The 1,153,433-nt window shown below is 43.5% G+C and overlaps 7 protein-coding genes, 2 long non-coding RNA genes and 2 pseudogenes across 17 annotated transcripts; 5 read left to right on the forward strand and 6 right to left on the reverse strand.

Moving 5' to 3' along the window:
* The first annotated feature begins 17,364 nt into the window (after positions 1-17,364).
* On the forward strand, positions 17,365-59,821 carry KIAA1614 (KIAA1614 ortholog). 2 transcript variants are annotated; one of them, XM_086693845.1, is made up of 10 exons: positions 17,365-18,192; positions 19,765-20,708; positions 21,421-21,484; positions 31,259-31,402; positions 39,182-40,731; positions 42,337-42,514; positions 44,051-44,309; positions 53,553-53,680; positions 54,322-54,506; positions 58,609-59,821. In XM_086693845.1, exons 1-10 carry the CDS (start codon positions 18,140-18,142, stop codon positions 58,800-58,802), a joined length of 3,699 nt encoding a protein of 1,232 aa, XP_086549971.1. In that variant the 5' UTR covers positions 17,365-18,139; the 3' UTR covers positions 58,803-59,821. The 2 variants fall into 2 exon arrangements, with proteins under 2 accessions (XP_086549971.1, XP_086549972.1); XM_086693846.1 differs by having other exon boundaries at positions 42,358-42,514.
* A 12,718-nt stretch (positions 59,822-72,539) lies between these two features.
* On the reverse strand, positions 72,540-118,889 carry STX6 (syntaxin 6). 2 transcript variants are annotated; one of them, XM_025921293.2, is made up of 8 exons: positions 118,598-118,888; positions 97,304-97,473; positions 94,415-94,509; positions 86,422-86,484; positions 82,763-82,888; positions 81,458-81,564; positions 77,038-77,132; positions 72,540-72,753 (listed from the first exon to the last, which is right to left on the reverse strand). In XM_025921293.2, the coding sequence occupies exons 1-8, from the start codon at positions 118,630-118,632 to the stop codon at positions 72,677-72,679; spliced, it is 768 nt and encodes a 255-aa protein (XP_025777078.1). In that variant the 5' UTR covers positions 118,633-118,888; the 3' UTR covers positions 72,540-72,676. The 2 variants fall into 2 exon arrangements, with proteins under 2 accessions (XP_025777078.1, XP_086549973.1); XM_086693847.1 differs by lacking the exons at positions 72,540-72,753; positions 77,038-77,132 and adding an exon at positions 77,156-77,986 and having other exon boundaries at positions 118,598-118,889.
* Positions 118,890-137,921: 19,032 nt separating this feature from the next.
* On the forward strand, positions 137,922-139,649 carry LOC112857948 (major histocompatibility complex class I-related protein 1). Its single transcript, XM_086693459.1, is given in 4 exon segments — positions 137,922-138,036; positions 138,682-138,865; positions 138,867-138,952; positions 139,534-139,649. Coding segments are annotated over 4 exon segments (501 nt in total).
* Positions 139,650-173,004: 33,355 nt separating this feature from the next.
* Positions 173,005-175,143, forward strand: IER5 (immediate early response 5). Its single transcript, XM_025921166.2, has one exon. It carries the CDS (start codon positions 173,240-173,242, stop codon positions 174,200-174,202), a length of 963 nt encoding a protein of 320 aa, XP_025776951.2. The 5' UTR covers positions 173,005-173,239; the 3' UTR covers positions 174,203-175,143.
* A 45,041-nt stretch (positions 175,144-220,184) lies between these two features.
* Positions 220,185-880,349, forward strand: CACNA1E (calcium voltage-gated channel subunit alpha1 E). Of its 5 annotated transcripts, XM_086694634.1 has the most exons (68): positions 220,185-220,505; positions 222,458-222,627; positions 239,276-239,358; positions 239,507-239,952; positions 253,301-253,388; positions 259,375-261,138; positions 261,417-262,011; positions 263,725-263,926; positions 265,070-265,160; positions 276,232-277,232; positions 277,881-278,051; positions 278,943-281,097; positions 281,564-282,029; positions 282,496-282,683; positions 284,518-284,602; positions 287,616-287,743; positions 312,122-312,355; positions 314,065-314,171; positions 314,558-315,304; positions 357,245-357,338; positions 488,499-488,952; positions 563,058-563,324; positions 590,624-590,729; positions 591,609-591,748; positions 650,193-650,296; positions 651,332-651,484; positions 652,681-652,862; positions 725,018-725,121; positions 785,664-785,779; positions 790,106-790,159; positions 791,016-791,105; positions 792,608-792,817; positions 793,555-793,667; positions 795,388-795,500; positions 795,856-795,987; positions 796,467-796,539; positions 798,579-798,696; positions 800,492-800,559; positions 801,322-801,419; positions 805,605-805,661; positions 806,788-807,435; positions 807,866-808,179; positions 810,468-810,627; positions 811,770-811,899; positions 812,596-812,655; positions 813,443-813,549; positions 826,307-826,403; positions 828,548-828,708; positions 829,217-829,354; positions 830,190-830,391; positions 831,201-831,365; positions 832,040-832,150; positions 835,786-835,869; positions 836,664-836,789; positions 840,529-840,594; positions 844,717-844,808; positions 845,402-845,567; positions 849,741-849,868; positions 855,009-855,105; positions 857,162-857,267; positions 858,132-858,239; positions 858,807-858,907; positions 859,192-859,298; positions 863,222-863,333; positions 866,632-866,760; positions 867,784-867,964; positions 868,971-869,161; positions 870,624-880,349. In XM_086694634.1, the coding sequence occupies exons 19-68, from the start codon at positions 315,206-315,208 to the stop codon at positions 871,164-871,166; spliced, it is 7,575 nt and encodes a 2,524-aa protein (XP_086550760.1). In that variant the 5' UTR covers positions 220,185-220,505; positions 222,458-222,627; positions 239,276-239,358; positions 239,507-239,952; positions 253,301-253,388; positions 259,375-261,138; positions 261,417-262,011; positions 263,725-263,926; positions 265,070-265,160; positions 276,232-277,232; positions 277,881-278,051; positions 278,943-281,097; positions 281,564-282,029; positions 282,496-282,683; positions 284,518-284,602; positions 287,616-287,743; positions 312,122-312,355; positions 314,065-314,171; positions 314,558-315,205; the 3' UTR covers positions 871,167-880,349. The 5 variants fall into 5 exon arrangements, with proteins under 5 accessions (XP_086550760.1, XP_086550758.1, XP_086550759.1 ...); XM_086694632.1 differs by lacking the exons at positions 220,185-220,505; positions 222,458-222,627; positions 239,276-239,358; ... (18 more) ...; positions 563,058-563,324; positions 855,009-855,105 and adding an exon at positions 853,030-853,126 and having other exon boundaries at positions 590,487-590,729; XM_086694633.1 differs by lacking the exons at positions 220,185-220,505; positions 222,458-222,627; positions 239,276-239,358; ... (19 more) ...; positions 855,009-855,105; positions 866,632-866,760 and adding an exon at positions 853,030-853,126 and having other exon boundaries at positions 590,487-590,729.
* On the reverse strand, positions 253,738-253,836 carry LOC147572625 (U6 spliceosomal RNA; annotated as a pseudogene).
* On the reverse strand, positions 407,597-419,889 carry LOC147572626 (uncharacterized). The gene is made up of 4 exons (XM_086694636.1): positions 419,616-419,889; positions 411,747-411,895; positions 411,054-411,104; positions 407,597-407,816 (listed from the first exon to the last, which is right to left on the reverse strand). The coding sequence occupies exons 1-4, from the start codon at positions 419,720-419,722 to the stop codon at positions 407,695-407,697; spliced, it is 429 nt and encodes a 142-aa protein (XP_086550762.1). The 5' UTR covers positions 419,723-419,889; the 3' UTR covers positions 407,597-407,694.
* Positions 433,846-455,448, reverse strand: LOC147572627 (large ribosomal subunit protein uL29-like; annotated as a pseudogene).
* A 166,155-nt stretch (positions 880,350-1,046,504) lies between the features above and the next one.
* Positions 1,046,505-1,058,030, reverse strand: LOC147572628 (uncharacterized). Its single transcript, XR_015245893.1, has 3 exons — positions 1,057,890-1,058,030; positions 1,057,490-1,057,624; positions 1,046,505-1,046,754 (listed from the first exon to the last, which is right to left on the reverse strand). It is a non-coding gene; the product is annotated as an uncharacterized LOC147572628 (long non-coding RNA).
* Positions 1,057,579-1,079,476, forward strand: LOC147572629 (uncharacterized). The gene is made up of 3 exons (XR_015245892.1): positions 1,057,579-1,057,620; positions 1,075,773-1,076,055; positions 1,079,218-1,079,476. It is a non-coding gene; the product is annotated as an uncharacterized LOC147572629 (long non-coding RNA).
* Positions 1,079,477-1,093,120: 13,644 nt separating this feature from the next.
* ZNF648 (zinc finger protein 648) lies at positions 1,093,121-1,099,841 on the reverse strand. 3 transcript variants are annotated; one of them, XM_086693956.1, is made up of 3 exons: positions 1,099,639-1,099,841; positions 1,098,994-1,099,071; positions 1,093,121-1,095,904 (listed from the first exon to the last, which is right to left on the reverse strand). In XM_086693956.1, the coding sequence occupies exon 3, from the start codon at positions 1,095,841-1,095,843 to the stop codon at positions 1,094,137-1,094,139; it is 1,707 nt and encodes a 568-aa protein (XP_086550082.1). In that variant the 5' UTR covers positions 1,095,844-1,095,904; positions 1,098,994-1,099,071; positions 1,099,639-1,099,841; the 3' UTR covers positions 1,093,121-1,094,136. The 3 variants fall into 3 exon arrangements, with proteins under 3 accessions (XP_086550082.1, XP_025777030.2, XP_086550083.1); XM_025921245.2 differs by lacking the exon at positions 1,098,994-1,099,071; XM_086693957.1 differs by lacking the exons at positions 1,098,994-1,099,071; positions 1,099,639-1,099,841 and adding an exon at positions 1,096,308-1,096,851.
* Positions 1,099,842-1,153,433: the final 53,592 nt, after the last annotated feature.

Here is a 1,153,433-nt window from a genome sequence, read left to right on the forward strand (position 1 = left end):
GTAACATGTTCAGGAGTCCAAGAATCAGGTCTAGTAACCAGGACATGTGTAAAACAAAAGTCAAATTATTACATCTTGTACCTCAGCATGAAGATGGAAACATGCCTGGTAAGCCTCTTCAAGTTCTTGAGTCAGCATATTCAATACCTAGAGATACCGTTTTGATTCACGGCACCTTGTGACATAGAAGGCAGCCAGCTTTGAGTCCCAGAGCAGAAAAGGCCTCTGCAACCAGCCCATGCTACCATGCAGGTAATCCCGCTCCTTGGGCCATATGATCTGACAGACCTCATGGGATTAGAGTGAGGAAAAACATCATGTGGAGTTTGTGACAAGCTCCAATGAGAGAATCACAATGCAAGTTCCCAAGGCTCTCAGCAAGGCCATGCCATCTGTAGTGAAGAATTGTATGCCTTTGGAAAACAACTCCAAATGTGCTAGGGGGCCCTAGTAGAAAGAGTCAACAACTAATTTTGTCCCTAAAACTGCCCATCAAATGCAGCACCCTATAAGACCCGGTGAGACTGACCCAGGGACGATCCATCATAAAGTGAAAGTGGTACCTCCAGGATTGAGCACGAGCAGGATGAGAGGGCACAAGCAGGCTGGGCTAGCAGGTAATTCAGACTCCCTGTCATCTACCATGATTGCCCAAGAGTTCCTCTTTCAGGGCACATCTATAGCAGTATGAGGGATCCTGTAAGACTGACTGAAAGGAGGGAAAAACCCGAGTTGTTTCATGGCTGGGTCAAGTCCATGTGTGAAAGCTGAAATTGGATAGCAGCTGTACTACAGGCTCACACAGGGGTAGCATTGAAAGACAGGAATGAGAGAAAATCCTCCCAATGCTCAGAGCTTTGAATATTGCACTTGGTCATCCACTTGGTGTAGAAAAGAGAAGTGCCCCAAGGTTAGAATATATAGTGGCAAATGGCTTGGCTAACTGATGAGGAAAAACAGGAAAATTAGGGATAAGGGGTCCGGGGTAGGGGTATGTGGATGGACTTGTAGAAGTGGGCTTGGGGGGGGGGGGGCACCTGGGTGGCTCAGTCGGTTAAGCATTCCACTTTGGCTCAGGTCATGATCTCACGGTTTGTGAGTTTGAGCCCTGCATCAGGCTCTGTGCTGACAGCTCAGAGCCTGGAGCCTGCCTCAGATTCTGTGTGTGTGTGTGTGTCTCTCTCTGCCCCTCCCTGCTCACGCTCTCTCTGTCTCTCTCAAAAATGAATAAACTTCAAAAAAAAAAATTTAGAAGTGGACTTAAAGTAGGAACATCTTTGTATCACATGATTACATCCCCAGAGAGCATCCACCATTGATGAGGAAGAGGACAAGCAATTAGACAGATGACTCAGCCCACCGACCTCAACCAGCCTCTCTCATCGGCCACTCCACTGTTGGCACAATGGAAATATGAACAAAGTGTCGGAGCAGAGATGAAGGCTATCCACGGGCCAATGGCACAGACTCTCACTTACCAAAGATAATTTGGCTACTGCTGCCACTGGAGATATCCCGCCTACTGCAGCGAGCAGCACCAAGTCCCCAGTATGACGCCATATTGGTTGCTCTTCCTCAAGAGACAAACTCGTCACTTGGCAACAAGTTGACCACATTGAGCCCTTTCCATCCTGGAAAGGTCAGAAGTCTGTTCTTTGTTTTCAACATATGTACATATTCAGGTCATGGATTCCTGACCACAGAGTCTCAAATAGCACCACTATGTGAAGGCTTACAGAATGTTCAATCCACTGGCATGGGATTCCGTATAATATTGCCTCAGACTAGAAGACCAACTTAACAGCATAGAAGTTATGTGAAAGAGCCCATGACCATGGGATTCACTTTATCGTAGCATACAATTCATCACCTAGAAGCTGCCAGCCTGACCTAGCTATAGTGCCATATCATAGGTAACATTCTGTGAGTATGGGTGTCACCCTCCAGGATTCAGTATATGCACTGAGTCAAAAACCTATATATGGTACCGTGCCCACAAAAAGGACACAAGGGTCTGAGTACCAAGGAGTAGCCGCACTTGCCATCCTATTTATTAATCCACTTTCTGCTTTCTTTCCCCCTAACTCTGAGCTCTGCAGGCTTTGCAGTCCCACTGAATTGTGAGCTTCCTATGTCCAAGCACTAGCAGGCAAGAGTAACCTTGTCAATAGTGTAACTGACCTGATCATCAGGAAGAGGAAGGGCTGCTATTACACGATGTGGGCAGAGAAGAATCTGTTTGGCACCCAGGTGTAGAAAAGATGTTTTTGTTTCAGTGGACGCTATGCATCATTTATAGCATACTTTTCCAGATTATCAGATTCTGGTCATGTTCCATGTCTTCAAGCTCTTTTTCAACTCTTTGTAAATTGTAGGTAATTATACGTAAATGCTGTCTCGTCTGGTAGTGATTTTGATTGACTTCCCCCTGTTGGAAAAAAAAAATTGGTCTCTACTTGCAATTCATCCCAACGTTCCTTAATGCCAAGTATGCCTGTGCTCTTTTGACTTTCTTGAATACACACATATAATAATACACATATAATTCATTCATCTTTGTGGCTGAGAGTCCTGATTTTTTTTTTCTAAAAATAAAATTATCTTTTAACATATGTGACTTGGGCACATCTGGTACTCTCTTGCCCAATAGTGGCTGTAAATAGAGAGCCGTAGAAACCTCAGCTTACAAAGGGGCTCGCGCCCCTAGAGATGAGGTATGGGTCCTATCAGACTAGCTTCTGAAGCCAGGAGGAATGGTAACTGATGATGAAAGGCATCCACAATGGATGAGCATCACTTGTGACCCAGAATCCCACTGCACCATTTGGGGCTGGCTCATCCTACTAATTTCTCTCTTCTGAGTTTCTTCTCAGGAAGAAAAGCTCACCAGAATCCTGAAAGAACTGCTGTCTGAACATGTATGGAAAAGCAAACTGAATGGCACAAAGAGTGAACTATGGTGGACACAGAAACGCACTGCCCAGACCTCTCTCCAAGAAAGGACCTGTTTCGCAGGGGTGGGCACAGGTCTGGGGGCTACGGGAACCAGTGTCTGAGCTGACAGCTCCTTCAAGGTCTGCCTCAGTGGCAGAGAGCTGCCTCACCCAAAACCATGCCCTTCCTGGGGCAACCCACACACGTTCAGTGACTAGACAAATCCACATGGAGTGAGTGTACTTTATACCGGGCACATAGAAGCACAGCCATCTTGTCCCCACACACGACACTCTGAGCTACCGCATTCGCTCCAGAGTTCCATGCTGGGTTGGCCAAGGTTTTGTCAGCCCTGCACTGCAGTTCAACTTCTCCCTGTCCCCATCCTCCTTCTCCCCCTTCATTTCACAGCTGCAGATCTCTAACAAACACCATCCACCCCCAACCCCCTCTCACTGCCTTCTTTTGGAAACCTACCCTGAAGTGCTAGTCCCTTGTTTCTAACCATCTTGCCTCTACCCTCTGGAACGTCGTTTGGTTTGTTTTTTTTAAACACTCATCCAACCGTGTCATTTCATCAGTGACTCAAAATCATCCGTTACTTATCAAACCAGGGTATTTGTTCCTCTAGGTATGCCAGGAGATACGAGAAGTCAAAAATTGTACTCTCCCGTAATTTTAAACGTTACCTACAATCAGTTCTATGCATAGTTGGACACGAGGCCCGTTGGAATCTTACCTCCGTCTGTTAGGCCACCCTCATCTCTGTTCTCAAAATGGAACCTCTAGGAAGGCATGTGTCTCTGTCTCTGTGCGTGAGGCTGATTCTCCAGAGAACCCTCCCCTCCTGCTCTTTACCTGCCCAGGCAGTGCCAGCGAGCACTACTTCTCACTTACTCCTTCAAGAAGATTAACATGCCCCCATTATTATTCCCCATTAGAACGCTTCCTTATCTTTTTTTTTTTTTACTTTTTTTAATTGAAGTACAGTCAACATACAATGTTACATGAGTTTCAAGTGCATTAACATAGTGACTGGACACCTCTCTACATTATGCTATCCTCATCACAAGTGTAGCTACCATCTGGCACCATACGACGCCATTGTCATTGACTGGATTCCTTATGCTGTACCTTTCATCGCCATGACTTATTAATGCCGTGACTGGAAGCCTATACCTCCCACTCTCCTTCACCCATTTTGCCCACCTCCCTACCCCCTTTTCTCTGGCAACTATCAGTGTGTTCTCTGTATTTATGGGTCTGTTTCTGCTTTTTTGGGGTTCATTCATTTGCTTTGTTTTTTAGATTCCACATAGAAGTAAAATTGTATGGTATTTTTCTTTCTCTGACTTTTGCACTTAGCATTTTACCCTCTAGGTCCATCCACGTTGTTGCAAATGGCAAGATCTCATCCTTTTTTATGGCTGAGTGATAGAGCACTCCTTATCTTTACTAAATCTGGTAACTTTGGGGCGCCTGGGTGGCTCAGTCGGTTGAGCGTCCAACTTTGGCTCCGGTCATGATTTTGCAGTTCGTGAGTTAGAGCCCCGCGTCGGGCTCTGTGCTGGCCGCTCAGAGCCTGGAGCCTGCTCCAGATTCTGTGTTTCCCTCTCTCTCTCTCTGCCCCTTCCTCACTCATGCTCCGTCTCTCTCTGTCTCTCAAAAATGAATAAACGTTAAAAAAATTTTTTTTAAATAAAAAAATAAATCTGGTAACTTTTCAGTCTTCCCACCACTTCAACACCACCCTCCCCCCTTCATGCTAGACTGTTCTCAAGGGCTAGAATGCTATCTATTTTTCTGTCTTTGGTGTCCAGCCGTAATGCCTAGCTTACATTAGGAAAGATTAATTGAGTAAGTTGAACAAATTCATCAAAAGATAACTTTTTGTGTATGGATGCTAATAGCTTTATTCATAATTGCCAAAAACTGAAAACAAGAAAATATCCATCTATAGGTAAATGAATAAACAAATTGGGTATATAGTCTTAGTCTGGTAAGGCTACCCCAACAAAATATTACACACTGTGTAGCTTAAACCACAGAAATTTATTTTTTATTGTTCTGGAGTCCAAGATCAAGGTATCAGCAGATTTGGTTACTCCAGAGGCCTCTCTCCTTGACTTGCTGATGACTATCTTCTCACTGTGTCCTCACATGGCCCTTTCTCTGTGGATGTGTCAAAAGATAGTTTTTAAAAGAGAGTGTAATCATGCCTCTCCTATAGCTATAAAATGGACACATGTCAGAAATTTTATTTAGTTCATTAGTTAATGAGAGAACCAGTACAATGTTACAACCTACTTAAAAGAGAATCCAAAACACGGGCAAACATATAGACATCTGGAATGTTGAGAAAAACTTATAAATAAATGCAAAATCAGCAATATTTGGCTGGTCAATATTCATGGGGCAATTTCTCTAAATGCAGCTGGCATTTCTATGGATAAAAATCATTTGTACTACTATCCATTTTTCTACAACTTATAGAATTCTAAACTAACTTAGATAATCTGGAAGGAGGCACTAGATGGTCCCCCCAATAATCTTTTTGGTCCATGTCAGCATCTTTCACGTTTTCCCCTATAGTTTAATTAATGGCTAACCCCTCCACCCCAAATTATAATTTATTTATCAAGCGTGTGACACAACTTTTTACAAGCCACACAACAAAATGCTCTAGTCTCAAAAACCCTAGAGAAAAATCCTTTTCAGCTTTAGCCAGTTAGCTAAAGCCTGCAGCCTGGTTGAGGTCCTGGGGCAAATGGAATCCCCTTCAGTTGTCCTTGTTTCCTCTAAATCTTCACAGAAATGGCCCGACACTTAGTAAGAGATATCATCTCAATATCAATATTAGTAAGGGAAAGACTTTTTGTCTTAGATGCTCCATATCAAAGAGTGAGAAAAAGCTAACCATCTTTTTGGTGATGTGTAGGGATCTACCAAACATGATTTTCTTCCTGGGGAAGAAAGAAAACTCATGGGCCCAGCTCCCAAGTCTGGTGCCGAAATGGAGCTGGATGTTGGGGGAGAAATGTCGGGGGAGGGACCCAAGGGAGAGAAGGGAGAATAGGAATCCAGAGGGGTGATTCTGAGTGAACAGCATCTTTTTTTTTTATGTTTATTTATTTTTGAGAGAGACACAGAGTATAAACAAGGGAGGGGCGGAGAGAGAGGGAGATACAGAATCCGAAGCAGGCTCCAGGCTCTGAGCCATCAGCACAGAGCTGGACATGAGACTCAAACCCACGAACAGTAGTGAGATCGTGACCTGAGCCGAAATCAATGCTTAACCGACTGAGCCACCCAGATGCCCCTTAAGTGAACAGCATCTTGAAGGGAAAAGTAAACAGCAATGAACTGTACAGACGTCTGTAGACATGGCTGCTTATGAAGAGGCGATGCGGGTCTCAATGGGAGCAGGACTTCGCCAATATAAAATCAGAGCTTTCAAGGGCTTGAAAACCCCCAGACACTGGCCCTGCCAGAAGGCTTTCTAAGAAGTTGCACAGAATCCACTTGGGCCTGATCTCCGAGCCTACTTGACTCAGAGCTCTGCTTCCCTTAGCTCACTACAGATGGTACTTGACACCCTGTCTTAGCCCACTGACACCCTTTCCCAGGATGCTCTGAAAAGGGCCACTGTGTCACAGCCGTTCCATACCTTAAACACACGCCTCCACACACAAGCTGAGACCTCTCCCAGGAGCTCCTTGAGGACACCCTAACGTCCCCGCTGTCCCACCCACCCCTTTGCTCCCTACCATAGCACTTTTAAATTGGTTTGGGGCCCCAACCTCTTGAGTCAGGAGCGCCTTACCTTTTCATTACCAGCTGATCTCTTTATTACTTTTACAGATACTAAGTTTGTTAAAAAAAAAAAAAAAATCTGTCCAACAAACCTACCATATTTATTGCATAATAATCCTTGTCCCCCTGACAACCAATGGTGCCATACTGACTTGATACAATACCAGTCAAAAGCAAAGACACTTCTCATGGTAAATGTATAATTTCCATTAGACCTCTTTAAATATTAGAAATAGCTTATGCTTTTCTCCCCATTAAGTGTCTGAGGACCCCAGGTTGGGAACTTCCGAGGGCAAATGCTGTATGGGTGCCAATCAAGTCTCCCTAGCTCTCCCTTTTCACAGATGGGCAAACTGAGGCTGTTAGTTTTAAGGTGCATTGACATAATCAAATTGACAAAGAATCAGAGTATAAATTGGGTTGTTTTTTTTTTAAAGTCTCCCCTTTTTGGTCTCTAACTCATAGTACTAGGTTTTCTAAAATAAATGAAATAAAATAAAATAAAATATAAAATAAAATAAATAAAATAAAATAAAATAAAAAATAAAATAAATAAAATAAAATAAAAAATAAAATAAAATAAAATAAATAAAATAAAATAAAATAAAATAAATAAAATAAAATAGAGCTGGGAGGGGCTGCTCCTTGGCCCTGAGGGAGGCTTCTCTGCTTGCAGAGTGGACCTTTCTGTGGGATCTTGGAACGTGCTGTACAGCAGCTGCCTGCTCCCCCCAACCCCCAGGGTGGAGAGGCCTGGTCGATCCTGGTGAGAAGAAACCTAAGAGGCCATCTGGTCAGGTGGTCCCAAAGTGGACATCCCAGGATGTCGATTGTTATTTTGAGGGAAACAGCTTCTATGGTCAATTACTTTTGAGGAAGGCAGGGTGAAACAAAGGCAAACTCATTTAGTCTGTTTCTGTTTTGTTTTGTTGTTAGTTCAAAACTTCCCTGAACCTCTGAAATGCCTTTGGGCCTAATGACCTGCCAGGAAAATGAGATAGCCTATATTATTACCCAAGCTTATGGGACCTGCTTTCTCTTTGTCATAGGAGACATACAATGACAAATAGAGACAGAGTCTTTGCCCTCATAAAGCTTACATTCTTGAAGGCGAGATGGACAATAAGAAAGAGAGTTGCTGAATGAAATCTTGCCATTTGCAATTACGTGGATGGAACTGGAGGGTATCATGCTAAGCGAAATAAGTCAGTCAGAGAAAGACAAACATCATATGACTTCACTCACATGAGGAATTTAAGATACAAAACAGATGAACATAAGGGAAAGGAAGCAAAAATAATATACAAACAGGAGGGGGACAAAACAGAAAAGACTCAAATACAGAGAACAAACAGAGGGTTGCTGGAGGGGCTGTGGGTGGGGGGATGGGCTAAATGGGCAAGGGGCATTAAGGAGGGCACTTGTTGGGATGAGCACTGGGTATTGTATGTAGGGGATGAATCACTGGAATCTACTCCTGAAATCATGATTGCACTATATGCTAACTAACTTGGATGTAAACTAAATATATATATATAATATATATATTATATATATATTTTTTAATAAAGTTACTGAATAAAATAATTATTGACTATAATATCTAACCTCCACCTAGGAATAGGGATCTGACTCAGAGGGGTGAGGTATATTTCGCTGACTCCTTATCTCTACCCCACTGTGGAGTACTGTTTACCCAGTTCTATCTCCCTGATGCCCGGGAGGCTCATCCTGTTCCCTGCAAGGGACAATACCACCAATCAGGGAAGATGCTTACTGACCCAGTAAACTTAAAACAAGAAGAGCCACTTCCTTTATTTGATGGCTTACAGAAGGAAGACAGTGATAAGTGGTCCTCTAAAATTAAATGGCAGAGAGAATGTTGATTGATACTCTCAGAGAGGAAAGTTATTCCTCTAAATGCTTTTTATAACATTATAATGACTCCTTTTCTGCCTATGTAAAAAGCCTGAAAATATCAAAAAGTATAAATTACCCAGGCCCCCAAACTCAGAGATGAATATTTTGATGTATTTTCTGTCTTATTTTGTATACAGATAGAGAAGTACAAATGTAGATTTCACATACATGTTTTATATACTTAAAATCAAACTGTAGATTGTTTCATATCCTGCTTCTTTGCTTAACGCTATTATTACATGAGCATGTTCCTTTTAAAAAATGTTTTACTTATTTTTTGCATGAGCATATTCCTATTACACACATTTCAAAATAGGGCTTACTTCTAATGGCTACATAATGCTCTACCTTTTGAAGATATCATAATTTCCATTTTAGTTGGACATTTGGGTTGTTCCAATATTTTGCTCCTATAAATAATGCCAAATGAACTTCCTTTTATCAAATCTTTGTCCTCATTTTTTAGTTCCTTAACACAGATCTTAAGAAAGACGGGGGCACCTGGGTGACCCAGTCGGTTAAGCATTCAGCTTTTGATTTTGGCTCAGGTCATGATCTCATGGTTCAGGAAATCAAACGCCTGTCTGACTCTTTGCTGACAGCACAGCAAAGATTCTCTCTCTTTCTCTCCCTCTCTCTCTGCCCCTCCCCTGCTCCTGCTGTCTCTGTCTCTCTCTCAAAAGAAATAAATAAACTTTAAAAAAAAAAAGAAAGAAAGAAAAACATTGCTTTGTCCAGAGCTGTTAGCATACTTCAGACCCCTGTTTCATAATGCCACATTGTCTTTAAAAGTGCTGTATCCCCACAAGCAGTATATGAGAAAGCTCATCTAACTGTATTCTCCCCAATGTTCAGTATTAACATTGAAACATGTTTTGCTATTTTAAAGTGTTAAAATGATAACTTTGGGATAGTTTGTTTTCATTTCTCTGTTTTCTAATGATTTTAAACATACCATTTTATGGTTATTAACTGTTTATAGTCCCTCTTCTATAAACTGTTTATGTACTTTGCTCATTTTTCTTTTCTTTATTTTGTTTTACTTTTTTTAAGTTTATTTATTTATTTTGACCGAGAGAGTGCGTGAGCAGGGAAGGGGCAGAAAGAGAGGGGGGAGAGAGAGAATCCCAAGCCGGCTCCTCACTGTCAGTGCAGAGCCCACTGTGGGGCTAGAATTCACAAACTGTGAGATCATGACCTGAGCCGAAATCAAGAGTCTGAAGCTTAACTGACTGAGCCACCCAAGAGTCCCTTTCCTCTGCTCTTTAATGTAGTGGTATCACATTGTGATTTAATTTACACTCGTCTAATGACTAATAATTTTGAGCACCTATTCACATGTTTGTTGATCATTTGCATATCCTCCTTGTGAAATGCCTGTTCAAGTCTTTGGTCCATTTTAAAAATTGGTTTCTGTCTTTCCTTGATTTTAAGAAGTTCAGGTATATAGTGGCCATATATAGATATTGCAAAATCTTCTCCAAGTCTGTGGTTTGCCTTTTCAGTATCTTAAAGATGATTTTTGACAGAGATTCTTAATTTTGACAAAGTCCAATTTATCACTTCTGTCTGAAAATTAGTATTTTTTGTGCCCCCTGAGGGAAGATTTTCCTGATCCAACACCATAAAGATATTGTCCTGTTTTCTCCTAGAAGCTTGATTGTTTTGGCTTCCGTATTTTGTTCTATAATCAATCTCAAATTACTTTTTGTGAATGGTATGAGGTAGGGGTCAAGGGCTCAAGGTTTATTTCCTTTCTGATATGGATATACAATTGACCTCGCATTGATAATTGAAAAGACTATCCTCTCTTGCAATGCACTGCTGTAAAGCCTTGGTTGTACATCAGGAGACTGTGCCTGTGTGAGTCTGTTTCTGGACACTCTATTCTATTTGTCTATACTTTTCCCAATACCACATTGTCTGAATTGGAGTCATTTTATTGTAAGTCTTGAGATCTACTAGCATAAGTCCTCCAGCACTGTTCTTTTTAAGAATTGTCTTAACAATTTTATATCCTTTACATGTCCATATAAACTTTAGGATCAGCTTGTCAATTGCTACCAGAAATAAAACCTGTTGTAATACAGATCAGAATGCATTGAGTACTGTTATGAGTTCAGCTGTGTCCCCCAAAATTTATACGTGGAAGTCTTAACTCTCAATACCTCAGAATGTGCCCCTGTTTGGAAATAGGACCGTTGCTAGATGTAATTAGTTAAGATGAGGTCATACCAGAGTAGGATGAGTCCCTAATCCAATATGACTATGTCCTTATACGAACAGGAGATTTGGACACAGACCCTCACACAGTGAGAATACCACGTGAAGACTCAAGTTGTATTGCCACAAGCCAACTACCAGAAGCTAGAAGAGAGGCCTGAACCTAGAGCCTTCAGATGGATCATGGCCCTGCTGAGACCTTGATTTTGGACTTCGGGCTTCCAGAACTGTGAGACAATACATTTTTGTTGTGTAAGCCACCCAGTTTGGGGCACTTCATTACCACAGCCCTACCGAACTATAAAACGAATACTTAGATCGATCCTGGAGGAACTGACATCTTAACGACAGTAAGTTTTCTGATCAATGAACGTGGCGTATTCCTCCACTTATTCACATTTCTTTAATTTCTCCCAGTAACATTTTGTAGTTTTCAATGTAAAGTCTTCCCAATTATCTTTGTCAGATTTTATTCCTAGGCATTTGATGATTGATGCTTTCGTTCATGGTATTTTTTATAAATCTCACTTTCTACCTGTTGCTAAGTGCATAGAAATACAATAGATTTTTATATATTGATTCTGTAGCCAGAAGCCTTGCTGAATTTACTTCTAAATTTTGAGAGTTTCTTTTGGATTGTTTTGTAATCATGTAATTGGCAAGTAATTTTGTCTCATTATTCATGCTTTCTTTTCTTTTTCTAGCTGTATTGCACCAGATAGGGATTCCATTACAGCACTGAATAGGAGTGCTGGTACTAGATGTCCTTTCCTTGTTCCCAAACTCAGGAGAAGTGTTCAACATTTCGCTACTGAGTATCATCCTGGTTATATATTTTTTGTAAATGCCCTTTATTAGATGAAGAAAGTTTAGGATCTGTTTTTATACTATGTGCATAAATATGCACCTGAGCCGAAGTCGGCCGCCTAACCGACTGAGCCACCCAGGCGCCCCATATTTAACTCTTTAGATCCAAGGAAAATTTTCATCTTCATAATATACAGTAAGTATCAGGAACATGGAGTAAATATTTCTCCATTTACCCAGGTCTTCTTTCACATAGATGGTAAAGAGGGTGTTTTTTTTTCATATATAGATTCTATATTTGTAAAAAATTATGTTGTATGTACATTATATATATTTTAAATTATGGTATGTGTTGTATGCACATTATATACATGCTACATATTACATACATTATATATATTATATGGTGCGTGTGTGTATATATATATGTGTATATATATATGCATATATATATAATGTACATTGTAAACATCCATATATTCACCACCCAACTCAAAAAAGCATTACCTCTGCCTTTGAAACCCTTCCTACCCTTCTCTCCAATTGTCATCTGACATTTTTTTCCCACACTGAGGCCATTATGTTATTATCTGTTTTAATAATTCTCTTGCTTTCCACTAGTTTGACCGCCTATGTAGGGTATGTGTCTCTAAAGAATTTTCTGCTTAATGCCATCTGTTTCTTTTTTGACTTGTTTGCTCAACAACCTGTAAGAATCAGCCACGTTGTTCTGTGTAGCTATCATGTGTTCATTTTTATTGATATCTAATATTCCATTTTACAAATATGCCAAAATTATCTTTTCTACTATTGATAAACCTTTGGATGGTCTTCAGATGTTTTGTACTGTGAACAATGTTGCCATTAACTTTCTTGTAAATGTCTTTTGGCATAAAAGTTATTTCTAAATGGGCTATTACTTTTCCAGATTATACTAATATATTCCTTCATCATCTCTCATATGTCTTAAGCAAATTATTAATAGATTTCTGGGCACTTTTCTGTCTTTTCTCAAGATGAAAAACTGTCACAAACATGACTTCAGGGCTGAGTTCATCCTCCAATATCTTTCTCTCTGAATCTGCTTTCATTTGTAGATGAGAAAATTGACTCAGCCAAGATGATAGTGGTTATTGACAGATAAGTTAAAGCCAAGTGCCCTCTCCTCATATTGATGCCCCCACCACAGAGCAGGCCATGGTAGAGTAGGAGGGAGAGCATTAAAATATTTTCCTAATCCTAGTCATTTCCCTGTGATTAGGATTATGAAATGAAAAGCTGCTGTTTGGGCTCGGGCATAGGAACAGATGCCTAGCAGAGTCAGGGCAGAGGTGGGGTGAGTGGGCATCAAAGGCAGTGATGTCCAAAGTCTTTATCTTCAGGGAAGGTCCCTGTCCTGCCCCAGTGGGCTCCCTGCTGGGGGGAGTGGTTCAGACTAACTGAGGCCAGGTAAGAACCACGCTTCTGTTCTCCCTGGGACTTGGTCCATTCAGGCAGGTGTGGCATAGGAGAGCATGGCATGTATGTGTTCCCGCACGTGTGTGTGTGTGTGTGTGTGTGTGTGTGTGTGTGTGTGTGTTGGAGTGTGCAGAGAGGCATGACAAGGTAGTTGCTCTCTGGAGGGCCCAGATGTCATGTTGCCTGACCGTATGTATTTCTGGGATCCTCTCCCACCCTGTTTGTGCTTCCCTCTCGTGATCTGCTCTCTCTCCTCCCCCATCCATTTCTTCTTCTGGGAGCTATTTTATCTCCAAATTTCCAGGCTCACTCAGAATTGGAGTCCCATACCACTGCCGGTGACAAACGGCTGTTTGGAAAAGAGGGAGGAAGGACAGAGGCAAGTAGGCCTGAACATCAGGTGAAAATCAGAGTTGGCCAGGAAGTCTGGGTGCTGGTCCTAGCCCTGCCAGTGACCTACTTTCTCACAGACCCTGGGGCAGGACTGGCCAAGTCAAGAGAATGAACCAAACCCTTTGGAAGGTGACCTTGATCCTTTGAACAAGCAGCACCCCTCTTCTCCCGTCAGGCATCCTTACCTGACAAGGATTTTTTTTCCTTCTTTTAAGCGCCTGGCATTTAGTCAATACCTTTTATGTGGCAGGCACGTTTCAGGGGCCAGGGACACAGATCCGGATCAGGAAGTGCTCTGTGAAGTGTCAGTGTGACAAATGGTCTGGAAGCAGCGGGCCCAGGGTGCTGTAACCCAGGTTAGGAGGACTGTGGCCGGCACTGGGGAAGGCTTTCCTGAGAAGGTGCCATGTGAGCTGTGTGGGAGTTCCAGGAGGAGACAGTCAAGTTGGCATGTATGCAGAGGGAAGCAGGTGGTTCAGGCTGGAGGAAAGGCTGGGCAAAGGCAAGAAGACATGACCCAGCATGCCCGTGGGGGGGTGGGGGTGGGGGCTGGAAGTAGTTCCGTGTGGCAGGCGTGCAGGATGGGCTGTTGGGCCGTGAGCTCACACCCGAGGCCCACCAGGCCATACGAAGGGGTTTGAGTTTGCACACAGGGCCCGTGCTTCTCCAAACTGAGCCTGAAAAGCACTCAGGAAGACTATTAGGAGACAGACCCCTGGGCCTTACTCCAGCCTACAGAATCAGAACCTCCACGAGTCAGACCTCGGAATCAACCCTTCGCCGTGTCTCAGGAGAGTCCGCACAGGCCCAAGGAAGTGGTGGGGGAGTTCTAAGCAGGGGAGAGGCAGGCACAAGGAAAACAAGTCCCAGTGCTCTCCTGGGCCTCTGCTGGAAAGAAAAGTCCCTGGGGCTATGAACAGCATCCCCAGAAGCTTCTTCCAGGGTCCGTTGCCTGTGTGTTGAGACCAGGTGTCTCATGACCGAGACAGGGGCAGGCACAGAATTGGGGTTTCCGGTTGGACAAGCTCCCCCAGGTAGTACAGTAGAGGGACGGGAGAGGTGTCCCTCCCACCCCATTCCCACGCCACTCACCCCTAACGGTGTCACCTTATAGGACCATCTCTCACCCATTCCTTCATCCTACATGAAACCCGATTTCCACATCCTATACGGCTCCTTATTCAAGCTGCGTGTTCAGAACGTGTTGGGGGAAGGTGAGGAGGAGGACTGAGGCCGTGTTTTCACCCAGGCTAAGGGGAAGGAGGCTTCTTGGGATGGTGGGTTTCCTTAGTTGTTCAAAGCGGTTCCCTAGTTGTACGAGCCCTAGGAAGAAGGCTATGTGATGGCTTCGTACCTCCTAGTGTGATTGTGTCCCTCCTCCTAGACTTCTCTCCAGAAAATGGTAATGACGGATTCTGATACACAAGGCGTAAATTAGTTCTCCAGTCCAGAAACGTGCTGTGCTCAAGGGAGCCCACCTCCTAGGGGTTCCCACGACACAGAACAGCACCCAAGCTCCTCACCCGGACCCCAGAGGAGTCACCCCTGCTTTGCAGCTTCAGCCCTGCCCTTGCCTTTTTTTTTTTATTTTTTTTTAACGTTTATTTATTTTTGAGACAGAGAGAGACAGAGCATGAACAGGGGAGGGGCAGAGAGAGAGGGAGACACGGAATCTGAAACAGGCTCCAGGCTCTGAGCTGTCAGCACAGAGCCCGACGCGGGGCTCGAACTCACGGACCGTGAGATCATGACCTGGGCTGAAGTCGGACGCATAACCGACCGAGCCACCCAGGCGCCCCACCCTTGCCTTTTAACCAGTGTAACTTTTGCACTTTAGAACAGTGAAACCAGGCAGTTTCACACCTGGATGCCTGTGGTTATGCTAATCTCTCTGACAGAAATGGCTCTCCCACCCCTCCCCCTCTGTCTGGCCAACTCCAAGACCCACTCTCTGCGATACCCCTCCCACCCAACACACACCTCAGTCTTGCTGTTCCTGGGAGCAGACCTGTATACCTCCACCCTGTGCTACCCTGCCTGGGGAGCACTCAAATGGAAGTTTTGTTTCCCTTCCCCTGCACCAACTTGACCAGAAATTCCTCAAGGACAGGGCTTATGGTATTACATTGTGTCTTTTCAGTGCCTGGCACGTAGTAGAAACTCAACAGATATTTGCTGAACCAGACAGAATCCAGATGAATGAGAAGCGCTCTCAGACATGTGAATGCCGTGATAATTTAATAGCTTGTGAGGATTTGCCTGTTGGTATTTTTAGATGGCTTTTAAAACCTCTATAGAGATGTGACACCCATTCCCCCTACATTAAGTGTAAAGTAACAAACGTAATGAGTCAACTGAAGGTGATTATTTGCATCTCAAAAGGCGGGGGGAGCAGGTTTCCTTTAAACAGTAAGCTTTTGCTGGAACTTTCAGAAACTTGCCTTGCAGATCATTAACTTCTGGGGGTGGGGAGCAGGAGTCCTAAAGTTACCCTTAAGAGTCTGAGCTCTGAGAGCCTCTGGAAGAAGGAAGCAAGGCAGAAGATCGTGGAGCCATACAGGACTGGATTCAGATTCTGACTATATTAGCTGTGGGCCCTCAGGCAAGTCGTGTAACCTGTCTGTACCCCAATTTCCTTATCCCTAAAGTGGAGATGTACTATACTGACGTTGTGATTGTTGTAAAGACCTAAAGGATCCTATATTGAGTACCTTAGCTCATAGAAATTCCCCAGTAACTGTAACAGTACTGTAGTTAGCCTTGACACCGCACACGGAAGAGAGGTTTGCAAGGTTTACGGGACTTTACCCTGGATCGCAGAAATAAGAATGGCAGAAGGTATCCAGACAGGGAGGGCCAGACTGTGCGGCAGCGTAACTTTGCTCTTACAGCACTTCACAAGTTTTTGATTCTTTAAACTAAATCCTTCCATGCTGAATGTGCACAAGCAGAAGGCTGGCGACAGCGCCGGGCAGTGTGGTTGAGGGGAGGGTCTCGGACTCTAGAGAGCCTACCACTCACTAGCTCTGGGATCCTGGCGAGATCACCTCACTCAGTTTCCTAAGCTGTAGAAAGGATGCTCCGTACACCCTCCATAGACGGCACATAACCGTATTATGAAGTGATCAGGATTAATCAACAGCACAAAGTGCCCTGTTGGAGGAACTGATTGCTCTGGGAATAATGGAGAGAGAGGGGATGCAAGAGCTTTGGTCCCAGGCTTTGGACACCTGACAGGAGAGAGCTGTTTGAGCTTGCGTGTGTTCTGTAACACAAAGGGTTTGCCCTAGATAATCCCTTGGGTTCCTAAAGTAGCCCAAGGCCAATCTAGCACAGTTCCCCAAACAGCTGCTCTCGGGCCTGGGGGGTTGTGCCCGGATGGCCCCACCTGCTGCAGGATAAGTCCTGCCCACTCCAGAGCCAGGCCTCCTCTGGAAACCATCCTTCCCGCGCCCCCCCCCCCCCCGTATTGTGTGGTCCTCATTGTGCCCGTGCCTGTCATCTGGATGGTGACGGTAGTAAGCAAGGTACAAACAGCAGAGCAAACCATTTTGAGTGAGAAGCTTGTCATCTGAAGCAAAGATGGATGAGCACTTTGCTTTTGTAGAGATTTCTGGAATCTCCCGGGTCCTAACTCTTTTGCTGTTTCCCGTCCTTTGTGTAGAAATGTTTGGTAACAGGTGAGATTCTGTTACCTCCCTCTGGGTGGAAAGAGAAAGAAAGCCCCGTCGGTTTGGGTCACAGCTGCAGGTAAAGGCATATAGTACAACAATGGTTTTCGGAGTAGATTCCTTAATGCCCCTTACCCACAAGCCCTTGGCTGCTACTTGCTCCCGGGTGTGGAAGAAGCGACCCGGTCTCTTCAAGAGTCCCCAGGACTCTGAGAACCGATCCCTATCCCAGGGGCTGGCAACGCAGGGACCAGGCTCTCCCCCTGACCGGGCAGGATGAGGGAGCCCGCCTCCACTCCGGGTACCCGCGAGCGTCTGCAAAGGGCACCTCGGAGAGGGCAGACCGAGACCTCGGGAAAAGTTGTCTAAACAAAGGGCATTCCTTAGCTTCCCCCGGGACAGCCGAGCTTGCTCCCCAAGCCCCGGGTGTGGAGTTGCACGCTTCCCCGGGGAGCCGGGGAGGAACGCGGGGTCTTCCTGGCCCTCGCCCGCGCGGAGCCGCGTCCCCCGCTGCGCACGCCCCGAAGCCTGGCCCGGCCCCGCGCCAAGCGGTCGGTCCCCCGGCGCCCGGGCCCCGCTCGTTCTCCCGCCCTTGGGACGCCCCGCCGCCGCGGCCGCGAGAAGGAGGCAAGCGGAGGGCGGCGGAGGCCTGGGTGGGGGCCCGGTCCCGCTCCTCCAGCCCCTTCCGCCGCCCCGCCTTTCTGCCCTCCGCGCTCCCTCTCTCCGCTCCCGGCCCGGGGCGCGCCCGGCTCGGCCTCTCTCCGCGCGGGCAGAGCCGGGACCTGGCAGCCCATGCCGCTTCCTTCCAGCCCGGGCCGCGCCCGCTTGGCCCTCGGACCCCGCAGGCAGGCGGCGGCCCGCACCCCACACCGCACGGCGGGGCCGGAGGGCAGAGGGCCGGAGCAGGGCCGCGCCGCGGGATGGAGGGGGTGCCGGAGGCGGCGGCGGCCCAGCCGGCGGGCGGCGGCCCCCAGTGAGTACGCGGGAGCGAGGCGCCGGGCGGGCCGGGGCGGAGGGGTGGGGGAGGGTGGGGGGGGGGTGCGAGCAGGGGCGCGGGGGAGGGCGCGGAGAGTCCTTCCCGCTTCAGCCTGTGGGGGCGAGAGCCGGCGCCTCCCCGGAAGGCTGCCCGCGCCCCGGGGAGCCCCCGTTGGAGGAGACGGGTTCTCCGGGGGCGCGGTGCCAGAGGCTCCCCGTCGGAAGTGCTTTTCCCCTGGCTGGGATTGCCCCGAACCCCCTGTTTTCTGAACTGAACTTTACAAGAGAGGATTCGGCGGCCGGGCTGCAGGAGAAAGTGGTTAACTTCTAGATCAACCGGTGGAGGAAATGATCTCGCCCGCCTGACGATACCCCTTTCGCTTCCCCGGCGTAAGGCTGATGTGACATTTGCACTGTGTCCTTTGCTTTATGAAGTGTGTACATTCCTGCAACGTGTTTAAGTCGATTGGTCGTAAACGACTATTTCGGGGAATTCTGTGATGAACTTTTTTTGAAGTGAAAAATTAACTCCTAATTTGTAACTTAAGTAAATACGGATTTTTCTACACAAGCCGTTTACTTCAAGTGAGACATATATAAACGTATGGTGTTTCAGCATTTTCCCAGAGAGCGGGTGGATATTAACACGTCGTGGCACGTATGTGTGCACTGAACCACTTGGTGAATAAAATCCCGTGCTCATTTTCATTCCCTGTGAAGACTATGACATCAACCATGCCACCAAGGAGTGTTGTGATTCTGGCAAGTCACTTAACCCCTCCAGTCTGGATATTCTCCTCTACAGAATGAGGGGGGTGGGGGGTAAGTGATCACTTGATCACTGAGTGCTTTGAAAAAGCCCTGGCCTTGGAAGGAGAGGCTTTGCATTGCAAACCCGGCCTCCGCCTGCGTGACCGAATCTCTGTGTGCCTCAGTTTCCCTGTCTGTGAAAATGAGGAGGATAATCCCATCCTGGCAGAGTGTGTGAGGATTATTTGAGAGTCTGAAAGCCCTTGCAGGCCTGCCTGGTACACAGCACATGTGGACAGGAGTCGGCGACTAATCGTGGCCACCCTCTGAGCGCAGCCCCATGCTGCAGTCCTGTGGCTTGTACACAGGTGGGCACCTTGAACCAGAGAGTCAGATCCTGAGGGGTATCTTCCTGAAGCCCCTCATCTGCACTGGCTTCCCTTAAAAAGGGAAGAGCGTGTCCGCTATTAGCAGAGGTTGATATCCTCTGAGGTCACTTGTCAGCAAAGCAAGAGGCCAGGGATTGGGAAATCTGGCCCCTGTTTTCACTCCGGTCCACAGTTGGCTGTTGTTTGAAGCTTCATTGTGCGCCATCTGTAAAATGGGGGTAGAAAAACTAGAACGCTCCTCAGACTTGGAAGAAAAAACTCAATAGTAACTTGTTTGTCCCATCCAATGATTTATACTTTTCAAAGCTCTGTCCCCACGTTTTTCTCATCTGGACAGGGCTCAAAACCAAGGCACTCTGGGGACCCAGGAGGGTGTTGGAGCTACTAGCCATATGCTGGGTCTCAGGAGCTTTGTCTGTTTTCTTTTCCAGAGGGACCAAAACAGGGAGCGGGACAGCCAGCTCCATGGAGATGACCTCAGGTGTGGAGAGAAGTGGCCCTGAGCCACGGCTGGATAATGGACACCTCCCAGGACCCTGGTCCTGCTCTCTGGAAGACAGAACACCCAACCTGATGGTGCCCCAGCACCCCGGTGCACTGGGGATACACCGCCAAGGTCCCTCTGTGCTGGAGTCCAAGGTGAGGGCCTTGAAGGAAAAGATGACAGCAGGCAAACAGGGGGTGAGCCCCTGCCTCACTTCTCAGGAGAGGCCATCTAAGAAATCCAAATGCAGGCGGGTCAGGGTGGGTGGAGCTGGGACTCTGTCAGAGGGGTCTTCCTTGCCGGATGCTGAGGTGGTCCTCCCTGCTCAGAACCTGACTGATGCGCAGCTGGACTGTGTTGTCAACAAGAGTGAACCTGCCAGGAAGGAGGTTCCCAGACCGCCCAGGCCGCCTACTCCTGGGCTTGAGTGCTGGAACGGGAAGAGCCCATGGCCTCCAGGAGCAGTGTGGGCACTGCCGGACAATGAGGGGAGCCTGCTTCCAGGGCCTGGCTCTTTGCCAGAGAGCCCTATCCACAGAGTCACTCCGGGCCGGCCTGGGGGCCCTGGTCCTTGTAACAAAATCACCCACGTGCCCCACCTGAGGAAAGGAAGGTCGTATGCCCTTCAAGATGGTCTAGTTACAGGTGGAGACCTGGACAGCTTGTCTCTGACCTCCGAAGAAGACTTTGTCCCCAGGCCAGCCCTGCTCGGGGGGCTCTGGCGAGCTGGAGACCTGGGGGCTCTGGGCACTGGGGGCAGGGCCTTGTCCCTGTCTGACCGGGTGGAGAGGAACCGCCTTCTGCTGCAGGAGATGCTCAGTGTTGGGGGCCAAGGCCCCGCCAAGGTGGAAATCTCAGCCTGGACTCCATCCCGGGACAGAGGTATACCAGGTGAGGCTCACTCTGTAGGTCTGGGTGGTGGGGGCAGAAGGAGGGAGTCCAGGAGGGGACAAGGGGGAAGAGGGCACCTGCGGAGGGGTGGGGCGGGAAGGGGAGAAGAGCACAGCTGCCTGTCACCTAATTCATCAAGAAGTCCTTTTATTCTGGCTCTGACATAGATTCTCTACCTGTCTGCGAAGACCCCATGACCTTCAGACCAACTGGAGGCCACCCTCTGCTTGGCGTGGAGGCTACCATGATTTCTTCCCTTTCGTTCTCTCTTGTGGCCCTTCTGGAGTGGGATTTTGCACCTCCCTCCGCTGACTTGCCCTCAGCTCCCAGGGGACCTCTTTGCCTCCTGGGGGAAACCCTACCCACAAACAGGTCAGGTGTTCTGTTAGGTGGGCCGTACTCGGGCAGCGGGATGTGAAGTGTTCAGGTCCGAGAGCGCCTTCTTTCACGTCCTTCCTCCCACCCCAAAGTCCATTCCTCACCCCACACCTGACAGGACCCACACGGTCCCCTGGGCCCATGGCAGTGCCCGCCAGCTGTCACCGTGACAGGCCGTGCCTCCACTTCTTAGGCTGAGACACAGAGTAGAGTTGAATTTATCTGGGGAGCAAACTGCTTGTGAAGAAGACTGTCTTCTCCATGTTCATTGAGTGGCCCCTGAGAGCCCAGTTTCTGGCTCTGCCCTGATCTCTGCTTCTGTTCTGCCTCCTAGAACGACCACCCGGGGACGTGGACTGGGACTCAGGCATCTCCCTGCAGGACTCAGACCAGAACAGGTAAGAGCCCAGGGTGCGCACCTCCTCTCGTGGCCTCCTTGCTGTGGTCCCCTCGCTTACCCAGCACCGGGAGAGTGGGAGACCTCGAGAAAGCAAGAGGCAGGCAGATCCCACACCAGCAGACCAGTGCACAGTGGGCCGCTGGGGATCCTCCTATGTGAGACCCCATAGAATGTGCCGGTCACCCCCAGCGTCCACTGGTGCCTGGCTGCCGCGGGTGCAGGGCACAGTGCCATGAGTATACCAGCAACCTGCTCTGCCTCCCTGGGTCATATGCCCTGTTCTGGGCTCTGTCTCTTTATCTTTAAAGTGGCCCAAATAGTATCTGTCTGGTTGACTTCCCAGGACTGTCGTGAGGCTAAAATGAGAGAAGAGTTTTGAAAATCCTTAGGGAGGGTACACAAATGCAGAGCTTTCACCCCACGGTCCCTTTCCCATCCGGGGGCGGGGGGGGCGGTGCTGGCTCCTGTAAAGGATTTCACCTCCTCCAGTCTCCTGTGACATCCCACAGACTTTACTCCAGCCCCTCCACCAGTGTCTCGGGGACCTGGCACACCAGGGTGGTTGGAGCAGTGGGGCCACTTTCTGACATGGGTAGTGTCCTGACCCGGCAGGACGTGCGCTCGGTTGGGGTGAGCGGCTCTCTCCGGCACCCACTCAGAGGTTGGCCTCCGCCTCAGTCTTTGCCGAGCTCCTGGCTCCGGAACGCCAGGCGCCGGAGAGGTTCCATTTCTCCGGCTGTGCAGTGTCGTCACTTGTTGAGGGTCTCATGGTTTCTGTGGAGGTCAGAGGTCAGAATTGTTACTTCTTCATCACCAGGCCATTCCATGCATAAATTCCACTTCATCTAACCTGCCCTCCAAAAAATGTGGAGGGGCCCCCCTTGGCCCTGCTTTTACAAATTGAGGACTCCCCAGATTCAGGCGACCCAGCTCCTGCTTGGCTACTGGCCTTTGCAGTGGCCTTGGCCAAGGGCCTGGTGGACAGGGGGCTGTCTGGCTCCTTCGTCCCTCACTATCTATGATTTGGAATCATAGTTGACTCCGCTCTGCTAGGGTTCTCTTCTTCCGCCTCCATGGCCACTGTCTTCTGCCTCTCATCAGGTCTCCCCGTAGCCCCGCCACGGCATGGAGGGTTGTGACCGCAGAAAGGACTGTGGTCCTCAGCGACACCCTGTCCTCCTCCCTCTCCCTCCTACTTCCTCGGAGAGCCCGCAGAGAAGGCAGCTGAGGCAGGCAAAGATGGTGCGTCCTCTTCCTGTGGCTGCTTCTGCCCCCCACCCCTCACACCCTTTCTTCCGGGGCTGGGAGAGAGGCCCAGCTGCAAGGTGCTACCACTGGGGGCTTTGTCCGGACCTCTCTCTTGAAGGGAGAAGCCAAAGCTCCCAACTTGCATGTTGGATAATAAGTGATGAAAATACCTGTTTTAAAGGAGGAGAACCTCAACCATAGCAAAGGAAGGTATTCTCCCCCCAGCACCGTGAGGAGATGGCATTTGTGTATAATCCTCAGGATGGCGATTTCTAGACTGTGGTTTAAACTGCCAGGACACCTGCAGCATTTTAGGGTTCAGGTCGAGTGTATGTGTGCAGGTGCAGGATACATGGATGTGTGCATATATGTGTACTGTGTGATATGTAGGTATCTGCTGGGCGGGTATGGGTGTGTGGAGAGAAGTTGTGTGAGTGAGCTTTCAGACTGTGCCCAGCATATATCTGGGCATAGAGTTGGCATGGGGAAAACTCCATCCTCTGGTTTGTTTGGAAGGTCAGAGTGCCCCACTGACCTCTATTGGCAATCTACAGTCAGGCCCCTGCTGAGTAGACCCCCACGCTGAAGGGCCAGGGAACGTGTCTAGTTCAAGGATGAGAGAGAGGTCGGCCATGTGTTGAGGCCCCCTCGGACAGGGCTCCGCATTTGGTTCTATTACTGAGTCTCCTGGCAGATATGAAGGCACGGCAGGCTCCATCTGTCCCCTGACGAGGGTGGATTTACTGATGCCATTTCTGTATAGCTAACCTCCCCAAGAGACTTCCGAAGTAAGGCATGCTACTCTCCGCTCTGCAGTCCAGGAGCACCACATGGGACCAGTGTCCTGGGGATTTCGCATCTGTACTGAGAGGCTTAGGGCCCTGGGCAGTGGGGTGTTCTGAAGCTATGGCCGGGCATTAAGATGGCCATCCTTAAGGGGTCAGGACGTGGTTGGGCAGTGAGTCCTCTCCTCTGAGGGTTGGAGGCATAAATGGTCCTGCTTCACACTCAGGTTAGCATCAGTGCCGTTCAGTATTGCATCAAGTAACCATTTGATGGAATTAACCCAAAGTGTATTTAATTATAAAATACACATTAATCCAATGTGTATTTGATTATAATTGTCTACAATTGTTACTGCTTTGCAAGGTGATAGGACAAGAAGCTCACGAAATGATGGTTACTGCAGAGCCTAAGACAGTCGTCACTGTCTGATGGTCGGGGGTGGGGATGTGTGGCCAGCCTGTTGAGGGGGGTGGTCACGGGGAGAGTCGGCCTTGGAGGTGAGGTACCTGTGATGCCGTGGGAACGTCAGAAGTGCGCTGGGACCCTGCATGCTGAGGGCCAAATGCTGACCTCCATCCCCTGACCCCAGTGTTGTCCCCAGTGTTGCCTCTTGAGGGGCAAGAGAAGGTCCTGTCCTAGAAAGCTGGAACATCCCAGTGGCCAGTCCTTCCCTCCAGAGGACCAGGCGAGGGAGGAGGACAACGTGTTGTTGAGGACCACAGCTCTTGTTGTGTGCCAGGGCCTGTGCTAAGTGCTCACCACATTCTCACTTTATCCTCATAACTAGCTATATGGATTGTTCCTGCTTCGCTCACAAAGAGGCCCCTCTGGGGAGAGATTAAATGACTTGCCCAGGGTCATACAGCTATGAAGTATGGGAATGCAGGGCTGCTTGGTGCCAAAACCTGCGCTCTAACCCTCTTCCCACACTGCCACAGCTGTCCTCTCTGCGCCCCACAGGCCACTCCTTGAGTGGGGGTCTTCTGCCTCCCCCAGCGCTGGCCAGGGATAGGCAAAGAAGGGGAGGTGATGGGCTCCACAGGCCATTCTTGTTTCTTCCAAGCCACTGTTGAGATGATTTGGGAAGTGGGAATTTGGGGAGAGGAGGGGGGCGGTAAGCACTTCAGAGAGGGCAAACAGGGGCCAGTGCTGTCAGCCACCTGTTCACGGGCCAACTGGGAACTGGGCTTGTCAGAGACAGGAGTGGGGAGGACAGTGAAGCGTGTGCTCTGCCCAGGCCTGGCCCTGCCCTCTTCCATTCTTCGCAGCCCGCGAGCATCCCATCCCCATAACGTAAGATAGCCACGACCAGCTCAGCCTTTTCCCTATCTTGAGGCTCGGAGAGAGCAGATCAGGATTACAGATTGCCTCAGGATCTCAAGTGAAGCATGGGATCCCAGGGTGTGCAAAACCTGTGTGAAGCCAGAGGTGCCAGGGTGCCAGGGCGCCCTCTTGAGGCTGCTCCGGCTCAAATCAGGACCTTCCATGTGCGCGATCAGTGCCCCAGGTCCTCAAGTGTGTCTGCAGGGCTTTAATTACCACTCTGCTGGGAGGGGGAAATGGAGAGGAGAGGGTCCCTGGGGCTGTGTTTTATTTGTGCTCTGATGATGAAGGAAACTCAGAGGATTCCCTAGGCTGTTGATTCCAACTCCCCCCCTCCCCAACCCCATCCCTGTGGTAGAATCGTGCCCACTTCAGAAGCTGAGGCTCAGGGGAAGCCCAGTCTCCAGTTCCCATGCCTCTTCATGAAAAGAGAGGGCAGAGTGCCAGCCTGCAGCAGCTCACACTCTGGTGGGTCCCAGTGTTCAGGCCCCTGTTGGGATTGCTAGAGGTCAAAACTCCCCGCCCAAAGCAGTTTGTGAGACTCCAGTTTAAAGTGAGGCAGGCAGGGAGCCCCCGAGAATTTCAGAGGCCGTGCCTGTGGCTCTAGTGGTCAGACCCACAGCTGCGAGAATATTGCCAGCTTTTTAGAAGTTAATGTATTCACTAACACTTTTGGAGAGTCTCCTGTGAACCGACCCCTGTGTATAATTTCAGAGGGAATTGCCCGTTGTTGTGCTCACTGCCTTCTCTGCCTGCCTCAGCATTGGCCATAGATGTTGCTGGTGGGTCTCCTCCTGGAGCTCCTTGGGGGCAAAAACTGTGCCGGTCTTATCTCCGGGACCCGGGACCGGCCAAGTAGCTGCACAGAACAGGCTTCTTGGCAGAAGCACATATGCATGAGTGTAGGTGGGCTTGATAGGATCTGGATGGAAACAGGAGAGGACACTCCCGGTGGGTAGGACCTACAGGAATGCTTGGGAGAAGGGTGAGGTGGAATGCGTGGGTACTATCGGGATACAGGGTGGGGAAGCTGGCTCTCCATAAGTGGAGAGCTTTGGAATTTAGATTTTAAGTAGGGCAGTAAAAAACGAGAGACATTAACCATCTTCCTCCTGCCACACCCACTCCCTCTGTGGTAAGACCACAGCGTCTTCTGACAGTGCGGGACCATTGCTGTCCCCTGTGGCCTAGTGCCCGTGCTACAGAGCTGGTGAGAGAGTTGGAGATCACTCTGGCTTACCAGTCCAGTTCTGGATCTTCTGGGCCCCTAGGATTAGGAGGTACGTGAAGAGTCCTGGGGGTGAGCATGGGAGAAGAGCCACTCTTGCACATCCCCAGGATGTTCAGGGCTATAGGTGTACCTGAGGACACCCCAGAGCAAGGGGTTAATGAAAGCTGGCAGAGCCAACCTGTCCTGCATATCCCCAGCCACCTGCCATCCTGCCTACCCAGATATACAGACACGGGGGCACCTGGGTGGCTCAGTTGATTAAGTGCCTGACTTTGGCTCAAGTCATGATCTCGTGGTTTGTGGGTTCAAGCCCTATGTTGGGCTCTGTGCTGACAGCTCAGAGCTTGAAGCCTGCTTTGGATTCTGTGTCTCCCTCTGCTCCTCCCCCATTCATACTTGGTCGGTCTGTCTGTCTCTTTCAATATTAAATAAAGATTAAAAAAATTAAAAAATAAAAGATATACAGACACGAAGGAAAACTGGACGAAAGCCCCCTTAGCAATCTCAAGCCTACCAAGAATAAAACTAAAAAGAAAAATTAAACCACCCACCAGTGTTTTCAAATGCTTACTGTGCTCCCGCTCACCTAGTGCTCTTAAGTCCTGGGTGGACAAGGAAGCACACTAACACTGAAACCCTAATGCACAGCGAGTGCCACCTGGAGCTTTCTGCCACGCCATTACCTCACTCACATACACGCCACACATGCTTATTATGGTCCCAGTCTTTGTGAAAACAGAGGCCGTAGAAAATTACTTTACCCTAGACCGTCTGTGGGGGGTGGTCTGAAATTCAACAAGAGGAAACCCTCCTTCCTGGCCTCCAGAGTTGAGCCCGCCACTCTTCCCACTATGTGGGGGTGTTTCGGACACCTGCCTCCACACGCTGAGGCCAGGCGGTGCTGACCAGAAGGGCAGCCCCATAGGGAGTTTGTTAGCCTTCTTCAAGAAGCCTTCAAGAAGAGTGGCAAAGCCAGCCACTCTACTATCCCCGGATAAGAAGTTGGCATCTTAAGAAAGCTCTGGGAGCCTCCACCCAGATCCTTTCAAAGGTGTTAAGCGAGGCAGGCGTATCCTACAGCAGCCATTCTGAAGGAGCCCGCTCCTCTTCCCTGTTGAGAATAAGCACCTGTTTATTACCTGTCAGCAGCTTCCCTCTGCTACCAGTCTCCTCTGGCTCCCATTCTATGGAAGGTGCCTCTTCTGCAAAGCCCTGTCAGATGCTGTCTGGAGCAAAACCACCAAGGCTTCTCTAGCCTCAAGATGGCTTCCCTTCCAAACATACCTTCCCCTTGCAGACCATGACGAGGTGAGCTCTTCGGCAGGGATTCCAGTTCATGTTTAGGGATTCCATCCTTTGTGCATAAGGGGGCGAGAGTAACTTAAAATAATACTACTAATAACCACAGCAGTGGTAATAGTGATTGCTGGCCTTGGTTGACTCTTACCCAGTGCCTGACTCTGTGATGAGCTCTTTTAAGGAGCTCAAGCTCACTTATCAGCTGAACCCTTAGTTAGCAGATGAGGAAACTGAGGCTTAACCCCAAAGTAACCTGCCAGGGTGACATGGCTCGTGAGGGGACAGCCCAGAATGAAAACCTGGCTAGGCTGCCCCAGAACCACACTTTAACCAGCACTGTGGCCGCAGCCTGTCAGTGTCCTGCAGCCATGGGAAGAAGGTGGCTGTGATCGTGCACCCAGGGCACCATCCTGCCCTCATGGCACATGCAGCCAGGAATCAGTTTCAGGCCCATCTTTTCTCTTCCCCTCCCTTGGGAAACTACACGGTATAACAGCAGGAGAGCTCGATCCTTGGTCATCTAGAGGCTTTATGATATACAGAGGTGGAAAAAATGGTGGGGGAAAAGACTTATATATGTTCTGTACGCTATACGTTTCCCCTCTACCCCACTGCATCCTGGAATCTGGGAAATATCAGATCTCTTTAGAGTCCAAATTATTTCCCTAATTCATGTTCTTGAGATGAAAGCGTTAGACCCAGACTTGCTGGAGCTTATTATTTTAATCCAGGATTATGATGGCTGCAGAAAGAGGCCAGTCTGTCCTGTTGACCACCCCTTCCTCCTTGGCTAGGAGAGGAATGGCGTCTGTCCTGACTTGAGACCTCGACCTGTCTGGCCCTGAGGGGACCTGAGGTTGGAGCTAAGCCTGTATCTCTCTACCAGGAAACTGGCTTAGATGAACAAGCCAGATTGGGGGGGGGGGGGTGCGGTGCATGCTGCCCGAGTCCTTGAAATCAGCTTGGGACACTGGTGGTTGGAGGGGCAGAGGGAAGGGCCAGAATCCTCATGTGGAACAACAGTCGTCCCCCCAAATTAGTTCCTGGTAGGTGTTGCTGCTCCTTGGTGGCCAAACATCTGTGGTGTGGATCCCCCCGGGGAGAGGACCTCAAAATCCCTCCCCCAGCCTTGTGGTGCACCGGACTACCTGGGCAGACCCAGACTCACAGGTAGCAGGTGTGAGTCTACTCCCGTATCCAACTCCCGCTCTTTGCAGATGGGGAGACTAAAGCCCAGGAGAGAAAAGCACTCAGCTACTTTATCCCCATACCCTGCCTGCTGAACGAATGAGTCTCAGACATGCAGGTTTTCCAGAGGGTAGCAAAAGCTGTTATTCCGAGATGGAGTTGCTTTAATCTAGCCCTGCAGTGTCTGCCCCAGCCCTTCCAGGAAATTTTCACAGTTGTGGGAGCTGAGATTGTGGGGTATAGTCCATGATGGGAAGGGGTTGGCTCGAGGGCTGTGTGCCCTTGGCAGAGGCCAGGGCCAGATTAGACTGGAAAGCCTCCCTCAGGTGGAAGAGTCTGAACCTGTGTGCCTGGCAGGGCTGGCGCCCCTTGGGCGGACCAGCAGGATGCAGTGATGGATGGGGGCAGGGGGGCGGGGGGGGGGGGTGGGCAGTCTGGCTGGGAAAGGCTCCGCATCCCACAACACCGAGGCTGCCTGCCCCCGCCTCCTGGGAGAAGACTGCTCTCCCCTCCACAGGGCTGGTCAGGGCCAGGAGTTCCTACCCTGCTGACCTTGACTGCCATCTGTGAAGGTGGCTGCCACTCCCCTCCCTGCTCAGCTTGTTACTGCATGGATGCCTTCAGGAGCCTTGCTTTTCTAATCAGTGGAGAAAGTAGCTTTGTCTGCCAGGAACCAAAGCAGGGCAGCTGATGGAAAAAAAAAAAAAAGAAAGAAAGAAAGAATTAACAGCTCCAAGTAGAGGGAGTAAAAAAGAAACAGCAAAGCTGGAAAATGGCTTAAAAACCTGGGGGCAAGGCCAATCCTGGCAGCATCTGGCCAGCTGCCTGGGGGCCCTCCTGCCTGCCCACCAGGTCTTGTGACAAATGCCCTCAGACAGCCGGGGAAGCACAGCTGTCACCGGAAGGCTCCAAGTGTGCGGGCAGACAGCCAGAGGCCCGCGGCTGCAGGGGCGTCTCTCGGGCTGGTAACCTCATTATCTCTGCTGTCGGAGCAGGAGCCCCAGGGAGCACAGCTGCTCGCAGCCGTGCGTCGGAGGAGCTGCCTGCTTGGGAAGCTGTGCACAGCAAGGCCTCTCCTGCCAAAGGAGGCTCCACAGGGCTGCGGGCCTGGAGATTCGCTTTCACGTCACTCCAGTAAACCCTCCTGGTTCCAGAACTGTGCCTGGGCCCTGCCAGGGTTCATGGGCACAGATGGTGCCTTTATTCTGGCAGCTCTTTCCCCCCCTTGAGCCCCCAAAGAAAGGTTAGGTGCAAATAATGAGCAAGAAAGAAAAGAAGGGAAGGCAAAGGGAAAGAAAAGAGAAACAGAAAGAGAAAGAAAGGACCTTAGACTGCCCAGAGCTTGTCCAAGGATGTCCCAAGGACGCCTCGGAATTATGCCATTTTCCACTCACATCTGTCCTCCGTTATCCAGGAAACTACTTGGTACCTTCCCCCTGTCAGGCCCCTTTCTCCGGGTGACATACGGGGTGGGTAAGACAAGGGATTTGGGGCGCTACAGTCTGAAATCTAGGTATGCTTGGCTAGGCCTCTACCTGCCTTTTGTGGACCCTCCCTGGTAAGGACAGCCCCTGCGTATATGACAGTGAGGACAGGGGAGGCCAAAGTCACATGAAAGAGCATGTCTGACTCCAGCTGCAAACATTCTCAAGCCTGCCCTGGGATCCAAGGAGGAGAGGAAGGAGGAGACAGAGGGTGTGGGAAGGATACTGGAAGCAGTGGGGCTGGCTATCGTCTGCTTTGCTCTCAATTGATGTTCGACCTTGAGCAACATGCCAAATGTTCTTCTCTGCTGCGGAACACCCTCATCTGTCAAGTGCAGAGCGCACCTGCCCTGGGCCAGCCTGGCTGGGGAGAGGGAGCTCTGTGGAGAGAAATGGCTTGTCAGCGGGAGGTTGTGGGGCTGCTGTTATTGCTGTAACCTGGCACTGGCTGTATGTCACTGTCTGCGAGACAGCTTTGAAAAAGGGCCACCGTCATTTTCCGCAGCTCTGGACTGGCTGGGGAGGCCGCACATCTGGTAGGTGGGGAGGGCTGGGAGAGGACCCTTATTATTATGAAAATCGAGCCATTTGCTGACTTGGTGTGGGTCCAGCTTAATTTCTCTCAGCCCTGAGCCGATGCCTAACGGGTTTGGATTGGGACTGAGGCAAGCAAGCACCAGGATTTATAGAAATGTCATTCCCCCAAAAGGAGCAGAATGTGACAGGCTGAGGCCTGACTTCTTGAGTCTGCGGTGGGGGCTTGCATGGGTACGTGTGGGTGCAGAGAGAAGCAGAAGGAGAGAAGGAGGTGATGTGTGTAAAGACCATCTGGCTGGGCACAGGCCCAGTCCAACACGCCGGGCCCTTCCCCCGTCCTCCCAGATAACTCCGGCTGCCTGCCCAGGGAAGGAACAATAGAATAATCTGGAGATTCCCCTACCCTTCTTAGATCCTCCTGGGATTTCTGTCTCCTGAAATCCTGAGCAGATAATCTGTCCAAGGTGGGTTAGCTCCCCGGCCCTGTCCAGAGACACTCAGGGCCATTGCCCAGACCCCAGGCCGGTGCCCTCTGTGTGGGAACTGGACAAGGAAGGCTGCACATGCAGGGCTTTTTCGGGCACCGCCATGCTCAGTGCTGTTAAAGCTCTTCTAATCCGTGTTATTTTCTTCTAATCCCTCCCCCGCCTGCTCTGGCCTGTGTGCCACCCTGTAGGACCTTTGGTCCCAAGCCGGAGTCCGTGCTGAGCCCCAGGCATGAGGAAGCCAAGCATCTGCTGCAGCGTGCCCGCATGAAGGCCAGGACCCGGCCCCTCCGTGCCAGCCATGATATCGTGCCTGCCATTGCCCAGGGCAGCCGGTGAGTGGGGCCCTGGCCTAGGAGGGCTGAGGCAGGGAGAAGAGGTAGGATCCAGCCAACGCACTGCTTCTCACTTCTCCCTCTGTGTGTGTGTTTCCCATGTTAGGCGCTTGAGTTAATTCATTTAGTCAGTCAACACACCTTGACTGAGGGCCTACAGTATCAAACATGGAGGATTCGAAGGTGAATGACACATAATCTGAGCTCCCTGGGGGACAGATGTCACAGTCTCCAGGGAGAAAGACCGGCAAACAGGCCAATACAGTTGTGGTGTAGGAGAGGATAGACGTGAATGCGGGGCAGGAAACCCATACCTCCACCTGGGAAGGACAGCAGAGGCTCTAGAGGACGTGGCTTCTAAGTTGGGGCTTGGAGGAGATGTATACCTTCCCTGGGCGGATGATGGAGGCCGGGGTGAGCATCCCAGGGCAGACACCATGAGCAGAAACACCGTGCTCACGGGGACGGGAGGGAGTGGCTTGAAGGCCAGAAAGCTCAGTGCAGGCTGGTCACGGAGGCCTCCAGGCTTGCTGAAAGATTTGGATGTCTCCAGTAACAGCTAGAAGCCACTACAGGATTTTAAGCAGGTAGATAGCATCATCACATTTGCATCTCCGTATAGCTGTCCTGGCTGCAGGGATGTGTTGGATCTGGGGGCCTGGGGCGGTAAGGAGGCTTCATGGTGGTCCTGGTGAGATGTGATAGGGAGGGCGGGGTGTGGAGATAAGGAATTGCCAAGAGCCAGAAGGATGCAGGTTTACTGAGGCAGCAGCAAAGTGGTTAAGATTCTGGAACCAGACCCCTGGGTTTGAATTTGGGCTCTGCCACTTGCTGGCTGTGTGCCTTTGGGGAAGTCTCTGTGCCTCAGTTTTGTCATCTGCAAAATGGGAATTGTAATGGTGCCAGTCTTACAGGGTTGTTAGGATTATATTGAGTCAGTACGTGTAAGGTGTTCAGAACTGTGCCTGGGGCATAGCGAGTACTATGTGAATGTTACCTCTTACCAGTAATCATTTAGTTAACCGGGTGTAGGAAATGTGAGAAGGGAAGGCATCCAAGGGGAAGCCCAGGGTTCTGACTGGGTGTCTGGAGGTTTGGTGGGGCCTTAGCCAAGGAATGAAGTTCAGGGTCACGCTTTAGAGGAGGTTGCCCTCCAAATGGAGGAAATGTTCATCAGGCATTTGGATACAAGATCTGCAGAGGAGGAAAAGAGGTCAGAATGGCAGAGTTGGGCATTACCCTGCTTTCCTGATGCTAGAGCTATGGGTGAGGGCAAGTTCACTGGGGGTGAAGAGGCAGGCAGAGAACAAGTTGAAGGACATTCAGACCAGCCCTTCACATATGTGGCTGTTCCTGGAGTGACATCCCATCCCCATCCCCACCTGCCATTCCGTGTGCCATGCCCCTCCTGGAACCCCCTGCACGTGGAATGCACACCCCAGGGCCAGTACACCTGGTGGACCTGACACGGGGCTGCCAGCCCATGCCAAATTGTGCCTGCCCCAAGCAGGGCACCTGTGCTTTTGTCACGATGATGGGCATGCTGGGTGTGCTGGTTTCCATCACTGTGTGATACTGGAGGAACAGAGGATTCTCAGTGGAACTGGGCCATATGCTCTTTGATGGGAGACACTGAGCCTGTGCACTGAAGGCCGTGGACTGTCATGGCACCATTGAGATGACTCCAGCATAAGCAGAGGGCTGAGGCCTGCCTCTGAGTTCAGTGTCATTATGACCCCCCTATGAGAGGGGCTCAGGAGATCCTAAATCTGGGCAAGCTGTGCCAAAAAGACTATCCTTTTCTTTCCACATTTTTGCCTTGTCTCACTCTGGTTGGAAGAGACTAGTTAGGAATGGGCATGGCTTCTCTGAAGCATCCTAACTATTCTTCTCTTCATATACATGGAGCTCAGAGCCTTAGACTTTCACAGAGCCCTCTGTTCCACCTTCTGTAGGTTACTTAGGTTGGGCTGGGTAGTCTCAAAATTGGCAGGACTATTTGCAAAACAGACGTGACTGTGTAAATGTGCTCTTGGACACTTCCTCTTCCCCAGATTAGGCGAGCAGCTCATCACAACCCCATTCGCCAACCTTAAAGTATGTTCCCTTTTGTCAGGCTGTCCCCTGGCCATAGAAATGCTATAGAAATGCAAGGTGACCCACTTTAGCAGCTGCCGTGTCCAGAAAAGAATTACTTTGACTTGGCAGCCCTGGTGAATCCTCAGAGGGTGCAGCTGAAAAATCAACGCCAGATGGCTTGCTGCAGATGCTTCTAAAGGTTATGCTTGTCAAATCACCCTGGAGAGCCATGCTGAGTTAACATGGTGATGCCACACAGGCCCCAGGCCCAAGTCAGATGCAGGAGCACCCCCACACCCTCCCCCCCCCCGCCCCGCCTCAGCCCAGGGGCATCACTCCTTCCAAAGAGCAGCTTGATAAAAGATGGATGGAAGAGTGGGGGTGGGCAGAGCAGTCTCCAGAAGGCCTTCTTTATCCTCGGCCAGGCTGGAGGTGGCCAGGCCAAGCATGGACAGACAGGCTTTTCCAGGAGGTGAAGATGTATCAGTAGCTTCATTTTCTGGAAGCAAATCAGTGTAGAAATTGAGCAGCTCCTGGAAACACAGTCTCTTGCTATTTTGGGGACAGGCACACCTAGGTTGGAATTCCTAACACCAGGAGGGCACAACACGTCAGCAAGATGCAGGACCTGGGAAGGTGACCCACGAGAGCTGTCATCCTGTGTCAGCAGCAGCCATGTTAAGACAGTAGAGCTTGTGTAGGTTGTGTTGATTGTGTGGTTGGCACAGCGTTGCTGTAGGAAGTGGGCCTCCAGAAAGGGGCCTTCCCACAGAGGCCATATCAACTCCAGGTACTGGGCCAGACGGTCCTCTCCGAGAGGGGTGATGGTTGAGGCAGCTTGAGGAGCTTCGCAGGTATGGTTTGCTACGGAAGGGTCTTTGCTGTGCAGTTGTCTCCAAAGCCCTCAGCGTACCTGTGTGGCATGTTCCCAGCACTGCTGGCAGAGGCCTCTGGTTTCAGCAGTGGAGTTGAAAGTACCTTCTGTGATCAGACTCCCCTTCATTTCTCCTTTTAGAACAAAAAATGTTATTTCTACCTTTGGCATGAATTCCAAGATGACTCAATTCACCATCTTGTATGGAAAAGTTAAGGTCACTGATGCGGCTGATGGCACCTGGACTCCCTTATTAGGTTAGAAATGTACTGCCTTTAAAGCTGGGCTTTCTTCTTCCTCCCCCAAAGTATAGCCCACACCCTGTCAGCATAGCAGGGCAGTGCCATCTGGGGCCTACAGAGGGGTCGCCGTGTGCCGGCCAGTGTACCGAGTCTCCTGGTGAGCCTCTCCCTGCATTGGGTGGGCCTGGCCACCAGGGTATCCTGCCTGTGTGTGTGTGTGTGTGTGTGTGTGTGTGTGTGTGCATGCGCGCGTATACGTGCCTGCAGATATCAGGGCGGGTGGGGGGGGATTCTGCTTAGTAGGATGCCTCTTGTTTCTGGGGGAGGAGAGGTGATGCTGTTTCTCTGGCAGAGCCTCCTGTTCCTGGGCAAGAATGCCCTGGGGAGCTGACCCAGGAACCCCACATGCACGTGACCAGAGTGATTGTCCCACTGTGCCTTCCTTAGATCCTGAGAGGCTGAAGACATACAGGTGCAGGTGGGATCCTCAGGGGCAAGAGCTTGGGGCTCCAGTGCCTCATAGTCAGCAACAGAAAACTGTCACCAGCACAGGGATCAGGGGGACCACCCTAGCCATATTGAGACAAGCAGGGAGACCCTGAACCATCCTCATCAGGGGTGATCCTAGTGAAGAACTTCACATCTCTGCTGTGAACCCCTCTCTGAATGCAGACCCACATTATGACTTTTGGGGGTGCTAGGCACTCTTGCCTTCTCTGCCTTCCTCCATAAAAAAAAAGTTAAAAATTCTAGTTTCTGACCATGCTGGTTTAAAAGGTATTATATGTTTTCTTGGACTTAAGAGTTTGTTTTCTTCTGACTTGAAGACAAATGACTTTCATGGGTCCCTGGAAGTGTCCCGACCCATAGACACTGTGGCTGCTGTGCCTAATGGATAAATTGGCCCAGCCTGAATGTGAGTTCCAGAAAACAGGATGATGGACAACTCTGCAGTATTCCTCAAAGCAGCCCTTTTAAGCACAGGCTCTGCTCCAGTCTCAAAGCAGGAAGATCAGTTGCTTAGCAGTAGTTCTTTAAAAAAGGAAATTCCTCCTGGAGCAGTGCTCATTGAGAGAAAACACTGGAGTCAGGAGTATCGGCAGATGTGCAGGCCCCCATCACCCACGGCCTCCTAGGGCAGGGTAAACATTTAGTGAACGCGTAGCCGCAGCCTCCAGGGAGGGTTCCAGGGAGTGGCACTTTAAGCTGCATGATTTAGGAAGTGCTCACTCCTCCTTAGTGTGCACTGGGAGTGGGGACACAGTGCTATGGCATGGTGGAACCTTGGCTCTAGCTTTATCCTGCCAGCTCAGCATTCACAGTTAGGTGACCACCAGCCCTGCCCCTCTGCAATCAGAGGCCTGGGGTCCAAGGTTTGAGCCTCTTGTCTGTCTGACATGGCACAGGTGAGGGAGTGCCTTAAGCCCCCAGCCATAGCTGGCTCCCATGGAGTTTTGCAGAGAATCAGTCTTGGACAGTTTAACTCTAACCTCTCAGACCACCCGTTGATTCCAAAGTGTATGCATTTTTTATACATTGTATTCCACTCCCTCAGCAATCCAGACCATTCTAATCCGTCTGGATTGTGAGGCTCGTCAGTGGCTTTGTCAAGGCACAGAGGAGGGGATGGTTAGCAATGGCCAGTGACACCCCCAGGGCGCAGGTCATGTTCACCTGAGCCAGACAGGCAATGCCATTGATCCATACACAGCTGAGAAGGGACACACTGTCTGGTCCAGTAAATGCTGTGAATAGGTTTAAATGTCAGCCGGTTCAATGGCTACTCTTCCCACTGGCTAGCATGTTTTAATAGTAATTGTTAAGCATGTATGTTTTCTTCCTGCTGTTATATGAACTGCTTTTCTTTTAATTGCGTACCATATTTGTCTTTCTGTTGGGTAGCTATAAACTTGGTGAGGGAGGAACTCGTATTAAGACAGCCTTTTTGAAAGCACTGACACCCTTCTTCCAGAATCACTGAAGCATCTCGTTAGGGGAAGGATTAGTAAATCCACTAATTGTCGACATACATTTCATTATAATCAGTTGTTGGAAATCTAGGTAAGCTTGAGCAAACAGTGCTATGTACATACAGTGTGCTATTGGAGGAGAGTTCACTTCTCTGGGGAGAGGGAGGGGAGAGGAGGAGGAAGGCAAGGATAGGAAAGGCTTCGTAGACACTTTGAGGACTAAAAACAGCAACTTAACACATGAAATATGCCAGCATAGGTAGTTGTGTATACACAACGGGTATACTTCTGGGTACTTGGAAAGAAATAGCAAGTCCCTAAAATCCAGGCTCCTCCCCAGATAAAACTTGACCACCAGCATGGTCAGTGTCTAGTTCTATTTTGCGGCTCCTTCTGAAGGAGAAAAAATATCCACAGCTTGCCTTTTCAGCTGCTCAGGTGCCGGTCAGCCTAGAAACTGGTCTTGTGTGGCCTCTCCTTTATAGGAATGAGGAGGGACCATGTGGTCATGGCAGTGCCTTCCAGCACTAACATCTTGTGAGTCTGTCATAACAAATGAGTGGTACAGGTGTTCATGGGAAGGAGATAATATCATGGTGTATTAGTCAGGTTTCTTCAGAGAAAACCATCAGAGAAAGAGCCAACAGACTGTGTGTGTGTGTGTGTGTGTGTGTGTGTGTGTGTGTGTATTTCTCCATATATATATGGGGGGAGAGAGAGAGAGAGAGATTTATTTTAAGGAATTGACTCATGTGATCATGGAGGCACGGTAAGTCCAAAATCTGCAGGGTAGGCTGGCAGGCTTCAGACTCAGGGAAGATAGCAACTCAAATCTAAAGGCAGTCTACTGGCAGAATTCTTTCTTGCTCAGGGAAGATCAGTGTTTGTGCTGTTAAGGGCTTCAACTGATTGGATGAGGTCAACCACGTCGTGGAGGGTAATCAGCTTTATTCAAAATCCACCAATTTAAATGTTAATCTTATTCAAAAATGTCTTCACAAAAACATCCAGAATAATGTCTGACGAAGTCCCTGGGCATTGTGGTACCAATGAAGTTGACACATAAAATTAACCAGCACACGTGGTGTCTATACAACAGGTAACATTTAACAAATAGGATTCAAATGCAGGCAGGTCAAGAAAAAAAGTCTGCAGGATCTGATGCAAGAGTGCTGCATGAGGTGCACGAGGCAGGAGTCTGGTGACCATACACGTGGCCGGGCGGCAGGACAGAGCTGGGGAGGAAAACAGTGAGGAATGTGGAGGGCCACTGTTTTTACCATAAAGACCTTGAACTTGATCCTGTGCCCCCTTGGGGGATGGTGTGATGAAACTGTGCTTTGGGAAGACTGACAGGAGGCAGTGGGGGCTGGATACGAGGCAGGGGTCCAGTGCGAGTGATAAACGATAAATGAGAGAAAAGGTGTGAGTCCCAAACACTTAGCAGTAGATTGGTGCGACGTCACTGTAGGGAAACGGAAGGGAAAGAAGAGCCCTACTTAGGTGGCCTTTGATAGGAAATGCGGGGAGACTCAGGTTACCTGGCTCCAGGGGGCCCCCAGGGTGAGATTTAGGCAGGTGTTTTCCAGAGTGGACAGGACTTGATGGCCAGCACAGTGTTTCCCAGAGCAAAGGTTGGTGACAGAATGCAAAGGTTCTTCCTAGCACAGTACTTGTCCTCATAGCTTTTCTCCAGCATGGAAGGGGCTGTGGGGTGGGGGGGGGGGGGGGGGGGGCGGGCGGGTACAGAAGGTGGGCACTGAAACAGACAAGACAGAGAGTCCAAGGAGAAACATGGGTGTCATTGTCTAAATTCTGTCTGACCAAGATGATTAGGAACCTAGAGTGGACACTTTTGGGAGCAAGAATGCTTAGAAAGCCTGACATCAGGTCCCACACAGTCTGTGTAGAGACTTATAATTCACTCTTCCCATTAAATCTTTAAAAAAAATTTTTTTTAATGTTTATTTTTGAGACAGAGAGAGACAGAGCATGAACAGGGGAGGGTCAGAGAGAGGGCGACACAGAATCCAAAGCAGGCTCCAGGCTCTGAGCTGTCAGCACAGAGCCCTATGGCGGGCTCGAACTCACAGACCGTGAGATCATGACCTGAGCTGAAGTCGGACGCTTAACGGACTGAGACATCCAGGCGCCCATTCCCATTAAATCTTTATAGCCAAGTACAACATTGGGAGAATTCATCACTACCAGATGCCCATGAACGCCAGGCTCACTTCCTCTTGAGTGGAGTGTGTGTATGCAGGCACGTGCACACACACACACACACACACACACACACACACACACACCATGAGGATTTTGCTATCATCCTTCCGTATATCCCATGTTCAATGTAATGTTTTATTTTGGCTCAGGCTGAGCCAGGCAACAGAAGGAAAGCCAAAAGTAAAGAAGCTCCTGTTGATTTTGTTTAGCGCCATGTCTCAGCTTCAAGATGGGCTTGGAAGCTACTCTGGTTTACTGCCTGACTCCCCAGGAACGTGGTGTGGGGTAACTGGAGTCATATTACCACGGAGCACCTTGGAAGCTCTGTACCCCGTGGTGCTGTCCTCCCCATCTTCTGTCACCTGTCTGCTCCTGTTTCCCCCCGCAGAGACGGCCGGAGAAGCCCAGCCCTGGACCCGAGGATGACCTTCGCCTGCAGAGACAACCTCCAGAACGGGAACACGAGTGACTCCTCCAGCGGGGAGTCCACCAGCGGGCAGTGGCCGAAGCGGGGCACCTCCCCGTCCCGCGTCCGCTTTGAGGACGAGTCCGCCGGCGACGCCGAGTCCCGCTACCTGGAGCGGCTGCAGCAGCGCCAGGACCAGGCGCGGAGCTGCGTGCTGCAGGCGCCGGCGGGCCAGGGCCCCCTGCGCTCCAAGCCCGACCTCGCTCACTACGTCAACGGGGGCTGCGCGCGCAGGGCCGCCGGCGAAGGGGCGCTCTGCAGGCTGGTGGGCCTACTGGACCGGAAGGCCGTCCCGGACGGCGAGAGGAAGTGCCGAGCCTGCGGCAGCCGCATCGATGACCGACGGCCCACCCAGGCGAAGGCGAGCCCGGACCCGAGGTCCCTCCAGGAACGTGACCGTGGGGCGCAGGGGGTGCTGGCGGAGCCCCTTAGCTCTTGGGGCCCGAGCCCCCCCTCCAGGCTCCTCCCTGCCAAGCAGGGGCTCCACACGGAATGGATCCGGGAAACGCACATCGGAGACTCGGTGCGGCCCGAGGAGGTGGACTCCGCCCTGGACAGCACGGACACCTCCGACAGCTGCAGGACCGACAGCGAGGAGGCTGGGACCTCGCAGCCAAGCAGGGCCCGTGGCCCAGCCCGAGGCAGCGGCCCGCGTCTGCGGGGCGCCAGGCCTCGGGGAGGCTCCAGGTGGTTCCGGAAGGCTGAATCTCAGCTGCCCAGCAGCCCTCAGACCCCTCACTACTCGCCTGGGGTTGATCACGTGGAGGTTGCAGATGAGGTGAAAGAAGGCAGAGGACACCCTGAGGGGACTCTGTTTGCCAGAGAAGATGCTTTCCCTAAGCCTCCTGTCCTGGAATCTAAAAGGCCTTCCCTGGGATCCCAGTGGCAGCCTGAAGCTGGGCTGGGAAATCACTGGGTTCCCCCGGTGGATTCCAGGGCTCTGTGCAGGACAGCCTGTGCCCCGGCATCTTCCGTGAAGCTGGGGTCCTCAGCGCCAGCCAGACAAGCCCGGGATATAGAAAATCATGAGTCTCTGGAGACTGTCTCTGCTTCCTCCCTGCAACAGAGCCATGCAGAGCCCTCTGCCCTGCACCAGGCCCAGCAGCTAACCTCTTTCTTCTCCCCTGGAGGCTGGGTGCCAACCCCTCCACCTTCAAGGAAAACCACCTCACCTGTGTCTCACAGGAAGGCAGCCCTGCCTGGGTCCAGCAGGCTGGGTGAGCAGGGAGAGCCTGTGGACACCCCTCTGCCTCCTTCAAGAAGTGCAGTTCCCAGGACCTGTGAGCTCTCACCCACGCAGACCCAGCCCTACAGCCCCCAAGTCAGTCACCCACTGCTGGCCCTGTCCACCAACAGCTGCAACAAGAGCATGCCTCTGGGGCTGCAGGGGCCCTGGGGAGGAGCCATGGGTGAGCGCAAGGTGGACAGGGGCTCCTGCAGCCAGGAGCCGCCTCTGGAGAAACGCAGCGATGGTAAGCAGAGACCCCAGGCCAAGCACTCTGAGTCATCCTTTGCCTTTCATCTTAATAGATGACATAGCTGTGCACCCTCCCAGCAGCTCTTCAGAGCAGCAGCAGGTGTTCCAGAAGCTATGGGGTCTGTGGACTGGCTGCAAGACTCAACATCAGCCTGGAGGCAGATTAGCCAACTCTTGGTGGGGGGAGGCAGAAGGCAGGGAGCAGGAAGTGGCAATAGCTCCAGATTTATTATTTGCTTAGAGCAGTAAATGCCTAATAATCACATGGTTGAGGCCCTTTCCTTCAATATCTTCATTTCATTCATTCATTCATTCATTCATTCATTCATTCAACACTGCGCACCTATTACGTGCCAGGCACCATACCAGGCACTGTAGGGAATGCATAAGTGCATTAATTCAGCAGGAGTCCTGCCCTTGAGACTTCCTGTGGCCGGACAGACGTGCTGTCTGGAGGATACAGTGACCAGTGGGCAGAGCCCTTCCAGACCCCAACTAGCCCCCCTGGGCAGGCTCGTGGTTTCAGCAGGCAGGGCTACAGAAGTGTGTCGGGCATCAGTAGCCTTAGGCTCTGATCCCTGATGCTGTGATGTGAGGTGAGCGACTTGGCCATTCACTCGTAGGCAGAGATAGCAGGTCTGCGCCACATAGCCTCTCCTTAATGTGTCCATGACTTGATGTGTCCCTGGGGCTGGGACGGTTTGGGAGGGAGCCAGAGCTTGGAAACACAGTGGAGGAGGGGAGGGCAGAGAGCTGACAGATTGTGCTGACCTTACTGAGGATGTGGATGCCAAACACCGCCACCCCCAGGTGTGTTGGCCGCCCCCTCGCTGCACAAGGGGACATAGACGTTTTCCCTCACCCTCCCTTGCTCATGTGAACCTGAAGAAAGCAGGCACTACCTTGAGCTGCCTTCTGCCCTGTTCTAAGGTGTAGTCTTCTTCCATGGGGTGGGCTCTGGGCCAGCTGCTGGCCACCTCTAACCACTCCTGAGGAGCTTCTATTCCACCAGCTGCTGGCCTTTCTGGGCAGCCTGGCCATTACCTCCCCAGACTCCTCTAGTCATTAGCCAGGAGGTCCTGGGCACGCCACATAAGCCCTCTGTGCTCCAGGCTTCTCTGTGACCCGGGGTAATAATAGAACCTATCTTCTAGGAACCCATGAAATAGTCTCTGCAGAGGGTTTCATTCATTGCCTGGCACATCAGAAATGCCCCAAAAATGGCACTTGTCACTAAAACTATTAGACGTCACATCCGGCAAGACTGTGGTTTTCATCCCAGGAATGCAAACTTTCCCTGTTCCCAACTGTCTTGATGCGTTTTCCCGTATCTCCTGATACAGGAGGGACACGACTTACCACAGCTCCATCGCTGCACAGACATTTCTGAATCATCTGTGTGCCAGGCGCTGTGCCATGGCTGATGGTTCCGGCAGTAAACAAGACCCCTCATGCCTGGCCTGCTTTGTGGGTGCTGACCACTGCCTCCACTGCTCTCCTGGGGCCCCCAACTCTCTCCAGCTTCCTCTGGCTTTCCTGCCTCTGTTTTTGGGCATGTCCCCTCCCCTGACCATGACCTGTGGTGGTGGCTCTGTGACAGGGAGGGCTGCGGCTGTTGCAGGAGGACTCCAGGGCTTTCTCGGCTCAGCAGCTGTTGGCATTGTCAGCTCCGTGGGCATCACCCTCTCCCTGGCCTCAGAGGAGTCAGAGTCCAGCCAGGAACCAGAGGGAGGCCTGCAGAGGACAGAGTTAAGTTCCAGAGGGCATGTGTCAACCCGGTGAGTAATGGGAGCAAGAGCCCTGGCTGCAGGAGGTGGGGGAGTGGGGGCACTGGGTGGGAAAAGAGACCCTCCCCCACCCCCGCTGGCATGACTAACCTCACTGCTCCCAAATCCTTAGAGGGTTCCTCAACATATTCTGGGCATGGCACCGTAACACTTCTCTCCCAGCCATTTTTCAGTCTGAGGTACTTGCTTATTCATTCACCAGGCCTCACGCTCCAGGTACTGTGCCGGGCACAGCTGAGCAGTCAGTCCCAACCCTCAGGGTGCTCCCAGGATGAGGCTGTTTGAGAGGGCTTGTTTCTGACTTGGACGCAGAGGAAACAGGCCGGCATCCACCTTTCCGTTCTGTCCTTTAGTGCGGAGGGTCTGAGTCCTGGCCCTGGGGCCCCGGAGCCTCGGTGAGCCAGTGCTCTGGCCAGGCCCTTCTTTTCTGCACTACACGCCATTCCTGGCACCCCCGAGAGCCAGCTCTCCCTCGCCAGCGCTGTGTGCTCCCCAGAACTGCAGACCCCTACCTCCGGTTTCCCGGGACGTCTCCACGAGGGTGCCTGAGAGACCCTGATGCAACCGCTTCCCAGGTCCTCTTCCCAGCAGACATGCGATCCACGCGGTGATCCTATCCACGTGCCATTATCTTGGCCCTCCCTCTTCCTTCCCTACCTCCCTGACCCACTGGCATGTCGCCTCCAGCTCCTGCGTCCTCCTTTGTCACCTTCCTCCTGGGTCTGAGCTGCATTACTTCCTTCTGACAACTGTCTGCTCTCTGCCTTCACTCTTGCCTCCACACTTCCATCTGCACACAGCCGTCAAAAGGTATCTTTTTAAAACTGCAGTGAAATAATGTCATTTCTCCTGCTTACAACCCCCAGTGATTTTTTTTTTCTCCCACTTGGGCTAGAATCCCAGCCCCTTTCCTTGGCTTAAGTGCTCAAGGTAATCTGGCACACCTGCCTTACCTCATCCGGTCCCTCTTTCCCCCTTGCTCGCTGCGTCCCAGTGCTGGTGGCCTGGCCCTGTTGTGTTCTGGAACTCTGAGAGCCTCTTCCTGCCCCAGGGCTATGGCATCGCTGTGGCCTCGACCCCGGATTTCTCACCTCCAGCCTCGGCAGGATGGCTCCTTATCATTCAGCTTCCGGCTTAAACACCATCTTCTCAGAAAGACCTTCCCCGGCCAGCCTGTTACTCTCTGCTCGACATTTCTCAACAGTCGCTGTGGTTTTTCTCCTTTGTTCAGTAGTCTCTTGTCTGTAAGCTCCTGAGAATAAGGGCCTTGTCTGTTTACCACAAGCCCCAGTGCCTAGAAGGCACAGAGGCTCTGAGGGTCTTGTCTGAGCTCTCTTCCCTAAAAGCCACCCTAGCAGAGCATCCTGCACACGCCCTCTCAGCCTCTCTTTCTGCAGCCGCTGTCTCGGCCTCCACCAGGCCTGGGTGCTGGCCTAGCCGGGGCCCACGGGGCCCTGAGGTGCTGTCTGCCCTGGCCTCTGCCCCTGCCCCCCCGCTGTCCCCTTCATGTCCACCCTTGCATTTCAGAGCACCACCGGGGGTCAGTGCAGGACCCGGCCCACCCTCCGCTACCCCTTCCGACAGGAGCAAGAAAAGCAGCAGCAGCTTGGCCTCTACCCTGGGGCTGAAAAAGCTCTTCTTGGCCCTGGGCCAGGGCACAAGGCCCAAGCTGGGCAAGGCCCGCAGCTACAGCGTGGAGCAGCTGCGGGCCCCTGCGCCTGGCCCGGCGTCACACACCAGCACCCCCAAAGTGAAGAGAGCCCCATCGTTACAGTCCCTGCATCTGGTGAGTCTGAAGGGCCCCGGCCAAAAGGTGGGCGACACCAGCTGCCCATGGAATGGAAGGTGACAGGAGGAATGAAGTGCAGAGGAGGCCACCTCAGGGAGCCCAGGTGGAGAAGGGGAGGCTACTGGGCTCCCCACAGTTGATCCATGAGACCTGGCTTCCCCTGGACACCATGGGGTGGGCAGCATCCCACGGTTCTGTTCTTCCAGCCAGCTGCCCCAGCACGGGCTCATCCTAACCTCCTCCTCCTCCTCCCCCCCTTCTCTCCCTCAACTCTGCCCCCTCTGCCAAGACCTAGAGTCTACTGCCCGATCATTTCGGAACCTTCTCCATGGTCACAGTGACTCTGTTAGTCTAGCACAAATCACTCCACACCCAGACCAACACAACAGCCTCCTGACTGACATCCCTGCCACGTCTGTCCCCACCTGGTTCCATAGGGGTCCTTCTGATGGGCACATTTGGTCATGCTGCCCCCTTGCTGATCATCTGCCTTTGGCCCCTTACCACCCACAGGATAAAGTGCAGATCACCTGACATGGGTGAAGGGCTTCTGTGATCTGCCTTCATCTCTCCTCAGTTGCCTTCTAACACCTGACCCGTTATCTTTGACCTTGCAGTTCTGTAATCAGGCCATACACTCTCTGACTTTGAACCTTCACTTGAAATGTTTCCCCCACCTTCTCTCCCTGCTAACGTCTGCTCATCCATCAACACTTCAGGAATTGCCTCCTCCATGAAGCCACTTCCAATCCTTTCTTGGGCTGAGCTAAGGGGCCTCTGCTCTGTGTTCCCATCTCATCCTGTGCTTCCCTCCTTTAGGGAACTTGCCACATAGTATTTTAATTGATTTTTGTCTGTCTCCCCTCACTGGGGTGTGAATTCTTTGAGGGAACACCACTTGATCTTTCTCTTCCTAGGACAGGTTCCCCTGCTGTCCGAAAGTAGAGCATTTCCTGTGAAAACTTCCATAAGCCGAAATGGCATACATCGAAGAAGCAATTACCATTAAGTTATATGGAGAATTTTTGAGCACCCCCTGACCCAAAAAATAACCTCTTTCAGGCTTTTCTGTGCTTCCCTCCTTTAGGGAACTCATCCTGTGCTTCCCTCCTTTAGGGAACTTACCACATAGTATTTTAATTGATTTTTGTCTGTCTCCCCTCACTGGGGTGTGAATTCTTTGAGGGAACACCACTTGATCTTTCTCTTCCTAGGACAGGTTCCCCTGCTGTCCGAAAGTAGAGCATTTCCTGTGAAAACTTCCATAAGCCGAAATGGCATACATCGAAGAAGCAATTACCATTAAGTTATATGGAGAATTTTTGAGCACCCCCTGACCCAAAAAATAACCTCTTTCAGGCTTTTCTGATACCCTAGGACACATCTTGCTAATGGATACACAAAATAAATCGAGATGAAGCACAGATGCTCACAGACGCTGTTCAAAGCTATTGTGGCTTGATTCTAAGATGCTGAGTGGAGTCCCTGGGGGAGGAGCTTGGTGGGGCCACTTTGGGTGCACTGCCCCATAATGGCTCACTGCAAAACAAATGCTGAATGCTATTTTTGCTTTTCACCTCTTTTTGTAAAAGTGAAAATCCTCCGGATTTCTTTTGGTTAGTCAAAACAGGTACTAATGTAGGTCTTTCATAAAAGCAAACTTTCAAAAAGTGGGGGATGCTCCTGTGCTGAGTACAATGGCTAATATATAAATATATGTAAGACACAGTGAATGAATAGGTGAGTCAGTGAGTGTATGAATGAATGCAGGGCGGCTAGCCGAAGGTCTCTCTCCATGTGCTAGCAGATAAACCAAGAGCAAATCAACAATGGTGTGCTAACTCCCAACTAAGTTTCTGAAAACCCTGCTCTGTTCCAGGTGTTTCCAGGTATTATGTTTGTTCTCTTGTTCCCTGCCCCTGTCCTTTTCGCAGAGCAACGGCAGGTGATTGTGGTTTGGGGCAATGGAGACTTCCATTTTTCAGGCTGCAGTGGGGGAGAGAATGCAGGCCGAATGAAAATGACATCAGTTTGTCTTGTACCGTGAGCCATACCTACTATGCGGTCGGTGCTCACTACGTATTTGCTGGATGAATCAATGGAAGGCTAAGAAACAGAAGCAAAGTGATAGTAAGCTGGGCAGAAAAGTCTAGAGTTGACGCCGTGCTCCAGGAATTCACTTTCCTCATGAAGTTAGATTTGTCCCTTGTGTGTCTGAGCCATGGCGTTCAGATGTATCACCATCAGAACTTCGATCTCTGTAAACCCTCGAGGGAAATGACCGCGCCGTTGGTGTGGCAGTGAGGTTATCAGCAATGTAAGCTGCGTGGGCAAAGATAGAAAGGAAGCTGGCCAACAAAGGGTGGGAACAAGTGCAGGGCGGACTGAGCATCACAGAGAACTGTTCAAGGAAGATAAAACAAGTCTCTGTCTCACTCAGAAATATTTGTGATGCATCTCAGGGGTAACTACCTCCTTTAGACTGTCTTTTACTTCCTTAGACTCTGGAGCTGCCAAATGTGGACAGGTGCTGGCTGGATCTGGTGTTCATGTTCATGCCCACCTCCTGGGTGGGCAGTGGCCCCGTTCTCACACCCAACCACACTGGTGGCTTCCACAACCCCCCCCCCCCCACAGCCATGGCTTTTTGACATTTGACCTTGCATCATCTGGAGTGCTGTCCTCTGTCTTCTCCTTGGGGAACTCCTCGTCTTTCAGGTCTGAGTTAAGCAGGACTTCTCCCAGGAAGCCTTCCTTAATGCTAATATAAGGCTAGGGCCCCCTCTAAACCTCTTGATAACATCACTTACTGCTTGAGAGTGTGGGTTCCAAATGTGATAAATAATATGCATTGTATTTGTTTAAAAGTCTGCTACTCCCTGCCTACGTGTCCACCACCCCCACCCCCACAGTAGCCTCCTCATTGGGTCAGTTTCTAGAACGCAGATCTAATCTTACAACCTTCTGATTAACATCACTCATTGGCTCCTTAGCAGGCCATATAAGGTCCTTCCAGTTCCGGCCTCAGGCTCCAGCCCATCTCCTATCACCTCTGCAGCCCAGCCACCCAAACCATGTTCCCGAACATATGCTTTCTGTCGTCTCTCCATGTCTTTGCACCTGCTGTTTCTTCTGCCTGGAGCACCCTTACCAGTCTTCACCCAGGGAGCTCATGCTTCAAGCCTCACTCAGGCATCAGTTTCTCTAGTGTCCCCAAACTTCCTAAACTGGAGTCTCTCTCTGCTTCCCTGCACATCCATCTTTTAGCCCAGCACTTACATGTATTTAGGGCTGTTAACTCACCTGTGCTCACCCCACCTCCACTGATGGGTGAACTCCTTAAGGTATGTTTGTCTTGTCCACCTTTTAATGTAGAATATTTTAAGGTGCATATTTTAAGGAATTTTTTTAAAAATTCCAGTATAGTTAACATACAGTGTTATATTAGATTCAGGTATAGAATATAGTGATTCAACAATTCTGTTTAATACCCAGTGCTCATCAGGATATGTGTACATGATATGTGTACTCTTAACCTCCTTCACCTATTTCGACCATCCCCCTACACACCTCCCCTCTGGTAACCACCTGTTTGCTCTCTATAGTTAAGAGTCTGTTTTTTGGTTTGTCTCTTTTTCTCTTTGTCTATTTGTTTTGTTTCTTAAATTCCACATATGATTGAAATCATGTGGTATTTATCTTTCTCTGACTGACTTGTTTTGTTTAGCATAATACTCTGTAGATCTATCCATGTCGTTGCAAATGGCAAGATTGCATTCATTTTAATGGCTGAGTAATATTCCATTATATATATAACCATTTATCTAAGTATCTATCTATATTTATATTTATCCATTCATCTATCAGTGGACACTGGGACTACTTCCATAATTTGGCTATTGTAAATAATGCTACAGTAAAATAGGGGTGCATGTATCTGTTAGGATTAGTGTTTTCATTTTCTTTGGGTAAAAACCCAGTAGTGGAATTGCTTTTCTATTCTTCCTTCGTTCTTTCCTATTCTAGTTTCTATTCTTTTCTGTTCTTCCTTTTCTATTTTTTGGGATTACTTTGAGAAAAATAGTATTAATTCTTATTTAAATGTTTGCTAGAGGGGCGTCTGAGTGGCTCAATTGGTTAAGCATTCAACCCTTGATTTTGGTTCAGGTCATGATCTCATGGTTTGTGAGCTCGATCCCCACATCAGGCTCCATGCTGACAGTATGGAGCCTGATTGGGATTCTCTCTCTCTCTCTCTCTCTCTCTCTCTCTCTCTATCTCTTTCAAAAAAATAAATACACCTAAAAAGTAAAAAATAAATAAATGGTTGGTAGAATTCACCTGTAAAGCTGTCTGGCCCTGTACTTTTATTTGGAGTTTTTTGATTACTGATTCAACTTAATTGCTGGTATTCAGTCTGTTCTAGTTTTCTATTTCTTCCTGATTTGGCTTTGGGAGGTTATATGTTTTAGGAATTTATCTGTTTCTTCTAGGTTGTCCAGTTTGTTTCATAATATTCCCTTATAATCCTTTGTATTTCTGTGGTGTCATTTGTTATTTCTCGTCTTTCGTTTCTGATTTTGTTTATTTGAATCCTGTCCTCTCCCCCTCTTTTTTTTAATTTTTTTTTATGAGTTTGGCTAAAGGTTTATTGGTTTTGTTGACCTTTTCAAAGAACCAGCTCCTGGTTTTATCGATCAGCCAATAAGGATTTTTTTTTAGTTTCTATTTTGTTTGTGCTCTAATATTTATTATATCCTTATATATTGTATCTAATACTTATTATATCCTTCCTTTTGCTTGTTTTGAGTTTTGTTTGTTGCTCTTTTTCTAGTTCCTTTAGTTGTAAGGTTAAGTTGTTTATTTAAGATTTTTCTTGCTTCTTGAGGTAAGCCTGTGTTGCTGTAAACTTCCCTCTTAGAACAGCATTTGCTGCATCCCAATGATTTTGGACCATTGTGTTTTCATTTTTATTTCTCTCCATGTATTTTTTAATTTCTTCATTGATTTCTTGGTTGACCCATTCATTTTTTCTTAGTTGCAAGTAATTTAACCTCCATGTATTTGTGTTCTTTCCAGATTTTTTTCTTGTGGTTGATTCCTAGTTTCAACTAGAAACTAGAAAAGATAAGAAAAGTGGTCAGAAAAGATACATGGTATGACTTCAATCTTTTTGAATTTGTTGAGACTTGTTTTGTGGCCTAATATGTGATCTGTTCTGTAGAATGTTCCATGTGCATTTGAAAAGAATGTGTATTTAGATGGAATACTCTGAATATATCTGTTAAGTCTGTTTGGTCCAGTGAGTCATTAAAAGCCACTGTGTCTTTGTTGATTTTCTGGTTGGACAGTCTGTCCATTGATGTTAGTGGGGTGTTAAAGTCCCCTACTATTATTGTATTACTATCGACTACTTCCTTTATATTTGTTATTAATTGCTTTAAGAATTTGGGTGTTCCATGTTGGCTACATTAATACTTATAATTGTTATATATTCTTGTTGGATTGTCCCCTTAATGGTGATATGGTGTCCTTCTTTGTCTCTTGTTACAGTCTTTGTTTTAATGTCTATTTTGTCTGATGTAAGTATTTCTACCCTGACTTTCTTTTCACATCCTTTTGCATGATAAATACTTCTCCATCCCCTCACGTTCAATCTTCAGGTGTCTTTAGGTCTAAAATGAGTCTCTTGTAGGCAGCAGGTCTTGCTTTTTTATCCGTTCCATCACCCTATGTCTTTTAACTGGAGAGTTTAGTCCACTTACATTCAAAGTAATTATTGACACATATGTACCATTTTGTTACTTCTTTTGGGGTTGTTTTTGTAGTTCTTCTCTATTCATTTCTTATGTTGCTTTTCTCTCATGGTTTGCTGGCATCCTTTAGTCATATACTTGGATTCCTTTCTCTTTATTTTTGTGTATGTGTTACTGGTTTTGATTTGTGGTTACTGTTAGGTTTGTATATAACATCTTCTGCATATAGCAGTCCATATTAAGTTGATGGTCACTTCAGTTTGAACCCATTCTTTACTCCTCTCCCCCACTCCATGTTTTAAGTATATGGTGTCATACTTTTCAGCTTTTTCTTTTGTGAATATCTGGACTGATTTTTTATAGATACACTTAATTTTACCGCCTTTGTGCTTCATAGTTTTCTTACTCCTACTTATAGTTTTTCCTTTCAACTCAAAAAACTTCCCTTCAACATTTCTTACAGGACTGATTTAGTGGTCATGAACTCCTTTATCTTTTGTTTCTGTGGGAAACTCTCTATCTCTCCTATTTTGAATGATAGTCTTGCTGTTTAGAGTATTCCTGGCTGCAGATTTTTCTTTCCAGCACTTTGAATATATCATGCCACTCCTTTCTGGCCTACAAAGTTTCTACTAAAAAACAGCTGATAGCCATATAGGGTTTCTTTTGTATGTAACTGTTTTCTCTTTACTGCTTTTAAAATTCTCTTTATCACTACTTTTTATCTTTTTAATTACTAAGTGTCTTGGTGTGGACTTCAACATTTCATTGGGTTGATTTTGTTGGGGGTTCTTGTGCTTCCTGGCTCTGGATTTCTGTTTCCTTCCCCAGATTTGGGAAGTTTTGTGCCCCCTTTTCCCTCTCTTCTCCTTTTGGGATCCCTATAATGAGAATGTTATTATACTTGATTGTGTCACTGAGTTTTCTAAGTCTGTTTTCATTTTTTTTTTAATTTTTTTTCTCTCTGCTGTTCAGCTTGATTGCTTTCTATTACTCTGTCCTCCAGGTCAGCAATCCATTAATCTGCTTCCTCTAATCTACTATTTTTTCCTTCTAGTGTGTTTTTAATTTCAGTTATTGAGCTTTTCATCTCTGATTGGTTCTTTTTTATATTTTCTATCTCTTTGTTATGGGTCTGAGGTCCTCCACTCTGTTCTCAAGTCCACTGAGTATGTTTATGACCATTATTTTAGATTCTTTATCAGGTATATTACTTATCTCCATTTTGTTTAGCTCTCTTGCTGTGATTTTGTACTGTTCTTTCACTTGGGACATATTTCTCTGTCTCCTCATTTTGTCTAATTCTCTGTGTCTGTTTCTGTGTGTTAGGAAAGTCAGCTATGTCTCCTGCTCTTGAAAGTAGTGGCCTCGGGGTGCCCGGGTCATTCAGTTGGTTAAGCATCTGACTTCAGCTCAGGTCATGATCTCACAGTTTGTGAGTTTGAGCCCCATGTCGGGCTCTGTACTGACAGCTCAGAGCCTGGAGCCTGCTTCAGATTCTGTGTCTCCCTCTCTCTCTGCTCCTCCCCCACTCATGCTCTGTCTCTCTCTCCTTTGAAAATAAATAAACATTAAAAATTTTTTGAAAAGAAAGTAGTGGCCTTGTGAAGAAGAGGTCTTGTAATGCACTGTAGTGTAGTGTCCCCTGTTCCCCAGAACCTGGTGCTTTGGGGGTGTCTCTTATGTGTGTTGCATTTACCTTTCTGTTGTGGCTGAGCTGTTTTTGCCTTTAGTCCAGTTGTCTGCAATGACTGTCTTTACCTGTTGTGGGCAGTGTTTGGCCCCTGTGGTATTAGTGGCCACTCTTGGCCTGCCTTAGGCTTGAGCTAAGTCAGAGTAGGCATTTGCCAGAGATGCAGTAGCACTGAACTACAAGGCTCTTTCTCTGCATTGTCCTCTGAGAAGCTTTTGTTGGTGGGTGGGGCCTATGTCAGACCAGATTGTGGTGCTAGGGCCACACACTGTTGTGTGTGGTTGTTTTCCCCTCTCTTCAGGGTAGGAGTCACTGTCAGGGCTTCTTTACACACTGCCAGACTTGTGGCACCACTTTTGGATGCACTCCGACTGAGGCTTATTGGAGGGGGGCAGGCCCACAGGAGAATGAGGGGATGGGTAGTGCTGTTAGCAAGTTAGGTGGAGAGTGTCAGCACTGTGCTGGTTCCCCCAGCTGTCTGTGTATCTAGACTGTGGGGCAGGGGAGGGAAATGGTTCCTATCAACTTTTTTGTTCCTAGAGAATTCTCCCAGAGATCCCTGCCCTTCTAGCACAGGCTCTGAGATTAGTAAACAAATCTCCCTCCCATATACCCCAGGCATTTTTCAAATTGCTCCTTCTCTATGCTGTACCTCAGTGGGGCTGTTTGTTGTGCTGTCTCTTTAAGGGTGGGGATTCAGTTTCCCATCATCTTCCCAAGTCTCCCAGATCCAAGCCCACTGATTTTTCCAGGTGTTAAGCCTCGCTGATTTTAAGAACTGGCAAAATTAGGGGCGCCTGGGTGGCTCGGTCAGTTGAGCGTCGACTTCGGCTCAGGTCATGATCTTGCGGTTTGTGAGTTCGAGCCCTATGGCGGGCTCTGTGCTGACAGCTCAGAGCCTGAAGCTGCTTCGGATTCTGTCTTCCTCCCTCTCTTCCCCTCCCCTGCTCATGCTCTGTCTCTGTCTCTCTCTCTCTCTCAAAAATAAATAAACATTAAAAAAATTTTAAAAAAACTGGCAAAATTAGGCCCATCTGGTTTTCAAAGCCAAATGTTATGGGGATTCATCTTCCCTGTGCAGGTTCCTCATGCCTGATGTACCTGATGTGAGGATCTGGTCCCCTTGTCTCTCTGCACCCAGCCTCCCTCCCTCCTTGGGACAGTCCTGTAGGTCCATTTAGCTCCCACGGAAATCTCTACCCCTCCTACCCTCTTGGACATGGACTCTTCTCTACATTTAGCTGTGGAGAGTCTGTTCTACCAGTCTTTGGGTCATTTTCTGGTTATCTAATATGGTGTTATATAACTATATCCATGGGACTAGATGAGTTTAGGATCTTTGAACTCTGCCATTTTCCCTGGAAGTCCTTAGATAAACATTTTTAATGTGAATAACTATAAAAGGGATACTAAACAATCACAAAATATTTAATATTTTAATTCTAAAATCATATTTATTGTTCTGTAGTTAATGTGCTTTCACTTTTTTCTTAGAGAAAATTAGATTTTCATAATCAATGAAATTATTAGTATTCTAGTAGTACTAAGTTATTTCAGCCAAAGAAAATTGAACCTGCAGATCACCTGTATGGGTCCATCTTCTTAAGTAAATCATGGTGATTCCTGACGGGCACTTTGAAGTAGTGACAAAAACTTGTATCATTACTCTCTTAAAAAACCCTCAGGTTCATGGATGGGGTAAGGTTTCTGTCAACTCCCGCTCCCCCCCCCCCCCCCACCCCGCCCTCTCCATGGCTTTTCTCACCTGCAATATTGGACCTTTACCACCAGGTGTCACCGTCTCACCATCATCGGAAAGCTGTCTCCTTTCAGAACCTCCATGCTCTGCTGAGTGGCAAGGGGGACAGGTCCAGCCTCTACGTGGTAGGAGAGCCAGGGGACCACAGTGCAGATGTCCGGTAAGAGTGGGCAAGTGGTGTAGGAGCAAACTCAGAGCATGGGCAGTGGAGCTATGGGCTTAACTCCTTCCTGCCTCGGGAGCCAGAGGAGTCTTGGAACCCACACCTCAGTGCCTTGCCGTGTGCAACTGGGCTCTGAGAAGGTGTGGAGTTGGTGGAATGGGTAGAGTTGGAAGGTTCGATTCCTCTATCCCTCTGCTGTCTAGCAACATCCTGAGATCAGAGAGCTTCCTTAGCCCAGTTAAAGATCAGGTTAGAGATCCAGAGACGGGGTCCCCCAAAGAAGCACCTGACCTGGGACCCTGCCTAGAGAAGTCCCACCCACTGATGAGATCCTCTAGCTGCTCTTACCCGGGGCCCCATGGAGGGTCTTCAGGTGGCCTGTTCACCCCTGGAATTTTTATATAACATTATAGCTTTGTTAGATTCTCAGAGAGGTCTCTGCACCTACAAAGATTTGAAATCACGTGTCCAGGCGGGGGTAGCAGGGGGCACCGCTGTGACAACCCTCCAGTCTTGAGCCTAGCAGGTTGTTTTTGCTGGTTGAGGCCAGTCAAGAGGCATGTCACCTTTAAGGTGGGGAATGGTGGGGTCCCAGTGCCCAGCCCTCCTTGCACTCACTGTCTCCGGTCCCCTGGCAGGCCAGCCAAGGCCCCACCCCAGCGTGCCCTCAGCGTGGAGGATGTGAGTGCCCCCAGCCAGGCGCGCACAGTGGGTCGTGTGGTGGAGGTGTTCCCAGATGGCACAACCCAGCTGCAGCTACAACGCTCCCCGGAGGGCACTTTTGGCTTCTGTGTGGCCTCTGGGAATGGGCGCCGGGACTCAGGTAAGCCCCCCCCCCCCCTTTCTGGGCTCCACATCCCTGGGGCCTTAGTAAACCACAGCAATGCCTTTTGGCCGTGATCATTTCCAGTCTGTGGCTGAGAAGTGGAGCTCTCAATGCAGACAGCCTCTTAGCAAAAGGACTGGAATTCTCCCTTCAGGCACTCTTCTGGAAGGGTCTGGTGTGGGGCTGCTGGAGGGGGCAGAGATAGCAAGCCTGACTCCAGTGCCCCTCTGCTCTCTGCTGACGTCTTGAAATCAGAATCTTGAAGGCCATCTTTTTGTTGTAGTGCCCAAGGGAGACTGTGCCTGCTGGTTCCCGGCGATCCCTTTGATGTGACTGATGTGTTTAATGGTTCCCTTCCTCCAGCTGCTGAGTATGTCTGGGCATGTGGAATGTGCCTGCCTGTCTGTGCGTCCAGGTCCCTCCCTCGGCGCTGGCTCCAAAGGGTGATGTTCACAGGGATCCTGCCCTGGCTGCACTCTGCTGAGGAGGGTTTAGTCCTGTGCTTTGATCTCCTAGGTCAAAGTCATTTAACCTGGGAAAAATCTGCTCACTGCCAGATATGCAGACCACAGCAAGTTCTGACATCTGATCCATCATTCATTGTTTCAACACGTTTATACTGAGCACCTACTAGGTGTTTTAGATGCTGGGTATCTGGCAGTACACAGAACAGACAGAACTCCTGTCCTCAGGGGTCCACATTCCAGTGAGGGAGGTAGACTATATCTACAAAAAGGTTTGCATTTGTATACGTTTTGCATTGTATGTGCCAGAGAGCCGAAAGTACTGAGACACAAACCCAAACAAAGCAGGGTAAGGGCCCGAGAGATGGGAGTGCCTGTGGGAGCAGGGGGCGACAGCTTTTCTGTGCAGAGGACACAACAGCACTTACAGGAGTGAAGGAGCAGCAGTATGGTGTCTGGAGAAAGAGCGTTCCAGGCAGAGGGAAGGGGCTCGAAGAGGCCCAGAGGGTGGGAATGAGCTTGGCTATCAGAAGACCTGCAAGGAGGTGGATCTGGACAGAGCGGCAAGAGGAAGAGACAGCGCTGAGCCCAGAAGGGCTTTGGCTTTCCCGCCAAGTGAGCTGGGAGCCACCAGGGGCTTGGAGCAGGGACTATTGTGCCCTGATTTGTGCTTGTAACACTGTCACTGACCAGCTGCTGGACTGCGAATGGACGTTAGTGGGTTAAAGGTGGACCAGGGAGACCGGTTTTAAAGTTATTTCAGTGGAAAAACTTGACAGTGGCGACTTGGGCTGGGGTGGGGGGGGCAGCGGAAATGGTGAGAAGTGGTTGCATTCTGGTTGACTTGAAGGCAGTTTGACTCAGTTTGCTGATGGATTTTCTATGAGCGTGAGAGGAAGAAAATGAGTTTCTCCCCACTCTAGACCTTAGGAGGGTACAATGACCTCACAGGGAGATGGCATTTGTGAACCTATACTGATCATCATACAGCAATCAGCGGACTGTTAGCTACTCCACCTTTTCCCTCAGCTTCCTCCCTCCTCAGGTGAGAGGCGGTCGGCCTCCCAGAGGGGTGGTACAGAGGCATAGAGTTAGACAACACGGCATGGTTCGTACTCCAGAGCCTCTGCTGGCTGTGTGACCTTGAGCAGGTTACTTAACCCCTCTGAATCTCAGTTCTCAAATCTGTAAAATGAAAATAATAAAACCTACCTGGAAGAGTCATAAGGAGCATCCAGTGATGTGCATAGGAAAATGCCCGGCTCTTTTCTCCCCTTCCCTCTTCAGAAAGAGAACTTGTATTTGGGGAGCAGAACTCCAACAGGGACCACCGTGATCTGTACCGCCTGTCCGTGTGAGGTCACATACAACCAGACATGGTGCTATGCGCCTCATGCTCCCCAAAAGTCCCGTTAGGCCCCTTTGCAGACCGTGGGAGCCCCTCCCCCACCTGTCATGGAGTTGATATCTGATGGGCAGGGGTCTGTAATGGCCAAGGGCTCCTTGGGCTCCGCCCTGGCCTGCCCCCCAGGGCACCCCTCCCCTGGGTTGGTATGACCTCTCCCCTGCCCTGCTCCTGCTGCAGTTGGCCATCGGATATAACACAGAGATCCGCAGGCACCCGGAGCATGACTGGTCCTAGGGCCTCCTTGCCACAGACTGGCCTCCAACAGCCACGGCTCCACTTCTGCTGGGCCTCAGGCGGGCCGTGAGCTGGGGCTGGTCTGCATTCCCCGCTAAAACATCAGGATGCTGGGGTTCACTTGCTGGCTGTCACATCCGATTGTATACAAGCATTTGAGAACAGCAGGCTTTGTCTTCTGCTTCTGAGTACCATAGAGACCATACATGCTTAACAAAGGCCATTTCCAGCAGGCAATAAATACCTACAACAGCGGTCTCTCCGTCACATTTTTGTCATGACTTTCCATTGTGAAGCCTACCTCAGAGACTCCTCGAGAACGCTGGCACGACGTCAGTGTCTGTCTGGTCCATCTCTGGCCGCTACATGCTTCTGGGGTTTCTCATCACTCTGCACCCGCCTGTCTGCTGTAGGGCAGCCATTTCTGTAGGCAGCACACTGCCTCCCCCACGCTACCAGCACACTGACGAGGCAGGCAAGCGGGTAGAGCCCCCAGACGGAAGAGGTGGAAGATGGGGCCGGGAGAAAAGCTTCACACAGCGGATGGCAGGCAGGCGGGCGGGCAGGGAGGCGACCCTGCGGCAAAGGCACCGATCGGCCAAGAAGCACCTAGAGGGAGTTCCACGACTCAGCCCCAGGAGAGGGAATGTGTCAGAAGATTGGTTTTGCTAAACTCAGAGTGATCAGCCTTCAGGTGCTTTAAAGGAGATGGTGGTGCTTCCAGACTCCCATTTCAGTGGGCAGCTTTGGACAGCTTGCTTTCTGTTAGGGCCAGAAGCTGGGCTGAGCAAAGCTCCTATGGGGCTGTGGGGAGCAGAGGGAGGACCTCCCCTGGCCCGAGTGTGTTAAATGCCTTCAGGCCAGAGTCGGAAGAACCGGGTGAGGTGCCCTATGCGGCCCTTTCTAAGGACGCTGATTCCAGGAAGAGGAGTAGAGAGCAGCGTGCAGGCCAGGCCAGCCCGGGCTGGGCAGCGATGAGGGTGTCTCCGGTGGGGCTGAGCTGCCCACTGAGTTCCACAGGTGATGTCTGCTGCACACAGTCCGCACCCCAGGCTTGTGCTCTCAGATACCTGCGTGCACTCAGCCTGTGAAGCGGGGTGGTGGCCAGCTTTCCCTGAAAGACCCTTTAATCTCTAAGTCCAAGGGGAGTTTGGAAGGTTTTCGCAGAAGTTGAGGTGAGAAGTCCCTCAGCAGGACTCCCTGCACTGTGTAGCCAGGAGAGGCAAGGGGAACTCAGCCTCACCAGCCCCAAGCCTCCACAGGGCCTGCTCCACTGACGTGGGTTTGCCAAGTCGGACCCAGGGAAAGGGGAAGAAGCAGGCTCTCTCCAGCTCGCTCTGCACCTAAGAGACCCAGGGGATGTGGTCATACTGGCCAGCAGGGCCTTCTTAGGGGCAGTGTGGGGGACAGGATGTGTGTGAATAAAGGTCAAGTGAGCCACCACATCCGAGGAAGATTGAGGCTAGTGCTAGTCCTAGACAATAATAGGAAGCAAACCAGATTTGCATTTGACCTCAGCCACGTTCATTACTCCAGTGAGCCTTCCCACCACTCCAGCTACTTGAAGACAGCAACTTGATCGTATTTATGAATCCTACCTAGCACAGTACCAGGCACATAGTAGGTCTTTTTCTTAATTTTCGAACATCAGTTTCCTCCTTATTCTACAATCAAAGCTCATCCCAGAAAAAGATAAGGTTAGCTCATTCACACTGGGGTACACACAAATAATAACAGCTTAAAGGGCATTTTAAAAGAGGAGACAGAAAAATGAAATTATACCATGAGGGCAGGCACACTGTATCTATGTAGAAAGCCTTGTGGTTATGAGGTAGAATAATGAGGGTGTGTGTGTATGTGTGTGCATGGAGAAATGCCCTGTGTGAGCACCTGCTTCCCCACCCCACGCTCACCAGCACCCACCTGGTCAGTGTTCCACAGAGCTGCGTGTCCTTGGATTTCACCTGTTAAATTGTTCTGTTTTCCTTTGCAGGGTTCTACGTGCAGGAGATAGCTGATTCGAGCATGGCCAAGCTGTACTCAGGGCTGCTGGGGGTAGGGGATGAGATCCTCGAGGTAAATGGGGCCAAAGTTGCAGGGCTGGGCTTGGCTCATATCAAGGAGCTCCTGGCCCACGCAGACAGCTTGTCAATCCGTGTGCTGAGGCAGAGGCCCGTCCCTCGGTGACCCAGCGGTGCTCCCGCCCCGCACAGTCACTCCCGCAGAAGCCCTGAACTGTCCTAGGAGGAATGGAAATGCACTGCACAAAGCTGCTTTGTGGACCAAAGACAGATGACAGTGGCATGTAACCCCTGTGGCAGGGCGTCCGTGATTGACCACCATACGTGAGGGCAGGAGCCTGCTTGTATGTTTTAAGGATGTTAATTTACGTGGAACTGGGGAAAAAAGACCTGGATCTCCTTCAATGCAAGAAGCGGGGTCAGCCTCTTTCCTTACCTTTGTTGGCAAGAGGAGAGAGAGGCGGCAGGTACTGGGGTTGGCCCCTGACCACCTCTTCACCCCCAAGTCCTGTCCCACTCTCTGTCAAGGGCTCCCCCAGCCTTCCACACTCCAGAACCAAAGAAAGTTCTTGGCCATATTGGCCTTGAGCCTGCCTTTAAAGTCTCATTCCTTCCACATCCCATTGAACACCTTTGTTCTTTTTCTGGAAATGGGCAAAGTGTCCTGGAGTGACAGCCTTACAGCCCTTGGCCATATATTCCAAGCCAAACATTGGAACATGTGGTCTGGTGTGAGAACATCTGGGAGATGTTATCTGGTAGCCAGAATATTAAGAGTTTCTGGGAAATTTTTGTGATATATAAAGTTGAAGGGAAAAAAAAACCAGACGAATTTCCAGGAAGAGCAGCCATGGCCAGTAGGACTGGCCAGCCCTGCCCCCACCAGCCTGCCCTCTGCCTCTGCCCAAGGCAACACTGGAGCTGGCGGTGAGGGCCTGTCTTCCTTCTCCTGTAGAGTGTGGGCATGGCTGTGGCTGGTGCCAGGCTGTCCCCAGCCACAAGCTCTCTGCCCAGACTCCCTGGTGGCAGCTGTGGGTGGGTCAGCAGGAAGTGCAATGACAGGGTACAGGCAGGGGGATGGGCTGTCTCACCAGGTTGCTTCCCTGCTCTAGGCCCAAAGGGTTGGGACTCTCTGGGAATGGATGGCTGTGTGTCAGTCTTAAATTATTAAAAAGCAAAGCTGAAGCTTCTCTCACTCCAAGTCGCTAAATTCTGGGCTGGATGTTCACTTGACCTTGAGTGGCCAAGAGCAGGGGCCTGAATTGGGGGCAGAGGGAGGGAGGACACAGGGACAGAAGTGAACTGTATTGAGCATGCCAGAGGGAAGGCTAGGGTAGTCCCCCAGGGTTGGGGTGACAGCCAGGGTGGATGCAGAAGCCTCCAGGGACAGTCCTCTGGCTGAGAGAGGAGCCTGGGGCAAGGTGCGTTTATGAACAGGGGAAAGAATGGAGCTAGGGGCCTCCGGTGGGTGATGCTGGGGTGAGGGGTGCAGTGAGCAGTTCAGTACTGTTTTAGAACTTGATAAAACACACAGCCTTCGTTAAAATGAGTGTTCATAGCAGCTTTCACTGGGCAAGGTCACTGAAGGGTACATGTGGCCTGAGGGAAAGGTGATGGCGGGGAGGGGACTGGCAATCCTGTGGAATGTATAGTGAATGTTCTCCTGGGTCCAGGCCTTACCTGCAGGAGCCAGTTAAAACTCCCTCTTTACTGCCCCCTGGAGGCTAGGGGGGTGAAGGGTGCTCCCAGAGCCCCAGAGCGCTGCAGGATGGGGAGACTGAGCCACCTGGGATGGGGAATGAGGAGGGGTGGCTCCAGCAGGTGAGCAGAGGGGCCAGTGGAACAAGTGTTTGGGCCTTCAGGGTGTGAAGAGGGTGCTGGAACATCTCAGAGACCAACCTGGGGCCCCCAAAGCTTGGAAATGGCCCCATGGCAGGACAGGAAGTAGTCATGGGGAAAACCCTGGCAGCTCCTGTACCCCCAATTCCTGGCCTTGAGCTCATGAAACTTGGGAAATTCATATTGAAAAAAACTTATGGGAGCAAAGGCACCTCTGTTTTCTCTGTATGGTGAGGACAACGTGCCGTCCCAGCTCCAGCTGGGAAGGAAGGGAAAGTAGAGGGCTCTGGCCAGGACAGGACTGGGAAAGGTCTCTAAGCAATAATGGGCATCTGCTTTTGTTACCTCCCAGGGCCAGGGCCATGCTCTTGACACATCTTATGTAGTCCTTAAAAACAGACCTGCCATTTATGCCCTGTGTATCATCTGCCTTTACACAGATGGAGAGCTGAGTTGAGCAACAGTGACAGGACATTCAGACCTGGCCTCTCTGACTCAAGGCCACTCTTCCAGCTGTGACATCTCCCACCTCCCCCCCCCCCTCCCGAAAAAGGCTTGACAGAGGGGAGTAGACACTCTGGACTGTGTGAACTAGACCTGCACTTCTTCCTGAGTAACGTGAGGCCAGGGGCCCTGACTCGTGTAGGTGGGTGGGGACTTTGGTTCCTCCAGACACCTGCCTGACGTCCCCATCTGCTCTGTCTGGGGAGCTGCTAACCAGGTCAGCCCTGTGTCACCCACAGGACTGTCAGAAAGCGCCTGCTTAGAACCTAGTGGAGTAACTAGGAGCTAGGCCCTTTGACAGGCAAGGATCCCCTGGAGATGAGAAAGACGGGCTCAAGCTGCCATAGTCTCAGGGAGACACAAACATGCCCACATGGCCTGGTGTGTGCGGCAGGAGGGCCTGGCACCTGGCCTCTGGGGTAGACAGCCTGAGTGATCAGCTGGGGGGAGGGAGCTTACCGACACGGGACACCCACGCAGGGTTTTGTAACATGAGTAGGAACTTACAGGAAGGATGAAGAAAAGGACGTTCAGGCACAGAAGATAACAGCCTGCGCAAAGGTGGCTTTTTCCTGTACCTAACCTATGACCTTCCCCCATCCCCCCACCCCCCAGGGCAGTTTATTGGTATTCTGTGTCCAGAGCTCTCTCCACAGAAGCCATCAGATTTGGGGACTACACAGAACAGAAAGTGGCTCCAACTTGGGCCTCAGACATGTCAATATCCTTAGGGTGACAGGTGGGGGTGGGGCGCAAGGTCAGAAGTCGCTAGCGGAAGCCGGGGGTGGGGGGATCTGGGAGGGAAGGGCTGTCCCTGGCCAACCTCCCTCCCACCGTCGCCTGCTAGAACCTTTTTTTTTCAGGGCGCCTCTTCTCGGTGGCGGAGGGGCCGGCGGGGGGGCGAGAGCTCATCTCCAAGGCGGAGTGCGGTCGGCACCAGGTTCCCTGGGAAGGGGGACCGAAATTTGTCGCGTGTCAGCGACCTGGAGGCGACTGTTCGCAGGCAACCGCCCCGCGCCCTCCCCGCCAGCCTACTCTGCTCCGACGCGCGTGTCGCCTGCAAGTCGGGACGGCCGGGCGGGGCGATCCCGCAGGTCCGGGCAGGTCGCACAGGCGGCTGGCTCCCCGCGGGTGCGCCCTCCCTGCCACTCGGCCGCCCGGGAGGTGCCCTCCGCGCCGGCCTCCCGGCCTTTGTTGCGCGCTGTCGCCCTCCCGCTGTCGTGTCCGCGCTGTCCTTCCTGGCGTCCGCGGGGGCCGGCGCGGGAGACCGGGCTCTGGCCGCACTGCCCCGCCCCGCGGCCGCCCGGCCTGGCGCGGGCTCGGTTGGAGGCGCAGGACGGCTGGAGCCGGCAGTTTTCCAGAGGCTGGGGGCGGGGTGGGGACGGGTTGCACGCTCCCAGTCCCCAACAGACACACGACGCAGGAGCCCTCGCTGGGCGCCGGAGGCCGGGAAGAGGCTGGCCCTCACTTTGCCCTGGAGGGACGCACGGCTGGGGACCGCGGGAGCGGACAACCGGGAGGACTGGCCTGAGCAGGAGGGAGGGATGGGACGGGAAGCGAGGCGACTCAGGACTGGCACGCGTGGCGGGGGGCGCAGAATGGGGGCCGGTACGCGCAGTGTTCCGAGTCTCACTCAGGATGGAGGAACCACAGGCGCAGCTCGGATTTGGGAAATGAAGGTTAATTCAAAGGCGTGCACCGTGCCGTCTCCCAGCCTGCTCTGCTCCTCCGATCTCCCAGAGCTCTGTTGGGGACGTTAAGGATTCAGTACTGAATCCTTGAGGCAATTCTGCGAGGAACGGACTACTTATCTCTGCTTGCAAACTGGCAGCCGAAGACTCAGGTTTAAATTATTTAAGGTCACATTGCAAATATTACTAGCGGAGAATGGATTTGAACCCGGCCCTCTGTGACGGCCAGCCTGTGCACGTCCTCCCTCCTGGAACCCTGTGGGGCTCACCTCATCCGGAGGCCCTCGAACACCCGGGTTGGGCCGACCCGTGCCCCCAGCACCCCCGTCCCCCATCTTCACCAGGGCGGCGTGAGGGGTTCGACTTGTTTTTCTGCAGGGAAATTGCCTTGGCGCTCCCATCTCCCCGCGGGGGGCGGGAGGAAGTGGGGACAAGATCATTTTCCAGAACAGAGTTTCCGAAAAGCAGGCGTAACCCACTCGTGGGTCATGTCTTGTGGGTCGACACCAATATTTTAAAAAGTAGCGTTTCGCACAAGGCACGTGTAGGTTTTGTTTGAGAACCAGTTTTTTTCAGAGGGGTGTGTGTGTGTGTGTGTGTCCTGAGCTGTAACTTAAAGGATCGTTCTGACCCCTGCTCTGGAGCGCGCTGAGAACACGCCCTCGGCACGGCCTGGGGGAGTGGTGGTTGGAGGGGAGACTGCCTCCGTCCTCTGTTACCTGGAGCTCCACATCCGACCTCCGCGACCTCTTCCAGCGGTGCGCTGCCTGCAGAAGGCTGCTGAACCTTCCTGGACTGGTGGCTCCTCCGTATGTGCGTGGCCCCTAGGGGAAGAGGCATCCTTGATCCTACAGCCTTGTCGCCGAGAAGTCCGTGTCCCAGGGGCAGGGTACAGTGAGGTGACTGGACTTTCTGGTCCTCCAAACCGGCCTCCGTGCAGTGGGATTCCCGCGTGGGTACTTAGGGGCAGGAGCTGTTGGATCCCTGATCTGGCCACGCCCCAGATTCCCGCATTCTCTCACCCATTTCCTGCTGCTAATTCGTATGCCCTTGCTGGAACACCCTTTCCCTTGTCCACCCGCGGACTTCTTGGCAGCCTACAAAAATACTAGAGATGCCTGTCCAGCTGTCCAGGGAAGCATTCCAGGAACACCTGCATGCTGACTTTGTTCCTCTTCCCTGTGCTCCCATATAATCGGGTGCCAGGGCTCTTTATTGTGGCTCTCTTTTCAAATAGAGTTTCTTGCTTATTCCTCCATCAAACTTACCTGGCAACACCTGGGCTTCCCTGGTCCATCTGTTCAACCCATTTCCTACCCCAAATCCCCAGGTTGGTTCTGGAGCCCTTCACAAGGCTGTCACCGGATCCCCTCTCTCCCCTCCCCCTCTCTCCCTCCCTCCCCACCATCCTCTCTGAAGTTTCCCTCCTTCCTACAGAGCCAGAGCACCTGCTTAGAAATGGCAGCAGCTTTCCTTGGCAAGAAGCTCTGCCCAGCTCTCTCAGGCTGTGGGCTTGGCCAGGTCGGAGCGCCGGGCCCTGAGGAAGGGGCTGCTGTCATTGGCTCTGAATCTCTGCCCATGGAGCCAGGCTTTAACAGCTGCCCTGCCAGGCCTGGAGGGCATCCGGGGCTCTTCTGTGGATGCCTGGGTGCCCGCTGGGCCTGCCTTTGTCTTGTCCTTCTGCAATCTGGGCTCAGGCCCCAATTCGCAGTGTGGGGCTGTCCTCAGGGGTCTGGCCAGGTGCCAGGTACTGGGGAGAGGCCTGCCCCGCCCTTGGGATGCCCACGTCCCCAGGGTGGAGACAGCTACAGCTGTGAAGAGAGACAGACCAGTGTGCCAAGGGGTACAATGGAAGCCCCAGGCAGGAGGCCCCACTCCACCTGGTGAGAAGAAAAGACTTCCCAGACGAGCCAGCCGTGGGCTCAGCAGCCTCCATCCGAGCTCTGGTGTTCTCTCAGAAGCACAGAACGCTGGCAGTGGCGGGAGCTCACAGCAGCATTCAGATGCCACAGCTCTGATCCTCACCCTGGGCTCCACAGACGTCTCCAGGCTTTTCCGAGTTCGTATCAGGAGTCTGGCTCACTTACTTTTTGCCCGTTTCCAGCCAAATAAAAGCTCCAAAACATTTTATCAGCAAGGCCAGCCTGCCTGAGGTCCTTGGCTTAGCAGATCTCTTAACTGTACAGTGGGCATATGGGATTTGAGACGCGGTCAAGCCCAGGGTACCTGGTGTCCGTGCTTTATCTTCACTTCTTAGAGCAGTGCTTTAACCCACCACCAACTCCTACTACAGCTCTTTTCTCTTTGAAGGGACGCTGGCCTCATACTGGTCCAGTCAGACCTGGGTCCTCCTCCCGACCCTACCTCTTCCTCATTTACCCTTGGGCAAACGTCTTCGATGCTCATGCCCGTTTGTGGGTGTAAACTGGGCCTCAACGGGGTTTCCCTCGTGGGGTTGTAAGAATGAAATGAAGACCAAAATTTCACTCCCCATCGTGTCCCCGATGCCCATGATCAAAGACCTGCCAGCACGTCAGATTCTTATCAAATGTTGGCCAGAAGTTTTAGCTGCTAATTAGGTATAAAATTTGAGAAATCTGTTCCTATGAGTTGACCTCTTCCCAAAGGCTGGCCAATCTTAATGTGAACTTTTGTGAACGCAGCTAGAACGCATCCGACGGTGTGGTGAGGAAGGGGATACCACTGCAGAGGTCAGAAAGGTTGGCGATTTGGCCATCCAAGCTGGGTTCTGGAACACCTCACCTACCGAGAGGTGTATTGGTGGGGATGTTCGTGCCCAGGCTCTGCCTGCATCTGCACCAAATGGAGCCGCCGCTAATGTTCCAGTTGTCAGTGTCGTCTTGGTAGAAGGGTCCCTGTTTCCAGACCAGTGACGCCCCCAAGGTGCCAAGGATCGAGGTTTATGTCCTCTTGGACGGTGCAGCATTGTGGCAGTATGGACAGGCCTTCCCTTCCTGGGAGTTTCATTTTTGCCCCAGGTCTCCTCTTGTATTTTCAGCGTGAGTTTTATGTAAGACTTGTAGCCAGTGGGGACTTTGTGAGAGACAGCAAATCACTCTTTTGCTGCGCAGCAGAGCCACGAGTGGAGTCAACGTGCTGGTGGCTCCAGAACCCTCAGCCTTGTACACGGCCGGCTTTTTCTCAACGCCACACAGTCCGCAGCTCCCCAGGCCTGGAAGAGGGGCAGATTTGCTTTTATCAGGGGGTACACACAGCCCTTCCTTCTCAAATATTAACTGTAACCCTCAAAATAAGCATTCATTCCTCTAGCAAGGCTGGTTAGTATGTTGACGTGTGTTAACCCTCCTTAGCTATTACATTTGGGGGAAGTCAAGCTGGGGACTCATGCAGCACGGATGTCCCAATTTCTGTGGTAGCACTGAGAGCCAGCAAGTGGCTCTGCCTCGTCTCAGCTGTGTGACCTTGAGAAATCACTTGTGTCCCCGTCCCCTCATCTGCACGTTTGAGATAATACTAGATGAGGTAACTTCATAGTTTCAAAACACCATTTTAAGTATCATCTGCATTAATACAGATGAAGCACCTAGAATGGTGCTGGGCACATAGAAGGTGTTCAGATAATGAGGGAAGATGATGAGGACAGATGGGATGATGAAGGTCCCTGTCCTTAAGGAGCTTATATAGCCTCGTCATCTTGTCCAACACAGAATCGAAGGAAGGCTCTTTCACCTGCCAACTGGGATGGCCAGTGTTCTTGCTGGCCAACACTTGGGTGACGGGGAAATAAAAGACTCAGTTCCTTTTGTGTTGTTTCTCTGCTCCCCACACTCCTTGTCCCAACTGAAACTGTGCCGTATGGTATTCTGAATCCATAATGTGGTTATTTTGGGGTTTAATAATTCACGTAACTTGCCCAGCCCAAGAGAGCACAATTTATAATTCAGATCTTCCAACAGCCACACACTTTCCCCACCCCAGGCATACGCATATGTCTGTGTTTACTGGTGGGGGCAGAAGGAAGGAGCTGTATGTAAGTATGAAAAGAAATAAGAGAAAAACAAAACTTAAAAAACAACAACTGACAAAGGTCATGGTCTCTCCATTTCTCTTTTAATACTGAACAGTATTCTTTGTACAGCTGTAACATGATTTCAAGAGCAGAAATAAGAAACATTACTGATAGACTTCAGGGTGTAAAAATACCACTTTGAAAGACGGCTAGTTGAGATTTTTCTTACGCAAGTATTTTTAAAAAGTTTTCAAGTTTATAGTGTCATCAGTTTGTTTAATGTCAGGATTACGATCAAAGCTATGGAAGAGGTTTTATTATGCAGGGATGGTTTACTGTAGCCTAAATTCCATGATGCAGGAGCAGTGATTCTGAAACTACAGTGGGCAGCAGAATCCCCTGGAAGGCTTGTGAAACACAGCCCACTGGCCTCACCCCCAGAGTCTGTGATTCGGCAGATCCAGGTGGGCCTGAGAACCTGCATTTCTAGCAAGCCAGGGGCCATGCCGCCGCTGCTGGTCCCACACCACACTTGGGAGACCCAGCCTGTCGAAAGAGCAAGAATGTATCTACCTGTGGAGGGGCGTGTAAACTGGCACCAGGGCTACTGGGCTCTTCTCGTGGGGAGGAAGGGGGGGTGCGCACCATCTGGAAATCACCCAGGCATTTTAAATTCGAATCCTTGATCTCATGTCTTTAGTTTGTGCCTTCTGGTTATTTAAAAATAAAACACCGTAGGTTATGTATCCTTGGAAGAAAAATACGACAATTTAGTCCTGCTGAGTGTTGCCACGTATTACACATTCGATTTTTTCATCACACTAATTTCTGATTACAAATGAGCCAGTGAGAGCCGATCTCCACTTAACACAAAACGAATCCACAATCATTTACAGCTTGCGGTCTTTGGCCCTTTCCTGGTTTCCAGGCCACCCTCACCCAGGGCATTCTCCTGGGTCAAGTTAGGACACACCCACATCAAGCTTACAGGTAAGTTCTAGTAACTTCTTAGTGGGAACACCTGGCTGGCCTCTCCCCACCCTGCAGACTCTCTCTTTTCCTGAGGACTAGGACATCTGCCTCTCCCAGAGCAGACTTACCCCCAGGGCTGCGATTCCTGTTCAGTAGCATGGTCCCGGCTAAAGCCCGCTCTCTGCAGAGTCCAGCAAGAACAACCCTGGACGTGGGGTCACCCCCGGGCTGACACACAGCCTGGCTCGTGTGGAGCGCTGGGGTACCGCCAGGGCGACAGAACAAGGCCCGAGAGCTTTGGTCAACAAACAATGAAGCCGGGTGGTCTTATGTCTAACACCCCCTGGAGGATCAAGTGGCTTCTGGGTTCAAGAATTCATAGCCTTAAAAAAAAAAAAAAAAAAAAAAAAAAGAAAGTAAAATACACTTTCTCACTGGCTGCACTTGGCAAACCAGGTCCCTACCAAGCAGTCGGGCAGGTGACTGGGACAATGACTGAAGTGCAGTTGCCGTCCACACGGCCTTGGGGAGGGGCATTTCTGGACAAAGGTCACATTGGAAGGAAAACACCAACACATTAGTCTACGTCAGAGGGAAACCAAGCTCTTTCTCCTTCCTCCCCACCTCCCCGCCCCTGCACTGGTAAAGAGACTCTAACGTAATAAGGAGCTGTCACATGCAGGTAGATGGCAGCAACACGGCCAAGGGGCCGCTGGAACTTTCGGAGCTTCAGTGTTTGTCCAAAAGCAGACGCCCAGAAGCTGGAGCGAGGGGTGAGCACGACAGGCCACCGCCGGCCTACCCTCTTGTGCCGCTGAGGTCACTGGCCGCACGCAGTGTACGAGCTCCCTGGGGCCCAGCCCAAGACGCACCCCGGCAAATGCCGCCCTGTCTGCTGGGGGAGCTGCAGTGAGTGGTCTCGTCTCTAAAACAAAAGGGCCGCACTGGGCGGCCCGCACGCTTCCGAGCGTAGGTCAGGGATGCTGGCCCCAGAAGCCAGCAGGTCTGGAGTTTCGGCCCCACGGAGCGACCTGTGCTAAGCTGTGCGGGCTTCTGTCTCAGAGGGTCACCGCAGGGCTGCCCTCGCCTGGATGGCTGTTTCCCTCTGCTCAGAATCCTCTTGATTTTCTGGACTCAATACCAGTCGGCAGCTTCCCAGTGAGCAGGACGGCAAGTAAACACGGGGAGCCTGGTGTCCGCATTCACATCTGACGGACTGCTGCACAAGCACATTCACGAGAGCTAGGACAGGGCAGCGGACAGAACAGAGAGTGGGTCTCCCCTCATCAGGCCAGCCTGGTGACGGGACTGCCCCTCCCTCAGAAGCAGAGGCCCCGGGGGGGGGGGGGGGGGGCGCTGCTGCGCCCCTGCCAGCAGCCCAGGCCCATTCCGTGGGGCGTGGTCTTCGTGAACCAACTCAGGTCAGGCGTGACGCGGTGTGACAGAGGGGCGGAAGGTCTGAGAGCTCTTTGGTTTCACCTCTCTCTGCTCTTGAGAAAGAACACGTTTTTCAAAAATGTTATTCTTCAAAAACCTGGGAGGGAAAGAAATGCCAGCGAGAGGAACACAAAGAGGGAGGTAGTGCATGCTGCGTTTTGGAACTTCTGCTTTTCAGACTGTCCCAATTTTGTTCCGCTTCCAAGTTCATCCTGCAGTACAAGGTGAAGCCAAGCGATCCGAGTCCACAGAGCTGAAAAGCAACTCCTATGTATAATTCAGTTCCTAGATCTTCAAATGCTATGAATTCTCTAGAAAGGTAATGGTCTCACTTTATAGCCAGGGAAATTACCAGAAGAAAGATCTTGGCTCTGCCACCTTCGCTTACAGAAGGTAAAACACTTAACAGAGACAGATTTCTGTTGGAGTTAGACTAGATTTCTCTTCACAGCCCTGAATCTCACGAGGTGAGAAGGAGTAGAAGTTGCCAAGTGGTTGGCTACCAGACCCATCAGTCTGTTTAACTCTGGCTAAAAGCAGAGAATAATGGGCAAGCTCCCAAGTCTCTCCCCCTTCGGCTCTGGCGTGAAGATCGTCATGTAACACACACGCAGTGACTTCCAACTGCCACCCAGCAGCGGGCACACAGAGAGCACGGGGCGTTTTCAGTCCACACAAAGGCAAGATCAAAGACGAGGATGAAAACCTAAAGGTATTTCGGTTTTCCAGCTGGATCCCCCACTCTGGCTAACTCTCTCAACGGTTCATTCCCCCAATTAACCCCCCAAATCAGCTGATTAGAAAAACGTTCTTGCAATAAACGCAAGTTGAGCTGTTTCTCTTTATCCATCACATTCTGCCACTTCCTTAGAAATGATGAGTACGTGTCGAGGTGCAGAGGCTGGAGAAAGCCCAACTGCTTCTAGGATGTGCCCCTGAGCAGCGCGGGGGGGTCGCTGGTGTCCACTGCTCTCCCCCTCCTATCGGCCGGGGAACCACTTAGGTGCCCTCTGGAGCCCGGCAGTGTCAGGATCACCGAGGAGGCAACATTTGTCCTCAAAAGTCAACCTAAGCCCCTGGGTTACTCTCTTGGACCGCCATGGTTTGCGGTCTGGGTGGAGGCTTTCAAATGAACACTCATCTGTAGCGATGCCCCGTAGGCCCAACAGGGTCAAGCCCAGGATCAAGCCCGCTGGGCCAGGAGTTATGCCTGGGGCAGAGCCTGCTCTGACGAAGATATTAAGAGGCTGCCTGTCAAAGAGCAGTTCCTCTGAGGCGAGGAGACAGGGGCCTGCAGGGAGCACGCATGCAGTGCTTGTATTTTCAAGTAAACTTTCCTCCTCATAAATAATTCCCTCTTCGGCTTCAGGAGTCTCGTCTACAATAGCCACTGTTCAGCAAACACTTGAAATTAGGTGAGGTCATCATGCCGATTCTAGATTCATCCAAACACTTAGTAATTAAGCCTTCAGATCACAAAACCTGCCGCCCCCCCCCCCAGCCCCCCTCCCCTCCGACACCAGGGAAGCATCTTACTCATTCATGACCAGGCGTGTTCCCAACAAGCCCCACTGACACATGCGACAGTTGTGTGGGGCACAGTAAATCTGGTAATAGGAGGACAACAGCGTGGCTTGTAAAGAGCATAATCCTACAGGCCATTAGGATGTCTACTGCCTCTTGTGATGTGGAGTGTGGATACAGTACTGAGACAAGGTCCTCATTTATGTTTAACAAAGACCTGTATATTTTAATGCAAATCTAAGGACCATCCCTGTTCTAAGTTTAGAGAAGACTATTTGAATGAGTCTCAAAACTTTGTAAAACAAATAACCTAGTACCCTATATCGGAAGCCCTTTGTAGTAATCTTTTTTTTTTGCTAATTTGAAAAAAATAACTTATTTATATATCAGAGTTGACTGTAAACGTGGATGTCAACCACCCTTTTAGTTTTATAAATCTGCTTTTAGCTTTCATCAACAGGCAGATTTACTTACCTACCATGATCCTAACCATGAGAAAATACCCTTCTTTAAAAAACTGTTACAAATATTTATTAAAAAGTGCAAGTCAAAAGTCAGCTGGGCAAGTACATCATTGCAAATCACAAAAAAGGGCGGCGGGGGGGGGGGGGGGGGAGCCGAAAGCAAATAAACAAGAAAGACAAACAAGAAAAAAAATTAAAAAGAAAAAAAACCAACCAGTGTGCCGAGGAGCGGACCCTAACAGATGAGGAAACAAGAAGTCCAAGCTAGAGCTCTATCCGGATGTTGGCTGTGCTTTCCAAGTGCACAAAAAGATGGTGAGGACAGCCACGGCCTCCCCTGCCAGGCTCTGGGTCAGCTGCTGCTTCAACAGTGGTGACAGCATCAGGGAGGCTATATAAATATCCTATAGACACGTGTACGTTGGAGGCATTTAAAAAGTCATCAGAAGCCTGAAATTTAGCATCTCAGCAGTTTCAGCTACTAAAACTCAATTAAAGCATCCATTATTTAAATTTGGATTGGCTCAGTTATTTGAATGGATGATTAAAAAAACCAAAAAACTGAGTTGTCATCTTAGGGGGGGGGAAAACCCTCAAGTTCACCTACCCATTCTTGCCATGACTCACAGGGTAAGAGAAGTCTGGTGCAGAACTAGCCTTTTTTGTCATTATGGTTTCTGAGTGTCGCTGTGCTAATGATGTACTAACCACTCCCAACCGTGACCTCCCTCCTCCCCCCCGCCCCCTGCCCCCCGGTGCAGAGTGCCACAGGAGTGACCTAACCGTCGAGGAGGCTGGCCAGGGACCCTAACCCGTTCAAGTGTGCTGTAGCCATACAGTTAAAGGTGGTCCTAAAAATACAAGCTGCACCAGGACAGCAACATGAATTTGGCAAGGCTCTGACCTCCAGCAACCTCACCACCGTTCCCTCAGCTGTGCAAACTGGGTCCTGCCACCCTCTCCTCCCTTCAGTTCAAGCCACCCGTTGTTAGCATCCCCAAAGCCTAGTGCTTTCCGTTATTCTCCATTAGCTATTTCTACCACAAAATAATGTGCCTGGAAAAGCAATTTTATCCCAGCACTTATCCCTGAAAAATGGATCGGTGCGTCTTCTGTCACAAACTGCTTCTTGGGCCTTCTGTTCCCATCAGCGACCGGCTGTCAGGGGCGGCGGGGAATGAAACGTGCCCGGGAGCCCGCACTCCGGACAGGGCTCATCGGGACGGGACCGCGGTGCGCCGTCGGAGCCGGGGGAAGGGTCTGGGCCGGAGAAAAGAGCTGTCCGAGATGGATGGAATGAGCAACAGCAAGCGCTAGTGGAGTCTGCGGAATTTTCTGGATTCCTCCGAGGCCGTCCTTGGGGCGTGAGGCCTGGGAGGCAAAGCAGTGGCGGGCCATCCTCAGAGCGGGCCAGGCGGGCCAGGAGCGCATGGTCGTCCACCCGGTGTTCCCCGTGGCCCTGCCAGCGCCGGGTCAGAGCAGCTGTCAGTGGTGGGGTCACGGGGAGGGGGGTCAGTGCAGGCCGCGTCTTTCAGAGAGAAGCGGGAGGGGACGGCAACGCCCGGCGCCGCTGCCCGCCTCCCCGGGTTCGAGTGCAGGAGGGGCTGCGTCGGCCGTGTCACAGCACAAGGAGGAGGACCAGCACGACCAGCAGGACCACGAAGAGGACGGCAATGGCACACCACTGGCGCCTGTCTGGAAGGCAGGACACGAGGATTAGCGATCTCGGGACTCTACGTTCCCCAAGGTACAGTCACATGCAACTCCCCGCAGCAGAAAGGGGCCAGAGTGTGCCGATGACGGGGGCTCGGAGGATCTGGAACCCGCCCGTGGGCCAGGTGTCTGCGCCTGCACCGCATGTGCACCCACAGCTCTGCTGGTCCCTCGAACACGGGCCTGTAACCAGTACGTGCTCCGCGCTTCAAGTCTTTCATTAAAACCCATGGCTCTCAGCTGGCTGCTGGTGGGTACCATGCAAGGTGCTGGCACTGGCATTACAGATCAAAGCCCATTTGCTTTAATCCTCTACCGAAGCCAAATCACTTCATTCAACAAGAATCCTGTTCTTTGCTCAACAGGCACTAGGGGAGGACGGAAAGAGGATAAAAGCTCCCGCTGGTCACTCCAGGAAATGAAGGGCTGAAAAAGCAAACTCCGGGGACCATAAGCACGATCACTGTTACGCCACACCCCTCCAGGAGAGATTACTGGGAAAGTAACTTACGCAGCTTACCACTGAATCCAAGTGGAAGGCCTTCTCTGAAACCTGCCCTACCAACACTTCAGAACAAGCACCGGAAACTAAGCGGCTAGAGTCCATCTAAACACCAAGAGCAAGGAGGCGCGGAGGAACAGAAGGGCCCACACAGACCCCAGCAGAGCCCCAGCTCCACCCACAATCCCCCGCGTGCCTGGCAGGAAACACGAATACCCTCGCTCACCCTGGGCCGGGCTGGGTGTGGAGCCCAGGGTGCCGCCATTGCCAGGATGCCTCCTGAACTTGTGGAGGTAGAAAGAACAAGCAGTCTTTCTACAAAGGGCCAGACTGACAGAACAGACTTTCACTGGCCTATGAAAACGTATTTCCGCTGCTAGAGAGGGGTCCTCCATTTAAACAGAGATATGAAGGTAAACTGATTCATAAAAAGTCTACTTGAAAGCCTGCAGATTCTAGGACACCATGGCTATGGAGGATCACAGTATAAGAAGGTCCGCATCTAGGAAAATCGATTGCAAAGCTTTCCTCAAAGCAATGCTAAGTCCACAAACCAGTACTTAAATTATCTAACTGCCACGGCTGGCAAAATTTTAGAACCGGCCAAGAGACTGCCACCAAGTGACAGTAAGCAAAGTAAGTACCTTCTTGGTGGTGATCACCTTGCTCTACTTCAGACACTCTAGAAACTCACTTAGAAACTGTGATCAGGGCAAAGACCCCACGTCTGTTGGTTCCTTGTCTGAACAGGACTAGTCCAACGGGCACGGGAGGCAGAATTGGCCTACTCAGATAATATTTTTAATCTGTTTAACTATCACTTCACTGCTCAAGAGAACTTGAGTTAATCTAGCATTCTTTCATCTATTTAAAAATGCCTATAAGAACTTCAAAACACTCATTAAAATGATTAGTTGGTATTCTTCCAGGACAAAACAGCAAGATAATTGCTTCCTAACCATCCCTGCCCCCCAACCTTACACATATCCCTGTCCCCCCAACCCCCCAACATTCTCAACCCTAGATTCCCAATATCGAACCAGTTTTCCACTTTTTGGCTTTCCATCAGCCTCTCCCCAAGCCCCTCCCACCTCCGATCACTCTCTCTTCCAGGATTGCATTAAATAGGGGTTTTCATCAAGGACAACATCCCTCATACAAGCTAGCACAACCGGGGACGCTCCTTTAAAGCCATTTCCCTTTGAAGTGCTAAGCTGCTGCTAGGAAGCCTGAACCAGGTAACCTCACCCGCTGACTTCTCCCCAGAAGGGGGGCAAAACTAACCACAAAGTCTTCTGCGCTCTCAAGGGAAAAGCCTAACCAGCTTTGTAAGCTCAAGACCTGCTTCAAAAAGTAGATGGGAACAAAGAGAGCTCCAATGGCAGGTGTTTCTCCCCTTCCAGTATATTTTCCTCCACTGGAGAGAAAAGATAAAAAAATTTTAGAAGGTGAGGGAAGACTCAAAAGAACCTTCTACTCAAAAGAATACACCGTCCTTGGGTCACTCATAAAGCGAGTGTGGCATCTCGGCTGATTTCTTCCACGAAGCAGCCAGCCACGGGGAAGGGCAGACGTTCTGATTCTCCGGAACTGTGTGGCTGGCATGTGAGCGCGGTTACTGCCTGATCAACTTCAACGTGTCTTCATATACTTTAAGTACAGATTAAAAAGCCGCGAACTTGCCCAGAAGTTATGGAGAACAGAGGCAAATACAAATTTCCTTGGTGTCAACCTGAAGCCAAGAGCACCAAGCAGGAGGCCCTGAGCAATCTTTCTCTTGGGAGCAGGCAAAGCTTAAAATGAAAAAACCATGGGCAAGCTGTCTAAACTGAAGGGCCTTTCAGGCTGAATTCTCCGTCTCCTGGCCCTTTTTCTTAGACAAATATAATTGAAGTCCCTACTTTGCTCCCCAAACTTTTCTTTCAGGATAAAGTAGCATAAAGCATAAGCAAGGCTCAGTGCTATTTATACACACTGAACGGCTTATCACAATGCAAGCACTTTTCTAAATTATTCATTCCCGGAATGCTGAGAAACAAAGACACAGTGCATCTTTGTTCTTTGCTCTTCCCCAAACAAAACTGGTGCTGAAGTAGCTACTTGACTTTGTGATGAATACACACACTAGAGAGGGCCTGGGGTTTACACTGGTTATGTAATACTTCACTAATTATTATTATTTTTTTTTAAGTAGAAGCATGAAGGTGGGAGAGAACAGAGGAATAGGGAAGAAGGCTTTGCAAACCTTTCTCTAAGTGTGTGAAAGATTAACTAAGCTGGTGCCTGCTTCAGGCAATGAAAAGCTGCTGGAGGCTTAAAGGTATTTGTCCCTGGAGAGAAAGAAGGAACTAAGTCTGGCTACGAGCTTCCCTCTGTTTTGCATAAAAAAACAAAACAAAACAAAACAAAACAGGTCCTTTGCCCTGCAGGGCCATATTCTGCCTGACTTCCTATTTTTTAAAAAAGAAACAAACATTAAGTAAGTACTAATACGTGGGAGACACTTTAAACACTTGTACATTAATTACTATTATTTAATTTAACTTCCACAATGCTCTGAAGAGGCAGGCAACAACCTATTTTTTTACAGGTCAGAAGCTGAGCCCCAGATAACTGTTCTTTAACTTGACTATGAGTTAAACTGCTGGAAAGCAAATACAGATCTGTGTTAGCCTTAGCGCAGAAGGCTGAATGAACCATTAGACCCCGTAACACATACCTGATGAGAGGAAACCCACAGAAGAATGAGGCAAGAAATGGGAAGCTCCAGCGGGGGTGCTAGTGCTCTGCTTCAACCACATTTACATCACCACAAGGAGTACCTCAGTTCCTCCCTTGACCAAGCCACCCCCTGCCGACTAAAGAAGAAAGGAGATACTGGATGTTCTTCGGCTTTAAAATACAGTATTTCTAATGTACTAGGGGAGGTGGGTTGCTACCATCAACAAATAGAGTCACTGGAACATATCTTCCTACATTGTGACCAATTTGAAAACTGTTAAAATTTCACCCCACTCTTGGCGCAAATCTGCTGGAATATTTCACTTACGACTTTAAGTGAAAGCAATTTATTTTTTATTTAAAAAGATTTTTTTTTAAGTTTATTTATTTTGAGAAAGAAAGAGAGAGAGAGAGACCGCATGCATTGAGAGTGGGGGAGGGGCAGAGAGAGAGAGAGAGAGAGAGAGAGAGAGAGAGAGAGAGAGAATCACAAGCAGGATCCCCGCTGTCAGCATGGAGCCCAATGCGGGGCTCAATCTCACAAACTAGAAGACCAATGAGATCATGACTGAGCCAAAATTAAGAGTCAGATGCTTAAATGACGGAACCACCCAGGTGCCCCTGAAAGATATTTAAATTAGATCTGTAAGGCCATCTGATTCTGAAATGGTAGGAGTTTTTCAATAAAAGAAAGTCCAGGGAAAACAATAACCGGCTTCTTCATTACTGTTCCCTATATGGGCAAGGAAATAAGAAAGTGAAATAAAAAAGGATTTTGTAATTGCAATGAGAGTTGCTCCACTAGGAGAAAAGCCACCCACCACACCAGCCTTGTGCGGTGGGGGGACACAAAGACCACTTCTCCGGTGAAGGCCATAAGTGGCAGACGAGGCCTGTGCCTACCGGTCTTCCTTCTCTGACAAGAAAGCAGACCCAAAAATGTATGACAGGAGAGAGATCTGAAGGGGCACACCTGTGAGAACGCTATTGACCATGTTTCTAGAATGAAGTAGGAATTCTTAAGCTTTAAATGCCATACATACCACTGGTCATGTGAGATACTTTTGCAAGTTTCTTCATCACATTGTCCAACCGGGACTGAGTGCTCTCCAACTCATGGGAGAAATCATCCAACATACTGGAAAGAGAAGCAGACACAGAGGGGTGGCTGGTAAGCACAAAGTCTTGGCAACACACTGGCCATGAAATTAAATCATGGTAAGGTATGATCTTACCCCACGCCTCAGTGTTAGCAAACCTAAAATAGGTAATGTGGGGGTTTGATCAATCTATTATGCAAACTCCTTAGCACAAGACATGTTTTTTTGATTTCAGAATTTTAGGAATTTAAAAAAGCAATGAACTACATATGCTGGATATTAGCCAGCACTCGCAAGCAGGGTCTGTGGCAGACCCCATAATCAAGCATGTTAATGTTTCTGCAGAGGAAACTAACAGGAATCATAGCTGCAGTGAGTTCAGGTTAGGTTTCCTGTAATATGGGCTTGCTGAAAACTTAAAAAAAATTTTTTTAGAGCTTTGTAGATTTTAGAAGTGTAGACCAGGCAGTGTGGAGCTGACTGATAGAAGAACAGAAACTCAGTGGCAACGCAGTGCTCTAGAAAGAGGCCGTGTGAGGTCAGACAACCAGGCTTTGCCACTTGCTTCCCCTGCTACCTTGACAAGGCACCCCACAACTCTTTGGCACAGTTTCCACATCTGTAAAATGGGGTAGCTTCCCTGCCGGGGGTCTTGTGAGCACCAGGTCATAACACAAAGCACTTCGTGGCGACAGGAGCCAAACATACTTTAATCTAATAATCATTGCCTGTAATGCACTCTGTGCTTTGTCATAACGCCGGGAGGCCCTGGGACTGCCATTCCTGACGGTGTGTGCTCCTCACCTACACCCGACCCGCAGAGAAGCCAGTGTTTTCCCACGGGGAGAAGCGGCTCCAGGAAGCTAACACTATTTTGCTGTCCAAGGTGCAGCTGGGAAAGAAAACACCAAAATACTCTCATCCCAACAATGTTTATTTCATAAATCACCAAACATTCCAGACTTTTCAACTCTGGGCTAACATGTGATCATCTCAAATATAGAATGCAACATACCAATTAGTCTTATTAAGACCAGAGGTCTTATTAGTAAGGCTCTAGTACTCTGACAGCATCAATGGCGGCTAGAAAGTCCTGGGCTCGGTCTGTGCCCACATGAAGCAGCCGACAACCCTTCAGGATTCAGGGCAACCGACTCCTCATTAAGTCAATTAGGAAATACAGTCCATGTTGACAACTAAATAAGCAAGTCTTTGTCCCTTACCTGAATTTTCACATTAAGACATTATTAGCTCATCTTAGATCCTGGTAGCATCTTAGCCCTGCAGCTGCAGACCTATCCAGGCAGGGCCAAACGCCGAAAACACAAGAGCCACCTTTGTATGCCGGGCATGACTTTTCCGACTGAGGACAAAAAGGCCAGTCACCCAGCCTCCAGCCCAAGGACACCCACTAACTAGGTTTCTAGCCCCGATCTATCTCCTCGGCGCTGTCCAAAAGAAACAGGCTGTGAATCCGTACGCTATTTTGTATTTCTGGTAGCCACATATTTAAAACAAAAAGGAAGAAATTAATTTTCATAATCTGCTTTATTTGGCTCCATATAGCCAAAACATTATTGTTTCAACATGTAATCAATATTTAAAAAAATCATGCACAAGCTACTTTGTGGGGTTTTTTTTTTCATAGTAAATCTTCAAAGTCTGGTGCATTTACATTTCGGCCACATCTCAGTTCAGACTGACCACATGTTACGTGGCCAACGGCACAGCTGCCAGTGGCTACACGTCCTGGGGAACACAGGTCAGAGTCCAAGACCCACGTGTTCTCCTTTGAATTTACTTATTATTTTTACCAAAGTGACACACACTTTATTATTTTTTAAATATTTTTCTTTTTTTAAAAAAATATTTATTTTTGAGAGAGAGAGAGAGAGAGAGAGAGAGAGAGAGAGAGTGCAAGCAGGGGAGGGGTGGAGAGAGAGAGGGAGACATAGAATCCGAAGCAGGTTCCGGGCTCTGAGCTGTCAGCACAGAGCCCAATGCCAGGCTCGAACCCATGAACTGTGAGATCATGACCTGAGCCGAAGTCAGACCCTTAACCAATTGAACCACCCAGGTGTCTCGACACATACTTTAAAGAGCTAAACAGCACGTTAAGAGTTTCATTAAAAACAAAAAACAAAAAACAAAACCCCAAAAAAACACAGCTGTTTCCCGCCCCCAGGACAACTGCTCCAGCCCCTCCCACTCTTCTCTCGGGCTTTCTCCACTTTTTGAAGTAAATGCTTGCACCAGAATTCTGTCCTGCTGACTCTGCACTAGAAGGGCTAGGGCTTTGCTCTGCTCCCATTTCCTTCCCCATCTCTGCATCCACCCCACACCTCCTCCTGCTTCCTTCCAACATGATTCTGTCACGGTGTGAGGAGATCGCCCTTCGGGGCTCACGCTGTCTAGAGCGAGCAAATGCTCTTCCCAGCCGGTGGCTCGTGGCCACCAGCTTGCTCCTTGGCTCTCCCCACGGCTGGCCGAGGGTTCAGCTTTCTCTGGTCGGTAGAGTCAGTAACCATCCAGGATCTAAATGTTATGCTTATTGTTTGTTATTTCATGCTCTATGTCCCCATAGGTTTTATGCCGCTAAAAAACAACATCCCTCTGCCTGCACTCTAGTGGGCTTTAGGGAGGGAGCAGAGATAAAAGGCGTATTCGGTGTGTTCAAAGTCACCATCTTTAACTGGAAGTCTACCAGGCTTCTCTGTTATCTACCGAAGCCCAAGGAGTTCAGGCAATTAGTCCTTTCCCGTCCCCCAACTGGCATTTTAGGGGAAGAATGCATTTTAGACGGAAATTAAACACGCATGCCTAGATTCCGCTCTTGTAGCTTCCCACCTAGTCTCCCTGCCTCCAGTCTTGCTCTACTATGGTTGGTCATCTAAACCGCAGCTAGACATGGCACCTGGTGGTTCAGCTGGTTAAGCATCCGACTTCAGCTCAGGTCATGATCATCCCACAGTTCATGGGTTTGAGCCCTGTGTCGGGTTCCGTGCTGATGGCTCAGAGCCTGGAGCCTGCTTCGGATTCTGTGTCTCCCTTTCTCTCTGCCCCTCCCCTGCTTGTGCTTTGTCTCTCTCTCTCTCTCTCAAAAATAAACGTTAAAAAAATTTTTTTTATGCCACGGCTAGATGGGCCTGCCTGAAATGTAAACCTGACCATGGTGTCATTCCTAACACAACCTTCATGGTTTCCCATCACCCTCAGAAGAGAAAGTCCTAACCCCATAACAGGGCTTCTAAGGCCTCCCTGTCTTGACTTCTGTACCCCTCCCCACTCCCATGCTCTATACACAGTAAACCTTTCTGCCCCATGCACTTCCTCACTCTCTGTCTCAGTCGGCCCTCCCCTCACCCCCAACCCTTCACTGGGACACCTTCTCCTCACCCTTCAGGTTCCAGTTAAACACATCTTCTCAGGGACCTGGGCTAAGTCAGGTCTGCAGCTTGTGCTAGGTGAGGGCTCCCAGGTCCCATGTCCTTCCTCCTTCCTTCTCTGTCACCTCTTAATGACTTACACCATTTGTAGAACGTCCGTTCTACACAGTAAATGGTAAACTCTCTGATGGCAGAGACGGTCTGTTCTGTTCGCTCCCCTATCAATACCCAGGACCTCCAGCAGAGCAGGTGCCATTCTGAATTTATGAAGAATGAATGTGTAACACTGAACTTAAGAGTGCAACTGGAGAGGTTCTGAAACATCCTAGTGGATGGTCTTACTTTTTCAGAAAAAAAAAATTGTGAAATGAACAGGTTTTAGAAGGATGCTTTTGGGGCCATGCTTCCAAGCACAAAAGGAGACTGTCCCGAGGGAAAAACAAAGAAACCCAATTGTTTTTTCTTGTTTGCTCTGTGTTTACTTTTTACTTTTGAGGGAAGATTTTTTTATTAATTGAGGTTAAATTTATAAACTTTTTTTCATAAAGTTAAAGTTTAAGATGCAGAGCAAGAAGTTTTATTCGATGGAGCAGGAGAGTCATGGGGTGATAAAGTGAAGCCAGCTCATGTCCTGTCCTCTTCGGGACCCAAATCCCCAGGGAGGTTACAAAAGCCAGATCTGTCTCATGCTCCCATTCGTCATAACACTCCAAGAATCTGCTCAGAGGAGACTGGATCTGTTTTTGCAAGGTGTAAAACTAACATGAGAATAACTCTGCCTAAACCCTGCTGAAAATTTTATCTGATAAATTTGCTTCTTTGGGGGAGGTCAGTCCGCAAGACAGAATGAAGACAGAGCTGTAAGTAAAACAGCTTTTGGTTTCACTGGCCATGTAACTGTCAGGCTTTTCAGGGGTCTCTGAACACGGCTCTGCCCCTCAGTTTCCCTGCAGTAAGAGGGGCATGTCGATACTCACACTGCCTGTTCCTCCAGCTCCCCTCCGATGCGCTGGGACATGTTCTTCAGCACCCCGATGCTGCCAGAGACCAGCTCCAACTGCTCATCCTGCTGCTCCACAATCAGCTGGTGCCAGAGAAACGGGAAATAAGCAATGAGAATCCATCTTACCTGGCTCCAGTCCCGGTACTCTAGCAGCTGCTCGCGTCTTTGCCAACTTGGGACAATTCTCATTCAGAAGCAAAGCCCAGAAATCCAAGGACCAGACCATCGCCTCTGAGAACACACTGCTCAAAAGGCTGGGTTGTCAGGCTACTGATACCTCCTGCTGATCCAACGTGTGAACAGTCAGCAAACCTTGAAACCACCAAGGGGGACTGATGCCGTGTGGCTCGAGTCCATTGAGGGAAAGGGCCAGGGCCAAAAGCACCTGTGCAGTAACCACTGAGCCAGGGGGGATCTGGGAAGAGGAAGCCCACACCAGGGTCAAGGTCTCAATCCACAACAGGCTGCCACAGCCTGACTACGAGAGAGAGCCTGGCAAACCTCTGAATGTGGGAAAACTGTGCACACCGAGTCCTTTCCTTCCTGCTCAAGGACAAACCAGAGGCGGCCCTGTGGCAGTGAGCTGTCTCAAGGACAACCACTGAGTGATAAATAATTACTGTTAATTGTGCTGTACCTTCCTCATTTTTTGCATATAAAAAAGTCTACTTGATTAACAGCAATTTAAGTAGACAACTGGTTAAACAGAGATGCTAATGGAAAGAGAACACACAGTCCTACATGTATACATACAACTTCGCATTTAAGAACCAGTAGTTTCAATGTGTAGAAAACCCTCAAATCCCCAGATACATTGTTCTCAGCTTCCTTTTTAAAAAACTACTACATATCAAAAGCAACAATGTGAATATAACCAACCTCGCTTTCTTTCTGCTGTATAACCTCCACCAAAGCAATTATTTTTACATATAATAGATTTTCAATGAAAAAACAAGGACTCAATTTTTCTGAAAGTGCCTTTGTTGAAATGAACAAAAAACGGAGTATAGAAGTGGAGGCGGGGAAAGACGTTGCTAGTTTTTTGTGTTTTGTTTTTTTCAATCAATGGCCTTGTCTGTCAGTTGTGGATGTCTGGTCTGCTTTTCCTGAGAGAGCTAATCAAGCTTGGATCTCTTGACAAGGTCGTGCTTCGAAGGAGGTTCACGGCACAGGTGGACGCAGGCCGCTGCAAGACAAGTCCCCACCCCACCCCCCCACCTGCTGGCAGTGGACGGAGGGAGGGCCTGGCTCCCACCGCAGCCTACAGACCCTTGGGTACCTGCTGCTGGGCCTGCTGCTCCTCGATGAAATGGGAGTTGGCTAACTGGAGCTCACGGTCGAGGCGCACGTACTTCTCCGTCGTTCCAGCACTCCAGTTCTGACCACCACTGTCCCCTAGCAGCGCCTGTGAGAGCGGGACGGGGCAGCCAGGTTGGGGGGGGGGGGGGCGGGAAACAAGCCATTACTATCTGCATAAATGCTCCACAGCAGGGACATAAAGAGTTCTCATACTGCTCACGGTGCATTTTCCACCGGGTCAGCCTTTTGTGTGGTGGTGGAGGTTGGTGCCTGCGTGGCACAATTTCAGAAATGCCGGGAAGGGCACCCGCTGCCACCAAGCTTTCCCAATGGGACTCAAAAATGGCCTTTGGTTCCATTAAAATGCAAATAAATGTCAACTTCAAACCAACAAGTGCCCATCTGTACACACTACATAATGTAAAAGCACTCGGTCTCTGTAGGTCAGCTCTTCCTACCCTGGGAAGTTCACCAGAGACTCACAGGTTCTAGTGTAATCCCACAGATCTAGAATCCTTTTTATTCAAGTGTGAGCCAGGGAAGTTTCTGGGGTTTTGTTTTGGAAGGAGGTGGGAGAGCGCCCTAGTATGATAAGAAGCTAAGTCACAGCCTCTCACACACAGAAGCCCCAAGAACCACCAATGTCTCTTCAGTTTAACCCATACATAAATCCCAGTGCTCTTCCAGTTGAACGAAAGGGCTACAGGCTTCCCAGATAGGACCTGGGGGTTGCTTCACAGGCGGACATGGCCACAAATGAGTGCCTGATCCTGATAACCCAGGCGAGTGCTGGGCCTGAAGTTAGAGCTCTTCACCAGGGTCAGGTTTCCCAATATGAATTCAAGGAAGTTTGTAGCCAGAACAGGATAAGTCTGGAAAAAGGATAAGTCTCCCTTATATGAAAAGGCCTGTCAGGAATGGGAAAGCTCATTCTCGGCTGTGGGCTCGGACTGGGAGCCCCACAATACTGTCTGACTAGTTGGTCAAAGTTACTGCTCACACCAGTCCTGCATAAAGAGCCAGAAGATGCTGCTGACTAAGATTCTTTCTCCTTGTGTGGTTGCCAGATCTTCTTACCGGGTACTTTTTATCTCCGGAACTGTTAAAAGCCTAACTGATTACTTGCTTCTCTGTCTGAAAAGCCCTTTACTAGCCCCTCGGGACTGACATGGCCCACTTCACCTGATGCTCAGAGCTGAATTCGGTCAAAGGGCCACACTTTGGGGACTGGGCTTGGCAAAGCTCCGAAGACAGAGCCTAAGTGCTGAGATGATTATGAGAAGGGGACCAGGGCACAGGAGAGCCTCCAGCAGTCCTTGGCAACCTGGCCTCTGGAGGAAGCAGACCCGAGGTCTTTTGAAGATGGCCCTGCCCTGCCCTGATTGTAGGGTTGTCAAGTTGAAGAGATCCTGCTCCTTCTGAGCTGAAGACTCTAAGAATCTCTAAGGAGGGCAGTGGGGCCTAGTGACAATTTTTTCAAGGTCAGAATAAGGCTATATATAGTGCATCATTAGGCTACCGACAGAGAACTGGGGGCTCCACCAGCCTGGTGTGCTCCTGGGGACACAATCAGGGCTATTTTTCTAGCGCATCCATGGTCTACACTCAGGTGGACATGTGTCACACCGTTAACAGTCGTCTATGCTTTACTGTGAAGCAGCTTAGATTTCACCAGTCTGACTTCCAGGACTCTGTTTTAATGGGAAAGGAGACAGCAAGGGCACAGGGCACTGGAGGACCAGCCTGTGTGCAGGTGCCAGAGCCAGAGGTCCCAGCTCAGCCAGGGTAGCACAGCACCTGATCTGGCAGGAAGCAGCGAGGCCTGCCTGCCTGAGTGCGTACAGAAAACCGGCCCTGCGATTCTTTGACAATTTGTGACCCTATGACGTTTCACGCAACACTGAAAACAAAATTCCAGTCCACACTTGGAAAGGCAATGTGTAACTACACAGTTTGTGTATGTCAGCTCAACTTCTACTATCTGGGGAATAAAACAATTCAAGTTCAGGGTAATGGAGGCCAAGAGTTCCCGATCTCACTGTCACAACTACCTTAGGTCACTCAGCTCCTGTGAGCTGAAGTGGAGACAAAAAGGGAACTTCAAAACTAGCCAGCTATGGCCAGACCCTCGGCTTCTCCCAAGAGCTAGTGCCAGATGGACCAGGTCAGTCACTGGCTTTTCCTCGTTGCACCATTAAGAGGAAGGGAGGTAGACAGGAAGAAAATAAAACACAACAATGACTTGAAAAATGAAATGCGAGAAAGGAAACAGGAAAATTAAGTTAGGTGATATCTGGAGAGCCCCCTCCCTTTCTTTGAGCTCTTACAATACTTGTTTTCAAAATTAAGTGGGTCAACAAACACGTGCAGGTATAAAGTAAGGACTTACTGATATCCAGTTAGTTAAAAATGATGAGCTGATTCTGGAGTAACAGTCTACTAAATGGACTGACTACTGGTAACTTTATGGAGTCTGAACGGAACTGAAGTTAAATCTAAATTTTAGGTGACTGGTGTGTGTGTGTGTATTATTTATTTGAGGGGGGGCGGGGAGATGGGGCAGAAGGAGAGGGAGAGAGAATCCCAAGAGAATCTCTGTGCTGACAGTGCAGAGACGTGGGGCTCGATCTCACAAATTGTGAGATCATGACTTGAGCCAAAATCCAGGGTCTGACGCTTAACTGACTGAGCCACCCAGGTGCCCCTGTTGTACATTTTTAAAACTATTTTATTTTATTTTATCAGTCAGAAAGAAATGTCTACACAAAGCATCTAACTTTAAAAAGATACTTAAAATTCAAGGACTGGTCTCTTGTAGCTTTTATTTTTGATATGTCATTATCTGTGCTTTGGTTTCTGAAATGAGATTTCATGATGTATCTGTAATAACTAATAGAAACTAGACCTCATGTCAAAAAAATATTTAAAGGGCACTTCGGTGGCTCAGTTGGTTACATGTCCGACTTTGGCTCAGGTCGGGCTCTGTGCTGACAGCTCAGAGTTTGGAGCCTGCTTCGGATTCTGTGTCTCCCTCTCTCTCCACCCCTCCCCCACTCACACTCTGTCTCTCTCAAAAATAAATAAAAAATTTTAAAAATAATAAAATAAAAATACTTAAAATGACGAAGGACTTAAATTCACACGTTACATTAATTTAACACACATTAAGTTTCCTCCAGTGTCTTTACATAAAATTTCACTCATTCGATGTCTAGTAAGTTCTATGGGCAATGTAACAGCAGCCAGAGATTTAAAAACAGCCTGTGACACAAACTGTTCCTCACTTTCAAGGAGCATGGGGTCCAGCAGAGAAAAAGACAGGAAACGGAGCAATTACAGCACTTAACAGAGCCTTGCACACGGAGCACGCGCGACACGTCCAGAAGAAATGCCGTATGGTGGGCGCTACAAGGATAAGCAGAGGGAGCTATGGGAGCCCAGACGAGAGAGCCAGAGGGTGTGAGGGAGCGGAGGGGCAGCTGACCAGACTTTCTCACACCTGCCGACCTCACTCCAGGCTCAGCGTGTACATGTCCTCTGCTTAAACACACAATACGCAGACATCAGCATTTTTTAATTACAAATATCTAACCATGCTATTTTCTTTGACTGATGTTGTGTATTCAGATGTTTACTCACCTGTCTGTTTTTTCGTTCAGCTAATGCCTGCACAGAGGAAGGTGACATGTGATCCTTCATGTCCTAATGAGGTAAGGAGAAGACCAGAAAACAAACGAATACCCTCAGATTAAACAAAATCATGGTTAATATTTTACATGCTAGCAAAATACACATACATTATTATGAAATTTTTAAAACAAAAAGACAGCATTCTTTAAAGTCTCAAAAATAAAGGAAATAAAATAGTGGGACTGGCATTCCTTTAAAAGGGCATAACCTAGATACTAAATTTAAAGAGGAAGACAGAGGAAGGGAGCTGGGATTTCCTGAGTACCAACCACGGGTCAGAAACACCACCGAACACTTATATTTATCACTGAATTTTCATAACAACTCTATGAAGCTGGTATTATTTCTGCCTTACAGGTGAGGAGTTTGAGATCTACAAAGGCTGAGATACTCTCTTAAGGTGACAAGGTCAGTAAATGGCAATCCTGGGACACAAACTCAAGAACCTGTGCTCAAGGACAGAGATCTTCAAACAGAATACATGTGAAAAATCATGCACTTTAGCATAAAGTATATCTATCATTAAACACCAGAGAATACTTCCTAGTATTCTATCTTATTTTATTTCTGGGTTGGATTCATGTGAAGTATAGACTATTCTAATCCAAGAGTGAATTTCCAGAGCAGTATCAAAAATAATTTTGTAAAGGGATGCTTGGGTGGCTCAGCCAGGTAAGTGTCCGACTTCAGCTCAGGTCATGATCTCACTGCTTGTGGGTTTGGGCCTGGTGTCAGGGTCTGTGCTGACAGCTTAGAGCCTGGAGCCTGCTTTGGATTCTGTGTGTCCCTCTCTCTCTGCCCCTCCCCTGCTCAAGCTCTGTCTCTCTCTCAAAAATAAACATTAAAAAATAATTTTGTATGGAAAGAAAAATGAATGGACCCATTACTTACTCTGAAGTAAAACACCTGATTAAATATGAGCCATTTTCCTTATCATATTTAACCACAACCCAATATCCTTTAAAATTATTTGAATTGAGTACAATTGCTGTAATACAATTTTTCTTTAAAAAAATAAATGCTGCCAAAATAACTTCATAACTTTCTGTTGGCAAGTAGGCTATTTTATAGATGCAAATGTTGAGGGATTAGGCGCTCAGAAACTTTTTCCAAGACGCATGACAAGTGAACAGCAGATGAGACAGTGCCACAGTTTTCCTAATTCCTATGGGCAGTCTGAATAATAACCACCTTGCTTCAACTTTCCCAGCACCCATTTTTACGCTCACCAAATGCTCACTAAAGCCTAATACGTGCCCACGTACAGCAGTGAGCAAATACAGGCCGGGTCCCTGCCCACATGGAGCCGACACTATGGTGGAGAAAAGGCAAACAGTAATCCCACAGATAAGTCAACAAAGTGGTTGCTGTGTTGGGAAGGAGGGGAATGAACAGGGCTGGAACTGAGTGGGTGATGAATGCCACTCTAGAGGCATAGGATAGGGGTGACAATGGAATCGAGACCTGAAGGGCAAGAATGAGTCAACCACAGAAAGAACTAAAGGCCGGGAAATCTGGGCAAAGGGAACAGCAAATACAAAAGCCTGGAGGTGGGAAACAGCTCAGTGCCTTTGGCTCTTGAGAAAGCAGGCCAGGGTTGTCCAAGGAGCCAGCTGCGTGTTTGGGGCTAGGGGACAGAAGAGAAGGTTGGCCAAACGTGCAGGCCCTTCAGGCTGCTTAGACTTTATTCTGAGGCAGGGGCTGGCAAACTTTGTTTGTAAAGGAGTAAATATTAAATATTCAGCCCATCATACACTGTTGTGTGTGTGTGTGTGTGTGTGTGTGTGTGTGTGTGTGCGCGCGCGTGCGCACAGGCACACGTTTTCTAACTATACTTTAAAAAATGTAGAACTGTTCTTAGATTTCATGGGTCATAGATTGCAGGCCCCTGTGCAAAGGCAAATGAGAAGCATTAAAGTATTTTAAGCATGGCCATGGAGTATTCTGGTTCATGTTTTAGAAGATCACTTCGGGTATTCTGTAGAAAAAAATGTTATTAATCCAGCAGAGCAAAGGTAAAGAGATCATTTTACTATAACCTGTCACTATGTCCCTCCCAGTGCTGCCCATCTAAGGGTGCATCCAGAAGGAGCAAACCCCCTCTGTTGGGGGCCTTCAACAAGAGGATATGTGAGCCCTTGGAAATGACACTGGGTAGGTAGCACATCCGAGGGGTGTTCTGTCTAGGGTCCAGTTGACCCAGAAATTCTAGAATTCTCTACCTATTTCGCTGTTCACAAACCTAAAAAAAAAAAAAAAAAAAAAAAAAAAATTAAAAAAAATGGCCACCCATAGAAACTGAGAAAAATATACTTAGTTTAAAAAAAAAAAAAAAAAAAAAGCACCCACCATGAACATACAGATATTGGCTTATTTAAAACAAAGGGAATTCAATGGTATAAGCCATGTTTCTTAAATGTGTGAGATTTACCTGAGTGAGTCACCTGGGGTGGTGTTAAATGTTCACTGGTGGGATAACAGATGCTTTAAAAATGCACTTAATGCATTTTATAATAGTTTAAAAAAAAAAACAGTGAACATTACTTGCATAAAGAAATAATGAAAATATCAACATGTATCCAAACATGTATGGAAAAAATAACTGAAGTTCAATTAAACCTTGAACTTTATCTGTAGACCGTGTTTTTGCTGTTAGAAGTCAGGACAGTGTGGGGCGCCTGGGCGGCTTAGTTGGTTAAGTGTCCAACTTCAGCTCGGGTCATGATCTCACAGTTTGTGAGTTTGAGCCCCGCGTCAGGCTCTGTGCTGACACCTCAGAGCCTGGAGCCTGCTTCGGATTCTGTGTCTCCCTCTCTCTCTGTCCCCTCCCCTGCTCGTGCTCTGTCTCTCAAAAATAAACATTAAAAAAATGAAAAGAAAAAAAAAAAAGAAGTCAGCACAGTGAACAGGGAAGTAGAGACCGTAAAGGCGCACAAGGAGGCTTCTAGGGGTGCTGGGAATGCTCTGGAATGCTTCCATGGCTGTCACCAGTTTACAAACTCTTCAAGCTGTGTACCTGGGATACATGCACTTTTCTCTATTTTTGTACTTCAATAAAAATGTAAAAAAAAAAAACAAAAAAAACTGCTGCTCTGAAACAATGGCTGGAAAGTAAACTGGACTAACTGAAAAAACTTGACATTTTGTAACAGGAGCCTTGATATTTGTGTCAAATATTCACGGCCTTGACCTAGAAATTCCACTATTAGGATTTATTTTAAGAAAACAATATAAAAGGGGCGCCTGGCTGGCTCAGTCAGTAGAGCATGCAACTCTTGATCTGAGGGTTGTGAGTTAGAGCCCCATGGTGGGTGTGGGGATTACTTAAAAATAAAATCTTAAAAAAAGAACAGTATAAAATATATACCAGAAAAAAAGCAAAGATGTACACTGCAGTGCTATTTATAATAGGAAAGAAAAGTAGAAAAAAGCAGCATGTCCCAAGAAGAGAATAGTAACTTAGAGTAAACTCAGACTAATGTGCCATTTCTTTTAAGAGTCTATTTCAGGGGTGCCTGGGTGGCTCAGTTGGTTGAGTGTCCAACTTCGGCTCGGGTCATGATCTTATGGTTTGTGAGTTCGAGCCCCATGTTGGGCTCTGTGCTGACAGCTTGCTCAGAGCCTAGAGCCTACTCGGGATTCTGTCTCTCTTTCTCTCTGCCCCTCCCCCATTCACACTTTGTCTCTGTCTCTTTCAAAAATAAACAAACATTTAAAAAAATTTTTTTTGTTTTAAAAGAATCTATTTCTATGTCATATAATGACTAGAGGAAATATGTAAAACTGTTAATAGTGATTATTTCCAGGGAGTGGAATGACAGAATGGAGGGGCATTTTTTACCTTTCTCATCCAGCAAAATTATTTGCATTTTAAAAATAGCAAGTATGAATTGCTTTTAATTTTAAAAATTAAAATACAAAATGCTTATGATGGCTTAACACTATGATCACAACTGTAAAAATACAACTATCATACACTGAGAAGAAAATCACCATGAGAAAATATAGCAAAGGTTGTGTTCATTATTTGGAGCTTAGATTTCTTTTTTTCTATTTTTTCCTCTTATAAACTTTTCTAATTTTCCTTCATGAACATGCATTACTTTAATGAAATACGTATTTATTTAAAAAAAAATTTTTTTAAACGTTTATTTATTTTTGAGACAGAGAGAGACAGAGCATGAATGGGGGAGGGTCAGAGAGAGGGAGACACAGAATCTGAAACAGGCTCCAGGCTCTGAGCTGTCAGCACAGAGCCCGACGTGGGGCTCGGACTCACGGACCTCGAGATCATGACCTGAGCCGAAGTTGGCCGCTTAACCGACTGATACACCCAGGCGCCCCTATGAAATACGTATTTAAAAGCTCCAGGTTTTTAAAGTGTCTGCTTACTAAAATATATGTGGAGGGGCCGTTAGCCCTGATGGCGAGTGACTCTTCCAATGGCTGTGCAGCGTGTGTCCTGTGTGGCCATGACAGCAGGTAAAACAGCCAGGCTTTCACTTCTAGTCGCCATTTGTTTCTACGTCTGTTAAAAGTTATCAGCCACTAGCCTCCTTATTAGGATTTGGAATTTTAAGCTAAGTCACCGAACACTGTTAAGCATTCTGTAACAACCTATCAGGCAAAAAGGTAATCAGTCATCTTCTTTCTAACCCATGAAGTTTAGAACCAGCAGTCCAGAAGCAGCTAATACCAATACAATTTGGTTCGTCTGTCAAAAAAAAACCAAAAAAACAAAAAAAAACCCACAACACAATAAATGTCCTAGTTACTTATGCTCCTGTTCCCATTTCATGGTGTCTTCCAGACTGAGTGAATGGGACACCATACATCCCAGTACTCAGCACTCAGAGGTCACACATCCCAACGTCATCTCTGTCCACATTGTACACCTCCCCTTTTTGGTTAACCATGTCTATCTTGACTTACAATGAAATGGAAACAATTCTTGGGTTGGAACAAGTTGGATTTTTTTTCGCAAGGGGTACAGTTCTCATCATCTTTGAAAGTTAGAGAGAATGTCTGTGAGGACCATTTAATTGATAAAGAAAACATAGAGCCAGAGAGGCTAAATCACTTGCCATGATGAAAATTTATTAAGGTCACAAATGAGCCTAGAACTCAGGTCTCTTCACAGTTCATTCCCTGTGCCTCTGCCATATACTTCAAAACCTTCTGCTACTAAGTTAAGACAAAGTCACTTCTGGAACATATTTCCACAACACAAAGATTTCACATGCAAGATCTCCGATGTGTAGGTGACCCCACAAATATAAAAATGATTACTTCAAAAATATCAAAGGCTATTTACACACACACAAAAATATTTTTGCTCTCTTCAATAAAAACTGCCAGCAAAACTTAGTAAAAACTACATAAACTTCAAAGACACTTGGGAAAACACACAAACAAGACTCTTGAAACCAGGGATGCTTCTAAAAGCAAAGCCAATGGACATGAATTGCAAGGAAAAATGAGGGAAAGATGTAATTCTTCAGACAGAACAACCACACACACAAATGAACAATGTGTTACCAACTCTCCTGCCTAAGAAGGAGAAAGCTGTGGATCAAAATGTACTCCTTTTGGAGCAAATAAATGAAAACGTACTGATAACAGGTTAACAGAGGACTTTATGTAAGCTTGTGATATACACATCCCAAACCTGAGCTTGGTCATAGGTTTCTTTTCCCAAATCTCCTAATTCTCTGATCCTACTCTGCCTCCTCCAACTAGAACCCGGAGATCTCAGTATATAAATACTGCTTAACTAGAGACTCAGTAGGGTAAGTGTCTCTTACTTAATCTCAGCTCAGGTCATGATCTCACGGTTCATGGGATGGAACCCTATGTCAGCGAGAAGCCTGGTTGGGATTCTCTCTCTCCCTCTCTCTCTCTGCCCCTCCCTTGCATGCATTCACTTTCTCTCTCTCTCAAAATAAATAAATAAACATAAAAAAAAAAACCTGCAAATACTGCTTAGCCAAATGCAATAATATTTTTTTAATTAAAACAATTTTTTTTACATTTATTTATTTTTGATAGACAGAGAGACACGGAGCACAAGTTGGGGAGGGGCAGAAAGAGAAGGAGACACAGAATCCGAAGCAGGCTCCATGCTCTGAGCCGTCAGCACAGAGCCTGACGTGGGGCTCGAGCTCACAAACCGCAAGATCATGACCCGAGCTGAAGTTAGATGCTTAACCGACTGAGCCACCCAGGCGCCCCCCAAATGCAATAATATTCAATCAACACATGGTGCTTTAAGAAAAAAAATTCAGGTAAGCCTCATTACTATGTCCTTCTCTTCTGAAGGATTTCAATTAGAATTTATTAAAATGAGATCAACAAAAGCTCAGTTAGGTACTATTAACCTACAACTAGCAAACAGTAACAGCTTTCCAAAAAGGAGTCACAATTAAAACAAGAATGACTAAAAACTCTACAATACTCAGTTGGATGATACAGTGGAGTATGATTTAGACCTCAACCCTAGAAGGGCTGCAGCATTATGAAGCATGGACTTGATTTTAAACAGTTCTATCAAAGAATACACTTTAAAAAGCTTTTCAAAATGAACTTCAGTTTCTACTTCCAGTTATACCAATTAACTTAACTTTCAATATACTTACCTCTGAATTTCAATTTGCAAAACTTACAAGTAGTACTATTTTGCAGAAAGAATAAATATAATGATTAAGGTCAGGGATGTATGCTTCACTGCAAGGCACCATTTAAATACTAACATCTACAGAAGTGTCTTTCAGAAAATCTATTACAAAAAATAGAAAAGCAAACCATATGTATCAAATAAGTAATTGGAGATTTACCTTATTGGAATAAAAGGCTTCCTTATTAGAACAGTGTTCTGAACCGGCTAGAAATTAAGAGTGTCTAATTCAAATGCTCAGTGTATATAGATGGGGCACCCAGGTCCAAAAATATGAGGCCCATTAAAGTATGGTCTTATTTAAAAATAATTTAGATATATGTATATAGAAAGGCAACTAATGAATAAAAGAAGAAACAAGAATAGTTAAAGTTCAGTGATAACCTACCATCTGAAATAATTTCAAAAGGAAATCACATGACATAAAGTTTTTGGCAAACACATACCAAGGTTCCTGCCTAAGATGACTCTTAAAAAGCCATATGTTAGCGCTGGTATGATCCCAAGTCTTTTTATTCAAGGAAGCTGCTTTCTAGTACATATGTTAAAGACAGCTGGTTCTCTTACATCTAGTTATGCTAATCAAACGGCTTAGCCATATAGTTTCAAATACAAACATATCTCAAGGATACAGGATTTGACTTAAATGATATTTTCTCTTAGGTTTTTTTTAACAATAGATTATTAGCTATGTAATTTGAGACTAAAGATTTGTTCAACTTGGACTGGCTTTTAATACTCTTGATGGATGCTTGCTCTGGACAGCTCCCGAAAGGCTGTCAAGCAGTTGTATATGGAAATGTCAGTAACACGGGTTGCAAAAGTTCCAGAAGCAATTCAGATGGTGGAAGAGGCCGCTATCCAAACCTGGTAAGAGTCACTCTGCACAATGCAAAGTGATTACCAATCCATCAAGGAACCAAATGGTTTCTACAATGGTAATTCTTCCTTTTGTCCAAAAACGCAGTAGAGCAAGAAATAAAGAGGAAACAAGAGAACTGGTTTGGAGGAATGAGAGCTATGGCCAAGTAGGACACCCTTAAAGTAACTTCCCCAGGGCCAGGCATCTACTCTCTCCATTTTGCTCCAAGAAATAAGCCTGACAATACTAGAAACAAATTTCTTTCTTTGAATCAGAGAAATTATGATGGAAAGCGGCATTTAATTCATACTAAAAAGTGGTTTCAGAGTCGACCTATTAGTTTACAATTAAGAAAAGCAGTTTGGCTATTTCTTGCACAAATAACACAGTAAGCTCATATTCCTTACCCTGACAACCTGCCGAGTGCTTGTGATGAAGGTTTTTCTTATACTCAATTCAGTCGCATCAAGGTTGAATTTCCTAGGGTTTGCTTCAACTATGCGTGGGTCAAAGAGTCAAGGTAAAGCAATTTCATCATCAAAAGTCTAACAAACGACATCATGTTAAACCACAGAATCTCTCACAGGCAAGCAATAAAATCTGGCTCGATGTCTCTGAACACACAGGCAGCTTGACGCACATCATTCTCAAACTCTCTTCCCACAGCTATGAGGATCTCCGTGCCTCAAAGTGGAGAAGACCCTCCGGGTTAAGACTGCTGACTGGGTTCACTATAAATCCATGGCAGTCTGACCACAGCTGAGCTGGGCTCTTCCAGAGACCTGCCAGCACTTTGTATCTATTCTTTTCTGACTCCAGATCACCTTTCCCATGACAGCTCTGAAAACCTGTTTCATCTGCTATTCCAAACCATTCCTCTTATGGCAAGAAGCTAACCCTGCTTACGAATCTAGAGAGCGAGGCTTCTTCAGTGAAGCTTCCCCTGATCTCCTCACCCCCAGCCTGGTCCTGCTGCCCCATGTCAGACACTCACATGGCTCTCTGTACTTTTCTCTTACAGTTTGCAAATAGACATTTGTGTTATTCTGATTAATGTCTGTTCCCCTGTCCCCAGAGCTCCTCACTACTCCCCACCATAAATTCCATGAGGGCCAGTACACTGTTCTGCTCATCAGTCCCATCCCAGTAACTAACAAAATACATGGCACACTCACGGATTACTTGCTGAATGCGTGATGAAAACAGCATACTTCATTTTATTGTGCTTTGTTTTACTGCACTTAGTAGACACTGTGTGTTTTACCAATTGAAGGTTTGTGGCAACCCAGTGTCAAGCAAGTCTATTGGTACCATTTTTCCAACAGCATTTGTTCCCTTTGTGTCTCTGTGTCACCTTTTGGTAATTCTAGCAATATTTCAAGCTTTTTCACTGTTATATTGGTTATGGTGATCTGTGGTTGTAACTCACTGAAAGCTCAGATGATGACTAGGATTTTTCAGCAATATTTTTATGTTAAAGATTTTATTTTTAAGTAATCTCTACACCCAACATGGGGCTCAAATTTACAATCCCGAGATCAAGAGACACGTGCTTTACCAACTGAGTCAGCCAGGCACCCCAGCAATAAAGTATTTTTAAACTAAAGTATATACACTGTTTTTAGACAACGTCCTATTGCACACTTAACAGAGTACAGTCTAGTGTCGACATCACTTCTATGCACAGAGAAACCCCAAAACTTCACTTGACTTGCTTTATTGCGATACTCACTTGACTGTGGTGATCTGGAACCGAACCCACAGTATCTCCTCTTTCTCTCGTAATTTCTGTCTCCCCAATCTTGTCTTCTTCCATCTCAAGGGAAGACGGATCTTCCTGTATCTGTGCTTCTGATCCCATCCTCTCACATATTTTGTTCCACTAATTTTAAAGAACATGCTTGTTTTGTAAAAATAATTTAAAAAGAGGACGCCTGGGTGGCTCAGTCGGTTAAGCAACCGACTCTTGACCTCAGCTCAGGTCATGATCTCATGGTTCGTGGGTTTGAGCCCCACATGGGGCTCTGCACTGACAGTGCAGAGCCTGCTTGGGATTTTCTCGTCCTCTCTCTCCCTTGCTTGTGCCCCCCTCCCTTGCTTGTGCACACACTCGCTCTCTCAAAAAATCAATAAATAAACTTAAAAAATAGTAATTTAAAAGGCACCCAGGGGGCGCCTAGGTGGCGCAGTCGGTTAAGCGTCCGACTTCAGCCAGGTCACGATCTCGTGGTCCGTGAGTTCGAGCCCCGCGTCGGGCTCTGGGCTGATGGCTCGGAGCCTGGAGCCTGTTTCCGATTCTGTGTCTCCCTCTCTCTCTGCCCCTCCCCCGTTCATGCTCTGTCTCTCTCTGTCCCAAAAATAAATAAACGTTGAAAAAAAAAAAAAAAAAAAGGCACCCAGGGTCATTATGATTAACAGAAATATATATAAATTATGCAGTCCACACATCAACTGCACATGAACCCATGCTATGGAGTGATTCTGATGAAAGCCGGTTTCCTAGGTCACACTTACTGAAAGAACAAAAGAGAACTGAGAACGTGCAGCTGGCATACCGTCAACGTTTTTGATTGGCTGGAATTTTTCCACCTGAGAAAAGGCCACATAGTTCAGCTTTTACAGTTCTCTGGTTCGCCAGTCAGGTCAGTGCACTTCTTTAACATCAACACCATGACTTAAATGTAACAGATCTGCTTTTACCAAATGCAACTGGATGGTTTAGAATGCTTCTCCGATGGACACTGGCATTCTAGCATCACCTCCTGAATTGGAAGAAGACAATCCACAAAAGGATCTTCTTTTGATTTCTAATCAACAACGTATAACACTGGCCTGTATACACCTCTACGTAATAATGACCGCTAACACAGAAGCTCACTGTGCATCAGGCACCATACTCTACCTGCTACACTTCCAACAATCCTATGAGCTAGGTACTACTATTATCCTAACTTTCTACTGAAGAGGAAACTGAAGCAGAGAACAATGCTCCAAGTCAAACAGATAGTAACTGGTATAGTTAGGGCTTGAACACACAATCTGACTCCAGGGTCTGAGCTTATAACCACTGCACTACACTGTCTCCACACTGCCTGACTTATCATGCACCGTAGAAGAACGTGGCCCCTAAACCTTAGCTCACTGGGCAACTATTTTGAGTGTATCATGGTACAAAGAAGAGCAACATCAATCAACTAGAAAAGGAAATATCTAATCTATGTACTTGAGACACCTGGACAAAAACGTGTTCATTTTTCTGTTCATCCCAGAGGCACAGGCACCATAGAGAAGGATATTGATGGTCTCGTCAAGGTCCTCCAGATCCCACTCTATGCTCCGGAGGTTGTTTCTCAGCTCATTGGTGGTCCAGTCGATTTCTTCCCTTGTTGCTGTGGAGGGGTCCTGGAGGAGCTCTGTCCATCTCTGAAACAAGCCCTGGGCAGTGTTGACTGCTTTCTGTACCTCTCTGTAATCAAGGGGAAGGGAAAGGGCAGAAATCAGAGACAACACATTCCATGAACAAGTTACTACTGCTTGACTTTAAGTTGACGCCTGTGATCATGTACCATCTTCAGCACCTACCACTCCTAAAAGTATTTTTAGCTCTTTACAGAAGGCTCCTCATGAACAAATATCAAAGTTCAAACCTTTAAAGATACCAGTCCTAGTATTATGTTCTCAGCTGATTTTGGGATAAAACAGTCATTATTTAAGTAGTTATATCAAGTTGATTAGAGAAGGACAAAATGTAATTTTTCTCTCAATGGACTATACTTAAAAATCCTGTAAGAAGCAATCCTACAAATTAACTAAAGTGCCATTAACATTCACACATGCTGCCATTTGGTGTGATATTTTATATTCATATGAACAAGTCCTAACAAAGCTTCCCTTTTCCTGCATGGAGGAAGAATGAGGGTAAAAAGGGTGGAGGAAGGGTTACTCACACAGCTATTCTTTTTGAAGGTAAGTATTTAAAAAAATTTTTTTAATCTTTATTTTTGAGAGAGAGAGAGAGAGAGAGAGAGAGCAAGTGGGGGAGGAGCAGAGAGAGAGGGAGACACAAAATCTGAAGCAGGCTCCAGGCTCTGAGCTGTCAGCACAGAGCCCAATGCGGGGCTTGAACCCACAAACCATGAGATCATGACCTCAGTGGAAGTCGGACGCTTACCCGACTGAGCCACCCAGGCACCCCTGAAGGTAAGTATTTTAATCTGAAGGTAAGTATTTTAATTTAGCCATTCTGATAGGTGTGCGGTGATATCTCATTGTAGTCTTGATTTGCATTTCCCTGATGATGAGTGATGTTGAGCATCTTTTCATGTATTTGTTGGCCATCCATATGTCTGCTTTGGAGAAATGCCTGCTCATGTCTTCTGCCCATTTTTTAAATTGGATTATTTGTTTTTTGAGTGTTGAGCTATATCAGTTCTTTATATATTTTGGATACTAACCCTGTATCAGAGATATCATCTGCAAATATCTTCTCCCATTTAGGAGCTTGTCTTTTAATCTGAGACATTTTTAAATCCAAAATCTCACTGGACTTCCTAATATTATTACCTTTAAATATATACATGTATACAATATACATATAGCAGGTGAGTGTGTTTCTTGTTTAGAGAGGGAAACCAGGTCATTAAGTGTTATGATCTAGCATGCTTTCAACTTACAGAGAGTCACAAGGTTTTAAAAAACTTCCCCCCACCTTCCATGCTCATGGGTTAGAAGAACAAATACTGTTAAAATGTCTACACCACCCAATCTACACATTTAATGCAACCCCTATCAAAATATCAACAGCCTTTTTCACAGAGCTAGAACAATCCTAAAATTTGAATGGGACTGCAAAAGATCCTGCATAGCCAAAGTAATCTTAAAAAAGAAAAAGCAAAGCTGGAAGCCTCGCAATTCCAGACTTCAAGCTGTATTACAAAGCTGTAGTCATCAAGACAGTATGGTACTGGCATAAAAACAGACACACAGATCAGTGGAATAGAACAGAAAACCCAGAAATGCACTCAACTATATGGTCAACTCATCTTTGACAAAGCAGGAAAGAATATATCCGATGGAAAAAAGACAGTCTCTTCAATAAATGGTGCTGGGAAAACCAGACAGCAACATGCAAAAGAATGAAACTGGACCACTATCTTACACCATACACAAAAATAAATTCAAAATGGATGAAAGACCTAAATGTGAGACAGGAAACCCTCAAAATCCTACAGGAGAACAGAAGCAGCAACGTCTTTGACCTTGGCTGCCGGAGCAACTTCTTACTTGTTCCAGAGGCAAGGGAAAGAAAAGCAAATACGAACTATTGGGACCTCATCAAGATAAAAAGCTTCCGCACAGTGAAGGAAACAACAAAACTAAAAAGCAACCTTCAAAATGGGAGAAGACATTTGCAAATGATGTATCTGATAAAGGGTTAGTACCCAAAATCTATGAAGAACTTATCAAATTCAACATCCAAAAAAACAAATAATCCAGTTAAGAAATGGGCAGAAGGGAGGTGCCTGGGTGGCTCAGGTGGTTAAGTGTCCAACTCTTGATTTCAGCTCAGGTCATGATCTCAAGGTATGTGAGATCCAGCCTCACATCAGGCTCTGTGCTGACAGCAGAAGACATGAATAGAAATTTTTCCAAAGAAAACATACAGATGGCTAACAGACACATGAAAAGATGCTCAACATCATGGAAATACAAATCAAAACTACAATGAGATATCACCTCACACCAATCATAATGGCTAAAATTAACAACACAGAAAAAAACAGGTGTAAGTGATGATGCCGAGAAAGGGGAGCCCTCTTATACTGTTGGTGGAAAACAATATGGAAGTTCCTGAAAAAGTTAAAAACAGAACTACCCTATCATCAGCAATGACACTAGGTATTTACCCAAAGGATATAAGAATACTAAGAATACTAACTTGAAGCAATACCTGCACCCCAATGTTTGTAGCAACATTATCAACAACAGCCAAATTATGGAAAGAGCCCAAATGTCAATCAACTGATGAATGGGTAACAAAGATGTGGTGGAATAGGGGCACCGGGGTGGCTCAGTCAGTTAAGTGTCTGACTTTGGCTCAGGTTGTTCATGAGTTCATGAGTTCGTGGTTCATGAGTTCGAGCCCCATGTCGGGCTCTGTGCTGTCGGCTCAGGCCCTGGAGCCTGCTTCAGATTCATGTCTCTCTCTCTCTCTCTCTCTCTCTCTGTTCCTCCCCAGCTTCCACTCTGTCCCTCTCTCTCTCTCTCTCTCTCTCTCTCAAAAATAAAGATTAAAAAAAAAAGAAGAGGATGTGGTGGAGTAAAAAAGAATGAAATCTTGACATTTGATGTGGATGGAGCTAAAAAGTATTATGCTATGCGAAATAAGTCAGTCAGAGAGACAAATACCATATGATTTCACTCTTATGTGGAATTTAAGAAACAAAACAAATGAACATGGCGGGAGAAAGAGAGGAAAACCAAGAAACAGACTCTTAAGTGTAGAGAACAAATTGATGGTTGTTACCAGAGGGGAGATGATGGGGTACAGTTGGAGGAGGTGGGTTGAGTAGGTGATGTTGGAATTAAGGAGGCCACTTGTTGTGATGAGCACCAGGTGTGGTATGCAAGTGTTGAATTACTAAATTCTATACCTGAAACTAATATTATATTGTATGTTAACTGAAATTTAAATAAAAACTTGGGAAAATAAATAAATAAATAAATAGATAGATAAATAAATAAATAAATAAATGTGATACACATTTAAAAAAAGACCAACCACTTTTGAGGCAGCATTCTATATTGGTGTGGTAAAAATGACACTATATAACTTTTGGGAAGTACAGATAGACCTAGAAAAGAAAAAAACAAACAAAAAATTGGGGTGCCCAGATGGCTCAGTCAGTTGAGTGTCTGACTCCGGCTCTGGTCATCATCTTGTGGTTGGGGAGTTCGAGCTCCACATCAGGGTCTCTGCTGTCAACATGGAGCCCATTTCGGATCCTCTGTCCACCCTCCCTCAAAAATAAATAAACATTAAAAAAAAAAAAGGCAAAACTTTGCCCCCTACCAATGGGCCAACACCCATAATTTATTTTTTTATGTTTATTTATTGAGAGAGAGAAAGAAAGAGAGAGAGGGAGGAAGGGAGGGCAGAGAAAGAGAATCCTAAGCAGGCTCTGCACTGTCAGCACAGAGTCCAATGTGGGGGTCGAACTCATGAAATGGGAGATCATGACCTGAGCCAAAATCAAGAGTCGGACACTTTACCAACTGAGCCACCCAGGTGCCCCCAATATCTATCTACAATTTAAATGTTGTAATTGAATACTATTGCTTATAAAAGCCAAAAAGGAATCATTTTACTATCATATGGTCTATTGCATACAAAGATTATAATCTTCATGCACCCAAACTCTGAGACCTGTTTTGATCCTTCTATGACTTCTTAACCAATTCTTCTGGGTGCACACTCAGGGTGTTTGCTACCTGTAGCTTTAAGACAGAAACTGCATGCATCCTATTCCCTCTGACATTTCAAGTACCAGAAGACAAAGCACTTACAAAATGAAGAAAGGTGCATAACAATAATATTTTGGTTTGAGACCACTCATGAGAGCTAGAACGCTGAGTGTTAAACACAGAATACAGCTATTGGGCCAGGCTGAATACACCAATGAGCTATATGGCCAACAGTGAATCTCCTCAGGTAAGTTCAGCACCCAGTTTATGAGTTAGCAGAGTTCTCTCATTGTTCCTCCCCTATCAGCCTTATGCTTGCAGTGCTAACGAGAAACTCTAACATAAAATGGGGAAGGACTAACTGACATATAAATCCACTTTTAAATTTTTAGTAAGGTTTCTGGCTGATCTGGTAGAGAAGGAGGTACACACCTTCCCATAATCCGAGGTAACTGGTTTATTTGTAAGTGTTGAGTATCATCTATGATAATAAAAGAGTTTAAAGAGGTATCTATAATGACATCTCATTTTAAAGAATATAAAATTACCACTTCTGTAAAGTAAACATAAATTCCTTTTCGAGACCTAGAAGCCTTAAACCACAGAAGCCTCAGGCCAGGGCATCCCTCATTCTCCATCACCAGAACACAACCATAATGCTTGAATTAAATTATCTTAACTAAACATTCATATACTTTTCTGATCTCAGGGTTTCTTTGCACTCTTCAAAATTACTGAAGACCCCCAAAACTTAAATTGATGTGGGTTATTTATCTACTGCCACTTACCATATTAGAAATCCAAACATGTTTAAAAAAGTATCAAGTAATCAAACATGACAATGAACTTACTACATGTTAACATAATGTTTTTACAAAAAAAATAACATCTTAAAAATCCACACTCTTTCACATGTTTGCAAATCTCTTTAATATCTGGTTTAACAGAAGACAGCTAGATTCTCATATCTGCTTCTACATTCAGTCTGTGAACATGTTTTGTTGAAGTATATGAGGAAAACCCAGCCTCATGCAGATAGACAGATGGAAAAGGGAGGAGTATTTTAACAGTCTTTTTAGATAATTGTGGATATTCCTTTTTGCCACTATACCAAAACTCAACAAAACGGCCGCTTCTTAAAGGCTAGTTGCAACGTGGAACCTGAAACTGTATCAAAGACTTTTTGAACTCTCATGTATTACAATCCATTGCCCTACCTTGTATTTTGAATGGATCTTTCACCCACCCATGTCTAATTTTTTTTTTTAATTTTTTAAACATTTATTTATTTATTTATTTATTTATTTTTAATTTTTTTTTTTCAACGTTTATTTATTTTTGGGACAGAGAGAGACAGAGCATGAACGGGGGAGGGGCAGAGAGAGAGGGAGACACAGAATCGGAAACAGGCTCCAGGCTCTGAGCCATCAGCCCAGAGCCCGACGCGGGGCTCGAACTCGCGGACCGCGAGATCGTGACCTGGCTGAAGTCGGACGCTTAACCGACTGCACCACCCAGGCGCCCCAACATTTATTTTTGAGACAGAGAGAAACAGAGCATGAACAGGGGAGGGGCAGAGAGAGAGGGAGACACAGAACCGGAAGTAGGCTCCAGGCTCTGAGCCATCAGCCCAGAGCCCGACGCGGGGCTTGAACTCACGGAACATGAGATCGTGACCTGAGCTGAAGTTGGACGCTTAACTGACTGAGCCACCCAGGCGCCCCACCCATGTCTAATTTTATCACATGTACTGGTCATCTGGAAAATACTAGTATACTGAGTATCACAGGTCTTGAAAATGCTGAGTCTTTCCATTATACACTATCCAAAATCATATAATATCACCACCAACATCATCAGAAAAACTTAATTACTGGGAATATGTAAGGTGATAGTACTTGAGAGAAGTTTTCCAAAATTCTGTTTTTAAACAAAGGCTCTAATTTTATGATCATTGAAAATACTGTCAATTGTTTTCTGTTAAGTGACAGGTTCACTTCATTCATTTCTGAGAAAATATCTCAAGTATTTTTTAATTTTGAAATTTGAGAACATATGCAAGTTCCAGTAACAAGTTTGCCAGGCATTCTTTCAAGTAAAAATGGGATCTGTGAAGGGAAAACACGAGCTATTTCAGCTTGCAACTCAATCACAAATTATTTTTCCTGGAGATAGCCATCTTATTTCATTCACAATATAGCAAAAGTGCTTTGGCACACTCTCATTTTGCCACACAGAATGTCAAAATGTGTACTAAGGGGATGCCTGGGTGGCTCAGTCAGTTAAGCAACTTCAGCTCAGGTCATAATCTCATGGTTCGTGGGTTCAAGACCCGCATCGGTCTCTGTGCTGAACAGCTCAGAGCCTGGAGCCTGCTTCAGATTTTGTGTCTCCCTCTCTCTGCCCCTCCCCTGCTCATGTTCTGTCTCTGTCTCTCTCGCAAAAAATAAACATTAAATTTTTTTAAAAATGTGTATTAAGACTGGGAGAAAACGTTCATGAATTATATATATGATCAATGTCTTTTATCTAGAATATAATTTTTAAAAAACTCTCAAAACTTAATAAGAAAACAAACCCAACTAAGAACTGGGAGTATGGTGCCTGAGTGGCTCAGTCGGTTAACTGTCCATTTTTTGGCTCAGGTCATGATCTCACGGTTTGGGGTTTGGGAGATCGAGCCCCATGTGTCGAGAGCTCTGTTTGGGATTCTCTTTTCCTCTCTCTCTGCTCCTCCTGCACATGCTCTCTCAAAATAAATAAACTTAAAAGACATTTTAAAGAAATGGAGGGAAAGAGGCACCTGGGTGGCTTAGTCAGCTGAGCATCCAACTCGATTTCAGGGTCAGGTCATGATCCCTGGGTGGTGAAATCAAGCCCCAAGCCAGGCTCCACACTGAACGTGGAGCCTTCTTTAAGATTCTCTCTTTTTCTCCCTCTGCCCCTCTCCCCCAATGGAGCTCATTCTCTCAAAAACACAAACAAACAAACAAACAACAAAACCCAGAAAGAAATGGGGGGTGGGGAATGGGCAGGGGCGACTGGGGGCGGGGGGGCTCAGTCAGTTAAACATCTGACTTCAGTTCAGGTCATGAACTCACAGCAGGTGAGCGCGAGCCCTGAATCGGGCTCTGTGCTGACAGTGTGGAGCCTGCTTGGGATTCTCTCTCTCTCCCTCTCTCTTGCCCCTCCCCACCTTATGCTTTCTCTCTCTCTCAAATAAGTAAAAACTTAAAAGAAAAAACAGCAAAAGGGAAACGGGCAAAAGATGTGAATAGTGCTTTCCCCAAAGATGACATACAGATGACAGCTTAAGAACATAAAACGTCCAATACCATTAGTCATTAGAGACATGCAAATTAAATGCACAGTGAGATACCACTACACATGGCCTAAAACAAACTGAGGATGCCCAAATGCTGACCGGGTGGCGGAGTAGCCAGGATTCTCCTGCATCTCTTAAGGGAATGCAAAATGGCACAGCGACTTCGTAAAAGAGTGTGGCTGTGTCTTAAAATTAAACATACGTTTACCATATAACCCAACAATCTCACTTCTAGGTGACATGAAAACTTACGTTCACACAACCACCTGCAAATTCTTAGAGCAGCTTTAGTCGTCACTGCCAAAAATTGAAAACACCCAAGCGACAGCAACTCAGGCAGTTGCACCTGCCCTGACAAAAGCTCCGGCCAGCCCAGAGCGCCCAGACCAGTTTGAGTGTGACCACCCCCTGACTCAAGCCTGGGGAAGATGGAGCGTGGAGTGACCTCCAGAAGGACCTACAACTCCCTTTCCCTCATTATAACGCTAAAACCTCCCCCAATCCCCCAATGAGGAGCGCAAGCCTCGTTTACATAACATACGAAGCTCACACAGGCAGGTTTTCTTATGGTGCAGGCACCTTACACCCACCTCCACATTTGATGACAAGGCTCCCCTTTTTAAATATTCATCCTAACCCTAAGTAAAAGGAACGCATCCATACTTGCTTGGGGAGTCACAGTTTTAGAAGTTATTCCCTGTGAACTCCTTCTTTGATGCAAATATTTCCTTTGTGCAACGACTCACCTGCTGTAGTTTTTTTTAAAAATGTTTTAATGTTTATTCATTTTTGAGAGACAGAGTGCGAGTGGGGGAGGGGCAGAGAGAGGGAGGGAGACAGAATCCAAAGCAGGCTCCAGGCTCTGAGCTGTCAGCACAGGGCCCGCTGTGGGGCTCAAAACCCACAAACTGTGAGATCATGACCTGAGCCGAAGTTGCATGCTTAACCTACTGAGCCACCCAAGCGCCCCTCACCTGCTGTAGTTTCTATCTGTGACTCACCAAGGAGTAAACTTGCAGAGAACTTTTTAGGCGAGATGTATCGGTCCCATACCTTATTTGTGAGACGGTGGTTATGCACAACTGTATCAGTTTGTCAAATCTTGAAGAACTGTACACTAAAAATTAGGGTCAGTTTTACTGTAGGTAAATCATAACTTTTAAAAAAGAAGGGTCTTGGGGCACCTGGGTGGCTCAGTCGGTTAAGCGTCCGACTTCAGCTCAGGTCATGATCTCACCGTCCATGGGTTCAAGCCCCACGATGGGCTCTGTGCAGACAGCTCAGAGCCCAGAACCTGCTTTGGATTCTGTGTCTCCCTCTCTCTCTGCCCCTCTCCCACTCATGCTCCGTCTCTCTCTCTCTCGCAAAAACAAACGTCAAAAAGAAAGAAAGAGAAAGAAAGAAAGAAAGAAAGAAAGAAAGAAAGAAAGAAAGAAAGAAAGAAAGGAAGGAAGGAAGGAAGGAAGGAAGGAAGGAAGAAAGAAAGGTCTTCAAGGATAAGATTTGACACAACTAACAATTTTTACTGTTTCAGGAAGGGCATTCTTAAGGGTACATGACCTCCCCCTCCACCCCCCTACTGTGAGGGAGGAACACAACGAGTACCAGACCGGTGTAGTGCCACGGCCTGGGTTTAGGTGACGGGATCAACAGTTTTATCTGCCACAGGTTTCTGCACCATTGGTGTAAATGTGAGTACAATGGAAAAAACAAACAACACCTGAGTTTTATTACGAAAAGCATTTTAAGCCAAGGGACTCTTCTGTGAGAGGGGCGGGAACCCCTTGAGATTCAAGGACCACACTTTCATAACCATAACTCTGAAGACACTGATAGACTTGAGGGGGAGGTGGGGCACATGCATGGATTCAATCCTAGCAGCACAGAGTGAAATCAGGGAGCTCTTAAGCATGTCCTGAAGAAGTAATCAAAGAAATGGCAGGAAACAGAAAAATGCCACAAAGCAATTCCAGGATAACATCCAACACCCCACAGGCCCAACTGGTCACCTGGCTTATTCCACTCTCAATCTCTTGTTTTTCAGTAAGTTTCACCTTTAGCTATCAGTTAGTGGCACAGACAAAAGAAAGGCAAAGTAGGCATTAGACTGCATTTCTAAGACACACGTTTCAAAGAATTACAAAAATGGGAACTATCGGCAATGGTTCAAATCTCGAAAAGCCAGAACCTGCCGTGTGTCAAGGAATCCCATTTTAACAGCAGCTAGAGGGGTCACTCAAAGTTTAAAACATCTCCCAACTTCATGTCAGCTTAGCATCAGCCTGGAAAAGAAGGCCTGAAAGGAGAATAGAAAACAACATGTGGCACAAATTCTTTTTTACGCCAAATATTAATGGTAACCAGAATTTTCCAAAGAACTTGGGATTTCTGAACGGTTTCAAGAGCCACAAGACACACCCAATAAATGTGCAAGACTCTAGTGACACAACTCAATTAACAACCATTTGTAAATATCTGGAGCTGAATATTTAAAATCACTAGGCATCCCCAGTAAATCAATTAACAGAACAGAGGAGAGAGAGAGAAAAAAAGGAGTATATAACAACGTCATCTGCTTCAGATCTGTGAAGGTTTTAACGAGAAAGAAGAGAGCCCACTGAGTTTTCTTCACACTCCTTTCTCAGCAAGGGCGGGGGGTGGGGCGGGGAGGAGCTGTTTCTCTAAGAATTGACTAGTTAGGTACTCCCCCCCCCACACACACACACAGAAGTCCAGCACAGCCCATGTGAACATGGCACCCTGGGAGGAGCACCACACCCCGTGAGGAGCACTTCACCCTGTGAGGAACACGGCACCCTGACCAAACAGCAGCAGCTGCTGACTTCCCAGGCAGCAGCGATCCACTTTTGTCTATGGTCTCCAAAAAGGTCAAAATCACAAAATATTGCTATCTTTTTCCTGTAAAGTCTGGTTTATCTATTTGAGGTTTTTCTTTCAACTGTGTGATGGGGACAACTGAAATCTGACACCCAGAACTTTCCATGAGGGGCCAGGTATACCTTGAATTTTTGGAGCTCTTTGGCTTAGCAAACTTCCTGGTTAATAACAATCTGCTCACCAACAGCACTGGGAATCATGTCTGGCACCGTTTCACCAAAAACTCGCTAATTATTTTCCTAGGAATTACAGGTTTAGCTCTTGACCCAGAGAAGGTCTCCACAACAGTCAGGCCGATTTTCTGCTGCCACATCTGTTGCAGATGTTTCCAAAGTCGGTTCTGTCTTACACATTTCATAGGCAATGAGAGTCACAGTGTTGGAAAATGCCAGGGATGAAGCTCTTCCCCATCGCTGTCCACCAAATGGTCAATCAAAATCATGGGACTTGTCATATCCTAGTGGATTAAATTCCAAGAACACCAGAATGAAGGTCCTTTGCTGTAATCCACCTCAATGCCCAGGGAACTAGAGGTAAATAACTGTCAAAATGAAAACACAGTCTGTATCTTTGAAGAATGTATTTTTGGGGCAAAAATGAAGTCATCAAAGCTTTCGAAACCAGAGTCTTCCATTCATTATAGATAAAAAGTTGACACCGTCAGAACTAACCTAGTTTGTTTCCGAAGCCAGGCAAACACTAACCCTGTCATTGCTAGCTGAGCCTCTCCCATACAACGTTCCAGTCTGTTCCACCATACGGAAGGGCCCACCCTCCCATCCTACCTCTAGGGTTAAAGGCAATACATCCAGATGTCCATAAAAATCACAAAGTTTTCTCATCCACATCTCACCAAGTTTATCAGTAAAGTTCGAGGAAGGAGTATCTCAGCCATTAGGGATTTTGAGTTTCGCAGAATCTTCCATTCAGCTACACCAACAAGTTGTAGGATAATTGGAGCTGCAACACCCAGCAAGCAGCCTTCTGATTTCTCCTTTCTTCTCAGATCATGCTGACAGACTCTGAATTGGCATCTGTTCCAGTTACGGTGGTTGTGTAACAACCGTCCCAAAACTTGGAGGTGTAAAACAACCAGTTATTATGCTCGTGGACTCTGTGGGTCGGGAAATCGTGCCGAACACGGAGGAGACGGCTGGTCCCTGCTCCACCATGTCTGGGGCGGCAAGAACATGTGCTCCTCGGTGTCTATGCCGTCTGTCCACATGTCTCCCTCGCGGCTTCAGTACAGCTGCACTCTTCCCATGTTAGCTCAGGACTCCCAAGCCTTGTGTCCTGGGTCAGAGAGATACAGGCAGAAGCTGTGCTGGTTGTCCTTTAGGACCTGAGCTTCAGGAGTCAAGCAGTGTCATTTCCCCCTCGCTCTGTCGGGTGAGGCAGTTACAAAGGTCTGCCCAGGTTCAAGGGAAAGGATCCCAGCTTGACAGAAGAATGCCAGCTTTGCAATCAGAGAAAAGCAAATGGGGCAGGATGTATACTGGGGTGGCCACCTTTGGACAAATACAATCTGCCCCAATACCGGTATCTGGGGCAGCCCTCGTTCTGCACAACTCTACCGACAGGTTCCTGTTTCATCAATATCCTAGGAAAGGCACATGGTTTCCACTCTAGTAATGAAACGCCTGTAACCATATCACCGGCCCGCCCCATATCCTACCAACCTCGTTCTGCCACCAATCCCTCGTGCAGGGTGAGAGAGGAGCTTCGGTTACTGCTTGACTTCCACACTCACATCTTTTGTATTTAAGGGGAAAAGCACACACTCTCCTTTCACTTGACCTCACTTCATTTCCAAATTCAACTGTACTGTGATACCTTTTGCAATTACTCTTGTGGGGGAGAAATTGCCTCTGCTTAGTCACCTGCAGTTATATACAATTTTGACCTCAATTTGCTGCTGCTTCCACAACTCCCCGGGGATACTACCAATGACACTGCAGGTCAAAGTCACCAGTGGCTTGCACTCGTGCTCACTTTCAAGGTACTTGCCACCACAGCCTGTTTTCTTGAAACTCTCACTTCCTTTGTTTTTGTGTCACTGTGCTCTTCTAGTTTCTACCAGTTTTCTCTTTTCTCTTCCTCCACTTGGTCCCAGTGTTTCTGAGCACTTTTTTTCTTTTCACAGAGGGAGACGAGAGAAAGAGAGCAAGCATGTGGGAGGAGGGGGAGGGGCCGAGGGAGAGGGAGAATCTTAAGCACGCTCAGCACAAAGCCCGACATGGGGCTCAATCCCATGACCATGAGATCACAACCTGTGCCAAAATCAAGAGTCAGAAGCTTAACTGACCGATCCCTCCAGGTGCCCCTCTCAGCACTTTTTACAGATTTTTTTACTCACAGGTTCAAAATGTCCCTTTAAGCTGATGACTCCCCAACTGCATTACCAACTTTAGCCACTCACCCAGGATTAATTCCTATATTTTTAGCTGTCCATAGGACCATTCTATTTGCCTAAAACCAAACTAATCCTATCCTGCCTACAAAAAAAAAAAAAAAAAAGCAAGTATTAAAAAGATAAAACAGAAAAAACGTCTGCATCACTTTCTAACTTCCCCTTTTCAGTCAATGGCGCCACTATCTTCCAAGACTTGAAACTTGTCTAGACGCTTTTCCTCTTAAACTTCTCACCTTGCACAGCTTCTACTGAAGCCCAATCACTGGATTTTAGATCTGGAAAGAACTTTCAAGATATCTAGTCTGCACTCGTTGAACAAATATGAGAATGGGGCTTGGGCATCTTGGCTGTTTGCCTCAAATGCTTCTGACCCTGACTATGAGGCGCCTTCCAGCACCAAGACCTATTCAATCCCATCTTAGCTAAGCCTCCAGACAATCTATTTTCTTTGTGGAATCAGAACACCTGGGTTTGAGCCCTTAACAGTTGTTTGCCCAAAGGCAAGTGAACAGTAACTGCTAGTTAACACTGCCTCCTGATTAGGAACTTATAACAGGAAACAGATTAAATTGAAACTCTTTCAGCTGGGTATTCCACACCTTCCTCCCCCAAACTGGCCGACTTTAATATCCAACCTGATTTCTCATTAAAACAAAATCTGTGCCACTTGGCAGGTCTCTTTCCCATCCTCCCCTTTCTCATTCCTGGCTCTAGACTTCTGCTTGCTGCCTCCCCAGCCAAGAGTCCCTACATCTCTGCAAATGAAAAGCAGACATTTCCTTAAGGCCCAGATTGAGACCCTATACCTGCTTCACTAAAATGTTATTGCCCAACATTCCCACTGGGGTCTTTACTTTTTTCACTCTCCACGGCATCTTAACTCTCTTCCAAAATCTTACACACAATGCATATTGTCTTTCGCCTACACTCCTCTGCGTTTCTGTATAGCATTCTCCAACAAGACTATAATTTCAGCCAAATATAGTATTAGGCATTGGATAAATTTGTAACAAATGTTTGCAAGGCTGTTTTTATAGTGAAACATCTGATTCTGATTTTTAAAAAGTAGAAAATGAGAGGTGCCTGGGTGGCTCAGTAGGTTAAGCATCCGACTTCGGCTCAGGTCATGATGTCACAGTTCGTGGGTTTGAGCCCTGCATCTGGCTCAGTGTTGACAGCTCAGAGCCTGGAGCCTGCTTCAGATTCTGTCTCCCTCTCTCTCTGCCCTTCCCCCACTCACACTCTGTCTTTCTCTGTCTCTCAAAAATAAATAAATGTTAAAAAATAGAAATTAAAAAAGTAGAAAATGAGATTTGACTTATATTCAAATTTATTAGATTAAAACTACTCTACAAACAAGTGATTTTTTTCAGTGATTATACTAATAGTTTTCTCAACATTGTGAATAAAATACACAATGCCTGCCTTCAAGGAACGCACAATCTAGCTGCAGAGACAGGTGCTGGCTAGAGAACACAACACAACATACACCATACTGCTCATCTGCTAACTTATGCCATTATTTCAACATTGATCCACAGCCAAGAACCTAGAAATTATCCTTATTCAGGTGCACAAAGCCTCCCAAACAGCAAAATATTAAGGAGCCACAACATTCGTGCCTTTTACCTATAGGAGAGGCTCACTTGGTACCAAGAGACTCTCATACCCAACGCTCAATGTTGTGGTTTTCTTGGCCTCTTCCGTTAGAAGTCACAAATTCTAAAAGGTTGCCAACAAGATAGGGGAAAAATACAGAATCCAAAACTCATCAAACAAGTACTGCATGCGTCCCTACTAAATACAAAGATGAAATAGGATTCAAATACAGTATTTTTTTTCACCTCACAATTTAGTACAGATTTCTTAAAATGAGAATCCCAGTACTATTAAGAGATTAAGGGAAATGGGTGGGGTGAGGGACAGAGTGGAGATAGGGGTGTATTCTGGAGGGCAATCCGGTAGTATGTACCAAAAACTTTAAAAACGTGCATACTCTCTGGGGTACCTGAGTGGCTCAGTCGGTTAAGCAGCCGACTTCAGCTTGGGTCATGATCTCAGGATCTGTGGGTTCAAGCCCTGCATCGGGCTCAGTGCTGACAGCTCAGAGCCTGGAGCCTGCTTTGGGATTCTGTGTCTCCCTCTCTCTCTGCCCCTCCCTGCTCCTCTCAAAAATAAATAAACATTTTTTTTTAAGTGTGCATACTCTCTGAATTAGCAATTCTACTACAGGAACGCAGGCTATGGAAATAATCAGAAGCAGCAATAAAAACCTGTCAGGCATTCTCTTTGCCACTACATTAATTGTAATAGTGAAAACATCACAACTGTCATCCTGGGTAATAAACTATATTGAATTTGTATGACAAAATACAACAGAGTCATTAAAAGCCCTCCTCACTGAAGACATTTAAAGGATATAAAAAGTACAGATTAAAAGATTTAAAAGTATGATTCCGGGGCGCCTGGGTGGCGCAGTCGGTTAAGCGGCCGACTTCAGCCAGGTCACGATCTCACGGTCTGTGAGTTCGAGCCCCGCGTCAGGCTCTGGGCTGATGGCTCAGAGCCTGGAGCCTGTTTCCGATTCTGTGTCTCCCTCTCTCTCTGCCCCTCCCCCGTTCAAGCTCTGTCTCTCTCTGTCCCAAAAAAAATAAATAAACGTTAAAAAAAAATTTAAAATAAATAAATAAATAAAACAGTATGATTCCAATTTCTAAAACAATTACTAAATAATATAATAATAATACACTTCTATATAAATCCCAGCCTTTCCACTGATAAGCTTATAAGCTTGAAGTTTTCTTTTTTGGTTTTTTTTTTTTTTTTACTCTCTAAGTTTCATTTTCTTCCTTTGCGAAATGATAATAGTACTACTACTTACTTCATAAGGATTAAAAAGATAATTCCTATTAGGTTCTTAGAACAGTGCCTGATAATATAGTAAGAGCTCAAAAACTCTATTAGTAGTATTGCCTAAAACTATTAATAGAAATAAAGATCAAAAAAGACACCAAAAGGAGTGCCTGGGTGGCTGAGTGGGTTAAGTATCTGACTCTTGATATCAGGTCAGGTCACAATTTCAGCTCAGGTTATGATCTCACTTATTCACAAGATCGAGTTGGGGGCTCTGTGCTGAAGGCTAGGGGCCTGCTTGGGATTCTCTCTTTCCCTTGCTCTCTGCCCCTCCCCATTTTCTCTCTCTCTCTCAAAATAAATAAGCATTAAAAAAAAGACACCAAAATTTTAATGAATTATTTCTGGATGGTGGCATTTCAGTAAATTTTTTAAGGTTTATTTCTTTTGTGAAAGAGAGAGAGAGTGTGTGAGAAGGGGAGGGGTACAGAGAGAGGGTGGGAGAATCCCACGCAGGCTCCACACCGTCGGTGAGAAGCCTGACACAGGGCTCGAGGTCACAACCATGAGATCATGACTTGAGCTGAAATCAAGAGTTAGATCCTTAACCGACTAAGCCACCCAGTTTCCTCAATAAATGTTTATTTTCCTTTTTATATTTTTGTTTCCTAATTTTCCAAAAGAAGCATATATTCCTCTAACATTATTTTAAATGTTACTCAAAAACCAGGGTTTTCCTCTCAGAAAGGGCAGCCAATTTGGATGGAAACATTTAAAAGAGAATGTCTGTTGGGCATTTAATATGTGCCCCCAACTGCTAGGCAAGTTACATGCATTAACTCATTTAATACCTTACAACTAATAAAGCAGGTATTGTTAAGCCAATTTTGTACCTTGCTAAGACATTTTGTACAAATAGACTCAAAGAGGAGAATTAACTTGCCAAAAGTTACACCAAATAATTAATAGGTGAGATCCCAACATTGGGTCAGCCTGATCACCAAAAACCAGTTCTTTCACCAAACTTCACTGCTTCCTGAAGTCAGATAAAGAGAAAAATTACACCCAGAATCCACTTTCCCTTTCTCTTCACCCAGCTTTATTCCCACTGAACTTACCACCACCTGACATACCACATATTTGTTCGTTTCCTGTCCTTAGAATGTAAGCTCCATAACAATGGGACGTTGTTTGTTCGCTGCTCTATACCCTCAGCTCCTGGCACACAAAACAGACCCTCAATATTTTAGAATAAAAAATTCTGAATAGAGAAATGATCTGACCGTGTCCCTGTGGACACATCTGGTAGCAGTGGGAAGCTTGCTGAAGAAGTTGCTTACACGAGTCCAGGTAGGAGAGAACAAGGACATGAACCAGGGTAGAAGAACCGTAACTAAAGAGTGAGATAAGATTCTAGAGATAGCTAAGGGATGGCACTGACAGAACACAATGCCTAGTGGACATGGGACGAAGGAGAATGCAGAGTCAGGAGCAGAGGGCTAAGAGGAGGAAGGCCTGGTCAGGCATTGGGAGCGAGGGGGGAGAGAGTGGGGTCAGACTGACCTGGATGTGCACAGAGTACCTGACATAATGGGAATAATCAATCTCACCCAGTGAGAACGCATGGAGAGGATCCACCAGAGAGGCTAGGTTAAGGGCAGGCTAGAGGTGATTCAGTAAAACCTGGAGTTTCAGGGACCGAGTCTGGTGGTGTAAATACCACTACGAATGTCTACTCCAGGTAGAGGCTGGCTTCATGTGTCCTAAGAGCTCAGCTGCCCCATTGTGGTCATTTTCTCCTCTGTGTTCTGGGATTCTCCTCTGAACAGGACGTTCGTTGATAGTGTTCAAACCCCACAAAACTAGCCTCAAACATCCAGGCGTTAAGAACTACACATTTAGATTAAAACAGCTTTCTATCTGGTCCCCTTCTTAATCTTTCCTCACATTGATGCATCCAACACTATCATCAAATTAGTATTCCTAAAAAAAACCAAAAACTAATTTTTCACCATTTCCTAGATTTAAAAATCTCCCATGGCTTCAAAACGAGACTCTCCTTGACCCTATTCTACCTATACTGTGAAATATTAACAGTGTGAGTAGAACTAGGCAGTTCAAATTTGAATCCTGGGTCTACTACTTGTTAGCTGTGTAACCCTAGGCAAATAACTTAACCCCTCTATGCTTCCTCAGGTCCTCATCTCTAAAATGTGGCTAGTACTCACATCACAGAGCTGCTCTTATCAAGTGAAAATTTTGATAGTGCTTACTTAGCACAAACTGCCTGGATAGGAGTTGCGTCCCCTAAACGTTTGTTATTATTATTACTTCCCCCAAATAAACTTCCTACACACCTGAGATGCTCTCCTTGATAATTTCTAATACACAATGCCCATCTCAGGGCCCTTGCTGGCAGCGTTCCCACCCATGAATCACTACTCCTTAAGCACCACCACCACAACCACCACCACCTTTGAGTATTTATTTAACATTTATGCTGTATATTCAAAGTGCTGGGTTGGAAGTACAGGAAAAATAAACAGCCCCAACCCTCAGAGCTCATAGTCTAATAATGAAAGACAGCCAGAGGAAGAGGGGCAATAATGTGTCACAAGGGCCAAGGGAAGCACTTCCTGGAGGCAGTGCAGATGCTTACACTGAATCTTCAAAGCTTAGTGGGTGAACCAGGCAGAGTGGGTGCGTGTGAAGTAAGAGCGCCCAGTATCGGGTCAGACTCACCGTATTGAGTCTGACGTTGCGGGAGCTCTGAGCTGAGTGGGTGGAGGGGAAAGGACGGCTGGATCATGGTGGCCATGAAGTGTTTGGACTTTGTTCTGTAGGCAACAGGCAGCCACTAAAAGATGTGAAGTAGGAAACCCCTGCTTGGGTTCTAGAAGAGCTAGAACCCAATATGGGCTCCACAAGTGACTACTGAACACTTGCAATGCACCAGTAGGATGAAGGAACTCATTTTTTTTATTTCAATCAATTTAAATTTAAAAACTGATACGCCATTCAGTTACTGGAAAAATTTTAAGTATGTTTGAAATATTTGGGTATGTGAATCTGCTTTTTCAACTATAAATTTAATGAAGTCTAAATACAGATCAAAGATTTCTGATGCAAATTTAGTGTCCAAATTGAGCTGTACTATACGTGTAAAATAGACACCAAATTTGAAGACCAGGTACAAAAAAATAAAATATCCCATTATGATCTTCTCTTTTATGTTTATTTTTGAGAGAGACAGAGTGTGAGGGGAGGAGGGGCAGACAAAGGGGGAGACACAGCATCCAAAGCAGGCTCCAGGCTCTGAGCTGTCAGCACAGAGCCTGATGCAGGGTTTGAACTCATGGACCAAGAGAGCATGACCTGAGCTGAAGCCAGACACAACCGACTGAGCTACCCAGGCACCCCCCATTATAATCTTTATAATAATCACATGCTGAAATATTTTGATTATATTAAAGATGACATTAATATTAATTTCACCTGTTTCTTTTTAGTTTTTAACATGGCTACTAGAAAATATCAAATGGCATATATGGCTCACGTTATATTTTAGACAGCCCTGATCCAATAGAACCAAAGGCAGATGACCAGAAGCAGGCAGACCAATTAAGAGACTCATTTTAGTAAGAGTCCAGATGAGACTCGGGCCTGAATTCACTAAATTCTACCCATGTTCAAAACCTAATCCAAGACCTACTACTATCTCTAAAAGCTTTTCCAATCATAACCATTTCTAATGAGTTGCTTTTCTCAGAACTACTGGGGCACTTAATCTTCTGTAGCATTTGCTTCAGCGCTTAATTTATCACCTGTCATTTCTACTTAATTTTGGGGTGAGTTGCTTCTCAGAACCATAGCTGCTAGGCTAAGAGCCATAACTTAGGCATCTAATTTTTCTACACCGTGCAATTCATTTTCAATATTAATAAATAGAGGTACATGGCTCCCCAAATATTCTCTCACAGTCTGGAAGTATTGTGAATCTCTTTCTTCAGACACCTTAAGGGCATGAGCTAACATGATATAAAGTCAACCAACAATCCAGGCCAGTGTTCCAATACAACAGTGATATCTAATCAGTAAGCAAGCATTGGTAGAATGTATTAGATACTATCAGGAAAAAAAGGCCAAGATGGCAGGGCAATCTAGCATTTTTGCAAATTCCATTAAAAATCAAACAATTTCTGATTCTCTCTGCTTTCCACTGCCAGAGACAACCTTTGCAACCTAAGCATTAAGAACATCCCTTTAAGGAAAAGACACACAGGCTTTGATATTTAAAAATGAACCCCGAAACTAATACTTCCAACAAATAACACATTTTCCAAGCAGAGAGCCACATATTACTAATCAATCTACAACTCGTCACTTTCCCATCTACCTTAAAGTAAGATGAAGAAACCCCTTTTAAGAAAACGTTAAGAAGTGTATAGATTTTACTGTATCATGGATAACAAAGTCCTTCACCTAAAGTACCATGTGAATTTTCTGAGAAGAATCCTTAAAAAACACAAACACTCAAGCAACTGGTCAGCTTTTACCACTACAGAAATAGGAAGCTAGGAGCAACTAGTTGCAAGCAAAGGGACACTTCGTGATTACTAGTACTGATCTTCTGGGAATTTAGTAGTTCTCAGATTTTTTTTTTTTTTTAATGTCTAACACTTAAAACATAGAAGTGACAAGTTACAACAACATAAGAATCCATCTTTCTTAATGGCTACAAAGATAATACAACAAAGTGCAAACCACGTTTCTACTTCCAAACAATCAAGCAATCAAAGATGGAGTCAGGACAGCTCATAGGGAAAAGTTAAGGCAGTTCTGTTCTGAAAGGCTGGATAAGAATGGGGGGAACCTGTCAAATAGCCTGGATGAAATCAGGGAGTTAAAAAGAAAGCGCTCACTTCCTTTAGCACTCTGGGAAAATCCCAGTTGCTAATATAAGGCTGAGGAAAGTTTAGTTTGGCTGATTTCATTTTGTTTTCCTTCCAACATCATCGCCGAGTTCGAACGGCTGCTTTCCTCCCCTCACATTACTCAGTAAAAACGCCCCCACTGAATTGAGTTGTCTTCCGGAGCCGTGCTCCCCCGCAGCCCAGCCTGCAAACGTGCTCAGGCGCCTCTGGGCATGTTGTGGTCTCACCAGTCTGCGGGCCAGAGCTCCAAACTCAATGGACAATGGGAACTCACCCCCATCAACGCCAACTACAAAGCTCAGGAGGGCCATTTCCCTTTTCCTGCCCAGATGCTGTTTTCCCTCCTTCGAAGTAGGGCCCCGTGCTCCACCGGAGCCCCAGTTGGGGCTAGGACGCGCGTCTCCCTCCCCACCTGCAGAGCTGCTGGTCCCCTCGAACCCCAAATAAGTTGTATCTCGGCGCACAGGCCAAAGAGGACCTCCTTCCCCAGGGGCTTGGCTGGGGACATGGTTTTCACAGTCCAGGTAGGACTGGGAAGGGATGTCTCTGGACGCTTGGTCATGGCCCTGCAGGCTAAGCCGTCCCCACTGTCCCCTCCCTAGCCTCCACTTGTCTCCCCTCCCCCTCCGGCGAGGAGAGCGGGGAGGTGCGGGCTGGCAACACGGCCACCTCCTCCTCCAGTGGAGACCGCGGGGACACTCACCCTTTCACCACAAAGAAGGGGTCCTCCATGGACATGGCGTCCCGGCCCCCGGCTGCCTCACGCCTGCTCCGTGCACCGGGCGCCCGCGCCCTCCGAGCCTCCCTCTGCCCACCACACCGGCCTGCCGCAGCCGCCGGCGCCTCGGCCTGGGGAACCCAGAGCAGCTGGCGCGCGCAGGCCGGGGAGCACGGGACCGCCGCTGGTCCAGCAATCGATCGCCCAGAAGACCGAATCCCAGTCTCCGACGCCGGCCCCCGCGCCTGCCTCCACCCCCGGCTCCTCCCGGCGCGTCTGGCAGACTTGACCCCGCCCCCGGGACCTGCGGCCTCGTCCAACCACGAACACGGGCCCGCTGCACCACTTCCGCACCCGCGCTCACGTGACCAGGGCCGGCCCCGCCTCCCGTCGGCGGAGCCTGGGCGCCGCGTCAAGCAACCCTGGAGGCGGGGCTCTGGGGAGGGTGGAGGGCCGGTGTTCCCCCGCCTCCCTACTCAGGTTTCAGGGGCGGTGAGGCTCGCTCCCCCCTTGGGGTTGGTTAGGTTTTCAAGACATACACCCCAGTACCTGATTTGCACAATCCTTTTACCTTTCCTATACTTTTAACACTTGATTTTGATAACATAGGATTTATAAATCCATCTCGTCCTCGACTTGCATTAAAACGAGCTCATATAACATTATCTGACTATGATAATGTTGCACAATTCCTTTATGTGGGTCTTAACTATGTGTCCCGCAATGTCCTAAAGGCTGTATGTGCATTATCTCAATATTCTTGGGGGGAAGGAAGTATTTCCAATTTGTAAATGACAAAGCTCAGACATTTCAAGATTTCCCATGGTCACACACCTGACAGGGCACAGCCATAGATTCTGTGCACTTTCCACCAGACTGGATGTATTTTCTAATGTGTGCATTGCGCAGGTGAACAGTAAGGTAATTTTTTCATACAGCATACAGTGCTTCCCTGGGGAGAGCACCTTTGAGGGATTAAGAAGAGACCACGTATGGCAGTTTCTTCCCAGCTATAGTTCAAGAGCTCTTCAGATAGCATTTTGGTCAGAACAATTAGCCAACTCATTCTGTGTATGCTATATAGGCTTTGTGAACTCTTAATTGCTAATTATCTCTGAGCACTTACTGTGTGTCAGGCACTGTGCTAAGTGTTATCTCAGTTGCTCTAATAATAATGTAATTACTGTCATTATCCCCATTTTACAAATGAGAAGTCTGAGACTCTTGGAGGTTAAGTGACTTGCTCAAGGTCACCAGTCTTTGGAGATGGTAGAGTCCTCAGAGCTAGACAAAATCCGTTTGAACCTGGGTTCTATTATTCAGTTTCTTATCTACAAAATGTGAATAATAATATTTGGCTTGTGGATTATTGTGAATGTTAAATAAAAATGCATGTAAACCCCAAGGCCCCCAAAGAGTGAGGCAGCACTTGTAAAGGTGTGACCAAACCAATGTGAGTTTGCTCCTAGGTAAGTCCCAAACTGCACCATGTTGAGTAGTTGCTCAAAGAAAACTTTAATTTGCAGCAAATAAGAAAGGGCTTCCAAAGTGATGGCTCCCCAAGAGAGGGTGAATGAGTTGATTTTGTTCTAAGCTAGGATGAATATTTAGATAGGGAAGCCTCATCATCGTATGTGGAGGCAGGCATAAGGTTGCCCATGCACCTTAAGGAAACATGCCCTATATGGACATTGTATGTTATGTAAATGAGTCTGAGGCTCCTCCCTGGGCAGATATTTTAGTATTATAATGTCATAAAGGTAGTTGTAGGTCATTCCAGAGGTTACTCCATGGTCCATGTTCTCAGGCACAAGGTTGGGGCGGGGGTGGGGGTGGGGCGCGTGGTTAGCTCAAAAGGGCTTGGTGGTCTGGGCCAGTGGGTGTTCTCTTCAGGGCTGTCAGGAGTGCTTTTGGGTTTCATTTGCCTGAGTTAAGAGGTAAGCCAGAAAAAAGAGCTCAAGGAAAAATGTAAGACAAAGGTTAGTGAGTACAGGCAGGTGGGCAATAAATGTCAGGTCTTGGGGTCTAGCGGGTGACAAAGGGAGAGGAAGGGGTGAATCTGATAGATGTTTTCTAGGAAAGACAAAAAAAAGGACACCTAGACATGAGAGATTAAGTGAGGCTAGGGAGCCAAGAGGTGAAAGGCTCTGTGCTTCTTAGACCCTGCAGGGTCTCCTGTAGGAGCAGTGAGGTCAGATGTGGGGAAGAGAAGCTTTTGGGAGACAACCATTTAATTTGGCTATGGACATACTGAGATGGGAAGGTGAAAAAGGATCATTTTTCATTCATTCAACAAGCACATGTAATTAAAGGGCAGATGAGAATACTGAGTAAGAGCCATATGTGGAGCCAGGTTGCTCCAGTTCAAATCCCAGTTCTGCTGCTTCCTGACTATGGTGTCTTTAACACTAAACTGTTAAATCTCTCACTGTCCTCATCTGTGAAATGGACCCCATCATAACACCTTCCTCCTAGAGTTTTACAAGGATTAAATGAATTGATGTGTAAAAAGCACTTAGAACAGTGCCTGGGACATGTTGTGTGCTTACTATGTGCTAGGCACTGAAGAACAGAGGTAAATAGGCTTGGTCCTTGCCTTCAAGGCACTCTCAGACCATTGGGACAGACAGGCTCCATGGAAAGGGAAGCTATAATTAAAATGAGGAAGAAACAAAGGAAGCTACTTTATTCTTTTCTTCTCTTTTCTTTTCTTTTCTTTTTTTTTTTTTTTTTTTTTAAGTTTAATAGGTCCAAGGTCCTGGCATAAACAACCATTCAGGAAGAATACTCAGCAAAAAGCCATCTCCTCCCATCCCCCCACCAAAAAAAAAAAAAAAGAATTAAAAATTCTCATGGAATAAAATACCAAAATAGTAGTTGCCTTGGGCTTGTTGTATTGACTGGGAAGGGAAACTTCCTGAGGTGATGGAAATGTTTTCTATCCTGATGGGAGCATGGGTTACAGTTATACGCCTTTGTTAGAACTCATCAAACTGTAACACTCAGATTCTGTTCATTCTGGTGGCAGAGGCTGCAACTCCACCTCTGAGTTTTCTGTACAGTCCTGAGAGGACATCCAGGAGAACCTCCGGTCTCTGAGTGAGTCTGCAAAGTTAGGAGAGTGAGTGACAGAGGGAGCTTGCTGGGGCCCAGGCACAGACCACTAGGCCAGGGATCCAATGAGAATGAGGATCAGAAAGTGTGGAATCACATCCTGTCATTAAGGACTCTGGGTAGACGGAAGCCATCCCTTCCCCCTAAAAGCTGTGGGAGCTCCATGACACCCCTACAAGGCAATCTCGTCTACTCCAAATGGGAGTAATAATACCCAGCCTGCTTCCTCACTAGGTTGTTCTAATGATCAACTGGGATAATGTATATGAAAGCATTTTGGAAAGAACAGGGTACTCTAAGTACCCTAAATCCTTTTTAAAAAGTAATTGAAGGGGCGCCTGGGTGGCGCAGTCGGTTAAGCGTCCGACTTCAGCCAGGTCACGATCTCGCGGTCCGTGAGTTCGAGCCCCGTGTCAGGCTCTGGGCTGATGGCTCAGAGCCTGGAGCCTGTTTCCGATTCTGTGTCTCCCTCTCTCTCTGCCCCTCCCCCGTTCATGCTCTGTCTCTCTCTGTCCCAAAAATAAATAAACGTTGAAAAAATAATTAAAAAAAAAAATTGAAAATCGCTTCATTGTGGTAAAATACGCATAACAAAACCTACCATCTTATCCATTTTTAAGTATACAGTCCAGGAGTGGTAAGTACATTGACACTGTCACTGAACCAATTTCCAGAACTCTTTTCGTCTTTGCAAAAATAAAACTGTACCAATTAAACGACTCCCTATTCCCCCTCCCCCCACCACCTGGCAACCACTATTCTGCTTTCTGTCTCTGTGAATTTGACTGCTGTAGGAACCTCATAATTGAAAGCATACAGCATTTGTCTTTTCGTGACTGGCTTATTTCACTCAGCGTAATGTCTTCAAGGTTCATTCATGTTGTAGCATGTGTCAGCATTTCCTTCCTTTTTTTAAAAATGTTTATTTATTTTTGAGAGAGAGAGAGAGAGGAAGAGAGAGAATGAGCCGGGTAGGGGCAGAGAGAGAGGTGGGTACAGAGGGTCTGCATTGGGCTTTGTGCTGACAGCAGAAACCTTGATGCGGGACTTGAACCCACAAACCATGAGATCATGACCTGAACCGATGTTGGACAATTAACCAACTGAGCCACCCAGGAGCCCCAGAATTTCCCTCCTTTTTAAGGCTGGATAATATTCAGTTGTATGTACATACCACATTTTATTTATCCATTCATCCATCCATGGTCACTCAGGTTCCTTGCACCTTTTGGCTCTCGTAAATAATAATGCATGAACATAAGCGTACAAATATCACTTCAAAACCCTGCTTTCAATTCTTTTGGGTATATATCCAGAAGTGGAATTACTGGATCATATGCTAATTCTATTTTTAATTTTTTCGGAAACCACCAGACTGTTTTGCACAGTAGCTGCACCATTTTACAATCCCACTAACAGTGCACGAGGGCTTCAATTTCTCCACATCCTTTCCAACACTTGTTATTTTGTTTGTTTGTTTGTTTTTAATAGCAGCCATCCTAACGGATACGAGGCAGTATCTCATGGTGGTTTTGATTTACATTTCTCTAACGATTATTGATGTTCAGCATCTTTTCTGTGCTTATTGGCCATTTGTGTATCTTCTTGAGCAAAATGTCTATTCAGATTTTTTTTTTTTAGATTTTATTTTTAAGTAATCCCTACGCCTAATATGGGGCTGGAACTCACAACCCCAAGATCAAGAGTCTCATGCTCTACTGACTGAGCCAGAGAGGCACCCCTCAAACACTTTGCTCATCTTTTAATTGGGTTGTTTTTTGTTGTTGAGTTCACGCTAAATCCTTTTTGAAACAGCATAGAGTAAGGGAGAAAAGTGTTACATAGATGTTAGGTATTATGCTCTTCATCATTTTCCCAATCTTCTGAAAACCCTGATATACATGTGTGTGTTCTAGAACACTCTAGGAAACATTCACTTATATTGGTTTCCATTGATCCAGCTATGGCTGTCTATGTTTCCTAGCCCCAACCACAGGAAATATCCACACAGTGGTTATGTTTTCTTTCCTCTCCTTGGATGTTACCAACACCTCCCACTCTTACCCTTTACACACTGGTGTAAAATAAACAAAGAAGAATTCTAGTCAGCTTATATATCCCAAATACTAAGAAGTGATTAAGAATTTATGGAAGATACATTTGATGGCTGTTAGAAATGTTAAAAAGTGTATAATGACATGTATGCAAAACAGCAAGACACAAAATTATATATATGATACACATTTTTGTATACACTGTCCACTTTAGATGCACATTTATACATACATATACACTCCTGTCATTTTTGCATACACATTTGTACATATATATTAACATTTTTATACATAGAAAATATTTATATTTAGAAAAAAGAAAATGTGAGTTTGGCAATTTTTACCTGGATAATCAGAAATACAAAAAGTGAAAAAAAATCAAAAAAGAGAAGAAAGCCAACTGACCACATATGCAAAAAGTACATCAAAAGTTAGCAGTTTAAAACTCTTTCTAGAATAAGGCAAGTTAGTCATGTCTGAATGAATGGATATTGGTAAGTATTAAAAGTTAAAATACGTTATTGAATTTGAACCATTGCAGGAGGGTAGGTATGACCTTTACCATTTTCTATAAATCTGTCGGTGCACAGAGAAGTAAAAACCATAATCTCTCTTGGTATACTAGTGAATAACTAGAATGGTAATAACGATGGCTAACATTTACTTACTATGTACCAGACATTGCGCTAAGTGATCATCCATGCATAATCTTCAGAAGTGGCTCCAGAATTTCTACGTTGGGCAGGTTTTAGAATGTAACCAACTTGTTTGTACACCAGGGCTAGGGGGCTTGAACTGAGATTACCAGATAGACCCACTGTCTTTTCTTAAACTACAGATTTATTTGGGATGGCTAAAGGGTGATGATGGTGATTGCACGTGTGATAATAGTGCTCTAAAGTCCCAGCAAGTGACAAGTCACAAGTCCTGGGAACCACTGGGGATCTTATTGAATCTTCACAACAACTCTGTAAGGAGTTATGACCCTCATTTTCCACATGAGAAATCTGAGGCTTAGAGAGGCTGATAATATGTTCAAGGTCTTATAGGTAGGGAAGGCAGAGCCCCATTTGGAAACAAGTTTTTCTGACTCCTAAACCTGTGTTCTTTGCAACAGGATCCTACTGCCCATTTGTATAAGGGCTAGCCTTGTCCCAAAATTAGCAAATGGATTTTACCTAAGCACAAAAATGGATCAGACTTCACACACACCACGCACATACACATGCAGGCTCACACAGGCTTGAACACATGCACACCTATTGAATTTTTAAAAATAGCCAAGGGGAGGGGCACCTGGGTGGGGGGCCCTGAGCGGGGGACTTTGGCTCAGGTCATGATCTCATGGTCCGTGAGTTCCAGCCCCACAGCGGGCTTTGTGCTGACAGCTCGCAGCCTGGAGCCTGCTTCAGATTCTGTGTCTCCCTCTCTCTCTGACCCTCCCCCATTCATGCTCTGTCTCTCTCTGTCTCAAAAATAAAAAAAATAAACATTAAAATTTTTTTTTAAATAGCCAAGAGGAAACTACTTATTGACTGTAATAAATTACATTATGTGGAAAACACCATTATTTAACAAACAAGACCCTTCTGCTAACTTGATAATTTGTCTTTGGTTTTTGAGGATGATTTGTCCCACTGGCAAATAGGTCAGATTCGTCAGAAAAGCCTTATGATACATATAATAAATTGGGTGTTAAAAGTCAAGACACACACACACACACACACACACACACACACGAAGCCAAGACATAGTTAAAGGGATCCATAGTGAACAAGATAAGCACAGGACACTGAAAAGTGCAGCCTGAGATTTAAGGCTAGACAATTCTGCAGAGGGAGACTTGCTCTTCCCAAGGACAATTCCCAGGACACTCCCTACCCCAGTGATTCCCAGCTTAGTGGGCGGGGCAGGCTTCATTGTCCTTTAGGATCTTGATTGTCATTAAATCTATTTATTTAAGAATTTAAGGACTATTAAAGCTATTCTACTTTTTAAAATGCATTGTTGGGGCGCCTGGGTGGCGCAGTCGGTTAAGCGTCCGACTTCAGCCAGGTCACGATCTTGCGGTCCGTGGGTTCGAGCCCCGCGTCAGGCTCTGGGCTGATGGCTCAGAGCCTGGAGCCTGTTTCCGATTCTGTGTCTCCCTCTCTCTCTGCCCCTCCCCCGTTCATGCTCTGTCTCTCTCTGTCCCAAAAATAAATAAAAGTTGAAAAAAAAAATTTAAAAAAAAAAAAAAAATAAAAAAAATAAATAAAATAAAATGCATTGTTGATATTGCTAAGTGAAAAACAATTTACAAAATAGTATTAGGATGTGAAACCCTTTTTTGGTAAAATGAACAGCCCCCCAAGTGTGTTTATATACATGCATATGTAGTCAGATGCATATATATATATATATATATATATATATATATATATATATATATATAAAGACATATACTAAATGTTAACAGTGGCTTTGTCTCAACGGTGACTTTTATCTTTTACTCTGATTTTTTTTTTCAAGTCTTCTGGATTGTATTTGCTAATTTGCAATTTGAAAAAATGGCTTAAACATGAAAGGCATGGTCACCATACCTGCTTTTTTAATGTAAATGCTGTAGATTATGGTATAGTATGCATTTTTGGAACAAGATATGAACGGAAAATGAAAGGAACAAATACATTGCCAGGGAGCAAATACATTGCCAAGAGACATGTAGGACTACTGGGGGCTCTAGGAGGGGCACAAAGGTGCTCCACATTTGTTAAATGAGGAGCAGAGGGAGGAAAAAAGGAGAGAAGGAAGAAGAAAAAGAAAAAAGAAATACAAAGATCTGAGAAGGGAAAGTACTAGGAGGGGCTGAGAGGTTGCCAAATATTAATTTCACTACCTGGCTTCTTTTCTCTTTGAGGAAATGGGAGACAAGTAATCTCCTATCGCTGCTGTAACGAATGACCCTAAACTTAGTGACCTAAGACAACACATGTGTTCTCGTACAGTTCCGCAGGTCAGAAGTTTGAAAGTGGCTCTCATCTCGTGAGCTAAAATCAAAGTGTTGAGACGGTGGCATTCCTTCTAGAGCCTTAGGGAAGAATCTGTTCCTTCTATTTCCAGTCCTAGAGGTTGTCTGCATTCCTTGGTGTAGGTCCCCTTTCGACAATGGCATCCCCTTTGACCTTGCTTCCTTTGTCACATCTTCTCTGAATCTGACCCCTTTGCCTTCCTTTTATAAGGACCCTTGGGATTACCTTGGGCCCACCAGATAATCCAGGGTAACTTCCTATCTCAAGATTCTTAATTTAATCATATCTGCTAAATCCCTTTTGCCAGGTAAGGTAACATAGTCACAGGTTCTGGAGATTAGGATGTGGATATCTTTGGAGTGATGGGGGTGAGAACATTATTCAGCCTCCCACAGAAGGAAACCAATATTTATAGTTCTACTACCTGCCAAAAGCATCATAAACAGAACCTCATCTGATATTTCAACAACCTTGTGCAATATATGCCAGGATTTGCTTTTAAAGTTGAAGAGACTGAGCCTTGGTGTGATTTGGGATTCTGCCCAAGGTCACACAGCTGGGATGCAGACCCAGGCCCCTCAACCCCAGTGCAAGCCATCCTGCCTCGTGGCCCTACCTCCACTCCTCTCTCCCATTCATCTCTACTTCCTCTTTCCTGTCTGGGCCTGTCCCTGGCTCCCTGAATAAGCTCAAGCTGCTGTTTCCCATCGTGGCATGCTCTTCTGATGACAGCGCAGTCCCAGCTTGATCCTGGGGATTGCTAATCAAACGAGCCAAGCAGCTGCCCCTCAGAATCTTCAGTCAGGCCTTTTCCTTGTCCTCCTTTATTCAACAAGCATTTTTTGAGCTTATTTTGCACGGTGCTAGAGCAGCAAGGAGGATAGACGTAAGCTAAAAATAACTGGACCCTCGAAGCGGTACCTGCAATAGCAGACAAAGGGGTCTAAGACTGTCAGAAGCCAGAGCAGGGAGTTCCAAGTCCTGGGAACTTTGTGTGAATCTTTTGCATTGACCTTAGGTGAAATCTAAGCTCCAGGGAAGAACCAAAGACTTCTTTTCTTTTGAGCTCCTTAAAGGACCAGGTATTCTTAGTCTTTCTGTACCTTGCACATAGCTATGCTCCAGAAATATTTAAAAGTTAGGAGTAGGGTTGAGACCAGCACACCAGAAGTGTGTGAGCATTTTTTTGCATTTCAAAAATGCTTGTTGAATAAAGGAGGGCAAGGAAAAGGCCTGACAGAAGATTCTGAGGGGCAGCCGCTTGGCTCTCTTGATTAGCAACCCCCAGGATCAAGCTGTGACTGCGCTGTCATCAGAAGAGCATGCCACATTGGGAAACAGCAGCTTGACTTTGTCCAGGGAGCTGGGGGACAGGCCCAGACAGGAAAAAGGAAGTAGAGCTGAATGGGCAGTGTGTGAGACCAATAAAGGGTTAAAAGTCACCTTAGAAGGCAGTCAACACCGTCATTTTGTCTCCCTATTCTACCTAGCAACTGATGACACTATTTCTCCCCTAGGTGTTGCTCAGTTAAGTCACTGAAGAGCAAGGGCTGGTGTTTCAATTCAAAGATTCCTAAAGAGAAGGACTTTAGGGGCTGATGGTTCTCTCATTACCTCTCATCATTGTATTAACAGTGAAGCACAGCCTGTGAGTATCACAACTTTTCTTTGCTCTGAACCCAAAGCTGAGGCAGCCTGAGGGGAACAGCTTGTCTTCCCCCTATGGTGAAATGATGAAGCCAAGGGTGGAAAAGCATATTTATGAAACCCAGGACTTGCATGAGTGATAGCCAGCTGGACAGTTTTCCAGTTCATGTGTGTAGACTTTTGAGGTCACCTACCTGCTGAGGGGCAGAAGCCATTCCGGAAAGACACTCCTGGTAACCCCCTCACTTTCCTTCTGAGCATTGCTACCCTTCTTTTTTGCTCAAATCCTTTCCTTTCCTTTTGTTTCTCTTTACTAGCTTAGTGAAGTTCATGGGGATGTGCCCAGAGTTTCAGGGGCATTGAATAGAGGAGCAGATCCATTGCTCAGGTTTACTTTGTTTGTTTGTTTGTTTTTCCTCCTTACCATAAGCCCTACCTATAACAAAAGATCATAGAACAATAAAACCATGGTTCTGGACTTGTTTACTGGGTGTAAGAAATATCAATTGAGTAGGAGGATTTTTTAATTTTTTTAGGGGATCCATGTCACTGGAAAAGCAGATGCCTTCTGTTGTCCTAAATACAGGAGAAGGCCCATGGACTGGAAGCACCAGGCTTCTCTGCCTTAAGCAACTGCTCATCCAGCGAGGGACTGGTACTCCTGAGTGGGTTGGCAAGCAATGTCTAGAACTCGGTCTGGGTCACCACCATAGGAGGTGACTCATGAACTTGACAGACAGAGCTCTTTTAAATCATCTGTGTATTAATTCCACAAATGTTGGTTGATGGGCTACTATGTGTCAAGCACTTTTGGAGATATAACAGTAAACAAGACAGACATAGTTCCTACTTCCACAGAAATTTAATCCAGTAAAGTCCCACCATTCAAGTCAGAAATGGGAAAGACTAGGGGTGAGGAGGATAAGATACAAATGATGGAAAGAGGAAGAGAGAAAGAAATGGATGATATTCTAGAAGCTCAAAGCTTATATATCACCTACATTTGATCCTCAAAGAACTCTCCAATAATATCCCCTGCACAGAATCTTTCATGTAATTGTCTCACTAACACTTGTAGGCTAAGGAAAAAAAAAAAAAAATCAAGGTGAGGAAACCCAGGCCCAGAATAGAGAGGTTGACTCAGCTCATATAATGAGCAGAGTCCGAAGCAGATACAGGTTTTCGAGCCCACAGTCTGGGGTTTACCACAATGTCACAGCACCTTTGGATGTGGATATTTGGCACTTTGATCATTGGTGTAATTTGAAATGAAACAAGTCAGCTATAAAGGGTAGGAAAGGTCATTTTGTGTTGGTTATTCTCCTGTTGACTCATTAGACTCCAAGCCTTCTCTGTCCTGCCTTGTGCCCTAGGAAGTTGACTGCTACAGATTGCATTACCTAGTGCTCTTGCAGGCTAATTTCAATTTGGGTTCACCAATGGGAGGCACTGAAAGGAGAGAGATGAGAGAGCAGGGAGGAAAGAGAGGTTGGGGGTATTTTCTTCTTCCTCCTTGCCCTCTTTCTGCAATGCCTCTGGTAGTAGCTGTGTCCCTCTGCGATATAGTTTTGCCTGAGTAGTCGCTTCTTCATGGATCTAGACCAACTGAACCTTGATAACACTATTTGCTTCTCTTATCTCTGCAACTCTAGGAGTGATAATGGCTTTCCATGATTGCTAGCTTCTATGTGCGCCATCATCCCTCATTTAGTCCCTTAACCTTGCCCATACATACACAAAGAGTCTCTTCCTTCAGGCCTCTTTATGTGACTCATTTGGAGTGAAGGCTCTGTCCTGCCAAACCCCAACTGAGCATTCTGAGGGATGTTGACAAGGAAGGGAGACAGGGTTATGAATGAGACTTGGTCTACGTGATATTTGTGCCTAATGCTGGCCTTGAGTAGGAGCTTCTAGATAGGGAAACATGGGGAAGAGATACCAGAGTGTTTGGGGTCACGACTCCAGGAAATGTCAAGATAACTCCAATGTCACTTCCAGAGTGTTGCTTTCATTGGCTCCCCAGCCTGTAGTAGACTGTTCCTCTGTAGTCCATAGTGCCTGTCTACAGTTCTATAATTTTCTATTTGCAAAACTCTTCCCTTAAAGGCAGGGAGAGATCACCTCATTCTTTTCTTCTTTATTTCCCAGGCAATACCTAGTGACCAATAGGCACTTAATACTTCCTGAGTGAATTTATATTAAAGGTATTATCTCTAAGAAGTTGAAGTTATCTGACTGTGAGCCATATAGAATTTGGGCAGCAATCATGACTACAAATTTGCAACTGTGGTTTTCTGTAGTTGTAGAATGTGTATAGAAATGTGTGTAGAATGTGTAGGGAAAAAAATGATGTTTCACACTTTACAACTCATCCTGTTCTTCACTTCAGCCTGTGTGAAACTGTGACCTGATGTGTGTGGGTGTAATTAGCGTGGGGCATATATGGGATCTCTCTTGCAAAGCCATATGTGGTTTGTGTGTTTCATCTTGAAATAATCAAGGTCAGTCTCTCGGTACTAACTCAGAATTCTATGGGTGTATCAATCTGCTATATCAATCTGTTTCACAAATGGTAGGGTCCTTCAGAGACAAGGACTGGTGATGGATAAGCCCCCTAAGTTGCCAACCAGACTAGTGTTAAAAGGCAGACTTGCAGGGGCGCCTGGGTGACGCAGTCGGTTAAGCGTCCGACTTCAGCCAGGTCACGATCTCGCGGTCCGTGAGTTCGAGCCCCGCGTCGGGCTCTGGGCTGATGGCTCAGAGCCTGGAGCCTGTTTCCGATTCTGTGTCTCCCTCTCTCTCTGCCCCTCCCCCGCTCATGCTCTGTCTCTCTCTGTCCCAAAAATAAATAAAAAGTTGAAAAAAAAATTTTTTTTTTTAAAAAAAGGCAGACTTGCAGATTATCTGCTTAGAAATGGCCTAGAGTTCAAAGAGTTAACATGAGAAAATGTGGGCCTTTGCTATAGACTTTATTAGACTTCGGTCTGTTTCCATGGAGCTGTTGCCAAGGTACGTGTAACCAAAATTTCTCTTAAGACAATGTTCCACTCCCCTAAAGCTCTCTTCTTTTTGGCTGACATGGAATCTATCTAAACTTGAGAAATTGAACTCATTTGTAGGTTTTTCTTCTGACTAGTTAAAATATCTGCCTATTCTTTCTTAAAACCCATTGACCTCAATCTTCTTACCCCAGGGCGTTGCCAAGAACTGGAGGGAAGGGGCATAAGTTAAAGATGAGGCAATGGCTCTTTACACACTTGTTTTATGAAACCCAAATTGAGACAGATGACAAAGGACATTCTTTCTGATGTCCCAATTTATATTTATTCTGGAATACCTTTCAAGAGTATGCATATCAAATTACATTTTCTTACAACTTCAGTGAATCACTTAAAAAGAGTAAGATTCATAAGTTGGAGTTCTTCTGGGAAATATGAGACCATATGGTCATCATTGTATACAGAGAGTACTAAGAAAAAAACCTACCAGAGCTCATTCATTCATTCTCTAAAGCTCTACGTGGCCCTACGGGGTTCTCCTTACTATTTATATTCCTCTGTGCACCCTCCTCAAGGACTTGGGCTTGCTGTTCTCTCTGGAAGTTTCTTCTCCTATGGCTCACTTCCTCCCTGTACCCAAATTTCTTCTCAAATGCCACCTGCTCAGAGAGGCCTTTACTGGTCCCTCTATCTAAAAGATCAGCTCTCTTCATACGGTCTCTGTCTCTGCTTTACTTTTCTTCACACGCGTTATTACCACTTGATCTTGTATTATGTATTTATCTATTGCCAGTCTTTGTCATCGAGAAGAGCTCAGAGAAAGGGACTTTGATGTATTCATTGCTGTATCCCTAGCAGCTGGGTCTGTGCCTACTGGAAATTCAGAAAAGAATAAAATTTATATGAGATAAGACATTGGTAACCTCCAAAAAGGTAGCCTTGAAAGAGGAACTTAAAAAATCAACTTGTCACATTCAGTACTTGGGGGCCTTCAATAAGTTCCTGTCTTAGGTGAGTGGTGAGGAGATTAGCAGTTCTTACTGGGCATAGAAGCACCCACGTGACTGCATGGTTTGAGGAGTGTCCAAAGATCCTTTTAACTAAAAGTATTACTGTCTGCTTCTCCCCCTCATTCCCACAATGCCTGAAATTCCAAAGAGTAGTTCCCAGGAATCATAATCATTCTGATTGTATTAAGGCATAGGGCCATTTGGGAGAACGAACAAATACTAATTGGAATTTTGTTGACCTGGTTATCCAATCAGGACCCACAGCCACTTGTAAGATCTGGAGCCTGGGCCCTTAGGGACTGGGAAATCGGGGACAATGAGTCATTGTGACACAAGGGGGCGGGAGAGAACAGGGATGACCAGGCGAGGAGGAGATTGAAATAGAGCCTGGAAAGGGGAAGTGCCCCTATGGTAGGGCCAGTTGGGTAATCTAAGGTGGAGGGAGTGCCCATGCAAGAGATCAGAGTGTGAATCCTGTCTCCTCCACTTAAGGATTCTAGGGATAATCTTAGGCAATTTTCTTGATCTCTCTGCCCCTAATTTCCATCTGCGAGATGGGAATTACAAGACCTACTTCAAAGGGTTGCTGTGAGGAATAAATGCAACTCATGTTTATCAAGGACTTAGCATGGTACCTAACACACGGCCTGTACTCAAGAGATAAATTGGAGTTCTCTGATGGCTATGATTCAAATGCTGCTGCCCTTCACGGACCATTGGAGGCCCAACTTCATGGACGGTTTGCTACCTCTGTCTTGGAGCATTTCTGGATTCCTTCATACGAGAACAGAGTCTGTCTTTGCCGAGCTACTGGAGTACTCTGTTGGTACTTCCTTCATAGCACTTACTGCTTGCTGCCCTGTGTTGCTGCCTTGTATTTATTTCTGTCCATGCTTTATGTCTGCAATAATACTATAAGTTCCTGGAGGACAGAACTGGGATCTGATTTGTTTACTGTTCCTGACATTGCCTCACCATTCCTTGTACATCACAGATACCCATAAATGTACATTGCCCCCACGGATGAATATCTGCAAACACCTCATCAATTATTGTATAATCCAGTAATTTTCACAGTCCTTTGTAAAAATGGCCCAACTAGTCAATCTACAGGTTAAAGGGAACGCAATTTAGAATGTGACCACTGCATCTGGTCTAAGGGTGGTTTAGTTGTGGTGTTCAGGCTTGTCAGCAATATCTGTCAGAGGCTGCTGGGACAGGGCAGCCAAGGTCCTTTAAGAAGCAGTTGGACCGGCCTGGATAGAAGACTAAATTCTAAATTGCAAATTTCCAGGGTGCCTGGGTGGCTCAGTGGGTTGATCTTCCCACTTTGGCTCAGGTCATGATCTCACAGTTTGTGGGTTCGGGCCCCACATTGGGCACTGTGATGACAGCTCAGAGCCTGGAGTCTGCTTCGGATTCTGTGTCTCTGTCACTGTCTGCCCTCTCCCCTCCCTCAACTTGAGCTCTGTCTCTGTCTCTCAAAAATAGACGTTAAAAAAAAATAAAATAAACTGCAAATTTCCATTCAATAAGTGAGTTGATGCTGATAATCTGTCCGTGAAAAAGGTGAGAGAAATCTAATTTCATAATTATTGGAACAAGAAGAAAGAATCAAAAGATCAGATTGAATTGTATGAAATACAAAATGGTCAGATACAGGTTTTTTTCAAATGATTCTCAACCTGCGTAATTATATTATCTGATCATCTGAGCAACGTATCTATAGGATATAAATTATCATAAGGTCTAATGCGCCAAGAGGGAAAGGGTACCATGGATCTCCCCCTATCTTTTCTGTTCTGAGTTACTGACTTAACATCTGTCCAACAACTTCCCATCACGGCTGAAGTAGCATTTCGGAAGCCCAACTAAGGAGCAAGCATGACCTGTACTTGTGGACACACCAGATGGGTAAGTGGCCTGTGGCAAAGCAAGGGGAGAGGGCTGCGATGCCCTGGAGCAGAGCCACGCCACAGCTGCGGGAGGGTAGGCGGGCAGATGACCGGCAGATGAAGGCCAGCCTTCAGGGGCAGAGTAGCCTTTGAAGTCAGGCCTGGCTGGTGGAGACAGACTGCTCGGAAAAACCAGGACCTGGCTTGAGATTGAGGTTGGCAAAAAGACATCACGCTGTACTTGGACAGCATTGTCGACGGACCATGTTTCTAATTCCGTCTTATAAACTCTGGATAATGCAGATTTTTATAAGGTTATATTTTCATAAGAAAGTGAAATTATGTGAGTTGTAAATATGTATGTAAATATGTATGGAGATGATGTCAGCGACACTCATAGCCCAGATCCTCCCGTTGCGCAGGGATGCTCCAAGTTGCTGATGCTTGTTTGTTTTGTTTTTTGCTTGTTGGCGTGGCCCAGGCATATAGACCTGATGTCATAAAAGGAACCCCAGATTCCAAGGGAAGTTCTATCTATACCAATCCAGCTTAGCTCAGAAACACAGTCTCTTTGAGGGTGGCTCAGTTGGTTAAGCGTCCAACTCTTGGTTTCAGCTCAGGTCATGAACTCATGGTTCAGGAGTTTGAGCCCCGCATAGGGCTCCATTAGCACAGACCCTGTTTAGGACTCTCTCTCCCTCTCTCTGTCCCTCCCCCTCTTCAAACTAAACTAAAAAAAAAAAAAAAAAAAAAAAAAGAAACAATCTCTTTTTAAATCCCTTTTCCTTCTCTCCCATTCTTTGCCTGGAATTTGATTTCTGTAGGTTTTTTTCCTATGAATAAGTGTGGAAGCGATTCTGACTTATTCTTCCCCCCTCTGTCCGCTCGAGCCCCAGGCCTTCTTGCTGCTCCTGGAACATGCCCTGCCTTCCCTTTCCTCCAGGTCTTTGTACAGTCCCCTGCCTGGACTGGTGTCCCCGGATACCTGCCTGGCTCCCTCACTCCCGGCAGTCACTGGTTCAGAGGTCACCTTCTGGGGGACGCCTTTCACAAGCATCGCTGTTTTAAATTGTACTGCATAGTCCCCTTTGCAACTTTATATCCATTCTACCTTTTAAGAGACATGATATATATTTCATGTATTTTGCATTGTCTGCCTTCCCCCGCTCCATCTATTAGGGTTAAGCCTTCACAAGGGCAGACATTTGTATCTGCTTTGTGTGCTGTGTGCTTAGGGCCTGGAACAGTGCCTGGCACAGAGGAAGCGCTCACATGCTTGTCGAATACACGGATGGATAGTAAGAAGATGTGAGAACTAATGTTCATGACTTGCTCTTCCTCTTGCCTCCTTCTTTAAACCGTTGCGTATCTGCAGAGTAGCCACAAAAGCCTTTCCAGATGTAGAGAAGTGGAACGGTTTCAAAATCGGTTGCAGGTTCAAGCACATACACCTTGTGCAGATTCCAGACTGGGTGTAAATTAGATTTCAGCTCTGCTCCCCATTCGCCAGCCTGCACTTTCCGAAAAGTATTTTTAAAGGTATGCATTCCAGGTTAAATAGATTCCTGTGCATCTCAGCATATTTCAAGGCAGAGAAATAAAATGCTCTGCCAACAACTTAATTCACAAATATTTATGAAGCTCCTACCATGTGCCAAGCCTCCCTGTGGTAGGCCTTGGCAGGAAACACAAAGGAAAAAAGCAAAGTCCCAGTCCTTAAGGGCTTTAGCATCGAGAAGGCGGTAGAAGGTAAGTGAAGATAAAGAGAATAGAAGGCAGAATGTGATAACTATTGATTCAGGGGTAGTGCTTGTCCTTCTGCTTCAATCTCTGGATCTTATTTTTACAAGAACCAACACTTTTTTGGGGAAAGACACTTATGCCCGACTTGAGAGTGTCTTCCACTGTTGCCTCCTCATCCCAACCCTCATCCCCCCACCCCCCCAGCCCCAGGAAGGAAACGGAGACGGTAAAAGTTCAGAGCCATGGAAAGGGGCCTTGGGGTCTTCAGTTCCGCCCAGGCCTAAGGAAGGAAGACCAGACTCCATCTTGTTCAGTGCTGCAGCTGACGTGCAGAATACCACCTCCACGGAGGGGCGCACGGGGCTGGGTGCCTACTCTGAGCCCTGCCAAGCGGCCCCCACCTCTGCTAGAGAAGCAGGGAGAAAGGAGAGAACAGTTCTGCTTTTACAGAACTGGTGCAATCAGGCGGAAGGGGCCCCGGCAGGCCTGGTTTCAGCCTTAGGGAATCCTGTGTCCCCCCATAGTTAAGGTAAAGGCATCCTGGCCTTGGGGCAGCCGGTTCTAAAAGACAGCCTACATGAATTCTTTCAGACACAGTTTTAGAAAAAAGCAAAGTGTGGACAGACTTGTATGCACCAAAGATGACCTACCCGCTTGTGAGATGATTTTGTTAAATTCTCTCTATATATTTTAAATTTTTTTAATGTTTATTTTTGAGAGAGATAGAGAGACAGAGAACAAGCAGCGGAGGGACAGAGAGAGGGAGACACAGAATTCGAAGCAGGCTCCAGGTGCTGAGCTGTCAGCACAGAGCCCGATGTGGGGCTAGAACTCATAAACAGTGAGATCATGACCTGACCCAAAGTCAGATGCTTAACCGACTGAGCCCCCCAGGTGCCCCGATATTTTTTTCTTAAATATATCTTACAAATAAAGAGGAAGGAATAAACATCATTAAGTAGTATTCAGCCTGGGGAATGGGAACCTGACACCCATCCACGATTCTCTGCAGTGGCAAGGGCCACATGGGAAGATCTGAGTTCTCAGAGAGTTCACAAAAGGACAGCAGCATCCACCTGGGTAATCTGGAAACACTCTGAGGAGGAGGTGTCTAGTACCGTCCCTAGACAACCAAGAGAAGTCCCTGGATGTGGATGTGGCCCCACATGTTAGAGGGCCTCACTCTGCTCAGCCCCCACAGCCTTCCGCACAGAGTGAGGAAAAGCACTGTGCTTTCAAAGCACTTTTTCTCAGGAGGCCTCATGTGGGTTCTCTGAGTGATCTGGGGTGTGTGTGTGGGTGTGCGTGTGTGTGTGTTTGTGTACGTACCTGCCCATGCACACACAGGGGCAAGGTGGGAGCCCTCATTTATCTACCTAGAGCCTTCATTCATAAAACAAGGGGGTGGGTTATCAGGGTTTGCAAGCCCTCTTACGGCAACCCTGGGGGATCAATGAGTGATCACGGTCCTTCCCCGAAGCCCAGAACAGGGCTCTCTGCTTCACTTCCAAGATGAGATTACCTGTAACCTGGACAGAAAAAGCCTTCAGGTCTTGGGCTGGAGCTCTAAGATCCTTTCTAGGCCCCAGTTCCTAGGGTTCTGTGATTCTGTGAAAGGAAGTGACAGCTAGGTCCCAGGATGCAGCCGAACCCAGAGCACTAACGTGGGTTGTCTGTGACTCTAAATATCTTCCTTTTATGCCTCCTTCCCGGGGACTCACTCTGACATCTTTTCACCTGGACAATTCACTGCATTTATTTATTTCACTGAATTTATTTCTCATCCTGTCATTACCTACGAGTGTCTCTTGGCAGAAAGAGCCATGGGCTCTGTAGATGGTGGAGAACCCCATGCCTGGTCACCGGGAGAGGTACACTCAGCCGCCAAGGGGCCAGCAGCAGACCTTCAAGGTGGAACGGAAGCAGCTGCAGAGTCAGCACAATCACTCAGGTGGCAGCAGAGATGGGCCCGCCCCTGCACCAGCCCCCATCCCTGCAGGTGGTTGCCCTGGGCTGACAGTGAACTGAGCAGCTGGTTGCTGAGCTGCACTCTTTTGGCAGAGCCTGATGGCGTTCAGTGCCTGCCACCTGCCCTAAGCATCTTCTGAGTTGTCTCTTCTCAGGAGCCCTCTGTCCTTTGCCCTCCATATCTCTATGCCATGCCCATTCAGGCTTCTAACCTGTATCTTCTTTCTCATTCTGAATCTGGCCATTCTGTGTCTCACTTCCTGGCAGCCAGGCTCAGTGAGCCGCTTGCTTATGTACAGTGTCTTGCTATGTTAACTTTCCCAGGATATTTTTGGCTCTTGCATATCTTTCCCTCCTTTACCACATTGTAAAGTTTATCAGTGTGGGTCATTCCCATTATCGGATAATTCCCCAAGGCAAAAATGATCATGTTCCTATGGCATGTAGGAGGTATTCTGCAAACATCTGTTGATGAGTGGGTTATCTCACAGGAACCTCCTGGAGGCATGCCTGTGGGGTGATGTATTTGGGGGCAGAGGACGCTTCCAGCCATTCCCCTAGTCATCACCTGGATGCCCACCTCCATGTCCCTGTCTAAGCCCCTTCGTGACCTGCACGTGTGTGCCAGGGTTTCACAGTTACCAGAGAATCATTGGCTCAGAGTTGTTGGAGGACAGAAGCACCATGTTTCTCCAGCAGGCCTATGATGGACAAGATTTCACGATCTTCACTAAAGATATCTTTTCCTAGATGGTTATTGATAATGTGGCTCACATTACCAAGTGGGCACAGGAGGCTAATTGGCATGAGTTAATATCAAAAGAATTGGCTAGAAGAAGAACATACTGCTTCATTAGAGAGGTTCCTGCAGTTTGGGGAAGATATCCTGCAAAGGATAGGTAACAAGAAGGGAGAACACCAGGTCCCTACATCCTCAGAACCCTTGGGTTTATATATAACTTCCTCTAATCTAGGTTATAGTCACCCCATTCTGAAATCCACCTTGTTAGTTGCACTGTGGTGATCTGTAACTCCCCGTGAAAACTTCCCTTAGTTACTTTTTATCAGCATCTGGACAAGATTCAGCAACTCCACTTGTCTTGATAGAGTGGAGTACTTCCAAGGGACACCTCCTTTTTGAGGTATCCGGTGAGACAAATCCTTCCATCTCCTGTCAGTGATAAGCTGGGAAATACTTTGGGAGGGAGCCATTCCTATAAGTGGTTTATTAAACTGAGGGCTCATACAGTACCAGTATGAGCGAAAATCTGGACTTATAAAGAAAACAAATGGAGGGTCTTTACTAGATTTATCATAAGATTCCTTTCAGTATAAAGTTCCTCTTAGACATTAAAGATATGACTCAGTTGGTCAACTTTTAGTTAATACAGACTTTTCACATAATCTTACCATTCAAAATGCATGTATGTCTGTATCATGCTATGGGTAACTCCTAGACACAACATGCCTTTTCCCCTAGGAGTGATCTTTAATGGTGAGACTTTCCAGAGCTGTGACAGGCTTTGGGGAGGCATCTGGGTCACAGTTATGAATGTGGACTATCTGCCCGAGAATATCAGCTTTGGAGGCAGATGACTAGAGTTTGAACTTCAACCCTCCCACTCACTAGCTGAATAACCATCTTAATTGCAATGGTTGCTGGTAACAGAAATCTACTCAAACTGGCTTAGACACAAAGAGGAAGCTATTTGAAAGACAAGAATCAGGGCTGTGTGAGAACCCAAGAAACTAAAACCAAGATTCTGATGGCTTTTTCCATGAGGTGGGGATGTGGCAGCCAGCATAAAGCTTATGCATATCCTCCTAGCTTCACCATTCTAGAGGAATGGGCTTCTCTCTCCCAATTCTAGCTACAAAAATACTTTTTTTCACAGGAGAACTACGGTTGGTCTGAATCGGATCGTGTGCCACTCCCCAGACTAATCACTGCAACCATCAGGACGAGTTTCTAAGATTGGCTGTGGGTAACAGAATCCCGGTAAGAAATAACTGGCACACTCAAAATGATTTCACTGAATAGAATTCAATCGCGGGATCATGCACAGAGGTACAATCAGGATTGGGGAGACCAGTAAGGCACAGTGAAGTACCCAGAGACTTGCAGCACAGGGAAACCGTTACACCCCCAAATCTGAAGGGGCGAGCAAGGGTCGGTGCCCTAGAAGAAGCGCCTTCTAGCAAGTGCTGTGCCTGTGGAGAAACACAGCAGCTGGCAGACTGCAGTGAGGTGGTTGGGGAACAGGTGTTTGTGACCCCAACCCTTCCCTCTTTTGGCTCTCTGACATTTGCTGAGGATGCTCCTCCACTGGCCAAAACTACTCAGGCCAAGGAGACCCCTGGGGCAGTCTGATGAGCATAACCTCCCAGGGCACGAAGCCAAGCACAGAAGGTCAGAGACCGGATCTGGGGGCTGGAGAGAGAGAGAGAAAGAGAGAAACCAGTACACTGTGGGCTATGTTTGGGTGGAAGGATTAAAATTGATATGTTTTAGGGATGCCGGGGTGGCTCAGTCAGTTAAATATCAGATTTCAGCTCAGGTCATGATCTCATGGTTTGTGGGTTCGATCCCCACGTTGGGCTCTGTACTGACAGCTCAGAGCCTGGAGCCTGCTTCAGATTCTGTGTCTCCCTCTCTCTCTGCCCCTCCCCTGCTTGCTGTCTCTCTCTCTCTCTCTCTCACTCAAAAGTAAATAAACATTAAAAAAAAAAAAAAAGGGGCGCCTGGGTGGCGCAGTCGGTTAAGCGTCCGACTTCAGCCAGGTCACGATCTCGCGGTCCGTGAGTTCGAGCCCCGCGTCAGGCTCTGGGCTGATGGCTCAGAGCCTGGAGCCTGTTTCCGATTCTGTGTCTCCCTCTCTCTCTGCTCCTCCCCCGTTCATGCTCTGTCTCTCTCTGTCCCAAAAATAAATAAACGTTGAAAAAAAAAATCAAAAAAAAAAAAAAAAAGATTGGTGCTTCTTAACAGAAGCACACATTAGAGTCAGGTAAACTAATTTTCTAATATGTGTTATGTGTTTGTCAGGAGCAGGGGTTCTTATTATCAGAAAAAAGCAGAGCTAATAGACGCTAAGCAAACAAAGCAATAACCTTGAGTAAAATAAAGTTGTGATAATGCCTAGACCACAGACACTGGTGTGAAAAACGTACATGGCAGCACTTTGTACACGGTGGTTCTCTGCTTACACATTAAATGTCATCATTGTTGTCAGACCGGAAAATCTCTGACAGCCTAGGATCTGGCTGAAATCTACGGCCGACTTGGGGTTGTGCTGGACCGTTGATCACGGAGACATTTTAGGGCAAGTCTGGGCAGATAGCAAGAGGGACCAGATGAATCTCCACTCCCAGATTTTGATGAGTGGCATAACCTTTGAGTGCAAACAGGGGTGCCTGGGTGGGTGGCTCAGTCAGTTAAGCATCTGACTTCAGCTCAGGTCATGATCTCGAGGTTCGTGGGTTCGAGCCCCGCATTGGTCTCTTTGCTGCCAGCTCAGAGCCTGGAGCCTGCTTCGGATTCTGTGTCTCCCTCTCTCTCTGCCTCTCTCCCGCTCATGCTCTGTCTCTCTCAAAACTAATAAACACTAAAAAAAAAGAGAGAGAGAGAGAGAACTGTTAGTTGCCTGCCCTCCTGCTCTCAGGGAAGGGAGGGAGAAGGTAGGAAAACTGGAACAAAGTTGCTGTAAGTTGGGATGTGAGGGTTAATACCAACCCTGTTGATTCTCCCTGGGATGAGGAGCTCTTGGGAAGACAGGGGAGAACCTGGACCGCTGGGTTGTGTGGGAAGAGTACTGGAAGTATGGCATGGATACCTCTGCTCCCCCTCCAAGCCTCAGGAAAAAGAGAAGGAAGATTTTGTTGAGACAAGGCTCCTCCTTTTATCAGAGTACCAGATAGCAAGGTGGGGTGTAGGGGTGAGGCCCACGGATGGGTGGGAGGCAGCCCTTCCAGGATGTTGTCCGGCTCTGCATGGCTCACATCTGGATGGGACCCAATTCAGCCGGAATGTGAAAGACAGCACCATCTGGAAAATTAGCAGAATAGTCAAGGAGAAGGAAGTCCACGTAGGGACAGGGTGTGGTGTTTTTTGTTTTTTGTTTTTGTTTTTGTTTTTTGTCTTTCACTACAGGTGCCCCTCTGTGATGCGAATCTCTGTGAATTTGAGGGCATAACCACAACACAATCTGTTTATTACCTATGTTTGTTTCTGATGGCAGGTCACTGTTTTCATTCATTTGGCTGCATAACAAAACACCACAGGCTGGGTGACTCATAAACAACAGAAATGTAGTTCTCACAGTTCTGGAAAATGGAAGGCTGAGATTAGGGTATCAGTGGGCTCAGATGAGGTCCCTGGTCTCAGTTGGAGACCGTGGACTTCTCATCACGTCCTCACATGGTAGGGCTGGGCCAGGGATCTCTCAGAACTTCTTTCTTTTTTGTTGCTTTCATGTTTATTTTTGAGAGAGAGTGAGAAAAAGACGGACCACGGGCCAGGGAGGGAATCCAAAGAAGAATCCGAAGCAGGCTCTTGAGTAAAATAAACACAGAATCTGAAGTAGGCTCCAGGCTCTGAGTTGTCAGCACAGAGCCTGATGTGGGGCTCAAACTCACAAACCATGAGATCATGACCTGAATTGAAGTCAGATGTTTAACCTGCTGAGCCACCCTGGTGCCCCTCAGAACCTCTTTTATAAAGGCACTAATCCCATTCATAAGGGTTCCACTGGCAGGATTTAAGCACCTCCCAAAGGTCCCACCTACTAATACCGTCACCCTTGCTGGTTACGGTTTCCACATGTGAATCTGGGGGGTGGGTGGGAGACACATACATTCATACCATAGCAATCACAAAAGTGCCGGCCCAAGGACACAAGGCAGTTCAGAGCCCAAGCAGAGCCAAGGTGGCTGTGGTATCTATTTGCACTAGCATGGAGTTGAAGGAAAAAAAAAAAGGAAGGCTGAGTTCTAATCTCCAGTCTTTTGCTGAATTACTCATCACAAACAGTCACACATTTTGTAATTCAGTTTTCCTTTTCTGTGACTCATAAAAGTATTTTAAAGGTTAACAGTAAATGATCCTGACATACTTTCCAAACACTCAAAGCTATGAGGCGACTCCACTCTGCCCACTTAGAGGACAGAACTTGGCTTACCTCCACATTCGTCGTTCGCCAGCACGCTGCCCTAGAGGGAGGTACACAACAAATAAGTTTGTTGTTGATGGACCCGCGCTCTGGGTCGTTCTTGGTTTTACATGTTTCCTACAATGAAGAGAATTAATTGGGAAACCCTGTTGCCAATTTCTACTATTGTAAGCTCTGTACCTATGATACCTGTACTGTATGTAACTTTATTTCTTCTTTCTAGAGCCCCATAGGTCAGAGCAAACCACAACTTTTCCAAGGATTACAACTGCTTTCTGCAGAGTTCATGGCTTTCACCCCCCCCCAGAAATTTGCATGATCTGGTTGAAAAACAGGGAATAAATTGTCTAAGAAAGAGGTTATGGAGACATTCTTCCCGACGGGGATGGAACTTATCAGACACGGGTATCAGTTGAGCTGGGTCCTCAGAGCAACTGAGGACTCCTTCCCGTGCAGATTGTGGCCTCTGCATGGCTGTTCAGGTCCCCCAGGGTAACAATGGGTTGTGGCTATCTGGAGATTGAGAGTGAGGAACAGTGGAAAGCAGGAAACACCATGTGCTTTTTAAAATCAGTGGTTCTCTCACATTTTGGCCTTAAAGTTCCTTTCTTCTTAAAAATTATTGAGGACACCAAGGAGCTTTTGTTTATGTGAGTTATATCTATTGCTATTTACTGTCTTATCAATTACAAATGTAAAAGATTTTTAAGTACAAGAAAACACAAGTACGTATCTATAAGCCATCAGAGAGAGGATGTCATCACACATCAGGTAGCCTCTAGAAAACCCCACCGTGCACATGTGAGAGATTAGGATTAAAAAAAAGGGGGGGGAATCGTGATGTAGACCTCATAGGCACCCTGAAAGGGCCTTGAGACCCCCTGGGGCATTCGGACCACATTTTGGGAACTGTTGTTCCTCTGTTTTCATTTATTACCCCACCTGAAGCTGTGAAGTGAGAGGTAACAGTAAGAAAAGTAGTGTTGGGCTGCCTGCCGATCACAGGGACAAAAGTCCCCAAAAGTTAGCATAGAAGGGGAGGGGGACTTGTGGATTTTTCCTCTCTTGCTTGTGTTCAGAACCAGACAGCTGAAAGCTGTTGTTGGGTTCACCAACCTAGGAGCTGGAATTGGTCCTAGCCTGGGGCGGAAGGCCCGAGCTGTGAGGCACCTGGAGGTAGGGGCTATAAAGTATACAGACTGTTACTCCCACCGCTCATTTTCTGCACCCGCCCCCCCAAGCTCCATTTAGGAATGGGTTGGGCCTCCCTTTGTGATCACAGGAGGGCCTGGAACACCTCTCCCATGGACGATGCTTGTGAGGACAGTGGTCTGTTTCACAGGTAGGTGATGCCTGACGCCTAAACATCAGCAAAGAAGCACAGCTTCTGTCCAGGTGAACTGTCCTCCTAGAAGGTGACTCAGAGAAGATATGGTAATCTTGATTTGTCTTTTTCCAAACTATACCTTTATTATTAACTAATACCAACTTTTGAGGGGATTTTATCCTTTGTTTCAAGACTTTAGTAAGTTTTCCCATTTTAACACTTTTCTCCCTGAAATCATGTGAAAATCCTTTTCCTTCTAAAATCATCTTTCAGGGCTGTCTGGGTGGCTCAGTCTGTTAAGCGACCGATTCTTAATTTCTACCCAGGTCATGATCTCAAAGTCATGAGATCAAGCCCCACATCGGGCTCTGTGCTGAGGGTGGAGCCTGCTTGGGATTCTGTTTCCTTCTCTCTGACCCTCCCCTCCTCATGTGTGTGCGTGCGTGCATGGGCACACTTGCTCTCTAAAAAACAAAAACAAAAACAAAAACAAACATCTTTCAACACATGAAATATTGAAGAGTATATACCTTTGGAAAATGGGGTTCAGGGTAAGGAAAAGGGAAAGGAGAAATGGGAGATATACAGGTTCTTGATACCTTGGGGAAAAATGAATTCATTCACTAACTATGTATTTAATACCTACTATGTGCTAGGCACTGTAGTGGATGCTGGGATATAGCAAAGGACAGACGTAATTCCTGTGGTCAGAGAGTTTACAGACTAGTCTTATAAGGTCATTCCCCTGCCTCTGGCTTCATTAGATGCACAAATTGATCACAGCTTAATATTAGTGACACTTGGATTATGGGTTTGAGCCCACTGTGGGCTAAGAGTTTGGCTTTGCTTCATAACCACAGACTTCAATCTCAATTCTGGTGATAGTGTACAAAGCATATTATTAGGTCAAAGTAAGACCAACCCATTTACTAGAAAATCAACTCAGAGAGTTGGTGAGTCATTAATGTTTTCTTTATAAGTATAGTAGTGATCCCAATCCAGGAAGTAATAGCTGCTGAAGAAAAAAAAATTAACAATGACACACCCCTTTCAAGAATGATACACACTGAGTCCCTTCTTGTGGAGTCTGTGAATTCGAGTTAAAATCTGTCAAGTACTAAGAGAATCTTGACAAAACAGGCTAAAAATGTCCATGCTGGCTTGTCAGATTTTGCTGAGCATTGTGTGATTTGTTTTTGAGCTACAAGGAAAATTGCATATATCTGACTAAAGACTTTTCCTTTCAAAGCAAAATGGAGTCCATCAACCTTCTTACACCAGATCTATGATTGGAGATAGCTCTTTTCCAGTTTTTCCTCTAGGAAGCATGGTCCCCCATCCCCGATGGACTCAAGTCCAGTGCACAAAAAAATCTTGACCACATCCACAATACACACATGGATATCATCGGTTTGAGTATTTATGGCAGAAATATAGGAAGTCATGAAATTTTTGTGAAATTAGAGAATCTCAGAGCTGGAGGGAACCTTCTGATCCAGGGAAGGAGATGTCTTCTACTGTGCCTCTGACTTGAGCATCCAGCCCCCACTGGAAAACCGCCAGTGCAGGGCAGCTCACTACACCATAACATGGTCTTTCTCTTCTTTCATGAGAATGTTCATTATGTAAGAGATTTGAACATCACAGATGCCTTTGCTGTGACCCTACAGACAGGATTGGACCAGCCCAGGAGATTAGTCAGTGAGTTTCTACAATGACCTGTGAGTGGCTGGATCATTTTACACATTTCCTGGCCTGAGAGAAAGTGAAAGTGCCTGTTCTTATGGCAAATCTTCCAGGTAGCTTGGAATCTTGGAAGTATGCCTGGCCCGATCTGTGGAAGTCATCTCATTCTTTCCGATTTTTGTAGGAAAATCAGAACACTAATGATCAGACATTCTATCACTTCAGTGGAACTACAGTGACCTAGACCCAATTGCAACCTTTGGTGAAAAAAAATGATAGTATATCTCTGTCTCAGAAGAGGGTTCAAGTTGTCCTCTATTGGCTTCTGGTAGATGGGCCTGACTCACCTTTATGCATATGCTCATTCTCCATATATATGCACTGGGAATAAATAAAAGCCCCACAGTGAGAACGAACATCCTCACGATCCTCCTTGCTCCCCTAAAATCCTCACCACCATTTACCTCTGGTCCTGTTGAATTGCTGATCCTAGGATCGATGTCAATTACACTCGTCTACCCACTTCCGTGGATAAAGCTCCTATGGCAAGTGTCTCTTTCCTGGTGCCAGCTGACTTGCAGAAGAGCACAACTGTGTCTGCTTATTTTGGATATATATATATATATATATATATATATATATATCCAAAAATATATATATATTATATATATTATAATATATACCCTATATATAATATATATATTATAATATATATATTATTTTGGATATTATGTATATTATATATATTAACATTTATTTACTTTTGAGAGACAGAGAGAGACAGAGCATGAGCAGGGGAGGGGCAGAGAGAGAGGGAGACACAGAATCTGAAGCAGAATCTGCTGACAGCTCAGAGCCTGACACGGGGCTCGAACCCACGAACCGTGAGATCACGACCTGAGCCAAAGTCGGATGCTTAACCGACTGAGCCACGCAGGTGCCCCGATGTCTGCTTATTTTGATTTTAGGGTCGCCGTAGGCAGTTCCTATGTTGTCTTCTCATCAGTGTTACACTGGGAAGAGAGCAGCTTTATTTTTGGAATAGTTTCTCACAATTAAAATAGTTAAGACTTAATACATTTCTGGATGGACCACTTACAGTGATACAGGTGATATATCTATGTAAATGTCTCATCCCTCCAACTGCCTGGTGCTCTCATCAGAGGTGTGAATGACCAAAACCTCTTCGTGTCACAGTTAACACAAAATTAAAATGTCCCAGTGGATGAAGAGGAGAAGGCAGAGACAAGGTCAAGGATGTGGTGCTAAGACCTTCTGTAATATGCTTGCTGCATTTCTGTTTCTCCTTTGGGGATTTTATAATTTAAGAGTTACTATATGCATGTAACATAAAGGGGTGCTTTTAAATAAGACCTAAAATTTTACAATCTTTGTTTTACTAGGGGTTCAAAATTTCATTATTTCTTAATAATTTTAACTCATGTTTGCTAAAGACAGATGCTCAACAAATGCAATCAATGAAATATTTGACAACATAATCTAAATATCAAAAACAAGCTGTGCTGTCTCTAGAATCACATTTTGACTTTGGGTTTTCACTTAATATTTGGGTTAAGAACACTGGAGGAGAAATCTTTAAACTTAGTGCTCCCCCTCCTTTTCCTCATCCTTCCTCCCTCCTCCGTCTCCTCCTCCTGTCCTTCCTTCTCTCCCTCCTCCTCCTCTTCCACCTCCTCGCCCTCCTCCTCCTCCTCCTTCTTGTCCTCCTTCTTCTCGGTCTTCTCCTTCTCCTCCTTCAACTACACTCAATTTATGTTTTCTTTTTAAGTGCATACAGACCAAGATGTAGTTCGTTTCCATGGCAGTGTAATTGGGAGGAAAGGCAAGCAGTTTGGAGAGCAGTGTGAAGGTGAGACAAGGTTTTTCTGGGCCAGACTGCCCTGCCACAGGGGTCCTGAGCTGTCCCAACAGAGGGCTGGCCTCTGTCCTCTGCCTTTCTCTTCTTGCTCGCACTATTTTTGAGCTCTTCTGAGTTTTCCCTTAATTCCGAGGAACTGCTTGGTCTTTCCTCTTCTCTCTCATTTTTAGCCAGAGATTGTTTTGCAGCTGTAACCACAAAGAATAGTCATTGACCAGGGAGGCCAGAGATTCATTTTCTGGCAGGATCCCTCAGAGTGGTCACACCTTATTCTGATCACGCATATCGGGGGTCTTTGTCTTTCACATATGAAGGTCAGGTGTCTCCACGTGCTGATCAGATGAGTGCATACCTTGGAGGGCCAGTGGATTAGTTTACTGTGAGGAACATGATTGCCAAGTGGGTCAGATATTTGTCTCAGCTGGTCAGCAAATTTTCTGGCAGCAGAGCCTACGTGAGAACAGTGAGTCAGGGTCAAAAGCGTGCTTGGTGGCCCCAGAATTGATGCAAGGGACACATTCTTGCTCTTTTGCTCCTCCTTTCACACATAGTCTGTCAGTTCACAGAGCTTTCTCTGGAGAGGAGAGGGCACGTGCCTGGAAGACGCAGGCAGCGAGCGGTGCTAGAAGGGAGTGCAGGTCTCCCAGACCAGGTGTTTTCCACTTGACTGAGGAAGAGACCCTCATGAGCCTGTCTGAAGCGCCTTCACTACCTCTCTCTCTTTTTAAAAAAAATTTTTCTTTTAATGTTGATCCATTTTTTTTTGAGACAGAGAGAGACAAACAGAGTGTGAGTGGGGAGGGGCAGAGAGAGAGGGAGACACAGAATCCAAAGCAGGCTGCAGGCCCTGAACTGCCAGCACAGAACCGGACGTGGGGCTCGAACCCACGAACTAGGAAATCATGACTGAGCTGAAGTCGGACGCTTAATCGACTGAGCCACCCAGACACCCCCATCACTTCTCTTTCTTCGGACATTTTGCCATCTTTTAGCCTTTTGTCTCTCTAGGACATCTCCGCATCTTCCTTTTATACTGCCTCCCTTTCTCCAGTGTCCTTCTGTCTTCTGGTAACAAATCCCAATACGAGCGGCTTAAAGCAGCAACAATCATTTTATTATCTTGTGTAGCCTCTGTGAGTCAGGATTTTAGGCAGGGCTTGGCTAGGCCTTTATGGCTCGGGGCTGTGGTCAGATACTGGCTGGAACTGAAACAGTGCAGGACTGGAGGAGCTGGGTGGGGGACAGGCACCTCTTGTTCCAAGTAGACTCAGGGACTCTCCATGTGGTCTCTTTGTGTAGATTACATTGGCACCGTGGCCTCAGGGTGGTGAGACTGCGTCATGGCCTCTAGATTCCCTCAGTGAGTATCCCAGAAGATCGGGGCAGAAGTGCCTAGTATTTCTATGACCTCACCCTGGAAGTCACAGAGTGTCACTTTTGCCATACTCCAGGCAAAGTCTCAGAATTCTGCTCAGTTTCAAGGGGAGGGGACATGGACCCCAATACTCAATGGAAAGATTGTCAAAGACACAATAAGAAGAACATGTGGACAGGAGATGCTTGTGGTCACCTTGGGAATGATACAATCTGTCACAACTGCCATGACCCACCATCCTCTCCCCATTCCACCCTGTATTGGCTTCTTAGGGTTGCCATGACAATGTAAGGAAGACTAGGTGGCTTCTAAAACAACAGAAATTTATTGTCTCACAATTCTGGAAGGCAGAGTCGCAAACCAAGGTGTTGGCAAGGTCATGCTTCCTCTGAAGACACCAGAGATACAGCCGTTCCAGGCTTCCCTCCTTGCTTCTAGTAATTCCTTAGCCTGTGGCTGTATAATTTCAGTCTTCACAAGGTGTTCTTTCTGTGCATATCTGTGTCTGGATTTCCCTTTTTTATAAGGACACCCATCATACTGGATTAGGAGTCCACTCCAGTATGGCCTCATCTTAAGTAATATACATCTGAAACAACTCTATTTCCAAATAAGGTCGTATGTTTAGGTACTGAGTGTTTGGACTTAAACATAAATTTTGGATGGACACAATTCAACCTACAGCACACCCCTATCAAGGCTCTGCAGGATCCAGCAAAGCTCCTTTTGCTCCAGAGAATCAGCTTGCAGTTAGGAAATCAAAATAATTAAATGGGTTCACCCTACCATGAGATTGACTAGTAGTGTACCTTTTCTTAACTTTGAATGAGAAGAGTTAACTCAAATGAATCTGGTGAAAGTATGGCTGGTTCTGGGGAAATTTGGAGAATAGCGATGCTTTCTTTAAATCATACCACTTGCTTTTCTTCCATTTTTAAGGCTCACCATGCAACCCCTCTAGGACAAGGAAGGGTGTTTGTGGCCTCTTGATGGTAAATTGAGTTGCTCATTGATCTACTTGTTCAACAGCTTCTCCTCTTGAGCCAGAGGCTTCTGATGCCTGCCATCTTTGATTCTCAGTAAGAAGGTCATGTTCTACCGGCGGGGGGGAGGCTTATGTCTTTCAGTAAGTTAAATATGAGTTCAGAACCCAGGACCCTGGACTCCCCTGGACGTAAGATTTCTGAAACAGAAGAGCATGGGAACCCCATGCTTGAGGAGGAACCCTCTCCCCAGCCCCCATGCCCCACCGCCCAAACTGTGGCTGGCTCCAGGGGAACTCATCAAAGCTTTCACTGTGGCCTCTTTCTCTAACAAGTGTCCTTCTTGCTTCCCCACAGTTGGCATGGCTGAGTAAAAAAACCACCAAATACAGGCGGTGACTTATCACATAGCAAGATAAAAACCAGCTATGTCATCAAATGTATTTTTGTTGTAAATCTCGTGTGATAAACTCTGTAAACTCAGTAAACTCTGCCCATTTCTGGCTCATGAACCAACTAAGAACACAAAGAGAGCCACAGCTAACCCATATGGGACATTTGTGAAAATTAGAAAGTTGCTCTTTTTCTCTGGTGAACACAGCCCCAGGCCAGGTCATGGCTTAGCCCTGCAGAACATAGAGTGGATTTCTACCTGATTTTCCCTCTCACTCGGGGTATTCTTGCACAGGGCTCAACCTTACATGGCAGCTCGAGTCATACCATTAGAAAATAGATGGAAATCGGCTATGGACTAAGATGAATGAATTCATTTGGAAGGGGAGAGCGATGGTGGGAAAAAATAGGTCAATTCATTCAAAACAGTAGAACTAGAAGCCCTGTTTGTATTTTCAAGTGGCTAAAATTAACTGAAAGGTTTTACATAATCCTATCTTGGAGTTTATTTATGGCAATCTATTTTTAATATTTTATGTCATATCACACAGTCTGTTTGCACGATGCCTTGTATGTATTAGCGACTCAGTAAATACTTCTTGAATGAACCAGTACAGTATTTTAATTAGCTAGTCCTCATGGACTGGTGCAAAAGAACTGTGTCATCTTACAACTGAAGTCAGAGAGGGGACATATCCCACCCTAGATGGTGTGACATTCCAGGGGCCCAGAATGAACACTGCAAAGGCTCATCTGAGTTCTTCAAAGGTTTCAGCAGCATTAACTTTATTTAATAATTCATCTTGTTATTGTCTTGTCTGTGAGATGAGGGACCCCAAACATTCTAACTATACTTTTGTCACACGTATCAGGGACAAGAACAGAATTCAGAGTTTCTTACAGGAGGCACGGTTTTTCTTGAAGGCTCTGACAAGAGGTGCCGAGAAATGAGTTCCCAGCCACCTTGTGGGCCCAAATATCTGAAACCCAACATATATCTTTTTATTCTTAAGGCCAGTAGAGTTGTTATATAATCTGAATTTCCCTTTGCATTGTTACATGGGTATTTACTTAACAAAAGTTCTTGAAATACAAATTTCATCAATTCTTATCAATGACCTGGGAAGTGTGTGAAACTGCTTGTTCTGAGCAGAACCGATCATGTATAACTTGTCCTCTCCCCCTTCCTCCCTTCAGAGTTGGCTGAACCCAGTAGGAACTTCTGCATTTGTCCTTGGTGGGGGTGGGGTGTGAGAGAATGTTTGAGACCAGAAGGTTCTGAGTCGGTTGGAGCTGGACAGTTGGAGCTGAAAGGCGGAGGGGCAGCTGGAGAGCTGAGTTGGCCTGGAGCCCTGGCAAGCCCAGACCTGGGTCTCAGGCAAGTACTGTGGCGGCAGCCAGACCTCTGAAGGAGCAAAACAGGGGCCAGAGAGTGGGAACAACCAAGGAGAAAAACAGCTTCTGAGAAAACAGTTTCTGAAATGGAAAATACATTCAGAGAACAGGAGGCTACAGACGAAATGGGAAGCCACCCGAATGGAAAGGAAGTGAAACCAAGGGAGAAATGAGACATTCAACCCCAAGCTAAAGCAGTCTTTGCTTTTTTTTTTTTTTCTTTCCCCTTTTGAGGTATCAGTAGGGATTCTAAGGTGAATCTGTTATCTGAACTGAGTTAAAGCTCTATTTTTTTTTTCTGAGCGACAGGACAGTGGCATAAATAGGGAATTCTGGGAACGCACTGAGAAGACATGAACTTTAGGTGGTGACAAGTCTGGGGAAATTTGAAGGGCTGAAACATTTGGAATCCTGTCAGTTGCTAAAATACAACCCCTTGATTCACTTTAAAAGATCTAAAAGTACATACTCTGCATGTTACTCACAAAACGGCTACAAATACGTGGTCTGTGCGTTACACACAACAGGAAGTTGCCAAACCAGATGTAACCCCCAGAGGCTGAATATTTGGGCTACCCTTTACCTTACTTTTAGAAGACAGAATTAGTCATTGATCCCTGAGGATCAAGGAGGGGGGGAAGACGAAAGCAAGCTACTCTAACCCAATGTAGTGCCTTAACTTGAGATCAAATTTCAAAGATTTGTAAGCTTGCCCAGCTTCACAGACTTGAGATCATTCTGCAGGATGACTTGTTTGTAGCCCCCGTGATGAAATTGTCAAGGATTGTCCCCTGCCAAAAGGAGTTAGCAGTTTACCTGTGTGGCAACACACACACTATATTTTCATTAAAACCACCAATTCTAGGGGCTCCCCGGGTGGCTCAGTTGGTTAAGCATCTGACTTTGGTCAGCTCATGATCTCACCATTTGTAAGTTCAAGCCCCACATCAGGCTCATGTGCTGACAGCCCAGGGCCTGCTTCAGATTCTGGGTCTCCCTTGCTCTCTGCCCCTCCCCCACTCACACTCTGTCTTTGTCTCTCAAAAATAAACATTAAAAAAAAGCCACCAATTGTATTTATTCCAATTATTAATAATCTGCCATGGAAATTGACATTCAAATTAAATTCTTTTGTCCTTCATACATTGATCAGCTTTTCATGGAATAGATGTTGTATGAGGCCTGATTCTCTAGTGCCTGGCACATAGTAGGTACTCGATACGCATGCACACTGACTAAATGAATTTCTGTAATGCCTACTATGAGCCAGGGTATATAGGCAATAAAGCTCAATGACATTTTGAAAATGAGCAAGGGTGGAAATGGCTGAGACACATGCTTCTAAGCAAATCGAGCTCACATCATGGAAAATGATTTTAGAGAAGGTAATCTAGAATGTATGTCTAAAAGACAGACCCTGGGTTTTATGTTAATAGAAGAAATACAACTCTCACAGTGACCTCTGTGGTAATGCTGAAAAACACGGGTTGGATAAAACTTCAGAGCGAAAAAGGAGGGCCTACATATCAATATTCCATTAATGAAGGGGAGGAGGGAGAGAGGGAAGGATTGGAGGAGCCAAGTGCTCTCTCCCTCCCAGAAGCAGCTGGGCTGGGCTTCCAGGACCAACAGGCAGTTGTGAGGGTGACATCTAGGAATTCAGAGATGTCTGGTGACACAGAGAAGGTTGTAATCCACTAGTTTCTTTTTGCCTTACTCCATTCCCCAACTGGCCAATCCTCAGAATTAACTCCCTCTCTCAACTCCTAAATGCTTTTTGGTTCTGCCACTCGACGGACACTTGCTACCCTGGGTTGGTATTTATCTGTTTCTGCACAGTCATCACTCCAGCTAGACCCTCTGTCAAGATTCTGGCTTAACCCCTTAAGAACCCAGTTTGCTCATTCGGAGGAAGAAAACGACAACAGCACACTGTTTGAATTCCATCTCCGTCACTTAGTATCAGGATGATTTTAAGTTGTCGAACATCTCTGAACTGCACTTTTACAAAAAAAAAAAAAAAAAAAAGAAAGAAAGAAAAAACAAACCAGGGCTATTAAATACCTGTCTCCCAGTGTTACTGGAGGAATTGAGCGAGATGTGTGTGTGGGTGTTGGTGAAGGCGTCCGTGCACAGGGCAGGGTACATGCTGGGACTTCTCTTCCTGCCCCACATCCTCAGAGCTACCATTTACTGAGTGCTGACTATGAACTGGACACTTTACAGATATCTCTATTTTTCATGGCAACTTGTTATGTTTCCTGACAAGGTCACAGTTACCAAGGGGCAGAGGCATGATTCAAAACCAAGTCCTCCTCCGTATACAGCTTAAGCTCCTTCCCAGACACCACCCTTTCTGCACACACCAGGCGCTCAAGCAATGCTTGAGGAGAATTGCAACGTATCATCTATTCAAAACCTTGTTCTATAATGAACCTTGGGAACAAAATAAAAACAACTTTACAATGAATGAATCAGAAAATAAAGTCCCTTTAAATCTGTGAAAGTGTGAATCTTTTTGCTTAGCTTTTGATAATGGGACTTAAATGCTGAATGAAGCCCATAGATAAGTCATTACTTGTCAATTCATGGCAGATGGGAGTAGCTGATGCACAAAGGGAAAATTAACAGCTCTTTGTCTTGCAAACAAACCCACCCAGGGTAAATTTAGTGGGACTTAGAATTTTAGAGCCAGAGGGTTTTATAGTTAAATTCTCTTGTTTTAGGGGTGCCAGGTGGCTCAGCCAGTCAAGCATCTGACTCTTGATTTCAGCTCCCGTCAGGATCTCCTCGGGAGATAGAGACCCACATGGGGCTCTGCGCTGTCAGCACTGTACCTGCTTGGAATTCTCTCTCTCCCTCTTTCTCTGCTCCTTCCCTCACTCATACTACCCACCCCCCCCCAAATAAATAAACTTAAAAACATTGTCTCATTTTACAGATGAGAATATTAAGGCTTGGAGAGTGTAAAATGATTTGCCCATAGAAACTCCTAAGCCGATTATAAACATCATTTCTTTACATAAACATGTTCAACATCATTAGTCATTAGGGAGATGCAAATTAAAACCACAGTGAGAGATCACTACACACCGACAAGAACAGAGAAAATAAGTTGGGACAATACCAAATGCTGGAAAGGATGTGGAGAAACTGGATCACTCACCTGTGGTTGGTGGGAACATAGTATGGTACAAGCACTCTGGAAAATAGTTCGGCTATTTCTTTAAAAACTAAAAACATACTTACCCCGCAATTGCACTCACGGCAACTTACTCCAGAAGGATGATAACTTATGTCCACACAAAAATCTGCACACAATTGTTCACAGCAGCTTTATTTATAATAGACTGAAACTGGAAACAACCCAAATGTCCTCCATGTATGATGGTGAAACAATGGTGTATTCACATTATGGAATACCAGTCAGCAATAAAAAGGAATAAACTATTTATACATGCTTGGATGAGTTGCAAGGGCATTATGCTGAGTGGAAAAAGCCAATCTCAAAAGGCCACATACTGTATCATTCATACCGTGTAATTTCCATAACATTCTCAAAATCATAAAATTATAGAGATGGACAATGGATTGGCAGTTTCCAGGGTTAGGGATGGTTGTAGGGAGAGGGGAAGCTGTGACAGTAAAGGGGTAGCATGACAGAGATCTTTGTTGGGATGGTAGCCCTGTATCTTGATTGCAGTGCTTGGGGCACGGATCCACATGTGGATAAAATGGCATAGAACAATGCACATATATTGTATTGGTATCAACTTCTTGGTTTTGATATTGTACCATAATTGTGTAAGGTATAACCATGGATAAAACTTAGTGAGGGTACATGGGATCTCTGTACCACCTTCGTACTTTCCTATGAATTGACAATTATTTCATTATACAATGTTTTTTTAATTGAAGGACAATGCAGCAACTCATTTCAGTTATGATACTTGTAATTATCTGGCTTACATGAAGCTAGTTCCATGTAGAGACTGGCCAAATAATGGGGCTGACAGTTTTAGCTTGTTAAAGTGATCTGTGCCTGTTATTATAATAACTACCCACATACTCTTTTTTAGAAAAATCCCACTTAGTTTGCAATCAGTAGATTATATATTAAGATAGGTAAGGGACCCCCATTAACAGCGGAATAATCAGAAAAGTCTGCATTACTGGTAATCTCATAGCATTAAAAGTAATCTGTTGGGGAGTATGGGGGGCATTTCAATGCAAGTATTTGGCGTCTGGACCTTGCTGCTGTCTTTCATAATTTGAAGATGCCCCTACCTAAGGTGAGCATCGTCTACCTACCTATATGACTGAAAACTCTCATCACTGGGTGGTGAACAGCTCAAGATGATTTGAACTTGAGGTCTCTTTTGGCACATTCAAGAGGACTACCACTTAAGACTGACTACCCTTCAACCATTTTGACTGTTCCGTTCTCAAGCTGGCTTCCTTGCAGTATCTGTTTTCTAGATGGGCAGAGCTGTGCCTGAATCTACAGGTAAATAGCCGATTTTCTGGGGCTCTTAGTGACCAAAGGGGTATGACTGACTAATGCTTCTCATTGTGACTATGCTGGACGACCTAATGAATGAACTTCTGTTAACTGTTTATTTCCTTAGGGGCAGTTCCTCATGGACTTCATCCACATATTTGGTTAGGCACGATGGCCAGGATCTCAACTTGCTTGGCATATATTTGTAAATGTAACTCCGGTTAGTTTTGTCTATAACAGCTATTCCAGACTCTCTTCACTCCCTCAGGCTCCCTGAGTGATCTCACCCCATTTGCCTCCAAATTCACAGAGAAAGCCAAGGTTCGTTCTTAGAAGCTCCTTAGCCCTCCAGCCACAAATGGCCCCGCAAGTCTTCTCCCCTTTACCCTCTTCCCTACAGTCTCCACAGAGGGAGAATGTATTCAAAGTATTCTACTTTGTCCTGGGCTGGCTCCCCACCAAGGCTCCAGATCCCTTCCTTTACTGATCTCCCAAGACTTTCTCCTCCAATTTCCCTCTCCCTACTATAGCTTTAGCTTCATAGACTGGTGCAGATGCATATAGAAAAGAACAGAGACATAGCCAGCTAGACAAGGTCTTGAATACCACCTCCTCCATTTACTAGTCATGCAACCCTAAGCACTTTCTTAAAACAATTGTGGTAAAATGCACGTAATATAAAGTTCACCATCTTAACCATTTTTAAATGTCCAGTTCAGTAGGGTTAAGTAATTCCCATTGTTGTGCAACCAACCTCTAGACCTCTTTTCATCTTGTGAAACTGAAGCTCTATACCCACTAAACACCACCACCCTACTCACCCCTCCCCAGCCTCTGGCCATCACCACCTGTTTTCTGTCCCTATGAGTTTGACACTTGAGGTACTTCATGTAGGTAGACTCACATGATATTTGTCTTTGTGACAGGCTTACTTCACTTAGCATGATGTCCTCAAGGTTTATCCATGTTGTAGCATGTCATAAGCAAGTTTTAAAAAACCAACTCCAGGGGCACCTGGGTGGCTCAGTCAATTAAGCATCCACCTTTGGCTCAGGTCATGATCTCATGGCTCGTGAGTTCGAGCCCCACATCAGGCTCTACGCTGACAGCTCGGAGCCTAGATCCTGCTTCAGATTCTGATTCCCTCTCTCTCTGCCCTTCCGCTGCTCATGTGCATGCGCTCTCGCTCTCTCTTTCTCTCTCAAAAATAAATAAGCACTAAAAAATTGTCTTAGAAACCAACTCCAGGGGTGCCTGGGTGGCTTAGTCAGTTGAGTATCCAACTCTTCATGTCAGCTCAATATCGTGATCTCATGGTCCTGAGATTGAGCCCCACATAGAGCTCTGCTTTAGGTGTGAAGCCTGCTTGGGATTCTCTCTCTCCTTCTGCCTCTCTCCACCTCACCAAAACAAAAAACAACCCCCATCCAACTCTAAACCCCAGTTTCCTCACCTATAAAGCCCCATATCTTCCAAAGGTTGTCAGGAGGATTACATACTATGGGAATTCAACGTTGGTTGGGTCCTTTTCCTCTTATTCCCTGTGACTCTCTCCTGGATTCAGAAACCCTCCCAAGCTCCGGGATGTCTCTTTCTACTTAAGACCTTCCCTCATCTTCACAATCTTGAGAGCAAGCTATCTGCTAGCTGTCTCCACTCCTCACTTTCTTATCACTCTTTCTGGTCTGCAGAAGGACTTGAATATGTCACTACCCCTCAAGTCACGTTGTTGCTGGGGAATTCACTGGAAACACTCAACTGTCCGATCTCTTTCTTGGTATGATTTCACTTGTCCTTTCTGCACATCATATAACATGAATTAAGCATCTCCGAATATACTTTATTTGTTGAAAGCTCCTTCCTTGGCTTCTGTGATGGCACCATATAGCGTTCTGAACTGGTCAAAAAGGTACTTAAGGATAAAGAGAACAGAGGATGTGTTTGAATATATTCTTTTTTTATTAGCAGTGAGTAAACTCTATACCCAACATGGGGCTTGAACTCATGACTCTGGGATCAAGAGTTATGTGCTCGGTTGCCTGGGAGGCTCAGTCGGTTAAGCATCTGACTTTGGCTCAGGTCATGATCTCATGGTTCGTGAACTTGAGCCCTGCTTCAGGTGAGCCAGGTCTCTCTCTCTCTCTCTCTCTGCCCCTTGCCCATTTGTGCCCTTTCTCTCTCTTAAAAAAAAAAAAAAAAGAGTTGTGTGCTCTACTGACTGAGCCAACCAGGTGCCCCTATTCTTTTTATTCATTCAGCAACTATTTTGTGAGCACACTACATGCCAGCTACTGTCCTACATGCTAGAGATACCTCGGTGAACAACACAGACAAATGTGGTGCCCTGGCATGCTTGGGGCAATCATTAAGGAGTGGATGGTGGCTAGAGCTCCCCCACCCACCTCCATTTTTCTGTACATTATTCACTTTTGCAACTAGAAGAAAAGGTAGCTCAAGCCTCTTTCTCTGACACCATGAGCCTTGGCGCCCAGCTCTCCCCTTACCTCCATGACTTTCATTGCAGGAGAGTTACCTGTGCCCTCTTTGACCTCACCCTTGTCCTTGCACATAGTCGTATTGTAAGACTAATTCTCAGTGGCATTCTATTATTGATGATGATGACTCTTTATCATGATGACTATTTCTGTTATAGATGACTTTCTATTCTTACCTGCCTGTCTCCCCTATAAGGAGGTGAGCTGCATAAAGTCACCGCTGGATGGGCCATACTCATCCTGGTGTCCCCAGGGCCTGCTATAGTGCCTACCATATAGTAGACAACCAAGGAATGTTCACCGGCGGAGGCTGAATAATTTTATTTTCTAAAAAATGCTAATAATTATTTCAGGGCTCCTGGGTGGCTCAGTCGGTTGAGCATCTGACTCAATTTCAGCTCAGGTCATGATCCTACAGTTCGTGGGTTCAAGCCCCAAGTTGGACTCCATGTTGAGCATGGAGCCTGCTTGGGATTCTCTCTCTCTCCTCTCTGCCCCTGTCCTCATGCTCTCTTGAGAGAGAGCAAGAGAGGGGCAGAGAGAGAGGGAGACACAGAATCCAAAGCAGGCTACAGGTTTTCATCACAGTGCCCGAGGCAGGGCTCAAACGCATGAATCACAAGATGAGCCAAAGTCAGATGCTTAACTGGCTAAGCCACCCAGGTGCCCCAATAAATAAACATTTTTAAAAAAATAGAATATTGTGATGGCTCTTCTGCCCTGTTATATTTTGTTGGTTTGGTACCTGAAGTGCAGGGATTTTAATAAACCCAGAAACATTTAGGAAACATCTCGACTCCTGTTTCCTTTATTCTCCCACTGCCCCCACAATTTGGCAAACAAATTGGGCTCCTCAAAGTCTTTTTCAGTCTTCTTTTTCTAGAGTGTTGGAACTGGAAGGACCCTTAGAGGAGCCTCATCATTTCATAGATTAAGATCCCGAGGGCTCTGAAATGCCACGTCTTACACAGGGTCACCTGACTGGCTAGTGGCAGGGGTAAAGGTAGTGTCCTTTGGAGAGTGGATATGGGTGTGTGGAGATGGGAGCATCGAATCCTTCACTGGGCCCAGAGACCACTTCCAGCCCAGCTGCTCACCTCTCACTATGTGCTTGCTTTACACGAACAGCAAGGAACCATGACGATGCCCAGACCAACCACAGGTTTTCTGAGCAGAGAAGAAAGAACCAGGCTCAGTATTTCAGGCACATAATTACAACCTTATCTTTTCTTACTCTGAAATGTTCCTGAATAAGAGCTTTTGAGCCAAGAGTCTTAGTTTGCAATTCTAGTCAATACAACTTGATTTTGTAAAACAACCTCCAGAAATGCCCAGGATATTAAGTGATACAGGACTACAGAGAATAGTCAGTAGAATTAGTGTGCTAATGAGGTAGTAACACAGCTTTGCTCAGGATTAACACATTCAGGAGCCAACCAATTAACTACCCTTTTTAATATCTCCCAGGCATATTCTGTGTTCAGAATTTGGTAAAGCTCCTGGCCTCTGTAAATCAGCTCTCCTATGCTTTTTTTTTTTTTTTTTTTTTTTTTGGTGGGTGGGGGGAGGCATCTGGAGGGCTTGGGGAGAGGGAGGGGATTTGGATAAATGAAAGGCCTTAAAGCTAGCTGAGTGACAAACATGAGTGAGACATCTTGTTATTATATACCTGCATCATCATGCACTTGCTTAGTATCACCCTGGCCCTTCCCACACCCCATTTTGGGACAGAGCAGAAGTCATGCTCTCTGAGCTGCTTTGGCATTGACCTTGCTCCGAACTGATATCCTTCTATCATGCAGAGTCCTTGCCAAAGTAAAAAGAATGTAAGCATCTCTGGATCCAAATGTTTAACATTTGAGTCAGCCACAAATACCTTTGAAGGTGGGCCCTTTGGAAATATCATACCACATATATACTCCCATTCCTCTCTCTTTACTGTAGAAGCCCTTCTGTAGTCTCCAAAATACCCCTTCTCATCATGAGGTTGTTTCTTCTTTAACATATTTCACAGAACTCGGGTTGGGAAGATATGCCTAAAATGCTCCATATTTGAGGGGCACCAAGGTGGCTCAGTCAATTGAGCATATGACTCTTGATCTCGGGTTTCAAGCCCCGTGTTGGGCCCCGCACTAGGCATGGAGCCTACTTAAAAATAAATAACTAAATAAAATGCTTTATATTTGAATCACTATATACTGCTCCTCCACTCTCTTTCCTGGAAACCTCTTCCTCAAGAAAGAATAGCTATATTTCTCCTCTCCTAATCATTAATTCAACAAACATGTAACCCTGTTCCCTGTTCATGCCACGTATAGCGTTCAGTGATGAAAAGGCTATTTGAGGAGAAGTCTTGTTGGAACATCAAAGTCAATCACGTTACTTCTCTATTTTGCCTGTCAGAAGAAAGTCTGCCGACTGTATATTCCCCTTTCTGGAATATCAGGAGAAAAAGAGAAAATTTAGGAGTATTCCAGGGGTCTTGCTCTACTATCTATTCTCCTATCCATCCATCCATCCATCCATCCATCCATCCATCCATCCACTCACCCCAACACTGTAAGAGTCCTTCCAACATGGGACTGCCTCCTCTAGACCAAGTGCTATGCTACCCACTGAAGATCCACACAGGAGACCTGCCTGATGCCCTCAGGGAAGGGCCAGTTCAGAGGGACATGGTCCTATGATCAGACCATGAACCAGAACCTCTCTGTTAAAGTGGAAGCATATATACAGTGCAAAAGGAACCAAGCCCATAGTTACTAGCAGCTGAGGTTGATTGTAAGTTAATTCATGAACAGGTTTCTGTTTTTGATAGCTGCTTTTATTCCCTTTGGGTATATTTTCAAGGAAATTTTAAAACCGCAAAATCGAGAATCCAATTTGATATGTACAATTCTTTGGGGGTATATTTCTCTGCCTTCCTCTTTTATCTTCAAGCTCCTGACCTTCTTGAAGGCGTGTTGCTGGTCTGTTCCCTTTGTTTAGTGCATCGTTCGCTTTCCCTTCCCATCCACATCCCCACTCGTGACAGGAGACATTTCAGGGCCCCAGAGAGCCTGGGCTGGCAGAACAAATTAACATGTGGGAGTGTGAGAGGCAGTCTTTCAGAGAAAAGGAAGAGGAAGAGGTAAAACATGGCAGGCTCAGAGGACAGAAAAGGGGGAAAAGAAACAAGACTGGAAGAGGACAAGACAGAGAAGGAAGAAAGAAGGAAAAGGGAGGAAAAAGCAACACAACCCTAATCAGATCTCCCCAGACCTGGGGTTGAGCAATTTCTGCAACAGGGAGTCGGGCTTTAGAGACAGGCTGGCTGAAACAGTCCTTCCAAATATGGGGGCGAGGTGGGGCAGAATTGCAGGAATACCAGAAGACCTGACTCATTCACCAAACTGCATCTTAAAGGGCGATTTTCCTTTAATTATGGAATTGGGGTAAATTGTGAAATTATGAAGTTGGGGGGGGGGCGATAATCTTCCCAGCATCCATCATGTCTTGCTTTTGAAAATTATTATTTTGGAGCACAAGCTGTTTCCTGTCTTAAAAGCCTATTATCTATCTCCCTTCCAGGTGGAGCCTAGGCTGCCTGCTAATTTAATCCCCTGGGTTTCCCCCTGTGCCTTCAAGATCTCACAGAGATGCAGGCTTTAAAAAAGAGGGCACCTTTGTGTCTTCCTCCCCTTAAGGCCTCCATCCACCCTGGCAGCTAAGGAGATGCTATTTTGGGAAACAGCAGCTGAGTGGGGAGGATTGTTAATTGTTTGTCAAACCCTCTAGTCTAGTTAGATCTCCCGGAAAAAAAAGAGAGAGAAAAGTCATACCCTTTCCCTTCATTCTATTTTACTCTCGCATCTGCTAGAGGAGAGGAGGATAAAGAACTCCTCTTCCTCTCAAGCACAGGCACAAAAACGAATTTTTAAAAAATAAATCTAATTCATCTACCCAGTTGGAAACCAAGAACCATAACAATGGCTCGAGAACCAATCAAAGTAGTTTAAAAATCATTTGTAAGCCTCAAAACAAACAAACAAACAAACCCTAAACCCAAACAAACAAAAATTCCCACCGTGACCGAAATGACTTGAGGGGTTCTGCCATTCATTCGGACCCGACCTGAGCGCAGCCTTGCTACAAACCACTGCGGCCGAAGCGACTTAGCAGATCCCCTCCCCCGCCAGCCCCCACTGACACACTGGAAAACAATCCTACCCAGGGACACTAATCGTAACACCCACGGTCACACGCACTCATTCCATCACGGCGCGAACAAATTCAAAATCAAACAGAAAAAGACCCAGACTGGGGAAAGGCTCCTCGGGACTCTGACCTCAGGGGCCCCCACGTGACTCTGAAACTTCCTAAGCATTACGTCAGCCTGCGAGGAAACACGGATAAAAAGACTGGGAACCAAATGCTTACGCTTCTTAAAAGGGCAATGCCACGAGGTATTTTGTAACTAGTTTTTCTTTGACCAATTCTCACATGGAAAGATCCTAGTCCTACTGGACTTTTAAAGGACACCTTTTATCCCCCACCCCCCCACCCCGCCGCAATGATCTTTTTGGTATTTTCAGGGAATGCCATAAGGAATTATCGTTTATTAAGAAAGAAGTTGGACTCAGAGAACTTTGTAAGTGATTATGATGCAGGGAAGGATATGAGCGTGCTGCCTATTTTAAAATCATTTTCCTCAAAAGAGCTCAGACTGCTTTATAAACATAAATCTGCTAATCCACACACCAGCTCCTGGTTAGACAGCAGATCTGAAACTTCTTTTTTACATTGCAGGATGTGTCTGTATAAATACTTACTCAGAATTTGCTTAGTCAAAATGAACATGAGACGGGTTAGTGATTTGGGGTTTTCAAACTGAATGAGCATTCATATTAGAATTTAGATCAGCTGTGTTGATCCAAAATGGACTTGACTGACAAATTAGAATTTGCTCTATTAGCTACAGCAATTAGAATGGGAGTGGGGAGAAGAGGCAAGACTTTCTTATTGGCTGGAGATGTATAGGTTACCCCTAAAGCAGGTGCTGATACCCAGTGGAGTTTTCAGTACATCATGAATCCATAATAAATGTTTAATCAGAACAGAGTAGGCAAGCAATTATTTTTTCAGTAACAGAATCACACATTTGTAAATAGCATGGCAGTAAAAAGCAAGCTATCAAAAATCAACTTATTTTATGTGAAAAATAGCTTTTCTAGGGAAATGGTGGAGCTTAGGGTCATGAATAATAATAAGCTAGGATAAAATAAAATGTATTTGATGTGATAGTTTGGTTAATATGCCATTAGAGCAATATATGTGGAGTTCTCTTCCCCCCCCCCCCCCCGACAGTTGGCTGCTTTTGAGTAGTTTAACCTCAGATTTGGGGAACCCATTACTAATTTGTTTATCAACCAGTTATTGATCCCTTGATATGTACATAACAATATTCAGGCTTCTTGGTGTAGAGGAGGCATGATGCAAAGAAAGTATAATGTAGCATCTCCCAGTACTTGAATATTATTGGTAAATGAGAAATAGAGCTACATAAAAGTTAAATAATTACTATGCAAGTAAATAAAATGCAAAACAAAAATACAAAAGTTACCATAGATAACAAGCGGTATTGTGGTTTTAAGTAGCAAATGACTATTAGAGTGTGTGCCCAGGTGAGCAAACTGTAAACACCAGTGGGCATGGAAGACTTCCTGGAGGAAGTGGTTGTGCAGAATTTGGGCAGGAGAGGGAGAGCCCATTCTGTTGAGGAAGTAGAAGACAGATGTACACTTTTTTCGAAAGAGAGAGAGCATGAGGGGCGGGGGAGGGACAGGAGGGAGGGAGAGAATCTTAAACAGGCTCCATGCTCATCAGGGAGCCCGACACAGGCCTTGATCCCACGGACCCTGAAGTCATGACCTGAGCTGAAATCAAGAGTTGGACGCTTAAGCGACTGAGCCACCCAAGTGCCCCTAGACGTATGCTTTTGATTAGATCTGTCTAGCTGGGAAAGAAATGGGGTGTTAATGTTGCTCAGGGTACTAGAAAGGTTGAAAAGGTTTGCCTGGATTAATAGAATCACAGAATTCTAGACCTGAAATGATCCTAAAACAATCAGCTAGTCCACTAGTTCTCAAACGTGACTGCACATTGTAATCACCTATGGAGTTTAAAAACAATTCCAGTGCCTGGGTCTCACCCCAGAGTTTCTGATTTAAATCATCTGGGGTCAGGTCTGGGCAGCTCCATATTTAAAGTCTCCCCAGGTGATTCTAATGTGTGGCCATAGTTTGAGGGCCACTGATTTAGTTCAACTCCCCAATTTTATAAGATAAAGACCACGCACAGCTGGTGAGGAGCCAGGCTCTATTCACCATTCCAGGCTGTTTGTCTTTGACAATGTATTGTGTAGTACTCCGGAGACCAGGCCAGAGGGTTGGATTTTTGCCATAAAGGTCATGGGGAACCATTGAAGGTTTTTGTGCGGGGGGGGGGGGGGGGGGGGGGGGGGGGGGAATGGCATATTGAAAACAAATGGTCCCTGCAGCTTCCAGGTGGACATCAGAATTTGAAAAGAATAAATGCACTCTAATGGCTCCCGAGATTGATGCTATCCAAGTGAGTTTCTGAAATTTGTTTGCATGTGTGTATTTTGAATTTTAAAACAATGCTGCGATAATGTCTGCGTTCTCATAATCAGAATAGTAGAATTGTGCTTCTCTACCTTTGTGGCTACTTCTCAGTTCTAGAAAGAAATTTGGCCAATTGGCTCTGTGTTATACATTTTTCTTAGATTTTCTTCTCAACTCTACAACTAAGTGTTTTATGGCTTACTTCCTTTTTACTTTATCTTTCTTCTCCTTTCTCTCTTCTCCAATCAAGGACATTTGTTAATTGCTCACAGTATGCTCATGCATATTTATATGTCCACACCACCTTATCTCTTTATTACCATTAGGGCACTGTTGTCCAATAGAAATATAATTTGAGCCACATATGTAAAAAGAAATCGGTTACATTAAGTTTAATGATATATCTTATTTAAACCAATATATCCAAAATGTTATCTTTTCAGCATGTAGCCATTCTAAAAATATGAATGAGACCTTTTATGTTCTCTTTTTGATACTAAATCTTTAAATCTGCTATGTATTTTACAGTTGCAGCATTAATTTAGATGCTAAATTTGCAAACTTTCATGGGAAGTCTGCTTCTGACAAATATTACATAATAAAGCTGGGTTGCAGGAAAAGGATTTTATCCTGTTTCAGTTTTTAGATCTGAGGTAAACAAAATTTAAAATTCTGTTCCTCAATCATCCTAGATCTATTGGCTTCGTGGCTACTGTACTGAATAGTGCAGCACCTAGGGTTTTATATGGTGGTAGTTTCTCATTCTGTGGCTTGAGAGGGCTGTAGGCTCATTTTCATGAGTTTCAGTACTCTATTTATTGAGGAATTTGTTCTTTAGGAGTACCAAAGGAAGCAAGATGTGACAAAAAAGGTTATAAAAACAACCTAAGTTTCTCTGAACCAAATATAAAATTTAGGACAAGAAGGAGGGCTGGTTTAGGGGAAAAGAAATGAGGAGAAAGGAAAAAAGACAACGTTTGGTGCCCACTCCTAGTCAAATATTATTTGAAAAGAAATTCTCTAGTAGCCAAGCAGCCAAAAGAAAAAAAAAAAAAGATGTAAAATATGCTACAACAGTGAGAGAGAAAAAGTTGCATTAAAAAATGGCTTTGTTGGGGCGCCTGGGTGGCTCAGTCGGTTAAGCGGCCGACTTCGGCTCAGGTCCTGATCTCGCCGTCTGTGAGTTCGAGCCCTGAGTCGGGCTCTGTGCTGACAGCTCAGAGCCTGGAGCCTGTTTCAGGTTCTGTGTTTCCCTCTCTCTCTGACCCTCCCCCATTCATGCTCTGTCTCTCCCTGTCTCAAAAATAAATAAACGTTAAAAAAAAAAAACTTAAAAAAAATGGCTTTGTTCTCACAAGAGCAAGAGCAGGATTGTCTACATAAAGTGCTAATAACGTATTTTTGTAGCGCTTTTCCCCTAAAGCACTCAGGATTTCATACAAATGATTATTCACTTACATAAGCACCTTTGACCCCCTGAAAATTTCCAAGTGTCCTAACATTGCAAGGTAGGTTTGGTGCAGATAACTTACTTCACCCACTCCTTCCTACTCCTGGTGCCTTCTCACAGAGCTACTGAGTGCATAATCCATGGTCGGTTTGCATTGTTCTTGTACAGACTAGACTTAAGGCAGTATAAGGTCTGTAATCACCTAATAATAATACTCAGCCTTCCATTTGTCATGCAAGAAATAAAGAACAACACGAAATAAAGGCAACAGCAGTGGGCACACAAGCCCCATGCTTAGAGGAATCCTCTGGTCAGAGCGCCTGAGTGGGAACAGGTGTGGCCACCTCTCAGCGTGCTAACCTGCTCCTGTGTGTCCAGAGGAGAGTTTGGGGGGGGGTGGAGGGACGGACCAGACTTGATGAACATGTCCTGGCCACTTCCTCCGGAGCAGTTTCTTCCTTGTCCTTGTCCTTGTCCTACCCCTAGTGTTTCTCATCCTGCCTTAACTTAGAAAGTCTCAAAGATTGATAATGGCAAATTTTTTTTAAGTTCATTTACTGGGGTGCCTGGGTGGTTCAGTCGGTTAAGCGTCTGACTTCAGCTCAGTTCATGATCTCAAGGTTTGTGGTTCGAGCCCCACGTTGGGCTCTGCCTGGAGCCTGCCTTGGATCCTGTCTCTCTCTCTCTCTCTCTCTCTCTCTCTCTCTCTCTCTCTCTGCTTCTCCCCCACTCGTGCTGTCTCTCTCTCTCAAAGTTTATTTTGAAGTTTATTTATTTATTTTGAGAGAGACAGAGATAGCACAAGTGGGAGAGAGAGGGAGAATCCCAAACAGGCTCTGCACTGTCAGTGCAGAGGCTCTAATCCACCAACTGTGAATCACCTGCTTTCTAAAGCTTAGGAAATATTCTATATCTCTCGATAGGTGGAGATAAAGCTTGCAGAACATAAGAGCCCATGCCCTCCAGACATGAGTTCTCAATGTTCCATTTTGTTGTCTCAGGATTAGAGGAAGTCCTGATGATAGTAGTGGTCATGCTGTTTCAAGTCAGTAGATATTTACTAAGCACCTATTATGCGGTGTTGTAGAAAAAGTGTTTAAAATTCAACAAGTGCTAACTATGTGCTGGGTACTGAACTAGGCACTTGTACAGTACTAACAATAACCGTAAGTAGACTGACTTAGTGCCTGTATGGTGCTGGGGGCTATAGTAAGCACCTTAGGTATTGTTATTATTTCCATTTTACATAATAGGGGACTGAGGCACAGAAAGGTTGAATAACTTGCACATGTTACAAAACTAGGGCATGATTTTCTCATTTTACTCAGATGTGAAATAACTTTCCAAAGGTCACACAGCAAGTAATAGGTAGAATGAGGTCACCTAGTCCCAGAGCCCTGCACTCTAGGTTTAGAGTTATGTAGAGTTATATAGGTTCTCCACCTATAGCTGTGTGACGACGAGATCTTTCAGAGTCCTAGTTCCCTTATCTGTAAAGAGAGATAATGAGATGTACTTTCTGAACTTTATAAAGATCATAAATAATGTCTCTAAAGTGACTAGCACAGTGCCTGGTAGACAACATCATTATTAGAAATTCGATCATCAAGTGCGTAATCAATCACTCAGTATACACAGGTGTGGCCACCCCAGTTGTTAAAATATTGAAATGGTTCCATGCCGGTTGGCAGAATCTCTGCCCCAGGCTCCTGAGTACACCCCTTCCTAGCCACTCAGCGCCTCCTGCAGGAGCCCCCCTAACCCCCGGCACTGTAAAGGCCTCCAGGATTCTGTTCTGGTGGTTAGTGCCTGTGTCGTCCATTTGTTAAATTTTCTCACTATCTTCTGGCTACACACATGAGATGGACTCCTGCCTCCGATGACAGCACAATTTGACAGGGGCCCTGAGCATGACAGGAGCAAGTGATGAGAGCAACGCTGAAGGAAAAGAAGTGCAGTGGCAGATGGCGAAACTCCCAGCTCATGTGGATCAGGATGGCTTCACCTAATGCTTTCTCTATCAGTGACTTGGGTGGGTGTGGGGGGGGGGGGCATCCCAAATCTTGACTACAGTTCCGATCTTGTGTTTTTGTGTTTTTCATTCTTCCTACCTCCACCTAGTTCAGGCCTTCAGGACCCTTGCCTAAACTCTCACAAGAGCTTTATAATTAAGTGATCCTCTTTATAGCTCAGTTGTAATTAAAAGCACTGACTGTTCTAGAATCTATCTGTGGTTTTCTTACTCAACTACCTTAGGTAAGCTCCCTGTGGCCCCATCTCTTCATTGAGGCGTTCATGACCCACTGTCCTGAAGTTCTAGCCTCTGTTCCTAGCTGTTGCCGCTTACTATAGGCGTCTGACACACCTACAAAATGATATGTTCCCTATACCAGACTATTTCTCTGCTGCTTACAACTTGTGGATCCTACCTCAGGCTTTTTCAACACCCTCTTCAAGTACAACTTCTTTCTCTTGTCTCTTTCTTCCCTCCCTGGCCTCTTTGCCCACTCTAAGGTCTCATGGGGGGTGGTATTTTCTAACATATGTTGATAATTTCTTATATGCCAGGCTATTCTAAGAGCTTCACGTGTGTTACCTTGTTTTGTCCTCACAAAAACTCTAAGAGGTGAAAACTATTATTATCTCTAGTTTAAGATGGAAAAGACCAGGGGCGCCTGGGTGGCTCAGGCGGTTAAATGTTTGACTTCGGCTCAGGTCATGATCTCATGGTTTGTGGGTTTGAGCCCCACATCAGGCTCTGGAGGCTGCTTGGGATTATCAGTCTCCCTCTCTCTCTGCCCCTCCCCCACTCACGCTTTGTCTCTCTCTGTCTCTCTCAAAAATAAACATTAAAAGAAAAAAAAAAATCAAAAGATGGGAAAGACCAAAGCACAGAGAGGCAAAATAACTTTCCAAAGGTCACACAGCAAGTGAAAAGTGGAGTTGGGATTCCAACTCAGGAAGCTTCCCTTCAAAGCCTGCACTCAAGCGTTTTAAAGTGACTCATAGCTCCCTAAGCCCCTGGGTGGTTCAGTTCGTTAAGCTTCCACCTCCGGCTCAGGTCATGATTTTGTGGTTCCTGAGTTAAGTGCGCATCAGGTTCTGTGCTGATAGCTCAGAGCCCAGAACCTGCTTTGGATTCTGTGTCTCCCTCTCTCTGTCCCTCTCTCTCTCTCTCAAAAATTAAACATTTTTTGGGGCGCCTGGGTGGCTCAGTCGGTTGAGCATCCGACTTCGGCTCAGGTCAGGATCTCGCAGTTTGTGAGTTCGAGCCCCGCAACGGGCTCTGTGCTGACAGCCCAGAGCCTGGAGCCTGTTTCAGATTCTGTGTCTCCCTCTCTCTGTCCCTTCCCTGCTCTGTCTCTCTCTGTCTCTCAAAAATGAATAAACGTTAAAAAAATAAACATTTTTTAAAAAGTGACTAATAGCTCTCAAAGGAAAATAGAAGAAAAAAAATTTCACATTCTTACTCAAAATATACGACATGCTTTTGTAATTATTCATGTTACTATTTTATCTCCTTTATGCAAGCTGAGAATTCCTAGAGGGGAGGAGCTCTGGGTCTCATGGACTGGTTCCTCAGTTACCATTAATAAGTTGTGGCATAGGTAATGTTACTGAGCCATCACGTCCTTTGGAAGACTCTTGATTGTGAATTGACCATTATCAATCCTACCTTTTACTATTTCTCCTAATTAAATATCCCACTTGGCCAAACCCTGGGGCAGGATCAGGCCAACTATTCCAGGTGGATTCCAAGAAAGCTGTGCTCAGTTTTAGGATTCAGATTGTGGCTGAGAGTTGCCATTTTTTTTTACATTTTATTTTAATTCCAGTAGAGTTACCATAACAGTGTTATATTAGTTTCAGTGTGTAATACAGTGATTCAACAATTCCCTATATCACCCAGTGCTCATCGCACACATGCACTCCTTAATCCTCATCACCTATTTCACCCATCACTCCCCACCCCCACCCCACCTCTCCTCTGGTAACCATCAGTTTGTTCTGTATAGTTAAGGGTCTATTTCTTGGGGCACCTGGGTGGCTTAGTTGGTTGGGCGTCCGACTTCAGCTCAGGTCATGATCTCACAGTTCATGAGTTGGAGCCCCGATTTGGGCTCTGTGCTGACAGCTCAGAGCCTGGAGCCTGCTTCAGATTCTCTGTCTCCCTCTATCTGCCCTTCCCCCACTCACAGTCTGTCTGTCTCTTTCTCAAAAATAAATAAACGTTAAAAAAAAATTATAGGAGCACCTGGGTGGCTCCATCAGTTAAGCATCCGACTTTGGCTCAGGTTATGATCTTGAGGTTCATGAGTTCGAGCCCTGTGTCAGACTCTGTCCCAACAGCTCAGAGCCTAGAGCCTGCTTTGTATTCTGTATCTCCCTCTCTCTCTCTGTCCTTCCCTTGCTTGTGCTCTATCTCTTTCAAAATAATAAATATTAAAAAAAATTAAGAAAATAATTATAGAATAAAGACAGTCTGTTTCTTGGTTTCTTTTTCCTTTGCTTATTTATTTCTTAAATTCCACTTATTAATGAAATCATATGGTATTTGTCTTTCTCTGACTGACTTACTTAGCATTATACTCTCTAGCTTCATGCATGTGGTTGCAAATGGCAAGATTTCATTCTTTTTTATGGGTGAATATTTTAGTTATCTTCTGCATAATAGAACAGATGTGTATGTGATTTCTCCCTCTCAGAGGTGGAGAAACTAAAGCTCCCGAGGTTCTTTATCAGAATCATCAGGCAGGTCTGTGGAGCTTAGATCGACTAAATCAAACTGACTCTCCAGGAATCCAGGAACTGAACTCCAGTCCTGGACAATCCTGTGGTGATTCTGCCCTAAGGCCACATACTAAGGATTGGTAGATGGACTAAGTTGTTGACTTACCAGAAAAGTCTGGAACACTCTTCCCCTATATTTTTACCTTGACACAAAATAAAATTATGACATCATGATGGGAACACAAGACTTCTCTATTTGTATTTTTAGAACTTGCTAGATTCTTCCAAGGTGGACTAGTCAGTTCTTGTGTTGAAAAATCACTGTGGAGAACCTGTACCACCTTTCACTGTAACCTGTGACAAGTGTGTTTGTTTCATAGAGAACAAAGTGATAGATGACTGCTTTAGTAGAGAACCAATAACTTGGTATCTAGTCACAATTCCTTGATAAGCAGCTAAAAACTTAGTAACTTTTAGAACTCTCTTTTTCTTTCTTAGATTTAACAGATGCTAAGAGTGTTTGTGACTCCAGGACGGCAAGGCACTCATCCAAAATCAGTATCTGCTAAATACCTTGTGGTAATACTATTTGTTACGGGGGCGGGGGCGGGGGGGATACTCAGATGAAAGTTCCAGTGGTTTAGTTCCCTCTGGTTCTGGCAAGCCAGCGCACAAGCCAGAATCTTTAACTACAAACCACACTGTGGCTAAGCCTCCGCTCAGTGACCCGCAGGCGGAGAACAAGCCCCGACCCGTCCCGTGCGGCCACCGCCGCACGTCGTCGCCCCCTTTAAGAGACTGCTCCGCGGGACTAACGTTCGAATGGCACTGGCGCCCCTCCTCGGCCTCCGATTGGTCGCGCGCGGCGCACGAGGGCGCGCCGCCCAGCCCCGGAACGGTTGGCGGCCCTTCGCGATTGGCGGGCGAGGGGCCTATATAAGGCGCCGGGAGTGCGGGCCGCCCTCAGTTAGCGACCGGACCTGGGAGCGGGCTGTTGTCTGTTGTGAGTAGGAGCGGGAGTCAGTGAGCGCGTCACGGGAGTCGTTTCTTTTCAGAGTCTTCAGGTGTCGAAGGTCCACCCCCGGACCGGACTTGTCGACGCCTCTCGTCCCCTCCCTGTTTCCGAACGTGAGCCGGGCTCTCTCCCGTCACCTCCGAGGCAGCCCTGCGAAAAGGAGGCAGGATGGAGTTCAAGCTGGAGGCTCATCGTATTGTCAGCATCTCCCTGGGCAAGATCTACAACTCGCGGGTCCAGCGCGGCGGCATCAAACTGCACAAGAACCTGCTGGTCTCGCTGGTACTGCGCAGCGCCCGCCAGGTCTACCTGAGTGACCCGTGCCCGGGCCTCTACTTGGCCGGTCCCGCGGGGAGCCCGGCGGCGCCGCCGCAGCAGCCCGGGGAGCCGGCGGCCGGGCCGCCCGCGGGCTGGGGGGAGCCGCCACCGCCGGCCGCTTGTGCCGCCTGGCCGGAGACCGAGCCGCAGCCGGAGCGCCCGGCCGACCCGGCCCCGCCGCGGGTGGGCGCCGCGGAGCCCGCGGCCCCGGTGACGGGCGCCGGGGACGCTCTTCGGGCCGGCGAGGTGGAGGAGGCGGAAGCTGCCTGGCGCCGCGTGGAGGGACCGCGCGAGGCGGCGGAGGGAGGAGCCGGGGTCTTCGCGGCAGCTGAGGGGCCCCGTGGGGCGCGCCGCCACTGCGGCTGCCCCCCAGGAGGGGAGGACAGGCCGGGGGCGCTGGGCGCTTGCCCCCGAGTTGACTGCCGCTGTGCGCCGCGGCCGGCCGAGGACGAGCCCCCGGCACCGCCCGCCGTCGGCCCCCGGAAGCGCGGCGCGGCGGGCGTGGGTGGCGGCCCCGCGGGCGGTCCGGCGCCCGGCTCCAGCCCGCTCAAGAAGCCCCGCCGGAACTCGGAGGAGCAGCCGGGCGGGGCGGAGGAGGAGGAGGAGGAGATGGAGACCGGGAACGTGGCTAACCTCATTAGCATCTTCGGTTCCAGCTTCTCGGGACTCTTGCGGAAAAGCCCCGGGGGCGGCCGGGAGGAAGCCGAGGGAGAGGAGAGCGGTCCGGAAGCCGCCGAGCCCGGGCAGATCTGCTGCGATAAGCCGGTGCTGAGAGACATTAACCCTTGGAGCACAGCCATCGTGGCCTTCTGAGCCCCCGGGTCCCGTTCGGAAGGAGGTTGAGCGGCGGGTGGCCCCGACGTGAGGCTGCGAGGACGGCCCAGAGACCGCAGGGCGCTGGACGCGTTGCGGGGACCGTGGGTGCCGCCGGGCAGCACCGACTGCCCTCGGGCTCGGCGGCCTCCCCCCTGGAGGCTTGTCGGAAGAGGACGATCGTTAACTTTTGTGTAGTGTTCTGTCTGTGTACGTACGTCTGTCTTGTTGAATTCAGACCATTTTGTCCTTCTGGAATGCACCACCCCTTTCCCAGGGCTGAGGAGATCGGGGGCAGACGGGGACTTTCCTTTGCCGGCAGCCCCGAGAAGGAAGCGGCGGAGAGGGCCGGGCCTGGGGAGTTCCCCTTTCGTGCTCGGGGGAGGAAGGGACTTTACACACACCCCTCACATGAAAGCTAGCCCCGCACCAGGGCCGGGAGTGGCATTTCCTCACAGGATTTCCTAAGACTAGAGGGATTTAGTCTGGAGCAGAGACCTGTATCATTTCGCTCTCCCCACTTTTCTGTCTCTGAAGAAACTTCTGTACCCTGTGATTACTCTGGGAAAGGGAATCTGAGCGGCTCTTGTCTTCCCCACGGGGGGGAGGGGGGGAAAGAAAAAAGCTTGATGAACTTCACAGAAGAGTTCAAGCTTGGAAATATGGAGTTTATAGAGAATAGATATATTTTTAAAAGCTCTAGATCGGAACTACTACAAGTGCTTTTAAAAAGTGTTTAATGAAACAGAGTTTACAGACAGAAGCCCTAAGTGGAAAGACCTTATGGTTTTGTAGATACGGTGACTCCAGTCTTTGTTGTATAAAGGTTGGGGGAGCCGACAAGGTTTTTGTACAGTATTTTCTCCTTCGTTGTATTGATTTTGGTATAAAAATGTAACTTTACGTGTCTAACACGTATTAAATATTTTGAAGCAACTTAATCGCCTCCTTGTCTGTAATCATCTGTCTGGGTTGGAAGGGAAGAGGGAGAAGGGTGACTATGGTCCTGGCTGGAAAAGTGGTTCTTAATATCAGTCATGCACAGACTGGGGACATTGTTTTCTGACTTCACTAAGTATGGAGAGAGATGTTGAAGGTGCCTCCCCTAGATCAACGGAGGACTGCTATTAGGTACTGATACCAGTGGTCAGCCAATTTCTTAACCTGTCACTACAACTGCCTTCTCTGAAGTCCGTTTAGCCCAGTTTGATTTTCTGCAGCTCAATCTGATAGTGTCTAATATTAATTAACTTTAGTGCCAACTTTTGAAGCCCTTCCCGTATGCAAATATGTTTTAACAAAAACTTCTTTTTAGTATCCTGTTAAACTATATAATATGGGTCACGTTTCAGCTTTGTTATTGAAAAAAACACACATGAGGGCAGCTAATGAGACTGACCCGCCCAGTTGGTTGATCCTCCTCTGTATTCCAGTGGATGGAGTTTTCAGTGTTTTTTTTTTTTTTTTCCTCTTATTGTCTTATCTGTAGAAAGTGAAAGGAAATTGCCTGTGTCAAACTAGGTAAGGAAGGAGGGCTAGGCAAATTCAGCTTAGCAAAACTTCCTAATTTGCTCAGTGTTTGGGTCATGGTAAACACTTAGGTGATGACAGCTATGTCATCAGTTGGTTTTACAATAATTACTGCATTTTAAGAGAGCTTTTTGTCGGGCAAGTATTCGATATGTGAAAGGGATTCACTAATCTAGTTCAGAAGCAAATCAATTAGAACGCTATTTTAAAATATTGTTGCTAGTACTTTAAAAGCTGTTATTGGTCTATAACAGCTTATAAATGAGTATTTAAGAGATGGAACAAATTGAGGAAAGATTAGACAAAGCTTTTAAGTAAAGGTTATGGCCTTTGAACAGAGGGAGCAAATGAATGGTGCTTTGGTATTCCTAAAGTCTTGATTATGTGAACTTCTGTCGTAGCTCAGTAGGCCAGTGCTTTGATTTTTTGCAACTCTATTAGTGATTCATTAAGCATAAGGAACTTTTGGCCTTCTGCTCCATCACCATAACAATATATTCATAGAATTAAACCTTGTCTAATCAGGGTCTTATTAAAATTGACATGTTTTTCTTTCAGAGATTAGCTATTTAAGTTCAGTTCTAGCCACAAGAGATCCATTGAGTGCTAACTGCTTAAACTGAATAAATGGTCCAGGGCCTTACTTTTGCAAACATTTCCTGTTGCTAGAAAGTAATTATGCTTGAACAGCTATCTCAGTGCATCTTTATTTTTGAAAGGGGGTAACATTTGATGTGTTTAAGAGAGTTGGTATGTTTTGGGTAAGATTGAAGTTCCTGTTGATTGTTTTCACATTTAAGAGAAAACATGGGACCATGTTTCTACTTAATTTAGAGAACGTAAGTGGATATATTTGATAGGGAGATCTAGCTTTGTAGGAAATCTGAAAAGATCATGATTGGTTTTGCAGAATTGTTGCAGAAGCTGTATAGTGTAATGGTTAAAGCTTGGGCTCTTGAGTGAGACTTCTGATTTTGTATTTTGGGTCTGCCACTTAATTAGGTGAGGAACTCTAGACAGATGACTTCATCTCTTTCTGCCTCAGTTTTTCCAAATGTGAAATTGAGATAATTGTATCAATCTCGTAGGGTTGTGGAAGTTAATGAGCTAATGCCTCAAAAGTTCTTAGAAAAGTGAGCATGCATAGCACTCAGTTTTTAGTTATTGTTAACTTAGAAGTGAATTTTGTGTGTAAATCAGATATATTACTGTCAAAGAATTGTGTATATTTGTAAGAAAGGCAAGTAAGGGGGAATCTATTTTAAACTTAGCCTATCTGAATGCTGGGTTTGTTTATTCTCTGGACACTTGGCAGTTACAAAGCTTAGTTGCATCAGCATGGTTTTGCTGTTCTGTATGTCTCACACCAACTCTGTGACTTTTCTGATTGTATCAAGCAACTCTATTTTCAGGGAAGAGTAAGCAGGAGTGAAAACACTCAAGGAGCAAAGATCTTGTTGACATGCAAACGCTTTCTGTGAGTAAAGAAAATATAGCCCACAGAGTTATTTTTAGCCTGAATTGCTTGGGCATAGAATGTTTCTTAAGCCATGTTAATTGATAGGTCTTGGAAAAGAGCCTTCCCAGTGGCAGGATAAGGTTATCACACACAACTAAATCAGATTCACTGTGACTACAAATGAAGCCAATAGTTTTTAATACCTAACCACTTGTTGACCACTCTGGGAGGGACTCTTCTTTTGATTAAAGAAACCTTAGCTGTGGTCTAGGGGGAAAATTTTTTTTTTTTTTTACTGTCCCATGAAAACTAGTTGTTTAAAAAGTGCTTTTTGATGAGTACTTCAAGATCACATTAATAGTGAATAAAGGTGATAAGTTTTAGTACAACACTTCTTAACCAGGTTACTTTAAACCTGTCTTCCCTCTCAGAAACTGTTGATTGTATTTGGGGAAAGGAACTTAAGATGGAAAGCTTGAACTGCACAGTGACTAGATTTTCCCTAAGGCACCTGGTAGAGTAATAATAACCTTTCTATCCCTATCATTTATCACTGATTGGATTTGGGGATGAGAAGTGGGAGGGAATGGACTATTTAGCAACATTGGTAAACATCTTCTCAGACTACAGACATAGTAAATATTGGGAATGGAATTAATGATGACAAAACTGCTCTTTTTTATCACTGAATTAGTCTGAATCTCTTACCTCAACTTGCTAGGCAGGTAACTCCCCTTAGAGCCTGTGAGGTGGAGTCAAAAGGCTAATACCTACTGCGATACAGAGTTCGATGGACATTTATTTCCTTGTGCTTTTTTTTTTAAGTAGAGTTAGTTCAGTTCACTGAATAACCAAAGAAATTCTGATCTCTTGCCCTAAATATTCTTGTCCTGTTTGTGAATTTTTTATTCTTCTAAGCTCGCTTTAATCCCAGCAGTTCCTGAAAGAAGAAGAGAATGAAAAGAAACAGCGATCCAACCCTCCCGTGACTATGAAAGAAGCCATTACTATTAGGTGCCGAACTCCGGTGGCAGTGAGGTCTGCTTCCCAGGATTCCTGGCACTCTTTCCAGTAATGAGCAGTTTGTTTCTCAGCCTTTGAACCATTATTCACATTTAAAATTCTACTCAGCGGAAAGCCTTGGGAGGAAAAATCTAGTAGAAGTAGAACCGATGTTAGGAATCATGGTAATCTTAGTGCATGTCCTTGGAGTTTTTCAGTAACAGATCTTGAGGGTATAATAGAGAAGAGGGTGTGTGAGAGCAGAAAGTGTAAAAGGATACACACATCTAGTAGAATGCCTCCTTCCTGATCCAAACACGGTTTTTCCCCGTGCCTGCCACCACCCCTTCCCCCGGCAGGAATGAGGGTTTTAAAAATAAAACCCTTCTCTAGCTCTCTCAGAGAACATAGCCCAAAGCATCTTTGCTGGACTATATCCTGGGGTTTATCTCAGACCTTTGGAATCTCACAAGCAGGGAGGGAGAAGCCTCCTGGGACTGCATTCCTACATGTGCCTCTCCCTCTCCCCTACTCTCCTGATCCGCAGTACCCCCCCCCCAACTGGATACTGCCCACTTATGGGCAGGTGAGACATTGTCAGCTATGAGCTTTTGAAAGTTGCAGGAAGAAGGGCTGATGCCCTGTCACTACCACCAAGCATCTTCCACAGGTAAATCTCTTAAGGGTCTAGCCTACAGTAGGCCTGTGACATTTCTTGATAAATCTTTTTTATATAATAAAGTTTTCTGGGACCTGGTCACAAGAGGCCCCCAGGCCTATGTGATAAGCCACATCGCTAACTTACACAATGAAGGTAAGACTCAGCTTCCCCCTTTCTACCCATTTAGCACCAAGGCAGGCCTGGTCGCCCTCTGCTTTCTCCCTATGACCTGGGCCCCTGCCAGGCTGCCCCAGCTCATCATTGCACTAGATGCCAAGGCAAGGCTCCTTTCAGCTTTTCTAGAACTCGGGGATTTGCCAAACACCATGTGTTCCCACCTGCTTGTTCTATCTATTCAATGTCTCAAGTCTTGGGGCAGGACAGCTGCTGGAAGCTTGCTTTCTCTGAGGTAAAAGAAAACTACTCTGTTCTCCCTGCTCAAAGCACTGAGGTTTTCTCTGAGGGGCAGAATTTTCTTTGGCTACTCCTCATACTTGATCCCTTTCCTGGGTCCCATTCGAGTTTTTATTCAGGCTGATCCACATCTGCGTGGCTGTTTCTTTCTAGCCAGTCACAGCGTCACCCTGCCCTTTGTGGCCTACATACCTCCTTCAGTGCTGTAGTTATGTCTTTCCTATCTGTCTGTCTGGGTGCTAGTCTTCCGTCCCTCTACCCTCTCCTGAGGATGCTCACATTCATTGTTTACCTGTGGGGAAGAGTCTGAGTGCTCAGGGAAGAGCTGTGATTGGGAGTGCTACCTCCTGCAAGATGGAGCAGAGTTGGATTTCTTGACCTTGAACCCTGCAGAATCTGGAGACTCTACGCCCTGGAGATCAAGCCACAGCTGTAGTAGTGGGTCGTTCAATCCTGGTGCCTCGCCAGACCCCCAATTCCATCATAATAGCAGGGGGTGGGTATGGGAGTATCCATCTAGAAACCGGAGCAGCTGCCGAAAAACAGCCTGGCTTTTGGCCAGATGGAGGGAAGAAGAGGCAAAGCCAGGGGAGCCCAAACTTGGGCTACACAGCATTTCCGCTCCCCCTTTCCTGGAACTGCAAGTGCCGCGTTTTAGAACAGATAATGAATCACAGAGCTGCTCTGATGAAGAAATCCAAAAGTGCCTCTTTGCCTTGTCTCTCCCCATGTCCCCTCTTTAGGCTTTGACTGATTAATATAAACTTTTTACAGTGAGTTACTGGAAATGGGAGTAGAGGAATAGTCAAAACCCGCTGGAATCCCGCAACTGAGGTGACCAGTAGGAAGTGAGCTAGACGGTGTGAAGAGATACTGCGTGGGTGGAGGTGGGGGGCCGTCATTGGGAGGAATTGCCATGGAGTCAAGTTCTCCTGCTCAGAAGGTCTGCTGTGGGTCAAGTGAATCCAGGGCAGGAGCACCGCACCCACTTTTTTCTCCCCAGCTTTTCTCAAGCTGCACCCATTTTCTTCAGACAATCTCCAAGTTCTATTTTTGGTTTGGAAAAGGGTGAAAGTGCCTTGGCATCTGCATTTATCATCTTGTTCTCTCTCTGTGTGACCTACTTTAGAGACTGGAGTTGCTTTTCTTTTTATGGCTATGGGAGAAATCCCTGAAAGCAAAAATTCAGTTTCAGAAGCTGAACTTAAGGTTCACGGGATACTATGTTGAGGTTGTTATTACTCTATGATTTCTGTGGTTTTCTCCCCCACCACCCCACTTCCTCTTTAAAATATCTTTTTAAAAGGCACTCCTTCCCTGCACTGCTAAGAGCAGTTGTAAAGATGTGGTGTGGGGGTGATTTTGGCATGTGAGCTGGCCCAGCTGTCAACTTCCCAAACTTTAAGTCACCTCAGCATCAGGCATCTGGCCTCCTAACATGGAGCTTGCAGCTCCTTAAGGCTCCTGAACTTGCCTATGAGACAAGGAGACACAGAGGGGAGAGTCTCCTACTTATCAGTCAGGAAAGAGTAGATGAGGTCCAGAAAGTGAGTAGGTCCTCTCGAACAGTCAAGTGAGGACCCAAGCAGAGGCAGTGTTAGAATTCACCCTGGACCAGTCCTTGGGACCCCTCTGAACCAGGAACTTAGGGACCAGAATCTGAAATGTGGCTTACTACTGGGAGAATCACTTTTCTTGGTTTCTGTTTATAGTCCAAAAAAAAAAAAAAAAAAAATTATCCACTTGCCTCACAATTGTTATTTAAAGGGGCGCCTGGGTGGCGCAGTCGGTTAAGCGTCCGACTTCAGCCAGGTCACGATCTCGCGGTCCGTGAGTTCGAGCCCCGCGTCGGGCTCTGGGCTGATGGCTCAGAGCCTGGAGCCTGTTTCCTATTCTGTGTCTCCCTCTCTCTCTGCCCCTCCCCCGTTCATGCTCTGTCTCTCTCTGTCCCAAAAATAAATAAAAAACGTTGAAAAAAAAATTTTAAAAATAAAGATAAATCAGTGTTTGTAAAGCATAGCTAGAAGATAACAACTCAGCCCTAGGTCCTATCAATTAAGTATTTACTGGAACACCCAGAAGGAAATCATCAATGGGGAACACAGAGATGCAAACAATAGCGTCCTGGTTCTCAAGTTGGATTTCATTCCAGATGAGTTACAAAAACAACACAGACACCGCCCTCCCCTGCCCCCCCCCCACCAAAACCTGACAGTATGAAGTGTGATCTAGCCCCTTGCTTCTCAAAGTATGGTCCATGGACCAGCAACATGGGTATCATCTGGGAGTTTACCAGAAATGTGGATCTCAGGCCCTACCCCAGACTACTAAATCTGCATTTTCACAAGGTTCTGAGGTGATTTGTACATTAAAGTTTAAAAAGCAGATATTTCCACTGATCTCAGGGTCAAGTGTAAACTTCTCAGCTTGAGATCACTCAAGGCCTAGCTCCCCCACGCTATTCCTTCCTTCATGATGCCTTAGGGTACTGCCTGCAGGCATGTGTGTGTGTGTGTGTGTGTGTGTGTGTGTGTGTGTGTGTGTTGCTTTTCATATGCTGCTCTCCAGGGCATAGCAAAGTTTAGAGATGGTCCTTAAACCTGAGAGCATAAAGAAACTCTCCAAGCAAGAGAGAAGGGCAGTAGCTAAGGATGTAATAAAGGGGAAGCCTGGAGGTAAGGGCTGGAGTAGGAAGAGGACATTGGTAGCAGGGACAGTGTGTGGCAAAGGTGGGAGTAGAGCCAAGGAAGATGGGCAACAGAACAGTCAAGGAGAGCAAGAACAAAGAAAAAGGTCACCAAACTGAGGATAGTTACTGGCGAATTTTGAGAAAGTTTCTGGTAGAAGACAGGAGGAAAAAATCCAATTATAAAGTGTGGAGGGAAGGATGTGGAGGCTCCAGCTTCCTCCAAGAAATCTGGCATAAAAGGCAAAAGAGAACGAGAAGGATAGCTAGAGAGGATGTTAGGTCAATTGAAAGGGCCTGTACATTTCTTAAGACAGAACCAACCAGAGACAACTGAACTGAGGTGAATGGGGTTTGAATATATAAACTGCTAAGTATGCATCTCTTATCAGAAGGAAGAAACACTTTCTTTTTCTTCTCCTGTCAAATAAAAGGAGACTGGAGACACTAATAAATCACTCCAGGGACCTTGTTAGTATCAGCAGCCTGCATTGTCTTCCTCATTCCCAGCCCGCAAAGACTTGCAGCTTAAACTCCTGCATACCAGTTGGCAAGGTGACAAACTGAGAGAGGATCCTGGAGGGTAAAGGATCACTCTCCCAAACCCTAGTGCTGCCAGCTACTCATCTAAAGATCTACGTTTCTGATGCTTCATCCTCTTTACATATCAGGAGTCCAAAACATCAGAACATGCGGGCATGTGCTATGAGGAAAGCAGAATCTGGGGTTCTTGTCAGCAGAAACACACACACACACACACACACACACACACACACACACCCTTCTAGTCTGTTCTCATTTGGAAAGCCAGTTATGAATGAGTGTGGTTTTCCTGGGTAAGAAATTTTCTCTTCCTTCCCTCCCAAGCAAAGTCTGACCTCATCTGTCATTTTCAGTATTATGGAGGATTAGTCTGAGGCTGAGAACGGGTTGAGACTTGCCCAACAAAGAGGCTCCGGATACTGAGAGAAGAAGGAGGAAAGCCGAGCAGTTTTGGGTCTCTTCAGGCAATGATGAGAATAGGAGTGGGAGAGGAGAGGGGTGGACGCATGGGGAAGGCAAGAGAGACAGATGTCTGTGGTGATTTCAAAAGAAACACAAGACTAAAATAAACGCAGAGTCAGAAAACAGGAAGAATGTGAGAAGGAGGAGAAGGTAATGGACTGAGAAGTGCAGTGTGTTTGGTAAAACATAGCCCTGTCCAGATGGAGAAACAGCATTATCCCCCAGCAAAGTCTTCTGGAACGGGGGTGGGGAAGAATGCAAAAGAATTAATAGCTCTACTTGGTAGTGGCATCGTTTTATGCTAAAGCGAAAATAGCCACAAAGCAACATCATGGTTGGACCTTCACCCCAATTTTCTGAAAGGTTAAGATGAGGCCCTAACTTGTTAGTCTTTGTCTGCCTAGACCACCCAGAGATAAAATTCAACCCAGAGCTCAAAATTTCTTCAGTCCGGTTGCTTTCTGTCCTAATTAGCTGAAGCTATTTCTTTCTTTCTTTTTTTTTTTTTTTAATGTTTATTTATTTCTGAGAGAGACAGAGACAGAATGCGAGTGGGTTAGGGGCAGAGAGAGAGGGAGACACAGAAGCCGAAGCTTCAGGCTCCAGGCTCCGAGCCGTCAGCACAGAGCCCAACTCGGGGCTTGAACTCACGAGCCGTGAGATCATGACCCGAGCCAAAGTCAGACGCTCAACCGGCTGAGCCACCCAGGTGCCCCTGAAGCTATTTCTAAAAACAAACGGATCATCTTCTCTCACAGATTCCCTGGTGGCCCTTTCCCCACAGCTACCTGCATCCAGAGCCTTCTCCTGACTTCTCTGTGCTTCTCAAGTTCCCTCGGACACCAGGGCTGCAGACCTTAGACTCATCTCCCTCTTTTGCCAACACATTGAAACACTTGCTAACGCTTCTAGCATTACTTCCTGTAAAGCTCATTTCCATTCCTGCTCCTCACTGTCACCTTCTTTATTCTTTACATCAAGCCCTTATTACTTCGGTCTATTCTCCCCTAACCTTCAACAACCTCCCCCCACCCACCAACCTGGTAACTAAGAGACTACTCATCTTACAATATGGTTTTGGCGATGTTCTCAGTCTCTGAATCAAAAGCCTCTAATGACTTTCCACATTCTCTATGAACTCCTCTGTCTGCCATTCAGCTTTTCATTCAGCCATCAGTTATTGTCTGCTCTGCACCTGGCACTGGGTACAAAGTTGAGTTAAGGAATTTGATGTCTAGGGGAAAGAGCAATGGAAGACTCATTACAATTTGGCTTAATACTATGGTGATGCAGGAATATTGATGAGGGATGCTTAACCCAGACAGTGTCAAGGAAGGAGTCCTGGGAAGAGGAAGTTATTTCTGTGCCGAGTCCCAAAAGACAAACTGGGAGTTAGCCAAATGGAAAGTAAGAGAAAAAAACAGTTCAGGCAGATGGAGCTGCATGTGCAACGGCCCTGAGGCCAAAGAGCTGGTAGAATCTGAATATTGCAAATGCTTTATTCTGGTTGGAACATGGGTATAGAGTGGGATGTCGTGCCAAGGATTAGGAGAGGTCAGATTACAAAAGGCTAGGCATGCCACAGGAGGGGTTTGGTTTCATCTGGAAAGATGTGGGAGAGTCAAGAGAGTCCCACCAGGGGTGGGACCCACTCAGATTTACATGTAGATCCATCATTGGCTATAGTGTGGAGCCAGGACTGGGAGTGGAAGAAGAGGAAGGATGAGGCAGGCTGAGGCAGGGGCCACATAGAGGGCTCCTCAGTCATCCAGGTGAGAAATCCCTGGGGCTAATAGCCACAGTGGCAATTCTCCAAATGTACATCTATTGTACATTGCCTCATATTGCTATTTATGTACATGTTTTTTAGTTGCATGAAATTCCTTACCTCCCCAGATTGTAAGTTCTTTGCAGATAAGTGCTAGACCTTAATCTTATATTATGTAGAGGCCTTTCGGTGAGGATTTGCACTGATATCAGTTGAACCAGAGAATGTTAAAAAAAAAAAAAAAAAAAAAAAGAAAGAGGGGTTGGTGGGGACTAGCCTAGAGGCAGCAGGTAGGAGGGAGCTCACAGCCAAAAGAGAGAAAGGAATGTGAGGCTTCTTTTGCTCTGACCCCACACTTCCTGCAGCCCAGCTGGGTTCCCACTCCAGTTTCTAAGAAGCAAATTCTGAATCACCTCTTTCTTCCTAAATTCTCTTCCCCCAAAGGATTCAAAGGCTTTAAGGGGTGTTGGAGTGGGGAGGGTAGAAATGCCATCTGATTCTTTCCCCTTCTCACAACATAGATGAAATGCAGTGATGTTGACAATGGCCAAGCTGGGAAGAATGTAGCCAGAATAGAGCCTTCTGTCTCTCAGCCCTGGAATCTCGCTTCCAGTGAGGGCGGAATCTCACTTGGAAAGTAGGCAGAGGGCGGTGAAATTAGTCTTGAGAAGCTGGGTGGGAGCAGGGCTTGAACGAAGGCAGCCATCCTCACAGGCAGTGAGTAGAATCACATCATTTCAGCCACTTCTCTGGTTACTGGCTGTCCTATAGGTAATTGGTTGTTTACTCACTCCCAGTTCTCAGAGGCTGTCGGACTCCCGCTGCTCTGGGAGCTGTGGGCTTCCCGACCCCCCTTTACCCTCACCTTCTCCACCACATTGAACCCACTGGGAAGGAACAAAGACCAGAGTTCAAGTTCTAATGAGGTCTCCAGTGAGGTAGAGGTGATAGTCTTCATTTGGTCCCAGGCAGACAGAGGTATTGAAATCCCAGAACCAGCCCTTAAATTGGCTGTTGGCCTGGTGCTCAGAACCTGTACCCCAGGGAGGGGGGCAGGCCTGGTTACCTGCTTTCTGGGAGAGAGGCTTGAAGTGCAAGTAGTTCTGCTGGGCTCGTTTCTTCCCCAACCGACAGTCCCTCCCCCAGGGAGGGCATTTGAGTGCTATGATTTAATAAATCCCCCAAATCTGAGTGGACTAAAGACATGACAAACACAAATATGCAACTTGTGCTCAGGAAGAAAACAGCAGAAGAGAAGTGAATCCTTGTATCTGACTATAACTGGCAAGAATTTAAACTAATATTCCCGGAAGGGGACAGAGGGCTGTTAGTCCCTTCATTCACTAGAGTCCTCATCTGCATTTCCACTGCAAGGGATGATTATAAATTGACCGAAGTTAAGATTTTGTGCCTCTGGGGACCTGTGAATTCGTGGACACCTTGCTAATAAAAGCCATAGGTATGCAATTCATATCTTCTCCTAATTAAAGCACATTATCACTCATTTACAAATGGTTAAGGCTACAATAAACTAACCCTTGGGAGACCTCAGGTCAAACAAACACACAAACAAAGATAATTTACTATAGAATGGCAATATAAACCTAACCTAGTTTACTGTTGCTTCTCCTTAGGGTTATTAGGTCCTTAAGGACTCTTCACCTTGATCTCTGTTCCAGTTTGTTCTCCCCTTTGGCCAAGGCCCTGGGGAGATAACCAGAGTCCTTAGGTAGGAGGAACAGTGTCTCCAGTGGCATCTGGGGCATCTCTGCCCCTTCCTTCCCTCCACCATACCCTGCTGTCAGCAATACTTGTGGCTTCCCCAACAGACAGTGTTTAGCCAAGAGTCCTCTGCCTGGACCACTTTCCCCATATACCTGTGGTGGCAATTAATCCTTGCAGACCCTTCTCCTTGCTGTAATTATTTGTTCACATGTGCCCTCCCCACTGCAAAAACAACCTTCATCTTTCCATCTCCATGATCTAGATCAGAACCTAGCATGCAGTAAGTACTTAGCATTAGTTGACTAGATGCTGTCTGGGGAGACTCAAGTCCTGGTTCGGCCATTCACATTCTGTATGACTTGCAGCGAGTCATTTAATCATTCTGAGTTTCAGCTTCTCACTTGAAAATAAATCCTGCCAATTCCAACTCACACGGTTACGAATTAAAAAGGAGACAACCGTGGAAGTGCTGAACAAAACGCCAGGTGGTGGGGGTGGTTGGAGGGGTGCTCAGCTCCAAGCGAACACATATCTGTCTTAGTCTGCTCAGACTGCCATAACAAAATACCACAGGCTGGGTGGCTTCAACAAAAGAAATGTATTTGCTCACAGTTTCGGGGAATGGAAGTCTGAGACCAGGGTGCCGGCACGGTTGGTTCCAGTGAGGGCTCTCTTCCTGGCTCGCAGATGGCAGCTTTCTCATTGTGTCCTTGCATGGTAGTGGTGGTTGAAGATCTCTCTTTTCCTCTTTTTTTTTTTTTTTATGCTTATTTATTTTTGAGAGAGAGTGAGAGCACAAGTAGGGATGGGCAGAGAGAGATTGGGATAGTGAATCTGGAGTGGGCTCTTTGCTGACAGCAGCAAGCCCCATGTGGGGCTCGAACTCCCAAACTCCCAAACCGCGAGATCATGAGCTGAGTAGAAGTAGGACTCTCAACTGACTGAGCCCCCCAGGGTGCCCCTCTCTTTTCCTCTTCGTATAGGACTACAGTTCTTACGAACCCACTTAACTTGAATTACCTCCTAAAGACCGTATCTCCAGATATAGTCACACTGTGAGTTAGGGCTTCAACATACACAAGGGGAAATGCTAGTGGGGATGCAATTCAGTCCATAGTGACATTAAAGGAGATTCAATAGCATATAGAACCCTTCAGCCCTGCTCCCCATGTCTCCCAACTGGCACCCTCCTGAGTCCAGGCACCCTGTTTGTTGTTTTGCTCTATGGACAATAGATTGTCTTTTTGGTCCGGTATCAACATTTACTCTTTTATAATCCCTTGTCTCTTATTGGTGCTGCTCTTCTGGGTTTGGGTTTTGGTGCCTACGCTTGGAGTATATAGTACCTGGAGCTGTCTTTTAGGCTAAGAAGTAAAAAGGAAGTCCTCTGGTGTTTGCCAAATTAAGTCAAGGGTATAGGAGTGGTCCTGCAAAAACAACTGAATTTCTCTCGGACTGAATTGTCCCATTCAGAGGAGACTGGAAGGGGGTAGTCTGTATCTTAGAATTATTTGCAGAAATAACCAGCTAAAGCTTGGGAAAGCACTTTGCAAGCTACACTTGCAAGCTAAAGATCTTGCAAGCTTGGGAAAGCACTTTGCGTGAACCATGGCTTGTATACCGATTTGTAGATGTCCCAATAACTAAAGCACTTGTTTGGCATATCCTATAGCTTATGAAGAATATCTCATACATTAACTCAACCCATCTTCACAACAACCATTTCACAGATGAGGAAACTTAGGCCTAACGGGTGCAGCAAATCTCATGCCTAGGTCCTCTGCTGTTTACTCCCAAACTCCACCATGCAATGTAATCGCCATACCACTTCAAAGAAAACACAGGGCTCTAAGGACCACAGTCTACCTCTTTAGCTCCTCTTCTAGGACCATAGATAGTCCAGACTCTAGATTTATTTGCTCCTTATGAATCTTTCCTTCTGGCTCTAAATTTTATGGAGTTTGGAGTAGAATATATGGAATGAGGTGACGTTCCTAGAGGAAAGGACTTTACAAATGCAAAGTTATTATTTTATTATGTTTGTTTGATTTGAGGCCAAATTTTAAGGAACCCTGAATACTTTCTTGGTGTATTTCCTTGAGATGCCCTGCCTACCTAGAGCAACTGAATGAGGGGAGGCACGATCTGGTTTTAACCGGATCCATTCACTAAACCTTAATTTAGTTCAGAACCTTCTATGTGCCAGGGGCTCTACCCTGCAGGAGTCACATTCCAAGGAAGCCGGGGGTAGACTCTGCCCCTTAAGGAAGACGGGATAAATGGAACTTTCTCTGGTCTGCCCCTTTCCTCCTGCCGCTGTTTGATCGGTCAGAAAGTCTCAATTCTGACCCAGTCACCCTGGAAGCTGAAGACACTCTTTCGGGATCTGCAACACTTCCTTCTCATCACACCGACAAACAAAATGAGCGAGGGTCCTGCACGGTCGAAACCTTGGGGTGGGGGGAGCGGTAATTCTAGCACTGAGCAACTGGCAGTTTCCCGCGCCCCCCTCCCCCCCCCCCCCCCCCCCCGCCGGCACGGGATGCAGTACATTTGGGGTGGGGACTGTCTGGAAAGCACGACCCCGACCCCCGACAGCGATTCCCATTTCGGCCCTTCCCCTCCAGCCGAGAGCCCTCTTGACCCACACTTCCCGGTTTCTCCGACCCCGGCCCTCGGGCACGAGAGGGCCTTATTTTCCGGCCCCCTCTTTAATCTGGCCGAGCAGGCCGAGGAACCTCCGCCAAGGTCTCCTTCCGTCCCAGGAAGACCGGCGGGGAGATCTGGGGAGGATTTTGAGGGGCCGGGAGGTCAGGCGGGGCCGAGGGAAGCTCCGGGGGAGACTGTACGGCCCGCACGGACGCTCCCGCAGCCTCCGCCGCCGCGGAGCTTCCTCCCCTGCTCCCGCCTTTCCGGGCCGGGCCGCCCGAGAGGAGGAGAGGCTTCCTGCGTCGGTTCCCGCGGCGCCTGCGGCCGGGCCCCTCCCTCGCGAGAGCCGGCCGGGGCGGGGGCGGAGCGCGGGGCGCCGCGGGCGGTGAGGGCGGAGGCGGGGCCGGGCCGCGTTTGGAGGGGCCTCCCGCGCGCCGCGGCCACCGTTGCCTGGGTTACCGGGGGGGGGGGCGCTCAGGTGAAGGGGAGGCCGCCGCCGCAGGGGCCGGAGGGGCTGCGCAGCGGGCGGGGCGGGGCGGGCAGGGCCCCGGGAGGACGAACGGGCGGGGGCGGAGTCGCTGCCTCGTCGCCATGGGAACGGCGCAGCTATTTCCAACCCCGGGCGGTGCCAGTGGCGCGGTGCCAGGGTGCGAGGGTATTGCAGGACAGCGGCAATCTGCTGCGGCCTGGGACCTAACAATGCACTCCTTCTGTAGCGCGGGGCCCGCAGGCAAGAGGCCCGGCTAATCGGAGGGCCCGGGCCGCCGCCCCCACCCCCCCATCCCCCTGCGCGTCGCGCCTCCTCCCAGACCCTCCTAGGCTGGGAGCCTGGCTGCCTTAGGCGCTCCGGGCTGCACGTGCTGCCCCCGCCGCCGCCCTCGCTAGACGAAGCCGGGCTCTCCCTTCACTCGATGGACACTTTGATTTCTTTCCATTCTCGCCTTCATCTCTCACCCTTCCATCCCTCACAACTGCCTTCTGGAAAGCCTTCTCTCTTGTGCTCGCCACCTTAAGTTTGGCCCTCACTCCAAAGCTTTGCCCTAAACAACCGACTCTGTTTGACCTTGACCCTCTTCCATTATGTCATCAAATTTGGTAGCTTAATACATTTGTTAAAAGGGCGACTGACTCCAACCCCCTCGTATTTTTCAGCTTCGCATTACCTTTTCTATTGTCCACTCCCCTTCCTATCAGAACCTACTTTCTGTCCTCAGCCTCTTCAAGATTTCCAGAAATCCTCTTGACATCTGCCCCTTTCCCAGTTTCTTTTCCACTTTTCTCACAGCAGAAGAGAGATTGGGAATGGCTACCTAGGTTGAGTCCCCTTTGTATTTCTCTGACACCACCCTTTTTTTGTGACCCTGAAATCACATTATTTGGGTCCCGTGGGTGTGGCTGTAGTTGGGAGTGTGGGAGTTCTATTGCTACTGCCCTTAGCAGTCTCTTTGCTTGGAAGCTCAAGTAAAGGAAACTTCTGGGAACTGGCCAGAGACCCTTGAAATGCAACTTGAGTAAACATCTCAGTCCACCTCTGCTTGGTCACTCTTTAGTTCATACACCATCTGCCTCTTCCCACCTCTGGACTCTCTTCACCCCTGTCCCTGCCCCCCCTCGACATCACATTGTTCATCCCTTTGGCACCAGCCCTAGAAGAGGAAAGGGCAGGTCCTCCTCCCCAGGAAGGAAGGTGGGGCAGAGTAGCTCCAGCAGGAAGGGAAGGAAAAAGGAGGGAAGGAAGGAAGTGGCCAACAGAAGAAATGGAATCCGGTGGGAGGGCTTTGCATTGTTTTAACTTCTTTCCTTTTTAGCTCGGTGAAGCCATGCCCAAGGCCATCCCAGAGCCAAGGTTATGCTGCCATCTCTGAGAAACCGGCTGGGACTGCCTGCCTTAGCCTGGAGGGGACGGTCAGAGGATTTGGTGGACATATTTAAGAGAGGTGGGCAGAGTTCAATATGCTGCGGATACATTTTTAATGTATCCGTTTTCTTTTGTCTTTTTGTTGTCCAACAAAGTCAGCTTTTATTTTTTTTAATGTATTTTCATAAAAAATGTATTTCCCAGGGTAAAACTATGCCGCAGGTAAGGAATATGTATCTAACACTTCAGGAGGAACTCGTAGGTGTGAATTTGCTCTTATAGTCTATAATACTTCATATTTATATAGGGCTTTATAGTTTGTAAAGATCTGCCACTTAACACTACCTCATCTCAACCATTATTACTATCCCTACTTGGTCCTTTTTATCATTAAAACTCAGTTGTCTCTTAGGAAAGAAATACTCATCAGTATTGCTCTCCATTTCCTCCACTCTTTTTCTGAGCTTGGCCCAAATCTTAGGCCCCAGGAACACAGGCAAGGTGCTTAGTTATAGACTGAAAGAGGTTTGTCCTGTGACTATTATTTGCATAGTGTGTCTTTGTATCCCCATTCACTTAATATCCAAATGCCTACAAAACTGCCAACCAGGTTTCTGGCTGTACATGTGGCATCTTTTTCTGGGAAAGCCTCAGAATGAAAAAAAAAAAAATGGATTTGTGCTTTGGAAGAGCTTGTCTGAAACGTAGTCCAAAGTTAACCTGCAATTTGTGTTCCCATTTTCTGGATTAGTTAACAGAGTCCTGAACACTGAGCAGGGGCCAGAGGGAGTGGGTTTTCATTTGCTCATTCTGGGGAAGCTTATCCTTGCCCTGTCTGTTAAGTGTGTCCTTCTAGTGGGAAAGTGTTATCAACAGCACTCTGATGGCCCCGGGTGAGGGTCAGGAAGGGGGGTTCAAGAACTAGGATCCTTTCGTGTTTCTTTTGGTTTTAAGCTGCTATCTCATTGGTGGAGGAAGATTCGAAGGAGTAGAGACCTGGCTACATGGAGTTGGGACGAGTGTGGGCAGAGCTGTGGGGCTTGGCTTCCTTTCCTCCTGTCTTACTCATCTGGCGTTCTAGAGGGAATTTGCTACCACCATCAATTAGCAAACCAATCTGCAAGCCAATTTTCCCTGGGCACTTCACTGGGGGCCCCGAGTTAGTGCCTCAGGGAACTTACACTCTCCCAGGAAATAAGCCCTACTAACAGTTTTGTGGTCATTGTGTGGAGGTGTATGGGATGCAGCAGTGGGGAGGGGAGATTTCTGGCAAATAGTAGAAAGGATTTTCTCATAACCAGAGACCTCAACTATGACGGGGCTGGGCTTCCTTAGGCAGTCATGGTCCTGGAGATGATCAAAGAGTCTATGCTAGATGTCCGTCTGTCAGAAACCCTGTAGCACCTGCTGGGGGGGGGGGGGGTGCTGGGGTGGGGGATGAACTAATGACTCCCATGGTCCCTTCTAACTCCAGGAGCTTGCAATTTTGGAATATACTAATAATCCTAGGCAGTGTTCAATGAATGAGTTCAAACTTTATAGGGATTCTTTTCAATTATTTACGAGTGTGTACTTCGTCCTGCTGCTCTGCTTGATGCTGTGGGAGATTCAGAGATGTGAATGGTGGGGTTGAAAATCTTTGCAGAGGCCACCAACACTCAAAGCAAACCGAGGCTCGAAGAGGTCCAGGCCAGAGTGAGAGGTCCTGTCCCCCATTAGTTCTCAGTCAAAGCCTGGCGGTCAGCATCCTCTTACACCGTTGCCCTGTGGTTTGTTTCTTGCTGAAATGCTGGATTGAAAGATTTCCAGGGCTTGATCTGAAGGAGAGGGGCAGAAAAGAGAAACCTTATTAATCCAGAGAGAAGTGCCGAGGGAGTGGGGCAGTGTCTGTGAGGGTGAAAGCTGAGTGAGGATTGAGCCCGCCTGTCAGGATATGCTAGGCTGGGGACACGAATGAGAACCGGGAGGAAAATGAGGTGGAAATGAATGGGCCCCTGTAGGAGGAGGTAATGAGGTGAATCAGAAAAATCTGTCACTGAGATCCAAGAAAAGACTGGGAGGTTTAATCTCTCTTGGTCTTTTTAAAAGATGAGACGTGTCAGTTAGAGGGCCCAGGCCTTATAGAGACAGATCTGTTTTGTTGGCTCCCATCAGGAGCCTGAGGACGGAGCAGGTGGGGGCTTGCCATGGCTGTGGTGAAAGATGATATCCCAGCCCTTGGGCGGCCTGGAATCAGCTCTGGGGCCCATTCTTCTTTTCCCATCTTTGGCAAGAGGAGTTCTGCTAAGACCTAGGAGCTCCTTCCCTGGCTGGGGGGAGGGGGGCGGGGGGCGGTGGGCTCAGTAGCATCCCCACCCCCCACCCCCTGCCGCAGAGTCTCTGCATCTGTAAGACTCTCAGGACCTCCAGTAGCAGGGTGGGGTGCACACGACACTGACACTGCTGGATGGTGAATGGAGGAAGGGAGGGGTCGCAAGGATTCTAATTTGCTTCTCTGTTCAAGAGAGCAACTCAGGAGTCCGTTTCATTAGAGTTCTTGGCATCCTTGGGGATGGCAAGCTCTGCCTTGTTGGCTTAGGTTTGTGTGAGCCCTGGAGAGCCTCCTCCTTCTACGCCCTTCTGAGCCATGGACGTGTTCAGCATCTTGTGGACAGAATATCCTTGAGGGAGTCGTGTCCTGTAGCTGTGGAAGGACCTGACTTGCAGAGAGAGAGGAGGGGCACCCACTCTCCCCTAACCATGACTCCTCTTAGCCTGCATCTTTGGGTGGGACAAATACTCTCTCTGTGGGGATGATGAAGCTGTGGATCACCATCTGCTGTAAGGAATAGATGCAGGCACAGGAAAGGGCCACCCAGTGCAGACCAAGGGCCTGAAGGAGCAGGATCAGGGAGCAGGGGATTTTGCCGGGGGGAGGGTCAAGTCAAAGGAGAAAAATCCAAACACCAGGGCTAGGGTTAGGAGCTGGTTTTGCTGTCTTCACGCCGTCCCCTGTTGCTGAAGGACTCTGAGGCTGAGCCTGGGTCCTGTCAGAGCCTCTCTTGGATGGGAGGATGCTGGAATGGGATTTCATTTTTTCTGTCCTGAATTTGAGGACAGGAAGGCTGCTGCTGGGAGTTTCGCTCGTGTCTGCATTCGGATCATCACAGGGTTCTTTGCTTTGAAGAATGAACGGAAGCCAGGGGCTCAGTTTGACAAGGGCTCTGCAGGGGAGTTGTGGGATGCCACTGTGGGCTGCAGGAAGCTCTTCTCCTGCCCAGATGATGGATGTGATGGGCCTCTGCGAGGGATGCGGCCAGATGCTGGTTGCTTTTCTGGTTTTAGCTCTCAGTGGTGGGGTTCAGCTGCAAAGCCCCGGTAGGTATTTCACGCAAACCAAAGGAGAGCCAGAGGCACCTCATCTAAACTCACGGTCCTCAATGTCACAGTGTCCCTGAGCAACAGCCCTTGGAATTCTGCCCGCAAGAGGCAAGGCTGAGGAGGGGAGGGGCTGAGCTGGAAGCTGAAAGAGGTGGGGTAGAGGTGGACTCTGCAGCCTTAGAAGAACTTTGAGGCTGGGGCACTGGGCAGAATGATCAGGAGTGAGCCCACTGTGCCTCATCAAGTGTGGAGAGCTAAGCTGTTGCCATGTAACCCAGGCAGCTCAGATCCAGCCATTCTCGGGCCCTCCAAGGCCATTGTGGCCTGTCTCTTTGCTGACTGGTTTTTACCTCCAGTCTTGACTGAGACCTTCAAGAGCTAATTGGGCTTAGGGCACCAACAGAGGCTTGCCTTCACTTTCAGAGTTAAATCCAAACACTTCAGTGGTAGGTACTCAAGTCTTTGTGGTCTGTTTCCTGCCTACCTCTCCTCATTCACCATTTGACACCATCCTGTACACGGCACCCTCCAGTCGCCCTCAGTGACTTGTGGTTTTCCAGAGCATGGCATACTCTCATTCCTCTCTGTCTTCACCTGGGCTGTTCTGTCTTCCTGGAGTGCACCCATCCCTTCCCCCACTCCAGAGAGGCCTTCAGAGGAACTTGTGTCTCATCTTTTCCAGAGGACCTTTCCTAATGTCCCCCCCCCCCCCCCCCCCCCGTCTGGAGTAAGATGCCCTTTCTCTGTGTTCTAGATGAGAGTATGCATACCCTAATCATAGAGGCTACCAAATTAGATGATGGTACTTTGCTCCTCTGACTCCCTGACAAGAAACCAATTTCTTCTGGGATTTCCCAGTGCTCAGCACAGTGCCTGATATACAATCAGCACTTGTTTATTTGTTTAGTTGCTAACCGTCTGTGTCCTCAGAATTTACGCCCCATAAGCACAAGGATCTTGCCTTTCTTGTTCCTGCCGAACCCCAGGGTCTGGCACATTGGGGGCCTGTAATAAATATTTGTTGAATGAAGAGTTGGAAGTCACGCACTGTGATTCACATTTTGGCTCTCCCCTGGGTGCCCTGGTGACCCTGTGTAAGTTACTCATCATACGTAGGATGATGTGGTGCTGTGGTGGGGCTTGTCTCCAGAACCATCACCCTTAGGTACCGCTTCAAGCCTGCGCTGTGAAGAATCTACTTCCAGCCTCTGCTGCTGGGACTAGTTCTGTGCACGACTCCCAGGCTTGTGTATGTACAGTATACAGAGGAGCTGGGGCACCTGGCTGGCGCGGATGCTAGAGTGTGTGACCCTTGATTTCAGGTTTGTGAGTGTGGAGCCCGCTTAAAAAAGAGAATACAGAGGAGCTAATGTTGTGGGGCAACTCTCGGTCAATGGAGAACGGTGGACAATGGATAAATGCTCTCCCCCACTTTTCCTCTTGAATGATTTTGAGATGTGTTTCCAAGTATTCTCAGATGGCCCCCATAGGACTGGCAACCAGCCAGCCCTTAGGAACAGCTTCTCCTGTATTGGCTCTCTCTCCTTCCCTGTTTCTGCCTTCTTGGGTCACATACCCAAATGCACTACTTGCATATAAGCCTTTGTCTCAGGCTCTGCCTTTTGTAATTAAAACAAAACAAAACAAAACAAAAACCACTTTTTTAAAGTAAAGTCTATCACCAACGTCAGACTAGAACTCATGACTCTGAGATCAGGGGTCTCACACTCTACTGACTCAGCCAGCCAGGTGCCCCTCAGGCTCTGCTTTTGGGGAGACCTAGGTAAAGACAACTGGGTTCCACTCCTGGCTCTGCTGCTCACTAGCTCTGTCTTTGGGTCAAACCACTTAACCTCTCTGCTTCTGTTGCCTCAGCTGGGAAATGAGTATCACAGAGCCTCACACGTTCTGTGACATTTGATAACGTAATATATGCAAGAGTGTCTGCTCCAATGGCTTGTATATTAGGGACTCACTAAAGGTTTCTTTCTCTTCCTACCACCTGTCTTTGTACAAAGGCAGGTCTAGGAAGCCTGCTTGGCCTCCTGGTTGGTGAGGCCCTGTGAAAAATGTTGCTGAGTGTAATCTCCACTCTGGTGGGAGGGCCAGACCAGATAAGCAAAGGGTGACTAGGCCAGATGACTCAGGTGTTTGGCAACTGGGTCATTCTTTGGAGCATTATGTAAACATTGGTCAAGGGAGTCTTGCAACGTGCCTGACAGGTGGGAGGTGGAAAGAGTCAAGGGTGTGGAGGCAGGGAGGTGGCCAAACATATTGCTCATGGGGCCAGGGGCGGCATGTCTGAGATGCTCCTCTGGTACAAGTATTAGGCCACATGTGCAGGGCCTCCTCATGGTGGGGCAGGGCAGGGTAGGGACTTCTCAAGTTCTCTTTCTGCCCTCACTTGCTTTCTTATCAACCCCATACTCTCTCCCAGATGGCATTCTTTTGCCTCAAAGAAGAATCTGGGTTTTTATGTTCCCACCCCCACCCCCCTCATTCTTCGCCTCCGAAATAACTTAAGTCCCAAAGCAATGAACACTAATTTCTGGCCTACTGTTGGTGATGGGAGAGAGACCTGGGGGGAGACCTGGGGGAGGTAATCTGCCTGTCTCGCCCTTAGATTATACACTATATGCCTCCTCAGCCTATAGGTAAAGCAGGCTCTGGGCACAGTAGGCCCATTGGCTACTGGGAAGCTCTTTGGGAAATGACTCAGGAGGGCTGGGTCAGCTTTCTTGGCATTTAGTCACTACTTTGAGCTGTAAGGCCCCTGCTTCCCGCCCTCTTTGGCATCTCGTGCTCTGAGAATCCACGCTCACCCATTTGCAGAGAGATTATCTTTCTCTCTTCTCCCAGGCTTCCTGACCCCAAGGGAGCAGGGGAGACAGGAGGTTGGGGCCAGGATGAATGTCTGAACTCCACCACAGAGGTGGCCCCTTCTCCCAGAGCCACCCTGCCCCCTTCCACCTCCCAAGGGGGTAGATTCCTGCCCTTTTAGAAATCTGGCAGACATCTGGCCTTGGCGGGGCCTTCTGAAGGAGCCCAGAAGGGGAGAGGGGCAGTCACCAGCAGATGACAGCAGTGGATGGGCTGGGCTGCCCCCGCCTTCTCTCTGTTCCTACCAGGCATCTCCCTCTTCAGCCATCCATCTGGGTCCTGTTCCCATCTGGCCAGTAAATCACCAGTCATTGCTCTCTGAGCTCCTCAGTGCACCCCGCCCTGAGGTCTCTATGCTGTGTAGACAGGTGCACTTAGACACCTGTGGCTTTGCACCCTTCCCCCCTGCCCCATGCTGCCTGTGAGGCACCAGGGGGTCAGAGCTCAGGGGACCTTCTCTGGAGCTAAGCAGCTGAGCGTGCAGGAGAGAAGGGGGAGAGAAAGCAGTGAGAGAATCATCATCTGAGTTGCCAGGGCCTTTCATCTCAGGCTCCCATCCCAAATTGCTACATTCATCTGGGGATGAGCATTTAAATAGTCACACATGCGAACACCACTTGCACATGCTGAATTTCAATGCAGGTGGCTGGTCCTCAGTCAGACTCCTTCCCAGTCCCGACCCTTCTTTCCATGCTCTCTGATCTTCCCTACACTCCAGACCCGTGTAGTTGACGGCAGATTGTATGGGTCATGTCCTTTATCTCAGTGGTTCTCAAAGTGTGACTTCTGCGTCAGCAGCAGCAGAATCCCTTGGGAACTTGAAATGCAGATTCACAGGCTCACCCCAGACCTACTGAATCAGAAACTCTCAGGATGGGGCTCAGCACTCTGTGCTTATCCAGCCTCCCCCAGTGATTTTGATGCTTTCTGAAGTTTGAGAACCACTGCCTTATCACAGTGTCTACAAGAGTCTGAGCAGAGAAACTCTTGTCCAGAGCAGGGAGGCCAACGCAGGGGCAGGTCACTGCCCTAACCAGCTGGGCTTCCTGGTAAGCATCCCACAGCTTGCAAAAGGCACCGGAGGCCACCACCCACTGACAGCAGCACCAGAGGCATCCAGCAGTGCTGAACGGGCACTTCTCACTGCCGGTTTGGTTCTCGGTTCTCATTTCTCAACGAGGAATGGGAATCAGGTGGAAGTGCTCTTTCCCGAGGGCTTGGAGAAATGGGGAGAGAGGGAAAAATGGCTCCACCTCAAGAAGGAGGTTCAGGGAACCAGTGACTTGCATGAGGAACCATGTTAGCTCAGCATTAAAATGCCATGGCTGTTCCAGCTGTGTGGCCAGTCTTCTCTGGAAGGGGCCCCATGACAGTTTCATTTGGTTAGTTTGGTTATTTGGGTGACAATGCTAAATTTACGGAGCCATGGAGTACAATGGAAGGAGCACTGGATAGAGTCAGGAAACACGAGCACTTCTTCCCACAACACATCTTTGTTGTGACTTAGGGCGACTCTTTCTGGCCTCAATTTCCCAATCTATACAATGAGAGTAATATCATCAACTTCATTTACCTGAAAATAATGCTTTGAGGATAGGATAAGGCCCGTATAAATGTTTTTATTTTTTTAAGTTCAAAGTGTTTGGTATATATAATCCTACAATGCTAGGTTTTTGTTTGCTTGTTTAAAATTTATGTTTCTGTGATCTGAACCCCAAGTGCAAACAGAATTGAGGGGCAGGTTGGAAAGAACAATTGCATAGAAGTCTGGAAGTTTGGACTCCAGTTTCGATATTGCCACTAACCGGCAGTGTGATCATGGGACAGCCACTTTCCCTTTCTGGGCCTCAGTTTCCTCACCTATAAAATGGGACTATTAAATTAGGTTAGATTTAATGCCATGCCAAAATTTAACAGTCTAAGATTCCAGGACTTTGATTTGTTGGTCCTCATGGTCTTCCTTCCCAGGTAGGCTCTAGGATGTTCTGGTCTTTGCCTCATGGGGGAAAGAAACCAAAGGAAAGGGGTGGGACCCACCAGGATATGATTGCTAGAGCCAGGATGGACGACCAAGGGCATGGAGGGTGCACTCACACAGAAGGCAGACTTGGAGGTCCTTCTGGAAGGGTGACACGTCATTCTCAGAAAATTTGCTGCAAGTCAGGGTGTTTTTTTCCCAGCAGTGAAGCTTAGGTTGGTGGATCATAAATAGGGGGGTGCCCAAGAGAGAAGCAAGTGGGCTGGCTGTACAGACCTCTGTACTGCTTCCTCGTTGGGATCATGACATTGGACGGAATTCTCTCTTACTCTTCCCCACCACAGGTAACAAAGCTGGAGAAGAGACAAGAAGCGTTAGGGAATAAGGGGTGGAGGGCAGGCTTCACATTCCCAACTGCACGTCTCTTCCTCATCCTTAGCTGGCCTTGAGTGGACCACTCAGAAAGGAGGGCAGACAGCAGGCCACTGGCTTCTGGAAGGAAAAAGAGAGCCCAGCATTCCCTTAACAAGACCAGCCTCCCTGGATCCCAAACATCATCTCTGGTTCTCTCAGCTCTGGACGCTCCCTGCCCCCACGCAGGTCAAGGGTGTGTGCCCAGAACCTCACTCACATCCTTCCTCTGGCTTCTTTGGGGGCCACTCATAGCTTTGGGGAGCAGCTTAAGTGGTAGAACCGGTGTCAGAACACCCTGGGGCACTTTGAGGCTGTGGCTTCTACTCCTGGGAACAGCCTGGGGCTATTTCTACTCCCTTAGTCAGCACTGGGCGGGAAGGGTGAGGGCCTGGGAAAGGCCAGTGGTGTGAGCTTCTGTAGCAATTGCTCCTTGGTAAACACAGTAATAATAGCAGGTCTGGGATTATGGTTGTTACCCCTGATAATTATCAGCTGCAGCACATTCCCTCCCCTAGGTGGGCCACACCGAGCTCATCACGGCACAGGGGGCTGTGGAGTCAGCTCCAGATTTCCCAGATCTCATTCTCCAGTTGCTAGGCAACCAGGAGTCTGTGCTGGAAGTGGGGGGTGGGGGGTGGGAGTGGATTTCATTTAGGAAAATGTCCCCAGGCCTCCAAAACCTCTGCAATCTAAATGGACTGTTCTCCAAGTGGAGACCTTGGATCACTGACTGCTCAACCTGCGGGATAGCGGGGGGCGGGTGGGTGGTGGATCAGAGGCTGGTCCAAATGCAAAGATAGACGGGGCTGGTCACTGAATGAGGTTGCCCAGCCAGCCCTGGGGGACCACAGGGGAGGGGAGGCTAGTCTTGGAGCAGCCCTTTTGCTGAAACACCAGAACTGCTGTTATGGGGCTCAGCATGTGTTATGGCCATAGGTAGTTGGGGAATCAGCCCATAGTTGTCTGCTTTATACTGGCTACAGAGGATACAAGGGTGACCCAGCAAGGAGAAGACACAGGGGAGGAAGGTGGGTTTGTGTTCATTGGCTTGTTTCTAGTGCCAAGCCCCCATGGGAGTGTCAGGTAGCAGGCCCTATGTCTTGTGCTCTACTCCAGTGCTCCAAAGACCCGTGTTTGAGACCAGGGAGGAGGAGAAAGTTCTTGGAGCTGCCTCAATTTCCTGCTCAAGGTGGTATCATTTGGTGGCTGGTGAACTGAATTTATCTACTGAAGGCCCTAATGCATTGTCGCAGGCATGACTTGGGAATCTACTCCGGAGCCCCTCAGCACCATAGGCTGGGGCAAGAGGAAACAGCAGGAACTGTTGGCCCTGGACCCTGTTAACCTTGACTCTGCATGAATGACATTTTTCTGCTGAGTTTTGAGGAGCGCGTCTGCTCACTTTAAGCGGAAGACCCTGGCTCCGAAGCAGAAACCAAACACAAAGGAATTGAAATTCAAGAAACCTCCCTTGGCCATGAACTCAGGTGGACATGATGCTTAGGTGCTAGGAGGAAATGGGGACCCGAGGGACCCAGTTCCTACCTTCAAGGAGCTCACAGTCCAACCAGGGAGGTGTCGCATGCACCTACTGCAGCTGGAGGTCATTTTTCTTCCTGGGAATGAGCCTCTTACAGCAGCCAGAGGTTGAGGCTTTGTCCTAAGGTGGAGGTAATAAAAACCTGTTTATCTTCCCACAGCAAGACTTGCCTCAGGGCCTGCGTGTCAGAAACCAGCACTCTGTTTGCCTGAGTCAGGCTGGAGAGTACCTCCTTTTCTCTGGAATCCCGTTGGGGCAGCGAGGCTGGGGAGGAGTGGGAAGACGCAAGGCATATCCCTCGTGTGGGTGGGAGCTGAGGAGGTGGGCATGCTCCCAGTTCAGTGGCTGGTCGCCTGGCAACCTTGACCACAGTCCTTTCCCCCTAGCCTAAGGTGCCCTGAAGAGACCATGATGAAAAGAACAAGTTGCCCACACATTCATGGTGATGGTATTCCAACAAAGAAACATCGATGGTCATGATCACTTCCAGGTTCAATAAATATTCGTGGAATTCATGGCACTATGTGCCAGCTATGGGGCTGGGTGCTTTCCCAAGGCTATCTTATTTAGTGTATATTCGCTCAGTAGTTCTATGATGTAGGCATCAGCCTCATTTGACAGATGAGGAACAGAGCCTTGAAGGAGAGGGAGTACATAGGATCTACTCACTGGCCTCAGCACTGAACCCTGTGCTGCTTGCAAGTGCTACCTTCAAGTATTTCAAACTATGTTATTTTATTTTATTTTATTTTATTTTTTTCATTATCATTTTGAAAATTTATTTATTTTGAGAGAGTGAGACAGAGAGAGAACAAGCAGGGGAGGGGCAGAGAGAGGGAGAGACAGAATCCCAATCAGGCTCTGTGCTGTCAGTGTAGAGCCCGACGAGGGGCTTGAACTCACAAACCATGAGATCGTGACTTAAGCCGAGATCAAGAGTTGGGCACTTAACTGACTGAGCCACCGAGGTGCCCCTTTCAAGTTCATTTTATATAAAGCCAAGTTCACTATAATTGACTCCTTCTGGGTTCCCTGTGTAGGTAAATGGCCATTGGTCTAGCCACCTGAAATGTGGAGTTATCTTAGATGCCTCCCTTTCTCTCATCCATACTTTCTATATTTGTTGTTCTTACCAACCAAATATCACTTGAATCCATTTCCTCTTTTCTTTTTAAAAAAAATTTTTTTTTAATGTTTATTTATTTTTGAGACAGAGACAGAGCATGAACGGGGGAGGGTCAGAGAGAGAGGGAGACACAGAACCCGAAGCAGGCTCCAGGCTCTGAGCTGTCAGCACAGAGCCCGACGTGGGGCTCGAACTCACGGACCGCGAGATCACAACCTGAGCCGAAGTCGGATGCTTAACCGACTGAGCCACCCAGGTGCCCCCATTTCCTCTTTTCTATTCCTGACCATGGTATGGTCCTAATGCAGGCTCTAAGAATTGATCAGCCTGGTCACCACAGTGGCCTTGCCTGGAGCCTTCTCCACCATCTCCCACCTGACCTTTTGCTGGAGGGTGCCTCTCTTTGACCTCCAGGATAAACAAAAACCCATTATTTTGAATAAAAGGTCCTTTTGGGGGCACCTGGGTGGCTTAGTGCGTTGAGCGTCAGACTCTGAATTTCAGCTCAGGTCATGATCTCACGGTTCTTGGGTTCGGGCTCCGCGGTGGACTCTGCACTGACAGCATGGAGCCTGCTTGGGATTCTGTCTCCCTCGCTCTCTGCCCCTCCCCTGCTCACTCTCTCCCTCAAAAGTAAATACATAAATAAACTTTAAAAAAAAGACCCTTTTGTACTGGACCTTGATTATTTTTTTTTAATTAACTTTTTTGAGAGACAGAGTGCGAGCAGGGGAGGGGCAGAAAGAGAGGGAGGCACAGAATCCGAAGCAGGCTGTGGGCTCTGAGCTGTCAGCACAGAGCCTGACGTGGGACTTGAACTCACAAACCACGAGATCATGACCTGAGCTGAAGTTGGAAGCTTAACCAACTGAGCCCCCCAGGTGCCCCTGGGCCTTGATTATTGTAGTTGCCACATGTCTTAACTCTTCACCCTTGCTGATGGCCCCCAGGGTGCCACATGCTTCCCACCACAGATCTCACTCAAGCTGGTCTTTCGTGGACTGGCCTTCACCTCAGCCATCTCCATTCACCTTCCTGCTCGCATTTATGTCTTTCAACCTAACCCAGGCCTCCCCCCTTTTTGTTAGCATTTCCGGACACCCCAGGTACGGGTAGTTACCCCTCCCTTGTGCCACCTGTCCCCAGAATGGAACTTGGGTCTGTGCTGAGCAGAAGTGGAATGATCCGGTGCTTGATGATTCTGATAATTATTGACAAATGGACAGCCTTAGAAAATCGTTTGTTTTTTTTTTAAGTGGGCAAGACACTGCAACATACGAATTACGAAAAGAAATTTTACGAAGCTATATGGAAAAATTATATAGTTCATTATTCAAGGGAAGAGAGTCAGCATTTGTTGAAGCCCACTGTGGACTGTGTCATAGCATGTCATCGACAATGCCAGGACTGGGGCACAAGAGATTCCAAACAGTACAACCATAGTCACTCAGCACTTACCTGCCACACTGGCAGTTCAAACCCAGACAAATTCTCTGCTATTTCGATGCCTCCTGTGTCCCCTCCATTTTGGAGGCAGGTTTTCCAGTGTGGGGATTCTCTTTGGGCCATTTTGGGGCCTCTCAGGACTTTACAAGGGAGGGAACAGGGGATAGGGGACCAGGGATGCGAGGATCAGCGGTACCCAAAGTGCCTTAACTCAACCTCCTGGTCTTTTTTGTCTGTTTTCATTGCCCCTCACTGTGCCTCTCCTGAAGCACAAGCCCTACAGTGAGATCACTGTGACTCAGTATGCCAGCATCAGCCACATGGGGCCCATGCCTGGGGGCCCTGTGATCAGCATGGTGAGAAGCACAAACAGCTGGGCCCATGGTGGCCTTCTGGGAGACTTGGAGGAGGGCATGCCCATCCACCTGTGTCTCTCACCTTGGGTGGAATGCTTGGGTGTTCTGTACGGGATTGATTGCTGCACGGATGAAGGAATGAGTTCTAGAATACCGTGCTATGTTTTGTCAGGAAGGAGGAAAAGGAAGCACTTTGCTCTTTCTTGGGTGTGTGTCCCTCGGGTCAAGGGCATTTCTACCATAAGCCATCCAAGTGCTCCCTCCCCTCTCCCCTTCGCCCTTCCTTCCCTCCTCACTTCTTTTTCCGTCTCATCACCCCACCTGGGTGATTAGCACAGGCTGCTGGGTCTCCTGTAGAATGAGTCATTCAACATTTATTCACCAAACATTTTTTGGGCTCCTTCCCTGTTCTCAGCAAAGCATGAGGCTCTACAGGAGGAAAATGGATGATGTGCCCTGGACTTTCTGGAGTTTATGCCCAGTGGAGAGCCAGACAGGTCAACAGGCAGTTACAATGAAGTTTGACTGGAGGTAAGAGCCATCAGGGACGTCCAAGAAGACTTGGATGGATGATGGGGCGCCTGGGTGGCTCAGTCAGTTAAGTGTCTGGCTTCGGCTCAGGTCATGATCTCACAGTTTGTGAGTTTGAGCCCCACGTTGGGCTCTGTGCTGACAGCTCAGAGCTTGGAGCCTGCTTCAGATTCTGTGTCTCCCTCTCTCTCTGCCCCACCCCACTCATGCTCTCTCTCTCTCTCTCTGTCTCAAAAATAAATAAACATTAAAAATTTTTTTGAAAAAAAAAAAGAGACTTGGACGGATGAGTTTCAGGGAGGGCTTCTTGGAGGAGGAGATGTTTGAACTGAGCCCTGACCACTTGCACAACTCTGAGAGTGAGAGCCTCCTTAAATTTTGTGCCCTGAACATCTACTTTGCTTTCCATTAGTCCCAGCCTTGGCCCTGAGGATATGCAGGAGTTGGTGAGAAAGGGGAAGATAGTGATGGTAAGTAGCCAGGAAGCTCCGTCCAGGTAAGGGATGTCTGTAGAGTTGGCAGAGCCCTGAGGGGGGATCTCCACAGAGCCTTCATTCCCACCTCCCTGGAGGGGGCTGGGAGAAAGCTGCAGGTGCCTGTATCTCATGAGTCATGCCTGAGAGCCAGACACTGTTACCAGTGCTCTTGTTGGGGAGAGAAGGTAGCTCAAGGTGGCGTGGATCTGATGGTCGAGGGCTGTGACATCTGTCATGGCACTTCTTGGCTTTCCCACTGGGAACAATAAAATAGCCAACACTTTCCTAGTGCTTATTAGGTGTCCCTTATGCATGTGTTCTATGAGGCAAGTACTATTAATACTGGCTCATTATCACAGATGGGGAAACTGAGGCACAGAGCAGTTGAATAACTTGTTCAGGGTCATACAGGCAGAGTCTGGACTCAAATTCAGGGAGTCAGGCGCCAGAGCCCTCACATATACCCATTACACTATCCTAGTGGTACCTGTGAACAACGGGAGACGGTAAATGCCTCTTGGGCTGTTGGTAAAGACAACTGCAGGTGCAAAATCTCTGAAATACTCCCATTTCATCTTAAAAATCCACATACATCTTGCATCTATTAAAAGTCCCTATATGTTTAATCAAGACAATGCCTCCCACCAAGTAACCAAGTAAAAGTGATGCTTCAGAGAGATATGCCACATCATCCCGAGGCACCGAAGAGCCCCAGAGACACGGTCTGTGGCGGGAGCTGTGCCACCAGGCCCAGGTTTCAGAGCAGGAAGAGCTCGGGCTCTCTGGGGAGCTGGACAGGGAGGGACTGGAGCATTTCGTGGTGGAGCTGCCTTGCTGTTTCCCTTCTGCCTCTTCCCCTGACTACACTGGCCACCCTCTCAAGTCAGGGTGCTGTGACTTCCCCACGTGACCTTCGCTGTGAAGGTCACCTGGAAACTGGCTACTCCTGCTTCGTGGTCACTAGGCTGCCTTGTTTGTGATTGCTGTTCCTCCTTCTCCTTCCGCTACTCCTCTTTCTTTCCCTCCTCCCCTCTTCCTCCTCCTCTTCCTCCTCCCCTCTTCTTCCTCCTCCTCCCTTCTTCCTCCTCCTCCCCTCTTCCCCTTCCTCCCCCTTCTTCTTCCCATTCCTCCTCCCCTTCTCCTCCCTTCCTCCTCCTCATCCTTTTCATCCTCCTCCCTCTTCTCTGAATCCTTCACTGCCTCCTCCTCCCCCTCCTCCCCTCTTCCTCCTCATCTTTCTCTCATCCCCCTCCCCTTCTCATCCTCCCCCTTCCTCTACTCCTCCCCCCCCTTTCTTCCTCTCCCTCCCCCTCCTCCCCTTGCCCCTCCTGCTCCCCCTCCTTTTTCTTTTGTTTTCTTCTGGAGGAAGCCTCTCTGTGGATCATGTGAGCTCACACATGTGTGGTCAAGCTCTGGGAGCCTCTTCGTTTTAGCCCACAACATTTAGTTCTCTCCTTCACCAAGTTCCTCTATTTTCTAGAAGTTTCATGTTTGCTTATGTTGATCCACTGCAGAAACCCCCTTGAGTGGCCTTAAAAAATCACAGCAACCAGCACAAAACTAGCATTTCTATTCTCCTTTCTTTATGTCCTAGTTTCCAAATAGTCCTGCTTCCTTGGCCAGACAATTGGCTGGCTTTATGTGATGTCTTTATGTCTTTAAGTTTCAGACTCGATGTGCGTTCTCACCTGGCTGCCTGGAATTCTGCAGGGCCATTTCTCTATTGCAGGGGCAACTGTCCCGACTGCCCTGTCAGCCCCACATCTCTGAGGTCTCCTTAGCATTTGTCTATTTGCCTAACCAGTGATGATTGAGCACCTACTTTTGGCCAGGTGCTATTCCAGGCATGAGGCACGCAGTCGGGTACATGACTAAATTATCTTGTGAAGCTCACGTTGTGGGAAGGGATTGCAGTGGAGGCAGACAGCCTGCCCCTCCCCGCCCCCCGCCAAACCAAAAAACCCCCAAAACACGACAAAACAAAGCACCAAGAAGCAGATAAATAATATAGTTTCAGATAGTTGTAAGTGCTATGAGGCTAATAAAACAGGATGCCACGCAGAGTGAAAACTGGAGAGAAGAAACGTGCAAAGACCTCAGGAGAACCTTTAGGAGTGGAAAGGAGGCCAGCAAGGCTGGAATGCTGTCACTGAGGGGGAGTGAGTTGCCAGGTGAGGAGGGAGAGGGAGGCAGAGGGCCACATCACCTGACACCTTATATGCCATAGTAAGGAGTTAGGTTTTAGTTTACACGCAGTACGGGAATAACACGATCACTTCTTGAAAAGGACTCTGGCTGTTGGGGAAAACAGACTTTAGGCACCAAGAATGGGAACAAGGAAACCCACTGGGAGGCTATTATAGTGACCCAGGTGAGTCCATTGGGCACAGGAAAGAGGGAGAGGAAGAAATACATTCAAGATAGAGTGTAGGGAGGTGGACGAGTGTAGAGTAGAAAATGCTCTGATCTGGGACTCAGAATTGAATCTCAGGCCACCACCCACCAACTGTGGGAGCTTGTATGAGTCGCCTAACTTCTCAGTCGGCGCATCTGTAAGATGAAGACAATGGCACCTGCGTCGGCGTTTCTCAGGTGGGGAGAGGAAGAAGATGAGTGTGCCCGACAGGGTGCCTGTGTGATGGAGCCTCCACCCAGGTTCTGACAATGGTCAGGGCTTTCCTGGAACCCACATCTTCTCCACTACAAGGGTGAAAAGGCAAGATTATCATCCAGGTTCAGAGGGCTGCCTCACCCTTAAGGTAAGTCAAAGCTCACTCTGTGTTGGCAGTGAAGGGTGCATTTGGGGCTCATTCCTTTCCAAAATGGAGGAGTGGGTTTTGGGTGGGGTTAGAAGGCACCCTGGGCTGGTTGAGGGGCTGATGGCAGCTGGACAAGGCAGAAGGGCTTGGGCCTGGGGGCAAGCCTGTCACTGTCCCCAGGGGCAGCTGGTAAAGGCGATTCTGGACATACATCCCTTGGTGCATGAAGGAAGGTAGCCTAGGGGAAGGTTTGATGGATTGACAGGTTTCTAGAAAGTCTAAACAAGGCTGGGTTTTGATCTTTCATGGGTGGAGTAGGTCAGTTTCGAGCACTTTCCAGGGAAGTTCTGAGAGCCGATGTCCCACCCCTGGAAATCACCTATCCCATGTTGGCTTGTGGTCGAGTCTGTCCTGCAGCTCTGTGGGAGCCGGCTGACCCTGGGTCAGGGTGCATGGACTTTTACTCAGGCATGAATCTTCAAAGGTCAGCGTAACAGGAGCAGTATTTGTGGGCTACGCCCCTTTCTCTTTAGCCTTCTGAAGTCTGGACTCTGGAACCTCAGGTTTCTATAGGGAAGTGGAAGGGAGCTGACATTAACTGTTCACTTACGGTATGCCTGGCATCTTGCCAAGCACCATACGCTACTCATAACACGGTGAAATAAACATTATTATCTCCATTTTTTTTTTCAATACTAGGAAACTCAGGCTCTGAGAGATAAAAGCATCATTTCCCAAAGTCATGTGACTGGTAATGGGAGCCTGAGTTCACGGACGCCACAGCTCCTGCTCTTACACAAGTGTCACCTGGAGAGGGTAGGTATATGTGAGAACCTTCAGAGGAGGGGTTTGGGGATCTTGATATTTTAAAAAGTCCCTCAGGCTCTTGCAGTGGCCAGCCAGCATTGGGAGCTTCTGCCTCGCACCGTGTGGCTTCCCTAAAGCCCTTCAAGGGACATTTGGAGCAACAAGAGAGAGTAGATACCCACCTTTGGAACGTGACCTTAGCAAGCTTTAAGGAATCTGACTTAGAAGCTTTAATCTGTGTTAAATGCCTTTCTGGCTGTGATGCAAGTCATTGAACTCTGCGCCTCAGTTTCCTTGTCTGTAAAATGGGGATTCAAATACTTACCTGCAGGACTATTAAAGGATTACGGATAGTACAGTAAATGACCTAACATAGTGCCTGGCTCACCTAGCCACTGAATAAAGGGTGGCCATTAACACTATTCACCGCATTATCAAACCTTTTTTGAGCGGGGAGTTGAGGGACAGTTAGTTTCTCTGTGGCCCACTCACCCATTGCTGAGGCCCCTCCTTGGCACAGCCTGTCCCCTAGAAAGAGCAGACTGCCAGGCACTCTTCCTCCAGAGAAAGCCAGTGTCCGCACAGGCCACTGGTCCTGGCCCCTGGTGCTTGAAGCTCTGACACGCGGTGACAGTTTCTGCTTTTCAGCTGGTGAGCATGCCCCCCTCCCCTCGGACTGGCCCAGGGGCAGACTGGGCAGGGGGAGTTGGCAGGGGGAGCTGGCCGTGTACTGAGGAGGCTGGCCCAATGCCCCACTCCTCTACCAGCTGGGCGGCTGGGCCGGGCAGCAGCTTGGACTAGCTCGAAGGCCCAGCAGGGGCCTCTGTGGGGTGGCAGCCTCCCTGAGCCCCTCAGCTAGCACCAGGCCATCTGGTGCCTCTGTCCTCTTTTGTGTGCGGGGGGGGGGGGGGGGGGGGTGGAGGAGGGGCAAAGGCAGAGGAGACAGATTTCTCTGGCCAGCTCTCTTCTAAACTGAGGAGAAGCTGGAGGTAGAGGACATGGGGCCTGGGAATGAGGCGGAGGGCACTCTGGGCTTGGGACTCAGGAAGAAGGGACAGAGGGGTCTGGGGCGTGAAAGGGGGCAGGCTCACAAGGGAAGGAAGAAAGCTGAGAACAGGTGTGGTGTGCAAGGGTCTTGGTAGGTAAGCTAAAAGGGGAAGAGGTGAGAGACAGAGAGAGAGGGTGAGAGTGAGCTGTGTGGAGAGAAAAACGTGAGTGGCGCAGAAGAGGGTATAAAGTATACAGAGAAGAACGAAGTCCAGGAGTAGGAAAAGGTGTATAAAAATCTCTCCACGTCAGATGTGTGAAGTTGCTGCCCTATTTCTGTTCTAGGAAAGAGGAAGTGAGAGCGTGTGGGCTGGCGGCCCTTCCCTGGCCAGCTGTAGGTGAGGGGGGGCGGCTGACAGAGCAGCCTGGCTCTCGGGTCAGAGTAGCCCCGGGGTCCAGCCCAGCCCTGCCCAGCAGCTGCCAAGGCTGGGTCCCCGTCAGAACTGCCACCAGCAGAAGGCTTTCAGAAAGGAATGTGATGGTTGGTCTCTAGGGCTGGGAAGAAAACTTGTGTTGAATGCCCTTTGATGTGGTTCACTTGGGGAGTAAAAGTGTGCGTTTCTGAGGCCATTCGGGAATGGACTTTAAAGAATTTCACAGATGGGAATTTATAGTGGCTTGGAGGGAGTTGGCCCCGGGCAGGTGGCAGAATATCCCTTCTCCTCCATGCAGGCCACCAGGCATGAGTAAAACAGACACAAATAGTGGTAAGTGTGCTTTGTGCTTTTTGGGGCCTGCATCTGGGAAGTCAGGAAGGACACAGAAGGTGGTCTGTGTTCTCTGCTGGGGGCAGGACAAATTGGCCTTGGGTTGGAAGCATCCTTCCCCCTGGCACTTCTCCCGTCAGCCTCCATTCCTGGACCTCTCTCAGAACTCAGCTTGTTGGCTCTCCTGGGGTTCTTCACGGCAGTGCTGCCCCCCTCCCTGGCCCCTGGCCCTGAGATGTGTGTTCACCCTCTTGCTCTCCTGGAAATCTGCCTTGTTCTCTGCATCAGGCCTTGTCAGCGTCTGTCTTCTGGTCCCATCTGGAAAGTAGGACTAAGTCACTGTTACCTTCTTTGAAGCAGGAAAGCCACACCGAATGAAATCATGACCAAGGGCCGGGAGAACGCATACCGCTAATGTGGTTGATTTAGTGCACATTGGTCCATTTAACACCAATCAACATGGGATTTTCCCCTCTATTAAAGTCACTTGAAGATCATGGGTTGGTTGGAGGCTCTGGGAAGCACTTTGCAGCTCTCGTGGTGGGGGGTACCCCCAAGTGGACGTGCACGTCATGGCACTGGTGCTGCTGGGCCCTCAAGGGCTCATTGAGGAGCCTTGAGGAGCAGGGTGGGCAATGGGGGATGTGCTCACGGCCAGAGGGGCTCCTGTGCCTTGAAGAAGGTCAGGCTGTAGCTTAGCAAGGAGGGCACCAGATGCAGCTGATGGACAGCTGGAAACAAGCAGGGCTTGACTGGAGATGTCCGTTCACATTCAGGTGTGTCTGCACGGGGGCTCTCGGCTGGCTCAGCGGAGCCACCTGAAGAAGGAACAGAGGCAACTTTGTATCAACTGTGATTTATCCAGCACTGGTAAAGTGCTGCCCAGTTAGTCCTCACAGGCAACCAGGAAGGCGAGGAAATCATGGCCCAGGTAGACTGTCCCACCATCATCCAGCTAGTAGAGGGCAAAGCTACCGTTCAAACTGGGCCACAGAGGCCTGGGGTTCTCCACTGAGCTGTGCTGCTGGCCAGGCCTGATGGGAGTACAGTGCAAGGTAGGGTCAGGGTTGGCTTCGTGGAGGGCCTTTGAAATGGCCTTGAAAACTGAGCAGCACTTTGACATTTGGAAGGGTGATGCTTCTTCTGAATGGAAAAAATAGCAGGCACCGATGCACAGGGCCCGTGTGGGGATTGGTGCGGATTGTGGAACGTGGCCAGGCGACTGGAAGGAGATCCAGCCCGGGTCTTGAAGGCACCATGGGGGTTGTGGTTCCTTCTCTAGGGGGTGGAGTCCGGTAAAAGTTTTGATGAAGGGAATCACATGGTCAGGGCTATGCTGGCAGTGGTCGGAGGGGAGCTGAGCAGGAAGGGACAGTGGTGGGGCCACGGTGGGAGGCCACGCTGTGAGGCCACCCTGTGAGCAGTGGGGAGGGCACGGGTGGAGAGGTGTACGGGCGGCCTGGAGGAATCAATCATACACGGAGCGGAATGCAGCTCTGGCTGGGGGGATGGCGTGGTTGTTTATAGAAATGGGGAAGTCACAGAGCAGGGGTGTTTTTCGGTGGGGGAGGGGACAGAAAGGAGATCTGAATTCGAACCTGGTGAGGTCAGTTGTTGGCTCGACTTCCAGGTGGCCACAGGGAATAGCAGGGGCTCCCTGAGAATCAACCCCAAAACCTCATCTTGAATGTCTGTCTGCTTCATTCTCCCCTGAGGTGCTGAGCTCATTGATTGGGATTGCCTTTACATTTTGTATCTCCTAGTGGCATCAGGATGTTAGATGCTCTGGGAGCTGTGGGGCCCAGTTACCAGCTGGTGCTGAGGGTCAAAGATAACTATACAGTCCCTGCCCCCAGATGTGGGTCCCTCAGACCTTCAGGGAAGTTATAGATGAAGGATTTCCCTAGAAGGCTCGTCTTGCAAGACCTACTCCTCTGGTTTTCTCAAGGAAGACCTTGTCCACCCTTCCACAGGGACACGAAGGCCAGCAGTGGGGCAGGGGTGGCACTTTGGCTCAAGGGGTATGCCAATGGCCCTGCCTGACCTGGAGAAAAGAGACAGCTTCCTTCTCCTGGCTTTACTTCTGCATGAGAGGGGAAAGAGACAGTCATCCAGGCTGTTCACTACTCCTGGTCCCTCATTTCACCAATTCTTGACCTCTGTTCAAACACTCTACCCAGATCTGAACCCAGATCTTGGATTTGGGTTAGTCTCCATCCTTAATGAGGAGGTAGAGGTCTAGGAAGAGGCAGCTTATCAAAAAGATACACTCATTCCCTTTTTTCATCCAATAAGTGTGTATCTAGTGTCTACTCTGGGTCAGATAAAGGATACATAAGCCAAAGTCTCACCCCTGAGGGACTGAGAGTTGGGGGCACAGAGGCATCCACAGGCAAGAATAGCATAGGGCCAGGGGGAGTCTGAACGTCCTTGCACAGGAAGCAGGTTTCAGCTAAGTCGACAGGTAGGTAGGAAACTGTCCAGTGAAGGGGGATGAGAAACTGTTCTGGGAGAACAGAAGCACCCCCAGAAATTCTGATTTCATGGGTCTGGAGACTGGCTCAGGCACTGGCATTTTAAAAGCTCCCTAGACGATTCTATCTTGCAGTCAGGGCACCACTGACCCACCGAGGGGTTGTTTGCAGAGTTTTGCTAGTCACAGGCTGGTCTTGTTCAAGGAAGCAAGGTGTGGAAGCCACCAGGTGCGGTGGGAAGAAGGAGACCCGCGGGTCTGTCAAATTGCTCCTCACTGCAGCCTGACCTCCCTGCGGGACCTGAGCCGGTGGCTTCTCTCCATTTCCCCTCTCATCTCTTTCTGTCGTAGCTGCCTTGCTCTGGCCCCTGTTCTCTGCAGACTTACGCGGTGGTCTCCCAACCAGTCCCTGCCACCTGGTTCCATTCCCTGCAGGGACATCAGTGTGGCCTGTGTCCTGAAGCACATGAGGCTTGTTGTTCCTGGCCTGGACAGGGTACTCCCTAGTCCCATGGGCTCCAGCCAGAGCTCCCTTCCCACTCACACCAGGCCCTCTGGCTTCTCGCCTCTCCACTCACTTCACAACTCCTTCCCGCAAGAGAAACCCTGCATTTATAGCTCCCTTCCCGCCTCCGGTTCCCTTCCTGGAAGGTCTTTTATCTTCTACGCCTGCACTCCCAGCTTGTCCTTCAAGGAGGTCAGGTGTCCCTCCCAGGAGGTCCCCTCTTCCTCTTCCTGAGTTAAGGGCCTACCTATGCTCTGGGCTTCCCCTGTGGTCCTGGCCTGCATTACAAGTGCACACCCCTGGGAGCGATGAAGCCTCTTCTTCCCTCAAGAGCGACACTTCTCCGGCCACCACCAGCTTTGCTTTTGTAGTGGGGGCGGAATTATTCTTTTTCTTCTGCGCGCCATAGGTGCATTGACTGGGGCCCTGCAAATTAGCTTGACGAAGGACAGATTAACAAAAGAAAAGACGCATGGTTATCACACATTTCACATGCACATGGGAGCACTCAGTGATGAGTAACCCGAAGGGGTGCGCAGAACCTGGGCTTCTAGAGCATCTTAACAAAAGAACAATACACTTGTAGAAAAGTGATGAGACAAAGGAAAAGGGTTGTAGCCTTCCAAGAGTGGGGAACTTGGGAAGGCAAATATCTCGGGGAAATTAATGGAAGAAGATAAGGGCTGGTTGGTGAAGTTTGTGCAGCTTCCTCTGGTGCCTTCTCTGGGCTGATAAGGGATCTCTTGTAAATGTATGCGCTGATTCTGGGCAAATAGCAGGAGTGCAGAGAGCTCAGTTGCTTTCACCTGAAAATCCTTACTCCAAGTGGCCTATTTTGGGGTGGTGTATTCTGCCCCCCTTCACTCTCCAGGCCTGACAGCCCCCAGCGCGCACAGCAAGTGCACAGGGAAGACGAAGAGGACTGTGCCACTGAGCAGAGTCAAGGTGAAGGTGACGGCAGTGGCCTCCTTGCAGGTGGGTGTGCAGCGTGGGCTGCTCTCCTGGCTTTAAATGAGGAAATTGTGCTTCCCCAGAAGGTGAAAGACTTGTCAAAGGTCACTCTACAAATGACAGAGTTGGCATTTGAGGGGATGCTGCCTCAAGTGCTTTTCTTTTTTGGCTTCGTGTTGGCAGCACTGGGCTTTCGCGGGGGAAGAGTTGAGGGGAGCTGATGTGTTACCCCTACCTCTCCTCTGTCTTCCGCACCACGTGTCCTTGTGCCCCCAGCTGTTTTCTCCCAATTGCCGGGTTTTATTGTAGGTGATTTATTTTTGGCTCTCACCTTTGACCCCTCTGAGGGCCTAGTAACAATTTCAGAGACTCTCAGGAAGGCTCATGCCTCCATTTACCATCCCTGACAGGAGCCAGTTTCTTTAGGGCTGGTGGTCTCCTGACCTGGGGGCCTGGGAGGCAGCATGCCTTGTGGGAGGGGGCAGCCAGTGGCAGGGAGTGGCAGGACTGCTAGTGCTGTGTCTCTGCCTATGTGTTCCTGGACCTCTGAGTTGGTCTGTCGGCCGTCCGGCCTGAGGTTGAGAGTGAGGGAGACAAGCCTGGGCATGTCTGGCGGGGCTGGCTGGCCAGGAGCCCACTTGTGTGAAGACTGCAGAGATCCTTGGGAGCTGCTACTGGATTCTGAGGCATGGTAATCTGGAGCTGGGCCTGGAAAGAATGCCTTGGTCAGGGGAGGGGGGAGAGATCTGCTGTGGGGGAGTAGTGTGGGTATTGATGATCATGTGATGTGATGGCTGCGGTAGTGGTGGGTATTCCTTATTGAATGGTTCCTGGACGCTGGACACCATGCTCTGATCCTTTGTGGGTATTAGATCGTTTTGTCCCTAGAACAGCCCCTTGAGGTGAGATTTATCCCTACGTTCGTATTTTACATTTTGCGTTTTATGGATGAGAAAACTGAGGCTCATACCCCTGGTCATCAGTGGAGTGCCATCTGTCTCAGCTCCTGACCACTGTCCTTTCTGGAGACTTTGAGCGTCCTCCTGGAGACACCCAGAGATACTGGGTGGGGAGTCTCAGGGGGGACCTAGAACAAATGTGGTTCAGAACCAGCCAAATATGCATTCCTATTGTTCTTGTGTCTCAGATTGGCAGGTCTGGGAAATCTTGGGTTACATTTATAGGTCTTTAAAAACGGAATTGTTTTCACCCTTGACTCTAAAATAATTTACTTTCTTTAGCCTTTGCTTATAAGGAGGTATGGCTCTCTTTAAAGGGCTCTTAAAAATGTTTCCTGCTATGACTCCTCTGGGCCATTCTACTATGAATTGGCACAAACACTAACAGCTTAAACCCTTCTGGGCAACACTACAGAAGAAAATAAATCCTAGAGTGTCATAATTGGCCACAAGCTGAACATGAGTAAGCAGCAGAAATACTGATTTGTAAGAAAAAGCAGATTTGTGGCAAGTGTGAAGTGTGAAAAGGGAATTAGCCCCCCCTGCCTCAGTGGGGTAAGGCAGAGTAACTTCCCTACAAGCTGTGCTCCAAGGGTTTATTTATAGGTCACTTCTTAGGAACTTGGAATTCTTTCCTTCGCAGAATCATTGTTACAAATACAGGCAAGTTCTGGAGCTGGTCTAGAAATGTGTGCGTATGGCTCCCATCCTCGTGTTTACACTGAAACAATTGGAGAGAGCAACAGTCCTGTGTCATATCAGGAAATGCCCCATCAGACACTTTACGAGTTATGACACTGTGCAAGAAGCACAGCTTCTTTCAAAGTTCAGGTTGTAGTATTTGGCACACCTCTGCCTCTTCTTACCCCCACCCCTACTGATCCTTCTAGAAGGCTTTCAGCTCTTCACTCAAATCATTTGTGCACAGCAGGACACCTCTCCCAGGCCCCAGTCTCTGACTCCTGTCCCGACTCCTCGCCTGTCTCTCTGACTCCCAGTGTGAATACTCCTTCACGCACTTGCCTAAAGTCTGACAACGACAATATGACGGAAGTCAGTCCTATCTCTAAAATCTACCTCCCTCTAAACTGTACCTCCGTCTTTCCATCTTTCCGCTGCCTTCCATCGCCATTACCCGCACCGTGGTCATTATTTCTTGTGGAGATAAGGGCGATAGCCTGGATGGCTTCTTTCCTCCCCACTCCCTCCCCTGCTCCAGTCCCTAGTTCTAACACACAGTGGCCAGAGGGACCTTTGACCATTTTTATCAGTTTACGTCGCCTCCCAGCAGGTAGTATGAAATCCAGCTCTTACCCTGACCTTGCCAGGCCTGGGGGTGTCTCCCTGCCTCCAGGCTCCTCCCTGGTGCTGGGCTTTTGCTCTTGACTACCCTTTAGTCTGGACCACTTTTCCTCTGTGCTGCCCTGCTGCCTCTTCTCATGTGGCTGGTGTCTATTTTTATTTTTATGTTTTTTATTTTAAAGTTTGTTTGTTTATTGAGACAGGGACAGCACAAATTGGGGAGGGGGGGAGAGAGAGGGAAAGGAAGAGAGAGAGAGAGAGAGAGAGAGAGAATCCCAAGCAGGCTCCATGCTGCCAGCACAGAGCCCAACGAGGGGCTTGAACTCATGAAACCATGAAATCATGACCTGAGCCAAAACCAAGAGCCAGATGCTTAAATGACTGAGCCACCCAGGTGCCCCTAGCAGGTGTCAGTTTAAATATTAGCCTCCTCCTCAGACAAATCTTCCTTGATCTTCCTTTCTTAAGGGCCATCTTCTGTGCTCTTTTACAAAGATTCTGTTTCTTTCCTTCGAAGAATGCAGTCACAATCTACGGTGCTCTTGTGTGTTCACTGTGTCCTTGTGTGTTCGGCATCTCCTCCACCAGAATGGAATTTTAAAAGCCTGGATTGGGGCACCTGGGTGGCGCAGTCGGTTAAGTGTCCGACTTCAGCCAGGTCACGATCTCACGGTCCGTGAGTTCGAGCCCCGCGTCAGGGTCTGGGCTGATGGCTCGGAGCCTGGAGCCTGTTTCCGATTCTGTGTCTCCCTCTCTCTCTGCCCCTCCCCCGTTCATGCTCTGTCTCTCTCTGTCCCAAAAATAAAATAAAAACGTTGAAAAAAAAAATTTAAAAGCCTGGCTTTGTGCAGCCTGCTAATCACTGTAGCTGCAGGGCCCAGAACAGTGCCTGATGATGAAGGTGTTCATAAATGTTAGCAGAATGAATGAACGAATCTGAAATGCCTTAGAGAAAGCAAATGAAAATGTGCTTCTGTGATTGGGAAATTTTATGGAGTGGGAAGAGATTGGGGGGGGGAGGGTGGAGGCTGCATAAGCCCACAGAATCCTGCTGATTGAGGACTGGCTCCAAGTTGAGGCCAAGGCAGTTGTGTGAGGCCTTGGTGGTTGGAGGGAACTGATGGGTTGAATGAGAATGAAGCTTAGAAGTCCAGGTGCTGGAGTTAGTATCTGATGGGAGTGGTATAGGGGCTGATGTTTCCAGGAGAGTGGCAGGGAGGTATGGTCACCATTGGTTTAGACCTTGTTGCATCTATGCTTATAATTGCTTATAATAAATCGGGCCATGTCATTTATACAGCAAGCCCCACTTTCCCATCCATATTAAGTACATTGAGAGTAATACAGCTGGGGTGAAAATAATCACAGTTCAATTGGTTTTAAATATGCTAATGCCGGGGCACCTGGGTGACTCAGTTGGTTCAGGGTCTGGACTCTTTGTTTTGGCTCAGGTCATGACCTCATGGTTTCCAATATTGAGCCCTGAGTCAGGCTCTATGCTGGCAGCATGGAGCTTGCTTGAGATTCTCTCTCTCCCTCTCTCTGCCCCTCCCCTGCTCCTGCTCTCTCTTTCTCAAAACAAATAATTAAACATTAAAAAATATTTTTTAATATGCTAATACCTGTGTTGAAAGCCCAGTGAGATGAGCAGATGGGAACACACCTTTGGAGGATGTGAACATGATGTTACAAGGCGGGATGATGAGTGAGCGAAACAGACCCTCAAAAGATCACTAATAGAAGTAGTTATGAAGAGTCCAGTAGGAGGGCACCTGGGTAGCTCAGTCAGTTAAGTGTCCGACTTCGGCTCAGGTCACGATCTCATGGTTGGTGGGTTTGAGCCCAGTATTGGGCTCTGTGCTGACAGCCCAGAGCCTAGAGCCTGCTTCAGATTCTGTCTCCCTCTCTCTCTGCCCTTCCCCTGCTCATGCTCTGTTTCTCTGTCTCTCTCTCAAAAATAAACAAACATTAAGAGTCAAGTGGAGATCTAGGAGAAACGGAATTTGGGACACATGAAGGATTTGGTGGCAAGGACAGAAGACTGTAAGGAGAATGGGATGCAAAAGAGGGAAGTTCTTTCAGATGTTTGTCTTGTCTTGGGCATAAAGAAGAAACAAGATATTATTTTTCAGATTGGAATACTGGATTTTTGCTCTCAGGAACCAAGAGTTTCCTACTCGTTGAATAAATGGGTTTGTGGTTTCAGGGGAGCCCCATCCGGGAACAAAGAAGTCTTGCTCGGCTTCATGTTTTAAGTTGGGTTTAAAAAAAATCCATACCACGCTAATAATCAATAATCTTGAGAGCCTGGTTCTTGAGAAGGAAAAGGTTTTCTACTTTTCAAGAAGATTCCCTTTCTGTATCTAGAGCAAGGCTTGGGGGTCTGAGCATAGAGCAATGCGTTAAGCCATCATGCTGAGAATAGAGTCGTTGACACAAAGGAAGTACCTGTCCTGTAGAAATATTCATCTGGTGCCTAGAGGAGCTTAGAGCAAGACTCAGAAGGGATGAGAAGGGGGTGAGGCACTGTGTGCCCTGCCCACCAGCCACAGATGGGGGTGGGGGGGCAAGGTGGTGGAAACAGCTGAGATGGGGTGACAGGAAGTAGAAAGCAGATTTGGATCAGTGGGAGGAGAACCCCTTGTAGGTGTCTATACAGGGTATGCATGGCAGTGGAAATGCTGGCAGATTGTGTTTCAGCAGAGGGAGGGCCCGACACCATAGCCCTTGCTTCTTCTCCAGAACTTCCCAGGTGACGCCTGGGGGTGCATAAGTTGGCAGACAATTAAAAGCTAGCATGCCTGTTGAGGGGTGACTGGGTCAGGGGGACCCCTTGGCAGGGTCTCAGAGTAGACAGAGCTGGCGCCAGAGGGAAGGTGAGGCTGAACCCTGGTGGGGCAGGGGTACCAGGGCAGAGGGATGGCCAGACTGCCAGGAGTACTTGTTAGGCATGGTCTACATGGAGAGAGCAGGTCGTGAACATCAGAAACCCAGCTGGACAAGGGGTGGGAGAGGATGTGGCTTAGGGGTCAGCACAGGGGAAAGGCACTTAAAGGTTTTCATTCATAACAAGAGCAAAATGAGTCTCCAAAATATTAAGACCTGTGAAATAAGGCCGCCTGGGTGGCTCACTCAATCAAGCATCCAACTTCAGCTCAGGTCATGATCTCACGGTTCGTGGGTTTGAGCCCTGCATCGGGCTCTGCACTGACAGCTTGGAGCCTGCTTCAGATTCAGTGTCTCTCTCTGCCCCTTCCCCGTTTGTGCTCTGTCTCTGTCTCGCAAAAATCAATAAACATTAAAAAAAAAAAGATCTGTGGGGGTGCCTGGGTGGCTCAGTTGGTTAAGCAACTGACTGGCTCAGGTCACGATCTCGCAGTTTGCCATTCGTGGGTTTGAGCCCCGCGTCGGGCTCTGTGCTGACAGCTCAGAGCCTGGAGCTGCTTCAGATTCTGTGTCTCCCTCTCTCTCTGCCCCTTCCCTGCTCATGCTCTGTCTCAAAAACAAATAAACACTTAAAAGAAAACAACAACAAAAAGTTCTGTGAGATAAAATGAAGGGGTTGTAGTCTGGTCCCATTCTTCTCTGGGCTGGTCAGCTCCCTTCCGGAGCACTGGAGTCGTGCTGGGGTCTCACTGTGAGACTGACCTGTCGAACCAGACCCCGTTCAGACAGAAACTGCCACATGAGAGTAGGTAAGAAGAATCTAGAGCATGTAGTCTAGAGAAAAACAATTCAGGAGTGACACACTACTCAAGGTCCTCCACATTCCTGAGGGCAGACTCAGTGTGTGGACATTACAGGGAGAGAGATTTCAGCTTCAAACCCAAAAGAAATGTTTAATAATTCTGAGCGGGCGCTGGCTGAATCAGGACACAATGCATTCTCTGGAGCTGGTGTCTCCACGCAGAAGCCAGGACATTACTCAGGTAATTCAGGACATCTGCCTGGACAACCTTTAAAATGTCTTCCAACCTTAAGATTTTGTGACTTGGTGAGTGAAATTCTAATTTTATAATTTATGACTCAGGAGAGGCTCTTATTTTGAGTCAGAGTATCTGAGTAGTAAGGCCCCAGCTCCTTAGCGTCAGATAGCCCTGGCTTCTGAGACTGGCTTTGTCACCCACTAGCTGGGTGACCCTGGAAAATTTCTTCCACCTTTCTGAATCTCAGTTTTCTTGTCTATGAAATGGCAATACTTACCTGGTAGGCTTTTGTTGGCATTAAGTGAAAGAATACGATAAAAGATCAAAACAGCAGGTTGTGTGTGTGTGTGTATGGGGTGGGGGGAGGCAGAGAGAGAGAGAGAGAGAGAGAGAGAGAGAGAGAGAGAGAGGAAGAAAGTACAGGACCTTCGCCATGCTATAAAATCTCATTACTGCCTACTGGTTAATTTTTATCTTCATAAGACTAGCTTACAGAGCACTGGGTTTAAGGAAAAGGCGAAATAGACTCTGACATAGTATGCACAGATTCTGGCTTCAATCCTCTAACAGGGAAGGGGAGGGTCTGACCTGGGGAGGAAGGGGCAAGAGAAAGTCATCACCGGAGGGCTACAAATAGCCCTGGCCCTGTTCCTGGGTTTCCGGCCACTGGATGAGTATGGCCGTCTAGTTGCCCACCTTACAAGAGAGCGGTGGGCCCGGACAAGCCCCCTGCTTCCCCACGCTGACTGAGGTATGACACTGTATCTGGAACAACCCTCGTTTGTGAAGTGGGCAAGGTTTTGTTTTTTTTTTTAAAGCCTTCCCCACCTCTGTTCTGATACTTCTTCCCCCAGCCCCAACTTCCCCTTACTTTCTCCTGCCTAATTCCTCCTTCACAACTTAGTTCCTTAGAAACACCTCAGTTTGTCAGGGGGCCTGGGTGGCTCCGTCGGGTAAGTGTCCAACTCTTGATCTCGGCTCAGGTCATGACCTTATGGTTCATGAGAGCATGCCCCATGTGGGGCTCTGTGCTGAAGTGTGGCACCTGCTTGGGATTCTCCCTTCCTGTCTCTCAGCCCCTCCCCCTGCTCACGTGCCTGCTTTCTCTTTCTCTCTCTCTCTCAAAATAAATAAACTTAAAAAAGAAAGAAAGAAAGAAAGAAAGAAAGACCTCAGTTTGTTCACAAGGAGGTACAAGTGACTGAAAAGCTGAAACGGCCACCTCTCCTCAGGGACCTCTCTCCTCAGCGGACCCTACAGCATGGGTCGCCGTGGGAGTGAGTGCCGCTGGCACCACGCCAGTGTGTCCCTGCCCAGCTGACGGACTCTGGGCCAGGCCCTCACTGTCTTGAGCACTGGTGGATGGTGGTGAAAACCCAGGCTCAAAGCCTCGCCGGGGGTGGGGAGTGGCCCCCGCTGTTGGAGGAAGTGAGTGGGTCCTGCCTGCGGCCTCAAGCTGACTCAGTGATTCCTGGAAGGTGGTGATGTCATGGTGACATCGCAGTTCCCCACCCCAGCTCAAGTCAACAGGAGAGTTAGTGATGACCGTCTCTCATTGGCTCTGAGCTCTGAGGCCCCCAGTGACCAAGTCCCCCAGATCTTGCAGGCCGCTTAATGCCGCCTGCATTAATAAATCCCTTCTCCCAATTTCCACAGCTCAGGTCATCTGTCCCTACTGTGATCCCACATTCTGGGCAGCCTTGGGTGGTTTTAATCAGTTTGTCCCTTTCTTTTTCCATGTAAATAAATTCACAAATCATAAAAATCACTCCGGGCCAGGCCATGTGCCCTGGGGCTGGGGGAACAAGGAGACTCCGGCCGTGCCCGCCCAGAAACAGCAGTGAGGACGCGTACCCTTGTGTCTTTCTCCGGTTTCACATCTGCCCGTCTTCAACAATGTTGATAGCTCCGAAGGGTCAGGAGCTGTGTGCCTTGATTCCTTTTGTCTCCTCCAGGACTCCCGAATGGGGCTGAGCACGTGAGCCGCTAAAACTGCGTGTGGGGGAGCTAGCTCCCCATCTCATCCCGTCACATCGTGGAGGAAGGGGCGTCTGCAACAGGGGCCCTAAGGCTGGGGAAAGAGGAGATGCCTTTTGCTTCTGGAGGACGGGTGCCATGCTCAGAGGTAACTAAGTCCAGGTGTGGGTGTGGGAAAAACCTCGCTGGACTTGCCGGGGCCCGGGGTGCTTTCACGAAACCACTCCCTCCTCCCCTGTTCCCCAAAGACCCGACTCCTTGGGAGGCCGAGTGTCAGAGCCGCGTGCGTAAACTGGGTTCTTTGTCACCTGGAGTCTGAATTCCAGCGCCTCCTCGGCGGTTCCTCCCAGCCGGGTTCCAGCGGTTTTCAGGAGGCGGCCCGGCTGGCCTCACGCTGCCCGATGCTGCCTCCTGCAGGCGGTTCTGGGGCACAGCCCTCACGGCCGGGCTCTGAGCGCCTGCGGCCCAAGCCCGAACGGTGGCTTTTCATCACCTGAAGTTGTCAGGGCAGCTAATAGCCCATGAACGTGTAGAGAATGAGGCTTCTCCAAGTGAATTGGGTGTTGAAAGATACTGTGATAAATGGTGGAGGTAGCGAGGGTGACTGATGAAGATTCAAATCTGAAATGAGATGGTGGGGGTAGGGGTGAGGTGGCACAAGAAGGCACTAATGTGGACTGCGACCTTGCCATTTACATCGAGGCTCACGCCAATCTGAGAGGCAGGTGTTCTGAGCCCCTGCTTAATGAATGACGGAATCGAGTCTTAGAAAGGTTAAGTAACATGACCACGGTTACACAACAAGTAAATGGCGGGGCCAGGGCCTGAACTCAGTGACCCCATAGCTCTGTGACATCTGCTGTCCCATCACCCCATGCTAAGAGAGCAGAAGCCTGCCCAGGAGGAAGATCTCTTTATCTATGGTGTGAACGGGGTTCTTTGGAATGAAGATGAAATGTTAACAGCGTTCTCTTCACTAAGAGTTTTAGCCATAGCCTCTGTGATGGGATTTTAGGGATGCTGGGGAGATCTCCCCACCTGAAAACATCCCCCAACTTGCCCGTCACGTTGCCCAGAATTTCACTATAGGAGAGTCATTCCCTTGATTAGCATTGGCTGCACGGTACTCTCTTATTAACTGAAAACGTGATTCCTGGTGGCGGGGGGGGGGGGGGGGGGGGGGGGGGGGCTGGGGGGGAGGGGGTGGTGGCGGTGGAGGGTGTCACATGTTAAGCCCTTACATCTTACCTCAGTGGGGATTAGCTTGTCATTGTTTTATCCCTGTGATAGAGAATTGAAGGTGTGGGGAAAGTGGAGGACAAGAATATCTTTGTCCCCAACTACGTGCTTCATCTTCTCCCCCCATTATGCTTCTTTCTTTGACATCACATGGGCCCAGCCATCTTCAAGGTGTCTGTCACTCCTCCATCTAATTGGTCATGCAGTCGAACCTGGCTTACCTCTTAAGTGGTGCTTGACTCTTTTCCTGTGCACACCCCCCAAGTTGATCTCTGGTCAGATTGTTTCTGGCTTGTTCCTGGCTCTGGGCCTTTAATTGAACCTGGGGCAGCAGTAGAAGAGAGCTTTCCAGAATGCAAATCTGATAATGCTGCACCTCCTCTTAAGACCTTCCTCATTGCTTAAGGAGTGCAGACTCCTTAGTATTTTCTACCAGCCCCTCAGGACCTCAGTGCTACCCCTCTCTCTAGCACCAGTTCTGTCTCATCTCTGTACATTCCTCCTCCATCCCATTTCTGCTTCATTATCAAACACTTTTCCTTTGTTACCTCGAATGTTCATTCACATCTTCATGCCTTTGTCCATGCTTTGTTTTTGTCCGGAAAGCCTTTCCTCTTCGGTGGTCTCAGCTGGCCACTTCCTGGTGAAGCCATCCCTGATTCTCACCCCCAACCCCCCAGGAGGAGGTGTTTTTATGTCTGTGTCTCCTCCGTGAAGCCTGGATACATAAATGAACGAGTGAATGAGTAAATGGAGTCAGCTGATGAGTGGCCTGTCCGTTTCAAAGGATTTTTGAAACGAATACAAACCGTGGCTGCATTTGTGAATGTTGCCGTGATGCATGGAACGTGTATGTGTGTGCATTGGTGGGCTACAATGGCTCTGTTATGATAAGTGATTTGATGGGCCTTGAACTTACACAAGCAGAATAGTTTCAGAACATTGCCATGGAGACAGATGAGGCCTCAAGCAGCAGGGTACCACTTAGGCAGTGACAGATTTTACAGAAAATGGACTTAGATACACCTTTCTTGTCAAAAAAAATCCCCCAGCTAATGGGAAGAGTGCTTCAAGGCAGAATGAAACCTTGCACCCCAACGAATAAAAAGCCCCTGAAGTTAGGAAAACAGGAAGTAACAGGGTAGGAAGAAGGTAAATTCTTAACGATAGACCTAGAGCAAAGGACCAAAAAAAGAGAGTGAGGAGGCTGAAGCCCTACCATGATGTTGGAGTTCCAGATGTTATCAGAAAATGAACAGAGGAAGAAGATGTTTCAAATATATAATTGCGTTAAAGAATATAAGGAAGGAATCCTGTTGTGCGGTGTGATGAGATATCACAGAGAATATTCAGGACTGGAGAAAACTTGTCCCTGGGGCTTTGGCAAGTTATTAATCATTTATGACATAACTAGAAATAACATCTTCCAATTCTCCCTAATCTGTAGAGAATGACCTTTCCTGCCCGGTCGAAATGTGTTCATTCAAGGACTAGTTCAAATGACGCCTCTGCGAGTAAAGCCTTTCCTGAGTCTCCAGGCAGGGCTAACAACTTTCTCGATGTGGCTCCTTGGGGCTGCTCTTCTCTCTGTTTATTGCACCCACCACTCTGACAGTTGCCAAATGATTGTTTTCTATTTCCATCATTCCTTCTCCTTCTGTTAATTGGCAGGTTACTCTAATAAGGAGCTTTCCCATTTTCTGTGTTTGTTTATAGATTTATTTTAGTAAGGGCTCTCATTTTATTCAGTAGATTGTATTCCATTGCCAACCTTGTTTATCTTGATACTCTGACCGTCTCAGACACGGCCAGTGTTCCTTCCAGGATGCTCCCACATCCTTCTGACACGCCCCCATCATCTCAGCACTTGTTGGCAGTCTGATACAACAACATGACTCAGATTCATCTTGTACTTTTCCTGCTGCAGCCTGGATTACCCCTTTCCCCAGGGAGAACTGCTTCCTTTCAGTGGAGGATGGTGTTTAGGAATCAAGATCTGGCCACCTAGTGTGTTTATTGTTAGTGGGGTGTCATTGCTTCTAGACCCTTTTGGTGGAGGGAGCTAGGAAATACATGTATGTGTATGCACAAATATGTATATACACATACTGGAACCTGTAGCTATTTCTATATATCCCTGTATTTATATACTTAAAAAAATAAGCTGATGTTTATACATCCAATTCCATTCCATGTTCATGGTTCTTTATTGTTCTCTCCCTCTTTATGTTTGCAATTCCTTTCTCAACCTGGCTCTCATTATCCTCAATGTGTACCTGTTTGCTCAATACGATTACTTATTTGCTTAATACAATCAATCTCCCAATCATACCAGCTGTATCTTTTACCTCCACTCCCTGCCCCCACCCTCCAGCATCCTGTGTCCTTGGGCACCAGTAGGTATGCCATCCAAGGGCCTCCACAGGGAAGCCCTCTCCTGCTGTCAGTACCTGGTGGGGCCATGGTGCCGACTATTCCATGCCAGAAAGGGAAGAGGAAAGGAAGGAAAAGGAAGAAAAAGTCTGTGCTGATTGCTTTAACTGAAAGCTAAAAGGAGGGAAAAAGAGATGCCATTTCACCTAATCAGCAAGTGCTTTATCAAGTATTGATTAGTAAGAAAGCACGGATGGATGCATATGGCATGTATGAACTGGTAATAAATTTTGCTTTAATAAATCATCCAATTATTTATGTTTAAACACATTGTTGTTGTCCCTGTCTTCACAAATGCCATATAACCTTGTAGATGGAGTGGAAAACATAAAATAGCACTGATAGGTCAAAGAAACGTCCAAAGGGCAATTCACAGTTGGTACAGACCTCAAGATAGGGACTTCTCTTAGAATTCTGTAGACAAAGTTAAAAAAAAATTATCCTCTAAAGTTGAAACCCACAACAATCAACTTCAAATGAAATAAGATTAACAACCTTTGGGCGGAATCATCTTGGAAGATAACTTGTAATTGTCTACTGGATACAACCAGGGTGCTTTCCAAATCTCCGCCAAAGAGACTGGAGACCCTTCCAAAACCCATCTGTGTAGTTACTCATTTACCACCTGTCATGTTGATGTCTACTGGGTTTCTTCTCTGCAAAGGTATCATTTCTCTCTTTGGAATTCTGTGTTAGTCTGCTAACTACTGGGGGATATAACAGGGAAGAAAACACAGTCCTCATGCTCGGCAAGTTCATGGTCTGATTGGAGAGACAGACCAGTAACCAGGCCATTTCAGTACATGGGCTAAGTCCCTTGAGAGGAGTGAGCACCCAGCTCTGACTTCGTGGAAGATATATGGAAAGGTTTCTCAGAAGAAGTGCCATCTAAGCTGAGATTTGAAGGACTGCTAGGAGTTAGCTAAGAGAAGGGTGTGGGAGAAAGGCAGAAAGGAGAGAATATTATAGGATGAGGGGCCACATGTTCTAAGATCTGAAAAAATGAGAGAGCATGGAAGGCTTAGGGAGTGGCAAGTGGCTCAGTGTGGCTGGAATACCAAATTTGCAGGGGAATGGGGGATATGAGGGATATGAGACTGAGGAGCTATGTAGGGCCAGAATCATCAGAGGTCTTGGGACCCGTATTTTGGCATTGGACTTCATCCTGGAGAAAAGGAGACATCCCTCAAAGGTTTTAGGCAGGTATGTGATGTGATCATAGTCCCATTTTAGAAAACCCCTCTGGCTGTGTGCAGTGAGTTAGTCAACTTGAGGTTAAGGGCACAGTCCCCACAAGTCTGCCCTCACTTCAGACACCAGCCCCAGGTTCAGGGTCCCCAGGATCACCTTTTCTTCATAGCATCTGGCTGCAAATTCAAGGGTTCTCATGACTACCCTCACAGTTGATAATCTGATATTTAGGAAAGTGTTATACTTAGGAGTACACTTTTATTATAATAAACAGATATAAATTGGACTTAGTCAAGGATATAATTAATTGGAATCAGGAGGGTTCCAAACATGAAGCTTCTAGGCCCTCAGGATGCATTACTTCCCAGCATCTCTACATGCATAGGCACAAGTATTGCCAACCATGTTAGTTCATGCAAGCTTTAGTAAGGGAGCACTGTCAGGGTGGAGCCCAGCGTGGGACTCGATCCTATGAACGAGCCCTAATGACTGTAGGATCATGACCTAAGCTGAAATCCAAGAGTCAGACGCTTAACTGACTTAACCGACTGAGCCACCCAGACACCCCTAGAGTTTTAATTGAGGCTTCATTACCTAGTCATGGTTGATTGCATAATAACTTACATGGTTGAACTTAAGCTCCAGGCTACTTCCCCTCCCTGAAGGTCAGGCTGTCACATGGCCCAAAGCCCCACCCACAATCACTTGGTTGGTCTTTCAGACTCAGCCAGCCCCACTCTGACTCATCTCATGAGCATAAATGAGGGCCCAACGTTGAATAACAAAGACACTCCTCTTGCTGTGAAAATTGCAAGTTTAGGGATTTCCTCCTAGGAACCCAGACAAAGGGTAGATCTTTAGGTGACGCCAAATTTCTTACTGTGCACTGTGGTGTGGCAGTTAGATCGGATGAAAGTCTGAAAACAGGAAAACCAGTTAAGTGGTTGCTGCAGAAATCCAAGAAAGAGAACATGATGGCCTAGGCCCAGGAAGAACAGAGAGGATGGAAAAAAGTAAAGCGGTTTTGATACATTAAGAATAGAATGTCAATACTTGGTGTTTGACTGGGTAAGGAGGTTGAGGGCTGGGGAGGAGACAAGGACTATGGCACAGGTGTCCTGGGCAAATAGCTGGTTTAGGGCTGCTGTTTGCCAATATCTCTTGGCTTCTTGTTTTCCGGATCAATCAGCCTAGCACGATGCTTGGCACATAATAAACATTTAGCAAATATCTGTTGAGTTAAAAAAAAAAAATGAATGAATGGTCCCATCTTCCAGCAAAAGAGGAAGAGACTGCTGTAAGGGTGCAAGCCATGTTCAACACATGTTTATTGTGCCCTTCTGAACTAGGGCCACAAATTAGCTCACCCAGTTTCTGCAACTGGACATTTCCACCTTCCATGTGGGATGTGTCCTAGGATTGCTTAAGTATGTGTGTGTGTATGTGTGTAATAAGGGGAGTTTCTTTGCAAGTTGTGAATCTTATTGTTTATTTGAAAGCTGGACACACGTTGTACTGTATTGGAGAGCCTTGAAGAGGGGTATGTGTTTGCCTGGAACAGAACTAGGATGAGTGTTGAGAGGAACGTTCTTTCCCCTCTCTTCATGTTTCCATACAGAGGGAGTTTGATTAGGATAATACTCTTGGCTTCTCTCTGTCCCTTCCTCTCTTCTCCCTAGTGGTTTAACAATTTAATGAGCTTGGGAAAAGGCACTGAGGGTACCTGGCTCAGTTTCTCCCTGACTCTCAGAATCTGTCTGCCTCCAGAGAGTATAGGTTATCATCAGCTTTCCGCTGGGCACTCGGCTTTGTGGAGCAGGCTCCACAGTGACTCATCCTGGAGGCAGGGTTCGGAAGCCACTCTTACTGTGTACCTAAGTCACACTTCCTGGACCAGGTTTAGTATTACTAAATTCATGGAAGAGGAATGGTATTTGTTTCACACTCTCTCCAACACTGTGCTCCCAGCAAAAGAGCGGAAGTCGCTTCCATGACCTGTACCCCGTCCCCTGCCCTGATTCCCTGGGTATTGGTTTTATGGCTCCCTTACAGCCTGAGTTCCTGTTTGCATTAGCTTGGGCCGCCATAACAAAATACTGGGGAGCGTAACAACAGAAATGCATTTTCTCACAGCTCTGGAGTCATTGGGCTTGGTTTCTGGTAAGGCCTCTCTTCCCGGCTTGCAGACAGCCATCTTCTTGCTGGGTCCTCCGGACATGGCCTGTTTTCTGTGCACAGTCAGACAGACAGAAAGGTCACCAGGAGCTCTCCCTTTTCTTATTGGACCCCAGTTCTATGGAATCAGGGCCCCACCCTTATGACTTCACTTAACCTTAATTAATTCCTGAAAGTCTGTATCTCCAAATATAGTCATATTGGGGGTTAGGATTTCAATATATGGATTTTGGTGGTGGTGGTGGTGGGAAATGTAACAGTCCATAACACTGTTCTTTTAAAGGGCTTTCCCATCTTCTTTCATGATTAGGACATAGTTATATAGACTATATATAAATGTGAGAATTACTGGATTGTAATTTCAAACTGGTTTTAAGAACCATGAGCCCGGCGCTCAATAATTGCTGTTTGATGCCTTCAGGAATGTGATGCTTAGGTTTTGTGTAATATTGGTGTCAGTTGACTTTGGGCATAACACCAAGGGTCATGGATGATATATCGGCCCTTTGGATGATAGTATCGGCTGCACCCAGGTGCATCTGAGGAATTTTCCGCTGCTGACTGGCGGGTGCTGTTTGTTATGTCACAAAAGTCCTCCAAGACTGAATGGTTTAAAGCTGGGGACAAAAATCACCTTTAGAAGATTGTTCCTGTCTTATTCCCATGTCATTCCTGAAAAGTTCATGCGGCTCATTATGGGTTGTTGTGGTGTTAAAAGGGATGAGTTTCTGAATTGGGAAAAATACTAGTATGTGGAAGGAAGGGCTTAAATATTTAAAACTATAAAATGTCATCAAAGTTATTCTGATCTGGGCTTTAGAAGTCACCCCGTCTTCTCTCATGATATTGGCAGGCAATGCAATGTTGATATAGCTCCAAAGAATTTGCTAGCCTCTCTGGGCAGCATCCTCTCTGTTGGAAGGCCACAGCCTTGGAATGAGAGCTCCAATGCTGGTCACAGACAGCCCATGTCTTGGGACACAGCTTTAAGGGAGGTCTCAGTGGTGCCAGGTGACAGAAGCGAGAGCAGAGGCTGTGGAGCAGGCAGAACTTAGTTCCAATTCTGCCTCTGCTGTTGAAACTTTCAGCACATAACTTTACCTCTCCAAGCTTCTCTGAGCTGCTGTTTTCTGTTCTGTAAAATGGGAATAACACCACAGAATACCGTTATCAGGATCAAACAAGATGGTGTACTTAGGTGTGCACCATGCCTTGTTGACATTAACGTGTGAGATCCTTTCTCTCAGACCAATCTGATTGCGTTGGGAACTACATGTCTTGGTGCCCACTTGTTAATGATGTTCATTTTCTCCACAAGACCTGCTCTGACCTCCAGAACCCTGTGGAAGGTCTCTTCCAGACTCTCCACCTTATCACCTGCCAGGCTCATATCCTGTTTGCTGAGTGAGCTTTCTGTCTGAATCTGCATTGTACTTCCTCAGCTAGACTGGCCTCTCTTTCACAGCCTCTCTTTCATATCTGGTTTATGTTTCATTTTCGAATCCTAGCACAATGCCTCTTTGCACATAGCACTGCTCAAAAAATAGGGATTGGCTGATATTTCGCCTACTTTTGTCTCCTCAACATTGCCCCAGGGTCATGAGCTGAACTCAGACTACTACATAAGGCGTTACTACAAAGTAACAACATGTTTATTCCTTTATCTGTTTATCTAGCAGCCCAACCATGACTCACACATCCAAATGAGGCTGCTGCCTTATAAGGAGGCACTTTGAAGGCTATTATTCCAAGGAGCCTGCCACCTCCCGAAGCATTTTTAGAACTCCTGCTTTGAATCACTACCAGTGTCAAGATGGTGAATCCTCACACCTCCTGGGAGCAGTTATTTTTGGAAACAATGAAAGTCAGGTTGGCCAAGTTTGGTAAGTATGGTCCTTCAGGGGGTGGGTGGGTGTGGAGAAGGAGGCAACCTGGGCATTTCTAATGTGTCAAGCACTTTGCATTCACTCTTATTTTATTCTTAATAACATTTCTGTGAGGCAGGTGTTATTATTACCTCCATTTTACAGACAAGGAGTCTGAGGCATAAAGTGCACATTCTCTATACAGGAATATCGTGGCTTCCCCCCTCCCTGCCCCCATTACTAAGCTAGCATTAGGAGGCCAGGAAGCAGGCAGGACAGACATACTTAAGTGACCTTTCTATACCCAGGCAGAGACGAGGAACAGGGGCGTCTTATCTAAAGACAACAAAGCCAAGAACAGTGACATTTGAACTGGTGGGGGCGGGGAAGTTAAGGGCAATGCAGAAACCCTGGAGGAGAGGGGAAATGGGTCCATGCAAGCACCTGTAGGGCATCTCTAGGAGAGATCAGACAAGAGGGGACAGGACTGACTGGTCCAGGACTGGGGACTCATGAGCAGGAGAAGGATGGTCACCAGAATTCCTAGCTCAAGGAATTCCCTTTGTGCCTCTCTTTTTCACTTTTTAAACATGGTGTTCATGGGGCGCCTGGGTGGCTCAGTCGGTTAAGCGTCCGACTTCAGCTCAGGTCATGATCTCTCTGCTGGGGAGTTCAAGCCCCACTTCAGGCTCTGAGCTGTCAGCACAGCTAACAAGCTGAAGCCTGCTTCCGATTCTGTGTCTCCCTCTCTCTCTGCCCCTCCCCCGTTCATGCTCTGTCTCTCTCTGTCTCAAAAATAAATAAATGTTAAAAAAAATTAAAAAAAAAAAATTAAAAATAAACATGGTGTTCATGTTTGCTGACTGAAAGAAGGGCTCGAGTTCATTGTGGAAAACTTGGAAAATACAGAGGAGTATAAAGAAGATAAAAACGATCTGTAGGTGACCCCTCCTCCCCAAGATCTCAGGCTTTGGTAAGACACAGCCACTGAGCCCATCAGCGCACACGAGGTTATTTATAAGCTCCTGGCTTCTCACCCACCCACTCCCCTCTCTGCTTGGGCTTGGGAGGCCTGGGGCCAGGACATTCCCTTGCAGCCTACACAGGCTGCTATATAAAGTCCTGCTCTTCTAGGGGCTGGATCAGGACGTTCCTTATCTCTTTGCAGCAGGGTTCTGATAATGCGCCCAGTTGGCTGGCACTCTGAGCCGAGCCTGGGCTCTGGCTGCTGCTACTGGGGCCTCCAGCCCCCCCATGGTTGTCTGTGCTGGTTCCCGCTGAGACTTGGCCAAAGACACTAACTGAAACCTTCAATGTAGCAAGTTGTTTGCTCGTTGCATTAAAGGGCAGTTGCCAGACAGCTGAGTTGAACTGGATGGGTTTGGCATGAGTGACGGGTGTGTCCAGCACATGCAAGATCCATGGTCAGTGTCCCCCTCCTGAAGCAGCTGTGCCTAACCCCCACTCTCCCAGCCCCCGCCCTGATTTCCCTCTCCTTCCTCTTCATTAGTGCTTGGCTCAGAATTTTCTTCTTCCATATGGCTTCTGCAGGCAAAGGCCTTCCATGGCTGGTGGCCTGCCTGTCTCTGTTCCAGAATTCCGGGCTGGACTTCTCCCTAATCGATGGTGGACCATAGCAAACGTCCTCTCTCTGCCTGGAAAATAAGTTTTGCCAAAGGAAGTAGAACCATCTTATTGCTACAAGTTGGGGCAGAGGGGAGTCAAGAGAGACATCCTGAAAAAATGCATAGGCTTTTGCATTTGCATTTGCATAGAAGGTGGAGGAGGGACTGCAAAGTATTCCCTAAACTGAGAAGGCACTTTGAGACTGAAAACACGAAAGGAGGCCACGCCATACAGTTGATATAGACTTTTATTCAGGGTAACTTACTGATGGGGGTGGGGGGGCCGGGGAATCAGGCAGATGGTGATCCGGCTGCAGAGTTATTCTCTGCGAAATCTGGACCTTAATCTACAGATTTTATAGAACGAGGGAATGTGCCGAAGGACACTATAGTGAGACCAAAGGGTTTGCATGCACCTAATTGACATCTAACATTTAATTAGATCTCACGGCACCACCTGTGTATCAAGAAAGGGAGAGATACGTTACCTTGAGCAGACTTACAGAGGGCCAAAGCTAGCCTCCCTCCATCTCAGCCTTGGTAGGCATTTTAAGGCATGTATATTAATCTCCTAGGGGCCCTGGAACACATGGAGGGGGGGTGGGGTCAGTGAACAAGATAGAGGGTAAAGATGGGCTCAGTAGTGTTTGCTTTCCTATAGTGTTAAATCAGACACAACCAGTGTGAAATCCTAGCTCCTTCGCTTAAAAGGATGTGTGATCTTAAGCAAGTTATGTATCTCCTTTGAGGCTGAGTTTTCTCATCTTTAAGATGTAGAGTATGATATCTCTAAGAACTCCTGCAAAAATGAAATAAGAGGTCATGTATAAAACACGGGAAACATATTTTAGGTGGTATTATGATAGTTATTACAATTTTTGTTAATATTTTTATTTATGATCATTTGGATAAGAGAGAAGTGATGGCTTCTGTTTTCCCCTTTTAGATTCAACAGAGAAATTCTTGACCTTGGTTCTTAAGAAACCTGTTTAAGCAAAAAAGATACATGTTTCCATTGATATTTAAATGAGGTTTTTCAAGTTCTGAGAGAATCCTCTCTATTTTTTTACACTTTTTTTTGAGAGAGAGGGAGAATGTGTGAGTGGGAGGGAGGCGGGGGGGTGGGGGGAGAAAGAGAAAGAGAGAGAGAGAGAGAGAGAGAGAGAGAGAGAGAGAGAGTCTTAACCAGGCTCCACGCTCAGCCTAGAGCCCAACATGGGGCTCGATCCCACAACCATGAGATCATGACCTGAGCCAAAACCAACAGTCAGCCACTTAACCGAGTCATCCAGGTGCCCCCTTAGAGAATCCTTTCAAAGCAACATCTGGGCCCTGAGGAGGTCCTGGTTCACCTTTGTATTGGCCTGTGAGAATCAGTCAACTTTATACAAAAGGGAAAGTCATTGTACTTATGGCTTAGTCTAAATTTAGTAGCAAAACATTCCTGCTATAGGGGTGCCTGGGTGGCTCAGTTGGTTAAGCGTCCGACTTCAGCTCAGGTCATGATCTCTCTGCTGGGGAGTTCAAGCCCCACTTCAGGCTCTGAGCTGTCAGCACAGCTAACAAGCTGAAGCCTGCTTCCGATTCTGTGTCTCCCTCTCTCTCTGCCCCTCTCCTGTTCATACTGTGTCTCTTTCTCCCAGAAATAAGTAAATGTTAAAAAAATAAAAATAAAAAAACCCACATCCCTGCTGTAAGCTACAAGGGACATCACAATGGAATGATTACATATGAAATATCAATAGTGAAAATATAACTTATGAGAACATAAAAGATACAATTAAAGCAGTGTCCAGAGAAGAATGCATAGTGAGACTCTTTGTGTCAACCTGACCTGGCCATAGGATCAGGGCCCACATAGGACCCAGCTATTCTGTCAGACATTATTCTGAGTGTTTCTGTAGGGTGTTTGTGGGTGAGATTAACATATGCATTGGCAAACTGAGCAAAGCAGATTGTTCTCCCCAGTATGGGTGGGCCCCATCCAATCTGTTGAAGGCTTGACTAGAATAAAAGGTGAAGAAAGAATTCTTTCTCTCTGACTGCCTGTCTTTGAGCTGGGACATCATCCTCTTCTGCCTTTGGACTTGTACTTGTACTAGAACTCACACCTCCAGTGCTCCTGGGGCTCCAGCTTGCTGTCTGCCAATCTTGGGACTTCTCAGTCTCTGTAATTGCGTGTGCCAAGTCCTTAGAATAAATTTCTTTTATATATTTCTTTTTAATTTTTTTAAATATTTATTTATTTTTGAGAGTCAGAGAGAGACAGAGCATGAGCAGGGGAGGGGCAGAGAGAGAGGGAGACACAGAATCCAAAGCAGGCTCCAGGCTCCAAGCTATCAGCACAGAACCCAATGTGGGGCTCGAACTCACATACTGCGAGATCATGACCTGAGGGGAAGTCGGATGCTTAACTGACTGAGCCACCCAGGTGCCCATAAATTTGTTTTATATTGATATAAATCAGTATCCTATTGATTCTGTTTCTCTGGAGAACCCTGACTAATACACATAGTCTAATAATAAATTAATAAAAAATTAAACAGGAATGAAAAATGAAATACGCATCCCACTGAAGTAGTTAGAAAAAAGGCCATAAACCTAAGGAAAGCAGAAGGAAGAAATTAATAAATGTTAAAGCAGAAATGAATAAATTATAAAACAACATTTTTATAATTAATAAATTATAACAAGTCGCTAATAACTAAATTTAAAGCTAATTCTTTTTTTTTTTTTTAGTTTATTTATTTATTTTGCCAGAGAGAGAGAGAGAGAGAGAAGACACATGCACATGCTTGAGCAGGTAAGGGACGGGCGGAGGAGAGGGAGAGAATCCCAAGCAGGCTCCACGCCCAGCCCAGAGCTCCACTCGGGACTCGATGTCATGACTGTGAGATCATGACCTGAACCAAATCAAGAGCTGGTCGCTTAACTGACTGAGCCACCCAGGCGCCCTAAAGCTAATTCTTTTAAAAAGCAATAAGATTTATAAGATTTATAAAATGTCGGCTAGGGGTGCCTGGGTGACTCAGTCAATTGAGTGTCCAACTCTTGATCTCAGCTCAGGTCTTGATCTTAGGGTTATGAGTTCAAGCCCCGCAGTGGGCTTCATGCTGGGTGTGAAGCCTGTATAAAAAAGGAAAAAGAAGAGAATTATAAATTGTCAGATAACTTTGTCAAGAGAAAAGAAGGAAATAGCCACAAAAAAAGAAATGCTAAGGGGATAACAACCACAGAGGAATAGAATTAAAAGAAACCTTAGAGACTATATTACTCAACTCCATGTAAATACATTTAAAAACTTGTGTTGTAAAAAAAACCTGACGTTACTCAAAGAGAGCTCTGGCCTTTCTCCTTGGCTCCTGGGAGATAAGCTCCAGGACCTTGGAATGTCCTGCCTGATAAGAATGTCTTTCTTTACTGGGATGGGGGGGGGGGCCCTCAGGCCACACGAAACAGTTTAACAATGTGATTCAGGACAGGAGCTTTGGGTTACATGCTATTCACTCTATCCCTGCTCTGCTGTAAACGTCAGCTCCATGGGCAGTCAGTCCCATCTTGTGGTTGAGCTCCAGGAGAAACTCTGGACACTCAGGTGAGCTTCCCTAGCTGTCACTACTCTGTATGGTTGCATGTGCCCGCTGGGGAGAGCAGTGCTGTCCGTGGGTCCATCAGGAAGGCTGGAGGCTCAGTGCTCAGAAGTTCCCTGGACTCTGCCTGGCGCATCTTGCACCTCTTTCCTTGGCTGGCGTTAATCCTTTCACTGTAATGAACTGTAACGACGAGTACAACAGCTTCCAGTGAGTTCTGTGGGTCCTTCTAGCAAACTGTCAAACCTGAGGGTGGTCTTCGGAAACCCCTAAGTTTGTAAAGCCTGATATATTGGATAGTTTTCTGAAAAAATATAATTCTCCTCAATCTGAATCAACATCATAGTCAATGACATATTCAATGTTAGTTTTGCCTTAGTTAACCTACAAATTAAAAGAAATCGCAATAAAACAAGTAGTTCATATGGAAAAAGAAGGTGAAAAGTGAATGGGAAACTAGCCCTAGATGCTATAATGCATATTATAAAGCTACAGTAATTAAAATAGTGTAGGACATCTTGCAGTTGGAACAAAATAGGAAATCCAGAAATAGACCAAAACCTATTGGGAATTTAGTTTATGATAATGGTAGCATTTCAAATCATTGGGAAAAAAGATGAATTATTCAATAAATAGTGTGGAGACAACTGAGTAGCCATCTGGAAAAAAATTAAGTTGGATCTATACCTCACTTCTTATATCAGGAAACATACCAGGAAAGTTCAGTGATTTAAATTTTTTCAAGTGCAATAAGAAACTGTGGGAGATTATGAAGCAATCTAGGCCTGAGCCTGGGTGGCTCAGACGGTTAAGTGTCCGACTTCAACTCAGGTCATGATCTCATGGTTCGTGGGTTCGAGCCCCACATCGGTCTCTGTGCTGACAGCTTGGAGCCTGGGGCCCGCTTCAGATTCTGTGTCTCCCTCTCTCTCTGCCCCTCCCCCACTCACACTCCCTCTCTCCCAAAAATAAATAAACATTAAAAAAAGAAGTAATCTAATAACTATTTTGGAATGGGGAAGAAGTTTCAAAGTATGACATAAGATACAAAAGTCATAAGGAAAAAAATGGATAACTTCTGCATTAAAAATTATGTATGGAAAGCCAGCAAGCAAATTCTACAGAGGAATGCTAAACCAGGAAAAATATGGTGATACATAATAATACATATAAAGACCTTTCACTAGTCAATAAGAAAAATGACCATATAATAAGAAAATAGGCAAAAGATACGAACAGAGAGTTCACGGAAAAGGAAACAAATGATTTTATAAAAGGATGCTTCATATTACGTGTAATAAGAGATATTATAAAATAAAACTACAGAGAAATAGCATTTACTGTTTTCCACGTACCAAATTGACAAAGATAAAAAAATTTATACATTCTGCTGGTACAGGCCTGGGGAACAGAAAGTCTTATATGTTGCTTATGGGATGTTGAATCTGTGCAACATTTATGGATGGCAAAAAGTCACAAACATATATACCAGTTGGCTAATGTTCTGCTTCTAGGAATTTATCCTAATCACTTTTGGACAAAATAAAGTATGTACAAAGTTATTCATTGCAGCATTGTTTGTAAGAGTAAAATATTCGAAACCACCAAAATGTCCATCCAAGAAGGATCATCTGAATAAATTATGGTGCACTGAGCCAATGGAATACTATGCAACCCTGAAATAGACCAAGGAAACTCTTTATGTACTAAGAGGGGAATGAGCTACAGATCCACTAGGAAGTGAAAACGATAAGGTGTAGAACTATTATGTGCAAAGCAGTGCATATCGTTTCCGTAAAAGAGGAAAGAAAAGAACATCCATTACAGTGAGAGCTCCTATGTGTTGTTTAAGCTCACCCCCATCCTATGAAGAAGGTACTATGATTGTGTCATGCTCTGCAGATGGGGGTAACTGGGGTACAGAGAGGCTGCCCAAGGTCATGTATCAGTTGGTATTGGGCAGTGCTGGGTCTCAAACTCAGGCAGTCTGGCTCCAAGGTTTGTCCTCTTCCCACGTGCCATGTTTCTTTATATGGATGCATGTGCATATTTGCATATTCATAAGCGATCTCTGGTGGCTAAGGGAAAGATATGAGAGTATATAGTGTATTTCACTGTATTCCCTTTTGTGCATTTGGCTATTGGACCATGTGGAGTATTATCTACTAATACATTTAAAACAATTACATTTCTGATTGGGAACAGAGTTCAGGGGAGGGGATATATCGCACAGGACCCAGGTTCCCTGAGGCAGATATAAAGTTCCATCCCGGGTACCAAGAACTGAGTGTCTCTGCCTGCCATGCTGGGGAAACCACATAGCCTCAGTATGACTCGAATCCCTCATGGGGCCTTCGTAACAGTGGTGGGTGGAGGTGAGCAAGGAGATGCCCAGGTCTTGCCTAGTGGAGGGCTGAACCAGCCTGCCCTGCCTCATGCTGAGTTTGGGTCCAAGATCACAGAGGTGGGCATCAGATGGGCATCAGGCTGGGCCCTCTACTTGGGTCTCTACTGTGATCTGAGGTGAGACATGTCTTCCCATATGCCCCCTACGACAGAAGTTTGCTTGATTTTTGCCTGAGGGCTATCAGCACTGTCTGGCCAGGCTTGCTTGACAACCTCAGGGCAGGGGGGATGGGGCAAGGTCTATTTTTGGTGGTGCAGATGTTTCTGCACAGGAAAGTATCCTTGGGAACAGAGGTGGTGCTGTGCAGAGGCGAGCCTTCAGGGTTTCAAGTGCTTGGACCTCGCCCAGCTCTGGGTAAGTGGCCTGCATAACTGTGCTGGGGCATCACCAGCAGCCAAAGAAGGAGGGGCTGTGGGGCTGGAGAGGCTCTTGCTTCCAACATCCGCTCACCCGGAGAAGATTTCCTTTCTCTGCCTGTTCCTTTCCTTTTGCCTGGGCTCAGCCGGGTGCCGGGAATTGAGATGGTGTCAGGTGACAAGAGGCCACCTTCCCCGCAGCTGGCCTCCTCCTCAGGCTGTGATGAAGTGGTCAGAATACCTGCAACGTCCACACAACCACGATGAACGCAGACTCCCCAGCAACCACAATTGCAGCCACCACACTGTAGGGCCGTATGACCAACATCAGCAATCGCTACGGTAAACTGCAGCAAGCACACAAGCACACAACAGCAGTCGCAACCACACCATCTGCGCGACCACACAACACCCACACAAGCACCGCGACCTGCAGCAACCACTGCGTCAGTGGCCATTTATCAACTCTGTCTCATGTTCCGACTTGAGACCCGGAAAGGGGGTCTGCCATGCCTCCCGAGACAGATCAGCAGAGACCTGGGAGGCTTCTCGGACCTTTGGGTGGGAATGAGCCGGTGGGAACTTGGATCAGGTGAGTGGGGTTTATGATGTGGCCTCCTCTGTCTCTGAGGGGAGGTGTGGCCCCTTGAGGACTTCCAAGTCAACTTGGCTCTAAGCCCTAGAGGAGGGGGCATCTTTCTCACTCCCTTTCCTGAAAGACGGGGGCACCTGTCTTATTTTCCTTCCTGGGGACCCCCTGTGATGCTCAGTGCTGAACTCTGAGCATAAATGGTACTTTCTGATTGGAGGGGATGGGACCGAGCAGCCACCTTTCCTCTCATTACGGAGTCCTATTTCCCGTGCATCACTGGAAGGAGTGGGCCTCTGGTCATTTGAAAACCAGTCTCCGCGAGGGGGATGGAGGCAGCAAGTTCTTGACCAGAACCTGCCACGTACCATCAGCACAATCCCATAGAAAGCCTCTTTTTTTTTTAAGTTTAATTTTGAGAGAGAGAGAGAGAGAGACAGAAAGAGAGAGAGAGAGAGACAGAGACAGAGCATGAGCTGGGAAGCAGCCAGAGAGAGGGAGACAGAATCTGAAGCAGGCTCCAGGATCCGAGCTGTCAGCACAGAGCCCCATGAGGGGCTCGAACTCATGAGAGGTGAGATCATGACCTGAGCTGAAGCCAGATGCTTAACTGACTGAGCCACCCAGGCTCCCGAGAGTCTCTGTTCTATACAGCCCAGCACTGGTGCTGGCTGTCCAGCTCAGTGAAAGGCATGGTCGAGATAGGACTGTGCACAGAGAAACTATTCAGACTCTCAAGGCAGCTGGTGCCCTGATGGAGGGAGTGCCACTGACAGCCACGGCCACAGTGCCTGGGGAGGGGCACGCTGATGCTTGGGGCTCTGAGGAAGGCTTCCCAGAGAAGGTAGAGCTTGATCCTGCTGTAAAGGAAGGATTTCACTCACCCAATAGAGAGAAAGAGAAGGCATTCCAGGAAGAAGAACAACATGAGCAAAAGCCCAGAGGCCTTATGAAATTTGGTGGAGTCACTGAGTGGTGGGAGGTAGGAGGGCAGGAAGGAGGACGTAGGAAGGCGGAGGAGGTCAGAGGCTGAAGGGGGAGCATCTTGGGATGCGTAGTCCTGTGGGCAATGGAGACACTGAAGGTTTTTCTGAGAGATGGGCAGCAACATATACCAGGCAGCATCCCAGGATGACTTTTTAGCGGCCCTGTGTGGGCGGCTAGCGTGTTGTGCTTAAGGGTGTTCTGGGAGAAACAGGTTAGGTGCAGTGAGAGGCTGGGACTTGGACTCAGTATCCCCAGTGGGAGTGGAAGGTAGGGTAGGAGTGGGCAGGAAGGACACGAGAGAATAGACAGGGTCTCACAGCAGCCTGGGTTCGGGCAGGGTGAGTCAAGGATGATGGCTCCAAGGGATGGTGTTTGGGCTACTGAATGGGGGGTACTCAGTTCATGGGGAGAGACGCTGTGCTTGTGCAGTGCTGGAGGTAGGGCTGTGACCGTGGGGGGAAGTCCAGGAGGCGGCTGGCTATGCAGCCCAGAAGAAAGGAGTGATGTGGGGTGCAGTTAGGTGGCGACAGCTGGAAGAGAAGGGACCAGGGGTGAAAGAGTGCCAGAGAGAGAAAAGCAGAGGGGCGGGTAGAGAACCGGGACCCAGCTGCAGGCACAGGAAAGAGTGTGAGAGTCTGAGGCCGAGGGGAGGTGAGGGGGAACCATGGCCAGAAGCCTCAGTCTGGAGAGTGAGGCTCCAGCTGCCTGGGTGCCACAGAGGCTCCCTCTCGCTTCAGTGCCTTCCCCCCGACTGCCTTCTGCTTCATGGCAAATGTCCGCTCCCTATGTGGTCACACTTGTTTACCTGTCTGTGCGGCCCACTTCCCCAGGAGCCCTGAGAAGGCTGTACCTCTGTGTCCAGTGAAGGAAAGAACTTACCTGGCAGGTGGGACAGGCCCCGAGGTCTGGGTGATATGTGTGCCCCTGGGGATGTCTGAGTGGCAGACACTTGTCAGGAAGCAGGCCGTCCCTCTTGGCCAGAATGCTCTTTCTCTCCTGGGCTGCTCGGACAGCAGCTTCCTTTTCCTAGGTACCTGCTAGGTACTGGGTGGGCACGGTGGGGCGAGTCCAGTGACAAACTGGGCACAGCCACCTCATGGTTCTTTTCGGTTTCTGCTTCCTGCTAGGGGCCCAAGATGAAATCAAGGGGGAAGAGAGAGGAAGGCGGGCAAGGCAGAGAGTTCACGTGCTAGGAGAGCCCTGAGGACCTAGATATGGCCACAGAGGGGGAGCAGGGGTGGGAGGAAGAAGGAATTTTCAGAAGAAGAGAGCAGGAAGTAGGTTTGAGTCAGTTTGAAGTTTGAAGTCAGTCCCGAGAGGAAGCGGGGGGACGGCAGCCTCGTGTGTGGGGTGGACAGCCCAAGCCCAGGCAGATAGGTGACAGGGAGGGACAGGGCGGGGCCAACGGAAGACCTGCAGCGTCTGCTGAGGAGGTGGGGTTTGTACAATCAGCGGACTGGGAGTCACAAACCTGAGAAGGTGCTTCAGTCAACACCTGGCAGGTGACTTAGGACGAATTCCTTCTGTGAGACAGGCAGGTGGTCGACAGAGGTCCCACCGAAAACTCAGGCATTCCCCTGGGTAGTGGCTAAGGACCTGAGCTCCCAGGACCCTGAGCTGGCAGGGATGGCATGGATGAGGGTGTATGTGGGCGGCAAGGAGCGGAGCAATGGCCAGAGGCCTGGGGCTGCTGGGGGCCTGCCTAATGAGGTGCGAGTTGGGGGAGTTGGGGACGTGTGAAGAAGGGCCAGCTCAGGATTTAGAGAACCCTGGGACAGAAGTGGGGGTGGGGAGAGGGAGAGAGGGAGCAAAGAGAGAGGGAGGGGGCAGAGGAGAGGAGGGGAAGTGCTTTCTAGACCCCAGGGGATGAGGTTTCACAGATCGTATGTCGTCTGGGTCATTTCCTTGGGAGGCGGTGCACAGGAGGAACCGAACTGTTTCCCCACACCACCCTTATTCTAGGCTGCTGTCCTTAACTCTGTCCATGCCAAGGGAAGAGACAACTCCCCTCCTCCACTCGGGGAGATTGTTAGTTTTGCTGACAAATGCTCTATGCTTCCTCTTTTCTGATTTCAGAGAAGAGGACACTTTTCCTTAAAGGAAAGGGGAACCAGTTCCTGAAGGTGTCAGAACAGTAGCCAGTGAGGTTTGCCAAAGCACTGGTCCTGGCGGTTGAAGAGGCTGATAAGTCCCTGTCACCACATTCAGCAAGAACATTTTCCTTCGTCTTACCCACCTCTAGGCCATTGGTTCTCAGCTCTGGTTGAACGACAGTACTTTTTTTTTTTTTTTTTTTAATCTTATTGCCCAGGTAGCACCTGAGATCAATGGAATGCAAATCTTGGGGGGAAGACATTGGTATCTTTGAAAGCTCCTCAGGAGATTTCTGGGTGCAGCCAGGCTTGGGGGCCTCAGTCCGAGTGTGTGGTTGTTTCCTGTAAATGCCTCTTTGTTTACAGCTTGAATACCCAGTCCAGGGGTGCCTGGGTGGCTCAGTCGGTTGAGCATCTGACTTCGGCTCAGGTCATAATCTCACGGTTTGTGAGTTCGAGCCCCGCACGGGGCTTGCCGCTGCACGCACGGAGCCCACTTTGGATCCTCTATCCCCCTCGCTCTCTGCCCCTTCCCCACTTGTGCTCTCTTTCAAAAATAAATAAAACATCAAACAACAACAACAACAAAAAACCCACACACACAAAAAGAAATCCAGTCCAGGCTAAAAGCTGGGCAGGTCTTCCTGATATTGTAGTGTTTAAAATGGAGCAAACTCAGGGGGCCTAGAACGAAGGAGAGTAGGGCAAAGGGGCATCGCCAGCATGAAATACTTGAGGGGGCGCCTGGGTGGCGCAGTCGGTTAAGCGTCCAACTTCAGCCAGGTCACGATCTCGCGGTCCGTGAGTTTGAGCCCCGTGTCAGGCTCTGGGCTGATGGCTCAGAGCCTGGAGCCTGTTTCCGATTCTGTGTCTCCCTCTCTCTCTGCCCCTCCCCCGTTCATGCTCTGTCTCTCTCTGTCCCAAAAATAAATAAACGTTTAAAAAAAAAAAAAAAAGAAGTACTTGAGAATTAAATTGCCTCCCCCTCCTGCCTGTCAAACATCTGTTTGTTTCTGGCACAGGCCCCCTATTCTTATTCCTAAGGGTCAGTAAAACCCATCCATACCTGCCTTCTTGCTTCTTTGGCTGCCTCCCTATCTTTGTACAGACCCAGACTGTTATGCATGTGTCTTAGTCAGCTTGAGCTGCTATAACAAAATACCATAGAGGAGGTGGCTTGAACAGTGGACATTTATTTCTGACAGCTCTGGAGTCTGAGGCCAGGGTGCCAGCATGTTTGGATTCTGGTGAGAGCCCTCTTCCTGGTTTGCAGATGGTTACCTTCTTACTATATCCTCACATGGCAGAGAGAGGAAGCACTGGGGTCTCTTCCTCTTTTGATCAGGTCACACTACTCCCATCATGGGGGCTCCAGCCTCATAACTTCATCTAAACCTAATTATCCTTCCAAGGTCCCACCTCTAATACCATTGTACTGGGGATTAGGGCTTCAACATATGAATTTAGGGGGGACACAAACATTTAGTCCATAGCAACATGATTATTTTGTTCTACCAGAAAGTTTTCTCATCCTTACACAGGAGTTATTAATACCCAGTTCATTTCCTGACTTTGAGGGCTTAGAGATATACTACTTGGGAAATTTCTAAAGTAATTCTTGGCGCAAAGCCAGAAGCAACATATCATAGCCATTATTGTTACTGTTGTTCAGATATGTTGTGATTTTGTTGTTCTGTTCCAAATTTTTGTAATTTCCATTGTGATTTCATTCCTTACTAATTCTTTTACCTGCGACCTATGGGCCATTATTTCTTTTAATTATTGAGTGCCTGAAAAAAAAATCTATATTTTAGCTGGGTATAGAATCCTATGTTGATTGGCAATTTTCAGCACTTTGCAAGAGTTCCATGTTTTTTGGCAACTGTTGCTGATGATGTTGCTACCATCAGATTTTCTTTCTTTTGTAGACAGTCTTATTTTTCTCAAGTATGACTTTTTCCTTTATCCTTACATGTTTTGTAGTTTCAGTATGATGTGTGGGCACCTAAATACATCATAATGAAGATACAAGTTCCTATATATCCATATCTAGAATTCTTACTGAATTCTAATGTTAATACTGGAAAACTTCAGGTATTATCTGTGTAGGTATCACTTCTCTCACATTTCTTCTATTCTTTTCTTTTAATTAATATTAGCTGTATGTTGGTGCTTGCCAGTCTACATTCTATGCCTCTTAACTACTATAATTCTACATTCCATATATCTTAACTATATATATATATATATATATATATATATATATATATATATATAAAACGTTCTCTTTTTGTGCTGCATTATGTGTGATTTCTTTAGTACTGCCTTCTGATAAATGACTCTGTATTTCATTATGACTTCTTAGTGTTTATCCAACACTACTGAGTTTACATATTTCAAAATCTATAATTTTTCATTTCAATTGTCTCCTTTTTATTACTTGCTTTTTAAAATTTTGCATATTTGTTGTTTCATAATTTGTTTTTACATATAGTTGTTAATCATTCTGTTCTATCTTTGAGGATTCTCAACAGTTCTTCATAACACTTGTTACTACTTGGCATATTATATAATTTTTAGTAATTGTCATTTCCACTAGAATGTAAGTTTCATGTAGGCAGTCAACTTTTTTTGTTGCAATTTTTTATTTAAATTCTAGTTAATTAACACATAGTGTAATATTAGTTTCAGGAGTAGAATTTACATATAACTTACATATAATACCCAGTGCTTATCACAAGTGCCCTCTTTAATATTTATCACCCATTTAGCCCATCCCCCATGCACCTCCCTTCCGACAACCCTCAGTTTGTTCTCTATAGTTAAGAGTCTGTTTTATGGTTTGTCTCTCTTGTTTTTTCCCACACTATGTTCACCTGTTTCATTTCTTAAATATCACAAATGAGTAAAATCATATGGTATTTGTCTTTCTCTGACTGACTTATTTCACTTAGCATAGTACACTCCAGCTCCATCCATGTCATTGTAAATGGCAAGATTTCATTCTTCTTGATGGCTGAGTAAGACTCCATTGTATATATATATATATATCACATCTTTTATATTCATTCATCAGTCAATGGACAGTTGGGCTCTTTCCATGGTTTGGCTATTGTTGATAATGCTGCTATAAAAACATCATGGTGCATGTGTCCCTTCAAATCAATATTTTTGTATTCTTTGGATAAATACCTAGTAGTGCAATTGCCAGGTCATAGGGTAGGTCTATTTTCAACTTTTTGAGGAACCTCTGTACTGTTTTCCAGAGTGGCTATACCAGTTTGCATTCCTACCAACAGTTTAAGGGGGCTCCCCTTTCTCTGCATCCCTGCCGACAGCTGTTGTTTCCTGTGTTGTTAATGTTAGCCATTCTGACGGGTGTGAGGTGGTATCTCATCATGGTTTTGATTTGTATTTCCTTGAAAATGAGTGATATTGAGCATTTTTCATGTGCCTGTTAGCTATCTGTAGGTCTTCTTTGGAAAAATGTCTATTTGTGTCTTCTGCCCATTTCTTAACTGGATTATTTGCTTTTTGGGTGTTGGCTGCCTTTCTTAGTCTTTCTCTTGGGGGAGTTATTATCTGTTATTTTGATCTCTGTCATGCTCATCCCCCCAAACTGTGGTTTTACAGTTACTTCCTCTTGGTCTTCATAGTCCCCAGCTTAGAACCAGATTTCCTAGTGTCCGCTCTGGTGTCAATGCTGTCATAATGTGGGAGTGCTGCTGATCCTGTCACTGGGCCAGGGAACCAGTTCTTCTTCATGTGGGGCTAAGAAGTTTGGTGTAAGTCTCAGGTCTGGAAGCAGTTATGCATTTTATGCACCTGGTTCTTGGGTGTGGGATCCCCGTACGGTCCCTGGTTTGGGAACACCTCCTCATGTGGTATTCCCCATCTCACCATAACAGAAAAGCTCCTCACCACCTCTGCCTGCTTCTTGCCCTGGAGACTCATGATCCCACAGCATCATCCAGCTTACAGTGCCATGTCCCTGCTGTTCTGATCTTTGGAGATGTGCATCCTTTTGAGTAAGTCTTTGACTTAAAATTTTTTGTATTTTATCGGTTATTGTTAAGTGTTTGGAGCACAGGGGGCCTCCAGGTGTGAATCTATAGTACCATTGTCCCTGCAAGTCTTTGAATTACTGCTCACTTTGACTTCCCATTAAATCTACAATAACATCAGGCCTGCAGAGTTTACTCTTGAAAGTAAGGAAGGTGAAGTTGGAGGGTGCATTAAAGCTCATCTCACTCCACCTCATGTCACAGAGGAAACCGAGACCCAGTGACTTGCTTTTGGCCACACACTTTCTTAGTAGCACAGCCAGGAAGGTAAATCTGACTCTACTCCCTGGGGTTTTGAACATCTGTCTCTGAATATGAAATCTCTCACATGGAATGGCTTTCCTGCTTTGCTGCTTTGTCTGAGCCTCATAGTTTAAGGGCCTTCCAGTGCTCTGTGGTCTCTTCCTCTTCCCAGGGCAGATGGCACTTAAGAGGGGGGGAAAGGATCAGCTCTAATAATTACTGAATGCTTGCCTTGTAATGGTTCTGCCTGTGGGGTTTTCACAGTTAATAGTTGGGTAAAAGCTCACATTTTTATATACGCTACTGCCCTCTTGTGGCCACAATGGGCATTAAATGTATAGTCTGGAACAGCAAGTAAAATCGCCCGAGGACCAGTCTGTCTTGAACATATTAATGTTCTCATAGTCATAACTTCCCTGCCCTGTGTAGAAATATCAATCCAAGTCCTATTTATTTGGTGCTTTAATGCCAAATATATAAGATATATATACATACACTCAGAAGCTGTAATCGACCTCCATGGCATAGAATATTCTCCAAATGAGGCTGACCATCTAGGCAGCACTGTTCAATAGAAATATAATGTAAGCCACACAGTAATTTAAAATTTTCTAGTAGGCTCATTTTTAATAAAGTAAAAAACATGTTTAATTCACTTTAATGATGTATTAATATAGCCAAAATATTATTGATGAGGGAGCATAAGGTAAGCTGATACACTGCAAATGCTCCCCCCCCCCCCACCATTGGATAAGTATGATATTCCTCAGGCACTCCTGGCTGTTCAAGAACAAAGGAAAGGGGAAAAACCAATGGTTAACTGATAGAGATCACAGTCACACAGGACAAGAGTCTCCATCAGTTTACAAATGTCTTAGTAAATTACAAGAAAAAGGCAATCTTAACAGTGGCCTAATCTCCAAAAACCTATAGACTTAGTTTCCTGGAGCCCCAACATCACCCTCCCCTCCACAGTGATGTGGGGAACAAAGGCGAGAAGAAAATGGTAGGTAAAATTAAATTTCCTTATAACCTGCAGCCCATTGACAAATACCGGAGGTACACAGAGTATCACATTTCTCTAGGAACCCCCTACTGTCTTAATGTTAATGACTTACCAGAAAGAAAACAACCGCTGGACTACAGCCAGGCCCCAGGTATCTTATGGGTCCCTTTAGCATATGAAAGTCCTTCTGGAGGCCTCTCTTTTGCCTTTACCTCCCCCCAGCTCCATAGTATATAACCAGGCACTCTTCACAACCCTAGTGCAGCTCTTTCGGCCCATGGGTCCTGTCCCTATCCATGGTTTAATAAAATCACCTTTTGGCCCCAAAGATGTCTCAAGAATTCTTTCTTGGCTGTCAGCTCTAGACCCCCACCGCTCTGAAACCCCATCAATGATCATTTCAACATGTAATCAATATAAAAAGACATACATTTCTTTGTACTATGTTTTTGAAATCTGGTGTGAATTTTACAATGACATCCCACCTCAGTTCAGACCAGCCACAATGCAGGTGCTCAATAGCCCCATGTGACTAGTGGCCACTGAATTGGACAGCAAAGGTCTGGGGAATGGTTTCCAAACTCTGTCACTCTGTCTGTCCCTGTTATTGCACTGATGTTTGTAGTTTCCCAAGGAACATTTTCACCAATCTGCAGCAAAATGAGAAAAATGTGAATCATATATTTTAATATATAAGGTGAATGTAATGCTTGTCTTGTGGGAGGGAATGCATGGAGATTCTCCTTCTGACTTTGTCGGTGTTAATATGTTGGTCTTAGCAGATGACAGATTATTGATCAAGTGTTCTTATTTTGCAAATAAAACATTTGCAATTCTCTCCAGCGCCCCACGCTTCATGTGCACATTTTACTGGTGGTGTGTGTGCATTAAATCCTGGGAGCCAGCAGGCCAGGTGGCTTTTTCTTCTGGCTTAGACAACTGATGGCCACAAATGGAACTATGCTTGTGTGGGGAGACTACTGGGCACGGCTCACCACGTCATTGCTACACCTTTCTGTCTGCCTCACAGAAGCATCAGGAAATGCAAGCGAGCGAGCGTGCAGCCAATAGAGGGGGTAGCCGTGGATTTACTCTAAAAACCACAACTCAAAGAGTAATCGTTAGCAAAACCCATTTCTTAGCAATCCTTAGTCACAAGTTACTACTCGACTGAGCCTACAGACTTTGTTGCCACACACCTGCAAGATGGCATATTGCAATTTCATGTGGTTGGTTTTTAATGCAGAGCCATGGAAGCCGATGGAATCCTGAAAGAGAAGCCACTGTTTTATCGGCAAAGTCTTTAATGTTCCCCCGAGCTTTACATCAGGCCGTGTCTGAAGGGGTGCTGGGTAGGTTTGTCTCATCGTGTACGGCTAGGGAATGGCGGTAACCAGGGCTTTCCCCTCTGTACACACGGGAGGCAGGTCTATCTGTAGTAGCTCCAGATTGCAGTCTGGCCTCTCCACCTGCTCTTCTCTGACTGGTGACCCCCGTGGCTCCCCTATCTGCCTTGCATGTCCGGGCAGGTCAACAGCCCTATCCCGGGCTTTGAGGCTGATCTTCAAGGTGCCCTTAAAATATGCCTTCTGGCCACCTTGCTTATAAATGCGAGCCTTTAGCTCTCTCGTGCAGCAGTCACTAGGGTGCTTAGTAGCAGTCATGTTTCTTTCTCACATATACACATAAACCCCCTTTGTGCTCGGGTTGGAAGATGGAAAATAACCCTAGCAAACTGAAATTTTGTAAATCAAACAGTTTTGATTGCTCTGGGAGCTCACTATTTAGGAAATCCTATGGCAAATTCTTTTGTAAGTGGAGCCATCGGACTTTTGTCTGTTTTAAAAATTCAAGTTTTAATACATTATCTTGCCTGAGGGGGGTGATTGCACTTGTATTTATTAAAAAGATGCAAAGAAAAGATAGAGTCTCTGGTGCTCGCCCTCCGTATTTAAGTATTTAAATAGTGGTGTGTAATCACAATTATCCAGCTCGCAAGTGAGCAATTACACGAAGTATTAATGAAAGGACCCTAGTCAAAAACTGTGCCCAAGGGAAGCTTTTTCCTGCAAGTCAGGGTTAATGGCCCAGCCATTGTTTTAATGGATTTTCAATGAGGTGTGAGGATGACAGGCCAATGAGGGTAAAGTTTTATGATACTGCTAAACAAGCACAATTAGCGACTTGCCTTTAGTATCCTGACCTTTCTGTTTATATTTCTTTGCAACCCTGAGTGTTTACTTATTAATTGCTGTTTAACACAATTCAGAGAGCCTTTGTGAACTCAGTACAGGTGCCCCATCTTTGGCTGCTTTTGTGGGGAGGGTATTTCTAAAGCCCCTTCCCCAAACAAGTTTCAGTGGCGAGCCTGACATTATGGACTCTGTTTCTGCTCTCCACAATCTCTGTCCAGGCTTTCTGGCCCTCGAGATGCCCAGCCCCCATAGTCTTGTCTTCCGGAGCCAGACCCCCGGCCTGGGAGGTGTGTAAGCTCGTGATTACAAACTCCGCCTCAGTGAGATCACCTGTGTTTGTTTTCCGGCCTCCACTACCCCCGGATCTTGGCAAAGCCATTCAGTCTTTCTGTAGGATCAGTGCCTAGTACCTGTGAGGGGTCCAGCCTGCTCTGTCTTCTCTCATTTTGAACACACGTGCCTGAGCCTAGACCCTGGGCTTAGACCTGCCTTGACTTCACCCCTAATACTTCTGGGGACTCAAATTTTGCTCCTGACCTCTGTTTCTCTGGCTGAATCCCCTCTCTCAGAAAGGCTATCTACACTCATTTTTTCTTGTTTTGAAAATTTGTCTCTATCAAGGGGTTGGTAGAGTATGGCCTGTGAGCCATGTATGGCTCACTGCCTGTTTCTGCAAATAAAGTTTTATTGCAACACAACCATGCTCATTTAGTTACATATTGTCTTTGGCTGCTTTCCTGCTACAACAGCGACTGAATAGTTGTGACAGAGGAATTATGGCCCCCCATCCTAAAACATTCACTATCAGGCCCTTTACTGAAAAAGCTTACTGTTCCTCATCTGTGTGGTTGAATTAAGTCCTGTAAAAAAGATATGTTGAACTCTCCAATACCTCAGAAAGTGGTCTTATTTGGAAATAGGGTCTTTATAGAGGTAACCAAGTTAAACTGAGGTCATTAGGGTGAGCCCTACTTCAATATGACTGTTGCCCTTATAAAAAAGGAAATTTGGACACAGAGTATATTTAAAACTTTCTTTTTAATGTTTATTTACTTTTGAGAGAGAGAGAGAGAGAACATGAGCCAGGGAGAGGCAGAGAGAGAAGGAGACACAGAATCTGAAGCAGGCTCCAGGCTCCGAGCTGTCAGCACAGAGCCCGACGCGGGGCTTGAACCCATGAACCACGAGATCATTACCTGAGCCGAAATCGGACGCTCAACTGACTGAGCCACCCAGGTGCCCCTGGACACAGAGTGTATTAATTGTATTTTCTTATTTTCTGGATTCTTGATGCTCTGACATCTGAAGCTTCAGTGACTGGGGTGAAGCTGCCCTCCCATGATTGGCCAATTCCCAGAGATAGCAAGGGACTTACACAGAGACCTGGCTTGCAAACTAAGCATTCCAGAGCCCACACTTCACCTCCTCCATCTGGCTCTCACATCCCAGGAGGGAATATTCCTAGTCACCTTGAGGCCAAGTACTAGCCATCTAGAGACCATCCCCACGGCCCAGAGCTTGCCGAAATTATTCTAACTGTCCAATCCTAAGCCTCCTCAGCTTGCTCACCTTGCCTTCCTCCTCCCTTCCCACGAAAACCATAATGAGTACTCTTTTTTTTAAACCTTCTTTATCTATTTTGAGAGAGAGAGAACAAGCGGGGGAGGAGCAGAGACAGGGAGAGACTGAATCCCAAGCAGGCTCTTCGTTGTCAGTGCAGAGCCCCATGTGGGGCTTGAACTCACGAAATGTGAGATCATACTCTGAGCCAGAATCAAGAGTTGGGCACTCAACCAACTGAGACACCCAGGTGCCCCACAGACCATGTTTTCAATGGCAATCATCCCCTGATCTGTTGGCTCACCATACTCGAATAAAACCAAAATCCCAGGTGCATTTTATCTGCACCCCCCACCCCCACCTTTTTTTAAAGTCGTCTCCACACTAGGCATGGGCTCGAACTCACAACCCTGAGGTCAAGACCTGAGCTGAGATCAAGGTGGAATGCTTAACTGAGTCACCCAGACGCCTCCCCAGGTGCATTTTAGAAATGGACGGACACACCTGGAGGGAAAATAATGTGAAGACATAGGGAAGAGCCATGTGAACATGGAACATTGGGGTGATGTAGTTACAAGCCAAAGAATACCTGAGGCCACCAGAAGATGAGAAAGGCATGGGGCAGTTCCTTCCCTAGCACCTTCAGGGGGAGCAGGACTCTGCCAACACCTTGATCTTAGCCTTCCAGACTCTAGAACCAGAGACAATAAATGTCCGTTGTTTTAAGTCGTTCAGTTTGCGGTACTTTGTTATGCTGGCCTAGGACGCTAATATACCACCTGACAAACGATTTTGTTTTGTTTTCTTTATTCTGTCTTGTTCTTTTACATAAAACATCTCTATGGTGTCCTATCCTTTCATGCGCGTTACTGCATCTGGGTATCATGAGGTGGTCGGGTCAGCGGGTTAACTCAGGACTGAGGCTCAATGACCTCAGGGGACCATACAAGGTCACCCCACAGGCAGCAAGTGCGGACAGAACTGGTCTTTAGTCTCATTATGTGCTTTCCTTACATTATTTTAGGCCCCACCCCCACAATTAACCTGAGGACCAGGTGCTGAGCAATTATGCTAATAATCGGATAGCTATGAACTTAGAAAGGATACTTTCTTCTCGCCTCAGCCTCGCTTTCCGGTCTCTACTTGGCTTGTAAAGGCAGAACTACATTAGGACGTCAGACACCTGCAGCGTTGTACTTTCAGGTGCAGTACGAGGGACGTACAAGCCTGCACCCACTGCGGAAGTTCTTCAAAGGACGATGCTGACCTTACCAGCGTGTGGTAAAACAAGGTAAAAGAGCCCCAAAGTCCCCTTCTGTGGCCCCTGTGGGTTGTGGTGGGGGTCCGAGGAGTGGAGAATGGAGAGGGGTCTGGGGCTGCTCCAGTGTGCAACACTGTTGTGAAAGCTGGGGCTGATTCTGGTCAAGGCTTGGTCTGGATGCTGTGGGTTCCCCCGACCTCTGATGCCGTGTGCCCATCCATCACCTGAGATTCTTTTTATTTTTTTAATTTCATTAAAAAAATTTCTTTCTAGCGAAATATCACAATTTCATCATTCAGTGTGGCATGTTGTGTTTTGACTCCTATTGTTTCCTCTGAGTTAATCGGCAAAGGGTAGCAGTTTGCTGGGGGAATGACGCAAATATATGGAAGCTTCATGAATTTGCACGAATTGTACGGGGCCAGGCTAATCTTCTCTGTATTGTTCCAATTTTATTTATTTATTTATTTTTTTAAATTTTTTTTTTCAACGTTTATTTATTTTTAGGACAGAGAGAGACAGAGCATGAACGGGCGAGGGGCAGAGAGAGAGGGAGACACAGAATCAGAAACAGGCTCCAGGCTCTGAGCCATCAGCCCAGAGCCCGACGCGGGGCTCGAACTCACGGACCGAGAGATCGTGACCTGGCTGAAGTCGGACGCTTAACCGACTGCGCCACCCAGGCGCCCCAGTATTGTTCCAATTTTAGTATATGGGCTGCCAAAGCGAGCACTAATTTCATTTTATGTTTTTCAGCATGTTAAGTGTACTCTTTAATCCCCATCCCCAGTCCCCGCCCCCATCTCCCCTCTGGTAACCAACAGAGTGTTCTCTATTAAGAGTCTGTTTCCTGGTTTGCTTTTTTCCCCTTTGCTTGTTTATTTCGTTTTTTAAATTCCACATATGAGTGAAATCATATGGTATTTGTCTTTCTCTGACTTCACTCAGCATTATACTCTTTAGCTCCATCTATGTTGTTGCAAATGGCAAGATTTCATTTATTTTGATAGCCGAATAATATTCCATTGACTATGTACCATATCTTTATCCATTCTTTAGTTGGTGGACACTTGGGCTACTTCCATAGTTTGGCTATTGGAAACAACGCTGCTGTAAACATAGGGGTGCAGGTATCCCTCTGAGTTACTGTGTTTGTGTTTTTTGGGTAAACACCCAGTAGTGTGATTCCTGGATCATAGGGTAGCTCTATTTTTAATTTTTTGAAGAAACTCCATATTGTGTTCCACAGCGGCTGCACCAACTTTCATTCCCACCAACAGTGCAAGAGTGTTCCCTTTTTTTCCACATCCTCACCAACACTTGTTTCTTGTGTTTTTGATTTTAGCCATTCTGTCAGGTGTGAGGGGATATCTCATTAGAGTTTTGATTTGCATTTTCCTGATGACAGTGATGTGTGGGGAATAAGCTTAGGAATTCCCTGAGTTAACAAGGCACATAGGAATGAATAGGAAGCCTCAGGATGAAAGCATAAGAATCGTTTATCAAGATCTAGGTCGTCAGGGCAGAAGCACCCCTCACCTCCCCACTCCTCCAGCCCCTTAGTATAATAGCAGAAAGCTGCTTTCACAGGAGGAAAGGACCAAAATAGGTAAACGAGTAAACGGGCTATAGACCACAGGAGGGAGAAGTTGCCCAGAGCAGAGCTAATTAGCAAAAGAAAGGTGCCTTGTTGACCCTGAGGTAGCAGGCACTATCAAGTCTATCCCCTAGGCAAGCTAAGATAAACAGATGAGGTGCCTCCTGCCTTCCATAAACAACCATATCCTTGGTGCCTGGATTTTGTTTTGTACTGACCCAAACCCCTAACACCCCATATCTTCAAAATCCCCTTTCTCCCACCCACATGAGTTAATGTTCACGGTTTCATTGTCTCTTTCTGCACGTTCATCACATTTGTAAGCCTTCTGATCCTAATAAAAACTGAGCAAGGACACTTACTCAGGGCTCTTGTCTCCTCCAGGACATTAGCCTCTCTCGCATTTTAATCCTGCCTCCCCTCTCTTGCTGGACAAGAGAGAACTCCAGACCCAGAGTCTACGATGATGTTGAACATCTTTTCATGTGTCTGTTGGCTCTCTGTATGTCTTCTTTTGAGAAATGTCTGTTCATATCTTCTGCCCATTTTTTAATTGGATTATTTGTTTGTTTTGTTCTTTTTTTGGTGTTGAGTTGTATCAATTCTTTGTATGCTTTGGATACTAACCTTTTATTGAATATGCCAGTATCCTCTCCCAAGCAGGAGGTTGCCTTTTAGTTTTGTTGATTGTTTCCTTTGCTGCACAGAAGCTGTTTGTCTTGATGAAGTCCCAATACTTTATTTTTGTTTTTATTTCCCTTGACTCAGGAGACATATCTAGAAAAATGTTGCTTTGGCTGATGTCAGGGAAATTACTGCCTATGTACTCTTCAAGGATTTTTATGGTTTTGGTATCACATTTAGGTCTTTGATCCATTTTGAGTTTATTTTGGTGTATGGTGTAAGAAAGTGGTCCAGTTTCATTCTTTTGTACGTTGCTGTCCAGTTTTCCCATCACCATTTGTTGAAGAGACTGTCTTTTTCCCATTGTATATTCATTCCTCATTTGCCAAAGATTAGTTGACTATATAATTTTGGGGTTTATTTCTGGGTTTTCTGTTCTATTCATTTGATCTATTTGTCTTTTTTTATGCCAGTACCATACTGTTTTAATTACTATTGCTTTGTAATATAACTTGAAATCTGGAATTGTGATACCTTCAGTTTTGTTTTCAAGATTGCTTTGGCTATTTTGAGGTCTTTTGTGGCTCTATACAAATGTTAGGATCATTTGTTATAGTTCTGTGAAAAATGCTATTGGTATTTTGATAGGGATTACATTAAATCTGTAGATTGCTTTGGGCAGTATGGACATTTGAACAATATTAGTTCTTCACATCTATGAACATGGAATGTCTTTCCATTTCTCTGAGTCGTATTGAGTTTCTTTCATCAGTGTTTTGTGGTTTTCAGACACCTCTTTGGTTAAGTTTATTCCTAGGTATTTTGTTGTTTTTGGTACAATTGTAAATGGAACTGTTTTCTTAATTTCACTTTCTGCTGCTTCATTACTCATGTATAGACCTGCAACAGATTTCTGTACACTGATTTGTATCCTGAGACTTTGCTGAATTCATTTATCAGTTCTAGTAGTTTTTTGGTGGAGCCTTTAGGGTTTCTTATATATGATATGTCATCTGCAAATAATGAGAATTTGACTTCTTCCTTACCAGTTTGGATGCTTTTTTTTTTTTTTTTTTTTTAATGTTGTCTGATTGCTGTGGCTAGGACTTCCGGTACTATGTTGAATAAAAGTGGTGAAAATGGACATCCTTTCTTTTTCCTGACCTTAGGGGAAAAGCTCTCAGGTTTTCACCGTTGAGTATGATGTTGGCTGTGGGTTTTTCATAAAAGGCCTTTATTACATTGAGGTATGTTCCCTCTAGACCTACTTTGCAGAGAGTTTTTATCATGAATGGATGGTGTACTTTGTTGAGTGCTTTTTCTGCATTTATTGAAATGATCATATGGTTTTTATCATTTCTCTTATTGATGTGACATTATCATGTTGATTGTTTTGTGAATACTAAACCACCCTTGCATCCTGGGAATAATCCCACTTGATTGTGGTGTATGGTTTTTAAAAATATATTGTTGGATTCAGTTTGCTAATATTTTGTTGAGGATTTTTGCATCTATATTCATGAGAGATATTGGCCTGTAGTTCTCTTTTTTTGTGATGTGTCTTTATCTGTTTTTGGTATCAGGCTGATACTCACCTCACAGAATGAATTTGGAAGTCTTCCTTCCTCTTGTATTTTTTTGAATAGTTTGAGAAGAATGGTTATTAACTCTTCTTTAAATGTTTGATAGAATTTGCCCGTGAGGCCAGCAGGTCCTGGGCTTTTGTTTGTTGGGAGTTTTTTTGATTACTGATTCAATTTCATTGCTGGTGATTAGTCTGTTCAAATTTTCTTTTTCTTCCTGCTTTAGTTTTGGTAGGTTATATGTTTCTGGGAACTTATACATTTCTTGTAAGTTGTTCAATTTGTTGGCATGCAGGTTACAATTCTGTTACAATTGTTTTATTTCTATGGTATTGGTTGTTATCTCCTTTTTTTATTAGTAATTTTGTTTATTTGGGTCCTCTCTCTTTCTCTCTCTCTCATCGATTTTGTTGGTGTTTTCAAAGAAACAGATCCTGATTTCACTGATCTGTTCTATTGGTTTTTTTAGTTTCTGTATCATTTATTTCTGTTCTAGTCTTTATTATTTACTTCTTTCTCCGGGTTTTGGGTTTTGTTTGTTCTTTTTCTAGCTTCTTTAGGTGTCAGGTTAGGTGGTTTGATATTTGTCTTGCTTCTTGAGGTATGCCTGCATTGCCCCCGCTGCTTTCATTTCGCTTCACCCTTTTGTTCTCCTGCCATTGCCTCCTCACCTTCCAAGCTTGGCTTGGGATGTGAGCAACCTTCCCAACAGCCCCAGGAAGAGCTGGCTACTCCCCCACTGCTCTGCCCCAGCCCCTGGTACACAGAGTTCTGTTAGCACATATCACACTGCATTATAATGACCTGTTTATAGGTGTACCTCCCTTACTAGACAGCCCAAGGAAAGGGATCCTGTTTTTACATTTACATTAATATCATGTTTTACATTTAAATGTCTCTTCCCTTGCATAGCAGAACTTGGTTATTACCAGCTATCCCAATTCTTGATGAATAAATGATTCAACCAGTTAGCCAAACTAGAATTCCTCTGAAGTTCATTAGTCTTTGCTAATGGCGTCCCCCCCGTCTGAACCAATTATGACTCTTGGATAGCCACAAAATTGTCACAGGTGTTAAAAGAGATTCTTGCATCCATGATCTCTGTTTCTTCCTTGTGCAGTTGTTACAAAGATTCTTCTACATCAAGAGTATTTTGTAAAGTTATGCCAAGATTCTGGGGACCACAAATTGGGGAAGCCATTCCATTTGGGATATTATCCTCATTTTATAGATGAGAACATCGAGTGTCTGCAGGTCAGGTCTCACGGCCAGTCAGGGATGATGATGGCATTGGGGGCTGACCCTTCTGGCTCCGTAGCTCTTATCATCACACAGGGCTGGGCTGGGGTGGGGTCCATGACCTCGGCCTCTTTTGCTGGCAAACATTGTTCAGAATATGACTCAGCATATGATTCCTCTGTGTGTGTGCATGTGTGTGTATGTGCACGAGGGAGAGAAGTAGCAAAGGCTCAGCGAACTTCCTCTCCTTTGTGCACTGAGTGTGGAAAGTGCTCACTGCCACTGGGTGTTGCTAGCTGAGGTGGAGGAGGATAGAAAACAAGAGAAGAAAATCAGAGTGTGTCCAGCGTGAGAGAAGAAGCAGGGGGTGAAAGATGAGAAGGAAAAGTACAGAAGAGGCCTAGGGACACCCATCTATACCCCTGCATCCCTCTCTTGCCTCCACATTCCCCCTGAAACAAGCTGAAGGACGTGGCACTGTCCTGGCTGCTGTGACAATGGTTCTAAGCCTGCCCAGCTTGGTTCAGCCTTAGCAGGAAGAAGCAGGTGTAAGCCGGGGCCTGCAGCTACCTGGGGCTGTGGGAAAGCCTGGGGTGAAGGGGTACCACTTGGTCAGGAGCCCCTGAAGCTGGGGTTGGGGAGAGGCTCAGGAGGGTGGGTAGGAGGCCTCTATTACAGACCCAGCAGCGGACAGATGTCAATGCAAAAGGGCTGAGGAGCAGGTCTGCCCTTCCTGCCTGCGGTAGGCTGAATAATGGTCCCCCAAAACGCCCACGTCCTAACCCCCGGAACCTGTGAAGGTTACCGCACATGGCAAAGGAGACTTTACAGATGGCATTTAGTTAAGAATCTTGAGATGGGGAGATTAGCCTGGAGGATCCACGTGGGCCCCTAAGTAGCTGCAAGGTTCTCGAAGCACATGGTGGGGCAGAAGCAGCTTCCTTCATCTGATGCAAATGTACTGAACACCTAGTACATGAGGCAGCTCTGGGGGCCTGGGATGCAGCAGTGAAAACACAACACAAGGTTCCTGCCCTCGTGGTGTTCACAGTCCAGTGGAGGAAGACCGGGAGACAAGAGGCAAGTACCTGTATATCAGAGGTTGTAAGTGCTGGGGAGACAGTTAGCAAGGTGAGGGCGAGGGAAGTGCTGGGGAAGGGATAAGGTGGTCAGGGAAGGCCTGAGAAGATACAGTTCGGGCCACAGAGATCTCTGAAGGAAGTAGAACATTCCAGGCAGGAAGAATAGCAGGACACAGGCTTGGGGCAGGACACTTTCCAGGACAGCAAGGAGCCCAGTGAGGCTGGCGTGGGCTGAGTGGTGGGGCAGTGATAGGAGTTGAGTGTGTGTGGAGGCAGAGGGTAGATGGCGTGAGGCCTCGTGGACTTTAGGCCACTTGCCAAGGGAGCCCTGGGAGGGTTTTGAGAGGAGGAGTGAACTGGTCTGAGTGTTAAAAGGATCTCTCTAGGAGACCCGAGATACCCCCTTTATCTGTTTGGCAGCTGCACCTGCTAAACTGTAGTCCCTCAGCTAAATCAGGGGAAAGACAAAGAAACCAGTCTTTGTGGCTCCATCCTTGGTCCTCTTACCCCACTTCTCATTAGTGGAACCACCTGTCTGTGCATGGCATATGCATGGTCCTCTCCCCTCTTCTTTTGCAGGGCGGTTCCCTGCCCACCTCCTACCTCATCAGTCATTTACACTTTAGTGAGGCCAAGGATGTGTATCCCATTACTGTCTCTAAGGTTATGAGTTGAATTGTGGCACCCAAAAGATATATTGAAGGCCTAATTTTCCAGTACCTCAGAATGTGACCTTATTTGGAAATAAAGTCACTGCAGATGTAATTTAGTTCAGATAAGGTCATACTAGAGTAGGGAGCACTCTTGTTGCAATATGATTGGTGTCCTTGTAAGAGAGGGACGCCGAGGATTGCTGGAAACCCCTCACAGCTAGGAAGAGGCAAGGGAAGATCCTCCCCTAGAGAACTCAGAGGGAGTATGACCCTGCCAGCACCCTGATTTCAGACGTCCAGGCTCCGGAACTGTGAGAGAACAAATTTCTGTTGCTTTAAGCCACCCAGGCTGTGGCACTTAGTTATGGCAACCTGAGGAAGCCAATGCCAGGGATATTATCTTTTTTAGAGACATTCTTCTAATTGCGATGCTCTGTTTTGGGGGCATCCTGGAGCTGCATGAGAATTCAGAAGGGCCTATTTCTCTCCACGGCCGGGGTATGCTTACTTCCGGGGAGTTGGGCAGCAGGGGAAGAGCCCAGCTGGACCTCCGCCCCACTGCTGGGTGGGGTTTGGCTGCGGACCCCGAGTGTGGGTTTGGGAAGAGGAAGATGCAGGGGTGTCAGTCCCGGGCTGTGGCAGAGAGGGCAGATGAGGGGGACCTAAAGCTTGAGGACATCAGATGCCCAAACCTTGCCTTTTATTTATCTGAAGATACAACTGTCCATAGCTTTTAATTATTGAGCCTTTCTCTGTGCAGGTCTGTTCACAGGTCAGGGACACAGAGTGATCAAAACAGAGTGCCCTTCAAACAAACATTGCATGCAAATATTCATTGCAACATCACTTAAAATAGTGGAAGTTACAAACGACCCAAATGTCCATCAGCTGACCAATGGCTAAAGAAAACGCGGCATATCCATACGTGGAGTAGTATCCAGCCATAAAAGAAACAGAATAGTGCTTTGATCTACAACACGCATGGGCCTCGAAAACATTATGGTAAGTGAAAGAAGTCAGACACAAAAAGCCACATGTGGTATGATCCCATTTATATGAAATGTCCACAGTCCACAGAGACAGAAAGCACATTAGTGATTGCCAGGGGCTGTGTGTGGGAGGAACGGACAGTGACTGGTTAATGGGTCCAGAGTTTCCTCTCGAGGTGATGAGAATGTTCTGAAACTCGGTGGTGGTGATGGTTGTACAATCTTGTAAAAGTATGAAATGTCATGGAATTGTACACCTTAAATGGTAGATTTTATGTTATTTTACCACAGGTATACATGAAACCCAGAGTTCCTGCCCCTGCATTCAAGTGAGAGGAGACAGATGATTAACAAATAAATATATATTTAAGATAAGTGCTGTGAAGACAAAGCAGACAGGCTAAGGTACAGAGAGTGACAGGGAGGTGCTATTTTAGCCAGCGGTTGGCCTTTCTGAGCAGGGTGCCGGTGGGAAAGCTGAGGAAATGGCCAAGAGGAGACCCTTCAGCCCATGGAAGCAGAAAGGGCAAAGACCCTGAGGCAGAATCAGGCCAAGGGTATTGGGAACCGAGCTGCAGAAAGAGGGGCATGCAAGTGATGAGATAAGGGGAGAAGAGGCAGGAGGCCCGAGTGGGGGTTGGGGGGCTGGAAGGGCCTGTTGTCCGGAGTGCCCCGGGACCCTGAGGAACCCAGGCAGGATAGTGAAGGGAGCAAGCGTAGACGTCAGGAGGCTGTTGCATGGGCATTCATGTCTGCAGAATGAACAGGCCCAGGAGACTGTAAGGCTTGCTTTGGATGTCAAGCAATCTAATGAGAGCTCTACCAGGGGCATCTCCTGTCTGGGTGACCATGCAGCACAATCTCGACTAAGGTGATATATAACCGGGTGAGGAGTTTTTGCTTTCTGAGTGAATTGCCTAGGTGTGTTTATTTTTCATTCAGGTTCATATTGAGCAACATAGTGTATTTCACATAGTGGGTCTCCTGCCATCCCTCTGCCTGGGGCTCCCTGACCCCATCACCCTGCTTTCTCCTTCCCCGTTGCACTTATCACTGCCCCACACGGGTATATATGTAGCTGTCATGGTTAATTTCCATGTCGGCTTGGCTGTTGTACCTGGTTATTCCATCAAACACTAACCTACTGCTGTTGTGAAGGCATTTTATGCATGTGGGAACGTGTACAATCCGTTAACTTTAAGGAAGGAGATGCTCGTTCTAGCTTGGGTGGGCCTCATCTAATCAGTTGAAAGGTCTTAACTGCAAAACTGAAATTTCCCAGTGGAAGAAGAAATTCTGCCTCAAGACTGCAGCCTCAGCACCAGCCTGAGTTTCCAGCCTGCCAGCCTGCCCTACAGATTTCACTTGCCAGTCCCCACAATCACACGAACCAATTCCTTGAAATAAGTCTCTCTATACCCATACGTATACATGCACACATACGTATTTCCTACTGGTTCCATTTGTCTGGAGAACCCTGACCGAGGTGTTATCTCACTATTTACCACCCCCCCCCCCCAGATGCAAGTGCAAGGACTTGCCTGTTTTCTTCCTAGCTGTGTCCCCCAGAACAGTGCATGGCAATAGGTCAGTTGTTAGTGTCTAATGGATAGTTCTTCATAATTCTTGTTTATTTGTGTGGTTGTTGGATCCGTTTGAAAATCAACAGAGAAAGAAAAAAAAAGAGGGGGGAAGAAAAGAGGCACATGAGTCTTTTTTTTTTTTTTTAATTTTTTTTTTTTTCCAACGTTTATTTATTTTTAGGACAGAGAGAGACAGAGCATGAACGGGGGAGGGGCAGAGAGAGAGGGAGACACAGAATCGGAAACAGGCTCCAGGCTCCGAGCCATCAGCCCAGGGCCTGACGCGGGGCTCGAACTCCCGGACCGCGAGATCGTGACCTGAGCCGAAGTCGGACGCTCAACCGACTGCGCCACCCAGGCGCCCCAAGAGGCACATGAGTCTTATCTGAGCTGGGGATTTCCTTGTGGGGCCCAGGGCTGTGGGTCCTGCTGTTGAGTGGGTGTCTGTTTGCAGCTGAGGAAAAGGTGCGCCTGGGAAGAGAGGTTGCAAATTTAAACTCAAGTTCAGATTCTCCTAGCAACGGTGCACGCCCTCCGGCTGCTGGCTGGGGTAACCCAAGCACCAAACAGTGCAGCTGGGGCAGGTCCTGTTGCTAGGAGAACAATGACTGCTGCTCGGATGGGAGGGGCGAACAGAGTAGGTGTTGCCCTTTGTTTCCCAAGTAATTGTTTTAAAGCAAGGTGTGCCAGGAGCCAGCAGTGGGGGAATGAGGAACAAGGCTTGAGCCCTGATTTTTGTTTTTTTGTTTGTTTAGGAACTAGTGGTTAGTGCAAAGCCTCTTGTTTGAGAATATATCCCAAATGGGTTTGCAATTAGGGACAGAATCTGTAGGAGCTGAGGAAGCAACCAATTCCCCATACTGTTTGGTTCTCAGCCTCCACAGGCCATCTGCGTCAGAGCAACAAGTGTGGGATTGGGGGTGGGGTGGAGGAATGAAAAGGATCAAGCTGGCTTTGGTTGGGGCGGGGAGGGATTTGGGTTTCCAGATTTTGTGTTTATTTAAATACATTCACAGACCATCCTGATCTCAATCCTGTACGGTGCCACGAGGTTGGGGCATGGGAGAAGAGGAGGAGGGGGGCCGTGTTCCCTTCATGATCTCCTTTTACATGTGTTCCCTCCAACTGGTCACCACCCTGTGTCACCACTTGCACTTTGCAAAAGAGGAAGCTGATGCAGAAGGCGTGAGAAGTCTGAGGAAGAGACAAAGCTGAGAGGTGGGTCCAGCTCTGTCCCATTCCCAAACCACCTTCTTTCTCCTCGGCTGCCGAGGTGCAATGGGTCATCATCTGATGTAGGCTTGGAGGGGGACACCTGGGGCCCTGTTTTGGGGCTATTTTCTGAGAGCATGTCCTTCAGAAAATACATTCAAGTTCCCTTCTAGAGAAGCCTCTGCTTCAGGAGTAGGTCACACAGTAGGCTGTGTTCATCGAACTGATTTTATTTTCCTCTTGGACATTTGGAAAGACTATTCCTGAGCTTCCAGGGTAGTAAGGTGGTGTTATGGGACTGAGCTTCTGGCCAACCCTAGAGGCTAAACAGACACACACCCCTGCCCAGCATAGTCCTAAAGCCTGTCTTCCTAAAACTTCCGTGTGCTTTCTTCCCACCTTCTGGGTGGGTGCAGAGGACCCGGGTGGGACCCCAAGGCCCAGGAAGATGGTGGAGCCACTAGGAAGGAGCCCGGTTTTCTGAATGATTTCATGAAGCAGAATATCCCTCCCCCTGACATATAGGATTACGAATGAGAAACAAGCCTGTGTTGTATTGAGCCCTTGGCTTGGGAGACTGTATGTTACAGCAGTCAGGCTATGGTGATTCCTATATAGCGTATAGGAGGGTGTGGGATGACACCATTTTTGTTGAGGTCACCTTGCTGGCTCGGTAGGAAGAGCATGTGAGTCTTGATCTCAGAGTTGTGAGTTTGAGCCCCACGTTGGGTATGCAGATTACTTAAAAATAAAATCTTAAAAAAAATCATTTTTGTTGGAGGAGGGGAGAGCGTGATATTTGGCAGAGGTGTTTCCATAAGTAGGTGGGGAGGGGGCCTCCTGCTGGCAGAGGGCTCTGGTTTAATTAGCCACCCTAGACTGGGAAGAGGGAGCCAGTGTGTGTGAGCGTGCCTGTGTGTGTGTGTGTGTGTGTGTGTGTACTGAAGTAAGCACCTTCTGATGAGGCCCTTTCTAACTAAAGAAAATAATTATAATAGTTAACAATAATAATAGCACCTAAAGGTAATAATTATAATAAAAGTTAATCTTGTATCACATACTCACTTTTCCAAGTGCTTTATGTGGATTATTTTGTTTAATCTTCATCCCAATGAAGTAGGAACTATTAATATCATCCCCATTTTATAGGTGAGGAAACTGAGGCCAACAAAGATGCAGAACTTTCCCAGTGTCACCAGAAAGTAAGTGGCGGAGCCAGGACTGGAGGACTGGAGGAAAGGTATGCTGGCGATCGAGCCGGCTGTCTGTCTTTCTAGAATGTGCTCTAACCCTTCTTGAGGGTGAGGAATTCTTCCCCACCTCATTGTCTAGAACAAAGGCAGAAGTAATTTGGGAGGCTTAGGTGTCCCAGGTTGGTAAGGAAGCCATGCCATTTATCTTGTCTGAGAAGATGCCCTCTGGAATGTTTCCAGGAATGTTTGGCAAAGGGGCTCTGGGGGGAGGGGAGCAGGACAGCTGGGGAGGGGAGGGGCCGGCATGTGTTCATTGCAGGTTTAAAGAGAGGGTGTTGGCTAGACCCACGCTCAGGCAGAGGGAGGCCGAGGGAGCCGAAGGCGCTGGACACGGACTCCTCGGAGCCCAATACTTCCCAGGATGCTCCAGGTCGCCTGCAGAGCAGGCTCTCGGTAGGAGGACCCCTGGCTGTCCTTTCTGCGCAGTGTCCTAGGAAGGACAGGTCCAGCAGGCAGAAAACCCAACGGGCACATCTTTATAGCTTATACGAGAGGTGCTCAGAGTTTGTTGACTGCACGTCACAAATACTTGTAAAAGGCCTTCCGTGCACCAGGAGATGTACTAGATGCTGGGGATGCCACAGTGAGCAAAACGACACGGCCCTTGCCTTCACGAGGCCTTCAGTCTGGATTCCAGATGCTGAATGTGGTGCTGGAGGGTGAGCCGGAGGTCATGGGCACCACAGAGGTGGGCTGCGGTGGGGAGGGGGCTCAGAGGAGGAGAGTCTGGAATCCTCTCCAACGCCAAGCCCTGCCATCTGACTGGGGAGGCTCTGTTTCCCTGCAAGTGTTTTCAGACAGCTGGAGACTGTGGGTAGCTGTAGTCTGGCTTTAAGCACTGATAAGTGCATTTCAGAGGTGGGTGAGGCAGAGGGAAGGGGGCCTCAGTGGGCTGGCTTCCCCGAGAGGGAGCCACAAGGGGAGTTCTTGACTGGGAATGTGGATAATTCTTTTTTAGGACCAGCAGAAACTATGCCCAAAACAGGCCCTTTCCATATTTGATGTCACTTTGGGATCTCCATTAGATTTGCTTAGTGCCACAGGCATTCCGATGGACCCGAAGTCTTGCATTAAACTAGGAAAAACATTATCACTGGTTGGTCTGGAGCCCAGAGATAGGATTTGCTGTCTGGGGCACTGCATGGAGGCAGCCTCCCTCAGCCACGGACTCTAGGGCTTTCTTGAGCAGGAACATTCCATAGTGTAAGGGTTTTCTCTTTGACTGATGTGTTCAGAGAGGGAGCAGCCCAGCTGGGCTTGTGGCTGTGTCCCCCGTTAATTTAAGCCAGCTCAGGAATGCAGAATCTCCCTCATTTTCATGTTCCCTGTAAGCTCTGGGACTCCCACACACTCTACCTGTTAAGTTTAGCACGACCTGTATAACTCACAGGTGAGTGGGCCAACTTCTGAAAATATCCCTTCGGCTCTCCTCTCTCCTGAGCTCCAGCCCTCTGTTCCTGGCTGCTTTCTGGATGTCCCGCCACACTTCAAAATCAGCGTGTCCTTCCTTCACTCAACCATCATTTATAAAGAGTCTTCTCTGGACCAGGGCCTGCTAGGGGTGGGAGATAGAGTCAAAGAAGAGATGCCCCCCCCTATGGTGTGGAGAGTCTGTTTAACTGGTCACCTGCTTCCTCCACTAGACCCAGCATGCCATGTGAGCAGGGGCCGCACTCACTCCCCAGTATGTTCTCAGGCACTAGAACATAATAAGTGCCCAATAAACGTTGTTGCCTCCATGTTAAATAAACACCTGTCCTCAAAAGGCTTCGGGGTGATGGGGAAACAGAGCAGTGAACCAGCAATTGTAGTTCACGCAGCACCAGTGTTAGGGAGGAGGTAAGCAAGAGGGGATTTAGCTAAGCCCTTGAGGTGGGGCTCAGGGGTGGCTTCCTGGAGGAGGCAGTGCTTGAGCTGAGACTGGAAGTGGAAGCGAGAGACACTCTGGATATTGATGGAAAGCCGTGCCGGCATGGACTGGAGGCGGGTCCTGGGGCAGCGGTAGGAGGTGAGGTAGAGAGGCCCAGGGGCAGGTGGCCAAGCTTACGTTCGGCAAACCAGCCCCACCTTCCCTGACCTCCTGTTTTTGGTGGAGGGCACCCCTGTCCTCCTGGAGACCTTCTGGCAACCCTCCACAGTCTGTCTTCTCTCTTCCTTCGGGTTCTAGTCCTTTGGGTTCTGTGCTTGCCCTCCCCCCTGGCACCCCTGCTCTGGTTCCACTGCCCCGCCCTTACCTTCTGCTTGTCTGGGTCACTATGCAGGCCACCTGACTGGTCCTCCTGCCCTTGTCTGGTTTGGCTCCAATCTATCCCATGCACTTCTGCCAGATTCTTCTTTCTAGAGCTCAGTCCTGACCACAGCCCTCTTTGCTCCGTAGCTTTCAGTGGCTCCAGGTGCCTTAGTAAATTAGGGGGAAATGTCTTGTCCCAGCATTTCAGGACTCCAGCCTGTAGCATCTACCTAACTTTCCAGAATCTTCTTCCATTGTTCACATTCATGCAGCCAGCACCAAACTGGACTCTTGACGCTTCTCCAACCACAGCCAAGTTCCTTCTGCCTGGAATGCCTATTCCCATGTCCCCAAATGTCTGTGGGGTCCTATATACCTTTCAAGGCCAATCTTAAACTCTGCTCTCTCTGTGAGGCCTTTCCCAACTTTCTAATATTCTAGCTCTTACCTTGAATTGTAGCACAGTCTAACTCTAACCTACCTGCTGAACTGCTTCTTCCGGAGCATGGGGTATTATTATTAAAGGTATTGGCAGTAGGAGGGGGCTAATAATGTGTTATGGCCAGAGGACCCAGGCAGACCTAAAAACCCAGCAAGCACTGCCCACAAAGTCTCAGATGGTGACCTAGAGTAAGAGGAGTGAAGAAAGAAGAGTCACACCTGATAGCACACCCCACTTGGCAAACTGGGATGAGCCTGGGGGGCCTTGTTCTCTCCAAATTTCTGCTCTTTCTGTGCTCTGGCCAGTCACATAGAAGAACAAGGGAGAGAGCCTGGGCCACCGAACTGTACCAACTGAATGGAAGGGCAGGCCAGGCCAGCCACTCCCCAGTCCACATTTTAGGAATAGTCACCACACCCACTGGCAAATATGGGCCAATCACTGCCCTTGTATGTGACTGGTCAGATGAGCATTGCCTTTCCTTAGGACAGAATGACAGGGGAGGCGTGCAGGGAGGGAGTCCTGAGAGAGCATCTCGTCTTGCCTAGGAAGTCTCCCAATACCCAGCACAGCACAGGGTGCAAGTGATGGGGACTTGTTGAATTAATGAGAAACGAGTACTGCCAGCATGAGCTGGGGGATGGTCTGGATCTGCCTCTGCTTCAGGGTCCAGACCTGGAACCTCTGGACAGGGTGGAAACTGACATCAGAGGGAGCCCTCTCCCTGCCTCCATGCAAGTACACACACACACACAGCAATACTCAACAAATGCTGATGACCCACTGGGCTTGGAAGCTTCAGGGGCAATGTTTATCAAGGTTCACATCCAAAAATTCTGGAAGATTCTCTGTAAGATCATCAAGAAGAAAGAGATGTTGCACGGCAGCATATGAGCTAAGGGGAAGAGAAGCCTGAGAAGCAGACTCAATCAGGACAAAATCCCTGGGAAGTGGAAACACACGGGCTGTGAGGACAATGAGTGTGACCTCTCTGGCTAGGGAGAGAGGACAAGAGGGGAAGGGAGAAGGGGACCAGTAAGACCTGCATAGGGTCCTGTAGCAAAGGGGACTTTTTTTTTTTTTTTTAATTTTTTTTTTTTCAACATTTATTTATTTTTGGGACAGAGAGAGACAGAGCATGAACGGGGGAGGGGCAGAGAGAGAGGGAGACACAGAATCGGAAACAGGCTCCAGGCTCTGAGCCATCAGCCGCAAAGGGGACTTTTAAGAGGTGTCTTTACCAGAGCATCTGAAATGCCAAACTCATGTGTGCCCTGACAGGTGCTGGGCCTCTGGTCAGCCTGCCCCAATCCTACCTCCTAAAGCAGATCTTCTTACCCTGCCCATAGTATAGAGGCTGTGGATAAATGTGGTTGGCTCACTACTCCACTTTGGGGTGGAGTCTGGGGCCAGGCTGCTTCTGATTTCTCTCCCTGACTCTGATGTCAACTCTTATCCTGCCTAGAGGTTCCAGGTGCTGGACTCTGAAGTGGGGACAGCTTTGTTTCTGTGACACTGAACCAATGGTCAGGAGGCCTGGACTCCACCTCTGAGATCCGAATGGGACCAGCGGGTAGATTTGTTCTTATACAGGGGATATGGCTCTGCAGGTAGACTAGGGAAGGTGTTCCTGCAATCTGGATGGCCACCGCTGCCAGGGACATCACTGGCCAAGGTCAGGTCCCGTGATTCTGTGATTCTACCTTTGAAGTGGTTCTGAGTAGGATCCTAGACAACTCTTTTGGCTCCTCCTTCATCTTCCAAATGTTTTAGGGGATCATAACGCCTATTCCACTGGTTTCCTAAAGAGCGAGCTGCCTTCTATATAGTTAAATCATCAAGACATTCTTGATCATTTAAATTTCCCATATGGAACCTTGCAATTTTGGATCTCAACTCTGTGTTCCTTTCTTTCCCCTCCAAAAAGAAATGTCTCATCTGAGGAGTTTTTGATCGTCAGGACTTGAGGAACCTTAAGCAAGTGTATTTGTAAAGGCCTGTTGTCACATGGTTACTTAGTAAAGTCCTATGGATCAGACACTTTGAATGATGATGGTTTTGTCCTTCCAAATGCTTTCCTCAGCATTCTGTCCTTTGAGTGTCACACACGCTACGTGGGGGGAGTTAGGAGGTGTTTATTTTGATCATCCTTTTTCTCTGGTGTGGAAATGCAGGCACAGGCTGGTGGAATGGAGGTGGGAGGAGCTGGGATAGGAATCTGGACTCTCCAAGCACCACTGATCTGGAGGGAAGCTGCTCCTGGCCTCAGCGCCACGACAGCCCTCTGTCTTGGTCTCCTCACCAGCCCAGGGCCCAGGGGAGGCAGGGATGTCAGGGAGCCTCAGTTTCCAGCCAAGTATTCTCTGGTGGGAGAAGCCTGAGGTAGGGTGGGGGGATGTGAAAGCGCCCCTGCAGACAGCCCTGACAAGGGATCACTGCTTTCCCGCCCGAATTAATTACTCCCTGTGATCTAGAGCCTACCAGTAGGCTTTTTGGTGCTATTCTTTCCACCCGCCCTGTTTCCCTTTCTTTTGCATTCTTTCCCTTTGCCCCTGCAGAGGCCTCCTCTGGACCTCCAGGCTCTGCAGACCTGCTCTGCCGTCGATTCTGCAATTCGCCACTGGGAGGCGCAGCGGGCCGCGGTGTGTGGGTTCGGGTCACAGCTCAAAGCTCCAGGCGCACGTCCCGCCTACTGCCTGCCCAGGCCCCCAGCAGGCAGTGGAGCTCCTGGGGGCGCTGGGGAGAGGAGGTGAAGCGAAGGGAGCATTTTTCGGAACCTTGCGGGGGGGGGGGGGGGGGGGGCGGCTCCCGGTTTGTGGGGGCCTGGCGGGGCAGAACAAGGCTCGGGGTCGCTTAAAGAGAGACAAAGAGAAGTGGGTGGCTTGGGATATTGGGAGGTGGGGCAGGGTAGGGTAGGGAGGGGTGAGAAGGAAGAGGCTCAACTCTGTTTCCCCCCGGGGTTTCTCCCCTCTCTGGAATAGAACGGGCTGGAAAATTGCATTTGAACAGAGGAGAAAACGTCTTTGCCTACTGGAGGAGCGACCTGGAGGTGGGGTTGGGGGAGGCGGGGAGGGAAGGGAGTAGTGGAGGGGGGTGACTTCCCTATCTGTTTAACAAACACACAGCACTCACTATGTGCCAGACACTTCGCATACACTCCAACAACATTTTCTTTTCTCTACCTTACTGTATTGTAAAAACACATATATATCACATATAAGGTATAAAATTTGTTAATTTCCTGTGTATGTTACTGGTGAAGTTTCCAGTCAACAGTAGGTTATTAGTAGTTAAGTTTGGGGGGAGTCAGAAGTTATATGTGGATTTCAACTGCATGGGGGTTGATGCCTGAACCCTTTGTGTTGTTCAAGGATCAACTGGATTGAAAATGCCTCACTGGCTGGGAAACTGTGTTAGCTAATCACAAATGGTGCTTGACCTTGGGCTGGTTGCTTATCCTTTATAGTTGTTCTGGGAACCAAATGAGACCATTCACGTAAACAGCTTAGAACAGTGAGTGCTGAGCAAACGTTGATGAGATACAAACTCTTTAAAAAAAATTTTTTTTTAACATTTATTTATTTTTGAGAGAGAGAGAGAGAGAGAGACAGAGTGTGAGTTGGGGAGGGGCAGAGAGAGACAGAGGGAGACACAGAATCCAAAGCAGGCTCCAGGCTCTGAGCTGTCAGCACAGAGCCTAACGTGGGGCTTGAACCCACAAACTGCGAGATTATGTCCTGAGCTGAAGTCAGACACTGAACCAACTGAACACCCCAGGTGCCCGGGTACAAACTGTTCATAGCAGCCTGGACAAGGGGGAAACATAGCTCATCGTTCATTCCAGGTCCACCATTCCTTGTCTGCCTTTCTGGTGTCCAAAAAGCTCTGAAAGCCCAAAGCTTTTCTATTTGTTTGCAAAACTGATTTAGTGGCAAAACCTAACCTAAGCTTATGCTGACCTGCTTGTAGTCTTTATATATCCCACTCAGTGTCAGTGTTCACTTCACTGCAGGGGCGCCTGGGCGGCTCAGTTAGTTGAGCCTCTGACTTCAGCTCGGGTCGTGATCTCACGGTTTGTGAGTTCGAGCCCGTCGTAGGGCTTTATGCTGATAGTGTGGAGCCTGCTTGGGATTCTCTGTCTCTCTCCCGCTCTCTCTCTTTCTCTCTCTCTCTCTAAATAAATATAAGTAGGGGCGCCTGGGTGGCTCAGTTGGTTAAGTGTCCAACTTCAGCTCAGGTCACGATCTCGCGGTCTGTGAGTTCGAGCCCCGCGTCGGGCTCTGGGCTGATGGCTCAGAGCCTGGAGCCTGCTTCCGATTCTGTGTCTCCCTCTCTATCTGCCCCTCTCCTGTTCATGCTCTGTCTCTCTCTGTCTCAAAAATAAATAAAATGTTAAGAAAAATAAATAAATATAAGTAAATAAATACATAAATATTAAAAAATATACATAGGTCCTCACTGCAACTGAGGATTGTTTGGCTAGAATTGACTCGAGATGTTCTTGTAGCACCATGACTGGATAAAGGGTTGCCAACAATCAATATAGAAAGTGGTATTATTGGAGTAATTGCAAAATAAGCATCATCTTCCTCCCTGGGCTTCCGTTTCTTCCTGAGAAATGTGGATAACAACAGCAACACTCACGGAGCACCCTCTAGGTGCTAGACAAAGTTCCAAATACTCTACATACTATTTTACATTACTCATGCAATTCTCACAATAACATAAGTTATAACATCCCCATTTTACAGATGAGGACACTGAGGTGCAGAGAAAAATAATTAGCCCAAGGGTATCCAGCTAGTCGATGGTGGATCTGAGGTTTGAGGTTTGAACCTGGGCAGTCTGGGTCCAGAGCACAGGTTCTAATAACAGTAGTTCCTCCACTTCCTGCTTCCCTTTTTCTCAGCTGTGGAAATGCTAATTACTAATCAATCGAATTCATTCCTTTAAGTAGCATACTATTAGTATATTGGGAAGTAATGTGGTCTAGTTGCCTTTTCTTCTGTTACTAATCTGCCCATCCATCCATTCATCTGCCTTCCCTTCCTTCCTTCCTTCCTTCCATCCATCCATCCATCCATCCATCCATCCATCCATCCATCCATCCATCCATCTGAGATTAATGCTGTGTAAATAGTTACAAGAATACCTCCTATCCACTGTGAGCCTCTAGCCTCAATGAACATGACTTATCTCATCAGTATAAAATGACATCATAATATTTACCTTGCAGGCTGCTTATATTAAATGAGCTGTTTTATGTGTGATGTCTAGCCTGGAGTTCATATTACTCTATGTAGTTGAAAGAGACATAATTACATTGAAGAAATCCTACAACTGGTAGAACTACACATTTCACGAGTGCTCCCACCTTCACATTTATTGTAAATCAGTTATATTTTAGTCTTTAAAAATTTAATCCTGCTGCACCCTGGGAGAAGATACTCCTCCAAATGTTGAACTGACTAAGGGGCCCACATCCACCTTGGCCACCCACCCCCTTCCTGTGATAGAGGGAGCCATCTGCCTGTCGGCTGGCAGGGATTTGGGCACGATAGAGTGGCCTAGTCTCCTTCCCTTCCTGATCTCCCTGTTGACAAGTCTGAGTAGCTTTTTCCTGGAAGAAGAAGGTAGAAGCCTTTGGGAGGGGGCTGGCCCTTCCTTCTCCAAGGAGGCAGTGGAGAGCATCAGGGAGGGAAGTTGGACTGGCTCTGGTGGTAGCTGAAATACGTATTCGTTTTGAGAGAGTGTTCCAACAGCAAGGCCAGGGGCAGCATTTAGAAATTTTTAGTCTTCTGTACTTCTGATCCTGGGTATGGTGGGAGAGTGGAGGCAGGCAGCCTTTGCCAGAGAGAGCTTGGCACTCAGGCTCCTGCCATCTGGGTTGTGAATGTTGTGCGTGTGTGTGTATGTGTGTGTCTCTATGTGTGTCTCTTTGTATGTGTGTTCTTTCCATAGACAGACTCTCTGGCCAGATGTCAGAAGCTCTCAAACCAGGGACAAAGGAGTCCCTGATCCACTGTCTCCCCATCCATACCCCCAATCCCACCACTTCCCTCAAGTTAATTGTAGAACAGATTACAATTCAAAAGAGGTCGAACTTTTATACATTTGTTGCCTTGCCTCTATTATCCAGGTAATAAGGTTTTATTTATTTATTTATTTATTTATTTATTTATTTATTTATTTAATTTTTTTTTCAACGTTTATTTTTTATTTTTGGGACAGAGAGAGACAGAGCATGAACGGGCGAGGGGCAGAGAGAGAGGGAGACACAGAATCGGAAACAGGCTCCAGGCTCTGAGCCATCAGCCCAGAGCCCGACGCGGGGCTTGAACTCACGGACCGCGAGATCGTGACCTGGCTGAAGTCAGACGCTTAACCGACTGCGCCACCCAGGCGCCCCGGTAATAAGGTTTTAAAAGATAGTCCATGGGCCACCTGGGTGGTTCAGTCGGTTGAACATCTGACTTTGGCTCAGGTCATGATCTCATGGTTTGTGAGTTTGAGCCCCATGTTGGGCTCGCTGCTGTCAGCCTGTCAGTGAGGAGCCTGCTTCTGATCCTCTGTCCCCTTCTCTCTCTGCCCCTCCCCTGCGTCCATTCTCTCTCAAAAAATAAAGCATTAAAAAATTAAAAGATAGTCCATATTACATAATAATAATTAATGGTCAAACAAAGACACAAGCCATAACATAAGACAAACCAACCACGAACAGGTTCAAGTTATCTGTTGCAGTCACCTCCCCTGTGCCCTAGGAAGGAGGCTGATGTTTCTGGATTCCCCTCTGCAGTCAGGGACGGGGTGGGATGTAGGGAGCTGCAGTGTTGGTCAAGAGTTCAGGATGACCATTGGCTTGCTGCTGGCTGGTGGGTCCTACACAAAGTTGAGCTGGAAGACTGGCTGGCTTTCACCGAAAGACACAGAAGCCATGTCTATGCGAAGGCATGGGAGGGAGGGGCTCGATGAAGGGACGCTGATGGGGAAGCCCACTGGAGACACTTTGAAGGACTCAGAGGCAGGGGTACCCCAGGTTCCCCATGTGGAGCCCATCTTGGATCATCTGAGCTATTAACTCAGCCGGAGAGGAGTGACCTGTGGCTTCCGGAGTCTGTGGAGCAGAGGGCGTACCCTAGGAATAAAAAGTCATTTGCCTACTCTTGTGAACAGCAAGGCTCATGGAACCATTTGACCTTGCAAGTGTAGCTGTAGGAGGAACTTGCGGTCACTGAACAAGCCCTCGTTGATTATCTAGGCCCCCTGCTTCACCCTGGAGATCCCGTGAGTCACGCATTTAACAAATACTGAGCACGTACCTGTGGCAGTGCTTTCTGGGTGCTGAAGGTACAGCAGTGCACAAACAGAATCAGATTATAACCCTGTTGTCACCGAGTCTGCCTCCTGGTGGGGCGACGCAGATCATAAATGAGTAAAATCTATGTATGGCATGTTGGCTGGAGAAAGGTGTCTGGAGAAGGAATGTTGGGGGAAGATTGTACAATTTTAAATGGAGTGGCAAATAAAGTCCTTACGGAGAAGGTGATGCTAAGATGAAGATCAGAAGGAGGTGAGAGAAGGAGCCTTGTAAGTACCTAGTGAAAGAGTGGGTCAGGCAGGGGACATGATAGGTGCAAAGACCCTGTGGCAAAGGAGACCAGTAATGCCAGAGCAGAGGGTGCACAGGCAGAATGGCAGGAGATGACACTTAGGGAGAGGTGGATCGTGCAGGACCTTGTGGGTTATTTCCAGGCCTTTGTTATGATCTTGACGAGAGATGGAAAGCTGTTGGGCCATTTCTAGCACTGAAGTGACTTAGGGTTTTGTAGGATCACTTTTCCTGGGTTGTTGAACAGAGACTGAAATAGTTTTGGTCTCAGCGATGGCAGTCTGGCGGGATGGTCCAGGAGCAGGAGACCAGGTCCTTCACGGCAGATATGAGCATGGGGACTTGCTCCTGTCCGAGCCTGTCTGATACAACAGGCTGTTGAGAGTAGGTGCCTGGGGAGGGGCCGTCGGGTGAAGAGACAGCAAGGCAACCTCACGAACACTCTGTAACACAAGGAAAGAAACCTGCAGCATCTGTAATATCATTCCATTTATTTAAAATTGCACATGTCTGTGTGCAAGAAGCATGAGGGATGTGAAAGCTGGTCATCAAAAGCAGGCAGTGGTTATGTCTGGGTGGCAGGCGATCCTGACTTTCTCCCCCCTCCCAATACCTTCCTGTAGAGTTAAAATTTTTTTTTAGTAATAAGCAGCTATTATTTATATAACCATGAAAAAAACCCAACAGAGCTATTTTCATCGTGGGAGAATAAAAGAAAATCAGTGTGATTACTGAAGATTTTGTGGATTGTTCTGTTAATATATTTTGTGTTCCCAGGCCCTCAAGTAACCAGCCTCAAAAGCAGGATGCAGCTAATTGAATGGGATGGTGATGATTCCTTCTTCAGTTGGTCAAACAGCTAAATCCGCCTTCGAACCTGCGGCCGCGCAGCTCCCGTGACGTCCGTTTCTGCCTGTTTCAGGTTTGGGGGATGTGCAGCCACACACCTTCCCTGTCTGTGCTCCAAGCCCACTAACAGCCCGTTCACACCACTCCAAGTTCATTACTGCAGAGAGGTGGGAGCACGTAAGGGGAGTGAACCGGAGACTTAGGACTCAACTGCACCAGGCACCTGATGAAAAGTGAAGAAGCAGGACGCCCGACCGGCTCAGTTAAGTGCCAGATCCTTGATTTCTGCTTGGGTCATGATGCCAGAGTTGTGGGATTGAGCCGTGCGTCAGGCTTCGGGCTGAGCATGGAGCCTGCTTAAGATTCTCTCCCTCTGCCCCCTCCCCCGCTTGCATGCTCTCTCTTTAAAATAAAATTAAGGAAAAAGTGAAGAAGCAATAAAAGAAGGAGTGAGTGCCACTGCCTAGTAATTGTGGGACTCAAAGCAACAACTGGCTCCGGCCCCCACCCCCTTTCAAGGAGAAAGTCTTCAAATAGCAGAGGGAGGAGGGGGGAGGAGGAGGAAGGGAAGAGAGGAGGAGGGGAGCAGGGCCTACTTCTCTGACCCCTGTTTCCCCGCAGAGTCACCTCACGTGAATAATTAAGCCCCGAACAAGCTGAGGAAACAGTTTTCTGCAAGCAGGGATTCTGGGAAAATGTGAAGACCCGAGCCGAATTAGCCCTACGTGTTGTTCTAATGCGTTTTTAACTGTGTGTGGTTTTTGCACGTTTAACGCGTTAAGTGTGTGTGTAAATATCTTTGAAAGCCCAAAGTCCCAGGGTCTCCCACGGAGGCCACTGTGAGGACTGCACAGGTTTCCTGCATTCCTGAGTCTTTGAGGCCCCGCTCCCTGGGGACTCTGCACAGAGAAGGAGGCCAGAGCCTGCAGGTGAGGGCCCCCTGGGTCCCTCTGCCAGATACCTGGGGGTGAGTTACAGGTGTCCCCAGAGCAGCAGATCCACACCAAGGGTTACCAAGGCAACACCTGCTCCTCCTGGGACAAGAGAGGAAGGGAGTGCTGACAGAGTAGGATTGCATGAGCTGCCTTTCCAGAGGGATCTGGGCTAAAAATACCCATGCAGTTGGCACTTGCTGGGTTTCGGGAGCCTCTGCCTCATGTCTGGCTCCTGGTGTTCTGACCCTTCAGTGCAGGGTGCAGGACCACGGGGGTGTGGAGGGCAGGCGCTTGAGAAAACCCCTGATGGCCTTACCGTGGGGTGGGGGCCTGAGTCAGAGCTGGGGTGAAGAAGAGGAGGGACATTGTCTTCCTGGCAGACGCAGGGCCTGTCTTGTTTGCCTGCACCGGAAGTCAATAGGTTGGTCACTCCCGGGCAGCCCACCTAGGGTAATCAAACCGCTGGCAGCTCCTGAGGGCACTGGAGACCGGTACAGAATGCTCTTGAACTTGCCCGCCCTTCCTGAGAGGTCCCTGCCAGCCTGGGATTTGCGGGCCCGGGGCTTCCCGGCTCCTTGGGTCCCACGCTGCAGGGGCACGCACTGAAGCAGAGAAATGAGCTCAGACCCCTGCTCTTCCCAGGCTTCCAGTCCGTGCTTCTGAAGGCAGCCTTCATGCTGGGCCTATGTACACAGACCGGGATTGCTGAGGTCTGCGCTCAGCTTCAGTGTGTCCTGGGATTCGGACATCCGGGAATCTCTGGGCATCAAGGACCTCTGAGGCTGGCTATTGAACAACCTGTGTGCCCTGCAGGTGGGTGAGGTGAGACTTGAGGCCCCCCGGGCAGTGCTCAGATAGGCGACTATGCAGCCATCAGAGAGCCCACCTAGGTCATGCAGAGTCCCCCCACCCCCACCCGCCTCTAGAGTGATGCTCCTCAAACTTCATGTGCCAGAGAATCACTGTGTGCTTGTTAAAATGCAGGTTCTGACTCAGCAGGTCTTTGTGGGGCCTGAACTCTGTATTTCTTTTTCTTTTTTTTAGTTTATTTATTTTGAGAGAGAAAGAGCAAATAGGGCGGGGGGGGGGGAGGGAGGGAGGGAGGGAGGGAGGAGGAGGAGAGAGAGAGAGAGAGAGAGAGAGAGAGAGAGAATCCCAAGCAGGCTCCACACTGTCAACACAGAGCTCAATATGGGGCTCGAACCCCACAAACCTGGAGATCATGACCTGAGCTGAGATCAAGAGTCCCACGCCTGACTGACTGAGCCACCCGGGTGCCCCTGAGACTCTGTATTTCTAATAACGTCCTAGGTGGTGCCCATTTTGCATTTCTGAACATGAGGAAGGCTTAAGGGCAGTGGTTTTTAAACAGAGGAGCAAATTCGTGGAGGCGTTTTAAAACTTCAGATTCCTGGGCCCCGTCTGTGACTTCCTGAACTGGTCATCACATGGCAAGATGTCAGAAAAGCTAACCGGTGATTTGAATCAGGACTTTTGATTTGCAACCACTGCCCTCGAGCCTTCAGTGGATGGCTACACATGGGAGAATGCCTCCTCAAAACAATGTGGTCCAAACATTTCTCTATTTTTAGTAAGATTTGCCCTTTGCAAGCCTGGCCTACCATCACTCACTCCTCAGCAAATATTTATTAAGTCTCTTCTGTGTTACCATAAAGGTTTATTCTTTCTTTTCTTGCTGGACAGATAGACGGCAGATGACAGACTCTGTTTCATGCCTCCAAGGCTGCAGAGCTGAATCAGAGAAACCTCCAGTGGCTTAAGGTTCACTAGGTTGGTTTCCTTACATGGTTACAGAGCTACTAATGTGTTCTTAATGAGCTGCCATTTACTTATGCAAATAGCGGGGCACAGATGCCAGGCGGATTAGGGCTCAGCAGAGAGGCATGCCTCTGCATATTGCTTATGTGTTAACACAGGAGTCCCTGTCCTTTCGGATCGACTGTGCTTTTTGTCTTTAATGCTGCTGTGTGGGCAGTGTGTGTGTGCATACGTGCATATGTGTGCGTGTTAGGGGGTCTCACCAAGCCGCCCTGGCATGAAGACATCTCTACCAGCCAGAGTTCCTGGTGGGAGTCACAGACCTCCCCCTGCCCACATCTGCCTCGAGCCTGGTGGAAGACCACTGCCAAAGACCTGTGAGGGAGGAGGGGCAGCGGCCGTTGAGCCACGTGGCATAATGGGCTCGCTGGATCCAAGCAGTGCTGTGAATTTCACTTCTGGTCATCATGAACAACTTTTAGCAAAGGTTCTCTTGTATCTTGTCAAAGGACCCCTCTCCCCCCACGAAAAAAGACCCAAAACCAAAACACAAAAACAGCAACCCCCCCTCGCTCCCAAAACAAAAACCATGAAACAAAGCACTGTGTTTATTACTCTTCTGTTCTCGCGAGAGACCTCCCCGTCACATGAGAGCAGGCGCTGCTCGGACGTGATGGTGTGCGGTCTCTGAGCGTGTAGCTGTGGCCTTGGCACTGTTATCTTCGCTGGCACAAGGGAGCAGCTTGCAGGGGCTGCTGACATTTGGTACCACACCAGGCACTGTCCAAACAGAACCGAATAGGCCTCTCCTCATTTCTCAGAGCTTTTGGAACATGTATCAGAAAGCAAAAATCTGTCCAAACAGGCATGGCGTTCTGGGGCGAGTCAGTGCCACGTTTCTGATGAAGGCCTGTCTGCCCTGGCATCTTATTGGCATTGTTTTGCTGGCACTCCTTTTCTCCAGCAATAACTGCTTTGCTTGGATACCTTTGTGCTCACTGCAGACTCTCCCCGCCTGGCTGGCCTGCTCCTTAACCTGGTGGGAAATGCCCGCTGCTGAAGACTCACTGATGTTGCCACGTGAGGCTCTTTGTATTCCCTCCTGAGACATCACACTCGTAGCTTACCCTCCCTGTCCCCACATCCCATGCCTCCGCAGGTCCTTACCCGTCCCTTTCCCTCTCTGTGGCTGAGACTTCTCTGCATGAGCCTGTGCAGCTCCTTCCTGGGAACCTCGCCTGGCAGGGACCGTTGGCCCCCATGGCAGCCGGGAGGATGAAAGCATTTTTTGGTCTGTGCCTGTTCCCTCCAGCCCGGGAGTCCCCTCTTTGAGGAGAGCTGTGACTCCCGAGTGGGGTGAGTGTTCTGTCACCTGCTACTCCCGGGAGGGAAGGCTGTGTGGTGTGGTGGGTGGCAGGAGGGCAGCCTGGCAGAGGGCAGTGTGGGTTTCAGCCTTGGCACTCACTTGAGTTGTAGACATAAATCACCTTGTCGCTTGGGTCTCAGTTTCTCACCTGCAAAATGGGGGAGGTTGGTCTGGTCTTATCTGGCCCATACTGATTCAAAAAAAGCAAAAAACAAGAACAAAGCAAACAAACCCACTTGGCTTGACATTTGAAAATCCGAGGTTTCATATAAAAGTAGGGATTTTTCCCTTATCTAGAAAAATCGGCATATTTGGCCACATCACCGCCTCCTGGCAACAATTGGCTGCCCCTTTTGTAGGCTGTGCTCTGCAGTTGGGTCCGCTTTGGGGCTCCCTCCTGACAACAGCCCTCCTCAGTCCATTGCTTTATGTATTTGGTCTTCTAGGCACATCTATTAATTTTTCAGGGCTGCCGTAACAAATTACCACAAACTGAGCGGCTTCTAACTACAGAAATGTATCCTTTTATAGTTCTGGAGGCCAGAAGTGTGAACTCAAGGTGCGGGCAGAGCCACGTTCCCTCAGAAGGCTCTAGGAGAATCTTCCTCGCCTCTTCCTTGCTTCCGGTGGTTGCTGGCAGTCCTTGGCACTCCTTGACTTATTATAGATGTGTTACTCCCACCTCTGCCTCTGTTGTCACGTGGCCTTCTCTCCGTGTGTCCATGTGTTTCTTTATTTTTTAAATTTTTTTTAACGTTTATTTATGTTTGAGACAGAGACAGAGCATGAACGGGGGAGGGTCAGAGAGAGAGGGAGACACAGAATCTGAAACAGGCTCCAGGCTCTGAGCGGTCAGCACAGAGCCCGACGCGGGGCTCAAACTCACGGACCGCGAAATCGTGACCTGAGCCAAAGTCGGACACTTAACCGACTGAGCTACCCAGGTGCCCCATCCATGTGTTTCTTTATAAGGGCTTTAGTCACTGGATTAGAGACCAGCTTAATACAGTATGATCACATCTGAACTGGATTACATTTGCAAACCCTATTTCCAAATAAGGTCACATTCTGAGGGGGCCGGGGGACATGAATTTTGGGGGACGTCATCCAACCCAGTGTAGCCTGTGGGCTGGCAATGTTTGGTCTAGCTGTGTCACCGTCCTCCGACTTCTGTCCTCAGGTTCCTTCCTCCGGGCGGCATTTTCAGGGCTCCTTCACCTCTCTGGATGTGAACAGGAGGCACCACAACCTTCTGGTCTTGGTTTGGCTGCTTCAAGGGCCGCCTTGTGGACAGTCACTGCTCTTCTGGATATTTCGTTCGTGTGCGTCCTGGCAGGACAACAGAAGCGCGCTGGGCTGTGGTGGGAGCGTTCTGAGAACGGGATGCACTCTCTGTGCCTGGTCAGATGCAGCTCTCCGTGGTGCTGTCTCTGCACAGCCCCTTCCTTGACTTGTATTTTATTTTAGCACTTCCTCCTAAATTGCAGTGAAGTGTGAACTCACCTGTTTCCTCTCTGGACTCTGAGCTCCATGAGGTCAAAGGCTGCGCTTTTACTCCAGAGATTCAGCCAGGAGAATGGTAGACCCTTAGTAGATGTTTGCTGAGCAGAGGATACTTCAGGGAGCTCACCAAGTCCATACTCACGGTGGGTCCCGGCCCCTCCGGACAACTTGCCCCCTCTTTCATGTCACTCTTGGCCCAAAGCTGCTGTTTTACTTTCCTGAATGCCCCAGTTTCTGACTCTTCCATGGTCTACCCAGCCTCGATGGGTGGACAGTTGAGAAGAGATGAGGATCTGGGTTTTTCCTTGCTAGTCCTTCTCACCGCCAAGTCTGGTATTGTATGTGTTTTGGAGTTTCCTTCTCCAAACCTTCAATCCTGTTGAATAGAAACATTTTACTTAATTTCAGGAGGGCATTTTCCCTCAGATCTGTCTTCAGAGGTGGGATGATACCCATGGTCTGCCTAACCCCGGCAGATTTCATGTCCTTTGTTAAGGAGACTCAGTTTCCCCATCTTCTTCTGTGTACAAGTTGTCTTAAGGTTTTTTTTTCCCCCAATAAACACCTATTGAGTTCTGATCATGGGCCACGTTATGTTCCTGTTCCTAGGAATAAAGTAGTGAATGAACGAATATGGGCCATTGTCACAGAGTATTACTTGACTTAGACAATGACAGCTGCTGTAAAAAGCTCAACACATGGACCTATGACAGTATCTGTCAGGAGGACCTGATTAGCCCTGAGAGCTAAGTAAGGTTGGCTTCCTTGGAACATGGCATTCAAACTATGCTTTGAAGGTAACTAGAAATTGGGTTGTTGGTGGTAGGTGGGGACAGGGAATGGTGGGAACAGGACACACGGAGACCTTGAGGTGGGAGGATGTGACCCCGACCAGGAGCAGAGAGAAGGCCAGTGTTTCTAGGTTGGAGAGTGAAGGGGTGAGGTAGCCATGGAGAGGCCAGGAAGGAAGGCAGGCAGGCCAGACCATACCCTGCCTTGTGTGCAATGGGAGGTAAGGAAGCATTTAAGCAGGTGAGACCATTTTCAAGTGCTCACTCTGGCTGCAGGGTGGGGACAGATGGGGAGGAGCAAGAGGGAGAATGAGGATAGCAGTAGGCAGCTATTGGAATGTTTTAAATTAATTTTTTTTTTTTTTTTTTTTTTTTTAAATTTTTTTTTCAACGTTTATTTATTTTTGGGACAGAGAGAGACAGAGCATGAACGGGGGAGGGGCAGAGAGAGAGGGAGACACAGAATCGGAAACAGGCTCCAGGCTCTGAGCCATCAGCCCAGAGCCTGACGCGGGGCTCGAACTCCCGGACCGCGAGATCGTGACCTGGCTGAAGTCGGACGCTTAACCGACTGCGCCACCCAGGCGCCCCTAAATTAATTTTTTAAATGTTTATTTTTTCTTGAGAGAGAGAGAGAGAGCATGAGCAGGGGAGGGGCAGAGAGAGGGGGGACACAGAATCCAAAGCTGGATCCAGGCTCTGAACCTTCAGCAAAGAGCCTGACATGGGGCTCAAAACCACAAACCATGCAATCTTGACCTGAGCCGAAGTTGGACACTTAACTGACTGAGTCACCCAGGTGCCCTGCTACTGGAATCTTTTAAAGTAAAGCTTGATGATCTCTTGGACTGTGATGGAAGGAGTGGGGGTGGGACAAAGAGGTGGGTCTGGAGAATACCAGGCAGTGTGTGTGGGGGTGGGGGGGAGGGAGGGGGTCAGATAGACCTGGTAATAGACTGGGTGAGGGAAAGGGAGGCATCAAGGATGACTCAAGGTTTCTGGTTTGTAAAATTGGGGGGTGGCATCCGTCATGGTGAAGAGCAAAGGGTGGGAGCCAGGTTTGGGGACGAACATCAGGAGTTCCGTTTGAGATATGACTGTACCTATTTACCTGGTCCCTGGGACTGATGGGAACAACATTGCTCATGAAAATCCTTGGGCTCTTTAGGGGAACTTCTGTGCTTAGATTCAGAGATGGGCCCCTGCACTCTCTTTCCCCATTAACTTGAGTCTACTCTGATCCTTGTAAGAAATGGTCACTCAGTAGGGGGACTGACTGACCTATCAGGGTAACAGTGCCATGTGGGCATTAAAAAATATGGTGCCCGTGTGTCCTGAAAGTTAAATGTCCTTCCCAGGATGAGCCACTCCCTTGATTTTTATACAACTACAAGTGGGTGGGAATCACTGGACCTTAGTGCTGGGCTTCAGCTGCTGAAATGCCCCATGAACTTGGGAGGTCATCGAACTTTTCTGAGCCTGTACTTCTGATGATGAGGATCAGATAAGAGATGGTGTGGGTGAAAGGGCTCTATAAAATTAGCTGTTATATAGAAATAGACGGTGTCTCGGTGTCATTGTGGCTGCAGCTTCCCTGGTGCCATCTGCTGTCCCCTGTGGATCAGATGGAGGATAAGATTTGTGTCAATGACCACATCACTTGGTGGGTGTCACCACTGTGGTCCTGCAGCCAGATTTTTATTACATGTGACACTGTTCTTACGCAAGAATTCTGCAAATTCAGTTCCTTGAGACATTGTGCCAAATCCTTCAGCAAAATTGAAATCTTCCACATCTGCTCTGTTCCTCTCAGTCACTAATTTTGGTAATTTGATTACAGAGACAGCCCTCTCTGTTGGAGCTTTTCTGCGCTGGCTGAGGAAACTGGTTCTGCGTGATGTGTTATTGCCCCTCCTTCTGAACAGGTTGTTTCTCCTTCATGTTTTGTTCTTGAGTTTGGAAAATACAGCACTGACAGGAGCTGCAGTGGGCAAACTGCCTCCGGTTCTTTTTAGAGCAGGGTAGGGAATAAACAAACAAATACATTCATCTATACATAAATACACCTCAGGCAGCTGCTTCTGGAAAGGATCAATACCTGCCTGTGTTTTCCTCTATAAAAAGGGGACAGGCGGAGTGTTTTTTATAGACGACTTTGCTCATTGGCACTGGGAATCCAGCCCGCTGTTTGAGCTGTGAAACTGAGGGCTGGTCTTTGGTTTCTCTGGAGCTCTGTTTCTCCACCTGTAAAATGAAGGCATCTAAATTGCTCTTTCTGGCTCAGAAGGTCAATTCTTTCATTCGTTCAGCAAATATCTGTTCTAGGCAGGTAGCTGTGAACACATCAGACACGCACTCCTGGCTTTGAAATACCTAAGTCCTGGGCGCCTGGGTGGCTCAGTCGGTTAAGTGTCCGACTTCAGCTCAGGTCATGATCTCACTGTCTGTGAGTTCGAGCCCCGAGTCCAGCTCTGTGCTGGCAGCTCAGAGCCTGGAGCCTGTTTCAGATTCTGTGTCTCCCTTTCTCTCTGCCCCTCGGCCACTCACGCTGTCTCTCTCTGTCTCTCAAAAATGAATAAACGTTAAAAAAGTTTTATTAACAAAAATAAAGGGTCCTTATTGTATTATGGTGGGGTGAAGAACAGGTGGGTAGGTATCCTGGAGTGGGGGATGCTTCCCTGTCTGGCTGTCAGGGAAGGTCTCCTGAGAGAAGAAGGCTGAGCTGAGAGGAAGGAGGAGGAAGAGGAGAAGGTGGGATCATCTGGGCCAAGGAAAAGCCTTTAAGAGGCTGTGAGGAACTGGGCGAAGTCTGGGATGGCTGCAGCTCGGAAAGCAGGGGGCAGCTGGGTGGGAGGAAGCTGGAAATCTGGGCAGGGGATGGTTTGCCAGAGCTTGGTGGGCCTTGAAATCTGGAAGGGGGCAGAGAGACCCAGGGCCTTTGAACCACTCAGAGACTGAGGTGCCCCCAGTGGCAGGCTGGGGGTGGTACTCCCAAATTCAGCGTTCTCTTCAGCCAGCCCAGTCCCTCCTGTCTTCTGGGCCATTGGAATAGCCCTTCTATTTGGCTTCTCCTGATAAACCGCTCACCCTGATTTCTTTCTTTTAACTATTTTTTCCCCTGAAGAGATGTTTATGGGATTTGAGGCATCTGAGGCAGTTGGCAGGGTGAAGGAGGGCTTTCTTAACTGTTCAGTCTTCTTTTCCCAGTACTTTTTGTCTTTTTCCTGCATATTTTCTTTGGAAGCCCTGCCGAGGGCTTGTTTGGGACTTAAATTTTAGTAAGAAGGCCATGTGGGAGTTAGGAGGGGTGAGCAGAAGATGAGCCATCTAGTGTCAATACCAAGAAGGACCCACAGACTTCCCCTCCCCGCCACTTTTGAATAAAGAGCCAATGCCAAACTCTAACCACTTTATACTTAAGCAAATTTAACAAAAATCTCATTTAAAAATAGCCACCTTGAAGCTCCTCAAACACTCCATGTTCCCTCCCTCCCCAGGGCCTTTGCACATGCTGTCCCTTCTTCTTGGAGCGCTTTTCCCTTCACCTCATACCCCTTTGCCTACTTTCCCCTACTCCTCCTTCTTAGCTCAGCTTAAACATCACTTCTTCAGAGAAATTGTCATTGCCCCACCCCGGTGAGATTGGGTCCTCTTATATTCTACCATGGCTCCCTATTCTCTTCCTGCATACCACTCACTTTTGCTTGTAGTTAAGTATTTGTGAAGTAGTTTGATGATTCCCCACTAGACTCTAAGCTCTCTGAGAGAGACTGTTTGAGTCATTGTTGTATCTTCAGCATGGAGCACAATGCCTGGCACACAGTGAGCATCCCATAAACATTTATTAGGTGGATAAATTTTCATGAACCACAATTTCTTAGGCTTTTGGGATATGCTGTTGCCATGACAGAACTTAAGAAAGCAGAAGTCACATTACAGCTCTTTGGCCTGGGCCTCTGTGAAACCCAGGCTGACATAAATCTGTCAGGACATGTGTTTCAGTTCATGTTTGACAACAGCTCTGGCCAAAAGGAAAATGAACGGAATGTTTGGGGATAGGGAGCTCAATACTTTATGAGAAAGGTCAGACATTTGGGCAGGGAGCTGGGAGTTTAATGTGGCCGAGATATTGATCATCGACCATCCACGTGCTCTGACATATGCTGGCTTCTCTTGTAATTACATTGCCATGTGCCTGGTTCTTTCCAATGGATTGAGAGTGGAAGTAATGGGAGCCATTTCCACCTGGAGGTGGTTCAAATGCATGTGCCTTTTTTCACCTCTCTTTTCGCTTATGTTGAAGGCCATGTGTCCATAGGACAGAGTTGAAGATGGAGAAAAACCTCCTAATGTATGAAGCCCTTCTGTGAATAAAAAGTAAATCTTTGTTCCATAAAACCTTTAGGATTAAGATTAATCTTAAAATTTTTTTTTCTTTTAATGTGTATTTTATTTTTGAGAGAGAGAGAGAGAGAGAGAGACAGAGAGTGCAAGCAGGGAAGGGGCAGAGACAGAGGGAGACATAGAATCTGAAGTAGGTTCCAGGCTCTGAGCTGTCAGCACAGAGCCCGTGCAGGACTCGAACTCACAAACTGTGAGCCCATGACTTCAGCCGAAGTTGGATGTTTAACAGAGCCACCCAGACGCCCCAGGATTAAGATTAATCTTATCAAAATTTCAGGATTTATCTGTTACTGTGGCATATCATAGACTGTCCTGACTGATACTCTCTTACCACACGAAACTTGCTCATGCTTTTTCTAAAAAACCAAATATTTATTTCCTTTTAAATTCTTACCTGTTAACCAGATGGCTTCTGACTTTCTGGAACTTGTATAAAGAATTCCAGGCATCCCACTAGTGATTTTCAGACAATATGACTCCTGCCAACATTTGGTTGTATTGGTCTTTTAACATGGTTTCCTTCCCATCCCCCAGGAACAATGTTTCATATGAAGCAAATGTCTTTCAGTTCCTGGTGGCATTTCTGACAGCTTCTGGAAGAGGGGTTCTGCTTGGCAGATTCCTGGAGTGTCTTCTACATGCTTCAACCTGTTCTCTCCCAGGTGAGCTGGACCTCAGAGTATGTCCCTTTCAGGTTCTGATCTTCTCCAATTATTCAGCAGGCTCAGAATTGAAAGACTCAGACTGTGAGTAGACAAACCTCCCATTCCCCCCCCACCCCCCAAAAAAAACCCAGACAGTCATTTTTAGGGTAAAGGAGCCTGTGCTCTGTGGTACCTGCTGAGGAACAGCTTCTGAGTCCTGCTGCTTCTTACACTTTACTCCTTCGAGAGCTGCTGGGGAGGGGTCAGGGACTTGCTGAGGAGGAAGGAGCTTCTGCTGGCAAATGGGAGCTGGTGTCAGCTGACAGATCCTCTCCACACTGAAAGCGGCCTCTTGCCGGCTGTGGGGTCTCACTAGCTGGCAGACTGTGAGCAGACCACTCCAGCGACCTCATCTGTAAAACAAAGTGTGTGACTGGGGGTGGGGCTGTGTAGCACTCAGTTGTCAAACCACTGACCCTCAGGGATCAGAAGGATGGGTGATGGGCACATAGGGCACTGGCCTTCTATGCCAGAAAAGCTCTGCTTTTATTTATTTCATTTAGGTGGTAGGATAATCGTTGATGTATTAACTAATCAATTAATTAATGCTTTGTTCTGGCTGTCATGAGAGGTTACAGAGAAGGAGGTGAGTTTTATTTTCTCCCATCACCTTGAATTCTGGCCTCCTTGCCCTAGGGGTCTGCTTTTGAGATTAAGGACAAAAAAGTCATTCACAGGGAGAACTGCTCTCCCCAACCTAAGTTTTGTTTGAAGATGAGAGGAGAGGAAAGAGAGTATGGGGCTCAGAGTGGTTCTTCTTGGGAGAGAGGGGCTGGCAAGGGCCAGTGAGGGGTGGAGGACTGTGTCTTGCCTGTTGACATAATGCTAGTTGTGGGTGGTTGGCTGCTGTGTCTTCAGATGCCAGTTCTGTGTCCTCAAGAATAGCCTTGGGTGGATCTCTGTGCTCAAGAATGTCTTGGTGAATAAGTCAAGAAGGATCTTGGAGATAGAAGAGGGTTGGGGAGAGTGATATTCTCTTTTCAAGGAGCAATGGTAGATGAGGGAACAAAGGGAAGTGTCTTCTACCCATTGACCCAAGGGATGGGATAGAAGAGAGGGTCTCCAATGACTGGCTGTTATTGATACTGGACTCCTTGGCTATTATGATGAGTAGAGACTTAGTGCCAGATTTAGTGTACCTTGGAAGAACATGGAATACGAGTGATATGGAGAGAATCCTAGGCTCTGTGCATTTGGCCTTGTAGATAAGAGTGCTACCAAACATTTGCAATGCACTCTACTGAATGACCTCTGAGGTTCTTTCTGGAGCAATCTATAATACTGTAGTTTTAAATGGTGATTTATGGGTGGTAAGTGTCTTAAACTGTAATCCTCTACATCCTGCCCCACCTCTGCTCTGTATCAGGGGGCATACACATGGAAACTCTAGAGTTTCAGCCATGGTGGGTGGGGGCGTGGGGTCAAAAATCATCCTCTTAGAAATTTGGAGCCAAGTTTACAAAGCACAAATGAGACTTTGCAGAGCCTGATGCTTGGTTGGAGAACCTGGATCAGACCATGCTTGAACCAGCCAGATCTACTGATAACTAGAAATGCTCATTTGAATTCATGTGGCAGGTCTGCTGGGCCAGCTGAGCTCCCCAGTTTTCTCACCAAAGGCATGGCTCCTGCACATGAGATGAGCCACTAGCTTCACTGGAGGCTCAGCTGGTGTTCATGTGAGGGATATAGCCACAACATAAAAGCACAGATACATTGGAGATGTTCATGTGCTGGTAGCATGAGTAACGGTCCTCTGTGTTTCACTGGCCAGCAGGGCATGAGGACCTTCCCCAGGGCCTGCTCCACAGACTGGTCGGCTTCTTCTGTTCTCTGGAACTTAAATCCAAGTCAATCACTAGTTTGCTTGTGCTCAGGGGCAGATTTACATGGAATTTATGAGGCTGAGGCTCCAGGCCCTGGGAGGTACCAGGGGTTGAAGAATGTTCTAAGTGGAGAGAGTAATTTCTATACAAGCATTCTGGTAATTGCTTAAAGAGATCTTGGTAGCAAAGGTCTGGAAAAAATTTCAAGTAACTTGTTATTATTTATTCTTTTATTCAAAATAAGTGTGCTCTTTTGTACCTGATTTTATATTAGTTATTTTGTATTCTTTTTCCAGCAGAGGGAACAAAAATGGCTTCAGGTGTTGCAAAACCCAGATCTGGGACTGCTTACCTTAGTACACACGTGCCTGGGATGTTTCTGACAATCAGTGAGCAGACAGGAGTGTGTCTAGAACTCCTCCAAATACCCCTGTACTTTCTCCTGTTGGTGTTTGGGTCCAACCCATCCCCCCCAGGAGTGTCTTTCCAATCCTGCCTGAGCCAGCCACTCCTGAAGCTCTTCTGTCCAGGTGTGGCCAGGTGTGGCCAGGTGTGACTTCTTCCACTTCCAACCAGTGGTGGACATTTCTTTAAAATCTAGTTAGTGAGTTCTCATGTACAACTTTATATTTTCTTCTGTTGTTTGTCTTGAATTGAAATTTGAGTACCAGATTGTTACTTAACTTTTTATGTCCTTTTGTCCTATTTCCCCGAATTAGAGCATAAGCTTCTTGAAGTGGGGGCTGCTTTCACAAAAAAGAACTTTGTGTTTCTGACAGAGCATGTCTCACACTGAACTTCTCAACACATAGCTATTGCTTTAGTTGAATAACGATGCCTACAATATTTTTGAAGTTTTAAAAATTTACTCTCTTATTCAATTAAAAAAAGGCAGAGCAGGTAGATATTTTCTCTGCTTTATGCAATTGAAAAACTCAGCTGAGATACAGCTCACGTAGGGACCAGAATTAGACTATTGTTCCAAGGTAAGACAATTATAAAGCATTTTAGATAGATGGTTCCATCTTATTTTTAAGTTCTAGCACAAACGTAGAAATTTCTAGCAAATCCCTCTCCAGCTGGTCCTGTTTATCAGAAAGCCTTCTCTTCTGCCAACCCTGAACCTCCTGTGCTCTGATTTAAAGTTTGCTTGCATTTTTCCTTACATCACCAGAGAGATCTATTCAAAACACTGACAATGTCAGCCCCTTGCTTAAAATCCTCCGATGCGTTAAAAGAAACGTGGCATCTTCTGTGACTTCCCACCCTGAGTGAGCTGGCCCTGCCTGCCTCTCCAGCTCTTCCCACCCTCTTCTTCTTTTGCTCTGCTTTAGTCACATGGCTCTTCTTACACTTCCTAGCCTACCAAGTTCTTCCTGCCTCAGGGCCTTTGCTTGTGCAGCCCTTCTGCCTGCGATTCCTTCTGCTCCTTATCCTTTGGCTCCCTGCTTACTATCCCTTCCTAGAAAGGGCCTTTTTGATCACCCATCACAAAGAGGCCTCAGCTGTGCCAGACTTCATCACAGCACGGTGTTTATTTCCTGGACAGAATTTTTCACAGTCTGAAATAATTTTAACTATTGCTTGCTTTAGTGGTTTCTGTTTTGTCTTCTCCAGGGACCCTGTCCATTTTACTCACTGCTGCATTATCCTCAGTCCCATTTTTACTTGTCACATGGCAGGGGTTCAATATGTATTTATCAACTGGAGGAAAAAGTATTTAATTTTTTGGTCTTGGGGCAAAAGAAGAGGCTCAGGACCCACCTCTCAGAGTCTGGTTATAAGAGGTTCACCTGAGTCTGAGAGACCACCTGGTGACAGGTGCTCACTTTTGGATCAGGTCAGTGGCTCCTTTCTCACTGCTCTGGCCCCTGTCCAGACACTCACTCCAGGCATTCCCCTCTCCCTAGCTCTTCCAGCAGGCCTGAGAAGGCCAGTAGGGAGCTAGTGAGCACCAGATGCTGCTTGTATGGCTGGGAAAATACCATGTGGGAGGTCCCCTACTGCTCGTCACTGTCCCATCTCTTCCTGAGGCCCCAAGTGTGAGCATCTGACACTTAGCAAGGCCAACAGCATTGTCATCTCAAGGGAGGTGGGGATCATTCAGGGAGAGGAGTTCACATGAGATTTTAAAAGACACTGTTGTTTGAGGTGACAGAATGGCCCATTTTAGGGCCCAGGGTCTCACTTGGGAGTCAGTGGATAAAAGAATGACTTAGTGGCTAGAGAAACGGAAATCAGCTTCTGAGGCTCTTTCCAGCTGCTCAGCCATAATACCGTCCAAGAGCCGACCTTTAATGTGGGCGTGTGCGGCCAACCTGCTGGGACAGACCAGAAGAATCAAGCCAAGAGACACTGATGGCAAATCTAAACCAGCTAAGGGTGGAGCAACCAGGGGCACAGCCTTGCAGGGAGGGCAGCCAGAGACCTGGGAGATTGAAAACAGCAATCAAATGTTTGAAGCGGGCCCAGTGAGTGTAGAGGGCTTTTGTGGAGGCTTGAAACAGAGGGCAGACTAGGCTGAGAGCTGTGGGGCAACAGGACCAGCAGTGTGTGGGGAGAGGATGGAAACTGTCACTCCCAGCCCAGGGCAAGGGGACAGAGGTGCCTGGCCCACAGAGTGCTGGGCGCCATGAAACTGCAGACAATACTTAGTTGCACTCAGCAAAGCCCATTTCATATAAATGGCCTAAATTGGGCCTCTGAAGAGTATACCATCATCTCTACTTCCTAGATATGGAAACAGGTGCAAGAGAGGTTGGATGAGTTAGTCACCGGGGCCCCTGGTTAGTTAGTGGCAGAACCAGGATTGGAAGTCGGGTTTTCTTATGCTGGGGTCAAGCCACAGCGGTGTTTTGCGAGCTAGTGAGGTTGCACCACCCCTGGAGATGATGTCCACTCTTTCTTTCTGGATCCTCCTCCTCCTCAAAATCAAATCCACCATCCTCAGTCCCAGTTAAATCAGGTACTGAGAGCCTTCAAAGGCCCTGAGCCAGTGCAGATTCTGCTGCCTTACTCCACCAGCCCATGAGGACCAGGTGCTTCTCATCTGGGACTCAGTCCCCCAGGAGGCCTCCAGACCCTAGAATTTGGAGCAGAGCAAGATGACGACTCTGTAGTCAAGCGTTCTCTCCCAGGCTATACCATGAGGGGGTTGAAGAGCCTATATGTTTGTAGAAAACAGCTGATTCTACTGAAACCTACTTCATGTTCATTGGCCTGACTTGGATGGTGTTTCTTTGTGCCAGAGAGGCTGTGGTAGATCACATTAATGACCCCTATTCTTCCCTCTTTCTTTATTCATGCCCTTTGCCATGTGACTTTGTGGATTTTGTTTCCTTCTTTCTTGCATCTGGGACTAGTCATGTGACTTGCTTTGGCCAATAGAATACGGTAGAAGCGACTGTAGTTTCCAGCTTGAACCTCAAGATACCTTGTTTTTGCTTGTCCTCTTGTTCTCTCCCTGGAAGGAACATGGCTGGGCTGGCCTGCTGGTTGATGACAGGAAAAGAATGAGGGACATTTGGAGCAGAGCTGCCCCCTAAGCAGCATGGAGAGCCCCCGACAGATCCACAGATGCCTGGAGAGGCAGCCTACACCAGCCACTCCACAGAGCCGTGGAGGCTATAATTATTGAATTTTTGAATAATTTTTGAATTATTGAATTATTGAATTTTGTATGCCACTGGGACTTTGTGGCTGGTAAGCAGCAGTCTGCTGGTGGTAGCTCACAGATAGAGGGACACTTTAAGAGTTAGTAAAGTACCAGAACTCTGACAAGCTAACTCAGTATATTATATAGAAAGAGAAAAAAAAAAAGTAAGAAAGTTGATTGACCAAAGCTTAGCTCAAGAAGGGACCTAGGGATCCTGAGTCCCACTCTTCACCTTGCCTGTAAAGAATTGGAGTCCCGGAGATGTGAAGTGACTCATTCCAGGCCACACATGTGTGTGTTGAGAAAAGAAGTCCAGTTTCCCCATCCAGGTCTGCCTCCTTGTACAGTTCAGATGGGCAAACTGAGCTGGTGGCAGTCCCACCATGTGGGTGAAAGTCAAGGGTAGGATGTGCTTCATAACCACACTTTTAAACTCTGAACCCTGAAGCCTCTTGGACTTGGGGATCTGAGACTAAGTAAATAGCCTTAAAGCAGGAAGCCAATACCAGAGTGCCTACTTCCCCTTTCAGTAATGGTCTTCTGGCTCCAAATGGCAGCCAGTTGCAACTTTCAGCTGCTAAGCCCCAGTGGTCGCTTTTGAGCTGTACAAGGCCAAGTGGGTCCTGTTCCCAGAAAACTGTGATGTGGCCTCAGGACTGTTCAGGCAGTTGGATTACACTCTAGGCTCTGACATTGCCCTGCCCTTGGGCCTGAGAAATGCTCCTTTGAATACTGGGCATGGTATAGAATCATTGGCAGGTGTCTTCCTGTGTTGACAACTGCATCTCTTGCACATCTGTTCTCTCAGAGGTGAGACCGGAGTGGGGCAGTTACAGGTTGTATATACTCAGAGATCTGTGAAACGTTCTTTTCCTGAATAGAACATGATGGGTTTAACAATCGTGCTTTTCTAATTTTTTTAATGTTTATTTTTGAGAGAGCGAGAGAGACAGAGTGTGAGCAGGGGAAGGGGCAGAGAGAGGGAGACACAGAATCTGAAGCAGACTCCAGGCTCTGAGCTGTCAGCAGAGAGCCTGACATGGGACTTGAACTCACAAACCACGAGGTCATGACCTGAGCTGAAGTTGGTGCTAACCAATGCCCCAACAATTGTGCTTTTCAATAATTCCTCTATTCCAGGGTTTTCTGTTGGCCCTGTCTCCTTTTTGTTCCCTTCTTACTGGAAGAACATGAATTAGATCTCTGTTGGGAGGAGGGGAAGGTAGGGGGTTCTAGGCAGCCAGATTGGAAAAGACTGGAAAAGGACAAACACTACTGAGCCCTTCTGCTTGGCTCCCTCTTGTCCTACTATCAGCCTAGACTCTATCCAGGCTTCAGAATTCCTGGGATTCCTGGGTCTGTTGACCAGTAAGGACTAAGAGGCTGAGCTTGGGCTGCTGAAAGGAGACCTGGGGCCCCCTCCTGGTGCCCCAAGACACTTTGTGCTGCAGTTCTCCTATCTGGTTGCACATTAGAATCATTTGGGGGTTCTAAATGACCCAGTCTCAGCCACCTCAGGCAATAGGATCAGAATCTTGGGGGGGAGGTGGTGGTGAGAGCTTAAGCAAGGTATTTTTTTAGTATAATTTATTTAAATCATGTTTAAAAAAAATTATTTATTTTGAGAGAGTGAGAGAGAGAGAGCATATGCTTGCATGCCTTTAAGCACAAGCAGGAGAGGCAGAGAGAGAATCTGAAGCAGGCTCCATGCTGTCAGTGCAGAGCCTGACACAGGGCTTACTCCCACAAACTGTGAGATCATGACCTGAGCCAAAATCCAGAATTGGATGCTTAATGGACTGAGCCACCTGGACACCCCTATTTAAATCATGTTTATACAATTTTATTTTTAAATAATAGCTGTGGTTAGCAATGGGCTTACAGAATTCATGAAAAATTAACAATCACCTCTCCCAAACCTGCATAACATGCAGGTTTCTTATATTCCATTCCATCCATAACATGCAGAGTTCTTATATTCCAATGAGCCCCAAATTTCTATTTCCAACCAAGAACTCTATCTCAGTCCCAGGCTTATGTAGCTAACCTCCTACTTCTCCATTTCTATGACTCACAGACATCTCAAACTTAACATATCCAAAACCAAAATCTATATCTTTTCCCCTGATGCTGCTTTCCTTTGGGGCTCCCTATATCACCATTCAGATGTCGAGCCAGAACCTTGGGTCATCCTTGTCATTTTTGCTTCCTCAGTGATACCTCTGCCCATTGCCCCCGTTGCATCTGTCACCAAGTGTGAATCCGTTCTACCTCCAAATATATCTTGAATCCATCTACTTCTCTCCATCTCCTGTAACACCTCCCTGTCCCAAACTACTAGCATCTCTCCCTGGAACTATCACAGCAGCCTCTGACATAGTCTTCCTGATTCTGGTCTTTCTTTCATCCAGCCATGTTCCATGAAAAGCCACAGTAAGCTTTTTAAAATATAAGGAGTACCCTCTGTTTAAATCCCCTTAGGCTTTTCCTAGTGCTCTTAGAATAAAATGCTTACTCATCACCGTGGCCTAATAAACAAAGCCCAGTGAGGTCTGCCATGACCTTTGCTATTGGACTCAAGCCACACTTGTGCAACATAGCCCTTTTAATTCTCTTCCAATCAAGCTCACTCCTTTAGAGCTTTCACATGTACTCTTTTCTTCTGTGTGGAGCTCTTGTGTCTCTCCTTTTTAATTAAAACATAACTGACATACAATATTATATTAGTTTCAGGTGTATTAATATATTAATTTGACATTTATATACATTGCAAAATGATCTCCGTAATAAGGCAAGTAAACGTCTGTCATCTTACAATGTTAATGCAATATTATTGAGTATATTCCCTATGCTGGACATCGTGTCCCATGGTTTGTTTATTTAATAACTGGAAGTTTGTACTTCTTGATCCCCTCCACCCATTTTGCACTCCCCCCCCAACCCCTTCTCCTTTGACAACCTCCAATCTCTTCATTGTATCTATGAATCTGGGTTTTGTTTGTTTATTTGTTTTGCAAATACCACATGTAAGTGAAATCACATGGTATTTGTTTTTCTCTGACTTATTTCACTTAGCATAATACCATCTAGATCCATGTTGTTGCAAATGGCAAGATCTCATTATTTTTTAATGCCTGAGTAATATTCCATTGTGTATATATACCACATCTTTATCCATTCCTCTATGGATGGACACTTAGCTTGCTTCCATATCTTGGCTACTTGTAAATAATGTTGCAATAAACACAGGGGTACATGTATCTTTTTGATTATTGTTTTCATTTTCTTCAGCTAGATACCCAGCAGTAGAATTGCTGGATCATATGATAGTTCTGTTTTTATTTTTTTGAGGAAAACTCTATACTGTTTTCCAGAGTGGCTGTACCAATTTTCATTCCCACCAGCAGTGCACAAGGGTTCCCCTTTCTTCACGCTCTTGCCAACACTTGTTATTTCTTGTGTTTTGGATTTTAACCATTCTAAGGTATAAGGTGATATTTCATTGTGGTTTGATTTGCATTTCCCTGATTGAGTGATGTTGAACATCTTTTCATATTCCTGTTGGCCATCTATCTTCTTTGGAGAAATGTCAATTCAGATTCTCTGCCCATTTTTAGTTGGCTTTTACTATTGTTTTATTGAGTTGTATGAGTTCTTTATATATTTTGGATATTAACCCCTTATTAGATACATGATTTTTAAATATCTTCTCCCATTCAGTAGGTTGCCTTTTTGTTTTGTTGATGGCTTCCTTTGCTGTGCAGAAACTTAGCTTGATATAATTTGAGCAAGGCATTTTTATAAAGTCCTCAGTTCTCATATGCAGCCAGAGTTGGATCCACTGCTTCCAGAGATGAATCTGTAAGAGCCACCTGTAGGTACTTTCACCAAATGCTGTTTGGAGGAATACATTGATGAAGAAGTTCTGTGGGTTAAGATACTGTCTGTAGTAGGCTGAATCATGCCACCCAAAGATATCAGGTTCTAATCCCTGGAACTTACAAATATCATCTTATTTGGAAAAAGCGACTTTGCAGATGTGATTAAATTAATAATCTTAAAATGGGAAGATTATCCTGGATATTTTTAGTGAGCCCTAAATACAATCATGAATATCCTTATAAGAGGGGGCAGAGGGAGATTATGCAGACACAGAGGAGAAAGTGATGGGAAGATGGAATGGAGAGATTTAAAGATGCAAGCCTTGATGATTGCATAATATGACCACAAGTCAAGGGATACTGGAAGCCACCAGGAGCCAGAAGAAACAAGGAAAAGGTTCTTTTCAGAGCCTCCACAGGGAGCACAGCCCTGCCAACACCTTGATTTTGGTCCCATGAAACTGATTTCTGACTTCTGGCCTCTAGAGTGGTGAGAGAGTAAATGTGTGTTGTTTTGAGCCACGCAGTTTATGGTAATTTGTTATAGCAGCCACAGGAAACTAATACACTGCCTACCTGGAGAGGTCCTTCAAGCTGTCAAGTCAGTGTTACCCTTTATGGGTAACATCCCCTAGTTCGATGTATAACTCATATGAATCCAATCAATCAACCAACTGGCCAACAACTCTTAAGGAGGGGACCAGCCCCATACTAGATAAAATGGCCATTACAGAACAGGGTGGGCAGCAGCATGGGGAACAGTTAGGACTGGAATTGTGTCAGCAGACAGGACTGGCATCCTTTGTGGTTTTCTACCTACTGGTCATATGTTAGAGGAACTATATATAGACATGGAAGAGCTTATATAGGCAAGAGAGGGGGCTGGGGGAAAAGGGGCAGAATCCCTGGAAAGGAAAGAATAGTTTGAAGATAGGACTATGCTAAAGATTTTGTGGAAACAAACACACAGACAAGGCATGGCTGGAGCCAAGGTTTGAAGCAAGGAGGTTGTTCTTAAACATCAGTGTGCTAAGTTATTGAGTGGCATTGTCTAGGAATTTGTACTTAATAGAAGCTCCCAGGTTATTCTCATTTAGATGATTTACTGATTAAATTTTTAGAAACACTGAGTTCAGGTCATTGAGATAGAAAGTTGAAAAATTGATTATAGTCAGGCTTATTGACTCTTCAAAATTAGCAAAACCTTAAATATTGTTTGTTTTACTATGCAGCATTTCTTTTGCAGCTATACCATATCTTAAACCAGCTATAAGGATTATAATGAACATCATCAGCTCTCATTCTACCTTTTCCTATCTCAGATTCCCAGAGGCAACTTATTTTAACTCTTTTAGCTATTTATTCTGGTGTGTAGCCTCCATATTTCCAAATGACGTGTGTGTACTGCCTCGTCTTGATTTTTCAATTTGAAGCATTGTCTATTGACTTCCCACCAAGGTTAACGATTAACTTTTCTATCCATTTCCCTGACCCTTTCAATAGATCAAATTCTCTCCCTCCATTTTCTCCTGCTAGCTATCTTATAATGTTTGGTTAAGTAAAACACAGCATGTCAATTTCTAGGCAAAATTGTTTGCAGCCAAGCCATATGGTGATGATGACTACATTTGCTTTATTATATCACTTAGATGTCTCTTGGAATAAGAAGTTGCTTAGTTTTAGTTTTCCAGGTACCTGTGGCAGAGACAGCCAGCTGGGCCCTGACATCCATTCTCTCCTTGTTCTGGAGTAAGAGAGTTGTAAGTGTACATTCAGCCACCCAGCTAACGCTATAGTTCCTTGCCTCCCTTGTAGCTGGGTATGGGCATTGTGACTGAGTTGGATCAATAAGAAGTGAGCCGATAAGGCAGCACCTGGGTCATGCCCTTAAAGGTAGGAATGTAACTTCCTCTTTCTCTTTCCTCCTTTCTGTTGGAGAAATGCAGATGTAGTGACAAAAGCAAGATCAGACAACTTAGACTCTAGGGTGGAAGTCAAACCTTGAGGAGTGAAGGACAACATGATTGAAGACGACAGCATTACCATGAGAAAGAAATAGACTGCCATCTTGTTTGAGTTTCTGCCCCATTGGGTCAATTTGCGGCCTGTGTTAACAGCTGCTGTAATGTCTAGGGGCAGATTTTCCATGAAGCGAGAGGATCTTAAGCTTCTGGGTTTTTTTTATTTGCACAGATCTCTTTCAAAGACCCTGGTATGGACTCTAGACCTTTTGTATTTGTGGTTGTGTATTCTTTTCATTAAGGAAGCCCCTCTGCCCCCAATTATGTAAGCTTTAGTCCCCCCAAAGTGGGTCCTACCCCTCTCTGTACCTAAAGTAGAAAATGCTAGCTCTCCACCAAAATCCATTCTGTCCTTCTTTGGACCTCAGTTAGGCTGCCTTTCCCCCCAGTCTATCTTCTGGTTAAGTATGGCCCTGCCAGTGGGAATGATGTGTGCTGCCTCCAGGCCTGGCTCATAGAAACCTCCTCTGGTTTCCTGCATGCTCCATTTTGGCTGTCTGGAAAGGTGACAATTAGGGTGTCCTTGGAAGGTATGTTTTAAAGATGGCAGAGCATCCATCAACAGTGTCACTGATGAATACATAGTGAGAACAATTCACCAACTTTAATGTCTGCCCAGGACTGTTATACCAAAAAGAAATAAACCTGTCTTTAAGCCACTGAATTTTGGGAATATACTTGTTTCTTCAGATCAGCTTACTCTAATACAGTACCTATCATTAATCAATTCCCATCCTACAGAACTCTAAATCTCATTGCAGCAAGCATCATGTCAGGAAATATATTAGTTCCAATTATTTCTTTTGTAAAGTTTTCTGGAGATTGCTGAGCACCTTCTCTAATCGGTTTTCTTACTAGTTCTACTGTATAGCTGTTAACATTTATCATCGTTTTAGAAAATTCCTTTTGCTTCTCTCTTGTATTGGAGCCTATTTTCTGGATCCTATGTTTTTATTTTTTTTTCTTATTTATTCTTTTGTCCTGCTGTGACATATCTTCTAGTAGTTCTAGGAAAGAATGCATAAGATGTAAAATTGTAGTTTTGAATGCATGATTTATATTCTTGTTTTATATCTAATGTTGACTCTTAATTTATACTTTGGGTGAGTATAGCATTCTAAGTTGGTTAGTTTTTCCTTCCAAATTTTTAAGGCATTGCTCCATTGTCTTACCAAGTTGTTGCACACAAGTTCAGTGCTACTCTTACTTCTTTTCTTAGTATGTGATTTGATTTTCCCTCTGAAAGATTTCAGAATACTGTCTTTGTTCTCAATGTTCTTATGTTTGAGTGATATCTTTCTGTGGGTCATTTTTCACACCATCAGATAAGGATATAGTGACTGTTCTAAAGTTAGAAATTTAAACCTTTTAGTTCTGGAAAAGTTTTTTTGTGTGGGGTGTGTGTGTGTGTGTGTGTGTGTGTGTGTGTGTGTGTGTTTAATAAAATTTTCCTATTCTCTCTCTCTGGAAGTTCCCATTATTCAGATTTTGGCCTTTCTGGAATGATCTCCTCATTTTTTCTGGGAGATTTTCCCAGTGTTAACTTCTAACACTTTCATTGAAATTTTAATTCCTTGACCGTGTGTGTGTTTTTAAGTTTATTTATTTATTTATTTATTTATTTATTTTTGAATTTTTTTTTCAACGTTTATTTATTTTTGGGACAGAGAGAGACAGAGCATGAACGGGGGAGGGGCAGAGAGAGAGGGAGACACAGAATCGGAAACAGGCTTCAGGCTCTGAGCCATCAGCTCAGAGCCTGACGCGGGGCTCGAACTCCCGGACCGCGAGATCGTGACCTGGCTGAAGTCGGACGCTTAACCGACTGCGCCACCCAGGCGCCCCTATTTATTTATTTTGAGAAAGAGGGAGAAAGAGCATGAACTGGGGAGGGGAAATAGAGGGAGAGAGAGAGGATCCCAAGCAGGCTCTGCACTGTCAACACAGAGCCCAACACAGGGCACGAACCCACAAATGTGAGATCATGACCTGAGCCGAAATCAAGGGTTGGAGGCTTAACCGACTGAGCCACCAGGCGCCCCTTCCCTGATTGTGTTTTTAAAAGTTCTGTCTTTTCCCTGAATCAATCAATCTTACTTTTTTTCCTAGTGTTGTATTCTTGTTTCATGAATGTAATATATTTTATCTCCCTGAGGACACAATTATCGTTTTTAAAAAATGTTTTCTTCTTCTTCTTGTAGTGTCTCTTTTACCTCTGAATATCTTTTAAAATTCCTATTTGGTTTGGATTTTCTCTGCCATGTTTAAGGATTCTTCAGATGTCTGGTAATTCTTGGCTAACTTTTCATATATAGGAGAAAGATACTCAATCTTTTTGGAACGTCTGAGAGATTTGTTGATTGGTGGGCCTCCCTATATAGCCCATTTCCTTGCAGACCCTGAGATGTCAGTATCTCTAGGACTTTACTATGGCTCACTTTTCTTATAGAGAAATCCTCCTATCTCTTGACTTATAAGCCACTAAGACTGGTTGCTTAAAAGGGAAAGGGGCCTGTGGTGGACATGGAACTCCACCTTCAAAGAAGGCCTTGTTGGATCAGCTTCTGGGAGTGTGGTTAGTAGGTAGTTTTCAGCTGCCATTTCCTTCATGGATAGTCTCAGTTGCAGAGAGCCCCTTCCAGATCATGCCCATCCAGAGTGGCCCATTTCCAATAATTGATCAAGGTAGTGATATAAGGGCCTGACATTTTTTGGTCCACTGTGGGACAACTCTCTTGAACCATTTCAGCTTTAGAGCTCCCCATGGAAATGGCTGAGGCTGTCAGACTGTTTTTCCCTCTGCCCCATCTCTTTCCTTTCCACAGGCATTGATCCTAAGAGCACTCCCTAATAAATTTCCTGAACAGTAAACTCTTTCTCACAGTCTGTTTTCCAGATGACCCAACTTGCAATAGATTCTTAAGGAGCATTGCATAAAAGTAGGTACTAAGAGAGGGCTTTGGAGCTGGATCATTCACCTCCCATTTGATAATCAGAATCTCATCATTGGTTATAGGTAGGCACAGACAGTCCCTGGTGCAAGTTCAATGGTTAAAACTTTCACCAGTGGTAAGGGGCACCTGGGTGGCTCTGTTGGTTGTGTCTGACTCTTGATTTCAGGTCAGGTGATGATCTCAAGGTTGTGGGATTGAGCTCTGTGTTGGGCTCTGCACTGGGTATGGAGCCTGCTTGGAATTCTTTCTCTTCCTCTGCCCCTCCTGCTCTCCTTTCTCTCTCTCAAATAAAAAAAAAAAAAACTTTCACTAATGGTGAATTGGATGGTGTATCAGTAGAAGAAAATGTACTAGTTGGTGCTATATGTCAGGTATTTGAAAAATATGAGGGAAATAATGCTATAAACACAACTGGATTATATATTAGTTTTCTATTGCTGCTGTGACAAATTACCACAACCTTAGTGGCTTATACACTTTACATTTATTATCTTAAAATTCTATAGGTCAGAAATCAGACCAGGTCTCACTGATCTACCTACATGTCAAATTTTGGCAGGATTACATTCCTTTCTGAAGTCTCTAGGGAAGAATCTGCTTCCTTGCTTTTTATAGCTCTTAGTGGCTGACTATATTCCTTGGTTCATGGTTCCCTCCTTCATCTTCAAAGTCAGTAATGGTAGGAGGAGTCCCTCTCATTCTGTCATCTCTAGTTTTCTACAACCTGAAAAGTTTTCTGCTTTTAAGGACTCACACGATTAGATTGGGTCCACCTAGGTAATCCAGGATAATTTCCCCATCTCAAGGTACTTAATCTTATTCATGTTTTTAAGTCCTTTTTACCATGTAAGTTCACATATTCATGAGTTCTGAGAAATAGGGCACAGAAATCTTTGTGGGGGGGCCATCATCTGCTTCCACAGATGGCTATTGCTAAGCTTTATGACATGTTAGAAAAAGAAAAGAGACTAAGAGCAGCTAACAGCCAATTCAAACCATGTGAAAGCTTCCTTGTTTTGTGTTAAGAGGCTGTTGTGCTACAGAGGAAGCACAGAGAAAGTGGAGGCCAAGACCCAGTACCTAATGATTGGAGTGGGTGATCTCCAAAGAAGGCTAAATTCCCAAACATAGCAGGTCTGCTATGCCAAGGTCAAGATCCTGGTTGGGAAAGGATGGGACCTTGCCACATGGATATCTGGGTCAATGTCCTCCAAACTCAACTTCTCAGATTCCTTTGAATTCTCTGAACCTGTAGAATTTGGCCACTCTCCCTATTAAAATCTAGCACTCCCACACTTGCTTAAAGACCATGCAGAGGCCTCTTATCTGCAGGACAAAATGTGTTGCCTATCCCTCAGGGTTTGTCTCTGATTCCTCCTGGCCCCTGGGCCTATAACTAGAGTTAAGTCACAGAACAACCCAGTCAGGGACATGCTAGCTTGAAAGGGGAGGAAACGGACTATCTCCCAAATCTAGCCAGTATGTACTGGAAGGAGCCAGAGGAGTACACTACCCCAGATTCTGAGAGTGCTTGATCACGAATGCCAGAATGTAAGATCGAATAGGGGAAAACATTGATTTGGAAATATATAATATAATCAGATGGTGTAAACTTGCTGCTGTAATGGCTCTTAGAGGCATACAAAAAGTGATGGCCTACCTTCATGGGGTCAAAATTCCAGAATGGTCATCATAAATAGTAGAGAAGGAATTAAAAGACTCAGGGATACAGACATGCCGCATGGATATACCAAGTGAACCTTGGAAACCCACTAGATGAGGATATCATTTAAAGTATGCACTGACAGAGAGGCACCAACATCACTGTTTGATGTTGGTTCACCTCTGTGGGCCAGAACTGGTGGTAGGAGGGACTATTACAGAACTAGACTCACTGATAGCAGAGGAAATAGGACCCCAACACAGCAGAGGCCGAGTGGCAGTACTTACCACTTCAGAAGCTATTTGTGGATGCAATAATTGTAATGAACAGCAGAACCATTATTGTGGATACAATTATTATAGTGAGTGGCAAGTTTGGAGTGGTAGCCAAGGGGATCTGACCCACAAAGTGTTGTGAACATGGTTAATACAGCAGTGTGCCCTTAGGGGCAAAATATACGAGCAGCAAACAAGGGTACTACTCAACTTGTGTCAGCAAAAGAAACCAAGGATAGATGATCAGGACAGCTACCCAACAAAAAGTAAGGGTCCCTTGGTTTCTGGATCTGAGGTAGTTTTCAGATTCACAGCCCATTCATTGAAGGAGAGGCCATGTCATCAGGAAGAAGGACCCTGTAACATCTCTGCAAGTATACATGGTAATGATTCCACCAGTCCTTCCCCCTAAAAGGATCTATAACAATTTACTCTGATAATTATACTCTGGGGAAAGGAAAATACCAAATATTTAATGGATAGTTAGACACAGAGTTTGAGTGGACATTGATACTCAGAGGCTTGAAATACCACTAAGGTCCTCCAGTTAAAGTAGGCATAGGAAGAGCACTTAATAAATAAAGTTCTGGCCAAGATCTAGCTCTCAGTGCTTCTACTGAGTCTTGTGGACCCACCTGTTGTCATTTTCCCAGTCCCAAAATGTCTAATTGGGATGGATATAGTTCATTGTAAGGTGGAAGTGGTGCATCAGATTGAATATGAACAGAACCAGAGAACACATGTAAGCTGCATGAGCCGGTAGCTCAGATTTCATATCATCTACCACTATTTCACCATGGTCACCCTCTTAGGTCACACTTATGGCCATATGAGAGAATCCTTTATGACTAGCTGACAGAGAAGGAAAAGTCCAATCTTGGATTATAGATGTATCAGCTTGGTATCTGGGCTCAAGTCAAAATAGGTACAGTAGGTGTACCACAGCCTCCCTCAGAGGTAGCCTGGAAAGACAGAGGTGAGGGAAAATCCTCCCAATGGATGGAGCTTCCACTGTTACATCTGGTTATCCACTCTGTGTGGAAAGAGAAGTAGCTCCAGGATATATATGGACTTACAGGTAGTGGCAAATAATCTAACTGATCAGTGACCTAAAAGGGGAAAGATTGCAATGTTGAGAACAAGGATTTCTGGGGTAGAGGCATATTGATGGACATGTGGGAACACATAACAAGTGTAAATATCTTTGTATCACATGTTCACACCCATAAGAGTGCTTTTACCATGGGAGAGATGCTAAGCAAGCTAGTAGATAAAATGACCCAGAGAGTTGATGTCAGTCAGCTCCTATCATTGGCCACCATAGTGCTGTATGATAAGAAGAATGAGGTGGCCGTGGTGGCAGATGCTGTGGCTAACCTGGGCTCAAAATCCTGGGGTCCCATTTGCGAAAGCTAATCTAGCTACTATTGCTATGAAATATCCAACTTTATGGCAAGGGAAACCAATGCTGGCTCTCAACTTAGCACCATTCCTTGAGGGAGCAAGTTGACTACATTGGGTCTCTTTCACTGTGAAAGGACTAGCAATTTGTTCTGAAATGAATAGATACACATTCTGAGCATGGGTTTGCATATCCTGCCAAGCCACTATCTGAGGATATACATGAGATCCCATGTAACGTCACATCAGATCAGGATATCCACTTTACAGAAACGGAGGTACAAGAGTAGATCCATCACCATGGAATATATTGGTTATAGTACATGCTGGACAGGATGTAGAAGCTGACAGGATGGTAGAGCTTTTGGGTGACTTGTTGAAGAAACAGCTGAAGCTCCAGGTCAGAGGTGATACTTTCAAGGATGAGGTGTCATATTCTAGGATGCAATAGACACCTTGAATCAAAGACCTTTATATGATGCTATGTCCCAAACTGGAAGAATTCATGGGTCTATGGACTAAGAAGGATGGAGGGGTAACCCTGCTTATGATCACTCCCAATGGCTCACATAAAAATTTTGTGCTTTTTGTGCCTGCATCTCTGGGTTTTGCAAGGATAAAAGTCCCCATCTCCAAAGTGGGAACATTTCTCTCTACCAGGGGACTCAGCAAAAAACTCTTTGAACTATAACTTTAGCTGCCACCTGACACTTCAGGCTCCTTGTGTTTAGGGATCAGCAGGCGAGAAGTCACCATCTTGACAAGGATGATTGATCCTGATTATTCTGGGAGGTAGAGCTGCTCTTACACAATGGAGACAGGGAGGCAGGTAATACCTTGGGCACTTCTTTTGTATTCCCTTCCTTAACTATAATGGTAAATGGACAAGTGCAGCAATCCCAAACTGAAAGGGCAAGGTGAATAGAGATCAGACCCTCAGGCTTGAGGGTCCAATTTATGCCAACAGCATGAAACCAGCAAAGATGAGAGGACATCTCAACAGCCACAAAAGATAGTGGTGGAAAGAGACAATGGATAGAGGATGAGGCTCCGAGAGCAGCTGCAGCAGTGGGAACTGTAATTTGTTCCATTAATTTTCCTTCTGAACTATAATTTGTCTCATTAATCTTCCACTTGTAAGTTTCCCCCAGGGATAGAGGCCCATGAGAACCATGGCAAATTTAGCAGCATGTGCCAACAAAATACTTCCCTGAAGTCCTCACCACATTCTGGTGACATGGGTGGGGATCTCAGAATGAATTAGGATATAGAGAGCTTTATCATTTCATCATCTTGGATATGGCTACTTCTTGGAATTTCATGTAACATGTAGAAGACATGAGCTTCTCGTTAATGTTGTGATGGTCAGTTTTATGTGTCACCTTGACTGGATTAAGGGATGCCCAGAATGCTTGGTGTTTCTGGAAGAGATTAGCACTTGAATCCATACACTGAATAAAGAAGATTGCTCTCACTCTTGTGGTGGGCATCATCTAATCCTTTGAGGACTGAATAGAACAAAAAGGTGGAGGAAGGGTGAATTTTCTCTCTGCTCCAGTGGGGACATCCATCTTCTCCTGCCCTTGGGCATCAGTGCTTCCAGTTCTTGGGTCTTTGAACTCAGATTGGGACTTAAACCATTGTCTCAGGTCTTTAAGTTGGACTAGAATTGCACCATGACTTTCTTGGGCCTCCAACTTGCAGACAGCAGATCATGGGATTTCTGAGCTTTCATAATGGCATAAGTCAATTCCTTATGATTAATATTTCACACACTTTCTATATATGTCCTATTGGTTCTGCTTCTCTGGAGAATGCTGACTAATATATTATCCATTCCCCATTGCCCTCTCAACTCTCACCACCCCTTCCATTCCCATTCCACCAAGAGATACAAAGATCTCAACCACTTTCAAACAATCAGTCAGCCAATCAACAGGTACTTTATGAACAACTTTGCTCAGCTCTGCACCTTGGCCTTATGGAACCCACTACAACAGTGTACTTCTTCCACCCTCTCCCTCCCTGCTAGACTGCAAATTCCACAGGATCATGGACTGTGTCTAGCATCCCCAGTCCTGAGATCAAAACCTGGCACTTTCTAGGTGTTCTATACATTATTTTTTTAAATAAATGAAGGACATTTATTTTATTTTTTTATTTTTATTATTAATTAATTTATTTATTTATTTATTTATTTATTTATTATTATTTTTTTCAATATATGAAGTTTATTGTCAAATTGGTTTCCATACAACACCCAGTGCTCATCCCAAAAGGTGCCCTCCTCAATACCCATCACCCACCCTCCCCTCCCTCCCACTCCCCATCAACCCTCAGTTTGTTCTCAGTTTTTAAGAGTCTCTTATGCTTTGGCTCTCTTCCACTCTAACCTCTTTTTTTTTTCCTTCCCCTCCCCCATAGGTTTCTGTTAAGTTTCTCAGGATCCACGTAAGAGTGAAACATTTTGGTATCTTTCTTTCTCTGTATGGCTTATTTCACGTAGCATAACACTCTCCAGTTCCATCCATGTTGCAACAAAGGGCCATATTTCATTCTTTCTCATTGCCACGTAAGTACTCCATTGTGTATATAAACCACAATTTCTTTATCCATTCATCAGTTGATGGACATTTAGGCTCTTTCCATAATTTGGTTATTGTTGAGAGTGCTGCTGTAAACATTGGGGTACAAGTTGCCCCTATGCATCAGTACTCCTGTATCCCTTGGGTAAATTCCTAGCAGTGCTATTGCTGGGTCATAGGGTAGGTCTATTTTTAATTTTTTGAGGAACCTCCACACTGTTTTCCAGAGTGGCTGCACCAATTTGCATTCCCACCAACAGTGCAAGAGGGTTCCCGTTTCTCCACATCCTCTCCAGCATCTATAGTCTCCTGATTTGTTCATGTTGGCCACTCTGACTGGCGTGAGGTGATATCTGAGTGTGGTTTTGATTTGTATTTCCCTGATGAGGAGCGACATTGAGCATCTTTTCATGTGCCTGTTGGCCATCTGGATGAGGACATTTATTTTTTAAATAAATAAATGGCCCTCAAGAAGCCCACTGCTTAGTGCACGGTGGGACTGGGGGAAAGAAATGAGGAAGACAAGAGACTTAAATCTGGAAAATAATTATTCAGCTCCATAAAAACTTCTGGGTATAATTGGCTGCTAAATGAGTACTGTGGCACTCACTTGAGATTTTAGGAGGTTGGAGAAAGGAAGGCTCCATAAAAAAAGTAGGACTTCTCGGCCTTGAAAAAGTACATAATGTCTATACAACTGAGAATGTTTGGGACTAATGGAGACTTATTCATTCAGCACATAAGTAATGGGTATCTACTTGGTGCTTGGGATGCAGCAGTGAACAGAAGAGATGAAAACAATCCCTCCCTCATGGAGCTTCTATTCTTATAGGCAGAGACAAACAATAAGTAAATAAGTGAGTTTATGGTATATTAGCAGGTGTAGGAAGCTTTGGGGAAGAAAAAAAATCAAAGAAGAATGATACAGAGGGTCAACATGGGTGCATCTAGTCACACAGTGGGTGCAATGACTGGTTCCCAAGAAGTAAGATAGGGAACCATGTAGATCTTTTGGGAAGAACATGCAGGCAGAAGTAACAGAAGGTACAAAGGTTCTGAGGTATGTGTATGCCTGGTCTATGTGGTTGGCTCAGAGTGAACTAGAGCAAAAATAATAGTGGTTGGGTTCAAACTTTTTCTTTTATTTTGAGTGAAGGGGAGAAGCATTGGAAGGTGTATTAATTTTCTTTTGCTGTGTAACAAATTAACCACAAACTTAGTGGCTTAAAACAGCATACATTTATTATCTCATCATTTCCAAAGGTCAGGATTCTGGCATGTTTTCAGTGGGTCCTCTACTCAGGATCTCACTAGGGTGAATCAAGGTGTCAGCTGGAGTTGCAACCTCATATGAGGTTTTGGGATCCTTTTTCAAGTTCACTGATTATTGGCAGAATAATAGTTGTGTCATTGTTGAGTAATAGTTGAATTATAGTTGTAGGACTGAGATCCCCACTTTCTTGTTCCCTTTTAGCCTGAAGTCATTCTCAACTCCCAGAGGCAACTTGCTATTCCCTGCCACATGGCCCTCTCCATAGCATGGCTGTTTTTGAGGGCATCTCTGCTGCTTTGACTTCCTCGGTCTCTGACCTCTGGACCTTCTTTTAAAAGGGCCCACCTGATTAAACCAGGTCCACCTACAGCAGGGGCAGGAATGTTGGGACCGTTTTAGAATCCTGTTTACCCCAGAGGGCTGGAGCATGGTCTGACTTCTGTTTCAGCAGGATTGCACTGGTGCTACATTGAGAATAGATGGCAGGGGGGAGGGGGGAGCATAAATAGAAACTGGGTGACCAGTTAGGAGGCCATAATGGGATATTGGGATGGAGAGGGCTGAGAGTGTGTTGAGACTGTTGCATGGCCAGGGAATGCCTGGAAGTCTAGAAGGAGATTCTAGACTTTATTTTGATGACAAAAGTCACCATGGTAGATTTGAGTTGGGGACAAATGTAACTATAGATTCACCCATGCATGATTGCTCAGAGGCTCCTTTGCCTCATCCTATAGAAGGATTTGTTTATAGTAAAAGCACAGTGGTTACCAAGAAGCAAGAGGTGGAGCAGAGGTGAGTAAACATGCCTGGGTTTGCTGAGGATGCTGCAGCCAGGTGTCACTTGGGATCCCCAAGAAATCTTCAGGCTCTGACTCAGGTCAGCATCTCCATTGCCCTCTTGTCTTAGGACCTCCCATTACCCCTTCTTTCCTCCTATCAAGGAAGATGTCTCAAAGGATCCCACAAGGCGGAAAGCAGAAGCAGTCTGAAAAGTGTGGCAGTGATGTGCCTGCGAATATCTACTAGTCTGAGACTTGTCACCTCTCCAGGAGGGAGAAGGAAAGAGAATGAGGCATGTTTGAGGCAGGGTTGTTGAGGGCCAGTGTGGAAATCAATGTGAAAATATCTACCTCAGAGCCTGGCATAGAGCAGGTCCTCGATCCAGTGATGTTTACTGTGCTTCGAGTGACTAATATGCCAGCCTTGTCTCGAGGAGTTTTGGTGAACACAAGTTTTCAAATAGCCTGTGTGCAACAAACGTGTGTGTGTGTGTGTGTGTGTGTGTGTGTGTGTGTGTATTCTAAACTCAGGCTGTCTGGGTTGAGACCCTGGCTCCAGCACTTAATTGCACGATGTTATGCAAATCACTGACCCCTGTGTGCCTCGCTTCCCTCTTTGTAAATGAGGTGATAATAGGGGCCCCTGGGTGGCGCAGTCGGTTAAGCGTCCGACTTCAGCCAGGTCACGATCTCGCGGTCCGTGAGTTCGAGCCCCGCGTCAGGCTCTGGGCTGATGGCTCAGAGCCTGGAGCCTGTTTCCGATTCTGTGTCTTCCTCTTTCTCTGCCCCTCCCCCGTTCATGCTCTGTCTCTCTCTGTCCCAAAAATAAATAAACGTTGAAAAAAAAAATTAAAAAAAAAAAAAATAAATAAATGAGGTGATAATAATAGCACCTGCCCCAGAGAATTGGTGTAAGGGTTGCATTAATGACACGTATTAACATTTGTAAAGTGTTTAGAACAGCACCTGGAATACAGGTATGCTACATAAGTGCTTGATACATAAAACGTGTAAATCTTGAAATCTCAAATGAGGTCTCCTCATCTTGTGGTGTTCTTTCTCAATTCTTGCAACCACCTGCACTGGATGTGAATGGAGCTGAAGGACTCACCTTTATGTGATTGAAGGAGACAGGGTTCCCAGGTGAGCCTTGCTGGGGGGATTTTTGTGGTTACCTGAGCTCAGCCCAGAGCCAGGCTGACTGGCCTGCACGTGGCTTCCAAGCTCCACCCCACACTACAGAGGCCCAGTTTCTGGGGACTGGAACTGGGAATAAGCTTTAAAAACATTCTCTGGAGATTTTAATATCTAACTAGCCATGGTACTTACTGATAGTATTGATTTGTCTTTTTTGCCTGTGTTAATTTTTACTTTTGTCTGTGGAGAGTGAGCAAGTATGTGTGTGAGGTAATCCTTTGTCATCCACCTGCTCTGACGGAGTTATGGTAACAACCGGTTTGGATGTGGGCTTTTGTACCAAAGCTCATTCCATTGTCAGGTTGGTGAATAAAGCTCATTATTTGTTTCTGCGCTGCTGTTAAGACACAGAGAGCTTTCTTGTTCCCTCATTCTCTCTCTCTCTCTCTCTCTCTCCAATGTAGGCATGAACACTTTATGACCATTTCCTACATCTCCTTCTGAGTCAGATAGAAATATTTGATGGCCAGCAGTGCTGATAATAACTGATCCAGAGGTTAGAGCAGGGAGTAGAAAGACAAGGCCTTGGCTTGGTTTGAGGAGAGCAGGAGAGCTTCTGAGAAGTGGAGAAAGAAAAGCTCTTCCTCAGATCAACCCCCCCCCCCCCCCCCCGGCCTTCTGGCACTGCTAAGGGGACAGTCAAGTTGAATAATTTAGAATTGCATCTTTAGTGGGCTGTTAATCTCCACCCCCACCCCCCTCAGAACAGAATAGCTCAAAACAGAGCTATCTTTCTGACCCTCCCCGATTGTTTTGTTATGGCTAATGGACTGATTTCTAGTTATATAACCTCTTCTCAGTTAGATGAAATCTCATTATTCCACAGTGTGGTGCACTTCAGGTCTGGGTTCACATTGAGCCACCTGAGAGGAGCTGGGAACGTGCTGTTTCTCATCATTTCCACCCAGCAAGAGAATTGGAGAGAAAGAGCTACACCCAAGCCAATTATGGCAGGGTCCTTGGGGGCTGTTATGTAATCTTCCAGAGACAGTGGAATGGAGTGGGCCTTGAGTTCCAGTGGGCACACTGGCTGAAGTCTTTTCTGTACTCCAGGTCTTGGGTAAGTTCTCTTTTAAACTCAGAGGATTTTGATGTATTTGTATGTGACTGGGTGAGGCAGGAGTCTTTTAATTTGACTTTAGATTTTCTTGCCTACAAATAAACAAAATGAGAAAATGAACAAAAATAAAGAGGTCTTTCTTCCAGGCCTGGTAATTGCTGTGTTTTAGGTCCTAAGTGAGCCCTGATCCAGGCAAATCGGGTCAGCGACACAATAATCTTTAAATCCAAATATGAAAACTCTGACTCCCAGGACAGGTACACAGTTCCACTGGGACACAGAAGCTTTGGTGAGATGTCTAGGTCTGGTGTCCTCTGAAACAATTAGGGTGGCAGTATAGCATGGTGGGGGACAGTATGGAGGGCTTTGGGGTCAGCAAAACTGGTTTGATTCTGCTCTGCCACTTACCAGTCATGTGATCTTGGACAAGTCACTTTATCAGGAAAACAGAAGCCACTCTTAGTTTTTAAACAGAGGGTATTTGGGGCGCCTGGGTGGCGCAGTCGGTTAAGCGTCCGACTTCAGCCAGGTCACGATCTCGCGGTCTGTGAGTTCGAGCCCCGCGTCAGGCTCTGGGCTAATGGCTCGGAGCCTGGAGCCTGTTTCCGATTCTGTGTCTCCCTCTCTCTCTGCCCCTCCCCCGTTCATGCTCTGTCTCTCTCTGTCCCCAAAATAAATAAACGTTGAAAAAAAAAATTTAAAAAAAAAAAATAAATAAACAGAGGGTATTTAATTTTACAGGCAATTGAAGAGCTAAAGTGACAAACGGCATGTGGGAGCTGGGACCCAGGTAGGGGGGACATGTTATCAGAGTTCAGAAGCCAGGGCTTTCCCTGGGAGCTGGGACCATGGAGGGAGGAATGTCAGTGGGGAGCTAGAGTCATGGGGAGACAAAGAATGGCTGGAGATGCCATTCACAGAAGAGAGAGAAGAGGAGAAATACCTGGGGTTTTCCTTTCTTCTCACCCTACAATGCTGTACCAGTGCCCCCATTGGCTGAGACTGCTAGAAGGCAAAGGAGCCTGGGAAATGGGTCTTCTGTGATACAAAACAAAGCAGGGAAAGGGAAGGGAATGGATCAAATAACTAATAGGTACATGGCTTGCATAGCCAGTAATGTCTTTAAATAAATTGTATCTAATGATTAATCACTAACTACTGCTATTGCTGAGGCTCAGGCATGGAGGAGCCAATGGACACTCTCAGTTGTCTGGGAGAAGAAGGGAATGCAGTGTTTGCCCACATAGGTACTTCCTGTGCATATAGCACCTCCACCCTCTGTCCATTTAGCAGAAGGAAGAGCCCTAAGTGACTGGGGGTGGACTCAGCTTCCAGTTGAATGTATCTCAGACTGTGTTCTCTACAGGAAGCCTTGCTCCAAATGTACTCTCTTAGTCTGGTTTCCTCCAAAACCAACCTTGGGACAGGGACCTGGGTGCAAGTAGTTTATTTCAAAGGTGATCTCAGAAAACAGGAGTGAGGGCATGGAGAAGGGACACAAGGAAGGGAGAAAAGCCAATAAAGGGTGAATTAATGAGCAGATTACTATGGGTCATTGGGTTTGGTCCTACTGGAGACTTTCTGACAAATTATGTGGAATACATTTAAGCATCATCATCCTACCAATGAACAGGGAGACTGGGGCTTTACTTCTGTCCCCCACTGGCAGAGGGTTTCCATCTGGAGAGTAACTTTTCCTTGTCTTCTAGGCCATCTGTGGTGGAGCAAGCTCCCTCAATGCTGGAGAAAGTCCTTTGGCAGAGAAGAAGCTTACAGCATGCTGGGACCTGCCTGCTGCACCTGTGGGGGGATTTAGGTAGGCCAAGGGAAGCATGGCATGAGCACCATTTGTCATAGTCACTGAACCAAAGGAAGTAAAAAAAAAATCCCTAAAGTGTGGTATTAGGTAGTAAGAGGGGTCATCCTCACCTTTGCCTCTTGGCTCTGGGACCTGGCTTATCTGACTTTAGGGGAAATAATACCATATATTGGCCACTTCATCCTATAGGATAGCATCCCAACCGTACAGGGTGCAGGGCCCAGCAAGCACAATGGAAAAGAGATTGTCCAATTAAATCTTCAGTCATAGATGAATGCAGCCACTGCAAAACCTTGGTTAGGTAGGAAGTGTAGGGTTAGGGGGTATGGAAAGAAATACCCTGACCTCTTTCCTCCATTCTTCCCTTTCCAATCTCCTACTAGTGCCTTTCATTGGCTGAGCTCAACTGGAAGCAGAAGGAAACGTTGCCTGGATAATGCAGTCCACAGGGGTCTGTCTTCTGAAGGACAGCATGGGGCAAAGAGAGCCAGAGGATGGGGCAGAGAAGTGGCAATGAGAACACAGTCTGACTGATTGCTTCCAGAATGCCTCCCCCCTTTCCATCCAATCTCACAGTCGTCATCTTTGTTACAGCATCATCATTCTACCCGTGGACTATTGGGACAACCTCCTAACACATCTCCCTGTCTCCAATCCACCAATACTAATGCCCGTGACACAGACTGAGTCCTACCACTTCCCTTTCAGAGAACTCTGGTGTTTCTCATTCTCTAATCCTTACTGAATATGGCCAGATGAAAGGCAATTTAGGGGATAAAAAGACAATTCTGAGACTTCACATCTTATTTCTAAAAGGGAGAATCAGTATTAAGTAGCTGGAAATGGGTAATTTCACCATAAAAAAGGTGTGGTTAAAAAGAGTGTAAATTTGACGCTTTAATGTCTTAGCATCATAGCCAAGTCTCTTCTCAGTTAAAATTTTCCTTCCAGACTTGTTTTCCAGGACTTGTGTTCTGCATTCTCCCATGTGCCTTGGGTACCAGCCCTGACATCACTGGACTGCACCATCCATGCTGAGAATTCTATACCTTTGCTCTTGCTGTTCCTCCAGCCCAGAAAGCCCCTCCCCAGCTGGCCTCCTTGGTGGATGGTTTGATCAACAGTTCATGGTCAGTTGAGTCAGTACACCAGGCTTCTAGGGCCTCATACTCAGAGTGTGGTACTTAGACCAGCAGCATAGCAGTACCTGGGAGATTGTTAGATATGTAACTCTCAGGGTCACCATATCTAGAATAGAATCAGAACCTGCATCTGCACCAGATCTCCAGGTGATTCCCAGGTACTTCACAGTCTGAGAAGCAGCAAATGTTACATGAGCAACCTAAGTAGGGCTTGTAGCTTGAGCAAGGCAGCTTGGTTCCTTATCTGGTCTTCTTAGAATAAAGGTTAGGGGACTCAGTTTTTAGTTAGTTGTAAACCACTTGTATTATTAGCTCTGAAGTTATAAGGGGGATAACAAAATGGTTAAGAGAATGAGCTTTTGCATGATACAGCCATGGGTTCAAACCTCAGTTGTCTCACTTACTAGCTTGGAACTTAATAAAGGCAGTTAATGTCTCTCTGCCTCCACTTCCCAAAGTGTAACGTATTAATGACATCAGAGCATAGGAGCAAGGATTAAATGAAATCAGATGTGTCCATTGTTTAATAAATGTTAACTGTATTTGTTATTGCAAACCCGTGAAGCAAAGTTACTAGGCAAGAAGCCCTTGTGTGGGAAGGTCTTGGCCATTTAACTAGTGGTGGGAGGGGTAGGCCTTTGGTGATATAATAGGAACCTAGGGGCCTCAGAGTGACAAATCAGAGAAAACAAAGGTGCATCCAAGATAAGTTTAGTCTACCTGGCTGAACAGATGATCCCCCAGCAGAACAATGTCTGTAGGCACTATCGGGAAGGTAAGATGTATCCTGGTGGGCTCCTTGGAGGTAGGGTTATGGGGATTGGTGACCCCTCCTTTTAAGATATAAACTCAGCTGTATGTGATTAGACTGGACTAAAAAGGAGATATGCCACCATCCTCCTGAACAGCTCATGTGAAATAACCCTTATCATCTAATATCTTACTAGCACTCCATTACTTAAAAAACACTAATTTCCATCATCTCTTTTAATTTGTTATGAGACAGGGTTAGCATGCTATTCAAGTCTCCCATGACTGCCCACTTCTGCTGATTCACACAGGAAAAATAATCTAGTCCAGGGTAAAAAACAAACCTTGAGCTTGTCTCCCCAGACTTTGACATTTTGAGTAAGAAATAGAAGGGATTGAGGGCTCATGAGGTGTCTTCCTCCCTCCTCCCTGTTGAAGGTTGTGACTTTGGAAAAGAGAGGAAGCCATGGGACAGGAGCAGCTGGCTTTGGAGAGGTTTTTCAGGCTATAGAATTGATGGATTTAACATATCAGAGTGATGAGTTACTGGCATGGATATAGTGAAATCTCAGGAAGTGTGGGGTTAGGGCCTGGATGTTTGCAAAACCATCTTGAAGACTTTAAAGGGGCATTTGAGACTGTGGAGAAAAATGCCCAGAGAAAAATAGAAAGCCCAATATGATCAATGGCACATGGAAGCAATTGACTAATTTTCAAATGAAAACAAGAAGCAAGAGGCTAGGAACATTGTTATAGACTCTAGAACCAATTGCACAGGGTGTGGGCCACAAACTGAACTTGAATGTTAATGTAAGAAGGGAAATATGTACGTAGATTTATTTTCTTCATTTGGTAGGTTTATGTCAAACTGAGGACTGTCACTATTGCTGAGAGGATTCAGCCCGGTGGGTATGCTATATGTCCTGTTCCTGTCCAGCAGCACTGCACAGTGGGTAAATCTTGGCCTCAGGAGTTCAAATCCTGGCTCTATTCCTTACTGTCTATGTGACTTTGGACCACTTCTCTAAGTTTTTGGTTTTTTTTTTTTTTTTTTAGTGATAATTTTCTCATCTGTGAAGCAGGAGAAGTCTATCTCATAAGATTATTCAGAAAATTCAGTTAAATAGTATAAGGAAAGAATACAGTTCAACACAGTGAATGGTCTATTATTATCAGTGGAACCTTTTCTATTCTGGTGACCTGAACTGGCTCTTCCAAGTATTCACTCTAGCATCCACCCTGGCCTGACCTAGCTTTCCAGAGGCAAAAGGAATTCCAAGGTTACTTGAAAGCCACAGAAAATACCACATGGGTACAGAAGAAGCTGCCCAGACAGGAGATGGAGGGAGATGACAGAGAGGCGGGAGGAAAATAAGGGGCAAATGACATCTTGAAAGCTCAAGGAGTATGAGTGATTACTCATTGATTGATGAGTGATCACTAATGTTACAGTCTAGAGAAAGGGGACACGTGCTGTCCAGGGGAGAGCACGAGGAGACCTCTGAACCTGGGGGAAGGGCGTGGTATGATAGGAGGTGGGAGACCTGGGTGCTAGTCCCACCTGTTGTGACATCTTGGGAAATCCATTGGCCTCTCTGTCTTGCCCTTCCTGTTATGGTTAATGATTTATTCTTTTCTATGTATTTTAGTTTTAAAGGAGTCTATGATTAAAGAATTGAGTTTAGGGGCAGCTGGGTAGCTCAGTCGGTTGACTTCAGCTTAGGTCATGATCTCAATGTTTGTGGGTTTGGGTCCTGAGTTGGGCTCCGTGCTGAATGCTTGTTCAGAGCCTGGAGGCTGCTTCGAATTCTGTGTCTCCTTCTCTCTCTGCCCCTCCCTTGCTAGCGCTCTCTCTCACTCTGTCTCTCAAAAATATATAAATGTAAAAAAAAATTTTTTTTAATGATTTACTTTAAATTGGAAATTCAGTCGTTTTTTTTTTTTTTTTTTTTTTTAAAGGAGATAGAAATTTATTGAATACACCACAGGGAATCAGCAGGTAGGACATCGAGGGAGGGACTATATGCCAAGAGGCAGTGATTGGCCTAGTTAAAGGGGGAAGGTGAGGAGGTATGGGAACATATGAAATTTCCCAGAAATTCAGTCTTAATTCAACAAGTGTTTAATGAGCACCTAGAAAGCTCAATGTTCTTACTGTGTTCAAAGCACCCTGGGGATCACATCCCTGGTTTGGAATTCTGGATTTGTCATCCATTATAGTTTGTCTTGGATGAATCATTCATCTTTCTCCATCTTTCATTTCCCCATGTGTTTAATGGTAATTGAGCACTGACTGACCCATCAAGGTACCAGGATGAGGAATAGGACTTAGAGAAGTTGTGTAATTTGTTCAAGATCTCATGTCTGCAAGCTGTAGAGCTGGGAGGTGAGCATAAGTCTGCTTTTCCCCCCACATACTTCCTGTCCATGCCTGTTTGCCACCTTCTCTATCAACAGAAGAAGCATTGCCAGGCTATTTGTCTCTATCATAGAGCAAACCTAGTGAATTATACTTAGTTATTCATCTGTCTTTACGGCTAGGTGTAAGATTCTTAAAAACGGGATGATTCTGAATTACCTTTCTGTGTTCCTAAAGTCTAATAGAATGAGACTATAGATCTTCCTTCCTTTCTTCCTTCCTTCCTTCCTTCCTCACTTCCTTTCTTACTGGTAACAACATAGGTTTCTACTAAACACATTATTCTACTAAACACATGTTTTGTTCCACTTAATCTGTGCTCATTTGTTGAATGAATGGCTAATACTTGCCATTCAGCTTGTGTTTTGTAAAAGTAAGAGGTTAGGTCAGGCCCTATGCCTCTCACCAGAGCAATGTCCTCTTGGCCCTTACACTGGTAAGAGAAGGTCCCAAGAGAAGCAGATGGGGAGGAGGCAGGAATGCTCAAGTGAGCTATGTAGGAACACTGGGCTTTGGAGCATAAGGGCCCTTAACAGTCATGTGGAAGAGCAGCTCTCCACAGACAGGGGTATCTTCAAATTGGAGTTAGGTTACAAGAATTTTTTTCAAATAATAACTGATAGAAGTTGTAGAATTTTTTTGTTCAAAGTTATCCCTGGAGCAACATCATTTTTCAGGTAACCCAGGTCATCCATGGGCCGAGTTACATATCCCATACATCTGAAAACATGAGCTCAACCCATTTCCCACTTCTTCCATTACCTTTGTATTAGTTAGGATGCAGATTTTGCTATTCTAACAAAGACCCAAAGCTGGAGCTGGCACAAATCTTCAGAAATTTTGAGAGCTGGCTGTTAAATACAGTCCTCATTAAAACTTAAATTATATAAACTTGAAAGGGGATAAAGTATATTAAAAACAAAAGTAATGAATACTCAAAACCACTTCCTAAGAATTTTACCACATTTTACTATTTTCTGTGCTCTCACGGTGATTTACATCTATTGCACGTGCATGGTGGTGTTGCTCTACGGTGGTACGATTCTGCAACCCCACGGTTCTGACCATCTAGGCTCCGTTGATTTTGCTGTTCTGGCATTTCAATACTTGCATTCCATCCTGGGTCCAAGGAAGCTTGCCAAAGCTTTAACATCCTGCCTGTACCCCAGGCAGAGGAAAGAGGAGAAATAGGAGGAGAGGTTCATTTCTTCTCTCTTTAGTGCATGGTCTTGAATTTGAATATATCACTTCTGCTGACTTCCTACTGGCCACACCTAGCTGTAAAGGAGCCTGGCAATAAGGCTTTCATCTGGGATGCCCATGTGCCTGGCTAGAACTCTGTCCCTTTCAAAGGAAAGTATGGATACTGGGGAATGGCTGGCACTTTCTATTATAACATTGCAATGGTTCTTCTCAGCTAGCTCTAGGCCACTAAGTGCTGTCTCCCACCCTCACCTCGCCTTTTCTGAAAGCCTATTACAGGGTTTTAGGAAATGCTTGTGCCACTGTTTGTAGCTGGTATAGACATGGCATCTTCTAGCCAATCTTACATCTTCAGCCTCCAGACAGTGAGAAGAGACTAAGACACATGAGCCAGGACTGTCTCTTCTAGAGAGAGAGCACCAGCAGATGAACACTGGCATGGAAGCCACCCCACCACCCATTCAGGGCTGAGCTGGGCTCCAGGTGGGGAAGGGATAATGATACCATGAAAAATAAGATAGCGGGCACCTGGGTGGCTCAGTCAGTTGAGCATCTGACTTCAGCTCAGGTCATGATCTCATGGGTTTGTGGGTTTGAGCTCTGTGTTGGGCTCTGTGCTGACAGCTCAGAGCCTGGAACCTGCTTCGGATTCTGTGTCTCCAATCTCACTGTCCCTCCCCCACTCATGTTCTGTCTCTCTCTCTCTCTCTCTCTCTCTCTCTCTCTCTCTCTCTCTCTCTTTCTCTCAAAAAAAAAATTAGGTAGTACCTGCCTCAAGGAGCTTCTAGTCCAGATGAAGCACGTATTCCTGGAAGATCACTAAATAGTACAGATAATAACCACTAAGGACTGGGTAGCTTCTTTTTAATTTTAAATTCTGGGCAGAGAATTAGTCCTCATGAACAACCAATTCATTGTTGGATTAAACTCTTGTTTTTAGCTTTTACAGTTATAATCAAATAAAACTTACAACAAAGTTGCGTTGACATTAGTTAAAGATCTATCTAATTGTTGTGCTGCCTGGTAATTAGGCAGAAATGGTAAGCAATTCACATAAATGACTGTAATTAGTATTATTTTTACATAGCCAAGCAAAGTTTCTAATTTTCCCTGTTATCCTGTGTAGTTTATTCGTTGTCACTCTCAGCTCCAGCCATAGCTAATACTTATGTAGGTTCCCTGGCTCTCTCTAGCCTCTGGCCTGTGCTTGGATGGCCTCTCCTGTATTTCCCTACTAAGCCCCCTTAATACTGGGAAGTGGCATGGCAGAGTGGTCAAGTGCTTGGGGTTGGAGTCAAAATGCCTTCACAACTTACCTCATGACTTAAGCTGGGTGAACTTGGTGAATTGTTTTATCTTTCACTTCCTCAGAATTGCCCGTACACAATTCCTGAGAATGTGCCTAGGTCCTGTTGGTTGTTATGAGCTCATTTATTCATTCATCTTTTCAATAAAGAATTTTAGCATCTGCTATTAACCAGGTGCTGCTCTAGGTGCTGAGAATTAGTAGTCAACCAAACAAAGTCCTATGGTTTACATTTTAGAGGAGGGAGACAGACAGATAATAACTAGTGAAGTTTATCAGGTGGTGATTAGTCTGATGAAGAAAACAAAGCCTACTAAGGTATTAGTGTGAGGGAGGTTGCTATTTTAGCAGAGGAAGTGTATCAGTTGACTACACTAGGTGAAACCGCAGTAACAAACAACCCCAATATCTCAGGGCTTTTTTGTTTTGTTTTGTTTTTGCTACATGTCCACTGTGGGACAATAAGGGATTCTTCTCCACATGCTTATCACTATGGGACCTGGGCTGCTGAGTCTGTATGTTCTAGACTGTCCATGGTCATTATAGCAGGCTGAAGGGAGAATGTGAGGAATATGATCACTTATGTCTGGAAGTGAAATTGACTTGACTTCAAGGACTTGGCAGAGAATGTGGGACCCCTGGAAGGAGAGGAACCAGAAATATTGATGTGTGGAGTCATCTCCATTTACTCCAGATATGTTGTCTGTCTTTTGCTGCCATGATGGGTGCTCTTGAGCCTGAACTCAATGGACTATATCATTAAGGCTCCCTTGCCCTCTAACTCCTGGTTGTATTTGGCCAAAAGTATGCAGCTGCAGAGGACCTGAGGATGGGTAGGGGGTAGGTACTTGTTCTTTCTGCTCCCTGTTTGGCCATAATTCCAGCAACACCTCCACCAAGCACTGCCATGCCCATGGCTGCAGCTCTCAGATGGGCTCTGGTAACACCATTTCCTTGCCTTGTCCTTCAGGACTAGGGATAAAGTGGTGTCAGCCTCCTAGCATTGCCAATCCTTAGGACCTCAAAATATCTTCTTGATTTCTTCTGTGAACAGTACCTTCAGGAAAAAGCTCTTCAAAGATCATACCTGAGATGACATTTGGAGTGAAGGAGAAAGTCAAGCAGGTATCTGGGGAAGATGGTTGAGTAGATAGGACAGACCTGGAGGAGGAGGTAAGGGTGTGGTGCTGAGCACATTCAAGGACCAGAAACCAGGCAGTGTGGCTGGAGCCAGTGAGAGTGGTGGGGTGAGTGGAGGTGAGGAAGCAGCAGAAGTGGAGAACAGAGAGTTAGGGACCTCTCCGATTACATCGGGTTCTTCTGGGGGATGAGAGGGATTTGGGATTTTACTCTGAGTGACATAGGAAACCACCGGGGGTTTTTAAGCAGGTGAGTGACACGATCTGACTTACAATTTCAAAGGGTCACTCTGATTTTTAGGGACAAAATGGAGGTGAGGAGATCTGTTAGGAGATTAATGCAGCAGTCTCAGAGAGAGATATGGTGGCTTGGCCCAAGGTGAGAACAGTGGAGGTGGTGACAAGGGGCCAAATTGGGGTAACATATTTAAGGAGAGATAGCACAAGATGTGCTGACCAATTGGATGCTGGCATGAGAGAAGTAGAGAACTCTTCGGAGAGGAAACACTGAAGGGGATGCAGTTTTGTGGGAGGTGAGGGTAGAAATTGAGTGTCCATTTCCATTCATGTTAAGTTAAAGATACCCATTGGACCTTGCAGAGGAGCTGTTCAGTTAGTGGTTAGAGGGGAGATGTCAGAGCTAGAAATAAAAATGTGGTGGTTTCTAGTGGCAGGTGGTACTTAAAGCCAAGATATGACTGAACTCTCCTAAGGAGTGAGAGCAATAGAGAAGAGGTCCAAGAATCAAGTGCTGGGCATTCTAGAATTTAAAAATTCAGAAGATAAGGAGTTCCAGCAAAGGGGATTAGGAAGGAGTGGCTGAAGGAAAATTAAGTGAGGAAAGTATTTCAAGGAGGTGGTGTATTAACTGCATCAAATGCTGCTGACAGACTGAGTTAGATGAACACACTCTTTCAGGTCTTAGGTCAACTGCCCCCTCCTCTAAGAAGTCTGTTCTACCCCCTGAGTGGATTCAATAGCTTTCCAAGGTTGTGCTCCCACACACCCACTGCTTCCTTTCTGTGTTGTAATTACCTTTTGTCATATCCATATTCCCCACTGAACCCAGAGTTCCTTGAGGTAGGGATGGTGTCTTACTCATTAGCAACACTGAACTTGATGCCATGCACTTAGTAATGTTAATATTAGTTCACAAAACACATGAATCAATCAAGGTACTCTACACACCAATTCCACCACTGCAACCAACATATATTCACTGTCCAGGGCTCCAAATTTTATTCCCAAGAGTTGGAAGTTCCATATTTTTTTCACCTTGAAGGGGCCTGAATATTTGTGGACTCTTTTAAAACATTCCCATTATAGTATTTGATGCCCTGGCAATGTTCCTCCTTGTTTTCATGCTGAGAGGTTCTGGGACTATTTTCACTGGTTGAGCAACTTAGGTACCACAGGATGGTGCTGTAGAAATATGGAGATATAGATTTATGGATTGTCTGCCTTGGTGGCGACTCACTGAATTCTGAGGGAGAGACAATGGGTGGGGAGGGAGTGGGGAAAGGAAGAGAGAGAGGGGGAGGGAGGCAGGGATGGAGAAGAATAGGGAAGAAGAGAAGCAAAATGGGAGGGAGGGAAGGATAGAGAAAGAGAGAGACCCAGGGCAAGGGTAGTGGCATGGTAAGTATAGAAGAGATGGTCTTGGGGAAATGAGCTTTTTCTCCTTTGGCATCTTGGAAAAGGTCTAGTCTAAACTTTTCTTTTGATAAAAGGGAAACTGAGGTCAAGAAGTGAATGACTTATCTAAGACTTTAGAGTTGACAGTAAGAGCTGGCCTAGACCATATTCCTTATGTCTCTCAATTTGGTGTATGTTCTGTAACATGCTGGTGACTTTGGATGTGGGAAGAGTTGTCTCCTGCCCCAGGCAAATATCTTCTACTTATTCAATGATACCTGAAACTGCTTTAAGAGACAACCTTCTTGTTCCACAAATGAGAGAAGGAAGGTTAACATTGCAAATGATAGGGAGTGAACAGTGATAGGGATGCATCTCTGCTGAGGATAAATGATGGTAGTTTCTTAGGGGAAAGCCAGGGGGTTGGAGATACCCTAGTGTCTGGCTGGAAAGAGGGCAATAAAGGATAAAAATAAAGACTATAAATGTGCAATTTAAGCTGAAATTGGGTGAGTGAGGGAGAGGGAAGCAAATGTTGCTATCTAACCCTGAGCATGAACAGAACCATCTTATGATGAAGTGACTTGACTGAGCACACTTAAGAAGATAGAAGAAAGACAGAGACTCCGTTCTCATCTGCCTAGTGAGAAAGTGAGGTCTGAATCTTGATTCAACTCCTACTAAGACAAATGGTCTCCCAAGTTAGGTTCAGGTTAGTGGAGCTTAAATATGATGAACTAGGATCTGAGTTGGGACATTTTCCCTCTGGTCACTGCTTCAGTGTTCTCCCGAGCAGCGTCCATCCTGCCCTCTTAGCTACTGGGCTGTGTGTGTGTGTGTGTGTGTGTGTTTGTGTGTGGGGGTGTTCCAGGCCTTATTCAGATCTGGAGAGCTGGGTGATCCTGGGGTTCAGCAGTGGGCTTGGTCCTTAGGCCCATGAGCTGAGTGTTCTAGGGTTTGCACGAGTCTGGGGGCTTTGCCAGACTCTGTCTCACCTACCTCTTTCTAACAGTGCTAATTTCTAAGCCCAATCATTTCTACAAAGAGCCTGGCAGCCTCACCTCCCTTCTCAGTGAAGGTTTAATAGCAGAGTGCTGAAACAGGTCTCATTGCTAAGCCTTCATTATTTCCACAATGTATACTACAGGACTCCTACTAACATACCATGAAGCATTGTCCTAATTAAAACTAAATGACTCATGTCAAATTAAATGAGCAGAGTACATTGGGTTAGCCAAGGCTCTGGCTTGCAATTGCATGTTTGTTTACTTGTTAATTGGCCAAGTTCAATCATCTACAGCAGCCTTTTCTTCTCATCAATGTAAATTACTGATGCTTCAGATTTGATCTGCTGGGGAGCCCTGGCCTGGGAGATAGGATACCTGACAATCGGTCCCACTGTGTTATCTTGTAAAGCTGTTAAACCATCTTGTGCTTAGTTTCTCCTGGCGCAAAGGAAGCATGCTCTTCACCACCTATCTGCTTTTTATGGATGCTGTAAAGCCACTGTAAATTGGAGACATCCAAAGAGTTCCTACGTGTGCTCCTCTCTGGAAGAGCTTTGGTCCAAAGTTAAGGAGCTTCTAAGTTCAGGGGTCTAGCAGGGCTTTGAAGGCTAATATATATAAGTGAAAATTCTATCAGAGAAACAGAACTGATAGAATATATGATACTGTTGTATGTATAGTATATGTATATAGTAGTGTATATATGTGTATATACGTGTGTGTGTGTGTGTGAAGAATTTAGTGCAAAGAACTGGCTTATACAATTGTAAGGGCTGGTTAGGCCAATCTGAAATCCATAGGGCAGGCCATGAGGAAGGGCAGACTGAAAACTCTCCGTAGGAGCTAAAGTTGTAGTCCACAGGAAGGATTTCTTCTTCCTTAGGGAAACCTCTGTTCTACTTGAAAGGTCTTTCAGCTGATTGGTTCAGACCCACTTAGATCATTGAGGATATTCTCCTTAAAGTCAACTGGTTGTAGATGTTAATCACACCTACAAAATACCTTCACAGAAACACCTAGATTAGTGTTTGCTTGAATAACTAGCTACTGTAGCCTAGTGAAGTTGACACATAAAGCTGACCATTGCAGCTATAATCTAGAAGTGGACATCCAATTTAGCAATATTGCTTTTGCTTGGCTCAGTTGGATAGAAAATACTATCATGTCCATGGGTTCAGTTCAATTTTTAGAGAGATTCTCTTCCAAATATTTCATTCATTCACACTTCCATCAGACATTATTTGGAGCCTTTGCACTGAGGTAGGAGCTAGACACACATGTATAGCTCCAATGAGTGGTGGTTAGTCTGTGCCACAGTGGAGTTTACTGTGGGTGAAATGAGCATATACACAGAGGACAACATGGTGAATATGACAAGAGACATATGCATGTGGCTTTAAGAAGCTCACCCAGGGAAATCATAGGGGCTTCCAGGAGGAGGTAATGCCATGAATGAGGAAGATGGCGAAGGGAGAAGAAAGAGGGACATATGTGTAGAGGGGCCATCCCAAGCAGAGAGGACACAAAGCTAAGCAAAGCACAAAGGTGAGGGGCGCCATAGATTTGTTAGGGACTATAAGCAGGTCTGTGGTTCAGGGATGAGGATAATGAAGTGGTGGAAATTAGTGAGGCTGGGAAGATGGCGAGAGTTGCATTCTGAACACCCTCATAGAGGAGTTTGGACTTATATGGCAGGGACAACATTATCCCCTCTGCATTTTATTTTATTTTATTTTTTTTTTCAACGTTTATTTATTTTTGGGACAGAGACAGAGCATGAACGGGGGAGGGGCAGAGAGAGAGAGGGAGACACAGAATCAGAAACAGGCTCCAGGCTCTGAGCCATCAGCCATCAGCCCAGAGCCTGACGCGGGGCTCGAACTCCCGGACCGCGAGATCGTGACCTGGTTGAAGTCGGACGCTTAACCGACTGCGCCACCCAGGCGCCCCTCCCCTCTGCATTTTAAAGGGCCCCCTGGAGTCTGTGGGAAGGATGGGATTAGTGTGGACAAAACTAGGGAGAGGAAAGCCCATTAGAGGCTAGCAATACTGACGGTCAGGATCAGGGAAATTCTTTAAGATTTGGAAAGAAGGCATCCAGAAGTACTTGGGAGGTGAACTCCGTAGAACTAGGTAGTTGGTCGGTCCTGTGGGTGTGTAAGGAGAAGTGAGAAGTAGAAGACAGAGCTACTGTTTCACGTGGAGAACACAGGGGGAGTGAAGATTTATGGGGGAAGATGATGAGCTCAGTTGGGGCTATGTTGAGTTTGAGGTGTCAGGGTGACATACAGCTGCCAGTTATTAGCTTGATCTGTGGCTGTGGGGTTCAAGGAAGTGTTCTGGGCTTGGTACTTGGGATATGAGGTGTTTGGGAGCCATTGGAAATAGGTACTAGTACAAAGCATGCAGTAGATAAGATTATCCAGAAACAGATCCATGAGACAGACATTGTCTCCAACTCACAGACAGAAAACTGGGTTAAGACTCCTATTTTGTAAAAAAAAAAAAAAAAAAGGCAAATACCAGTGGGAAGTACATTTGCCACATCATTTTCCCTTACTTGTGAATGAATCCTATTAGGTTAGGATTTTCTACAGAGATGCAGCCCTCTCTCATATGGGAAGGGACTAAGACTCAGGGGCTAAGATTCAGGGGACTAGGACACAGCTCCTGGGTGTCAGAGTGGAGCCAGAACACATGCCTTTTAAATTCTAGCCAGGTCTTTCCTTGTCTGTGTGAGGCATAGAGGGACAATTTTGACTGGGTGGATGAGGGAGGACACCTGTGGTACTGGGTATGCAGGGCTAGGAGGGTTGTGGCAGACTATTGGGCAGGAACTCTTGGGCAAGGAGGGGAGAGGTCCCTGGGAAAGGGGCCTGGGCTGTTTCCACTACACAGCACACAGGGCATGCCCCAGGGCTTTCTCTTTCACACCAAGGCTTGTTATGGTCCAAGTGAATACCCTACCCTCCTACCACCAGTAGTGTTCAGAAAATAATCTAACCTGTCATTAATCAGTTAGTATAATTTATAATCAGCATGAAAAAGAGGGAAAGAAATGGTGAGTAAGACAGAGAGTCACCCAGGAGCCAGACGGTGCAGCCTCTGCATGGTTCCCCCTGAGGCTGCGTTAGCATCCAGGTTTACCTGAAACTGTGGGCTGCAGCCAATGTTTTGGTAGCTAAGGAGCCCCACATGTGTAAACTGGCCCTGACCTGACCACAATGGTCAGTTTGCCCTGCTCTGCATATACCATTCAGGGAGAGTTGGCTATCATCCAGTGTACTTTGCACAAAGGCAGAAAGATGTGTATGGGATCCTGGAACGTTAGTTGCTATAGCAACATCTGCCTTTATTATCACCTAAACCCATTCACTGTATAAATATAGTAACTATTTGACTTCCCCACCCCCAGTCCACTTGGTATGATTTAAAAAAAATTGCAACAACCAAAAAAATAAAAATAAAAACAACCCACCAACAAACTGCAGTATCATGGGTGTATGGGTAGAGGGGGAGATGGCTACTTTTTACAACCAATACAGGAAGGGTACATTCCTATAAGTAATGGGACAAAGTTGCATGGAAAGTTGAAAGAACAGGAACGAAGTAGGAGAGGTGTAGAAGAAGGAAATATTACAGTGGAAAGAAGTCTAATTTGTAATCAGACCTGAGCTCAAATCTTGGCATCACTGCTTATACCTGAGTAATATTGGGACACTCAATCCCCTGAGCCTGTTTCCTTATCTGCAAAATGGGAGAACCATATCCCACAGCCTACTTCAGCAACATGGTCTCCTTCTATGAGGCCTGAAGACCCCATCTCTAATGTTGGGCCAGAGATGGAGATATGCTCTTCACCAGCAGTTACCAGCTCACTTCTCTGCAGTGAATGATGAAAAGGGACAGGCCCAGCCGGGGCTGGTGAGAGTGGCCATCATGCTAGTCTGGATAAGAAGCCAGGCCAACCAGATGGGGCAGGGCAGAGCAAGGCAGGGCAATATAGGGAGTGGGAAAGGGATGTCTCCTGCCAATGGATGTTCCACAGATTGTTTTTCCTTCTGAAGACCGAGTTTGTATATGTGGAGCTATTAAACAGGATTGGGAGGGGGTGGGGAAGGAAGCTATAGACAGAAATCCAACATCTAACAGCCATTTTTGGAGAGCCTGCTGTGAGCCAGGCACTGTGCTGAGGCCAGAAGGACCACTGCTGGAGAAAGGACAGAAACTCTTCTCTCACATCCATCCTGAACCCGCACCCCCCATGGCTTGCCAGGCTCCTTGATCCCTGAGATGAAGGATTTTTTTCTTGAACTCTAAATAAAAAAAGCAAACACTTGATACTTGCCAGGCACTATGTTAAGTGCTTCAAAAATATTAGTTCATTCAATCCTCACAATAATTCCATAATGTAGAAACAAATATTGTCCCACTTTGCAGATGAGCAAATTGAGACAGGGAGAGGAATATGCACGGGAGCAGTGTGATCTCAAAATACTGGCTCCAAGGGTGAGATCCAACCTGAGAGCTCCTCCTCCTCCATTGTCTTTGTCTCCTCCTCCTCTTCCTCCTCCTCCTCCTCCTCCTCCTCCTCCTCCTCCTTCTTCTTTTTCTTGCAAATCTTATGAGAGAACACATATAAGCATTTCATCTGAACCTGGTTGCAGTAAGTGCTCAATAAATGTTGGCTATTATTGCTATGATTGTTATTTTCTGGTAGAACTGCCATCAGGCCCATGAAGTTCAACCATTTTTTCTATTTTTGGAAATGGCTCTCCTTGCTCCCCACACCAAATCTTGGCTTGAGAGAACCTCTTCCCTTTGTGGCTGGAAGTCTCTAGAAACAAGTCAATCCTATTAGGAAGGAAGGGGAGGGGTCAAGAAAGAAGCCAGGCAGAAGGACTAGGTCTCTGAAGCTAGAGTCATTGCCTTAGTTATACTCAGACAGACCTGGGTTCAAATCCTACCTCATGCATTATTAGCTGCATCCTTAGGCAGGGCACTTAAACTTCTGAACATTGCTCATAGTGCTGTTGTGATGGTTAAATGGCCTAAGTCATAGAAGCCTCACAGTGCTAATGCCTGCTACATAGGAAGTGCTTGGTAAATGTAGCCCCTGTGATGATTGGGACAGTGATGTTGATGGCAAGTAGGGTGAGGATGAAGATGATGATTTGAACCCTCTGCTTCTATTTTCTTGCTCTCTCTGTTCTTCATTAGGTTGTTGAAGAGAGGAGTGAAAAGCAGTGAGTGTCTTGTGCAGGCTCTAAGAAGTCTTGCAGTAAAAGCATCTGTTCAGTTATGTTGAACCTAGATTTCCCAAAGCTTATTTGAGCACAGAGTTTTTTAGGCAGAGAACCCTGGGCTAGGAGACAGAGGCTCTTGTACCCAGAACACCATTATCATAGTCTACAGTGGAGTTGGGCACTCCCACTGGGTCAGGTGGGTGTTTGGGCAGTGGCTGTGTCTCTTTCCTCCCCTTTCTCCTGCCCTGGAGGAGGTGACCTATGAGGTGGTGGTGGTAGGATTGTGCCCTCTGGAGATTTTAGTAGTAGAATGACCCTGCTTTGCCTAAGACTTTCCAGGTTTTAGCTCTGAAAATCCTGCATTTTTGGAACCCCTTAATCCTGGGCAAATTTTGTTGGTTGGACACCCTTGTTACTCCCTTTCTCGTCCTCCTCCATCATATTCATGAGATAATACAGCTTTACCTGTCTGAGAGTGCAAATGTAGTAAGTAGGGATGCAGATGAGAATATAAATATGTGGATAATTCAGAATATGATAACTCTGGATCCAGATGAAAACCTAAATGTTATAACTGGGTATACAAATAAGAATGCAAACTCTGCAATAAGAAAACAGTTTCTATGATCCCCCCAAAGACCTCATTCCCCAGTACTGTGGCCAGGAGCTATTCCTTTTTCTATCTAACAGTCAAGCCTCCAATCCCTTTCTTGTGCTGAGAGCCAGGCTAGTTTGCTGAGCTCAGCAGGGGAGGAAGGGAGGGATCCTCCTGGGTGTGTTTCAGGAAGGTGCCAGCCTGGGGAGAAAAGGCTGAGATGAGTGCAAGCTAGAGGGGCTCAAGACCCTCATACTGGCCAGCTGGACACTGTGGTTAGTCACAAGGTACTGATGGGGACATTTTTTGTCATGTCAACAGGCATAAACCAAGGACCTTTGATGCCCCAGCCCATTTCCCTGCCAAGCACTAGGTTTATCCTCCTTACAGGTATCATGGGGACATCTCTTTAAAACTAGAAGGAATAGAGCATCTATTTAAGCCTTTCCCACTCACCTGTGGAGCTGACTTTTCTTCATATCTTCCTTCCCTCAATGTGCTTTGTTAAAATTGTGATGAGGTTCCATATGTCTTTACAACTTGTTTTAGATTGTGTTTTGGTTATTTACTGGTGCATAATAAGCCACCCCAAAATTATTATGCTCACAAATTCTATAGATAAGGAATTCTAACAGAGCACAGTGGGGATGGCTTGTCTGTTACAGGATGTCTGGGGGTTGCAGCTGGGAATATTTGAACAACTGAGGATAACTTTAAAGAGCAGAACAGAGAGAGCAGGCTCTCATGTCTCTTCTTACAAGGGCACTAGCCCTGTTCATAAGGAATCTATTCTCGTGACCTATTTACCTCCCAAGGGCCCCACCTCCTAATAGGATCACATTAGGGGTTAGGATTTTAACATATGAATTGGGAGGGGGACATGTTCAGTCTATAACATACGTGGTGGCTTAGAGCTCTAAGAGCAAATATTCCAGAAAACAAGGCTAAAGCTGCATGGATCTTTATAATTCGCCTCCATAATCCTCTAGGCTGATAGAGTCACAAACTCACTTACATTCAAGGAGGGGGGGCATAGACTCCACATTTCAGTGGGAAGTATATCAGTGGATATGTCTGATTATCCAATATTCAGTAGGTCTGTTCACTATGTAGAGAAGTGAAATCTTAAAGATTAAGCCAAAGATATGGTTAATAATGTGGATAATTTGCTTTTTAAATAATGAATTAAAAATATTTTTGTAATTGCTCAACAAAAAGAATGCCATAAATGATGGGTAGTATTTCTCAACCTGTATTTCTTTTTAAAGATTTTTTTTTCAACGTTTATTTATTTTTGAGACAGAGAGAGACAGAGCATGAACAGGGGAGGGGCAGAGATCGGAAACAGGCTCCAGGCTCTGAGCCATCAGCCCAGAGCCTGACGCGGGGCTCGAACTCACGGACTGCGAGATCGTGACCTGGCTGAAGTTGGACGCTTAACTGACTGTGCCACCCAGGCGCCCCTCAACCTGTATTTCTTGTATAGAGATCTAGAGCCATCTTACAAAATAAACAAAAATTCTTATTTCCAAGTAAGTTTGGAAAATGTTTCACATTATATATGGCCTTTTGGAGAGATGCTATGCATACTGACACATCAAAGTCCCTGAGAAATCCTGCAGCAAAGAAATATTTATTTTCTTTTGGAGTTTAGATGTTTCTAAAACCTACTTGAACATGGAACCTTTAAAATTTTCTTTTTAGGTTGCCATACCTGTTGAAATCTTGCCAAACTAATATTCCTTGAGCTCTGTTCAAAAAAGACTGCCTAAGTCTGTCTAAGTAATATTTTGGGGTGTGTGTGTGTGTGTGTGTGTGTGTGTGTGTGTGTGTGTGTGTAGTGCTTCTTCTTTATCCATTCATCTATGGATAGACACTGGGTTGGTTCCATATCTTGGCTATTATAAATCATACTGCAATAAACAGAGGCATACATGTAAGCCTTTGAATTTGCATTTTTGTTTTCTTTGGATAGATACCCAGTTGTGGAATTACTGGATCATATGGTATTTCTATTTTTAATTTTTTGAGGACCTTCCATACTGTTTTCTGAAAAGGCGGGCCTACGCTGGCCGACTCCATCTTGTTCTGTGTTCTTCACCTTAACCATGCTTCCTCCCCTTGAGTAACCTCCGGCTCACCTGCCTAACAGGACTCGACCCTTCCCCAGCCAATCGGCTGAGGCCACAGCCATTACCTCACCAACTGCCCCTAGGCCCCAATAAAACCTTTGCCCTTTTGAAACTGGCTCTCTCTCCCCAGTAGGGATTGAGCTCGAGCTAGCTCGAATAGTCTCTTTTGCTTTTACATCGGACTTGGCTCCCTGGCAGTCTTTGAGGATTACGAAGTCTGGGCATAACATTTTCCACAGTGTCTGCACCAGCTTGTATTCCCACCAATAGCATATGAGCAGTCTTTTTTCTCCACATCCATGTCAACACTTGTTATTTCCTATGTTTTGAATTTTAGCTATTCTGACAGGTGTGAGGAGGTATCTCATTATAGTTTTGATTTACATTCCCTGTTGAATAGTGATGTTGAACATCTTTTCATGTGTCTGTTGACCTTCTGATGTCTTCTTTAGAGAAGTGTCTGTTCATGTCTTCTGTCCATTTTAAAAATTGGATTGTTTGGTTTTTGGTGTTGAGTTGTATAAATTATTTATATATTTTAGATACTAACCTTTTATTGGTTGCCAAAGAGGAGGTGGGTGGGGGAATGGGTGAAATAAGTGAAAGGGATTAAGAGAGCACTTATCATGATGAGCACTGAGAAATGTATAGAATTGTTGAATCATTATATTGTACACCTGAAACTAATATAACATTATATGTTAATTATACTTGAGTTAAAAAAATAAATATATTATAATCAATTAAAGATATTATGACCAAAAATGATGTATTCAAACACTTGGGTCTCACGAAGTAAAATCCAAAGTTTGAATAAATTTAAAAACAAAAGAAAGAGAGAGAGAGAGAGAGAAAGAAAGAAAGAAAGAAAGAAAGAAAGAAAGAAAGAAAGAAAGAAAAGCAGACTAGCTAGACTCTGAATTCCAGAGCAAGCAAGCTTTAGAAGAATAAATCTTGAAATATTATTCGATAACTTTTTCAATAATTGTAGCATAATTTTCAGTGCTTGATTTGAGTATTTGCACCAGACCAATTAAAGCAAAGTCTTTGGAGGCGAGGACTTAAGAATTGGAATTTTTGAAAATCACCTCAGGGAATTCAGGTTGAGGTCAGGTTGAGAGCCTTGAATTAAACTATTATCTCAGAAAAAAAAAGTGTTTATTCTTAGGAGGTTATTCACTGGGAAATTGGAAGAACAAAGAGGCACATTTGCAATTCTTAATGAAGGGGGAATCACAAAAGAGACAGACCGGATGCTGAGTATCTATACTTAATCTGCTTTGCTTCTTGGGTCTTGGATTGCTACTCCCCACACACCCCACCCCTGCCTTTGCCCATCCCTTCCAGATTGCATTGTCATAACCATTATTGACTCTCCTACTAAAGTTTTGCCTCCTTCTCACCCCCCCCCACCCCAAATAGGACTTTATTCTAGAATGGATAATTCAAATTGGAGGACACGCACCACTGGGGGTGGAGAGATTAACTTTTACAGATTGGAAGAGGGGTTTCCATAACCTGTGGGGAGATTCAATAGGAAGAAGTTAGAAAAGAGGGCAGATATGAGGATAGAGGAGAAGAGGGAGGAAATGTAATATCTCTGTGAAAGGAATCTTCCTCCCATCCATGGAGGACTTAAGTATTAAAGTGCTTATCCCATAGACTGGAGAAAATTCATATCACATAGAGCTTTAGGTTCTTTGTTCCTATTGTATAATTATCTCTAATTCAACAGTTTGGAAAATCTGCTATACTCAGAGCTTTATGGTATGATGTTTGAGGAATAAAGTAAAAGGTCAGTAAAGGGGTGAGTGACTCAGTGGATTAAGCATCCAACTCTTGATTTTGGCTCAGGTCATGATCTCACAGTTCACGGGATCAAGCTCATCGATGGGATCTGAGCTGATGGTGTGGAGCCTGCTTGAGATTCTCTCTCTCCCCCTCTCTCTGCCCCTCCCCTGCTTGTGCACTCTCTCTCTCTCAAAATAAATGAATGAGCATTAAAAAAAAAGGTCAGTAAAGGGAAGTGTGGCCAGGTCCAAGTCCAACCTCCATGGTGTCCTTGGAGGTGGTGGCATCTAGCAGTTCTATATGGAGACCATCTGTGAAGTGAATGACAGTCCAAGGTGGAGCTGGAAATGGCAAGACAACACCTTGAGTACCCTTAACATAAAACATTCTCCTTCCCTCATATAATAGAGAAAGGTGGCCTTGAAAACAAAAGATAGAAAGGGGGCAGGGAGGAGGTAGACCAACACATGAACTACTGATGGATGTACTTTTATTTATTTATTTATTTATTTATTTATTTATTTATTTATTTATTTAACCACTTCTCCTTTGTTAACCATTTGGCTTGTTTCAAAGTCTTTCTATTATATTGCACTGCATGAACTTTACTACACATAAATCCTAGCCTGCATCTTGGATTATTTCCTTAGGATAAATTCCCAGGAATGGAATTACCAGACCAAAAAATAACAGGTATTTTGGGGGCTCTTGATATATATTACTACCCAGCCCCCTTAGAAGATTTGTATCAATTTAAACTATCATTAGCAGTGTACAAGAGTGCTTATTTTCCTAATACCGGGCATTTTAACTTACAAATATTCCTTGGTGCTCTTGTTATTTTTGTTTTGATTGTTTTCTTTCTGGATTACTCTTAAAAAGAAAATTTTCCCCAGCTTTGAGATATAATTGACATATAGCATTGTGTAAGTTTAAGGTACACAACATGTTGATTGGATACACAGGTATTGTGAAATGACTATAGCATTAGTTAACACCTCCACCACCTCACATAATTACCATTTCCTTTTTGTGATGAGAACATTTTAAGATATACCCTCTTAGCAATGTTCAAGTGTATAATACAGTATTGTTAACTATAAACACCATGCTGTATATTAGATCCCCAGAACTTATTCATCATATATATAACTGGAAGTTTGTATACTTTGACCAACATTTCCACATTGCCCCACCCTCTAGCCCCTGGCAGCCACCATTCTATTCTGTTCATCTTTTTTTAGATTCCACATTTAAGTGATATCATACATATCTGTCTTGCTTATTTCACTTAGCATAATGTCGTCAGGGTCCATCCATGTTGTTGCAAATGGCAGGATTTCTTTTCTTCTCATAGCTGAATAGTATTCCATTGTATATATATCTACCATAACTTTATTCATTCATCCATAGGTGCACACTTAGGTTGTTTCCATATCTGGGCTGTTGTCAATAATGTTGCAATGAACATGGAGTTACAGATTTCTCTTTGAGATTCTGTTCTCATTTCCTTTGAATATATACCAAGAAATGGGAATACTGGATCATATGGTAGTTTTATTTTTAATATTTTGGGGAACCTCCATACTCTTTTCCATAGTGGCTGCACCTATTTACATTCCTACCAACAGTGCACGAGATTTCCCTTTTCTCCATATCTTTGTCAACACTTTTTATCTCTTGTCTTTTTGAAGACATGATGACTTCTTAGCCATTCTAACAGGTATGAGGTGATAGCTCATTGTGGTTTTGATTTGCATTTCCCTGGTGTTTAATGATGTTGAACATCTTCTCATGTGTCTGTTGGCCATCTGGATGTCTTCTTTGGAAAAATGTCTATTCAGTCTCTCTGTCCATTTTTTAAATAGAATTGTTTATTTTTTCTATTGAATTGTATGATTTCCTTATATATTTTGGTTATTAACCCCTTGTCAGACATGATTTGCAAATATTTTATCCCATTCTCTAGGTTGCCTTCTTATTTTGCTAATTAAAAATTTTTTTAAATGTTTATTTATATTTGAGAGAGGGAGAGAGACAGAGCATGAACTGGTAGGGTGAGGGGGGAGCAGAGAGAGAGGGAGACACAGAATCTGAGTCAGGTTTCAGGCTCTGGGCTTCAGCACAGAGCCTTACACGGGGCTTGAACTCAAGAGCTGTGAGATCATGACCTGAGCTGAAGTTGGATGCTTAACCAACTGAGCCACCCAGGTGCCTGTTAATTATTTTGCTGTGCAGAAGCTTTTTTATTTTGATGAGATCCCACTTATTTATTTTGGCTATGGGGCTCCCTTGTCAAATATTGTCTCCCTTGTCAAATATTAGTTGGTCATATATGTGAGGGTTTGTTTCTGGGCTTATTCTTTTTTATTAACATTTTTTAATGTTTATTTATTTTTTATATTAAATATAATTTATTGTCAAACTGGTTTCCATACAACACCCAGTGCTCATCCCAACAGGTGCCCTCCTCAATGCCCGTCACCCACTTTCCCCTCTCCTCCACCCCCATCAACCCTCAGTTTGTTCTCAGTCTCTTATGGTTTGCCTCCTTCCCTCTCTGTAACTTTTTCCCCCTTCCCCTCCCCCATGGTCTTATATTAAGTTTCTCAGGATCCACATATGAGTGAAAACATATGTCTTTCTCTGCCTGACTTATTTCACTTAGCAGTTCCATCCACGTTGCTACAAATGGCCAGATTTCATTCTTTCTTATTGCCAAGTAGTATTCCATTGTATATATAAACCATATCTTCTTTATCCATTTGTCAGAAATACAACTGATTCTTAAAAAATAATTTTTAATGGGGTAAATTAAATTATGTGTGTTGTCTCTCTAGTCTATTTTCTTCTCAAAAAGTATGACATATTTCCCTTTGCTTTAGAAACATGGCAATCATTTTTTTTTCTTTTACTAATTCTCCCCAATCAGAAACAGATAACTTTCAGGTTGCTGGTAAACAAGTTCCTTCTCTTTAATGGATATTGCAAATAGTAGATGGTCTTTTGAGATTTTCTTCTCAGCCTTTCTTTAGCAATGGCCTCTAATTTGCCTATGTAAGTATCTCAAAAACTTACTTTGGAGAACTTGTCTTCTAGCCTGAACATGCCTCCTAAAATGAGTATTAAACCAGGGTTCTTGATGGAGATTTAAGTGAAGTCATGAGTTAATTCCTTCTTTTGTCCTTCCAATTGTTATCCAATTATTGGAAATTATTGAATGCTTACTAAGTGTCTTATACTATATAATACATTGCAAAGTGCAGGTGATATTGATTATTCATGAATTCCACATTTATGATTCTGCTTGGTTGGTGAAATTTACTGTAACCCCAAATCAGTGCTCATGGCTCTTTCATGGTCATTTGTGGACATGTGTAGTACAGGGAAAATTTGACTTACTCAACATGCACATTCCCAGCTGAGGTAAAACAAGGCATCCTTGTTTTACCAAGCAGGCTCCGAAGCAGGCTCCAGGCTCCAGGCTCCAGGCTCCAGGCTCCAGGCTCCAAGCTGTCATGAACCATGACAAGCTGGAGCCAAGCAGGCTCCAGACTCTGAGCTGTCAGCACAGAGCCTGATGCGGGGCTCAAACACACAAACTGTGAGATTATGACCTGGGCCGAAGTCAGACGCTTAACTGACTGAGCCACCCAGGCGCCCCCAGATAAGTTTTATTAAGGCATAAGTTATAGCGCTGTTGACCATGAATTTGATAGATCAACAATATATAGTAAATAAGGTGTCTTTAAACAAAAACACACACAAAAGAGGTTATGTATTGATTGATTGATGAAAATGCTGTGACCAGAATTTCACAGGAATCTAACCCTGTATTTTCCCTAGGAGCAAAGCCTCAGTATTCACTAATTCAGTGTTCACAGCAACTGTATAAAACATAATTCCCAGGAAAACTAGAATTGACTGTATATTAGAAGGTGACAGTTTACCTTGGGAAATGAGAGGAACACACATGAAAGAAATAATGAGCAACCTGAACAGTAAAATTGATACAAATAACAAAGGATAGAAAAATCAGAGTGATCTAGAGGAAGGTTTTGTGAAAGGACTGGTCATAAATCTGGGCTCTGCAGAATGAAGAGGGTTTATGTAAGCTCAGGAAGCTATGAGTGGGAGTGATGAATAGTCAGGCTATAAGCCAATTTGTTTGAATTTAAGGATTATTTTAAATTTGGGGCATATGAAAAATAAGGCTGAAAAAATAGTGTGGGAAGAGGTTACAGAGGTCCTGAATGTAAGTCTGAAAGAGCTTGGGTTCTTCAGACTAGTTTTTGTTGTTGTTGTTGTTGTTTAATCACCTTTATAATTTGCATAAAATAAATTGCACTCATTTTAAGTGTACACTTTGATGAACATTGATAACTATATACTCCCAAGTAAACACCACCATAATCTAGAAATAAAAGATTTGTATGACCCCAAAATGTTTTCTCTTATTCCCTTGCAACCAATACCCCACCAATCATAAGAGTAGGCAAAACATATAGCATAAATTTTCCTCTTATAGAATTTCTTATAAATGAAACAAAATAGCAAGTACTCTTATGAGACTGGCTTCTTTTGCTTAGCATGTTTTTGAGATTCACCCATTTTATATATAGTATATAGTTTTTAAGAAAATGCTGAATAATATTGCATTTTATGGAGATGTACTGAAACTTGCTTATCCATTTACCAGTTGTTAGATATTTAGGTTGTTTCCAGTTTCAAGCTATTACAAGTAAAATTGCTATGGCCATTTGTGTACAACTCTTTTTGCGGGAGTATGTTCTCATTTTTCTTGGATGAATACTTAAGAGCGGAACTACTGGGTTGTATGATAGGTGTATGTTTAACTTTTTACGAAACTGCCAAGCTATTTCCAAAGTGATTAAAACTTTATATATAACCTCGGAGCCACATATGAAACTTCTAGTTGCTCCATATCCTTATACCTGTATCGTCAGTCTTCTAAATATTTGCCATTCTAGTGGGTGGTGCCATTCTAGATGGCACAATGGGTGTCATCTCATTGTGGTTTTAACTTAGATTTTATGTATGACTAATGATAATAAACATATTTTCATGTGTTTGAGATTTGTATATCTTATTTTGTAGAGTGTTAAAATATATCGTCATTTAAAAAATTGGTTGCCTTGTCATTGGGTTGAAGACATTCTTTAAATACTCTGGATAGTGATCCTTTGTCACACATATGTGTTGTGAATATTTTCTTCTATGTCCTGCCTTTTCATTTTTGTAATGGTGGCTTTTGAAGAGCAGTTTTTATTTTGTTGAAGGCCAATTTACCATATTTTTCTTTCATGGTTCCTGCTTTTTGTATACTCTCTAAGAAATCTTTGCCTATCCTAAGGTTACAAAAATTTTCCTCCATGTTTCCTTCTAGAAGTTTTATAGTTTTAGCTTTTACATTTAAGTCTATGATCCATATCAAGTTAGTGTTTGTTTGTTTGTTTGTTTTTGTATGATGTGAGGGAAGGGTTGAGGTTCATTCTTTCCTGTATAGAAATCCAACTGTTCTAGCAGCATTTGTTAAAACAATGATCTTTTCCCCATTGGATTCCCTTAACACTTCTGTCAAAAATGATTATTGACTCATACATGTGTAGATTTACTTCTGGACGCTCAATTCATTTCCACTGATTTATATGTCTATCATTTTACTCATACCACATAGTCTTGATTACTGTAGCTTTATAGTAAGTCTTGAAATCAGGTAGTGTCAGTTTTCCAAGTTCATTCTTTTTCAAAATTGTTTTCGATAGTCTAGGTACTTTGAACTTCCCTAAAAATTTTAAAGTCAACTTGTCAAGTTCTACAAGAAAACCTGCTAACATTTTCACTGAAATCCAAATCTGAATCTATAGATCATTTTAGGGAGAATTAACGTGTTAAAAACAGAAAGTATTCCAGTCCATGAACATGGTATAGCTCTCCAATTATTTAGGTCTACTTTAATTTATCCAACAATGTTTTATACTTTTTAGTGTACAGGTTTTGCACATATTTGGTTTAATTTTTCCCCAAATTTTTCACATTTTTTGATGCTACTGCTAATGATCTTTTCAAACAGCCAGATGTTTTAATCAAATTTTCTATATTTTATGTATTTTTTTATGCACTGGTTTCTGCTTTTATTTATATTATTTTGTTTTTCTTCTTAATTTGGGTTTAATTTGCTCTTTTCTCTAGTTTAAGATAGGAGCCTATATAATTTATTTTAGAACTTTCTTCTCCAACGTAAGTGTGAAAAGTTATGAATTTTCCAGTAAGCTCTGCTTTAGTTGCATGCCACATATTTTGATATTTGTGTTTTCATTGTCATTTAGTTTAAAATATTAAATTTTTTTCTTTTTTAATTTATTTTTTATTAAATAGAGAGAGAGGGAGAGGGAGAGAGCATGTGTAAGCAGGGGCAGGAGAGAGAGAGAGAGAGAGAGAGAGAGAGAGAGAGAGAGAAAGAATCCCAAGCAGGCTCCACACTGTAAGTGCAGAGCCTGACATGGGGCTTGATCTCATGAACCATGACATGAGATTATGACCTGAGCCAAAATCAGAGGTGGATGCTTAACTGAATGAGCCACTCAGGTGCCCTGAGATATTTAAATTCTTTTCTTATGATTTTTTATTTTAGCTATGGATTATTTAGAAGAATTTTGTTTAATTTGAATATACTTTAGAATTTACCAAATAATTTTCTGTTGTTGATTTCTTCATTCTGTTGTGGTCAGAGAAAATTAGAAGTTCTCTGAGTACATGCTGCTGAATAGAGTGGAGTGTTCTATAAATGTCAATTAACTGAAGTTGATTAAGTGTTGTTTCAATCTTATGTATTTTTGTTGACTTTTTAGTCTACTTGTTCTATCAATTACTGAGAGAGGCATGTTTAAGTCTCCAACTATAATTACGTGTTTATTTTTCCTTTCATTTCAATGTATTTTGCTTTCTCTATTATAAAGCCCTGTTGTTAGGTGCATATCATTTAGGATTATTATGTCTTTGAGAAATTGAGTCTTTTATCATTATGCAATGTATCTTTTTATCCTTCGTTATTTTTTTGTTGTTGTTGTGGTATTAAAATAGGCATCCCAGTTTTCTTCTGGTTAGTGTTTCCATCATATACCTTTTAAATATCTTTTTAGATTTAGCTTAATCTTTGGTTTTATATTTAATGCTGGTTTCTTCTGTTGGGGTATGGTTTTTAAAATTTTTTATTTTCTTAACTAATTTTGAGATAGAAAATGTGAATTAACCAAGGGCAAAGAGAGAGAGAGAGAGAGAGAGAGAGAGAGAGAGAGAGAGAGAGAATCCCATGAGGTGCAGAGAGAGGGGAGAGAGTGCAGAGCCTGGAGCAGGGCTCAAGCTCACCCAAAGTGGTACTTGAGCTCACCCCTAGTGGGGCTCACCTATGCGGAGCTCACCCTATGCGGGGCTCAAACTCATGAACCATGAGATCATGACCTGAGCCAAAGTCGGATGCTTAACAGATTGAGCTACCCAGGCACCCCTGGAATATGCTTTTTTATTCAGTCTGACATCTCTCTGACTTTTAATTAGACTATGTATTTTTTAAAAAAAATAATTGGACTATGTATATTTAGGTCATTTGCATTTAATGTAATTTTTGATGTAGCTGGGTTTAAATCTAGATCTATTTGTTTTCTCATTCAATTTTTTAAATCTGTTCTTTGTTCATATTTTCCTCTTTCTCTACCTTGTTTTTGGATTGAATATTTTGTAGTATTCTTTTTTCTTTTCACTTTTGGCTTACTAGCTATACCTCTTTGTGTGTGTGTGTGTGTGTGTGTGTGTGTGTGTGTATGTGTGTGGTGGGGAAGGTGTTTGCTCTAGGATTTATACTATAAATTTTAACTTAACATAGTCTACCTTTAAATAATATTGTGCCACTTATTATGTAATACAAGAACTTTGCTTTTAAATTTTTTTTGTTTATTTAATTTTGAGAGAGAGAGAGAGAGAGAGAGAAAGAACAGGGGAGGGACAGATAGAGAGGGAGATACAGAATTTGAAGCAGTCTCCAGGCTCTGAGCTGTCAGCACAGACCGGATGAGGGGCTCCAACTCATGGACCCTGAGATCATGATCTGAGCTGAAGTCAGATGCTTAACTGACAGAGCTACCCAGGTGCCCCGTAATACAAGAACTTTAAAATAATATACTTCTGTGTTTCCTTTTTCTGTCCACTGTGTTATTATAGTATACATTTTACTTCCACAAGTGTTATAGACTCCACAATACATTGTGTAGTTCTTTTAAACAGTTATTTTTTAAAAAGTTAAAGTATGACAAAAAAAGATTTTTACATTTATTCTTATACTTATTATTTTAACTTTCTTCATTTCCTTTGGATAACTCTAAGTTTCCATCTGGCATTATTTTCCTTCTTCCTAAATAATTGGATTTACATTGTCTTGGATTGAAGATCTTCTGGCAACAAATTTTCTCAGCCTTTGTCTGAAAAATACTTATTTTGATTTCATTTTTAATTTAACTTTGATATTTTCACTGGATTTAAAATTCTAGGTTGACAGATTTTTTTCCTGCCTTTTAACACCTTAAAGATATCATTTTATTGTCCTCTGTCTTGTTTCTGATTGTTTCTGATAAGAAGTTTACATAGTGTTACCTCTATTCCCCTGTATGATATGTCTTTTTTTTCTCTCTGGATTTTTAAAAAGATTATCCTTGTCATGGTTTTGAGAAATTTGAGTTTTTCTGTGTGTTTAAATTTCTTTTTTTTCTTTTAACGTTTATTTATTTTTGAGAGACAGAGACAGCATGAGTGGAGGAAGGGCAGAGAGGGAGACAGAATCTGAAGCAGGCTCCAGGCTCTAAGCTGTCAGTGCAGATCTGGCCTGATGCTGGGCTCGAACACATGAACCATAAGATCATGACCTGAGCTGTGGTTGGACATTTAACCAGCTAAGCCACCAGGTGCCCCTAGATTTCTTAAAGTATATGCTTAGACACTTTGTTCAGTAATTTTGATTTGTGAATTTATTATAATTTCTATCAAATTTGGGAAAATTTCAGCCATAAAGTCTTTAAATTTGATTTTGTTCTCCTCTCCTCTTTTCTGGAGCTCCAAGTACACATATGCTAAAGAGTTCAATATTGTTCTACTAGTTATTGAGATGTTAGTATTTTGTTTTAGCCTTTTTCTCTTCTTCCTACCCTCTGTACTTCATTAGGATGGTTACTACTGTTACGTCTTCCAAGTTTATTCATCTTTTTTTCTGCAGTGTTTATTCTTCTCATTCAATGAGCTTTTCATTTCAAATAATGAATTTTAATCTCTAGATGATCTATGTTGTTTTTGTTTCTATTTTCTGTTTCTCTTTTCATATGTTCACATTTTCTTTTAAGTACTTATACATAGTTATGACATTTATAATTGTTTTATGTCTTTGAAAATTCCCTATCAAATCTATCATTTCTAAATCTATGCCTATTGACTGACTTTCCTTGTGGTTTTGAGTCACATTTTGCATATCTAATAATTATTTTTATTGGAAAATGAACATTGTGAATTTTCTTTGTTGGGTACTTGATTTTATTACCTTTCTTTAAAGCATGATTAGTTTTGTTTTGGCAGACAGTTAAGTTACTTGGAGATCAGATTGGTCCTCTTGAGGTTTATTTTATTTTATTTTATTTTATTTTATTTTATTTTATTATTTTTAATTTTATTTACTTAGAGAGAGAGAGAGAGAGAGAGAGAATGAATATCCCAAGCAGGCTCCGTAGTTTCAATGCAGAGCCCAATGTGTGGCTTGAACTCATGAACTGTGAGATCATGACCTGGGCTGAAATCAGGAATCGGACGCTTAACTGACTGAGCCACCCAGGCACCCCTTGAGGTTTATTTTAATTTTTTTTTCAGGGCAAGTCTTGAGGATACCTTAGCATTCCAGTATACTAGGGCTTCTTTGCTACATTACTAAACCATAACTCTTCTGATGACTCCTCTGAATGCTTAATGAATTCAGTGAGGTCTACCTAGTCTGGCTGATGAAAATTTAAATGATTTTTCAGATCTGTTTGGGCTCTGAGAATTTCTTGACTAACAGCATTCTGCTAAATCTTTCATAGCATTATGGAGCTTCACCCTATGCATGTACAAATATTATTCAGGCAATGACTTGAGGGAGACACTATGTGGATTTCTGAAGCTCTTTCTTCATATAGCTTCAGCATTTTCACATAGCTTCATATTTTTAGTGTTCTGCCTATCTTGGGCTTCTCAGACCTCAAATTTGGCAAGGCTTTGTTTGGATTACTCCTCCTTGCAACTACAGTTTGGAAGTTGCATCCAGGTGAACAGTGAGGGCAAACACATAATGATTTAATTTATTTCCCTTTTCTAAGGGAACATAATCTTGCATAGCTTGTAGTCCAATGTCTGAAAATAGCTGCTTAATATGTTTTGTCTATATTTTCATTTGTTTAAGTCAGTTATGCAATTTCCATAGCAGTTACTTGTTCATAGGTGTAAGAAGTCTAGAACAGTATTTATCACTGTGTGTGTTTGAGTTTGTGTGATCAGTTATATGTATATATTGTGTGCCTTCATATGGTTAATATGCCCCACAGACATTGCCTTAGTTGGCTTGGGCAGCCATAACAAAATATCATAGACTGGTGCTTAAGCAATAAAACTTTATTTTCTCATAGGTCTAGAGGCTAGAAATTTAATATCAGGGTGTTATCATGGTGGGGTTCTATTGAGAGTTCTCTTCTTGGCTTGAAGATGGCTGCCTTTTCACTAGGTCCTCACCTGGAAGGGGTAGAGGGGGAGTGTATGTGCTAGCTCTCTCGTGTCTTTTCTCGTAAGGGCACTAATCTCATCAAGAGGGTCCTACCCTCACGATGTCATCTAAATGTAATTACCTCCCAAAGGTTTCATTTCCAAATACCATCACATCGGGGCAGGGGTGGGGGGGGATAGAGTGTCAACATATGAATTTGAGGGGGGATACAATTCAGTCCTTAGCACACATTTCTCAGAAATATCTCTCATTACTCACAGGAATTATTTTTCAACTTATGTGGTAGCCACTCTTCTAAGATGTATTTTAGAATCTAAATGACAAAACTCCCACCTTCTATTCTATTAGTGCTACACAGTTTGAGAATTACTGCAGGCAATAGGGAACTCTTACATACAGATTTTTGAGCAGGAACTTGACCAAATGAAATGATGATATAGGTGTTTTTTTATAGTGCAAAGTTTTTAATTAGCTTCTGATTAGCTGTAAGATTTTTTTTTTTTTAATATTTATTGTCAAGTTAGCTAACATACAGTGTATACAGTGTGCTTTTGGTTTCAGGGGTAGATTCCTATGATCCATTGCTTACATACAACACCCAGTGCTCATCCCAACAAGTGCTTTCCTTAATGCTCATCACCCATTTTCCCCTCTCCCCCACCCCCCCCCCACCAACTCTCAATTTGTTCTCTGTATTTAAGAGTCTCTTATGGTTTGTCTCCATCTCTTTTTGAAACTATTTTTTCCCCTTCCCTTCTCCCATGGTCTTTTGTTAAGTTTCTCAATTTCCACATGAGTGAAAACAGATGATATCTGTCTTTCTCTAACTTATTTCACTTAATGTAATACCCTCCAGTTCCATCCATGTTGTTGCAAATGGCAGGATTTCATTCTTTCTCATTACCAAGTAGTATTCCATTGTATATATAAACCACATCTTCTTTATCCATTCATCAGTTGATGGACATTTGGGCTCTTTCCATAATTGGGCTATAGTTGAAAGTGATGCTATAAACATTGGGGTACATGTGCCCCTATGATATAGGTGTTTGAGGTAAGGGGGACTAAATGTGGGAGGGTGACAGTGACAGCAGGTTATTTAATGATCATTATGATAACCAGCTGAGGAGTTCTCTCAGGGTTCAGGTTCAGCAGAATTTGTCACTAGTCATTTTCTTAGCTGGTTGTACCCAAGCTTATCATTATCCTCAGCAACCAAAGCCTCAAACAGCTTCAGCACTGAGGAAATCTTCAGACTCATATGCTGAAATGCATTATCCATTCATGTATTCATCCAGAGTATATTTTATTTAATTGTTGTATCTGGCATTTCTAAGGAATATAAAATAAAGACTACTGCTCTTGCCCTTAAGAGGCTTATGGACTGTTTAGGGAGGCAAGATAAATATATTAGTTAAAATATAACCTAATAGTTTGTTATTTTGGTAATATTATACTGCTTTTATTTTTTAAAGTTTATTTATTTTAAGAGAGGAGAGTACAAGCAAGCAGGGGAGGGGCAAAGAGAGGGAGAGAGAGAATCCCCAGCAGGTTCTATGCTGACAGTGCAGAGCTCAATGTGGGGCTTAATCTAAGGAACTGTGAGATCATGACCTGAGCTTAAATCAGGAGTCAGACACTCAATCGACTAAGCCACCCAAGCACCCCAATACCTTACTGCTTTTAAAGTGAATTCTCATACCGTCTTTGGTCAAAAAGATAACCAATATATGGTCTTACAGACTGTCCATAAGCTATTGAGAAAGAAAAAGAATAGTCAGTGTGGGATGATATTAGCCAGAGAAGACTTTTCAGGAGAGATTTTTGAGTGTTTTCTTGAAAGATATGCTGAAGAAAAGGTGGAAGATCCTTTGGGCTACTAGAATCTCCTGGCAAATATCATAGGTGTTCAGGCTGACCCAGGCAGGGTAGAATTTGGACTTGAGGAGATATGACTGGTTAAAAGGAGGACCCCAGATAGTAGAAACCTTGAAGTTGAGGCTGAGGCATGTGGACTTGATGCAATAATTGAAGAGAGAACTGTGGGAGGCTCTTCTGTAATAAAGCGATGGAAGTTTTTGCCCTATGTTTTCTGTTTCCTTCTTTTTCTTCCACTTTCATGTAAGCCTATTTTTAAATTCACTTTTAACATGAATAAGGTTTTAAAATAAGTTTTATCCTTGCATTTTATTTTTTAAACCAGCCATAAATAGTTCTTCACCACAAAAATCTGTAATAAAATTTTAGGACCATAACCATTGAATTAATGTGTTAAACTAGTAACTGACTATCTTTTCTCTCACAGACATAATGCTAGACACTGAGAGGGGTACAAAGCTTCAGCATTTGTTTATTCACTCATTTAGTCTATCTATATCTTACGGTAGTTAAGAAGCATTGTCTATGTCTTCAGTGTCTTACAGTCTAGTGGTCAGAAGGGACTGAAATAAATGGCTGGTTGAATGCAGGTCACCTTTCTTCTCCTTGAGTTGTCACTCATTCATCCCTCAGGGCCTCTCTCTAGGGCTTTCTGATTGGCTTATGGACATGGGAAGGGAGGGCTTTCAATGGAAATCAGGAACAGTTTTGGGGTCTTGTAGGGCTGCTGAAGCCTCTATTCTCCTATCATAGAACTCCATGTTGACATATTTCCATGGAGATTTCTTGGTCATGCACGGTGTTTCTTTTCCTGGATTGTTGAGATTGTCATCTGAATCTATAATTGAGGTTCATGTAGAAAGGATGGAAAGAACATGAAAGATGTCACTTTCTTACATAGTTTTAGGGATAATGTCTAACTGTGTGAGGGAGGCATATTAAGTGAAAATCAATTATTTCACCAGCAGGTGGGAAGTACTTGCAGCTAAAGGATTTTAGTCTACAGTAAGCACATGCCATGCCATGTGACTACAGCTTAGAGTCAAATGCAGTTTTAGATTGTATTCGTAAAAGTATAGTATGCAAGATATTTGAAACAAAGAGTTTTGTTTTACTTTACATTGGCCAGTTTAAGTCTAAGGTGTTTTATTCATTTGTAGGTATCTGGTTTTAAGAGAAATATAGCAAACTGATTGATTGAAGCATTAAGGAATCAAATGTGAAAGTGAAAGGTTTTGAAACCAAATGCTATCTGGAATGGTTAAAGGAGGCCTATGTGTTGTTCTTGCAGAAGAAAGGACTAAAGCCACTTGAGAACCTTCATATTTCCAGCAGGCTGTCTCATGAACCAGGAATTAAGCTGGATCTGGGTAGATATGACAGATGGCATTAGGAGTAACTCATGGAAGTATCAGGGGAACACAATTTAGGTAGGGGAACACAATCAAAACTGTTCTTGGATGGACTAGTTTGTCCATTGGGGTAGTAAGTGCCTCATCACTGGATAGATTTGATGAACATCTGGAGAAAATGTGGAAGGCTCCAATATTGTTTGATTCAATGATTTTGTACCGTATGATGAGTCCTGTCACACCTCAGTGCCCTCTGGGTGATGATATGTAGATCTCATAGGAACCAGAGGAACTTGGATGAGTGGATACAGAAGATTACTGCCAGAGGCCCCAATTCTGAGTCATTTGAGCTACCCTTAGAAGCAGGCTAGAGAGAGGAAAAGAAAAAATTCCAAGAGGAAAAACACCTTCTGTTGCTCTTGGCAAACATTTGAAACAGCACCACCAGCCTTATGCAGCCCTACAGGGAGGAGGATGGCCCTTGGTGCATTGGCCCCTCTATCTGTCTGTATTTCCCAGGGCAGGAGGCTGTTCTTAGACAACCCCTACTCTATATCTGGGAGGTAATTAGGCCCTGGGGTGGTGGGTGAGTGAGTGGAGGTCTGTTGTCAGCAATAGGAGACAGAGGTTACACCAGCTCTGAAGCTGTGTCTGGTATTTCCTGGCAGCGGGATTGTCTCAGTTGTTCTTTCTCCCTTTGGCTTATGGGGGCTTTCTTGATCTCTAGAATGTATGAAACTCATCACCAGTACATGTGAGTATTCTAGAGTTTGCTGCTGATGTCTTCCCACACTCAGTATTAATGCATCCCTCGTTTACTGCCTTTGGTGGTTCTTTTTTCACATGTACTTGTCTTCTATCTCCAATAAACTGTAAAAATTCTGAGGTAAGGATTGGCTTATACTTTTTTAAATTAAGTTTTTAAAAATCTCCTTTCTTTTTTTAAAGTTTTGATTTTAATTCTAATGTAGTTAACATACATTGTTATATTAGTTTCAGATGTACAATATAGTGATTCAGCAATTCTATATATCAGCCTATGATCATCACAGCAAGTGTACTCCTTAATCCCTATCACCTATTTAACCCATCCATGCCCCTACCTCCCCTTTGGTAGCCATCAGTTTGTTCTCTATAGTAAAACTCTGTATGGATTTCTCTTTCTCTCTTTCCCTTTTTGCTCATTTGTTTTGTTTATTAAATTACATGTATAAGTGAATTCATATGGTATTTGTGTTTCTCTGACTGACTTATTTCACTTAGCATTATATTCTCTAGCTCCATTCATGTTATTGCAAATGGCAATATTTCATTCTTTTAGTGACTAAATAATATTCCTTTGTGTGTGTGTGTGTGTGTATACATATATACATACATTTACCTATAAACGGACATTTGAGCTGCTTCCATAGTTTGGCTATTGTAAATAATGCTGCAATAAACATAGGGGTACATGCATCCCTTTAATTTAGTTTTTGTATTTTTTTTTCACATAAATACCCAGTAGTGTAATTACTGGATCATAGGATAGTTCTATATTTAACTTTAAAAAAAAGTCTATTTATTTTGAGAGAGAGAGAGAGAGAGTGCGCGCGCAAGTGTGGAAGCAAGCAGGGGAGGGACAGAGAGAGAGAGGGGGAGAGAGCATCCCTAGGAGGCTGCACACTGTCAGTGCAGAGCCCAGCACGGGGCTTGATCCCACAAGCTGTAAGATCATGACTTGAGCTGAGATCTAGAGTTGGACAGTTAAGTGACTGAGCCACCCACTTGCCCCATTTTAACTTTTTCGGGAATCTCCATACTGTTTTTCCAGAGTGGCTGCACCAGTTTGCATTCCCACTAAGAGTACACAGGGTTCCTTTTTCTCCACAACCTTGCCAACACTTGTTTCTTGGTTTTGATTTTAGGGATTGGCTTATACTTTTGTGTGTCCTCCAGAACACTTATCTCAGTCCTCTTGCATAATAAATGTGCTTATTCAAGTATCAAGGATAAATGCCAATTTGTTAAAGTAGGTCTTTTTGTAGAGGGGATGATGTTGGCTAGTTTTTATGTAGAGAAGTTATGGACTCCTCACAATGAACATGAATCATTGAACACAAGAACTTTAAAAAAAACTCTTCAGTTGTTCAGACTGGCTTATAGGGTAGGTATTGAACAGCTGGAGGTCTTTCCTTTTCCAGCATTTGGAGATCATCTTTGAGGTGTGTTTGAGTCTGTTACAGTGAGTTTTAGGGACTGTGCTTCTGATGACGTGAGTTTACCCCAAGTCAATAATATACTACCTGCTCCCCATGATTTGGGCTGTTACTCCTCCTAGCAGAACAAATAGAAAGTTCTTCAAGAAGCCACGCATACCTATTAAGTCCCTAAGTGTCCAAGAGGAAGATAAGCCAAGAGGAGGGCTGCTAGAGTCATTACCAAGTGCAGTGTATGCGTGGGTTGCAGTGTAATGGTGACCTTGCACACCACATCTTTTTGGTCCTTTTATTTTTCCCTCTGAGGAAGGTTTTGGGGAAAGGAGAGGCAGCCTTGCACCCTTTAAAGGAGAGTCTTTTCAGGCAAAAGCAAGACATTGCAAAGCAAGCTTGTTTTTACTGCCTGGCTGCAGAGGTTCATTTAACGGGGAAACCAAGGAAACCACCTTTGAAAGGCTGCATGTGGACCAAATAATAGAATCTGAAGCCGTGTTGTTGTATTTTAAAAATAACAAAACTTGGCAGGTAATGGGAACACACCATGATTTAATTGCTTTGGGTATTAATTAAAAAAGGTAGAACAGGCTGTCAGGCAAGGATTCTCATGACTGTAGGAGTATTTGAATACTATCTTTGTGTGCGTGTGTGCGTGTGTGCGCGCGCGTGTGTGTGTGTGTGTGTGTCCATCCTATAAATCATCACAAAAACTGGAGAAGATGAAGAAACATGGCAAATTGATTTTACTGTCCAAACACTGTTGTCTGTAATAAGGTACCCCATGTCCCTGTGGGTCAGTGCTGGGCAGCATTCTCATACATTCAGCCTTATTTTTTCTTTTCTTGCTTCAGTGTCTTCATTCCTATTGTACAATTACCTTCCCTTGTGTCACTCAAACTATTTTTCCTCCTTGATATTTAACAACTGTGAAACACCAAACCATTGTCTGTCCCATTCTTTGAAACCATTCCTGACAGACCTAACCTACCTAGCTAGGTATTTGATCCTGTCTTCAGCCAGCCCTTGTATTCATCTAATCAGAATGGTTACTCATCTCTGGGAGACTTGCAAACTTTATGGCAAAAGCTAAGCTAATGAAGAAATGTCCAGTTGCCCTCAGTTCTATCTCTGTCAGGAGTGCTGAGCAGCCTTGGCTTACTTTTCCTCTGTTTTTCAGATGAGAGGAAATTAAAAAAAAAAAAAAAATGGCCATTGCTGTTCTTAACTAGCTGTGACCTTGAGAAAGTCATTTCTCAGTGTCATAATTTCTCATCTTTGAAATGAAGGGATGGATAGGATTATCTCTAAAGGTTCTTTTGGCTCTACCATCTGTGATTCTCCTCCAGCTTAGCATTCTCTGCCCATCCTCCATACCACACGGCACCATGGGTGAGCAATAGGCAAGAAATGGTTGTATTTCAAGGGAGGGAGAGGTCAGCCCAAGGAAGTGAAATGGCATTTGCAAAGTCCTGAGAAGCTGAGCTCTGCAGCACTGAAGAAATAATATGTTAATTCACTAAAATTTCCCAGTACAATGCCCTAAGCATTTTTGAGGAAAGAAGCTGTATGAATCTAATATGTAAGTGATTCTTTCATTCTAATTCATATACTTTCTACAGGTTACAAGGATGTCTCACTGGTATTCAAACTTGGGGTGTAGATTTTTTCACACTCTTGGTTTTTGTGTTTTTCAAGGCCCATTTTGATTGAACTGCAACAAGAAGGAGCAAGTGAGGGCCAGAGCTGATGTAGAGATGTGGGCTATGGGGCCATGGGTGGGACAATAGCCTGGCCTCGAACACAGGCTGAAGATGGATGGAGCCTGTTTCCTTCACTAGGCACCAGAGTTGTCTGAGGGGCATAGTATTCCTCAGCCTCTCTCCTAACAATTCAGAAGCCTGAAAAGCTGAAGGAAACTTCACGTAAGCCCAGTTAGGCCATGACTAAATACATGGTACTGTATGATGTGGGACACATGACTGGGGAAACAAAGAATACTAAGCACCTTTAACCTGGAAAGAGGAAGACTTGGGAATGGCATTGGAACACATTCCAACATTCAAGGACTATCATGTGGAAGAATTAGACTTGTTTTTGTGCTTTCACAGCACATTGTTGATGGACATCAGACAGATACTGGTTCAATGTCAATAAAAATGTTCTGATGGTGTGTCAGAAATTGAATAAGAATATTTGACACCTTTATAGTGTTTTACATCTGCAAAAGTGCTTTTCCTATCTAATTTAATAGGACTGTGATGTAGGTAGGATGATTATTATTATTATTATGATTCCTAACTTCACAGCACTATAGGCAGATAGAACTAAAGTTATTATTATTAGGATTATCATTATTATCACCAATACCATTGTTTTACTTTATTTTTTATTTTTTTAAGTTTATTTATTTATTTTGAGAGAGAGAGAGAGAGAGAGAGAGAACATGTGTGCACATGAGTTGGGGAGGGGCAGAGAGAGAGGGAGAGAGAAAGAATCCCAAGCAGGCTCCACACTGAACACAGAGTCCAATGTGGATCTTGATCTTACAAACAGTGAGATCATGACCTAAGCCCTGACCAAGAGCTGGTCACTTAACCAACTGAGCCACTCAGGCACCCCCAATACAACTGTTTTAGATCAGATACAAAAACAGAGACATAGTAAATAACTTCTTTAAAAACATGAAACTACTAAGTGGGTAAGTCTAAACCTATATTGTAAGCTTTTTATTAAATTTACACACTCCTCAAACTACAAAATAAGTGAAGAAACAAGATGCATGCTTTCAAATCTTTTATAATGGTCAGTCAGACCAGACCATGCTCTTGTTTAAACCCTTCCTGAATTTCTTTTCTGGTATATTAACTTCTGATTGCTAACTCCAAGGTCTCTCTGTCATTCTCATGGGCTTAGAATGGTCTTTTCCTAACCTTGGCTGTGTTCATCTGGGAAGCATCAGCAGGTGGGACTGGAACCTGGGGCACTAAGTGGCTAATTCAGGGTCTAATTTGTGGGGCCCCACAGAGCAGCTGAGTGCATCCCAGGGTGCACAGCTGGTTTCTCATAGTGCTGCTATTATAGTATTATTGGAAATGGCAAATGGGCATCAAGAAGTGGAGCCTCTTTGTGTAAGCTATAAGGAAAACTCAGCAGCAATAGTCCATACCCTTGGTAATTTTTGGCCTCAGGAAAGAGGTAAGGAATGGACAGTGGAGGGTGATACTGAACTCATTTTAGCTCATTTTAGTGAGGAGAAAACAATCCTAGGTTTTTTGTTCTTTGTTTTTAGATCTCTGGGGAATAATTCCTTATTTTGCCCCAGTTCTTAGCCAATTTCTGAAGTTTTTCATTTTGCCAAACCCAAATATCTCTTGCTGACATTTAGTGAGTTGGTAACATTTACTGAGCACTTGCTATATGGAGTGTGGATAGGGAAATGCAGAAAAACATATGTACATGCTCCCTGGACTCAATTTACCAAAAGAACAAAGAATTACAATAGTTGGCATTCTGATGGAAGTGTCAAAAATGCACAAAAAGAGCCATAAAAACTGGGGCACACATTGATTTGCTATACAATAATGTTTTTTATTTTTATTTTTTATTTTTGGGAGAGAGAGAGAGAGAGAAGGGGAAAGGCAGAGGAAGAGACAGAGATAATCTTAATCAGGCTCCATGCTTAGCACAGAGCCTGATGTGAGGCTTGATCCCACAACCCTGGGATCAAGACCTGAGCTGAAATCAAGAGTGGGGTGTTCAACCGACTGAGCTACTCAGGTGCCCCTATTTTTAAAAAATTATATATTTTTAAATGTCAAGAGCATGTGAGAGGCTAGATAGGAGTAGGTTTGGAACAAAAGGCCAAGGACAGCCTTCCATGTCTTGGGTTTTTTCTTCTTTTTAAACTCTTTGTCCCCACTGCTAGTTGGCATAGTCTAGCTCTCTCCTCCCTTGTTTCTTACATCATCTTGCGATTGTTATGTTCTGAGAGCCTGTCAGTCCAAAGTTTTTTCTATTTCTCTCAGCTGGCCTAGGGGCCTGCAGGCAAGCAGGTCACCTTGCAACCCCCTCCCCCCCCCCCCCAAATGCACAGAGGCATGAGATGGTTTTGCAGAGAAGCTGTTTGGACATCTGATCCAGATACGAAGAGCTGCAGGCCAGTTGCCTGTGGTGAGGGCTGGTGATGTGAAAGCGTGACTGGGAAGGACTATAGTCAGGGAAGGCACCTTGGCAGAGATGGGCTGTCAGCCACATTCTGAAGTTAGTGAATGTCTGGCTTAGGGAGACAGGGGGATAGAGACAGAAACTTGGAGAGAGCAGGATGGAGCCAAACTTGAGCATGAGAAGGAAGAAGGCCAAAGGTGTTATAGTGAAGATCATAATAATTCAGATATTTAGAATTTGAGTCCCTGTTCCTATCCCCACACTCTTTTCTTGTCCCTCACAATCAGAATACCCTGACATCTTTTTATTGCACTGCTCTTAGGGGCAGATGGATGGAGGTGGGAAAAAGAAGTCCATTGGATTTCTGATTGATTCTTCTGAACTTGCCTAGCAAAAACAATAATCTTAAAAGCTGAGGCTTTACATTTTTGTTTAAATCTCAAGTGCTTGGCTTTAAATATCAAGAGCCAAAGTCTAGAGAGCTGAAATTTTAGAAGGTAGGATGACACAACTTATTCCCTACTCAAAAGGAGATAAAAATGTGACCAGTTGGGGGAAGGATAACCAAAACAGATAATGCTGGAACTTTGGAGTTTCTGTGAAGAAGTTCAACATCCCTATACTCTGGGCTGAATTATGGGAGTGGGTAGGACTGGGTAACTGAAATTGTAAATGGATTGAAAGGAGTTCCAACAGTAATAGACACCTGTGCCTCTCTCTCCCTGGACTGTGGCCCAAAGCCCAAGTTATACCTGTTCCCAACAGGGCCCTGGGCTGTAGAGTAGTGATGGTTGGGGAAAGTCTAATTAGCAGATCTGAGGACAGCTTCATGGAATACCACACAATCCTATGCTCTCCAAAGTGGTAGCAGCGGAGGGCATCCAAAGAGTTTCCATGATGCCCACAATGACAGCAAAAGTGACTGGGAATAAGCTGGTAGATTCTAAGGAGACTGGGCTTGGATTCTGCAAAGAAGATGCAGGATGCATGTACCTCTTGGTAAGATGCTATAGCAGGATGATGAATGGTGAGGACCAGAGGAAATAAGGTATGCCTCACTGGAGGCAGCCAGGACAGGGGACAGCTCAAAGATCAGATGTCTTTCCCCAGAATCCAGGAATATGCCTGACCTTTACCAAAATAGAAACAAATTTATACATTTATAAATTTATTTATTTATTTATTTATTTATGTTAATGTTTATTTATTTTTTGAGAGAGAGACAGTGTGTGAGCAGGGGAGGGGCAAAGAGAGAGGGAACCACAGAATCTGAAGCAGGCTTCAGGCTCTGAGCTGTCAGCACACAGCCCGATGTGGGGCTTGAACCCACGAACTGTGAAATCATGACCTGAAGTGAGACACTTAACAGACTGAGCCATCCAGGCACCCCAGAAATGTATTCTTTAAAAAATTTTTAAAGTCTATTTATTTAATTTTGAGAGAGAAAGAGAGAGAGAAAGAGAGCCCACAAGAGGGGGAGGGGCAGAAAGAGAGAGGGACAGAAGATCTGAAGTGGGCTCTGTGCTGACAGAAGCAGGCTCTGTGCTGACAGCAGAGAGCTGGGTGCAGGACTTGAACTCATGAACCATGAGTTGAAGTTGGAAGCTTAACCAAATGAGCCACCAGGTGCCCCCCAAAATAGAAGTTTAGTACATTCCCAGCAGGAAGGAAAGAGAAGGGGTTGGAGGTGGGTGGGAGAGTGTATATCTCAAAGTAATCCTAATTAAATCCTAAAAAGGCTGAGTAATCTTGAATAAGAAAGATTAAGATTTCTGTGACAGAGAAAGAAATAAGAACTCCTGCGCTAAATTCTGTTATAGACAATAAAAATCTTTCTTTCTTTCTTTCTTTCTTTAAATACACAATCATGGACTGCAAAAGAAAGAAAGAAAGAAAGAAAGAAAGAAAGAAAGAAAGAAAGAAAGAAAGAAAGAAAGAGAGAGAGAGAGAAAGAAAGAAAGAAAAGAAAGAAGAGAGAAAGAGAGAGAGAGGTGGTACTGTGCACTTCCATTAGAAGTGATGTGATATTTGTCTTTGTGTAATATTAGTAGCCCTTAATGATCAGTATTCATATTTAATTCATTAGAACTTGCAAATTTAAGATATCCTAAAATTTCTCTCTCTTCCTTCCTTCCTTCCTTCCTTCCTTCCTTCCTTCCTTCCTTCCTTCCTTCCTTCCTTCCTTCCTTCCTTCCTTCCTTCCTTTCTTTCTTTCTTTCTTTCTTTCTTTCTTTCTTTCTTTCTTTCTTTCTTTCTTTCTTTCTTTCTTTCTCAGTCTATGATTGTGTATTTAACTTTCCACACAGGTTTGTCTAGATGGAGTGAAGATACCAAAATGGAGTAGGAGACAGATCAGAAACCTCAAGAGGGGAAACTCAAGGCATATAGGAGCGAATTATGGTGAGAACTTGCCTAGTTTCCAAGAGGTGGATAGGAATGGGAGAAGGCATGCTAATGTTGCACAGAGAGGGCTACATGGGGACTCCAGTTAGTTTCCCTACACATTGATCTGTTCAGTTGAAAGCTCTTGTCATGCCCTCAAATAGCTCTTCCCATGGAATCATTATGAACCCAAAGATGGCTTTGGCCTCTTGCCCACCCTCCCAGCAATGAACACACACAGCCTGTTGGTCAGTGTTGTGAGAGAGACTCCCATACTTGAGACCTGGACTCAGTGTGTGGGTTGTGCTTCTCCAGGCACTGCCTGTGACCAGATAGCACCAGACCTAGACATTGGGCATCTGCTCCTGCTGGGTCTGCAGATAAGGATAGGGCAGTAGAAGGTGAGATGTACCCTGCTCTGAATCAGAGTACAATGACAGGCAGATAAGCACATGTAAAATGAAACCACCAAACCCACTTCTACTTCTGATCACTGAGCAGCCACCTCAGAAATGTAATAGGAAAATTATTTGGAAGCTATTTCTCTGTATCAAGACAGATTTGTATGAGGAGAATGGAGTTAGGGTGTCATCTCCTGGTTCTGTGGTCTCCCTGTATTTCCTTGGCCAACAACACTTTTAGCCTTTGCTTCTTCACTTCCTCTTTCTTTTGGTTTGCCTTTCATCCCCCAATGCTTGATCTCCAGTTGGGGTTCTCTGAGTTTCAGTTTTGCATCCCAGTAAAAAATGGGATTCTCCTTCCAGAGGAGGACCTAGGTTTTTCTTTGTAATTTACTATATCTTTATAAAGTTCAGAGAACATCCTCAGATCCTAGACTGTTTATAACTTCTGAGTTTCACTTTCTCTCAGCAGGTTTTCTTATGGAGCAGGTTTGTTAGAATAGAATGAGCTGCTGCTGGATGAGTGAAATATGCAGAAGGATTTCACATATTAACAGGATTGATTAATCCATGTGTAGACACCATGACATCAGGGTTCTGAGGGAACAGTATGAAGTTTGGAAAAGTTTTTATGGGGCTTAGCCTCTAATAGGTGATAATAGGACCCAGGAGGCTCTCAGATAAACTAATTATAATTACAATGCTAATGAACATGTTACATATAACTTCCTGAATTACTTTTTGAATGGATAGCCATGATCTTTTATTTTTATACATGTATTTTATTTCTGTAATTTGGGGGAGAGGGCTTCAGGTTTAGAGAGTTGCATTAATTACCCTCCTCTGTTTGTGGAATATAATTATCATCACTCATTGCATTTACTTTCTTATATTATTATTTTTTTATTACATATTATTTATAACATATTATGTTGTATTACACAACATTGACATTTGTGCTGAAATGCTCAATCTATGACCATAAGAATGCACATATCTATGAGGAATAGGATGTTTTATGTTTCTTTAAAAAATTATTATGGAGAATTTAAAACATTTACTGGAAAAGACAGATGGCCTAATGAATCCCCTACTCTTATCCTTATCCTACCTATCACTCAGCTTGAATGTTTATAAATGCATGGCTCCTATTTTCCCCTACTATATTGTTCCTTTCCATCTCCTCATTTTTTTAAGGCAATCCCAGGTGTACAATTTAATCTATATATTTCAGTATCTCTTTCTGAAAGACAAAGACTTCCCTTTTTAAACATGACCATAATGCCATTGTCGGACCTCAAAAATCATCAATAACCTGTAATAGTACCAAGTATCCCGTCATTGTCCACAATTGCCTGATTGTACTATAAATGTTCTTTTTTTTTGTTTATTTTTATTTGTTTATACTATGTTTGAATCAAGATCCAAACAAGGTCTATGTATGATAATTGGTGACTATGTTTCTTAAATTTCTTTTAAGCTATAGTTTCCATTCCATTTCTTTTTGTCCTTGGCAGTTTTTGTTGTTGATGAGATGCAGTGGTTTCCTAGTAAGAGTTTCCCACCATTTGTTGTTGTTGTTGTTGTTGTTGATTGCATCCTTTGATAGTGTTTATTTAACATGTTCCTCTGTCTCTGGTATTTCTACAAATTATATATTAGATCTAGAGGTTTGATCAGATTCAAGTTTGATTTTGGAGAAGGACTGACTACTTCATAGGTGGTACTGTGCACTTCCATTAGAAGTGATGTGATATTTAATTGTCTTTGTGTAATATTAGTAGCCCTTAATGATCAGTACTCATATTAATTCATTAGAACTTGCAAATTTAAGATATCCTAATTCTATGATTTCTTTTTCAACATTACTTTGGCTATTCGGGGTCTTTTCTGGTTCCATACAAATTTTAGAATTGTTTGTTTTAGCTCTGTGAAGAATGCTGGTGTTATTTTGATAAGGATTACATTAAATTCATTAGAACTTGCAAATTTAAGATATCCTAATTCTATGATTTCTTTTTCAACATTACTTTGGCTATTCGGGGTCTTTTCTGGTTCCATACAAATTTTAGAATTGTTTGTTTTAGCTCTGTGAAGAATGCTGGTGTTATTTTGATAAGGATTGCATTAAATGTGTAGATTGCTTTGGTTAGTATAGACATTTTAACAATATTTGTTCTTCCAATCCATGAGCATGGAATGTTTTTCCATTTCTTTGTGTCTTCTTCAATTTCTTTCATAAGCATTCCATAGTTTTCAGTGTACAGATCTTTTACCTTTTTGATTAGGTTTATTCCTATGTATCTCATGTTTGTTTGTGTGCGTGTGTGTGTGTGCAATTGTACATGGGATCAATTCCTTGATTTCTCTTTCTGCTGCTTCATTATTGGTGTGTAGAAATGCAACAGATTTCTACAGGCAACACAATGGCACTAAATTCATATCTTTCAATAATCACTCTAAATGTAAATGGACCAAATGTTCCAATCAGAAGACATAGGGTATCAGAATGGATAAAAAACAAGATCCATCTATATGCTGCCTACAAGAGACTCAGTTTAGACCTAAAGACACCTGCAGATTGAAAGTGAGGGGATGGGGAACAATCTTTCATGCTAATAGATGTCAAAAGAAAGCAAGAGTAGCCATACTTATATCAGACAAACTAGATTTTAAAACAAAGACTGTAACAAGAAATGAAGAAGGGCATTGTATCATAATTAGGGGGTCTATCCACCAAGATCTAACAATTGTAAATATTTATGACCCCAATTTGAAAGCATCCAAATATTTAAATCAATTAATAACAAAAATAAAGAAGTTCAGTGATAATAATATAATTAAAGTAGGGGACTTTAACATCCCACTTACAACAATGGACAGATCATCTAAGCAGAAAATTAACAAGGAAACAATGGCTTTGAATGACACACTGGACCAGATGGACTTAACAGATATATTCAGAACATTTCATCCTAAAGCAGCAGAATACACATTCTTCTCGAGTACACATGGAACATTCTCCAGAATAGACTACATACTGGGTCACAAATCAGCCCTCAACAAGTACAAAAACGCTGAGATCATACAGTGTGTATTTTCAGACCACAACTCTATGAAACTTGAAATCAACAAGAAGAAAAAATTTGGAAAGACCACAAATACTTGGAGGTTAAAGAACATCTCACTAAAAAATGAATGGGTTAACCAAGAAATTGAAGAGGAAATTAAAAAGTACATGGGAGCCAATGAAAATGATAACACCACAGCCCCAAACCTCTGGGACGCAGCAAAGGTGGTCATAAGAGGGAAGTATATAGCGCTCCAGGCCTTCCTAAAGAAGGAAGAAATGTCTCAAATACACAACCTAACCTTATAGCTAAAGGAGCTGGAAAAAGAACAGTAAATAAAGCCTAAAGCCAGAAGAAGAAGGGAAATAATAAGGATTAGAGCAGAAATCAATCAAAATAATAATAAAAAATACCAGAACAGATCAATGAAACTAGGAGCTGGTTCTTTGAAAGACTTCACAAAATTGATAAACCCTTAGCTAAACCTATGAAAAAGAAAAGGACCCAAATAAATAAAGTCATGAATGAAAGAGGAGAGATCACAACCCGCACTGCAGAAATACAAACAATAATACAAGAATATTATAAGCAATTATATGCCATCAAATTGGGTAATCTGGAAGAAATGGATAAATTCCTAGAAACATATAAACTACCAAACTGAAACAAGAAGAAATAGAAACTTTGAACAGACCCATGATCAGTAAAGAAATTGAATCAGTAATCAAAAATCTCCCAATAAACAAGAGTCCAGGGCCAGATGGCATCCCAGGAGAATTCTATAAACCATTAAAGAAGAGTTAATACTTATTATTTTGAAACTGTTCCAAAAAATAGAAGTGGAAAGGAAACTTCCAAACTCATTCTGTGAGGCCTGCATTACCTTGATTCCAAAACTAGACAGAGACCCCACTAAAAAGGCAAACTACAGACCAATTTCCCTGATGAACATGGATGCAAAAAGCCTTAAAAAGATACTAGCAAACAGAATCCAACAGTATATTAAAAGAATTATTCACTATGATTGAGAGGGATTTCTTCCTCAGCTGCAAGGGTGGTTCAATCTCTGCAAATCAATCAATGTGACACACCACATTAATAAATGAAATAATAAGAACTACATGATCCTCTCGATAGATGCAGAAAAGGCATTTGACAAAATACAGCATCTTTTCTTGATAAAGACCCTCAAGAAAGTAGGCATAGAAGGAACACACTTCAACATCGTAAAGGTCATATATGGAAGACCCACAGCTAATATCATCCTCAGTGGGGAAAAACTGAGTTTCCCCCTAGGGTCAGGAACACGACAGGGATGTCTACTCTCACCACTCTTGTTTAACATAGTACTGGAAGTCCTAGCCTCAGCAATAAGACAACAAAAAGAAAGAAAAGGCATCCAAATTGACAAGGAAGAAGTCAAACTTTCACTCTTCACAGACATGATACTTCACGTGGAAAATCCAAAAGACTCCACCAAAAAACTGTTAGAACTGATACGTGAATGCAAATGAAGTCAAGTAAGTCACAGATCCATTTGAAATTTATTCTGGAATGCAGTATGAGCAATAGATTTGATCTTATCTTTTCCTATATTACTATATAGTTATACTAAGTTTTCCACTGATTTGAGATGCTGTCATTACCATATACTAAATGCTTGTGTCATATATGTTAATATCTAGGTCATTTTCCAGGTTTTATTTTATGTTCATATAACAATACCAAACATATGTAAAAAAAATATATATATATATAAATTTGTGATACATATATATTTGTTTTTTGTAACTAACATGCAGTGTTATATTAGCATCATGTGTACAATATAATGATTCAACAATTCTATACATTGCTCATTGCTCAAGATATTTTATTAGAGAGGTTTATTGTAGAGTTGAATTCCGACAGGACTATTCCCCTTACTCTGACATAGTTATTTCTCCTCATTTTAAGGCTTTTTTCCTGGTAATTCTTGCTTGTTTGTTCTTCTAAATGAACTTCATAATCAATGTGTCTGACTCAAAAGAGAATTAGCTGATGGCATTTTTATTGAGATTGCATTACACTTAGAAAATATCTTATAAAAAACTGACATCTTTGGGGGCACCTGGGTGGGTCAATCAGTTAAGCATCCAACTCTTGGTTTGGGGTAGGCCATGATCTCATGATTTGTGAGTTCAAGCCCCACACTGGGCTCAGCACTGACAGCATGGAGCCTGCTTGGGAATCTCTCTTTCTCCCTCTCTCTCTGCTCCTCCTACTCTTCCTCTCTCAAAATAAATAAAAATTTAAAAAGTATATAGAAAATAAAACCCTGACATCTTTGAGATGCTGATCCTTCCTATCCCCACACATGGTATTTCATTTCATTTGTTCAAATCTATGTTTGTTTTTTTCTGAATGTTTTATGGTTTTCCTTGTACAGATTTTGGGCATTTCTTGTAGGTTTATGGCTAGGTATTTTATTTTATTTTTGCTACAATGAAAGGGGTTTTTAAGAGAAAAACCTCTTCCTTTAGCCTTCTAACTGGGTCTCTTGGTTTATGATAATTTTAATGCCTGCTATTTTACTAAGTTTTCTTATTATTTGTAGTAGTTTTCTCAGGGATGCTTTTCAAATTTTTAGATAATATTATATACAGGTGAAGAGTTTTTACCTCTTTTGTTCCAATTCTTTTTCCTCTAGATGCTTTCTCTCATCTAATTAAATTAGTTCTAAGACAGTGTGAAATATAGGAAGAGATAGTGCTTGTGTTGTTCCTGAATTTAGCAGAGAAGCTTTTGGTGTTTCCTTATTTGTAAGACGTTGGATTTGGGACTTTTTGTTTTTTGGTTTCTTTTTATGTCTATTGGGTCAGCATTGATATTAGCTAATAATCTCTTCTTTCCCCTCCCTTTCCTTCCACTCAATCTATTTTGAAATAGCCTCCTTTTAGTCCTAATTAATTCCCAATCAGTGAGCTTATTTTACTCTTCACATATTCTTTCCAGCCTCCCTCTGTTTTTTCATGGTTATACTGCACAGGAGTTGTCAAAACATATAGCTCTAACATATCACCTTATGTATCTTATATACCCTCCTTTGTAACTATAACTTAGTCTTAGATTTACCAATTAATATACACTTAATGTTAAAAAATTCATTTTTAGTTGTTTGTCCCTAGTGTATAAAAGTGGAATTAATTTTTGTAAATTGACCTTGTAACCTGCAACCTTGCTATAATTTATTTATTAGTTCTAGGGAGTATTTGTGGCTTCCTGGGGACTTTTTTACATACACAATCATGTCTATTTCATTGTAGATATTTCCTACCTTTTAATTCATTGCAAGTCTATTTCCTTTACCTCCCTCAGCATATTTATACTAGTTGCTTTAAAGTCTTTGAGAATTCTAACATCTGGGTCATCTCAGGGTTGGCATATATTGATTATCTTTTTCTTTGAGAGTGGGTCACATTTTCCTGAGTCTTCCTTTGTTGCATAACTTGGGATTGTATACTGGACATTGTGAATGTTATATTGCAGAAACTCTGCATTCTGTTATATTTCTCTGAGGAGAGTTGGTGTTTTGTTTTGTTTTAGCAGATGATTAATTCAGTTTAGACTCAGATCGCCAGCTGTCATGCCTGTGCTGCATGGTAGTTCAGATCTTACCTCAGTTCTTCACAATTTACTTTCAGTTTGTTCCACATATGCATGGTTCAAGTGTCAGCCAGAGACTTGGGCTGGGTTTATATATAGAGTTTGAGATTCTCCTTTTCTTAATCTTTCTCTTTTCTGGGGTTCCCCCTTACTTTCTGGCAGCCCTGGTGGTCCTGGCTTCTTTGCATGGGTCCCATGGTCAGAAAGATGGTGGACCTGCTACCAGAATGTCAGCTAGCTCACACCAGCATTGCTGCAACTGTGTTTTCCCTCAGGGAAAAGCCACCATAGGCAGAGAACTCATTCTGTACTGGTCACTTGCTTCAATTTTTATTCTTCTCCAAATAGGCCTGCCTTCGTTCAGTCTTCAGAGTTCCCTGAATTTTTTGTTGTACGTTTTCTCAGGGTTTATAGCTGTTATTTGGTAAGGTAAGTGTTTACTCCTCCTCACCAGAAGCAGCACTTTTTAGTACTTGAAAAGGCTTTGAAAGGGAATCTAGCCTGGGGCAGGCCCAGTGGGGATTATTTTTGGTCATAAGAGTCTTTCAACAATGATTTCTCCACTCCATCTATGGCAAAGCCTGCCTTCTCTGGATTGAGGCTGTTCACTGTTTTAACAAGTCTCCAAAGGAGTATTTCCTGCCTCTTATGTTCTGAGCCTCACAGTGACCTTTGCCAGCCGTGGAGCATGATGAAATCAGGACAGTATCAGGTGTCATATCTCCCACCTCTGAGCTTACAGGCTTAGCAAGCATCCCAGTTTTCAGAGCGGGTGTAGAGTCAATATGAACAATATCTCTTTAACTCTTCCATGTATGACAGTGAGAGGATCACCTTGCCTCTATAGGGGAATGACGTGTGCAAAAGCACAGAGAAAGGGAATCAGGAGTAGGGCTCCATTTCTTAAATCTTGAGAAATGCAGTCACTGGATTGGCATATTTGTTGTTGTTGTTGTTGTTGTATTTTTGTATGATGTTCCTGCTATATTATGGCCTCTTTCACATCCCACTTTTTTTTCATAAAGCCTTTTTAAATCATCACTAACCTCATTCTTTTCAAGTCTCTTAAAGAAAGGAGTGTCGGGGCGCCTGGGTGGCGCAGTCGGTTAAGCGTCCGACTTCAACCAGGTCACGATCTCACGGTCCGTGAGTTCGAGCCCCGCGTCGGGCTCTGGGCTGATGGCTCAGAGCCTGGAGCCTGTTTCCGATTCTGTGTCTCCCTCTCTCTCTGCCCCTCGCCCGTTCATGCTCTGTCTCTCTCTGTCCCAAAAATAAATAAACGTTGAAAAAAAAATTAAAAAAAAAAAAAAAAAAGAAAGGAGTGTCTGTGGACTAGATTGCCTTTGCATTGTCTTCTAATAATTTCACATGTACAAGTCCTGGTTTTTCTACCAGTCTGTAATAATTTTGAGGGCTGGGTCACATTTCTTAAACAACTGATCCACCTAGCAGTGCCTAGCCTAAGACATGTTGTCCATGTGGAGTTGAACTGAGTCTGAAACCAGGAACCAATTTGACAGCTCAGAGCTCTGGGCTTGTGGCAGAAAATAATGTCAGTAAATTTCAAAGTAAGTGGCCTTAAAACTGTGTTGAGAATGCAGCATGAAGGACAGGCCAATTTTGCCAGTTGGGTACTGAGCATGCAGTGCAGGATATTAGAAACGGAGCTTTAAAATATAAGTAAATAATGGTTTCGTGTATCTGAAGATTTCAAGTTAAAAGGCTTAAAGCCAAGATGAGAATTATCAAGGAAGTAAACATGGCTATTTCAACAGTTTAGGGATTTAACAAAATTAAATCTTGGGCCATGATCCTGACACTTTAATTGAAATTAAAATTTAACATCAATAAAATAATCACAGCACTGAAAAAGAGCAACACTTTATTGTCATTCTGAACACTGTCAACTTGACTTTTTTTTATCCAAAAGATTTGGTGAGTCCAAGGAATTCTCCAAGCAGGCCACCTCAAGATCAGCAATTATAGTTACATTATTGTTATTCTCACCATAGTGGTTTTTGGACATTCTGTCTGACTTATTGCTTCCTGACCCAATGGGATATACCCTTTAAATTGTTTTGCCAAGAGTGTTATTGGCTTTGTTTTATTCCATATGTTTTTTTCTCCTGATCCATCTTATGAATAAACCTCACTGATTTCTCCCTCCTCTGAAATCCCAACACTTATTGTCCATTCTGCCCATAGACTCAAGTCATTTTGTCCTTGATACTCAACTTGCTCAACTCAGTCACATTATGCATGAGAAAACCAATGTCCAGAGTGCCATAGTTAGTTTCCCAATGTCACATAGTAATTTGATGGCAAAACTGTGATGAGAATCTAAGCCTTTGATGAATAAAGAAGATGTGTTATATACATGTACATATATGTATATATCATGCATATTAGTCATCAAGATGAATGAAATCTTGCCATTTGCAATGACATGGATGGAACTACAGTGTATTATGCTAAGCAAAATGTCAGCCATTTGCAATGACATGGATGGAACTACAGTGTATTATGCTAAGCAAAATGTCAGAGAAAGACAAATACCATATGATTTCACTCATTTGTGGAATTTAAGAAACAAAACAGATGAACATATGAGGGGGGTGGAACAAAAAAGAGAGAGAGGGAAACAAATCACAAGAGACTCTTAGAGAACAAACTGAGGATTGATGGTGGGGTGTGGGTGGGTGATGGGTATTAAGGAGTGCACTTGTTGGGATGAGCACTGGGTGTTGTATATAAGGGATAAACCACTGAATTCTATTCCTGAAGCCAATATTGCACTGTGTGTTAACTAACTGGAATTTAAATAAAAATTTGGAAAGAAAAAAAGAATCTAAGTCTTTACAGATGACTTAGTATGCTTCACCTGTACGGCACTACCCACACTTGTTGTTACAAACATTTAATAATAATAACAACAATAATAATGTGATACTTCTGTAAAAAGCATTATGCTTTATTTCTGTTTTATTTAAGGCTGAATAATATTCCATTGTATGGGTATACCACATTTTCTTTATCCATTCATAACTTGGAGGATTTTAAGCAAGTGTGTAACACAGTCTGTGATTTAGGACAATCACTCTGAGGATGCAGGGTGCATTGTGGTTCTAGAATGAGGTGGAGGGGATAGAAGAGCAGCAGGGAGACCAGAGAGGGGCTGGTGGAGTTGTCCAGGCAAGATGATGGTGGTCTGACCTCAGGCATGATAGAAGACTTGGATTCCAGAGACATTTAAGAGGTAGAATTGGTGGGATTTGTAAAAGTGACAAGATATTTGTCCTAGCTTTAGAACTCCCGAGGTATCTTTGTGCTTAAAGTTTATGCTTTATTTCTTAAACTAAAATTTAAAAATTTTTTATTAAGATAATTTGGTTAGAGTGCTAGCCCCTAAGATGGCTAACACTATACCAATATTTGGTACTAGAATCAAGCTCTGTTTTTGGATGGGGATACTTATTAGGATATTCCATGGCCTGGATAAAATGTACCTACCCTGTCCTTGTTTCTTTGCTATGATTCTGTGCTCACCAAATAGCTTATGATGACTAATTTGGTCTTGCAGATACACTGATAACAAGAAGGAGGTATGCTGGCTACAGAATTTGTGTATATTACTCCAGGCCCCAGGCAGGACAACCTCCTGTATAAATTGATAAACTGGCATTCTGGTTTTTCAGTCTCCAGAGCTTTGGCTTATGTGACACCCCACACCCTGAAACTGGTTAATTTTGAGGGAAATAACAAAACTGAGTTACTGAAACTGCCCAGCTGAGGTCAGATTCTAAATGGAGGTGATTCTGCTGAGCTGTGAGTGCCTCGTGGGGTCCATCTCAGGCAGTAGCCAGCCTCCCTCTGCCATTTATAAAGATGTGTTGAACTGTAGCAGCCAAGAATCACAGCCTTCCAAAGAGTTACTTAGTTGATGTTTTCTGTTCAGAATGTTCTATTTTATGCCTAGCTAAGATTCTTTCACAGGCTGGGTTTGGTACTAACAAGGCCTGAGGACAGGGTCAGATAGAGAACAGACTCAGAGGGCCTGGCCAATATCCTAGAGAGCTGGGAGATAGGGAGATGCCTGGTTTTTAATTCTGATTAGGGTGTATTTAAAAATTTTTTTAATGTTTATTTATTTTTGACAGAGAGAGAGAGAGAGAGACAGAGCATGAGTGGGGGAGGGGCAGAGAGAGAGAGGAAAACGGAATCTGAAGCAGGCTCCAGGCTCTGGGCTGGCAGCACAGAGTCCGACACAGGGCTAGAACTCACAGACTGCAAGATCATGACCTGAGCCGAAGTCGGATGTTCAACCGACTGAGCCACCCAGGCGCCCCACAGATTAGGGCGTATTAAAAAAAAAAATCTTGGAGCCATGAGATTCCTATACTGATTACCAACTCTCCAGAAATTTCATTCTCACTGACATTTAGGATAAGGAAGAGATGGGCCTGTACTTATACTGGCAACTTTGCCATAATAACACTCTGTCCTAAGCCACCCTCCAAATCAGAATAGTTTCTTTTCAAAGAGCAGCAGATCAGCTGAGCCAGCTTTGCTTCAGTTTGCAGTAACTGGGCTAGAGCTGCATCCAGGGTTTCTTCTGTTCCTCCTGGGACCAGTGGGCCACGCAAGGCATGTTCTCTTCACAGTGGTAGTAGAGAGGCAGCCTAATGCGAGCACATTTCAAGCTTCTGCTTGTATCACAACTGCTGGCATCCCATTGGCGAAAGCAAGTCACATGTCTGAGCCAATTTCATTGGGCAGGGCGGGGAGTTCCCTGCCTTCTTGTGGGAGGGGCCACCAAGCTACCGAGCAAGCTACAGCAAAGGGTATGGATATGGGAGGGGCGAAGAACTGAGGACATTAAGGCAGTCGACCCCAGACCCAGTTTGGTATTCTCGGAAACGTGATGTTGTTTATGTCCCTGGGAGAGATTTTTCTGCAGATTAGAACCTTTTAAAAGAGACTGTGGTAACAATTAGGTAGGGCCTCGAAAAGTTAAACATAGAATTACCATTTGATCCAGCAATTTCACTCCTAGGTATAGATCCAAAAGACTTAAAAGCAGGGTCTCAAATCAGTGTTCATAGCAGCATCATTCACAATAGCCCAAAGGGGGAATAATCCAAATGTCCATCAATACAGATGAATGGGAAAATAAAATATGGTATATATGTACATTGGAATGTTAGTGATAAAAAGAAATGACATTTGACACGTGCTACAAATGGATGAACCTTGAGGACATTATATTAAGTGAAATAAGCCAGATACAAAGGACAAATATTATATGACTCCACTTATATGAAGCACTGAGAGTAGGTAAATCCATCAAGGTGAATATTTGATGGAAAGATGCCCAAACCTTCCTATTGTGATGATTAGGCTATTAATATGTTTCCTGGGAAGAAACAGTGAATGGGTGTCTCAGTAACTACCAGTGGACAGGGAACTAGATTCACCCATCAAAATATTTGTGTATTCCTTTTTTTCCTTCCCATAAAAGCTCTTTGAAAATATGCCAATATCATTGATATCAGTGTGGTGAGAAAAGCAAAGTGGTATTTGTCTTGTTCATTAACAACCGAGGAGGTCTTCCCTTGTACAAAGATATCATGCCTTTTTCATTTTCTCTTTCTTCCTCTCTCTCCGGCCCCTCACCTCCATGGACTTGGAAAGCCATAGGTTCTAAATTGTCCTCTTTGCATGTAACAACATTTTAAGAGTGTCCACCTGGAAAGACAGGGTTGGCACATCCCAGGGAAGCAGTGCACCGTCTGATTAGCTATATCTGCTGTCAGGCTCCAGGGAAGCATGCACTATGGGCCTAGGAAAACATTTTTAACTCTCCCTCTGATAACTCATTAGCTCTTTGTTCAAGGATCCCAGGCCTTGGTAACTTGGATACTGCTGAGTTCTCTGAATGGACAAATTGCCGTTTTTGGACATTCCCTGAAGATGTGAAACTAAATGTTGTCTCTTTAGCCTTGGACTCTTCCTTAGGCAGATATGGTGCATAGAAGTCTGGGTATTACCAGAATCCCAAGGACTGTAAGTCTGGGTTTCCTGCCATGTTTCCTAAGTGCAACAGAGGCTAAAGAAATTGTAGAACAGAACCAGCAGCAACTAAATCAAAATTCCCAAAGTGGATAATTAACTGGGTGGCCTGTGGTCCAGGTGATGGAAAGAGAGGAGACATTTGGTGAGTTATTGTCAGAGTGTGATGCTCAAGCAGAGGCTGTTGGGAGCACACCACCTGCTCTTTTTAGGACCCTTTAACCACCATCCATACCTGGTCCATGGAAATGAACCCGCTTGTGCTACTCTAGTGTCATTAAGTGAAATGCCCAGTCCCAGTCCCCCTTCCTGCCCCCCAACCTCTAAACATCCCACAGGGACAGAGTGGAGAATAAATCAGATCAGTTGTCCTTGGAGTGGAGAGATCTGGAGGGATCTGTAAGGGATAATATGTTCACAGGGAGGGAAAATGAAAATCTGAGAAGCCTTGAGTGGGCTATAGGGGAGGAATGAGTGCATCTGTGGGGAATAGTTTACAGACTGTGATGTTTTGAAAAATTATGGCTAATTCTGGTTTAGTGATCCTTTCTAAAGTAATCTATATGTGTAGGATTTAGGGATTAAGATCTGCAGCCTTCCCTGAAAGGTAGCAAGTGGTTCTCAGACTTCTGTGTGATTTCAGAGCTAGGAGGGTGCCTGATAAGTTATGTTACCCATTTCCTTGTCCTCAGGCAGGACCAACCCAGATACGTGACTCAATTCCAGCTTTTTGAAGAAAAAAAAAAAGACCCATCCCCCTTCCCCCCAAAAAACCTTCAATTAAAACATTACTTGGCTGTCTCTGTAATAATGAATATAATATTTATTGAGTATAGGTAAATAATATTTATTGCATATTTTCTTTTTAAAACTTTTAAAAATTTTTAAATTTATATCCAAGTTACTTAGCATATAGTGCAATCTTGATTTCAGGAATAGATTCCAGTGACTCATACGCTATGTATAACACCCAGTGCTCATCCCAACAAGTGTCTTCCTTAATGCCCCTTACCCATAAGCCCATCCCCCCAAACAACCCCTCCAGCATCCTTCAGTTTGTTCTCTGTATTTAAGAGTCTTATTGAGTATTTTCTATGTTTCAGGCAGTGTTCTAAGTACTTGACAGACAATATCTCCTAGAATCCTCACGATCACCCTCACTATCACGTATGAAGGTTACATAGATGAGGAACCCAGATACACCCTATTATCCAGTTACGTAGATGAGGAAACTGAGGCATAGAGAGGTCACATGTTATTTAGTTAGTAGGCAGTGAGTGGGGAGTGAACCGCAGGTTCTGACTCCAGAGCCCGCGGTCTGGATCACTGTTTGGGAGACATTCCTCACGGTCTCATTTCAGCGCACCTGGTCTTAGCTTGTATTAATTTGCTTCGGCTACTATAACAGAGTACCATAGACTGTGTGGCTTACACAACAGAAATTTATTTTCTCCCATCTCTGGGAGCTAGAAGTCTGAGATCAAGGTATTGGTGGGGTTGGTTTCTTCTGAGGCCTGTGTCCCTGGCTTGTAGAGGGCCATCTTCTCCTTCTGTCTTCAGTGGTCTTCTCTCTGTGTATGTCTGTGTCCTAGTCTCTTTTTTATAAGGACATCAGTCATATTAGATTAGGGTCCACCCTAATTACTTCATGTAACCTTAATTACCTCTTTACAGATCCTATGTCCAAAAATACAGTCATATTCTGAGGTACTATGGGTTATGACTCCAATATGTGAATTTTGGGAGGGGATACAATTCAGCCCATAACACAGGAGGATGGACAGTGTGGGTCCCATTGAGGTCCACAATGATTAAATTGTTTCTTGCCCTTCTCTTCTGTATGGGGGAATAGTTCCTACCTCTGCTGTTTGCTTTCTCTTTCCAACTGGTTAATTATGTACACGGTTCTTTTCTCCACTGAGTGCATCAAGTTTCATGTCCTGCTTCATAAGTACTTGGATTCAAATTGAAAGCATGCTATACCATTTAAACTTAATTTTCCTCTTCCCTCCTACTGATTCATAGAGAATGCCCATTCTGAGTTGGAGGAGAAAATTCAGGGTGGAGATGCAGGAGATAGGCGAGTATAAAAGAATGTGGGCTTTCAGAAAAGTGTTCTTTTCTACCTTTACTTATAATTCAGGTGCCCCCTTAACTGGGTCCTTTCTGCCCTATATCACATGTTGAATTACCAAGCCAAAGGGTTTGTCCCATATGTGGCAAACTGTTTAGGACCTCTAGAAACCAGGAATCATAGGCACACAAGATGCTGAGACTGAGGGAAGTTAAGAGGATTGCTTGGGGGCCTCCAGGCTGGCAATGGATGAACTGAGACAGGAAATTAGGCTCCCATACTACTAAATGATTTTCCCTCTTCTTGTCTATCACTTGAGCCTTACTGTATTACTGTGTTGATTAAATGAAATTATGTTTTTTCTTTACTCCTTTAGGTAATCAAAGTCTGAAGAAGAGTCTGGCAATTACTTCCCAATAGGTTTTGTTTGTCTTTTTAGACTCATTGGAGGAAATGAGACATTAGCATATGAATTGTGTTGAAGTATTTTATCTGACAATCCAATTTGGGCAGTTTCATGTATATATATATATATATATATATATATATATACACACACACACACACATATACGTATATGTATATATATATATGTATACACACATGTATGTATATATACATACATATGTATATATATGTATGTATATATATATATGTATGTATATATATATCTATACATATCTATGGATAGATAAATAGGACCATGTCTGAGGCTAATACTATCCTGAGAAGTTATTTTGCCTCAAATTGATATAACCATTTTATTTTATTTTTTTGAGGGAGAGAGCATGTGAGAGTGTGAATGGGGGAAGAGCAGAGGAGGAGGGAGAGAGAATCTTAAGCAGGCTCCACACCCAGCATGAAATCCGGCTTGAGACTTGATCTCATGACAGTGAGATCATGACCTGAGCCAAAATCAAGAGTCAGATATTTAACAGATTGGGCCACCCAGGAACCCCTATAATATAACTATTTTAGAGGGGCCTCCTGGAAAGGGCTGTGGAAAGGAGAGAAAACACCAGTGTTGGAGCCCTGACCCCATTCCTGTGGTTAATGCTGGCCCTTAGAGTTTATTCTCTTAGAGCTTTTTATTAATTAGTAAATATGGTTTTTTTCACCCATGCTGGAATGGTTATCTTTCCTGTATGATAAGAAAGGGTGGGTGTGACCCACCTTGGCTTGACCTTGGCTGCCCCTAGACCCTAGTTAGTCTGAGACATTTTGAGGGTAACCTATATACTGCAGTCAGAGTTTTCAATGCTCTCCTTCCAAGGTAAAGCCAGAGCCTCAGCAAGGTTTGACTCTGTTACAGTGTACTTGACTTGAAACTGTAACTAAACACTGATGGTGCTGGAATGCAGACAAAGCATGCCAGTGAGCGAGTGAGTGAGCGTGTGAGTGAGTGTGCAGGACTGAGCAAGCCGCATCTGTTGAATGGTGAACCCCAAGAGTTCAATTACCCCAGTTCCCTCCACAGAAGGTAACCATGGAAACCTCATAATCCAAAGCATCACCAGTCTCCAAGCATCATACACACACACTCACACCCCGGGAGGGCAGTGTGTGTATATATATATATATATATATATATATATATATATATGTGCATGACTATGTCTGCATGTGCTCATGTTTTCCTTATTCTGTATGTGGGGTGTGTTTGTGTGATGGCTTGGCAGTTTGTGTGTGTGTGTGTATCAAATGGAATTAGCATGGGCGTTTGCTGCCACATGCTTTCCGGTTCTGCTCTCAGGGGTGGTGAGAGAGCGTAGGTTTGTCCTAATGTTTGGGTGGTGCACTCGGAGCCGGTTAGAAGACACGCATTTTCAATTTAGTGGAGGGTGATGTAGTGGCATGATTGAGGCATACAGGAAGGTTTTTAACTTATTTTTCCCATATCAGATTTCTATTGCACAAAAGTGTACAGGAGGTGGATTTTTCACCAGCTGGGAGGTATTATTCCCCCAGGATGGGAAAACTCAGCTTGGATCCATATTAAGCTGCTCAAACAATCTAGTGTGGATGCAGATTCAGGTTTGGGAAACAGTGTCTCCCCCCCCCCCCCCCCCCCAGGGTATGTGTTGGCCTTTTATTTATTCTCTTCTAGCTTCCTGCTATAAACCTTTCCCTTTTTCTGAAGCTTGGGCTAGCCTGATTATGGCAACAGGAGTATGAGAATGTGGCACTTGGGGAGCGGGTGGTGAGGACAACTCACGGAAGTCTGCTAATGAAATGTGTCATTCAGTATGTGCATGATATCGAGAAAATTGTGTGTCACTTGGCAGATCTTTGAGGGTAAGGCAGTTCCATCTGGATTAAGGATTATTTGGGGGAAAAGCTATATGAAGCCTGGGGCTTCAGAGAGGCATGCCTGGGTCTCCGAGCTATGATTGAGGTCTTCATACTGCGTGAAGCCTGACCCCGGGCTTGAGGCTGTCCTGACTTCATTGAGCTCTGGGCACTCAAGTGTGAGAGCCTGCACGTCTGTGTGCTTATCAGCTCTATCCCTTCTTTATGTAATGTATAAACAACGAGAATTCTCCAGGGAGTGTTGAGGAGAAACCCTTGTCTTCTGAATTTTTGCCTTTCTTTCACATTTGCAGCTAAGGTTTCCCAAATGGAGAGGTCTTGTTTGTCTATTAAAAAACGCCTATCAAAAGAATATTTTCTTTTCTCCTTTGAAAATAGCCACTTCCTGGATGACAGAAATCCACACTGGCGTCTCCCAGCAGGGGCCTGAAACACTGCCCATGTCCTCTGACTCCTCAGCCCATGGCCCGTGTGCTTCTGGCATCACCATCTCAGCCTCCGTCTGCTTTCCCCATGGCTCTGCTCCCAGAAGGAAGGAGTCAGGCTAAAAGGCTACGAGATGTTTGATGTCAGGCAGTTGCCTGAAGCACTGACACCTTGGACAGAACTTCTTATTACTGCGTGGGCAGAGTTCCTTGTTGACTTTGCTCAAACGGTGGCATAGCGCCCTCAGAGATGAGCTGAAGGGAACCACCCACTTGGTGCTGTTCACTTTCCCCACTCCTGCTGGAGCCCATTTCAGGCCCCCTGGGAGCTACTGCCATAATGGATCATCCCCACCAACGTGGCTGAAAGATCCCATCGCTGTTGGCTCACCACCTCACCAAAACTGTTTAGGAAGGAGGTCTCCTTCACCCCATCTGTGGTAGTAGAGGGGAGGCTGCAACTTGAATGGGTTCCCCCTCTGGCTTCCTCACCCTGTGCCCTTTTTGGGGGGTATGTTGAGTTTCTCACAAGCAGTGATTCAGAAACCTGTGGTTTGAGGTTTTTTCATCCTGTCATCCAACCACTACTTGTTAAATGCCACTGGGCATATGGCAGTGAAGGAGACACTATTTTGGCCCTTAGCAAGCTCACTGGTGGAGAGGTATCAGCCTCCCTGCAATGAGATAAGACACAACAGGGGCTAACCCAGAGCACAGATAAAGGGGACGGGGCAGGAGGCTTCTTAGAGAAACTGATATCTGATCTGCAACCTGAAGGATGAGGGAAAGCTAGCTAGGTAAAGCGGGGTGATGACACCCCTTCAGGCAAGAGGGAATGAAATATTTGTTAAAAAATAACTGCTTCACCAGTGAAACCTCATGGAAAGTGATATTCATGAGAGAGAAAAAATGGAGGGGGTGGAGAGAGAGAGAGAGAGAGGCAGGCATAGGAAACAAAGAGACAAAGAGAAGGAGAAACAGAGACAGCTGGACAGAGACAAAAGGCTGAAAGGTGGACAGGTGCCAGAGACAGAGGGATGACCATAGACTCATGGATTGTTAGAGCTGGAAGGAACCATAGTGAACGGACAAGGAATAATTTCACAGATACAGAAACTGAGGCAAAGAAAGTCGTTTGCCAGAGTCACAAAGATATTTCATCTGAGTGCTGAGTCAGGAAGCTAGATCTTGGCTTCCAGGAGGTTGGAGAGAAGAGCTGGGGAAGGAGAAGATGGGGAGAGTGGGAAGTCAGAGATGGAGGTCAGGGAGCTTGGGAGAGGCACAGAGAGATGATATTCACTGATACCACATAGTCAGGTTCACCGGAGTGAATGCAGGGAAAGTTTAGATGAAATCTGAGCTGGCTTTCTTTTTCCTCTCTCCTTTACCTTCCTATTTCTCTCCCTCTCTTTTTCCTTCCAACCATATCCTGCCTACAACCAGATATCAGAGAACTGGTTGCCATGGCTACTAAATGGCATTCAAGCAGGCTGAATTATTAAACCAGGGTCTTTTCTTTGAAGCCAAGGCCCCAGTGTGAAGTACCGTTAGGGGGCGCAGTATGGGGTACAGGTTGGCATCTGGGCTGTCCTAGGTGCTCCCTTGCTGGTCTGGCTCAGAGAGGATGGCAGTGCGTCTTGAGCACTGAACCTTTTCCCCACCGCTGGGTATTATAGAGGCTCGGGAGTGGGGAGGAGGTGCGTCTGCTGGGGAGGGGGACAGCCCTGTGTGCCCAACTGAATCCCTACATCCAAGAGTACTTCCCCCACCTGCTCTGCCTAGAGCAAAAGGCGCTGGGCAACAGCCACAACTCATTCAAATGGGATAAGAACCAAAGCCAATATTTTTGTTATGTCTGCAACGACAGCATATTGTTCTAATTAGTTGTTACTGGTAGCCAGAGAGGCAAGAAATAAAATGGCAGGTATGTCCAAGGGGTCATACTTGGGCATCTGGACTTATGATGCCTCCTTGGACAGGTTAAGGAAATCTGTCGTGGAACATTCCAGTTGGTAGGCATGGCCTTATCCCAATAGTATGAGTGGGCTATCAAGGAGAATCTTGTTTGTGGGCACAATTGTTGTTTGTTTTGATGATGGCTTCCAAGCCAGGAAAACCATCAGCCTTCTGGTATCCTAGCTCTTTAAACTTTTTCATTATAAAAAGAAAACCAAACGTTGTCCTGTCGATGCTCCTGCCTATGGAGTAGCTGGTAACTGTCCTCTATGTATGCATATGCTGGGGTGGGGTGGGGGGCATGAAGGGCACATTTTGGAGTTAATGGAGTCATTCTCCTTTCCTCTAACAGATTCAATAGGTTCTGAGGTTAATTTCCCAGAGTGGGAAAATTTCTCCCTCTTCCTCTCCACTTGGTGGTTTTTCTCCCTTGAGAGGAGGGCTGCTGATTCCCCAGGCCTAGGATTCTGACCTCCCTTAGACCAGGGCCCAAGATCTCCTTCTCAAGAGAGGCTCCCACTGCACTCTGATGCTTGCACTGAAAAAGAAAAAGAATTCTTAATGGGGGAAACTAGACTTATGTAAGACTTTCTCAAAATCTATCGGCCTCAGAAAAACCGATGTGTAGCCCTGATTCCCCCCTCCCCTTCCCCCAATGCCCTGCGTGAGCAGTTTTTAACATCAGGCCTAAAGTCCTGGCTTTCTGAAAGTCTAGTTCATAGAGACCAGACTCACTTCTTTTCAATGTTGGTGATAATTTTCACGACTTACCTGACTCTGGGGTTGAAGTTGGGTCCTCACAGAGTGACCCTCCTGAATAGACCTTCAGAGGGGGGGAGGGGGGAGTGAGAAAAAGTCAAGGAGGCCGCAAAGCCCTTGGTCTTCACTTCCTTTCCCTGCCCTAAACTAAAGGGAGAGGGACAGGAGTCATTAGCCTTGTGGCTATTTTGTTCCCTTCAGTGAATGTTTTCTAAGAAGTGCCAGGTCCTTGGGTGGGTGGGGTGTATAGGGTGCAAAGTTGACTAAGTAGAATCCCTGCTCTTGGCCATGGGACACTCCTAGCTAAGTAGGAATGGCCGACTGTCCTCATTCAACGATGGAAACACCCAAAGCAAGCCTCAGAGGACTTGCTGCATCTGTGCCAAGGACAGGCCTAAGGAACAAGAGCAGTGAGGGAGAGAACCCTCCCCTTTCTCCTCCTCCTCCCCCCCCTACTTCCTCAATCCTACTGCCTTTTTGGGGGGGGGGGCGGGTGCCCTTCTGTGCTCTGATTCTGAGCTTTTGGTGGAGGGTGGGCATTTGCTTATAGCTAGTCAGCAAAGCCCCCCTGGGGACCTACTTGGACTGAAGAGATGAGCTGCCGGAGCCCAACGTCGTCACCAGCAATGGCTCTGGGAGGCATTTCTGTTAATTCTTGAGGAAACATAACGCAGAGCGCCGGAGAAATAGGGGAAGAAGGAGCCCTCCGAGAGATTCAGATCTAGAAAATCTTCCAAATGACAGTTCGACTGGCTTTTCGGGCTGTTTGTGTGTTCCTTAACTCCCTCAGGGGGCAGGGTCTTCCTTGGGGCCCTCACCTGGACCCTGGCAGCACTCGCAGAGGACCTGTAGGCCCCTCCAGGGGCAGCGAGAGACTTCCCCCCGCGGCCGGGGCCCCCTGTCCTTGGGCAGCTTCTGGCTCAGGAACTGGCCCCTCCACACTTTCCCCTCTCCCTTACTCCATAAGGCCCTCGATTCGCTTCTGTTTCTTTTGGGATATAATCCTACTCTCGCATCACCGTTCCCCCAAGCCTGGCAACGGAGACTCCTGCCCACAAACCCGGAGGGTGTTCTTGGAGTGGAATCGCCTGGGGGAAAGTTCGAGGTCCCTGAACTTTTCCGCAGGAACCCTGACCTGGATTTCTCGCCCCCAAGCCGTTTACTACCCCGAGCGCCGCGTCACCAACCTGCTCCCCGCTGCCCCCCCTGCCCCGCCCCATAGGCCCCGCCGCCCCGCCCCGCCCGCAGCCCCCGGAGTGCGCGCGCCCGCCGGCGCGCCGTCGCCGCGCCTCCCCGCCCGCTCCCTCGCAGACCTGCGCGCGCTGCCCGAGCCGGACCGCCGCCGCTTCCCCGGGAGCCGGCTCCGGGCCGCCCTGCTCCTTTGTTTCCCCCCGTCTGTCCTCTCTGGGGGGCATGTGTGCGAGTTGTCTCGCTGTCAGAAATTTCCTTTCCACGGTGTGGGCAGGAGGCAGATTTTTTCCCCCCTGTTAACTGCTTCCCTTCTGTTTTATCGATTTTATTTTCCGTTTCTCCCCCTTACCTCCTCCTGCCTTCCTTCCCCCTTCTTTCTTTGGGTTGCTCCTTCGGCCCCCTTCCATTTCACCGTCTTTCCTCCCCGCCCCCCTCTCTCGGGGCCCCTCCCCCCACCCGTTTGCTCTTTTAAAATAATTCAGGGATGCCTCGGGAATACTAGCACGCCCTGCCCATTCAGCCGAGCGCGGGACCCTGCGTGAATTCCAGGTAAGCCCGGGGTCCGGCCGCCGCGGGAACAGTGGTCCGCGCCGGTGCCCGCTGCTGCCTGCCGCGCTGCCCGCTCCTCCCCGGCGGCGGGGGCGCCGCGCCTCGCTCCCGGCGCTGCTACCTGTTGGGGGATGATGGACCGCGGGGATTCCTAGTTTGCTCAGACCTTCTCGGAATCTGGCTCTCCGCCGGCTTTGCCTCTCTACGCGCTACCCTTTCCTGGCAACTTCGGTGGCGACTTCCTGGGCGTGAGAAAGCCCGTGCCGTCCCGCGTTTCGGGGTGTGAGTGGTGTGCCCCTGCCAGGCGCCCGGCCGGCGTCTCGCTGGCCCAGCCCGCAGCCAGGGAGGCTCGCGCGCCCCGGGAGCGCCGCCAGGCTCGGTGCAGGTGCCGGGCGCGGGGTCTTAGCGAGCCTCCCCGGACCCTGCCGCGCGTTCGCCAGCCACCCCGCCCCACCCCGTACCGGGCATTTTTGTGCGCGGGAGACCCCCCTCGATGGGAGGGGCTTGCCGAGCAGGGACGGAGCTTCCAGCGAAGTTTCTGTGAAGGAAGCTGCGTGCACCCTTGGAGGCGTCCCGGGAAGGGTAGGCTGGGTGCCCGGGCCGCGGGTCGAGCGGGTGGCCGGCAGACCCACTCCTGGGAGAGGGCTGACAGTTGGGCTCAGAGGAGGGAGGGGAGTGCGGAGAAGAAGCCAGACTACTTAGAGTGACTTGCTTTTTGACAGAATTTGGGTCTCCCGGTGTGAGAGTGGCTGTGAGTTCTTTTCCTGGGATGGAGCTCCCAGTTCTCTGCGCCTCTTTGTTTTGAGTCCTTGCCTGGGAGAGAATGATGGGAAACACTACCCCCTCTGGTTTCTCTGAGATTGAGGCATCCACCTCACCCTGGGGGTCAGGGTGGCAGTTTGGCCACTTGCCCCAGGAGGGGATCCTCCCTCACGCTGGGTCTGTGACTCCGGCGGCTCAGAGCGCGAGATTCAGGCTGAGTGGGTGGGCTGGTGACCAAAATCTGGGGGCTTGTAATGATTCACCAGCTCTTCCCTTTGGAGGCCATGGTGGTGGATTCTTACTCTTGGGCGCCCAGAGCTGCACATGTCACAGAGGCATCATGGTTAGAAGAAAAGCTGGAGGAGTCAGGATGGCTTAGTCCAGAGAAGTGTCTTCCTGGAAGGATAGGATGTTTGTGATGCTTAAATAAAGGCATGACTTTATCTTCACCAACATCAGAGCCGGAGAAAAGGGGCTCTCTTTACTGGGCTGGGAATGAGGGTAGATGCCAGGGGAAAACTTCCAGTTGACAGTTCCAAGAGGAATTACCAACGGAAAATATAGAAGCTCCTTTCTGCAAATGTATAGATCTCGTAGGATTGTGCGGCTGTCTCGAGAGCCTAGAAGAAGGCAATCTTTTCTTGGTTGATTCCATTCTAGAGTTTTCTTCACACGCCGAGTCTCTGGCCTGGTAAGAGGTCTTCTTTTGTTTTTGTTTATTTACTTGTTTTTTAATACCACTTGGTAGTAATGGGTGATCATGTAATTTATTGTTCAAGCCAGGGCACTTTTGAAAGTGGACAGAGACATTAGGAATGGTTATGTAGGGACAATAGAGGCTGTCCAGACAGGGATGAATGATTGCCCTACGAGTGACTATATGGTCAGAGGTAGGGACAGTTGATGACATAATATATGTTACTTTCATGTCATTTGGATCTTGCATGTTCCCTCCTGGCATGGTTCTTTCTGACTCAGACCTCAGATGGACTTTATTTCATTTCCATCTAAGAGTCCAGCTCTGAATACGAATCTCTTGCCCTTGATGAGCTTTTTCCCCCCAGCTCCATCAGTCCCTCTGAAAATCCCATTCCCAGCATGGGACTTCATGCTCTGACTTCAGGGATTGCAAGCAGAGGGTGATTTACATGGAGCTGTTTCTATCCCCCTGTCTGCTTCTCTGTGGTATTTATGAGCATGGGGATCCAAGGAGGTGATCCATCTGCCAGGAATTCAAGTGTTGTGTTGACGGCAATGTGATATACAGTGACCCTCAGAGTCACACAGTTGAGTTATTGGATTACTGCCGTCATACCTCCTTGGCTCTCCTGCAACTGGGAATGAGGTGTGTGTGCTTTGGTTTCAAACTGAGAAACTCGTGTTCAGGAAATGTCCTGTTACAGGGTAATACCTGGCTTTGACTTCTCTCGCTTGTGTGCAGGAGTGATGGGGATTCTTAGGGGGTGTGTTTATCAGTGATACCTTCATTCCTCTGGGGGCCCTTGGGTCTTTCAGGCAGCCAAGTCCTTGCAGGGCTTCAAAAACTTGGCTACCGCTTATTAAGTGCTTATTATTTTCCAAGCAATTTCTAGACTTTATCATAATTAATCCTTATTCAACCTTGTTCAGAAGGTATCTCCATTTTATAGATGAGGAAACTGAAGCTCAGAAAAGTTAGTAACTTGCTCAAGTTCACCCAGATAGTAGGGGGCAAAGCTGGGATTCAAACCCAAAGCTAGCTGACTCCCTCCATGCAGTGGTGCTTTTTTGTGACTTTGATGTGGTCAGTGTTTGGCTCACAGAAATAATCCCACCTATTTGGGGTTTGGGGGGTGAGGGGCAATTCTAGAGTGGGGTGGATAGGGCAGTGCATTTGTCCATCCTGCCTGGTTCTTGACTCATGTTGCCCCTGTCCTTTCTGTCAGCGTTGTCCTTTCTTGGTCTCCATGAAGTTTGTGTCTCTCATTACCTGCGTTGCTGCTTAGACCATCACTGGAGGGGTCTCTTTCCTGGATCCTACTGCAGTGAACTCATGATTACCTGGGATGGTAGGATTGTTTCTTGGAAAGATAGAACATGTCACCATCTGGTTTTTAGGGTCTGTCTACACCTTAGTTATTAAAGCCTAAGGTCTCTCACTGTCACAGTTCACTGAGTCCAGTTTTTTTCAGAGATTGACCATGACCTGGGCTTGGAGAGATCATCACTACTCAGAAGTACTTCTACAGATTAGCAAAGGAATGGTTGCCCAGAAGTAATTTTATAGATCAGCAAGGAAAGCTGACCATACCCGCTGGCAGTGTCTTGGCCAGGTCCCTCAGATTCTTTCTCTATCATATGGGTGAAAATATACCATTAAATAGATAGTCCCAGACATTGTTTATGCCTAGTCATCATTCTTATTGACCTTGTAGCACCACAGTCAGCCAGACCAAGAACAGCATGCTTAGGGGGAAGGAGGGCATTATCAGGTGGGGGGAGGGGTAGATAAAAAAAGCACTGCTCTGGAAGACTTGATTTCTAGCCCTGGCTCAGCCCCATTAAGTAGCCATGTGACCTTGGGCAAATCATTCACCTCCCTGGGCCTCTTTTACCTTGCCTGAAAATGGAGGTTGGGCAGATGCTCCCCAGGTATGTCCTTGTTCAACCATCTAAGATCTCACAGTTCAGGAGGGCTTTGTGCTCTGTGCTCGCTCTGTAAATCCTAGGCAGAGCCCTCCTCCCTTCTCCTCACTTGGTGAGGCTAGGGGTGGGTGGGTGGGGTTGATGGATAGGTGTTAGATGGAGGGGCTATGAAAGAGGCATCCTGGGGAGGAACAGAACAGTGACTGCCCTTGGCCTCTTGTGGGCAGGCCTGAGGCCAGTTTGTGGCTGGAGAAATGAGGTGGTTTATCTGTCCAGGGGAGACTCTTTGCTCCCGCCTTGTGTTACCTTGGCATCCCGAATAAGTTATATTACCTTGCATCCTCAATAAGTGGCAGAGAATTGAGAAGAGCAGGAAATACAACACTTTGCTAACCAACATCTACAATATGCCCTGAATGATGAGCTAAGCACTGAAGGAGGAGTGGGTTAGGGAGAAGGACAGTAGGAGATGGTCTACCAAAAAAAGGAGGGGGCACAGTTTTTGTTCTCATGGCACTTATAGTGTGGTGGGGAGCCTGCATCTAGGCCATTGGATGAAGTATACATGTGACAAATTATAAAGCCATGTGGAACCAAAAGTCTCATTTAAAACTATTTGTTACAGTAGACAGTTGGTTATGTGCATGTCAGGTATCTTCCTGGTGGAAGCAAAGGTATGTGGTACCTTTCTCACTGTCACCTGGAAAATATATACCAGGCTACAATCCTCATCTCTGACAGGAGGATTCTAAAGGGTTCTGTTGTCTGCTTACATGCATGGACATGGAGGAACCACAGTGAATGAGATTCTAGAACAGAATTGGGCTTTACCAAGGAAAGGCCTTCCCATTTACATTCCCATGGTACCCAATATACCATTTATATTCCCATGGTATTATTGGAAAGATTCATCCTGTGGAATCACAGAGCCTCTGTAACTACTTTGATCACACTTGAAAAAAACATTTTCTTCCTATAAATGCTAGCCTGGGACTGGAGTAAAGAGAGAATTCTCTAGATTATTAATATGGAGTTAGTGTTGGCAGCAGCTCCTAAATGGGTTTTCCGGAAGGGCATAGAACTGGGGAGCACCAGGAAGAAGGCGTGATGCTGTCTTGGGCACAGTCCAGGCACCACGGCCTGTGGCAGGGCAGTGAATCTATCCCTGTGACTTTTTACATAATTTCTAACCTGGGTAACAAAGTCTAGGGCTATACTCACGGACACATCTGTCAGCGATGGAAGTATCACTGTTGTTGCAAAAATCCAACTTGATGCCAAAGTAGTTCTTTGTGTCTTCTGTACTACAGAGGCTATATTTATTCTCTCGTATATCTTTTGGGGTTTTCCCCCTTTCTCATGAACCACATGTGTACATGGCCTTTTTCTAGGAGGAGTGGGAAAAGATGAAAATGACATGGTTCTCACTTTCAAATAATTGGTTTCTAGCTCTCAGTACAGTACTTTGAAGAAGTCTTTTTTCTCTTACTAAATTATATGTTATCTGGCCATGATGTAGGGGATCTGGTCTTGCTCCAGCCCTTACTGGCTGTAGACCACAGACAAATCACTTAACCCCTTGGGCCTCAGCTATGTTATCACTACACAGGCCCAGTACCTCACCTTACAGAGAAGGGGCCTGGAGCCTGTGGTTGCTTGAGATTCCTGCCCATTTTAAGAGTAATGACTGTTCTATGAATTTGTCTCCCATCCCTTTTCTCCCCCTCTCTTTGTTCTTTGTCTCTCCCTCTTACCCTGACATATAATAGAATTTTTTTTTGTTTGCTCTATTTACTGAGTAGGAATTTTATTCTTTTTCCTTAATTTAAAAAGTGACGAAGAACATTTTATATTTCTGCCTCTTAAAAGAAGGTAAATTGAATCTCTCTTGACTTATTTGGTTCTTGATTGATGTTTTCTTGAGTATAATGAACCTAGATACAAAGTTTCATGCCTTCCTTAGTGAAGGGATTTGTAATGACAGGTGAACACGTATCCAACAACCTGCTTCTCTTTTTGTCGCATCTCAGACTCGGGGTTAATGAGCTGTTCAGCGCTGATGTCTGAGTCCTGGGTACATCTGCCTCTGTACCCAGGCAAGGAAAGTCAGCCTGCCAACCTCAGAACCTGGGCACTGGCCCAGAGTGGTGCCCAAGGTGTGTGGAGGGGAAGGAGTCTGGGCTGGGGAGGGGATAAACCCCCAGATGTAAGCCTCATCTCTGTTATTCTCTACTGTTAAGCAGCCTCTCTCTGCTTGCCCCCTCCCTCCCTTCTCTTTTCCCACCCTCTCTCCCCACCCTCTTTCCTTTTGCAAATATATCCCGAGTGCCTGTTCTGGGCCAGGCAGTGATTTGGGTACTGGGAATATAGCAGTGCGCGAGGCAGAAAAATCTCCTACTTTTGTGAAATTTATATTCTGTTGCAGGGAGAGAGAGGGGAGGGGGAGGGAGGGAGGGAGAGAGAGAGAGAGGGAGAGAGAGAGAGAGAGAGGGAGAAAATAGACAAGTAAATTAAAAAAAATGTGGTAAATGTCACCCAGAAAATTAGTATAGGGTGACGTGGCAGTGACTGAGTAGCTCTTTAGATTGGAATGTCAGGGAAGGCTTCCGAGGACGTAATATTTAAGTTGAAGATCAGAATGACAAAAAACGAGATAGGATCCATATCACCGATTCTCTGTGGCCATTATGAGGAATAACTACCACTGCACAAGAAAGTGTTCTGTAGACTATAAAATAAATGCAGCACATTTTATATCTCATTAGGCAAAATTCCTTAAGGGCAAGCATTGTGATTAATTAATATTTGCAATCTCAGTACCTAGCATGGTAGTAAATGTGAGTTGAAAAAATTTAGGCTTATAAAATTGGGAGTTCAGAGGGGATTTTTAAGAAATAAAATAAGGTGGTGTCTGTGGCAGGCCTTTGTTAAAAGAAAATTCCTTCCGCTCTTGCAACTCCTGGGATTTCCTGGAGATTTCTATACACAGTGCTCTGGGGAGAATGGAGAATTTCTCAGAGGAGGGCATCCCCAGGGCAGAGAGGGATGGGCAATACTGAGGAAGTAGACTGCTTGAGGAGATTCCATGTTGCTTTTCTTGCTTTTCGTGGTCTTCTTGACCCAGAACTGAGGTTAATTTATTTGAAATTGGGAAAAGATGCCATTGGCTCACTCTTGCCCTCCATGTCTGGGAGGAAGACTTCCTTTCCCACACGTCTGCATCCTTTGTCTTCCTCCAGTCCTGGAGCCTGGCTTGTTAGGTGCCCAGAAGACCTCAGGCCATTCTGCTGATTGTTGGCTGTGACTCTATAGACCTGCTCCCCTCTCTGCCACCCTCTCTGAGACTTGAGTCAATGTAGCCCACCTACTGTATCCAGTGAGTCATGGCTTTTCAAACACCCAGGTATGAATCACTCAACTTGTAGCCTTTGAGATGTCTTGGGTGACAGCTGAGAGAGAAGACTGTGTGCCTGCCCCTGTTCCTCACCTTGCTGTTGCTTTATCACACTTCCTGTACTTAGAACCTAGAGCTCTAATCCCACAGCCCAACTCAACGAGACCAGTTGTTGGGGTATGTGGGCTATTCACTGCATGGTAGAGGTCCTTCAGGGAGACCATCTTGTCCCAAAGTATGGTTCCTAGACTAGCAGGATCAGTATCAGCCCGGACATCCTGAATCAGAAACTTGGGTTGAGACAAACCTTCCAGGTGAGTCTGACTCATGTTAAAGTTTGAGAACCACAGTTAGAGGTATTGGTGAAGGGATGTACCAGAAACATGACATATCTTACACCTGTCTGAGATATAGGAATTGTTGTTCTCATTTAATAGGAGCAAAACCCTCCAGAATCCAAGATCACCAGAGGTGGTAGAGCCCAAATTTGACTAAAGTCTTGGTTCCAAAGCCATAATTACTATGAGGTTTAGATGATAATATTTCTAGAGACTTCTGTTACTAACCATTAAACACTTTAGTGCTGATTGCTTTATTATCCATTTACTATAGGCTTCTAAGAAGAGATCTGGAGCAACCCAGGTATCATTGGTATTTCCTGGGTGCTTTAACTGCTTGGTAATTTCACCTCTGATTAGCTCTGGCTGGGTTCCTCTTCCAGATGGGAACTGAGAGACTGCTTCTTAAAGGTAGGTCCTCCTGGTCCCAACCTGGGTCCTTTCCACTTCTTATGGTACACACTCTTCCAGAGGGATTTTCTCCCCTCCCTTTGCTTGAGCCATCACCCATATACTGATGACTTTCCAACTCAGGATTGTCTTTTGAGTTTCAGAATTTCCCTCTAACTGACTACTGGACATTTCTACTTCAACACTCCATAGTATCTCAAGCTTACCTTGCCCCAAACTGAACCCATTATTATTTACAATATCTTGTCTTCTGCTTGTGTCACATTTGCTGTCGTTTCATTGGCTAAAGCAAGTCACAGGGCCAAACTCAGTTTCAGTGTGCAAAGCTCCTCCAAGAAGCAGACACCAAGATGGGATTCAATGTACAAGGACTTTATTAGGGGAAATACCTACGAAAGGTAATGGGCAAGGCTGGAAGAGCTATCAGGGCACCAAATGAATCTGACCCTGAGTGATGAGTAGAGGGAAGGAAGATTAAGTGCAAGGATCCCAGCCTGCTGTAAATCTAAGAAGGCTCAGCAAGGCTTCTGGGAAGCCCTTGGACCAAAGTCAGTCATTAGATGGGTTTCATGTCTCCTAGGAGTGGCCTGCCTTAGTGTGCTTGCCCTGTTCCTCTGTGCAAATGCAGTGATGGATTTCAGAGCCCAGAAGCTGGGGCTCTTGGTTAATTAAGTGTCCTATAGTTACACGTCTGCCAGGCACATTCTTATGTCCTGCTGCACAGCCATTAGTCAAATGGTTTCTCATATGTCCCATATTTACACTTGTAGCTCAGACCTCTGTGATAAGCTCCAGACATCCTTATCCAACAACTCTCCTTATTTTTAATACTTATTTATTTTTGGGGAGGGAGGGGCAGAGAGAGGAGGACAGAGGATCCAAAGTGGGCTCTGAGCTGTCAGCGCAGAGCCCAATGCTAGGCTTGAACTCATGAATCATGAGATTGTGACCTGAGCCGAAGTTTGACGCTTAACCAACTGAGCCACCCAGGCGTCCATCCAAAAGCTTTGTTAATGTCTCCACTTGGCTGTCTTAGGGGCATCTCAAACTTATGATAAGACTCAATTCTTGATCTCTACCACCAAATGCTTCTCCTCCAGCTTTCTTTGTCTTGGTGAATGGTGTCTTCACCCACCTAACAGTTCAGGAGGCACTGTTGATACTTGCACCTCTCTATACCCTTAGGCAATCCATTATGAAATCCTTCCAGTCTAACTACCTGAATACTGTTTGACCCTGTACTCTCTTCTCCACTCCTACTGCCACAACCTAGACCAAGCCCTCATCATCTTGTACTTAGATGACCATAAGAGCCTCCTAACTGATCTCTCCACTTCCTGTCTTGTCCCTGTTGCAGCTCTCTGCTCCACCTGGTAGCTCATATAATGTTGGATAATAAACATGATCATGCCACTTCTCGGCTAGAAATCCAAGATCTTAGTGATGGCCCATGTGCCATGCATGTTTTAGATCTCTACTTTCTTCAGCTTGAACTCCTACATCTTTCTCCTTCACCTACCACTCTGTAGCCATATTGGACTCCTTTGGAATATGCCAAGCTCTTTCTCAGGGCCTTCGTACATGCTGTTCCCTCTCTTTGTAACTCTTCCAACCTCTAACTCTCCAGTTACCTGGTGAATGCCTGTTCATCATTCCGTTCATCATTCATACCTACTCATCATTCTGTTCTCAATTTGATGTCATTTCTTCAGTGAGATCTTCCCAGACAACTGTCCTCCCCCACAGACTAATTTAGACTCTTCCACTGCACACTTTTATAGCATCCTACACTTTTATAGAACTCATCCCAATTTATGTGTGTACACTTAATATCTGTGTCCCCAAGGCAGAAAGTTTCTTGAGGATTGGGACCATGTCCCTGTTGTCCGCTGCTGTGTCCCAGAGCTCAGCACAGTGCTGGCACATAGCAGTAGCTTAGTAACCCTAACTCTTGGTTGAATGGATACAGGTCCAAGAGAGGGAAGGAGGTAGGGGAGACTGGGTCTTATGGTGGTTCACCCCTCCTAGTCCCTGGCTCAGGGTTGGGAAGGACCTGGGTTGCCCAGGAAGAATTGAATGCTCTGATTCTAGACTGTGAGTTCCTTAAGGGGAAATTGTGTTTCTCCTTGCATACTGCTTCCCTTCCTTCTTCATCCTCTCCTCTCCCTCACCCCCGCTTTCGCCACTGGACTGAGGATGCTTCCGTGCTGAACAACCAGCTTCCAAAAAGATAGTGTTGATCAGCTGCTCTGGGATGACCCAGTGAAGCTGCGGCCTCTTTCTTAGCCTACCCTCTGACCTGTGAGGGTCTCCTGGTGTTAGGTCTGCATTATGCCTTCAGCTTCCTCTGGCTTTTGCCCATCATCTCTCCCTGCTATGGCCACCACTTCCCAGCCCTCTATCTTTCCCTCTTCTCTGCCTGCTTCCAGTTCATTATGGCTGAAACTAAAGGCCAAAGCACCTCCAAAATGTCAAAACAGGTGTTAGTCATCTTGGTGAGAGGCTGGCTGCCCTGGGAGTGAGCAGAGCAGAGGGCCACCTGGTCAGGTGAACTTGGAGGAAGGTGCCTGGGGAACCAGGCAAACACAGCCTGCGTGTAATATGTGGCTGCAGTAGCTCTGTCCCCAGCTGCTGTCATGTTTTCTTCCTTATGCGGTGGGGCAAGGATTGCTGGCATCCTGGAGTTATTGAGACTGTGTTGCTGGAACATAAAGCTGCCCAGGCCCCTGTGGGTTTTCCTTGTGGGTGGGTGAGTCCAAGGAGGTGCCAGATAAGTAATAACCAAGCAGATGGGGGACCCACTTCTGTGGGAGAGGGCTTAGAGCACCAGCCACAGGGTCACGCAGCTGTCAGGGTCCTGGCTCTCCCATTCCTAAGTGGCTTTGCATAGGTGACTTGTTTTCTCTGAATCTCAGCTTCCTTGGATATGTGTAGGAGTAGTCCCTCCCTCACAGGATTTGTGTGAAGTTTGAACCACTATAAGCAATGAACAGATATTAGCTACAGATTATTGAGACTTGTTTTGGGTCAGAGGGGGTGGTGATGAGCTCTCTGGAGGGGACAGAAGGCACAATGGCAGGAAGATCTGTCTGGGCACTGCTATAGTGCACTTGGGCCGCCCTCTTAATGTGCCATCTTATAGCATCTCAGAACCTCAAGCCTGTAGGTATCCAGTAAACACTGACTAAATGAGCATATAAAGTATTTGAGGGAGAGAGTCAGAGCGTGTTAATCTCACATCCTGTTAGGCATGGCTTTTGTAGGCGTGTATAGTTTTGAGGGTTTGGGGATGCTTATTTGTAGAGGCCATTCAAACCATTAAGACAAACACAATTCAATTAAAAAAATACAGATTGCACCCGCATTTTATTCCTTCATTCTGCTTTTTAAAGTTTTCATAGCAAAATTCTCAAAGCCCAAATATGAAACGCCGGTGAAATTATTTGCCTTGTAAACTGTAGGGCTTGAAAAATAGGTATAATTGTAGTGGTTATGTGGGAAATGGCTCCTCGTAGTTTTGCTATTTTGTTCTGCCTATAAAGGTAGAGGTTGCTTGAGGTTTCCATTGCTGTTAGCCTGCCATTGAGGAATTGCAATTGAAAATTGAAGAATTTTAACTTTTGTTTTCACTGATCTTGATTTCTATTTTGAGGGGTGGGAGGACCTTGGAGGGAGCCCTAGCAGATGTAATTAGACCCCAGACATTACCCAAAATCTAATACATCAAAAAATTGTTAAACTCCTACTACAGTGATTCTTAGGCTTTGCCATCATAGAATCCTTGGAACATTTGATGAAGGCTGTGGACTCAACTTGGTGAAATGCACATCTCAAATATTCATACAATATCAGGGGACCCCAGAACCTCATGAAGCACTTCCTACTTACCCCAGGTTGAGAATATTCTTAGCATCGTGAATCAGTCACAAGAGGACTGGGAAGAGCTCAGAGGACAGAGATGCCAGGTGGAGAGGCAGGTCTGGGCCTTGCCCTCACTGGAGCTTCTGGTGTACAGGACTCATGCAGAGAAGTTTCCATCCTCAGAGTGCAAACTTGCCCTCCCTGAGGATGCCTCCTGCACCTCACCCGGACAGAGGCTCCCTTCTGCAGTTGTGAGCCCTGACGCTGTCTAGAAGGCTGGCTGTGGGTCAGCTTGGCCCACAGGAAATGATCCATAGTGACACAGCAAAGGGTGGCCTGGAGGGTGGATGACAACATTTCTCAGCCCCTTCCAACATGAGCTCTGTAAATAGGCTGTGGAAGAGGTTTCCCTTGGGACTTAGCCTTAGCTTGAATTCCTTTCCTTCCTAAAATGCCCTGCTCTCTCCTCTTTGCCTATCTTCCAGAGGCTCATCTCCTCTGGGAAACATTTGGCATCTCTCCCAGGTGGCCCCTGTCCATCGCTGCTGTGAACCCCAATATAATTATGGTCCTCCCATCCTCTGTGCTATGTGTTCCCATATTCCTTGCCTTTTTTGGTTAACCTTTCAGCTGTAGGACTTGACTATGCAGTTAGAGGGCAGTTTCTCAAGGTCAGAGACCATACCTTCTGCCTGGCTACCTGGAGGCTCAGAGTGGGAAGTTTAAGAAGAAACCAAATATGTTATTTAGGAGAGCAGCCGGGAGAAGCAATAGAGCTCCAGTGACAGCTGCAGGGGCTGTGAAGGGCGAGTCTGCTGGAAATGACTGTGTTTTTAAAACTCCTCCTTCCTCCCCCAGAAATGGCTTCATTTCTCTTCTCAATGCAGTACGATTCCTCCAAAGAGTTACCTGTCCTTGTTGGGTCTAAATTCTCTCCCTTTATTTTCTCCTTTTCCTTTCCTCTTCCTCGTTTCCTCCTCTTTTCCTCTTTCTTTTTCTTTAGTTTTTTTTTTAATTGAAGTATAATTAATATACAACATATATATTGATTCAATATAATGATTCAACAGTTTTATACATTACTCAGTGTTCATTACAATAAGTATATCCTCTTCTTATTGATTAGCTAATTCTATTGAATTAGCTTCTTATTGTGGAAAATTTCAAACATATACTGGAGAGAATAGTATAATAATCCCTCAAATACCCACCACTCAGCTTCAGTAATTATTGACTCATTTGTTTTCACCTGAATCTCCCCACTGGATTATTTTGAAGCGAATTCCAGTCCTCCCATAATTTGATAAATATTTAGGTGCCAATCTCCAAAAGATAATGGACTAGAAGAATAACCAGCATTATCACACTCCTCCAAGTTAATAATAATTTCTTCCAGGTATTTGGTTGGTATTCAAATTTCTCCAATTGTGTCTTCTTCTTGTTATTATGTATATATATATATATATTTTTTTTGTTTGAATCAGAATTCAGGGGCGCCTGGGTGGCTCAGTCGGTTAAAGTGTCCGACTTTGGCTCAGGTCATGATCTCACAGTTTGTGGGTTTGAGCCCTGCATTGGGCTCTATGCTGACAGCTCGGAGCCTGGAGCCTGCTTCTGATTCTGTGTCTCCCTCTCTCTCTGCTCCTCCCCTGCTCACGCTGTCTCTCTCTGTCTCTCAAAAATAAATAAATGTGAAAAAAAAAAAAGAATTCAAAGAAGGGTCACACATATTTGATTTAAAGGTTCCTTGGGGCGCCTGGGTGGCTCAGTCGGTTGAGTGTCCGACTTCAGCTCAGGTCACGATCTCGCGGTCCGTGAGTTCGAGCCCCGCATCTGGCTCTGTGCTGATGGCTCAGAGCCCAGAGCCTGCTTCCGGAGCCTGCTTCCAATTCTGTGTCTCCCTCTCTCTCTGCCCCTCCCCCGTTCATGCTCTGTCTCTCTCTGTCTCAAAAATAAATAGACGTTAAAAAAAAAAATAAAGGTTCCTTAAGTCAAAATCTGTATGTTTCCTCCCCCACTTTGTTTTTGGCTTTATAGTTGATTTGTTGACAAAACTTGGTTGCTTTTCTATAGATCTTTCCATTCTTGCATCTCCATTGTGTTGTTGAATGTTTTTGTTTCCTGTATTTCCTATAAACTGGCGCTGATTTAGATTTGATTTTTTACTGTTTTGTAAGTAGACTTCCTAGGGAGTAGTACATACTTCCATCAGAGGTTGTTTCTCTTCTTATGACATTAGCAACCACCGAGGATCATTATCTAGATCAGGGTTGGAAAACCTTTTCTATGAAGGTCAGAAAATATTTTAGTCCGGGGGCCATGCAGTCTCTATCACAGTTTTTTAACACTGCCACTATAGTGCATCGGCAGCCATGGCCAATATGTAGACGAATGAGCATACGTGAGTTCCGATAAAACTTTGTATACAAAACCAAGCAGGCCACAGATAGCCCAAGGTCCATGGTTTGCTGACCCCTGCCTAGATTGTTTATTTCATTAGGGGCTTGCAAAATGTTATTATAATCCTGTTACTCCTTCTTCATTTATTAGTTGGAATAACTTATTTTTTTTTTTTTGAGATTTAAAAAAAATTTAAATCCAAGTTAGCATTTAGTATAATAATGATTTCAGAAATAGGATTTAGTGATTCGTCACTTACATATAACACCCAGTGCTCATTCCAACAAGTGCCCTCCTTAAAGACCCTTGCCCATTTAGCTGATTCCCCTACCCAGACCCCTCCAGCAACCCTGTTTGTTCTCTATATTTAAGAGTCTCTTCTGGTTTGTCTCCCTCTCTGTTTTTATATTATTTTTGCTTCCCTTCCCTTATGTTCATCTGTTTTGCATCTTAAATTCCACTTATGAGTGAAATTATATATTTGTCTTTCTCTGATTGACTTATTTCGCTTAGCATTATACACTCTAGTTCCATCCACGTTGTTGCAAATGGCAAGATTTCATTTTTATCACTGAGTAATATTCCATTGTATATATACACCACATCTTTTTAAAAAAAATTATTATTATTTTTTTAGTTTTGAGAGAGAGAGAGTGCAAGCAGGGGAAGGACAGAGAGAGATGGAGACAGAATCCAAAGCAGGCTCCAGGCTCTGACTGTCAGCACAGAGCCCAATGTGGGGCTTGAACTCATGAGCCGTGAGATCATGATCTGAGCTGAAGTTGGATGCTTAATTGACTGAGCCATCCAGGTACCCCTACCACATCTTCTTTATCCATTCATCAGTTAATGGATATTTGGGCTCTTTTCATACTTTGGCTATTGGTGATAGTGCTTCTATGAACATTGGGGTACATGTGCTCCTTCGAAACAGCAGGCCTGTATCCTTTGGATACATACCTAGTAGTGCAGTTGCTGGGTCATAGGGTAGTTCTATTTTAAATTTTTTGAGGAACCTCCATACAGTTGTCTAGAGTGGCTGCACCAGTTTGCATTTCCAGCAGCAGTGTAAAAGCATTCCTCTTTCTCTTCATTCTCACCAACATCTGTTGTTTCCTGAATTGTTAATTTTAGCCATTCTGACAGGTGTTGGGTAATATCTCATTGTGGTTTTGATTTGTATTTCCCTGATAATGAATGATGTTGAGCATTTTTTTTCATGTGTCTTTAGCCATCTGAATGTCTTCTTTGGAGAAGTGTCTTTTCATGTGTTTTGCCCATTTCTTCACTGGAGTATTTTTTGAGTGTTGAGTTTGATAAATTCTTTATAGATTTTGGATACTAACCCTTTATCTGATATGTCATTTGCAAATATCTTCTCCCATTCCATTCGTTACCTTTTAGTTTTGATGATTGTTTCCTTCACTGTGCAGAAGCTTTTTGTCTTGATAAAGTCCCAGTAGTTCATTTTTGCATTTGTTTTCCTTGCTTCTGGAGACATGTCAAGTAAGAAGTTGCTAGTGCTGAGGCCAAAGAGGTTGTTGCCTGTTTTCTCCTTTAGTATTTTGATGGCTTCCTGTCTTACATTGAGGTCTTTCATCCATTTTGAGTTTATTTTTGTGTGTGGTGTAAGAAAGTGGTCCAGGTTCATTCTTCTGCATGTTGCCGTCCAGTTTTCCCAACACCATTTGCTGAAGAGACTGTCTTATTCCACTGGATATTCTTTCCTGCTTTGTCAAAGATTAGTTGGCCATAGTTTTGTGGGGACATTTCTGGGTTCTCTATTCTGTTCCATTGATCTATGTGTCTGTTTTTGTGCCAGTACCATACTGTCTTGATGATTATAGCTTTGTAATACATCTTGAAGTCTGGAATTATGATGCCTTCAGCTTTGGTTTTCTTTTTCAAGATCGCTTTTGCTATTCAGGGTCTTTTCTGGTTCCATACAAATTTTATGATTGTTCTAGCTCTGTGAAGAATACTGCTGTCATTTTGATAGAGATTGCATTGAATATGTAGATTGCTTTGAGTAGTATTGACATTTTAAGAACAATATTTGTTTTTGCAATCCACAAGCATGGAATGTTTTTCCATTTTTTTTTTTTTTTGAGTCATCTTCACTTTCTTTCATAAACTTTCTGTGGTTTTCAGTGTATATATTTTTCACCTCTTTGGTTAGGTTTATTCCTAGGTATTTTCTATTTTTTTGGTGCAATTGTGAATGGGATGATTCCTTGATTTCTCTTTCTGCTGCTTCATTGTTGGTGTATAGAAATGCAACTGATTTCTGTGCATTGATTTTATATCCTGCGACTTTGCTGAATTCATATATCAGTTCTAGCAGTTTTTTGGTGGAGTCTTTTGTGTTTTCCACATAGAGTATCATGTCGTCTGTAAAGAGTGAAAGTTTGACTTCCTCCTTGCTGATCTGGATGCCTTTTATTTCTTTCTGTTGTCTGATTGTTGAGGCTAGGACTTCCAAGACTATGTTGAATAACAGTGGTGAGAGTGGACATTAGTTGGAATAACTTATAAAGAGAGATTTTCTCTGCATTATTTGGCTCCCTCCATTCTTTTTGAATCTTCTTTAATGAGGCTCTCCCTTGCCCTCACTCTACCAAAATTGTTCCAAGATCATCAATGGCTATCCTGTTGCTACATCCAGTGGTTAATTTTCAGTTCTCATCTGGACATACTTGAACTAACAGCAGTGTCTGACAAAGCTATTACTCCTTCTTCCTTGAAATGCTTCACTTGGCTTTCAGGATGTACATCCTTTCCCAGTATTCTTTCCATGTTATTGGTAACTCCTTCTCGGTGGCTTTGTTAATTTTTCCTCATTAGCCAACCTGTAAGTGTTGGATATCCTAGGTTTAGTTCTCAGGCCTCTTCTTTATGCACATTCTTTTATCCAGGACCATATATGCAGAGGACTTCTAAACATATAAACGTATAGCTACATGTAGATACATATTAAGCATCATATTAATAGTATATTAAATATATAGCTTTAGCCTGGCCTTCTCTCTGAACACTACATCCAGTTGCACGAGACATTTCCACATGGATGTCTAATGAGACACGCCAAACGTTACTCGTTCAAATATTAAGTTGATCTTCATAAAACCTTTTCCTTCTTCAGTCTTCTCTGTCTTGGTGAATGACTCCACCCTTTTTGCTGCTTAGGCCAAAAAAATATGAGCATCATCGTTGATACCTCTCTTTCTTTCACTCCCCACATCCAATCTGTCAGCAGTTCCTCTTGGCTGAATCGTCAAATATATCCACTTCTCACCAAGCTGTCAGCCTGGTTCAAGCTATTGTCACCCCTCTCCAGGATTGTTGCAGTAGGCTACTACTAACTGAGGGTGGTCAGGTGGTCATGCTTCCCTACTTGGAGTAAATTCTGAACCTGGCAGCTTTTGAGGGATCTTTTGAAATCTGTGTCAGCATATCTCATTCTTTTGCTCAAAACCCTCCAGTGGCTTCCCATCTCATTAAAAGTAGAAGCCAGCATCCTTAAAATGGCCTATAGAACCCTACAAGGTCTGAAAGTCACCCCCATCCCTTACCTCTCTGACTTCCTGTCTTGTAACTCTTCCCATACCTCTCTGCTCCAATCACACGAACTCCTGATAAACCAGGCACACTCTTTGTCTCTGGCTCTTTGCACTTACTGTTTCCTCTGCTTAGAATTCTCTTCTGCAGGTATTAGCATGGCTTGCCCCTTACCACCTTCAGGTTTTTGCTCAAATGTCACCTGGTCAAGGAGGCCTTTCCTAGGTTATTCCCCTGACCCCTGCACTCCAGGGAAGAAGAAAGTCAGGATCTCCAGCAAAGAGAAGCTGGGCTATTTTTCTCTGGGACCCTTAGGGAACTGACTGGCTGAGATCATGTAGCAGTTTCTTCCTGCCCATTCTTTTCATCAGCCCTGAGTTGGCCCTGCAACTGATGTGTGGACTGCAGATGAAGCCTCAAGACTGAAAGGGGAGTCCTGCCTTTCTTTCTCTCTCTCCATGCAGGACACCCTGAAACACCTCAGAAAGAGAACTTTTGCCCTTTATTTAAAAACCTGACTCTCAGAATCCTCTGGGTTGCTGGACTAGCTGTGGTTCCCAGAGCTTGGGGCTTGTGTAGAGGTACCATCTTTGGATTCACAGACAACCTTGGGGTGTTTTCTTCTTGATCTTCACTCATGAATTCTGTTGCAATGTTTTATTCCTAGACCTGGATCCTGCAGCTTGTGCTGGCCCAGAAAAAAGCTGTGGTGGCCTTCTCTTAGGGCCTTTCTGCCCTTCTCTCTGTCTTCTGGGGATGATTGTGCTTTGGTTCCTCTCCATTCATCTATGAGAAAATCGTGTCTGTCATTTTGACTTTGAGTCCACGCCAGACATATGGACACTTCTGGCCCCTGCTGGGGGGAATTTGGATGATGTCATGAAGCAGATATGTCTGCAAGGCTGAAACCCTGGAGCCTTTCCCCAGCCAAGCTGCTCATAGTCTAGTCCTTGGCCCTCACCTTATAGCATCACAGACTCTCTGAACCAGATGGGGTCATAGTGATCACCTAGTCTAACCCTCTGAATCTCTTCTGCAACATATCTGATAAGTAGTTATCCAGACTACTTACTACTTTTAAAGATAGCCCATTCTGTTTTCAGACAGGTCTAATGGTTAGAAAGCAATTTAGACTTTCACCCTAATTGAGTCTTTTATGTATCTTCTTGAGGAATACTTCCATAATGGCTTTTTAAACACTTATTCCTAAAGTGAGGGCTTGAGTGAAGATGGAATCAGTTAAGGTCTCATTTACTTAGTGGTGAGGCTTTTAAAGGCAGGAACCCATTCTGTTGATCTCTGTATTCCCAGCACTTGGCATAGTGCCTGAATATAGTAGGTACTCAATAAATATTTGTTAAAAATAATAATAACTGAGGAACCACTACTTATGAAGCACATACAGTGTGGCAGTTACTACTCTAAAGGGCTTTATGTTCCTCAGACCAGCCCAGTGTAGTAGGCAGTGCTATTATTTTCATTTTATGGATGAGGAAACTGATGTGTAGAAAGGCTAAGTACCTTACCAAGTATGTTAAACGAAGGTGACATAGCTCTGAAAAGGAGAGTATGTGTATCAATATATATACAATATACATATTGTATATATATCAATATATATCAATATATATACTTATATATGTCAGTATATTCCACCTTTTGGCTATTGTGAATGATATTGCTATCAATATGAGTGTACAAATATCTGTTCTAGTCTCTGCTTTAATTCTTTTGGTATGTACCCAGAAACGGAATTGCTGTATTATATGGTAATTCTATGTTTAATTGTTTCGAGGAACTCTTTTACAATTTTCCGCAGTGGCTATACCATTTTACATTACTACTGGCAATGTACAAGGGTTCCAATTTCTCCACATCCTCACCTATTTATGTATTTATTTGTTTGTTTATTGGCCATCTTAATGGGTATAAAATGGTATCTCATTGTGGCTTTGATTTGCATTTCCCTAATGATTAGTGATATTGAGAATCTTTTTATGAGTTTATTGGTTATTTGCATATCTTCTTTGGAGAAATGTCTATTCAAGTTTTTTGCCCATCAAAAAAATTTATTTATTTAAAAGATGTTTATTTTTAGAGAGAGAGAGAGCAAGGGAGGGGCAGAGAGAGAGGGAGAGAGAGAATCTCCAACATGCTCTGTGCTGCCAGTGCAGAGCCTGATGCAGGGCTCCATCTCATGAACTATGAGATCATGCCCTGAGCTGAAATCAAGAGTTGGACGCTTAACCCACTGAGCCACACAAGCGCCCCTCTTTGTCCATTTTTAAATTGTGCTGTTTGAGTTTTTTGTTGTTGAGTCATAGGGGTGCTTTAGATATTTTGGGTATTAACCCCATATCAGATATATGATTTGCAAATATTTTCTCCCATTCCATAGATTGCTTTTTCACTCTGTTGATACCGTCCCTCGGTGTCCAACAGTTTTAAATTTTGATGAAGTTGACTTTTCCTATTTTTTCATTTATTGCTTGTGCTTTTGGTGTCCTATCCAAGAAATCATTGTAAAATCCAATGTCATGAAGTTTTTCTCTTATGTTTTCTTCTAAGAGTGTTATGATTTTAGCTCCTACTTTTAGGTCCCTTTTTTTTTTTTGAGTTAATTTTTATATGGTGTAAGATAAGGGTCCAGATTTATTCTCTTACATGTGAATTTCTAGTTTTTCTAATACCATTTGAAGAGACTGTTCTTTCCCCATTGAATGGTCTTGGGACCCTTGTGAAAATCATTTGATCATATACATGAGGGTTTATTTCTGGGCTCTTTAAGATATTCCATTGAGCTATATGTCTGTTTTTAAGTTGTACCACATTTGCAATAAATTTTGAAATTAGAAAGTGTGAGACCTCTAACTTTGTTCTTTTTAAAGATTGTTTTGGCTGTTTCAGGTCTCTTAAGTTTCCGTGTGAAGTTTAGGCCTGAATTTTCTATTTCTGCAAAAACTGTAGTTGGGATTTTGATAGGGATTTCATTGAATTTGTAGGTTATTTTATTTTATTTTATTTAAAAAAAAATTTTTTTTTCAACGTTTATTTATTTTTGGGACAGAGAGAGACAGAGCATGAGCGGGGGAGGGGCAGAGAGAGAGGGAGACACAGAATCGGAAACAGGCTCCAGGTTCTGAGCCATCAGCCCAGAGCCTGATGCGGGGCTCGAACTCACGGACTGCGAGATCGTGACCTGGCTGAAGTCAGACGCTTAACCGACTGCGCCACCCAGGCGCCCCTGTATGTTATTTTAGATAGCATCAACATCTTAAGAATGTTATGTCAGGGTGCCTGGGGGCCTCAGTCGGCTAAGTGCCTAACCCTTGGTTTCTGCTCAGGTCATGATCTCATGGTTCATGGGATGGAGCCCCATGTCAGGATCTGTGCTGATAGCATGGAGCCTGCTTGGGATTCTCTCTCTCCTGTTCTCTCTGCCCCTCCACTGTGCTCGTGCATGCACTCTCTCTCTCTCTCTCAAAATAAATAAATAAAGAAACACTAAATAAAGAATATCAAGTCTTTGAGTTTCTGAACACAGGATGTGTTTCCATTTTTTACTATCTTCTTTAATTTCTTTAAGCAGTGTTTTGCAGTTTTCAGGGTCTATTCTTAAAATTTCTCTTTATTTTGAAAATTTCCCCTAGTTACCTAGCTTCCCTCCTAGAAGACAAGTACTATTACCATTTCTTGTGTATCCTTCCATTTCTAGATACATAAATAAAAGTATAATGTTTAGCGTTTTCAAAACCAAATAGTAACATACATAATTTAACTGTTATGCGCTTAGATATTTTTCCACTTAATAATTAATCTTGCAGATCCTCCCAAATCAGGGCACTTAGATTTGTCTCAATCTTTTTAAAGGCTGTATATATTTTATAATTTATTTAGTGGATCCCTGCTTAATGAATATGTAATGTTTCTTTTTTTATAATATTTCACTATTAATGCTTCAATAGATAAACATATAAATGAATAAACATATATGTGCACCTATAAAAACATATATTTGCATACATGCAAATATATGTGATGGAAAATTTCCTACAAGTAGAATTGTGGAGCCAAAGAGTGAATTTAGAATTTTGCAGTATAGTCCCAAATTACCTCTCATGGAAGTACCGGTTTATCAATCTAGTAGTACAGTGCCTGTTTCCTTGCATTTTTGCCAACACAGTGTGTATTAGGCCATTGACTATCTAAGGGATTAAAGTGGTATCTCCTAGTTTCAGTGTATCTTTCTCTTATTATGAGATTAAACATCTTTCAAATAAATTACAGTCATTGATATTTCCCTTTCTGTCAATTGATTGTTCATATCCTTTATATATTTTCTTATTGATTTGTACATGTTCTTTATATATTAAGAAAATTAGCCTTTTGTCTATAGTATAGATGCAGAAAATATTTTCCTAATTTGTAATTTGCCTTTTGAAGTTATGCTTTTATGGTAGTATTTACATTTTTATGTAATTAAATGCATCAGTCTTTTTAATTTTATTACTGTGTTTTGGTTTTATATTATACTAACAAAGACCTTCACAACTACAAAATTTATACTTTTTTTACTTTTAGAATTTTTAGGGTTTCATGTAGATCTTTGATTCATTGATAATTTTTTTAAATATAATTCATTGTCAGATTGCTTACATACAACACCCAGTGCTCATCCCAACAAGTGCCCTCCTCAATGCCCATCACCCATTTTCCCTCTCCCCCACCCCCCGTCCGCCTACAGTATGTTCTCTGTATTTAAGAGTCTCTTGTGGTTTGCCTCCCTTCCTCTCCATTTGTATCTGTTTTTTCCCCCTCTCCTCTCTCCTGGTCTTCTGTTAAGTTTCTCAAGATCCACATATGAGTGAAAAACATATGATATCTGTCCTTCTCTGACTGACTTATTTCACTACAAAGGCAAGGGAATTAAAAGCAAAAATGAACTATTGGGACCTCATCAAGATAAAAGCTTCTGCACTGCAAAGGATTCATTGATAATTTATTTTAGTGTAAGACTTGTGGGAAGGATCCTACTTAATTTTTTCCTGTATGTTTATGCAGTTGTCCCAATATCATTTTTTCAATATTCATCTTTTCCTCAATGATCTTTATTCTTCCTCCATTGTTCTCAAAAGTATTCACTGCTCTCTCTTCTGCTTCCTCCCTGTAACTACCACTAGATTGGTTATGCTGACATCTTTCCTGGTGCATTCATTCATCATTCATTCATTCGTTCATTCATCCAACAAGCTTTTATTGAATGCCCCCTCTATGTCAGACATGGTTCCAGGTGCAGGCAATACAGAAGTGAACAAGACAGTGTCCCTGAGCTCAGGGGGGTTGGAGGAGACAAAGAGTAAGCAACTAACCAGACGTTTAGATAAGATGGCTTTCCATAGTAAAGGGTACCATTAGAAAACAAAACAAAGGGATGTGTGAGAGAGTGCATTGAGGGTGTCTTCCAAAGTAGGTGGTCAAAGGAGTTGTCTGAAGAGTTGATATTTGACTCAAAACTTGAAAGACAGAAGCCGGCTATACAAGATCTGCATTGTAGGCGAAGGGAAGAGTTAAGTGTGAGGGCCCTGAGGTAGATGCTAGTATAGTGTGTTCCAGCAGTACAAAGACTGATGAGGTGGGAACATTGTGAGTAAGGGTGAGAGAGAGAGAAGAGGATGTCAGAGAAGGAAGGCCTAATAAGCCATGATAAGGAATTTGGATTTGAAGTATGGCAGGAAGCTTTTGGAGAGTTTTAAACAGAGGAGTGATGTCTGATTTGTGAGTTAAGACTATTGTGGCATCAAGAGACAAATAATCAAACTGTTCATAGCAACCTTACTCATATTATCTGAAAAACTAGAAGCATTCCAATGAGTGAAGGGAGTAGGAGGCATAGGTTCCCAGTTATGGAATGAATGAGCCACAGGAATAAAAGGTACAGCAAGGGGAATATGGTCACTGGTATTGTAATGGTGTTGTATGGTGACAGATGGTAGCTACCCTTGTGGTGAGCAGAGCATAACATATAGAGATACGGAATCACTCTGTTGTACACCTAAAGCTGATGTAACATTGTGTGTCAACTGTACTTCAATTGAAAAAACCAGAAGCAATCCAAATGCCCATCAACAGTAGAATGGATAAATAATGGGCTGCCATAAAACAATAAAAATAAACAAACTAGAGCTACCCACACAACATGAATGAATCTCATAAACATAATGCTGAATGAAAGAAGTCCCGTACAAAATAACAAATGCAGTAGGATTCCATTTATATAGAGCGAAAACAGTAGCCAAAACCTAAACTATTGCTTTTAGAGATTCGTGCTTAGTAAACTTTAAGGAAAGTCAGAAGGGATCACCTTAAAAGGCAGGATAGTGAGAAGGAGGAACAGTGATAGGGAGAGAGGACAAGGAGGGCTTCAGGGGTAGAACTGCTAATGCTTTATTCCTTGACCTTGGGGATGAGAACATGTACATTTACTTTGTGATAAACCATTGATTTATACACTTGGTTTTTGTACTTTACTGCATATGTGTTATATTTCACAATAAAAATGTATAAAAGCGTCCTTTGGCTGCCATGTGGCAAGTGTGTTGAGGGGAATGAAGAGTGGAGGGAGGACCATTACTTAGGTGACTGCATACATCTAGGTGAATGGTGAGACATCCAGAGTCTGGAACTGTGTTAGTTTTGATGGATTGGATTTGGGATGTGTTTTGGAGAGAAAGTCTGCAGGGCTTGTTGATAGATTGGTTATAGTTAGAGTTCGTGATGAGGGAAACAGCAATCAGGATGCCTCCGGGATATTTGGCTTGAGCGTCTAGTACCATTTACTGAGAAAGAGAAGACTTTGGAGGGGCAGTCTTGAAGGGGAGATAAAGAATTCTGCTTCAGTTCTATCAAGTTTGAGATGCTTATGTGCATTTAAGTGGAGAAATCAAGTAGACACCAGCTTCCTACCTGGCTAGTTGGCCTCCAGGAGGCTGGCTTCATTGTATTCTTGCCCCCATGGTTCAAGTAGTATATCCAAAAAGTAAATATGGAATGCTGCTTCTCTTCTCAAAAATTCCCCAGTGACTGTTGCTCAGTGGCTACAGGCTGAATTCATCATTGTTGTTCCAAACCTGTGCCTGGCTGGGTCCTGCCTTTCCAGCTTTGTTTCTCCCAGCCGCTCCTCTGTCACTCAGGTCGTATAAAAGATGGCATGCTTTTCCTTGGGCTGTTTTCTTTCTCTTCAGCTTCTTCCCTCACCCTTCATCTATCACCTAGGTGACTGCAGACAACCGGGTGAATGATGAGGGGACTGGGGCTCATTCTTCAAGTCTCACCTGGAATACTTGTTCCTCCAGGAAGCCTTTCAGCACTTCTGAGCCCCCAGGACTGGGTGAGGTGCCTGCCTATGTGCTCCCAACCCCGACTTCACCTCGCTCTTCTGTTAGCGGTCATTCCATTGTCCTGCAGGTATCCCTTCTTTTTCTTTTTTGTTCAACTGCAAGCTATTTGAGGGCAGTGACTGGGCCCTGTTCACAGTTACGTCCCAAGCAGTTGCACCACACCTGTTGAGGCAAACTCTGAACAAACACCTCTTGATATTAGTATTTAATACACACCCTGCCCCGCACACATTCCAGGCACGTGCTCTTTCTCTTCTACCACCAAACTTCCTTTTGGACTGTCTCCATGCCGAGGCACACTTCATTCTCCTCCTTTCACAAGAGTCCTGTCTTGGGATAAACCACTGAGGCTCTAAGGCAGACCTTCAAGGAGAGAGAACACTGGGAGCTTGGTGTGATCCCCTGAAGTCTTCTGAGAGTGCAGATGCTTTTCTGCCTAAGGGCTTGGAAGGTCCCTAAGGAGGAGGCAAGGATGTTATCGGAGCAGCTGCAAAGAAGAGAAGGGAGAACAGAACTCAGCTTTTCTGGTGTCCTCCCAAACAAAATGACTGAAAAATTGCCTCTGGGGGAAAACCTGGGTCTAAGTGGTTGAAAATGCTGTTTGTCCTAGGAAGAGATCTGGCAAGGGCAGTTGAATTATATTATGTGTATCTACCCTGCTTAACACCCCCACTTCCGTTTAGCTTGAATTCTGCAGGAGTCGTTAAGTGGAAGAAGAGCCACACAGAGTGCACAATACAGGTTGGCCTTTTGTGGGCTGATAGTGATAAGGTTTCTGGGTTGCTGTTTGTCTGGGAACCTGAAGTATTTTTTTTAAAGAACCTGTTGGCAGAGCCCTGGTTGCCCCTGCAATTCATACTGACCAAGTCAGCCTAGGGATTTCGCCAGATCTGAGGTCATTCTTGCAATTATACTATGTCCCTCCTCTGGCTCCACTGCTACCTGCCATCCATAGGTGGCCCAGGTATGATAAACTGAGAAAAAGGTGAGCCACCCCAAACCCTAGAGTGAACGACAGTGGAGTAGGGCTGTCTCAGTGTCAGCTAGCTCCCCATTACCCACTTCAATGGAGGTGCCTGGGCAGGGAGCCCCTGCCTCAGCCTAGATGCACAGACTGCAGACTCAGCTGCTCAGCTCTCTGTGCACGGAGCTGTGGCAGAGCTGCCTTGCAGGGTGAGCAGTCACCTGCCGTGCTGATTGACGATGACTGCCTTGGAGTGCTGGTGGCTCATTTCCTTGTAAAACCTTTTCATGAGAGTCCGCAGACCCTGGGATTGGAGGCTCTCACAGTCGGTGTGAGCCTTGGCAATGAAAACGCTGGCTGATGAAGGGTCTCTCTACATGGAATCGCTTCATTACTCCTCATTGTTTGGTGTGGCCACATACTAAGGGGCTGGTCTGGGTGGCTGTGCCTGTGGTGTGAGGGGCCACTGAGAAGGTCATGGGCTTAAAACAAAAGCACCCTGGCCTGCTGGCTTCAGAGTCTCCCTTGGGCACCTGGCCATGTGACTTAGGGCCACTGTTAGCATGTCGGCTCGTGTCCTGAGAGGAGACACAGATGAACACACTGGCAAGGAGGGGTTTATCGGCACAGGGTAGGGCTCACCAAGGGCTAGAAGAGGTATTAGAGGTAAGGGACGCAATGTTCTCATTTTACAGTGAACAAGCTGAGGCTGGGAAGGTCTGATGGCTTGCTGAGCCCAGATCTTCTACCTAGCCAAGGACCTTCTTGACACTTTTGGGCTCTGACAGAGGGAAGAGTGGGCTCCTGGGCACTGAGTGCTACTGGAGGAGGGGCTGGAGGCACTGAGGGCAAGCTTCACCCGCCCCACGGCTGTGAGAGGCTGCACTCCTCATCACACCTCTCGCTCACGTAGGGCAAGGTGTTCCCAACATTTCACACGGGCAATTGGGTGTGGAAGGCTAAGCCCAAGACTTTCCCAAAGTAGGTGAGCCCTGGAAGGGTAGGTAATTGAGACCCCTGCATGGCTGGGGTGGGCAGCAGGACGTCAGGAGAACCGGGAGGAGGGTCACTGAAGGTCAGTGGGGGCCATGAGCCTGTCTTCCCTCACCCCGTCACTTAGCTCTCCCTGACCTTCCCTCTGCTCCAGCCAGCAGCCTCCTCCTGTCTCTCACCTCTCTCCTAGGTCTGCTTTCTCAGGGTACCTGCATAGCTCTTCCCTTTGTCTGGAATGTACTTCCTCAGATATTTCCATGGTTCCATCCTCTACACCCTTCAGATCTTTACTCAGAAGTAACCTTCTCTAGAAGAGCTTCCTTGGTTATCTTTTCTAAAAATGTAGGCCAGTGTATCTGCCTACTTTATTTTTACTCCTTAACTCTTACCACCATCTAAAATGCCATTTGTTGTGCTTGAAACAAAATCTTGGATATTGTCTGTTTACCTCATTCAAAGCAGGCGATAGGAAGACAGGGATCTTGGTAGGGTTTGTTGCTTGCTATCAGCCAGGATGCCAGGCAGCCCCCTGTTAGAGGGAGGGGGCCACTGTGGGGTCACCAACCATAGCTGCTGTAGGGTGCTCTTGTAGGTCCCTGTTATCCCTAATTAGTGCAGGTTACTTTAACCTTCCCTAAATCCCTCCTCACAGCTCTCTGGGCAGGGATCCATTTTCCTCAGGACACTTCCCGACAGAGAGTCAGACAGTCTGAGGTGTGGGTTATTGCCTTTACCTTCTGTTGGCTTTTAACGGAAGGCTCTTGGGACCACATTTCCTTTATGCAAAGGGCATTCCAAGCATGCTAACAGGAACAGGGCCCTCTTGACCCCAGGCCTCCAGGGGTTGCCTCTCATACCGGGGCAAGTGCTGGTTGTCCCCACCTGTCACAGGACCACTGTTTGGACCTTCAGGGAAGTCCTTTTATGGAAACAAACCCTGGGCAGGGCACTCTGAGGGCAGCCTGCCCTACGCCTGGCGTATAGAGTTCCTTATAGACTTGCTGAGAATGGAGCCAGGCACACAAGAAATACTTGTTGCTTGAATGTCCTGGGCTAATCAGGGAGGACCACAGCACTTAATAGGAAAATCCTAGCATTGCTTTATTAGGAATAAGGAAATTGCTTAGTTAGGAATAAGGAAATCTTTGTTCTCGCACATTCCTTTATTCGGATCCCTTGTCTTTGAAGAATGGCCACCACCTTCCTGCACATTCACCAAGGTCACAGAAGTGAAGCATCCCATAGGCTTATTTCACCTCTCACCTGATTTCTATTAGGACTGGTCTCCTTATCTGTAAAGCATGATTTTTCATGAAGCCAGAAGGTCCCAGAATCTTCCCAAGCTGAAGAGATACAAAATGAGGAGTAAACAATAAAATAAGAATATATTTGCAATTCTTCTCTTCTTTGTTTTTTCTTCATTCCTCCCATCCCCAGATGGTCGTTTGGTGTTTTTGCCATGAATAATGTGTGGCTTGCTTTTGCATGGTAAGGCAGACAGGCTTCCTCTTCAAGAAGGCTCCCATCCAAATTCAGAGCCCTTCCTTCATCTCCAACCCCATACTAAAAACTCACAGGTTCAGGGATGGTAGGTAATAGGATCTGTACCTACTTCTGCACCTGATTCTCCTCCATTTGTGACTCCGGGGCTTCCCAGGCTCAGGCCTTAATTCATTTTGCTTCAGTCATTTGTGGGGCCAGTGGCAATCTGAACTCAATGATGGTGTCTGCTTTCCCTGGTGACAGAGTTACAGACAGCAAAAGGGCCTCCGCCTGTTAGGTGGGGCTGGGAGTGGCCCCTTCCACAAAGGGCTTTTCCCCTTATTGTGCTCTGTGGGGATTCCAGTCAGAGTGTTTTAAGATCATAAATATTTTCCCTTCTTGTCAAGAAATAATATCCCAGCTGGAAACATAAAAGGCACTTGACACTGCATGACATTTCACCTTAGGGTGCTAGTGCAGAGGTGGCTGCCCCCCTTACAGTCAGGAGCACAAAAGCAATCCCTGGGAGAGCCCATCCGGGGCCAACCTGGGCTAGGATGTGAGCTGAGCTCTGTACCCTCACCTGCTCAGGTGACTGGTAGGGGACATTTGGGCACTATTGAGGTGGGCCGACTTTCTGCTGGATCACGCCTTTGTTTTGTTTTGTTTTGTTTTGTTTTTAAAGTGTATTTATTTATTTTGAGGGATGGGAGGGGCTGAGAGAGAGAGGGAGAGAGAGAATCCCAAGTAGGTTCCATGCTGTCAGCCCAGAGCCCAACTCGGGGCTTGATTGCACAAACCGTGAGATCACAACCTGAACCGAGATCAAGGGTTGGATGCTTAACTGACTGAGCCACCCAGGCACCCCTGGATCATACCTTGGGATTGCCACAGTCTGGTCATTGATATGGACGTCTGTGGGGGTTGGAGTATGGGAAGGAGATGGGCAGGGTCATCTTCTCCAGATGCCTTCTACCTGGTGACTTGTAGTTTTAAAGTGACCAGTTGGCATGACAGTTGTAGCAATGGACTCAACCCTGTTCCTTGAAGTCATTTGTTTTGGGGGTGGGGGTGTTAATGTGCCCCAGCACTAAGCTATCGTCTGGGGTCTAGGCAGATAGGATGGCCTTTAGTGGAGATGAAGGGTCATATTTGGGCACAGTTAATCACCAGAGGAAAGCAAGGGTCATATATAATGTGGGACTTCCAAACCTAAAGTCTGTGAGGGTTCCCCGCATCTGAGCCTCCTGTGAGGTTCCCCACATCTAGTTCATTCCTCCTCATCCCTCCTTTTACAGTCAAAGAAAACATCTGTTACCTGAGGAGCTGACTTAGAGGGCCAGTGTGGTTTGTTTAATAGCAGTTCTGCTTGTTACTGTCTTAGTGATGAGCCTTGATACAAGTTGCTGGGCCACAGATCTAATTAACCATTGCCACGCTCCTGGGAAGCTGTGTGCGGTGGTGATCGAGTGTGTGTGTATCAGGTGGGTGTATTGTTGCCTCAGAGGTTTCCGTGCCTTCTAGTGTTTACTGCACATTCTCTTCTGGGAAAAGCAAGCCAGATTTCCAGGAAAAGGGCTTATTTTCCTCCTGCTCTTCTTCCATACCTCAGACTTTTAAAGCTACGTTGTGCTCTCAGCTGCTCTGCTTGTCATTTGTGCACAGAGACATTGCTGTCTAATTAAGACTTTAAAAAGTATAGGGCAGTGAACCTTTAGGGAGCAGCAGTGACCTGTAACACCCTCATTTAACAGACAAGAACCCACAGTGAGTGAACAAGGGCATGTGGCACTGGTCCCCTTTGTTCCACTCCGCACCCCTGTCAGGCAGGCAGGAGTGGGGAGTGGAACAAAACCCGGGACCCAGCCCAGAGCTCCCCATCCAGTGCTCTTCACACCAGCCACACTGCTCCTTTTCATCTCTAGGGCAGATCCAGAGAGAACACAGAATATGGGCAGGGAAGCAAGGCAGTTGTTGAATGTGCTGTAATGGAGTTCCTTAGACAGCAGTATCCTGGGGGTGCTTTGGGGGACATGCAGAGAAAGCAAGGATGTGGCAGGACTGGGCTGGCTGTTAGAAGGTGCAGAGAGACATCATAATGTGGAATAAAGTTGGTCCTTGGTTGAGTACATGTCCATTGTTTGGGTGGGGGTGGAGACACAGGTCTACTATGGGGCTTATCCAAGGCTGCAGAAGGCAACAAAACCTGGACTGGCCTTGAATCCCTGATTTTCAAGGAGCAGACAGTGATGGTGCTCTCAATGTGTGCTGGGCTGCGGGTGGGGAGGTTGGGTAGGGGGCTGCTGAGAGAAAATCTGCATGAAATTTGCTGTCTTGGTTCAGAATACGAGGTGAAACAGCTCTGCACCATATGAAACAGGGTAGAATTCAGGGCTAACGTCCAAGTGCTAGAGTTGTTCAAAGAAGGGAATGAAGGATATTAAAAGGGAAGACAGTGGAGAAGAGTGGTCTTGAACTAAGGCCTCAAGGATGGGTGAAATTGGGATGGCAGTGAAGGTGTAAGGGCTCCAAGGTCAGGGAGCATCTTGAACAAAAGCATGTAGTTATTGAGTGACATTGGGGAGACAGCTTGTGTAGAAAGGATTCACACATGTGCGGGCTTGTGGGTGCGTGTATGTGTGTGTGTGTGTGTGTGTGTGTGTGTGTGTGTGTGTATGCGTGCATGTGTGTGGGGGTTTTATTGATGAAGCTCCAAGAAGTGTGTGATGTAACAAGGTTGGAATAGGTATTATCCTGATAGCAAGACATTTGAATACTGGTCTCCACTCTTTCTTTCTTTCTTTCTCTCTTTCTTTCTTTCTTTCTTTCTTTCTTTCTTTTTTAACGTTTTATTTATTTTTGAGACAGGGAGAGACAGAGAGAGACAGAGACAGGGGAGGGTCAGAGAGAGGGAGACACAGAATCTGAAACAGGCTCCAGGCTCTGAGCTGTCAGCACAGAGCCCGACGTGGGGCTCGAACTCATGGACCGTGAGATCATGATCTGAGCTGAAGTTGGCCGCTTAACCGACTGAGCCACCCAGGCGCCCCTCCACTCTTTCTTACCAACAGCTGTGTGACCTTAAGCAAGTCACTTACCTTTTTCCACCTTGGTTTCCTGGTGCATAGTTCTTTCCAGACCTTCCAGCCCTAACTTTGAAGAGGGACATTTTGAGTGAAGACCCTCAACTCCCTGACTTTATCACCTCTGGATATTTCCTCAAGGATGACAGGTAGAGACAGGGAGGGAAGGTGTCTTTTATGACTCTGCACCCTGGCCGGAAGACCGCCTCAGAGCCATCAGTATTTATTGGGAGAGATTTAATGGAGCTCTCAGAAGCCTGTTGCTCTCAGGCAAACCAGAGGCTGAATTAATGCTTTAATTATCCAGACAGCCTTCCCAAAGGCCCTATTCTCCATTTTAATTTTGGAAAACTCATGTATGTGATATTCTTCTTCTCTTGATCTTCCATCAGTCAGGCTGAAAACACTCCTTGGTTCCTGAGTGGAAGTGATCAACATTTCACATCAGTGCCCAAAGGGGTTCTGAACTGGGCCCAAGAGCATCTGATGAGTGGGGATATTACAGCAAGAGTTTCTAGATGGTGCCATGCTTATCAGGTAGAGGTGAGTATGTACAGATGCCGTGGGTCCTGTGGTTGGACAGCTATCTGGATTGGAGCAGGACAGGGGCTAACAGGCAAATCAGGAAGTGGACGCAGCCTTAGGAATTATACAAATCTAGCTAGGGAAGAGGGTAGTCTGCCAGTCCAGAGAGCCTGTGAGGCCAACCTTGAGCATGTAAGTCCTTGTTCTCACGGTGGCCCCATTCTGCACGGGATGAAGTTGCTGGGGTCTTTGCAGGCATGGCTGAGGCTGTAGGAGACAGGCTGAAGGTGCTGGAAGAGGACCTTGGGGGGACCCCTTGGGGACTGATGGACCTTGAAGGATGGTGGAAAGGGGAGAGAGGAAGTATAGAAAGGCACAGTCAGAACAAGCAAGGGTCAGTGAGCACACACACTGTTAGCCATTCAGACTGGGCTTCTTTCTCAACAGGGCCATCCCCCATGACTCATACTTGGAAATGGTTGGATATGCCCTCCTACCTCCTTTGCCTCATATATCCCCATTTTTTTCATCCCTAACGTCTGCAGTTAAGGGATTAACTAAGTAATTTGACAAGTATTTATTAGGTGCCTACCATTTACCAGGCACTGTGTTGGTGCTGAGGATATAGGAGGGAACAGGACAAATGCAAACCCCTGCATTGTGGGAGGGAGGTAACCCCAAATTAAAAAAAAAAAGCAAATAAATAATTATAAAAGGTGGTAAATCCTGTGAAGAAAGCAAACAGGAGGATGGCAGAGAAAAACCAGGAGGAGAACTCTTTTTGATGCTGTGTTAGGAAAGGATTCTCTAAGAATCATTTTAGTTTAGATCTGAGGAAGGAGCCAGCCACTTGGAGAGCAGGAGGAGCAGAATTCCAGCTAGAGGGAGTGGCAGGGAACTTCAGAATAATTGAAGGAGGATTGATGTGTCTGGATTCCTCACTCATGAACAGTGATGGAGTTAAGGTTGAAGGGGTGGTGGTTTATACAGGGGTGAGCAAAGCATGGGGTTTCAGCCTGGGCAACTCCCAGTGCTAAGGTCCCAAGGTCCACAAAAAGTGTTCAGGGTCCATGTGTATGTCATGGAACATGGCGGGTACCCTGGACTCTTCAAGATTGAGGAATATGGCTTCAAGTTCCTGGGAATTGCAGAACTTTGGGTTTCTACTATGGAGAAAGACTGATTTGGATGTTGTATCTGTCTTTTTTTTTTTTTTTTTTTTTTTTTTTTTTATGGTGGCAGTTGTATCCAATTACCATGCACTCAGTGTATGGTAAGAAACAGAAATTTATTCTCTTATAATTTTGGAAGAAGTCATAAATCAGTATCATGGAGCCAAAATCAAGGTGCTGTCAGGGCCAAGCTCCTTCTGGAAGCTCTAGAGAAGAATCTGTTCCTTGCCTCTTCTGGCTTTGGTGGCTACTGGCATTCCTTAGCCGTGGTTGCATCACCCTGATTTCTATTTCTGTGGTCACATTGCTTTCTTCTTTCTTGCCTTCTGGGTCCAGTATCCCTTTGCCTCTTTTTTATAAGGATGCTTGTCATTGCATGGGGGCCTACCCAGATAATTCTGGATATCTACCCATCTCAAGATCCGTAATCACATCTGCAAAGTCCCTTTTGCCATATAAGGCAACATCCACAGGCCCTGGGAATATTAGAGTGTGGACATATTTGGGGCCTATTATTCCGCCTACCACAGATGTGCTTGTAAAGGAGTTGGGGGGAGGAGTGAGGCAGGATCCACATACCAGCTTCTGGAGTAGATGATTGTTGGGGCTTGGTTGAAGCCCCAGTAAGCACTGGTAAAAATACTTGAGGCCATCTGCAGCTATGATATTTTAATTTTTCATTACATCTTAATCCTGTTATTCCCAGAGAGAATTTGACCAGCAGGATGGAGGGATGAGCAGTTTGTGGTGGCAGAAACCCTGGGCCTTTCAGCTTTATCAACTCTTTGTGTTTTTATTTTTTATTTTTTTTTATTTTTTTTTAAATTTTTTTTTTCAACGTTTATTTATTTTGGGGACAGAGAGAGACAGAGCATGAATGGGGGGGGGGGCAGAGAGAGAGGGAGACACAGAATCAGAAGCAGGCTCCAGGCTCTGAGCCATCAGCCCAGAGCCCGACGCGGGGCTCGAACTCACGGACCGCGAGATCGTGACCTGGCTGAAGTCGGACGCTTAACCGACTGCGCCACCCAGGCGCCCCAACTCTTTGTGTTTTTAACAGAAAGCCTCCTGACACAGGGTAAAAGGACACAGGGTAAAAGGGCACAGAGCAGTGGGAAATGATGGTGTCCATGTGAGTGGGGGTGGCAGAGGGTGGCAGAGGGTTGGGACTTCCATTGGCATTAACAGGGTCCTTTGCTGACTTCAGTTCTGAGTTACTTATGGTTAGATTTTAAGAATTTATGGACTTAAATAATTATATGAGACAAGATTAAGTAAATAAGAGAATACTGTATTTCCTAGATCTGTCAAAGAAACGTTAAGGTCTCCTACCTAGACAGTCTTTTCAGAAATATTGAATTTCTTTTTATTATTCCTGAAGTTAAACAAGAATAAATTTGAATAATTAATGCATTGGTCTCCCTCTTCACCGCCTCCTCTGCCACTTGTTAGCATCTATCTCATCTTAAGGTGCTGAAAGGAAAGAAATAGATCAAAGATGTGGCAGTGCAATTTGTAGGCATCAGCTAAATTGCTCACTGGGCTGTGGGTGGAGGTGGTGGTTATGATTAGAGGGTGAGGGGTCTTGGCTGCAAGCTCCTGGGGGACTGTGCCAAGGTCTGCTGTCACTGATCTGTCTCAATATAGGACTTGGGTTGGTAAGCCTGTTAAAATAAGACTTTCTGGGGTGCCTGGGTGGCTCCAGTCAGGTGAGCATCCAGCTTTGGCTCAAGTCATGATCTTGCGGTTTGTGAGTTCGAGCCCTGTGTCAGGCTCTGTGCTGACAGCTCAGAGCCTGGAACCTGCTTTGGATTCTGTGTCTCCCTCTCTCTCTGCCCCCCCACTGCTCATGCTCTGTCTCTTAAAAATAAATAAATCTTAAAAAAAATAAAAAAAAAAAGACTTTCTCTTTAATTGTTTTTTATTTTTGGGAGAGAGAGCGAGTGAGCGAGTGCATGAGCCAGGGAGGGAGTCAGAGGGAGAGAGAGAGAATCCCAAGCAGGCTCCACACATGCTCAGTGTGGAGCCCGACACAGGGCTTGATGCAGGCTTGATGTCATGACCCTGGGATCATGACTTGAGCCAAAATCAAAAGTCGAACACTCAACCAACTGAGCCACTCAGGCACCCCAAGACTTTCTTTCTGATTGGGTTGGGGAATGGAGCTAAGTGTGGGCCAGGGAAGATGAACAGATGGGTTGGTGCCACCCAGGATCTGAGGGAGGGCAGGACAGGGTCTTGGATTGACCCTGAATGTCCCCTTCAAGGGGGGCTTCTATCATTCTGCCTTGGCTTCTGGACAACTGCTGATTATTGGCTGTGCCAATGCCTGCTCTATCTAATGCAGGTCATTGCCAGCTATACATATTGGGAATTAATGAGATGGCCACTGTTTGGCTTTTGATGAACTGATGGCTTCCTCCACTAACCTAGAAGGGCATGTGGTATATCATTTCTCTGGGGTCCTGCAATAGGCCTTTATTTATATATCCCACAAGCATTTAATGGGAGTCTACTATGGGTCAGGCTGTGGGTATACCACAAGCCTTGGTACAAGCTTGGTCATACCACAAGCTTGGCCCTAAGTAGCTTTTGTGTAGTGGGATTAACAGTTAAGAATGGCAATCATAGTAGAGTGGCCTGTAGGCTACTACAGGCCTGAGTGCTGGGTAATCTGAGAGCACAAAACCTGGTATTGAGAGAGTCAAGGGTGGCTTTCTGGAGGAAGTCATGCCTATTCTAAAGTCTGAAAGACTAATTTGGCATTAGTCAAGTAAAACGGAGAGGAGAACATTCCAGATAGAGGGAAAAACATATGAATAAACTCTGCAGAGAGAGAGAAAGCATGATGTGTTTGGGAAATCAGAAGCAGTCTGGCAAGAATGTAGTGGTAGGAGAGGGATGGGGGTGGAAAGAGATGGGGGTGAACCAAGCATAGGTCCTTTGGATGGAGCATTAGGGCAATGGGTCATGAACAGGTTTAAACATGGGAGTGACAAGATTAGATTTTCAGTTACTATTATTTTAGAAAAATCACTCTGGCTCTAGTGTGGGGGATGATTTGGGGAGGGGTTAAGATTTGTTAGTAGGGACTCCAGTTTAGGGGCTATTGTAGTCATCTGGACAACAGACATTGGTGGGATAGACTAAGGTCTCAGCAGTGGGGATGGAGAGGAGAGAAGATATTTGAAATGTTAAAAGAGTAGAAGTGATAGGACTTGGAAGATGTGGAGAATGAAGAAGGAGGAATAGAGGTTGATACCTGGGCTTCATTTATGGGCAAGAAAATGGCCTTATTTGCTTATATAGGAAACATAAGAGGTGCAGCCCACTTTTCAGGAAAGATTCTGAGATACTGGTGGGATATTCCAGAAGGGATTACACTGGTCTCAACACATGCAACAGAGCAGGGCAGTATATGCAGAATTGGATCCTCAGCCCATGTATGATAACTGAAACCAAGGGAGAGGTGAGAGCTTCTAGAAATAGCACTGAGTGAGGAAAGATGAGATCCATCATGTTATGGTCGCGTATTGTTGCATGACAAATGACCTTCAAACTTAGTAGCTTAAAACAACAAATATTTCACTGTTTCGTTGGTCATAAATTTGGCCAGGGCTTAGCTGGGCAGTTCTTCTGTTCTGTGTAGGGTTGACTCAGGTGACTAGTTGTATTTGTTTGCAGAGGGGCTTCCCTGGAGAACCCAAGGAGGCTTCACTCACACATCTGTCACCTTGGTGGAGATGGCTGGAAGTCCAGGCTCAGCTCAGACTCTCCAAGAAAGCTGTCTAAAGGTGGCTGAGCTTCCAGCGTGGAAGCTCAGGATTTCCAGATTGAATATTCCATGAGAGAAGAATTAGAAATTGTCAATGTCTCAAGGCAGGGGCTCAGAAACTAGCACTGTATTATTTCCAGTGCATTCTGTTGATGAAAGCAGTCACAAAACCATTCATCCAGATTCAAGGCTAGGGGTGGAGACTATGTTTTGATAGAGGAGTGTCCTATTTGTCAAATTTGTGGCCACCATACTAAGGAAGGAAGGCATTGGAAGGCTGTAGGAAAAAAGGCTATCCTTATTTATAGGCAAGAAGTTGGAAGAGATTCCTTGACTATTAGTTGATAATTTGTATGCACCAGTACTGCTATATTGAGTTGTCAACAATGAAATATTATTATACATATTTGATAAATAGCCACTGCCCTGAGCTCCTGAGTGTTGTCTAACTGCCCTGGAGGACTTGGTCCTTCTGCTACACAGAAATTGGAATTTTACTTAATTTTTTATTATTTACATTTAATATTTATCTCCATATCAGACTGTAAGATGAGTAAGTAAAGAAGAGTAATCTTTTCTTTTTTTAAACCAATGTCCACTGTAATGTGCTTGCCACATAGTAGGCACTCAATCAGTGTTTACTCAATGAATAAGTGAGTGAAATGTGTATTGAATATCTGCTCTGTCCCAGGCATGTTCTGGGCATAGAGACAGACAGAACATAAACAAAATAAATAGGTTAAATCCATAGTATCTATGTTGATAAGTGCTGTGGAGAAACCCAGGCAGCAGTACAGGGAGCACAAGGGAGGAGTTGCTATTTAAATTAGGCTCTCAGGGAAGCCCTTAATGAGAAGGTAAATTTTGAGAGAAGATCTGAAGGAATGAATGAACAGGTTTTGGGGCCCTGGGAATCGACCTCATCAAAATCCAGACCTTCCTGGGTCAGAAAGGTTATAAGTAGAGATCCCTTCCTGTGGTTTGGGTTGTCTGTATTTCAGTCTTTCTTTCTTTCTTTCTTTCTTTCTTTCTTTCTTTCTTTCTTTCTTTCTTTCTTTCTTTCTTTCCTTCTTTCTTTCTTTCTTTCTTTCTTTCTTTCTTTCTTTCTTTCTTTCTTTCTTTCTTTCTTTCTTTCTTTTCTATGTTTATTTTTGAGAGAGACAGAGTGTGAATGGGGAAGGGGCAAAGAGGGAGAGAGGGCAGATTCAGAGAGAATCTGAAACAGGCTCCAGGCTCTGAGCTGTCAGCACAGAGCCGGATGCAGGGCTCGAACTCGGGGAACGGGGAGATTATGCCGTAGGCTGAAGTCAGATGCTTAAGCACCTGAGCCGCCCAGGTGCCCCTCAGCCTGTTTCTTTAGAGGGATGCTGTGCCGCAGGTATAGTTAGAGCTTTGCTGTGGAAGATGTGGCTGAAGCCACCCCAAGAGTAGGTTTTCATAGAGTGAGACGGAAAGAGCTGTAAGGCGCTGGCTGCCTCACAGGGTTCTGGGGAGGAGAGGGTCTAATCGATAGGGTGTAGGAGGACAGGGCAGCTCACATTCCTTTCTGGAAAGAGGAAGAGGGAAGAGGGGAAAAGGAAGATTTGTCCATGAAGAACCCCAAACAGAAAAATAAATATGGCTAACCTAAAGCCTAGTGAATGGTATTAACAAATGAGGTTCTGGATCTTACAACCTTCTGTGCAAGACTCCCAGGAAGTGTGTTCAGTTGTGTGAAGAAAGATGACCAGGGTCTCATGGCGCCCTGCTCCATGAGGAGAGAGAAGTCTCACTGGGAGAAAAACCACAGAGGAAGGGGTGCACTTGACAAAGTAGACTAGTCCTTAGGGGAAAGAGCCCAATGGGGTGGTTAAGCTGGACCAGGCCCTGACTGCTTGGGTTCGAATCCGGACCCTGCCACACACCAGCTGGTGACCTTAGGCAAGATTATTCTCCTTTCCCTATCAGTTTCCTCATCTGAAAAGTGTGGAAAAATAATGAGACCTACCTCACAGGGTGGAGGTGGGGGTTACATGAGGCATGGTGTGGGGACTTGGAGCCCTGGACATCCTATGATGCTTATTTTACTAATGATTAGAAATTAAATCCACCTTGAAGGCTTCCTTTAAAAGAGAGCTCCCAACCACAATGCTTGTTTACAGACCAGTAACTGCTTGACAGTTGCTGGAGGACAGAGGAGGTTAAAGCTAAATTGACAGAAGGCATTGCCAAGTATGAAGACATCAGGGATGGGGGACTGTGAGGCAAGCCATCAGGGCACTGAGAACCCACTTTATAAGACAATGTCCACACTACTTTGTGATCCAAAATTTCATGCCGTGTTGTTTTAGTGGCTTATTTCCCCCTCTCCTTTTCTGCAGAACCCCTCTTGTACCTTATGTTGACGGGGCATCTCTTCCCACGTCCACAACCAGATGTACCTCGGATGGGGTCCTATTACATAATCCATATTGTGGGGAGAGCTCTCAGGTGTTTCTGGTGAGATGTGGACTGATAACCTGAGCTAACCCTACTGTGCTGTGGTTAAGATAATGCTTTTAGGACAACCTGCCAACCTGTGAGCCCTACAAAAGGAGGTACAGGTAGATATGTTGAGAAGCTAGAGCTGGTGTGAATTAAGAATATGCATATTATGACCTGCTGTGTGAGAAGGCACAAGTTACCCACCCAGGGTAGGTAGGTAGCTCTCTTCGCATCCAAGGTCTCACTTGGGGGAAGTGAACCATCCCTCCCACCAGGATTGTATTGGTTAAAGGTGCAGTTTCAATACACCCACATAAAGGAATTCATGTCACAAGATTTATTACTTCCAGATCCCAGAAACCAGGGGGTTAGGGGCTGCAATGAGCCCTCTGTCCTGGGTCACCAGTGAGCAGGAGATAGAGAGCAGGCTAGCAAGCATTTGTTACTTATAACAAAGTTGGGGTGGAAGTCACTAACTTCTCTCAACTCTACGTGGTTATTTTAAAAGGTGCCCTGGGGGAAAAGCAAAGTGAGGATTTGGGGCAGGAATCCTAAGCTTAGGTCTTTATCTAAGTATGCGTACTTTGGATGTGAGCAGGGTTGCTATGCTGTAAAATGCCAAGGCTGTGAAAGTCTTCTCACCTTTGCATCCCCAGGCCTGTGTGGTGCCTGGTGCCAGTGGGAGCGGGCACGTTGAAAATGCTTGGTTGGTCTTGGTACATGGCCAACATGTGACTTCCTTGACTCATGTGGTTGCTCCTGTGGGCGGATGTATAGGGAATGTCCTAGATGGCTTGGAGGTGTGATGGCTGAGTTACTTTCCTTGAACTGTTGAGAAGTGGAGCATGAGGACATAGGGATGGAGAAGGGTGGTGGGACTCTCTCTAGCCACCTATTCCCTGGCTGTTGCTTTCCAGTTGTGTATGTGTGCGTATGCGTGTGTCTAGGTTGATTGTGACCTCATAGAAGGTGGCTCCTATATCATCTATTTGCTCTCTATCTAATCCACACCATCTCCTCTTTCCCTAGTTTAACCTATGGCTTTGTGCCTAGTGCTTGGGACACAATGATGCTTGATGGACTCCTGGTCTGACCTTGTCCCTTAGTGGCTGGACCCACCCCAGCACCGTGCCCTCCCTAGAAAACATGCATGCCCTGGCCTCTGCACCATCTGTCACCAGGCCTTGCTACCAGAAGAGACTTGGAGCCTGCAGGCCTCAGCCTTATTTAGACCCCTCTGCCACCAGCTTCAGAGCCAGAGCCATCTCTGAGGCTGTTCCAGGCTCCTCTGCTGTACTCTGTTCCTGCCAGGGTGGGCTCCTGCTGTACCCTGGGAGTTTCCTCATCCTGGGGCTTGAAGTGGGGGAAGGCTAACTTCTTTACACCCTTGTCCCTTCCTCCTCCCTCCTCCCAAGCCCTGGTAGGAGCCCTTAGAATATTCTTTGGCTCCAGTAGACAAAATAAGTGGTTGCTTAAATAGGTTCTAAATATAACCAGTGCAGCAAAGAAGCTCAGTTAGAGGGTATGGAGAAGTTGTACTTGGGTAAATGACTATTTATTTCTGATTATTTTACCAGTAATTGGACCTGCCCTCTCCCAGGCATCCTCTTTGCCTGTTTTAGCAGCAAATGTATTTGTTTCCATTGAAGCTGTTCCCCTCCTCCCTTTCCACCTGCTGCTTCCTCACCCACCCACTGTTAGAAAGGAGTCTTTACTCTTGTTCTTGTTCTTGGATGAACCCCAACAGCTCAATGAGCAGAAAGATGGGCTGGGGAAAGTCTCTGGGAGCCGTGGCTGATGGAGCTAAGCCCACTCTTGCGTGGCTCACAGCCCTCGGGAATGGGCGTGACCTCACATTGCTATGCTCAGAAGTCCTCTATCAGGCACTTTGGGGACTTCTAAACATCAAAGCCACTACTTCTTCCCACCTCCATATGAGAAAACTGAAGTAGATGCATAATTCTGACTCTTTTTGGGTTCCCTGGTGAGTCGAACTGGTGCCTGCATCCTTGTCCTGGGCCACTAGCCTCTGTAGTGGGGACAGACTTCTGTTCATGTTTCCCTACTTTTATTTTTCTTGTTTGGAAGTAAGGGATGCTGCCAGGCACCCTGTGTGAGCTCAGTAGGAGTAGGCCAATGATGGTAATTCATGGATAGGATTGCCTGGGTATTGCCCAAAGGAAACCTCCGCCTGCTCTACAGGGAAATTCAGCCCTGCCTAACCCATCACTGTTCAATTTGAGGCCAATAAAAGAGTATCTGGTTTTTCCTAGATTTCAAAGCTATATGGGTTAACCCCCAAACATCTGAATGACATTTGGTATTGAGATGCTGTGGATATTTGGTGTTTAGATGCCCAGCCCCTGAGGGAGCCTGGGGGGCCCACACTGGTTTGACACCAAACCTGGAATCTCTGCCTCTTGGAGTTATGAATGAGGGCCGCAGGGAGATCATGTCTGCTCCCTGAGGGATTTTTTTCCTGCTGCTCTTTCATTGTGGGCAGAGGAAATGGTGGTGGGCTACTGACATTTGCCATGCAAGGGAGTAAGAGATTTGCTACTGGAGGGTTCTGTTGGTGAGAAAGCAAAGGTCTGGTCATCTGATGAGTATACGGGGAGGGGAGGCAGAGTAGAGAGACCTGACATGCCTTTCACGAGAACAGGAGAGTGCTGGCTATAGAAACAGACCGGACTGTGTCTGATGGAGGCTCGCTGTCTGTGTGGAGGATGCCATGTCTTCTTCAGAGCAGTGTTAACACTCCTCAGATTTTGAGGGGGACTAGGTGGAAGTAGCCTTTTTTTTGTTTGGAGTGGGTTTTACCAACTACTCCTGTTCGGTGGTCAGGAGCTATTTCTGACTTAGCTAAGACCTTGGAAGCGTGCAGAAACAACTCAGTTTTGTTTTGCTGCAAGATGTAACAATGGGGTTTGTAATGATTTCTCTTCCAGTGTATAAAGGAACATTTTAAAGAGTATCTGGTGAAATCGTATTCAATGTGTAATCTTATGAGAGTTTACAAGGCTGCAGAGGGACTTATTTTGGATAGTAGAAAGAGCTTTGTTATTGTAGGCTGGTGATCCAATGAACTAAGGAACATTCAGGCTTGTCCTTCCATGGAGATTACTCAGAAAAGCCTGGACAGCTGCTTTCTTGCAATGGGTTAAATGTGAATATTCTGTTTTGCAGGAGGAGTGTTGCTGAGTGGGGAATCTGGCTATTGCAGAGCTGTGTGTTACGGCTGATTTATTCATCATGAACTATCATTTCACATCAATGTAAAGCAGACTTCTAGAAACTGTCCTCCCTCAGAAGTACACCCAGCACACTACATAATGTCCTTGTAACATTTCCCCCATATGTCTCTTCCTCAAATGCCAGTCTAATGCATATGCCAGCAATGTTCCCCACTTGTAACGCTCTTTACTTCTATCATTTTATCAGAAACTCAGGAAAGCAGTTGTGGGATCAACAGGAATTTTGGATGACACCAAAACTGAATGAGAAAGTATTCATTTGGATGCAACTTCATTTGGAAAGCACCCTGGATGTGCTGGGTTCGAGCACTGGCTCAGCCATACGTTAACTGTCAGAATCTTTGATAAGTCCCTTACCTTTCTTGGCCTTGGGCCCCTATTTATATAATAGAGGGTTGGCCTGATTAATTCACTTAATAGGTATTTATGGAACACCAGCTCTGTGCTAAAAAGCATGGGATGTGTAGTCCAATAAGATACAGCTCTTTAGCTGGAGGGACTCAGAGGGGCTTTGGACAGAAGACAGAGACAGATAAACAAATTACAATGCCAAGTGTGTAACATGCTGAGAGGCATAAATGAGAGATGGATTAATTCTGCCTGAGAGGTCAGGAAACAACTCATTGAAGGAAGAGACATTTGCACTTGGCCTTGACAGGGGAAGACAGAAAGAACGGCATGGGCATAGATATAGAGGTTCGAACATGCACCATGGATGTGGGGAAGAGCAAGCAGTCCATTGTGGCAGAAGGGGAGGTGATGCTGGAAAGGAACTTGGACACCAGCTAAAATGGGTCCAGTTGGCCATTCTAAGGAACACAGGCTTGCACTCCCACTAACGGCCTTCTAGTTCTGATATTCTGGAGATGTGTGCATTTTAAAATGGTGCATATTATGTGATGTGAATTTTATCTCTACTTTGAAGATTGCAGAGAGAGAGAGAGAGAGAGAGAGAGAGAGAGAGAGAGAAACCCACTATCTCCATAGACACACCACACAATTATTTCTTCTCTGAGATCTTGTTGTCTCTCTAGGGCTCTACTGGGTAAAGGGGGCAAGGACCCTTAGCGCTCAGATCTCCTAAATCTGTGAGGAGGGTGGTTCTAGTGTCCTCCATGGGTGGGGGGACAGGACATAACATTCCCCTTTCTTAGAGGCTCACTACACCTCTCCACTCCTTGCTTCAGTACTGATGGCTCCCCGTTCCCCGGGGGTGAGAACCTCTGAACTTCTTCGTGTTGTCTCCTGGGTCTGCCGTCTGGGCACTGAATCTTCTCTGCTTCTTCCTGAGGGCTGAACTCTGGAAACCACAAGCTAGGAACTGACTCTTTTTCTTCCTCCGCGATTTTTCTGTGTTGTCCTTCCTGAGGCCACGCCCACAGACTGTCTTGGCAGACCCAGTGCGGGAAGGACAGAAACATGGAGGTGGGTTTGAAAAGTTGGGTTTGGAAATTTCAGAATATTATCCTACCACATGCATCCCAACCTTTTGCTTCATACAGGGCCTCTCCCCCAAGTAGCAGAGAAGGTCTCAGAAGTTTTGTGGGCCAGGAGATTTGCCTGCTTCACTCCTTTTCCCAGGACCCTCTGGGAACACTGGAGGACTGCCATTAGAAGTGAGGGGCTGACTCCGGAGAGAGGCAGCATGAAAAGGGGCTTTTCAATACCCTTGAAACCGCCCACGGAGGCAGCTGTTTGCTGTCCTGCTCTGTAACCTGCAAATGTATCTTCCCCAGCTGCCTGTCCCCTCCTGCAGGTGCATGCCTTGGTGCCCGCCAGTCAGCCTCTGGCCAACCACTGCTCCACTGTGGATCTGAGGATGTTATAGGGAAGGAGACTCAGCTTGATCTTGAAACCCTCAAGATGGCTCCGTGACCCAAAGACCACACGGCCTTGAGCAAATTGATGAGACCCAGTATCCACATCTGTGAACAGTGACATGATTACTTAATGCATTCGGCCTTCAGTCTATGAATTAAGGATCATTAGGATTATTAAGTGCGTATGTTACTCAGCACAGTGCCTGGCATGAGGCGGGAGCTCTGTAAATGGCTGAGACTGTATTGACTGTTACCACTGGATGTGTGATCTTGATCGTCACTTACCCTCTCTGAGCTTGTTTTCTCATCTGTCAAGTGGGGCCATTGTTACCTTCTTTACAGGGCTGTTTGGAAGACTAGTTACATGTGGCATTCAGTAGGTAGGTGTTAGACAATCCTTAATCTGCCCCCACATGTTTTCTCCAGCAGCTCTGTCCCTTCCTCTTCAGAGACCAAAAGGGGAGGTGCTTTGTCCCCATCATGACCTCACAACTCTGGGTCTGTTTTACTGACTCTGTTTTTCCCAGAGGCCTAGACCTGCATGTATTTTCCCAGTGGGTACAGAGATAAAAGGATAGACTCATTTGTGTGCCTGTCTGCCGTGGCTGACAGCAAGACTTCCTCATTATGGGAATGAGCCTTCGCCTTTGTTGCTGTTGCTGACATGGTACCCTCCTTATCTAGCCTTGTCTTTGCTGCTTAGTAGGTATGTGGTCTTGGACGAGGTACTCTCCCTCTTTAGACCTCAGTTTCCTTGTCTGTAGGATGGGGATAATGGTACTATTTGCCTCACCCATCTTATAGGATTACTGGCACCTCATGGAATGTGAACGTGATAAGTATTTTGTAAAGTGTTGGGCAGTTGTAGGGGATTAGTGTTCTGGACTCCCTGATGACCTAAAGTGTTGCCATCCCTCTTGAAACACAAGTATCTCCCAGAAGTGGCTCATAGCAGTGCTTATAGCAGTAGGATTGAGAGCAAAGCCTGGGAGTAAGATTTAGACATGCACATCAAGGAAGGGAAATGGGTGGGGGCGTTGGGGAGAAATGTGAAAGATAGATCTTTTGACCTTATACTTTGTCTCTGGCTGACCTAGCGCCTTTGCTGGAACCTTCACCCTGGGGCATCCTCAGGAGCACCATTATGGGTTAACTGAAGAGGCTGAAGGGGAGACTGACAGGGTATAAACATCCCAGCCCAGCTCTGACATCCTGCCTCTTACAGGTCCCCAAAGGCCTTAGGGGCACAGTCTCCTGAGGGTCAAAGCTGCGTGCTGTGGATGGTCACCTGTCATTGCCTTCTTTGAAGCCCCTGTTCCAGGTTGCTGTGCTACATACAGGACACAGATAAGCATGCATTCATTTCAAGTTTCATTCTGTAGGTCTTGAAAACATATTTTGTGCCTAGTCTGGTGCAGAAGGTTATAAAGAAGCCAAAAGATCCATCGCTGTTCTCAGGGTAGCCTGATCTCATTAGGAATGTAAGAAATACATCTATGAAAACCATGAGCAAACCCAAACCCAAACCAACCCCTTTGTGAACACTTGCCAAAATGTGTGTGAGATGTCTATTGCTATAATTCAGAGAGTGCTGCCAGAGTGGCTGAGGGAGGAAGGAGGGAATCTGTGTTTGGCAGTGGTAGAAGCTAAATTTGGACAGTGTCTTAGGTCATTTTTCTGGAAGCAGATCCTGCAATAAAGACTGGTATGCAAGTGATTTGTCAAGGAAGTGCTTCCAGGAGAAACGAGTGAGGGGCCAGGGGGAGCAGGACAGGGCAGGGAAGACACCAAGCAAGGCTGACACTCCAGGTGATGTTGCAGCCTCCGCCTGCTCCCTCTGGGAATTCTGGGTCATAAATGACATGGCCGACTTTGTCCAACCTCTAGGCAAGGCTTTTATAGTCCTGCTCATTGTCTGCAGGGTGGGAGACACAGACCCTGAGCATTTCTGGCTCTCTGCATAGCAGTGGCAGGGCTCACAGGTGCCAGGGGTTGGAAAAAAGGCACGCAGAACGGAGGGCGGTGCACAGAAGCGGGGAGAGAAATTCCGGTATGGCTGCCAGCAGTGCTCACTATGTAGACAGAGGGGTTGGGGCTAGGGTTAGAAGTCAGTACCAGGGTTAGAAGTCTAGACTGGGTCCTCTGTTAACTATAAGCCCTCATAAATTCCTGAGTAGGTGATTGGCACAAGGAAAGCATAGATTAATCCAGTGGCAAAGTTCAAGGGGATGGGGGGCGTGGGGCAGAGCCTAGAGGCTGGGCAGGTCAGGCATGCACTTTCCTTTGGGGCCTTTGCACTGGCTTTTCCCCAGTGCCTGGATCCTTCACTTCCCGTGGACGTGACTGGTGAACTCCCTCACTTCCTTCAGGTTTTTGTTCAGAGCACCTCTCACCATCGCCCATCCTGCGCCTTCCCCTGAATCCTGCGCCCTGCTCTCCCTGCAGCTCACACTCCTAATTCCCTTTCTCCTGCTCTGCATTTTCCCTTTTCAGTAACACGGACCAGTTTCCAACGTACTTTATAACCTGTCTAATTATTACAACTTTTGCTGCTGGTCTCCCCTTCTTAGAAAATGTGAGCTCCATGTGGGCAGGGCTCTCTGTTTTGCTCACTGATTCATCTTGAGTGGGCGAGTGGCGGCTGGCCCACGGCACGTATGCAACACACATTTCATATAATGGATTGCTGTGAGCCAGAGGTGGGTGGAGGCTGGCAGGGAAAGAGCTAGGTGGAGAGGCCTGGACCTCAGTGATACTTGGGGGGATGATGCAGTAGGGTGGGTCGACATGGGGGTCGAGTGGAAGGAGGGAGCAGGCATGCTCATGAAGATTTGGACCAGGGAAAGCAGGATGATGCTGTGTCATTGGTGAATCGCTGTACCCTAGGACAGAGTTCTGGCTGGAGCAGCATTGTTGGAGCAACAGGCACAGTGAGGTTCCAGGGGGAAGATTTTCCCTGGAGGGGGCTGTGGGGTGTGGGAGGGGGAAGTATCTGTTCTCAGATTCATTTGGGCCTGAGTCTGACGCCTGTGGTGGGGAAAGCCAGGTGCCACAGTGGGGGCAGACGGGAGACCTTTCCTGCTCTCCTGCCTGTGGCCTCCTTCCTGCTGACAGGGCTGCTAGGATAATGAGTGGTTCCCCAGGCCTTCCCTCTGCACAAAGGCCTTGGCATATGTTTATCAGCCAAGCTTTGCCACTCCCACTGAGTGGCCCTGGGTGGGTTTCATTTACTGCTGGCATGGTTGAGTAGCAGTGTTGAGCTTGCACTTTGGTGAGGTCAAGCTGTTTAATAGTGCATGTGTGAGCGTGGAGGCAGGTGGGGACAGCCCTACTGTGATGGGGATCCCAGACTATAGAGCTACCTGGAGTTCAGAAGCACCAGGGTCAATCTGAGGAGCTGGGGTGGGGTGGCCGCAGCCTGTGGGTATGATTTGTTGTTGTTGCACTGAAAAGTCAGCAAGGGAAGAGCTGGGCTGGGACAGCCGCTTCTCCCTTCCCACCCCAAACGCAGGGACACGTGATCTGGGCAGCACTGGGAAGGGAGCCTTGGCAGGAGCTTGAGGACTTGAATTTGCCTTGGTGGGCAGGAAAGGGCCTTCCCCTTGTGGACCCCCTCGCGCCCTGACATTTAGCAGAAAATGCCTCACCAGCCTGTTTGCGAGCACCCCCTTGTGAGGAAGTGGGTGAGGGGGGCAGAGTGGGAGAGCAAGACCGGGGCAGATGCTCTGTGGAAACTGGCTGGTGAGCGCATGTGACTTGCTCCTTGGAGATTGTCCCCTGTGACTGGGGATGGCTTGCCAGAGTCTGTGAACTTGGGGTTACTACCTTGTCCCTCCGCCTCCACACCCCCAGGCTGGTGAGAGCTGGAGACAGGCTGTCAAAAGGAACTAGGATCAGAGCCCCCAGAGGATCTGGTTGTCACATGATGATCCAGCCATCCTCTGGATGGCTGTTCCCACCTTACTCCTTCTGTTTCAGGGTTGGAGGAAAAGATTGGCACACCTTGCACATATTACATCCTCCCTCTCCAGCGTAATCTGGTCATTTGCCTATGCTTTCCCCATCTGTCCCTTTTGTCCCTGGCCACACGAGAGGTGAGCTGCCAGCCTGTCAAGTCCAAGCCTGCTGGGATGGCATTCATAGGAGCTGCTGCAGAAGGAGAGAGCACCCCTGCATATGGGTGCACTAAGTCGCAGACTGCAAATGCAAGGAGCAGCAGTGTGAACCCTGACCCCACCACCCGTTTGCTGTGTGACCCCAGGCAACGTGTATCACTTCTCTGAATTTTAGACTTTTCTTCAAAGATGGGAGAGGAAACCTGTGCCTTTATGTCAGCCAACTAAAGAGATGATCGATCATTATTAATAATAATAGTAGCAACTGTCCCTTGAGGTCTGTTTTGTGCCAGGTGCTTACTTATATGATCTGTAATCTTCTCAACTGGCATCTGTGTTTTATAAGTGGAAGGACAATGTCCTGGAGGCTTGCTTGTTTTAAAACTTGCTCCTCCGGGCGCCGGGTGGCTCATTTGGCTAAGCGTCCGACTTCGGCTCAGGTCACGATCTCACAGCCCGTGAGTTCGAGCCCCGCGTCAGGCTCTGGGCTGATGGCTCAGAGCCTGGAGCCTGCTTCCGATTCTGTGTCTCCCTCTCTCTCTGCCCCTCCCCCGTTCATGCTCTGTCTCTCTCTGTCTCAAAAATAAATAAACGTTAAAAACAAAAAAACAAACAAACAAACAAACAAAAAAAAACAAACTTGCTCCTCTTTCCATCATGTGATCCTGTGTCTGTATTGAAGGAGGTGTTCCCTCCCCCCAGCCTAACATATCCTATTAGCTCCCTTTGGGGCTACCACAGGTATGGGCCCCAATTGGGCCCTGGACACCCCAGCTTCCTGGGACAGCACTGCACCTCCTGCTCCCCCATCCTGGAAGAGTTGCCATTCAAAAGAGTATTGTCATAGCACCTTTTACATTTGGGAACACTACTGCTCCTTGGGATCAAGGCAATTTTTAGCACAATTCATAATTTGTCAAAGATCTTTGGCCTGGTGGCTGATCCAAAGTGCTGCTTAAGAAGCTCTTTTTTGAATTGAATTGGCACCTTCTCATCTCTCCTTTTAAATTTTCTTTTTCCCATCTCAGGCCTCAGGAGTTACTTTCTTAGTTTGCCCCAGGGTCACCTGGACATTCATGTTTGTTGTGCACCACAATCTTGAAAAACATTTAGGATGCTTGCCATATTGAATTCACGGTTGTAGAAAAAAATAATAAAATACCCCGAAGCTTGAAGCTTTCCAGGTGAAGTTGATTTGGGTTAATAATTATGTTATAATTTAGTTATAAGTGAAAAAAGCAAAGGGTAACTAGTAGACTACTTAAAAGATTATTTCATAAGGGATGAGTAAGATATGGTAAATTTGCTTTTATCTTTTCATTATTTTCCAATGTAACATATATAATTCTGTTCTAGAACCATGAGAAATATGCCAGCTTATTTGTTTTATATATATGTGTGTGTGTGTGTATACACACACACACATATATGTATATATATACACACACACACACACACACATATATATACACACACACACATATATATATATACATATATATATATATACACACACATATATATATATATATACATATATATATATATATATACACACACACATATATATATATATATATATATATATATATATATATATATATATAAAAGTCAAGTTAGCTAACATACAGTGTATACAGTGTGCTCTTGGTTTTGGGGGTAGATTCCTGTGGTTCATAGCTTGTATACAACATCCAGTGCTCATCCCAACAAGTGCCCTCCTCAATGCCCATCACCCATTTTCCCCTCCTGCCCACCCCCCCATCAACCCTCAGTTTGTTCTCTGTATTGAAGAGTCTCTTATGGTTTGCCTCCCTCTCTGTTTGAAACTAATTTTTCCCCTTCTCTCCCCCCATGGTCTTCTGTTAAGTTTCTCAAGTTCCACATATGAATATGCCAGCTTCTTTGTAATTTACTCTGCTTTCCTTGAACATGATGCCTTATTTCTCATATAGCATTTCGAATAACCTTACCAGTCCTTTTGATAGATAGCCATGTGAAGTGGTTGGCAAAGAGAAAATGCATCACAGATCTACCAGAATAACCGAAATGAAGATATTTATAACTAGGTGACAAATGAAAACTGTCTCCACAGAGAACCTGTGGTACAAATTTTGTTATCAAAAGGATCTCTAAAAAATTGTTAAAGATACCTGAATTAGAAATAATAAAAGCAGTTGAAAATCAAAATTAGCCAGAAATAAGAATATCAGTTTTAATGGGAAAAAAAGGTTGTTTGGTTGTGTGACAGAAACTATTCAGACATCCTTATGGGGCTTTAGTAAAATTGCTTTTCAAAATGTACATCTGACATTTCCCCTCTTTTGTGAGGACAGAGAAAAGCAGATAGCAGTGGAGGATAGGCAGTGAGGAGCGTAGCGGCATTTGCCCCACACTCAGCATTAAGACAAGTGGCCGTGGAACTAATTTTGAAAAAAAGATTTGTATAAAGAAAGCAAGAAAAAAAGGAAAACCTTAAAAAAATTCTATTTACACTGAATTTGTTTCCAACTTTCCAAAGGGAGAAAGGAAATATGTTAGAGGCAGTCAGTGTGAATGCACATGGGTTTTGGAATCAGATTGCTCAGTCCCACAGCTATAGAATTGATCTCATAATACCCTCCCTGTGGATTCTTAAAGGAGTGGAGAACATGTGTGTAAGCACTCAGGATACAGTAGGCTCATTTTAAATTACCACCAGGATTTGTATTGATGCTGACTTATCAAGATGATGACTCCGCTAAAAGAAGCGTAATCAAGAAGCACATGCTGTAGAAGAGAGCGGATTCTTTTGTCTAAGTGACTCCACTAGTTCAGGTTGGGATATTTCCTCACTTAATTATGCAGGAGGACAAGCACACCAGTGAATAGTTTCATGTCAACATTTCAAAGCTAGTTGACTTTAAGGTATTTCTAGCTTGGAAATTTCCACTAATTCAAGCCTTGCACAAAATGCAGTGTGGAGGCTGAAAACTGGAGAAATTACCTGGCTCGCTCCCAAGTCTTTTTAATGGCAGCATTCTTCAGTCTCTGTTTCCCAGTCTGACTGGGCCACAGGAGAAAATGAATACCTGTTGTGTCATAAACCTTGCTATGACTATCAATCAAAGTTCCCCTCAGAGGGAGTGTAATTCTCTACCCATTAACTAAAGTGTTCTGGGACATGCCACAGTCACAGAACTTTCTCTCAAATGAATTTCTGAAAGTCATCCTATAGTTCCAGTACATTGACCTCAAAGATGGGGACCTCATGCCTGGAGGTAGTTCCTTAGCAATTGGTGCCAGCATGAAATATGACAGCCAGAAGAGCCAAGGAGTTTCAGGTCCCTGGGGCCCGGCTGGACCAGTCACACTGCACTGAAGATCTGGGAAAATCTTGGTCCCTTCTGCAATGCCATCAACATGCCTGAGTGTCTCCTGAGACTCTAACATCACTTAATTAGTAGAAACAGTCTTGGTAGGAAATTCAACTCTGAATTGATTCAATTTTTGCCCCTAGAAGCCTGAGATAATCTAAAAGAAACTCTTTTAGGTCAATAGAGTCTAAAATAACTTGAAACAGCAAGCTTACATTCCCCACTACTACTCAAGGAATCAGGGCTCAAAAATAAAAATGTATTTGGCTTTAAAAAGAAAGGTATGTTTTTACATATCTGAGTTGTGAATATAATTTTTGCACCTCTATGTATATCAAGTAATAAAGATAAAAGACACCAAAGGATGACTACAGTGAAGGGAAAGTAATACAACATAGTTCAGGTCAAACAAAAAGCTGGCACACTGTGCACTATAAATGCCTTCATAGGACTATAAAAGTCCATCAAATGGACTTTAGATTTGGCTCTGAGCTCCTCTGCAGCCAGAATAAGAAGAAAAGCACAATTAGTCCCAGGTGTCACATTTTCATAAGGTCAGAGAAAAAGTTACTTTGGAGAAGATTTCCAGACACCAAAGATGGAGAGACCAGAGGTGTTGAGTTATATAGGGGATGCATAACAATACAATGGACATTTGTTACTTCATTCAACCAATAGTTATAGAATGTGTACAGTTTGCTTACCATGTCAGGTGCTGGGGATGGAACAATATGTAAGACTCAGGCATTGCCCTCATACAACATACAGCGTAGTGGATTTCCAGGTAGTTGTTTCCTGTAGGTTTGTCACGCAGACTGGGAGCATAAACCTGAAAAGCCATTCTGGCAGAAGAGGTTTCGTTAGGGGTCATATTCATCTCAGTTGGGTTTGTAGCTATTATTAGTCTTGTCTGTGTATTTATATTTTAATAGGCTTCTCTTTAAAACTTAAATGGAATTCATTTGTTCCTTAAATATTAGCACTTATTTGTGGCAGTTACCAGGAGAGGCACTGAGATCACAAAGATGAATATCAGATGTTGTCAAGGCTTCCTAGAACCTCAAATGACAGTGAGGGTAACACACACAGGCAAGCAAATCAGAGTGGAGCATGGCAGATGCTGTTATAGATATGTGAACTGAGATTTCTGGAGATGTCTGACTCTTCCAAAGGGAGTCAAGGAGGGTCTTCCAATAGGAGGAACTTGAGCTCCTTCCTGAAGGATCAAGAACAACCACAAGGACAATAGCAAACACGTGGTACTTATCTTTTTCAGGAACTATTCTAAACCCTTTGTACATATAATATGTGTTGAATTAACTCATTTTAATCTTCACAACAGCTCTGTGAAGTAGGCACAAAGAACTTAAGCATCATGCCCTGGCTCACCTTGCTGGTAAATGATGGAGCCTCAAGCATGGAGCCTCTCATTCTTCTTGCCTCCTCTGAGTGACCTCTCCTGAAACCCAAATGAAGCCGGGTTTCCTGGTTGCATGCTGCAATGACACTGTGTATTTTCTTTCTTAGAACTTACTATGTTGTGTAATTACATGCTTATCTGTGCCATTATTCATTTAATGTCTACTTCGTGTAGACTACTATCTCCACTGGGGCTAGAAACTGTGTGAGCATTTTCTTTCTATTTAATCACCAGAGCAAGAATTTGGCACATAGAGGGCACTCAGCAAATACTCATTGAGTGAGTGCAGCCAGGAAAGGACAATGTGAAGAATGTACAGTGGAAACCTAGGTGGCAGAGAAGTGGGAGTGGGGTTTAGAGATGTTTGGGGCAAACTTCCTACAAATGAGGTCATCTGTGTAGATACCATTGTTCTTGTTTTTGTTCTTGTTGCTGTTTGCTTTAGAATAAACCTTGACTGGGGTGCCTGGGTGGCTCAGTCAGTAGAGTATCTGACTCTTGATCTCAGCTCAGGTCTTGATCTCAGGGTTGTGAGTTTGGGCCTTACATTGGGCTCTGTGCTGGGCATAAAGCCTACTTAAAAAATAAAAATAAAAAACAAATAAAACAAATCTTGACTAGGATTGCTCATCTGGGAAGGGTAAGCCATTTACTTTCCTGGAGCAGAGACAAGAAATAGGGAAGGAGGTTGGGCAGTGCCAGTTTGCATTCTTTGACGGCATTGACCTACCTGATGCTTCTTGAGCTAGGTAGGGGCACAGAACCTGCAAGGATGGGTTTTTATATCCTAATTCTCTGTTCCTCCCTCACTCTCTGAGAGACAGAGGCAGAGAACACCTCATGGTGGGAGGTAGCCTGTGACATGCCTTATTTGTTCTCTCTTTTCCCAACCTTTTGGGAAGGCCCCTCAGAGCTTGGGAAGTGGGAAGTGGTTCCCATCCATGGTTTCTCTCTTGCTCACTGCAGGGCTGGCAGGAATAGGCTGGTTCCCACCCTGTGACATCATGTCAATCTTCCTTTGCATCTTGAGCTTCTGCTGCCTCCCAGTTTCTATTTCCAGGGGAACATGGCGGCTGAGTCTATATTTGGTGGGATGTTCTGCTTCCCTTTGGCACATTTGACTCAGGCTGTGTTAATTAGACAAATTCAAGAGCCTGGAAACTGGAAACTGGAGTTCTGTGGCCTTTGCTACTTGTGTACCCCTGAGGCTGCCAGGGATAATGTGGCTGTTTTGGGCATAGTTCTTCCTGCCATTTGCATGATGAGGAATTCATCTTCTTCCAGGAAAAACTGTCTTAGTAAAGAATTTATTGTATGGTCTTTTGCCTTGAATGGCCTCATGAGTCTTCTGAGTCAAATTTATTTGTTCACTGAGTAGATATTTATTGAGTACCTACTGGGTACACAGGTCTCTGATAACAAGTACTAATAAAGGAATTAAATAAGAGTCATGTGAAAACCATAGATAGTTGTTTCCAAGGGTGTTGAGAGGATATAGAGATTATATTTTGAAAGTGATCAGTATGGGCTTTATAAGAAGGTGGAGTTTGAGTTGGACTCTCAAGGGTAGGATTTTGATTGGGGGCAGACTTGGGTGGAGGGGGGCTATAAAATGGAATTCCAGGTGGAGGAGATTGTGTGAGCAAAGGTGGGAGAAGGATGTATATGGGATCTGGCAAATGGATCAATATTATTTGAGCAAAGGATTTGTGTGGTGATGTGGTGGTAAGATGAATTCAGAAATGAAGGCTGGGGCTAGACAGTGGGAGCACTTTGGGGGTTACATGGGGCATCACAGAAGGTTTTACACCAGGGATGTAGTAGATGAAATTTGGATTTTAGGAAGCATCTTCCAAAAGAGCTATCTCCTGGAGGATAAATTAAAGGGAGGAGAAACTGAAAGCAAGGAGACCAGTTCAGCTCAAGTCAATAATATATGCTAATATTTATTTCACATAGGTTAAATCATTTAATTTGCACAGCAATCCTCTGAGGTTGATACTATTATTATCTCTCTGTTTTAGCCAAGAAAATGAATGCACAGTGAGATTAGATGACTTATCCAACGTTATATAGCTGGTGAACCATGTCACTAGGATTTGCACTGAGGCAGTCTGGCTCTAGCATTTACATTCTCTTTACACTGCATGATACATTTTTCTGTATGTTTTGAACCCAAACCATGTGGAAGGAGCCACTAGCAACACAGACATGTAAATAAAACACAGTAAAACACATATAGTTTTGTCTTTCATCACTTAGTTGAGAGGTAATTATTTGGATAGTTCAAATGATAATTAAGTCTTGAACTATGGTGATAGTAACAGAAAAAGGGGAATGATTGACAGAATATGGTGCATCTCTGTGAGATGCATCTCTTAAAGATTACTTACTGTCCTTTTTTTTTTGCCTGATGTCCTGTGTCTTACAAACCATTATTTCATATATTGTGTCTAATTTATGGCATTTCAAATGGTAGTTTAAATATGCTCCCTTTTGTTTCATCTTGGCCAGAAGCCAAATCTCTGTCATTTTTATTACACCTATATTTCAAATGAGTAAATTGAATAAAGAGCCAGCCCAAGATTCCAAATTGTAAGTGTCCTTAAACCTCACAGCAAGCAGTCTTTAAGCACGTTCTGGTAGTTATTCTGCTTTTCTATTACCATCACTGTAGTTCAAAATTTAATTATCATCTGAACTGTCCAAATAATGGCTTAATTATTAAGAAGGACAAAACTATGTGTATTTTGTTTACACTTACGTGTTTACATGAAGTGAACTCTATGCTTGTCCCAGTTTATTATCTTGAAAATTTCCAGGCCACACTGCAGAGAAGGGAAAATCAAATAGATGTCAGGCTCCCTGAAATGAGGGGACAAAGCTGAGAGTCTGGTCAGTTGTAGTTCTCAGGACAGAGTAGCAGAGAGGGGAGAGTTGCATATAGATCTCCAGAGATTTTTAGGTCCCTTTTGAGGATTCAGCTGAGTACTTATGAGTGCCTGTCTGTGAGAAAACTACCTAAGCCTGGATAAAGAACTGCCTGAAAGGATTAGAGGTAACAGCCCTTACACAGAGTCAGAAATAGTGCCTATTCTCAATAGCCACACTAGAAACCTCAAGGTTCAAGGACATTGAGTGGAGTACACAAAAGAGTTTTCTTCAGCACTTGGGATTAATGAGCTCTAGATTAGATACTACTCTAGTTCTGCATAACAAATGTTAAAAGCAGGACACAAAAGGACTGAATTGTTTCCAAGAAACTGCATCAAAAACAAAGATCACAAATACTTGTGGGTAAAAATTTAGCATACAGTAAGATAAAATTTACAGTGTCAGCTATCCAATCAAAAATGATCAGCCATGCAAAGAAGATACAGTCTGTAATGAGATGAGTCAGTCAACTGACATTGAATCAGAATTGACCCAGATGTTAGAATTAGCAGACAAGGCCATTAAAAATAATTACAACAGTATGCCATATGTTAAAAAAGTTAAGACATGGGAGATATAAAAGGCCAGATTCAACTTTTAAAAATGAGAATTACAATGTGTGGATAATACACTGGATGAGACTAGTGGTAGGTAAGACTTTGTAGAAGGAAAGTTTGGTGAACTTAAAGTCATAGCAACAGAAAATATCCAGAAAGAAAGAAAAAGAAAGAAAGAAAGAAAGAAAGAAAGAAAGAAAGAAAGAAAGAAAGAAAGAAAAGAAAGGAAGAAGGGAGGGAGGGAGGAAAAGAAACAAAGAAAAAGAAAGAAAGAATAAAAGAAAGAAAAAAGAAAGAAAGGAAGAAAGGAAGAAGGGAGGGAGGGAGGAAAAGAAAGAAAAAGAAAGAATGAAAGAAAAAAAAGAAAAAGAAAAAAGGAAGGGAGAATTTTAAGAATGAATAGAGCATTAGTAAGCTGTGGAACAACGTTAAGTGACCTAATATGCATGTAATTGGAGTTTACAAAGGAAAAGAGAGAGAGAGAGAGAGAGAGAGAGAGAGAAAGAGAGTGTGAGAGAGAGAGAGAGAGAGAGAGAGAGAGAGAGGACAGAAAAAATTATTTGGAGAAATAATGGGTGAAATTTCTAAATTTGTTGAAAACTATAAACTCTCAGCTCCAAGAAGCTCACAAACTCCAAGCACAAGGAACCTGAAGAAAACTACACCAAGTCACATGACAAGCAAGTTGCTCAAAACCATCAGTAAAGAGAAAATCTGAAAAGCAGCCAGAGGAAGGAGACACTATATGTACAGAGTTGGGACAAAGATAAGGATGAGAGCAGATTTCTTTTGGAAAAACAAGCAAATTAAAGGAAGAAGTACTGAAAGACAAATACCCCTGTCAACCTAAATTTTATGTCCAAAGAACATATCTTTCAAATATGAAGGAAAAATGAAGATTTTTCAGACATGGAAAAGACATACTTATTATTAAAAACTCTTTAAATTCTTTAAGAGAAAGTAAACTGTTTAAACAAAAGCAGTAACAGTGTAGTGTAGTGTGGGATTTGTAGTATATATAAAAATGATAGGTAGGGTAGCAGCAAAACAAGGGTTAGGAAGAGAAAATAGAAATGCACAATTATAACGTTCTTACACTATATGAAGTAGTATGCCCTCACTTTACTGCATAAGGTAAATATGCATACTATAAACCCTAAAGCAACCATGAAAATAACAAAGCAGAGAGTTATAGAGTAAACTATGTATAAAGTGGAAATAAAATAGAATCATACAGATATTCAACTTATCCAAAATAAGGCAGAAAAAGAAGAGGGAAAGAACTACTAGAATGGACAAATAGAAAGATAAAAAGATAATAGATTAATACAACCATATCCATAAATACCCCAATTAAATAACAGAGATTGTCAGGTTGGAAAAAAACTATATATACTGCCTATAGGAAATACACTGAATATAAAGACACAAACTTTATAGCACTAAAAACCTATATTAGAAAAAAAAAAGTCTCAGGTCAGTGACTCAGATTCTGTCCTAAGAAACTAGAAAGAGCAAAGTAAACCCCAAGGAAGTAGGAAGGAAAGAATAAGAGCAGAAATAAATTAGAAAACAGAAAAATAGAAAAAAATTAATGAAACCAAAAGCTAGTTCTTTGAGAAGGCCAATAAAATTGATAAACTTCTAGCCAGACTGATCAGGGAAAAAATGAAGGAACATACAATTACCAGTGTCAGGAGAGGTGACATCACTGTAGATTTTACAGGTGTTAAAAAAAGAATAAGGATAATGTTATGAACAATTTTTTACCAGTAAATTCTACAATTTAGATCAAATTGACAAATTCCTTGAAAGATAGAAGCTAACAAAGCTAGCTTAGAAAGAGACAAATAACCTGAATAGCTGCATTATGTATTTAATTTTTGGCTGAAAACGTTTCTACAAAGACAATTCTAGGGCCAGATAATGTCACCAGTGAATTCTACCAAACATTTAAATAGGAAACTTACACAAACTCTTCCCAGAAAATTGAAGAGGAAGGAATACTTCCTAACTCATTTTATAAGGCCAGCATTGCAATGATAACCGAAAACAGACAAAAACACCGGAAGGAAAGAACATTACAAACCATTATCCCTCATGGACATAATTGCAAAAATTCTGAACAAAATTTTAACAAACTGAATTCAAAAAGGTGGTAGATAAACCATGAAAATATGCTCAGCGTCATCAGTCATTTGAGAAAGACAAATTAAAACTTCAGTGGGGGCACCACTATATGTCTACCAGAATGACTAAAATTAAAAATGCTGATGATATGAAGTATTGGGAGGTGTGTGGAAGAATTGGAGCTCTTAAATGTTGGTGGTAGGAATGCAAAATGGCACACCACACTGAAAGACAGTTTAGCAATTTTTTAAAAAAGCTAAACATATCTGCAATATGATACTGGCATTTCACCCGTTACTCACCCAAGAACAATAAAAGCATATGCTTATACAATGACTTGTACACAAATGTTCACTGAGGCTTTTTTTTGGAATAGCCCCAAACTGGAAACAACCCAAATACCCATCAACTAAAGAATGGACAAACTGGTACATCAGTACAATGGAATACTACACAGTAATAAAAAGGAACAAACTATTGATAAAAGCTATAACATGGGGTGAATCTCAAAATAATTATGCTGAGTAGAAAAACAGACAAAAATGAGTATATAATGTGTGATTCTATAGATCTCCATTCTAGGAGATACACACTGATGTATAGTGGCAGGAAACAGTGCTTTCCAGGAGAGAATGGAGAAGTGGGGAAGGATGAGGGGGAGATTACCAAGGGGCACAAGAAAACCATTTGGGTCAATGAATATGTTCATTATCTTGATTTTGGTAATAGTTTGATATCTTATTCAATTATACTTCAGTAGAGCTCTTAAAAAATAATAATGACAACCTCAATGATTAAGAAGATATTGTGTGAAAACTATATACTACACAGTGCTCCAGAAAAGTTAGTCATTAATTATATATAAGGGATTAAAGATGACTATGTGATTGTAAGATTAGGAAATTGTAAGGATGGTGGTAGAAGTAATAGAAATAAAGGATAGGAAATGATTTGCAAAAGATGGTGATTCTGTTTTCCCAACTGTGACATATAGGTGGAATACCCAGAAGCTAGTTGGGAATGTGGAACCACAACTGCAGAGACGTGAGTGTGGCCACAAATATGTGCAAATGTTCACAGAGTTGAGGCTGGAGGCAGGAGGGTAGAGGAGATATTTGCAAGGACAGCATAGGGCAAGGGGAGAGTAGAAGTCTGTGGACACTCCTAGCAGATTGTATAGCAGTAATTGGGGGTACTGTTTGGGATAGAGTAATTAGAGGTTATCTGAAATGATGACACTGGAGTTGAGCCAGCCATGTAGAGATAAAAAAGAAAAGTGTTCCAGGCTGAGGAACAACTGGAGAGACCTAGAGATGGGAAAGACTTTGATGTGTTTTAGCAACTGTTTAGGAGGCCAGTGTGGCTAGAGTTGGTAAAGGAGGAAGAAGGTAGTTTAAGCCTTGGTTAGGTTGATAGGATGTAATGAGTTTAGATTTTATCTTCAGGGTAAAATCTATGATGTGTTTTTAGAAAGGTCATTATGGATAAGTTGCAGGTGGATAAGTACTTGTGGAGGAGGCAAGTGAGAAGTTTCTTTCAGTAGTTCAGATGGGGAATGGTAGTGACTTGGACTAGGATCACCATGGAGTGGATAGATTAAAGGTAGAAAGATCAGGGCTTGATAAAAACCAAGGTCAGGAATCTTGCCAGTGACAAAACCATTGGGCCTTAAAATATTAGAGTGGGAAGTGGTATTAAGGATTGCTCGGTAGAACTCCTTAACCAACTACCATGTTTCCCATTTTGCTCTGGACACATACCTTAGCACATAGCAATAATTATCTTTCAAATTAGTGTGGTCCTTCAAAGTTTCCAATGTGTGTTCATATATGGTGTTTCCTTCAAGGGCATGGTCCTACCCTCCCTTTATCTCAGCTTGTTGCTCTGGTGTTCTGCTCCAGCCTATTTGGTCATAGCTTGGTACTCAGGTGCAGGGAATGGTGGTTCCTGTGTTATAAAGTGGGACCTGGGGAAGGGTAGGAGATACAGATGATGGAAGAGAAGCTGAGGGAAGCAATTCCTCTCGAGACTGACTTCCAAGTACACAACCAGCCATCTTGTCTTCAGAGAAAGGCTAGCACTGCCTCCCTCTCTTCTTCGAAGCTTCTCCTTACATCCCAACCTATTGAAATCAGGCTCAGCATTTCAGAAAGCATGCTATACTGTCTTCTCTTCTAGGGAGTCTTTCCCTGCTTCCCTTATCTGTTGTCATCTCACATTGTTTTGAACTCTCACTTTTGTTTCTCTCTGGGCATTTGTCTCAGCTCAACATATTATTAATTATTTCAAACTTTCCCTGAGTGATTGTGTCTTTCACCTTTTTTTATGCCCTATGATCCTTACTGCATATAACTCATGCATATAGCAGGGACCTGGTGAAGGTTGTTGAATTGAACCCATTCAAGTTCAAATACAAGCTTCAGACATGGTAGGTACAGAGAAAAGTTAGAAGGGAACTAAGATTCCTATGTGAATGTTTGTTGATTCGAGAGAGAAAGAGTGCAAGCAGGAGGGAGGGAGGGAGGAAGGGAGAGGGGGAGGGAGGGAGGGGGAGAGAGAGAGAGAGAGAGAGAGAGAGAGAGAGAGAGAGAGAGAATGAATCCCAAGCAGCCTCCATACTCAGCATAGAACCTGACATGGGGCTTGATCCCATGACCCTGGGATCATGACCTGAGCCAAAATTAAGAGTCAGATGCTCAACCAACTGAGCAACCCAGGTGCTTCTGAATGTTTATTTTTTTAATTAAAGTTTTTCTGGCTGAGATATAATTGACACATAACATTGTATTAGTTTTAGGTGTGCAACATAATGATTTGATATATCGATATACTGCAAAATGATTATCACAGTAAGTTTATTACTATCTGTCACCACATATAGTTACAATTTTTTTTTCTGGAGATGAGACTTTTAAGATAGATCTATTCTTTTAACAACTTTCAAATATACAATACGGTATTGGTAATTATAGTCTTCATGTTGTCCATCGCATTCCCAAGGCTTATTTATCTTATAACTGGAAGTTTGTGCTTTTACACCACCTTCCTCCATTTCACCCACCCCCCACTCCCTGCCTCTGGAAACCAAGAGTCTGTTCTCTGTAGCTATGAGTTTGTTTTGTTTTAGATTCTACATATAAGTGAAATCATATGATATTTATCTTTCTCTGTTTGACTTATTTCACTTAGCATAACATCCTGTAGTTCCATTCGTTGTTGCAAATGGCAAGATCTCATTCCAATGTGTATGGAATATTGGAATGTTCCAATGTGTACACACACACACACACACACACACACACACACACACAAACGCACCGTATCTTCTTTATCCATTCATCTACTGATGGACACTGGGGTGGCTTCCATATCTTGACTATTGTAAATGATGCTACAATAAACCTATATCTTTTCAAGTTAGTGTTTTCATTTCTTTGGGTAAATAACCCAGTAGTGGCAGTAGTAGAATTACTGGGTCATACGGTATTTCTATTTTTAATTTTTGAGGACCCTCCATTCTATTTTCCACAGTGGCTGCACCAGTTTATGTTCCCACCAACAATGCACAAGGATTCCCTTTTCTCCACATTCTCACCAACACCTGTTATTTCTTGTCATTTGATGATGGACATTCTAACTGGTGTGAGGTGATATCTCATTGTGGTTTTGATTTTCATTTCCCTGTTGATTAGTGATGTTCAGCATCTTTTTCATGTATCCGTTGACCATCTGTATGTCATTTTTGAAAAAATGTCTATTTAGATCCTCTGCTCATTTTTAAATCATATATATGTGTGTATATACATATGTGTGTGTCTGTGCGTGTGTGCGTGTGCACGCATGTGCGCACACACACATATTTTTGGTGTTGAGTTGTATTAGTTCTTTATATATTTTGGATATTAATCCAGTATCAGATATATCATTAGCAGATATCATCTCCCATTTAGTAGGTTGCTCTTTCAATTTGTTGATGGTTTCCCTCCCTGTGCAAAAGCTTTTATTTTGGTGTAGTATTTCCCTTGCCTAGAAGACATATCTAGAAAAATGTTGCTAAGGCTAATGTTAAAGACATTACTGCCTATGTTTTCTTCTAGGAGTTTTGTGTTTTCATGTCTAACAATTAGGGGTTTAATCCATTTTGAGTTCATTTTTGTGTATGGTATATAAAAATGATCTAGTCTCATTCTTTTGCATGTAGCTATCCAGTTTTCCCAGCACCATTTATTGAAGAGACTGTCTTTTCCCCATTGTATATTCTTGCCTCTTTTATTATGGATTAGTTGACCAAATAGGTTTATTTCTGGGTTCTGTATTCTGTCCCATTCATCTATATGTCTATTTTTGTCAGCACCATACTTTTCTTTATTACTATAGCTTTGTAGTATATACTGAAATCTGGGATTGTGATACCTTAAGTTTCATTCTTCTTTCTCAAGATTGTTTTGATAATTTGTGGTCTTTTGTGGTTCCATAGAAATTTTAGGATTATTTTTTCTAGTTCTATGAAAACTGTTGTTGGTGTTTTGATAGGGAACGCATTGAATCTGTAGATTTCTTTGGGTAGTATGGACATTTTAACAATATTGATTATTCCAATCCATGGACATGGTAGGTCTTTCCATTTGTTTATATTATCTTCAGTGTCTTTCATAGTTTTAAGAGTACAGGTCTTTCACCTCCTTGGTTAACTTATTCCTAGGTATTTTATTCCTTTTGATGCAATTTTAAATGGAATTGTTTTCTTAATTTCTCTTCCTGATAGTTTGTTATTAGTGTATGGAAAAGCAACAAATTTCTGTATATTAGTTTTATATCCTGCAGCTTGGCTAAATTAATTACTTCTAATAGTTTTTTTTTGGTAGTCTTTAGGGTTTCCTATGTGTAGAATCATGTCATCTGCAAATAGTGACAAATAAGGACAGTCTAACTTATCCTTTCCCAGCTTGGATTCCTTTTATTTCTTTTTCTTGTGTGATGGTTGTGGCCAGGACTTCCAGGACCATGTTGAATAAAAGTGGTGAGAATGGACATCCATATCTTGTTCTAATCTCAGAGGAAAAGCTCTCAGTTTCTCACCACTGAATATGATGTTAGCTGTGAGTTTCTCATTTATGGCCTTTATTATGTTAAAGTATGTTCCCTCTAAACCCATTTTGTTGAGAGTTCTTACCATGAACAGATATTGCTTTTCTCAAATACTTTCTCTGTATCTATATGATCACATGATTTTTATCTTTCATTTTGTTAATGTGTATCGTATTGATTGATTTATGGATATTGAATCATTTTGCATCCCTGAAATAAATCTCACTTGATTGTGGTGAATGGTCCTTTTAATTTATTGTTGAATGTGGTTTGCTAATATTTTGTTGAGGATTTTTGCATATGTGCTCATCAGAGATATTGGCCTGTAGTGTTCTATCTCTCTCTCTCTCTCTCTCTCTCTCTCTCTCTCTCTTTCTCTCTTTCTTTCTTTTTTTCTTTCTTTCTTTTCCTATAAGGGTAATGCTGGCCTCATAGAATGCATTTATTTGGAAGCTTTTTTTTACCTCTGCTATATTTTGGAATAGTTTGAGGAGAATAGGTATTAACTCTTCTTGAAATGTTTGGTAGAATTTATCTATGAATCCCTCTGGTCCTGAACTGTTGTTTGTTGGGAGAGTTTTGATTACGAGTTCAATTTTGTTACTAGGCCAATTGGCCTGTTCATATTTTTTATTTCTCTTGATTGAGTTTTGGAAGATTGTATGCTTCTAGGATTTTATCCATTTCTTCTAGGTTGTTCAATTTGTTGGCATATAATTTTTCATTGTAGTCTCCTATAGCCTTTTATGTTTCTGTGGTGTTGGTTATTTCTCGTCTTTGATTTCTGATTTTATTTATTTGGGTTCTCTCTCTTTTTTTCTTGATGAGTCTGGTAAAAGATTTATCAATTTTATCTTTTCAAAGAACCAGCTCTTGGTTTCATTGATTTTTTTCTATTGTTTTTTTAAATCTCCATTTCATTTATTTCTGCTCTTACATTTATTATTTGCTTCCTTCTGCTAACTTTGGGTTTTGTTTGTTCTTTTCTAGTTCCTTGAAGTGTAGGGTTAGCTTGTTTATTTGAGATTTTTCTTGTTTCTTGAGGCAGGCCTATATCACTACACATTTTTCTCTTAGAACTACTTTTGCTGTGTCCCAAAGATGTTGGACTATACTGTTTTCATTTTCATTTGTCTCCATGTATTTTTTCTTTCCTCTTTGATTTCTTCATTGCCTCACTGGTTGCTTAGTAGCATGTTGTTTAACTTGCATGTGCTTTTGTTTTTTTCCAGTTTTTTTTTCTTGTTTCCACCTACCTTTGTAGTTGGAAAAAATGTGTGATATGATTTCAGTTTTCTTAAATTTAGTGAGATTTATTTTGCGGCCTAACATATGATTTATCCTGGTGACTGTTTCATGTACGCTTGAAATGAAATAGTATTATGTTGTTTTGGGATATATACTCATATATACCTGTTAAGTTCACCTTGTCTAATGTGATATTCACAGACTGTTCCCTTATTGATTTTTTTGTCTGAATGATGTATCCATTGATGTGAGTTAAAGTTTCCTTCTATTATTGTAATACTGTCAATTTTCTCCTTTATGTCTATTAGTATTTGCTTTATGTGTTTAAGTTCTCCAGTATTGGGTACATAGATATTTACAACTGTTATATCCTCTTGTTGTGTAATAATTTTATTATTCCTAATTATAGGCTTTTCTTTTCCACTTAAGGAAGTCTCTTTCACACTTCCTATAAGGCCAGTTTAGTGGTGATAAACTCCTTTAACTTTTGTTTGGGAAACTCTTTACTTCTCCTTCAATTGTCATAGATAACCTTGTCAGGTGGAGTATTCTTAGTTGTAGGTTTTTTTTTTTCCTTTCAGCACTTTGATATATCATGCCATTCCCTTCTGGCCTGCAAAGTTTCTGCTGAAAACCTAACTGATAGCCTTATGGGGTTTTCCTTGTGGTTTACTAGTTGCTTCTTTCTTGATGCTTTAAAAATTCTCTTTATCTTTAACTTTGACATTTTCATTAATATGCGTTGTGATGTGGACCTGCTTGGGTTCATATTGTTTGGAACTCTCTGTACTTCCAGAATCTGGATGTTTGTTCTTCCAGAATCTGGATGTTTGTTTCCCTTCCCCAGGTTAGGGAGGTTTTTAGCTATTATTTTTTCAAAGAACTTTTTTTTTTTTTTTGCCACTTTTTCTTTTTCTTTTTCCTCTGGGACACCTATAATGCAATGTTTGTTTGCTTGATGTTCAAGAAATCTATTCTTATTTTGTTTTATTCTTTTTTCTTTTTGCTGTTAAGCTTGGGTGATTCTTATTACCCTGTTTTCCAGATCACTGATCTGTTTCTGCATCCTCTAATCTACTGTTGAGTCCCTTTAGTGTATTTTTCATTTCAGTTTTTGTATCCTTCAACTACTATTGGTTCTTTTTTTTTATATGTTTTTTGTCTTTTTTGAAGTACTCACTATGTTCATCTACTCTTCCCTCCACTCCAGTGAGCATCTTTATGACCATTATTTTGAAATCTTTATCAGGTAAGTTGGTTATCTCCATTTCATTTAGCTTATTTTCCGAGGTTTTGTCTTGTTTTTTTTTTTTTTTTTTCCATTTGGTATGTATTCTTCTGTCTCATTTTGCTTGACTTTCTGTGTTTGTTTCTATTAATTAGACAGAAGAGCTACTTCTCCTAAACTTGAAGAAATTGTCTGGTGTATGGTCACCCCTGTGCAGACTGTGTGTGCCTGGTAATTTTGGCTGGCTGGATGGAGTAGTGGCTGACTTGGGTTGTGGATTCTGGGGCACTTCATGCTGTGGTTGCCCTGGTAGGATGACTAGAGTTGAAGTGGGCATGGACCAGGGTGGCCCGAGGGTTCCCTGGCAGGATAGCTGAACTTGAAGTGGGTACATGCTGGTGGAGTGCTGGGGCTCTCCATGAAGAAGATATCCTGGGAGGACAGTTGAAGCTGACATAGGTACAGGCTAGGGTGTTGTGTGGCACTCTGTGCATGGGGTGTCCTGGTGGGGTAGCTGGAGGTGAAGTAGGGTGTGGGTTGAGGGGTCCTGGCACTCTGTATTGAAGATGTCCTTGTTACTTGTCTGGAGCTGAAGTGGTATGAGCTAGGAGTGGTTCTGGAATGCTTTGTGCCTGGGTCATCTTGGTGATCTGGCTGGAGCTGTAGAGAGCACTGACCAGGGGTTTCCTGCACTGGGGCCACTGTGATAGGAGGATTGGGTTAGTGTGGCCTAGAGGCCTGTGGCTCACTGAGGTGCTAGGCTGGCTGGTCTCTGCTCCCATCCATACTGTCAAAGTAGAGGGGAAATGTAAACTGTGGCTCCCACCAACTTCTTCAACCTGAAGAGAGTTCTAGCAGCTACCCCACATTTGGCAGAGTTCTAGGGCTGGTTCCTTTATATTTTAGTTGCCCTTTTATTTTCTTTTATTCCCCCCCCCCCATATTTATATTTAAATTCCAGTTAGTTTCAGGTGTAGAATTAATGATTCATCACTTACATACAATACCCAGTGCTCATCACAAGTACCCTTCTTAATACCCATCGCCTATTTAACCGGTCTCCCTGACCACCTCCTCTCCAACAACCCTCAGTTTGTTCTCTATAGTTAAGAGTCTATTTCCTGATTTGCATCTTTTGTTTCCCCCTCACTATGTTCATCTGTTTTGTTTCTTAAATTCACACTGCGGCATTTTTTTTTCTGTGCCCTGGGGCAAGTGAATCTACTCACAGTCTCTTAGTACTATTCCTCCCCACTGCAGTTTGCAATGTTGGGGATGAAGGTTTCCTTTGTTACCTGGGTCTCTTTTGCCATTCTCTCTGTAGTCTGTCTGTCTTTTTTTTTTTTTTTAATTTTTTTTTTCAACGTGTATTTATTTTTGGGACAGAGAGAGACAGAGCATGAACGGGGGAGGGGCAGAGAGAAAGGGAGACACAGAATCGGAAACAGGCTCCAGGCTCTGAACCATCAGCCCAGAGCCTGACGCGGGGCTCGAACTCACGGACCGCGAGATCGTGACCTGACTGAAGTTGGACGCTTAACCGACTGCGCCACCCAGGCGCCCCTGTAGTCTGTCTTTCATTGTACAGAAGCTATTAAGTCAGCCCTCTGTTCTTCAGGAGGAACTGTTCTATATATAGGTGTGGATTTGGTGTGTCTATGGAGAAGGTGAGTTCAGGGTTTTCTTATGTCACCATCTTGGCTCAGAAGTCCATATTTTGTTTATTTATTCATCTGTTGATGGACACTTGGGTTATTTCCATGTTTGGTTATTGTAAATAATGCTGCAGTGAACATGAAGGTGTAGATATCTTTTCAAAAGAGTGATTTCATTCCATTGGGATAAATACCCAGTAGTGTAGTTGCTGGATCATATGGTAATTATATTTTTAATATTTTGAGGAACCTCCATTCTATTTTCCATGGTGGCTACTCCAATTTACATTCCCACCAACTTCATACAAAGGTTACCTTTTCTCCACATGCTTGCCAAGGCTTATTATTTCTTGTTATTTTAATGATAACCATTTTAACAGGTGTGAGGTGATAGCTCATTGTGGTTTTGATTTGCATTTCCCAAATGATTAGTGAGGTTGAGCACCTTTTCATTTACCTGTTGGCCATTTTGTGTATCTCCTTTGGAAAAATTCCTGTTTAGATCCTCTGCTCATTTTTTGGTTAGAGTGGTTTCTTTTTTCCTTTTGAGTTGTATGAGTTTTTTTTTTTATATTAACCCCTTATCAGATATATGATTTATAAATATTTTCTCCTGTTCAGTGTGTTGCCTTTTCATTTTGTTGGTGGTTTTCTTTAATGTGCAGAAGCTTTTTAGTGTGATGTAGTATTACTTGTTTATCTTTTCTTTGTTGCCTCCCCTGTGAATTTTGATTATAGTATCTCTACGCCAGGTATAAATGATGGAGTAGGAGTGGAGGTGGGGACAGAAAGGAAATAAAGGGAATAAATGGAGCACTTGGGGGTGCTAGAATTAGGAAAGTATGTCTGTGGCAAAATGCCCTTAGAGAACTACAATTCTGAGTATGAGCCTGACCACCATCCTAACTCTTCCTTGTTTAAAATTTAAAATAGTCTATGGGGAGATATTCTCTTTTTAGGATCATTATTCTGATTTTATTACAGAGCTCAGTTGGGAAATTAATTTTTTATTTTAGGAATTTGCTAGAATATATCTGTGGCAGAAACTGGTAAATACTCAATAAAGTCATTTCCTCCTCTTCCTGGGCATATAGCTTGACTACATTTCTCTGTCTTTCTTCTCCCTTGTAGTTAGGTATTGATGTAAAATGGAGCCCTGGGCAGTGGAATATGGGCAAAAGTAATGACTGACTAGGTCTGGCCCTTCCTGCATTATCATCTATGCTTTTTCTCTTCTTGTGTGCTGGCTGAATGCCAGAGATCCAGTCTAGAGGAGCACTATCCAGTAGAACTTTGGTGGTGATGAAATGTTCTAGAGCTCTGCTATCCAATATGGTAGCCATGCATTTACTGTGCACGTCAAATACAGCTAACAGGACCGGGGTACTGAATTTTTAATTTTATTTAATTTTAGTTAATTTAAATGGCTACAAGTGGCTAGTAGCTACCATGCTGGATAGCACAGCTTTTAATGGAAGGAGTCTGGTCTCTGAGTGACTGGATTGAGCAGAGTTCTTGGCCTACCTGCACAACATGGTAAAGTGCATGAGAAATACATATTTACTGTGTTAAGACACTGAGATATAATATCTGTTCCATAAAATGAGGGATACCTGCTGATATACCTACACTAAAAATTCATATGGTATGCATCTTCAACTGGAAAGCAATGTGTCTGGACAAACCCAATATCTAATATCAAACCTAATTATCTAGTGTCATTCCTAAATAGACAATTTAATCTTATTTCACCTCCCTTAAGCTCCCAGTTTTGCCCCCCATCCTATTTTCTCGGAGGGAAGTGATGAACAAAAGGCCATGAGGCAAACACTACCTCCTTTTCCTACTCAGGGTAGAAGAAACTGCTCAGGGTTCTGATTTCCTCTCCATCCTAGCTCACTGTGTAGGCTTGGGCAAATCACTTGTTATTATCTCTTGTTATTGACTTCTTTACCTATAAAATTATGATTTCTGGATTTGCTTTTTTTTTTGTAAATATATGCTCTCTTCAGCATCCTGTTTCTTCTTCTTTGCTTGGGTGATCCTCACTCCAAGTGCTTCTGGCTCAGGGCCCTTCCAGGCCTTTCTAAGTTCTATTCTGTGCCTCTGTCTTCACACCTTCATGTCTTTCCTCTTTATCATTGATTATGCCCATACCTGTTAATACTGCCTCACACCTCATCGCTTTCAGCCTCTCCAGCCTCATTTCCATGTCAAACTCTGCTCAGATGGCTTTTAGGAATATCACTATAATGCCCTTCTGTTCATCTTCAAAAGGGTGGGATCTGGGAACAGATGAGTCTCCCCTGTCTGAGTACTTAATCCTGTGACATGGTTTTTCTCCCATATCTATAAATTCTAGGCTTTTACTTCCTCCACTCCCAGAGTGTCTGAAGAATTAAAAGTTTGTAAATTGCCTTGAATTCCTTGGGGATAACTAGCAAGTGTAAAGAATAAAAATCATTTCATATAAAGCTGTTGAAAAACAGGCAGTGAATTGATTCACAGTCTCCCCCATTGGGCTATGATTATGAGTGTCTCAGATGAAATATCACATTTCAGCAAGACAGGTGATGCCTGTGTTAGGCTGCTAATTGTAATAAAAAGCTTAATTTGCACTTCTGTTTCTCATTCCAGTGGGTTGGGGAGTGGGGGTGGCAAGGATGGGGCTATTCAGGGAGTCTTTATAAGCTTGTCCTTGAGTTGGTGATGGGAAAATGATTGTTCCAGCATTGTACAGTCAAAGCTTGACTGCTGTGTGCCATTAGCTCCCCAGCTATTCTGTTTCTCAATAACATTATCATTTTTTCTGTCTCCTAAGGTATAAGCTTTGCATTCATCACTTACTCACCTACCTCTTCCTTTTATTTTCCTTACGCTTGTCCTCCCCTCCTTTCTCCTTTTCTTGTACCCCCATTTCTCTTTTCTTCCCTTCCTTTCTTTTACCATAATTCCTTAATAATTTTGATTATCTATTATATTGAAGAGACTGAAATAAGGTGATGAATGAGATTAAAAAAGTTCCCTGCCATTGTGTAATTGCAAACTATGATGGTTGACAAACAATGATACAAGGAATTCTGACAAAGAGTTATTTAGTTGTTCATTCAACAAATAATTAAATAGAGCTTACTGTGAGCCAGGCAGTGTTCTACAGACTTAGGATACACCAGTGAACAACTGATAGTGGGGATATGATGGGTAAAGCACAGCCTTCTCTGAGATTGCAAAGCAGGTAATCTTGTCTCACCTAAAGGGTCTAGAGGGACCCCAGAGAAGAGGTGCTTTGATTGAACCCAGCAGGATGAGAAGAAATTAGTTTGGCCAAAAGGGTCAGGGGAAATGGTTCAGCTAGCTGTTGCAGGGGAGGAGCTTGTGAGAAAGAAGGAAAAGTTTATTCACTGCTAGTGCATATGGTGTATGGGTCCAGAGTGGCAAAAATGAGTCCTGAGACCCAGGCAGGGACCAATCCATAACGGCCATCTAAGCCACCGCAGTGAGTCCAGAATTCATTCAGGGCATTTGAAGACCACTGAAGGTAAGGACAATTTGTATTGGAACTGTCCAACAGAACTTTCTGTGATGGTGGAGATTCTGCGATGGCCAGTATGGTAGCAACTAAGCATGGTAACTTTTGCATACTTGAAATATGGACTATTGTGCCTAAGGAACTGAATTTTATTTATTTTATTTTATTTTATTTTATTTTATTTTATTTTATTTTATTTTATTTTATTTTATTTTATTTAAATTTAAATGGCCACACGTGGCTAAAAGCTACCTTATTGGACAGTGCATATCTGAATCATCTTTTCAAATCATATCCAGAATTACAACCACGTGTTTTCTGCACTGCACCGCCGTGTGGCCTTCTGCTCCTGTGAAGCCTTTCCCAACCACTGAGGCCCGAGGTACCAATCAAATCTCCCAGTTAATTGGATAGCAACTTCCTACAGGTTCTTATGTGTGTCTGCCTTCTTCCTTCACACTCTCAGACTGAGGACTACTCTTGGCTTTTGTTTTTATCCTATGGCAGGGCACATAGCCTCTGTTCACTGAGTAATTTTTGTTTCGGGATTGACTCTTGTTTTCCTTCCTGGGCTGATTATGGGTAAAAAGCTCAAGGATGCAGACACTAGCTTGGTCTATGGGCTGCCCCATTAGATTTGTATATCCCAGCCCCCTGAATGTGCATGGGGGACATCTGCCTGAGAAGCCAACCTGCATGGCCTCTCAGAGTCCTGCCAGAATCTCTCACTTGTCCACCCCTTGGACACTTCAATTCTGTGAATGAAGTGAGGTAGAGGGATTCTCTGCTTCTTCATGGAAAGGCAAGATGTCACTTCATGGCGCCTTGTTGCCACCCAGAAGAACTGTTGGGTTGCTCTTCTAAAAGCCTTATGGTGACAGGGGGCTTGCTTTCCATTCCTGTATTTTCTCTTGACAGTCAAATCACTTTCCCACTGGGGTTTACAGCTTAAAACTGATTGGGAAAGGGTCTTATTTCCACGCTTATGTTTTCAGCTTGAAGCATAAAAGAAAATGTTCTTATGCTTTTAATTGATTTGGGGATAATCAATGATCCACCACTTTTCTTGCTTCCCTCAGTCACCAGAGCCAAAGATGTGTGAAGCTCCCACCTGAGTTCTCTCATGTGATTAGCCCAGGGCTAGTTCTTCTCTCTCTGGAAGTACAGATAGTGTTGCCCCATTTTCAGAGTACATAGAAGATAAGGGACATGGTAATTTTAGTGATGGAATGAAGATTTTGCCCTGGCAGAGTCTCAGTTCCCACTTGGAGAATGTATTTTCATAGAATTAACGACAGACTGTCGCAAATATCATTTAGTCAGTGCTTATATTTTCTCAGTGTCCCTTCGGTTGTTGTGACCTGCAGTGACAGGGGCCTCATTGCCACTTGAGGCTGTCCTCCTGTCCTCAGGCCCTTCTGACTATTGGAACATACTTCACTGGGCTGAACTAAAATCTGCCCATGGGAGCTTTCACTCCTGGCTTCTGGCCTTCCTCTGGGGACCTGATAAGCCCAGCCTCATCATCCCTCCTTCACATGAATACCCCTGAGTATTTGATGATAGCCCAGTCTTCTCTTCTCTACTAGGCTCCCAGAGTTCTTTTAATGATTTCTTGGCGGATGGGATATCAAGCCCCAGTCCTCTTGGCTGGCCGTTTTTAGTTTCTCCTCAGAGCAAGCACCCAGAAAAAAACAGATCAGCTTTATGTAGAGATGTGGAGAATTAGCATCCTGGGCAGAAATGGCATGAAATCTTGTGTAGTTGTGTATCACAGGGAGGCCCAAAGTAGTGGTCCTGCCTGCATAGTGAGGGAATCTTACTTTTTGTCCTGTGTCCTCAGACAGACTCAGCTGTGGGAGGATATGTCTCTCATTTGCATCAACACTGTCTGGCACAGTGTCTCATCCAGAGTGGGTACTTGGTGAATATTTGCTGTTGGGCTGTGGGGATGATATCAGTCCTGCTTTAGAGCAGAGGGCGTCCAGAGAGAGAATGAAATGAGATGGGATGCATGTAGGATCTAAAGAGCACTTCAAGTGAGGGCACAGAGCTTACAATTAATTCAAAAAATAAATGAAGAGGCAGTGGAAGGAACTGAAGGAAGAGACTGAAGTGGCTGCAGCCACAAGAAAGATGATATTAGGAGAGGCAGACTCTGTATTGGGATGGGAGAGGTGAGAAGCAGAACACTTGTTGTTTTCCATTTCTCCAGGAGACTCCTTCTTGAGGCCTCCCCCTCTGCATAAATGATGGCCACTCCTTACAATGGCTCTCAGAAGCAGGAGACAGGGCAGGACTGTTGTGTTCTTTGTTCAGATGAGCAAAGGGCCCAGGGGATTTGCCTCACCTTCCCAAGGGAAGAGGATCAGTTATGGACCCAGCGTTCCTGCGGCCATTCATGTCACTGTGGGGATTGGCTTCAGTGAATTCAGGGATGGCCAGAAATGAGAGGTTAGGAAACTGGAGAAAGTTGAGAGAGCTTTTAAAAGAAGCCATGCTGTTCGTGGTGTTTGGTGGTGCCAGTTTGATTCAGTTCAGTAGCTATTTGTTGAGTCTCTGTGTGTCCTTCCTGCTGGAAAGAATAGTCATGTGCTCTATTCCTTCAGAAAAGCAATATGGGCATGAAGGTCAGTGACAGCTACCCTTCAACAGGGGAATGCGTTTAATTTATGAGTTGGGGAAAGATATAACGGGCTCAAAGTGGTTGCTGAAAGCCATACCCTTTTGTATAATAAGAGATTAGAACTTGGTGTCTCTGGCTTAGAGGTGATTCTCTTAGGCTGCCAGCTCAGTGCTTGGCCCTGTGGCTCCATGTCTGAGAGCCCTAGGTCCTGTGGAAGTCACAAAGATGAACAAGATATGGTGAGCCACAACAAATTACAATCTAGCAAGGGAAGTAAGTCAGATGGACATGTAGCTATATAATTATATTATTCCACTATGCTGTTTTTACAAGGGAGGGAGAAATTGCTTCCTACTGAGAGGATAACTAGAAGCTTCATGAAGCAGGAGATAATTTGACATGCTGTTTGACCTCCAAACTTCCCCTGCCCTTATCTTTCCATCTCTATGCTTTCCACCCAGGTGGTCAAACCAAAATTCCAGAGGAGTCATTACTGATGCTTCTCTTTTTCCTCTTCTCTGACATCCAATCTGTTGCTGGTTTGCTTAGCATCTGTCTCCAGCATAGAACTTTATTCTATCCATTTCACTGTATTCACTGTCACCACTGAAACCCTGGACACAACCACCTGTTGCTGGGACTGTTGAAAGAACTTTCTAGGTGGCTTAAAATTCTGCTCATTTTCCTAGCCTATCAACAGTTTTTTTGCAGCAGCCAGAGTAATCTCCCCAAAAGGTAATTCAAGATCCTGGCACTCCTCTGCTCACAAAACCTATGTGGCTTCTTATATTAGTCAGTGAAATATTTTTTCACAGGTTTGTTTTTTTCCAGTTTGCATTTTATTGATGTCAGTGTTCAGACCTTGACCACATATTCCTGCAGTGGGAACAGCCTCTCCTCCTACTGCTGCTTCTTGGTCTTCAGGTTCTCTTTGTGCTTGGTCAGCTGGCAGCACCTGGCATATGTCTTCCTGGGCTGCAGATCCAGGGGCTTTCTTCTTCTTCTTCTTCTTCTTCTTCTTCTTCTTCTTCTTCTTCTTCTTCTTCTAATGTTTCTTTTGAGAGAGGGAGGGAGGGAGGGAGGGAGAGAGAGAGAGAGAGAGAAAGTGTGGGGGGGGGGGAACAGAGAGAGAGGGAGACAGATCCCAAGCAGGTCCCTTGCTGTCAGTGCAGATCCTGATGTGGGTCTCAAACCTGAGCCAAACTGTGAGATCATGACCTGAGCCAAAACCAAGAATTGGATGCTTAACTGACTGAACTAGCCAGGTGCCCCAGGGGCTTGTACTTCTTTCCCTTGTACAATTTCCTGAGGTTCCCTTTCTGAGTCTGGTTAATGACAGTGAGAACATGGGCAATAGATTTGCTAACAACTCAGATCTTGGAGAGTTTGGAAGGAAGCTGTGTGGCCTGTCACTTTGGTGACACACAGCTGGGACAGTTCCATCTTCAGGTTTTCTAGCTGTTTAGACAGCTCCCTCTTCTTGCTATGAAGGTATTGAGCCTTAATCCTGGCCATGGCTACACAAGCTGCTGCCACCTCCTCCTTGGGGAAGAGAACAATTTTAGATATTTCAAACAAGGAATATTAATATAAGATTTTGTTGCATAGATGAAATAGAGGATGGGAGGCAACCAGAGCAGGAAACCGCTTCTAACTCTAGATTGGTAGGACCCAAACCCCAGAACCTAGAAGCTGCTCAACCATGATGCATCCTGCCTGCTGGGAGCTGTGACCTTAGAGGAAGGGGATGTCTTGTGGGAAGCTGCAAGGACAAAGGAGATGCCACCATTGTTGTAAAATGCCAATTGAAACCAAGAAGAGGGGAATACTCCGGCCTCTCTCTTCTTCCTGTATACTAGTCTTCCATTATCAAGACACCTTGAGAAAGGCTGAATGGTAGAAATAGATTGACAGAAAGTAGGTGAAGACTGGCATACTCCCAGCTCTCTGCCATTGCCTGCAGGGCCTCACCTGATCTGCTCCTGACCACCTGTCCATCCTTGCCTTGTACCAACCTGTTTTCCTCCTAGCAGGTCTGCTCTGCCAGTCTCCTTTCTGGTCCTGGAGTACCCCAGGCTCTTCTTTCCGTACTCCTTTGGATAATGTTCTCTCTTTCTGGAATAGGCATACCTTGGTCACTTTCATGGTTGGCTCCTTCTTTGCATCCTTCAGTCTTAGCTCAAATGGTATCTCCCCAGAGGGCCTTACCTGACCACTTTATTTATTTATTTATTTAAAGTTTATTTATTTTTTAGAGAGAGAGAGAACAGGGGAGGGGAGAGAGAGAGGGAGACAGAGAATCCGAAACAGGCTCCAGGCTCTGAGCTGTCAGCACAGAGCCTGACGCGGGGCTTGAACCCATGACTCATGAGATGATGACCTGAACCAAAGTCAGATGCTCAACCAACTGAGCCACCCAGGTGCCACCCCATTTAAAGTAGCTGCACCTCACCTACTCTGTGATATCACCCTGGCATTTTGTTGTGGTGCTTATCATAATCAAACTTATTTATTTGTTTGCTATTTATTAGTTGTCTTTCCTGAGTTCATTCAGGTCTGTGCTCAAATATCACCTCCACAGGAAGGCCCTCTATGACCACCCAAGCTGAGGAGTGCCCCTTTCCTATCACATTCTATTTCACTACACAGCTTAATCAATATTCTTTTTTATATAGTTAGTCATTGCTTGGCAAACACACCCACTCCTCTCAGCCCCACCCCCAACCCATACATTTTTCTTCCCCACTAGATTATAAACTCTGTGAAAGCAGTGTGTAGATATTCACTTGAAAGGAAAGCCCCATGAAGGAAGGGGACTTATGTGTCCCATTCAGCTGCATGAACTGTTATAAATGTCTCCAGCAGAATAATGCCAGATGCAGTACACACTTAGTGAATACCTGTGGCATGAACGAATAAATAGTGTTGAAGTTGAGTAGAATCTCAAAAGCAGTGATGGGAGAGAAGAAAGAAGATTCTCAACCAATGGAAAAGCAGAGATATTGGAAAGTGTACATTTTGGGAAAGACGAGAACTTTGGTTTGTTGGAATGTAAAGACCGTGATGGGTGTTAGGTAGGGGTTAAGTCAAAAAAAGGCAGGTTGAGGCCAGATTATGGAAGACCTTAAAGGCTGTTCATGAGTTTATTCAGTTAGGTATGAGGGAGCTGTGAAATACTCATACTAAGCCCTGAAATACACATAGAAAGTGTCTGAAGATTTACTTCACTTTTAACACCAGTGACAATTCTGTGGCTTTCTGAGAGTCATAATTGGTTTAGACAGAGGGATGCCATTAGCAAAGATTGGTGAACTTAAGAGGAATTCTAGTTTGGTTAATTGGTTGAATCATTTATTCATCAAGGATTGAGATACCTGGTAATAACCAAGTTCTGTGCAAGGGAAGAGACATTTAAATGTAAAGCAGGATATTAATGTAAATGTAAAAGTGGGATCCCTTCCCTTGGGCTCACTGTCTAATAAGGGAGGTAAACCTGTAAACAGGTCATTATAATGCAGTGTGATATGTGCCATTAGAACTCTGTGTACCATGGGTGGGGGCAGAGCAGGGGGTAGCAGCCAGCTCTTCCTGGGGCTGTTAGGAAGGCTGTTCACATCCCAGGCCAAGCTTGGAAGGTGAGCAGGCAATGGCAGGAGAACAAAAGTGTGAAGGGAAATGAAAACAGAGGGAGCAGTATAAAATGTAGAGGGGTACAAGAGCCTGGCTGTCTGGGAAACAGGAAGCAGCAGTTTTGTGTGCAGAGTGTATGGGGGCTGGGCAAGTGACCAGGGCACCATGGATTGGATGTGATGAAATGTGTGCGGTCAGAAATATGGGAGGGGCCAGGTAATGAAGACCTTTATCACCTAAAGGTAAGGAGTTTGAAGAAGAGGTCTGTTTCCTCCCACTCCCTGACTTCTTTTTTTTTTTTTTTTTAATTTTTTTTTTTTCAACGTTTATTTATTTTTGGGACAGAGAGAGACAGAGCATGAATGGGGGAGGGGCAGAGAGAGAGGGAGACACAGAATCGGAAACAGGCTCCAGGCTCTGAGCCATCAGCCCAGAGCCCGACGCGGGGCTCGAACTCACGGACCGCGAGATCGTGACCTGGCTGAAGTCGGACGCTTAACCGACTGCGCCACCCAGGCGCCCCTCTGACTTCTTCTTATAGCACAAATGCTCTCTTTGTGGCCCCGTCATACCCAATTTACACTCATTCGTGTTCATTTTTTTGCTAAAAGTATTGAATAAGTTTCTATTATATGCCAGACACTATTGTATACATTGAAGATTCGATGGTGAATAAGGTAAACACGTTGCCCTCATGGAGTTTATAGTCTAATGGGGAAGGTACATACATCTATATGTGTGTATGTACATATTGTGTATATTTATTTGTTACCAAGTAATGATCCATTTTGTGAAAATAACATTTATGTGTGTATATGTGTATACATTATTTTGCCAAGTTAATTATTCTTGGAAAAATAAAACACTGTAAAGAAATAAAACACAATGAAAGAGGGTGTTTAAGTTTTAGAAGGTATTTCTGTTCTGTGGAAGTGACATGAAAAAGATCTGAATAGAGGAGCAAGCCAGGTATCATGGGGAAGAGTGTTTTAGTCAGAGAAGACAGCAAGTGCAAAGGCCCTGAGGCAGGAGATGTTCCAGGAAGAGCAAGGAGGACAGTGTAGCTAAAGTACAGTGAATAAAGGAAGAGGGATAGCAATAAAGGAAGCAATTAGCAACCAATCATGGTGGGCTTGCAGGTGATGGCTGAAGTTACAGATTTTATTCTAAATGTGATGAGAAGTCATTGGAAAGTTTTGAACAATACAGTATGAAAGAATCATGCTAATTGTTTGTAAGTAATAGCCTTTAGTGGGACAGGGGTGGAAGCCAAGAGGTGGGTTGGGAGGCTGTTGCAGTAGTGTAGGTGAGAGATGATGGTGGCTTGTTGCAGCTTAGCATTGATGCTGTTGTTGAGAAATGGTCAAGATTCTAGATATATTTGAAGATGGAGCCAGTAAGTTTGCTGATGGATTGAATGTGGGGTGTTAAGGAAAGAAAGAGGGAAATCAAGGATGATTCCCAAGGTTTTTGACTTGAGCACCTGGGTGAACAGCGGTGCCATTTACTGAGGCAAGAGACAATGATGGAAAAGCAGATTTGTAAGAATGTAAAGAGCAGGGAAGTCAAAAGTGTTAATTTGGAGACACCTATCAGGCATCCAAGTGGAGATGCCGTGTGGGTAGCTGGATGCACAAATCAGAAGTTAAGGGGCAAAGTCAGAGGTGGAGGTAGAGTCTTGGGAGCATGCACATGCTGGGGTTAAATGCTGTCCCTGTGGTCCTGACCATTTTTCCAGGACAGAGCAGTGCTGCCCCTTCCATGAAGCCTTCCTTGCCTGTCCTGGGCCTTTCCTTTGCCTTTCTGTTATTTCCTTTAAGCTGAAGACTTTCATTTGGGCAAGCTGTGCCTTCACCTTTGATTTACATCTCTTGAAGCTTCACAGGACCTTGACTGGGGTGCTTAGGCTGAGGGGTGCCAACCTTCTATGTCTAGAGGCAGGTGGGCCATGTTTCCCAAGGTTGTCTAAGGCTGACATTTGGGTCTATCAGACACGCATAAAGACAGATTCAAAACATCATCATAGAAACTAAAGGCAAAAGGACACATACTGTATGATTCTGTTTATATGAAACACCCAAAATAGGCAAATCTGTAGAGACCGAAAGCAGATTAGTGGTTGCAGGAGCTGGGGCAGGGGGATTGGCAAAAGCCTGCTTAATGAGTAGAGTTTCCTCTGAAGTAATGAGAAAGTTCTGTAACTTGGTGATGGTTGCACAACATTGTGAATATGCTTAATGCTGTTGAATTGTATACTTTTAAGTGGTGAATTTTATGTATGTCAATGTTACCAAAATGAAAAAAAAAATACCCCAACTATGTCATCAGGGATGGTTTCCATAAGACTCCCCATTGTCTTCTCTTTGAGGCAGCTTCCCCACTCACCCTGACTCCCTGTGCTTAGGTAGGGATGGAGGCTAGGGGCTAGGCACTGGGGATGGGGGAGGTTGGATGTGTGTGGCTGGGGGCTGGCACTGATCTGCTTCAAAGGGCAATCTGTCTATTTATAGAGAGAAGTGGAGGAAGGCAAGGTCAGGATTACAGAGCAGGGTCAATTTATTCCTACCCAATCTGAGGTCTGGTATGCACATGGGGTGGGGTAAGGGCTGGCCACAGGGGCTAACAAGCTGGCAGCTGTGATGGCCAGTCATTTGTGGCCCACCAGTACATATCAGGGTGGTTACTGACACCCTTTCTTGCTCAGTCCTTGCTGCCAGAGGTATCTGGGAAACTCTGGGTGACTTGTGTTGCTGTTTGTAAAGTCTGGCCTTTCTCTTTCCAAGCTGGGGAAGGAGCCCACTAGAGAACCCCATGAGAGAAGCTGGAAAAACCAAGACATTCCTAATGATCTGATTGCCCATCCCCCTATTGGGTGATCACCTTTAGATTTTTAGGGCAAGGTTCTGTGGGCTGTGCTTTGGGGTTTCCTAAGGAACCATTAGCTTGTCAAGCACCTGAAATTACCAGGTAAAATGTAAGATGTTTTTATTTTCAGGCATATATAGTGTTGCCTTTGGTAGACTCTTAGCATCCCCTTACTTGGGTGGAAGAACTTACTAGCTATTGCATTAGCACGGGTGAGTGAATCAGTCCAGGGACAGTCACAGGGGGCACCAACGGATTTGAATGAGGAGGGTGGTGATATTTCCAGAGGTAGAGGTGGAGGACAGAGATGGAGATCCAGAAAAGTTTGAGACATGTGGAGTCTTCAATGAAAATAAGCAAAAGGGAAATTGTATAAAGATATCTGTATGCTGCTATTTCCAGCATTACTATATTAGGACTGGGTGTTTGCAGCCCCAGGTCTGTAACTTGGGTGTGACTCTGGAAATAGGAGTTGTCTTAGTCAGCTTGGGCTGCCATGACAAAACACCTTAGGCTGGGTGGCTTAAACAACATACATGTACTTCTCACAGTTCTGGAGCTGGAAGTCTAAGACGAAAGTGCTGGCAGAATTGGTGTCTGGTGAGAGCTCTCTTCCTGGCTTGCAGACAGCCACCTTCTTGCTGTGGCCTCACATGGCAGAAAGAGAGGGGGAGAGAGAAAGAGAGCAAGAGCTCTCTGGTGTCTTTTCTTAAAAGGTAACTAATCCTATCAGACCAGCACTCCACTTTATGATCTCATCCTTTCTGACACCTTAATTACTTCCAAATGACCCTATCTCCCAGTGTAGTCACATTGAGAGATAGGACTTCATCATATGAACCAGAGCGGGACAAACTCAGCCCATGGCAGGAGTCATAACCACACAGCCCCAGGAATGCTCTCTGGCAGGGTCCAGAAGTCTAGAGATGAGGCCCAGTGGCCTGGGTTCAGAAACCCACTCTAGGGATTGTGAGTTGTATCCTGGGGTGTTCTTTGTGAGAACCAGCTCAGCTTAGGACTCACCATGTAGATGAAAACTGAGGAGACCCCGGACCTGGAGACCCTGTGTCTCAGGGATGAGTCACAGGTGGACCAAGCTCCCCCTGGTATTCTGAAACACCTTGTAGGGGTCGGGACACATGTGGGGCTAGGGGCCAAGGCAGTCCTGTAGTGAACTGTGTCTGGAAAATAGAGTGCAGTAAATTCTTGGCTTATGGAATGTCTTCAAGGCTCTGGTTGAATAATAATAATATGCAGACTGGGTTTGACTCCTAGGTGGAACAGAAAGTTGCTGAAATTGTCTGCCAGAAAGTGCCATAGCCCAGGAATTTGGTTAATGATTACAGGTGTGTGTGTATGTGTGTGTGTGTGTGTGTGTGTGTGTGTGTGTGTGTGTGTGGTGGAGAGACAGATCTATCCTGGGCCAAGTGCTGGGTAAATGAAGGAGAGCCTCTTGTTGACCCTAGGATGATAGGCACAGAATATTATTCATAAGAAAATTACATGGCAGGTCAGCACAGAAGGTGTAAAGCCCAGGCAGTTTGGTGCTTCCAGAATACAATCTCAGTGTCTTTTCATTCGACATTAAGATGATCTGATCTTCTGATCTTACCTCCCATTTTTCTTTACAGGGAAAATCTTTTAAAATGTTTATTTATTTATTTGAGAGAGAGAGAGAGAAAGGGAGAGAGAGAGAAAGCAGGCGAGTGTGGGGAGGGGCAGAGAGAGAGGGCGAGAGTCCCAAGCAAGCTCTGTGCTGTCAGTACTGAGCCCCACGTGGGGCTCAATCTCATGAGCCCGTGAGATCATGACCGGAGCTGAAATTAAGAGCCAGGCGCTTAACTGACTGAGCCACCCTGGTGCCTTGCCACTGGAAATCTGTTTTCTGATACTTGACTAAGCCTTACTAACTTCAACCTTCTTACCTTTGCATATAAGCTTCCTTTTGGCCAAATACGACCTTCCTATTCTTTCTTTTCTTTAAGAACATCTCAATCCTCACCTCCTCCATCCTTCTGATTCCTCTAGTCCACAGGGATCACTCTCTCTTTAGACATCTTAAAAGGTTTAAAATTGCTTTCACTTCTTGGTAAAATCATAGCTTTTCCAAAAAGAGAGATTTCAGAGATGTCACCACTATAGTCAGCGACAGAGTGGATGACCGACCAACATCCAATGAATGGCAATTTATGCAATCCTAAAACTCAAGCAGTCAGTGTTTAAAAAAGAAGGAAAAGCTAGGCAGGTGGAAATATGTGTGATCAATGATTAATGAGCCTCCTGAAAAGGAGTGCTTTAGGAATAAGACAGAGCAGTACCATCACTGGAAGCAAATATGAAATTGTGGCTCTTGGAGCAAAAGAAAGCTTCCCTTAATTAATGGGTAGCTGGCAGAAAACAAAACCGGTCATGAGAGGGACTGAAATGGGGAGCAGACTGAGAAAGGATAGCTTGAAGATATAGGTAGGTGATGGTGGCAATTTTGAAATGTCATGTTTATCAATGAATAGTAAATGACTGATGTAGTGGAAGATGGAGGGCTGGTTCTTTAGAAAGGTAAGGATGGGGTTTGTGAAATGATAAGGGAGTTAAATGTAGATAGCTCTATTAGAAGATATGTCAGTTTGCTTCTATTCTAGGTGTTGTCTGTGAGCATGAATGGATTTGCTCTGTGGAGTGCTGGAGGCTTCAACAGCTGCAGGTGTTGTTTACATGTTCCGTTCGCTTTCATGCTGAAGTGTGGTGTATCTGTTAAATACGGGCTGTGGGGGTAGGCTGTTTGGGCTCAAATTCTGGCTCTATTACTTACTAATTATGGTTCCTTAGGAATGTTACCAAACCTCCCCATGCCTCAGTTTTTCTCGTCTATAAAATGGGGTTAATAATAGTAACCCCCTTATAGCGTTTTTGTGAAGATTATAAGAAGCGTAATGTATGTAAGCATTCAGGAAGGTCTGGCATGTTGAAAGAGCCAGTACAGCGTTAATTCTTATTACCATTGGTTGTGAGTGACTTCACTGATTTTATGCTGTCTTCACGTCTTTGAGGATTGGACTGATAAAGGGCTAGTGCTCTTTTTTGGTGGAGGCATTAAGAAGTTGTGGGCCAGTGTGTACTCATCTGGCCTTAAAGGCTTTGAAAGCCCTGATATTTCAAATGTTTGAAAAAAATGTTTACAGCTTTTGGAAAGTGAATACCAAGAACCTCTTCCCAGGTTTGTGGGTTTGAGGGGCTGGAGCTGTTTGTGTCTCTGTCAGTCACCATGTGTTACAGGTGGGACTGGTGCCTGAACCTGGGGACAAAAAGTAAGGTAGAGATTGACTGTTGGCCTTCAGACAGGACCCTTAAGGGATGCCATGGACTGTGATATGGTGGATTCTCTGGGCCAAAGACAGTTGTTTCATGTGACTTTTGATCCCTGACCAGTCTAGGGTATGGGGAGTGTTTACTGAAAGAATGGTATCCTCAGGGGCTTGAATTCACATCAGGAATTGACTCCTCACCACTTGTGTGACTTTAAACAGCTACCTAACTTCTCTGGGCCTTGAAAAATAGGCAGAATAAATAAGATAATGTATGTATAGTGTCTGGCACATAGTAAGACTGAGAAATGTTAATTCCCTTTTCCTCAGTGTCCTCATCTCTAAAATGTGGGTAATAAAAAATTCTGAGGCTTTAATAATAATTATAGATAGTAGGTATAAATTCATTCATTCAACAAGGTTTTTTTTTGTGTGTGTGTCATCTGTATGTCAGGCACCATCTTAAGGGCTTAGGACATAACAGTGAATTAAAGATACGTGCCCTTTGTAGTTTAAATTTTAGAGGGGCGCCTGGGTGGCGCAGTCGGTTAAGCGTCCGACTTCAGCCAGGTCACGATCTCGCGGTCCGTGAGTTCGAGCCCCGCGTCGGGCTCTGGGCTGATGGCTCAGAGCCTGGAGCCTGTTTCCGATGCTGTGTCTCCCTCTCTCTCTGCCCCTCCCCCGTTCATGCTCTGTCTCTCTCTGTCGCAAAAATAAATAAATGTTGAAAAAAAAATTTTTAATTTTAGAAAGGGAAGATAGACAATAATATAAATGAATAAAGTTTCTAGTGTGTTAAAAGATGCTAAGTGCTGTGGAAAAAATAAAGGTAGGATAAGGAGGCTTGGGGCCGCTAGGGGTGGGAGCAGTGTGCAGTATTAAATAGGACGGCCAAGACAGGCTTCATTGACAAGGTGGTATTTGTGCAAAGACTTAAGATGAGGAAGTGAATCATAATGATATTTAGGGGAAGAGCACTCCATGCAGAAGAAAGAGCAGTGCAGATGCTGTGGGAGTGTGTGTGGCATATTCCAAGAACAGCATGGAGGTCAGTGTGGCTGGAGCAGAGTAAGGGGAGAATAGAAGGAGACCAATTCAGGGGAGTAAGAGAGAGCCAGACCATGTAGGGCTTTGCTGGCTGTTGGGGGGGCTTTGGCTTTTACTCTAAATAAAAAGAGGATATGTCGCAGGATTTTGAGTAGAGAGGAATGATTATATCTGCCTATTTAAGGGAATCACACTGCACACTGGCTACTGTATCCAAAACTGACTGCAGAAAGGCTTGGGTGGAAACAGGGAGACCAGTTAGAAGGCTATTGCTGTGTCCAGGTGAGAGATGATGGTGGCTTGAACCAAAATGGTAGCAATGGTAGGTGAGAAGCAACTGGATCTCATATTCTTGAAGGTGGAATCAATAGGATTCATTGATGATTGGATATGGGGTGTGAGAGAAAGATAGGAATCAAGGATAGTCTGAATAACTAGGAGAATGCCATCAATAAAGAAGAATATTGGAATCAGTTTGGGTGGGGAAAATTAGGAGTTTACTTTTGATCAGGTTGAATTTGTGCTAATATTAAATATCTAAGTGGAAAAGTCATGCAGATAATTGGTTATATGAGTCAGAAATTTGGGAGCGAGAAATGGGCCGAAATACAAATTTTGGAATTGACAGCATATAATTGGTGATAATTAAAGTCATGAAGCTGGATGAGGTCACCAAGAAAGTGAGTGTAGACATAGAAGAAAAGGTACCCAGGGCTAGCTCTGGGCCTCCTTAACTTAAAAAAGTTGGGCAGAAGTACAAGAATCAGCGAAGGAAGTTGAGGGGAAGTGATCCTTGAGGTAGAAGGAAAACCAAGGGTGGTTTAATGGAAGCTGAACTTAAGAAAGTGTTTCAAGGAGGGAGGAGTGATCAACTGTGTCAAATGATGGGACAAGTCAAGTATATTAGTAACCTATTGTGTAATAAATCACTACAAAACTTAGTAGCTTAAAATAATAAACATTTACTGTATCACAGAGTTTCTGAGGGTCAGGCATCTGGGAGTGGCTAAATTGGGTGCCTCTGACTCAAGATCTCTTACAAGGTTGTGGTCAAGCTCTCATCTGAGGCTTCTGTCATCTCAAGTCTAGACTGGGGCTGGAGAATCCTACTCCAAATTCTTGTAGTTTTTGGAAGTCCTCAGTTCCTCATTGGCTGTTGTCCAGATATCTCAGTTCCTCACCATGTGGGCTCTTCCATAGGCTGTCTGAGTGGCCTCATGACATAGTAGCAGCTTCTTCTCATGTGATCCAAGAGAAATAGAGAGAGTGTAAAAGAGCACCTGAGAGGGTAGTAATGGTCTTCTGTAACCTAACTTTAGAAGTGTTATACCATCACCTCTGGATGTTCTTGGGAAGAGATGACACAAGGGCATGAGTACCAGAGGGTGGGAGTCATTTTGGAAGTTGATTACCACACCAAGTATGACAAGAAGAATTGATCATTGGGTTTAGCAATGTGGAGATTATTGGTGACCTTAACAAAATCTGTGAAGAGAAATGTTTGATTGAAGTTGATGTGAGAAATATTGGGAAGAGGAGTACTGGGGCAATGAGTATAAACAACTCTTTTGAAGAGTTTTCTGCAGAGAGGAGCAAAGAAATGGGGTAATAGCTGGAGAAGGAAGCGTTTTTTCCTAGGATGAGAGAATAACACTATGCTTGTATGTTGATGGGAATAGTCCAATAGAGAGTGGAAAATTGATTATATAGAAGAGAAAGTACTGTCCTTGAGTGGGAGAGATAAGAACTTGTGTCAAGAAGGAGGGGTTGACTTTAATGTATTTTTAAGTGTTTATTTGTTTTTGAGAGAGTGCAAGCAAGAGAGGGGCAGAGAGAGGGGGACAGAGCGTTAGAAGTGGGCTGTGCACTGACAGGCTGACAGCAGCGAGCCTGATGTGGGGCTCAAACTCATGAATTGTAAGGTCATGACCTGAACTGAAGTCAGTCGCTCAACCTACTGAGCCACCCAGGTGCCCCTAGGAGGGGTTGACTTTAGATGGAGGCAGGCTGGATTTTATCCATAGCATTATTTGGGAAGATAACTATGTGGTATGTGGGCAGATATGGTTATGAGAGTTTGTGGAATTATCTTCTGATTGCTCCATGTTTCTCAGTGAAGTATCATCAGTTGGGCTTGTTAGATAGTGTGTGTGTGTGTGTGTGTGTGTGTGTATACATATATTATTTTTGAGAGAGAGAGTGGCGAAAGAGAGAGAGAGAGAGAGAGAGAGAGAGAGAGAGAGAGAGAGAGAGGAGGAGGGATAGACAGAAAGGGAGAAAGAGAGTCTTAGACAGGCTTCATGCCCAGCACAGAGCCCCATGTGCATTGACTGTGAGATCATGACCTGAGCCAAAATCGAGAGTCAGACGCTTAACCGACTGAGCCATCCAGGTCCCCCAGATGGTATATGTTTTAAAAAATCATGGCTTTGATAGCTTTGGTAACTTTGATGATGATGAGTAACTGTGGCCACAGTAAAAGCACCTTCTGGATGATTCCTTTTGCTTTAAGTTAAAAGTAGAATTTTTGTTCTCATAACTTGTCCAGATAGTGGGACATCTACTCTTCATAGAGTAACATGGAAACAAAGATCTATTTAACCTAAAATAAATAACTTATGCTAAGAAAGTATAATAGACAAAATTACAGGTCAATATTCTTGATGAACATAGATGCAAAAAAATTCAACAAAATATTAATAAGCTGGATTCAACAATACATTAAAAAGATCATACACCATGATCAAGTGGGATTAATTCCAGGGATGTGAGGATAGTTCAATATCCATAAATCAATTAATGTGATATGCTACATTAACACAATGAAGGATAAAAATCATACAATCATATCAATAGATGCACAAAAAGCATTTGACAGAATTCAACAACCATGTATGATAAAACTCTCAACAGAGTGTATATAGAAGGAGTGTACCTCAACATGATAAAGGTCATATATGACAAACCCACCATTAATGTTACACTTAATGGTGAAAAGCTGAAAACTTTTCTTCTAAGATTAGAAACAAGACAAGGATGTCCACTTTTGTCACCTTTATTCAACATAATTTTGGAAATCCTAGCCACAGAAATTAGGCAAGAAAAAGAAATAAAAGTCATTTAAATTGGAAAGGTAGAAGCAAAACTCACTATTTGCAGATGACATGATATTATACATAGAAAATCCTAAAGCTGACAACCAAAAGCTATTAGAACAAATAAATGAACTCAGTAAAGTTGCAGGATACAAAATGAATATATAGAAATCTGTTGCATTTCTATCACCATAATAATGAACTATCAAAAAGGTAAATTAAGAAAACAAGACCAATTACAATTGCATCAAAAAGAAGATACCTAGGAATAAATTTAAGGAGGTGAAAACCTGCACTCTGAAAGCACGAAGATGTTGATGAAAGAAACTGAAGATGAAACAAACAAATAGAAAGATATATTCTGGTGATGGATTGGAAAAGTCAGTCTTGTTAAAATGTCTATACTACTCTCCAAAATCTACAGATTCAATGTACCCCTATGAAAATATCAATGACATTTTTCATGGAACTAGAACAAATAATCCTAAAATTTTTATGGAACTACAAAAGACCCTAAATATTCAAAGCAATCTTGAGCAAGAAGAACAGAGCTGGAGATATGCTCTCAGATTTCAAACTATACTACAAAACTGTAGTAACCAAAGCAGTATGGTACTGGCACTAAAATAGACATGTAGATAAATGGGACATAATTGAGAGCTCAGAAATAAACCCATACTTTTATGATCAATTAGTCTACAGCAAAGGAAGCAAGAATATACAATGGGAGAAAGACAGTGTCTTCAATAAGTGGTGTTAGGAAAACAGGACAGCTACATGAAAAAGAATGAAACTAGAGTACTTTCTTGTACCATATACAAAAATAAACTCAAAATGGATTAAAGACTTATTGTAAGACCTAAAACCATAACATGCCTAAAAGAAAACATAGATAGTAAACTCTTTAACATTGGTCTTAGTGATTTTTTCAGGGGTGGGGATCTGTCACCTGAAATGAAGACAAAAGCAAAAGTAAACAAGTGGAACCACATAAAGCTAAAAAAAGAAATCACACAATGACAGAAACCATCAACAAAATGAGAAGGCAGTGTAGCAAATGAGAGAAGATATTTGAAAATGATGTATCTAAGAAAGGGTTAACATTCAAAATATATAAAGAACAAAAAACCCCAAAATATATAAAGAACTCATACAACTCAATATAAAAAAATCCAATAAAAATGGGTAGAGGATCTGCATAGACATTTTTCAAAAGAAGACATAGAGATAGCCAATAGACATGTGAAAAGATGTTCAACATAATTATCCATCAAGAAAGTGCAAATCAAAACCACAATGAACTATTACCTTACTCCTGTTAGAATGGCTATTACCAACAAGACAAGAAATAGCAAGCACTGGAAAGGATGCAGAGAAAAGGAAACACTTGTGCACTGTTTGGTGGGAATGTAAATTGGCACAGCCACGGTGGAAAACAATATGGAGGTTCCTTAAAAAATTAAAAATAGAAATACCATACAATCCAGCAAGTCCACATCTAGGTATTTATGTGAAGAAAACAAAAACACTAATTTGAAAAGACTTATGTACCCCTATGTTCATTGCAGCATCATATTTACAACAGTCAAGATATGGAAGCAAGTTGGGTGTCCATTGATAGATGAATGACTAAAGATGATGCCAGACACACACACACACACACACACACACACACACACACACACACACACACGAATACTACTCAATCATAAAACCAAGAATTCTTGCCATGTGTGGCAACATAGGTGGACATAGAAGGTAGTATACTAAGCAAAATAAGTCAGAGAAAGGCAAATACCATATGATTTCGCTTATATATAGAATCTAAAAAATCAAACAAATGAATAAACTCATATGAAAAACAAATGAGATAGACTCATAGATACAGAGAACAAACTGATGGTTGCCAGAAGGAAGGGGAGTGGGGGAAGGGGTGAAGGTGAAGGGGATCAAGAGATACAGTGTTCCAGTTATAAAATAAATAGGACATGCAATGCAATGTTCAGCCATAGGGAATATAGTTAATAATATTGTAACAACTTTGTATGGTATCATATGATAACTAGACTTACTGTGTTGACCATTTCAAAATGTATATAAGTATTAAATCTCTATGTTGTGTACCTGAAACTAATATAATATTATGTCAATTATTCTTCATCAAGAAACAATTTTTATTTTTTAATTATTTACTTTTTAAAAGTTTTATTTATTTATTTTGAGAGAGGGAGAGGGAGGGAGGGTCAGAGAGAGATGAAAAGAGAGAGACCCAAGCAGGTTTTGTGCTGACAGTGCAGAGCCTGATGTGGGGCTTGATCTCATGAACTGTGAGATTGTGATCTGAGCCAAAGTCAAGAGTCAGATGCTTAACAAACTGAGTAACCCAGGTGCCCCAAGAAGAAGAAACAATTTTTAAAAATAGTTTATGATAAAACAGACAAAATCACTCACCACATTCTTATGTAGACAAGGAGTGACATCTCAAGAATTTAAGAAAAAAATTGCAGAAGAGAAATCTTAATATTGACAAGATTCGTTCCATTAACTAATTTTTCCTCTGGGAATTGGGAGAAGACTGGACTCTTTATTTCAGGAGTATAACATACCTGTTCATCCTGGTTTGAAAACCTCTGTAAATGGAAAAACCTTGCGAGCAGAATGGCTGGGACTTTTAGGGTAGTTCAGAGCTCTGAAGATAGGCTTTCTGTCTTCGGATGAGGGAATTGAAGAGCTGACCAGAATACACAGTCAAAAAGGGCAGGGGCCTGTGGGAGCTCTCAGAATGTTTCTGGAAGAGGCAGGAGCATCAGCCCCACCTCAGCACCTCCTGTGCTCCCTTTCTGCTCACTGGATCTCACTAAAATAAATAGCAGTTAGGACTCTTCCCTGGACCCCTCAGCTGCCCAGCATCCTGCCTGGACCAGGTGACTTAATCTCCTCTTGAGCCCACTGGGAAGGCTCCAGAGAAGGAGGAGAGTGAGAGAAGCTTTTGAATGGGTCACATTAATGATGCTTAGAATCCATTTTCAGAACTGGCATCCCTCCCCTTCTGCCTTCTTGTCCTCCCTATCTCCTGCCCAGCTCCTCAGCTCTAGAATCTCCAGGTGCAGGCCTGACTATGGGGTCAACCCTTGCCCCTCTTGTCCTGCAGGCAGTTCCCATGGGCACTCTCCTGGTTCTCAAAAAGCCCTTGCCCCATTGGCTGGGACAAAGTAACCCTGGAGATCCTGGATGCTCTCCTAGCAACCATGACAGAGCTGGTGGCCACCTCATTTTTGCAGAAACAGGTGCTCCTGTAACAGGAACAAAATCAATTAGCCAGCCTGTTGCTAGTGTGCTAATGTTGCCCTATAAATGGCACTTGGCTCAGGAGAGTGACCTCTTCCTCCTAGGCCTCCTGTCCCTGTTTTGGTGCTCAGTTTTCCATTGTTGCTTCAACCCCAGACTTCTATGGGGCTGCACAGGCCACAGGGGTCCTGCAGAGGGCTAACTCTTGACTTCTCTTTATTCTGAAGTCAGTTGTAAAATCAAACGGCTGCCATCTCCACACCTATGAAGACCACAGGCTCTGCCCAGATGCTTCAGCTGAGGGGAGGGTCAGCTTAATTCCCATTTCTCATAAGGTCTCAGGAGTATGAGGAACAACTATTCTTTTCCTCCTTAAAAACAGGAAAAAGATACAATAAAACTTTAAATTAGGTGATAACACTTTCCTCCTTAAAACATGCTTTGTCACGTTTATCTTATTTGATCCTTATAATCTGTTGGAGGCAAGGGCAATATCCCCATTTTGCAGATGAGGGAACTGAGGCCCAGAGAGGGGGCTAACTTACTTACTGACATTAAGCTGGTAAATGGCAAAGCTAGGGATGCAGGAAAGGGCAGAAGGGCCAGGAGGACGATCTCTTTTTGTGACTTCTGGAGGGAAATCCTCCTGGCAGCTGGACCTGGGCTGTGTGTGGGGAGTGCTCTCCCTCCTTGGGCCTCATTGAAGGAGACTGGGGTTCTATGGAGCACTAACACCTCTCTGCCCCCCCCCACACCCAACCTGGGTCACCTTTCACTGTGACAACCTGGGTCACCTCTCACTGTGACAACTTTCCATTTGGTCTCATTTTCTTTTTTTTAAATTTTTTTTTTCAACGTTTATTTATTTTTGGGACAGAGAGAGACAGAGCATGAACGGGGGAGGGGCAGAGAGAGAAGGAGACACAGAATCGGAAACAGGCTCCAGGCTCTGAGCCATCACCCCAGAGCCTGACGCGGGGCTCAAACTCACGGACCGCGAGATCGTGACCTGGCTGAAGTCGGACGCTTAACCGACTACGCCACCCAGGCGCCCCACCATTCGGTCTCATTTTCAAGAAAGATGTCTGAACAGCACGGCTGGACCTACTCTTGTATTAGTTTCCAAGGACTTTCACTTTGTCAAGCAAAACGAGGTACCTCTTTTACATCTGTACCCCATCCCTACAGATCAGCTTTTCAGCTAGATCAAAGGGCAAACAGCAACAGAGAGAGAACTAGAAACAGAACTCTCTTCCTTCCAGGTGGTCTTGCTGTGCAGAATATCACTTCAGAAATTCTGTCTACACTATGAGGGCATGACTGTGAGGGAGCATCTCCTCTATGGATTTTAGGTGAACCTTGATCTTTCAGTGAGTCCCCTCAGGCCACCTTCTGAATCCCTTAAACATTCATCCTCATATTGTGCCCTTTGTGCCCTTCTTCTGAAGTTGTGGGAGTCGATTCTTCCCAAAATAACCTGAATCAAAAAGTAATGGCTTGCAGGAAAGTTACAATTAGCTTTTCATTGGGAAAAAAAAGCTCAAAGATTTTTTTTTAAAGGAAGAGGTGGAGGAAGGAAAAGAAGCCACTGAAAAATCTGTGGTCTTCTGAGTCAATTGAGAAAACACTGAATTATTTCAGTGGAGAGCTATTTCGACAGGAGACGCATTGATTTTTGGCTTCTCTTCATTGTTTTTATTGTTGATTACATCCTCTTTTTCTAGAGTGTCAGCAGTGGGCAGAGGTGAATGAATTACTTTTCCTCACAGTCCATTGATTTCTGTGTTGACACACATTGATTTCAACTCAGAATAAGAAAGCACATCCTAATAGAGCTATCTAAAGTTGGAATAGTTGCCTTGGGGGTTGTGAGATCCCTGTCAATGGAGGTGTTCACACATAGGCTGAATGCCTGTGCTGGGAACATTTAGAGCTGATTTGAGCAGTGACTGGGAGGATAGCTTAGGTAATCTTTAATGTCCTCTATTTCATGTTCAGCATTAAAACCTTGGATGACTTACTCACTTTAGGTAGAGCCTGCCTGTCAACAAGGACAATGTTTCCCACATGGTGGTATGCTAGATGATTTTCATTGGTGAGGATTTATTATTAAAAACAGGAAAAATGTAAAACAATGAGATATCATTATATACCTATTATAATGGTAAAAATCCAAAACACTGACAACACCAAATGCTAGCAAGAATTGGTCCAACAGGAACATTCATTCATTGCGGGTGGGAATGCAAAATGGTACGGCTACTTTGGAAGATAGTTTTGCAATTCCTTACAAAAATAAATATAGTCTTACCATGTGATCCAACAATCAAGGTTGTTGGTATTTAACCAAAGGAGCTGGAACTTATGTCCCTACAAAAACCTGTACACCGAAGTTTTTAGCTTTATTCGTAATTGCCAAAACTTGGAAGCAAGACATTTTTCAGTAAGTGAATGGATAAACTATGGTAATCAGACAATGGAGTATTATTCAGGGCTAAGAAGAAATGAACTGTGAAGTCATGAAAAGACAGGAAGCGCCTTAAGTGCATATTACTAAGTGATAGAAGTCAATCCCAAAAGGCTAAATCCTGCATTATTCCAACTATATGACATTCTTGAAAAGGCAAAACTATAGGAACAGTAAAAAGACAAGTGGTTGCCAGGGGTTGTGGGGGTTAGGAGTGGATGAATAGGCAGAACAATACTTTTTTTAAGGCAGTAAAAAATACTCTGTATGATGCTATAGTGGTTGATACATGTTATTATACGTTTGTCCAAACCTACAGAATGCAGGCCACCTAGAGTGAACCATAATGTAAATTCTTAAAAAAATTTTTTTAATGTTTATTTATTTTGAGAGAGAGAGGGAGAGAGAGAGAGAGACAGAGACAGAGACAGACATGGAGTGTGAATGGGGGAGGGGCAGAGATAGAGGGAGACACAATCTGAAGCAGGCTCCAGCCTCTGAGCTGTCAGCACAGAGCCCGACGTGGGGCTCAAACTCATGGACTGCAAGATCATGACCTGAGCTGAAGTGGGATGCTTAACCAACTGAGCCACCCAGGTGCCCCAACCCTAATGTAAATTCTTTACTATGGGTGATTGTAACGTGTCAATGCAGGTTCATCAATTATAACAAATGTACTGCTCTGGTGGGGAGTGTTGACAATGGGGGAAGACTGTGTATGTGTGAGGCAGGAGGTATATTGGAACTCTCTGGCCTTCCTCTCGATTTTTCTTTGAACCTAAAATTGGTATAAAATATAAAGTCTTAAAAAAACTGAAAAAAAGAGTAAAAATATAATTAGCATATCAGATCATGATTTTATATATATCATTGCCAAGAATGGAGCTAAGACAATCAATGCCATGGTAACCCACATTAAGACTGTACAAATTACAGGTGGAGTCCTAAAACTTGACCTTGAATATTCAAAACCTTCATTGCTGAATTTCTGCCCTGATCGTTCCGAAGAATGGATAGTACAGATGATCCAGATAAATCATATGGAGTTAGATCTACTGTATCTCTATGCTCTATCTCAGTGCTCTTTTCAGTGATACATTGGAAGCAGATTTGAATTTGCACAGCCACAGAACTCAGGTTATAAAAATGTAGCTTTCATTAGTTCTAGAAACCTGTTTGATTTCTGAGTCCCTAGCTACATTAATGGAAAACAACTTCATTTCCTGTTTTTGTTAGTTCTGGCCAGAGGTTTTCAGGTTAATTCGCAATTTATCATTCTTTTTAAAAGAATTTTTGTAAGCAATCTCTACACCCAGTGTGGGGCTAAAACACAACTCTGAGATCAAGAGTCACATGCTCTACCGACTGAGCCATCCAGGTGCAATTAACTAATATTTTGCCCCCCACCTTTTCCTTCTTGGAGCTTACATGCCCTTGTATTGGGGTGGGGCATCAGGCCTATGTACCTGCAGGAGCTGGCTGCAGACTGGCCATGGCCTACATGTAGGTGTCCTCCCTGTGAATGGGCATTGGCGTCTTGGCTGCTACAGCAGCTGCACACCCCGCCATGCTGCTGGTCCTTATCTGAACCTTGAGCCCCTTCAGGACAGTTGCAAGATCCCCCTGCTCCTCTCGGTGGGCAGGAGTGTGTGTAACAGATAGGAAATCTTCAGACATTCTTCACCACTCAGGGGACACGGGAGCTTTAGGGAGTAGGCCCAGGCTATCTCAAGACCTCTCTCCCTGCCTCTGCCCAGGCCTGCCCTCCCTCCGTTTTTCCTTGCGGTGTGTTGAACTCCTACTTATCATAACACATTGAATGGCTGTCTCTGCCCAGGATTCCAGAGAGGAAGCAGGCACACTTACTGGATTATTATTGTAATAGCTGCCAACTGATCTCCTGGCCTCTTACCTTGATCCCTGACTATTCTCAGTAGTAGCTAGGGTCATGTCATAACTCTGCTTCAAGCCTTCCAGTGGCTTCCCATTTCACTCAGAGCAAAAGGCAAAGGGCCTCTGTGTATCAGCCCTTCCCAGTATGTCTCTGACTCTGTCTCTTGCTTCTCCTGTTGGAGCCACACGGTCTCCTGGCTGCTCCTGGAACATGCTAGGCATGTTCCTTCAATACTGTCTTGGCACCTCCTTTTCTGTCTTCCTGAATGTCTGAATTGCTCATGCCTTCTCTTTCTTCAAGTTTACTCAAGTCACTTTCTCACTGAGGCCTACCCTGACTGCAACCCACCCCAACTCCCAGCCTCTCTGCCAGGCCCATTCTTACATAATGTACATTCTAAGCTTAAATATCCTATCTTTCAAGCAAACTCTGCAACTCCCCAGTGCCCTTTGTGGACTCTGAAATCACTTATTCTTTGTTCCCATTTGAGCCCTTACCACAGTGGCCTGTCAGGATTGGTTTACTGGTCTGTTTTTGGCCCTAATGCTAGCACAATGCTTGGCATGTAATAGGTGCTCGTCATAAGTGTGTTGTATAAATAAGGGATCAGATGAATGAGTGTGTGATTTCAGTTCATTTAAAAAAAATTGAGGACTGTTGAGAAGATTAGCTAGAAGGCTTATAAAGCCTACAGCATGGTGCTTGGCTCAAAAGGAGTTAATTCATATTTATAATTTATATGCTAAGGAAGGTCTTCTTGCCACAGAGATTCCATATCGTCTAGAGTTCAACTAGTTCCAGTGAAAATGACACCGGTTTTATATAGAAATCAGACTAAAATGCATGGAAAACATGTGTTGGATGGAATGGGCAGTCCTATATTTTTATGGTATCAAGACTAGCAGAGGCCCCTCTTCTTGCCTCACGTCCTTTTATCACTGCCTGGTTGTCAAAGAGCCCACTCTCCTTGGGGCACTGGCACCTTCGATTGTGCTAAGGTATTTCAATGATTTTGATTTCACCTCTGAGAGCCTGGTGTTGGGGAACTCAAGTTCGAGGTGGGAAAAAAAGGTAGAAGAAAGACAGGGTAAACTACTTTGGAGCATGTGTGTGGTGATTACATGGTCCAGTCTTTCTGGTGCTTCCCAATTTCATATAATTCTATTTTTTTTCCAACACAGGTAATTATATGAGACGTTCTATATTTGTTAAAACTTTGAAAATCAGAAAAACATCTTGTTTTCAGACCAGTTTTAATTTTTGGATAAAATTTTCTGTAGTAATGGGGAATTTTTTTTTTTTTTTTTTGTAAAACATTATGGTGAAGACATGCAGGAATTTGGCAACAGCCAGGCGGCAATACCAGGGTCCTGGCAGCTAAAGGGTGGAGGTGTAGTGGCGAGAAAGAGCTCAGGGACTAAGGAAGGAGTTGGAAAGACCCCAAGCTCGTTTTGTCCATTTCTTTCTTGTTTCATCCCAGAGCAGAGCAGTTCCTTGATTCTTGTCACGTGATGCCATGATCTCAAGTGTCACTTCCCCTTTTCCACACATCTGGGCAGTCCTGTGATCATCCTGCATGGTGCTGCCTGGGGATGCCTGGGACTCTGTGCCATGCCAAGAGCATGTTCTGCTCCCACGAAGTGCTGTGCTTATTTAGAGTGTCCCATTGACCATGGCTCTACATCTTCTACACAGACCTGTATAAAGCACAGAGCCAAGCCTGTGGGAGGACTGGGTAGAATCTGTCATAAACGTGTAGGACTTGTTACCTCCTATACATACATGTACACGTACATACAACCACTGAAACATGCAGAGGCTCAAAGAAAGAAGAAAAGGAAGGAAGGAAGGAAGGAAGGAAGGAAGGAAGGAAGGAAGGAAGGAAGGAAGGAAGAAAAGACAAGACGCAGATGGTCTTGTACTGAAGAGATAGGACCATTCAAAATCCCATTCACTTATTTTTTTTTAATGTTTATTTATTTTTGAGACAGAGAGAGACAGAGCATGAACGGGGGAGGGTCAGAGAGAGAGGGAGACACAGAATCTGAAGCAGGCTCCAGGCTCTGAGATGTCAGCACAGAGTCCGACATGGGGCTCGAACTCACGGACTGTGAGATCATGACCTGAGCCGAAGTCGGATGCTTAACCGACTGAGCCACCCAGGTGCCCCAATCCCATTCACTTTCAAGTGAAGAGACATTGGATGAGGAATCAGATATTGAAGTCCAGATTCAGTGTTTACTAGCTAGGTGACCTTAGGTAAGTTTCTGTTATTAAATGAGAATAGTAATAATATTTATCTTATAGGTGGTTAATAAACATGAATTTCTAGTCCTGAATATGAGTCCAATTAAGTGAAAGTTATCATTACCATTGTTCTTGTCTTAGTACTACCATTATTAAAGCCCAGTTGGTACAGTGGGTGACAGAATGGCATTTGGGGTCAAACATGGATCAGATGCTCTACCATTTAACCACAGTATGAACCTAACATTGGGGATATTAATTAGCCCTTTTAAGTCTTAGTTTTCTCATTCATAAAACTGGGTTAATAATAATTGTTTCATAAGACTTTTTCAAGAATTAAATGAATTCTTTAAATGATTTATTCCATGAAAGTCCCTTGCTGGAATATCTAGCATAAAATAAAAATTCAATAAATATTAGCCATTATATTTATTGATGATAATGATGATGGTGGTAGTGCCTACTATGACCACTAAATCCTTTTATACTGTATTTAATTGCAACAAGTCCTTTTCCATACAATCCAATGCAGTGTTTCCTTTCCTACCTAAAACATACTGCTTGCTCGATTGGATTTAACTTTATTCTATTTGGGTTAAGTCATTTTCCCATTATACCAAGGATTCTTAGAATTAAAATCCTAGTCTCGAGAATTTTATGCAAGACTTAAGTCCCAATGTCTATGTATAAAAGATGAATTACAACCAAACCATATATGGAGGAGTGTGAGGAGACTTTCCCCCTACTGTGATCAAAACAATTAAGTGGTTTTGTGGGCTTGTGGAGTAGTAAATCTTATCATTGTGTAGAGCATGTGGGGGCCCCTTCAGTTAGTATATTTGGGGTAGAAGTAACAGGAAATGTAACTCCAACAAATGGGCTTTAACCATCAGGATCTGTATTGCCTCATATTGCTAGTGGTGTAGAGGAGGGGTGGCTTCCAGGTTGACTGAATCTGGTGGCTTTATTTCCATTGCTTGTGATCGTCTTGGCCCTGCTTTTCTGCAGGTGGCAGCTTCATTCTTAGGTTGGTGGAGAGGTAAATAGCTCCACTGTTTACATCTGTGCGGGACGACAGGGCACTTCCCCCAAAATCTTTCCTTACAAGTTGGGAGAATTTTCCTAAAAGCCCCAGTAAGCTTTACTTCATATTTCATTGGCCTTAAATGGGTCATGTACCCTCCTCTTACTTCATCACTGGCGAAAGGATGGGATTCTCCAGACTGGCTTAATCTAACCAGAATCCACCCTGGAGCCCGTTGCCCACACTGTACAGATTCTTCACAAGGGTGGGGAATGGCAGGGTCTTGAAGAGGTAACCATAATGCTTGCTACGAGTTTTCTTTTTAAGGGTTTTTTTTTTTTATTTTTTATTTTAGAGAGAGAGAGAGAGCATAAGTGGGGGACAGAGGGAGGGAGGGAGGGAGGGAGAGAGAGAGAGAGAGAGAGAGAAAGAGAGAGAGAAAGAGAGAGAATCTTAAGCAGTCTCCATGCTGAGCAGAACTCAATCCCACGACTCTGGCATCATAACCTGAGCTGAAATTAAGAGTCAGACACTCAGGTGACTGAGCCACCCAGGCGCCCCACTATGAGTTTTCTTTTTAGTTTATTGGAGGTATGCAGGCGCTTTCGATTTGGTTGTAATTGTTGGTCTAATCTTACAAGTGCTCTGTGTCATATTGCACAACTCCAAGGGGCACCAGTCTGAGTTGCACACCTGCGATTGCCCACACTGTACTCTGTTGTGTATTTATTGAGCAAAAAATCCTTCAGGTCATGTTATCCCTGGAAATGCAAATTTTGTTCTCAATGAATTCTTTGGCTTAAAAAACAGGTTAATTATAATATCATTATTAGTAGTTATGTGGTGAAATACACAATAAATGACCAGAAAGAAAATGCACAAAATTGAACACAGAGTACAGAGATTTTGGTACAATGAAGAAGAGAGTATAAAAGCTTTCAGAAACCAGATGGGCTCTGGAGTCATCGGTGTGTCCTTCTTCCATTTCCACTGGTGTCTGAATGTCCAGCTCGTAACCTGTCATCTTTCTACGTGTTGGCGGGCTTCTTTGTATCTTCCATATCTTTGATCACAGCTGAGGAGGTGGCTGGACAGAGGCTGGGCTCTGACACAGGTCTGACATCTGGACTTGACCCCTAGGAGGAGCCAGCCCCAGCAGACAGATGCGGCAGAGCTCAGGATCTGGAATGGACAGCCACCACCATAGGGGCTCATGCCTGGCTAACATGCAAAGCCCTTAGGGGTATAGGCTTTTCCTTCTTCCTGAGGCCACACTATGGAGACCTTGAATGCCGGGCTCAGAGCTTTGCACTTGTTTCTGTATGTGGCATTTCAGACTGGCTCTCCCAGTACAGAGTTCCCTGCTTCCAGCTGAAGAGTGAGGGACTGCTGCTGAGCTGGTGTCTTTGCAAGCACGCACTGGTATTGGGACTCTGATCAGAGAAGAGATTCTATCTGGCTGCACCAACGCTGCTATCTCCCACCCATAACTTTACCGCGGCAGTAACTTACTCTTCTTTAAAAGAGGGCTTCTTAGGAAATCAATTCAAGTAATCTGGGTCTGCGTGGGTGGGAAGGATATTATCAGACTCTAGTTGAAGACTCCTGGTGCTCCTGAGACTGATACTTGAGAAGTGTTTTGATGGAAATGAGGCTAGTGGAGAAGTTTCTGCAGCATTGCGGATTGAGTTATCTGAGCCTGATGCTGCAGTGGTTTGGACAGATATCTTTCAGAGACCTGTGTTCTCTTAGATGTTTGCCCACCAGGCCTTCTTTGTCCCAGGTCAGGCAGTTGTGGACCCTGACTCTGTTTCTGCAAGTCCAGGGGGGTGGAAATACTTGTTTTTCTCTGGCTGTAACCATTACTGACTCCTGGTGGGTGTTTTTTCTAGACACTATCTGAGGAGTGGTATCCTTTTCTTTGTTTTCTACTCCCTTTCAGGTCCTCAGAAAAAGGACTTGTTTTGTCTTTGTCTATCTGTCTGTCTGTTTTATCTGTGTGCTTTAGGGAAGTAGAAGGAGTAAGAGAAGTAATAAATTCCAGAAAAGTCACAAATGCTCAAGGAATCTCAAGATAGTCTTGCAGAAGTAATTCTTACTTTATATTAAAAAATAACTGTGCTAAAACATTTTTTTTAATTGTGCTGGGTCTAACCTCTTGGGTTTCCTCCTGGACTTCTGTTGTGATATCATAAAGAGTTTCCAGTGCCTTTCTCAGTTCCCAGTACATAGTAGGTGCTCAATAAATATTTGTTGAATGAATCTGTTGTCTTTTTCTGATGGTTTCTGCACATCACATATTAAGTCCCCTTTCCTTATTAAAGAGTTTTCCTTCCCTCTTTAAGTCGGGCAGATCCTGTGGAGGTTTGAAGCAGCTTCTAAAGCAGAATAGTAAAGATGAATATTTAAGCAAATTGGAAAGTTGCAGGTAAAAGCCCCTTAAAACCACTTCTATCCACTCAGTGTAGTTGTAAGGTTTTTTGCAGAAGGTAACTCTTAAAGAGGACTAATGTGCCACATAGCAAAATTGTAGTATGGGAGACTGCATAGCGTCTTTTCTCTCTACTTCCTGCGCCTGCCCTCTCTTTCCCATGCATTCCTTCCTTTTATAACTATTTACTGAATGCCTATAAGGGCTAGGTGCTAGGGGTACAGTGCTGAATAAAGCAAGTGTGGTTTCTGTCTTCATGTAGCTAAAAGGCTAGTGTGGGAAGGCGTGCTATTAATCAAATGACTGTAGAGATAGATATGTCTATGATGTGAGCTTGCTCTGTAATTTATTAGGACTCACCCACAGTTTACATTTTTGAGGTCTTGTTTTCCAAATCATCAAGATCCTTTGGTGAATCAATCATTTGTCACAATGTTTAGGGTTTCTCCTTTTACATAAAATATATCTGTTTACCTGTGTCTGTATATATTATGATGTTGCTAATTTCCAGCAGTTAATTAATACCCCACGAAATTGGCCAATATTCAGTGTATTTGATATATTTGTTTCCAGAGACTATCTGGAATATATGGCTTTGTGTTACTTTTGGGGTTCTATCACAATACAGATATTATAGTGTAATGGAGATTGCTAGTGCTTGTTAGTACTAGTTTTCTCCTCTTCTTACTTGGCATGTAAGTAAACTCACAGTCTCCAAGTTCTTTCCCAGATGCTATCTTATTTGATTCCCACCACAGACAGATTATATTATTATATAATATATATAATATATATTATTATATAATATTATTATATAATATTATTATATAATATTATTATATAATATTATATAATATTATATTATTAAAAAATTTTTTTTAACGTTTATTTATTTTTGACACAGAGAGAGACAGAGCATGAACGGGGGAGGGTCAGAGAGAGAGGGAGACACAGAATCTGAAACAGGCTCCAGGCTCTGAGCGGTCAGCACAGAGCCCGACGCGGGGCTCGAACTCACGGAGTGTGAGATCGTGACCTGAGCCGAAGTCGGCCGCTTAACCGACTGAGCCACCCAGGCGCCCCTATAATATTATATTATTATCCTCATGGAAGAAACTGACCTAGAGAAGAGAAGAGAGTTGCCAAAGGTTACTTGACTAGCAAGTGGAAGAACTGTACCCTGAACCCTGAGATTCTGACACCAGATCATGGGCTCTTCTGACTCCTCCATAGGGACTCTGGCAGACTTAGTGATCATTCCATATTTGAAGCAGAGTCTCTTCCTTGGTCTTGGTTTACATTCAAGATGAACCAGCCTGTCAAATTGCAGTTGGACATTAGCCCGTCCTTGAACAGTCACCATAACAACATAGACATATGGAGAAGAATGTGGGATGGGCAAAACCGATGCCAGTCTAGGCAAGGATAGAGTTTTGCAGGGAGTGGGGGTGGGTCAAGGAACTCCTGGATATGTAGATATAGACTGAAGATGGGTGAGAGGGACACTGTCCCAGGGGCATTTAATATCCTAATTCATCCAGGACAACACCTCTTACCAACTTAGCACAACCTCTCATAACTACTTAGTGCTTTTAGGACAGTGTTTCTTAAGACATGATTAGTAGAGGAGATGTTTATTAAAACTACAGATTCCTGGGGCGCCTGGGTGGCGCAGTCGGTTAAGCGTCCGACTTCAGCCAGGTCACGATCTCGCGGTCCGTGAGTTCGAGCCCCGCATCAGGCTCTGGGCTGATGGCTCAGAGCCTGGAGCCTGTTTCCGATTCTGTGTCTCCCTCTCTCTCTGCCCCTCCCCCGTTCATGCTCTGTCTCTCTCTGTCCCAAAAATAAATAAACGTTGAAAAAAAAAAAAATTTAAAAAAAAAAAAAAACTACAGATTCCTGAGTGCACCAAAGAACTATTGCATGAGAATCTCTGCAGGGAGGTCCCAGGAATCTGCATTTAAAAACCAGCAGTGAAGATGTTTCTGGGGTACACTAAGGCTTGAGCACCACAGTCTTGGGAGGTCACAGCGAATGAAAATAACATATAGCTTTTGTTCCTCCCTTGTGGTTGGGTAGCAAGCTGACTCAGAAAAGAAAAATCCCTGGATGAATATTTCTGCACCAGGAATGTCTCCTCTCTGAACAGGTGGGTGAGGATGATGAATAGGGTCATTCTCTGCCTTCCCTTTTGCTTTACAGAAAACCCATGAACCCTATCGGTTCTCATCTCTAGAGAATCATTTTTAGAGAGGAACTCAACGTGGCATCTCAGTAGTGTAGTGTCACATTTTAAAAAAATGTTTCCTCCTTGTGATTTTTCACTTCTAATATTTAGGGAATGGGATCCTTCTGCCCTCTTCTTGTGCAGGGCAGACAGAAGGAGCAAAGCCAGGAGAGCTTCAGGGCCACCACTCACCTTTTAGTACCACCAGTCTTATTTCTGCCCACTGTCTCCCAGCCTGTGCTAGGTAGTGTATGCAGTGGAGACTTCCTCCTCATTGTAGGACTCAAGATTTCAGGGTATGAAGACAGTACATTCACAAGAACATAGGCTTTGTTGACTTACTGGTGTATCTATTTTTCAGAAGGTGGCTTGAGGATGCACATGTTCTGGAGGAATGAGAAAGTGAGCAGTGGAGGGGTGGGAGTGGGATGGACATGAACCCAATGAGAGAAGGATGCATGTCCTCAACGTGGTAGACTCCCCTGCTGGGCCTGGGAGGCACGGACAAGCCAATGGGATGCATAGGCCATTATTTCTGAAGTAATCAAAAGTAGACAAATAAAAATTAAAACTGATACTGTATAAAGGGAAGGATGGTGCAAATGACATAATATTTCTCCATGGAGGAAGATCTCGACTCCAACACTGGAAGGCAGAGAGGAGTGAAGATTTTGGAGGCAGGCAGGAGTGGCTCAAGTGGCTTTGGCAGTGCTACATGCTTGGGGTGGGGGTGGGAAGGAGATCCCTTACCCTGCTACTCTGTGTGGACTGACAAGCAAGGGAACAGTTTTTAATGGGGCTACTGGGTTTCAGATATGTCATTTTTCCTCCTTAGGACCGCTGTAATTAAAAATCCCATCCCTAGAGTGCTTGGGTGGCTCTTAGGCATCTGACTCTTGATTTTGGCTCAGGTCGTGAAGTCATGGTTTGTGGGTTTGAGCCCCATGGTTAGTGCAGAGCCTGCTTGGGATTCTCTGTCTCCCTCTCTCTATGCTTCTCTCTCTTTCCTTCTCTCTCTCTCAAAATAAACAAATAAAAAAAAATTCTATCCTCTGCCCATTAGCCAAACAAAGCAATAAAGAATAAGAAGAGGGGCGCCTGGGTGGCTTGGTCAGTTGAGAGTCCATCTCTTGATTTCTGCTGGGTCACGTAATCATGGTTCCTGGGACCAAACCCCACATCAGTCCCAGGGCCTGATTGGGATTCTGTCTCTCCCTCTCTTTCTGCCCCTCCCTTGCTCACTTGAATGCACAGGTACATTCTCTCAAAATAAATAAAGAAAAAAAAAAAGAAAAAGAAGAGAGGTGGATAGAAAGCAAGGGTTAGAGGAATAAGATGGGTGCCCTTGGAGATTTCATTAGCTTATTCTTGGGCTAGTATCTCAGAACAGCAAGTCCTGTTTTCTTTCCATTAGGGGCTGGGGCTGGGGGCCACAGGACACCAACTTTGCCCTCAGGAAGCTTCTCACTTAGTAAGTCCACCCGTGATTCTGTTTTATGGGTCTCCATTCCCTCTTTTTGCCCGCTGCTGTAGAACCTGCCCCATGGACATAGACTGAGTAACAATGATGGAGTCCAAGAGATGCAATTGAAAGAGCAAAGTTTACAAAAGTTTATAAATAAAGTTCTATGAGAATACAGTCACACACATTTGTTTACATATTATCTGTGTTCATGCTATAAGAACAGAGTTTGAGTAGTTGAACAAAAATTACATGGCCTGCAATATGTGAACTATTTATTATCTGGTCTTTAATTTTTTTTTTTTAAACGTTTTTTATTCATTTTTGGGACAGAGAGAGACAGAGCATGAACGGGGGAGGGGCAGAGAGAGAGGGAGACACAGAATCGGAAACAGGCTCCAGGCTCTGAGCCATCAGCCCAGAGCCCGACGCGGGGCTCGAACTCACGGACCGCGAGATCGTGACCTGGCTGAAGTCGGACGCTTAACCGACTGCGCCACCCAGGTGCCCCTTATCTGGTCTTTATAGAAACAGTCTGCCAGCCCCTCTAGATCTAGAGATCTCACACTGTATTTAAATGCTTAGCCTTGAAGTGACGTACGTCACTCTACTCACAACTCATTGGCCAAAATGGTCACATGACCCCACTCAACCACAGGGGCCAGGAAGTGCATGCTACTATGTGCCCAGGTTGGAGGATGAGCAGAATATTTGGCAAACAGTTCTAATGGCCACCACAACAGCCTACTATGTGTTGAACTCAATACTAGGTTCTGGATATAGAAAGATAAGACTCGAGGAACTCCAGGGATGCCAGAACTTGGGGGCTGGGTGGGGGGAAGACTAAGTATAGAGTAGACTCGAATGCCCTTCCCTGGAATATGTAGACTCCAACTCACCTAAATTGCCTGAGATAGTAAATGTTTTCTCAGTTTGATGATAGCCAGAGCAGGAGACTGGCCGGCTTGTCAGGCAGTGGGGGTGACAGATTCCCTTGATGAACATTTATATCAATAATAGAAGGGTTGTTTAACAGGAATTCTTAAAGGAAAGATGAGATAATTTCATGTTTTGATATTCGTAAAATTGATTCCGTTGAAGCGGAGCTCTGTAGTGCATATTATTGCTGCTGTAATTTTGGCAAAGATGTGATTCAGATTGGCAAAGTGTCTGGGAAAGGGAAATCCAGTAAGGAGACAGAGAGGGTGGGGTGGGCCAGGAAGCAGATGCCAGGAGCCAGGTCCCGGTGGCCTGGCGAGAGCTGGGAGGGTGGCCCAGGAATCTCAGCCATGTAGGACCATGAGGGAGAGGAGGCTCCTGGTGGCAGAACCGAGGTTGCTTGAGTTTCTGGTAGTGCTGAAGCCTGGCAGAGGGAGTGGGAGCACCCCAGGGAGGGGTGCGTGCATGTGTGTGGTGAGGGAGAGACATTTAAACATCGTAGGAATGAAGGATAAATTTAAAATCCATCAAGCAGAGTTGAGACAGAATGACAATGTGAAGAACATGAATCACTCTTTCTAGGGACCCACCCAACTGTTTGCAGATTCTGAAATGTATTTTTCCCGTCATTTCTCTTTCCTACCGAGCTTATCCTGGACCCTTACCTTCCTTTCCTTTTGCTCCTTTGACCCAGACTTGGTGGCCGAGTATCTAGCACTGACCGGCACGTTCCCAGAACCTCCAGCCCGGCATCACCGAAGCCTTGGGGTATGGTGCTGGCAGGGCTGGGAAGAGCAGGCCAGGTGCTAGAGATACTGGCAGGGACAGAAGAGGAGGATATCGTAGGGTCCTCTCTCCAGGGAAGTCAGGTCTATTCAGTGTTCACATCAGGCTTTATCACACAGGCAGGAAGATCATCCCGGCTTCTTCTTGTCTACCTGCTACTTTAGTGTGATGTGGGGGTGGCTGGGAGAGGCATCTATTTATTCTGCTTCATGTGGTAGAGCAGTGTGGTCAATATAGTGAGAAAAACTATGAGCCAGGACTTGAAACCTGAGCTCTCTCCCAGCTCTGACTTTGAGTGGTGATGTGACCTGGGGCAAGTCTCTACCTCTCTGCACATCAGCGTCCTCACTGACAAAATGGTATGGCTACACCATAAAGATTCCACTTTAGTATTCGCTATTTTTGAGACTTTCAGTTCAGACCAGGGGAGGTGGTGGGGGTTCTGGAGGGTAGCATTCTGGAAAGATGCCTCCCTAGGGGGCCTAGCACAGTCCCCAGTGCACACTAAGCACGGTTGAGTGATCTGGATACCAGGCCTTTTCTGAGGATGTAGAGCATGTGGCACTGCTTAGTGCCAAGGGGCGTGTGTGTGTGTGTGTGTGTGTGTGTGTGTGACTTGTGGTCACTAGTGGTGTGGCTTGGAATGTGGGTGGGGAGGAGGCCAAGAATTCAGGTGTTGGGCTCTTGGCTGGGAAGGAGATAGTAAGAAGATATCTCAAAAAGGTCCTCTTGCATCAGAAGGTCTGTCTCCCAGACCTCAGACTTATCATGGGAGCTCTCTATCCTTGAGTTCCCTGAATCCTCTTTGCACATGCTCTTCCTTTTGTCTGTAATCTGGTCCCATTTCTCACCTGGCAAGCTCTGTTCAAATGCAGAATGAGGGCCATTTCCTCCACATAGCCCTTCCGGCCACCTCCAAGTGGGTTTCCATGTCCCTACTGTGAGCTCCTACAGCAATCAGGCCTGCCTCAATCATAGCACATCATGTTGTGTGGTCAAAATCGACGTTCTTCCCGTTTCTCCCACGAGGAGGATGTGGACTAAATCCAGCTCATGTCAGTGTGCCCAGTCCCTGGCACAGTGCCTGGCACATGGTAAGCCCTGTCAGTGTGGACTGGATGAGTACATCTTTCAGAGGCAAATCTGGCCACATCCTCCTTGGCATGGAAAAGGGAAAGGAGGCTCAAAGATGCTAGCAGAGGCATCTGATTCTACACCTGCTCCCCAGATCTTGCGGTGGATGTGCATTAGGAAAGGAGGAAGGAACCTGTACATGGGATCCAGTTCTCAATGTTAGGTTGCCTGTGTCTTGTCCTGGGGAGAGAGTGTTAGAATCAGGGCAGCAGGTGGTGGGTGGGGTTTCCCCAGAGGACGTGGGGCACTAGGGAAAGGGTTAGAGAGATTCTTTCACTACAAATGGGAGAGAACAGCCAGCTAGCTTGTCTGAAGTTGGGGCGAGGACAGCCTTTGGTGTTCTCTCCTTGTAGCAGTATCCTGAGACATTCATCACTATTGCACATGACTGTTGCTGTAACTTCCGTCTTCTACACTAGCCTGTGAAGTTCTTGGGGCAAAAATCAAGTGTACTTTGTTTAACTCTGGGTAACTCAGCACCTGGCACCCAGCCTGGTCCACAGTGGATTCTCCTGAGTTCAGTGATCATTTACAGAGTTCCTACTGTGTGCTAGTTTCTGGACCAGGCCTGGGCCATAGCACCGGGTCAGCCCAAAGCCTTGCTGTGAAGGACGACTTCATTAACCTCTTTCTCTTCTCTATTTCCCTCTTGCCCGCCTCTCCCTCCCCCCCCCCCCTTCCCTGCCCATCCCATCTCCCTTCTGTCTCCCCCGCCTCCCCTGCGCAGAGCAATGTTCTGGGATGGTGCCGGAGATGCGTGGACCGAGCCCAGGCCGCAGGCTGCCCGAGCCCGCCCCCTGCCCCGCCGCAGGCGGGAACCCTGAGCCCTGGGCCTTGGGCCGCCGCCACCGCCACGTCCTAGCCCTGCCTGAGGAGGAGGCATGGCGGCCCCAGCAGTGCGCCCTGCTCGAGGCCGACGCCTCGGACGAGGTGGGCATGCTGCCCGCCTCCCCGCGTGCCGTCGCCGCGGGCTTCGACAACTTCTTCCCGGTGCAGGAGGGCGAGGGCCCCGGCTGGGAGGGCGGCGCGGCCCTGGAAGCTGGCTCCAGCCCGTTCCTCCCGGTGAGCCCCGAGGTGATGAAGCGGCGGCGCGGGGGGCTCATCGAGCAGCGCGACATCATCAAGGCCCACGAGGCGCACAAGATGCAGAGCACCCCGCAGGCCCGGCGCAAGGAGTGGGAGTGAGTACGGGAAGGTGGGCGCGGGTGGCGGGGGCACGGGAGCTGGCCCAGTGCGGTGGCGGGGAGGATGGGGTGCGCGTGGCCCTGCCGGGGCGTCCAGTGGGAAAGGGTGGGCCCAGGGAGGCAGGTGCCTTTGTTCCTGCTGCCGCTCAAGAGGGATTTGACCCAGGGAGAGAGGTCTCTGGGGTCAGCCACAATCTCACTAACCAGCTGTAGGCTGCATTCACCCTCACTGAGGTCTACAGCCGTCAGGTGGGGGCAGTCACGCCTGCCCTCTAAAGCATACCTGTTTACTGAGATCTGGAGAAAGAGCTGGGGTCTGTGTCACACTCTGAGCTTCCCTGAAAAGAGGAGCTCTATAAAGCCAGGGAGAAGCCACCAAAGCATGAATGAATCATCCGTCACCTTTCCTTCTGGAATGTAGCCAACCCTGCTCTAAGGTCAGCTTTGGGTGAATGATTACATTTTGGGGCACGTCTTCAGTGGTGGAAGAGATTGTGGCCTCCGTGACTTTATCACTGATCTTTTTGGGGAAAGCAAAAGGATTTATGTTCTTAGACTGCCTTTAACCCAGTTCATACCTGTTGGAAACTTAGGCTTCATTCCAAGGAATCCTACATTAAAGGGAGATAGGATTTCATTTGATTCTCAATTGGTGCTCCAGGTTTACACCCCACCTAGGGACTTTGTTTTGTCCTTTGGATGCCAGTGTATATTTTGCACGTTTGCATGTCTTGTGGTTTGTATGTCTTTAGCTCCTCTTCCTTAGACTGTTGAGTTGTTAAATGTCATCAGGTGCAAAAAGGCAAATAATCAATGTGTTTTGATGGTGATGGTCATGGTAGGCTTTATCTAACTGGTTTCAGTGGACATTCTAGGTGGTGCAAAGGGGTGTAGATTAGCTGATCTCTGGATGTCTTTTCGTATGGATGTTAAAATATTTATTGGCTCATTCATTCATTCATTCATTCATTCAGTGAGCCCTGATATGTGCCAGGCTCCTGGGATTTAGAGAGGAGTCGGGCATCCAGCATTCAACTTCTCTCCTGTTGTTCACCTCCAAGTACTGCTAGTCTTTAAAACCCTACATAGCTCTAAGAGCCAGGCAACATCCTAAGCACCTATATTAATTTATCTTAATCCTCACCATTACTGTGAGATAGGTACAGTTATTATCCATGTTTAATCAGTGAGGCACAGAAAAGTTAGGTGACTTTCCCAAAGTCACTCCAATAATAACTATGTTGTTACTGTGATTTGCTATTGATTCATGATTTGGACCCTGACAGTCTGGTTCTCGAATTCATGCTTTCCACAATGGCACAGGACCTTTCCTTCCAGTTCCCACAGTATTTAACTTCTATCTCAACCACCAATTGAGATGCCACAAGAGCACCGACTTGGGGGTTAAGAGACTTGGGTCTAGGGGCGCCTGGGTGGCGCAGTTGGTTAAGCGTCCGACTTCAGCCAGGTCACGATCTCGCGGTCCGTGAGTTCGAGCCCCGCGTCGGGCTCTGGGCTGATGGCTCAGAGCCTGGAGCCTGTTTCTGATTCTGTGTCTTCCTCTCTCTCTGCCCCTCCCCCGTTCATGCTCTGTCTCTCTCTGTCCCAAAAAAATAAATAAACGTTAAAAAAAAAAAATTAAAAAAAAAAAAAAAGAGACTTGGGTCTAATTCCCAGGGTGACCAAACTAGTGGTATGATGTCAAGTCAGTTACCTCATGGCTTTGAAAAATGAGGAGGAGAAAGTAGACTGTGGAAATACTGTGCAGCTCTGATAGTTGGTATTTGTTCATATTCAGAAGTATTATATTTTTCTGCACCTCTGTCTTGTTTTCCTAAGAGGGTCTGAACAATTCGAGGGCAGAGACTCTCTTACACATTTTTCATGTCACTCAGTGCCTGTCATATGGCCTAACTCAAGAATGTCTATAATACTCACTGAAAAACTAGCTTCACCATGACTAGCAATGCATGAGTAACTCTTATGTCTTTCTTAAAGTTAAACTTTTGCTAGTTGGGGGATATCAAGGTCTAGTAGCAGCCAACTACTTGGAGTGGTGGTGGGGATGGTTGGGAGACTGCTTTCACCTGGACAGGTGCATAAGGAAGTGAAACAGGGCAGACACATCAATGGCCTGGGGGCATGTCAACCTTCCTGAGTGTGGCTGTGGAGGAATTGAGAAGGAGGGGTCAGGGAAATAGGAGGAAAGACAGAGAGTAAAGGGACAAGGAAGTGAAGAGAGGCATGTGTTCAGAAGGAAGGAGTCATCATCTGTGTAGGAGGTTGCTGAAAGGGCAAATAAAATGAGGATGGAGAAGGGATTACTGCTTTCAGCAATATGGAGGTGACCTTAGTGGGAGCAGTTTCAGTAGGGTTATGAACCCAGGGTCCAGGTGGAATGGGTTGAGGAGAAAGCGAGAGATGATGGAGATGGTGATGTTACCCGACTCTCTGCCCTGCAACACTCACAGCCTCATCGCTGCAGCCCATATGGAGGCCTCCATGGTTAATATCATCATGCCTTTTTTCCTTACCATCCAAACTCCATCCTCATATGGCTCTCCATGCCTTAATCTGACCCACTTCCTGCTCCTCACCAGCTCCCCAGACCCTAATATTACATTGTCTGGAACTCATATTCCATCATCAGAAAACTCTTCTACATTCTCCCACCTTCTCTGGACATTCCCGTTACCTCCTTGTTCTAATTGGTACCTGCCTCTCCCCCCACAAGAACATGGCTTGATCAGCAGCTGCCTCATGTGGTGGTTGCCTTTCCTCCCACACTTCCTCATACTCTTGAGCCTGGAGGTGGGGTAGGTGGCTCCTTCCTCCCTATTATTGCTTCCAGACTTATTCCTCATGCCTGTCCTAAAATGCCAGCTCTGGAGCTCCTGTCATCATACAATAGCACCTGCTACCCTTTCTTGAAGCCATCTACAGACTCCCAGGTCACTCCCCTTCATTCCAGAAAGATTTTAGCTCTCGGTTTACCACCTGTCTCCCATCCCCTCTCTTGTCATCAGTCTTGGTGATTTTTGTATCCACTTAAATGATCTCTGTGGGACCCTGGCCTCTTGGATCCTTAATCTCTTTGCCTGATGATTTTCCCTCCATGTTTGCTGCCAAGACCTCACTTCCATGGCCTGCCTGGACCTTGTAACGGGCATGGCTCCCTAATCTCAGTTTCAACCATCCTGTTGTCTGGCCACCACCTCTTTTATGTCCAGTTCACTCCCTCTAATGCTTGATTCCTAGGGTTCTTTAACCTCGCTGGCATCCACAAGAGATCGATTGTATTACGTTTCTGCTGCTCCCCTTCTCAATCATATCCTTACTTCTCATAAAATAAAATAGAATAAAATAAAATAAAATAAAATAAAATAAAATAAAATAAAATAAAATAAAATAATCACATTAAATCCCATTGTAAGAACCAAAAAATACTTTCTGAGCAAAATGGTGATGTTGCCCTTGAAGTCTCCTCCTACCCTCTCAACCCTTTCTCCTGCCAGCTTCTCATACAGAGCCAGTCATCAGCCAAGGGCAAGGATGCTGGATGCCTCCCAAACGGCTCTAGTCTACTTCATGCTTCATCATCCTTGTTTTCACCCTCAACTTCTTTGCCCCTCTGTTGCTCCACTCTACTGGTCTGGCAAGACTCCACCTCTGCTTAAATCCCAGTTGCCACCTATTCCTCCCCTGCCCTTGGGCAGTAGAGCTTGCTGTAGAAAGCTGTAGAAATCTCTACAGGGCTTGCTGTAAATTCATGTAAATTCTTGACCCCCCTACCACAAGTCGGCCCTTGATCTTGCCCAGAAATCCTGCTACTTTTCCCCTTTCCATTTTACCCTCACACTCTTTTAGAGATTATTTCACATACTTACCCTTTCATGCTCAGACCCCAACGTCTCCTGCCAAGCCCATTTCTAGCTTATAACTGCAACTGCCTTCCTACTTCATTGGGAAAAGAGCAGCAAAGAGGCTTGGAGGAGCTCTTTGACCACATTGACCACCTGCACCTGGACCCCTGTTACAGGCCTTTCCTCCTGTTTCTGTGACTGTCTACTCTGGATGCTCCATGCGGAGGTCTAGATGTAGAGCATGATGAGCCCTTTTGCAGTTCCCTCTAGAGCCCCTTGCAGTCAGGCCTTTGTCCCAGTCAAGCCCACAGCTCTGGCATACTCACACCATCCTCCATGTTGCTGAGTACAGTTGGCAGGTCTCTGTGTCCATCTTCTTTGATCTGGTGGCAGCAGCAGTACCATCTGTCCACTATCACACTGTCTTTCTTGGAACTCTTTTCTCACATGGCCTTTAGGACCCCACTCTAGGTTTTCTTCCTACCTTGACAGTCTTCCCTCTACCTCTTTTGCTGGTTTCCTCTTCCTTTTTCCAATCCCTAAACACCAGGGAACCCGGGGCTCAGTCCTCTACCTGTTTTCTTCTCACCAACCCTTACTTCCTGGTGACCTCACCCAGGCCTGGACCTCTAGTGACCATCACAGACTGCTGACTCTCAAATTTGTATCTTTGGTCAAGACCTCTTCCCTGAATTTTACATGCTGCTCACTTAATCAGCACCTTTACTTGTACATCCATAGGCATCTCAAGCAAAACCTGTCCAACAGCAAAATATAAATTTTTCTCCAAATCTTCTTCTCTTCTAGTCTTTTCTTTCTCAGAAAATGGAACCTGATTCATTCTTTCTTTCTTTTTTAAGTTTTTAATATTATTTATTTATTTTTGAGAGAGAAAGAGAGCACGAGTAGGGGAAAGGCAGAGAGAGAGGGAGACACAGAACCCAAAGCAGGCTCCAGGCTCCGAGCTGTCAGCAGAGAGCCCAACGCAGGGCTTGAACCCAAGAACTGCGGGATCATGACCTAAGCTGAAGGTGGATGCTTGATCAACTGAGCCACCCAGGCACCCCTACATTCATTCTTTCTGTTGCTGGAGCCAGAAGCATCGGAGTCATCTTGATTTCTCTCACACTGGCTCCCTATTCTTGCCAGTCCCCATCAGTTTTCCCTTTGAAATGTATCAGATCACATTTTACCATTTCTGCTACTATCTCCCTGGTGCAAATCACCTTTTATTTTTATTTTTATTCTGTAGACACTTATATAGTACTTCCTAGATACTCAGCACTATTCTTAATACTTTACACTTGATCTTAGCCAAAAGGCCGAGAAGTGATTATTCTTAATACTTTAATTCCTTTAATCCTTCTAACAGTTGGATGAGACTGGTACTATTATTATCCCCATATATGCAGTTGAGGCACAGAGTTTGAGTAACTTGTGTAAGAGGGTTACTACAGCCATTCTTAACTAACCAGCCTCCCTGTGTCCATGCATCCCTGGTAGAGTCTCTTTCCCCTACTGGAGCTAAGGATTCTTCTTTGCCTTTTTTTCCTTAAGATTTGCAGAGGAATTGGAAAGACAGTACGTGGAGTTTCCATCAGAGAGTCTTCAGAATTTATCACACTAGTCCTCTGCTGAAACCCTCTAGTGGCTGGCTCCCCATGTCCCGCAGAACAAAGTCCTTAGCACGGTCTTTAAGGCTCTACATGATCTCCCTCCTCTACCACTTGGACCTCTCTCCCACATCCCTAAACACACACAGGCATCGTTGGCTGCATCCCTTAATCTCTTCCCATTCATTCTGCTCACCTACACTGGCCCCATGCCATTCCTTGAATATGTTCAGACAATTCCCACCTCAGGGAATTTTGCTTTTGCTGTTCCCTCCACCTGGAAAGCTCTTTCCCCATAGACTTTCATGACTCTCATTCACTTCATTTAGGTCTTTGCTCAGAGAGACCTTCCTGATCACCCTATGTAGCATAGCATTCCTCCGTTGTCACTCTCTTTCTCTCTTTATTTTGCTTTTTCCCCATTGCAGCCCTTGTTGCTACTCACACACACACACACACACACACACACACACACAGGCACGTAAAGACTCTCTCTCTCTCTCTCTCTCTCTTTCTATATATGTCTGTCTCCCTCCACTGGAGTGTAAGCTTTTTTAAAAAAATTTTTTTAACATTTATTTATTTTTGAGAGAGAGACAGAGTACAAGCAGGGGAGGGGCAGAGAGAGAGGGAGACACAGAATCCGAAGCAGGCTGCAGGCTCCGAGCTGTCAGCACAGAGCCCAATGTGGGGCTCGAACTCACGAACAGTGAGACCATGACCTGAGGTGAAGTTGGACGCTCAACCCACTGAGCCACCCAGCTGCCCCTGAAGTGTAAGCTTCTTAAAAGGAGGGACTTGGTCTTATCTTCAGAGTATAGGACAGTACCTTGTATGTAGTTGGCTCACAATAAGTATCAGTTGAAGGAATGATGAAGTAAATGCACTGAGAGGAATTGATACCCATTCCAGTCAGCTAGCTTCCAGGGAAAGAGGAGTGTGGTTGTTCAGGTTGCTGACCGCCTAAGGCCCTCCAGTTAAGTAATCAGCAGAAGAAGTGGGGAGTCTGTTCTCTGCCCTCCTTCAAGGTTGCTCAGGACCCTGTGTCTACTAAGTGCACCTTGGAGAGATGGAGTCTTCTGCTCCCTCCTGCCTCCTGCCTCCTGGCTTCTCCTGACTTATATTCTATAGTCAGGATCTTCCTGGCACTAGGACAGGGGCAGCCTGGTCCTTTCTCAAGAAATGGATTTGCTGCAGTAGGAAGTCAGGAAGGATTCTCTGTCGGTGGCCCTGCCAGCTTCCTGTACCTCCCTCAGCTCCAGCCCCTCCCATGGCCCTGTCCACCGCCCACACAGCTGACAGCCCATGGCACACATGCCAGCCTTACAAATCCTGCCTCCTTGGCACTGACTCAGGACTCTAGTGATGCACGAAGCAGACTAGAAACCAGCCTGGGAGGTTTCCAGCTTTTTTTTGCCTTTGGCTGGGTGAGCCCAATGTGGTAGGGGAATGAATTAAGAGGATAGGAGGAGCCCTCAAGTAAAGGGTCTTTGTTTTTCTGTGGACAGAGTATAGGTGATTCAGATGAAGCAGAATTTCTTGTGCAGAAGGCTATTTCCCAAAGAACCTGTTAAAAGGTTTCCTCAGGCCCACTGTATGGGCTACGAGGACCTCTTGGGTAACACTATTCCTCATGGACTGAGTTTTGTAGCTTTAGTGACTGGCCATGAAAACATGTTTTACTCATACTTTAATAGAATTTCCCCCCAGCTTACCAAATATTTTCATGTATCTCATCTTTCTCTCACAAGGACCCTGTGGACTAGCTATTATTATCGTAATTTACAAAGGAGAAAAATGAGCCCAAAAGTCAGAGGTGGTGCTAGTCCAAAAAACCGTGTCTTAATAAAGACTGTCACCATTTATTGAGCACTGGCTATGGGCTGGGTGCTTTGCATGTATTATTTATTCTAATGAAAATCATAGGTACTATTATAAAGAGTAGAAACATTTCATATGGGACTATTATTGCATATGGATTTGGAAGAAAGAAAATTATGTGTAACTTTCAAGTCTGCGTAGGTTGGTACAACATACTCTAAAAAGAGGGAAGCAGTATTTCCATAATCATAGTACTTATCACACTACATTCTAATTGCCTATTTACATGTCTGTATCCCCCACTACACTGTATAGCAGAGCAGTCTGTCTGCTCCCCACGGGTCTCCATCCCTCGGTATAGTGTCCGGCACGCAAGAGACACTTAACAGGTATTTGCAGAATGAAAAAAAAAAAAAAAACCAACTCATGATTTTATACACCCGAAAACTCAGGCTCAATGAGGTTATGTTTGTTGTCCAGTATCACATAGCTACTGAGGGTTCACTCCAGGCTTTCTGACTTCATTGTGTATCTTGTTCCACTGAGGCCTTATGCCCATATTAGTATCCACCTGCAGTGATTATATAGTGGTAAGCAAGTGACAGGAACCCAGTCATACTATTTAGGGTTAATTCTTGCCATGCTGCTTGTAAACTATGGGACCTGGGGCAAGGTGTAACCTGTCTGCACTTTTAGAGCAAAGATGAATAATAATACTCACCTTGTAGGCCTGTTGTGAATTTGGACCATGTTTACTAGGTCACATATGCCGGTGTGGGTCCTCAAGACGTTGATGAGCCCCACTGTTATTCAGGGACTCTACTCTGCCTACACAGTCTCTGACCTCAATCAGGCCCACACATCTGCAGATGACTCCCGAATGTGGATTTCCCAAGAACCCCAGACTCTTGTAGCCAAATGCGAGGCTGGCATCTCCACACGGTGGTCTACCATAATCGAAAGCTTAGCAGGGCTAAAGGAAAACTCTAGATCCTCTCCTGACCCAACCCAGACTCCTCCCATCTCAGTAGGCAGCACCACATCTACCCGGTTGCTCAAGCCAAAGATTCCCATTGTCTTTTATTACTCTCTTTCCCTTTTCTTCCACTTCCAATCAGTTGGCAAGCCTTGTCAACACATCTCCCGAACATATTCCAAGTCTGAACACTTCTGCTGCCAAGTCCCCAGTGCTACCAATCTCTTCCAAGCCACTGTCACTTAGACCAGTGCAGTGGTCTCCTAATTGGCCTCTCTCCTTATGGCTTTGTTTTTCTGTAACCAGGAATGTGTCTGTTCATACAACAGACGGGGCATTTAAAAAAGATGTAAATTAAATCATGCTTTTGTGATGTAACTTCTCTTTGCACCTAGCCTTCCTTGGGTGACTCCCGACCTCAGCCCTACAATTCACTCCCTTGCTCCCTACACTCCTGCCCACTTTCAGGCCAGACCCCTGCCTGCTATGTCTCTGCCTCGTCCTTCTGCCTGGAATGTTCTTTCTCCAGATCTTTATAAGGTTGGCTCATTCTTGTCATTTAGACCTCAGCTTAAGTGATACCTCCTCAGTGATGTTAGTCTTCACCAAACAGTCTAAAATAGACATCTGGTAACTCTAGGTCACATCACCCTGTGCTGCTGCCTCCCCCCCAAGAAGAGTGGAAATGACACACAACCCTGTCCACTCCATAGCCTCAGTGCTGGGAGCACTGCCTTACATCTAGGCTCTCAGTGAATATTTGTGAGTGCATGAATGAATGAATGCCCAAGGAATGGTTGGTGTGGTAATAATTATGATCTGGATGCTCACTAGCCCCTGCCAGCACCCAGACATACTGTCAAGTCTAGGGAGCTCAGGACATCAGGGGCTCTACGTCTAGACCAGGTCAGCCCCTGGGGTGTGAAGCTTCATGGGCTGTGGAAACCCAGGTTGGATAGGTTGCGGGTTGTTGGGGCACTGTCTCCCTTCTCACCGCTGATCATTACTGAGCCGTGTGTTATTCCACCTTGGGAAAAAGATTCAACCTTTCTGAACCTCAATATTCAACCTCATTTTTGTCTATTTGCTGGACTGTGGTTGAGGACAGTCACCTTTCTGAACTGCAATGAGCATATAGAGTACTTAGTCCAGTGTTTGGTTGCCCCCCCATCCCCCAATGTCTGGTTCCCCATCTCGGGCGTCCGTCACATGCTATCTACAGCAGGGCACCAGAGGTTTGCTAAAGCCTGTGGTACAGAGGCTGCAGTCAGGGTTGCGATCAGCTGTGTACATCAGTGGACCCCCTCAGGCCATGAAATGAGGAAATGCACAGTGCCCAACACACAGCACAGAGTCCATGCATATCAGCCATTATTGTTATTATTATTATTATCACCACCACTACCACCATCATCATCTAGTCCAGCTGCCTCATTTACAGATGAGGAAACTAGGGTCCTGAGGGCTGGGTGACTGCTGGTGCTTTACGCAAACTGTTCTTCTGATTGCAAGGCCAGCAGGCTACAGTGAGTGACAGGCTCTGAGGAACCAGCCTTGTAAGTCCCATCCGCTTTTCCCTGCTGCTACCCTGCTGACCAGGAGGGATGAAAACTCAAATGTCCAGCCACATTCTCACCAGCTTTCACACCACACCCAGCATTGCAGACAAATTCTGTCAGGAAACAAGTGTGCCAACCTTGAAGCTTTCCCATTGAATTAAAAAAATTTTTAATGTTTATTTTTGAAAGAGAGAGAGACAGAGTGCGATGGGGGTGGGGCAGAGAGGGGGGCACAGAATCTGAAGCAGGCTCCAGGCTCTGAGCTGTCAGCACAGAGCCTGATGCATGCAGGGCTTGAACTCACAAACTGTGAGATCACGACCTGAGCTTAACCGACTGAGCCACCCAGACATGCCTCAGGCCATTGAATTTTAAAAGCCAGTGGGCCAATATATGAAAGACCCATAGCTAATATCATCTTCAATGGGGAAAAAATGAAAGCCTTTCCCCTATGGTCAGGAAGAAGACAAGGATGTCCACTCTCACCATTACTATTTAATATCGTACTGGAAGTGTTAGCCTTAGCGATCAGACAGCACAAAGAAATAAAAGGCATCCAAATTGGCAAGGAGGAGATCAAATTCTCACCCTTCACAGATGACATGATACTCTATGGAGAAAATCCAAAAGACACCAACAAACTGCTAGAAGTGATATATGAATTCAGCAAGGTTGCAGGATATAAAAACATGCAGAAATTGGTTGCATTTCCATATACCAATAACAAAGCAGCAGAAAAAGAAACTAAGGAATCGATCCCATTTACAACTGTACCAAGAACAAAAAGAAACCTAGGAATAAACCTAACTAAAGAGGTGAAAGATCTGTACTCTGAAAACTATAGAAAACTTAGGAAAGAAATTGAAAACGACACAAAGAAATGGAAAAGCATTTCATGCTCATGGATTGGAAGAACAAACATTGTTAAAATGTCTATACTACCCCAAGCAATCTGCACATTAACACAATCCCTATCAAAATACCACCAGCATTTTTTTTTGCAGAGCTAGAACAAACAATCCTAAAATTTGTATGGAACCACAAAAGACCCCAAGTAGCCAAAGCAATCCTGAAGAAGAAAAACAAAACTGGAGGCATCACAATTCTGGAATTCAAGCTGTATTAACAAAGCTATAGCCATCAAGATAGTATGGTACTGGCACAAAAACAGACACATAGATCAATGGGACAGAATACAAAACCCAGAGATGGACCCATAACTATATGGTCAACTAATCTTCAACAAAGCAGGAAAGAATATTCAATGGGAAGATCGTCTCTTCAACAAATGGTGCTGGGAAAACTGGACAGCGACATGCAGAAGAATGAACATGGACCACTTTCTTACACCATACACAAAAATAAATTCAAAATGGATGAAGGACCTGAATGTGAGACCAGAAACCATCAAATCCTTAGAGGAAAACATAGGCAGGAACCTGTTTGACTTCAGCTGGAGCAGCTTCTTACTAAACATATTGCCAAAGGCAAGGGAAACAAAAGCAAACATAACTATTGTGACTTCATCAAAATAAAAAGCTTCTGCACAGTGAAGAAAACAATCAACAAAACTAAACATCAGCCTACAGAATGGGAGAAGATATTCACAAATGACATATCTGATAAAGGGTTAGTATCCTAAATCTATAAAGAACTTATCAAACTCAACACCCAAAAAACAAACAAACAAAAAAAACCCAGTTCAGAAATGGGTAAAAGACATGAATAGACATTTTTCCAAAGAAGACATCCAGATGGCTAACAGACACATGAAAAGATGCTCAGCATCACTCACCCTCAGGGAAATACAAATCAAAACCATGATGAGATACCACCTCACACCTGTTAGAATGGCAAACATTAACAACTCAGGCAACAGCAGATGCTGGTGAGGATGTGGAGAAAGGGGAATCCTCTTGCACTGTTGGTGGAATGCAAATTGGTCAGCCACTCTGGAGAACAGTATGGAGGTTCCTCCAAAAAACTAAAAATAGAACTACCCTATGATCCAGCAATTGTAGTATTAGGCATTTACCCAAAGGACATGAAAATATAGATTCAAAGGGGTGCATGCACCCAATGTTTATAGCAACATTATCAACAATAGCCAAACTATGAGAGAGCCCAAATGTCCACTGACTGATAAACGGATACAGAAGATTATGTATATAAATATATAGAATGGAATATTACTCAGCCATCAAAAAGAATGAAATCTTGCCATTTGCAACAATATGGATGGAGCTAGAATGTATTATACTAAGTGAAGTAAGTCAATCAGAGAAAGACAAATACCATATGGTTTCACTCATATGTGGAATTTAAGAAACAAAACAGATGAACATATGGGAAGGGGAGGGAGAGAAGAGAGGGAAACGAACCACAAGAGACTCTTAATGATAGAGAACACACTGAAAGCTGATGGAGGGAAGTGGATGGGAGATGGGCTAGAAGAGTGATGGGTATTAAGGAGCGCACTTGTGATGAGCACTGGGTGTTACATGTAAGTGATGAATCACTGAGATATCCTGAAACCAATATTGCGCTGTATGTTAACTATGTAAAATTTAAATTAAAAAAAAAAAAAAGCCTGTGGGTCAGTTTTTTTCTGAGCTCTTGAAAGGCAGCTAATGTCATGCAGATCTAGTTTGATTGAGTGGGACATCATTCCACATGCTGCCACTTGCTGGTAAAAGCAGGCATCATTTGGTTTCCTTGAATGCTAGTGTCTATAGAAATGTCATTACCAGAAAGGTGCATGGGCAGAATTTGTTCAGTTAAATAGAAATGCCTTGTTGACTGATCTGGTAATTTTAATGCAATTTATTTGTATACTCTTAGGAGGGGTGGGAATTCTTGAGGTCACTGCAGTCCCCACCCCTCCCCACTGCCTTAGATAGGGTTGATTCACTCATTAGAGGACTGGCTTGGCCCTGAGGATGCCTGAGTCTGTAACCCTGCTGGATTTCACCTCCTTGCTCAAAGATGAGGCATTTCAGGCTTATAGGGTTATAGTATAACAGACTTGCAGAAACCAGAACATATGCCAATGGAATACAAAAATCAGGAGACTTCAACACACTGTGCTATCACTAGTCAACAACACGTTTGAAAACCACAAACCAAGTAGGGCCCTGTAGCATATGCCCTGCCTTTTTGGAATTCTGAGCAGAATAGGAAGTCACTGAGAATCCAGAGAACCGGGCTCCTCCTGGGAACTGACACAATTTGGGTGACTCCTTAGAGATTTAAGATGGGCCTTTTGAGGAAATGTCAGCATACATTGTTGAATTTTTTTTTTTTTTTTTTTCTTCCAGGGATTTGAAAATAAGGGTCTCTTTCTAGGTCTGGTCTCTAGTGACTCTCCTTTTCCCACATTTTTTTCCCTCTACAGTTCTATAAATGCTTCTTGTAGGGAATAGGCTATGGGGATATGCAGGGTGGTAAGCATGCGCAGTGGGGTTCCTGTGCAGGTGCCCAGCCCCTCACTCAGTGCCTGGTGACGATCACTTCTCAAAGTAAATGAAAGCATTACCTCTCTGCTCCTTTGGCGAAGCCATCGCTTGCCCTAAACGAAAGCAGAATCCTTTCTCCTTCTCCAGAGCATGGTCGCAGGAGCCAAGGTTTAGTGGGGTCAAATGTTTCTCTGCTGTCCTGGCTGTACCCTTCCAGGCCATGCCAGGAAGGAGGAGGCAAGGGAGAAGACTCTGTGACTCTGCAGCCCTGCTCTCTGTCCTGATAGGTCTCCTGGGGTCCATTTGATGTCTGTGCCTCCTTTTCCACCACCATCAGAGTTAGGTCCCCGTTTTAGGGGGCAGGTGAGCTAATCTCCCCTCCACCACCCTAAACTCGGCAACCTCTACTCTCCTGGCTTGGGCCATGCCTCAGTATCTTCAAAAGGAGACTGTTCAACCTCCGGACTGTCAAGATCTGAACCAATTCTGCACCCTTCCGGAGTCACCCTTTTGAACAAAATGGGACAAACAGCGCCCTCTAGTGTCAGATGCACAATTTGTCACACTCCCTTTTTCTTGAGATTATTTTTCCTGTTTTACGATGCCTCCGAGTGGTCACTTTTGTGTACTGCATCCACCGTCTCTGACTTGGAAGCTTCACAGAATGCTGTGCCGCTGGAACCAGCTGAGGCGACTCGTGACCACCCAGCATATCACAGCTGAGGACACCGCAGCAGAGTGAGAGCCCTGAGGGTTCTGGTTCCAGTCCAGCGCTACCATCTTCCTCACCTCCATTCAAGAACTTAACCTGGATGAGTTGCTGCAGATGAGTCAAGGGGGTTTTTCTTTTGGATGCGAAGGGATGGATGAAGACACTTGTAGAAAAGGAAATACTCGGTGCTGAAGCGTTGAAGTGTGAGCGCGTGCGCGCACACACACACACACACACACACACACACACACACACTCTACAGTATTCCAGGCACTGCGATAAACAAGACCTTTAGAAACATCATCTCACATAATTTCACATGTAATGTTCAGGTGAGAAAGCGGAGGCGCGCAGAATGAAGCGCATCGCCCTGGGCCAAGCAGCCGGTCTGTCTGACCTTTAGACGCTGCTGTTTTCAGTGCAGCTCCTGCTTTCCGTCTCCGGGGACTGCTCCCTAGCCTGCTCCTACCCCACCGCCCCCTCTTCCTCCTCTGCTCTGCTCTTGGCCCCTCTCACCACCTGTCTTCCTCGTTTGCTCTCCAAAGCCCAGAGTGAAGAAGGAATGGATAAATACAGGGTTGGAGTCTTTTTGTGCCTCTTTTCCTTCCTTCCACTCCTACCTAGGAACCTCCGTGTGGACTCTATGGCGGTGCACCACCCCTCCCCCCCCCACCTCAGCGCACTGCTCTGGTCAGAATGCAGCCCGTTCCCTACTGGTTTCTTTGATGGCAAAGCCACATCCCTTCCCAGATTTATGAAGAAAACAGGGAGGAGTAGGCAAATTCCCTCTGTGTTCTTAGAGTGGAGAAATAATATACAGAAAGGCTTACTTGGGGACCATGCTCTTCCGGGCGGGGCAGTGCTGGCCAGGCACCCTTGGCTTGGGTATACCGGGGTCTAGCCCATCTTCAACCCCCTCCGCCTCATCTCAACCTTTCTCCAGCCACCATCCATTGTGCTGTCTCCCCTCATCCCTGTGCTTTAGCTGAGAGAAACTTGTCCCTCACTTTCTGTTGTGAAAATGGAGTCACAGTACACATATAGGTCTACATTTTGCATTTATTTATTTATTTATTTATTTGCTTTTTAAAGATTAACACTGTATCAGGGGCATCTTCTGTGGCAGTTTCTAGAAAGATGTCCATAATGTCTCTTCAATGCTGCGTAGTATTCCCTAGCATGGGAGTCTCCAGTTACGAGCAGTGCTATAGTGACCCTCAGCATTTGTGCCTTTATGATGTGCATTTTCATTTCTCCCACAGAGAGGCCTAGAAGCCGGTCTGTGGAGCAGGCTTTCCCACACTGCACTCTTGCCTCTTGAGGACGGATGCTTTTCCCCAGCACCCTTCCTCTCATCTCAGTTTCAAATTGAAATGTGAACTTTTGCAGTCTGAGTTATCTCTCTGGCCCCACGGGAGAAGCCCCATAAATTAATAACAGACCAGCAGGAAACAGAGAGATGGAGTCATTAATAGTCAGTGTGCCCAACCTCTCCCGGTTGCTAATTAGCACACCGACAGCTAGGGTTTTATCCAGAGCCAGGGAAATACTTTGGAAGGCTTGTGGCTCAGCTTGTGGCATCCGGCACCGAGAGGGAACCCTGGAACCTTCCTGGGTGGGGTGGGGGCGACCTTGCAAGAGACTGGCTGAATTCAGAAGTTCCTTCAGAGAGCCCTGTGTGCCTCCTGGTGGGGGAAAGGAGACAGACATGGGGGTTAACGTCCAGGTGTGTGTTATTCTCAGGGCCCACGTGGCAGGTTTGTGACTCTGGTGCTGGTAAAGGTGAGTGACACTTGCTGAGCTGTGTTGAGCGTAGTTGTCTCAGGAAGGATCCTGCCTCCAAAACATAGGCTGTCTTGAGGGGGAGGAGGCCCATAAAGATTGCTTCGGCATAAAGACTATTGTAACCATCTCCCACCCCTTCATCTTTCACAACAGATACACTCTTACGTGGTCTCACATTAAATCCTGCACTGCCACAGTGCCAGGCTCCTATAGGGTTGCTCAAGAAATGTTTCTGTAATGGAAGCTGCCACCAAGAAGCTACGAGACCCTGGCCAAGCCTGTTTACCTCTCTGGCCCTTTGTAATGTGGCTTAGAGGTAGCCTTCCTTTGCTGTCTGAGGTAGTGGGGACCAATGGTTAAGAGCACAAATTTTAGGACAGACTGCCTGTTTTTAATCCTGGCTGTAGCCCCTGGAAGCTGGGTGGCCTTAGGTAAGTTCCTTCACCTCTCTGGGCTTTTGTTCCCTCATCCCTTTAACATACAGCTAATTTCAGTTTGATACTGAGGTGAATTCGAATCTGATGAAGATAAGAGTTTGTTTGTAAGGTGTTTGACAGATGGACTCCAGCTGAAGTATTTTAGGCCACCTGGTAGGGCCTCAGCCCTCTTCCTTCCCAATGCCCCTCACTCCCCTTTTTCCCAAGCAGGCTGTGGAGCCACTTTGGGACCATGGAACTGAAGACAGAACCACAACCCCCAGGCTGGGACGTGGGCCTGGCCTCGTCTTCCACTCGGCCCTGCTTGCTGAGGGCCAGGCTCTGTCAAGCCCACCATCTGGCTTCCCATGCCAGGACACCTGCCCTCCCAGCTCTGCTCCCGTGCTGCTACAGGGAGGATGAGGCTGCTTGTGGCGGACTGCATTCCGGGAAACAGACTCTGAGATTTGGATCGATGTGCAGGGGGTTTAGGGGGCTCTTGGGATCCACACTTGGGGAAAGGAAGGGAGGGACGCAGGATTGAATGGAAAGAGAAGTCAGGCTGTGATGTGTCTCAATAAAGATCTCAGGGGACCTCCTGGGGTGGGGGTTGGGGGGTCTTCTAGAGTTGTCTCGAGTTGGGACAGAGGCCAGGCCTTTCTTTCCCTCACTGATCAGTTATTGGATGCAGACTTCCTCAGGAAGGTGTCATGACCTTGGTCCAGGTGGCTAGCTTTAGCTAAGGCAGTTCCTGTGGTGGGCTGACAGCCACAAGGGACGGGCTCGCAGTCTTGAAGGGAGATGGGCACATCACAGCATCCACTGAGCTGGTCTAAGGGCTGCTGGCCCGGAAACTTCTGTACCACATAGAAGGATGCCTTTGTGTCCCACCATCCCCACAGCCCAGACTTGCCTGTGAGCAGACACACAGTATCTAGCCAGAACCTTCTGGAACACCAGCCAGGCCCTGCTGTTCTGAGGGCACTCCTCTGTTGTGAGTGCTTGCCTCTTTGCTCTCACCCCTCCTCATACCTGTGGAGATGGTTGGAACCTCTCGGACTCAGAGGACCTGAGTCTTCTCACTTTCGCCAGCGAGGATCATGTGCCCCAGCATCCATGCCTGGCTTTGCATCTCAGGCTCCTCTGAGATGTTTCTGGAAGCAGAGCTTAGTAGAAGCTGAAAGCCTTTGGAATTAGGTAGACCTGGTTTGTTGTTCACTAGCCTGGCATGTCTCTTAATCTTTCTGGGATAGAGGACAGCGACGTCTCAGGGTTGCTTTTGTCTGTGTATTTACCTTTACCGATGAGTCTCATACATTCTTACACCCTTGTGATGTGCTTAATATCATTTTCACTAGTGTTTGTTATTAGTCTTTGTCTTCCTTCGTTTGGGCTGCTATGACGAAGTACCACAGACTGGGTAGCTTATAAACAACAGAAATTTATTGCTCATAGTTCTGGAGGCTGGAAGTCTGAGGTCAGGGTGCCAGCGCAGTCAGGTTCTGGTGGGGACTTACTTTGGGTTGTAGATGGCTGACTTCTTGCTGTGTCCTCAGAGGGTGGGTAGAGTTCTCTGGGTTCTTCCTAGACGGGCACTAAAACCATTCACAGAGGATCTACCCTCATGACCTAATTACCTTCCAAAGTCCTTACCAAAAACCATCATGTTAGGATTAGGATTTCAACATAGTAATTTCAGGGACACACAAACATTCAGTTCATGGTAGTCTTTTTGTCCTGCTTCCCTCAGGCTGTGCCTGGGAAGCAGAACAAGTATTTACACAGTGAACTGCCCAGTGGCCCTACCTTCCTCCCTTCTCAGTTTGCTTTAAAAAATGCAGGTGTCTAGATTCCAACTCTGAGAGAGTCATATTCAGGTATGTGTGGTTGGAGTTTTGGCATTGATAGATCTATGTGTATACATATATATGTATATTGATAAATATACTTTTATGGTTCTTCAGGTGATTCTAAGGTGCAGTCATGGTTGAGAACTATTGATCTTTACAGGGTGGACAGGCACCTTTGCCTAGCCTTTGTCAGGAGTGAGTCCCACTGTTGTCTTTCCTGGGATACAGCAGGTTGTCCGAGACTATCTCCTGGTGACCTCCACATATTCTGTTCTGAGACTGGGATGTTCATCTGGGTCTTTTGGAAGGCAATTAGAACTTCTCTGAGAGGTTCTGGGTCTCTGTACATGTAAAATAAGGGGACAGGGCTCACTAGATGATATCTTATGTCCCTTAGGCTGAGTCTTGGGCTTAATGGGGTGCAGGAGTCTTATCTGGATTTGAGTCCAGTTTTAATCCAGCAATTCTGAGTTAGCTGTCTGATCTTGGGTAATTACTGAGCCTTCTTGAAACTCATTTTCCTCATCTACAGGAAAATATGTGCCTTACAGCAGTAATATTACATTTCTGGAACATTGTATAGTTGACAAAGCACATTCACTACCTTATCTAATTTAGGTTGGTAATGATGCAATTGAAGTTGTAATGGATAAAGAAAAGGCTCAGAGAGATTAAATATCTTACCCAAGATCACACAGCTAGAACTAGGATTGAACCCACATTTTCATTTACCTTACAATTATGCTGACCTTGCCATTCCGTATGATAGTAAATAAGTAGAATCACAGACAGTTCAAAGACTAAGAGACCGTAATAAAGGAACAAGGCTACTTAGCACTTTTTGTAGGCTCAGTAGTTATGAGTTAGTCCTGGAACTGTAATGACCTCATCAGGGTTTTGGAATCCTCCAAGTACCCAGGAAAGCTGTGGAACTCTCCCCACCCCAGAAACACATATACATATACACCATCATGAACAATTTGCCCATAATTAATTTTATTAATTTATTTTACATACAATAAAATACTTTATTTTACATACATAAAAAACTCGGTTAAGCATCTGACTTCAGGTCAGGTCATGATCTCACGGTTCATGGGTTCAGGCCCTGTGTTGGGCTCTGTGCTGACAACTCAGAGCCTGGAGCCCGCTGTAGATTCTGTGTCTTCCTCTCTCTGTGCACCTCCCTTGCTTGCACGCTCTCAAAAAATAAATAAATATTTAAAAAATTAAACTAAAAAATTGTTTAAGTAAAACAAAAGATATATTGAAGCTCTGCCTAAAAGTAACTTTCAATAGAAGATTATTGTCATTTGCTTGCATAAGGAGCCAAAATTGTGGAGTAATTTTAGACATGTCAGGGTGTAAAACATCTTTGCTCTCTAGCTGCTTTTGACTTGGTTTTGATGGCAAACAAATATTGACCCTGAAACTCAGAGGTATGTAATCATCATTTTGAAGACATCATGACTCTTAAAGTTTCCCAAAGGCGCTCCCCAAATAAACAATTCTTTTGAGGTGGCATTGACATGTTCCACACCACTGAAACTCAGGGATTGACCGCCTGGCTAGAACTGGCAGTTTCAGATAGTTTAAGTTGAAGAAAACTGGCAGAGGTAATCCCTTCGTGACCTGCTTCAGGAATCTGACAAAAATACCAATGACCCTGGGTACTTACTAGATGTTACTGGACAGCAACATCACTTTCATTTTTTTCCCCCTCTGCACCAAACCACAAAGCAGTTCAGTTTCCAGGGCACGTGGCTTCGGTGGGAGGTGGGGGGATTGGGTGGGGTATCTGCAGCTGCATTTGTCCTCTCTTGTTTGGCAGTCCATAGGATTTCTCAGGGCAAAGCTTTTGCCTTAGGGCACCTGAGATTAGGCCATGTTCTGCTTTTTAAATTTTTTTTTCCACGTTTTTATTTATTTTTGGGACAGAGAGAGACAGAGCATGAACGGGGGAGGGGCAGAGAGAGAGGGAGACACAGAATCGGAAACAGGCTCCAGGCTCTGAGCCATCAGCCCAGAGCCTGACGCGGGGCTCGAACTCACGGACCGCGAAATTGTGACCTGGCTGAAGTCGGACGCTTAACCGACTGTGCCACCCAGGCGCCCCATGTTCTGCTTTTTAAAAGAGTGTTCTCATAAAAGCATTTCATGATTTCATGTGATGGATACATGTAAGGTGTATTTGTGGTCTGTTGTTTTGGAAATTGAGTTTGGACTTTTGAGTACAGTGACCTGAAGAACAAATTGGGGTCTTATTTTTTTCATTACAGTAAGTGGCAGTTCTGTGATGTTATCAGGGTCTTTCCACCCAGCCATCTTTAGTGTGGGCTTGTTGCCTCATGGTCCCAAGCAGTAGATCTATGTCCAGCACTGTGGGGAATATGGGAAGAAAGAAAAGGAAGGGCAAAGGGAAGCATGGTATTGGAGTCAGCCTCTTCCTGAAGAACTTCCCCGACAGCATCTATCTAGTAACTTGTCGTTATATCTCCTTGGCCTCATCTGTATCACATGACTTCCTTTAGGAGACAAAGGGGGATGGGAAGTATAGTTTTACTAGTGGGGCACCCAGCTGTTCCTTATAGAATCAGGTTTCTGTTAGGAAGAAAGGAGTAAAAGGCTATTGGGTAGGCAGTTCTCAGCTATAGAACCTTGTAAAGCAAGAAACAGTGCAGCATCACCTATGTTTGGGAATGAAAGTAAAATCAAAACCTATGTAAGCTTTGTCTTACTGTCATTTTCCAACTTAAACTAGACCTAGTGTTAAATAAAGAATATTTCCCTAAACAAAATGGCAGGATCTAGTTTAATTTTTATCAATGGAAAACTCTTCCAGACCTCATTCCAGGGTGATAGTTTGGACTGGACTCTATCTGATGGTTTATAGAACGTCCCACACAACCCTACATTTGCTTGGGTTGAAACAATACATGAATGAAAGCATTTTTAAAATGTTGTCACAAAGACAGTTTTTGAAATAACGAAAGGACATTGGGGAAAAAAATCCTTAGTTGTTCCAAGTTGCCCAAACCTCAGATGACAATAACCTCAGTTGTCTGTAGGAACAAAGTACACCGTTTATATGTCCCTAAAGTCAAACACGTGATGTGTATGTTGGGTCAAGAGGCAAGAGCACTGGATTGGGTGTTAAGAAATGTGAGATTTGGTCTCATCTCTTTCAGTAACTAGCTGTGTGGCAGTCACTAAATAGCTCTAGCCACTTACCTTCTCTAACTTCAAGTTGGTCATCTTTAAGTGAAAGGGTTGGTCTAGATCACATCAAGTTGAAATTTTATTTGAGTCACAAATGCAGGCCATATATATAATTTTAAGATTTTTAGTAGCTATATTAAAAAGGTAAAAAGAAACACGTGAAATTCATGATCTATTTTATTAATCCTACACATCAGAAATAGTCATTTAAACATGTAGCCAATAAAAAATTGAGGTATTTTACATTTTATTCCTACTAAGTCTTTGAAATCAATGTATAGCTACCAATTGATGAAACAGCCACATTTCAAATGCTCATAGTGCATATGGCCACTGGCTACTGGCTACTGTTTTGGACTCTGCACTGTTCTGAATGAGCTTCAGTGTCTTTCATTCTGACCCTTGGGGATTTTACACTTGGGTACTCAAATTTAGAGTATCCTTTCTACCCTAGAATATCTTTACTGTCCTTTCTGACTCAGTCTCTGAGTGTCATAGCTCCTTCTTCCAGATGGCTATCCTGCCTGGGATATTGTGATTTATAAGAAAAACATATATTTGGTCATTTGATGACCAAAATCTATTACTCATATATATTTGGTCTTTGTCTAGTTCCCAACTCACAGCTCCCCAAATCCTTGGAATTTCCTATATGATGAGAGTGATAAAGATGTCACCGGTTGTTAATGAAGTGACTTTTGGAAAGCACTTAAGGTTGGGGGTTGGTTGCTAGGAGAACCAACCATGTGATTAGAGGGTTGGGACTTTCAGTCCCATTGCAACCTCCTTTTAGGAGAGGCGAGGGGCTAGAGATTGAATCAATCATCAATGGCCAACGAGTTTAACTGCATCTATGGAATAGACCCAAATGAGGAGAAAACTTCTGGTTTGCTGAACACTTGGAGATTGGGGAGAGTTGGTGTTCCTGGAGAGGACATAGAAGCTTCCTGCCTTTCCCCCCATTCCTTGCCCCATGCACCTCTTCCATCTAGCTGTTCCTGAATTATATCCTTTTATAATCAACTAGTAATCTAGTAAGTAATTTTTTTCTGTGAGCTTGTGAGCTGCTCTAGAAAATTAATTGAATCCAAGGGGTAGGTCCTGGGAACCTGTGATTTATAACCAGCAGGTCAGAAATACAGGTAACAACCTGGGTTTGCAGTTGGCATCTGAAGTGTGTCCCAGGGAGGCAGTCTTACAAGACTGAGCCCTTAACCTGTGGAATCTGTTATTTTCTGTGGGTACATAATGTCAGAATTGAATTGGATAGTAGGATACCCAGCTGATATCCAGAGGATTGTTGTTGGTGGAGGAACCCCCCCTCCCCCACCCTTTGACACACATGTTGGAATTGTGTCCAGGAACCTAGAAGACTACCCTGACATGGAACTCACTTCCCTTCTGATGTTGGGGGAGTGGGGACCAACTCTTGAAATATAACCTGTCGTCTTTCTTCACCTTCACCTCTCTGTCCTGTGCTTACCTCATTTGTAACTACTTCCCTTGCTGCTTTTTCTCAGGTTAAGTGGATGAGACCTCTCCCCACACATCTGGTCTTAGCCTGGCCCTGGAGAAACCCTATTTATAGCCCCCCATCCCTGCTTTATCTGGGCTGTTTAACATCTCTCAATTTTGCTTTCCGTTACCTTTAAAATCTTCACCCATTAAAAAAAATGCACTGATAGAGATTTTTTTTTCTCTCTCATTACAAAAGACATGCTTATTGGGAAACAATTGGAAAATAGGGAAAAGTATAAAGAGGAATATAAAAATCATTCACAATCCAATCACTTTAATCCAAACACTGCTAGCACTTGGTGTATTTTTCCCTCTGGTATTTTTCTAAGTATTGTATATACATACAAATGTGTTTTAAATTTCTTTGTTTTCCCCAGAATTGAGCTCTTACAGAACACATAGTTTTCTATTCTGGGTCTTTCACTTTTTATTATATTGTGAGCATTATAACAATATTGTGAAATATTGTTTGAAAACCTGATTTTTAATGGCTAATGGTCGAAGTTCAGAGAGAGATTTTGGTGCTATCATGCTGCTGTTAAGCTAGCAACTCATATAAACTTAGTTCCTGCCCTGCTTCTTAATTCTTCCTCCCCAAAGAGCTCTTGACCAAGGGAACCACCCATATAAAGAGAAGAAGCCAACTGTGAAATAAGGAACTACTTTACTAATAGCTCAGTGAACACCTGAAGCCAGCACTTCCACATTTCTGTGCTTACTGGTCTAAGTGAAGCTTAATCCCCATCCCTGGAATCTTAGATGGTCTATCTAGGTAGGCCTGTGGAACTGACTTGGAATTTACTTCCTTGGCTCCCTGTGGCTTCGGACAGATAACCTCTTTGGATATGTGCTTATATGTAAAATGAGCATCACAAGAGTGCTTTTGCCCCATAGAGTGTTGTGCAGATTAGGTGAGGTGAACATATCCTGTGCTTATCACAGTACCTGGAAGATGGTAAATGATCAGCAAATGTTAGTTTTATCATTTCCCTCTCATTGGACATTTATGGGGTTTAAACATTCTCGCTATTGTAAACTAATCAATGTGTCAGTATTCAACAAATATGTATCAAGTATTTACCGTGTGCCGAGTATTTCCTAAATGTTGGGAGTTACAGGTGTCTGACCTTACGGAGTTTAAATTTTAGTGGAGAAGCATGATAAATAAGCAAGGTAAGTTCAGGTGGTGACAGGGACTGTACAAGGTAATGTAGTGAACTAGGGGGTGGCAACTTCAGGTAGGGTGGTCAGGGGGGACCTTTCAGAATATGTGACTTGAATGACAGAAAGAAAATCTGGGAAAGGTCAAGTTGAAAGACTCTGAAGTGGAGGTGAACGTGGGAAGTTTAGTCAAATTCAGGAGCAGTGAGTGAGCAAAGAGGGGATGGGGGGGCACCTTGTCATGGAGAGCTTTGGAGGACAAGGTAAGCAGGGTGGACTTGATTGCAAATGTGCTCCACCTGGCTCACATGGGCTTGTGAGAGCCAATTACACCTATCTCTTCCCAACTCCTTGTGTGGTGACATCACATGTTGATACTTTGAAACGGCCACAGTAAGAATATTTATACCACGGAAATCTGTAGCAGATGTTACGAATCAGGGCTTTATCCTTCAGAGAGCCAGTTGTTAAACCTTTACAAGCACACCCCTGGAGCGAGCTGATCTAGGTTTTAAAAACACTTTCGTTATCTGCCCTGTGGAAAATGAATTGTATGGAAGTGATACAGCAGTGATCATTCTTCAACGTATGGTTTTGAATGCAGGTCCGAATATTTCCTTAGGAGAAATTATTAGAAGTGAAATGACTGCATGAAATGATCTAACTGCTCCCTACTGGAAGTTTTCACCAATTTGTTTGATTTTTTTTTTAACGTTTATTTATTTTTGAGACAGAGAGAGACAGAGCATGAACAGGGGAGGGGCAGAGAGAGAGAGGGAGATACAGAATCTGAAACAGGCTCCAGGCTCTGAGCTGTCGGCACAGAGCCCGACGCGGGGCTTGAAATCACAGACTGTGAGATCATGACCTGAGCCGAAGTTGGACGCTTAACCGACTGAGCCACCCAGGTGCCCCTAGTTTTCACCAATTTGTATATCCACCAGCTAGGAGAGACAATTTTCCTGTGCCCTTATTGATTACTGATCACTAGCAAGGGAGAAAAAAGAAAGAAAAAGAAAAAACTAAATGTGTTAGATGAAAAATGGTATTCTATTTGGTCATTAGTGATTAGATGTTTATTGATCATTTGTCTATCTTCTTTTTTTATTATTTTTTAATGTTTATTTATTTTTGACAGAGAGAGCGAGCGAGAGAGAGCAAAAATGAGTGGGGGAGGGGCAGAGAGAGAGAGGGAGACACAGAATCTGAAGCAGACTCCAGGCTCCGAGCTGTCTGCATCTAGCCCGACGCGGGGCTCGAACTTCGGACCACGAGATCATGACCTGAGCTGAAGTCAGACGGTCAACCCACTGAGCCACCCAGGCACCCCTCATTTGTCTGTCTTCTTTATGGAATTATTTATTCATGTTCCATTATGAGAACATTGGGTGTTTGTGTTTTTCTTATTGATTTGTCAGAACTCTTCATAAGTTAAAAGTACTACTTTTTGTTTGCATTATGTTACAAATATTTTCCTTAGTTCACTTTTTTTTTTTTAAGTATATAAAAGCTTAGCATTTGTATGGAATGGGATCTATATTGTTTCTGCCAGTGCTTTCATGTTTGAAAAACTCTTCTCTAGTGGTCTGAGGAATGTTCATTTATGTTTATGTATATTTTCATAAAAAATACATCTTTAACCAATTTGGAATTGATTTTGGTTTAAGATCTTAGGTAATAATTCAATTTCATTTTATTCTAAATGGTTTACCAATTTTCCCAGCACTAGTTACTGAACATGTATTTCTTTTCCCACTGAATTTTAATGTTACCTCTATCATCATCTACAATTTCATGTATAGTAAGGTCTGTTTCTGTTTCTATTTAGTTCCACTGATCTTTTTATTATTTCCTCATTAGCATGCTGTTTTAATTTTTAGCTTTATATTAGAATATTTGATAAGGCCACATCCGGTTTAGTACACTTTAGAATCACTTCGCAGTAATATAAAAAAAAATAGAACTTGTCTGGGAATTGCAACAGCCTTTTATTGGTTTAGTCAGAAAGGACATTTATAGAAAGGACATCTTGGAACTTGGTGTTTATTAAAGGCTTCTCTTACCTTTTGCAGTCAAATATTATTTCCAATTTCCTTCCTTGAGGCAAATTCTGTTTCTATGTATCTTGTTAAGGTTTTTTTTTTTTCTCTAGATACAGTTTTTATTGCTATATGAGCAGGATACTTCTTCTGATGTGTCTGGCAAGCTATAATTTTTTTTGTTTGTTTCTGTATATTGATCATTTACATTGGTGTCCCAGTGAAATCTAAACTTCCAGGACCTATAAACAGCTGTCTGATCTGGCACCATCTGTCCTCCAGTTCCATCTCCTGCTTCTTCTGTGTTTTCTATACCCTAGGCCCCCTGACTTTCTCCAACTTCCTCCAACACCCTAAGGTCTTTGTTTTACTACTTTGTGTGATCTGTTCCTTGTATCTCAGACTTCCCAGTCTCTTCTCTGTGCAGATAATCCCTTTTTGTTCTTCAGGTCTGGGCTTATGTGTCCTCTCCTCCCAGAGGGCTTTACTGACCACGCTATCAATCCATAATTACTTATTTGCAAGAATCTTGGCTATTTATTTAATTATTTATTTGTTCCTACTGCCCAGGACAGTATCTGTCAGTGAGTAGGCTCTCAGTTTATGTTCTTGGAGTAAATAAATGCATCTGGCTACCTTTCTGTACTCTCTAATTAGTTCTTATATAGACAAAGGAGTTCTTTTACTTGAAATGTCCAGAATTGGCTTATTCCAGCTTCATGATTATTTCTGGAGTTGCGGTAGATTGCAGTGATTGATAAAAAAAATATTATGCAGTAAAATGCAGCTAAACTTCGGTTATCCACGAACACATGATCAACTAAGAAATGGTGCTAACTGCATGATTGAGAGAGACTGCCAGGTCTTCCCTGTGTGCTCGCCAGTGGCCCCTCTAACCAGCAGACCACCTCATCACCATGGGTCACATGTGGGCCTTCCCATTTCTCTAAGTGGCTGGGGGTGTAATCTCACTTCTGCCGGTTATGTTTCCACATCTACTCTCAGTCACAGCCATTCATTTTCTTGTGTTTTCAGTTTCTTTCTAAGAGATTACTTCCACCAGTGTAAATTCATGCTATTGAATCTCACATAAAAAAAGCAACCTTCCCTTCACTTCATACCCCTCTCTATCCTCTGTCCCATTTCTCTGCTCTTCTCTGCAGAGTTCTCTTATCAAGAGTTGTCAGTAGCTGTCTCCATTTTCTCATCTGCTGTTACCCTCCTCAAGCTACTCTGAAAGGCTTCAGTTTGCTAAAACTGCTCTTGTGAAGGTCCTCAGGGGTACCATGGTTCCCCTGCATTTTCAGGTTCCTTCTCTGACTTGATTTTATTTGACTTCTTGTTTGGTACAGCTGACTATTCTCTCATTCTGGAAACATTTACTTCTCTCTGCTTTGGGGATAGCATGCTCTTCTGTAGGGTTTCCCTCCCAGCTCTGTGGCTGTTCCTGATAGTCTCTGTTGCTGGCTCCTCCTCTCTGCTATACCCCTAAGAAAGGTGTGCCCCAGGGCTGGGTTCTGGCCGCCTCTTGTCTGCCTATACTCATCCCTAGGAGCTCATCCATTCTTGTAGGTTTATGCAAATTCGTATGTAGATGACTTCTCCATTTGTAGATCTAGCCTTCGCCTCTCCTCTGAGCTGTAAGTCCAACTGCCCCCTTGACATCTTAACTCAGGTGTCTCGTAGGCATCTTCACCTTAATGTGTCCAAACCAGAACTTTCAGCTTATCCCATCTTCCAATCTGTTCCTCCACTGTGTCTTCCCTGTTCCACAAATGACACCACCATCTATAGTGTGGCTCCAATCCCAGCTTGTGTCAAAGAGTTAAGGAAGGCGTGTGGTGGGAGTAATAGCTCTGTTCTCCAGGGGTGCTCTTACCAGGACGTGTCCTTTCTCCCATGTGACTCTCCTCATTTTGTAGTGGATGTCTCAGAACGCAGGGTGTACAGCCAGTTCTACCCACCCACCCCTCCTACTTTCTCTCCCTTCTTAGGAGTTTTGGACTCATAATGGCTCTAGAAGCAGAGGCACTGAAGGCTGGAGTGGGCAATGGTATTCGGTCTACTTGAAAGTTATACTCATGCAAGAAAAGGTTGGCCTCTTGCTTTTCTGGGTAGTGCAGCCTCTGGGTTCCTGTGATGTGAATAGGAATTGTGGGTGATGGATGGAACATTTATGGAAATTCTTTCAGGCTGGTAGGTTTGTTCTGTTCCAATTCCATTCTCAGTTGTTGTTGTTTTTTAAATGCTATTTGTTTTTGTGTGTGTGTGTTTTTTTTTTCTTTATCATCATATGCATTTTGGTGGGGAATGGGTGAGTGTAAATCAAAGACTGTCAGTCAGATGGTATTTTAAGGTAGAAATCCCCAGGGAACTGCAAATATAAACAATCATGAGAAACGTCTTCATACTCGTCAGACTGGCAGAATTCAGAAATGTGGATAATTCTCTTATTGGCACTGATGTGGGGAGATGGGAACTTTCATGTATTGCTGGTGAAGACACAATTGATACAATGATTCTGGAAAGTAATTTGGTGGAATCTAGTGAAATGAAACACGTGTATGACCTACAATCTAGAAACCCCACTCAGGTATACGTATCCTAGAGAAATTCTTTGTATGGGCCATGTACAGAGATTTCATTATTGTATTGCTTGTAAAAATAGCAGGGAGTTAATGGCAACCTAAGTGCCCATTACAAAGGGCACCCAGGTGTCTCAGTCAGTAAGAATCTGACTCTTGATTTCAGCTCAGGTCTTGATCTCAGGGTCTTGATGTCAGGGTTGTGAGTTCAAGCCCCGTGTTGGACTCCATGTTGGGCATGGAGCCTACTTAAAAAAAAAAAAAAGAAAAAAAAAAACAACCAACAACAAAGGGAATAGGTAAGTAAAGTGTGGTGGGAACAGCTGTGGGACATGCAGTAGAGAACCAAGATCCTACATGCAGCAAGAGGGATAGGATTTAAAAACATTGTTGAGTGAACAAAAATAGAAACTGAATGAAATTGGTAACATAATGTGACTTACATAACTGAAAAACATCCCAGCATCTTATGTTTTATAAAGACAAATGGATACTTAAGATTATGTGTTAAATATATCAGAGAGGGTGCCCATGCTGGGGGAGGGGCTTAAAAGTGTTTTTTAGGGATGAAGAGGGAAAAGCCCTGTTGCCCTCTGAGTCATTTTAGGAACAGGGAATAACAACATGTCTAAAATCACTCACAGAAAGTTCAGATTTGAAATATTTCCCCTGTAAATTTCAGAAAGCTAGATTTATATTTCGCAAATGTGGTATCTTTTCTTCACAGTCATCTTTAAAACCCTGGTCCAGGACTAGTGTGAGTAAGACATGCCTTAGGTAATGGAAGTTTGGGGTGGGCTTTGTCTCTTTTCTGCCCCCAACCTGCTCCAAGTTGCAGAAGGTGTGAAACCACTCTGTGTAGTCACCCTATTGTCTAGGAAATGAGCACTTACAGACAGAGACTGTACCCATTCACTTCGGTGTCCCCGGCACCGTGCTACTGATTGGCAGGGAATAGTCTGTCAGCACTTCTTGCCAGTTTTAGTTGCATCACCTCATTGGCAACTTTCCTAGTATATATGCTTGCCTTGAAAGAAGCTTATCAAAGTGTAATCTCCCTACCTTCCACCCGAAAAGGCAGGTCTCGCACCAAGAGACAGTATGGCACTGTCTACCCAGAGCAAAACATGTCATCTGGTCACAGGTGAAAAGCATAAAAATAGGCTTTACTGAATGATAGACAGATCTATCCCCACAAGGAGACAGCATCTTTTCCATTTAAGAAATATCTTTGTGGAATTCTGCTCAAGTTCATTCAATATCGCAAATATATGTGAATGCCTACTAAGTGCAAGGGAACAGAAACCTAGGGAGCAGTTTCAGTGAGATGACCAGAATGCTCTAGAGTGAGCAGTATACAGAGTGGTACATTGAGTACAATCTTTTATGCAACGGTAGGAATAATAGGAAATAATAAGGCCTTACATTTATAGAATGCTTTATACCTTTCAAAAGTACTTGCATGTCAATTATCTCAGCATGGATTGGCGACCACAATCTCAAGCAGTACCTGTGATCAGGTAGATATTTTCTTTGGAAAATGGTCTCCAGCATTGGACATCCTACTTTTTTGGGGTTGTGTGAGTGTGCGGGGGAAAGAGTCAATTGTCGTGTGCTTCCATAGAAGGATATGGAGGAGCCAAGACTGAAAAGTTTCCCATCCCTAGGAGTGAGACCTTGCATCACTGACTCCCAGCCCTGCTTATTGATTCCCCAGGGGTGTCTTAAAATTCTTCAAAGGAAATTAATTGTAATTCACTTCAATTTTTAAAATACACATAGAGACTGCATAGCACAAAGCTTCTGGGCAGGGGTGGACCAAGGGAGGTGGACTTGAAGTTGTATGTGTGTCAAAGAAACTGTCAACCAGGCAAAGAACAATAGGAATCTGAAACTCCCCCAAACTTGGGGGAGTGATTGGTCTGTGTTCACACCTGCAGGGTAGGCAGAGGCAAAAGTGGGTGGTGTTGGTTACTGAAAAAGTTGACATAACTTGTTGGATAACTGCAGTGACTCCAAACTCTCAATAGAAGATGCCCTGCTGTTCCCAGAGTCTGGAAAAGCAGTCTTCCTGGCCCCAGGAAATATATTAAATCTATGTTCTACAGTGGGTGGCAGGGCCTCGTTTTGCCATTATTATTTTTAATTGGCTAATTTAATTGTTCAGTGTTTTTATTTTTTTAAGTTTATTTACTTATTTTTGAGAGAGAGACAGCATGAGCAGGGGAGGGGCAGAGAGAGAGGGAGACAGAGAGAGAATCCCAAGCAGCCTCTGCACTGTCTGTTGTGGGGCTTGAACCCACGAAATTGTGAGATCTGATCTGAGCCGAAAACAAGAGTCAGATGCTTAACTGACTGAGCCACCCAAGTGCCCCAATGATCCAATGATTTTAACATTTGTTTGTTGAAACCAAGAAAATGCTGTTGGGTGGCTTGGTTTAAGAACACAGCCATGGTGTTGGTCATTCTTTTCCTTTCCTATCCAAATTAGAAATGCTAGGTTTGCTCTGTTGTGGCATCTGGTTAATGCAGACACATGGATCACTGTGTGTTTTGGTGCTCAGAACTTAAGAGGCATCCTACCAGATGGGGAGGAACTCACTGATGACTGGGTCTCAAAGGACTGTATCAAATGCTGCCCCTGCTTTTCTCCTCTTGCCTTGCTGGGTTTGCATGGGAAGTGGGATTTGAGGGCAGCCAAAAGTATGTTTGGGCTATGTGTTCTTAGCCTGGTTCTGCCCAGGAAGGGGGGCAAAGAGGCTAGCAGTAGGGGAGCCTCTGCTTTGGGAACATGAAGCAGTCTGGGAGAGGAAGAAGGAAGTTAAGGCAGGGAGTGTTAGGGAAGCCTTAATTCATTTCATCCAATAGCTCAGAAACGGAAGTTGCAATGTCTCCTCATCTGCAGGTAGTGCCATGAATGGCGTCACAGCATTTTGGAGCCCTCACGGACCTTGGACTATGGCATGTGCATTAATTGGCTGTAAGAAGAGCAGTTGTTCTTCCCATTTCCCTGGGGCACAGTGTTCTGGGTTTTGGGAAGAAGAGCACAGGTGTGAAGGGCACAGGACTTCATCTTTGCTCCTCATTTTGTTCCTGGGCCTTTTCTTTCCAGCTGCTCTAAAAGAACTTCTCAGTGGCCTGTCTCTCCACTTCCTCTGTTGGAAGCAGGCCAACTGCCTAGCACCCAGATGGCAGGAGGCATCAAAGGCCTCATATAGCTTCAGAATGTCCTGGTTCTATAATATCCCAGAAGGAGTGTGAGGATATGATGATGTCTTGTTTCTTAGTCTTCAGATAAATTCAAACTCCCTTCATTTTCAATTTTTCCATACCCTGCTGTGCTCTTTCTTTCTACCACTCCCCAGAAGGTGGTGAACGTGGTGGGCCAGTGGGCTCAATGAGGGATGTTTCTCCCTTTTGAGAGAAGGCATCTCAGTCTGCTATACCCAGCTACCCCATTCTTGGGCCACTCCCTCAGTGGAGGATCTGTTTCTGCAGACCTGCCCTACCCCTACGACTGCCTTGCTCACCCTAACTTCTCTGGCTCATTGTGACTTTTGTCCTCTCCCTCGGCATAGAGGGGGCAGAACAGAATGCTCAAAAGCCAAGGAAAAGAAAAGCACCAACACAGATGAGCTGGCCAAGAGCAAAGGGCAGCTAACATGACAGGAAACATGATAGGTGGGTTCTAGTCCTGCCTGGCTTTGCAAACTATGGAAGTTTGCATGAGTCACTTCACTTTTTGGACTCAGTTTCTTCCTCTACAAAATGCCTCTGCTTCCTCTGCCTTCTGCCTCACAGAATCCATATATAAAGTATGCAAAAGCACTTTGGAGAATATTAAATACTAGATGAAGGTAAGGTACTGGACAGGATTGTACACCTCCGGCTTCTCAACCAGGGTTCTAGGTGCAGTCCTCAGTCTGCCATGAGTAGATGTGCACTGTCCATTCCCATTGTTCCAATCTTTTTAAATTTTTTAGTTAAAATCCACTTAGTTAACATACTGTGTAATATTAGTTTCAGGTGTACATTGTAGTGATTCAGCACTTCCATACATCACCTAATGCTCATCACAAGTGCACTGCTTAATCCCCATCACATATTTAACCCATCCCCCTTCCCACCTCCCTTCTGGTAACCATCAGTTTGTTCTACATAGTTAAAAGTCTGTTTCTTGGTTTGCCTCTCTCTCCTCCCCCCCCCCTTTGCTCATTTGTTTTGTTTCTTGAATGAAATATGAATGAAATCATATGGTATTTGTCTTTCTCTGACTGACTTATTTTGCTTCATATAATACTCTCTAGCTCCATCCATGTCATTGCAAATGGCATGGCTTTATTCTTTTAAGGCTGAGTAATATTCCATTGTGTGTGTGTGTGTATCTCCATTATATATATGTATCTATCTATCTATGCCATGTCTTATTTATCCATTCAGCAATCGATGCAAACTTGTGCTGTTTCCATAATTTGGCTATTGTTGATAATGCTGCTATAAACATTGGGGTGCATGTATCCCTTTGAATTAGTATTTTTGTATTCACTGGGTAAATACTTAGTAGTATGATTGCTGGATCATAGGGTAGTTCTACTTTTAGCTTTTTGAGGAACCTCCATACTGTTCTCCAGAGTGGCTGCACCGGTTTGCATTCCCACCAGCAGTGCAAGAGGGTTCCCTTTTCTCCACATCCTCGCCAACACCTATTGTTTCTTGTGTTGTTGATTTTAGCCATTAAGTGTGAGATGATAGCTCACCATAGTTTTGATTTGCATTTCCCTGGTAATAAGTGATATTGAGCATCTTTTCATGTGTCTGTTGGCCATCTGGGTGTCTTCTTTGGAAAAATGTCTATTCATGTCTTCTGCCCATTTTGTAAATTGGATTACTTGTTTTTCAGGTGTTGAGTTTTATAAGTTCTTTATATATTTTAGATATTAACCCTTTATCAGATATGTCATTTGCAAGTATCTTCTCCCATTCCACAGATTGCCTTTTAGTTTTGTTGATTGTTTTTTCTTTGCTGTGCAGAAGCTTTTTATTTTGAAGTAGTCCCAATAGTTTATTTTTGATTTTGTTTCCTTTGCTTCAGGAGACATATCTAGAAAAAAGTTGGTATGGCCAATGTCAAAGAGGTTATTATTGCCTATCTGCCTGTGTTCTCTTCTAGAATTTCTATGGTTTCAGGTCTCATATTTAGGTCTTTAATCCATTTTGAGTTTATTTTTGTGTATGGTGTAAGAAAATGGCTCAGTTTCATTCTTCTGCATGTTGCTGCCCAGTTTTCCAAACACCATTTGTTGAAGAGACTTTATTTTTCCGTTGGATATTCTTTCCTGCTTTGTCAAAGATTGACCATATAACTGTGGGTTCATTTTTGGGTTTTCTATTCTGTTCCTTTGATCTGCATGTCTGTTTTTGTGCCAGTACCATACTGTTTTGATTACTGCAGCTTTGTAATATAACTTGAAGTCTGGAATTTTGATGCCTCAGCTTTGTTTTCCTTTTTCAAGGTCTTTGGCTATTTGGGATATTTTGTGCTTCCACATAAATTTTAGTATTGTTTCTTCTAGCTTTGTGAAAAATTCTGTTGGTATTTTGATAGGGGTTGCATTAAATATGTAGGTTGATTTGGGTAGGATAGACTTTTTAATGATTTTTTTTTCAATCTATGAACATGAAATGTCTTTCCGTTTCTTTATGTCATCTTCAATTTCTTTCATCAGAGTTTTCAAAGCACAGGTCTTTCACCTCTTCCTCATTGCCCCAATCTTGACCTTACACTTCATGGCTGTCTCTTCCCTGGATTTCCCTCCCTGACAGAAGAGAGATCAGAAAATGTGCTTATTTTGTCTCTGAGATATTGAAATTGACTAAGAAAATGCCTTAAACACATTTTTCAGTCTTGGCACTTTAAAACAAAGTCAATTGCTGAGAAAAAGTACGAGGGGTGTTTGTTGCAGGTTTAAAAAGAGGCAGGTAAGCTTTGCAGGCCGGACCACCAGTCTTATCACCTCACTACACTCTTGAGGACAACAGGTTCTGAGATGGGGTGTCCCATAGCAATTGTGTAAGGCAGGGATTCTTACTCCTCTTTTACGGATAAGAAAACTGAGCCTGTGTGAGCAGACAGAGCTCATCCCAGTGGTAAGTGGTGAAGACAGGATTTGATCCTAAGCCTGTTAAGCTCCAGAATTCATCTTCTTCCCACTGCAGCATAACGCTGACTGTGCATATGATGTAGATAGGACAGCTCTCATCCTGCTGCTCCAAAATAGTTCAAAGCAGGACTTAGAACTTTGATGAATCTGCAAGATAAATCTAACTTCAAAGCACACAGATGAAAAATAGAGCTTTTACTGAATATTTTCTTGGCCAGATGAGGAAGACATTTTGCATTGTATATCATCTAGAAAAACTTTCTTGAATTCCTTGAATTCATTTTTAACACCTCTATTCTCCCTAATGCTTTTCTCTCAGCTCCACTTTTAGGGTTGCTTCATCTATTTTCTCTCCCTCTTTTCCTTTGACTCCTCGGTACTCCCTCCATTGTTCTAAGAGATTCACCGCCCACCCAGGCCAACATGCACAAGGCGGCCAAGCAGAATCTCTGCAGTTAGTTGAGCTGACTTCCTTTGATAGCAATCCAGCGAGCATCTGCAGTTACTTCAGCATGTCCCCAAGTGGCTTAACAAAGTATTCACCCAAAAGAGCTGGTGTCTTCCAGGGGTAGGGAGGACTATGCTGTTAAAAATATAGGATTTTTCTCTGTGCTGTTTCACGTGGGAGAGCATGAAGAAGGAGAGACAGTTCAAAGATGAGAATTAAGCTACAGGGAGGCCAGTGGGGATGGAGAGGAGGAGACTGCCATGAGACACTGAAAGGTAGAATTATAGGACTTGGAGATTATCTGGAGAGGCAGAGAAAGGGAAGAATTTTTACTACAGCAAAGAGTAGGATGAGCTGGAGAATTCCAGAAGAGAAACAGATTTGAGATGGAGTGAGAGGAAAATAGTTTAGGGAAGATAATATATTTTCAGAACATAGGGCTTCCTTGCTATCAACTTGGGACACTGCTCCACCTGTCCAGCCCTAGCAGATGCACTCCCTGCTTTAGCCTTGGATCATCTGCTGGGGAGCTCAGCACCAGTGGGGGAGATGGGAATGGCTGGGTCAGGAGACCAGAATGCAGTTCTGCAGTTCCCCACTGTGAGTGCTCCTTAGACTGAGGACTCTGCTTGGAGTCCCCTGGATCTGCTCCCTCTGGTAACCTCTGGGGTTACCATTTTTTTCTGGGCATGGTTCCTCAGTCTTCTCTGTCAATTTGTACTCATTGGCTTTTGATCTTTTAGAGATTTCTTGATGATGGCATTTTTGTTTTCTATTTCTAGTTATAGACTAATTCTTAAACAAAACAAAGCAACTGAAGGGAAAGAAAGGGAGACATGCACTTAGACTGCTCTCTTGATCAACTCTCCTACAGTTGTTTTCCTGGCTCATTCCCTTCCTGACTGAATTCCTTGAGGTCAGGAAAGATGGCTTATTCATCTTTTTGTTCCCAAGCACTGGCTGATTCTTTTTTTACATGCACTGGGGAACTTAGTATTTAAGGAATTGTATGTTTACTTCTTTTATAAACTAGAAAAAAAAAGATAAAAATATAACACATCATCTCCAACTCAAGATATACCCCCATCCCCGTATTTTCAATTCAACACTATTTCTGAGTGCCTCTTCTGTCTTTAGCATGAGTTAATCACAAATGTGAGAAGAATATGAATACTTCAGAAGACTTAAAGCCTTGAAGCTGTTTCGCCTGTTCCTGCCTCTCGATTTGAGGGATAGAGAGGATGAAGGATGGGTGATCAGGATGAAGGATGGCAGTGAGGATGAAGAGTGGTGGCAATTCTCTGACTAAAGGAAGTTCTTTGCGTGGCTGTCTGGTGGGGGAGCTTTTCTCAGTCCACCCATGTGTCTTTGTTGCATACCTGCCCTGTGATCAGGATGTGGTAGAGATAGGTGGTACAATGCATGATGCACCACACAGGGTCCTGGCCCTCCTGGAGCCAAAGGGATAAGCCTGACACACAGGTAGCAATTGAAAAACATTCAGAATCAGAGAGTTAAAAAATCATGGCATTTGTAAATTTTGTCTCAGCCTTACTGTACTTGCTAAATTAGTAGCTCATGCAGCAAGAATCATTCAGGTTTCAAAAAGGGAGCTATCAGAGTAGGGAAAGCATCTTTGTATCTTTGCATATGGTTCCTGAATTCCCATTGGCTCCAAGAGAATCCTCAGCAACCCTAATTTTGTGAGGTGATTGCTCTCACAGCCCACCATATTGAGCACCCCCAATATACATGGGGGAAACATACATGGGGGAAGAAGAATATAAGGATGCATTCACATTTTTTTTTTCTGCAAATGACTGTCACTGAGTCATCTTGGAGCCTACCTGGCAGTCTGTTCTCAAGGTAAAATAGTATCCTGTTTCTAGAATGACTCCTTTTATGCTCACCAGCAGTTCTGACCTCAGAGTTTGGGGAATGGGTCAGTCTTAATTACCTTGCTGAACTGTGGCATTCTTTGGGGGGACTTCCAGGACTGGGAGAAACGTGTGACAAGGACCATTCTGGGGTCTTCCCCCATCTGCGAGGTTACCACATAGGTGTCACTGGACTTGTAGCACAGCCTACATTCTGCTTCTGCCTGTGATAGGGAATGCAGTGAATCTTAGCCGAATGGCTCAGGATTGCTTGATGCCAAGTATTGCATTCTGAGCACGTCAGAATACAGTGGGCCTAATGGATAAAGCTATTATAAATGATCTAATTAATACAGCAGACCGCTGTTTTATTATGGGGGCTGTGGGCTCCCATCAGCGCACGCCGCTTAGAGTTACTGCCATCAGCTTCTTCTTGTTCTTGGCGTTCGGGTGGCTAATGCACTATATAGAGATTCAGAGGCATTTAATAAGATGATAAAATGCCATGCTGAATTAATGTTTAGAGCTTCTTGGCTCAGGCTCTCTAAATCTAGAAGTACTCAGGACTGAAAACTAAGAATTTGTCTTGGTCCCAATGTTCTCTCTGCTCACCCCCATTATTCTTTTGCAGCATGTCCCTCGAAGACTCTTGCATTCTGTCATCCAGTTGGAGAACACCTTCTAACATGATGGGACATATCATGAAATGTGCCATACGTGTTACCAGGGAAGCTCTACTGGTAACTCACGGGGCTGTGGCACCTCCTGAATCATTCTTATTTCCAGATACCCATGTTTGGTACAAATGGCATCTAGTTTGTTTCCTCTCTCCAAACCACACCATTCCTAAAGTGTTGTTCTTTGGAACTGTACCTGTTGGAGCCTTTCTTAATCCCAGAAGAATCTGGTCCATTGCATTTTGAGCTTGTGATGTTATCTTGGATTATAGGGTGATTTGGTAAGGCTATTGTCCCAAGGCTGTCAAATTCTTTCTAGGCGTTGTGCTACATTTCGCTAGTGGACATCAAGAGGGAGTGGCCTGTATTAGAGCCTCAGGGTTCAAATATCCAGAATATCCTGGCTTCTCTAGGAGGGGTTAACTGAGTGAAAAATAAAACAAACCTGATCATTTTTCTATTTGGGTATTTTTTTTTTATCAAAATAGAACTCTATTAAAAAGTTAAATCACTATATACATAGTGTAGTGTATTAATTTTTCTATTGCTGCTGTAACAAATTCCTGTGAGGTTAACACCTTAAAAAAACCCACAGATTTATTACCTTCCAGTTCTATGCAGCAGAAGTCTGGTATGGGTATCACTGGATTAAACTCAAGGTGTCAGCAGAATGTTCCCTTCTAGAGGCTCTGGGGGAGAATTTGTTTCCTGGTCTTTCTGGTTGTTGGCAGAATTCATTTCTTTGGAGCTATAGGATTACATTCTCCATTCTCTTGCTGGCTGTAACCAGAGGGCGTCTCCTTCTGGAGGCTGCTTTATTCTCTGGCTTGTGACCCTCTTCCTCCTTCTTCAAAGCCAACAAGAGCAGGTGGACTTTTCTCATGCTACATCTTTGGCCCAATTTTTTGACTTCCTCATCTACTTTTAAGAGCTCATACGATTGGATTAGAGATTGTGTAAATAGGTAGATGAGACCTTGATAACCCAGGATAATCTCTCCACTTTAAGGTCAGCTGAGTAGCCACTTTAATTCCACCTCCAATCTTAATTCTCTTAATTTATAGGTCCTGGAGATAAGGATGTGGACATCTCTGGGAGGGGTATTATTCTGCCTGCCACATATAGTTTCTTTGCAAAGCCTACATTATATTTAATTTAAATTCTAGAAGTTTACAATAAGGAGGAGGGAAATTGATGCTTATTGAGCACCTGCTGTATGCCAAGCATCATGCTAGACCTGCACATGCATTATGTGCATTAGGTAAGTACTGTCCTCACTCTGTTGATGAGTTAACTAAGATTTGTAGAAATTAAGGTACGTGCCTAAGATCCAAAAGGTAGTAATGACAGAGTCAGGATTTGAGCCCAGGAGGGTAACACTCCAACATCTGAATCCTGCTCTTTCTAACACATCGTATTGTTCTCTCTTGGGATTTCAACCAAGAGCCTCAGAATTAATGTCTTATTTAAACATACATGTTTTCTTTAGATTGGAGTTAGTATGTTTGAGGCCTGGGCTTCAGGTGGAGTGTAGATCTCTAATTTCCCCCTACTTCAGTCTCTCATAAGAGCAGGACTAATTTTATGTTACTCAGGTCTGGGGAAGGACAATGTAGGAAGTGAGGAAACTGTCCTGGAGCCTCTGGCTGGGCCAAGCTCAAAGTCACTTGAGTGCTTAAAGTGGAACCAGGCATCTTGTCCTTGTAGTGCCCAAACTTAGGTGTTGGAAAGCCGCTTGAAGCTCCTCCTCTGTTCTGCTCATCTCAGCTTGCCTGGGACTCTGCAGGAGGCTGGTCTTGGGTAAGTGGCACCTGCTTTCTCAGTAGACTGCAACCCATACACCCATGGTCATCTTGCCACACGTGTCAGAAATGCAGGAGCTCTGCAGGGAAAAACCTTCCAGGAATTGCAGGAACAAAGGAGACGGTACGGCAGAAGGAGGTGACAGATTTGGGACAGCTGTTGGCAGGGTCACATCTGGACACCTCCAGGTCTGTAAAACACCCCAGTGATGTGATCATTGATGTCCTACAGATACACTTGGTTTGGATATGGGTAGACTGTTGATACTGTGATATTTTGGAGGCTCACAGTTCAAGTCAGAGTTATTTGGCTTCTGCATCAATTAGAAAGATCCTCAGAGATGTGCAGCCCCATCCCTGAGATAATCACCAGAGTAATGACTCGGGGGGGGGGGGGGCTGCAGCTATTTCAGTCTTCAGTACATACATGTGTACACTCATGTACATAGTTTAAATAATGTGATCATTTTATGTCCTGCCTCAGTATTCTTGTTTTTCTCTTCCAATTTTGGTACTGCTCTGACAGGCTGGCAGGGCACCATGATTCTGTCTTTGCATGTTGATTAAAGCAACTGACAGATCAGGATTACAAGTTGCTAACTCGCTTTTGGGCCCTGGCTGCTGAGGAATTTATAATGTCTATCTGAATCTCTTCTCCCTCTTAGCTTCTGTGCTGAGAGTCAGCAGTGTTGCATGAACTGATGTCAGCGTCTTCTGTTTGCATCCAGGAGGGCAGAAGCCTGGGTGAGCAGACACTGGGGACCTCTTTCTATTGATGACCAATTCCTACCCACAAATCACCTGAGTGTGAAGGTGCTGGGCTGTGGGCTCCTTTGTTTCATTTCAGCAAATACTGATTAAATCTCTACTTTGGATATTCAATGACAAACCTCTCCCTTAATTAAAAAGGCAAATACAATAGAGTGTTATAAATGTTATGGGAGGTAGGGAAGTATAGGGTATTATGGGGCCACATAGGCAGGTACCCAGCCCAGTCTTGGCAGTGGATGGGCAGGAAAGGCTTTTCTTAAGGAACTGGCATACAAACTAGACCTGAAGACAAATTTGAGACATCCAGGTAAGGGAGGAATGTGTGTGTGTGTGTGTGTGTGTGTGTGTGTGTGTGTGTGTGTGTGTTTAGAGGGGTCAAGAAGAAGTGAAGAGCACTGAGCAGAATAAAGTCATGAGTAAAAGCCCAGAGGCCAGAGAGAGGTAGGGAAGTGAAGGAAGTAGAAGCAGAGATTCGAGGTGTGACCTAGCACACAGTAGGACAATGGATGGGAGGTAGAGAGAGATTAGATTAGCAGGAACTGAAACACCAGGTAATGACACATGGGCCATGGGAAGAAACTTGTGCTTTAACCTCAGAGAAATGGGTAATGATAGAAGAGTAGTTACATGAACAAATCATCCTTAAAGAAGATTATTTTAGCTGGGATGTGGCGAGTGGCTAGGAGGAGGCAGCACCAGTCAGGGAGACTCACTGAAATAGTCTTAAGTGAAAAAAGCAGTGGTCAGACTTAAGGATTGGGCTGGAGAAAGTATTTGTATTTGAGAACTATTTAGGAATAGCAAAGAACAGGACTTGCTGATTGATTCAGTGGGGTTCATGGAGAGGAGGTGGCCATAAGAATACCCAAATTTCTGCCTTAGGCAACTAAATATACTACAGCCATTAATTGCTCCAGGGACATAAAAGGCAGAGCAGGTGTGGGAGGCTGGGGTGGAAAAGATGAACATAGTAGGGACATGTTGAGTGTGAGGAGCTGTGGGATAGCCAGGATGGAGTTTGAGTTGGTCCTGATTGATGTGGCTGGTTGGTTATTGAAATAACAAAATACTTCTGTACTGTTGATAAAGAACTGGTACCCTGAGAAGCTCCTCATCCATGTTCCCCTGTCACTGTCTTGTCTGCCCTAACTTACCCAGTCACTAAGATCTTCCCAAGATCTGGAAACTAAATGTATAATGAGGATAATGTGTGGCATAGTAGGACATGTATTCTGACTGGTTAGTGCCCTTGCCATTCCAGTTCAATAATTTTAACATCTCTCCTTGGAGACAGCTAAGTGTCCTGCAGGCAGTTGGTTTTAAAAAGTCAAGAGCTGAGGAGAAAGAGAGGTCATGGCTACAAATACTCTATTTCAAGCCACCAGCCTGAAGGTTGAAGCCTTGAAGTGGCCGAGAGTCTTCAGAAAGAGTGTATAGAGTAAGAAGAGAGGGTCTAGGGCTAATGAATTTGGACTTGACCCTACAGGAAGTGAGGAGCCAATAAAGTATTTTAGGCAGGGGAACAAAGCAACTAGGGAACCCTCAGGACTAAGAAGAATGCCAAAGAAGTCTGACAAGGTTGCTGTCCTCAAGGACCTGCTGCTCCAGTTGGGGAAGGTGAGATAAGTTGTGGTAGGCGAGATAAATACTGCCCCTTGGAAAGGAACCAGCTCACCACATGTGACGACTGAGTAGCAGGTGAGTAGCACTGTCCCACAGTAAGTAGTTCTGTCCCACAATGTGGTCCAGAGCCGTCGGTGGTAAGGATCTTCCTCAACCTGATGGTTAATCTATCAATTTTCCTTTGTTAGAATCTTCAATAAAGTTGTTCCTTGGGACTAACTGACTTCTGAGTTCCCCGCCAAAGCCTAGATTCTTGAATAAGTAGGAAGGGTTCTGAATAAAAAGAAATGCTTTGGCACTTTGGAGTTTACCAAACCCTTTGATGTATATTACCTCATTTTATCATTTCAGCAGGTAAGTTATAGAGGATATTGCAGAGAAGGAGCTAAGATGTACAGAAGTTTGAAGGTAATTCATAGGTAATGGAGCCAGCTTTTAAATCTTAGTCACTGGGTCCAAAAGTAGGTACTTTCATGCTTCTCCAGTGGTTTGCACACCATATTCCTTGAAACACTTAAGGGACTATGTTAGGTTGCGGGTGTTGGGAAGCATCTAGAAAGCAGCGCTCAACTCCTAGCCTACCTCAGCCAGGGCTGTCAGGTATTTGTCAGTTTTCTGTATCAGCCTTCTTGGGAAGTTTTCTTTCAGGAAAGCATTTCACAGTGTGGGAAACCTCTCCTGTCTTCAAGACTTTTCTAGTTAGACCCGACTAAACCATCCTCTAAAGTTGTTGTTGGTTCCTTTATCATCTACAAGACTTAGAAGCCATGCCTATTGTTCTTACCCTAACCCTTTGGCTCCAGCTCCAGCCTCTTCCATCTGGACCATTTTCCCTGGTGCTGGTTCTTCTCAGCAGGATGGCTGCCTTGTTTCTGTCCCTCCACCCCTCCTGTGGATTCCTGGCACCCCAGACACTCTAAGAATGAATATAAAATTTTACCACTTGGAGTCTTTCCTGGACGTGCATTGATGCTGAGCTTGTGATCACCAGCAGTCCACTTTTAGTATCTTTAAATCCTGATGGACTTGTATTGGACCTTTCGTGGCAGTGTTTTCCTGAAACCATTGCATCTCAAACATTTCAATGTACCAATTTCTTTGTTCTCAGAAATTGTACCTTCATTAAAACAATCCCTTTTCCATTAAACAATCCCTTTTAAAGTTCTTTAAAAGGCTGAAGTTTGCCTTGATGCACCAGTAGTTATGAGTTAGAGGGTAAAGAGGAAGGACCCAGAGGGAAAGGAAATAATTTTATTTCCTAATTATACAGCAAAATTAAGAGTTCATATTTCTCCGGTTTCCATTTCTGAGAACTGCCTAGAATTTAATGGCAACTTTATAACTCACAATTTGTAAAATACAGGCCTAAGCCTTTCTCCTTTTCTCAGATACTTATTGAGCAACTATAGTGTAAGTGCAAAACTAAGGCTCTCAGTAAGTGTAGTGTAAGTGCAAGTTTTAGTCTCCATAGAGGATGCAAAGATTTTAAGAAATGGTTTCTGCCCTCAAAGGAGTTTATAATCCCAGCATGCACTTAACTAATACAAAGAGGAGGCAGGGAGGGAGGAGTAGATGGGGTAAGTGCTGAGGGTAGCCTGAACATGGAAGTAAACAGACTATCTCTAGGTTCCAAATTAGAACGTTGGTGATATGACAGGTGACCCTTTTATATCCTACTCCAGAAGTGTGGGGGTTGATGGCAGAGTTTCACTGCAGACAGAGTGGGAAAGATCCCGCCAAGGATTGTTGACACTGGTAAACCAATTTCAAAAGCTGGTGGGGTTGATGGTGGGGAGTTCTGGACTCAAGTGGAATTTTTACACGAAGGCAAACTCAAGAGATTTCAATCGTATGTTTTTGAAGATCCACATGAACACTAATAGTTCTTGACTTCTTAGCCTCTGACAGACTGAAGTGTGGGAGCACCACCCTCTGGAGCAGCTCACCCAGCAGATCCACTGCTAGGAGAACACAGGCTCTGGAATTGGATACCTGGGTTCAAGTCCCTGCTGTCCTTTTCCACTCTGTTGGTTGCTTAACTTCTCTTGCCTCAGTTTTCTTATGGTGCAAAAGGGGACTAATTCCTACCTTGCTGCGTTGTTGAGAGGGTGCAAAATAGTGCAGGGAAAGTACTTGGCATATGGTAGGCCCTCAGTAAATAGTACCTCATTACTTTTACTGTGAATCCAGCAGTTTCATAGTGGAAACAAGGCACACAAGGCTGAGGTGACCTAGCACGGTTGTTACCCTTTACTCTTACAAGTGGATTGAGGGTCTAGAGATCAGGCTCCTCTCCAGAGTTTCTGGGGGAACTTAGATAAGCCTGTTAACCTTCTCTGTGTGTTTTTCATGTTCATATACTGATAAAATGGGAGTGAAAGAAAGTCACAGCATTCTGAGTTGGAAGAGAACTTCCAGAACAAGTGTAAAATAAGGGCATTTAACAGGAGAGGCAGCTGAGGCTAGAAGAGATAAAATGACACCCTGAAGACAAAGCAAGAATGTAACCCTGTCTTGCCTCTCAATATAATACTCCTCCTCTACATAGTTGCTCCTAAAATTGGTGACAGCTCAGGGGTTTGGGAGGTAGTTCATGCATCATGAACTAATGAACTAATGATCCCTTGGGATGGACCAGCCAAATTTGTCAGATTTATTATATACGAATCTGTTTTCATCAGCATAATTCAAGGATTCAAAGCATAAATGTAGTATAAAATGGTAGTGGAAATGTGCTGTCTTTCCCATCTTCTATTTTTATTTTTATTTTTATTTTTATTTTTTTATTGCTTGACTCCCTCCTTACCTTTGGTTTCTTAAGTATTTCCCTGCTCTAATCTGGAATTCACTTACTTGGTATTTATTCCATGTACTGTGTATACTATGAGGGATACAAAGAAATATACGACAGACCTTGACCTGAAGGGTCTTACTATCTAGCATGTAGGAAAGATGTGCGCAGTTGAAAAGTTGGGTAAACAATATGAGAGCAAGTAAAAGGAAACAAAACATGCAAGGCACTATATGATTAAGTGTCAAATGAGACATTGAGATCTGTGGTTCCCAAATGCTAATTTATGGGTTGGTGCTTGTTGATGACAACATTTTCATCAGTTTGCTGTGAAATGAGGAAAATAGGGCAAGTAGTGATTATCTCATAGGTCTAAATTTATTTGTTTTATAGGATTTTCTGAGAGTATATCCTTCCAACATTTTAGTGCTAAAATGCCCTTTCTTTTTTAAAATGGTGGGGTATAAATAGTGATGGCTTTTTTTGAAAGCCCATACTTAGAAAATAAAAAGTTGGCCACGTTATATTTATTCCCTTTGAAATTTCGCTCATCCTTGAAAGCCAAAAGCAAGGAACCACTGATGTGCACAAATGTCTGGAGTCAAGGAGAGGAACAAATGTGGAGTAGTGGAGTGTTCAGGGAAAGCTCCCAGGGCAAAGACAAACATTGATAAGGAGTTGGAAGGATGGAAGGATTTGATACAGTGGAGAGGTATGAGGAGCCTCCCTGTTGAGGAATAATGTGAGAAGAGCTTTGGGAATAAGACTGGAGGGTTTATTTAGGGTGGTAGGGAGAAAGTTTTGGAAGCCTTATCCATTCACCTTCTATGGCCATAAAAAATTTGCTCTGCTGTTATCACAATAAAAACAGATCTTGGACTCCTTTGAAATAACCAAAGTCCGTATCTTGAACCACTTACCCCAGTCAATGAGTCAATGACCCAGTCCATCTTGTATTCCAGTTCTGGCCTGCTCTCTAACATGCCAAATTTGACCTTGCTTTAATACTCACATGCAGTGAGAAGTATCTCATTTTCAGTTCTGACCTCATTTTCAGTTTCAGGACCCATCCTAGACCATAATGCAGACTCATTATTGGGTTAGACTGACCTCGCTCATTCTGGGTTTGTTCTGAGATGTGCACCATAGGCCATGCCCTTGAGGATGGCACACACACTGAGTTAGTCCCAGCTCCTGAGGAGGGCACAGTGCAGGGTGCATTGTAGGAGAGACTGAGAGAAGGAAGGAAGCCTCAATAGGACATGTATCTAGGTGGAAAGGGAGGAACCGCTGGCCTAAGCTAGGGGGTCTGAGGCTGGAATGTTCACCATTTACTACAATGGGAAGACAGCCTGTTCAGAGGAGCAAAAGTATTTGTTTCAGGGTTATTGAGCCCAGTAATGGGAAGGGAGATAAACTGAGACTGGAGGAAAAAGATGAGGTCCATTTGGAGCCAAGACGTATTCATGATCGAGAACTTCTGTAGGGAGAATGCAATGCTGCTGCAGCTCCAAGTGAGCATAGGGGAGAAGGAGACCGAAAGGAGTATAGCTTCACATGAAGGCTGGAAAGTAGTGTAGGAGGGACTGGGCAGATGGGCAGGAGGGACTGGGTACATGGGCAGGAGCCTGGGGAGCTCATGGGGGACATGATGAGGGGCAGGATGGATTGGGCACATGGGCAGGAGGCTGGAAAGCCCATAGGGGACAAGATGAGGGCAGGATGGATTGGGCACATGGGCAGGAGACTGAAAAGCCCATGGGGGACAAGATGAGGGAAACCACCAATTTAGAGACCATAAACTTGGATCTTGGCAAGGACCCATACTTTCTGGACTGGAAGGCATGTTTCTTTTTTTTTTTATTTTTTTTTCAACGTTTTTATTTATTTTTGGGACAGAGAGAGACAGAGCATGAACGGGGGAGGGGCAGAGAGAGAGGGAGACACAGAATCGGAAACAGGCTCCAGGCCCCGAGCCACCAGCCCAGAGCCCGACGCGGGGCTCGAACTCACGGACCGCGAGATCGTGACCTGGCTGAAGTCGGACGCTTAACCGACTGCGCCACCCAGGCGCCCCAAGGCATGTTTCACTATAGATGAGCAGCCTGAAGATGAGAGAGAAGTGTGCTTATTTCATGGGCCCAAGTGTGATCTGTGGTATTCCCTTGGCACAAACCTCTACCTTCTTTGCTTGCTGTCTTCACACCTTTCCCTGCCTCCTATTCCTCAAGGTAAAGAAGTCCTTGCTTCTAGGAACTGAGTGGCTATAGGACACAGAGAGGGTAGGAGCCTAAGGGGCCATCCTTCTTTGGGCCTCCCTCATGGGGTGCTAGAAGCAGTGGATCTGTTTGAGCTTATTTATGTGCCTGGAGCTGAGAGCCCATGTTTGCTTATTCAACCAGCTTCCCACGCTGCCAGAAAGGTGCTAAGCAGCAGAAATTCATATTCACCCTCTCCCCTCTCCCTCTCTCTCACACTTTCTCTGGTATTCTTCAACTCCAATGGGAGCTAATATTTACCTGCAGCATTGGCTGTGGGGCCGTGGGATGTGACAGCTGGAGGTGGAGACAAATTTTTTCTCCCTTCCTCCTCCACCTGTCTTTCTCTAGAGGTTTGAAAATGAAAAAAAAATTGTAATTGTAATCTTCAAGACTGCCTGGTTGAGAATTCAGAGATTGCAGGGGAGAGTCAGGGGGTCTTGAGTTAGCTTCTCTACTAAAAGGCAAGGAACGAATATGAATTTGGTGGGCAAGGGGCTTTTGGGAGATGCTCTGAAGATTCACCCAGCTACTGGGCAGCCCGGGAGGGGGAGTAGCTGCCAGCCAAGGGACACTGTTACTTACCAGGTGAAGGACTCAAGTATTGGGTACTAGAGAGTATGGATGACACTCTCAGGTATTTCTGTGACTGGTCTCACTTGGTGCTGGCCACACAGGCAACCTCTACAGGGGAGGCTTAGCAGGCTTCACATGACTAGGTGCATAACTACCTCCTATGCCCTGGGAATATGCATAAAGGGCAAGTTCCCTCCAAGCCCACTGCCTGGTGCTGACTCAGCCTTAGTATTTACCTGCTCACCTATCAGGAGTCAAGCATATATAGTAAGTGGAACAAATGTCTGAGGCCAGGAATAGGAGAAATGCCTCAGCTCAACATGATTTGTGAATGACAGAAAGATGAATAACTGATGATGTTCTAAGACTTGTTATGTTCCTGCAGTGGGAAAAGAGGTTTCCCAGGAATGCCGGAGGAAGGGACATGCAGGGAGATGGGGGTAGGGATGAAAAAAGGAGTCTCAAAGTTGAGAGTGGGTAGGGATGTCACCCCACGTAGGTTCTGGACATGGTGTGGGTCCATCTGTGTCTGTGAGCTGGCTCCCCACAGTGGGCCAGATGCCCTCCTCCACTCACTCCTCTAGCTGCCTTTTCCTGCCTTTTTAGCCATTTACCAGAAAGCCTGTTTCTGTTCTTTAAACTGCTCTTTTAAGCTGTGTGTCATAATTCTCTCTGCTTCAATTTGTCCTCTCGTTGCCATGGTAGCTGGCTAGGGGTCTCCAGCTGGCCGGGGGTGTCCTGCTGGCAGAGCATGGAGGCAGAAGACACAGGTGATCCTGGGCTGGCACTTCTGGAACTCCTTGTGCTACAAGTCCCCTCCTTGTCTCTCTGCCCCTGCCCCCACATCCATGAAGTTCCCACAACCTATGCCTACCAAAAGGCAAAAGCAGGGGAGGAAACAGTAGTAACATTTGTTGTTGTTTTTCTGGCCATTTCACAAATAGCCTGACAAGACATGGACAGCCTCTTTCAGGGTAGAGCTATAGGAGACCTGAGATGGGATGGCTGTTTGGGGGAAGAACCCTAAGGGATCATGATAGGCTGACTTGTCCCATCCATGGCTAGGAAGAGAAAAGGAGGCAGTGGAGAGAGAGCCAGGATTTAGCCTATGAAAAGCAATTTCTAAGAAGCATGCATAATCTGATGTGCAGTGGGCTCTTGACATCTGAGCTGAGCAGCCCTAGCTGGGGCTTTCCAAGCCCATGTATACAGACATTTTCATATGGACTTGTGACTTTACTTTTGAAGGTCATGTGTTTTTGGTGCCTTGTGTCACATGTTAGCCTTTTTAGCTTTCACCCTGGCTTTTTATCATACTTCATGGCTATTTTTCATAAGACAAGATACATTGTAAATAACTTATTTACACATCTGTTAATTTATCCATCTATATCCATCTATCCATTTTTCCATCCATCTATCCATTTATTCAATAAATAGTCAAGAAATAATTATCAACTACCCACAACTATGTACTGATCCAACTATGGAGATACAGCAGTGAACGATATTGACAGTCTTTGCTCTCAAGTAGTTTACATTAATTTGAGACAGATCAACAAAAAATAAACAAGAAATTACCAGATAGTAAAAAGTGGAAGATTAATAAAGGGTGATGTCATAAAGGGTATCTGGGTGCATGGTCCAGAAAGGCCACTGACAAGGTAGCATGTTAACTTGAGATCAGAGCACTGGGAAGTAGCCATTATAAGAAGAGGAGGGAAGAACATTTCCAGCACAGGAAACAACTAACTTAGATGCCCTAAGGCAGAATATAGCTTGTGACATTTATCAATGTCAGTATGAGTGGAATGAGTGAGGGAGAGGGAGGTAGGTGATATGGTCAAGATAACAAGGTCATTGGGTCATACATGGGCCACGTCAGAGCCTCTTGGCTTTACCTGTCCCTGGGACCTTTGGCCTTTTGCTCTAGCCCAGCCACCACTGCAGTGACTGACCAATTCCATGTATGTAAAACCTGACAGCCCCTCACTTCATGCTTTGCATCTCCTACCTCTTACCCTGGAACTTCCCTGTTGACACAGACTCATGAGATACTCAGAACTCTCTTGGGCACCTGCAAGTTGGAGAAGGAAATTAACTCCCTGAATGATGAACTTTTGACCAATAGGAGAATCAGCAGATAAATTTCTTTGGTTTCCTCTTATGGACTGTCCCAAGATGCAGTTACTTGGGTTTTTAGTTCAGCCAGCTTGGTAATACATACTTGTATTGGCTCTAGCTTTTTCTGGCCTTACTACCCTTTCCCCTCACTCCTGCTTTCGTGTGATTGCATGCCTTAATAAAAGGCATCTAAGCCCCTGCCTCAGGCTCTGCTTCTTGGGAAGCTGGGATAAGACCGGCAGCCTTTAGCTGAAGTAGGGTTTTGTAGGACATAGTAAGGCATTTGCATTTCATTCTGAGAATTAGGGCCACCGTCCTCGTTACTTTGGTGGTGAGTATCCCCGCCTGTCATTCTGAGAATTAGAGGAGGTGGTTAGAGAGCATTAAACAGAGGATTATTGATCTGACTTACTTTTTAAGAAGATGACTCTGGTTGCAGTTGGTAGAGTAATTTGAAGGGAGGCAAGAGTGGATTACTACACTGTAGTTCAGGTGAGAGATGAATGATAGCTCAAATGAGTGGGAGCAGTGGAAGTCATAAGCATGTGTGTCTGTGACAAGGGCAATCATAAGGCAATGCAACATTGACATTGGTGCTGGGTGGTAGGCCAGGTTGCTCTCAGTAATGGACTCACCTCTGCACAGCCTCCTTTATGCTTGGAATTCCAATATGTGCTTCAGCAAAATGACAAATTGCAACCTGCCATGGACCTTCATCTTTGTTGAAATAGAGAGGCTCCCCCTTGAACCCTGCCAGGGCAAACCAAAGACCTTTACAACAACCTCAGGCCAGCATTATTCAAACTGTTGCTTGCTCAGGGAAAAGGGGCTTGTGTTTCACACTCTCAGCTGAATCAGAGTAGTCCTCTGCCTTTATCTGTTTAATTAATTTATACTTAGAGTAGTATTTCTTTTGCAGAAAAATCTCCATGGCTCAAAATTTAAGGAGATATTGCTTCCATTGATGAGAAGTAATTTAGCTTAATAAAACAAGACTGAATCTTGGATTCAGATAGCTCTGTGTTTCAATGTCAGCTTGACCAGTTCCTAGCTATATAGCCTAAGTCCATCTGCACTGTCAAGATTAATGACACCAACTGCCTAGAGTTGTGAGAATTGAATGGTTTAGATGTGTAAAGTGCTTGATAAATGCCTTTTCTATCCCCTTACTGCACTCATCATAAATAAATCCCATGGAAGGTGAAGTTCAGTGGGGTTAACTTGAGGTGGGCTCAGCCTCCTTCCATGGTTGAGCCTGGAGATTCTGGAGTTTGTACCATTAAGCAGGGTAATAGATCCTTACCAACCATTCCCCTGGAGATATTCAGGATGCTGGAATCTAGCCCTTTCTTTTGAGAGGCTCAGAGCAGCATCCATCTATGAATTACTGTGATGGTGCCCGTGTGAGATCGTTTATTGAGACAAGTGTTGTTCAATCCATTTTATAGATGGAAGATTCTAATACTTCAGGCAGTTGTGCCTTTGCAGTCAAATGCTGAGGAATTTCTCCCTTGAAGCTGTATTCTTCACTTGCTCAACCAAAAATAATGGCAGCTCTTGCAGAGTAAATTATCAGATGTTAACAGTGGCTGATGTGAACAACTCTTATGAACCTTAGACCCATCTTAGATATAGTAATGTGGTTATTTTGACATTACAAAAGTATTTTGTGTTTATTTTATAAAACAAGAAAAAGCACACAGAAAAAAATCTAAGTTATCTATAATCCTGTCATCTAAATTTAATCACTAACATTGGGTAACTATTTCTTTTAGGGTTTCTCTCCCCCTCCCATACATACATATGTACAATTGTGTGTGTGTGTGTGTGTGTGTGTGTGTATACACACACACACACACACACCTATATACAATTTTATTATATTAAATGGGGATTATGGTCTGTACATACTGCTTTTGTAATCTGCTTTACTAATAGTATACTGTGAACAATTTCCTGTCCTTAAATATTATGTTACCATATGGTTTATTTTAGCATATGATTTTTAATAATTGTAAAATATTCCATTATATAACCACATTATAATATGTTAACCAGTTCCTTATTGTTGTTTATTTGGGTTATAGTTTTTAATATTCAAATTAACAACCCAATGGGCAATTTTACAAATGCATCTTTGTGTACAAGTTCAATGATCTCATAAGGACCGACTTTTACAATTGGAATTACTGGGGCAAAGGCTATGCATATATTTATGACTCTTTAGAAGCATTGCCCAGTCTCCCTCAGGAGAGTTTGTACTAATTACATCCCTTGCCAGTAGTGGATGAGATTGCCCACATCTTTGCCAACTCTATGTGCTTTTTTTTTTTTAAAATTTTTTTTTTTTTCAACGTTTATTTATTTTTGGGACAGAGAGAGACAGCGCATGAACGGGGGAGGGGCAGAGAGAGAGGGAGACACAGAATCGGAAACAGGCTCCAGGCTCTGAGCCATCAGCCCAGAGCCTGACGCGGGGCTCGAACTCACGGACCGCGAGATCGTGACCTGGCTGAAGTCGGACGCTTAACCGACTGCGCCACCCAGGCGCCCCAGCCAACTCTATGTGCTTTAATTAGTAAGAATATCTCCTGAATCTCTCTTAAACATTTATTTGAATTGTGATATATTTCAAACACTTAGTATAAAAAACAGTTAAGAAACACCCATACACCACCATTAAGATTAAATAGATCATAACATTTGTCATATTTGCTTCATCTAGTCCCATTTTTAAAGGAATAAAATGTTATAGATGTATTTATGCACCCTCATCCCTTATCCCTCTCTCCAGAAGTCACCACTTCTCTGAAATTAAAATTTCATTACCATGTGCATTTTTGTAATTTTACTACATATATATGCATTAATAAAGTATGTGTGTGATTTTGTGTGAGTTTTAAAATTTTATATAAATGATATATTAAATCTGTCCCATTGCAGCAAAGTGAACATTAATTTTTAAGATTAACCAGTGTTATTACATGCACACTTAGTTCATTATTTCACTTTCTGCATAGAACTGCATTGTATGAATAAATTGCAGGTTGGTCATTTACTTCCCTTCTGATGAGAGCCAGGTTGTTCCAGTTCTTTTGCCTATTATAAACAGTGTTAAAACGATCATCCTTTCCCGTGTCTCCTTGGGTGCCGGTGTGAGATTTTCTCTAGGATAGATGCTTAAAAGTGGAATTGCTGAGTTTTGGAATGCACATGTCCAACTTTATTAAGTATCACCACATTGCTTTCCAGAGTGACTGCCATCTACATACTCCTGCTGTCATAGACTCTGGGTCTAAAGTTCTTTCTTGTCTAGCAAGAGAATGGGACACAGGATGAAAAGTGAGAGATGGCTAATGTCTGGGAAAAGACAAGGGCCCTGAATAAGTGTCCTTGCCTTGTTTTTATTAGGATCAGAAGGCTTACAAACATGGTGATGGATGTGCACAAAGAGACAATCTGTGAACATTAACTTGCAGATGTGAGGGAAAGGGGTCTTGAAGATATTTGGGGTTAGGGGTTTGGGTTAATACAAAGCAAAATCCTGATGCCGGGAAGTTGGGCAGAAGGTTGTTTACAGAGGACATGAGGCACCACCTCTGTTTATCTTAGCTAGCCTAGGGGATGAGACAGGTAGGACAAATAACCTCAGAGTTAACAAGGCACCTTTTCTTTTGTTAATCATCTTCACTCTGGGCTGCTTCACCTGCAGCGCAGTGGTCTATGGCCCAATTTACCTGTTTACCTAACTTGGTCTTTTCTTCCCATAAAAGCAGCTTTCTGCTATAGTACTAAATTAGGGGTGCATCCATCCTGAATATCTAATCTTGTTTGTTTCATATATCTATGTATTGGGCGCCTTTGCCCCTCCCTCTCTATTCTAGGGGCTCTGCACCCCCTCTATATTCTGGGGTGCCTTTGCACCTCCTTATTCTTGGTTGCCTTGTCTTGTTTACCCAAACTTGGGTGTGAGCATCCTGTGGCTTTGTAATTCTTTATGACTTGTTAATCCATTGGTGTAAGCCCAGGGAATTTCTAAACTTATTCCCCACACCTGGCATATGCAGAGTCCCCATTTCTGTGTGTCTTCCACAACACTTGATGAGAATTAGTAAAGTTTGACAATCTGATGGGTGTGAAATGAAATCCAATCATTACATTAATTGCCTTTTCCCTGATTACTAATGAAGTTGCGCATTTATTATTATTTTTTAAATGTTTATTCAGTTTTGAGAGAGAGAGGGGGGGGGAGGGGCAGAGAGAGGGAGACACAGAATCCAAAGCAGGCTCTGGGCTCTGAGCCATCAGCACAGAGCCTGACGTGGGGCTCGAACCCACGAACCGCGAGATCATGACCTGAGCCGAAGTCGGATGCTTAACCGACTGAGCCACCCAGGCGCCCCTGAAGATGAGCATTTAACATATGTTTATTGGCCATTTGGATTTTTTTCATATGTGAATCATAGTTTCATATCCCTTTCCCATATTTTTATTAGGTAGTCTGTGTTTTTTTCTTTTGACGTGTTAGGGTTCTTGTATGTACTCTAGATATGATTTGTGGGTTGTAAATATCTTCTCCCTCACATAGCTTGTCTTTTTCACTTTGTTTATGGTGCTTTTTGTCACACAGAGTTATTAATTTTAGTGTGATAAAACTTATCTGCTTTTTTTTATAACTTTAGTTGATTTTGTCTTGTTCAAAAATTCTTTCCATATACTGAGATAAAAAAGAAGTTATTTGTATTGTATTAAACTTTTTTTTCAGTTTTTCTTATTGTATTTGACTCTTTCAATCCACCCATAATTAATTTTTGTGTATAGTGTGAGGTAGGCTCTAATTTCATCTTTTATCCTATGATTAGTCCTTTGTCCCAACACCATTTAGTGACTAGTCAATTGGTTTCCACTGTTTCTGGGCACCTTATTTTATTGCACTGGTCTAATTGTATATTCCCTGTAGCTGTGTCTCACTAATTTAGTTTTTATGGCTGTGTAGTTTTGCTGCATTAGGGTAATTCTCTCCATACCTCTGCCAGATTGTCTTGGATATTGGCCCTTTATTCATCCATATAACTTTTAGGATCAGCTTGTCACATTTCATTTTAAAAAATGGGATTTTGATTGTAACTGAACTTATGGATTTATTTGGGGGAGGATTGTTATCTTTAAGCTCTTTTGTTTCTCCATCTCCCAATAGGACATGTTTCTTCCTATGCTTAGCTCTATCTTAAAATACCTCAAGAGAGTTAAAATTTTTTTCTCTACATTTTTATTACATATCTTTTATCATTAAATTTGTTTTTATATGCCATATAGTTTTGATGCTATTGCATGGTATCTTTTTATCATTGTATTTTCTGGTTCTTTGCTGTAGTTATAATAGAACTTGTATATTTATATATTGATTTCATATCCAGCATCCTTGTAGAACTCTTCTGTTACTTTGAATTTTTCTTTCTGTTTGTTCTCTTTTATGTATATACAGCATTAACCATGAATAATGACAGCTTTGTGTTTTCCTTAACAGTCTATATACCTTTTCTTTCCTTTTTTTTTCTCTTTGTTGATTACATGGACTAGTATTTCATGTACAGTATTGAATAGAAACAGTTTTTTTAGTAAGTGTCCTGGTCACATACCTTCCTTCACTTGCTTAATTGCAAGTCTGTCCTTCTGAATAATACTTTACCTCTGATCACCCTTCCCACCTTACATGCCCTGTTGTCTAGTGGTATAGCTCTATCTTGTGTGTTTGTGTGTGTGTTCAAAATTAAACTATCTACCTAACCATCTATCTAATCATTTATCTTTATTGTAGATTTGTCCTTAAATTTAGCATTATCTTTTGCTCATCATGCCATTTTCTTGCAAGCCATTCTTTTCTTCCATCTAAATTTCCTGCTTGAGGAATACTGTATAGTACTTTTCTCTTTTAAACCTGAGTAGTAAGCCTTTCATTTTTCTGAGAAAGTCTTTATTCTAACCTCAATTTTGAGAAGTAATTTAGCTGAGTGTTTTTAATACTTGAAGGTATTATTCCATTTTTTTCTGGTCTCTGTTATTATAGCTGATAATCAAATTGCTGTTTCATGTAGATAATCTGTCTCTTTTCTCAGGATGCTTTTAGGAATTTCTCTTCATAATTTTAGATCTTTTGATATTTCACTGGAATGTGTATAAGTTGGGTTTATTTTTGTTCATCCTGCTTAGAACTCATTGATGGATTTATATCTTTCATTAATACTGGAAAATTTATCCTTTGTCTTAAAATACTGTCTCTACTTTCTCTCCATTCTCTCCTTCTAGAACTTCCATGAGACATATTTCGGATTTTTCATTCTGTTCTCTCTGCCTCTTAACTTGATATTTTCCATCTCTTTATCTCTCTGGCTATATTCTAGGGAGCTTTCTTCATATGTGTCTACCTGTTCACTAACACTCTCCTTAGCTGTGTCTAACCTAATAGTGAACTTGCCTATTGCCTTTAATTTCAATAATTGCATTTTTCATGACAAGAAATTATATTTGCCACTTAATATTTTTTCATTGTATCCTATTTCTTTCTTTATATACGTTTTCTATTGTTTCGAGCTCTAGTGCTCTAATTCTCTTATTTATTGTACCAACTAACTTTTCCTTATAGTGAATTGTTTCCTTGCATGATTTAAAAGTTTTGATTGTAAGCTCATGTCTAGTGGTACTTGTGTTCCCTATGGAAATGCAGGAGAGTAAGAGTTGTGAGAGTAGCCTCATAGAATGGTTCGTTTGTTCTCTTACTTGATCGAGGGGAGTTACTAGGACTAATTTTTACATTTATTATTATTGGCTTCAGGGGTTCTGAATCCTCCTAAACATGTAGTGTGAATTCAGTCACCCATGTAACATGCAGTCTTGGGTTTTGATTTCTCAGAGTTTTGCTTTTCATTCACTCAGAGACAGGAGCTTCATCATTATCTCCTCTTGCTTGTACAGTTGATTTTTTTGCAGTTGATTGTTTAACTCAGGGTGTAGGCTTTCAAGGGTTCCTGCTTAACACAGAGTTTTATTTTCAAATTCTGTTCACATATGCTGTTAAGACCTCATCTCTTGCTCTTAAATGGGCATTAAATCCATCCATTAAGTCCTCGAGATTACCAGGACTAATCACTGCCCATGGGATAGCTGCAGTGTTGGTTCACATTCTTAGTTTTATGTTTTTCGTTTCTTCCTGGGAGTTTCCTTTCATATTTTACAAGTTCACCAATATATATTTTAAAATATATTTTTGAAAATGCATTTATTTTTTAATTTTTTAAATGTTTTATTTTTGAGAGAGAAAGAGCGCAAGTGGGGAAGGGGCAAAGAGAGAGGGAAACACAGAATCCGAAGCAGGTTCCAGACTCTGAGCTGTTGGCACAGAGCCTGATGTGGGGCTTGAACTCATGAACTGTAAGATCATGACCTGAGCTGAGGTCGAATGCTTAACCAACTGAGCCAACCAGGTGCCCCTGAACATGCATTTCTGTACTTTACCTAGTTTTCTAGAAATTTATAGCAAGTAGTTTCTCTTATTCTACCATTTTTCCAGTTCTAGATCCTTGAATGTCTTTTATAAAGAGAATACTCTAAAATAGGAGAACAGAAGATATTTCTTGGGGGATACACAAAGTCCTCCAGGACTTATAAGTATGATATTCCTAATGGAGAGGTTAGTCAGAGTGCTGGGCTGAGCATAAGGGAAGGTTTGAGGAAGGAAGTTGGGGAGAAAGAGCAGCGCATTAACGGACAGTCATTTTCTGCCTCCCTCAGATGGTACACAGGTGCTTAGCTAAGCAATTCACTTAGGAAAGTGATAATTGATTAGTCTTTACCAGCAGCTCCTAAAAATAGCTTGCCGGAAGTGATTGAGACTTTTTAGGAAATGAAAGATCAGTATCTGGAAGCAGGGAGATGGCTTTCAAATTCTAGTGAAGACAAATTCTAGAAGCAAAGTGGGGCCACAGAGGGTGTTGGTGAAAGGAGAAGCTTTACAACTTAGAAGGGGAAGCAAATAGAAGGAGAAGCATGGGATGAGGGTGTAAAGCAAGGATTGAATTGAAAACATGAGTGTAGTAGTTTTCCCTGAAGACAAAGCTGATTTGAGGGGGAGAACCTATTTTCAATGGGGGCCTTGTGACCACATTTCTTAGTATGCAAAGCATCAGGAAAAATGCTACTTGTCTGAGATCCAGTTGCTAAGACTTAAGCAGATAATGTTGGGTTGTGATCACCCTTATATTTTTGCCCTGAGTTTTTCCTTCAGCCACTGCTAAGAATATGTCTTTTTTATATTGAGTTGTGGAACCCCATGTAGGGCTATGAGGCATTAGAAAACCAGAGGTCCTGTTCTGAGTTCACTCCAGCTCCCAAAGGTTGTGTCTTACTAAATATGAGGGATAGCAAAGAAGGCAGTGTGTGGTATGGCCAGAGCATTCCACTGGGAGTTACTGCATTCCTGGTCAGATTACTGATGAATTGCATGATCTAGAGCAACTCAATTAGTTATTCTGCACCAGTGGTCTCAACCTGGGGCATTTTTGTCCCCCCAAAGGACATTAGGAAATCTGGAAACATTTTTATTTATTTATTTTTATTTTTTTAATATAAAACTTATTGTCAAATTGGTTTCATACAACACCCAGTGCTCATCCCAACAGGTGCCCTCCTCAATGCCCATCACCCACTTTCCCCTCCCTCCCACCCCCCATCAACTCTCAGTTTGTTCTCGGTTTTTAAGAGTCTCTTATGGTTTGCCTCCTTCCCTCTCTGTAACATTTTTTTTTCCCTTCCCCTCCCCCGTGGTCTTCTGTTAAGTTTCTCAGGATCCACATAAGAGTGAAAACATATGGTATCTGTCTTTCTCTGTATGACTTATTTCACTTAGCATAACACTCTCCAGTTCCATCCATGTTGCTACAAAAGGCCATATTTCATTCTTTCTCATTGCCAAGTAGTATTCCATTGTATATATAAACCACAACTTCTTTATCCATTCATCAGTTGATGGACATTTAGGCTCTTTTCATAATTTGGCTGTTGTTGAAAGTGCTGCTGTAAACATTGGGGTACAAGTGCCCCTATGCATCAGTACTCCTATATCCCTTGGGTAAATTCCTAGCAGTGCTATTGCTGGATCATAGGGTAGATGTATTTTTAATTTTTTGAGGAACCTCCACAATGTTTTGGGCAGCTGCACTAGTTTGCATTCCCACCAACGGTCCAAGAAGGTTCCTGTTTCTCCACATCATGTCCAGCATCTATAGTATCCTGATTTGTTCATTTTAGCTACCCTGACTGGCATGAGGTGATACCTCAGTGTGGTTTTGATTTGTATTTCCCTGATGAGGAATGACGTTGAGCATTTTTTTCATGTGCCTGTTGGGTATCTGGATCTCTTCTTTAGAGAAGTGTCTATTCATGTCTTTTGCCCATTTTTTCACTGGATTATTTGTTTTTCGGGTGTGGAGTTTGCTGAGTTCTTTATAGATTTTGGATACTAGCCCTTTGTCCGATATGTCATTTGCAAATATCTTTTCCCATTCTGTCGGTTGCCTTTTAGTTTTGTTGATTGTTTCCTTTGCAGTGCAGAAGCTTTTTATCTTGATGAGGTCCCAATAGTTCATTTTTGCTTTTAATTCCCTTGCCTTTGGAGATGTGTCAAGTAAGAAATTGCTGCGGCTGAGGTCAGAGAGGTTTTTTCCTGCTTCCTGGAAACATTTTTAATTGTCACAAGTTGGGGGTGCATCTGGCATCTAGTGGTAAGAGGCCGGGGATGCTGCTAAACATCCTGCAATACATAGGACGGCCCCCAACCACCTTTGCAAAGAATGATCTGACTTAAAAATTTCAATAGTGCTGGGTCTGACAAACCCTGGTCTAGATGTCTTTTTTCATCTATAAAGTGGAGGGGTTAGAAGAGGAGGTTGATAATGTGTCTAGCTAGATTAGGTAAACACTATATTCAAATTACCTGTCTACCCGACACAGAATACTTCTGCCCACATCACATCCATAGAAATATGAATCAAATGAAATGAGTTAAAAAAACATCCCTCCCTTTTCTAGCAAACAACAAAATCTAAAACTCAAAATGCTATGAGCTTTTCATGCTCATATTGACCACTGTGTTTGCTTCCATGCCCTAGGTCATTCATCTTAACATGTTACGTTTGCAGATTGCACTTATACCTGTGAGGTAAGGGTTGAGGGTCATCTTCCTTAAGCTGAACTGATTGTTTCTAGAACAGGTTTATCACTTCTAGATTTTCCCATACAAACTTCCCGGTTTGGTGCAGGTCCTAAGATGTCCATGTCCTATTTGTATCCACTTGGCTTTGCATATAATTATCACTCATTCATTCATTCATTCATTCATTTTGTAAATATGCAGTTAGTACCCACAGTGTACAGGCATTGGTTGCTGTGGGGAACCGAAGGGTATGTAAATATAAGTCAAGCCCCTTACAGTGTAATGGGGGAGAAGAGATACATACACCACAGTATCTGATGCAGGGGGACATAAAGTGCCAGAGGTGGTCAGAGGAGAGATCATGTTTGTTGTATGATCACAAAATGCTTCATGAAGGAGGTATAGTATGAACTGGGCTTTTAAGTCTGTCCTGTTTTTTAACAGGTGGATAGGAAAGGAGGAGAGGGAAGGGAGAAAGAATGAGAAATGAAATGCAGGAGGATTATTTCAAGGTGTGCTTGTGGAATGATAAGCAGTCCTGCTTCACTGGAGCAGGCAGTGAGCACTGCAGAGTGGTAGGAGATATTGCTGGGAGCACAGACAGGGTGGGGGCGGAACATTTTGTTCAGTCCTGGTCCTTAAAATAAGGACTTGGATTGGATGACATTTAAGTTTCCTTTTAACCCTAAGATTGTAAGATCTCATCATTCCGTCGTGATATTTGATAGGCGTTAGAAACTCATTTATTTATCCAATAAATACATTTGTTTAGTGACCTCGTACCAGATGCTGTACTAGACACAGGCAATGCAACACTGAACACGCTCTTAAATTTTATTACACTGAAGGGTGGGACCAGGGTCAGAGTTGAGTTATGCAGTGAACCTCTGAACCAGGTAGAATGTGGAGGAGAAGGAAGCCTCAGAAGGCTCTTTTCCTCCTCTGAGGAGGTTTAAAGTCCTGAGCCTGAGAGGTGGTGGTGCAAACAGAAAAGAAAGGAAGATTATGAGCGTGGAATAAAGAACAAAGAGTGACAGGGCTTGGGGGATGGTTGCTGTGGGAAATGTGCAGGAGAAGAATCAAAGATGCACCTGAAGTTTTCTGCCTGAGTTAGGGGGAGTCTGTGATGTTGCAAACAAAATGAGAGACCTGGGAAGGAGCTGGTTTGGAGGGAAAGAGGATGAGTGTTTTTAAATCAGTGTATTGATTCACGGTGCCATCAGGTTATCCAGGTGGGGGAGCCCATTTGAGCGGTTGTAAATGTGGCACCCAACTTTAAAAAGAATAGGGCTAAAGATAAAGATTTGGGCATCTTTTGGGTATTAGCTTTAGTTGCAGCCAGCCAGATGGATGAGATCACCGAGAGAGTGTATATACTTAGAGAAAAGGTAGGAAACAGGCTCTGAAGAATGCACACGTTTAGGAGATGGAAGAAGAAAAGGTGGAGAAGAAGATGAAGGGGCAGTTAGGGAGGTGGGATTAGAATATAGATGGGAAATGCTCCTGAGGGGGAAGCAGGGAGGCAGAGAAGCCAATTCCTGCTGAGTCCCGGATGCAGCAGAATGTGTATACACCCTAATAGCCTCCAGGGAAACAGACTCTGGTTTTAAAAATCCCTTGGATGCATTTAGCTGTAAAAGTGTTGAGCCACCTGATCATTTTATCACTTCTGGGTGCCTCAGCCAGAGGGTGAGGAGGGAGAGGGAAAGGAGGAGGCTCTCCAGTGACTCATCCCTCGTGTGTGTTAAGAGTTTTGGTTAAAAGGTTTGCTGCAAGAGAAAGCTGCTTGACTTATTTTATAATAGGTTCCTGGAGCACTGTGGCAACAGTAGGAAGCTATAGCTTCTGCCCCTGAGAGGGATGCCACCGAAGGGAAGACATTTGGGGACTGTTTGTGATCGATTATGTTTGTGCCATCTTGGAGGGTTGAGTGGTGTGGCAGGGTTTGTAGGTCATTCAAAGCCTATGGTTTCCAGGTAAAGGGACTTTTCATCTTGTAACTTTGGCTGTGGAGGAGGCTCTGTGCCCAGGGCTTGACCCTCACTGACTCCCGAGTGACTCTACACTTTTCTACCATGGTGTCTTGCAGCCATTCCTGTCTGGCCTCAGGGTTCAGGCCACACTCACTCCTGCAGCTTGTCTCTTGCAGTGATGTGTAGTGGTGGGATGTAAACTCTGGCATCAGGCAGAACCAGGTTCCAGGTCTAGCTCTGCCACTTACTAGCTGTGTGATCTTAGTTTAGAGACTTGGTTTCTCTGATCTCAGTTGCCCCACCTGAAAAATGGTTGAAGCTAAACATAACCTACCTCCTAGGATTCTTGTGCAGAGCAAATGAGGTAACATGTACACAGTGCTTTCTTAGACCTTCCACAAATGTTACTTATTGTTGCTGCTTTGGAATTTTTTCTTTTTTCTGTTGAATTGTTTTCAGAATTCCTTTCCCTTTCTCCCAGTGTTTTCCACTTTTTTTTTTTAAAGTACTATATTGAAGAAAATTGATACCTAACACCCATTAGCCAGCTTCTGTCTGGATCCCTATGGAGGGCCTTGAATGCTTTGATTGTTCAGATATAATTCTCTTTTGGAAATAGGGAGCTGTCTTTTGACATCACCTGTAATGCCTGGTGTCTGTCCCTGTAAATATAACAATGATACCACCTACAGTGGTGTGACAATGTAAGTTTACAAAGCATTTTCACACACCCAGTCTTAACAATCTTAGCATCATTTGGGAAGCTGGGTCTTTCACCCCATTAAGCTGGTGACTGTCTTCAGTTTTTAGATGCTGGCGCATGCCTGTGTGTGTGTGTGTGTGTATGTGTGTGCGTGTGCACGCGCATGCGTGCGCACACATGCACACACGTGCAATCTTGAAGGATTGTTTCTTTTCTTTTAACACAAAAAGCTAAAGTTTCAAAGCAGGTGGGGTGTGGGTTAAACACTGTTCTAAATGGCAGGCCTGCTGTTCGTGGGGAGGGAAAGTGGCCTGAAAGTTTAAAAATAACCCGAACATTATAGACTCCTGTGAATTCTACAGCCCGGAGCACTGTGAGTCTGTGGGTGTCTTACCTGCTGGAGTGCAGGCAGGAAAACAACAAGTTGAGAGGCAGGAGGATTTAAATTTGCTGAATCCTTTAGTGGCACGCGTTGGCAGCAGAAGTTTTCATTAAAAAAATGAAAGCCATACCTAATAATCAGGATCGATATTCCTGAATGGTAGGAATAGTGCTACCCGTGGATTTGTTGAACACCGAACACTGGCTAATATTTGGGGCTGCAGTAAAGCAGACCCTCCTTTCCTACTGCTGAACACCATCTCTCCATCTGTTCCTTACCTTCCTTACTGACCCCTCCAGAGTTTGTCTGATAGCATTTCTGGGAAGCTGCCTAAGACTGACCCACCAGGGAGCTCAGGGGGTAGGGCATTTTGGGTAGAGTTGGCCATTCATTGAAAAAACAGGTAAATGGCATGTAAAACCATATTCATCATGAGTAAATTGTGCACAATAATATACCCTTTGGATTTTAAGAAGTTTTGAAGAGTGTAAACAGGTTTTGAAGTAAGACTTGGTTCCCCTTGGCGTGCCCGTGCTGCTCTGGGACATTGAAATGCAGAACCGCAGCAGCAGGTCGGGCTAATTACACCAGCACATATTGGAATACGATGCACTTGGGCATGTGTTGTCCCAGTTGGTCTATCAATAGTCTCCTGAGATTTAGAGGGCAGGCATTACTGTTGTCATTTTTGCACATGTGGTAATAAGCCAAACAAAGATTGAGGTGCAAGTCTCCTGTCTTGTCTCACACTCATTACTTGCTTATGCTAAGACCCTTCAACACCTGCTGTAGTCTCTGGACATTTTCTTGCATCTTGGAATTATAGGATGGTCATGAAATGAAGTGACTAGCCCATGTCTCTATTAATGGTATCAGTGAGAAGCCTACATTATGGTGGTTAAGAAAATGGATTTTGGAGTCAAATAGACCTAGGGTTGACCTTCTGCTATGTCCTTTACCACCCATCTGACCTTGAGGGAAATTATTTCATTTCTCTCAGTTTTGCTTTTCTTATCTGTAAAATGCTTATTATAATAGTACATACCATACAGGATTATTCTGAGAAATAAGGAAAGCAAAGAGCTTAGTGTAGTGCCTTTTTATTAAATAATAAGTGTTTAATACCCATTATAATTAATATCATTAACCAAATTGCCTATACTCTTCTTTGTAATTATTCTTTGTTTGATGCATGTCCATTTTTCTCTTGGATTTTTATAGTCTTGGAATTTGCACTATGAAATCAGGACCTATTAGAGAATAGAGATTATTTTAACAAGAAAAACTAGCATAATAGGAAACTTTGGGTTATTATATTAATAATACTTGACCACTTCACATCCAGCAGAAGTTTTTTGTTTTTTTTTTTTTTTAATTTTTTTTTCAACGTTTATTTATTTTTGGGACAGAGAGAGACAGAGCATGAACGGGGGAGGGGCAGAGAGAGAGGGAGACACAGAATCGGAAACAGGCTCCAGGCTCTGAGCCATCAGCCCAGAGCCCGACGCGGGGCTCGAACTCACGGACCGCAAGATCGTGACCTGGCTGAAGTCGGACGCTTAACCGACTGCGCCACCCAGGCGCCCCCAGCAGAAGTTTTTTGAAGAATGTGACTAAGGGATCGAGTGATTATGTGAAAAAAAACAAGAAAAGTCTCTAAGGGAGAAGACTGTAGTAGGAGCACATCCGTGTGTGTGTTGGGGTTGGTTTGTTAAGGGTCTTAGAGAGGAGTATTTCAGAAATTCTCCCTTTTGATTGAGAATTACATTTTCATCTTTCCCATTTTTAAGTGGCTCATTAGGAATATTTAAAAATCTTCAAAAGAACTTGTGATTCTTCCCATTTAAATATAATGGGTTACATTTATGTATAGGTCTGTCTGATAGCTCCCAACAGCATAGGAAGATCAGTTTATATATTTATACAGTTGGCTGGCAGAATGAGATCAGACCAGAATGGAATGTGTGTCTTTGCATATAGGCAAAAGTGTGTGTGTCTCTTCCACATATAATTCTTCATAAGGGACAGAGGTCTGATGATAACATTTGCCTTTTTGTAGAGAGAAGAGATAGAACTAGTTTAAGATGATGATTGATTTCGAAGCAGAATTTTATTCTTCTGTGTTTTGTATTCTGTGGAAAGAGACCTGAAAATGTTCTTTATATGAGGGTCTGAATGTCTTTTTAAAATACGTGATTCCCTAAATCTTATTTCAACCATATTTTTAAAGAGCGGGAGATATTCCTCATATGAAAATGAACCCTATAATTTGATGATTGATCAAATGAGGGTGAGGCTGTTATTGTGCTGGAAAAGTTCCTGAGTTAGAATATCTGATCTCCTACAGGAGAGGTAGGCATCCTTTCATGCTGTAAGGGGGAGGATGAACACTAAACCCAGGATGAACAGCTGGAAACAGCTGACAACAGAGCAGAGATTCAGTCTAGTCTAGCTAGACTAGCAGGTTCACAGTCTAGTCAGAGCTAGACTGTGTTAGGGGAAGGGCAGCCCCTCAGACAGGCACCAGCTAACAAGCTGATGCTAAGATCTTTTTCACCAAAAAGAGTTGCAGGAGACTCAATGATTCATTCATTGGCGATGTATTTAATAAAGGCCTGCTATGAGTATAACATAATGCAGGCACTCTAGGTAATAAAATGAAGGGGAAGATATGTCCTTTGTACTTGAAAAGCTTATACCATAGTGAAGAAGACAAGGCACACATAATTGAAAAATTAAATAGGAATTTAGTGGTGAAGTTATACCCATGACAACAATGACAGTTAGTAAACAGGTACTATATGAATGACACAGAAGTTCTGTGAATTTAGAGGAGGTAGAGATCACAGATAGAGTTGGAGAGGTTACGGAAGGCTTCATGGAAGAGGCAGAATTGAACTGAACCATACTTTCAAGGATATCTAGGAGTTAGAGAAGCAGAAAAGATGAAAGATGTTCTTGGGTCAGTCTGAAGCAGGTGCTCTGAGCAAGAGTTTTGAGGCAGGAGTGGGCATGACATGTTATAGCTATGTTGATACTATGGCACATGGGGAGATGGTGTTAGAAAGGTAGGTTGAATTCATATTTTCTTGAGTTGTCAGGCTTAGGAGTTTGGCCATTTTTTAGGCAGGAAGGAACCACAGAAGTTAAGTGATTGACAGGGAGAATGACGTCACCCCAGTAGAAACTGGAATTTTTGGAGGGGAGCTTGCTTTGAAGGAATTACAATGAATTCACTTTTTAACACATTGAGTTTGAGATGACGAAGGACAGTCCGTGTAGAGATACTCATTCCTTAGTTGGGCATTTGGATCTGGAAAGAAGGTGGAAAGGTAAGGATGAGACTAGATGTGGAAGCAGAGGGGATAGTAGAAAGTGTGAGTAAGGATATGACCCTGAAAGGAAAGATGTCAGAGAAGATGCAGGGGTTGAGAACAGCCCCTTGGGGGTACTCCCACAATAAAGAGAGGAATAAAAGGAGCAAAAGAAGGAAACAGATATTGAGAAACTGGGAGGTGGGGTGCTAAGATAGGGGAACTCTGGGAAGTAGGGACAGTCAGTGGTGCCAGATGCTACAGAGGAGTCAAGGGGGGGGGGGAATGGGGGAAACAGGACCACAGGAGGTCAGTGGGGGTCTCAGTGCAGTTTCAGGGGCGTGGAAGGGGCAGAACCAGCACATGGCCTGCCCAGGTGCACATTTCAAAACTGGCCTTAAGTCCATATCATATGGGAATGCCTTATTCACTCTGATTATTTTATACCAGGTGGGTGTAACCAGCTGCTCAGCGTAGGAGAGAGTGGGAGAGAAAGGGTGTGGTGATGGACAGGTGGTGGCTTAATCTGCTGATGATTCCAACCCAAAGAGTCCTGTAAGAGGCAAGACTGGTGGGTGTGGTAGAAATGAGTTCCCTTCTCTGGGCCTTTAGGGTCCTCTAGGCTCTGTTTCAGCTGTGAGCTGCTTTTCCTGCTAATCGGGACACTGTCTTCAAGAGTGAAGTGTGGGGAATGGATTAAGATCAGCAAGTTCAGGTTATAACTCAGGTACCTTCTCGTCCTGGGCACTGCCTCCTTTGCTCTAGCACCTGACATCATGCCTGACACATGGAAGGTGCTCATTTTATGTTTGCTGAATGAATGAATCAGACTAAACCCACCCAGGCTGAGCAAGCTTTGCAATGTGTGGGCTGTATTTTGTTTTCTGAGTCAAGAGGCCAAGGGGGCGGATGGATGGGCGTGCTTCCGTCGGTTGTTCTCACCCTTAGATACTGAAGCATCCTCCGCTCACCCCTACCAGTCAGAGCTAGAGCTCTGCAGAGTCCTCCTGCTGCACTTTGCCTTGACCAGGAAGCAAGGCTGGACCCTGAGGATAGGTGCTGAGGTGAAGTAATGGGGCAGGGATCCTTTGACATCTGGGAATAAACATTGAAGCTCCAAAGGGACCTTCTCAGTAAGGGTTAATGTTTGTTTGATTGAATATATTTGACTTTTGTTCAGATTGAAAAGTCAGCTCGTCTTAGGGAAAAGAAAGGATCGAAGTGGTAATAGATTTTTTGTGATCCTAGTTACACTGAAACACAGTAAACATGCTGACTGGTTAATTAGTCCCGTGCATCTAGCATTCGCTCCACAGCCTGGGCATTCATGTTCCATGCTGCTGTTCCATGCTGCTGTTCCATGCTGCTTCTCCCCACCTCCGGTGCCATCTCTTTCAAAGGGATCTCCCTAGTTCTTCCCTTTTCCTGGCTGCTCCCAGCTGGAGGGGATGTCTCCCTTCTCTGTTCTCCCCCTCATGGGGTACACTATTATGATGCACACTACATTCTGCTTTGTATCAGAGCCCTTCATGGGTATGTTTCACCCTTCCTCTCTCTAAAAATGTAAGCTGTCAGAGGCTGTGACTATGTCTGATTTATCCTTGAACCTCAGAATTCCTGAGAAAAATGCCTGGCACATGAGAATGCTTTCATGAGTATTCATTAAGGGGACTTATGTATTAATGAATAAGTAAATTAATGAATACCTCTCCCAGGTACCAAGGCCTTTGGGCTCTTTGGACTCCGATCTCTAATGTTTTTCTTTCTTTTCTCTTTTTCTCCATTTGTCCTTCTGACCAAGTCTCAGACACTTCTATTTCTCTGCCCCTCCGTCCACTCCACACACACCAAAGTCATCTCTGATCTGCACTTCTGAAATCTGCTTTCGGAAACGAAAGCTGCCAGATATGTGGTTTGCTATGTGTTACTGTGGTCACAGCTACCATTGCTGAAATGTATTTAACAAACACATATATAGCGCTTGTGTGCCAGGTAGGTAGTGTTCTAAGAGCTTTACACATACTAACTAACTTCATCTTCATAACGGTCCTGAGACAGGTGGCATGCTTTCCTCAAATTTAACCCTTTGGGAGGCTTTCTGGCTCAGGGTCATGCTTCACCTTACAAGATCAGGCCTGTGATGGACTCTGAAGCAAGGAAACCATTATTTTGACATGCAGAATGTTAATGGCGGCCACCGATTGTGAAGAGTCCTGACCTTATTATCAGGAGATCCAACTCTGCTATTTCCTAGCTCTGTGCACTTGAACAAATACCTGACCCTTTGGGCCGCAGATAACAGAATGTGCCTTACAGTCCTGCAGCAAAGATGCAGTGAGATGACATTATCACAGTTGGCACTCAGGAAATATTGAGTTGTCATAAATGAATGGTTTTAAAAACATTTTTAAGCAAAATTTGCACATCTATAGTTAGCTGGTGGAGTGTTAGAGCTGTGGAGTTTCTCAAGCATGGGTTTGAGAAATGCTGCTTCTAGGGATGGACATTACATAAGGATGTAAAGTTATGTTTTCACCCAAGTGAGGGCTGTAAGGTATTGTGGAAGCCACCAGATTCAAGATGTCTGCATTGCCATAATGCTCCTCTGCTCTGCAATGAATTTGCACATGGTCTCCTGCCAACTTTTTTCTTAAGAACCCACTCCCAAATCCTCTCTGCATTATGTTCCTTAGAGCACTGCTTTGCATAAGAGTCTATTTCTTGGAAAAGCTCAACAGGGGGAAAAATAGAACAAAAGGGGCTCTGATAGCTTAAGCATAAGTTATCTGAGTGTAATTGTTGGAGGAGCGGGGTTGGGGGTGGGGTATGAGGAAGCCGGGCTGGTGGGAGGGGCACACGCATTTTGGATGAGGTTAGATTTACAGACTCCGCAGTGACGGGCTAAAATCTCATTCGAAGATGGCCCAAGGCCTGACAGATCTGGGAAGAGCTTTATGAATGAGGGGAATAGGCTAAGTGCCTCTCCAATCGCGATGCTCATTCTATCCATCTTAGTACAACCTCCCATGGCCTTCCTGGTCTGCGGGAGTGCAGCCAACTGGTTTCATCCCTTTTCCAAAGGTAACTGGAGGGACCCTCTACCAGTAGCCTTCCCTCCTGCTTGCATTTTGGATGGTACACTGGAATTGAGGGGCTACAGGGTGAAAGCTTTGAGATTAAACCATCTATATGGGGTTAATAATCTAGTGAAGTTTTTCACTTGCTTCCTCAGACCCTGTTGGGTTTCTAGTTTGCAGGTGACTGCTTGCCGAAAAACATGCAGGTGGAAAAACATTTGCTTGCACCATCTTAACTGTGTGCGTATTGTCCATATGTGTGCATGTACACATGTGCATATGCATGCAGTGTGTCGACTTTGTGCCCAGTGTGTGGGGCTGTACTTTCTAAATACTGTGAGATGGGCTGGTTGTATTATAGTGAATTTTGGGGCTTGGACCTCAGCAAAGTCCCACATGGGAGTAGAGGGCTGGTGACAAGAGGTCACTTCTTTAGGCATTACCTAGGCTCTGGAATATCTGGGGGGTGCTGGGCTGCCAAGTACCTGAGCTCACAGTGATGTGCTCACAAGTGACCAGTAGATGGTGCTCTAACAACAGGGAACTATGGCCTCTGTTCCTCATGGGCTGGAAAGCGATTTTAGGAAACCGGTTTCCAATCAGTTATGACCAAATGCTGATTTTCTGCATTTCCATATGTGGGTCTTTAATACATTGGAAAGAGGGACACTGTAAGGAGAATTCCCACCAAGTTCCCTTATGAAGAGCATCATGGCAATGACCTGTTTTTTTCTAAGGATCCTCCTGGATCTTGAGGGCAATAGATGTGTTTAGTTTAGCATCTTCCCAGCATGGTCCCAGGAACGTGTGGCCACTGATCAAATCCAAATTGAGGATGGCAAGCATAGAATTCCCATGGGCTTAGTGTGAGTGTAGAGTTTCTTCTCTTGACAGTGAAAAATTTGGAATTACACTCTTACCATCCACAAGAGATTAGACTGGGTGTTAGAAAGAGCCATAAAGTGCAAGTCAGAAGATCTGTTAGAAGCCCAGGGAAAATTACTTAATGTTTCTGAAACTGCTAATTTGTCCACCAAATCAGGGTCGTAATACATGGGTTAGCTGGCTGATCTCAGAGATTTGTTGTGAGGATTCTGTAAGCTGAAAACTATTAAACACACATAAAATGTAATTCGGCCATTAAAATTCTAGCCCTCTGGGGGCTGGAAGAATGGGGGCATTAGAGAGTCACAGATCTCAAAGGTCTGAAGAGCTGTGACTGTAGGGTGGGGGATGGTAGATGTGGTGAAATATGAGTGTATGCCTCCCTCTCAACATTACTGCCCTCAGACCAAGTCCATTACCAAAGACTTTTATACCGTCATGCTTGCCTCTTTCCTCTGGGGCTGCACCCTCCAGGAATTCCCCATTTATAACCTCGCTACAGAGGAGCTCGTACTCGCTGGCATAGTCTACATTATCCCCAACACATGTGCTTGTGACTGCTGTCTCAGAATGCAAGGAAGGCAGGCCTCAATTCCACTGGGGCTACACATCTCCAAGTCTAATATCCTGTCTTGGGGATCCTAGGTCTCTAAAGAATTACAGCAGCCACAGAGAACACAGAACATTGTAGAGAGAGGAAGCAGAATTAGTACTGCCTCTCTGCTGAGTGGGTGACATTGAAGACCCAAGTCTGGGTGTTCCAAATCTTCCAGGAACCTCTTCCAGGAGGTAAAGCTCAGAGAACCCTGCTTCCTCTGAGCATTAACAAATGGGCACACCACCCTGAAGCCTGCTAAGGCCCAGACACAGAGGACAGGGGTGAAGTCGTACTCTGAGAATGAGGTCTTTCAGGCACTCTGGTCGGTAAGGTTATAGAATCTAATTTAATCCAGGAAGAGGACACGTTTTTGGGGGTCATCATTTATTTTGTTCATTATTATGTCCTCAGTGCCAACAGTGTCTGGTGCTCAAAAATATTTATCAGATGATTGATTTGAATGAATTTTGTACTATGGATTATGGTTCTGCCTGAAAGCACGGGTTTGCTCACTTCTGAAAGCCCTTTCTAATCTACACAGTTTGCAGGGTTACTGAGACGACCACTTGTGACCATTGTGAGTGACGAACAGGGACCTCATGGTTCATAGCAACATCTTCCCTTTTACTTCTGACTAGGTATCTGACTGAAAAGGACCCTCCAATTAAGGTAGGTAGAATGACAGAGTAAGGCAGTAATGTGAAATCAAAATAATAATTAGAGCTGACACACCTTGTGTAGTAATTTGGCCTGAAACAGGCTACCCTGACTCAAAAGGTCAACATGCCATCCCAAAGGCAGCAGTGACATCATTCCTTTGGGTTTCCAGTACCCAGAGAATTTCCCTTCACACATGTTCTCATATGTTCTCACACAGTAGACCTTGCGTCAGTGCTCACGTGGCCTTGCCCACAGACACATACACATACACATAGGAACACACGTGCCTCTCACTCAGATGTCCCTTCCCTTCCCCTCAGTTAATCTCACACACAGGGACACACTGCCTTTCAGACACGAAGCTGCATTCACCCAACCTCTTGGCCTTGGTCAGACTCTGTTTCTTTCCTCAGCCACCCGCCCCTTCCTTTTCTCTAACATTGCTCATGTGGGGAGGATTTGGATAGAGCTGTGTGTTGAGGCTGAGATTGGAAAAAAGCAGAGGCAAGTGTGTTCCAGCTACTGGAGACATGGGAGGGGGCGGCTGGTACCTGTGTTCCGTTCAAACCACTGAGTCACCTGTGGACAAGGGCGTGGTTGCTAAACCCTCTTTCTCAGGGCCTTGGAGTCCACCTTTCCCACTTAACGCAGCTCAGATACTAATTGGTTTTTTCTTCATTAACAGGGTGGGTTTGAGGAAGTCAGTGGAGCGGACTTAAGAGTAAAAGGGGTGGGTGGGAGGATCTCCTGATAAGACTTTGAGAAGGGTAGTGTTAGCCCCAAACTACCATCGCCGGCCCCAGTATCTGGGCCACTCTTCCAGAAATGGATGCGCAGGGCTCCTCCGGAGCTGAACCCAAGAAGCCGCCCCAGATCGCATTTGCCTAGGGAGGGCAGAAGCTCCCGCGGGGAGCTGGCACCAACAGCAGGGTGCGGAGCCGCCAGTGGTCCCAGCGTGCCTCACGGGGCCTGCGGGTTGCTAAGTGGGGAGACAGGGAGAGGGTGCTGCCTTCTCCGCGGAAATCCCTGGGCAGCGTTCCTTGGAGACTGGGAGGTGTGGAGAAGCAGCGACCCGGCCCTGGAGCGCGGCGCGCACGGCGCAAAGGCTTCGACTACCCCGCCTGGGCGGGCACTGCGCGGGGCACAGCACCGGCCGGCGCCTCGGCGGGGACGGAAGGCGCGAGTGCGTGCGCGCGTGCGTGTGCGCCCCCGCCGGGCCTGGGCTCGGCTCTCTTGCGGGGACCGTGCCGCGCCGCCAGCTGCGCCTGCCTCTCTCCTCTGGCGTTACTTGCGGGAGAGGCGACTCTTGCTGGACCTCTGCGGAGGTGGCCCGCTACCTTCTGGCTAAATAAATCTATGAGCCAAACCAACCTCACTTCCCAGGCCCCTGCAGCTGCGGTCGGCCGGGGTCCTTCCGGCTCCATCCCCGCCCCTCCTGTCCTCACCGGCCCCGCCCCCGCTTCTCCAGGCGCTCCAACGCGCGCCTCGCTGCGCCTCTGCGCTCCGCTCGCCCCCCCTCCCACCCCCAACTCCTCGCCTTCTCCTTTCCTTCCCCACCTCTCCTCTGCTTCCCGGAGTGGGGCTGTCGGTGGCAGAAGACGCCGAGCCGTTCGGCAGGAAGTTCGGTCCTTGGACAACTCCCGTGCCAGGCCACGGCTAGGCTCGCCTGCAACCTGTTCCTCCCTCGCCCAAGTGCTCGCCGCCCGCCCGCTCCCGCCCTCGCCCCGGCGCAGCCGCGGATCGCTGTTGCATGCTGATCCGGGGAGGCGGCGGCGACGGCGGCGGCGGCGAGCGCTCCGGCAGGATGCTGGCACTCGGGCTCCGCTGCTCTCCGGAGGCTGCTCAACTTCTATCCCAAGCGCAGGAGCTTTGAAGTCGTTTGTCCCTCTCCGGTTGGATTGACTTCTTCTTTTGATATTTTGGGCGTTGCGGTTTGCGCAGGAACCTCAGTATCGCTCCCCCCTCCCTCTCTGTCAACCTTTGGATGCGTCTGTGCTGGCAGATTTAAAGACCCAAGTCTTGGCTGTGGAATTTCTTAGATGGACTTGCCGGGGCTGGCGTTATAAAGCATGTCACCATAACCCCGTCCTTGTCTTTTTTTTTTTTTTTTTTTAAGTTATTTTGTTTTCATTTTTCCCTTCCTCCCCAACCCCCACCCCCAATAAATCACCAAACTGTTACCTAGCGGGCCGGTGCCTGCCTCTCTTCCAGAACTAGGTGGTGCGTCTGCCAGAAGAGGAGCTATGTTTGAAGAGCAGCCTACTCCACCCCTCTCTTCTTCAGTCCCCGAATGCCACCACACACTGGCATTTTGAAAAAAAAAATTGCCTCCAGAAACTGAGCACCCCCAAGCCCTACCCCCGTTGTTTTTTTTTTTGTTTTTTTTTTTTTTTCCTCCTTGAGGAATGGAGCTTCGCAGAGGTTGCATTTAGATTCAACAGTTCAGAGCAGCGGGGCTGCTGCTGCCGCCGCCTCTCTCAAGAGCTCGCGAGGCTCCCCGGAGGCGGTGGTCCCCGTGCTCGTCTGGATGCGGCTCTGAGTCTCCGTGTCTCTCTGCTTGTTGCTGTGTGCAGGTGTCCGGCCGCGATCACCTTTGTGTGTCTTCTGTCTGTTTAAACTTCAGGATGGCTCGCTTCGGGGAGGCGGTGGTCGGCAGGCCGGGGTCGGGCGATGGAGACTCGGACCAGAGCAGGAACCGGCAAGGAACCCCGGTGCCGGCCTCGGGGCCAGCGGCCGCCTACAAGCAGTCGAAAGCGCAGAGGGCGCGGACTATGGCTTTGTACAACCCCATTCCCGTCCGGCAGAACTGTTTCACCGTCAACAGATCCCTGTTCATCTTCGGAGAAGATAATATTGTCAGGAAATACGCCAAGAAGCTCATCGATTGGCCATATCCTTTCTTGCCCACCATAACTCCCCTCTCTCCCTTTGCATTTCTTCCGGTAAGGGGGGAAATCTAGCATGGAATTTATCCCCCATCCCCTTCCTGGTGCCAATTTGCCCCTTTGCTGGAGTGCACTCTACTTCGGTGCACCTGAGGGGCAAGCTTGGTGTCTGTAGAGACCAGTGTGGGCACTAGTGCTTTTCAAGGTAAGACTTGGTTTTTGATTTTTCCTATGTGGAAATCTCTGGTGTCCCTGGGTGCATGGTGTTGCTGTGTCTGCCCCTTTCTGGGCTGGGCTTTGTCTGATTTTCAGGCCCCCTCAGGCCCTTCACATAGAATGGATTGCCCCAAATCTCAGGGTTTTCTTTCATACTCACTCCCCTTTCCTCCCTCAAAGACACCCCCTCTGTCTGCATCCCCACCCTCTGGAAAGACACCTGCACTGTCTGCTTGTGGGGAAGTCAAGGCTCCCTGAGGGGATTTATCAGTTCAGAAGCTTCAAGAGTCTGGGCCAAAACCCTGTAGACAAATAGACAAATGGACAAATAAAACAGCCATTTGGCTGGGGATTCAGCTAACTCTGGGGACTGAGTTTAAGTTCCACTGAGAGTGGAGTGAATGAACGTGTCAGCAGAGGCAATCTCTAATGATACAGCCCAGACCGCTCAGAGTGGAGTTTTCTTTTCAGCCAAAGAACAGCTCATCGGAGTCCATCCTTTTCTTAGTCCTGGGTTGGGTACTCCTGCCTCTGAATGTTTGACTCAGCTGAGTGCTCTCCTTGTGCCCAAGATTCAGGTTGATCTGCTGAGCTTGAATTCATCAGCTGTGCCCAGAGATGTGCAAGCCGTCTGTCTCTCCCTACCTCCAAAGGAACTGCTCTCCACAAAGAGCTGGTGGGGGTGTCTCTGATGGTGGCAGTTTCAGGGTGAACAGGCATAGAAGGAGCTTCTTTGCAGGTTTAATCAAGTGCACCAAATACAGGCTGCTGATTAGGCATCTCACCGCCTTGTTCTTCACTAAGAATTTGGGCACCTGGCAAGGTCTTTAGGAATTGGGGTTGGTGGGGAGGGTGCTTAGTAGGAAGCAAGCCAGTGGCATGGCTTTAAATAGGGGAGTAGGTTTGGAGACATGGGACTTTGATGCTTGTGGAAAGAAATTTCTTGGGAAGGATGTACCTGCAGAGGAGGCCCCTAGTCGTCTTCTCTAGCCTCCTCTCTCCCCACCCCCACCCTCCAGGTGTGCAGCAGTGAGACAGCTGGAGCTGCATTGGGTCTCTAGTATCAGTGAGGCACGTGGCTCGCTTCCTCCAGGGCCTGGGCATCTCCCTACTACCCCCACCCCAGTCTCTGGCCTTCCCCTCCTTCTTCCCTAGTTCTCTGCCTCAGCAGCACTGCGATTGGCTGGCGCATGGTGCTTCTAGGCAGCACCCCTCATTAGAAACGAAGGAGCATCTCGAAGCAGATATTCTTCCTGCTGCTGCTCAAATCCTCCCACAACCACCCCTGGCTGGGCTTCCTCTCTCCTCCTCTCTGTGCTCCCCTTCTCCTCCCACCCCCACAGAGTGCTTCGGGGCCATTCCGTGCTGAGTTAAACGTATCTAGGGGTGGGGATACTGGGGAGGAGGAAGGGTCCTGTCCCTGCAGTCCCGCCTGCCCGGTGCGCAGCACAAAGCGGACAGATCTCATTGTGTTGCGTGCTGCGGCAGCAAACACTCCTCTAGTCAGGTTTCTACGGATTCCTCCCGCGGGGCTCCGTTCCCCTGTCCGCCTCTACAGTTCTCTAAAATTCCCCACACTCCAGGTGCTGCTTTACTGTGCCCCTCTCTTAGGGTCGTGTTTACCGAGGCGCCCCTCGGTTTCCTGGCGGTAGACAAAGCCGCCCATCCACCCCGCGGGTGGCAAAGGGTGCCAGCAGCCATCGTTGGCACCTAGGACAGCGCCACCGAAACTCCCCAGGCGTGCGCGCGGCGGTGGGATCAGCCCGGTTCAGCACCTCGGGCACTTCCGGCTGGGCCCAGACTGTCGGGGGGGGGGGGGGGGGGCGGGGGTTGGGAAATGAAGCACGGGGTCCATACTACGCGGTTGGCGCTTTTCACGTTTTCTCTTCCGCTGCAAAGACACCGCCTTTCTGCCAGGCGTTGCGAGCGCAAGGTGCGACAGTGGGTTTTTACTCCGCCCTTTCCTTGTCTTTGGCCAGGATGGACCAAAGAGAGTCAAAGGAGAGAATGGGGAGTTGATTTCAGCATCGTACTCTGCCTTGGCCCAGAGCCTGGTCCCAGTGGCCTCTTCTATCCCCATAGCTGGAAGTTTCTCAGTGGTTCTTCAGCGTGCAGGCTGTTGTAACAGTGTTCAGAGAACATCTGCTAAGGTGTGTAGAGGAGCCTGGTTGGAAAATTTAAAATACACCATGTTTGCTTTTTTTCCCCCTCCTGGCTGTACAGCGAGACTGTCTAATATATATTCCCTCTGGTGGTGACCGTGTGGAAACATTGCGCTTCTTTGGGTTCTGCGTTTTCTCCAGTACTGCATCTGAGATGCTAGTCTCGCTTTCCTTCCTACCTGGACACCCAGCTTCCTGAAATCGCTCCCTTTTTCTTACTGGGTGGCACTGTGAGCCGTGGTTAACCAGTAAAACTTTGGAGCCAGGCTGTCTGCATTCAAATTCCCCGTTCCTTCACCAGCTCTGTGACCTTGAAAAGTTACTTAATTACTTCGTGACTCAGTTTCCTTATCTGTAAAATGAGGGTGATAGTAATGAGTTACTGGGAGAACTAAATGAGGTAGTAAAAGTCCAGTTTGTAGAACATTGCCTAATTACCCAGTAAACACCAGCTGTTATTTTAATGGGGTCCTTCAGAAATTTCAGCATCCCTGAAGAGAGGGGTCTCAGTTCTAAATGAAGCGTGCCTTCTAGATTTTGCTTCTCAAAAAAGCAAAGAGCCAACAACCAAATCATCTGGGGGCCTGTTCCTGTTAAAAATTCAGGACCTTGAGCCCCACTTCAGATTTACTGAATCAGAATCTGCATTTTAATAAAATCCCCAGGTGGTTAGTACGCACATTAAAGTCTGGGAAGCACTTCTTGACTGTTTGTAAGGGCCAGATTTTTGGAAAAAAGAAAGATTGTTCAGAAAATGTGTTAAGACCTCCTGCTTTGAACTGACATAGGAACATGTAACATGCTTTTGGACTTTGATTATTTGTGCACTATGTCTCTGAGACTTACACATCTTTTATGGGCTGCAGAAAGTCACCGTGGGTCTAGGAGGGAAGGAACACTTCTGTGTGCTGTGTTAGCCTCTCTTCATGCTGCCTATTACTTGTCTTTAACAAATTGGCCTGAAAAGATCAGTTAAGTGAAAGGAATTATTTAATTTATACTTGTAGCATTCTCTGGCTTGCGTGGGTGGGTGGGGTAATCTTTTCCAGTTATTTAATAGGGGAAGTCTAGTTCTTATGGAAAGAAATGCCCACAATAACCCTGATTTGTCATGAAAGATGGTGGTAAGTTACAGCCCACTCTGAATGTGTTTCATTTTTCTTGGAAGCTACATCTGCATAGGGAGATAATTTTATTTTCTTATGGCACTCTTTTCTGCAGTGGATACCGTAACCTTTTTGAAAATGCTAATCTGATTTAAAATGTGATATTACATTCTATATGATTCTTCCATTTATTTCTTGCTCATCTAATAGATGTAACAAAAGGATTTTCTTTTCCTCACGGAATTGGCTGCTCCGAGCGTCATCCCGCATTCACTGCCATATGCTAACCAGCTCTAACCCTTCCATTCCCAGACCCAGTTATTCTATGGACACATACAATGTCTCCCTCATGGTTTGTGAGATGCCTCACACTTGTTCGTACTTTTTTAGGTCAGAGGATGAGAGGAGGAAATATATCTGACTTGGGGACTCTGTGCCATTGATGGGCAGTAGGAGATTTCCTCCCCACTGATGATGTGGGTCATCTCAGCAGGGGAACACATGTTTCATGCAGAAATGTACAGGGCCTAAAGTAGGAAGATCAAATGTGTTTGCAGCCGCTGAGATGTTGAAGCTCATTATAATGAACTTGTAGATATTCATCCATGATTTCTTGTTGCAGAGAATTTCATTGTAGTCTCAAAAGACTCTGGCTCTGGGTCAGAGGTTATGTGCTGTATTATGGTAAATTTCCCATTGAAAAATGTGCATTTATTTTGGAGGATTTTGGTGAGGATTACTAAAAGCTTTATTGTCCACATCTCCCATTTTGACATAAACTTTTCTGCTGTTCTGGTTGTCTATAAATATACAGCACCTTGCAGGATAGTAGACTGTAATCTTGGCAAGAATTTCAGGTTTGATGTAACGCTAATGGATCATGAGTCAGAGTGCCTTGATTAGGGCAGAGGGTGGCAGCTAACAAGGACAGAGTCTGTAATTATATCCTATGATCACATAATGCAGAAGGGTTTCGCATCTTCTGTGTACCTGGGCACAGATGCAGACAGTGAAGCAGACAGTGATTGTCACTGGCCCTGCGGCTGCTAGAGAAAGGTCTTCATTTCCTCTGGAAACCAGGCTATGCCTTGTCGTGGGGACCAGTTGCCATTGGGATGCAGCCTGGAAAGCGAGCTGGAGCGAAGGAGTTTGACAGAAATGAAATGACGGGAGGCTGGAGATGAAAATATCTTGGACGCGATAGTTTTGTCTGTTGGCTTGCGTGTCACCATGTCTCCTCTTCCCTCCACTTGCTTTCCCTGTAACAGGCGGGATGCACACTATGAATTAAAGGAGGAGGAGGGAAATAATGAGCACAGGTCTTTTTTATCTTCTGAAAGATTCAGACTTTGGAGTTTATTAGCTCCATCCAGAATTGCTGATCTCTTTTTAGCTGCTGCTGTATAAAATGTAGGGTTCCCCCCCCCAATCTCTGCAGCTTCCCCCCTCTTCATAGGAACATCTGGTTTCCTCCTATCTTCATGTTCTTAGTTAAAATAAAACGGAGTCAAGATTCGCTAAGCTGTCAGAACTCCTGCAAACCCTTGACTCCTTGGTTTCCACCCGCAGCCCAGCAGCCTCCCTTTTGTCGTTCGCAAGGCTGCACAGGAAGCTGCGGGTCTCCAAAAGCCCAGCCATGCAAGCCAGCTATCAGAGGCCACTCTGTTTCTCACTGACCACACAGACAGGAAAGAGGGAACCTAGACGTGACTGTAATGAATACCCTTTTATTCAAAGAGAGAGACTTTCTCTTTCTGCTGTCTTCTGTCCCTTTTCCATCTTTCTGTATTTCTCCCTCACTCATTTTTAGGTTCAGCCTTTGTGAATAATTCATTATATGTGTGGGTTTTCTCTAGGATTTTCAGAAAAGGAAGGTTATTTGTCTACTTGGATACAAGCAAGGTCTCTTGCCGAGGACCGGCTTCACAGATGGACTTTTTCGTCTACATCCTCTGTTTTTTGCAGTGGGACTAGGACACAAAGAAAGGTAGTGGGGGAGCTGGCTGGGGAGGGGGGTAGAGATCTCTTTTAACATGCTTTTTCTTGCTGCTTTTATAATGACTGCCTCCTACCCAGTCCTGTTACATTTGGGTGCCCCATAAATATGCAGCTACTCCCCTCCTCTATTCAGAGAAATGGTTAACTAGGAGATATTTATGTCCCCCAAGTACTTGTCACTCTGAACGCTCTTGTCATCCCAGGTCTTACGCTAATAAATGCTGAACCATAGAGCTCAGGAGGCTTCTGTAATTGTTTCTTTTCAAATTTGAGTGGGACTTCACATAGGAATTTGGAAGGGTGAGCAGGTACTGAAATTAATGTGTACCACTCCCCATCCGCTCTGTCATCTGCACCGCTACGTGGCTTTTAAAGCAGTCCCTTTTGGGGGTGCCTGGGTGGCTCAGTCCATTGAGCATCTGATTCAGCTCAGGTCATGATGTCACAGTTCATGAGTTCAAGCCCCACATTGGGCTCTGTGCTGACAGATCAGAACCTGGAACCGGCTTCAGATTCTGTGTCTCCCTCTCTGCCCCTCCCCTGCTTGTACTCTGTCTCTCTCTCAAAAATAAATAAACATTAAAAAAATCTGAAAAAGGGGTGCCTGGGTGGCTCAGTCGGTTAAGCGTCTGACTTTGGCTCATGTCACGATCTCACAGTTCATGAGTTCGAGCCCCATGTCAGGCTCTGTGCTAATAGCTCAGAGCCTGGTGCCTGCTTCAGATTCTGTGTCTCCCTCTCTCTCTCACTCTCTCTCTCTCCCCCCACTCAAAAAATAAATAAACATCAAAAAAAAAATTTTTTAAGCAGTTCCTGTCGAGGAGGGATAGAAATGCCAGTGACGTGTGGCAACACTTCCCCTCCCAAGCATTCTGGACCTGCACAGAGAGGACTTGTGTATGGGCTCACTAGCTCGTTTCCAGCATCACTCTTACTTAAGGGCAGAAAGTACAGCACCGAGTTTTTAGGCTCCTCCAACCTGATGGTCTCTTATGTGTCAGTCCTACTTTCGGGGGATGGCTGTGGTTACTTTTGCTCACTGAATAGCCCAGGTATGTTTACTTAATCTTCCATTCCCTGTATCTTTGGCCAGTCTTTGGCTATAAACTCTCATGAGCCCCCCATATCACTGTTTCTGGAAAGCAAGGAGCAGCCAGGAGGTGTGTACTTAAGAAGGAAAAATGGGCCAGATTAAGGAGAATGGCACTGAATGACTAAAACGTGTCAGTTATCCACGATACTTCCCACCCTGCCCCTGGCAGAGCGGTGGGTACTTCTTAGGAGTGCCTTTTTTTTTTTTAATTGCATGTTGAGTTCCAAATTTGTAGGACTAGGCAGTTCCACTCTTAGTCCTTTAGAATATTAAAAAAAAAAAAAAAGGTTCTTTTTTAAAGTGGTAGTTCATCCCTGACGCAGGTGGGCAGGGCTTGGGAATGTGACTCCAGGCTAGGCTCCAGCTACGGGCTCCTATGGTCCAGCCAGTGCAGGGCTTCAGGGAGAGGCTGTGCATGGCACCTGTGCCAAGTGTGGTCTTTTTGCCTGTGGGTGGTTGATTTGAATTGCTGTTGCAACTCTGCATAATTTTGAGGCTACATTTTTTTTTTTTTTTTGCTGCATTTGTTCATGCTGCATTTGTGGTGCCTCTGTTCTCCCCATCCCTGGAGAATTTGGAAAGCCTGTGTCAGATGTATGCTTTAGCTTTCTAAAGGCTTCTGTCAGTAGAGCCGGGAGTGGGGTGTCTATATAGCTGTCCCCTTTAAAGAAGGGATGAAGAGGATGTGGCTGATTGGTGGGTAACAGATTAGAGGGGAAAGGAAGAAATTCTCTACTCAATGTCAAGAACTGAGGCTTATAGTAATTCGATTCTGGTGTAATTTCTGTGGCTGAGATGCCAGACACTGTGTGTGCCTTGTGGACCCAGAGAAGAGGCTCTGAAAACCAATGCAGGGAGGGAGATTAGTTTTCATAAGCCTTTCTCAACCTTCAACTTAGTGTAGGTTTGAAGTGTTTCAAACTTTCTGTGCCTCTTTCTCAATTTCCACACCATTGTCTCATGGGGCTGGTCAGAGTCAAAAAGCATGAAATGGATTTTCAACAGTCACTCACCAGCATCCTGGCAATTTCCAGCTGTGTGTTGTTGGGAACTCTTTTGCTACTATTCTGTCAGAGACTGTTCCTTCCAGCAGGTGACTTCCATCAGCATCAAGGCTAATTCCTCATCTTGTTTCTTTGTGTCAAAGTCATACATATGCACTGCCCATTTTATCTATGTCACTGGTTCTCTAGCTTAGTGGCACTCAGGATCTACTGAAGGCATCGTAAAATACAGATTTCTGGGCCCTATGGCCAGAGTTTCAGATTCACTTATAAAGTGAAGTAGGTCCTGGGAATATGCATTTGTCACAAGTCCCCAGTTCACACTGATGCTGCTGACCGTACTTTGAGAACTGCTGTTTGACACGGTTTCATTATCTGCCCTGCATTGCCTTTAGAGAAGGCCAGTTTTATAAATCACTGAGGAGAGTCTTCGTCCCAAATTTCTCTCTCATATTCCAGCCTGAAGCCTTGCTGCTACCTTTAGGTTCAGATAGTGACGCTTCAGGACTTCTCTGTCAAAATACAGATGATCTTGGGAGCAGTGATATAGTAGCTAATACGTGGCATTAACACCTTATAAGTGAAGGCAGGCTCTTCTGAGAACTGACACTGGACATTCCCCCTTTAATTTCAGCATCTAATGCAAGACTGGCTCATGTTGAGCATTTGGTAAAATTATGTTGGGTGAATTAATTAATTGGTTACTCTTGGTTAACAACAAACATCAATGTACCCAGTGTTGCAAACATTATGTGCCTAGTGTTGCAGTGACCTGGACCTGTAGGAACAGGTGTGGCCCTAGTGTGGGGAGAGGAGGTTGCTAGGAGGTAGTGAGGGCACAGGATGGCTGGTGGGGTCATTACAATGGGAATTTGGAGGTTGGAAAGACGAACTTCAGCTACCTCACGATCTTGGTATCAACCACTTCAGTTTCTATGTTACCCAATAATGACTGTGAAAAAACTACACAGTATTTGTTATCTGGCATTTTATTATATAGAGCTCTTTATTAATGGGTACAGAGGTCTGTAGTATAATAACAATTGAGATTTGTTCCAGTGGCCCCCGGGCACCACAAAATGTCATAGTGCTTTCTGGATTTTACCAATGAAGCATTCGTTACATTGTGATCAGCTTGGTTTGAATGGTGTGTGCACTTTGTTATGTTCAGAGATTTTGCAATTTATAATCCATTTTGATTATTTAAAGTAGCTCTTTATCACTTTTTTTGTTAAATTGACCAAAGTGTCCTTCTCTAGCTACGCCAGATAACAGAGGAATCCCTGCATTGTTCTAGAAATCAGTCCTTTCAGCTCTATAAATACTCTAGGACCTGGAGATGAATCCTGGTACAATTGTCATATTGTCAGGTGGTCATTAGAACAAAAGTCCTAATTTTTGAAATGGATTGATAGTTCAGCAAGATTTGGATTCACTGGGCAAGTTCTCCAGCTGGTAAACTGGTATTCCATCCGACTGGGTGTGCTTGTTTCTGTAGGCTGTCATTGAAAATGACCAATCAAGATTTCTGAGAGAGCTTCCAATGGGCATCTCCAGAAGAGGTTGACAGATTCTCTTCTTTCTTCCTACCCCGACTTGACTGAATTATCCAACTTTAGTGCCTTGGGTTATTTCCATGTCCTTTTATACTCATCTCATCTCTTTTCTCCTTGAACAAGGTCAGGGGATGTTTGACTCGAAATTGCTCAGTTGCAGGGTGATGGTCTTTAGATGCTCAGGTTATAGAACCTTAGAGTCAGGAATGACCTGAGTCTTTTTGGACTCAGTTGGATGATTCTGCCAAGTTGCAATTCTCAGTTGCAATTCTGCCAACTGCCAAGTCCCTCAAGTACAGCATTTATTTGCTTTCTGTACTGGGGTCACAACTTTGATTGAAATCTGATTGGTGCTATGTACCTCTCTTTCCTGAAAGAAATACACATACAATTTGCATTCAGTTTCAGGGGGTTCATGGATCACAGCTTAAAAATGCTGAGGATGTTAAAAAATTCCCACATTCTGGGATGTTAGGATGCTGGACCATCAGGGATAGTGACTTCCAAACTATCATCATATTCTTTAGATTCAAGTGTGACAGGAACTCCATGTGAAGGATCTACAGAGATACGTTTGCACTAGTGAATCAGCTGTACTGCCACGGTCAAACACAAGCATTCTCACCAAAGAGCGTTAAGTCAATACAGGAATCACTGTAATAGTTGGCCACCAAGCTTCTAGTGATGAGATGCTCTTCTGTCACTGAGGTGTAGGACGTTGAAATATTCTTCCTTATAGCTTCCACCTGCTTATTTTGTTTTCTGTTTCTATTCTGTAAAGCAATACAAACCCAGTCTACTTCTCATTCACTTAATGGTCCTATGGTGCTGTAGACTACGACTTTCTGTGATGATGGATATGTTTTTATCTGTGCTTCTACAGTAGCAGTAGCCACATGTGGCTCTTGAGCACTTGACGTGTGGCTATTATGTTTGAGTACTAAATTTTCAATTGCATTTAACTTTAATTAATTTAAATTAAATAGCTACCTATGGCTAGTGCTACAGTATATGACAGCAGAGGTGGAGAGAATAGATAGATAATGAGTCGGAAAGTCTAAGTTCCTATCTGGGTTCTGTCATTTGTTTGCTTTGTATCGGGCAAGATATTTCCCTACCTTGGTGTGCAGGGCTCTACTCTACACATGGTGGCAATGTGCCTGAACCACCATAATCACCTTCTTTTCAACTGTTCCAATGGGCTGCTAACGTCTCATGGCACCAGCCTCCCCCAGGCCTCCATGCCTGTGCACTTACTGCTTGCAGTGCCTGAAACGTCTTTCTCCCCCCTTGACTTCCTGGCTTTAAGACTATACTCAGTCACTTCCTACGTGAAGCCTTCCTTCATTTCTCTTGGCAGAGTAAGACCAACTCCCTCCTCTGGGCTCCCATATGGCACCCGGTTTATTGCTTTATTGTAACAGTTACCACAAAGCTTTAGTACTGGTTTATTAAAATCCTTGGAAAGAACATTGTTTATTAGTATTTAAATTACTAGAACACAGAGCATTGCTTATTAACATTGACATGTAATACATTTGTTTAAATTAAAATTTTTAGTTGTTTTGTTTTGTTTTAGAAATGGCATTGTGCTTCTGACTTGATTTGATGTCGCAATCAGCTATAAACCCTGGATCTTTTATATGAATTGATGACAGAGTTAGTTTTCTCTCACTCTCTTCTCAATTTAATTTTTGAGTCTAAATTCAGGACTCCATGTTTATTTCAAGTACATTTTATCTCCTTTTGGTGCAACAGCTCTTCCTGTAGAGATTCTTTGTAAGTGGGGACAGGGAATTAACATTCATTGAGTATCCACCAAATTTGAGACTCTCTGCATTTATACAAAACAGCAATCCAGTGAGAGAAATATTATTTATATTTTAACTATAGAAGATTAAGTCACTTGCCCAAGGTCACCACCAGTGATCTTGAACCCCAGTGGTCTAAGATTTAAGTGATTTCCACTACACATGGTCTTCAGACCCTGCTGTTTAATGAGTGAGCTCTCTACCCGGAGCTCCACATCATCTGACTGGATGAACATATGCTTTATGCTTTCATTCGAGTAACTGATAAGAATATCATTAGAATTGGGGGGCCTCCCTTCTGCTTATGATTAGTGCATTGGTCAGTGCCCATCAACTGTTCAGCTTTTCTCAAATTTCCCGTACTCTTCTTTAGCCAGCTTATATTTCTTTATTTAGTAAGAATTTTGTGCAAGATATTCTTGTCACATGCCTTGCTGAATCAATACATACTTTTATGACTATTTCATGTCTATTTTAGGCTAGGATATAGCATTCTACTTTCTCCAAAGTCCACGCTAAATATCATTTCCAGAGACTCGCTTATCTCTTTACTATTTTATCTCTTTACTAGCAAATAGAAGTGTCAAAGCCTAGAACCTCGGCATTTGAAGGGATTAGACATCATCTAATCCAGTGCCCAGTAAGGTGAAAGCATCACCTTACTATTAGGATATGGCAGTCCCTGCTTGGAAGCATTAGAGTGTCAACATTAACAACATGGCCTCTGGATTCAAATCTTGGTACCATCTCCACAGCTTCCTAGCTGTGTGCCTTGGGGAAGCTACTCAACCTTGCTGTGCTTCAGATGCCTCAAACACAAAATGGAAATAGGACTTTTAACCTATAAGGTGTATTGTATAGAGTTTTTCAGAAGATCAGGTGGGATAATACATATAAAATGTTAGAACGATGTTTGGCACGTAGCTGTGACTACAGCTTAATCGATAGTCTCTGGTTAACTCTGGGTAAATCGACATTAAACTTAAGTGTTCTTCTAACAATACCATCTCCTTTCTTCTGACTTTTGTCAGGTTTCAACCTGAGCACTGCCATTACCCAACATTTTTGTGACCTCACGGTGGTTTTGCAACCTCTTTGAGCCTCAGTGATTTCAGGTGTGAGGGGGAAATAGCTATCTCTACTTTGTCTACCTTTCAAGGCTGATATGTACGAAAGCCTTTTGTAAACATGATCTGTATTAGTGGCAGCGCTAATGTTGATAGAGTTAACAAATATCTAACATTTATTGAGTATTTATGAGGTGCCAGATTACTGTGCTAAGTTTGTCCCACAGACTATTACATTGATTCCTTGTGGCAATTCTGTAGAGATACCCATTCTTGTTTTCCACATCCCACAGTTGGGGGATTAAGGTGTGGAGAGGTTAACTCACTTGCCCACTTACACAGCAAGCGAGAGCCAGAAGCCTGGGGCCCGGACCCTCAACAACTGCAGATAGAGGGTCTTTCCATGAGCCTTTTTTTCTTTTCAAAGTTACTGAGTTTACTTTTTCTTTTTTCAGATGAGTTTTTTAAAAACCTACATCAAAGCCTATATTTCTTTGCATGTGTCTCATACCGATTTTATATTGATATTGCCCCTAAGGGCACATTAGGATTTACAGCCAAGAAAAAATATCTTCAGGAGCAATACGATGTGGAATTTTCCCAGCAAGCTTTTTATAAAAGCAGATCAGATATTCAGAACCCTCAGCTTTAAACAAACACAGATTTTGTTTTTGTTTGTACCAAGATGGTAGCCACAGTTTTCAGATAGCTTGATTGATGGCAAGTGGAAGGATCCATCCTAGAATCCAAGCTTGGCCTCTGAGCAGATTTCCTTCTAAGGGGTTGTTGGCCTTCTGGTGAACTACTCCTTATCTGTTTGGGTTTCTGTGTATTCTGGGTCTCCACCTCTGTTCTGTCAGAAGAGGGAGTCAGGATTGGACTCCCTGAACTGTGGAGGAAGCTTCTGAGAGGATTAGAGGGATGTGGGGAGGGGGAACCTCCATGGGTTAGAGCCCTTGGAAATTTGCCTAATGAGCTTGGTGAAGGCATCCAACTGGGATACCAGAGGACATTTTACCTGAGGGCACTGGATACTGGTGTGGATGTGAATGGAGAAGTAGGATGTACCACTTGGCTTCTGGAAACCAGGTGGAAGATTTAAAAGAAATTGAGGAATATTAAAGAATTTTCTCTTCTTTCTGTTAACTTTGGATTGTATTTGCATGGGAATTTGTATTTATGAAATAACTGAGCCATATGGAGGCACAAGGATGCATGTGTTCTCCTGATCTGTTGATATGAGGAGCAGTTGAAGGGCGTGGGCTTGTCTGGAGGTGGGGTGGGTGGGTAGAAGTGGTAACACAAGGAGGAGGCAGGGCTGGGGAATATGGGCCCATGTAAATTCAGAGCCTTTTGGCAAAATAGCATTCCTTCTCAAAGAGAGTTATGTATGTATATATTTATTTATTTTTGAGATCACCATCTGCCCCCCCCACCCAAGTTCTATGGATAAGGATGTTATATAATCTCTGGGTAACCTCTTTCCCTGGTGATGATTAGAGAGTACCAGATGCCCACCCCTGAATATACAGGCTCATAAAGACTGAGCTCATTTCTGCTGCAAATATCAGTAGACAGGCTCAAAAGAGCAAAACAAAGGAATAGATTGTAGGAAATGAGAACTGTCCCAATAGCTATCCACACTTCTACTGTGAAAGAGGCTGGGTTCACAACAATCTTGGACAGTCATAAGAGTTATCATCTCTCCTTTTCTCTTACTTTCATATATTTTTGTCATATAATTTTACTGACATTCCATATGAACCATGATCCAGGCCTAGAGAGTCATCCACTCCTCAGTATGCCTTTAATAAATGCCTATTGTGTGACACTCTAAGTGTGTTTTAGAGACATGTATCATTTAACCTAACCTCATGTGAAGTGGACATTGTTGTTCTCCTATTACTGACGATTAGCACAAGGTCACAGGTAAATGTGATCTGACCAATTCCATTGGCTGCTCTCTTTCCATTGTAGCACACTGCCTCTGGTCAGAGTAGAGACTGGCACTCTTCCCTAACAGTGCATTTTTTCAGGATGACTGTGAACTGCTTACCTGTATCTGTAGCACCCGCTGGTTATGGAAGAGTAAAGGATCACTAGATGGTAGAAGAACAAAGATCTTTTATCCATCATCATGACCATCATTAAACGGATCTGAGACATCTTGCTCTGTGTCATTGGAATGTGAGCTTGGGTTGGAATTGGGGCATTTTGCCATTTTGTTTTCCCTTTACCAAAAGTTTCATTGCCACACTTCCTTCATTGCAAAGGACCTTTGTTTTGGACATGCCATTTCTCACTCTCTTTTTAACATTAACATGTGAAGTCCCACTTCTTTTTTCCAGCCCTCAAAGAAGTCTACTCTTTTCTGGGATGCCCATAGTTGTAAGTTACGGTGTGGAGGAGTCAACTTTAATGACTTTTTCTTGAATTTTCATCTTACTGAATGCTTTTGCCTTTGCATATTTTTAAAGAAATGGGAGTTTGGGGGACAGAAAAGACTCTTAGACTCTAATAGAGAGTGTAGAAAAGGCTTACAGTAAATTTATGGAGAAGCAGCTCTGTGTTCACCCCCAGGCCACCATTGCGAACATTCTACCTTTTTATTAACTATCTTTTAGTCAAGTTTTTGGCCAATTCAGCTGTTCTTCTCAGGCCAATGGAGCTCCTGTTCTTGAAAATTTAGAAACATTTCCATTGACTTTGGACACTTTCAAAGTATTCCTAGGTGTGCCAGGATTTCCATTTTGGATGTTATTGTTGGATGTCCTCATTACTAGCTTCATCAAAAATGGCTTCTCTCAGTTGTAACAATAGATACTCCTCCTTTATCCTCTACTCTCCTCCCATCATATTGCCTATTAGCACTACAGAATAATAGTGTATTAGAGTAACAGTGACCTAAGAGAAACTTTTAGTGAATGACAATGAACCCAGGGCTCCTGACTCTACATCCAGGGATTCTTTGATCACATTTCCTCTTTTCTTCCCTCAGTACCCTCTCTCTGCTCAGTCATCTTCCTTTTAGCCCTTTCATCCTTTTCTGGGGCTTCTCATCCTTTTATTAGCTAGCAAGTATGTGTTTTGTTGTTCATCTTGGTTTGGGGCATAGAAGGCTGGATGTAGGGATTGTGATTGATAAGAAAGGGTTTAATTAAGGAGCAGGAATGGATAAGAGAAAGTTGAAGAGAGGCCAATCAGCACTGATCCAACAAGAATAGGAAGCAATGATTCAGAACAATGGTTAATGTTCTCCTTTCCCAGAAATGTTGCTAGAGAGTATCCCTTGTGAGTTGCTGGAGAACTTTATGAATTGATAGTACTGTACTCAGTAGGCACTGGGCTTCTCCCAAGTGTAAAACCAAGACTGTGTTTCAGCATATGGGAGAATGGATGCTCAGGCAAACACACGTCTCAGAAATGTTTTCTGGACTCTTAAGTGGCCTTAGGAAAGGTAAACCATCCAGACCCTACCTTAAGAAATACACTCTTGAGAACAATTGAGTATTCTGGGGATGGAGTCAGTAAATGCAAATCAAAAGATCCTTTTTCTTTTAGAATCCTCAATTCAAGCCAAGAAACCAGGCAGTTTTATTTGATTGTTCTGATAATAAGTTCCTAAGCTTTTCAGGGTAGGGGGCTGTGAATCCAGAGAGGTTTCTAGTTCTGGCTCTGGAAAAGTCTCCTTCCACCTTGGGTCTCAATATCTACATCTGTAAAATGAATATAATGGAGTAGTAAGTAGAACTCTAAGGCACCTTTCAGTTCTTACCTTTGTGCCCCTGAAAATCTAGTTTCTTAGTTTCTTCAGTTGTTATGCCACCTGAGTTGAGGACACCATTACCTTTCATGGCCTCCAGAATCTACAGAAGTGTTCTTTAGCCTGGCTGTACATTAGAATCAGCTTGGAGGGGCGCCTGGGTGGCGCAGTCGGTTAAGCGTCCGACTTCAGCCAGGTCACGATCTCGCGGTCTGTGAGTTCGAGCCCCGCGTCAGGCTCTGGGCTGATGGCTCGGAGCCTGGAGCCTGTTTCCGATTCTGTGTCTCCCTCTCTCTCTGCCCCTCCCCCGTTCATGCTCTGTCTCTCTCTGTCCCAAAAATAAATAAACGTTGAAAAAAAAAATTAAAAAAAAAAAGAATCAGCTTGGAAACTTCTAGAAATGCTGATGCCCATATGGCAGCTGAGGCAAATCAGAATTTCTAGAGATAGGATACCTGTATCCTTGATTTTTTCTTTTGTAAATGTTTATTTTTGAGAAAGAGAACATGAGCAGGGAAGGGGCAGGGAGAGGAAGACAGAGGGTCTGAAGCAGGCTCTGCACTGACAGCAGCTAGCCTGATGTGGGGCTCGAACTCATGAACTGTGAGATCATAACCTGAGCTGAAGTCTGACACTCAGCTAACTGAACCACCCAGGCACCCCTGGTATCCTTGATTTTTAAAAGCTTCCCAAGTCTGAGGCGCCTGGGTGGCTCAGTCAGTTGAGCGTCTGACTTCTGCTCAGGTCATGATCTCGCAGTTTGTGAGTCTGAGCCCCTCGTCGAGTTCTGTGCTGACAGCTCAGAGCCTGGAGCCTGCTTCAGATTCTGTGTGTGTGTGTGTGTGTGTGTGTGTGTGTGTGTGTGTGTGTGTCTCTCTCTGCCCGTCCTTCACTCATGCTCTCTCTCCCCTTCAGAAATAAATAAATATTAAAAAAAAAATTAAAAGCTTCCCAGGTGATTCTGTATGCAGCCAAGGCTGAGATCTACCAGTCTTCTAGAAGGAGAGATGAGCCTTTTACCTGATGTATTTCTTTTATAAATTTTTTTTCAACGTTTATTTATTTTTGGGACAGAGAGAGACAGAGCATGAACGGGGGAGGGGCAGAGAGAGAGGGAGACACAGAATCGGAAACAGGCTCCAGGCTCCGAGCCATCAGCCCAGAGCCTGACGCGGGGCTCGAACTCACGGACCGCGAGATCGTGACCTGGCTGAAGTCGGACGCCCAACCGACTGCGCCACCCAGGCGCCCCTACCTGATGTATTTCTATCTCTTGGGATTGTGCTTTCTTCAGGTGTGTTGTCAGATTCCTCTCTATTCTTTTGTAGGCTGTGGTGAAATAGCAGGAGCCCCTGGGTATCCCAGAATTCAGCATGAGAGAGTGGGGTGACTAATTAATTGTTATGTCTATGGCACTGGCAAACCATTCACCTGTGCTGCTTCTGGCACACATCCAGCTGCACAGGTACCAGCCTTCTGTGATAAGGGTGATTTTCCAAACTTCATGAATGCAGGACTAGCTAATTGGGCAAGTAGAAGCTCATGGACAGAGTGAGTCATCTGACCCAGGAGGCCCTTGAGCAAGTAACTGAAGACTCATTGATCTTGCTTCCTACCCATTTGTTAACCCCTTGTTAGCAACAAGGGTTGATCCAGCTTGACTACTATCAAATACAGGAACCTCCTTCTCAATAGCCTTGATGGTCTCCCAGAGTCATTGAACTTAACAGTGAATGATGTATTCAAACTGGCGGGCCCCAACTCTTGGGTGTTTATTGTATCTTTGTACCTCCGTGTGCATTGATGTCAAATTGGTAGCTTGAAATTGTTATGGAGAGAATATTTATACTAGAAATTGGCAAATGCTATACTTAGAGAGACTGGTTGTTAAACATTTATTAGTATAACATTCAGTTTACTACTTAACGAAATAATCTATTCACATGTGGAAAAGTGATGTTGCTTCTCTGTATTCCCTGAGATCTGCCTTTGGATGGGTATTCTACCCTTTGGCCTTGGTCTTACCTTCTGGAATAACTTACACAATGTTTAAGTCCCCATTATAAGTCAGCCCTTCGGATATTTGAAAACAGCTATGACGTCTCTCTCAAGTCTTCCTCTCCCAAGCTGTATACCCTTAGTACCTTTAACATTTTCTCATGTGATTTGGAGGCCCAGTGTGTGTCTTTGAACTCTGGGGTACAGTTGCTGGGTTTTCAAAGAAAAACAAGTGTTCTCTCACAGATGATCTTTGGACCCTTTCATAAAAGACTTTTCATTTTCTTTATACATTCAAGTACTGCCTATCACCCCATGAAGCAAGTGTAGATGTGAAGGAGGGTACAGTCTTGGGTGTGGTTCCTGGCTGCAGCCCACATTCTTCTCCCCTTGATGCACGCTGCTGCCAGAACTCTTGATGGGCTCGAATGTGTCAGAGTGTCATCAAAACACAGATTCTGGTTTCTGAAACAGGTAATCTTCCCACTGCTGTTTTGTTTTCTTCCAGAGGCTTTTAATACTCCCCTTTTGTTTCTTCCCTTTTCTGTAGTGTTCAATCATCTGTCCCCTAATCACCAAAACTGTGTGTTGAATGACAGCATTTTGAGTCCAGGATTCAGTCAGATACATAAAAAGTGAATTGTGAAGATATATCCACCTGACTGAAACTGAGGCAAAAGGAGGAGGAAAGCGGGTGCTGTCTTAATTCCTCAGAAATTCCACTCCCCATTCTCTTGGAATTGGGGCCCAGATGAGTCTGGAACAGAGCTCAGTATTGGTTAACCAAATTAGCAATAATGTGAACTTCTTTTCACTCATTATGTATAGAGGCAGGGATACAGGAGTCAGATGAGAATTCTTTGGTCTAAAAGCAATGGAAGGTTGAATGTGGCTTCCTTCACAGCCAACATTGAAAGGTTAGCGCTAGGGATCTTTTTTGTTGAGTAACTGAGTCCACTGACCTTCTCCATAAGAGAGCAGTGGGACTGTGCCAGCAAGAGAGAGCCTTTTGGGGGAGGGGGTCTCTGCCTCTTTGCTGTGTTGTCAACATTGCTTTCTTTGTCTTTCATTCATTAGGATTTAAGTCTTTCAGAGTAGGTGTAATGGCATCTCCATGTTCTTGACAGAGAGAGAGAGAGAGAGAGAGAGAGAGAGAGAGAGAGAGAGAGAATGGGAGAGGTGTGTATGTGTGTTCAGGACTGCCTGTCAGATGGTGAATTTGAACAGAAGCAGCTGTTGTCATGGTGATGGCAGGTTGCATCCCACCACCATGGAAACCAAAGTTAAAAAACTGATGTTAAGGCTGGAAGTCACATGATACATTTTTGTTTTGTTTTGTTTTAAAAAAAGAAAAGGGGTTTGGTTTTTCAATCTGATCTTTTTTTTTTTTTTTTTTAAGACAAAGTTGGGTGGTGAGAAAAACTGCAATAAGGAAAGCAATGAGATAATGAAATCGGACGACATGAAGTACACAGAGCCTTCCACCTCATTTTTCTGTTTGTTAACAGTGCATTTCTCCTGACATGGGGGTAGGAAAGGAGGAGGGAATACAGTGTGATTTTCCAAATTTGCACCCTGTGCACTGCTAACTGTCACATGGAGAAGCCCAGGGGGGTTAGCTCTCCTGCCCTTTGGTGGCAATGTGTGGTCTGCCCTCTTTTGATCAGCCCAGGAAGGGAAACCTAAAATTAAGAACTGAGAAAAGAGATGGAAATGGAATTGAAGGTGTGACTTGCTCCATAGATGAGGGTGGTTTATACATTGATAAGTTTAGATGATTAAAAATTGAAAAATTCATCTGTAGCCGTCAGAACCCCAAGGAATACAATCCCTCTGTCTATTTCCTTTTCTGGATTGGTTTTTGGGCTACACTGTCCTGCTAGGTCAGCCACAGGAGGAAGTGCAAGTAAGTCTGGAAGGAGCTGAGCCAGGAGCACAGTAGCCTCTGAGCCAGGTTCCTTGGACTTCAGCTTACCTCTTAACCTGGCCTTTCCCCTGTGTGGTAAGAGGTAAGGTGGAGAAAGCTTGCTGAGAGGCCTCAGGGGGCCCTCTTGGATCTCCATCTTTTTGTCTCATACTCGCTCCTACTTCCTACCATGATCTGGACAAAAAGCGAGGCATCCTTCCACAAAGGGAGATGGCCTCAGGCCTGTTTTAACAGGGTGGGATTTAATTTTCTTTTCAATCTGAAAGGTTGAAGACCTGTATGCATGGCATATTCCTATGAGATATCAGCCTCTAGAAGGGCTGAAGAATATGAGGGGTGCAGACACCCTCTGTGGAAATAATTATGGTGGCTCTAGCCATGTCTGGGTTTGAGACATGAAATCTGTCTCTTCAATATTACTGGTCCCTCCAGGACAGATGTATCGTTCTCAGCAGCCCAGGCAAGGGGGATGTGATCTCACCAGCATGATCTCACTGTATTTCCATCAGGGTCTGTAGGAGCTGGAGCCGAACTTCTGTGATGGTTCAATCCCTCCTGTTCTTAGCGCTGGCCTTGGGTGTGATTAATGCCCCTTCTAATCACTGGGAGAGATTGCATCAGAGCCATCAGCTTCATAAATCCTGCTCTGGGGACTGGTGTTTGGATATGCTTTCCATATTCCCAGGAGGTTCTGGGCCAAATGTCTTTGCTCTCTTCCCGGAGGCCCATCACCATATTTTTTTTTTTTTTTTAAATCCTTTATTGCGGTCGGTCTTTTCAGTGTCAGCTCCTGGCTGCAGCCAGCCAGCCTACTCCCTGAGGCTGTGACCACTAACAGTTGCTTATCCCAAAGCTTTAGAACCACAGCAGATGCTTAAAGAGTGATTTAGTAGGATAATAAAAATGTGCATTTGTGTAGCACCTTATGGTTTTCAAAGGATTTTGTATTCATGGATGGTTTTAGACTTTGATCCTTTTGTATTTCATGTTTGGTTCCTTGGGAATGGATGGTGGTGATTTTCCCTGCTGTGAGTACCATGTTGGGGCAGATTTTACAGTGGGAACCCTGGCTCTGGTTTCCTATTACCAAGCTACGTTTCTCCATTGCATTGTAGGTCTCAAGGAAGATTCTGATTTTGGTCATAGAAAGAAAGTAGTGGGAAAGCCTTGGATAGCTGCATTTCATTATTGTTCATGTTTAAAATGTCTCTTTGGTGTAGTTCTTGAGGGAATCACAGAATATGCAGTAACCCTTCCCTATGACTGTCTTTGAGTCAACATCCAACTTGTTTAGAATGGCCCAGGTCATCTTATGAGACTCTTTCATTTCTTAGAATTATACTTCCAAAAAATAGGCAGCTGGGATGGGAGGGAGGGAAAAGAAATAGATCTTTCAGGGAGAGTGTTCTGGCCTGGGGTGAGAGGTGGAAATGGGTAAAGGAGGTTGAGACAAGCCTTCTCTGAGTCTGTGGGCTATTCTAGACTCCCCCAGGAGTTTACAGGAAGTGCATGAGTGGCCACAGACTGCTCCCCACAAAAGTGCAATCTTCATTAGGCCTGGAGTTGGGGAGAGAGCACAGCAGTCTGTCCCTGGTGGCCTCTTAGCCTCTCTGAGTATATTCAGTCTCCTTAGTGTGCTTTGATGCCATAGCTCTGAGAGGACACAGCTGAGAGCGGAGGGGATCTAGGGTCAGTATCCTGATGGTAGTGGAGATGCATGTTTCCCCTGGGATTCCCCAGGTGTGCTCCTTGAGCCTAAGTCTCTCCCAGTCTTGTCTACAAGACCCTCCCAGTCTATAGACCTACCCCTGAGAGGGGCTGACAGGGGAAGCTCTGCTGCTCTGGGCAGAAGGTGGCTCATCTCCCAGGCCAGGTCCCCAGGGCTCTGTTGATGAGCAGGGCCAGCACCACAACTGTGGCCTATAGGGCAGCCCTCTTCCTTGCCCTGGCTTTTTGTGCCTTCAGGAAGGAAATGAACAAATGGTAGGTGTGCAGGCCAAGTAGCGCTGCTCAAATTAGCTGTGTTGCTAAGGAAACAAGTCAACCATTGGAAGGAAGGAGCATTGGGTAAAGGAGATAAATCAATAAGCAAACCTATTTTTATCATTTCCCTAATGATTGTCTTGTAGCTGCTAGACGGGAAAGGGAGAGATGGAACGGCACAGGTCCTCATTAAGGGGCTCAGAGGGAGAGACGAGTGAAGGGGTGTTTGGGGAGATTGCCAGAGAAGTTGATGAAATGAGGCCCATAGTGAGCAGATAGCGAGACAGGTAAGGGAGAGGAGGTATCTTGGCAGGGCTCAAGGTACTTCCATGGCCATTTCCTCATTGGATCCGGTCCCTTTGTCCTCCTGCATTAGATCCTCTCGGAAATCTTGCATTGATTTCCATGACCCTCAGGTTGGAATGGTGTTTTTGTGTTGTTTTGGTTTTTTTTCAAAATACCTATAGCTTTGATTGATTTTATAATTCTAAATTAATACATACTCATAGCCCTCAAGACAGTACATAAAGGAGTAAAGAAGAAAGTGGAAATACCCCTTGTACCCCAAGAAAGCTCATTATCCTTCTAGTATGACAGATTTTTTTCTTTGCTTCTTTTTCAAAACTCTTGTTACATTCAAGGGATCTTCTATGCATGCTGATTTCTATTTTTGAATAGTTAATGTGTATACATAATACATAGTACAGAAAGTTCAAATGGGTACACGGTGTGGAGAAAGTGTGAGATACCTTTTGCAAGGATACCTCTGGCTCTGGTTTCTCTGTGCAATTCACTAATCAACTGATTGGTTAATTTATCAATTAATTAGAAAGCAGTTATTGGGTGCTTACCATGTGGTGGACACCAGGGTTCCAGAGGTGAATAATACAGGCAAACTCCTGCCCTAAGGCTCCCACACCTCACTGCCCTGGTAGTTCCATTTATTCAGGATCTCTGTCTATAGCTGGGCACCAGGGAGAGATACTGTTCTGCAAAATGTGTTTGGTGTCAAGCACAGAATGTAATGGGAGCCACTGAGTTCCTGGGCAGAAGGAATCAAGAGTCCTGGACCGACTTCCATTACTGTCTCACGAAGGGCCTTGTTCTTTGAGGCCTTGGCAACATGGAGCTTCCTTTGACCTTTCCCGGTCACGTCTTTGTCTAGCCTGAGGTGCATTCCCTTGGCCTATGGGCTGTTATTTGCCATCCAGGCTCTTCCCTTTGGAGATGTAGCAGAGCCTCAAGCCTTAGAGCCACGCTTATTTGGCTTGAAGTTATGATGGTAAAGGAGAAGCCATGGGAGCGGCAGCTCTGAGTCAGCTCCCAAGGGTGGGGGTAAGCTGGAGCCCGGGCCTGAGCCAGAGTGAGTGACTACCCTGCAGTCTCTGTGATGGCTCCTCAATGGAGCTGCCGCTCTAGGGGCTGGCTCCCGTTCATTCATGCCTGCGTTTAACACGGAGTCTGCTCCTACTGTGTACCAGGGGCTCTGGTAAGCACTGCCCCGTGGAGAGGTAAACAAGAGCACGCCCTTGCTTTCAATGTGCAGTTTCTGGGGGAAGGGAAATATGAGGAGAGATGATAAAGTCATAGAGTGTAAAGGAGTAGTGGGGCACAGAGGGAAACCTTCACAAACAAGGTGATATTTTAGCTTGCTCTTGACATATGACCAGAAAAGAGGAGAAAGGCCATTGCAGGTGGAGGCAAAAGCACCAAGATATAGGTGCCCATTCTTCATGCTTTCTTCAGAAAGAGGGGGACACAAGGGGGGAAAGGAAAGAGCTGGAAGGGAGAGTGACTGGGCCTCAGATGGAACTGGATGTCCTCTCCTGTTCTTCTCTCCCCAAATTTCCCAGTCACCATCCTTTCTGTCATGTAGTCCACAGATACACAGGATTCCCATAGTCTCACCTCTTCTGCAGCAAAATCTCACCTCAGATTCTTAATCACCCCAAACATGAATTCATCCTGAGGTTGAGATGATCTGTAACGCCTAAAGGGATATCACTTCTGAGGATATGTGCATTTAAATAGTTTTCAAAATTTCTTTCTTTAAAAATTTTTTTTAAATGTTTATTGTTAAGAGAGAGAGAACGTGTGTGTAAGCTACACGTCAGGGAGGGGCAGGGAGACAGGGAGACAGAGAATCCAAAGCAGGCTCTGCACTGTCAGCACAGAGTCCATTGTGGGGCTTGAACCCAAGAACTGTGAGATCATGATCTGAGCCGAAGTCAGATGCTCAACTGACTGAGCCACCCAGATGGCCTTCAAAATTTCAAGCCAAAGGATTGCTGCTCTGCATGCGTCCTTAGACATCAGACTGTAGGCAGAGGATTTGGATGGGGGAGGGCGTGGCAGTGGGGTGTTCTCAGAAGCAATGCATTACCAAACCTTCCTGCTTTGATTGTAGCCTCCAGGGCTTTAGGCAGTGCTATTAGTTGAAACCTTATGAATTCCCAGCCATCCAGATATCTGGCCAGTCACAGGAAGTTTGGTTCCTTAGCACCTGGAGCCAAGAGCCTTTCTCCTGCCCCAAACACCCTGGGGCGTTCTGGGGTGTGATGGCCACACCTTCCTGTGTTTCTCAGAAGCCTCCTATATCTGCCACTGGGCATTCTGGACTAGGTGAGCTTAAAGGTCCTTGCAGGGAGTTGTATGCTTAGGTGATCTGGCTAGAGAAACGCAGGTGTGGAAGCAGGGAACAAGGAGTGGGGGCCACAGAGGGGCTGCGACAGTCCAAGCAAGTATTGTGGGGTAGAGAGGCCTGGGGGCACATAGCCGCCATGACCTGCTGTGCCTGCAAGTCAGCAACTACAGGCTCATGCACTTTTAAGTCTGTGGTTATCACTTTAAGGTTTTCAGGGGAAGAAGCCCGAATCCCAGAAAGCAATCCTCGAACCCAAGCAGACGGAGGAGAGCTCCTGATGTGGGCTGCTTGAGTGAGAGCATCGTGGTCCCCAGCCCTGCTTCCCAGGTCACTTGCTGGGCTCCTTGGACCTTTTGGGCAGCTTTTGTGAACTTGCTCAGGGCACTTCCGGCCATGGTGAAGGGCAGCTGAGCCTCACACTTTATGAACAGTTTTGCTGGGAACAAGGATGAGGTGAGAGGTGGCAGAGGCACTAGTGTCACTCCTGCCGGAGCACCGGCCCTCCTCCTCACACTTGGGGACCGGCAGTGAGATATGCCCTTTGTGTCTGAGCTCCCCAAATACGTTCCTCCGACACCATTCCCAGGAGAGATGTTCTGATAGAAGGATGATACAGTGGAACGAGTCAGGGAATGCTGTGTACCATTCTCACCCCCTTTGGGGGAGGCGGTGCACACTGTTTACAATAGTACAGTCGTGCGAAAGGCTCCAGGAAGTCCTGCTGGGAGGACACCTGCTCGCTTTCCTGAATTCCGGCTTTCCCTCATTGATGTGATTGCAAGTTCCTGTAGTGCTCGTATCCCGTGGGCTGCATTTTAGGAACACTGCCCTAAATGCCCTCAACTTCTGTTGACGTGTGTCGTGACTGGTAGGCATGACGTGTGTCCGTGACTGGTAGGCATGTTCTCAGGAAAAGACCTGGGTGCCTCAGCAACCACTTCTGGCACTCCCATCTTCATTCTGCCACTTGGTTCTGGGGGATCTTGGGTGGCCCAGGACCAGCCAGCCTCTTCAGAGGGCTTATGGGACAGCAGGTCCCACACTGTCTCTGGGCAGTGTGATCCCTGGTCGCTCTACACTTGGTTGGAGCTCTGGGCCAGAGCCCGTGATGGGAGTGAAGAGAACCCCCTTTGTGATCAGTGGATACTGGGGGCCCTAGGTAGGTTGTGGGTGGGGCTTGTCCCAAGAAAGTGGGCATGCACACTAGCCGGGCATCTGTGGAGTGTGTCTGCTGGCACGTTTAGCTCTCAGGGGCCTACTTTGGTTCCCAGAGAGACTGCGTGAGGAGGAATGGCTGGGTGTGCTGAGGGACGATCCCTGAGGTTAGATTCCCCTCTGACTGGGAGGGTTAAACAGACACAGTGGCATGTGGGAGGCAGGGTGCTGGCTCTGAGGTCCTCTGAGCCCATCCAGTTTTCAGATCTGGGGGCAGAGCCACAGAGCAGCCAAAGCCAGCAGAGCTGTCCCTAGAGTACCGGTCTTGGATGAACTGGGAGTGTGTGGGAAGGAAGGATGGCCAGCTGCAGAAGAGTGGGCGGTGACTCGGGTGCATAGTCTTGGGGAGGAGAAGGCCCTAGACACTGCTGAGTACGATGAAAATGTCTGGAGGCTCAGATGCAGCTGGCTGCCTCACCTACTGCAGTCTCCCATTCCTGCACCAGGGCAGCTCACAGCTCCTCGCACAGCACACGCACCCCTGCCTGTAGGTGCCCTGTGCCCTGCCCTTCCTCACAGACACCCTGAATGTCCACCTACCACTGATGGGCACTAACATATCATGGCAGGGATGAGGACGCATCCGGGGCATATTTATGACTTGTATTCCGTAGGGAAGGTTGAGGCCCTACATGCTACACTGGAGGCCTGGATATGTGGGGAGACAAGGAGCATGGTCCCTTGCCTTGTCCCCACTTGGCCAGATCTACTCTTTTCTTCTGCCTGGATGCTAGAATCTGCCAGAGCATAGGTTGCTTGGTAAGACCAGTGGCAACAGCTCACTTGTGTTTGTTACAACAACAGTTATGGAATGAAATCCAATGTTTAGAATCACTTGACTCCGGAAACTGGTGATTCCCTCTGTCTCTGGTAACAGTCCCCCCTCTAACTCTCCCAGGGCTTGTGACACAACCTTTCTTCAGGATAGGCAGGATGCAGGCTCTTGAATCATAGTCCTGTCTTTCAGAGAGGCCCAGGGAGCCCCCTCATCGGTCTTCAGAACAATGGAACACAAAAAAGCCTGAATCCATTAGCCATTCATTTGTACTTTGGTTTTTAGATGCCTTGACTTCGCTGTCTTGGATTCAGACTCATGATGTGTCTCTCTGTTTGCTATCCATGTAGAAACTTAGGAGAAAATAAGGTGGGACAAGGCAAGCTTCTCCTGACCCCATTAAATATTTTTTTGGATTGGATATTGAAATAGAAGAGAGCTCACATGGAGAGAATTGTTCTTCTTCCAAGGGCTCTTCCACTCAGTTGAGCAGAGGTTCTAGAGGAGGAGACCCCAGACGTGATGCCCAGAGGCAGCAACGGACAGCCACAGCTGGATCCTTGCTGAAGCATCATCGTACAGTGCGGTGGTTTGAAGCCTGGGAAGAACAGCCTGCCACAACATCAGTGTTTCTTCTTCCCTTCTTTCTGTGTCCATTTTCAGCCCTGCTTAATTCCCGGATATGTCATTGAATTCACGAAGTATCTGAAGTATCAACCGTATGTCTAACTGTATTATTTATTGGCTACATTCTTCCTTTTCTTGGACAAGATGCTTTGTGTTTAGAGCCCAGTCAGAAATGGTTATGGGTTCCCATGCTAAGGACCATCCACTGCCTTGCCTGCCTGTTTGCTGATATAGATCTTGCAGACTGTGCAGACATAACATGGATTTTGATGAATTTTGTGTATTTATGTGCACAGCCGTCTTGGAGGCTGCATCCCTGTCTCTTTGGTGAATCTGTTCCTTAACTTCACCTTTCCTACGCCGTTTGAGTACATGATTTTGGCCACCATCATTGCCAACTGCATTGTCTTGGCCCTGGAACAGCATCTTCCTGAGGATGACAAGACCCCGATGTCCCGCAGACTGGTATGTGCCTCCTTCCTTCTTGTCTTTCCCCCTGTCCTTCCCTTCCCTGGTTTCTTCTCCTTTGCTTCATCTCCTGGCCCCCTCCCACCTACAGTTCTGTGAACCTACAGTTCTGTGAGGAGTTTGTTCTTTGCCGAGGGACAAGCTCGTGACAGATCCCATTGGGCTGTATAAGGACAAGAGGACTGACCTTTATAACTCCTGCTCCCAGGAAATTCTCAGGGCATCACAAACACTTGTGTATACGCTGCATGGAAGCCAGACAAGATGGAAGCGGGGGGGCACAAGGGCCATTCAGTTCGCTCCCCTTTCTAAGGGACTTTTGAAGTGAGAGGGAGAAGGGAGGGTAGAGAAGAGAGGCTGAGGGATCTGAAAGCCTATGTGCTTTCACGGTGGTGAACTTCCCAGATCTTATGTCCATATTCACCTTAAAGCAATGATTCATATGTCTGATGTATTCCCCCTAGAGAGGGCAAATTAATTGCTTAAACTCCAAATGTGTGGATAAGTGGCTCCAGCCTGATTACCAGCAGATGAGAACCCTTGAGCTTCCAATGTAAGTGAAGATCAGCGATGGAAAAGCCACCCCCTTCAAGGCAAAGCTAGAAGCATCAGTTATGCCCCTGGGAAGAAGCCTGGCCTTGGTGTTACCCCTACATCCGTCCATTTCTGCAGCTGGCTTTCCTGAGGCTTCCCTTGCTCCTGTGCACTCCCTAAGCCCTTCCCACCTGTACATGGGGCTGGCCCAGGGCATATGTCCAGCCGTCCTGTAGGAGACAGGACTGGTCAGAGTGGAGGGGGTGGCCAGGATGTGCCTTTGTCTGAATCTGATGAAGTATATTCCCTGCCTTACCGGCACCTCTGCTCTTCATTCCACAGGAAAAGACAGAACCATATTTCATTGGGATCTTTTGCTTTGAAGCTGGTATCAAAATTGTGGCCCTGGGGTTCATCTTCCATAAGGGCTCATACCTCCGCAATGGCTGGAATGTCATGGATTTCATCGTGGTCCTCAGTGGGTGAGTCTTCTTCCTGTCTTTCCTTTTTTGGGTGTGAAGATGCACCTATGTTGTCATGAAGTGTCTGGTGCAAGGAACTCAAGGGTGGGAAGGCAGCAGCCCATGGAATAGGGACAGAGGAAAAAAGTTCAAGGACAAGATTCCCCATGGGGCTAGACCATAGGTAACCCACCTGCAGGGGAGTATGGGTACTCTGCGGAGATGCATGTGGTATTCTACAGAGGTTATAGAACCAAGGTGTGGCTGCTACCGCTTCCGGTCTTCCATTCTGTGCTTGGCTAGTGCTGGACACATATATCCCAGTGAGCCTTTTCACTAAAGCAAGCAGCTTGCCATAGCCTGAGGGGCACCCCCAAAAGCTGGGCCCAAAGTGCAGTTTTTCTTTGAACACTGGAGAAGAACCCCAAGGATATTTACTTAACTGAGAATTGAGACTTGTGTCCTGAAAACAGAATTTTTTTATGATTTGCAGATTTATTAACGTGAGGAGGTATAAAATCGAATCACATTAAAATGTTTGATACGCAGTACTAAATTGTTGCCCATGCAGTGTCATAGGCAGCGTGCATTTATTGGCAGTAGATTTATTTGAATACTTGATAAATCGTTTTTTTGAAAATGAGTATAGTATACCTCTATTGGGGCCTGTCCAGCACCGTCAGCAGCATACGTGATGGACCTTAGGACTGGTGATAGTAGGTATGTCTCACCGGGCTTTGTGTCAGGTGGTTTTCGGTTCCTGTATGAAAGGGGAGTGGTCCAGGCCTGACGGGGGTGCCCATGTCCTGTGTGGGTATGACAGCAAGGGGTGTGGAAATCACCACACCCAGATGCTTGTCAGACAGTAGCTCAAATCTGTGTGGGAAAGAAGAGAATGTAGTAGAAAAGTAAGGAGGGAGGCACTAGGAGCCACCATTATGATTGACCAAAAGGAGCGGGAGCAAAGAGGAAATTATTTTCCACAGAACAGAGGAGTGGAAGTCAATAAAGTCTGAGGAGAACAAGAGCTTGAGAATGTTCGCGTTTACTCATTGTCTTGTGGAATAGACATAACACTTATACTTTTAACCTTCACACCAATTGTGAGCACGAGAAAGAGAAAAAAGTCAAAGGTGTAAAGGACTGGAATGTTCGAATGGAGCTCATAAGCAGCCAACCCCTCAATATAGGGAACAGATAAATAAGTAGAGACAACGACAACGATGTTTAAAAACATCTGTTGCCTTACAAAAGGATTTTCTGAAGGTTACTCTTCTAAAAGAAAATTCTACTGAATTTTAAGTATGATTTAGTGTATAAAGATAATCTGTACATAGTGTTTCAGAAGTGCATGGTCATAGGCAATGCAGCACACCTGGGCAATGTGTTTTATGTTTTATTTTTTTCAGCTTTATTGAGGTATGATTGACAAAAATTGTGTGTATTTAAGGTGTGCAATGTGATGTTTTGATATACATTGCACAGTGATTACCACAATCAGGCTAATTAACATCTCCATCATCTCTCATAGTTACCTGATATGTGTGTGTGTTGAGAGTACTTGAGTTCTACTCTCTCAGCAGATTTCAGGTGTATAATACATTATTATCAACTATAGTCACCATGATGCACATTGGGTCTCCAGGACTTATTCATCAATAGATGACAGTTTGTACTCTTTGACCAATGTCTTCCTCACCCCCAATACCTAGTAACCACCATTCATTCCTCTGTTACTGTGAGTCTGATTTTTTTCTTTAAGACTCTACATGTAAGTGAAATCATGCACTATGTATCTTTCTTTTTAGTACTTAAATTATTTCACTTAGCATAATGCCCTCCAGGTTTATCTATGTCATTACAAATGGCAGGGTTTCCTTCCTTCCTTTTTTTTTTTTTTTTTTTTGAGGCTACATAACATTCCATTGTGCGTGTGTGTGCGCGCGCGTGTGTGTGTATTTCTTTATCCATTCATCCATCAGTGGACATTTAGGATGTTGTCATATCTTGGCTATTGTGAATAATGCTGCAATGAATGTGGGGGTGTAAGTATCTCTTCAAGATAGTGATTTTATTTCCTTTGGATATATACTCAGAAGTGGGATTGCTGCATTCATGGTATTTCTATTTTTAATTTTTTGAGGAACCTCTGTACTGTTTTCTATCGTGGCTGTACCAATTTGTATTCCCATTCACAGTGCACAGGGGCTGCCTTTTTTCCACATCTTCAGCAACGCTTGTTATCTTTTGACTTTTTGATAATAGCTTGGCGATATTTTTAATGTCCCTAAAATAAGTAATACATACTATATAGTGAAAGGTATAAAAGAGAATCTGAGTCATTTAGAAATGTGATTCTGTCTGGAAGAAAAATACTATTACGCATGTGTATTATATGTTAGGATTGTGTGAATTCTTGTTCCTGCTGAATTTTATATTCAGAGGCCATTTGAAATTTCTCATCTAGTCCGTTTATTTTTATTTTAAGCTATTAAGTGTCCATTAAAGAAAATAGGTAAAATACTGGAAAGTCAAAAGAAAAAAGCAGTTCACGGATTAAGAAAAGTTCTTACTGTTTTGTGGTATTTCCTTCCAACCCTTTTAATGCTAAGGCAGCTTTCTTTTCAGTGTTTGTAATTTTGCTGCCTTTTCTGAACATAGTATGGGCATAGTACATGTTACTCCATATTTTGGTAAAAAAGCAATTTATTAAATGGATATACATAGAAGACGTGCATTTCTCCGTTTTTACAATTATTTGACACCTAGATTGCTTTCTGGTTTGGGCTATTGTGATTAATTATTAGAAGTGCTCCAATGTACATCTTTCGGCTGTCACATTTTAAGAGGCATTGTGACAGGTTGAAGTGCTTCTAAAGGAGAATCCGCCATTCTGGTGTGGGGTCTGGGAGCGAGAATGTGTGGGGAGGAGAAGGAGTGGACCCTGACAGGAGGAGAGAAGACTGAGACTGATGGAAGCTGTAAGCACTGCCTTCCCGTTAGGGTTGCCATGTGGCCCGAGGAACAGATCTGTAGGAGTCAGCGGGGTCCTTCTGTTGTAACATGGCCAGGAAGGACCTCTGTGTCCTCTCCTGCATGTGTGGGGGTGCACATGAGTGGGCACAGGTGGTGAACTCTAAGCCAAGTTACTTGTCCTCTTTGTTCTCTCCCTACTCAGCCCTCCAATATCCCATTCTTAGCGGCTCTTCAGACTTTGCCAAAAGGCCACTGCTGTCCATCTGAACCAATAAGACTGTGCATCTTCTTTCTACACCTACTGATTTCCTTCTCCCTTTAATTCGCATGTGAATGTGCTCCATGGGAGGGGCTTGACACTCTTGAGATTTGTGCTGAGGGTACTGAGGGTTGTGGTTCTATCCCACAGGGATGGATCATCAGATTTAGTCTTATGCTCACACAGCGCTCTCATGTACCACATTGCATGGCTTCTGCAATGCACATTTCTCAAGCTGGAGCATCTTCAACATCAGCCTATATCTTATAATAATGACATCATATAGTTCCATCGACAGCATTTTTCTTTCTTTCTTCACTAAGAAGGAAATCATGGGGCATCTTACAACTGTTAGGGTCTTAGAAGCAGTGAAATACCAATAAATACCAGTTGTTATAATACCAACCCAGGGAGGCAGGCAGATCAGGCTTTAGATGTGAATTGTCTAGCATGCAGGTTAAGTGCTCAGTGTAAGATCAGCTGCTTCTTGATGGCAGATCCAGGAGTTGGAACTGTGCCCTTTGACCCAGGGCTGGTGCTTTGCCTGGCACAGCTCCCTCTCCACACTTCTTGACATCCACTTCTGTAGTAGTCCCTGCAGGCAGCTCCTGCTTCCCACCTCAGCTCCAGGTGTCACCTCTCATTCTCCTCCTGTGTACAGGGTGGATGACAAGTGCTGGAGCATGACACAGCACCTCGGGCTGAGGCTGCACAACTTCTCAGCTCTCAGTGTGTGACTAGAGGGGAGGGAGCAAGGGAGGGGGTGCTGAGGTGTCAGACAGCTGGGTCAGTGAAAGACCTTCTATCACCGACTTTTGCCAAGGAATGGGTAGCTGAGGACCTGAGCCACTACATTTTGCCTGTCCTCTGACCTTCTAACCTTCTGTATTCTTAGGTCTGTAAATTGAGAGAGTTCATGGTCTAGAAAGTATATATATGTGCATTCTTCGTCTAATCCTCACAATCCGCCAAATGAGATCTTGTTATCCTCATTTTAGATGGAGAAACTGAGGTTCAGAGAGGGTAGGTGATGTACTAGGAGGTATTTGATCCAAGACTTGAGCCCACATCTTCTCACACCACGTTCCTTGTTCAGCACTCGTTTTCTCACACCATCAGCCACCACCCAACCTCACAGCCTCCGTGGTTCTGCAGCTGCATGATTGCATGTTCCTTCAGTTCCACTGAAGCAGTGTGGGCTGGGCAGAGAGGGGCATAATTTGGCAGATGTCCCCGACCCAGAGGTACGGCTTCACGTGTGACTTGAGGAGGACCAGAGTCCCATCTGTCCATCCTAGGACTTCTCTCTGTGGGCTTGGAATAAAACCCCTAGCTCTGTGGTTAAGAAGGCATGTTACTTAACTCCTGTGGGTTTAATGTACAAAAACTGAATCACCAGTTCATTAATTGCCTTGTTCATTCATTCATTCATTCATTCACTTATCCATTTATTAAACAGACTCGTATTGTTGAATATGCAAGCAAATGTTGTAACTAAGGAACACCAAAGTTAATGTATTCTCATTTTTTCTAAAAGACAGTGGAATTTGCCATTCCTTTAACAAACTATTACCTTACATAACTTGGGATCTCTTGTATTGGTAACAATTCGGGACATGCTGTTTCTAAACATTTGTTAGGCCACCCGGAGGATTTTAAATTATTTGAAGTCATTATTGTATATTGGTTTTTGTAATAAATCAGAGTACCAGCAATATGGGCAAATTATAGAGGGGATGGAACACTCAAAGATGCTCCTAAACCCTGGCTAAGAACAGGGAAGTGAAGGCGAGGACTGCCTTTCAACCCTGTTCATGTCTGTGGCCCCAGTGCCTGGATTGTAGTAGGTACTTAGTAAATGCTAATTGAGTCAAATCACTGGCTTCCTCTCAGATTCTCTTGTCACCTATAGGATACAAAAGAGAGTGCTGAGGGAAGCCTGGGACTAAAAGTAGGGAATGATTGTCTATTCTCAGTTCTTCCCCTAGGTCTACAGCATCTCTCTCTCTCTCTCTCTCTCTCTCTCTTTCTCTTTCTCTCTCTCGACTCCTGCGAGCTTGCTCACATTCTGATCACTCTGTTAGAGAAAAGAAAACTGGGAACTCAATCTGTAGGTTATTAAGAAGTATGGGGATTTTAGTCATTTGGGCCTATTTACAGGGTTCTCAGGGTTACCTTCTGGGGATTGCTCCCTGGGTGATGGGGGTGGGGGCAGGGCCAGGGCTGAATATTGAAGACACAGCCTTCCAGAACTGACTATAGGGGGGTGGTAAGGAGGAAGCAGCAGTATCGGATCACCTGACATTTGCTATAGAGAGAAAGCTGGCATTTGTTAAGCTATATGCCAAAGACTGTAATACACACACACACACACACACACACACACACACACACACACACACGTTTGTATGTATGTATGTTACTGCTCAGAATATGCCATGCCGTCAACGTGGCCAGCCTTGCTGTGGGAGATGACCTGTTATGACTATTCCCTTAACTGTGAGTACATGTGTGCAGACTCTGGATTATGGGCAGGTGTATCTGAGCCTGGGGCTTTTCTCCTTTTTTCTACCAAGGCCCTCATTCCAGGGCCTGAGTGATCACCTGTCCCTACCCTACTGTCTTCCTTCAAGAGACATGGCTGAGTACCCACAGTGTGCCAGGCCCTGTACGGAGTGTGGGTGGGATGGGGTTGAGCGTCCCCTACTGGGAACCACATGTCATGAAAACCCAGAAGAAGGGCACCCACCCTAGCTCTTGCAGGGGGGTGGTTGGGGAAAGACACATTTAAATTGGGATTGAGGATGGGCAGGTGGGGCTTAGACGAGGAAAGAGAAGAGCTTTCTTTTCTGGGGAAAGAATACCATGTCCAAATCCTTGAAGGTGAGAGAGTGAGAGCAGGCAGGACAGCTCTGGGGAGTTGGCTGGCAGAGTCTGAGAGCTGAGCCCGCAAAGGTCAGCAGGGGCCAGGGCCGGCCGTGCTCCGGAGCTTGTTCGTTAGCCAGAGGGCAGTGGGGAACCGATGAAGGCTTTGAGCAGGGCTGGGATGACTCATTCTAGCTCTGTTCTGGATGCCGCACAGGTCTTTTTTCTCCTGGACTCAGTCCACTCCCAGGAAGGGGCATGGAGAGGGGAAGGGAGCCTTTGCCGAGTCTTTAGCTGTAGTTTGGGGAGGACTTGCATAACCAAGCAGAGGGAGGAAAGACAAAAGAAGAGGGAACAGGGGAGAGAAAAGCCTGAGGAAATGCAGCAGAAGAAATGCTGGGGGCTGTCAGTGCATGTCCCCAGTTTCTTTCCAGTGGCACACGCACAGCGGTTCAGCCTGAAGCCTGTTGGCAGGAGGATGGTATCTGGAGCTAAATATACATTGATAAGTATTTTTAGAGGGTTTCTGTGAGAAGGCCACCCTAATACACGAGTTTCCCGAGCAGCTAAAGATCGAGGAAAGCACAGTTTTCCCATTGGAGCACTGTCTCTCCGGTGCTGCGAATGTGGAGGAGGTATTGTGAACGCAGTCCCGGGGCCCCCAGCCCAATTTAAATCTCTGTGGTAATAGGACGATAACACTTGGTATTTATATAGCATCTTCCTGCCAGTGAGCCTGGCAGGATTTTACAGACCTGTCTTGTACTCATCCTCTCTGCTCTGAGTGGGCGAAGCGGGGAGGTGGGGAGCAAGCAAGGGCTGGCTGGAGGGAGGGGGCATTGGAGCTTATCATTCCGGAGATGGGGCAGCAGGCTGAGTGAGGTGCAGGGCTCGGCTTCGGAGGAGCCTAGTCAGGAGAAGGGGCCGAGGTCTCCGGTGCTTTAATGCTGGTGGCAGGGTGCTCTGCTGGACTGCTTCTCGACGTCTTGCTCCCAGCGCAGTTGGTGGCTGCTCACCCGAAGACCTCCACCTCCTCACGGGCTCCGTTTTCACTTCTAGCTCCGCACCAGGGGGGACACAGCTCTGCTTGCCGCACCTCCTTTCATCAGGACCTTAGTGTGTTTTTCTAATGCATTCTCCTCCAGATGGGGGAATGGTGGGAATGCCGGAGTTAGAATTAGGAGTTTTGGTTTGGGGCAGAGGGGGCCAGAAGGCAAAAAGTGGAGCTTAGAGGGCTCTTCTCAGCTCTGCGCTGATGACGAGCCCAGTTCCTCCAGGGAGGCCCTGAATGAGAATCCCAGTTGGTAGTTGACAAGCTTGAGTTGGGATTCCTCCTGGGGTGGTGGGTAATTTTGTTCTCATGTATGAACTCTGTCTTTTTTCTATCTTTAGAGCCATCATTGATTCACTCAGCAGATATTTATTGAGTAGCTACTAGGTTCTGTGAGTAAACCACTGATATTGGCACGGTTTCTCTTTCCTGAAAGACTGCTTCTTGCCTCCCCCACTGAGTGACAGAAGCTCAAACTGGAGAGAACTAACTGAGGCCTGTATTGGCCTCCGTGTCAATAAGGAGGAGGTGGGAAAGGGACTAGAAGAGCCTTCAGAATCCACAGGGAGATTGGTTTCGGGCTATTTTTCTGGATTTACATCCACTTAGAGTCGCGTAAGGAAAACAATTATGGCAAGTTGCTTTCTAAGTCAGACCAAGGCACTGAAATGCAAACGCTCTTAGTTATGTGCATGAGTGTGTGTGGAAGAGGGTGGCAGGGGTGAAAATTCCGAAGCATGTTTGCAAAGCAGAGATGGATATGGCATAAATGTTCATTCTATAGATTTACAAGGTAGAGTTGAGAATTAAAGGGAGTGTTTACGTTTCCATCTTGTGGATGATACATGTCTCCTCACTTGGGCAGAGATCTGTGCACTGGTGTCTATGTTGTAAATATAGTCCACAGTTAAGTACAAATGCGTCAGTGTGAAATGTGAAATTCAACAGCACGGTTTAATGTATGTTTCACTGAAGTCAGGAAATAGCAGATGTGATGAGTGCAGAGTGGTTGCCAACAGGAAGGGGTGAGGTGGAGCAGTGCAGATGTTGAAAGGAAAAAGGGGGTGTACTGGTCTTAAAGAGAACATATAAAGGAAAGTCAAGTCTACGGTCACTAAGACTTAATCACTGAACTTTAGGTTTACGAGGATGCTCAATTCATCCAGCTTCCCCTTATTTACTGTTTGTCACAGAAGAAAAAAACTGAGACCCGGTGGCTAAGCAACTTGTGGAGGGTCTCGTAGCTGGAATGTGGTGAGCGGGGGCCGGCTGCTGGTTTGCTAACTCCAGATCTGGGGCGTGGTTGTAGTTAAGCTTCGCTGTCGCTGACAGTGAGAAGCTACTGTTGCTTGATCGCACTCAGGCCATCAAGCTGGGGGTTAGGAAACAAATATGATTTTTTATTAGGTAGCTGGAATATATATGTGAATTTATATGAAAACAGTTTAATCTAGTGGATTAAATTATTCGGGTATCCTGCGTTCTGGTCCTGACTGTAATATGCCTTCTCTCCGTGATGCCGGGTGATACGTAGATGATCTTAGCTTCCGTTTCCTTTACGGAGTGAAGACAACACCTGGCCTAGCTTCTTCACCACCTCTGGTGACAAGCACAATAATGTAATGATGATGCTGATGGTGATGGCTCCCATTTTACCAGGAGCTTACGTTGTCCTATTTTAAATGGGAAAGGCTTCACATACCAGCTCAGCCCTTGCACAGATCATTTTAAATATAGAAACAAAGCAAGGCAGATTCCATCTCCATTTTGCAGGTGAGGAAACCAAAACTCAAAGAGGCTAAGTCACATGCTCATGCCAGATATTTACTAAGGGGAGGAATGCTATTTTAATTCTATTAGCAACAATTCCAAAGCCCGTGCTGTATCCACTGTATGCACAGCTGCCTCAGCATAATGTTTTGGAAGGTAAGAAGTGAAATACCAAATCAGTGAGTGGTAATACCTCCCCCCAGGACAGTGATATTATGAAGATAAATGTTTAAATACACATGAAGTACCTTTTGGACCTTTAAAAAAAAGGGTGTGTAAACAAGGAAAGCATTCAAAATACTATGGTTCTGTTGAGCTCATTCAGAATAGTCATTTATCTCCATATAACTTGCAGCCACAGAGACCAGTTTCACTACAATCTATTGCAGTTTCCAAAACTGTGGCTAATTAACAAATTTCCATTAGTTGTCATTTTGTTTCAAGACAGAAGTTTAGCACAACTTGAACACACTGTATTTCTTACTTCCTGTTAGTAGTGTATCTAATTGCATCAGAACTAGTCAAATCCTGGGGTGCCTGGGTGACTCACTTGGCTAAGCCTCTGACTTCAGCTCAGGTCATGATCGCATGGTTCATGAATTTGAGCCCTCCATTGGGCTCTGTGCTGACAGCTTGGAGCCTGGAGCCTGCTTCAGATTCTGTGTCACCCTCTCTCTCTGCCCCTCCCCGGCTTGCATTCTGTCTCTGTCTCTCAAAAATAAATAAACATTTAAAAAAAAACACTAGTCAAATCTTTCTACAGTTATTATCAACAGCAACAAAGAAATTCCCAGAGTAAAAGCTGAAACAAAGCCCTTTATTTTTAATCTTATCAATAGTGAAAATATTATATTACCCAGATCCCCTCCCCCTTTTTTATTTATTTTTCTTGGCTTTGACTTCAGGTCCTCCATACTTCTTCCTACTTTGCACAGACACACACACATCAGAGGGGTCTGATTGTTACAAAGAAAGGCTGAAGAGATTACCCCTCTTCCTTCAGGAGGAATGTCCCATTGGAGAACTCTAGTTATCTCGGAGGAGAGCTGACAGGAAAGTCTGAGCTCCTACATCCTCCCACCCTTGTCTTTCATTTCCTTCTGTCTCGGCTGCCACTCTTCTGTCAGGAGCCTGGCCCTTGGTGACACAGTGGTTAGGAGAGGAGCTCAAGGCCATGGCTCTTCTCCCTGGCCTCTCACTCTGGGACTGTGACTGAGAGGTTGAATGACAGGTGTGGCTGCTTCACGCTTGAGATGGCATTTGCATTGAAGTCTCATGACTTATGTCACTATGGGAGTCCCATGCATCTTACCTCCTTCTCCCACCCCTATGGAGCCAAGCTGGTCTTACTTTAGGGGGTAAAGCTGGTCTTAGGGAGTTGTTCCTTAGCCCAAGGCCACATGACTGGCCATGGGGAGGCTGAAACTAAAATGGACTGGTCTAGTGAGTCTTTGCTGTTGAGTCTGAGTAAAAAATCTGGTGGGTGGAGGGGATGACTAGGATGATGTCTCTCCCAGCCTGGGCCACTCAGGGCTGAGCATGCCCAGTACCCACATCTGAAACTCTGAATTACGGGGTGGGGAAGACACCGGAGGGGTCAGTAGAAGACAGGGAAGAAGGAATGGTGAAGGCAGCCAGTATTAGTTGAGCACCTTCCATGTTCCAGACATTGTGCTGGCTATGAGGGATATGACCGCAGAGGGAGATGTCATTTCTATTATCTTAGAGCTTGCTTCCTAGCAGGGAAGACAGACACTAAATATGCTTAACTTTAATGGTGTCTAAAGTGCTGCAAAAGAGAAATTTTAGGGGCCTGGGAGGGTGGTTAAATTGAGAACCTAACCTCATCTGAGAGAGAATGCTCAAGAAGTTGCTGTTGATGTGGCCACCTGGAGACTGAGTAGCATTTGGCTGGAAAAAGAAGAGAAGAGGGAAGGGGCCAGGATGAGGAGAATATAGGCAGAGGGTAGGGTGGGTGGGAGAGGCCATGGCAGGTCTGGGAAACAGACAGAAGACCAGCGGTCCTGTTGTATAGTGATTGAGGTGATGGTAAGCAAGGGTGGCTGGGGAGTGGGAGAGGGGCCACATCATTCATCCAGTGCCTTGTTGGCATCACCAGGGTTGTTCCATGGGGGGCCACTGCATGGTTTGAAGCAGGGAAGTGGACAGGTTTACAGTAAATGAATGGAGATGGGGTAATGCTTGCCGAGAAGACAGAACAACTTCCCTGATTGGTTCTGTGTCTGCTCAAAATTAGGTACATAGAATTAGTGTCCTCAAAGAGTCCCTCTCTTCTATCTTGCCTCCTCCTTCCAACACTGGCCCTCAACTATAATTTTGTTTAACTTATTGGAGTTGTACCAAAACCCAGTCTGTAGACCTTATAATGTAGCCCATTATATGCTAAAGATCTGTTAACCCTGCCCAGAGCAGAGACATAGTCTTGCCTCCCGGGTTCACAGTCTGAGCATCTCCTACTGATTCAAATAATGGGTAAGAATTGATGAATGTGTGGGCTTTTATTTTTGATATTCAGCAGAGAGATTATTTTAAAAACGCTTTGCTGAGAACATTGCTATATGATTATGACGACTTTTATTTTTCTGATAGAACAATAGTCAAAAGATCAAGCCAACCCACATGCTTGTTTATGGGATGTTTCTCTGTTTCCTGCTTTCATAGCCTGTGACACATCATGATGCTGGATCTGGATCCTAATTGAACTCTGGTTAATAACCACCATAAACATAACCCTTTGTGGTTTAGGGGCCCCATCTGGTGAGAGTTCACAGTGCTGTCTTGTTTATTCTCCACTCACTCCTCATTTGGAAAAGGGAAATACAGGCCTCCTCCTGGTTCCCTTTCTGGGTAAGTGTTATATCCTTTGTTATAGAGAGACAGGTCACCCACATGGATGCTTCACATCTAGGCTCTGGTGCTGGAGATGGGGAGGGGCTTACTGCCTACTCCAGTCTTTCCCAATGACTACTTGAATTCCACATACCCTCTTCAGATGAGTGCAGCCAGCTCCTTAATGTTCTGGCTTCCTCCTCCCTGCTTTTCCCTTGTCCTCTCCTGACTCTCCCTACCTCTTCTCTGTTTTCATTTTTCACCCTCATTCAAAATAAAAGACTGGGTAAGGTGGAGGCAGGTGCCATGGAGGGTGGTTGTGTGTGTGTGTGTGTGTGTGTGTGTGTGTGTGTGTGTGTGTGATATATGTGTGTATGTATGATGACAGTTCTCACTGACTCATGTTTTTAAATGTTTATTCAATTTTGAGAGAGACAGTTAGAGGCAGAGAGAGAGAGGGGGACAGAGGATCCAAAGCAGGCTCTCCGCTGATAGCAGTGAGCCCAATGTGGGGCTCGAATTCATGAACCATGAGATCATGAGCTGAGCTGAAGTTGGATACTCAATGGACTAGGCTACCCATACACCCCAGAAAGTGGCTCCTTCTTAAAGTTCTATTAAAGTGAATTTGACATCCAGCTCCTCTTCTCCAACAAACAACTTCAAGTTTGGGGTGGATCCCCCCTATTTCTAATAGGATGACTCAAAGGTTTGATCAGATACTACTGCAAATAAAGAAGGAACTTCCTTGACTTTAACTCCCCTGAGCTGTGCCTGACTGGAAGCCAGGCTGAAGTTACACACTAAGAAGTCACCCAGAAATTCAGATTTTAGAACCACAGATAGAAAGTTAAAGAAGCAGTGTATGTAATGTGTCAGCTAGCTATTCCAGTGGTTTTCTGTCTGTGGGCTATGGGACTCTGGAGACCTCTGGGATTATTGCAGTGGGTGTGCAGATCCATGGCCACACTCAGCATTGGCTTTTTTCTGAACAATGTCTCCCACAGATATGTACCACGGTATCATTTTTCTAAAGTGTGTAAGTGCCATTGTGATTTATAAAATATAAATATATTTAAGGCACTGTTAATAAGTAGTGTTTTTTTTCCCTCCCATTTAGTCAGTATAGCATAGTGGTTATCAATTTGAGCTTTGTGGACAACCAAAGCTGAATTCAAATTTCTGCTCTGTTGTTTAGTAGCTCAGTGATTGTAGGCAAGTGACCCAGCTTTTGTAAGCTTCAATGTCTAGAGGACATTATCTAGAGGGTCTCTATAAAAAAGGAGGTGGTAGTAAAGGTGGATAATGACATCTATTTAACAAAATTGTTAGGGGGCTCTATTAATGAAATAACTCCTCCAGGGGGCAAAGTAGGTCTTGGATTTTTGACATTAAAAAAGAGAGTCTCACACTTGAAAGATATGAGCTGATCCAGTCTGATCCATTGTTACAGATGAAGGGGTTGAGGCCCAGAGAGGGCCAATGTATGCCTGGTACCCTTGTCTCTGGTTGTCAGTTACTTGCCTGAAGCTAAAGCCTGCTTTTAATCAAGCTTATAGATTTCTGGTATTTAGTCTGGAGTAGGTGTGTTGGGGGAAGTAGAAGTAGAAGTTAGACACAGTGCTCTCACTCATGAATGGAATTGTCTGGTTGGAGTAGAATATGTATATGGATATAAGGCAGCTAAGTACAATGTGGTCAAGACATAGCCTCGTTCTGGCTTGGGTGGTCCAGTATCTAGGAGTGGCTAGAAGGGAAGGGTGTAGTTTGGGCCAGAGACACCCAGATCCCTCTCCAGAGTTAGGTATTCCATGGCCAGCCTTTGGGATCTTTGTCTTTTATCATTGATGAGAAATGGCTTCTTGGATGATTAAGTCTCTTTCAGTGGTTACATGCCCATCTTTCCTTCACCCTGTGTGTGTATATATCTTGTTTTACTGTCCTAAAAGAGAAAAGCATATTTTTCTCAAGATTTTTCAGTTTGAATATAGATCTTGATTTGATTACTGCTTGATAGTGGAGAGCAATATTAGATCTTTAAAGGTACAGCTTTTTTCCCTGGAATGCAGGGCAAGAAGGTATAATAGAGAGTCTGCAAAGACTCTCAGCATCCTTGGCCCTTGCTTCAGGAGGATGTGGGGTAGGGGAAGAGGTGGTTGGCCCCCTTTCATCACATGTATCCTAGTATAATATTTATCCAAGTGATACTCCTTTCTCACATGCCTACCTATCCACCTATCCATCTCTGCACCTAACCATCAACCCACCCATCTAAAAAAAGATCATATGTTATTTAAGTGTGTACAGAATTCCAAGCACTATATAGGATACTGAATATATCAGTAATGTAACTGCTGTATTCCCTGCCCACCTGGAGCTTACCGTCAATTCAGGCTTAGGGAAGAATGAGAAAGTTTAGTCTGATGTTGCCTGGATTGTACCTGGTAGTGGGGTAAGTAGTGGTTTCATAAGTGTGTATCCATCCATTACCAACATCAAATCATCTTAATAGTACTCTGTGGTGGAAAGACTGAGGATTTTAGTGTTAGGCAGAGCTTGAACTTTAGTGAAGTTGAGCTTGAACTTCAGCTTTGCCATTGCAATGTTACTTTGGGCAAGTTATTTAACCTATCTGAACCTTTTTTTTTTTTTTAATCTAAAATATCCCATTTGCAAGATTTTATGTACTATATTGAGTAGCACTTGATGCTCTCAGAAACAACCCCTCCTCCCCCAAGACTGCAGTGGTTAGGTTTATGTCTTTCCCCTTAAATAGGCCAGTGCATTCTTGGCTTTCCTTTACTTTCTGTTCCCTTCTATCTGGTGGCACTGCCATCTTTTAGGTTCCCATGGTTTACATCCCTTGATGGGAGTAGAGAGTATGAAGAAGATATACTCATCTTTTACATTTTTTGGCATAGAAGTGACATACATAACTTCTACTAACATCCCATTGGCAAGGACCAGCTTCATGACTCAACCTAGTTGCAAAGGAGACTGAGAGATCTCATCTCTAATTGTGTGGCTGCTTCCCAACAACAACCCTACACGATGGGAAAGAGACCATCAATTTTAGAGGAAGGTAGTGACCTTTTCATCATCTATATGAGAGTTAAATAAGAAAATGCACGTAAATTGTCTGATGTATAGCAGATTTACAATAAATGTCTTCTTCTAATTACTAGTAATACTTATTGATTCAAGGAATATTTGCCATGCATGTACAGAACATTTTACCAAGTATTGGGTCTAAAATGATACGTAGTAAGATATCAACCCTCAAAGAGCTTTCAGTCTGATATAGAGATAGTGGATAGATAGATTAGATAGATAGATAGATAGATAGATAGATAGATAGATAGATAATGTTGATTTGGACTCAACACCATTTGATCAGGAGGAAAGACTGTGCACATAAATTTGTTCTGTCCATTTAGCTTTCTCTTTGTCCCATCTATCCACCTTTATTAAGTGCTTAACATGTAAAAGGCCTACTTGTGAGTAGTAGGAGGCACAACAGCAGAGTTAAATGAGAAGGAAATGGGAAGCCACTGGGAATTTGGTTTCATTTTGCTCTGTTGACACGTTAACTAGATGCCAGTATAAGCAGTCCCTGAACTCTTTTTGCTACCTCTTCTGATCACACTTTGAAGATAAGATTGAGAAGCGAGTAGTTTATTTTATTTCATTTAATTTTTGTATTTTTTTCCTCTTTAAGATGACAAAGCCCAGAGGTAGTCAGCCCGGTAAGCTGTTTCTAAAATATGCATGTTGGCCTGGATATCACTGCTAGTTAACATCTGTCAAGCTCGAAACTCTGTGGCCACTAGGACAGGGTATCAGAAGCAAGTTTCAGAGGGAAAACCAGCATTTCATTTCACTAACATTTTTTTCTGTACAAGATTAAGAAGTCAGAAGTTTACTTCATGTACATCTACAACAAATAAATTGGGGAGTCAGTAACAAGTAAATGGTTGTGGCAGGTCTTTGGAGAAAGATTTATTATTGTGGCCAGAGTATTGGAAGAGTCCTTGAGGATGTTAATTATATTGCTCCTTGCTGCAGTGTATAACATGCCTTTTATAAGGGGATTATGTAACTGATCTAGGAGAGCTGTCTTTTTCCAAGACAAGAGGCCAGTTTGGTCCCAAGTTCATGAACTTAAGGAAAGGAGTTGCCTTGATACTTCCTATGTCTAACTCTGGAAGAGGGCTTTTTCATTCACCAGTTGGCCCTTGTCAGTGATGCCAGGTCAGGAGGCAGGGAGGAGAAGAATGGATAGAGAGCTGGGATTACCTAGTTATTCAAGACTGCTGACTTAGTTAAAAGCTGATCGTCAGTGCTAAGCACTGCATTAAACGTTGTAAAGCGTTTTCTCATTTAATTCTCACAACAGCCCTATGAGGTAGATAGTATTGTTACCACCGTTGGATTAGGAAACCAGGGGCCTCAGTGGGTTGGGCAATTTCCCCCTTATCACACTGCTAGTAGTTGGTGGAATTAGGATTCAAATGAGGTAGTCTGATTCCAAAGCCCTTATCATTAGCCATGATGCTATCCTGTCTTCCTAATGCATATATCGTGGTGGTTGCCTACTCTGTAGTGTTTGATCTTGATGCATCGTAACTAACAAAAGTAAAGGGATGTATCTATTGGTATGTCAGAATCCATCCAGGAGAATGTGAAACTCACTATTTGGTTTCAGTTACTGGGAAAACATCTTTTATTGAAAGGGATTAAAAAAACAATATATTATTGGATTTTCTAGAATACTTTGACCTTGAAATCATTTTAGACAGGTTTTCCATTTAGTTCTTAAAAATAGGTTAGTGTTACAATGCAGGATGGGAAGAACAAAGGCTATGGAATTACATAGTTCTGCATTTGAAGTCTGCATCTGGCTCTGTGACTGACCACGTTATTTAACCTCTTAGCCTCACTTTCCTCATTAGGAAATTAAGGATTCAGGGTATTTCTGGGTATTTTATGAGCATCATAATACAGAGCACTTGGCACAGCACCTTGCGCATAGTAGGTTTTTAATAAATGGCTTCTGTTACTATTCTCTAGTTTATTGATGCTGAAAGGGAAGCACAAAATGAAGCAAATATATTCCCTGAGTTACTCTAAGCCCCACAGAAATGCTTGGTATAGCTGAGATGGAGTTGATGTCCCTGTATTTCTAGTCTGTTGTTACTTGCCCTGGGTCATACTAGCTTCTACAATGTTCTGAATCTTGGGCTTCACGGTCCCAGAATCACTTCAATTTGATCTGTATTTACAACTCTTAGTTTACCTAGTAGAATAACTATATTCACCTAACAATAATAAAGCAAGTCTGTATCAAATAAGGGATACTATCAGTTGGCTATGAGCAATAGCAATGCTAGGGTGATGTGTGTGGTTTTCTTTTTCTCTCCTTACCCCCCCCCCTTTTTTTTTAATTCCCTTTTCAGTTCTGGTTTTAAATTTATTTACTCCAAGAAACCGATCCATCTTATTTCTTCTCTACTTCCTTGTTTGCTTCCCAACCCTTCATACTTAAATAATCAAAATCCTGTGATAGCTCAGTTTTTTGTGTTGCTTTCCAGTGACATGCTTGAATCTTCCTCTTTTGAGAGAATATATACATTAGTATTTATTGTAATAGGTTGTTTTCATTTCTTTCATCTATATTCTTGCTATTCTTAGATTTTTTTCATTTTTCTTAATCTATATTGATCAGAATGTTGTAAATCTGTTTCTTATAATTATCAGCCAAATTATTAAGTTCTTATGATGGAGAATCTACGTTTTATCTTTTTTGTTTTAGCTCCCATCCCCTTCCCCACTCCTTTGTGGGCTGTAAGCATACATACATATACAGAACTAAGCTTGATCCTGCATTTGTAGAGTTTTAATACTAACTGTATAACTTGGGGCACCTGGGTGGCTGAGTCGGTTGAGTGTCAGACTTCAGCTCAGGTCATGATCTCATGGTTCATGGGTTTGGGCCCCGCGTTGGGCTCTGTGCTGACAACTCAGAGCCTGGAGCCCGCTTCAGATTCTGTGTCTCCTGCTCTCTCTGCCCCTCCCTATGTGCATTCTGTCTTTCTTTGTCTCTCTGTCTCTCAAAAATGAATGAATATTAAAAAAAAATACTAACTGTATAACTGACAGTTTGGCAGTCAGACTTAGTCAATTGCAGTGAGAGACCGTGTTTTGGGGTAGAACGCCCATCCAGGTCAAAACTGATCAAATACTGCTACTGGGCCTTATTGGTGATATGACTGTAGGCTAATTGCTTCACCTTTCTGAGTCTTAATTTTCTGCTCTACAAAAAGAAACAGAAATACTAGTCTTCTAGAAGAGTTGAGATGAAATGGAATGGCATATCTGAGAGTGTCTGGTACCTGCCCTGCCGCTAGTACTTTTCTTTGTCTGCCTTTTTGCATGCCAATCACCCGTCGGTAGGTAGAAGGAGTCATGGAGACACCTTATGCAGTTCTCTGTATTCAGGCCATGGTGCTGCAGAGAAGGGAGTCCATTAAAGTTTGATGGTGCTCCCAGCAGCTGCCAGGCTGGAGAGGTGAGGTAGAATAAAAAGAATAAGAAGTAAGAATAAGAACTCTTGCAGCTCTTAAAGAAGATCGGCACAGGCTTATAGTTTAATATCTGTCCATATGTGTACTTGCTGATCTGTCACGTAGTTTCCTGCCTGAAGTTGCAGCAAAGTACAGCCACATCTATACTCGCATCTGTATCCTCCTCACCATGCATTACAGTAAGGAGAAGCCTAAATGCAAACAGCATGGCAGTGTGTTCCCTTAGCAACTTGCTTCCTTTATCAGTGGTTATTTTGTTAAAAGGATTTAAAAGCCTTTTCCTTCCTTTGGAGAGACCATAGCTTATTTCTATGAACTATTCTAGGGCTGGATTCCCCTGCCTTTCTGTGATCTGCTCTCTTCTTCTCCCCGCCTTAGCATCCCTAGTCCCTGACCCTGACCACTTTGGTCTTTTGCCAGGACCCAATGCTAAGAATTTACTGGGAATAAACTCTCCCAGGTCACCAGTTCTGGAATGCAAGTCGTAGGTCTGGGTGGACATTTGGAAATGAATTTGCCACAGCAAGGACAGCAATTCAGCCCTAATTTTATTCATGACCCTGGCCTGCTGTTTGAAGGCAGACCCATTTCCCAACAGAGCACACTGAGATTGTCTTCTCTTTACTTATGTGAAGGGAGGGAGAATGGAAAACCTGCCTGATGATTTTTGAAAGACAAACCCCTTCCAAAATTAATTGTATATTAAAAACAAAAGCAAAAACAGAAAGTCAAGAGTTTATAAAAAAAGGACTTTTTTTGAGTAAGTGCAAACAGAGATTCCAGAAAGAGTAATGACTTCTCTCACTACAATTTTTTATTTCGTTTTTTTTACCTCCTTGATTTTTCTCATTGAACAGGAAATCCTTTCCTACAAAATGACACTCTTTCCACCATCACTGTTTCTATCAGTAATGTCACTAGTCTGTGTGGTTATGAGGAAAAGACCTTTAGGTGTGTCAGAAATACTGGGATCTGTTCCAGGCACTGCCTGTCCCTTCTAAGGAAAACCCCGTCTACAATTTACTCACCTGCAGCCTGGAAGCTTTGGATGGATGGACTTTAGGGAACCTTGAGTCACTTGAAATGCTATTAAAGGCTAGTATATGTGAGCATTTCCCCCCAGGGAAAGGGTTCATAGATTTTATCAAAGGAGCCTGTGAGCCACATTTCAGGACTATTCTGTTAAATGATCTCGAAGGAACCTACAAGCTTGAGAATTTATTTGGGTTTTATTACCCTTCCTGTCATGTAGACTTTTCTGTTATGTTTGATGTCTTCATCAATCCAAGACTTTGTTTTTCTCTCTGGCTATTTCCATCTCTGTCCTTGTCAGGATTGTCATCAGTGGATCTATTCCCTGCAAGAGCATCACAACTTGACTTCCAGCCTCAGGTTTGCCACTGCCCTGGTCTGTCATGGGAGGTGCAACTGAATCATTTCTTTATTCATATCTCTGTCATGATCAGAACCTTTGGAAAAACTTTTCTTCTTTTATGTGGAAAAGGAACACTTTAGCGTGACATCTCAGATGTGCGTCAGCTGAATGTCCTGCTCCCTGTCCTCGTGTCCGTTGCCTGACTTGTGTCATTACTGCCACGGGCCAGACTCAATGCCTTTCTCATCTCAAAGCTTCTCCCCATGCTCTTTTACTTGCTGTCACCCTACCTTGTTTATATCCTGTCTGCCTTTTGCCAATCCATGCCATGATGTTTTGTCTGTGGGAACCAGCTCAAGACCCAACTCCTCAGGAAGGTAGCCTTCCTTTCCTGGACTTGCTCAACACTTACCTGTGTTTGCCCTTTATTAGCAAACACTGTGCCCCTTCTCTGGTTATTCGGGTGACCCTCTTGTTACTCCATTGAAATTGAGTGTCATACTCTTCTTTCCCTCTTCTAGGGTGACTTGGGTTTTCTCAGACTTGTAATAGATGCCCAACAAATGTGGGATGAATGAGGAGGTGAAAAGCAAGGGTCAGTGTGCTTGCCCACGGAGCTGAGGAGTAAGGTGGGTGTGGGAATCACACAGCATAGCCTTGTACTCTAGTTTCACTTGTAGTCTTTCCAGGTGTGTTTCCCAGCCCTAAGCCCATGTAGCAGGAATAAAAATGTGGGCCATGAACCTACCTGAGGCCCAGTAGCCATGTGTGTATGGATATTGACCTCCCAGTCAAGTTAAGGGTGGTGAGGCTAAAAGTAGAGAATGAGGTGCCATGGGGTTGAATGCTTTGATTAGGGCTCTGGGGGAAGGCAGTATGTTTCTCCCCTCCTGTTTCAGAGGCAGCCTGTATCCCATATTAGTTATCCAATTAATGTAGAAGAGGCTATTTTCTTTCTCGTTGTGCTTTTTTTTAAATTGTTGTTTTTGTTTAAAATGAATGATGTATTAATACTGCCAATTGTCAAATTGGCACAGATTCCATTTCCTTCGATCAGTCTCTTTTCCCCCTTCACCCCTCCTTCCTGGACAATTAGCAAAACGTTTGGTCTTTGGTTTAGATGAATAATTGATTCAGAAGCTTTCTGAATGATTCATGGCCCATATGGTGGGACAACAGGATGTGTGTGTGTGTGTGTGTGTGTGTGTGTGTGTGTGTGTGTGTCCAGCACTTCATACAAAAGGTCGGAGGTTTCTCCCTTGCTCACTAGAGGGCCGGTGCAGACCACTCCCCAGGGGCAGAGAAGGTTGCACATGGTCTTTCTCTCTGTATTCTATCAAAGGTAAGACTATTGGAGCTTCTTCTAGGAAAGCAAGATTCTCCATGAGTGTATGCATTTCAGTTCTTCATCAGTGGTTCTTTTTTTGTTTGTTTGTTTGATTAGTCAATGAATTGGAGTTTATCCTCTTTAAACCAGCTTGTCACCTTCCCCAAGACGAATGGCTAATTTGATTTTCAAAGCAATTGAGGAAAGGGGGTACATTACCTTTATTCCTTTGCATTACAATATTTCAAACCTTCCTGGTTAGGGGACATTTTTTCTTAACCTAGAGTCTTAACCTAGACACTCCCTGCTACTACATTAATTTGGTTTCCTTGTGTGTCTCCTTCACTAGAGATGGAGAACATCTGGTTACCATTCATTTTGTAGCTTTTCCTTATCTTTAAAAACTGTTATGAAATACTTGTGTGCATGGGAAAAATGGGACGGATGCCTAGCTTATATTATAAAAGAGTGACATTCCCTACTTACAAACCCTTTCAGTTTTAGTCATTTTGTAGGAAAATTGGGAGTCCTGAGTATGTCCTGGTCTTCGGAAGTCTGCTAAGAAAATATAATTTTGTTACCTGAACAGAGTTCATTGCCTCCTAGGCAGTCAGACTCCATCCACATTTTATAATAGGAAGTTGGTACAGGTACAGTATATGAGTAAGATGCAAGATTATGATGAAGATATGGCATGTTTATTGGTCATTCAGTTTTTTTTTTTTTTTCAGGGAGGCTATAAAGATTATTTCTGTATATTTTCTAGTATAATTTAAGAACTATGCTTTTCCTATGTAGGTCCTCATCCTTGTCAAATTTATTTTTGTGTGTTATGTGAGGTCTGAATATGCCTGTGTATTTCCCCATAGGTTCCCAACTCCATTTAGAGAATAGTACATCTTTTGTCCACTGACTTGTAATGCCACTTCTGTTCATATACAAAGTTCCCACAGGTGAATGGTTTGGCTTTAGGCTCTCAGTTCTATCCCACTGATTATTATTTGTCTATCCTATTAATGAATATATTTTATAATGGTTTTTGATAACCAGGAATGCTAATCATCCCCTTTCCATTTGTCTTTAAAATTGGCTAACCTAGGGGCGCCTGGGTGGCTCAGTCCTTTGAGCAATGGACTTTGGCTCAGGTCATGATCTCATGGTTTGTGAGTTCGAGGCCCATGTCGGGCTCTGTGCTGACAGCTCAGAGCCTGGAGCCTGCTTCTGATTCTGTGTCTCCCTCTCTCTCTGCCCCTCCCCCACTCATGCTCTGTCTCTGTCTCAGAAATAAATAGAAACATTAAAAAAAATTAAAATTAGCTAACCTTGGGCCTTATAGTCTCATATGAATTTAGAATTAATTTGTTCAAATCTTGAGATTTTCTTAGGAAATACAGCAATAATGAAGTCATAGAAAAATTAAGAAAACAACCCCATTTGCAATTGTGCCAAAAATAATAAAATACCTAGGAGTAAACTTAACAAAAGTAATGAAAGACCTGTACTCTAAAAACTATAAAACACTGATGAAATAAATTCAAGATGACACACAAATGTAAAGATATTCCATGCTCATGGATTGGAAGAATCAATATTGTTAAAATGCTCATACTACCCAAAGTTATCTACAGATTTAATGCAATCCCTATCAAAATACCAACAACATTTTTCACAGAACTAGAGAGAATAATCCTAAAGTTTGTATGAAACCACAAAATATCCCCATAGCAAAAACAATCTTAAGAAAGAACAAAGCTAGAGGTGTTACAATCCCAGATTTCAAGGTATACCACAAAATTGTAATAATCAAAACAGCATGGTACTGGCACAAAAATAGACACATAGATCAATGGAATGAAATAAAGAATTCAGAAATAAACCCACACTTTTATGGTCATTTAATCTTCAACAAAAGAGGCAAGAATATATCATGGGAAAAAGACCATGTCTTCAACAAATGGTGTTGGGAAAACTGGACAGCTACACAAAAGAATGAAATTATATTACCTTCTACACCATACACAAAAATAAACCCAAAATGGAAATGCAGTGTGTTTACTGACTAATATGGGGAGAATTGACATTTTCACAATGTTAAGTCTTGCCAGTATCTCTTCATTTATTTGGGATATATTTGATGTCTTATTAGAATCTGGGAGATTTCTCCACTTAGGATTTGTACATCTTTTATAAGGGTTATTGATTGATTGGTTGATTGCAGAAGTGCATGTATGCAAGCTGGGGAAAGGGAGAAGGGGAGAAAGAATCTTAAGTAGGCTTCATGCCCAGCATAGAACCCAACATGGGGCTGAATCTCATGACTGTGAGATCATGACCTGAGCCGAAATCAAGAGTCGGCTGCTTCAGTGACTGAGCCACCCATTTGCCTCTTATTAAGGTTATTTCTAAGTGTCTTTATAATTTTATTGCTCTTGCAAAGGAATTGGTATTTTTTTTGCATTTCTAATTAAACATTGCTAATGTGTAAAAATGTTACTGTTTTTGTTTATTGATGTTATATCCAGTAATCATGTCAAAACCTTTCATTAATTGAAATCATTTATTTGTGGATTGTCTTGGGTTATCTATGTAGAAAATTGCATCAACTGCAAATAACTGTCATTGTATTTCGTTCTTTCCAATTTACTCACTATATATATTCTTTTCTTATTGCATTAACTAGAACTTCTAGTACAATGCTGAGTAACAGCAGCATAGAGGCTTTCATATCTTTGTTTTTGATATTAAAGGAAATGTTTTTAAAGCATCTGCATTAAGACAGATGTTATGGTGGGTACCTTTTCTAAAGTAATTAAAGGGTGACAGTTAAATTAGTTTTATTAATATCTTAATGTTTTCATTTAACTTCTAAATTCAAAGTTTATAGAATTCATTCTCTAGAAGATAAGACATTGAAATTATTGTGAATGCCATTGAAAATTCTGTTTAAAGGTTTAAAAATAAGCTTACTTATTTTTGGAGTTATAATATGCATACAATTTTGATGCTATGTGGTGTTAGTGTATAAACAAATTTTTTTCTAAATTAAGAAACCTATGGAATGCAAATCTATGGGGTAGTGACAGGCATAATTCTCAGTCATAGTAAACAAGGCTTGGTATTCTATAAGTTGAGATAGAAGCTGTAGACAAATACAACCTATAAAGAAAAAAAGATAACAAAATTCAGAAAGTCCACTGAAAAGTGAGAAACAAGGGAAAAGAAACAGTTGGTAAGACAAATAAAGAATATGAATGTACAAGTAAGTCCTAACTTAATAACAGAACAAATGTAAATCAATTAAACTTAAAAACTAGAGACCCTGTGATTTTATTTAATTTTAACCTCATACTGGAAAGATTTAGCTAAATATAAATGATACTAGAAAATGGAAAATAGAGATGGTAAAAGATATGCTAGACAAATGCCAACCAAAAGAAAGCAGATATGACAGGTGGTAAAAACATTAAGATGAAAGCATTAAAGGGGACAATGGTGACTATTTTCTATAAAAAGAAAATCATTCAAGAAGATGTAAAAGTTATGAGTCCTTATGTGTCATCAGCATAAATGTCTGATAAATATTGAAGGGTAACTACTAAAGAGGCTTCCAACTGGTTTTGAACAAAATGCAAGCAAAATTTCTTCTTCATAAAAAACTTTCATACCATTTCAATACACACACACACACACACACACACACACACACACACACACACACGATTATCTTTACTACTTACTGTCTTTTATCTTCTGTGATTGACAGCCATTCTAATATCCACCTGGTTATTTCTTTACAGAAAACTGACATTTTCCTCTTATCTTTGGTGTAAAATTTCACTAATATGTCTTATCTGATGGTTTTTATTTTATTTTTTTATTTTTTCATGCCACCTTGGGGGCCTCTTTCAAACTAAAGATTCATATTTTATTCAGTTCATTTATGGGATGTGCTTTTTGAATTGTTTTTCCCTACCTTCAAATTGCTCCCTCCTGTCTTTCATTAAATATTGGTCTCTCTCCCTTTTTTCTGTTCTTTATTTCTAGCATTTATTATATGTGATGCTGAGACATTTCTGTATATCCTCTGTCTTTTAAGTCTGCTTTTTTTCAGCTTTTTATTGCTCTATGTTGATTTCTGGGAACATTGCTGAGTTTCACTTTCCAGGTCTCTAAGTCAGTCATCTCTTTGGCCATGTAATCTGTTTTATCGTTTTTTAAAATTTCAGTTACCGAAATTTTTATTTGCACCATCTATAGCTAACTTTTAAAAATGTTTGCAATGTTCTCACACTTTTCCTAAGTTAGTAATTATATGTATTCATTCTTGTTGATTAGAAGTTCTTTGGTGGTTCAGTTTCTTCTCTTTGTGTTATTCAATTTCCTCAAGCATTGGGTGACTCTTGATTGTAATGTCATCAGTCATATCTGTTTGTACTAGCTGCTTAAAGGGACTTTAGACTAGCAGTCTAGTGAGAATTTGGGTGGGGTGAGACCTGCTGTTGGGTGGGTCACTTTGGTGGCCAGTCACCTGTTGCTTTCGGGAATAGAAAGACACAAAGGTGCTGGCTACTTCTTACCCAACTTCCACACCCATTGCTCTGGCTTATGGGTAGATATCCCTCTATTGCTGCTTTGATCTGAGGAGGGGAAGGAGGAGAGAGTGAAGTGCTTGCTTGATCTCTCTGCTACTATACCTAGACTGTCACCACATTGGTCATCCCTGGATCAAACCAGACCCCAGTGTTCACCATCTGCAAGCAGGGGTACTCATGAAGCCAGACTGTATTTATGGCAGTCTCATCCTCCTCTGGGAGCTGGAGGCTGTGGTGTCCTTTTAAACATCAGATTGCATCTACTTTCTGTCCTAAGGGTATTCATCACAGTCTCTAGTCTACCAAGGGTTTGTTTCCCTTCGTGCTTTTCAGTGTGGTTTGTATTTGTAAAACGATTTCTAGGAATTTCAGGGAAGAAGAGGTCACAGTGCGTGCTCATGCTGCCTGTCTGAGAGAACTTGGGGAAACTTCTCCTAACCTCACTGAGCCTCAGTTTTCTTGTGTCCCAAGTGAGGGTGGCGGTAGTGCGGTGATACTTAGCCAATATTTAAAAGTAGAGTATATGTCAGGCATTATTCACACTGCACATGTGCGAACTCATCTGATTCCTCAACAACACTCTGTTATATATTATTGGCATTTTATAAGATGAAGCAGCTACCTACTTAATAGGGCTAGTTTGAGGATTATTGAATTAATACATATGAAGCACTTAACAGGGTGCTTGAAACATATTAAAATCACAAAAGTGGCAGTTGTTATTTTTCTCAGAGCCAACCTGAGCTGGTTGAAACAGAGCTGGCTGAAAATAGGCACTAATAAAATAATATGGTGAGTGAAAAGACACCAAAAAGCTACAGTCTACTTGGTCTGCAGACCCCAAACTCTGAGTGTTTTCTTACATAATAAAAATAAACTGGGTTTCTGGACTTTGGCTGCTTGGTTCCAGCCCTACCAGCTGAAAAAATTTTAGATTTTTACGTATTGAGTTCTTGGTTCTTGAAACCGTTTTAACTTTTTCTGCTTTTGTCATGTGATATGACCTAACTTATAACTTAGTTCATAAGTTTTTAAAAATCACTAGCTTTTCATTTCTCATGTTCAGAATACTGGGGAAAAAAACTGACTTTTGCTTTAAGGGAATTTACACTTCAGTTTCTATATACATATGTATTATATACACATTTACATATACTGCATGAGAACAGTGTCTTTCATCTGGTACTGTCGTATTGAAAATCAGCGTCTAGCACAATGTCTGGTAGAGAGCAGGTGTTCGATAAACTACTGCGGAGTAAATGAGCATGTATATGTAAATTAGAAGGCAAGTCTCTGCCTTCATGGGATCCATAGTGTAATAGAAGGGAGAGACTTGTAAAAAGTAATTAGAACGTATCACCGCAGTTACGTTCTGTAGCATGTATCCTGAGAGCTTGGAGGAAGAAGAAGGTGACTATGTTTGAGGGGAAAAAGAAGTCACAGGGGAGGTGTTGTTTGTTTTAACTGCGCTTTGAAGATGGGCGAGGGGTTGCCATGGAGAATGTGGTGACGGGCACTCAATCAGGGCAAGTGGAGGATATCATCTGATATAAAAGCAAAGTGAATTGTAAAATCCTGAGAATCTACAAAGTGAATCTGTTCAATGATATCCTGTTAATTTAAAAGGCTTCTGTTGAATTTTGGGAAAAAAAATCTTGCAGAAGATGATAACCAAAATGAGATATGATCATGTAATCCTTTGCCTAAAGGCCTTCAGTGATTTGTTGTTGTGTGTGGCCAAGCACAGGAGCTGTTCAGGATCCTTCCTGACCTGACCACATGCGACCTGCTCTTTAGTTATACTGGATTACTTGTAGTTCCTTGAATTTTGTGCTATTTTATGCCTCTTTCCTTTTGAATATGCTCTTTTGCCTGCTGTTACACCATCCTTGCCATTCCCTTAGCCAATTCCTCATTTCCCTCCACCTCCCCTTCCTTCCTGGCCAGGTTCTCTCTGAACTTTACTCCCACAGCTGACTTTGGTGTCTCATCCACTAGATGGGTTGCTTGCTGGAGGCTTGAGGGCAGGGTTATATCTTACTCTTATTTGAATTCCTTGTGTGCCTGGCATTTATTCAGCAAATACTACTGAAAAACAGATGAATGAACAAGCTAATGCATAAATTAAGGAACGGCAGATATGAAAGGAAGAAAAATTCAAGAAAGCAGGCAAAATGTTTCAAGGACATTCTTAAGGCCAAACAAAGAAATGCCAGATTGATCCAATCTATGTCCAAGGACTACCTGCATGGGAGGAAGAATGTTATCATTTCTAGTCATCTATGCCTTCCCCCTTCTCTAAAGGTCCTTTTTAATATTACTAATGCTGCATGTGAGCCCTTCAGTCCCACATGTTCTACATTGTCTGAGTCCCACTAAAGCCTTTCTTAGCTGAGTAAAAGCAACCTGAAAAAAACTGATAAGCTTTTTTCTTAGTTAATAGAAATCCTTCCTCAGAGCAATGATCTCTGAATGTGAGATACAATGAGACCATTACAGTATTTAATGGGTGAAACTCCTGTTAAAATTCACTTTTTCTCCATAGAAGACAGGCAGAGTCTAGGTTTTGCTGACAATCTCAATGTATACAAAATGGTGTGTCGTGAAGTTGTGCTGTTTGACCGGGAGGTCTTCAGTTAAAATAGGACATGGGTGAAATCAGAAACCAGGATGTCCGATTTAAGGTCCTCAGTCTTATAACAAATGCTTCCTACAAAAAAATGTTTCTTATTTGTCCTTCTTTGGTTTCCATCCTCATTTCCACCGTCAGTAGATACCAAACAAACACCTACTATTTGGGTATGATGTCCTGTTGTATCCTGGTGATGCCATGTTGTACTTAGAATCTGTTTATAATGAGGGAAATGGAAGATCTTCACAAAATCCACTTTAATGTAACCACATTTCCAACATGCTTTGTGGAGTCCGTCTTAATTACATGCGTAGACACAACAAACATCAGAGGTCTTTGATTAGATGTCTCATCATCAGGGGTTTCTTGTATCCTCATCCCTTATGTACACTGCTGTAGTCTTCATACCCTAAGGTAAATGGTGTATTATGTGAATTTATATTGGTAATTTTTATTCCCTGTGTGCCTGTATTTAGTAGTCATTCAGCAATATCTAATGAATACTAAACGAGCTAATGAATGAGTGGCAGATATGAAAAAGAGGAGAATTTAACAAAGCAGGCAGGCAAGTATTTCAAGAATCCTTGTTTGTTTGTTTGTTTGTTTAAAGTTTATTTATGTATCCTGAGAGTGACAGAGACAGCACGAATGGGGGAAGCACAGAGAGAGAGAGGGAGACAGAATCTCAGGCAGGCTCCATGCTGCCAGCACAGCATCCAACGTGGGGCTCAAACTCACAAAACCACGAGATCATGACCTGAGCTGAAACCAAGAGTCAGACACTCAATCAACTGAGCCACCCAGGTGCCCCTCAAGAATGTTTTTAAAGTCCTAATAATTTTAGGATTTAACATGGTTTTAGGCAAAAATGTTGTAATTTACATCTGGAAAGAAACTGAGGCTTTATATCAATGGTCTACCGCCATGATAATAGTGGTTAAAGCTTCACCCAAAAAAGAACAGAGGCAATTTCTAAGGAATGGGATTTTAGGAGCTAGATGTATTAGGAGTTATGAGTTTACCAATTAGATAGGTGGACAATGAAAGAAAAAAGAGGGGGGGGGTATGATTTATAGTTTACTAGTAGCCGGATTCTTGAGAGCACAAACAGAAGTGAATTGATACTTATCTCCCAGATTAGTTAAGAACAGCCCAATTAGCTAATGAACAGTTCCAGCCCTATGTTCTAAAAAGTTTGGTTTCTGGGCAAGCTGTAATGCTCAGCAGCAGCTGTAAGTATATAAACATGCTAACACCAAGCAGAAGAACACATTCTGAATTCTGACCTATAAAGCCTGGCCTTTTTGAAGTATCCATTCTTAAAGGAGTATCAGAGAGTGTGGTTAGTAAGAATAACAGTCACAGGCACAGTGGCCTGGACTCTGGAGCCAGACTGCCTCAGGTCAAGTTGCAGCCTCGTCAGTTACTAGCAGAGCAATGCTCACCTCCTGATCCTTGTGGCCTTGTGTAGTTCCTTCCCACATTGTGTCAGGGCTGGTCCATGTGACCAGGAGAACATGGCGGACATAAGGGTGTGACTTTTGAGACTCAGTCACAAAAGACATTGTCACTTCTGCCTTGGATCCCTTGCTCTGGGGGAAGCCAGCTGCCATCTCGTAAGGGCACTCAGTGAGCTCTACAGAAGGTCACGCTGTGAGGAACTGGGCACTCCAGCCAATGCCATGTGAGTGAGCCATCTTAGAAATCTGGTACAGAGTCAAACGTTCAGATAACTGCAGCCCGTGGTTACATCTTGACAGCGAGATCATGAAACATCCCGAGCAAGAACCATGTAGCTAAGCCTCTCTCAGATTCCTGTTCCCCTATGTGAGATAATAAATGCTTATTGCTCTGTTAAGACGCTATTGCTCTGCTGCAATAGACAACTTAAGCAAAAGCCTTTGTAAAGCACTAGTTTAAAGGATATTGTTAACAATAGACTTGATTTGATAAATAGTAGCATACCCTTTTAATTTCTTTAACAGAAGACCTTTGAAGGAGTGTTTCTCAAAGGAACCTCTAGCGAACCTCTAGGCCTATAAGATGTTCCATGTAAAAGAGGTTTCATGCTTATATAGTATTGGGAAATGCTGCACATTAGATCTCCATCTTGGAGATCCACCTGTGCATACACATTAAAGAAGCTGAGAAGTCCTGAGTAAAGGGTTTTTTGATTAGCCTAATGTTTCCCAAATTTTTGTCACTAAAACATTTCTTTTTCAAATATCACCTGGTAAAATACTGTGGAGCACCCTATAAGAGACGCTATTCTACAGCACTGATTTTCGGACTGAAACCTATATCAGAATCACTTGGAGAGCTTTTAAACACACATCGCTGGGCCCCACCCCAGAATTTCTGATTCAGGAGATTTGAGGTAGGGCCTGGAAATTTGCATTTCTTTCTCTTTTATTTTTAACATTTATTCATTATTAAGAGACAGAGACAGAGAGAGACAGAGCATGAGCAGGGGAGGGGCAGAGAGAGAGGTAGACACAGAATCCAAAGCAGGCTCCAGGCTCTGAGCTGTCAGCACAGAGCCTGACGTGGGGCTCAGACCCATGACCCGTGAGATCATGACCTGAGCCAAAGTCAGACACTTAACTGACTGAGCCACCCAGGCACCCCAGGAATTTGCATTTCTAATAAGATTTATGGTCGTGACGATGCTGCTGGTGTGTGTGTGTGTGTGTGTGTGTGTGTGTGTGTGTGTGTGGACTGCACTTTGAAACCCACTATTTAATATGGTTCCAGGTTCTTTGGTAAAAGCTTTAAAGAATAAGTATGCAAATGGACAATAAGCACTGGAAAGGGTGCTCAACATTATTAGCCATTAAAGAAATGCAAAGCTAAACCTCAAGGGGATACCTCTTCACATCCACTAGAATGATTATGATAAAAAAAGACGGACAATAGTAAGTGTTGGGCAGGACTGTGGAGAAATTAGCACCCGTAGACATTGCTGGTGGGAATGTAAAATTGTACAGCCACTTTGCAGAACAGTTTGTCAGCTTCTCAAAATATTAACCACAGAGTTACCATAAGCCGCAGCGATTTCACTTTTAGGCATATCCTTAAGAAAAATGAAAACATGTGCCTATCAAAAACTTGTACCTGAATGCCCTTAACAGCATTATTCATAGTAGCAAAAAACTGCTAAGCACCCAGGTGTCCATTAGCTGATGAATGGACAAACAAAATATGATTTATTATATAATGGAATACTATTTGATGATGAAAAGGAAGGAAGTACTGATTTCATGCTACAACATGAATGAACCTGAAAACTGCAAAGTGGAAGTCCTTCAAAAAGGCGACATACTATATGATTCCATTTATATGAGAAGTTCAGGATAGACAAATTCATAGGAACAGAAAGTAGAATAGTGGTTACCAAAGGGTGGGGGGAGGCTGGATGGGGAGTGACTGCTAATGGGTATGGGATTTGTTTTTGGAGTGATTAAAATGTCCTGGAATTATATAGCGGTGATGGTTGGACAACTCTTTGAATATATTAAAAACCACTGGATGGGAGAAAACCACTTTAAATGGGAGAATTTTATGATTGTAAACAAACTTAATAAAGCTGGTATATAAAGCTGCTAAATTAAGAGAGCAACAAAAATACAAATATCCAATTACAGCGTATACTGTTACTCTGTTACAATCTATAAGGTGCCAGAGATGTGCTACACGTGGTGGCAGCGGTGGGATGATGGGAACGGGACACTTAGATACAGGGGGCCTTTTAGCTCTGTTCTCTCCCTGTCTCCCTTTCTGAAGATAATAACTATCATTCTTGTTTTATTGTGGCTCTAAGTGAGCCATGGAAGTGACAAGGAAGCAGCAAGCTGACCCATTGGACAGAATAGAAGGCCTGCTTCTGATCTGTCATTTACATGGAGTAGTAAGTGACAGCAGTTTAAAGGGTCACCCTTCCCAGGGTTAGTTGGTTTGTTTTGGTCAATGTTTTTTTTGTTTTGTTTTGTTTTTGTTTTTGTTTTTGTTTTTTTTTTTTTTTTTTTTTGGCATTTTAAGAAGGCTTAAAGACCTAAGCTAGAACAGTGGCCCTTAAAGCTTTAGTGTGCATTAAAAACATCTGGAGTGCTTATTTAAAAAGCACAATTTTGGCCTTACTCCAAGAAGGTCAGGAATCTGCATGTTAAGCAAGTACCCAGATAACTCTGATGCAGGTGGTTCTTGGACTGTGTTGAAAACAACTGAGCTAGAAAACACCTAGCTCTACTGGGAAGGTACATAAATCTGTATACAACTGGTACAACCAATTCCACAACAGTGATTACTCTGGATCTAACACCTTCATATCTTTTAAAAAATGATTCGAAGCAGATACCAAAATGGTAAACCCTTGTTGTTGTTGTTTTTAATTTTTTTTTTCAACGTTTATTTATTTTTGGGACAGAGAGAGACAGAGCATGAACGGGGGAGGGGCAGAGAGAGAGGGAGACACAGAATCGGAAGCAGGCTCCAGACTCCGAGCCATCAGCCCAGAGCCTGACGCTGGGCTCGAACTCACGGACCGCGAGATCGTGACCTGGCTGAAGTCGGACGCTTAACCGACTGCGCCACCCAGGCGCCCCGGTAAACCCTTGTTAAATAGGAGACTGTAGGACTGTGTACGTTGTGGTGTATGTTTTATTTTCTGAATTTCTGAAATATCTCATCGGAAATATAGTATTTTATAGTCTTCGGAATTTTAGGTTTTAGGGCCCTTTCAGGGACTCTCACATTGGGCTCCATGTTTCCGGTAGGGCTGCAGGTGATGGTAGTTCTCAGCTGGAAAGCCCACTGGTGGGCCTGGCCCTGCCCCTCTTCTCCCCACTCTGCCTGCTGCATTGAGGGCACCCTTACAACTACTCCTGGCTCCACACAGGCTCCATCAGGGCAGGACACAGGAACTCTAGGAGCCTGAGGAGAGAATTTCTCCTGATACAACGGGAAAGAGAAGAGAAGCCAGGAAACCACAGCCTGCCTGCTTGGTCCTAGGAGCTCTCTGTTGCTGGAGTTCTGGACAATTCCTCATGTAGATCTCTATAGTTATGGATTTCCTTCCTTTTCCCTCTTGGGTTTCAAGGCCTCTGCCTTTTGCCCCTGTTTCTAGGAGAGAGGAGTTTTTATTTCTTGCTCAAAAGCTATCACTGGGACCCCCTCAACCCCCCATCCCCCAGTCTAACCTCTTTCTTTGCTGTTTTCCTAAAGTATATTCTTTCCTTGGTCTTTACATGGCAGTATACTGATGTGCAGATGAGGTAACCAGATGCTACTCCAGGGTGGCTGCTTTGTGGGGGTGGGGCTCTGAACCTCAAACAGTCATCTTGGGGTATAGGGAGAGGGTGGGCAGAGGCTGTGGAGCTCTGGGCTAGTCAGCCACTATGAGAGGAAAGCCCGTGCCGGTGGTGGGAAGGCGGCAGGCTGGCCTTTGACAGTTTGGTAGCTGGAGAGTTTGCATCCAGCAGACACAAAGCTTGGCTTGAAGGCAGATGTATGCCAAGTCATCAAGTTCTGAAGCGGTCCCAGGCCAGTTGGGAAGCCTGCCAGTGTGTGCCATCCCTGAGGAGCACGGAGGCCTGGCAGAGAGCTCTCTGGCCTGAGTATTGAGACTCAGGTTCTTGCCAGCTTCTTCTTTCCCTGAACCTCTGCCCTCCTGTCTGAAAGCAGGCAGTGCCCTCCTCCTGCCTTGTGGAGGTGATGACACTAAGGTAGGGCATTTGGAAGCCTGCTGATTTATAATCCTATAGTTGCTGCAAGGCCTTACCTCGATCACCTTTCCTTCCCTCTTCCTGTTGCCCTCAGTGTCTTCACATGAGCCCCTGCTGAGGCTGTGCCCTCTGTTTTCTACCTCAGATTGTCCCCTTTCCCTTCTCAGACTTGCTCTCTTCTATGTTTGACGCCTCTTAAGGTTTCTAAAGTTAAATGAGGGATTACTTAAGATTCAGAGTAGGAAGCTCTCAGTTAAGCAACTGCTGATCATCCATTCTGTGCCAAGCACCGTGCTAGCTGCTGTCGGAGACACAATGTTAAGTAGTCCCTCTTCTCCATACAAAAGTGTCTGTGGGGTCAGTGCACACTCGTCGGTTGCTATCCTGCCTCTCTATGTCAGCTGCCCATCACACAGAGCACAGACATTGGTGTTGGGCTATTTCAAACTCTGGGGATTTAGAGTCCGGTGTCAGCCTGGGGTCAGGAGTGATAAGATAGGTATTAGACTCCTCACTTTTCTGCATTCTTCATACCTATACGTTCCAAGTCCCAAGTCTTGTCTTTTAAAAAAATTTTTTTTCAACGTTTATTTATTTGTGGGACAGAGAGAGACAGAGCATGAACGGGGGAGGGGCAGAGAGAGAGGGAGACACAGAATCGGAAACAGGCTCCAGGCTCTGAGCCATCAGCCCAGAGCCTGACGCGGGGCTCGAACCCACGGACCGCGAGATCGTGACCTGGCTGAAGTCGGATGCTTAACCGCCTGTGCCACCCAGGCGCCCCATGTCTTGTCTTTTAGAATAAGCCCTTTGTTCTTTCCTTCAGTGTCCTCCTCCCAGCCACCAGCCTGCACCCTTATCACCTCAGTAATACAGGTGATTTAATGGCTCATTGGTTGGCTTCTTGCCTTCATTTCCTCCACGATTTCAGTCTGTTGACGGTCATATCTCCTTAATGCCCCTTCTGTGGCAAGACATGACCCTGAGTGGGAACCTAGAATGGCTGGCTATTTCCTGTTGCCTCGGGTCTGACCTCTTCTGAAGGTCTGAAGCCTTTCTCAGTTGGTGATGTTGTCTCCACACTGCCTCGAACACTGTAGCCACGAGCTCAGCTCAGTTCTCTTAATCATGCTTCCTTTCTGACCTTCACATCCCTGCTCAGGATCCACCCTCACCTGGAACCCCTTCTGTCATCCCTCCTTCCTCCTCCTGTGCATCCTTTGTCCTTCTCAAAGCTTTGCACCACGATGTCTGGTTCTTCTGCATTCAGAACCACATTTGAATTGGAAGGGACCTCAGAGATACTTGAGTCCTGCTTCTCTCTAGAGGCCCCAACAGAGGAAGTAACCTGCTCATGAGTATATACCAGGTAATTGATTCCTGGACCAGGCCCCCCAGTCCCAGGCCAGCACTCCTTTCATCACATGTGGCCTGAAGCCAAAGAGGAAGTGTTGTCATCCACAGCTAGTGAGGATGTTGCCGTTAACAGCAACGGGGATGTGGCAGAAGTAAATAACCATATTTGTGGAGGATTTCTTATTCATCGCCTTTGCCATGCAATTAGCACCTTATTCTAGGCTGATCTCATTCTTATTGTCAGTTCCACACATTGAGTCCTTTTATATCAGAATATAACATTACCTTGTTCACTAATTACTTTATGCACAGAAGTCAAAACTGTCTTAAATATCTTTTGTAGCCCAAAGCATCTTCCATGGTTCCAGGCATGGAATAGAACTCACTGTCTATTTGTTGTTTCACTGGGTTTCAAGGACAGTTCCAGGCAAAGCTCGCATTTAAGCTATTAGCTGTGATGGGGACCTGTCCACCCACACCATTGTTGCCTCTGCAACTTCTCAGAACCACCTGGTTAGAATTAGGTACCCCCTCTCTGTTCTCATAGCACTTCATTAGCACCTTGATTGTTGCTCAGATCGTGTGGATAATTTATGAACAAACCCCTGCTTCTTTCTGGATTCTGAGTTTCCAGGGACAATAAGAAGTCTTTCTCTGTATGGCCTGGAGGTTTCTTTGGCCACACAATTTCTTGCACATGGTTGTGCTCCATACATTGTTGTTGAATTGAATGTTATGAATGATGACACAGTCAACACCATCTTATCCACATGTGGTCTATCTGCACAGCCCAGGACCTCTTTCCACACTGTGGCCAAACCCCAGGCTGGGATGAAGGCCAGGTTGGGAGGGTTTGGGATGGTTTCCAGATGGGCAGAGATAGTTGTATGTCTCTGAGTGTGTCTCTAACTGCCTCTCAAAGTCAAATGCACAATAAATGACTTTGGTTTTATCCATTATGGTTAGTTGGCTAGGTTTCTTCCTACTTTTATCAGCCCAGATAATGAAGAGATGACATTTTATTGTTTACTTTGTGGTACAGAGAATAGAGCAAGTTCCCAGGTAACAGGAGACAGGCAGCATTTTCCAAGCACCTCAACCAATATGGTCTGGGAAGGAAAGGTATGTCTAGAGGAAAAGGAAAGGAAATGCTAGACAGAAAGAGGAGTTGTTCTTCTTTGATTCCAATTCAGAGGTGGAAAGTGTGACCTCATTTTGTGAATAAGGAAATGGAGGTCCAAATAAGGAAAGCCAGCCTAAAGTCACCGGTGGTAAAGGTGTGGGTTATGACTAGCAGAAGGAGCAAGGACTTCTGAGTTATCAGCCTGGTAGCGTGGTTTTAGTTTCCTTAACCCCAAAGCTCCATCAGGTGGTTAGGAGAAATGTCACATGACTGGATTGTCAAGCCATGCTTTGAGGGTATTAAGAAAAGAACAGAAGCGGGGTGCCTGGGTGGCTCGGTCAGTTAAACATCCAACTCTTGATTTTGGCTCAGGTCGTGATCTCATGGTTTGTGAGTTTGAGCCCCACATTGGGCTCTGCACTAGCAATGCACAGCCTGCTTGGGATTCTCTTTTTTCCTCTCTCTGCCCCTCCCCTGATTGTTCTCTATCTCTCTCTCCCAAATAAATAAACATTAAAAACATTTTTTTAAAGAAAAGGACAGAAGTGAATGGATTAGGATAGGACTGCAGGGAATGACTGAAGGGCTAGAGAGAGAAGGGAGGAAGAAAGGCTGAAGAGAAAGGGGCCACAGCTGTGTTTGCTTTTAATTCAGCCTACTTCCCCTCTCTGGAAAGAGGAATAAATAAGGGAATAAGAGAAGGCCACATTCATGTCACTTATCTTCAGAGGTAGGGAGGTGTAGATATAACAGCTCACCTTCAGGCTGCTTCCAGATTCACTTAGCTCTCCTTTACAATGATACTGCCTCAATTTTAGAACTTTTTGAAAACTTATGGGGTGTGAATCTGTCCAAAACAGAAGGATGGAAGAGGGGTGTTGCCCTTGGGGCCCCAAAATACTTGCTGGAGGAGCTATAAATAAGTGGAACCCCATGGGGCTTAGATATGTGTCTTCTGGTAGGGGAAGGGAGTGGATAACAATGATTAGATGTCCCCAGATCTCTAGTTAAGTAGATCCATAGTCCTAAATAAGTAATAAAATGAAAGGGGGAAATTGTAAAGAGCTGAGTTAGGATTTTATAATTGAATAACTTAAGAACCAGATAGCAGAGCTATGCCTTTCCAGCAATTCACATAAGATTTGTGTTTTTATGGTTTAATATTGTCTTAGTTTGTATTGGTAGCAATGTAGGGTCCAGATAAAAGATAGTAGGAATACATGTCTTCTATTAACTTCACTCCCCATATAAGTGATGTGCTAATTCAAGGGTCATGCTGTATAAGAGATGCTAACCATCTGGAATGCCCTCAGAGGAGGGCAGTGGGACAGTGTGGGTCTCTGGAAACTGGAGCACCTTTTTGACAGGTGTAAGTGCTTATAAAGGGGTAAACCTTCTGATAAGTTCAGGAGACACAAAGATGGTAGATAGCCCTTCCTGCAGGATTCAGAATATCTTAGAAAATTAGACCTTGAATCCAACCATTACAATAAGGGTGATAGGGCTATGAGAAAGGAAAGTCCAAGGTGCTCAGGGAGTGTGAAGGATGAACTATCTAGCTCTTCTGGGAGGAGACAGGGAAAGAAACCATGCAGAGGAGGTGTTGCTTGAATGGAGACTTATTCAGAGGGGCTTCCTCAACAGTGTGACTGGGAAATAAAGCCACAGAGAGGGAACACAGGCAAAGGCACAGAAGCGAGAGCAGACATGCCGCATTGGAGAATGGCCTGCATATGTAGTGTGCAGGGCTGGAGTGTTGGGAGCATGAGGGAGGGTGGTTCCAGATACAGCTGAGCAGCCAGGTAGGAAGAGTGGGATCTTGTGTACCATGATAACATGTTTGGATTTTATTGTGAAGGCAATAGAGGGTCATTAAAGGGTTTAAAGCAGGAGAGTAGTAGAATCCCTGGATGGGTAGACCTTCCAACCTTCAGAGGCTGGTGCATGTGTGTGATTAGGAAGAAAGGGGTCAGACTGGAACCCTGAGGACCAGTTAGGGGCTATCCTTTATATTCTTTATTGTCTAGAGAAAAAATGAAGATATGAACCTGGATTGTGTCAGTGAGACCAGACTGAAGGGGACAGATACAATGTTGGGATCTTTAAATTTATGTGATGAGGGAGAGGGAAAAAGCAAAGATGAATCCAGGTTTGGTGGATGGAATCCCTTCCCTGAGAGATAATACACTGGATGAGGAGTAGTCTGGAGGTGTGAGGTATTTCTGTCTTTGTTGGTTTGGATATGCCTTCTGGACTACTGGGAGTGGAGCTCAGCACAGGCATCTGTGTGGACATCTGTGGTTCATCAGTGTGTGGCTGGCAGGTGAGACCATAGACATTGGTCAGATTGCCCCAGAGGAGGGGAGAGACAGAGAGAGAAGAGGCCAAGGATAGACTCCAGGGGAAAATACGGGGGACCTAAGAGGGAGCCCCAGGTGCAGCAGGAAAAGGAAGGGGAGGCAGATTGGTGGAGACCATTAGCAGGGAAATGAAAGAGGAGTTTCTACAAGAAAAGAATTGTTAACAGGGTCAAATGTAAGGAAAGAATCCACTGTTGGCATTTGTCTGAGAAACGCTGCCCTTTTTATTCTTCCTTGCTAGAAATAAGAGCTTTCTCTTAATGGCAGACAGTGATATACAGGGGCCCTGTCTCTGTGGGATGGAATTATTATTGCTTGGGGTGTTCAGTTCCATGCATAAAGTCCATTCTGGTTCTAGGCTTTTGTCAAAGAGCAGAGAACTTTTGCAGTTTGCAGTGAGAGGCAAGGGAGCTGGGTGTGAAGGATGAGCACCTCAATTTTAGCAAGACAGTCTGAGCTCCTTGGAAGGCAAGCTTTATTTCTGTGTAAATAGAAAGCATTATTATTATTATTATATCCTTACACTGTATCAGAGCCAAACACTAGAGTCCTTAATACTGCATTTATTTCTCTAGGCTTTTGGAGGGGTGGGGAAGAATGGGACATTTAGGTTGCTAAGTGATTTTGCTTCTAAAAATAATGAAATTCCCCAGTGGCACTCTCTCTCTCCCTCTCTCTCTCTCCCTCTCTCCCTCTCTCTCTCCCTCTCTCTTTTGGTTAGAGTAAGAGAGTGAGAAGGTCAAGCTATGGATTTATGGATTTATGGATGACAGTCTGTGTCTTGAGGTAGCCTCAGGGCAGCCTGTTGGGGAAGGACAGGAGAAACTTCCCCTCTTCAGTCCTCCTACCTGCATCCCCTTAGGGCTCACTACTTTGGGAAATGACAGGAAAAACTGGGCCTCCCTCTGCCTGAATTGAAATGCCTTGCGAGGTAGTCAGCCCCAGTGGTTGCTATGGTGATGGTGGGCGGTTGGGGGTGGGGAGCTGGTGATGCAGCATTTGGCCTGTGTGGCTGAGGTCCCCAATGCAGGCTGCTTGGAGCCAAGGCTGCTGATGCTCTCTCGACAATTCATTGGGATTCCAGAGGGTCACTTGCTGCGGTGTTGAAATCTTCAGACAGGCCAACCAGTTCAGCCAGCTGAATCCTTCACTGTTGAATAGACATTTCACAGGCCAAATTTTGGCAGGTGTTCATGGGATTGGGAGCTCCACAGTGACCTTGATGGGGGAAGGGGTATGTGGAAGAAAGTTATGAGGAGGGCAGAGGGTGGGGATCATAGCCTCTGAGAATTGAAAATGGCCTTTAAGGTCATTTCGTTCATCAGTCTCCTCAACAATATTCCTGACAGCTGGTCACCAAGCCCCTGCTTGGACTTTTCTTATGATGGAGAGCTCACTACTGGGCAAGCCACACCATTCCATTGTTGTTGGATAGCTCCTAGATTTCTTTCCTCCCTCCCTGTCTGTCTTTGTCTTTTTTTGCAAAATCTGGCCCTTTCTAATTTGATCTACTGGCTTACATTATGCCAAGAAGAAAAGCAGTGTAAGTCTTCATCCAAATGACAACCACTTGGTGCCAAACAGAACATTCATACCTTTCTCAACTATTTCTCACCTGACATCACCTCAAGACCCCCTGTGCTAACCTCTTCCCCCACATTTCTCCATTTGGTTCTTAAAATATGCCATCCAGAACTGAACCTAGTATTCTAATGGTCTGAGTCACATAGAGTGCTTTTGGATGATACCATACATCTACAAACACAGTCTGAGCTTACTGTCTATCCCTTTCATCACACCGTTGGCTGATATGAAGCTTGTGATTGTCATTCTCAAATCTTTCATATATGAACAGTTGTCACTCCCCTCTAGTTTTCTACATTTTTCTACATTTTTGCTGTTTTCATCTAAGCTGTTGATAACTATGTTGAAATGGATAGAAGTGGTGATAAAACTCAGTAGCGTACCTCTAGGAACCTCCTAAAGGATATAATTACATCAACAGCTAACATTTGCTGTGTGTCTGTCTGTCTAATCACTGGTCTTTTGAGATGGTGGTTGTTGTTGTTGTTGTTGTTATTATTATTATTATTATTATTATTATTATTATTATTATTATTTCTGATGAGGAAATGGAACTATAGAGAGGTTAGATAAGTTACCCAAGCTCTCACAGGCTCTAAATAGCAAACTCGATACTTATCTCCATCTTTTATTCAGTGATCAGTATAATTTGAGCAAGACTTTTCAAATGTCAGCAACTCTGATCCAATGGTACTCTCTACCATTCTAAAAGTGTAAGAGATTTCGTCAAGGGCTGGTGAAACATAGGAATACCAGATCTTTAGCATTTATTTGATCTATTCTTCCAATAACCCTATTAAAAAAGAAGCAAGGTTAGCTTGGATGGGTTTGTTCCAAGCAATGTCTTGCTAATTCCAGATAATAAGAAACAGTGATAATAGTGACAGTAATAGCCCTTAACATTTACTGAGCCCTCCTCACCTGTACAAGGCACTGAGTGAAGCTTTCCCAGTCAGTGTTTGACCAGCTTGCTTTCTCATTGCTCATAAACAATTTAGCCATCTATTGTGGAGTTCTTCTGGGATTGACAATGGACTCACTGGTTATTTTTATTATTTACTTACTATATTTATATATTATGTTATTTATTATTATTCTCAATTTTTTTAAATCAAGATATTTGTTTGGGTTTGGGTTGTTTTGGGTTTCTACAATCTTTGATTTTATCTTCACTTTCTTACAAATTCTCTTTCAATTTTCTATATTTTTGTTGTGTTTTCAGTGCTGAGTCTAAATGAGCATTCGACTTGGGAGCTAAAGACTGGATTCAAGTCTAGTTCTACTATGGCTTTTTATCTGTGAGACTAACAGCAAATCACTCAACCATCTTGGGTTTTGGTCCTTTCATTTTTTTTAAATGGGGACACTAATCCCTGCAAAGAATATTTCTAAGGATGTCGAGATGTTCTTGTAAGAGAATGTTTATGTAAAAGTGCTTCTCAGGTTTTAAAGTTTCAGACATATTTGGGCCATTGTTATTATTGAAAATGATTAGGTAGTCTTTCTTATATCCTATTTGGTTTTTACTTTTCTCATAATAGAATTTGTTTTACTTTTTTTTTTTTTTTTAATTTTTTTTTTTTTTTTCAACGTTTATTTATTTTTGGGACAGAGAGAGACAGAGCATGCGCGGGGGAGGGGCAGAGAGAGAGGGAGACACAGAATCGGAAACAGGCTCCAGGCTCTGAGCCATCAGCCCAGAGCCTGACGCGGGGCTCGAACTCACGGACCACGAGATCGTGACCTGGCTGAAGTCGGACGCTTAACCGACTGCGCCACCCAGGCGCCCCATGTTTTACTTTTTTAAAGTTACTTTATATATTTATAAGACACACAGTGGTATATGGCCAAATATTGGTCATCAGGCACAGGAAGATATACTCACCAGCCATCTCCCCACTGATTAGTGCTTGAAGTGGAAGAAATGGAGTTGCAGACTCAAGGAGGGAGAGGGTGTAGTTTTAGAATTCTTTTGTCCACAAAAAAAGCTTCTCTGTATTCCACTAAATAGCAGAAGTCCTCAAAGAAGCAAGCCACATTGATCCTGGAAGAAAAGTGCCATAGGCATTGATTTTCATGTTCTTGTTTTTCCTTTTACCCACCCCCCAACCGTGTCCACAGGATAATCTGGTGCCCCCTGAAATTTCTTCTGGTGTTACTGTGGGAGGGATGGCTGCATACAGAAGCAAGCAGCTTTTTAACCCTGAAGCATTAGCAGCCCCATTTTCTCACTGGGAAAACTAAGGCACAAAAAACCAGGCAGGAACTTCCATGGTGTCCTGCTACCAGCAGAGCTAGGAGCTGCCCTGGTCGCTCCTTGGTCTTGGTTTGCTGGATTGTCAGCTCTATGAGGGCAGGACCATGACCGTCTTGCTTAGCTCCTCACATTGTCTGGTACCTCATACACGTGAAATGAAAACGTACAGGCTTGCAGGAATGAAGGAATGAATAAGTGAGGGGAGAATTCATTTCCATGGGAACTGTGGCTCCTGTGGGTCTGAGCACCATGCAGACTTTAAGCTCTGTGAAGAGGGAGCCCAGAAAGAAATTCACCAGAAAGTCTCCACCAAACTTTATTCCTTAAACCCTGTCAGAAAGAATGGAAATGTTCTGAGATTATTGGAAACACGGCCCTAGACTAGCAAATGATTTTTGAGTGATGTAGGTATGCTTGATTGTCCAGCTGCTGTCACCAGTGAAGGACACTGCAGAAGTAAGGATGTAGGATGGGCTTTCTGCTTCAGATATGGTTCTGTACCACAGTAGCTCAGGCATCTTCTTACTGCTTTCGCAGCATGACACTGACACGACTTCTTCCTCTGGGATGGGAGGGGCGTAGGATACCTCCATGCAGGTTTACACTAAATACTGCTGATCCCAGAATAGTGAATTCTCATGAATTTTCATTCCACAAAACCCTTGAGAGGTACTCTTAGCTCTTTGTGTCCCCATAATAGCCACCTCTAAAGCAAGAATAGAAATAAGATGCAAAAGTTCAGGCTCCCTTCACGATCACAGGAGATCTGAACTACTGGAAGGGACAGAGATGGGGGGTATGTGTGGGTGGGGAGGTATGGGAAGGCTTGGAGCAGCCTGTCTCATTGTCTCTGGATAGCTCAGCCCCAGAAAACCTCTGTGGGCACTGGTCTTTTGAGCACACCCCTTCCCACAATAGTACCAGGTGTTCGGCCTCAGGCCACATTTTGGGGCTGGTGGGAAGAATTTGAGGAGGTATGAGGAGGCGCTGTGGTCATATTGAGGTAACGAAATGCTAAAGCTTCCAGTTCTGAGGGGCTCAGGTTCCTAATTACCTGAACAGTGACCTGAATGTGTGCAGTACCACTGCCACCGAGACGTGTAAAACCAGAGTTTGGAGGGAGAACTAGAGAATCTGCTAGTTCGTGACTTTTCTCATGGTTTGCACAGAATTTTTAGTCCCCCACCTATTTCTTTCAAATATGTCAGAAGCAGTGAGATGAGCAGGCACGCAGCCTTACAAGGTGCAAGAACAGGGTGCTGAGTGAGCCCCTCCTTGGCTCTGGGAGAAGACGCGTTGGCGGGGGCCCGTGGAGTGTTAGAGAATCTGCTCAGGTGGGGTCATCATTCCCTCTGCTCTCCCTCCTGTGGCCCTGGTTGCTGCCTCATGGAAAGCCCAGCCTGTGGGCCTTCAGCAGGGCTTTTCTGACAGTGCCATCCAGGGTACCCTAAGCATGAGGTTCTGAGAGGAACAAATGGCCAATGCAGTGGGATCCATGGAGGGGACGGCTTGGGAGGCTCTCCTGAGCACCGCCTAATTTTTCTGTCTAGCCTTTGTTTTCCCCTCTGGAAAATTACACCAGCAACTCTCACCTTACTGTAGTCACCCTTTGCCATATAGTGGCTGCCTTGATTCTTTTTGACAGCTTCAGACATTTTAATAGTCCTGCTGACAACCATGTGGAGCAGGCACGTCCTGTCGGCAAGCTGAGTATTCGGAGAAGTCGGGGATAATGGACTTCTTTTTCATCCCAGTTACTGCCCCAAGTTCAGAGCCTCCCAGCAAGACTGTGGCAGAACTTCTCCCAGCGACTGTGCCCCTGCAGCTGTCCTCTCTCTGGCCACTCCGTCAACCACCACTGGATGACCTTCTAAAAGCATAGCTTTGCTCACATTGTTCTCCTAGTCCAGAACCATCCATGCTTCCCCATACCGAAAAGAGGAGGAAACAGAACCGTCTTAGCAGCATTTTGTGAGGAAAGGATTCACAGTACATTAAAGCAGAATGGCTGCTAGAAGGGATAATGCTATGTGGACCTGCTGTAAACGGAGTTTAGGGTCCCAAACAAGATTCAGACTGGTCACACTTTTCAACTCAGTCCTGGTTTTTGAATTGGGTGCTACCTTTGAAGAGGCAGAAAACTTTGTCCTAATTTTGGAGCATGGACTTAAAATAATTTCCTACACCTACTGGATCAGAGAAAGTGAACATCTTCAATGCCTGCATACACATTGTCCGATACCTTTGCAAAATAGTTGTACCAATATGCTTTCTTTCTAGTCATGGCAATTTGACAGCAGAACAGCCTATTGTGTTGCTTTAATTTGAATTTCTTTGACTATAATGCTATGGAATTCTTTTATATAATCCTTAAATATTCTATCTTTCTTCTTTTGTGAATTGTATATAGCTTGCTTTTTTTTGATGCTAGATTGGTACAGAAATTTGCCATTGTTCTATCTATACAGGATAGTTATAGAGTATGTGAAGATCAGGGCCAGGATCAGTGGCTTGCAGTATTTTCATTTTTTCATAAAATATTAACCTGGTCTCAGCCTGGTTTCTTTCATGCTCTGAGGCCATGAGCTAATTTGCATAGCTGGCAAGGTAAAAATAACTTCAGAGCTGAAAAGAAAGTTCATTGCCATTGAGTTAAACTTGGACCCTGGGTGCCAGCTCTTCTACAGGGGGCAGCAGTCCCTTGGTCTAGACTCCATTATTAATAAACACACTCCATTGTTCCTTAGAAAAAGAAAAAGGTCCTTTTTAAAATTCCTGTCTGAGAAAATAGCCATGCCTCTTAGCTCTTCTGCTGGGAGAGTAACCTCTTGATTCTTCCAACAATTCAGCATTTTATTTATTCACAATGAAAGTACAATTAAAACCACTCACTTTGTGCTTACATATCTGTATCAAGTAGATTTGGGTAACAATTAAAGAGTTCCTGTATATAGGCACAATTCTTTTTAATTATTAAAATTGCTTGTATTTTATTGTATTCCAAATAGGTGGTATGGGATGTGATATGACTCAGAAGTACTAGAATGAATTTTGGTTTAATCAATCTGAAACGTAAAAAGCACTTTGTTTTCTCTAACAAACAACTCTAGTTCATTTGGGGGCTCTGCAGACAGTTGATATTTTATAACAACTTAAAGCTGTCTCTTCATCATGCACTATAATTGTGGGTTTGTCTGCTGTGCAAGTGTGGGAAATTATCTGGTATTTTTTTTTTAATACTTGTCATCCTAGAATACAGATGGCATATGCCTGTCATGCAAATCAATCTCTTCGGCATTATAGGCAGAACGAGGAGAGTGGAACAATGGACAAAAATGTTTTATCTAAAATTTATGGATCCATGATTTTTCTGAAAGAGTCACTGATTTGAAAAGGTTTTATAACCTCAGATTCTTTCAGCTAGATATTCCTCATACATCCAAAAAAAAAAAAAAAAAACTCCCTACCCCAATACATTATGAGAAGGTAGAATTTTATTACTTAGATTTTTCTTTTCCTCCTATTTTGAAGTATCCCTTCACTCAGTCCACCATCAAATGTTAACCTCCACTCATCCACATTTGACTTCTTGGCAACAGGACTCTGGCTCTCCCCAGAATCATGAACATATATAATTTTTCAGTCTTTCCAAAGCTGAAGAGGGAGCAGAGCAGTGTTTCAGTATCTTAGGAGTTAAGTGACTTGCTAAGATGACATCAAGAAAAAGCTTGCACATTCTCTAATTGGTGTATTGGCTCCATGCCAGGGGCATGGTTCTGAGTTTTTCCTTGTTTTTCATGTATCTTACTTAGCTCTTGTCTGGCCAGGCCAGTTATATCAACTTTCTCTTTGGTTTCTTATCCAGATAGTATTATCTGGATATAATAGGTGAGTGGGTCATTGTGAGTGCCAGAAACCAAAGGTGGAGTCATTTAAGTGAGGAGGACTTTTCAAGGAAGATGTGTCTCACCAAACCATCAAGTTACAGAAATACCAGGAAGTAGTTGGGTCTCAGGAATTTCAGGATCAAGGTGCTAGCTCCTATCTCCAGAGTCAGCTTTATTCTTCTCTCACACTACAGCCAGCTTTATTCTCTGAGAGAAAACATGAACAGTGACATCTCCTGAAGCCTTTTATTTTAGGGCTTTACCTGCTTCAGGAGAGCTCAGCCAAACTCTAGTCCCAAGTCCAAACATCCCAGGGGAGGAACTGTTCACTGGCCAGCAGTGGCATGTAAGAGCATTACAGTTTTTAAAAAGAACTGTAGGGGGCGAAATGGATGATGGGCATTGAAGAGGGCACTTGTTGGGATAAGCACTGTTCGTTGTATGTAAGTGATAAATCACAGGAATCTACCCCCAAAACCAAGAGCACGCTGTACACACTGTATGTTAGCCAACTTGACAGTAAATGCTATTTAAAAATAAAATAAGATAAAATAAAAATAAATAAAAAGTCTGTTATCTTTATAAGAAACAAAAAAATAAAATAAATGCAGAAAAAAATACAAAGAACTGTAGGGGTAGAGTATTATTGCTGGAGGAAAAGGAGGTACTGGCTGTTCAAACAATCGGTGGCCGCTGTGTGTGGGCAGTGTTGGATTATACAGCTGGTCTCTGTCATGTGATACTGGAGGTCACTAGTGCATCCTTCTAATGTGGCCTGCATTAAGAGCTTGGCCCCTACATGGATAATTAGCTGGGTTCTGTGTCTTCCCTGGCTTCTGCTCTATCCCAGGCTAGCCATCTCACAAATGCTTGTCCCTGGACCTAAGGGAGACCTGGTGAGAGAAAGTGTGTGGGTGGTGGATCAATAGAAATCCCTCACCGCTACTAGAAAAACAACTGAAAGAACATGTATTTATGTTAGCGAGTTCTTATAATATGGGATTTCCCTCTCCAGCAATTCTCCGTCTTTGCCAGCTCTCTGTTTTGGTAACATTCATATGATCCTGCAATCACAGGACACCATAAGGCTCTACAGAGAGGTAGCTCTGTGGTTGTCCTAGAGAAGACATTTGTCAAATATATCTGCCTTTGGGATGTATTTCTAGCTATTAGCCATTATCTTTTGTAGCTACTGAAAGCACTCCAAATTTGGAATCTAAATTTCTGGGCTTGAGTCTCAGTTTGACCATTTACTCTCTCAGTGATCTTGGGCCAGCCAGTTTCTCTCTCTGAGCCTTAATTCTCAAACTTACAAAATGGAGGATAATGGTACCTTTATGAGACAGGGTTATGTAAACTATGAAACAACAAGGTATTTATGTTTTTATCATGATCATCATCACCTGGACCTGAATGACACTCATAGAGTTTCTACCCATTGCTTGGCATTTCTCCTTGTGGTATCTGAGTGAATAACCAGGGACTTTCTCATAAAAAAGGGAAGAAACCTAGGGCTATTGGTAGGAACTAGACCTTTGTTTCCATTACACTGAAGCTGAGTAGACAAAACTCTCCTTTGTACGTTATTGTGTTCTTTACCTTGCATGATTTGGGGAAACTTTTAGATTACAGCTTCCTTGGTAGATATACTGGGGTTAAGCTTCATGTAACTAGTAGGAGATGTTTAAAGAAGAAGGCAGAGGGTATTTTTATCAATGTTGGCATCATTGCATTTTCATCAAAATTATGACTTTGTGGCTTGGGGTCACCCTGGCAACATCTTCCTCTCTGCCTGAGGGGCTATGTGTGCTTCTCCCAGAGTGGATGAGGACTGGTTGTGAAACACACACGTTGCATTTAATCAGGCTATTGCTCAGTTAAAAAAAATTTTTAGTGTTTACTTATTTCTGAGACAGAGAGAGACAGAGCATGAGTGGGGGAGGGGCAGAGAGAGAGGGAGACACAGAATCTGAAGCAGGCTCCAGGCTCCGAGCTGTAGGCACAGAGTCCAACGCGGGGCTCGAACCCACAGACCATGAGATCATGACCTGACCAGATGCTCAACGGACTGAGCCACCCAAGAGCCCCAGGCTATTGCTCAGTCTAAAGCTATGACTATCTAAGAGGTTCTCCTTTAGCAGTAGTTTCCAACCAGGGATGTCCCCCCAAAGGACATGTAACAATGTCTAGAGACATTTTTGGTTGTTACAACCTGGAGGTGGGAGGGATTGGAGGAGGGGTTGCTATTGGCATCTAGTGGCTAGAGGTGGAGGATGCTATTAAACATCCTACAATGCACAGAACAGCTTCCTACAACAAAGAATTATCTGGTCTCAAATGTCAATACAAACTCTTCTTGGTGTGACATGCTTTGATTGTTGAACTCTCTTTTGGTGGGAAAGGAATGGGAGAATTTTTAGGCCATGACTTTTCTGTTCATCAAAAGACATATTTGTGGACCACTTCATATCCACTAAGATTCTTAGGAAATGTAATTAGGAGCCCCATTTTAAATTCCAGAAAGCGGGGGGGGGGGCTTTATTAAATACAGAACCACTTATCTCTTCTGGAAATAGCATAGACTTTTCTCTTTTGGAAAGGGGAAATTTGACCCTATTGTCCTTCTCATTCTCCCAAGAAATACTATGACTTCTTGCTTAGAATCTTAGAAGGAAGTTCATGTTCCACTTTGGTCATAAATCTACTTGGGCCCAAGCCTTAATAAATAAATAATAGCCAACCAACCAACCAAACCCTAGAAATAGCTGTCTCGTGACAGTTTTGGAGTTAGTGGTCTCTCTTTGAGATTATCCATTCTGAAGGGTAGCAAGACGCTGTTGCTATTTCTGGTAACAGAGGAGGGAGCAGTTATTAGAAAAGTACAGTAAAACTTTTCAAGGCAAACTGTTATATCATTTCTAGGAAAACACCAAGATGCTACATGGTGCTATTAAAGCAACAGTTCATGTTGGTCCATCTTGTCCTCTTTAGAACAGTCTCCTTAGAATGAGCATGTGTAATGCACCCCAATGTTTACAGCAGCACTATCAACAATAGCCAAAGTATGGAAAGAGCCCAAATGTCCATTGATGGATGAACGGATAAAGAAGATGTGGGAAGTATATACAATGGAGTATTACTCAGCAACCAAAAAGAATGAAATCTTCCCATTTACAACTACGTGGATGGAACTGGAGGGTATTATGCTAAGTGAAATTAGTCAGAGAAAGACAAATATCATATGACTTCACTCATATGAGGACTTTAGGAGACAAAACAGATGAACATAAGGGAAGGGAAACAAAAATAATATAAAAACAGGGAGGGGGACAAAACATAAGAGACTCACAAATATGGAGAACCAACTGAGGGATACTGGAGGGGTTGTGGATGGAAGGATGGGCTAAATGAGTAAAGGGCACTAAGGAATCTACTCCTGAAATCATTGTTGCACTATATGCTAACTAATTTGGATGTAAATTATTAAAAAAAATTAAAAGAAAAAAATTATTGAATTCAACATGTACTCTCAACAGTAATTCAGTAAATTTTAATATTTAGATCCTTAAAAAAAAGAATGAGCATATGTATTAGCTAGTCTCTACATTTGGGTTTTTCAAAATGTAGGTCAACCCCATTAGAGAGTCATGACATCAATTTAATTGGTTGCAACCAGAGTGAAACAAAAGATAGCTAGGAAGAATTGAAGAGGAAATATGAATATATCATACACAGAAAGAGTATTTTTTTATGAAGCATTATGTAATTTTACATACAATAACATATATATATTACATATTATATATACATGTAATACATACATATTGCATACATACATACAAACATACATACATATATTCACCCTGGCTTGTGATGTAAAATGTATTTTGTACTGCAGGCTGTGTTCAAAAGAAGTTTGAAAATCATTGCTCTGTACACTTTTATTTTTGTTCTAAGAACATGGGTGAATTGAAGCAACACAGCATATTTTCCCTTAAAGGCCTTTCATTCCTAAATCAGTCACTATTCAGAACAATGGATGATTTGCTTGTGATAATCTAGATTCAGTCTCTGGGCTAGAGAGGGACCTAGTCTTTCTAGCAGGTGTGACTATAGGATATTTCTGTTATTAGGAAAGATTACTGTAGAGGAGGTAGGCAGCAGCAGCTGTTCCAGGAGGGGCCTATAGGAATAGAAGTTGGCATTAATTCCGGCACAGTGACCAAGGTAGACAGTCATTCATAGCAACTGGAGCTCGAGCTTGGGGATAGGGTAAGAGACCATTTGTTCAATCAGGGGACTTCTGTGGAGCTCAGAGTAACAGGGTGGGTAACCTGATGTTCCATTACCAAATGTAACCTGGAGCTTTTAAGCGCTGCCAGGCTTGGTCCAATTTCTAACATAGGCTATGAAGTTTCCTTTATTTTACATTTTTCATACTCTCCTGCCTCTCTGGTCTCCATTCTTTCCTGGATCACTAAGTTCCAGCCACACCGGCCCTTGTTTGAATTTCTCAAGTATGCCAATCTCCTTTGTGCCTCTGTCCCTTCTACGTATGCCTTTTCATATACCTTGGATGCTCTTCCCACGTTGTTTCCTCTGGCCTACTCATACTTCACCTTTGAGTTCATATGTCATTTCCATAGTGAATCCTTCCTTTCCTGACCTTCCACTTACTAAACTTGTGATCTATTTAATGTCTTTTTCATTAAGTTTCATGAGGACAGCCACCATCTCCATTTTGTTCTCTGTAATAATGCCAATGCCTACTGCATGGCATACATTCAGTAAATATCAGTTGATTGTAGATGGGCTCTGGGTTCTAGGATTGAGCTAAGCCTGAATGGGATCCAAGAGCCCGAGCACAGGGTCTGGGGAGGAACAGGGGGCAGCTTGCAGAGACTATGTACTGTGTAAGACCTGTCACCTGTTTTCCCTTTCGCAGCCTCATCCTCTTCCCTCAAATGTATTTTAGTCAAGTTGAATTTTGGGGGGAGCTTGTCTCCATTGAACAGTTTAACACACAGGGGCTTTTTTGTTTTTGATAAAATGAGTAAAATCTTTAGAAATTGATTCCAAAATCAAATTACACTTTCAGTAATTTATTTAAAAGAAATGGAGAGCCAAACATTGGGGGTAATTTAGATTTTTGATAGATCATCATTATTTGCACACGTAGTTAAATCTCCTTCAGTTTGGATATCTAATTATAGAGTTGCCTGTGGGCTCATTCACAGCTCCAGACAAGTCCATCCAATGTGCCCCAGTGAGGATGTATTAACACTCATTTATCCCTGAGTCAAGGGTACTTCTTGGGCACCGCTGTTGAATATTGTTAGAGAAGAGACCATAGTAGATGGAAATGTGAAAGGTACTTTCTTCCATCAAGGAGATGGCTTTGAACTGAGTTATGAGAATCCAGCTAATTATCATTAATAATCAGGCTTTCGTTCTAAGACCTAAGAACAGTATGCAGTCAGGTGTTAAATGTTGTACTGCTTTCAAGATTGTCAGAGAAAGGGGAGATTGCATGGGCTGGAGAAGTGTAGCAGCATCTGGACAGGTTTTGGGTCAGAGTCTTAGAGCCAGGAGGGATCTGAGAGGTCCCTCTAGTTGATTCCTTCATTTTAGAGATTAAAAAACAAACAAAACCCCAGATATGTTCTTTCTCGTCTTCCTTCGTGACACCTGTTTATTAAGTACTTTCTATGAGTTAGACTTAGTAAACACTGTTGTTGTTTTAGCTTTCCCATGTCCAACTTCCCCAGTGGCCTCCAGTCTTCCTTTTGGGGGGATCTTTCATTGTGTGTGCTCTTGGTGGGTGTCTTGCCCACTTTGGAAGTAGTAGAAGACTGTCCCATTGCAGCCAGATGGGATATAAAGGGACATGTGACTTAAGCTCGACCACATGGTTTTCCCCCTATGACTTTTAAGCTGTTGATGTTATGATATTGGTACGGTTGGTGATGATGTGTCTAGCAATATCCACAGTGGCCTAAGAATCAGACTTCCTGGAGTCTCTGACCTTTGCCAAGTGTATAAGTTTTTTATTCCTGCTGTAACAAATTGCCACAAACTTGGTGGCTTAAAGCAGATGTATTCTCTTACAGTTCTAGAGGTCAGAACTCTAAAATCAGTTTACCTGGGCTGCATCAGGTATCAGTAGGACTGTACTCTCACCTGAGCCTTTAGGAAGAAAGACATTTCTTTACCTTCCCTGGCTTCTAGGGCTGGGTTCCTTTCATGTTTCCTCCATCTCCAAAGCCAGCAGCATAGCACCATGCTTCAGTCACTACATTGCAACCTTCTTTCTAGCCAGATCTTCCTGTGCCTGCCTCTTATAAGGGCACTTGTGATTGCATTTAGGGCCTACGCAGATAATCCAGAAAAATCTTCCCATCTCAAGATTCTTAATCACCTCTGCAACATCACTTTTGCCATATTAGGTAACATTCACAGCTTCCAGGGTTTAGGATATGGATATCTTTGAATCTGTTTTTCAGCCTACTACACCAAGATTTCTGTTTTCCTATTTTTCCCGCCTGGTCTTCCAGTATCCCTTCAATTCTGTGGGCTCCTGATATCTTTTTAAGTCGGTGCTATGTGAAGAAGTTTATAAGCATCTTATCTTTTTTTTTTTTTATTTTTTTTTTATTTTTTTTTTTCAACGTTTATTTATTTTTGGGACAGAGAGAGACAGAGCATGAACGGGGGAGGGGCAGAGAGAGAGGGAGACACAGAATCGGAAACAGGCTCCAGGCTCTGAGCCATCAGCCCAGAGCCTGACGCGGGGCTCGAACTCACGGACCGCGAGATCGTGACCTGGCTGAAGTCGGACGCCTAACCGACTGCGCCACCCAGGCGCCCCAGCATCTTATCTTTTTTAATCCTTACATCAACCCTCTTAGGAAAATATTGTCCCCATTTTACAGATAATAACACTATAGCTCAGAGAGGCAGTTGCATAAGGCAAGACAGCTGTGTGAGGGAACAGGCATTTGAAACCAGCCAGTATGACTGGAGAGCATGTGCTTTACCACTTCCTCATCATCCTAGTTCAACTCTCTTTTGCCTGTAGATCTTTTCCAAGGAGGAGTTAGGATGCCATCTGGCTCTGAAGTCTGGATCATATTATTTAGGCAGGGAGACAAGGCAAGGGGGTGGGCATTCCAGGCAAGAAAGAGGTGGGAGAATAAGAGGTGAATCCAAGAGATGTGTTAAAGGAAGGATATGTTAGACTTTGGTGCCTCGTTGGAGGTAAAATTGTAGAAGAGAAGAAGGAGCCAATCACCTCTGAAACACTTCTAAGTGGACACAACAACTCATTTTGGTGGATTACCCATGGAAATGATATCCTGGCTCAAACTGTGTTGGGAATCCAACTTGAATTAGGTCCCTCCCTGTCTCCTCTTGGTTTCTTATAATGTGGGCTGATTAAGCACCTAATACCTTTTGCTAGTATTAATCAGCCTTTTTGCACAGATGCTGATGAACAATTTGCCTTTCGAAGGCTAATGAACTTCTCCCTTGGGATTTATATGGGCGGAAGCAAAGAAGTAATTTTGGGAGTTCAGGAGGAACTTTTGGGCCTAAGGGTAGGAGACCCCTGGTTTGTATCTCCTCTTCAAAAGAGAACTTACACACTTGTTTAAGGCTAGTGCAACAACTGGGAGGGAAGCTATTTACCTGGTCATCCCTTGAATAGAGTTGCCAGATTTAGCAAATAAAAATACAGGATGCCCAGTTAAATTTGAATTGCAGATAAGCAACGGATAATTTTTTAGTGTAATATTTGCATAATGCTTCAGGGAATTTTTAGCCATGGAAGTGTGAAAAGAGACTGTTAGACCTGGGTTGATGAAGAGGCTAAGGCAGAACCCAAGGTCAAAGGGACTCCAGGGTGGGAGAATTCTTTGCGTAATTGACTCGGGGAGAGGTCATTTGGTTGGGATTGCTCAGAGCATTTGTTCCATCTTCTGCCCCTGCTGTAATGGGCACACAAGACCCTCAGGATCATATCAGGCTCTAGACTCTTCTTACTTGCTGACAGCTAAGAGCGAAAGCATTAGAGGTAGGTCTGAACCATGACATCCGCTAGGAAACAGTTTTTGAACATTTATAGTGTGCAGAATCCTGCATCTGTCCTGGTCATAGTCAGAGGTTTGTGTCTGTCCTCTGCTTTGGGGGTAGTCACTAAGCACCCCTCTATGTACAGAGCTCTCCACCCAGACCCTGTGCTCATAGTGACAAAAGAAATGGAAAACACAGCCGCTGTTTCTGAAGAGTACTCACATATGCTGCATAGGATTGCAGAGCTTAGGCTTTTATTAACTCAGAATTAGAGTTTTGCGCAGCGGCCTCACTCTGATTCTGTGGCATAACTGTCTCTTCATGTGTGTATATGTGGATATTATAGCCGTTGTCACCTCAGGTGCAAGGAGCCTCTATCTGACCTGCTCGTCCGGAGAGGTGTCAGTGACAAGTCTGTGGGAGTTAGTAATTTGTGGTTTGGGGATAAAGGGAACCGAGCTCACTGGCTTGTTGGGAGACTACGTATTGTGACCTTGGTATTTTTAGCAATGTACTGGACTAAAGAACAGTGGAGCTGTGCAGTACTGAGGAGACATTGCATGGCATAATGGCAGAGTGGGGAAAGGCTTGGCTTTGATATCAGAAGGGAAAGGACCTTAATGCCTAGTCTTGCCATTTATTAGCATAATTTTTTCGAAGTCCCAATTTCCTCTTCTATGAAGTGCAAACAGTAGTAATATCAGGATATGTTTGAGAATTTAATGAGATAACGTATGTGAAAGATGCTAGTAGATAGTGAGCCCTATGTGTGTTCCTGCAGTGTTCCCATTCTTGAAACACTTTGTAAACATCTCTGTTGACACCCTTCATGGTGAATTATAATTATTTCATTTCTGTGTCTGTCCACTTCCACCAGACTGAGGACCTGGGCCGTTTCCTACTGTGGACTTGCCCTGAACCTCCTGCGTACATCTGAGGCCCAGAGTTTTGCCGAGCGTATGGACTTTAGCACTGAGGCTTTGCTGAAGGGCAGGTCTTTACATTTTGAGTCTTCTTCCTTCCCTCTCTAACTCTCTTCCTGAGCAGATCCTGTCCTGTGGGATCTCCTTGAGAGCAGGAGTCCTAAACTATATTGGAAGATCCTTATTAGACTCTAAAATGCTCAGGGACAGATTTCTGGTACATGTGCTCCAACAGGCATGTGTTGGAACAGCATCCTGGCTTGCCACCTGCCTTTATCATTGGTAAACTCTAGGGTTTCTCTGGTACTTCTTTCCTTTTGGTTTCTGCTTCAACACATTTACTACCTTCATCAGTGCAGTTCAATCCATCAAGTATTCATTGAGCACCTTTTAACTTTCCAGACCCTGGGCTAGGTGTGGGGATTGAGATGGGGAGGACAGTGCCTCCACTTGAGGTGTTTTGGATCTTGTGGGAGAGACAGATGAGAAACCAGAGAAAACAGAATTTCTCTAAGATGTGGTAAGGGCAGTGATGGCAGTGGACACAATTCTATGGGGACTTTTTCCTCAATTATCTTTACCCCCTAAGAATTCCATTGCCCCTACTTCTAGCAGGTGGACAGGAACTCCTACCCTCTAACATGATGTGAACAATAGGAAGCAGCCATTGGCCAATGGGCATGAGCTAAAGACCTAGTTTATGAGGAGGCTAAGACAGAACCCAAGGTCAAAGGGTAGGATGAAGGAAAAGAAAATTCCAAGGGCTGGGGGAGCATGGGCCCCAGGCAGCACAGTCCTGGCTAAAGTTTGGGGCAGCTTAGATGACTTGGGGGGCAGGTTGGTTCAGCTGAGGGCCACACATGGTGAAAAGAGCATGGATGTGTCTTATGGGTCACTACCCAAGCCTCTGGCAACAAATGCCATATTTTTGCCTCTCTCTCTTTCAAATTAGCTTCACTGTTATTTTTTTTCCCACATGAGAATTCTTATTTCTCTGACATTTGCTTCTCCACAAGCTCTTATTTCTTCTTATTTCCTTCCTGGTTTCATGTCCCTGTTTCCTTTCACCATTCACTTCCCTGTCCTCTTATCCTCCCTCCCCTCTACCAGTTTTATTTCTCTCTACACTTGTGCCTTCTTGCTTTTTAATTTTGTCTTTTGGACTCTACCTCCATGTTCTGAAATATGCCTCCTTCAGCTCAGGGTTGGGGAGGAAATTTTCCTTTTCAGTAGCTCTTTCTTATGATATGAAAGAGCATCTCGTGTGTATCTGGGTATCCTTGGAAACAAAACTCTGGTTTCTGAACAGGGCGGATTCTCCCCACCGCGTTTGTAAGACAGAGCAAACCATAGGGAGAGCTGTCTCCCATGTGCAATGCACCTCAGAAGACTCAGAGTATGGTGCTTCTTCCTCTGTTAGTGGATTCAGCAGAACAATGACCCCGTTTTCCTGGGGTTCTGGTTCTCTATCACTATGCTTAGCCTTGAGGTTTGTCTGTCTCCTCTTCCCTTTATTTGCTTCTTTGCCTGTTTTATTTTTCAGTCCCATTTTCCACATTTCTTCTGCTCTCTTTTCTCTTCAGGTTTTCCCTACTTATTGGAAATAATATCACTTCCCTCCCTAATTTCTCTCTTTGGCATTGGCAGTTAGAGTCAAAAGCCCCATCAGAGATGTGGCTCCTCTAAATCCCTTTTTTTTCAGAGGGCAGTATGGAAGTTTGGGTCAGGAGAGGTAGAGAAGACCTGAGAAGCTTGCCTAGCTCCTGAGATCTTTTATGCGAGTAGAGTTTCTTTCTGGTTCTTATCTTGAGGTTGGGTTAATGTAGGATTATAGTCTTAAAGTTGAGAGAAATCTCTACTGGTTTTTAGATAACCTTCAACCAATGTTGGAACATTTTTAACTTCCTAATAGAAAGTTGCAGTCTGTGTTTGAGTACGTTTAATGTTGGGAAGTGTATTACCACATGAACAGTCCCCCTGTTCTTGGGCAGCATGGCTTGTTTCAAAGTTATTGCTCACAGTTGTAGAGTCTTGGATCTGTGTCATTTGTACCCATCGATACTCTAGCTGCTTTCTAGAGGTGTACAGCATAAACCTTTCATTCAAGTTAGATTTCAAGTATTGAAGGAAATATTTCATCCAAAGATAATTAAATGACATAAACTCTTCCTGCCACCCTTTGACTATGTAGAAAACTCAGTTTTCTGAGTGACTTATTTGCCCATGGCTCCAGACAGCTGAAATTGTCGTGGAGAGGTTGGGAGGGAAGACAGGTACTATTCCACAGAAAGAAGACTAAAATTAGACAAAGTTGCAAAAATAGTATTATTAATATTTGTGTTGGACGTAATATCCAGTTTGCACATTATAGCTATAGAACACTCATAGTTATAGCATCAGTGTGATTGATTTGTTTGGTAAAAACTCTTGATTGCCAAAGTGAACAAGAGTGAGTTACTCCTTTACTGCAGCTGATCCAGGGAAATTCCCTGAAGTAGCCAGGAGACGGGAACCTACGAATTCTGATATAAAAAATCCAGGGGCCTCAGTAGTTTGGAAAGGGAGAAAGGAGGTTGGTAAGGGATAGAGAGGAGAGGAGGGGGCAAAGTTTGGAGGCAGGAATGGGATAGATGCTAGAGAGCTTGTATTTTACTCATGATTGGGAACCAGGATTCTGATGTAATGACGAGTTTTCCCTCTTTGCAAAGTAAAACCCAGATGTGGCTAAATATAATTTCAGTCGGAACCACTGATGATTCACGCCAGTTCAGGTGCACCCACACACAGCTGGCATCAGCTCTGTGTACTTTCCAGGCTGATCCTTCTTCAACCCAGCTTCCCCCATGGAACAGGAGGAGAAAGCCAGACGGTGATAACCTTGACCTTCTTTGTTTCCATCTGCAGCATCCTGGCTACAGCAGGAACCCACTTCAACACACATGTGGACCTGAGGACCCTTCGGGCTGTGCGTGTCCTGAGGCCCCTGAAGCTCGTGTCAGGGATACCTAGTGAGCACTTGCCTTTCTTCCTTCTCTTCTGTTAATGGCTTTCCTGAAATGATAAACAGGAAGCTATTTCTCCAGTGGTAAAAAAGAATGGGGATGCAGCAATCTGGGAAAACATTTCACTCTAAAACTTAGCAACTTTTTTTCCAGAATTTAAAGATAGTGGAAGATCTTTGGAGAAAATTTTCAAAGTACAAAAATATACGTAAAATGAAAAGGAAACACCCTCATTATCCTATTTTTTAATTCATTTTTTCCTGTGCATTTTAACATAGTTGTGATCATACTGTGTGTATACTTTTGGATCCTATCATATAAGCATTTGATTTTCCTGACACTAAAAATTCCTCAAAAATATATTTTAAAAAGTCTGTACTATAGCCCATCTTATACAAGATGACTTATTTAGTCACTTCTACTGGACATTAGATTATTTTCATTCTCCCCCCACTAGAAATAGCGCAGCGACATACATCTCTTTTCTTAAATCTTATTCAAATTATTATTTGAGGTATTATTTTCTTAGGCTAGGATCTTAGAAGTACAACTTCTGGGTCAAAGTATATGGTATTTTGTGAATAGTGATTGTACTAATTGTTATCCTAAAACAGTGGATGGAAAGCCAGGTTTCAGGTAGAGTAGTGGGGGAGGTAAACTTTGTCTTTGCTCTCATAAGATTTAGAGCCTAGCAAGGCCAGGCTTAATTTCCTTTAGGAAAGAATCACATTCTAATAAGTTTATAAGAGATAAGCAGAAAGCAACATGGGCGAAACAAATAAGGGAGGAGTAATAGGCATGTAAAGGATCAGGGAATGGTGAGAAGGAACATGGAATTGATTCCAGGGGAAGTAGTGATGGCAGTCTTCAGCTCAACTTGCTCTGGTTGTCCCTTTGCAAATTGTCTTCATTGTCTTAGGACCAGTGGTTCTTTTCCCTCAAAGACTTGCCCCTCTCCTCCTAGAAGAGAGTAAAGGGAGCCTCCTATATCACATGGTGCTCGAGGAGGCTCCATTTGTCATTCTCTTCCTTTCCTTCTAGGCCTACAGATTGTGTTGAAGTCCATCATGAAGGCCATGGTGCCTCTTCTGCAAATTGGCCTTCTGCTCTTCTTTGCCATCTTGATGTTCGCCATCATTGGCTTGGAGTTCTACAGTGGGAAGTTGCACCGGGCATGTTTCACGAACAGTTCAGGTAGGATTGTTGTTCCCTGCCTTCTCCTTCTTTCCTTCCTCTCCCCTCTGGTCATTGGAGTAATTTCAGGTCATTGGGGGACTGAGTGGAAAAGTATATTCTATCCCAGCCCTGGGATTAGAATCACAAACTTCCTAGTCAGCAGCTTTTTGAGGCACAAGCAGCCTAGACTAAGGATCCCCAGGGGACACTGATACTGCACAGAAAATGACCTCTTAAGTTTGCAGTCAGAGGATTTCAAACAGGAGGTTTCAGTTCCCCCATCCCATGGTAGAAGGCTATCAGACTGATTGTCAAAAACCACCTGTCTGAAGAAATACCCTTTGTACAATAGCCTCTTTGGCCCACAGGCCAGGCGGGCCTTGGAGCCCAGAGTCAGACTTGGGTCTCTCTAGGTCTGTGGAGACATTTTCCCTCCATGATCCACCTCATGACCTTCCTCCTTCCCTGCTGTGACCCACACACAGTGTGGAAAAGCTGAGAGAGCTCTGAGCGTGACTTGCCAGGGGTGCTTGTGAAATTTGCAGGGTTCACAGACCTCAAATCCGTACCTCTTTGTATCTTATTTGTTCTTTTCAAGTCCAGTAGAATACCCTAGCAGGAAAGGGGGTCAGGGAGAGGTTGAAGAAGCCCAATTTAGTATCATGTGGGTTTTTTTGTTTGTTTGGTTGGTTTTGGTTTTTGGTTTTTGTTTTGTTTTGTTTTGTTTTGTTTTTAAATCGTCAAAGGACACCTTCTACCTTGGGAGTTTTGTTTCGTTTTGTTTTTTTCTTATTCAAGACCAGGAACTTAGGCCAGAAAAACAAGGAGTTGAGACCCACTGAAGGGACTTAGTTTATAATTGTCCCCAAGAAACCCGAGAAGAACTCAGGGTCTGTACTGAGTCTGAAGTTGGAAAATCAGGAAGATTCTGCCTTCACCTCAGATTGCTCTATGCGATCCAGTCTGTCCATGCCTGTGGTACTCAGGCAAGGGTAGAAGATGTAGCCTGAAGAAAGTGAAGGCCATGTGGCCTCAGAGGAAGCTGGGAAGCACTGGGATGAACACAGTATGTAAGCTGTGAGGTATAAAGAAGCCAGAGGTGGGAGCCCGAGACAAAGAAATAGAATTGAGTGTTTGTGGCTTCCTGAGGGTCATTTCCAGGTCATGCTAAAATATCATGTGGTTTATCCCCTACCCTCTGAATGTGTCTGCAGGTATTCTAGAAGGATTTGACCCTCCTCACCCATGTGGTGTGCAGGGCTGCCCAGCTGGTTATGAATGCAAGGACTGGATTGGCCCCAACGATGGGATCACCCAGTTTGATAACATCCTTTTTGCTGTGCTGACTGTCTTCCAATGCATCACCATGGAAGGATGGACCACCGTGCTGTACAATGTGAGTAGAGCTGGCAGGGGGCTGGATCCAGAGGGAAGAGCCCTAGAATGAGGCTTCTGGCATTGTTTGGACTGGTTAGTCTGGGGAAAGGGAAGGCTGGGGATATGTCTGTGTATATGTCAGTTTGTGTGCATGGGGGCGGTGGGGACGGTGGGGCTGGACTCAACTGTGAGAAGTCATAGCACTTCGTATGCTATTGTCTGGCCTCTTGCTGAGTGGAAGTATACAGTTTCTCAGCAGAGTTAGGAAGCTACATCCCATTGGATGGGTGAACAAAGCTAGTTATATCAGATCAACTTAGTAGTGATAGAGTATGTTTTACTACAGGTTCAACATGGTGGTGGGGTTCAGTGAGGAGTACCAAAAGGTATAGATTTCTTGGTTGCTTCAAAGAGTTTACCATCAGGTTGGAAAGATATTACGGTAGTTCTCAACCCTGGCTGCAGATTAGAATCAGCTAGGAGCTTTAAAAATTTATACCTTCTGGGCTTCACTCCAGACAAATTAAGTAGGAATGGCTAGGGGTAAAGGCCCATCATTGATTTTTTTTTTAAACTTCCTAGCTGATTGTAATATGCAGCTACTGTCAAGAACCACTGCATTATATGCACATAAGAAACATGCTTAATTGTAAGACTAACTGGGGATGCTTGTTAAAAATTCAGGTTTACGGGCCCTTTTATGCAGGTGTTGATCTTGTGTAGTTTTGAATCGTTAGTGGGCTATACTTTTTACAAGTGCTTCTGGTGATTCATATGATCGGGTATGTTTGGAAGGTTCTGAGTTAGTGCATAAGACAAAGCTGCCTAACTGCCTGTCAGGGATGGCAAGGGACTCCTGCATGGGACACAAGTTAGACAGGGTGACCACTGAAGCATCTTCTGCCTCTCAGAGTCCTATTTTAACAAGTTATGAAAGGCATGGGCAAAGTTCAAGTTCTAAAATGACAGGGGTCGGGGAGGTGTGTGCTTCGATGCAAAGGGAACCTAAGTGGGCAAAACAGTTTGGGTAGGTTGCCTTTGTACAGGTGCTTACAAGGTCTGTACTCTCATATGAATCCAGCCAGCCCACCCTGAAGCAGGTACTTTGGAATGATCATGCCTCTTATCTCTACTTTCACAGGCTGCCTTTACCCTAAGGTGCCCTCTGTTTCCTTTTAACCTGATTCCATCTGTATAAAACTTACTGGGTGGGGCACGGTATAGTTTACACAAAACACCCTTTGCTTTTGTTTTTGTGCTTTGTCTTTGGTTTCGTTTTTGTGGATCTCTAGATATAATCCACACTGGAGGGAAAGGAAGTGCTATGTCCCAGGAGAGACTCAACCAGATTGTAATGCCTGAAGAGCCAGGATTTGTGTAAGGCCTGTAGTGGGTGTTTAGTAAATGTTTACCAACCTAGATCCATTTCCATGCAGGTGAGCAATTCAGGCCTGAGGTTTACAGAATAGAGCCACAGGCTGTTATGCTAAAGCTCTAAAGGGCAGTGAAGAAGTCCCAAAGACAAGCTTATGCCCAGCAAGCCTAAGGGTTATTTGTGACCTAGAAACACCTTGAGGACATTCTGAAATTCTCACCAGTTGTGGGGGGTAGCAGGAGGGAGGGAAGGGAGAAGAGACTGATGAGTATAGTTGTTCCCTATTTGAGATATGAAGGATGTCTTTAGGCCATGTCACTCAGATTAGCCAGGCATCTCTGCACTGGCCCCACAGTGGCTGGTGTCATTTTGGGGCTCTGGGAGTGATGCATTTCAATTATATGTGTAGACTCACCTAAGTGATGTGATAAATGCATTGAAAGCCTAGAAGGAGAAGCGTTGCATTTGAACATACAGGTGTGATCCGTTGGTCCTCCTGAGCCAGGGCTCAAATAGTGCTGAGACAAGTATGAACACAGCTGAAGAATGACCAGTCATTTGCATTAGATCCTTTGTTCATTCATTCATTCAACAAATAATTAAGTGAGCGTCTGCTATATGCCAAGCACTGTACTAGGTACTAGGGAAATGTGGAGGGAAATAGGGTGCTATGATGCTTGCTTTCATGGTGCTCTCTTTAAATTCCCATTTGTCTCCAGTTACCTGTATAACACAGGTATGGAGGTCACACAGAGACAATGATCTTGCCCTCTTCTCTAGTTTTGGTCCAGTGAGGAAGCAGGGAGGAAAAGAGGTCAAGATGCTAATTCCCTGAAACCTTTCATTACACGGGCTCCCAGGACCACAGACTCACACTCCCTCTGACTTCCAGTTTGTCGCCACCGAATTTCAGTTTACTGACCTCCTGCTACCCCCTGTGGCTGAAAAACAAGGGTTGAGGGAATTAGTTGAGTTGTGGGGCTGGTTTCCAAAAGTAGCTTGCTGCTCATGGGGCAGAATGAACGTATGTCCACTTTGAAATGAAGTTACTTTCCAAAACATTATACTTAGGGGCAGGGAGCCAGGAATCCACAGGAAGAGGTGATAGTCATAGGTGGGTAACTATACCTTGATTCAGGAGAAACTGGATTAAAAAGACACCCATTTTTCAGCCAGTGGAACGAGGACAAGGTCTGGCTCCTTAGGAAGAAAGAGCCAGCAAAGGCTGGGCGTCAGTTGAGCAGGGAACTGGGGCATGAAGAATGACCCAGGCAGAACTCTGTTACAGAAGCTGGATGCTCATCCTGGCGTTAGCACTGTCTGCTGCTGGAAGAGCAGGTTCAGAGTAGTCCATTCTTCATGGTGCTGGGGAGAGGTAGAGTTACATCATACACAGTGGAGTTACATCACACATGCTTTTTTTTTTTTTTTTTTTAATTTTTTTTTTTTTCCAAACGTTTTTTATTTATTTTTGGAACAGAGAGAGACAGAGCATGAACGGGGGAGGGGCAGAGAGAGAGGGAGACACAGAATCGGAAACAGGCTCCAGGCTCTGAGCCATCAGCCCAGAGCCCGACACGGGGCTCGAACTCACGGACCGCGAGATCGTGACCTGGCTGAAGTCGGACGCTTAACCGACTGCGCCACCCAGGCGCCCCACACATGCTTTTAATTTATCCCAATCCAACCATTCAGCTTGGAGAGGAGATCAGGGGGTCAGGGAGAGAGGAAGATAAATGGTACAGCCTAATTCATTTATCATTCATTTCAGTGTTCCTGTACATTGTAAGTGTGAGATGAGAGATGCCCAAGAAAGATGTTGGCTGAAAAAATTGCAAGAAATAGCCAACTCAGCATTTCCTGAGTATTTGTCCTCTTTTTATTTTAACTCAAGACTTGGTAATGACAGAATTTTACATAGCTATTAGCAGTGGTTGAACACAATGGAATTAACCATGCACAACTAATAAACTCAGTATTATAAATATAGGTAATACATATACATAGGTTTCTGTGTGTAGAAAATCTCTCTCTGCCATTATCACCGCCACCACCAATAAGATGCAAATGTAACTGTTGGTTGCCCTTCCTGCCACTCATTCTGGGAAGGTTCAATTCACCCCATTGGTGGATTTTCTCACTTAGGCCACAAGGAACAGTGGGGCTCCTATTTCCCTGTCCAGCACCTCTTCTATTCCATGATGGCAACAAATATGTAAGATATACTGGCACCAGTTATGCTCAAACCAGTTATTAGAACCTTCAGATTTACACGGTACACAGAAGTTCTCTCAAGCATATGGACCTAGGTTAGCCGTTTTAGATACAATTTAAGTGTTTCATCCTGTTTGCATCCCTTTTCTGCTACACAGACTCTTCCCCAATGCCTCCTATGACCTTGTGTACTCTGTGTTACTTTTAACTTCATTTGCATATAGCTTTTCTCATGATAATACATTTTTGTAAGGGGCTGGGAGGGTTCTTATTGTCAGGGCAACTTGGTGTCATGCTTGCTCAATTTAGTCTACCAAAATTTCAACTCTGCTTGGTCAAACTCCAACTGTATTCTTGGCTTCCCTCCCTCTTGTGGTAGAAAGAATGCAAAGCAGTCTACAATCCTGCTGGCTGCTTCTTCCTGTTTTGACTGTCTCTGTGAAGGTCTCCTCAACTTGCAAATCCTCCCCTATTCTTACTAGTTTAATTCATTTTATTTCTCCTAACCTGGATAGGTATTCTTCAGTACAGTATATTTTCTCTCTGATCAGTGGAGTTCATTCTATAAATGCTACTGTGGCTCTCATATTAACTTCCAACATTGGTCACCTGGGTTGGATGTGGCCCTGAGAACTGGTTGTCTACGGATCTGGTCTGAGTCTTATTTCTGTGTTGTATATCTGGTTTTGTTTTGTCTGCTGTTTGTGTTACCAGGACTAATATACATATTGCAGAGGTCCCCAGTCTCTGTCTGCAGTTACTGAAACCTCTGTTCTTAAAGTCCATTATTTTTCATCTATATTTCCATAGCTTGAGCTATTTCTCTTCTCACTGGGTGTTGATAAACTCATGCAGGTGTGCAAATTTCTTGGAGACATGCCCTTTCTCCTGGTATGCCAGCTGTATCTGTTATGACTGAATAGGATGCTCTGTGCTGCTGTGGGAGAAGAGATTTTTACAGACTTTACTGGTTTTTTGTAAGAAGAGGGAACTTGTAGTCTGGATGCTTTCTGAGTCTTCCTCGTGTCTCAGTTCTTTGGTCTATAACAGCCTATGGCTCTGTTTTAAGTTGCCTGCTTCCAGATGCACATAGTCAATATTTGTTAAATAGTTAACAGTTATTCACTTTTTGCCTGTAGATTTTGTTCAAGTGTGTTATGCCCAATGCTAAAAAATAAAATTCAGCTGAGTAAATTTGAAGATCAAGTTGGCTTTATTCAATGATTCATGAATCAGGCAGCATCCCATCTAGCAAATAGAAAGGAACTCCCAGGAGCTGTACAAAACGGAAGGCTTTTATAAGCAGACGAGAGCTGAAAACAGAAGTTTCTAAAAAGAGTGGAACGTTTCAAACAAGGTCACCTTCCTTTGGGGGCAGGGTGGGACTCTGTCAGGCAGATTACCTCACTAGTGCTGATCAGGTAATTCTAGATACACTGGTTAAAAATTACATTCCTGGGAGAGGCTGAAACTATATAATGAACCTTATTTCCTGATGTGGGGCTCAGCACAAGTGACTCCACTTGAAGTCCGTCCTTCCTTCCTTCCTTCCTTCCTTCCTTCCTTCCTTCCTCCCTCCCTCCCTCCCTCCCTTCCTTTCCTTCCTTCCTTCCTTCCTTCCTTCCTTCCTTCCTTCCTTCCTTCCTTCCTTCCTTCTCTTCCTCCTCCTCCTCCTCCTCTCTCTTTTTCTTTAACAATTCCCCCTTTTTGATCAGAATTGTGATTCAGAATTAACTGAAAGGTGTGATGAAAATTTAAAGCATTAGTGCCACTTGCAGCTACTGCCCTGAAGTTCTTATAGCTTTTACTGGTCCTCTATATGATATTCACAGGTCCTGATTTTTTTTCCCTGAATCTCAATGGTATTTATAGGCCAAAACTTCAGTTTTGACTTCAGTCATTTTCTTTGTTCCTTTTCTGGCATTTCTGGTCTTAGGGAGATTATTTGCTTGGTGGTTCATGGCTGTGAATTTGCATTTAAAGCTTTTGAGAGAATATAGTGTGCCAGGGAGACTACTACTACTACTAATATAAGCAGGATAGTTACCAATGTCTAGAGTGTACTTTAGAGCCATGGTCCCCAAGATTCAAACCAATCAAAATCCAATAAATCAAAGAAATACCCTGTTGAAGGAGTCACTTTCTTAAGCCAAGTTCAGTGATCTTATATAGCTAAGTTCCAACTTTCCTAGAAGTGTTAGTCTAGTTCAGCAAGTGGTATTGTCCACAGCACAGACACCTTCTTGCTCAGCTAAGACAATCTAGGGCTGCCCTATTATCAAGAAAAACTTTGGCTAGAGAGTCTAAGGACCTGTGTTGGGCAGCTGTTGCTTTACCAGCAGAATCTTAACTTTCAAGAGTTAAGGAGAGTTTCTTGACCAGAGCCTCATTGTACTTGCTCCTAACCAGGGAAGTAGAAAGCTGACAAAAGAAGCAAATCCTGAGTCATAAAATACCTCCTGGTAGGTCTTTTCTAACTCAGTCTTGTCTATTCAGGGGAATTGACCAATGAAGTAGCACAGTCTATTAGTGAAAAAGTAGGGGCACAGTTAGATAGCCTAAAAGGTATTGCCCAGTTATATACCAGCTATCTAGGCATTCTTAGGCTGTGAATGATAACCACTACAGACAAAGATAAATTCTCTTGGGGCACAAACTATTCCCACTAAGGAGGCACTGTTAATGGACAAATTAGAGTTTTCAATGACAATTCTAGCCGGCTGAAAGATCACTTTTCTTAGCAATGGCCTAGGAGATACAGATGATGGCATTATCTTTCAAGACCAATGCCAGAACTAAGGAAAGAAAGAAAAGAAGAGTTTCATGTTTAGTTAAAGTATGAAGTCTTGATCCAGTGTCTTGGGTGGTCTCTTCCTCATCAATTTGATTTTGAGGTCTCTAACTGGTGTACAGGACCAGATGTTAGGTGGACCTTCTTCAGCTGTGAGGTGTATATTCAAGGTTTAAATCCCTGAAGTTTGATGTAAGCGATGAACCCCAGGAATCTACCCCAAAAACCAAGAGCACACTTTACCCGCTGTATGTTCGCCAATTTGACAATAAATTATATTAAAAAAAAATAAATTCCTGAAGGTTGGCTGGGTAGTAAGGACGATCTAGTATAATGCCTTTCAAGGACATTCAAGGACAGTCTCTGTTTATAGTGATTCCAAATCAGAAGGGAACTAATTGGAAACATTAGTTTGGAGAGTTGTAACCAGATATTTGAGGAAACTAGAACAATTCAGGATCCAGTCCAGTTTATAGGTATATAATAAAACCTCAAAGACAATTAACAAGACTAGAATCTCATACCTACAAAGGTGCAGACTAATTTTTCTCTCTACAATTACCCCTAGTTTTCTAACCAAAGATAATCGTAGTAATACTACTTTGTTTGCATTAAACATGGCCTGATTATTTACATAAGTGCAGCAAGAATAGTTATTGACTATATAAGCTTTTTAAAAGACTGCTATGCTGGAACTTTTCATAGGAAATCTCAGACTGAATTCTTAAAATTCTCTGAGGCCAGGAAGCTAAGCCAAGGGCTTGCCATAGATTTTGCCTGTAATACCTATAGTTTGGGTAAATTCTTCTCTTCTCAAGGTCCCTCAAAGGATCTTGATGTTCCTGGGTCTACCAGGCAGTGACATTCCTTAATTAACCTGGTAAAGCTGCCAGGAACCTTATAAGCAAAGTATCAGGATGATTTTTCCAAGTAGTTACTTAAGGTCTGTGGTCACATCTGAGTCTGTACATCTCTCTCAAATATGACATTCTAATCAAAACCTTGGGAATACTACCAGTGTTTCCATTGTGTCCTTTTACAAAGAGAATGGATTCTTGTTGAACTTGTGCACATAACTAATTATATTGCCATGGAAAAAATAATGAAGAGTTTCCAATTTCTGGACAAATTGGGTAGGGAGAAAAAGTAAATGTTTCATCTTTTTTTACAAAGATATACTTTACCAAATTGTGTAAGCCATAGATAGCTTAAGAAAAGGTTTTCTTATATCTAGAAAAACAAAACATTAAAGAACCAGCAATGTTTCAAACAAAAAGTCATAAAGAATCATAACTATTATAATTAAACTATTATAACTAAAGCATAAAAAGTATCCTTGGTTTATTCAGTCCCATGTACTTAATACTTATTCTGCTTGAATACAGTTTTTCCATTAGTTATAGAAATTCTTACCTAGTTAAGTTTTATTATCTTAAAGTTATCAGAACCTGTGCTTGCCAAATCAAAGTCCTTCCAATGGATCTCTTTGAAGATGAAACACCTTTGTGGAACATTTTTGCAAAAGCATCTAAGTAAAACAATAAATGCTTATTATAAATGACAAAAGTGTCCATTGTTAAAGGTCTGATAAGAGTTTGTCATGATGAAATTAAGAAGGAAATTTGGTTATTTCTATCACACACAGCATTTTAACATTTAACATTATGACTGATAACGTTATATACCAGGACATATCAGATTTCTAGGAATTTCATACAATTTCTAGAACACTTATAAGATTTCCCTATACAAATACAGCATAAGGACTTAGTATTACTTCTTTTTGACAGTGCTTCCTATGTAATTTAGCATATCAAATAAGCCTAATTAGTTTAACATCTCATTTTTATAAGAAAACAATCTTTTCAGATGTTCTAGGGACCTTCTAAAAAATCCCAAAGATAGTTCTAAGTAAAAAACAAAACAAAACAAAAAAAACAAACAAATTTCATTTAGGATTTAATTTTGTGAAGTTTGTCAAAAATATCAAAGGTTTTAAAACAGTCAAATTGGATTATAAATCATTGTGAAACAATACTTAGTTACACATTTAATCATAGTGACACTTAAAGACTTTATAGGCAATTACAGAAAATTAAGTAGTTGGGGGGAAAAAACTTAGCTTTTAAATAGAGAAGACTCAGTTTTCTTAGGTAATCAATGACCTGACATATTGTAAAGATAACATGAAGCATGGCAAATTATTTTGGTAAGACACAAAATCTTTGCTGTTCAGGCAGATTACTTAAAAAGAGAAACTTTTCACAGTATGTTATCAAGAGCGGGCCCATAGTCCAATAAAACTTTGTTCTTTTAAGACAGAGAAAACCAAATTCTAATTTCGTACCAGCTTACTTTTGATATTAAAACACATTCACTTAATTAAATTCATTCCAATCTTAGCCAGTCCTGACCATGCATAAAATTCCTTTCCAAAGATTCCTATTCTACCAACCTTAGTGGCTTTAATTACATATATTAGAATTTTTAACCCTCAAAAATCTTACCTTGTAGAGGCGCCTGGGTGGCTCAGTAAGTTGGACGTTTGACTTCAGCTCACGTCATGATCTCATGGTTCATGGGTTCAAGCCCCACATGGGTCTGTGTGCTGACAGCTGAGAACCTGGAGCCTGCTTCAGATTCTGTGTCTCCTTCTCTCTCTGCCCCTCCCCAGTTTGTGCTCTCTTGCTCTCTCTCTCTCTCTCTCTCTCAAAAATAAATAAACATTAAAAAAAATCTTACCTTTTAGTAAGAATAAAGAAGTAAACAATTATGAGGTGTTTCTTACCCTAGCATTTTGTGGATTAGCAGACATACTTTTTTTATAATTTCTAGAAACACAGGCATTCTCATAGTAAATTTTTCAGCACGGCACAAAACTAATAGAACCAAATATCTTTAGTTCATCTGTAAAAGGAAGTCAAAAGTGGATAAACTTATATTCAGTAATTAATATTTCAGTATTTTATCTTATTTGGAAATGATCCAGATATTTAATGACTATCCATAATTTAATTTAACTTGGCTAAATCTTAAGGTTTCAGGTTACCAAAAAAGATTTGTGGAAACTATTAAAAACATCTTAAGACTTTTATCCCACTTACATCTATTTAATTCACTTCTTCTTAATGAATATGTTTAGACCACTTATGAAAATTTCATCATACCAAGTTATTTTTCTTGCTGACAAGTTTTGTAACAGAAATCATATGAATTTGCTTGACTAGTAAACCCAGGTAGAATAAAAGTTGTATATCTGCATTATTTTTAATGTTGGTAACTTTAAAGACATGTCTATTTAATTAAACAAACAAACTAGCGTTTAATTACTAAAGATTAGGGGCGCCTGGGTGGCGCAGTCCGTTAAGCGTCCGACTTCAGCCAGGTCACGATCTCGCGGTTCGTGGGTTCGAGCCCCGCGTCAGGCTCTGGGCTGATGGCTCGGAGCCTGGAGCCTGTTTCCGATTCTGTGTCTCCCTCTCTCTCTGCCCCTCCCCCGTTCATGCTCTGTCTCTCTCTGTCCCAAAAATAAATTAAAAAAAAAAAAAAAAAAACGTTGAATTACTAAAGATTATTTGAGATCATGGGAACCTGAAAAACATTTGGTTAGTTTTCATTATAATTCTGAGAATTTTATGAATATGGGATTCATATAAGCACTTAATTTTCTTTAGGCCAATCAAATAGAGCTCTTTTACAAATTGTTTTTGGTAATACCATCCCAAGATAGAAAATCATCATACGTGTAATATGTATGTGTAACACATATATGTAGATACACATAAATGGAGGGATGCAAAAAGACCTTATATCTTCCATTTAAAATTTTAGACATGAGTCAAGTAGTTATAGAAGAGGTTGGATCCAAAATACCTTTCTAGTAGATGGAATAATTTAAGATTACCTGCTCAGATGGCTAATGCTTTTTATTAGTATTTATTGAGAAGACACTTAAGATTTTTATTTGCCTAAATTTTAAAATAACATTTCCCCTTTCTGTTCTTCTTTTGGTAAGAATTACCTTCCTGATGTTTGCATTTCAAAGAGATGGCCTAGCTAAGAGTTCTTGAAGAAGACCAGGTAGGACACTTGTACCTCAAAGGTACAGGGAAAAAATTAAGTTCCTCCAAAGATTTTTGTTTCTCAAGGCCAGAATTGTACAATGTCTACAAGCCTTTTGAAATGAATAGGTGAGGTTGGTTGCTTATCAGAGGACTGACATACCCATTCACTTGTGTTGGAATGTTTTTTCCTTTCGTCTGGGTACATATAACTTAGGGGACAAGGTCTAAAAATATTGCTATTAGGCTCTGAGTATTAGCTTCCAACTGGGCCAGATTTCTGATCATAGTTACTAATTTATTTCAAATATCTTACAGATTTCAGCAGACAGTAAAACTTCTGGCAGTATTAAACAACCTCATAGACCCAAGAGGTGTCCTCAAAGACAGTACAAACGATAATATCTTCGCAAGATGTAGAGTTACTCCAAAGATAGCCAAAAGAAGGAACTGACAGCCTGCATGTTTCAGGTAGGCAGATAGCCAAGCCAAATTCTTAGAGCACAGAATAAGACAAGGAGGCAGTCATCCTTGGGAGAGAAAGGATCAATAACCAATAAGTCTAGATTTGGAAAGAAAGAGACAAAGTGAAATTTTATCCTCCTTTTTCAACTGGGCCCTACAAACAGAGATCTGAGAGAGCTGACTCTGGCAAGAATTTTTACACTTAGCTGGCTTCTGCCAGTTTCCCTAGGATGTCCTCTGTAGCCTTCATATCTAGCAGAATTTGGCAAGATTTTTCATTAACTTTAATTTAGATTCTCTTGCTATTTAAGAGAATAACAGCAGTTTACCAGAAAATTCCTCAGAGTCCCATCAATCCCGGGAGGGAGCCATATGGGGGCTCTCCTTCAAGAGTAGATGAGGATATCTATAAGCCTACTAACTTGACAGACTTTGTTTACAGTTTTGTAGCCTCTTCAGAGTGGAAAGGTAATTTGGTTGGGGGATTAGACTGTGAGTACTCAGGTAAAGAAGGATAGAGGGGAGCATGTCTCATTTTAGGTACCTCCTGTCTCTAATTTTTCATTAGCCTTTGCAACAAATTTTTTTAATGTTTATTTATTTTTGAGAGAGAGAGAAAGAGACAGAGCATGAGCAGGGGAGGGGCAGAGAGAGCTGGAGACACAGAATCTGAAGCAGGCTCCAGGCTCTGAGCTGTCAGCACAGAGCCCCACATGGGGGCTTGAACTCACAAGTGGTAAGATCATGACCCGAGCTGAAGTCCAATGCTTAACCAACTGAGTCACCTAGGAGGCCATACAACAAATTTTTTTTTTTTTAATGAAGCCATTTTAGAATCTAGAAGCCTTTGGAATCTTTTGCATAGCAATTAAAATACGTCTACAGTCTGTTTAATTCAGGAACCCTTACTTTCAAGTGTACTTCTGAAATGAATGATCTTGTCTGATTGGAATATTCCCCATAATGGCCATTGTAATTCTAGGTGGTCTTTAGTAAGATTTTGCCATTTTTGTAGATATTTATATTCTGGAACCATAGTTTGTAGACATAAAATAAGCTAGTGTGCTGGAAAGTGACACACTCAACTCTTTGGAATTTAAGGATACTATTTGTATTATTTGTTTATTTTTTAGCTAAGCCTTTGGTTGTATTGGAGACAAATTAATCCCTAAATGGGATATACTGCTGGATTGGGGATTGTGCCATGTTTCACAGTGTACCTCATTGCACAGAAATTTTCTTGAGGTTGGCAGGTTGGCTTGTGCCTATCTAACCTGTCCTATGACCAGCTTATCCTAACAGGAGTTTGGGGTTATGTGGTAAGTACTCCAACAGCTTTTAAATGCTCTATGTATGCCCACCAATTTTGCAGTTGCTTCTAAGATTCCCATTAGCAATAGCGTTGGCCTACACAAAATAAGACAAACGAACATGTGCACCTTAACATAGTGGCCGTAACCAAGAGATGTTACTGCATCTTGGCTAGGAGAAGGCCTTGTGCATACCACCAGCAATTCCTACCATGAAAGGACTGGGGAAGGGACAGAACCAGCAGACTTCAACAAATAGGGTCTGTGGGCTAGGGCTCCACATAAGTGGGGAGTTGTGACCTGCCACTAACAATTCCCATGTAGATCTTGGGACAAAATCAAGGGCTGCGAGTTTCCACCAGTTAAATGAGTACTGCAGTCTGAACTACCAGTAGTTCCCAACATGGAAATGACTCAAAGCCAATTAGGTCTGGAGCTTGATGCAAAGCTATCAGAGCTCAGAACCAAGGGGCATTTAGCAACAGCACTCAGAAATGGTGAGAAAGACAAAGAGCTCAAATAGGTTTGCAGGCATCATACCTGTGTCTCTTCTTGTCCCCAAAGCCCTCAGAAGTGCCTATAACTGCCACCAAATCTGTTAAAGAACAAAATTCAGCTGAGTAAATTTGAAGATCAAATTGGCTTTATTTAATGATTCATGAATCAGGCAGCATCCCATCTAATAAACAGAAAGAAGTTCTGGTTAAAGGTTACATTGCTGGGAGAGGTTGAAACTACAATTAGATTAGACGTTAAGCCTTGTTTGCTGATGTGGGACTTAGCACAAGTGACTCCATTTGGGGCCTGTGGTCCCTCTCCCCTCCCCTCCCCTCCCCTCCCCTCCCCTTTCCTTCCACCCTTTCTTCCCCAAGCAATAACATTGAAAGAATAACACCATATCCAAGGTTGATGAAAAACTGCCATTCTCTAGCTTCCTAAAGTTTCTCTGATTTTATGGGATCTATAGAGAATGTTTTTGGTTCTATAATCCATGAGACTAGGGAATGTGTCTACTCATCTTTGCTTTAGTCTTCTCTCACTACCTCCTCTACGTGTCCTGGGAGCAGAACATAGTCAAAACTCATTTGACAAAGAGCAGGCAGGAAGGACCCTGCCATCATTGGGTGGTGCTAGAATGGTAAGGTTCACTAGCTGACCTAGGATTACAGATATAGTTGATAAAATTTGTAGACTCCTGTATCCAGGATCAGGCATGCTCTGGAATATATTGTTTGTTTATTTGTCCCCCCCACCCCATCTGCACTGTCCTCTTCCTGTGTTCTTGCAGGTGTCTGGGACCCATAATACAGATGACACTTGGAATCTGATACTAGTGTTTGTTCACCTGTGACTTGTCTTACCCACAGAGGGATTGATAAATGGATGTTAGAAGTTAGTCTGTCTCCTTTTCTGTTAAGGTTGAGAGGCAAGGTGTGTGTGCTTATAAAGAACTATGATACTTTCCCCTAATTCCTCCCAAGTGCTGGGCAAGACACATTGCTTGCCAGACTCTTCAAGGAGGGGAAAGAGCAGAGGCAGGAGAAAGCTATTTTCTAAATTTAAAGCAAATTCTTCTAAATCTCCACCTTTTCTCTATTTACATTTTCTCTATTTACATAGATTCATTCATTAACTCATTTATTTAATAAATATCTATTGTTACATGCTAGGAGCTGTCTTGATGTTGGGGATGCAGTAGAGAATAAAATAGAAAAAAGTCCCTGCCCTCATGGAGCTTACATTCTATTGGGAAATACATGCAGGATAAATAACTAAAGCATGCAGTATATCTGTTGTGGTAGGTGTTGTGGAGAAAAATAAAGTGGAGAAGGAGGAAGTTGGTTGCAATTTTAAACTGAGATGTCAAGGAAGACTGTGCTGAGAAGGTGGCATTTGAGCAAAGACCTGGAGCCGATGAAGTATTGAATTGGGGAAAAGTGTCCCAGGTAGATGGAACAGCCACTGCAGAGATGCTGAGATGGACACGTTCCGGGTCTATTTGAAGAACAACAAAGAGGCCAGTGGGTTGGAGTGTAGAGTGAGAGGTAAAGTAGGAGACCATCAGGTCAGGAGGAGACAGAACAGCCAGCCAGATGGTGTGGAGCCTTCTAGGCCACTGTAAATGCTCTGGTTGGTACTCTGCATCCAATGGAAACAATGGGAGGGTTTGGGGAAGAAGAGTGACATGACCTGAGTTATGTTTCAAAAGGATCCTTCTAGCTGCTTTGCTGAGTATAGACCATAAAGGAGCAAGGCCAGAAGCATGGAGACAAGTTAAGCGGTATTACAGTGATTTAAGACAGGGATGATGAGACTTGGGCCAGGGAGGTAGCAGTGGGGGAGGTGAAAGTGGCTAGATTCTGATATTTTTTAAGGTTAAGCCTGTGATATTCTCTAGCGAATTGGATGCATGGGGAAAGACAACCAGAAAGAAAGGTAGAGTTGATATTAACTAACTTGGGGGAAGACTGTAGGTGAAGTAGGTTGGGAGGAAAGTTAAGAACTTGAATTTGCAAATGAACTCAGACTTTGTGATGCTTATTTGACATGGTGGTGTAAGAGGAAGTTGATTAAATGAGTTCAGGGTAGAGCCTAGGGTGGAGATGTCAAGTTGGGAGTTTTCCGTGTATAGATGGTATTTAAAGTCACAAGACTGGATAAACCATCAAGGATGTGAATCTCTAACTATAGAGAAGAGGTTCCAGAACTGAGTTCCAATTGTGATGAATTGAGAAGGTAGCAGTAAAAAGACTAATCAGGAGCAGTAGGGAGGAAAGATGGAAATCAGGGGGTGTGGTGTCTTGGAGGCCAAGTTGAGAGAATGCAAGAAAGAGAAAGTGACCAGTTGAGTCAAATACTGCTCCCGGATCAATCCGAGAGCTGGGGCAGTTTGAGTGGAGTAGGAACAGGGAAAGCTTGATTGGAGAAGGGTGAAGATTGGAAACAGTAAGTACAGACGGTTGTGTTGAGGTACTCAGCAAAATTGTACAGACCATTTTGTTTGAAAGGGAAGCAGAGATGATGGGGCAAGTGGAAGAAATCCCATTTCTTGACTGATCAGAATGATCTAGTTGAGATAAAAAATCATTGCTGTTGTAGGAGAGGGAGGACCGTGAGTGGAGCATCGTACTGCAGCTGAGAGAATGGGGTTGGAGCACAGGTGGGGAGGGTTCTGCTTGGCTCATGCTCCGATGGTTCATCCACAGTCCTAGAGGGAAAGACTGCAGAGGCTGCCATGTGGGTAGATGAGGTAATGGAAACTTGTGGAAATTCTCCTCCTGTTGCTTCTGTTTTCTCAATGAAATAAGTAGTAAGGTCATCAGCAGAGGCTGGGAGGAGGAAGAGGTTGGGGTTGGAAGAGAGAGTGTAACATAGTTTTTGAGGAGAGTGGGGGGTGAATGGAGTGGGGATCTGATCAGGGGCAGCATCCAGGACCCACTTGGGGTTAGCGTCGGTGAGGGTGAGGTGAGACCAGTGAACGTGTGTATTTTCCTCTGGTCACATTCCATTACTGAGCTTCAGGCAGGGAGTAGCTAGAGAGCTGGCTTTTTTTTTTTTTTTTACCTGGGCAGTTTTGCCAGGTGAATAAAATAAAATGAGAGGGTCAAGAGAGGGGTCTTAGCATGGTAGTGGAATTTGAGCAAGGTAGGGAGGAAAAGAGGTGGGGGAGAGACTGAAAGGGGAGTAGAATAAAGGATTCTGGAATAATGGAATATATATAGAATACATATTATATTCAAACATGATTTGAAATGTTACTCTTAAATCTGCTGGACATATTCAGTCTGTGGAATAAGTTGCGAAACCTGTCTCATTGCATATAGGAAGTAGGAAGTGAGTTTTGAAACCAAATGTTCTGATTTCTAATTTGGTGCTCTAACTGCCCCCAGTAGAGAGAGAATGAGTGTGTGTGTGCCTGTGTGAGTGAGGTATGTGTGTGCCCATGTGCAGGGCAAGCTGTGACTAGAAGTTTCGGCACACCTCCTGTGCCCTCTGACTTAACTCCTGGCCTTGCTTCTGCCTGATTCAGAACACTGATTTGGGGAACATTTGGGCGCCCCAAACCACAGGCCCTCCCACCTTCCTCACTAGCACTGTACTCTGTGATCTTGTTTTCTTCCTCAGAGTGTGTGTCTAACTGTTTTTTAAAATGCATTATGTTTGCTGCTTCTGCTGATGCCTTTGGCAGCCTGTTCTCTACATTAATTGCTTGTCCTCTCACTAAACCCTGAAATGCCTTCCTCCTGCACCCTGCCGGCTGGGCTGGAGCCTGGGGTCTACAGTGCTCCCTGCCCTGGCTCCCTCCACGGGAAGATGCTGTGATTTTCTTTCTTTCTCCCTCATGCTCACATATTCCCATCCATAGTTGCCTCCATCCTGAAATTATCCCTACTCTTTCATATCCATCTTGCTTTCTTAATAATTTATCAAACTAGAGATGCCATAGTGTTTGGGGTTTATTCCAAATATGCTAAGTTTGCCTCTTGATCGGGTGCCTGAATTTCACACCATGCACCAGGCCATTCTCCAGATCTTTTGTTTGCACAGAGCAATTAGGCTGGCTCATGGTTTCTTTCCTTTCTTTTAGCCTGCTCTAATATACAGCTTAATTTCTGATCCAAGGCCAGAGGCCTCAGGTGCCTGATGTGTCATGCAGCCTTAGGCTATGATCTCTCTAGTTTGAGGCAACACTAAGCCTTAGGACTAAGGGGCAGAAATTAACTGGGGATGGCGCATTGGTGGCTCAGCAGCTGTTTCAGGTGCTTTCCACTGGATCATTCTGGAGCCCAAAATCCTTATGAAATCTCAGCCAAACAAGGATGGTACAAGGCCATTCTCTGGTACACTGGACAAGCCAAGAGGTCTCTATTATTTTTTCCCTTAATTTATCATTCACTGGAAAAGTATTTATTGAGTACTTACTTTCAGTGCCCCTCAGAGTTTGGTCCACCTTAGAATCACCTGGGGGTAATTATTAGAACTGCAGTTTATGGAGCCCTGCCCCAATCTAATGAACCAGAAGCTCCAGAGGTAGGAGGAAGGAATCTGTATTTCTAACAGTTCCCTCATGTTTGTCAGGCCACACTAAAGTTGGAGAACCAGCCAGTGTTGTACATGACTGTAACTGCTAGGCATGAGGAGGGTAGTGTGGGGTGCAAAGTAGGAGACAGTGAACAAAAAGCCTTCAGCCTGTCTCTCCCACTAGATGGATTTCCGTGAGGTCATGCTTTATTCAATATTTGTCTAATATAACGTGGTTGACACACAGTGGACTCTCAGGAAAAGAGTTAATTTATTGATTTGAGTCTGAAAGGGGTGATCAGTGACCTGCATGGAAACACATTCTTGTAACAAGGCAAAACAATTGGGACATACATAAGCAAAGGTCTTTTGGGAGGATTGAGGAGGGAATGGCTCATTTATAGGGAGCTTCGAGGAGCCTGTGTAGACTGAGCCTGTTTTCAGTGAGGGCCTGTGAACTCAAGGAGGGTTAGTGATATTGAATTGCAGCCATTGGACAGGCTGCTGGACAAAGAAGTCAGAGCAACTGAAAGTAGATAAGGGACATCATTTGCCTACTGTGCACTTAGAAGCTATTTTACATTTTTGCTTTCTTTCAGAGCTAACATTCAGAAACTGACTTTAAAGTTGCAGGGTATTGGGAGAGAACTAACTCTCTTAAGGACCCTCTCCTTGTCCCTTCCTTGCTTCATGGCTGTTCAAAACAGTACATCTAGATTTACATATCTTTGCTTTCTTCGAGTTTTACATTTTGCAGATGTCAACTTTTTCTGTGTTGAAGTTCCAGCCAATGCTTTTATGCTTTTCCTCTTGACCTACACTCCTACCCTCAATTATACCTCGGTTCCCTCCCAAAGAAAGGGAAGGCCTGAACAGGAGCCTCTTTCCTCCAAGGTGCTAGGCATCATGAGGCCCCCTTTTACGTTTTGGGAACCCTTTTTAAAGGGACTCCTGAGAAAGCCCACTTTCCACCGCCTTCCTCCCCCTGCTACCGGCTCCCATTATCTGTCTACAAGAGAAAACGAAGTATCCCCTGTACTCATGGAGAGACAGAGTAGTGGAATTAGTCACAAGAAATAGATTTTATATTTGACTAGTAAGTTAGTTTTGGTTTATCATCTGCGTATGACTATCTCTGATCTTGTGGGAAATCACAACACTTGCAATAAAACAAAGAAGCCACAGTGTTGAGACCAGTCCCTAGGGCACCTGGGATGACCTTTTGATTTTTATCCCTACCAGCTTCTCTTCATTTCCTCCTTTTTTTTTTTTAAGTTTTTATTTATTTATTTTGGGAGACAGTGCAAGCAGGGTAGGGGCAGATAGAGGGGAGAGAGAGAATCCCAAGCAGGCTCTGAACTGTCAGCGCAGAGCCTGATGCGGGGCTCAAACTCATGAACCGTGAGATCATGACCTGAGTGGAAACCAGGAGTCAGACGCTTAACCAACTGAGCCACCCAGGTGCCCCTCTTAGTTTCCTTCCTCTTGAGGAGCAGCAGCCTAAGGCTAAGCCCTTCACCCTTAGGAGCAGACCAATCACAGCAGCCAGCGATGGTCAGAGAACTGTTGGCATTTCCATCCCCTTGAGGGTGCTTTGTCAGGTGCCTCTTTCCCCTGCCCTCTGGACATTTTGCCCTAGACTGGGAACTTGTCAACTGACATCCATAGACAGGCTTTGGAGGCTTCTACAAAAATGGATTCAAATTTTGTTTTTAAAATACATCTTTTAACTGCGACATTTCCTTAAATCCAAGACACCATTGATTATCAGATTTACTAAAAACATAATAACACCATTTCATGGTGGAGGTGAGGGAGGCCTTACTACACTCTATATGTTATATATTCATATATTTTGAGTTCTAAAACTTTCAGCTATGAAGAAAGGTATATTGGAGTTGAGGACGTTGGAAATTATGAAAAGAAAAAAAAAACAATTAAAAAGTCACACATAGTCAATGAGTTATAGACCACATTTTCATACTTGGAGACCACCTGTGGTCATACCGGAATAATTCCATTTTCTGCAGACCTCAGAGTAAAGCTCGCTATTCCATCTTCTGCATTCATTTGAACTTTGTGTAAATGTGCTGTTGATTAGAAAGCGTGTATTCTGTGTTAGCCTTTTAAAAAATTCAGGCTTGAGCTTGTTTGCTCATGTAAAGTGATACCAGCAAGTGCGCCATTACTTTGCTGTGTGATTCAGGATTTTCTCAATACTGTGAAACTAAAACAAAATACAGAAATAAACTGGATGCCAATGCTGATTCAAGACTGCAACTGTCATCTGTAGCCCTGACTTCACATTTGCATCTTTCTAAAAATCATCCCATTTTTTGAGTGAACAATTCCTTATTGAATAAATGCTTTGTATTATAAACCTGTTTACAGGTTTACAGTAGATAAAATGCTTTCATGTCAGAAGGTGTCCTTTTCCAGCAAGTTTTCTGCACTAATGTTCTAATAAGGTCTTTTTTGAAAAACTGTTTTATGATGCTAGCGGTGGTTTAACAGTGGTTAGGAAGCCTGGTCCCACCTTTATACTGTCTGTGGGATTTGGACAACTTACTTAACCTCTGTGTTTTAGTTTCCTTATCTGTGAAGTGAGGGTAATTATGGGACCCACCTCATGGCATGGTGGGTTTTTAAGTGAGATCACATGGATAAAGCCCTTGGCACCTGCCTGGCACATAGGAAGCACTATGGTGATATGATTCTTACTTGTAACATCTTGTGCCAACCATTCACCCAGAGTACACAGGCAGAACATCTCTGCTGCCGACCCACCATATGGATCTGCTCCTTCCCGTCCCTCTGCTACCTTCCATTTGCATCTTTGCCGATCTTGCACCCATGTTTTCCCCCCCAAGATTTTGGTGCTGTCTCTTCTAGTGAACCTTCTCTGACTATCCCTGAGAAATTCAAAGGAGAGGGGATCTTTCTGCTGACCTGTCTCCCCCAGACCTAAATGCGAGTGGCATTTATTTGGTGCTTTTCTCCCCAGATTCTCCTACTTTGACTTGTCTTTTAGGTGTCTCTGTCCCTTTTCCATATGGGAATATCCTTCTGTCTTCTGGCATCAGTCACAGTTCCCCACACATGATGAAATATTCAGCAAATATCCACTGATGGACTGATTTCACAGAGTGTTTGTGTGAACCCACTGAAGGTGCCATGGCTTCCAGACTGCACAGGGTACGTGATACAGGTTCTGTGTTTGGGTGAGTGAGCCACTGTCAGGAGACACAATGCTGAGGCACCACAGTGGGCTGGCACCTCTCTTACAGTCTGCTTTTCCTGCTTCACCCCAGCTCAGCTCCCTGCTCCCTTTTTCCAGTGGCAGGTAGAGGGAAAAAAATAGTGAAAAGTAGGGGGACGGTAATTATTGTGTTTACAGAGCATTTGCATGTAATTAGCAGTTTATTTCCATGACACAGTTGGCGGCCAGGCTTGGAACCTGGCTCTGAAATGCTCTTAAAGAGACCCACACCTAAGCAATCTGAGAGGTAGTTAAGGTTTTGGAACATAACAAAGAAAAAGCATGCTCTGCCTTTTGTGATGAAATGTGACCAAGAACAGCCCCCAAATTGAAGACTACACACACACACACACACACACACACACACCAGTTTTGTTTCTTGAATCAGTTTCTATAACTGAATCCACCTTTGACTTGAACCTTTTACAATCTTCATTTTTTTGTTTTTGTTAACATCAGCTTGGGATTTGATACTCAACTGAGGGTAGGGGCATGGCCATTGGATCCACTCCTGCCAGGAGCCCTGTGATTGCTGTTAAAACACTTACCTCTCTTTTTAAGTGTTGAGTGGATGAATAAATGAATGTGCATCAGTCTGCTCATTAGTAATATGGGGGTAATACCACCTAATGTTCCTACCTTAGAAGAGTCTTGCAGTAATAACGTGAGATAAAACATGCAAAAGTACTTTGAAAAATACACTTATCACTTACCCTATGAATGTTCTTTTCTTGACTTTTTGCTTGAATGAGCTGTGCACTTGTAAACTCAGTTTTGCTAAGTGAGCAAATTTTATTTTATTTTATTTTATTTTATTTTATTTTATTTTATTTTATTTTATTTATTTTATTTTATTTTATTTTATTTTATTTTATTTTTTTGCTTATTCAAAGAAAGTGTCTGGTGGTTTCAAGGGCATGCAAGGTGAATTCTCCCATCACATTTTCTGTTCCTTTGCATCTGTTTGCTGTTTAAGTCTCTGCTCCGTGTACTGGATTCTCTAGTGTCTTGTGTTTTGGTTTAGAAATGTAGTGTTTATATTATGTGCGTATTGAAAACCATACCTGTATTTGTTGAAAAATGGTTTCTGAATGCATTTGAAGACAGTTGTGTTCTTGCCAACTTGTATAACCTCTGAGTAACTGGCAAAATGCTGATACTGCGCCGGTACCAAATTCTAACATGCTGCAGGACTTTTGCACTTAAACTTTATTTACAGCCATATTTCTGAATGGTCCGGGGCTGAGCTCTTGGTAAACTTCTTACCGGTCTGGTACAATTACACAATAATGGCAGTATAGTTTTTCATGAAACTGAACTCATTCAACTTGATCTTGAATTAAAAAATTTTAAATATTAATGGCTTTTCTTGGCAAAATAAAATGTTGACCCTATTGCAAGGCCATATTCTTTTGTTTTTGTTTTGTGAAAATTCTCTGATCTGTGAACGGTAAAAAACATGGGTAATATAGATTTTATCTGCATCATAGATCGATCTGTTAATATAATCACGTTGATGGAAATCATTTACTGTAAATGCACAATATTACTATTAGCAGCTTGGTACTTAGGTTTTCTTTTCCATTCTAGTGACACTGAGTTTTTTACATTAATTTTAACAGAACTTAGTAGTTGCTTATGTGATGTCATTGAAGAATGAATATCTTAGAAAACCAATGATGCTGGTATAGTGACTGCCATAAGGAATAAAGTAGTATTAGACATTGGATTGTGCTCAGAAGGCTTGTGTTCAATTCAAGGTTTTGTTTCTTATCAACTCCCTGGCTCCCACTGGTCATGAGTTAGACAAGTCACTTGACCTCAGTGAGACTCATTTTACTCTTCTGCTAAATTGTAATACCAATTCAGTCCTTAGTTCATATATGGATGTAAGAATTAAGGAAGAATGTATGTGTGAAAGTACTTTGTGCACCGAGATATGCTTTATAAATGTAAGGTATTATTAAAATACTTTAAGGTTATGAAGAGTTATGTTAGGAGGATTTCTACTATTGAGCTTAACCATGCAGATTTTTCATGTAGCATCTTTAAATGTGTTTTGACAGATATGGTCAATGGGATCCCTTGGAATAAAGGTAGAATATATATTCAAAATATCGTTAGCATCTTTCTCTTTCCTTGGTGCACAACACATCGTACTACCGTGACCTTTTTCAACCGTTTCCTTGATGATGTAAAACAAAGCCGCCACCCCCCAAGTAATTTGTATAAAAGCAGCAGATTTCTAGATGAAGCAGAAAAGAAAGGGAGTGTGGGAACTGGAGTCCTTCCCCAGGAGCCTCCATCTGTATCTGAATGGTTGTGGTATGTCCCCCGCCTGCCTTCTTGGGCGCTGCTGGTTGTAACTGTCCTATTGGATCAGAGAGCCTGCCAATAATGATTTGGCAGGAGAGGCAGGACTCAAAGGGCAGCAGGCACATGCATACCCACCCAGGTGATCACGCTTCCTGCATCACCAGTCACAGTCACATTCAAGTTCTTGGTAGTACATGCCCCCCTGCACCCCCCCAAACACAGATGGGGCTGGGGTAGTCAATCAGACTGGCACATCTCTGTCACAAGCTTCCCATTCTCCCTGGGTTTTCATCCAGGGCTCTCTCTCTTCACCTTCCTCCCCTTTCCCAGATCTCCCACTTCTTCTCTCTGTGAAGGGTTCCTGTTAGCAGGTTGCACTGGAGTGGCATAACATGCCCTCATGGGGGATGCCACCTGAGCGAGTTGGGAAGGAATAGCAGAGAGGCACCCGTGGCTGGCCGAGTCACTGGGATCATGCTCCCAAAAGAGGTAGGCATCCATGGCTCCAGTCCTCCTGGGATTACAAACTCCATTGCCTCATTGAGCCAGTCATTTTGGTCTACCATCTAGGACCTTAGTCTACCTGGGAACATGAAATCTGGCCTGCCATCCTGTGCTACTGGAAGCAGCTGAGACTCTCAGCAGGCTGTGCCCAGGAAGGGTTACCACGGAGAGTAATTGCCCGTGTTTAGTCTGTATGTGCATGTGTGTGACGGAGTGAGAGGGAGGGTACGTGCCTCTCTTTTGTGCCCAAGTTATTTATTGCATTTGTCTTACGACTTCCATTTAGAGCTAAATAAACTGCGAAGTAGGTTATTTAAACTGGATCTTGGGTGCCTTTAGGAAGTGGGTAAGTGGGCGGTGAGGAGGGAGAAAGACAGGAGGTTGGGCAGAGGAGATTCAGAGGGGCCAAAGAAACATAATGTGGCTTTTCCCCTCCTTTCAGTAGGGCAAGCCATGTGTGCTGCAGCTTGCTACACACAGAGCCCCTGTGCTGGAGGGTCTTGAAGACTATCTGTCTCAGGCATTTGGGAAGCAGTCTCCTGTGGACTTATCTTGATTACAATTTATAAATAAAGCTAAGGCACTGCCTAGTGCTGCAGATTGCATGAAGTCTGCAGTGAGCTTCCCCACCCGGAAAGGTAGGTTCCACCTGACGCGATCCCCTATGTGCCACGGCTTTAAGCAGCCTGCCATGGGCAGATGTGTAGGGGAGAAAGAATGTCCTTCGAATATCTTATAGTCACTGGATCCAAACAAGGATTTGGGGGTCTCATCCAGGGTACCACATCTCCCTCCCACCCCTCCCACCCTGCAGGTGGCTGTATATGTACATATTCAAGCTCGAACTCCCTGCAGGCCTGGGTAGCCCTTTGTCTTTTCAAGAGGCTCTTGGTGGATCCAAATCACTCATGAATTCTCTCTTGTACAGATTTGATAAAGGGTCTTTCTTGAGTACCAGAAGTACCGTACATAATTCATAACATGAAGCAAGATGAAGTAGAAAGAGCAAGAAAAGATAATAACTGGGGAATTAAAAGTTTAAGCTTTGTTACAAGCTGGGAGAATGAGTCAGCAGCACATATGTCTTGAGGGAGAGCTTTGCACAAGGCTGGTTTTGGGGTAGGGGCCTAGGTGTCCAAAAAAGGAGGAAGAGGGATGCCAAGGAGGAGTCAGAAGTAGAGGGTGGGAGGAGATGGGTTGAGGGGCAGAGGGAGAAGAGGGGGGTGAACTCTAGCTCTGACCTGCCTTCTCCCCTCCCCTCCAAGGAAGGAAATATCCTGGGGCCTTCATCATCTCCTCATCTCTCATTTCTCTCTTGGTTTAATTAAATTCCTGTTCTAATTTAGAAGAGCCTGCATATCCCTTTCTGCTGTGGCAACCAGTCTCTTTTATGAGGCCCACCCTGGCACTCAGAAGAGCTATGACCACCATGGGGATGTGGATCCTCCGTGGCTTTTGCAGTCACGGTCACTTCAGTAAGCAGGGGATGGCTCAAGGGGAGAAAGGGAATATTTTGCTATTGTCAGTCATCTTGCTTCCCATGACTTCACTCTGCCAATTCTTCTTCCGTCATCTGGAGTGAAGCCTCTCCTCCCATCCATATGCCTTTGCATCTTTCTCATTGTGTTACCTCTTTTGTCTCAGGACAAAACGCATTCTGTCGGGATCTCTTTCAACATTAGGGAGTTCTGGAAAGAGAGATGAAAGACAAGAAACGTAGATGATCATACTAATCACCATTTATCTTATACCTACTGTGTTCCAGGCACTGTGCTGGGCACTTTACGTGTATGACCTCTAATTCTTACAGTAGCCTTGAAGTTGACTCTCGTCATACCTTGTTTTACAAATGAGGCAGTTGAAGCCCAGAGAGGGTAAGTGATCTGCCCAAGGTTGTACAGCTATTAAGGTGGAAAGGTTGGGTTGGAACCTAGTTTTGCCTAACTAGAGAAGCCTGGATTCTTTCCACTACTCCCTGCTGCCATTTGTTAGTGCAGAAGGGGAGAGAGAATTGTGGATGATCAGGCAATTTAGTTCAACTTAATTTATACACCAAACGTTAGAGGACCTACTGATTTCCAGGAAAAGAGATTTTGTTCCTGGCCTCAGGGAGGGAAGACAGACTATGTTCAATGAATGCCATGATAAAGTGTTTAATCACTTTTAGCATTAGGGATGGAGTGCTATGGGCACATAAAAATGACGGCCATATTCTATCTAAAGTGGTGAAGAAAGGCTTTGTAGAGAAACCTTACAGTGCCTTGCTTGGCAGAATGGTTGCTTGATAGGTTCAAAGAACAGCAGGAATGTCAGAACACTCCAAGGGCAGCAGAGAAAGAGAGTTGGGGACAGATCACATTGGGCCCGTTTGGATTTTGTTTCTCATGTAATGGGAAGTCTTTGAAGTATTTTGAGCAGATGAGTGTTATGATCTGATAGATGTCAAAAGTTCACCCTGATTACTGTGTGGAGGACTGGTCGTGGTGGAGGCAAGAGTAGAGGTGGTTAGAAGGCAATGGTGGTGAAGTTTGGGGAGGTTGTGCTGGTGGTGATGAGCAGTAGTCAGATTAGGATGTATTCTGAAGGTAGAGCTGGTAGGACTTGCTGATGGGCTCATGGTAGACTGTGAGAGAAAGGCAGGGACCAATGATGGCTCCTCAGCAACATTAATGAATCAACAGCAGTGCCATTTACCAAGACAGGGAAACCTAGAGAAGGACCCTGGTTGGGCAGGGTCAGGAGTTCAGTCAGGGGCATGTTAAATTGGAGATGCCTATTGGATATACAAGTTAGAGATGTCATGATGAGTGAGTGGTTGAATAGATGAGTCTGGAGTTCAGAGGAGAGGTCAAGGCAGAGCATACACATTTAAGAAGCATCAATTTATTAATCATTTTAGAGTTGTGAGATTGACAGGCTGATGTCCCATAGCGGGAAGGTGTACATAAAGAAGAGGGCCAAGGACTGAGCTCTGAGAAGCTACAACTTACTGTGTATTAGAATGGCAGTAGGCCTGTTACTAAGCCTCTGAGAGCTTGGGGGTTTTCTCTTGGAGCTATTTCTTCTGGAATTTAACCCAAATTTAGCATTATTACTCCTGTTAGGAAGTTATCAGGATACTAACATGCTCTAGGTCCAGTTTCTTCATTATGAAGGACTGCTTGGCCCTAGCAAATGAAAATAGGAGTTTCCATTACCAGCCAATGAGCCAGCTGCAGGTGTAGGGCAGATAGAATCTCAGGTGTGGAGAATGTTCTTCAATTTGAGTTTGTTCTGGTCTGGTTCATCTTCCTTTTGTTTGCGCCTCTTCTCCTGTAGAAGTTATATTTTCCCTCGAGATGATGTTGTTTGTACGGCTTGGTTTTTAGTCTGTAACTGTACCTCTTTTCCTTCCACAAACTTGCACTGGAGGTTCACGGCATGCTGGACACTGTGCTCCCTTTTCAAACACATGGTTCTTCTCCTGATTCCTGTATTGCCCTCAGGGTCCTCTGCTGTCTCTCAGCTCCTCTTGATTTCTTTACATTTGTTGCATCATTCACATACCTGTCATATCATTCATTAGTAGACACTGTAGCTACCCAAACTGGAAACCACTCTTGACCTCTTTTCTTCTCATACCCCACAGTTAATTAATCAATAATTCCTGTTGGCCCCACATTTTGTACTTGTCCAGAATCTGACCACCCCCAGTTCTTACCTCCAGCACTACACCCTGCTCCAAGCCTGAGTTGCTGCAGTGCCTCCCTGATTGCATCATTGTCCCATGTCAGTCTGTCCCTATAACCCTTCAGGGTTATAGTTTAAGTCAGAACTTGTCACTCCTTCAGGGAATCCTCTGGTGGCTCCTTCTCCCTTGCTGAGAAATAACCAAAGCTCTCACCAAGTTCCACAGGACTCTATGTGATCTGTTCCCCTCACCCACCTGTTCATCTCCTACTCCTCCCACCCCCTTCATGTATGTGCTCCACCCACAGTGGTTTTCTTGTGCAGACACATCAGGCATGCTTCTGCCTTGAAACCTTGGTGTTATGCTGTCTTACTGAAGTGTTCTTCCCCAGTTACCACAGTGGGCTCACTCTTTCCCCTCCTCAGGTCTTTACCCAGTGAGCCCTTTCATGACTACTCCATTTAAAATTCAATATCCCCCTTCCCATTTTCTCTTTCCAGAGAATTTACCACAGTGTGTATTTTACCCATTTATTTTGTCTATAGGTTCATTCGTCTCACTAGAATATAAGCCCCATGAGGGTCGGAATTTTGTCTCACTATTCATAGCACATTGGCACAAGGTAAGTTCTTAATAAATATTTGCTGAATAATTAAATGACAGACTGTGAGTTCGTGGCAGGTGGGTTGGTCAGTGCATTGTCTGTTACCCTCTGGTGACCTTTAGAGTGCCTTTTTGAATTGGCTGGCTGCTATAAGGGATGTGATCTGTGCTCTCAGAACAGCATTCCCATGTGAGAAGTCAGCTGGCCTCCACAGAGTTGAGCTGTTCACCTAGATATACTTAGTATTATTAGCAAACTGCCCATCCCATTTCTGAGCTTAGATGAATCCACAGAGGGGCTTATTGAGATCATATTAACCAAAGAAATAGTGATTTATTTGAGGGTCCACAAGAGTCGTATTTATGCACGAAGATAACTGTGGGGTCTCTGGATGGGGGATGGGGAAGAGATCAGAATTCCCAAGGGATCTGTCATGAAGCCTTCATCTAGACTCACAGCTGGTGCCATAGTGAGCTTTCAACACCACTGGCTAGAGTTTGAATCTGTGAACGAACTGGAGATATTTGAACCTTAAAACCAGAAAGGGAAACCTACTGGCCTTAAGAATTGGAAAACCTCTTGTTTATATCCTTGGGGATATTTAGTGTTGGGAAAGGTCCAGGGTGAGGAATCACCCTCGTACGGCACATATTGTGTGCCAGGCAATGTTCTAAGCATATTAGAAATATACATTCACTTAATTTTCTCAGCAACCATTTCAGGTAGGACTTTTAGGTCCCCACTTTACAGTTGAGAAAACCAAGGCAGTCTGTGCCCAGAGTCTATGCTCTTAACCATTATGCTACAACTGTTTTAAAATAAGTGTTGCCGAAGGGCCGTTTAGGAGAACAGACAACTTGTTTAATATGCTTACTTCTTATATTTTTATTTGTGATATTGTTGTAGGGAGTAGCTGTGTGTAAAAACTGACTTTTTAATGAGGTATGCATGTGTGAACACTGTAATTAGTATTTCTAAGAGAGAACAGGGGCGCCTGGGTGGCGCAGTCGGTTAAGCGTCCGACTTCAGCCAGGTCACGATCTCGCGGTTCGTGAGTTCGAGCCCCGCGTCAGGCTCTGTCTGGGCTGATGGCTCAGAGCCTGGAGCCTGTTTCCGATTCTGTGTCTCCCCCTCTCTCTGCCCCTCCCCCGTTCATGCTCTGTCTCTCTCTGTCCCAAAAATAAATAAAAAACGTTGAAAAAAAAATAAAAAAATAAAAAAAATAAAAAAATAAGAGAGAACAGGTTTTTTTTTCCCCCCCACTGTGCCTAGCTGGAGACTTTGCTCATGACACATCTTTTTTCTTTTCCTGCTTTCTTTTATTTTTTTTAGCATTTTCATAAGAGAGAATGTTAAAGTAGGGCTGTCCTTTTGATGAAAGTCCTGGAAGGTCTGGGACACTTAAAGACTGGTCAGATGCTAGTAAGCATTTTTCACTTTTGATCCTTGGTAGTAAGGAATTCTTGATTACCAGGAAGGGTTCCATAGTTTTTAGAGGGGACTATTTTTTATCCTCTCCTGTTTTTGCCTCTGCCTGCCTGCCTTTCCATCTCTGGTGATGTGTTCTGGCTCACCATCAGGTGTCTGGGGCAAGAGGACAGTCAGGTTTGCAGCAGCCCACCTTCTAGACCTCTGAAGGCAGCTCAGGTGGAGAGTGATGGTCAAAGATGTGCAACACTTAGCTGAATTGAAGCTTGAAAATGGCCCTCTGATCCATTCCCCTCTGCACTTTGCTCTCCCCCATGGAAGACAGAGCTGGGCAACTATTCTCATTCTGGAAGCACTGATTTTCAGAGAAGAGTCAAGGGTCTTGACTCCCATGAATGGTGCACACGTATCTAAACTTCCAAGTGTCATTGCACTTTGAGGCCGGTAGTAGGTGAGTATTTCCACCCTCACCCTGTCTCAGACAGAGGTCCCATCTAATTCCAGAGTGGGAGCATTAGGGAACTTGCCTCACCTTGGTCAGCCTTCCTTTCGGAGAAATAATCAGGACCCTTAGACCCTACTGCTATCTTCACAACACATTCTTTTCATGGAAAGAGGCTGGCATAGAGTTGTTTAGGAATAGGAGCTGAGGTTGGCTATACTTCCCTTGGATAAAGCTGGAAAGTGGGAAGAGATGGAGTGGTTATGCTTGGAGGCAGTGTTTACATCAGGGCTGGTGGGTTCTCTCTGCACAGTGCCAGGCCTCACACTCATGTAATTAGGCTCCTAACGCCACTTTCTACTGACAAGGGTGAGGCTGCTGCCGAGTCACTTGAGATGAAATTAGGTCACCTGTCATAATTCCTGTGGGACTGAGGTAGAAAGGTGCTTACTATACACCTTACCCTACTTTAACCTCCAACTGGATCTGATCCCACATCCCAGCTGGAGGGAGGAGAGGAAGCCTCTCTGGGCCACTCTCATCTCCTTGGGGTGGGGATCTGCCCAAAGATGCCTCCCTTAACCTAGCACAGAGTTTCTTAATGGAGGTCAAAGTGAGTCTTTCACCATTTTTGTAGTCCAATTTGTAGAACGAGGGGGAGACAGTGACCCTAAAACCCTCCTAGTGTGGGAGAGATGAGAGAGGCCCCATTTGTCATTCTGAACGTGGAGGAAGGAATAGATGATTGTTTGTCTTCTCTTAGAGAGTCATGATCTCTGGTTGATGGCTCTTCTCTGAGAAGGGAAATAAGGAGAGCTGTCCAGAGACTGAGTGAGCAAGGGAGGAGAGGGAGAGAAAAGAAAGTTATCTTGAGTGAGTGCATGCCCATACACTCAAGTGTTTAACTTAGGATGCAATTGAGGAGGAAATGGAAAGAGAGGAATTAGAGCAAGTGGGAAGATGTCCCAAGGGGGGGTGGTGAGGGAGGCAGAATGTGGACAAAAGGCTGCCTGAAGAGGTAGTGAAAAACTGCTGTAAGAGAAAAGAAAGAGAGAAGCAGGGGATGGAGGGAGGAACAGGGGCAGCGGGGGATGGGGGGCGTTGGGCTGGGGACTGGGAGGAAGTGTCTGCCCGCTGTGTCCCAGATGCTGGGACACCACTCATCCTGTGAGCCAGCACTTAAACCTGGAGCCAATACATGTGCAAGAAAAGAATTCCTTTTGTTGCGCTTTCCTTATGTTTTTGAAACAGGAATAACAACCGAGAAAGAAACACAGAAAAAAGAAAAGAGAGACAGGCAAAAAAGTCTGTCATGGAGGTATGAAAATTCAGTCAACACCCAGCATTCCTAGCAGTTCAGGAGCAAGCACAGATCTTATTATCTATGTGGCTATTTCGGTCACCTTGAGGGGGCCTCAGAGCTGTGTCCACCACTGCCCAGGCTCTGGGACACAGCCAGCACATGGGATCCACTGGCCTGGCCCTGCAGTGGGTAGGGGAAGACAGGGTGACCGTGGGAAGTTTCAGCACAGGGAGGTTTCAGGCTTTACCCAGTAGGTTTTTATGCTTCATAGACTGATATCCTGAGGTGCTGGATATAATAATAAATAAACTTGTGATTTGAGCATTTAAACTCAACCATGTTCCCTTCAGTATGTGGATATGGATCAGTCTACCTCTCAGTGACATTCAACATAGCTCCTTCCCTCCCTCTTGAAGCTCCTGGCTTCAGGGCCATCACATCATCCTGTTTCTTTCCATTTTTCTGGTTGCTTCTTCTCCTTCGAGCCCTCATTTCTTCTCATACACTCTTTCCCTTGGGAATGCTGTTGAAAGTCCCTTGACTATATGCTGATGATTCTATTTTATATTTCTAGCCCAGAACTCTCTTCTGAGCTCCAGGCATGTATAGCTAATTACCTACCACCAGCACGGTTGCTAAATACCTCAGATTAACAAGCCTTAAACAGAAGTATTGATCTTCCTGCTGTCCTGTTTTCTAGCCCCCCATCCTAGTACAAGAGCCCCACCAACTATTTAGTTGTGGGGCGGGAGCCAAAAACCTCCTTTTCATCCTTGTTTCCTCCTACTCCTTCACCATGTATGGCTATCACCATGTATGCCAAGTCCCGTGGATGCTCCCTGCAAAATGGGTCCCAGTCCCCAGGTCTCTGTCTATGCTACAGTGACTTTGGTCCAGTAACTGTCTCCTTTCCCGGCTTACAGCAGGGACCTCCTGACTGCCAGTCCAGTTTTCTCTCTTGTGCCTCTTCAGTCCACTGTCTACTCTGCAGCCAGAATGATATTTAACAATGCACATCTCCCGTGTCACTTCCCTTTTCAAATGCTGTATTGGGTTCCTTTGCACTTGAAATATAGACAAAATTCTGTAATGGCACATGATCTGCAAGGCATATGGCCTCTGCTAGCATTTCTAGCCCTGCTGGCACTTGCTTTGTGTGCTGTGGCCATGCTGGTCTTTGTTAGAATCACAGACTTCCCACATCACCATCCTCAGAAAGTTTGATATGGAATTTCTTCCTTCAGTAGCCTCCTTGCTTTTTGGTTAAACTTCTACTTATCTTTTAGATCCTACTTTACTTTATTTATTTTTTTAAGTTTGTTTATTTTGAGAGAGAGAGAGTGGAGGAGGGGCAGAGAGGGAGACGGAGACAGAGAACCTCAAGCTGGCTCTGCACTGTCAGTGCAAAACAGAGCTCAAACTCACAAACCGCGAGATCACGACCTGAGCCGAAATCAAGAGTCAGACGCTTAACCAACTGAGCCACCCAGGTGCCCCTAGACCCCAGTTTAAAGGGCATACCGTGAGGAAAATCTTTTCTGAACATTAGCCCTAAACAAAGTCAGCTCTCCCAGGAAATCATATTCATGGCTCTATTTTCCTTTGGAGCACTTATACCATCATTATATTATTCCAGTTATTTGTGTAATGTTTTTTTTTAGCATTTGTTTATTTTTGAGAGAGAGAAGGAGAGACAGAAAGAGAGAGTGCGGGGAAGGGGCAGAGAGAAAGAGGGAGACAGAGGATCCCAATCTGGCTGTGTGCTGACAGCAGAAAGCTGGATGCCGGGCTTAAACTCATGAACCATGAGATCATGACCTAAGCCTAGGTTGGAGGCTTAACTGACTGAGCCACTCAGGCACCCCTGTGTAATGTTTTATGTAATACCATCCCTGCTACTAATCGTAAGCCCCATTACAGCTGGCTGTGTCTGTCCTGTTCACTGTGGTGTCTGGGATATGCCACTCCATTGTAGAAACTGAACACGTGAATGAATTTGTCTTGAATACCTCTGTTCAAGGTGCTTTGATTCAAGTGCCTTGGGGGCACTTTCCTTGATTCAAGTGCCTCCCACAGGGTTGGGGAGGAGTAGGACATTCAGAAAGGTGTAACAAAGAGCCCTTGGCCTTAAGGCCCCTTCCTACCTAGTCCTATTCTGTTTTGTGTTATATTATCAGCTTGTGTTCACATGCATGTTTTCTCCCAAATAGACCTTATATACTTCTTGAGTACTCTGTCTTCCACTTGGTGGGCACACATACAGTGGGTTTTATTTTCTTGAATCTCGAGTATACATAGATACCTCCCAGCCCCTGTCTTGCTGGATGCATCTTCCTCCCCTTCAACACTGGCCTGTATCTGTGGGATTTCAGTTCATCCTGTAGCCCAAACTGCCTGCATTATGACAACCTAATAGCTGCGTGTTCTCTGCCATGGCTCTTATTCTCTAGAAGCTTCAGCTCTCTGCAAAATGCGAATGAGATTATTAATGGTAATAATACCTTGTCTATCTTTCAGGGTTGTTGTGAGGAAAAGATGAGTTCATTTATGTCAAATACTTTGAAAACCGTAAAGCTCCATAAGAGTGTTGGAATTAAGTAAGAATGTTGGGGAGTGACGAGAGATGAGCAATCACTCTTAACTGCAGCGCAAAAGAAAGTTTCTTGGAGGAGGTGGGATTTGGAATGAGGCTGGAAAGATGGTGTTTCAGGCAGATCCTGATGGGGAACAGAAAACAGCTTCGGCTGGGATTTGAAGAGTATTTACCAGAGGGAGTATTTAAGATATGTGGACAGGGCCAACAAGGAGTGTTTAGATCCCAGGGACCAGCTACCGTGGGACATAATTTCCATTCCTTCCTGAGTCTGAAGGAGCCAGGGAGGACAGGGGGTTGTCAGAGCCCCAGTGAGATCTGGGAGCAGGAAGATGGACTGCCAGACTGTGATCACAGAGGGAGCTTGCTTCAGGCAACAGAATTGTTGCCCTGAAGCTGGGGGGAGCTGGGAAAGACCTAAATCCAACCTTCTCCTGCTGCAGGTGCCTCCTGTGAGAAGCAACAGGGCCAAGGAGCCAGGTGAGGAAGTTTGAAGGGGCTACCCTCTCAGGGCACAGGGAAGGGCTGAACATAGGTGGGGGAGGGGCAGCACAGATGGGTATAGTTGGTGAAGATAGGAACAAAGAACAGTGAGGATGTCCAGGTGAGGATAATGATGTGAGAAAAGCCAAAAGGCTGGAAGTTATTTAGGGGGCAGCTGAAGAAACCAATGGAAAATAGGGTCTAAGAAGTAGGTAACCTCCGCCAAGCCATGAAAAGCTGTTGTCAGACTTGGAAGTTTGGGTTTTATCCTACTGACAACAGAAGTTATGGAAGATGTTTCAACAGAGAAGATCCATTATGAAAACTGTGTGTGGAGAAATGTTTCAGGCAGAGGTATGTGGGTCAGGTTGAGGGAAGCAAGGAATGTCTGGAAGGTTGTTGTATTAGGTGCTGTCGTAAGGAGACAGGGGACCCAGACTGAATGGTGGCCGCGTGAGGATGGAAAGTGCTACATGGACATGAGGAACCATTGGGAACGGGTGAGATTTGGATGTGGAGGCTGTCAACCAGTGGGTGTGTCCATAGGACACCCCGGGGCACAGAGAGGCCCCCAATCCTGGCATTTCTGGGTAGGATCCCTTTGCTTGCCCCTTTATGTTCCTCCCATCTCTTCCACTCCCATACCAGGGGTCTTTGTGACCAGAGCTTTTCTCTTCTTTTCCTTGGGGCATCGCTGCTACAGCTGCCTGCCATCTTGTTTCTGGGGGCTCCTTCCACATCCCTGATCACACTTTATTACCATAAGACTCAGGACTCATGGTCCGAGGCTTCTGAGCCTGCGGGGCTGAGGCAGTCGTGTCTCCTGACTGTATTCCAAAACTTCTGCAGCAGCCTGGACCAGGCCTGCGATTTGGGATTCCAAGGAGACAGCCACACCCAGAGGTGGGCCCCCAGGGTGTGGGAAGCTCAGGAAGAAGAAATGAAGAGGGAATATTTTCCCCTGGCTTTTTCCTTAGCACCTGAAAGGCTGCTTTACCAAGCAGGGCCACTTCCTGCCCATCTATCTGGCGCCATTCCTTTATTTTAATGCTAGTTCTTATTTAACATCCACTAAGCACAAAAGGCACATCAGGGCCACATGGAAACAAAGTGAAATACTGGAGGTGCTCCTTGGGTTTAGGCCTGAAATAAGACAAACAAGAAAGTAAAACATAACCCCAGGAGATGAGGGCCCCGGAGAAAGAAGGGCAGTGGGGCTTGCTTTCTTGTTTTCAGGCTGGCAGTGTCCTTCTATTCTCCTTTCCTTAAAACCTCTTATTTGAGAAATGTTTGTATTTTATTTGTTTCTTTTGTTTTTGTCAATGGTAACTGGAGACAAGATGTTTGGAAGTGATGAATTTTGAGAGGGGTTGTCAAACAGAAAACAGGCAGGTGTGATGGGGAAGCATTAGGAATGATAGCCCCACATGGGACAGAAAAGAGAGAAACAGAGTGGGCAAATGAACAGGGCACACCAGACACAGTGTGGTAGAAGGGGCTCTGGGACAGGATGGGGAGTCAGTGAGGCCTTTGCCTAAGAACTTGTGTGCAAGTTATAAGAAAATTGCTAAATGATCCAAAAGAAATCATAATCATGTATTCATTATGTCATTAAGCACTATGGTTTAGTTCCTTTGTGTATTATCTCCTTTAATTCTCACCGCAGTTTTGTGAGATAGAACTACTATTAGCTTTAGGTTGTAGATAACAAAACTGAGTCTGAAAGTGAGTATCTTGCCTAAGGTCACACAGCTGGTAAGTGGCATAAATGGATCTCAAACTCAAGTGGGCGAAGCCAGCATTGTCGAGGGATTGTTCCACCTGGATGTGGTTCCTTAGCGAGAACTCCTAATTGGTCTTAGATGGAGTTAAAGAAGAGTTAGTAGGACAGAGCACATCTCCGCCCTTATCACAACCACCTCCCATGTGCTTGGAGCTGGCCCAGAGATTCCAGCACAAGTGTTCATTAGATGGATGGTCAGGAAAAGTTGGGAAAAGCCCCATCAGTTTGGTGGGTAGAAAGCATCTTCCTGACCTGTAACAGATCTTTTTACTCTAAAATCCCTGATAGTCTACTCCCCATATTGTACAAGAAAAGGGGAGCAAGCCTTTAGCGCCAGGGCTACATAGAGGGTCTGTGGCTTGAGCAGACTTCCTGAAGACCAGCCCATTCACAGGGGGGCCTGGGTGGCTCAGTCGGTTAAGCATCTGACTTGGGCTCAGGTCATGATCTCACGGTTTCTGAGTTCGAGCCCCATGTCAGGCTCTGTGCAGACAGCTCTGAGCCTGGAGCCTCCTTCAGATTCTGTGTCTCCTTCGCTCTCTCTGCCCCTCCCCCACTAGTGCTCTTTCTCTCTCAGAAATAAAATAAATATTTTTAAAAAAAGACCATCCCTTTCACAGTACCTACACATAATTTTTCCAGCCATTCCTCTCACTCCTATCCCAAATCATAGATAAGTGACCTAAGCAAATAAAGTTGAGAGGTCTCCTTCCAAACGTGTCTTTAGGTAATTAAGGTTGTACCGAATATATATGAGGATTTGTTGGGAAATCCCAAGAACATTTCTTTCTCTATAGCACTTTCTACTTTGCCTATTTTAAAAAAGACAGCCAGCCTCAGAGTAGAGTATTGTGTACCTTTGGATTTTAAGCTTGATGTGCCAAATATCCTTAATCATTTTTGGAATAGAGCAAAACATTCTGGTGCAAACATTGTTTCTCACACTCAAATCACTGAAAGAGTTGAAGGCAGTCCTTGTGAACTTGATCATCTAAAGGTCTTATTTGCAAAGACACATCCTTAGGTAACTCTGTCAACACTGGTGTTCTGAGGCTCAAGAAAGCCCTGTTTTGTGGTGAGCTATGGAAAATGGCTATTGAACTTTTACGATACACTAGGCACTGTGTTGACGTCTTTAAATCTATTATTTCCAACTCTTAAAACAACTACAATGTAACATCATTACCATTTTTTAGATGAGGGAGCTGAAATTTAGAAAAATTAATAACTTACCAAGGTCACATAGTAGTAAGTCTATCTGAGGATTCTTTGGTCCATGCCCTTAACCTCCACCCCAGTATGAAAGACCTGCCTCCTGCTGCATAGTAGTTCCTGGGGAATAGTTCACATGCTAAATCCATTTCCACGGTCATGAGCATCAGAGCCAGACCTTGAAAGAATGGTAAAGTGTGTCTTCTAGCTGCGAACCTTCCTCTCCTTTCCCATATAGACCTTTTGTAAAACTCCCCACTCCCCTCACCATGGTCAGCACAGTTTTGTCACTCAGTGCCTCTCCTATCAAATTTTATTCATTCATTCATTCATTCATTCATTCCATCAAGTGATACTTGTTAAATGCTCACTGTACTGGGTACCATTGTGGGCATTGCTCTAAGGAAACGTACTCATTGGGGCGCCTGGGTGGCGCAGTCGGTTAAGTGTCCGACTTCAGCCAGGTCACGATCTCGCGGTCCGTGAGTTCGAGCCCCGCGTCAGGCTCTGGGCTGATGGCTCGGAGCCTGGAGCCTGTTTCCGATTCTGTGTCTCCCTCTCTCTCTGCCCCTCCCCCGTTCATGCTCTGTCTCTCTCTGTCCCAAAAATAAATAAACGTTGAAAAAAAAAAATTTAGGAAACGTACTCATTTTAGTTGCTTACACTTTTGCTTGATTTTAAGTCCATCTTCTCTCTTGGAAAAAAGTTCATACTAAGCACTTACTTCTAATCAGAGAATGGAAGACCTGGTCAGTTATCAGCAGGCACATGGTGAGGTGTTCTGGGCAGGTGCACCTCTGCTGTCAAGCCAGACAGCAGCCTTCATTCCTCAAGGATAAGATGAGGAGGGCACCTGTTGGGAGGAGCACTGGGTCTTGTATGGAAACCAATTTGACAATAAATTTCATATTAAAAAAGATAGGTTTGAGGTACACAGAGGTTTCAAGCATGATTTGGATGTACCTGCAGAGGCTCTATCTCACTTGGTGATTTGTAGATTCAATCAGCAATCATCACCCCCCCCCACCCCGCCCCATCCCAGTATTGGCAGCTGGGGAGAACCAGTGGTGTCATGTTTACTGCCATGATTATTCTAATGTATTAAAAGCCACAACATTGTGGTTGTGCAACTGTGTCATTAGTAGGTTTTTCATTGCCAGTTGGCTCATGTTACAATTCTTAAGTGAGGACCACCATATCTAGTCATTCTGGAATGCACCCAACTCTCTCTGTTACCCTTGGTAAAATTTTAGCTATGGAAAAACTGTTCTTTATTGCATACAGGAGGTAAAATAAGGTATCCTCTAAAAACACAAAAATAAGAGACGATCTCCTTCTGAACATCAGTGTGCAAAGCTAAGAGTAGAAATTGCTAAATCATGTTCCAGTCTCCCGCCCAGGACAAATCACAATACTGTTGGTCAATTAACATACCTGAACAAAATGTGGCCCTCAGAGGTGTGCTGGCCACCTGCAGAAGCAAGGGAAAGAAGCAGCCTGGAGAGAAGCATAAGTAGGACCCATCCCAGCATCTGTAAGGCAGGAGATGCTCTGCCTAAGGAATAGATTTCCAGATCTATCTGGGGCTTCTACTCTCCTGGAGGGAAGTGGTTAATGCCACGAACCTTTCTAATCATGTGACTCAACTTGTTCTGAGAAATATTTCGATTAGAAATTGAAATTAGAAAAATTTCAATTAGAAATTAGCTTCACAGGTAGCTTCTCTGTAGGAGAGTGATGGGTTAACCTGAGTTCATGTGGGCCATGGTTCTTTTATAGTTCTGTCATTGTAAAGTTTGCTGATGCTGAGTCTGACCTGAGAAATCAATTCTTGAGGTGAATGAATCATGTTTGTAAGTAACCCATGCTCAGGTCCAGACTCTGGAGTATATGGAGTTTCCTCGGGGAAGTTTACCACTGGGGGCCTCCTAAAAGTCTGTCTGACTCCCAAGCAATATCCCTTGGCACTGTCCCTTTCTGGTTTGATGCCACCAGCTTCTAGACCTTCTTTAGTAGTAGTTATTTGGGACACTCCCATGGAGTGTAGACATGTGCACACACATGCACGCACACACGCAAATTACATTTAAAATGGTCTTTCCTTCTTAGCTACTATGATCTACAATGCCAAGCAAGATACACCCCTCCATTCACTTGTTGAGTATACACAAAAGTGTCAGGTTGATTGAGGAACTTTTCCCACCTCAAGGTCAAGAAGGCCTTATTTCCTAGAAGTTTTACTTAAGGTTTATTTTTCACATTTAGTTTTCAATGCACTCAGAATTGATTTTTATGTATGTTGCACATGGGAGTTAAGATTCATTATTTTCCAGGGGTGCCTGGGTGGCTTAGTCAGTTAAGTGTCTGACTCTCGATTTTAGCTCAGGTCATGATCTCATAGCTCGTGAGTTTGAGCCCTGCATCAGACTCCATGCTACTGACATTATAGAGCCTGCTTGGGATTCTCTCTCTCTCTCTCTCTCTCTCTCTCTCTCTCTCTCTCTCTCTCCTCCCTCCCTCCCTCCCTCCCCCCCCTTCCTCTCTCCCTCTCTCTCTCTCTTCCCCTTCCCTGCTCATGTGCTCTGTCTCTCAAAATAAATAAATAAACTTAAAAAAATCATTTTTTTATATGAACAGCCAATTGACCCAACACTATTTATTGAAAACGCTATTTATCATACCACTTTTATCATAAATGGAGTGACTATATGTGTATGAGTCTGTTTCTGGATAATCTGTCCTGTTGTATTGTGTCTCTTTGCACCAAACACCACCATTTCATAATATAGCTTTATAATGTATTTTGATGTGGGATAATGTAATTCCTCTAAATTTGTTCTTTTTCAGATTTGTCTTGGCTATTAATTTTTCTTCTAATATTTCCATGTATATATTTGAGAATTAACTTGTCAATTTCCATCACAAAAATTCCTGCTAGAACTGTTTTGAATCTGTAGATTTTGGAGGAGAATCAACATCTTTATAATACAGGGCCGTCCCATTCATGCACTAGTATATCCCTCTATATATTATATCTACTTTTTCTCAGTAATGTTTTATAGTATGCTATGTAGAAGTCTGATGTATCTTTTCTTAATCAATGTTTTTAATGTTATAATTGCATTATTTTTAATAATAACAATAAAAGCTTTCTATCACTTATGTATTATAATAGTATATCTGAAACCCTTTTGGATTTTCTACATATGTAATCATGCCAGGTGCAAATAATGATAGTTTTATTTCTTCCTTTCCAATCCTTATACCATTATTTTTCTTGTCTTATTGCAGTGGCTAGGACCTCTACTACAAATTAAATCAGTGGTAAAAATGAATGTTCCTATTTACAGTCTCATTGAAAAAGCTTTCAATATTTTCTCATTCAATATGTTGTAGGTTTTTCACATATATTGTTTTTTACGCTAAGAAAGTTTTCTTCTGTTCCTAAATTGATAAATTTTTTTTAATCATGAATAGAGATTAAACTTTCTTAAATTCATTTTCTCATATTTATTGCATTGATCATATTATTTTTTGCCCATATTTTAATATAATGAATTACACTGATTTTGCTAGTGTTAAACTTTCAATGCTTGATTAATACCAACTTTATTGTGCTATGCTTTTTCCAGATCACTGGGTTTGATTTGTTATATTCTGGTTTCGAATTGTATTCTTTATGTTTATAATAGAATTGGCCTGTAATTTTCCTTTTCTTGAAATGTCCTAGTTAGATTTTGATATCAAGTTTTGGTTTCTCTCCTGAAACAAGATATGTTCCTTCTTTATTCTTTGAAAGAATTTGTAAGATTGAAGGATTAGGGTTATTTCCCCCCTTAGTATTCACCCATGAAGTCATCTGGGCTTGGTGGGTTTTTTTAAGCTTTATTTTGTTTTTATCCAACTTAAAAGTTTATTTAACAATGGAAAATTAATTAATGGAATTCACTGTATTGAAAGAATGAAGGAGAAAAATTGTGATCAATGCCAACATCAATATAGAAAAAATTTAATAAGGTTCAAGTTTTGTTTTTGTGTTTTTTTTAAGTACAGATTTAATTTCTTTTCTAGACATCAAACTTTTGAGTTTTCCTGCTTCTTGTGTTGGTTATTTTAAGTTGTAGTTAAAAAATTATTTATGCATTGCATCTTAATTTTAAAATTTAGTTGCATAAAGTTGTTAATTATTATCTTATTTGATGCTCATAGGATCTGCAGTAATGTCCTCTTGTTTTCATTCCTGATATTAGTAATCTCTGCCTTTTCTTCTCTTTTATTTTTTATCAGTCTTGATAGAGTTTTGTGAAACTTATTATCCTTCTCAGAGAACCAATTCTTGATTTTGTTGATTTTATGCATTGCAGATTTATTTTTAAGTTTATTATTTTGTTCTTATTTTGGAGGTTTTAATATGCTATTGTATTCCCAACCTTTCTATGTATCTCTATGTCTAAGGGGTGTTTTTTAAAGCGATTTTTGTCTTTTTTTTTTTTCCAACGTTTATTTATTTTTGGGACAGAGAGAGACAGAGCATGAATGGGGGAGGGGCAGAGAGAGAGGGAGACACAGAATCGGAAGCAGGCTCCAGGCTCCGAGCCATCAGCCCAGAGCCTGACGCGGGGCTCGAACTCAAGGACCGCGAGATCATGATCTGGCTGAAGTCGGACGCTTAACCGACTGCACCACCCAGGCGCCCCCGATTTTTGTCTTTTAATTGGCACTTTTAGTGTCTGTTTTGTTCATGGTGGTAAGTTGTACCTGGAATAGTACTTAGCATATCCTAAGTGTTTCGCCAGAAAATACTGAGCGAATGAGCACCTAGGTCTTTGTGAAGAGCATGCGTTGGGACAGAGATAGTCAGGGATCTGAGTTTGTCCAACCACAAATGAATTGGTGGAATTCCTTTGGGCACCTTTGTTCTGTGTTTAGTTGCTTCTCTGACTCTCTGACTGTGATTTAGCCAGCTTTCATGCTTATCTGCTTTATACCAGTGCCCCCATCAAGGACTTGTGTTTCCCTTCCTCCCCACCCCATCACTCACAATTATAACAGTTAGAGGTGCTGCCGGCTTAAGTATATAACATATTCTTTGCCAACATTCTCATCAGCCCCTCCTTGTCAGTGTTCTTCCGAGGAAAGATTGCCTCCCACACCTCTCTCCATTACAAAAGAGCCCAAATGACTCTGGGTATTTTAAGGGGCACAACGTTGTGACAGTGACAGAGTGATGTGGTATTAGCACAGTGACTCCATTGGAAGTACCATTAGGACTTTTCATGTCATCTGGGTGACTGCTGCTTTGTCCACATTTAGCTGGGTGAGCCCCAGAGCTGAGGGAGTTTATTTTCAGTGTGGGAAGAAAAGCTTCTTGGATCTGCATGGCAGCTCCTTTTTTTTTTTAAGACTCTAAACTCAGCATGGCTTTTCCTCCCTGCCTTGTCTCTGAAGCCTAAAGCTGCAGACAATGAGTCCCCGTATGACATTTAATTTGCCTACAATGTTGTTTTGAATGTTAAAGATAAACTAAGTATGAATTGGCTATATGTCTATGTTTATGTGGTTATGTGAGACAGGGGAACTCTGTGAACCAGAAACATTATTAGGAAAGGTAGGAAGATGCCAGAGAGGGGATGACAGTGGGCATGTCAGATGAGATTCATGGTGGTAGAAGGGACATCAGAAGATCATCTGGTTGAGTCCTCTGTCTTTGGGTAGGTAAAGCATCCTTGTTCATATTTTATAGATAACACAACTGATATCCAGAGACATTCCATTACTTGATAAAAAAATGAAAATTGGATTCTGCTAGATTGCAAATTTCAGGGGTCAAAGACTATTTGCCATGATCAATGTTGTATCCCCACACCTATTTCAGTAACTAGCACATAAGTGCTCAACAAATGTTTGTTGAATGAACACCAAATACATAGCTACTGCTAGTAAAAATTGCTTCAAGGTTACTCTTTAACATGTTCTTCAGAGTACTTGCCTAATCTGGTTCTGAAGTCCTTACTGCAAGATTATGAAATTTTTTGATTCAATAGATAAACAGTTATAACAGGTAAAATAAGTGGATTTCAGTTTATTCAGTTAGGTTTATTCATATAACAAATTTTTAGCAAGCATCTATTATGTACTATGCACTGATCTAGGCAATGGGGGTACAGCAGGGAGCAAAACAATCCAAATACCTGCATTCATGGAACTTATATTCTAAATAATGTAAAAGCTAAATAAATAAATGATATACATAGTATTATAGAAAGGGATATAATCCTTTGGGATATGGGCAGGTTTGGTAGAAGGGTCTGGTAATGTGGTTTTCTAAAAGGCCTCAGAGAGAAGTTGACTTTTGGATAAGGCCTGAAGAAAGTAGAGATTGAGACCTATGCATACCTAGGTAAACAAGCATTTTGAGAAGGAATAGCACATGTGAAAGCCCTGAGGTAGAAGTAGATCTAGAGAGGTCAAGGAAGAGCTAAGGGGAAAGTGTGGGTGGAACTTATCAACAGGAGGCAGTAATAGAAGATGAGGTCAGCTATGGGAGTCAGAACATGTGGGATCCTATAGGTCATGATGAGGCTTTGAGGGGTGAGACAGGAAGGCTTTGGAGAAGGCAGTGGTGTGATTCACCTTCTACTTTAACAGAGTCAGTCTCGCTGCCGTGTTGAGAGTAGACTGGAAGAGGACAGTGGTGAAAGCAGGAAGACCCAGGTAGGAGGCTATTGCGATAGTCCAAGTAAGAGATGATGGCGACTTGGACCAGGATTGAAGCAGTATGGGTGATGAGGAGCAAAATCCTGAAGGTTCTGAAGGAAAGTTTGATAGATTTATTGACGGGCAGAAATTGGATATGAGAGATAAAGAGAAGTCAAGAATGATTTGAAGGTTTTTGGCTTGAACAACTAGTAGGATTGTATTGTAAGGGGAATATCAGGAACTCAGATTTAGATACATTAAGTTTGAGATAGATATTGGTCATCCACAGAGGAACTTGACTAGGTAGCTGGATATCTGACTGTGAACTTCAGAGAAAAGATTTGTGATAAACATAATATTTCTGGGCTATTATAACATATAAATGACTTTATTATTTTGTATTTTATTTATATTATGTTATGATTATATCATCATTGTAGCGTATACATGGCCATTAAAGTTAGATGGGAGCAAAGCTGTTATGCATTCCATTTGGATATGGCCCAGATAGGTTTTATTTTTTTTCTTTTTTATAAATTTGTTTAATGTTTGTTTATTTTGAGGGAGTGAGAGACAGAATGTGAGCAGGGGAGGGGCAGAGAAAGAGGGAGATACAGAATCCAAAGGCTCCAGGCTCCGAGCTGTCAGCACAGAGCCCAATGAGGGGCCCGAACTCACGAAACGTGAGATCATGACCTGAGCCGAAGTCAGACGCCTAACCGACTGAGCCACCCAGGCGCCCCTAGATAGGTTTTCTTGTTTGAAGGCGAGGGCACTGAATTGTTTCAGGGCCACGAGCCAGGCTAGCTGTATAGTATAGTACAAGTATGTGTTAACCTTACAGGTTAGCCTCATGAGAGTAGGGGAATAGATCAGCATAAGCCAGCCTCGCTACTGGGAAAGCAGCCTCATGTGGTGAGTCAGCCGTCATCGACGTCCTTTCTGTGAAGGGGAGCACATCCTGATTGCTGTGACAGATATGCAGATACAACTCACCTGGATAATGTCATTTCACCATGCTGACACCCCCTCATCCACATGTTGAGACATGGGCTGACATGTGCAATTGAATTCATTTCTTATTTTTCTTAGGGTTCATTCATCTCAAGGTGAGACTTTGAAATAGAGCTGACAAATGGGCCAGAGTAAACACAGATCAAAGCATACTAGGACTGGTGAACACTGCCTGTTAAACTGGGAAGACAGCTTCTCCCAGTTTATTGTCAGAAGGCATTTCCTTCAAAGGAGTCCCACATGGGTTGCACTGCAGTCAGCAATGTGGTGGGCACTGGGGGTGCAAAGAGGTAAAAGGCTTAGAGGGCCCTCTTAAGGGACTTATTATCTAATGGACTTATATGAAAGTTCAAATAATAAATAATGCAAGATGGAGGGTGCTAGACGGCAAGGGCACAGCAAAGGCAGTGTGTGCCATGAGGAACACAGATAAGAGAGAGGCTCCTGAGTGCCATGGAGTCAGAAAAGTCTTATTTCCACAGGATATGAGGCTTGAGCTGGTCTTTGAGGAGTGGAGGCTCTTAAGTAAGAGAAGGAGGAGAAAGCCTCCCATATGTGGTTGTGCAGGCAGTACATAACAACTCTAAATAGCACCATATATATACTAATCATGTGCATAGTCAGTGACCCCAAGACAGAGAGACACTCCAGGAGGTAAGAAGCAGCATGAACAAAAACAAAAAGGCAGAATTGGGTATGATCTGGTGATTTTTTTGATGGTTATCAAACACCCATCTACTTATTCAGCAAGTACTTATTGTCTGGCATCAACGAGCAGGCCACATTGACCATAGCAGAAGTAGCAGAAGATCTGTGTAGGAAGGTAGTGACAAATAATGTGTGCTTGGTGTGCTATATTATGTGAAGCCTTGAATGTCAAACTAAGGAGTTAAGTACTTTATGCTATGGGCAGTTAGCTGACAAAATCTTTTTGCACAAGAGATTGAATGTTTTAAAAATAATGTGCTAGAAAGCTGTCTTGGTAGCACCGTGCTCTCTGGCTTGGGTTATGAGGTAACTCACGGTAGAGAAGTGAAGGAAGGCCATAGGCTAGGAGAAGAGTTGAGAGTCCTAGTATGCTAGTTACGGTTAATGGAAAGACATGGAACCATGGGGTTGATTGTGTATTAGCCAAAGAGGTGCTTGTTAAGTGTTTACACTGCTTGAGTCCACAGTTCTCTAATACATATAAAGGGGAGACTGGAAAAAATTGAACATATGGGTCTCTCTCTCAGTTGCTCAAAGTCTAATTGAATATAAAATGCATGTCCACGTTGCAAGTCAATCTGTCAGTAAGAGAGGACAGAACTTAGATAAGCAGAAGTTGTAGTAAGTAAATTTAATAATTGCCAGAGCAACTAGTATTTATGGAGCTCCTTAATGGCTTAAAACATGACCATATATTATTACACTTGATTCTCACTACAACCTTACGAGATTGGTATCATCATCCCCATCTTACAGTAAGGAAAGCAGAATGCTGAGAGGCTGAAGAACCAATTTTGTCACCCAGCTTGTGAGTGGCAGGGCATATCTCAAGCTCTTAACTGATAGTTCCAGAAATTATGCTTTCCTACTCTTATGTTGTCTTGTGCTGCATTTTGTGTATCTCTTCTGTAGCCATGGGAGACCCTGGAGCAAGTGTTGGTAGTGTGAGAAGGGGAAGGGGACATTTTCCACTACTAGCTCTATGGGGTGGGGTGGTCCCTGACCCTTGCCAGAGCCTTTGCCTGTGCCAAGTGGTCTCATCTACTCACAGAGACAGCTTTGTCAGCTGTGGTGAGGATCATGCTCAGGCCCACCATGAGTATATGCTTTTCTCAAGATGCATACAGGACCCTGCTGATCTAAGACAGTCAGTACAGGACCTCTCACTGCTCAGAATTCCCTTAGACTAATTATATAGTGTCCTTGAGTCACAGAGCCACTACTCCTTTCTCCTGGGTATGTTTGGTTGACAAGGACTCCACCAACTCTCCTTGGCACAGATCCATCAGAACTGTCTCATGTCTGTTTCCATTCTCAAGTTATGCTTGGCATATCCAAGGTAAGACCCTCTGTTTCCTTCCCCCCAAGAGTCTTCTTCCACAGTGTCTTGGAAAGCCAGCTCTTGGCTCAGTAGAGGGCTATTCTCTTTCAAGGAGTCAAGGCTCTTTCATTATTGAGCCATCCTTGATTATGAGGGCAATGTTAGAGTAACTGATAGCTGTGTTCGTTTGCTAGAGAAGCCAAAAATTACCACAGGCTGTGTGGCTTAAACAACAGAAAATTTATTTTCTCACCCTTCTAAAAGCTAAAAGTCCAAGATGAAGGTGTTGGCAGATTTGGTTTCTCCTGAGACTTCCGTCCTTGGCTTGCAGACGGCCACCTTCTTGTTGCATCCTCAGTGTGTATGTACATACCTGGTGTCCCTTCATGTGTCCTTAGGAAGGTTGAATTAGGGCCCATCCTAATGGCCTTATTTTAATATAATCACCTGTCTAAATACATCCTATCTCCAAATATAGTCACATGTGGTCATACTGGGAGTATGAATTTTGGAGGGACACAATTCAGACCGTAAGAGTGGGGAAACTCTCCACACTTCATCTTTCTGTTGTCTCCACTTCCCCCAACACCTTTTCTGGAAGTTCATTTGGGCTGGATCCAGAGGATAAAGGGTGAAATCTGGAGTGGTTGCTTAAAAACTACACAGTAAGTTCCTTAAGGACAAGGACTACACCTTAAATGATTTTTTCTGCCACAGTTTAACAAAGAGTAGACACAGAGTAGGTTCCCAAATGTTTGCTGAATGATTAAATGATTAGGGGATTTGTCTGAAGCAGGAGTATAAATTTATAAATTTCTGTTTAATCAAATACAGTGCTTAAGACTTGTATAGATTTTGTAGATTATAAATTAAAACATATCAAAATGCAATAAAATACCTTTTAAATTCAAATAATACAAAACGAATCTCATCTTTCTTAGATGTGTGGTATAAAGCAAATGATGCAAAGCTAGAAAGTTTTGCTTCCTGCTCTACTCCTCATGGGCTTTTGGATATTGGGGGATTAGTCTCTCTCAGGATCTTTTATCATCAACAAAACCAGGGATGGAATCTCAGATGACAACTAGGCTTCACATTGCATGCAGTTTTTAGTCAGTGGACACAGTTGTCTGGAAAAAGATTCTGAGGTCATGTGTAAACTCATCTTTGAAGAGTAGCTTGAATGATTAGCCTTATCTACCAAATGCACAGGAGAGAAAAGAGGTGGCATTGATAGAGATGTTCTCTGAGGTCACTCTGAGAAATAAAGTTCTATGAATTTATGATTCAGAGAAGGCCCTTCAGAAACTTGCTGGGCCCAAAGTCATCACCAAGAACATCTGCTTGCATTGTACTGTTGATATGTAGGAGTGCTCATTGGCAGCGATTTCTGGTCAACCAAATGCTGGGTGAGTACAGAGTATGTGACTTGATCTAAATTCAGGAAAACATGCACAGGGCGTGGGACTTCCATATGTAAATTTATTTAATTGCATTGATGTAAAATGTGCAATTAAGAGGGTAATGAGAGTGGTTATCTCTAGGTGATGATTGTGGGTAATTTTTGTTTTTCTGTTTATGCTTTTCTTTTCATATGTTCATGTATTACTTTTATGACTAGCAGAACAAAATCTTATAAAAATAATTAACATTCTAGCTCTATGGTGAAAGAACAATGAAAAATTTCAAAATTCAGTTCAGTTCTTTCCAACAAACATTATCCGTTTCATTCAGTAAACATTTATTTAGCATTTACAGTGTTACAATAGTACTGTGAGGGTTATAAGTAATTATCATTCAAGATGGATAGCACAGGATAAGATGTTTTACAGAAGAGAAAGCTATTGAACTAGGTCTTATGGGAAGAGTGAGCAATGGATAGAATGTGTAAGGTGGAAATCTCAGTTGAAGGAAATAACACTTGTATCTAAAAAATGTATGTTATCAAGGGACTGTAAAAGGTCAGGTTTAGGTGTATGGCAGGGATCCTATCAGGGAGTAGGGAGAGGTAAGGTTTGACATGCACGTCAAGCCCAGATGGTTGTGCTCATGGTCTCCAGTTGGTGAGCAGGGTGTAGCTTCTGCAGAGCTGTGAGCAGAAGAAGGCCATAACAGAGCTGTAGATTGGAAGAATTGACTGTGGTCACAGAGTAGGTTAGAGGGGACTCATCAGTCCAGCACAGTTGTTCAGGTATGGGGGAATGTTGTCTAGGCATTCCAGAGTTTAGAAAAATGTCTTTCAAGGTGGTAGATACATCTGGGGACATCAAACTTCTTCCACAGTGTTCATAGTTATTACAAATTAGGGAAAATGAGGTTTAAGCTGTGTCACTAACATGCTTATCCAGTGGGTGAGGCTAAAGGTTGCTAAACTTTTTGGAATCGTGATACAATAATTTCATTGTTTTAGTGTCGTGTCTTGTCAACCCACCTCTGCTTTCTCTGTCTAGCCTTTTTCCACCCCGTTATTGACATTTAGTTCATATTCATTTTAGTACTAAAGTGAACTAAATTATTTCTGTATTATGAAATTCACATTTGAGATCATTTAGACATATTCTGTAATTCTGGAAGCCAGAATCATAAGACTAGTTAAATCATATTCTTTAAAAAAAAAAAATCACACCAAGAAGCTAGATGGAGTGATGAAGTGCTGAGATCTGTGTCCCTTAGATGACTGGCCAAGGTCAATAACCTGCCCCAGGTGAACCTGCTCTAGGTGAAGAGCTCAGCTGTTCTACTGCAAAAGCATGTGTCCAGTTATGATCTTTGAGGGTATTTCAAGAAGCTTTCCTTTTCTTAGATTCTTCAGCAACCCCCAGGAATGGAAACACTTTCAGGGAAAACATGAGACTAATTCAGGAAGTAAATGTCCACAGCAATTACAGAGAAGAAGCAGGGGCTGTATTCCTAAAGAAGGACTCTGTGCAACAAGATTATCTTTCTTCTATTAAAAATTGGAAATCCTTTCTCCTAGGAGTTCATTGGCAGACTTCTTTGTAGTCTTATAGTCAATTTAAAAATATATCGCTTCTGAAAGATGTGAGCTTGAAGTGAATGCTATCACATGAATCATTTTTTTTTTATCATAGAAAAGTCTTTTAGGTGGGGTGTTGATGTCAAGATTAACTCAGAGAAAATTGGCTGCAGTTAGGGCTAAATGATAGTGATCATTCCAAAACTCATTAAGAGTCTGAAAAATGAATATTTAGACTTTATCCTTGACCAAAAACCATTTGTCCCAGAGTGAAACATGGTAGCTGGAGAATGGCAGTTCAACAACCTGAAGTGTAGGCGGGCCTTTCTTTATGAACTAGGCATGTTCTTGACATTTTGTGTGTCAATCAGCTTTTTGTAAATGGAATCTTTTTTTTTTCATTAACTTACCCTGTAATTTCAGCAATGTTTAACATTCTTTCCTGATTGATGTTGAGTTGGCAGTTAACTGTGAACATTCAGCTTTGGAGTTTAGTGCTTCTTTCTCAATTTCTTGCTCTTTTGCTCTGCTCTCTTTCTTTTAATGACTGCTTGAGGAACAAATACTCTGTCAGGTGTAGTCATAGGTGTTGGGGATATAAATATGCATGACAGGTAAATAATTACCAAACGATAGGTAAGTGCAATACTGGGAAATGCAGGGAGCCCATGATAGCACAGTGTTCCTCTGTCTAAGGAGGTGAGGGAAGTGTAGGTGTCTGAGCTGAGTGCTGAAGGAGATGAAGATTAAGAGGAGGAGCTTGCTTGGGTGACGCCCACCCCAAAATGACCAGGATCAGAGGCCTGGCTGAGATCAATTGGCTGGAAGGACTTTGATGTTGAGTAGTTTCGGCATTGGGACAGGCACTTAGCAGTGGATGGTTTTTGCTTAGCCTTCTACATGGAGTGAATATCGGTGGAAATTTGTTCCCAATCTTTGTTTCTCTAATGGTTGGGAGGAGTTGTTTTACTGTTATTTCCTCCTAACTTTTCTGTCAAATACACTTGTGGAGTTTCTATAATATGGATTGTGTTGCTTCAAGCTGTAATTCAACCTGTAAGACCAAATCTTAATATTCGTGAAACAGAGCCACCCCAAATAAGATGAAAGGGAAAAGAATATCAATCTTTTCATTTCCAGTAGGAATTTGATTCTGCAACTTTAAGAAATGGTTATATAGAAATTACAATTTTTTCAGTGGCAGAGGACACCCACCATAAGTAATGTCAAAAGACAATTGATAGACTGAGAAAAATGACACAAAATAAGCTTCTAACATAACTGATACACAAAGAGTTTCTACAAATTCATAAGAAAAAGACAGTCACCTAGAAAAAAGGACAAAGGATGTGAACAAGAAATTCAAAGAAAAGGAAATCTATATGGCTAATAAACACCTGAAATGATACCAATACTCAGAAAATGCAAATTTCATAGGGTGCATTTTTGTCCATCTGATTGGCCGACATTTAAGGGTCATAACATCCAGTACCTGTGAGCATGTGGAGGAAAAGGCATTGATGAATTTATGGTGGGGAGTATTTGATGGATTGCTACAACCTTTGAGGGAATTAATACTAAAAACAAGTATTTTCTTTGATTGCGTAAGCCCATTGTTGAGACATCCACCTACTGAAATAAAAAGCTGGTTGATAAGGACATAATAGGTAAGAGAGAATATTTCAGCCTTATTTTATAGCACCAAAAACAAAAGCAAATGCCCCTGTGGTGTGTGTATTTTAACGAATTCAATCTATATGTTTGTCCTGGAGGGATATTCCTAATGTGTTTTAAATAAGAAAAGCAAGTTAGAGTAATGTGTATAGTAGGATTCCATTAAAAAATAGCAAAACACTATACATAAGTTTGAATGTGCATGGAGGTGGGTGGGGAAAGTGTGCACATCAGGCCATAAACACATGTGTAAACACAGCAGGATGGGAAGGGAGATGAGGGGAAGCTAAACTTTTTCTTTTCTTTTTTTTTTAATGTTTATTTATTTTTGAGAGAGAGTGTGAGCGGGACAGGGGCAGAGAGAAAGGGAGACAGAATCCGGAGCAGGCTCCAGGCTCTGAGCAAGCTGTCAGCACCCAGGCTGACGTGGGGGTTCGAACTCACAAACTGCGAGATCACGACCTGAGCCGAAGTCAGACGCTCAACCGACTGAGCCACCCAGTCGCCCCTAAACTTTTTCTCTACACATCTTTGTAGTGTTTGACTATCAGTTATTCCTAATACACATTGCTTTTGCAATTTAAAATATCACAAGTACAACTGAAGTAATTGCTTAAAAATTCAGAACTGATTAGGACACCTTTGTTACTACTGTTGTTCAAACCAGCTAAAAAACAGTTACATGATGCCAGGTGAGGTGAACTCCTTGGCTTACCATCCCATGGAACAGAGTATAATTGACACTACCCACTGCACCTGTTTTAGCCTCTCTGCTTTTAGGACCTAACATTTATTCATTAATCCATTCTTCAATTTCTTACTTTAGTTATAATTTTAATAAATACGTAAACAAATATATATGTATGCATGTACACACACACACACACACACATATGTTTATCTATATGTAGATAGGTAGGTAGATAGGTAGGTAGGTACATTGCCTACTATGTGCTAGGCTTTCCACACGTACTTGCTTTGAGTCCTGCACACTTCCCAAGCGGTAGTGTTGTGTTTTTCTAACTCTGACCTAATTCTTCCTAGGCCAGACAGGCTAGCACCTGCTGGAATTGCCCTCAAGTAGCTGAAAGGCCCTACTGGAAGGAGCTTGGTTTTTGTCACCCTCAGCTGGGTGTTGCTCCTTGGAGGCCTGCTCTCCAAGAACAAACCAACCAGGCCTGACACTGCATAATAGGGGCATTTTCACAAGCTTGGTGCCCACAGGTGGTGGTGGTGGTGGGGTGCCAGCCAGGTGCAGGGTCCTTGGTTAATTAGGCGATTATGGTGGTCCTGCAGTCCGGCTGTGTGCTAATGAGTCTGGGAAGCCTCAGGCTGTGAATGGACTTCTCTACAAAGAGCTTGAATATTTCAGGTCCCAGGGTGACTTTTCTTTCGGGATAGTTTCATAGGACCATTCACACCCTTAGACCCTATCCTCCCCTCTCTGAATGCCTTTTTTTGGGGGTATATCCATTGTAATGCCATCAATTATTGCACTTTCCAGTCTCCTTGGCTGGATCTTGGGCAGTCTGAGGTCAGGAATTTTCTCTAGGCATTTGCTCCCCCCCAGCACTGTGCTTTGGGCATAGTTGGTGCTTAGTCAGATGACAGATGCCTCAAACAGGTGTTTGAGGATCCTGGGGCAGGCCTGGGGCTGTATCCCAGAGGCGGGGGCTTGTCCCAGTAGGCTTAGTGGAGATAGTGAGGATGGGCCTTTCAGCCCAGGAACTCCTGTTAGCCCCTCAGAGGGAAGTAAACCCTGGAGAAGGTGAGGAGAGGGAGAAGCTGAGTCCTCGACTTCCAGGGAGAATGCTGAAAGCTCACCTATTAAAATGCCCACTTTATTCCCACTCGCTGAAGCTGAAAGGAGAGAGTTGAGGAACCTTCCATGTGCCCACTTGTCCTGATTCATGGTGGCTGGGCCCCCAGGAGAGACATCTGACCCACACAGCCTTTCCCGGGGCCCTTGACTGACCACAAGTCCAGAGAGATGAGGTGTGGTGTGTGTGTGTGTGTGTGTGTGTGTGTGTGTGTGTGTGTGTGTGTGCGCGCGCGCATATATATATATACAGACACTACATACACATACACACAGAGCTCAGATTTCACGTAGCAATAGGAATACTGCTCAGTGGATCTCAAGGCCCCACAAAAACTCAGTATTTTGGGGAATCTCAGAGTACACGAAGCAAGAGACGGGTATAAGTAACAGCAAGTTGGTCTTGGAGTCCTGAGGTAGAGTTCACCCTAGTGTGGCCCCAAGGACTTTAGACTGAACCAGAGTCACCTTGGACTGAATGAGCTGATGCAGTATTGACAGCTACACATTCTCTATGGAACATCTTTTCTCACTCTCTCTCCACCTTGTAGCCAATGCAGGGATGCCACTGAGGGAGATCAACAGGGATTTGTTGATCCCTGGCTCAGAAGGAACGATGGGTATGCATTTTCCCTTTTATACCGACATTCCAGAGGAGCTAGTTATAAAGGCATAGTGTAACCCAAGAATGCAGGTTTCAAAATAAGAGAGCTCACTTCTATTCCAAGCACTGTCAGCAGCTTTCTGTGTCACCTTGGTAGGAGGTGGGGCAGAGGGAGAATTCTGGGATCAGCTATCCTCCAAGGAGCTTATGCCATTCTCACCGGGATGCTGGAGGATCAGGTCAGCAACACCTGTCTTTACATAAGTGAGTTTTGTTTAATATTTAACTCTTAAAGAACCAATGATAATAATAGCCTGTATAACCTACTCCCCTGCTTGATTTGTGTGGCCCATTTTTACAAAGCTAATCTGTCAGAGGAACTTCATTTATAAAGTTCCTTACTGCTGAGGCTGTGTGTCCCGACTGTGGGCCATGTATGTGGATACTGTGGAAATGAAATTTGTACCTTCTGAACCCATGCCGGGTGATTTGATTCTGAGCTGAATAGAAATATAGCCTGTACAAATCAAATATGCTTCTAGAGGATCTGTTGTCTTGAAGGTGCTTGGAGGAAAGATAAAGACATTCAAGACACAGTCCTTCTCCTCAAAGAATATGCAGCCCAGCCAATAATTTTATAAAGCTTCTAGGGGTTGCATATGCAATATCATAGTCTTTTGAGTTTGAAGACTATTATGATTACTGTTATCGATTATTCTTTATTGAATACTCCCTAAGATACAGATATTCCCTTAGATTGAGGTCCATGGAAGTCAGTTCTGCACTGGAGAATTGCGTGCATAATGTGTATTGGGTGTACCTTGGGAAATGTACCTGAGGAAGCCTGGAGGCCAAAGTTGGACAGAGGGAGGACTGACCCACACCAACAGAGCTAGCTAGATGTGAGGTACAAAGGCAATTCCACTGAGGGGTGCAGCTGTGAGCTGTCAGAAGCAGATGTTCCCAGCAGCAGGAAGATGGGAGTGTGTCCTCTCTGAGGAAAAGAATTGGCTAGAACACATAGTGTCCACCTGCAGAATGCTTTCTGCCTGCCATACCTTGAGTTGGGTGTTTTAGCTACATTATTTTTAGTTCATATTTTTTTAAAGGTGAGGCAATTGTTGGGCAGAAAAGCCAAGTAACTTACCTAAGAATGCACAGCTAATACATGATGGGCTGTTAACTATCAGACTGTACTCCTCATTTGGTCTTCACAGCACTGTTCCATGATAGAGATTATCATCCCATTATACAGATTGAGAAATTGAGGCATGGAGAGTTTAAATGATTTGCCCAGTGTCACGTAACTAATAAGAGATGAAGCCATTGTTTTCTCATTGTCCTATAGTGTCTCACAGAGGTAGCCTGTCCAGTGAAAGACATCAGTTTGGGCTGGAATAAACATCACAGCCCTTGGGTAATATATGGACCACCAGTTGTCTCCCCTCTCCATTACTGTAGACAGAATCATGTCCTCTGTTGTGGACAAATGAGCATGGTCTTTGAAGTCAGGCAGACATGGGTTTGAATCCTGGCTCTTTGTTCTACTACTTCTCTGAGTTCAGTTTCATCATCCATAAAATGGGAGTAATAATGACCACTTTATTGGGTCATTATGAGGATTAAAAGAAATCAAATACGAGAAATCTCTCAGCACATCCTTTCCCATCCTCCTTGCCCCCCAAAGAGGGATCAAAGCTCCGCAAGGATTTTCTGAGGGCAGATACTTTGAACATGATGGTGGTTTATTAATTTATCTTTTCCAAATTTGCTTTCTTCTCTCACACCAAGGGATAGCAAGACTAAGTCTTCCATGCAGTTTGCTCAGAATTCTAACACTAGCCTGTTAGTCTAATCATAACAGAGTTCTTGGAAACAAACATAGCAACAGCAATTATATTTTACTTTTAATGTCTGATTGGCTGAAATTTGCTTTTACTAAGTTATTTCCATCAAATGTATGGAGCATTGTGCATTTGGCTTATCTCTGTGTCCTCCTCTTGCACCCCCATCTAGCCTCATCTAAGGCCTCATCTAGCCTTTATTGTGGAAGCTGATTTGATATGTGTTTGCCTTGTGGGTGCCCTCGAAGCTCCAGCCATTCCCAGCAAAGGGCTGGGATGATCTTGTGAGTCTTCTGTTTCTCGTTATCCCTCTGCTCTCCCACCAGAATCTCTGGCCTTGAATCTTCATGTGAGTTCTGCTCCTGTGCCCCTTCCCCACTGGGTCTCCTCCCCTGGCTTCTAGACTAATCCTTCCCCAGTCTCTGAGCCCTGCCTCATTGACCTCTTCTGCTTCCGGCCCTGCAGGAAGGTGGGCTCCATTCCTTTCCTCTTGAGTTACTCCTCTTTTCTCACAGTGTGTCCCACAGGGTACCTGAGCCATCCGCCCAAGCCAGGCTGTGTTAGGGTATGAGCCTAGAGCAAACCCAAGTGCCTCTACATTGCTGGGTCTTCACTCCCTGTCAGGACCTATAACTATTCTGCCCTTACAAAGAAATGGTCTTTGCAGGTGGCCCAGCTGGGGGCCAGACCCCATGTGGGGAGCTTTTCCCTTGAGTTTTTCCCTCACTATGTCCTTCCTACTCAAGCTTAGATCCTTCTGCAGAGCTCAGGCCTCAGCGTAGGTGTGTCTAGTGCCTGCCTATCTTGGGGGGCAGAGCAGGGGTGGTGAGAGGAGCTGTACCTGTTGCTATGGCAGCGCCCAGCTGAGATCATGAACCCATTTCATTCCCAGGAGATTTCAAGGTGAATCAGTCTCTCCTCACCCACTCCCTTTCTCTTCCCTCTCCACCTCTCACCACATCCCTCGGTTATCTTCCCTCCCCTTCACTCAACCTCAGGCTTTCTCCTTCCTCAGATTTCTCTTCCTTTTGCTCCACGATACATCTGCGGAGCAACTGAGGCTATGCATGGCAGACTTGTTTTGTTTATTTTCCTAGACCAGTGTTTCTCAAACTTTAGCAGGCATCCCCTAAAGAGCTTGTTAGAACACAGTTTCTGAGTGTTGAGTTTTATCCCTAGAGTTCTGATCTGAAGGGCTTCGTTGGGACCCAAGAATGTGCATTTCCAATAAGGTCCCAAAAGATGCTGATGTTGTAGGGCCAAGGACCATCCTTTAAGAATCACTATTCTGGACTAGGTTTGCCCATGTTGAACTAGTTATGGCTGGAATATTCCTTTGTGCTTTGATTCTACATGGTTTGATTAGCTCATTCATCCATTCATACAACATGTTTATTGAGCACCTTTTCAGAGTACTGTGGCAGCTACTCTCTATACAAAGAAACAAAAAACCTTGTCCTCCAAGAGTTCACAGATTTGTACAGCGGACAGACAAGTAAATAATTATTATATGGTGTGATAAATATTATAATAACCTGCAAATAATGAAAAAGGTTTATAAGTAGGAACTGATCTTGTACAAGGAATGTAAAATATTTAAATCAGATGAACATAAATTCATTCATATAAAGTGATTCATTCTTTTTTTCTTTCCCTCCTTTTCCAGGGTTAGGGGAATCAGAGCTTAACCTACTTAAATAACATTAACATCTAGTGTGTGTGGAGCATTTACTATGTTTCAATTACTGAACCACGTACAGAATATATTGATTAAAACTGCTGGGGTCAGACTTCTAGCTGTAACCTGGTCACTTACTCTCTGTGCGGTTTGAGACAGGTTACTCAACCACTCTGTGCCTCAGTTTCCTCATCAGAGAAAAATGCTATGGAACTAGGATCTGCTTCAAAAGATCTTGAGAAGATTATAGGTGCAAAAAGGGGCAAGATGAACATAGTAATTGCTCTAATAAAAAGTTGCCTCTTACTATCAATATTTTGTAACCTCATGCTGAATATCAAACAGTTTGCTTAAAGAAATGTATACCCTCCAGACTAAATAAATCACCAGGATTTAGCCAAGAGAATGGTTTGGGGCTAGGTCTGAATGTGGGGATTGGAGGAACTCAGAGCAAGCCTGAAAAGTGCCTGGGGCTCTACCCCTACCGGGAAGCAGCCTTAGCTGGGGCAACCAGGGACTCACTTTATCCAGATGAGGCATAAGAAAGGCCTTGAAAAGGGGCACCTGGGTGGCTCAGTAGGTTAAGCCTCCCATTTAGGCTTAGGTCATTATCTCCCCATTCATGAGTTCGAGCCCTGTGTAGGGCTCTGTGCTGACAGCTCAGAGCCTGGAGCCCACTTCAGATTCTGTGTTCCCCCCCCCCTCCCCCTTCCCCGCTTGTGATGCCTCTCTGTCTTTCTCAAAAATAAACAAACAAACAAACAAAAGGCCTGGAAGGATGGCCAGGATTTTCACTGTGCTTTTTTTCTTTTTTCTTTTTCTCTTTCTCAGGGTTAATTGTCAGGATTGATTCTTAAAAGCATTTTTAGCAGAGACAACATCCCTACCCAACAAATCTTAAGAGGGAAGAATCCTCAGGCTGGGATGTAGAATTTCAAACTTAGCTTTGCCATTGAGACAGCCAGGTTCACCTTCCTTGAGAGATGGTTTCTCCCCCATCCCCCTTCACCTTCATGCCCAAATGCCATATGGTTGGTGCTGTCAGCATTAACTGGGTATTTCCTAGCAATGCCCTCCAGAGAGGCTATGTTTTCTATTGCTTCCCCTGAAGCATAGTCCTCTCCCCTCCTAGATACCCTCCCCAGCTCCAAGGGATGTGATTCTCCGTTGTGTTTTTATTCCAAGATCAGGGAGTGTTCCCTTAATCTTTGGGGCCCTCTACGGACTGCAGTCCACATTGATGCTGTGTGTCAAATCTGAATTTTCTGCCTCCCTCAGACCTAACTTTCCAGCTGAAACTGTAGCTGGATGGGAAGGCAGAATCATAGCAGTTTTGTTTTAATCCTTTCCTGACCTCCTCAGAAATAAGGGTGATACAGCCTTTCTCCTTCCAGAGAGGATTAGAAGCTAAAGTCCTTCCTGGAAGATACACCTGGGAAGGGCTTATTAAGTGATAATCCCTGATCAACCCCCTCACATCATCTACTAACTCTTCCCTCTTAGTAATGAAATAGACTTCTAGGCATCTAATTAGCTCTTTGAGAAATTTTCTTTCTCATCACCTTTTCTTTCTTTTCTCCTTTCTGCTTCCCTTGGATTTAATCAGAGCCATGCATTCGGCTTATTAACTTATTTATTCATTCATTCATTCATTCATTCATTCAACAAGCACTTGCTGAGCACCTACTGAGAGCTAATTTGGGTTCTGGGGCAGATGCATGGACAAATAACACCTATTACTTGTTCTTAAGGGGTATCAAGTCTTGGAGAGGAAGATGACATTCAAGCAGTAATTACAGTACAAAGTTAAGTGGTATGACAGCACCAAGTGCAGGGAGTAATGAGGGTGAATGACTCTGGGAAGGTTTCCCAGCATAGGTAACATTTATGCAGGGTATGTGTAGAGGCTTTCCAGGTGGGAAAAGTGGAGGTTTTCCAGGCGGTGGGGACAACATGAGCAAAAGCACAGAGGTATGAAAGAACATGAAATATGAGGGCATTGCAAGAAGCAGGGTGTGGTCATGTGACTTGGTCTAGGGAGAGGCAGCAGCTGTGAAGTCAACTGGAGAGTTTAGGCTGGGGTCAGTCCTGGGAGGGGATTTGGCAAGGGTGACCATTCGAGGGTGTTAAGCACAGGAGAGACAGAGTGAGATATGTTGGTTACAAAGAACACCTTTCCCCTGCTCTGAAGACTGAAGCCGACTGTGACTGGGAATCACTTGTCCCACTTTACAGGGTTACCCTGGCAACAGAGTGGCATTTGGCCTACTAGCCAAGGAACTAGCTGTGACAGTCTTCCTACCTTATGAAATGTCCATGGCTCAAAATAATCCCATGAGTTAAGATGTGCACACCAAATGACTTGAAGCAATATGCCATTGGATGGGATTACCATATGCAGTTGGTCAGAAAGTATTTACCCTGCTAGCATTGCTGTTGTAAATACTTGCATTCATAACTCTGTTCTCAAGAATGTTCCAAATTAAAACAACATTGTTATTTTTGTCTCCCACCCCTAATACAAGAAGCAACACAATATAATATCTTGAGAAGAGGCCAAATAAGAGTTTGGATATTGGTTCTATAATATACTGACTGTATAGCCTTTCTGAGCTTGGATTTTGTTGCTGTTGTTTGTTTTTAACATGTAAACTTAAAATTTTACCTCTCTTGTACATAGTTGTGAAGATTAGATTTAATGTATATTATGCACCTGGTTCAGTGTCTAGCATAGAGTAGATACGTAACAAGTGGAAGCCATGATTATTTTTCCTCCTAAGCTACACTGGAGTCTTAGGCTATAAGTCACAGGAAAATATTTAGGTAAAGATGTTTTAATCAGGTCCTCTTCATACTTCTAGAAATAGGTTTGACTGGGCCCATGTTGGAGCTGTCATTCAATAGCTTATATAGATTCTTGTGTTAGTCACCTATCATCATTAATCGTGGTGCATTCCACCTTACTGAGCAACAAAGATAGTTCTGCAGAGAATGGTAAAGGCAAAAACTGATTCTTTCCAGTGACTCCTAGATTGGACAATGAACATCATTGTTCTGTTATCTGTATTGTTTCAACCTTGTTATACCCCCAAACCAATGGGAATGCTCAATTGCAATGAACTTTGTGTGTCTTATGGGAGTGAGGAAGAACAAGAAGAATTTCTAGCAGCGGAGTGAAGAAGACAGTACAAAATCAAGAGATGAGAAAAGAGAAGGGTTTGGGAGAGTGGTAGACTTGGAACCTAGGAATGAAAGTCCATGAGGGAAAGGAGAAGCAAAGTGAGGAATATGGTCTGAGTGGGAAGGGATCTCACATCTGTTGTCTGATGTAGGCACCTACTCAACTGAGGAACTCCCTCCTCAGTGTCCCTAACAGATGGTAATCTTGCACAGTTATTCCCATTTTTTTTTTCACATCATGGCACACATAGAAAATAATATTTGTATAACACTGAGGTAAATGGATGAGGCTGCTTACAAGTGGAGGTGACCAACCTGGGGACTCTGACAGGTGAGTAGAGCAATACCTTGAGTACACCTGTAACCCAGTGTGCTTTGAGAAACTCAAACCCAGCAGGACCAGAGTGGAGAACCTCACCCATGCACTCTCAGGACAGCACCTCAGGTGCTAAATAGGCACATTGGACTGGGTATTTCATTATAATCATTCATACAAATGCAAATTTACTGAGCATGTTTTCCAGAGATATGTCTTGGATTCTGAAGTTGGAGAATCCACGGTTTCTTAAAAGCCATGGTTTCTTGCTTTCACAGTGTTCTCACTAGGGAGTAAGAGTGTTTCCTCTGGCCACCAAACTTGCCTGTAGCTTCTTCAGGGAACCAACTGGGCTTACCAGCCTTGTGTAGTGTTTGACACACAGTCATTAATTAAGATAGGGATGTTCAATGATACATTAATTCACCTGCTCAGAAGCCAACGTGGAGGGGAAAATGAAAGCCAAGAAAAATTATTTGAAGCTTTTTTTTCTTGAATGCTCTTCTGTGCTGTGCTAAATATTTGTTAGCTAAGTGTACTTGCTATACGTCAACAGAGATGCCATTTTACAGGTGATGTATTTATTTCCAGAGAATGAAACTCTTCCAGGCCTGTGACGCAGAAGAATGCTAGGGGTGTTATAATCTCCTATGAGACAGCAACATTATTGAGAATCTCTTATTTGAAGAATAATATTCTAGGCATTAGCAGAGTGAACAGAGAAATAAAAGTTGCAGTTCTGTTCTTGAGAAACATTTAACCCTAATGGGAACGTAGGACCAATATATGAAAGAGACAGAATATATATATCTTTACGTATATATATCTTTATATATCTATATGGATAGATAGATAGATAAAGATGGTCTGTAAATAAGCACACATAAAAAACTCAAGTGCAGCACTTAATGTTCTCTTTTCCACTGTAGGTGTTTCTACTCATGACTTAGCCTAGCCTTCCTGCAGATACCAAGGCCCCTGAGGACTGTTTTACATTCTTATTCCTCTTGTGCAGAGTACACACTCAAAAGTGTTAAATGTATATGCTATGTGGGGTGTGCCTAAGTGCTGGGGCAATTCCAGAGTGAAGTAGAGTGGTGTGCTTAAGGCAAGCCTTATAAAGGCCAAGCAGTGTTTTCCAGTATGAGAAAGCTCATGGTTTGGCAGAGGGAGGGGATAGGGAGTGAGCAGATCTAAATAAACACTTAGACCACCATTCAGGGTCGTCCATGACCGGCTGCTTCTTGTCTTGCTGTCCTAACTACTGCCAACAGCAACTATTTGTGGTCTTATTATTCCCACCCCTTTCTTTCTCCTTAGATTTTGTTCTTCCATTGATTGACCAATCTAAATCCTCCTCCTGCTTTGAGTCCAGGTACAGCCCCAGGAAGCCTTCCATGACACTTTTGCTCTCACTCCTTTCTTCATTAAATCAGATGAGAGTATTCACAGGTCTGAGCTGTGTTCTTAATGTTCAGAAAAAGTGGGAGACAGCATCAAATGTCTTCAACATTTGTCTTCAAATGTCTTGGTGTAGCTTCCAAATGAGATCATGAGGCTAGGTTAATTACATAAAAAATAGCCAGAGGGAATGGCGCCATGGATACATAGTTTGAGTACTGAACTAAGTGGTATAGAAGTGCTGTGCAGAGTGGGCTGCAGGACAGAAGTCCTGCATCTCAATTATACTTTTTTTTTAAGTGTATTTGTTTTGAAAGAGAGGGAGAGAGAGAGAGAGAGAGAGAACATGAATGGGGGAGTGGCTGATGGAGGAGAGAGAATCCTAAGGGCTCGATTTCACAAAACCATGAGATCATGACCTGAGTCGAAATCCAGAGTTGGATCCTTAACTGACTGAACCATCCCCCCCCCCCCCCCCCGCCCAGTTCTTCTATAGCCAAGTAGTGGAGTATCTTTCAGCATTCACTCAGCTTTCGATCCTCAGTTCTTCACCTGTGAAATGAGGGGTGTGTGCTATCTCTGTAATCTGCAAGATGATGAAGATTTGAGTTTTTATACTGAATGGAAAGCAGTCATTAGTTAGCTGGAGGGGACAGGGGACCAATGGAAATGCAACAAATGGTTATAATTAGAAGGATTGATCCCTGAGGACCATAAGATAGAGAAGAGAACCAGCTACGAACTGGTGAAAGACCTGTTGCCCTGGTGTCATCAGCACAGTTTTCTGGAATACAAAGGACCCTCCACAAAGCTCCGCCAGTGTACAGATTCGATCAAGCCTCATGTACCCTTTGTCCCTGAGCCTCAAAGGAATAGTCTTCTGAGACTCTTCCTTCAATCTCTGAGCACTTTTTGCTTCCCGACTTTCTGGAAACAGTACATCAAGTCTCTCATCAGCAAGCCCTGTAGAACGGGTCAAAGGGTGATGTGTTTTAGCTAATCATCATAGGATGCATCCTCATTAATTTCCTCTTTCAGTCATGTACTTTGGCCAGGCAGCATATGGTGCTTTCAGAACAACACACTCACCTTTTCCCAGAGCAAAGCAGCATCCCAGTCTGGATGGCTTCGCATAGGATCAACTGTCCCTGGCCTGGTTTCCAGTGACTCCAAAAATGCCTGCCTGCCTGCCTAGTATCTGGGGCTGCAGTTGCAGGGAGGACCTCTCCCCCCAGCTCTCTCTTTCTCACCCCACCCCCTCCTTTCCTCACACTCTCTCTCTCCCGCCCTCCCTCTTTTTTTCCCCCAATAGTCTTTGTTTTCTTTCATTATTAAAAAAAAGTTACTGCAGGTAAGTTTCAAAGTATAGAAAGGTATAAAAACTTTTATTTTAATCGCTCGTTTCTACTCCCACCCTCGTTATCATCACTGTTAACATTTTTCACTATTTTGACTAAAACAGAACTTACTGTTAAAATTTGTACATGACCCTGAACTACTTAAGTAAATTGTTCAATTTAATTTTGGAAAAATTGAAAACATTTTATTATAGAAATTTGCAAACATACACAAAGCTAGAGAGAAGAAAATATTGAGCCCCTCCTGTAACCCAAGCCCAGTCTCATAGATACAAGAAGATCTTCCTCCGTGTTGGGCTTCTGGCCTAGAGCTCCAAAAGGGAGATGACAGGATAAACATCACATAACCATGATATTGGAATTATTAGGATTTATCCAAAGAGATTTTAAGGATTTCAGGGCCCTGGGCCATGTGGGTTTTTAAGGCCCTTGCTTATACGGACACACACAGTCATGGCTGCCTTCCTGGTCTGTTGTGGCACCACTTACACTCTCTAAGTTTGATGGCAATTACTTGAGTCCTCTTCCCAGCTGTATGGATGGGTTTTCACTGACGCATCAATGCTTGTCTCCCCAGTGCCAATGGTGATCACCACCCATGCCCAGGATGGGGCACTGCTTGCCCATGATGCTGAGCAGAGCTCCCTGGTATGCAGCTCCTGACCCTGGTCTCATTCACATCATACTGCTGCCTGTGGATGAGGGTAGAAGTGCTGTTTTTTTTCCTGGCTTTTGTTGCCAAACTGGTTCTGCTGTTTTCCCACTGGCAAGAGTAGGAGAGGAATACGTGGTGAAATATCCAATAGGAAGTTACTCCCCGAGGTGCTTTTGCATTGGACTAAGGCACTGCTGCATCCTTGGTGACAGTCACTGACAATCCAGGCAAGCAAGAGAAAGTGGCTCCTGGCCATCAAGTTCAGGGACCTGGAACAACCAGAATGTGTGCTGAGTCTTGATTACTTGTAACCGGCCCCTAGCTAAGCCAGATGCTGCCTTTGGAGCTTGTTTGTATGGGGAAGCTTACAGTGTTGATTAAATATGCTCAGGAATCTGAGACATAATAAAATGCTTTGCCTTCAGGACTGACAGGTTCAGCCTCCTTGCCGGGTAGCAGCAGGTGGTTGTGTTTTACTTGGAGCTCTCTGTCCTCACTCTTTCCACCTGCTCCTCTACGCTTATTTCTTGCCTGAGGACTGGAAAGACAGCTCTTACTTTCTGGCTGCCAGATCCTAGTTTTTGGCTTTCCTATTTATTTTTGTTCTCCCCCGGAAAGTGGTAACAGTATGGCTAGGATTGCATTTAAGAGACCTGGGAGTAGGGGCGCCTGGGTGGCTCAGTCGGTTAAGCGTCTGACTTCAGCTCAGGTCATGATCTCACAGTTCATGGGTTCGAGCCCCGCATTGGGCTCTGTGCTGACAGCTCAGAGCCTGGAGCCTGCTTCAGATTCTGTGTCTCCCTCTCTCTCTGCCCCTCCCCCACTGGTACTCTGTCTCCCTCTGTCTCAAAAATAAATAAACATTGTTAAAAAAAATTTAAAAAGAGAGACCTGGGACTACATGAGATATGGAGAGTGAAGAGTTCTAAAGCAGTTGACCAACTGTGGTTCTACATTGTGACTCCAGGTCACTTTGCTCATTTGGGCCTCAGTTTCCTCTTCCACCAAATGATGGGTTGGATAGCATGTTCTCATAATCTTCCAAGACCATTGCTGGAATTCTTGGTATGCAGGGAACCAGGTTGGATAATCCATATGCCTTTAATTGCCCAGTGGTTGTAGAGTTGGCATTTTGTGTCCTTTTCCTGGAATGTGAGCGTGGTCAGAGGAGTATAAATGGCTCTTCCCTGGGGCGCCTGGGTGGCGCAGTCGGTTAAGCGTCCGACTTCAGCCAGGTCACGATCTCGCGGTCCGTGAGTTCGAGCCCCGCGTCGGGCTCTGGGCTGATGGCTCAGAGCCTGGAGCCTGTTTCTGATTCTGTGTCTCCCTCTCTCTCTGCCCCTCGCCCGTTCATGCTCTGTCTCTCTCTGTCCTAAAAATAAATAAACGTTGAAAAAAAAAAATTTTAAATGGCTCTTCCCTTAGAAACACCATCCAACTCTTGACTCAGGGGTGGGGTGTTGCCTCTTTGTAAAGTTGGTCAAAACACTGATGAGAGAGGCGCCTGGGTGGCTCTGTTGGTTAAGCATCTGACTTTGGCTTAGGTCATGATCTTGCAGTCAGTGGGTTCGAGCCTGTGTTGGGCTCTGTGCAGACAGCTCAGAGCCTGGAGCCTGCTTCAGATCCTGTGTCTTCTTCTCTCTGCCCCTCCTCGCTCCTGCCCTGTCTTTTCAAAAATGAATAAATGTTACAACAACAACAACAACAACAACCTGATGAGAAAGGGTATAATGTATTAAGTCAGATTCCCTGTAAACAGGTACTGGGACAGATTCCTGGGGCAATGATTTCTTGAGTGACTGCTTTCCAGGAAAGCAGTAAAGATATGAGGGAACCAGGATAGGTCAGGCGAAAATATTATACAGACGTGATTTCAGAAGTTTTAACCTCAGCCATATCCCACAGGCAGGTCAGGAGTGTGAATTGCAACCCAGAGTTGAATTCCCACCCAGAGGAAGAGGGGCTGTGCCATTGATACCCTTATGTCAGTTAGTCATTGGATATAGGTCCCCCCACTCCAAGGGCAGGTATAGACTCCCAGGTGAGGCAGTTTTGTCATCCAAGGCCAAACTTCTGAGAAGGGTCCAGGTGTGAGCCAACACATATGGCTGCTGGAGGATGGGTGCACCTGCAGGTGAAGGGTACCTAATGGGAGCAGCACAGAACTTATGGCATCCAGGTTGGTGAGAGCCAGGCAGGGATCAGGGTAGGAGGCAGGGTGGGAGAGGGCTATTCTGAATGTAAATTCCTGAGCAAGCTAAAGTCCTAAGCAAAGATGGCTCAATGGATGGCTCAGCATATGCAGGAAAGTGCTTAGATATGTCTTTCCAATTAGACTGACATAATTGATGATAATAGAAGTCAGGCTAATGTTATATTTGAGGAAAGGGAGATGGTGTCTAGGATGGGGCATGAGGGAAGCACTGGGCTTATCTGGATGCTGGTCAGACAATTACGTACACTTTGAAAAAATCCATCAAGGGGTGCCCTTATGGTGCATAGATGTTTCAGTATAACATCCATAAAGGAGCAAGGAGGCTGCTGTTACAGGGTGGTAGGAGTTCATTCTGAGAGGGCATCCCTATCCTCCTTTTTCTCTTACGTGCCCCCTCCTTCTTGGCACTTCTTAATCACCTTTTTCTCCTCTTTGTTTCCCTTCCATAATAAACCCTTTATCTGCCTTTCTGACCTCTGCTGTCTCAGCCAGGGGTTGTGTGTTAGACTATCATGTGATTCTTTTCTCTCAAAGCTTCATTGAAAGTTCCAGGGAATCCTTGCCTGACCACCTAGACCAGATCAAATGCCCCTTTGCATCCCTGCCCAGGGTGGTCCCTTAATAGCAAACAGCTGAAGGTTGTATGTGTATATGTGTTCCTCATCTATTTAATGCAGGTCCCTTGTTGTGCTGTGTTTCACAACAGCCAGCACCTGATGTTGTTTTGCTCATCATTTATCCCCAACACCTAGGAGACTATCTGTCACAAAGTACATGGTCCACAAATTTGTTGAACAAAATATGGCATTCTGGCTCCAAAACATGAACCCCAGGTCCCTTGAGGGTGGAAAAGGAGCTGTCACACTTGGTGCTGGAATTAAGCAGAGGCCAGGGAAGGCCATCCACTGGGGGATTCCCGGTATGCTGCCCTTCGAGGAAGGTGGTACTTGGTGGAGCCAGCCTTTGGCTTCTGTCCCTTTCATTCCCATGCTTGCCTTTCCTGAACTTTCTCTCCCTGGGGTGTCAGCAGAGGCCTTGGACAGATGCTTTTGCTGAGATGGATGGGCTGGCCTTTTTGGAAGCCTACAGTGGACATCCCAACCATGTCTTGACCTGAGATTAGTTGGTGATTCTAAAGATCTCTCCTTGGGACAAAGCCTCTCAGCCTGTCATTCTCCCCTGGAAACTGTTTTTATTCCTCAGGACATTTGGCAATTCCAGAGACACCTTTGGTTGTCACAGTGGGGGAGTGCTACTGGCATCTAGTGGGCAGAAGCCAGGGATCCTGCAAATGCACCACATGAGACAGAATTAACCAGAATTACCCTCCAACAAAGAATTATCCAGTCCAAAATGCCAACAATGCCCTGGCTGAGAAACCCTTCTGTAGGCCAGCCCGGGCTCGCCAACAGATGCTGTCTCCAGCCTAGGAAGCCGGTGTGTCCCAGAGACCCTCTCTTTTCCTGAAATGACCCTGGAATCCATATCCCCCATTTCCCCAGTCCCAGCTCACTCAGTCTCTTGGTGAGACTTGCTCTATGAGAGGCATGTACATAGAAGAGGCCCTCCTCTATGAAAGGCATGTACATAGAAGGAAAACAGTATATTCTCCAGAGCCCTGTGGAACCCTGATAGAGACCTGAGTTCAAGGGTGGGGGCTTGGCTCTGCATATACAGCTTCAGCCTGGGAGAACCATTGGACCTCCTCCCTTCATCTTGCTGTCTCCATCCTCCTCTTTCTCCTCAATCCTGCTCCTCCCACCCCACCTTCTACCATTACCCCCAGTCCTCCAGAGATTAATGTGATAATTGCCATGTGTGCCTGTTTACACAGGGAGTGGGTGCACTCACCACCCCCAATCAGGCAGGTTCCCAAAGGAGCACATTTCACAGTGTCAGGACTGGTACCCGCTGAGCACACCCTGTGCAGGCGGGCTGCCACCCCCGACTGCTTTCTCTGTCTGTCATTACCCCCATCATGCGCACGTGTACATGTGTGTGTCACTTGGGGAATCAGCAGGTGAGAAAGACAGCAGTCGGCCTGCCAGTCTAGGGGCTTGGCTGGGTTGGGTGGGAGGAGAATGAGTGCCTTAAGTAAGAGGACATTGCCCCAAAGAAAAACACTGTTCTGTAATGGCTGACAGAGTAGGTGTTCCATGAATGGTGGGGAATGAAGAGGCTGGCACTCCTTGTGCAGCCTTCTTTGCAGGGAGGAGCCTGGTTTATACTTACTTAGCTGCTCCACAGCAGCGGTCTGGGCAGGGAAGGTTCTACTGTGAGACTCTTGGGCCAGAATCTAGTGGAACATGTTCAGAAGGCTGTGGGTCTCCTTCCCCAGCATCTTGCTCAGAACATTTAGCGTGGCCGTCGTCCTCTGTTCCTGAAGGAAGAGTCACCAGGGTAAGTAGAGTGTGATGATCCCGCATGCAAGCAGCTTGTCAGAGTCACAGAAGCAGAGGAGTTTGGAGAGAGGATGAGAGAGAGAGAGCTTCTCACCTAGGCAGCCTTCCTCTCTTCCCCCTCCTACTGTGACACAGGCACAGGGACACCTGAGAGAAAACACACTCATAGCTCTGAGATTATTACACTGGCAACTTTCTCCTTGGTGTTCCTGACTCCCGCCTCACATGGTTTCGGGGCTTTTGCTCACTTGAGAGTTGTCGATTACTTTCTTCTTTTTCAATCTCAAAAGACACTTTAGTAGTTGTCTCTCCTCCACTGGATAATTTTAAGGTTTTAATAATGAATCAGAAGGAGATTGGAGTTCTAATTAGCATCAGAAAGAACCATGTCATTGTGGGGGAGGAAAATGGGAAGTCCTTTGCCCACTTCCTGCTGAGCTATGTCCCCTTGTCCTGCTGGATTTGTCATTGATCCGCTGAAGGGCATGTGAGATGAGGGTGAGGCCTCCTGGTGGGGAAAGATGGGAGGGGAAGAAATGGGAGGAAACCCAAGGGAGAGGAGAAAGGTGTAGAGAGGGTGCGGAAAGTCTATTAAAAGGTTTGTGAATAATCTCAGGGCGCTGTCAAGCTGCTTTCTCCAGAAGAACCTTTTAAGCTGTCAGTCATCTGTAATAATTCCCTCAGGGGATAGTGCCCCTGGCCTTGGTGTCCTCCTAGTCTTTCTCTTTCTCTTCCCCTTCCTCCTCTTCTCATCAGACAGGTCCCAATGCCATAGTGGAGGACAGTTTTTCTTAAAAAAACAATTCAGACAAAGCTTGAAAGGAGACCATCAGAATGAAAGTTTTGTGGGTTTTTTTTTTTTTTTTGATTCATTTTAAACACGAGAATTCTCTTATTCAAATTGTGGTTGTTTATTGAGTAGTTGAACCACACACACTCCATGTGCCAAACACTTCATTAGGTGCCAGGTATAGAAATGAACAGACAGTTAAGATTCTTGCCTTAAGGTGGGTTAAACCCAAACCAAAATATTCTCACAACACGTGGATAAAGAGACACTGTCCTTGTCATTGTTTTTTTCTGGGAGAACTGGGAAGTGTGTTCTAGACTTTGGGCTCATGAGAAGAGTCTTCTTATCCCTGCATTTCACAGGCTGTATTTCCTCATTTGTTAATAGATTTTCTTCAAAAAGAGGGGTTTCATAATAAGGAAGTGTATGAAATGATATTGAAGTTAGTAATGTGCCTTTCATGAGTCTTCCCACAGGCTAAGGGGAAAGTATAATCTGTTGTGTTTCCTAAGTCTCTTTGGTCACAGAAGCTCATTTTCCACAGAACACATTAACATCTTGCAGATCACTAGCAGTAAGAACGCTTTTTGGGAAATGTTATTCACTCTACAGTGTCTCTGGCAAATCATCACCCAACTGAAATTGCTCTAGCCATCCTCAAACAGTAGCTCAGTCACTCCTGGGACCAAAGACACCTTAACAGTCACAATTTCATCCTTTCCATTGCTGGTACCAACTAATGTTTATTGGCAGCTGAGCCCTGATCTGGGTGCTGGGAGCAGACTTAGTCCTTGTTGCCAAAGAATGCTGGGCGGGGGGGCGGGGGGGGGAGCACTCTGGCTAAACCGTATAGTCAATACAACTTCTGGTGCACCACTGGTGAGCCCTCTGAGCTAACCAGTCTTTACAAAAATGTTGCATTTGTAATCATGAATAAAGGTAGAGCTATTTATACATGGATCCTGTGATCCTATCCTTCAGCTCACAGGAAGGACCATGTCTCAATGGTCCCGGAAAAAAAAAAAAAAAACAGCTTCTTATGTTCTTTAAAATCCCTTGTGGCCCTTGATAACTAGTTCTTCTGCATTTTCTTTCTGATAATCAGGAGCAGTTTTCTTTGAGGTCTGGCCCACATGTTCCCTGCTTGCATTTAACTGATCAGACCTGTTTGAACCAAAGAGTTAGAACTTACAGACTGAAACTGGCAGATCCCCACTTTTGTCCCATACAATTCAGAGGGTGTTTGTTTTTCACTTATATTCTGCTTCATTTGCAATCATCCGTCTCTGAACAGTGTGGGGGCAAGACAAAAGATACAAGTTTGGTGAAAGAGGTTGTCTTAAAAGCTATTTTTAATGGAAAATTCTACTGTGCAGTGATAGCTTCCATGATCAGTGGGAAGCTATATTCTGTGGACTGACATATTTCAATAGGAGGCAGAAAGAAAATTAGATAATTTGAAAGAAAAGAAAGAATGTCCTCAGAGACCACCAGAAGCATGAGGGCAATGAATCAAACATATGTTTGTAAAGCTTAGCAGTGAGAAGAGGAAAAGGTAAATCACAGGGATAAGAAGCATTTTGTCATAGAAATTCTGAGTTCAGATCTTAATTTTAGTAATTTAGCCTGTGAATTTTAGCCATGGCATTTGACTTTCATGGCATTGTTTCTCCAGTGAATTAAGAATAAAATATCTTTTAATTGTTTCAAATGGGTATTACAGTTTGCATGTGAGGGGCTGGTGTGGGGTTGGAGGGGGATTTCCAAAGCCTGCATATATAAAATGCAATTCAAGGAGACTGTTTAGAAAGATTTGGGATTGATATTATGGGGAGGAAGGGTCAAGGTGAAGTTTAGTTGAGAGGCTGAAGTGTTAGAGAAGACTTTTCAAAACGCTCCCAAACGGTTCCTAGGTCCTAATAAGACATCCTGCCAAGGGTTGCTTCTTTTGGCTAAGCCATGTGGTGTAATCCTCCCTCAGCCTCTAAGTATTCAGGGGCCATGAATCTCACTTGTAGTATAAGAATCCAGAATATGGATTTCCAAGCATTTTTCACTTCACTGTGTGTTCGGATTAGAGAGAGAGGAAAGGATTGATCTTTAAATCTAGATTTATTCCTTATTCTGTCCAGAGCCTTGTTGGGCCCAAGCCTGAGCCTGCTCTGTACTATTGGACTGTGATAGAAGAAAGAAAGAGTGCAGGGTCAAGGACTGAGCAGGATGTGGATGACAATAATGTGTCCCAAGCAGTCCTGTCCAGGCTTTTGCCAGCATCCATGGAGTAGATGGACACAGCTTGCCTCTGATTTTTGAGAATTTGCCCAATTTAGACTGCAAAAGCTTAGAACCCACTTCGTTAAACACTATAAAAACCAGCAATTGTTTGTATGATCTTGGAAAAGTACTTGACCTCTCTGGGTTCAGTTATCTTAGCTGTTAAGTAAGGGTGTTGGACCGCTCCTACTCAGGGTGTTGTGTGAGGCTAATGCAGTGTCCTGTACTGTGTACATGGGAGAATATGAGTTAACCCACAATAACACCAAACTGGGAATAAAGCAGGCAGTGTTTAACTGTATTGCTCTGTGCTTGTTATATCACCCTATATGTGAAACTTCAGGAATGGAAGCCTTCTTCTGGCACATGGTTTTGGTAAAATATTAAGGAAGCGTTATTCTTTCTTTCAGACCAATGATGCCTTAGGAGCCACCTGGAATTGGCTGTACTTCATCCCCCTCATCATCATTGGATCCTTCTTTGTTCTCAACCTCGTTCTGGGAGTGCTTTCCGGGTAAGCCAGATGTTCCTCTCTCCTCTTAACTTCTTTCCAACTATAAACTAATGCTCTGGACTACTGGCCAGTTCATTCATTTAACCTCCCTTTAGGGCAGCCCCTGTGTGAGGTGCTATTCGAGATGCTGGAAATGCAGTAGTGCACATTGTTTAATCGTCTTTATTTTTCTTATGAGTTAAAAAAATATTTAAGCCAGGTACAACGTTGAATATAGTATCCAGTGAGAGTTCATTGATTCATATACATCCTTCCATTCAGTCATTCAGCAGTCATAGATCTTCTTTGTCCAACACCAAGCTAGTTGTGAGGGATGTGAGGTTGAATAAGATAGAGGTTTTACCCTCAAAGATTCCTACTCTATCATTTATTGAACATCAAATTCCATATTTGTAGCTTGGATTAGTGTACATCAGTCAGCAAGTACTCAGTGTCTAAAGCCATGGTAAGCATAGCAAAGAGCACATAAAGTCTAAGGCATGGTTCCTATCCAACGTGGATAGAACTGGAGAGTGTTATGCTAAGTGAAATAAGTCAGGCAGAGAAAGATACCATATGTTTCAGTCATATGTGGATCCTGAGAAACTTAACAGAAGACCAGTGGGGAGGGGAAGGGGACAAAAATGTTAGAGACGGAAGGAGGCAAACCATAAGAGACTCTTAAATACTGAGAACAAATTGAGGGTTGATGGGGGGTGGGGGAGAGGGGAAAGTGAGTGTGGGCAATGAGGAGGGCACCTGTTGGGATGAGCACTGGGTGTTGTATGGAAACCAATTTTACAATAAATTTTTATATATAATAAAAAATTATATATATACATATATATGTATATACATATATATATACACACATATATATGTGTATATATATGTATATACATATATATGTATATATATAATTTTTTATTATATATAAAAATTTATTGTATATTGTATATTATATATAAAAATTTATTGTATATTGTATATATATGTGTGTATATATATATGTATATACATATATATATATATAACTGTGTTTTGGGGACAGGGCACAAACATTTAGACAGGGAATGGAGTTCTTTTACTGACTAATATGAGATACAGATAATTTGGGGCAAGGAACAAATCTATTATATAGTCTGAGATTATTAGGAATTGCTTCATGAAGGACTGAGATTTTGCTTGGGACACACAATATGTAATAGGATAAAATAGGATATATGTGAGTGAACATTCCATGAATGAGAGCACCACACCATAAGAAAAATTGAAGAAATGGGACTCATCTTGCAATAGGAAAGGATTATAATGAGCCTAATTTACCTAGAGCATTTGGGAAATGTAAAGTGTAAAATAGAGCTACAACAGGGGTTGATTTTAGAAGGTCTTACATTTTTCTAAGCAAAAATGAATTTAATTTCTTCTCTGAGTAGCATAAGTTCTTCAAATGGAAATTACAAGGTGGTGCTTCTGTTAAACATAGAAGGTTGAATGAAATTCACCATGTCTTGTAATTCTACTAACACAGGAAAAAATAATTTAAGAAGGGCACAGTGACAGAACAGGAGAGGAAATGACAACAGATGAGAGAGGTCAACAAAATTTTTGAAGACAGAGAGTAAATGGTAACTGATCTAGTGGTGGGAAAGCTGAGGTTTAAATGCCTTTGGTGAGGAATGCCAATAAAAAGGCAAAATGATTTTCCTTCCGAACCTTCCACAGTCCTGGAAAGCCTCCAGAATTCAAGACACCACATATGTCTGAGAGATGAAATATGGATGGCACTAAAAACAAGAGGATTGGTCAAAAGTCCTCATAAGGAACACTTAGAGGACATCTATCCAACACCCTAGATCTCTATCCCCATCTATCTAACACCCTAGATATCTAGCCCCAAACAAGTCTCACAGGTGACTGCCCTGTCCAACCCCCACCCCAGCCAAAGTCAGAAGACTTACTATCTCTGTAGAGGCTGAATCAAAAATTTGCAATGGTAACATCAGGTGCTTCTGAGGGTAGGGTTGATATGTTGGAATGAAAGTCCACAAACTGAATGTCATGCTTCCAGCCCACATCTGCCTACTCTTAACTCTCAGAAGTGGATCAATCTGGTATGGTAAGGGTTAGTAGGGTTCCTCTGTGGGGAAACCATCCATCTTAAGAGAAGAATATTATGTACTGATACCTGAGGATGGCCAGAGAAACGGTTCCCACCCATTGCCCTCAGTGAGGCTCATATTAGTTTCCTGTGGCTGCCACAACAAATGAACACAACTAAGTGGCTTCACACTGTGAATAAAATTAATTCTCTCACAGTTCTGGATGCTAGAGGTCCAAAATATGGCAGGGTCTTACTTCCTCTAAGGGCTCTAGGGGTGAATTTATTTCCTTCCTTTTCCAGTCACTGGTGACTCCCAAGTATTCCTTGGCTAGTGGCTACATCACCCTGGTCTCTGCCTCTGTGGTCACATTGCCTCCTTGTCTTTTGTCTAAAATGTCCCTGGGCCTCTTTCTTATGAGGACATTTGTCATTGGATTTAGGGTCTTAAGACCCTTAACTTAATTACAACTGCAAGGACTTTTTTCCCAAATAAGGTAACACTCATAGGATACAGGAATTAGGATGTGGACATACATTTTTTTGCAGGGTCATTCAACCCATTACACTTATCATTCTACAAGCTACAGCCATCCACACAAGAGTTTCTAATAAGCTTTTTTGACAGTGCTCTTAAATATTAAGGCAGAGTAGGGATCATCAGCATTGGAAAAAGATATCCAAAACAAAAGACAAAAACAAAATAATATACAGAAAAAAGGAACTTGAGGGGGCGCCTGGTTAGTCAGTTGAGCATCTGACTCTTGATTTCAGCTTCAGTCATGATCCCAAGGTCATGAAATTGAGTACAGTGTTGGGCTCTGTGCTGAGCATGGAGCCTGCTTAAGATTCTCTCTCTCTCCCCCCCCCCACTCCCTCTACCCCTCTCCCTGGCATGCACTCCCTCTCTCTTAAAAAAAAAAAAAAGGACTTGAGGGAATATGAATGATGGAGGGTACAAAAGATAACTCTTAAAAAGTGTAATTGATATTAGCAGAGGTCGAAGAGAAATAATTTTAATCACAAAATAAAAAATAAAAAAAGGAGAACATTTAGCAGTTAAGAAGAGCCCTTGGAAATTAATGTAAAATAAATAATGTAAAATTTCATTAATGCAACATGAATTAATGTAAAAAAATATAAATATGTAATGAAAATAATGAGGAGTAAATGGTTGGAATACAAGATTAATGAAATCACCTAGAAAGTAGAACAAAAATTTTTAAAAAATCAGAGGGTTAGTCCAACATTCAATTTATAAGAGTCCATAAAGAGAACAGGGAAGAGGGCAGGGAGAAACTTACAAGTAAAAATACTAAAAATGTTTCCAGAATCAGTAAACACACATTGCCAGAGTAAAAGTCTGTTGAAACATGCGCAAGGATATTCTTTCCAGCATTAGTTTTTGGTGATGGGAAGTTGGAGAGAACCTGGGCATCCACAGTTGGTAAAGTACATGGGTCAACTGTGGGATGCATCCCATGACATACTATGCAGCAGTTAGGAGCAACAAATACTATGTACACACGACAACATAGAGTATCTTAAAAGCATAAAATTTAGTGAAAACAAGAAATAGTATAGTATAATGCGTGTAAAAATACATACACACAAAATACATAGATTGTAAGAATGAATTCAATAAAAAGTATACATTCAGTACAAGTTTCTCTTGAAAGTAGAGCATTCTTTGTTTTGTTTTTTTTTAAGTTTATTTAATTTTGGAGGAGAGAGAGACAGAGTGTGAGCAGGGGAGGGGCAGAGAGAGAGGGAGACACAGAATCCTAAGTGGGCTCCAGGCTCTGGGCTGTCAGCACAGAGCCCGACACAGAGCTCGAACCCACAAGCTATGAGATAATGACCTGAGCCGAAGTCGGACACTTAACTGACTGAGCCACCCAGATGCCCCCTTTAACATAAAATTTTAAAATAGTTTCAGATGTACAGTCTATTGATTCAACAATTCTATACATTACTTGGCACTTACTATGATAAGTGTAGTCACCATACAACATTATTACAATATAATTGATTATATTCCCTTTGCTGTACTATTTGGCTTCATGACTTACTTGTTTTATAACTGAAAATGTGTAACTCTTAATCTTTTTATCTGTTTTGCACCCCCCACCCCACTTACTTCCCCTCTCTGACAACCACGAGTAGTCTATATTTAAGAATCTGGTTTTTTGTTTGTTTTTTCATTTGTTTTGTTTTTTTATATTTCACATGTAAGTGAAATCATGTGGCGTTTTTCTTTCTCTGACTTATTTCACTTCACATAATATACCCTATGTCCATCCATGTTGTCACAAGTGGCAAGACCCCATTCTTTTTTATAACTTAGTAATATTCCATTGTCTATGTATGCCACATATTCTTTATCCATTTCTCTGTGGATGGACACTTGAGTTACTTCCATATCCTGGCTGTTGTAAATAGTGCTGCAATAACATAGGGGTGCTTATATCTTTTCAAATTAGTGTTTTCATTTTTTGGGGGTAAATATCTGGTAGTGGAATTAATGGATCATATGGTGTTTCTGTTTTTAAATTTTTGAGGAAACTCCATATTATTTACCACAGTGGTTGAACCAACTTACATTCCTACCAACAGTGCACAAGGGTTCACTTTTCTCCTTGCTAACACTTCTTATCCTTTTTGCTACTAGCCATTCTGACTGGTGTGGTATGATACCTAATTATGGTTTTGACTTTCATTTCTTTGATTAGTGATGTTGAGCATCTTTGTGACTGTTGGCCATCTGTACATTGTCTCTGGAAAAAATGTCTATTCAGATCTTCTCGATTTTTTAATCAGATTTTTTTTGGTGTTTATTTGAAAGTAGAGCATTCTTGTGAAAACTTTCATATACCAATGTGGTGTAAAACAGAGAAACAATTACCATTTTGTAAAAGCAAAATGCTCTTTGGATTTTTTTCAGTTATCAAAAATATGTACTAATGTGGGTTTTTCATGAAAGTGAAGTGGTGTAAAGTAAACTTTCAGATAGCAGAGGAAACCTGTCTATTGTAAGGGCAGTTTGTATAGCAGAAATATGGGAAGAGGGTATGGATATAAAAGGGAACAAATTAATTTAATTAATTAATAATAAAAATGCCCACTGAGCATTTGACACAACTAATGAAAAGAGACCACACACCAAGATAAATCATCATAAAATTTCAGAACATCTGAATAAAGATAATATTCCAAAAGCTTCTGGTTATTGGGAAGGCAATATATTTTAACAACAAAGAATCAGGAGTTAGGGTGGCTTTGGGCTTCTCAATGATACTTAAAGTTAGAATTGAACAGAGAAGTTCCTAAATATTTCTGAAGGAAAAAAATTTCCAAGATAGAAATCTATACCCAGCCAAAATAGCAATAATTTCTGAGAATAGAATGGCAGTATTTTGAGACTGTCTTTCTGAAGAAGTTACTGGAGAATGTGAATCTCTAAAAATAAGGAATTAATTGAAGAAAGAGAAGGACATGATATTCATGCAAACAAGGGATTCAATAGAGAAAACAGGCAAAGGGGATTCCAGGATGATTATGAAGGGAAGTCTACAATGATAACTGTCAGAAGACCTAGAGAGCAGCAAATTCAGATTTGGATAGGATGACAGAGAGCTTAAGAATGATATCTTTAGGGAAAGAATTAAGCAAGTTATTCCCTGATGTACATTGTATTCAGAAAAGTTCAAAGGTTTTGTGAAGATTATATATATGAATGTATAATTTATATATATGTGTATATATATAAATGTTTGAATTGTGTATAAACATATTCATATATGTATTTATATGCACACACCTCCATATGAGCAACTCCACAAAATACAAAAGGGTTACCACTAGAGACATGTAAGCATAGTAAGTTAGTTTTGTGTGTAGCTGAGCCTTAACGGATTGTGAAATGACCCCGTATGGTGTTATAATTGCCTTGAGAGGATGGGGGAAGATAAATAAGGGGAGGGGAAGGGAATGTCAAAGACTAAAATCTTAGGTTCCATAGTGAGAAAGTCTTTAAGCAGTATCCTAAATTGAAAAATAGGGGTGCCGGGGCCCCTGGGTGGCTCAGTCGGTTAAGCGTCCGACTTCGGCTCAGGTCATGATCTCGCGGTCCGTGCGGTCCATGAGTTCGAGCCCCGCGTCGGGCTCTGTGCTGACATCTCAGAGCCTGGAGCCTCTTTCGGATTCTGTGTCTCCCCCTCTCTCTCTCTCTGACCCTCCCCCATTCATGCTCTGTCTCTCTCTGTCTCAAAAATAAATAAACGTTAAAAAAAAAAAATTTTAAAAAAAAAAGAAAAATAGAGGTGCCTGCGTGGCTCAGTCGGTTAAGCGACCAACTTTGCCTCAGGTCATAATCTTGCAGTTTGTGGGTTCAAGCCCCACACTGGGCTCTGTTCTGACAGATCAGAGCCTGGATCCTTCTTCAGATTCTGTCTGTCTGTCTCTCTCTCTCTCTCTGCCCCTCCCCCACTCTTCCTCTGTCTCTCTCTCAAAAGTAAACAAACATTAAAATTTTTAACGATAAAGAAATATCAATTATGGAGGTATAATATTAAAAAATTAAAAAAGGATACTAGAAAAAATACAGGTACAATTTACAAATGATGGTTTCTGGGAAGTGAGAGTCAGGGGTGGGGAGAGGTGTGGCAGTAGATGGCTATCTCTTCATGATAAGTTTTTAAAAAATATTTGAGTTTAAAAGTCAATGTGCATACCTTGAGAAAAAATGTGCATACCTGTATATGCAGTAATTTTACTGCATATACAGAAAAGTGTGGGGTGAAAGGAATATATAAGACCATTCATCTAGCATCAGTGGGGGAAGCATTGACATGGAGAGAGACCAGATTCACTAGGATTAAGAAGGAAATGACCATACTAGTCCAAGTATGTGGTATTGAGAGCCTGTGGTGACTTGTGAAATGGTTATGAAATAAAAGCAGGAAGCACTGTGAAGACATTCTTAATACTGTGCATCTTGAGTGGAAAGTCATAAGATGTAATGGGACTTCTTATATATTTACTCATTCAGTGAGCATTTATTGACATCCTTTATGTCCAAGCACTGCTCTAGGTCATTTGCTCCATATTGCCTGTACCTACAACTCAGATACTATCTCTCAGTGACTACGTATGGAAGGAGCTTGACCATAGACTTCATTTGTCATGTATTTATGCAGAGGGGATAATCTCTTATTTATGAAATCTTACTTGATGTTCTTTATCCCTACTTGTTTCCAAAGTGTGTCCATGGTTAATTTAGAAAATTCAAGCCCTGTTCTTACTATTTGAAGAGGGAGGGAAATAGATGCTATGTGAACAAATCAACCATATTCCAAATAAGGCTTCTATATGGGTTCAAGACATACTTTAACAGAGCTAGAACTAGGACAGAGCACTGCCCTCCAGGACAATTTCTATGTCTAACTGTATCCAATCTATAGACCATCTCTGGTTTGGAGTTGTTTCTTTTAGTTCTCCTACGTCCTTCTCTGGATGGGAAAGAGTGGCACATTGGTGGAAGCGTGATCTTTTGGCATGTGACAGTCATGAGTGAGACCCTAATCTTGCCACTTACCAGCATTGTGCATTTGGATAAATTACTCTGAGCTCACCTCCTTCTCTGTAAAATGGGATAGTAATGTCTTTCATTGACAGAGACCTAGCCCAGGGTCTGGCATCGAGTAGCCATTAGCTCTTATGTCCTTTGATAATACTGACATTCATTTTCTCCACCTGTTAGGTCTAGGTGACTATCATCTGAGTAGCAACCTGTGATATTTTGTGTGAACAGGCTGTGAGATCATCAGCTCCCCTCTGATGGGGAGACAGCCTCCTCAGGTTGGGAGATGAAACAGACCCGGGATGGCATATGTCTCCTTAGCACTTCTGGAGTAGCCTAGGAAGTGAAAACAGCAGCTGGGAACAGCTGGTGTAAATAAATTCTGACATTTAAAAGAGTGTTAACAATAGGGGCCTTACAGGCTGGGAGTGAAATATTTCTGTCCCTGTTTTCTTTTTCACATTCTGATGCTCAACACATATGGAGTTTTACCAGTGTCTGCAGAGGGTTTAGCAGTAGCTAGTTCTGTGTACAGAGGGCCAAGGATGCTCTCTTCTGCTTGGTCTGGTTCTCACATGCCTCTGGAGGGGATGTAGATTTTCTCTTTTGAGTAAGCAGTTGGTTGGGAGTTGCACTTGAAAGCTAGAGGAAAGCTCTGGAGATTTTATTTCCAGGGGACATGTTCCCAGTGACCTGAAGGTAGTTTGAATGTTATATGAGAAGGCTTTCCTAAAGCAGAGAAAGAAGACAGTGGAAGGAAGAGCCCCTATGTTGGGCAAGTGACGAGATGAGTCTGAGCGAGAGGGGGCAGGCAGCCTATGCCAGTGCTCATGACTCACTGGATACGAAGTGTGCAAGTAACTGAGCCACCCATCTCAGAGGCTTGGGACTCAGTGAAAGGAGGGCTGTGAGGTAAGTTGGTCACCCTCGATGTATTTAAAGAGGAAGTATAGATAGAAGCATTGCAGTGTTTTTACTTGTCTCAGAGGAAATGGGATTTGATGAAAACCATTAGCTTAGGCTTGAAGAGAAGCAGAGCTTCCTGTCTCCATGGAAACAAACCAGAACTGCATAAGCACAGGACTACAGGGCAGAAGGCGCACACAAACAGAAAATGGCCCTAAGCTAGCCCATTGGCTCTATCCACTGCTCCCAGGGCTTCTGGAGGGAGGAAGGTAGGCTTGGGGGAGCAGTTGTGCTGTCTCCAAACTGGGACAGGGACAGCCAAGCCAGAGATGCTTACAAATGCACACCGGAAGCAATTGGAAACTTCATGTATGTAAAGCGTGTCATAGTTTTCAAAGCATCTTTGCTTCCATGTGTTTTTAAACGTATCATGTGGCCTCCATCCAGGAATATTGACAACATGGCACAACTAGAGAAAGGCTGCTGAGGGTTAGCCTAGAGTATCCTGTCCATACAGACTTCAGTGTGAGTTTTAATCTGCACATGCATTCATGCACACACTTATTCACATACACTAGTCTTCACGTACACAGGGGTACATACAGGGTATAAAATGCCAAGACCCACTGTCCAGATCCTCCTGCCCTAAGGACTAATGGGGAGTGGTGAACTTTCCCTATTAGAGGAGGAATTCTTCTGGTTCCATCTCTTGAGTGAGTGGAATGGCTCCCATAACAAGCATGGTCACAGCTGTCTGTCTGTCCTGCCACCAACTCATTTGCTGAGTGTGTTTGAGAATTAAGTGCAATTCAGCAAATGCTTATTGAGTATTTACTATACACAAGACACTTTGCTAGACTGAGATCACAAAGATAAAATAAGGAGATTGTAGATTGATTAAGGAAATAATTTAAAATATATGTAATGGAATCTAAATTCAAACAGATCCAGGGTTTTAGCCCTATCCAAAGCAATTCATTTAATATATATACCATATATTTTTTTAAGATTTGTAGATGTCACATATTTTGAGCACCTACTATCTTGCAAGGCATAACTGAGGATACAAAATTGAATAGGACCTAGGTCCTGTCCAGAAGGAAGAGACCAACAAGTGTATCTTCAATATTAAACTTTGGATCTCCTGAATCACCTGTCATTGCTTCTCTTTGGATATTAGAAGATGGCACCTCAGTATCTCCCAGACCTGACTTGTGTGTAGGTGAACTATACGGTAATTTTCCTGCCGGGATTCAGACACTGGAATCAACCATAGAAATTCATTTATTCATGCAGCTAATGTTACTGAGTTCTTGCTGTACATCACCTGCCTCTAGGGGCGGAGGATCTATCAAACAAGGACAGAGAGCTGTTACCCTCAAGGAGCTTGTAGTCTAAGTAGAGAGACAGCACAGGGAAAGCATTTAGATTAGAAGAGGCAAAGATCAGTCAAGGCCAAGTGAAGAAATTGCCATTGAGACGTAGTTTATTTATTTTTTTAAATATATGAAATTTATTGTCAAATTGGTTTCCATACAACACCCAGTGCTCATCCCAAAAGGTGCCCTCCTCAATACCCATCACCCACCCTCCCCTCCCTCCCACCCCCCATCAACCCTCAGTTTGTTCTCAGTTTTTAACAGTCTCTTATGCTTTGGCTCTCTCCCACTCTAACCTCTTTTTTTTTTTTTTTCCTTCCCCTCCCCCATGGGTTCCTGTTAAGTTTCTCAGGATCCACATAAGAGTGAAACCATATGGTATCTGTCTTTCTCTGTATGGCTTATTTCACTTAGCATCACACTCTCCAGTTCCATCCACGTTGCTACAAAAGGCCATATTTCATTTTTCCTCATTGCCACGTAGTATTCCATTGTGTATATAAACCACAATTTCTTTATCCATTCATCAGTTGATGGACATTTAGGTTCTTTCCATAGTTTGGCTATTGTTGAGAGTGCTGCTATGAACATTGGGGTACAAGTGCCCCTATGCATCAGTACTCCTGTGTCCCTTGGATAAATTCCTAGCAGTGCTATTGCTGGGTCATAGGGTAGGTCTATTTTTAATTTTCTGAGGAACCTCCACACTGCTTTCCAGAGCGGCTGCACCAATTTGCATTCCCACCAACAGTGCAAGAGGGTTCCCGTTTCTCCACATCCTCTCCAGCATCTGTAGTCTCCTGATTTGTTCATTTTGGCCACTCTGACTGGTGTGAGGTGATATCTGAGTGTGGTTTTGATTTGTATTTCCCTGATAAGGAGCGACGTTGAACATCTTTTCATGTGCCTGTTGGCCATCCGGATGTCTTCTTTAGAGAAGTGTCTATTCATGTTTTCTGCCCATTTCTTCACGGGGTTATTTGTTTTTCGGGTGTGGAGTTTGGTGAGCTCTTTGTAGATTTTGGATACTAGCCCTTTGTCCGATATGTCATTTGCAAATATCTTTTCCCATTCCGTTGGTTGCCTTTTAGTTTTGTTGGTTGTTTACTTTGCTCTGCAGAAGCTTTTTATCTTCATAAGGTCCCAGTAATTCACTTTTGCTTTTAATTCCCTTGCCTTTGGGGATGTGTTGAGTAAGAGATTGCTACGGCTGAGGCCAGAGAGGTCTTTTCCTGCTTTCTCCTCTAAGGTTTTGATGGTTTCCTGTCTCACATTCAGGTCCTTTATCCATTTTGAGTTAATTTTTGTGAATGGTGTGAGAAAGTGGTCTAGTTTCAACCTTCTGCATGTTGCTGTCCAGTTCTCCCAGCACCATTTGTTAAAGAGACTGTCTTTTTTCCATCGGATGTTCTTTCCTGCTTTGTCAAAGATGAGTTGGCCATACGTTTGTGGAAAGAATGAGTAATGGTTGACTAGAAGCAAAAGGGAGGACATCCCAGCAGGTTAGTAGTCAAGAAGGTATAAAAGGTATATTCTGAGTAACTTGAATGAATCAAGTCAGGAAAAGTAGTGAACATGAAACTAGAGGCAAAGGCAGAGGCTCATCATGAAGGGCTCATTATATGGGCTAAGCTAATGAGTTTAAATCTGATTCCGGAAGCTCTTGGGAGGTTCTCAAGTTTTAAGCAGGGAAGATGACCAGTTTACAATCAAAGATGATCATCCTGAACATAAGGGAAGGGAAGCAAAAATAATGTAAAAACAGAGAGGGGGACAAAACACAAGAGACTCTTAAATACGGAGAACAAACAAAGGGTTACTGGAGGGGTTGTGGGAGCGGGGATGGGCTAAATGGGTAAGGGGCTTTAAGGAATCTACTCCTGAAATCATTGTACTGTTTGCTAACTAACTTAGATGTAAATTAAAAAAAAATAAGTTAAAAAAAAAAAAAAAGATGATCATCCTGAAGAAATTATTTAGAGAAACAAGACTGAAGACAGGGAGACACTTTAGGAGCAAAGCAGAAGAAGCAGTGAGGCCCAAAGCAACCCAGTGGTGTGGCTATGGACAGGATGGGCCAGATCCAAGAGGTGTTGGTTAGATAGCATGTGCATGTCTTGGTGACTGTTTGGGTGTGTCTGAGTGTGGACTGGGGGTAAAAATAAGAGGGAAGTCTCTTGGACTGCTTCTAGATTTCTGAATTGAGCCACTTTGTGGCTAGGGGAGAACACAGGACAAAGAGGTTTTGAGGGAAGGAGGATAGGTTTTAGATCTGTTGAGTTGGAGAAAGCATAACACACTTTACACCTGTTGGCTAGTTTACAGCAGTAATATAGGGCTTGTTTCAGGTTGATTTTTTTTAAGCTGTAATTTTTTGAGATTGTGCTATACATTGAAAATTACACCAATGCCATGACACACATTGTTTCATTTAATCCTCACATGACCCTATAAGGTATTACTATCTTCTTTTATGAATAGGGTAACCAAGAGGGAAGTTTGGTAATTTGCCTAAGCTCACAAAGCTGTTAGGCAGCAGGTTCAGAATTTGGAAATGAGAGCTGCCATGGCCAAACACCTATGCTGTTAAACACATCCTGCATATGGTAAATGTCCTTTTTGGAAGGAAATTAGCTGGCATACAGAACAGCACATCTTGATGGAAATGAAGGGGTCTTTGGTGGCTGGCAAGACATGTAGAATTTTCTGGCCCTGCAGACAGAGATTTTATGTTCAACACCAGTAATCAGAGTAGTGTTCGAAGTCCCTCCCTTGACTACAAGGACCCTTTCTTGGATGAGTTGTGTGACCATGAAGGTCACATATAAAGCTATGAGAGCTTGTTGGGAGCATCTGCATTTCCCCAAGACACTGTTTCGTATATCAGTTGTCAGAGTTGTATCTTAGATTGGGATAAAAATTATTTGAGGTAGAACGGACTGTAAGAGACTATAAGTGGCCTCTGTGTTACAATCGAGGAAACCTGAATAGAAAGTGAAGCAACTTGCCCAAGTTATAGTCAGCTATTTAGTGGAGGATCTTGACTGGAACCTAGGTTCTCTGGCTCTCTGTCCAGAGTGCTTTCTTCCTCTGTACAATAGGTGTAGTTTAGTAGTAAAATATGGACACTGTAAACAGTATATCTGGGTTTGAATCCCATCTCTATTACTTGTCATCTTTGTGAACTTAGACAAGTCACTTCATATTTTCATACCCTTAATTACCCAACTGCAAACAAGGATACTAGTATCCACCATGTAGGATGGTTGAGAAAACTAAATCAGATCATGCATGTGAAGTGTTTAGTACCTGGGAGAGAGTTAATACTTAATCAGTGTTAGCTATTAATAGCAGATTTCTTCTCTCCAGAACCTAGTCTACACCTCAGAAGGTAGAGCTGGGAAAGAGTCATTCTTCTTACCTACCAAGTAACCCCTCTGAGTCAGTTACAGGAGCTGAGATGTTTTGGGATACCACTGGTAGGGCTAATTGACTATGGCACCCTTCAGGGAATAGTAATAACATACCAGTAGACCACATGCTTGTGCCCCACATGTGGCCATCACCTTAGACATTCCTCTTCTTGCAGTTTCTTGGAAATGCCCTGGACTTTCTGCCTTCTGCTCCTGTGGTCTAGAGTAGGCCCCTGCCCCTTTAGTTTTCCTTGTTGAATTCTTGCCCTCACAGCCTGTTTCAACTTTGACCTCTTTCATGAGATATTTCCAGATCCATACCCCTCCTCCCATTCTTCAATTAGGATTAAAATCTTCCTCCCATATACTCTCATAATACTATGCATCTGTCTATTATAGAATCTATTACTCATAATAACATGCAATTTTGTTATAGAACTTAATAATATTCAAGACAAGAGCTAACATTTATTGAAAGCTCGTCATCTGCCAGATGCTATGCTAAATACTTTATATACATTATTTCAGTTAATTTTTATAACAGCCTCATGAGTAAGGTACTGTTGTTAACCCCAGTTTATAAATGAGAAAATGGAGACTGAGAGACTCTGAGCCATGCCTAAGGCTGCACATTTAAGTGAGTGGAGTGTATTGGAGCCATAAATGTTCCTGTCACCTGTTAGTTTTTGTTTCTTGTGCTAGAGATGGCTTTCCCTGTAATTGGATCTCTCCTAAGATCTTAGTGCCTGGTTCTTGGCTCAATAAATAATTGCTGAATTGAAGGGAGATCCAGTAACACCAGGCCCCTCTTAGAGGATGCCATACACCCTGTGACTTTCTGGAGAATAATATTGCAGAGATGAAGGAAGATGCTGGTATCTTAAAAGTAAGGAGCATAGTCACTGGCACTGGAGATCCAGATGGCAGCCTCAGAGAGACTGTTTATTGTGCACAGTGATGGCCCCTACCTGCATCTTCCAGATAAGTAATTGTCTCACATTGAGCAGTTTTTTCATGTGGCTATTGCTAGTAATATTTTTTTTTAGTTATTGATCATGTTCCTTGCCACTTTCTTATTGACATGTTTATCTTTTTCATATGAACTTAAAAGACCCATTTGTTTAGCAAAGATATTAACCTTTTTTATCATATGTAGCAATATTTAGGGAATAAATAATTGCTTTTCAAGGATAGTTAAAGTTGTTATCATATCAGGAGTTGTGGGCAACTAAGTCTGTTGGAAGCAGAAAAAGACTATAAAATGGTTATTCTTTTTAAATTTAGAGCACTTCATTTAGAAAGCATTCCATATGTGTTCTTTTGTTTGATTCTCACAGTGGTCCTAGGAATTGTGTTACCATTATTTTAGAAATAAGGATATTAAAGCTCAAAGTGATCAAGTATTATGCCCTAAGTCATAAATCTGAAAGTGTGGTATTCTGGTGTGGTGGAAGCCAACCATCGTATCCAGAAAGGTCACCTTCCAGGGGCTGGGTCGAAGTGTTCAGGGAAAATAAACAGAGAAATCAGTAAGTAGGACAATCAAGATAAATTATCAAGATGAGGGACTGTTCTATCCGTACTCACCATTTTATAGAGACATTTGAACTATTATATTGGGACTTCATTAGGTGCCTATTTGGTGATGTTGAGACAGTAGCCAAATATAAAAAGGCCTGATTGTCTTTTGAAGAATTTTTTACACATGGAATTTCTGGTTGGCTAAGTTCTTAAATTTTTTTTTTAACGTTTATTTATTTTTGAGACAGAGAGAGACAGAGCATGAACGGGGGAGGGTCAGAGAGAGAGGGAGACACAGAATCTGAAACAGGCTCCAGGCTCTGAGCTGTCAGCACAGAGCCCGACACGGGGCTCGAACTCACGGACCACGAGATCATGACCTGAGCCGAAGCCGGACGCTTAACTGACTGAGCCACCCAGGCGCCCCTAGTTGGCTAAGTTCTTAAATGGCTGAAACAATCGTGTCATCTCTTCTGCCACACCCTAACTAACTTCGTACAGATTCATCCTTTAATACTCTGATACCTTTATTTAATGTGTGTATATGTGCAGTGTGTATATACACACACTGCACATATGCACACATATTTATATACATACTTAATACATACACATATTTTCACATGTTTGTGATGCTTTGTATTCATGCTGCAACTCTAATGCACACACATACTGTTCTTCAGTTTGTCCTTCCATGAAGTACTTAAGGACCCAGCAGAAGACTGTACCATTCTGAATTCACCTTGAACAGCATACACTATATTGTATACTTGTACAGTATATTTAAGCCTATTCCAAGAATGTTTCCACTAAAAATCCCATTTTTCTTATCTGTTTTTCAGAAGAGGAGTTAATGTTTACTTAATAGAATAATATAATATGAAATAATGTTTAAGAAGATGGCTTTGCTAACATACAGACCTGGATTTAATTTCCTGTCTGCCACTGAGCTCCAAAGAGTACCTCTTTTCTTAGCTATCCCTTAGGCATCTCACATTCAGGATGCTCTAAAGTGAATTCATTGTCTCATTCTTATACCCTAAACTCAGCACTCTCCCTTTGTTACCTTTTACCACATTTATTACACAAGATAGCAACCTTAGTTAATGCCTTCTTTTCACTTATTCTCTGCATCTAATTGCTCATCAAGACCTGCTGATTCCACCCTTGAAAGGTTTCATGAACTGTATCCTGGATTGTAGCAATTGTCTCTTTAAGTACTCTCCTTACTGGAATCTGGCCTGTTGTCCATCACCAAAGCAGTCTTTCCAAAGTAGACATTTAATTACATGATTTGTATATCTTAACTATTTATAATGGCTTCCTATTGCCTAAGTAATGGACTCATTCATGTTTTCACTTGTTCAGGTTTTCAACAAATAGATATTGAACTTCTGCTATGTGCCAGCTAGTGTTCTAGATGCTGCCTGCACAGCAGAGAACAAAACAAAAAGTCCTGTACTCATGAAGCTTGAATTCTAATATGAGCATATCCAATTGTTGCATATTTTCATTTAGGTAAATGAAAAGGCAAACCCTGTTCTTGAAAAGGAATATTTTTTTTTTTTTCAACGTTTATTTATTTTTGGGACAGAGAGAGACAGAGCATGAACGGGGGAGGGGCAGAGAGAGAGGGAGACACAGAATCGGAAACAGGCTCCAGGCTCTGAGCCATCAGCCCAGAGCCCGACGCGGGGCTCGAACTCACGGACCGCAAGATCGTGACCTGGCTGAAGTCGGACGCTCAACCGACTGCGCCACCCAGGCGCCCCGAAAAGGAATATTTTAAATCACAAAGATGTTTCTTTCCTCTAACTTTAATATTAATAAACACAAATAAGACTTTCCTTTTTTAAATGTTTATTTATTTTTGAGAGAGAGAGCATGCATGCAATGGAGGGGCAGAGGATCTGAAGTGAGCTCTGAGCTGGCAGCAGTGAGCCCGACATGGGACTCAATCTCATGAAGCATGAGATCATGACCTGAGCTGAAGTCAGACACTCAACCGATTGAGCCACCCAGGGGTCCCCAAATAAGATTTTCACTTTACTAAATTGAAACTTACTTGAACACTTATATATCTAAGAATAACCAGGGTATTGCTTATTACTTAGAACATGAGGAACAGAGACTTTTTCTACAAGTAGTAAATTGTATTCTAAAGCTATAGTAATTGAAACAATGTGGTAGGATGTAGAAATAGGAGGACCAAAAAGATGTGTGTGTGTGTGTGTGTGTGTATGCATGTCTGTGTGTGTATATATATATATATATATATATATATATATATATATATATGGGTGTATATATCAACACACACACATATATATGAATTTACAATAGTATATATGTCATTTCAAATTAGTGAAAATGACCTATTCAATAAAAGGTGTTAATCTATGGCCAGCACTTAAAAAGAAAAAATTGAATTAGATCCCTAACTCTCATATCTTATACCATAATAAACTGCAGGTGGAGCTAGTACATATGTATATTTTTTAAGTAAATCATAAAAGTATTCAAAGAGATTATGCACAATTTAAAATTCTTCAAGGGGAAGGCTTTTATAAGGATGATACAAATTAATAAGCCATTAAGGAAATAATTAATACATTTGAATTTGAAAAAATAAAAATATACTACCATAATTCATTAATAAAATGAAAAGACAAAATGAGTTAGTTTTGAATTTTATTTTAATTTTTTATTTTAGAGAAAAAGAGAGTGTGAGGGTGAGTAGGGGAGGGCAGAGGAAGAAAGAGAACATCTTAAGCAGGCGCTGCTCTTAGCATGGAGCCTGTGTGGGGCTGGATCCCACAACCCTGGGACCATGACCCGAGCTGAAATCAAAAGTGGGACGCTCAACCAACTGAGCCACCCAAACGCCCCTAGTTTTGAATTTTAGATTGAGTCTGTAGTGGATTAGATGTAAATTTTTTTTAAAGGTGATTGGCTAGTAATAAGACTATAAAAAGATCTGTTTGTGAACAGAAGATGAGGATATCAAGCACTGATGACTGAAATATAAAGAGAAAACTCGTGAAGATTTTAGGTGGTAAAATTGTCAGGATATGGTAAATGAGAGACTGTATTGGGTGAGGAAAGATCATGGAGGATATCCCAAGATTCAGTTGTAAATGTCTTGGAGAACTTTGTTGCCATTTACTGAGATGAATAATAGAGGAGAAAAGAAAAAAAGAAAAAAAAAGCTCTTGTTCTGGGAGAAAGATGCTTTTGATTTCAGACAGAGTTTGAGGTCGGCGAGGGCCAAATAAGTAGATAAGATTAACCAATATCTGTGTTTTAAGAACAGAGAGAGAAAAGATGTGACATGCTATCAGGACATGGTAGAGCAAATGGTAAAAATAGACAAGTTTATCCATGGAGGACATATAGGAAAGAAAAAAAACAGAGATAGAGATTTATCAGAAATACTAACCATTAAAGAGTTGGAATATCAAGATTGGTCAAAAGGAGATCATGAAAACACCACATCATGAAAGATGAAGAAGTACACAGTTTCAAAAAGGAAGAAGAAAATCCCAAATGTTGAATGAGTCCTAGAGTCATTTTCAGTCAGTCATCTTCAGTCAGTACAAACATGACTGAAAAATAGCTGTTGAAGTGGGCAATGTGAGGACCTGGCTGGTTTTTAAAAATTTTTTTTTTAATTTTGAAATAATAGAGAACCCAGGAAATTGCAAGAAAAAAAGTACAGAGAACTCTTCATGTACCTTTTACCTGGTTTCCCTCAGTGATAACCTCATGCATAACACCATAGAACAATACCAAAGCCCGGAAGTTGGCATTGGTACAGTCCAAAGAACTAATTCTGACTTTGCAGGTTTTACATGCGTGTGTGTGTGTGTGTGTGTGTGTGTGTGTGTGTGTGTGTGTGTGTGCATGCGCGCACGTGTGTATAGTCTCATGCAGTTTTATCAGGTGTAGAACCTGAATTGTGCAACCACCCCCACAATCAAGATGCAGACATGTTTCATCACCACAAGACTTGCTCATGCTCTCCCTTTATAACACACCATTGTCCCTTAGCCATTCCCCACAACCCCTGGTGACCACTAATGTGTTCTCCATTTCTAATTCTGTCATTTTAAGAATGCCATATAAATAGAATTATATAGTAGGTAACCTTTTGAAATGGGCAGTTTTTTTCACTAGGTAGAATTTCCTTAAATTCTCCCCAGATTGTTCCATGTAATAATAGCCCATGCCTTTTTACTTCTGAATAGTATTCCATGGTGTGGATGTACCACTGTTTGTTTAACCATAAACCCGTTGGAGGACATTGGGTTGTTTTTAGTTTGGGGCTATTACAGATAAAGTTAGGATGAATATTTCTGCATAGATTTTTGTGCAAACAAGTTTTCTTTCCTCTGAGATAAATGCTCAAGAATACAATTGCTGGGTCATATGGTAAGTGCATGTTTAGTTTTATCAATCTTTCTAGCATGGCTGTACCATTTGATATTCCTGCTAGCAATATATGAGAGTCCTATGTTTTCCAGGTCCTCACCGGCCTAGCTTAAAAATAAATAATAGACCATGAACATTAATATCACAACTTTATGTTGATATTGTAAGACAATATAAGTAATGTTGGCTAACGATGATTAAATATGTGACTTTTTAAACAATATTATGAAACAGTAAATTCTTAGAAAAAGAGAATAAACAAAAACAGAAGGCTAACATTGAGTGTGTAGAACAGATGAATAACTTTTAATTTTAACAATTAAGGGCTTTAAAGCAAACAGATTAATCAGCACAGCTTCCACTGCTAACTTCCCTCTTCATCTGTTTATTAAAGAATCCAAATTAATGTTCCTTATCTTGCATGACCTCTCAAAGTTTAGCGGAACCTACTTTTCCACCCTTGATCCTACATTCCTCTCCTTTAGCCCTGCCACACACCTGCTGCTACTGGATTTCCCAGGTACACATACCTCCATTTTTTGCTTTGCTTAGAAGAAGCCACCTCTCATAACCCCCTCCACTTGCGTGCTTTATTTGATTGGGGATTCATCTTGTAAGGTGAAATTCCTCATTAAGTTTCCTCATCTGTTTCCATCGCACTATGTATAATCCTCTATTAGAACCCTTGTCTTATAGTTATTTGTGGATGTCTTTGTCCCTTTCATAAAATTATGAAGGCAGGCACCATGGTGAGTTCGTCTTTCTTTCCCTAGCACTTAGCAAGCATAATTAGTATGCACACAGTAGGCTCCCAGTAAATGCCCTCCTGTAAACAAATCAAAGGCCATCTTCCGTGTTTGTGGGGTGTCTGTATTTGTCAGAAATTTTCCTGAGATCTTGGGCATTGTTTTCAATGGGTATAATGCCCTTGAAGCCCAAGTTTAATATTGGCTGAAGAGCTGGGCACAGATTAGTGTAATAGAACTCCCATTATTTTGCTATTATCAAGGGACAACTCTAAGAGCTGTGTAGACCTTCTCCATTACAGGGAGAAAGAGGGAACATTTGTCATTATCAGTATGGTGGACATGACCCAGTGTAATCAAATCGTTGCTATTTGAGAGGCTTTTAAATGGCTTTCTTTGCTGTCATAATTTGTCCCACATGCTCATTTCACTGTAGCATTTGTGTCAAAATCTTATGCTTTTCAAGATTAGAAAAGAATTTTATGCTTGAACCTAGGTCTCTTTTTCTGGTCTGTGGAATCTCATAGTAATTGCTTTCACCACATGGAAATTTGTAATAGTGTTAGAACCTCACTTCATTCTGAGCTTATGGCCCATAGTCAAGCCCCTATAATTAGACATGTTTTCTGTGCACTTGCAGACATGGGCACACTGAGGTGGCTGAAATAATACCTCCCAATTTCCCCAGTTGATAATCACAGTCTTTACAACTTGGTTATATACTGGGTACTTGGCATTTCTAGCTGTTAAGTTCTGATTCTGTTAGAGTTGTGGTTGAATTAAAAGTTCTTTATTTTCCCCTTGGTGTTAAGTGAGCCACGACATTTTCAACACTTAATTATCATTGCATCCTAAAATATTCCTCATTTAGCAAAAATATTGAAATTACTTTTTCCCAGTTGAAGAAGCAAACTCAGATATGTAGGGAGAACACTGAAATGTGTTCCACAGAGAACCCAGGAAATGGACAGCAACTGAGAGCATTTGGAAGAATAAGAGGGACCCCAAAGCCAGTTTAGGGGTTCGCGTTACTATTACCCATATTAAACTAAACTTGATAATCAGTCTGTTTAGCCAGAGGGCACATCCATAAGCTGAAGTTCACCAGTCCAGAGGAGTTCCCCTAACCCTCACCAGAGTTGACTGAAATGGCAATAAAATAGGTTATGATCTTCCTCCCTTCTCCTCCCATGACCTTCTGTGCTATACACAGGGCAGTGTCTCCTCTATCACCTTGCCACTACATTTTCACATTACACTATTCCCTTAGATCAAGGTTGCCAGGGGTCAAATATAATACGAGGGAGGGGTGACCTTATTTGCAAATGTTAATATCTCAGTCAGCAAGTGTCTCTGGCCAAGAACTGAGGGAAGAAGATACAGATAATTTAAGTGGAGGTAGACAAGGAGATGAAACATTTATTTGCTCCTTTATCAAAATACATTTTCAGCAAACATTTATCAAGCACATGTGTGTTGGGCACTCTGGGTTTGATAGTGAACGAGAAGATGAGGCCCAACCCCCTCATGAGCTTTATATTCTAATGGCAAAGACAGAAAACAAGTGAGTAAACATACAAATACCATGATATTAATGGTAAATGTCATGAAGAAAATGAGCAGGCTTTTGGAATAGCAGCTCTAACTCTCATCTTAGAATGGGGAAGAAAATCAGACTTAAGAGAATAGCTACCATTCCTGGACAGTCTGCATGGGTCTGACCTCTATGTCAGATCTGTGGATAATGCTTTTCTCAGCTGACACAGCCTCTTCCTCACAGTTCCCTACAGGAGAACTGTGTGCTTTTCTCTAAGGGATGGTGCATTTACTCTGAAAATGTCATTTTCCAGCCAACTTGGCTACAAAAAATAACCAAGCAATAGTATCTTGAATGTACTAATTAACCTGTGTGGAGCTCAGTGTCCTTTGCTCAGTGGTGTTCAAAAGGATGCCTCTGTGTTAACTAGTGGTGAAAGATACCCGAGTGGATAAAACAACTTAATATTCTTTCCAGAGATAAGGAGCCAGAATCCAGGACTGTGCTGTTATTGGCATACCCACCCTCTACATTCCCTGTGCATACACCTATGAATAGAAAAAAAAAAAAGTCTAAAACGGTCAGAGGGAACCTCAAGGCCAAGTTGTGTCCCAGATTGGGTACCCCCCAGAGAGGAGGTGTGTTATTCATTCAGTCACACGTTTCTGGCCTCTTTCCTCAGCACTGTCCTCAGAAGTGGTAGCAAATCACTGTCCCTAGGTTGGGCTGTGCTGGTCATTTTCACAGAAGAATTAAGCATAAGTTATCCCTTCTTTCTAGGAATTCTTGTCCATCTAGTCTTTCAACCTTGGTCAAGATTTGCTCCTGGCTAAATTTGAGAAGTAGGTGGTATTTATATTTGAAATCATGCACACTTGCTCTCCCCCAGTTTACTGTCACTCCTTCCTTTTCCCCATGCTTTTGTCAGCAAGGAAAATGATTTGATAGACTAACTAGTTCACATGCGGTGTTTTGGTCTGGGTTTTTCTGAAAGAAGACCCTAAGAAAAGGATTGGGTATTCGTGGTTTATTTGGGAGGTGCTCCCTAACTGCAAAAGGGAGAAAGTGGGAGAAACCGAGGAAAAGCCAAAGAATACACATTAATTGAGAGGGTTACTAGTATGGACTGCTGAGGCTTAATCTACTGGGAACCTTCTAAAGAACCATATAGAATGTACCTCAGAATTGCTCTACCAGGGCTTGAGAAATTAGGATATATATTTATATATAATCTCCAATTCCTGTTCCTCCTTGAGTGATGATACTTTTGGGTTGCCCTGTTTGTGAGCTGAGCAAGCTCCTGGGGCACTGGAGAAATCCCTTAGGCAGAGAAACAGAAAGATGTGAGCATCTGAGGTGAGAGCTGTCACATCTGTCAAGTACACAGGATCTGTCAACTGCAGCTTTAGGACAACTCAGAGGTGGTCTGAGAGGATATGAGGTGGGGCATCCAGGGCATATGCTGTATGTGGTCCATTCAAGGAGTATTTCACTTGTTCAACATTTGTTGAGTACCTATTGTGTGCCAGGAATAGTTTTTCTGAGGTTAGTGTCCAGGAGAATTAAAAGAAGCAGGGTGAGAACAGATCTGAGGCATGGAGAGTCTGGGAGAGCAGGTGTTTCGCTGCCCCGAATGATGAGATCCCTCAAAGGGTCGGAAAGATAGGTGCCCTGGGAATAGGTATGTGCTTAGAAGCCATGGGCTGGGTAAGACACATCTGTCACATCCTGCAAGGCCAATCAGAGACCTGAACGTTTAGGTCAACATGACCCTACCCCTCCCCTATAACCTTATTCCTCTTCCCAGGCCCACTTGATGGTCCATGCCCTGACACCTGCCATGCCAGCTTGAAGTCACTACCCTTTCCTCTTCTTCCTTCCCTCACCAGCACACCCACGATTGCATTTAATCCCAGTCTGTACTTTTCCTGCTCAGCCTTCCTGCCCTTTTCACCCTCCTCCTCACCGTGAAGTACAGTATTCCCATTATCATTACTTAGTTCCCCATCTACACAGCTAATCCTGTTAAGGACCAATTTAAGCAATGCTAGAGTCTGGAGCTTTTATGACTTAAGCAATTGAGGATCTCCTTATGTTACCAATGATGAATGCTATAATAAATAAGCAGAGTCTCAATTAAAATACTCATTCATCATGTTTGATGTCACAGAAGTCTAATATCGAACTCAATAGGTCTGTAAATTAAAAATATTGCATTTCAGTAGCCAGATGGTCATTCCTTCTTAGAACTTCTGGATGCTGTCCCCTAATCTGTGTCTGGCCCCATATATCAGTTTCATGCCCCCAGCCTGTGTCTTCTAGCCCCAGTCCACTTCTGTTTCCCGGGGGTAAGAGAGCAGAGGAGGGCTATCAGGAAGGAGGGACTCTACTACAGTCCACAGCACTGTGCTCGTCCTACCCACCTGTCTTGGGTCACCTGGAACGCAGTCCAGACAGCCAGAGCAGAGATCCTCAGAGTACCAACCCTTTGGCAGCTGTACAAACCAAACAACCATTTCACCTGTAATACCCCCTCAGCTCCTTGTGGGTGAATGAAGCAGATGGGAGCAAGCGCTAGCCTTTCTCAGGTGGCTTCCATGCAGAGTGGAAGTTCGGGCTCTTTCTGCCCTATTTTGGTTCCTTTTCCCTCTCTGTCTCCACCTGGCTTTTGATAGTTAAGGTTAACATTATAATTAAACAATCAATTTAGCAGATTTTCTTTGGGGATTTCCTTTCTTTTCCTTTTGGCAACTGTAGCTTCTCTTATCTCCAGAGATTCCCTGTGAAGTATGTCTGAGGTGTTTGCACTTTCCTTCATCTACCATTGTTATGTTCATATTCTTAAAAAATTTTTTAAGATTATTTATTTATTGAGAGAGAGAGCGAGAGAGAGAGAGAGAGAATGCATGAGCAGGGGGAGGGGCAGAGAGAGAGAGGGAGACAGAGAATCCCAAGCAGGCTCCATGCTGTCAGTGCAGAGCCTGACATGGGGCTGGATCCCACGAACCATGAGATCATGACCTGAGCCAAAATTAAGAGCCAGATGCTCAACCAACTAAGCCACCCAGGTGCCCCCATTGTTGTTTTTTTTAATGCTGTTTTCCAGGACTAACAAATGGTAAATAAGAAGTAGCATATGCATGATTTATATAAGCAGGAAGGAATATATTTACTTCTCTCTGCAGGAGAAGAGACGGAGGCAAGCTAATGGCTGTTACCCAAGGCCTTGCTCCCAAACATCATGGGGATTTGGGAGTCTAAGAATATTAATTGGATATAGCGAGAACAGTGGCAATTTCAGGTACCCAGTAGGAACATGCTGTGCTGAAATAGAGTGTAAGAAAAATTTACCTGGTGGTGATTTGGTCTTAATTTCTTCCATGTTTTGTTTCTTGTACAAAACATATATGTGGCAAGAGATGGGAACAGGAAAAGAGAGTTCATGGAGGGGAGAAGAGAAGAAATAAACTTTGAAAATTCTAGTTGCCATGGTAACATAATGAGCTCCAAAAGTGGTATCTCTGAACTAGTTTCGCATGGAAAGGCAGGGGAGCCCAGAAGGAAGGAATTAAAATAATACAAATAATAAAACTGATCATGGAGCAAAAAGCACCTCAGAAGAGCCACTGCTTGCCACTCTCTGGGGGCCTGGACTGCTGAAGCTGCTTGCTCCTGGTTGACCACAGCAGAGCCGGTGGGATTATGCTTCGGGGCTAGAATGCTTTTCACAACCTCCTGGGCTTTGGGCGAGGCGCAGCTCAGAGACTCTGACAAAAGAAATTGTCAGAATTGTGTGTGAAGGTTAGCATGCTGAGAGCCCCCTTAAAGCCAGTCTGTCCTCCTGCCCTGTTCTCCTGCCTTTCCTCCCTCCCACCTGTCATCCTTTATAGCCCAGCATTAGACCTTCCAGTGGATTTCACTGCAGCCCAAGTGACAATGTGTGCTGTATCACTTTTACTGCAGCAGTTTGGAGCAGAGCCCCCATTGCTGAGCATTCATTGTAACTGTAAGGCTCTTCTCCCCAGCCAAGTGCCCCAGAGCTGTGTGAGCTTTAGAAAAGAGCAGGCAGCATTTAGAAGCATAAAATTAGAAGGTTGAGAAGGAGTTGTAAGTAATGGTTTATTGACTACCCTTAAATTGGAAATGCACCCAAAGCATCTTAGAAATGTTTACACTGAAAAAAAAGGTATTTTAATAAATCCCTCAAAACCCCCTTATTTCATTCAAATGTTGTTCCATTTTTTTCCTCATTAGATTAGCTATGGACATTGCAATACATATTCTTTTCTCATATAATCAGCATTTATTTTACAGCATTTTGAACAAATCTGTGAGTTAACTCACTTGGGCTTAGAACTGGGTGAATTTGGGGATCCTGCTGCCACCTTGTGCTTGCTTGATACTGGTCCTCACTAGTCTCGAACGTTATTAAATCTCTACCACCAAGCACAGTAGCTGGCACACAATAATTACTTAATATATGTTTGTTGAGTGAATAGAACGAGTGCTTGATTCTGGTTGAAGTATCAGGCCCTCTTTATTATATGTGCTCTGGCTAGACTCCAACAAAGAACTCTCTGGCAATGATCCACATCAAGTTCAACAGATGACGTATAGATGTATATATACATGAACTAATACCCCCGAGGAGGGCAGCACCTCTATGGAAATAAGCAAATCATTGAGTGAGTTCTTTGGATCAGCAAATACTAATCAACTAAATTTCCAGCCCCTTTCACATATTATTGTGTGCCTAATACTTCTTATGCTTTAGAACCATTTGTTAGCGAGGGGAACCTCCTTTTCCCTGACTTCATGTTTCCATATGGTGGAACTTCCTCTAGAAAAGTCTAGACTTCTTTCCTCACCCTTCATTCATTCCTCCTGACTTGTAATTGATGAGCTTAGAAGAACTGGCTATGCTTTTGTCAGCCTGTCTCTTTTTAGAACTGATCTGCCCTCCAGGTGTATGTATTCTCTCTTCTGCTTTGTTCTGAGCTTATGGGGCCAGCACCCTGGAACAGGGCAGGCCTGGGATCATGTGGTTGTGCCTATGACAAGGTGGCTCAAAATGTTGGGGTAAACATTAGTGATAGAACTAAAGCCACATTATCCAATGGGCTTTATCAAAATATTGCTGATATCTTTGTCTTTATTTATCTGACTCCTGCATATCCTTTTTCTCTCAGTTATATTTAAGAGAATAAATATATTGATCCCCATAGTACTGTTGTGTTTGATTAGAAAGGCTTTTTTTTTCCCTTTAAACGTGCAATTTTCAATAATATAGTGTAGTCTCCAATGTGATTTTCATCACATCCAAGGAATCTAGAAATTCCAGTGCACATACCTTAGGATGTTTATTTTGAAGGTCAGTTGGGAAAGAGTAGAGAATAGAAATTATCTTTATTGCACACTTGATTAGTGTGTGACCTTCTGGTCAATGAAAATAGGAGAATGTAAAAGAAGTATGGGAACTGGTTCTTTCTCTTGGGGGCTTATATCCTCCCCAGGAAGCTGAAACCCACTGTTCTGTCATATTGGGGGCATCACCGCAGTAGGTATTGTGTGGCTTTTATCATAACAGCAGCTTTGCAGAAGATGTGGAATTTGAGCTGGGCTTTGAAGGGTGCCTAAAGTTTACATAAGCCAGGGATGGTGTGGAGTTCAGGGAAGGAGCATTAGGTGTGGGAGTATTAGGTGGGCACCAGCTTTGAGGCAGGCCCTAATCTATTTGTGGGATAGAGAGGGCACTGCATTTGGGAGTGGGGCAGACAAGGTTGGATCAGTTGATTCTGGCCAGATTTGGGAGAGTCTCACAAAAGAGGGGATTAAGCTTGATCCTGCAGGTGGGTGAGTTATTGTGGGTACCAGATAAAGGATACAGGATGGCCATGTGGGTCATAGAATTTTCGTAAAATTATCTTGCAGACCTGTCCTATGCAAGGACATCTGCTTATCTAGTTCCCCAGCTTCTTAATCCTCCAGAGACCTCTGAGCTGCTATGGCATGAGGACCATGGCTGGGTCTCTCAGTCAGCCACTCTGAACTGTTGGCTAGATGTGCCTGGCGCAGAAGTTAGGTTAGGCTGCTTCTATAAAGACAGAGCACTTATTTTGCCCAGACCATGGCTTTGAGATTTGAGATTAGACATCAGGATGTGCATTGTTTCAAATGAAAGGTGTTTGCTTTTTGTTTAGATAAATGAAAAATCTGAAATAATAGCCTTCACCTGTAAACACACCACTATCTGGGAGCCATAGCAAAGGGCTGTATGCAATAACAATAATGGTAATAATACCTTCTCTCTGTAAAGTGTTTCCTGCTTGCTAGGCCTTACATTTTACTGTATTTTGCTGCATCTCTAATATGTAGGTCTCTGACAAGGACATGCCAAACTGGTGTTAGGATTTTAATGTGCTGGAAATAAATACAGACAAAAAGGCAACCCCTGATGGGAAGGTTTTGGAAGGGACCCTTACCAAAAGTGGGAGGTAGTCCAGCATGGTGGTTTCGGAATTAGAGGGCTCAAACTTGACTCCTGACTCTTCATTTTACTAGTTTTACGGCCATGGGTGGATTTCTCCACCTCTGTAATATAGTTTCAGTTTCCCAGTCTGTAAAATGGGGGTCATAATACGTCATAGTTTTGGTTTTGTTGTTGTTGTTGTTGTTGCAAGTAAGATAATTAATGCAACGAACTTAGCACAGTGCCTGGCACGTAATAAATGTTCAGTAATTATTATTAAGGGTCTCCTTAACTAGCCTCCTGTGAATCACAATTTTTCTGTCATCCATTGTATCTTTGAGTTGAGGCTTTGAAAAAGCCTCTAAATAACTAAAAATATGATATATCATCAAAGTTACACATTTTCTCCTTCATGTTCCTTGAACATCTTTGTGCAATTCGTTTATTAGCACCTTAGAATAACAGAGCCTCGAGAAAAAGGTACCCAGGAAGGACAAAATCATTTTGATAGCTAAGGACTGGAGTTGTAAAAGGTAGAGAAATCTGGGGGGGGAAAGAGGCAGGTTAACAAAATGTACTGAATAACCACAGTATGGTAGGAAAAAGTCATGTATTATCTATTTAATCCTCATAACAACTCAGTAAGATAGGCTAGGTTCTCCTCACAGTACAGATAGGGAAATATGAACCACTGAGATTAAGTAACTTGCCCAAGAATCCCCAGATATTGAGTGGGGGATCAGGATCTGAACTCAGAACTCTCTTCATCCAAAGCCTGTGTGCTTTGTCTTATATTATGCTGGCCCTTGGGGGAATGCACAGAACAGCAATGCCTATTGTAAGAAGTTAAGCATCCTGGGGAAGCCAAGGGGAGGCTAAGAACATGGTGCCATGGAGCCCAACGTAAATGTGTAAAAGAGGCAAACATTTCCCATTAACAGGTAAGTGGGGGAAGGGTGACGAAAGATATATTTTCACCGTTTCTCCTTCCAGTGTCCCTTAGGACTCATGTGGTCTGAGGAAGACAGAGAGACCAAGTCCCTGATCACACTCCCAAGTCACACAGGACAGTGCTTCAGGGACTGGGGTTCTGAGAGGGCTATTCAACATCCTTCCCCTGTCAGTGGCTGGGCATGAGCAGGCCTGACTGGGCAGGGGCCTAGGGAACTTCCAATAAGGCAGGCCACCTGTTACTTGCCACAGCAGTGTAAAGAATTGACATATCCATGTTCAGAAGGGTACCAAAGTCAGAGTGAAGGCTGATGTTCTAAAGCTGGGTCCCTAATCTGAAGAGCTAGACAAAGAACAGGAGTCAAGATACAGGCTGGGGGAGCCAGTGGGTAGGAAGGGGGACGTGAGTGAGGAGAAGCAACATGGGAATTGGGACTTGGTGTTGGAGGTATCCTCTGGGCAGGGAGTGGGCTTTCAGTGTGGTTCCTATGTCCTTGTGAAGGTGGGCTGGACACTTTTGAAGGAGCCAGGTCTGATGTGCTGTGATGTATGGATCTCCAACCACTGGGATAAGGGGTACGTTTTGGGGTGAGAGTACAAGCCAAAGATATGACACCCAAATGGGCTTGAGTGAGCGAAAACTGCCACAATGAGAAATGTGTAGGCTTCCAACCAACAGGGCCAAAGAGAGTCAAGGAACCATGTGTTCCACCAGTGCATGTTCTCTAATTCACATGCAAACCAGTGCCAGCCCAGCCGACCCTGCTTTTCATACTCCCTGCTTCCAGAAATGAAGAGCCAAAGAAAGAAACCTCAAGAGAATGATCTATGCTTTTTCCAGATATAAGTCCTCTCAACAGCAAATTTCACCACACTCCTCTACCTGCCCTCAGTTATCCCCAGTGAAGCCACATCACCAAGTCACATCTTCTGGCATGAAGCCCTTTCACTTCCTTGAGGTGTTTAAATACACTGAGGATCTCACTGAGACCTTTCTCTTAAGTTTCTCTTTCACTGCCTGCATTTCTGATCACCCCCTCTCAGCATTAGTCAGTGTAGATTAGGCTATGTTGCTGGAACAACCCCCAAATCTCAGTAGCTTAAAACAACAGAGGTTTATTTTTTGCTCAGGCTTCAAGGTTGAAGTTGCATATCATAGATGCCTCTAGAGATTTCGGCTGACAGTTAAGTGTTTTGGCACAGAAGTGCCACCCAACAATCCTTCTCCCATTTCATTGGTCAGAACTAGTCACATGGTCTTACTAACATCAAGAGGGAAGAAGAACTGTCTTCCGTGTGCCTGGAAGTCAAGGAGAATGGGTATGAGCGGATATCAGTAATGTCCAACTCACTGTCTTTGCTGATTTTTTTTTTCTCTAAGTCCTGGTGAAACATTGGTTCTCCACAAGGTACCATTCTGAGCCATACTGCCCTGCTCTTCCTGGGAGATCCAATGTACTTCCATTGCTATAAGCTATTCATGCCCTATGACCCTTGGATCCATATCACCAACTTCTGCCTCTCTCCAGGGCTACAAAGCCGTATTTTCTACTGTGTGATTACTTCAAGTTCATCATGCTGCAAAACAAATTAACTTTCTATACCAAAATCCCCACCTCCTCTCTCTACTAACACACCCACTTAGCCATCGTGGGGGCCTTGGGAATTTCTGGCTCTTCTAATCTGGTCTACAGGTTCCTTTTTTTAATCTTTTATATGTCTGTTGATCTGTCCATCCTCCTTTCCATTTTCAGTGCCCTTGACCATGTGAGGCCCAGGTTCCTGTCATAATTTGTCAAATAGTGACCCCCTCATCTTTAGTCTATGGCACAAACATAGCTATTTTCCTAAAAATAGATTTAATCATGTTACTCCCTTTTGAAAAAACCTTTGAGAATTTCCTGCGACCCACAGAATAAATTAAATCACATAAAGTCCTTGGGGAACAGGGTTATATTTGAACAGAGCCAGACAAGGATTTGAATCCTGGTCTACCACCTACTAGCTATGAGTAAGTTATTTAATCTTATTGATTCTAAGTTTTTCAATCTATAAAAAAGAAGACAATAAAACCTACCTCTCTTTATTTTTGTTCATGTTACATGTCCATCATCCAGTTGGCTGGGGACTCCATACCAAGTTGTTGTTGTATTTCCTCTAGAACTTGGGCTCATGGAGTACCCACTCTCTGACTCACCTCCTGCTCTGTACTGGCCCACTGCACTTCAGCCATACTTTCTCACACTGGGGTAAGGAAAAAGAGAGCTCTGAAGGTTCTAACTCTGGCAGTGAAGTATTTGGCCTCAAATTTATTTGCCAGAGTTGTTCATATGTTCATATCCAAGCTTAGGGGCTAAGAAGGCAGCAAAAGAATTATGTGAGCAGCATTAATCACTACCCCATAATCCCATAGAAGTTATCTCAGATCATTGCCCTTTGGATTGCCTCCTGACCTGATCAAGCTCTGACACAGGGACTCCATGTGACCATTAGTTAGTCAATTGGTTTCAAAGGAGGATGGATGGGATACTTTAAATATGTCAAGGACTTGAGTATAAAAACTGACCCTCAAAGATACTCTAACTAGAAGGGAGAGAAACCATTTTTTAGTCAGTTCTACTCATCACAGATGAGGAAGCTAAAGGACCAAGAAGAGTAAGACATCTCCACCTAGTGCTCCCTGGCATCTTAGACTCTGCATGTCCATCTCTGAACCCCCATTATCACTTCCAACAAGCCCCACAACCCAGCCTGTATTTTCTCTGTGGCTGGTGTCATCACTGATTGTGTGTTTATCCTTTGGAACACAATATCTTCTTTCCTAGACACCTTTCCTAGTTCCTCCCATAGAGTCACAGCTTCTCCTCCTTATGTCATCCATGTTCCATTTATAGCATATGCCATTTTGCATTGATTTCTTTGTCTGTATCCTGGGAATATTGGATTTACTTGAATAAGGAATAATATCTTACACATCTCTGTATTTTTCAGTCTAGCAAGTAGTATTTTATCCAGTGACATTGACTAAGAGTCTGTGTCTGAATGATGGGGTTGGGGGGAAGATTTCCTACAGCCACCCAGGCAGTAGCAGAGTTGGTACCAAAACCCAATACTTTTGATGTTTGTCTGCAATAATTTTCTACTGAATTTTATTCAGCTTGTAATTTTTCAGTCTCTTACAGAATTGTGTCCTGTGCTCTTCTGCTTGGGTGTAAGAGACTGTTTCTTACCAGACTTTTTTTCTTTCTATTCTTCATTAGATTTGCTAACTTGTTTTTTTGTTTGTTTGTTTCTTATTTGGTGATAATATCACATTCCCATTCAAGATGGATATCATCCATAAACAAAAGATGTCTTGTTTTCATTTTTTGCCTTTTCAGTATCATGCTACAAGATATACCCAAGTTAGTTGTAATTTGCAATCTGGCAGACTTTGAATTCAAGGGGTCTATATAGGTTTGGGGGCTTTAATGTATTGAAAATACTGAGTTACTCTTGAGATACTCTGTATGAAAGTTTTTTTACAAACTGTAAAGTGGCATACTGTTAAAAGTGTTATATTTAACATTATACTTAACGCCCAGCATCACGTCTGGCGGGTGGTAGATGCCGAATGAGAATTTGGTGAACAAATGAAGAATTTTTTCCCCCAGATCTATTATTTCATGTTGTCCTCATGATAAGTTGTTTGCATCCATAGACTGCACCCCTCAGGTCAGTCAGTACTGTGTTCTAAAGGCCTTGTACAGGTCTCCAGGGGAACCATGCTGGACACTGTAGATAACTAACCCAGTACAGTTTATTTTCTACTGACAGTAGGTTCACTGCACCTGCTTCTTCCTTCTTGGAGGTCAGTCTTCTTACCCGCCCCCCCCCCCCACCAACTCACTCTTTTGGGATGCCTCTTTATCACCCAGATATTTCTCCTGATGTTCCAAATTGTCATGTTTTGGGCATGTGTTTCCATTTGTAAAAACCATATCAGAAACCCTTCTTTAGCAGATGTTCTCAGTCCTGGCCTCATTGATTCAGTAAACATATATAGTTCCTCCTCTGAGCCAGGTGCTGTGTTCTGTAGGAAAAGCACAAATAGACCTACTTTTAAGAGACCCTCTCAAACTTTGTCTACAAGACTTTTTAGAATAATTCACCTATATCCCATTGTTTTATTACCCCTCACTTCCCAAATCTTCCTCATTTTATACACTGATTGTTTTGCATTTTATATAACATGGCCCTTTCCTTCATATACTTCACACCCTGCATTTTTGTTCTCTACATTTTACTCCCTGAGAGCAATCAGATGTCACTAACATTGGGCTTCATTTGAGTTATAACCATAAAGTGCTCAAGCTAGCAAGGCTCTGAGAGAAAGGACATTTCACAGCTGAGGTAAAGCCCCCTGGACCCCATGTTTTGTCTTGACAAAGACCTAGAAGTGGTGAGTGGCAGAGTAGGGCTAGAATCCTAGCCCCCTGGCTGTTATTCAGTACTCTGACTGCCTATCCTTATCAGATGAACATTTTGATACTTGACTTCCATCCTTGTTGTCCCTTTCTCTTGATTTGGTGCCAAGACCATGGTTTCCATCCCTCATTAGATTGATTACAGAACCTTAGAGGCCAATAAGAACCCAGGTTTCCAAGTGATGGCTTCATGTCTCTGTGTGTCAGTCTTTGAGGCTGATGTACTATGGTTGGTAGCAAGATGATAAGCCTTTTTAAAGTCTTACTGCTATCTAGATGATGCAGCTTGGATTGCCACTGGTAGTAAATATAAGGCCCTTCTAATCTGGTGAGGACACGTTCAGAGGACAAGGTAGGGATGCTAGCAGGACTTTCATGTAAAGAGTTCTCATTGTACAGAATTGTTTGGGAAGCAGGCTCATTGGTGAGGGGTAAAGAGAATTCTAAAAAGACTCTACATCATATTTCCTCTAGCTCACCTCAAAGACAGGTGTAGATCCTGAGTGACTTGTGATGCTAATTTTTATTTTTATGCATACTGGAACTATGTGTGTGTCTTTTGTTGTCTCTTTGGCAAGATAATGTGATTGGCTTGATTGGGAATATGAGAGGTTGAGGTTCAAGAGTCTTCCTCTAATTCACAGATTTCAAGAGAGATGGTTGATGGGGGTACAGAAGGGTTCCCACTGAAGGGAGAAGAGCATCACCTAACCTCCATTTGCCAAAGGGGAACTGGGATGCTGGAGTTATTAGGGCAGCAGGTGTGGAGGCGGGGAGAAGAACACATGACCACCAATCTTCACAGTCTTCTATTGGGATTTTTCTATTTTCTGTCATGCCCTTTAGTTTTCCCTTAATGGTGTCTGGAATCTGTGGCTCCTTATGCTCTGGAGAGTGACGAGGGCAAAATATACTGAGATGTCAAGTTTGTTATGTACAGATTTAAATGTCCTGAGTGGATGTGCGTGTGTGTGTCGGGGGGGGGGGGAGGTTCCTCACCACAATTCTTGTCAGACTCACCCCTCAGGTGGCTGGGCCTTAGTCCTTTGAGAGGGTGTGTGCAGGAGGGGACAGTGGACCAAGGTTCTATTCAAGTGAATACAAAGCATCAAGGTTTGAGAACCTCAGAGGTTTGCTCCTGTACTTGGTGAGGGTAAAAATTAAGATGACTTCTAACTGCATTTTTATATTTTTGAAAGAAGGGGCATTGGGGCAGATGTAAAAGAGCTGACCATTTCTTGAGCTGGGAGGAAAATGTACCTTCTCTTTGTGTTTTTAGCGTTTCTGTATTCATCTATGATAATATATGGTTTATTACAATTTCTAGATCACCTTTGTATATATTTTATTCTTTATCCCCACAATAACCTCAAAAGAAATTATCATCCATTTTGTAAGAAATAGGCCATTTGGTGACTTACCTAGAATCTCCTAACTAGATTATGTTAAACTTGGGACCAAAAACCAGCTCTTCTTCCAGTCTGGTCCTTTTCTTCTTATTATTCAAGACAACTCAACTGCCTCATAACCATGAAGCAGTGTGTTTCCATGACTCATGGTTCATTGAGAAAAACCTTCTGCCTGAAATACTTCATTTATATCCCCCCAATATTTGATAAAGTTTTATATATGCTTTCCACCATATATGTGATATAAACATAAATAAAATATCCAGGTACTCACAATGATGCTTAAGAGAGAAAATATTACCAATAGTGGGAAACCCAGTGGCCTTTCTCCAACTTAATCTCTCCACCTCCCTCTTAATGGTAGTGCTTATTATGCCTTTGCTTTTCATTAGTTTTACTACACACAAACACACACACATATATTTCCGTACACAATAAATAATAGAATGTTGGAAAATGTCGGGGGGAAGATGGCGGCGTAGGAGGACGCTGGGCTCACCGCGTCCTGCTGATCACTTAGATTCCACCTACACCTGCCTAAATAACCCAGAAAACCGCCAGAAGACTAGCAGAATGGAGTCTCTGGAGCCAAGCGAAGATGAGAGGCCCACGGAAGAGGGTAGGAAGGGCAGCGAGGTGCGCGTTACACCAACTGGCGGGAGGGAGCCGGGGTGGAGAGGCAGCCCACCAGCAAAGCAGAGCCCCCAGTCTGGCTGGCAAAAGCGGAGGGGCCAGACGGAGTGTGTTGAGACAGCAAGCGGAACTTAACATCTGGAAGGTTATAAGCTAACAGCTCTGCTCGGAGAGCGGGAAGGCTGGAGGACAACGGGCGAGTTGTTGAGCCCCGGACGACAGAGCGCAGCTTGGCGGGGAACAAAAGCGCTCGCCAGCGCCATCTCCCTTGCCCATCCCCCAGCCAAAATCCCAAAGGGAACCGGTTCCTGCCGGGGAACTTGCTTGCACCGCACAAACACCCAATGCTGTGTTTCTGCAGATCCATCCCAGCGGGTCTGACTCCCTCCCGGTGCCACAGGGCCCCTCCCAAAGCAGATCTCGGAAGGAAAAACGAGCTTAGCCTGCCCCTCCCGCCCCTGTGTACCTTGCTGATCCACCTCAGCTAATACGCCAGATCCCCAGCACCACAAGCCTGGCAGGGTGCAAGTAGCCCAGATGGGCCACACCACCCCACAGTAAATCCCGCCCCTAGGAGAGGGGAAGAGAAGGCACTAACCAGTCTGACTGTGGCCCCAACGTTGGGCTGGGGGCAGACATCAGGTCTGACTGCGGCCCCGCCCACCAACGCAAGTTATTCAGGACAGCACAGGGGAAGTGCCCCGCAGTTCTGCACCACTCCAGGGACTATCCAAAATGACGAAACGGAAGAATTCCCCTCAAAGAAACGTCCAGGAAATAACGACAGCTAACGAACTGATCAAAAACGATTTAAACGATATAAGAGAAAGTGAATTAAGAATAATAGTCATAAAATTTATCGCTGGGCTTGAAAACAGTATAAAGGACAGCAGAGAATCTATTGCTACAGAGATCAAGGGACTAAGGAACAGCCAGGAGGAGCTAAAAAATGCTATTAATGAGCTGCAAAATAAAATGGAGACAAACACGGCTCGGATTGAAGAGGCAGCAGAGAGAATAAGTGAACTAGAAGATAAAATTATGGAAAAAGAAGGAGCTGAGAAAAACAGAGATAAAAAAAATCCAGGAGTATGAGGGGAAAATTAGAGAATTAAGTGATGCACTAAAGAGAAATAATATACGCATAATTGGTATTCCAGAGGAGGAAGAGAGAGGGAAAGGTGCTGAAGGTGTACTTGAAGAAATCATAGCTGAGAACTTCCCTGATCTGGGGAAGGAAAAAGGCATTGAAATCCAAGAGGCACAGAGAACTCCCTTCAGACGTAACTTGAATCGATCTTCTGCACAGCATATCATAGTGAAACTGGCAAAATACAAGGATAAAGAGAAAATTCTGAAAGCAGCTAGAGATAAACGTGCTCTAACATATAAAGGGAGACCTATAAGACTCATGACTGATCTCTCTACTGAAACTTGGCAGGCTAGAAAGGAATGGCAGGAGATCTTTAATGTGATGAACAGAGAAAAAATATGCAGGCGAGAATCCTTTATCCAGCCAGTCTGTCATTTAGAATAGAAGGAGAGATAAAGGTCTTCCCAAACAAACAAAAACTGAAGGAATTTGTCACGACTAAACCAGCCCTACAAGAGATCCTAAGGGGGATCCTGTGAGACAAAGTACCAGAGACATCGCTACAGGCATGAAACCTACGGACATCACAATGACTCTAAATCCATATCTTTCTATAATAACACTGAATGTAAATGGACTAAATGCACCAACCAAAAGACATAGGGTATCAGAATGGATAAAAAAACAAGACCCATCTATTTGCTGTCGACAAGAGACTCATTTTAGACCTGAGAACACCTTCAGATTGAGAGTGAGGGGATGGAGAACTATTTATCATGCCACTGGAAGTCAGGAAAAGCTGGAGTAGCCATACTTATATCAGACAAACTAGACTTTAAATTAAAGGCTGTAACAAGAGATGAAGAAGGGCATTATGTAATAATCACAGGGTCTATCCATCAGGAAGAGCTAACAATTATAAATGTCTATGCGCCGAATACGGGAGCCCCCAAATATATAAAACAATCACAAACATAAGCAACCTTATTGATAAGAATGTAGTAATTGCAGGGGACTTTAACACCCCACTTACAGAAATAGATAGATCATCTAGACACACGGTCAATAAAGAAACAAGGGCCATGAATGAGACATTGGATCAGATGGACTTGACAGATATATTTAGAACTCTGCATCCCAAAGGAACAGAATATACTTTCTTCTCGAGTGCACATGGAACATTCTCCAAGATAGATCACATACTGGGTCACAAAACAGCCCTTCATAAGTATACAAGAATTGAAATCATACCATGCATACTTTCAGACCACAGTGCTATGAAACTTGAAATCAACCACAGGAAAAAGTCTGGAAAACCTCCAAAAGCATGGAGGTTAAAGAACACCCTACTAACGAATGAGTGGGTCAACCAGGCAATTAGAGAAGAAATTAAAAAATATATGGAAACAAACGAAAATGAAAATACAACAATCCAAACGCTTTGGGATGCAGTGAAGGCAGTCCTGAGAGGAAAATACATTGCAATCCAGGCCTATCTCAAGAAACAAGAAAAATCCCAAATATAAAATCTAACAGCACACCTAAAGGAAATAGAAGCAGAACAGCAAAGGCAGCCTAAACCCAGCAGAAGAAGAGAAATGATAAATATCAGAGCAGAAATAAACAATATAGAATCTAAAAAAACTGTGGAGCAGATCAACAAAACCAAGAGTTGGTTTTTTGAAAAAATAAACAAAATTGATAAACGTCTAGCCAGGCTTCTCAAAAAGAAAAGGGAGATGACCCAAATAGATAAAATCATGAATGAAAATGGAATTATTACAACCAATCCCTCAGAGATACAAGCAATTATCGGGGAATACTATGAAAAACTATATGCCAACAAACTGGACAACCTGGAAGAAATGGACAAATTCCTAAACACCCACACGCTTCCAAAACTCAATCAGGAGGAAATAGAAAGCTTGAACATACCCATAACCAGTGAAGAAAATGAATCAGTCATCAAATATCTCCCAACAAATAAGAGTCCAGGACCAGATGGCTTCCCAGGGGAGTTCTACCAGACATTTAAAGCGGAGATAATACCTATCCTTCTCAAGCTATTCCAAAAAATAGAAAGGGAAGGAAAACTTCCAGACTCATTCTATGAAGCCAGTATTACTTTGATTCCTAGACCAGAGACCCAGTAAAAAAAGAGAACTACAGGCCAATATCCCTGATGAATATGGATGCAAAAATTCTCAACAAGATACTAGCAAATCGAATTCAACAGCATATAAAAAGAATTATTCACCATGATCAACTGGGATTCATTCCTGGGATGCAGGGCTGGTTCAATATTTGCAAATCAATCAACGTGATACATCACATTAATAAAAGAAAAGATAAGAACCATATGATCCTGTCAATCGATGCAGAAAAGGCATTTGACAAAATTCAGCAAACTTTCTTAATAAAAACCCTCGAGAAAGTTGGGATAGAAGGAACATACTTAAAGATCGTAAAAGCCATTTATGAAAAGCCCACAGCTACCATCATCCTCAATGGGGAAAAACTGAGAACTTTTCCCCTGAGATCAGGAACACGACAGGGATGTCCACTCTCACCACTGTTGTTTAACATAATGTTGGAAGTTCTAGCATCAGCAATCAGACAACAAAAGGAAATCAAAGGCATCAAAATTGGCAAAGATGAAGTTAAGCTTTCACTTTTTCCAGATGACATGATATTATACATGGAAAATCCGATAGACTCCACCAAAAGTCTGCTAGAACTGATACATGAATTCAGCAAAGTTGCAGGATACAAACTCAATGTACAGAAATCAGTTGCATTCTTATACACTAACAATGAAGCAACAGAAAGACAAATAAAGAAACTGATCCCATTCACAATTGCACCAAGAAGCATAAAATACCTAGGAATAAATCTAACCAAAGATGTAAAAGATCTGTATGCTGAAAAGTATAGAAAGCTTATGAAGGAAATTGAAGAAGATATAAAGAAATGGAAAAACATTCCGTGCTCATGGGTTGGAAGAATAAATACTGTCAAAACGTCAATACTACCCAAAGCTGTCTACACATTCAATGCAATCCCAATCAAAATTGCACCAGCATTCTTCTCAAAACTAGAACAAGCAATCCTAAAATTCACATGGAACCACAAAAGGCCCCGAATAGCCAAAGTAATTTTGAAGAAGAAGACCAAAGCAGGAGGCATCACAATCCCAGACTTTAGCCTCTCCTACAAAGCTGTCATCATCAAGCCAGCATGGTATTGGCACAAAAACAGACACATAGACCAATGGAATAGAATAGAAACCCCAGAACTAGACCCACAAACGTATGGCCAACTAATCTTTGACAAAGCAGGAAAGAACATCCAATGGAAAAAAGACAGTCTCTTTAACAAATGGTGCTGGGAGAACTGGACAGCAACATGCAGAAGATTGAAGCTAGACCACTTTCTCACACCATTCACAAAAATAAACTCAAAATGGATAAAGGACCTGAATGTGAGACAGGAAACCATCAAAACACTAGAGGAGAAAGCAGGAAAAGACCTCTCTGACCTCAGCCATAGCAATTTCTTACTTGACACATCCCCAAAGGCAAAGGAATTAAAAGCAAAAATGAACTACTGGGACCTTATGAAGATAAAAAGCTTCTGCACAGCAAAGGAAACAACCAACAAAACTAAAAGGCAACCAATGGAATGGGAAAAGATATTTGCAAATGACATATCAGACAAAGGGCTAGTATCCAAAATCTACAAAGAGCTCACCAAACTCCACACCCGAAAAACAAATAACCCAGTGAAGAAATGGGCAGAAAACATGAATAGACACTTCTCTAAAGACATTCGGATGGCCAACAGGCACATGAAAAGATGCTCAACGTTGCTCCTCATCAGGGAAATACAAATCAAAACCACACTCAGATGTCACCTCACGCCAGTCAGAGTGGCCAAAATGAACAAATCAGGAGACTATAGATGCTGGAGAGGATGTGGAGAAACGGGAACCCTCTTCCACTGTTGGTGGGAATGCAAATTGGTGCAGCTGCTCTGGAAAACAGTGTGGAGGTTCCTCAGAAAATGAAAAATAGACCTACCCTATGACCCAGCAGTAGCACTGCTAGGTATTTACCCAAGGGATACAGGAGTACTGATGCATAGGGGCACTTGTACCCCAATGTTTGTAGCAGCACTCTCAACAATAGCCAAATTATGGAAAGAGCCTAAATGTCCATCAAGTGATGAACGGATAGAGAAATTGTGGTTTATATACACAATGGAGTACTACGTGGCAATGAGAAAGAATGAAATATGGCCCTTTGTAGCAACGTGGATGGAACTGGAGAGTGTGATGCTAAGTGAAATAAGCCATACAGAGAAAGACAGATACCATATGTTTTCACTATGTGGATCCTGAGAAACTTAACAGGAACCCATGGGGGAGGGGAAGGAAAAAAAAAAAAAAGAGGTTAGAGTGGGAGAGAGCCAAAGCATAAGAGACTCTTAAAAACTGAGAAGAGACTAAGGGTTGATGGGGGGTGGGAGGGAGGGGAGGGTGGGTGATGCGTATTGAGGAGGGTACCTTTTGGGATGAGCACTGGGTGTTGTATGGAAACCAATTTGACAATAAATTTCATATATTGAAAAAAAAAATTCAAAATCTAAATAAACCCATATCTATTTAAAAATTAAATTGACCAAAAACCTTCACACCAAAAAAAAAAAAAACAAAACAAAACATAAGCCCAGGTCACATGTCAATTCTATCAAACATAATACCATTTCTCATGAACTCCTTTAGAATATAGAGGGGTATAGAACACTTCCCAACTCATTTGGTGTGGCAAGCATAACCCCAGTATGCAAACCTGACAAATATGTTAAAAGAAAATTACAGAAGAGCAGCCATCATGAACATAGATGCAAAATTTCTTAATAAAATATTATTGGTCAAATCTGGCAGAATATAAAGATAATACATAATTAATAACTAATATTTAATCCATGAATGCAAGATGGCTTAGCATTTGAAAATCAATCAATATAATATGCCATCGTAACAGTATGAAAGGGAAAAAACAGAACATCTTGATAGATGCACAAAAAGAATTTAACAAAATTCAATACTTCTTTATGATAAAAACTCACAGTAAGCTTATGATAGGAGAGAACTTTCTCAATTTGATAAAAGATCATCTAAAAAACCTACAAGCTAGTACCATACTTAATGGTAAAATATTAATACCTTTTCCCCTATGATCTGGAAATAGGCAAATAATTTGCACTTTTAGCACGTCTTAACACTATTCTGTAGATCTGAGCCTTTTAATAAGGCAGGAAAAGGAAATAAAAGGTAATATTGGAAAGAAAGAAAGAAAATTGTAATTTTTTCACAATATGATCATATATTTTTAAACTAACAATGCAATGTACCAACTACTAGAGCTAATAAACAAATTTAGCAAGATTACAGGACATAAGGTCAATATAAAAAATTAATTGGGTTTCATATGCTTGCAATGATCAGTTTCAACTTGAATGAAAAATGAATTTAAATTTTTTTTAAAGTAACATAAAATCAAATACCTAGGAATAAATCTAACAAAAGATGTGCAAAACCTTTATACTGAAAAGTACAGAACATTGCTGAAATAAATTTAAGTCCTTTAAGAAATGGAGACATAATATCTTTATAGATTGACAGACTGAATATCATTACGGTATCCATTATCCCTAAATCAATATGTAGATTCAGTATATTCCCCATCAAAATTCCAACAGGCTAATTTGAAAAAATAGGCAAGGTGTTTCAAAAATTAAGATGTCAGTGCAAAAGCCTTAGAGAGGCCAGTTTTGTAAAAGGAAAATAAATTTGTGGGACTTGCATTACTTGATTTTAAGATTTACGATAATGCTACTGTATCAAGACAATATGATATTGGTACAAGGATAGAGAAACAGATTAGTGGAACAGAATAGAGAGCCCTCATATATGTGGTTGGTTGATTTTTGACAAAAGTCAGTTTAATAAGAAAAGGAAAGTTTTTAATACATGATTAATAAGTGATTTAATCAATGATTTATTTTTATTAAATACTAGATATTGGCATGTGGGGGGAGGGTGGGGTTGTGAATCCAGACCCGTCTCTCTCTCAGAGAGAATGTCTATGAGAATTTGGGGTAGGCAAATATTTCTTGGACGGAATGCAAAGAGCACAAACAATGAAATAAAAACATTGGTAAGTTGTGCTTTTTCCACATTAAAAATTCTGTTCATCCAATAGGCAACATTAAGAAAAGGAAATTAGACAAGCCACAGACTGGGAGAAAATATTTTTATAGCATGTATCTATTTTTGATTTTTTGAACATGGTGATTTCTGTTACTTTCAGCTTAGAAATGCATCAATTGCCATGCTCATTGCCACTTTACCCAGCATCTGGGAATTTGGGGTAAAAGGTATTTCAGAACACCAATGGATCATTCTGCCAAAAGTAGAATCCAGTTTTTTGACTTTTCAGATTCTCTGTAAAATGCAATCATTTTCTGAGTAGCATTAGGTAGAAATACAATTATAGCATCATAGTTACTACCTTATTTCACATTTAAGCAGATTTAGCCAATTCTATCTAGTTTTTTAGAAGTAAAGCCTATGCTTACTAGCTTCCCAGGTAGGAGGCATATCTACAAAGAAGTAGGTGAACCTCTGGAAAAAAACATTGGCATGGTATATCTTTTCAGGTGCCAACCTTCCTGTAAGTGGGATCTGGCAATATATGTGTGTAACCACATGGGTACATGTACTTTTTCATAACTGTGGAGCCATATGTATGCACAGATAATGTTTTCAAATAAGACGTATTTTCAGGTAAGAATGAAGATTTGGAAAGAAGTAATAGTTAAACTTAGAATTCGTTGTAATATTTGAATGTAGGATAGCTAAAAAATGATCAATGTTTATTAACAGATCATGCTTACTTGCAAAAGGATATCGCTATTATTTATGCTATTGAAAATTGGTGCTTTTAATGAGAATCAACTTCTCTTAACTGCTGTTGGATGATAAAAGGGCAATATACATTCCTTGTTTCCTGTATATAATAAGAATGTGAATTTAATGCCTCCGTATGATTCCATCCCCTCAACTGTACAGGGCAGGGTAGAACAGAAATATTCTGTAGCAAAGTTCAGGGGCTTTTGTGACTTCAGGTCCTATCCTTTCAACTGAGTCCATCCTCAGGGATGAGAGACAGAAGAGAAGACAGAAAATAATAAGGTAGGAAAAAAAAGAGTAACAAAAAGCAAAGGAGGGGGTCACACAGAAGGAAAGAAGAAAAAGGTACGTTGAAAAGATGTGGTCAAATACTTCCTGGATAATCTTAAGGACCTCAAGTGGCACATGCCTCCTGCCTTCTAGATCTATTTGTGGTCAGGAGAATATTGGTTCTGTCACTGCTTCATAATGATCTTGAAGCAGGTTTTGTTTTTGTTTTTGTTTTTCGACATCCTTTGGCCTCTTTTTGAAAATAAGATGACATCCTGTATTTTGGATATTTGTGAAAATTAGACGGTGCTTAGGAAACATTTAGCAGACTTTCTGGTACAGCATAAACACAAAATAAATCATAATTAGTATGATGATCTTAATATCACATGTTCTAGCCACAAAGAAATGGTTTTACTCTAGGAAGCACTTCTCCAACTCTCTGTGGTGAAGAATCACTTTTTAACATTCACCTGTCTAGTGTGTATGGATAGTTTTGTGAAATGCAATTGTAACAAAAATGATTACCATACAAATGAAAAGATACAAAGAGATATAAAATATAAGCCCCAATTTTTACTCTTATATTCCATAGATTAAAAAAATCTATCAAATTGTTATAGAAGTTACTAACCACTTTCAATTTCTGAATGCATTTCATCATGAACTAGTAACCGTATGCATATGGGCATCAGTCCATGGACCACACTTAGAGTAACACTGCTCCATGAGGGGCAGATATGCCAATGGCATTAAATCCATAATGGCAGACTTCAGTAAAAGAAGGACCTTGGAAATTCTTAGAAGTCTGTGCTGGGGTGGGGGTTATAGTCCAGGCTGGCAGCTCCTTCCTTAATGCATTCATTTATACATATATCCCTGATTGGCGCAAACCCTGGGAAATCTTCTCTGATGGAAATCTTCGTCAAAAAGCCCTATTAAAAATTTTTATCTCTTTTGAATATGGCAGTGTTTAATTTTTTTTTTTCAACGTTTATTTATTTTTGGGACAGAGAGAGACAGAGCATGAACGGGGGAGGGGCAGAGAGAGAGGGAGACACAGAATCGGAAACAGGCTCCAGGCTCTGAGCCATCAGCCCAGAGCCCGACGCGGGGCTCGAACTCACGGACCGCGAGATCGTGACCTGGCTGAAGTCGGACGCTTAACCGACTGCGCCACCCAGGCGCCCCTGAATATGGCAGTGTTTAAAAAAAGTCTGTGAGGTGGGGCCCCTGAGTGGCTTAGTCAGTTGAGCATCTGACTATTGATTTCGACTTGGATCATGATCCCAGGGTCCTGGGATTGAACCCCGCATCAGGCTCCTTGCTGAGCATGGAACTCACTTAAGACTCATATTTCTCTCTCTCTCTCTCTCTCTCTCTGTAGTCCTTCCTTTCTGGTGTTATTTATATTATCCTTTACTCAAATGTCTATTTTAAGTTAACATCCAAAGGTGATAAAATAGCAGGAGGCATCCACTCATAGTGCTTTGGACTTTAAGAGTACCAGCTACTTTGAGCTTCAGATTCAACTCAAATATATTTAAGATCTACCATACTAGCCTGGTATTTTTATCAACGCAGTATATTAGGAAATTGAACCTCAGAAAGGTTAAATGATTTGCCTGTGGTCTGTGATTCAAAGCTAGGCATACCTAGCTTTTTTTTTTTTTTTTTTTTTTACTACGTGTTTAATTATCTTTTATGACATACAGTTCTTTTTTTTTTACAACGTGTTTAATTATCTTTTATGACATCTTGTTACTTTCCTTGTGTATTTATTGTGACAGAGTCCTCATTGGAAAGTGCATAGCCTACAATAGCCCTAAGCATGAAGGTCCACCACATACATGCTAGCCTTTCAGAAGGAGAACATCTTTGCTGGTACATCACCTGCTTTTGTAGCATTTGTCTCTAATAGATGTTGGAATTCAATGAAATACTAATTAATTACGTTTTATCAAAGTACTTACGCTAACTGTAAGATAAGTTAAAGAAGTTGATGATTTATTAAATATCTCCAATTTAATGAAGACCTCTAAATAAAAGATAATAACCATCAACTTAAGTGAGTCGACAGAGGGATGAGTTGTCAATTGCAGCAAAAAAATTGAATTCCCTGCAGTGTTGACACTTCGCAGCTTTGGCATGGTTTTGAAAGTTCACATAAAGTGTCAAAGATGTACAGCTTGCTTTCAGAGTGGCTTAGTTGAGAATTAATTCTTAGAGGTAGAAGGATTGATCACACCACCAATAGATGGGATCCACAGTGGTCATGACTCATAAAGGTAACTTGCCATCAGAGAAAAGAATGCATAATTCTGAATGTTATGTTCTGTTACCTTTATTCATTCATTCAACAAGTATTTGTTGCATTCCTTCTAAGGAACTGGGCACCGAGGACATAATGTTGAACATTGTAGAAGAGACACTTTCCTCAGATAGGTTATATTCTTCTGGAAAGAAAAGTAAAAGGTGAAAAAGATCATCTTTTCATGACAGATGTTATTAATGAAATTAAACAGGCTGAACATGACAACTAATGGGACTATTAACTTAGATTCTGTGATCGGGGAAGGCCCCTGGAAATCAGGGAAATAGACAAGGATCCAACCATCCGACCCATTTAGGGTCTCACAGACTATAGTAAAGAGTTCGGATTTTACCAGTGAGATGCCAGGGGGAGCGAGTGTGAAGCAGAGGGTAACATGACTATTTTGTATCTCAAAAGTCACCCCCCAGTTTTCCTTCCATGAGGGAAATAGGGGACCAGGATAAAGATGGAAATAAGAAGTCACTTAGTGAGATTATTGTAGGTTACTGATGGTAGGAAGCATCCAGGAAAGAGACCAGAGTAGCCTGGGTTCAGGTGGTAGCAATGAGTTGGAGAGAAGGCAGTAGGTAGGACAGCAAGGAATTGCTTATAGATTGGATTGGGCATGCAGTGGGCATTAAAAATGACTATTAGCCTGGGTGGTAGTATTTATTTATTGAGATGGGAAAGACTAGAAGAGGAACAGTTTGGGGGAGAAATCAAAAGTTCTGCTTTGGCCATGTTAAGTTTGAGATGCCAGCTTGACATTCATGAAGCAAATATCAGGTAGACAGTTGCATAAATGGCTTTGGAGTTCACTGGTGAGTTGGGGCTGGAGATATATGTAAATTTGGTCGTTAGTATAGGATGGTGTTGACTCCATGGGGCTTTCTGAGATCACCTAGAGGCAGAATGCTCAAGGAGAAAACCCAGGTCTGGATCCTGGGACACACCAGTGGTTGAAGGAGATGCAAAGGAGACTGAGAAGAAGCATCTCCTGGGAAAAATAAGGGCGAGTCACTGATCCCCCTGCACCACCCCCCTCCTGTTGACTCTGCATATCCTGGAGCCACACATCTTCAGGACTGAGACCCAGGGTGTATGCCACTAGACCCGCTCTCTCCTCTTGTTCCAAAATATGAAACTTCTCTTTGCCCAGTGGTTGCGTGTGGTGTGGGGTACAGTTCATTCACTTAGCAAACGTTTCCTGAGCAGTCAGTCAGTGCTAAGTGTGACTATGAATGTGACATTGAACAAGAGCATTTTTTTTTTAATATATGAAATTTATTGTCAGATTGGTTTCTATACAACACCCAGTGCTCATCCCAACAGGTGCCCTCCTCAATGCCCATCACCCACCCTCCTCTCCCTCCCATCCCCCATCAGCCCTCAGTTTGTCCTCAGTTTTTTTTCCCCTGAAAATATTTTTATTTATTTATTTATTTATTTATTTATTTATTTATTTATTTATTTATTAAGTTTCTTTTTTTAGATATATGAAATTTATTGTCAAATTGGTTTCTTTCTTTCTTTCTTTCTTTCTTTCTTTCTTTCTTTCTTTTTCAATATATGAAATTTATTGTCAGATTGGTTTCCATACAACACCCAGTGCTTATCCCAACAGATGCCCTCCTCAATGCCTATCACCCACCCTCCCCTCCCTCTCACCCCCATCAACCCTCAGTTTGTTCTCAGTTTTTAAGAGTCTCTTATGCTTTGGCTCTCTCCCACTTTAACCTCTTTTTTTTTTTCCTTCCCCTCCCCCATGGGTTCCTGTTAAGTTTCTCAGGATCCACATAAGAGTGAAAACATATGGTATCTGTCTTTCTCTGTATGGCTTATTTCACTTAGCATCACACTCTCCAGTTCCATCCACGTTGCTACAAGGGGCCATATTTCATTCTTTCTCATTGCCATGTAGTACTCTATTGTGTATATAAACCACAATTTCTTTATCCGTTCATCAGTTGATGGACATTTAGGCGAACAAGAGCATTTTGACACAGTCCCTACCCTCAGACAGTGGACAACATGATAGGGCCACCAACGAGTAAGTGGACAGTTATAAGGAACAGAAAGGTTTGAGGTACGGCTGTTGCTAGTACAGACTGTGATTTGGGCAAGTTTAGTCGTTGTTCTGAGCCTAGATTTTTCTGTCTGAAAAATGGAACTGAGTTTGAGGGGCTCTTTAATAAACCCTGAAGATGCGAATGTATACATGTGAATAAAGACTCCTATATAGCCCATCATGGAGATGTTTAAAAGGATAGTGACTGGAAAAGCCTGGTCAACCTTTCTGGGTGGTAAGCTCACATTTGGTGCATCAGCCAATACCAAGTCTGCAAACCTTGTTCCCCTCCCTCGGGACTCTCCCCTTATCAGGTTCTCTCCAGCCCAGGTTTTCCTTCAGATTTCTGCTCTGTATCTCACCTCCACCACTCCCGTTCTCTCATCTGGGCCTTCTCTTTCTTCCACTTGTCCATTCTAAAGCAGAAGAAAGAATTTGTTGTAACAGGGAAGAATCTTTTGATGCTGAACCAGAAGGATTTTACCTCCCTGACAGGAATCTTTAATGTTTAAATTATCTGGGGCTGTTGAACAAAGGATTCTGGGAAATTCAAAGCTTTTTACAAAGAAACAGGGGGAAAAAGCCCACACATTGTTAAGTGTATAATGACTCAACTTGGTAATAAACTCTCAGTCACTCCCCTGAAGGCAGCCACACCTGTTCCTCAGAAGCCTCCAAACCTTTGGGGGTTGGGGGGGAGGCACTGATTGCTGCAGCTTCTCAGAAGAGTGCAAAAAGTGTCTCTTAAAAGAACAGCCATTTGTTCTCTGTCAAGATGCCTCTTAACTGCTGTAATTAGAGTGCTGGCAGGGGGAGGGGAAGAGGTGGAAATGAGGGAAAAAGAATATGAAATCCCTTACTCCCCCTGGCTCACTCTTCCTGCACCACAGGGCTTTGAACCCACTGAAATATTGTGACTGAAACATACACTGTTCTGTACAGAGAGAGAAAGCGGCTTGTGTGCCCCTGAGTTCGTGCCTTGATAGTATCCATGTGCTACAGTGGGGTGGTGCAGACTGTAGGTAATTATACAGAGCAGGGAGATCTGAATTCCACTATGTAACTCTGTGTCTTTCATTAAGTCACACTGATCCTTGAGGCTTTTAATTTTGTGATCTGTCAAATAGGGAGAGAAGTATGATGCCCTAGTTCCCATCTTAAAAGCTGGTGAGGACAAGCATGTGAGACCTTGTCACTTTCACACGTCCACAGTCCATGCTATCCCTTGATCATCCCTGCTAATGGCAGGAGATGTGAAGTAGTTGGAGTAGAATAATGCAGGATTCAAGAATATTTGTGGAGTTGTGTTCTCTTTTGAATTTTATTTGCAGCAATAGCAACAATAATTTCTTGATTATATTTTGCTGAAAAATCAGTCACCATCTTTCTAGCCCATGGCAGCAGGGGAGAAGGAGGAGGGGTGGTAGGGAGACAGTCTAATGTGGCTCCACAACAGATACTCCTTGAAGCAGCTGGCACATACCATGTGGATAACAGAATCGGTGCTATGGGGTAATGATTTTGATGTGAATATGTCTGGATATCCAGCTGACTTATATACACAGCTGAACTTTTGATTCCCAGCCCCCCGGAAACCTGCTCCTCTCTGTGTCTTTTCCATTGCAGTTCATTTAACTCCATCCTTTGCCTTGCTCAAGCTAAAAATCCTTGGGGGTCATCTTTGACGCAGATCTCTCTCTCTCTCTCTCTGTCTCAATGTTTGTTTATTTTTGAGAGAAAAAGCCAAGCAGGAGAAGGACAGAGAGAGGGAGACGTAGAATCTGAAGCAGGCTCCAGGCTCTGAGTTGTCAGCACAGAGCCCAATGTGGGGCTTGAACACACAAACTATGAGATTATGGCCTGAGCCAAAGTCGGATGCTTAACCAACTGAGCCACCCAGGCGCCCCTGACACAGATCTCTCTTATACTCCGCAAAGTGTCAGCAAGTCCTCTTAGTCCTGCCTTCACAGTATGCCCAGAACCCTGGTGTTTCTCAACATCCACACACCTACAACTCTGTCCAAGGAAACCATGATCTGTATATAACCTGTAGGGTCTCCCTGCTTCCACCCTTAGCCCTCATCTGCCTGTTGTCAACAGGGTGACAAGAGACATTCTATGAAAACTTAGGTCATTGACTTCTCTGCGGCAACCCCACCAATGGCTTCCAGATCATATCTAGTAAAAGTCAAATCATTAAGGGTCTCTAAAGCCCTACGTCCTCTAGCCCTCCACCTCCCTGCAGCCCGTTAACCACTCTGACCTCATCTCATTATTGTTCTGTTTATTCAGTCCACTTCAAGCCATATTGGCCCCTTTCTGTTTTTGGAACTGTCCTCCAGGATGTTCCCTACCTCACAGCTTTGCCCTGGCTATTGCCTCTCCTGGAATGCTCTCCCTTGGATACCTGCTTGGCTCACTCCCTCATGCCTCTGAAGTCATTTCTCAGGCCTGGGCTTCCCTGACCACTCTACCCCAAATCCCAGACCTCCTCCCCATATTTACTATTTGTCTTCCATGCCTTATCTTCCCCCTTAGCACTTAGAAGTTTATAACATACTTTATATTGCTTATTTATGTTGTTTATTGTGTGTCTCCTCCACTAGAATGTAAGTTCCACGAAGGCAAAGATTTCTGCTTTTATGGTTGCTGTAGTATCCCATATTCTAAAATAATGCCAACCACACGGCAGGCACTCATTCATATTTTGGAGGCAGAAAGAATATGTGTAGATGGTTGGATGGATGGATGGATGGATGGATGGATGGATGGGTAGATGGATGAAGGCCTTGATGTAATACGTTATATGTATTATGATACTTTCTCAGGAGTGTCAGTGATACTTCAAATAGGCACTTGAAAACACCTACTCTGTACTAGATACTATACTTTGCGTTTTCCCTCTATTATTTAATTTAATACTCACAATGCTTTGAGACAGGTATGGTATTTATTCCTATTTTACAAATGAATAAACTGAAGATTCAGATGTTAACTTGCCCCAGATCACACCCCGATGTAGGCAGGATTCAAATCCAGTTTGGTTCAGTTTCAGAGCTTTTAATTATTATGCTCCAATGGTCTGCACTATACCAACTTCAAGGTTAAAAAGCAAAGCAGAAAACATATCCCAGCTTCTTCATTATCCCCTTTGTGTTCATTGCCAGGCCTTCCCCCACCTCTACTCAAACAAATAAATGAAATTTCAATATAGAGAAGAGCAAGGAAAAAAGTAAAAAGACCACACATTCCCCAAGATCCTAAAAGAATATGCCTCTTTGATTTCTCATGACTGAAATGTCATGAAGATGTGGTATGCACTGGCTTTGGAATCCAGAGATCCAAGTGTCCAGATGAGCTATCACGTGCTGTAGGCCTTGGACTGGCAAGCCATCTGACCCATCTGTACCTCGGTCTCCTTGCATGTCAAAGGCAAGACTTGGAGAATTAATTTGTTGGGCATACCCCACCTGATATTCTGTTCTGTGAGACCCATGGCCTTTGTTTCATTGCTGTGGGTGTAGGGTGGAGGAGTAGGGGTGGGATGCCGCATTCTGTGTAAGGCAATGTATTTGCCTGAAAGAAGGACTTCTTCTCATTGGAGGAGCCCTCCCAAAGCTCCTGATCTCTGAGGAAGAGTGACATGGTATGAGACAGCACCTGAGTTAAGCATCCCTTACCCTTCTGGACGCACATCCATCCTGCTTATTGGAGTCAACATTGGATGGCATTTAGAGAATTGGGCACTGCTCTGGCCTTTATTTATTAGCAATGTAAGGCTCCTTAAATCCTTTCTGGAATAAGTCAAGGGATAAGGCATAAATAACTAAAATATAGCTGAACTGTGTGACCTTCAGTAAGGTGTTTACCTTCTCTGGGCTGTGTTTGCTTCTCTCAAAAATGGGAGAAAAACTTCCCCAGAGTCTTAAGAACAACCAAAAGCTGTTTTACCCTCCATCTTCTAGCCCTCGTTCCAATGAGACTGAAATTAAACCACAGCCAACACACAATTGCCTATCTGACTTCCCCCAATTTCTCTTAGTTTCAGAATATATAGGGTCGAAGAGGTTTTTCTTGGTGTCTAACCCAAATTCCTCCTCCTGAAGCAAACGTCTTGCAGAAGACTGGCCAAGTTCCTTTGGGAGCAGTGAAGCATTTTGAAAATGTGGTCTCTGAAGAGTAATAGGAATATGACCATGTGGCCATTAGTGTGCTTGGCAAAGTGTCTGCATATACTTCTCCGTGCTGGTGTGAGCATGCGTGTATTTGTGCCAGTGTGTGTGTGATGAAGTGTACAAGTGTGTACAGGAGTGTGGGTAAACAGATCTTTGAGTCACACAGGCCAGCCCATCCTGGAGGGCTTTGTCTTCCTTTTGGTTGCCATGACAGCAGCAAAAGGCCTCAGCATCAGTAAACAAAGCTCCCTGTGTGTACTGAATCAGGAGGAGGGGTCTGGAGCTAGAGGCTAAAACAGAAGCCAGAGTCCTCCAACAGAGTGTTTCTTGTCACAGCTTCTTGTCACCAGAATGTTTTCCTCACTAGGTAAACAGATATCTGTCCAGGTGCCCTGTGACTCTGAGGTGACCCAACACGGGCAGGAATTTCAGGCTGCAGCAAGGCTTCACTGAACCTCCCCAGAGTTAGTCCCCATGAGTTAGTCAGTCACCTCATGATAAATTCTAGCAATGTGAACGACCAGGCATCCTCCCAACACCCCATGGATCAAAACCAGCCACTTTAATGTATCAATATACAGATTAGCACTTTGTGAATTATCTGAGGCAGTGGCTCCTTTATAGATGTGTGACTTCATAACAGGGAAATCATTTTAATATTAACCTAAATATGATTTAAAAGACAACTCTGCTTTCTTCCTATACACCACCCACCAGTCACACATGACAAATATTTTAGGTGTTATACCTTGTCTGAGATTATCTATATAATCCTTCTACTTCAACTAATTGTGAATAATTTGTAAATAATTGGCTATATAGGAATCGTTGATTTTTACAAATTATGCCTCTCATATAAAGTGCTAGAAAACAAAAGCAGTCACAAATGCAAATTCACTGACTAGACTGAAAATAGTATTTAACCAAGCAGAACAAGGAGATCAGCTTTCTTCTTAGTTCCCATAACTGAAATTTAGAAACTCAAACCTTGCATACCTAGCTGACAAATAGAATAGAGGCTCATCCATGCTTAGCTTCAACTCACTTTCATCTAGGTGAGAGCTATCATAGGGGGGAACTGCAAGTTATTGTCTTGCACAAGGGGGGGGGTGGTAATAACTAAAAACTATGGATAGCAGAATTGGGTAGAAGTATCTCTAACGAAACAGATTTTGGATTTTTACTATTATATAGTCTCTTACAAGAACCCAGTCAGGACTACCAGAGTAACCAGATTTATTCCTGTTCTTGGTCACGAGCAGAGGGTTTTTTGTGACTTTCTAATGATTGACAGGGAAATTGAAGCAGAGAGGTTACTGCCCAGTTTATTAGCACAGAAGTTACCTAGAAACCTATCTCTGAGGATAGACCTGATAGTATTTCTGCTATATCACATGGGACTTATTTTTGTTCCCCCTGTTTGGGATTCTGGAGTCTAGATGCATCCTGTCTTAAGTTCTGTGACATCTGTGGGTGCTGCTGCCAGATGGAGCAAATGAAGAGGAGTAATTTACCCATCCTCTTACCTTAAGCCACAGGCCAATACAAAAAGGGCTGAGGGGTCATGAGCACTCTTTTATAAGCCATATTTCCTCCTTTTAAACTTCCTGTTGCTTGATTCAAAGGAATTAAATAAAATGAGATATTTGGAGGGTCACTCTTTGGCAGTGGTCATCTGGATGGCTAAGTAAGGTAGCAGCCATATACTTTATCTTTGCAAAAGTATCATCATCCAAATAATTCCAGGATCCTCTGTGAAAAGGAGAGAGAGAGTACTCAGGTCTTCAGGGAAGAGAGGAGATCAGTGGAGGGGCATGCTTCCCTTCCCTTGGGGCCAGCCACATATATATGCAATGAGAATGGTGGACACATTGGATCTAAGGTCAGAATAGATACCTATTTTTGGCAGGTAATGGAACTGAATCTTGTCTGTCCCTGTTCTCTCTAGAATGTAATATGCATAAATAAATGATGGCTATATTATGGACACAAGATCAAGCAGTACATCACTAGCTTGACTAATGCTATGAGTTTTATACTGGGTCTTTATTAACCCAACACAGAGCAATGGATTTTTGTGCTGTTCTCTCAATTAAAAAGATAGTCCTTTTAGAAAAAGCAAAACAAAACAAAACAACAAAAAAACTGTTTTTATGTCCTTATTTTCTTTGACCTTAAGCTGAAACTAAATCTCTTTTGTAGACTTTTAATGTTGAGTTCTAGATAGCATGGAAGACAGCTGAGGCATTGTGGAAACAGCCTAGCTTGAATTCCGACCCTGCCTTCTGCTAATTAGGTGATCTTGGGCAAGAACCTTTCTGAATCTCCCAGAGTTTTTACATATATAAATGAAATGGTTTACATGCAAGTGATTTGTAAATTAAAATTTTCACAAATGTGTTAATGTGAATATTAGCTGTTCTTTATATTTAACTTCCATAATCTGTGGAACCTACTGTAATGCCAAGCCTCGGATCCAGCTTCATAGGGCCTTGTTGGAATGTGATATGATGTAGGTTCTGCTTGGCCTTGTGAAGCCTGTAGACTAGTCAGAGAGATAAGCCAGGGCACAAGTATGACAGCAAAGGAGGGGTGAGAGATTTTATGAAAGACACTGGTGCCATACTCTCTGCTCTAGGCTCCCAGTGGAAAGAGAAAACAGAAAAGTCCCCTTGATAAACATAGTACAGAACCCTCCCCCTACCCAACCCTTCTTTGTCCACTGACACAGGGGCTGCTCAGGAAGTATCCCCACTGGTGCAGATTCTTTGCTTTACTGCTTTTAGCCAAGAGGCTTCTTTAAAAGACCAGGGCAGTTTTATTGGGCTCTGGACCCTTGAGCACTGCCAAGGGGCTAGGTGGAAGGGTGAGAGGACACAGGGACCTGCAGTGACAGTAGAGGAGAGCAGGAAAGCCGGCTGAAGAGACCCGGAGCCAGGAAACTGCCAAACATGCAAGGAGGCTAGACTGGGGTTTGTTGGTCTCCTTCACGGAAAATCAAGGTATGTGGTCATTATGGGGGCCAGGTAGAAGTGACACACTGTGTACTTCGTACACTAATTCTACGGAGATCTTCGTGGAGATGAACAAAGGAACAGTGGTGGCAGCATCCAGGAGTTACCTGGCAACTGCTGCTCTCTGGCTTGTTCACCTGCCTCCCTTTGAGTCAGTGCAGAGACGGAACGTTTCTTCATTTGAGCCTTTGGGAACCAGGGTAGAGCTATCAGTATGCTCTCCAAGTCAGCCTGGATATTTTTAATTAAAAAAAAAATCTATTGGACATATACCATGTGCCAGGCCTAGTCTAGTCTGGGAGGATACAGAGTTGAGTAAGACATGGAATATTTTCACAAGAGGCTCGCATAGAGGGAGAGGCAGTCACATGTACAGCTTACCACAGTGAAGCCTGTCTGTGAGATGAACTGTAAAGGCACAGAGGAAAGAAAGAATGGAGGCTGGAGACTGGGAAAGGGAGAGAGGGAGAGGAGAGGAAAGCTGAACAGAAGAAGTGACATTTCACACTGGCCTTGGAGAAGGATTTTGACAGAATTGGGCAGATAAGAAGAGAAACAGTGTGGACCAAGCCTTGATAGCCATACTGCATTCTCCAGAACAGGGAGACGGGTGCTGCCGCTGGAGCGTGGCCGTGGTGACTGCAGGCAGGTGGGCGGGTGGGAATGTTGGGAGGTGAGGTTTGGAGGAAAGGTTAGGATCAGGCTGTGAAAAACCGTGAAGGTCATGTTAAGTGTTTGTACTTCATTTAGCAGAGGGTGGAGGAGGCTGTGGAGGAGCAGGGGAAGAATAGAAAGAAAATGGAATGTATAGGATCTGAGGGTCATGGTTCCTCTTAGTGACTCTGTGTCCTTGGATGCTTGCTCTCTCACAGGGCCACTTAACTCTCCTTAGATTTAGTGCTCTGAGCTAGAAAATGGTGATGTTGGTAATAATGCTTATCCTCGATGCTAAAGGATTATTGTGTTCCTCTGCTCATAGCCTGCTTAAATCCTCCTTTTTTCAAGGTCTTCCTCAAAATATTACCTCCTTGTTAAACCTTCCCGGATCCCTAGAGTGTATTTGAAAAATCAAGACACATACATCTGAAACAATAAAGAAAACAGCATATAAATATGCCATTGGACTAGGGAGACATGTGTGCCGCATGAAGAGCTTGGGCTCTTAGAGCAGACAGGCTTAGGGTCCAATCCTGGATCTGCTTCTTACTTAAATTATCACAAGTTGTTTAACTTTTCTTTTCTTTTTTCTTTTCTTTTTTTCTTTTTTTTTTTTTTTTTTTTGAGAGAGCACGAGAGTGAGAGAGTGAGCAGGTGGGGGAGGGGCAGAGAGAGAGGGAGACATAGAATCTGAAGCAGGCTCCAAGCTCCAGCTGTCAGCACAGAGCCCGACGTGGGGCTCAAACCCGTGAACCATGAGATCATGACCTGAGCCAAAGTCAGATGCTCAACTGACTAAGCCACTCAGGCGCCCCGTTTAACTTTTAAATTGAGGACAAAAATACCTGTTCCACCTTCTTCTCAGAATGATTATAAAAAAATATTAGCAAAATGTATGAAGGTGCTCAGAAACTAGAAAGGGCCTCACAAATGCTACTCACTGTGATTATTGTTTTAGGTTTAGAAGTGATCAGATCTAATGTGTGTTTTAGAAAGAGTGAGTGAGATGGATAAAATGAAGAGAAGAGAAACAGGTGGTTGAGAGACCATGTAAGTGCTATTGCAATAATCCAGGCATAAAATGATGAGGTCCTGGACAAAGGCAGTTAGGACAAAGAGGAAAGGTTGATCCAAGTGCTGTTTTGAAGATAGAACCAACAGAACATGGCACACTAATTGGACAGGAAGGATAGAAAGAAAACAAAGAGCCAAAGGTAAAAACCTTGATAGATGGTGTTACCATGAACCAATCCAACCCCTTGTTTCTTTCTAATTGTTGACATCCAGGGAAGAAGGCAAGGAAAGGCGGTGCCCCACGGCTTGTATTCTGTTATTCTGACTCTCAATGGCCCTGGACTCTTCATTTTGACTGTCTCCCTCTCCATTCCCCCAAAACAGTGTTGATAGAACCATCTGAACCTGAAGACAAGCTCACAATTTCTCCTTTTAATATGCCTTATTCCCATGCCCCCAGCCTGACCATGACCATGATAAGGTGTCTGTGCCAAGGAATCCATCTATCTTGGTAGGAGAGGGTGAATGAGGTGCCTCCTCTTCCTCTGCCCTGGGGCTGTGACACATCCCTCAACCCCTGGCTGGTTTCTTCCTCCCTGGATATGAACAATGTTTTATTTTGGAAGAAAAATTACGCTCAGAGACTGAGTTTGACTTTTCCAGCAATTTATTTAACGAAAGTTCACTGCAGGAATTTGACAAGCCAGTAGTACACAGGATAATTTCTGTTAATAAACCAATAAAGAAATAACATACTCACCGGGGCGCCTGTGTGGCTTAGTCGGTTGAGCATCCAACTTCAGCTCAAGTCATGATCTCGTGGTTTGTGGGTTCAAGCCCTGCATCCGGCTCTGTGCTGACAGCTTAGAGCCCGGAGCCTGCTTCAGATTCTGTGTCTCCTCCTCTCTCTGCCCCTCCCATGCTCATGCTTTGTCTCTCTCTGTCTCTCAATAATAAATACACGCTAAGAAAAAAAATTTTTTTAGAGAAATAACATAATCGAAATCAATGATAGATCAATCACACTGTTGTTCCAGGCAAGAGGAGGTGAAAGAAATAAAGTGCAAATTTAGTTGAGGTGTACCTTTATACAAGTTGGTACTGGGGAGAGACAGCTTAGCCAAACTGGGAGCTGATGTCCAGGTACTACTGCAAAAGTAAAAGCCCCGTGTGGCTGGAGCATGTTGCTATGGAATGGGGCCTGGTGTTGATGGGCAAGATGATCTTCATGGGGCCTCTGCACGACTCATCACTGCCTGTAAGTGACACCTTTACAGATGTAAAGTTTTATTCAACTTACTACTGGAAGCCCTAGCCACAGAAGTCAGACAAGAACAAGAAATCAAAGTCATGGAAATTGGTAAGGAAGAAGTAAAACTTTCACTATTTGCAGATGACATGATGCTATATACAGAACACCCTCAAGACTCCCTCAAGAAACTACTAGAACTGATCAGTGAATTCATTAAAGTCCCAGGATACAAAACCAATATACCAATATCCATTGCATTTCTATACATTAATAATGAAATAACAGAAAGAGAAAGTAAGAGAACAATCCCATATACAATTGCACCGAAAATAATACCATACCTAGGAATAAACTTAACAAATGAGGTGAAAGACCTGGCCTCTGAAAACTATGAAACATTGATGCAAGAAGTTGAAGAGGACAAAAAGAAATAGACATTCCATGCTCACGGATTGGGAGAACAAATACTGTTAAAATGTCTATACTACCCAAAGTAATCTACAGATTTAATGAAATCCCTATCAAAATACCAACAGCATTTTTCACAGAGACAGAACAAACAATTCTAACATTTGTATGGAAACACCAGAAACTAATATGACACTGTATACTAGTTGGAATTAAAATAAACTTCAAAACAAAAGTGTCACTGTTACCAAGACTGGAGCTGATTGCCCAAGATCTTCAAGAAGCTATCTTAGATCAGCAAAGTATAGCCTTGCTCAGACCAAGCACTCTTGGGTCATCCTCACAAATTCTGCATTCATAGTCTAATGTGCCCTTGCCATAGTTGTTTCTTCATATGCTTTTATTGTTAAGCCCCCAGTGTGGCCCCTCAGCAGCTGAGCGGCTGAGTTCTGGTACGTGAGAACAGAGAAGATGATGACACCTGGAGACAGCTTACTTCATTCTTAAAGCAAAGCAACTTTCCTTCGAAATACAACTTTTTACAGTGGGTGCTGGGCTCCCTCATTGTCAGGCTGAAGCTCTCTAGTTGTGGGGAGCACCTTGGCTAAGGGCAACAGCTTCCAGGTAGTAGGGAGCATGCCTGAGCTGAGGCTGGAGAGGCACTACACTACTAAGGGCATTGTAGCCTGGAGGGGTGTTTGATGAGAAGGGCGTTGGTAGAGGTGTTTGCTAGAGAGGCCTATTAACAAATGAATATTTCTTTAACCCCATTTGCTCAGCCATTGAATTTGCTCATCTTCCTCTCTACCAGGAAGCCCTGTGTCTCTTTTCCCTTTCCACGCCACCCACCCTCTCCTCCCCCCCCCCCCCCCCGCCCCCGCCACCCAGGGGTTTAGGCTTTTCTTCATCTTGTGCCACAGAGTGGCTCTGGTCCCTTGCACCTGTCAGTGGACTGTGTCTTCTCCCTGACCCTGACCTTGGCTTTCCATCTATCTCATTATCTCCTCTCATATCCCTCACATCTTCCTACTCTCTTTCTTTTGGAGCCAGGTGCCCTTCCCGTGTCCTTCCCTTTCCTATTTAACCTCCACTAGCCATCTTCACACAGCACTCAGTCCTTCAAGGCATTGGTGTCAATGGTCTTCAGTGGCAGCCCTTATAGAGTGTCACAGGATGCAGGATGCCAGAGGAAGCACGGCACTATGGTTAGACTTTAGATCCCAGCAAGTTACTTCCCTTCTCTAATCCTTGGTTTCCCCATCAGTTAAGTAGGAATTTTAATAGTACTTATTACTTCACATGGTGACTGTAATGGATTAAATTAGAGTCCATGGGTATGAAAAACTTCATACAGGGCTGGCACATAATTGGTCCATATAGATTAATCACTGTTGTTATTAAAAGCATAAAGGGTAGGTGTGCCCCTCAGGAGGGTTAATGGCCTTATGTTGTAGCTGGGGAAACAGAACATAGCATTTTGAACCCTAGTTTGTCACCTGACTAAGAAAGTACCTTTTAAAATAGAGCAAGCAGAGGGTGTTAGTGATGACTGGGATGAAACTGATCTGGGAAAGCTTCTTGAGTGAGGCCGAAGAAAGTATGTTTCTGAACAGCATTTTAAGGAGGTGATAGTTGCAGCCTGGAACAAAGGAAAGGGGAAATGGGGCATAGAGAGTCACCTGCTCAAACACTCTCTTGCTCCTACTTGCTTCACCCTTCCTTTTAGTCACGGCACTACCCCAGTTCACTGCTTATGAATCTCATCCTTCTCATCCACAGGGAATTTGCCAAAGAGAGAGAGAGAGTGGAGAACCGGAGAGCTTTCATGAAATTGCGGCGGCAGCAGCAGATTGAGCGTGAGCTGAATGGGTACCGCGCCTGGATAGACAAAGCAGGTGAGGCCTGGCGGGCTGCACAGACATCAGTGTAGACGTCCCCCTGAGCACCCCCGGTGCCTCCATTCACAGAAGCAGCCTTGGCCAGAGCAGAGAGTAGCTCTGGATGCCTCACCGGCTTTGTGGGCTCCATGCTGGTCCCTCTTTCTTCCTCAGGACTAACTGTTCCTATTCTTCTACCGAACACCTTCACGAGGCTCACAGTTTAGCAAGGTGAACTGAGTGAAAGGTAACATAGCTAGCTCCTGGAGCTGGGTTGGGTGGGTGACATTGTACACTACTGCTGATAATTATAATGACCACCAGCAGCAGCAACAACAGTCCATTCATTCCACAAATATTTGAGCACTTGTTTTGTGCCAGCCGCTGTCCTAGGTACTCGAGATACAGCAATGAACCAAACAGACCACCAGCTCACCAAAGCCCCTTTCATGTGAAGCCCATTCCCCTCTATTGGAGAAGGCAGGGATAAACAAAATAATAAATGAATAACTTGTAAGAAGATGACAAGTACCATGGAAAACAGATCAAGGTAGGGTTATGAGGTGTAGGGTAGGTTGTGTTTTGAAATAGGGAGATCAGGGAGACCCTTTTGGGGAGAGACTTGGAGTTGAGGTGGTAAGTCATGGGAAGGTCTGAGGGGGATATCTCAGTGCTAAGACTCTAGTGTGGAAGCAAGCCAGGAATGTTCCAGGAATAGAAGGAAGAATGAGTAAAGGGAGAGGGGCAGGAAGACAGGGTGGAGCCAGTGATGAGAGGAGTGGGCAGAACTTATGGGCCATTGTAAGGGTTCGGGGCTGTGCTGTTAGTGATGCAAGAACCATTGGAGGGTTTGGAGCTGAGGTGGGACATGGTCTGATTGAAGATTTTGAGGGGTCCCTTTGGCTGCTGCATTGAGAGTACACTGTAGGAGGGCAAGGTCAGAAGCAGGGGACCGATGGCGAGGCCACTGCGGTGAGCCGGGTAATACCTGATGGTGAGAACTGGTGATTCCTATTTCCTGAGCTATGAGGCTCCGCCTTGAGGATAGGTCCAAACCTATCATGATTTTGTTAACCCACAGAACCACCAGCTTCAAGTTTGACTGTGGCTCAGCTGCTCATGAAGGGGTATCGATCACCCCATATCTGTCAGTAAAATGGATGCATTTGCTTTCCTTATTATTTTAAAGATTACATTGCATTGGTGTTATATATCTTTATTTTCATCCTGAGCAAAGAGGAATTTATTTTAATAAAAAGATACACATGACAGCATTTTTTCCCCTCTATTCTTGGTAGAAAGCATAGCACAGATGTGAGATCTCTCCAGAAAAATTTGGAATATGATTTGATGCTTAGCTGCCTGAGACTTATTCTTCCATAGCAGCTTAGGAATGACACCATGGCACTCCTCTTCTACCCACCAAGACAAAAAAGCTGTCTCAGCTCTGGAGTCAACTTTTGATCATCTGTCAGGGATGAGAGAGTACGTATGATTAAAAGTGCCATTTCAAAGCCAGACAATAAGCACCTCCCATTTAGGACCACCTGCATTTCTTCGCTGCTTCTAGAAGCATGTACCCTACCCACTGACTATACTTTCAATTTGCCCTTTCTCCTCCGAGGTTCTCGGGTAGGGGTGAATGTGAACCTCTCCTCCTTTCCAGAATGTTAACTCAGCCTTACTGAGCAGATTTGTCTCCAGGTCTGGCAGGCAGCTTGAAGTTCCCCACTGTCCTTGGCTTCCTGGGTGGAAGAGCCATCTGACAGACCACCCCAGGGAGCAGTCTGGCAGCAGAACTGGAAAAGAACGTTGCCCGCCCTGTCCATGACCCGACTCGTGGTCAGGCAGCACAGGACGCTGTTCTTTGTGGCTCTGCTTTTCAGATACATGCAGAATTCCAAGGCTCCACTTTCTTCCAGTTGGCAAAGCCAGCTCTCTCCTTCTAAGAAAAAAGACGCACTGCAACGTCAGATTGGGCTTCCTGGCCCTTCCCTTTGCAAATGGGGTGTGAGTGAATCAGAGACATATGGGTTACATTTCCCTGGAAAGAGACTCTCAAGTTCGAGAGAGAACTTGGCAAAAGGCTATGGGGGAAGGTGGGGGCAGCTTCCGCACATCCAGAGCCCTCAAGCACTTCCCAGAGATACTCAGCAGCACCATGTGCCCTCCTTCTGCCTTGGGAGTCCTCAGATTAGCCCACCCAGCACCCAGGCACAGTACAGAGCAGATGTGCCTCCCTGGCTGAGGTCATTCATGTTGCTATGAGGTATTTTAACGAGTACCTAATCTTTAAATGATGTCCTCTGAACAACGTGTGCTGTAAATGACTTTAAAACCTCTATGTCTGCATAAAGGAGCATCTCACCAATAACATTTAACCTGTTAACTTAAAGTTTTGCCAGAGGCTGTACTAAAAAGGAAAGCTAAACATTTATGCCTTGGTATAATAGCTATCCTGAGTGGTACCCTCCGAGCTTCAAAATGTTCCCCTCCCTGGGAAATACATTATATGCTCTCAGTTTTATATGCAGGTGGAATTATGGTAATGACTTTACCCTCTTCTGCTTGTCCTTTTACTTGTTACAATTGCTTAAATGAAACCATCATTTAATAGAGCCTGCTGCAAGCTTTTCCCCAGCAGCTGGGATCTTAAGGACTGATGGCTTCCAGCTTCCAGCTTCCTACCTATGGCTGAGGTTGGGGTGAGGATTAAACTCATCCACATCACTCCCAATGGAGACACAGAATCCTGTCAGATATGGGACAGAAGGGCTAGTTTGTAAGTTTGGAGGAATGCTAGTGAGGTTTATCCTAACAAGTCTTACTAGAAAATAGCCCACTAGTGATGATACCTCCCTGGAATACAGGACTGTTCCTGGGGAGGTCAAGAGGAAAATCCAAGGAACCGCTTGATTCTTTTCCAAATACTGACAACCAGACACCGCATTCCAACACTGGCCAGTCCTGCAGTTCTCCAATTGGGTATCCAAAAATTCAATTCAATTCTGACACTAAACACCACCAGAAGTTAGTGCAGATCCCACAGATTAGGGACTCAGTCCCACAAGCCTGCCATCATTTCACACACCAGCCACAAGTGGAGTCCCGAAGTGACTTGCATTTTTACCCACTCAGTTGCCAATTTAGAGGGTTCCAGGTTGATCATTCCTTGAATGATTTCCAGAACTCAGGAAAGCTATACTTCCTATCACCAGTTTATTACAAAGGATCCAACTCAGGAATAACCAAATGGAAGAGATTCCTCGGGTAAGGTGGAGGGTAGAGGGGGACACAGACCCTCCATGCCCCTTTCAGGCACGTTACTCTCCCAGCACCTTGACATATTCACGAACTCCGAAGCTCCTTGAGCCCCCTCATGGAGGGTTTGTTGTTGTTGTTGTTGTTGTTGTTGTTGTTGTTGTTGTTGTTGTTTTTCCTGAAGATTCCATTATGTAGACATACTTGATTAAATCATTGGGCATTGGTGATTGTGCATTCTCCAGCCTCTCTCCCATCATGGGAACCGGGAGGGGGAATGAGGCTGAAAGTTATAACCTAATCATATGGTTGGTTTTTCTGGTAACCAATGCAGATCCTTAAGTAATGTAGGCGTCTTCGACACTGAGTTGTCTAGTTAGCATACAAAAGACAGTAAATTCCAAGGGTTTTTGGAGCTCTGTGCCAGGAAGGTGGACAAAAACCAGATATTTACTTTTCGTTCTATCAGAGGGCCAAATTCACGGCAGACCTGAGCCTCTTTTGCCCAAGCAAGGCAGACTGTAGTGTGGGGGTAAGAGGAAGCAAGCCCACAAGATGCCATTAGCATCTTCCGCTGCTCCTCCTCAAAGAAGTAGACTGGCTGGAGCTCAAAACATGGTTTTATCGCCTGAACGAGGCAGTAGATGTTGCCCTGGTATGCCTTATATGTGCTGCCGACAAGAAAAACCAAGGAAGCGCCTACTGCTAGAAAAAGTTTAAAGAACCTGGATAGAAGGAAAAAAATAGAAATGGAAAATTTTCATTGCTATCAGTTTAGGAGATTTTGGTTAGAAAGAGGTAAGTTCTTTCTCTCAACAAATATTACCCGACACAGGGCTGAATTTTAACAGTCAACCTCCAAGTGCCCCCTTACTACAAGAACTTCCTTTCTGTTCTCATCTGCACTTGGGAGCCTCCTCTGTGACCCTTGATGTCTTTCTGAAGCTGGTGCTTGCATGGAGCTATGAACTCTTTGCTCTCTCTCTGTTGCCCTGGGGCCACAGCTGTCCCTAGAGGATTTTTCATCTTGTGAAATAATTTGACATTTACAGATAATTTACTAAACCATTTATTTCCATATAGAGGAAGTCATGCTTGCTGAAGAAAATAAAAACGCTGGAACATCAGCCTTAGAAGGTAAGGAAGTGCTCCAACGCTTTACTGCATTTGCGCCCTCTTACGCTGTGGCAATCTCTTGATCAAAAGAGAAAGAAATAAAAAGAGTGGTGCTCTGGGATTTGAAATGAAAGTCTCTCTGTCATAAAATCCCTCATGCTTTAAAATGAAGGGAATTGAGTCATGGATTTAAATGCTTTTTGAAGTGATGAAAATGAACTCCAATAGCTGCTTTGTTCTAGGGCGTGTGATTGCTACTGTGCAATGAAAAGACCATCATACAACCAGTGGCATGGAAAGGGATCTTCTTTGAAAATTTGCAGGGATCATCTTGGGACCACTTTCATTAGCAGGAAGTGGCATTATTTTGTTTTTTATTTTTTTAACATTTATTTATTATTGAGAGACAGACAGAGATAGAGCATGAGCTAGGGAGGGGCAGAGGGAGAGGGAGATACAGAATCTGAAGCAGGCTCCAGGCTTTGAGCTGTCAGCACAGAGCCCAAAGCAGGGCTTGAACTCATGAACTGTGAGATCATGACCTGAGCCGAAGTCAGACGCTTAACCAACTGAGCCACCCAGGCGCCCCAGGAAGTGGTATTGTTTATGAAGAACCAGAACAAATAGATATGGAGTGCCTGTTTACGACTGCGTGTAGATAGGGTCTGGCAAGGACTCTGGAGCACATGTGTTTCAAGGTGCTGCTGAGCACACGAGTCATGTTTCTATAGACATTCGTGATTTCTGTAACCATGGCTCAGCTGTTTCAAGGCAGTCGCCTGTGTCAAGAGGCCTCTGGCACACAGTCCTCAGCTTTGACCTGAATGATCTGATTGTTCTTGTGTTCTTTCACTGGACTTCCCCTTCCCTGGTACAGTGCTTCGAAGGGCAACCATCAAAAGGAGCCGGACAGAGGCCATGACTCGAGACTCCAGCGATGAGCACTGTGTTGATATCTCCTCTGTGGGTGAGTGGAACCAGTTAGATCTTCTTTTATTGGTCTGAATCTTATATGTAAAGAAAGATCATGTCTTTTGAGAAGCGCCACAAAGAGGAACAGAATCCAAAGAATCCAGAAAAAGAGAAAGTCTTGGAAATCTAATAGATGACAGTGAGTTGCAGAGAAAAATGGACCATGGGGTTGAGGGCTAAGAATCCAACCAGATTCTTCAAGTGTGTCAGATGTATCCCTTTTACATATATATATACTTTCTGTCCTAAATGTGATAATGAGGACCCACTTTGGGATATTGTTCAAAAGATCCTGAGGACCTGATGCTTCTAGTGACCCCCATTTGAGACCCTGGAATCATTTGCTTAGCCACAGTGGCACCTACCTACTTCCATGTGATGTTTAAACAGATTGTTACTGACAACCCTTAAAAACCCTCTTCTATCCCAGGTTCCCAGACATTCTGGTCAATGCAGATTTTACCTCCCCAGAAAAAGGGAAGGGTCTCACTTCAACCTTTTTAAAAATATATATATACTATCAAATTGGCTTCCATACAACACCCAGTGCTCATCCCAACAAGTGTCCTCCTCATCGCCCATCACCCACTTTCCCCTCTCCCTCACCTCCCCCATCAACCCTCAGTTTGTTTTCTGTATTTAAGAGTCTCTAATGGTTTGCCTCCCTCCCTATCTGTTAGTAACTTTTTCTCCCCTTCCCTTCCCCCTGGTCTTCTGTTAAGTTGCTCAAGATCCACATATGAGTGAAAACATATAGTATCTGTCTTTATCTGACTGACTTGTTTCACTTAGCATGATACCCTCCAGTTCCATCCACGTTGCTGCAAATGGCAGGATTTCATTCTTTCTCATTGCCAAGTAACATTCCATTACACACACACACACACACACACACACATACATACACACACACCCCACATCTTTATCCATTCGTCAGTTGATGGACATTTAGGCTCTTTCTATAATTTGGCTATCGTTGAAAGCATCGCTGTAAATATTGGGGTATGTATGCCTCTATGCTTCAGCATTTCTGTATTCCTTGGGTAAATTCCTAGCAGTGCTATTGCTGGGTCATAGGGTAAAAGCAGAAGAGTTGTACATAGCTCATTGCTGCTTTAGGCTGCCAGTGGTAGAAATACCACAAATGCAGCCAATTGACTCCAATGCCTGAAGCATATTTAAAAGGAAAGGCCAGAAAGAAGCTTAATCTATGAAAAACATAAACATCATCCTGTTAGGATTCAGAACACTGGATGTATGTTTCATGTCATGCCCAGGGAATCTTTTGGTTTCCTAAAACTTAGAGTGTCCAGTGAGGATAACCAGGGATCTCTGCTATGGAAACACTTAGCCCATATCAAGGGGATTCCTTGGGCCTGCAACATGGTGGTCACTGAGCCAACTGAAGCTGTCCGTCTCCCCCTTTGAAGGCCCCCTTGCCATGGAGGGTGATCTGTTGTGCAGCCTCATTCTTCTTCTGTACTTGTCTCCCCTTAGGCACACCTCTTGCCCGAGCCAGCATCAAAAGTGCAAAGGTGGATGGGGCCTCCTATTTCCGGCACAAAGAAAGGCTTCTGCGCATCTCTATCCGCCACATGGTCAAATCCCAGGTGTTTTACTGGATTGTGTTGAGCCTTGTGGCTCTCAACACTGCCTGTGTGGCCATCGTCCATCACAACCAGCCCCAGTGGCTCACCCATCTCCTCTGTAAGTGAATAGTGACTACTGGCTGTCACAGGTGCTGCCGAATTGGAATGTGAATGTAAGAGAGCAGGCATCCTACTGGACCTGGCAGTGTTCTGTGAGGGAGGCTAGAGTTGTCCTCAAGGGGTTGGGATATCACATGACCATTCCCCTTGTCATTCATCATTGAACCACTAACTTATTGAGAAGTCAATAAGATAGTGTTAGCCTTGGGTACTTTAAAGCCTTCACTTAGGCTCAATGGTGTAGGCTCAGTGGTGTAGAGAGTTTGGTCACCTAAGTCCTGGGGAGAAAGTTCTTAGGGCAATGGTTACTTCCAGTAGACCAATAAGGGAACTTATAGGTCAGCTCTGAGCAAGGCTGCCACTGGGTGTCAATGAAGATCCAGGATGCTGTCACAGCTGGGTGTGTATAGGTCGAATCTGGCTGTTGCATCAAAGCCATGGTAAAGCTCTTTCTTTCTCTCCTGAGAGCTGTATACCATTTAAAGGATAGTGACAAATCCACCTGTTGAAAAAGAGCAAAGCTAATATGCGGAGTGTGCTTGGGACTCCCAGATCAGAGTGTACGCAGATATCATCAGGTTTTGCCTGGCTTTGACCTGACACGGTCAGTGAATGTCTTTGCGTTATGGGTCCTGCTGGTGTTGAGGGCTCCTCTGTAGGTGAGAGTGTCGGGCTGGGGCATGCAGGAGCCCATGCCATCTATGGAACAAAGGCTTCTTCTTTTGATGCTTTCAGACTATGCAGAATTTCTGTTTCTGGGACTGTTCCTCTTGGAGATGTCCTTGAAGATGTATGGCATGGGGCCTCGACTTTACTTTCACTCTTCATTCAACTGTTTTGATTTTGGGGTAAGTGCTTTGGAGCCCGCCTGTCCTCCTGCTTCGTGTTGATATGCCATGGTTTGAGATAAGCAGCTTGCTCCATTGCTCAGCATGAAGCACTGAAATCAGAATTTATAAAAGGGGAAATAAGTAAGTTAGCTACAGGGAGGTCAGGAATGAGTGAATCCTTCCCACTGTAGGGTTGGTTTGTTTGTTTTTTTAAAGCTCTTTTACTTTTAATGTTTTTATTGAAGTATAACACGTATACCATGGTGCACACTTAAGTGGATAGCTGTATGAATTTGACAGATCTACCCATAGTAAGTTTTGAACCACTTATTGTCTTGGGGGAAGCCTGAGAGAGAACAAAGGAACTGATTCCAGAAGGTGGTTCAGTAAAAAAAAAAAAAAAAAAAAAAAAAAAGAAAAAAAAAAGAAAAAAAAGAGAGAGAGAGAGAAGCTTATATATTTGTGTATTTTTTAGTTCAGTTTAAAATTGGGAAAGTTACCTAGATATACCATCATGCAAACGTGCACACACACACACACACACACACACACGCGCGCACATACACACACACACACACACACACACACTTGTATTAGCAAGTTCCCACATAGACTATTTCATCCAGTGTTCACTTCCTAAATACTGTTGATATATAAATGTGTTGATATATAAATGTGTGCCTTCAAGATGTTTTGACATACATTTTTGTCCTCCACTGCTTTTGGGACTCCTAACCACTCTATTACATATCAGGAATTATCTTTCTCATTTGAAAATGAGTAAATAGAGAACATCGTGTGCAAGTTCACATAGCCAGTTAGCAGCAGAACTAGGTTGCAAAACTTTGGGTTCCTGAACCACTTCTCTTTCTGCCAAGCCCACTTCTGTTCCTGCCAAATCTTCAGTTATGTGCTAACGATTTTGAGCACTTGCCAATCTGCATTTTAACTTGGAACATATGCTTCTGGGTACGGGCAATTTTCAGGCATAACAGCTAGTGAAAGACCATTCCCTCTCTACATACTTCTCAGCATTGCAGTGAGGATTAATTTTTGTTATTTTTCCTAGAGCACTGTGTAGAATATAGTAGACATTCAGTGAAAATATAATGAAAACAAAGCCAAAATGTTAATTTGACACTACTCCTTCCCACGGCAATCAGATTCTGTGCCACCAAGTAGTACTGTCACATTGGGGTACATGGGACCTGTGTGGCTAAAAGATGCTTCACATACAGGTGAATGAACCTTGTTAGTGCTTCTTGTTAGTGCTTCTTGTTAGTGCTAAATTCTCGGACGGTGAGAGAATGTGGACGTTCTCTGAGGTTTTTACATTGGGATGCAATCTGCATTAACTCAAATTTGTTTCTTTGCTTTGAGTATCTTTTGTCTGTCTGTTCAAGGAGTTACTGTGTAAGAACGCTTGTGGCTATCAAATTTGTGCAGAGGCACACTGGCTCTTGTAGTTTTCACCAAGGACAAAACAGCAGTCAGTGAACCAATCTCCAGCATGAAGGATTGAAGTCAGGAAGAGGAGTGGAGAGAAGTGGGGAGGGAGGCAGTAGAGTCTCATTTTCCTTTGGCAGCCTTCACAAATAGGTAGTCCTGTTGGAGCTGTGCCGGGTGGGGTGGGGAGAGTTTCAATTTCACCGTAGCCCAATGAAAAGTGCTGACTGCTGAATGCCAGAAGGCTCTGCTCTTCTCCTCCTCCTCACTGTGGCTGGGTTTGGCTCTTTAGGTCACAGTGGGCAGTATCTTTGAAGTGGTCTGGGCAATCTTCAGACCTGGTACATCTTTTGGAATCAGTGTCTTGCGAGCTCTCCGGCTTCTAAGAATATTTAAAATAACCAAGTAAGTGATCATAAACTGGACTCTTCCCAACCACCTGTGAGAGCGGAAGCTTCTCTCTCCCTTATTATATTATATTTCCTTCCATCCCCTGTTCTCCCTCGCCATATGTTCCCCTTCCCTACCATGTCCCCGCTCCATTCTTCAGTTCCTCCTTCCCCAAATATCAAACCAGAAAAGTGTCTATGACGCCAGATCCCATGTCACATTCCCAAGGGGAGCCTCATTGTTGCTGACATCTCTCCTTCACACAAATACACAAATGCAGCATATTTCATACACTACCAGGCAGATTCCCAGCTGGATTGGGGATAAGTTTATATTCAGTGTTCACTGCTACAGTGTTTGGGTTTTGTAGGTATTGGGCATCTCTGCGAAATCTGGTGGTCTCCTTGATGAGTTCTATGAAGTCTATCATCAGTTTGCTCTTCCTCCTCTTCCTCTTCATCGTTGTCTTTGCTCTCCTAGGAATGCAGCTGTTTGGGGGCAGGTAAGCACCAATGAACTTTCCATCCAAAGGAGCCTCAAAACCCAGTCTTCAGCCTGTGAGCACTCGGGTTTCTAATTTGATCACCATGATATCATCTTGTTTGCTTTTTTCCATGGCCCATCAACCACTGAGTGTGTGTGGTGGTCTCTGTTTTTAACCTTTTCACACTGTACAGGATTCTGGTTATGGAAAAGACCCCTCTCTTGGGAACTGTCCCTGAAATGTACAGCATGGGGCCTTATAACTCAGGGTCAGCCCAAACCCTATCTCATTATCCATGCCCTTCAAAGTGAACAGTGCATCAGTAATAGCCACTAATAATGCCATCTTCATAAGTTACATTGAATAGGGAGAAATGAAGGAAGAAGAGGATGTGGAGAAAGAGTAAAAGAAGTGATAAAAAGGGAACAATCTCAGGAAGGGAAAAACTTGGTATGTGAGATTTTCATTTTATTCTTCTCTCTGAACTTCTTTCTCAGGTTTAACTTTAATGATGGGACTCCTTCAGCAAACTTTGACACCTTTCCGGCAGCCATCATGACTGTATTCCAGGTATGAGGCCAACTGGCAGGTAAAAATGTTAAGTAAGATCTTTTGGAGCTCACACTGAAAAATGGTGATATGTTAATAGAATCCTACTTTTCCTTTCCAGGCTCATCCCAGGCAACTGGGATTCTTGTTAAATAATTATCAACACAATAATTCCTAGAATTTCTGTAGCTACGTTCTTACCAATAATGGAAGAGCTCTATTATAACTACCTGATTGGCCTTTTCCGTTTGCAAGAGATATTAAGGCAAAGACATTCAGTAACTTATGGTATTTATGACCACCATCAAGTGGGCTTTATTCCAGGAATGCAAGGATGGTTTGATATCCATACATCAATTGATGTGATATACCACATTAACAAAATAAAGGATAAAAGTCATATGATTATTTTAATAGATGCAGAAAAAGAATGTAACAAAATTTAACATTCATTCATGATAAAACTCTCAACAAAGTGTATATAGGAGGAACATACCTCAACATAATAAAGGCCATATATGACAAACCCACAGCCAAATCATACTCAGTGGTGAAAAGCTAAAACCTTTTTCTCTAAGACTAGGAACAAGACAAAGATGTCTACTTGCACCACTTTTTTTAATGTTTACTGTTATTTTATTTATTTTATTTTATCTTATTTTTTTTTTAATTTTTTTTTCAACGTTTATTTATTTTTGGGACAGAGAGAGACAGAGCATGAACGGGGGAGGGGCAGAGAGAGAGGGAGACACAGAATCGGAAACAGGCTCCAGGCTCTGAGCCATCAGCCCAGAGCCCGACGCGGGGCTCGAACTCACGGACCGCGAGATCGTGACCTGGCTGAAGTCGGACGCTTAACCGACTGCGCCACCCAGGCGCCCCTATTTTATCTTATTTTTAAATTTTAGTTAGCCAACATACAGCGCAATATTGGTTTTAGAAGGAAAATTCAGTGATTCATCACTTAACATACAACACCCAGTGCTCATCACAAGTGCCCTCCCTAATACCCATCACCATCTAGCCCATCCCCCACCCACCTCCCTCCATCAACCCTCAGTTTGTTCTCTATTGTTAAGAGTCTCTTGTGGTTTGTTTCCCTCTCTCCTCTTTTTCCTCCCCCTACCATATGTTCATCTGTTTTGTTGATGAGTGAAATCATATGGTATTTGTCATTCTCTGATGTGTCTTACTTAGCATAATACCTTCTAGCTCCATCCACATCATTGCAAAATCAAGATTTTCTTTTTTTGATGGTTGAGTAATATTCCATTATATATATGTAGCACATCTTCTTTATCCATTCATCAATCGATGGACATGTGGGCTCTCTCCATAGCTTAGCAATTGTTGATAATGCCTACTTGCACCACTTTTATCCTACATAGTACTGGAAGTCCTAGCCACCGCAGTCAGACAAGAAAAAGAGGTAAAAGTCATCCAAATTGGTAAGGAAGAAGTAAAACTGTCATATCACATTTATGGTTTTCTAAAATTGGAAGCATCTTCTAACCCACGTGTCCATTTAATGAATTATGTTTTCCACCCACCCCCACTATCCCCCCCCCACAAAAAATATTTTTAAATCATGGGGGCAAACTCAAAAATAAATAATGCCGAGTGCTATAGAAAACACTGTTTAGCTGGAATCTGAGGCTGAACCAGAACCCAGGTTTCCATAACTGGAGCCCATGAGGCTCTTTCTAATAATGCTGCTATCTCAAGAACTATACACTTGGCTCCCCTGGCATAGTCTGGTAGTGACCAGACCACTTGATCTGTGTGATTACCATAGACTTGGCAAAGCTGGAGATGGAGGGAGTCTGTAGTCTGAGGAATAGAATCTTTCCTTTTGATGCTTTCTTTCTATTTTCAATGCCTTTCTTCCTTATCAGAAGAAAGTTTAGAATTGCTCATAAAAATGACTATTTTTCTCCCTGGAAGAATAGCCAAGCAAGAGGTAGATGAAAAAAACCTAGGCGAGAATTTTCCTTTTTGCATTAGCCCCATTTTTTCAACCAACCCAGGTCTCTGACTTGCCTATTGTTTGCTTTGCCTAGATCCTAACAGGTGAGGACTGGAATGAGGTTATGTACAATGGGATCCGCTCCCAGGGTGGAGTTAGCTCAGGCATGTGGTCAGCTATCTATTTCATTGTGCTCACCTTGTTTGGAAACTGTATCCTTTTTAAGATGCTCCTCTTTGTGCTCCTTGCCTGCCTGGACCAGCATTTGAGGAGGGTGGTGATGGTGGTAGAGGTGGGTGGGGTTTTTTTAGGGCATCAGGGTAGCATTGGGGTGGATATAGTTCAGTGTACTAAGAGAAATAAGGATTCTGATTTTAAGGAAATTGTACAGTAGCTGGGTCAAGAAGACAAATATAAACAAGAAGATAAAGTATTATCTATATCTACAACATACACAAATAATAACTTATGAGGCTCTTACATTGAACAGTTGGAGATGCTATCAGCTGGGGAAAATAAGAGTTGACAAAGATAACTGTAGGCTGAAATAGTGACCACACTGTAATACTAATAAATTAATTACATGTTAATATAGAATAGGACTGGTCACATAGTAAGCTTTCAAAAATATTAGTACTATGACTAATACTAATACTCCTAAGCATAGCCAACATTTATTGTATTTGTGCTATTCATGAGACCCTGTACTAAGTGTTTTACAGGTACCATTTCATCTAATCCTTACCTTACCATCTAATCCTTAAGACTTAGATGAACTAACTTGACCAAAGTCAAACAATTATTAAATTATAAAGGGAGACTGGAAATTGAGTCCATTTAATTCCCAAACCTATGTCTGGTCATAATATATAGACTAGGAAGATTTATGTTTTAATCCCAACAATTCTGTTTACCAGCTGTGTGGCCTTGGGAAAGTCCCTTAATCTCTCTGAACTTCTAGTTTTCACATCTGTGGGGAGGATGACAGCATTTACCCCTTTGTTGTGCATAGTAAGTGATATAATTTCTTTGGATGCACCTTATAAACTGTGAACTTCTACACAATCATTAAATGTTTTGGGGGAATGAGATTTGCCTTAAAATGGGATTGGTGGAGTGAAAAAGGAGAGCCATGTGATATAGCTGGACTTTGGCTTTTCCCATAGTCTCACAGAGAGAAGATACTCCTTTAAGTTATCTGCTGTGAAAATTTCTAGGGGTCAGAGCAGACTATGAACCAAACATGAGAAACCCATAAAAAGAAAGTTAATGCAGTGCATCACAGAAACAGAAGGTCAGTTTGTCACAATGGCACCTTGATTTTCCTATTACTCTGAGGGTAGTTAGACCTGGACTTTTATGCTGGAACCACTTCTGTGTTCCACAACACATGGACCCCAAAAAGAGTTGGAAAATTGGGACTTCAGAGGTTAGAGCTTGGAATAGAAATAGGTTCTATAATGACCTTGTGTGCTCTGTAACATTTTTGTTAAATGAAATATGGAAGACTTCCAGGATAAGAAGAATGAGAGAAATAAGTTAGCATCCCATTATTGAGAACCAAGCAGTGATGGAGCTGTGGAATCTCATTTCTTTTCATTTTTAAGAACAGAGTAGTAGGATTGGTCTAGGTGGGCTTCAGTTCCAGCCTCTCAGAAAGGAGACATGAGCTCCTGCATTGAGCTCCCTGTTGTCATGATGTTCAGCCGATCTCTATTCAGTAAGCCGTGAGGAGAGGCCATAGCTATCTAAAGGCCTCCTTACTCCACCTTGGCCCCTGAGTGGTTGGATTTAGCTATTTATTTGTCCTATGCAAAGAGAAGATAAGTGGAAGAGGGAATATATATTCCCCTTCAGACAGGGCTGCATAACCCCTGCTTAATCAATGCTTTGGGGTAACTTCTGTTCCTGCTGGTATCCCAGGCAGGAAAGACCTAGAGATGCCGTCTCAGTCTTGCTGAAGCCTTTTGTTTTTCTTACTCGCCCGTCCTTAACTCATCACCCCAGACACACTGCTGAATGTGTTCTTGGCCATTGCTGTAGACAATCTGGCCAATGCCCAAGAGCTGACCAAGGTAAGCATTCTCTGGGGATCTGATGGTTCTCTAATGCCATTGGGCACTTCATCAACTGGGTAGATGATGAAATGGGAATGATATATCTGTTTTGCATACCTCACAGGATTATTGTTAGGATCAAGTGAAATAATGTATAGTATGTGAAAAACAGAGCAGGCTAAGTAAGATGTGTGTTCTTAGTAGCTGTAGTCATTTCACCTGAACTGGCTTTCCCCAGTGTCATCACAAAGAGGAGACATTTACAACAGGAATATAGGTGAGGGGATGGGGTCCCTGCCTGATCACTTGGGATGATGCCACTCAGCTTGGCAGAGGAGAGGGCATGAGTAGAGGCACAGTCTCAGCATTTTACTTCACGGGGTTCTGCCTAGAAGGGCCCTGCTCCATCACTTCCAGATACTGCAGAACATCTGAGAGGTGTTGGCTCTAGCTTCTGACCTCCATAGCTGTGGGTAGCTCCACTGAGGGCTAGGAGCTTGGGGTAGAATTCCATGGATTTCCTGAAGAATTGTGAGGAAACCTTTGGGGCAAGGTGGAAACCAGAAACTGGCCATGCCAGGGCTGAAAGGGTTCTGTTTCCAAAAGGGCCTGGCGCCTGGCCTCCTGAAGTCTCTGAGCCAACCCACCCTCAAACTGCCTTGGTTAACCTCTTCTCCTGCCTTCCTCATTTCACCTGGTCTCCAGAACTTGGGGGGAGAGCCAAGGCAGCTATTCTCCTTCACGGGGATACCAGCAAACCCATCCCTGCTCTGTGTCTAGGATGAACAAGAAGAAGAGGAGGCCTTCAACCAGAAACATGCATTGCAGAAGGCCAAGGAGGTCAGCCCGATGTCTGCACCCAACATGCCTTCTATCGAGTGAGTTGGCTGTCCCCACTTCAGTGACCCCTGGGCTCCTGTGCTAACAGCCAATTAATTCATCAACTCAGAATGGTGTATTATCAGAGGATGCCTACTCCATACCAGGAGATGTCCTGTGAATATAGCAGTGAGCAAGATGAAGTCTCTGTTCTCCCAGAGCTTTTATTTCAGTGAGCTAGATAAGAAACATACGTAAATAATTTTAGACAGTGATAATTGCGGTAAGGTAAATAAAACAGGGTAATAATGCAGAGGAATAAGAATTGGGCGGAGTACTTATAGGCAGTCTGGGAGGGATTCCTTGAAGAGGTGATATTCAAGCAGAGATCTAAATATGGAGAAGGCAGTCATGTAAAATTATGAAGGAAGAGTGTTCTCCAGCAAGGTGCAGTGAAGCTGATATGCAGAGAGCAAAGAAGACTAGGAGACAAGGCCAGGGAGATCCTGAAGAACCAGGTAAAGGATTTTAGCTTTTATTCTAATGGCAACCATGGAAGGTCTAAAGTGGAAGGATGGGTATGACATGATTTACACTGATAGTAGGTCACTCTTCCCTGTAGAGAATGGATTTGTCGGGGCCAAGAGTGGAGATGGGGAGACAGATTTGGCCATTACAGTAAAGTAGGTGACATATGATGGTAGTTGAGACCATCGTAGCCATGGAGGAGATGAGAAGCAATCACATTCAGTCTATGCTTTGGAAAGAGAACCAACGGGAAGAGGTGATAGATTAAATGTCATGGGGGTGGGGATAAAAAAAATATTTCTCTCAAGTTTTAAGGTTTGATGCCTAAGCAACTGGGTAGATGGTGGTGGTATTTACTGATAGTCTAGAGAACAGTGCAAGATTCATTTTGGCCACATTAAATTTGAGATACTTAGAGGACATCCAAGTGAGGATGTTGAATAGGCCATTGGTTACATGAGTCTGAAGCTTAGAAGAGAAGTCGGGGTTAGAAATAAAGATTTGGGGGGAGCCATTTGAGTTTGGATGGCATTAAACTCTCAGCATGAGTGAGCTGGCATGGAGTGAATCGTAGTGGAGACAGAGCTGCTAAGGACAGAAACCCAGAGCACTCCTGTGCCTCGAGGTCCAGCAGACAAGAAACCTGCAGAGGAGACTGATGGGGGCAATTAGGAGTAGGAAGAAAGAACAAGGAAGGGTCATGTCCTGGAGACCTGGAGAAGAAAACTCTTCAGGAAGTAGCGACTGGACAGTACAGCTAACTACTGTTGAGAGATCACATGAGATGAGGACAGAGAAGGGACCATTTCTTTTGGCAAAATGAAAGTTGTTGCGGACCTTCAGTTTCAGTGGCCCGGTGGGAACAGAATCCAGATGGAATGAATTAGGGGGAGGATGAGAGATTAGAGAGTGGAGCAGCAAGTATAGACTTTGAGGATCCAACCTGAACCTGTGGTTGCTGGTAGAACTAGCAGGAACTAGCAGGGTGTGGGCCCTGTGTGGAGCTGGAAGAAGGTGTTGGAGGAAGGGCTGAGAATCCCTGTTGTGACTTCTGAGCCTGTGCAAGGCCTATGTGGGCATCCCTGGGGATCGATGGGGAGACTTTGAGACCCCTGGTAGGTATAACTCTATCCTGACACCAGACCCCGTTATCTATTCCCTGAAGCTGGTAAAGGAGGAGCCTTTCTTTGCCAAGTGCTCATGGGAAGGTCTCTGAATGTCTGCTGCCTTTCCCTGTAGAGGCATTCTTGGTTTTATGTGGGGGTCTCCTTCCCCTGGATGATCCTCATCTTGCCCTCACCTTTCAGAACTGAAGGTTTGGCCTCTCAGCCCCTTCTTTGTGCGTGAGAAAATACTGCCCTGAAAATTTGTTAAAGATTGATGGAGAAAGGCAGAACAACTCCTTCCTCTCTGGAATAATCTCTGGGCCTTGAGTAGTTCTTTCCCCACCTTCCTTGCACTCGTGAGTTTGGGTTAAAAATACACACACACACACACACACACACACACACACACACAGGTATGCAAACATGCTGGTGGGTAGGGCTGGCTGTCACTTAGGAGTGGGTGGTTCTATTTACTGAGATGAGGAAGCCTGAGGAAGAGTGGGTTTGGAGACGTGAGTTGGGAAGATGCTTGGCCCAGAGTAGAAACTCACTATTTATAGAATGAAAGAATGAATGAAATGCTGGTAGGGCATAGGGCTGTAGGCAGTGAGCTGTGTGTGTATCTGGGCCTGGAGAGGTGGAGGAAGGTGCTGTAACTCTCCACGATGAACAGAGATACGGCTCTGGTTGCAGTACGTTGCTGTAGGGTATGTGCTGCTGCTAGGAACTATGTCAGAGTGGGTGTGTGCTGCTGGGGAGGGCAAACGAGACCCCTGATTTCTGGGCTGCTGTATAACCAAGGTGTGGCTGTCTATAAAGAAACATGAAAAGCGTGTTGTTACAAATCAGAAGGTCTGAGGGCTGGTTCTGTAACTCACATGCTCAGTATACTTGGAGAGAGAGCCACTTAGGATTCTAGAATGTCTGTTTCCCCATCTTTGAAATGGAAAGAACACCAGCTGCCCTTCCTGATCCACAAGGTTCATGTAAGGTGTATGTGAGGTCACATATGCATGAGTTGGGAGATATGTCGATGCTTCTCTGTATGATTTTGAGAATGAAGGTATATTCATGATGGGGTGTGAATTTGGATCTTCGTACGTGTGAATGGAGAAGTGAAGAGGAGTTTGAAGTGTATCTGATTTGTGTGGGAATTAAAAGTTGGGTCTCTCTTTGACTGGTCTGTGTGTGTGTGTGTGTGTGTGTGTGTGTGTGTGTGTGCGCGCGCACGCGCGCGCGCGCACCTGTGTGCATTCACAAGAAAGAGAATTCTTCCATGTACTTAAACTCTTACACATGTGCTTCTGGAGAATGGCTATTTGAGTATTTGAGAATTTGCAAATAGACGGCAGAATCTGCCTTCCCTAGTGGGTGTGCATGCTGCCTGGCTAGTGTGTGTGCTTCTATTTCTATATGCTACCCATGCTCCTTGGCACCACCAGCCCACGTGTGCCTTATTGCATTGCAGCTGCCTGTGCTGAAGGGTGCATGCAGACAGGGGCTCACAGGCATCTCCACTCTGTGGATGCGTGTACACATTGTGCCTCTTCCAGATGCCAAGCGAGGCTCCAACCAGCTGCCTCTACTCCCTCCACCCACCCACATGTCATGCTCCCCTGCGCATGTGAGACATGGCAGTTGAGCAGTGCCGCTTTACCTAGCATGTTCTCCATTGGTCAGGGAGGGCGCAGCACTTGCCAGCCTCCTAGGTCTAATCAGGGTCCCACTGGGCCAAACTGGGGCTGTCAGCCGGGGACTTGGGGCGAGCTCACTCCACAGGTGTCCCAGATGTGTTGTCCTCTACCTGAGCATTGATCTTGCAGTGACGGCTTTGTTTGTACGAGTCCTTTTTGCCTTTGTGGGTGATTCCCACACCCTGCTTGTCTGACCTTCTATCGAGCTTGTAAACAAAAGGAAACAGCATGTGTATGTCTGTAGAAAGATTTTTTTTTCCCCTGTGCATGACTAAGAAGGTTATTACTGTGTTTTACCTGGATGAACAGATGGAACCTGGAAGGCCTCTGGCCAGGGTCACTGTGTTGCACAATTGCAGGGGACATGGCACATATCTTGAAGTACATGGACAGCAGCTCATGGAGTGGTGACCCTGCCTCTGGCCATGGGCTACTGTGTGGCTTTGATGGTGTGCATGGCAAAGCATTTGTTCTTGCATATTTTACAGTGATTGGAGTGATGAGTTGTGAAGTCACACCCCTGTGAATATCCTGGAAATGATGGAGGGAAATACAACTTTCATGCAAGTTTATGCGGTTTCCAGAATAGCTCTCTTGAAGGGTATTTAGGTACAGGTGTGAGTGCCGGGCATGATGATCGAGCACCTGAAGCTACGTACTCTACGAAATGACATATCCATTGTGTCCCTGCATGTACGCTTCAAAAACTAGATCCGCGTGTTTGCACAGAGTAAGAAGCAAAGGTCACTCCCTTGGCAAATTGAAGGTCGGGAGTCTACGGAGGGCAGCAGGCATGTGGAGAACGTACGGGCACGTAGAGGACTCTGTGCCTCTTCCTGAAAATTGGCTGGTGGCTGTGGGGCTTGTGGTTCCAGGAGGTTGGGGTGAACTGAACCTGTTCGTTTTTCTTTCCCAGAAGAGACAGAAGGAGAAGACACCACATGTCGATGTGGGAGCCACGCAGCAGCCACCTGTATGTGTGTACCGGTCTGCGTGTTTGTGAGTGGTTATGTGTGTGTGTAGGGACACCGTGTCTTTGTTCTCACCACACAGTGGGCAGAGTGGCGCTGGGTGTGTATGTCAGTGTGCGTTGTGGTGTGTGCGTGTGTTCCGTGCACATGGTTTGTGGACACTATCCTCTGCACCTTCCGACATGTGCTTATATCAGTGTGTGTCTAAGGTATGTGACCCTGTGTGTTGTTCACTCCTCTGCGCGGCCTGTGAGTGGGCACGCGTTGGTGTGGGTAATTGGTGTTGGTGGGTGTGCCTTGCACGTGGGCAGTTGTGTACAGCCAGGTGTGGGCCTCAGTGAGGATGCGTGTGGGCACATGTGAGTGAAAGAGTAGGTGACTACCCTTCCGCCCGTGTGAGCCCACTCCCGCGTGCTCTCCTGCGTGCATATGTCTGCGTGTTCCTGCCGCCACATGAGATGTTCAGCAGCGGCTTGGAGAATGAGCTGCTGGTGGGCTCTACACGTGCAGCCTGTGGCTTTTATCGGCTGTTGTGGAAGAGATCCACGGCACTCTTATTTTTTGAGGGGGATGACTCCGTGGGTCTGCCTGTCACTGCCGTCCGTCATCCTCCAAGAGTAGCCCACCATTGCGCCTTTCAGCCTGTGCTATCCCAGGCTGTCATCTGAGGGACCAAAGACAGGGAGAGTAGGAGGAAGAAAGATCTCTGACCTTGAATTAAGGGCCAGTGGCGAGCAGAGGGGGGGTACAGGTTGGTGCGCTGAGAGCAAAGGAGAACAGGGGAGTGAAAACCTGGCAAGCCTTCTACTCCTCTCCTGCAGGCCCTGGGGGCTCAGTCCTAGGCTGATCCCTGCCCGCCCTTCGACTACTGCAGAGCAGGGATTAGGGTGGGAAGCCCCACACACCAGGAGGCGCTGGTCCAACCACCTACTCGTGCGTGGCCCACTCGGCTCCTTGCATCTCTCTGTGCTTCCTGTCTGCAGGTCCTAGGCTCTCCCGTTTGCTGCCCCCCATGTGTCCCACCCCTTTCCCGTGGCTACTGAGGGCTGGTCTACACCCTTGTGGCTCCCTCCCTGGCCTTCAGCGGTCAGCTCCTGACCGTGGTCCTCACCCTTTCCTCTTTGGCAGGAGGGAGCGGAGGCGCCGGCACCACATGTCAGTGTGGGAGCAGCGCACCAGCCAGCTGAGAAGGCACATGCAGATGTCCAGCCAGGAGGCCCTCAACAAAGAGGAGGCCCCACCAATGAACCCCCTCAACCCCCTCAACCCGCTGAGCCCCCTCAACCCACTCAACGCCCACCCGAGCCTCTACCGGAGACCCAGACCCATTGAGGGCCTGGGCCTGGGCCTGGAGAAATGTGAGGAGGAGCGCATTAGCCGCGGGGGGTCCCTCAAGGGGGACGGAGGGGACCTGCCGAGTGCCTTGGACAACCAGAGGAGCCCCTTGTCCTTGGGCAAACGGGAGCCACCATGGCTGGCCAGGCCGTGTCATGGGAACTGTGATTCGACCCAGCAGGAGGCTGGGGGAGGGGAGACTGTGGTGACCTTCGAGGACCGAGCCAGGCACAGGCAGAGCCAGCGGCGCAGCAGGCACCATCGTGTCAGGACCGAAGGCAAGGAACCCTCCTCCACCTCCCGGAGCAGGTCTGCCAGCCAGGAGCGGAGTCTGGATGAAGGGGGGCCCACCGAGGGGGAGAAGGACCGAGAGCCCAGGGCCAGCCACGGGGGCAAGGAACCCACAATCCAGGAAGAGGAAAGAGGCCAAGACTTAAGGAGGTAAGTTAGCTGCAGGAGTGCCCTGGAGGCATAGAGCCCTCCTGGTGTTAAGGATGCTTCAATACAATCCCGCCTGGCGCTCACTTTTCCCTTTTATAAAATGGAAATGATACTGATGCACCCTTTATAAGGCATGTGTAAATATGACACACAGTGGGCTCTGTCCCCCTGAAACCCAGAGACTGGTCTTCTAGGGCATCTCCTGTTGGGTGTGGGTCATAGGTGGATGGATGGGAACAAGGCACGGACAGCGCCTGTGGGTCTTAGCTCCTCTCTGCCTGGGTGGGTGGGGGTGAGAGGCAGCAGATGCCATGCTCTGAGCGAGGCTCCTTGCGCTTCCCCCCACTTTCCCTCTTGCCTGGCTCACCAGCCACTTTAGAACATCTTCTTCTGATCTGAGCACCAGCCGTCTCCTCCTCTGTCTCCGCAGGACCAACAGTCTGATGGTGCCCAGAGGCTCTGGGCTGGCAGGAGCCCTCGACGAGGCCAACACACCCTTAGTCCAGCCGCAGCCAGAGTTGGAAATGGGGAAGGACACGGCTCTGACAGAGCAGGAGCCGGAGGGCAGCAGTGAGCAAGCTCTGCTGGGGGATGTGCAGTTGGACATGGGCCGGGCCATCAGTCAGAGTGAGCCCGACCTCTCCTGTGTCACGGCCAACACGGACAAGGCCACCACTGAGAGTACCAGCGTCACCGTCGCCATCCCCGACGTGGGCCCCTTGGTGGACTCAACTGTGGTTCACAGTGAGAACACAAGTCCCTGTCCCCCTTCACCCTCACCACCCATCCCACCCAGGGCTGGGGACAGTTATGGCTCCGGAGTCGTTCAGTAAAGCAACGTGAAAAGCCCCACCAGCAGGACGAAATCATTCTTCAGCAAGGAAACAATAGGAGCAGTTTTATCTAGGTTTGCAGGAAAAAATAAGTTAGAATTTTCTCCATCTTTAGTTTTATCTGTAAAATTTGCTTACGCCTTGGCCCCTGTGACCATCATAGAGACGTCAGAGAGATCACATGTGGTTTTGTAGCCAGATGTATATATGTGGCTATTTGATGTATCATGTGAACACTCGATGGCACTCTCCAGGACCTCCGAGGGGCCATGTCACCCGGACAAGTTAGGGAACCCGTGTGGAGCAGGAGATGGTCCAGACCGCTTAGTGTATGGCTTCCAAACCTGTTTCTCCTGAGGCCTCAGTTTGTCAACCCTAAAGTGAAGCACTGAACTGGGTGATCACTGAGGTCTTCCTCAGCACTAACATTTTATGAATTTATTACTCTTATTTACTCTTTTCTCCTAGGAGCTTTTACTCAGTTTCTCTGATAGATTCCTCAGGCAATGGGTGTTAATCTCCAGACCTCAAAAGGAAACAGCAGAAAGCCCTCCATCTACCCCCATCCCTGCCCTGGCCTAACCTCACCCCTATCCTCACTTCAGCCCCACCCCCTTTCCTGCCCTAACCCTGCCTCTATCCCCATACTAAACCCACCCCCACCCCAACTTCACCCCCACCCCTCACCCCACTTCCATTCCTGCATTAATTTTGGCTGCCGCCTCATGCTCACTGAATTATGACCAGAGGGCTCTACCCTTGCTTTTTTTTCCTTCTGATTTTTCCCATATATTTCTATTTTCATAGGACAGTCTCCTCTTCCTGTTTTTCTTTCTTCTGCTCCCTCTCCATTGCTTTACTTTCTGTACATTCAAAATGCCAGTACTGCTTTAAAAAGTGAAGTCTCCCATGTTCACTGCTCCTGGGGTTGGTTGACTTGGGCATGTCTCAGGATGTCAGACTCACAACCTCTTGTGGTGTGTGTTTAATTTTATGCTCTAATAAGTAAATCTTTTGGACCCTCTCTTATAAGAAACATCAACAAAGTTTGGCCTTCCTCTGCTCCTGTCCTGGGGCTAGTCTATGGCCTTGGTCATAGGTAAGGGCATAATGTCAGAGGGATCTGGGATCATTTACCTTTTGGAAGGACCCAGAAGGAGCCAGAGCTTCAGAGCTCTGCTGCTTGCACAAGGCTCCAGGGTAGAGTTGGTCACTGAGAGAGAACAGTGGGAGAGTTTGACTGAATCCCTTGCCCACTCAACTTTAGCCTCCCTGCCACTTAACCCACACTGTAAGTTGCATGTGGAAACTGAGGGTGGCGGCCCAAAAGCTCCACTCAGTCTCTGACTCCTTCATCTTCCTAGCCCTGGAAGGCCGTCATGGTCCCATATTTGCATGAATATTGCATTCCCGTTTCAACATTAATCACGACTGGAAAAAGCACAGCCAGAGAGTCAGCTGCAAACAGAGTAATGGTTTCTTAAAATCTTCCATTGCAGTGTGATATCATTGAAAGGATATAGGATTTTGAGTTGGGAACTAGCTGTATGAATTGAAGATAGATAACTTGAATTCCCTGAACTTCACTTTTCCCATCTGTATAATGGACATAATATATGCCGCTCAAGGTGTATTGTTGTGAAAATTCAATAAGTAAATGTAGACAAAGAATCTAGATTTTTAGATATAACTTTGTAAGCCTTACAACAGAAATAATCGTTCTGTTACCCTGGGAAACATGATTATTATTATTTTTTTAATGTTTATTTATTTTTGAAAGAGTGAGACAGAGTGCAAGTGAGGGAGGGGCAGAGAGAAAGGGAGACCCAGAATCTGAAGCAGGTTCCAGGCTCCGAGCTCTCAGCACAGAGCTCGACACGGGGCTTGAACTCATGAACCATAAGATCGTGACTTGAGCTGAAGTCGGACACTCAACCTACTGAGCCACCCAGGTGCCCCACATGATTATTATTTATATGCCCAAAAAGGCTGTCATGTAAAATTAGGGTGAGGGTCAGGCTAGGAGGAGAGTAAGGGCTTCACAGTGTAATCTAACAAACCCAGTGCTTGCAGGGTGCCTGGCTAGATGCATTCCTGTAACCCCTTCCCCTCGTCTCTATCCCATCCCTGTGGAAAACAAAAGGTGGTATTCTCACATGCAGCGAGGTTTCTGATGATTTCAACATGTGCCTTTCACAGTTAGCAACAAGACTGATGGAGAAGCCAGTCCTTTGAAGGAGGCAGAGATCAAAGAGGAGGAGGAAGAGGTAGAGAAGAAGCAGCAAAAGAAGGAGAAGCGTGAGACGGGCAAAGCCATGGTTCCCCACAGCTCTATGTTCATCTTCAGCACCACCAACCCGTAAGGCACCTTCCTATCGCTCGCCCTTTGGCCCATGGTAGACGACCAGGGTTAGAGCCAGAGTTGGGGTGATGAGGAGGAGAGACGAGGGTCCACTCGCCCCCCTGATCCTTCTCAGTGAACTGTGGCCAGACATCTGAAACATGTGGGGTGCTCCCTGGTAGAAGTGTGTCATGAGGTTGAATCACCGCTGAGCTCTGTGCTGCATCTGAAGAATAATTTAAGACGGAGAAGCATGAGCAATGTCATGAGAAAAGGACCCTTTACCTCAAATTGTTCAGTAGGTTGTGTCGAGGGCTGGGGTGGGAGCAAGGAAATCTACTTGGGATGTGTCACCAAATATTTCAGTGGTGGACAGAACTGAGAATATGGAGCCTGGAATAAATAGACCACCCACTGGAGTTTAAGAGGATTGGTCCCACTTCCCTATATGTGGATTTTGAAATGGGCATGTTCCTCAAAGCAGAGGTAGGGCTATGAGATGGAGGTGGCAGAGAAGATTCTGGAAGGTTAGACTGAGCTGCCTTTGCCCTGGAAATGAGCAAGATGTACACATAGACCAGCTTCTGAGGCTAGGAAGACAGAAAGGTTTTCAGTGACCACACGGGCAGTATTCAGACAAGCCTCTGGGAGGGAAGGAACTCGGGCTAAGGTATATCGGATCACCTGAGTCCAGAATACAATCTATAGATATGATCACTTTAATCAGAATACCTGGGGCTCATGAAAACCTGTTGTTCCTCTCATCAGGAATCTTAGAATCAAGGTCTATTTTTACATTTCTGGCTTCTTATGATTTCCTTGCTATGCCCCAGTTTCTGTACAGTGGGGGAGGTGACACTGAGATACAATGGAGGGTCCCATGTAGCTATGCTGAGTGCGTGTAATCTGATGCTGGCTGCTCCCGTGCCTGCAGATAATGTATTTGGCTTGCGTACCGTAACCTCTAACCGATCTGATTACCTTCTCCCACTGGAGCTTTAAATCAAGGGTGGTGCCTGAGAAATTAAATTGCTCTCCCCATGGCTTCCTCTGGCCAGGGCCTGGCTGTCTGGAAGAGGCTGATGAGCACGAGGGTGGGGAGTAAGAGATGGGGATGGGAGGGAAGCAGAGGCAGCTCAGAAGGCCCTTCCACCCCACAGGATTCGCAGGGCCTGCCACTACATTGTGAACCTGCGCTACTTTGAGATGTGCATTCTCCTGGTGATCGCAGCCAGCAGCATTGCCCTGGCAGCCGAGGACCCTGTCCTGACCAACTCGGAGCGCAACAAAGTGGGTGCACGGGAGCCGTTTGCAACCTCCGTAATACCCTGGTACCCACCCCATCCCAGCTCCCCATCCCAGCATTAAAAGTGAATTAAGGCAGGTTCCTGGGGAGTGAAGAAGGGTTAAGAAATGGTCCATTCCAGTCCCTCAGGGCAAAGTAGGGACCATTTCAAGACCAGCCCCTTTTCTCCAGTCCCCACTCCCCAGCCACACTGTGTGCTGTTATGTTTCAGCAGTGGGCCTTCTCCCCCGAGCCAGCCAGGTCTTACAGGGTCATGTAGGGTCATGAGGGATGTGCATGAAGTTGGGGAGCTGAAGCTCTACCCCAGGCTGCTGAGACATCTCCCGGAGGTCCTAAGGGTGTATGTTGGGAAGTATGAGGGAGGTCAGGAGGATTGGAACTGACAAGGATTCTAGGTCCTGAGGGAGATATTTGTGGGGCCATTCAGACCCAAGAAGTGAAGTTCTGCCCAAGGGGAGGGAAGAGCCAAGGACTGACCGCTAAGTCCTGCGGTTCCAGCAGTAACGCCTGGCCCCCCTCCTCCTGTGTCCAACTAGCAGGCTCAATCCCAAGCTTCTGTCCTGAGGTAGAAACGAGTTGGGGTGGGGGTGCAGGACTGCATGCATACAGGCAGTCAGGCATGTGTATAGCCGGGTGGCCACACGTGATGCTCTTCCCCTTCACGGATATGTGTCTTACAGGTCCTGAGGTATTTTGACTATGTTTTCACTGGCGTGTTCACCTTTGAGATGGTTATAAAGGTAAAAGCCTCTAGAGAAAAGCTGGGCTACGGGGTTTAGATGGGTCATGTGTCTGCTCCTTTAGTTTGGTGCCCTTCCCCAGTGCTGCCACCTACCAGCCAATGACAGAACCTCAGTAGGGCCTCCAGCCACGCCTCCTCTGGCCTCAGAATTCTGATGAAGTCTGTCATGATAAGATGTTGTGGTACAGCACGTCTGCGTGGATCTGTTTAGACTGGGGCAGACCTGTGGGTATGGCCCAAGGGGAGCCAGGCCCACTCTCAGGCAGGCAGTGGGAGTGCAGACAGGGGTGGGGATTGTACTCACCTCCCCAGTGTGCTCCCTGGTCTGAGCCTGGGCATGTGCCAAGGCAAAGGGTCAGCTAGGGATGGGTCTTCCTGGACACCATGTAGTTCCAGCTGCCCTCACTGCCCCCCATTCTGTTTCCCACCATCCTAACACCCCACATTTCTGTTCTTCTCATAGTCTCCCTTATGTGGGGTTCCCTCCTCTGTGCATATGTGGCGACGCCTGGTGCTCTGAGCCACTAATGGAGGAAGGAATGTGGCAGAGTTCTGTGAGAGCCAAGGAGTCTAGTTGAACCCTGGTGGCTATGACAAGGGGCCTCAGGCTTCAGAGTGAGGTGAAGAGAGACTGTGAGACATGTCCTCTTGCTCTTCAGGTCCTTGTACAGGGTTGATTATAGAGACAATGGCAGTAGGGGCATTGTCATGGGGAGCCCCGAGCTCAGGGTGCATTGCCGACACCAGTGGGCTCATCCCTGGCTGTTCACATCTTTCTCCTTCAGATGATAGACCAGGGCTTGATCCTGCAGGATGGGTCCTACTTCCGAGACCTATGGAACATCCTGGACTTTGTGGTGGTGGTTGGCGCATTGGTGGCCTTTGCTTTGGCGTAAGTGTAACTCTTTCTTCTTGTTCAATTCCCTGTTGTCTCTTCTTCCTGAGACCTTGATTTTGAGGCCTCTCCAAGGCCAGCCTGAGAAACAGTTCACTCAGAGTGGTGCCAAAGAGAGCTGCCCTTGAAATCTGCTTCCCGCTTGCCCTCTGTGGTACTTCTAGGAGCCTTATATCTTCAGCTCACATGCCCGAAATGGTAGCACTGGTGAAGGAGGAGCCGGGAAAGTCCTTAGGGAGAAGTCAGAGGCCCTGGGGTTCCTTTCTTGGAGATGAGGAAGCATGGGCAGGTGCTCACCCATGTGGGCAGTGCCTCCAGGGGCTCAGGAAGGGACCCAGGGACAGCTTACGTATCTCTCGTTTCTTGATTCTCTCAAACAAGGAATCAGCTTGAAAGAAGAATGTAGAGCGTAGAACAAAGTTGGGGATCACAGAATCTTGAGCATGAGGAAACTCTCTGCTCATGAGCAGAGATACCCCAGAGAGATTTCAGGGACATCAGAACCAAGTTAATACGTTTAACTCCAGAACGTAAGATTTAGGAACTTCCTTGATAACACACTGAGGAAGACAGTCTTAAACCATTTAGGTAACTAAACCGTGTTCATTACATTTGGGGATTTTTTTTCCCCCAAACATTGACCCAGCTGTAGCAGGTTTTCAACCACATTCCGACATTTCCTGTGGAATCCGGTGAAGGAAGGGGCTCTCTTAACCCTCCAGGGTATAGCTGGGAAATACACATGGTGTCAGGGCCTTTTCCCTAAGCTGGTATGTCGAGTACCCTCAGATGAATGACAGCCTTTTGGGCTCTGTCTCTACCTTGTTCCACCACCAGAGCAGCCTCCCCCCTTTCCTAGGTGGTGCAGCCGGCTTCCCTCCAGACTCTTCAAGTATAAGAGCTGAATCTTCTAAGCAAGTCTGGCTTCAGTGTGATGAGGCTGAAGGGAAACATTTGGGAGTTGTTGTCAGTGATAGCAACTGGAAGAGGGAAGGGGCAAAATACCTGCATAGGTTTGACCTTCCCAGGTCCAAGAAAGGGGTCATCCATCCCCCCGCCCCTGCTCCCCAAATACCATAAGCTTCCATTTCTGTCTACCCTGGCAGAGAAAGAGGTGGGGTGAGATTTAAGAAGAAACATTCCCCAAGTGGCTAAGGGTAGGGAGCTCTCTGTGGGAGAGATGAAAGGTCTCCAGCTGTCCTAAGAATCTAAGATCTCCCAGAACCTAGAGGTGGGCTATTTGAATTGCTGTCCCACCCATGAGGGACCCCCCCAAAGGAGAGCCAGGGTGAATGTGGCTTATGACCCTGAGCTGACCTTGCAGATCAATTTCAGTGTCCCTTGTCCCCCATGTACACCAGTATATTACTCCTATTAGAGTCGCATGGAATCACCTGTGTCTCTCACAACAGGAAAGACTCCCGTTAGACATGACTGAGCTATTTCCAAGGAAATTTCACAAAAGTATGGCATTTTTCCAAACATCTCTACCTCGTATGAATTCTCACCTCAAGACAAAAATCAAGGCAGCTCTGGCTATACCAAGGGGACTCCCAGCTCCTCTTCCTCCTTCTTAGAAAGAAGCATTAGAGTCTTTTTCCTAAGGAGGCCTATTTATTTGGTAAGGGATAAATATCACCTTTGAGTTTCTAAAAGGTCAAGTTCCCTTTTCATTTTGTCAATTCATTTGCTTACATTATTCACCATATTGTTCTTCTTTCTTATTTTGATCTCAATAAAGTAGTTTGTGTCTTTTTGAAGAAATGAAAGACAAGGAGAGAAGTATATCAAAGAATCCACCCCATCTTTAGGAATCTCATTGGGGTGACAGGACATAGTGGGAGGAAGGTGTGGGCTGTGGACTTAGGCAGGCCCTGTTTTGAATCCCAGCCCCTCTATTTACCTGCATCATGTGCTAGAGCAACATAGCAAGACAGTTACCCTTTTATCCTCAATTTCTCATCTCTGAAATAGAGTCAAAATAATGTGTATAGAGTGCTTAGCATAGGGCCTGGCACAGTGTAAGTGATCAATAGATGTTAATTTCCTTCCTTATGCTTCCATTCTCTCACCAAGGCTAAACATGGAAGACAAGTATGTGTTGATATATAATGTGTGAAAATAGTTGAAGATGAACACAGAGTGGTTTCCAAGACTTGTTTTACACACGCGCACACACACACACACACACACACACACACACACACACCACCTTGTGCCTACATGCCAGGTATGTAGGTGCCCATGGGAAAAAGTTGCATCTTAGAGGAAGCCTTTGCATGCCTGCCCCATGTCCACAGTCCAGCTGTCTCTCCTCAGATCCAGAGCAAGGACGATGGGCTGGAGGGTTGTCACCTGTCTTGTTCTCTTTTTGTACCCTTTGAAAACATGGCGGTGGTGGCTTTGGTGCTGGTGGCAGGGAAGCCTTAACAGCCCCGGAACCGAAGCCTGTCTGTTGGTCCTCAGACCAGGTACAGTGCAGGGAACCCCAAGAACCCCTGGGTTCTGGGGTCCACACTTATGTGATGGATTGAGAGTTATGATCCATCACTTGCTTTTAGTGATGTCACTTTCTGAACTTTTTCTTAATTTCCCTGGAAATGTAAATGGTACCTGCTCACCCTTCTCCATCCACTGTCTTTTGTTACCATCCTTCCAAGCTGGCCATGCACATTTCCTCTCCCCTTCCTCCTGCTCATGGAACAGGCTCACATCCCTCTTCTCTGGCCTTCGTCACATTTGCTGAGGTCCAGGTAATGCTTTCTCTCGCTCATGTGCCATGCTTCCTAACTCTCTTCTCTCCCTTTCCTCATTAAGGGCACCGGAGAATTCAGCTCTTCCATCACTTTGGTAGGGTTGGCCAGGATCTACCCTGCCAGCAGAGTGAGGGCCTGGCCTGGGGCAGACAGCGGAAGGAAGCCTGTGTTGTACTCTGCCGGGCCATGGCAGGAGGCTCAAGCCAACAGGAAGCCAAATGTGGGGTTTTCTGCACACTTTTCAAGGACCTCCCTCCTTGTGGTTACAACTTCCATTGTTATAACCCATATGTTTGCCTCTGGGAATGTCCACCGTTCAGATGACCTTACTCTAGCCCTCTCTCTCTCTCCTCCTTGCAATTGAACCTTGCCCTGCTGAGGTTTCTACTCAGGCTGTTGCTCAGTCTGAGTAGAACTGATGATGATTGCCATGGTAACACCTTTATGTGATGCCTCAGAAGTCATAGGTGACTTGGCATCCCTTCCAACACTACCAGCCAGGGCCCTCTCAGAACCCAGCCCAAGTCCCAAGAGCAATACCCCTAGCCAAGGGGAGGGAATGGCCTGTAGCTGAATTCTCAAAGAAAGCTGCGTGGTCCCCTGAGCCCTCCTGCAGAGGTCTGCACCTGCCATCATGTATGTTTTCTATAAGCATATATGCTGTTTGTGTAGTGGCTGAAGAGAACTCTCTCTTCTCTATAGCTGCGTACTTCAAGTGAAGGGATTCTTTATAATGTAAACCTGACAAATTCTGTTTGGGAACTTTTATTATTGACTTTTGAGGAGGAGGGAAGGGGATTTATTTTCTAAGTGTGGGCATACCAGGAGATGAGAAAATAAACGGAAAGATACTCACATGGCCCCTTTCCTGTTCTTCCCGGTACACTTTTACATTATAAAGCATTTATAAGAACACTCAGGTCTCCTGCCTTCAGCCAGATACCTGTGTAGGGAAGTGGGCAGAGTTTTGGCAGAGGTTGGATATGTTTCTCCTCATTCCACTGCCCTCACAACACCCCACTTTCTGGGCCATATGGAGACACAGAGTGTTTGCCAACTATAAATGTACTGACTGTGCCTTTTCCTCTGTGAGGTTTCAAGAAAAGTCTGGTGAGTGACTGGATCTATGAAACCTTTCTCTTTGATCTTTTTCTATCTGAAAAAGAGGGATTCTTCTGTTTGATTTGATAATTACTTTACACCGAAGGGCCAGAAACTGCTTTTCCCAGTGTCCTCACACCCTGTTGCCATCGTTTCTGCTTCCCAGCCTCCTGGGTGGGAAAACAAAGATGGCTCCAGCCTTGGCATTTCTGGGTATCTGCACATCAGGTACATTCTGTCACTTTGGGGTGTCTTGCCGGAGTCAGCTGCCTTGTAGGGAAGTCATGTGGCCAACATGTCAGGGTGAGTTCATGAGCTTTATGGGATCCTGCACAGTCATGGTGATGCCCCCCGGCCCTCAGGTTTCATACCTTAAATGTTGAGTGAAGGGATTTGGACAGGCAGGTGGGCAGGGACAGCGTCATAGGAAGAAAGGTGAGGGACATATGTATGTGTGATCTTGCACTCCAACCCAAGCTCCTCACCTTCCTCATTCTCATTGTTCTACAACATGTTACTTGACTAGCTCAAGTCAGGTCACCAGGTGAGCTATCCTAGATTGGATTGTAAACAGTAAACTCACAGCTGATAACGGTTTGTCAACACAAACAATTAAAAAAAAATAGCAATTCTGCTCCCACCTCCTCCCCCCATCTGGGGCCTGTGAATCAGTCAGAATCATGCAGGCTCTATGGCAGCTGAGGCCAAAGCTTCCCCTTGCTGTTTGCCATCTTAGCAGGGCACAAGGTAAGGTCAGGGCTCCCTGGCACACAGGGGACCTGGATCATAGCCACACTTGGCCTTTAATTATTCCATGCTTAGCCAGGAAGGAAAAACATGAGTCAATCTGCCTCTCGATGCCAGAAGGAACCAGAATTCCCACATTAGATTTTATTGCATTCTTTTCATTGAAGTGTGTTGCTTTTCTGACATTTGACACTCTGCCCTAGTCTTTAAGATGGATAAGGCCTTCTGAATGCAGCCACAGTGGCTGAGCCAGTTCTGAATTCATTCAGTGAAATATGCAGATACAATTTTAGGTTCGGGAGGGTCCTCAGGAGCCACAGAATATGGTACCCCAGTTCTACTTCTGTATTTATAAAGGTGTGAATGCGTGCTCTGAGAAAGGAGTGGCTATTCAGAACTGAGATACTAGTGTGCACTTACACTCAGCACAGTAATAGTCGTACAGACATTTTACCCTATATCTGGCTCCTTCCTCCTCTTCCTCACTGTGCGCCTGTGTCTGAGGCAGTCCCCTCAGACCTCAAGCTTTGCTGTGCAACTTCTTTCTTGACAACCCCTATTTTTCTAGAACTGAGAGGTGTCTCCCAAAGGAAGCTGTGCCTACACATTCATCTTGTGGGGGAAGAAAAGGAGTGGACACAGTCCTGCTTCATGCAGAGAAGACCCATTTACCATTGAGCCAGACAGGTCATCCAGTCCCACTGTTCTGTGGAAGAAAATGAAGGATTAAAATTAAATTTAGTCATCAGGTAGCCAATTAACTGTGGATTTAGGATGCTGGCCGAGCTGGAGTTGGAAATTTCCAGCAGCGAGCAGAGAGAAGGATGTTGTTTCTCGAGACTCCAGCCTTAAGAGTCACCTCGAGAGTGACTTACCATGACTTTCTGCCCAGGCAGGAACACTAAAGGTGATAAATGGCCGTGAAGTCTTGGGGTGCCTACTGCTGGATTGTATCTGAGCTACCTTGAAAAACAGGTTTTGGGGGTGCCTGTGTGGCTCAGTCAGTTGAGTGTCCAACTCTTCATTTTGGCTCAGGTCATGATCTCATCATTGATGAGATTGAGCCCTGCGTTGGCCTCTGTGCTATCAGCATAGAGCCTGCTTGGGATTCTCTCTCCCTCTCTTGTTGACCCTTGCCCACTTGTTCATTCTCTCTCACTCTCTCACTCTCTGTCTCTCTCTCAAAATAAATAAACATGTAAGAAGACATAGAAAATGGGTTTTGGCATGAATTAGGGGTGACAGAGTAGGAGCCACATGGAGGGGATGCCTAAAAGAGATAAGTTCTCAGTCTACCTGCTCTTAGCATTAAGCCCCAGCATGCATGTTTTTTTTTTGTTTGTTTGTTTTGTTTTGGGTTTTTTTTGACGAACACTGAAAAACGCGTTGTCTGTTATATACACCACTGGTGCTGCTGGGGAATGTGCATTTGGAGACCTTTATCATATGTAGGCAATGGGTGTGAATGCCCAAGCAATTCTCATTATTAACAAGCACAAATTTGGGAGATGGTTGATTATAAATGGACCTCAGCCTGTGGCCACATAACCAAGCAAAATGAGATGGTCCAGTCAGGGAACACATCCCCATTCACATAGTAGCCAACAATTTGGCTAACCAGCCTCAGATGCAAGAAACACCCTGCACGTGAGGCAAGCCTTCACAGATGGAGGAACAGCGCAGTCCTGCAGGATGAGTAGAAATCCACCACAGTGCCCTCCGGATTTAAAAGTAAGTTTTAGAATAGCCCAGAGCAGATGTCATGATGGGACTAGGGAAGGATCCGCTCAGATCGTGTGACCTGCAAGCCATCTGCTTTATCCACACTCACAGAGCCACAGCATAGGGGAGTGTATTGGCTGGACTTTTCCAGCACCAAGGCCTTCTCGGGAAGATCAGCACATGAGGGATCTAGGGTATGTACAGAATGTGAACTAAGAAGCAAAATCACCATTCCCCAGACCAAATAACAAAACTGCTAGGAGAGGCTTTGCTGTCTCCTGCTCCTCAGTGCTTAGACCTTCCAGTTACAGCATGGTGCAGCGTTTGCAAAGGAGAAAGTTTTCAGGAGCAATGCTGAATGTGTACAGGGAGCTCACTGAGATGCATTTGCAAGAAGGAAAGTACTATGCACTAACCACTTAGCATAGAGTTAGTGCCCTGGTCACAGAGCAAAGAAAGTTGGCAGAGTCACAAAGGATTTAGGGCTCATGGGAGACCCCAAGCAATGCTGAGGTATGGGTGAGGAAGAAGAATACACAAATAGATGACCTAGCCTTACCTTACAGGTTCTAGACTTTTCTCTGGAGACTAGAATTGCCAACGCAAAGAGGTAAACTATCATTTCCATGGGTCTTTAGAATTTTTAAAGTGCTTTCTCACTAGTTGATTTATCACTCAAAAGTTTTATAGTTGAGAAGCAGATTGCTGGAGACTTTAACTACTTTGACTCATTGGACTAGTTGCAAAACCGGTTTTAAACAACTGGTGCTTTTTATTTCAAGTTTAGGGGCTTTCTCTGTCACATTAAACTTCCTTCTACCTCTGTTGTTGTAGTTATTTCTAAGCCATTAACCCTTGTAAACTCAACTTGGGGGCCTGGCGTGGATCTCTCCTCAGCCTACAGGTCCATCTGTCTCTGCTTAGAGACAGACAAAACATATGGACCAGATTAAGAAGGGCGTCCCTGACCCTGTCCATCTTGCTATTCCATCTGTACCTTTTTCTTTCCATGAACCCTTGCAGACCCTAGACTGATTAAGGTTAACAGAGGATAGATAGGTCAATATTTGAGCTCAGGAACTGCTTTCTTTTGCTGTTCCTTCTTTGGTTAAAACCCCCTGTGATTCCCATCTGAAAAAGCACTGTAACATCACAAGTAAGGACGTAGATTTCAGAGCCTGACTTAGTTCTGAATCCCAGCATGACGAATTACTCGCTGCCTTAACTGTCTCTATTTCCTCATCCACAGCGGGAATTAAAAATAACTGTGTTTTGGTCTTGTGAGAGACAAGATAAAATATATTCAGTGTCTGATATAGTGCTAAATACTTAGCAAGTGCATATTAAATTTTAGTTATTATTGCCTACCAAATAATAGTCCCAGACACTTTAGCAAGGCTCAAGGCTCCTCACAGTGTGACCTCCTCTCCCCGCCTTACACTCCAGCAAGCCTGGAGGCTCCTTCTTCTCATGCAAGAGATTCCCTCAAATCCCTGTGCTGTTCTCTCTGGGACTCATGGGGGAGGGCAGAAGGCTATTCCACTTAAGGAGGAAGAGCTCTTCAGACCCTGACTCTGCCCCCCATGGAAAGAGTGGTTCCTTGCAGAAATCACTTTGAGAACATGTCCTTTGAGAAAGGGTTGGAAGGGAGGGCGCTGGAAACTGAAGAGTGAAATTACAGTGAATGATGGGTGATTATACATGAAAGATCTGGAGGGCAACTTGACAATTGAGCTGGAAAAGTCTCATCTTTTACTGATGAGACATAAGAGAAATGTGACTTTTTTTTTTTCCTGGAGAGCAGCCAGTAACTTACCAAATAAGTAGGAAAGGCGTGGGGAAAATGGGAGGCCCAAATGAGTCCCAATTAAGGTGGGACCAGTACATCCTACCATGTGAAATTATTCTCAAGTTTTAACATTAGAGTTAATTTTTAGACCTGATAAATTTCAGTAATTAGCTAGGCAATATAAAAAAAAAAATTCTGATTATACATGGAGTAGCAAAGACTAACAAAGTGTTATCAAATGATTATATTTAAATGATTTGTAAAAAGAGCACAGGAATTATTTCAAAAATAATGTGCCTCAGTTTAAAGTGCTTTAAGAGTTTGTCCCCTGGTTTGATAAAACATTTCCTTTACAATCTTGTTAGCTTTGATAATGGCTTAAATAACTTGTATGCATGACTTTGGTAAAGGTACTTTAGCCTAGTGTATGTGTAAATTATGATATGTTTTAATTAATGTTAAAATTAATATTGGTGCTAAGTTGTTGAGACCTTTCTGGATTCTGTGGCTTTGTTATCCAGTATTCTTTTCATTTCAAATGGCAGTTTTCAAATCAGTGCTGAACATATGTTAACAAAACTGAGAAGCGAGTGTGCTTTTCTTCAACCACTCAAAATCAGAGCTTTTCAGTGGCTCCTCCTGTTTGAACAATGTGCAGAGCAATGACTAATCTTTATTTTGCTTTGGGCCTCTGTCTTATTACTATCCCTGGCTCAACTCTGTGGGAGTCAGGAGGGGACAAATCTCTCTCCCAACCCCTGCTGTATATTGGCAGCTACAATCAGTTGTTGAGATCAGAGTGTGCTGTTAAGGAACCCCATTGTCCAAAACAAGAGACACACACATCATACGAGCAATGGGTCAGAGATGCTCTTTGTTCCATAGCAGAATATTTTACTAGGATCCTGGAGCAAAATTAATTATAGAGAACAAATTCTGTCCTTTATCCAGGTGTGTGGGAAGAGCAAGAAATTTGGGGCCTTCCTTCATAAAATGGGCATCTGTGAGTATGAACCTCTGAGAACCCGTTCAGATGCTACTGGACATAAAGGTCTCAGAGTTGAGGACCTGGGCTAAGCAACAGGTAAAAGCCTGGAGTGTGTGACCCTAAATCACCTGCCCATCCATTGATCCTACTCTGTTCTCTCATTTTAGGGATATGGAAGAGTCTCCCTAAGCTTTTCCTTAAGATGAATGTAGCCTGGGGAAAGGAACGTGACCTATGTAGTTGTTTTGGTGAAATTTTCAATCAAGTGATTACATGTTCCCATGGCACGTAGCTTGCAATTATACTTTTATTTGTTTGCTTGTTTACTTGAGGTCTGTTCTCCCTACTAGACTTGGTAACTTTCAAGAAGCTAGGGACCTCAATTGCTTTATTTACGGTGGTAAACCCACACCTAGAAGAGTACCTGACATATGCTAAGGACTCCATCAGTGCTGTTATATGAGTGGATACAGGTGTGTTGGACCAAACCACCGTGAGTCCAGGCTCGTGTATGAGAAGACACTGTGATAGCTCAGGGGAAGATATTATCTTTGCCTTCTGAACACTCAGAGGGCATCACATGAGCAATGTAAGATTTATAAAACCTTGGGTTTAATTCCCAAATAAACATTAGTTTGGCAATTATAGTGAAAATTAATGTAATTTTGAATATGACATCATTTACTGAGTAAAATAATGATTAGAAGTCTTTGCTCGTGACATATAGTGATGTAACCTAGGTTTGTGACACATCAAAAAAAATTAAGAAAGGAGAGAAAGTATCGTTTAGAGCAACCAGCAACTAAGAACTGCAGCCTGAATTCTAGACAGTTCTACATGGCTGCAGACAGGTTCACCAGTGGCAATGTGGCTCACTTATTTAGTGATCTTATGCAAGGCACATCTTCCTGGGTATGCAGTTTCCTTTGCAATTAAGTGTATCTTAGGGGCCTTTTCCAGGTCTAGAAATTTGGTGAGCTGTTTGACAGAGCTTGGAACCAAAACCTGCTGCAGAGGTTTACTGGTTCAGAGCAAGAGCTCCAACCATCATATAGTCTTGGGGATAGTCATTCCTATGTCCTAAAGTTATTAGAAAGTCTAAATAAAGAGTCACACTAAAAGTTCTTAGCATAGAGTCTAGCCAAGAATTAATATTCAGAAAGTTGGCTCTCATTATTTCTATCTTAAATATTACATATTTATGCTCTCACCCTTTTTGTTATTGGAAAGCCTCAAAATAGAGCTGGGATGATTTTTCTTCAAGCTGCACAGCAAAAACTCATGATAGACAGTTGGTCATTTAATTTATCAAAGCCATCCTCTGTGTGACATCAGGACCTTGAAGACTATGCCTTCCCCTATATTTTGAATGGTTTTAGGGTGTTGCTCATCTGTGCTTTTGAGAGAGGTCATGCTATCCCTGACAGAGTGACTGTGTGCCCCACTGCAAATGAACTCCTTCATAAGCATAGATACACCACTATGGCATGATATGCCTTTCCCAATAGAGTTTCTGGCCCAGAGCAGAGGAGTAATTCCTCTCTCCTGGTTTCTTATAAATTCCCTGGAAATTGAGTTTGTCTGAAGACTACTAAGGAAGTAAAAGGCTATATTTAGAAAACATCAATAGACTGGGCTCCATGAAAGAAAGCACATTGTGGGGAATGCCATCTGGTTAGAGACAGCTTCACTAGTGCTTGCAAAGGGCCTTTGCCTTTCCAGGTTGGAGAGGGGGGTGTGGAGCAAATGGTGCGCTGGCCCTTCCTTTCACAAAGTGTGTGGATTCTGCAAGTGCCAAGGCTGTAAGCGGGATCTCCTGGGCCTGTGCTTGTCCAATTCCCTGTCGCTGTAAGGTTCCCTGTCCTCCCTGAAGTTTTCTAACTGTTTCCTTCTCTCCACCCCTCCTCCTTTTTTTTTTTTTTTTTTTTTTTTTTAAAAACTGCTTTCTGCTTGGATCCTCCATAGGAACGCCCTGGGGTAAATATTGTTTTCTCTTTTCTTTGAAGTAAAGAATACGGGAAGTGGGCTTGGAGGAGGGTGCAAGTACAGTTGGGAGGGAAGGAGCCTGCTCGTTGAGAAAGGAGCGGTGAGTTTATACGAGTGGTAAGTTCTCACTGACAACCAAGAGAACAAAAGTGAGGAGTCACCAAGCCTTCTTGGACAGTGATCATTTTTATTGGTTGAGGTATGTATTTGGCTTAGAAGTTGCCTTTTTTAGGTAGGTAGCTATATGAATGTAACACAGTAAAAGAGTTTATAAAATATACAAAACCCCTGGATGCAAAAGACCTGATAATGCAATATTTTTGGATTATCTGTATTAAGAGTTCAAATGGAATAAAAGTGGCTTACAGGCCATGGCCTACAGCCATTAAGAGGGTCTTTAAATTCACATTCTGAGCAAAGCCAACATTCCTTGAATTCTATTAAATGTCTTCTTCCTACCTTGCCTTCGGTGGAAGAAAATGATCTTTTATCTCCCTGTCAGAGGGGATGCCGTGTACGGCGGAAGGACAGGGTAAAAGGCAGGCAGAAGCCCTTGTAGTTCCCATCTGATGCTCTGGATCCCATTTCCCCGGACTGTTGGTGTAATGGTACTCTGGGCCAACATGAGGAAAGAACCAGAGCCTGAGCTCAGTCTTTAGAGTCTCATTTCCTACCATCTGTGTCTTTTACAAATTGCAATTGTGTGAATTGAATGCAAAGATCTCAGGGGATAAGAAGGGTGGAGGGAGAAATGCAGGTTGATTTATTCATTTCATTCCTAAAACTAAAAAGGGAAGCATATTTTATCTATTAGGAGCAAACATTTCCAAGTGGCTGAATAGGGAAGCTCATTAGCTGTAGGGCAAGGATAAAGGTGGGCAGGGACTGGAGTTTGGGCCTTCTCCAACTGTATGGCTCTCTGCAGCTTGTGCTAGGTATAGGGCACCTCCGATGAGAAGGGACCGCGGAAGGAGCCAGCCATGCGCAGGTAGTGTGAGCCAGCGTCCTGGCAGGAAGCCTATGTGACATGCTTTCTCTGGAAGCGGCAGCCAACACAGCAGGGGTGTCCTGTCCCTACTGCCCTTCCCCACCCTGTTCTCCCCTGAACTAATGAGTTCTGCCAAGGTGGCAAATGTAGAGTCAAGGAAAGGACTAGCTTAAGTCCTCTGATGAGACTTGCTTTCAACCAGGGGTTCCCAGTCCATTCAACGAATATCATTTGAGAGCCTGCTACTCAAGAAGCACCAGACCAGGCACCATGGGGATCCAGAATGGATTGCCAGTCATGTTCCATAGTCGATCTCTCTTCCATTCCCATTCTGCTAATGTGTTAATAACCAGCATTACTCTAGGCATTGGGGAGAGGAAGTGTTTATTAAAATACTTATTACATGGATGCCTTTGTGCGTGCTCACGTGTTCTTCTGTGTGAATATACATGAGTGTGCGTGTGTGTGTGCACGCACACTCACATAAGAGTGTGTTCAAAATAGGGAGTGAATTGAATTTTTTGTGGGGTCTTCCTGAAGGGGGTCTACTCTGACCCAATATCTGGCCTCTTGCCTCACTATCCCCCCTTTTACTTTGTTGTTGTTAATGCGGTAGTGTGAATGCCACTTTCATTTCTCCCCCTGTCTTCTGATCCGTGGGGGCCTCTCCCCTGCAGAACTAACAAGGGGCGGGACATCAAGACCATCAAATCTCTGAGGGTGCTCCGAGTTCTGAGACCGCTGAAGACCATCAAGCGCTTGCCCAAGCTCAAGGTAAGGTTTTCCGAGTCCCCTTCTCCCATCTTGTCTTTAGCCGTGGTCAGCCTGCTTTCAGAGAATTATTTCTGAGAATAGTCCTTTGGCACACACAGGGACTGGGGTCCTTTCATCGGCCTGAGTGAAAGGTCTTTGTTTAAAAGAAAAATAACCAACATGCCAAGAAATCCATGAGGGGGCTTTGGCCTCTTGGGTCCAGACCCAGGTAGTATTTTATACATACTCTGGCTGTGGCATGTCACCCAGAAAGCACCCTGTGTCATTAAGGTGGACCCAGAACACCAAAATGGAAGTAGAAGTCTTCTAACTGTGTTGTGGCCAAACAGCAGGTCATGCTGAATAACCAGGGGTGGATAATTCTAGAGAAGGAAAGGATTTACTAGCCCTGCCCCTTCATATTTTTAAGGCACAGATAGGTCAGCAACTTGCCCAAGAACATAGTCATTTTTGGCAGAAGCAGAGAATGGGGAGGAGCTAACATGGATTAAGTTCTTCCTGTTTCCAGGGCCTGCACTTCCATAGGTATATTACCTTGATTCTCCTCCTTTCTAACCAGTGTCTCCCTGCTCAACCCTCCTGGGGCTTCTTCCCTGGCTGAGCCTTCCTGCCCTCAGGGTGTGCTTTACCATTCAAGTCCAGTTGGTTAACACATTGAACCCTCCTCCCCCCACACATATACTGCTGTGAACAGAAGCTGAAGCCTCACTGGGGAAAAAGTTTTTCCTCCTGAATTCCTGTGAGTGAGAGTTAGCATTCACAGCCCTGAGGTCCACTCCCTAATGCCCAGGCCACACGGCCAGCCAGAGTGAGCCACAGCACCAGGCCTGAGCATGGTCTTCAGGGGCTACGCACACTGTTCACTACAACCTTGTACCTGGTAATAGACCCAGCATTGTTCCAGGCCTCGGTCCATGTCCATAAATATTCATTCCTTTCTGCTCCACCCCAACAATACCGCCAGGGGGCTGAGGCCTTAACCAATGTTGTTAGCTGCAGCCCAGGCTCCAACGGTCTCTTCTTTTCTGAGCTATGTTGGGGTCCTAAGGAGATTGCAGACCACATAATGAGATTAGTTAATAGGCTGGAGAATGCGACCCCAGCCTTGGCTAATTCCACTTAATTAGGAAGCGCTGGCTTCTTGCTTTCTCTGCAGCTCCATCACCTGGGGGAAGTGTAGGTGGCTCTGATGATTCTACAAGGCTGCGTGCCACTCACATACCCTGCAGTGTTGAACTAATTAAACCAGCGATAGTCACCCAGCGCTGTGAAGAAACAACTGTACCAATGTGGCAACTGCACAAATGCAGTCCCACCATGGGGCTCAACTCTCCAGTGAACTAAACCTAAAAACCTAGAAAATAACCTAAAAATGGCTTGAAATGTGTCGAATTCCTGTGTAACTCCAGCTCAGGGCCTAGAATGGATTCTGCAGAGTGACATCCAGGCTTGTGACCGAAGCACCAGTCTGATTCTGTCCACCCAGTCCTCCCTTCTCTATGGGAAGGCTGGTCTCCATCCCTTCCTACATCACCTGTTGACTCTTCATCCCCAATACAGCTGGCTTTAAGCTAGAGAACATTTACATGTGAAGTATTGAACATATTTTGATCGAATGTATGGATTAATTCAAATTATCACTAAAATAAAGGTGTAATTTACTGCGCTCTCTGATCCATTTAGAAAGGTAAAGAGAAGACCATATGCATGCAATATATAAACCGAATCTAAGAAGGCCACCAAATAGATGTAAGGTTAGGGACAAGCCATGTAATGGCTAAAATGGGCTAAATGCTCTCAGAGATCCTTTCTGCGATAGATTTCTGTGCCTCCCACTAGCTGGAGTACACCTATTGGGATCCCACAAAGGACTTCCACCACTGCCTGGTGCCTTTTGGCCTCTACTGCTTTGGGGTTTACTTTCAGTTTCAGAGCACATGTGCCCTTCCAGGTGGTAGGTCCTGGCAGTCATGACCAGTTTGGAAGCCACCTCTGAATCCCATGAGGTTACTTCTTAGTAAGGTGATATCTCCTGAGGCACCTTCTCAGTGGGGCTGGCTGGTGGTGATGTGGCCCTAGCTCCGCTCTAGGCAAATGCACAGGCCATTCCAGGGACATACAGTGCTCTTTACTTCTCTTCGCAGGCTGTCTTTGATTGCGTGGTGACTTCCTTGAAGAATGTCTTCAACATACTCATTGTCTACAAGCTCTTCATGTTCATCTTCGCTGTCATCGCAGTTCAGCTCTTCAAGGGAAAGTTCTTTTATTGCACGGACAGTTCCAAGGACACAGAGAAGGAGTGCATGTACGTGCAGCCAGCACAAGCCACTCACTTTCTGCTAAAGCATGTTCCAGTGATGCCCACTTAACCCTCCATAGATAGGTCTTCTCTTTCTCTCTTACCCATCTCTCATTTCTTCTTTTAGGAAAAAAGGCATAATAGGAAACTTTTTGTGTCACACACAGTACATGGCATTTTACATACTGTTTTTCATTATCAATCTTTACAGTGACCTTTTGAGATAGGTTTCATTTACGTACTCTAGATGTGAAAGCTGAGGCTCAGGAAGTTTAAACTGCTCAAGGTTGCACGGTGACTAGTAAAAGGATTAGGATTTCATCTTCCATGTCTACTGGGCACCTAATACCACTTTTATTCTGCAATGATAGACTGCCTTTAATAATACACTGCTTTCTTCCTTGCATTTGTATCCTGATTATGACTTAGCCACATGATTGAAGTTTGTAGAATTTCCTTACTCTCCCACGAGCTGTAGTGAAGAGGCCCTGTTTCATTTGTACTCTGGTTTTAGAGGCAACTATGTAGATCATGAAAAAAACAAGATGGAGGTGAAAGGCCGGGAATGGAAGCGCCATGAATTCCACTACGACAACATTATCTGGGCCCTGCTGACCCTCTTCACTGTCTCCACAGGGGAAGGATGGCCTCAGTGAGTGATGGGTTTGAGTTGGCATGCTTGTCTGTGAGCTGGGATAGGGCCACATGGTTGCCTTGAGAAGCTTATTCAAGATGAATGAGGCTAACCCTTTGTTATTATACCAGGGAAAGTAAGTGGTTATGAGTGGGTGAGAGCTGGAAGAGAGGAGGAATGAAAAAACTTAAAGCAAAAATCAAGAGGGAGATAACAAAGTCAGAGATGTTTGAAACTCTTCTTGTTTTAGCCAATTGCGTTAAGTGGAGTCATCTGACTCTTGTACAGCAAATGAGTTTTGAATGGCTCTCCACCCCTTAGAAGAATTCCCTGGGGACTGTTTTGAATACATTTATCCTCCAGGTTGGCCCTTCACCTTGGGATTGAGGGTTAAGAATGAGTTGGAAGACTCAGAGACACTTTCTGTGGTCACACCTCTATGAAGAAGACAACAGAATGCAGTTTCTTAGGCTGCTAATGTCTGATTTTTCAGAGACTTGGCAATTATTAAGACCCCACTTTCTGGTGGCAGCATACTCTAGTTGGCAGTATGCCAGGAAGTCCAGGGGGTCTCCTGGTATTGAATATGACAACCTAAGCTATAAACTAATGTCACTCTGTTGTTTAGCAGTTGGATGCATGATGGAACAGGGCATAGAAAAAGCAGTGGATCTGGGGTCACTGGATCTTCACCACCTTGATTATGGACCCTAAAAATTATGGTGGATCTGCAAAGTCAAAGAAGTCATATAAGAAAATATAATAGGTGGCACATCTCCTAATGAAGCCTTGAGTCAGAGCCACTGCCAAGATTTCCATCCACCATCCAAGCCCCCTCATTCTGTCCCTACAGAGTCTTACAGCATTCTGTCGATGTGACAGAGGAAGACCGAGGACCAAGCCGCAGCAACCGCATGGAGATGTCCATCTTTTACGTGGTCTACTTTGTGGTCTTCCCTTTCTTCTTTGTCAATATCTTTGTGGCTCTCATCATCATCACCTTCCAGGAGCAAGGAGACAAGATGATGGAGGAGTGCAGCCTGGAGAAGAACGAGGTAAAAATAAGTGGTCTAGAGCATGGGACAGCAGGGGCTCCAGAAAGGGCTCTTGGACAGCAGTGGTAGGAAGGAAGACTGAATTTTCTTGACTTTATGAAAAAGGACAAAGAAATGGGAAAGATTAGTTATTCAGTCATTAAGTAAACATTTTTTTAAGAATCAGCTCTTTTAAGACTTAGGCATGAGGCACAGAGAACTGGAAGGTTTAAGATGTAGTCCCTACCCTTATGCCGTGAGTAGTGTAGAGGTGGTAGTAAAAGATGTGTGCCAAATTTACATTAAGACATTTGCGTACCTGGCTCTGTCCCTCTGTGGCATGTATTTGCTATAAGGATAGGGAATATGACTTGCTTATTGCTGCTTTTCCAGTAACAAGCATAGTTCTGGCACATTGTCGAGCTCATTATTTTTGTAATGGAAAGGAACCAGAGACTGTTAGAGACTATGAGAGAAATACAAATAAAGTGCTCTGGGAATGCCTAGGGAGATAGAGTTTTACTTCTGACTGAGAGCATCAGGTAAGGCTTCCTGCCTAATCATCTCAGCCACAGGCTGTGTAAAAGGACATTACTAGGAACCATAAAGTCCATATCCCATATGATATCCCAGTGCTGTGTACAGTTAAAGTGACCATGCACCTGTAGTTTTGTCTACATAATCCCTGTTGCCATCTTTCCTTTTGCTTGTCTAGCCCTATCTTTGTTTTCATACACTGTCCTGTTTTTCTAGCCACCTAACAGAGAGCCCACCAATGTGCAAGGTTTAGGGGACTTGAGCTTGAGCTAATAGCTGTGACTTTCCTTCAGAGGGCGTGCATCGACTTCGCCATCAGTGCCAAACCTCTCACCCGCTACATGCCGCAGAACAGGCATACCTTCCAGTACCGCGTCTGGCACTTCGTGGTGTCGCCGTCCTTTGAGTACACCATTATGGCCATGATCGCCTTGAACACCGTCGTGCTGATGATGAAGGTGAGGGGGTGGTGGCTTGCAGGCATTCAGGAGACTGAGCCTTGGGGCCCGTTCCCTCACAGAGCAATTACATGTGCCCTCGAGACACTGGGCAGACACTCCAGCATTCAAGTCTGTTGCCTCCTTACCTCCTTTAACACTGTGGAATCTCTTTTTGATCTTGTCCCATTCAACAGCCCAGCTTCTGGATCTTTGGAGCAAAATGCAGTGAGATACATTGTAGCAAAGAAGTACAGTAGCTCCCACGACCAGAGATGCTGATGGCAGTCAGATTCAGTCAGATTTAGACAAGAGTGGAAATGTATGATCTAGGTGATCATGGGGTTCTAAAGGAGTATTGGAAGAGGTTTGATCTTATTTAATAAAAACTGGTAAAGTAATTAACTCCAGAAAATGTTTCTGTCCTGCCCACCTTCATCTCTAGGAAGACTGGCTATTTTGCTAATAAGTAGCCACAGCTAGGCATGGTCTGTGCTCTCCTCTGTTTTGTTTTGTTCTGCTACATGGGATCCATCGTCCTTCTCTCCAGCACTCGATGCACGTCTCTCCTCTGACACCACACACCAGAGTGTCCCCCAAGGGCAGGGATGAGAGATGGCCAGCCTCAGTGACAAAGAATAACCCCCTCACCTTAAGGGTTTGATTCTTTTTCTCCTCTTTTCTCTTCTTGGCAGTACTACTCTGCTCCCTGTACCTATGAACTGGCCCTGAAGTACCTGAATATTGCCTTCACCATGGTGTTTTCTCTGGAATGTGTCCTAAAGATCATCGCGTTTGGCTTCTTGGTATGTCATGGCATTTATCCCAGCATCACACTTGTCTTCCCTTCCTTTTGGATGCATTCCCAGCCTTTGTTGGAAGGGGGGTGGTTACCGCTATTCCAAAAATGGTTCACCTGACCTAATTATGGGCCTGTTTCAATAAACTGCCATAAAGACAAGAGGATGTGTGAGGGTGTTAGGAGAAAGGGCAAAGGATCCCCAGCTCCAAACTCATCTAGCCATCAGTTCTGGTCCTTTCAGGTTCTGTCAGTGGTTTAGGGATGACAGTCATTGGGTCTTGCTAAAACTACAATTTATTTGTTGATAGGAACCAAACAAAGATTGGACTAATAAGCCTTGAGTGTTTGTTTATTGGTAAAAGGTATGAGATTTTATAATTCATATGGGAAAATACCTGTCTCTCTTAGCCTCAAACATAGCAGATACTAGATTTTACCTAATTGTCCTCCTCCCGTTAGTTACATGAAGCGTAATTTCTGCCTACAAAAATAAATGTTTATTGCTTAAGTTTACAAAGACTAATGACCTTTAAAGTGCGTGCGTGTGTGTGTGTGTGTGTGTGTGTGTGTGTGTGTGTGAAAGAGGGGGGGTGGAGGGAGAGAGAGGGAGGGAGAGAGAGGTTGATAGGTAGATATACTGGAATTAGGTTTGAGGGGGATTGGGATGAGTTTTTCTTGTATGAGTCTTACTTTTCTTCAACTATTAATTATAATTGCTTGGCACATTCTTGCATCTGCTCTCAACAGTGTTAAGCAAACCTAGCCCTTTGCTTTCAGTGTCCTATAAACAAAATAATTCTCTCTGCACCCCCCCCTCCTTGCTTCAGCGTTTACAGTGAGATCAGTGGGATGCAGGTAAACCCACTTGACAGCTGTTTCACACTTATTTAGTGTGTGAGCTACCATTTCAAATTGTGTGTGTATGTGGCTTTCCCTGCAAGAAAAGAAACTTTGCTTATTATCTGAAAAAGGGCTTGTCTGGTAGCGGTTTTAGCAGGGACTCTGGGCTGGGCCTGATAATTGTGAGTGTTGATTGTAGGGGCTGCTTTTGGTCTCCTGATGGGTCTTTGAAAAGTCATTAACTTGATGGTTTGGGGAGGGGAGTTGAAGAGAACCCATTGCAGGTGGCTCTATTGTTGTTTGCTTGACTCCCCTTTGAGTATTTTGAGACTTGAGGAAATAAAAAAGTAAAAAGAAACTGCCACCAACAAAGATGCCTTTATAATACAGTCTAGCCGTGAGCAGGGTGAGCAGAGTGAGGGAGAAGCTGGTGCCACAACAGGGAAAGTTTTTCTATGCATCTTGATTACTTGCATGTACCATTGACATTGTCTGTGACTTAAGTCCCCAACTGTGTGTTAATTATGGTGAATGCTGAATACATACTTACAGGCTTAACTAGACTGGCCCCAGAGTCTGCCTCCTTCCCACCCTCACCTCCATATTTTTATTCAAGGTCTAGAGGCATTTTCACCCGTTAAAAGGCACATTAGGTCCAAACAAGTCTTTACACTGATATAGTACTCTAGGTTTCCAGAATATCCTAATGTATACTATTTTGTTAGATCTTCTCAGTGACTCTGAAATACACATGGCAGATGCCATCATTATCATTGTCGATGTTGTTCATTTAAATGAGGAAATTGAAGTTCAGAAAAATGGTATAGCTTTTTTAAAGATGACACAATAGGGGCACCTGGGTGGCTCAGTCATGTAAGCATCTGACTCTTGATTTTGGCTCAGGTCATGATCTCATGGTCTGTGGGTTTGAGTCCCATGTTTGGCTCAAAGCAGTGCAGAGCCTGCTTGGGATTCTCTCTCCCTTTCTCTCTGTCCCCTGTGCCTCTCATTCTCATATTCTCTCTCTCTGTCTCTCTCTCTCTCTCTCTCTCAAAATGAAAAATAAATAAACTTAAAAAGAAGATGACCCAATAAAAGGCAGTAGAATTGGAAAGTAGGATGGGAATAAAAAAGGAAGAAGAAAAAAGAGGGAGAGAATGAACATATATTGTTTGCCATATTAAGTATTCATTTTAGCCTTATAACAACTCTTTTAGATAGGTGATACAGTTTCTTATATGGATGGGTCAGGGCTCATGAAGATTCAGTACTTTGCCCAAGGTTACTAAAAGGCAGAGCCAGCATTCAGATTCTGGTCTAATCTGACTTGAAAGCCCATGATCTGTCCACAAGAATCTACTAGTCTACACTACACTAAAGCTCCTTCACCTGGAATCCAGAGCTTCTGTCCTCTAAGACCTAGAGTCGTATTCTCTCTCTACTGTATGAGGGCCTAAGATCAAGAAGCTCACTCCAGGTTGGGAATAGTAGAGCCCTGAGAAATTATGAACTCGGAGACTCAACTTAGTTCAATTCCTGAGGAAGTAGGTACTCTTCATGGAAAGTGAGTTTGGGAGGCTGTGTAGCCTGTTTCTCTACATGCCCAGCAGATGAGCCTCCCTAAGCCTTAGTTTTGTCTTTCAAAACGAGGATCACAATAGCTATCTTAGAGGTTTATATACTTTGTTGTGTATACCCAGTTAGGCAATGTACCCAAGGTCCTTAGGTTCTAGTCCTGAGAAGGTGCTCAATAAAGGTAGCTTTGCTCTTACCACACTCCTTTGCTCTCCCAACTGCATGTCTCTGCTGATTCTTCTTGCCACTCCTACCACTGAGTGTTTTATGAACATAGGATATTGATCTTGACGTACCTGTAGGATCTGTGGGGGACACAAATGAACTGAAAGAATGCCAAGGGACTACCCCATATCTGGCACATGTCATAAAATTCACTAATGCTCATTGTGAGGGTAGGGGAGTTAACTTTAGCTGTGCTCTGAGAGTCTCCTATGGGAGGTGCTGCCCAAGGACAAGCCAGTGACTTTGGAAACCCAAGTATTCTGTTTCTTTTAAGGAATGTAGTCCAAGGTATGTGTTCACCTGAGCACTGGAGATAGGAGGAAAGCCTCCTCTCTCTGTTAAGCAGAGTGTTACATGGCTGGTGCATCTTCCAGGTCCTTTATTTCTCCTCCATTTCCTTCAATACACTCATTTTATTACTCAAAAGTTGTAATAAACTAGAGAAAGAGGGGAAAGATGAAGTCTTGTTTGTCCTATTGCCCCGTGGAGTTAGGAGGAGATTTTTGGCACATCTTTGACCTTTAATCACTTAGAACATCTCTGTGATTTTTATTAATAGTTGAAAGTCAGAACTGTATATTTATAGAATCACATGGTATAATATAGATGACTTAAAGTTGTAGAAAGCCTTAGAGTGATATTGTAAATAATTTTATTGCCTTATGGGTGACAATGATCTTGCCTTTTTTTGGACTTTATAATGTTCTTGGCCACAAATCTCTTTCTTACATATTTTTATGCAGCTTTTTAGTGACAGATTCAAAAACAAGGTCTTCAAGTAGTGATGAGACTGCTTCCCAAATGAGAAATGCCCAAATCAGTAAAGGAGAAATAGCATTTCCGATTAGACATAGGAAACTGAAGTCAAAGTTAGGATGACCTTGTACATGAACTGACAAGTTTTAATTCCAAGTTACAAACTTATGTAATGAAAGGTGTCTCTTCACCATTTCTTTTCCTCCTTTTTCTGATGCTCCCATGACCGAATTCACATGGCAGAACTATTTTCGAGATACCTGGAATATCTTTGACTTTATCACCGTGATTGGCAGTATCACAGAAATCATTCTGACAGACAGCAAGGTGAGTGGCTCATACATCCTTGTCTTTAAGCTTGGCCCTGGAATAGCAAAAAAAAAAAAAAAAAAAAAAAAAAAATCCTTCTGTGCGTACAGCCCATTTTTAACTCGTCCAGCCAAATGTGTAGCCCTCTTGGTGTTGGGAGTTCATTTCCTCATTCCTGAGCATCCACCAGAAAATGCAAACATTGGAGGGCACTGACTGGATCTCATGGAAGGTTCTGTTTCATTTGCGTGACTCAAAAAGCAGCTACCTAATGGGGTGAGTGCAATAGACCATACCAGAAGAGGGCTCGTGTACACAGTGTCCTGCTAGATTCTTTAGGAGGCACAAGAGAGGCATAGTATCTTTGCCATCAAGGTTGTTAGACCTGAATTGTTACCCTAAAACTGTTTATCCTAAAGAAGACTTGGAGGGTTCATCATAACTCTCTTTGAATATTGACATGGCCACCATATGTCCTGGAGGGGTTATTAGGTATGTTCTTGGGCATCTAAGTGCAGTTAGGACCACTAGGCCTGCTTAGAAGACTAGGGAGGTTAGTTTTGTATGATATATGCAGGGCACTCTTCTGGGGTCCTACCCATACCCTTCTACCTGGGAATAGAGTGCAGGCCTGGGAAGGCTTAGAGAGATGGTCCTCACTGGCCCATCAGTTGACGATGGGGTTGAAAACAAGACAGAATCTGTGTCCAATTCCATGATCTGAATGAGGGATACATATGCAAATACTAGTGCTTAGTTTTTGCTAAATGACCATAATGTCACTAATTATATGCTTCCTTTTGGTCCACCAGCTGGTGAACACCAGTGGCTTCAATATGAGCTTTCTGAAGCTCTTCCGAGCTGCTCGTCTCATCAAGCTTCTACGCCAGGGCTACACCATCCGTATTTTACTTTGGACTTTTGTACAGTCCTTTAAGGTAAGCAGCACCAGATCCTCCTCTCTTTCTTATCAGACAGCACAGCTGGGCCACACAGTGTCATTACACTGGTCCCTTCACCTCGAGGAATGAGTGTTTGTCAGAAGCATTAAATAGATACAGCAGTTCTTAGTTATAATGCAGCTCAGCCAGGCAGCAGGCAGCTTGTGTTTAACTGGAGAGAATCTCATTCTAGAAAAACACCTCCACATTATAACTCAGTTCCCTTCTTTGTTCGCTGAGGCCTGTTTTATCAGGTGTGCTCCCTCTCGAGGTATTCCAAAGCTCCTCCAGCGATCCTGTCCAAGTAGAGAGCCAGACACCTGTAGTAATGCATCTTCTGCATTTTGAGGGACTTGCCAATGGCTGTAGGTCACGTTAAAAGTTTTTCAACGTGGGGCGCCTGGGCGGCTCAGTCGGTTAAGCGTCTGACTTCAGCTCAGGTCACGATCTTGTGGCTTGTGAGTTCGAGCCCTGTGTCAGGCTCTGCACTGACCGCTCGGAGCCAGGAGCCTGCTTCTGATTCTGTCTCCCTATCTCTTTACGCCTCCCCTGTTCACGCTCTGTCTCTCCCTCTCCCTCAAAAATAAATAAACATTAAAAAAAATTAAAGATAAAAAGTTCTGCAAGTGGGGCGCCTGGGTGGCGCAGTCGGTTAAGCGTCCGACTTCAGCCAGGTCACGATCTCGCGGTCCGTGAGTTCGAGCCCCGCGTCGGGCTCTGGGCTGATGGCTCAGAGCCTGGAGCCTGTTTCCGATTCTGTGTCTCCCTCTCTCTCTGCCCCTCCCCCGTTCATGCTCTGTCTCTCTCTGTCCCAAAAATAAATAAAACGTTGAAAAAAAAAATTAAAAAAAAAAAAAAAAAAAAAAAAAAAAGTTCTGCAAGATAATTCATAAGTCCCATCCATGTCTTCATCAGTGTGTGTTTCCTGAACCCCTGAATGTATGGTATGCTAATGGTCACCTTTGTGTCTTACTATCTAATAGGATGCTTGGGCAAGGTTAATGTGGTGAGCTTCTTTGAATGGTCTCATGGGGCTACACAGAGGTGTATGTGTGATAAATGTAAGTTTTAAAGATACCTGAAACCCACTTTAATGACAGAAACTTCCTATAAAAGAAGTTTTCCAAACATATTTAAATGTTTTCAGGCTGTAGCAGATATCATAGTCTGTTTTTAAAGCTTTGGGAGTCTAAGTGCTGCCCAAATGCCTACTATTTCCTCTTAAAGCTTTTGGGAGCACCTGGGTGGCTCAGCTGGTTAAGTGTCCGACTCTTGATTTTGGCTGAGGTTGTGATCTTATGGTCATGAGATTAAGCCCCAGGTTGGGCCCCGAGTCAGGCTCCATGCTGGCCATGAAGCCTGCTTAAGATTCTTTCTTTCCCTCTCCCTCTGCCCTTCCTCTCCTCACACATGCTCGTTCACTTTCTCTCTCTCTCTCAAAAAAAAAGCTTTTCAATGAATGTGCTTTAAAAATAAATTTGATGAAATTGATTCAAAGATGAGAAATCATGAATTTACTAAATTGCCTCCTTTAATTGTTTATGTATTTTAATTGAACTAAAGAGGTTAAGCCAGTGAATTCAGTGATTTCTTCTTCACATTTGGAAAAGTGTGCACCCTACACCATCATTACTGACTTATTCTCCATTGAGATCCTGCGGGTTTGATATATGAGAAGAGTTGTAAGGATGTTCAGGCTCCTACCAGCAACCTTGACATTTTTATCATATCCATAGTAATTGCTTGGTGTCATAACCCTCTCAATGGGGTATCTCATCTATTCTCACCTCAGTGGAAAGAATTTTTCCAAAGCCACATGACAGAGGAGAAATCTAAAACCTTAGCAAGAATTTACCGAGTCTCAGGTCAATTTGGATTTAGAATCTGATACACACACCACTCTTTAAAACCTTTTTGTTAGAGACCTTTCGAATAAGTTACAGTTAGTGAGTCTCTCAAGAAATATGTGTCAGCCTGTCACATTATCATGCTCGCCAGTTCTCTGTAAAACTGCATACTGTTGAGGGCAAAGAAAAGCATGTCAAAAATTGATGGTCAAATGGTTGGCTTATTGCAGTGAATATAGAACAGTGAAGACAAGGTGAATCAGCCTCTAGGTGACACTGTGATGGATAGGTGTTTCCTTTTTGGAACAGTCCCAGGACACAGTATAGAAATTGTTTTCTGAAAGTCGGCTTAACAAAGGTTCCCTCTGCAAATACACAGCAAGGAGCCACACAATATAAACTGCCCCCCAGGGGCCATGGCGTAGCCACGCCCTCCCCCCCCCCCCCCCACCAGCCGTGACCATAGCTCAGTTCTCCAACCAATGACTCCTACTTTGTTCTTCCCTCTTTATCCTTATTTTGAGTTAGAATTTATAACATGATAAGAAAGGAGATCAGAATAAATCTTTGATCTTTTCCCAAAAGCTGGCGGGGTGTGGTAGGGAGAGATGAGCTAGGGACTGGAGACCTTGGAGTGTAGAAGGTAGAATAAGGGCAGAAAGTAAGCAGAAGGTGATAGAAGGTAGCGGCACCTCAAGTGGTAAGAAACCTGCCTCCCAGCCCTCTCCTTTCAGCAGACGGAGTCTTCACACGGCCCCTTGAAAGGCAGCCATTTCCCTTATAGATCCTGGGAGTCAGCACCTCACTGGAGAGGGGATTCTGTAGGCAACTTGGTCGCATTTTAATTTTATCCTTTATTCTAAAGTCTATTCTAAAAGTCTCCCAAGGCTCTTCATTTAGTTAGCTCTGTTCATAAGCCCTGCCCTGCCCCTGCAGTCTGAAAGCCTTCAACTAGTCTCCTGGGAGGCGCATTGCACACACTCAGGATAGAATGGAGACTGCAAGCTGCAGGGTCCTCCAGGAGGCTTCCTGAATGGTAAAGGAGAGAGGCTTCCATGTCAGCATGGAGATCACCCCCAAATCATAGAGCCCTCCCTGGCCCCCAAAGGAAATTGCCCTACATCCTCCCCCAGCCAGTTCTCTGTAGGTAGGCAGTTCCCTACCTCACATCTCTTTCACTTGCCCCCTTCACCCCTACAATTGAAATGTTATCATCCCACAGTGGCAGTTAGCTTACATGATATGGAATTTTGTGCCGCATGGCTTCATGGCAGGGTTTTGCAATGGCTAACACTTAAAGGGCTTTTTGGAATTTTGCATGATATGTAATGAAGTGCCAGGAGGCTTAAACATTGGAAAAAGAGTTTCATCGGAAGATGAAGGGGTCTTCTAGGAACTGACAAACAACTGAGACCCCTAGCCGGCTTCTTTGCTTCCAGATTCTCTATTATGGGCTTGGCATTGAGTGAGGGAGTGGGAAGGGGTAACATAGGTATTTGAGGACCCAATCTAGGTGCTTTCTGTGTAATTTGCATCACAATTGCCCCGGTTATTAATATTCTGCATGCAAAGTGGGATGAATCTCAAGCCCAGGAAGTTTCCCTAGCTCTCCTTAGAGATCTGGGCCACACTTCTGGGTGAATGAACATTCTTGACAGAAAGTAAATGACAAGTCTGTCTATGGACAATAGCTTACATATTTGTCAGAGGACATGGACATCTGCAGAAGTGTGGCACTCCAAATCAGAATAGCCCCAGGGAATAGGGAGTTCCAGCCTTCCTTTAAAATCAGCTTCAGGGCAAGAGTTCTAGTACTGCCTGTAACTGGGTGTGGAGCCTGTGAGCTGCCTCCCTTTGAATTCATGGTCCTATCTCTGCTTTCTCTCCAGGCCCTCCCCTACGTCTGCCTTTTGATTGCCATGCTTTTCTTCATCTATGCCATCATCGGGATGCAGGTGAGCTGGTATATTGGGGCCTGGTTGGGGACAGTGACAGATTGTCACTGGCTCACCAGCCTTAGCATCCAAGGTGGAGGGTGCTTCGAACCCCTTTTTGCCTATGGGCATGCTCCCAAGATCTTATTGCAATGTCACCTTGGGAATTTTACATATGCACGGTTCCCCACTCAGGTTACCAAGGTATTTGCAGTACAAATCTGGTACAGGGGTTTCATCTGAGGTTATCAGATCATGGTGCTGACTTACAAGTAGTGGGACTTCTGTGAACACAACAGTAGGGCTAAAGCAAAAGTGACACCACTGTTCTTAGCCAGAGAGGTCTCACATAAGACCAAGGAGGAGGTGAGGCTCATGATGATCCATTTCTCAGCATCTCCCATATTTGAGCTAGACCTAAAAGAAGGTCAGATGGTCGTTCCCTCATACACAACAGCACAAAATATATCTGAGTTAAGTCTTGAATGGCTGAGATTTACACCCTAAGACCTACGACTGGGAACAACTCAAAGGGATCCTAGCAGCCTGCCTAATCCTAGGGACACCCAAGGGCCATGTTTCCATCCTGGATATTTATGCAGGTAGCCAGAGGTCCACTGAGCAGAAGATGTCATAAGATCTTCCTAAAGTGACTGTCATTTGTGGCAGGTGGACTCCTACTATAAACAGTCAGTGACACATCCCATGAACATATCCAGTTAGATACACTGGACTGTCTGCTTGTTTCAGGGGGGCTAACTTTCTAACTTGGAGATGTTGAGACTAAACCCTAGCATGGAAATTCAGCCAAGTGGCAGTCTCCTGCAGTCAGGCAGTCTGGCTGCCTTTGGACTGCCAGCTGCCTTCTCAACAGTGCCTGCCATCTGGAGCCACTGCACACATCTCCCATGCTTGCTGTGTCAGCAGCCTTTTGGCAAAGCATCTCTGAAATGTCTCTTCTTTATGCTCCTCTCTCTTGCATGCACTTCTTAATTTTGTTCATCTCCTAACTGTATTACTGGAGAGATTTTTGTTCTCCCAAAATACAATAGAATGTCAAGTATCAAAAAGCGTGAGACTTGGTTGAGAAGTAGTGAGTTCTCCTTTAATGAAGATATTTCAGGAGAAATGCCATGATGGCGTCAGAGCTGTGCTGTAAGCAGAATCCCTATGGAAATTTACGATCAGCTTGATGATGTCTATTAAGTCCCTTCTAACTCTCAAATATTTGATTCTAGAATTTAAATGTTCTTGAACAGCCAAATGAAACTTAAATTTTTGTCCATGATTAAAATAGGTCTTACTTCCTTTCATTTTCAGTCAAAATAAACTAGAATAACACCATCTCTAGTACTAAACTATTAGCATTATTGCTGATAATGATGATAATGCCGTTTACCAATACTTGAATTCCTGGGTGTGCCAAACACTCTCCAAAATGTTCTAACCCCATTCTTCCTCCCTGTCTGCAGGCACACGCACAATACGTGACTAACGTATTTGAAAGTGATGTGAAAATGTTTATGGGTGGGTTTCATTGTCTCCATTGACGCTTAACATGGTTAAGTAACTTATAACATACTCAAGGTCCCAGTAAGTGGGAGAGCTGAGTTTAATTAAATCTCAGCTCTGTCTGCTGTACAACCCATATTCTTAGTGTACTACATGTTCTCTCTCCTCCCACCAACAAGCAAATACAAGTATTTATTTGACCCGTTGGTGGGAGGTGGGAGCTGTTCAGTCATGAAATTGTGATATTTACAATAACTGCGATGTCTAATATCTTATTGCCCTTAGACTTCTTCCCCCAAAATAGGAACACTGTTTCCATTACACAGGGACACAAATGGCTTTCCCACTGTGACTTGCCTTTAGAGAGCCATCCTCCTCCTGGTGCATGATAGAAACCCCACACTGTGCACAATGCAGATACATCGCTTGTGGCTAGAGAAATTGTATCTGGTATAGTCACAACAAAGTAGAGGGATCCATCCAAACGGAAAGACATAAAGGCAGGAGACCAGTATTGGAAAAATAAATAGGAACAGGATGAATCTGTGAGAAGAACCAGTATTCTGAACTTTCACAGTCATCTTGGAAGAAGAGAATTTTGCAGAGGAATCTGAAGAGGGAAGGAAGGAGTAACTTGCTGGGTATGGGAAACAGTCCAGGGGCACAGATCATTAGGAGGTGAGGCTTTCCACCTCAGCTCCTCCACTGACCAGCTCTACAAACTTGGTCAAGTCACTGAACCTCTCTGGGCCTTAACACCCTCACTGGAACCATAGACGAGTTGGATAGATGTCTTCACAGGTCATTTTATGTTCTAAAGTTCTGTGATTCCAAGTGAAAGTAGATTTAAGCTTGTACTTCTGTTAAGCGTTCTGGTGGGTCTCAGTATCTCTTCTTTTTCTTTCATGCCCTTTTGGTGTAGGAAATTTGGTCTGGGACAAGGACTAAGTGAAAAGCTAAAAAATAAACAATGGATAAATAAATAGAAGGTGGGATTTTAAAAACTGCCTTCACAATAAATATGTATTTATACATTTTTGGCTTGAGAACTATAGTCGATTCAAAACAGCTTCAGTTTCTTTGACTGTTACACACATACCTCATGCAAAATCACAGCATGCCCTCCCACTAGTTGATAGCTGGATAAGGTGTTTGAGAAAATCATAGTGAGGACAATTAATGGTGGTTTCAGGACTGTCAGAGGTAGAAAAAAACATTGTAAGTTGTGTGGATGTGATGTGATAAATTGCAGATGTTGGGCCAAGAGAGTGAAAAGGAGAGAAGGTGATGTGAACACAGGTATAAGGATGTATGACAGTTTCCTCCCGGGGTGCCTGGAACTAAATGTGGTTGTTGGGGATTTTTTTCAGTTCTACTGTCTGTCTGTCTGTGGGCCCTCCACCCTCTTATCTTCCTCCTTCCTTTCTTCCCCTGTGCTGCCTACCTTGCCACTTCCGTTCTCCCTGAGAGACAAGTAGTATTTGGGTTTTGAAAAACAGTGTGGAGAACAAATCCCCAAAGCAGGTGTCAGTGGGAGTGACTTGAGTAAAATAGCTGGGGGCAGAGATCGTTCCTCAACTGCACATTCTAAAAACTGTCCGGGGGGAAAATGTGTTCCATTTAGCATATATTAGATAAACTGAAGTATGTTAAATATAGTCTGGAAAGTGTCTCAAAGGGCTGGAAAAGTGACCTGTAAGCCTTCGGTTGTACCATCATTGACTTGTAGGAATAGATCCTGATACCTGAAACATGGTTGGGAGGAAAGTCCATGTGGAAGGGTACCCCTCTCATCCGAAGAGACTTAGGGTCTCAGAGTTCAACATTATTCACTGTCTGTGGATAAAGATCTCTGAGTTTTCCCTTCTTTTTTTTCTTTCATGTGAATTTGCATGGTGACCACATTCTGGGCTCAAAGACCGAAAGCAGATGAGCAAATTCATTCTATAGCCAGGTCTGCCCATTCTTTCTCCTTTTCTAAGTATCCAGTTTTTCTGACTTTCTTCATCCTATTGGTCTGGACTTTGCTTTGTGTGCATTCATTGTCATGGACTCTAAATTATAGATGTTTTGACTTTCTGAAATTGGACTCTCTGGATGGAAACATATCCAAGGAAGATAGAGGTGCCCCTCTGTGACCCAAACCACTTGCAAATTCCAGGGCCGCACCTGCCCAAGCTGTCAATCACATGTTCTACAAATACACATATTCCCATCATTACTACCTGAGACAGAAAGACAGGGGTAGCTCCTTCCCTGCACTTCTGTTATGGGGTATGTCTTTGATAGACTGCTTGAGTACCATGGTGACAGGTACCATGGAAATAAAAAGACCAAATTAGGTGTGGGAGGAACTACGTATAGGCAGAATGACTTCAAAAAGATCTTGCCTTCTATGGTCTTTGGTCCTCTCTGCTGCAGAAGAATATAATTACTTGTTCATGTCAGGCCAGGAGCATGGGATCCATCAGCCTATCTGGGTTTGAGTTGTCTGCTTCAGGATTGGGCCATTGGGAAAGGCCATGCATATAGATTTGCCAACCCCATTAGATGAGGTGCATCTAATATTCATATGCAGGACACATCACACAGCTCAAGTCATGCTCTTTGTTTTTTGTTTTTCTCTTCAAGGTATTCGGAAACATAAAATTAGATGAGGAGAGTCACATCAACCGACACAACAACTTCCGGAGTTTCTTCGGGTCCCTCATGTTACTCTTCAGGTATCTGGATGCAAAACTCTTATACTGCGGCTGTCTTGTCAAGGGAGACAGAGTTACTCTGCCTCCTCCTCCTATTTGTCTCCTTGTTCTGCGTGTTCTGATCCTATCAGGATGTACAGTAGACTAGAGGCAGGGGTGGGGAGGTCAGTGCCTCTGAAAAAATGCTCTGATGACAAGAGAAAGTTTCCTTGACATCTTTGACTCAGAGGTTAGTTTGTAAATTGCAAGTTCAGAACACGCATGCCAGGACTCTGAGTAGGGAGGGTGGAGACAGTTTCCTGTGGACCAAATTCCATTTAAGGGCCGAAACCCTGGATGGCCAGGTTTATGTGGCCCTAGAGAGTCCCATCACTATCTCTACCACTGTCAGCAGAGACTCCTGAAAAGACAGAGAAGCAGTGGGTGAGGTGACAGAGCCCAAGAGAGACCTCCTGGGCCCTCTTCTCTGGATAGAAAGTACTGGAGGGACACTAACTGGTCACAAAAGGAACCTGCAGAGAAGAGAAAGGGGTGGGTGAGTTGGGGAAGAGGGCCAAGGAGAGGATGAGACACGCAGACCTGATACTACTAACCAAAATCTCTTTTGGGCTCAGGAGTGCCACAGGTGAGGCCTGGCAGGAGATAATGCTGTCGTGCCTCGGGGAGAAAGGCTGTGAACCCGACACCACTGCGCCATCAGGGCAGAATGAGAATGAGCGCTGTGGCACCGATCTGGCCTATGTTTACTTTGTCTCCTTCATCTTCTTCTGCTCCTTCTTGGTGAGCAAACCCTGTGCTCTTGGCTTGAGATGTGGCCTACTCTACCCTATCCCGCCCCATCCTCCAAGAAACTCTTATTTATTTTGAAAGAGAGAGAGAGCAGGGAGGAGCAGAGAGAGAGAGAGGAGAGAGAGAGAATCCCAAGCAGGCTCCACACCATCAAGTACAGAGCCCGATGCGTGGCTCGAACTCATGAACCATGAGATCATCACCTGAGCCAAGATCAAGAGTCGCATGATCAACCAACCGAGCCACCCAGGTCCCCTCCCAAGGAACTTTTAAAGGCCAGGTTCCTTAGCCAACTCCTGGGTGGGTGACTTCCCATGGCTGACACTGGACAGTTCTTGCTGCTTCTAGGGAAGGATTACTGTGAGAAGGAACAACAAGTGGAGTGGAGTTTAGGGAATAGAGTATTGAGCTTCATGTTGAATCTGTTGTGACCTGGAGTAAATCTGTCTTCTCTATACTTCAGGTATAGTATCTTACAGGGAGGACTAAGAATATCTTATCTCTCTTTTGGAGACTTTCAAAAGAGAAAAGGTACCTTGGAAGTACAAAGTGGTAGCATTAATAAGGTAGAGTGATGACAATATACGATGTAATAGATGTGATCTCTCTTCTGTCATTTTGTTTGATGACAGTTGGCCAGCTTGAGAGGCATGAAAGGAAATGGACTGTTTTGGGCATTAGTAAATATTAAGTGATATAGGTGAAGCATACCCACTTTGAAAATGGTGAGAAGCCCTAGATGGCCTTCTTAATTCTTTTTGGGAGAAAGCATGAGTTAGCACACCAGCATCCAGACATCCCTGCCCTGCACAGTCATGGACAAGGTGCTACCAGATAGGTTAAAGGGTCGGTCTGATGTTTCTGGCCACCCTGACACCCCTCAGCTTGGCTTCGCTGCTAATGTCACTCGCCGAACAAGTCTAAAACTAAGGCAATACCACTGAAAAGTGGTTAATTTCCCAGCCGTGCAGCAAGTGAATTATCTCATGGCCAAGCGTTTCTACTTCCCTAAAGTGATCATGAGGAGATTTGCCACATGTCTAGCTCTCTGGTGTGGAAAAGCAGCTTGCAGGCAGACTTTGGAGGGTGGTCAGCAGGTTAACGTAGCAGAGAGTGAGCCAGCTAGAGACTTGGGTAGCCTGCCTTGTGTCTTGGCTTTGTTGCTGTTCTAGAATGGCCAAGACACTTTCCCTTTTGTAGCTTCTGTAAATGGGAGGGAAAATGAGTCGATATAAGGGTATTATTTTCATGGTGAGCGGGGATTTGTTTGAATACACTCTCTTCTTGGGGGTGTGAAAGGTTTTCAATGAAAAAGAACACAAAACAGTGTCTTAGAGGCCCTGGGGAGAAACTGTGAGTGGGTTATAGTCACTTTGTCGGCTGGAGTCCAAGGGAGAAAGGCATATGGGGGTATGAGTGCTTGTTGACGGGGCTGCTGTAGGGGTGATACGGAGCAGGTAGAAGGGCATGTGGACAGCTCAGCTTTATCCTACATGGTGTAAGTGTTTAATAATAAATATTTAAAAGAAACCAAGATATAACTGGAAAATTAATTAGAGACTATAAAGGTACTCAGAATTTTGAGATGGAGGGTGCTGCATAATTCACATTAATGTTATTTTTAAAGAGGCTATATTCAGGATGAGATGATCTGCTTTCAAATCTCAGCCCTGCATGAGACCGACTTTGTGACCTGGGGCAAGTCACACAGCTTCTTAACTCAAACCAACCACTCTAGACTTACTGATCTGCTGTGATGAGCCAGGCTGTGTGCTTAGAGGTGAGAATACAAATGTGTCCTTGGAGGCATATGTGCCCTCGAAGGGCTGATGATAATTAAGCCTGCCTCACAAGGTGAGAGGAGCATTAAAGCAAATAATAGGTGTGAGTGTGCACACCATGCTATAAAAGACTACACAAATATGAAGCGAAGATAATACTGTTTTATTAACATTAATAATAAGTACCTTGAAAGGAGTGTAAAACAAACGTGTGGCTATGTGGAAACCCCTTTAGAACCCAGGCGGTGATTGAATATATGTATTCACGGCGGCTCCAATCTCAGTGACAGAAAGAAAGGCCCAGCCCATGATTAGGTTCAGGTTTCATGAGACAGAACTCCCCGAATAACAGTGACTTAACCAAAAGAGATGTTTGTTTCTCTTGCACACCAGTGAAGTCTGGAGGAAGGCAGTACAGGCTTGTTTCGGTCGTTCCACAGAGTGGTGAGCACCCCAGACATCACCTCCAGGGGCTACACGGCTAGGCATCTGCTTGTATTCTAGGCAGTGGGACAGAGGAAAACAGAGGAAGGCAAGCAGGAATGAGACTGGTTGTTAGGAAACAGCCAGCAGTCTGTCTGTATTGCGGAGAAGACTCCAACCACGTCCTGTCTCCAGACTTTCTCCTTATCTTATATGCCGTCTGCATATCTGGCACCTCCATCCACCTGGCCATTTTGCCTGGGAATCAACAGAGATCCAATCCTCTTGTCCCCTCAGGCAGTTCTGTCTCTCAGGCAGGACTCTTTCACTGTGAAAGACAGGACACGAGGCTACATCTGGCCTAAGCAAAAAGGGATTTTACAGGCATATGTAAATGAAGAGTCTTGGGGCAGGAGAGGCATTAGCAGGCTTGATCTGGCCCTCAGATGACATCACCAGGACCAAGTTTCTTTATTTATGGATCTCTTCCTCCAGACTCCTCCCTGTGAACTCTTTTCCAAACACCCCCAGCCTCTGGCTCCAAGATGGCTGTAGCAGCAGCTCTAGACCCCAGTCCTCACATATTCAAGACTCACAGGGAAGAACAAGTCTATTGCCCAGAAGGTTCAATACCATTTTATTGGCCTTGATTGGATCACCAATCACTGTGGCCCAGGAAAATGGGGTTCAGTGTCTGATTGAGACCTGGGTCATAGGTGGTACCCCACTGAACCATATTAACTGGGTATAGGCGGCGGGGGGGATGCAGGGGGGGTGGTCCTCAAGAGACCAGATGTATAGTAAATGAGTTCTAGGCAGCCAAGAAACAATAAAACAGTGCTATTCAGGTGGTCTAATTCTGTCAATACCATGTCCTTCGATTCTCCTATCTATACTACTCTCCTGCTACTGCCTTGGTTCAGAAGCACCACAAAACTCTCCCCTGCTTCCAGGGGCTCCTTCTGGATAAAATATATCTAGGTCTTTATCCTAGTTCAAACCCCTTTAGTGGATTCTGTTGCCTACTGCAAAATTGAGACCAGAAATGGGGGGAACTATAGCCCGTGGATCATATCTGGCTTGCCACCTCTTTCTGTATGGCCCATGAGCTAGTGGTTTTTACATTCTTAAATGGTTAAGGAAAAAATAAAAGATGGATAATATTTCATGAACTGGAAATGATACGAAATTCACATTCATACCCCTTTCTGGTCCCGTTGTAACCTGTCTGTGTATGCTTCTTAAATGGCTCATAAAAAATTTTACACCATTTGTGTGTTCCTCATACATCACAGTCTGTGCTAAATACTAAGTCTTTAAGAATATTCAAGGAACAGGTGAAGGTCTGCTCTGTTTTAAGCAATGTGCTAGGCATAGGAATGTATCTCTGGACAAAACTGTCTTACTTCCCATCCTTAGCACCTGGATCTCTGCAGCACAGTGGGTGCACAATAAATGCTGTGCAAATGTTGTGCAAATCAGTGAGACAACGGGGTCTTGGAAGCCACTTCAGGTCGTGAATGGCTTCCAGGTCTTCACACAGTAAGCCACGCAGTCAGCTCTAAGGCATCTTACCAGTTCTTCTGTTGGCTCCTTTTGTGGAGCAGGGTTGGGGGTGGGGGAGGCTAGAAGGGAGGATTGGTGTCAGGCCTTGACTTCGAGAATGTTGTCGCTCTTACTGCTCCCTCTGCTGCAATAACAAATTAATTGAACAGATAATGAAGTGACTCTTTTTGTGGGGTTCTTTCCAAATATAAAGTGGCATTGAAGAGTGAAATAATACACAGTGAAATGTGTGGAAATTCTGATGAAAACACGTGGCATTCAACAAGATGAATAGGGCTTTAGTTAGGAACTTCGGCCTCACACACTTTTGAATTCTTTATTGGCCTTGAAACCTGTTTTACTGTGTTAGGTTTGTTTGCACTACCTAATTCCTCTTCTCCCCCATGCCCTCCAGATGCTCAACCTGTTTGTGGCCGTCATCATGGACAACTTTGAGTACCTGACTCGGGACTCATCCATCCTAGGGCCTCACCACTTGGACGAGTTTGTCCGCGTCTGGGCAGAATATGACAGAGCTGCATGGTGCGTAGGCCTCTCGACCATCCCAGTGGGGCCCATAGCAAGGGCCTGTGGGGTTCCCAAGGAAGGGGTTGGAACCAGAGCCACCTAAAGGTCTGCCTGTTACAGAAGGAGAGGAGATTCCTCTCAGTCCTGGCCTGGGGAAGAGCTCAGGCCCTCAGATTGGCTCTGGCATCCAGCCAGCCAACAAAAACATAGCTTCTTTATCGTCCTTTTCCCTCTCATTCCTCCTGTGATAGGCCTTCCTTTTCTTTGCCAATCTCATCACACAGTCTGCACCTCAGAGTGCTTGGTTTCAATCACCAGAGGGGCTTCCAGTAATCTTTTTCTTTTCCTTCCCTACCAGTGGTTAGTGGACTCCTTTGAGTCATTGGGGCGGGGAGAGGGGTGGGTTGACAGGGGTCTTCGGGGCCAGAACATCTGGCCATCACAGTAAGTGACATTAGCATTTTATCTCCCTCATCCCTCTCGAAAGACATGGTTTGAGATTGACTAAAATTATGTAGAAAACTGAGCAGGCTGTTCTTCCAACTGATCCCCTAAACACTTAAGGATTTTTATATACAGAATTGAATTAAATGGCAGGAATTTGCATGAATCACCTCCCCCGATTTCTTTCACCGTCCAGTATTTCTCAGATGATGTGCCTCCTGGGCTTCCGAGCAGGGGTTGGCAAACTTCAGCTTCAAGGCTAAACATGGTCCACTGCCTGTTTGTGTGAGTAAAGCTTATTAGAACACAGCCATCCACTCATTTATGTATAGTCTGTGGCAGCTTTCACACCATAAGGAAGAGTTGTGTAGTTGTGACAAAGACAGTGTGACCCTCAAAATACAAAGCATTACCTGATCCTTTACCAAATAAGTTTGCCGATCCCTGCTTTAGAGGACAGAAACAGCATTTTGGCCCCTCACGGTTGAGGACAGGGTGACTGTTCTATAAGCACTTCCTTCACAGGAACTTTTCTGTCCCATGTCATTTTAGTTCTAGGATCTTATCTCACCAATCTTCCCATTCTGGTCCCCCTCTGAAAATACTACAAGAAATGCCATCCTTCACAGGAATGGCCCACGTTGCTTCCACCTGGAGCCCCTTCATAATCTGAGACTCATCCTAAAATCTTCCCTCCTGTGAGGCTGTTGAACTTGGGTCAAATGTCAGAAGAGTGAATCAGAATTCCTCTTCCCCTCAGTAATTATTAATGACTTAGGGCACAGAGTTCTCTAAATCCATTCCTATTACGATGGCTGAGCAACAGCTTTTCCTCTCTGGATCTACTTTCTGGTAGATGTGCTGCTTAGAAAGCCATGGGTGCTGTGCTAGAGGGAATGTAGCCAGGGCTTGCATCAAATCAGCCCTGTGGCCTTGGACAAGTCACTTAACTACTCTGAGCTTCCTCATCTGTAAATGGTGTTGATACCTGCCTGCTTTGAAGGGTGGTAGTAGGATGATATGAAATCATGTATGTAACTGTTGTTATAACTGACAATAACTATACAGGAAAACAACCAGAAACTATGGAAAATTGGTTTGGAAAGCATGGATGGCCATGGGATTGGGAGCCTGAGAAGGGATGTCTTCACTCAACCTGAGAGGAGAACTGCTAGCAGAGAAGTTCATTGCTCACCTGGCCTCACTCAGGTGTCTTTAGCTCTCTGAAACCACAGCTTCCTGTGCTTTCATATTATCTTGGGACCCAAATACTATGTGCATTAAATGTGTTCCTCCCGACTCATTCTGGCTGCTGGGAAGAAATGATTCCATGAGGACTAAAACAAACAAACAAACAAACAAAAAAACCATGAGACTCAAATATAGGAGCTGTGAGAGAGCAAAAATAGAATGGAGAATCTCTTCTGCTTTGAAATTCACAGTGTCATGTTCTGGTTAGAGTTTCATTGGCCTTCTTTTTGAGGTGCAGGGGAAAGAACTAACAGGGATAACGTGAGCCAATGTGTTCAAAAAGAAGACTCATACAGGATGCAGGGAACACCAGCCTATAGGCAGTACCAACCCACCCGCATCCCAATCTCAGTAAGAAACAAAGAGCAAATGGTTAAATGAACTTCCTCTCAAGAATCAAGAGACTTGAAGTACCGATGAGCTGTTATTTAGAAAAAGAGGAGGAATTAACACCAAAATCAAAAAAAGGCTGGAAAGAGTAAAGCTGGGGCAAAGCCTCACGTGGCAGCTGGCAAGGACTGGATGCTCAGAGGTGGACATGTGTGTTTATAATTTCCAGTGGAAACCGTGGTCCATACTGGGATGTTGCTTCCTTGTTCTGGTCTCTGAAAGAGCAGATGCTTTAGCTGCTGAAAAGGAATCAGTTGTTGATTCTGTCCTTCTCACGGAAAGCCAGGACTCTCTAGCAGGCCCTTGTGAAAGAAGGTTGGTGAGATAGGTCACCTTGTTCCTGGAATTCTGGCTGGATCTGACCAGGCTGCCTGTGGGCTGGCCGGCAGGAGCAGAGCCGGAAGGAGAGTGTCCACGGCTCCCTGCCAGGCTGCTCTCCCAGCACAGATCCAGGCGGGCTCCCACCGAGGGAGCAGAGCTCGCCCAAGCTGAACTCGGGAACAATCTGCCACCAAGAGAAGCAAAGCCCTTTGCAAATTCCCTTGTGCCAACTGAGCTTCTTGCTAATTAGCCTAATGGGAAATTTGTCTCTCACAGTCTGCGGAAAGATGCTGACTTCCCACTGCCCCTGACAAGCGGGTCTGAGTAACCGACTGTAATCAATGTCTGCGAAAAGCAAACAGTTGGGCAGTCCACTTCACGGCAGCCTGGCATCTGCTCTTGACAGCTGTCAGAGGCATTTGTGTGAACTCTCAGGCTGTGCTCTTCAAGGCCTGGCTCGAGCCAGAGTCCATTTTCTGCATCTGACGAAGTGTGGGCCAGATAGGTGTCTTGGGGTGCTCTTGGTCATGCAGCAGCCCCTCTGGGCACTGGACGGGTTCTGATTTCCTTAGAAAATTGGGGGCAGTGCAGTTCAGCAAGGTGATGGTTCTCTGAGGCTCACTGCTCTCAGCCTCTCCTGGTTGGGTTTTACCAGGCCGGAGGGAAAAAGCTGCTCTCCCTCTTCCAGCCCTCAACATCATGGCTAAACTGTCCTGTCTTCCCCACCCTTCTCTGAGTGTCCTATTAACCCACCTGTGCTTCCTTTACAGCGGCAGGATCCCGTATAAGGATATGTACAAATTAGTGCGGGTGATCTCGCCGCCTCTGGGCCTGGGAGAGAACTGCCCCTACAGGGTGGCTTGCAAGGTTTGCCTCCCAGTCCCCAGCCATGACCGGCGGTGGGGTGCCACTTCGAACCCACCTCTCCGTTCTGCTCCACCACCGCTGCGCCACATGAGGGAACCTTCATGTTGCTTTCCTTTGAGTTTAAAGAGGTCCAAACACTCCCAGAACCAGCAGCTGTTACAGAAGGAAGAAGGGCACATTTTGGGGGGAAGGCAGAAGAAAGGACTTGATATGGAAGGCCGATTTGACCTCTCTCACTTTTCTGCACATGCACACACTCAGTCATGTGTACGCACACACAAACGCACACACACACACACACACACACACACACACACACACTGTCTCTCTCCCTCTCCCCACTCCATCTTAATCTGTAGATTTCACCAGAAGGACCTCCCCGTCCTCCAGAGAATGCAGACGTCTTCACTGGAGAACAGAGAACCTCCTTTTGGTGAAAAGCAGCAGCATCCTCCCATGTGCAATGTAGCAAAATGTGATGCTCGTTGTCCCTACCTCCGCCCATTCTCCAGCCCCTGGATAGTTTGGTCAGAAAGGACTGTAAAAGCCTGAGGACAGAAAGGAGGGGAGAAACCATAATGAATCAGGGCAGGAGGTGAGAGTGGTAAGAGAGGGTAGACTTGGGGTGTGTAGAAGAATGCAGTAGCTCAGGGGGTCTGCGAAGGTCTCTGTAGGGCAGCGGAGGCTCCTGAGCAGATTGCTTGCCTTAGGGGTCTTATGTGTAGCGTTGAGGGGATCGAGGGGGCCTGTCATAACTGCGACATCACTGCTTGTTTGTGAGACCAAGGACATTGCTCAGGGGCACATAGGACCCCCTCTTCAACTCTGCCAGACCCTGGGAACTGGAACAGGAGCGGCTCTGCCAAGCCACCGTCCGAGGCCAAACCCGCTGGCTAAGGAAGCATCTCCTGGTGCCGCAGGAGAGAAGGGTGGGCTCTCTGGGCGTAGCTCGGTCCGGCAGCTGGCAGAAGACTTAGGCCCAGGAAGATGCCAGCCGGGGCAATGGGAAGGAGCTGGCGTGGGGTGGTGACACAGTGATTCCTGTACTCAGGAGGCCAAACAGCTGCCTCTGCTGAGACTCTTTAAACTCCGCCCCGGTGAAACCTGCAGCCGCATGTGGGGAGAGCCGGGAGGGCAGCATGGCATGCGAGATGCTCTTCCTCCTCCTGGTTTGGTCTCTTCTGTCCCCAGCATGCCATCGCCCTGGGGCATGCCCGGAGTAGAGAGCACTCTTCCCCGCAGAGCCAGGTGGAAGCAACCGGCCGGCTCCGAAAAGTAGCGCGCCACTTTCAGTGCAAGTTGCCGCCTCCTTTCGCACACACACCACAGAGGGGGATACACGATGTTCCGCCTGTGGGTTCAGAGGAGGAGAAGGGCCTGACATGCAGGTCGGGGCCCCGTCCCAGCCGGGGCCAGAAATCCTAACCCGTGGCTGGAGCACCGTCTATCCGTTTTATACCGCTCGCACACAGCCCTGGGAATTGAAAACAGGCTTGTGTTGTTTGGAGGATGGATAGAGTGAGTAGCGAAGTAGGTAACAATCGACCACGAGGAGAAAACGCGTCCCCATGACTGCGCAGCAGAGTCAGGGGGACCAGAGGTTGCCACCAACGTTCCCGGGTCTGTGTGGGGCGTGATATAAATCCGCACCAGGATGGAGTCCCGTGTACGATTTGCCTCGATTAACAGGTTTCCTATTCTTTTTCTGTTTGTCCATTTTGTTTTGTTTCTCTTCTCCTGTTCTCTGTATTATTTTGTTTGTTTTGTTTTGGCTCTCTGGGAATGCCTGTTCTCCTTTCCTCCTGGTCTGCATCCTTCTCCTCACTTCCTTCCCTGCCCTGCCCACCCACCCCGTCTCCACTTACCACCCCTCCATGAGCAGTGGCCGCATCCATTACACTGAGATGTATGAAATGCTGACTCTCATGTCACCACCGCTAGGCCTCGGCAAGAGATGTCCCTCCAAAGTGGCATATAAGGTAGACCACCCCTTCCTTTGTTCTGGGCTAGAGACCAACAGGAGGGAGGCCAGAACATGGGGAGGAAGCTGGGCCGGGGAGGTGGAGGAGGGAACCAAGGGGAAAAGGAATGATGAGGTCAAAGGGCAAGGAAGGTTCCTGGAAGTATGGAGTCCCGAAACAATATGAGGAATGATTGGCAAGAGTCTTCACCGTGGGGCTTGTTATGTGTTCTTCTGCGTGTCTCCAAGCGTGTGGCTTCTTGTGAGCAGATGACTAGAAAGGAAGTGTTAAGTAGCGTGTTTGCTCAGGGGAGGCAGAGTGGTGGCCTGCAGGATAGCATATATGGGCAAGAAGGAAGCGAACAGCAAAACTGCTATCAGAGCCTAGAAAAAACCTCCAATCAGATAAGCTGAGGAAATGATGCAGAAATTTGTCTAAACATGGTTCAAATTTTTAGGAGAGAGGCAAACACTTAATGAATGTCTTCTTCTTTGATATAGGAAGGAACTGTGTCATGGTTCCTTCTAGGTATTAGAAAAAAAGAAGAACGCGACTTCTAGGATACATGATGAAGGATCCAGGCCCCTTCCCCCACCAGCCCAGCTGCCCGGTTCTCTTGTCAGTACAAGGGAAAAGGTGACATTGGGCACAAGTTGCACTCAGCATTAGATTTGCATTATTGGCATGACTGATTTGGGGGCTGGCCCTGGAGTTATGGGTGGATTCCCCATGGCTTGCTCAGAGCAGCAGCATACATTGGAAGTCACCCGCCATTAGGGTACTCAGAGCTTTGGGGCCTGATTTTTTTTTCTCCACCCATTAGTAATAGTTACTGTTTGGTGTTTAGACTGACCCAGAACTCTGGAGCTCTTTCATCTGGGAACATACCACAGCAATGTGGCCACTTCTCTAGAAGCTTAAGGAAGTGGGAGAGAGATGGAACTCAGATACAAACAAGAAACTGACTTTACACTCTAAGACACCATGTCTGTAGAATCACATTAGGCCAGATGTTCCACTGGAGCATTAGAGATCCTGCCTTGGGAAGAGACATGTCCCTCCCTGCTAGGCTGGTGGTTCTGCCAGAGGACCTGCTGCTGCTGCTGCCTCCAACTTGTACAGCTCCAGAGAGCATCTCCTTGGAACAGGGCCCTTGAGGGCCCAGTACATGGCTCTTCATGTGCAGCTTATGGGCTGGCATCCTTTTTGCTCATGATGGCCACATCCCAAAGTACCAGGTGGTAGAATGTGGCCTTGAGTTTTTTGAATGTCGGGGATGAAGCTTGGAGGGTTGAAGGGGCGTGGGGACTGGAGGAAAAGTTAAAGGATTCCAAAAGCAGTATACTCTCTGGAAAGTGGATTTGGCCATTTCAGTTTGATCCCTTCTTTTGGGTGAGGGGAACAAGGCCTGCCCACTCTGCTCCTGCCTTGGTCACCCTTCTCTCATTCTCTCTCCTCTGCTGTTCCCAGCTTTCTTCCCCTGTACCCTGTTTGCACTCTCCTCCTTTTCCATCCTGCTCCACCTCATCCACCTTTGGATAAGTTGGACTTATGCATGTTCAATCACGTGCTGGCAAATTTCACCTTTTAAAGACTCAAAAAGGGGGGCATCAGGATGCATATTTCAACAGATAAGCAAAGCAAAATCTCTCCCATCACTACCTTTCCATGTGAGTTTTGGGGGTATCCATGGGACAAGGGGAAAGAGAGAGCAGCCTTGCATCAGGGAATGGAGCCACCTCCCAGAGCTGACTCCTTTCTCTGAGCCACTTCTTTCAGAAATCACTTTCCATCCCTATTAAAGACATTCTTAGGACCATGGAGGAGTCCTCAAGAATGATTAGTCCTCCTTCTTTTGGAATTTGGCAACATTCTCTAGTGGGGGGGGGAGGGACTAAACAGCAGCAAATGAGCCATAAGTGAGAAGCAGGGAGAGGAGGTGGGACCGGGGATGGGGAATCCTTGCCCTTCTTTTTTGTCTCAGCATTGACCTCCACACTTTTCTTCTCTTCTCACCAAGGTTTCTTTCGATATTTTTTTCCCTCCTGCTCTTTCTTTTCTCTCTTTCACACAGAGGTTGGTCCTGATGAATATGCCAGTAGCTGAGGACATGACAGTCCACTTCACCTCCACACTCATGGCTCTGATACGGACAGCACTGGACATCAAAATCGCCAAAGGTAAGCCAGGAAAGGAAAATGGGACTCTGGAACGACTCACCCAAGGTGGCACAGGACAGAGCTGTTTGAACATAACATCCGTCTGACAATGTCGTGATCTGAAAATCAACTATCAGGGTCCTAGTTTCACCTCTGACCCAATCACTATAATGTCTGCCATTTCTTCCTGGAAAATAAATGACTGGTCTGACAATCTCTAAGCCTCCTTTCAGCTTTACCAGGATGTGGTCTTCAGTGGATGGCACATAGTAGGCATCTTAGAAATATTTGTTTATTGAACAAATGAGTTTTAATTTTGTTCTTTTTGTTTCTTATGTGGTATCTCTAATGCTCTGGAAGGTTTGTGGCAGATACCATCAGGGCCGTTCTTTGCTCTTCTTGATTTCCAGTTCAGTGGTTTAGGAGAAAAAAGGTTTATTACTTCCAGATGGGCATCCAGCCTTCCTGCTCTTGCCTGATCCAAATCCTTCTTAAAATCAGGTCACTCAGACTATGGAGTCAGAGTTGCCGGAAGAATTGATGTATGTATAATGAGTCAGGGGAGGCTCCTTGTGGCTCTTTTCATCTTTCCCTCTGATATATTAAGCACCTGGGAGGTATTTCAAATGAATGAGGAAGCTGATCTTGGTCTTGGGGCCTCAGATCTTGTGGCAGGATATCCCTGAGTCACTAAAAATGGGAGCCAAAATGTGTTCTGCTTCTTCAGCAGAAAGACGTGGTATTACAAGATCCACTGTCACGAAGTGCCAAGATCTCCTCTGAGACTATGAGGTGCCATGCTGATTCAGCTCCTCCCCCCACCTGCTCCCTGGGTACTGGTTATTTGTATGTCTTTTTTATTTATTGAAGTTTATTTTATTCTAGGTGGTGCAGACAGACAGCAGCTAGACTCAGAACTACAAAAGGAGACCCTGGCCATCTGGCCTCACCTATCCCAGAAGATGCTAGATCTGCTCGTGCCCATGCCCAAAGGTGTGGGTCTCCTCCTGGGTATCGTTGTCACCTTGAGCTCAGCATACCAAGGCCACATCTTTTAGAACACTGAGGGATCAAGGAGATAAGGGAAGGTTGCTCTTTTATTCTTAGGAAACCCAAATCTCCCACTCCTTAATCCCTTTGGCATGAATTGAAAACATTTTCTCAAGATAGGTCACTGTAGTCGTGGGTGAAACTTCTTGGGTGCACAGCTCTCTCCCTACCCATAATACTGTTCAGCAAACCCTCATGCAGGTGGGAATAGGGTGCCATTACTTAGACATGGAAATCTAGACCAGTGGAGGTGATGCTTACTCACATGTGGTTTCTCATCAGTACGCCTACTCTCACTGGGTGGCTATGGAAGCTCCCAAAGATAGATATGCAACCTAGTCACTTTGTATCCTCAGGGTCTGGTGCATGTGGAGCTCTCAATAAATACTGGCTAGGTGGATGGCTGAGGGAGCAAACCTGGTTCAAAGAATGGGGAAGCTTGTGAGGTATCCTCACTCTCTGCCACCTGTCTTCTCCCTGTTCCCTTCCATGCCACATTTGTGTTTTTAGCCTCTGACCTGACTGTGGGCAAAATCTATGCAGCAATGATGATCATGGACTACTATAAACAGAGTAAGGTGAAGAAGCAGAGGCAGCAGCTGGAGGAACAGGTGAGGGTCACTGACAGTATGGGAGGTGGGTGGGCCGTGAGGAGTCACATGACTCCCTATAGGGACGGGCCTGTGCATAGCTGGGGCACAGTGCCCTGCAAGTGCTTAGAAGCAGAGGTAGGGGTGCAGCGTCCAGGAACTTTCTAGTTGTGGGGATTAGAAACCCAGTGGATCAGAGTATCAGGCATGTTCCTATATTACCCAAGTAAATTGTATTCCCCACTCCACCAACACACCCCAGGGTCATATGAGTTCCTTTTTCCTCCTTCCTACTTTTAACACAGAAAAACGCACCCATGTTCCAGCGCATGGAGCCTTCATCTCTGCCTCAGGAGATCATTGCTAATGCCAAAGCCCTGCCTTATCTCCAGCAGGACCCTGTCTCAGGCTTGTGAGTATAACCAATGGGTCCACAGCTGCCCTGTTTGCATCCTGTCGCCCATGCCATTGTGCAGGCCCAGAAATGCCCCAGAAATTATAGTCTGAGCCAAATGACCCTTTCTCTGAGGTGAAGACATTTTTTATTTTTATTTATGTATTTAATTTAATGTTTATTTTTGATAGAAAGAGACAGAGTGCAAGTGGGGGAGGGGCAGAGAGGGAGACACAGAATCTGAAGCAGGATCCAAGCTGTCAGCGCTGAGCCCGATGTGGGGCCCAAACTCACAAAGGAAGTTGGACACCTGACCGACTGAGCCACCCAGGTGCCCCATTACAATTTTTATTTTAAAATGGTTATTCAGCAGGGGTAATAAAAGGCAGACAATGCATATTTGGTATTGTGGCCAGCTTAAGAGACAGCACTGGGAATGGACAAAGGATAAAGGGCATAAGTTAGTGTCATCAAACAAATAAGAAATTGGCCATTAAATTAGTTGCCGAAGCTGAACTGGAATTTAAGTTTGTTATTCCTAACCTCTAGAGTATTCCCACTACGGTGCTATCTGTAATGAACAAAAGCAACCTTAGATCAGGCACAAAAAAAAAAAAAAAAAAAAAGATGTGTATATTGGAAGCAGAAACAAAACCTCAATTAAGGAATTTGTCAACTCTTCTGAGTTGCAAGCCTTAGCCCCTACTTGTTAGTCATAAATGCTTTATTATACCATCCCTATTTCATTATAACATGGTTTTTCTCTCCTCAACAAGCATGTACGAGTATCCAAAGGGCAGAAATTCCTCTACCCCATGTAAATGAGGTTTTGTTGTTGGGTTTAACCCAGTCCTGGTTCTCATGGAACCAATAGTCACTAAATATCACAACTTTAGGAATCATCAGGGGAATGAAAGCCACTTGGAGTCTCTCACCATGAGTTCCTTTCTGCCTGTGGTGTTGGACACCTGTTTTTGAAAAACATTGATTTCAGAGGTCATAATCCAACACATTTACAAGAGAAGCAAAGGACCAACACCATGACCAAGGCAATTGCTCATTTTTACAAATATTTGATGTGATGAGGTAGCAAGGTATGGATTCTCCTGTCTACACAAAACCGGCAGATGTTTATCTTTGATCTGTGCGGGAAGGAGGTATGCCTGGAGCAGTGGAACCTTCCCAGTGGAAGGGTGTGCAGCATTTTTCAAGAGTCCTTGGCTTAGAAAGGAGGCCACCCCTCTACCTAGACCTCTCTCACCGAAACATTTTGCTCTACTTAACTCCCACATGGCATCAGTCCAACTTCTCTCTGTGTTTATTGATTCATTTACTCATTGATTTGACCAATATTTATTAAAACCCAATATGATGGAAAAGCTGGCTCAGGCACTAAGTATTTAGCAGTCAACATTATCACGGTCCCCATGGAGACAAATCCTGAAAAAGAAATTTACAAAAGTGATGAAAGTTCAAATGGAGAAGGGTCGCCTATTGGAATACCACAGGAGGGAAGCAGCACACCTGGTCGGGGGGTCAGGGAAGTCTCTCTGCGGAAGTAATGTTTAAGTGAGACTCAGAGGCATGTTCTTCAAGAGAAGGGAGAAGGTGATAAGCTTCAGGAGCCTGATGGCTGGCTGGAGCACAGAGAGCTCAGTGAGGCAGCAGGTGACGAACTCCACTGGGGCCAGCACGTGGGAGCATTATAAATGGGATACGGGAGTGGGGTTTTACTCATCAGTGTGACATGATCAGACTTGAACTTTTCAAAGATCATTCTTGAATCCAGTGTGGGCTTGGATCAGAGGGGAGGAGTTTGAGAGACAGTACTGCTTTTGGTATGTGACTGCAATTGTGTAAATTATTAATGACTGTTCCTTAGACTAACAAGAGGGAGATGGGGAAAGATGCAAAGACTTGAAATATTATCAGTAGGGAGACTGGATGGGAGTTGGTGATTGATTTGCCTCAGGGAGTAAAGGAGAGGGGAAAAATAAAAGATGACCCCCAAGTTTCTGGCATGAGCCTTTGGGATCGATGTTGGCACATGTCCTGAGAGGGGGACATTGGTCCCTCCGTAACTTCTGCCCTTACTGAGCTTACACCTGGTGGGAAGCCAGTCATGAAACACAATTATTGGAAAGAAGAAAAGCTGTCATTTTCAGTCATTTGTATAGGAAGAAAACAGTGTGGCAAAATCTGAGTCCATGTGAAAAGGGGACCTGCCAGTTCTGGCAGAGGGAGAGATCAGAGAGCATTTACTTAACAAAGTGAATTTTGAAGGATGAACTCAAAGTAACATGAACAGAGTTTGTGGAGGGCAGAGGAGTTGGAGAGAAGCATTCTGTTCTCTGGGAACAGCCTGTATTAACATCTTGAGGCAGAAAGAAGCTGGGTGGGCACATTCAGTGAACTTAAGAGAATGAAATTCAAGAGCGGGGGGTGAAGGGCAAGAGGAAGCTGGAAAAATAGGAACTAGATCATGAGCAGCCATGTTCCAGACTTTATCCTAACGATGAGAAGACAGACAAGGTTTTTAAAGTAGGAAGCCAACTCTCAGTTGAAGTTAATCAACTCTGAGGTTGTTCAGTGATTCCAAGGGTCCTCTCTACCTATTAGAGATTCTGTGATTCCTCATACAGCAGTGCCTATCCTACTCCTAGTGGTTCTCAGGAGAAGACACACTGAGTAAGATGAGTAACATGTAAGCAGGTCATTTAAATATCAGATCACTCTGTATCAGTTGTGAAAATTCAGCAAACCTCCTCCCGGCAGCAAGGGGCCAGACCGGGGGGGGGGGGGGGGTGACTCTCTGCTCTTCAGATCTCTCCTTGTGATCCAAGTCAAGGTAAGATTGTGCCTATGGATTATTTTTAAGTAACTGGAACCCCTTGTTTATGCCTCAAATTTTCCAGTGGATGCATTCATGAGTACAGTAGACTCAACCATGAAAAGGCTGTTCCTCGAGCGTAAGATGGTAGACCCGTCTCCCCCTGCCAGCTCCACCATTACTGAGAGCTGCGGCCCAGACCCTGACCTTCTTCCCACGATCAGGAAGCCCACTCTGCATCCTTGAGTAGGTCAGAGGGCACCTGTTATTTTATAGCAGCTATCTTCTCAGGAAAGACTGGCTATCTCTTTTTCTCCTAACCTGCCCCGTGGATCCCATTGGCTAAGAGTGTCCACAGGTACCCAACAGTGGTTTAATATCAGGCACACAGGGACAGCTGTCCATACCTTTCATTCAGAGGCCTCTTACCTCATCACCACTCAAGCATCCCCCTACATAGCCATCAACCCAGAACTTACCACCTCCTCACCAGCACCTCTGAGATCACTCCACATGTTCATAAACCAACAGATACTATGTCTGGCACAGTCGTCCTTCAATAAATGTTCATAGCATTGAATTGTTTAGTTTGGCCAGGGATGTTGGCACAATAAAACCATATTTCTACTGAAACTGGAGGAAATTTTTTAAAAGACCATGACTGCTTAATATTTAAACAAATTGTTCTCTGTTTAAACTATGGCATTTTTTTCTGCTGAAGGGAGAAACTGAGCAGAAACAGGTTTGCAATCCAGCATTGGTCTTCCATATGGCTGAGTGTGACAAATAATGTCATTTGTCACAGATACACCAGTCACCAGCAGAATACTGAATGGTTCCCAACACAGGTTGAAAACAGTGGTTTCTCCTTTCCAATGCTTTTGCTGTTTTTTTTTTGTTTGTTTGGTTTTGTTTTTTTTTTTAGTTTTTAATTCTAGGGTCCAGCTGCCTGTCAGTTACCAGGCTTACAAGCCAGCCAGTACTAAAGGGTGGTACCTTGGTGGGAAGGAAGTCTTGTCTGGGGTGGGAATTAATAGTGGTGCCTATGACATGGCTTTCTCTCTTTTTCTCTCATGTACACATTACCTCCTACTTTGCCATTGCTTTTCAGGAGTGGCCGTAGTGGATACCCTTCGATGAGTCCGCTCTCCCCCCAGGAAATATTCCAGTTGGCTTGTATGGACCCAGCCGATGATGGACAGTTTCAGGAACAGCAGTCTCTGGTGAATGAATGAGTTACATGACCTCAAAAATCTTTCCTTGGTTTCCTGATCCCTCCCATCCTCATTTCAAAATTTTATTTCATAGCTATGGTTTATCAGGAAAACCCTTTCCAGTAGTCCTGCCAGTTAGTTTCCCCAGGAGTTTCCAGAAATTCATAGCTGAATTTCTGATGTTCTGTGACAAATGCTTCCTCTGCAGATTTTTACAATCCCAGAGGCCCCTTACCTACTGCAGGAACTTACACTGCTTCAGGCCAAACCTTCTTAACTTATGCCTGTAAGCAGCAAATGTAGAAGCAAGAGTCAAAATCTTGCCTTAGATATGGGGCCTTAGGATGGACCGTCAGAATGAGTGGCACCAAATGGACAGCTTAGTGTAGCCAGGTACTGCTTCTGGGAACACAGGAATACCCTATGCCAGCCCTTGGGAGACGCCCTGCTCCTGGATCACTCAGGGGAGCACGTGTGAGTGACTGGCTGTCAGCCAAGAGTTACAGAACAATCTCTTACCTCTTTTCTGTGTGTCCCTTTGGGTCACAATTCTACCAGCCAAGTACATTCTAAGAGGTCCCTAAAATCCTTCCCATAAGCCTAGAGTTTTGTTTTTGTTTTAATGTTTGAGAGACAGAGTGAAAACGGGGTAAAGACAAGAGAGATGGAGACACAGAATCCAAAGCAGGCTTCAGGCTCTGAGCTGTCAGCACAGAGCCCGATGCGGGGCTCAAACCTTCATGTGTGAGGTCATGACCTGAGCCAAAGTCGGACGCTTAACCACATGAGCCACCCAGGTGCCCCAAGCCTATAGTTTTTTATTAGCATAAATGATAAAATTCCTGAGAAACCTCGAGTCAAGTTTAAGCTTGGAGAAGAGGCACACTGACCTTTAGATTTTGCTAATACAAAGCTAACATGTGATTTCCAATGATAATAGACTTTACCATTATCCTTAGTTCAGGAGTCATCAGATCAGGTTCCTTCCTGAGCTTAGAATTAAACCCCAAGTGTTCATTGGCCTGGGAAGAAAAAGACAAAACCCAACATTTGCAAAAATCCATATAGACAGCTTATAGTAAGTTCTATGCCATTTTGATTATAATTCATCTGTTTTTTCTCTCCCGTTCTCTCCTGACCACTCTCCACTGCTACCGTGCACCTCAGAGCCATCCTAGATGGATGATGTGGGTGAAATGTGGGACTGATCTGTTTATGGAGTGCATGTCTGCTGGCATGAGTACCCTCAGAGCAGGGCAAAACCCTTTGGTAGCTCAAATGGGTGATTCCGTCTCCAGTGACTGCAGAGACAGGGAATTCTGCGTCGCTGTGTTTGGGAGACAGCTAGACCAGACCCTCGCATGGTATGAGTGCCTTAGGTGTTCTTGGTAAGGTAGGCAAGAAGCCTTGAACGAATTTCCTGCCTTTCTTTGTGAGGAATTTAGTACCATGGACTAATTGGTACAGATAGTTTGATTCTTAAAAGTGCCTCTCAGCATTTTACAGCTTGTCTGCCTCATGATGCGTCTGGCTGGGAAAATCTCAATAATGTGTCCTTTCTTTCACAGGGAGGCTTTCTTTATTACATCATTATTTCTGTGGGTTCCCCAGGGCTGAGCCGTAGTGCCAGGACTTTTTGGATATGTGTTCATCTCATTGTCAGTACTGGTGTCTGTAATTCAGTTCAGGTGTCAGCCCATGCTATACTCTCACCACTGTGTACTCCTGCCCATCCCTTGGGGCCCCCTGCTCCACGTCCAGAGGCGTGGCCATGATTTGTGCGTGTGTCTTACACTACCTCTCACACCCCACAGCCTGTAGTGTTGTTACCACGTCTGTTTCAAGTTGGACCTGTGTGCTTTATAAAGCATGTACTACAAACACTATAATTCCCTCAAGTGCACGTATCACATGTCCTAGGAAGGCAGTCCTCCCATTCACCCCAGTAACCGCCCAGCCACAGGGTCTTGGGCATGCTTCCTTCAGCAGTGCCCTATTCAGACAACTAGGTTGTTAAGGTATAATTTCCTAAATATAAAATAGCTTTTTTTTTCTGGTTTATAATCTCCAGATGTCCAGGATATTTCTAGGTCTCTTTGGTGGCCATGTAAACATTTTCAAGGCAGCCCTACCCTTTATGCAATGACAGTAGCTATCTGTATAGATCACGTACATTTGCCAAACTAACATTCTTTAGCCAGGAAAATAAAAAAAGTTGCACAGAGACTTAGAAGGGTGGATTGGAAATCTCTAATTCTGTAGAGTGGCACAGCCCAGTATAACAGCTACTACCCACATGTGGCAGTTGAACATTTGAAATGTACTAGTTCAGACTGAGATGTGCGATAGGTAGACTTGGTGCAAAAAAAAAAAAATGTGAAATATCTTCATTTTTTAGATTGATTACATGTTGACAGAATATTTGGATATATTGGATTAAATAAAACACAGTTTGATAAAACTACTCTTTTAAATGTAGTTACTAGGAAATTTAAAATTACATAGTAGTTTGGATTATATTGGACTCTGCTAGTTTAGAGCATCCCTGACAGCATCACCTACCACATTTTTCAAATGGTTTCAATCTTAGGAAAGCTCTCAGCTCACAAAATCATGTCTTAAGGTTTGAGATGATATATTTGACACCAGAAATTGGTGACTTTCCTTAGAGTAGGAATTTCTATTTGTTTATTTTTCTTAATTTTATCTATTTATTTTGAGAGAGAAAGAGAGTACAAGCAGGGGAGGGCCCGAGAGAGAGGGAATCTGAAGCAGGCTCCCTACCAACAGCTCAGAGCCTGAAGCGGGGCTCAAACTCACGAACCATGAGATCATGACCTGAGCCAAAACCAAGAGTTGGACGCTTAACTGACTGAGCCACCCAGGCGCCCCAGTAGTTTCTATTTAGTTGATAAATAGACTTATTCTTTTAATCTGAGGAAACCAACGCTACCAACTCTCAAAAAGTAGACTTCACATACCTAAGAAGTATTATGACTCATAATACTTTACAGAGCTATACAATCTGAAACATTGCTTAGTAGTAAATAAAAGTGATAAATACTAGACTAGGAAAGGTAATCTTTACCTTTTAATCCCAGGTAGAGCTTTCTGTTTGGGACATCTGGTATACCACATGTGCATACATAAATGGACACATATATACACATACAACTGAGATCATAAAGATGCAAGTCTGTCTTCTAAAAGCCATTTTTGTTATGGAGGAGGCAGAATCATCCACTGGAGGTGAGAAGCAATGAGATGGAACCAAGTCCCACAAGCGTGGCTGTGTGTTTATTTCCAGGAGCCAGAGGTTAGTGAATTAAAAAGCGTGCAGTCCTCTAACCATGGCATCTACCTTCCTTCGGACACCCAGGAGCATACGGGATCTGGGAGGGCATCCTCTATGCCACGCCTGACTGTGGATCCCCAGGTAAAAAGCTATCACCACCTACCCTATGCAGTGGCATCCTGGGCTGTATTGAATTGGTGGGTTATGAAAAAACATCTGATATTATCAGGTGAGCTCTTGACTTGCCCCCATCCCTTCCCTACAAGAAAAATCTGGCTCATGGGCCATCTTTAGTAGAGCCTACTCCTCCACAGTGTGTTTTCAAGGAAGCCCTAACCATAACAGTCTAGCCAGCAAAATGGTATAACTCCTTCCGGATGGGATCAACATTCTCAAGACTCAACCAGCCATGCAAGAAATATTTTACAGGATTTTCCCTGCGTATTTTTCCTTTTCTCCTTTCCTGGTTCCCCCAGCACATATGCAATTACATACACACACAGCTCTGTGTCAGGACCGTCTGTCCTAACCAGTGCAGGCCACGCCTCATTTGTCTGTTTTCCTGGCTTCTTTTTTTCTGTCTGTCTGTCTCACATCAAGTTTTGACAGAGACAAGAAGTTTTTGTGGATCTGTTTTAACATCTGTGGCAAATCAAAAATGCCAGAGTTTAAGGTGGGACTAGGATGGAACCCATGATAGAGAGCAGTTCAATCTTAGATGCTGCCCAGTGACAGGCTCTCCTAAGCTCCCAGGCTACATGGCAGGGCCTTCTCTGGCGAGGGGAAACAATAAAAGGCAAAGCTGTGCTTCTTGTGTGGTGCAGACCTTTTTTGACAATTGCCTTCACATATTCCAAGGTTCACTGCAGGTCCTGGCTGAGTTCTTCTGGTAAATGGCTGTATGGGAAGCTTACCCTGTATACTCAGCTGCTTGCTTTCCTGAGCACGAAGAAAAGACCCTAGTTAAGTCTCATATCTGTGTTAATATAGCATAAGACACTTTCTGGAACAGCCTCCTTCAGCTCAGGTCTGAGCAAGAGGGATTCAAGGGAAGTTATGCTTTGCAATGTTCAATAATTTCTATCTCACTTCTTCCCTAATTTTAGAACCTTCCAGTAATTAATCCGGATTTCGTGTTCCTCTGGGGGGGGTTCACGTTTCCAGGTGGTGACAGACCCTAGCTCCATGAGACGCTCATTTTCCACCATTCGGGATAAGCGTTCAAATTCCTCATGGTTGGAGGAATTCTCTATGGAGAGAAGCAGTGAAAACACCTACAAGTCACGTCGCCGGAGTTACCACTCCTCCCTGAGACTGTCAGCTCATCGCCTGAATTCTGACTCAGGTGAAGGGGTCTTCACTGTTCACCTCTTTTCAGGCTCCCGCCCTGACGACCAATTCTGGCAAGAACTGAAAATCACTGGAACAGGATTCAGATAAGAATGCAGGTTGAGGAGAGTGAGGGAAGGAAGAACACTCATGACCAGAAGTGGCTTCCCTTTGTGACTTATCCCAAAATGAAGTCCTCTATATTCATCCTAAAGGCTGCAATTTCTTTCTTTCAGAGTAGGGCTATAGAAATCATTAAAATGTATAGCGTTATTGAAGCAATTATGTTGTATACCTGGAACTAATTTAACCTTGTATTTCAGTTATATTTCAATAATAAAAAAAACTGAGATTTTCAAATGGCCTTCTGCAAAACCCCTGGGGTTTGCTAGGGGGCCTCTGATATATTCCTGGCAGGGTCTGGGCTCTCACCTCCAACTCCGCTTCAACTTCGATAGTGTTACCTGGAATTGTTTTAGGTATTTGAGTTTCATTTTTTTTTGTTTTGTTTTAAGGAAAAGGGTCATACTGATAACAATCATTAGCAAATCATTAGTCTACTTCAAACGCTGTTTTGGTAGATGAGGAAACAGATATTAAAAAGCAGTGACATGCCTGTAGCATAGGGCCAGTAATTCACAGAAATGGGACTAGAAGCCCTCAGTGGGACTGAAACCCTTTGACCTCCATCCCTTCTACTGGTGCCATCTTGCCCCCCAAAAGTTACACACCCATGTTTAGGACATAGAGAATTCCTGGGCCAGGGTGTTGGCAAAGATTCTATCTTAATTGTGTCTAGGGTTAACAGAAGCAGAAGAGAACCAATTGCAACCTTTGGCCTATGTGTCTGCACACTTACCTCTTCACAAAGGGTAGTTTTCCGACCTTTCCCTCCTGCCTCTGACATGCCTGGAGAAGCTGGGGTTCTTTAGGGGCTCAGTCCCAGGCTATATGACATCTCTTTATGTTCAGAGGCCAGTATGGGTAGAGTTGTGATCAGATGCTTTTGTCTTCTCTCCCAGGCCACAAGTCTGACACCCACCGCTCAGGGGGCAGAGAGCGGGGACGGTCAAAAGAGCGAAAGCATCTTCTCTCTCCCGATGTCTCCCGCTGCAACTCAGAGGAGCGAGGGACCCAGGCTGACTGGGAGTCCCCCGAGCGCCATGAGTCCAGGTCTCCCAGCGAGGGCAGGTCACAGACCCCCAACAGACAGGTGAGCATGGAGAGGAAGTGGAGCCTCTAGAAAGATAGGGAGGAGTGGTCTGTTAACATTAGGTGCAAAATATGGGCACCCACACAGACCTTGGTTTCACAGGAAACTATATCCATTGTGTGCAGAAGTTAGCTACTCATGCTTGTGTACTTACAAAGGATAGGAATTCACAGAAAACCAGATAGTTCCCCCAAGAAAGACAATGGTATTGAGAAGTCATTCCATCTCAGTCCTCAGAACCCAGAGGTACAAAGTCCCAACAAATACGTGCAAGAATGTCTCAGCCAGATTTAGGAGGAAAAGATCACCTTTAGCCAGAAAAATTTCTTTGACCAGTTACATGATCCTAAGTATTAGTTAGAATGGTGATTCATCCCTCAGCACAGGATTTATAAGTTGGATCAGTTCAACCTTACTGACCTAGCTTCCAGCCATCGCAAGACCACCTTCTTCTTCCAGACTATTGTTGAAACACCATCCTTTGCCTAAAAAACAACTACCCGATCTATGTGAAAACATGCTCTAGCCCTGCTCTCCTCCTCCCAGCCCTACCATGGGTGTCAGAGCCCAGATGGGAGATCCAGTCAACAGCAGTGAGCAGAGGGGAGGAGGAGGGGCTAATAGAGACTTTTAGAGGCAGTGGAGAACTTTCTTCTAGAGTAGTGGCTTTCAAATTTCAGTGCAGAACATAATCACCAAAGCATAGCCTTGGGGCCTAAAGCATTCTACTTCAGTAGTGAGACCAGCTAGAAAGGGAAACCCAGAAGTCTGCAGTTGAAAGGACCCCTTCTTCCCCAAGAGTTTCTGAGCAGGTGGTTCATGGGTCACACATACCTTGAGAAACACCTTCCAGAAGGTCCATTTACTGGCACTGGGCTCAGGGACCCTTGGGAATAAATAGGTGAGCAGGTCATGTAAGGTCTGAGGAAGCAGCTGGTCATGTGGGTGAGTTAACATCAGCAAGCCACTGAAGACGCAAAGGCAAAAGTGAAGAGGAGGGAAGGTGTTTGCCATTCCTTCAGATCCACTTCCCAAGAAGGATTTCCCAGACACCAGCCCTAGAGCATTCATTCACCTTTCCTGTAAGTGGTCTTTCTGAAAAGTCCCAAGGCTTTCTTTGGTGAGCCACTTGTAACATATATAGAGCTTCCAGATCTTCACTACTTGAAGTGTTTGTCGCATGGTCCGGCACCTGGGAGCTTGTTAGAAGTGCAGAGTCTCAGGCCTCAGCTGCAGTTTAAATGGACCTGCCCTGGCCTATGTGGCAGAGACTCCTCAGTCTCAGTTAATCCCTGCATTCCTAGGGGAGGGGACTTGCAGATGGGACCCCAACTCAGCCCTCCCTCCCCCAGAGCCCAGACTCCACAAGCTCTCTGTCAGAAGGGTTAGGGGCTGTAACAGGGCCGCGAGTAGGGATCAGGCCCAGCCCCGTCTAACATGCCATGTCTGTCCCACTGCACAGGGCACGGGTTCCCTGAGTGAGAGCTCCATCCCCTCCATCTCTGACACCAGCACTCCGAGACGAAGTCGCCGGCAGCTCCCGCCCGTGCCACCAAAGCCTCGTCCCCTCCTTTCCTACAGCTCCCTGATTCGACACACCGGGAGCATGTCTCCACCGGCTGATGGAAGCGAGGGTGGCTCTCCGCTGGCCTCCCAAGCCCTGGAGAGCCCTGAGGCCAGCCTGGCGGAGTCTTCCAGCTCCCGGCACGTACAGCAGGGTCAGCACGCCTCCCCACAGCGCTACATCTCCGAGCCCTACCTGGCCCTGCACGAAGACTCCCACGCCTCGGACTGTGGCGAGGAGGAGACACTCACCTTCGAAGCAGCTGTGGCCACCAGCCTGGGCCGCTCCAACACCATCGGCTCGGCCCCACCGCTGCGGCACAGCTGGCAGATGCCCAATGGGCACTATCGACGGCGGAGGCGTGGGGGGCCCGGGCCAGGTGTGATGTGTGGGGCTGTCAGCGACCTCCTGAGTGACACGGAAGAGGACGACAAGTGCTAGAGGCTGCTCCCCCCTCCGATGCATGCTCTTCTCTCACATGGAGAAAACCAGGACCGAATTGGGAAGCCAGTGCTGCCCGGGGGGGAGGAAGAGGGAGGAGGAAGAGAGAAGGACACCATGCATTATTGGACAAGAGGAAGGAAAGGACCCAAGGAAAACCAGTCGAACGCGCCCGATTGCTTTACTTCCCTTTGCAAGATGGGCACTGCCATAGTTTTGCCTCTTTGCTGGGGAAAGGAAATACAAGAACACAGAGGGTTATTCCCACGGCAGAAGGGACGTGAGGATGGCTTTGCTTCCCCTTGCCCCTTCCCACTTTTCTCTAAGCCGTGGAGGGATGGAGCTGGCCTGTGTCTACGCCCCTTGCCCTGAAAAGCCTGGAAGATTTTTCTGGCTCTTAACTGGGGAGTCGTGGAGGCCACAGGAGAGGAACCTCCTCCCTCACCAACTCTTGCTCCCTGGCCAGCACCACTGCCATCAGGGCAACCGCAACGGCATCTCATGCATTACCCTCTGGCTTGCTTCCCCCAAAGAAGCACAGGCTAAGTTTAGGAGCCTTGGATGCCAAGGATAGGAGGCAAGGAGGGAGGGAAAAGCTGAAGTGGAACAAGGGGTCAGGGTGCCGTGGCAGCAGCAGCAAGGGCTGGTCTGGGTGAGCAAAGCCATAGTCCAGCAGCCCAGACCACAGGGGAGAGGCTCAGAGAGATGATGAATGGGTGGTGTTGGGGGCAACAGTCCTGTCTCTTGGAAGCCTGTCACCCACTCAGCAGGTGCTGCATTAGGGTAGGCCAGGGAGGTCCCTCAGGCTCCACAGAGGTCCCTGACGCTCCAGGAAGGGTGATATTTTAAAAGCATTTGACCCCTCTGGCCAGCGCACCAGCTGTTGTGAGCAGAGGTTCAGCCTTCCTGCTGGCGCCCTGTGCTCTGCCAGGCCTTAGCCCTGCAAATGCTGGTCATAAGGGATCCCTGAGGGGGGTGGGGGCCATTTAAGGCACAGTCTGTTTTCCAACCAGTGTAGAAGAACGTGGAACAGTCCTACAGTTGTATCAGCACATACAGGCAAATGTCAACCTAGACTCTGGCCCGGGAGCCCGCGGGCCTCTCTGCCAGTCCCTGACCAGGCAGCGCACATAAACCCAAGGTGGGCCCTACATCACCTGGTAGAGACTTCTAGAGAGAGAGGAAAGGCAGACAGATTGAAATGAGAAGCTTCCATGGGAGCATCAGTGTGAGTTTGCTGAGGACCTCCTGGGAGGAGGGGCCCTTGGTCTGGCAGCTTCCTCAGCCAGCTTGTGCTTAAGGGTCAGTTTGGCATGATACTTGGAAGGTGATCAGTAAATATACCTCAGCTTAGACCTGGGCTGCTCCTCCTAGCAAAGCAGGTTCTGACGGGGCCTCATCACATCATGTGATGAGACTGGGCTTTACCCCTTCCCAGAGTAAGAGCTGGGCAGAAGACAGCCTCAGGCCACTGTGTCCTTCTTAACTCCCCAATCTCAGAAGCGTTATGAAAAAGAGAGCCTTTCTTGGCTAATCCATGCTCCTCTTGTTTCGACTGTCCATTCAGGGAAGCACATCACTCTCTTTATCTGGTGGAATGCACCGTCCCCTTCACTTCCTCCATGGGCTCATCACAGTAAGGAGAAGGATCCCCGGAGAAGGGCGCCAGGCAGGGCTTTCCCTGCGCCACCAGGAGCAGATGGGGCTTTCCTCGCAGGACCCTCCCCTGGCCTGACATCACAGTGGATAAACACTCTTTTTTATCCTCCTCCAGCCAAAACAGACTCCACCTCTTGGGTAGGAGAAGTTAGGCGCTGTTGTTTTTCTTAGAAGGAGCCTCTTTATACTTATGAAGCTTTGTGTTTGTTTTGGTTGAAATGGAACTAAGGAGTAGTTGCATCAACCCCGAAAAGCCAAATACAATCACGTGGCTGCAGGATCATTTGTCATGGCTCTGCCTCTAGGTGTTGATGCAGCTTCATGACCCATGGTCAGCCCCTCCGATCAAAGGACTCCCAGGGCAGGAGACCAGTGAGGCAGAACATAAGCTGCCTCCCCTCAGACCTTCCGCTCACTTTCATTTTCGTCTCCCGCTGAGCACTTGTGTACTCGGGAGTAGCTAGCAATGTGAACATGACCGTGGAACGCCCCGATCCTAACAGGCGTGTGCTTTACACAAGACTCAGGCGCTGGGCCTCATAGTGTGGTAAAGGTTTCCTCTGCTCAGCATCATTTCATGCCAAAGTGCTGCTGTGGGCTGCTTTCTGTGCACAAAATTGCTTTCTTCCACCTCAGAAATGCAGCTTTCCCTGGGGACAGGCCCACAACAGGACAGCCGTTCTGAGTCAACAAGTCTATTGCATTGTGTTTTGAGAAAAGGAATTGAAGCGATATCTTAAGCCATTTCAACAGCAGGAGAAATTTGGGCTGGCAGAGCAATTACCAGAAATGGAATTTGCCTGTAAACCACATTACGAACACTAAATTTACCATGTCAGGAAACCTTCCTGGACACCTGAACTCCTTAAACCCCTATATACACAAGAATTTGAGTCTTAAACGAAGTGCTGTAAAGCCCTGCAGACGCAGTCTCCCGACCAACCACCTGTGTTTTTCTAGATCAGTTTCCCCTGACCAAGAAATTGGGTTTCTTCTCCCTTAGCCTGCATTTATCTTTCCATTAAGACCAGAAAATAAAAGACAGTCTTCAGTTAGGTCACAGAACTCATTATCATAATCTTCTAACCATTTCCTTCTGCCTGTTGATAAGTATGAACTCTCACCTTCCCTCTAATAGTTGACCAGGACATCCCTTCCTACTTATCAGATTCTGCCTCTTCTCTTTCCCTTGTAAAGCAGCCCCTTGAGATCTCAAAACATGTGCTTCTCTTTGGATTAAAAAAGTATGGCAGCATCTCAAGAAATGCCAAGCAAACTGGGAACACTCAGTGTTTCAGACACTCAGTGTTATCAGACTTAGTACTGCAGGTCCCCTCAGAAGAATCTTTATATATCCAGTTTCCCTTGCTAATATTAGTCTTCAGCATCCTCTCAAAACAAGGAATGAGGGAGAGAGGAAGGGGGAAAAAAAGAAGGAAAAGAAACCAAGGTGGAGAGATAGTCTATGTCTGTGTTTAGATACTCCTCTCTTCACTCACAGCTCCAGGCAGACTTCTAGTAACTCACGTGTCTCCCTCTCTCAATCCCCATGAGGTCAGAATGCCAGCCAGCCTTCAGACATAGGAGTAGCACTCTAGGTCAAGAGGCTCTGTGAATCAGGGTCAGGATAGAATTACCTCCACTATAAAGAGGGTGTACCCTTGAATGTCCCCCCCAGGGTCAACATAAGCCATGAACACAACTGCCCAATGTGGATCTGTCCCTTCTAGCTGAGGAATTAATTTTTATTCTGGGCTTCACTTCTGCTCACTACTCACTGTCCCTACAGGGTACTGAAATCACAGACATTTCTCTGAAGCTGAAATCCAGATGTTCTGGATTTTGCACTCTCTTGACTCTGGGACCACAAAAAGACAACCCCGTATCCCACCATTCAGCCGGCATCTTCTTTCCATACACACATCCACCTCTCCTACAACCTTTGTGATGAGCCTGAGTGTCTCCTGCCTTCTATTCTCCTATCCCAGCCCTTGCTCTGCTGCATGTTAGCATTGACCCAACTTCTGAGATGGTTAAATTCACCTAGTCCAGGCTTGTTTGTTGACGTGCCTGCCTCTGCTGTGGGGGAATGCTTTGATCTCATGAAAATGGTTGGGGACTCACCAGGTGATACTCACAAGGTGATCTGAAACAGTATAAGGTGCAGTACTATTGGGGCATGATGGGGATATGAAATGTCTGCATACTCAATGAAAGCCTACTGCAGGCAAATTAGGTCTCTCCTGGCATAATAGAACAAAATTTAGTAATTTTGATTTTTTTTAAAGAAAGTTCTCAATTTTTCATTACATCCTATTTCTAAAGCCTGTTCTGGATGTCTCATTTTTGGACAGAGTTTGTCTTTAGTAGGTTGAGCCAAGGATACATGGAGATTCATTTCTCAGCTAAGCTATAATAAATATTATGAGGTCATGTAAAGAAAAGGTATATGTGTAACAGGTAGGGAGCAGATAGTCCTCTACCTTGGAGGAACTTTGTGAAACTGGAAGGTTAAGGAATTTTCACCCTTTTTTTTTTTTAATCAGTTTCATGTTTGTTATGATGTGAGACCTTCAAAGGCATGGTGCCAGTGTGCACAAAGATCATGGTGAGGAGAGGCATTTCCATGCCTTGGGGTAGCCTCTTCCTCACCAGATTCTCCCTTCCTGTCCATTCTTCCTTCCTAGATTCCCAGGCCTTGAGCATTGTCTGAGAGGTTTAGGTGAGGTCATTGTAAGGCAAGATAAAAGAGAGAAGTGGTCCCCCTGCAAGTGGCCAGTTGGAGTGTCATGTTTTAATTCCAGACAAGAGCCCCACAAGGAATCAGGTCTAGGTTTGGATAAATCTATCTCCATACTGAGACTCTTAATTTAATAAAAGCCAAACAGAATTAACTCAGGACTTAGGACCTAACCTTTGCATGACAGGATCAGAAGAGACGCCACATTAATGAGTGCTGCCTGTATTTGCAGCTCTTTCTGTCTTTAGTTTTCTCTTCGGCGAACCACCCAGTATATTGTAGCCATTTATCCCAACGGAGCCCCAGCTGATGGCTTCTCTGCTGGTTGCAGTAGCAGGCTTAGCTAATGACAGCTGAGGTGATCTGTCAGCCATCATGTGCTGACTGACCCTCATTCAGTCAGAAGAACACAGACGTACCACATGGGGGATTGGATAAAAAACTGAACTATCTTTGGTTTCTGATGGCCATCTTTTTCTTCCCTTAAATCCTTCCTGCTTTGACCCTCTGATGCTTAGGCATCCTGGAGAAATCACTCCAAGCCAAAGATAACAGATCCATAGATTGTCCCAGCCTACCCAAAGGGCCTGGAAAGCTTCGCTTAACAAAACTCAAGCCAGTTGGTGGAGAAATATGAATGAGACTCACACAGAGTCTAATGGAGAGCTGGGGTGCCTCCAAACTGCCCTTCTATTTTTGTAGACTTCTTCCTTCTGCTCCCTTCCCTCGTGTTAAAAATGGGGAGAAAGGGACACTAGTATCTTGACCTAAATGCAAACGATTTTATAATAAGCCATGCTACTATGTAAATACATTATTGAGGCTTGAATTCTTATTTCTGGGGGTATGAAAGAGTTGAGCAAATCTGATTTTAAAAATGGTAAGGGGATCTATGTTTATTTTTATTTGGTATCTTTTTGTTTGGATTTTTTGTAACCTGCTCTAGAATAACAATGAAGGATAAATATGTGCTCTGCAGTGTTTCTGAATCAGCTTCTAATTAATTTCCATCAAACTTAATATATTTAAACCAAAAGTCTGAGGTTATATAGTACCAGTTCCCTCTTCTCTGTTTCTTTTGTCTTTCTTCTCCAAGTCAGTCTCTGTCTCTTGTTTCTAGGGACATAAAATGTAACCTACATTAATGTAAAGTTTCCTGAAAACTTCAGTGAGAGCCAAGGAAAGAATAGAATGCATATAGATTTTTTTTTCCCCAGTACATCTTTAATCAATAAGTAGGAAATTTAGGTCTTGAGAAGATAAAATGTTTAGGAGTATGGTAATCTGGAAATGAAAATTATTGGGGGTCAAAAATAATTCTATTTCAGCCTTCCGTACTAGTGCCTTCAGCAAGGGTATTGCGTCTACATGCTTTATTTCCCTCACTAGGAAAATTGAAATACTAAAGCTTGGCTAATTAATGGGTGTGTCATAGTGTTTGTAAGTAAATTACTATCACATCATTTAAAGTTCTTAGTCTCCACAAATCAACTTAGAAAAATCTTCTGTCCTTTTATCCCACTAAGGACCTATGAAATTCTTGGCATTGCTATAAGCATTCAATTTTTTGGAAGAAACTTCATGTTTACTGGAACCTGAATCCCAGATTTGCTTTATTTTCACCATCTCTTCTTCCCATTTTCCTTCCTCTTTTTTTTTTTTTTTTTTTTTTAGCTAAGAAAAAAAAAGTTGACTTTTGTTTTTGTTTTTAACGCAGGAAAGAAGTTGAGTTTTCATGGTCAGACCTTCCTGGTACCTTCTTTTTGTGGACACTTAAGCCAGTCCTAGATCAAATAACCATTCTCTAATGCTTAGGATCCTCACAAAGTCCTCTTCTCTAACCCAACATTGACACAGGAGTCTTTTCTCTCTCTCTTTGTTCTGCCAGTTTGTCAGAGGTAAGGGATTCTCTCTGTATTCTGGAAACAGATCAGTAGCATCTATACCAACTACTACTGTTTCCTCTTCGGTTCACTCAGAGGTGGGCCCCAAAACTGAAAGGACACTAAAACAAAGCTGCCAAATCCAAATTTGACCTTATTTGGTGACTCAGTTTCCTTTCCAGTACTCTGATTTCTTTTAGCACTGGTCTGTACCACATAGGAAACCCACTGCTCAAAGCAAGTCTGTTAGAATTCTGTATAAGGGATGAGCAGGAAAAACACACTCCAGAATCTCAAGGTGCCATTAATCAATTTAAAAAATAAAGGTAAAATGAAATGAGGGCTAAACAATGTAATCTAACTGCCAATTAAAGTATACAGTAGTTCTGGTCTTAGCTACATTTGATATGGTGTTCTACCACATTAAGCAGATCCCAGCAGATATAGTAAAAACATAGGCATTGAATTTTAATGCCTACCAATGGGGATATATACTTAGCCTGCAGGCCAAACTTCAACCAGTGTTTTTCTATCCTGGTGTTTTGTGAACAAGCCAAAATTTATACAAAGCCACCGTAAGTGCTGCACTTGCAGAAGAACCTCCCACTCGGTGATATTAGAGAACAGTCCAACTCCACTCAAATTGAGTCCCAAATTTGAAACTCGTCCAGAAAAACCCAATGGAGGAGAAAAATCTAATGCATCAAGTATAGTTGGCATTTTGTAGCTGGGGCAATGTGGGCAGAGGCTAGGAAGACAAGCTATAGAACAAAGAGAAGGTTGAGATGGAAAATACCAGCTAGTCCCAGGAACAGAAGTGTGTGACCTGAGATCGTCTCTTATACTAGATCACTGGTAAACTTGTTAGCACGATACTGGATTCAGAGAAGTTCTCTCTGCTAAACTCACCAAAGGTAGTGGATTTGAAGCCCTCAAAGGATTAATAGAGAACTTTTCCAGAACTGGAGATGGAGAGAAAAGAGGTTCTTGCTTTAAAGCAGCCCGAAGACCATCTCTGTGACTTTAGCAACTCTTCTTTATAGTAGTGCCAATAGTGGAGAGATTTTACTGATCTTCCTAGTGGTACAAGTGCCACGGGAGGGGAGAGGGATGGTGAGTGGGACAGGGGATGAGCTTTATCAGGAACAGATTTCAAACTGCGAAGGGTGCACCGGTACCAGCCTCAAAGGATAGCATTACAAAAAAGTAGACAACCGGGTGTCCAGGCCATGCCCTCTGTCCTTTGGGACTTAAGATCAGGCCATTCCCGCCTTGATTTGCTCTTAGAAGATGAGCATGTAAGACAGGATCAAGAGAAAAATTGGGTGCTTTGTCTTAGGCTGTTAAAACGCTGCCACCTGCATTACAAAACATACGTGAGTCAAGACACTAGAGACACTTCCTTATGGGCAGCATCCACTGCGGTGTGCCAGCCTGACACCCCTTCAGTAATGGTGGGTGAATGGCAGCCAGTGCTGGCCCGCCTAGAGTATCGGTGCATCTTTCCTAAAGCCAGAGTTCAGCACTGCATGTTGACCAGGTGGATATCCTGTAATATAAATGCTCGTTTGGATCCAAAAGGAAAATTATTAAAAATAAAAGAAAGATGAACAAATTTAATGTTTTTGGGGGGGTCAAAGAAAAGAATAAATAAAACCTTGTTGTAAAGAATTAATCGGCCTGATTGCCCTCACTCTTGTTTCTTTGCTCCCTAAAAAGGGAGGTCACAGGAGTGAAACCTCGCCAGAACTCTCGGGGTAAGTGGCAGCAGGTTCTGCAGTGCAGTTGGCTGACATCTGGTCAGCCCAGCTAATGAGGAGGAATTCTAGAATTTCTCAAAGTTTTACCCTGGCCCTGAAAGATTTTCTTTTGTTAAAAGTATTGTCTTGGAGGAAACAAACAACAACAACAAAAATAGGTGACAAACTGGTTCCCTGAACACGTTATTTTCTGGCCAGAAAAATACTATCTCTAGGTAAGTAGTTTTAAATTAGACAGGGAATCTATGGAACACAAGGCTTTGTAAGTAAAAGAGCTACAACCAGCCTCCTCTCCAAGAGAGGACACTCACTTAGCTGCCAGGTTCAGGAAGGAGAAGACACCCCAAGACTTGGAGGAGATACTGCCTATTCTTTCCCTCTGCCTGTATTACTCCTCATTTAGTCATAATAGCTCCTGAGTAAGGGAAAGCAGCAGTCCTCAGGTCCCTAGGGAAGCATCATCTTCTAATCCTAGTGTTGGGTTTATTGTTTGAATAAATTCTTCTATCAATTTAATGGAAACCAACTTCTAGAATGAGTCCTCTATCTCTGCAGTTCTATCAAAGATGACTTCTCAAGTCCTAACGTACATGATTTTTTAAAGAGTTTTCTTATGATTAAAACCATCAAAAAATATGTTGGGTGGCCAAGTAGTCAGACCCTTGGAGTCTGGATTGGAAATCTCAAAGATCTTGTTCAACTCTCAGAGTTTATTTTCCAGTCATAATTTCTTTCCCATGGCTTCTACCTCCACTGAAGTTGGAAAGACAGAATTTGAAGAACAATTTTACCTAATTACACACTTCTATGGGATGACTAGTTGGTTTGGGCAAAGGCTGGTTTGTAAGAAATTTTTACATTGATTGATGAGGGGTTTGTTTTTGGTTTCTTTCTAATCCATAGTATCCATAGGTCCATAGTATTTCCCAGGCTAATGGCACTAGGAAACACATATAAAGGAAAATAGACCCTACTCTGAACTTCTCTCTGGTGTTCCTGTATTATGCCTCTGAGCATCTATTGGTTACCCTAACACAACTTGTCCCTTAACCTAAGTTTTGCCTCTGGGATATTATAAAACTTGCCTTTACTTGTATACCATGTTCTTTTGCTAATAAACTAGGAAAGTTTGCAAACCAGAGACCAAGATTTCAGTTCCTTAGATACTTAAAACACAAAATGTTGGGACTAGTCACAAGTGCATATAGCTTTAGAACACCATAAACATAATAGGCAACAAAGAGCAGGAAGACAAATGCAAGTTCTGGGGTCAGATCCACCCGAATTCCAATCTGTGTACCACCATTCCTGAACTGTGTGCCCTTGAGCAAGCCATTTAACCTTAAAGTCACTTTCTTCATCTTTACAATGGGAACAATTATCACAAGACCTGAAAGGGTTATAGTACACAGTGAATGTGTTTTCGCATATAAAGAGAACAATCAGTGTGTTCCCATAAGAGGCACTGGTACAAGTCAGGTACTACCATCATAGTCATCACTGTTGTCACTTACAAGTACATTCCCCAAACCCAAGAAACTGAATGCTTCAGAGACACAGTCCAAAAGGGAATAAATTAGCTTTGAAAAGCAAGCAAGTCATTATTATATATATATTTTTAAATAATGCCTCCTCTCTTTTCTCAGCAACAAGCTCTAATTTGCTTATTCTTCACTTCTAATTTCCATATTCATTTAATAACAAAATGGGGGAAACATTAGTGGGAGATACTAATTGTAAAAGTAGCAATAAAGTTAATGGCACATTAAAATACTGTACACATATAAACATAGCAATATTCAAGACAATTTGAAATATCAAGCAACTCCCAAATTAACAGCACATGGAAGGGAATCATATATTCAGCATCAGTGGCCTGATTATGACTCCACGGGGGTGCCTGGCTGGCTCAGTTGGTAGAACATGGGACTCTTGATCTCAAGGTCGTGAGTTCGAGCCCCACGTTGAACACAGAGATTAAAATACATAAAAAGTCCAAACTTAATCTGTAAACAGTAGTATACCTCCCTGAAGACTACATTACTTGGAAATCAAAAAATAACTATACAAAAGATAAACATGCTGAGGTTTATGGAGAAGATAAAATAAACTTCTAAACTACAGCATTTTTTTTTAAAAAAAAAAAGGAAAAAAATAAGATCAATCCTTTTAAAAGACCATTCCTATGTGATCAGTAAAGAACCATTAGTTCATAAGTCATCAGCTCGGGACATAAATAAATTGCACAATACTGTGAAGGTGATTCCTGGGGGAGTATTCAGGATACCAGGCAGCACAGCAGAAGACTGAAGCCAACCATTATGAGTCCATCCAGGATGGCAACTCCCAAGCCTCAGGGCACTGTTTCCAGATCTCTGGCCTCAGCTTCTGCATACAAGACTACATGTGCTCATAAAAAATAATAACTATAGTCTCCATCTGCTGGTATTTAAATGATCCTGTAACATACAGGGACCATAGAACCCAGAATGTTAGAGCAGGAAAGGGCCTCTGTATCAATTCTGTCCTAGTCTATTTCATATGTGAGGGATTTAAGACTTAGAAAAACTCTAATATGTGTTTTCCAGAGGACAAGGATGTCTCCTATGAATCTAGTCAGCCACAGAAAGCTCCTGAGGTAGCCTCCAGAAACCCTAGCACAACCTTTTAAAAAACAAGAGGAGAAGAAAATAACAGAGAAATACCCCAGGAGGCCCTTTGCTCGTGTGTCTAGAATTAATAGACACTATGAACCCTCTCCCTTGTAAAGGGTACAAAGAAATCTGAGTCTTCACATCCCCCAGACCCACCCCAGAGCCTTTTTACAAACCCTGAAACAGTCCCAGGAGATATTAATGAAATACCAGGCACAAGAAAAGCTACTTGCACCAAAGAAAATCAAAGGAAGAGCTGTGACAGATCAAACTATCAGGCCTGAAAATAACAGTGTGGAATCCAGGCCCAGTCCCAAGGCATGTTAGAAACACTGCTTTCCTCTGCCTCCAGATCAGATGGCTTGACTTGGATAGAAATATAGTGTGGATGGTTGGGAGGGTGGTGAGAGGGGAAAAGGTTGTCTCACAAAATACAACTTGGTAAATGCATACATAAAGTATTAGGTAGACCTGGGTCCACATTCCAGTTGTGCACTGAATAGTGTGATCCCAGCCATGGCCATGTTACTTGGCTTCTCACCCTTGGATTTTTGTGTTTTTTTTTTGTTTTTTTTTTCAAATGTAGAATTAGGATAACGAGACCAACTGCATGTAGTTGTATTTAGGATAAGAGATTACACACACACACTGAGTACTTAGCATGGTACCTATCATATTGTAGACATTCAATGAACCCATTGTTATTATGAATGTATTTACTCATCCATTAAGTGTATTTATTAATCACATACTATGGCGCCAAGTACTAGGGTTTCAATAATGAACAAGCCAGGTGAAATAGTGATCTTGAGTTGTCCACAGCCTAATGGAAGTTCTATCAACAAACAAACCATTACATCATTGTGTGATTTTTGTTAGGGTGGGGAACTTTGATGGTACTATGACAGCCCCGAGGAATGACTTGGGGAGTCACAAAAGGCTTCCTAAGAGAACTGGTATTTGAGCTGAGGCCTAAAGAATGACTGGGGTTAGCTGGGCCACAAGGAGGGAAAAGGGAATGTCAGGTAGAGATGTGAGAGAAAATAGCTTGCTGCATTTCAAGGGTGAAGTTTGAGAGGACGTACTAAGGGATAAGGCTGGAACATAATGGGGGAGCTCATAAACCATGTTCAGAGTTTAACCTTCAGGCATCCACTGTGTTGGCAAATGGTAATGACAAGTATCACATCATGAAAAGACTAGAGGCAGACATAACATGGGTAAGCCAAAACAGCTTTGTTTACCTAAAGGATAAAGAAGAATGTCATAGTCCATATACACCACAGAGAAATAATATTCTGAGGCATCCAACAATATAAGCTTCTGGCCACGGTACCCTACCTGCCCCAATAGCAATGCAGGTGCACGGCTGAAAATGATAATGTGAGGGAAGGAGGGTCACTTCAGACTCAATGGAGGCTGAACTATCTCCTCCAGGTTCTACTCACAGACATGACAACAAAGCTGTTCTCAGTGTAGGTTAATCTGGAGAAGTGTCAGGGTGCGTCTCGGCTGGCTTGCCTCATCAATCTTGAAGTCTTACCATGGTGACAGAGCTTGTGAAGAGCAGAACCCTCAGGCCGGGAGAACAATTCACATTTATCACTCTCAACCTCAGCCCCCCCAAGCCTAAGTAAATCCCGAGTCTAGTGCCACAGAACCCAACAGTGCCCAGACTCCTGGTTGCCACTATGCCACAAAGTAGGGAGCCCTCTGACCTGTGCCCTGTGTATCACCCAAGCTTTATCCTGACAGCAGTGAGCAGCCCCAGAGGTAAAAGAAGCAGAGGAATAACATGGTCTGATTTGTAAAAACAAAACAAAAACACTTTAGCTGAAATGAGCAGACTGGTACTCAAAGGGGAAAAATCCATTGTAGTAGAGCAGGTAAGAGGGGCCTGGGATAGAATAGTGACAGCAGAGATGGAAAAAGGTGGACACAATTGAGAAGTCTATTTACGGGAGGAATAGACAGGATTTGATGATTGGTTGGTGTATCACACTGACATATAAATCTGTGATTTCCAATAAATGAGGGAGCCAGTTAGTTGAGATGGCATATTAAGTCCTTTTGCTCCTGCAACAAATTATTAAAAAAAAAAAAAAAAAAACCAACGAGTGGATTAAAACAATTCTTATTACTTTCTTATAGTTCTGGAGGTCAGAAATCCAAAGTCCCTTTCAGTAGGCTTAGGTCAAAGTGTTGACCTGGCTGGTTCCTTCTGGAGTCTCTGAAGGAGATTTCCTTTCCCTGCCTTTTTCAGCTTCTAATGGTCATCTCTATCCCCTGGCTCTTGGCCCCTTCCTCCATTTTCAAAATGCATCACTCCAACCTCTGCTTCTAGAATCTCATTGCCTTCTCTGAGAGACTCAGAAATATTGTTAAATATTGTGAAATATAAGAAATATTGTGATTACATCAGCTCCCTCAGATCATCCAGGTCAGATTTCTCCATCTCAAGATTATTTAATCACATCCACAAAGTCCCTTTTGCCATGAAAGGTGATATTCACAAGTTCCAGGGGTTAGGATGTAGACATTTGGGGGGGGGGGCATTTTTCAGCCACAGAGGGTTATCCTTCATCTATTTGAGCAGCGGCGGCTCCACATATCTGTACCTCCTCATGGAAGGTGGTGGCCTTGACCAGCACCGTGGAGTCTTCTGGTCCTCCCATCTAGTCCGCTGCTCAAAGAGACCCAAGGGACTCTCAGTAGGATAATTTCCATGTTTCTCTTAACAGCACATGCAGCTGTGTCACTCATATATTCACCTTCTTTAGAATATTTCTTATAGAGCAAGATAAGGACCAAAAGAAGTCATACCAGCATCTCATTTTCCAATAAGAAATTCTGTCAGAATTCTGATTCTGTCTGATTCTGTCAGAATCACAACTAGTGGTCAAGATAAATTAAGCTTGTTTTGTCGTCAAATCATTCTTTGCTTCATTAAATCCCAATAGTTGTCCCTTTGTGTGTTTTAAAAATATGACTGAGTTTTACAATAAATTGATTCATAACTTCCAGGAGTACATCTTAAGCAAAAAGTGAAATGCACCTCAAATGTTTGTCTCTGGAGAAGCAAACCTGTTGCAGAGGTCCCCGTCTTGCTCACTTTATAATTGAAAACCTCACTTTCAGGATTAAATCCCTCTGTCAGGGACTCTTTATTTCCCTGTTATATTTCTGCCCCAGACCTATTCACCCTTCTTATTTTCCAGGTATTTGGAATCTATGTTTTTTTTTCTTAATCACTTGTATAAATATAGACCTTTTCCTTTGGTTTGCACTGTGGGATTTTTAGTACAAATGGAAGACAGGGTCTTCATAAATAGATTGTACTGGGAATAGTCCATGAAGTTTTAAATAATTTCTTACTTCTTAGATTGAATTCAAAACAAGTCACCTTGGAGGGGTCAAAGTATTTCTTGGGGGGATCGGTAAGCCCTTCCCAGATAGGTACTAAGGGGAGGCAGATGACCTAACAAGGGGTCCCAGGAACTGGGTGGGCCACTTGGCTCCCCACTGAGACACACTGTGCTGTAGCCTTTGCACCCTGAGCCAGACTCCATGAAACACAAGCAGCTACTGCTCAGATCTGAGCTGAGAGGTGGTGGCTTTAACCTTGGCCAGTAATCAGAGTTCCAAATGGCAGCTGCTTTGCCAGAAAGATGGATGAAGAGAGGGTTTTCAGGCACCATGACTGGTCACCAGCGGCAGAAATTTCTTAGAGACAAAGGACAGATAGAAGACGGAGGAAGAGAAAGAAGATTAAGGAGAAGTATTAACACAACCAAAGTGTAAATTTATTATTACCAAGCACCACAATCTAATCATCAAACATGGCAGAAAGGTTCTTTTGCAATTAGAAAAATCAGCAGGTTAGTCACACACTAATCGAGACCTATTTTTGCTTGAATTAGGTCAGTCTTCGTTAAATGCCTCTCTAGAAATAGGCGGAGGTCGAACTCCCCATGGGTGGTGTGCACTGATGAAGCAGAGATGACTCACGTTTGTTCATCTTTAAGCTGTACAGATGGCTGATGGAATTCTTCCTGCCAACTCCCCTGAGAATGAAGAACCCCTCCCCCATCTTAACTGGAAGCCCAGCCAATGGACTACAGAGTAGGCAGTGGTTTCTAAACAGATTTTCAGACCAATGGGGCACAAAGTTTCCTTTGACCACTTGCTAACAGAGTGCCAGGAAATTATACTAGCAGCTAGGTGTGTACTTGTGGCTGGCACAGAGAGGTTCCTGATATCTTTGCAGACTGGTGGGTTGCTGCAGTGAAATAAATAACCATTATAGCTGGGTCCTCATGGGGTGACCAACTTGTTCAATTTGCCTGAAAGGCTTGCATTCTGGGAATCCCCCGAGTCCTTGGAAAACCAGCCCTTGGTCACCATAGGCCTCTTCATAAAGGGTAAGATCTCTACCAAATCTTAACTTGACAGATACTTCGGGTTCTTCACAGAGGATACAAATTATTACATGAGAAAATGCAAGACTGAAGGACTATTAGTGACTATCTAATCCAGTGTGCATCCAAATCCACTGGGTTAGTTTTTGAAAATACAGATTCCTGAGTTCTACCTCCACAAATACTAATTCAGTAGGTCTGGAGTAGAGTTCCATGTTTTGCAAGTTTATATTCACTCTGGATGATTCAGACTACAAGTGGTCCAAGAAGCCATGTTTGAGAAACAGGGATTTAATTCCAGCCCCTCATTTTATTGATAAGAAATCTGTGCTGTGTGAGGCTACACAATATGGTAGTTACAGCCTGATCTAAAATAAAACCTCAAAAAACACACTCCCTACCTAGTTGAAGGCTATTTTCATTTAAAGCATTGGGGGGCTCTATGGTTCTTTTTTCTTGCAAAAGTCTGTTTACATTGTCCTTCTAGAATATATCATCTGAGAAAATATTTGACAAAAAGGAAAACTGAGACTCACTAGATATAGCCATATTTACAGTGGTTGGCATTTCTTCTCTGTGAGTAGCTGATGTCAGCTTCAAAGAAAAGAGGTATGTTTTGTTTTCCTTCTTGAGGAATTTCTTAGAAGCATTAGCTGCTTTGAACCAGCCTGCTCTTATATACAACGTTCTCAGACCTCACACTGACTCAGCCAGGATAAAGGATGTTAATTATAAATATTCCTGGGATTAGACACATGCAAAAAACATCTTAATTCAGGCTCCCAAATTTATACCTTGTGGAATTGGACCCCGAGTATTTTGTGTCAGTGTGCCTCATCTCTGGTTTGCCCATACCATGTAGAACCAGTCTTTAAATATAAAAGTGTAAGATTTTGAAAGTAGTATTTTAAGGTTGTTCTGGCTAAAAAGATGGCAATTTGGTATGGGCCCCATTTTGTGCTGTTTCATTCCCTCTGGGTGTCACTTTCATCTATTGCAACAGACCTGTCCTCTGGAGCTACTGAAGTCTAATTTCTCTTCCAAAAGACAGTTTTTTAGATATTTGAAGATAGTAATAAGGACTTACTCAGGCTAAATATCTCGAATTTATTTAGGTGTCCCTTTTCCAAACTCTTTGTTCTCCTCCAGGTATGATGTATGTCATGCAGAACTGAACCCACTTCCTGAGTCCCACCCCCCTCCCACACACCAGCATCCATCACTAGAACTGGATGGAAAAGGTTAAGGGAAGGGACACTTCTCACTTGGAAACTTGATTTCCAAGACTGAAAAAGCATTTGTAAAAATAGACCCATCCAAGGAACAGAGAAAGACTTCCACACCGCAACCAAAAACAAAAATTTTAAATATTATTCTAATCAATTTATTTTCTAATTATTGTTGCTCATTTATAAGACATCCACCATATGCAGTGATACTTGACATTCCAGTGAGGTACTAGATACTATAAGAACTCAGTAGGAAGAAATGATGAAAAAAAGAGCAATGCACTTCTTAGACAATAAGTGACCCTATTGTACAATGTTAATATGCCACGTATTTCACAGTTTTGTATACAGGCTAATAACAAGGACTTAGAGCCAAATTAGTTGAGTTCAGATACTGGATCCACCATTTACTGACCTTGGAAGAGTCAGTTCCATCTGTAAAATTAGGACAATAATTGTTCATACCTCATATGATTCTTATAATAATTAGATTAATATACAAAGTGTTTGGATGTAGAACCTGGTTCTACAGGAGTGCTTGCTAACCTGATTATTGTATATAAGTTAATCACACACACACACACACACACACACACACACACACACACACTGACTTTCTACAAGGGTAACGCTTTATGATTGTATGGGTTGTGAGATTTTGTATTTAAACATCTAATCTGCTAGCAGTTTAGTATGTATTGAAAGTCTGTGGTTAGAATTAAATCTATGATATTATTGGTTATTGGATATTTTATTTGGAGGAAAAAATTAGATGGTCTAGTCTTACCTAATGAACACATAGACAAAAAAGAAGGAGGGGTCAAAGATGGTGGCATAGGAAATCCCTGACTTCATTTACTCCCACAGACACACTGAATCTACACCACATACATATACAGCAATTCCTCCTGAAGGTGAACTGATTGAGTAGCTTCTGCACAATAAAGGATAGAGGGACCATATAGAGAATGTTGGGAGAGAAGGAGACACAGTCACAATGGGAACCCCACCAATGATGCTATGAAATGCAGTAGAGAGGATAGCACTGAGGAGCCCATGATCAGATTTCCTGACCTGGGGTACAACAAACAAAAACAAGCAAAAAATCCAGTGATTTAAAGGGCACCTTGACTGTAACTGAAGAAAATCCATTTACTAACCCTAAAGCATATGCCAAATAGTGGCGGAACTGCCAGAACTCTCTCTGGCTTGGGAGATGCTGGCAAGCACCACTGTTTATGTTCCCTCCCAACCATCAATATAGGTAGCTCAGATAACAGCAGGGTCCAGGTGCTCTAACAGGTCTCCAGAAAAACCAGGAGCTCTAACAGGGCTCCTAGACCACACCACTCCAGCTGTACACCCATAGAAGTTCACCTCCCCACTTTACCTGCTATAGTTTCAGCTGTCCAACCAAGGCTACTCCTGGCCTGGCACACACTAGGAAACCCCTTAGCCCATATTGCTCCAGCAAGCCAGCAAAGCTGCCAGAAACATTCAGTCTACACAGCAGACATTCCTACACAAGGACACTCCTTCAAGACTTGGAGAGGTAGTTGTTTTGCCTAATTCATAGAAACAACACAGAAGTCAAACAATGTGAGGGGAAGAAGGAATATGTTCCAAAGGAAAGAACAAGACAAAAGTTCAGAAAAAAAAAAGAACTAAGTTAAGTGGGGATAAGCAACCTACCTGGAAAAGAGTTTAAAGTAATGGTTATAAGGGCACCTGGGTGGCTCAGTCAGTTAAGCATCTGACTTCAGCTCAGGTCATGATCTCACGGTTCCTGAGTTCAAGCCCTGCGTCGGGCTCTGTGCTGACAGCTCGGAGCCTGGTGCCTGCTTCGGATTCTGGGTCTCTTTCTGTCCCTCCCCTGCTCATGCACTGCCTCTCTCTCTCTCCTCTCTCTCTCAAAAATGAATAAATATTAAAAAAATAAAGTAATGGTTATAAAGATGTTCAACAGAGTTAAGAGTATATGAACTTAGTGAAACTTCAACGAAGAGATAGGAATTATAAAAAAAGAACCAATCAGAGTTGAAGAGTGAAATAAATGAATAAGTGAAATAAAAGTACACTAGAGGGAATCAACAGCAGATTAGGGGATGCAAAAGAATGAATCCATGATCTGGAAGACTTGGTATGAGAAAGCACCCAAGGTGAACAGCAGAAACTGAAAAGAATGGTAAAAATATGAGGACAGGATAGGAGACCTCTGCAACAATGTCAAGCATAATAGCATTCACATTATAGAGGTCCCAGAAGAAGAGGAGAGAGAGGAAAGGACAGAAAACTTATTTGAAGAAATAATAGCTGAAAACTTCCCTACCCTGGGAAAGGAAACAGACATCCAAGTTCAGGAAACACAGAGAGTTGTACACAAGGTGAACTAAAGGAGGTCTACACCAAGACACATAATAATTAATATATCAAAAAATAAAGATAAAATGTTAAAAGCAGCAAGAGAAAAGCAACTTGTTATATAGAAGGGAAATCACAGGAGACTAATAGCTGATTTTTCAGAACAAACTTTGCAGGCTAGAAGGGAGTGGCATGATATATTCAAAGTGCTGAGAGGAAAAAAGAAACCCTACAGCCAAGAAAACTACCCAGCAAGCCTATAATTTTGAAAAAAAGGATAGATTAAAGAATTTCCTAGAAAACAAAAGTTTAAAAAGTTCATAACCATTAAACTGGCCTTACAAGAAATGTTAAAGGAACTTTTTTAAGTGGGAAAGGAAAGGAATTAACTAGAAGAAAATTATGAAAGGAATAAACTTCATTCATAAAAGCAAACATACTACATAAAAATATGTAAAACATGACATTACATATAGAAAATGTGGAGAGGAAGGAGTAAAAATGTAGAGCTTTCAGAATGTGTTTGAATTTAAACAACCATTAACTTAATATAGAGTGCTATATACCTAGGATGTTATAAATTAATTTTATGGCAACCAAAAGCCTAAGTAGATATCCAATAAAATAAAGAGAAAGGAACTAAGAATAAAACTAAAGAAAGCCATCAATTACAAAGAGAGTAAAAGAAAGAAACAGAAGAACTATAAAAAAATTTTTAATGACATACCCACCAATAATTACTTTATATTTAAAAGGTCTACATGCTCCAATCAAAAGATATTGGGTGACCAAATGGATAAAAATAAAGTCCATTTATATGCTGTCTATGAGAGACTCACTTCAGACCTAGAGACACATACAGACTGAAAGTAAAGAAATGGAAAAAGATTTTTCATGTAAATGGAAGTGAAAAAAAAAAACACCCTGGGGTACCAATACTTCTATCAAACAAAATAGACCTTAAAACAAAGACTGTAACAAAGAAGAGGACTACATAGTGATAAAGGGATCAATTCAACAAAAGGATAGAAGACTGTAAATATCTATGTATCCAATATAGGAGCACCTAATAGATAAAGCAAATATTAATAGACATAAAGGGAGAATTGACAATAATACAATAATAATAGGGGACATTAACACCCCACTTACATCAATAGATATATTACCAAGACAGAAAATCAATAAAGAAGCAATGGTTTTGAATGATATATTAGACCATATGGACTTAACAGATACATACAAAACATTCCATCCACACACACCAGAATACATATCCTTTTCAAGTGCACATGGAATATTCTCCAGGATAGATCACATGTTAGACCATAAGACAAATCTCAACAAATTCAAGAAGACTTAAATCATATCAAGCATCTTTTCTGACCTCAATGGTAAGATACTAGAAGTCAATTACAAGGGGGAGAAAAAACTGGAAAAAACACAAACACATGGAGACTGAACTACATGCTACCAAATAGAAAATAAAAAAATACCTGAAGACACATGAAAATGGGGGAAAATGGTTCAAAATCTTTGGGACACAGCAAAAACAGTTCAAAAAGAGAAGTTTATAATGATATAGGCCTCTCAAGAAACAAGAAAAAATCTCAAATAAATAATCTAACCTTACACCTAAATTAACTAGAAAAAAAGGCAAAACAAAGCTCAAAGTTAGAAGGAAGGAAATAAAAATCAGAGCAGAAATAAGTTAAATTGAGACAAAGGAGTAGAAAATATCAATGAAACTAAAGCTGGTTTTGGAAAAATAAACAAAACTGATAAAACTTTAGCCAGACCCATCAGGTTAAAAAAGAGGAGACTCAAACACATAAAATTAGAAATGAAACAGGATGAATGGATAAAGAAGTTGTGGTTTATATACACAATGGGATACTACTTGGCAATGAGAAAGAATAAAATATGGCCTTTTGTAGCAACATGGATGGAACTGGAGAGTGTTATGCTAAGTGAGATAAGTCATACAGAGAAAGACATACCATATGTTTTCACTCTTATGTGGATCCTGAGAAACTTAACAGAAGACCATGGGGGAGGGGAAGGAAAAAAAAAGGTTAGAGCGGGAGGGAGCCAAAACATAAGGGACTCTTAAAAACTGAGAACAAACTGAGGGTTGATGGGGGGTGGGAGGGAGGGGAGGGTGGGTGAGGGGTATTGAGGAGGCCACCTGTTGGGATGAGCACTGGGTGTTGTATGGAAACCAATTTGACAATAAATTTCATATTTAAAAAAATAAAATGAAACAGGAGAAGTTAAAACTTATACTACAGAAACACAAAGAGACTACTCTTTGTATTATAAGAGACTACTACTGCAATGAATTATATACCAACAGATTGGACAACTTAGAATAAATGGATAAATTCCTAGAAACATACAATCTTCCAAAATTGAATTGGGAGGAAATAGAAAACTTGATCAGATCAGTTACTAGTAATTAAATTGAATCAATAATAATTATAATACTCTTAAGAAACAAAAATCCAGGACCAGAAGACTTCACAGGTGAATTCTACAAAACCTTTCAAGAAAAGTTAATACCTATTCTTCTCAAACTATTCCAAAAAATAGAGAAAGGAAAACTTCCAAAATCATTCTATGCAGCCAGCATTACTCTGATACCAAAACCAAATAAAGACATTAAAAAAATGAAAACTACAGCCAATATCTCTGATGAAGATAAATGCAAAAATTCTTTATAAAATGTTAGTAAATCAAATTCAACAATACTATAAATGGTCATTCATCACGAAAAAGGAGATTTATTCCAGGGATACAGGGATGGTTTGACATCAGCAAATCAATTAAGGTAATGCACCATATTAGCAAAATGAAGAATAGAAACCATATGATCATCCCAATAGATGCAGAAAAAGCATTTTACAAAATTCAATCTTTGTTTATAATAAACTCTCAAGAAAGTGGGTTTAGAGAGAACATAACTTAATAAAGGCCATATACAACAAACCCACAGCTAAGATCACACTCAATGTTAAAAAACAGAAAGCTCTTCCTCTAAAATCAGGAAGACCAAGATGTTCCTCTCATCATTTTTATTCAACATAGAACTGGAAGTCCTAGCCAGAGCAATCAGATGGAGAGAGAAAGAGAGGCGGGGGGGGGGGGGGGGGGCGGGGGGGGGGGAGAAGAGGAAGAAAGGAAAGGAGGGAGGGAGGAAGGGAGGAGACTGGTAAACAAGACGTAAAACTCACTATTTACAGATGACATGATCTTCTATAAGAAAACCCTAAATACTCCACCAAAAAAGCTATTAATATAAATGAATTCAATAAAGTTGCAGAATACACAATCAATATACAGATGTCTTGCATTTCAATACACTAATAATAAACTATCAGAAAGAGAAATTAAGAAAACAATCCTATTTACAATTGCATAAAAGAATAAAATATCCAGGAATAATTTTAACCAAGGAGGTATAAGACCTGTATTCTGAAAACTATAAGACATCAATGAAAGAAATTAAAGATAACACAAATAAATGGGAGAATATACCACACTCACGGTTTGGAACAATTAACATTGTTAAAATGTTCATATTACCCAAAGCAATACACAGAGTCAATGCAATCCCTATCAAAATACCAGTAGTATTTTTTTACAGAACAAAACAATAATCCTAAAATGTGTATGGAACCACAAAAGTTTTCAAATATTCAAAGCAATCTTGGGAAAGAACAAAGCTGGAAAAACAAACAAAATTCCAGATTTCAAGATAAGTCCAAAATTACAGTACTCAAAAGAGTATGGTACTGGCACAAAAATGACACATAAGTCAATGGAACAGAATAGAGAAGCCAGAAATAAACCCATACTTACATGGTCAATCTACAACAAAAGAGGCAAGAATATACAATGGGAAGATAGTGTCTCCAACAAATGGTGTTAGGAAAACTGGACAGCTACATACAAAAGAATGAAACTGGACCACTTTCTTCTTACACCATATACAAAAATAAACTCAAAATAGATTTAAGACCTAAATGTAAGATCTAAGGCCATAAAAGTTTTTTTTTTTCTCCTTACACTTTGGTTTAAAAACTACATGCTAGTTATGGGGTGCCTGGGTGACTCAGTTAAGCATCTGATTTTGGTTCATGTCATGGTCTCACTGTTGGTGGGTTCAGGCCCCGTGTTGGACTCTGTGCTGACAGCTCAGAGTCTGAAGCCTGTTTCGGATTCTGTGTCTGCCTCTCTCTCTCTCTCTGCCCTTCCCCTGCTCATGTGCATGCTCGCTCTCTCTGTCACTCAAAAATAAACAAACATAAAAAAAAATTAATTACATGCTAGTTAATTAACATACAGTACAATATTGGCTTCAGAAGTAGGATTCAATGATTCATCACTTACATACAACACACAGTGCTCGTCACAAGTGCCCTCCTTAATACCCATCACTCATCTAGCCCATCCCCCACCCACCTTCCTCCTTCAACCTTAAGTTTATTCTCTATCTTTAAAAACCTCTCATGGTTTGTTTCCTTCTTTTTTCCCCACTCCCATATGTTTGTTCACCTGTCATGTTTCTTAAATTCCATATATGAGTGAAATCATGTAGTATTTGTCTTTCTCTGGCTTATTTTACTTAATATACTCTAGCTCCATCCTGGTCATTGCAAATGGCAAAATTTCATTCTTTTTGATGTCTGAGTAATATTTCATTGTGTGTATAGATATAGATATAAATATAGACACATGTATAGATACGGACTACGTCTTTTTTATCCATTCATCAGTCAATGGACATTTTAGCTCTTTCCATAATTTGGCTATCGTTGATAATGCTGCTATAAACATCGGGTGCATGTGTTTCTTTGAATTAGTATTTTTTTAATGTTTATTAATTTTTGAGAGAGAGAGAGAGAGAGAGAGAGAGAGCATGAGCAGGGGAGGAGCACATAAAGGAGGACAGAGGATCCAAAGCAAGCTCTGCGCTGACAGCATTCAGCCAGATGTGGGGCTCGAACACATGAATTGTGAGATCATGACCTGAACTAAAGTTAGACACTCAACCGACTGAACTACCCAGGTGCCCCTTGAATTAGTATTTTTGTATCCTTTGGGTAAATACCTGGTAGTGCAATTGGTGGGTCATAGGGTAGTTCTATTCTTAACTTTATGAGGAACCTTCATACTATTTTCCAGAGTGGCTGCACCAGTTTGCATTCCCACCAACAGTGTAAGAGGGTTCCCCTTTTCTACATCCTCATCAACACCTATTATTTCCTGTATTGTTAATTTTAGCCATTCTAACAGTTGTGAAGTGGTATCTCATTATAATTTTGATTTGTATTCCCTTGATGATGAGTGATGTTGAGCATCTCTTCAGGTGTCTGTTAGACATTTGTAGGTCTTCTTTGGAAAAATGTCTCTTCATGTCTTCTGCCCATTTCTTAACTGGACTATTTGTGTCTTGGGTGTTGAGATTGATAAATTCTTTACATATTTTGTATACTGAACCTTTATCAGATATGACATTTGCAAATATCTTCTCCCATTCTTTAGACTGCCTTTAAGTTCTGTTGATTGTTTCCTTTGCTGTGCAGAAGGTTTTATCTTGATGAAGTCCCAATAGTTCGTTTTTGCTTTTGTTTCCCTGTCTCTGGAGATATGTCTAGTAAGAAGTTGCTACAGTGGAGGGCAAAGAGTTTGCTGTGTTCTCCTCTAGGATTTTGATAATTTCCTGTCTCACATTTAGGTATTTCATCCATTTTTAATTTATTTTTGTGTATGGTGTAAAAAAAGTGGTCGAGTTTCATTCTTTTGCATGTTGCTGTCCAGTTTTCCCAACACCATTTGTTGAAGAGACTGTCTTTTTTCCATTGGATATTCTTTGCTGCTTTGCAAAACATTAGTGACCATATAGTTGTGGGCCCATTTCTGGGTTTTCTATTCTGTTCCACTGATCTATGTGTGTCTGTTTTTGTGCAAGTACCATATTGTCTTGATGACTATGGCTTTATAATATAGATTGAAATCCAGAATTGTTGATGCGTCCAGTTTTGTTTTTCTTTTTCAGGATTACTTTGGCTATTCAGGGTCTTTTGTGGTTCCATACAAATTTTAGGATTGTTTGTTCTACCTCTGTGAAAAATGTTGTTGGTATTTTGATGGGGATTGCATTAAATGTGTAGATTGCTTTGGGTAATATAGATATTTTAACAATGTGTGTTCTTCCCATTCATGAGCATGGAATCCTTTTCCATTTCCTTGTGTCCTCTTCAAGTTCTTTCATAAGTATTCTACAGTTTTCAGAGTACAGATCTTTTACCTCTTTGGTTAGGTTTATTCCTAAGTATCTATTTTTGGTGTAATTGCAAATGGGATTGATTCTTTGATTTCTCTTTCTGATGCCTCATTATTGGTGTATAGAAATGCAACAGATTTCTGCACGTTGATTTTTTTTAGCCTGAAACTTTGTTGAATTCATGTATTAGTTCTAGTAATTTTTTGTTACAGTCTTTCAGGTTTTCTACATAGAGTATCATGTTGTCTACAAATAGTGAAGTTTGACTTTTTCCTTGACGATTTGGATGCCTTTTATTTCTCTTTGTTGTCTGATTACTGAGGCTAAGACTTCCAGTACTATGTTAATAACAGTGGTGAGAGTGGACATCCTTGGAATTTTCCTGACTTTGGGGAAAAGCTCTCAGTTTTTCAGCATATTAGCTGTGGGTCTTTCACATATGTCCTTTATGATGTTGAGCTATCTTCCATATATCCCTACTTTGTTGAGGGTTTTTATCAAGAATGAATGCTGTATTTTGTCAAATGCTTTTTCTGCATCTATTGACAGGGTCATATGGTTCTTAGCCTTTATTCTTCTTAATGTGGTGTATCATATTGATTGATTTGCAAATATTAAACTACTCCTGCTGCCCAGGAATAAATCCCAATTGATCATGGTGAATAATTCCTTTAATGTACTTTTGGGTTCAATTTGTTAGGATCTTGTTGAGAATTTTTTCATTCATCCTCATCAGGAATATTGACCTGTAATTCTCCTTTTTAGTGGGGTCTTTGTTTGGTTTTGGAATCAGGATAATGCTGGCCTCATACAAGGAGTTTGGAAGTTTTCCTTCCACTTCCATTCTTTGGAACTGTTTGAGAAGAATTGGTATTAACTCTCTTTTAAGTGTCTGGTAGAATTCCACTGGGAAACCATATGGCCCTGGACTTTTGTTTGTTGGGAGATTTTTGATTACTGCTTCAATTTCTTTGCTGGTTATGGGTCTGTTCAAATTTTGTATATCTTTCTGTTTCAGTTTTGGTAGTTCATATGTTTCTAGGAATTTATCAATTTCTTCCAGATTGCCTAGTATTTTGGTATATAACTTTTCATAATATTTCCTTATAATTATTTGTATTTCTGTGGTGTTGGTTGTGAACTCTCATTTCTCATTCAGGATTTTATTTATCTGTGTTATTTATCTTTTCTTTTTGATAATTCTGGCTAAGGGACTTATCAGTTTTATTAAATCTTTCAAAGAGCCACTCCTGGTTTCATTGACCTGTTCTATTGTTCTTTTTGTTTGTTTCTATATCATTTATTTCTGCTCTAATATTTATTATTTCCCTTCTTTTGTTGGCTGTAGGCTTCATTTATTGTTCTTTTTTAGCTCCTTGAGGTGCCTGAATAATCAAAGCAATTTTGAAAAAGAAAAGCAAAGCTGGAGGCATCACTATTCTGGACTTCAAGTTATATTACAAAGCCATAGGAATCAAAATGATATGGTACTGGCACAAAAGAGACACATAGATCAATGGAATAGAATAGGATAGAAAACCCAGCAATAAACCCACAATTATACTGCCAATTAATCTTCAACAAAGGAGGCAAGGATGTGCCCATGGTGTTGGGAAATCTGGATAGCAACATGCAAAAGAATGAAATTGGACCACTTTCTTACACCATACACAAAGATAAACTCAATATGGATTAAAGAACTAGATATTAGACATGAAAGTATAAAAATTCTGGAAGAGATCACAGGTGATAACTTCTCTGACATTGGCCATAGCAATTTTTTTCTAGTTATGTCTCCTGAGGCAAGGGAAACAAAATATTGGGACTACATCAAAATAAAAAGCTTGTACACAGAGAAGGAAACCATCAACAAAACTAAAAGACAACCTACAGAATGGGAGAAGATATTTGCAAGTGACATATCTGATAAAGGGTGTATCCAAAATATATAAAGAATTTGTACAACTCAATACCAAAAACCCAAGAATCCAATTAAAATAACCCAAATAATCCAATTTAAAAATGGGCAGAAGATATGAACAGACATTTTCCTAAAGAAGACAGATGGTTAATAGACACATGAAAGGATACTCAATATCACTCATCATCAGGGAAAATCACATCAAAACTATAATGAGATTATCTCCTCACACCTGTTAGGAAATGACTAAAAGCAACAACATAAGAAACAACGGATGCTGGCAAGGACTGGAGAAAAAGGGACCCTCTTGCACTGTTGGTGGGAAAGCAAGCCACTGTAGAAAACAGTATGGAGGTTTCTCAAGAAATTGAAAATAGAACTACCTTATTATCCAGGAATCACACTACTGGTGTTTACCCAAAGAATACAAAACACTAATTCAAAAGGATCATGCACCACTATGTTTATAGCAGCATTATTTATAACAGTAAAGATATGGAAGCAGCCCAAGTGTCTATCGGTCAATGAATTGGTAAATAAGTGGTGTGTGTATGTGTATGTATGCATGTATATATACGTAATGTATGTAATATATGCATATATATAATGTAAGTATGTATATGTGTATGGATCATATATATGTAATAATGTATGCGTATATATAATGTAAGTACATATGTAATATATATAATGGATTACTCATCCATAAAAAATGAAATTATACCATTTGTAATACATAGATGGAACTAGACCATATTATGCTAAGCAAAGTAAGTCAGTCAGAGAAAGACAAATACCATATGATTTCACTCATATATGGAATTTAAGAAACAAAACAAATATTTAAAGGGGAAAAAAGAGGGAGACAAATCAAGAAACAGGCTCTTAACTATAGAAAACAAACTGATGGTTACCAAGGGGAGGTGGGGGGAATGGATGAAATAGGTGGTGGGGATGAAGGAGGTCACTTGTGATGAGCACCAGATGTTGTATGGAAGTGTTGAATCACAGTGAAACTAACAACACTGCATGTTAATTATATGGGAATTTTCTGCCTTTGGGGATTAAGTACATTTATATTCTGTTTAACTTCTATTCTTGGTATATTAGCTATAAGTTTTAAGTTTTTAGTGGTTGCTCTAAAATTGACAAAATACATCTTTAACTTTCACAATCCATCTCTAATTATATTCTATGTTATATGTAGTATAAAGTCTATTCAATAGTATAAACCTATTTTTCTTTCCCAATCTTATGCTATTTTTTCCACTTATTTTACTTCTACATACATATGTGATAACCTCCACAAAATATCCTAATTGATTTTAAGCAAGTATATTTTTTTTTGAGAGAGAGAGAGAGAGAGAGAATGAATAAATGAATGAGTGGGAGTGGGAGAGGAACAGAAGGAGAGGGAGGGAGAGAATCTTAAGCAGGCTCCACACTCTGTGTGGAGGCCTACATGGGGCTCAATCCCATGATCCTAGGATCGTGACCTGTGCCGAAATCAAGTTAACAGGATGAGCTACCCAGATGTCCCAGCAGTCAATTATGTTTCAAAGAATGTTGAAAATGAAAACAAAGCATTTCATATCTACCCCCATGTTTACTCTTCCTGGGCCTGTTGTTCTTTTGTACCAAATGTGCTTCAATCTATTGTTTTCCTTCTGCCTGAAGGACTTCCTAGAGCAATTCCTGTAGCACAGGTCTGCTATTAATCAAGTCTCTTAGGTTTTGTTTATCTAAAATTTTTTTAAATTTTACCTTGATGTTTTAAAGATATATTCACTGGGTATAGAATAATAGGTTGTTTTCTTTTTCTTTCATACCCTTGAAACTGCTATTTTATTGTCTTCTGGAATATATAGTTTTCAGTGAGAAGACTGTAGAAATCCTTCTCTGTCTCCCTCTGTACATAATGTCTTTTTTTTCCCCTTTGGCTCTTGTTAGGCCTCACTTTGTACCATTAGTTTTTATAAACTGTGCTTATACTATGCCTCAGTGTGGTGTGTGTACATACCTGTGTGTATGGGTATGTGTATTTATCTTACCTGGAGTTAATTGATTTTTTTATCTGTGGGTTTAAAAAATTTTCATCAAATTTGGAAAATATTTACTATTTTTTCAAATATTTTTCTACACTTCCTCCACTCCTACTCCTCTCCCATTTGTACCTATGTTAGACTACTTGTTTTTTTTTTATGTTTTTTTTTTAATTTTTTTTTCAACGTTTATTTATTTTTGGGATAGAGAGAGACAGAGCATGAACGGGGGAGGGGCAGAGAGAGAGGGAGACACAGAATCGGAAACAGGCTCCAGGCTCTGAGCCATCAGCCCAGAGCCCGACACGGGGCTCGAACTCACGGACCGCGAGATCGTGACCTGGCTGAAGTCGGACGCTCAACCGACTGCGCCACCCAGGCGCCCCTAGACTACTTGTTAATATCTATAAGTCACTAAGGCTCTGACTTACACCTTAGTATTTTTTCCTCCTCTGTGCTTCATTTTATGAATAGGTTACCTTCCTATATCTTTGGGATCATTGATCTTTTCCTCACTGTGTCTAACCTGTTGTTAATCCTATTCAGTGAGACTTTAATTTCAAATATTTTAGTTTTTCATCTGAAGCTCCATTTGGTTATTTTTATATCACCATTGATTGCCTCATTATGTTCATCGTTTACTTTAAATATTTGAACATAGTTACAGTAACTATTTTAACATCCTTGTTTCTAATTCTATCATTTCTGCCATTTCTGCATCTGTTCCTATTGACTGATTTTTGCACTAATTATGAGTCATATTTTCCTTTTTCTTGGAATGCCTAGTAATTTTTATTGAATGATGGCCTTTGTGAATATTATGTTGCTGAGTGTCTACATTGCATGGTCTTTCTTTAAAGAGTGTTGGGCAGGCAGTTAAGTAATTTGCAGATGTTTGATCCTTTTGAGACCTGTCTGAACTTTTTAAGAGCAGGTCTAGAGTGCTCACCCTGTGATAGCACAGCCCTACGGTAGGGGTGTAACAGCTTGACTTTACCCTCTGTGGTACAGCCCAGTGCTGAGCTGTGGGGTCTCTGATGAATGGCCTGGTATGATAACTAATGGCTCTCCTATCTAACTAGTCATAATTTGAATACCTCTTCACAGCTTAAACATCACACTAACCTGTGTAAGCTTCTAGGGATTATTTTGATTACAGTTCTCCGGGTAATCTGTGCCTGGCATTGTAAAGTTTTCCTTTATGAATGTGCAGCCTAGTACTAAGCAAAGACTCACAAGGATCCTTTTTTTCAGGTTTCTGGAGGGTTTTTCCCCCCAACTCACATCACGTATTTTTGAAATTCTACACTAAACATCCAACAACCTTAACTTCCTTGAACTTTAATTTTCTAGGTCAGAAGTCTATCTGAAATGAGAACATTTCTAGATAAGAAATTTCCATCTTCTGAATTCGCTAAGATCACTGGGCCCTGCTTAGGTTGACCCCACCTCTGCTTATGCACACCATCCAGAAATTGCCTATAGGCAGAAATCCAAGGTGATTATGGGGTTCACAAACCCCGAGGTGATTAGGAGGCACAAACATATGCTGCCCATTTTACAATGACTGAAAATAGTTGTTTCATATTGCTATTGACTATTTGTATCCCACCACTGCCACCCTCCCCTCCAATTCATATGTTGAAATATAATGCACAATGTGATAGTATTTGGAGGTGGAGCCTTTGGGAGGTGATTAGGTCATGAGAGTTGATTCTCATAAATAGAATTAATGCCCTAATAAAAGAACTTCTTGGCCCCTTCTACCATGTGAGGACACAGTGAAAAGATGGCCATCAGTGAACCGGGAAGTGGGCTCTCTCCAGACACCAAATCTGCAGGCGCCTTGATCTTGAACTTTGAAGACTCTAGAATGATGAGAAATAAACTCCTATTGTTTATAAGCCACACAGTCTATGGCAATTTGTTATAACAACCTGGATGTGCTAAGACACATATTTAATGATGGGACGTTTGCCCTAGTCCTTTTTAGTTCATCATGGCTTTAAAGAGAAGCCCAGAGACCTTTTACTTAACCAGTTTCTAGATATAAGCTAAATTTTTCATCTTGACTCATTCATGTAAATAGAAACTTCATATAAAGTGTAAATAGAGAAAGAATAGGCAAAGAGGAGGTGAAAAAGTGAGTTTTCAAAGTGTGAGTTTAGGTCCCTCATCTTTTAACCCAAATCTGACTTTGATCATCTTCAGTATTGTTTTCAAAGTATAAAAAGGGAATATTGAATTTCCTTTCATTGGCTTCTAGATAAATATTGCAGATCCTAAAAGTAATTAGGCTGAACTAGTAAGCAAAGGGGGTTTCATGCCTTGAGGAAGGTTTTGATATAGGCCTATAACTCCATAGATTCAGGATTAGTTACAAGCGATAAACCTATTCGGGTGTTATCCAAAGTTCTTTCATCCTGAAGACTGATTAGCCTTCCCCATAAGCCTGAAAGATTAGGAGAACAAAGATCCATTGATACAACCCTGAATGTCTGCAGAATAGTATATAAAGACAGATCCCAAAAGTTAATTCCCAGTCCTGGTAAAATTTATAAAATAACAAAATAGATACATCAATAGCGTCTAAATAAAGCTGAAAATAACCTCTGCTGCAAACTTTCCTTTACAAGCCTTCATTTGTGAGGTGGGTGGGAGATGGGCTAGATGGATGATGGGTATTAAGGAGGGCACTTGTTTTGATGAGCACTGGGTGTTGTATGTAGGTGATAAATCACAGAATTCTACTCCTGAAACCAATATTGCACTGTATGTTAACTAATTAGACTATAAATTTTTAAAAATTATAAAATAAAAGCCCTCATTTGTTACCATTTAGACTGAGCTGAAAGCTAGTGGGAGAAAGAGATACTATCTGTATATTTCTGGATCACCCTTTCTATTTCTCAGAAGCTGAAACCATAGTACATCCACAGGAAGGATTATGTCCAGTAGATATAAATTATTAGCATCATCACTCCCAGCATTTTCCTCTTATAAGTATTCATATTCATGGGAAACAAAACACTTTCCTTCCCAATTCAACAACCAGGGCCTCTTGGGGAGCTCTTCCCTTGATCACACTTGCAGAGTAGCAGCTGTTACAGCTGTGAAAGGATGAGTTTTAGAAAGCACTATGTTGTCTCCTCAAAACTGTTTTCTCTGTGAAAGCTGCAAGGTGGTAAGGAACACACATACAGGGTATAAGTCTATATACTCAAAAACACAAATGCATGTGTGTATTGAAAAGTTCCTTTCCAAATGGAAAACTTTAATTGAGAATTTTCTAGACTCCAGAAACTGTGGTAAGTGCCGTGAGGGATATGTAGATGTTACATAAGGCAGGGACTTTTTAAAAATATTTATTTATTTATTTATTTATTTATTTATTTATTTATTTATTTCTGAAAGAGAGAGAGAGAATGAACACGAGACGGGGAGAGGCAGAGAGAGAGAGGAACAGAGGATCTGAAGTGGGCTCTGTGCTGACCGCAGAAAGCCGATGTGGGCTCAAACTCAAGAACCGTGAGGTCGTGACCTGAGACAAAGTTGGATGCTTAACCAACTGAGCCACCCAGGCACCCCTCTAGGACAAGGACTTTAAATTTTAAAAGCTCACAAATCAGATGAGATATGGACATTAAATACATAATTCTAAGACACAGCAAAAAGTAACAAGGTATAAAATGCCAAAGAGAGACACAAACCCAAGAGAGTGAAAGTGCCAACTAGTATCTGACACATAATAGATTCTCAATAAATATTTAGTGGATGAATTGATGATGAATAAATTTCTCTCCCCTTCCCTTCAATGTAAAATAATTCTACTCTCAAAAATGAGGCCATAGGGACTTTTGCTTCAATCCAACATGGAATAATAGGGACCATATTTAACCTCTTATCCGAAACAATTTTTAAAAATTCAAATATATGAAACAATGGTCTGAAGACACTGAATATCAGCCAATAAAGGAGAGTGATTATAGAAATGCTGACAACACTAATTCTACCTTTGGCCCTCCATTGTGTGCTCCCCTCTGGACCACAGATGGCGCCACTTTAGATAACTACCCTGGGGCCTCACTACCATGCCCCTCACTTTATAAAAGCTGGGAATTAAATCTGGAGAGGGGTGGGGAGTACCTGCATAGTACCCTGAATCAGCCGCAAGTGCCCTGACAGTAGGTTACTCTGAATGAAACTCTGTATAAACGATATGCAGTGTCTTGCTTTGTTTTCTGTTTGTTTTGTATTTAAGTGCCTCCTCATTCTGGAGGATACATTATTGACCCTCTTCCAACTTCCAACATTGATCCTGAGAGGTAGTGAACAGTGATTCCTGTGAGAGAAAAAAAGGACTAAACCTAAGGCATATCAAAGTCAAATTGCTCAAAACCAGTGATATAAGAAAATCTTAAAAGCATCCAGAGAAAAAAGACATGATATCTGCAGAGTGTGGAAGGTAGAACAACAGCCTCCCAAATATGTCCATGTAGTCATCCTTGGAATCTATAAATATGTAAGGTCACATAGCAAAAGGAATTAATGTAAAAGATGTAATACAGTTTACTAATCAGGCAATCTGAAGGCAGGAAGATTATCCTGGATTATGTGAATGGGCCCAGTGTAATCACAAAAGTCCTTGAAAGAGGGAAAGGGAGACAGAAGAGGGAACCAGAGAGATGAGGGTGTGAGAAGGACTTGTTCTGATTTTGCTGTCTTTAAACGTGGGGGAAACGGGCCACGAGCCAAGGAATGCTAGAGGTCTCTAGAAGCTGGAAAAGGCAAGAAAATGCATTATCTCCTGTAGCCTCTAGAAAGGAATGCAGTCTTGCCAACATCTTGATTTTAGCCCAGTGAGACCTATTTCAGACTTCAAGGTTTTTCCAGAACGATGAGATAATTCCACCACTTAATTTATTATTAAGATAATAAATTTGTGCTGTTTTAAGTCACCAAGGTTATCGTAAGTGAAAATATTGTAAGTGCACAGAAGCAAATAAAAACCAATACACAGAAGAACAAAAAAAGGATAAAAGTTGATTTCTTATCAGAAGCAATGCAAGAAAGAAAATATTTGAACAACATTTTTAAGTACTAAACTTAAAAATTCAACCTAGAATTCTATACCCAGGAAAATACCTCTTAAAAATAAACGTGAAATAAAGTTTCTTTTAAATACAAAAGCTGAAGAGACCTTCAAAAAGAAATTTTAAGGAGGAAAAGGACACCAGATGGAAATATGAATCTACACAAAGTAATAAGGAGCAATGTAAATAACTACATGAGTAAATACCAAATATTTTTATTACTTAAATACTTTTAAATATAATGTTTAAATAATGTATTCTGTGGTTTACAACATCTGTGAAAGTACAATATGTGACACCAATAGGGCAAATATCAGAAGAGGGGAAGTCAAAGTATGCCACTGGAAGTCTCTTGTATTTTATGAAAAGTGGTATAATATCACTTGAAAATAGGCAACTGATAAGTCATAAGTTAAATATGTATACTATAAACTCTAAAGAAATCCCCAAAATGGTAAAACAAAGAGTTCCATTGGATAGGACAAAAAATGAGATAAAATGGAATTATAAAAAGTGCTCACTAAATCCAAAAGAAGCTAAGAAAAAAGGAGAAGGGAATGAAAGCTACATTGGACAAACAAAAAACAATTACAAGATGATAAACAGTCTATCAATATCCCAGTTAAAAGGCAAAAAATGTCAAATTGACCTAAAAAAAGCAAGACTCAATTCTTTGCTACCTATAAGAAACACAATTCAAATACAAAGGCACAAATAGATTAAAAGTGTGAAAAATACACAATGCTAACAATAGTAAAAGGTGAAAAAGTCATACAGTTTGAAGAGAAACCAGAGTATTACAACGCTAACAATAGTAAAAAAATAAAAAGCTGAAGTGGCTGTACTATTATTAAACAAAATAGGTTGCAGAGAAAACATTATTATGTATAAAGATAGTTATTTCATAATAATAAAGGAGTCAATTAATGCAGTAGAAATAACTATCATAGAAATTTAGGCACTATATAACAGAGTTGCAAAGAAACATGAGGCAAAAACTGACAACTAGAAGTATAAATAAACATTCACAGTTACTGTTGGACATTTCATTACCCTTCTCACAATACTTGATAAACAACTAAACAGGAAATAAGTAATGATATAGCATACTTGAATAACACTCTCATTTAATTTGATCTAGTTAAGACCATAGAGAATTCTATGCAATAAAATACACATTATTTTCAAATGCACAAACAATATTGGTAAACCATATTGTCGACCATAAAACATATCTCAAGAAATTGAAAAGTATTCAAGTTATACAGAGTGTGTTATCTGATTACTATGGATTTTAAGTGTATTTATTTATTTGGAGAGAGAGAGAAAGAGAGGGTGAGCATGAGTGGAGGAGGGGCAAAGAGAGAGGGAGAGAGAAACCCAAGCAGGCTCCACACTACCAGCGTAGAGTCCGACATGGGGTTCAAAGTCACGAACCATGAGATCATGACCTGCGAGGAAATCAAGAGTCGGAAGTTTAACCGACTGAACCACCTAGGCACCCCTGATTAATATGGATTTAAATTAAAATTTGATTTTAAATATCCCTATAAATTTCCAAAGTAATTGGAAACTAACACACATCTAAATTACACATAGGTCAAAGAATAAATCAAAAAGGAAATTTAAAAATATTTCAAGCTTAATGAAAATGAAAACACTACATATAAAAATTTATGGGATGTCACAATTTTATAGAATTAATGCCAATATTAGAAGAGAAGACAGTACTCATATAAATGACCTCAGCTTCCACTTTAGGCAACTAGTGGAAGAAGAGCCAGTTAAACTCAAAGGAAGTAGAATAAAGGGAATAATAAGTGTCAGAGTATAAATCAACGAAATAGAGAACAGGAAAATAGAGAAAAATCAACACAACCAAAAGCTGATTCTTTGAGATCAAGTGATAAATATCTAGCTAGAGTGGGGATTAATATGAATTATAAATATTAAAAGGGTAATAAGTAAATATTATAAATAAATTTATGCCAATACATTTGACAGCTTAGATACAATTTGTAGTTAAGGGGCATCTGGGTAGCTCAGTCGGTTAAGCATTTGACTTCGGCTCAGTTCATGATCCAGAGCAGAGCCTGCTTTGGATCCTCGGTCTCCCTCTCTCTCCCTCTCTGCCCTTCCCTCACCCATGGTCTCTGTCTCTGTCAAAAATAAACATTACAAAAACTTATATGGGTGCCTGGGTGCCTCAGTCAGTTAGCATCTGACTTCAGCTCAGGTCATGATCTCACGGTTCATGAGTTCAAGCCCCAACTCAGGCTCTGTGCTGACTGTTCAGAGCCTGGAGCCTGCTTCAGATTCTGTGTCCCTCTCTCTCTGCCCCTCCCCCACTTATGCGTGTGCGCTCTCTCTCTCTCTCTGTCTCAAAAATTCTCTCTCTCTCTCTCTCTCTCTCAAAAAAAATTTAATTCCTAAAAAACCTTCAGAATACTCCCAAGGTACTATGGGTTCATCTATGAGTTCATCATTAAACTGATACCAAAACGAGATAAAAAACATTATAAGAAGTAAATTACCAATCAATATCCCTCATAAACATAGTTGCAAATGTCCTAAACAAAATTTTAACAAATCAAATTTGATAAAATATAAAACAATAATATCAGATGACCAAATAGGGGTTTTCCAGAAATGCAAGGTTGGCCTGACATGCAAAATTCAATCAATGGAGGATTCTGAGAAAATGGCACAGTAGGAAGCACCAGAAATAGTCTTCACACCTAGACAACAATTACACTGGTAGAATCTGTGTGATGTAACTACTTAATAACTCTGCAGTATAGAATGAAGGCTTGTAACTTCCAGGAAAGACTCTGATAAATTGCAGCTAATTCAGTCAACTTCAGCTCTTAGCACAGAAGTAGCTATGCATTCCCACCCCCGCAGTCCCATTATGGCAAGTAGCTATGCATGTTTTCCTGCTGCAGCTTACACGGGAAAAGGCAGGTAAGAAGAACCCTGTCCTCCAAATATTAGGGATCTGTGCTCTGACTGCAGATTCTGATCACAGAGGTGCAAATAAAGAAGTAGCAGCTAATGTCGTATCTCCTCCAATTTCTGCAAGCCCATGCCCCTCTGACTAAAGTGGCGTCTATGGCATTTAAAGAGCCAGCATAATTTGTAAAGAGTCAGAACCACTGTATTTCATTATTCACTTTTTGGGAGCTAGAAATTGAAGACTAGGACATTCACAAGCAACCACATATATGGAGGAAATTAGAAAGTCACTGTACATGCTCAGGGAAATGTACAGCTTCAGAAAAGACCTAGGAAGAAGTTAAATTTACACCTAAGGTGATCCTTAGCACAGAGATAGCCTACAATAATAAAAAAAGAGAAGAAAACCAAAACAATCTAAAAACAAACCAACAAAAACCAGGAAACCCTGAGGAAGGGTGAAAATCAAATTTTCAGATACCATATTACCACATTATTAGATTCAAGTGCCCAGTTTCCAACTAAAAATCCAGGCATACAATGAAACAGGAAAACATGGCTCATTTAAAGGAAAAAGTAAATGACCAAAAAGTGTCCCTGAAAAAGAACTGATGATAGATCTACTAGACAAAGACTTCAAAATAGTGGTCTTAAAGATGCTCAAAGAATTAAATGAAGACAAGGATAAAAATCAAGAAAGCGATGAACAAAATGTAAATATCAAGAAAAAGAAAACCTTAAAAAATTAAACCTAAGAAGTTTTGGAACTGAGAAGTACAGTAACTCAAAAAATTTACTAGAGGGATTCAAAGGCAGATATGAACAGACAGTAAAAAGAACCAGCAAATTTGATAATAGAATAATGAAATTATTGAGCCTGAGGAACAGAAAGAAAACAGATTGGAGAAAAAAAGTATTCAGAGCGTAAGGAACCTGTGGGATACCAAGAGGACCAACATACACATTGTGGGAGTCCCAGATGAAGAGAGAGAGAAATGAGCACAGAGAATATTTGAAAAAGTAGTGGCTGAAAACTTCCCAAATTTGATGAAAGACATGAATGTAAACATCAAGAAGCTCAACAAACTCCAACTAGGATGAACTCAGACTCATGCTGAGCTTATTTATTTATATAATACTGAGACATATTATAATCAAAATGTCAAAAGTCAAAGACAGAATTTTGAAAACAGCAAGAAAGAAACAACTTGTGACATATAAGGGATCCTCAATAAGATTATTAGCACAGTTCCCATCTGAAACTTTGGAGGCCAGAAGACAGTGGAGTGGGCTGATAGAATATGCTAAAAGGAAAAAATATCAACCAAGAATCCTATTATCTGGCAAAACTGTCCTTCAAAAGCAAGGGGAAATTTAAGCTATTTCAGATAAACAAAAGACGAAGGAGTTTATTATAATATCCTTTCTTACTAAAAATTCTAAATAGGATCCTATGGTTTGAAATGAACAGATACTAAGAATATACATAAAAGAAGATCAGAAAGGAATTCAAATGTTTCACTACTAAAGGGGGAAAAAAAAGTCGACACAAAGGATCACAGTAATGCCATAAACAAAAGACCAAAAAGCTACAGGCATATAGAAAAAAAAAAAATCAAAATGACAGAAGTCAATCACTCCTTAGCAGTAATTACTTTGTTTTTTTTAATATATGAAATTTATTGTCAAATTGGTTTCCATACAACACCCAGTGCTCATCCCAAAAGATGCCCTCTTCAATACCCATCACCCACCCTCCCCTCCCTCCCACCCCCCATCAACCCTCAGTTTGTTCTGTTTTTAAGAGTCTCTTATGCTTTGGCTCTCTCTCCCACTCTAACCTCTTTTTTTTTCTTTTTTTTCCTTCCCCTCCCCCATGGGTTTCTGTTAAGTTTCTCAGGATCCACATAAGAGTGAAAACATACGGTATCTGTCTCTCTCTGTATGGCTTATTTCACTTAGCATCACACTCTCCAGTTCCATCCACGTTGCTACAAAGGGCCATATTTCATTCTTTCTCATTGCCACATAGTACTCCATTGTGTATATAAACCACAATTTCTTTATCCATTCATCAGTTGATGGACATTTAGGCTCTTTCCACAATTTGTCTATTGTTGAGAGCGCTGCTATAAACATTGGGGTACAGGTGCCCCTATGCATCAGTACTCCTGTATCCCTTGGGTAAATTCCTAGCAGTGCTATTGCTGGGTCATAGGGTAGGTCTATTTTTAATTTTTTGAGGAACCTCCACACTGTTTTCCAGAGTGGCTGCACCAATTTGCATTCCCACCAACAGTGCAAGAGGGTTCCCGTTTCTCCACATCCTCTCCAGCATCTATAGTCTCCTGATTTGTTCATTTTGGCCACTCTGACTGGCGTGAGGTGATATCTGAGTGTGGTTTTGATTTGTATTTCCCTGATGAGGAGCGACGTTGAGCATCTTTTCATGTGCCTGTTGGCCATCCGAATGTCTTCTTTAGAGAAGTGTCTGTTCATGTTTTCTGCCCATTTCTTCACTGGATTATTTGTTTTTCAGGTGTGGAGTTTGGTGAGCTCTTTATAGATTTTTGGATACTAGCCCTTTGTCCGATATGTCATTTGCAAATATCTTTTCCCATTCAGTTGGTTGCCTTTTAGTTTTGTTGGTTGTTTCCTTTGCTGTGCAGAAGCTTTTTATCTTCATGAAGTCCCAATAGTTCATTTTTGCTTTTAATTCCCTTGCCTTTGGGGATGTGTCAAGTAAGAAATTGCTATGGCTGAGGTCAGAAAGGTCTTTTCCTGCTTTCTCCTCTAGGCTTATGATGGCTTCCCGTCTCACATTTAAGTCCTTTATCCATTTTGAGTTAATTTTTGTGAATGATGTGAGAAAGTGGTCTAGTTTCATTCTTCTGCATGTTGCTGTCCAGTTCTCCCAGCACCATTTGTTAAAGAGACTGTCTTTTTTCCATTGGATGTTCTTTCCTACTTTGTCAAAGATTAGTTGGCCATACGTTTGTGGGTCTAGTTCTGGGGTTTCTATTCTATTCCATTGGTCTATGTGTCTGTTTTTGTGCCAATACCATGCTGTCTTGATGATGACAGCTTTGTAGTAGAGGCTAAAGTCTGGGATTGTGATGCCTCCTGCTTTGGTCTTCTTCTTCAAAATTACTTTGGCTATTCGGGGCCTTTTGTGGTTCCATATGAATTTTAGGATTGCTTGTTCTAGCTTCGAGAAGAATGCTGGTGCAATTTTGATTGGGATTGCATTGAATGTGTAGATAGCTTTGGGTAGTATTGACATTTTGACAATATTTATTCTTCCAACCCATGAGCATGGAATGTTTTTCCATTTCTTTGTATCTTCTTCAATTTCCTTCACAAGCTTTCTATAGTTTTCAGCATACAGATCTTGTACATCTTTGGTTAGATTTATTCCTAGGTATTTTATGCTTCTTGGTGCAGTTGTGAATGAGATCAGTTTCTTTATTTGTCTTTCTGTTTCTTCATTATTAGTGTAGAAGAATGCAACTGATTTCTGCACACTGATTTGTATCAGCAGTGGTAACTTTGAATGTAAGTGAATTAAACTCTCATATCAAAAGACAGATATTGGAAGAATGGATTAAACAACAACAACAACAACAACAACAACATGACTCAAGTATGTGTTGTCTGGAAGAGACTTGCTTTAGATCCAAAGATACAAAGATTGAAAGTGAAAAGCTAGGAAAATAATTTCATGTTAATAATAACTAAAAGAGAGGAGCTGCTCTATGAATATCATATAAAATAGACTCTAAACTTAAAAACTATATAAAAGATAAAGAAAGATATTATATATTAATAAAAAATTCAAGGCTGCAAAAAGATATGATTATAAACACTTACTTATCCAATAACAGATTATCAAACCATATAATGAAAAAATTAGCAGGATGAAAGGGAAAAATAGTTATATAGTAATAGTTGACAAGTTCAATACCCTGGTCTCAATAATGTGTAGAACAACAAGACAGAGATAAGTAAGGAAAGAGAGGAGTTGACAACACAATAAATTAACTAGATCTAATAGACACACACAAAACACTCTACCCAACAGAATACTCCTTCTTCTCAAGTACATATGGGATATTTTCCAGGATAGACCATAGGTTAGGCCACAAATTAAGTCTCAATAGATTTTAAAGGATATCATACAAAATATGTTCTCTGACCACAACAGGATGAAGTTAGAAATCAATAACAAGAAAAAACTAGAAAAGTCACATATTTGTGAAAATTAACAATACATTCTTAAACAACCAATGAGTGAAAGAAGAAATCACAAGAGAAATTAGAAAGTACTTAGAGATGAATAGAAACAAAGGCATAGCATACCCAAATTTACACAACATAGTGAAAGCAGTGTTAAAGGGGAAATTTATATCTATAATACTTGCATTAGAAAATAATAAAGATTTCAAACAACTAATTTCACAACCTAAGGAACTTGAAAAAGAAAAAAACTAAACCCTCAGCTAGCAGAAGGCAGACATAATAAACATTAGGAGAGAAACTAATAGAAAAATAGTAGAGAAAAATTAATGGAACCAAAAGTTGGCTCTTCAAAAAGAGCAACAAAATTAACAAACATTAGCTAGATGTAAGAAAAAAAAAACTCAAATTACTAAAAGCAGAAATTAACGTGGTATATTACCACAATTCTGTAATAATAAAAAGAATTATAAGACAGTATACTGTGAGCAAATATATGCCAACAAATTGGACAACTACATGAAATGGAAAAATTCATAGAAACACAAAATCTACCAAGAATAGACCATGAAGAAATAGAAAATATAAATAGACTTATAACTACTAAGGGTATTGGCTCAGTAATAAAAATCTCCCAACAACAATGAAAGAATTCTGGACTAATGGATTCATTGGTGAATTCTACCAAGTAATTAAAGAAAAGTTAACACCAATCCTTCTCAAACACCCATTCCCCCAAATTGAAGAGGATGGAACACTAACTCATCCTCTGAGGCAAGAATTAACCTAGTAGCAAAATCAGACACACATTATAAGGAAAACAAAAACAAAAACAAAACTACAGACCAATATTTATTATGAAAATTGATGTAAAAGTCCTCAATAAAATACTAAGCAAACCAAATTCAGCAGCATGTTAAAAATATTGTATATCACGACCAAGTGGGATTTATTCCTAAAACGCAAGGATGGTTCAAACATAAGAAAATTTATCAGTAGTAGCGCCTGGGTACCTCAGTTAAGCATCTAACTCTTGATTTCAGCTCAGGTCATGATCTCATTATCATAAGATCAAGGCTGGAGTTGCACTGAGTGCTTTGTGTGGAGTTTGTTTGAGATTGTCTCCCTCTCGCTCTGCCCCTTCCCCATTCATGTGCGTGAACACACCCCCCCCCCACACACACACACTTTCGCTCTCTCTCTCCCCCTCCAAAAAAAAAAAAAGAAAATTTATCAGTATACTATACCACATTAACATAATGAAGGGGGAAAAGACTACATGATCATTTCAATTGATGCAGAAAAAGCATTTAGCAAAATCCAATACTCTTTCACGATTAAAAAAGAAAAACATTAAAAAAAAAAAAAAAGAAAAACACTCAACATACTTGGAACAGAAGAAAACTATCTCAATATAATAAAAGCTATGTATAAAAAGCCCACAGCAAATATATTTGACGGTAAAAAAAAAAAAAAAAAAGCCTGAAAGCTTTTTTTGTAAGATCAAACAAGGCAAAGATGCCCACTTTCCCCACTTCCGTTCAATACAATACTGGAAATTCTAGCCAGAATAATTAGGTGAAGAAAGGAAGTTAAATGCACTAAAATTGGAAAGTAAAATGATCTCTGTTGGCAGATTATATGATCTTATATGTAAAAAGCTAAAAATTCCACACACAAAAAAAACATGTTAGAATTAATAAACAAATTCAGCAAAGTAGCAGGACACAAAGTCAATAAACAAAAATCAGTTGCATTTCTACACACTAACAATGAACAACCTGGAAAAAGAAATTAGGAAAACAATTCCATTTACAATAGCTTCCAAAAAGATCCTTGGGAATTAACTAAGGTGGCAAAAGACTTGTATGATGAAAACGACATTTCCGAAAGAAAATAAAGACGACATAAATAAATGTACAGACATTCTATGTTCATAGATTAGAAAACTTAGTATTGTTAAGATGCCAATATGACCCAAAATGACCTAAACATGTAATGTAATCCTCAATTCCCTTTTTTTTTCTTCTGCATAAATAGAAAAATCTGTCCTAAAATTTATATATAAATTAAAGTGATCTCAAATCACTAAAACAAGCCGGGAAAAGAACAAAGATAAAGATTCACACTTCCTGCTTCAAAACTTACTACAAAGCTACAGTAAGCAAAACTGTGGTACTTGCATGAATTCAGGCATATAGATCAATGGAATAAAGAGTCAGGAAATCAATCCTTGCATATACAGTCAAATGATTTTCAACAAGGGTGCCAAGACCATTCAATGGGGAAAAGGCCATCTTTTCAACAAATGGTTCTGGAAGAAGTGGATATCCACAATCAAAATAATGGAACTGAATCTTGAACTAAGATCATATACAAAAGTTAACTTAAAGTGGATTCATGACCAAAATATAGACCCTAAACTGTCAAACTCTTAGAATAATCTGTAGGACAAAAGATTCATGACATTAGATTTGGCAATGAGTTTTGTATATGGCAACAAAGGCACAGGCAACAAAAGAAAAAAATAGACAAATTGAACTTGATAAGAATTTTTAAAATTTGTACATCAAAAGACACTATCAATAGAGTAAACAGGCAATCCATAAAATGGGAAAAATATTTGCAAATTATGTATCTGATAAGAGATTAATATCCAGAATAGATAATTTCTAAACCCCAAGGACAAAAATCAAACAACCCAATTAAAAAATAAGCAAAGAACTTGAATAGACATTTATCTAAAAAAGGTATACAAAAAGACAATAAGCATAATTAAGGATGCTAAATATCACTAATCATTAGGGAAATGCAAATCAAAACTACAATGAGGTAGCATCTCATACCCATTAGGATGACTAATATATATTAGAAGAAACAGGGAGCTAAGATGGCAGAGAAGTAGAAGGACCCTGGGCTTGCCCTTGAATACAGCTAGATAAATATCAAATCATTCTGAACACCCAAGAAATCAATCTGAGGACAGAAAGCACAAATGGCACAACTAGAAGGAGAGAAGAGGCCACATCATGGAAGATAGGAGGTGAGGAGACATGATTTGGGGGAGAAAAGGATCATGGGGTGCTGCAAAAGGGAAGGAGCCCTGATCATGGAGAGGAGAGGAGAGGAGAGAGAGGGCACACAGGGGATCACACAAAGAAAACATTTCCCCAATGTCATTGACTGGGAAAACAGGAAGGGCTGATTGTCATGAGTTTTTACAACCAGTGTAGCTCAAAGACTTCTAAGTTTTGGAGGTCCACATTGTGGCCTGTGTGGAGGCTGACAGGTGCTACAGAGCTCCTGTGGAGAAGGAGAACAGACAGTGGAAGGTGAGATCTGAAGGTCCCCTGTTGTACTGGAAGGGATCGTTCCCCCTTCTTGGAGCACATCTGGGAGATATGGCATTGCCTCTCTGGGGACAAAAGAGCTGGCAGGTGCCATTACTCTCCCCTGCCCCTCAGCATAGGCACAGGGACACCTGCTGAAGGTGGCTAAACTGGACACCGCTTTTTGCTGCACTTTGTTTCAAACTCCAAGTTCCTGCATTCTGGTGAGACTGCCCTTCTGGGACGAACCTGCATCAGCCCCATGTGGCAAGACTCTCCCCCAGAGGACCAGCATAGGTCCACACCATGCCAGGTCCCTAAAGTTGGAGGTTTTATTATTTTTTTAATGTTCATTTATTTGAGAAGGAGAGGAGGGGCAGAGAGAGAGAGAGGGAGAGAGAAAATCCTAAGCAGGCTCTTGTTGTCAGCACAGAGTCCAATGCAGGGCTAGATCCCACAAAACATGAGATCATGACCTGAGCCAAAACCAAGAGTCAGATGCTCCACTGACTGAGCCCCCCAGGTGCCCCACGTTTGAAGTTTTAAAACTCAGTCAGCCTGCCTGGGAAAAAACACAGGTACACTGCATTCACCAGGTGGGCACACAGCCCAGACGCAGGGTGAAGGCAGGGATCTGAGGGATGGAGCAGAGATTGTTCACTGTTCTGTGAGGGCTATCCAGACAGTGACAGGCACAAACTCCTCTCTCTGGGGATGAAAGAGAACTCTGGTGCCACTTCTCTCCCATGCCCCTCAGCATAAACTAACTTCAGTAAGCAGAGCAATGCCAACAGTGGTGGCCTAAACCACGTATAACAAGCCCCGCCACCCCCTTTGTGCCGCAGGTGCTGTTTTACTAGCGCAAGTGCGCCTAAGAACCTGAGCAGCAGGCCCACCCTCCCAGAGGACCAGCACAAACCGCCCCCACACACCAAGTCTACTGACTATAGAGCACTGCAAAGTTTCAGCTCTGGTGAAAATACCATGAGGTCTCTTTTAACAGACTGGAGCACAGCTAGTTAAAACTTGCCAAACTCTGGCCAAGGTCCAAACATTCCCCACTGCAGGCATGGAGAAACTCTGCAGAGGACTGACCTGAGGGAAAGAGCAGCCAAAATGCGGCAGCACAGTGCACACAGCATGCACCAGAAACATTTTCTGAAGCTCTGAGCCCTGGACAGTATATGACCTCTTCTTAATAAAGCCATTACTCTAGGAGCAGAAAACATAACAGGCTTTCCTAACACAGAGGAGACAGAGACCTAGACAAAATGCCAAGACACAGGAATTTCACCCTAAAAGAGAACAAGAAAAGGTCACGGCCAGGGATCTAGGTGAAACAGATGTAAATAATATGCCTGATCCCAAATTAAAACAACAGCCATAAAGATACAAGCTGGGTTTGAGAAAAGCATAGAAGCAGGGAATCCCTTATTGCAGAGATAAAAGACCTAAAAACTAGTCAGGTGGAGATAAAAAAAAAATATTATAACTGAGATGCAAAACTTAACTGAATGTAATGACCACAGGATTGGAAGACACGGAGGAAGGATTAAGTGACATAGAGAATAAAATTATGGAAAATAATGAAGCTGAAAAGAAGAGGGAAAAAATATTAGGTTATAGAGGTAGACTTGGGGAACTTAGTGATACAAAAGCATAATAACATTTGTATCAAAACAATCCCAGAAAAAGAGAAGGGAGAAGAAAGTTTACTTGAAGAAATTATAGCTGAAAACTTCCCTAATCTAGGAAAGGAAATAGACAGCCAAATCCAGGACCAGAGAAATCCCATTAAAAAAAAGGGGGGGGGGGCGTCAAGCCAACACCAAAGTAGATCATAATTAAATTTGCAAAATACAGAGATAAGGGAAAAAATTCTAAAAGCAGCAAGAGAAAAGAAGTCCCTAATTTACAAGGGAAGACAAGTCAGGTTAGCAGCAGATCTCCCCGCAGAAAGTTGGCAGGCCAGAAGGGAGTGGCATGATAATATTCAATGTGCTGAATGGGAAAAATATGCAGCCAACATACTCTATCCAGCAAGGCTCTCATTCAGAATAGAAGGAGAGATAAAGAGTTTCCCGGACAAACAAAAACTAAAGGAGTTCATGGCCACTAAACCAGCCCTGCAAGAAATATTAAAGAGGACTCTTTGGGTGCAAAAAAAGACCAAAAGTGACAATGACTAGAAAAGAACAGAGAAAACCTCCAGAAACGACTTACTAAGCAATACGATGGCACTAAATTCCTATCTATCAATGATCCCTCTGAATGTAAATGGTCTAACTGCTCCGATCAAAAAACATAGGGTGTCCGAATGCATAAAAAAAACAAGACCCATCTATATGCAGGCTACAAGAGACCCATTTTAGACCTAAAGACACCTGCAGATTGAAAGGGAGGGGATAGAGAACCATTTATCACGCTAATGGACATCAAAGAAAGCCAGAGGAGCCATACTTATATCAGACAAAGCAGACTTTTAAACCACAGACTGTAACCAAAGATGAAGAAGGGTACTGTATCATAATAAAGGGGCCTATTCAACAAGAAAATCCAATAATTGTAAATATTTAGGCCCTCAACTTGAAGCACCCAAACATATAAAACAATAACAAAAAATTTTATTGATAATAATACAGTAATAGTAGGGGAATTTAACACCCCACTTGCAGCAATGGATAGATCATCTAAGCAGAAAATCAAACAAAGAAATATATTTTTTATTAAAAATTTTTTCATGTTTATTTATTTTGAAAGAGAGAGAGAGGGAGAACATAAGTGGGGGAGGGGAAGAGAGAGGAGAGAGAGAATCCTAAGCAGGCTCTGCACTGTTAACACTGAGCCCAACATGGGGCCCAACAGTCCCACAACTGTGAGATCATGATCTAAGCTGAAATCAAGAGTTAGCTTCCTAACCAACAGAGTCTCCCAGGCACCCCCCTTCCCCCCAGCACACACTCTTTTTGAGGGCACATAGGACATTCTCCAGAAGAGATTGCATACTGGGTCACAAATCAGGTCTCAACAAGTACAAAAAGACTGAAATCATACCATGCACATTTTCAGACCACAACTCTATGAAACTTAAAGTCAATCACAAGAAAAAAATTTGGAAAAACCACAAATACACGGAAGTTAAAAAACATCTGACTAAAGAATGAACGGGTCAGTCAGGAAAATAAAAGAATTTAAAAAGTACATGGAAATAAAAATGAAAACACAATGGTCCCAAACCTTTGAGATGTAGAACAAGCAGTCATAAGGGGAAGTATATAGAAATATAACCTATAGAAATATAAACCTTATAGAAATACAAACCTCAAGGAACAAGAGGAATTTCAAATACACAACCTAACCTTACACCTCAAGAAGCTAGAAAAGAACAATAATTGAAGCCTACACTCAGCAGAAGAAAGGAAATAATAAAGATTAGAGCAGAAATAAATGATATAGAAACAAACAAAAAAGAACAGAGCAGATCGATGAAACCAGGAGCTGGTTCTTTGAAAGAATTAATAAAACTGATAAATCCCTAGGCAGACTTATCAAAAAGAAAAGAGAAAGGACACAAATAAATAAAATCATGAATGGGAAAGGTAAGATCACAACCAACACCACAGAAATACAAATAATTACAAGAGAATATTACCAAAAATTATATGCCAACAAATTGGGGAATCCAGAAGAAATGAATAAATCCCTTGAAATATATGAACTACCAAAACTGAAATAGGAATAAATAGAAAACTCAAACAGACTGATAGCCAGCAAAGAAATCAAATCATTAATCAAATATCTCCCAACAAACACAAGTCCAGGGCCAAATGGCTTCCCAGGGGAATTCTACCAAACATTTAAAGAGGAGTTAATAACTATTATTCTCAAACTGTTCCAAAAAATTGAAATGGAAAGAAAACTTCCAAACTCACTCTATGAAGCCAGTGTTACCTTGATTCGAAAACCAGACTCCTCTAAAAAAGAAAATTACAGGCCAATATTCCTTATGAACATAAATGCAAAAATTCTCAAGAAGATCTTAGAAAAGCAAATTCAACAGTACATTAAAAGAATTATTCACCATGATCAAGTGGGATTTATGCCTGGGCTATAGAGGTGCTTCAATGTTCACAAATCAATCAACATGATATACCACATTAATAAAAGAAAGGATAAGAATCATACGATCCTCTCAATAGATGCAGAATAAATATTTGACCCAAGTACAGCATCCATTCTTGATAAAGACCTTCAACAAAGTAGGGATAGAGGGAACATACCACAACATCACAAAGACCATATAAAAAAGACCCACAGGTAATATCATCCTTAATGGGGAAAAACTGAGAGCTTTTCCTCTATGATCAGGAATAATATGGAGATGTCTACTCTCACCACTGTTATTTAACATAGTACTGTAAGTCCTAACCACAGTAATAAGGCAACAAAAAGAAATAAAAGGCATCCAAAACATCAAGGAAGAAGTTAAACTTTTACTATTCACAGAAAATATGATACTGTATGTAGGAAACCCAAAAGACTTCACAAGAAATTTTCTAGAACTGGTACACAAGTTCAGTAAAGTCACAGGATAAAAAAATCAACATATAGAAATCTGTTACATTTCAATACACCAAATGATAAAGCAGCAGAAAGAGAAGTCAAGGAATTGATCCCATTTACCATTGCACCAAAAACAATTAGACCTAAGGAATAAACCTAACCAAGAGGTAAAAAGATCTGTTCTCTGATAACTATAGAACACTTATAAAAGAAATTGAAGATGTCACCAAGAAATGGAAAACCATTCTATTCTCATGGATTGGAAGAAACCTATTGTTAAAATGTCAATACTACCCAAAAAAATCGACACATTTAATGCAATCCCTATCAAAATACTACCACGTTTTTTACAGAGCTATAAAAAACAATATTAAAACTCACACGGAACCACAAAAGACCCCAAATAGCCAAAGCAATCCTGAAAAAGAAAGCCAAAGCTGGAGGCATTACAATTCTGGACTTCAAGTTATATTACAACCCTGTAGTCATCAAGAGAGTATGGTACTGGTACAAAAATAGACCCATAGATCAATGGAACAGAATAGAAAACCCAGAAATTGACCCACAACTATATGGTCAAAGCAGAAAAGAATATCCAGGGGAAAAAAAGACAGTCTCTTCAACAAATGGTGGTGCGTAAACTGAACAGCAACATGCAGAAGAATGAACCTGGACCACTTTCTTACACCATACACAAAAATAAATTCAAAATGGATGAAAGACCTAAATGTGAGAGAGGAAACCATCAAAATCCTAGAGCAGGACATAGGGCCTAACCTCTTTGACATTGGCCACAGCAATTTCTTTCTAGACATGTCTCTGGAGGCAAGGGAAATAAAAGCAAAAATGAACTATTGGGACCTCATCAAGATAAAAATCTTCTGCACAGCAAAGGAAACAATCACCAAAAATAAAAGGTAACCTTCAGAATGGGAGAAGATATTTGCAAATGACGTATCTGATAAATGCTCAGTATCCAAAATATATAAAGAACCTATCAATCTCAGTACCTCCCCCCGCCCCAAAAATAATCCAGTTAAGAAATGAGCAGAAGACATGAATAGACATTTTTCCAAAGACGACATCTAGATGGCTAATAGACACATGAGAAGATGCTCAACATCACTCATCATTAGGGAAACACAAATCAAAACCACAATGAGATATTATCTCATATCTGTCAGAATGGCTACAATTGACAATGAAGGAAACAACAGATGTTGGTGAGGATGCAGAGAACGGGGAACCCTCTTGCACTGATGGTGGGAATGAAGACTGGTGCAGCCACTCTGGAAAACAGTATGGAGGTTCCTCAAAAAGTTAAAAATAGAACTACCCTATGACTTAGCAATTGCACTACTAGGTATTTACCCAAAGGATACAAAAATACTGATTTGAAGGGACACATGCACCCTGATGTTTATAGCACCATTATCAGTAATAGCCAAACTATGGAAAGAGCCCAAATGGCCACCAACTGATGAATGGATAAAGAAGTTGTGGTATGTATGTGCGTACACACGCACACACACAAGGGAAGATTAGTTATAAAAAAGAATTAAATCTTGCCATTTGCAGTGATGTTGATGGAGCCAGATTATATTATGCTAAGTGTAATCAGTCAGAGAAAGAAATATACCTATGGTTTCACTCATTTGTGGAATTTAAGAAACAAAATAGATGGGGCACCTGGGTGGCTCAGTCTGTTAAGCATCCAACTTTGACTGAGGTCAAAGTGGCTTGTGGCTTGTGAGTTCGAGCCCCGTGTCGGGCTCTGCGTTGACAGCTCAGAGCCTGGATCCTGCTTCGAATTCTCTATCTCCCTCTCTCTCTGCCCCTCCCCTGCTCGTGCTCTGTCTCTGTGTCTCTGTCTCTGTCTCAAAGATAAACAAACAATAAAAAAATATAGTACATGGAACTGGGAGGGGGGGAAGGGAAAAGAGGTAAACCATACTTATAATTACAGAAAACAAACAGGATTGTTAGAGAGGAAGTGGGTGGGGAGATGGTTTAAATGGGTGATGGGTGTTAAGAAGGGCACTTGTGATGAGCACTGGGTGTCATATGTAATTGGTGAATTACTAAGTTCTTTTTTTTTTATTTTTTTTAACATTTATTTATTGTTGAGAGACAGAGAGAGACAGAGTGTGAGCAGGAGAGGGGGCAGATAGAGAGGGAGACACAGAATCCAAAGCAGGCTCCAGGCTCCAGGCTCCGGGCTGTCAGCACAGAGCCCGATGTGGGGCTCAAAACCACAAATCGTGAGATCATGACCTGAGCCAAAGTTGGACACTCAACCGACTGAGCCACCCAGGTGCCCTATGAATCACCAAATTCTACTCCTGAAACTAATCTGACACTATATGTTAACTAACTGGATTGACTGATGAGAAAGAGAGCACAGGGGAGAGGGGCAAAGGGAGAGAGAGAGAATCTTAAGCAGGTTCCATGGTCAGCATGGAGTCCGACGTGGGCTCAATCCCATGACTCTGGGATCATGACCTTAGCTGAAACCAAGAGTCAGACGCTTAACTGACTGAGCCACCCAAGCACCCCAAGTAATTGTAATTTAAATAAAAACCTGAAACAAAAAAAATGGAATAAAAAACCAGAAAGAAGTGATAGCAAGGTTGTGGAAAAACTGGAACCCTGGGTGAACTGTTCATTGAAATGTAAAATGGTACAGTCACTGTGGAAAACGGTATAGTGGACACTCAAAAAATTAAAAATAGAATTACCATATGATCCAGCAATCCTAATTTTGGGTATTTACTCAAAAGAATTAAAATCAGGGTCTCAAAGAGATATTTGTGTACTATGTTCACAGCAGTACTCACAATAGCTAAAAATTGGAAGCAAGTGTCCACGGACAGATGAATGGATAAGCAAAATGGGGGGGGGGGGAAATATCTACATATATCTATGTAGATATATGTAGATATCTCCAGCCTTACAAAGGAAATAAATTCTGACATATAATACCACATGAATGAACCTTGAGTACATTATCCTAAGTGAAATAAGCCAGTCACAAAAAAATAAGTACTGTATGATTCCACTTACATGAGGTACTTAGAGTCATCATAATCAGAGACAGGAAGTAGAATGGTGGTTGCTGAGGCTGGGGGCAGGGGGAAGAGGTAATCAGGAGTTCTTGTTTAATGCAAATAGAATTTCAATTTTGCAGGGTAAGAAGAGTTCTGGATTGATGATGTTGATGTTTGCACAATAATAAGAATGTACTTAATCCCACTGACTGTATACTTAAAAAGTGGCTAACATTGTAAATTTTGTTCTATGTATTTTACCAGCAAACTGTGAAAGATTTTCTTCTGCTTTTCTCCTCAGCTTCATTGAAATTAAAAACTTACCTGACAGTTTCAACAGCAGACTGGACAGAGGAGAAGACAGAATTGGTGAAGCAAAGAAATATCAGGAGAAAATACTCAAGAAAAAGCATAATAAGGAAGAAGTTTTTAAAAACAGAGAAGAGAGTAATTGATGTATAGAATACAGTTTAAAAATAAACTTACAACATGTCTATAAATCCCAGAAGGAGAGGGAGAGATTGGGGCAGAAATAATAACTGAGGAGATCATGGTCGAGAATCAAACTCCTAACAGGATAAATGCAAAGGCAGTTTTCCCCAGTATCCAGCCTCTGCCTGGGCCCAAGCTAATATTCAGTCCTTTTCCTGATTTGTAAACTACCCTCAGGCAACAAAATGATGCCATTATCAGCTCACATAGGAATAGGTCTTCCCTTCTCAAGAATCTTTTATCTAGTTTGTCTGGTCCTATTGCTTCCACATTTCTCTGTCTTAAAAAATAATTTTTGCAATTTTTCCATTATTTCTTAATTGTTGCAGATGTAGTCTCCAATTCTCTAATGAAAATTGGAGTGCCAATCTTCTGCTAACAATCAATGGATATCAACTTTGGTACAGAAGCTCCCTTGTATTACATTTTATTTAGAGAAAAAAGCAATTAAAAGCATCATTTCAGAAATTTGAGAAGCCTAAACATCCATTAGTCTTAATGACATTTTATTTGAATGAATGTCCATGAAAAATAAAGAAGTTTCATAAATTCCTTAATCAGTGTTAAAAGCCCATAAAATCTCAAACATTAAAATTTTTTAAAAACATAGGTCATAGGAATATGGAAAGATGATATATAAGTGTTGTATTTAGACCTTGCTTCTATTCACAATATGATTATTATTATACACTTATAACACAACAGGCTTGAATTAAGAAGCTCTTTTCAGTTTTCTGTGAAATATACAGGTGACTAGATCCCTATTTCAGTATCCTTTGACCTCATTGAGCTAACACATTGCTATGACCATAACTTTGGACAATAGTTTGCTGCTAAATGTCTAGCAACTGACACTTCAAGAAAAAAAAAACAAACTTTAATTTGTAGCATTTGCCAATTTCCATGGTACAAATACTCCCATTATGTCTGTTTTTAACCTACCAATATAAAGTTACTGAATATGGGGCTTGGGAAGAGATACGAACAATTGGTTTGTCATTTGTGACAACATGGAGAGACCTCAAGGGTAAATAAGTCAGACTGACAAAGACAAATACCATATGATTTCACTCATATATGGAATCTGAAAAAACAAATGAATAAACAAAAAGCAGAATTAGACCTATAAATACAGAGAACTGATGGTTACCAGAAAGAAGGGGGGGGGGGGACGGGGAGGAGATGGGCAAATGGGTAAAGGGGAGTGGGAGATTCAGGCTTCCAGGTATGGAATGGAGTAAGTCATGGGAATAAAAGATAGAGCATAGGGAATATAGTCAGCAATATTGTATGCATGGTGACAGGTGGTAGCCCCCCTTGTGGTGAGCACAGCACAACATATAGAGAGGCTGAATCACTACCTTATACACCTGAAACTAATGCAACATTGTGTGTCAACTACACTCAAAACCAAAGAAGCAAACAATTGGCTTGCATAAGCCAATGCCAACCAGCCTCCCTATGCCCCTGAGTTCCCAGGATTGGCTAAGCACAGGGCAGTGAGAGGGAATGCTTTAACAAAGCCCATTCAGGCTCCCTTGAGGCCTTATCACAGCCATTCTTATGTGGTCTAAGTGAACAGAAGATGGCCTTGAATGATAACCCTCCTTATCCCTTGGCCCATTATTCATTTTACACAGGCAACTCAGAAACCTAGCATCTCCTATGGAAGCACTAAGAGAATAACAATAAAATGAAAAAAAAATCCTAAAATCCAGGGTGCTGTTCCACCTGGGACATTTATTAAGATGCTATACACAGATTTCAATTGAGAGCTAGTTCTCAATGGGAAAGGAATTTCAGTGGAAGGTGGGGAGAGGCCAGTGGCAAAAACATAGTCTGGAGCAGCTACTAGACATACAGTTACTCCAAGAATAAGTAGCTGAGGAGCCTAAGAAGAGCCATTAAGCTCCAAAATGTCAGGGTTGGAAGAGCTCTTGAGGATCACATAAGTTTTACTTTCCACCCAGGACACTGGTGTCCCCCACAGAGCAATCTCAACATCCCCTGGAATTCAGAGATTTCTTTTTCACTCTTTACTCAGTTTCTCTATATTTTAATCAAGTAATATCCAAACAAAATTATGACTCTGATAGTCTTAAAATATGTCGAGAATTTATGTCTTCACCAGTGACAAAACTTAAAAAGGGATAGGAATGTTTCATGTCGGTTACAAAGTTCAGATGACTAACTCAGCCAAGATCCAGAACTGACACTGGCCACAGACACAGGAGAGGCAAGTGACTATGCTAACACCACAAATCTGTCATCCTTCCCTTAAAAGAGTCTATTCCTCTTGGGTCTTTCTAAGTCTGATAATTGATTAATACAGCATTAAGGGAGAAGAAATAAGGAGAAACCTCAAAGCAGAAGGAAGTTGTTTACTTCTTCTATGCCATACTTTTTTTTTTTTTTTTATAATTTACAGTGGATACTTAGAGGCAAAAATAAGACACTATCCAGAATTTAGGAAGGCAGTAGATTTGCCTTACAGAATTATGACTCAGCACATAATAGGTTACAAGAGAGATATGCAAAAGCATCTTAAAAGACAGTAAACTTTGACTGTAACCCAAATGAATATATGAGTACAACTCAAGAAAGCATGTAATAGGGTGGGGTTGATTAGCAAAGGAAACTTAGAAAAAGGTAATTCAGAGGGATTAAACTTAAACTACATAAAAAGTATACAGCAGAAAGTATACAGCAAGAGGCCAATGTTGGCAGAACTTTTAAGTCCTTACTGGTAAGGTCCTCTCTATAGTGCACTAAAGGATTTTAAGCCTTCTTATCTGGCGAGCAGAACCTCATCTAAATAAATGCCTTTATTCTGTTTGCCTATTCCCGGAGCATTTACCTTTCCAGAGAGCTCTGCTTCTTTATGGTGGATGTGGTTCAAGAGGAGAGAGTGGAAGATAGGGTGGTTATCTGAGAATCACCTAGTGTACTTTCTACAGGTTTTGGGGACACCACAATGGAGAAGGCAAGTAGGCATGTATGGGCTGAAATGCCCTTCAGGTGACTCCTGATATCCCACCCCTTTCATCCATCCCTGAATATCACCAGACTTTTAAAAAAGAGTATATTGGGATACCTGGGTGGCTCAGTCAATTAAGTGGCCAACTCTTGGTTTTAGGTCAGGTCATTATCCCCTGGCTCATGAGTTCAAGCCCCACATCAGTCTCTGCACTGACAGTGTGGAGCCTGCTTGGGATTCTCTCTCTCTCCCCCTTCTCTCTGCCCCTTCCATACCTGTGCTCTCTCAAAATAAAGAAAAAAAAAACTTTTTTACAGAGTACATCACACCTACATGAAATTCTAGCCAACATGACAATTATTATTTCTTTTCATAAGTTAGTAAATTATTAAAGTGACATACACAGCAATTCCTGTGAGTTTAGCTAATGTAAAGCTACTTTGAGTAACTAATTCACTCTCAGCAAGCCAAAATCACTTTCTGGTGCTCAGAATTGATGACTGAAATCTGGACTGAAGTGAGATCACCTGGTTAAATGGTAGCCAGTTGTTCAACTTCCTTGATGCTACCTCGTGAAGAGAACTCAATTTTGGGTAACACGATGTGGAGTGACTAAGAGTGTAAACTCTTTCCAGTCTCTGTCTATAAGATGGGGATAATGATACCTTCCACATAGGGTGGCTGTGAGGAATGAGATAACAATGATAAAGAACCTGGAACATCCTGGGGCGCCTGGGTGGCTCAGTTGGTTGAGTATCCAACTTTGGCTCAGGTTATGATCTCACAGTTTGTGGGTTCGAGCCCCGCATCAGGCTCTGTGCTGACAGCTCAGAGCCTGGAGCCTGCTTCAGATTCTGTGTCTCCTTCTATGTCTGTCCTTCCCCCACTTGTTCTCTGTCTCTCAAAAATAAATAAATGTAAACACACATACACGCATGCACGCACAAACCTGGAACATCCTTAGTGTGGCAGAAGGAGGCTAGATGCTCGTCAATCCAATTTCTTGTGCACAAAGAAATGCTACATTTCTCAGTCTCCTTTGAAATCAGATTGAGACCACCACATTCTGCCTACTGGGATGTGGGGTAGAAGTGATACACATCACTTTCAGTACTGACCATAAAAATTTTCTGCACAATTACCCCTTCTCTCTCTTCCTTTTTAATGGTGCTTTTGGAAGCCACATGTTGTATGTATGTATGTATGTATGTATGTATGTATGTATGTATGTATGTATGTATGTATTTTGAGAGAATGCATGAGCAGGGGAAATGGGGCAGAGGGAAAGAGAATCCCAACTAGGCTCCACACTCTGCATGGAGCCTTACATGGGGCTCAAACTCAAGAACCATGAGATCATGACCTGAGTTGAAATCAAGAGTTGGATGATTCACCAACTGAGCCACCAGGCACCCCAGAAGCCACATATTTAAATGACAATTTCACAGGTTACAAAAAAAACTGAGATCTGGAGTCACTGCCAAGCAGACAGCCCCAAGCAAAGCCTTTAACCAGCACTGGATAAGGTGTAAGCAAGAAATGAACCTTTGTGGTGCTAAGCCACTGAGCCTTGCGAGCTGTGGTTAGAGCAGCGAGTATAAATTCCTCCAACATAGAAATTGGTATCCTGAATTGAGATGCTGCTGAAAGCAAAAGCCTAGAATTTGTGCCAGTGCCTAAAAAATCAGCACTGAGTGGCAAGCAAACCAATGTTGGAGGCTAAAAAAAAGAAAATCAAAATACATGTTAAGCAGTTCCATACATTTGGTGAAACATTAGAACTTGAAATACCATATTGTGACCTGGATGTCAGATCACATGTCTAATGACCTTGGAGCTTTAGGGGAAGAATTCAGAAGGCAGGATGCTACTAGCATGTGTTGCCTACTATTGGCTGCATTTGACAAGGTATTAAAAGAAAGAGATGAATTCCTAAGAGAATCAGCTTGCTTGTAAGCAGAAATGAAACGAATAGAGAGTCCAGGAATTTTTCAGGATTGTAAAATCGGACTGCTTCTAACTCTAAAGTGTTAGAAGAAAGTGGGTATGGTTACTGGCATATGAAATAGACTGAAAATAGATTAGAAGCCCACTACATTTTTGAGGGGATTAGATTGCCTAAGAAACCATGAATCTGGACTAAAAAAAGGCTTTGACTGTTCAAAACTTAGAACAATTCTTAAAATTTCCATGAGCCAGGCAAGCTTCAAAATCTGCACAATTCCCCCAAAGAGCATTTTATATGTGGTTAAGAAAAATTATGCACTGAGGGGTAGGGGGTGGGGTGGCTCCTGGTTCCTCCAGGAGGAGCCACCCCTGGAGGAACCAGGAGCCACAAAGAACAATGAACAAGAGAACTGTTCCCAGAATCAGGGTATAATCAAAGAATCACCCACCTCATGCATGGATGCATTTATAACACCTGCCTAAACTGAATTCCAGAATTGCTCCAGACAAGTAGTTGTACAGCGTCTCTACTCTTCCTGTTTCTGATGGAGTATTTACTATAGTTATCCCAGCCCTGTTCCATCGGTTTATATTGGTGTAAGGGGGACAGACAAAGAGAAGCATATAAATTTCTATTTATTTTATCAGTTGCCAAGCTAATAAAAGCTGCATCTGGACTTGAGGAAGACGACTGCATGACACCAGGGTTCCTGAACTTTAAGCAAGGTGCAGGTACTAAGTGTACCCTTGAGTGGTGAGTATGTGTTATGTGTGAAACAAGAGTAAAAAAAGACCTTTATGACCAGATGGACAATCTATGAAACAGGCTTGCTAGATGTTCACCAATTCTATTTTCCTCATCTTGAGCCCATGGAAGACTACATTTCCCAGTACAGTTTGCAATTAGGTTGAAACAATAAGAATGGGTTCTGGCCAGTGGGATGTCAATAGAAGTGATCCTGCATAGCCTCTGTGCTGTCTGATAATAGGACCACTAAACTTAAATTAAAAAAGACGGGGCGCCTGGGTGGCTCAGTTGGTTAAGCGTCCGACTTCAGCTCAGGTCATGATCTCACAGTTTGTGGGTTCGAGCCCCGCATCGGGCTCTGTGCTGACAGCTCAGAGCCTGGAGCCTGCTTCACATTCTGTGTCTCCCTCTCCCTCTGCCCCTTCCCTGCTCATGCTGTGTCTCTCTGTCTCAAAAATAAATAAAACATTAAAAAAAAATGAAAAAAAAAAAGAATTCAGCTTCTCAGTCACATTATATTTCAAGTGCGCAATAGTCCTATACTTGGTGGCTACCATACTGAATAGAACAGATATGAAATATTTCTTTCATCGAAGAAGATTCTATTCAACAGTGCTGGTCTAGCCCTTCTGCAGTGAACTTGACAGTCATTCCCTAAATGAGATCAAGGCTCTGGAGGCCCAAATAGTGATTCTAAGGATTAGGACAAATTTCATAGGTTCAAGTGTCAATTGAAATAATAGATTCCTGAAAGTAATCAATTAAGTGGCCAATGGGTAGAACAGTCCTACTTATGTCTATAGCAGAAAGTTGGGGACAATGGGAGTCTTTGCTACTTTAATAACAATGCTATCTTCCTCAACACTGAAAAATGTTTGTATCATTTACCTGATTATGGATTTGCAAAGTGCTATGAAAATAAGCCAACAGATTATCCTGACTTCTACATTGATATCCCTTCAGAAATCTTATGAGCACTCTTGAATTATGCTCTCTATGAAGGGAGAGTTTGTAAATCAAAGGTAAACCTCAGGGCTTGTTGAAACAAATTCCTAATCAATGTAGTCCTAGGATGCCTGTAAAAATGCTTTTGGAACTATTGAATATTGTCCAAATTATTATTAGGGCCAATGACTGCCAGTGTGACTGAAAGATTCCCTGTGGGAGTCATAAAACTCCAACCTAGCAGAATCAGGTTAACCAGAGCATTTTGTGAAAATTTTCAGAAGGAAATGAAGTGGATTGTTTTTCCTAAAGAAAACAGAATCCACCATAATTTCCAACCTGAACTGGTTATCTGTCTTGATTTGGTTACTTGAACATTTCTCCAAAAGAACCTAATGGGTAACAAAGCATCATTTAGCACACTAGCGTTTTCTCTGATGATTCTGACAAGGTCAAATGGCCCATGTTATTCTGGAGCCACAGATGTTGTCTATTTGTTTTTCATGTATGAGTATGTGTCTATATGTATCTAAATGTTATAGTCCCTTTTTAAGATTTTGCCCTTCTGCACATTCCTACACACAAACACATCATACTGGTAGCATTTTGAGGCTAAAGACAAACAGCATGATTCGACCACTATGTGGCCATATGCAAAGTCTCTTAATTATTCAGGACCTTGGTTCACTCTACTTTAAAAATGCATACATAAAAAATAAATAAAATGCCTGCATGAACAAAATAATCCCCAAGATACATTCTTATTAACTTACATTATTTATGACTTTAATATAAAGGAGAACCAAATAGAAAAATATATTAATAAATCTGCTACTTAAAATTTCATTGTCCAGTTTAACCATTTGTTAGTGTTAGGTAAGAATATTTGACTTATTTATTATGCCCATAAATAAATTAAACTTTGTTTGAATTTCCCTATGTATTCTTGAATTCACAAGAACCCCTGGCTATAACGGCAAACTATCACGCCATTGAATGCCATCTCACATTTGCCATGATACAGAATTTGACCAAACCAAACGTATATTTTTGTCCTATTAACTGAAAAATTGCCCTGCTGACATCGTTATCACATGTGAGGTTGCATCTATCTAACTTTGGGTCACTCTAATCTTTCAGATATCCCTTGTTCATCAGGTACTTTTGAAATACCACAAGTAATCATTGGTGCCTGGGTGACTCAGTCGGTTAAGTGTCCAACTTCGGCTCAGGTCATGATCTTGCAGTTTGTGGATTCAAGCCCCAGATCGGGCTCTGTGCTGACAGCTCGGAGCCTGGAGCCTGCTTCCCATTCTGTGTCTCCCTCTCTGTCTGCCCCTCCCCCCGCCCACACTCTGTCATTCTCTCTCTCTCAAAAATAAATAAACATCAAAAAAATTTTAATATAAACACCACAAGTAATCAGATGATACTTAGAGAAAATACTTTATCTTTGTCAATATCCACTAACACCTTCATAGGAAAATAATGTTCAACCAGGACGCAAGACCATAGTGTGAAATAGTGCCAGACCAGGAACCAGAAAAACTAAATTTGGGTCCTGGTTTCCATTTAACCTAATAAATATATAGAGAGCAACCACTGCATCCAAAAATGATTGGCTGGCATTTGGAGCTATAGTAGGAAATAAGACAAAAATATCTTACTAATTTATTGGGGAATATAAGCATTAAACAGGTAATTGCAAGTGTGATGAGCATTTCCAAGGGTGATAAAAAGGGTTCCATGGGAACATAGAAGGCTTTTACTCACTCAAGGGGATAAGCTCAGAAAGAAAATTAAGTGAGAGTTCTCCAGACAAAGATAACGGAGAATTAATCCAAACAGTGGGAAAAGCATGTGCAAAGGCTTAGATGTAAAAGAGAGTATCATACCTATGAGGAATTAAAGGAAGTTCAGACCAGCTAGAGTATAGAGAATAGGGGAAATAGTCTGAGATAAAGATAAGGTACACAGGAACAACAGTGTAGAAGACCCCAAAAGAAAGTTAACCGTCTGCAGTTTTGGGAAGTCCTCCTAACCTCTCTAAGTCATTGTAGTATAGGAGATTAGGTAGATGGACTCTAAGGACCCTTCCAGCTCTGAGGTTCAAAGGATCCATGATGTCCAATTATTCCATGTCCCAGAAGTCCACTAGCTTAAAATCAAGGCTTCAAAGAAAAGCAGATATTTAGGGTAAACCTTAGCCTGACATCTCAAGCAATTTTTCAGTATTCCATGAATTTCATGGATATCTCTGTATGTTGTTATGGCAAAAAAAAGCACAAAGATGCCAAATATCCATGCTGTGTGGTCTAGTCATTGAGTGAAGATTCTGAGATTGTTAGGTCTTTGGACCTGCTTTTGACCTTTGCTGACTCACCAAGTCTCTATTTGTCCCTCTGAAATCATCATGGGGTACTGAAATGCTTCTCATAGGACAGTCATGATGATTACACTGTATAAAATGTTTTAAGAATCTGAAATGAAAGGCATGGGCAGTATAATTTGTTCAGTTCAGCCTGGCCAAATAAGTTGCTTGAATTTCAGAGAGATGACATTTCCTGATATTCTTAGGTGCGAGGTAGAATAATTTGGCTCAGAACAAAGTTCCAGTAAGCACAGTCACAGCTGGCAAGTAACAACTGCCAGGACTGTGTGCCTTATAAAATCAGAAAAATATCTTTTTCGTTCTGCTATATTTGGGACAACTAGACGGTGTCAGGGCCAAAGCTCAATAAATATTTACAGAACATGCAAATTAATAACGGTATCTATTGATACAGTTTATGTTGACTCAATTTACCTTGAACATGCAGTAAGAACTCATAAAAATCATCAAGGATACTAACCCACATTTTCAAAACTGGCCCAGCCCCTCTTTTGTTGACCCATTCTGATTAACTTTGTGTAAATCTTGCTGACTTCCTTGGTTTTCCAAACTTAGTTTGGCTCAGTCACTCCATGTTAAATTTCCTTTAATGCACTCCTGTCTTGGAAAATCCATTTTTGATTCTCTACTCCAGCTTAACTTAGCATCTCACTTTTTTACCAAATGCTAATATTAGACTTTTGGAATAACACACACCATGACTAGAACCTTTAACCTTCTAGTGATACAGAATAAGCCACTTAGGAAACCAAAGTCCATGCATCACTAGGAAGACCTTTGTTGCATTAATGGCAAAAATTGCTTCCTTTAAAATTTTTTTAATGTTTTATTTATTTTTGAGAGAGAGAGAGAGAGAGAGAGAACACGAGCAGGGGAGGGGCCGAGAGAGAGGGAGACACAGAATCCAAAGCAGGCTCCAGGCTTTGAGCTGTCAGCACAGAGCTTGATGCGGGACTCGAACCCACTAACTGTGAGATCATTACCTGAGCCAAAGTTGGCCGCTTAACTGACCAAGCCACCCATGCGCCCCTGTTGCTTCCTTTAAATTCAAGTCATTTAACCGAATTCTTTACCTTAGAGAAACACTAAATAAGTCTACCCCTCTTTCACACAATAGTCATTCAAATGTATAAAAATTAGTGATCATATTCTATCTTAAGCCCTTTACTGGAAACTCAACCATCTTATAGGACATAGTTTTTAAATCATCTATCTTTCTGATAAATTTGAGTACAAAAAAATAGAAACTGTAGGCAAGAGCCACCATACCCTAAGTTATGGAAACTGGTAAACCAGGAGAAAATGTTTACAAGACATATCACAAACAAAAGCTAATATCCCTAATATGTAAACAATTCATAATAATTAAGAATAGAGGCCCCAAAATCTGATAAAAAAGACAGGCCAGGTAAAATTAGACAATTCACAAAAACATATTTAAAATGGCCCTTAAGCATATGAAAAGACATTCAATCTCAATTAGATTTTATCAAAATAAGTTAATGCAAATTAAACTATACTGAGATACTATCTCTTATCCATTAGAAGGGTAAAAGATAAAAAATAAACAAAAATCAAATAAACAACACAAAACCCCACATTTTGTTAGTTGATGCTATGTAGAAACAGGTACTCTCATACACTGTTGATGGGAATATACACTAGTATAATTTTTTTTAGAGGGGAATTTAGGCTTATGTAATAAAAATATATATGTGCTTACTTATCGACCCAGCAAAAGAGTCAAGACAATTATTAGAAGCAGTTGGAGGAGTTTATACCAAAGATACACTCCACAGTGTAAAAATACACATACAGAATTATAATTGCACAGTATTAGAAACAATTTAGATCTAGCAAAGTGATTGAATAAACTATGGTACATCCACACAATGCAATACTATGTAGCTATAAAAAGAATGAAGAAGTTATCTATGAACTGATACAGACTCATTTTTAGGGTATAATGTTAGGAGAATAGAAGCAGCCTTCATAAGAGTGTCTGTACTATGCTTAGAGTGTAAGAGGGAAAATACAAAAATATATATAAATGTGCTCATTTATGAAAAAAAGAAAATAGAATAAACCCTAAACTACTAAGATTTGAGATAGTAGGTTGAAACAGGGTAAAAAATGGAAATGTGGTACAAGAGACAGGAGAGTGACACTTCTTGATTAAAAAAGAAATTACAGTTTTGTCTTAGAATAAGGATAGTATCTCACATACTTAAAGGATAGGTGTATGATTAAAATGGATGGTGGGGAAGACGACCCCAAATGGGACATAAAATCAAATTCTATTATCAATAACATAACCACACTGAAGAGGTAGTGGTGGTGAATAACTCATCAAAGTAACTTTGGAAAACTTTGACTACATACTCTAAGGATAAAAATAAAGAAAGAAAAACTGTATATAAACATTGTACTTTCATTACTAGGTTTATTTCCCACAGGTTATGGGTTAGTTATTCTGAAACTCCTTTATGTGTATTCTGTGAGACAACAAATATATTGCGGATAATGAGAGTTAGGTTGCTCTTTGTCAGAAAGGGGTTGTGAATCAGGAAAGGAAGAAGGCTAGAGTAAGTCTTGTGGGCTTGGATTTATATGGGAAGCATCAGTATAAGCTCAAGGATTAAAAAATGTATACAGATAGATATACAAATACCTCTAGGTGTGTGTATACATTCATACATACAGTTCATAGCTCTACTGAGAATGCCTAAAAAGCAATTATACTCTTAGATCAATGAGCACAACTAGTGCCCATTCTCTCTAGAAAAAGTAACTGTCTTAATAAAATACATTCTCAAAAAAAGAACCAGGGCTCCTCAAAGAAAGGGCACATTTCAGGCTAGGGTAGGAAAAGTACAAGATGAGCTTGGAACATCTTGTGAGGTTAGGATTTATAAAATGCTCAAAGCATAAAAGGAGAAAAATACTCATATCAAAAGGACACTTTTGCAGCCAACAAAATGAGCTCCCAATGACCAAATCCTGAACAATTTGAGCATAAAAATAATTGATTATAATGTTGGGTTATAAGTCATAGATAAAAAATAAAATTCAGAGTCCACACAGATATAAATAAATAATTGAGGGGTGCTTGGGTGGCTCAGTCGGTTGGGCGTCCGACTTCAGCTCAGGTCATGATCTCACAGTCCGTGAGTGTGAGCCCCACGTCGGGCTCTGTGCTGACAGCTTGGAGCCTGGAGCCTACTTCAGATTCTGTGTCTCCCTCTTTCTCTACCCCTCCCCTGCTCATGTTCTCTCTGTCTCAAAAATAAAAACATTTTTAAAATAAATAAATAATTGAACAGTTACACAAAGGTGGGGGGAAGGAAATCTCTTCCTTGAATTAGACTAGAATTAATAAATGGAGAAGGAATATTAGAAATAGAAAATCATCATTTAACAAACACCAAAGTCATAGTTGTTAGGCAAGAATCATCAATGGAAGCTAAAATTAGACAAAAGTATGAGAAAAAAGATACACTGTCTCAAAGTATCTCCTGATAAGATACTTATTTATTACAAAGGAAAAAATACAGTGGAGAGCCTGACAGATACCGCCCTCACCAAAGATAACATCACCAGCAATGGGACAAATAAAAATTGTATGCCTCTTGATATGATGCACCGAGAGGGACAAAACATCATGTCTATGTCATTCTTAAAAATATGAATAAACTGAATTTAACCACAGGGAAACATCCTACAAGTTTAGGGACATTGTCTAAAGTAACTGAACAGTACTCTTCAAATATTAAGGTCATGAAAGACAGAAAAATGGAAGAACTGTTCCAGACTAAGAGACAAGATAACTAAATGCAATGTGTGATCCTGGATTGGATCTTCAATCGGATCCAATCGGGAGATGACATACCTGTGATAACTGGCAACACGTGAACAAGGTATATAGAATACCAAATAAAATTGTATCATTATTAACTTCCTGATTTTTATAACTGTACCATGGGTGTTATGGGCTGAATTGTGCCCCACCACCCAAAAGTCATGTGTTGAATCCTAACCCCCTACTACCTCAGAATGTGACTACATGGAGACAGGGCCTTTAAAGAGGTGATTAAGGTAAACTGAGGTCATATGGATAGGACCTAATCCCATATAACTGATGCTCTTATGAAAAGAGATTAGCGCCATGACAACACTGATGGAGGGATGACCATATGAGGATACAATGAGACTATATGAGGACACAATGACTATACGAGGCCATCTACAAGCCAAGGAGATGGGCTTTGAGAAGACTCCAAACCTGCTGACACTTTAATCTTAGATTTCTGACTTCCAAATCCATGAGAAGATAAATTTCTGTTGTCTAAGCCACCTAGTCTGTACTATTTTATAACGGCAGCCCCAGAAAACTAATACAACATACAATGGAATGTTATTTAGCCTTGAAAAGGAAGGAGATTTTGACACATGCTCTAACATGGATAAGCTTTGAAGATATCATAGCAAGTGAAATAAGCCAGTGACAAAAGGGCAAGTACTGTATGATTCCACTCTTATGAGACAGCTAGAGTGGTCACGTTCCTACAGACAGAAGGAAGAATGGTAGGAATGGAATGTCCTACAGACAGAAGGTAGAATGATGGCTGCCAGGGGCTGAGGGAGGAGGGGGATGGGGAGTTAGTATTTAATGGGTACAGAGTTTCAGCGATGCAAGATGGAAAGAGCTCTGGCAATTAATGTGGTGATGGTTGTACAACAGTGTGAATGCACTTAATGCCACTGAATCATATGCTTAAAAAATGGTTAAAGTGATAAATTTCATGTTTTATATATTTTACCAGAATTAAAAATAAAAATAGAGAAGAGGAGAATTTGGTTACATAGGGTGAAGACCAATGGGGAACAAAAACATGATGATAGAGGGAGAGACGAGGTGGTGCAGTATGAGCTAAGGAGCACCATGGATTTCTGGGAGGCCCCAAAAGCTAGAAAAGGCAAGAAAGGATTCTCCCCTACAGTCCTAGGAGGGAGCATGGCCCCGCTGACACACCTGGTTTCCAGCCTTCAGAACCGTAAAACTATTTAGTTTTGTTGTTTTAAGCAAAGTAAAGAAGGGAGGGAAGGAGGGAAGGAAAGTGAGAGAAATAGGGAAAGAAAAGAAAAAGGGGAAAAAAAAGGAAATCATGAGACTGAGAGCCCGTCTGAAGTTCTGTTATACATAACACCATGTTATATATCTAGCCAGCTTGGAATGGGTTCAAGAGAGTGAACTATCATTATTTCATGTGGATTAAGTGCTTGAAATGTGCAGGTCTGAAGCATCTATAAGTGCATCTGCCCAAACAACAGCCAAGGATCATTCTTTTCCCTGGAGAATACACTTGTCTTTGTAAATCATTGCCTAAACACAGAATTACCCAGAAGAAAGGGTGAAGTAGATAAACTTTGTCTCCTGTGACCCCACTTCGACTTCTCCCATGCTTGCTTTTCACCAGAGCAATAATGGTGGTGGGCAAATTGTAAAACAGTTAGGAAACTTGCTTCTATTTGTTTTATGTTCACTTATCCTTTTACTCGCTCATATTCAACAAACAACTATTAAGTAACTTATATGTTCTAAGGAGCAATTCATTTAGTTGACAAACATTTATTGAGCATCTGCCATATGCTAGACATTGGCCTAGGTGTCAGAGATATGGTAGTGAACAAAACAATATCCCTGTGGCCACCATGAAAATGCACATCACAGAGCTCCTACTGAGGGAATGCCATTAACTGCCAGCACCATCTGCTGTGCTCTGAAATCTATCACCATATTCCTGCCCGGGCTATACTTCCCACAGGCTGTTCCCAGATAATGACTAAACTTAGCAGAGGCACTAGAGCAAACCAGGTCCTAGAAGACATAAGACTCCTCTGACAGATGATTCTGACTGAGCTTCATGAAATTTTCTTCAAACTGTGCTGCCATCTATGGTCTTCCTTCTTTCCTTACTTCCTCCTTTTTTCCATCTCTCCTTCACAAGAGTCAAAACTGCATCATAGTCTAACCTCTTTTCCAGCTTCCTCTGGTTCCGTTCCCATACTCCTTTACTAGTGTTTCCCCAATAAACCTCTTGCAAGTGTAATCCCATCTTGGTGTCAGCTTTTGGAGGACCTTGACTAACACAGTCCCCACCTCCCGGCTGGAGGGGCCATAGGGAGCAGTTAAGAACATGCATTCTGGAATCAGACTGCCTGGGTTTGAAGCCCTACACTGCCACTTACCAACAGTTTATTTCATCTCTCTCCCTGCCTCAATTTCATTGCAGACTCTGACTCAGTTTCATCACCTGTAAAATGAAGGTAATAACAGTAAACTAAACTTGCAGGGTCATTGTTAGGACCAAACATATTATATGTAAGTTGCCTTGATTGGAGCAAGGGTGAATGGTCTGTGTACATGCTAATCATTAAAATAGGTTGCACTTTAGTGAAGGAGCTAGACAAAAGCACACAAATACCAGTTGATGATAATTATAAGGTGAATATAAGGAGAGTAATAAGATAGGGTGACTAATTAGATTAGGAAGCCAGGAAAAGTCAATAAGAAAGAGTCCACCATGTTGAAATCTGGAGAAGGGCTGATCAGGCAAAGGAAACACCTTGTGCAAAGACCTTGAGGCAAGAATGTGCAGTCATGGGGCGCCTGGGTGGCGCAGTCGGTTAAGCGTCCGACTTCAGCCAGGTCACGATCTCGCGGTCCGTGAGTTCGAGCCCCGCGTCAGGCCGTCAGGCTCTGGGCTGATGGCTCAGAGCCTGGAGCCTGTTTCCGATTCTGTGTCTCCCTCTCTCTCTGCCCCTCCCCTGTTCATGCTCTGTCTCTCTCTGTCCCAAAAATAAATAAACGTTGGAAAAAAAAAAAATTAAAAAAAAAAAAAAGAATGTGCAGTCATGCTTTAGAAAGATCAAGAGGGTCAGAGAAACTAGACAGTAGTGAACAACAAGAAGGATGACAGGTAGGAAAACAAGAAGGTAGGCGGAGGCCAGATCAAGGAGGGCTGAGTAGGCTAGAAGGAGTTTCATTTCAAGCATGAATAGACACTTCTCTAAAGAAGACATCCAGATGGCCAACAGGCACATGAAAAGATGCTCAACGTCGCTCCTCATCAGGGAAATACAAATCAAAACCACACTCAGATGTCACCTCACGCCAGTCAGAGTGGCCAAAATGAACAAATCAGGAGACTATAGATGCTGGAGAGGATGTGGAGAAACGGGAACCCTCTTGCACTGTTGGTGGGAATGCAAATTGGTGCAGCCACTCTGGAAAACAGTGTGGAGGTTCCTCAAAAAATAAAAAATAGACCTACCCTATGACCCAGCAGTAGCACTGCTAGGAATTTATCCAAGGGATACAGGAGTACTGATGCATAGGGGCACTTGTACCCCAATGTTTATAGCAGCACTCTCAACAATAGCCAAATTGTGGAAAGAGCCTAAATGTCCATCAACTGATGAATGGATAAAGAAATTGTGGTTTATATACACAATGGAGTACTACGGGGCAATGAGAAAGAATCAAATATGGCCCTTTGTAGCAACGTGGATGGAACTGGAGAGTGTGATGCTAAGTGAAATAAGCCATACAGAGAAAGACAGATACCATATGTTTTCACTCTTATGTGGATCCTGAGAAACTTAACAGAAACCCATGGGGGAGGGGCAGGAAAAAAAAAAGAGGTTAGAGTGGGAGAGAGCCAAAACATAAGAGACTCTTAAAAACCGAGAACTGAGGGTTGATGGGGGGTGGGAGGGAGGGGAGGGTGGGGGATGGGTAGTGAGGAGGGCACCTTTTGGGATGAGCACTGGGTGTTGTATGGAAACCAATCTGACAATAAATTTCATATATTGAATAAATAAATAAATAAATAAAAATTAAAAAAAATAAAAAAATAGAAGGGGATTCATTTCTTCTTTCATTTACTCAATGTGTATTTGTCAGCCACCCAACTAAGTAGCAAGAACCCCAGCAATTCCGTTTCTACATTTTCTAGTTACATGAGTATTGGCAACAAGCAGCAGTAGCTAAATAGTGGTAGTAAAGCCCAGGCAGTACTCAGTCATACAAGAGGCAAAACCATCTTCTGAAAACATTCCTTCTTTGTATTTTAACTTGACTCAAATTTTCTGCCCTTGGCACATTTTTTTTCCCTACTCATAGACATTTTTGATTTTTCACATATAATTATATTATTTACATACATTTACATAATGACCTATATGTTTTTTACATATGGAATTATATATAAAACAACTAGATTCAGTTTAACTGTCAAAGTTCTGATGGCTTGAAAACAACAACACATCCAGCAACTCTGTGATTGGCTATTATTCTAAGCATTGCTATGTTCTATTTGCCTCAACTTGACTGTACTGCAAGTGCTCTGGTGGGTCAGTGAGTACCTTTCATTAGGTGGCAAAGTTTGGCAACCACTCTAGCAGTTACACTATAGTCCTGAGATGCCCAGGAAGGGGTGTTTGTTTTACCTCGTTGTGTACTCTATTGTGAAGCCAGAGACAAAAGTTTTGTGTCTTCGAGGTCCTGAGCACTCACTTAGTTCTTAACATAGAGCTATATCTGCACAGGCCCACAGTCACTGAATTCATCAGCGACTTCATTTCCTTGTTTATAAAGTGGGGATAATGTACCTTTTCTACTTGCCTTTGCAACCTGAGTGAGTGAAGTTTTCTCCAGTGGATGCCCCTGAATCTGGAGCCATGAGGCAAGGAGAGGATTTCAAAGTTATTTTTGTTTAGCCCTTTTCCCCACAAGTTCAGTGAAGCTGAAAAAAAATCTTTAGCTGAAATTCTAGGTGGGGAAGTGATAACTAGAGTGTTGAGATAGACAAGCTGTTGTGTTTTCATCCCAAATTAGAGTCCTGAGGACAAGAATAGCATTTGCAGTAGCACTTGCCTGGGAAAAATTACAAGGGAATTCAGTCTCCAGGTTTCAAGCTGCAGGTTGGTAGTTTTGAGTCCTTCCCCAAGGGTTGCCTTTCTCTCTGTTAAAATCTATGGACTCTGCAGGGAACACAGAGGTTTCCCTGTTAGCTACCTCTGGTTGAGGGGAGGCCCTATGCCTTTTACTGGCCCGTGGGCTTCAACTTTTCAGTCTGCAAAATAAAACGTATAATCAACCTATCTTCCTCCAAAGGTTATTGGTGAGGTTTACTAGTAACTATGTATGAGGGAGAGAGAGGGAAATTTAGAGTTAGAGACAGAACAGTTACAGAAAGCATTTCCTGGAATCTTAACCTTGAAGAAGAATATATGATTGGCTGTACTCTAGGCTAAATAAAGGACCATAGCATCAGGAAGGAAATATTCCCTAATTTTGGGTTATGAAGGATTATGGAGGAAAGAAAACAAGACTTCCCTAAGGACATCATTTTTCCTGAGGTTATCCTTTAGTCTAGAGCAGTGGCTCTCAAGCTTCTCAGAGTCATTTGTTGAGCCCAATCCAATACTTTCTGAGAGAATCGCTGGGACTTCTACTTCTGGCTAAGAGGGAATAACATAAACTATGTTTATTTTCCCACTGAAAACTGCCAAAAAATGGGCAAAACATATAAAACAATGGTTTCTAAGACACTGGACATAAGAAAACAAAGGACAGTGAACTCTGAGTCACAGGAAAGAAAAAAAAGTCTTATGATTACCCCAGCTTGCAAGCCTTGAGAAAATTGCTAGGTTTGTGCAAGGCAGAGCCTAGCTGACTACTTGAGCTGGAAGGAGGAAGGTGAGACTGTGGCAAAATTAAGTCGGTAGAATTCTCAGGACAGAGTAACAGAGAAAAAAGCTACAGAGAGAGAGAGCACACTTTAGATTTCTGCAGATCTCCAGTATTCATATGAGTATTGATCAATGCAAATGTGTAAGAAAATGAAGACTGGTGGGAACCATCTGAAAGGATTGAAGATAATAATGTCCAGCAGTCACACAGGGTCAATAACAGTGTCTATTCTCAACACTTTGAATGGAAAACCTCAAGATTCAAGAGGCAATGTGTAGATTCAACAAAAGGTTTTTGCTTCAGTGGTGGGAATAAGTACCCCTAAACTGATAACTGTTCAGTCCTGCCTAACTAATCTTAAAACAGCAAAGAATTAGTGTTTCCAAATAATTTAACTTGGTCCCAGAACTAAGCTCAAGAATATTTGTAAGAACACAAAAATATTTAGCTTTCAAAAAATATATATATTTAGCTTTCAACATGGTAAAATTCACAATGTTGAATGTTTACAAAAAAAAATTACTGGCCATAAAAGAAGAAATTGCAACCCATAATGAGAAGGTAAATAAAATCACTGAAAATAACCCAGAACTAATATGGCCAATGATATTGTAATATTGTTGCATGACAGATGCTAGGTACACTTGGAGTGAGCATAGCATAATATATAGAGAAGTTGAATCACTATGTTATATACCTGAAATTAATGTAACATTATGTGTCAGCTAGAGGCAAATTAAAAAAAAGAAAAAAGTAAAAAGAAATCACTTTTGTTAATATGATGAGCTTGATTCAGGAGGGAAAAAAAGAAAGAAAGAAAATAACCCTGAACTGATACTAGAATTACCAAAGACATTGAAACAGTTTTATGCTGTATTCTATATAATTTAAAAGTAAGTAGAGACATGGAATATCTAAAAAAGACCTAAGACAAACTTATAGAAATAAAAACTACAATGTCTGAGACAAAAATTCACTGGTTGGGAATAATAGATTAGACATGGCAAACCAAAGATTTGCAAACTATGAAAACAAAGCAATAAAAACTATTCAAAATGAAACAAGAAAAGAAAAGGATAATTTTTAAAAAATGAACAAAACAGGGGCGCCTGGGTGGCTCAATCGGTTGAGCGGCCGACTTCAGCTCAGGTCATGATCTCGCGGTCCCTGAGTTCGAGCCCCGCGTCGGGCTCTGTGCTGACAGCTCAGAGCCTGGAGCCTGTTTCAGATTCTGTGTCTCCCTCTCGCTGACCCTCCCCTGTTCATGCTCTGTCTCTCTCTGTCTCAAAAATAAATAAAACGTTAAAAAAATTTTTTTTTAAAAAATGAACAAAACACCAGTGAGCTGTGGGATACTTTCAAGTAATCTAATATAAGTTTAATTAAAGAACCCAGAGTGCAGAAGAGTATTAGAATAAATATTTGAAGAAATAATGACTGAAATGTTCCCAAATTTGATGAATATAATAAAAACAGATCTAAAAAATTCAACAAACCCTATGCATAAGAAACATTGATAGAATTACACCAAGGCACATCATAATAAAATTTCAAACCAGTCATAGAGAGAAAACCTGTTGTATATAAGTGATGAAGCATGGAATATACCCCAAAAACCAAAGGCACACCTTACACACTATATGTTAGCCAATTTGATAATAAATTATATATATTTTTTAAAAAGCGAAATTAATAAAAGACACATGATCTACAGCAGAAATCTTGAAGGCCAGGATAGAGTGACAAACTTACAGAAATAACTACTCTATTTAGAGTACTGAAAGAAAAAAAAAAAACCCTCCTAGTCAAGAATACTATACTCAGTGGGGCACCTGGGTGGCTCAGTTGGTTAAGCATCTGACTTCAGCTCAGGTTATAATCACACTTTGTGAGTTCAAGCCCCATGTCAGGCTCTGTGCTGACAGCTTGGAACCTACAGCCTGCTTCAGATTCTTTCTCCCTCACTTTCTGCCGCTCCTCCCCTGATCCCACTGTATCTCTGTCTCTCTCTCAAAAATACACATTACAAATTTTTAAAATAAAAAAAGAATACTATACTTGGCAAAATTATCCTTCAAAAATGAAGAAGAGATAAAGTCTTTCCCAAACAAAAACTAAGGGAATTTCTTATCTACTAAACCTGTCTTACAAAAGCTGCTTAAGAAAATTCTTCAATCTAAAAAGCAACACAAAAACATATGAAAGCATACATTTCATTGGTAAAGGTAAATATTTAAACAAACAGGATAATATAACACTATAATGGTGATATATAAACTACTTTTAGCCAGGCACTCAGGAAAGATGGCAGAGTAGGAGAATTCTAAGTGCACCTTGCCCCACAGACACATCAAGGTAACAGCTACATCTATGCATCTATCTAACTCTGAAAATGACCCAAAGACTGGCAGAACAGACCTTACACAGCTCATCATAGAGAGGCGGCCACATAGAAAGGAGAAGGAGGGCTGGAGATGTGTTTCGGAGCCAAACTTCCAGCATGACCCACCACAAATGGGAGAGACAGGACAAGAATGGAGAAGTGGGAGGATCAGACCCTATGTGGGGCACCCCTGGCACTGGGGATCCACACTGGGAAGATGAGTCCCCATAACATTTGGATTTGAAAGCCAGCAGGGCTTAACACTGGAAGTTTTAAAAATCTACAGTTTTAGCCCCATTAGATCTGGAGAACAATAGGAAACTGAGTTCTGGCCCTGAAGGAGCCAAAATACTAAATAACTTGCTTGGAGACATAGAACAGGGGCAGCACTTTGAAAAGCATCTGGGGTATATGTAAAGAAGAGCTATTGACCTACCTTAGAATTAATCAAAGAGTCAGGAATCTACAGGAGATTTCTCCAGGAATAAAAGTGCTGGTGGATGCCATTTGTCTTTCCTCCCCCAGCCTATATAGTCAGATGCTTGTGGGAGCCAGTGCTAACACTTTCCATCTATTCTGCAAACACTGAATGTCCTGTCCTGGCATTCTCCTGAAGACCTGCCACATCCAACCAGCTCACTTCAGCATATGTCCTTCCAAAGCAACTTCTGCCCTACCACACCCATCAGGTAGCCCGAGCCGGAAACAGTGCCACTCCAAAGTGACTACTGCCCTGGGGAAGGGGGAAATAACCCCACATGTCATCTCACCTGCAGATCCTACAGCCAGACTTCTTAGCTGGCTGTGCAGGGAACAAACTCTGCCATGTGCCAGCAGCTACAGCAGAGAGGGTAATTGCAGACAGCTAAGATGAGTGACAGCCCATTCACCAACAAGCTTATGGTGGCCATAGACAGGCTTCTCGACAGTACAGGAGGAGCCCCTGCCCAGTGCAACCACAGCAGGCAAAGTGGGTCATTAGAGCTAGCTTGGCTGAAGACAATTGCAGCTTAGTCAAAACAGGAGGGTGCACACAGTCCACACAGGGGACATCCTGTAACACCTGGTTCTGGTGACCAGGGGAGACTGCACTATAGGGCACCATAGGACTTCTTCTACACAAGACCATTACTTTCAAGACCAGAAGACATAGCTGATTTACCTAATATGTAAAAACAAACACAGAGAGTTAGACAAAGAGAAGAAACAGGGATGTGCTCCACCCAAGTAAAAGAACAAGACAAAATCACAGTAAAAAAAGCTAAATTAAATGGAGATAAGCAATATACATGATAAAGAATTCAAAGTACTGCTCATAAAGATACTCAGTGGACATGAGAAAACAGTGGATAAACTCAGTGAGAACTTCAACAGAGATTTTAAAAAAATACAAAAAAGAACTAGTCAGAGCTGAAGACTCATTAACTGAAATAAAATATACACTAGAGGGTATCAGTAGCAGAGTAGAGGATGCAGAAGAACAGATCAGAATTCTGGAAGACAGGCTAATGGAAAGCAACCAATCTAAACAGCAAAAAGAAAAAAATTATTAAAAAAATGAGAATAGATTAAGAGAACTTGTGACATCAACAAGCATAATAATTTTCATATTACAGGGATTCCGGAATAAGAAGAGATAGGGGTGCCTGGGTGGTTCAGTCAGTTAAGCATCCAACTTCGGCTCAGGTCATGATCTCACAGTTCAAGGATTTGAGCTCTGCATTGGGCTCCACACTGAGTGTGAAGCCTGCTTGAGATTCTCTACCTCTCTCTCTGCCCTTTCCCTACTCATGCTTTCTCTAAACAAACAAACAAACAAACAAACAAACAAACCTAAAAAAACAAACAAACCAGAGACAGAGAAGGGGACAGAAAACTTATTTGAAAGAATAGTAGCTAAAAATCTTCCCTAACCTGGGGAAGGAAACAGACATCCAGGTCCAGGAAACAAACAGAGTCCCTAACAAGATAAACACAAGGAGGTCCACACCAAGGCATATAATAATTAAAATGGCAAAAATTAATGTTAAAGACAGAATTTTAAAAGCAGAAAAACAACACAGTTTCATATAAGGAAAACCCCATAGGCTATCAGCCGATTTTTCAGCAGAAACTTTGTGCACCAGAAGGGATTAACATAGTATCTTCAAAGTGATGAGAAGAAAAAACCTACAACCAAGAATACTCTGCCTGGCAAGGTTATCATTCAGAATAGAAAGGGAAATCGTTTCCCAGACAAACAAAAGTTAAAAAGTTAACACCACTAAACCAGCCTTTTAAGAAATGTTAAAGGGAATTATCTAGGTGTTTAAAAAAAAAAAAGCCATGACTAGAAGAAAATTATAAAAGGAAAAAATTCCACAGGCAAAAGTAACCATATAGTAAATACAGTAGATTAATCAGTTATAAAGCCAGTTTGGAAGTCAGAATACAAATGTTGTAAAATCAGTTACATCTACAAAAATTAGTAAAAGTATTAAAAGATGTAAAATGTAAGATCATGTAAAATATGAAAAGGGGAGTAAAAATTTAGTGCTTTTGGAATGTGTTCAAACTTAAGTGACCATTAATATAGACTGCTATACAAATAAGATGTTATAAACCATGAATCAAAAATCTATAATGGATACCAAAAAATAAAATAAAGAGAAAGGAATCCAAGCATAACACTTAAAGTCATCAAACCACAAAGGAAGAGAGCAAATAAAAGAGAAAGAAACAGAGGGGAACTACAAAAACCACCAGAAAACAATTAACAAAATGGCAATAAGTACATACTTGTCAATTTTTACTTTAAGTGTAAATGGTCTACGTGCTCCAATCAAAAGGATAGGGTGACTGAATGGATTAAAAAAAGACCCATCTACATGTTGCATTCAACAGACTCACTTCAGACCACACACATATACAGACTAAAAGTGAAGGAATGGAAAACATATACCAGGCAAATGCAAACAAAAACAAAAACAAAAAAAACTGGGGTACCAATACTTATGTCAAACAAAATAGATTTTAAAAGAAACACTGTAGCAAGAGACAAAGAAGGGACCTACATAATAACCAAGGCAATAATACAACAAGAGGACATAACAACTGTAAGGATCTATGCATCCAGCATGGTAACACCTAAAAGATAAAGTAAATATTAACATACATAAAGGGAGAAATTGACAGTAATACAATAATAGCATGAGACTTTAATACCCCATTTACATTAATGGAGATTTCATCCATACAGAAAATCAACAAGAAAACAATGGCTTGGATGACACACTAGAACTGAGGGACTTAACAGATACATACAGAAGATCCCATCCAAAAACAGCAGAATAAGTGCACAGGGAACATTCTCCAGGACAGATCACATGTTAGGCCACAAAACAAGTCTCAATAAACTAAAGAAAACTGAAATCATATTAAGCATCTTTTCCAACCACAAGAGTTCAAAACTAGAACTCAGTTACAAGAAAAAAACTGGTAGAAAAAAAAAAAGCCACAAATACAAGAAGGTTAAAACAACATGCAACTAAACAATCAATGCATCAAAGAAATCAAAGAGGAAATAAAACATTCATGGAAACAAATTAAACTGGAAACACAGTGGGTAAAAATCTTTAGGATGGAGAAAAGCAGTTCTAAGAAGTTTGTATGATACAGTCCTACCTCATAGAAGCAATAAAAATCTCATATAAACAAACCCAACCTTACTTCTAAAGGAGCTAGAAAAAGGAAAAAAAAAAGTCCAAATTTAGTAGAGGAAAGGAAATAATAAAGGTTAGAGTGAAAATAAATGAAATAGAGACAAAGAAAACAGTAGTTGGTTCTTCAAAAAGAGAAAACAAAATTGATAAACCTTTAACTAAACTCATCAGGAAAAAAAGACTCCATGAAATCAGAAATGAAGGAGAAATAACTGACACCACAGAAATACAAAGAATTATAAGAGAATATTGTGAAAATTAAATACCAATAAATTGGACAATGCAGAAGAAATAGATAAAATCCCAGAAACATACAGTATTCCAAAATTGAATCAGGAAGAAATAAGAAAATTTAAATGGACAAATTACTAGTAATGAAATTGAATCAGTAATACACAGAAATCTGTTGTGTTCCTATACACTAATAATGAAGTAGTAGAAAGATAAATTAAGAATTCCATTTACAACTGCACCAAAAAGAATAAAACACCTAGGGATAAGTTAGATCAAGGAAGTGGACAAACTATACTCTGAAAACTATAAAACATTTATGAAAAAAACACTACACAAACAAATGGAAAGATATACCATGATCATGGTTTGAGAATTAATATTGTTATGTCTGTACTATCTAAAGCAATCTACAGATTCAATTCAATACCTATCAAAATACCAATGGTATTTTTCACATAACTAGAATAATCCTCAAATTTGTATGGAACCACAAAAGATCTAAAATAGCCAAAGCACCATTGAGAAAAAACAACAAGCCCGGAGGTATCACAACTCTAGATTTCAAGATATACCACTAAGCTATAGTAATCAAGACAGTATTGTATTGGCTCAAAAATAGACATACAGATGAATAGAATAGGATAGAAAGACCAGAAATACCCACACTTATATGATAAATTAATCTATGACAAAAGGAGTCAAGAATATACAGTGAGGAAGAGACAATCTCTTCAATAAATGATGCTGGGAAAACTGGACAGTTGCATGCAAAGAATGAAACTGGGCCACTTTCTTACACCAGAAACAAAAATTAACTAAAAAATGTACTAAAGACCTAAAAGTGAGGCCTGAAACCATAAAACTCCTAAAAGAAAACATAAGCAGTAATTTCTTGCATAACAGCTTTAGCAATTTATTTATGGATATGTCTCCTCAGGAAAGGGAAACAAAAGCAAAAACAAACTATTGGAGCTACACCAAAATAAAAACCTTTTGCACAGTAAAGGAAACCATCAACCAAACAAAAAGGCAACCTCATGAGTGCAAGAAGTTATTTATAAATGGTATATGATAAGAGGTTAAAATACAAACTATATAAAGAATTTATACACCACCAAAAAAAAAAAAAAAACAACACAGACAATCTGATTTAAAAACTGACAGAAGAGGGGCGCCTGGGTGGCGCAGTCGGTTAAGCGTCCGACTTCAGCCAGGTCACGATCTCACGGTCCGTGAGTTCGAGCCCCGCGTCGGGCTCTGGGCTGATGGCTCGGAGCCTGGAGCCTGTTTCCGATTCTGTGTCTCCCTCTCTCTCTGCCCCTCCCCCGTTCATGCTCTGTCTCTCTCTGTCCCAAAAATAAATAAACGTTGAAAAAAAAAATTAAAAAAAAATAAATAAATAAAAACTGACAGAAGAACTGAATATAGGAAAAATGGACAAAGGAATTTTATTTTTCCAAAGAAGACATATAGATGTCAAACATACACATAAAATGATGCTCAGCATCACTAATCATCAGGGAAATGCAAATGAATCTCACAGTGAGATTTTGCCTTAAACCAAAGACAAGAAGGATCAAGTGTTGGTGAAGATGTGGAGTAAATATACCTTTGTGCACTGTTGATGAAAATGCAAATTGGTGCAACCACTGTGGAAAACAATATGGGGTGTTCGCTCAAGCAATTAAAAATAGAAATACAATACCATTCAGTAATTCCAATATTGGATATTGACCCAAGGAAAATGAAAATGTGAATTCAAAAAGAGATATGCATCCCTATGTTTACTGCAGCACTATTTACAGTATCCCAGATATGGAAGCAACCCAAGTGTTTATCCAGAAATGAATGGATTAAGAGGATGTGGTGTATATATACAATAGAATATTCCTCAGCCATAAAAAAATAAAATTAGTTCTTACCATTTAGAGAAACGTGGATGGACCTAGAGGGTATTATGCTAAGTGAAATAAGTCAAAGACAAATACCATAGGATTTCACTTACATGTGGAATCTAAAAACAAAAACAAAACAAAACAAAGCAAAAAGACCGAACAGACTCTTAAATACAAAGAACAAACTGGTGTTTGCCAGAGGGGAGGTGGGTGGGTCAGTGGATATGGGAGATTAAGAGATACAAACTTTTAGCTATAAAATAAATAAGTCATGGAGATGAAAAGTACAGCATAGGGAATATAGTCAGTAATATTATAATAACAATGTATGGTGATAGATGGTGACTACACTTGTTATGGTGAGCATTAAGTAACATAGAACTGTTGAGTCAATATGTTGTAAACCTGAAAGTAGTCTAAAGTTGTATGTCATTTATACTTCAATAAGAAAAATTACTTTAAGTCTGATATGAAGGTTAAGAGATAAAACTTTGTTAATGGATACCTAATATAAAAAGAACAAAACTTTAACTATGAGGACACAAAGCATAAAGGAGGGAATAAAAATTGTAAAATATTTATTATGATTGAAGTCAAGTTGTTATCTTTAAATAGGTTATAACTACAAGATATTTTATGCAAGACTTCAGTTAACCACAAAGAAAAAAAAGATGTAATAAGTATGAAAAAAAGATAAAAAGAATCAAATCACTACAAAAATTTATCAAATAACAATAAAAGACAGCAAGAGAAGAGAGGGACAAAACAACTACAAAACAAAAAACAATAAAATGACAATAGTAAGTCCTTACCTGTCAACAATTACTCTAAATGTAAATGGATTAAACTTACAAATTAAGAGGAATAGAGGGTCAAATGGATAATAAAAAGCGAGATCTAGCAATATGCTTCCTACATGAGTCTCAATTTAGACTTACAGACACACATAGGCTGAAAGTAAAGTGACAGAAAAAGACATTTCATGCAAGTGGTAACCAAAACAAAACAGGGATGGTTGTACTTATATCAGGCAAAATACAGTTTAAGTCTAAATGTTAATTCTTTGTCTAATGCTAAGAGGATCAATTCAACAGGAATAAATAACAATTTTAAATATATAAGCACCCATCAGAGAAAACAACATAACTATATAAAGCAAACAAATATATAAAACAAATATTGACATATCTGAAGGGAGATAATGATAGCAATACAATAAGAGTATGGAACTTCAATATCCCACTTAAAATAACAGACAGAACAACCAGACAAAAGATTCCATAAAGGAACAACTGATCTGAACAACACTATAGACCAAATGGATCTAACAGATAAATACAGAACTTTCTACCCAACAATAGAAGAATACACATTCTTCCTAAGCATACATGGAATACTCTCCAGGATATATCACATATTAGGTCACAAAACAAGTCTTAACAAACTTTTTAAAAGATTGAAATCATTCCAAGTATCTTTTCCAACCACAATGGAAAGAATAGGAATCAATAATAAGAAAATTGGGAAATTCACAAATAAATGAAAACTAAACAACACACTCTTGAACAACCATTGAGCCAAAGAGAAAGTCAAAAGAGAATTTTAAAGTATCTCAAAACAGAAGAAAATGAAAGTATAACACATGAAAACTTACAGGAATACAGAAAAAGCAGTACTAAGAGGGAAGTTTAGTGATAAATGTCTAATTTAAAAATGTCTCAAATAAACAACCTATACACCTCAAGAAACGAGAAACAGAAGAATAACCCCAATATTTGAAAAAAAGAAAATAATAAAAACTAAAGTTGAACTAAGTCAAATTGAGGAAAAATAGAATTGACAGTCGCTTTTTTGAAAAAATAAAATTGATAAACTCTTAGGCAAAAAAAAAAAAATAGAAGATTCAAATAAGTATAATCAGAAATGAGAGAGGAGACATTACACTAGACATACCAAAAGTAAAAAGAATCATAAAGGCTATTATGAGTAATTATACTTCAACAACTTGGATAACCTAGAAGAAATGGATAAATTCCTAGAAACTCACAACCTACCAAAACTAAATCAAGAAGAGATAGAAAGCCTTAAAGATCTATATCAAATAAAAAGATTGAATCAGTAATCAACAACTTACCAACAAAGAATCACCCAGGACCACAAAGCTTCACAGGTGAATTCTACCAAATATTCAAAGAAGGACTAATACCAATTCTTCTTTAATTCTTCCAAAAACTAGAAAAAGAGAAAGCACTTCCAAATTCATGTTATGAGGCCAGAATCATCCTAATACTAAAACCAGACAAAGACACTACAAGAAAAGAAATAGGCCAATATCCCTAAGGATCACAGAGGCAAAAATCCTTAATAAAATACCAGAAAACCAAACTGGACAAACACATTAAAAGAATCATACACCATGAGCAAGAGGGATTTATCCCTGAGATGCCAGAATGGTTCAACATATGCAAATCAATGTGATACATCATGTTAGCAAAATAGTTCAACACCCACTTATGATTAAAACTCTCAACAAACATAACTGTATAGAAGAAATTTAACCCAACATAATAAAAGCCATATCTAATGAGCCCAAGCTAACATCATAATGGAAAAAGAGTAAATGCTTTCCTTTCAAGATTGAGTGCAAGGCAAAGACCCTCTCACCACTTCTTTTTATCATAGTACTGGAAATCCTAGCCACAGCAATTAAATAAGAAAAAGAAATGAAAGTCATCCAAATTGGAAAGAAAGTAGTAAAGTGATCACATACATAGAAAACTATAAAGATTCAATAACAGTAATAAAAACTGTTAGAAAATAATCCATGAATTCAATAAAGTTTCAGGATATAAAATCAACAAATATCAATCATATTTCTGTATACAAACAATGAACTCTCACAAAAGAAAATAACTCCATTTACAATAGCAATATAAAGAATAAAATACTTTGGGTTAAACTTTGCCAAAAGTTGAAAGACATGTACCTTGAAAATTATAAAACATTGATGAAGGAAATTAAAGATGACACTGATAAATGGAAAAGCACCCTGTGTTTGTGGGTGAAGGAATTAATATTGTTTAAATGTCCATACTACCCAAAATGATCTATAGATTCAACATAATCCCTATCAAAGTACCAATAACTTTATTCACAGATATAGAAAAACAATCCTAAAAAATCCCTTGGAATTATAAAAGAAAAACAAATCGACAAAGCTCCTTTGAGCAAGAAGAACAAAGTGGGAGGTGTAACACTTCCAATTTTGTAATATATCACAAAGTTGCAGTAATCAGAACACTGAGGTACTGGCATAAAAACAGGCATGTACACTCTAGAAAACAGTGTGGAGTTTCCTCAAAAAATTAAAAATAGACCTACCCTATGACCCAGCAGTAGCACTGCTAGGAATTTACCCAAGGGATACAGGAGTACTGATGCATAGGGGCACTTGTACCCCAATGTTTATAGCAGCGCTCTCAACAATAGCCAAATTATGGAAAGAGCCTAAATGTCCATCAACTGATGAATGGATAAAGAAATTGTGGTTTATATACACAATGGAGTACTACGTGGCAATGAGAAAGAATGAAATCTGGCCTTTTGTAGCAACGTGGATGGAACTGGAGAGTGTGATGCTAAGTGAAATAAGCCATACAGAGAAAGACAGATACCATATGTTTTCACTCTTATGTGGATCCTGAGAAACGTAACAGAAACCCATGGGGGAGGGGAAGAAAAAAAAAAGAGGTTAGAGTGGTTGAGAGCCAAAGCATAAGAGACTGTTAAAAACTGAGAACAAACTGAGGGTTGATGGGGGGTGGGAGGGAGGGGAGGGTGGGTGATGGGTATTGAGGAGGGCACCTTTTGGGATGAGCACTGGGTGTTGTATGGAAACCAATTTGACAATAAACTTCATATATTGAAAAAAAAAAAAAACAGGCATGTAAACCAATGGGAAAAAAATAGAGTCCATAAATAAATTCATGCATCTACAGTCCACTGATCTTTGACAAGTGTGCCAAAACACACAATGGGGGAAAGGATAGTTTCTTCAATTAGTGATATTGAGAAAACTGGATATCCACATGCAGAATGAAATTGGACACTAGTTTTACACATATGTAAAAAACAATTTAAAGTGATGTAAAGATTTACATAAAACCTTAAAGCATAAAACTAGTAGAAGAAAACATAGGGGAAAAGCTTCTTGATATTGGGATAAACAATTATTATTTTTCTGATATAATACCATAAGCACAGGCAACAAAGGCAAAAATAGATAAATGGGGTTGGGATTTCATCAAACTAAAAAGCTTCTGTACAGCAAAGCAAATAATAAACAGAATGAAAAGCCAACCCACAGAATGGTAGAAAATAGTCATAAACCATGTAGCTGATAAGGGATTAATATCCAAAATCCAAAATATATAAGGAACTCCTATAACTTACTAGCCAAAACCAAATAATCCAATTTAAAATGGGCAAAGAACACAAGTAGACCTCTCAAAAGAAGAAATACAAATGGTCAACAGGAATATAGAAAGGTGTTCAACTCACTAATCATCAGGGAAAGGCAGATCAGAACCACAATGAGGTATCACTTCACACCTGTTAGAATGTCTATCATGTAACAATTGTTGGTGTAGATATAGACAAAAAGGCAACCCTTATACACTGTAAATTGGGATAGGATTATAAACTGGTATAGCCATTATAGAAAACAGGATGGACATTTTTGAGAAATTTCCAAAAAATTAAAAATAGAACTATCTTATGATCCAATAACCCCACCACCTCTGGGTATGTATCCAAGGAAATGAAATGAGAATCTTGAAGCAATATCTGTACTCCCATATTGATTTCAGCATTATTCACAATAGCCAAGATATGCAAACAACCTAAATGTTCCTCAATGGATAAATGGATTAAAAAAATGTATCTATCTATCTATCTATCTATCTATCTATCTATCTATCTATCATCTACCCACCTACCTAACACACACACACACACACACACACACACACACACACACACCCCACATGCAGTATTCAGCCTTTAATAAATCATGCCATTTGTGATAACATGATGAACCTGGAGGACATTATGCTAAGTGAAATAAGTCAGAAACAAATTTGCATTGTATCTTTCTTATATATGGAACCTAAAATACTTGAACTCATAGAAGTAGAGAGTAGAATGGTGGTTTCCAGGAACTGCAAGGAGGTGAAAATGGGAAGATGTTGATCAAAAGTTACAGTTTCACTTATACAAGATGAATAAGCTCTGGAGACCTAATGTATACAATGTGACTATAGTTAATAATACTGTATTGTAGGGGCACCTGGGTGACGCAGTCGGTTAAGCATCCGACTTCAGCCAGGTCACGATCTCGCGGTCCAGGAGTTCGAGCCCCGCGTCAGGCTCTGGGCTGATGGCTCAGAGCCTGGAGCCTGTTTCCGATTCTGTGTCTCCCTCTCTTTCTGCCCCTCCCCCGTTCATGCTCTGTCTCTCTCTGTCCCAAAAATAAATAAACGTTGAAAAAAAAATTAAAAAAAATAATAAAAAAAATAAAAAAATAAAAAAAATAATACTGTATTGTATACTTGATAGTTGCTAAGAGGGTAGATCTTAAGTGTTCTCATCACAAGAAAAAAAAGAAAATAACTATGTGAGGTGATGGATATGAAATTAGATTGTGATTATTATTTATTATATATGTATGTATATCAAATCATTAACTTATGTGCCTTAAATATATATAATTTTTATTTGTCAATCATACCTCAATAAAGGTGGTAGGGGGAGAAAGCTCTAAGGACAAATGGCTTCACTTATGAGTTGTATTAAACATTTAAGGAAGAAATAATACTAATGATACACAAACTCAGAAAATTGCAAAGAGGGAATATTTCTCAATTCATTCTACAAGACCATCAATATCTTGATTAAAACCAGATAAAGATAATACAAGAAGAGAAAACTACAAATCAATATGCTTTGTAAACATAAATGCAAAAATTCTAAACTGAATTTTAGCAAATAAAATCCTACAAAATACAAAAATACATCATAAAATCAGTTGGGGTTTCCCAAGGATGGAATGTTGTTTTAACATTTCAAAATTAGTCGGTATATTTCACTGTCTGTCATATTAAAGAACTAAAAAGAGAACCTGTATGATTTTTTTCAATAAATGCAGAAAAATTATTGATAAAATCCACTATTCATTTTTCATAAAAACAATCAGCAAACAAGGAAGAAAACTATTTCTTAAATCAATAAAAGGCATCTACAAAAAATCTACACCTGATAGTGAAATAATAAATGTTTACTCCCCAAGACAATGATGTCTGCTATCATCATTTCTAGTCAACCTTGTACTGGAGGTTCAAACTAGTTTAGGAAGGTAATAAAAACAAATTGAAGGTATCCAGGTTAGAAAAGAAGAGTAAAACTCTTCCTGTTCAGAGACAACATGACCATCTATGTAAAAAGACCCATGAAATTTATGAAATATTAAGAATTAATATCAAGAATATTAAGAATATTAATATTAAGAATAAATATTAATATTAATATTAAGAATTAATAATTCTTGCTAGAATTAATAAGCAAATTTAGCAATGTGGTAGGACAGAAATCAATATGTAAAAATGAACTTTATTTCTATATACCATCACCCAACAATTGAAAACTGAAATTTAAAAAAACATGGCAATAGTACAAAAATATAACATGCTAACAGATAACTTTTGTTACAAAACATGTGCAATATTAAAAAATAGAAAACATTACTCATTGAGAAATTAGAGACCTAACTAAATGGAGATTTACCATGTTCATGAGTGCAAACACTCAATTTTATTTCCAAATTACAGAAAGACAGTACTTTGTCATTTCAGTCTTCTTGAACATTTTATTCTGCTTTAGCCACAGTCTTTGTCTGTTTTATTACTTGCTATAGCCACAGGACCCATAAGCATATCTCGCATATATAGGGAGTCAATAAGTATTTGTTTGAATGAATTTAATGTAGTGACATACTCACTGAAGTTTGGGTAACAATTATAATGAAAGAAATTCATTGGATGACCTCAGCAGCATTTTATACAATTGATAACTCCCTCCTTTTTTTGGGGGGGGGGAGTTGATTTTGCTTTTTGTTTATTCTTTTTGTTGTTGTTGTTTCACTTATAAATGGAATCATAGGATATTTGATATTCTCAGTCTTACTTATTTCATTTAGCATAATACCCTCTAAGTCCATCCATATTGTATCAAATACCATGATCTCATGCTTTTTATGGCTGTGTAATACTACACTACATATGTGTGTGTATACATATATACTACATTTTCTTTATCCATTCACCAATCAAAGGATATTTGGACTTAGGCTACTTCCATATCTTAGCTATTATAGGTAATACTGCAATAAACATAGGGATGCATAGATCTTTTTGAATTATTTTCATTTTATTTGGGTAAATACCCAATAGTGGAATTACTGGATCATATGGAATTTCTATTTTTAACTTTTAAGGAATCTCCATACTGTTTTGCACAATGGCTGTATCAATTTACATTCCCACCAACAGTGTATAATAGTTACAGTAATTCTCTCCTCCTTGAAACTTCTTTGCTAACTCTGGGAATTCCCTTTCTTTTTCCACTGTGGAGTTCTCTTCCTCTTGCAAAAGTTAAATGGTTGCATTTCTTATATCCTCTTCTTGTCTTACTCCTGAATCTCTTGCCCCCTCCCCGTTAGTATTCACTTCCCATCACCACATTGATGATTCCCAAATCTTTGACTCCAGCTGGGATCTGCCATTCACACTGACATTCACATATTCAACTGCATATTTGACATCTCTATTATCAACCCAAACTCATCAGGTGCAAAACAGAACTTATTACATACCCTGTTCCCAAGCAAACAAACAAAAACTAAAAAGCACCTGCTCTTCTATGTAGATTCTCTCAGTGAATATGACAGGTGTTCATCCAGGAATCAAAGCAAAATCCCAGGTATCATTCTTACCACCTCCCTCATCGCCCCCTAGGGCTAATCTTGCAATAGGTTCTGTCCTTTCTACCTGTAACTAACTCTTGCATCAATCCACTTCTTTCTAGATACACTGCTGCTACCCTGGTTCAGAGAACTATCACCACTTACCCAGAATACTGCAACAACCTAACTGTTCTCCCTGCCTTCAATATTGTGTCTCTCTTCAGTCCATTCCTCAATTTGTAACCAGAGTGTTCTTTCTAGAGTAAAGGTCTGATTCCACTTCTCTCCTTATATCATTTAAGAGCTCCTTATTTCTTTTAGGATTAAGTTCAAGTTCCAACTTGGCTTACCACTACTGACTTATTATTCTCCATTGCTTCTTCCTGATCCTACAATCTTAACCTGATCCAATGCTTCAAAATCTTCATGTAGCTACGCTCTTCTTTGCTCAAGCTCTTTTCTTTGGGAGATTATTCTTCCTCTCTTTTTATTTGACCAACTCCTACATATCGGTCACTCTTCAGCTAACATGATTTCCTCATGAAATCATTCTTGATACCCCAAACCTAGGTTAGAGATTCTTCCATAGGATCCTATATTTCCTGTTAGATAACATTTCTCACCCAATTGTACCCATTGCATTGTTTCTGTTCCTTATCGGAATAAAATATTTGTGAGGCCAAGGACTGTGTCCACCATATTCACAATTTATATTCCCAGGAGATCAGGAGCTCATAAAAATTGTTTGAATGAATCAACAATACAGCGTCTACACTCAAGAACACCCATCTAAGGGCTCGAGTTGGTTCTTAGTTCCAAAACAAACAACATATCTACATAAGCAAGGATTGAGGAGGAGCTTAGCAATAGCACATGGACAGAGTTTCAGAATCATGTGACAGGAAGCTAAGGATGAGTCAGTAGTCTGAGCTGCACTGATCGTAGCACAACTTCTGCACTGTGATAGCTTCTAGACACCGGGCTTAGATAAGTTGGAGTCAGTCACCCACAGGTGACTAGAAAGATAGAACTTGAACAATGTGAAGGAATCAGAACATACTACCCCAAAATATGTCACTCTGGTATACTGATTATTGTGAGCTGAAGGCAATTGAGAAACAGTAAATGCATAAAGAGCTCTCTGACATCCTCCTTTCTCCTAAAAGCAGGTAATAAGTTCCTCAGTAGAAAGGTACCCTTCCTGTGCCAGGAAGAAAAGAATATTCTTATCTCCAGATATGGGAAGTCGACACCAAGATTAGTCTACCAACAAACCTTATTAAGATAACCCCTATCTTCTATTAGTTTCCCCCATATATTTCCTATCACATTCTCATAGTTTATCACCACTAGCCCAAACACCACTTTCCTTTGTCTTATTGTTTTCATAATTTATCACTCTTTGTTAAAATGGTACATAACACCCCAGGGGTAACTGCTCCAGTCCTAAATGCTTTTCTTTCTTTTCATGAAGTCCTCATGCCACATAAAAATATTAACAAATAAAATTTGTACACTTTTTCTCCTTTTAATCTATCTTTTGTTAGTTTAATTCACAGGCTTCAGGGACATTACATAAGAGGGTAGAGGAAGAGTCTACCTCTACACATGTGAAGTGAGGAGTTTATTATAGGCTCAGCATAGCATGAACATTGTCTTCAAACAGATGATTCCTTCTAATTCTGAGTTTCTCTACAGTTGGGTACTTCAGTGTCTTAACCTAAAATACGGAATACCTAAGAGAGTGATGGAAAGCAGCAGACCTCAAATACATTTGCTGATTGATCAAGGACTTTAGCAATTGACTGAGGCTTCTATTTAATAAAAACCTTAGTAATTTTCTTAGTCCTGTTAATGTCACATAGTTTTGAAATAATTAACTACTGATGTTCAATTTTTCCCAATTTCTTAGAATCCTATGGTGGCACAGTGAGAAGGATTTTTCCACCTTGAGCAATTTTTCTTCTCCATTTTCCTTTGGGAAAGTAGATTAGGTACAAGGGTATTTAATTACCTCCCAGACTCTCTAAATAGGTGTGAGACTACCAAGTTTTATGATCCTTGATAGCTGTAAACCAGCTTATGTAAAGCTGCTTGAAGAGGCTCCTATGGCCTATTTCTTCTTTCTTTTCTTTTCTGAATGCTTCTAAGATTCAATGTTTGCATGCACCATGGGTATTAAAAAGGATCCAGAATATGCCACCCATATTATCCCACTTTGGCATAAGGAATATTTTGAGCTGAGGACCACTGAAATTCACCAGATGCAGGAGGAGTTTTCTGTCCTCCCCTTAACTTCTTAAAAGCAGGACATGAATTTCTCTCTGAGGACAGTGTCCCCAGCCTCCTGGGAAGACAAGGGTACTTACTATCAGAGATGGAGAGCTGTCATTTAGATGAATTTGCATAAACAATCTCTTCCATTTGTTCTCCCATTTATTTCCTAGTCACCTCCTCATGATTTATCATTACTTAGAGCCCAAATCCCTTTCCTTTGTAAAAATGGTATGTGATGGGAATGTAAGCTGCTGCAGCCACTCTGGAAAACAGTATGGAGGTTCCTCAAAAAATTAAAAATAGAACTACCCTACGACCCAGCAATTGCACTACTAGGCATTTATCCACGGGATATATGTGTGCTGTTTCGAAGGGACACATGCACCCCCATGTTTATAGCAGCACTATCAGCAATAGCCAACTTATGGAAAGAGCCCAAATGTCCATCAATGGATGAATGGATAAAGAATATGTGGTATAGGGAGGAGGGAAGATGGCGGCGTAGGAGGACGCTGGGCTCACCGCGCGTCCTGCTGATCACTTAGATTCCACCTACACCTGCCTAAATAACCCAGAAAACTGCCAGAGGATTAGCAGAACAGAGTCGCCGGAGCCAAGCGCAGACGAGAGGCCCACGGAAGAGGGTAGGAAGGGCGGCGAGGCGGTGCGCGCTCCACGGACTGGCGGGAGGGAGCCGGGGCGGAGGGGCGGCTCGCCGGCCAAGCAGAGCCCCCGAGTCTGGCTTGCAAAAAGCGGAGGGGCCTGACGGACTGTGTTCCGACAGCAAGCGCGACTTAGCGTCTGGGAGGTCATAAGTTAATAGCTCTGCTCAGAAAGCGGGAAGGCTGGAGGACAAAGGGAAGGAGAGCTGCTGAGCCCCCTGACAACAGAGCTCAGTTTGGTGGGGAACAAAGGCGCTCGCCAGCGCCATCTCCCCCGCCTATCCCCCAGCCAAAATCCCAAGGAGAACCAGTTCCTGCCAGGGAACTTGCTCGCTCCGCGCAAACACCCAACTCTGCGCTTCTGCAGAGCCAAACCTCTGGCAGCGGATCTGACTCCCTCCTGCTGCCACAGGGCCCCTCCTGAAGTGGATCACCTAAGGAGAAGCAAGCTAAGCCTGCCCCTCCTGCCCCTGTGCACCTTGCCTACCCACCCCAGCTAAGACGCCAGATCCCCAGCATCACAAGCCTGGCAGTGTGCAAGTAGCCCAGACAGGCCACCCCACCCCACAGTGAATCCCGCCCCTAGGAGAGGGGAAGAGAAGGCACACACCAGTCTGACTGTGGACACAGCGGTGGGCTGGGGGCAGACATCAGGTCTGACTGCGGCTCCGCCCACCAACTCCAGTTATACACCACAGCACAGGGGAAGTGCCCTGCAGGTCCTCACCACGCCAGGGACTATCCAAAATGACCAAGCGGAAGAATTCCCCTCAGAAGAATCTCCAGGAAATAACAACAGCTAATGAGCTGATCAAAAAGGATTTAAATAATATAACAGAAAGTGAATTTAGAATAATAGTCATAAAATTAATCGCTGGGCTTGAAAACAGTACAGCTGACAGCAGAGAATCTCTTGCTACAGAGATCAAGGGACTAAGGAACAGTCACGAGGAGCTGAAAAACGCTTTAAACGAAATGCATAACAAGATGGAAACCACCACGGCTCGGATTGAAGAGGCAGAGGAGAGAATAGGTGAACTAGAAGATAAAGTTATGGAAAAAGAGGAAGCTGAGAAAAAGAGAGATAAAAAAATCCAGGAGTATGAGGGGAAAATTAGAGAACTAAGTGATACACTAAAAAGAAATAATATACGCATAATTGGTATCCCAGAGGAGGAAGAGAGAGGGAAAGGTGCTGAAGGGGTACTTGAAGAAATAATAGCTGAGAACTTCCCTGAACTGGGGAAGGAAAAAGGCATTGAAATCCAAGAGGCACAGAGAACTCCCCTCAGACGTAACTTGAATCGATCTTCTGCACTATATATCATAGTGAAACTGGCAAAATACAAGGATAAAGAGAAAATTCTGAAAGCAGCAAGGGGTAAACGTGCCCTCACATATAAAGGGAGACCTATAAGACTCGTGACTGATCTCTCTTTTGAAACTTGGCAGGCCAGAAAGAATTGGCACGAGATTTTCAGTGTGCTAGACAGAAAAAATATGCAGCCGAGAATCCTTTATCCAGCAAGTCTGTCATTTAGAATAGAAGGAGAGATAAAGGTCTTCCCAAACAAACAAAAACTGAAGGAATTTGTCACCACTAAACCAGCCCTACAAGAGATCCTAAGGGGGACCCTGTGAGACAAAGTACCAGAGACATCACTACAAGCATAAAACATACAGACATCACAATGACTCTAAACCCATATCTTTCTATAATAACACTGAATGTAAATGGATTAAATGCGCCAACCAAAAGACATAGGGTATCAGAATGGATAAAAAAACAAGACCCATCTATTTGCTGTCTACAAGAGACTCATTTTAGACCTGAGGACACCTTTAGATTGAGAGTGAGGGGATGGAGAACTATTTATCACGCTACTGGAAGCCAAAAGCAAGCTGGAGTAGCCATACTTATATCAGACAAACTAGACTTTAAATTAAAGGCTGTAACAAGAGATGAAGAAGGACATTATATAATAGTGACAGGGTCTATCCATCAGGAAGAGCTAACAATTATAAATGTCTATGCGCCGAATACCGGAGCGCCCAAATATATAAAACAATTACTCATAAACATAAGCAACCTTATTGATAAGAATGTGGTAATTGCAGGGGACTTTAACACCCCACTTACAGAAATGGATAGATCATCTAGACACACGGTCAATAAAGAAACAAGGGCCCTGAATGAGACATTGGATCAGATGGACTTGACAGATATATTTAGAACTCTGCATCCCAAAGCAACAGAATATACTTTCTTCTCGAGTGCACATGGAACATTCTCCAAGATAGATCACATACTGGGTCACAAAACAGCCCTTCATAAGTTTCCAAGAATTGAAATCATACCATGCATACTTTCAGACCACAATGCTATGAAGCTTGAAATCAACCACAGAAAAAAGTCTGGAAAACCTCCAAAAGCATGGAGGTTAAAGAACACTCTACTGAAGAATGAGTGGGTCAACCAGGCAATTCGAGAAGAAATTAAAAAATATATGGAAACAAACGAAAATGAAAATACAACAATCCAAACGCTTTGGGACTCAGCGAAGGCAGTCCTGAGAGGAAAATACATTGCAATCCAGGCCTATCTCAAGAAACAAGAAAAATCCCAAATACAAAATCTAACAGCACACCTAAAGGAAATAGAAGCAGAACAGCAAAGGCAGCCTAAACCCAGCAGAAGAAGAGAAATAATAAAGATCAGAACAGAAATAAACAATATAGAATCTAAAAAAACTGTAGAGCAGATCAACGAAACCAAGAGTTGGTTTTTTGAAAAAATAAACAAAATTGATAAACCTCTAGCCAGGCTTCTCAAAAAGAAAAGGGAGATGACCCAAATAGATAAAATCATGAATGAAAATGGAATTATTACAACCAATCCCTCAGAGATACAAACAATTATCAGGGAATACTATGAAAAATTATATGCCAACAAATTGGACAACCTGGAAGAAATGGACAAATTCCTGAACACCCACACTCTTCCAAAACTCAATCAGGAGGAAATAGAAAGCTTGAACAGACCCATAACCAGCGAAGAAATTGAATTGGTTATCAAAAATCTCCCAACAAATAAGAGTCCAGGACCAGATGGCTTCCCAGGGGAGTTCTACCAGACGTTTAAAGCAGAGATAGTACCTATCCTTCTCAAGCTATTCCAAGAAATAGAAAGGGAAGGAAAACTTCCAGACTCATTCTATGAAGCCAGTATTACTTTGATTCCTAAACCAGACAGAGACCCAGTAAAAAAAAGAGAACTACAGGCCAATATCCCTGATGAATATGGATGCAAAAATTCTCAATAAGATATTAGCAAATCGAATTCAACGGCATATAAAAAGAATTATTCACCATGATCAAGTGGGATTCATTCCTGGGATGCAGGGCTGGTTCAACATTCGCAAATCAATCAACGTGATACATCACATTAACAAAAAAAAAGAGAAAAACCATATGATCCTGTCAATCGATGCAGAAAAGGCCTTTGACAAAATCCAGCACCCTTTCTTAATAAAAACCCTTGAGAAAGTCGGGATAGAAGGAACATACTTAAAGATCATAAAAGCCATTTATGAAAAGCCCACAGCTAACATCATCCTCAACGGGGAAAAACTGAGAGCTTTTTCCCTGAGATCAGGAACACGACAGGGATGCCCACTCTCACCGCTGTTGTTTAACATAGTGCTGGAAGTTCTAGCATCAGCAATCAGACAACAAAAGGAAATCAAAGGCATCAAAATTGGCAAAGATGAAGTCAAGCTTTCGCTTTTTGCAGATGACATGATATTATACATGGAAAATCCGATAGACTCCACCAAAAGTCTGCTAGAACTGATACATGAATTCAGCAAAGTTGCAGGATACAAACTCAATGTACAGAAATCAGTTGCATTCTTATACACTAACAATGAAGCAACAGAAAGACAAATAAAGAAACTGATCCCATTCACAATTGCACCAAGAAGCATAAAATACCTAGGAATAAATCTAACCAAAGATGTACAAGATCTGTATGCTGAAAACTATAGAAAGCTTATGAAGGTAATTGAAGAAGATTTAAAGAAATGGAAAGACATTCCCTGCTCATGGATTGGAAGAATAAATATTGTCAAAATGTCAATACTACCCAAAGCTATCTACACATTCAATGCAATCCCAATCAAAATTGCACCAGCATTCTTCTCGAAACTAGAACAAGCAATCCTAAAATTCATATGGAACCACAAAAGGCCCCGAATAGCCAAAGTAATTTTGAAGAAGAAGACCAAAGCAGGAGGCATCACAATCCCAGACTTTAGCCTCTACTACAAAGCTGTCATCATCAAGACAGCATGGTATTGGCACAAAAACAGACACATAGACCAATGGAATAGAATAGAAGCCCCAGAACTAGACCCACAAATGTATGGCCAACTAATCTTTGACAAAGCAGGAAAGAACATCCAATGGAAAAAAGACAGTCTCTTTAACAAATGGTGCTGGGAGAACTGGACAGCAACATGCAGAAGGTTGAAACTAGACTACTTTCTCACACCATTCACAAAAATAAACTCAAAATGGATAAAGGACCTGAATGTGAGACAGGAAACCATCAAAACCTTAGAGGAGAAAGCAGGAAAAGACCTCTCTGACCTCAGCCGTAGCAATCTCTTACTCGACACATCCCCAAAGGCAAGGGAATTAAAAGCAAAAGTGAATTACTGGGACCTTATGAAGATAAAAAGCTTCTGCACAGCAAAGGAAACAACCAACAAAACTAAAAGGCAACCAACGGAATGGGAAAAGATATTTGCAAATGACATATCGGACAAAGGGCTAGTATCCAAAATCTATAAAGAGCTCACCAAACTCCACACCCGAAAAGCAAATAACCCAGTGAAGAAATGGGCAGAAAACATGAATAGACACTTCTGTAAAGAAGACATCCGGATGGCCAACAGGCACATGAAAAGATGTTCAGCGTCGCTCCTTATCAGGGAAATACAAATCAAAACCACACTCAGGTATCACCTCATGCCAGTCAGAGTGGCCAAAATGAAGAAATCAGGAGACTATAGATGCTGGAGAGGATGTGGAGAAACGGGAACCCTCTTGCACTGTTGGTGGGAATGCAAATTGGTGCAGCCGCTCTGGAAAGCAGTGTGGAGGTTCCTCAGAAAATTAAAAATAGACCTACCCTATGACCCAGCAATAGCACTACTAGGAATTTATCCAAGGGACACAGGAGTACTGATGCATAGGGGCACTTGTACCCCAATGTTCATAGCAGCACTCTCAACAATAGCCAAATTATGGAAAGAACCTAAATGTCCATCAACTGATGAATGGATAAAGAAATTGTGGTTTATATACACAATGGAATACTACATGGCAATGAGAAAAAATGAAATATGGCCTTTTGTAGCAACGTGGATGGAACTGGAGAGTGTGATGCTAAGTGAAACAAGCCATACAGAGAAAGACAGATACCATATGGTTTCACTCTTATGTGGATCCTGAGAAACTTAACAGGAACCCATGGGGGAGGGGAAGGAAAAAAAAAAAAAAGAGGTTAGAGTGGGATAGAGCCAAAGCATAAGAGACTGTTGAGAACTGAGAACAAACTAAGGGTTGATGGGGGGTGGGAGGGAGGAGAGGGTGGGTGATGGGTATTGAGGAGGGCAACTTTTGGGATGAGCACTGGGTGTTGTATGGAAACCAATTTGACAATAAATTTCATATATATATTAAAAAAAAGAATATGTGGTATATATATACAATGGAGTATTACTCAGCAATCAAAAAGAATGAAATCTTGCCATTTGCAACTACGTGGATGGAAGTGGAGGGTATTACGCTAAGTGAAATTAGTCAGAGAAAAACCAAAATCATATGACTTCACTCATAGAGGACTTTAAGAGACAAAACAGATGAACATAAGGGAAGGGAAACAAAAATAATATAAAAACAGGGAGGGGGACAAAACAGAAGAGACTCATAAATATGGAGAACTGAGGGTTATGGGAGGGGTTGTGGGAGGGAGGATGGGCTAAATGGGTAAGGGACACTAAGGCATCTACTCCTGACATCATTGTTGCACTACATGCTAACTAATTTGGATGTAAATTTTAAAAAATAAAAAATAAAATTAAACAAAAAAACAACAAAACAAAACAAAAATGGTATGTGAGCCTCTGAGTCTATCACTTCTCTGAGCTTCACTTTTCTATGAACCCCTGTACACAAAAATATTAATGAAAACTGTGTGCCTTTCCTCCTATTAACCTATTTTCTGTTAGTTTAACTCACATACCTAAACCTAAGAGGGTAGAGGAAAAGTTTTTCCTCCCGGATAGTATGTTCATCCCTTTAACTGTGCTGAGTGTGAAACAGTTCACTCAAAGCATGATCTTGGTCCTTAGAGTAAGTTAAATGATGCCAGATGGTAGAATACTGCACTGATTAAGTGTTCCATAATATTTTAGTGTGAATTTAAAAAAAAAAAATAGGGGCGCCTGGGTAGCTCAGTTGGTTAAGAGTCTGACTTGATTCTGGCTAAGGTCCTGATCTCATGGTTTGTGAGTTCAAGCCCTTTATCAGGCTCCAGGCTGACGGTGCCCAAAACGCTTTACAGGCCTTTGTTATTCTCTAGAGAAGAAAGCATCACAAAGAATGGGTATAGTCCCAGGGTGCCTGGGTAGCATAGTAGGTTGAGCTTCCAACTTTAGCTCAGGTCATGATCTCACAGTTCATTTCCTGAGTTTGAGCCCCACATTGGGTTTGCTGTTGTCCGTGCAGAGCCCGCTTCAGATCCTCTGTCCGCCCCCCCTCTGTCCCTCCCCCACTCATGCATTCTCTCTCAAAAATAAATAAAATTAAAAAAAAAAAGAAAAGAGAATAGGCATTAAAAAAAGAAAATAATGGGTATAGCCCAAATGTAGTAAACTCATAGACCTCATTCACAGGGCATTTTGAGGTGAGCAGTCTGTCACATCTAATGCACAATAGACTTGGAAATGGACACCCTTACTCAACACTGTTAACAACAAAGCAGATAATACATTTGCTCACTATGGAAATGTATTCCATGAAGACCGCAAAAGCCAGACTGGTCAGTGTGATTCTGTGGACCTGACTGGCTGGTTGGCAGACTGTTCTGAAAAGAGTGTTCCTGAAAGGTTTCAGGTGTTCCTCATATAACTTAGAACAAATTAAGGCCACTCAATAAGAATTGATAGCATTGGTATTGAAACTACTTGAATGTTATATACTCTTTTAATGTTAATAAGGGCAAAACTCACAGAATTGGTGATTACCTGCAAAGTTCCTGTCATGGATTCTCAATATTGTAGAACATGACTCTATAGTTTCTGGCATCCTAGCAATCAATAACAACAGATTATATTTGTTGAGTGCTCACTATGTGTAAGGCATGGTGCTGAGTTTATATGATCTTATTTAATTATCATAAGAACCACATGGGATAAAAAACCTTAATTTTCCCCATTTTACAAGTAATCATGAAAACACCTAACATTCACTGAACGCTTACAGGCACCATTACAAGGGCTTTATGAGCCTTAGTGCCTTTAAACCCTTTAAGTAAACGAATCTACAACTTGAACATAAGGCAGAAAGACCACACCAGGACTTTTCAAAGTCTACATAGTAATGTCTAACTTGTCTAAAGGTCCTAGGATTCTCAAGGGGAAGTAACTTTGACTTCCTATTTACTATTGTTCAGGTCCCAGGTGCTTTCAGCTGTCAGAAAATTGACATGATGGGGGCACCTGGGTGGTTCAGTAGGTTAAGCGTCTGACTTCGGCTCAGGTCATAATCTCGCCATCGTGGGTTTGAGGCCCCACGTCAGGCTCTGTGCTGACAGATCAGAGCCCAGAGTCTGCTTTGGATTCTGTCTGTCTGTCTCTCTCTTTCTGCCCCTCCCCCACTCATGCTTTATTTCTGTCTCTGAAAAATAAACATTTTTTAAAATTAGAAAATTGACATGATGGAAATTATTTTTGCCATATAGAAAAGATGATACCACAAATCATCGTTCTTTCACTTGTAGGACATTAACCAGTTTTACATCAAATGTTGCAATTTTAATGTAGCATCTTTTCCAGTGAATATATATTTGTATCTTTTATCTTCCTTTAAGCCAGTTTTGTGATTCTCCTGGTTCCATCATTAACAAGTCAAATAAACCTTTGATACAATCCTTACTGTATATATATCTATGGAGAATTATACATAAGAATTATATTAACTTTTTGAAAATTACTTTGAAAACATTCCCAATGAATCTATGAAGCAGTTGCTGTAGTCATTATCCTTATATAAAAGTTGAGAAAACTGAGACATAGAGAAGTTACTTACTTACTCAAGGACACACAGCAATAGAGCCAGGATGCAAATCTAGGCAGTATGATATCACAGTTTACACATTTAACTTCTGAGTTTTCTCTTAAGAAGGCTGAGACATTATAAGAGTTTAATAACTTCCAAAATGAGACCCTAGCTTTCATGTAAGAACTTGATTATTCTAGTTCTGACCCTGCGCACATAACACTTATGTTTTATCTTATATCGTGTGTAGATAGACATTGCAGTCTAAAGGAGGTAATTCATTAGTGAGATGAAGGGGATTTCAGTAAAAAAATATATTCTCATCCTTTTTTCTAACTCCATCAGGTTTACATCACAAGAAACCAAAACCAAAATAAGGCAATGAAACAAAAGGACAATCCAGACACCATAAAAGTGACAAAGTATTTTTTTCTTCTACATCAGCATTCTTTCCTTTGCCAAGCCAACAAATGAGCTTGCTAATTGCCAGAGTTCCAAGCTCTTGGTTTTGCACTCTGATTTGTACTTCAATGTTGCACTGGAAGAGAGTTTAAAGGATGAGTCCACTGATGGTGTATATGCCAGTAAGAAAGCCAAGTTTCTCCTTATCAAGGGAAACAGCGTAAAAAGTAACTTATTAGTACGTACCAAGTAGAGATTTCTAATAGTCAGGAAAGAAATATACGCCTTTTAAAAATCGTTTTGCTAGCCCCTGAATTGGGGGGTTCTTTGGGAAAGCAGTGGAGTAGAATCCTTCCACTTTCTGTATGTGCTGTTCCCATGCCCTATCTGACCTGAGAGAGATACCACATCTCAAACCAGAGGTTGCTAATGCAAGCACACACAGGAAGGTAACTATAGTGAGGGAACAGGTGAGGACTATGGGTCTTGTTCTGACCAAAGGGGACAGTCATTGCTTCATACAGCTGATTACTGCCACATGCTGACATTGGCCCAGTGTTACCACACTACCCATTTTTTTTAATATATGAAATTTATTGTCAAATTGGTTTCCATACAACACCCAGTGCTTATCCCAAAAGATGCCCTCTTCAATACCCATCATCCACCCCCCATCATCCCTGAGTTTGTTCTCATTTTTTGAGTCTCTTATGCTTTGGCTCTCATCCACTCTAACCTCTTTTTTTTTTTTCCTTCCCCTCCCCCATGGGTTCCTGTTAAGTTTCTCAGGATCCACATAAGAGTGAAAACATATGGTATCTGTCTTTCTCTGTATGGCTTATTTCACTTAGCATCACACTCTCCAGTTCCATCCACGTTGCTACAAAGGGCCAGATTTCATTCTTTCTCATTGCCACATAGTACTCCATTGTGTATATAAACCACAATTTCTTTATCCATTCATCAGTTGATGGACATTTAGGCTCTTTCCGCAATTTGGCTATTGTTGAGAGTGCTGCTATAAACATTGGGGTACAAGTGCCCCTATGCATCAGTATTCCTGTATCCCTTGGGTAAATTCCTAGCAGTGTTACTGCTGGGTCATAGGGTAGGTCTATTTTTTATTTTTTGAGGAACCTCCACACTGTTTTCCAGAGTGGCTGCACCAGTTTGCATTCCCACCAACAGTGCAAGAGGGTTCCCGTTTCTCCACATCCTCTCCAGCATCTATAGTCTCCTGATTTGTTCATTTTGGCCACTCTGACTGGCATGAGGTGATATCTGAGTGTGGTTTTGATTTGTATTTCCCTGATGAGGAGCGACATTGAGCATCGTTTCATGTGCCTGTTGGCCATCCGAATGTCTTCTTTAGAGAAATGTCTATTCATGTTTTCTGCCCATTTCTTCACTGGATTATTTGTTTTTCAGGTGTGGAGTTTGGTGAGCTCTTTATAGATTTTGGATACTAGCCCTTTGTCTGATATGTCATTTGCAAATATCTTTTCCCATTCAGTTGGTTGCCTTTTAGTTTTGTTGGTTGTTTCCTTTGCTGTGCAGAAGCTTTTTATCTTGATGAGGTCCCAATAGTTCATTTTTGCTTTTAATTCCCTTGCCTTTGGGGATGTGTCAAGTAAGAAATTGCTACAGCTGAGGTCAGAGAGGTCTTTTCCTGTTTTCTCCTCTAGGGTTTTGATGGTTTCCTGTCTCACATTCAGGTCCTTTATCCATTTTGAGTTTATTTTTGTGAATGGTGTGAGAAAGTAGTCTAGCTTCAACCTTCTGCATGTTGCTGTCCAGTTCTCCCAGCACCATTTGTTAAAGAGACTGTCTTTTTTCCATTGGATATTCTTTCCTGCTTTGTCAAAGATTAGTTGGCCATACGTTTGTGGGTCTAGTTCTGGGGTTTCTATTCTATTCCATTGGTCTATGTGTCTGTTTTTGTGCCAATACCATGCTGGCTTGATGATGACAGCTTTGTAGGAAAGGCTAAAGTCTGGGATTGTGATGCCTCTTGCTTTGGTCTTCTTCTTCAAACTTACTTTGGCTATTTAGGGCCTTTTGTGGTTCCATATGAATTTTAGGATTTCGAGAAGAATGCTGGTGCAATTTTGATTGGGATTGCATTGAATGTGTAGATGGCTTTGGGTAGTATTGACATTTTGACAATATTTATTCTTCCAACCCATGAGCATGGAATGTTTTTCTATTTCTTTATATCTTCTTCAATTTCCTTCATAAGCTTTCTATAGTTTTCAGCATACAGATCTTGTACATCTTTGGTTAGATTTATTCCGAGGTATTTTATGTTTCTTGGTGCAATTGTGAATGGGATCAGTTTCTTTATTTGTCTTTCTGTTTCTTCATTATTAGTCACACTACCCATTTTAAAAAACACTCCCAAACTACAAATTTTTACATAAATACTCCTGCTTATAAGTGTTGGCAATTATTTCAATTTCTGAACACTGTTCCAACTAAACAAAACAGATCTGAAGTCCAAATTTAGCCCAGAGGCTACTGGTCCACTACTCTCACTTTAAATAAACCTATTATGGGAAAGTTTAGATTTACACAGATGTTTAAAAAGGGAACATGATTATTGTTTAAAAACATCTGTAATAGGTTTCTTTAGGGAACAAGTTCTCTGTATTTAAAATATTACTAGGTTCTGGGAAACTTAATTTTAGATTAATTTTGAGTAATACATCAATAATGTAAAATATCTTATTTGCAGAGACTACCAAGCCTTGCTTGGTCCTATCCTTGTTCTTTGAATTCAGAACTATTCTAATGAAACTTAACACTTTACTCATTCAACAGATATATAGAAGATGGCCATTAGGTGATAAGAAATTTTCAAGGTGCTGAAAAATACCAGGAAAAATAATATTTGGTCTGGAAGAGCTTGGTTTACAGGAGGGTGATATGTATAGTGGGAAAGGGGTGGATGTCTTTGGAATTGACAGACTTGAGTCTTGAACCACATTGTTATTAGCCCTATTACCTGTTACTGGCTCTATTAACCATTCTCAGTTTGTTTCCTGATCTTCAAAATGAGAGAAATGATTCCACCATTCTAAGATTTCATTAGATTTATGTGAAGGCAGTAGGCAAATAGTAGACTCAGTAAATAGCTAACTGAATCTTCAAAATCCATATTCTCTTTCTCTTTTTTAATTAGGTAGAGAAATTTGTTGCAAGTGACATAAATTCAATTCAAACTGGCTAGGAGAGTGATTTAAAAAAAAAAGAATATAAAAATAAATCTGAAGGCAAAAGAAGAGTTGAATAACCAAACCAGAGCAGGGGCAGGGATGCATCAGCCAGGCAGGTCCAGGAATGCCATTAGGCGCGCGCGCACGCACGCTCTCTCTCTCTCTCTCTCCTCTTTTACTGCAGCTCAGCTTCCTCCACATGACAGTACCGATGCCACACAGTGCACTAATCCTTGTAGCTTTTAACTCTAGAAAAGGTCTGCCTTATTTTAGTGCTAGTTCAAAGAAGGCCAGGGAAGGACCCTGATAGGCTTGGCTTGAGCCAACACCACTTATAAAACTATCACCAAAGACTGTGGAGGTGATTATTTCCTATAACCACATGCATATCTGAAGAAGGACCAGTTCCAAGGAGAAAGTGAGATGCTGGTCTCATGATAAATGAAGGCTGTTGGAAAGAAACAATGGTCAACAAGTTCAGCCCCTTAGGATTGAGTTCAAGATGCAGGTGACGGGATTCCTTTCCACCAAGAATATCTGTCAATTAGAAGGGAGAACTAGTTCCCCTAAAGAAAATGCAAGTACTTCAGGAAGAGGGGATGGCTTCTGCACAGTCAAGTGACAAATCTACTATTATTTGATCTCAAATGATTATGTTCCATAGTGATAAGTTGGGCCCAGATTTTCTGCTGTTAGCTAGTATAATTTTCCAGATAATGTGCTTTCTGGAGCTTTTTTCTCCTTCTATGTTCCCTAATTCTTCAAGGAGGCTCTAAGCTCACCAATCCCTAATCATACAAATCTTCACCTTATGCTTCTCCTTGTGTGCATCTAACAACATCTGACATTGGAATAGTTATCAAACATTTTCTCACAATCATCCAGTTAGTTGCTTATAGCCCCTCCACAAGGGGCAGAGTAAGTATTATCATCCCCTTTGATAGTAATAAAGTAATTCAAAATCAGATCACATATTTGAACTGAGATATAAGCCTACTATATAATTTTCATGTAGAATCATTATATGCTGAAGCTGACTTACTTTTTCCACTAGACTCAAGTTCCTCTCTAGGGACAAGAATCTTCTTGACTTTAACCTTGAGCCCATGTGCACTTAGCAAAGAACTACACTGGATGTATGGCAAGATAACCTCGGCAGTCAATTGATGATTCCACAGATGTCTCTTTCACCTCAAAAACAACCCCAAGCTAAAGGTTCAGAATGCAGGTGATATCCCCACATGAAGCTCCATAAATCCCGAACCCCATGAGCCTATATACAGTGATAATATACTGACCATCACAATTTCTAATTATGCATAGACAAAGTATACCATGGGATGCGACTCCCAGCCAATTGTAACAGCTTTATTGAGGTATAATTAACACACTACAAAGTGCATATCTGGAAATTTACATGCCTTTATAGCGTGAAATTTGATGTTCTAACATTTTAAACACTATCACTAACTACCATCAAGCCATCACTACCATCAAGATGGTGAACATAGGATTCACTCCTAAAAGTTTCCTCCTACCTCTTTGCAATCCCTCCCTTATGCCCTTCTCCCCATCTTTATCTCCAAGAAAGCATGGATCTGCTTCTGTCACTACACATTATTTCACGTTTTGTAGAGCTTTACACAAAAAGAATTACACAGTATGTACTACTTTTTTCTTGGCTTCTACAGCTCAGCATAGTTATTTTGATATTCATCCATATTGCTAAGTGTATTAGTGGTTCATTTATTTTTATTGCTGGGTAGCAGTCCTTTGTCCAGATATGCTACAGTTTGTTCATCCCATCACCTGTTGATTGGCATTTGGGTTGTTTCTAGTTTGGGGATACTGTAAGTTAATCACACATGAACAGTGAACTAGTTTTAGGATTGGCATAGGCTTTTATTTCTGGGACAAATACCTAGGAGTAGACTAGCAGGATCATATGGTAGGTATATGTTTAACTTTTTCAGAAGCTGCTATACTGTTTTACAAGATTATATCATTCTACATTCCCACCAACAGTATACCAGAGTTCTAGTTCCTCCACCATATCTTTGCCAACATGTGGTATGCTCATTCTTTTTCTGAGTCTTTTAGCCATTCTGAAATATGTTTAGTGGCATTTCATTTGTTTTAATGTGCATTTTACTAATGACTAATGATATTGAACATTTTTCATGGGCTTAAGTTCCAGCTGTATATCTTCTCTGGTGAAGTGTCTGTACAAGTACTTTGCTCTTTTTTAGTATTTGGTGTTTTAAAAATTGTTTTGAGATTTTTTTTTTACATATCCTAAGTACAAATCCTTTATCAGGTATGTACCTTGTAAATATATTTTCCCCATGTGTGGCTTTTTTATTGCCTAACAGTGTCTTTCAAGGAGCATTTAAAAAATATGTTGGTGAACTTCAATCTATTATTTTATGGGTCAGGCTTTTGGAGGCCATTTTTGAACCTTTAGAAATATGTAAGTAGCAAACTTAGGAGAATAAGGAGAAGGGAGAAATAAGGGAGGAGAAAGGATTTACTAAAATTAACCAGTGATTTGGCTATAGCTAGCAAACCTGCTCTAAAGGGGTTATTACAATGCTTTTATTCTGTGGGTGACACATATACACACACACAGAGCTATTTAAGCACTTTCCAGAGAAGATAAAAATGTTTCTAAACAACATTTCTGGCTAGTGTTGTCACACCCAGTTGGCTCTATTATTTTTTAGTTGGTTCTTCTGTTTTCTTCTTGACAATAGTTTGGATTCACAATACTTACTTCCAAAATATGGCCCTTTTGGTATTCCCAAAAGCATTCAGCCAAAGTTGACTTAAACTCTGTGTTGATGACTGTAAATGACCCCGAGAAGTCCATCTCAGGGACACTGGGCAGTGTTAGGAGTAGGGTATGTTGGGTTCCTGGAGTAGCAGATGCTCTACTGCCTTTGTAGAACCAAGGAAGTTAGGTGATATTAGCACATGTTACTGAACACATGCTGGACAATCAGGAGCTGTGTGCTGCACCTGCAACATGGGATCATTGGATGTCATTTTCACTGGACTCCTGGCAACATGACCAGCTGGCAGCAAGCCCCCACTTGGGTGCACCCAGATGCTTGGCAGGTGCCTGGGTTGCCTGGCTGTATTACAATCAATCGTCTGACCTTCTCTGGAGCCCAGAGGCAAACTCAAAAGCTGGGGGCACACTCAGTGTCTTGCAGCACCTTATAGTACACACTGCAGCCTCCTATCTGCGGTACAGCTGCAAATCAGCAATACCATCTGTGACCTGCTGTTAGCCCGCATGAAACTGCAGTCAGAGCACTTCTCCAGCTGTGGTCTCCGGGCATGGAGGTTGAGGCCTTGGATTTCCCCAAAGGTCATAGTGTAGCAGTCCATAAAGGGATCATACATTCCTTTTCGGAGTCATCTGATTGTCCTTGATTTCCAAAAATGCTCAGGGGCATAGTTGTGTCAATTTTTTCCCCCACAGAACACCATCTGTCACACGAACCTATTTTTCTTCCTGGGGTGAAAGGATGTCTGACTGAGAAGAATTACCCACAGCCAGGATTTATATACCCTCTGTCTTATCGGATTACGGGTGGCCAGGTTGAATAGATCATAGAAATTATCTGATCAGAAAAGGTAGGTGGTAAAGGAAAAGGATAATACCCATATTTCTGACAGACTAAAATAGCTACAGTGAGGTTTCCACCAAAATATTTAACTGAATTTGGGGAGGCAGTCTGGGGACTCAGCTTTTTGGAAGAGATGATTTTTTAGGCCCTGAGAGAATCCCTGTCAAGAAACCACAAGACAAATTTCCATGTAATAATTCTGGAGAATGTGCAGCTACAGTCTCAGAAAGATGCCCTGGGTGAAAGAAGGCAAGTCTTTGCAGACTTAGAAGACTGATGGAAAGATGCCAGGTTGGGTTTCTGGTCACTGAACTGCAGACTTCCCAAGCTGAGCAGCTTCCAAGGTGCCCTGAAAGGAAGACTTTGATACCCTCATCAGAAAGTCACTTCCATGGAGTCCTGAGAGTAGGAAAGAAATAAAAATTGATTGAAGGCTTACATGTGTAGACGATGAGCACTGGGAGGAATCTGAGCTATGATAACCTGCACAAATTATAGGTAGCATCTCATCTCATCCAAACAAACAATAATGCTGTGAAGTATGCATCCATTCACCTACTTTTAAATTGATACTTAAAGGAATATCCTTAATTTCCTCAGTTACCCTAACAATTACTGAGCAGCTTCTATATGTTAGCACCCTGATGGTCACTGGGGACAAAGATGAATGAGACACAGTCTGCTGACTTTGAGGCGCTCATGATCAAAGTGGTCCAATCCATGGGGACAGACATGTGAACAGCACAATTACAATACCTCGCTTTATTTCAACTGTCTCATTCAATCTGGTTGGCAGTGCAATACTATAATAGAAGACTAAAGAAAGGAGAGTGAATTTGGCCTGAACCAGCTGTAGAGGGTTTCTCATAGGGAGTGACCTTGAATCAGATTCTGAAGGGTAAAGAAGTTAACCAGGCAAAAGAAGGAAAAACACTTTCCAGATAAAATCCTGAGTTACTACATCTCAGAATGGATTTTGAGCCTGGTTCTGTCTGATAAAGAAGTCTTTGTCTTTCTGTTCTACCAGTTGCTAGGGTCACAGCCTTGGAGATTCCTGAGCTTCCAGAACCTGGCTCCCTCTGAAAGAGTGGGAACAGTCTCTAGGCAGGGTGGAGGCCCAGGTTTCTAGGAGGCAAGATAAGCTCGAATGATGTCATTTTTTCTATGCTCCTAAACTGGTAGATTATTTACTCCTTAGTACCTCTACAATTAAATACCACTGACCACTTCCACCTTTCACAGGAGGATCAAGATAGTTTGCTCCTCGCAAAATCAAATGAGTTACATCTCAGCAACTTGTGATTTTCTTAGTGGTTAGCAGGAGCTAATATTTATTGAGTGCTTACTAAGTACCAAGCAGTATTGTTAGTCTTTATGTATAAACTCATATGTATATGTATAAACTCATTGAATGAATATAAACTCATTCAATATATGTAGGTAAATATATTCACTATTTAATGGATGATGAAAATGAGGTACAGAGAAGTCAAGTTGATCTCAATAGGAACCCAGGTACTGAAGCTAGGGTGGCCCAGCGTTTGAGACCCAGAACCAGACTTGTTAAGTTAGGAGAAGATCTAGAAGTCAAGATGGGAAACCTCTCAGCACATCATTTGAATCACGGCTATGATCAAATTGGACCAAGACCCTCATTTTTTCAACTCTAGTATGTGTGAAACCACAACTGCAGGTATCAAGTGGCTAGAGGTGGCAATCCAGAGACACAGTGAGCAAAGAACAGGGTAGCATTTCCACATGACTCCAATGCTAGGGTATTACATCTGATCAGCCCTTAAGCCACTCTAACCTTCTGTTGACCCCAAAGAGAACCTGAGAAGACTCCTAGTAGTATAACCCAATTCTCCTGTCCCATATACCCCACCAGGTGGATGTTAGTCCTTTTGATGTGTAATAAATGGAGGAGAGTATCCCAAAGTTTCTCTTAATGGTCAGTAAAATTAGCAAAGAAAATTTGCTCCAGGTGCCACAAACTCATCTAAGGAGGGCTTTTCTATGGCTAGTGTTCTGTACTTATTGGACATCTTGTCCTGGCACACTGCCTTTAGCATGAATAGTTGGCTCCTTGACCCATGAGATTGCACCACTGACTTACTTCAACCCAAAGGGAGCAGCTGAGGCTTCTGTAAGAAAAGGCAGCTTTCTGGTAGATAAACATTCACAGATTAATTTCTGACTGTCGGAATGCTTTTCAGGCTTTTAAACTCATGCACACTCAAAGCAAGTTTCAACATTTGCTGCCCCTTCCCCAGATAGAGACAAGGAAGTCAATTCCTTCCTAGTTGCCCATAGCTGGACTCCTGGTTTTCTTCTTTCTGCAAACCCAGGAAGGTGTTTTAAAATGTAGATTTTAGGGGCGCCTGGGTGGATCAGTCGGTTGAGCATCCAACTTTGGCTCAGGTCATGATCTCGCGGTTTGTGAGTTTGAGCCCTGCGTCAGGGTCTGTGCTGACAGCTCAGAGCCTGGAGCCTGCTTCAAATTCTGTGTCTCCCTCTCTCTGACCCTCCCATGCTCATGCTTAAGCTCTCTCAATAATAAATAAAGGGTTAAAAAACTTTTTAATGTAGGTTTTATTATTATTCAGGTATGCCAAGGACAACAGACTGCAGACAATTGCCATTACAAAGACAGTCCCTTAATACTAATGAATCCCAAGAGGAGAGGGCATGCTGAACCATAGAGAAGGACCAAGGTCAGTGAAGAGGCAAATGTAGCAAGAAACACATGAGCAATAGCCTTTATTGTGATTTCCATGGGGGGAAATGGGTTAGTCAAGGAAAGCAGACTTAGCATTAGCTAGTTTGGATAATTTCAGCAGGCTCTGGAGCATAGGCTGTCCTTAGTTGTCTGGCACCTGGCCCTGTGGTGATTGTCGCAGGGGAATAATGGCCCAGAGAGTGAAAGACACACAGAAGATGTGCGTTGGAGGCATGGCCTCTGATTGGTGTATTTCCTGATGAAACCCATGCTTGTAGGCCAGTGCTTCACTGTCTCTGAGAATTGGCTAACCCTGGGAAGGGCAGTCCTTCCAGGGTCAGAAAGGCCCCAAGATGTCAAAGCATGAAATACAGAAATTAGAAAATGTGGTTATTAAGGAAGGGAGCTGATGGGATGCCTGGGTGGCTCAGTCGGTTACTTCGGCTCAGGTCATGATCCCATAGTTCGTGGGTTTGAGCCCCACTTCGGGCTCTGTGCTGACAGCTCAGAGCCTAGAGCCTGCTTTGGATTCTTTGTCTCCCTCTCTCTCTGCCCCTCCCCCATTCTCTCTCTCTCTCAAAAATAAATAAACACTAAAAGAAAGAAATAAAACTATAAAGAAGAGAGCTGCTGGGTTCTTTTCTGACAGGGTCCTGATTTAAGTGGCTTTTGCCAGACTGAGATGCTCTGAATCATCCTGGGAGTGATCCATTTTGTCTGATTTGCATCTAGAAATTAAAGTATCCCAATTCAGCAGTGGATTTTGAACTCACACATCTTTGAGTGTGAGGTTGGTTTCCCTGGATCAAACAATCTCCTCTTTGAAGAAAGAATTTTACATTTCTAAACTGTCAAAAATGGGGTTATGGATCCCTAGGGTCATGTGTGAATAGCCAATTGGCTCAACCAGTTGTAGCTCAACAGCTGAGAAATCAATCAAACCTAAGAGCAGCCAGTCTATGCCAGTCACCTTAATAGTTACAATGAGGCTCAGGCCAGGTATTCCCAGCTGAAAATTAAAATCACCAAGGGGAGCTTTTAAAACATACCAATATTTGGACCCTGCAGCAAACCAATTAAATCAGAATCTTTGAAGGTGTGGCCTGGTTAGCAATATTTTTCAAAAACTCTCTATGTGGTTCTAATGTTCAGCCAGGATTGAAAAACACTCTCCTATAATTAACTCAATTATTAAACAACTTGACAATTGGTCATTATAATAGCTGGTTAATACCCAACGGATGATGTAAATTAAAATTCTGGGTTGGGGCACCTGGGTGGCTCAGTCAGTTAAGCGTCTGACTTTGGCTCAGGTCATGATCTCACAGTTCATGAGTTTGAGCCCCTTGTCAGGCTCTTTGCTCACATCTCAGAGCCTGAAGCCTGCTTCAGATTCTGTGTCTCCCTCTCTCTCTGCCTCTCTCCTGGCTCGTGCACTGTCTGTCTGTCTGTCTCTCTCTCTCTCTCTCCCCACCCCCAAACAAACATTAAAAAAAATTCTGAGTTTAGAACCATCTTGATTTTGCAACATAGAGTTCTCACCCTCAAAGAGCTTGGTCTGAAGCACAAGGTGTCTGCTCTTTCCTGCTCCCAGAGACTCCAACACTGTCTGCCTTCCCCTATATGCTGCCCTGACAGGCTAACCAGACTGGATATGAAAGAATATCCAATTACTCCCTTCATCCTGTGAAAACAAAAGATTGTTTGAGGCTCTGGCAGATACTAAGAGGCATGTTTTCACTTCTAGTTGCCATCCTGGTAGAAAACTAGAGACCTACCTTCCAGTCATGAGTCATGTCTTACCTTCTGATAGAGTTCAAGTGCAACACCAGGAGGGAATTGAGGCATCTGACTTGGGCCAGGATGCCTGTTCTTTGTGAGTTTTCCAGATCCCTAATCAAGCTCTTTACACTCCAATTACTGAGAAGCAGCCACGGAGCTATTCACCCAAATCAGCTCAGTTCTGCTGCAGTTCATGTTTCCATAGGCACCAGGGAGAGAAGCCAATGTTCCTCAAGAATCCTCAAGGTTTCCATAAAATCCTTGGAAAGGGAGGATAGTCTCCAAGGAACTCCACACCTGACTGTAAGGTACCTCAGCAAACCTTTCTTCCAGAATGTTTTGTTCCAGAGAGCTCATCATTAAAGAGTTTGAAACCTTATCTTGGCTGGATGCTCAAAAACTGTTTATGGTAAATCTTTCCTGGCTACCACAGCTTTCTCTTGTCTTGATCAAGCATCTGAAATTATTGCTTTATTGGAGAAACAGAAGTATCCAGGCACAATTTAAATGGGCTTTCTCAAAGTCACTGAGAGAGCATCTTCAGATTCTCTGACATAAGATGTCCCATGTATTACTAAGTTACCTCAATTATCATGGAATCAAAAAATATATTTGAGAAACTGTAAAATAATACTGGTAGTAGCAGTAATCCTTTAGCATATTATGACTTATAAAGCTTTTTTTTTACAGTATTATCAACAAGGGTTAAAATTTAATGAGAGCTTAAATGAGCTTACTATGTACCAAATGTTGAGCCACTTACATGCATTTTCACCTTTAATGTTCATAAAACCTTATAGAAGATTGTCCCTACTTTACAAAGAAAGAAAGAAAGAAAGAAAGAAAGAAAGAAAGAAAGAGAAGAAAGAAAAAGAGAAAGAAAGAAAGAAAAGAAAGAAAAAGAGAAAGAAAGAAAGAAAGAAATAAAGAAAGAAAGAAAAGAAAGAAAGAAAGAAAGAAAGAAAGAAAGAAAGAAAGAAAGAAAGAAAGAAAAAGAAAGAAGGAAAATTGAAGAGAGGCTAATAAATTGCCAAAGAGTTCACGCTGATTAATGATGGAGTGGGCTCTCTAACATAGGTATGTCTAACTCCAGAGCTCGTACCACCCAAATGCCTATAGGGGTCAGACAGGTGATGTTAAAAGGAAGAGGTCAGGTGTTAACACACTTCTACTGGTTCCTTCTAGTTTTCCAGATTTCTATATCTGAAGAAGAGCTCTTGTCCTTGGATCTCTTTTCTACCTACCCTTACTTCCTAAGTGATTTCATCCAGTCCCAACTACATACCAAGGACTCCCAAGTGTTTAGGTTGGTCCCCAGTGTCTCCCAAACATCTAGACCTGTATACCCAATGACTATTGTTCCTTTCCACGGATGTCTAATAGGCATCTCAAATTTAACATGTTCAAACCCGAACTCTTGAGTCTCTTCCCTAGAGGTCAATCCTCCCTAGATGGAACCCCAGGGTTCCCTGTCCCAATAAATAGCCCCACCATTCATGCATGCGCTTACACCAAAATCATTGGGGTCATTCTTGCTGCACCTTTTGCTTTCATACCCCATAACCAATCCTCTAGCAAATCTTACAGTCTACTCCAAAGAATATTCCAGATCTCTCTATCCTGCCTTCACTGCTATTATCATAGTTCAAGCCACCATCATGTCTGGCCTGGACCAACGCACATTCCTCCTAATATTCCTCCCTGTGTCCTCTTTGTCCCCAGACCAATTTATGCTGAGGGTAAACATCATTTGGGTAAGAAACTATCAGCATGCGGGAGGACTGACTGCTTAAACACTGTCAGTTTTACCTACATCCTCCATCTGGCTTAAAGGCTATCACCATTCATGACATTGCTCCCAAATGACCACAATCACCGAGCTTTTGCTTTGAGTCCCAAATCACCTGTTTAGCAACCTTGGCATAGAATCAGTGCTCACCACAGGGCCACTGGGTGTTCCTTCTGTACCAGCTCCCTTTCCATCCCTGGATTTCCTGTGCCAAGTTCCTGAGGCCAACTGTATCTTGTCCCAACTTCTATTCAGCGGGCCTCAGTTTGGATGACTGGGTTTATGCTGGTTCTGTGCTTTTATATATGATGGTTGTCAGAGGAAGCCACAAGAGAAAGACACTGGAGAGGCCCAGGAAAAGAAAGATTACTATACTCATAAGTCCTAGAAAGGGGGTTACTGCATACCATGCAGGATCACAGGGGAAGTCAGGTTTTTGGTCAGGTGGCAGAAGACATGAGTGAGGGGAAAACTTAGGCCACAGTCTTTGTTGAGGTTTCTGTAGGAAAGGTAAGACTGAACAGAGTAAACAGTTTAGGGTTGGCTAGTCTGAATAATTTTGGCAGGCTCTAAACTATGGGGGTAGTCCCTAGTTGCCAGGCACCTGGCCCTGGGAGGATTAAGGTAGAGAAATATTACTTTTTTTGGGTGAACAGACCTAGTGCTTCTCTCCAATCTGACCCTTGAGCCTAGGTACAGAGTGGTGCTGAAACAGATTTCTGGAGGGTTCTGGAGGCAAGGTAATCACTACGCTGGTTTACAGAGGGCCCGTCTACTCCCCGAGTGTGGCATGCTATATATAATAAGAAAACTTAATCGGCCCAGGGGATGGAGGCAGCCAGGTTCTCTTCCACCTCAGACCAAAGTGCTCAGACGGGCACAGCTTCGCAGCCAGGAAATAAAAATGATACAAACTCAATAAATTTAACTTAGGCTCAAGAGCCAGAAATGGACTATGTAAGAAACATCCCGAAGAAGTAAACTGATGGATTAGAATCTGCACCTGTGACCTGGGCCTCTTAAGACCCTTTGATGAGTAGGGTTTACTCAAGATAGTACCAGAGGCCCAGCTGGGCAAGATTTTCCCTGTGAGCCAGTGGAGTCTCAGATGGTGGGTCACCTCAGGCTGAGGACAGGCTCCCTTCAATCTGAGGAATGAGCCAGCCTATCAGACAATGCTGGATTCACAACTCTGCCCTTCCACCCGCAGATCTGTGACCCAGAACTTTCGCAGAGCTTCACCAAGCACCTCGACAGACACTGTCTCATTTGACCTTCTCAAAACCCTGGTGGGTTAGGTCAGGCGGCGTGTTAGTTTCTCAGGATGCCGTAACAAGTTACCAAACTGTCTGCAAACCACAGAAATTGATTCTCTCACGGTTCTAGAAGTCTGAAATCAAGTGGTCAGCAGGGTTGGTTCCTTCTGGATACTGTCAGGGGGAATCTATTCCTTGCTTTTCTCCTCACTCCTGGTGGCTGCCCGTAATCCCTGGCATTTCCTGGCTGATACACATATCACTTAATCTCTGCCTCTGTCTTCACATGGCCTGTCTGCATCTCTCTTCCGTGTATCCATTTCTATCTCTTTCTTATAGGATAACCACCACTGCATTTAGGGCCCATCTTAATCCAGGATGATCTCAAGACCCTGGCCTTAATTACATCTGCAAAGACCCTTGTCAAATAAAGTCACATGGTGAGATTCCAAGCATGGATTCTAGCACTTGGTTAGATCCAAGTAGACACATTTTTTGGAGGTCACTATTCAGCTCAGGCAGATAGGCAGATAGTATTCCTATCCAGAGATAGGGACATTGAGGCTCCGGGAGGTTAAATTACTCAAATCACAAAGCTATTGATGAAAGTTCCTAAACAGGAAGAGAGAGGATGTGCTATAGCATACCTCTGGGGACCTTCTGAGGCATTAGGAGTCCCAACTACCTGTTTGGCTCTAAGTACGTATTCCAAGTTGCAATACGCTGGATGTTAATTTTAGATAAAGGAAACATCTTTGACTAAAAATTAAGAGGCACTATCAAGATCAAATCACCTTTATATACTTTTATGCCCAGCTGCTTTCAACAGGATTTCCTTTCCAATTTCTAGGTGGTTACTTTAAAAGCTACCATCTCTGAGAACACACCTCTTTTAGGTTGTTTATTTATATTTATGTGACAAGCATTTGTCCATTGCTTTATCAGTGTCAGACACTGTTCTGGGAAGCACAGCTATGAAGTGTAAGACACAGCCTTTGTCTGTAGGATGTCCCCTGTCTGGTGATGCACACAGGTGTCAGACTATTGCAGTCCAAAACAAAGACATGAGGGTAACGAAGGATGTTCCAAGTACCAAGGAAAGATGGAACCAGTAATTGTGCCTGAGAACCACAGGGAAGGGTTCAGAAGATGAGCTTTTATGGAGTGTGGAAAGAAAAGTAGTGTTTCCTCAGGGAGATATGTAGGGATAGGATACATGGGGAATAACATGTGCAAAGGTAATTACAAATAAGTAAATAGGGCTTTTAAAGGGGAGGAAGAATTAGTGTCTTGTAAAGGATTAGAAAAGTTAAGCAGGAACCATTTTTACTAGACTTGTATGCCATATCTGAAGTTTGGGTTTTATCATAAACCACAGCAAACCACTGATGAGCCGTGAAGTGTGTATGTAAATGGATCTGCGTTTCCAGTAGAATGGGAATATACAATCAGAGAGCTAGTTTGGAGACAAGGAGACCATTGGGAAGTTTTTTTTTGCGAAGGTCCAGACGTCAAATGCTTACTCTGATGGGACATGTGGCACTTACTCTGATGGGACGGAGGGGAGGCATTAACTAGAAAACTGTTTGCTTGTGTCCACTCTGAACCCCCACCAGGCTGAGTCCCTACCCTCTTTTATGCTCCCACAGTGCTCATAGCATATTTGTGTGTATCACATTACATCATGTTTTTGCTTTACAAGTCTGCTTCCATCATTAATCATGGATTTCCCGAGATTGTGCCTTATTCATCTTTGTTTCCCAGAACTTAACAGAGATGTCCAATAAATACGTATTGACCAAATTTTTAATGAGGCAGAACCAACAAGAATTGGTGATCAATAAGATGTGGGGAGTGAGGAGGAAGAGAGGAGTCAAGAATGACTCCAAAGCCTTGCTTTTATGGCTGGGGAAAGGTGATGCCATTACTAGTAGGGGAAAGACGGTGAAGCTTTAGCTGGCCTGGACTTACTGTTGCTCTTGTTAGTTCTTTGAGGAAAGATAACTCGTTGGACTGAGCCTGGTACTGCGTGTCAAATACTTCATAAATTTTGTTAGGTTAAATTGCCTGATGGAAGAAAACCTACCACCTAATGGCTAACATCACTGGAGTGAGATTCAGAACTGAGGTCTACCACTGATCCTACTCTGCTACTCACTCACCCTGAGCTGAGGGAAGAGGTCTAGCCTCTCTACCTGATGGCCATGCTTACAAACCCAAATGCTCCAAATGCCACCTCTTCCTGGAAGCCCTCCCTGACTTCCCAATTTGACATAATCTCCACTTCTTCCAATATTCATTGCCTTTTTCCCCTCTCCTGCATGTCTCATGGTACTTTCATTACTCTCCACTTTTTGCTATAGTTCAGGATGTGCATGTCCTCTCTTCATAGATTAAAACTACCAAGAGCAGGATTCACAGCAAATTTATTTACTAACAGTAAGGAGCATAACACCATTTTTTATACTTTTACTGAAGAAATGAATGAAACTCATTAAAAGGCGTGGAAATGGCTCCCAAAGACTCCTCCTAGGTTTTGTATTTATTTGAGAATCATAACCTGGTCTAGGGGTCGGTCGGGGAGCAGGGGAGAGGAAAGGGAGATTTCTAGGGAAAAAGGACTCCACCTTTCTGGTGAGGCAGGGTATCCCACAAGAAATTGCAACCACTTCCCTGATGCTGCCCTGGCTTAGAGAATAACAGGATGAGAATCTGGCCCATTGAGTCTGGAAAAAAATTGAAGACGACATTCAGGATGGGCCGGTGGTTGGTTCCCTTAAAGCCTCTGAAAATGTTCTCTAGCTATGCCCCTTCTCGTCACTGAAAATGCTTCCAATTTATTGCCTACACAAGCTTCTACTTTGGCTGGGCTGCTTATTTCAGTGTCCAATTATCCTAACAGGCTCTGACAAGGATTAGGTTAGGGTCACACACACGCACACACCCCCTGCCCACGCCCACACCCTTGCAGAGTCCTGGCTGGAGCCTGCCTGGTCAATGAGAGACGCCCCCTAGCGCGGCTCCTAAATCAGCGCCTGTGGGGGCGGCTGACAGTGCCGCCGAGTCCTCCTTGCTGTGAGGGCTCCCATTTGTAATCGACTAAAATACTTTGGGCTGCTGTGACTCATGCCCGCCTGACATTTGCCTAATTAATTCTGGCTCTTAAATTCCCGCTCTCTCTTCCGTGAAGGGGCGGCCGGGAGCTTGGGGAAGTGGGATACGCCAGGAGCTCCAGGTGAATATACAGTAGAGCCAGCAAAAGGACAGGCTCCCCCTGCAGAGGGATGGGCAGCAGGAGCCCTCACAGCTCTCCAGGGATCCTGCTGGGGCCAGTTGAGGGTTCTGCAGCCTGTTGGGGAGGCCTGGTAAGGCAGGGGTCCAGAGGGGCCTGGCCTCTTGCTATTGATCTGATATCGACACAGATGCACTCCTGGCGTCTGGGCAGTGCTAGGAGAAGTGGAGGGTCTGACTTGTGTACATTGTAGACAGGACACAAATGAGGTGGCTTGCCCTCTGCAGCATGATCTGTTGCCAAACTATTTCTCCATTTGGGGGTGTTTTGATGGGGCTTGCGATGCTGACAGGGGATTGTAGGACTCAGGAAGCAGTGCTTTTTAAACTTTTGCATCCATTAAAGTTATCCAGGAAGCTTGTGAAAATGCAAATTCTTCGGCCCTGTCCCTCAGAGATTCATTACAGGCATTTCTTCCAGGAACAGTCCTTCCAGAAGCATTGATAACCTCCTTTGATAGTGCTAATTTTCTCTCCCTTCTTTCTAAACTCATAGGGAAGAATCCCAGCACCAGATCTATCCAATTCCCTCCTTCTTGGACACTAAGTACTGTTGGATAAGCACACATGCCTGGGCAGACTAGGGGTCCTCAAACCACTAGCTATGACCCAACCACCACATGGTGGTCCTGTCACCTCACTAACCCATTTCCAAGGACATTTTACATCCCTTTGCCACTTTCCCCAACTCTGCCTACACCACCTGCCCACCCCAGTCTTTGCAAACCAGCTTTAAGTTCCACTTCACAGAAGAATAATAGTTGTTAGGCTGGAAATCCATTCTCTCTCAAACCTACCAAGAAGCTTATCCACACAAGCACCTTTCTTCTTCTAGTCGCAGGGGAAAAGATCTCAGTCAGCCTCTTTCGGCAATGTCTTAATTACTCCCTTGCCCTATCCTCTCTTTATTGGCTCTTTCTTCCTAACACATATACATATCCAAGTCTCTCAATCTTAAAAATCATCCCTGGGGCACCTGGGTAGCTCAGTGGATTAAGTGTCTGACTTGGGCTCAGGTCGTGATCTTGTGGTTCATGAGTCCAAGCCCCATGTCTTTGGATTCTGTGTCTCCCTCTGTCTCTGCCTCCCCCCCCCCCCCCAACTCACGCTCTGTCTCTCTTTCAAAAATAAATAAACATGTAAAAAAGTTATAAAAATCACCCCGCAACCCTAACCCTTCATTCACCATTCTAGGACCTTTCTTCCCTTGACCAACCTTTTGAATGAATGGTTTTACCTCAACTATCTCCACTTTTCACCTCCTCCATTTATTATACTCACCCTGTCCCCATTCCACTATTCTCTGAAATTGCTCTCAGTATAGAAAATGATCTTCCATTGTCAAATACAATTAATACATTTCTGACCCTATTTCACTTGACATCTGGGCAGCTTGTGAACCTGTCTGGATCTCCTTCCTTGAAACTGTCTTCTTCCCTGGCTCTACTGCCCGTAGGACTATTCCCATTCATTTTCCTTCCCAGACTCCCTTCTTTACCTGCTTTAAAAGAAGGTTTTTCCCTGGGTTCCATTTTCATTCCACACACTCTCATGGCTCCAACCACCATCCATTACCTGATGTCTCCCAAATCTGTATCCTGAGCCCAGATCTGTTCCATGATCTCTGATATATTAGTGGCTTATTGCATAGCTCCATTCCATTGGATAGCCTAACACAGAGTTTTAACTCATGTCCAAAACAGAATTGCCATTCCTTAATCTCTGCCAATTTTACTTTACCTCTTTTTCTATATTTTGTAACTCAGTGTTTCTCTACATTTTTCACTTATTTTTATGTTCTGGCCAAAATGTCACCTTTTCAGAGAAGGTTCTCCAACTACCTTAACTAAAATAGCAATCCTATCCCCACCTTCGCTTAAATGCCATCCCCTTATCCTGTGTTTTCTTCATAGACTATATAGCTAAACATTGCTAATTTTATTTTTTGGTCTCTCCCACTTAAAGGCTCGACAAAGACAGGAAATTTGTCTCATCTACTTCAGCATCTCCAGTGCCTAGAATGATGCCTGGCAAGAATAATTATTAGTCAAGGGAATGAATAAAAGCTTGGTTCAATAGAATCCCATGGAGTGCTTTGAAAATGTAGATGTATGGGCCCAACTCCACCTACTAAATCAGGATATCCAAGGATCAAGTCCAGGAATTTGCATTTTAAAAAGCTCTCCAAGTTAGTTCTTGGAAGAACTAGCTCCTAACTAGAGGGATGTCACTACCATTGACCCAAGATCCTGCACATCCTCCCTAACTCACCCTTCCCCTTACTTTATAGATCCATCACAACTATGCCCTGTTTTTTTCTCCCCTTGTCATCTTGTCCCATCCATTCTAATGTTTTTGACATTATTTAAATATGTACCCTTCTTTCTATTTGCCAATGTCACTACCTTCACTCCATTATCAATTTTTGTCAGTGACCCAGGGAGGTTTCTAATTGATATCTCTACCTCCAGTCTTGACCTAATGCAATCCATTTCTCTATCCTTTCCACAAATGGAACTTTCTAAGATGCAAATATAATTACATCACTCCTCTGTTAAAAACCTTCCATCTATTCCTTATTGCCTTCGAAATTAGGCTAAAATCCATTATCGTGTTCTGACTGCCACATATCTCCAGTGTCAGCCTTCCTGAGTGAAACTTATCCTCTAAAATACCTAGGAATAAATTTAACTAAGAAGGTGAAAGACCTGTAGTCAGAAAACTATAAAATATTCACAAAATAAATTTGAACACTACACCAACAAAAAGATATACCATGCTCATGGTTTGAAAGAATTAACATTGTTAACATGTCCATACTACTCAAAACAATGTGTAGATTCAATACAATCCTTATCAAAAGGATTTGTTCATAGGGCTTGAACAAATAATCCTAATATTTGTATAGAACCACAAAAGACCCCAAATAGCCAAACAATCTCAAGAAAGAAGAACAAAGCTGGAGGTATCACAGTCCCAGATTTCAAGTTATACTATAAAATATCAAACCAATATGGTACTGGGCCAAAAAATAGACACATAGATCAATAGCATAGGATAGGATAGAGCACCAGAAATAAACCTATGCTTATATGGTGAGTTAATCTAGGACAAAGGAGGCAAGAATAGACTATTGGTAAAAGATAGTTTTATCAATAAATGCTATGGGGGGGGGGTGTGGGAGTGCAACTGGGTGGGTCAGTCGGTTGAGCGTCTGACTCTTGGTTTCAGCTCAGGTCACAATCCCAGGCTTATGGGATCAAGCCTTAGGTCAGGATCCATGCTGGGTGTGGAGCCTGCTTGAGATTCTTTCTCCTTCTCTCTCTCTTTCTCTCTCTGTCTCTCCCTTTCTCTTTCTCTCTGCACCCCTCTTTTTCCCCCTGTGCACCTCTCCCCTGCTCCTGTGATCTCTCACTCTTGCTCTCTAATAAAAACAAATTAAATTTAAAATTTAAAAACAATGCTTTTGGGAAAACTGGAGAGCAAAAAAATAAAAGAGGACCACTTTCTTACACTATACACAAAGATTAACTCAAAATGTATTAAAGAACTAGACGTGAGACCTGAAACCATAAAACTCCTGGAAGAAAACAGAAGCAGTAATCTCTTAGACTTCGGCCTTAGCAACATTTTTCTAAATATGTCTTATCAGGCAAGAGAAACAAAAACAAAAATAAGCTATTGGGACTATCCCAAAATAGAAAGCTTCTGCACAGTGAAGGAAACCATCAACAAAACAAAAAGGCAACCTATGCAATGGGAGAAGGTATTTACAAATGATATACATGGTATAGGGTTAATGTCCAAAATATATAAAGAACTTATACAAATCAACACCAAAAAAACCCCCCAAATGATCCACGTAAGTAATGGGAGGACAAGAATAGACTTTTTTTCCAAAGAAAACATACAGATAGCCAATAAACACATGAAAATATACTTGACATCACTAATTACCAGAGAAATCCAAATCAAAACCCCAATGAGATCATGTCACACCTGTCAGAAAGACAAGCATTAAAAAGACATGAAATAAGTGTTGGCAAGGATGCAGAGAAAAGGGAACCTCATGCACTGTTAATGGGAACGTAAACTGGTGCAAACACTCAATAATTAAAAACAAATACCATACGATCCAGCAATTCCACTATGGGCTATTTACTCAAAGAAAATAAAAACACTACTGGAAAAGATACGCACCCTTGATTTATTTCAGCATTATTTATGATAGCCAAGATATGGGATCAGCTCAAGTGTCCACCAATAGATGAGTGGATAAAGAAGATAGTGTGTGTGTGTGTAAACACACACACACACACACACAATGGAATATTACCCAGCCATAAAAAAGAATGAGATCTTGCCATTTGTAACAACACGGATGGAGCTAGAATGTATTATGCCAAGTGAAATACCTCAAAGATAAATATTACATAATTTCACTTACATATGGAATCTAAACAGCAAAACAGAATTTAAAAAAACCAGAAATAGAGTCAAAATACAGAGACATAAACTAGTGGTTGCCAGAGGAAGGGGCTGGGGGATGGACTAAATAGGTGAAGAGGTTTAAGAGGTATAAACTTCCAGTTATAAAATAAATAAGTCACAGAGATGGAAAGTACAACATAGGGAGTATAGTCAATAACATTGTAATAATTTCATATGGTGACAGACGGTGACTACACTTACCATGGTGAGCATAGGATTGTTGAATCTCTATGTTGTACACCTGAAACTAATATAACATTGTATTTCAACTATACTTCAATTAAAGAATGATAATTGGGGCGCCTGAGTGGCTCAGTTGGTTAAGCATCCAACTCTTGATCTCAGCTCAGGTCCTGATCTCATGGTTCAATGGTTTGAGCCCAGCATCAGGACTTGCACTGTCAACGCAGAGCCTGCTCGGGAGTCTCTCCCCGCCCCCTTTCTTTCTGCCCCATCTCCTCTCCCCCAAGCACTCTTTCTCTCTCTCTCTCTCTCAAAATAAATAAACTTTAAAAAAAGGATAACAAAACAAAAATGAAAATTAGGGGTGCCTGGGTGGCTCAGTTGGTTAAGCCTCTGACTTTGGCTTGGGTCATTATCTTGTAGTTTGTGAGTTTGAGCCCCACGTCAGAGTCTGTGCTGACAGCTTGGAGCCTGGATTCTGCTTTGGATTCTGTGTCTCCCTCTCTCTCTGCCCCTCCTAGCTTGTGCTCTGTGTGTGTCTCTCTCTCAAAAATAAATAAACATTAAAAAAAAATAGACCACTTTGTACAACTTCGTGTTTATCATCTCCCCTCAGAGTCTGCTTGTTTGTAGCTGCTGTTCCTTTGGTCAGCACTTCCCTTGGCTCCCCCCCCCACCCCCACCCCCCGCCACCAGCCAACACAATTAATCACCTCCTCCAAGTCAGGTTTGGGACCTCTTTCAAAACCAGGTGCACTTCAAGGTCAAAGCTGAATTGGAGTGGTTTCTTCCAACTGTAGATCTCTTAAATGCAGGCCTGTGCATTTGAACTTTGTATCCTCGGAACATATAGTAGGCATGTGCTGAAGCCAGCTTGCCCCAGTGAGAGATAGCCAACTGAGCACATGTCTTCCCAATTCCACATTTATGCTGATAACTCGTAATCAGCCATGGTGGAAGTTATCCATACCACAGAGGTTGGCAGATGCTATAAATGAGGATTTTTTTTTTCTGGAGGGCTGGTTGTTAAACATGTATCAGCATACCACTACCTACAAGAAAACATGTCTAACATTCAGTGCACAGTCAGTTCAATGTTTGTTGGATAAGTGAATTAATGCATGAAAAAAAAATTTAGGAGTCAAAGTCATCTCCTTAAAACTTCCAACTTTATGTTTTCTGTTATGACACAATGCCAATCCACGTTCTCTTTCATAAAACTATCTTTAAACTGAATAAAGAAATCGCTGTCACGTTTCTCCATAGTCTTCTATTTTTCTTAATGCAGTTCCCCGACCTGACTCCTTGAGCCACTCCCCAGGGCACTCACCCCTCTGGCAATGTCCCTGGAGAGGCTCTCGTGTGTCAGGGTTCCTTTTTAAGAAGCGTGGCTCCCAAATGGGGCACAATGCTCTAGGGATGGTCTAACCAGAGCTGGCCACAATGCAACTATGGATTTCAGTAACAGGTACATGGTGCTTCAGTCACTGAAGCCTGAACTGTGCTCACACAGACACCCTTATGTGCATACACACACATGCATAGACACACAATTCCATCATACACTTTTGTACTAAGTGGATATTGAAACAAAATGCCAGCTTTAGGGAAGCCTGGGTGGCTCACCTGGTTGAGCATCTGACCCTTGATTTCGGCTCAGGTCATGATTGCGCAGTTTGTGAGTTTGAGCCCCAGGTTGGGCTCCCTGCTGACAGCATGGAGCCTGCTTGGGATGCTCTCTCCCTCTCTCTGCCCCTCACCCACTTGCACACGCACACACACACTCTCTCTCAAAATAAATAAAATAAAACTTTTCAAAAATGCCAGTTTTTACATAAATCCTTGTTAATTTTAGCTTAATGTTTCAGCCTCAGTGTTCCAAACTATTGAGATGTTATTTAATCTTGATTCTGTCATCTCAATGTTTTTTTCTGCCCTGGCATCTGGGTTCTGAATTATGCATCATAGATTCTTGAATAGGCAATAGAAGAGGAACTACAGGAAGGAAAGAAGCTAAAATTCATCGAGGAATGCCTTCTATGCACAGGGCGTTGGCAAGACATTTTCATATAATTTGCTACCTTTAATCCTGGCAACAACCTGCAAGGTAAGTATTAATGGTACCATTTTAACAGATGGAGACGACCTCCCCGGTGCCTCAAGGAGTCAAAGAAGGTGTCCAAAGTCAAATAGAACTGGAATTGGTACCCATGTTTGTCTGAGCCTGAAGTCTATGTTCTGTGTATAACATTGCACTACTTCCCAGAAAATATTACTAGTAACTAGTATTAGCATTCAGGAAATGCTTTCACAGAGCTATTTTCTCTTGAGATGCTTACAATTTTACGAGGCAGTTCTTACTCCCCCGTGGTCTTTGAGGAGACTTATTTCTTGGCCAAATTTAGATAATCTCCTCCGAGTAACCAAGGAATGCTCCATGCTGACTGACCATGAGGTAGATTGCACATGGACAGCCCATGGCTGCCCTCTAGTCATGAGTGGTAATAAAACCAACATTCTTTGTAGATGCGTTGGCCACTTATATGCCAGGTTCCGTGTGGACCTTGATATTCACATGTTCTTGAGTAACATTCATTGCCAGCCTATGAGATAATAATTCCTATTTTTCCTATTTTCTAGGTGTGTTAACTAAAGCCTCAAGAGGTTTAGCTGCCCAAGATCACAGTTAAGAGGAGGCAGAGTTGGGGCTTGAGTCTAATATGCCTGACTTTTGCACTCATGTTCTCATCCACAACCTTTGGGAGGCGTTCTTCACAAAAAGGAGTATAAAAGCTCAGACTGTATCCTAGGCCACTTGGAAAATTCAGGGTCTCATCTGAACTTTTCTCTAAGATTCTCCAGGTTTTATAAGGGCGGCTCATGTATTTGCGATTCAGTAACATCCAGATCCATGTCCAAATTTCATTTATTGCTTAAATCTATCATAAGAAGAAAAATAAGCAAAGAAAGAGGGAGGATTTGTACCTGTCTGTTCCAGAGCTGCAATTTTTTTTCCTCCCAGTGTTGCTGTTCTGGCTGTGAGAGTCTAGTTCCTTCCAGCATGTGCATATCTGATGGTGTCAAAACAGTCAATCATTCAGGCTCACAAAGCTGCCCGATCCTGTGTCAGCACTTCCCATCATGTCAATGACCCAAATAGGCCAACAGATTCCTGGCAGGTTCATTTCTCCAGACGGATGTATAATCCCCAACCCACTCTGAAGAGAATGGTATCTTTTTTTTTTTCCTTCACTTGTTCTCTCGCACATTCTCTCTCCTGCCCTGGACAGGTTCTGCCTAAACATTGTCACCACGCTGAGTGGTGAGTTGTCATGCAGAGTGAAGTGTCATACTGAAGGAGGCATAAGCTGCTAACCGGAGCCTAAAATCTAAAGAAACAATACTTCTGAAGCCAGAATAGCTGAGCAGAGAGAACTACTGCAAGGCTTGGGGGTTTGGTTCAGACCAGCTCCTTTAAACTCCATCTCATCCCATCTGCATCTCATCCCATCTGCATTTCACCTATCAGGTTAGATGCACATAACTGGCCCCGTGAGGGACTGTGGTACCTCATAGCTCTGATTCTGCTGCAGAGCCCGGCACTGTCTGCTCCCATTGCCTGAATGCATGCCACTCCCAGCCTCACTTGCTTGACCTCCCTAACTTAGTGGACCTTCTAGTGGTTCAGGCCTCTATCCCAAGCCTTTCCACAATCTAGATTCTCCAACCCAAAGATCACAGCTCCAATTCATTAATGCAGCTTCTTGGTTGCCAGTAAGAGTTATGTTTCTTAATCTCTGCCCTAGTAGGAAAGCAGCAGACTGAATGACTAACTCAGTACGAGAAGAGTGTCTTACACTATCACAATTAGCTAGATTCCCCGCAGGGAGACCTGAACCCAAGAACTTTGTCATGAAAGTCTCTCTATGCCACTGGAGGGTCCTCAACCCAGCCCAGCTTTGGGTGGCATTGCCTTCATTAGAATAAGCTATATGAGGATGTTCTAGGGCCAAAGAACATTCAAGGAGGTTTGAAAGGATGCAACACTCAGCTTCTTTCAGACATCATCCCCCTTATACAAGAGAAGGGATCATAAACACTCACCTTTCAAGAACCATGATACCATGTTTACCCTGACTTGTTGACAAAACCAATCAAATTTATCCCATCCCAAGGCCACCCTTAGTTCCAGATTCTGCTGCCCTGTTCTTGAGGTGACCAAGCCCACTGCATGTCCCAGATTTGAAGGAAATTCTTTAGGAAAGGTTAGGTCTGCCATTCTATTGCTCACCATTCCCAGGAATGATGGAATAGGATTTAGGAAAATACTCTCATTTAGGGGATTTCTGCTGTCAGGATGGCGGGGCTATTTCTGTCTCTGCAGGGGAATTCACTTATTAAAAAACACCATCTAATTTCTGTTCATGAATTCAACATGCATTCATTGAGCATTGAGGTACCTGGTTCTGTGTTACAACCTGAGGATGTAAAAATAGATAATAGGACTCCTTCACTCAAGCAGTTTCTAATCCAGTAAGAAGATCCAAACTTCTCATGTATCATGTTATATATACAAGAAAATAAGTGTCTACAAGCTTCAGATACAGAAGGAAGCTATTAGTTCTGTCGGTATGGGGGCAGTTAGTTAGGGAATATCCTAACAGGAGGTCATGTTGTACAAGGATTTGAAAGATGCTTGTGTGTTTCCTTCAAAACTGGTAGACTGAACACACATTATCTCCACTATTTCCTGAAACCATACGACAAGGAATTTTTTATGGAATAATCCTTAAGGACAAAGAGAATAGGAAAAGAAATAACACCAAACATATTATTCTGATGTGAAAAAGCAGATGGGAATTTGATAACAGACTCAGCAGATTGGCTGAGAAGGCTCAAATCTTAAGGTACGAGATACCACTAACAATGAAGGTGAAGCTTAAGGTGAAGCCAAAAGCAGAAGTTCTGAAAGTTGGTCTAAGAAGCGTTAAGATCCCAAGGTGCCTTCCTCCCACCTTCACCCTCTCCCTTCCATACGCAGATGGCTCCCCCACTCCACCAGGGCAGGAGACTGAAGAAGGTGAACTGGAGGGATGCTGGATTGTAGACATCAGGTGCAACTGAGGGGAGATGTGCTATCCAGAAAACAGGGGATTCAGTGGAAGTCTGCTCACAGAACCATAAGAGACTTCTGCATCCTGCAAATAAGAACATCAGCACCAGGCCCATTCCCCCTAGTTAGAGAGTGAAAGCATTTATTCTGAAAACAAAACAAAACAAAACAAAACAAAACAAAACAACTGAGTAGTCCAAGAGACAAGACTTGAAAGCCTTCCACAGTGGGAGAGATTAGCCAGGTCACCTAATAGTGAAGCTGTTTTTAGTCAACAGACCCCCACCCACAAGCATGGATTTTTCAGGCCACCATTCTTAAACTAGAGGGGACAGCCCAAAATTTCCAGAAGTTTGAGAAAAGCCTCTCATATCAAAGGCAAAAACAAACAGGAAAATAAAAGGAACTTAGAAGAAAGCCAAGATAATTCAGGGAAAAGAAACCTATAAAAATATAACATATAATATATAAAATATGGAATAAGTACTATCATACATACATATATACATATTTCAATATGCTTAGAAGAGAAAGAATTTTTTACTGGTGAAAAAAACAGGATGCTCTCAAGAGGGGTGCCATCAGAAGACCAATAAAGTCCTTTTAGATATAAAAAGCATGAAAACTCAACAAATATTTGGAAGATAAGTTTTAAAAATCTCCCAGAGAATGAAACAAAAATACAGAGAGATATAATATAGGGGTGAAAAAATAATGAAATTAGAAAAGCAGTCCAGAAATACTAAGGAATTCCAAAAATAGAAAATGGCAAAAACAGAAGTTATCAGAAAGCTAAGCAAGAAAAGAAAATTGCCCAAACCTGAAGGACATTAACTTCTAGATTGTAAGAGTACTCCAGTGGCCAGTACAATGGAAGCAAACAGACTCACAACAAAGCACATCGCTGTAAAATTTCAGAATCCCAGGGACACAGAAGATCCTAAATGCTTTTAGGAGGTCACAAAGGATCAAGAACCAGAATGGCATCAGGCTTGCCTAGTTTTCTTACCTCCACGTACCACTAATCCATTGGCAATAGCAGTGGAAGCTAGAAAACGAGGGGCCTTCAAAATTCTTAAGGAAAATAATTTCTAACCCAGAATTCTATGCATGGCCAAACTATCAATCAAATGCAAGAATCAATACATTCATGTGCACGCATGCTTTGAAAAACTTCATTTCCCATGCATACTTTCTTAAGAAGCTACTTCAGGATGTGGTCTGGCAAAGAGAAGGAGTAATTAGAACAAGACAACATGGTTTCCAGGAAACAAGAGGTCCAGCACAGGAGAGAAGGAAAGAATTCTAGGATGATGAGGAAGAGAATTTAGGAAGACAGCTACTCGGCAGGGTAGAGATGGGGGAGGAAACATTCAAGATGAACTTGACAAAATATGTGATGTGAGCAAACACATGGAGAGGAAACTTACACATAGGGAAGATGTCTAGGTAGGAATTAGTGGTAGGTGAACAGAGAACTATGCAAATGAAGAAGACAATTATTAGCTCGAGGGAAAATGAAAAGTTGTACAAGAAAGGAAATGAAATCATGCTTTCCTACACGGGCATGCTGTGGATACAGTCATAATTACGTAAACACTGAATACTGATCTAACTAAAAATGCTGATATAAATCTATCGGGAGACTGAGGAGAGGAAAATCACAGAGGTGGGCGAAGGAGGTGCTAAGGAGAGCTAAACCTCATCTTCCATAGTGAGAATTCAACAGGTAATTCCTGAAACTGAACATCAAGAAGTTAGTATTAGAAAGGTGCTATTTAGCAATATAGAAGTAAATGCCCAAAGAGCACCCGAAAACAGTTGCATCCAGGAAGAATAAAGCAGGGAAAAGGACAAGTTCAGGGAACTGTATTTTTCATGAAGTTTACAACTGACTTGTTAGAATATGTATAACTTAGAAGAAATTTAAAAATATATATATTTCCCTGGGTGGAGAGAAGGATGAAACGGTTTCTAAGGTAGAGGAAACAATATGTATAAATACACAGGTGTGTGACACAATGTGTTATATACTGAGAATTTCCCTGGAGCACAGGTGTGTCATAGAAGACAGGGGAGAGGTAAGCAAAACCCAGGTCATGAAGGACCTTGTATGACTTGAGACCAGACAGATCACTTCCCCAGGTGCTGGGAGAAATCTGAAATTAGATGGCTGAACCATGGACAGTGACAGAGCTGCTGAGGCCCTTGAAATGGACAAATGTTGGTCTGCCCTCCAGAAAGAAGAAAGAGTTTGGTGCTATTGAGTAATGGCTTATAGGCTAGGCTAAATTCTAGAATGGACTTTCAAATGAATGGTTTTACAGAAGAAAAGGATAATAATGAAGAAATCTATAGGAGTTCATGAAGGAGTCAGACTACAATGATCTCTCATTTTTATCCAGCATGGTTATGAGAAGGAGATACCAAGAAAAAGCTGAGCACACAGAGTTCTCTTAATTTCCATTAAATATTTGTCTCCCTGCTACCCCTGTGCACGAGATGAAGATATACAGGCTAGGTGACAGAACAGTAGGACTACTAGATAACTGTTTTGACCACACGCGGTGATGTATGTCATTTGCTCAAGGACTCAGCCCAAAGTGATTTCCGTCCCAATATTTTTAACCATGAATTGAATGGTGGCATTTTCATTAAGTTCTTGCATGTCAGAACCTGAGAAGCTTGATGGGGAGTTGGGATGGAAATTCAGTCTCCTAAATGACTTTGGCATATTTGAATAATGAACTGAATCGTACCATCTAAGCTTAATAGGAACAAGTATCAAGTCTTCCACATAGGTATATGGTCCCATTATTACCTACCCACCAGTTACCTGTCCAGCTTTACTTGTGGCCACAGGCTCTTCAGCCTCTGGACAAAGGCTACTCCCTGCAGTTCTGACACAGATTTCCTCCATATCTTTGCAGATACGGCCTTGCTGCTTCTGTTTGCTCTGCCCACCCTTTTTCCCTGCCCCCCCCTCATATGCTCCTTCAACATAAACTCAACAGTCACATGCAGTTCAAGTCCTCTATAAATTTCCCACCACATTTTCCCCCTTCTACTCTAATCCTGGTAGAATTTAACAACCCACCCCACTTTGGGCTGCCACTGTACCCAGCTGATGTCTATCAGAGTAGTTGTAGCATTTTGGGGCCATTTTTTTTTTCCTTTTATTGGTGAGAAAGTATAATGCAAACAGCATCTGGAACTACATTAACCAGGTTCAAATACTCACTCTGCCACTTAGCGACTATGTGCTATTGGGTAAATCCCTTAACCTCTATGTGCCTTACTTTTGCCCCCCTCTATAGAGAAAGGGTGATAATACTTTGTACCTTTAGGGTAGTGAAGAGGCTTGAGTGAGTATTAATGACTAGCATATAGTAAGTGCTAGATGTATCTTGTCCCTTTTATATATCTTGTCCCTTTAATAGCCACTGACCACCTTGTCATTTGCCTCTCTGTCTTATAGCACCCCCATGCAGTATATTACACACAGTAGGGCACCTACTTAAAACACCTCAATAGCTCCCCACTTCCCCCCTCAAAAAAAATCCAAATTCCTCAACTTTCCTACTACCGACCTCACCAGCCTTCACTCTCCCCTCAACACCCCACAGATCCTACATTATAGCCTTGCTAAATGAACTTCTGGTGGCCAAAATGTCTCAAGCACTGAGCTTCGTCAAACCTTCACACTGGGACATTCTGTTCCCTCAGAATGTTGAGGTTCTGGCCCCAGCCACATTCACAGCTAGGCAGCTTAGTGACAGAACCAAGAGGGATAGAGTCAGGCTCACTCTGTGCAGGTACGCTGCCATGGACCACGACACACATTTTTCCTAAACTGCCATCTGGCTATTCTTTCATTTGCACAAATCCCTACTGACAGTTATGGACCCCCTCACCCCATGGAGCCACTGTCCCCTCAGGACGATCGCTTTTGCAACATATCCCTCCCTCCTCACTGCAGACATACCCAGCTAGTCCCATTAACTTTGAACTATTATAAAACTGAATCAGCATTAGCCAGACCTGGGGATATTGGCTGAGGACACTTTGGTTTCTATCACCTTTCCTTACATACTAAGTGGGATCTCTGAGGCAAGGACTCTCATCTGCACATTCTGAACCCACCAGATTTCCAGATTTTGAGCTGCTTCCAAAACCTCACTGTTCATTTTGGTAAATTGTAAGCCCCTAGTTTGGGGAAGTGAAAAATGTCCCTTGAACTAAGAACAGCTGGGTTTATATTGTGGCAACTGTTAATCACTACGTTATTAAAAGCAATTTTTTTTTAAGCAAAGAGAAAGTACTGTGTAATTCCTCCAGCTTTCCAGGGAATTTAGGCTTCCACAAGCTAGGGGCCATTTCCTAATGCAGAAGCTCAGGTCACCTGTGAGTGGAACAGCAGTGCCATCCAGTGGCCATCTCATGTAATGCAACAGTCCTCTATACTCCCGTGCCCATTTTTCCCACTAACCCTGAACATGAAGTCTCAGAAGCCCTGTACTGTAGAAACATTTTTCCCAAAGCCATTTGGAAAAAAATATATATTGTTTCTACATCTGTCAAGCTTTTGAAGTGTTACTATTCTATGGAATTTCTTGAATATCAATTTTCTTGAGTAGTATTCAAAATGTGGTCCAGGGACCCCCCTACCCCCCACCCCGTGGGGGTTCACAAGAGCCTTTCTGCTTGGGGTTCTGCAATGTCAAATTTTTGTAATACTGAAACAGTATCTGTCATTTTATTCTCATTCTTTCAAGTGTATACTAGGCATTTTCAGGATTTACACAACCCATGACAAAGCAACAGACTGAAGGAAAGGCAGATAGGAGAAATGAGTCATTAAGCCAGATATTAGCGATTCACAAAATTACAAAAATGTCATTTTTTAGAAAATGTTTATTTTTCTTAAAATAATGTTTTTATGTTAACACGTAATGGGTTTACTGTTAGTTTAAATGAATACATTTGTTTAATTTGTTTTAATTTTGAATATTATAAATATTAAAAGAATATTACACACCCACATGAACAAAAGCATTTTGGGGTCCTCTATATTTTATGAGCGAATGGGGCACTAAGACTAAAAAAGTGTGAGAACCACTGCTTTTGAGGCTTAGTTGCACTGTTAAACTGTCACTGTCATCATTTCTGCACTGAATGGTACTCAGTGGACATTCATGACTCACTGACACAGGACATCAAGGGAGCTGGGTATTTTTTTTCCCCCCTGGGGAGGAGGTACTTAGCTTTCATTAGGTTTTCAGAGACATCTGTGACTCTGTTCACCCTGACAGTGGTTAGAACCACTTGAATGTGAACGTAGCCTAGGAGCTAGAAGGCTTTGGGCTCTCATCCTCATCTAAGAGAAAAGAAAGATCTTTCCAGTGTTTCTCTTCATGCAGAACCCCTGCTGGAACTACGGAGAAATCAATTATGTCTCTATTTTCATTACTTTACAATTAAAGAAGCAAACTTTCATAACCCTTTATATTTTGAAAGTGGGGGAGGGGCAGCGACAGAGGGAGAGACAGAACCCTTAGCAGGCTCCACACTCAGCACAGAGTTCCACACCGGGCTTGATCCCACAAGCCGTGAGACCATGACCTGAGCCAAAATCTAGTCAGATGCTCAACCGACTTAGCCACCCAGATGCCCCTATTTTTTTTCATGACCTTTTAAAGTGTGATTTATACATGTCTCATTTATATCATGTCTCACTTAACCAATATAAAAAGTGTGGTCTCCCTCCTGGGGTAACCATAGGAGACTAGCCTGGAATTAAAATGCTTTTCAAAATGTTTGTCAATGCTACTGACCTTCCAAAGATCTGATTATTGGATTTATCAATTCCACTGCTTTTTGTTTTCTAGTTCATTAATTTTTGTTTTCTTTGAATTATTGTAAAAAACAAAAGTTAAAGATAATTTCACATTATAAATGTTACCTTTAAGTACAGCTTTAGCTATATCCAGTAGATTTTATAGGTAATGTTTTATTTTTAGGGAAACTCTAAATCTATGATTGGAGCTTTAATCTTTTCTGTGATCCAAAAGTTAAGAGCTTTTAAAGCTTTTTAAGTACTTCATTGTTAATTTCTAGTTTCATTGCATTTTTAAAACCACTTTACTGAAATATAATTCACATACCATAAAATTCACCTTTTTAAAATCTACAATTCAAAAAAAATCCACAGTTCAGTGAATTTGGTGTATTCAAAGTTGTATAATTATCACCCCTAATTTTAGAACATTTTTATCACCCCCCAAAAAGTTATATCTATTAGCCCTCACTTCCCAGCACCCCACCCCCACCCCTGCCTCCTGGCCTCTAATCCTAACAACCTCTAGTCTGCTTTGTCTCTATAGACTCTTATTCAGGACACGAATCCTATCACCTGTGGCCTTGTGTGTCTGGTTTCTTTCCCTTAGCATAATACTCTCAAGGTTTATCCATGGTGTAGTACGGATCAGTATTTTATTCCTTTTTATGGCTAATATTCCACTGTCTGGATACACATTTTACCTATTCATTAGCTGATGGACATTTGGGTTGTTTCCACTTTGTTTATTATTAAGACTCCTGCTATGAACCTTTGTGTCCAAGTTTTTATGTGGATAGGGTTTTTTATTCTTCTTTGGTAAATACTTAGGAGTGGAATTTCTGGGATATATGGTAATTCTATGTTTAACATTTTACCTGCCAAACTGTGTGTTCTAAAGTGGTTGAATCATTTTATAATCCTACCAACAATTTTTCCATGTCCTTGCCAATATCCTTTTTTTTTTTTCTTAATTTTAGTAATCCTAGTAGGTGTGAAGGGTATCTCATTGTGGTTTTGACTAGCATTTCCCTAATGACTAATGATGTGGAGCCCACTGCATTTTAAATAGTGGCCAAATTTTAGAATTTATGATTTCTTTGCAGCTTTTAGTATGTGATCAATGAAATATTCTATGAATTAAAGAAAAAAATATGTTCTTTTCTAAGACATGATGGTTAGTTTTCTCTAGAGATCTCTGATACATAATGTATATATTTTTATTTAATTATATCCCTGCTATTATTTACTTGTTTGGCCTTTAAAAATTCAAAATATATTAAAATCTTTTAATACTATTGTGTTCGTTTCTTCTTGTATTTCTAACAAATTTCCCTTAATTATATTGAGGTAGTATTACGTGGTACTTAAAGGTTTATGATAGTTTCAGCTTTACTGAACATTACATCCTTGTTAATAAAATGGTTCTCTTTGTAAAAAGGTTTGTAAAAAAATAAGTTTATCTGATAATGTTCATCAACATACTATCACTGATATGGACATTGTTTTTGTATTTGCAAAAATATTTTTGTCATGTTTGCTTATACATTTTATTGCCCCTTTCTAAATAGCATACATTTAGGTTTTGAAAAATTCAACCTGAATGTTTTTAACATAGAAATTAACCTAATTGACCTTTCTATAAATTGAAAATATGGTTAATTAAATTTGATTAAAAGAACTCATTTTTAGAAATTAGTTTTGGGTGGTGTTCTATACTTTTAAAAATGTTTTTTTGTTATTTCTTGGTTTTTATCTCTTTGATAAACCATTTTTTCTGCATTTATGATTTAGAGTTTTTGAAGCATGTCATTGGGTTCCTTAAACATTTGTCAAAAGCATTCTGTTAATTTATATTTCTTTAGAGCTAGAGTGAAGAATTCAACAATATTTTTAAACTCCCCTTGCTTGACACCATTTTTCTCTACTTCTCACTCACCACAAATTCTGGATCTTGGTGACAATAATCTGGGCTTTTTTTTTTTTTTTTACCTATAGTGTTATTATTTTCTATTTTAATATTTTTATAATCATTTTAAATATTCATAAATTGTTTTTTGATCAAAGTATTTAGACAGCTCTATTTTAACTGGATTAAGCAGTCATCGCTGTTGCATTCATGTACTGACATCCCTTATCTTTAACTTTGTTCCCTCATTCATTTGGGTCAAATCTTTATGAATCTATTAAAAGAAATATACATTAGTAGGACGTTTTCTGGATCCCTAATGAAAGAATATATTTGTATTGCTAACATACACGGAAAGAAAGCATCACTGTGTACAGAATTCTTAGGTCACACAATTTTCTAGATTGTGTTCCACTGCTTTCTGGAATTTACTATTACAAAGGAAAAATGTGATAGTTAGCCTGTTTTATTAGGCAAAGCAAAATAAAAGAACACATAAATACTGACCAGCAATAAACGTACCTGTTTTGATATTAATAATTTCTGATTATTTTATGTCTATGATATTGTTTTCCATTTCTAAGATAACATCGACCTTGACATGTACAGATTTCAGGGGAAAAAACATTCAATGTTATAAAAGTTATTTGTTTTTATTTGTTCATTTTAACTAGCAGACAATAAAATACTTGTCTATATAATGTTTTATTAAAATTAAAAAAGTTTTAATCTAAGTCTTTTCATCTATGGTTTGAAGATTAAACATTTTGTCCATTAGCAATCATACATAAAATTCTAATTTTGCGTTTTTTTTTAATTTTTTTTTCAACATTTATTTTTGGGACAGAGAGAGACAGAGCATGAACGGGGGAGGGGCAGAGAGAGGGAGACACAGAATCAGAAACAGGCTCCAGGCTCTGAGCCATCAGCCCAGAGCCTGACGCGGGGCTCGAACTCACGGACCGCGAGATCGTGACCTGGCTGAAGTCGGACGCTTAACCGACTGCGCCACCCAGGCGCCCCTAATTTTGCGTTTTTAAAAAAGTGTTCATAACACTGATATTTTTGGCATCGTTAAAATTAATAGCATAATTTCAAAGCACAAGAAATGCCAGAGTTGTACGTACATTTCCCACTTGGAAATTTTTATTGTTTTGAAAAATTATTTGACAGACCCTCAGTGATAGTTCTTCTAGACACATAAAATGGCTGATACCTAACTCTTCTGGTTTTAAACATTCTGTTTAGTTCGAGGGATTTGGCAGTATCTATTTTTATTGCATTGCCTACCATACGATATGCAATCTTCTATTTACAAGACAGCTTTTTATTTCAATGCTGTAATTATGTAGATATCTTTTTAGGACATTCTATGTAACTACAGAGGAGGAAAAATATTTTTTCTCTACCCTTCTAAGTTCTTGGCTAGGGTCCCTGTAACAAAAGTCAGATTAACAAGTCAAAAAGCACACAAATTGATTTAGTATTAGTTTTACATGACACAGGAGCTTTCATAAGGAAATAAAACTCAAAGTGGTTAAACTGTTTTTATGCTAGGTTGTTTTAGCTTTTGTGGTGTTTTTTTTTTAATTTTTTAAATGTTTGTTTATTTTTGAGAGAGAGAGAGAGAGAGAGAGACATAGCATGAGCAGGGGATGGGTAGAGAGAGAGGGAGACAGAATCTGAAGCAGGCTCTGGCAGCTGTCAGCTCAGAACCTGATGCGGGGCTTGAATTCACAAACCGGGAGATCATGGCCTGAGCCAAAGTTGGACACTTAACCACCTGAGCGACGCAGGCGCCCATGTTTTTGTCTTTTTTTTAATGCTAGGTATGATGAAGACTAGAAAGTCATGGAAAAACATGGTTGGACAAAAGAAAAAAAAAGGTATGAACTAAGTGTGGTAAAGGGGGGGAAACAGTAAGGCCTCACTGTTTGTTCATTCTTCTCTGTATCCCTGTGTCTTGGAAAGTAAAGATCTTCCTTTCCTCCAGGTATAGGGAGGGCACCTCAAATGGGGGTCTTGTGACCTGTTTCAGAGGAAGTCCCTTCTGCACTTGCCCAACTTCCTTCAGTTTGAAATATTCAAGAGGACAGATTTTCGGTAGTGTGTTCCAAACCCTGCCTCAATAAAGTGGCATTTCGAATAAATGAAAAGTACAAGGGATTTGTCAGTGTTACACCAATGCAACGGTGAGTGTTGTACCAGTGCAAATAAGTAAAATAACAAATCGGTATGAAGTTATTAGAATCTGTAGTTCAGTCTGCATATACAAAAAAGCAGTGACAACCATCTCCTAACTTACTCTTCTGACAGCTATAGGCAGTCTTTGAAAAAAAAATTTTTTTCATGTTTATATTTGAAGAAGAGAGAGAGACAGCGCATGAGCGGGGGAGGGGCAGAGTGAGAGGGAGACAGAGAATCTGAAGCAGGCTCCAGGCTCTCAGCCGTCAGCACAGAGCCTGATGTGGGGCTTGAACCCACGAACCGTGAGATCATGACCTGCGCCAAAGTCGGACGCCTAACTGACTGAGCCACCCAGGCACCCCAATATAGGTAGTCTTTTAATATCAACTGCAGCACGTATTTAATTTGGAAAAGTAAGAATGTCTTAACATTTAGGAAATATGTCATAAACAACCAGTTGGATATTGACGTTTATAATTTGGGATATCTTTTTTTAAGGTTTCATTTGGGAGCTGGTATATACTTTCTTAGACTTATATAAACATTTTCTTCAAATAGAAAACTCCTTTAGGATTGGTGACCAAAGAGTTAAATATTTAAAGCTCTCAATACACGTTGCCAAATTGCCATCTAGAAGACTTGTCTGAATTTATAGTCCTGACCAGAAACGACAGTGTATATTTCCCCTATGTCCTTGCCAAAATTGGTTTTAACATTTTTGATATTGTAGTTGTGATGGGCGAAAATGAAATCTTATTGTTTTAATTTGCATTTTTGATACCTAGTAAGTTTGGACATGTTTCATAAATTCCCTATTTTCTGATTTGAAATGCTATTTTCTATGTAATGACTAGTACTTTATCACATGTTTAAAATATTCCAACCTTCCATTTACAATGATTTACTCATGATGTTCTAGTCACACTACAGTTTTCCATCTTTGTGTAAAAAATAAAGATCTACTGCTCCTTCCCTTGCTTTTCCTTTGCTGTGATCCAGCCTGCATTTTCCCCAAACTGGTTCCTTGCATGATTTTTTCTTTCTTAATCAACTTCCTGGGTGTGATTTTCTTTGTATTTACCTAGCTTCAAGTTCACAATACTTTTTCAATGTATTGCTCAAGATCTTTCCTCAGTTTTAGAAAATGACCAGCCATTATCTCTGCAAATATTGCTTCTATCCCCATTCTCCCTCTCTTCTCCTTGGATTAAAATTTCAAGGATGTTAGAGCTTTTCACCCGATGTGCCTCCTATTTTTTTTTTCCGGTGATTTTATTATTTTCTTTTTTATTGTTTCTGACCTTGTTTTCTTCTTATTTTACTTATCTTCCATTTCATTTGTATCTAAACCCCCCTCATCATTTTAATTACAGTTGTTTTGTTTTTCAACTCTAGAATTTCCATTTGATTTTTTAAGTAGTTTCTAATTTTCTGCCAAAATTCTTCCTGTTGTATTCCTTCAGTATAGTCATAAAACCTGTTTTAAAATTTATCATAACTTCCATTTTAATTCCTTTAGCTCAGTTTCACATGGATTGGTTTCAATGGTCTGTTTTTATTTCCTCTTGACTTCAGTCAGATCTTGTGTCTTTACATAGTTGGTTATATTTGAGTGCTAGACATGGTTATTGAAAAAAATTGCATAGATAGTTGAAGCTATCGAGGGTATTAGATTATCTTCCTTCAGAGACAGTTTGTGTTTTCATCTCCTAGGCCTCTAGGCTAGGAGCACTAGCAACCCTAATGTCACCAGATACTTAGATGATTCATATCTAGCTTTCTGTCCCTGTGGAAGATCTATTCCTAATTCCTACTTATTCTCAGGAGATAACCCTTCAGAGCTTAGCTAAACACCTGGACGCTTCCTGCTTGAGCTCCTAATGCCAGTGTTTCTTCCTTTACCTATGGGTCTAGGGTCTAAAGCTCTGCCCAGCTTTATATTCCCTTAGCAGCTGCCTCTAAGCTCTGCTGTTGTTTTGTCACCTGAGAAGTTGGACTTAACCCCTTTGCTTCCTCTTTGTCCCAGGATCTTAGCCTCACAAATTCTCACTGCTTTGGAAGCTCTCCAATGCTTTCAAACAGATGAAATTTCTAGATTTACTGGTTTTTAATCAAGAGAGAAAACAACCTAGTCTATCATTGCTGAAAATGTAACTCTGGTCTGATTTAAAAAAATTATTTGCTGTTAGTCTGCTTTTTGATGCCTGCGGAATTAACTTTAATTTTAAAAATGTTGATTAGGTTATAACTAGGTATGGGTTTCCTCTTATAGTTATTAATTTTTCCTAAAGGCTGCACGTAAGCAAGTTTATTTTTTCCTCAGATAATGGAAAAGACTTTCTCCAATTTCTTGGACAATTGCACTAGTTTTGGGTTTTTTTGTTTTTTGGGTTTTTTTTTACTCTGATCTTTCATTTCAAGAATACATACTATATCCGTATACTCTCCATTTTCTACCATCCATATAGATCATCTGCTTGGTCAGCAATTTTCCTTTATTTGTTCTTTTTTTTTTTTAATTTTTTAACGTTTATTTATTTTTGAGACAGAGAGAGACAGAGCATGAATGGGGGAGGGTCAGAGAGAGAGGAAGACACAGAATCTGAAACAGGCTCCAGGCTCTGAGCAGTCAGCACAGAGCCTGACACGGGGCTTGAACTCACGGACCGCGAGATCATGACCTGAGCCAAAGTCAGATGCTTAACCAACTGAGCCACCCAGGCGCCCCTTTATTTGTTCTTTTAATCTGAATTCAGAAGATCCTCCCAATTTTTCCCCACTGTTTCAATTTTCTACAATTTCAATGCTGCTCTTTAGATCAGTCATGGTAAATTTTAATTTGTGATATTTGTATTGCAGCTTCTTTGCAAGCATTCTTTTATCTGTTTTTAATCTCATTTTGGGATTCATATCTCAGCATAATCTCCCTTTGTGAATTTTTCCCCTTCATTCATATAGTTCATAGTGCCCAACATTGAGACCGTTGAATCATTTGAAATAATCAAAATCCTACAATACCTCATTCTCAAATGTATGTTCATCCTTTGAGTCTCCCAGAGGCTGTTAGGTATCTTTTCTTTGTAATGATTTGTTAATTTACATACCTGCAAATTCTACCTGAGAAGCCATTTTAAGTGTTTATACATAGGAAACAACTATTTTGAGGCTTGGAATCTTAAAATAATTCTTAGGGTCACCATAAAAAAATTTGGAGCTAATATAACAAGAATAAAATCGGGTGATTACATTGCTCAAATATTTATAATACTCAAAACTACCTTAAATGCCAGTAGCACAGTTTAGTTTCTATTACTTGTTCAGCAGACATTTACAGATCTCCTGCAGTAATAAAGAGAACAGAGTATGAAAGGACATGTATCCTAATTTCACATAATATTAGGGGAGAAAAAAATCATTGATGGATAAAAGTATATTAGTGGAGAAAAGTATAACCTATTTGAAAGAGGTTTGAAGAGAGAATTGAGAATTACCTGACCTATTTCATCCAGAGAAACTATGTAGAATGTTAAGTAAGTCAGTTGATTTATTTGAACCTAATCTCATCTGTAAAAACACTAATTGTTTCAGCTTCTAACTTGCGTACATTTTATGTGAACATTAATGTGAAGATATATGAGGAACATCTGGCATTTGATATGAGAAAGTGATAAATTCAAGGTGGATTATCCATGCGATTATTTTTACTGTAATTATTATTCTCTTCTATGCTCCTCTAGGTCAATAGTCTATTAACTTCAGAGGGCTGGTGAGAAAAATTCAGAGAGGAATCTATTAGGAAGGATGCATCTTCAGAATATAATTTATACATAAAGAGGTATTTTCCTTCTACTTCTTGACATTCTCTTAAATAAGAAAAGCAAAAGCCAAGCTGATATCTAACACTTAAAACATTTTTCTTATGAATAAAATCTCCAAATTAAAGAAACCTGTTATTTCTTTATGTTTACATTTTTATCTTGCTGTCTTTTTAATCCTACAAAGTTTTTCTGTACAATTCTCTGCTATCCCCATCATTAAATATTATTTTGTCCATTTTAGCAGACATGAATGCCTAAGATTGCCTGTGACAATATATGAGGTAAATAGATGCTTGAGGGGGTATCTATTGGTCTTAAGCATGGCCAGAAATATACATGCACATGTATACACACACATATCAGGATTGTAGAGATGATGTGTTCCCTTAGAATCTTAGAAGTTTCCAATCGTTAGGTTCTATTTTGTCAACTCATGGGTAAATAGCAATGAAAATCACTGTGACAACTGTTCTATATATTTTTCTTGTTTAGATGACATGAGTTTGACAGGATAGTAAAGATCATGAATCTTGCAGTTTGCACTTTAGTTTTAGAGTAATGGAGATTAAGTGGAATTTTTTTTTAAATTTCAAATCCTGACCCCTCTACCTTCTTGTAAAGGTATACAACTCCCCCAACCCCATCCCAAGGGCACAAAGAACCCACGGACCACTAGCACTGAGTTGTATGGTTCAATTTTCTGAAGTAAATGGTCTTCCATAATTTTGTGTTTGGGACATTTTAACATAGAAAACAGTCTTTAGTTCAAAGACTTGAAATAATTTCCCTTCTGATCCATGACCAAGTGTTAACTAAATTGCATAAATTGATTAAACAGGACTGCTAAAACACAAACAGGGGCATTACAGTAACTCAAAAATATGTCAGAGTAAAGGATCTTCCAGGAGATGAGGCTTACTCATTTCACCACATCCTCTTCTCTGACTCCCCTCTAAACTTGGGAGTAGAGAACAGAGTTTGTCTTTTAGGTTTAAGCTACTGGTTTCCTAAATTTCTGCGGAGCCATGGAAATCTTTGCTAACAAAGGAATTATTCTGAGAAAGCATGATGAGTGTTAACAAAATTTATCATGACTGGACCATCATTTCAGCAAACATCTACTGCACAAACCAAGTCTTGAACATCCTGCCAGACAGTGCAGGACTCAAGGAATGAGAAAAACATGGTCCTTGCACCAATAGTTCTTCCTCAGTTACCACATTTTATTCAGAAGAAGGGATTCAAAGTCTAGAAGACAACTAACAAAGCCAAGATGTTAAGGACTCTAGGTTCTCAGAGAAACAAGGCTCTAAATATTTATATGACAGCACTGGGGCCCATGTGCTCAAGAGCATGTAGCCATAATTATAGTTGGTATTGGGTAGCCCTCTACAACCTTTAAAGTTTTTCTTGCAATATTATATTTTGTCCACACAGTGCTCCCCAGCTACATGACCTTGATCAAGCCACTTAACCTCTATGAGACTTAGTTCCTTTCTCTTTATGACTACAGATTGGAATAGTGCCAATCTCAGAGTTGTTCAGAAGATTAACTATAGCACTTAAAATACTGACACTGGAAACTGTAAGACATTGCTGATAGAAATTAATACCTAAATAGAATTAAATAGCTAAATATCTATATATGGTATACCCATATATACCCACCATAAATATACCATGGATTGGAACAGCTGACATTGTTAAGATGTCAATTTGCCCCCAGGTGATCTATGTATTAAAAATTGTCAGGTTTTTTTTGGTAGAAACTGATAATTTTATAATTTGTACGGAAATATAAAGGTCCTGGAGTAACGAAGAAAATCCTGAAGAAGACTGAAGCCTAAGGACCTATTTTAAAGTTACAGTAATATAAGCACTACATGGTATTGATGAAAGAACAAGCAGAACAATGAAACATAATAGAGTACAGGAACAGGCCCACATAAGTACTATCACTTGATTTATGACAAAGATGCCATTACAAGTTAGTGGGGAAAGGGTGGTCCTTTTAATAAATGTCATGAAATCGATTGGATTTCAGTACGAAAAAAAAAAATGAAAATGTCTTGCTGCATACCTTGCACCATACATAAAAGTTTTTTAAATGTAAGACAATAAAATTTCTAGAAGAAAGCATAGGAAGACAGTATCTTGGGGTAGATAAATACTTTTAGGACACAAATTAATAGCCATGAAAGAAAGGATATATTAATTGGACTTCTTTAAAATTAAGAACTGTTAGGGGGCACCTGGGTGGCTCAGTCAGTTGGGAGTCTGACTTTGGCTCAGGTCATGGTCTCATGGTTCGTGAGTTCGAGCCCCACGTCAGACTCTATGCTGACAGCTCAAAGCCTGGAGCCTGCTTCGGATTCTGTCTCCTCTCTCTGCCCCTCTCTCTCATGTTTGCTCTCTCTCTCTCTTAAGAATAAGTACACACTAAAAAAAAATTTTTTTTAATTAAGAACTGTTAGAAGTTCTTGGCTTAGTTGGTTAAGTGTCCAACACTTGATTTTGACTAAGGTCATGATCTCAGTTCATGAGTTTGAGCCCCTCATCGGGCTCTCTGCTGTCAGTGCAGAGCCCACTTCAGATCCTCTGTCCCCTTCTCTCTCTGCCCCTCCCCTGCTTCCTCGCTCACTCTCTCTCTCTCAAAAATAAATTAAAAAATTAAAAAATAACTGTTAGAATAAAAAGTCAAAACACAGGAAGATATTTATAAAATATATATCTGACAACAGACTCATATCTAATATAAAGAAGTCCTATAAACTAACAGAACAATAAAGGCAAGAAAATTTAAGAAGCAAAAGACCTGAACTTCAAAGAGCTGTTATCCAATTAGCCAATAAACATGTGAAAAGTTGTTCAGTGTTATACATAAGGGAAATGTAAATTAAAGCCACAATAAAATGCCACTGTATCCTCATAAGAATGGCTAAGATTAAAAAGACTAACAATGCCAAGTGTTGGTGAGAATACAAAGCAACTGGCACTCTCGTATATTGCTGGTGGGAGTGCAAGTTGGTATAATTATGTTGGAAAACCATTCAGCAGTCTCTGCTAAAGGTAAACATGATAAATCCAAGATCCAGCACCTTTCATCCTAGATGTATACCCAAAAGAAATGGAAATATATTCATCAAAACACCTGAGCAAGAATCATAGCAACTCTATACATGATAGCAGAAGCTGGAAACAATCCAAATGTCCTTCAATAACTAAATAGAAAAATTTCATTCATATAATGGAATAGTATACAGGAATAAAAGCACAAATTACTGCTACATGTGACATGGGTAAATCTCAGATATAAGGTTTCATGAAGAGAGCCAAAAAATGCATTGTATAGAATTCTATTTATAAAAGGTCAGAATAGGTATAACTAATCTATTGCAGAAAAGGTCAAATAAGCATTTACTTTTGGAGGTTATTAATTGGGAAGAAGAATATTGATATTGCTTTATTTTTGTACATATGTTTATATATATATTTATATGTGAACATAAATCTACAAACTTTTAGCAGTGTCTGGTATATTGTAAGCGCTCAATAAATGTTAACTGTTTTTGTTATTATGAGTAAAGAATGAGCAATACTGTCTTACTGAAGAGATAAAGGAGGTAAAGCTTGACCATATATTCAAGCACACTCCTAAACTTACAGAACTGACAAGGAGGAAGAGTCTGGGTTTGAGCCATGTCTTGTGACTCTGGATCTAAGGCATGAATGCCATCTGTCTTGTCTCACTGGTGTTCTTACAGTGGCGGCTGGAGCTCCCTTTCTGTGTTTTGTAGCTCTCAGGACATACTTCTACCTTCTCTAAATGGCACTGGAAGACTTCTCAAGTTCAGTTCAGCTGATTAGGGGAAGCAGGCCGGCAATCAGAGCAAGCACATCTAAGCTTTGGACAGAATGCCTCATAATAATTGGTGACAAATTAAATCTGGATTTACAACTATGTACAAATTGCATAGAACTGTGTATTACTAGAACTGCTCACAATTACCAACTTGATACATTATGAGCCTAGGACACAAAGATTGAGAAATAATGGGGTTTTATACAACGCACGCAAGAAATGTCCCTACTTCCTGTATTCCCAGCCCTGCAGATGGCTGTACTCCAGGCAGAGGACAGAAACAAGCATAGAGGAAAAGTCATTATACTATACAACTGCTTAACAATTCCTCATCTGTGATTCCATAATTCACTTTCTAAAAGTACAAGTATGCCTACCATTATTCAGTGTAATCCGAGCTGAACAAATCTTTGGTAGCACAGATGCTACCAAAGTTACCTGGGCAGCTGTGGGTCTTGGAGAAGAGCCTCAGGGAGAGCAGAGGGAACAGCCAGTGCAAAGGGCCTATAGCAGGAGCATGGCCAAGGTCTTTGAGGAATAGCAGGGAAGCAGCGGTATTGGAGCAGGTGACGTGGGGGAGCCTGGGAGGAGCCAAGGTCATATCAGAGCCATAACACATACCACCTATTTTCAAAGCATGAAAGAAAGACCTTCTGAAAACTCTCTACTATTTTCTGTATTCAGAGCCCTGTAATTAAAAGGCTTGGGGAGGAAGAGGAACCAGGGCTGGGTAGATTCCTTGCCCTGGTGTATACCATTGTCAAGAACAGAGCACCATGTTGGGAAAGGCTTGATGAGTTCTGAACGAAACTATAGATTTTTAAGAATTCTATTACTGCCCATTATCCTGCCCAAGATTCCTGGGCCTCGGAGCAGCATTGCTGGTTGGTCAAGTATCTGTTCTTACCTAGCTTCAGCCAGAATGTATTCTCTCATATTCATTCATTCTCTTTCTCTTTCTTTCTCTCTCTCTCTCCCTCTCTCCACCCCCCCCTCCTCTTTCTTCCTCCCAGAATCAGGCAGAGAAGGTACAGAATTTATTTTTGCACTTTTGTGGCAAGGCTGAGTTATTTTTATCTTTATAAATTATTTCCCATTAAAAAAAAAATCTCATTTAATGAGATATATTTCTAAGTGACTAGTGTTATACATAATTCAGCAGGCACCCTTGGGGCCATCTGAGAACCTAGTTTGGCAGAATGTTTCCAACCCCTTCTCGGTCCTATTCTTTCTGGGTGTGGCCCCAGAAGCCAGGTGGGAACTGTGAGTGTGAAGACAGAGCATGCATACGTAATTGGGGAGGATGGACCCTGCCCTCCCAGTCCCCTTCTAGATTGCCTTTGCCAACAAGTAACTTTGTAATAGCGGGGGTCAAATCTCCACGTAGTCTGGGGTAAAAGAGAACAAGAGGCCTCTTAGCCCTCGGGCAACAATTTTTACTTGAAGCTGCTATGTATAGATCTCGTACTAGGATAAGTTGAAAACAAAGTGTCAGGTCCTCCCAGGCAAAATAAACATGATGACATCTCTGTCTTTAGCATAGATATTTCCACCTACGGGTTGAAAGAATTTTGATATAGGAGCAAATTTCTGGACTTTTATAAAGGGGGCTTACTTAAATAGAAAATCTGAGAAAACTAAAAAATGGCTTTCAGAGGTGGGGGGGGGTGGGAAGAAACAGGGAGAATAGGAAAAATGAATTTAAAAAATGGAAACAATAACATCAATGGCTAAATATAGCATCTAGTAATCATGTTCTCATTATGATCTGAGCTATAATCCTTACCTATATTATCTCATTTAGCCTTGAAATTACCACAAAGCAACTTATCATCATCCTCATTTTCCAGAAGAGAAAATTGAATTTTAGAGAGATCGGGTAACAAGTCCAAATATAAACAGCTCAGGTGCATCAGAGAAGGTCTGTCTGCCCCAAGTCTTTGGAGAAAAATTAGAAAGTATGGAGAAGCAGAGGGACTTTACTGGTAGGAATGTAGAAAGGAAGTTCTGCATGGATGATAAAAGGGAAAAAAATATTTGGGCTTATAAAATGAAGGTCATATTAGTAACCTCTGTGAGGTGTGTTTTTATACAGAAATGTTCTTTTCTTAACTAGTTGACAGGGGTTACATTTGTCTACCTTTTTAAGCAGTAGCAAGACCATGAAAAGTCACAACTGTTCCTGGGGTGTCACTCATCTGGTAGGAGGGATTAGTCTCTCAGAAAGTCAACTACTACTTCTTGTTACACTTATTATCCACTTTAGGAATATGGTGTAATAAGTCCACTACTCATTACCACACTGTCAGAGCGGAACTAGGTTCCAGTGCCCTGACAGTTCATGAGAGCTTGTTAGGCCCACTCAAATCTTCAGCATCAGAGATGTGTGACTGTAAATAACATCTAAGGTTCCTTCCTACCCTAAGGTGTCATGGTTTCCTTTCCTTTCAGGTTTCATTTACTCTCTCCCATCCTGTCATTTATCTCCATCTCTGTAGATGGTACCCAAACTTGGATCATTGCAACTCAGAAGCAGACATCCATGAAGCTTTAAAAAGGTGTGGTCAAAAATAGATGAACAGAGGGAAGGGAAACAAAAATAATATAAAAACAGAGAGGGAGGAAAGCCATAAGAGACTCTTATTAAATTCAGAGAATAAACTGAGGAATGCTGGAGGGGTGTTGGGTGGGGGCCTGGGCTAAATGGGTGATGTGCATTAAGGACAGCACTTGTTTAAGATGAGCACTGGGTGTTCTATGTAAGTAATGAATCACTATATTCCTGAAATATTTATTACACTCTATGTTAACTAACTTGAACTTAAATAATAATAAAAATAAAAAGTTATAATCAAGTAGAACACCAGAATATAAACTAATGTATATTATACGAATACTGATAGAATATTTAATAGTAATCCCTGGATTGAACACACAAACAAGCAGATCTTTCATGGTTTTATTTGGTCTGCCACATACGAAGTTTACTACAGGTCCAGGTAGTAGACTTTTAGAGGCTACTTTTCCAGAGATGGTCACAGGCTAGTGACTCCTCCTCGTGATATGGCAGGTAGGAGGAGGTAGCAATGGTATTATAGCTCTAAGACATACCCTCCCAGCTTTCAGCTTTCTATCTTTGACCAGGTTGGGGAGCACATTGAGGTGGGGGTATATTTTTATTAGCAGCTTTTGAAGACCTTCTGATATTCTGACTTGGGTTGAAATTCTCAAGAACTACAGGATTAAGTCTTAGATTTGTCTAATACTGAGGGGGAGAAATGGAAGTTATTTGCATTGGAAGCACTGTACAGATGTCTGTGGATTAATGGCTTCTCTTTTTGCCCTTTCTATTCCTCTTCTGCCATTTCTTCATCTTCTACCCATTCCTCCAAGTATTGTAATTCTTGTGGACAAGAACATGTGATTTATCTTTGTATCTAACAAGGCACCTAGTTCCATGCCTGTAACATATAGATGTTCAGTATTTGCTTGTAGGATGGATGGATGGATGCCCTGAGACTGGACAAAGAAGTGGGGAGATTAAAAATCTCCTAACTACGTCTCTTACTAGCTCTGTGAATTAGGCAATTTGTCATCTTTAAGCCAGAATTCCATATTTTCCTAATTACATCCACCTTATGGTTTGTTATGGGGAGCCAATGAGATAACCTTCAAATACTTTGCTAAAGTTCTTAGTGTTATTAACTTGCTCAATATATTTACCTAGCTGAGGGAAGATGTGAATAAATGTTAAGATTGAGAATAAGGAAACTCAGGGAGCTTATATTGGATAATGGCCGGATTCAAGTTAGGACTTAGAACTCTGAATTCTATAGGGTTGGGTCGATAATAACCCCAAATTCAGTGCCTAGTGAAGACAAGGTGAATAAGGAAAAAGTTGAGAAGATTGAATCTGATCATCGGTGAGAAGGTTTGGACAAATACTTAATTCTTGCCAAAAACAAACACACAAAACAACCAAAAGAAAATACAATCAGGAACAAAGGATAAAGCTCCTTACAATATAATTGGAAACAAGCCTTGTATTTTTAGGGGAACAGGCTTTGACTCAGCAAGTACTTGATGAATATATTGGATTACTATGTCATTATAAAGGGCTTCAAAGATAAATAAGAAGTCCATAGTTGCCAGTCTAACATATAAACAGCTTGGAAGTTGTCATTCTTGTCCCCATAAGAAGAAAATAACTGAACTGAAAATCAATCACTCTTTTTAGATTGAGGACAGAATAGAGGTCACAAGGCAAACTGCTACCCTGAAAACTGGAGATGCCAGTAAATACAAAGAGCCACAATTTGCCTGGAACAGAGGCTGCTGCAGGAACCAGCTAGGAACACTTAAGAATAATTGCCTAGTTGATGGAGACAGAATACGGACTATCTTGAAAGATGAATCTTCTGGGGGTCCAGCCTTAAGGGGAGAGTCTCATACTTTCATGAGTATTACAGTCAGGAGTCCCACCAGGTTTTCGAGATGAAGACTCAAGAAAAATTCCCCTAGGCTTCTGGCATGAAGACATAAAGCAGGCATCAAAACTAGACTCCATTATGGCAAAGACTTTGAAATTATCAGACTAGGAATTTAAAATAACTATCATCAGGGCACCTGGGTGGCTCAGTCGGTTGAACGTCCAACTTCAGCTCAGGTCATGATCTCATGGTTTGTGGGTTTGAGCCCCGCGTTGGGCTTTGTGCTGACAACTCAGAGCCTGGAGTCTGCTTCAGATTCTGTGTCTCCCTCTCTCTCTCTGTTCCTCCCCGACTCATGTTCTCTCTCAAAAAATAAAGAAAATAACTATTATGTTAAGAGCTCTAATGGAAAAAATAGACAACATGCAAGATGGATACTGTAAGCAGAGAGATGGAAACTCTAAAGAATAATCAAAAGGAAATGCTACAAACAATTAGCATTGTAAAATAATGAAGAATGCCTTTGGTGATCTCATCAATAGACTGGACATGGCCAAAGAAAGAAGCAATGATTCTGACGACAAGTCAATAGAAACTTCCCAAACTGAAAAGCAGGGAAGAAAAGAAAAAGAAAGAAAGGAAGGAAGGAAGGAAGGAAGGAAGGAAGGAAGGAAGGAAGGAAGGAAGAAAGAAACAGGATTTCCAAGAACTGTGTAAAAACTATAAAAGACATCAACACATACGTAATAGTAATAAACCAGAAGACAAGAGAAAGGAAGAATTAGAATAGTTGAAATAATCAGGCAGATAATTTCCCAAAATTAATGACTGATACTAAACTATAATTCCAAGCAGCTCAGAGAACATCAAGCAGGAAAAATACCAAAATTCTATACAAAATACCTAGTTGTATTCAGATTGCATAAAAGTCAAAGACAAAGGTAAGTCTTGAAGGAAGTTAGAGGGGGAAATACATCTTAACTATGGAAGAAAAATGCTAGCAATTATATCATACTTCTCTTCAGAAACTATGCAAGCAAGAAAAGAGTAGAGTGAAGTATTTTTAGTGTTGAAAGAAGCCCATAATCTAGAAAGGGAGAAGACATGTGAACAAAGGATTACAGTGTTTATTCAATGACAGGACAAAGAGACAACTGTTTATTCGTTGAAGTCAGTCATATGAGAGGATGACTGTAATAATAAAGGAGAAGAAAAGGAAATATAGGCAAAAAAACATAAGCTTGTAAAATGAATATAGCCATATAAGAGTGAGATGTTCTAATTCTTATTTTCTCCAGTCTTATTACTTTTTCCCCCATGAGGACCACCTCTATGAGACAACACAAAAGCCAGCATTCTACAGAGCTGTGGATACTTATGGAAGAGACTGTGACGAGCGGAGTGGGGTTCAATGTTAACCAGACAAAGGCCACAGGGTTGACCCTTTTACAGTCAATCTGTTGTTGTCTGGGTTTTGTAATGCTAGTAGTTCTGGGGAATTCAGGGAGATACTATGTTTGAGAACTGATAAAGTAGAAGGTCAAAGGCAAAGGGATCTTGGCAAACTCATGGTATACAGTGAGAAGATAGAGGAGTGGGCTGATGGAATTAGGGAGATCAGGAGACTGACATCATGGTAGGGCACAGAATAAAGGAGGATATAAGAGAGGTTAAAAAATGAAGAGGTTACAGAGGGGATTTTAAGATTAGAAATGGAATAAATGCAATGCAGAGAGAATTTAGTTTGTACACACTAGGCCAGGTATCAAAGGGCACAGGACAATAAGGATGTGTATATTCAAATGCATCTGTTCTACTGAATGTATGAGTCAAACGGATCTTAGGGGGTAGAGGGCAAGTCTTGCTCTCTTTGTACATTTGCCTTTCATTGTAATAATTTTTTAAATGATATTTTGATTATTTTTATTATTTTTTTTGAGAGAGAGGACAAGTGGGGGACTGGGGTAGAGGGGGAGAGACAGAATCTCAAGTAGGCTCCATGCCGAGTGAGGAGCCTGACTCGGGGCTCGATTTTACAACTGTGAGATCATGATCTGAACCAAAATCAAGAGTCACTTAACTGACTGAGCCACCCAGGCACCCCCTGTAGTACAGTAATTTTTGATCCTCTGGTATAGATACTTCCAGTCTCCATGTTTTATCTATTCATCAGAGTATGGCTATTGCTTTTTTATTTTATAGAGATTTATTTTGGAGTATGGAAAAAAGGAAAGGACTCCATAAATCATCGTGGTAAATTGTCTCGTCACTTGGCTTAAAATCTCAATTTGCCAACTAGAAAGCTAGAACTCTCTGAAGCACCACCAGTTAGGCTGGGAAGGCCACTTCAGGAAGGAGTTGACCACTCAAGTGGCAGAGGAGGATGACAGGAGACCCAGTGTGTCTGGGAAATTTACATGGCTGGCAGCAGGATGGACAAGATGACAACATTTGATTATTTAGGACGAGGTTTGATTCTTGGCAAATGTGAAATAATAGGCCACACTAATCATTACCTCCTAGATTGGTACTGCCCTTGCATTTAGTTAGAATAGACCATTGCCTGTGTGGTATGGATGGAGGGGCATAAAGAGGAAATGTCATCAAATCTTAAAATAGTATAACTGAGGGACCTTCAAGATCATCTAGTCTAGAAACTCCCCTCCCTTGTGTCATGAGGGTGCTTCAGCTCTCGGGGCAGCCTTGCAGGTCCCCATTTGTTTCTAGGTGTGCTGCACAGCTATCATGTTCTATATGAGTTATGACGTGAAAAGATGTGGGAGGACTAATTTGTCCAACCTCATCATTTTCTATGTGAAAAACCTGAAGGTAATAAACTGAAGTAGCTTGATCAGCTGTTCTGGGCAGAGTCAGAACCACAGTCCAGACTTCCCAAATCTAGTTCTCAACTCACCATGTCTTAGTTCTTCATGAGCTTGAAAGTTTCTCTGCATGTACAGTCGTTCTATTAAAGTAGGACATGGTCTTTTAAGACTTACATTAGATCATGTCCATTTCCTTCTTAAAACCCTCCAAAGGTATCCAACTGCCATTACATAAAATCCAAACTTATTATGGGCTACAAAGAGGTCCCGACCCCAGCATACTTCTCCAGATTTATCTTCTCCTTTGTCACCACACCGCAGCCACACTGGCTGGAGCACCCTTCTCCAGACCTCGCTGCTTCTCTTCCTTCAAGGGAAGACTCAAATGTCCTCTTTTCAGCGAAGACTTCCCTGCTCGCTGCAGCTCACCAAGAACTTTCATGTCACCTCGGTTTCTTTTCTTCATAGAACTTAGCACTACACTAGTGGTCTTGCTGGATTGTTTACTTCTTGTCTCTCTCTCCCACTAGCGTGTAAGCAGAAACCTTGCCTGAACTCATCCCTAGAATAAGGCTTGGCACACGGTGGGAATTTCAGTAACTTTATGAATTCATGAGCTCTCTCCCATTAAGATGTGAAGCACCCTAAGGGAGTAATGTGTGAAGTCATTATCAGTTATCAACAGTCTGTTGTGAATTTGTTTATCAGCTTCTTCCCAGAGCACCAGCCATCAGGCATTCATGACCATCTCCAGCAGCCCAGTGGGGAAACAAAAGAGGGTTCAATAGGACTACAGATTTGTAAAGAGGTTTTGTTATGGGGAGGTGAGGAAGAGAGGCTCAGGTGGGAGGCATGGTCTGAGAGAGGGTGCAGGCAAGTAGAGGACACCTGACAGGCTCCTGGAGCATTTACCATCATGATCACTTTCATGCTCCTGATGCTCAAAGCTGACCCCAAACAGGGAACTCAGAGAGGCAGGCAGAGGGGGGCTGGAGGACATCAGGGCATTTGTTCCAACTTTCATGTGACCTGCTTTTAATGTCATTACCTGTGCAGCATACAGCACAACCCTGCCTCAACCATCAGGACGCTTGTCCCTCTGTACCACTTGCTAAGAGGAAATTCAGAGAAACCACATAAGCAATTACTAGCTGTAAACTGGAAGAGGAATCAAAACCAATGGATTCCTACAAGTTCTGGAGGCCTGACTTGCTGGAGCCATTCATAGGGTGAAGCTAGAGATAGAAAAAAATGGGAAGGGAGAGTGAAAGGCCAGGAGAGAATGAGGGAGGGTGGCAGAGATGCTCCCTCGGGAATTAAAGAACCGTGATAAAGGCTTTGGGAAACAACAGCAGCAATGACAGCCTTACTCAGGCGGGAGAAATTCATAAATCTTAGAATCACCCCACAACACCTAGGTAGGAACTACTTAACAGGCAAGACTCTGAATAGATGGCACCACTCACAGCTGCACCCACGGAAAAGGCAAAGGTTGGATTTATCCGGAGTTTCTTAGCTCTCAAATTCTCTGCTGGATTTCTCTTAGTGGTTCTTTCGAAATAAGGCTGTGCCCTTCCCATCTAATTATTCTGCAGGCCTGTGGCACAGACTTACGTAAGACATATGCAAAGAAATAACAAGATTTCTGGGAAGCAGATCTTAAAGGCTTATTTTTTTAAACTGCATTGCTAAATTTAGGGAAATGATTCAGATGACACCCCCCTGCATCACATGCATACCTCTCTGTCTAGTGTTCTGTGCACGTTCCGCTGTTCTTCTTGGCATTTTATTTTTTATCCAGTTTCAGCAAAGGGCCTTGCATTTGTCTGTAAAGGTTCTTTCCATAAGGATAGTTTGCCTTTTTTTTTTTCTTTAGTGAAGTAATCAGTTGGACTAACACGAATAAAATATAAAGCCAGGCATGACATCTCTCTACACAGATCGGAAATTAGGGAACTGCATGGTTCATGAGGGAAAAATGTGTTCCTCCTCCCAGGAACTGGGGAGATTTGGGGTCTTGACTGTCACAGAGCATCCATCTTCGAAATGTCAAGCTGAAAACAAGCACTTGACATCAGATTCATGCTATTGTCTCATTTATTTGGGTTTTTTTTTCCCCTACTGCCTAGACACAGGGGACTATGTGGTGACCCCCCCCCCCCCCCCACACACACACACACACTCCGTGAAAAACCCAGAATAAAAAGAGGTCTATGTCCTAATCCCATGTGACAAATGATAAAGCAAATGTTTCCAAGCATGTCATTTCCTCCTTCGGCCTCGTCTTTCTCATCTACACAATTAATGGGTTGGGACGGCTCAGCCTTTCCCAAACTGATAACACAGCACCCTAGTGGGAATACACAACCTCGCTTATATTCCTTCTTTTTGTCTTTCACAAGGCTCAGAAGCACTTTAAAGACTTAGCATGTCCTGTAATAAAAAAACAACTTTACTAGGGCACCTGGGTGGCTCAGTCGGTTAAATGTCCAACTCTTGATCTCAGGTCATGATCTCCCAGTTCATGAGATCGGGCTCTGCGCTGACAGTGTGGAGCCTGCTTGGAATTCTCTCTCCCTGTCCCTCCTCCACTCGTGCTCACACGTGCGCATGTGCCCTCTCTCTCTAATAAGTAAACTAAAAACAGAACTTTATTGATCACATTATTTTCCAAACTACTTTGACCCTGGAACAGCCCTAGTACCTCTCTCTTCTCATGTTCCTTCTCCCCCTCCCTCAACCCTTTTAACCTCTATCTCACTGAGCCCTAAGGAACCCATCTGGAGGCATCCTGAACTACAGGACTCTGTGGGTGACCTTGTAGGCTCCTTCCAGTTCCAGATGCAGTTTATTTCCGCCATGAGGGCCTACTTCTTGCCAAACATATGCTAGGTGCAATAGGAGATCTGAGTCCTGTCTACAATCTGCTTATAGTCATGGTTTATTTTAATCCATATGATACAGAAACAGGCTGCCTAATTAGCTGATGACATCACTTTGGAGGCTGAGCAGGATGTCCCACAAACAAAGGATTATTTATAGTTTATTGGCTGATAAACAACAAAGGAGTTAAGACAAGATCTAACTTGTGAGTTCAGAAAGATGTAGTTCACAATGAAATATCGACGGGAAACTACCACTGGTTTTCCAACTAATCCCCTAAACACTGGGCTAAGGGAGCTCTCTCCTGGTTCTGGGGAGAACCATGGTCAAGTGTTGTCAAATGTCATGCAGGTCTTGTTAGGAACTGCTGCATATCACAGTCATGCCTGAAATCATCTGAGAGAAATAAACTTGAATTGAGAACAGGAAGACTCTTGTTTAATGGTAGAACAGCTTAAAATCTGTTCCAGTATATTTTATCAAAACATTTCTCCGATTTGGGATTCTCTCTTCTGGGCAAGGCAACTTTAAATCTGCCTCAAGCTTTACAGCTAATGGTACCACCCACCTAGTCTCCATATGGCCCCATGACTAAGGACATTTATTGTAACTTTAAGGTGGCCCCTGACCATGCACTATAGGCACAATAGTGCTGGAAATCACGTTATTAGTGATACAGGTTAGAGCAGAAGCTACGAAGGGAAAAAAAGCTGGCAGAAAAGCTGCTGCTTCAGGACACATGGATGACAGATGGCTCACCTATGCTTGTGGAACATTTCTTGAACAACAAACAGCTCCCCTTTAATGAGCACTAAGACAGACCATTTCTGCTTCTTCTGATACAGCATTAACCCAGATGACATCTGGTTGGGAGATCAGTAAATGAAAATGCAAAGAAGGACACAAAGATGTGGGGAAACTGTGGGAGGGGAGGAAGGTGAGGAGGATCACTTATGAGCGATAGGCTCAGATGATAAAACTGAGCAAATGTAAACTGGAGAGAATCTCAGGAGTATTGATGTGTCAGTTTCAAGGCAAGGGAGGGAAACAAAATGCCCACACACATATGCCCTTCCCCCCCATATGTGTAGCAGCAGGCAAGAGAACATTGTTCTCTACAAAGAGTGGGTGGGTAGAGAAGGAGAGAGAGAGAAATAGCAGTGACTGTGCCACTGGGTATCTTTTTTCATCCAAGACTGGACAATCACCTGAAGTCAAGGGCGGCAGGGAGCCCTGCTAAATCCACCTGCCCAGGGGATTCCATTTTCTACTGAGTCTTTCTCATCCATTTCTGTGAGGCAGGTGGGGTGGGCTGCTCTATGCCATGGGGAACTGGACAGGCGCTGCCCAGAGGTAGCACCAACACACTGGGTGTGTAAGTCCTAGGTCACAGAGTGCCAGGAAGGACAACCAGCTGCTAAGTTGTAACTCCAAAGCCCCCTTTCTAACTCCCTCCCCCAGACCCACAGCCCCTCTCATCTGGGACGGTCTGTCAGCACTTTACACAACTTTGTCTTTGACTTTATGCTGTGATCGCTCTGCAAACTTCCTACCCCAAGGACCTCCAGCCATTTGTCACCTTTTTTCTGCTTGGATGGTCAAGTACTAGAGAAAAAGCCAAGGATCTCTGCTTGGGCTGAGTCCTTGGGTATCCCTGGCATTCTTTTCCTGCAGAGGCTACTTGACATTGTCACCCCCTTCCTAATCCTTTCTTACTCACACTCTCCCCCACCCAGCTCCCCCTTCTGGGAGATGGCCTAACTTCCATCTGCAAAGAGGGCATATAAAAATTAAAACCAGGCAGCTGGATTTTGTCACATGTTAATCAGAATGCATACCTTGTTGAACCTGGATTTACAAAGGAAGGCTTAGACCAGCACAGGGGAGTAGGGGCTTGGAACAGTTGCTTGGCAGAACAGAAGGAGAAAAAAAATCAGCATTCCCAAGGGTAACACAGGAGAGTGGGAATGAAGAGGAAAGGTAAAAGAGGAAGAAAAAGGAAGTAGGCAACAAGGTAGCTAAAGTGGGCTGACATCCTTGGGTGAAGAAGCCAGTGAAAAATCCCTGTGTGCAAAACTAAAAGGCTTTTAAGAAGAGTGAGCTGTGTTCAACTGGAAGTTGTCTGTGTTGCCAGGATAAATACCCCTCCCCCTTTGCTCCCCATCAAAAGCCTCTATAAAGTCTACCACAAATACAAGTGTTTTGTAGAATTTGAGGCATAGACTAAGCAGAGTGTCCACAGGACACAAGAGGATCTCAATTGAACCAATTCGGTGAAAGCCAGGAGAGAGGCTCAGAGGAGCCTGTGAAAATTCCAGTCCCTGAGAATCTGTAGAAATCAGTGACAGACTTTAAGACCTTCACAAAGTTTGGAATGATATTAAGCCAATCTTATCTCAGTTTAGAGGGGCAGAGAGGATCTCAGTGAATGGATGTCAAGATTAAACGGGGGGGGGGGGGGGGGGTGGTGCTTCAAGTGTAAATTTCTTCAGGTTTGCCTCCAGTCTACAAACATATCTGTGGCTCTACCTGTTTTACCTCAATCTCATTCATCTCAAAGATGTAGAGATGGTGTGATGTGGTAAAAAAATGAGGAATTTAGGTGACAGATTGGTTTTTGAATTTTGACTCTAATTTCATTGGCTGTGTGGCTTTGAACAAGTTGCTTAACCTCTCTGAGCCAAGGTCAACTTCCTCATCTGTAAACTGAGGCATAAATACAACTCTTGTAAGGTTGCTGGGTTTACATGACCCAGTGCATATAAAAATAATACCACATTTCCTTATTTTCTCTGAGGCTGTTTCACCAATCCTCATTTTTGGTTCTTCTTATTCTCTCCTTATCATTGAATAAATATGTTTAAAACTTACTTTCATAGGACTTGTGTTTCCTACTGCTCTATTTTTTCTTTTCCAAGGTAAACGTCTTGATATAATTATCTGAATTTCGTCCACTGCCTCAATGCCCAACCAGTCCCCAGGTCCCTTCCCACTGGCTCTGCCGCAGACCTCCATGAAAGTTCCCTTGCTTGGATCACTAAGGACCTTCAGAATGGTCAGATCCAGAGAACTCTGTTCAGCCTCTTTTTACTCTCTCAGTGACATTGCCACTAAGATCACTCCCTCTTCTCTTTGAGACAGGGATCACTTCCAACTCCAGCTGCTACACTACTATTCCAGAGTCTTTATTTTATGGCCTTTTAAAAAAGGTTGTGTCCCCCTCTCCCACCCAGAGTTCCATTGCACCCTTTAAAAATTCATATTCCATATTATCATCCTGGGATATATTAATCACCACCCAAATGCTGATGACTTTAAAATAATTATTTTTCTGAGCAAGCACTTTCCTAAGCACTACATCCATTTTTTTCTGGCCACCTACCTCCTCAGGTCTGCAAGCATTTCTTAGAGTACTTACTATAAGCCAGGATCTTCACCAGGCATATAAAATGGAATGGAACACACCTCCCTTGGACATCAAGGGGATATTGCATGCTTGAACTCATTCCCAGTTTCCCCAGATATTCCCCCCTCCATTAATAGGGTAAGAGAGGAAACCTCACACTTTTGAAGCAGGGCCATCTCTCCTTAAGAAGGATAAGATTTATCTCTGCACTAGCACTAGGACTTTGGATGTCCTAATGGCCACAGATGAGGACCAAGATAGAGCCCCAGATACTCATGCCTCCATATATCCAAATGCTCACAGACTGACATTCACAACCTCTCACCAACATCTGTCTTGAGAGATCCATACCCAAAATATATAGGGAACTCACACCACTCATAGCAGAAAACCAAATAACCTGATTTTTAAAAATAGGCAAAGGATCTGAATAGACATTTCTCAAAAGAAGACCAATGGCCAACAGTACATGAAAAGGTGCTCAACATCACCAACGGTCAGAGAAATGCAAATCAAAACCACAATGAGATATCACCTCACACACGTCAGGAGGTCTATTACCAAAAATACAAGGGTTGGTGAGAATGTGAAGAAAGGGAAACTTGTGTACTACTGGTGGGAAAATAAATTGATATGGCCATGATGGAAAAACAGTATAGAGGTTCCTCAAAATTAAAAATAGAAGTAACACATGATCCAGCAATCCCATTTGTCAGCACATATCCAAAGGAAATGAAATCCAGATCTCAAAGAGATATATGTACCCCTGTGTTCATTGCAGTATTATTCACAATAGCCAGATATGGAAACAACCTAAATGTCTACGAACAGATGAATAAAGATGTAGTACAGATGTACAATGGAATATTATTCAGCCACGAGAAAAAAAGGAGATCCCGTCATTTGTGACAACATGGACGGAACGCGCAGGCATTATACTAAATGAAATAATCTAGGCCCAGAAATACTGCATGATCTCACTTATATACAGAATCTAAAATAATTAAAATTATAGCAGCAGAGAGTAGAATACTGGTTGGCAGAGAGTGGGGGTGGGAGGAGGAGAGAAAATGAGGAGACAGTCAAAGAGTACAAAGTTTCAGTTATGCAAGTTGAATGAGTTCTGGAGAGCTACTGCACAGCGTGGGGCAGATAGTCAACAAAACTGAATTGTGTGCTTGAAATCTATTGAGAGATCTTAGATTAAGTCTTTGGACTACACACGCACACACAAAATGATAACTATGAAGAAGTGATGGGTAAGTTACTTACCTTGATCGTGGTGATCTTTTCACAAGGTTTATATATGTCAAAACATTATGGGTGAGGGAAATGAGGAGACCTTGGACAAACGGTACAAACCTCCAATAATAAAACAAGTTCTGGGGATTGAATGTACAGCATGGTGACTGTAGTTAATTTGAAAGTTGCTAAGAGAATAGATCTTAAATGTCCTCACTGTCAAAAAGAAATGGCAATTATGGGAGGTGATGGAGGTGTTAGCTAACACGATGGTGGTAATCATTTTGCAATATATAAGTGCATCAAATCAACACATTGCTCCCCTTACACTCAGAAAACTACAGGTCAATCCTATCTGAATAAAACTGGGGTAAATGTACATTTTAAATATACGGTTTTTAATAGGTCAAAGATCTCACTGAAGTTTTTAAAAAAATTGAACAACTGCTTTTGGTCCACCCAAACCAGTCTCCTTATGGCATCAATCCCCCTGGTGTCAGTCATCACAAGAAGCCTCAGACTCCCAGGTCACCTCTCATTTCCCATCTTTCATCCCTGTATGACTCTGTAACTCCAGTTCTTTCCCCAGATCCCACTCTTTCCAAATTCCCCAAACTATCTGCTGTGCACTCTTAAACTCATGGCCTATCATCAGCGAAAAACCCCTATGTCCCCATCCTCTTCTCTAAGCAGTCCTGTCACATGCTTCCTCTAAAGAAAGCTTGGTTCCCCCCCCCACCCCGCCCAACAAGGACAAACAAGTCCAGGAAAGGAGGGGCTGTGTTTCCTCCCACAGCCCTCAGACATCTGGACTTGAATGCGGGATAAGGTCCTCCTTGTTCTTCACTGCTACTTTCAGACCATTCTCCCTCTCTCCTCCCAAAATATTCCAGCGTGGAATCACATGTCATCAGACTAGATCACCCACTACCCCTCACGATAGCTATAACTTAATGACGTTGGGCTCCTTGTCATTTTCTACAGCGTTACTTTGGTCTTAATTTTTGCTGAGTTTAACATGCAAGAAAATGAAACTTCATGCATCCTGGCCACTCAGTTCACTAAATGCTTCTATTTTGATCATCTTGTCCTCCACCCTCCCTCAAGATCTCACTCCCATGTTATATGTCAGTCACATAGCCTTGTCATAACAAATCATTGCAACAATTCCACCATACCAACCCCATGCCACCCTCTCCTTCAGCTAGCTCCCTCTAGAGCCCCAAATGCAAAAGCTCCTCTGATCCCACCTGGACCTGTAATCCGTGATTCTGCTATCTTTTAACTGCCCTCGTCCCTTCATGTCCCCACCCCCTTTCCTCCTTAGCCAGCTAGCATTCTATAGTCAATCCTTAGTAATTTCTGTGTGTGTGTGTGTGTGTGTGTGTGTGTGTGTGTGTGTGTGTGTGTGACTTCCTATACCCGTCATCTCATTGTACTTACTTGGCTAAACTCAAATTTGATTATTTTGAAATCCCACACTGGCCTATGAACTCAGTGCAGCTGGAAGTGGCTAGAAACACACACACAAGGGTGTTGATTTATCTACATTAGATTTGTGCCCCTAACCTCAAGGGGGTCCTTCAGGCTTCCCAGCAGCCACCCTGGATTCCCCCAATATGTTCCCCCTCCCACCCTATGAGAGGATTCAGTTCATACCTTCTCCTTTCTCCTCACATGTCCAACACCTCTGCCCCCATACTCACTCTCAAGAGAGGACCTTGCTTCTTACTTTCCTGACAAAATTTGGAGCAAATTAGAAGAGTTTCCACAAACTCACACTACCTCATCTACCCACCTTCAACCATCTGTACCCATACATGCTGCCTTCTTCCTGTTATGAAAGATGAACTCTCTGTGCTCTTCTCTACAGCTGGCCTCTTCCTTGTGTCTTGAAGAGTATCTGACTGGGGAAGGTGTGGGGGGAGGAGCTGTGCATGGGTGGGTGTGGGTGTATTGTGGGGGGAGGCAGGGGCTATTTTCATTTTCTTGTTGTTACAAATAAGACTGTCATGCAGCTCTTAATGATTCTTAAATTTTGGATTTTTCCTGAGGATGGATTCTCAAGAAGTGTAAGATAGAGAGAGACTTTATATTTTTACAGTGATATACTATAGGGGGAAGGGAGGGAGGATGAATCAGGGAAATAAGCAGCTGATAGCTCACTGTTGGAAATGAGGAGGAAAACTAACCTGATGAAACAGGAACTTTAAAAGAACCAACAAAACATACAATAAAAACATGAGCAACACTTATGAAATATGTCTGAGGTTATACAGTCAATCCAAATAACTTTTATATCCATTTCTTTCTCCAAAAAAAAGTCCATTTTTTCATGTTTGCAGTTTTGCTTAGAGAAATAAGCAAAGGATAAAGCAATAAAAAGCTAAAATATTAATTTCTGCTTGTACTATTTGTGCCAATTTCCAGGAAACACTTCTGGAAAAAGGTTTCAGTGTAGTTTTTTTCATCAATAAATTTTTGTGAAATTGAATTATGAAACCTTAACATTCCAAGAACTGCACAAGCACCTACATAACCCTGAGATCTTGGAAGATATTGGAGGGAGGGAGGGAGGAAGGGAGGGAGTGTTGGCATTTCCCTTTCATTATTTCAGATTCTTCTGTTATAAAAGCAATATATCTCCATCTACTTAAACAAAAACTCTTCTGTCCCTTAACACAATAAAGTCATAGTGAAGGAATAAAAATATATAAATCCACAAGGAACAAGAGAACTTAGAAGGAAACTATAGATAATATGATTTGGCAGTTTTGGAAGAGATCATTTCTCCTGAGTCCAAATACCAGATGGAGTTGCAGCGACAGACTTTGCAGAGTGGAGTAAGTGCCAGCCCACATGCCTGCAGAGCAAAAGGTAACCTGCCTAGTAGGTTCCTAGAAAGGCTTAGCATTTGGAGACCCAGGCGTTACTAAAGATGAAGGTGAGGCAGAGGACTGAAAATAAGGGGCTGGGTTGGAAGCTATAGAAGGAGCAGTTGGATCCTCCCAGGTCCCCTTTCCAAAACTAGATAGCCAGATAACCAACCTCTGAGAGAGATCAGAAGTTGATGCTCTAGCAAAACTGAATAGGAGGGATTCCAAACATGGAAACCCCAGTCACTGAAAACAGGAAAATTTAGAGAAAGTTTGCATTTGAACAACGGGAGTCTCAATTTTCTTTCCTGGTCTTGCTTATAGAACACACACATGTGTATCATCCCACTTTCCAGACAAAATACTGGAAGATACTTCCATTGGCATATTGAATAGTCCCAAAGATTTTCATATATGGACACATGTGGTTCTCTCAATACAGAGCTCCTAATTCTATCATGGTGAAATCCAACAGCCTATAAGACCCATACATGCATATAAAACTTCTTACCAAATTTTTAGTACCTTGTTTTAATTAATTTGTTTTTTAAAATTTACATCCAAGTTAGTTAGCATATAGGGCAACAATGATTTCAGGAGTAGATTCCTTAATGCTTCTTACCCATTTAGCCCATCGCCCCTCCCGTAACCCCTCCAGCACCCCTCTGTTTGAATGGTCAAAAAATGATAAGGCATTTAAGAGAACTTCTAACATCAAAAAGAGGAACAACAAATGAGAAAAATGAGTCAGAAAAGGAAAAAACACTACAAAGAACAGAAGAATTATTTACAGTATCGTGAGAGAGGAGAAAACAAGAGCACCCCTGCATTCATGAAACAAGACAGAGTACTGTGGGAAGGGAACTATACTCGTTAAAATGCAGTAAGCTCTACTGTAGCAACACATGCTCAGTTTTCAAGGACTTAGGACAACCAAGTTTATCACTCACTTATTATACCAAGTCCAAAGCACTTAGAAGTTGTTGTTCTTTATCTGCAACTCAGAGATCCAGTCTCCCTTCATTTTATGGCACCACCATCATCGCATGTAGCTTATAAGAACACCACATCAGGAGGAGAGGGATGGACTGAGGCACAGTAGCTTTTAACTGCCTCAGTCTCGGAATGACCTATGACACCCTGCTCACACACCATTAGCCAGAACACTAGTTCAAGTCTAAGTGAAGCTGGGAAAGAGAAGCACGTGGAATATTTGTTGAGCCTAATATCCCTGCAACAGGAACTATCAAGAAAGAGCTTTTCAGAATAGGGTAGCTGAAATGAAAAATTCTAGATAATTTAGAGGATAAAGTTGAGGAACTCTATCATGAAATTATTTTTTTAAAGACCTAGATAAGCAGCACTTTCAACAATAGCCAAATTATGGAAAGATCCTAAATGTCTATCCACGGACAAATGGATAAAGAAGATGTGGTTTATATATACAATGGAATACAACTTGGCAATGAGAAAGAATGAAATCTGGCCATTTGTAGCAACATGGATGGAACTGGAGAGTATTATGCTAAGTGAAATAAGTCAGGCAGAGAAAGACAGATACCATATGTTTTCACTCATATGTGGATCCTGAGAAACTTAGCAGAAGACCATGGGGGAGGGGAAGGGGGAAAAAATTACAGACAGGGAAGGAGGCAAACCATAAGAGACTCTTAAATACTGAGAACAAACAGCGTTGATGGGGGTGGGGGAGAGGGGAAAGTGGGTGATGGGCATTGAGGAGGGCACCTGTTGGGATGAATTTAGAGAAAGTTGGGTGTTGTATGGAAATCAATTTGACAATAAATTATATATAATAAATACATACATACATACATAATAAAAGACATAGATAAAAAGTTTAAAATGTCCAAAACACTTATCCAATTATTATCCAACATACATCCAATTATTAGGAATGCCTTAAAAAGTACAAAGAAAAGCAATGGAATTTTTCTGTGAAGTAATAACAGAAATCATCCACAAACTAAAACCTGCTACTTTCCAGATTAAAAGAGCCCACTGACATGGGCATTTATCCTTTGTGCAAAAAGTTGTGGTCAGGAGTGCTGTAATATTCAACAATTTGCGGGCAAAATAAAAGCCCAAGGAGGCATGGCTGGCATTTGGTTTGACAGAAAGGAACAATATGACTGGCAAGCACCTCACAGAGCCTGCTTGGTTCATTATGCAATAACTCTATTTCCATGACACTGGATTATCTTCACAGCTACTACACTGAATGGTTACAAATATTCTACAGAACAGATACCATATCTTACTTAACTCTTTTACTATTGACTTTAATGTTGTTTCCAATCTTGTTATAAGACTCTTGTGAATATCTTAATGTCTAAATTTTAATTTAAATTTTGGATTATTTTCATAGGATGGATGTTTCCTTAAAATTTTTTCCAAAACTGTAAAAATGGACCAAACCTTAATTTATATGTTCAGGACTCTTAGTAGATTTTACAAAAACCGACTTCCACAATTACACCAATTTATATAATGCATCCAGATATACATGCCCATACTTGTCTAGCCATAGTTCACTAGCATTACAGATTCCCATGGGAATTTTATTTTGCTAACTTAGAGGAAGTAAATGCCTTTGTATATATCTTTCCATATATTTGTTTACAATGATTTCATTTTAGTGAATTATCACTCCAAAAACCACTTATTTATCTAATGCTTAGTTCTTAATACTTTGCAGGACTTCTCTATATTAACCCTTTGATACTTGCCTTTTAGTTTATTTTTTAATATATCAAAGTTTAAAAAATCTTTATGCAATCAAATCTATTGATCTTTTCCTTATTAATCATAAGCACATCTTGATACAGAAAGTTGATAACCACCTAACTTCATGTTGTTTTACTATGATTAATTTTTAGTAAGTCCATAATATAATATGTTCAATATTTATTTAACTAGTGCCTGTGTTGCACCACTGGAGGGTCAAGATGTATAGAAGAGATCCCTGCCCTCCAACAGTTTAGTTGCTAATTCATCTCAGCACCCCTACCAATTGTTAGCCCATCTCAACACCACCACTATACAGAATGTGGTCTGCATATGGTCCACCAATGTCTCATATTTCACAAATTCTTATATGTAAATCTATCCTATCAAAATTCCAATGGAATTAGAAATAGTACATTCCTAAAATTAGTATTGAACCCCAAAAGACCCCAAATAGATAAAGAAATCTTGAGAAAATAAAACAAAGCTGCAAGCATCATACTTTCTGATTTCAAGCTATATTACAAAACAACAGTAACCAAAACACTATGGTATTGTTAGCATAAAAACAGACACAGATCAATGGAATAAGGAACCCAGAAATAAACCCACACTTTTATGGTCAGTTAATTTACAACAAAGGAGCCAAGGATATACAAAGGGGTAATTAAAGACTCTTCAATAAAAGGTGATGAGAAAACTGGACAGCTACATGCACCACCATCTTACACTATACACAAAAATTAACTCAAAACAAAGACTTGAATGTAAGATCTAGAACCATAAAACTCCCAGAAGAAAACATAGGCAGTAAGTTCCTTGACCTCAGTCTTGCTGATGATTTTTTGGATTTGACACCCAAAGCAAAGGCAACAAAAGCAAAAATAGACAAGTGGGACTACAAAGTCAAAAGCTTCCGTACTGCAAAGGAAGCCATCAGCAAAATGAAAAGGCAACCTACAGAACTGGGGAAAATATTTGCAAATCACATAAAATATAAGAGGTTAATATAAAAACATGTATAAATAGTTTATATAATTCATAGCACAAGCAAAAAACAAAACTGAACAATCCAATTTTAAAAAATGGACAGAGAATATGTTTTCACTCATATGTGGATCCTGAAAAACTTAACAGAAGTCCATGGGGGAGGGGAAGGGGGAAAAAGAAGTTACACAGAGGGAGGGAGGCAAACCATAAGAGACTCTTAAATACTGAGAATAAACGGAGGGTTGATGGGGGTGGGGGAGAGGGGAAAGTAGGTGATGGGCACTGAGGAGGGCACCTGTTGGGATGAGCATGGGTGTTGTATGGAAACCAATTTGACAATATATTTAATTAAAAAATGGGCAGAGGATCTCAATAGACATTTTTCTCATAAGGACATATAAATGGCCAACAGGTACATAGAAAGGTGCGCAACATCACTATTCATCAGGGAAATGCAAATCAAAATCACAATGAGATACCACCTCCCATCTGTTAGAATGGCTATCATCAAAAAGACAGAAGATAACAAGTGATGTTGAGGATGTAGAGAAAAAAGAATCCTTGTATACAGCAGATAAGAATGTATACTGGTGTGGCCACTATGATAAACAACAAAAGTTTCCTCAAAAATTAAAAATAAAACGCCATCTTGATTCACCAATCCCTCTTCTGGATATATATTCAAAAGAAATGAAAGCAGGATATGAAAGATATTTGTACCCATGTTCATTTCAGCATTATTCACAATAGTCAAGGTATGGAAACAACCCAAGCATCCATTGGTAGATAAATTAATACAGAAGATTCAGTGTGTGTATGTACACACAACATACATACACAATGGAATATTATTCAGCCATGAGAAAGAAGGAAATCCTGCCACTTGAAACAATTATGTTTCCAACATAAATAGAACTTGAGGGTATTATACTAAGTGAAATAAGGCAGAGAAAAAATGTCCAGTGGTATCAGTTAGGTATGGAGCAAAAAAAAAAAAAAAAAAAAAAAAGCAAACTCATTAAAACAGAGTAGAAAAGTTGTGGCTAGAAACTGGGGGGAAATAGGGAAAGGTTGGTAAAAGGGCACAAAATTTTAGCTAGAAGACAAAGTCTAAGGATCTAATGTAAAACATGGTGACTATAGTTAATACCACTCTATTGCACAATTGGAAGGTGCAATTGTTTTATCTTCTTGATGAGTTGACCCCTTTATCATTATATAATGACCTTCTTTGCTTATTAGCATTTTTTACTTAAATTCTATTTTTTCTGAAGTAAGTACAGCCACCCCTTCTTTCTCTTAGTTTATACCTGCATGGAATATATTTTTCCATCCCTTCACTTTGAGCCTGCCTGTGTCCTTAAATCTGAAGTGAGTCTCTTATAGTCTCTGGCTACCATTCTGACCTTATGCTTATTATAGTCACCCTGGCTTCCAACAGTTAAGGGCTGCCATCTGGCCTCTGCTTTTTCCAGAATCCGATCCCATTGCTATGAGGGAGTCCAGATATGTGACCATCAGTTCTAACCTACAAAAGACAGCTACTACTGAGATTCTCAAATTTATTGACGTCCCCCTCACCAGTATATTCCTTATTGCCTCACTAAATGGAGTGACCTCTGGTCCCTCCTGAGAATTTGGGCAGCTAGTGGGTATTCTGATCTTATATAGCAGATCCAAATCAACATACCCCCTTCTCTGAGCTTTGCAGTTTTTCCTCCATCATTTGCTACAGCAGTTCTTATATTTTTACTACCCTTTGTGGAGGTCATTGCTTTTTCCAATCTTCTGAAAGATAACGCAACAATTTGGAGTCAACTTCTAGGCTCTTGATAGGGTATTGATTTATGGCTGTGATGAAGTGCTCCCATATCCACAAACTTTCCCTTAAGCAATTTTATATTCTGTTCCCCCTCGGTCAAGCATCCTCAGGGTCCTCTCTTAGACACACTCTCCCAGCTTCTGCCAATAAATTTTCATTAGGTCCTGAGGCCCTTTCAATATATAATATCATCTCTCCCTTGGCTAGCCCAGCACTTTTCTGACCAAGCTATGCTGAGATTTGATGTTAGTTAGGAGTCTGATGTCCAGGAGGGTAATTGGGAGCATATCCTGAAAAGGACCCTGCACCATTTTATAAGGCCTTATTTGAAGTCTCTTTGTAGTCTTCAAGCAAAGTGGGGGTAGGAGGCTCTATCTTTGATAATGAGAAATAGGCCACTTCTGCAGAATCAAAGTGTTTAGAAGAATCAAAGTTCAAAATGCATCTACGAGGACATCTCCCTCCCAAGTCTCAGGATTACACTGTCTCCCCATTAAGTCCCCATTGTTGGCTTAAAAAACTTGCCAAGGCTGAAAACTCAGTCTTTTCAAAGTTTGCACTATTGCAATTAGGTCCTGTGCCCAATCTTCAGCTTTTTTTTGCCCCAACTCCATCCCAACTACAGGAATTAAGGCCTTCTAACTCATGTTTTACTTTAAATTTTTGACCAATAAATCTGAGTGTGTAATTTCCTTTCTTCAACTACCCATCCAGTTCCAGAGACCTTATGGTCATTATTTTCTCATGCCTCTCAAGGAGAGACATTGCACCAATTAGCACATCTCCTTCCACCTGAATCCCATCCCAGCTCATTACAGATGAAAATCTTAGCAATCATACTGTGTAGCATAACAGGGAAGATCAATTCTTCACCTACCTTCAGCTGTGGGGTGCTCATTGCCCTCCAGCCAGCAAGGGAGCCAACCCCAGAATTCCATTCCTGGGGTTGGCTTCCTAAAACCATTTCTGATGTCAGTTGTCTTCAGTTGGGTTCCTGAGTAGCCAGGACTGAGATTAAGTTTCTTTTAAGTGACTGGGAAAATGCTCTCAGGATAAGAGGTGTAAAAGCATAGTAGGACAGAGGTAGAAAGCTTAAACAAGAGACTGGTACCTCTTGTTTGCTGAAGACTAGTTTCAGTTTAATTCTACAGAGGGACTGAAATTGCACCACAAAGTAATCCCACCTTGAGGCAAAGAGGCCAGCCTTTTATGCCATGAAGCCTGTTGTCATTGGCTGAGACCTGCCCTGGGCAGTAGGGGGTGTTGCCTCCTGGGCAAGAAGACTGCTGTTTGGCTGAGGAGGGCTATTTTCAGGAGTGGGGGCAGCTGTGAATTATTATCAGTCAACACAGGCGGCAGCTAGGGGGTGGGCACATTGTCTGTAAAGAGGATCCAGGTGGGGCACTAAAAGAATACATTATGCTGACATTTAATGAGTGTATATGGTATGCTAAGTCCTTTTTCATTTACAGTCTCATTTAAACTTCAGAATAACTGTAGAAAGGAGGTATTAAGATTGTTTCCATTTTACAGTTCAGAGAAATTCATCTTGAAAGGTTAAATGATTTTCTCATGGCCACAAAATGAGGGTCTGTGTTTTCAGGTGTAATAAACTTGTAGATAAAAAGGAATGCCACGGCTTACGTATTTCTAAAATGGGTGCACACAGAAGCCATTTATGTCCATATCTTTGGAAGTTTAAAGTAGGGTCTCTGGAGTTAGCCGATTGAATTCAAATTCTGCATTTTAAGTGCTTTGCAATAATGTTGCCTCTTGCATACAATTATGAATCTTATTCCCTAAATATTCTAGGTCTTGTATGTTGAGTGTGTGTGTGTGTGTGTGTGTGTGTGTGTGTGTGTGTGCATCAACTCAGTTACTCATAATATTCAATCGCTTGAAACACCCCATTTTCCAACTCATTTGAATAATAGGTGTTAAAAATTACGAAGAAATTCTCTGTTAAGTAATGGAAAAGCCAGAAAACAGTCTAGATATGTGATTGATAATCACATATTTAGCTTTTGGCTGTATGTTAAGCACTTTATAACCAATTTCTCATTATGAAGCAAGTACTGGTATCATATCCCATAATAAAGAAAGATAAGAAAACCGAGAATCTGGGAGATTAACTTGCTTCAAATTATAGAAGTAGGAAGGGGTGGGTCTAGAACTGAACCAAAACCATCATCTGACTTCAAAACCACTATAGGATGTCAATGCGAAAATGGCACATCATAGATTCACATATAGAAAGACAATCAGTGACACAGACCTCAGTATGAGTAAAGGGAATTTTCCACCTTCTCAACTCTTTCACAAGAGCCAAATCTGAAAGCTATGAAGGAGACGGAAAATTTCAAAAAGCACTCATTCACCCAGCATATCACTGAGAAGAACACTTCTGAGACCAGAAAGAATAATCATTAATAATGACCTGCTAAAATAAAAAGTATTTTTCTAGAGGCAGTGCCCCGAGCTGACACAGGATTGAGTGGCTGACTCCACAGCTTGAGTGAAATCATCAAATCAGTTTCTCTGGCCAAGAGGAGATTGAGGTTTTGTGGCAGGGTGGGTACCTGTTACCATGGAAACCATGCCAGCCACTTGCCCTGCAAAGTGGCCTCTGCAGAATGCTTCTGAAGCTTTCTTTGTTTCCTCTCCCTATTCACACCTCCCACTTCCAATGAATAAATCACTTGCTGAGTCCCTCTATGCTCTGTTCCCTGGGATCACTCTAAAAAAAAAAAAAAAACAGGGGCGCCTGGGTGGCGCAGTCGGTTAAGCGTCCGACTTCAGCCAGGTCACGATCTCGTGGTCCGTGAGTTCGAGCCCCGCGTCAGGCTCTGGGCTGATGGCTCAGAGCCTGGAGCCTGTTTCCGATTCTGTGTCTCCCTCTCTCTCTGACCCTCCCCCGTTCATGCTCTGTCTCTCTCTGTCCCAAAAATAAATAAACGTTGAAAAAAAAAAATTTAAAAAAAAAAACAAAAAACAAAAAAACAAAAAACAAAAAAAAAAAAAAACAAAAAAAACAAAAACAAAAAACAAGAAAAACAAAGTTGTCCCACTGTGGGCAGAAGGCCATTTCTGTGGTCCTCTCACAAGTTACTTAGCTTTTCTAAGCATCAATTTCCTCATTTGTGAGATTAGAATGACCCCCTTCCTTGGATTGTTGTGGGGGGAAATATTCATTTTATAAATAAATACATTGTATGTGCACATGTATGGGGGTGGGGTGGGGATGTGTACCCATCAGCCTAGGATAAAAACATTTCTGAATAAGTTCAGGTACCTTCCCCACACCTCACCCTATTAAAATGATAAAGAACTGGGGTAAGTGAATATTACTTCCCTGTTCAAAACTCACACTGGCTTTCTAGGACCTGTGAGATGAAGAACAAACCCTGCCTTTTATTCAAAACCTTCCACAGTATGGCCCCAAAGTCCCTCTCAGCCACCTTTCCCATGATACTTCACCTCTCACTTGTCACTGAACATGATGTGTATTTGCTCACTTTTATGCTTTTCTCATGCTTCTGTCTCTATTCCTCCTGCTCCCTCTCAATTTTGCCAAAATCTCATCCATCACTTTAGTCTCAGAGAGCGTGCAAATTCTATGCAAAATAAATCTCAGGAAGTTACAGAAATTGTGTGTATTCCATTCCTTCAGTGTATCTTATCATTTGTTGTGGGTGGAACTCCAACTTAAAAATGTTCCTTAATGTTACAAACTATTTTAAGTATACAACTTGATGGATTTTCATGAAGTACACACACCCATGTAACTACTTCCCCAATCAAGAAATAGAGTATTCTAGGAGTACCTGGGTGGCTCAGTTGGTTAAGTGTCACTTTGTTTCAGCTCATGTCATGAGCTCATGGTTTGTGGGTTCAAGCCCCACATCAGCTTCTGCACTGAAAGTGCAGAGCCTGGTTGGGATTCTCTCTCTCTCTCTCTCTCTCTCTCTCTCTCTCTCTCTCCACCCCCCCTCGGTCCCTCCCCTGCTCATGTGCATTCTCTCCTCTCTCTCTCTCAAAACAAATAAACAACAAAAAAGATCTTTAAAAAGAAAGAAATAGAATATTATAAATACTTAAGTAGCCTCCCTCACTCCCCCTCCTAATCTCTACCCTCTTCTTCAAAAGTAACTACTATCCTAATATCTAATATCATAAATGAAGATTTTCCTTTTTCAAAACTTTATGAATGGAATCATACAGTATATATTCTTTTATATATATTCTTTTTGTATATGACTTCTGATCAATACCATGTTTGTAATGTTTATTCATATTGTCACATGCACAGTAGTTCATTCTTTGTCGTTAATAGAATTTAATCATGTATAGTTCACTATTTGTTTATCTACTCTATCCTTGATAGGTAGTTGGGTAGTCTCTAGTGGGCTACACAGGATACATGCTGGAAAGGTATTCATCTGAGTCACATTCATCTCATCAATCTTTGGCCCAGACACCATGCAAGGTGACTGCAGAGTTGGGTACAGTGTACTGAGATGTGGGCATATACTCGTTTTTCTCCTTCACCCCCACTTTTCAATGTTAACACAGCACAGTCTGAGAACTTTCTTGAACTTGGAGCTGCAGAATTATGAGAGTCAGTAACAAAATGTCTTATGAAGTTATGTTAATGGGCCCTTAAAATAGCCAGATGGGCCCGTTAGGTTTTTTCCCCTCTAATCTTTAATAAGATGTTCAGAAATTATGAGTGCATCCCACAAGGAGGAGAGACCTATTTCCTTATGGTTTTCCTAAACCATTGTGATTCACAAATTACATAATTCTAGAATGTTAGACCTGAAAGGGACTTTGAGCTTATCTATTTTAATGCCCAATTTTCAAATGATTAAAAAAGAAAGAAAGAAAGAAAGAAAGAAAGAAAGAAAGAAAGAAAGAAAGAAAGAAAAGGCAGCGAGTTATCAGTGTGTTTTCTAAGGTAAAGTATTTTAGGGTCAGAATGAGGTCTAACACCCAACTAGAAGAGTCCTGTTCTCCACAAGATACCATCCCGATCCACTCAGAAGATTTTATAACAATAACATGCCAACCTCATTTCCCTAGAAACATGCAAGTCTCCCCCACTGATCAGTGGACGAGTATCTACTTTCCTTCTAGGCTGAGGCAGGAGTTCCACTTTGGGTTCACTTCACATATCCCTTCACCAAACACCAGTGCCTCTTTACAGAAAAGCCACCAATAGAAAATCTGAATGTACTATGCTCCAAAACCTCAGTAGAGGATATCTCATGGGGATGTGGGAGCAGACACCATCCACCACTTTCTTGAGAAGTGTTGACAGGAAAAGGGCCTGTGCAGTTTACCCTGAAGGAGCAGGGCAACAACAACTAACCTAGACTGAGTGCTCATTATGTGCCAGCTACATCCTAACCTTTGTACGTCCATTAGGTCACTTAATTCTCACAGTTCTCAAGTAGGTACTCTTATCTCCATTATACTGATGAAGAATCTATGGCTTAGGGAGGCTAAGTCACTTAGGTATGTTCCCACTAACTCTTATGAGGAAGACAACTTAATTTTCCCAGGGGAAAGTTGAGGGTACAAGAAACCTTCTGGAAGCTCACATGCTGTAGTTGTGAAGGGCAACAGCCACAGCTTCAGAAAGTAAGTATGTCCTCTGGTAGGGACAAAGGCTCTTGGCATAAACACTGTATGTAGCTTTGCTATGTGTATATATATATATATAATATATGTGTAGGTATATAATATACATATGTATATATGTATATAATATATGTAAGTGTATAATACATATAATAAATTTTATAAATATATGTATTTTCTGCATGTCAAGTAGCTTTTCCATATATATACATATATATACATATATATTTTTTTTAGAAATATACTTTTTTTCTTTTTTGTCTGTGTGGCAAGTCTTCCATTGCCCAGACCAACTTCCTAAGAAGTGGCACACTTATTTGGTACACCCAGAGAGAAAGTGGCATGGTAAGTAAAAGTCCATGAAGCTTATAGGTAATGTTAACATTCCTTCATATCTTTTGGTAATTGAACCAATGGTGTGGGGTGTTGCTTCTGAAATACTCTGTTTTTTCATAGTATCCTATTTTCTGTAAACTGAAAGTAGGACATATGAATGGCTAAGTTCATCTTGCTATAGAACCAGGGAGAGTCCCTCATAGGTATAGATTTTAGACAAAATGTTGGCTTTCTCACCCCAGCTCCTGAATGTCAGTATAGCCAACTGAATGGCTGTGGCCAGATGAGATTCCTCAAGACTGAGCCTAGAGTGGGCATTTCCTGTGGGAGGCAAAGGGGGAAGCCGGGAGCCAAAGGGATGAACTAGAAATTCAGAGTCAAGCTAGGACCAAATTATAAGATAGGATATATATACAGACAGGCCTACAGAGATAAAATAGAGGTCAAGGTGATTAAGTTGGGGTTGGACCTGGTGAAGAGTGCCAGAGGTCAGGAAATGCAAGGGCTGAGAATTCTCAGGCAATTCTCTTGAATTCAGGCTGGAATCTGCGGCTGACCCATATAAACTGACACGTGCATACTTAGGGTATGTGCTGCAGCCTTCTAAGTGTTGACAATTACTACCCCACACTGCACCTGAGCATACTTCACACATTCCTCAAGCCTTGAAAGAGCCACAGAGATCCACCCTAATTCTTTACTTTCTGTCAGTGAAGAAGAACCAGTTAGGGGAAGGAGTCTATTCCTGGGAAGTCTCTTCTGTTCCCTGTGCTTCCTTAAGTAATGTAATGGGCGATCACATAAGACATTCCAGCTCTGGTCCCCCTTCCATCAAGCAGAATAATAATAAGAGCTTGAATAGATAAAATTGTTATATGCCAGGCTCATTCTGGGTGAACAAAAACATCTTCCTAGAAGCCTTCTGGACTCAGATCTTCAAACGTATCTATAACTTCTGTGCTTGGGCATTGATTGAATTGATCATTCTACATCTTAGCTTCTAAGCCCTAATTTCCTGTTCATTTATTTCAGCAGTGACTGACCCTTGGGCTTTGTATTTACCTTGCTCTGTTGGGATCTCTCTCCTAGTGGTATTTGGTATTTATGACAGCTCTCCACCCCATTGCTTGCTTCATGAAATACAGTTTCAGCCATTTCTTTAAGATCTCCTTTGTCCCCCACTCTCTCTTCTCTTTTTCCTCAGAATTCTTCCTGATATTTTACCTTTGTATTTCTATCTTGGTGCCAACAGAAGTAATCAGTGCAGAAAGAGCACAATTACAGTACCTGTAAGTGTTTGGCACTGTGGTGAACTCAGAAGCAAATATAGATGCCTCAAAGAACTGGCACCTAATGGAAGACGTAAGAAATGTGAAGTATATTATATCCCTGTGGTTGAAAAAATACAATCTAAGATGAGTGGTCATTGCTGGTAATGTTCTAAAACTCCACAAGATGAGGGGCACTGGGAGGCTTAGTCAGTTGAGTGTCTGATTCTTGATTTCAGCTCCGGTCATGATCCCAGGGTCATGGGATCAAGCCTGGTGTTGGGCTCCACACTGAGCATGGAGCCTGCTTAAGATTCTCTCTACTCCCTCTGCCCCTCTCCCCTGCTCATGCTCTCTTCTCTCTCTCTCTAAAATAAAAAAATAATAAATATTAACATCCACAAGATGAAAGTAGCTTCTCAGAAAGTAGTGTCTCATTCCAAATTAAATTAAATTTAGCAAGCACATTTATTGATTATTTACTACATGAAAAGTATTCTTTCATATAATACCTTTACATCAAAGTAATGTACAGGAAGCAAATGATCAGCAATCTGTGGTTTCCATCCTCCAAGAGCTAGCCAACCATGGAAGGAACAGTCATCCATCCACACGCTTCACATTCTAGACCAGTGCTTCCAGTAGGAGTTTAATGCAATCCACATATGAAACTTTAAATTTTCTAGTAGTCAGATCAAAAAAAGTAAAAAGAGGTATAAATTAATTTCAATAATGCTTTATTTATCTAATATATTTCTAATGTTATCATTTCAATATGCAATCAATATGAAATTATTGAGTATTTTCCATTCCTTTTGTCATACTAAGTTTTTGAAATCTGATGTGTATTCTGCAGGTATACCACATCTCAATGCAGATGCAAAATTTTCCTCAGAAATAACTTGATCTGTGGTTGAGTTTCATAATGGAAAAAGCAGATTTATATACCCAAGTTGTTCTATCCAGACATGTTGAAGAGTTTTGCAATAACTGAGTCAACTGTCAAAATATCAATCCCTTTAATATCTCCATTCACATTTCTAAAACCGGTTCATCTTTTATAGAAGAATTTCTTTGACTTTAAAACAAATATATTTCAGGTTCAAAATCATGTTTGTCCAAGTTAAATAAACTCACTAACTCTTGTACGATTAGTATCAAATTCCAAAGGATTTTATATAAATTGAAAGTAACTCTAAATTTATAAATATTAAACTGTTATTCAAAATTTTCTTGCAGTTTATCCAGCTAATTTGTGTAATGCTGCCAATCATGAATAAAACCTTATACATTTTGGTCCATATTAGAGAAAGTATACAAGTTATTAGGATTGATTTATATCACGAAAATGTTCAATTTCAACATAAATGCTTGCAGATTTATAGGTCTCATATAACTTTTCTCCCCCCTTAGAGCTTCAAATGTAGGTGTTCCTTGAGAAACATGATAGTGAGAAATCATAAGTCAGTAACACACTGACATTTTCATCTTTGATCACTAAATATTTAGCAAGCATTACTTCTGTTTCCAAAAAATTTAGTTAATCGCACAACAAATCTTTATAAAACTCTTCTACTATTCAACCAAAATGAAAAGAACACAAAGTTATTAAATTTATTGTCTCCTACTTCTTTCACCATTTCATAAACCAACAATGATTCATGTTCATTTGCACATATATACTGAAAAATTTTAACTGTATCCATGATACTTCATACTGTGCTTCTGAAAACTAGGCACAAGTATTTTCAATATATATTAAAAAGGAACAAAAAAATGAGTTTCTCATTAGCAATTTTTAAAATTTGAATCAGTTGATCTTTGACGTTGTTAGAAAGTTCTCGTATGCTATGAAAAATTATTTGGTGGCTTTAACTAGAGATATTTCGCTTTTTGGAAAACATATGTTTTAGTCTTTTCTTCATAATTTTCTAACAAGATTTCTAAAACACATAACTTTTTATACCATCTCTCCATCTAAAAGTGTTCATGTGTGCAGGTGCACACAAGAATTCAAGTTGTTTTATAGCTGAACAATGTTACAAACTCAGATCTTGCTAAAAATCATTTAAGAATGTTTTGTTGGTCATTTAATCATGGTTTTCAGGCAATTAACTTCATTGATCTTCTTTTGACTATTGATCAAATTTACTATTTATTTGTTGACCATGTCCATTTTCTTATCTTTAAAATGCTTTTTATGTGACAAAGTTTTTTGGTTTTTTTGGTTTTTGTAACAGCAAATTGCAATTCAGTGTGAAATTTGCAGCTTTCCTTCTTTCGATCTATCTTTTTTCTTTACTTTTCTGGGCATAGCACTAGCGTTTGCATTTTCATTTGATTCTACATCAGTATTACGCCCTTGTTTTAAATTTAAAAATCCATCCATCCTTATTTTTTTAATCTGGAAAAATAATTGAATTGTATTATAATTACAATAATGTGTTTCAATTTAGTTACCAGTTATAATTTACATAGGTACCACTATAACCCAAACTGCCTGCATAAAATATTCAGATAAATGCATTACATTACATTGGTGCCTAGAAAAAATATCATTCAGGGGCGCCTGGGTGGCTCCGTCAGTTAATCATCTGACTTCGGCTCAGGTCACGATCTCGCGGTTCGTGGGTTCCAGCCTCGTGTCGGGCTCTGTGCTGACAGCTAGCTCAGAGCCTGGAACCTATCTTTGGATTCTGTGTCTCCCTCTCTCTCTCTCTGTCCCTCCTGTGCTCTCTCTCTCTCTCTTTTTCTCTCTTTCTCAAAAATAAATAAAACATTAAAAAAATTAGAAAAAAATATCATTCAAATGGAATCAGTAGGTTGACACTGATTAGATCAGTGATGTGTTTATGTGTAATACTAGAAATGACACACAGGCCTAACACACACACTATACTATGGTAATAAAATCTGAGACAACACAGTGGTTAAAGTGAAATATGATCCTACCAAAACAATAAAGCTGTGCTTAATGGAGAAATATTTTACACTACTGCAGTTTTAAAATTAAAATTAAGCAAGTTTAAAAATTCAATTCCTCAGTTGTATTAGCCACATCTCAAGTGCTTAACAGCCACATGACTAGGTGGAAGGCAACCTCCATCAGATTCTCTACCTTTGTCTCCTCTCTTCTATCACTTTTTTTTTCCTTTCTCCCTTTCCCAGAGGAGAAAGAATTGTTAATCCAGTTGGGTTCCAAGTCATTGACTGAACCATATTTCCTAGTTGTTGTTTCTTCCATTTATTAGTGCCATGTAGATGGTTGGGTAAATTAAACCACAGTCAGCCTTCTGGTATCTCTAGTTCCTTCTTTATAGCTAAGAATCTGCCTCTTCACAGCTGACTGGTCTTAACCTCTCTCTCTGTCTCTCTCTCTCCCCCTCCCTCCCTCCCACTCCTTCTATTCAACTAAGTGGGCACATTGACTGAGGGCTTCCCTATTGGAAATATGTCCTGTCATGTTGCATTATCTTCTGTCTTTGTCATTCATACTGATATAGACTGAATGTTCATGCTCCCTCCCCAAATACATATGTTGAAATCTAATCCCCAATGTAAGGGTATTTGGAAGTGAGGCCATTGGAAAGATCATGAGGGTGGACCCCTCATGAATGGGATTAGTGCTCTTAGAGACAACAGAGAGCTCCCTCGTGACAAGGGAGGACACAGTGAAAAAAGGCCATCTATAATCCAGGAAGCAGGTCTTCACCAGACATCAGATCTGCTGGCACCTTGATATTAGAACTTCCAACCTTCCCAAACTGTGAGAAATAAGTTTCTGCTGTCATTCAGTCTAGAGTATTCTGTTATAGCAGCCCCAAAACACTAAGACAGACATATTCCTAAGTGCATATCCTTGGCTTGGTGGCTTTGTCTCCAGCAACATGCCATTGACTAGAAGTTGGCAAGTCCCAAGATTTGGATTTAGGGAAAGGACAGATCTACAGTGGCCTTTAGGCTTGGCCACAGGACCCTACCTAGGTCATTAGGGCATGGCACTGGAGATAATTTTAGTCAGGACTCTCTGATGCAAATGAGTAAATCCAGTGGAAAGTAGCTTAGGGGAAGAAAAAGAATTTATTGCCTTATACAATCAAACTATGGAAGGGCAGGAATGTAGCTATTTTATCCTTGGGGGTGACTATAACTGGATAAATATGCCTTCTGGACTGTCTTTTGCCCCTGCTTTCCTCAGCAAATTGGCTTCTTTCTCTCAGACCAGCATCTTCTGTAAGCTAGAATCTGAACACCTGCATCTTTCAGCTTTCCCTCTGGAGAAAAAAAAAAAAAAAAAAAGAATCTCTTTCCTTAATTTGTATTCAAAAAAATCCCAAAAGGGCCCCAATGGCCTAATTTAGATAATCTGATCCCCTGGGAGAGTTGGAAGGGGAAGTAGTTCCCAAAAAAACAGTAAGAGATGCTGTTAGGAGGAGAAGTGTGCCAGAGAGACAAAGAGATGTCTATTGCCAGGAATTACAAACACTAGCCCAATTTCTAATAAGTCCATTTGTATTTCTTCCCTCTGTTTAAATACTTTAGTAACTTTAGGAGGGCAATGTGATTGGGCAAAGTCAAGATCTTTTTTCTGGAATCTTGAAATTAATATCAATATTTCATCCATGCTTCTAGTACAGCTCAATAAATGAATTCAAACTTCAGAATGCTTATTTAGAATGCTTCAGGAATGTGTATTGATGCATATGATTTTTTAAAAAACACATTTTTTAAACACAATTTAAAAAAGGGGGGGGGGGGGCGCCTGGATGGCTCAGTTGGTTAGGTGACCAACTTCGGCCCAGGTCATGATCTCGTGGTCTGTGAGTTCGAGCCCCGCGTTGGGCTCTGTGCTGACAGCTCAGAGCCTGGAGCCTGCTTCAGATTCTGTGTCTCCCCCTCTCTCTACCCCTCCCCTGTTCACACTCTGTGTCTTTCTCTCAATAATAAATAAACATCAAAAAAAATTAATAAAAAAAACATAAAATGAGTATGATCTGATTATTAGTGATTGAAGGCTCTTTCTGTTGTAAACTAAAAGACAAAAAAATAAATCTGGCTTACAAAAAAAAGAAAAATTGTGAGCTCGTGTAATTGAAAAGTCCAGGAGTAGTTTTACATTAGACATGACTACCTCCAGAGGCTCAAACAATGTTCCCAGGCTTCAGTCTCCTTCCATCTCATCTCTGCTTTGCTCTGTCTTGGCTCTTTTCACAGATGGATTCTACCCCCATGATGACAATAGTGCTGCCTGAAGCTCCAGACTTATATCCTATCTTCTTAGCAAGTCACAGTGGAAAGAACCTGCATCATTTCCTAAAGTTCCAATAAACTTCCTAGAATTGGCTCTAATTGCCTCTAATGAGCCTGGCAGGGGTGGCATCAACCTCACTAAAACCACCTGAACTCAGAGAAGGAACTATCAATTCCCTAGGGAAAGTCAGGGCACTTTTACCAGAAAAGGGGCCAGTGGTTTCTGGAAAAACAAAAATGATCAATCTCTGATACATAGATAATTTGAAAACTAAAAATAATAATCCTTAATTTCCCCATTCAAATATAACTATTGTTGGTATTTTGGCAAATTTACTCCCATTATTTTTCATATATATATATATACATATATATATATATATATGTATATATAATTGTAATTATAATCTACTTAAAAATTTTTCTGCTTTTTCTCTTATCATTCTATAATACACATTTTCCATATCTTTCTATAATTTTCCTAACCATAATTTTAATGAATACATATAGATGAACTTGGATGTCAAGATTGCTTCCTTTGCTTCAAAAAATAAAAATAAACTTGCGATAAACATCATCATGCATATAGCTTTTTTCATTGCTTGGATTATTTAGAACAGTTGAATTTCCAGAAGTTGGTTATTGGATCAAAAAGTATACATATATTTAAGTTCTTTGTATATTTTTCCCGTTTCCCAAAAAGGAATGTAAGTATTCATAAAGCTATCAACAATGAATAAGTATTATATATATATAAAATGTTGTAAATTCAAAGTACACTCCTAAAGATGGTGAAGGTAGCAGTTCCTTCAGGGGTAATAAAAATGCTTATGAAGAGGATTTTTTAACCTTTTATTCTATGTCAGTTTTTCATAAACCAGTCATATACTACTCAATTATGCAGTTGCACACTTGTTCTTTTTGGAAAAAAAATTATGCTAATTGTACAAGAACACAAATTTAAAGGATATTATTTAAGAAAGTAATATCAGTAACATGGTATCGGATTATTAGACATTTGAACTAGTTCTCATTTCAATAATACCTTCTGCACAATATAGTTAATTGAACATCTGGGCAAAAATTTGCCCACAAGAACATATATCACAATGTTGTGAATAACACCAACACAATGCAGAGTTTTAGGTGTCTTTTAGGTGCCTCTTCTGAGTTTTAGGTGCCTTTCTCTACGAGTTTGCTAAACATCTCAAACCTGAATATTTTAAGGCATCTCAAACTTGTGCCCAACATAGAAATCATTCAGGAAATATCTGTTTGGTGAGTGAATGAATGAATGTTGACCAGTAAATCTACTTCACTTCCTATCATCCATTATGCTGAATAGCTTTTCATCTACCTAGTTACCCGAACTAGAAACCCCATCATCCTAGAGTCCATCTTCTTATGTACACTTTTACTTGATTAATCACGAAATTCTCTTGATTCTCTTCATCCTGTTGTCCCCACTCTCCAAGCCATTTCTATTGTCCTAGTTCACTCCATCATCATCTGTCACCTAGATTATTGATACAACCTCATTGGTCTCCTTCCTCTAGTCTCAGCCTTTCTTCACCCTCCTAACGTAGTGAACTTTCTAGAATTCAGAGCCATCATGGTAGTCACTTTCCATGTCAAATTCCACAGTGGTGCACCATGCATACACAGGCTAAAATCTAATATCATCTGACCCCTGACTATCTGCCTTTGGCCCACCACTTGCACTTCACACTGTAGCTCAACTACACTGATTACATCCCTCTCAATCTGCACTAATCTTTCATATCTTTTTATTTTTGCATATGATTTGCATCTGCCTGCTCAGAATACTCTCTCTCTCTACTTTGTGAGTCTGATAGCAAATTTTTACTTTTTCTTCAAAACTCATGGTAAGAAAAAGTCCTTTGAAAATATTGAAGGGGAGGTCGGGTGAGGACAGGATCAGCTATATAATTCGGATGAACAGCTCTGAGTAAAGGTGTTGGTTGAAGCTATCGGAGTGGAAGGATTCTCAGGAAAGCATGAAATGAGAGACAAACAGTGCGGGCCGTGTTAGAAGGCAGAGGAAGAAGAAAATCAAGAGGAGCATAGGTGGATGCAATCTTCCATAAACCAAAAGAGGGAAGAGTTTTAAGCAGAATGAGATAGTAAAAACTTTAAATGCAGCAGAAAAATGGAGTAGGATAATGGCCTCAAAGCATGCAGTGGCTTTGATATTTAAGAGGCTTTCATGTAGTCTTAGAGCACCTTCAGTGGAAGATGGGGGCAAAATATGACCAATGTAGGCTAGTTGAAGAAGAAATGGAGTCGAAACTGTAGACTACACATTCCTTTTAAGGGCTGGAAGAAATAGATTGAAAGAGAGCCATTTGGTGGTGACTTGAGGAGTGGACAGAATAAAGGAAGGACTTTTTTTTTTTAAGAATGACTATTAGTAAGCAGAGAGAAAGCAGTAGGGGAGGAGGGGGTGATTAAGATACAGATCTGAGACCCAGGAATATCCCTAAAGAGACTAAATGGGATGGGACCAATGGACCAGAGGGTGGGCCTCTCATATAGGAGAAAAGCACCTTAGTCTCTAAGAATGTAAGAGAAGAGAAAATGCTGGGTGTGTTTGTCAACTTCCAAGATACTGAACAAGGCCTTGCTAACGTTTGCCAAACAATCAAAAGATAAGGAGATCCCTGAGAGGACTTCTACATATTTCACAATATTAGTCCTGGCCAATTTAAGCAAGGAGCGACAAGGGTTTAGTGATATAAGTGAATATGGAAAATGAATCTTTGTGAAGGAAATGGGGAAAGGTAGTGTTAGTTTGGAAATAGTGTCATGAAGATGGCGAGGGAAAGAGGGGAGAATAATACATGTGGCTAACATAAACTGAGGACAGTGTGGTCTTTGCAGCCTGCCAGACAGACCTGGGTGGAATGTTGGCTCTGCCACATACTAGCTTTGATCTGAAACTAGTTTCTTAACCTTCTCTGAGCCTGAATTTCTTCTTCCAAAAATAGAGTTAAAAACGCTTGCCTCGGGGCGCCTGGGTGGCGCAGTCGGTTGAGCGTCCAACTTCAGCCAGGTCACGATCTTGCGGTCCGTGAGTTCGAGCCCCGCGTCAGGCTCTGGGCTGATGGCTCAGAGCCTGGAGCCTGTTTCTGATTCTGTGTCTCCCTCTCTCTCTGCCCCTCCCCCGTTCATGCTCTCTCTCTGTCCCAAAAATAAATAAAAACGTTGAAAAAAAAATTAAAAAAAAAAAAACAAAACGCTTGCCTCTTGGGATTGCAATGGGGATTGGAGATAATATATTTTAAAAGGTGCAAAATATTTACTTTTTCTCACCTTCCATTTCCTCATTTCCTGGAAATATCACCTAGAGATATTTATTAACTATATAATAAAAATCTTCATTAAGGTATGTGCTGGAGAAGCTTTTTTAAAAGACATATGCATAGATAAATTTTTTAAATGCACAAATAGATTAAGATGGTTTACTTAAACATAGCACAAAAAATTAATAGGGTGAGGCAAGAAGGGAGTGAAAAGTAGAATTTATAGCTTGTGATTATAAAAGTATTAGAAACATTCTTTTTAAAGATAGTGTTGGTAGAGAAATCAATCAGTAGTTAGATGATGATGATAGATAGATAGATAGATAGATAGATAATGACAGACAGATTTATCCTACTTTATAAGTAGGATCAAAGATTGATTCATCTCAGTATAAGCAAAAGAACATGGATTTGGGAAAAAGGCAACCATAGGTTTGAATATTCACTCTGTCTCAGACTATCTGGGTGATCTTGGACAAGTGAAAACTTCCTTAAAAGTCTCAGTATATTAGTTTCCTAGGCCATAAGAACGTACCAAAAATTGGGTGGCATAAAAAGAACAGAAATTTATTGTCTCACAATTCTGGAGGCTAGAAGTTCAAAACTAAGTTTTCAGCAGGGTCAAGCTTTCCTGAAGGCCCCAAGGAAAGATCTGTTCCAAGCCTTCTTCTAACTTCTAGTAGCCCCAGGTGTCCCTTGGCTTGTAGAAGCATCATTCCAATTGTCTGTCTTCATGTGGCATTATCCTTGTCTCTGTGTCTTCACATAGTTGTCTTCTTATAAAGACATCAGTCATGTTGCATTAGGAGCCCACTCTACTCCAGTATGGCTTCAGCTTAACTTAAATCATTACAGCTGCAATAACCCTATTTCCAAATATAAAATTATATTCTAAGGTAACAAGGGTTAAGACTTCAACATATCATTGGGGGGGGGGAGGGAGCATAATGCAAAGCATAGCATTTATTATCTTCATTCTTTAGGTGGGAATAAAAGTACCCTCCTTTCAAGGTTGTTATGAGAATCCTGTGTGAATATATATATTAAAAAAACCTAGCACAATATCTAACACACAGTATATGAGAAAAGTAAAGAAGAATAAAAGCCAGATATCAAAATGATAACTTTGGTTGTTACCATTTGATTCCTTGTTATTTGCCAAGAGCTTTTGGTGGAGAGATCTTACCAGGTTCTGTGATTCTTTAATATTGCATTTGCAGGTGACCTTGATTCAATATTTACTAGACACTTACTATATATTTGGCATTGTACCAGGCACAAAGATACTTAGGGGGAGGGGACTTGAGGCCACTTCTGTGATTTTCTAAGGTTGTTTGTACTACAAAGCCAACTCCTTATCCCAAAACAGCACTCAAATCTACAAATTATGATCTAGAAAAGGGGTCAGCAAACTATGAGCCATGGGCCCCAAATTTGATCACATGTGTTTGTAAATAAAGTCTTATTGAAAGACAGCCATGTCTATTTGTTTATGTATGGTCAATGGCTACTTTTGTGTTACTTTAGAGAGTTGAGTAGCTGTGACAGAGTTAGGCCCACAAAGCCTAAAATATTTAGTAATCTAATCCTTTATGTAAATGGTATATTTCTCAAAGTTCAGGCCTTGGCTGATACTCTTCTTGGTCCACAAGCCTATTAATTTTCAGAGCTTCAAGTTCATCTATAGTTTGGGCCCTGGCAACATTGATTTTTCTGGTTTTGAGGCTCAAAACCTTGAGTTCATTCATTCATTTGATCATTCAAATGGATCCTTTGTGATGCAGTCTAAGCAAAAGAAAACCTGAAAAAGATGGTGTCCATATCTTCAAGGAATTTATAATCTGGGAAGGCAATCAAGTCTCTACACAAATGAGAATCACTAAAGGGAGTAGATAATAGCTATAGATAATGGCTTTAAAAGTGGTGAAGGCATGGAGAAGAGAGAAAGAGATAACTTTTATGATCACTATCCATCTAGTTGCTGATGCCAGAAATCAGTCATCCTTGACTCTTCATCTTCAATTACCTGCCACTCCATCCAAGTTTTGTTAATTCTATGTCCAAAGTATCTCTCAAATCCATCTGTATCTCTTCATCCCCACTGCTACCATCCTAGTTCACATTACTGGATCAACACCAACCTACTAACTGATTTTCTTCCTTTAGTCTTGCCTTTCAATACATTCTCCACACCATCATCAGAGTGATCTTCGTAAATTTTAGATCTAATCATGACACCTTGCTACTTCAAAAACCTTTGATAGCTTTTTGTTAGGATAAAGTGTAGTCCGTGTCTTACAGAGTTCTCCAGAAACTGATTTCTGGTTTCCTGTCCACCTCCATTTTTTTCTTGCTGGACTATCCCATGTTCCACCCAAACTGGTGTTTGAGTGTTTGGAACTTATTGTGATCTCTCTCAACAGAAGCATTCCCTCATACTGTTTCTCTTACTGGAGCTCTGTCCCCTCTTCTCTCTCCTCAGTTCCTTACCTCCTTTTGCCCAGCTAGCTCCTTCATTCTTCAGGTCTCACATCAAATGATGGTTCCTACAGGAACCTTCCCTAACTTACTAGTCTAGCAAGATTGTAGTAGTCCCTCCTTATCTCTGCAGGATACGTTCCAAAACTCCTGGTGGATTCCTGAAGCCATAGGTAGTACTGGACCCTGTATATAATGTTTTTTTCCCCCCGATACATGCATACCTATTGTAAAGTTCAATTTATAAATTAGTCACAGTAAGAACTTAACAACTCATAATAAATTAGAATAATTATAATAATACACCGTAATAAAATATATGAATATTATTCTCACTCTCAAAATATTTTTTTGCACTCTACTCACCCTTCTTCCTGTGGTGATGCACAAAGTGAGGTGAATGAGGTAGGCATTGTGACCTAGCATTAAGCTACTATGCCTTTCTGATGATAGGTCAGAAAGTGGATCATCTGCCTCTGGACTGTGGTTGAGAGCAGGTAACTGAAACCAAAAGTAAGGGGGGACTATTGTACTTGATATTTACTGAGAGCCTCCAGCACTTTCCTTATGTAACAGCTACTCCCTTGTTTACTTCTCTCCTCTTGCTCTAAGTACTGAAGTTGGGAAAAACATGTTCCCTCTACTCCTCATCCCATCTCCCCACACCCAACTCACACCCAGCCCCCTCCCCACTCAGACTTGGCATCAACAGGCGCTCAATAAATGTTCCTTGGATGAAAGGGCAGGTAACTTTCCACTAGCTCACTTTTCTCTGTTGCAGACTGTAGGTGGGTCTCAGTGCTGGGGAAAGAAGGGGAACGAGAGAGTGGGCGTGCCTTGGAGGAAGAAGATTCGAAGCCTGGTTGGCTGGGAGGCTTATCTGTCAGGACCAGGGGCGGGGCCAAGAACACTGTTTATTGGCTCCGTGGGGATGGGCGGAGTAGAAATGGCTGTCCTTGCTGGGCAGAGAGAGCCAGTGAGCTGGAATGAGAGAGTCACAGCCTGCGGGGGCGGGCAGGGGCTGCACCTGGAGCGTAGCTAAGTGACATCCTCCTTGGGTGGCTCAGGCGGCAGGTGCAGAATAAGTTGTTAATTGGGAAGCCGAATTCGTGGAGTCAACGCAGGGACAGGAGGGAAGATAATTCTTCATGAGCAGGGAGAAAGAAACCTTTCAGAAGCCAGGACTCCATTATTACACTTAACTTTTCTTTCTCTGTTCCCTCATCCCACCCTGCCACATCATCTAGTCCTTGATTTATTCAGGAAACCTCCTAAACAACTTAGAAGCAGTCCACTGATGCGAAAGAATGATACAGCACAGCTTGGATGTTAATGCTACCAGTTAGAGATGTATAGTTGATTATAATTTTTTCAAGTATTAGTTCGAACTAGGGTGATTTTTTTCACCCTTGCAGATGCACGAATACTGTTACTAATAAATGCAAAGTATATAGAAGCAAAAGTTGTGGGAGAGGAAGAATTAGATGAGTAACAATTACCCAGCATTTTATTTTCTTTGAAAGAACTAATGATACCTGCCTCCTCTTGCATTAGTTAGGTTGCTGTTTAAGATGCTTTTAAAATTGTCAAAATATATCTGAGATGAGGTCTCCACATCCTCAGTTGAAAATTGGGGAAACTAGAATAGTGTACCTTTGAAAAAAAGTACACCTAACCAAGATAATAAAATATGTAGGTGGACAGAAATCCAGCAGCTTTCTTCATAAGATTTTAAACCAGAACTGAAGAAAGACCATCTGCCATCTCATCTGTGTCCACCTTTTTAGAGTCGTCTCTGATTTATTCATTCTACATTCTAGCCAGGCCAAACTATACAGTTTCTCCAGACTCATCTCATTTTCTTCTATTTCCTATACTGCTCCTTCACTATTTTTGCCTCAAAATTCAGCAAATATATCACCTCACCTAGAAAATTCCAGTATCTCTTTTCTCCAAGTACAGGAGTTTCCTCTACCACCACAGTGCTCTGTGATACTTATCTCTGATGGTGCTTGTCCCATTGTGATGTAATTTTTCTTACCAGTTTCTGTACCGGATTGCTAGGGCAGTATCTTTATCTTGGTATTCCTATGTCTGGCTCAGTAGCAGTGGATATTGTGTAGATATTGGATGGACGAATGGATGGACAGATGATGGATGGATGTACAGGTGAAGGGATAGCTGGAAGGATGGACATACATGTGGGAGTGAAGGGATAGATAAACAAATGAATAGATTGATGTTTGTACTAAGAGATATATAGGTGAGTAGATAGAAATAAAACTGATTTAGAGACTGAATCTTGATGGATGCTCTGGTTGGGAAACACTGAAAGGATCTTGATACCAGCTCAAGTAGATTGATGAAAAGGAAAGGGGAGGTAGTTGAGAATGGTTCAGTGAAATCATTCTTTCTATTGGAAAAAATATTGATAAAACATGTACTAAAGTTAATAAATGCCACATTGTAAGGAGCAGATAATACCAGTTTGATATCCTTAGTGTTTAAAATGCAAAATTCTAACATTTCCCTTCCCCTTTTGTCTTCATTTCTTTTTTAATCTCTAGTGTAAATATTATTAAACAGTCAATTGGAATATCCAGTAAGGAAACCCACATTAGTGTGATTATTTTTGAAAGATATCTAAAGTCTTTTTTTGTTGTTGCTGTTGTTAACTAAACCAATTGACTTCTGTGCCTCTAATCCCTGAAAGCAATCATTTTAATAGCAACAACCCTTTTTCTCTAATAATGCCTGACATGCGTAGAGCTTTATAAAATTTAGAAATATTTGTATGTACAATGTCATATCAATAACTCTGTGTGGTTACTTGAAATTGTTCATATTTTATAGATGAAGAAACTGAGACTCAAAGAAATTAGGTCTTATAGCCACATGGGCTAGTGTAATAGATGGAACTAATGTTCACAATTCTTTACTCCCTTCTGATTTTCCACTACAAAGTAACTTTGCAGTGTCTCCCAGCAAAATCAGTACAGTATTCATCTCTGACATACTGGCTTTGGTCTTGGCCATGTATTTGTTAGCCAATGGATTGTTAATGATCATGACATGAGCAGAGACCTTAAGTCCGTGTGGCTTACCTTGACCTCTTATGTTTCCGCTGTTGCCATGATAACATGTTCTGGATAGCTGTTAATCCCAGAAAGAGATATCTGGAGGGGACCAATCCTATCCTAGCTTGGACCCAAACCTAACTGGACCCAGGAGAGTCCAGCTTGGCCCAGCCACATACATGTAAGATCAACTAAACCCAAGCCAACTTGAAGATTTATGAGAAAAGAAAATAAATACTTAAACACAATCTTACCATATGATCCAGCGATCATTCTCATAGGTATTTACCCAAATGAGTTGAAAACTCATGTCTACAGAAATGTTTATAGCAGATTTATTCATAATTACCCCCAAACCAGCATCAAGCAAAATGTCCTTCAGTAAGTTAATTGATTAACAAACTCTGGTAATCAAAACAATGGAATATTATTCAGTGATAAAAGGAAATGAGCTATCAAGCCAAGAAAAGACATGGAGGAGCCTTAAAGACATACTGCTAGGGGCGCCTGGGTGGCTAGGTCGGTTAAGTGTCCGACTTCAGCTCAGGTCATGATGTCGAGGCTCCTGAGTTCCAGCCCCGCCTTGGGCTCTGTGCTCACAGCTCAGAGCCTGGAGCCGGATTTGGATTCTGTGTCTCCGTCTCTCTCTGTCCCTCCCCAGTTCGCGCTCTGTCTCTTTCTCTCTCTCAAAAATAAATAAACATTTTAAAAAATAAAAAAAATGCATATTGCTAAGTGGAAGAAGCCAATTTGAAAAAGCTACATACATACTGTATGATTCCAACTGTATGATGTCTAGAAAAGGCAAAACTATAGAGACAGTAAAAATATTAGTGGTTGCCAGAGATTCAGGGGGAGGCATCAGGGATGAATATATTGAGCCTGAGATTTTCAAGTCAATGAAACTATTCTGTATGATACTAAAGCACTGGATATACTATGACATTATGCATTTGTTAAAACCCATGAGACTGTACAACACAAAAAAAATGAATGCTAATGTAACTATGGACCTCAGTTAATAATAATGTATCAATATTAGCTCAACACTTGTAACCAATGTGCCATGCTAGAATGCAAGATGATAATAATAATAAAGCATGTACTCCAGGCCCTGCTATCTTAGTCATTTACATTTTTTTCCTGGACCCTATAGAATAATTTGTGATTCTTTCATAAATTTTGAAAGACACAATACAGAAAAATTCATTCCTCAGCAAACATTTTTTGAACATGTCTCCTTAATCATAGAAGTACTAGGACACAGAAGTTCAATAAATTTCTGCTGAAACTTTAAACTTCTATTACTTTGCAATAGACTGTAATTTTGCTCAAAATATTCATTGCCTCTTCCATGGGTCCCTGCCTATGGGAGGATGAAATGTCTCTGCTCCTTGTAGCAGGTATGGTCATGTGACTTTCTTTGATCATTGAAATATAACTGGAAATGATAGTCCTGCTTCTGAATGGAAACTTTAATAGCCATTCCATAGTCAGTCACCACCAGTTTCTTTTTCCTTCTGACATGAGACTATTATGTTTCAAATGAGGGCTGCTTTTTCATCATGGGTTCTACAGTGAAGAAGATATTGAATCAATCCTGACCCCACTATAGATGAAAAACAAACTTTTGTTATAAGCCACTAAGATTTTGAGATCATTATTGCCACATAGTCCGAACCAAGGGAAGAACCACTAATTATAGTTTCTTCACATTTTTTAGATTAAAAAACACTTAAAAGTTATTTTTCCTTTTTTTAATGTTTTTTATTTTTGAGACAGAGAGATAGAGTGTGAGCAGGGGAGGGGAAGAGGGAGAGGGAGACAATCCTAAGCAGGCTCCAGGCTCTGAGCTGTCAGCACAGAGCCCGATGTGGGGCTCGAACCCACAAACCGCGAGATCATGACCTGAGCCAAAGTTGGACGCTCAACCAACTAAGCCACCCAGGCACCTCTTAAAAGTTATTTTTCTAACTTTCATATTATGGGCAACATTTTACAAGTTAAGAGATAATCAAAATAGGGTCTATAAATAAATGTCATTTGTGCACTAAACAGTAAAGAAGTGTCCAAACTTCTAGTTGACAACTTAATATGTATCGTGTGGTTAATAAAATACTATTTGATTTAAACTGATGTGTACTATATGTTTTAACATTTTACAATACTTGCTTTTTAAAATTTTTTTAAATGTTTATTTTTGAGAAAGAGAGAGAGAGACAGAGCATGAGCAAGGGGAAGGAGAGGCAGAAAGAGAGGAATACACAGAATCTGAAGTAGCTCCAGGCTCTGAACTGTCAGCACAGAGCTTGACACAGGGCTCAAACCTACAGACTGTGAGATCATGACCTGAGCTGAAGTCGGACACTCAACCTATGAGCCACCCAGACACCCCTACAATACTTGCTTTATTCAATGGAAGCAAGCAACCATGTATTCACCCAACAATCCACATGACTTTTTAAAGTATTTTAAAGTAAGCTGCAGGCATCAGTGCACTTCACCCCTAAACACTACAGCATGTATATCACTAACTGGGGTTATATTTTCTTATGATTTTTTTCTTTTGAAGTAAAATTTATATGTAATGTATAAATTGAAGTGTATCACTCAGTGATTTTTGTGAAACAAATATTCCTATGCAATCCAAATATCAATCAAGACATAGAGCATGGCCATCACCCAACAAAGGTTTCACTGTTAATTTTCAGCCCACAGATTTGGTGTGTGTATGTGCTTTTGAATGTTGCATATATTTTTATTCTCAAGTATATGAACTTTATATATTTCAGGAGAGATTTAAATATATTCCTAGAACTCAAACTGATATGTCATGTTTACATACCTCTTTAGGTCTTAGGAATGATATACTTTAAAAGGAACTGGGTTCTAAAACATAAAACTTTAAGCATCTGATAACTTGAGGATTTTTTTCTGGGCCCTTATTCTTTCTCTGCCTTTGCTTTCTGGATAATTTTGTTTTTGTAATGATCATCCAACAGAGGGAATGTCCCTACCACATCAAGTAGTATCATCATCATTTGTACACAATTGAAACTTTGGCAATCTATGTTCTACAAAAGACATTGGTGGTGCTGGGATATATTTTTCTGATGCTAATCACAACACAGTTATGTGGGTTTAGAGTGGCCAGGACTGAGACTGGTTAGTAAAAGAAGGATAACCACAAATAAGAGAGAAATATAATGGTTTATACTATATGTTTGTGGCTGTACACATGTGACAGACTAAAATAATGAGCAGAGGGGCGCCTGGGTGGCGCAGTCGGTTAAGCGTCCGACTTCCGCCAGGTCACGATCTCGTGGTCCGTGAGTTCGAGCCCAGCGTCGGGCTCTGGGCTGATGGCTCGGAGCCTGGAGCCTGTTTCCGGTTCTGTGTCTCCCTCTCTCTCTGCCCCTCCCCCGTTCATGCTCTGTCTCTCTCTGTTCCCAAAAAAATAAATAAACGTTGAAAAAAAAATTTTTTTTAAATAATGAGCAGAAACAGCATCAGTAGATAAGCTGAGTCAGCATCAAAAGACAAGGGAAATATAAGGAAAAATATAGGGTTATTTTTTTTATTAAAAAAAATTATTCTTGGGGGGGGAGAGGAGCATAGGGAGAGAGAGAATCCTTTTTTTATTAAAAAAAGTTTTTAATGTTTATTTATTTTTGAGAGACAGAGAGATAGAGCACGAGCAGGTGAGGAGCAGAGAGGGAGACACAGAATCCGAAGCAGGCTCCAGGCCCCGAGCTGTCAGCACAGAGCCTGACGTGGGGCTAGAACTCATGGACTGCGAGATCATGACACGAGCTGAAGTCGGATGCTTAACCAACTGAGCCATCCAGGCATCCCAGAGAATCTCTCTTTTTTCTTTTTTTAATGTTCACTTATTTTTAAGAGAGAGGGAGCACAGAGCTCAAACTCATGAACCATGAGATCATGACCTGAGCTGAAGTCAGATGCTTAACCCCCTGAGCCACCCAGGCACCCCAAGAGAGAAAAATCTTAGGCAGGCTCCACACTCAGCAGGGAGCCCAACTTGGAGTTTTATCCCATGACTCTGGATCATGACCTGAGCCAAAACCAAGAGTCGGTCACTAAACTGATTGAGCCACCCAGGCGTCCCAAATATAGGGTTATTTTTATGTGACCTGAAATGTGGCCTTAATTTCCTTCTACTGTTTCCCTGTCCCCATCCTTTATGTGGCCTTAGTAGCCTAAGATAACATATGCCTACGATGCAAAAATAAACATAGTGGAATAGTAGTCTGTTTATATCTTTATTATATAATATGGATGTAAAATGTTCATTCCTAAAATCTGGAGATTTGAGAGATTAATACTGTGTGCATACAAAGAGAGGTTGCTATTAATGGTAATTAGAACAGTGAAAAATGATTTCTACTTATTAAATTCACATAGAAATATCATTCCAGTTATCATTGTCAAGGTATTTATCTTTCAGGAATAGGCACCAAAATTTAAAATATTGAAATATTATTTTATAGAAATTATTAATTAATTGAACTAATATACATCCTTTTATCCAGGGGATTCTTTTAAAAGAATTTTTTTTCTTACTGTTTTTATTTATTTTTGAAACAGAGAGAGACAGAGCATGAGCAGGGGAGGGGCAGAGAGAGAGGGAGACACAGAATCTGAAGTAGGCTCCAGGCTCTGAGCCATCAGCACAGAGCCCGATGCGGGGCTCGAACTCACAGAGTGTGAGATCATGACCTGAGCCAAAGTCGGACACTCAACCGACTGAGCCACCCAGGCACCCCATCCAGGGGATTCTTAATAAAACCAAGTTTGGGTAGAATGGAATTGATAGGCAATGTATAAATCCTGCTTACCACAGAGAGAAGGAATTCATGACTGAATGAAGGTATCTCACCACATTTTATTCTTAATTACTTAATAACGATCTTCCTTAACTATAATTTAAAAGGTCAGAAATAGAAGAATTATGAACAAGGTTACAGGCAACATGAACAATTTATAAAATCATCTAATGGAGATTTAATGTATAGCATAGTGAATGTAGTTAATACTGTATTGTATGCTTGAAAGTTGCTAAGAGAACAAATGTTAAAAGTTCTTACCACACACACCAAAAAAGGTAACTATTTGAGGTAAGAGGTGGGTTAATTAACCTTATTGTGGCAATAATTTGGCAATATATACATATATCAAATCATCACATGTACACCGTAAACTTACTCAAAGTTATATGTCAACTATTTCTCAAATCTTGAAAATAATATGAAGAAGAATAAAAAAACAGAATCTGGGAAAACAAAGAAACAAATTATCTAAGACCTTTTTACTATATGTTCTCTGAAGCTTCCTTTCATCCCAACTGACTCTCTGTGTGCCTTGTTGCTGAAATATTCCTTGGACTTGGCATGTGAAGCTTAGCTTAGACACAAGTTACTAGAGGTTATAACTATAATAAAATTATTCTCTCCAGCCCCTACTTATCTCCAACCCCATCACTGAAAATTAACTGTATCCCTGGCATTTATTGAAATATAGAAGTATGTTTGTTTTATAATTAGAAATAGATTTAGTGGAAACATGATTGTTCTCTTTAGATATCTGAAGAGTTGTCATTTCTAAGATGAATTTCTTATATCTCCTTGAGACAAAATTAAGAGTAGACATAACTGTAGGCCAATTTGGGGCTCACTCTAGGGAAAGCATTTCTAATAACTAGAACAATCAGATGGTAGGATAGACTATCTAATGAATATGTGATATTTCTATCACTCAAACTATTTGAAATGTCTAGGAAGAAATTAGGTGAGCATGTATATGAGTTTCCTTCATTAAGTTGATTAAAGATGACTTCCAAGAGTTTTTTCTTTCATTTCTAAGAATCTATAAACTAAAAAACAGTAGAATGACCCTTCATTAAAATTTTGACTTGAAAATACTTAAACCTAAGTACTTTAAATCATATTTCATTGATCTAGCCAATTATCTACATACCTATTATATCAGGTTGGGTATCATCATCAAGAGTTTGCAGATGGTAGGTATATTTCTTACTGTGAATAAGCTTGCTCTGGGTTTATGAGATCAGATAATAATGGAATGAAATTACACTGTTTATCTCATTTATCAGTTGAATATCCATCAATGTATATCCCAGGCACTGATCTGAACATATGAGACAAGAGCCTCAAAATACTCACAATATCAGAGCAGGGTGCTTTTGAGAATTAGAGAGACCACCACATTGCTAACAAGAAAACTTGTGTATGTGATGGCAAAATTCTACAAGTGGCCTTTAAGAAGTTCTCTCTTGGGCCATATTCATATTCTATGCTTTATTCAGTTTCATATTTCCTCTCTAGCAGGGTACTATAAAGAGCTTGTAGGAAGACATTGTTATCCTTGCTGATATTATCTTAGGACAGCCAAGGGCATACATTATCACACCCCTCTCTTTTCAATAATAAATAACGTCAAAAATAACATGGCTTAAGATCTCTGTTAAGAAAATTAAACTTTAAACTTTGAATTTCAGGAAAGTTTAATATACCTGCACTATATTTGTAATTCATGATGTTCCTAAGTTGAATTTGTGATTATTCCACTGAGTCTATATTACAATAATTCCCTGGTTGAATCTATTACGCTCATGAGATTTGGTGGCTTATTATTAAACCTGTTAGAGTTAATTATATTTATTGCACTGATCTTCCCTGAAGGAAACTTGAGAATTGTCTTTCTCATCCTTAATTAGGAAATCATAAAATGCAATTCTGAGGACAGGGGAATTGTTTTCTTTGGCTCAATAAGACTGACCTACCAAAATCTCTCTTGATATCAGGTAAAAAAATTAACTTTACTACTAAGCTACAAAAGGATATTCTATTAAATAAAAGATTAGTTTCTTCATTTTACCTTTTTAAGGGAAGAAAGGTTTTCATCCTCTGCTTAAATCATACCTTTCATTTTAAATAACAAAATTGCCTTGTAAGTTATAATGTTCCATTAGTTTGCTAGGGCTGCCATAAGAAAATACCACAAATTGAGTGACTTAAATAACAGAAATTTATTTACCTAAAGTTCTGGAAGCTAGAAATCTATGATCAAAGTATCTGCAAGGTTCATCCTTCTGAGGAATGTGAAAGAGAATCTGTTCCGGGTCTCTCTCAGTGGCTTGTAGATGGCCACCTTCTCCCTATACATGTATGACTCTGTGTTCAGATTTCCCCTTTTTATAAGGACAAATTTGTGTCCAAATTTCCCCTTTTTATAAGGACAGCAATAATATTGTATTAGGACCCATCCTAATAACTTCATTTTAATTTGGTTGACTATGTAAAGACCCTATCTCCAAGTAAGTCTATATTCTGCAGTACAGGGGATAGGAATCCAACATTATCTCTTTTGGGGAGACAAAACACAACCCATAACAAATGTCATCAAGTAAAATGTCCTACAATGTGAATTATTTTTCCAGCAACATTTCTGATTTATTAAAAAGAACTGGAGTTACCTTTGCAGCAATTTTTCTTCTTTTATCCCCCCACCACATTTTAACTGGAGAAGATAATGTGGTCTAAAAATATATAAAGTAAAAATGGGCAAAACCACAGAGAGGTAGACAAGTTCATAATTGTAGTGAGAGCTTTTTATATATACCTCTTTTAGTAATTTATAGAATAAGAAAACAAATACTTAATGAGGATATAATACCAGAAAAGTATACTCAAGATATTTGACCAAATGAATAAATATAGGACACTCTACTCAAGCACTTAAGAATATACTTTCTTTTCAAGCACACATAAAATATCTACAAAAATTGACTACAAGCTGGACCAACAAAGCAATTCTCATCAAAGTTCAAATGAATGAAATTATACAGACTAGATAGAATACATTATTGACCCCAATATAGTTAAGCTATAAATCAGTAATAAAAGATAACCCGAAAATTCTCATATATTTGTAAATTTACTACATATCCTCATAACCCATAATCAAAGAAGAAATCCTAACAGAATTAGAAAATATTTGGAGTTGAACCATATGAAAATGTTAATTTCAAAATTTATACAATTTAGCCAAAGAAATCCTTACAATTTATAGCCTTAAAGGCATATAGTAGAAAAGAAGAAAGACCAAATATTAAATGAGAAAGCATTCCATTCATCTAGAGAAATTAGAAAAGGACTAGAAAGAAAGAAAGACTGAATATTAGTGAGCAAGCATTCTATTCATCTAGAGAAATTAGAAGAGGACTAGAAAATACAAGAAAAGTAGAGGAAATAAAATAACAAAAATAAGAGCAGAAACTAGTGAGAAAACACAAATCAACCAAACAAAAAAAATTAAGGACTAGTAAAACTGAGAAGACACTAGTGAGAGTTTTTAAAGAAAAAAAAGAGAGAGAGAGAGAAAACAAATGTCCAGTATAAGAAATGAAAAAAGAGACAACACTACAGATCCAGCATGCATTAAAAATATGGTAAAAGGAGAACCTAAGCAACTCCTTCAGACAGAAATTCTTAATGCCTTACTCTCTACACTCTAGCTTTTAGAGACTGCCAAAATTACTGCTTAAAATAAGTGGATCATTGGGTAGACCTTGGACACTGTTATCCTACAGACTTTTTGGCAGTAATAATATGGTAGCTATCTCCTTGTTATTAATGCAGATGAAGGCCACAGGAAGTTCCTACAATTAAATTTGGGGGGTAACCTCAAGTGCCTTTTAAATCAATAGTGCTAGGGGCGCCTGGGTGGCTCAGTCAGTTAGGTATCTGACTTTGGCTCAGGTCATGATCTCGCTGGTGGGTTTGAGCCCCGCATCGGGCTCTGTGCTGACAGCTCAGAGCCTGGACCCTGCTTCGGATTCTGTGTCTCCTCCTCTCTCTGCCCCTCCCATGCTCATGCTTTGTCTCTCTCTGTCTCTTAATAATAAATAAACGTTAAAAAAGATTTTAAAAATTAAAAAATTTAAATCAATAGTGCCAGTTTTTTTCTCAAATATAACTAATGACCCAGACAAATAGTAAAATTTAAGACCAATTTTAAGCTTTATCATCTTTCTCTCTAGTGAAGGTGAAGCAGCATACAAAGTGCCAAACAAAAATGCCATTAGGAAGCCAAATGTTAGAGAAATCTGAATCAGTAAGTTCCTGAATAATTAAAGTTCTTTTATTATCTAGACACAACTTAAAATATTAAACTAAGGGAGCCATTAGCAAGAACTTGGTAATTTTATGTAGAAGTTGTAATGGACTTTAACGTATGTAACTCAGCAATATGCAAATTTTGTGTTGTTAAAATACTTTTTAAACTTTGAGAGAATCTTCAGTTTTATCTCTGCATAAATCAAGATAATAACCGATGACTTATCACTGCAGAATATTTGGGTTCAAGAAGACATCACTTGTAGTTCTACATGCTCCTTACCATACTGGCATTTCCATAAAATTAAGAGCATATATTATGAAAATAGGAAACATGAGTTTTCCATTGAGAAGTATTTCATTTAAGGGGCTCCAATTTAGAGTTGCTTTGGCATGAGTTGAAGAAATGAGTCTCATCTGTCAAAATCTTCATGTATGAGAATTGTAATCCACCAGAAAAATTAAAAACTTCAGGTTTGTTTTGCTTCTTTGAAAAAACAAAAGATACAGATTAAATTTTAACTCCATATAATCTCTTTTCTGATGCTGATGTCCTCTATTCTTTATTCCTCCCCAGAGGTAAGCGCTACCCTGAGTTTGTTGTCTGGTCAGTGCTTTTGTTTTTCAAGGATAGATTTAAATACCTACCAACAGTACATAGTGTTTACAGTGTTACTTCCTTATTGCTCTGCAACTTGCTATTTTCACCCAACATTTTCTAAACTTATCCATGTTAATATTTAAAACTCTATTTCATTTATTTTTATCTGCTATTTAGTATCCCATCATATTATTAAACACAATTCATCTATCTTTTTTCTTACTGATGGGTATTTAGGATGTTTCCATATTTTTGCTATTACAAATCATGTAGCAGTTAATATTCCTTTTTAAAAAATATAGTTGTTTTGTTTTTATTTAGAGAGAGTGAGAGCAGGGAAGAGGGGCAGAGAGAGAGAAAGAAAATCTAAAGCAGGCTCTACGCTCAGTGCAGAGCCCAACCTGGGGCTGAATCCCATGACCCTGGGCTCATGACCTGAGCAGAAATCAACAGTCAGACACTCAACCAACTGAGCAACTGAGCCACCCAGGTGCCCCAATATTCATACATATACACATATATATGTATATACATACACACACATATATATGTGTATATATACATGTGTATATATACATATGTACGTATATATATGTGTGTGTGTATATGCATATATATCCTCATTTATGTTAGAATTTCTTGAATGCAGTGGTCTCCCACTTTGCTGACCAGACTGCCCTACCAATAAGAACTTAACTGCCTAACCCCAGTATTTCTATATTATTTATAAATTATATAAATGCTCTATTACACGAATATATAACATCCATTATCAAATGTAAAATTTTTCTTACAAGATGAAATGAATAAATACAAACTTCTATTATTTTCTTCCCACATTCCATTTGAATTGCTAGATTATAGGATATAGATATGTACAGTTTACTTACACTACTATCATATTATCATCATATTATATTATCATATATCAATATAATGCCACATTATTATTGGTAGTAGTAGTATCCAAACAACTATACTAATTTGCATTTCTTCAGAATATGAAAATTTCCATTTTCCTACATCCTTACTAACACTTGATATAAACATATGTTTCAAACATTTTATTTTGATAAGATTTCAAACCAGCAGATAAGTTGCTAGAATGGTTTAACGACCTCCTATGTAAATTCCACATAGATTCACCAACTATTAATACTTTTGCTACATTTGCTTTCTTTCTCCATCCTTCTCTGCTTTCCTCTTTCCTTTCCTTTCCTTCGTATATATTTGTATTTTATTTACATATTTTTTTCCTGAACCGTTTGAATATTGTAGATATTATGACTTGTCAGTCTTAAGTATTCCCATATGTAACTCCCCAAAACAAAGGCATTTTCTTTGTAACCATGGTACAATTATCAAATTCAGGAAACTTAACATTGGTATAGAATTATAAAATTTCACCAATTTTCCCATCAAATCCTTTCTAGCAATTTTTCCTGATCCAGGACACGTGTTGAACTTAGTTGTCTTGTCTAAGTCTCCTTTAATCTGAAAAAGCTTCTGAGACTTTTTTTTCTTTTTCATGACATTGACGAATTTGAAGAGTATAGGCCAGTTATTTTATTTCCTGTTCTAAATTTAGATTTGCCTAATGGTTTGTGCATGTGAAATTCGGTTATACATTTTTGGCGAGAATATGACATAAGTGAAGCTGTGTCCTCAGTGAATCACATCAGGAGATTGTCAATTCTTTTAAGTTTTCCTATCTAATGGACGTGAAATGGAATTGCATTTTATTTTGCATTTTCTTGATGGATCATGACACTGAGCATCTTTTCCTATGTTTACTGGCCATTTGAGTTTCTTCTTTTAGAATTGGTTTTTCATAATCTTTTGTCTATTTTTCTTTGATTCAGATGTTATTTGAGAGTAATGTGTCATAGATGTCCTTCCAAACTGTCACTTGTCTTTTATATTTAGTTATGCTTTGCTTTGCAGATCTTTAAAATTTTAATGTAGTCTAATTCTACCATGTTTTCCTTTACGATTCCTTTGGTGTCTTGTTAAAATAAATTCTCTCCTATGCTGTAAAGATCTCTTATGGTTACTTCTTATAGTTTTCAACATTTTATTAACATTTATGTTAAATATAACACAATATAATATAATAAATATATAATGACTTTATTACTCCAAAATTACTTATTGTATCACATGTCTTACTAACTAGTTAGGCTGCCCTCTCTGTTTTTTTGTCCACCCCCCCAAAATTATTTTGATTGTTTGTGGGCCTTTAAAGTCCATAACATTCATATTGGGGTTTTAACTGGGAACCCATTGACTTTGTGAATTAAATTACAGATAATTTAATCTTTATGATATTGAGTTCTTCCAACTATGAACATGAATCTGATATATCTTGTTTTCAGTCAGGTTCTACATTATGTTGTTTGATAACATTTTATAATTTTCCCCATGAGTCCTGCTAAGCTTTTATTGGATTTTATTCCCAGAGATCACAGTGGTTTTATTGCTAATGTGAATGTTACCTATTTTTTGTTACATTTTAAATTGATTCTTGCTGGTGTATAAAAATCTATTGATTTTGGAGGCACCTGAGTGGTGCAACTGGGTAAGTGTCCAAATTCAGCTCAGGTTATGATCTCACGGTTTATGAATTCAAACCCCTCCTTTGGGCTCTCTGCTCTCAGTGCAGATCCCATTTTGAATTTTCTGTCTCCCTTTTTCTCTGCCCCTCCCCCACTCATTCACACACACTCTGTCTCTAAAATAAATAAGCATTTTTTTAAAAAATTATCGATTTTTATAGGTTAATCTTGTGTTTAGTTCCAATGGTTTGTCAATTTTTTAGACTTTTTTGTAGGCAGATATATCATCTACAAATAAAGACAATTTGTCCCTTCTTTTCAAATTTTTGTACTTCTTTTTTTCTTTTTCTTTGACAGGATCAGATAGGATCCTTTGAAAGGATCAGATAGAGTGTTTGAAAGGATCAGATAGGTCCTAAGTACAGTGTTAAATAGTAGTAGTCATAGGAAGAGGCCTCCTTGTCTTGTTCCTGACTTTAGAGAGTTTCACCATTGTGATGTCAGTTGTAGGTTTTTGTTAGGTAGCTGTAGCAGACATTTTTGGTCTAGTATCACATCCCCTCCATCTCTAATTTTAGCTGCATCTATAATGAACATAGTTGACTTATTCTAACAACATCTTACTTCAAGTGTATGCCGTGTATCTCTAGTGACTTTTTTCCCCTTTATGGCCTCTCTGTGGGCCTTTCCAGAAACCACAGGAGCCCACTCAGTCCTTGTGGGCTGTACATTCTAAAAGTGCTGGGCTAGGAGTGTTAATGCTCCTGGGGTCGCCCCTCAGTCAGTTGTGAATGGGAGCTCATAGATAGATGCCCCAGCTCCTAGGCTTTCCTTTGTCTGATGGACCACTCCTTTCATGCTCCTCGGGGCCTCAGTGATATAAATATTGAGACCTTGCTGCTTATAACAGCAGTCTTTAAAACACACCCTTATATTGACTTACTTTCCTTGCTTGTGTCATTCTCCTGAAACCTCACCGCTGCTTCCTGGGGTCATCTCCCAAATAAAGCACTTAGTACTTTGGTCCTTGTCTTAAGCTATTTTCAAGGAATTTCAAAGTATCTTTTTACTTCATAGTTTCTAAGAGCTTCTATCATGAATTTCTAGTGTATTTTATTGAATATGCTTTCCATCATATCTGTTAAGATGATCCTACATTTCTTTCAGTTTAATCAGTTAATGTGGCTAATTACTTCAATAAAATGTCTTGATGTTGAAACATCTTTTTTGGGGGAGGGGTGGGTTAAGCCCTTCTCGGTCATGATGTGTCTTTTTATTTTTTGGGTTTGGTTTCTGTGTGTGTGCGTGTGTGATTTTGTTGTGTTTTTTTTAAGTTTTATTTTAATTCCAGTTAGTTAACATACAGTGTTATACTAGTTTCGGGTGCACAATATAGTGATGTCACACTTCCATTCAACACTCTGAGCTGGTCACAACAAGTGCATCATCACTTGTCATCAGGGAAATACAAATCAAAACTACAATGAGATACCACCTAATACCTGTCAGAATGGCTAAAATCAAAAACACAAGAAACAACAGGCGTTGGCAAGGATGTGGAGAAAAAGGAAACTACATGAACTATTGGTGGAAATGCAAACAGGTGCAGTCATTCTGGAAAACAGTGTGGAGATTCCTCAAAAAGCTAGAAATAGAACTACCCTGTGACCTAGCAATTGCACTATTTGGCATTTACCTAGAGAATACAAAAACACTCATTCAAAGGGATAAGTTGACCCCTATGTATACAGCAGCATTATTTACAATAGCCACGGTACAGAAGCATCTCAGGTGTCCATCAACTGATGAATGGATAAAGAAGATATATAGATAGATAGATAGATAGATAGATAGATATAATGAAATATTTTCAGCCATAAAAAATAATGAAGTCATGCCACTTGCATGATGTATTTGGTTTTGTTTGTTCATTTGTTGACTTTTGGATTTTCATTTTTCATGCTGGATTTGATATGCTAATATTTACTTAGGATTTTTGTATTTACATTTATAAGTGAGATATGGCCATAATTTTCTTTTTGTTGTCCTAATCCAGTCTTGTTATAAAGTTCCCTTCTCTCTTTGTTCTTCTCTAGGGTGGCTTATATTAGAAAAGGATTGTGTTCTTTGAAGATTCAGTGAATTTCGTTTATTTTTAAATTTTTTAAAATATAATTTATTGTCAAGCTGGCTAACATACAGTGTATACAGTTTGCTCTTGGTTTTGGGGGTAGATTCCCGTGATTCATCGCTTACATACAACACCCAGTGCTCATCCCAACAAGTGCCCTCCTTAATGCCCATCAGTGAATTTAGTTTAAAACCACATAAGCCTAAGGTTTGTGGTTTTTTGTTTTTTGTTTTTTTTAGGTTTAGAGGAAAAGAAGATTTTCAACAATAGATTTTTTTTTTTACTGGTTATTGCCTTATTTAAATTTTTAGCTTTTTGATGCCACTTTGATGATGTATATATAGTCTTATGGAAAGTTTTCCATTTCATTTAAGTTTTTAAACTTGTGGGCAAATTTAATTTATTGAAACGTTTATTCTATTCTAGTTTTCAAGTTTTCTACTGTAAATACAATTTTGTCCTTTTAATTTCTAGTATTTTTGTGTTCTCCCTCCTTTTCCCTTTATCAGTTACTAGTGTTTTCTCTTTTTGATTAGTGTATTCAAAGGACCAGCTTCTGGTTGTGATTCTTTAGTCATTTGTTTTCTATATTATTTATTTATTTCTATCTTGACTACATCCTTGTTGAGAGGCTGTATCTGGTTCTATCTGCTATTCTAGGTACGAAGCTTTAGATAAGCCATCTCACAGGTTGGGATCACATTTTCTTCCAGCCCGGCTCCACTATTTACTTCACTTACACATAAGTTGAGAATTAGACTCCCAGCCACATCAGCCAATTCTCTGACCCAGAACCCAACAGGTGTACATTATTAGCCCCAATTGCTGCATTGTTTCTATTCAGTTATGGTCCATGAGGATTTTAATCTAGCTTCTGAGCACAGCTGTATTTTAATTGTTCTTCCTTTCTTATATTTTATTTATCATTGTATTGCCATGTATTTTGGGAGTGGTGGTTAAATTGTAAATTCACAGAACCATCTTGACTGAGAGTCAGGCAATCATTTTTCTAATTCTTTGTAGAATTAGAAACTATTTAACTGTTTAGAAAAACAGAAATAATTTTATAGTTCCAAGAGTAAATTTTAACTATTTCTGTGAATAAAAATTATCCTTTTTTGCCTTAGAATTTTTAAAAGATAAAATGAAGCTGTATCAAATCTGTTCAGAAAGTATGTAAGACCAGAGGACCAGAACTTCAATAAAAAGCCAAGAATAGCTGCCCAGTGGCCCCAGGATGGGTATGGAGGTAGCATGGCAGTTAAGAGATGCCCAGGACACAGAGAAATCATATTCAGAGGAATACCTCCTGAGCCAGCAGAAGATGCACCAAAAATCCAGCCTCCATCTGGAAGTTCAAGCAGTCTTTGCCACTTTCCAAGACTGGCTGTCTCTCTGCGGATCCCTCAGGTAGGCAAGTGCTTCCGGTGGAACTCAGGAAACTGATGAAACTGACTACCACTCACAAAAGGGAAACCACTGTAGGAGCCTCTGTCACTTGTGGTTCCCAGTCTGACTTATAGCATGGGGACTTAGAACCACCATCCTCTGGGCACTCGGAAGAACTTCAGAAAATCCTGCGGAGGATGATGAAAATATTATCCATATTGATTCATCTGATGAAAACCTAGAACCAATCTCTGGAAAATATTGCTCTTAGCAACATAAGAACTGCAGGAAATCTTTTCAGGACTTTGGGAGCACATAAAGAATCATGTAGTGGAACATTCCTATTGCTGCCCCCTCTTGGAGCCAGGAACTCTCGCGGGCTGCCAACCTACACCTGCACAAGTTGATTCATTCTAGGGACCAGCCTATAAGTGCCCTGAATGTGATAAAGGTTTCATCTTCACAGATGTGTGGAGGCAATGGTGTAATGTACACAACATGGCGTGTGCTAATATTGCCGTGGGAAATGGTGTCTTGAAAAAGTCCTGCTACACTGCATCAGAACCATCACAGTTCAGATGGGTGAAATACAGGAAAAGAGGACTCCAAATTATACATTTGTCCTGTTTGTTGCAGTGATTTTGCAAACCAAACCCTCTATCTAAACATATCTAAACCCTCTATCCAAACATGATCCATCAACAGGTCAAGCCATACAAGTGCCAAGAATGGCCTTTGTTCATTTGGTCAGGTTAAAAAGTCACCAACAGGAGCACCTGGTCAGCTCAGTCAGTTAAGTGTCCAACTCTTGATTTTGGTTCAGGTCATAATCTGACAGTTGAGATCAAGCCCCACATCAGGCTCTGCACCGACAGTGTGGAGTCTGCTTGGGATTCTCTCTCTCCCTCTCTCTCTCTCTCTCTCTCCCCAAATCAATGAATAAACATTAAAAAAAAAAAAAGACACCAGCAAACACACTCTGGAGAGCACTCCCTCTACTGTGATGAGTGTGGAGGGACCTTCACGAGGCTGGCATACCTTCGGCCCCATCAGCGGATTCCTAGTGGAGAGAAACCATATTCCTGTGCTTGTTGTGGCCATTCTTTCACTGAGTCAGTGCTCTGAGGAGGCAGGAACAGCTTCCCAAGGTGGAGGAATCCTGGTGGCAGGGACAGATAAGTTTATTATCACCTTTTGTTTTTATCTCCATTAAGATCTATTAACTAAATCAAGGTTTCTAATATGGTCGCTAACTTAGGCCAGATTTTTTTCCCAGACTCTGTCCCTTCATGGATGGCTCAAAATAAATCTAAGAATGCGGTTTATTTTCCCCTTGGAAATGCTATGGTCATTTCTAGCAGGAGTAAAGTAGGTATTTTCAGGTGCAGAGAACACTGTTATTAATGACTGAGAATTGAGTTTTTACAGTTAGCAGACTCCTTATCAAGAAGCCTGGCCCTTTTCATAATTTGGTGTCTTGCTTGGTACTTTCAGGACTAGTCTTTAACTGGAGTTTTCCATTATAGTAATCTCTCTGCTGTTTGCATGCTGTTTGGGATGCAAATGTAGTCTCTTTCCTTGAGTATCTTGGTAATTTGGTTTATTTTTGCCATTAATTGTTGCATTTTTTTTCCAAAATAAAATATTTTCTTAAAATTTTTGACAGAATTTATTTGGATGAACTTCAAACTACAGGTACAAATTTTATGTATTCCAGGAGTAATGTAACCTTTTGAGAGAGAATATGACCCATATTAGTAGTGAACTTCCCATATTAGTAAGTAGTGAATTCACTTATGTATTTTAAGAAATCCACTCACCCCTTAGGAGTATGTGTTGTCTTAGTCATCTTCTGTTTTTTTTTCCTTTTTAAAAATCATCAAAAAGAGAATATTTGGTTGAGCTTACTTTGTAAGTCTGTTATGGTCCTTTCCTATTGTAACTGACTTAAGCTCCTGGGTTAGGGTGCTGGACACACATTTGGAAATGGAATCAATCTAATACAGATTCTTAAATTCAAGCCAAGCCAATTGTTGGGCTTTACAAAGTCTATGGTCTCCTGAAGTCCAAAGGAAAACATCAGTGATGTGGATTATTTTGATAGGATTCATATCTTATTGGATTCTCAAGGAGCCTGTGATTCAAGAAAAGGTTCAGAACTACTTTACAAAATTTATGGAGTGACTTTCAGCCTCATTCACTCTGATTTCATCGTTGTCTTTTGTTCTTTATGAATTCTCTCAGAACTGATGTATCATTATGAAAGCATCATCTTTAATATACCTCTAATGAATGTCTTCTTTTACATTTATGATTGTATTGGCATTAACTTCTTTTGCATGATGTATGTTTTAAGATTTTTTGAAATTTTGATGAAACTTGCATGCTAAAATTGCAAACTTGTTTTTGCTTTACATCTTTACGCAGTTAATAACTGGTGATGGTAGAAAACAAGCTAAAATAAGCAATATGGTGATGGAACAACTTGAAAGCATAGGTAAATAGTTTCATTGAAATGGAAAGGGGAATTATGAATGGCTTAGAAGACAGAAATGGCTCTGAGTTGAGAATTTTAAATGTACTCTTAAAGCCATTTTATCAGGATAAAAAGAAAATATAAACATTTCCATTGTAATATCTGTTCTAAGCATTATTTAAGTCTACCATAATTTCTGAAATTAATAGATCCCATTAAAGTGATGATCTTTAGCAAGTGTAACAGATAGAAATCAAATCACATAAAAATGAAAAAGAAGATCTAGTAGAATGGAAAGAGCTCTGGGCTGCCATTAGGGGCTGTGCAATTTCCAGCTTCCTCGCTTGCAAAATAGTGATTTCTAAGGTCCAGTGCAGTTCCAAAATTTCTTTGCTTAAGTGACAGGATGAATTCTATTTCCACTGTGCTTTCAGCTACCTGAAGTGACATAAGTGATTATTATTTAATATTCATGGTTGCAAGAGGGTCCGAATACTATTTGTTTCGCAGTAGTATGGTAAACTGAACAACAGCCACCAGCAGTGTCTGGAGATAGTACTTGCAGATGCTAATCCTTGGAACCTGTAAATGTTACCTCTTAAAAAAAGGGGGCAGGTGGGTTGGCAGATGCAATAAAGGATTTTGAGATGGAGAGATTTCCTGGATTGTGTGGGTGAACTCTAAATGCCATCATAGTGTCCTTACAGGAGACAGGCACAGAGAGATTTGACACAGACAGAAAAGAAGACAGTACGAACATGGAGACAAGAGACTGGAATGATACAGCCACAAGACAAGGGATGCTGGCAGCCACCAGAAGCCGGAAGAGAGAAGGAACCGAGTCTCCCCTAGAGCTTCTGGAGGGAGCTTGGCCCTGCCCACATCTTGATTTTAGCCCAGTGATACTGATTGCAGACTTCTGGCTTCCAAAACACTGAGAAAATAAATTTCTATTGTTGTGAGATACTTAGGTTATGGTACTTTGTTACATAGCCAGAGGAAACTAATACAAGTGGCTCACACACACATATGCAGACATCCAGGCGTTATGATTGTGGACCTAATTATATGGGGGAAGATAGATGCATACCGACTGCATTTCTGTGTTGTCTGTTTAGAGTTATACAAATCCCAGGCTGATGGAGAATTATTAAACATATGTTTCCAGATGTACGTCTTATGATTGCAGAGGTATCAGGGAGGTGCCTCTCCCAACTATCCCCCTCCATTGATGCCTAAAGTCCCTTTTTTTAGGATACACCTTTTGCAGTCTCAAAATGGAAAAACTAGGTATCTATGTATTTATTTCCTACCACTTTCCTTTCAGGAATGTGAATTGAGGAGGACCAAATAGGGGCTTCAGTTGCCTCACATATGCATCTACATTACCCTCTCATTCAACTCCTCTCCCTCATTGGCCCCCTTGGTCCTTAAAGACAGGAATTCAAAGGTGAGAGTGAAAAGGAGAAATGGGGAACTGCCAACTGCAGAAGGCTGAGGGCAGGGCAGTGGGAACAAATGGGGTTTAGGCGAAGAGACAGTATTTATAGCAGAAGGAGCACTAACTTCCCAGTGAGCCAAGGGAGGAAGCTGGGTTTGGCCTTAGTTCCACACTCTGCCCCCACTTTGAGGTGGAGGCAGTACAGCTAGGCAGATCTGAACAGATGTTCTGCTTCTATGCTTACTAGCTAGGGAATCTTGGATACATTGCTTATGCTTTCCACAACTTTGTTTTCTTATCTGAAAAGTGGGGATAACAACACTACTTTCCTAGGACTGTGTTGTAGATGCTACAGAATTAGAGATTTCTCCACTTACTAGGGAAGACCATGTTTTAGTTCATTTTTCTCCATGGATTAGGAATTGCAGTATTCCCCCAAAAAAGGTAATCAAAAGGGTTTCATTGTTTTGTGTGTCTCGCATCCATGAAATACAGCCAGACCAACACTAAACCATCCTACACACCTAGAAAACTGATTGGAGGATTAACACAACAATCTGCACAACCTGAACCACAGAATTCAGCAGGTAAACGGTGCGGAGAGGTGAACTTGGGGAACGAAAAGGAGCAGGAAGGGAGGTGTTTTTGCGAGCGGAGAGAGGACAGAGACTGGGGGCAGGGGAGAATACGGGAAAAGCGCCCCTCCCCAAAAGCAACTGGAGAGAAAGTGGAAAATTGGAAACAGCCGCAGGGACTAAGCTAAAAAGGGAGAAAGAAGAAAGGAGAGGGTTTAAATTCCAATAAGACTGTAAACAAGGGGAGCACAAAGTCTGCAGCTCGATACCTGGCGGTGCTCTGGTGGGAAGGGCAAATCCCCAGAAGCAGAGTGGCGTCCGGGAGGTTCTCAGGCCACACGGGGAAAAGCGGTTCCACTGCTGGAAGGACATTTGGTAGAGACTGTTGAAGCCACCTGGTCCCAGCAGACCCCAGAAAATGGCCACGTTCACTGGTGCTGGAACAAGGTCATTAAGAGTGAACTCTGATACCAGATGTGTGTTGTGATTTTCCATAATCCCTGAAACGCTGCTGCTACACTATCTTGTGAACGTTTTCTGGGGCGGGTGGCACCCGGCCGCAGTCTTGAGGCAGCAGCAGCAGCAGGGTCCAGCAAGCATTCCTGGGTGGAGCCAGCATTTGGCCATTGCTCCGTGAGACCCTCCCGCAGAGGGGCGGAAGGGGTCAAAGCCGCAGTCCTTCAGAAGTAAGGGGCCGGGGAAAACAGCCGCATCTGAGACAGAACTCGGAAGAGAGGTGCTGCCTGGGGCCTGGTCACGGAGAGTGAAGAAGCGGGGAGTGGACAAGAGCTGAAGACCGAGGACGGGTGCGTGACTGCTGATTCGGGAGAACAGCCTGGGTAACTGGCTGGTGCCATTTTCACCACTCCTGCACAGGTGCATATGCACTTATGAGTGCCACAACGATCCACCCCAGTAGGCTAGTAGTGCCATCTAGTGGGGAGCTGAGCTGTTACACTGAGCCCCGCCCAACTGGGCCAACCTCGATCTTCAAAAACACAAGTCTCACCGCCTGCTTAGTTTATGGACCAAAAAGCGTTTCATAGTCTGACTTCTAGGGGAAAATGAAGTAATTTCAGTCCTACTTCAATCTGTTAGCAGGTCCATCTATTCAATTTTCTTTCTTTTTTTCCTTTTACACTTCTTTTCTTTTTCTTGAATACAGAAGGAGAAAAAATTCATTTTTATTTTCAATTTTTATTAAAAATATTTTCTTTAATTTGTATTACTATATTCTTTACTTTTGTGTAAATTTTTTAAAATTCTATTTTACTTCCATCATTTTATTTTAGCCTACTTCAGTGTATTCCCCTTTTCAAATTTTCAAATGATTTCCTTTTTTTCTTTTTCTCTCTTTTTTGTTTCTTTTCTTTTTCTTGAATGCATAAAGAGAAAAACTTCACTTTTACTTTCAACTATTAAAAACATTTTTCTTTACTTTTTTAGTTTTTTTTTTGCTTTCATGTAAATTTTTTTCATGTAAATTTTTTCAAATTCTATTTTACTTACATCATTTTATTTTAGTCTACTACAGTGTATTCACTTTTTAAAATTTTCAAACGATTTCCTTTTTTTTCTTTTTTCTTTTTCTTTTTTCTCTTTTTCATTTCTTTTTTTTCTTGAATACATAAAGAGAAAAAATTCATTTTTATTTTTAATTTTTATTAAAGATATTTTTCTTTAATTGTTTTCTACTATATTCTTTACTTTTGTGTATATTTTTTCAAATTCTATTTTACTCCCATCATCTCATTTGAGTCTGCTTCAGTGTATTCATTTTTTCAAATTCTCAAATGATTTCCTTTTTTTTTTCTTTTCTTCCCCCCCTTTTTTTCTCTACTCTGTCAAACCACTTTCAATGACCAGACCAAAACACACCTAGGATTTAGCATCATTTATTCGATTTGTGTGTGTGTGTGTTTAATTTTTTAATTTTAATATTTTTTAATTTTAATTTTTCTGCCTCATTAATTCCTTTTCTCCCTTCAAAATAACAAAATGAAGGAATTCACCCCAAAAGAAAGAGCACGAAGAAATGACAGCCAGGGATTTAACCGACACAGATACAGCAAGATGTCTGAACCAGAATTTAGAACCACGATAATATGAATACTAGCTGGAGTCAAAAATAGATTAGAATCCCTTTCTGCAGAGATAAAAGAAGTAAAAAAGAATAAAATTTTAAATGCCATAACTGAGCTGCAATCACGGATGGATGCAGCAGCGGCAAGGATGGATGAGGCAGAACAGAGAATCAGTGATACAGAGAACAAACTTATAGAGAATAACGAAGCAGAGAAAAAGAGGGAGATTAAGGCAAAAGAGTACAATTTAAGAATTAGAGAAATCAGTGACTCATTAAAAAGGAAGAACATCAGAATCATAGGAGTCCCATAAGAGGAAGAGAGATAAATAGGGGTAGAAGGGTTATATGAGCAAATCATAGCACAAAACTTTCCTAACCTGGGAAAGACACAGACATCAAAATCCAAGAAGCACAGAGGACCCCATTTGATTCAACAAAAACCAACTGTCAACAAGGTATATCATAGTCAAGTTCACAAAATACTCAGGCAAGGAGAGAATCATGAAAGCAGCAAGGGAAAAAAAAGTCCCTAACCTACAAGGGAAGACAGATCAGGTTTGCAGCAGACCTATCCACAGAAACTTGGCAGGCCAGAAAGGAGTGGCAGGATATATTCAATGTGCTGAATCAGAAAAGTATGCAGCCAAGAATTCTTTATCCAGCAAGGCTGTCCTTCAAAATAGAAGGAGAAATAAAAAGCTTCCCAGACAGGGGCGCCTGGGTGGCGCAGTCGGTTAAGCGTCCGACTTCAGCCAGGTCACGATCTCGCGGTCCGTGAGTTCGAGCCCCGCGTCAGACTCTGGGCTGATGGCTCAGAGCCTGGAGCCTGTTTCCGATTCTGTGTCTCCCTCTCTCTCTGCCCCTCCCCCGTTCATGCTCTGTCTCTCTCTGTCCCAAAAATAAATAAACGTTGAAAAAAAAATTTTTTTTAAATAAATAAATAAATAAATTTAAAAAAAAAAAAAAAGCTTCCCAGACAAACAAAAATTAAAGGAGTTTGTGACCACTAAACCAGCCCTGCAAGAAATTTTAAGGGGGACTCTCTGAGGGGAGAAAAGATGGAAAATATATATATATATTATATAAATTATATATATAAGTTATATATTATAAATGATATATATATATCAAAAGCAACAAAGATTAGAAAGGACCAGAGAACACCACCAGAAACTCCAACTCTACAAGCATCATAATGGCAATAAATTCATATCTTTCAGTACTCACTCTAAATGTCAATGGATTCAATGCTCCAATCAAAAGACACAGGGTAACTGAATGGATAAGAAAACAAGATACATCTATATGCTGTTTACAAGAGACCCACTTTAGACCTAAAGACACCTTCAGATTGAAAATAAGGGGATGGGGAACCATCTATCGTGCTAATGGTCAACAAAAGAAAGCCGGAGTAGCCATACTTATATCAGACAATTTAGACTTTAAAATAAAGACTGTATCAAGAGATGCAGAAGGGCATTATATCATAATCAAGGGGTCTATCCACCAAGAAGACCTAACAATTGTAAACATTCATGCACCAAATGTAGCAGCACCCAAATATATAAATCAATTAATCAAAAGCATAAAGAAACTCATCGATAGTAATACCATAATAGTAGGAGACTTCAACACCCCACTCACAGCAATGGACAGATCATCTAATCAAAAAATCAACAAGGAAACAATGGCTCTGAATGACACACTGGACCAGATGGACTTAACAGATATATTCAGAACATTTTATCCTAAAGCAGCAGAATATACATTCTTCTCCAGTGCACATGGAACGTTCTCCAGAATAGACCATATACTGGGACACAAATCAGCCCTAAATAAGTACAAAAGGATTGAGATCATACCATGCATATTTTCAGACCACAATGCTACGAAACTCGAAATCAACCCCAAGAAAAAATTTGGAAAGGTAACAAACACTTGGAGACTGAAGAACATCCTACCAAGGAATGAATGGGATAACCAAGCAGTTAAAGAGGAAATTAAAAAGTGTGTGGAAATCAGTGAAAATGATAACACCACAACCCAAAACCTCTGGGATGCAGCAAAGGCAGTCATAAGAGAAAAGTACATAGCAATCCAGGCCTTCCTAAAGAAGAAAAATCTCAGATACACAACCTAACCTCATGCCTTAAGGAGCTGGAAAAAGAACAGCAAATAAAACCCCAAACCAGCAGAAGACAGGAAATAATAAAGATTAGAGCAGAAATTAATGCTATCAAAACCAAAAAAAAGTAGAACAGATCAATGAAACCAGAAGCTGGTTCTTTGAAATAATTAACAAAATTGATAAGCCACTAGCCAGTTTGATCAAAAAGAAAAAGTAAAGGACCCACCTAAATAAAATCAAGAATGACAGAGGAGAGATCACAGCCAACACAGCAGAAATAAAAACAACAATAAGAGATTATTATGAGCAATTAGCAATTATATGCCAATAAGATGGGCAATCTGGAAGAAATGGACAAATTCCTAGAAACATATACACTACCAAAACTGAAATAGGAAGGAATAGAAAGTTTGAACAGACCGATAACCAGTAAGGAAAACGAATTAGTAATCAAAAATCTGCCAAAAAAAACAAGAGTCCAGAGCTAGATGGCTTTCCAGGGGAATTCTACCAAACATTTAAGGAAGAGTTAACACCTATTCTCTTGAAGCTGTCCCAAAAATTAGAAATGGAAGGAAAACTTCCAAACTCTTTCTATGAAGCCAGCATTACCTTGATTCCAAAACCAGACAGAGACCACATTAAAAGGAGAACTATAGACCAATTTCCCTGATGAACATGGATGCAAAAATCCTCAACAAGATATTAGCCAACTGGCTCCAACAATACATTAAAAAAATTATTCACCACGACCAAGTGGGATTTATACCTGGGATGCGGAGCTGGTTCAATATCCGCAAAACAATTAACATGATCCATCACATCAATAAAAGAAAGGACAAGAACCACATGATCCTCTCAATAGATGCAGAGAAAGCATTTGACAAAATACAGCATCCTTTCTTAATAAAAACCCTCAAGAAAGTAGGGATAGAAGGAGCATACCTTGAGATCATAAAAGCCATATATAAACGACCCAACACTAATATCATCCTCAACGGGGAAAAACTGAGAGCTTTCCCCCTAGGGTCAGGAAAAAGACAGGGATGTCCACTCTCACCACTGTTATTCAACATAGTATTGGAAGTCTTAGCCTCTGCAATCAGTCAACGCAAAAAAATAAAAGGCATCCAAATCAGCCAGGAGGAGGTCAAACGTTCACTCTTCACAGATGACACGATACTCTATATGGAAAACCTAAAAGATTCCACCAAAAAACTTCTACAATTGATTCATGAATTCAGCAAAGTTGCAGGATATAAAATCAACGCACAGAAATCGGTTGCCTTCCTATACACCAACAATGAAGCAACAGAAAGAGAAATCAAGGAATGGATCCCATTTACAGTTGCACAAAAAAACATAAAATACCTAGGAATAAATCTAACCAAAGAAGGGAAAATCTGTATGCTGAAAACTATAGAAAGCTTATGAAAGAAATGGAAGAAACAAAAAAATGGAAAAAGATTCCATGCTGCTGGATAGGAAGAACAAATATTGTTAAAATGTCAATACTACCCAAAGCAATCTACATATTCAATGCAATCCCTATCAAAATAACACCAGGGTTCTTCACAGAGCTAGAACAATAATCTGAAAATTTGTATGGAATCAGAAAAGACCCTGAATAGCCAAAGCAATCTTGAAAAAGAAAACCAAAGCAGGAGGCATCACAATCCCAGACTTCAAGTTATACTACAAAGCTGTAATCATCAAGACAGTATGGTACCGGCACAAGAACAGACACTCAGATCAATGCAACAGAATAGAGAACCCAGAAATGGACCCAAAAATGTATGGCCAACTAATCTTTGACAAAGCAGGAAAGATATACAATGGAGTAAAGACAGTCTCTTCAGCAAGTGGTGCTGGGGAAACTGGACAGCGACATTCAGAAGAATGAACCTGGACAACTTTCTTACACCATACACAAAAATAAACTCAAAATGGATGAAAGACCTCAATGTAAGACAGGAAACCATCAAAATCCTCGAGGAGAAAGCAGGCAAAAGCCTCTTTGATCTTGGCCACAGCAACTTCTTACTCAACACGTCTCCAGAGGCAAGGGAAACAAAAGCAAAAATGAACTACTGGGATCTCATCAAAATAAAAAGCTTCTGCACAGCGAAGGAAACAATCAGCAAAACTAAAAGGCAACCGACAGAATGGGAGAAGTTATTTGCAAATGACATATCAGATAAAGGGTTAGTATCCAAAATCTGTAAAGAACTTGTCAAACTCAACACCCAAAAAACAAATAATCCAGTGAAGACATGGGCAAAAGACATGAATAGACACTTCTCCAAAGAAGATATCCAGATGGCCAACCAACACCATGAAAAAATGCTCCACATCACTCATCATCAGGGAAATCCAAATCAAAACCACAATGAGATACCACCTTACACCTGTCAGAGTGGCTAACATTAACAACTACTCAGGCAACAACAGATGTTGGCGAGGATGTGGAGAAAGAGGAAGCGGAGAAAGAAGCATTGTTGGTAGGAATGCAAGCTAGTGCAGCCACTCTGGCCAACAGTATGGAGGTTCCTCAAAAAGCTAAAAATAGAACTAAAAACACCTACAACCCAGCAATTGCACTACTAGGCATTTATCCACGGGACACAAGGGTACTGTTTCAAAGGGACACATGCACCCCCATATTTATAGCAGCACTATCAACAGTAGCCAAAATATGGAAAGAGCCCAAATGTCCATCAATGGATGAATGGATAAATAAGATGTGGTATATATATATATATATATATATATATATATATATATATATATAATGGAGTATTACTCAGAAATCCAAAAGAATGAAATCTTGCCATTTGCAATTACATGGTTGGAACTGGAGGGTATTATGCTAAGTGAAATTAGTCAGTCAGAGAAAGACAAAAATCATATGACTTCACTCATATGAGGACTTTAAGAAACAAAACAGATGAACATAAGGGAAGGGAAACAAAAATAATATAAAAACAGGGAGGGGGACAAAACAGAAGAGACTCATAAATATGGAGAACAAACTGAGGGTTACTGGAGGGGTTGTGAGAGGGGAGATGGGCTAAATGGATAAGGGGCACTAAGGAATCTACTCCTGAAATCATTGTTGCAGTATATGCTAAGTAATTTGGATGTAAATTTTAAAAAATAAGAAATAATTTTTAAAAAAGGGTTTGATTCTTATCATTCCATATCAAATGTGGTGCTGGTGTCTAGATATTACCTGCAGTGTTTCTGCCCGTTTCCCAGAGTTTCCCTTTTGCTGGGTCCTAGAGTTAGGATGGCTCATTTGGCAATGGGGCAGATGACACAGGGGTTTCCTGAATACCAGCTGGGCCTCTGCCAGCCTCAGTAGTAACCACCGACTAGGGGTGGGCATGGGGAATGTGGTGACAGGAAGTGGAAAAGTGTTCCAACCCATCTGTCAATTTTTCTAGGGCAGAAATCAGGCCTCATGATGACATCTAGTGACTGCTCTCTTACTCATTAGGAGTGAATTATTCTCTATATTATGGTTTGTTAGTTATTGCTGCATTAACAAATTACCAACCAAACTTAGCAGCTTAAAATAACAAGCACTTATTATTTCTCAGTGTTTCCAAGGGTCAGGAATTTGGGAGCCGCTTAGATAAATAGTTCTGGCTTCAGGTCTCTTAGGAGGTCTCAGTCAAGTAGTCAGCCAGGTCTGTAGTCATCTGAACTCTTGACTGGGGCTAAACGGTCCCCTCTAGGCTCACTAATGTGGCTGCTCCAGATTTCTTTACCACCAAGCCCTCTTTATAAGGCTGCTCATGACATGGTAGCTGGCTTCCCTCAGAGCAAGTAATAGTGGGGGCAGAGGGCAAGGGGGGGGGAGAGAGAGAGAGAGAGAGCGAGCTATGGAAGCCACAATGCTTTTTATGATCTAGCCTCAGAAGTTGTGCACCAACACTTCCACCTTATTCCATTGATTAGAACCAAGTCACTGAGTTCAGCCCACACAAAAAAGAAGAGAGATTAAGCTCACTTCTTAAAAGGAAGGGTATCAAAGAATTTGTGGGTATATTTTTTATTTTTATTTAAGTTTTTAATTCTTTGGGTTTTTTATTTCAGCTTTATTGAAGTATGTTGACATATAAAACTCTAAGATAAAGTATGCCTTGTGGTGATTTGATATACATATACACTGTGAAAGGGTTCTCTCTAGTTAACACATCCATCATGTCACATATTCATCTTTTCTTAATTTTGATGAAAATACTTAAGTTCTACTCTCTTAAAATATTTCAGTTATATGGTACAATGTTATCAACTACAGTCACCATGTTTTACATTAGATCCTCACGCCTCGTTCATCTTATAGCTGAAAGCATGTACCCTTTGACCAACATCTCCTCAATTCCCCCACCCCCAGCATCTGGAAACCACTATTCTATCTGTTTCTATATGTTTGACTTTTTTAGATTCCACATATAAGTGATATCATATAGCATTTGTCTTTCTCTCTGACTTATCTCACTTAGCACATATAATGTCCATGTCTACCTGTATTGTCACAAATAGGAGACGTCCTTCTTTCTCATGGCTAAATAGTTTTCCATTGTGTGTGTGTATGTGTCCACCATATCTTCTTTACCCAATCATTCCGTGATGGACACTTATGTGGGTACATTTTTTAAGCCACCACAATGGTAGAAAATAAAAATGTAAGCAAGCATGTTTCTAAAGCAAAAACGGGGGATTTGCAGCACATTCTCCTGGTGGCAGATATGCAACCTATTTCTGAGAAGGAGCACATAAACCTTAGTGACCCTTGCTTAACCATACTGATAGACAATAGCCAAGACCTATTAGTCTTACCTGCTATCTTAGAAAAGAACAGTTATTTACCTCATGTGGGAATATTTTCAAGGTTCTCACATAACAGATTGTTGTAAGGGCTAATTGGGATAATGGGTGTAGTGTCAGACCTCTAAAAAATGTCACTGAATGGTAGCTGTTATTTTCCTGTCACCAAACCTTATTGATTCCATCTCTGAAATCTTGGGCATCTCTTCATCTTATTTACTAGCCCCCACTTGTCCTAACTTCACCTAAACTACCACAGAAGATCCTTGCTTCCCTCCTTGTCCTCAGCCTCCTCTACATCCTCTTTCCTTTACAGAAGAAATGTTTTACTTTACATCTTAATTATAGCTTGGGTTTTACAGAGGCTCCATTTATTCACTGAACCATTCTACTGAGTGCCTGACACTCCTAAGACATTGAAACTCTGAGCCAACTCTGACTGAGGATGAGGGAATTGGCTAAGAAGAAAACATAGGAAATTATTATTGTACCATGGTGGGAAATTTTTAACTGTTCTGGCAAAATTTTATGCAAAATGGAGAGAGGGCAACTTATGTTAAAGATGAGCTTCCCTCTCAACTTTAAAAAGATACCATTTTTCTGGCTTGATGAAACATTGCTGTTCCATCTTTGGCAATATTTTCATGGATCCTTGAATTTGTGGTTCACAGCCTATTTCTGGGTTTAACAGTGACATCTGCTCAAGTATTCTATCAATTAAACAATGATTTTCTTCCCTGCAAGAATTGTCAAGGCCTAGCTGGAACTCCCGTGTGATCTGTTGGCTTCATATCAGAGATAATATAGCTTTTTGATGTGTATGCATTTAGGTTATAAAATTTTGAGTAAATGCTGTGTCAAGATTCATTGCTGGTGTATTTTTCTGTGAATGGCATAGACACAGAATGTTTTGTTAGTCAGTGAGGTAAAACATTGGTGGGCCTTCCAGGAACCATCACTCCTTTAACTCAAATTCCTTTCTCCTGACCAGGTTATTGACACCTTTTCTAAGGAAATAATGATTACTAGCTGCCAACCCAGGTTCTCCCAAATCCATTCTTTTTTTTTTTTTTTTTTTAATTTTTTTTTTTCAACGTTTATTTATTTTTGGGACAGAGAGAGACAGAGCATGAACGGGGGAGGGGCAGAGAGAGAGGGAGACACAGAATCGGAAACAGGCTCCAGGCTCTGAGCCATCAGCCCAGAGCCTGACGCGGGGCTCGAACTCACGGACCGTGAGATCGTGACCTGGCTGAAGTCGGACGCTTAACCGACTGCGCCACCCAGGCGCCCCTCCCAAATCCATTCTTAAGTAAACCATAGGTCTTCCTTCTTCCAACTGCCTCCAGTTTGGAAGGACAGACTCTAGTGGGAAGAATTTGTGCCAAGCCACTTTGCATCTGGTTGGCCTCTCTTCTGTACTGGCTTCTCCACTGCCTGTATCGCTGCCTTCCACTTGAGTGCCACTGCCCAGCCCAGTGACCTGTGGCTACAGTAGTGGGCCTGCTTTCCCCTGCAATCCCTATTCAGCATGACCCTTGCAGCTGGTGCGAGAAAACACTGGTTGGGAGACTTTTCCTTAAATTGTGACTTGATTATATGATAGCACTGAAGGATTAGTGAACTTCTCTTCAGTCTGTTCAGTATATTATATTCCCTTATATTCCAGAAACACAGGATGTAGCTCTAAAGATACCCAGCACAAGCTAATCTAGCTTTTCTCTGCATATTAACAAAAAAGGATGTTCACCATCTCCCCAAAGATGTGCCCATCCAGAAGCCTATACCTAGATACTGCCTCTCATCTGCAGAAATGAGATTAGGGGACCATATCAAAACCTGCTTGCTAATTTGAGTTTTCCATATCCAAGTCAGGAGGAGTTCTAGCAGTTGGAACCTATTTTTAGTTTTGTTCTGTTGTGATCTCATCCTGATTGCCTGTTTATTTTCATATTGTCTGCTTACTAGATGATAAAACTTAATTATTACCAACACATTAATTATACCAGTGGTCCCAACTTGGCTGTGCATCAGGACACACAGGAAGCTTAAAAGATTAGAATCCGGGGCGCCTGGGTGGCGCAGTCGGTTAAGCGTCCGACTTCAGCCAGGTCACGATCTTGCGGTCCGTGAGTTCGAGCCCCGCGTCGGGCTCTGGGCTGATGGCTCAGAGCCTGGAGCCTGTTTCCGATTCTGTGTCTCCCTCTCTCTCTGACCCTCCCCCGTTCATGCTCTGTCTCTCTCTGTCCCAAAAAATAAATAAACGTTGAAAAAAAAAAATTAAAAAAAAAAAAAAAAGATTAGAATCCAAGATGCGCTACAGACCTGTTCCAATATTCCAAGCTAGGATTTAGGAAGTTCTATGGTTAACAAACAGCCCAGGTGATTTCTATACAACCATTCTATGAACTGGTCTGGGGAACAATGCCTTAAAAATTTATAGAAGCAAACTAAAAACTTTTAACTATTAAAACTGTACTGACAATTATCTTTAAAAAAAAATACAAAGAAAAGCAATAACTTCAATCTTCAAAGATTTCATTGATTACCCAGGAAAAATATACTAGCCTTTACTTTGTTCATAATCACGAGGTTATGGTTGATTTTTATGACTTATCTACCAATTTAATACCTGTGACTTCAACCTAATTTCCTTTCCTGGCAGGATAACTCCAACTTTCATTACCCCACTACTGTCCTTCCTAATTAGCCAGATACAGAAGTTGAAGCCAAGGTCATATCACTGGTAAATAATGGGAATGGACTAATAACTCAACCACTGGCTGTCATGTCAGACCCAGAACCAGGCCAACTCTGTTGTTTGAACATGCAGATGTATCTAAGGGAGGTGAGACACAAAACCTCCAGACATGCAGTCAGAACACTTATACCAAGGTTACCTTTGTCAAACAAGGCATGACAACATGTACCCCTTCTCTTTGGCTCCCATGTGTCAAGATGGAATCCAAGAGAAATTCAGATTTGGCACCCTTTGGTGGCAATTAAAAAAAATGCTAATGATAGCTACAAAAGGAATATACTATACATTCTTATGGAATAGCTTATTTAACTTTGGTAAGATTAGAAGCGCTCTTTTCCCATAGGCATCAAGGGAACTCTGTGAGGTCATGGATTCTTCACAGTTGAGGTCCAGAACTAAGAACCACTGACCTTAAACTGTAGAAAATTGGGCACCTGGGTGGCTCAGTTGGTTAAGCCTCTGACTTTAGCTCAGGTCATGATCTTGCAGGTTGCGGGTTTGAGCGCCACATCGGGCTCTGTGCTGACAGCTCAGAGCCTGAAGTCTGCTTCAGATTCTGTGTCTCCTCCTCCCTCTGTCTCTCCCTCACTCTCTCTCTCTCTCCCAAAAATAAATCATACATTTTAAAATGTTTTAAAAATAAAAATAAACTACAGAAAATCAATACATTATGGAGAATAGCTGTTGGTAATCCAAATTGCAAATAACCTCATTACAGAGTAATTGTGAGTCATGTTGGTTTCCAAACCTGGTCTTAATGACTTTGAAACACAGACACTTGGCACTTGGGCAAGAGGTATTTTATTTTTTTTACTTCAAATTGGAGCTAATGATACTCAAAGATTTCAATGAATCTAAAAGGTTTCTTGAATTATGGTCAGGCCCATATGGAGAAATTTTATATATCTGTCTGTAAATGGGCATATTACTCTCTATTACATAGGAGGTAAGGTCCCAGGGTGGGAACAGGAAAAGAGGTGGCCAGACAGAAGGCACATGTGAATTTTGTGGGTGAGACTCAGGTTGGATCCAGTTACTGAGTTTGACCATAAAGAGGAATGGACGTTTTTCAGATGCTAAGGTTGTTCTGGAACCAGAATAACTGGTTCCAAAACACAGAACATAAGCTCCCCTCTCTTTAAGATAGAGACCTTCTCTACTTCAAAGCCAAGACTCATTGCCCAAGGGTAAAGTAATTTGGGAGGAAAGTGAAATAATGTGCTGTCTGGCTGGGTCTGAGCTAGCCCCAGGGAGGCTTTGCTGCTTGAGAAGAGTTGCTCACAGAGACCACGTCTGGGGATTCCTTTATTGAAGTAAAAACTGAAAAGTACCTTTCTCCCCAAGAGGCCCAGACCCTCATGCCTTCTTAGTATTTGCATATGGCTTCCAGGGCAGGACACGACAGTCTTTTTCTTTACTTATCTCTGGAGCCTTGCACAGTGCCCACGATTGAATTCTATAATTCCCAATCCATCGAGATCCCTCAGCCAAGGAACTCAACTCTTGACCAGCTCTTGCCACTTTTTCTTATCCTTTTCCAATGGAATATGACCTCCGAGATTCAGAAGACTGACATGAAGCCACACACAGGAATGCCAGCCCTCCTGTTCGTTTTTACACAAAGAGACCAAACATACAAATCAAATGGATCACCCCATGGCCGGCGACCCGCTGGGAGAAATGGCTGACCAGTGGGGCGAGGTGACAATACCATGTGAACGGGCTTGCCCACGGAGGAGGGTTCCAGGTAATGAGGTCGACAGTGTCTTCACCGTCCTGAGAGTTAGCTGACAGAGCCCTCACTCATCAGAGGAGGAGGGGATGGGCTCCTTCTTGCCGGCACTGTGCTTAGCTCGGTGCCGCTGGAGATGATTGGACCTGGTGAAGGCCTGGCCGCAGTCCTCACACTGATAGGGCCTCTCCCCGTTGTGCACCCGAATGTGCTGGGCCAGCTCGGAGGCAATGCGGAAGGCCCTGCCGCACTCGGCGCAGAGGAAGCCCTTCTCCCCAGAGTGAATCTGCTGGTGCCGCTTCAGGGTGGAGGAGCGGGCAAAGGCCTGGCCACACTGGGCGCAAGGAAAGGGCCTCTCACCGGTGTGGATGCGCTGGTGGCGCACGAGGCGCGAAGGCTGCGCGAAGGCCACGCCGCAATCCGCGCACTTGAAGGGCCTCTGGCCGGTGTGCAGGGTCTGGTGCTCGATCAGGTTGGAGGATTTGGTGAAGCACTTGCCGCAGGTGGGGCAGGGGAAGGGCCGCTCGCCCGAATGCACGCGCTGGTGCTCCATCATTCGGCTGGCCACCGCGAACTCCCTGTCGCAAGCCGGGCAGCGGAAGGGCTTCTCGCCCAGGTGCGTGCGTTGGTGGCGCAGCAGCGACAGCGGCTTGTTGAAGGTCAGGCCGCACTCCGCGCACGGGAAGGGCTTGTTGTTGCTGTGCATGTTGCGCTGGTGTTTGCGCAGGTCGGAGGAGCGCACGAAGGCCTTCCCGCAGTCCGGGCAGGGGTAGGGTTTCTCGCCTGTGTGGGTGCGGATGTGCTTGCGGTGGTCCGAGGACCAGGTGTAGGCCTTGTCGCAGAAGGGGCACCGGTAGGGTCGCTCGCCCGTGTGCAGGCGCCGGTGCTGCTGGAGCGTGCCCCGGTGGGAGTAGGCCTTCCCGCACAGCTCACAGGCGTAAGGCTTCGTGCCTCGGGGCTGCGATGGGCTCAGCAGGCTGCCGGACTTCTGGAAGGCCCTTCCTCCTCGCAGACACTTGTAGGGGTGCGCCTCCCTTTGCCCACCCTCACACGTGCCCTCGGGATTCTGGCCCTTCCTGCCCATCCGCGCTTTGGCCTTCAGCGCTGCTGCCAGGCCGGCTGGGGAGGCCGATCCCCGCGCTGGTGTGCGAGTCTCCTGCGTGGGGAGGTCCCAGCTGCCACCGGGCTTGGGGAAACGCACGAGGGAGGAGTGGTCTGGGGTATCTACACCCCTCTGTGCACAGAAATACCTTCCAGTATCAGGGAAACTGGATGGGACACCCAAGGCAGCGTCCAGGTTTTCCGTGGAGTCTCCGTCAGCACCTGAAGGTAGTGAGTCCCTAAGCAGTTGCGCTGGACCTAACAACTTGTGTGAGGGGTCACTGGGGACGGTCCCCGGAGCTACGCCTGCCCCAGAGGAGTCCTGGGTCCGGGTGATCTTTGACTCATCTCTCCCCCAGCTGGCCTTCTTCCGAGGTACCCCCATCAGTTCCTTCCCCGGGCTCCCAGAACTAAAGGAGCCAGAGAATCTCTCTTCCTCACTGGATGGATGATCCCATGGCAAGTCAGGATTGTCTTGAGTCACTTGGGGGCTGCTTCTTGGACAGGCCTGGTGATCATGGCTCCTAGGGCTCCCTTTGTCTCCTGCCTCCCCACCGTCCTCATCCTCACTCTCTAAGCTCATGTTCAGCATCCGGGGGTCATGAGCCTCCCCGGTCACGCTGCAAAGAGGAGACACCTTGCCCCACCTGTCCTGGGGGTCCACCTGTGTCATGATGTTCAGGCACTTCTATTCCTGCTCCTCCTAGACAGAACCTTTGCTTGGCTCAGGATACCTGCAAAAAAGGGAGGTATGAAGAGAAATCACAAAGAATGTACTTCATCGCCTTCATGGCCACGGGGACTGAGGTTCTCCCCACAGGTCTCTTTCCAGCTGGTAGCTGTGCTTGGCACATTGTTGCTCCTCACTGGCAAGGGGGAGCTGGGCCCTCCCGAAAAACCCACACGGCCATCCTTAATCACTTTAATGGTCCACTTGCCAGAAGCCCCAGGAGAGCATGTTGTCAGGGGTGGCAAGGGCAGGATATTTGCCCAGTGCCAGCTGGGCCCTGCCCTGTCCAGGGGGCTCAAACCCCAGCTGCTGGCCAGGTGGCTTCTCTATGAGCATGGGGGAAGACTAGAAGACAGGGCAGAAAGCAAGGTCTTGGCCTCCTCAGGCTTCTTAAACTGTTGGCCCACCTGGGAAGCTGAAAACCAGTCTGGCTCCTGATGTCCCTGCCACGTGTCCAAGTCTGCCATCTCTCGGTGGCGTCAGCTCAGACTACCTCTCAGGCTCCGGGCTGTGAGGCCATGTCCTCCAAAGATAAGGAGCAGCCACTGGGAGAATGCAGGTGGGTCAGGAAGGTGGGTCAGGACGTACCCAAGAAGATACCTAGCCGCTCCTCCCTGCTTAAACAGAGCTTCTCAGGCCTTTGCAATAAAGAGCCCCTAGCTGCTGGGGAGGCAGTGAACATATGCACCCTGGGTGGGGGGGTGCTTGTAGAAACTTGAACTATCCTTAAAATGTCTTAGCCCTGAGTGTTGTATGTAAGCAACGAACCACGGGAATCTACCCCCCAACACCAAGAGCACACTGTATACAATGTATGTTAGCTAACTTGACGATAAATTAGATTTAAAAAAATACATTGCTTCATCTTAAACAGTCATGAGAATTTACATTCTATGTCATGTTGATTTTTTTGTTTAACATATCTCATTTTTATGTATTCTTATGGAAATAGTTTTATTGAAGTGTAATTGACATACAATGTTATATTTACATGTTTCTAATTTAAGTAAATCATATATACATGTATATTTGTATTTATACACACATTTACTCTGTGTTTCTTTTTCTTTTCCACTAAATACTGTCTTTTTTTTTTTTTTCCAAAGATCGTGTTTTAAGTTACCTTTGGTTTAAATGTTTAACTTTTCCCCCTTAAACATGCAATATTTATCCCATGGCCTCATGTGTTTCTGGCAAACCCCATATGCCCCCAGGGATGCATGTACCCCGATTTGAGAAGCATAGACTTAAGGTTTTGAGAGCAAGGCATGAGACAAGGAAGCCATTGAGTTTTGTTTTCTGAGTGATTTTATTTTAGCTTGAAGACACAGAGAAAGCCTGCCGGGGTTGGCTTACTAAGGATTGTTTGTGTGAGTGACACATTTTACAGGAGCCGCTGGAGTGAGAAGCGGGCTCCTGCAGGCCCGGGGGCAAGGAGCAATTTCAGACCAGGGGGCTGAGTTTGCTTTTGTCTGGAGGCAACCTTCTGGGACTCTCAGAGGGGATAATGCTAGCAGTTCCACTTTCTGGGCAGACATTATGAGCCAGACAGAATGCTGAGCACCTCATAAGCATGATTTCATTTATCCTTTCCAGCAGCCTTTAAGAGGAATGCTGTTACTGTTAATCTTTCCATTTTACAGACCAGGAAAGTGAGGGTTAATGAGGTTTCCTACCTGCCCAAGACCACACTGCTCATAGACAGCAGCCCTGAGGCTTCTCTTTAACTTGAGGCCATCATGTTACACCCTGAGCCTTAGGGCCTACCTCCCAGATGTGGCCTCCAGACTGAGGCCTGCCCTGGAGGCAGGGCCCTGCCCAAGAGCAGCCACAGCATCCTGGGGGAGAGCCACTGCTTTCTGTAGGCATCAAAGCGCCTTGTGTTTTCCAGGCCAAGGAACCTTGGCTCCAGGGCCCCACCACTGGGCTCCTCCCTGCTCGTGTTGACCCAAATTGCCCTCCGCAGAGAGAGGCCAGGACACATGCTGTGGAGACTGTTGCCTGGGGTGGTCAAGAGTATTAGTCACTGAGTATTTACTTTCAGAAAGCTCCTTCTTTCCTCCTCCGCCCACCTCCCACTTCCCACCTCCCACCTCCCACCTTCCACCTTCCACGTCTAGGGCAGGATAAGAGGAGTGATCTGTGCACTTGGTGTGGCTCCAGTGTGCTCCCCGTATGGCAGGAGGCATTCTATTACCCCAGCAAAGAGTAGTCATTCATTCAGCAGATGTGTATCAAACTCAAAAGCATATGCTTGTGCATCAATTAGGGTCTCAGAGCCTTGTTTTTCTTCCTCTGAAAGATGGAAGGTAATACCCCTACTGTGTAGTCTGTGGGAAGCTCCTGCACGCAGCTGGCATTCAATGACTAGCGCATTGTCCCTTGTACCATGAGCTCCTCTGCACCCAAGCGGGACTTCTGGGAGGTGTCTAGATGGACAGTCATAGTTTGGTGGTCAAGGTTCACACAATAAAGTCATGTCCTAGCCCCAGCTCATCAAACTGTCCTTCCCCCAGCTCCTGCCTGATCATAATCCCAGTTATTGTGTGTGTGTGTGTGTGTGTGTGTGTGTGTGTGTGCTTATAGGAGGGGAGCAAACCGGGGGAACCCTCACCTTGTACATGGAAGCCGCAGACAGAGGGAGCACATGGTGCAATCGTGGTTGGGGTTCAGCATCTAATGTCCCTTTGTGACCTGAAGCCCAGGGACCACTCCCTCCCTCAGACCTCTCTGCTCTATTCCCATTACCATGTCAGAGCATTACCATGTCATGGCTAGCATATCCCTCGAAAGGAAACCAGGCTGGATGTATTTTCAGCACACTGGTTCTTAGAAGAGTGGGTGTGTGTGGGTGTGTGTGTGTGTGTCTAGTCAATAGAAGAGTCACAGCACAGGCCAGCATGCCCGATCAGGGACGGTGGTCCACCAGCAGGGACAGCAAAGGGATGCTGGATTTGATTGAGATAGACTTCTTAAGCTTCTTTCTTTCTCTGGGACAACACTCTGTGCACGTTCATACGGAACTGCTTGCAGACCACTTAAACTTTGCCCGCCCCCACCCCCCCTCCAGCACACAGACCCTGTTTTACATACGTGTCCCGTTCCCCTTCTTCTGGGCCACAGGTGAGCCTCCTCAGGGCACGCTCCGCCAGCTCACAGCTTCTCAGAAGCCTGACAGGAGATTGTCTTTTCAGGTGGGGAGTCCCTCCCCTGTCTGAAGCCACAGCCCTAGGGAATATATCCTGTTTTCTTCCTTCTGTAGCTTCCAGAGTTTCTCTCTTGACCACCAAGAAGACCGACAGGAAGGCAGGGGCCCAGGGGAGGGCTTTCTGGCAAAGCCTACACAAACATTCCTGGTCTGGAAGAACACTGATGCCATGGTGTGGCGGGTGCCTCTGCTCTCCAGATCTGCTGACCCCCAGAGGCTGTCAGAGCACAGCCCTGCCCTGGAACTCCCACCACACTTGCCGGCCAGAAGTGGCCCAAGTGTAAGCCTTACTTACCTCAGACAGGGACACCTTGTAGAAGCCTGGCCTGAGGGCTTGTTCTGGCGCTGGCCCCTGCCCCTCTTCCTACTTTCCTTCTATAGATTAGTTAGGTAATCTTATAGATAGTAACTTATCAATAAGGTAACTTATCGATAGTTCTGGGTCCATCCCCGGGCAGCCACCTCCCGCCTTCTCCTCTGCCTTCAGGCCTTGCTCTCTACCTCTGGCTCTGACACAAATAGTTGCTTACCTGGGAAATGCACACAGCTGCGTGGGTCCCCCACCCTGACTTCTGTCACATGTGGCCTCTCAGCCACTGGAACCAGAGTTTGGTACAAATCAGCGGAGGTGGTGTCTCTGTCCCTCACTCTTTTGTGTCCAGTCCAGCAGCTGCAGAGAGAGCTTCAGGAGGTGGGGCCAGTGTAATACACTCGACCTTCCTGCCTGCATCCCAGAGAGCAGCCTGGGAAATACAGTGGGGCTGCCCTCTCTCACTGCCTGAAAGGTCCTGCCTTCCCTCTGCTCCCGCCTCCCCTCCTGCCAGAGCCTCCCTCCCTCTCCCCTCCTCCCTCAGAAAGGTTGCTCAGTCCTCCTGCAGGTGGCCTTTCCTTCCTGCTCACTCCCATTCCTTCTCCCCAGCAGAGCAAGAAATCCATCCTTCAGTCCTGCCCTGATATGTCCATAGGCCACTGTCACATGCGACCTTCCTGGGGAAAGCATACTTTTTCCTTCCCCGGCAGGGAGGACAGGGTGCACAACCTCCCCTATTCTGGTGCGTGCCTTTTGTAGAGCTGTGGTTTGACAAAGGGGTGTTCCCAGAATTTTTTGAAGTATTCATCGGCTCAAACATGCCCATGACAATTTCACGGCGGGGTGGGATGCAGGGAGATTGTTTTCTCTCCTTATTCTCATGGATACCAGGCCCGCCTGGGACCTCTCTCCATCCTTCAGCATTGGCTCCCATGCAGGTTCGTTTTGAAGAAAAAGGTTGGCCCAGGATATGAGAGTCACTCTTTCCAGAACTTGCACCCACTCACGTCTAATGTGTCTTTACTAGGGTGAAAGCTCAGGACATTAAAACAGGAGATGGGAGTATGGTACCTGTGATGTCCCTGAGTAGCCAAAAAGTATACTGGTTGACAGCAGAGTTGTGGGACGGGCCTACCTTACCACTCACTAGCTGTGTGACTTTGGGTGGGTTACTTAATCACTCTGTGCCTTAGCTTCTCATCTGTAAAATGAGAATCCCCATTTGATGGCATCAGATAATGGCATCCTCATCATGGGGGTCTTGGAGAATCAAATATGCTAATGCATGTAAAGAGTTTAGCTCAGTATCTCACACATAGCTGTGCCCAGAAAAGTCAGCTGCCTTCATTGTTACTACTGATGTTGTTGTTTCTAGGGAAGACATGGCTCAAGGGGCTCCTTTTGATCCCAGTGGCCTCGTTAGGGCTGCAACTCTGACGGCAATACTGACACCTCATCCATTTTTCTGAACAGCAATTTTCAGAGTATGATCCAGAAAAGCAGGCCTATCTGCACCTTGGAGTTGTATAGTTGTGGCTTCAGAGAGAGTAGGCAGACAGCAGAGATGCCTCGAGGTCTTTGAGTCTCAAAGTCTAGAATAGGATTCAAACCTTCATATCCATAGAATCCCTGAAATAAACTGAAGAATGCTACAGCTATGTGGATATGCACTGTTTGAGCAAGAAGATCCTTAGCAATCACATATTTCTCGAAGGGGCCATGGTCCCCAAAAGGTTGAGAACCATTGGTGTTGGCAGGGATGGTGTAGGATGGGGGAAAATAGACCCTTAAAGTAAAATGTCTCCAACAGCAACTTAGCAGATTCTGTTACCACCAACCTGCATCCCAACACTGTTGCTCAAAATTTCTCAGGTGGCCATATTGTATAGTGTTGGGCTTTGGACACCTTTGACAAGGAAATGGCTCAATTCCTCAGGAGGGGCCTGTGGTGGTGAGAGCTGGGGCTGGGGTCAGCCTGCATGTGTCCCTCCCCACGGCAGCTTCACAGCAATGATGTACATTCACTGAGCTTTCCTTGTGCTAACACTATGCTAACATACCACATGCGGTGTCTCCATTAATCTTCACCACATTTTGATGGAGTGGCTCCTGTCGATGGTATTCCCATTTACAGATTGAGGATACTGAGGCACAGACAGCTTAGTGCATTATCTAAGGTCGCAGTGGAGCTGTGATCGATTCTGAGCTGTTAGGGTCACATTCTTAACCACTACAGGACAAGTGACCCACACACTGACCCATTAGAGTCTGCATGGTTGGCCTTTGCCTGACTCCACCCTCATTTCCTCCTGAAAACTTAGTCCCTCCACCCTGAGGCCATGTGACCTGTTTATGTGAGGTCACTGCAGTCACTCTCCCAGAAGATCTCTTCCCTCAGTACAGCTGCCTAAGGAGACAATGGTTCCATTGAATGCCTACCTGTTAGTGTCCAGCCTGAACAGCCTGTTTCTTATCATGCTTTATTTCTAGAAACTGTAACAAATAATTAATTACCATATACCATGGGACTTCCTTCCATGTTAACTTGCCCACTTTGTCTCCTCCTTGGTTTTCAAGGCACATTGGTGTTATCATCTCACTAGTATGTAGGCCACCTAGCAACGAAAGGGGTAAGGAGTGGCCCAGATGCTACCTACATAGAAAAATAATGTGTGCCTTATATCTCCCTGAATCACCTACCCTGAGATGTCCCCTTAGCCATCTTAAAAATCCTGCTTTGAATTGGAGCACACTTTTTCTATATATGAGACTTCACCATCCTGATGAGTTGTGCACAGGGCACTGATCAGGTCTCAGAACTGTACTCTGGGTCCTGCTTAGACCACTGGTCAACCTGCTGCTCAGATCCCTTTTGTTTCCTGGATGCCTCCACTTCTGATAGCACAAGCATATTCACTGTCTCATCCAGTCTTCCCAACAGTCTCTGTAAGGACCACAGGCATTGGAGTGAAAGGACTTTCCCCTAGGACCACATCTTTCCCCACCTTTTAAAGAAATTTTGGAATTTATATCATTCTGCTCAATCCTATGTTGTGGAAACAAGGGAGACATTGTTTTTACTTATTTGTTATTATTAACAAGTCTGCCTTAAAAATCTGGTATTGTCCCAGAGCTGCCCTGACTGGCAGTGGTGAAAATAAGGGCCCCCCTTCCTGCTTATCTGGGAAGGGAATAAAGCAGAGATGAAGAGAAAAGCACAAGGCAGGAAGAGAAAGGAAGGCACCTGGCCCCCACTAGGCACCGTGTAGGGGCCCAGCAGTGTCTGAACTACATGGATGGCTGAAGGGAACTGAGTGACATGGGTAGAAAATGGAGACTGACCCTCTACCTGGAGGGTGCTTGACACCTTGCTGAGCTGGTGAACCATGGCTGAGTCTGGACACTGGGTCAGACAGTAATTCTGAGAGGACCCGAGAGTCTTCCCAAGTTCTGCAGATGAGACTCTGAAGCCTGGACCCTCTCCCCTGCGGGTTTCCCCATGCTCTGCCACCAGCTGTCACCAATCTGCTTTCTTGCACCAGCCCTGCGTCATCCTTGAGGAAGATTAATGGAACCACTTGAGTGTCCCAAGCACAGTAGTGTTGTTTTTCTCTCAGGCATGAAACTTTGTTGAGTAAAAGTATATAAGCGAGAAGCAGAATTGTGGGTGGGATAGGAACTGGGTACATGATCTTAGATTAGACACATCTGGCTTCGAATCCCAATTCTATTTGTTAGATGACCTTGATCAGTTTCCTTACCTTCTTTGAGTCTTGGGTTCTCTGTAGAATGAGAATAAGAATACCTTCATTGACAGGCTTGTTGTGAAAATACCCTAAAACAATATTTTTAAAGAATTTAGTCCAATGTCAACCATAGAGTGGTTTTTTAATAAGATGTATTATTATTTTTATCCTACAGCTGGTGGGAGCTTGATGTCTTTAACCATCCCTGCTCCTCTAGAATGCTTTTCCTTCTTTACCTGCCACCAGAAAGCTACCATCTTTCTGGCTCACTCTGGTCTCCTTGTCCCAAGCATCCCCACTGACAGGCTAGTCAAACAGGCTTTCAACGACATCCCCAGAGCAGTGAGCCTGGGCATAAGAGCATAAGTCTGGGCTCTTCATTATGTGCTACACTCAACACATGTAATCAATGACGGGGTGAGAGGTGCATGCTCCAGACAGGATGACAAGACGTGGTGATGACTCCGAATGCCAGTACTTGCCAGTACCTCCTGCAGAAGAGCACCAGGCGGACACCACCACCCTTGGCTGACAACTCCACCTGCCCCTGGTGAAGGCTGCACAGTGTAGTGACCGAGCATGCAGGCTTTGGAGTCAGGCTGTGTGGGTTAGTTAATCCTGCCTCTATCACTTGCTGCATGAGTCTGGGCCAGTTACTTACCCTTTCTGTGTCTCAGCCTCTTGATCTGTAAATTAAGGCTAATAATAGTTATCTACCTTACAGAGTTGTGGGGATTGAATGAGATGATGTGGCTTGCAGAGTGCAAGGACTCTACCAATATTAGATAATCATAATAAAATTTTGGGAGGGGGGAACTAGCCTCTGCTATAATCCAAACATCAGGAAGCAGTAGGGGGTGCCTGGATGGGTCAGTTGACTAAGTGTTGAATCTTGGTTTTGGCTCAGGTCATGAGACTGAGCCCTGCATTCATCTCAACACTGTGGAGCCTGCTTAGGCTTCTCTCTCTCTCCCTTTCTCTCTTCCCCTCCCCCGCACTCTCAAAATAAATAATCTTGAAAGAAAGAAAGAAAGAAAGAAAGAAAGAAAGAAAGAAAGAAAGAAAGAAAGAAAACAGCGGAGAACCCCACCTCTGGTCTCCACAAGAACTCTCCTCCAGCTCTCCTGAGGCCTTACCCTATAGATGAGCTATAACCAGGTACCACTGAACCAGAACCTCTTTGGTGACTCTCCACGAAGACCAGCCCCCTTCTGGCTCCTCAAGACCCACCCTGTGCTGTGGTGGCCTTCCCAGATGAACACCAAAGCCCCTGGCCCACACTGTAGGAGAATGAGCTATATCAGCCGCAGGATGGGAAGGCCCTCTGAGGTTCACGGCCCTCTGAACACAACTGGCCAAACACTCAAACATTCACTCTCTCTATTGATATAGTAGCACATTTTCTTTGCCCTGGGGATAACACACCCTTTCAGGCCACAGAGATTTCTTCTATTCCACCTTAACCTTGGGACCACGTGGAAGACAAGGAGAGAACACCACAGACAGGACTTCCAGGAATCTCCTATACTATTAGGTTTGCCTCCTGCCTTTGCTGGTCCTTCCAGGCTGGGAGACAACAAGCCTGGGGATGCTAGAAGAGAAGGCACTGCATGTCCTTACTTAATGAACACACAGAAATAGAACCCACTGCACTCTTCTATCAGTGGGAATCGCTGTAAGTAAAGATCACCAGCCCTAGGGCATGATGAAGCTGTTGGAAATTGAAGAAAAGGCATCGGGTCTCAGAATTTTGAATGAAAAGATCTTAGAAATTATCTAATGCAGCCCCTCTGTTTTACAGTTGCTGAGATACAAGCATTCGCTTGGTTGCTCCGTCTTGCATTTATTCATTCATCAAACATTTGGTGAGCATCACTCTATGTTTTCCAAACTGAGGGACAAAACTTGTGACCAGGCCAGGGAATCACTTTAGTGAGTCACACCCAACGTGCTTGCTTGAATAGAATGGAGTAAAACAGAACAGAGAAGAATATAAAATATATCAGAATATTTGACACATCGTAAGGAAAACTTTAGTTTCAAGTATTTTTTTTTTTTTTTTTTTTAGTTTTAGTTTTATGTATATGCGGAGTTGTGATGGCAACTGTGTTTCTTAGTCTGGTTTGCTTTGATTCTTGGTCAAAAACACTGTACTTTGTGCCAGTCTTGCTGTGCAGAAGAATAACTGGGGCATCTAGTTAAATATGATGATTCCGGGGCACACTCCCCAGGGGTTCCTCAGGTCCAGGAGGATCCCGGAGTCCGCACTGCGACCAGCCCATGCAGGATCCTGAAGCATGAGTCCCAGGTACACCGAAGAGCGCTGCTCTGAGCCAGGCGCTGAGCCCGGCTGGTGCAGAGGAACCAGGCCAAGTCCTGCGAAGTCCTGCGAAGCCTGCTGGAGAACCCGGAGCACCTTGGGCCGCCAATGCTGCGGGTTGCAAGGAGGAGGAGGGGGAATTGGCTTTGCCTGGGCTTTGGGGAAGTCTTTCCAAACGAAACGTCTTTTGAGTTGGGCCTTGAAGGATGAGTTTGAGTATGCCAAGAAAAGAAGGGGAGGGAAGGGGCCTCACTACTGTCAGGAATTTCACACCATATTCCTTGGGGCCCTGTGTTCTGGGGCACAGCCCTCCCTGCGCGCCTCTGCGCAGGGATGGGCGTCTCGGCTCTCGGGCTCCCCCTCCGGCCCACTTGAGCATTGCCACTGGGATTCCGGCTTCTGGCGCAGCTGCTGCGGGGCTCCCCAACTCCCCTGTCCTCCTGGCCACACCACCTCCAGTCGCTGGCCACGGTACAAGGGGCCTTTTCTTTCCAAGGCCCCCGCCAAACACACATGCTTCTCCTCGCAGCTGTCTAGCTCGGCTGCCTGAACACAGAGGTAATTCACAGGAGAGGCGTTTGAGGTTTCCATGAAAAAAAAAAAAAAAAACACCTCCTCTTTCCTTTTTCAACTGCAGCACGGAGCGTAACTGGACAGAACCTCTCTTCTTCGTGCTCTGGCCCTGGGTGTGCAGCCGAGATTCTGGAAAGAAATTCCTTTTAGGGCCCCTGGAATGCTACATTACTCCCTCCGTGTGGAGTCTCCTGGCTAGAACGAACTGAGGAGTGGTCCTGCACCATACCCCAGCAGTGGAAAGGTCTCGAAAACCCCTGGCAAGCCTACTCAGAGGGTGTGGGTGGAGGATGGAGACAAAAACACAAACAAAATTATAAGCGATTATAAAAATATAAAGACACACTTTGCACAGTTTTATGCCATTATATTTGAAAACAGTGAGGCAAATTATGTCCTTGTTTGTAAAATGAATAAAGTTAAACTCTTGTATCAACAACCTCCTAGTGGCTGTGCCTCATGAGGTGAAAGTGCTTAGGCCAATTCCAGTCCTCAGCCTTGCAGAAACAAACCTGATTTTGATGAGGCACCCCAAGGTGTTGGGGCTCATGGGCTCAGGGCACAGGATTCTAGTGAGGATTCTAGGCAAGGCTGCTGTGGAAATGAGAACCCAAAGTATCCGGATTCAGCTCTTCGGCCAAGTTTCTTCATCCAGGAGGAGCCACAGGGGAAGGGAGGATGAGAGATGGCAGAAACTCTTGGCACAAAGATAAACATCATTTGTTACCTGGAGAAATGGGGATGGGGGTGAGGATTCCAGGCAGAAAAACAGGAAATGCAAAAGCCCTGAGCTCAGATACTGCCACGCTTGTCTGAGGGACAGCAAACAAGGGGATGTAGCTGGGGGAGGAGGGGGGGACAGCAAGAACAGGGGTCAGAGAAGGGATTCTGTAAGGACTTGGCTTTCTTTGGAATAACATGGGAACTCTTCAGAGGGTTTTGGGTAGACAGGAGGCATTAACTCATTAATTTGACAAATATTTAGCACCTACTATGTACCAATTCCAGTTTTTGACATTACAGTTTTATCAGTGAACAAAACAGAAACAAATTCAAGCCACTAGAAACTTATACTTACACAAAAGGTCTCTATTATAAAAGAAGAAAGGTCTAAAATGACTACCTCAGTTTCCCCCTCAAGAAACTAGAAAAAAGAAGATCAACGTAAACCTAAAGTAGAATAAAGGGAATGATAAAGATAAGGGCAGAAATAACTAAGAGAGAAAATAAATGCAATAGAAAAAAAAACTAGTGAAACCAAAAGGTGGCTCTTTGAGAAGATCAATAAAATTGATAACCCTCTAGTCAGACTGATCATGTTAAAAAAAAGAGAGAGAGAGAGAAAACACCACCTACTAATATCAGGGTTGGGAGCTGTGACATCTCTACAGATTCTACAGACGTTAAAAGATTAATAATAAGGAAATATTATAAACAGCACATTTTGATGGGTTAGAATAGAAAAATTCCTTGAAAGAAATGTACTACCTAAGTTTGGTCAAGGAGAAATAGATAATGTGATAGCCCTGTGTCGATTAAAGAAATTGAATTTGTATTTAAAAACCAGGACACAAGTCGGGGCGCCTGGGTGGCGCAGTCGGTTAAGCGTCCGACTTCAGCCAGGTCACGATCTCGCGGTCCGTGAGTTCGAGCCCCGCGTCAGGCTCTGGGCTGATGGCTCAGAGCCTGGAGCCTGTTTCCGATTCTGTGTCTCCCTCTCTCTCTGCCCCTCGCCCGTTCATGCTCTGTCTCTCTCTGTCCCAAAAATAAATAAACGTTGAAAAAAAAAAATTTAAGAAAAAAAAAACAAAAAAAAAAAAACCAGGACACAAGTAACACTCCATGTCCAGAGGCCGGGTCTTTCTACCTCCTTCTCACTGGCTCACCAGGTACAGGTGCTCTGGGAAGAGCATGATCCTGGGTAGGTTATCTTTAATGGTAAATTCTATAAGAATACTTCACTGATGACACGTTGTGAGGTGACACATTCAAAGTGCCTTGCATCTCCCTAAATCCCTCCTTGCTCCCCACATTTTGCAGGTCTCTGCCCCTATAACAGGTTGCAAGTGCTTTCAGAGCACAGGGCACCTATGATTCCCAGCCAGGTCCCCAGGTCCTCTGATCACAAAGAATAAACACTTTACTAAGCAAAAGACCTGGTGCCAAATGTCATATCTTATCTAGCAACAAGTGACGGCAAGATGCAGGTGTCTTGTTTACAGCCTACCTAGCACACACACGGGAACACATCTCCATTTGTATCTTCTCTACCTTTTTTTTTTTTTTTTTAAATAAAGTCACAATTACTATTCCTCCACTCACCCAGACTGAAAACCTAGGAGTCAGACTAGACTTTCTCACACTCTACACATCTGATTAGTCACTGACTCCTGTATCATATTCCTCCCCTTTCCTCAATTTCCAATAAAGGCTTCATCAAGGGCAAAAGCTTCTAGCTCATTCCCTCAAATTGATTCATTTGTTCATGTAATAAATATTGACTGCTTAGTAATCATATGATGTTGTCCACCAAATATTTCCAGTTTCCCCCATCTTAGCATACTGTAGGATTTATTCCCTGGCCCCTTGTGGTTAGTCAGGACCGCGTGATTACTTTTGGCCAATGAAGTATGAGTGTCTTTCCGACATGGCATGCATGTTTCTCAATGAGACTCCAAGCTCCCCCTTCTCTCTCTCTTGACAAACCAGCAACATTTGAGAGGGTGGTACCTCCACCGTCCAGTAACCTGGATCCCTGAATGGCTACGGTGGGTAGAGCCTCTGTGCGGACCCTCAGAGAACATGTAGCATGAGAGAGAAATAAACTTTGCTTTTTAATCTTAAACCCCAAACCCCCAAAATAAACATAGTAATCAGATGATAGGGTCTGTGAGATGTTGATAAGTGCTATGGGAATAATTGAATAGTGTTAAGGGGCTTGGAAGTGAGGGTGTGGGGATTGCAATTTGAATTGCGTGGCTGAGCTAGATCTCACTAAAGAGATAACTTTTGTGCAAAACCTTGAAGGAGGCGAGAGAGCAAGATGTACAGACATCTGGGAGAAGGCAGGAGGTGGAAAAACCAGTACAAAGCCCCTGAGGCAGGAACATGCCTAGACTGTGGGGGAAAGGAGGCCTGAGTGGATGGATAGAGTGAGCGTGGTGGGGGGGGGGGTGGGAGGCGGGAAGGAGGAGATGAAGTCATGGCCAGATTGTGTAGGATCTTGCAGGGCATTTTAAGGAGTCTGGCTTTTGCTGTGAGTAATGTGTTAACCACATGGGAGCAACAGTAAACTCAAGAAGGTCAGTTAGGAGACATTGCAGTAATCCAGTGGTTTAGATCAGAATGGTGAGAAATGGTCAAATTCCAGAAATATTTTGAAGTTCAAGCTAACATGATTTGGCTATAGGTTGAATGTGGAAGCAGGAGAAAAAGAGGTATCAGGGACACCCTATGATTTGGGGCCCAACCAACTGGAAGGGTGGTGCTGTGGTTAACTGAGATGGGGAAGGCGTTTCGGAGTAGATTTTACAAGAAAGGATCACAGGAGCTTAGGCTTGGGCAATGCCTAAAGATAATTGATAACTGATAGATAAGAGATCATTGATATCAGCACTGGATTGGATATAGGCATCTGATTCAAGATAGAGATCTTAGTAGAACATAACATTTAAAGAGTTTTCAACAGGGGCCCCTGGGTGGCGCAGTCGGTTAAGCGTCCGACTTCAGCCAGGTCACGATCTCGCGGTCCGTGAGTTCGAGCCCCGCGTCAGGCTCTGGGCTGATGGCTCAGAGCCTGGAGCCTGTTTCTGATTCTGTGTGTCTCCCTCTCTCTCTGCCCCTCCCCCGTTCATGCTCTGTCTCTCTCTGTCCCAAAAATAAATAAACGTTGAAAAAAAAATTAAAAAAAAAATAAAGAGTTATCAACATATGGGTTGCATTTAAAGCCACATGATTATATGAGTCACCAAGAGAGGGTAGTAGTAGTAAAGGGAAGAAGTCCAAGGACAGAGTCTGAGAAGTGGGGAGATGAAAAGCAAAAGAGATGAAAAGCAGAGAACACAGGGCCTTGAGGATAAACCAGAAAGATGTGAGGTTCTGGAGAGCAAGGGAAGAAATGGTTCAAAGAGAAGGAAATTACCATTATGTCAAATGCTGCTGAGAGCCCATTAAATGAAGTTAAATGAAGACTGTGACTTTACCATTTGATTTAGCCATATGGGCCTCAAAAGTTGATTGGAGTAGATTGCAGACAGGAGAGGAATTGTAGACGATGAGTATAGACAGGCCATTCAAGGAGCTTCACTGTAGAGAGAGCTGAGCATGGGAACAGCCTGAGGCAGGAGCAGAGGGAACTTCTGGTCGTTGAGAAAGTGAGAGGAGGTGGGGTCCAGGACCAAGCAAGGGTCAGCCTCTGAGCTGAGCCGGCAGCTCATCCACAAGAACAGGGGGAACGTTAAAGGACATAGACACAGAGGTGTGTGGGGAGATGTAGAGGTGGGAGCTTGAGGGAATGCTCTTTCTAGGGCTGCTTTTTCTCCGTGCAATAGGAAGTGAGGCCATTGGCTAAGATGGCAGGTGGGGCAGGAGGTGTGGGGGACCTGCATAAAAAGAAGGTATAAAGTATTTGTCTAGGAATGTGGGACGGTGCATGGGTTCATGATTGTCGGGCAGCATTATAGGCCCACCTGAGGTTAACTGTCATGGCCAGTCAGGAAGAGTGTGAGGATGTGCACTTTCCTGCTGCTGTGGTCCACTCTGTGGGCACAGGCATGGAGTAGACTCAGAGGTGCAGTTAACTAGATCAGAGTTTTGCCAAACAAAAGAGTGAAGCAAAAGAGGGGTATTGGGGATGAGGGCATATGAAAGAAAGAAGTAATTGAAGTGATAAACCATGGAATTTGAGCCAAGTGAGGTGGGGAGAGAGAACAGGAGGGGAGTGGGGCATGAGGTAAAGTAAGAGAGGCAGCCATTCACTGAGATGAAGGATTGCCAGTGATGGGATTTCAGGAGGAGATAGGTGCTGGTCGGAGAGGAAGACGCACCTAGCTGAGATTCTGACAGGGATGCAGTTACTCTCGATGTCAGGCTCTTGAGTCTTTGAGATGCCATTGGGAGGACATCACTGAGGGAGAAACACCCAGGGAACTAAGAAGCCAGTTCCACGGACTTATAGTCCCAAGACTGATGACAAATGGTGACAGTGAGCCCGGTGCTAAGTGCCATAGAAGGAATGAAAGGTAGTCATCTGGGGTTTGAGGGGTGGTGGGCGTTGCAGGCTGACGACTTGATCTTCACAGCTGGGAACTTTTGAGGAAGAATAGCTTGCAACAGCAAGAAGGAGTGAGGAAGGCAAGGCGGGTGCCCCACCCAGTGGTAGGAGGGATGTGGTGGAGAAAACTAAGCACCACTGGAGAAGGCTGCCGGGAACCGTTCTCAGAAGAGAGCCTGTGTTCAGTGAAAGCAAAAAGAGAAGTGGTGGGTATAGGATAATGTTTCTATCCAGCTTAACACATTTCAATGACTTCCCACATCGCTTAGAACCTAACAGACCAAATTCCATGCCACCTGCTCACCTACCTCTCTGCATCCCAGCCACAGTGTCCTTAGCATGTTTCTTAGACATGCCACATTCTTTCCAACCCCAGGGCCTTTACATTTGGTGCCATGCTTTCTCTTCTTGAAATTGCACCCCAATCCTTGAGGTCTCATGTTGAGAGGATCTCCTTTAAGAAAACCTGCTGAATACCCCCTTTGAAATGAGGGTGCTGTGCTGGCACTGTAGAAGTGATTGTGATCCACACACAGTTTCTGTCCTCAGGTACCCCAAAGTGTGGTGAGACAAATGAAGAAGTGAGCAGGTAGTTTGAGAGTGTACTCAGGGCCATGATGGGAGCAACTCAGATGTGGGAGCACAGGACAGAGGCCTTAACTCAGCCGTTCTGGTGGAAGTGGGGATTCAGAAAATGGCCAAATGGGGGCCTGAGGGATAAGCAGGGTCTGTAGAACATGCTAAGGAGCTTGGGCTCGATCCTGGAGGGTATGGGAGGGGGCACTGAAAAGGATATACTTTAGAAGGTATAGACTTCTTTTGCGGAAGGATTATGAGCGTAAGTAGAATGTGATCAAATTTGGCCTCCATTGTGTTTGGCCCCAGAATAAGTGCAGAGGTGGCACTCAGGAGGCAGACAACCACAACCTTCTAGGGCACAAATAAGGCCTCATGCCATTTGGGAGAGAACATTTGGCTAGGATCCTGGAACCACCAGAGCTACAGAATGTCCTAGACTCTTGGCCTCCTACCCACCAACCAGAGAGTTTCATCAACCAGCTTTACAATAGGTACACCTTCTCCGTTTTATTCTGATGCCACGTCCTGGTATTTCCTGTGCCTATGACCAGTATGAATCTGCTGCACAGCGGGCATGCAAGAACATTGAGTTCCTTTATTTTCTCATTGTGGTTTAAATTTGTATTTCTCTGTTTCTGAGCCTATGTCGAGGTCCCCAAGTCCTTCATGGGCTGAGGGGGCCTGGTGGCTGGGCATTTAGCAACAAGGGTTAGCACGGAGACATCTGGGGCTCTTTCAGCGTGGGGCTCATAGGTCTGCTGGCTCAGGGATGCTTCGCTGCCATTCTCAGAACCTGGAGATTCTTTGCAAGGCTGAAAATGCAGTGTATGCGGCCACTTCCCTCCGGGCCTGGATACCCCTATGGGGCACTGCAGGACCAGGCTGTGGGTGGTGACTTAGAGCCCTTCCCCACACGGGCCAGGAGAACCCTCTAGTAGAGAGAAAGTGTCTCTGCCTGCTGTCTTCCCTGGTTATGTGGCTTCTTCTCTCAAACCTAGACCTGCCTCTTGTACTGTCACAACAGACCTGGAGACCTCTGAAACCCAGAATCTAATTTTAGCAACCGGAAAACTTGTTTCCTTTCTCTAAATCTCGAAACCTGCCCAGAAATTGAGGGGCAATGTTTGTGCTTCCATCATTTTGGGGCAAAGAAGTGGATTAAAAATAAAACAATTGAGTTTCTATAGTCAAATGGCCAGAATATCCTATTGTGCTAGTGTTTTTGCCTGGAATCTCCCTTTTTATTTTTCACCTGGCTGACTCTCGCTTATGCTTAGGACTCAGCTCAGACGTCACGTTGGATAAGAATTCTCCATCTTCATGAATCACCACCTCTGCAAAAGGCCCTCCATTATTTTCCGCTGTGTGGCCAACCCACACCTGGCTCATGTCAAGGGTGTGCTAAACTGAATGGAATTCAGGGCAAGGTATCAGATTAACAGGATCTGCCTTTGACGAGTGGCTTCCCAGGGAACATGGGCTTAAATGAGAGGAGACAGAAGAGGTGCAAGATCTGGGGATGCTGTAGTTCTCAGAATAGAAATAGAACATTTTCAAAGGCAGAACAAGAGGGAGGGCAGGGCCAGGTCACCTGGCTTCTCACCTGTTTACACCAGGCACCTGGAAAATGGGAGAAGTTTCTAGAACTAGCCAGCAGGTGGCAGCATTGCCCCTTGGATGAGGAACTCCCTTCCACAGGATGAGCTCAGGGTTCTTTCTTGCTCTCCAGGGCACTTCATGGGAGGCCTTTTGTAGGCCAGCCTCAGAGTGATTTGAGCCTTGAGTGATTTGGCCTGATGAGGCCGGAATTCCAGCTGCTCTACACACAGAAAAGATCTGTAACCATTTGTGGATCTAATTTTTTCTAATTCCAGGCCTTCTTCTAGAGGTCTTGCATTCTTGTTATAAATAATCAATCAATCAATCAATCACTGACTCACTCACTCACAGTCCTCACTGGAGCCACTGAATCAGAATCTCCTGGATAGTTCCTGGGAATTCCCATGTGGTTTTGATGAGGGAAGGCCAAATTCTCATTTGTGTGATTAGATTCCATGGTTAGCCTTTCAGTCACAAAATTGACTTTATCCATTAGGAAAACCCAGTACATCTGGGCCCACCACCCGCCCCTCTGCCCCAGAGAGCACTTCAACTGGAAGGGCTGAGCAGCGTGCCTCCAGGGGTCCAGCAGGAGGTGGCTGCCAGGCACAGGCTCCGTGCTCCCCCTAGGCCCTCTCCTCTCTCTTTGTTCTTTCTCAACCTTGGCCGGTCTGCTCCCCAGCACAGCCCACTCCCATCACCCACTGAGATTTAACCCAACTTCAGGGCTTGTTGACCAGTCTGCAGAAGCAAACAAGACCTCCATGGGGTGCTTAGTGGCCAGTTCTCTCACGTCTCAGGCAGACAGTATTTTCAGTAGTACCTCATGAAGCTGAGGCCCATGGAGGGCGTCCTGGTGTTGACCGGGGACATGTTAGCAGGGTTACCCATGCATGGAAAATCGGGGCTGGGGTGGCTGACTGGGTTTTACAGTAGGTGACCACATTGTTGTTTCTACTCCCTCCTGCAGCATCTCTGAGTCACTGCCCGCCGATGGCCCTGGGCAGAAAGCTGCCAAAGTGGGTAAAGCCTGAAAGAGTGAAGCCCAGGTGCTGACGGGGCCAACTTGAAGGAGCTGGCCTGGTTGGGACCCATCCTGGTGGTTCCCCACATATCCACCCACCATTTCCTGTCTTGATGCCTTTGTCTACCACAAAGTCTTTTCTATCCAACTCTTATATGTTTCAAAAGATCACTTTTCAGATGCCACCTGTGAGATCTGAGATGGTCATGTATATGTATAAAATATATAGATAGAGGGGCACCTGGGTGGCTCAGTCGGTTGAGCGTCCGACTTCGGCTCAGGTCATGATCTCACAGCTCATGAGTTCGAGCGCCGTGTCAGGCTCTGTGCTGACAGCTCAGAGCCTGGAGCCTGCTTCTGTTTCTGTGTCTCCCTCTCTCTCTGCCCCTAACCCATTCACATTCTGTCTCTGTCTCTCTCAAAAATAAATAAACATTAAAAAAAATTTTTTTAAATATATATAGATAGATATATAGATATAGATACAGATATAGAGGATATAGATATAGATAGATATAGAGGTGCCATGCTACACCTGCCCCCTGGCCCCTGGTGCAAGGTCATACGTAGGCATGCCAAAAGGGAGCATGCAGGAAGTGATGAAGGAAGACACAAGAGAAGTGTGGTTGTTAAATATTGTGAGTCTAGAAGGTGAAGGAAGAAGATGGTGGTAAGTTGCAGTTGACAGGGAGGGCTTTGTCATGGAGTAAAAATTGGTCTGAGCCCTGAAGGATGGCTTAGATGATTAGGTGAAAGGTCACCAGCATGTTCTCAGAGCTTTCTTCTCAATGGCAAGTCAATGCTGAGATATTCTGGGTGGAAAGGGGTTCATGGGTGGGGCAGGCCAATCATGATCAACAGTCAATCTTGTTGATACTCTTTGTCAGTCCCAGTCGAACTTTCTGGAGTGTGTGGTATGACTAGGGAGTAAGGAGGACATGGACAGTAAGGCATTGGTTTGTCTCCTGGACGCAGTTCACACCAAGAAAGGAATAGCAAGCACAAAGCCAGAGAGAGGGCTAGAGGCAGATGCTGTCAGAGTGGGCACAGCGCTCCCAAACACAGTCCTTGTGTTTGAAGCAGAGTTGTGATGTAGCCATTGCCTGACCAGTCCAGCAAAGTGACATCCTAAAATCAAAGAGGGAATAGCCTGAGAGGTGGAATCCATGTCTTCCGGTACTTCAGAGGTACACCTTGTGGGCTGGAGCCTGAGGACTTCTGCACTCGCGTGAACCTCCCTACCTTCTCCTCCTCTATCCCCAACGTAAATGTAGTGAGACTTTGGGCCTCTAACCAGCTTCTCCTCTTAAGTGAAAATTGAGTCTTTGCTTAATGAGAGCCACGGTGAGACAACAGGTAAGAGGGAGAAAGCAGAGGTGCCCAAGATGTGGGTAGAAACCTTGTTCTCTGCCTTCTCAGCTCCGCTCTGGATGCATAACCCACACTCACCACACTTCCTTCTAAGTCTGCCTAAGACAAGGAAAGGTTCCACCAGGGAGACCCCTCTCAGCCACCCACTCAGTCCTGAGAGTGGGTGTGGGTGTCATGGACAGGATGGAGAGCTGTTGGTGACATGCCAGCACTACACCCACCGTGGCTTGCCTGGGACACTCGCCCCTGCTGATTGGGAAAAGGCACCGCAAGGACAGAGTGTGCCCTGCGTCCTTCTAGGAGAATGTGCTCTCTACTATCTGATGGCACTCTGGCCAAAAAATGTGTATCTCCCTACCTTTCCTTTCTTCCTCCTTGAGAGCCTCACTGTATTCTTTACCAAGCCACATTGCTGACTTCCAAAAAACAATTATGCCCATGTGGGAACAAGCTCCTCCCTTGTAGCATCTCATGAGGTCTGGACACTCAGGACATCCCTGGCACTAAGCCCCAGCTGGCCTTGGGCCACAGCCCTTCTCTTTTGCCCCAGGCTGGCCTGCCGCCTGCCATGAGTCACTCAGGTAACCAGAAGGGCAACCACGGGAGAAAAACAACACCCTCATTGCCCCAGGTGGCAGTCCCAGCCCAGGGAAATGTACAGCTGGGGCATTGCTTGCAGTCTTCCAAGGTTAGGCCTGTCCCTGGGGCAGCAGGAAGAGGCTGCTGCAAGCTGGTGGGAGGGGCAGCGGGAGAAGCGTCCTGAAACTTGGCGTGTGCCCTGACTTGCCATTTCTGACGTCAGCATCTTCTTATACCCTTTCATAAGGTAGGAACCAGGAAGGGAAGAGGTAATAAGATCAGGGTGGTGCCAGGTGAATTCCACGGAAGACAGTGTTGAACGCCTCATGTTGACTAATGCCTTTTTGTAAATAAGCCACACTTCCCTCCTAGCTCATCCCAAACACACTCTCCTTCCTCTGCATCCACATCACCGATTTGGCTCTTCGTCCTACAGCATGTAACTTATGGGTCTGTCCTCCCAATGGGGAGCCCTAGGTACCCATCTCGGACAGCCACTATAATGCTTGTGCCTGGTAAGCACTCAGTGGACACCTTTTGAGTTGATGCACAAACCCCTCAGCCCATGCTGCACCCCAGTGGTACCAGAGGTAACTCTAATGACAGAGCAGCTGCTGAACTTGGGGTGCTGATTTGGGTGGTCATGCCGCCCCTTGGGCACTTCTCCAAAAGTGACAGGAGAGATACTGGGCCAGAAGCTCACATCCTCAGAGTTGCTCAGCTTACAAGAACAACAGGCCCATCCTTGGGTTCTCCTGCCTGCTGGGAGGATGAACCAGTCTGCTTATAGCTGTGCATCTGCCTGATACCACTTTCTCCCCTGGACTGGCCTCCTCAACAGCAAGTCTGGGGCTTATTTAGTTTTGACTTCCAGCACAAAGCCTGGCTCATCCCAAGTGCCCAGCAGATGCCCATTAGATGAAGTGTGTGTGCGTCCTTCGTACCTGGGCCCGTACACTGTTCCCATCCGCCATTGCTGTAAGGCAGCAATATGTGCAGTGTAATGACCCACCCCTCCCACACACCCCAGGATAGGAGCCCCAATGAGGGATCCTCTTCCTCCCCCCGACATCTGCCCCAGAGTGTAGATATGCTTCCCCAGGGTCCTGCAGCCCTGGAAAGCCCTTAGCACACAGAGACAATATTTGTGGGATGCTCTGATGGATGAAAGAAAAGGGATACCCATTCTATTTGACAGAGGCTTGAGAAACTCTCAGAAAAAAAAAAAAATGTGAGCTGTTCCTCATATTTGGCCCCAAACTGCTTGGAATGTGGTATCCTCCCCCTTCTTTCTCTCGATTTCCTTCCCTACACCACATAAGACAGAATGTTGAACCCATCATGCAGATCAATGCCTTTTGATCATCAAAGGACCTAGAAGGAGCAGCCCCATCCTGGGGCATACATGAGAAAAATACATCTTTCCTCCCTGCTGGAAGCCCAGATCCCCTCAGGGAAGCACATTGGTTCTACACATTCCAGATCCTGAACCTGGACCTTACACTTGATCCCCTGAGCCCATGTGAAGCAGCGGGAACCACCCCTGACATGGGAACGGACTTGTGCAAGGAAAAACGGAATGTCCTAAGCCAGCCAGAGCAGACACACATGGTTTTATGCTCTATCAAGTCCTAGGTGTTTGCTTAAATGAGTCCTGGCTAACAGGACTGAACCTCAGACATCTGTCACACCCAATCTCACTGCCCCCTCTAAGCCCTGAGCTCTCCACTGCACACACAGCACCCTCCAGTGCAGATACACTTAATGGGACTTCTTAGCTTGGGGAGGGGGTTGCATGGGCCTGCTGATCATGAATCACATCAAGAGAGTGGGGACCCTAAGAACTGTAACAGCCACTGAACAGATGGCGGCAGGAGTGGGGACAAAATCACCCATAGGATCAGACCCCCAATGACGTGTGAACATAGAATCCATGAAGACCCCATGTGGAGGCCCGAAGACCGGCGAGATTCCCATCTTGTCTGTCTAGGCCAGAAGCTCATGGTTCAACCCCTTATCCCTGTAGCAAGCGGCAGACGTGGCAACAATCACAAACACACAAAACCAAAACCGTCATCAGCATCAGTTTGGGGTTTGAATGTGCTGAGTGCTCAGAGGTGGTGGGGAAAGAACAGCTCTCTAGGCAGGGATCGGTCCTACAGCCACGATTACTCACTAACCCAGGGCAGTGTGTTTGAGGCAGCCCACGTGTACCCCCAACTACCCTCCGAGAAATGGGCTTCTAGGCTGGCTCTGCACCTCAACACTGGGCCGGCGAGGCCAGCTCTGCCCTCAGGTTGGCTGTATCCTCCTGGCCTTGTACTGTGAACTTGCCCTTCCAGACTGCCGGGAAAGGTGAGAATTTTGTTCTTGAGGATTGGAGCAGATGGCAGCCTAAGTGCAGTGGTGTGGACATCAGCCCTCCAAGCAACAGGGTTTCTGTCCAGTTCCTCCTGCTCAAAAGGCACCCCCGACCTGTCCCACAATATCCCATCTGCCCAGAGTTGAATCCTGGCTCAGATTTGTAGTCAACTAGCTGATAGAAGTGCCACTAGATGCTAGGAATAGTAATAGGCCTTTTCATGGTTAGGCCTCGTAACAGCCCCCCACAGGGCATGATTTCCTCTTATAAATGCAGAAATTAAAACTCAGGTTACTTAAGTAACTTGCCCAAGACCACAATGCTAAGTGGTAGACATGGGTCTCCTGATTGCTAATTCAGGGTTTTGCCCCTACACAAAAGCCACCTCCTTCCTTGAAACACTGAATGGGGCCATTTACCCTTTCCCAGTCCCGCAGAGGCATGGGAACAAGGCAGGACGATGGGGAGCAAGGTGTAGTCGGTGTCCACTGTCTGTCAACTTGGTATAGTCTCCTCCCTAAGCCCTCCTTTGCTGTGGACAGTAACCAGCAGTTTTTTCTGGAGGCCTGACACAGTAGCTAAGAACCTGGGCTCACACCAGACTCCTGGGTTTAAATCTCAGCCACGGGCAGGCACTGCCTGTGTGATACCAGACAATATAGTTTACTTCTCTGGACCTCAGTTCCCTCATCTAGAAAATGGGATTAGAACAGCACCACCTCATAGGGTTTGTTTGGGGGACTGAATTAATTTGTGCAAAGCACTTAAAACAGTGGTTGGCACTCAGTAAATGCTTCATAAGTGTCTTAGTCGTTAATACTAATTATGTTTGATATTTAATATTACTTCCAAACAGGGCAATATTGTTGACTTATTCCTATTTTATGCAGGGGGAAAAAAAAATCTGAAGCCAAACAACCAGTAGCTCCTCTCTCCTCAGGGTCTGGCGCCACACCGCCCGCGCAGAGCGCCCTCTGCCGGGAGGTCCTGGGGCACCAGGACTGGGCCTTCTAGGAACGGGTTTCTCTGGTTTGGCCTTCTCCCTACCACCGGGCTAGGCTCTCAAACACCCATCTGTCCTGGGAACACTCGGGCTGTCACTGCGGCATAAAGGCTGCACAAAGAACACACCGAACCACCCAGGGGCCCAGGCTGCCAGCAGCTACTTGCTGCCTGGCGTGCAGGATGGACAAGGCCTGCTTCTTGGCCTGCACCTCAGGGCCGAATAAGAGTTTCTTGCGTGGCCTGGAGCTTGTTCCTGCCCCTCCCCCTGCCCCCCAACAGGGAGAACACTGGCCTCCTCCCTGAATCTTTACTTTTCTTCCTACTCTGATTAGCTTTCTTAGTAGGTACTGGGTGGGCCTTCACCCAAACCACTTGTTTAAAGAGCTGCCTCTCTACCTTTCATTCTGCTGAGTTTTCTTTACTGGTTGGCAGAGGGCATGCGAGGTGGGCATGACAGAGCAGATGGCTGGCGGGATGGTGGCAGTGAGATTTGTTGGGAGAACATACCCATGTCCCGGTGAAGGTGGTGATGGCCGAGGACAGAAACGGTGCTAGGGCTCAGCACGTTCCCCAGGCTGTGGACAGATTTCACTAGGCTCCTGGAAAAGCATATGTGTGCGAGGTTCTAGTGAAGATGCTCCGTAGCTCTTGTTTACAGATGCTCCGACCTCAGCGGCTTACCACAGCAGAAGTTTATTTCCTGCTCCCACAAGGGCTCACCCAGGCACCTGGGCGGGCAGAGGCACTGCCCCTTCAACAGGCAGCTCCTAACAGTAGCTGGAGTGGAGACAGCAACCCACAGATGGGGAAGGGGGGCTGTGGGGAGCTGGGAAGAGGGATTTGTGAGGTTTAGCCTGCAATCAGAATGCGTCACTTCTGACCACATGCTGTTAACCAGAACTCCACCACAAGGTTCCTCATCTTAAGTGAGGCTGGGAAACATAGCATCCGCTGGAAAGCCCTTCCCAGCGACAACCCCACCCCCCAAACTGTGGACTGGAAAAATGACTGGTGGAATCAACCAAATGGGAATGCCAGCTGGAGGCATCCTAGAATGAAATTCTGCTACTGTGATCTCAGCTGCTTCTGAGGCATGGAAGGAGAGTGGGAGGGCTCTAAAAAGGCCACCTTGGGGCGCCTGGGTGGCGCAGTCGGTTAAGCGTCCGACTTCAGCCAGGTCACGATCTCGCGGTCCGGGAGTTCGAGCCCTGTGTCGGGCTCTGGGCTGATGGCTCAGAGCCTGGAGCCTGTTTCCGATTCTGTGTCTCCCTCTCTCTCTGACCCTCCCCCGTTCATGCTCTGTCTCTCTCTGTCCCAAAAATAAATAAACGTTGAAAAAAAAATTTTTTTTTTTAAAAATAAATAAAAAGGCCACCTTAATAAATGTGGGTGAGTAAGTAAATAGGCAAAAATGGCCACCCAGAAAACTCTCAGTGGAGCTCAGCCTTAAAAAAAGGAGCATGTACAAAAGGCAGTAAGAGTGGCTATTGACCTCAAACAACATAAAAATATAAAAGACTGGTAGGAAGCTGTCAGAGTCATGTCAGAAATGTTGATCCAGGATAACTGAAAAATGTTGGCAAAGTTTTTTTAAGCTTTGAGTGGACAAAGGAGATTTAGGTCTGTCCCTAGGGATGGATGGCAGGGTGTTACTGAATGACAGAAAAAAAAAAAAAAAAAACAAACAGTCCATCAATTTCTACTTTATGTCCAACGTCTTCATCAAAGTGAATCATTTTAAGGCCAAAAAAAGAGAAGACATTGAAATCCCCAATGAATGAAGAGTGTGCAAGAGGGAAACTTACCCATCGAGTTAGTTGACACATCCTGGCCCAAAGGAATTCTATTCCAGAATTCTGAAAAAATTCTGAAAAATCTTTTGACTGAAGATCCAGAATAATAGTTAACACAGGCCCTGGAGCTACACTACCTGGGTTTGAATCTTGGTTCGGTCACTTGCTAGCTGTGTGACCTTGGGGAAATTACCTGAACAGTCTATGTCTTAGTTTTTCCACCTGTTCAATGGGTAAAACAATAATAGCTACTTCACAGGGCTGTTAAAAGTTTCAGTAAGATTCAGTCTATTCTTAGCACTCAACCTTGTACCTTCAAGTGTTCAATAACTGTTAGCTGCTGCGGCTACTACTATTTTATGGCTGATCTGGTAGTCTATAAAACTTTGTGGCAATCAGAGAAAAGTCTAGAAGACAAAGATAAATATATTCCTTTTTTAAATGTTTATTTTTGAGAGAGACAGAATGAAAGTGGGGAGGGGCAGAGAGAGAGAGAGAGAGACAGAATCCTAAGCAGGCTCCAGGCTCTGAGCTGTCAGCACAGAGCCTGATGTGGGACTCAAACTCATGGACTGTGAGGTCATGACCTAAGCTGAAGTTCAATGCTTAACCTACTGAGCCACCCAGGTGCTCCAACAAATATATTCCAATTTAGAAAATCAAAGAAGTGAATTTTCTCAATGCTGTCCATGCGAGGCAAACTCTCTAACTATGTAGCTATTGAGCAAATATTACATACCTACCATGTGCCAGGCTCTGTGCTGGGCCCTGGGAGAAGAGGATGGCAAAATAAACAGAAATCCATGCCTTCTTCAGGATAGTAGCTCTATCAGGGGGAGATATGTAAGTTTACATAAGTAAATACATAGTGGTTGCTGACAGGTGATATGGAGAAAAATGAAGTAGGGTAAGAAGATGCACAATGGTAGAGGGAGAAGATTTCAGTTTGGAAGAGGGGAGACAGGTAAGGTCTTTGACACAAGAAGACCTTTTAGTAAAACCTGAAGACATGTGGCTCTCTGGAGACGGAAATGCAAGTGCCAAGAACCCAGCAGGGAAACGCATCTGATGGGTTCCTGACACAGTGTGGAGTCGAGCATGGCTGCATTAGGGGGTTGGGGACCTGGGGAACTAGTGGTAGAGGATGAGGTCAGAAAGATAGCAGGAGGGCAGGCTGGGCAGGGCTTTGCAGACCCTCGTAAGGACCAGGAATTAGAGAGATGGCAGCCATTGACCAGAAGAGTGACACTCTCTGATTTACATTGTAAAAGTTTGCTTCATGGTGTAAGAGACCAAAAGGAGGCTACCATGGAGGCAGGGAGGCCTGTTACAAGGTTCTTGTAATAAGCTGTGTAACAAACTGCAGTGGTGATGGCTTAGCCCAAGAAGGTGTTGAGATATGGTTTAAGAAGTTGTCAAATTCTGGATGGAAACACTTGGATTTTGCTAACTGAGTACACTTGAGAGAAAAAAAAAAAAAGAATCCTTAATTCCAAGGATTTTGGCCTGATCAGCTGGAATAATGGGGTGGCATTAACTGAAATGGGACAATTACAGGAGCACCTGGCTTAGGGAAGGGGGTGGATGAGGAACTTGTTTGGGGATATGTTACTATTGAGATGCTTATTGGGCATCCAAGAAGAGACATATGGCAATTAGTTGGATTCATGAGTCTGGATATCAAAGAAGAGGCCATGGTTGGAGAGGTACCTACCTGCGAATACTGAAATTAACAAAGGACTAAATTAACTGGAAAAGAGAGGAAGTCCAAGGACTGAGCTGGAGAACACCTCAATGTTGAGATACAGTGAAGGCAAGGAGGAAGCACCACAGGAAGACTAAAAGGAAGTAACTAGCGAGGTTGGAGGACAACCAGGAGAAGGTCCTGGTGGCCAGTGATGACAAGGTTTCAAGGAAGAGGGAGGGATCGACTGTGTTAACTCAAGCTGAAAATCAAAGGAAGATAAGGACTGAGGGATGACCACTGAAACAGTTGGTTAAAAGGATCATCAGTGAATCCTTGGAGAAGAAAATGGTATTGATTAGGATTCAAGATTGGTTTTGCCAGATGAAACACATTCTTTTCTTTATAAAATGTCCCTGGACAGTTCCATAGTTTGCCCAGATTTCAACATGGGAAAAAATATATATATATTTTTTGACATGATGGCAAAATAGAGGCTTATGACACAGTTTTATTCCTTAAATTTATAAATGGCATATTCTACCCTCTCTCCCCTTGGCCTGTTCAGGTGTTATCAAGGACTCAAATAAAAGCATTATTGCAATGATGGTCTAACTTGGAAGCTGTTGCAAAGCTTGGCAAGATAGAAATCTATTGACAGAACCCAAAAGGTCCCACAGAGCTAGATGAATGGGCAGAGTGAACAAATGACATTTAATCAGAATGAATGGAAACTCCTGCACTTTGGTAGCAAGAAATGAATATATAAATATCAGAGGGGGAACCAGTGTTTAGCCATAGTAAATAAGAAAATGACCTCACAATTTCTGTTGATAATTAAGCTCTGTATGAAGCACCATACTGATAGATTACCAAACACTATTGTCATTCCAGGCAACAATAACAGAATAGTGGTATCTATAATAATTAATTAGCATTCTGTGCTGGCTAATCCACACCTGTAGGATTTTATTACATTCTGGTATCATACTTGAAGAAGGTAATTGACATAGTAGGATGCATACAGAGGAGAAAAGCAGGACCCACGAAATCTACTGTTTTCCTGCATTCATGTCTTGCTTTCTTCACAGGTTCTCCACACTGTTTTCAGGGTGGTTTCTTTTGAAAATAAATAGGATCATGGGGTGCCTAGGTGGCTCAGTCGATTAAGCATCCGACCCTTGATTTCGGCTCAGCTCATGATCTCACTGTCTTGAGTTTGAGCCCCCATTGGGCTCTGTGCTGACAGCATGGAGTCTGCTTGGGATTCTCTCTCTGCCCCTCCCCTGATCACTCTGTCTCTTGAAAATAAATGAATAAGCAAACTTTAAAAATAAAAGAAAATAAATAGGGTCACATCATTCACTTAGTTACAGCCTTCGGTACTCTTTCTCCCATTGCCTACGAAATAAAACCCAAGACTTTCCAGATCCTAACCCTGTCTCTGTAGTAGCATTTCACTCTACTTTCCCAGTGGGCTTGATATTCTGGCCACCATGTACCCAGAGCTTACCAGGCCGGCTTTTGCTTAGTGCTTTTTCTCATAGATTTCATGCCTTCCCGTGGGTTCTCACAGCACCTATTCTACCCCTGTTTGTTCTTGCCTTTCCCTACTACGTCATGGTTACCACCTACAGACCTAAGCTACCTGAGGGCAAGGCCAGTGTTGCTTATTGCATTCTTATTTTTCTCCTTAGGGAAGATCTTGCCACAAAACAAGTACTCAATAAATACTGGTTAAACAAAGAAATGAATGGAGGGATAAATGAATCAGTTCCAGTTCCTCTGCCTAGAATGCCCTCCCTTCCCATTTGTCCATGTGGTAAATTCCCTTCATCCTCTAAAGCGTCCAGCTCAGGCATCAAGCATTCTGAAAGCCCTTCCTGCTCTGCAGCCCTTTCCCTTCCCTCCACTTCCTGCAGCACTTAGCATGCAGGACACTATGCTTATGTGCCTACCTGGTTACTCTGTCTTACTCATCTTTGTATGCCCAGGACAGTGGCCGGCCAAATACCTGCATCTGGTGTCATATCTTAGAAGGAATGACTAAGGCAACTGAGAACGTATAGCCCAGATAAAATGGAAATATGGTTCTTTTATTAGAAGAAAAAAAAAATAGATGGCTCTTTGGCTTGGTGTGGTGGTAACTCACATCCATGAGGGGTGAGGATTGATAGCCTCTATGGCCTCTTCTAACTCTGGGACTTTGTGACTCTGAGCTCTGGTATTCAGCAGAGTTGCTGTATTACTTAACTGATGATCTTGCTTCCATGCCAAGTAGCCTTGGGGAAGATCTTGGAAGAAGTGTAGCCCCCTTTGCTAAAGATGGATTATTGATGATGGTGAGTAAGATGTCCATCCCCTGAGACAACTTCTGCAGATGTATCTTTTTTTTTATTTTAAGTTTATTTATTTTGAGAGAGAGAGAGAGAGAAATGTGTCAGAGGCAGAGAGAGATGGAGAGAGAGAATTTCAAGCCGGCTCTGTGCTCATAGTGCAGAGCCTGATGAGGGGCTCGAGCTCACCAACTGTGAGATCATGACCTGAGCCAAAACCAAGAGTCAGATACTTAACCAACTGAGCCACCCAGGTGCCCTTGAGGGGCAGTTTCTAATCTCCCCTTTGTCAATGGGAAGAAGGCTTCCCTGGTCCATGAAATCCCTCTGGGTTGGTGTCGGGGGAGCCACTCTTCACACTCTGCCTCAGCAGGCTCTTGGCCCTGGCTCTCTCCAAAGCCAATCTGATCCAGCAAGCTCTAGTCACTGCTCCACAAGAAATCTGTCTCCTTGCATTTGGGATGTAGAGATTCAACCTTGTGTCAATGTCACAATTCATTCTGCTTCAGAGCAGGTCTCAATTCTCACGGTAGGTGTCAGTGCAGTCAGAGAAAAGTCGTGGCAAAAACTGGTGTCCCTGTGGCCATCAGATTCAAGGTCACTTTGACCCCAGGATATCAGGGGGAGGAAGGAGTGGGAGGCCAGAGAGGATATACCCACCAAACCATTCTGCCAACATTCTGTAGGCAAGAGAACAGCTTTCCAGGAAACCTGTGGGACCATATAGCAAGAACCTTCTCTGGCCTCAGCTTTTAGGACATTGAGAAAGGTTCAGAGGACATGCAGCTTGTCCCTGAAGGCCTGATTTCCTGGAAAGTACTTGCAGAAGATGTACTTTCATCTGCATTTAACCTGCTTGGGTCTTCTCAGGTGTCTACATGTCTGGATGTGCAGAACAAGAACCAGACAGGCCATCCAGAGAGCATTTATTTGTTTCTTGAGAGTAGGCAAGATAAGATAACTCAAGTTTTCTGTTCCATTTATCTTATCAAAGGGACAAAGTTTGTAAGAACCACTTTCACCTTTACAACATCTGAGAAGATACTTGATGCAGTTTTGGGGTCACTCTAAAACGCTGGCCTTGCTTGACCCTCCTACCTGTTCTCTTTACATCCCTTCTCTCCTACTGTACCCTCTCTGCTTAATCCTATTACCAGAGTCTCAGAAAACAATTCAGCTCACAACAAACTCAGAAAACTCTTAAGCTAAATTCCCTTCTTTGCCTTTTGAGTGGAATTTGGGACCCTAGTGGCTCCTAAAACTTGTACCAGTAACTTGTTTCAACAGCAGGTCCTGGATCCCTTGGACAAGGACTGGTCCAACCCTGCTGTGGACTTGCCTGGCACTGGCCCATATGAAGGCAGGGAATGGTGTGCCCCCACCCTCTCACTTCCAGATGGCAGCTATTTTAGGGAGAAATATTGATCTGATGGGCTATTTTTGACAAGTAGTTGACAACAATGTGTAACAGTAGGCACTTACCTGGAAGTTACTTGGGCCTTTAACAACCTGTGCTTATGGGAGCATAGTCCTGTCATGCAGGATCCATTCAATAAACATTTGGCAGATGTCTGCTGAAACTGTTCTGTCAATAAGAATTTAAAGAACACTGTGCCCTGGTTCTAGATACTGAGGGAGAAAAAAGAAGAATGGCAAGTTTCTGTCCTCAATTGTCCTACAGTCTGGTGGTCAAAAAAAGACTTACATACTTGGAGAGTGACCCACTGAACAGTAGTCTAAGACTAGGACACATCTGTATATTACACTCCTCCTGGATCTGAGATGTCCACTTTGCTCAACTCTCCAAGTTGTCTAGAGTTCTACCCACGGTGTCCTTGGGCCATCTACAGTAACTCTGCAGGGACTGTGACTTCATCTCATGGAAGTAGACAGTTGCATCTCCCTCCCTGGATGTTAAAGTCCAATTCTCCCTGCTCTAATTTGGCTGAGAAACACTTTATAAATATTTGAGATGGTGTCATAGGGGAACATTACAGAGAGTATGTTGGTGTTACACTATTTAATTTTGGCAGTGAGCATGATGAAGGTAACGTAATGGGAATTGCTATAATGAGTGTTTTTTGATGTTTTGCAAATGAGGAAATCGTTGAGGAAAGAAGCTTGCCAAGGGTCATGCAGAGGAATGCAAAGCAGACTCTAGCTAGAAAGTCCTTCCCTTTCAGATCTCTCTGCTGCCTCCACACTAATCCACTCTGAAAATCATGGCATGACTAGACCAGCAGGCATACCTCATCCCTTGGCAGATCTCTTACTGCCCCAGATAGATGGGAACATCAGACCTTCACCTCTCCACTCACGAGCATACTGGCAGTGTGTGTACCTTCCTTGGCTGACCTCTGGGTGGTCAACCTAGTGTCAGTCAATCATGTTTTATTTGCTCTTCCTTCTAGTTCTGGACTCCTAGAAGAAGGTAGACAACATATTTGACATGTTATTCTGATTGGTTTTTTGTTTCGTTGTTTGCTATTTTGTAAGATGGTATTGTTCTGGCCTTGAGTTAATATCCCTGGTTCCTGACACAATTTATATATTTATGTAAATGACCAATCTCCCCAATAATGTCCCTGAGTTCCCTTTTTCTGTGGCCCATCTTGATCATGTACCAGTGGATGCAACCATGTAGGACATTCTCTTCCCCTCCTCTTCACATCTTGTCACTCTTGCTAGACTTCTGCAGACTTGAAATGGAGGAATTCATTGTTTTGTGGCCTGCAAATTCTCTGGCTATCTTTCCTCTTTTTTGAGAATTGTCACTTCATAATGCCCGTGTGTAAATAGGCATCCCTGACCCACTTGGAGCCTGCTTTTGAGCCCTCCTGTCTTATATCCGCGGGGTGAGGGCAACAGTCTCTCTGGTTGGCAATTCTAAGTCCTGCACCTAACTCAGCACAGGTAGACTCTAGGCCCTCATAACTACTTGCTGACTTAACTAATAAATAATCTTGTCCTCAGAGATTCCCATTTCTACCAAACCAGCAGAATGCCTCTTGCCTAATTCCATAGGTCCAAAGAAGTGAGGTGTAGATGCCCTCTCCTGACTCCCTTCCCCTGTCCCCCACCTCCTTCCAGTCCCCCTTACAGAACAAATCTCTGCTACAGACAGAATTCCCTTGAGGTCAGAAGAAAGAATTTTAACATCAGCTAAAAATAAACTTCCGTGGTCCTTTGTGATTTCAGTGTTTGGTCCTTTGGATCATTTCTAGACCTGAAAATCTCATTCTGTCATCTCTTTCCAAGATTGGCATTTTTCAGGTGAATTGGTTGTAAGGGTGTATGAGGTGGGGATGTGGCTTGAGGGAAGGTAATTTAAAAGTGGTGTCTGACACCTCCTTGATTTTCAGACATCTTTGATTTCTCACCTGATAGAGCTGGAGTGTTTTTCCCAAGTGTCATTAGTCTTTCCCCAGTTCTAAACAAGTCAAGTAGCTATGGGTAAAAAGCTGAGGAATGAAAGTGGGCTGGTGAATGCACACCTCTCAGCAGGTGCAGGCTGAAGCCTGCCTGTGGGGGCAGGAGCAAGGGAGTGACAGCTGCCTACAGCCCACAAACCCACTTGTGCCCACCACCCAACCCTGTTCTTGTCCTCCCCAGGTATTGTGATGGCACAGAGGACAATGCCTCTCCTGCCAGCCTCTTGCTTCTCTGACACACAAAAGAATGTCTGGCTCGATAAATATTCACCCAGCGATTATAGGATTAACTGCAACCTGCAGGAAGGTAAGCCTTTAAACAAAGGTTTTCCTTTGTTTTCTAGAAGAAAATAAAATATAAAACAGACAGTCCTATTATTTGTTAATGTGAACTTTCAACTTAGGGCTCCGGCATATCAGTTATTAGCAAGGATTTTCTTGTTGGGAGGAGGTAATGAAGTTCAGACCCTCATGTTCACATCCCTCCTCTTCACAGGCTCCACCTATGATTGCAGTTGCCATGGCACTAAGATTGTTGTAAGAAAGCTAGAAAATGGTTGTGCTTGTACTTGGGTAGTGAGATGTTTATGAAAATTCACATTTCCTTTTTTTTTTTTTTCTTTTTCTGTCAGTGAAAAGAGAGAAGGAATGGGGGAAGAAAAGTAATCACGTGTCGTTTGTACATCTGTTATGTGCCAGGTGTGAGGCTGGGTGCTTAACACATGTACTGTGTTAAGTGTGTGTGCCTATGAGTTTGTGTAAAGCCTTTTTTATATGCACTATAACTGTCCCACCAAAGAGTGCACAAAACAAAGGTGTTCAGCTCCATGATTTCTTACAAAGCAAATACCCATGTAAAATCAAGACATAGAAATTGCCAGAACTCCAGAAGAGTGACCCTCTCGATTCTTCCTCCTCCTCCTTCTCTTCAAAGAAAAAAACTATCATTACTTTTATGGAGATCACTTGCCTTTTGTTTTTTAATATAGTTTTATAGAGATTAGCATTAATCTCTAAACACTATAATCTTTTTTTTTTAAATTTCATGTGGATGGATTCACACAATGTTCTTTTTGTGCCTGACTTCTTTGGCTTGATGTTATGTTCATAAGCTTTATTCATATTATTTGTGACTGTAGTTTTTCATGTTCACATTTTTATGGTACTTCATTGTATCAATGGAACCCAATTTATTCACCATTCTATTACTGGTGGACTCCTGGATTGTTTCCAGTTTGGGTTTGTTGTAAATAATGCTGATGAATATTAGCATCCTGTCTTTTGGAGCACATCTTCTGTGGGTATAAACTTAGGAGCAGAACTCCTAGGTCATAAGGTACTTTATGCAGATAATACCTAACAATGGTCCTAAGTAGCATGCGCCCACCAGCACTGTATGGGTTTCTATTTCTTCACATCCTCATCAACACTTAATGTTCTCCATCTCTTTAATTTTAGCTATTCTGGTGGATGTGTAGTGGTCACTCAATGTTTATTTGTCATTTGGATATTCTCTTTTAGGATGTGACTGTTCAAATCCCACTTTTCTATCAGGTTCTTTCTTACTGATTTGTGATAGAGTGTCACCTAATTCGTATACAAATAGATGGCCTGTTATATGTATTGCAAACATCTTAGACTGTGTGGCTTATCTTTTCACCCTATTAACGGTGTCTGTCAATGAACAGACATTATTAATTTTAATGTGGTCTAATTTATCAATGCTTTCCTTAATACTTATTTGTGTCCAGGTTAAAAAGTCTTTCCTTTATCCTAGCATCATAAGGATATTCTCCTACCATTGTCTTTAGGGGGTTTATTGTTTTACCACTCATATCTAGATCTAACTTATGCCAGAAATTAATTTTTATGATGGTGTTAGGCAACGGTTAAATTTTCTTTGTTGTTGTCCATGTGGACATGCAAAATGTCTTAGCACATTTGTGGGAAAGACCAGACTTTCCTCAATGCTCCACAGGGTCATCTTCATAATAAATCAGGTGTTCATGTATGGGCTTTTTCTTCATTTTAATTGGTCTGTTTTGCTGTCCTTTTCCAGTTCTACAATCTAAATTTCTGTAGCTTTAGAGTCTTTATATCTAAGACAGCAAACCCATGACTTTGTTCTTTTAAAAAATTTTTTTAACATTTATTCATTTTTGAAATAGAGAGTGTGAGTGGGGAAGGGGCAGAGAAAGAGGGAGACACAAAATTTGAAGCAGGTTCCAGGCTCTGAGCTGTCAGCACAGATCCCAACACGGGGCTCAAACTCATGGACCGTGAGATCATGACCTGGGTTGAAGTCAGATGCTTAACTGACTGATCCACCCAGGTGCCCCTGTTCTTCTTTTTCGGGAGTGTCTTGGTTGTGGTTAGCCCTTGTAAAATATTAGAGTCAGATCCACAAAAGAAAGAAAAAAAAAAAGCTGGGTTGTTTTTTTTTGTTTTTTTGTTTTTTTTTGTTTTTTGTTTTGGATGTGGGGAAATTGCTTAAATCTATAGGTCAATTTGGAGGGAATGATATTTTTATAATTATATTTCTATTTTCTATCATGATTTCTTCTTTGATTGAATTTTCAAACATGTAAGTACTTTCTAGTTATCTCTTTGTCATTTTTTTTCCAGAAAAACATTTTGAATTACTTAAATTGTTTGAAATTTATTAAGACTTGCTTTGCAATCTAGCATATGATCAATTTTTGTGAGTTTTCTTTGGGTTTGGAAAAAAATCTATCTATCTATAATCTATCACCTGCAGTCTTGTTCATTAGGTCAAGCATATTGATCACATTATTTAAATCTTTACAATTAGGGTTTTGTCTGCTTACCATAGCATTTTCTGTGAGAATTATGTTAAAAGTCTTCCTGTTATCATAGTGAATTTGGTTTTCTTTTGGTTTTGCTTTGGATATTTTGGGGATGTTTTTGTATTTTTTATGTTAGTAGTACATACAAAATTAGAATTATTACATTTTCCTGGTGAATTCAACTTTATCATAATGAAGGGAGTCTCTCTTGATCGCCAATAGTACCTTTTGTCTTAAGTTCTACTTTGTGTAGTTGATGTAGCTCTCTCAGCTTTATTTTATTTATTATTTATTTGCCTGGTATACCTTTTCTACTCTTTCGCTTTCAATCTTTCTGTAGCATTATGTTTCAGGTGTGTATCTCTTATGAGCAGGATATAGTTACTATTTTTTTCTAAATTCTGTCTAGCAATCTTTTTTTTTTTTTTAATTGGAGCACATTTACATTTAATGATATGTTTGGGTTTAAATCTCCCATCTTACTTAGCATTTCCTATATCTCTCATATATTTTGTTTCTTCTTTCTTTCCTTGTTTTGGTGTCCTTTATATTGATGAGTATCATTCTGTTTTCCCCATTTATTTATTTTAAATTACATTAAAAAATAAAAAATAAATTCCCCATTTATTTACTTTAAATTACATTAAAAAATAATTCCAATACATGTTAATTTCATTGATTATCTTTCCCACAGTATATACCATTATTATTGTATGTTTCAATTCTCTGTATTCTATATACCTTCCATACTTGGTTATTGTTCTTTTATATGGCTGATATTTATTTATATTTAACCACATATTTATTCTTTCATTGCTTTTCATTCTTTCTTTGATCTCCAGCTTTCCATCTGAAATTATATTCCTTTTGTCTGAAGAACAGTCTAGTATTTTCTTTAACTGTGAACCTGCTGGTGACAATTCTCTTAGTTTTTGCGTATATGCAGTTTGTATGAGACTTTTGAAAATTTGTTATTGACAGATTTTTTTTTCTGGATCTAACTTTCTAGATGGGCAGATATTTTCAAATTTCAGCCTTAAAGATGTCATTCCACTGCCTCTAGGCTTCCATTGTTTTGTTGAGAAGTCAGCTATAAGTCTTACTGTTATCTTTCAACAGTTTTGAAAAATGCTCAACCATTATCTCCTCAGACACTGTTTATATCCTCTATTCCTTTTACTTTCCATTTGACACTCTAGTTACAAGTAATTTACATCTCCTCAATGAATCTTCTATATCTCTTACTATCTTTTCTATATTTTCCATCACTTTCCTCTCCATATTCATTGTATAGATTGTCTTCTGACCCATCTCCCAACTCATAAATTCTCTTTTCAGTTGGGTCTTATTAGCTACTAAAGTCATTTGTTAATCTAATTCAAAATTAAAATGTTTATTTTGATCATTATATATATTTTTATTTTAGGATTTATTTTTGTCTCTTTTATATTGTTTCTAGGTCTCTGTCTAAATCCTCAATTATTTCTTTTATTTCCTTGAAAAAATAACAGCATGTGTTATATATCTTCTGTCTGCCTCTCCAGCTATATCTTCATTCTATTCAAGCCTGCTGTCTCCCCAGAATCCTTATCTGCATGGGTTATATTAATGGATTTTCTTGTCCTCTGTCTTCCAGCTGTGTTTGGCTAATGGTAAACACCAGAAGACCAGAGGGAAGAAGGAGAGTAAGATTGGGTATTATTTTACCTGGTCTCTCTCTGTGGGGTCACTGTGGGCTGTCTATCCACATCCCCTAACCATAGGCTCAGCTCCAATGTTCTGATAGCTCTTTTTTCCTAATACCTCTTCAAGCCTAGAGGTAGTAAAGGCTCTTCCTTGTTAATGGCCCTAGGGTACTGGATCATCTCTATCATCACCCCCACTTTTATAAATTATTTTAAAAAATGTTTTTGATGTTTATTTATTTTTCAGAGAGACAGAGTATGAGTGGGGGAGGGGAAGAGAGTGAGAGAGAGAGAGGCAGAATTTGAAGCAGTCTCCAGGCTCTGAGCTGTCAGCACAGAGTCCAACATGGGGCTTGAACTCAGGAATGATGAAATCATGTCCTAGGCTGAAGTCAGAAGCTCAACAAACTGAGCCACCCAGGTGCCCAAATTATTTCTTTATTAAACTCTTTTCCAAATTATCATAATTTGTGCCATTTTTTTCTGATTGGAAACTTGACTGATCTAGATATCTATATCAGACTTTTTTTAAAATTTTTTATTATTCAAATATTTAGGTTCAAGGTGAATCTGTTTCTACTATCCTTTGTTTTTGCAGTTTTGTTGTTTATATTTTCTTGCTTAGCATGACTATTTTTTATTATGTGTCAATAATTATGTGTGCAAATTTTTTGTAGAAATGTATTCTTCCTTGGGGCACCTGGGTGGCTCAGCCGGTTAAACATCTGACTTCTGCTCAGGTCATGATCTTATGGCTCATGAGTTCAAGTCCCATGTCAGGCTCTGTGCTGACAGCTCAGAGTGTGCTGACAGCTTCAGATTCTGTGTCTCCCTCTCACTCTGCCCCTCACTGACTCATGCTCTGTCTCTCTCACCTTCAAAAGTAAATAAACATTAAAAAAAAATAAATGTATTCTTACTTTAGAGAGAGAGGATTTATATTTGCTTCCACCAGGAAGTTGGGATGATTCTAAGCTGAAATGGCTGGCTTATCTACTTCTGAGTCATCTTTTTTCTTTAGCCTATCAACAGTGAGAGGATTTACCATTGACCCTCTTCATCTTGGGAGGTTCCAGTCTGCAATCCATTCCCTTAGTTCAGCCTCCTAGCTTCTCTCCAGCCTCTTAGAAGTTACCAAATACTTCCAGGTAAAGCAGTTGTGTCTTCTAGTTTACTTCTCGGGCCTCCACGATAGCCCAGTAGTTCTTCACTCTCTCTCTCTCTCTCTTTTTTTTACTTCTCCCCTTCTTTCCTTCTTCCTTTTATTTTCCCTTTCCTTTCTTTCTCTTCCCTTCTTTCCCTCTTTTCTTTCTTTTTGTCTTTTTTTTTAAGCTTCCCCAGTTATCTTCAATAGGAAAATTAGTCTGAATTTTCTAGGTTATCTAGTTTGCCATTTTCAAACTTGTCTGGGTCAACTAACTCACTAAGGTCATATATCTAGAATAGCTCAGATAAGGCTGGCTACAAAAAACTCTTCTCTTTTGTTTTGCACTAAACTGTCCTTTACCCTAACTGAAGGAGAAAAAATAACAACAAAGCAACAATGACAAAAACCAGAGTATTTGAAATTGAACCAGAGTTTTGTATTGTTAGCTACAGAGGCCAAAATATTTTTTCTTAATACTCAACTATGAATTTCTAAAGGATGTTCTCTAAATCTTGTTCATCTTTTTATCTTCAGAACCTAGCACAGTAAGTGTTCAGACAGTATTTGTTTAGTTAAAAAAGAATAGGTAAAGAGATAAAACATATACAATGGAAGTAGGGACCATTTCTACATGGACCAGTAGGCTTCTCAGCCTAAAACCCCCCTAAAAAGTATATTGTAGAGTATCTTCTCTAATTTTCCTTTTCAAGATAGTTTTTAAATGGTATGAGTGAAAAATGCCTTCAAATTCAGGATTCCATTCTCAGCCCCTCCAAGTCTTGCAAGAAATTCTCAAGTTCAACACTGGTCTAGCTTCTTTCCTGGGCTGTAGAGGACTATTGGACGATGGACTGGTGCAGGCTACCAAATGGACCCGCTCAAGGCAATCCAGTTTCAACATGCCCTGAACTAAATTCAGTGTCTCTTGTCCCCTTTCTAGTTACTTTTCTTTCTCTTTGTTTACTACCCCAATTGGCAACACTGCTTCCTCACAGCTGCCTGTACTAGATTCCTAGTGTTCATCCTTTATTCCATTCTACCTCCAAATTACCAAGTTTGATGAATTTGGGTCCTAAATATTGCTCATATTTGTTCCTATCCGGGATATCTTCACTCCAATTGCTTTAATGTGGCCCCTCATGACTGTTCACCTGGAGTTCTTTACTGGCCTCTTAATTGATCTCACTTCCATTCTCTCTGGACCATCCTCCATAGAATGATCTAACATTGACATTGCATTGCTTAAAACTCTCTGTGTTTTCCTGTCATCCACAGGCAATCTCAGCTCCTTGCCACAGTTTGAAAAATTTTTTATAACCTGGCCCCTGCTTACCTCTCAAGCCTCATTCCCACTGTTCCTTTTTTTTGAATTTCATGGTCTAAAATTACCAAATATATTATGCTTCTGAGCATTTCTGTTATTCCTTCGGAATTTCTCTTCCTTGCCTCACTTTTTCACCAGTTTAATTTGTGCTCTTTCTTTAAGAATTGGCTTCTCTAGCTTCCCTAAGCTATTCCAAATGACCCTTCAGTGTGCTTTCATGGTAGAGTTCAAACATAAAACATAATCTACTATACTGAAAGAATGGTGTTTTTATCTCACTTTCACTTACCTGTGAGAAACTTGAAAGTGCTTCAGGTAGTGACAGTACTTACTAGGTCCTTAATAACCTTAATAGGTCCTCAGTTCTTCATCTTGAAGAATTTATTTGAATAATAGTCTTTAAGATTAATCAAAATCAGAATGCACATTGTCTAAGTGTCTTGGTTATTGCACTAGGTGGTTTGTTGTATTGTTTCTTGAGTTTTATTTTGTCTCTTAATGTTTAATACTATTAATATACATTAATATTATATTTTAAATGTCTGCTGTATTTTCCACTTCATTAATCTCAACTTGTTTTATTATTTGAAAAGCTTATTTTTCATATAGCCCTACAGGCATATTGAGAGTGAGCTCTCATTTTCTCTTTTTAGAACCCTCACATATTTTCATGATCTCGTGGTCTGTGAGTTTGAGCGCCGCGTCGGGCTCTGTGCTGACAGCTCAGAGCCTGGAGCCTATTTCAGATTCTGTGTCTCCCTCTCTCTCTGACCCTCCCCCATTCATGCTCTCTCTCTGTCTCAAAAATAAATAAATGTTAAAAAAAAAAAAAGAACCCTCACATATTTTGATGTTTTTTCTATCCTCCTACTCCATAGGAAGAGACTTATGTTTCTTTTGGAGCTCCATTTATTAATGTGTTACCTTTCTTATTAGTGGCATTGGAACCTACATTGCTTTATGTCTTCATTTATTCCACATTTTAACTAATTCCTTATATTTGTGTCCTGGAACCATTCCTCTGATTCCTGAGAGTAAAACCCTTCTTGCAGCAGAAAGGAGAAATTCCCTTGTTGATTATTCCAGTTGCTGAAGCAACAGTTAGTCTTATTCTCCCTGTCATCAGTTCTGGGGATCACTGTCAACCTTCTTGACTTGGTATAAAAATCCCAATGTCTCTTGCCTTTCTGACTGACAATAATGTCAGTGCCTGTCACCAGTGGTTTGAAGAGGTAACAAGAACTAAAAAGGAGTAGATGACATTTACAATTTCTTTGCTTCTATTTGGTTTCATTGCTTTATATTCTTTTAACTCATAACCCTCAAAAGACAATAGAAAAGGTCACTAGCGCAGTGTATGGCAGTTCAGAAACTAGTAACCCGGCAGACTGATGTTCCCTCTACTGGTTTACTCCTTGTGGAAGATTGAACTTTCCAAAAATTACCCCAGCCATATTTCTTACCCTCTATGCTATTTTAGCACCTTTCAATTTCCCCCACTAAGAAGCAAAGTCTGTGTTCTCTCCCCTTAACCCTGGGTGGGTCATGTGACTACCTCAATAAGGATGACATGGTAGAAGTTACACTAAGTTCTGAGGTTAGGTTATAGAAGGCAACCTGTAATCTTGAACCTCTGAATTTATGTGTGAGAAGCCTAGCTGTATACTGGAAAGGCTGTGTGCAGCTATCACATGGAGATAAAGGGACCCCAGGTCTTTCTGTCCCCAGCATTGTGTCTTCCCACCCAAGTAACAGACGTGTAAGTGAGTGAGTGAGTGAGTGAGCCCTAAGTACATTCAATTTCCATCCTTTGAGCAGCCCTAGCTGACACGGGTGAATCGAAAGTTTGCCTCTAAATCTTGCTCAAATTGCAGACAAATGAACAAAATAAATGTTATTGTTTTAAGCCACTAGGTTTTGGAGGGGTTTGTCATACCCCTCCAAATATATATGCCAGAATATATATGCCAAACGCCCCTAGTCACCAAAGTTTAGACACAGAGCTTTGATTTGATGCATTTTTTATGAGAAAATGAAAAATTTGAGGTTCTAGATGTGCCCTCAAATGGCACAGTTGGAATGGCAAGTCAGAAGGCTTTAAACTCTTTGTGTTGGGGCCTCTGTGTGAGAACAACACAGGAGATGCTTTGTCAGAGCACTTTGGAAGCTGGAGAAAGAAAGAAGAATTAAAGTGAACCAGAAGGAAGAGAAAAATGTGACAAGCTATTCCTGATACCTCCATACAGACAGCAAGAGACTACCATTCCTTTCCTGTGTTGGTTGTATTATCACAGTCCCAATTCTCCAACAAAGTGTTCACTGATGTACAGGAGAACAGAGAGCTTTACTTTTCCTAGTGCATGATTCTTCCCATAGAGAAAGAAGACCTGTCCCTGTTTTCTCACTTGCCACTTTCTTTTTCTTTTAGGGCATCAGGCCTCAGTAATCAGAAGAAAGGTACGGGTGACTGTCCATGGTGCTGGTCTAGGATTACTGTGTTTTTTGAACGTCTCTTGTTCTTGACAGGCTTTATGCATTCACAGGAACTCAAATCTAAGGATTCACCATTTATAATGACAAAGGCATCCTACGTTCCTAGATGACATGGGATTTGTCACTAGGTTTCATATATTTGTTGTAGGATATAAAAACAATCAAAAATGAAGACCACCACTTATTCATTTCTTTATTTTAATACTTTAGAGGTGTGTGTCTGTCTGTCTGTCTGTCTGTCTATTGTATGTGTATTTATTCTTTTCAAAAGAGCAAAGACTAAAACAGCCCTCCTGGAGGGTTTTGAGACATTTCACTCACTGACAATGTAGCATTCCTTATACTGGACTCCCAAGTATGCTTATCAGAATTTTCTTCTGGGTATTCCATTGGATATTTTTGTTCACTGTTACTGGATGTAGGCATAGGCATTCTATGTGTCTTGTAAAGAGGAGGCTGGGAACACTTTGGTTAGGGAACAAGGCCAGGATCCAGGACATACAGTTGGAGGGTCAGTTAGTCTACCTTCTTCTTTCCTCCCTCATATCTTCCTTTCCTCTCATATTCTCTCTTTCCATGTCCTTTTACTGCTGTTCAAGACCATGTCCTGGGATGGAAGTGGAGGTAAAAGGAGAGTGTCAATGACAAGGTCCTGAGGGAGCAGGAGGATAGGCTTCTACCTCCCATTATGTTCCACAGTTACCAAGGTGGCAGCTGTGGTGAGGTAGTAAGGAAGACTACATCTAATGACAGACCTGGGTTCAAATCTAGCCTCCTATGTTTGATTGCTATGTAACAAGTCATGGAGTCACTTTTTTCTCATCTGTAGAGAGATAACATACAGAGAATTGTGAGGATTAAGTGCAACAATGTATTAGAAAGATTTTTGTAAAGTATAAACACTCTACTAGTGAAAGGTTGCCCTCTCTTGGTGGGGCCTCAAGGAGCCATAAGAAATGGTGAAGAGGGGTGGCTCCTGGGTGGCTCAGTTGGTTAAGTGTTCGACTTCGGCTCAGGTCATGATCTCACCGTTTGTAGGTTCAAGCCTCATGTTGGGCTCTGTGCTGACAGCTCAGAGCCTGAAGCCTGCTTTGGATTCTGTGTCTCCCTCTCTCTCTGTCCCTCCCTTGCTCACGCTCTGTCTCTGTCTCTCAAAAATGAATAAGCGTTAAAAAATTTTTTTTTCTTTTTAAAAAGAGATGATGAAGGGGTGAATCTAAGAGCTACTGAAGTCTGTGGAAATGAGGAAACAGATGAGAAGAGAGAAATCCCCAGAGGTAGAGGATGCCCACACCAGAGTTCCTGGCAGCTGGGTCTTATGGGGCTGACCCAGTAGAGGGAAAAGGAAGGCTTACTTGGAGGTGTGCATGTGTGAAAACCGGGTCAGCACACACAGCTAAGAGCTGAGGGGGAGAACAGTTACATAATGGCAGCCATGTACCCAATACTGGCTAAATGCCAGGCATTGTGCTTTACATGCTCATTTAGTTCTCAAAACAACTATAAGGCAGGTGCTGCTAGTATCTTCATTGTAAAGAGAGAAGAATGAGGCTCTGGTAGGTACAAGAAATTTCTTAAAGTCTCATGGCTGGTTAATGGCAGAATATGGACTCAAATCTAGGTTTTTCAGACTCCATAGCCCCAGCCAGCAAGACAGAGATGAGGTTTTGTTTTTGTTTTAATGTTGTTGTTGTTGTTGTTGTTTTATAATAAGAAAGAGAGTCAGAAACCCACTGTAAGGCAGTCACCAAAGCAGAGTTCAAAGAATCAGGGTGAGCAAAACAGAGTGGGTGGAGAACAAGTCAGAAGGTCTGGGCGAGCAGAGGCAATGTGCATTCCTGTGCAATAGTTCGGGGTGGGCTAGATGCATTCACAGGGCCATGGACAGAGCAACCTCTGATAGCCCATTCTTACATGAGGACTAGGAAGTTTTCACCTTGGGTCCACCTGTGGCTCTTGTTCTTCTCTTTTCACTGCAATGAACAGAACAAGTGAATGGGATAGACAGCATTCACCAAAGTGTGTTCCATGGTACATGAGCTCTGTAGGATGGATATGGATATGTCTTAGAAAGAAGGGTCAATTAAATTCACTTCAATTTAATGCATTTATTGATCACCCACAACAGGGCTGTGAACTACCAATTCAACCATGAACAACACAGGCCAAGTCTCTCAGAGCTTGTAGACGAACGGCCAAGTAAGTTTGGGAAATATTACACTGAAAAGGTATAGGGTCCTTCACTGCAAACATTTCAGGGATTTTTTTATGATAACAGGTTTTGTGACTTTATGAGAGTGGTTAGAGTATGCAAGGATCCCCCAAAATATCTGACCATGCAATCCTCCTTTATTTGTCATAAGGTCCCTTGAGGTCATGGGGGTGCTATTGTGCAGCCCGAGCTCAGGGGCAAAGCAGGAGCAGGTGGAGAAAGAATGACAAGCACCCCTTCCACCTTCCTTCATTTCACCACAATATTGCTAGTGTGCCCCAAGGGAGGGTGGGTAACATTTAAGCACTAAACATGGCATCCAGGTGATGCAAGTTATAGGGGATAGTGGTTCCATTTGTGGATACCAAGGGATGGTTACCTCTCTACGCTGAACTCTGATGAAGTCAGGGGCACCCAGAAATTTCAGTAGGCAAGCCCAAAGGGGTCAGCAGGGTTGAGGTTCTCTCTGGACCACTGATGTTGCAGGAGAGGGAGGCATAGGGTATGGTGACTGGGGAGGGGGAAGTCCCTTCCCTCTAGGCTATAAGAGAGAGGGAGTAGGATTTCTTGTCAGTCTTGTGGGAAGACCTAGATGGCAGCTGTACCAACGTGGGTGGGAGGGTACAGCATGTCCAGTCTTGTGGATATAAACAGAAGCGTTCACTTGAGCCAGCCATGGGGTTTTGTATGCCAGCATCAAAGTTTATCACTCAGGCAAACAAGCCAGAGGAAAAGAGCTGACAAATGGCTAGCGTTTTGTTTTTCCTTCCCCAGGAAGACATTTTGGTCTTAGTTACCCTCTGGGTTTTTCCTCTCTGTCTCTGATCTCTCGCTCTCACGCAATGTTCCCTGCACAGGCGTTACATAACAGCCGGGACTGCAGGGAACACCTATACAAGAGGGCATGACAGTTAGACAATGGGCAGGCAGAGGCTGCCCTGAGAAAACGGAGTCATTCATGAGCTGTGTGAGAGGCGGCTCTGTTCCCAGCTTGGCTCACTGGGAAATGAAGTGTGCTGGAGACAAAGAGGGGAACTTTACACTCGCCCAATTTTCCCACAGTGGCAGGCTCACAGGAAAACAAGGCACTAGTTGGCTTAGAGGAGAAAAGGCAACCATATCCATAGACTTTGCTTTCTCTCTCAGATCACTGTCTTGTGCCAAAACCACAGAATAATCTCCCAGCAAGGGAACAGCAAGGCTAACTTGGGGTGAGCCTAACCGGCAGAAGCCAGAAGGTACATATGGCTCTGCCTTCTACTTCTTTCTGTTTTCCTTACTGCTTGATGGGTTTTCATTTCTGAATCAGCTTATATTTCACCTCTGTACTAGCTTGCCAATCTGAAGGGAAAGAATGTTGTCAGCCAAGATGATTACTCTGAGAAAGAAATAACAAGATCTTCTCAAAGTGCAGGGTGCTAAGCAGAATCAGGGTGCACGTTCCTCTATATAGGCACCAGCTCACCCATTCGTAGGTGCTCTTTAGCTTGAGGACAGAATGGCCATTGCCCCCAGGTCTGCATCTGGAGTCACGCCTGGGAAATATTTACCTGCCGGTCCAGGGCTCTTCACATGGGAATCTGTACTGCAACTGTATGTATATTGCTGCCTTGATTTATACATCATGAATGCTGGCAATTTAACCAAATAGTTATGAGTGTCCTGTATCATTTTATAAAGACTACATTTTGTGCTGAGAAGCTACCTGTATTACAACGAATAATCTTATATATTTTACAACGCCCAAACCCCAACAAAGACCTACTTATCTTGGCTTAGCTCTTATCCAACTTATCTATTTAAAGAAGTAGTGGAGTCCATAGTAGAACAATTTGACCCATGGCACAATTCCTGCCACCAGAAATTCTGTAATAATCCTCGGATGCAGAGTGGATCTTGCTGTGGGATAGGTTTTAATACTGTAAGGTATGAAGATCCCTTATTACCTACCGTGGAATGCCATCTTCATACCCAGTAGTAGAGGATTCCAAAGATAAAAAAGAGAAGAGAATCAGGAGGTGTAAATACTTCCTGAAAGATGAAAAGGCATTGATGTGATCTAGTCTGGGATAAGTGTGTCTGTAAAATAGGTCTGAGTGTGTCAGCTCAGCCTGATATGGGGAGGCTCTATCCTTCTGGGAATCAAGCCTATAATGTGAGCAGGTGTCAGCTGAGGAAAACAGTGGTTAAATTCTCTGGAATCAGACAGATGAGCCTGATTTCAAAACTCGGTACCTAGGTGACCTCGAAGAAGTTACTTTACTTTTAATTCTTCAACTGAATTAATCACAGAGGGCACCGAAAGACTGAGTGGATATGCTGGGGGAGTTTAAGGAGGCAGGCTATAGGACACTCCCTCTCCGTGGCCATTCTTAGCCACTCTATTGAAGGCAGATAATCAGAGAATAGGTAGCAGCCAATGTTTCTTTGAGCATTTATCCCGTCCCAGGTACCATGCTAGATTTGAGTTACTATGGTACTCACAACAGAGTGAGGGACAGGAGGGATGAGGTGGGTTTGGTGCTCCCTCTCTGAGAATCAAGCCTGGAAGCCTAGGGGAGCATGCCTAACTGGAACAGCAGTGGCTAGAGAAGACTTTCCAGAGGAGAGGACATCTAAGCTGAATCTTGAGGAACATGTTAGGCAGGTGAAGAGTAGGGTGCACTCAGGCAGAAGGAGTAGAGCACGCCAGAGCGTGGAAGGCAGGAGAGCCTGCGCGTTTGATGAACTGCAGTGGCTCCCGTGGCCATTGGTAGAGGTGGCGAGATGGGATGTGGTGAGTAGCAACGGAGATGCAAACAGGGGCCCGATCTGCACAATATTCCTAATTAGCTCCAAGATGCCATTTCTCCCTTAACCATGCCTTCAATAGAGATTTTACTGCCTCAAACATTTACTGATGTTTTAATCCTTCAAACAGAATGGTAATGCAGAGAAAGCTGATGTTTTCACATCAGCAGTTCCTATGAATACCTTTTTCTTTCCAGTTTGAAGAGAATTCTTCGGGTAATTAAGTTTATGGGTCTGTAACTATTTACCTTCTTCCTAGACCATTGAAATGGATATTTGTTGAAAAAGTTACTTTTCATCAAATTTATCTAGATTATTCATTGACAAGTCTATTGACCACAGGTACGTTTCAAAAAGGCCTCACCTTTTAAGCTTAGCTGCCATTGTTGAACTATTACTATATGCCTGGCACTGTGCTGACTGCTTTTGAAATGTTTTTATTCAATCCTCACAGCAAATCAATGAGGAAGATGGTGCTATTATTTCTCTTATGGGTGAGAAAAATGAGACTTGATAAAGTAACAGCTTATAAATGGCAGAACTGGGATCCCATCTGTTTGATTCCAAAATTGCTAACCCTCACCAGTTCTCTCTCTCCACTACTATTTAAAAATAGTTTTGAGAACAACCTAAAGCAAGGTGGATGCGAGTTGCTTCACATATTCTGACCATCTTCTTAGGCCAGGAAACAATTTTTTTCTTTGCAGAACGAAAGCAGCAAAGCAGTGAACATCCAGTGAATGTTCCAAGAAGTGATGGGGGAGATCCGAGGTCAGCAAAGAACTTCTTCTCCCCACCATGTGAAAGCCTGAGTCAATATACCTCTCAGGGGGGCGCCTTGGTGGCTCAGTCAATTGAGCACCCTACTCTTGATCTCGGCTCAGATCATGATCTCACAGTTTGTGAAACTGAGCCCCTTGTGGGTCTCTGTGTTGACAGGGCGGACCCTGCTTCGGATCCTCTGTCTCCCTCTCTCTCTCTGCCCCTCCCCTTGCTCAAGAGTGTGGTATCCCTCTTTCTCTCTCTCTCTCAAAATAAATAAATAAACTAAAAAAATAATAAGATACCATTGAGAAATTTTAATGCCAATTTCTGTAAAACCTCCATTCTCTAAAGTATGGACATTAGTTAATAAGTGTGTCGATATTGCTTCATTAATCATAACAAATGTACCATATTCATGTAAGATGTTATCCATAGGGAAACTGGATAAGATACATGTGAGAACTCTGCACTGTCTCTGTAATATTTCTGCAAATCTAAAACTGTTGTAAAAAATAAAGTTTATTTTTTAAAAAAGCAAAAACAGCTTGTCCTACAAAGCCACATACATATTCCAGAAGACTTTTTACTCTTAGAAGCTTTCAGCAGTAAGTGATATATTCTACTTAAGATTATGGCCTGGATTACACTGAGCAGTGTACTATTAATGACTGAGCAGTGATTATTAATGACTAAAGTTTAGTGCAGAAATTCCAAAATTGTACACTGGAGTGTTTGTGTATGTCTAAATCTTGCAATGTGTGTACCAGTGATTCCTAATGCTTTTAAAAAAAAAAAAATTTATAGACAAAGCATGACTGACGAAAAATGTGTGTCACATACTTTTTAACTTTCTTATCTGTTTCTTTGGGAATTGAACTGCATTTTGCTGACTCAGACCCCTCTGTCTATCCTTTAAAAGCTGTTGAATTGCAGTCATACTGCCTGGGGTTAAAGAGGAGGCTTCCAAAGGGCTAACCTCATGAATACAGGTTAGTAGTCTGGCTAGTCTTTTTACTCCACTACTTAGTAGGTTCAAGAAAGTGTTTTCTGGTACTAAACATCCCCCTTGGGAGCATGGTTGGTGCAGCCTCCAAGCTTTCACTGGGCTATCTGCTCTGCCGTAACCAGATTAAGGAAAGCATGTTTTATGGAGAATCCAGTTCCCTTGGTCAAGATTATTCAACTTCACAATACTCATCCCCACTCTCCAGGTGGAGATCAGAAGGATCCAAGGAAGGACGCTTCTTGTCTGAGGTTGTATGGCCAGGGAGGAGGAGGCCAACAACTGGGCAGAGGGAGAAAGATACTTGAAAAGGCTCACTTTCCAAGGCCCCATCCCAACCACACCACTACTCTCTTTTTTTAGATAGCAACGTAACAAGGCACATCAACATGAGTTTAATTATTATCCAGAAAACCAGCAGAGGTAGATGAGCTCCTTCACGGAGGCCACTGGATTCCAGGAGCAGGGATATTTATCCCTCCAGACTGGGAGGGTTTGGCCATATGAAAGGAACCAAGCTTTACTGATTTCAGACACACGTGTCACTTCCTAGCCAAAGGGCATCCTGAAGCAGAGTGAGAAACAAAAAGCTTCCCTGAAGAAAAGGATTAAGACCTCAGGTTGGTTCAATTCGAGGGCAACTTATTACTTTCACAGTGTGGTTACATGCAGTACTTAGTAAAAGTAGTTCTCAGGGTATTTAGTTTTCCTCGCCACTGCTATGGTGCTTGTAGGGTACCCTCATAAGTTCCTTCTCTTACCAGGATTCAGAGGCCTATTGACGAGTCCTTCTATGGATTGGGATCTAGAAATCCAATTCCTTCTTTGGTTTGTGCTTTATCAGAATGCCTATGCAAGAAATATGTAGCAAAAATGTGCTCTCCATCTTCCTGGAAGGAGCTATCTATCAACAAAATCTGGCACCAAGGCTATCAAGAGTGAGAAAAAGTCAAACAGCCACCCAGACCCCTTGGCTTGTGAAGGGCTCCCTCCAGGATTAACAGGGAAAGAACTGAGGGCCAGGAGAGGGGACTGAGCCCGAGATTCCAATTCAGCCTTTCACACCTAGGGCAATCTCACCTACCAATGAAGGGTTCTGCATCCTGGAACCACTCCCTCGCCCTTTCTGTGATAGAACAAGCAAAAGGTAGACATGGTCAGCCATTCTTCAAAGCCAGAATCAGCCCCTGGGAAGTCTTGTGCTTTCCTAAAATGATGTAGGAAAATTAAGGGAAGCCAGTAGATTCCAGGGACTTACCAAGGTTTGGGCTAGGGCTTAAGGTCGCACAGCCTCTGTGTGACCAAGCTGTATCTCCAACACAGTTCTATCTGACTCCAAAGTTCAGGCTTCTACTTGTAAATTTGCGCCTGGCTGGGGTGTGGTCAGCTAAGGCTGTGAAGGGGACAAGAAGGGAAGCCCGGTGAATAGATAGAAAGGTATAAACTCCCGAACATTGTTGACACTACACAGCTGGGACCTCATTTAAGATATAATTATAACTGTGCTAAAAAGTCAGAATTTACACTTAAAAGCTCTAGTGCACTTGCCACCGAGTGTTTCTAACTGTCTGGTACAGAAAGAAAAAAGTAGAGCCCTGAGAATTCAGGTTATTTCCCCAAGTCACTGACACATCAAAGGAAAAGATCTTACAAGTCCATTTAGGTGGGTTAGGGCTGAGGGACTTGCCCGAATCCCTAAATAGAAATAAGTATTGGTCATGAGAGCGGTGTGGTCAGGCCCTTTCTGGCCACAGGGTCCCCTCAGACTTGTTTGGCTCTGGTGTCTAAGTAGCCAAAGTGAATTATTCACTTCGGAGGCTGAAAAACACCCACCTCCCCCAGATTGTCAAATGGAGTTTTCCAGTATAAAATGTCTTAGTCACTTGGAATCAGGCCAAAGTAAACTCCTAGTGCTGACCCACCCATACGTCTGAACTGGCTGGAACGGGAGAGAGGGAAATCCCAAAATAAATGCAAAAGCAGCTTGTCAGCTTGCGACTGGGCCTTCCCCTCCCCGGGGCGGGTCTGCTCCAGGTGAGACAGGACCTGAGGAAAGCTGGGGGCAACGCACAGGTCCCGGACAGGCGGTCAGTGGCATCTCTGTTCAGTTCCAGGCCCGAGGGGAGCCGTGGCTTACATAACAGTCTGGCAGGGGTTGCAGCCAGGCGGAAACACGCGGGTTTCCAGCAGTGTATAATCATCTTTGATTTCTCTGTTTGTTCAGCAGCTTTTATGTGGTGGGGGAGGAGGAGCAGGATTCGGACACACTGCAATCTTCTGTTTCCTTCTGCTGAGCAAACAGCCCCAAACAGATCCCCGTGGCCAGGGAATTAGCAATTGCCACACAGGCCTTCCCCAGGAGAGGAGCTGCACTGGAGCCTGGTCCTGGCCTCAGAAGGCTGGACATCCATCTCAGGTCAGGCCCTCACCGGGCGCACATGAGTCCGATGGGCTACCAGGAGGCAGGGGTCCTGGTTGCTGGTAGTGCCTGACATTGTGTGCCTTCTTGGCTGTGCAGGTGACAGTGTCCTGCTCTGATTATGCAGGTCACTGTGTCCCATGTCACGTCTATCCAGAAAGGTAGCTTTTCAGGTCCTGTGCCTTGCTAACCAATCTCTCTCTCCCTCCCTCTCTCTCTCTCTCTCTCTCTCGCTCTCTCTCTCTCTCTCTCTCTCTCTCTCGCGCGCGCGCGCTCTTTCTCCCTCTCTCTCTCTTTGCCGTCACTACTGTGTATGTACCAGGCTGATCATTCTAGGATCCTGGGCACATGGGAGAAACCGATGTGGACAGTGCCATTTCACTTAATAAAAACACAAATTTCCAGCATCTTTTGGTCCTTATTTGCCTGGAGTTGGGTAGCAACTATCCCCTTTAGAAGGAGCACGTACTGTCCACTGGCTGTAGTTCCCACTGGTCCCTATTGTCTTGCACCCGGGGGTCTCTTCATTGACATATTTGACTTTACTGGTGCTTGCAGGCATGTTTTAGGATAAATTCTCTGCTTTATCTGAACTGTAATGATTTGATATTATACTCATCACTTGCCTCTCTGCTTCTCCCAGGAGACTGTGAGCTTCTTGAGCAGGGGCCCAAATTGATCGTTCATTCATTCATTCACCAACTGTCTCTGGAGCACTCATTTTGGGCAGAGCGCCAAGTGCTAGTCATTTTGTTAGGAATAGAGTATTCACTATGGGGCTCCCCATGCCTGGGACCTAGCACATGTTCTCCATACACATTTAGATTAAATTAATGCATGACTAATTTTTCCTCATGTAGCCTGTTGATCTTGGCAGTGTGATTCTGTTACCAAATAGTGCCCATGCTCTCAACCTTATGAGAAGCTTTTACTGATAGGGAACACCTTGTTTTGCAAGTAATTTGCATGAACTTGTGCAATGTTGCCCTCAGATATTTCCTTTGTATTCAGTTATCTTCTAATCCCCAGCTTGCATCTCTACCTCAATTTTTGCCACTCCCTACCCCATCCAGCCACGCTGAAGTGCTTATAGAATGTCTCTGCGCTCACTTCACTCCTGGGGCCTCCAGACCTTTGCTCCCACTGTCCTCTCAGTCTGGAATGCCCTTTATCATGTCCTTTGCATCCTTAGCACTGCTCCTGGCCAGCTCCCAGTCAACTCTTAAGACAGCTCAGATACCATCTTCCTTTGGATCTCCCTAGGTGGGGATAGGGGACTCTCCTCACTGTTCTCATTTTCTATGTGGATCTTTTATGAGTTGGTCTCCATGACTGTGCTGATAGCCCCCTGAGGACAGGGACTGGCTCTTTTCATCCTGAATTCTCAGTCAAGTACACAATAAGAACTTTATATGTAGAGTCATGCTTATAAAGGAACCCTAGGCTGACTCAGTGCTTGTTTTCATGGCACATCAACGCATACGCACCCTCAACTTTGACATTTCCCTGCAGAATTCACATTCCTGGCCAAGGATTCAATAGGATTCTTGCTTTGTACAGAGCCTAGCTCTCTGTTGACATGTCATGTCCTTTCCCCATTGTAATTACTGCCCTTGCTCTGTGTATTTTTGCAAGCTTTCAGTGTTTGAGTACATGAAATTCTTTTGCTCTTCATATGAAAACAATGCCATCTGTTCACTAAATGGGAATTTTGGAAAGCTTCAGAAAAGCAACCAGGTTTTTGCTATAGAACAGCTGCAAAATACCTCAATGAGATTCTAGGTGGGAGAAAATTAAGGTCATGACTGGAAAGACTGAGTTCTGAGTTTCATGTGATTTTTTTTTTTTTTTTTTTTTTTTGCCACGTTCTTATCTTTCCTCCAAGATCTGTTTCAACGGGACCTATACCCCAATGAAAATTAACATCCTTCTTAACTCTCAGTCTGGGAGTCCCCAGGGTGAAAATAGTCTCTGGGAACTCCTGGATCAATCCTATGTATTAAACACCCACAAAGCACTTGTGCCTACTGTATACACACCTGCTGGCAGGCACTATAAGACATTCAACAAGGCTTACCTTGTAGGTGAGTTAAAGAAGAGGCACATGTGCAAACCACAGTGGCAAGATGCAAATGAGTGGTGTGATAAGAGTCAAGCCAATCGCTGTGCAAAAGCAGGAGGGGTAGTTCATTCTGGTGTCACTCCCTGTTTTAAGACCATTCACTGGTTCTGCATTGTTCTCAGCATGAAGGTCATCCAGATGCCTTTCTAAGGCAGGCAAGACTTTCTGTGATCCAGGTCCTGGCTATCCCCTCAGCCCTCTTCTTCTCCTTGGTGCTTCCCCTGATCCACATTCACACTCAGTGCTCCATCTTCTGGGACTCTTGTCCCCAAATGAAGCATAATTTTTTGTCTCTCTTGGCATCAGCAGTCTTCTTTGCCTACAATGTCCTCTGCTTTTTCCACCCCAATGATTAGAGTCAACTGAAGTGCCCAGTCCTGGAAAGACCTCTCAGGCTGCAGTACCTACGTTTCCTCTCTGCAGGCCTGGAGCATTCTACACACACCTCCCTTTTCTCCATCAGAGCTTTTTCTACCAGACTGTGAGCTTCCTGGGGACAAGGCCCAATTCCCATCTCTATAGCCTCAGAGGAACAAGAAGGTAGAAGAAACCTAATAGATATGGATTGAGTATCTATCAAACATTCGTCTTGTTGTATGCACATTGTGACAATCAGAGAAATCTGTATGTGGGAAAATCCTGAGAAATGAGTTTTATTATAATTGATGGAGAAAGGGAAAGGATATTTCAAATTGATAGAACAACTTATCTAGATATATTTCAAAGGGCTCAGTAAATACTCATTGTTGGCTTGGCAGAATCTTACAAAGTTATCCTTACCCTCTGATGCAACCATTTTACTCCTGAGTATTTATTTACCCAAGAGAAATAAAAACACATGTCCACAAAAAACTTGTACAAGAATGTTTTTGGAAGCTTTATTCATAGCAGCCCCAAACTGAAAACAACCAAATATCCATCAGTAAGAGAATGGATAAACAAATTATGGAATACTTATGGCATACTACACAGCAATAAAAAGGGGAAAAACTAATAATACATGGTAAAACCTGGATTAATATCCTGAACATGTTTAGTTTAAAAGCCTGGTAGATACAAAAGAGTGCATACTAAGTGACTGCATGTATAATGAAGTTCAAGAACAGACTGTTCAGTGTAAGGAAACTTTAACTCAGCTAAAACAAAAACAGAACAAAACAAAAACATTTCTTGAGTACCAACCATGTCCCTGGCACTCTTTTGGGTTCTGTTTGTGTTCCCAGTATGGCAGGGGATACATTAGAGCACAAAACAAACAAAAATCCCAGCCCTGTGATGTTTACAACCTCCAGCCTGACTTAAGGTGTTCAAGGCAAAACGACAAGCTTTTGCATTGAAGCTGTTGGCCTCCCTCAAGGGCTTGTCAATGCCAGAGCTGATGAGTGCTCAAAACTCTTAACCACGTGATTTGGGTTGCAGTGGCATTTTGTTAGCAGTACTTTGAAACGTTCTAATGATGTTTGCCTTACCTAGTGATAAGCAGGTATGTGCAGAGGGGAGGGAGCATAAGGCTTGTTTTATCTCCGAGCACAGACATTAAGGACTGTGGGAAAGAGTGCTGTGGAAGGAGGTCCCCTTCTGGGGGCAGACTCTATGCTGGGAATACAGTGCAGACTCGGTACCAGAGGAGGCCGAGGGGAGGAGGGCCAGTGTCCAGACATGCAGGTAGAAGAGATGGACGGGTTGGCTGCCTGTTTGGTTCGTTCTTACCAGCAGCTGAAATCAGGAATTGAAAACAGAGCCATGTAGCAAAGTGCTTTGTGGCAAAGCAAAACAAACAAACAAACAAGCAAACAAACAAACAAAAACCCACATTGTAGTAGAAAGCCAAAAATGCTCCGAAGTAGAATGAAGAAACAAATGTGCAAGTGGCCATTTTTCATAAATGAATCCATTTAGATTGGGATGAAAAAAATCGATAAGCTTGTTTTTGATTTTGGTTTGATTTGGGGCAGATGCTTAGCACAAGAAATTTGGGGATATTTTAAAAATGAGCCAATCGATGACTTATATTACTAGTAGTAAAGTACCATTGCAAAACATGCTGAAGGATGATGCTTTCCAGTTTTGGGGGGAAAGGTGCATCACTTAAGGAAGCTATCATGTTCATAATTTTGACAATGAATGGTGCAGAGGCCGGCAGTGCTGACCTAGTCTCAAGCAACAAAGGGAATGTGCCCCTGCTGACTCATACCCAGGCCAGTCCCCACCTGTCTTCCAGACACTGCTCAAATACCTCCCAGGTCTTCACCAGCTTTCCTCCCTCTGTTTATTAATGTCCCAGTGGGGCCTGTCCTGATGAATGGGGGGATAGAATGGAGGACACAGTTCATGGAACTCAGGACAAATCATATGCAATTCCCAACCTCTTTATAACTTTTATTCTCTAGCAAAGGTCAACAGACTGGAAAACTAAATGCAGGAAGAGCACCATAGGGAGTTAAAGGAACATGACGGTGCCAGTTATGTGCTGTGTAACTTGTTGGCTTTCTCATTGTTGGCATTTCCCACAGTTCCCACTTCCTACTCATACCTTAAAGGAACTGTTGGAAAGATCCAAAAGAACAATTGGAAGGATAGTCCAGGAGAAGAGAGTAGATTGAACTTTTTCTCTAAGAACTTCCCCTCAAGAACCCTTGAGTAAGGCCCCTTCAGCTCACCTTTGTAGCCCTCAGCAACACTCTGTGGGGAGGGAATGCAGGCTTGTATGACTTGTTTTCCCATTTAAAAAGAGCCAGATATTCCTCTCAATCCTTCAGTCTTACAAACTATGGCAAAAGGAGAATAATAGAAGTAGAAATGAGCCTGTTTTGCCATTGATGAGCCATGAAACTTAGGGAATATCACCTCTCTTTTGTAAACTGAAGCAATCTCTGTCTTCCAAACCCCTCTATTCCCTCCGCAGCCCTGCAGGAAATGGAGGCCACATGCTGGCTGGTGCGGCTGCACAGCACCTTCGTGGCTTGAGGAATCAGTGTACTCCAGGTACATAAATGTGGTATTACAAGAAGTTCTGGGGCTCATAGGACACCAACGTACTTGCAGCTTCATTGAATGGCTTTCTCTCTTTTCTTTTCTCCAGTGGATGTGAATGTTCTGGCCTCCAACAACAAACAGCATGGTGAAGAGGGCAATAAACCCAAGGAAAGAAAAGAAAGAGGTCAGCAATCAAGGAAGGAGGAGCCAGTGAGCCACAAGGGACGTGTGAAACCTGGAGAGCAGAACATAAAACCACGTATGAGAAGTCAACTTTGTAAACCAAAGGGCACAATATACCTGGTTAGCTTATATTAATTATTATGCACTTCCTTGTGATGAGAGCCTCAACTCAGGTCTTTTAAAGAAAGTCTGGTAATTGTGGGTCTTTAGGATACACCTGTCACGAAACTGGTCTTCAAACTGAGAGCTATTCATAGTCCCAAAGTTGACGCCCTTCCCAATCCTAACCACGTAAGTTAGCTTGACATCTTTCTAGAAAGTGATTTCCTGGAAAAAGTACAAAAGTTGACCAGAAGTCCAGGGTTTGAGTCTTAACTCTGTTAATCACAGGCAAATCATTTACATGCAGAGACTC

Source organism: Puma concolor, chromosome E4 (assembly GCF_028749965.1).
Source record: "Puma concolor isolate L17-30 chromosome E4, mPumCon1.1.hap2, whole genome shotgun sequence".
Classification (NCBI taxonomy): Eukaryota; Metazoa; Chordata; class Mammalia; order Carnivora; family Felidae; genus Puma; species Puma concolor.

Bases quoted from the DNA above. Each gene is read 5' to 3' on its own strand.
- KIAA1614 (XM_086693845.1), top strand. From the start codon at position 18,140: ATGGAGGGGGTGCCGGAGGCGGCGGCGGCCCAGCCGGCGGGCGGCGGC. The intron at 20,709-21,420 runs GTGAGGCTCACT...TCTGCCTCCTAG, and splicing joins CCGGGACAGAGGTATACCAG to AACGACCACCCGGGGACGTG. The intron at 53,681-54,321 runs GTAAGAGTGGGC...GTCCCCTGGCAG, and splicing joins GACCACAGTGCAGATGTCCG to GCCAGCCAAGGCCCCACCCC.
- STX6 (XM_025921293.2), bottom strand. From the start codon at position 118,632: ATGTCCATGGAGGACCCCTTCTTTGTGGTGAAAGG. The intron at 86,485-94,414 runs GTAAGGAATATG...TTACCTCATTAG, and splicing joins GCACTCGGCAGGTTGTCAGG to GACATGAAGGATCACATGTC. The intron at 81,565-82,762 runs GTACCCAAGGGT...CTCTGGCACCAG, and splicing joins AGCAGCAGGCCCAGCAGCAG to CTGATTGTGGAGCAGCAGGA.
- IER5 (XM_025921166.2), top strand. From the start codon at position 173,240: ATGGAGTTCAAGCTGGAGGCTCATCGTATTGTCAGCATCTCCCTGGGC.
- CACNA1E (XM_086694634.1), top strand. From the start codon at position 315,206: ATGCTGAGAATTCTATACCTTTGCTCTTGCTGTTCCTCCAGCCCAGAA. The intron at 315,305-357,244 runs GTCAGTTGAGTC...CTTTCCACACAG, and splicing joins GGTTTGATCAACAGTTCATG to GTTTGTCTAGATGGAGTGAA. The intron at 849,869-855,008 runs GTGCGTAGGCCT...CTCCATGAGCAG, and splicing joins GAATATGACAGAGCTGCATG to TGGCCGCATCCATTACACTG.
- LOC147572626 (XM_086694636.1), bottom strand. From the start codon at position 419,722: ATGAGTCAAGGAAGTCACATGTTGGCCATGTACCAAGACCAACCAAGC. The intron at 411,896-419,615 runs GTGAGAAGACTT...CCATCCTTCAAG, and splicing joins ACAGGCCTGGGGATGCAAAG to GTCCATCAGTCCCCAAGGGG. The intron at 411,105-411,746 runs GTTGGCCTCACA...CTTCAAAGTTAG, and splicing joins CAAGGACTTACATGCTCAAG to GGCTGGAAGGTCTGGAAAGA.
- ZNF648 (XM_025921245.2), bottom strand. From the start codon at position 1,095,843: ATGACACAGGTGGACCCCCAGGACAGGTGGGGCAAGGTGTCTCCTCTT.